Source organism: Mobula birostris, chromosome 12, assembly GCF_030028105.1.
Source record: "Mobula birostris isolate sMobBir1 chromosome 12, sMobBir1.hap1, whole genome shotgun sequence".
In the NCBI taxonomy this organism is placed as follows: domain Eukaryota; kingdom Metazoa; phylum Chordata; class Chondrichthyes; order Myliobatiformes; family Myliobatidae; genus Mobula; species Mobula birostris.
In genome coordinates this window covers 57,904,915-58,982,376 of record NC_092381.1, presented here as the reverse complement: position 1 = coordinate 58,982,376, position 1,077,462 = coordinate 57,904,915, and the positions used below count along the sequence as shown (strand labels likewise).

Here is a 1,077,462-nt window from a genome sequence, read left to right as displayed (position 1 = left end):
GCAAACTCTGATAGTCTTCCTCATTGTCCACTACTTCTCCGATCTTGGTGTCATCTGCAAATTTGCTGATCCAGTCAATCACATTATCATAACGATCATTGATATAGATTACAAACAACAACGGACCCAACACCGATCCTTGTGGCACTCCACTAGTCACAGGCCTCCAGTCAGAGGGTCAATTATCTAATACCATTCTCTGCCTTCTCCCACAAAGCCAATGTCTAATCCAATTTACTACCTCATCTTGAATGCCAAGTGACTGAACCTTCCTGACCAGCCTCCCATGCTGGAGGCTGGTCAAGTGCCTTACTATAGCCCATGTAGGCAACATCCCCTGCCACTCCTTCATCAACTTTCCTGGTAAATTCATCAAAAAAACTCATAACCTACCACGCACGAAGCCATGCTGACTATCTTAATTGGTCCATGTCTATCCAAATATATCCAGTCCCTTAGAATACCTTCCAATAACTTTCCTCCTAATGATGTCAGGCTTACCAGCCTATAATTTCCTGGTTATTTTTACACCCTTTCCTAAACAGCGGAACAACATTAGCTATTCTCCAATGCTCCAGTACCTCAACTGTCTCTGAGGATGATTTAACTCTCTCTGCTAGGGCCCCTGCAATTTCTGCATTTGCCTCCCACAGGGTCTGAGGGATTACTTTGTCAGGCCCTGAGAATTTATCTACTCTAATTTGCCTCAAGACAGCAAACATCTCCTCCCCGTAATCTTTACAGGGTCCATGACCTCACTGCTGCTTTGTGTCACTTCTGTAGACTCCGTGTCCATCGCCCAAGTAAATACAGATGCAAAAAATCCCTTTTAAGATCTCCCTATCTCTTTTGGCTCCACACATAGATTACCATTCTGATCTTCCAGAGGACCAATTTTGTCCCTTGCAATCCTTTTGCTCTTAACTTATCTGTAGAATCTCTTGGGATTCTCCTTCAACTTGTTTGCTAGGGCAATCTCATGTCTTCTTTTAGCTCTCCTGCTTTTTTTCTTAAGTGTTCTCTTGCATTTCTTTGTACTCTTTGTTCCTACCTGCCTATACCTGCCACATACCTCCCTAATTTCCTCAACCAGGGCCTCAATAGCTCTTGAAAACCAAGGTTCCCTAAACCTGTATTCTTTATATTTTATTCTGACAGGCGCATACAAGCTTTGTACTCTCAAAATTTCACTTCTGAAGGCTTTCCACTTATCTAGTACACCTCTGTCTTCGCCAGACAACAGCCTGACCCAATCCACGCCTACCAGATAATTTCTGATACGATCAAAATTGGCCTTTCCACAATTTAGTATCTCAACCCATGGACCAGACCCATCTTTTTCCATATTTACTTTGAAACTAATGACATTTTTTTGCGCTATATATTGAACCGCTTGCCCAACTAATAAGACAGAGCGAAATCGTAAAAGGTATCAAGGTGGCAGGGATTGAACAGAAAGTGGCGTTATTTGCAGATGATGTTCTAGTCTATCTGAGTGAACCAGAAAAATCATTTATAGGATTGTTTACACTGTTGGATGACTTTGGGAAAATATCAGGTTATAAAATAAATGTAAAGAAAACGCAGGTTATGTCCCTAAATTATACACCATCCAAAAAACTGCAGGATACATATGATCTTAAGTGGGAAGCTAAATCATTAAAATATTTAGGAATAACTCTGCCGAAGGATCTTTCAATGCTGTCACAGGTAAATTATGGGCCATTAATCTCAGAGATAAAAGCAGATATGCATAGATGGAATCTTATCCCCTTTTTAAGTTTAAATTCAAGGATAAATACTATAAAAATGAATATTCTCCCTCGGTTACTGTATTTTTTCCGGACTTTACCCGTGGAGGTGGATGATAATCAATTCAGGGAATGGGACAAATGGATTTCCCGCTTTATCTGGCAAGGAAAGAAACCTAGAATTTGATATAACACCTTACAGTTAGGGAAGGAAGGAGGAGGTATGGTTCTTCCTTGCTTGAGAAATTATTTTTATGCTTCACAGATAACCCCTCTGTTATATTGGTGTAATAGGGATTATAAGGCTAGATGGAAGGAAATAGAATTTGGATTGGTTGACAGTTTTCCTCTACAGACCTCAATAGCTGACAAAGGATTGATGGCCCAATTGGAAAAGTTTAAAAACAGTTGGATAAATCTTACATTAAAAGTATGACAGAAGGTGGTTAATTCATGTGGAATCAATAACATGTTAAAACTTTTCAGATGGTGTGCATATGACACCGAATTCCTTCCCAACAGAGAAGATAAAAGATTTGAACTATGGATAAAGAAAGGTCTTACAACCTACCTCCCATTTATACATAAAAGAGTATTACAAAGTTTCCAATTCCTGCAGGGCAAACATGGCCTAGAACACAATAACTTTTTTTTAGGTACCTTCAAGTACGACACTATGTTAACCAGAGTTGTAGATATACAGACCTATCAACAGTAGAATTAGAATTTTTGAAGATTCTGAATTCGGCTTGCAGTTCAATACCTAGTAAATCAGTTTCTCGATTATATAATGCACTCTCCCATGCTAAAAATGAAAACACATTGTATATTAAAGAGAAGTGGGAGAAAGAAGCGGGGTTGGTGCTTTCAGAGGAGGCATGGGGGAAAATATGCAGCTTTCAGTGGTCTTCGACTAATTCTTTGACTTGGAGAGAACATTGTTGGAAAAATATTATAAGTTACTTCAAGACCCCATATCAGGAAAAATATAAAGACACAAATGTGACGTGTTGTAGAAGGTGCGGCTCCAAGGAGGCAAATCATTTCCATATTTTCTGGGATTGTCCTAAATTAAATTTATATTGGAAAGATATTCATAGAACATTAGTTAAGGTACTTAAGACCCAGATACCTCTGAACTTTGAGACGCTCTATTTGGGGCATGTATTGTTTCTTGAACAGAAGAAAGATATAAAGTTGCTGCAGGCCCTCTTAGCGGCAAGTAAGAAATCAAGCACTAGAAAGTGGCTAAATCCAATACCACCTACATTAGAAGACTGGCATGAAATTATCTTGGAAATATTTAAAATGGAAAAGATGACTTACTCCCTGAGAATTCAAAAAGAAAAATTTTATCAAATCTGGAATAAGTGGATTGAATATATAACCCCAAAGCAAGCAGACTTTAGATGACTCTCCTAATGATTTATACTGTTCTTCTCATCAACACAGTAATATTGCTAACGTAAGCACCCCTGGTCTAAATGTTTACTGTTTTTGTTTTTTTTTGGAAAATAGAGAATTAACACAAGTAAAGGAAAAGATTTGGGAAAGGGATAAAAAAAATGATAAAATTAAGTAAATAAGTACATAGGGATTGGATAATGATGTTTAGGAGCAGGAGCAAGCATGAACAAGTTAGGATATAAACACCTACAATGGTTGTTACATAGGCTTATATACAACATTTTGGACCAGTAGAAATGGTCCAGAAGAGATATATGGAAATTATTATTAATCCACTATTATTATTACTTTTCTTAACAATAACAACTAATATCATTACTTAGCCTAATAGATTAGAATTTCAACTGTACATAATTATCTATTTAAGTGTCTAATTTCTTTTTATATCATCTTAATGTGTACTTAGGAATGTATAAATAATTATAGTTTTATACATATAAAAAAAAGGAAAAGGTTATACATGTGAAAAAAGTACATCATACTTGTGAATTCCTTATCCAAAAAAAAATGAAAAATTCAAAAAAAAAAGGAACTAATGACATTGTGATCACTGGGTGCAAAGTGTTCCCCAACACAAACTTCTGTCACCTGCTCTGTCTCATTCCCTAATAGAAGATCAAGAATTGTAACTCTCTCATCGGAACTTCTATGTATTGATTAATGAAAATTTCCTGAACACAGATGATAACCTCTATCCCATCTAGTCCTTTTACAATATTGGAGTCCCAGTCAATATGTGGAAAGTTAAAATCGCCTACTATCACAACCTCATGTTGTTTGAAAGACTCGGCGATCTCTCTACAAATTTGTTCCTCTAAATCCCGTGGACTGTTGGATGGTCTATAATATAGCCCATCAATATGGTCATATCTTTCTTGTTCCACCCATAAAGCCTCTCTAGAAGAGTTTTCCAGTCTGTCCTGACTGAGCACTGACATGACATTTTCCCTGACTAGTAACACCTCCCCTTCCCCTTTAATCCCTCCCATTCTGTCACATCTAAAACAATGGAAGCCCAGAACACTGAGCTGCCAGTCCTGTCTCTCCTGCAAATGTCTCACCAACAGCTACAATATCATAATTCTGCGCATTGATCCATGCCCTGAGCTCATTTCCCATTCTACACTACTTCTTGCATTGAAATATACGCAGGTCAGAACATTAGTTACACCATGCTCAACCTTTAGATTCCTGACTTTGTCTGAGGCCTTAACAACAGTTGTCTCCAAAACATCTCCACAATCTGTTCTGGCACTCTGGTTCCTCCCCCCCTGCCCCAAACCGGGTGCAGCACTAGCAAACCTTCCCCGCTGCGATATTATTCCCTCTCCAGTTCAGGGGCAAACCATCTCTTCTGTACATGTCCCACATTCCCTGGAAGAGAGCCCAATGATCCAAAAATTTGATGCCCTTCCTCCTATGCCAGCTCCTTAGCCAAGAGTTAAATTGTTTGATCTTCCTATTTCTGGCCTCACTAGTATATGGCATGGGTAGAAATTCTGAGATCACGATCCTGGAAGTCCTATGCTCATTACCCTCCCTAGCTATGTCATTGGAATCTACAAGGACCATGACCTCTGGCTATTCACCTTCCCTCTTAACAATGCTGAGGCCTCATTCTGAGATATTCTGGACCCTGGCACTTGGGAGGCCACATACCATTCGAGAATCTCATTCTTATCTACACAACCTCACTTCTGTTTCCCTAACAAACGCATCCCCTATCATCACAGCTCGCCTCTTCTCCCTTCCCTTCTGGTAAGACTCAGTGCCAGAGACCTGACTGCTGTGACTTTCCTCTGCTGGGTCATCCACCCAGAAGGTTATCCAAACTGGTTTACCTGTTGCAGAAGGGATTGGCCACAGGGGTACTCTACATTGGCTGTTTAACCCCTTCCTTCCTCCTGATTGTCACCCAGTTTCCTGTGTCCTGCAACTTGGGTGTAAATGCCTCTCTATATGCCCTATCTTTCACCCGCTCAGCCTAGTAAATATAAAAATGCATAAGCTGCATTATCAAAGTTATAACTCTGTAGAATCTGGGATTTTTAAATCTGTAGATCTTGGAATTTTCCAAGCTCTAACTTAGCTGGTGAAGATATTTATAACTGAGTTGCAAGAGGAGGAAAGCCCTATCTCTGGTCCCTGTTAGGGGACGAGATCCTTGACCTCTGCAATCATGGCAGCTGAAAAAATAAAATGGGATTTAGCCTATTGGCACAAGGAGCTGAAAATTCTATAGGGTTTCAATTTCTGTTCAATATCCTGAAGGTCTGAATGTTGCTTCGTACGAACAGAGGGCAGAGTTAAAGGATGAACCAAAGCTCAAACATTGTCAATATTTCACACTTGAGCTCAGTTATGAAGAATGAGCATTGTGACAAGAGATCAAAGAATGCCCTTGTGGAGCTACATCAGAAAAAGTTTGTAGAGAAAAGGAGAGGAAACAGATTGATAATGTTGCTTCTTTTCAAGGTTACTCCTTGACATAATGGGATAAAGAGGAAGTACTGAAGTTTAGCAGAATTTAGTGTTTGACCCAGATATTCCAGGTGAACTGCATCCTTGGAGAGTATGTTGACTGGTTGTAACACAGTCTGGTATGGGAACACCAATGCCCTTGAATGGAAAAACCGACAAAAAGTAGTGGATACAGTCCAGTCCGTCACAGGTAAATCCCTCCCCATCGTTGAGTACATTTATAAGGAATGCTTTTTCAGGAAAGCAGCATTCATCATCAAGGACCCCCACCACTCAGGCCATGCTCTCTTCTCTCTGCTGCCATCAGGGAAATGTACAGGACCCTTACAATTTTAACGGGATACAAGATTTCATCATTTACCTTTACCTCATACAATTTTTCATCATTCCTTGTATCGTGTCACATTTTTCTGCATTGAATTTTATCTAGAACCCTCTGTTACAAGCCTGCATGTTCTCTTGGTCTATTACTATCATCTCCTGGTTGTCTATGACAGAGAGAAATTTCAGCATTGGGTTTTTTTTATAACCAGGTCTTGGTCCTTAATACAGAAGGATGGGTTTAGGGCATAGTTTTAAAGGTGCAATTATAAATTATAATAGTAATATAATTATAAATAAATTATAAGGATAAGTAGTCTTTATGAATAGACACAGAATATTAAAACTAAGAAGTTGTGCTGAGCCTATTTTGAAATGCTGATTTAATTACAATTGAACCACTCTGCTCATATTTGAGGATCATGCTTTAGAAAAGACGTGAAAACCTTGGAAAGGCAAAAGCTTAAACTTTGTAGTTCAAAGTAAATTTATTATCAAAGTACATATATGTCACTATATACAAACCTGAGATTCATTTTCTTGTGGGCATACTCAATAAATCCATAGAATAATAACCATGACAGAATCAGCGAAAGACTGCACCGACATGGGTGTTCAACCAATGTGCAACAGACTACAAATAGAGCAAATGCAAAAATAAATAAACAAACAAGTAAATAGATAAATATTAAATCAGTAAGTAATAAGTAGGGAACATCGACTCAGACCATGAGAGGCCTGCATCGGGCATTTTCACGCCTTACAAGGTGCAATAATAATAAGTAAATAAGCAATAAATATTGAAAACATGAGGTGAAGAGTCCCTGAAAGTGAATCCATAGTTTGTGGGAACATTTCAATGATGGGGCAAGTGAAGATGAATGAAGTTATCCCCTTTGGTCCAAGAGCCTGGTGGTGAAGGGGTATAACTATTCCTGAACCTGGTGGTGTGAGTTCCAAAGCTCACCTTCTTCCTGATGGTGGTAGTGAGAAGAGAGCGTGTACTGGGTTGTGGAGGTCACTGATGATTGATATTGCTTTCCTACGATGGCATTTCGTGTAGATGTGCTCAGTGGTGGGGTGGGCTTTACCCATGATGGACTGGGCTGTATCCATGACTTTTTACAGGATTTTCCATTCAAGGGCAGTGGTGCTTCCATACCAGGCTGTGATGCAGCCAATCAATATACTCTTCACTACACGTCTATAGAAGTTTGTCAAAGTTTTAGATGTCATGCTGAATCTTTGCAAACTGGTAAGGAAGTAAGGGCACTGGCGTGCTTTCTTTGTAATTGCACTTCCCTGCTGGGCTCACAACAGGTCTTCCGAAGTAATAACGCTAAGGAAAATAAAGTTGCTGACCCTCTGGTGAGGACTGGCTCATGGACCTCTTGTTTCCTTCTCCTGAATTCAATAACCAGCTCCTTGGCCTTGCTGACATTGGTATAAAGTTGTTATTATGGCTCTACTCAGCCCAAATTTCAATACCTCCCATATGCTGATTGATCACCATCTTTAATACAGCCTCTGACACAATCTCCATCAGCACAGGTGCACCACAAGGCTGGGTGCTTAGCCCCCTGCTCTACTCACTTTACACTTACAACTGTGTGGCTAAGCGCAGCTCCAATGCTATATTCAAGCTTGGTGGAGATGCTTTTGCCAATCAAACTGACTGGGGTTTGCAAGTGAGGAAATCAAGGATCCAATTGCACAAGGAGGTATTGAGGCCAAGGTCTTGAAGCTTATTGATTAGTTTTGAGGGGATGATGAAAGATATATCCTGTGATGATGAAATTGTTAAAAGGGCAGCTTGCAGAAGTTTGGGTTTTCCTTGAGAATAAAGAAAAAACATCTTGTTGTTATTCACTCATAACTAGATGGTCAGATTTATCTAAAATACCATTAGGATTTGCAATATGCTGCCCCTTAGGATAGTGGACACAGATTCAATGGAAGTCTTCAAATGAAAAAAGGTTAAAGGAGAAAATAGTTGCTGGAACACGAGGAAAGATCAAAGTGTGGAGCTGACCACACTTCAAAAGATCATGTACAGTATTAAAAGGTCAAATAGTTTTGATTAAGCTCTGTTTTTGAACATAGAGTTCATGTCCTATCATCCTGTCTTTTTGTGAGCCTTTTCCAGTGAATAAATCAATACCGCACGATATAAAAACAGAAAATGTTCATTTGGTGAGATGTTCCTGTGAAGAGAGAAAAGTGAGAAAGGAAACAAGTTTTAAGTTGCAGTGAAAATGGGAAGAGGGAGAGAGAGCTAATAGCTATGTTTGGCAACATGGGCAAGAAGTGATCGATGATGAGAACCTAGTGGAAGACTGGTGGTGTTGCTAACTGAAAGAGGTGTATTCGGGAGAAGACAAATGTGAAATACCAGAAGAGGAGAGAATAAATTTAAACACTGACCTTGTGAGGTTAGGGAAATCCCAGGTTCAAGGCTGAATTAATTGATAATGAATGTAGACATTTTTAAAAAATAAATTAATTTAATTCTGTTTAATATTGGAGGAATGAAACATTGTAGTTTATCTGATTTGCTCTTATAACTGTCAGATCTCATCAGACAAAAAAAATCTGAGCTCTCAGGAGATAGTTATTGTTCTTCAAATAAGATTGCAGATTTTACATTGTATTGAAGTGCAGAGAGATGGAAACAGTTGCTTGGAATATATTATGTCTTCTGAAATACAAAAATGGTAAGCATTGAGTCAAGTTGAATTTGTGGTCATGTGCTCAAGAACGTTGAGGTGCAGGTGCAATGAAAAACTTGCTTGCAGCAACATCACAGGAATGTAGGTATTAATTTTTTAAAAAAGCAAGATAACCAAGGTTTTTGCCTGTACCTTGAAAAACAGTTGAACATTGACCTCAGTTGACATTAAAGTGACATCTTCACAATAGCAGCTGATTGAACATCATGTCGGGGTGGGGTGGGGAAGTGTGCTGCACTTATACTTGAAGGGAAAACATAACAAAAAAAAGAACAAAGAGGGAAGGTCTGTGATAAAGTGGAAGTCAGGAAAGATAAAATGACAAAAGTAGATGATAGTGCAAGGTAGCATAGGTTGGAAGGGGAAACATCACAGAAAAATCTGTTTCCTTTGGAGGAGAGAAACTTGCAGACAGCTGAAATTAAAGAAAAGTAATATAAATTAAAATGAGAAATAAACAATATGTTTCATCAGTAAACATGAGGAAATCTGCAGGTGCTGGAATTTCAAGCAATACACATAAAAGTTGCTGGTGAATGCAGCAGGCCAGGCAGCATCTCTAGGAAGAGGTCCTGGCGAAGGGTCTCAGCCCGAAATGTCGACTGTACCTCTTCCGAGAGATGCTGCCTGGTCTGCTGCGTTCACCAGCAACTTTTATGTATGTTTCATCAGTAAGCTTAGATACTAATTGTTTCTTTTTAGCTCTTGCCTCTCATCCCCTCACTCCAGCACAATTTCTGTTTATCTCTAACCGCACGGTTCTGATGGAAGGACATCAATTTGAAATATTAACTTTGTTTTCCTTCCAAAGTTGCTTCTGAACTTGTCAAATTTCTCAAGCATTTCCCACTATTAATCCAGGTTTCTGGGGTTTGAGACAATGGGAATAATGGGGCTATGTAGTGGGGAAGTTACACAGAGAGATTTTGGATAATAATACAATTAATAAACTCAGAAACTAGAGAGCAAGGTGAATTATGAGTGAGGGTTAAATCTCTGACAGTAGGAACAGATAGGAAAGTGAAGATAACCCAATTAAAATTTTTATATGTTAATGGATAGGTCATAGAAATGAGGAATTTAAATGGGAGGCTGGAGATGTGGCATAAGATCAGACACTCAATGTCACCAAAAATTTTAGAGAAGTAGGGGTGATTTATTAAAAAGAATGTATTAATATTGTTAGACGATCACCTTTGTATTTGTGTTTGTATATAGACTAAGGTTAAGTATTAGTAATGATGTAGGCACTTTGCTGTTCATTGTTTGACTTCCTGTTTCAAATCACTCCATTGCACAATTTATTGGTCAGCAATTTGCGAGCTGATACTGGTGAGAAAAATGACATTCATTAATCATAAAAGGGAAGGGAGGCTCCTTTCCCAGCAATTTGTCTGGTCTAGGTGCAGCTACTGTATGGAGTTCATGCAGCACAGTGGTGTAGAGATAAAAGTCTAGCCTTGATCCACTGAACGGTGGAGCTGAATCAGGCTTGTTATCACTGACACGTCACATGAAATCTGTTGTTTAGTGGCAGCAGTACAGTAGACATAAAAAATATTGCTGTAAACTACAAAAATAAATAAATAGTGGAAAAAGATTAATAACGGGATTGCATTCATGGAATCTTCAGAAAATCTGATGGCGGAAGGGATGAAGCTATTCTTAAAACATTGAGTGTGGATCTTCAGGCTCCTGTACCTCCTCCAAGATGGTAGTAACACAAAGGGGACATGTCCTCGATGGCAGGGTCTGTAATCCTCTGATGAAAATCCTGATGAGCGGGTCTTGACTCGAAACACCGACTATTTATTTCCCTCCATATATTCTTATTCTCTGCTATAAGCTTTACTTTTAACTCTTCCTAAGTAGTTCGGCAACTATAAGTAATTTCTATCAATGAAGGAACAGGATTATCAAGAATCTGGAAGTCAGGCAGGAATGTCAGTGAGGTAAGTCATCAGCCATGATATTGAATGGCGCAGTTGGTCTGAGGAGCCATTTGGTTTATTCATGGATCTGTTTCACATTTTTCAAGTTTCTTAAAGAATCCTCCCAGCAACATTATATGCATACACTCAGGGGCCACTTTATTAGGTACACCTGTATGCATGTTTGTTAATGCAAATATCTAATCAGCCAATGTCGTGGCAGCAGGTCAACGCATAAAAACGTGCAAGCATGGTCAAGGGGTACAGTTGTTGTTCAGACCAAATATCAGAATGGGGAAGAAATGTGATGTAATTGACTTTGACTGTGGAATGCTTGTTGGTGCCAGGCAGGGTGGTTAGAGTATCTCAAAAACTGCTGATCTTCTGGGATTTTCTTGCACAAGTTTCTAGAGTTTACAGAGAATGGTGTGAAAAACTAAAAAACATCCAGTGAGCAGCAGATCTGCAGACAAAAATACCCTGTAAATGTGAGTGGCCAGACTGGTTCAAGCTGACAGAAATTTGACAGTAGCTCAAATAACTATGCAGAACATCTCTGTACCCACAATACGTTGAACCTTGAAATAGAAGGGCTACAGCAACAGAAGACCATGAGCATACACTCAGTGGCTAATTTATTAGATACTGGAGGAACCTAATAAAGTGGCCACTGAATGTATTTCTATTTAGCCGATGATATACCTGATATTATTGACTAAACTGATATATCTACTTACAAGACCTAAGGTATATCAGCTTAGTCAATGTATAAATCTTCTTCATTAATCTTTTAGCTCGCTTGGATAATACCCAACTAGGATTAAATCCCCTATATTCAGTTCCATAGCCACAATCTTTCCACAAACAAATATGTACCAGAACATGAGACATTGCAAGCTGATTCTTTGTCTGCCAATTTGATGTCATTTCTCAGAGCCCAAGAACTTAACTGTGAATGATTTATACTGTCTGGTCTCCACGATTGCATGTGCCTTCACTTTGCAAGTAAAAACATAATCAGCATTCCTTTTATGATTTGGCCAGGAAATGAACCTGCCATTCTGAATCCAAGCCCATTACTTCTCCCTTTCCTCTCAACTGCTTTCTAATCTTTCTGTCATCTGAAATAAAAACATAACCACTGGATATGTGCTGTTCAAGTAACAAGTGGATAGAGAAGGAGTTAAAGTATCAGTTGAAGACCCTTTATTGGAACTGTTAACTTCATTTCCCTTCCTGTCTCTCAAGCATGTTTCTACTTACCTTACCTTGTCAGAACTTTCTCCAATACTCCCAACCCTGATCCCAGTGGAATCGTCTCAATATACCTCTTTCTTCCTGCTTTTCAGCTATTATATCTGGTTCAAATGTATGGAGGTGACTGAAGAAGGATTGAATGTTTGTAGTATGTTTTTAATGAAGTGAGGGAATAAATGTCCTTAATGTCTGAATGTGATCAGTCCAGATGATTCCTTGCCAAGGGCCAAGTACTAAAGGCAAAATGAAGGAATGTTGCAAACTTAAAAGAAAACAATGGAATGCTGAAAATATTCAAGTTAAGAAAGGAATGACATATTAATACATACTGCTGTAATTGTTCTGTTAATTTTGCTACAAGCAAGTTCATTTCCTATTATTTAATAATTCTAACTTGCTCTATCCCCAAGGAAATGCAAAAGATAAAGGAACAACAAAAAAAGATTTAATCACTTTTGTGTTCATGGAAATAGACAAACAGCAGGAATGGTTTAAAAATTAGTTCCAAACACATGAAAACACTACAGTCCAGAGAGCCCTAGTAAATTGACACAGACGTAATCAGCGTCCATTTAATTGAGACAAGATGGGTAATGCAGTTTTTTAGCTGAAGTGAATCAGCATGAAAATATGTACAAGAGGTTTTCGTCGCAATATTTACAATTAATGAATAATCACAACGGAGAGAACTCTTATGAATCACAGAAAGTCAATGTTTCTGAGCATCAACAGCAGTAGTTAATCTATTCACTGAATATTTACAACAACAAATGTGAGATTTCTAAAGATCCAGTCTATTGTTGAAAGGGAAATCCAATCAATAAAAGGTAAACAAGCATTTATGCTCTTTAATTTTTCACAAGGTTGACAGAATTAAAAAGAATCCATTCAGCCCACGGTATGCATGTCCGATGGAAAAGGATTAATGTAGGTTAAACCTACTCTCAGTTCCAAGGTTGTAGCTTTTCAAGCACTCACACTGATTTTTTAAAATGCATCAGAGATTCTGCCTTTACTACTCTTCCAGGCAATTTTCCACAAATCCATTCCAATCAATCTACTAATTAAATTTATGTATCCTACTTATTAATTTCTCTACTAAGAAATAGCTCCTTCTTTTTCATCTCATCTATCCTGATAATTTTATTCACCTCAACTAAACCTCCCATGATTTCCTTTAGCACTGAGAAGGTAAGCCCTGCCCCTCCCCTTCGCCTATCTATACTGAATATCAACCCTTTACACTCAACCCAAAACATCAACTATTCAGTTGACTCCACAGATGCGAACTGACCCGCTGTGTTCCTGTAGTACAACATCTGTAGTCTCCCGTCTCTCCTCTTAATCTCTCTTAAAATATATTCATTGACAGAATGTGGCCATTATTACCCAGCATTTTTTTTTACCCTTTCCATTTCTGAGTGGCATGCTACGCTATTATGAAAGGCAGATAAAATTCAAATTCTGTACTGGGACTTTACTCACACTTAGTCTGGTCCAGATAAGGATGGCAGATTTCCCTGAAGGGCATCAGTTAACTAGATTTTATGATCATCTATAATTTTCATGGACAATATTAATAACAGAAATATTTTAATTCAGATTTATTTTAATTAATTTAAATTCCCAAGTGCAGATTTATAAAATCACATCTTTGGATCTGACCTTTCGTTGGCTGTCCAGTTACCATTATACAATATTTCTAATCACTAACAACTAATAACACTAATAGAATGATCTTTATTTTATTTAGTAAGTTTATTTTTTTCTTTAAATCACTGCCTCATTTATGATGCATATTTTACCTGCTTAGGAATGGCCATCATGGCTGAATGGACATTGTCTATGGGAGTCTTGATATCGGCATGCCATTAGACAAAGACACCATCACAACTGGCTGCAGTTCCATCTATGCCTGACTTTCAAACAATTACATTGGGCCCAGCAGATTAATGGCCAGCAGAGACAGCATTACTCAGCTCATTCTCCCTATTCCACACAGAATTACAATGCACGGTATGCCATTATCTGACTCATGCTATCTTCTTGAACCTCTGTGGATTTATAATCAGGATGTGGTTAGGTTACACGCTTTTGTAAATTATCTCTCTGAAAGAAGAAAACTGGTATTTTAGTGATATTTGGTGGAGTGGTGGGGAGGCAGACATTCCTGATAACTCCATCAGTTTTTTGTAATCCAGATGAGACTATGGGAAAACAGAAATGTATGTGAGTAGGAAGATTTGTATTTAATAGCATCTGTGAACTCATAAGACCATAAGATACAGGAGTAGAATTAGGCCATTTGGCCCATCTAGTGTTCTCTGCCATTTCATCATGACTGATCCAATTTCCCTCTCAGCCCCAATCGCCTGGCTTCTCCCTGCATCCCTTCATGCCATGACCAATCAAGAATCTATCAACCTCTTAAATATACATAAAGACTTGGTCTCCACTGCTTTTTGTGGCAGCAAATTCCACATGTTCACTAATCTCTGGCTAAAGAAATTCCTCATCAGAATCCTAAAAAGATGCTCCTTTATTCTGTCTTCTGAACTTCCATGGCTCCCACCAGAGGAAATATCCTCTCCACATCCACTTTATCAAGGCTTTTCACCATTTGATAGATTTCAATGAGGTCACACCCCCCCCCCCCCACCACCACCATTCTTCTGAATTCCAGTGAATACAGGCCTAAAGCCATCAAACGCTTTTCATATGACAAGCCGTTTAATTCTGGGATTATTTTTGTCAACCTCCTTTGAACCCTGTTCTGTTTCAGCACATCCCTTCTGAGATAAGGAGCCCAAAACTGCTCACAATACTCCAAGTGAGGCATCCCCAGTGCTTTATAAAGTTTCAACGTTACATCCTTGCTTTTATATTCTAGTCCTCTTGAAATGAATGCTAACTTTCCACTTGCCTTCCTCACCATGGACTCAACCTGCGAATCAACTTTCAGGGAATCCTGCACAAGGACTCCCAAGTCTCTTTGCGCGTCAGTTTTTTTTTGTATTTTCTCTCCATTTAGAAAACAGTTAACTCTTTCATTTATTCTACCAAAGTGTATGGCCATACACTTCCCAGCACCATGGGCCACTTCTTTGTCCACTCTCCTAAAAGTCCTTCTGTAGACTCTGTTTCCTTGAAACTTCCTGACCTGCCATCTATTTTCATTCTGTCTGCAAATTTGGCCATAAAGCTATCAATTCCATCATCTAAATCATTGACATACAACATAATTGGTCCCAACACAGACCCCTGTGGAACACCACTAGTCACCGGCAGCTAACCAGAAAAGTGTCCCTTTATTTCCACTCTTTGTCTCCTGCCAATCAGCCACTGCTTTATCTACACTAGCATCTTTCCTGAAATACCATGGGCTCTTAATTTTTAAGCATCCTCATGTGTAGCCCCTTGTCAAAGACCTTCTGAAAATCCAAATGCACAACATCAACCTTTGTCTTTTGTCCATCCTGCTTGTTATTTCTTCAAAGAGCTCCAATAGATTTGTCAGGCAAAATTTTCCCCTGAGAAAAAAAATGGTCTATTACATCATGTGCATCCAAATACTCCAAAAGAAGAAGAAGAAGAAGAAGAAGAAGAAGAAGAAGAAGATGAAGAAAGACCTTAACTCCGAGTGGAGTCATTGGGATGCCATCATGACGGTATTTTTTTAGCAGGCATTCTTATTTTTATGAGGCCGAATTGCTAGCTCAACGCTCAACCCAGCACGAATGGAAAGCATGCAAGGGAGCCGGCTGGATTCGAACTCGGGAGCCTTTGCTCCGAAGTCCGGCACCGATACCACTACCCAACTAGCCGGCCAAAATACTCCAAAAGCACATCCTTAACAATCGACTCCCAATATCTTCCCAAACACTGAGGTCAGACTAACTGGTCTATCGTCTCCTTTCTTCTGCCTCTCTCCCTTCTTGAAGGGTGGAGTGACATTTGCAATTTTCAAGTCTTCCGGAACCATTCCAGAATAGAGTGATTCTTGAAAGATCATTACTAATGTCTCCACAAACTCTTCAGCCACCTGTAGGTCCAGGTGACTTATCTACCTTCAGGCCTTTCAGTTTCCCAAGAACCTTTTCCTTGTAATGGTAACTTCACACACTTCATGCCACCTGACACCGGGAACTTCCACCATACTGCTAGTGTCTTCTACAGTGAAGACTGATGCAAAATAATTATTCAGTTCATCTACCATTTCCTTGTCCCCCATTACTCACTCTCCAGCATCGTTTTCCAGCAGTCCGATATCCAGTCTCACCTCTCTTTTCTACTTAATGTATCTGATGACATTTTTGATATCTTCTTTAATATTATTGACTAGTTTACTTTTGTATTCCATCTTTACCTTGTTAATGACTTTTTAGTTGGTTTTTAAAACCTTCCCAATCCTCTAACTTCCCACTAATTTTTGCTCTATTACATGCTTTCTCTTTGGCTTTTATGTTGCTTTGACTTCTCTTGTTAGCCACAATTGCATCATCTTACTTTTAGAATACTTCTCCCTTTTTGGGACATGTATATCCTGTGCCTTCTGCATTGCTTCCAGAAATTCCAGCCATTGCAGCTCTACTTCATCCCTGCCAGTGTTCTTTTCCAATCAATTTTGGCCAAATCCTCTCTCATGCCTCTGTAATTCCCTTTACTCCACTGTAATACTGATACATCTGACCTTAGCTTCTCCTTCTCAAAGTTCAAGGTGAATTTGATCATCTTTTGATCACTCTCCCTAAGGGTTCTTTTACCTTAAGCTCTCTAATCAATTCTGGTTCATTGCACAACACCCAGTCTAGAATATCTGATCCTCTCATGGGCTCAACCATGAGCTGCTCTAAAAAGCCATCTTGTTGGCATTCTAGAAATTTCCCCTCCTGGAATCCTGCACCAATGTGATTTTCCCAATCTACCTGCATGATGAAATCCCCCATGACTATTTTAACATTGCCCTTTTGGCATGCATTTTGTATCTCCCAGTGTAACTTGTAAACTACATCCTTACTACTAACAAGAGAAAATCTGCAGATGCTGGAAATCCGAGCAACACACACAAAATGCAGGGTGAACCCAGCAGGCCAGGCAGCATCTATGGAAAAGAATACAGTTGACGTTTCGGGCCAAATCCCTTCTGCAAGACTCCTACTGTTTGGTGTCTGTATGTAACCCCCGTCAGGATGTTTTTACCCTTGCAGTTCCTTAGCACTATCCACAATGTTTCAACATCTTTCGACCCTATGCCAATTCATTCTAATGATTTAATTTTGTTCTTTACCAAAAGAGCTACGACATCCCCTCTGTTTATCTGCCTATCCTTTCAATACAATGGACATTAAGCTCCCAGCTATAATCTTCTTTCAGCCTGATTCGGTGATGTTTACTTCATTCTTGCTAATCTGTAACTGTGCTACAAGTTCATCGACCTTATTCCATATACTGCCCACATTCAAATATAACACCTTTAGTCCTGTATTCACCCTTTTCAATTTTGTTCACTTTTTAACATGGCAATTCATCCTGTTGACCGCAATTTCACCCTATCATCAGCCTCTCCTTGCTGAGAGTCTCACTACACATTGCTTCTGTGTGTGAACCAACTACCTCATCCTCAGCACTATCACTGATTCCCATCTCTCTGCAAATTTAGCTTAAGCTCGCTCAGGCAACTCTAGCCAACCTGCCCGCAAGGATATTGGACCCCTCGGGTTCTGGTGTAACCCGTCCCTTTTGTACAGGTCATACCTTCCCCAAAAGAGATCCCAAAGATCCATAAATCTGAACCCCTGCCTTCTGCACCAGTTCCTCAGCTGCTCATTCACCTGCCAAATCATCCTATTCTTACTGTCACTGGCATATGACGCAGGCAGCAATCCTGGAGGTCCTGTTTCTCAGCTTTTGACCTAGCTCCCTAAAATCTCTCTTCAGGACTTCCTCACCTTGTCTACCTATTTCATTGGTGCCAATATGCACCAAGACTTCTGGCTGCTCACTCTTGCCCTTGGGAATGCCATGGACCTGATCTGAGACATCCCTGATCCTGGCACCAGGGAGGCAACATACCATCCTGGTGTTTCTATCACACCCACAGAACCTCGTCTTTGTTCCTCTAACTAAAGTATCTGTTTTCAACACTGAAGTGTTCTTCATCTCTCTGCTCTTCTGTGCCACATCACCAGACTCAGTATTAGAGACCTGGTCAGTGTTGCTCCCCCCGGTAGGCCGTCCCCCTCAATAGTATCTGATGTTAAATACGTAATATTGAGGGGAATGGCCCCAGGTACTCTGCACTGGCTGTGCATTTCTCCTCCTTCTCCTGATGGTCACCCAGTTACCTGTCTCCTGCAACCTTGGGGTAACTACCCCCCTGTAACTCCTGTCTGTCACCTCCTCGTTCTCCCACATGAGTCGAAGGTTGTCAAGCTGCAGCTCCAATTCCATAACATGCTCTCTTAGGAGCTGCAACTAAGTGCACCTGGTGCAGATGTGTTTATCTGGGAGCCGGGACATCTCCCAGACTTCCCACATCCCACACACAGTACAAAACACTACCCTGGAGCCATTCTCACTGTAGTAAACTAATAGATGAGGAATGAACAAATAGGAGCAGAGAGAGAGCAACACAAGATACTTTACCTCACCCAAGCCTGATCTCCTACCCGCCTGTGCTTTTTTTATTGGTCCTTTCTAATGAATCCCTCTAGTGGATTGGTCGGTCAACTCAAAGAATCTGCAGTGAAACTCTGTCTTTGAAATCTCGATCGACACACTGATAAAAAGGGTAGCTCTTCTTATGCACCACTGATGTGGATTGATGCGGGTTTGAATACAGAGTGATGGTATATACATCAAGGGTGGTGGGTTGGAGATATGTCTCTACCAATGGAGGTGTAAGGCGCTCCTTCCCTCCGCTATCCTGCGGGTCACCCTTGGGCAAGTTGTAGCATCTGCTTAATATTGAGATATTCATAGACTGGTGTCATGCAAGTGATCAGATAATATCAAACACATGGTCCAAGCAGCATATAAGAGGGTTATTGATTTGGAGACACCCAGAAAATTGGTACTGCAATTAAATAGACTACATCACAATCAGCAAGCATTTCAGGAATGCTATGCAACAGTCCAAGGCATATTCAGGAGTGGACTGTGAGGGTGACCATGTTCCAGTGATATTCAAGCTGAAGGTTAAGTTTAGACTGTTAAAGAAGTCCAAGGGTAATACCAAATTAGACCTGGCTTGCTTGAAAGATTGGATGTGAGGATGAAATACATTGTAGCAGTGAAGAACAGATTTGAAGCTCTGACTGTGGAGAGCACACCAAGCTGGTTGAAGTTTAAACAGGCAGTGATGGATGTGTCTAATAAAGTGATACCAAAAAAGAGAAAATAGATTAATAACCCAGATCTTATCATGGAGCTTAATGTAAAGGAACCATTAGGAGGCAGTGATCAGAATATGATTTAACTTATACTGCAATTTGAGAGGGAGAAGCATAAGTGACATGTATCAGTATCACAATGGAATAAAAGGAATTACAGAGGTCTGAGAGAGGAGCTTGCCCAGGTGGATTGGAGGAGGATACTGGCAGGGAATGGTGGCAGAGAAGAGTTGGCTGAAGTTTCTGGGAATAGTTCACAAGGTGCAGGATAGATAAGTCCCACAGAAGAAGTAGTTCTCAAATGGCAGGGGAGGTCAGCCATGGCTGACAAGGGAAATTAGGACTGCATAAAAGCGAAGGAAAGGGCATGTAAGGTAGCAAAAGTGGGTGGGAAATTGGATGATTGGGAAGCTTTTAAATTCCAACAAAAGGCAACTAAAAAAGCTGTAACAAAAAGGATGAATATGAGGGCAAACTAGCAGGATACGAAAAGTTCTGTCTGTTATATAAAGAGTAAAAGGGAGGTGACAGTTGATATTAGACCACTGGAAAATGATGCTGGTGAGGTAGTAATGGGGAACAAAGAAATGGTAGATGAACTTAGTAAGTACTTTGCATCAGTCTTCACTGTGGAAGGCACTAGCAGTGTGCCAGAGGTCTGTGAGTGTCAGGGAGCAGGAGAGTGCCATTGCTATTACAAAGGAAAAGGTGCCAGGCAAACTCAGTGGAACTGGTTTATGTGAAGTGAGTACTAGGGCAATCAGTGCATGAAAGGTATTTTCCACTAAAATTAGCACATGTGGCAAGAGCCTTATCTCTGACTGATCAGCACAGTCTGAACAATGACAGTTTATATAGAGAGTGGGGAATTACTGGATTGCATTGCCAGGGAGGATGATGAAAATGTGGTTGCTTGTAGCACTTAAATATCTGGATGAGAACTTGAATGACTTAGACATAAAGCCTGTCGGCCAAGTTCTAAAAAGTCCGGTTAATACTGATGGGACCCCACTGATTAACATGGATATGGTGGGTGAAGTGGGCTCTTTTCAGTCTGTATGAAAGTACAACTCCATGTGGCCCCATACCTCATCAGATCATTGTTTTAAAAACTGTGCCATCTTCGGAGTGGTATTTCTGTATTCAACATACTGTATTTACATTGCTTTGTTTTTTTTTCTTTTTTTTGGCTCACCTATTAGGCCATCCTTTGTGGGAATACATTACAATTTTGTGCAGCTCTGATATCCAAAGCCAGATGTAGTTGTTACTTCCACCAGACAGGCAGACATATCCCCATTATCTCCTTGTTTCCATTAAAATTTCCCTAGATATAGTTTCTAGCAGATTTATCACATGCTCCCTGATTCTCCACCACCACACACATCACATCCCACAGATATTTTTCTTCTTTACTTTTGTTCAGGATTGGCACTTGATTACAATCGGGAATCCCTCATGAGTGCCACTCATGGTTAAGCCTACTCATGTGACATTCTTAAAATCAGAAAATACTGGAAGCATTCAGCAGATCAGACAGCATCTGTGAAAGGAGCTATCTGACATGCTGAAATTTTACAGCACTTTATGTTTTTATTTAAGACTTGCAGCATCTGCAGTTTTTGATTTTATCATGACATTTACATTTTGTAACAAGAATCAATGGATAACAATCATAAGTTTTATTCTCACTGATCCTTGGCAAAGAGGCTCGTGGTAATGTTCAAACCACTGTCCAGTGAAATTAGGCAATTCAGCACCACACAGAAACAAATCTCCAACTTTACTAAACAAAAACAGAAAATGTTCAAAACACTTAAGAATCCAGACATCATTGTAGGAACAGAATCTGAAATAAAGTTCAGAGGAGGACAAAGGGCTTAATTAGGAAGGGGAAAAAAGATTATGAGAGAAAACTGGCAGGAAACATAAAAACGGACTGTAAAAGCTTTTATAGATATGTAAAAAGGAAAAGACTGGTAAAGACAAATGTAGGTCCCCTGCAGACAGAAACAGGTGAATTGATTATGGGGAGCAAGGACATGGCAGACCAATTGAATAATTACTTTGGTTCTGTCTTCACTAAGGAGGACATAAATAATCTTCCAGAAATAGTAGGGGACAGAGGGTGCAGTGAGATGGAGGAACTGAGCGAAATACATGTTAGTAGGGAAGTGGTGTTAGGTAAATTGAAGGGATTGAAGGCAGATAAATCCCCAGGGCCAGATGGTCTGCATCCCAGGGTGCTTAAGGAAGTAGCCCAAGAAATAGTGATAATTTTTCAAAACTCATTAGATTCTGGACTAGTTCCTGAGGATTGGAGGGTGGCTAATGTAACTCCACTTTTTGAAAAAGGAGGGAGAGAGAAACCGGGGAATTATAGACCGGTTAGCCTAACGTCGGTGGTGGGGAAACTGCTGGAGTCAGTTATCAAGGATGTGATAACAGCACATTTGGAAAGCTGTGAAATGATCGGACAAAGTCAGCATGGATTTGTGAAAGGAAAATCATGTCTGACGAATCTCATAGAATTTTTTGAGGATGTAACTAGTAGAGTGGATAGGGGAGAACCAGTGGATGTGGTATATTTGGATTTTCAGAAGGCTTTTGACAAGGTCCCACACAGGAGATTAGTGTGCAAACTTAAAGCACACGGTATTGGGGGTAAGGTATTGGTGTGGGTGGAGAGTTGGTTAGCAGACAGGAAGCAAAGAGTGGGAATAAACGGGACCTTTTCAGAATGGCAGGCGGTGACTAGTGGGGTACCGCAAGGCTCAGTGCTGGGACCCCAGTTGTTTACAATATATATTAATGACTTGGATGAGGGAATTAAATGCAGCATCTCCAAGTTTGCGGATGACACGAAGCTGGGCGGCAGTGTTAGCTGTGAGGAGGATGCTAAGAGGATGCAGGGTGACTTGGATAGGTTGGGTGAGTGGGCAAATTCATGGCAGATGACCGAAATTCATGACCGAGATTAGGAAAAACTTCTTCACACAGAGAGTGGTGAATCTGTGGAATTCTCTGCCACAGGAAACAGTTGAGGCCAGTTCATTGGCTATATTTAAGAGGGAGTTAGATATGGCCCTTGTGGCTACGGGGGTCAGGGGGTATGGAGGGAAGGCTGGGGCGGGGTTGAGTTGGATGATCAGCCATGATCATAATAAATGGCAGTGCGGGCTCGAAGGGCCGAATGGCCTACTCCTGCACCTATTTTCTATGTTTTCTATGTTTCTAAAATTAAGATTCGGACCCTTTTTCTGAAATGGGGTAGACAGAACTTTATTTCTCACTAAGTATCCTTAGCAATTGAGGCATTATGTTATCAGATCATGTCAAGGTTATAAAATACAGAACAGACACATGCTAACCTCACCAAACAATCTTTGAAAAAATGAGTGAAGCAGGCTTAGAAGTCCAGATTTGAGCTGTGGTGAGTTAGCTGATGGCAATGCCCTGGAAATTCCAGGTAGAGGCAAAGAAGTAGCAATTGCCACTAACTTTGATGAAACCAATCCACAAAGGTTGAGAGGGTTTCATGGCGTAGATTTCTGATGTGATTCACAATCAGGCACTTTCTGGAGGAGATTTGCAGAATAAAGCAACAGTAGAATCATTAAGGTAGCTAAATAATCAACCAGACTGACAAAATGCTAATTTATTTAACTTTTTTAAATTTTAAAAAAGTGGAATTGATTGGCTCATATAAGATAATGCAGTTGTAACTTTTTTTAAACAAACCTTAAAAAATACCTAAAATAGAAGGTAACACACATCAAAGTTGCTGGTGAACGCAGCAGGCCAGGCAGCATCTCTGGGAAGAGGTACAGTCGACGTTTCAGGCCGAGACCCTTCGTCAGGACTAACTGACGGAAGAGTTAGTAAGAGATTTGTTGTTTGCGTTTTAAAATAGAAGGTATTTATTATGCTGTAAGAATATTTAGCTTTTTTTGTGCAGGGGATGTTCAGTACTAATCACTTATCAGTACAATGTTAGAAGTTCAGTTAGACTGCATTCTGGTGTTTACATTACACAAAGAAAATGTAGATCTCATCAAATCACTATTTCTATGTTGACTGCATCTGAGAAGAATGCAATGCCATATCCAGTGAAGGAGTAGTGTATTACCATCCACAATGCTCAGATTTCCACATTGAATTGTGAATTTGCAACATCTCAGAATTTTTAGCCAGTTTTGTAGAATAAAGACAATATTCCCAATTGAAGGAGAGGGAATAATCCGCTATGGATTATGCTCCCAACTGCTATCGCAACAGAAAGTGTATATGCTTTGATATCAGGAGAATGGAGGAATGAGATCAGTGGGCCAACTTCAACGGTTGAATAAGTTAGTACTTAAGAGACTTTTTCCTGTTGAAGGAAACAGGAACAGCAAGAACCTGGTCATCAGGTGTGAGGTGCTCTCAGGGCTGCTGTACTTGGCGCAGGTCTGGCCCGTCCCCCGCTCCTACAGCGCGGAAATCACCCGGGCTGTGTTCAGATTCGTCTGGGGATCCAAGATGGAGCGGGTGAGACGGACCGCCATGCACAAGTCCCTGGACAATGGGGGCAAGAACGTCCCCAATGTCGCCCTTACCCTGATGGCCAGCTTCGTGTGTGGCTGCATCAGGTTGTGTGTAGAGCCCAGGTATGTGGGCACAAAGTACCACTATGTGCCCAGGTTCTACCTGTCGCCCTGGCTACGAAGCATGGGTCTGGCCCCACTCCCGCGCAACGCCCCCGTCAGCTGGTCGTTGCCCCCTTACCTGTCCTTCGTAGAAAAATTCTTCAAGGCCAACGCATTTGACCACAGGGCCATCAGGCAGTGGTCGGCACGTAGTGTCCTGCAGGCACTGCAGGAGAAGGACGTGATGGACACAGTGGGGTGGTTCCCTGAGCAGACCGTCCAGTTCATCTGGCAAAATGCCTCATCGCCAGATCTCACCAACAGGCACAAAGACCTCGCCTGGCTGGCGGTGAGAGGGGCCCTCCCAGTCAGATCCCTCCTGTACGCCCGGAACGGTTCCTCCGCACCCCACTGCCCACGGGAGGAATGTAATGGGGTGGAGTCGGTGGCTCACCTCTTTGCACACTGTGGGTTCGCAAAGAAGGTGTGGAAGAGAATGGAAGGGACAGTACTAAGATTCATGCCCAGCAGCTGCGTTACCGAGGACTCCGTGATCTGCGGGCTGTTCCCGGGACGCACACGGAGACCAACATCCGGTGCTGCTGGCAGATCATCAATTTGGTGAAAGACGCTCTTTGGTCGGCCCGAAACTTGATGGTCTGCCAGCTGACGGAGATGTCCGTGGGAGAATGCTGCCGACTGGCACACTCTCGTCTGCAGGAGTACGTTCTGAGGGATGCACTCAAACTTGGTGCAGCCACCGCGAAGGCCCGGTGGGGAAGGACCACAGTTTAACGTTCATCACCCGTAGGAGGGGGAGAGGTTGGGTGGGGAGGAGACCTACCCTCATCAGCGGTGTGGACAGAAAATCAACATGGTGCCCAAGGAGTGGGTGGAATTGTTAACTTGGGAAAGTATTAGAGCCTTTGCCTGCCTTTATTGTTGAAAATTTTGATTGTTAATAAGTCTTAACTCTTGACCAAGGGTTGAGAGTAAACGCATGATTTACTGTAAACATCTTTCATTTGTAAATGAACAGAGTCAACGCAAAATTTTTATTGTTAATAACTGTATTGAATAAGGACTCACAGTCAACGAATGGTTTTCTTTTCCTGTATGTAATTATTTTTAGTTTGTAATATTTCTGAATAAAGTATTTTTGGAAAAAAAAAGACTTTTTCCTGTTGAAATGTTGAAGTGACCCCAGCACCCAAAAGCTGCACAAAAAAATGATGAGATACAGAAAAAAGTGGATGAAGACGATAATAAAGGAGTTGATAGAAATGATCTGAGAGGTTGACAGCACAGTGGGTACCGCTGAGCAACTGCTGTCTCACAGCTCCAACGACCCACATTCAATCCTGCCCTCCAGTGCTGTTAGTGGGAAGTACACATTCTTCCTGTGATTACACGGATTTCCTCCCACATCACAAAGTTGAGATTTTGGTTGGTTAATTGGCTGCCATAACTAACCCTGGGCATGTTAGTAAATGATAGGATGTGGGGAGAATGAAATGTGATTTTTATAGGTGCTCGATGGTGTGAATTCAGTGAATAGAAGAGCCCACTTCCATGCTGTATGACTCCTGTGCACTTTGTAAACACAGGCCTATTGCTTTATACTGTATAAACATGCAGAAGATTAACAAACAGCACCCTCTAAATATAGTGGCAAATAAATTTGAGTTTGACAGCAACTTTTTTAATTTAGTGACCTTGGTGTAGTGAAATAGAACAAGGTGATTCATGCAAGAGTTAACAAATGGAATATGAACAAGTTAGGAGATATCACAACAGCATTCTATAAATTTGGGCCAAAATTACATAGGTTTGGCTTTATTACAAAGGGAAAAATGAGAGGCATAGAATTAGAGAAGTTTAGTGAGAGATAATTTTGCAAATGCGAAAGAACAAATGTTGACACCAAGTCTTAAATTTTAATCACAGCAAGTGAACTTCATTCAGAATGGAAAATTGCAATAAATTCAAAACAGCAGATTAAAGGAGCTCAAATGCAACATTCGTTTTTGTTTACAATGACACCTTAACTCTGGATTTGTAGATTACAATTTTGAAATCAGATGGATATAATTTAGAGATAATTATGTGTATTGTCACCAATTTTATCTGCCCTATTCTAAAATTTGGTTTTAAATCTGTGCTTTTGCTTGCAACAGTTGTTGGACCAAATAAAACTGCCACACAGTAGTTGTAACTGGGAAATACAAGAATCTTTAGTCACACAGTGAACGTCCAAGAGAAACTGAGACAATTTTACTTTCTTGACACTCTTTCTTCAACACAATGAATGATTAACTACAGTTTCAATTGCTATAAACACCTATTTAACAATAACATTTTGAATAGTGAGCTACATTTATATGGCTATAAATCTACAATGGTAGCACATCCCAATGAGCCAAACCCTTTTCAATATTCAAATCTGGTTTCAAAGAGTACAAGCTCCAGACACATAAAATGTAAACCTTTTGTTACGGAATTAAAGGATGGCTTTGTGAATGTCCAACTAATTAGAAGGCATGCATGCCAAAACAGAGCTGTCCTGAACTGTGCATTAAATGGAATTATTAGCACCTTTAATAATGTGCTAATAGCAGGAACATTCATGAATTGTCTTCACCAGTGTAGTTGCAATGCAACAGAATCAGAATGTTCCACATCCTGTGATTGGTTTCACTAGCTGTAGAGTATCAATTGGAAGTTAAGTTAAATTGTGAACAAACAAGGGAAAATCTGCAGATGCTGGAAACCCGAAATATACACACAAGATGCTGGAGGAACTCAGCAGGCCAGGCAGCATCTATGGAAAAAAGTACAGTCCATGTTTCCGGCCGAAACCCTTCGGCAGGGCAGAAAAATCGTGTCCAGGTTTTATTTCTCGAAGACTGGTTCTCATTTTAGTTGATCCATAATTATGCTACTCATAAGTTATTCTGCCAGAATGATCTCCAACTGCTGACGAGGGTAATGTTATGTGTGCATTCCAGTTCTTTAATGTGTAAAAGCAAACATCCCATGGGATTCAAAATACTAGTGTTGTGTTAAAACTTAGCCTTTCAGATGATCACAGGAAGGTTCTGCATTGTACAGCAGTTTACTAAATCATAACAGGTATAGAAAGATGGATGGTCACAGTGTTTTGCCCCGGGGTAGGGGATTCTAAAACAAGAGGGCATAGGGTTAAGATGAGATATTAGGGGAGATTTAAAGGGGGCCTGAGAGACAAGATTTTACACACAGAAGGAATCAGAATCAGAATCAGGTTTATTATGCTTCATACTTTATTGTCGCTGAACAATTGGTACTAGAACGTACAATCATCACAGCAATATTTGATTCTGCGCTTCACACTCCCTGGATTACAAATATTAAATATTAACAATATTAAAAATAGTAAAAATTAGTAAATATTAAAATTTTAAATTATAAATCATAAATAGAAAATAGAAAAATGGAAAGTAAGGTAGTGCAAAAAAAAACCGAGAGGCAGGTCCGGATATTTGGAGGATATGACCCAGATCCAGGTCAGGATCCGTTCAGCAGTCTTATCACAGTTGGAAAGAAGCTGTTCCCAAATCTGGCCGTACGAGTCTTCAAGCTCCTGAGCCTTCTCCCGGAGGGAAGAGGGACGAAAAGTGTGTTGGCTGGGTGGGTCATGTCCTTGATTATCCTGGCAGCACTGCTCCGACAGCGTACGGTGTAAAGTGAGTCCACGGACGGAAGATTGGTTTGTGTGATGTGCCGCGCCGTGTTTACGATCTTCTGCAGCTTCTTTCTGTCTTGGACAGGACAACTTCCATACCAAGTTGTGATGCACCCTAGAAGAATGCTTTCTACGGTGCATCTATAAAAATTAGTGAGGGTTTTAGGGGACAGGCCAAATTTCTTTAGTTTTCTCAGGAAGTAAAGGCACTGGTGGGCCTTCTTGGCAGTGAACTCTGCTTGGTTGGACCAAGTCAGGTCATTTGTGATATTGACCCCAAGGAACTTAAAGATTTTGACCTGTTCCACTTGCGCACCACCGTTGTAAATTGGGTCATGTGGTCCACTACTCCTTCTGAAGTCAACAACCAATTTCTTCATCTTGCTGACATTGAGGGATAGGTTATTGTCTTCGCACCGTGCCACCAGGTTCTTAATTTCCTCTCTGTACTCAAGCTCATTATTATTCGAGATACGACCTACAATTGTGGTGTCATCGGCAAACTTATATATTGAGTTTGATGGAAACTTGGCTACACAATCATGGGTGTACAGTGAGTACAGCAGGGGGCTGAGTACACAGCCTTGTGGGACAGCGGTGCTCAGAGTGATTGTAGAGGAGAGCTTGTCCTCTATTTTTACAGCCTGTTTGTGAGGAAGTTGAAGATCCAGCTGCAGATCTGAGTGCTAAGGCCCAGGTCCCGGAGCTTAGGAATCAGTTTATTTGGAATAATCGTATTAAAAGCAGAGCTGTAGTCAATGAAAAGGAGCCTTACGTATGCATCCTTATTCTCCAGGTGTTCTAAGGAGGAATGTAGGGCCAGAGGGATGGCATCTGACGTTGACCTGTTCCTCCGGTAGGCGAATTGCAAAGCGTTGAGGTTGACCGGTAGGCTGTGGTTGATGTGTGCCATAACCAATCTCTCAAAGCACTTCATAGCAATTGATGTCAGAGCCACAGGTCGATAGTCATTCAGGCATGCCACCTTGCTCTTCTTCAGCACTGGGATTATTGTTGCTGTCTTAAAACACGAAGGGATCTTAGACTGAAGCAAGGAGCAGTTGAAGATGCCAGCAAACACTCCAGCTAGCTTGCTTGCACAGGCCCGAAGAACCCGTCCTGGGACGTCATCTGGACCCGTTGCCTTCCTTGGATTTATCTTCAGGAAGGCCCTTCTAACGTCCTCCTCGGTGACGATAAATCTCAATGCCACCAGGTCCGGTTCATCCAGAGGCAGCGGGACGCTCCTCTTCTGTTTGAATCTTGCGTAGAATACGTTAAGTTCGTCAGGAAGAGAAGCGCCACAGTTATTGATATTCCCAACCTTTTCCTTGCACCCAGTGATCTCATTTAGACCCTGCCATAGTCTACTGGCATCCCTTTGGTTAGCCTGGGCTTCCAACTTGGCTCGATATTGCCTCTTGGCGCCCTTAATGGGCTTCCGGAGTTCACGCCTGGATTCCGTGTAGCTACCTGTATCCCCGGACCTAAAAGCCATAGCTCTAGCCGTTAAAAGGGACTTGACCTCATAATTCATCCAAGGCTCCTGACATGTTTACCCCTCACACCCTGTCTACTGAGCAGCCTTTGGGGCGGTGAATCAGGGTGGTGATTCACCTGATATAAAGTGGTGAGACACACCCAGAGCCCAGTGCCAGGATCCAAGCCTGGACTGTGTGGAGCAGCCCAGACACCTATGGATATGACAGTAATGCACTCCTAGGGTAAATTGGGAAAGCGTGATTAACTCTGGAAAATTCACTCTGATGTCTCCAGCCGCAGTGCACGCAGGTTAAAAACACGTGTGGCGACGACGGTCAGCGGAGAAAGATATTGGCTTATTGTGGGCAAATGGGATTAGTGCAGATGGCAAAAGGCTTGGCATGGATTTGGTGGGCCGAGTGGCCTGTTACTTTGCTGTACAACTTTGAGAGTCTGACCACAGTACACCGACCAAAAACATGATTGTACCAGAGTAGTAACACAAACAGGTGTTGCAATGGTGGAGGGGCAGTACTGACAGGAACAGTGTGGATCCAAAATAATATCGCCTTGCTAACGATCTCCACTCTCGCACCTCAAGGTTGCGTGTTTATGCTCATGAGTGTGCAGTTAGGCACAGCTCAAATGTCATTTATAAATTCAATGATGACACCACTGTTGTGGGTAAAATTTCAGATGATGATGAGGAGGCGTACAGGCGCAGGATAGGTTGGCTGGTTGAGTGGTGCTGCAACAACAAGCTCGCACTCAATGTCAGTAAGACCAATAATTGATTTGGGGACTTCAGGAAAGATGTATCAGGAGCACGCATAACTGTCCTCATCGAGGGATCAGCAGTGGTAAGGGTGAGCAGTTTCAGGTTCCTGGGTGTCAACATCTCTGAAAATCTATCCTGCACCCAACATATTGGTGTAAAGACGAAAAAGACACTCCAGAGGCTATATTTCATTCAGAGGAGATTTGGTATGTCACCAAAAACTCTGGCTAATTTCTACAGATGTACTGTGGAGAGCATTCTGACTGGTGTGGAGGATCAGAAAAAAACTGCAGAGGGTTGTAAACTCAGTCAGCTCCTTCATGGGCACTAGTCTCCTCACCACTGCGGATACAACAGGGTCTTTTAAGAGCCTCTTGGATAGGTACATGGAGCTTAGAAAGATAGAGGGCAATGCACTAGGAAATTCTAGGCAGTCTCTAGAGTAGGTTACATGGTCAGCACAACATTGTGGGCCGAAGGGCCTGTAATGTGCTGTAAATGTCTATGTTCTATGTTCTATATGTTTCCGGTTAGGGACTACCTGGATCGTCTTGCGAGACACATAGTCCTCCGTGCATTTCCAAATAAAGTCCATGACAGCTAAGGCATACTCATCGAGGTTACCTGCCGAGTCCTTGAATACTAACCAGTCCACCGATTCAAAACAGCTACGGAGGACCTCATCCGTTTCCTCCATCCAACATGACACTACTTTTGACACCGTGACCTCCTGCTTCAGTTTCTGTTTGTAAGCTGGGAGGAGGAGTACGGCCTGATGGTCCGATTTTCAGAAGTGAGGTCGTGGGACGGAACAGTAGGCATCCTTGACTGCTGTGTAGCAGTGGTCAAGTATATTCGGCCCTCTAGTGGGGCAGGAGACATGTTGGTATAACTTTGGCAGCGCCTTTCTGAGGTTGGCCTGGTTAAAGTCCCTGGCTGTAATGTGCAAAGCCTCTGGATACCTGGTCTCAAGTTCATCAGCATGTGACATGAAATTTGTTAACTTAGCAGCAGCAGTTCAATGCAATACATAATCTAGCAGAGAGAAAAAAATAAAATGATAATAAATAAAATAGTAATAAATAAAAATAATCAATAAACCAGTAAATCAATTACGTATATTGTATAGATTAAAAAAGAGTGCAAAAACAGAAATACTGTATATTAAAAAAAAGTGAAGTAGTGTCCAAAGATTCAATGTCCATTTAGGAATTGGATGGCGGAGGGCAAGAAGCTGTTACTGAATCGCCAAGTGTGTGCCTTCAGGCTTCTGTATCTCCTACCTGATGGTAACAGTGAGAAAAAGGCATGTCCTGGATGCTGGAGGTCCTTAATAATGGACGCTGCCTTTCTGCGACACCGCTCCCTAAAGGTGTTCTGTAGGCCAGTACCTGCCAGAGGAAGTCACAGAGATGGGTACAATTATAACGTTGAAAATACATTTGGGAAGGTTCATGGATGGGAAAAGTAAAGAGTGACATGGGCCAAAAGACCTGTTTTCTATGCAGTATAATGCAGTATAACTCTAGGACTTTGCATACCTGAAGGTCAATTGTTTTGGTAATAATGATCTCAAACAGAGGGACCTCACATTGACATCATTTTCATGAAAAGAGTATTGAAATACTGAACTCCAAATTATAAGAGCCCTGAACATAAGTCAAACAAACGTCAGGAGACTTTGACCAACCTTATCACAGAGCCATAAATGATGAATGCAATAAGAAAAAGTCAAAAGGAAAGATTATGTAGTCCTGTGCAGGTTGACTTAGAAATTGCTTAACATGAGGACAAAATACAGTCTTAATGTACATAACAGTAGCTAAACTGTAACAACTAATTTTTATATAATTATTATAATCAAACTTATTTTAGAACCATTTTTGAGAGTGTAATAGTTTTGTTGATTACTGGTACTATATTAACATTTATTTGCGATTTTATAAAATGTAATTTCCCTCTAACAGTGATTACATTTCAGGTACTCCATTGTCCATGAAGCGTATTGTTACATCCGGAACTGGACTGCAAACACAACATGGGCAAAACACACACAGGTTGCAGACACCTGAAGGCCCAGATCCAGCTACTATCCAGTGAATATTTAGTTGGTGGAATGACTGTGTGAGATACAGCAATGGGCCAATAACCAGGAAGTGCATAGATATTCCAGCAATGTCAAAACCACCTACAATCTGAACACCTAAAGAGTAAAACCATTGGTGTGGAGCAGAGTGGCAGTCAGTGCTCACTGGATGGAGCATTCCAAAGGTCTGCATGGCCAAAACTATATTTAATGTGAGTGTTCCTGACTTATTTCCACAGCCCACTATCTGTCACACTCTTAGCATTATCTCCAATATGGTAAGAGGTTGCAAAGGCCATTCATTTGCTGATAACCAAATGTAAAGCCTGTAATGGAAACGTCTGTAAAGGATTGAGAGTCATTGAATGGTTTATTGTACATAATTTTATTTTTGAATAAAGTGCATTTTGAAATTTTAAAAAATTCATTTGCTGATAGACAGCAAGGCTTTTAGAGCAGATGAAGTTGCTGCTGATTACCAAAACCATTTCCAAGAAAGGAGACACGTCAGAGTAAAACCATTGGTGTGGAGCAGAGTGGCAGTCAGTGCTCAATGGATGGAGCATTTCAAAGGTCTGCATGGTCAAAACTATATTTAATGTGAGTGTTCCTGACTCATTTCCACAGCCCACTATCTGTCACACGTCAGGTCTCCTCCCAATAGCCAATGATTCCTCTCACTGTCATAGAGTCCATGCCAAACCATTTGATTACCTAGTTCCACTGACCTGCACCAGGACCATAGTCCTCCATACCCCTCTCATCAATACAGTATACCTATCCAAACTTCTCTTAGACAAATCCACCACTTGCACTGGCAGCTTATTCCAGACTCTGAGTGAAGAAGTTTCCCCTCATGTTCCCTTTAAACATTTCACCTTTTACCCTTAGCTCATGACCTCTAGCTATAGTCTCACCCAATCTCAGTAGGAAAAGCCTGCTTGCGTTTACCTGATCTATACTCAGAATTGTGTACACCTCTATTAAATCTTCCCTCATTCTTCACTGTCTAGGGAATAAAGTGCTAACCTATTCAATCTTTCCTTATAACTCAGGGCCTCCAGTCCTGGCAACATCCTTGTAAATTTTCTCTGTATTCTTTCAATCTTATTTTACATCTTTACTGTAGGTAGATACCCAAAACTGCACTCAGCACTCTCATACCAACATCTCATACAACTTCAACATCACCTTGCAACTCCTGTAATCAATACTTTGATCCATGAAGGCCAATGTACCAAAAACTTCATTAAAAAACTTGCAACACCACTTTCAATGAATTATGGACCTGTATTCCCAGATCCCTTTGTTCTATTGCACTCCTTAGTGCCCGACCATTCACTTTGTAAAACCTACCCTGGTTGAACCTCCCAAAGTGCAACACCTCACACTTCTCTGTATTAAGTTCCATCTGCCATTTTAGCCCATTTTTCCACCTGGCCCCAAATCCCTCTGCAAGTTTTGATAGTCTTCCTCACTGTCCACTAAACCCCCTGTCTTTGTGCTTTCCTCAAATCTGTTGATCCAGTCACAAACAAGAGAAAATCTGCAGATGCTGGAAATCCGAGCAACACACACAAAATGCTGGAGGAACTCGGTAGGCCAGGCAGCATCTATGGAAAAACTTACAGTCAACGCTTTGGGCTAAAACCCTTGCCCCAAGCGTCAACTGTACTTTTTTTTTCCATTGATGCTGCCTGGCCTGCTGAGTTCCACCAGCATTTTGTGTGCGATAACCTGTTTGTCATCCAGATCGTTGATATAGGTGGCAAACAATAGTGGACCCAGTACCGATCCCTGCAGCACTCCACTAGTCGGAGGGGCAACCATGTATTACCACTCTGTGACTTCTCATCTTGAATGACAAGCGACTGAACCTTCCTGACCAGCCTCCCATGTGGAACCTTGTCAAATGCCTTACTATAGTCCATCAAGACAACAACCACTGCCCTGCTTTCATTAACTTTCTTGGTAACTTTCTCAAAAAGCTCTACAAGATTGGTTAGACATGACCTACCATGCACAAAGCCATGCCCACTATTCCTAATCAGTCCATGTCTTTCATATATCCGGTCGCTTAGAATACCTTTCAATAACTTTCACACTACTGATGTCAGGCTCACTGGCCTATAATTTCCTGGTTTACTTTTAGAGCCTTTCTTAAACAGCGTAACAATATTAGCTATCCTCCAATCCTCTGGTACCTCAATTGTCACTAAGGATGATTTAAATATCTCTGCTAGAGCCCCTGAAGCTTCTACACTTGCATCTCACAGAGGCAAGGGAACACCTTGTCAGGCCCTGGAGCTTAATCCAGCTTGATTTGCCATTTTGCCATTTATTCTGACAGGTACATACAAGCTTTGTACTCTCAAAATTTCACTTTTGAAGGCCTCCCACTTACCAGGCACACCTTTGCCAGAAAGCAGCCTGTCCCAATCCACACTTGCCAGATCCTTTCTGATACCATCAAAATTGGCCTTTCTCCAATTCAGAATCGCAACCTGAGAAGCAGACCTATCTTTTTTCCGTAATTTTTTTGAGACTAATGGCGTTATGATCACTAGATAAAAAGTGTTCCCCGATATAAACTTCTGTCACCTGCTCTGTCTCCTTCACTATTAGGAGGTCAAGTATTGCACACACTCTCAATTACATTCTCTCTTGCGGGAAGATGGTGGCGTAACACAGCTCGCAGTGGCCACCCCTGTGGTGATGTCTGTTATTTGTCAAGTAGTGCCGTGCACAATCTTGATTTGATGGAGACGGACGTGAGAGCACGGAGGAATATCTGGTGAAACTTCTGAAATGCCTGCTTCGCTGCTGCTGCTACTGTGTGATGCAGAATCTCTGGAGGAGAAGGCCCCGAGTCCTTGGCTTTGCTTGTTGCTCGGCGGCCAGGGCGGGGTCGAAGTGCTCGCCAGAGGATGGTGCTTGGAGAGACTGCATCAGATGGGCTGGTTGGAGGCTCGAAGTTTTCAGATGGACCCAGAGCCCGCTGCGGTCAGGAGCTTCCAATGGTGCTGCATTGGCGAGTTGGCGGCGCTTGGAGGTTCATGGCGGGAGAGTTCCTCCCTTCTGCTGCCTGCATGGGATGATAAGTCTATCGGGAGTTTGAGACTTTTTTTTTACCGTGCCCATGGTCTGCTTTTTATCAAATTATGGTATTGCTTTGCACTGTTGTAACTATATGTTATAATTATGTGGTTTTGTCAGTTTTAGTCTTGGTTTGTCCTGTGTTTCTGTGATATCATTCTGGAGGAACGTTGTATCATTTTTTAATGCATGCATTTCTAAATGACAATAAACGAAAACTGAACTGACCTGAACTGAACTGAACTCAGTCACAATTTAAAATCTGTCCATCAAGGTGTACTGCAAGCAGGATCTTCTCTGCACAATAAATCTAACAAAAAAAGTCAGGCAGTAGCACCATAAAGATATGAGACTCTGTGGATGCTGGAAATCCGGAGCAATACACACTAAATTCTGGAGAAACTCAGCAGGTGAAGCAGTATCTATGGAAATGAATAAGCAGTTGATGTTTTGGCTGAGACCCTTCGTCAGGTCTCAGCCCAAAGCATTTGACTGTTTATTCATTTCCATAGATGCTGCCTGATCCTGCTGAATTCCTCCAGCATTCCGGTGTGTTGCTCAGGCAGCAGCACCCATCACTACACAAGACCTTAGCAAACTTTGCAAAAAACTTTAACTAAGAGGGAATAAGCAGAAAACCTCTAAAGTTTGGACTTTCTGAGAAACTCATTAACATGCTACTTCTACTATGTGATGACATGACAGCCTTAATGCAAATCAACAGATCTATAAACATACTTAAACTCAGTGCGGACAGGAGTCAAACAAGATTGTGTCTTCGCATCAACCTTCTTCTCAATCTTTCATGATGAAATGCTCCAACTCGTCTCCAAGCCTTCATCTGGAGTAAAGTTTATCTACAGCACAAGTGGAAAACTGTTTAATCTTAAATCATCTCCACTCCAGAATAACCTGCCATCAGTATATATTATGTAACAAACACTTGCACAGGTTACTTGGAAAATGACTTCAATTAATTTATGATTCTTTATTTCTAGATCGATCTCTTCAGTCTCCTTGGAAGCAAGTCATCCTCAATCATGAATGATTGTCTCATAAAACAATGGGTAAATTCTATACCAGCCACTCCCAATGACTTCTTTAAAATGGCTGACATGACTGAGCGACTGAGTGGGAGAGATGAAGAGTGGGGCTTGCTAGATGTAGTTCTGAATCCAGGGAGGATGTGGTGAAGCTGATTGGGGTTGGAGCGAAGGACTGAGCCTGCTGTTAGGAGTTTTCCCTCAGGCAGGAGGAGAGGGTAGGGATGGCAGGAAGCAATGGAGAAGAAGGAGGTAAAAGACAGGAAGTTGTATTGGGTGATGGGAGTTGTATGCAGGATAGCGAATGGCCGGTTTCTGGGAAATGGAAAAGTAGTCGACATGGACGTTCAAATGCTGTTCATAGACTTCAGTTCAGCATTCAACACAATCATTCCTCAGCACCTGATTGGAAAGCTGAAACTGCTGGACCTGAACACCTCCCTCTGCAACTGGATCCTAGACTTCCTGACTGGGAGACCTCAGTCAGTCCGGATCAGGAGCAGCATCTCCAACACCATCACACTGAGCACAGGAGCCCCCCAGGGCTGTGTGCTCAGGCCACTGCTGTTCACTCTGCTGACCCACAACTGTGCAGCAATACACAACTCGAACCACATCATCAAGTTCACCAATGACACAACCGTGGTGGGTCTCATCAGCAAGAACAACGAGTCAGCATACAGAGAGGGGGTGCAGCGGCTAACAGACCGGTGCAGAGCCAACAACCTGTCTCTGAATGTGAACAAACAAAAGGGATGGTTGTTGACTTCAGGAGACCATGGAGTGACCACTCTCTGCTAAACTTTGACAGCTCCTCCATTGAGATCGTTAAGGTAAAGCAAATTTCTTGGTGTTCACCTGGCGGAGAGTCTCACCTGGTCCCTCCATAGCCAAGAAAGCCCAGCAGTGTCTCTACTTTCTGTGAAGGGTGAGAAAAGTCCATCTCCCGCCCCCCCCCCATCCTCACCACATTCCACAAAAGATGTATTGAGAGCATCCTGAGCAGCAGCATTATTGTCTGATTCGGGAATTACACCGTCTCGGATCACAAGACCCTGCAGCGGATAGTGAGCTCAGCTGAGAAGATCATCAGGGTCTCTCTTCCTGCCATTACAGACATTTACACCACACGCCGCATCCGTAAAGTCAACAGCATTGTGTAGGACCCCATGCACCCCTCATACAAACTTTTCTCCCTCCTGCCATCTGGCAAAAGGTATCAAAGCATTCGGACTCTCACTACCAGACCGTACAACAGCTTCTTCCCCCACGCCATCAGACTCCTTAATACCCAGAGTCTGGACTGACATCTACATCATTTATTATTATATTGTAATTTGTCCTCTACTGTGCCTATTGTCTTGTTTATTATCTATTGTACTGCCCTGCACTGTGCCCTTTATGTAGTCCTGTGTAGGTCTGTAGTCTAGTGTAGTTTTCGGTGTTGTTTCATATAGTCTGGTGTAGGCTTGTGTTGTCTCACTTAGTCTAGTGTAGCCTTGTGTTGTCTCACTTAGTCTAGTGTAGTTTTGTGTTGTTTCATGTAGCACCATGGTCCTGGAGGAACGTTGTTTCATTTTTACTGTGTACTGTACCAGCAGTTTGTGGTCGAACTGACAATTAAAAAGTGACTTGACTTGACTTGACTTGACTTGACTTGAGTATTGTAGTAGCTTATTGTGCAGTGATGAAGGCAGTAGACAGAATTTAAATAAAAGAAGGAAGGAAGAGTTTAAGGTTTTGTTGAGGTTTGAATGTGGTCCTGTTTCTGATATCAATTCAATTAGATTAGATAAGGATTAAAAAAAATCATTAGGAGATATTGTGGGTGCAAAATCTTTAAGAGATTGAGCACTCTTAGTGTTTTGTAAAGATAGTAAACAATGTGAAAAAGCTTTGGGTTTAAAAGCTGTGGCAGGCAGGAAAGTAAGACCAATAAATTATATTGAATGACAGTGGCTTTGGGGAGTAATCACAGGAGTGCCTCCAGATGTATCTATGGACCAAGTTAAAAATAATTTAATTAGGGGAAAAGTAGAGGATGCTAAACATTTAAAAGGGTTTTGTGGTACGGTTGGAACAGGTAGCTTATTGGAATTGATTAAATTTGATCAAAAAGAGTTGCGGTTAGGGCTAATTTAGGTTATTAGTTACATAGTTTGAGCACCCTCTGAGATGATTTCCATGAAAGAAATTTGGTCCTGTGTGTAAGGGTAAAATCTGCTGGAGAACATGACTATGACAATTGTGGAGAGTAGTTCTCCAAATTGTAGCAACCGTGGAGAAGAAGATAGCTCTGCTTACGCAGGGTGCCTGTATATAAGAAACCTGTGGAAGTGCAGTGTGTTTGGGTGGAAATGGGCATATTATATGCAGAGGCTCAGCAGAAAGTACAGGAGGCTGTGTCAATGAGACATATTCATATACAGATTACAGATATTTTAAGGACAGTGTGTAAAGTGCATAATTGTATAACAAAGGAGTCACTGATTGCTGATAAACTGAAGTTTGTCACTTTCATGGCAGATGTGGTCATTTGTACAGCACAAACTAAAAGCCGGACAGGAAAATTACAATTATATTAAAAGTTTCAGAAAAACAGCTAGAGATTAAAGACTTAACTCTAGAGGTTATTAATGATTCCTTATATGGATGAGTAAATAATGTTCAGCCTTCAAAGGAGGGTTGTTGATGTTTCTTTTTAATCCTACAATGGAACACTAGAAGCCTTTTAGCTAAGAGTTTTAAAAAACATTGAAGATTTACCAAATTAACCTGATCTTACATATACGCAGGAAAGCTGGTTGAAATATTATCTAAGTTTTAAGATACAAGCTTATGTTGATATATGATGTGATCAGAAAATGGGCATTGGAGGAGGAGTGGCTACCTTTGTCAAAAATGGGATAGCACACAGAGCTGTGAAAGGTTAACAGCTGATGTATTGGAAAATGGGAAAAATAAGGTGATATGGTGTGAGGATTTTAATTTTCATAGTACTATGTGGGGTTGTAGTGTCACAAATGTAAGTGGGATGGTGGTGGAAGATTTTCTGGAGGAAAAGTATTTGGTGAGCTTGAATGATAGTAGGAGCAAAAGGATAAGACTATTTAACAACACCGTTTCTGCTATAGATCCTACACTGGTATCTGAGGATGTAGCAATGGTGTGTTATTGGTAAGTATATAATGATACAACAATGGGGAGTGATCATTTCCTCATTATCTGTACAATGGAAATAGATGAGCATCAGAGCAAAGGTTCTCATATCTCCAGATGAAATTTTAAAAAGACAAATTGGGATATATTTAAAAACGCAAACACAAGGAAATCTGCAGATGCTGGGATTTCAAGCAACACACACAAAAATTGCTGGTGAACGCAGCAGGCCAGGCAGCATCTATAGGAAGAGGTACAGTCGACATTTACTGTACCTCTTCCTATAGATGCTGCCTGGCCTGCTGCATTCACCAGCATTTTTTGTGTGTGTTGCTTGGGATGTATTTGATGATATATGTGAAAATAGACTTCCTGATATTTGGTTTTGAGGGATATCAAGTTGAGTAATAGTTCCTTTTGTTCTGTACTCAACTCAATAGCTAAGGAATCAATTCCCAGATTGTTGGGAGATGAATGAATATAAAAGAGCTGTGAAGGAAGGGAATAGACCTTTTCGGAAAGTTAGGCAATGTTACTCCTATTCATCTTTTATACAATATAAAAAAGCTCAAGCTATAGTTAGAAAAATAGTGAGAAGGGCAAAGAAAATGTATTGGAGACCCTATTGTGATAGCATTGGGAAAGAGATCCAGGTAGGAGGAGTTTGGGGTATGATACAGAAAATGAGGTGATAGAAAACTTGATGTGTTGCTGGTTTTGTATGGTGGCGAGAAGGTTGCAGTTACTGACTCTGAAAGAGCTGAGTTATTAGCAAAAACATGTCAGTGCTTAGTCAATTTAAATAAAGAAGAGAGGTCTTACAGAAAAACAGTTTTGGCAAGCAATCCTCAGATTGCTGGGAAAAGGAATTTTCCAATTCCTGCATAGATGCCAAATTTACACTGTCTGAACTTAAAAAGGCTATTAATGGTGCTGGTCAGGCATCATCTATAGAATATGATACTTGTTATAATATGCTTACACAGTTATCGGATTTGAAACGTTCGTTTTGAAATTCTTTATTACAATATGGGTTGAAGGACGACTTCCTGCTTCCTGGAAATTAGTGGTTGTTATCCCTATATTGAAACCTAGTGAGGATCAATCAGATATAAATTTATTTTGTTAACTTCACATGTCTGTAAGATAATGGAGTGAATAGTTATAACAAGGCTTTTTTATTTTGTGGAACGAGTGAAAAATTAGCTGAATACCAATTTAGATTTCATAATGGGGAAATGACCATGGATTCACAGTTATTGGGAATCTGATATTTATCAGGCCAAAGTTAGTAACAAATGAGTGGTAGCAGTTTTCTTTGATGTAGAGAAAGCTTATGATATGTTATAGAAAGCAAGATTGCTGCTTAGGCTGGACAAGATGGGAATATGTGGTAGAATGTTCAAATGAATTCAAGACTTTTTATGTGATAGAAAGATACAAGTTAGGGTGGGAACACCAGTCTCTAAGGAGTATGAGATAGAGAATGGGACTCCACAGGGAAGTGTTTGTAGTCCATTCCTTTTTAATATTATATATTAAATATTGGCTCAGATATTTCCAAATCGTTATAATGCTGATGATGGTGCAGTGTGGAAGAGAGGCAGGAATATAAATTATATAGTTAGGAAAATGCAGTACAATGAAATACATAATAAATAAGTATAGAGGAAAAAATGAATTACAGTAAGTATTTACATATCTATTAAATAATTGTTAAAATAAGTTGTAAAAAAAGAAATAAAATAGTATTGAGGTAGTGCTCATGGGTTCAATGTCCATTCGGGAAATCAGGTGGCAGAGGGGAAGAAACTGTCCCTGAATCGCTGATGGACAAAAGGCATGGAGCGTGCATGTGAATAAAATTCTGGAGAAGTGTAAAAACTTCTTAATGTGCTCAGGTGCTTAGCTTGGTGTGATTGGGTTGCGAGTAGGAGGACACTTAAATAAATGTATATCTTTCTTTGATTATGGATGTGTTGCTTATGGGTCAACCTCACCAAGTGGTCTTAAAGCCCCCAGATAAAGTTCAAGCTCAAGCAGTGAGATTATGTTGTGGTGCTATTAAATCATCCCCAATTTCAGCATCACTGGTAGAAATGGGTGAAATACTTTTACATCTACGCAGGTTACAGTTAGCATTGCTTTATTGGGTTAATATAAGAGGACATAAGGGAGTATTGGGAGCACTGTATTTATAAGGCCTTCAGTTTTGGGTGGATGGGAAATGAATGGGGACAAAATCTTGTGTTGTTCAATGTGGATTATGGTCCCAGTGGACCCCTTTCCATCAACTCCTTCATGGTTTTACCTTTGCCTGTGGTTGATTTGAGCTTTTAGGAAAAGATCAATGCTTATCAATGACACAGCAAGAATGCAAGGCAGATATAATGGATTCTTTCATATCTACACAGATGGTTCAAAAGATCCAGTGACAAGTCGTACAGGTGCTTCTGTTTCTGTTGCAAAGTTTCAGGTAACTATTAAGAAAAGATTATCAGACTAAGTATCAGTATTCATGTCTGAGATGGTTGCTATCATTTTAGCCTTGGAATGGATCAAACAAGTACAGCCTGATTATGTATTTCTGTAAACACGAGGAAATCTGCAGATGCTGGAAATTCAAGCAACACACACAAAAAATGCTGGTGCTGACGCAGACATCCCACCTCTCCCAGAAGTTCCGGGAGTCTCCCACATATCGATAGTGGCTCCTTGATGCCCGGAAATTATATACAATATCCCGGAAATAGATTTTTTGAGAGGGAGAGCAAGCATCCTGATTGGTCTCTCTTCGTGCTAAGAGTGGTCCCCAACCACCAGGCCACGAGGAAACAATATGATTTGGCGATATGAAACGATACGAGTCAGCTGCACCTTTCCTCATTCCCTGTCACGCACTGTTGAATTTTAACACACGCGAGGTCATCAGTGACCCAAGACGTGCAAAGGAATGGGTCCGTGACCCATTTGTGAATGTCCCCAGTGAATCGTCCATGTCAGCGCGGGAAAAAGATCAACTCCTCGAGCTTGCAAATGACGGTGGGCTGAAAAATATATTTGACATAACATCTCTGCCGGCATTCTGGATCAAAGTCAAGGCTGAATATCCTGAGATAGCCACGAAAGCACTGAAAACGTTGCTTCCATTTCCAACATCATATCGCTGCGAAGCGGAGTTTTCTGCAATGAATGCAACGAAAACTAAATTGTGGAATAGACTGGACATAAGGAACCCCCTTCAAGTATTGCTGTCTCCCATCACCCCTCGATGGGACCATCTTTGTTGCAGGGAAATAAGCCCAGGGCTCCCACTGACTCAGCGATATTGGTATGTTGCAATGATTTTAAATATTCATATGAGAAAAATATGCGCTGTGTGTTTAATATCCAAACGTTACTTAAAATGTTATGATGCTATTGACTTATAAGTGACTTATACAGTAATTCAGTTGTCCCCCACCTCCAGGCCGCGAAGAATACAGCGGTGGCCGAAGCACCCCCAGCACATCTTTAAGAAAAAAGCCGAAATAAACAAGCTAATTGATTAGGTGCCGCCCAGCACGTAAATGTCGGCCCAGATCAGATGCGATTGCCGATTGCGTCGCCTCAGATCTGGGCTGACATTTACGTGCCGGGTGGCACCTAATCAATTAGCTTGTGTATTTCAGCTTTTTTCTTAAATATGTGCTGGGTGCGTTCCGGCTACCGCTGTATTCTTCGTGGCCTGGAGGTTTGGGACCACTGTTAAAATTGACTTATCACTACATTCGTGCAAGGAAAATATGTGCTGTGTGTTCAATATTAAATTCGTTAGATAAACCCCTTTAGAAACGAAATTGAGTGTATTAGCCACTTACAAGTGACTTATCACCTATACACTCCGGTCGCGTTTAACACCCAGCCCCCCCCCCCGCCCGGCTCCACCGGTCCGCAAGAATATTGTCAATATATAAGTACATATTTTAATGTCACATTTGCTGCATATACCTAACTTGGTTTACAGATTAGACAAAGTCACTAAACAAAATATTACATACACCCTTGGAGGTCAACGGTGTCGGGTGGTGGAATATCGGGTTGCGGGGGGGAGGTGCTACCTCCCTGAAATGGTGGGGCTACCTCCCTGAAATGAGTTTTTGCAGGGTGGGGTGTCTGTGAATGCAGCAGGCCAGGCAGCATCTATAGGAAGAGGTACAGTACCTCTTCCTATAGATGCTGCCTGGCCTGCTGTGTTCACCAGCATTTTTTGTGTATGTATTTCTGTGCTCTGATTCATTCTCAGTCTTGACATCTATTAAAACAGGTACTTCAAATTGTAGGCAAGACATTTTTTCTTGCGACTGGACAACATCTGTTGAGGCTGCAGGGTCGAGGCCTGTGTATGAATTTCATATATGTTCCTGCCCATGTTGGAGTTGAAGGAAACGAGGAAATGATTCTTGTCAAACGATCATTTAAAATTAAGGATATAAATAATTACCTATTCAGAATTAATATGCATATTACTGGCACCTGTAGGGAGTGTACTTGTCAAAACAAAACGGTGCAGCATATATTGTTTGAACGCTGTTCCTATGAGGTGCAAAGGAAACATCTAATTGCCAAATTGAGATCTTTGGGACAGACACAGTTTAACATGGAAAGTTTATTAGGATATCACCGCCATCGTAATGTATGTAGGTGGATATTTGACTTTCCGAAAAGCATTAGACGTTTTGATTTTTTTTCTGGGCAGCGGAATTTAGTGGGTCTATTTCCCGTCACTTTGCTGCGCACTCCAACTCAGTAGGTGGCGGTAATGTACTTGATGTCGGTTTGTTATTTACCATTAAACGTTACCCCCCCCCCAAAAAAAAACAGAACCAACTGAGTGTTAGTGAGATCAGTCATTTGATTTTAAATTACTCCTTCGTGTAATTAGGGCGAAAATATTTGAGGGGTGTGGACGAACATTGTGCGGGAACAGATCTCAGATGTACGTGGGGTCAGGACACTGGGCAGCACTCGTGGCTGAGCGGGTTCGGGGCAAGGTTCAGGCTCAGGCTCTGGCTCTGGCTCTGCGTTGGCGAACCCGCTGACTTCCGGCGGCTCCGGCCGACTCAGTTATCCCCGCGGTGGGCGGAACGACCGGAATCTGTCGGCGGTCGGTGGAAATGATCCGTGAACTTGCAGTGTAAGTGGAGTGACTTGGGCCCAATTCCCGTGTTAGTTGAAGAGCTGCTGCCGCTGGGCCACTTTCCTGTTGGAGCTTCAGCTGCGTTATCTGTCGGTGCTCGCAAATCGAGGCGTCTTAGTAGAGTAAACTGTTTTACACAAAAGTGCTTTGCCTATCGTTTTAACTTCGAACCATTCGAGAAATATGCACGTTGACATTAAATTTTGGGTAAATTTTATGTTGACATTGGACTTCTCATTCTTGTTTAACTAGCCCATGCCGACCAAGATGTTTATCGTAGCTTGTTCCATTTGCCTGCATTTGGCCCAAATCCCTCTAGGCCTTTCCTATCTGTGTACCTGTCTAAATCTCTTAAACGTTGCCATTATACCTACCCCAAGAGCTTTGGTAGCTCATTAACCACTCTGCGTTATAAAGTTACCCCACAGGTCCCATTTCAATCTTTCTGCTCTCACCTTAAACCTATGCGCTCTTCTAGACTCCCCTACCTTGGGAAAAGACTACAGCCATCCATTTTCCCTACTTCCCACATTATTTGATGTATCCCTATAATGTCATCCTTTACCAGGGAATATGTTCCAGACTATACAACCTCTCAGGTTAACAAATGCTATTGAATATGTTTTGTCCCCTCTCCAGCTTAAAGAGTGCAGAAAATGCCAGACATTTCTTCATTATCCTGTCTATCTGTGTTGCCACTTTCGGACGCTTGTCTACCTGTACTCCTAGGCCCCTCTGTTCCACAAATCTCTTCAGGGCCCTACCATTTACTATGTATGTCCTGTCTTGGTGTAACTGATCAAAGCAAATGCAAAGCCATGCTCTTGTCCAGGTTGAATTCCATCTGCCTTTCTTTGGCCCACTTAGCTAGTTCATCGAGATCCAGCCGTAATTTTAGATAACCTTATTCATTGCCCACCACATCAGTTTTGGTGACATATGCAAACTTATTAGCTATGCTATCAGCACTCAAAATGCTAGAAGAACTCAGAAAGTCAGGCATCATCTATGGAGGGGAATAGACAGTCGACATTTGGGGCGAAGACCCTTCACCAGCAGCTAGGTTAACACCATTGTCATCCAGATTGTTAATATAAATGACAAACAGAAGATCCAGCACTGATTTATTGAGACACACTTCTGGTCACAGGCCTTCAATCTGAATAATAACCCTCCAGCAGTCCCCTCTGATTCCTTCCGCAAGCCCTGTTTGTTTCCGGTTCGTTAGGTCAGCCGAGATCTAATCTACCATGCGGCACCTTGTCCATGTAGACAACATCTACCGGCATGCCCTTTAGTCATGGTTTCTCTCATCTCCCTCTTAGTTGGCCAGGCAGCACCCATCTGTGAACCTTTTTTAAAAATCTGTTATGCATGATGGGAAAACAAAAATCAATGTTTTTTTTTCAGAAAGGGGTTTTCTTGCTCAAGTTTCTATACTCCCCCATCTCAAAATTTACGTTTACTCCCGTCACTTGTCATCTTGCTTTTTGAAGTAGTGGCAGTTAATATTATATAATCAAAAGGCAGGGCCTCAAGAAGTCAGCATCCATCATGGAGGACTCTTGTCGTCCGGGAGATGTCCTCCTCTCTTTACTACCATCAGTGAGAAGGTACAGGAGCATGAAGGCACACACTTAATATCTTAGAAACTGCTTCTTCCCTTTTACCATCAGATTTAAGGAGGATGAGAGGGAATCTGATTGAAACATATAAGATTATTAAGGGATTGGTCACGCTAGAGGCAGGAAACATGTTCCTGATGTTGGGGGAGTCCAGAATCAGAGGCCACAGTTTAAGAATAAGGGGTAGACCATTTAGAACGGAGTTTAGGAAAAACTTTTTCACACAGAGGATTGTGGTTCTGTGGAATGCTCTGCCTCAGAAGGCAGTGGAGGCTAATTCTTTGGATTCTTTCAAGAAAGAGATAGAGCTTTTAAAGATAGCGGAGTGAAGGGATATGGGGCGAAGGCAGGAAAAGGGTACTGATTGTGAATGATCAGCCATGATCACAGTGAATGGCGGTGCTGGCTCAAAGGGCTGAATGGCCTACTCCTGCACCTATTGTCTATTGTCTATTGTCTATTGTCTATTTCTGAATGGTTCATGAACCCATGAATACCACCTCACTAGTTTGTTCCCATTGTGCACTATTTAATTATTGTATATTCTTTTTGTAATTTATAGTCATTTTTATGTATTCTGCTGTACTGCTACCACAAAACAACAAATTTCATGACATATGTCAGTGATAATAAACCTGATTTTGGTTCATACCTGCACAGTGATCCATATATATTTACAACTACTGTGTTCATTATGGCATGAATTGGAATCAGAGCAAGCTATTCTGATTGTTCCCTCAACTCTGCATTTCCTTCTATCTGCAGTACCCCTTCACCCCATAACTTACCAAGCATTGGTGTCTCTTAACAATATTTAAAGATCCTGCTTCCACTGCTCATGAGGAAGAGTTTCATAAATTCATGACCCTCTGAGGAAAATAAAACAGCTTTCCTCATTTCTTGTTCAAATTGGCAACCTCTTATTTTTAAACAGTGATACCAAATTCTGTTTCTCCAACAAGAGGAAACATACTCCACTCTTCCAACCAGACTCCGTAATTTTTCCGTCTGATTTGCTTTGAATTTTGAACCTAACTCCACAAACCTGACAGTCCTGGTAGGCCAACAACAGGAATTCTGCAGATGCTGGAAATTCAAGCAACACACATCAAAGTTGCTGGTGAACGCAGCAGGCCAGGCAGCATCTGTAGGAAGAGGTGCAGTCGACGTTTCAGGCTGAGACCCTTCGTCAGGACTAACTGAAGGAAGAGTGAGTAAGGGATTTGAAAGGGGGAGGGGGAGGGGAAGATCCAAAATGATAGGAGAAGACAGGAGGGGGAGGGATAGAGCCAAGAGCTGGACAAGTGATAGGCAAAAGGGGATACAAGAGGATCATGGGACAGGAGGTCCGGGAAGAAAGACAAGGGGGGGGGACCCAGAGGATGGGCAAGAGGTATATTCAGAGGGACAGAGGGAGAAAAAGGAGAGTGAGAGAAAGAATGTGTGCATAAAAATAAGTAACAGATGGGGTACGAGGGGGAGGTGGGGCCTTAGTGGAAGTTAGAGAAGTCGATGTTCATGCCATCAGGTTGGAGGCTACCCAGACGGAATATAAGGTGTTGTTCCTCCAACCTGAGTGTGAATATAAGGTGTTGTTCCTCCAACCTGAGTCCTGGTAGGCCCATTGTTTCTGCCTGCTCTTGCCCTACTGAACTTGTGTCTGCATAACGACTCCAGTTTAACCTCTTGGTTCAGTCCCTTCCCACCTACATCTGTGACACTTCACGTGCTCTCGACCTCAGTAACTTTCAATTCCCTGGTCCTGATTGTCTTTATTTTCACCATGGATGTCCAGTCCCTATACACTTCTATCACCCATCCAGAAGGCCTCAAAATTCTCTGCTTCTTTCTTGTCAACAGACCTGACCAGTTCCTCTCCATCGCCATCCTCCTCTGTCTGGAGGAACTGGTCCTCACCCTCAACAATTTCTCTTTTGGCTCCTCCTACTTTCTCCAATCTCAAGGTGTAGTTATGGGCCCCAGCTATACTGCCTTTTCAGTGGCTACATAGAATAGTCCACGTTCCAAGGCCTCCCTGGTAATGCTGCCCAACTGTTTCTGCATGACATTGATGACAGCATTGGTGCTGCTTCATGTACCTCTGTTGGGTTAATTAATTTCCCCACTAACATCTTAACTACATTCTACAGAGGCGTGGTTGAGAATGTGCTGACCTGGTGCTACAGTGCTGTTGACAAAAAAACCTTGCAGTGGGTGGTTAGGGGAGCAGAGAAGGTTATTGGGGTCTCCCTACCTTCTGTCCAAGACCTCTTTCAGAGTCGATGCCTCCAGAAGACACGGTACATCATTAAATACCCCTCACACTCTCTCCATGAACTGTTTGTTCTTCTGCCATCAGGCAAACGTTACAGGAGCATCAAAACTAAAACCACAAGGCTACTAAACAGCTTCCTCGCACAGGCAGTCAGACTGCTAAATAGCTGCTCTACCTGACTCTGCTTTGGACACTTTTAACTTGCACTGGACACTTATAACTTGATTTTAACTGACGTGTGGCTGTTGTGTTTCACTATTTATTGTTATATTTATTATTCAGTGTTGCGTTTGTTATGTTATGATTGCACTGCTCCTGGGAAACACTGTCTCATTCTGCCCTGTAGAGCTGATGTACGGTTAGAATGACAATAAAGTTTTTTGAATCTTGAATCTTTGAATCTTGGATTTCATCAACTTTGCCTTCAACTTCCACCCTACCTATAAATACACTTGGTCCATTTCTGACACTTCTCTCCCCTTTCTTAACCTCTTCTGTCTGTACCACAAGAGGCAAACTATCTACCAATATCTTTTATGAGCCCACCAATTCCCTTGGCTATCTTAATTATACCTCTTCTCACCCTGCCTCCTGTAAAAAATGTCATTCCCTTTTCTCAGTTACTTTCTGTCTGCTATATCTGTGCCCAGGATGAGGTTTTCCTTTCCAGGACATCCAGGCTGAATGACGCGATAACTACAACTCAAAGTTAGCAAGACCAAGGAGCTGATTGTTGACTTCAGGTGGAGAAAACCAGTGGTCCATGAGCCAGTCCTCATTGGAGGATCAGAGGAGGAGAGGGTCAGCAACTTTAAGTTCCTCAGTTTTATCATTTTGCAGGACCTGTCCTGCAATTATGAAGGAGGCATGGGAGGACTTCTACTTAAGAGTTTGAGATGATTCGGTATCACATCTAAAACTTTGACAAACCTCTATATGTATTTAGTGGAGAGTGTAATGACTGGCTGCATCACAGGCTGGTATGGATACACCAATCCCCTTGAACGGGCAATCCTACAAAAAGTCATAATAACCCTCAGTCCATCAGGGGTAAATCTCTCCCCACCGTTCATCGGGGTAAAGTCCTCCCCACCGTTGAGCCTATCTACACAAAGCATAGTCGCAGGAAAGCAGCGTCTATCATCAGGAATCCCCACCATCCAGGATATCCTCTCTTCCTGCTGCTGCCATGAGGAAGATGGTACAGGAACTTTAGGACTCTCACGCACCACCAGGTTCAGGAATTGTTCCTGAACCTGGTGGTGCGTGAGAGTCCTAAAGTTCCTGTACCATCAGGCTCTTGAACCAAAGGGAATAGTTTCACTCCATTTTCCCCATCTTCGAAATATTCCCACAACCTTTGGACTCATTTTCAAGGACTCTTTGTCTCATGTTCCTGATACTTATTGCTTATTTATTTATTATTATTATTTCTTTCTTTTTTACCTGCAGTTTATTGTCTTTTGCACTCCGGTTGAATGCCCGAGTTCGTGTGGCCTTGCATTGATTCTATTGTGGATTTATTGTGTATGCCTGCAAGACAATGAGTCTCAGGGTTGTAATTGTTAACATATCTGTACTTTGATAATAAATTTACATTGATTTTTGAATATTAGTGATGCTCTACTTCTTTAAAGACCAGCGTTTCTCTTCCTCCACTGTTGATGCTGCCCTCGCCTGCATCTCCTCCATTTCCCAGACATCTGCCCTCACCTCATCATCTCGCCACCTTAGCAGGGATAGAATTCTTCTTGTCCTCGCCTATGAGCTTCTACATCCAACACATTATTCTCCGCATCTTCTGCCACCTTCAACAAAACCCTACCACCAAGCGCATCTTTAACTCCTGCCCACTCATCGCTTTCCACAGGAATCGCTCACTGCATGATTCCCTTGTCAATTCATCCATCCCCATTAATTTCCCTCTTGGCACTTATCCGTGCAAGAGACAGGAGTGCTACACCCTCGCATTCATCTCCTCCCCACCTCCATTCAGGGCCCCAAACAATTCTTCCAGGTGAGGCAACACTTCACCTCTGAACCTGTTGGGGTTGCCTACTGTATCCAGTGCTCCCATTGTAGCCTTCTCAGCATTGGTGAGGCCTGACGCAGGTTGGGGGACGACTTTGTCAAGCACATTAGCTCCATCTGCAGAAAGTAGAATTTCGCTGTAGCTGAGCATTTCAATTCATATCCCCATTCCCGTTCTGCCATATTGATCCATGGCCTTATCTTCTGTCACCATGAGGCCACTCTCAGGATGGTGGAGCAACACCTCATATTCCATCTTGGTAACCTCCAACCAGATGGCATAAACATTGTTACTTCCAGCTTCTGGTAAATGTATTTTATTGAGATACAGCGTAGAACCGGTCCTTCCTGCTCTCCAAGCTCGGTGCCGTGCAATCCTCCCATTTAATCCCAGTTTAATCATTTGACTAATTATCCTACTAACTGTATGCCCTTGGACTGTGGGAGGAAACCAGAGCACCCAGAGGAGACTGACACAGTCTTGGGGAGAATGTACATACTCTGTACAGACAGCAGCAGGAATTGAGCCCAGGCCACTGGTACTATTATGTGTCGAGCTAACCACTATGCTACCGTGTCACCCCAAATTTATTTCCCTCTCCCATCTGTCTTCTTCTATTCCCCATTCTGGCCTCTCACCTCTCCTTCTTACCTGCCTATCACTTCCCCTGGTGAGCCTCCACCTTTTCGTTTTCCCATGATCCACTCTCTTCTCCAGCCCTTTGGCTTTTCCACTCATTACTTCCCTGCTTCTTACTTCATCACCCTTCCCACCCACCTGGCTTAACCTTGTCCTTCTTCCCCTCCCCCACATTGTTATTCTGGCATCTTTGTTTTGTGGCAGCAGTACAATGCAAGACAAAAATTACTATAAGTTACAAAAATAAATAGTGCAAAAGATGAAAATTGAGGTAATGTTCATGGGTTCATGAATTCATAAATCTGATGGCAGAGGAGAAGAAGCTGTTCCTAAAACGTTGTGAGTTTTCAGGCTCCTGTACCACCTCCTCCAGGAACGTAGTGCCTGTGATGGAATTGGCTGAGTTGTAACCCTTTGCAGCTTCTTCAGCTCCTGTGTGTTGGTAGCTCTTTACTAAGCTGTGATGAAACCAGGCAGAATGTTCTCCAGTATGCATCTGTAAAAAATTGCAGGAATCTTTACCAAATCTCATCAAATTCCAAATGAAATAGAGTCACTGGCATGCCTCCTTGGTGATTGTGTCATTGTGTTGGGTCAAGATAGATCCTCTGAGATGCTGACACCCAGGATTTTGAAGCTGGTCACTCTTTCCACTGCTGACCCTTTAATGAGGACTGGTGTGTGTTCTCCTGACTTCCCTTTTCTGAAGCCTGTAATCAATCCTTGCTGATGCTGAGTGCAAGATTGTTGTTGCACACCACTTGGCCAGCCAATCAACCAATCCCGTATGCTGCCTCACCAGCATGTGAGATTCTGCCAACAACGGTAGTGTCATTGGTGAACTTAGAGATGAGATTTGAACTGTACCTATTCATACAGTCATAAGTATAGAGGGTAGAGTAGTGGGCCAAGTACACACCTTTGAAGTACGCCTGTGTTGATTGTCAACGAGGAGGAGATGTTATTATTGATCTGCACTGGACTGTGACTCCCAGTAAGGAAGTTGAGGATTCAGTTGCAGAGGGAGGTGCAGGGGCCTAGGTATTGAAGAATATCATTTAGTACTGAGCAGATGATGGTGTTGAATGCCCAGCAAAGCAACAACCTGACATTTCTTTTGCTATTCACCAACAAGAGAAAATCTGCAGATGCTGGAAATCCAAATCTAGTTAGAGACTTTCCCAGCATTCCCCAGTATAACATAACAAAAGAAGCCATTTTAAATTTAACAAAAAAGAAAGACCCCGTACACACAAAAAATGCTGGAGGAACTCAGCAGGCCAGGCACCATCTATGGAAAAGAGTTCAGTTGATGTTTTGGGGGCGAAACCCTTCATCAGGATTACAATCAGGACACTCCCTGATGATGGGTCTTGGCCCGAAATGTCAACTACTGTTTTCCATAGATGTTGCCTGGCATGCTCAGTTCACCCTGAATTTTGTGTGTTGCTATGTTTTGCTGTTGTCCAGGTGCTCCAAAGCCGAGTGGATAGGCAGTCAGATTGTATCTGCTATAGACCTGTTGTGGCGGTTGGCAAGTTGCAGTGGCTCCAGGTCCTTGCTCAGGGAAAAGTGAATTGTAGCTATGACTACTGATCAACCTCTCAAAGTACTTCATCATAGTAGATGTGATAGATGTTGAGCCAGCTCTTCTTGGGAGCTGACTGTATGATTGCTGCCCTTTTGAAGCAGGTGGGAACATCTGACTGCAGCAGTAAGAGATTGGAGATGTCCTTGAAGACTGCAGCCGATTGGTTGACACATAGTTTCAGTACCCTGCTATGTGCACCATTGGAACTGGACACTTTCCAAGGGTTGACCTTCTTGAAGGATGTTCTGATGTCAGTCCCCAAGATGGAGATCTCAAGGTCTCCAAATGCTGTGTGGGTCACACAGGCATGGTATTTTCCTCCCTTTCAAATTGTGCATAAAAGGCATTGAGCTCATCAGGGAGTGAAGTATCAAAACAATTTATATTGTTTGATACTTCCTCATAGGAACTAGTGGTGTGCAAACCTGCCACAGCTGCTGTGCATTGTGCTTAGATTGTGTCTAGCTTCACATGGAATTGTCTTCTTGCTCTCACTGTAGACATCCATAGGTTGTACCTAGACTTCTTGTAGGATTCTGGATCACTGCTCTCGAACACCAATAGATCTAGTCCTCAGCAAACTGCGAATTTCCTGGTTCATGCGGGGCCTCTGGTTTGAGAAGACTTGGTTTGTTCCCAAAGGCACATACTCATCCACGCAGGTTTTGACAAAGTCGGATTGAGCTATGGCATTTTCATCCAGATTTGAAGAAGAATCCCAGAATATGTTTGAGTTCACAAATTCAAAGCAGTCAATAGATGCTCCTCTGCCTTCTTTGACCATAATTTTGTTGTCCTCAACATTGCTTTTTGTTTGCTCCCCTGTTAAGTGTTTAAAAATTCAACCTTTTAAACTTGCCCAGCTGGCTATGCATATTATCCCATGTTTATCTGTTCTTGTACCACTTATTTATATTGATTCTCCTCATTCTTCCTACAAACATACCAGTTGCTATTTTCTCCATTGCATCTTAAATGTCGTATGTCTATTTATTTGCAAAGTATTTTCCTATCATCCTGAGATATGACATTGCCAAGTTTTGTATCATCTGCAAACTTTTAAACTTCAAAGTACTGATGATGGAGTCTACAACTATAGAAAACATTGATATAAAGTGTGAGAGGAAAGATTTTCTAAGGGAACTGAGGGAAGATATTTTCACACACAGAGTCCTTGGTATATAGAATGAGCTGCCTGAGGAAGCTGTAGAGATAGGTCCAATTACAGTTTTAAAAGTTATTTAGACAGGTATGTGGACAGCAAAGGTTTAGAACAATATGGGCCTAATACAGGCAAATGGACCAGAGTGTCATAGAGTCACAGAAAAGTACAGCCAGAAACAGGCCCTTCCCATCTAGTCCATGTTGAACCATTCAAGCTGCCTACTCCCATCGACATGCACTCCATACCCCTGCCATTCATGTGTCTGTCCAAACTTCTCTTAAAAGTTGAAATTGAGCTCGCATGCAACACTTGCGCTGGCAGCTCGTTCCACTCTCTCACAACCCTCTGAGTGAAGAGGTTTCCCCCTCGTGTTTCCCCTTAAACCTTTCACCCTTAAACCATGACCTCTAGTTGTAGTCCCACCCAACCTCAGTGGAAAAAGCCTGCTTGCACTTACCCTATCTATACTCTTTATAATTTTGTATACCTCTATCAATTCTCCCCTCAATCTTCCTTGTTCCAAACCTATTCAGTCTTTTCTTACAAGTCAAGTGCTCCAGTCCTGGCAGCATCCTTGTAAATTTTCTTTGTACTCTTTTTAACTTTTATTTACATCTTTCCCGTAGGTGGGTGACCAAAACTGCACACAATTCTTGAAATTGGGCTTCACCAATGTCTTATACAACCTCAACATGGCATCCCATCACCTGTTCTAAATACGTTGCTTTATGAAGGCCAATCTGCCAAAAGCTTTCTTTATGACCCTATCTACCTGTGCTGCCACTTTCAATTAATTATGGACCTGTATTGCCAGATCTCTTTGTACTGCCACACTCCTCAGTGCCCTACTGTTCACTGTGTAAGACCTACCCTGATTGGTCCTACTGAAATGCAACACCTTGCACTTGTCTGCATTAAATTCCGTCTAACATTTTTCAGCTGATTTTTCCAGCTGGTCCAGATTGCACTGCAAGCTCTGATAGTCTTCCTCGCTATTCCCTATACCCTGAATCTTGGTGTCACTTGCAAATTTGCTGATTCAGTTAACCACATTATTATCCAGATCATTGATAGATGAAAAACAACAATGGACGAACAATCCCTACAGCACTCCATCTGTCACAGGTCTCCAGTCAGAGAGGCAACCATCTATGACATTCTCTGCCTTTACCACAAAGCCAATGTCTAATCCAATTTACCAACTCATCTTGAATGTCAAGTGTCTGAACCTTTCTGACCAGCCTCCCATGTGGGATCTTGTCAAATGCCTTACTGAAGTCATTGTGAACAACATCCACTGCCTTGACTTCATCAACTTTCCTGGTAACTTCCTTAAAAAATTCTATAAGATTGGCTAGACATGACCTTCATGTAGAAAGCCAAGCTGACTATCCCTAATCAGTCCATGTCTATCCAAATACTCATATTTCCAATCCCTTAGAACGCCTTCCTATAACTTTCTCACCACTGCTGTCAGGATCACTGGCCAACAATTTCGTGGTTAATCTTTAGAGCCTTTCTTGAACAGCTTAGCAAAATTAGCTATCTTCCAATCCTCTGGTACCTCACCTGTTGCTAAGGATGATTTAAGTACCTCTGCTAGGGCCCCTGCAATTTCTGCACTTGCCTCCCACAGGATTTGAGGGAACATCTTTCAGGACCTGGGGATTTATCCATCCTAATTGGCCTCAAGACAGCAAACACCTCCTCCTCTATAATCTGTATAGGGACAATGATCTTGGTGCTGCTTTGCCTTGAGGCCATTTAGGGTGGATAAATCCCACCAAGTGCACCTTTGCCAGAAACAGCCTGACTCAATCTACTTGCTAGATCCTTTCTGATACCATCAAAATTGGCCTTTCTCCAATTTAGAATCTCAACCTGCGGACCCGACCTATATTTTTCCATATTTACTTTGAAGTTAATGGCATCACGATCACTAGATGCAAAGTATTCACCTACACAAACTTCTGTCACCTGCCCTGTCTCATTGATAGGAGATCAAGTATTACTCTCTTGTTGGGACTTTGATGTACTAAATAGAAACCATAGAAAAACTACAGCACAAAAACAGGCCTCTTGGCCCTTCTTGGCTGTGCCGAACTATTTTCTGCCTAGTCCCACTGACCTGCACATGGACCATATCCCTCCATACACCTCCTATCCATGTATCTGTCCAATTTATTCTTAAATGTTAAAAAAGAACCCGCATTTACCACCTCATCTGGCAGCTCATTCCATACTCCCACCACTCTCTGTGTGAAGAAACCCCCCTCTAATGTTCCCTTTAAACTTTTCCCCCCTCACCCTTAACCCATGTCCTCTGTTTTTTTTCTCCCCATGCCTCAGTGGAAAAAGCCTGCTGCATTCACTCTATCTATACCCATCATAATTTTATATACCTCTATCAAATCTCCCCTCATTCTTCTATGCTCCAGGGAATAAAGTCCTAACCTATTCAACCTTTCTCTGTAACTGAGTTTCTCAAGTCCCGGCAACATCCTTGTAAACCTTCTCTGCACTCTTTCAACCTTATTAATATCCTTCCTGTAATTTGGGGACCAAAACTGAACACAATACTCCAGATTCAGCCTCACCAATGCCTTATACAACCTCATCATAACATTCCAGCTCTTATACTTAATAAAGGCCAATGTAAGGAAACTCTGTTCCATCTAGTCCTTTTACAGTACGGGAGTTTCAGTCATGTGGAAATTTAAAATCACCTACTGTAACAACCTTGTGTTTCTTGCAAAGTTCTGTGATCTCTCTACAAATTTGTTCCTCTAAATCCTGTTGGGTAGTCTATAATATAGCCCCATTAACGTAGTCTTATTCTTATTCTTCAGTTCCACCCATAAAATCTCAGTAGACAAGTTCTCCAGTCTGTCCTGACTGAGCACTGCTGTGATATTTTCCCTGACTAGTAACATCACCCCTCCCCCTTTAATCCCTCCCGCTCTGTCGGATCTAAAACAACGGAAGCCTGGAATGCAAACACAAGGAAATCTGCAGATGTTGGAAATTCAAGCAACACACATCAAAATTGCTGGGGAACACAGCAGGCCAGGCAGCATCTCTAGGAGACGTCGACTGTACCTCTTCCTAGAGATGCTGCCTGGCCGGAAGCCTGGAATATTGAGCTGCCAGTCCTGCCCCTCCTGCAACCAAGTCTCACTAATGGCTGCAATATCATAATTCCAGGTGTTGATCCATGCCCTGAGTTTATCTGCATTTCCTACAATACTTCTTACATTGAAATATGTGCAGCTCAGAACATTAATTGCAGCATGCTCAACCTTTTGGTTCCTGACTTCGTTTAAGGTCTTAAGAACATCTTTCTGCACAACCTCTTCACTATCTGCTCTGGCACTCTGGTTCCCATCCTCCTGCAACTCTAGTTTAACCCCCATGCAGCACTATCAAACCTTCCTGGTAGGATATTAATCCTCTTTCAATTCAGGTACAAACTGTTTCTGCGGTACAAGTTTCACCTTCCCTGAAGAGAGCTCAATAATCCAAAAATCTTACACCTTTCCTCCTACACCAACTCTTTAGCCAAGTGTTAAACTGTATGATCTTACTATTTCTGGCCTTACTAGTACGTGGCAGCAGTAGCAGTCCTGAAATTACAGCGTTGGAGGCCCTGTCCTGTAACGTAGTACCTAACTCCTTCAACTCACTTTGCAGGAATCAGTCGGAAATGTCCCAGACCCTGACCTCCGGGAGGCAACATACCATCTGGGAATCTTGTTTTTGTCCTCAGGACCTCCTTTCTGTTTTCTTAACTAATGAGTCCCCTGTCACCACAGCCCACCTCTTCTCCCCCTTCCCTCCTAAGTCACAGAGCGAGACTCAATGCCAGAGACCTGACCGCTGTGACTTTCCTCTGTTATGTCATTTCCCCTCAGTAGTATCCAAAGTGGTGGTGTTGTTATTGAGAGGGCTAGTCGCAGGGGTACTCTGCACCGACTTTCCCCTTCCTGGACCTTGGGTATAACTACTTTTTTTTCAGCCTCCCGAATGATCCAGAGTTCATCCAGTTCCAGTGGATTGACATTTTGGTCAGCATGGATAAGTTAGACTGATGGGCCTGTTTCTATGCTGTTAACATACATAGGTTCCCTAAGTTGTGAATAATATGACACAGAAATCTGATGTTATGTACATTTTTAAAGCATTTTTGGAGCTATTAATAATAACGTGTACTGGTGTTCATGAGTGGGTGTATTATATATTTCATGAGTTTAAATGTGGCTATTGCTATTGATAATTATTCAGTGAAATGAAAGAATTATAGCAGGTATGTATAGAGTGATATGATATGTGTAGCTATAAAAAACAGATGTTATGGAGAAATTGGCTTATAGACAGTTCTCAGGATTGGAGCCCTCAGGTAACCGAGGGGCTTCCTGTATATGTGAAAAAAGATCATTCGTCCCATCACAGAACACTGCGGAATGTCATCCTCAAAAACAACCATTAAGTAGTATTCTCCTTCCCCTCTCATAGTTTAGTATCTTTACAGCCATGGTTTCCAATGCCTTAATTTTGCTACCAGATCTATATTATGAAATGGCACCTACGCGCCACAATGCCATCAATCACATTACTTTCCCTGTTATTTAATCAGAAATACAAGTCATTGCAATACAATTTATATTTTGATAATTGACAACTTTTATTTATTTCCCTATATAAACACACACAAGTTAACTAAATTGTTATTGCTTATACAGTAGATACTTTGAGCTGGTTGCCCAGCAGTCGCGGTAGTTATGCCTGTCCCTTTTGAAATAGATCTGTAACATTGAGACAAAAACAGAGAATATTGCATATACTCAGCAGGTCAGGCATCATATATGGAGACAGGAGCAGAGATAAAATTTCAGCTCAATGATTCTTCAATGCTATCATTTCCTTTCTTCTTGGTCCATGTACCATATAGCATAACATTGGGGCTGAGTGTTTAGCAATGTTCATCGATTCCCCCATAGTCTAGAATGCATTTCATCCAGTTGACTTCTCAGCTTTGAGGATTGCCAAACTTTTTGTGGCATGCTCTTTATTTTATCCTGTCTAATATCACTACCAGTTCTTTACCACATTTTCTAGGTCCTCTTTCTAGTCATGACCGATGTTAAATACTTTTAATGTGTCACCTCTGTCCTTCCCAGGAATATCTTGCAATTTTTTAAAATGTTTGTGGTCTATGCACTGATTCTGTTGATTTAAGGTGTATCAGGCCGTGTATCTGTGTTATTACCCAAATGTTTTATACTTCCAATAAGACATCCTTGGTGTCTGGCTGAATAAGTGAGTTAATGGGTGAGTCACACAAATCTGGAAGGTGCTAGTCTGATCTCATGAGTCATTTAATCTCTGAGTGGGTGACAGCTCATCAGATAATTGACTTTAAGTCTGTTTTTGGAATTGGAAATCTGCCAACATTCCTGTTTTTGTCCAGTGAACGTTGTGTACAGATTGTGCTGCCTCTATAAAAATCTTAAATTCTTGCTGCTCAGATTTGCAGAAAAGAAAAGGCTGCTTAGGAGAGGTTGAAATATCACTTCATTTAAGAATTAGTAAGTGCCTTCAAGAAAAGAGATGAGAGATTACTGTTGTAAAGGAATAAAGAAAAACAAGTGTCAAAATGTTTTAAGCTGTCAAAGGAGGCCTAAAAAATCTGTGTGTGTGTGAGAGAGAGAAAGTGAGCTGAACAAGTTATATATCAGTACTGAGGTCTAAATGCACTTTGAATTTTGTAGCTGCTTTTAGAAAAGTTATCTTATCTTGGAGTCTTTCTTAAGATCTAGTTTCAGGTCCTTTCATCAGCAGAAATTGATGCTTAACCAAAATCCAAAATGCCTTAAATGATGAAAATAAAACAATAAATATGTAGGCAACACACACAAAATTATGGGGGAAACAGCAGGCCAGGCAGCATCTATGGAAAAAAGTACAGTCGATGTTTCGGTCCGAGACCCTTCAGAAGGACTGAAGGAAAAAAGATGAGCCGAACTATACACCTCTGTACTAAATTTCATTTGCAATTATTTCTGACCAGCTGATCCAGATCATCTCTATATTCCTGCAGTCTAACATTTCTCACTTACTGTATTACCCTTGCAGTTTCTTTATCATACCTTCAGGATCTAAGTTTGTGTCATTAATACATAACAAAAATAAGTATTAGACTGAAGACTATACTCTGTAGAAGTCCACTGGTAATAGCCTTCCAGACATAATTATACTATGAACATTTGGTTCCTATCTCTTTGGTGATTTTGGTTCAGCCTGCAATATGAGTGAGATATTGTTAAAAGCCTTTGCTAAATCCAGATAGATAACATTGAATGTAGTGCCCACATTATCATTTAGACCATAACACGTAGGACCAGAATTAAGCCATTTGGCTCATCAAATCTGCTCCGCCATTTCATCATGGCTGATTCATTTCCCTCTCAGTCCCAATCTCGTGCCTTCTTCCTGTAACCATTCATGTCCTGACTAATCAAGAATCTATCAACCTCTGCCCTAAATATACCCAATGACCTGGCCTCCAGACCCATCTGTGGCAACAAATTCCACAGATTCACCACTGTCTGGCTAAAGAAATTCCTCCTTATCTCCATTCTAAATGGACGTCCCTGTATGCTGAGGTTGTGTCCTCTGGTCTAGACTCCCCCACCATCGGAAACATCCTCTCCCCACCACTCTATCGAGGCATTTCAACATTCGTTAGGTTTCAGTGAGAACCCTTCATACTTCCAAATTTCAGTGAGTACAGCCTCAGTGCCATCAAATTCTCCACATATGAAAAACCTTTCAATCCTAGAATCATCTTTGTGAACCTTCTTTTTACCTTCTCCAACATCAGCACATTCTTTCTAAGATAAGGGGCCTGAAACTGCTCACAATTGTCTTAAGTGAGGCCTCAAAAGTACCTTATAAAGGCTGAACATTACATCCTTGCTGTTATATCCTGGTCCTTTCGAAATGATTGCTAACATTTAATTTACCGTCCTCACCACTGACTCAACCTGCACTAGTGATGATTTGGTGTGTCGTATTAAAGGAGTGAATTCTTATGCAAACAATTATTTGTGTTTTATATTTGTAGTTAATTCAAATCACTTTGTAGAGATCTGTTTTCACTTTGACACAAAAGAGGCTTTTTCTGTTGATTGGTGTCAAAAAAAAGCCAAATTAAATCCATTATGAATCATAAAATATGAAAACTTCCAAGGGGGCAAATACTTTTTATAGGCTCTGCAGGTTATCTCTTTCTAAATGTAGTGGCTGATCGAACAAACCAACACCGCTGTTCAAGACCAAACACGTTCTGTATGATGCGCCTTCATATCCAATAATAATAATAATGTTCAAAGTCGAAGAAATGTTTTTGATCGCTTATTAAGCAACTAGCAAATCAAGCAGTCTTCAACTGATAAAACTAATGATACTAAAACTACTGATATTAAATGGAATCAAACAAAATGAAGAGAAGTTAATTGAATTGAGTTGACTTTATTACTTACATCCTTCATTTACATGAGGAGTAAATATCTTTATGTTAAGTCTCCATCTAAATGTGCAATGTGCAATTTATAGTAATTTATAATAAATAGTATCTACAACAGGACAGTTGATTCCACTTAAGCAGAGTTATGCTTTCAACAAAAAGATATCACACCCGGCTCTAGCTGACTCTAACCAAAGCATGAAGACATAACTAAACTCTATGCTTTTACCACGCACCCAGCCATGTGAGTAACAACTGCTAAAAATTATAAACGCACAACACAAAATGCAATGCAGATAGAAATCAGGTACATGGCTCCAACATCCCAGCCCCCTACTTATAGTACTATAATCATAACTACAAAACATAGGAAGCATGAATGCTTAACATTCACACGAATGTCCTCTTTATTAAGTCATGCAACACTTATCTAGGCCAGAGGTAACCAGCACATAGCCCAGTACAGAGTGATTGTTTGCCACCATTCTCCAACAGGATAGAATCAGGAAGCTTCTAGAGCTGTAGCTCTTCAAACCACTGCCTCCTGTAGAATGCAGATCTTGGTTACAGACTGATCCAAACAGCTCGTCTTCATTTGATGAGTACCTGCTGCGCAAGTGCTCTTCTGTCTGGAAAAACTTGGATGATTCTTTCTCTGATCCATGAGTTTCGGGGCGCAGTGTCATCACCTATAAGCACAATATCTCCTTGGAGGAAATTGGATCTTATACTTGACCAATTATGATGTTCCTGTAGCTGGGGTAAATATTGCTTGACCCACCATTTCCAAAACAAGTTTGACATGTATTGGACTTGCTTCCATTTATGATGAGCATAAGCATCTTCCTTTTGGAACTCTCCTGGTGGTAAGGATGGTGAGGTCCTCAGAAACAACAGATGATTGGGTGTTAACACTTCCAAATCATTGGAATGAACCTTTTCCATGTAGACTGCTGCAATTTTCTGCTCATTACCAAAATGTTCCTACAGTAAAGCTTTGGGCTTTAGACATCCTTGCTCCAGGTTTGCTTACTGTCAAGTTTTGACAAGCTCACTTGGGCGACCTTCAGTGAACTCTCCGCGGAAATAGAGACGGTGGCCATAATCGCCAGTTTTGTGTTCAGTGCTATTCTTGAAAGCCCTCATAAATGCATGATATTGCAGTAGATCGTCATCGAAGATTAGAATCTCTCCCAGGCAGAGATGCAATGCATTGTTGCACTACTAAGGTTGCTATTTCCTTTTGCATCCTTATCGCCTCCAGAGCACTATCATCTGAAACATGGGTATTATACTGTAAATTAATGTCCCCAGAAGCACCCAGATATAGGTTCAGAGTGCCTCGTTAGTACAGGCTGTGGCTGAACACCCTGAACTACCCCCTGGGGTTCTAACTTGTGGCTCATAGACATCTGAGGAACAAATGTAACCATATTGATATCGAGTATGTTGGATTTACTCAGTGACATCTCAACATAGGATCTCACACCATAGAACTGTCCTTCTGGAACGCCTTTAGCACCCACAGCACTTGATGCCTTCAGCGCATTCACTTTTGCCATCTCGGCTGCAATTTCTTCCTGTAACTTAAGCTGCCTCTTTCCTTTCCAAAGTTGCTTTTCATTTCTCGGAAGCTGTTCTTCCATCTGCTGCTTTCCTTTCCGAAGCGGTTCTTCCATCTGTTCCATTTGTTTCTTCCAATGTATGTTTATCCTTCAATATCGGTCACCTTGTACATAACTCAGCTAAATCAGCTACCGTTCTAATGTGTGCCGAGAAGGTAACAGACACATGAGATGTTCTGGTAGCAATAGAATCCGCTGCATGCACAAAAGATGCACTGTTGTCTGGGTGTACATCATCCTATAAATCATCAGCTTTATATATTGTCAAAGCATGCCCTGGAATTTGATAAATATTTTCATTTGTTTCTGCAACATGGGCTTCAACATTACATGTTTGTTTCAGCCATTGTTCGGCCTCTGCTGTGACTGTATTAATAAGAGTCGAAAAGATTTTTCAAATCTTCTAAATAAGACTGCACTTGTGAGATGTTTTGCATTTCTTGCATAAAATTTCAAATTGATGCTATTAAATCTTTAATCTTTTTTACAATGGTTTTAAATTCCTTTTAATCACTTTCAATTCTACTCTCTAAGGCTTTCTCAGTAAGTTTAATTTCTCTTTTTGTCCTGACTTTAAGGTCACTGCTTGCAGGTTGACTATGCTGTGTTCCAAGTGCGCGAACCAGACCAAACAAATAGTGTTCAATTCAAATGTTGGCAATCAAATTATTTTAGCATTTCAACAGAACCAATCAATGAACTCTTAGGCAAACACCACAGTACACGCTCAGCGATGACCATTCCAAACAGGGCTCCAATATCAAACACATAGCATCCTTCCTGTAATTCAGCAAACACAATACTCCAAATGTTGCATAACCCAATTTTTAAATATGTTGGAAATTTTATTTAAGGTTTGCTGCAAATCCAATTTTAAACTCATAAAAATTAGATTTTAACTATTGATTACCCATGAACAGAAAAAAGTAAGTTACTAGCTCTTCTTTCAGTTAGTCCTGACGAAGGCTCTCGGCCCGAAACGTCGACTGTACCTTTTCCTAGAGATGCTGCCTGGTCTGCTGTGTTCACCAGCAACTTTTATGTGTGTTAGTTAATTTAAAACCTCCTTTTATTGTAGAAGAGTTTAAATACAGGCTTTGTTGAAAAATCAATAGTTCCCTAATACTGTTAATAGCTATGCATCCGTAAATGATATAGATCAAGAATTTTGACTGTAAAACAGTAACTCAGTCTAAACTTACTTTAAGTTTTTCTATCAGAATATATTTCTGTGTATTTAATAAATCTGGAACATAAATATAAGAAACAGAAGCAGGACTTTGTCATTAGGTCCCTTGTGTCTACTCTGTCATTGAAACGGTCATGGCTGGTCTTTTAGCTTTGTGCCACATTCCCAAGGTAACTCAATAATTCTTCTTTCCCTCTATAACTAAACATCTGTCAACACTTTTTAAAGAAGTGCAGTGTTTTTGTTGATAAAGAAACCATTCCCTAAGCCAGTATTTGCTGCTGTTTTTGATGATGGGAAACGGTTTTGGTATGATTAGTTAATTATGCACTGATTTATTATTATGTAGAATTTACAATTTGCCAAACAGTAATGAGACAATGGTCCATCCTCTTAAAGGCAGACATCAAAATGCTAGAGTCAGGTGGAAGAGTTAAATATCGAAGAGGTATATAGATAGCTGCGGATGTTATGTAGTTGTAATTCTAATGTGTTATCATTGACCTTCTTGAAAGGCCATAATTTCATTATTAAATTTTATTTGTACTCATTCTTTTCTGTCTAGGAGGTTTGCAGGTCGATTTGGTTCAGGATCTACACCAAAATCCAGTTTCATATTTAAAGAATATCTGAAAACACAGCAGGAAACATGTAATAGCTACAAAAAAGGACGAACGTATTACACTTCTGATGTGGGAAGATCATGGACAGCCAACATTTGTTTCAGAAATCATATTCTTGGGAAAACAATTCTATGGATGAAGTTACTTTCCTTCCCTCACAGTTTAATATTTAATAGTTTGGTAAGAACGTATTTAACAAAAGCGTATCCTGTTTTAAATGGGAAACTTCATCCAATTCATCAACATGTCTTTGAATCTAATTTACAAAACAGTATGATTCACAGTAAAAGGTAAAGTTATGTTTCGCTAAATAGAGGTTTTATTGAAATGATCAAAGGATGTTCCATGAGTTAATCCATGCATAATTCCCAAACCTATGTAGAATGTAAGGGCCTGCCTGGCCCTTGTGTCATTTTGTTTCTCCTAGCAGTAAACAGTTTAATATCTCTGGAATATGTCCTGAAATTTGTTGTTTTGGTTATGTATATACACACATGTACACTCACACATATAAAAAAAAAGTGAGTAGTGTTCATGGATTCATTGTCCATTCAGAAATCTGATGGTGGAGGGGAAGAATTTGTTCCTGAAATGTGTGTGTCTTCAGGTTCATGTACCACCTCCTTGCTGGTAGCAATGAGAAGAGGTGATGGGGGACCTTATTGATGGGTGCCGGCTTTTTGAGACATCATCTTTTGAAAGTGTCCATGATGCTGCGAATTTCACGACTTACGCCAGTGATATTAAACCTGATCATTATTCTGATTCTGATTCTGCTGGGGAGGCTAATGCCCATGATCGAGATGGCTAAGTTTACAACTTTCTGCAGCTTTTTCCAATCCTGTGTAGTGGCCCCTCCATGCAGATGGCAATGCAACCAGTTAGAATGCACTCCATGGTGCATCTGTAGAAATTTCCAAGTGTTTTTGGTGACATGCCAAGACTCTTCAAATTCCTAATGAAATATTACCACTGTTGTGCTTTTTTTGTAATTGCATCAATATGCTGAGCCCAGGGAAGATCTTCAGAGATGATGACACCCAGGAACTTGAAACTGCTGATCTTTTGGTGAGGACTGGTGTGTGTTCTCTTGACTTCCCCTTCCTTATGCTCACAATCAATTCCTTGGTCTTACAGATGCTGAATGGAAGGTGGTTGTGGTTGTCTTCTTTAATCATTGTCATGGTTGCATTCTTCCACTCTTCCTGTGATTATAAGATTAGGGATCAATGGAAGTTCATGAGAAATGAAAAACAAAGATCACAAGATGTAGGAATGCCAAGTGGATCTATCTACTTTATTTTGTGGGTTCAAAGGTTCAATTTAATGTCTGAGAAATATATACAATATACATTCTGAAATGCTTTTTCTTTGCAAACCATCCACAAAAAACAGAGAATTGCCCCAAAGAATGAATGACAGCTAAACATGAGAACCCCAAAGCCCCCCCCCCAGCTCCCCCCACCCGTGCGTAAGCGACGGTGAGCAACAATCCCCCCACCGGCAAAACAAAAAGCGCACCTGCTACCAAGCACAAGCATGAGCTAAGCGATAGCAAAGACACAGATCTTGCAGTTATCCCAAAGCCTATCGCATTTCATCTGGCATTCAGCAACCCACAGGTTCTCTCTCCCTTAATAAGGGAGAGGGACATGTCCCCTATTTTCACAGTGAGTGGGAGACATAACAACAACCCACTGGTTTATGATATTAAAAAGTCCATTTTGTTGCTTTTTATGAGCTCTGTGCCTGAAGTTCGCAAAGATCTTGGGTCTTCAGGCCCACAGTGAAAGATTTCCGGCCTCCTCAACGACACACGAGTCTCCTGCCATGACACTGACCCTCGATCCACCCATCTTCAGAGCTCTGAGATCTTAGGCTTCCAAACACTAGGCTGCCTCTCAGGCTGACCGCTTGGCATGCCAAACAACGGCTGGTCCTGAAACCCGGAGAATGGATCCCATTCCCTCAAAGAACCGAAGTCAGCATGTGACTCCAGATCAGGATCTTGAAAAGAACCCTGAAAGGGTAAAATAAAGATATTAAAAATGGAAATAGAGCTGTTTCCGAAGATGCAAGCAAAGGAGTTGCTGTTTAGGGCCATCTTAATTCCGCCTCTGTCTCTATTGCAGCATTTATTGACGTTATTTTAATATTGTGAGTTGCTGGGAATCAACATTATTGGATGAAACAAGACTGCAACATTCTTTTGAAGAAGTCCGAGGAGAACAAGATCAATAAGGCCATTGGTTTCTTTTACGCTGTAAATTGATTTCATATGTTAGATTCCCATTATCATTTTATCAACTGATGGTCCCCTCCTTTATTATTTTATACCAAGATGTTTTATTTAAATATTTTAACATACATTTTCTGCTTGTTGAAATTAATAGGCATTTTCTCTTAGGTGGATTTATTCAATTTTCTGATACTCATTTTCAGCATCCAGCATTAGTGGACTTGCTAAGTTTCAGTCTTTACATGCTAGTATTTATATCAGTTATGTTATATATTATAATTCATAAATTGGACTGTTTAAAAAAATTAAACACGTATCTCCAAATTAGTGTTTTACATAGTTATTGATTGTTTATAATAAAAATAATTTCATTTTTCAATATTAAAAACACAATGTTACTATCACAACTGTTTTTATACTAATAATGCTCAGCTGGTATCCACTTGCAATTCTGTGTGGGCTTAGCAGAAAACAATAATATATTTATTTTATGCAGCACTTTCTTTACCTATGCATTTTCATGGTGTTCATGGCAATAATCTGCAATAGCTATGATTATATGACGATTCTAATGAAGATCACTGGGTGATGAAATGCATCCAGGAACTCCACTCTACTTTTCTCTACTAGATTTCACATTACATTTCGAAGGATTTCAAAGTCAGTACTGGGACTGGTAAGGTGGTGATTAACTAATTGAGAATGTACGTGGACCAAATCAGAGATCACTGAGCCTGTTTCATTCTACTATTCAGTGTCAAAACATAGCTATTGGATGACTCGAAAGGCTTAATTTGTAATTAATAATTTACTGAAATATTTTTGGTAAAATTTCACAGTTCTATCCCTATTTCTATTTTATTTATTTTTCTCTTTTACCTCTACTTTTCTGTGATTCAGTTCGGAGGTTGACTGAAGGACTCTGGAACTTGAAAAAACATCTATTGTTTGCTTTATGGGTTAAGTAATGGTTGTGACAAGTTTTTTAACCTAGGGGATGTTGTGAATGGACACAATTTTAGCCTATCTGATATTAAATGACTTTTGCCAGTAAGTGTAAAAGAGACTAGATTAGAAACCCAGGCCAATTATTCTTTCCTGCTCGACATCCCCATACCTTCTTTAGCAGTTCTATTCTGATGTGAGAGACTTTGTTTCAATTGTATGCTTCATGAAACAGGTATTTGGAGCTGATGAAACGCGTGCAGAAAGGTGGAGATGAAAAAGCGATTCTGAGACACACCAAGAAGAATAAAAAACTATTGGTCCGAGAACGTTTACGGTTGCTTCTGGACACAGAAGAGATCCTGGAACTGTCTCCTTTTGCTGGAATGGGAATGCCATATGGAGATATTCCTGCTGCAGGCTGTTTAACTGGTAATATTATTGAGGTCAAATTTTTACAAAGGAGCATTATAAATATTAGTCTGATTTCTCTCTGGAAAGTCATTTTTTCTTGGATTATAAAGTAGCATTATTTTATCTAGCTCTAATAATTAGCATTCTTGCTGTTTGGCCATGTCAAGAATCTATTTTTACCAAACTAGAAAAAATATTTTTTATTAATGGTACACTATTTATGTTACATTGATTTTGAGAAATAGCAATTACCCTTACAGATATATATTGATAAATACTAACCAACCAGTGAATCTTAAAAGGATGAATTTCCTTCAGTTTCACTTTTAAACTCTGAATCATGTTGCCCTTAGGTCTACCTTTGCCATAGTACTACTGCATCTGTCAACCCTTTACTCACTTTCACCCATGTTATTATTGTTGCAGTAATGGTGGTTCATTTTCCCTGATCCTGATCCTATGCATTTCTCTATTTTATTTTGTGTCTCTGTTCATCCTTTCTTTGAACATATGAAAACTAATCTTTGCTCCCATGTCCTGATTTACTCAAAGCTACAAATCACCGAATGTCTCTTCCTATTCATAATTTTTTTTCTTTGTAGGTACAATCCCTCAGCATTTTCAGATGTACGTTTTTACTCATCCCCTCATAAATAGTCTGCCTTGATAGCCTTTGTCCTTAAAATCTGATTATGTCTTTGCCCACCCTTTAATTTCCAATGTATTGTCTAAGTTGCAGTGAAGTATTTTAAAGAACTACTTATATTTAAAATGTATCTTTCATAACTTCAAAATATTCCTAAACACTTCAAAGCTAATTAACCACTCAGTAAATAGTGAATCTCCAAGGTGAACTATCATCCTTCCTTGTTTCCTCTGCAGCTATTGACAATATTGATCACATTGTAATTTGTTAATGCCTTCCCTATGATGTCCAGATTAGTGGAGGCTGTTCTGTTTAAATCAAAGACAAGGTATTTCCAGAAGTTGCTTCTCTCCCTACTGCTTTTGCATGCTTGCTAGAGTTATTATAAGATATATCTTGGAAATCTTCTTTCTCTCCATGACAGCAACATGTGGTCAATTTTCCCATGTCAATGCCAGTATCAAATTTAAATTTTTCTCAGTCTCCCTATAGCCTGTACTTTCAGATCAACAGATTAAAGATCAAGAATGTTTTGTTATTGATCTGAAGTGAAGTATCTGGTTTAAGGGAGGGAGTAACAAAGTCAAGAATATAAGAAATAAGAACAGGAATAGCTAATACAACTCCTTGCTCCTTATCTGTAATTTAATCAAATTATGTCTGAACTTTTACATCAACTATACCTGTGTTTCCCAACCTTCTTTAGCCCAATGTCTCCCTAAAGCACTTTCATACTTACCAAGGCCACTCTTAGGCACAATCTACTTTGCAGTGTCCCCATAGCATAAAAGCTCATCTACCATATGCTAACATGAGAAAAATGATTCTGCTTTAAATTTTTATTTGTCTTCAAGTATAGCTTACACAGTACCCATGCACTGTACAGAAGCTTTAATATCAATGTGATCCTTGAGCTTGATGGTTTTAGCAAGAGTTGAAATATCTAGTGTAAGTTGTGACAGCAAAAGCCTTAAGTCCCCATACTTAACAATGTCCAAGTGGCTTCTGTTTTTTGTATGTGGTTCACTGCACCGAAGCCTCTTTCAGCAATGAAAAGCAGTTTGGCTCTTCTCCAAAGACCAGGAGACTTTGTATGACAGTGTAGCCACATACCACAAAAGTTGACATTTTTGAAAAGCATTTTTGCTTCTTCATCATTCTGAATTTTGATAATTTCTTCTTGCAAGCTCTTTTCCTGTTCTTCCACCTTGCAAAGCAATGAGTTAATAACCCAGTCTGGAATTTCCAGATCGTTCAAATCCTTGAATCAATTCTGAAAATCCTTCTTCAGTGACTGCAGATGTAATCAGTACTCTAGCAAATTGCTGTCTGTGAAAGAGAGTGCCATACTTTCCATGCAGGGCAACTGTGAGAACATTTTTCTCCCAATATTTTGCTTGTATATTTCCAATTATCTGATTAAAGTGGACGCTGCAATTCCCACCCTGCAGTTTCATATTTAGAATGTTCATTTTGTCATACAGATTGGCTTGGTATGCCACATCTCCACATAGAAGTTCAATCTTGTTTCCCAAGCTCTTGTCGACTTTGAGCAAAAGTTCAACCACAGTGTCAGAAAGATCAAAGAAACGCTTTAATCAGCAGTCTTTTGACAGCCAACACACTTCAGTGTGAAGAAGCAAGTGTTCAAACTCTTCATTGTTATCTTGAATAACTGGTGAAAAATTCTGCTAGTTAATGGATGAGCTTTAATTTATTGATAGCAGATATTACAAGAATCGTGCTTGAAAAAGGTCACTGGCTGAGGTTTTTGGCTGCGAGATGTTGATGAAATACGCAATGGATTGCAAACAAGCTAGTATTTTCTCTTTTCATTCATGCCACTAAACTAGTATGGTGACCTGTCATATATGGTACTCCATCTGTTGCACAAAAAATCATAATCCTAATTGGAATACTTTTATCCTCAATATACATTTTGAGTGCATTGTAGATTGATTCTCTGTTGATGTTTGTTTTTAACCTTTTACAAAAGAGAATCTGTTCATAAACTTTACCATTTTTGATAAACCGTACATATGCCATTAGCAATGCCTTGTGGTCTCACACAGTTGAGTCATCCAGTTATATGCCTAATGCTGTTTTTTGTAGTTCTGTGCATAGCTGATACTCAATGTCTTCACTCAATTCATTAATATGACGAGCTACAGAGTTATTACTTAGAGGAACTGATTTTAAAATACTGGTATCCATTTAAGAATAATGGTGAGCACTTCTGATACCGCAGGCGTTATTAATCTTTCACCAATTGTATGAAATTTTCCACACTTTGCTATCATTTTGGAAATGTCATAAGAAGTAACAAAACCACTATCAAGGTCCTTATAGCTTTCTTGGCAAATGACCTAAGTGTGCAATGCCTTTCAATTGCTTCTTTCATCTTCTGGAACTGAGTAATACCATAAGTAGCCTTTTCAGGATGTCTTTTACGGAAGTGTTCCTGCAATTATGGCTTCATTAGATAGCACAGTTTTGACATGGGGTGTTGCTGATCTGAGGGGAACAGAACAAAACCATGCTCCAGATATGCAATGTTGCATTGACACACTTTCTGTAGTTTCTGTTTCTTAGCAGGATAAGAATTCAAGGCTTCACCACCTTCAGACTTATAGAGATCACGCCATATGTATTTAACCATCACTAACGGGGCTAAATTAAAATAAAAAATTAATGCAAACTGGGAATGCCTATTGGATGTTGATGACGGCAGTGAGTTGACATGGATGGAACAATGGTAGCGGCCTCCAAAGGAATGGCGAGGCTAAGATGACGATCACGACAGCGAAAATTGCATTCACAAGGATTCAGATTGGAATCTGAATGTTAGTCAGGATAGAGCTGGTGTTCAGCAAGTTACCTTTATACTATTCCAGTTAGCACGATTGACCAATCATGTAAGATCTCATAATTCCCCAAAGATGGTTCTTGAACACCTCAAGTGGAATCCTCAGGTCAGCAGGTTTACTGATTGGCTCTATTTCACTGTTTGGTACCTGTAAGTGCTGTATCATTGTGTGACCTGTTTTCCATAGGTCTGAAGAGAAAGTTGAGAGGGTGTACTTGACTCATGAACTGTTGAGTTGCATGAACTTGTTTTGTGACATGAGTCAAGGGGAACTGTTGGGCACCCTGGTTGCTAATTTATGCGTCCTCAATATTGTCTGTTTGGTTGGTAAGGTCGGATGAGGTTGCTGAATTTCAGACGCTTCGTGACAACAAGTGTTCACCGCCTGCAGAGCTATGGTTCTTCCTGTGTTTCAGTGCCTCAACCTGTTTTTGTTTGGAAGTGCCTGCTCTACTAATGGTCGGTCAGATCTCCTACCTCAAGTTAGGGGTACTGCTTACTGCACCCCCCACCCAAAGAATCTTGAATGCCTTCGACGGCTTCTATTTTCCCTAACACCCCCTTAGGACAGTAACTGCCCCTTTGGGAGTCACTGAGCTATGCTCTATCATTTGATTCCCTGAATAGCCAAAATCTATTGATGATGATTCATTTAGAGTTTAGACTGTGTATCTTCAGATTGAAGAAGTTAAAGTGTCATCAATTTTGCTTCCATTTGAATTCATTTCTGACTCTTGTTGAAGTATGTGTAAATAGACGTGGACTTGAACTGAGCTGCAATATCCCTCCTGATTAGGAGAATTCATTTTCATATAGTCATTTAATGAAGCATGAAAATATTATTGCACTCACTGAAATATATTGTTTATTGCCGAAAAGGAAATAAAATTTAATAAAAAAACAAAGTTATCAATACAAACAACAACAATACATAGTAAATAGAAATATTCAGCTTTTACCAAAGTTCATAGGTAGAACTACAGAATATACGTACATTGCTGGCAATATCAAATTGGTTACAAATTCTGATTAAACACAACATTCTTCTTCTTAAGTAATTCTTAATTGCAGTATGCCAGGAATATTCTGAAGTAATAATGGATAAGTTGGATTGCACCTGTGATCAAAGTGCAAGGTCTAACTATTTTATAAGAACTAATGCTTGAAGTTGTGCACAATAACTACATGTCAAGGTAATCTTGAAATAATCTCTCATTTTCTGTGTGAAATGCTCAGTAGGCCAAAAAATAATTTTATTTAATTTTCTTACAAACGTACATAAAATGGTAGTTTCATATTTAATGTAACTGTTGTCTTGTCCAAAAGAATATTTTACAAGAGTAAACAGGATCACCAGAATACTGTGATAATATCACAAATCACTCTTTGTTTGATATTCACACATCAGCATTGTATCTGTACTAAACACTTTGCTTATTTTGGCTTCTCTCTGTTTAGACAAGGGTTTCATTACGTCTTGAATCCTTGAAATAGTTCAGTAGATCAGCCTTAACTTCAATATGTAAAAATGTTAACATAACTTTTATTTTACAACATTGATTTCATATAGGAATAGGTAAAGTCAGTGGAATTTGGTGTGTATTCATTGCGAATGATGCAACAGTCAAAGGAGGGACACTTTACCCAGTTACAGTGAAGAAACAGCTGAGAGCCCAAGACATTGCAATTCAAAATGGACTACCTTGCATATACTTGGTGGACAGTGGAGGAGCATTTTTACCACTTCAGGTAGAGTACTTCTTGGATTGCACAGTCAGGAGGCTTTACAAGATATTATCTACTTTATATGCTGAGGAATATTTTTGGTCATAGGTCTTTTGTTACTGTAGGTTTCTGTACCTCAGAATAGTGGGATTAGATTATGCACCCACAAGTGTATAGCTTGCTCCTTCGGCATTTGTCAGATGGAACCTATCTAAAGTACCCACATTTGAGAAGGAAAATGTATGGGTTATTAATGCTAATTATAGGAAATAAATATGTATAAACTGAAAAGATATTCGTGAAGGATTGACCTATCAGAGATAACTCAAAGATAAACATATTTGTTGCTGACATAGGAAGTGTGAAATTAAATCTGATTTCAGAGTTTTGAGTACCAAAAAGATCTAAGTGCAGTGTGGAAAGATACTGCCTTTTGGATGAGGCAATAAAGTGTGGCACCGTCTACTAACTAAAGACACTGATGACCCTATGGTATACAGTCCTTGTCAATGCTAGCCCCAGTTAACAGTGTATCTATCATTATGACATTGCGTGTGGGAATACACATTTAGCAAACTGGCTGCAACACTTCCTAAGTTATTAAAGTGACAAAAATGTCTTTTCATGGTTGTAAGACACGTTGTCATGAGATCTTGGAAGATCCAGTGTAAATGGATTTTCTTTACTGACAGTATGTATCAAATAATAAAATTGGATAAAATACACTGTATTCTGACTTATAAGTATAATCACTCCCACTGATTCTATCTTACTTTCCTTCAAGAACAAAATGGGCAGTGGATCAAGTGCTGAATTACAGCAGCATTGTTGCAGGCAACAGTCAGTAAGGAGTCCAAGAATATAGAAAAAGACAGGAATACTGGATCCCACAGATAGGCTCTGAGCTACATTTTGGGCACTACTGTTATGGAGAGTGTTCTTCAAAATGCATTAACATGCAGATATCTGCTTCAATGGCTTGTTGGAGTTTGGACATATTAAAGAAATTGTGCATGTATCCTTTTTAGGCAGAGATATTTCCAGATGAGAATCATGGAGGTAGAACATTCTACAATGAAGCAATTATGTCTGCTGCAGGCATTCCGCAGGTAACTCATTTTTCATCCCTGCCCTCTTCTGTGATGCACAAATAGAGGAAATAGTTTCCTTTGAGATTGCAAAAATTATTTCAAAATTGAGAACGAGATTGTTTATTGATGTGGGAGGCTGGGATTTTCTAAAGAGTGCTTGAAGCACTCCCACCAACAAAGTGTTGAAGCAAAAATATTTTTTTCTTTAATCATGATCTCTTCTGGCTGGTAGCTTTCTTCCATCATGGACCTTTTGCTCTGCAGCAGATTGTCTGACAAATATCCTGACTTAACATTGAACTTGCCATTGAGTCATAGAAAATATATGACAAAGGAAGCTATTCAGCCCTTCATATTTATGCCAGTCAATGAAGCAGTTTTTATTTGCCTACAATACATTTCTAAATGATACAATTATACAAACCATTACCTTCATTCAGTGTGCCAAGTATTTCCTTACACTTCATTACAAAATTTACAACAGGTGAATGTTTCTTTAATATTTCATTCTCAAACTTTCCATCTGTGAAATGTTTGAGTGGTTACCACACGGCTCGTCTCTCAGTCTGCAGTGGTGGGATGAGATTTGTGCTGGAGGGCCTTCTCACTGAGACATAGCTCTTGATCCTTGTTTAACGATGAGATGTTTAACCAGATCATCCGACCAAGGAATTATTCTTCAAGATCCAGCACTTCCTTTGCGCAAAGAGCTTCAAAGTCATTCCACGTAGATCACTGCCTGACTGACTTGTGGTGAAACAACTTTATCTGTAGAAACCTTTCCATGATGGACAGGTGGTGTAGTACTGAATGGAACATTCCATGGCACGATTGCCAGGCCCATCCTCTGCAACACCATGTGTAGATAAAACTGTATATATGAGCAACCAGGCTTGATACAACCACACACAAAGAAGACAATCAGGATGAAGGCTATATTAGTATAATTTTCTCTCTTTCTCTGGTTCTGTGTTCTATTTCATCTTGCGTATTCACTCCAGGTGGTTCTTGCCTTATGCCCCAACTACCCTGAAGCACAATTCCAGCACCTTGAGGTAATCTGACCTGATGGCGAAAAGTACAAAGGATCAGTTAAATTGGTTGCCAAAGAACATGCCCTTTTTAACTGGCTACACTTACACTATCACTTACACTTACAGTATCAGCACCCAAGTTGATTTGGTCTTTCATTGATTCTTTTATGGCTATTATTATATTATGGATTTATTGAGTATGCCTGCAAGAAATGAATTTCAAGGTCAAATATGTACTTTGATATTAGATTTACTTTGAACTTTGAAGATTGATAGTGGGTTGAATCAGAAGATGGCAACATTATCTATGTAGAGGGATGCTTGACTTAAGTTCCCTGCCTTCTTGGGATAATCATGTCGCTTATTCAACAAAATACAATAAACATACAAAACAGAGAAGAGAAGTTAGCTTGGCTGACTTCAAATTCGATCCAAAAACTTTCTGTTTCCCACCTGTTGACTTGGATAGGTCTCATGGCTCTCTAGAGTCATAGAAAAGTACAGCATAGAAACAGGCCCTTCAGCCCATCTAGTCCTTGCCAAACCATTTATATTGCCTACTCCCATTGACCTGCACTGGGACCATAACCCTCTATACCCCTACCATCCATGTACCTATCCAACCTTAAACATTGAAATCGAGGTTGCATTCACCACTTGAGTTGGTAGCTCATTCCATACTCTCATGGCCCTCTGACTGAAGAAGTTTCCATCATGTTCCCCTTAAATTTTTCTTTCTTTTCAAATCTTTTTTATTATTATTATCCAAAATTAACAAGAGTACATCAAAGTAGGCAACACTTACAATGTCTCAAGAAAAAAAAAACATTGTTTTAAAGATTGAAAAAATTTTGGTGACAAAAACAAGAAAAAAAAACCCTACTAAAGCAAAGAAAAGTGAGGAAAAAAAAACCATTAGGTGCTCAACCCCGGAGCCATGCGTCATACAAAAAGCTACTAAAGATAAACATCAAACTGCCAGCAAGAAAAAAAAATGTACCAAAAATTTACAATTAGATAGTGGAGGAATTCTATCAATTAACTCAAATGATAGTAACGAGCAAATGAACCCCATCTTTTCTCAACATCAAACGTAGGTTCAAAGGTTGGACTTCTAATTTTCTCCAAACTAAGACATAGCATCACTTGAGAGAACCATTGTGACAAAATGGGAGCTGACATATCCTTCCACGTCAACAAAATGGCCCTCCTAGCTATCAATGTAACAAATGCAATAACATATTGGTCAGACAAAGAGATACCGTGGATATTTTGAGGAATTATTCCAAAAAGCACAGTTAATTTGTTAGGTTGTAAATTAATTTTAAATTTTGCACCTTTCACTCTTAACCCATGATCTCTTCTATCAAATATCCCCTCAGTCTTCTGTGGTCTAAGGGATAAAGCCCTAACCTATTCAATCTTTCCTTATGACTCAGGTCCTCCAGACCCGGTAACATACTTGTAAGTTTTCTCTGTATGCTTTCAAACTTACTTTTATCTTCCCTGTAGGTAGGTGACCAAACCTACACATAATACTCCAAATTAGACCTCACCAATGTCTTAAACAACTTCAACATAACATCTCCTGTCCTCAATACAGTACATTGGTTTATGAAGGCCAATGTGACAAAAGCTTTTCTTACGACCCTATTTATATATGGCACTACTTTCAGTGAATTATGGATCTGTATTCCCTGATTCCTTTGTTCTACCGCACTCCTCAGTATCCCACCATTCACTGTATAAGACCTATCCTGGTTGGTCCTACTGAAATGCAACACCTCACACTTGTCTGTGTTAAATCCCATGTGCCATTTTTCAGCCCAATTTTCCAGCTGGTGCAGATCCTGCTGCAAGCAACAATAGTCTTCCTTGCACCCTTAATCTTCATGTCATCTGCAAATTTGCTGATCCAGTTAACCACATTATCATCCAGATCATTGATATAGATGACAAACAACAATGGACCTAGCACCAGTCCCTGTGGCACTCCAGTAGTCACAGGCCTCCAGTCAGAGACCTACCCTCTACTACCCTCGGGCTTCTCCCATAAAGCCGATGTCTAATCCAATTTACTACCTCATCTTGAATCCTCCTCTGTAATCTTTATAGATTCCATGAAGTTGATGCCGCTTGCCTTACTTCTATAGACTCTGCATCCATATCCTGAGTAAATACAGATGCAAGAGGCATTTAAGATCTCCCCCATCTCTTTTGGCTCCACACATGGATTCCATTCTAATCTTCCAGAGGACTAATTTTGTCTCTTGCAATCTTTTTGCTCTTAACTGCAGAATTGCTTGGGATTCTCCTTCATGTTGTCTACTAAGGCAAACTCATGTCTTCTTTTAGCCCTCTTCATTTTTTTCTTAATTGTTTTTTTGCATTTCTTATACTCCATAGGTACATCATTTGTTCCTATCTGCCTATACCTGCAATGCACCTCTTTTTTTTTTGTAACTAGGGCCTCAATATCTTGAAAATCAAGGTTCCTACACCTGATACCTTTATCTTTTGTAGATCAGTTGTATTCCAGTGCAGGGTCCTTCCCCAAGACCCATTTTGGAGAACACATCTACTAGGTTTGAGCACGATGTCCTTCAAAGAGTTTCCCCTGATCTAAACTCATGAGACAATTGACCCCCACCCATCTAACATATGCCAGCTGATGGTGTGGTGGCATCTGCACCAGTCTTCATGGTGACTGATCCCAGGTTTGATTTCAGCTGGCTCCCTGCACGCTTTCCAGCCGTGCTGTGTAGAGCATCGAAGTAGCAACTCAGCCTTGTAAAAAAAACAGACAAAAATGCTGAAGAAATGGCAAGGCTGCTTCCTGATGCACAACAAGGCACAGAAAAGAACAACACACATTGTCTTGAATACAGGTAATCATATCTCTGAGTAGTGCAAGGCAGTGAGTGACCATCCTGGAGGAACTCAGCAGGTCAAGCAGCATCTATGGAAAAGAGTAGTTCATCCCCCACCTTCTTACTCTGACTTCTATCCTTTTCTGGTCCTGATGAGGGGTCTAAGCCTGAAACGTCGGCTGTTTACTCCTTTCCATAGATGCTGCCTGGCCTGATGAGTTTCTCCAGCATTTTGTGTGTGTTGCTTTGGATTTCCAGCATCTGCAGATTTTCTTGTTGGTGTGAACTTCCTGCCAGTTACAGTATTGAATTGATCCAGGTGAATCATCTGCCCCAGAATGGACTTGACTTATGGCTATGGTGTATTTAATATTTGAGTAATCTTGTATATATGTATTGTTTGATTAAGCATTTTTGGTTGTTTAAATAATTCATTACAGGTTATATGTATAGGTACATGAATTGCATATGTAATCACACTACCACATGATACATGTGCACCTTGCTTAAAGTAAACTTGAACTAGACCCCTATTCCCAGACTCCAGTGTTTTCCTTTGAATTAGTTTAATGTTTAAAGAGTGACAAAACTTAACATGGGCAACAAGGTATATTGTGTGGCATGATTGGCTAAGACAACTCGAACTTGATGGGGATCCATCCACCATTTGCATGCCGCATCCCCTGCAAAGAAGCCATCTGAAGACGAATTAAGAAAGGTACTGGATGATATAACAACTGTCTTCATGCTGAACAAATGAGCTGTTCCCCAACAAAGGACAAACAGGTGTTAGTGCCAACCTCTGTGCCTCCGGTTGGAAAGCAGATTGGACCAAGGAAGGACCATGCTGCTCAGAGGAAGCATAAAGGTGACAAAGGCAGTATTCTGACTACAACTGGGCATCCTAGGGCCTCCTACCTTCTGCCCAGGCTTGTGATGATCATCACCCATTGTCCTTCGAGTCAGACGGATGCCAACCAATTGAGACACATTCTATATTGAATTGGAGTTTATAGCTGAGCAGGGAGGAGTGTTGTGCATTTAATATTTCAGTAATATTTGAGTAATCCTGCGTGTGTATGTATATGATTTCAAATGTGTTGAGGATTTTTTCCTTTCCCAGCTTTTAAAGATTGAGTTTTAGAGTCCTACCATCTTTGGATTATTTTGTTTTATCCATTTTCATTCTAATTATATAAGTCTTTTATTTCACCTTTGAGTTGATGATGTTTTGTCCTCAAGCCACTATTTTCCAGAATCAGAAACAGAATCATGTTTAGTATCACGGGCATATCTCATAACATTTGTTGTTTTGCGATAGAGGAACATTGCAATTTGTAATAATAAAACAACTATAAAATAAAAATATAGACTTAAAATTTTAAATTAAATAAGTAGTGCAAAAAGAGAGGAAAAAAATACAGTGAGGTAACATTCATAGGTTCATTGTCCATACAGAAAACTGATGTCGGAGAGAAGGAAGCTATACCTGAAATGTTGAGTATGTGTCTTCAGGCTCCTGTATCTCCTCCTTGATGGTAGCAATGAGAAGAGGACATGTCCTGGACGATGGGGGCCCTTAATGATGATGCTACCTTTTCAAGGCCTTGCCTTTTGAAGATGTCCACGGTGCTGGGTAGACTAGTGCCCATGATGGAGCTGCCTGTGTTGACAACGTTCAGCAGTTTTTTTTGTTGTTCCTGCAGTGGCCCCTCCATACCAGACAGCGATGCAACCAGTTAAGATGCTGCTGTAATGCAGTTGCAGTTTTAAGTAGATCTTTGACATTACCTTGATGGATTGAAATATTGTAGTTATATTTTGGGTGGCTGGGAATGCAGCACCATATTAGCTTTCAAGATTTTAACCCTTTACTTAACACTTTCAGACGTGGTTAAGAGTTAAAATCACGTTTCTATGGGATTGGAATTGTTATTTTTCTGGTAGTGCAAAGGATTTTTGAATCGGTAGAAAATGACTACATCAACTTCAAAGTACTTTCCAGTCAATAGAGTACTTTTAAGACATTGACGTTCTTATGATGAGGGAAATGTTCCAGCCAATTTGCACAATGCAACTACTGTATATCCCCTTGTCTCATAGGAACTAATAATCATTGTAAAATAAAACCAGACAGGGTTTTAAACTAACTAACAAATCACTATCGAAGACTTTTCAGCGCTGATCAAGGACACTTTTTTCAGCTTCAGGAAAGTTGGAAAGGAAGAATATTTACAAAAGGAGTAAATAAAACATTTATATGCTGATTAGGAATGTAATTTAGCTTGAATGCAGTTATTTCAATTTTTGAATGTACTTTATAGGTGGCAGTTGTGTGTGGTTCATGCACAGCTGGTGGGGCATATGTCCCAACCATGGCAGAAGAAACAGTCATAGTGGACAAGATTGGGACAATATTCCTTGCTGGGCCTCCACTAGTTAAAGCAGCAACAGGGGAAGATACTAGCCCCGAGGAACTGGGAGGTGCAACTTTACATGCAAAGTAAGTACCAAGTGCAGGCCGTTCCTGGATTATGACTACCCTTTACAAACACCTGTATATAAAAATAAGCTCTTATTATGTGATTAAATTTAAAAGTCCAACATACATACATATAATTGGCAGAACAAGTTCTCATTCGTTCTCTCTCCCCCTCTCTCCCCCTCTCTCCCTCCTCCCCCCCACCATCTGTCTCTCTCTCTCTCTCTCTCTCTCTCTCTCTCCCCCCACCTTTAGTAATTTTCTTTCTTAGCAGGTTTGCGTGCAGTTGATGCTTTTCATTACAATACTGTGGAGGGTATGGTTACCATATTGAGTGAATATTGTGTATTTCTGATTTACGGATGCCTGTAAAAACAAAACCTGTTCATGACTTGCACATACTTTATCCTCAATATTTAGGTGCAGCCAATAGTTATTTATGGGCTGGCAAGCAATTTTTTAAATATCTGTGTCAAAAACTTCAATTGCTGCTTCAGTTATTTACTTAGAAGTATTTTCCAAACATGAATTTCTCACCAAAATTATATTAAATAAATCATATGGAGAATTAATAGAATTTTCAAAAAGATTCTACAAAGTAATTTTGTAGAATTTCTAGTTCAATCACCTGTGCAAAATATGTCTTACTTTCAGAAACACCTAATAAAGCACACAAACCTGTGTAGCATTGGTTCAGTTTTTGATTTGATGCTGCAAGTGTTTGCATGTTAGGAACAGTCATTTGAAATGATAGGCCAGAGGTCCTTAAAAAATGGAAAGAAGATTAAAAGAAAAATTAATTGTGTTTTCTAAAAATTATTAACTGAAAACTATTCAGTTTGACAAATAATTCTGAAGAAGCAGGTTTAATAAATAAATCCAACAGTCCTTTGCTTTTGTGGACCGTGATCTTCATTACTCAGAATCTGACTACTATTGAGTCACGGAGTTATACAGCATGGAAACAGGTCCTCAGGGCTAACTCGTCTATGCTAACTAGGTTGTCCGTGTTTGGCCCGTATCCCTCTGTCAGAATAAGAATCAGGTTCATGATCACTATCTTTAAATTTGTTGTTTTGTGGCAGCAGTACAGTGCAAACATAAAAGCTACTGTAAGTTAAAATAAATAATTGTGTGAACGCGGATCAGTGAGGTAGCGTTCATGAATTGTTCAGAAACTTGAAGGCAGAGGAGAAGAAATTGTTCCTAAAGCATTGAGTGTGGGTTTTCGGGCTCCTCGGAAGATAGCATGTCCTGGAGACTGAGGATCCTTAATGGATGCTACCGTTTGAAGATGTTCTCAATGGTGGAGAGGCTTGTGCCTGTGATGGAGCTGACTAAGTTTACATCCCTCTGCAGCCTTTTACTGTGCAATGCATTGGAGCCTCAATATCACATGGTAATGCAACCAACCAGTCAGTATGTTCGTATCCATGTACTTGTCAGTGTCTTTTAAATATGGTATTAAGCATGCTTTTATAGTTTCCTCCAGCAGATTTTTCCATCTACCCAACAGCTTCAGTGAAAATTGTTGTCCCTCAGATCTCCTTTAAATCCTTCCCCTTTCAACTTGTACCTTCTAGTTTTAGACTCCCCTCCCCTGGTAGAAGACTGTGGTCACTCATATAATCCATGCCCCTCATGATTTTATATTTGCCTATAAGGGTACTCCTCAACCCGCCCCCCCCCCCCCCCCCCCGGGCTCCAGAGAAAAATATCCAAGCCTGTCCATTTTCTCCTTACAACTAAAACCTTCTGGTCCTAGCAATATCCTTGGAAATCTTTTCTGCACCTTTTCTAGCTTAATGATGCCCTTCTCATAGCTGGGTGAAGAGACTGGAGATCAGAATCACAAGAATCAAAGTCAGGTTTAATATCACCAGCATGTGTCATGAAATTTGTTGTCTTTGTAGCAGCAGTACAATGTGATACATAATCGAAAAAATCCTGTCAATGACAGTAAGTATATACATGTATATTAAATAGTTAAATAAGTAGTACAAAGATAGAAATAAAAAAGTAATGAGGTAGTGTTCATGGGTTCAATGTCTATTCAGAAACCAGATGGCAGAGGGAAAGAAAATGTTTCTGAATCATTGAGTATGTGCCTTCAGACTTCTGTACCTCCTTCCTGATGGTAGCAATGAGAACAAGGCACGGCCTGGGTGGTGGTGTTCCTTAATGAAGCACGCTGTCTTTTTGAGGCATTGCTTCTTGAAGGTGCCCTGGATACTACAGAGGCTGGTGTCCATGATGTAGCTAACTAAGTTTACAATTCTCTGCAACTTACTTCGATCCTGTGCAACAGCATTCCCCATCCCCCCCCGTACCAGACAGTGATGCAGCCCGTTAGAATGCTCTCCATGGTACATCTGTAGAAATTTGCAAGTGTCTTGGTGATTTACCAAATCTCCTCAAACTCCTAATGAAGTATAGCCGTTGTCGTGCCTTTTTTGTAGCTGCATCGATAGGAGGTGGAGTGTAGTGGAAAGGAAGAAAGAAAAAATTTTATATGTCTGCTAAAATTGAGAACGAGGAGGACTGCCCCTGTCTGCAAATGGAGTAGCAGTATTTTTGTGCTGCTCTTAGTTTCCTTTCTCTCCCCCTAGTTTAAGCTTTGAATTTAAAATTTTTACTTGCTGATTCTTGAGGGGGATCAATATGTCTATGTCTAAAAGAAGTGGGAAGAATTTACCTGAACCTAGTGATAAAGGTAATGGGAAAGGTAAGGTGCAAAAGGAAAGATCTGATGAAATGCCATCGTGGGCTGAAGATATCGTTTGGACACTGAATTCAATTAAGGATCAGAATGGATCAATTAAAGACCACCTGGAAAAGAATAGTAATGAAATGAAGTCATTTCTGGGAAACTTAAAGACCTGGAAACTCAAGTTATTTCACATGAAGAGGAATTGAAGATAACTAAGCAAAAGTTGTCTGGAGCTACAACTTGTTTGGAAAGATATCAAAATAAGATTATAGGCCTGGAAACTAGGTCTCGACGAAGGAATATACGAATTGTTGGGCTGCAAGAAGGAGCTGAAGATGGAGATCTAACGGCTTACCTTGGTAAGCTTTTCCACACTTTATTTCCTACCATTCTATCAAAGCCGCCTGCTATAGAAAGGGCACACAGGACGTTTATCTCGAAATTGAAGGATTCTAGTAAACCAAGATCTGTTCTGATTTGCTTTCATCACTTTAAAATTAAAGATCAAATTATGCGACAGGCAAGAAAACAGAGAGTTTTTAGAATTATGGAATCTGAGCTCCGTTTTTACGAAGATTATCCAAGAGAGATAATGGAACAGAGATCAAAGTTTGCTCTGGTAATGAAACAAGCATATGATAAAAAACTTTTTACGTCTTTGAGGTACCTGACAAGAATTAAAATTTTTCCTGCTAATTCTCTTCCTCGTACTTTTTTTGATTCAAAAGCTGCACTGGACTTTGTTCAGGCTATACCCGCCGCTGTTACCGATGCTGCTGTCGAATGATCTATCTGAAAGGCTGTTTGGCTATCTATATATTATTCGCATTTTGGAAAGAAGATTTATGAAGGTCATTTGTTTACTTCATTGAGAGACTAATTAAAGAAGACAAGGAAAGTTGTTCATCATTGCATATTGTTGGTTTTCCTTTGGAAAGATTTATGGCTTAAGTATCTCTGTCTAAATGATCTCTGAAATTCTATGACTGAGAGAAGAAGATAAGGGGATTTGTTCCTTTAATTTAATACTTGGTTTGTTTCTTTTTTTAATTAGCTAATTGGTAGTTTTTTTCCTACTAATAGGGCTTTTTATATATTTTTTCTGTTTTATTGTAACATTTTATAATTGAATTTAAAGCTTTTTATAGGGAATTAATATTAAACTTGAAGATAGCGCTGGTTTTTCTCTCTAAGAGATAATATTATTTTGGTTCTTTCTTGTTTATTAGTCGATGGAATGTAAGTACCTTTTTTTGCTGAGACTTTATTGTTTTTTTCACAAGGTCACCCTACTTTTTTACTAACTGGGGGGAGGGAAAGAAACCACAGACAGGGCAGTCTGTAACTTTGAATTCTATCGTAGATTGCTTGCCTTTTTCGGGTGTCCGGGTGTGGGTGGGTTTAGAGTTAGGAGTTTTTTCCCATTGGGTGGTTCCGGAGTATGCGTTGTTTTTTATCTGGTTGTATTCTTCATCACCGCCATTTTTGATCATCCTGTATTGGTATGTGCTCTGTGCATGTATAAAGTAGAATAAAATTATAGTATGGTATTTAAACGGATTAATATAATAAGTTGAAATGTACATGGTTGGAATCATCCTATTAAAAGAAAAAAGACTTTTAAAATTATTAACCGATTCCAACCTGATATAATTTTCGCTGAAGAGACACATATCAGGGCGGGAGATCAAAATGGATTTTTTAGATGGTGGAATGATTTACAATTCCACTCTACTTCTCAGAGTAAAACAAAAGGCGTGTCTATTTTTATTAATCCTAATATTTTTAATTGTTAAAGGAACAATCTAAAACAGAAAAGTTGTTTTGGTTAATTTGTATGGTCCTAACTTAGATGATCCTTCTTTTTTTAAAAAGGTATTTGCTTTACTGCCTGATTTAAATGAATATATGCTGATAATGGGTGGGGATTTTAATTGCTGCCTAAATCCTATGATTGATAAGAGCTCAACCAATCAGCGACTTCCAAATCGATCCGCGTCATTTATTAATTCCTTTTTGATTGATTTTGGTTTGATTGATTTGTGGAGGTATCTCCATCCCAATAATAGAGAATATTCTTTCTTCTCACATGTTTATAAAAAAATATTCGAGGATCAATTATATTATAATCGATCCCTGCTTCTTGCCTAGTGTTAAAACTTGCGAATATGACGCTATTGCTATATCTGATCATGCGCCTCTGAGTTTGTCTTTTGAATTTGATGATGTCATTCTTGCCCGCCCACCTTGGCGCATGTCTCAGATATTATTGAAAAATTCTGACTTTGTAAGTTTCATTGAAACCCAGATAAAAGAATTTTTTCCTTTTAATGATTTAGGGGGTATGTCTAAATTAGTTATATGGGATATATTTAAAGCATTTTTACGTGGTCAGATTATTTCTTATTCAGCTAAACTTCAAAAACAAACTAAAGCAGAATTAAAACGCAAACAACAGGAATTCTGCAGATGCTGGAAATTCAAGCAACACACATCAAAGTTGCTGGTGAATGCAGCAGGCCAGGCAGCATCTCTAGGAAGAGGTGCAGTCGACGTTTCAGGCCAAGACCCTTCGTCAGGACTAACTGAAGGAAGAGTGAGTAAGGGATTTGAAAGTTGGAGGGGGAGATCCAAAATGATAGGAGAAGACAGGAGGCGGAGGGATGGAGCCAAGAGCTGGACAGGTGATTGGCAAAAGGGGATACGAGAGGATCATGGGACAGGAGATCCGGGAAGAAAGACGGGGGGGGGGAACCCAGAGAATGGGCAAGAGGTATATTCAGAGGGACAGAGGGAGAAAAAAGAGAGTGAGAGAAAGAATGTGTGCATAAAAATAAGTAACAGATGGGGTACGAGGGGGAGGTGGGGCCTAGCGGAAGTTAGAGAAGTCGATGTTCATGCCATCAGGTTGGAGGCTACCCAGACGGAATATAAGGTGTTGTTCCTCCAACCTGAGTGTGGCTTCATCTTTACAGTAGAGGAGGCCGTGGATAGACATGTCAGAATGGGAATGGGATGTGGAATTAAAATGTGTGGCCACTGGGAGATCCTGCTTTCTCTGGCGGACAGAGCGTAGATGTTCAGCAAAGCGGTCTCCCAGTCTGCGTCGGGTCTCGCCAATATATAAAAGGCCACATCGGGAGCACCGGACGCAGTATATCACCCCAGTCGACTCACAGGTGAAGTGTTGCCTCACCTGGAAGCACTGTTTGGGGTCCTGAATGGTGGTAAGGGAGGAAGTGTAAGGGCATGTGTAGCACTTGTTCCGCTTACACGGATAAGTGCCAGGAGGGAGATCAGTGGGGAGGGATGGGGGGAACGAATGGACAAGGGAGTTGTGTAGGGAGCGATCCCTGCGGAATGCGGGGGGGGGGGAGGGAAAGATGTGCTTAGTGGTGGGATCCCGTTGGAGGTGGGAAGTTACGGAGAATAATATGTTGGACCCGGAGGCTGGTGGGGTGGTAGGTGAGGACCAGGTGAACCCTATTCCTAGTGGGGTGGCGGGAGGATGGAGTGAGAGCAGATGTACGTGAAATGGGGGGGATGCGTTTAAGAGCAGAGTTGATAGTGGAGGAAGGGAAGCCCCTTTCTTTAAAAAAATGAAGACATCTCCCTCGTCCTAGAATGAAAAACCTCATCCTGAGAGCAGATGCGGTGGAGACGGAGGAATTGCGAGAAGGGGATGGCGTTTTTGCAAGAGACAGGGTGAGAAGAGGAATAGTCCAGATAGCTGTGAGAGTCAGTAGGCTTATAGTAGACATCAATGGATAAGCTGTCTCCAGAGACAGAGACAGAAAGATCTAGAAAGGGGAGGGAGGTGTCGGAAATGGACCAGGTAAACTTGAGGGCAGGGTGAAAGTTGGAGGCAAAGTTAATAAAGTCAACGAGTTCTGCATGCATGCAGGAAGCAGCGCCAATGCAGTCGTCGATGTAGCGAAGGAAAAGTGGGGGACAGATACCAGAATAGGCACGGAACATAGATTGTTCCACAAACCCAACAAAAAGGCAGGCATAGCTAGGACCCATACGGGTGCCCATAGCTACACCTCTAGTTTGGAGGAAGTGGGAGGAGCCAAAGGAGAAATTATTAAGAGTAAGGACTAATTCCGCTAGATGGAGCAGAGTGGTGGTAGAGGGGAACTGATTAGGTCTGGAATCCAAAAAGAAGCGTAGAGCTTTGAAACCTTCCTGATGGGGGACCTTCCTGACCATCCTCTGGGTTTCCCCCCCCTCCTTGTCTTTCTTCCCAGACCTCCTGTCCCATGATCCTCTCGTATCCCCTTTTGCCAATCGCCTGTCCAGCTCTTGGCTCCATCCCTCCCCCTCCTGTCTTCTCCTATCATTTTGGATCTCCCCCTCCCCCTCCAACTTTCAAATCCCTTACTCACTCTTCCTTCAGTTAGTCCTGATGAAGGGTCTCGGCCTGAAACATCGACTGCACCTCTTCCTAGAGATGCTGCCTGGCCTGCTGCGTTCACCAGCAACTTTGATGTGTGTTGCTTAAAGCAGAATTAGATAGAATTTCAAAACAAATTAAAGATTTAGATAATACCTATACAATCTCCCCCAATACTGATTTATTTAAACAAAGGGTGGAACTTCAATCACAATATAACCTGTTATTAACTCATCCCATTGAAGGATATTTGCTTAAGTTAAAGAGCTAATTTTATATGTTTGGAGATAAAAATAACAAACTGCTTGCATCTCAATTAAAAATGGCTGCAGCCAAAAGGCAAATCATGAAAATTCGTAGGAAAGATGGTACCTTAGCTCAGGAATATGAAGAAATTAATAAGATTTTTCAAGATTTTTATGCTGAGCTTTATAAATCTCAATGTCCGTTAGATTCCTCTGAAATGAATGCTTTTTTACAAAAGATTATTTTTCCTAAAATCTTGGCTGAGGATCAAAAAAGTCTCGATGCTTAAATTACTGAAGCCGAAATTCATAAAGCTATTTTTTCAATGCAATCTGGTAAGTCCCCAGGACTTGATGGCTATCCTGTAGAATTTTATAAAAAATTTGGACAGTTGCTTTCTCCGTATATGTTGGAATTTTGTGAAAGGTGACTTACCCTCTACTTTTTATGAGGCTTCTATTTCTTTAATTCTCAAAAAAGATAAAGATCCTACTGACTGTGCTTCATATAGACCTATTTCATTACTGAATGTTGACGCTAGGATTTTGTCAAAGATAATGGCCAATCGCTTGGAGAATATTTTGGGTAAAATTATTTTTAAAGATCAAACAGGCTTTATAAAGGGTCGCTATTCTTTTTCAAATGTTCGGAGACTATTTAACATTATATATTCGTCCTCTTTTAAAACTCCACAATGTGTTGTATCTTTGGATGCTGAAAAAGCGTTTGACCGAGTCGAATGGAAATATTTATTCAATGTTTTAGAGAAATTTGGCTTTGGTGCTAATTTTAATAATTGGATTAAAATGATATATAAAGCCCCTATTGCTACTGTTGTCACTAACAATTGTCGGTCTCCTTTTTTTCAGCTTTCACGGGGGACAAGGCAAGGCTGTCCATTAAGTCCTTTGTTGTTTAATTTAATATTAGAACCCCTTGCTCTTCGTGAGGCTAAAAATATCCATGGGGTTTTTGTGAATGAGACCATGCATGAGGTCTCTCTTTATGCTGATGATTTATTGGGGTTATATATCTAACCTTGACGAATCCATTCCTGTCTTGCTAAAATTATTTAATGAATTCGGAGGTTTTTCAGGATATAAAATAAATTTTAATAGAAGTGAATTGTTTCCTTTAAATGATTTTGTCTCTATATTTGATAATACTCCTTTTAAAGTTACAGACTCTTTTAGATATCTAGGTATTATAATTACTGAAAAATATAAGGATCTTTATAAAGCCAATTTTGTTCCCTTATTAGACTCTATGAAGTTTTTATTTCGTAGATGGAGTCCACTTACATTTTCACTTGTTGGTCGTATTCATATAGTTAAAATGATTTTACCAAAATTTTTATATTTATTTCAGAATTTTCCTGTTTTTTTGACTAGGAAGTTTTTTGATCGGATTGATTCTATTATTTTATCTTTTATTTGAAATAGTAAAAGACCAAGAATTAGTAAATGTCATTTACAAAAATTGAAAAAGGATGGAGGTCTTGCTTTGCCTAATCTAAGAATGTATTATTGGGCTGTTAATGTGCGATATATGTCTTTTTGGTTATACTGGGTTGATAAGAGTGATCGGCCAATTTGGGTAGACCTGGAACTGAAAGTTGTAAAACAGTTTTATTTAACCTCATTATTGGGAGCTCCTTTACCTATGCAATTAGTTAAAGTTGTTAATTTAAACCTATATCCTGTGATTAAGTATTCTTTACAAATTTGGCTCAAATTCTGCAATTTTTTTAATCTTAAAAAATTTAAACCTTGTAGTTTAATTTACTGAAATTACTTTTTTAAGCCTTCTTTGAGTGATCCAATTTTTTTACTTTGGAAAAATAAAGGTATTAATTCTTTTTTGGATTTATTTAAAGAAGATAGATTGATGTCTTTTGCACAATTAATTGATAAATATTCTCTTTCATACTCACACTTCTGCTATACCTTCAAGTTAGACATTTTTTACAAAAATGTTTAAGTAATTTTCCTTACATATTGGAGGCTGACCTGTCAGATACTATTATGAGTATGAATCCTTTGATTAAGGGTTCTATTGGAAAAATTTATAATTTATTATTACAATGGGATAAGTGTCCTTTATCTAAGATTAAACAGGATTGGGAAAAGGAACTTAATTTGACTTTTATGACGGAGGATTGGATGCGGATATTGAAGTTGTTTAACTCTTCTTCAATTTGCGCTAGTCATTCATTGATTCAATTTAAAATTGTACATCGTTATCATTTGACAAAGGAGAGACTTTCTAAAATCTTTTCTGATGTTAATAGTCATTGTGATAGATGTAAAACTGAGACAGCTGCACTGACACATATGTTTTGGTCTTGTTCTATATTGGAACGGTTCTGGAAGTTGTTTTTTTCAACAATTTCTAAAGCACTTAAAATTAATTTACAACCTAATAAATTAACTGTGCATTTTGCAATAATTCCTCAAAATATTCATGGTATTTCTGTGTCTGACCAATATGTTATTGCATTTGTTACATTGATAGCTAGGAGGGCCATTTTGTTGAAGTGGAAGGATACATCAGCTCCCACTTTGTCACAATGGTTCTCTCAAGTGATGCTATGTCTTAGTTTGGAGAAAATTAGAAGTCAAACCTTTGAATCTTTATTTGATTTTGAGAAAAGTTGGGGCTCATTTGCTTGTTATTATCATTTGAGTTAATTGATATAATTTTTCCACGATCTAATTGTAAATTTTTCAGTATATTTTCTTTTCTTGCTGGCGGGTTGATGTTTATTTTTAGAAGCTTTTTGTATGACACATGACTCCGGGGTTGTACACCTAATGGGTTCTTTTTTTTTCTCTCACTTTTCTGCTTAGTAGGCTTTTTTTGTTATCCCAAAATTTTTTTTCAATCTTTAAGATAATGTTTTTTTTGAGGCATCATAAGTGTTGTTACTTCAATGTACTCATGTTATTTTTCCTGTATAATATAACAATAAAAAGATTTGAAAAGAAAAGAAAATTGAGAACAAGCTGGAATGTGGTCTGATCAGCTATTTAATTAGGATGAAGTTGTGGGAGCAGAAAGGTCACCTGGTTATGGTGAACCTGAAGAGAATGTGGGAAATGGAAACATAGCAGTGTAGATGGGGGCCAGTTTAAGTGTTGACTGAGAGGAGTTTGATGGAGGAAGGTTTTCCTTGATGGTAAGAGTAAGGGTGGATGGAGCAGAGACAACTGAAAAGGTAGTTTTAATTTTAGTAATAGATGAGTTAATGAGCTCCACACTGTTCTTGATTAGATAGACAATAATGAAAATGGTTTATGGACAATGGTAAAAAAGAAATTACAGGGAGATCATTATTTTCTTGGTTATTGATGATTTTTGCAGAGTGAGAGGTCAAGCCTTTAATAGATTATACCTGAGTCTGTACATGAACCACAATTACAATAAGGTGAGGTGGTAATTGAAAGAAAGAAAGAAAACATACTTGCTTATTTTACTACTCCTTTTATCACCTTGGGAAACTTCAAAGCACTTTAGAGATAATTTACTACTTGTAAGGTATTGTGGCTACATGAATGTAGGAAATATGACACTTTCCACACAGCAAATGTTCATTAACAGCAATCTGATAATTATCAGGTAATCTACGTCAGCGTATTGATTGAGGGGTAAATGCTGACCAAGAAACCGGGGAAAATTTCTTTACTTCCCTTTAAAATTCTCTTCTTTTTGTATTCACTTGAGTAGGCAGTGCAGGTTGTCACTGTAATATTAACTCAAACATTGGAACACATTTGTGACACTAGAGGGCAGCCTAGATTTTTGTTTTCTATATTCTGAAGCGGGTCATGAACTGTCTGCTGATTTCAAAAGCTAAGGTCAGCTTTAACAGTCTTCCTTGATTGATGAAGAAGGAACAGAATGGGGAAAAAGGGTAAAATAATAATAATAACTTATTTACAGTGCACTTTTCATATAGATAATATAGTTCAATGGAATAATATACAAACATGAAAATAAAAGAAAAAAGATGTTGGCTAAAAGCAAAGTTAAATAAATAGCCTTTGCTGGCATTTAAAAGTACCAACTAAGTCTGCATCACTTTCAGTTTTATGTATTAAATTCATAGTTCAGGAGTGTAGTTCAGAGAAACTCACCTTCCAATTATCTTTTGAGGGAGATAGTTTAAATTTAAGAGACTGGCAGAAGACCTAGAACTTGAGCAGGATTGTAAAATGAAAATGATTCTGTGATGTACTCTGGTCCCAGACCATTGAGAGCTTTAAAAACAAGTAAGAGAACTTTAAAATCAATTCTAAAAGTTACAGGAAGCCATTGTAGAGTAGGTAGGACAAGAGTGATATACTTCCTCATCCTGGTTTTAGTTAGAAGTTAACAGTGGCATTCTGACTGAGTTGAAGATCCTCAATAAATTGTTTTCGAAGGCCTGTAAAAAGTGTATTGCATTAATCCAGTCTATTTGATATAAAGCTATAAATTAGTTTTTCAGCATCATTACATGACAGAAATGGACAGACCTTTGCAATATTTCATACGTGTAGAAATGTAGTGGAGATAATATGTTTGTATTTTAGTGAAACCATCATTGGGGCACTACTGCATATTGTAAATTCATGTGTCTGAAGATGTGGGGTTGACAGCATTGTCACACACTAAATCTCTGATATATTTGCTTGAGAATGGCTGACAACTGGCAGTTTTCTTCTAAACCACCAGGCATAGACAGCATGATTCTGCTCATTATTATTTTACAATTCATTCTTTTTCCCATCCTATTATTATTCTGTTGCTTATATTTTGAATTTAATTAGCCCTCCTCAGTCCATCATTTAAATTATACAACTGGTGATTTTTCTGTTTTTTTCAGGTTTAGTGGTTGCATTGATCATTTTGCAGCTACGGAGGAAGAAGCATACAAATGTACCAGGAATATCATAGCCGGTTTAAATTTTGTACTTCCAACAAACATGCCAACTGATTTTGAAGAGCCGCTGTATGCAGCTGAAGAACTAAATGGTCTTGCTCCAAAAGATTATGCACATACCTTAAACATTGAATTGGTGAGTTTGTATATGCCTGAGCAGTTGGAGGTTACAAGTACTTAAGCATCCAATGAAATAAACAGCAAAAGGGAGCCTGGTTCATCTTTGGTTTGAAGTTAGTTGAACTAGGCTGAGCTAGCAATTTGAAAATCATTGCCCTGGACAGAGATTTGTTTTATTTAGTAGGAGTACCTGCTCCTGACAGGTATTTGGTAACACTTTTCTGGTATTTGCCAATATAGAAGGTGAAAATAGAATTACATAGTCAAGATTTGAATTAATTTGGAGAATCAAGGACTGATTATAGATACTTTGCTTAACTCAGTGTAGGGGAAACCATATCTCACAAACTTAATTGAGTTTTGGAAGATGTGACCAAGATGCTCAATGAAGGAGTGTGGTAGATGTTGTCTACATGAATTTTAGAATGACCTTTGATAGGATACCAACTGGTAGGTTGGTCCAGAAGGTTAGATCACAGTGGATCTAGCCAATTGGATACAAAAATGTCTTACCAGCTCTTAAACGGTCACCTCCCATAACCTACTGATTTAGCATGTAGATCATGATCCAGCTTCTGAAGTTCAATGGGTAACTGCGCTGCTTTTTGAGGTATGAAGCAGGAACTTAAAGTACATCATTAGATGTCCTGGAGTTGAACTCAGATACATAGGTGAGGATTGAAAGCCCAAAAGGTTTCCACTCCTGAATGGTTTTTGATTTCGCAAAATTTGTGAGATGTCAGGTAATGAGCTCAGAGTGGAAACACCAGAAATTTCCTGAATGGTCTGATATTTCTGTGGTGTGGAATTAGTGAACTCATGTCTTTTCCATGAGCATTCAGTGCTCTTTCAGTAGCATCAATCTGCTCTGAAACATATTCTCTATTTTTTTCTTTTAATTGTTGCTGTGAGTGTATTAGAAAACAACCTTTAAGTTTGCTTTAATTTCAGCACGAAATGGGTAAGAAAAGACAAACACATACAAAGGGAAGACATGAGTTTAAGTAGAGCATTCTGCACTCTATAAAGTTAGTCAATGTACAATAGAAATTTTAACCACAAATGCAGTAACCTATTTAAATTTACTGTATGTTGTCGGCGTGATGGCTAAGAGACAAGCTGATTTCATGCTTTTAATATTCCTTTGCTTACAACCAGCAGGCAGGCAGGCAAGGAAGAATTGAAGCAAGGGCACAACAAACGGACTATATTTTAGTGTTTGTTTTTTATTTAGAGGTACAGCATGGAACAGGCCCTTTTGGCTCTTCGAGCTGCTCTGCCCAGCGACCCCTGATTTAACCCTAATCTAACCATGGGACAATTTACGACGACTAATTAACCTGCTAACCGGTACATTTTTGGAATGTGCGAGAAAGCCAGGGCACTTGGAGAAAACCCACGCATTCCATGGGGAGAACGTGCAGACTCCTTATAGAGGGTGCCGGGATTGAACTCCAGTGTCCCTAGCTGTAATACCATTGTGCTAACTGCAAGACTACCATGTTGCCCATGTTCTTTCTTTGGCACCTCTCTTCTGCTTACAGATAAAGTGTTATCAAGCCCCTGTAGTAAGTAAGAGTTGAAGAACGGGACTTTAAGCAGCCACTGAGCCCAGTCTCACAGAAAATAGACTTTAGTTTGCTTTTAGTTCACGATACAGTCATAAATGATGCTTGCATCCTCATCTACAAGCACACAATATCCAACAGGGGTCAGTAGTTGCTCCTTTTTACAAAGAGAAGAAGATCATATTAAGTCTATCCTTCACTGGTAGACAGATTTACTACTTAGCAAGAAAGTCTTGTATTCGTTTTCTTGGGAGAATCAAGAACTAGGTCACTGTTTAAATATAAAGTACTGCCCACTTTATCGGATTGTCATTTTTTTTGGAACTCTTCTTCAAAGAGTACTAGATGCAGCGGGAGACATTTTTTCAAAGCAAAGGGGGTGAAAGGCCATTGTGAGTAGAGCATAATAGTTGAGGTTATAATCAGATCAGCTGTGATCCTATTAATGGCTGACCTGGATTGAGATGCTGAGTGGCCTACTCCTGTTCCTAATTCATATTTTTGCTTGTAATAAGGGTTCAAATACTTGTTCTTAATTTTTTTCTTGGTAGTTATGAAGTATAATTGATGCAGGTACAAAATCACAAATATGGGGAGATTTTTTCGTGAGAATATGAATATGTTACATCTTTAGATATTAAAGGACTGGGCAGGAAAGCAAATAAAATAGAAATCAGGAGATAGATGAGAGGTAGCAAGATGGGTTTGGGAAGATAGTTACTGATTTAAAAGTTGGAGAGCCTAGTGGGAAAGAAGCATTTATGATGCTATTAAGAATCTCAACTCCATGCCGCAGGAACACACGGAGCCAGGCCAGAAGTGATCTTTTATTTTTATTTGGACATGAGATCTGACCAGTCCCAGCAAGCTCAGCATTTTATTGCTCATTCTGAGATTTTCATGAAAAGAAGATGCTAAATTCCCAACATAAGTCACAGGGGTGCGTGTGGCGAAGGTATTTCTGTGGGGTAGTACAGATAGAGAATGCCAGGATTTTCATCATGGAATGGATATGTATTAAAGTAACAATATGTGTGATATAAGAAGTAATGTGAACATAGTGGTATTCCTGCATCTATGCTATCTATATCCTAGTAGGTGTTTGAGTTAATTGATTTGAAAAATCCATCTAAGAAATCATGGCGTTAGTCCATACTGAAGAAGATAAACATCACAGTCATGGTGGAAGAAGTGAGTGATGATAACACTGTGATTGGAATATCAAACGTGTTGGTTACTTTGCGTAAGTAATTGAGGAAGGCTGTTTGCCATCATCATCTCAAGGATAATTAGGGAATGGCAGTAAATTGTGGCCTTGTCAGCACACCTTACATTCTAATAAAAGACATGCGTTGAGTTTTTTGTTGGTTATTGAAGTTGAGTCATAGAGGCAGGTGGAAAGTATTCCATCAGTTTCCTGACTTGTGCCTTGTAAGTCATGGAAAGGCCTTGTTGAGTCAGGAGGTGTTCCTCCTAGCCTGTCAGTTTTTTTCTTACCTAACTTCTCTGGGGCTCAGTGTTGTTTTCCGTACAGTTAAGATCACCTACATTATTTATTTCCTGCATTTGCTTCATCAATAATTCCCTGTTGAGTTACAGATTATTTTTGTTAACTGTCTCTATAGACAGATGGAAAGTGATTGTGGATGATTCAAATCAGCTCCAGTCACATTAGAGCAGGGGTTCCCAAGCTGGGGTCCACAGACCCCTTGGTTAATGGTAGGGCTCCATGGCATCAAAAAAAGAGTGGGATCCCCTGCTCTACAGGCATGACCTGACAATGTTTCAGTACGTGCCTATTTATTTCTAGAGTAATGTTAGTATCCCTTTTTATTGCATTGTCACATACTATATTCTAACTGTGATTGAAACTAACTTGTTTCCTCCTCTTTGCAGTTTAAAGGTGTATTAGAAAATTACTAGTTATTCAAAATTTGTTGTCATAATTTTAAATCAAATCTTGCAGAGTAATAAACAGTAGCTGTCCAACATGATTTGGAGCATCCTTTAAGTACCTGCTTTGGCTGTGGAAGCCAAGTCGTTGGGTATATTTAAAGCAGATGTTGATAGGTTCTTGATTAGTAAAGGTACCAGAAGTTACAGGGAGAAAGCAGGTGAATGGGATTGAGAGTGAAAATATTTCAGCCATGATTAAATGGTAGAGCAGACTCAATGGGGTGAATGGACTAATTCTGCTCCTGTACTTCCTGAGACATTTACTTACATTTTCATTTGAGGTTTGGCCAATATTGAACATCTAGATCACTAAACTTGGATCATCTGGTCATTACTCCATTACTTTTCCTGCAAACACCAAATGCCACACTTTCAATATTACAACGGTGACAATGCTTCAAAAAATATTGAGTTGATCATAAATATTTTGGATTGTCCTAAGATCCTGGAAAGTTTTGTGTAAATGTGGGTCTTTCTGGAATTCCTGTACTCCAAACTGATCAGCAAGAGCAGAAGTTAGAATGTTTGTACAGTCACAAAAAGCACTCAGCTTCAGATAGGCATATCTCCATTAACTCTTGGTCTGATATCTACTATGTTCAGAATGAGTTAATCACTGCATTACCTCACTTGCTTGTTGACTGGTCCTTCAATCTTCGAAGGATGATGAGGGAGAAATTCTTTTTTGTACCGCTCGTTCAGAAAATGTATTTTGCACTTCATTAGATTATTTAGCTCAATTGTTTTCCCTTCCAGTACTCTACTTCTCAAATTAATTAACCACATGAGGTTATTTCTAACAATACATGTGTTACTTTATCTAGGAGAATGTATGCAATAAATACTAAGAGACATTGGGTAATGAGCAAGAGCATAACCCAACAATAACCAAGAGAGATCAGATAATCACAGCAAGGATTGAGTATATTTCGTCAATATAGTATAAAAATAATAGGGCCACAAATGCTGGAATCTGGAACAAAAAAACCCCTAAAAGCTGGAAAAACTCACTGGATTGAGCAGAATCTGCATATGCAAGGCACTCAAGCAGAATGGCCATCCTGCCCATCAAAGTGAAAAGAAAATGGCATGATGTTGAACTTATGCTATTTTTCATTTGTCTTCTGCATTTGAAGTAATGAATGAAAAAAGACATAGTTTTTGCTATTATATTAAATTAATTTATGTCCATTTCCTTGTAGCATCAATTTAGCCACATTTTGAGTAATGAAATACTGGATGTTAAAAGTTTTTAATATTCTACAGATACTAAGTCGTTTGACGGATGGAAGTAAATTCTTGGAGTTCAAAGCTTTGTATGGGACCACGCTGGTAACTGGCTTTGCTCAAATTAAAGGGTAAGGAATAATAGATTGCAGTTTTCTTCTTTTTTATTTAAAATAATACTGAATTTAACCAAGCATTATGTACTTTATGTAATACAGTGTTGGGAAGTGTGTAGTCATGCACTTTGGGAGAAGAAATGAAAAGGTTGACTATTTTCTAAATGGAGAAAATACAAAAAACCGAGGTGCAAAGGGACTTGGGAGTCCTTGTGCAGGATTCCCTAAAGGTTAATTTGTAGCTTGAGTCTGTGGTGAGAAAGGTAAGTGCGATCTTTGCATTCAAAAGGGCGAGAATATAAAAGTAAGGATGTAATGTTGATACTTTATAAAGCACTGGTGAGTCCTCACTTGGATATTTGTGAGCAGGTTTGGGCCCCTTATCTTAGAAAGGATGTGCTGAAACTGGAGAGGGCTCAAAGGAGGTTCATGAAAATGATTTCCAGGATTGAATGGCTTTTCATTTGAAGAGCATTTGATGGCTCCGGGCCTGTGTTCACTAGAATTCAAAAGAATGAGGGGTGACCTCATTGAAACCTTTTGAATGGTGAGAAACCTTGAAACCTTGATAGAGTGGATGTGGAGAGGATGTTTCCTATGGTGAGAGAGTCTAAGACCAGAGGACACAGCCCCAGAGTAGAGAGGTGTCCTTTAGAATGGAGATGAAGAGGAATTTCTTTAGCCAGAGAGTGGTGTATCTGTGGAATTCATTGTCATAGGCAGCTGTGGAGGCCAAGTCTGTAGGTATATTTAAGGCAGTGGTTGACAAATTCTTGGTTGGTCAGGGCATGAAGGAATAGGGGGAGAAGGCAGGAGACTGGGGTGAGAGGAAAAATGGATCAACCATGACGGAATGGCGGAGCAGACTCGATGGGCCAAATGGCCTAATTCTGCTCCTATATCTTATCGTCTTGTGACTTTTCTATTATATTATTTGCTGAATAACTTCATTTTACTTCAAAGGTATCTGATGTCGCTACATCTTCTTTTATTCCTTTACATTTGATGTTCTTGACTACTGGATTTCACTTCCTGTCTTATTGAAAAAAACAATAACTGTACTTAATGCTCCTCCCGTAACACAGTGCTGAGAACTACTTCACCTAGCATATTTAAACAAGTGAAAAGAAGATTATTAATCAAAAGGTGCAGCAATCCTTTTATTTGTTCAGAAATGGGGGCTGATTATTAACCTGGTTTGTCTGATAGAAATGGGGCATAGTGGAAATAAATCATTGTGCACCATTCTGGCTAAGTTGAAGCATTCCCTTCAGTGCTTTCACTATCTAAATCATCGTCCTATGAATTATGTAGTACCTCTAGGTGATCTCGATGGACAATTCCACAGAATGTGAACAGTTAGTATACACAATTTCTGTAGCAACATGAACAAAATGCTGGAGAAACTCAGCAGGTCAGGCAGCGTCCATGGAAATGAGCAAACAGTTTACGCTTTGGACGAAGATCCTTCTTTAGGACCCAATTTTACTTTGCTCAGTTGAAGCTAGAGGGGAGGTGGTATTAAGAAGAAAGTGACAATTCATGTCGTAAATGAATATTTAATTTTGTGATGATATTGGTGTTAGAAGGAACAAAAATGCCAAAAAAATAAAGGTACCTTGTTACCCACTCCTCCTTGATCTGCTTTCTACACACCCAAAGCACTAAGCTACCATCTTTCAATCTTGTCCCCAGTGACATGTAATATTGTGCCGGTAAGTGTGCTGCTATAGAATATCTGTTCAGGGTGTACAGTTTGATGTCTGTGTAGTAATGAGGCACAGCTCTCAAAATAAACTAGAACCTTTTACTGCCAGAAACAGATGGTTTTTTTCACACCTCTTGCAGATCTAACCAACAGCTTTCACAACTAATTTCTAATGGCTTTAGCTATTGTCTTCCTTCAGGTGTTAATGTTCTTGATATTTGGATTTTTGAAATGTTTTTGAGAAGATCTCCTATGGGAGACTGATCGATTAAAAATAATACAAGGGTGCAGCTAGTAGAGCCATGGTCTCACAGTACAGTGAACTGGATTCCATCCTGACATTGAGTGCTATCTCTCTGGAGAGCAATACATCACAGATACAGACCCTTCCGCTAACCGCATTGTCTAGCCAGCCAGTCACAATTTGTTGCGTTTGGCCTACAGGCTTTAAGATCTATAGTGACATCCCCCTTAACAAAAAGACATCAACCCTCTCCTCACTGACTTCTACCTCTGTCACGTCTGTATGGTCTGTATCCTGGAGCATTGAGTTGCCAATCCCTGCCTTCTCTCGGCCAAGTTTCTGTCATGGTTATGACATCCCAGTCCCCAGACCCAATCCTTTCTCTCAGTTCGACTGCCTCCTGTTAAGTATGTGCTTTGAAATAAATGCAGTTTAGCTGAGTATTAATTTCCCTCCCTATACTATCCCTCTGGCTATCTTAATTACTAAACTTACTCTTGTAGGCTACTGCTTTATCTCATGACTTTCTCCTTTTCAGAGTCCCAACCCTTGTCAATCAAGTTCAAACTCTCATAGAAACATAGAAAACCTACAGCATAATACAGGCCCTTCGGCTCACAAAGCTGTGCCGAACATGTCCTTATCTGAGAAATTACCTAGGGTTACCCATAGCCCTCTATTTTTCTAAGCTCCATGTACCTATCCAGGAGTCTCTTAAAAGACCCTATTGTATCCACCTCCACCACCGCGCTGGCAGCCTATTCCACGCACTCACCACTCTCTGCGTTAAAAAAACTTATCCCTGACATCTCTGTACCTACTTCCAAGCACCTTGAAATTGTGCACTCTCATTCTAGCCATTTCAGCCCTGGGAAAAAGCCTCTGACTATCCACACGATCAATGCCTCTCATCATCTTGTACACCTCTATCAGGTCACCTGTCATCCACTGTCGCTCCAAGGAGAAAAGGCTAAGTTCACTCAACCTATTCTCATAAGGCATGCTCCCCAATCCAGGCAACATCCTTGTAAATCTCTTCTGCACCCTTTCTATGGTTTCCACATCCTTCCTGTAGTGAGGCGACCAGAACTGAGCACAGTTCTCCAAGTGGGGTCTGACTAGGGTCCTATATAGCTGTAACATTACCTCTCGGCTCTTAAACTCAATCCCACAATTGATGAAGGCCAATGCACCGTACGCCTTCTTAACCACACAGTCAACCTGCACAGCAGTTTTGAGGGTCCTATGGACTTGGACCCCAAGATCCCTCTGATCCTCCACACTGCCAAGAGTCTTACCATTAATGCTATATTCTGACATCATATTTGACCTACCAAAATGAACCACCTTATACTTAACTGGGTTGAACTCCATTTGCCACTTCTCAGCCCAGTTTTTCATCCTATCAATGTCCCACTGTAACCTTTGACAGCCCTCCACACTATCCACAACACCTCCAACCTTTGTGTCATCAGCAAATTTACTAACCCATCTCTCCACTTCCTCATCTAGGTCATTTATAAAAATTGTGAAGAGTAGGGGTCCTAGAACAGATCCTTGAGGCACACCACTGGTCACCGACCTCCATTGACCCACCTACAACCAGTCTTTGCCTTCTGTGGGCAAGCCAGTTCTGGATCCACTAAGGAATGCCCCCTTGGATCCCATGCCTCCCTACTTTCTCAATAAGCCTTGCATGGGGTACCTTATCAAATGCCTTGCTGAAATCCATATACACTACATCTACTGCTCTACCTTCATCAATGTGTTTAGTCTCATCCTCAAAAAATTCAATCAGGCTCGTAAGGCATGACCTGCCTTTGACAAAGCCATGCTGATTATTCCTAATCATATTGTGCCTCTCCAAGTGTTCATAAAGCCTGCCTCTCGGTATCTTCTCCATCAACTTACCAGCCACTGAACTAAGACTCACTGGTCTATAATTTCCTAGGCTATCCCTACTCCCTTTCTTGAATAAGGGAACAACATCCACAACCTTCCAATCCTCCAGAACCTCTCCTGTCCCCATTGATGATGAAAAGATCATCGCCAGAAGCTCAGCAATCTCCTCCCTCGCCTCCCACAGTAGTCTGGGGTACATCTCATCCGGTCCCGGTGACTTATCCAACTTGATGCTTTCCAAAGCTCCAGCAAATCCTCTTCCTTAATATCTACATGCTCAAGATTTTCAGTCTCCTGTGACACATCAGTAAATTTACCTGCAAGGATATTGGTCCCTCTCCAGTTCAAGTGCAACCTATCCCTCTTGTAAGGTCACCTGTACTCCAGAAGAGATAATAATGGTCCAAGAACCTGAATCCCTGTCCCTGCGTCCACTCCTCAGCCATGCATTCATCTGGCCTCTTTCTGCTTCTGACCCTGTTTGCACGAGGCATCAGGGTAATCTGGAGGTCACTACTCTCAACGTCCTGCTTTTTAACTGCTTGCCTAACTCCCTGTACATAGACTGCAGGACCTCATCTCTTGTTCTACCTTTGTTGTTTGTACCAATATGTACAATGATCTCTGGTTGTTCGCCCTCCTGCTTGAGGATGTTCTGCACCAGTCAGAGATATCCTTGTACCTCACACCCAGGAGGCAACACACCATTCTGGCATCTCTTCTGTGGACACGGAATTTCCTGTCTGACTAGCTCACTATTGAGTCTCCTATCACTCTCCCCCAGTCTAACTGCACCCTTTCCCTCTGAGCCTCAGATCTGTTCATAGTGCTAGGAACTTGACTACTACTACTGGCCCCAGAAAGAACATCCCCTCAACAATATTTAAAGAGGCATATACATGTTTGTGAGAGGAATAGACACAGGGGACCCTGCACTGTCTGCCTAATCCCCTTACTTTTCTTGGTGGTCAACCATCTATCTGAAGCCTGCATCTTAGATGTGACTACCTCAGTAAAAGTTTCGTCAGCTTGTCACTGTTCTGATAACAGGGATTTGACCTGAAACATCAACAAATTCTTTCCTCCCACAGATGCATAATCTGCTAAATTCCTCCAGTACATTTTTGTTGTTCCAAAATCATATTTGTAAGGCTTTCAGCATCCAGATTGTCAGGAGCAGTAGCTGGATGCACTTACCACGGATGTCAGCATCAGGGAGACTAATGAGTGTTCTTGACTTCCCACATCTTGCAGAAGTAGCATTCCAGTGCTTTAACTGTCACCCTGCTTACACTGACTCAACTGGATGAACAGGAAAATAAAACCTTACCTGTCCTTACTTGTCAGAGCCTCAACTTCCCACCTTTACAACACACACACAATGCTGCCTGACCTGCTGAGTTCCTCCAGCATTTTGTGTTTGTTCCCTGGATTTCCAGCATCTGCAGATTTTCTCTTGTTTATGATTTGACTTTCCACCTTTATACTGGGCAATCTCACAATGGCCACTCCAAAAAGCGTGAGTTTCCTCTAGGTGCTTTGGGTTTTCTCCCAAAGGCATAAAGTTTGTTAGGTTAACGGGCCATTGTAAATTGTGCTAGTGTGTCAGTCAGTGATACAGTCTGGTGGGAGTTGATGAGAAGTGGGGAGAGTAAAATGGGTGCTTATTGATGGGCACAATTCATGGGCTAAAGGTCTGTTTCTGTGCTGTACTGTGTAACTCTATGAGTCCAAGGTTAGAACACATAGGATTAGGAAGAAAATACTAATATGGATTGGTTATTCAAAGTTCAAAGTAAATTTATTATCAAGGTATATATACTGTATGTAACCAACTACAACCCCAAGATTAAATTTCTTGCGGGCTTTCACATAAATACAAAGAAACAAAAAAAAAACAAAATAATAATAATAAATAAATAAATAATAAATATTGAGAATATGAGATGAAGAGTTCTTGAAAGTGAGTCCGTAGGTTGTGGGAACAGTTTAGAGGTGGGGTGAGTGAAGTTATTCCCTCTGGTTCAAGAGCCTGATGATTGTGGGTCCTGAGGCTCCTGTACCTCCTTCCTGATGGCAGCAGTGAGAGGAGAGCATAGCATAGATGGTAGGGGTCTATGATGATGCTTGCCTGTGACAGCGCTCCATGTAGATGTGCTTAATAGTAGGGAGCACTTCAGCTGTGATGGACTGGGCTGTATCCATTAATTTTTGTAGGCTTTTCCGTTCAAGGGCATTGGTGTTTCCATACCAGGCTGAGAAGCAAACAGTCAAAATGCTCTCCAGCAAACATCTGTAGAAATTTGTCAAAGTTTTAGATGACATTCTGGATCTTTGCAAACTTCTCAGAAAGTAGAAATTGGTTATTGGACAGAAAATAAAATGTGGGATTAAGCTGAGATAAAAACAGAAAATGCTGGAAATACTCAGCAGGTCAGGCCGATTTTCATTTATTGTGAGAATCAATTGAGCCTTCTTTGGCAAGAAGGTTGATATTGGTGAGAGAGCAGTGCTTGGGCCCAGCTCCTCACACCCTTCATTAACCATTTGGCTGAGGTGTTCAAGTGTAATATTTCTAAGCTTGTTGATGATAGTAAGTGAATTGGGGGAAAAGGAAGCTATGAAAAGGTGGGTATGGACAAGCTGAGAAAGTGGGTGAAAACATGACAGATGAAATTTAATGTGGCTCAATGTGAGGTCATCAAAACAGTATTTTTAAACAGAAGATACTAAGTGATGTTGACATTCTTAAGAAATCTCGGTATGCTTTTACTGAGGGTGCAACAAGCAATTAGAGTCGTGGAGCCATACAGCATGGAAACAGGGCTTTCGGCCCAGTTGATCCATGCTGACCAAGACTCCTGTATAAGATAGTCCCACTTGCTTGCATTTGGTCTGTATCCCTCTAAGCTGTTCCTATCTATGTCCAAGTACTTTTTAAATGTTGCCCCTCTCTACTCTCATCTTAAACCTATGCCTTCTGGTTCTTGATCCCCTAACCCTGGGAAAAGACTCTGTGTATTAAAATATGAAGGCAAAGTGTATGTTATTCTTTATTATGAAAAGATTTGAACATAGGTGTAAGGACATTTTACAGCAGTTGCATAGCCTTTGGTAAGATCACACTGTGGAGCACTGTGCAGAGTTTTGGTCTGCACATGCCATATAGGAAGTACAAACTAGACTTATCAGACTGATTCCAGAGGTGGCAGGTTTGCTGCATGCAGAACAATTGAGCAGACTGAGCCGTAGCCTCAAAAATTTAGAAGAATGAGAAGTGATCCGATTTAAATTACAGGCTTGACAGGCTGGATGCAGGGAAGATGAGGAGAAATTTATTCGCACAGTGGGTGGTGAATCTTTAAAATACTCAATGCTAGAGGGCTGTGGAAGCTCAGCTTATATTAATTCAAAGATAGATTAATATAGATTTCTGGATTTTAAGATAATCAAAGGATGAGGCATAGTGCAGGAAAGTGTCACTAAGATAGAAGATCAGCAATGAAATTGATGAATGGTGGAGCCAGCTCGAGGGACTGAGTAGCTGACCCCTGCTCTTGTTTCTTGTGGTTGATCTTATGGTGTTTTTATGTTCTGAGCAGTGAGAGTGATACACAAGTTCCATGCCCAATTTTTTATTTTAAATAAGCACATCCACAACTTGTATATTATTCCTATTTGCAGGCATACGTATAGCAAGTCTCACATGCCCCTGGATAGAATTAAAGAAAATTAGTATTACTGGGGATATAGTATTTTCCTTTCTACTCCTTCTCCTCCTCACCGAATTGAATGTTACAGAGTACAGCTGATACTCTAGACCTCTTTGTGACAAATCATAAATTAGTACCAAATCTTTTTCTGTATTGACAATAACATTTTAGAGATTTTTTATAGATATCAAATGCAGTGTGTTAAACTTGCTTTTGTTCCCTATTACACTTCTCTGTGCAAGGAAAGACTTATTACAGATTCTTAGTGTAACTTATTCCTTTCCCAGGATTAATTAGAGCTGCTTACTTTCTTCCCCTATTTAATATTTCTAATCCTCAGGGGTTTATCGCACAAGCTAGGTACTTCAGTCATCTTTCACAGTTGACCTTACCCGTTCTTCTGTTTCTCAGTTTGCCTATACGCTGCCCTGTCATTCTTGACACTTCACCTTGGTAAATAAAGGCTTGTGTAATAGTTGAGGATTATCTGTTTCATAACATGAAAATCCCAGTGTAATAGATATTTGCAAATTAAGAGAGGATATGAGCACCAGAGTTGAGTGCCAAAATTCACGAACCTTATTTAATTAGTTTAAACTGATTCCGGCTTCCATTTGCAAGCAAGCATAGATTAGTAAATAGGATCACACAGGAACAATGTGCTTCTCCTAATAGAAAATCAAAATACTGCAGATGTTGGAAATCTGAAATAAGTGCAAACTGAGGGGAAATTTTCAGCAGGTCATGTAGCATCAATAAGGAGAGAAACAAATATTTCTTGTTGATCTCTTACGAGGATGTGGTTTCAAAAATGTGATGCTGCCTAATTCACGCAAGAGGACTGTACAGCGTGAAATATTTCAGATAAATTTTGCCCTAACACCTTTAACCAAAGTCAATGCATGCCGATCAAGAGTGAAAGCACCAGCTGATCTTTTCTTGGACAAGGATAGGAACAGTTTAAGCACATGGATAGGAACAATTTGGAGGTATACAAACCAAGTGCATGCAAGTGGGACTAGCTTAGATAGGAATGTTGGTCAGCGTGGACCAAATAGGTGGAGAGGCCTGTTTCCATGGCCCAATTGCTTGTTTCTCTCAGAATATATCATATCATGCAGGATAGCTTGTATCAGTCAGGCAACAGGGAAAATTCTGCTTTAACAGTTAATTTTTGCCAATTATTTCTCTGACAAAATCTGCATACTAATAATACCAATTCGTTCACATCATCATTACAACAAACTGTAATATTTTTTGGCTCCTTAGGTGGATCTGTTGCACTTAACAATTATCACAATTATTTTGTTTGCTTTCTTAAATAGTCTCATAAAAGAGTCAGATCTCTCTGAATTGTAATCCCATAACTCTTCTTCAGTAACTAAGCACGTGCGAATTGCGATAATGAGCATTTGGAGGTCATTCAGTCACGGAATATGTTACAGCAGAATGTGATTGCATCTTCTCTTGGCAACACTATATACATAGTTTTCAGTTTGAATCGTTGAACTGTTGTTGGAGATGTGTCTTTGCTTACTTTTGCACTTCCCTAGCTCTGAAGCAGTAATCAGAATGGCTACACTAACTAGCCCAATAATCTAACACAAAGTGGTTCAACTTGGCTTGTACTATTCTAGGTTGTGTAATCAGTATCTCAGTCAAAGCAAACCGAAAATATTTTAAAACAATAGAACATGAACTGCTATCTTGATCTTTCAGGTTAAATTTCTTGATCTTAGTTCAGCATAAAATAGTTGCATCATCCTCTTATAAACATTGTACATTCAAAATGAAATAATTTGTCATAAATAAGTTGGAATATTGCAAGAACAACCTTGTGAATGGAATGTTCAAGTAGAATATATTTTGACGTTAAACAAAAATGTATTTTGATGTTTCCTTTTATCAAAAATATATGCACACTGGAGTGAAAGATGCCAAAATTGAACATGTTCTGCTTTGGCCATCCAGTAAAATGAACTAGAAAGAAATATAGCAGCCAATAAAACAAGTACACTTTAATTCAGTTTGACAAAGCTCTCATATACTAACACACTGTTATATATTTTTTTCTCATACTCATTTTAGCTGGTATTAAAATTTTGTGAATGTGAGTGCCAATTTACACTTTGCATTTACAGCATAGAAATGAATCCTTAGTCATAAACATTAAATATTCAAATAATAGCAGATGTATATTGAATTGCTTCTAAGATTTGGTTTTATTTATATTTGGTATCCTTTTTTGATGTAAATGTTTTGCCAAAATTTCTTATATAGCTGTAAAAGTTTTCATTTCTCTTACGTTTTTCAAAAATTAACATAAATGATTACATTTCATTGTTTCAGAAAATGTATGAATTAATGGGAACAAATTTTTAATATGAAGCAATATATTTTTTAATTTGTGGGAGAGCTCATTATTGATGCCTATAATTTGCTCGCACAAGGATGCAAAATTTAGTAAAACAGAAAAAAATTTAGTGAAAAATGAAGTAATATACATTTATTAATTCTTTAAAAAAACATCACAATTTAAAAAATCCAAAACTGTAATGTATAGATTGGCAAACGTAGTTACCCTACATTTTCTGCCCTCATGCACTGGCATGTGGAATGTAATGAAAAAGTAGTCAGATATGTTCATATTTACACCTAGGTTTTCTGGTCTGGTGAATAATGTTGCATTTAAATTTGTTCTTTTTTTTAAAGTGATTTGCTAAATGGGTCCTTTACCATTTAATGGGTATAATATTAATCCCTGTGCAATATATAGGAATTGATTCAATGCGAGAAATATTCAGTTAGCATCTTTAATTTAGGAAAAATTAAAAGATTTAGGAATAGTCAAGATCCCCAAAATGTCAAAATGTGGATTGGGCTTGAAAATGTATCTGTGAGTATCTGGTTTTAGCCAGAGCAACAGAGGCAAATTTCTTGCCATTGCTTGTAGATTCTTTGATGTTAGAAGGAAGTTGAAAATTTTCTGTGTTTGATGCATTTGGAATACCCAGCACTATAGATATCTGTTACTAGCTTCTCATTTAGGAATCTCAGTCTGGGAGAAGCATGGGAGCAGCAGTAACAACCAGTATATGGTTTGGTACTAAACCACATAGTTTTCTTTTATTTTTTCATTTTGTATGATGTGGACACTGCTGACAAGGTCCAAATTTATTAGCAATTGAAAATGAGTGTAATCTTACTGAAATGTACAAAACCTAACAAGGTAGATGTAATATTTTTTCTAATCTAGTGTCTCTATTGGATTCACAGTCTCAGAATAGGGAGTTAGTCATTCAAGACGAACACACACAGATTGATGGTGGAGGTCAGCATGTCAGGCAGCATCTATGGAAATGAATAAACAGTCGACTTTCAGGCTGAGACCCTCCTTCAGGAGTGGAAAGGAAGGGGGAAGAAGCCAGAATAAGAAGGTGGGGTGAAGGGAAGGAGTGTAACCTAGAAGGTGATAGGTGAAGCCAGGTAGGTGGGATTGGGGAATGATGTAAGAAGCTGGGAAGTGATAGGTGGAAAAGTTAAAGGGCTGGAGAAGAAGGAATCTGATAGGAGAGGAGAAGAGGAAGGAAGAGCAGGAAAAAGTAACAGAAGTTGGAGAAATCGATGTTCATGTCATCAGGTTCAAAGCCCCCAAATCGTATATGAGGTGTTGCTTCTCCAACTTGAAATTGGCCTTGTGGTAGCAGTAGAGGAGGCCATAAACTGATATGTCCGAATGGGAATGGGGATTGGAAGGTGCTCGCCAAAACGGTCCCCAATCTACTTTGGGTCTCACCAATGTAGGGGAGGCCGCACCATGAACACTGAACACAGTAGACAACTCCAACAGATTTGGAGGTATAGTGTTGTCTCATTTAGCCCAGAATGGAGGTGAGGGAGGAAGTAAGTGTGCAGGTGTAGCTCTTCTACTGCTTGTAGCGATTACCAGGAGGTAGATTAGTGGGGAGGGGTGAATGGACAAGGGAATCACAGAGAGAGCAATCCCTGCAGAAACTGGAGAGTGGGTAGGGAAGGTAAAGATCCGGTAATTTTCCCCCTCCCCTTCCCAGGTGCCCCTCATTCTTCCCTTTCTCTCATGGTCCACTCTCCTTTCCTATCAAATTCCTTCTTCTCCAGTCTTTTCCTTTTCCAATTATCGTCCCCCAGCTTCTTATTTCACCCCCCTCCCCCACCCACCAGTCTTCATCATTACCTTCTTGCTTCTACTTCTTCCTTTTCATCCACTTTCTTATTCTAGCTTTTTCTCTTCCTTTCCAGTTCTGATAAAGGGTCTTGGCCCAAAATGTCAATTATTCATTTCCACAGATGTTGCCTAACCTGCTGAGTTCTTCCAGTACTTTGTATATGTTGCTCTGAACTTTTGGCATCTGCAGAATCTCTTGTGTTTATCGTTAGAGACAATGTTGAGAAGATATTTCTTCGCCCTGAGATAATGAATCTTTGGAATCAAAAGAACTGTTGAGGCTTGATTGTTAAATATGAATCTCCTCAAGATTCCTTTTCTGGTTTTTGCAGTGATTGCAAACTGTTAACTGTTATTACTTATGCTCAGTTATGTGCACATTGTGATACCTGACTGTGAATACAATGTGTTTTGTTTTCAGTCACCTTGTTGGAATTGTGGCTAACAACGGAGAACTCACTCATAATGCCTCACTAAAAGGCAGCCATTTTGTACAACTTTGTGACCAGAGAGGCATTCCTATCATATTTCTTCAGAATATAAGACCAAATGTTTCAATCACTGGGACAATACCCAAGGTACAAGAGTAATATTTGAAGTATCTGGATTGTGGTTCTATTTCTTTCCTGAAAACGTGAGAGTAATCATTTTGGTAGCTAGCAAACGTAACAGCATCATGAATTAATCTCTATATTTTTATTTATTAATGCTTTGGGAGATTATTCTTTAAAGTAAAGCACATTAGTGTTAAAATTAATCCAATATTTTAAAAATATTTAGTATATACCTGAAGTGCAAAGACCAATTCGAGCCTGGATTAATCCAATGATCTGCAACAATGATCTCTGGCAGGATGGAATTTGGGAATAGGTATGATTTTCCATCTCAAGATGAGAAAAGATTTGGATTGCATTTTGGATTCCAGCTTGGAATAACTGAGAGTTGAAAGTGCCATGAAATTCAGTAGCCTTTTTTCATTTAAGAAGTAGTCAAATAGCCTGAGAATCTTTACTGTCTTAGCTCACAGTTAAGCAGTGATCATTAGGCAGATGTTGAAGATCTGTCATGGTGTACCACATCTTGAGTCAATGTCCTCCAGAGAGGTTTAAGAGAAAGCTGAATGGTGAAAAGTTGAAGAAATTATGTCTGTACTGTATGTATGGATGCTTGAAAATGTCATTTTTTTCAACCTGTCAGGTTTTTCTGGTACAAATGATGTGCTAATGCCTATTTCAGCTTTAGAATGGCCTAATATAGCCTGGGTTATGGTGGAGAGTAGAGTGACAACCACTAACCAAGTCTATCCTCAGCAACAAAATAGATGTGGAAAGTGGTAGTTAAGCAGCAGTGGACATGAATGGTCAGGTTGTTGAAGGAGACAAAACCACAATAAAAGGACGGAGTTTTGACAAAACATAATTATGCTGAGACACTTAAACATTCCAGCTACATGAGAGGCACAAAAGTATGCACCTACCCAGTCCCTGGCTCTCTTCACTGGGTATTCACCTAGTGGGAAATCTGCAGTAGAATGAAAATTACAAGACTCCAAGATTCAGATGGGATTTTACTGGGGAGGTTTCAATAATAAAGGGTAACTGACTGTCTTTCTCTCTACATGTAGTTAGGACTGAAATTGTTTCCTTATGAATACTCTTCCTCACTTCTTTGATCTTGGGTGTTGTATACATTACAGGTTGGTTAACCCTTCCTTCATTACAAAGCAGACTTAGGGAAAGAATTAGTTAAAAGAAAGAGTTAGATATGGCCCTTGTGGCTACGGGGGTCAGGGGGTATGGAGGGAAGGCTGGGGCGGGGTTCTGAGTTGGATGATCAGCCATGATCATAATAAATGGCGGTGCAGGCTCGAAGGGCCGAATGGCCTACTCCTGCACCTATTTTCTATGTTTCTAGTTGAGTATATGGTTCGATTGCCATCATTAGACCGAAGTCTGGACCTATGAATACAGATACAGCGCACAAATCGGAGGATTTATCATCTTATTAGATTCAAATGTGTGTGTGTGGTGGAGTCGTCGGGGTGCCGTCATGACAAGCTTTTGCACCGATCTTTTTGGTATGTTCATCGTACACCGTGTCTTGGACATCTGAAACCTGGCGGAGCCCATCCCTCTCCAGGTTTTTTTTTACGAGGCCGAGTTGTTAGCTTGACACTCAACCCAGGCACGGATGGAGAGCGTGCAAGGGAGCCGGCCGGATTCGAACTCGGGACTTCTCGCCCTGAAGTCCAGCGCTGATGCCACTGGAAGATTCAAATACCTTATGATTAAGAGCTTCCGGTCAAGATGGCGCCAGCAAACAACGATTCCTCAGGCGACATCTTCCAGATAGTCAATTATTTCAGTTTTTCTACATCTTCTAGTTATTCTTTTTATTTTAATTTTATTTTTGAAACTCTTGGAGCCTGTGACTTACACTCTGTAGTTCAATCAAGTAAGCTAGCATTCTGCTGTCCATGAGAAAACTCCAGGAGAGAAATGCAAGCACAAGCTACCATGAGGGGAGGCTCAGAGACGAGATGAGGGGCCATGATCAACTACATTTCTCACCGATTAAAGCGTCAAGGAAGATTGAAACATTAAGGCAAGTGTGGAGGAGAGTGAGCAGTTCTTGGAGAGGCCGCTGGGTTCGAGTCACAGCCGTAAGAGCGGCCACTGGTTTCAGTTGTTTCCCTCGGAGGGGCTGCTGGTTTGAGTCGATGCTCTTGGAGATGTTACTGAAATTCTGGGATTTATGGATTGGACTGTAGTTCAAACTAACTGTAGTTCACATTGGCATCTTTCAATTCTATTTCTTTTTTGTGTTCTTGCCCATTCTTTCTTCTTGTCGATTGACAGGCGAGGAGTTTGGAGTTTGATTTTCTTGTTGTTTCTCCATGTGCGTGATCTGTTAGTTTTTGTGCGAAGGAGTGGTTGGAGTTTGGGTTTTCGAGCTGTTGTTTCTTTTTTTCCTTTTTGTGCGGGGTGATTGATGTCTTTCTTTCAACTACTTCTATGGCCATGAGTATTATCTGACTATCTGGAGAAGACAAATCTCAGAGTTGTATTCTACATACATATTTTGATAATAAAATGAACCTTTGAATCTTTGAAAATTAGTTAAAGTTACACTCTTTGTCTGGTCTGTGAAGTTAACAGGATTATTAATATTTCATAGACTCTGGTTGAGGGCTCTATGTACAACAGCTTAGACACAGTATTTGGATGAGGACACTGAAATTGTAGTCAGTGTGAAGACAACTTAGCTCTGGGGTTATCAGTAGTAGGTTGTCAAGAGTTAACACAGGAAATGTGTATATTAAATCCTTGTTTTACAGTAACTGGAAATCAAAGACCTACTAATACTGAAAATACTGATTTTCCAAGTCTGCTTTCCCTTGAAATGAACAATAATCTAAGTATTTTAAAAGTAATGATGCATGTATTCTTTTGCACGATGTGAAAAAATATGTTCTTTATGTCTTGTTGGAGGTCTAAAGTAAAGGATATTAAACATTGCAATGATTATATCATGCTTTATGTGCACATTAATTTTATACAATGTGACAAATTCCTTAATGGTTGTCTTTATAGGCCGAAGATGTTACAAACCAACTTAAGGCCCAAGGCTCCATGATAGCATCTGTGGCATGTGCCTCTGTTCCCAAGATAACCATTGTAATTGGAGGATGCTATGGTGGTGAAAGTTTTGCCATGGTATATTCTAGAAGTTTTACTGTATGATATTTGTATAAGTGAATTACTTTTCTATATAGAAAGATGTTTTGTTGAGGTATATGAATATATTGGCAATTCATTTTGTTAAATATGTAATTTATATTCCTAGATTTCCCTTTGAGTTGGGGTTAAATGTTCAGTAAGATTTCAGGTGAAATTTTGAACTATACAATGCAGAAAGAATCTGGGTTCAGTGCTCAATCAGTTAGCTGCTCATTATTGTGCTATAGATACTTAAATTGTTCTCAGACAACTAAGCAAGAAAGTAAACAGAGCACAAATTATTTTTCTCATTCTGCTGAACGGAGCACATACATTGGGGGTGAAATCAAGTTATTTTTCTAGCTTGGTGGTTACCATGGTCAGCATGGATGAGTTGGGCTTTTTACATGCTATATGGATTCTATTCGGTTGCTCTGCATTGCCTTCATGGCTTGAAACCCTATACGTCTCACTAGGGGTTTTCCTTCTCTGTATGGTAATAGTAAAGGTGGGATTTGGTCTCACATGGTGGTTTTGCCATTATGTTAGCCTATTGTTACAGATCTTTTTCTGCCTGTATGAATTGAGGGATAACTAATAGAAAGTTGGATTGTCCACCATCTGATACAATGTACACTCTGACTCATGAATAATATTTCAATGAAATTTTTAATTTTATGTTTCAGTGTGGTAGATCGTTTGATCCAAACTTCCTTTTTCTGTGGCCTAATGCCAGGATTGGACTGGTTAACTCCAGTTACTGCTCTAAGTTCCTGGAAAATGATGGAGAAATCCCAGATGAAGGACAGTGGAAGATCATGAAAGAAAAGTTAGTACTAAATCTGTTTGAGTGGAGAAAAAAATAAGCTGTCATTTATATTAACAACAAAAGCAAATCATCTACTTAATATATAATCAAGTGTGCAGGTTTGTTTCTGGGCCATCAAACTTAATTTAGTTTTAGTTTCACGTAAATGTTAAAGTTATATTTGGTTTGCTTTGCGCCCTGAGACTCTTTTCCCAGAACAAAGTGCTTCACGAGGTAATTTCAAATTGCACTTTAAAAGTAAACCACATTGCTATGGATATAACAAACAGTCCAGAATGGTTAAGGATAGCAGATATTCTTCCTGAAGGATATTAATGAATTAATTTAGGGTTTATTGTTGTTATTATTATTAAGACAGATACTTTTTATTATATTCCAGATTTATAATTATACTTATTAACAGCTTTCTTGATGTAAATTGAATCAAATTCTTCAGCACAGGTTAATGGCACAATAATTTATCCACTATGCATCACTGTATATAAAACATCCATCGATTGAAATACAGACTTCGTATTTTTCATTTTCATAGAATTAAGATATATTAGTTTTCAATTGACTGTACCAGAATAGATATTCATCACCATGTTCAACCAAACTTAGAAACTCCTGATTGGATAGTTCTCTTTTCTGTAGGCTGGAGGTCGAGAGCTCTGCTTTTCACTCTTCCTCTCGGATTTGGGATGATGGCGTCATACTTCCTGCAGACACTCGGACGGTAAGCTTGCACTTTCACTCTATTTCTTTAAAGTTTCTTTTCTGCATTTTTCTTCTTCCATTGCCGAGATATTTCTGCAGCATCTGGATTCACTCTGTATCATAGCCCAGGGGTTACTTACAATATGTGTTTTTATTTTATGTTCCAAGCTTGGAAATGAGCTGCATCTCTTAGGTTTATTAACTTTTCCAGAGATCAGGACTTTTTCGAGATGATCTGAATGTTGTCCCTGAGAGTTTTTATTTTTACTTCAGATGTAATGTCATCTATATCACAGAAGAAGTGTTTTGGTGAACTAGAGTAAATCTGTGCGTCTGGAAGTAAGTAAGCAGGAAACCTAGCAGTACAAGTTTTGATGATTTTCCCTTCTGCTGTCTTCTAAAAGCAAGGCCATGCTTAGGAAATTATTCCAAGGGCATCAGTTGTAGTTCTCCTGCAATCAAATAGTTCGTTCTTCATATGTCAGTGTATGTTGCTCCACAGAGTAACAAACTCTTCAGTTGTGCAAGACAAATACTGATCCTGCCTACTTAACCGCAGATGTAATCCTCCCTATGGGACTCACCTCAGAATGAATAAACAGGGTGAATTATTCTCCCCTCTATTACTCAGAGGTACTCAGACTTCTTGAAATATCATTGTTACCATAGCAGCTTACATAAACTATCCAAGCACAAACAGAATTGTAATTCTACTAGCCTGGATTAATTATTACTGCCCTGAACATTCTGATTTGTGTGAACATCTTAGTTCATTTAAGTTCCATTGAGGTAAAGCAATTTGAGACATTTGGAAAGGAGAAAGATGAACATGGTGATGCCCTCTAACAAACCAAGTTTATAGATTATTGCTTTATTGATCCATCTGCTGAATTTCTATGTAATCATATTCTCTCCATGTTGGAATCCTCCCATCCATTATTAGGCTGTAGATGAAAGGCACTCAGAAGATTTCATTTCAAAATAGAAATTACTTGCAATATTATTTCCTCTGAATGTTCCAACTAATTCAATTCAATTCTTCCACAAACATTGCTTGCCTGATATGATCCCAGCCATTTATGTTTTGTATAGTTGATTTGAGTTTCTCCTGTTTTCTGTGTTTGTAATAACATTTTCCTCCTCCTCCTCCTCCTCCTGCAGTAAAACTCCATTCAGTTTCAAAATCTTAACCATTCAGCTCACCTGTGATAGATTTAATATGGATTCACTTTCAGAAGGCTTTCAGAATTGGTTGTAAATCAGAATCAGGTTTAATATCATCAGCATATGTTGTGAAATTTGTTGTCTTTGCAGCAGCAGTACAATGCAATACATAAAAAAAGAAAAAACATGAAATACAGTGTGATATATAGTTAAATTAAATAAGCTGTGCAAAAATAGACATAAGAAGTAGTGAGGTAGTGTTTATGGGTTTAATGCCCATTCGTAAATCTGATGGCAGAGGGGAAGAGGTTATTCCTGAATCACTGAGAGTATGCCTTTTTCCTGATGGTAGCAATGAGAAGAGAACATGTCCTGAGGGATGGGGGTCCTTAATGATGGATTCCACCTTTTTAAGGCGTCGCTCCTTGAAGACGTCCTGGATACTATAGAGGCTGGTGTCCATGATGGAGCTGACTAAGCTTACAAATCTTGCAGCTTATTTTGATCTTGTGTGATAGCCTCAGCCCCATATCAGACGAAAATGTAGCCACTTAGAAAGTGCTCTATGGAACATCTGTAGAAATTTGCAGACTTTCCAAATCTCCTCAAACACCTATTGAAATATAGCTGCTGTTATGCCTTCTTTGTAGCTGCATTGATATGCTGGGTCCAGGATAGATCCTCAGAGATGATGACACTCAGCAGCTTGAAATTGCTCACTCTTTCCACTTCTGATCCCTCTATTACGACTGAGGTGTGTTCCCACGACTTACCCTTTCTGAAGTCCACAATCAGTTCTTGGTTCTTATTGACGCTGAATGCAAATCAGTTATGTTCTTAGCAACTTAAGAATATCATAGTCCTTTTGTTATGCAACTGCTAAAAATCTGCAAATATCATAAATACATGAGTCTATTAGCAGCTTGAAAAGGTGAACCTGATGTACTCTCTGTCACATGAACTTTCTAGTTCCATTGTGTATTTCTTGGTTTTAAAGATTACCCTATTTGTTTCATTTAACTACACCCAATTCTATAGAATCAAAGTTTCTGCCAAATTGAGAGCACTTGTTTCGTGACTAAGTAAATAAGTACACCCTATCCTCGTTATATGCGGGGGATGCTTTCCTCGCAGTCGACGCATAGAATGGAAAACGCATAATGTGAATAATTATTTAAATAGAGAAAATAGGGATGCATTCTGGAGGGCTTCCTAAATATGTTTTATCTGTAATTTATTCACATTTTCATACCAATATTACACAAAAGCAGTACCACAAGGCAACATTCATATTATATTTCATCAATTTAAGGTAATATTCAATGTAATAAATCATAGAAAGTTAACATACTAGGGTGTAAAGTACTCACCAACAGTGGCAGGTGTGTTGGCTCCGGGAGATGAGTGGATGTGCAGTGGTGTCGGGCAGCTTTACCTGGATGAGGTGGATGGTTTGTGTCATCAGGATCATCAAGGACAGCAAGGGGTGAAGGAAGACTCATAAAACCCTCAGTACTGCCAGCAGCAGGAGATGACACCGGTTTGAAGAAAGTGGTGAGGGTTGTTTGCTTGGCAGAATTTTGTTTTTCAGCATAAATTTGCTTGTAGGGAAGAAGGATTGACTGCAGGGAATGACTGAAATGCTGACTCCGTTCTAAACTTGGGTCCATGTCCATCACCATTTGTGCCAAGTGTTCCGCAGCCTTAAAATATTCTGCCAGTTGCTTCACCGTAAAATCCTTCACCTGCAACTCGACAGTTCCTTCTTCATCGTTATCACCTTCAGTCTGAGTTAAATGCAGAAGGTCATCCACACTTATTTCTTCATCATGAAAATCCAGTAGTTCTACCATGTCAGCAGTCTCAAGATCTGAGAATCCTTCCCCACCAACAGGAAGTATATTCTTACTCAAACCCTTAAGAGCACGGGTGTTTAGTGAATGGTGATCTAAGAGAGGCTTCATTTTACAGTCTGCTTTGGCATTGGAACACATAAGCAGAGTCAACTTATCCTTTGCTGCCTTGAAACCTGATGCTGTCTTTTCATCCTTACTTACGTAAGTGCGTTTTTGCATACACTTCCAAAAAAGCCCGGTTTCATCTGCATTAAACACCTGCTTTGGTGTGATGCCTAACTCAGCTATCATAGCCCGCAACTGCAAAGGGTGGCGTTCAGCAGCTTCGTGGTCAGCACTAGCTTGCTCGCCGCGCACAGCTAAGTTGTGAAGCCCGTGACGATTAACAAACTTAGAAAACCATCCCTTACTTGCACTAAAGCTAACAATATCACTTGACACTTCCTCACTAGCCTCTGAACAAAGGCGACCATAAATTTCCAAAGCTTTCACACGAAGATGATCGGAACTGAGTGTTGTTTTTTTCTTTGTTTCATGCTCAATGTACAAACTCAACATCTTCTCCATTTTTGTCATTATCAGGTTATGCACTTTGGTAACAATCTTTGAAGACACTTGTGATGAATCAATCACTGCACTTTTTATTTTCTCAGCATTTTTCTTTATGTTTCTGATCGTGGACTCACCCAGGCCGAAGTAGCGTCCCAGAGCTGTGTTACCTTCACCTGACACTGCCCTGTTTATAATTTCCAACTTTTTTTCAAGTGTTAAAGCGGTTCTCTGCTGCTTGGCTGATGGCCCAGGACTTGACATAGGATGCTAAGGAGGCATAGTTAAATATTTCAAGCACAAAATCAGTGAACCGTAGGTAATAACAACAAAAGTTTAAGAGCACAAGATCGCACATCCACACGCCAAAACCAATGCGAGAATGGCGGGAGTGAGACTGTGAGGCGTGCGCACATGACTTGTATTGTCGGGAAAGCGGTGCTTCTCATCCTAACTGCCTCGCAGAACTGAGAGTTTTGGATGCATACAAGGAGAAGTTGGTAGAAATAGGTTCGACGCATAGCAATGAATCTGCATCGTCTGATGACGCATATAACGGGGATAGGGTACAGGGCTTTGAAGGAAATGTAATGTTATGTTTCTGATTATTAAATCTAATTGTGCTGTTTCTATATTACAGATAATTGGTCGGTGTTTAAATATCTTCAAACAGAAACCTTGGTTTCGTTCTCAGAAAGAAAGACAGGTTACATTGAGAACATAAACATGGAAATTGACCCAATGAAGAAAAAATGGAGTTGGAATTATGCTTTTGTTGATTAAGGATGGCCAACAAGCTCAATTTTCGAAAAGGCATACAACAATTAATATGACTTAAGTGCCTGGTTCAAAATAAACAAAACTTTGTGATTCTGCAGGATTCTTATTTGTTACCTGAGGTGCACATGTAATGAATTAGCTGGTTCAGGTTGCTGAAGGTTTCATGTCTGCAGCGTGGAATCATTTCAATAAACTACATGTGGTGTGCATCAATTACCTTAGTCCAAGATGGAGCATAATTGTATTTGACTGTAACAAATGCCTAAAGTTAATGACCTGCTTTGGCACTTCCTATTCTCAAACTAATCGTTCTTTTTTTGCAGATCTAACAAAGAGATCATGTATGTAAAGATGAAGTAAACCAGCCCAATGGTTGTTTGGTAGAATTTCTGAATACTTCTATACTGTTACTTCTGTCTTTTTAGTTCATTTTATAATGATCTTGGATACTCCGAAATGATGCTATCACAACAGTAAAATGACTTAGTTATCCTGAAATATTCACAAATTTTCTTCTGTACGGTTCAAAGCTGTGAGGATTGTAATGTGGCCGAGGAAGGAATTCTCAGTACTACAGAAATACTGGGTTATTCCACTACAAGCTCTAGCACTAAAGTTTAAGCGAAACCTGTTGAAGGTACTAATTCAAAGCGGGATTCTGTGTCTATAACTGTTTTTCACAGTTGCCATTCTATCTTAATTTATTATCTGGTTATGGATGGAGCAGTCATAGTCATACTGTTAACTGAGTTTCTGAAAATATTAAGAGTCAATCACCTCGTGTGGGATTGTGCTGTGATTCCCGAGGAGAGATTTTGGTGAAGTAGGTGAAGTTTGAGAGACTAGAAACTTTTATGTAATATTCCCTGGTGGAACTCCAGAAAGTGATCACATCCAGATTTATCACTTGCCACATTGGAATTTGAATTCTGTATTGGTTCTGCAATTCCATCACACTACTTTTTCCTTTTTCACCAAGTCGTAATTCAAGGATCTGTCAACACTCACTAATCGGACTTGAATACATAATGACAAGTTGGATGAGGTGGTGAGGGCAACCAGAGCTTCTGTCAAGTCAGACACCACAGTACTGGAGATAAACTTGTTATAGATACATTGATCAACAAAAGATTATATTTTTAAACTTTTGTGTAATGTGGAATATCTGTTATCAATAAATTTGTTATGTACTATCATGGAAGGAAAACAAAGATCTTTAATCTCATATTTTGTGTTGTGGAAAGGAGCTTTTATTCAAAGTAAAAAGACAGAAATTAAGGTCATGATGAGTGCAAATCAAAACAGAACCAAATGTGGTTCAAATAGGAATCTGAATTGCACTTGAAATGTCTGGATGTATATTTGAAATATGGTGTAATAGGATGGGTTAAAAACAGTTTATCATTTGGTTTGAGCAATCTCATGAGTTTTGAAATTCAGTTCTGTACAAAGGGCCAAGTGTGCACATCACAATCAACATTTTTGTAAGCTGGCAATTCTCATCTCAGGACAGTTCTCAACTGAATTACAGGTTCAGGACACCACATTGTCTAGCTGGTTCTGCCTGATTGTGTTGTATCTGAACTGGTGTGTATGAATACTGGTAATGAATAGAACAGGTAATACATCTCCCAACTTGAGCTTATAAAGCAGGATGAGCACAAAATTCAATTGGCAATGCTCCTCTGTGTATAAATTGATTTCAAAAATGCATCACTTACAGCGGCTGGAGCCCACCATGTAAAGTATGGTGAGTTTGAATTACTTAAAGCAACTTGTCTGAAGGCCATAGTCATGGAGGACTAGGAGCAGTGCAACTTGCCCGACTTTCAATTTTGATTTTGTTTAAGGATGAGCCAGAAGCAGCGGGGAAAATAACAATTGGAAAACAGTTGAATTAGAAATGCGAACAAACCAATCAAATTACTGAATGAACAGGAACTTGTTCATTATTTTAATACTGTAAATCATATTATTACTAACTGGTCATAAATAAGAGAAAATCTGCATATGCTGGAAATCCAAGCAGTACACACAAAATGCTGGAGGAACGCAGCAGGCCAGGCAGCATCTCTGGAAAAGAGTAGACGGTCGACGTTTCAGGCCGAGATCCTTTACCAGGACATTTCTAGTATCTGCTGATTTTCTCATGTTTATAGAAATATGAATGTGAAATACCTCAACTAATTTGGGCAAGGCAGACTCATCTGCGGTACTGATGGAGGCATGATCAGGTCCTGAAGACCATCGCTGAAACCGTCAGCGCAGGAGTTGAGTGGGCGAAACGGTCCCGACCCTCCAAGCAGACCATTGCCTTTGTCAGAGCTGGGGAGCAGCCAATACCTGCCAAAAGAACATCTGCAGGCATTCTGACCTCTGCAAGGGACTGGCAGCTGTTGGTGGACCTCGAAGGGCAGCTGAAGTTCCCCAACCATATCGCAGCCACCACCCTGCGACCAGACATTGTCCTTGTGTTTGAGTCTACTAAGCAAGTGGTGCTGCTGGAGCTGACAGTCCCATGGGAAGATAGCTTGGAGGAGGCCTTTGAAAGGAAGCTCTCCAAGTACGCAGGACTGGTGAGCAACTGTCAGCAGGCTGGATGGAGAGCGAGGTGTCTCCCAGTGGAGGTTGGTTGTAGGAGATTTGCAGCCCGTTCCTTAGCTAGAGCCTTCAGCAATTTGGGCATCGAGGGAGAGAGGAAGAGGAGAGCCATCCGCAGTACAACCGATATGGCAGAGAGGACCTCAAGATGGCTGTGGCTCAAAAGAGGGGAGCCATGGAGTCATAAGTAGCTAGCCACCTGGACACAAGCTGGGATCTGATCAGCCCCGGCTGGGTCACCTGCAGGAGGTTGTATGATGTTGAAAGACCCGAAACACCCAATGATTCCAGGAACATCACTGAAGATGTGTCCAGAAGCATCAATAGATGTATGTACACAGCGGCTTTTTAAATTTATAACTTTTCATTTGGACTATAATCACATTAACAATTATATCCTATGTTGAGATATTAAGACAGTGTTTTGTGATACCAGTAACTTAGAGAAGTAGGTCTAAAACAGAATCAAAATGGTCCAACTGGCATATCATCTCCCCTTTATCATATTAATATAGTCAGTTTCAAATCAAGATTCTTAAATTCTCATTTCAAAATTTTCAATAATAATTTCAGATTGAAAGCAGATAAACCAGCTTGTTCGTTGCTAAGAAAACTACAAATGTGCACCTTTTAAAACATTTGTCCTGAATATACTGTATAGTGTAAAGACGACACATTCACAATTAGGTGGAAAATAATTTTTTTAATTAGTTTGTGAATAATTACAATTTCACACATCACAGCAAATTAATTTACAATTTTAATTCAAATGTAGTTTTCTCTTTTTACCTGTTTCCCCTGTTCCCCAGATGATTACTTTTACAAAGGGAACAAATACATGCCACTAGTGGAGAGGCATTCTTAGAAACTGAGTAGAGTGAGACTAATCAAACATGGATGTTACAACAATTGCTATCTGCTTGTATATGCTGCCACACACTAGCCAAAAATGGAGCTTACGTTTAATTCTAATCCAGTTTCACTGATATGAATTCCACCCTTTTGCCCAACAGCACATGCTAAAAAGACAATAGCAATTTAGTTTCATTTAAAGAACATGGATGGATGCTGCCTGTTAATTTTGTTTGAATTGCCACTATCAAGAACTGTTTAGTTTGTTACTTGGTTTAATAAAGTTAATGTTCACTTCCAGGGCATGATTGTTAAAGCATTACATATTGTAAAACTTTAATTTGTTGACTTTTTCCATTTAAATTGGTCATAGTTTCAGCAATTTTTTAAAATAACACTAGAATTAATAAGCCCTTAATAAGAAATACCTTCTTTGGAACAGTATCAAGATTGCATGGCCTTTTGTAAGGAATGATTGTGCGAGAAATTACAAAACAAGCAACATTGAGACGAGTGGAAAAGTAGGTCAATGGAAACTAGCAGTACACCATCTGCATAACAAAAACCTAAGCTTGATGATCCTCAACAATTACAACTCTGCAAAGTATTAGGTTCTAAGCTGTGTTTAATGAAATTACTGTGATTTGCTTCCAAATTTCTAAAATCACATGCTTACTGGGTTTCTTTCATACATTTATCCTCCTGACTTGTTTTAGCATTCACTATTTGCATTTATCTTCTTAGTTATATGGGAAAAGTGCTAACTGCCTCGAACTTGTTTCTTTTTGGTGTAGAAAATCTTGAAAAGGAAGAAATATGGACACTCAAAGTTATATTGATATGCACGGGCTTTGAGAGATTGGAAACCGTACGAAGAATTGAAATAAGGCCTGCAAGAGAGTAGTGCCAATGGTCACTGAGTTCTACCTTTATAGTTATGGCAAAGGAAAAAAAGAGAGAATAGTTTGAGTGCATGAATGGTTACAGAACTAGAAATGAAGAATAAAGCATATAATAGAAGAGATAAGTAGGAAGGAAGTTAGAAAGAGAGGGAGATACCTTGAGAAAGGGAGCACAGAATTAGAAATCAATGCATTGGAGAATATTTAGTCAGGATAATAGGCTTAGGGAATTTGAACCAACAAGTGAATGGACTTCTGGATGAGATGAAGTTTAGAAAGGGTAGAACAGGAATATTGGGCAAAGGCATTAAGAAAGTTACAATTACTTATTTAAAGCGACTTCCATGGGTGATATACAAAGGGGCTCTCTTTCTGCTATCTTATTGCCCACAATGGTTCCTGAAAAGTCCTTCCAAAAAAAATGGCACAAACATGGAAGAAAGTCATCTAAAGTCAAAGTACAGCTCTTAAAAAAGAACTATCAGTTTCAAAATAAACATCTAATAGAAGAATAGAAGGCCCATGGGAGGGAAGGGTCAGATTGATCTTAGAGTAGGTTAAAAAGTCGCCACAACATTGTGGGTTGAAGTGCCTGCACTGTGCAGTAATGTTCTATGTTAAAATCATATTGGATGACAAAGCATGAAAAGGAATTTGAAAATGGGAATTATTTTGGGGTTGCAGCAAGCAAAATTTTCTAAATGAAAAATTGTTATGCTGATGCCTTGAATGCAGAAATGAGTATGTATTAGAATGGAAAGCACTATTAATTCATGGAGATGCACCAATGAACAGTTAGGAATGAAGATGAAATCGGTAGAGTTTGATTGGAGCAAATTTCAACTCAGCTAGATTTTAATGGGTAGAACGACTGCTGCAAGAGCACTTTGGGGATCAAGGGGTGAGGTGCTAAAGTATAACTGAATGTAAATAACGAATATTAAAGTTTATCCCATGCCAAAAGCTGTCACCATTCAGAAGAAACTGATAGTGGAACCTTGTGTATAACATAGATGACATAAGCTTGTGGGAGGTGTAACCATGGCTGGAGAAATGCTGGCTGTATTATACAAGAAAGGGAAGAAACAATACAGTAAACCATGAACTAACAGAGGTGGAAGAGGATGACAAATTCCACTTGTCATGCTGTAAAAATGTGAAGCATGATGAACTGAAGTGATACAACAATCACAGACATTTTGTTCAGTGTATCCTCACTTTACCATAAGACCATAAGACAAAGGAGCAGAAGCCGGCCATTCGGCCCATTGAGTCTGCTCTGCCATTTTATCATGAGCTGATCCATTCTCCCATTTAGTCCCACTCCCCCGCCTTCTCACCATAACCTTTGATGCCCTGGCTACTCAGATACCTATCAATCTCTGCCTTAAATACACGCAATGACTTGGCCTCCACTGCCGCCAGCGGCAACAAATTCCACAGATTCACCACCCTCTGGCTAAAAAAATTTCTTCGCATCTCTGTTCTGAATGGGAGCCCTTCAATCCTAAAGTCATGCCCTCTCGTACTAGACTCCCTCATCATGGGAAACAACTTTGCCACATCCACCCTGTCCACGCCTTTCAACATTCGAAATGTTTCTATGAAGTCTCCCCTCATTCTTCTAAACTCCAAGGAATACAGTCCAAGAGCGGACAAACATTGCTCATATGTTAACCCTCTCATTCCTGGAATCATTCTAGTGAATCTTCTCTGTACCCTCTCCATCGTCAGCACATCCTTTCTTAAATAAGGAGACCAAAACTGCCCACAATACTCCAAGTGAGGTCTCACCAGCGCCTTATAGAGCCTCAACATCAAATCCCTACAGATGCAATAAAAATAGACTGGGTGAATTTTACAAGAGAAGGGATGGAAAGGGTAGCAGCGCATTTTAAGGAACAGGGTTTGAAAAGGGAGAATCATCTGAAGGAATTGTTTATATTACTAGTGAGTACAAGAGAAAGCATCTGAGTGTTCAGGAAGCAATGGAGGAGGTTTCAAAGAAGAAGGAAGTTGTTAGTATTGATATCCAGTACTTGGAAAGTCCTGAGGAGATTATGGGAGAAAAGAAGGGGTCAAGGTGAAATGTTGGGACCAGGAGGTTGCTTGGAGCTATAACAGCTAAAGCTCAGATTCTAGAAATAAAATTGTAAATGTTTCTTGTGCTTTAGGACAAAGCTGATGGTGAATGGAATACATGGAAATATGGAAATCCTTCCTTGCTTTTGATTATAAGGTCCTCAGCTAAAGGTTGTAGTTTAAACACAAAATTATTCAATATCAAAAATTCCATCTGTATTTATGATACAATAATTCTAATGCGATTAGACTCGTTTATCATATTGGCAATCTCATTTAATGATAATGGTTCATTCTGCTCTTATTAATGGATTGTGCAAATTAAGGGTGTATCTCAGCTTCATGATTATTTTCTATATATACGTGAGCCTCAGTGACTATTGACAAGTTACAGAGTGTGGTGGGGCAGATAGAATGCAAGAATAAGAACCAACTGATTCTTCCTCCTCTATCCTAATTACCGAATCCAACTATACCATTCTGTTTTGCCTTAGATTACATTCCGTTTAGATTTGCTGACTAAGGAACTAACTCAGTCAAACAGAACTAAGCAATCTCTCATTGGGTTAGCATCATAAATTCACAAATGCACAACTTGAAGGGATGGATTATCGTCAGAATACTCATTTTATAACAATGATCTAGACTGGATTTTTCAATAGTTAACTTGTTGTTGCTACAGGTATTTGACAATAAAGAAATGGCAATTAATTTTTTTCCTTTATTTTCTAAGGGTTTTTGTTTGAATTCTTCTTGAATTATTGCAAATTCTATGGTTAAGATTATTGCTCAGGTTTCTGTAGGGGTTACAGTACTCCCAGTCTCTGCAGAAAGACAGGAGTATTTACCTTCTCTGTAAATGATAATCTTACAGGAGATGTGAAGACTCACTCATAGAATATTTGCATTTTTCTCTTGACAGCATGTTGTGCAAGGCTTCCATTACTTAATTAAATTTAATTAATTGGATTTAATTAAGTTAATTAATTGACTTAATTAAAGGTCTCTGTGATATGCAAATGAACAGTCTGTGATATGCACAAATGTTTGCTTCCTCCACTAGGTTTGATGTAGCTGGGACGCATACAGAGGTTTTCACTTGGGCTGAAATCCAGAGGAATGCAAATGGCATGGCTCAAGGAGCATGGAATTCTGATGTACATTTTGCTGAACACAACATTAAGAATGAAGTAACTAACAATCTAGCCTTTTTTTGGGACATTAACTTCTTTGTTGCTCTGTTAAGCTGTGATGTCATAGAATGAATGCTTGGTTTCATGCAGAAACCCAATATTGGCTTAAACTAATTTCAATTTATTGTGCAGTTTAAAACTATTAAGTAACTAGGACATTTATTTTCATACCACTTGAACAAATCAGGTAGTGTGTTTACTCTGTTCGACATATATTGGTTTATCTCACATTGCAACATATTGAGTTCCACCAGGTAATATGCCGTCAAGGTTTATACATTCCATGGAAGGTAACGGGGATATTGATCTCCACTTCTGCCCTTGCTATCTCACTGAGATTCTTAGCATCCAAAATGAGAAGGAAGGCAGGATTTTGCCCTGAACCTGGGCTAATTACTGATGTCAGCAGCACTCCTGTGAACAGAAAGAAAATTGTCATTGCACATAAATGATGAAGGAATTTTCAGACAAGAACTTCTTTCTGTACCAGGGCACAATTTAAACAATCTCTTGCACAGCTTGCCCTCTTGCCTGCCTGTAACTGTGGACTCCAGTCTCCCACTCAAGTCCTTTTAAGACAAAGCTTCATATTAAGCAGATAGCTTATCACGTGAGATGTATGAATGTTAGGTTTTAATTTTCATTGCTCACTTTTTGGGTTGCTTTTATGAAAGAGAAAGATTTATTTAATATTTCACAGGAACAGACTCGCTCAAGTGAGGCCAACTGTACCAACAAAGCTAGTTACAAACAAACCACCAATGCAAAGACAGACATTATACAACAATTCAATGTAAAGAAGTCTAAAATCACATGCAAGACACTAAATCAAGTTGCTAAGAATTCTATTTGCAATCATGGAGAAAAGCACCCCCTCTCCTTTTAAAGAACATTACAGTTACTCAAGTCCACAGAATTTATGTGCAGATTCAAGAGACCTAAAAATATTTCCAAAACCTGTGTGCAAATATGCTGTGGAGCTTCATTAATTAGAACCGCACAGATGACTGAAACGCAGTATTGCCAACTTTTGCCAAACTAGAGTCAATTCTGCCTGCTCAGATTCTCACCTTCCCAATCAATTGTAATTAAAAGACAAACTACTCAGGACACAGTAACAGATTACACCGGTCCTCTCATTACTTGCTACACCGCAAAACTTATCATGAATGACAGTGATGCTTCACTCCCGGATGAGCTCAATGCCATTTATGCATGCTTTGAAAGGGAAAATAAAAAGAAGGCGGAGCTTAGGAGAGTTAATGGCGCCTAACGGCAACTCCTTTGTTTGCATCTTCAGAAACAGCTCTATTTCCATCTTTAATATCTCTATTTTTCCCTTTCAGGGTTCCTTTGAAGCCCCTGACCTGGAGTTACACGCTGACTACGGTTCTTTGCGAGAATGGGACCCGCTGTCGGGGTTTCACAACTGGCCATTATTCAGCACGCCAAGGGCTCAGCCTTAGGGCTCCACTCGCCTTCGGAGGACTGAGTTTTTGTGGCTTTGGAGACCGGGGTTGGGGGGGGGGATTGGAGGTTAGTGTCCGAGCAGAAGATTGGTGTGTCGTGGGAGATAGAAGATCTAAGGCTGTGTGCCCAGAGACATGAGATCTTTGGGCACTGAGCTTGGAAAAAGCGAAGCAACGGACTTTTAACATTGTAAACTAGTGAGTTGTTTGTTATGTCTCCCCTCTTGCTGTGAAACAGAGACACCCCTTTCTCCCTTATTATGTTGAATGCTGGGTGAACAAGTAGTCTTTGGAGTACTCCAGGTCTGTGTCTTTGTCTGTTGCCTTGTTCACACCTGAGTGCTCGGTGGCGGGTGCCGATGCTTTTTTTTGCTGGTGGGGGGGAAGGGGGATTGTTGCTTTCTCCCGCTTACAGGAGGAAAGGGAGCTGGGGGGGGACTTTGGGGTTCTAACATTTAACTGTCATTCATTCTTTGGGGGCACTCCTCTGTTTTTGTGGATGTTTGAGAAGAAAAAGCATTTCAAGATGTATATTGTATACATTTCTCTGACATTAAATGTACCTTTGAAACCTTTGAAAAACTACAGCTATCAAGATCCCTGCAGCACCCGGTGACTCTTTGATCTTTGTCTCGGAGGCCGACTTCAGGTCGTCTTTCAAGAGGGTGCAAGGCGACAGTTCCTGATGGGTACCTGGTAGGGCTCTGAAAACTTGTGCCAACCAACTGGCAGGTGCGTTCAAAGACATTTTCAATCTCTCATTGCTACAGGCAGAAGTTCCTACCTTCTTCAAAGGGCCAACAATCATCCCAGTGCCCAAGAGTAGGGTGAGTTACCTTAATGACTATCATCCAATAGCACTCACATCTATGGTGATGGAGTGCTTTGAGAGGTTGGTTATGGCTAAAATCAACCCCTGTCTCAGCAAGGACCTGGACCCACTGCAATTTGCCTATCATCACAATAGGTCTACATAAGATGTGATCTCATTGGCTGTTCAGGCGTTGTTGGATCATCTGGACAATACTAATACTTACGTCAGTGTGCTGCTTATTGACTACAGCTTAGCATTTAATACAATCATTCCTACAGGTCTGATCAAAAAGCTCCAAAACCTGGGCCTCTGTACCTCCCTCTGTAACTGGATCCTCAACTTCCTTACCAGAAGACCAGTCTGTGTGGATCAGAAATAACATCACCTCACTAATAATCAACACTGGCACACCTGAAGGAAGTGTGCTTAGCCCACTGCTCTACTCTTTCTACACCCATGACTGTGTGGCTAGGTGCAGCTCAAGTGACAGCTATCAATTTGGTGACAACACAACTATTGTTGCCAGAATTTCAGATGATGACGAGAAGGCATACAGGAGCGAGATTCATCAACTAGTTGAGTGGTGTCACAGCAAAAACCTTACACTCAGCGTCAGTAAGATCAAAAAACTGAAGGTGGACTTCAGAAAGGTAAGTCAAGGGAACACACACTAGTACTCATAGAGGGATCAGAAGGGGAAAGGGTGAGCAGTTTCAAATTCTCAGATATGTCAGTATCTCTGAGGATCTACCCTGGCACCAACATATCGAAGCAGTTACAAAGAAGGCATGGCAGCAGCCATATTTCATTAGGAGTTTGAGGAGATTTGGTTTGTCACCAAAGACCCTCACAAAGTTGTACAGATGTACAGTTGTACAGATGTGGGAATAAACAGGACCTTTTCAGAATGGCGGGCAGTGACTAGTGGGGTACTGCAAGGCTCAGTGCTGGGACCCTAGTTGTTTACAATATATATTGATGACTTAGACGAGGGAATTAAATGCAGCATCTCCAAGATTGCGGATGACACGAAGCTGTGCAGCAGTGTTAGCTGTGAGGAGGATGCTAAGAGGATGCAGGGTGACTTGGATAGGTTAGGTGAGCGGGCAAATTCATGGCAGATGCAATTTAATGTAGATAAATGTGAGGTTATCCACTTTGGTGGCAAAAACAGGAAAACAGATTATTATCTGAATGGAGGCCGATTAGGAGAAGGGGAGGTGCAAGGAGACCTGGGTGTCATTGTACACCAGTCATTGAAAATGGGCATGCAGGTACAGCAGGTGGTGAAAAAGGCGAATGGTATGCTGGCATTCACAGCAAGAGGATTTGAGTACAGGAGCAGGGAGGTTCTACTGCAGTTGTACAAGGCCTTGGTGAGACCACACCTGGAGTATTGTGTGCAGTTTTGGTCCCCTAATCTGAGGAAAGACATTCTTGCCATAGAGGGAGTACAAAGAAGGTTCACCAGATTGATTCCTGGGATGGCAGGACTTTCGTATGATAAAAGACTGGATCGACTAGGCTTATACTCACTGGAATTTGGAAGATTGAGGGGGGATCTTATTGAAACATATAAAATTCTAAAGGGGTTGGACAGGCTAGATGCAGGAAGATTGTTCCCGATGTTGGGTAAGTCCAGAACGAGGGGTTACTGTTTAAGGATAAAGGGGAAGCCTTTTAGGACCGAGATGAGGAAAAACTTCTTCACACAGAGAGTGGTAAATCTGTGGAATTCTCTGCCACAGGAAACAGTTGAGGCCAGTTCATTGGCTATATTTAAGAGGGAGTTAGATATGGCCCTTGTGGCTAAAGGGATCGGGGTATGGAAAGAAGGCAGGTACAGGGTTCTGAGTTGGATGATCAGCCATGATCATACTGAATGGCGGTGCAGGCTCGAAGGGCCGAATGGCCTACTCCTGCACCTATTTTCTATGTTTCTATGTACCGTGGAGAGCATTCTAACTGGCTGCATCATCATCTCTTATGGGGGGAGGGGGACACTGGCCAGGATCAAAATAAGCTGCCAAAAGTTGTAAACTCAGTCAGCTCTATTATGGGCACTAGCCACCCCAGCATCTAGGGCGTACCCTCTTCGCATTGCTACCATCGGGGAAAAGGTACAGGAGCCTGAAAGCACACACTCAGCAATTCTGGAACAGCTTCTTCCCCTTTTCTCAATGGACTTTGAACCCATAAACACTACCTTGCAACTCTTTTTTTGCACTACTTATTTAATTTATCTTTTTAATAATATTATATATACTTTACTGTAATCCACAGTTTTATTATGTATTACAATGTACTCCTGCCACATAAGAACAAGTTTCACAACATATGCCAATGATATTAAACCTGATTTTGATTCTCTCAATGTAAAGGGAAGCAAAGTCGAATTGGAAACTTCTGTTTTGACGGAGACATTTAATGATAAAAAATGAAGCTTACAACCAGATCTAACAATCATTTCATACCATCATCTTCATCCAGTGCATCTGGATGGGGAACAAAGATGGGTTCTGATGGATATGTGTTTGGTTCTTGCCACATCCAGTGTTCCTTGGTTTTCACATTTAACTTGTATATCTACATGGAAGGAAAAGCATGTTTATGAAGTCCAATTTATTTTTAGCCCGCTAGCCGCAACTGCTTCTTCAGCAAACCCAATTTTACCTTATCTGGAACAAAATGGTTCAGTCCCAGTCCATAAGCAAAAGTATAATCCTTTCCATTGAATTTCTTATAGTTAATCTGAGGAAATTCAAAGGCTGTAACACAGAACACATGTTTTATGAAAATTTCAAACATTCTTAATGAACAAGTTTAGACCCTAGAAAGTTCCTCTGCAGATCTTTTAGGAGATGTCAGGGGTAAGTCATTTTATGCAGAGAGTGGTGAATGCGTGGAATGGACTGCCGGCGACAGTGGTGGAGGTGGATACGATAGGGTCGTTTAAGGGACTTCTGGATAGGTATATGGACCTCAGAAAAGTAGAGGGCTATAGGTAACCCTAGGTAAATTCTAAGGTGTGGCACAGCTTTGTGAGCCGAAGGGTCTTCATTGTGCTGTACGCTTTCTATGTTTCTATGTTTTTTTAAAAGAGAGATCACCTTGCCGAGGTCCTGAGAAAAGTACTTCTGGTTCCAACCAGATTGTCCCATCTTGCCGAACTGTAGCGGTGGCAGTGGTTGAGTTGAGAGAGATTAAATTTTTTCCATGTTCTACCTGGATGAAGTATAAAAACAGTTTACTGTATGAACTGTATTGTCTAATGTTGTCAGTGCACAGGATAAGAATGCTTCATTTAATGTCTTCTCAGAGACTTCTAGAATAGTACTTTACTGAAAAATCAACAGAATTCTTGGAGCAGAGATACTGATTGAACGAAATGTTTCCCTAAAAATGGGTTTGTATTGCCTCCACCTGAAAGATCCAGGTTTGGTAAATAGCTTGGAAAATAAATGATGGGTCCCTGACTTTGCACAAATTGGGTCCAGTGATAGGGTCAGGTACAAATCCAAACTCCTTCTCCTGACCCAAGTATCGGTATTTGTTAGCATGGACCAGGCAATCTCTTAGTGATCATTATTCTCTCAAAACAGGATGCTATTTATTCACAATGTGACAGTAACCTACTCGCTCTGTAGAGTAATGTAATTGGCAGAAACATACATAATTCACAAACACCAACATTTAGTTGGGGTTCACTTTAAGAGGCTGGTCTGACATGATGTGAAGTTCTGTTACCACGTTTTTTGTGTTCAGTGTTTGGAGTACAATAAATGAGTTGTTATGGTTTTTATTAAACATAAAACACCTCCGCCATTTTTATTTGTGAAAACCTACACTGGTGACCCCGATGCTCTAGAATGATTCCAGAGTTATTGATCTTGACAGCCAAAACAGTCACTTTGAAACTGCCGGAGTTTTGGGAGCAAAATGCTGTCGCTTATTTTGTACAAGCCAAGCCCCGATTCGCGCTGTGGAGTCTCCCCTAATAACACCAAATATTTCTATGTGGTAGCATCACTCAGCAACTCCACTTCACAAGAGTGGTGAGTCTACTAGAACACTCGGCTGAACATGATAAATATTAATCACTGAAATCTCACCTTTTACAGACTTTTAGAATATTGGAGTCTAGCGCACCAAACAGTTGTTCACCTTGCCTGGCCTTGGCAATGCTAAGTCATCGCAGCTAACGGACCACATTCTGTCTCGCCTGGGAAATCACCATCCTTGTTCTATTTTTAAAAGAACTCCTCACACAGCAAATGCCTGATTGAGTTCGTATAGACCTCGCTAATGCGCGAGGACATAAGGAGCTTGCTAAAGTGGGCTGATAGTCTACAGTCAGCCAGGCAGCGATTAATAATTCCTCCTCCTTTCTCTGCCTCAATATGCCCCGGTCAGCAAGGCCCCAGCATAAGGACGCCTGTGGCTGTGAAACAGACGATACCAGACCTGTGATTTTACCATGCTCACTTTGGTAGGAATGCTAAGAACTGCCGACCACCTTGCAGCTTCAACAGTGCCAGCACATTGGGAAGTCAGAGGTTTATGCACACTTTGGGTCCCAGCTGCCAGGGATGTCTTCTGTTCATTATGGACTCCCTTTCAGGGTGACGCTTCCTGTGTGACACGGGTGCTCAAGTGAGTGTGCTGCCAGCATCACCTATTGGTGAGAAGGCAAAAAGTGACGAAGCCTTGCTGGAGGCCGCCAGTGGCAGCAGGATCCAAACTCATGGGACACGACAGGTGATGCCTGCTTCAGTGGGCGATGTGACACATGGAACTTCGTCCTGGCTAAAGGACCTCTGCTTGGATCAGATTTCCTGTGTGCCCAAGGACTATTAGTTGATCTTAAGAATTGCCAGCTCGTGGATGTCAAGGACTTTGGGTCATTACCCGACTCTCCCAGTAAGTTCCCCACAATGACTCTGTCAAGCACCTGCACTGCCACACGAGTTTACTTGACTGCTGGGGGAATTCCCAAACCTCACCAAGCTCACATTCTCCACTACAGTCATAAACATGGAATTGAGACCACATTTATACAACTGGCCCAACAGTCCATGCCCTTCCACGTATTCAGGACCCAGGAAAGCTGGCAACTGCGAAGGTTGAGTTTCCCAATTTGCTAAGCCGATCGAATAGCCTCTGGCTTTTCCCCTCCATGTGGTCCCCAAGTTTGATGGTGGTTTGTGCCCATGTGGTGATTACCGAGGCCTTAATGACCCCACCACCCTGATTGCTACCAAGTCCCAAACATCCAAGACTTTTGGAATGTGTTCCTACTTCCCATCAGGGTGTACAGCACTCTTGGATTCCTGTTGATCTATATTCTGACTCATTTAAAATGGCTCGGCACGGACTAGATGGACTGAAGGGCCTGTTTCTGTGCTGTACTTTTCTATGACACTATAATGTGTCCTTTGGTCAAATCTCCGGAGGAGAAGGCCCTGAATCCTCGGCTTTGCTTGTTTCGGCGGCCAGGATGAGGTTGAAGGCGCTCGGCAGAGGATGGTGCTCGGGAGGCTGTATTGGAGGGGCTGGTCGGAGGCTCGAAGTTTTCGGATGGACGGACTCAGTGTCGGCTGTGGTCAAGTGCTACCAAGGCATCGGCAGTTGTCCGTGCCTGGAGGTTTATGACAGGGAGTTTCTCCCTTTTGCCACCTGCTATCGGGGACTCGGGAGTCGATCGACTCGGGACTTAGAGACTTTTTTTACCGTGCCCATGGTCTGTTCTTCATCAAATTATGGTATTGCTTTGCACTGCTGTAACTATATGTTATAATTATGTGGTTCTGTCAGTGTTAGTCTTGGTTTGTCCTGTTTTCTGTGATATCACTCTGGAGGAACATTGTATCATTTCTTAATGCATGAATGCATTTGTAAATGACAATAAACGAGGACTGAGTGTTCTCATAATCTAATCTAATTTGTTTTCATCCACGATGATGCACAACAACATCCCCTTAGGCTCCCTTATGACAGCCTGTTCTGCATTTTAGAACGGAGAGAAAAACTTTTATCATAGATAAGAGTGGTAAACCTGAATATGTTTTGGTAGGTCGCATTAAATCGGCCCACTGTGATCTGGCTACCATGCCCCTGCTGTTATGTCATGACCCTGAGCGTGCCATCACACCTCTGGATGAGCCAGGGCACCGACTGTCCTCTACCCATGGCACACAGGATCTGAGCTGGGCAGCTGGCCTGAGCTCTGGACAGGCTGACAATGCCGGTTTTAGTGAATCCTGGGGCAAGCCGGTGTAGGGTAATGTAATTGGTGGAAACGTACATAATTCACAACCACTGACATTGAGGTGGGGTTCACTTTAAGAGGCTGGTCTGACGTGATGAGGTATTACATGAAGTTCTGTTACTGTGCTTTTTGTGTTCAGTGTTTGGAGTACAATAAATGAGTTGTTATGGTTTTTCTTAGACATAAAAGACCTCCGCCATTTTTAGTTGCAAAAACCTACAGATTCAGTTTGTGATTCATGTGAATTAAGCTAGCCTGTTGTGGAGTGCAGTGACCAATATGCAGACAAATAAGTACTAACTTGACCAAAGGACACATTATAGACTCATAGAAAAGTACTGCACAGAAACAGGCCCTTCAGCCCATCTAGTCCGTGCCGAGCCATTTAAGCTGCCTACTCCCATCAACCTGCACTGGGACCTTAGCTCTCCGTACCCCTGCTATCTATGTACCTATCCAAACTTCTCCTAAAGATTGAAATTGAGCTCACTTGCACCACTTGCCTGGCAGCTCATTCCACACTCCTACAACTCCTTGAGTGAAGAAATTTATCCTCATGTTCTGCTTAAACTTTTCACCTTTCTCCCTTAACCCATGACCTCTTGTTGTAGTCCTACCAAACCTCAGTGGAAAAAGACTGCTTGCGTTTACCCTATCTATACCCTCATAATTTTGTACACCTCTATCAAATCGCCCCTCAATCTTCTATGTTCCAGGGAATAAAGCCCAAACCTATTCAATCTTTCCTTATAACTCAGGTCCTCTAGAACCAGCAATGTCTCTGTACTCTTTCAACCTTATTTACATGTTTCCTGTAGGTAGATGACCAGAACAGCACACAATACTCCAAATTATGGACCTGTATTCCCAGATCCCTTTCTTCTACTGCACTCCTCAGTGCCCCACTGTGTAAGAACTACCCTGGTTGGTCCTACCAAAGTGCAACACCTCACACTTGTCTGCATTAAATTCCATCTGCCATTTTTCAGCCCATTTTTCCAGCTGGTTTGGATCCCACTGCAAGCCATGATAGCCTTCCTTGCTGTCAGCTACACCTCCAATCTTGATGTCATCTGCAAATTTACTGATCTGGTAAACCATATTATCATCCATCATTGATATAGATGACAAACAACAACAGACATAGCACTGATCCCTGCAGCACACCACTAGTCACAGGCCTCTGGTTAGAGGGGCAACCAACTACTACCACTCTCTGGCTTCTCCCACAAATCTAATGTACTACCTCACCTTGAATACCGAAACACTTTTGTGCAAATGAATGCATTTAAAAATACTAATCCTTGTCTTTAGACTATTTTGATTGCCAGTTTGCTGGTGTCCATTCACAGTCTCAATTGTAGCTGAGATATAAACAGAAAATAGTGGAATTATACTCTAATCCTCAGCATCTAAAAAGGTAGAGAGTTTCATATGATGACACTTTTCAACAAATTGTTGCATAATTTTTTTCCATCTGAACTCCTGATGTGCACTTTCAGAAGTTCTGTTTTGGTTTTGCCTGATACTGAATTAAACTCTATTTTTTGTAGTTTGGAAGAATGAACAGTTGATCTTGCTGATGGATATACAATTCTAAGGGGCGGATGGGGGGGGGTGGGTGGGTGAGTGATGAACTTAATGTTGACGTTGACATGTTTTCTCTAGTGGGAGAGTCTCAAGCAAAGGGACATAAAAGATAAGGGGCAGTTACTTACAGACTGAGAGTGCATAAGAATTTCTTCTCATAAAGTGTAACGCATCTTGGAATTCTCCAGAAGGAGAATTATAGAGCCTACATGATTGGAGGTATTTGAAGAGCAGATAATTAAAAAAAAAAGTCAGGGAATTGACTGTGGGGGACTTGCACAAAAGTGGAGAGAGACTTGGAGCAGATTAGCCCCGTGATCACAAGGAACGACGGGTCAGATGGCCTGGTACTTCTTTTTCCTGTGTTCTGGTAGTATCAATTTATCTTTGACTATTAACCATTTTCATAGCCTGTTGTAACGGAAATCCTTGTCTTTTAGCATCACATTAATTAATACTCACATTGTTTATGTCCAGTGGTAGAACATATCTTCTAACTTCCGGCTGAGGAGCCTTTTTTGCATTCAGTTTTAGTTCTTCCCAGTTTTCACGTAAATTGGCAAGCCACAAGTAATTGTATATAAACTCAAACCTGCATTGGGAGGGAAAATTCACAAGACAGAAATTGGATAAAATATTATCAAATTAATTTGGTTAAAAATAAATGATGTACAGCGGTTTAACTATTCATTTATCTTTAAAAATGAACAAATATTTATATCTGTAAGTCTTTCTCCACTCTGATTCCCTAATTTTACCACAGAGGAATCACAGCACATTAAGATTGCATTTTAGTACACAGGTCAGGAAAGGAGAGAGAAAAAGAATCAAATGGAGAGTTGACTTATTGTTGTGAGCTTTCAGTTGCTGATGTATTGTCAGGAAATGTATCAGGGTAAGTAAGGAGAAACAGCTTCTTTGCCCAGGAAACTGATTTATGAACGACAAAGATAAGAGAAGGTGGTATGGAGAACTTCTTTTCCCCTCAGAGTTATTGTAGTCAGAAAGGCTCTGCTTGAAAGGATGGTGAAGGCAGATTCATTATAATTTCCAAGAGGAGAACTAAATCAACACTTGACGTGTAAAAAAAAATCACAAGTCTGTGGGGAAAAAATTGAGAATGATAAGGATTATTTAAACTAGCTCCCTCAAAATCCAGGCTAAATTGCTTTTAACTATTTTGCACCATTTTATAATTGGATAGCTTGTTGTCATTTACATCCTGGAAAAACGAGAAGTCAAGGTGGATCACAAGTCTCTCCATGTCAGTTTCTAATGTTATTAGACACTAGACAACTACAGCACAGTACAGGCCCTTCGGCCCTCGATGTTGTGCTGACCCGTATATTCCTAAAAAAACGTACTAAACCCACACTACCCCTTCACCCTCTATTTTTCTTTCATCCATGTGCCTGTCAAGAGGCTCTTAAATACCCCTAATGTCTTAGCCTCCACCACCATCCCTGGCAAGTCATTCCAGGCACCCACAACCCTCTGTGTAAAAAACTTACCCCTGATGTCTCCCTTAAACTTCTCTCCCTTAACTTTGTACATATGCCTTCTGGTGTTTCCTATTCATGCCCTGGGAAACAGGTACTGGCTATCTACCCTATCTATGCCTCTCAATCTTGTAGACCTCTATCAAGTCCCCTCTCATCCTTCTACACCCCAAAGAGAAAAGTCCCAGCTCTACTAACCTTGCCTCATAAGACTTGTTTTCCAATCCAGGCAAGATCCTGGTAAATCTCCTCTGCATCCTCTCCATAGCTTCCACATTCTTCCTATAATGAGGTGACCAGAACTGAACACAATACTCTAACTGTGGTCTCAACAGAGATTTGGTGAAAGATTTGGAAAGGTATAAATCATCAATTCTTATAAAGAAGTTTTCACTTACCCCTTCCAGGAGCAAACATCGACAATAATAAAACCACTGTCTTCAAAAGTATTAATGTGATGGAAAATATTAAATGCTGAAGTCCTGTAATTGAATTTATGGTATTCACCAGTCTTCTTGTTTGCAACGTGGAACCATGTCTGGGAGTAGGAGGCAAAGAATGTTTTCTGTCAAAGTAGAAATTTTACAATATTCCCATCCAAACATAACACTTCATTGTGCACTCTGTTATTGTTTCATCTTGTATTTCCTCAATACACCGCTATAATAAATTGATCTGTATGGATGCTTTTGAGACATGTTTTTCACTGCAGCTCTATATGCATGACAAGAAGAAACCAATTTACCATACCAGTGGTCAATGCATCCTATATTATAAGGATTGTACATGGCTCATAGTGGGACTATGGACATCAATTTTATATTACCACCAAAAGATGTATTGAGACAGAAATAATGCATTTACTTAGAGAGTTACAGATAATGAAATGCGTTAATTGCAGCAGAAAAATTGCAGCATTTTAAAGAGAAGTTGAAGGAAAAGATAAAGGTTGCGGGGCAGACAACAGCGCAAAAGGAGAGATAAGATTAGCTTCATTTGTCACACGAATGTCAACACATACAGTGAAATGCATCATTCTGTGTTGAGGGTGTACTGTAGGTAGAGTGTGAGTGTCACTATGCTTCAGAATCCAATGTAGCGTGTGGACTCTAAGCTGTATGGCTTTGGAAAGTGGGAGGAACTTGGAGCTCCCAGAGGAAACCCATGTGGTCATGGGGAGAATGTATGAACTCCTTACAGACAGCAGCAGGAATTGAATCTCAATCTTACAGCTGGTGTTGTAAAGCATTGTGCTAACTGCTACACTACTGTGCCGCACCAGTACAGTAACAGGATTAACTTTTTACCCAGTAACGCAGCTCTTGACTTTCCTTACTGGAATAAAACCATTACTTACTCCCATGGAATCATTTGATTCAAAGCAGTCCATGTAGGAAGCACTTCGCACACTCCATGATGAGAGAAATTTCCACAGGTTAATTTTGACAGGTTGTTCCACAAACACAATGTAGTTTTCACACAAACCAAAACTGCGTGGATGAAGCCAAAATCTGAATTAGTGTTGAATTCAATAACAACAATTATAGATAGATAGAGATAGATATTGCAAGATGCTTTATGGACCTGTTCTTTTGTCATGTTTTGGGGAAAACGGCCATGATCTAATTCATAACCATAATTAATGGACATGCATTCTTAACAAAATGAAAAATTTGAACTAAATTAGCATTCTTTTAAAACGACCCTGTAAATCTTCTGATCATTATTATATAACAGAGCTAAAACATTTGAGTATTAGTCCTTTAACTGTGAGTATATACCCTGAGATTATGTAAGAGCTCAGCTATAGATAGTTGTCTATTACTAGCTTATCAAGTGACTGCTTGAATTATGTAAATTGTTTAATCATGGGAATTTAGCAATAACACTGTGCCCAATCTCATGTTTATTCAGAACCTATGCCAGGGATGACCAACCTTTTACATTCCATGCGTCAATTTTTTCACTCACAAGTTCAGATGCGCCATACAACTCTTGTACCCCCATTCAATTCTTGTAAAAATATGTTGATATGGAACTCGTGCGTGAAAAAATTGCCTCTGAACTCGTATGTGAAAAAATTGACGCATGGAATGTAAAAGGTTGGCCATCCCTGACCTATGCACACTTGCACAGGCCGTATATAGAGTGAGGGAAATAAATTTGTATTGGCTGCATGAAGTTTCAGCAAGATCTGATAAATATCACTGAACTGAAATATTAGCTGTTTTTTCTCTCTAAATACATACTTTAATCTGCAGAATATTTCTAAAACTTTGTGTTTTTTTAAAATTCAGACTTCCAGCATGTGTAATATTTTCACTTTGAAATCAAGTTGACTTGCCATAAAGAATAAAATGATCATCAGTAGGAAATGTTTCTTTTCCTATCTCAGTAATGCGAAGTGTTAGATCTATTCAAAGTCAATAAAACACACAAAAATCTTTGAAGTTAGATTTTTGCTAAATTTGATTTTAAAACAAAAAGTACTACACTGGTAGTTTTGTATTCCGAAGCGATCCAGGATTTTCAAGTAAGACAAACCTTACTCCTCTGAAAATAAACAAACCTGTGTACATAGGAAGGCTTGAACCTGTCACTGCATGGAAATTGCACAATGACCTCTGTTTTCCTCAAGGGATCTTGCTTATCTGTAATAGTAAACATTTGTATGTTGAGCCACAACTTCTTAGAAATCCCATTCAGATTTTATCCTTTTCATCAGCAATATATTCTATAGATACCAAGACGATAAATCTCATTATGATTTTCATACCTGTGGAATATAAAATTTCTTTGAATTACTCTATAAAGAGAGTAATCTTTGGGTGGTTCCTAGAAACTGATCATGAAAACACAGAGGTTCTTATGAAATGCAAGAATGCTAATACTTTCAGTTCATAATTTTTTTTTGACAATGCAGGAAAGAATACTGTGTAAATAGCTGTTAAGTTGCTGTCCAAATGTAGCCAAGGGTTGACTCTTCCCCCAAAACATCAAAATGAAAATCTCCGTCAATAAAGCCACACAGAGCTGGATCTGAGTGTTTTAGTTTGGTGTTGGTAATGTCACTCCTATAAATGCATTTTGTAGGAAATTCCTGGGTTTTGGTCAGTTAAATTCATTGGGTGCTTCACTGAAGTACTCCCTCTAGTTATCAAAAACTTCTGTGAAGGAACACTAGCACAAACCATTTGATAAATGTATTAAGAGACGTGTACTCGTTGTAGTATCTATTTGATTCTCCAGACGATACACCGAAGTGCCACTGGCACAGGGATGATGCAGAAAGCATCAATGTTTCTCAGCTTAAGGGACCCAGGTTCAAAACTATCTGTATGGAGTTTGCAAGTTCTCCCTGTGACCACGTGAGTTTCCATTTGGTAGTGCAGTTTTTACCCAAGTTGCAATGACATGCTGGTAGATTAATTGGTTCTGAAAATACAACTCTGAGGAGGAAAAGAATTAAAGGGGAGTTGATGGACCTGCAAGAGAAAATAGGTTGCAGGGAAAGAAGGGGAATGCACGAGGATTGCTTGGTTGGGAGCTGACATGGACTGAAAGGAACAAAAGGGCACTGTATTTTAAGTAACAACTTCTAAAACTATTTTAAAGTAAAATAAAAAAGAAATTATGACTATAAGACATAGAAGCAAAATTAGGCCATTTGGCCCATAAAGTCTGATCCACCATTCAATCATGGTTGATTTATTATCTTTCTCAACCCCATTCTCCTATTTTCTCCACATAACCTCTGACACCATTACTAATCAAGAAACTAGAAACCTCTGTTTTAAATATACCCAATGACTTGGCCTTCACAGCCATCTGTGGCAATGCACTCCACAGATTCGTCACATGCTGGCTAGAGAAAGTCCTTATTGTCTCTGTTCTAAGGGGCCAAACTTCTATTCTGAGGCCAGGCACCCCGGTCCTAAACTATCCCCATAGGAAACATCCTCTCCATATCCACTCTATTTAGGCCTTTCAATGTTCAATAAGTTTCAATGAGATCCCCCTCATTCTTCATCAAATGCTTCTCACACATTAACCCTTTCATTCCTGGGATCATTCTCATGAATTTCCTCTGGACATTCTCCAATTCAGCTTCCCTGGACCCTCTCCAATGCCAGCATTTCTTTTCATAGATAAAGGGCTCAAAACTGCTCACAATACTCCAAGTGCAGACTTATAAATGCCTTATAAAGCCTCAGCATTACATGCTTGCTTTTATATTCTAACCTTCTCAAAATAAATGCTAACATTGCATTTGCCTTCCTTTCCATTGACTCAGACTGCAAGTTAACCTTTAGGGAATTCTACATGAGAACTCCTAGATACCTGTGAATTTTTAATTTTCTCTCCATTTAGAAAATAATTTATGCCTTTATTCCTTCTACCAAAGTGCATGTCCATACAGTTCTCTACACTATGTTGCCACTTCTTTGTCCATTTTCCTAATCTGTCTTAAGTCCTTCCACGGATTCCCTTCTTCCTCAGCACTACTTGCCCCTCCACCTATGTTTATATTGTCTGAAATCTTAGCCACAAAACCATCAATTCTGTCATCCAAATTGAGATATAACATGAAAAGACCCCTGCAGAAAACCACTAGTCATAGGCAGCCAACAAGAGAACGCTCCCTTTATTCCCACACTTTGTCTCCTGCCAATCAGCCAATCCTCTATCTATGCTGGTACCTTTCCTGTAATACCCTAGGCTTTCATCTTGTTTAGCACCTTTGTGTGTGGCACCTTGACAAAGGTCTTTTGAAAATCCAAATAAACAACATCCACTGACTCTCTTTTGTCAATCCTGTCTGTTAACATAGAAACATAGAAAACCTACAGCACAATACAGGCCCTTCGGCCCACAAAGCTGTGCCAAACATGTCCTCACCTTAGAAATTACATAGGGTTACCCATAGCCCTCTATTTTTTTGAGCTCCATGTAGCTGTCCAGGAGTCTCTTAAAAGACCCTATCATATCCACCTCCACCACCGTTGCTGACAGCCCCTTTCATGCACTCACCACTCTCTGTGTATAAGTAACTTACCCCTGACATCTCCTCTGTACCTGCTTCCAAGCACCTTAAAACTATGCCCTCTCATGCTAGCCATTTCAGCCTTGGGAAAAAGCCTCTGACTATCCACACGATCAATGCCTCTCATCATCTTATATACCTCTATCAGGTCACCTCTCATCCTCCGTCACTCCAAGGAAAAAAGGACGAGTTCACTCAACCTATTCTCATAAGGCATGCTCCCCAATCCAGGCAACATCCTTGTAAATCTCCTCTGCACCCTTTCTATGGTTTCCACATCCTTCCTGTAGTGAGGCGACCAGAACTGAGCACAGTACTCCAAGTGGGGTCTGACCAGGGTCCTATATAGCTGTAACATTACCTCTCGGCTCTTAAACTCAGTCCCACGTTTGATGAAGGCCAATGCACCGTATGCTTTCTTAACCACAGAGTCAACCTGTGTCGCAGCTTTGAGTGTCCTATGGACTTGGACCCCAAGATCCCTCTGATCCTCCGCACTACCAGGAGTCTTACCATTAATACTATATTCTGCCATCATATTTGACCTACCAAAATGAACCCCTTCACACTTATCTGGGCTGAACTCCATCTGCCACTTCTCAGCCCAGTATTGCATCCTATCACCGTCCCACTGTAACCTCTGACAGCCCTCCATATTATCCACAGCACCTCCAACCTTTGTGTCAGCAAATTTACTAACCCATCCCTCATCCAGGTAATTTATAAAAATCACGAAGGGGTCCCAGAACAGATCCCTGAGGCACACCTCCATGCAGAAAATGACCCGTCTACAACCACTCCTTGCCTTCTGTGGGCAAGCCAGTTTTCGATCCACAAAGCAATGTCCCCTTGGATTCCATGCCTCCTTACTTTCTCAATAAGCCTCGCATGGGGTACCTTGTCAAATGCCTTGCTGAAATCTATATACTTTCTTTCCTCAAATTGCTGATCTTTCTCAAGTTCCAACTGGTATGTTAAACACGATTTCCCATTAAAGAAGTCATGCTATTTCATCATGTGTCTCCTAGTACCTTGAAACCTCATTCTTCAACAATTGATAAAGTATCAATTGTCGACATTGAGGTTTCAAAGCAATCTAGAATGGTGGATAAACTTTTTTGACTGGTTGTCTTCAATGCATCTATGTGTACGCTACAACACATATGAAAATGGTAAGCAATAACCAAGTGGAAATACTTGTAGCTTTGAATATGGATCAGTTTTGCAGAATCCAGAATTTCAGGACATGTGTACTGGTTTTTAGCATTGCTTTTTTTCTTTAAAATAAGAGGAGAGAGCTGTCCCTGAGGAATGATGGCATGTTTCTAACAAGGTCAATTGCACTTTACAGCTTTAAAGAGGAGCTCACCTGCAACTGCTGACAGCATTTATCAGTGTTGGGTTGAACATAGAAACATAGAAAAACTATAGCACAATACAGGCCCTTCGGTCCACAATGCTGTGCTGAACATGTACTTACCTTAGAAATTACCTAGGTTTACCCATAGCCCTCTATTTTTCTAAGCTATAACCCATGAACATATGATACAGACCCATTGCTTTAGGAATTGCTATTGCAATATTCTTCAACAATGACTAACACATTTAAAATGCTGTCTACGCGGCTAAAAACAACACACCCACTCCCTCCCCCATTCAAGTTTTTGATTATATTTATTTCCATAATGGTTTTTAAAATGACTATATACCTGACTGTAGTGGAGGTATTTTAATAATGTTGTAGGCAAATGCAAACCTTTTCCCAAAGCAATTGCCAATGTTGTAGACCGTTCCATCACGTTCAATGTGAGGGTGGGCTGTTGCACCATTGATTGTACAATAGTTGCAAAGATCAACCTGTACCAAGAAAAAAAATGCATTACAAATGCACACTAAAATTTGAAAGCTTTTTGAAGCACAAGCTTCAAAAGTAAATTTGATTACTTGCATCATTTTCCAGCTACATAAGTTTTGCAAATTTTTCTCCTCTGATTCGGTGGTTTATGTTTTACCGTGCAGTCACTACCACATGGTATGCACACCATGATCCTGCAAATGCTGGAAATCTTGAACAACACACACACACAAAATGCTGGAGGAACTCAGCAAGGGCTGATGAAGAGCTTCAGCCTGAAATGTATCTGTTTATCCCCCTCCATAAATGCTGCCTGACTTATTGACTTCCTCCAGCATTTTGTGTGTGTTGACTACGCATGTGACTGCTTGGTAGAAAATTAGGGCCATAATTATCATTATAATAACTAGAACTTTGAAAATCTTGACTCACCAACAATAATATTACAGCTTTGTTTTTTCTGTGATTATTTTCATGCAATGATCATAAAGCAAATGTGCACAGAAACATTTGTTTTAATAGAAAAATTAGGTGGACAGAAACTACCAGAACATCAGAAATGGTAATATGTACACTGCTGGTGACCACTAAAATACCCAACACATACACACAATGAAACCTATTAATTTCATCACTTCCAAGAGTGGTTTTAACCCTAACCCTTCCCACAACATGATAATTGAACCCGGATGCACTTTATGAGCATGGTTTCCTTTAACAACTATAGCAAAAACAGTCGACGTTTCAATGCGCTCTCCCTCCAAAGCAGTCCAGCACTGGCCGGTGGAGGTCAGAATCCTTCCATCATGCGGTCCATCCCTTTTTATGAGTAGATTAAGCTCAAGACAACACACACAAAATGCTGGAGGAACTCAGCAGGCCAGACAGCATCTATGGAAAAGAGTAAACAAGTTGATATTTCGGGCCGAGACCTTTCATCAGGACTCCAGCATTTTGTGTGTGTTGCTTGGATTTCTGCAGATTTTCTCTTGTTTGAGATTAAGCTCATAGTTTAATTTGAATATTGCACATCAAGTCAAGTCAAGTTTATTGTCATTTAACTATATACATGTACATAATGTATATAACCATATAATATATATAGAAATGAGACAACATTTCTCTGGACCAGGATATAAAGCACAGTAATACACAGCACACAATGACTTATGAAGGTATAGGTAAAATCTACAGATGAATCAGACATAAATAACAAAGTGCATTAATTTTAAATATTGGAAGGTATGGAACAGATTAATCAGTGACACATTGAATACGATGTGGCCTGGAGCTCAGAAGTTTAGTGGCCTGGTGGAAGAAACCGTTTCTCACCCTGACCATTGTAGTTTTTACGCAATGCTCCTGATTAATGTCTCCAATGGATGGCAGCGAGGCCCCTGTGATCCTCTCAACTATTCTCACAGTCCTTTGTAGGGTCTTCTGATCCGATGCTCGACTTCTCCCATACCAGATGGAGATGCAACTTGTCAGGACACTCTCAATGGTGTTCCTGTAAAACGCAGTTAAGATGGTGGGGGGTGGGTGGGGAGGAGCCTTGCTTGCCTCAATCTTAGGAAATAGAGGCATTGCTGTGCCATCTTGTTCAATGAGGTGATAGTAAGGGACCAGGTAAGGTCATCCATGATGTGAAACCCCAGGAACTTAGTGCACTTGGCTCTCCCTTTGGAGAAGCCATGTATTCGCAGAGGGGGATGGTTTGTCTGCACCTTCCTGAGGTCCACAATGATTTCCTTTATCTTCTCCATGTTCAGACTTAGTTTGTTCTTCTCACACCAATCCAGCAGCCGCTCCACTTCCTCTCTATACTTCGTCTCGTCATCGTTCTTGATCAGGGCAACCACTGTTGTGCCATCTGCAAACTTGATGACACGGTTTGAGTTGGATCCTGTGAGACAGTCATGTGTCAGCAGTGGGCTGAGCACACAGCCTTGGGGAGCACCAGTGTTCAGTGTAATGGGTGTTGTTGTCCACACAGACTGACTGTGGCCTTACTATTAAAATAAGACTGTGGAAATACTTTTAAGTCAGTAAGGAGAACTTCTTATACAAATAACGCGTACAAAGGACAAATCTGCATTCATATTTAGTATCACTAAAGAGAATTACTAAAGGCCAAGTGCTCTTTGCTTTCTCGGAATGGTTCTTAATCTTGGTTGACCTAATGAATTTAGGAGACTAGGAATGAGTCACACTTGTTAAAGTCTGGGTTAAATAAAATGTAGAAGCAATTCAGTAGTGACCTAGATGTATGCACATTAAGGTTACGGACTTGTAGGAAAATGAGAAAAAGTCTCACCTTGTCCATCCTCTGCCATCTGATAAGATCATGACCCTTAACCTTACTGCAATATTCCTTCACTTTTCCCATATCTCTTGATTAGCTTAGATGTACAAAAATCTAACCATCTGTCCTCACAGCGTAGATCTCTGGTGAGTTCAGTTCCGGCACTGTTCTGTAAGGAGTGTCTGTGTATCCTCCCCGGGGAATGCATGGATTTTCCCCGGCTGCTCCAGTTTCCGCCCACAGTCCAAAAATGTTTGGGATAGGTTCATTGGCCAATGTAAATTGTCCCGTGATTAGGTTAGGGTTAAATTGGGGTTGTTGGAGTTGCTGGGATGGTGTGGCCTACTCTGTATTATATCACTAATAATAAAAAACAAAAAAAACATTTTGCTCCATCTATCACAAGTAGCTTCTTGGGCAGGGAGACCATTCCTGTACACAATATTCCGAGTAAAGTCTCACCAGGGTTCTCTATGTCAGTAACAAGATGTCTTTACAAACGAACTCCAAACCCACTGTAATAAAGGTCAATTGTTCTTGTGCTTTCCCAAATGCTTGAGTTAATTTTGGTGATTCATTTATTGGGACATTGAGGTTACTTTAAATACCAATGCCTTAAATCTCTCAATCATTTTGAAAAACATCTCTGCTACTTCTTTTTAAACTATCACTTCCTCGCTCAGTCTATTTCCCCTGATGCCATCCCTCATATTACATAGACACCCAGCTTTCTATCAGAAACTTAGCTGTTTTGCTTTTGTTTGTTTCAACCAAACTATTGTGACCAGCTGGACTCTAGACTGATCCTTGCAGCACTTCAACACCTCCCAATCTGCCCTTCTCTGTCTGTTAAGACTTTTTTTTCTGTTTGTTAACCAAATCTCAATTCAGTAACTTATCAGAAACTTGCATGCACTTTTGGTCTTTAGCCACCTTTTGTAGGTTATTTTGAAGTCCAAATGCAGCACATATATTGGTGCCACTTGCATTTTCTACTAGTTATATCATCAAACCAATAACACCTGTGAAACACAATTTCCTTTTCCTAAATCTAGTCTAATTCTGACAAATCCTATTGTTATTTTCTGTAAAACCAGATTCCAATATGTGTTGTCTACTAACTAGTGTGCAGCTTTCTGTTTGTCTTCCCTCCTTTCTTAACCATTTGTAGTTGCATTTGCTGTTTTCCAATCTGTGGAACCTTTCACCATCTCAGTTGCCAGTTCTTTAAAAACTTTGAAATTCAGGTAGCCAGGTTCTTGGGATTAATTAACTTCAGGTAATAAAAATACTTGGAATAACAATCATTTATGGCCATTTCTTTCATCTCCTCCCTTTCACCCAGGCTGTCATTCACAAATGTTTCCAAGGGTTTTTTAATGTTTTCTTACTGATGACTGACTCAAAATATTTGATTTAATTTTGCTGCTTTTTTTCTACTCCCAAATGTAAGCCTTCCTGTCTCACTTTGTAAGGAACTCGCACAAACTTACGTAATCTTTTCCTTTTTTACAAATCCATATAAACATTTGCAGTGTATTTTTACTTGTCCATGATATTTCTCATCTCTACCTTCTCTTTCTGTATCAATATTTTTATCCTAATTTGCCAAATTTGAAAATACTTCAATGCCTCAACATCATTGGGCCTTTGGACCATAAGACCATAAGATATAGGAGCAGAAGTAGGCCATTTGGCCCATCGAGTCTACTCCACCATTCAATCATGGGCTGATCCACTTCATCCAGTCATCCCCACTCCCCTGCTTTCACCCCATACCCTTTGATACTCTGGCTAATCAAGAACCTATCTATCTCTACCTTAAATACACCCAATGACTTGGCCTTCACAGCTGCTCATGGCAACAAATTCCACAGATTTACCACCCTCTGACTAAAGTAATTTCTCCGCATCTCAGTTCTAAAAGGACGTCGTTCAATCCTGAAGTCCTGAAATCCTCTTGTCCTAGAATCCCCGACCATGGGAAATAACTTTGCCATATCTAATCTGTTCAGGCCTTTCAACATTTGGAATGTTTCTATGAGATTCCCCCGCATTCTCCTGAACTCCAGGGAATAGCTGCCAGACGTTCCTCATATGGTAATCCTTTCATTCCTGGAATCATTCTCATGAATCTTCTCTGAACTCTCTTCAATGTCAGCATATCCTTTCTAAAATAAGGAGTCCAAAACTACACACAATACTCCAAGTATGGTCACACGAGTGCCTTATAGAGCCTCAACATCACAGCCCTGCTCTTATATTCTATACTTCTAGAAATGAATGCCAACATTGCATTCACCTTCTTCACAACCGACTCAACCTGGAGGTTAACCTTTAGGGTATCTTGCACAGAGACTCCCAAGTCTCTTTGCATCTCTGCATTTTGAATGCTCTCCACATCTAAATAATAGTCTGCCCATTTATTTCTTCAATATATTTTCAATAACATAAATCTTTTCCTTTAATACTATCTTAGAAATTTTATTATTAAAAATTTGTATTATTTTGTTGTAAACCTCAAATTCTTTAAATATTATTCATCGTTTGTTTATGGTTATGCTTAACTAGATATTACTGTGCACGTTTCAGGAATATGTTTTCCAGGAGAAAGCTGAAACCCAGGATGGCTCCTACAATAGCAAAGTACAAAACTGTTCATCTCTCAAAGAGAGTATAGCTATTGTTCTCATTGAGAGGGTAGCACAATATCAAAAAGAGAAACGTATCAATGTTAGCAACATGCTGTTCTTTATAACAATGCAGAAAGCTTTATACCATGAGACACTACGCATCAGAAATTGTGTTTGGCTTGGACAAGCAAACTTGCACATGACTACACAAACTAAAGCTTGTGGTGTTTGGTTTAGGATCATTTGGGTATCCATCTCGGCTGAATCTGAACCCTGCTTCCTAAAAATAAAAGGAACAAGTTCACACCTCAAGTAGTGCTGACAAAGGTCATTGGCATACTTCAGCTGATGGGATGATTTAAGACGCACATACAGTACTAGAGGCCATAACTTTAAGGTGAGAGTGAGCAAGTTTTAAACAGATGTATAGGGCAAGATTTTTTTTCTGCAGAGTAGTTCTGCACATTGGATATTTGTCAGTCTTTGTTGTATGTGGTTTTCCATGGATTCAATTGTGTTTCTTTGCTTTGTGGGTGCCTGCAAGAAGATGAAACTCAAGGTTGTATGTTGTTTACATACTTTGATAGTAAATAATTTACTCTGAATTTTAGGTGCCTGGAATACACTCCCACAGGTGGTGGTGGAAGCAGATATAATAGTAGCATTTAAGAGGCTTTTAGATAGGCACATAAGTATTCAGGGAACGGAGGGATATGGATCACATGTTAACAGGAGGGATTAGCTTAATCTGTTAGTATACTCTACGCAGACATTATGGGACAAAGGGCTTGCTCTATGTTCTATGGGTTAAAACCACACTTTGATCATCCAGTTTACAGTGCTACATTTTAATAATTAAGCATAGAATTCTAACAGTATTTATCACCATCTGATGTGACAAAACTCTTTAAACAACCAATAATAAATGCATTACATATAGCAGTTAATGACCTTTTGTATCGTTTCCAGTGTCTCTGGATTGACTTTTGTAATGTAGTTTGTTTCAGTACAGGCATAGAAGTCTTCTCCAATTGGATAAACATTTACCAGAGCATTATCAGTAATTTCTACTCCTTCAAAATAGGAGAAAAACCTAAAATAAGGAGAAATAAAAAAAAGGCAGCAAAAGAACATGATTGAAAAATTCTGTACTATATACTATTCATCTTAATTTCTATTATAAGAATAGTTCTCTGGGCGCACACATAAAAAGTAGAAAGACGACTTGGGACAATACTTATTTTGTGAGAATTGTTAGGTATTATAATAGTTTTAAAAATATAGTTTAATACATAAATTTCAATATATCCAGTTTATTTCATAATGAAGGTAATTGATATATGTGCTCTTGGACAATCATTTTTTCAGCTCTGTATAAAATTAGCTTTTCTGTTTCAGTAGGAGGCTCTAGTTTCTGTTTCCTTAATGACAGACAACGGCAAAAATGAGATCATGTTTTCAAACTACAAAAATGTGAAAAAGGATCTAGCGCTTTCCAGGCGTATATGACAAATAAACTCTTCTTGGGCTTCCAGGCGGGTACAATTTTCAATTATAACCAACTTTTCAATGACAATCTTTGCCATCTTCTTCAGGGATGATGCCTGGGCATGTCTAGTCTTTAAATACCATTAGTTATAATTGATACCTGTACCCAGCTGGAAGCCCAAGAAGAGTTTATTTGTTATAAAAAGTAGTTTATTTTTAAATTGTGCTCTGCATTTACTTGATAACTGTGAAATAAAGGTGTTTTGCCATTCATAGAAGGTATAAGGCCTATTAACATGCATATTCGGTGATGTCGAATGCAGTCAAGATGTGTGAATTTTAACAGTGACCTAGTACAATAGGAATCTAGGCAACTAGTAACCCTGAGGCAGAGAGAATGCTGTAATGATGGCAGTAATGCAACAATGTGGATGCCAACTGCCATAAAAACTCAAAGAAGATGAAAAGGCAGATAGAATCCTTACAGTCCACAATAACTTTCCCTTTGAACACTTCAGCTAAGATCTTTTACAGATGAGCAGAAAACAAAATTAACTGTAAATTTGCTACATGGCCCTCTTCCTCCTTCGGCTTACCAGGCTCCATATGAAAGCACCAGGCTGAGGTGAAACAGGAGATGGGTTTAAAATTAGCTGGGACTCCAGGTAGCAGTTTCATGTGGCGGGTTGGGAGCAAGTAACCATCAGTGTTCAGGATGAGAGCTCGATTTCATGGCACAACTTTCATGTCATTCTACAGGTGTCCGTGGAGATTTGATCAAAAGCTACCGGAAACAACAACGGAAATTCCCAGCTCTTGAATATTATGTGAACATGCTGCTACTTAAGTGGTTTTATTTACTGTATCTATAGTGCTGTTTGTAGATAAATAAATGTTTTGATTTTGTACATTATTTTGATATGTTAGTTACCATATTTCACTTTAGTTAGAAGGAAAATCCTAAATCCTAAAGTCCTATGGGGTTTCTGGTGTATTATATCACAAAGAGCACTGTTAACTAACCCATATGAGCTCAGTTACTTATTGTTCAAAAAATACTAGTTTTGATTCATGGAAGATGTAGCTTCCTTGGGGAAATTGTCTTTTATAATGACTACAGATTGAACCAAGCACAATTAAGATCAAAAGTATTGTTGGGTGATAAAAAAGAAAACCTTTGTACCTTGGTGGGTCTTATGACCTCAGTATCCAAACTGCTTTTCAGCCAGTGAATACTTACAGTGTAATTACTGCTACACAGTGGGAAAGGAAGGGCAATAAAAATGTTACTATTGATGCAACACACACAAAAAACACAGGTGAACGCAGCAGGCCAGGCAGCATCTATAAGAAGTCGATGTTTCGGGCTGGGACCCTTCGTCAGGACTAACTGAAAGAAGAGGTAGTAAGAGATTTGAAAGTGGGAGGGGGAGGGGGAGATCCGAAATGATAGGAGAAGACAGGAGGGGAGGGATGGAGCCAAGAGCTGGAGAAGGGAGAGGATCATGGGACGGGAAGCCTGGGGAGAAAGAGAAGGGGCAGGGGAGCCCGGAGGGTGGAGAGCAGGCAAGGAGTTGTAGTGAGAGGGACAGAGGAAGAAAACAGAGAGAAAAAGAAAAGGGGGAAAAAGATAAAAAAATATATAAAACAAATAAATAAGGGATAGGGTGTGAAGGGGAGTTGCTTTTTGTGGAACAATTACAATCAGCATGGTTATCTATAAGTAAGACCCAGCTATGCAGAGGTATACTACAAAAGAGAGGATAACTAAAGTAGTTGCAAAATAAGGAGACCGAACAGTGACCTTGCATTGAAATCATAAAAGGAAGGGAAAACACGGGTGCAAAGCAATGCAGGTCTCTTGGCTAATATCAGCAATGAATAAGTATTTTGAAAGGCAAAACGTTTTAATATTAAAAATTAATTACACTAATGATGTAAATGCGTAAGTGACATTATTTTAAGTTACCATATTGATCAGTTTCAAAAAAGGCTCTATTGAAGAAACTTGATAGATCAAAATTGCTTTTCTTATTCCAGTTCGTTATGTGTTTTGGCTGCATGATGTATTTGTAGTTAACAGAGCATGAATTGATATAAAAAATAACTCTTCAACTTTTCAGCTTGTTTGGTTTTGATAACTTAGAAATGGAAATGCATTAAACAAAAAGATTCAATAATACAAGAAATACATAGAGCTAATTCTGTGACATACAGGCATTCTTATTTAAATTGTAACACATATTTTTGTAACCTGGAGAAGATGTTCTTGCATGGATCAGGGTAAGCAAAAGTACCAAATTCAGTGATCACAATTCGCTTCTCAGTCATTGCCCTCACATAGGCATCAGTTTGAATAAATCTGCAAAATAAAAAAGTTTTTCCTGATAAATAATAATTTCACCAAATTTTATTTTTCAGATTAAGTTTGTGCATTCAAAGTTCTAAGTAAATTTATTATTGAAGTAGGTATATGTAATCATAGGCTGAGGATCACAGAGCTTCCCCTTGAAACGTTTTGAAGAAGCGTGAGCACATCTCATCCTGCTTTAGTCTGGATCCTGGAACAGAAGATGATCTTGGAAGATCTGAGCCTGCCAACTTTTCAGCTCTCATAACTCCTTCCTCACATCCACTCCCTTGGACTGCAGAAGGAGAAGTTGCTGCAACTCTGTCTGAAGTAAACACACTTCCCTCTGCAACACACACAAAATGCAGGAGGAACTCAGCGGGTCAGGCAGCATCAATGGAATGAATAGATAGTCAACATTTCGGGCTGAGACCCTTCTTCAGAATTGAGGAGCTGGGGGAAGGTGCCAGAAGGGGAGGGGAAGAAGGCTAGCTGGTAGGCGATATGTGAAACCAGGTGGGTAGGAACGATCAAGGGCTGCAGAAGAAGGAATCTGATAGGAGAGGAGAATGGACCATAGGAGAAAGAGAAGGAGGAGGGGACCCAGTGGGAAATCATAGGCAGGTGAGAAGAGGTTAAAGGTCAAAATGGGGAACAGGTGGTGGGGGATAGAATTTGCTTAGCAGAAGGAGAAATTGATGTTCATGCCATCAGGTTGGAAACTTCCCAGATGGAATACTCTTTGGGTGGCCTCATTTTGGCACAAGGGAATGGGAATTAGAATTAAAATGTTTGGCCACTGGTAAGTGCCGCTCATGACATGCGGAGTAGAGACACTGGATGAAGCAGTCCCCCAGTTTATGACAGGCCTCTCCGATGTAGAGGAGGCCACATCAGGAGCACTGGACACAATAGACAACCCCAGCAGATTCACAGGTGAAGTGTTGCCTCACCTGGAAGGACTGCCTGGGGCCCTGAATGGAGGCAATGGGGGAGGTGTATGGGCAGGTGTAGCACTTGGGCATCTTGCAGGGATACATGCTGGGAGGGAGATTAGTGGGGAGGGATGAATGGACAAGGGAATCATGGAGGGAGTGATCCCTGTGGAAAGTGGGCGTGGGTGGAGTGGAGGTATAGATAGATTTAGTGGTAGGATCCCTTTAGAGATGGCGGAGGTTGCAGAGGATAATGTGTTGGACGCAGAGGCTGATGGGGTGGTAGGCAAGGGTAAAAGGATCCTGCCTTGCTATCTGAACCTATTTCAGTCCAAAGTTGCTCTGTACATCAATGATCCTAAGGGTCTTATCACTTACTGTATGTTCTCCTCCTGCAGTTGACTTCACAAGTGCATCAGGAGGAGGAAACTGGAGGTCCATGAGCCAGTCCTCTTTGGGGGATCAGAAGTGGAAAGGGTCAGCAACTTTAAATTCCTTAGTGTTGTCATTTCAGAGGATCTGTCCTGGGTCCAGCATGTAAGTGCAATTATAAAGAAAGCATGGCAGCACCTCCACTTCCTCAGAAGTTTGCAAAGATTAGGCATTACATCTAAAACCTTGTCCAGCTTCTATGCATATATGGTGGAGAGTATATTGATTGGTTGCATCACAAGCCTGGTGTGGAAAAACCAATGCCGTTGAATGGTAAATCCTGCAAAAGGTAGTGGGTATGGCCCACTCAATTACAGGTAAAGCCCTATCCACTATTGAACATGCCTACACAGAGTGTTGTTGCAGGAAATCAGTATCCATCATCAGGGACCCCTACCACCTTGGTCATGCTCTCTTCTTGCTTTGCCATTAGGGGAATGCACTGGAGCTGCAAGACTCACTCCACCAGGTTAAGGAACAGTTAATACCTCTCAACCACCAGGCTCTTGAACCAGAAGGGATAGCTTCACTCAACTTTACTTGACCCATCACTGAACTGTTCCCACAGCCTATGGACTAACTTTTAAGGACTCTCCATCTCATATTTTCGATATGTATTTATTTATTTATTTTTCTTTCTTTCTTTCTTTTTGTACCTGTACAGTTTGTTGTCTTTTGTGCATTGATTGTCTGACTTGTTGGTGTGGGCTTTCATTAATTCCATTATAGTATTGGATTTATTGAGTATGCCCACAAGAAAATGAATCTCAGTGTGGTATATGGTGACATGTATGTACTTCTAGAATGAATTTATTTTGAACACGTTACATTTGTCAGGATTAAACTCATCTGCCGTTTCTCACCCGTTTCCAAGTGATCTATTATTCTGCTATATCATTTGCCAATCTCTCTCACTATCCAGAATTCTGCCAACTTCTGTGCATCTGCAGACTAACTTATCAATCTACCTACATTTTCTGTCAATTATGTACATACATTGCAAACAACAGATCCCAGCTCTGATCCTTGTGGAACAGCACTGGTCACAAACCTCTCCAACACTTACAGAAACACCCTTTCACCAGTTTTCTTTGTCTTCTCTAGCCAAGTCCATCTTGAATCCAATCTACCAATTTTCCATGGATGCCATGTAACTTAAGAATAAGTCCCTACCATGAGGGACATCAGCCGGCTGGTGGCGTAGTGGCATCAGTGCCGGACTTTGGAGCAGAGGCTCCCGAGTTCGAACCCAGCCAGCTCCCCAGGCACGCTTTCCATCCATACTGTGTGGAGCGTCGAGCTAGCAACTCAGCCTCATAAAAAAGAAATTGCCTGCTACAGAAACATCAACAGCAAAAAGTTTAAATCCTATGCTCTCTTGTGAGTTTAAAAGGCAATTTCCTTTTTTTAATGAGGGACATTGTCAAAGGGTATACTAAAGTCTATGAATATGGATGAAGAGAAATTCAAGCAAGTAGTTATGGCCTTGTTGTTAAGATCATGGATGGAGCAAGTATGGATGAAGAAGTTGAAGGAGTTTCAATGATTATATGAAGACTGATTATATAAATTTGCTGATGATACAGCCATTGTTGGTAGAATCTCTGGTGGTGACTAGAGGGCATACAGGAGTGAGATATGCCAACTAGTGGAGCGGTGCCGCAGCAACAACCTGGCACTCAATGTCAGTAAGACGAAAGAGCTGATTGTGGACTTCAGGAAGAGTAAGATGAAGGACGACATACCAATTCTCATAGAGGGATCAGAAGTAGAGAGAGTGAGCAGCTTCAAGTTCCTGGGTGTCAAGATCTCTGAGGATCTAACCTGGTCTCAACATATCGATGTAGTTATAAAGAAGGCAAGACAGTGGCTATACTTTATAAGGAGTTTGAAGAGATTTGGCATGTCAACAAATACACTCAAAAACTTCTATAGTTGTACTGTGGAGAGCATTCTGACAGGCTGCATCACTGTCTGGTATGGAGGGGCTACTGCACAGGACTGAAAGGAGCTGCAGAAGGTTGTAAATCTAGTCAGCTCCATCTTGGGTACTAGCCTACAAAGTACCCAGGACATCTTTAGGGAGCTGTGTCTCAGAAACGCAGCTTCCATTATCAAGGACCCCCAGCACCCAGGGCATGCCCTTTTCTCACTGTTACCATCAGGTAGGAGGTACAGAAGCTTGAAGGCACACACTCAGAGATTCAGGAACAGGTTCTTCCCCTCTGCCATTCGATTCCTGAATCCTTGGACACTACCTCACTTTTTTTTTAATATACAGTATTCCTGTTTTTGCATATTTAAAAATATCTCTTCAATATATGTAATTGATTTACTTGTTTTTTTATTACTATTATTTTTATTTTATTGTTTTTTTCTCTCTCTGCTGGATTATGTATTGCATTGAACTGCTGCTGCTAAGTTAACAAATTTCACGTCACATGCCAGTGATAATAAACCTGATTCTGATTCTGACTTAAGATATAATGACACATTTGGGGAAAACAAGAGAAGTTAACTTGGAGGAGAGAGTCTTGTTATTGTGATTATGTAATCAATCAGTCAGAATGAGAAATTACTTACTTGCCAAGGTAAAAGTATTTTGTGTGAATATTCATGGTGGGCCTTGTAGGTCAATAGAAAATAAAGTTTTTTTTCTGTGAACCGAATCCTTGAAAAGAGAAAGTGCCAAAGGCAAGGAAGGATGGCTCAGATAAATGTCACATCCCACCGTAACTTGGGCAAAGCAGCTGCTGAAAATTTTAACCAGAAGCAAAGGAGGCTGTGGATGGGATCAAGATGTAACAACCATGAGCTAAGTTTGAATAATAATCAGGATGTCGATATGATCATTGAAAACGAGAGAGAGAACAGACATTTCAGAAGAGACTTATGAATGGAGTGGATATTATTGTCCATATAAATATAATGTTAAATCTGTAATGGCAGTAAGGTGCTCTAAGCTCACAGTATAAAGGAGAAAAGCATAAAGATGTATAAACCATCAATACCAGATCACACATTTTTTGCCTTTATTTTCCCTGAAACATTTTGCCATATTATACAAGATTGGATTACAATTTTATCAACAGCTTGAGTTTCCTTGGAATGCTTTGCGAGGACCTAACTACAAGGTAAAATTCCTTTAGGGCAGCCACTCAAGACTGTATGGGCACTGTAGATCAGGCTAAAAAAAACTTGCTGAGCATTTTCTCAGAAAATAATCAAATGTATACAAGGAAGAAATGCTTTTGTAACTGAGCAAGTGAAAACCTGGCAAAAGTAAGGATTAATTTATAGCTTAGTGATGCTGGTTTACCCATTTGAAGCATTTCCAAGTTCTTTTATGAAGTTGCTAATCTCTTTATTTTCTACAGGTGTAAAAATATTGGAACATAGAAGAGTACAGTACAGGCCCTTTGGCCCATGATGATGTGCCAACTTACATTATAAGATAAGATAGCATTATTTGTCATGGGTACTTTGAAACACACAGAGAAATATGTCACTTTCATTAATGACAAGCACAGTCCTAGGATGTGCTCGGGCATCCCACAAGTGTCGCTAGGCTTCCGGTGGCATCCTAGCATGCCCATAACTTACTAACTTCCACCTGTACATCTTTGGAACTTGGGAGGAAACCAGAGCAGAAGTGGTTCCATAACTTCATCCACGTGCATCTCCAAACTGATTATGAAAAACATCACAGATGAGTAAAACTCCATTTTCCTCGGAAACTACACATGTAAACACCATGTAGGAACCATCTGTTTGAACCATTAGAAGCGGAGGAAACCAACATTCCCCCTGCCTCGTGTTATCATCCCAGATGTTTCCTGGCTAAGTCAGTTAGAACAACAAAGACTTTTTAAAAATTTGAAAAAGTGCTCCCAGTACAAATTTCATAACTTGGTTAAAATATGAAGGTAATATTATGAGAACATGAAGTAAGTTTGTTCCAAAGAATAGGCTGTATTTTTTTTTAAATTAGAAATGATGCCCTTATTTTGTGATGTTTAATATTTCCATTCTATCTTCAGATTTATTCAGTTCCTCTCCAAATGATTACACTATTATTTGTACGAAATAATTGCACATTTGTCTGGAGAGGAACTGAAAATGGAAAATTATGCAATGAACTATACCTTCGGTAGTAGGTGACTTTTCCATTCTTGAAATCAAACTTGTGAAGGAGAGCTTGTCCATCAAATAGATGATAAAACGGCTCTGAGCCAACTTCAAATAACCCAGGTCCACATCGTAACAGGCTGCCTGTTAACCATGAAGGAATGGTGCCTAAAAGAAAAGTCAGAAGTCAGTAATAGTAATATTATTTAAATATCAAGAGCAGGTGGTTAAATTTGTTGGAGATGTTCGTGCTACATAAGTGGTAGGCAATTACCACTAGTTATCACATTAATCTATATCTGAATGTTTGTGGGGGGAATTGCAAATGGAATTAAAGATGACGTAATCATCAGTAAACTCCTCATTTCTTACCTTGCCATGCAAGGAAGCCATTCACAGACAAGACAAAGATAGGTGGACAGGTATTGTTGAGGAAGAAGGGAGTCTGCAAAAGGACTTGACAGATTAATAAAAATAACTTAATTATAGAGCATTTTTCATACAGATGATGTAGTTCAAGGTGCTTTTCAATGGGATAAAGTGCAAACATATAAATAAAATAAAAATAAACATTAAAGTAAAAGGCAAAACAATGCTATTTGAAAGCAAGGTTAAATAAATTTTGCGCTGGCATTTAAAAGTGTCAATTTGGTCCGCATCCCTTATAATTTTAGATGTTGAATTCCACAGTTTAGGGGCATATTTCAAAACAGCTAACCTGCCAGTTATCTTTTGAGGGAGATTGTTATTCTGACTTTTCAAGGGAAGCCAAATTCCCAGGTTTATCTCTTTTGGCTTTGGGACCAACCAAAAGCATTTCAATTTTATCTTCATTTAGTTTTAGGTAATTATTGCTCATCTATTTGCTTACTGCAGCCATACCAGAAGACAGAGATTAGGAGAATGTGCAATTCTGAAGTGGCATCTCTGGACTTCTCCTGAATCATGGAAGGATACCCAATTGCTGCAGTGGGGCTTGAATGCCATCACAGTCTACAGAATGACAAGAAGTACTTCACTCCCAGGTGAACTCAATGCCTTCTATGCTCACTTTGACCATCAAAACAGGGAGGAACCTTCATGAACTCCCACAGAGCATGAGATAGCCAGCAACTTTAAGTTCCTCTGTGTTATGATTTCAGAGGATCTGTCCTGGGTCCTGCATGAAAAAAGAACGGCAGCACCTCCACTTTCTTCAAAGTTTGCGAAGCTTCTAAATGACATCTTGAATTTTGGCAAACTTCTCTAGATGCATGGTGGAGAGTATATTGACTGGTTGCATCATGGCCTGGTATGGTATGGACACACCAATGCCTTTGAATGGATAAGTATAGAAAAAGTAGTGGATCACATCTGCACCAGGTGTGTCGAGCTGCAGCTCCTTAGGGATCGCGTTAGGGAACTGGAGCAGCAGCTCGATGACCTTCGTCTGGTCAGGGAGAGTGAGGAGGTGGTAGAGAGGAGCTATAGGCAGGTAGTCACACCGGGTCCACAGGAGACAGAGAAGTGAGTAACAGTCAGGAGAGGGAAGGGCAAGAGGCAGGTACTAGAGAGTATCCCAGTGGCAGTCCCCCTTAACAATAAGTATTCCTGCTTGAGTACTGTTGTGAGGGATAGCCTACCTAGGGGAAGCAACAGTGGTTGTGCCTCTGGCACAGGGTCTGGCCCTGTGGCTCAGATGGGTGGGGAAAGGAAGAGGATGGCAGCAGTGAAAGGGGACTCCATAGTTAAGGTGTCAGATAGGTGATTCTGTGGACGCAGGAAAGAAACGAGGATGGTAGTTTGCCTCCCAGGTGCCAGGGTCTGGGATATTTCTGATCACGTTCATGATATCTTGAAGTGGGAAGGAGAACAGCCAGAGGTCGTGGTACATATTGGTACCAACGACATAGGTAGGAAAAGGGAGGAGGTCCTGAAAAAAGACCACAGGGAGTTAGGAAAGAAGTTGAGAAGCAGGACCTCAAAGGTAGTAATCTCAGGATTACTGCTTGTGCGACCTGACAGTGAGTATAGGAATAGAATGAGGTGGAGGATAAATGCGTGGCTGAGGGATTGGAGCAGGGAGCAGGGGTTCAGATTTCTGGATCATTGGGACCTCTCCTGGAGCATGTGTGACCTGTACAAAAAGGATGAGTTGCACTTGAATCCAAGAGGAACCAATATCCTGGTGGGAAGGTTTGCCAAGGCTAATGGGAAGAGTTTAAACTAGAATTGCTGGGGGGTGGGAACTGAACTGAAGTGACGGAGGAAAGGGAGGTTGGCTCACAAATAGAGAAAGCTTGGAGACAGTGTGAAAGGGAGGATAGGCAGGTGATAGAGAAGGGACGTGCTTAGTCCGATGGTTTGAGATGTGTCTATTTTAATGCGAGGAGTATCATGAATAAAGCAGATGAGCTTAGAGCGCGGATCAGCACTTGGAGCTATGATGTTGTGGCCATTACAGAGATTTGGATGGTGCAGGGGCAGGAATGGCTACTTCATGTGCCAGGCTTTAGCTGTTTCAGAAAGGATAGGGAGGGAGGCAAAAGAGATGGGGGTGTGGCACTGTTGATCAGAGATAGTGTCATGGCTGCAGAAAAGGAGGGAGTCATGCAGGGGTTGTCTATGGAGCCTCTGTGGGTGGAAGTTAGGAATAGGCAGGGGTTAATAACTCTACTGGGTGTTATTTTATAGACCACCCAATAGTAACAGGGACATCGAGGAGCAGATAGGGAGACAGATCCTGGAAAGGAGTAATAATAACAGGGTTGCTGTGGTAGGAGATTTTAATTTCCCAAATATTGATTGGCATCTCCCTCGAGTGAGGGGTGGAGTTTGTTAGGTGTGTTCAAGAAGGTTTCTTGACACAAGATGTAGATAAACCTACAAGAGGAGAGGCTGTACTTGATCTGGTATTGGGAAATGAACCCGGTCAGGTGTCAGGTCTCTCAGCGGGAGAGCATTTTGGAGATAGTGATCATAATTCTATCTCCCTTACCATAGCGTTGGAGAGGGATAGGAACTGACAAGTTAGGGAGACATTTAATTGGAGTAAGGGGAAATACGAGGCTATCAGGCAGGAACTTGGAAGCATAAATAGGAAACAGATGTTCTCAGGGCCACGTACGGAAGAAATATGGCAAATGTTCAGGGGATATTTGCGTGGGGTTCTGAGTAGGTATGTTCCAATGAGACATGGGAAGGATGGTAGGGTACAAGATCCATGGTGTACAAAGCCTGTTGTAAATCTAGTCAAGAAGAAAAGAAGAGCTTACAAAAGGTTAAAAAAGCTGGGTAATGATATGAATCTGGAAGATTATAAACCTAGCAGGAAGAATGAAATTAGGAGAGCCAGAAGGGGCCGTGAGGAGGCCTTGGCAGACAGGATTAAGGAAAACCCCAAGGCATTCTACGAGTACGTGAAGAGCAAGAGGATAAGACATAAGAGAATAAGACCAATCAAGTGTGACAATAGAGAGGTGTGTATGGAACCAGAGGAAATAACGGAGGTACTCAATGAATATTTTGCTTCAGCATTCTCTATGGAAAAGGATCTTGACGATTGTAGTGATGACTTGCATGGACTGAAAAGCTTGAGAATGTAGATATTAAGAAAGGGAGATGTGCTAGTGCTTTTGAAAGGCATCAAGTTGGATAAGTCACTGGGACCGGATGAGATGCACCCCAGGCTTCTGTGGGAAGCGAGGGAGGAGATTGCTGAGCCTCTGGCAATGATCTTTGCATCATCAATGAGGATGGGAGAGGTTCCGGAGGATTGGAGGGTTGTGGATACTGTTCCATTATTCAAGAAAGGGAGTAGGGATAGCCCAGGAAATTATAGGCCAGTGAGCCTTACTTCAGTTGTTGGTAAGTTGATGGAGAAGATCCTGAGAGGCAGGATTTATGCACATTTGGAGAGGCATAATATGATTAGGAATAGTCAGCATGGCTTTGTCAAAGGCAGGTCGTGCCTTATGAGCCTGATTGAATTTTTTGAGGATGTGACTAAGCACATTGATGAAGGTAGAGCCGTAGATGTAGTATATATGGATTTTAGCAAGGCATTTGATAAGGTACCCCATGCAAGACTTATTGAGAAAGTAAGAGGGCATGGGATCCAAGGGGACATTGTTTTGTGGATCCAGAACTGGCTTGTCCACAGAAGGCAAAGAGGGGTTGTAGAGGGGTCATATTCTGCATGGAGGCTGGTGACCAGTGGTGTGCCTCAGGGATCTGTTCTGGGACCCCTACTCTTTGTGAATTTTATAAATGACCTGGATGAGGAAGTGGAGGAACAAAGTTGCTGGTGAACGCAACAGGCCAGGCAGCAACTTTGATGTGTGTTGCTTGAATTTCCAGCATCTGCAGAATTCCTCGTGTTTGAGGAAGTGGAGGGATGGGTTAATAAATTTGCTAATGACACAATGGTTGGGGGAGTTGTGGATAGAGTGGAGGGCTGTCAGAGGTTACAACTGGACAGTGATAGGATGCAAAACTGGGCTGAGAAAGTGGCAGATGGAGTTCAACCCAGATAAGTGTGAGGTGGTTTATTTTGGTAGGTCAAATATGATGGCAGAATATAGTATTAATAGTAAGACTCTTGGCAGTGTGGAGGACCAAAGGGATCTTGGGGTCCGAGTCCGTAGAACACTCAAAGCTGCCATGCAGGTTGACCCTGTGGTTAAGAAGGCATATCATGCATTGGCCTTCATCAGTTATGGAATTGAACTGAAGAGCTGAGAGGTAATGTTACAGATGTATAGGACCCTGGTCAGACCCCACTTGGAGTACTGTGGTCAATTCTTGTCGCCTCCCTATAGGAAGGATGTGGAAACCATAGAAAGGGTGCAGAGGAGATTTACAAGGATGTTGCCTCCTTATGAGAATAGGTTGAGTGAACTCGGCCTTTTCTCCTTGGAGCGATGGAGATGAGAGGTGACCTGATAGAGATGTACAAGATAATAAAAGGCATTGATCGTGTGGATAGCCAGAGGCTTTTCCCCAGGGCTGAAATAGCTAGCACAAGAGGGCATAGTTTTAAGGTGCTTGGAAGTAGGTACAGAGGAGATGTCAGGGGTAAGTTTTTTTTAAGCAGAGTGGTGAGTGCGTTGAATGGGCTGCCATTGGCAGTTTTGGAGGTGGAAACGATAGGGTCTTTTAAGACATTCCTGGATAGCTACATGGAGCTTAGAAAAATAGAGGGCTATGGGTACAGCCTAGGTAGTTCTAAGGTAGGGACATGTTTCGCACAGCTTTATGGGCTGAAAGGCCTGTATTGTGCTGTACATTTTCTATGTTTCTATCCTCATAGCCCATTATGGGTAAACCCCTCCCTGCTATTGAGCGCATCTACATGGAGCGCTGTTGCAGGAAAGCCGTTATCCATTATCCAGGACCCCACCATGCAGGTCATGCTCCCTTCTTGCTGCTGCCATTAGAAAGGTGGTACAATAGCCTCAGTACCTACATCAACAGGTTCAGGAACATTTATTACCCATCAACCATCAGGCTATTGAACCAGAGGGAATAACTTCACTCAACTTCACTTGCCCCATCACTGATCTGTTCCCACAACCTATGGACTAACTTTCAAGGACTCTTCATCTTATGTTCTCAATATTTATTGTTTATTTATTTATTTATTTATTATTTCTTTTTTTGTATTTTCACAGTTTGCTATCTTTTGCACATTGATTCTTTGTCCGTCTTTTTGGATGCGGTCTTTCATTGCTTCTATCATGTTTCTTGTATTTACTGTGAATGTCTGCAAGAAAATGAATCTCAGGGTTCTATATGGTGACATACATGTACTTTGAATACAAATTTTCTTTGAAGTTTGAAATAAGTGGCAAATGGAATATAATTTGGGGCAATGTACAGCCATGCACTTTGGTAGAAAGTATAAAGCCATAGACCATTTTCTAAATGGGGTGTAGATTCAGAAATCAGAGGTGCAAAGAGACCTAGGGCAAGTTTCCTAAAGGTTAACTAGCAGATTAACTTAGTTGTAAGGAAGGCAAATGCAAAGTTAGCATTCATTTCAAGAGGACTAGAATATAAAAACAAAAATGTAATGCTAAAGCTTTATAAGGCATTTGTCAGATGACATTTGAAGCACTGAGAGGAATTTTGGGTACCATATCCAAATAAAAACGTGCTGCAATTGGAGAGGGTTCAAAGGAGGTTTACAAGAATGGTCCTGGCAATGAAAGGGTTACTGTATAAGGAGTGTTTGATTGTCCTAGGCCTGTACTCACTGGAGTTTAGAAGAATGAGGGGGTATCTTATTGAAACCTACGGAATATTGAAAGGCCTAGATAGAGTGGATATGGACAGGATGTTTCTAATAGAGAAGCATCTAAGACCAGAAGGCACAGTCTCAGAAATTAAGGACATCCCTTTGGAATAGAGTTGAGGAGGAATTTCTTCAGCCAGAGAGTGGTGAATCTGTGGAATTCATTGCCAGAGATGGTTGTGGAGACCAAGTCACTGGGTATATTTAAAGCAGATGTTGATAGGTTTTTGAATAGTAAAGGTGTCAAAGATTATGGTGAGGGAATATTAATTTGCCATGACTGAATGGTGGAGCAGATTCGATGGGCCAAATTACCTAATTCTGCTCCTTTGTCTTACAGTCTAAAAAAACAATTGCCACATTAAAAGGAACTAACATCCCACTCAAAATCCATATCAATGAAAAGGTTGAGACAACAGGGATCACTTCTGCTACTTTGGCTCAAATCTCACTAGCTCTCTTCGCCATCAAGGAGTACTCAATACCACAAATGGTAAGCCTCTGTCATTTTCTCTGGTTTTCCTTATATGGCTAGTGTTCTCTGTATTATCCTTTGTAGTTTGAAATTGTGGTCATGTACTCCTAGCAGCAGTGAATGCTGAATGCTTTTCTCTATCTGTGAAAATAAAATCCTTGGGGTCATTTGGGGCCATCTGTTCACTAACAATGGCATCCTTCAGATATGTAGTAGATTAGTGAATAAGCAGGACCCTTGCAGTCTTTACTGAGTAGATTAAAGGTAGCACATACCTCAAGATTACTTGGGTAAAGCTGTGCTCTATGGCCATTTCAAGAACAAACGTAATGCAGAGAAGGGCCAGAATATATTATAATGCCAAATACTCATTAATCCTGCCAATAACTGGAAGTACCCAAGGCACAGCCATTCAGTCTGTAGACATAGCCACAACAGCCTGCCCAGGATGAATCCTGCTGCTGAGCCAGGGAACCCTCGGCCTCTGTACATCAGGCTCTTCTCTGACTTGTACACTGACAGACCTCATTTTATTTTGTCAAAATGTTGCATGACTTCCTTCTCTATTCACAAAGCCAAGTATCCCATATCCAATATAATAGTTTTCTCAAAAGTTTAGTACATGCGCTTAAGTCTTTTCTAAGCATTTTAAAATTGTTCAATTAGCTTGTTTTTTCTATTGTTCTTTTTTCTAAAGTGCATTATAAACTTCTTGCAATAAATTTCATTTGCCAAGAGTTTCCTTTAGTGTTGTTAGTTCTCCTGAGTGAAGTCTGTTACCATAAAAAATCCTCATTGTTAACTGTATTTCTGAATTTTAGCTGCAAAATTTAAAATTGTTCATGTTAAAAAGTTGCTAAAGGGAACCACCAGATGGCATCATTTTTCTCCACTTTGGAAAACAATTGTTCATTACAACTTTACTTTCTGTTCTTAATAGACTTATTGCCCCTTAATTCTAATAGACATCAAATTTTCGCAAGCCTATTAAATGGTATTTTTAGTGGGGTTGTTGAAAGTCAATACACATATCATGTAAATTTTTCTCATCAGCTTTTCTTGTTACTTCATTAAATTTAGTCAAGGTGTCTAATAAAGATGTACTGCCTGTTACTTATCAATCTACATTTCCAACACGCTAATTCATTTTGTAGCAGGTTATGATTTCCAACTATCCCCTTCATTGTCTTCAGATAGTTGTTGGGTTTGCTATTTTGGAGAGGTAAAATACATTTCTACAGAAATACGTGGAAAAAATATAGTAAATTTTCAATTGAATCAAATCTACATAATTGGAGCAGAAGAATGTTTTCCAGAAGTCACTGTGACTTTGTGGAATGCTGATTAATGTTAATGAGACTGATTGATAAGACTACAAAAATTAAACATTTAAATTGCTAAAGCACAAATAATATACAAGAACCTGTTTGCATTAAAATTTCAAAATTAGGTTTCTAAAAACAATCTTGAATAGTAAATAACAAACCTCTTATGCAGGTTGGCAATGGCTGAGCTGTTTCCTCTACTGTTTCAAACAACTTCCTATACCCACAACTTGGATGTTCGATTCTGAAATTTGAGTACATTATTAAATATTTCATTGACACAATTACCAAACTACTATTAACTCCTGATATTTTGAAACTATAACATTAAAGTATTCCAATTTTGTATGATGTAAGTTAACAAAACAAGAAATGATTACTTACTTATTTGCCATTGTAAAGGTCAGTTCAAGGCAACTCCACTTTCAGCAAACCAAGTGTGTTTGTTTCAATGTAACAGTAATTATATACAACCATGTTTAATCACGTTGTAGACTTAAGAGACTTAGACAGACATTTTGGCCATTCACCAAGTCTTAAGAAAACAAAAGCTGCTTTAAGTTTGCAAATCTGGCTGCTTTATTTCACTACTTAAAAGAATCTTAGAATTTTCTTGAATGACCTATTCCTTGTTTTGCTTCAATCAGATTAAATTAACAAAGTATATTGCCACAATGTAGTTTACATTCCAACAATAAACCAAACAAAATTCTGTTCTCAGATTAGGAACCTCAAAATTTGTCTCAGCAATTCCATGGACTGGGTCTCAGAATGTCTTCCCAGTAAAATGCCACAAGAAATAATGAAGAGGAGGAAGATGGTAATTTAGAAATATCTCAAACTATATTATTCCATCTGTATTTATATTAGAACCTACAATTATGCTATAACCATCATAAAAAATCTGGTGTTAGTTATTAAGATTATGAAACTATCATGTTATTATAAAATGAGTCCAAATAAAGGGTCTCAGTTCAAAAAGTCAACTGTGAAAAAAGACTAAGGAGCTGGTGGTAGACCTGAGGAGAGCTAAGGTACCGGTGACCCCTGTTTCCACCCAGGGGGTCAGTGTGGACATGGTGGAGGATTACAAATACCTGGGGATACGAATTGACAATAAACTGGACTGGTCAAAGAACACTGAGGCTGTCTACAAGAAGGGTCAGAGTCATCTCTATTTCCTGAGGAGACTGAGGTCCTTTAACATCTGCCGGACGATGCTGAGGATGTTCTATGAGTCTGTGGTGGCCAGTGCTATCATGTTTGCTGTTGTGTGCTGGGGCAGCAGGCTGAGGGTAGCAGACACCAACAGAATCAACAAACTCATTCGTAAGGCCAGTGATGTTGTGGGGATTGAACTGGACTCTCTGGCGGTGGTGTCTGAAAAGAAGATGCTGTCTAAGTTGCATGCCATCTTGGTCAATGTCTCCCATCCACTACATAATGTACTGGGTGGGCACAGGAGTACATTCAGCCAGAGACTCATTCCACCGAGATGCAGCACAGAGCGTCATAGGAAGTCATTCCTGCCTGTGGCCATCAAACTTTACAACTCCTCCCTTGGAGGGTCAGACACCCTGAGCCAATAGGCTGGTCCTGGACTTATTTCATAATTTACTGACATAATTTACATATTACTATTTAACTATTATGGTTCTATTACTATTTATTATTTATGGTGCAACTGTAACGAAAACCAATTTCCCCCGGGATCAATAAAGTATGACTATGACTATGACTATGTTTAAGATTTCCAGCATCTACAGAATCTCTTGTGATTTTAAAAAAACAGCTGGCTCAGTGTTCTTTAGCTCCTTGATCAACCAGGCCGAAAGGTAATTTAGGTAATTTCAGTAATGTGGCTGGTAACTGTACTCTGAAATAGCCTAAAAGTCACAAGACAGCAATAGGTAATAAATGCCAGCTTTGCTCTTGATGCCTGTGTTCCTGAATAAAAAAAGGAAATCACTATTACAATCCCCGAATGAACGATCTTCTTATGAAGTTAATGAAACACAGCTTTGCACCTCATCATCATCTTTATATGCTGTGCTGTATGATGTGGGCAATCATGGTCTACATGGCCATGATTTTTCTTGGGGCAAATATTTCTATGGAAGTGATTTGCCATTGCCTTCTTCTAGGCAGTGTCTTTACAAGACTGGTGACCCCAGTCATAATCAATACTCTTCAGAGATTGTCTGCCTTGTCTTAGTGGTCTCATGACCAGGAATTGTGGTATGCACTAGCTGCTCATATGACCATCCACCACCTGCTCCCAAGGCTTCACTGGACCCAGATCTGGGGGTGGGGTAGGGGGTGATGCTAAACAGGTGCTACATCTTGCCCAAAAGTGACCTGCAGGTTAATGGAGGGAAGGAACGCCTTAAACCTCTTTTGGCAGACACATATATCCACCCTGCCACCCCTCAAAAGCTAAAGTTTATAGAAACATACAAAAACATCCATAAGCAGTAAGATATTAAATTTTACCAAATAGCAGAAGATAAATAATGCTTAAAATTTTATTGGCCATTGTACTACTGCATCAGATGCCCAGAGCTGGGCTCCATCAAACTGTCTTGTACACAGGCAAGACCTTTTCATTACCTGAAGCACTACTGCAGGGAATGGGCAAGTTTGAAAGCTGGACTATGCTCAGTGAAGGATTTTGGAACTGAGACTTGTTAGTCAAAGGTGAAGTGAGGGCTTTGGGTAAAGGTCTTCTGGGGTTGTCTGAGATTAATGAACCTTGGCTGTGTGGAATGTGCTAGAGGTGTTGGTTAGGGGGTGGGGTCTCTGTTTATTTTCTGATCCTTAGGGTCCTTCAGTGAATCAGGAATGATGAGCAGTCTTAATTCCAAGATTTCAGTTTATATTAGAATATGAACAAACATACAAATACTAAATAAGTTCAGAATCAGGTTTATTATCACCGGCATGTGACATGAAATGTGTTAATTTAGCAGCAGCAGTTCAATGCAATACATAATCTAGCAGAGAGAGAGAAAAAATAAAATAAAACATAATAATAAACAAGTAAACCAATTATGTATATTGAATAGATATTTAAAAATGTGCAAAAACAGAAACACTATATATTTAAAAAAAGTGAGGTAATGTCCAAAGCTTCAATGTCCATTTAGGAATCCGATGGCAGAGGGGAAGAAGCCGTTCCTGAATCGCCGAGTGTGTGCCTTCAGGCTTCTGTACCTCCTACCTGATGGTAACAGTGAGAAAAGGGCATGCCCTGGGTGCTGGAGGTCTTTAATAATGGACGCTGCCTTTCTGAGACACTGCTCCCTAAAGATGTCCTGGGTACTTTGTAGGCTAGTGCCCAAGATGGAACTGACTAGATTTACAACCTTCTGCAGCTTCTTTCGGTCCTGTGCAGTAGCCCCTCCATACCAGACAGTGATACAGCCTGTCAGAATGCTCTCCATGGTACAACTATAGAAGTTTTTTTTTCATTGCATTTCTTGCTTCTATTTCTTTTTTTTAAATTACTAATTGTTTTGCAACACCAACAAATTACATTCAATACAACCAATTGCCAATTACATTTTGACTATTTAACCCAGCCACCCCCAACCTTCATCACCATCCCCCCTCCGCCCCTCTCTCCCCCCATCCCTCTCCCCTCCACCAACCAACTGAATAGTAGTGCATACACAGACAAAGCATTTCTATTCTAACAAAAGATCTTTTAAGTTAGATATCAAATTTCTCCACGTTAAGATTGTGTTTGGTTGTGCATCACTTACTCTTGCTGATGAAAGTTCCAGGTAAGGAATATCCAAAAAGCTCCGAAGCCAGTGAGTATTTGAAATATCAAGGGGAGGTTTCCAGCGCTGGACTACAATCTTCTTAGCTGCAGTCAGGCATGCCAGCCAGACTTTGCGTGTTTTTTCCGCAAGGGAAAGATGGGTGTCATCATTTAGAAGAAGTACAGCGGGGTCCATTGGTAATTGTACCCCCGTTAGTTCTGTAAGAGTACTGATAACCTTCCCCCACAAACCAAAATCCCCTGGACATTCCCATACAACATGTATAAAAGAGCCAACGGTTCTGTGGGGGCAAAATGAGCAATATGGGTCAGGAACCAGTCCCATTTAATGTCTAATTCTAGGTGTTAAATATGTTCTATGGCAAAATTTCAAGTGAACATACCAATGATTTGGGTTTTTCAGAGCACCAGCAGCATTATCCCAAATCGCATCTCAGTTCCAGTCTAAGTCTTGTCCCAATTCAGATATGTCCCTGTCCCAGGCTTTCATTCCTGATGTGGGCATATATTTCTGGGAGTTTAATTTATCATAGATATATAACACTATCTGTCCTGGAGCACTCTGTATCCAAATTAAAATGGGATGGTCCTTTAAATCTGACCCCCTGGGAACGCCATAGGCTTTACAAGCTGATCTTACTCTGAAGTAGAAGGAAAGAGAATGTTTATCAATATTATATCGAGGTATCAGTTCTTGAAAGCTAAGGATAGTACTTGCCCCATTAATATCTTGAAGAGAATTAATACCTTTATCCTCCCAAGTTCTGTTAGTGAATGGCTTCCCCCCAAATAGAAAATGATTATTGTAACTATAGAAATTTTTGAGTGTATTTGTTGACATGTCAAATCTCTTCAAACTCCGAATAAAGTATAGCCGTTGTCTTGTCTTCTTTATGACTACATCGATATGTTGGGACCAGGTTAGATCTTCAGAGATCTTGACACACAGGAACTTGAAGCTGCTCTCTCTCTCTCCACTTCTGATCCCTCTATGAGGATTGGTATGTGTTCCTTCGTCTTACCCTTCCTGAAGTCCACAATCAGCTCTTTCGTCTTACTGACATTGAGTGCCAGGTTGTCGCTGCAGCACAACTCCACTAGTTGGCATATCTCACTCCTGTACGCTCTCTCATCTCCATCTGAGATTCTATCAACAATGGCTGTACTGTCAGCAAATTTGTCAATGGTATTTGAGCTATGCCTAGCCACACAGTCATGTGTATATCGAGAGTAGAGCAGTGGGCTAAACACACACCCCTGAGGTGCGCCAGTGTTGATCGTCAGCGAGGAGGATATGTTATTACCAACCTGTGATCTTCTGCTTAGGAAGTCGAGGATGCAATTGCAGAGGGAGGTACCGAGGACCAGGTTCTGCAACTTCTGAATCAGGATTGTGGGAATGATGATATTAAACGCTGAGCTATAGTCGATGAACAGCATCCTGACATAGGTGTTTGTGTTGTCTAGGTGGTCTAAAGTAGTGTGGAGAGCCACTGAGATTGCATCTGCCGTTGACCTAGTGTGGTAATAGGCAAATTGCAATGGGTCCAGGTCCTTGCTGAGGCAGGAGTTCAGTCTGGTCATAACCAACCTCTCAAAGCATTTCATCACTGTCGATGAATGTGCTACCAGGCGATAGTCACTAAGGCAGCCCACATTATTCTTCTTGGGTACCGGTATAATTGTTGCCTTTTTGAAGCAAGGGGGAACGTCTGCCCGTAGCAGTGAGAGGTTTAAAATGTCCTTGAATACTCCCGCTAGTTGGTTAGCACAGGTTTTCAGAGCCTTGCCAGGTACTCCATCAGGACCTTCTGCCTTGCAAGGGTTCACTCTCTTTAAAGACTAAATATAGAGCTAAGGTGCATGGATGCAAAGGCAAAGAAATAAAGAAGCCAAGTTAAGGTGGCACCCCTAAATAATCTATCACTTTTATAATGAAGATAAGGAAAATTCCTTATATAGGAATGAATTAGTTAATAGGCTACATAATTAAAACAATTACATCACGTGGGTAATGCGCTGGTACTTAGTCAATGAAAAATGGGAAAGGTGATAAGCTGTTAGTTTAGCTACTATGTAAACACAAGGAATTCTGCAGATGCTGGAAATTCAAGCAACACACATCAAAGTTGCTGGTGAACGCAGCAGGCCAGGCAGCATCTCTAGGAAGAGGTACAGTCGACGTTTCGGGCCGAGACCCTTCGTCAGAACTGGCGAAGGGTCTCAGCCCAAAACGTCGACCGTACCTCTTCCTAGAGGTGCTGCCTGGCCTGCTGCGTTCACCAGCAACTTTGATGTGTGTTGCGGTAGTTTAGCTGCTATACTGCTTTCTGCTAGTGAGTGTGAAAAATACATGAGTTTGTTAAAAAGTACAAATATAAAAAATATTATTTAAAAAACAGTGGTTTCTAACAGTTAAGAGGGGAATAGATCATTTGCTGGGCCATTTCAGAGAGCATTTATTTTACCCATGGGTTACAGAATTTCTCCCTGAAGTATATTAGTGAAGTATATGGGTTTACTAAATGAATAAACAGTCAATGTCGACTGTTTATTCCTCTCCATTGATGTTGCTTGACCTGCTGAATTCCTTCAGCATTTTGCGTGTTGCTCTGGATTTCCAGCACCTGCAGAATCTCTTGTGTTTATTACTCCAGTAGTTCTTATAGTTATTATTGTTGATTATTTTTGTTCCTCCCACAAAATCCAGAATTTAAATCTGATAGCTAGTATAATGGGATTTGAATTACATACCCTCCCCTATCCTCTCACACACTTCTCTTGGCCTCCACATCTTCCCCCACCCCCACCATTTCCTGTTCAAACAGTTCTGGTAGTTGTCGCCGTTGCCAATCTGTACATCAAGCACACGTTCATCTCAAAGTGGCTGTATCAGTGGAAGCTGTATTTATTTATTTATTTATTTGCAGACTGATGGCTTGAAAGTTCTTGTTTTGGCAGGAGATCCCATTGCAAAGTTTGTGTTTCTTGTGTTAGTATTTCTAATGCAAGCTATCTCAACAATTACACCGTGAAGGCTTGAGGTATGAGATTCTTTCAAGCACATTATGTACAATTACCATTCTTCTGTGATTTCAATTGAACATGCACAGATCCCATCATTTTTATGCCTAGGATTGTCTATTACTATATCTACGTGTTTTCATCCCATGAAGTCCACAATGAGTAAATGACATAGAAGGATGACTCGTTGCAAATTGAACTTCTGAGTTGATTCACATTTTTAGTGATGCAAGGATCAAGAAATGCTTATCTCACAATGGAGAATGATTTCCAACGCAACTTGCATAATGTTGCAAACAAATTATACAGTTGAATTTTCAAGATACTCTTATTGCAATTTAGCTAAATATTAGCTTAATGTAGCCAAACCAAGTGTACCTGATTTTGTCCTCTCCTCACATCCCATCCCTCTGATTGTGGCAGTTGTTGATCCCTGTCAGTTAGTTTCCCCAATTCATCCCATTATTTTTTCTTGTAGGTTTGAATTTGTGTTTCAAATTTTGTTTCATTTCTCAAAAAAAACCCCAATTGAAATGAACACATTTATGCTTAAAACATTGACATTTACAATGAATTCAATTAATTACTGATTTTTTGTATTAGATACTTCCCTTTGGATCATAGTTCACTTTTAAAATCATGGCAAAATTTTGTTTTTTTTTAAAAAATTATTTCATGGATGTTATAGAACTAATTAAGTATGCATTGAGTATACTCTTCGATTTCCTCCATTCATTTGCATTTATCGTCTTCATTTTAAAATACCAGCAGGTAATATTTGAACTGAAATTTGCCCTTGAAACCCCAAGCCAGACTGAAGCTAAGCATTTCGGAAGTCAACACAATCATTCTAGCAAATGGCTTAGATAGTTTTAATTCCTGAAGCTTATTTAATTTTAATGGATTGAGTGGAAAGTTATGTATTTCACCCATGTTCTGCACAATTATTGCTATACATGTAGTCAATGTAATAAAGATGTACTTTTCAAAGCAATGTTGGAAATACTGGTGATACATCTTTGTCATTTAAAAAAAATAGGAGGGAGAGCATTATCCCAGTTCCCTGACTAACTTTCCCAATAGACTGAAACTCCAAGAATTCATTATTTGTTTGTTTAGAAATCCTGACAACATTGCACCTGACTGAACAGGGACTCCATTCCTATAGTCTCTTTACAAACTCTGTTTGGTTTCCTGGGTCTCTGTAAACTCACCTGATCCATTGAAGAGAATGGAAAGACACCAGAAATTGGGGAAAAGTTCTTTCTCAAACCTCAAAATGAACAATTTGACAATGAACATGTTCAAAGTTATAATGTAGTATTATATGCATGATTGAACATAGGAACATAAACAGGAGAGTGTATATCAAATGCCTTCTTCAGACTTTTTCAATATTCAACATAATCATTGCTAATCCAGCCTTGACTTCAACACCATTTCCCTACTGTCTTCCCACCCACCTTGTATTTAAATATGTTTCAATCCCCACTTTGAATATGTTCAATGACTTCACACCTATGGTTCTCTGGGGTGCAGAGATTAATGCCACATACAATTTCTCCTCATTGTAATCTTAAATTATACCAGTCAAATTTTCCAGGAAAACAAGTAATCATTCCCAATTAATATACAAAATGCTAGAGGAACTCAGCAGACCAGGCAGCATCGTTGGTAAAAAGTAAACAGTCTCAGCCCAAAATGTTGACTGTTTACTCTTTTTCATAGATGCTGCCTGACCTGCTGAGTTCCTCCAGCACTTTGTGTATTGCTTTCGATTTCCAGAATCTACAGATTTTATGTTTGTGATTCATTCCTAAGTACTGCATTATATAATTTTACAACCACTTTATGCAATAAATAACAGAATGTAATCCATAATACAAATTTGACTTAGCTCCTGTAAAATGGCTATATGCAGTACAATTAAAGATAACTATTTTTAACTAGAAATAAATGTAAAAGAAAATTTATTAAATTGTTCTGCAATCTATTTGGCACTTTGATTTATCAAACCGTACATGGAAACTATACCACTTTTGTAACAGGCTGAGACCAAGTACAAAATACAAAATTATGCAGGCTCTCTGGAAAATATTAATGCACTACCATGATTTGAAAAGCAATTGAAAATAAATCAAGCAACAATAATTTTTAGCATTATCTTTACAATACTGGCATTAATGAACATCAACTGAAATTGGAAAAATTCCACCCATTTTTACACTTAATACTGCAAAACAGACATTTGGTTCTAATTTATTCTACGGATCCATTACAAATGAATGCAAAACTGCATCTATTGCAAATAGATTAAAAATATTATCAAGACATAAATGATAGGTAATGTATTTAAGACCCTAAAACATATACTTAAGATATTCATGCAAATAAGTTTTCAAAGACTAAGTAAATGAATAAATCAAAATATAAAATGTTTAATTGTAACTTAATATTTTAAGGACAAAGAATAAAATTCACTTTCATGGAACTTGTATGAAAAACTGTAAACATACAAACAAAATTTATTTACAGTTTTACGTTGCAGCACATCTCGATACTAATTGCTCTTCAGGAACGCAAAACTGGGAAGAGTGGGTCTGAGAATATAAAGTATAAATAAAAGATGGAGGTCAAACCTCAGTTGAACACCGACAGTCAAACAAGCAGAAAGATGATGCCAAACAAACCAACCAGGTCTAGCAAGTGTGTGAATTATGTATTTGCGGCGAGAACAATATCAAATTCTGCAGATAATGAGAAACTCAGAAGCAGACAAAGCAGCGATATTTCAAGTTATAACATGACAAATGCGTTGGAATGTAGGAAAATATCAAGAGAAATGCCTTGGGGAAACAAATGCAGAGTAGCAGAACCTGATGGTAAAAGTCTGAATTGGTGCAAGAGCAGCCAACGAAGATGACCAAGAAAGCACAAGGGATATTTAACTTCACAGTGTAATTAAATATCTAACAGAGGACATTATGCCATCTCACTAATAGGTCTCAGCAGCATATTGGGTGATTAAAGGCGATGGAGATCCTGGGATTGTGTGTCTTGGGACAGAGAAGTCAATGGGAAAGACTAAAAATGGAATTCAGTGCGATGCAAGGTTTAGATACAAAACCCCGAGGGACAAACTCACCTCTAATAAAAAGGATTTACAGTATATTAACTATCAAAGGAGCTGGCAGGCAAATTAGAACTTATTTTAAACAGATCTAAGTAAGATCTGGAAACTCTACCTTAAAAATTGGTGGAATCAGATTCTATAATATACACCACAGGAAAGTTCAATGTAGGAACAAGCCCTGAGGATCACAATGCCTGTGCTGACTACAGTACCAATCCAAACTAATCCTATCTGCCTGCACATAGTCTATATTTCTCAATCATCAACCCGTTCACGACTGACCAAATGCCTCTGAACAGTTGATATTCTACCTGCTTCCACCACATCCCCGGGCAACATGCTGCAGGCACCTATCACACTAGATCTCAAATCTCCTTCAAGTTTTACTCCTCCCACCCTATACCTCTTTAATCCCAATCTCTAGAATTTGACATCCCACTGTGGGTCTGATCACCTAACCTTGATATAACAGCTGAATAAAATACCCAGGCACATACTTGGGGAGTACAGGAAAAGAAAGGCAAGTTGCAGTATTAAACAACGTTTAAAAGAAAAAAATAAGATTGCAGAGGTATGATGAACTGAATGGCCCCGAAGATTTCAAAATGACATTTTATTCATGCTCCAGCGAATCATCACAGCACAGGTAAAGCTTTTGGTTTAAATGGTCAAACTAGATGCACCCAAGAGACAAGAAAGAAGATCTAGTACAAAATTTAGCCGCAAGAATTGAAAACAGTAGTACTTTTTAAAAGTTTGGATGAAGCAAAATATCATGTGGTGTTTTTGCCCTTTGCAGCAGTTTTTATACCAGCAAAATATATCTAAGCTTGACCAAACTAGTGATCGATATAAAGTCATTCATTAAAATGGCTTGATCTGAGATCAGCCAATTGAACTAAATAGAGATAGACAGAGGAATTAAATATAACCATGCATAACAAATAGATTCCCCTCTCAATGTACATAAAATGCTGGAGGAACTCAGCAGGTCAGGCAGCATCTATGGAGAAGAATAAATAGTTTACATTTCAGGCTGAAACCCTTCATCTGGACTGGAAAGGAAGAGGGAAGAAGCCAGAATAAAAAGATGCCCTTGCTCACTGCTCCCTCTGTGATCTGTGTTGCTCTCCCAACTCTTCGATCATGTGCACATCCAGAATTGCTACCACAGCCACGTGCCAACCCTGGGAACCTGTTTTCACCACCATCTTGCTCCACATGGCTTTGAACTGTTTCCATGCATCCCAGTTTGGGCCCACTGAGACTCCCTTCGTTCATTCGTCCCTTCCAGTGTTCTTCTCCTGGCACTGAACCCTACAAGAGGGACACCTACCTCTTCACCTCCTCAACACCATTCAAGACCCCATATAGTCCTTCCAGGTGAGGCAACACACCACCTGTGAGTCTGTCGGGATCATCTACTGTATCCAATGCTCCCAGAGCAGCCTCTTTTACATAGGTGAGACCTGACGAAAATAGAGGGACTGCTTCATTGCACACCTTTGCTGCAACAGGGAAGATTTCCTGGTGGCCACCCATTGTAATACTACTTCACATTCCCATTCTGGCATGTCAGTCCATGGCTTCCTCTACTGCCACGACGAAACCACTCTCAGGTTGGAGGAGCAAAACCTCATATTCCCTCTAGAAACCCTTCAACATTCTCCTCCTTCCCTTTCTCCCACAGTCCACTCTCTTCTCCTGTCAGATTCCTTCTTCTTCAGCCCTTTACTTTTCCCACCTATCCACTTGCAGTTTCTCACTTCATCATCCCTTCCCCACTCACCCACCTGGCTGCATATATCCCCGGCTTGTACTCCTTCCCCACTCTGCACCCCCCACCGTTTTCTTATTCTGGATGTGCTCCCTTCCTTTCCAGTCTCTGAAGGGTTTCCACCTGATACGTCAACTGTTTATTCCCCTCCATAGGTGCTGCCTGACTTACTGAGTTCCTCCAGCATTTAGCATGTGTCACTCAGGATCTGCAGAATCACGTGTTTATAGCAAAATAAATCTCTACTCAGCTTCATAGATGAAATAGATACAATTATAGAGCAATTAACAGGAAAATAGGTATACACGATCTCTATTGAATCTGTGTGCACAGCTGTATAGCGTAAGTAAGTAGCCAAATCAGCAAGGCAGGATACAAAATAATCGACACCACCCAAAGCAATGTAGATGGCTGTGGTCGATGACTCACTACAAACTAATATTTTCTGCACAGACAAGGAATTCAGCCCATCAGACCTGTTTCTCTCTCTGAAGCAATCCAACCTAATCCTCATGGTGTTGGAGATTTATTTCCTTTAACCTACATGAAAATGTAGGTTCGGTTTAGAAGTTATCTCTACTTGTACTTGTCAATCTATGTCCAATTGTCTTCGATAAGGTGTTAATATGTTGTGACCTCCATGAGAGCAGCAATGAAATCATTTCACTGCTTTCAAACTGGCTTCAGCCAGCAGATAGACATTTGCTGCAAGCTATATGTAGAGCTCTCAGGCAGGACCAGATGACCAATCGTCACTGTCCTTCTGAAATTTGGTGGTGTAATTGTTGCAACATGCTATAGTATTGACCTTGGAGGAGCTAAATAAACAAAGCAAGTTAAGAATTGCCTTATTTTACTCATTGTAGTCAGGTGGAGTTTAGAGGTTTGGGCTACTCAGGCACTTGTCTGCACACTCATGCCTCTACTAAATATTTTCCACCATTCCATTTTAATGTTCCTATCTTTACAACTTAATTTAGAACATGTTGTATTACAAAGTTTGTAGCTGAGGTTTTGAATCAATTATGCCAATAATTCCAGGTTAAGGCATTACCACCGAAAATGATTCCCTGTACATTTCTAACTGGAAAAATCTGATTAAGTATTATTAAGCTAGACCTATCTGTCCAACTCAATAAAAACATAGGAAATCAAACAAGAGGCAATAAAACAAAATTGCAAATGTTTCTGTATCTTCTAGTGTCGATTAAACTATTTATGTTAACAATTTTTAACAAGATTTATATTATAGCATGCCTTTGTTGCAAAACAACAAATTTTATGGCATATGTCAGTGATAATAAATGTGATTCTAATTCTAAAACTGCAGAAGCACTAACGATGAAAGCCACTTACAGAGTATACTGTAGACGAGGATCACAGTATTATAATGAGAATGAGTCAAACATTTCCCTGATGATAATTCTGTATTTTATAACTTTGGTAGTGTGTTTCTGATTTCAAATATAAAACAGTGGCACTGAAAATCGTGCATTATACATCAACAATGCATCAATCCCATTTCTGCCTTGCAGTTTCATCAAGACTTAAAACAGACTCATTATTGTCTGCAAGGCAAAGAATAATATGTTAATGCATTGATACATTATAGTCATTTTAAAGAATGCTGACACATTGCAGAATAAAAACTGATTTCGCAGGAGTATAGTCCAAGTATTTGAAATCTGAAAATAGGGAAATACCTAGTATGTCAGCAACTATAAAGGAACAGAGATGATCACAAATGCTCATCTAAATATTGCCTGAAAATCTTGTATATTTATTTACAGCTGATTAGACTTCCATTGTTGAATTCAATTTTTCTATCTTCCAGAAACAATTTAAGAAATCTTTACTTCATATAGTTGGATCAAGGAATTGAGGAATCGTGCAAATAGCCTTAAATAATTTTAAAATTCTGAAAATAATTAGTTCAACTCCTGAGATTCTGCTTTTTCTGCTGTTTAAGAGGTTTCTTCATTATAATCAGCAATGGTTGCTTGATCTTGGGTCTATCCTGGAAGAGCTTCATCTCACATTCGGATGTGGGGAAGCGGTTTTGGTAGATTTCTGGATATTCCTTTTGGAACTGAAGGTGAACAGAAAATAAGGTTAATAGACCTCCAATTTTTAATATTCTTTTTTCCCTAACAAAATATTTTAATAAGATTTGTTCTAAAGTAGGCAATTTAACATTGGCCTTTGTCCAGGTTGCATGTACAATTACATGATTATTGTGCTTACTCCACTAGGTACACAAGTCCAGAGAGAAATTTACATTCAATATGACTAAAACCTCTCCAGCTTTGCTGTATATACACCATCGTTTTTGACCATATAACTAGGAGACAACTTAAACAGTTTCATTTCAGGTGGAAAGGGTGCACCTATTTTAGATCTTGTCTGATTTCCAATGACTTGAAAGGGAAAAGAAAAGAACACCAGCCATATTGTCAGATCATTACTTAACTTGTTGGCAGATCCCATCAAAGTTAAAGGTGGCTGGATACTCAGTTTGATATTCTACATTGTACTTTGTCTAGTCTGGCTGTTACTGCCAGTGCAGCTTGCACACGCAAGGAGAACTTTGGATGCAACCCAGAAGTGCAAAACCTGTAACTGAATACTTGTTTCTATATTTGGACTAAATTGAGCAAATGATTCTACATTGTTTTAGTACTGTAGCTTGATGTATCCCATTTCTGCCACCCAGTACTGTGGCAATAAAATGTGTATGCCACAAAGAAGCCCAACTACTTGGGTTTGTAAATAGCATAAAAGAGAATACCTGTAGTTAATATTGAAGTATTGCCAAGTTTCAGCCTGGGCATTGGATCGCTACCATTTAAAGTAGATTTCTAACTCACACATATTAATTCAATCAACTCTCCCCTCAAATGCAATAAATATCTAGAAGCATAAAAGGAAAATATGGGCAAAATGAGGACACAAGTGGCTACCGGAAGAAAATCAGCGTGGCCTTCAGCTTTTGCATATTATCCAGGGAGGAGAGTGCAAAAAGGATGGGTGAAGAAAGGGGTGGGGACAGACAGGGGGGCAGGGAGTGAGAGGTTATTATGCTTTTGACAAGATAATTTGTAAAAAGTAGTACAGAATCCTTTTTTTGGTTAATTTGTTCTGCAGTATGTTAATTTTAAATTTCCCTTAAAGAAGGGCTATGAATCATTTGTGCAATACGAGTGAACAACATTTTAAGGCGCACTGAGTTTAGGGAAGAGTGCCATAATCTGCAAAATGATCAAGGAGCTCATTTACTTGCCCACTTCTCACAGACTGGCTCCGGTTGGTATAATTATCTCTGCTTAACCCTCCACTCCTGTCAAATAAAAGACACACAATGCTTCCTTGCTTACTTGTTTAAGTTTTTTTCTCTTGTCTTTAACTGATAATTTCTTGTCTTCCACAATATTTTCCAATAACTCAGCTATGGCACACTGAGATACAGTAACCTTTTGTTCTTCAAATTCCTTATTGCTTATCTGTTGGCAGAATGTATACATTGGGACTGAAGGATTCACATCTGTACATGGATACTGAATCTGAAACAGTGAGGATAAATTAGGAACATACTTTAATATTTCACTCTACTTCAACAGATTAAATAGATGCCACTTCTTGTGGCAAATTAAAATACATCTAACACTTTCTAAATATTTTATTTGTTAAAAATATTAAATACCTTGACTTTTTGGAGATGCTTGATGTGATCTTCTACAGCATTCTGCAGATAAGATGGTACTTGCAGAATCTCTTGATGGTGGTCCAGTATAAAAGAAACCAGTCGCATACCTAACAATTCATCAAGGTCAACCTCTTTCTTGCAACGTAATATACAGTGTGAAAAAGAGTTAACTACCTGTAAAGTTAAAAAAAGGAATCACAGTGAAGAAACAATTTGCAAATTCAGCTCTTTCATTTATTTCTTCTTTTTCTCCATTTGGTCACCTCCAGCATGGATACAGCTTTCCCCTCCATGGAGGCCATCTACAAGAGGTGATGTCTCAGAAAGGTGGCGTCCATCATCAGGTCTATACCCTCCTCATGATGTTGCATTAGGCAGAAGGTACAGGAGCCTGAAGACCCACAGGTCAAGGTTCAACAATAACTTCTTTTTCATTGCCTTCAGGTTCTTGAACCAACTTGGAAAAAACTTATTCTTTTTCCTCCCTCAAGCTTGCAATATTGTCATCATGTTTACTTTGTTTATTTTGCACGTGTGTATGATTTACGTTAATCTGATTATGCATTTATAAGGTGAGCTTCATGGGCGTTTGGTGTCATTCTGGTGGCCCAGTCAGCATTGGGAGTGGTGCAGAGAAGAATAAATAAAAGTACAGAGGGATAAGGGGAGCGGCCATCATTGGGAGTGGGCCAGTGGTGAGAGTGGGAGTGTCAGGCTTTGGCTCAGAAGAAGAGGCGTTGGCTCTGAATAAGTTTCTGTTAAGTTTTCCCTTTTTTTTTAAAAAAAAAATCTGTGTCAGGAGTACTTAGTGTTGTGAGTTCTTCATGCAAGTTGTTGGCATCCTGGGAGACCTCGAGCCTCCCAGGAAACAACATCTGTATGAAGTGCATCCAGCTGCAGCTCCTTGAAGACCGTGTTAGGAATCTGGAGCAGCAGCTGGATGACTTCAGCTTGCACAGGAGAGTGAGGAGATAATCGATCGGAGTTACAGGGAAGTAGTCACCCTGAAGTTACAGGAGGCGAGTAGCTGGGTGACTGTCAGGAGAAGGAATGGGAAGGTGAATAGACAGTCAGCACAGGGCACCCCTGAGGGTAAGAACACCGTTTTTGATACTGTTGGGGGAATGACCTCCTAGAGGAATGCCACGGAGACCAGGTTATTGGCACTAAGCATGGGTCCATGGTGCAGCAGGGAATGAGGGAGAAAAGGGAAGTGGTAGGGATAGGGGACTCAATAGTTAGAGGAACCAACAGGAGGTTCTGTGGATGTGAACGGGACACCCGGATGGTATGTTGCCTCCCAGGTGCCAGGGTGAGGGATGTCTTGGATCACGTCCACAGCACTTTGGAGAGGGAGGGAGAACAGTCTGATGTCTTGGTACATATTGGTACAAATTACAGGAAGGAAAAGCAGAGGTCCTGAAGAGAGAATTTAGAGAGCTAGGCAGACATCTGAGAAGCAGGACCTCCAGGGTACAAGTTTCTGGATTACTACCTGTGCCATGCACCAGTGATGGCAGAAGCAGGACGATTTTGCAGATAAATGCATGGCTGAGAAGCTGGTGCAGGGGACAGGGCTTCAGATTCCTGGATCATTAGGATCTCTTCTGGGCGAGGTATGACCTGTTCAAAATGATGGGTTGCACCTGAACCTGAGGGGAACTAATATGCCTGTGAGCAGGTTTGTTAGAGCTGTTAGGGAGGGTTTAAACTAATTTGGCAAGGGGATGGGAACTGGATTGAAGGAACAGGATAGCATAGATGGTTTAAAAAAAAAGCAAAGATAGCATAAAGACAGACGGTCAGGAAGGGCAGGCAGATGACAGGACAAAATTGCAGACAGCAGGGTGAGTATCAGCGCATTATGGATGCAGAATCAAAAAGGGTAACAAATACAGTACTCAAAGTATTATATCTAATGCATGGAGTAGAAGAAACAAGGAGGATGATTTTGTTGCACTTTTGCAGATTGTCGGGTATGATAAGGCCATCACAGAATCGTGGCTGAAGGATGGTTGTAGTTGGGAGCTGAATGTCCAAACTACACATTGTATAAGGGGGATAGGAAGGTAGCCAGAGGGAGCAGCATGGCTCTGCTAGTAAAAAATGGCATCAACTCATTAGAAAAATGTGAAGATGTTGAGCTGGGATGTGGACTACAGATTACAATGGGAAGTAGAAAAGGCGTGCCAAAAGGGCAATGTTATGATAGTCATGAGAGATCTTAACATGCAGGTAGATTGAGAAAATCAGGTTGATAATGGATCTCAAGAGAGTAAGTTTGTTGAATGCCTATGAGATGGCTTGTTAAAGCAGTTTAGCATTGAATCTACCGGGGATCAGCTATACTGGATTGGATGTTACATAATGAACTGAAGGTGATTAGGGAGCTCATGGTAGAAGAACCCTTAGAAGGCAGTGATCACAACTCAGAATTTGATAGGGAGAAAGTAAAGCCAGACGTGGCAATATTTCAGAGTAATAAAGGAAATTACAGTGGTATGAGATGGGAGTTGGTCAAAGTAAATTGGAAGGAAATGTTGGCAGGGATGACAGCAGTACAGCAATGGCTTGAGATTCTGGGAATAATGAGGAAGGTGCAAGATAGATGTATTCCAAAAACAAAGAAATACTCAAATGGCAAAATAGTACAACTATGGCTGACAAGGGAAGTCAATGCTAATGTAAAAGCAAAATAGAGGGCATACAACAAAACAAAAATTAGCAGGAAGATAGAGGATTGGGAAGCTTTTAAAAACCTAGAGAGCAACTAAATTAGAAGGGAAAAACATAGAACAATACAGCACATTCGGCCCACAACGTTGTGCCGACCCAGATTAAAGATTAAATATGAAAGCAAGCTAGCAAATAATATCAAAATGGATAGTAAAATTTTTTCATGTATGTTAAAAATAAAAGATAAATGAGAGTGGATATAGGACCGCTAGAAAATGAGGCAGGAGAAATAATAACAGGGGACAAGGAGATGGCAGATGAACTAGGTGAACATTTTGCATCAATCTTCTCTTTGAAAGACATTGGTAGTGTACCAGGTGTTGAAGGGTGTGAGATAAGAAAGTGAGTGCAGTTACTATTACAAGGGAGAAGGTGCTCAAAAAACTGGAAGACTTAAAAGGCACATGCTACCTGGACTAGATGAACTGTGCCCTAGGGTTCTGAAAGAGGTAGTAGTAGAGATTGTGGAGACATTAGTAATGATCTTTTAAGAATCATTGGACTCTGGCATGGTGCCAGAGGACTGGAAAATTGCAAATGTCATTCCATTCTTTGAGAAAGGAGGAAAGCAGCAGAAAGGCAATCATAGATCAGTTCACCTGATCTCAGTGGTTGAGAAGATGTTAGAGTCAATTGTTAAGGATGAGATTATGGAATACTTGGTGACATGGGACAAGATAGGACAAAGCCAGCATGGTTTATTTAAGGGAAAATCTTGCCTGACGAACTTATTGGAATTCTTTCAGGAGACTACAAGTAGGGTAGATAAAAGGGATGCAATGGATGTTGTATATTGGATTTTCAGAAGGCCTTTTACAAGGTGCCACCTGAGGCTGCTTACCAAGTTAAGAGCCCTTGGTATTACAGGAAAGTTACTAGCATAGTTAGAACATTGGCTGATTGGTAGGAGTCAGTGAGTGGGAACGAAAGGATTCTTTTCTTGTTGGCTGCCAGTGACTAGTGGTGTTCCATAGGGGTTGGTGTTGGGTTTGCTTCTTTTTATGCTTTATATCAATGATTTAGATGATGGAATAGATGGAATAGTTGTTGATAAGTTTGCAGATGACATGAAGATTGGTGGAGGAGTAGGTAGTGTTGAGGAAACAAGAAGGCTGCTGAAGGACTTAGACAGATTAGGAGAACGGGCAAGAAAGTGGCAAATGAAATACAATGCTGGAAAATGCAGTCATGCACTTTGGTAAAAGAAACAGATGTGCAAACTATTTTCTAAATGGTGAAAAAACACAAAAATCTGAGATGCGAAGAGTTTTGGGAGTCCTTGTTCAGAACACCCTCAAGGTTAACCTGCAAGTTGAGTTGGTGGTGAGGAAGGCAAATGCAATGTTAGCATTCATTTCGAAAGGTCTAGAATACAAGAGCAGGGATGTGATGTTGAGGCTTTATAGGACATTGGTGAGGCCTCACCTTGAGTACTGTGGACAGTTTTGGGCTCTTTATTTAAGAAAAGATGTGCTGGCTTTGGAGAGGGTCCAGAGGAGGTTCACAAGGATGATTCTGGGAATGAAAGGGTTATCATATGAGGAACATTTGATGGCGCTGGGCCTGCACTTGCTGGAATTTAGAAGGATAAGTGGGATCTCACTGAAACCTTTCAAATGTTTTAAGGCCTAGAAAAAGCAGACATGGAAAGGATGTTTTCCATGGTGGGGGAGTCTAGGACAAGAGGGCACAGCCCTCAGAGGTGCGGAGAATTTTTTTTAGCCAGAGGGTGGTGAGTTTGTGGAATTTGTTTCAACAGGCAGCTGTGGAGGCCAGGTCATTGGGTGTATTTAAGGTGGAGATTGATAGATTATGGGAGAAGGCTGGGGAGTGAAGCTGAAGAGGGGAAAAAAGGATCAGACATGATTGAATGGCTGAGCAGACTCAATGGGCCAAATGGCCTAATTCTGATCCTATGTCTTTTGACCTGATAGCATACATACAGTGCACAAGACCATGACAATAAAATTGAACTTTCTCAGTCAAAAATAATTCCAATATAGTAATACTGCTCATCTGTAAATCACTCAAACAGCAATTCTTCAGGTATATCAAATCTATCAGTTTTTAAAAATTATTTATTTTACTTTTATTTATTACATACAAACAAAACACAAAAAATACAGCACATCCACACAAACACCACACCCATAACAAAATCAAATTAAATATTGAACACGCAAAAGGGAGAAAAATATAAAGACACATCATGTCATACTTCAGCACACCAAGTCTTCTGAGAATGAAACAGCCACATACCAGCATCCTTGTTCCCATAGCATCATGAAGCCGTGGCAAATCGACATTCTGGCTAATACGAGATATCATGCGCATAAGTAGTTGCAGTTTTCTGCGATTGGGTGGAGGTAAAAGAAGGCAACATATTTGGAGAGCTTCTATAGCAACCTGCTCTAGATGAGGTTGCAATAAACCTGGGATACATAAAGAGGTAATCAATTTATATTCTTTCACATCTTCATTTAATCCAAATATTACATGTACCCATTATTTAACCAGTTATTTCAGGATTTAAATTTGAACATTTTATCATATTTTCTTAATTAACATCTTGGGAAAGACACTTCAACAATGATTCTATCTCTGTACTCTATCTACAACTGTTAATTCACCATCTACCCAATCTAAATACAGTAATAACTAACAGATTATGGGTTTCAAGTTCATCTTAGCTAGCAGCATTGGGCTATTGTAATGTTAAATATCCACTTGTAATATTAAAAACACACCCTTCACATATTTGACCCTTTAAGAAAAGTGACAAAAACACAAAAGCTTGGACAAAAATAACAAGCAATGCATACAGTATTAAGCGTTATTCTTACTTTGTGTGTCATTCAAACATTCTGCAAAGGTTGAATGGCAGCCATTTGAAGAGCAGTTCTCAGATCCATCCACAGTATACTTATAACACTGGAACATGGCTCCACCTGCAGTTGGATATCCAGTTCCTACTCTGTTGGCCAAACTAAATGTACTTGGTCTTCTTAATCCTAGCTGAGGTGAACAATGGGGTTTCATTGTAACTTCAGCAACTGGAGCATTTATATTAAAACAGCTGCCCACATCTTTGGATATCTTATAGTTATTCGCTGTATTAAGCTCATGGTAATTAATTTTTGAAAAATAGTGCAATCTTCCAAATCGTGAATCCTGATTCTGTTGATCCTGACCCTGAACTGATTTTTGGTCAATTGCATTGGTCGTCTCTCCAGTGACCAATTCTTGATTTGTAAAATTAGTCCGAGGTTCATTACTGGATTCAGCCAAAGTCCATGCTGAGCTACACATAGTGCTGAAATTAGAAACTTGCTGTCTGCCACTTTCCAGGTACAGATTTGACATTGATTCTGCTTTAGGTCTACCATTAATGAGGGGCCGGATGCTCTGAATGTGGGACTGTTCAGTACCATTTTGAGGCCTTGCCACATTCTGGTTAATGTGGCTGAGTGGTTTGCGTGGTTTATCTCCACTTGCAATGTGTCCTATTGAGTGGTGCCTTGACATGATTGGGCAGCGCTGTCTGAGATCATTTTTTAAGTGAGCTAGGTTTTGATAGCTGCCTCCTATTAATTGATCTTTAATATCAGCTTTCTTATTGCTTTTCACATGTTGATTTAGACGCCTAGCACATCCTTTTTGAAGATTATGCTCATTTCGAAATAGTTTCTGCTCAGATATATTGACTTCCTCCTGTTGCTGCATGGGTTTCGCTGAAATATCTTTGCGAATTAAGCTTAGCAACAAACATTCAGTCGATTTGAAAGAGATTTTATGGCTATTCAGGTGTTGTGATTTTGCTGGCTGTGGACAGCCAAATTCATCCAAATTCTTGCGCTTTCCTTGTTGTCTGTTTGAGATCATGATGTAACCACACAAAACTAGCAGAAAATCAAAAGAGATTTAATACAAATTATAAACAAATACTAGGCATCAGAGTGCAGCAAAGGCAATACACAAACATTTGCAACATGTGTTAGTGACATCAAAAGCACAGAGCAAGTTGAAAAAATGTGGAAATTAACATTTGTAAAGGGTATAAAAACATTTTAACTGTTTAACTACCTCTCACAAATTTATAGGCATCATTTAGTCTCGTGAGACCATGGATTTGCGCCTTGGAAGGTTTCCAGGGCGCAGGCCTGGGCAAGGTTGTATGGAAGACTGGCAGTTGCCCATGCTGCAAGTCTCCCCTCTCCACGCCACCGATGTTGTCCAAGGGAAGGACACCAGGGCCGATACAGCTTGGCACCGGTGTCGTCGCAGAGCAATGTGTGGTTAAGTGCCTTGCTCAAGGACACAACACACTGCCTCAGCTGGAGACTCGAATTAGCGACCTTCAGATCACTAGACCGACGCCTTAACCACTTGGCCACATGCCAACACACCTCTCTCAAAAGCAGTTGGAAAAATCACATCAAAATAATTAAATACTAATAAACCTTCAGCTAGGCACAATAAATCTTTCATAATGAGACCAATAGCAGTCGCACAACTACTAGTGTAAAAATCCATTTATGAGTTAAGATTATTTTGGCTTTTCTAGTACCTACCTAATATATTCACAAAGAGTTCATAATATTCAAATGTAAGCAGTGGCTCAGGAAGATTGATAAAGTAATCTGCAACAGTCTTAAATACATCTCGCTCAAAACCAGGATATGTTGGCTGGTTCAGGTCATTGTGCCGGGGCCCTGAATTAGAGTCATAAATAGCAACAAAAAAAGTAATGCAACATTGCACACTAATAAAGTCAAATCACTTCCGAGGACCTAAAAAATTAGAAGGGAAATGAGAATTACTAGCTCAACTTAAAATAAAGTCAAAGTCAGATTCCAAACTGTAAAGAGATAATTACTTCTACTTATTAAACAAACATTAGCACTTCATTTGTTTTATTTGTACTATTATCACCTGAGTCAGCACATCATGAGATTAGGACTCATTATAGAACAATCTCCTAATCTATTATACCTTTGGTGCAATCCTTCCATGAAAAGAGTGTAACAGTATTTTTCTAATGTCCATTCCCATGCAATACACATGTATTTGTTACAGGCCATCTATCTGATCTGCATAGCAATGCCAAGATGTGACATAATGGTACTGAGGAAAGTCCAGTGAACAGTCCCAACCAAAGGGCGGAAGAAAATTCTTCCTTCGCCTTAATTGCTCTGACAAGAGCACTTTCCTCAAGGATACTTCCTCCACTTTTCTGCGTCACTATTTTGCTTTTGATGTTCTTCTTTCTTGTCCATGTCATCGTCCCTCTACGTAAATCCTCACCTCACACTCTCAGCAAATCCACTACATCAGCACATGATGATTTTCACTCCTGATGTCATTTTTTCCTCCCTGCACCTTACCCACACTTGCAATCTACTCTTCATCTTTCTTTCTCCCTCCTGGTCCACATATGGCTATTCTCTTCATGTTCGACGTTAATCATTCTCTCTCTTGCTGTTATATCACTTGCCACCCCTCCCCATTACTATTGCACTCTTGCTTCTAATCACATACTCCACCCACATAATCCATCCCATATACAGTAAAACAAATGACAGAAAAAAAATCATTCCATGCATTCTTTGTCCATATTCCTGTGTCACATGCCAACATCCTTCCACATCGATTTCTCTGATATATCATCTCTTCTTCACACATTCCATTATCATCCACCTCTGAGCAACTTACCATTCCCTACTTCCCCATCACATCCAGCATTTTAAATGGCTACAAAGGACAACTTTGTATCAATTCTGATAACTTAATCCCATTAGCCACATTGTGTTTTTGGAAATTATTGACTTACAGTTTGCTAGACACTTCATAGCGGACAGCACCCAATGAGGTAGATCTTCTGCAAAGAAACAGGTAGTTAAAGATCAAATTCCACATACTAAGTTTTAACTTTTATCACCCACTACGGTCTGACATGCCAAGACTCAAAATACAACTTGATAATTTGCTAAAGTTGAAACTACAATCACTTAAATTAGGGGATGAAAATTGGCAGGAATGACTTAGATTTCTTATTTACAGTACTTGTATTTGCTTTGATTTAAAATTCTCTCCCAAATCTCTTCTTAGCTTTCTCTAAGATCAATAACCCCAATAACAAAACTCTTTCTACCCTCTCCATATCTTTCAAAAGGAAAATAAATAAAATTATAATGTTTCTACACAGAGCTATTTTTAAAATTAGATCTTTATTCAAAGGAAGACTTTTCTATATAGGGGAGTCACTATTAGATTATGAGAGAGTTGAAGGTGAGTATCAATTACACACACAAAGAAAGACAGGAAATGCAAAATGGAATTAGGGCAAAGTACCGCAAATATTTTGAAACTGAGAACATGAAAATATAATTTTCAGTTTACCAAAGGTGAAAAGGACTTCCTGTTTCGATTAGTTGAGGAGTACCCATTTTCAGCAAGTCATAATGGAAAAATCACTGCAAGAAATTGTTTGTGCTAACAACCAAGATTTTTGTCACTTCCAAACTCCATTGCTTTGTTTTTTTAAAATCTGTGCCATACCTCCTTGAGCATCTTGAGATAATTTTGCATATTAAAGAGATATTAAATAATGCATGTGGATATTTACTTCTGGATATACAGTATAGCAGTCCTTATCAAAAACAGAGATAAAATCTGTTTACATATTTGTAAATGCTATTAAATTATATTGTAACATTCAAGATTTAAGATTGTTTAATGTGAACAAGTGCAAAGGATAACAAAATAATTGTTACTCTGGATCCGACGCAGCACAAAAAAAACCACAAGATAAAGAACAGGATAATAATAATAAAAAACACACATTAAGTATAAATACATAAAATAGCTTATATACATAGATTGATTGTATGTTCATGAAGTGATGCTAGGCACAGGAATGTCTGTACACAACAGTAATTGACAAAATATTGGTGGTTGGGGGTATGCAGGGGTGGGTTAATGGGTGGAGGCGTTTATCATCTTGACTGCCTGGAGAAAGTAACTGTTTTTGAATCTGGTGGTACTGGCGTGGATGCAATGTAGCCTGTTTCCTAATGGGAGTGGGACAAACAGTCCGTAAACAGGGTGCATGGGATTCTTCATATTACTGACCCTTTTCTGGCACCTTTCTGTATATATGCCCTTGATAGCAGGTAGGCTGGTGCTCCTGATGCATTGAGCAGTTTTGACTATCCATTGCAGAGCCTTCCTGTATGTTGCAGTGCAGTCTCCTGACCATGCTGTTCATTAGAATGCTCTCTACCGAGCAGCTGTAGAATGACACGAGTATAGATGTGCATAGTCCAGCTCCCTCCAGCCTCCAGAAAGTAGAGGCATTGGTGAGCTTTCCTGATCATGAAAAAAGTGCTCTAGGACCTTGAGAGGTTGTGCAAGATGTGCTCTCCCAGGAAGTTTGAAACTACTTGCAGTTTCCACCGCTGGGCTGCCAATGTAAAGAGGGATGTGAGTGGTGTGAGTTCTCCTGAAGCTGATATGCACAGAGGAAGTGGTTATTTGCCTTGCACCAGGACATGAGCTCTTCTGTCTTATCTCTGTCGGTATCTCATTGTTGTTGGTGATGAGTCCCATCACTGTTGTATCTTCGGCAAACTTGACAATCTTATCACTCGGTTGTTTGGCTGTGCATTCATGTGTGAGCAGAATGTACAGCAATGGGCTCAGCACACAGCCCTGGTGGGGGGGGGGGTACCCACGTTGAGAATGATGGGGAGGGAGGGAGGAGCGGTTGTGCATTCTGACTACCTGGTTAGGAAGTCCAAAGCCCAGTTGCACAGTGGTGTATTTAGACCACAGCTACATTGTGAGTAAAATTCTAAATTTAATAAAGTGAACAATGCAACACATCTACCACAAAGTGAAAAGCGAAATAATGAGAGTTTACAGTCAATGTGGATGGCTGAACAATAAGGAAAGCAAATTCAGGAGATTCTGCATGTCAAGAGACATTGAATGCTTGCTTTAAAAAGGAAGCATATGGCAGATATGGATTACTGAAGACAGGAGATACTTAAGGCCAATAAAGGACCACAACCAAAAAAAAGTTGGATAGACAAAATTAAGAAAATTCCAAGACATTTTAGACAAAAAACTGGCTGCACAGCAGTGACACCTTGCATAGAACTCCTTAAACCAGCCTCCTTAGTCATTTCCCTTTATTATCAGATCCAACACGGAGAAGGTTCCAGTGGTGAAAGTCTCATGTTAATTATAGTTAAATGAGAGGAACTTGTGGAACTACTGATATTTATTAGACCAACTGCAACTGGCTCAGCTGTAGTAGTCAGAGGGGTGGAGGAGTGGCTGAAATTATGAGAATTTTAGCTCCCTCCCAGCATGCTTCTAGCTACTGTTCATTCACTTGAAAACAAGCTTGAAAAGCTCAGAGCAAAATTGGTATTTCAAAGGGAGATCAGGAATGCTATGTTCTTTGTTTCACTGAAACATGGCTCACACGATTCACCCGACCTTGCAATACAATCTGATGGCTTCTCCATCATTTGTACAGACTGTATGATACCCTCATCCAATGATCAATGCTTTGTGGTGCATAGATGTGTCAGTCTTAGCTGTATTCTACTTCTCTGACCTGGAATACCAACTCAAACTGCTGCCCCTTTTATTTACTGAGGGAAATCATGTTCATCTTTTGTTAGCAGTTTATGTATCGCTTCAAGCTAGTATCATCATGGCAAGGAATGAAGTATACTTGAAAATTAACTCTGGAGACAGAAAACTCTGATGCTTAATTCATCATTACTGGGGACAACAAATCAAGCTAACTTCAGTAACGTACCCTCCAAATGCAACCAGTGTGTCTTCTGCCTTTGCAAGTCAGAGGGATGGGGTTAACAGTCATTTTGAGCAGGAGCTTAGGAGACGATGGCACCTAACGGCGACTCCTTTGCTTACATCTTCAGAAACAGCTCTACTTCTATCTTTAATGTCTCTATTTTTCCCTTTCAGGGTTCTTTTGAAGACCCTGACCTGGAGTTACACGCTGACTTCGGTTCTTTGTGGGAATAGGACCCACTCTCAGGGTCTCATGACTGGCTGCTATTCGATACACCAAGGATGCGGCCTAGAAGACTAGCGCGCCTTCAGGGTTTCAGGATTTCATGGCTCCAGAGGCGGGCGGACTCAAGGTTGGTGCCACCGCCCAGTGTGTTGTGGGAATACACGGAAGATCGAAAGCAGTGAGCTGGCTGCTGGCGGTGTGCCCAGAGACCCGAGTACTTTGGGCACAGAGCTTGGAAAAAGTGACGCAACAGACTTTTAATATCATTAATCAGCGAATTGCTTGTTATGTCTCCCCTCTCGCTGTGAAACGGGAACACCACTTTTTCCCTTCTTAGGGCAAGAGAGAGAGCCTGTGGCATGTCGAATTACCGGGTGAACGGGTAGTCTTTGGGGTACTGCAAGTCTGTGTCTTTATTGATGCCTTGCTGCACGCTTGAGTGCTCGGTGGGGGGCGCCGATGCTTTTTTGCTGGTGGGGGAGGGAGGGAATTGTTGCCTTGCTGATGCTTACGCGTAGGAGGGGGAGCTGGGGGGGGGTTTCGGGGTTCTAACATTTAACTGTCATTCATTCTTTGGGGGCACTCCTCTGTTTTCGTGGATGCTTGCAAAGAAAAAGAATTTCAGGATGTATGTTGTATACATTTCTCTGACATTAAATGTACCTTTGAAAACAGAGTTCCACAAGGCACAAATTCCCCACCCACTGTGTCTTACATCTCGTTGGCGGAAGTTAGATTTGCTTTCCTGAAGGAAAATTTCCTGAAACTGCCAGAACAGATGGAGACCCTGTACACTTTCTGAAATTGTGCACTTATCAATTGGCCACTGACATTTTTGACCTCTCACTTTAGTAATCTAAGATGCTAGAACCTGAAAGGTTGATGACCAGAATCAAGAGCAGCTTCTTTACCAGTGCTATCAGATTTCTATACGAACAGCCTCGTATATATCGGACGCTGCCACATTCTCAGAATCTGAATTTTACCATTCTTGGACATTCCTTTATTGTCGATTCAGTATTTTTCCACTACTTCTGATTGCACTACAATCTCTGCACTTACTGTCTTTATTATTACCATGTATACCATTTAACTTTGACTTCATGTGAGCAAGGAATTTCATTGCACTTCTCTTGTACTGTATATGACAAAAAAGTAATCTCATCCAATGTAAACACAAGGGTAACTAGACAAAGGAGGGAGCCTGGGGGGCACCGATATGGCAATCTGTACATAGACAAAGAGTCAAATCTTAAATGAACGCGTCTCATCTGTATTCAGGGAGAGGGTGGTGATAACCTAGAGCCTAATGTGAACGGATGCAGTTTTGATGTCGCAGTGACAATAAGAGTGGATAAATCCCTAAAGCCTGCAATGTATCCGGTATCCTGGGCTGCGATATGAGGATTTTTAAAACTTCTCTAACCATGGGCAAGGTGCAAGATGACTGTAGGACAACAGGTGTTAATATCTTTATTCAAGAAGAGCAGCAAGGATAAGCCAGATAATAAAGAAATGGGCACCTCAAGTCAGTAGTATAAATGTATTGGAAAAATTCAGGAGCACTGGATTAAACAGGACTTGGAAAGGCAGGGCTTAATCAAAGATGGTCAGCATAATTTTGTTTGGAGGAAATCATGTTTGACCAATCTGATTGAGTTGTTTTGTAATAACAACGAAATTTATTACTGAGGCCAGTGCAGCTGATGCTGTCTACACAAACTCTGCTAAGACCCTTAGTAAGGCACCATCAGACAGCTGGTCCAAAAGGTTAGAGCCCATGAGATTCAAGACACATTGGTAAATTGGATACGAAGTTGGCTTGGTAATAGGAGACAGAATACGATAGTGAAAGGTTGCTTTTGAGACTGGAACCCTGTGACCAGTGCTGTACTACCTGGCTGAGAGCTGGGACCCTTACTGTTTGTTATATACATTACTGACTTGAACATAGAAGATAGGGTTAGTAAGTTTGCAGATGATTTGAATATTGGTAGTGTTGTTGATAGTGAGAAGGGTATTCTTGGGTTTTAGAAAAACAGTGATCATCTGGACAAAGTAATGATGTAATTTAATTCTCATAAGTATGAGGTAATGCATTTTTGGAAAGCTAATAATGTAGGAAATATACTATTAATGATGGAGGCCCCTCAAGATGGCAGCATAGATAGATAAAGTGGTGAAGGTGTATGTGGTGTTTGCTTTCATTGAACAGACCACATAAAGTACAAGAGTATGGAAGTTATCATACATATCATACATGATGGAGGTGGAGACGGAGTTAAGATGCCGCTAAACTGCGACTCCTTTGCTTGCATCTTCGGAACAGCTCTATTTCTATCTTTAATATCTTTATTTTTCCCCTTCAAGGTTCTTTTGAAGATGCCGACCTGGAGTTACATGCAGACTTTGGTTCTTTGTGGAAATGGGACCTGTTCTCAGGGTTTCAGGACTGGCCATTGTTTGACACGCCAAGGTTTCGGCCTGGGAGTCCGGCTCGTATTTGGAAGCCTAAGATCTCGGGGCTCTGGAGACATGCAGATTGAGGGTTGGTGTCACTGCAGGACACCCGTCTATCGTCGGGGGAGTTGGAAAATCTACTGCTGTGGGCCCGAAGACCCGAGATCTTTGCAATCTTCAGGCACAGAGCTTGAAAAAAAGCGACGTAATGGACTTTTAACATCGTAAACCAACGAGTTGTTGTTATGTCTCCCAGCTCGCTAGGAAAATGGAGACACCTCCCTCTCCCTTACTACGGAGAGAGAGAACCTGTGGTTTGTCCAATGCCGGTCTTTGGGGTAACTGCAAGTCTGTGTCTTTGCTATTGCTTTGGTCACGCATGAGTGCTCGGTGGTGGTGCTGATGCTTGCTTTTTGCTGGTGGAGGGAGGGGGGATTTTTGCCGGTTTACGTGCAGGAGGGCGTAGTTGGAGGGGAACTTTGGGGTTCTCACGTTTAATTGTCGTTCATTCTTTGGGGCACTTCTCTGTTTTTGTGGATGTTTGCGAAGAAAAAGCATTTCAGGAGGTATATTGTATACATTTCTCTGACATTAAATTGGACCTTTGAGCCTTTGATATTTAGTCAGGATATAAGTAGATAGTGTAGAATGTACTGTTCTGGTCACCATACTGCAGGAAGGACACAATTACACTGGGGAATTTCCAGCGGAGTTTCACCTGAATGATACACGGTAAGGCACATTTCAGTTATGACGAGATAATGAATAGACTGGGTTTGTTTGCCTGGAGTAGAGAGACTGAAGTGATCCTGATAGAGGTATACAAAATTATTAAAGGCATTGATAGGATAGATATTGGAAACTTTTCCCAGAGCAAAGCTGTATATAATCATATGGCATACATTTAAGACAAATGACAAGAGGATTAGGGTGGATTGGATGAAGATTTTTTTCATCCAGAGGGTGAACGGAATCAGGAATGCAATGCCTGCTGGATGACTGTGACAGGTACTGTCACAATATTGACGATAACAAGAACTGCTGAAGTAATGAAGGCAATGGACCAAGTGCTGATACTGTACATGGGAACAATATAGATAGTCAGCATATGCTGGGCATGGTCTGTTTTCAATGCGGTATTACTCTGTGACACCATAACTAATGACATCAATGGAAACTAGTATTTCCCATATTGATACCAAGCAATTGCCATTACTATGCCATCCTCAGAATGTAATGCAAGGGATTAGAGACCCAAAAAAAGGTAGTCTCACCTGATTTGTCTTGTAATACAACAACACCATGTTTACTGATGTTACATACATTGTATACAATATTCTGAGAAATAATTTGCGAGAAATCCAGCACATCATCCAGTGAAGCTAAGCCTAGGAGTTTCTGCAGGCTGGAACAAAACAGATTATGGTACAGAAACTTGGAATGGCATGATTTATAGCAATTATTTCACTATCACAAGTACAAGCTACCATAAGTTTATAAAATTTATCAATAGTGAGAGAACTATAATTTCAATTACATTTTGTCAGTTAGATTATTGCGAGTACTTAACTCTTCAGTTATTTACAATATCTTTTAATACACGAGTCTCACTGAAACTTAACGATAATAAAAACAGAAATGTACACTAGATGCATGCTTGAATACAATGCAAATATGATTATATAGTAGGAATTCATATGTTTGGCCTTGTAAGACAAGAGTAAGACAACTACATTTTTTGGTGGGGGGAGCATTGATGCAAAAAAGTTTATTTGTTTTCAAATAATCTATTATCTTCAACATCGTAGCTATATCCTAACTAGCCAGGGTTTCATGCGTTAAGAACAGGTTATTAAAATTAAATAATTATTTATCCAATCTTATTGTACCTGTTGTAATGATAAGAAATAAAAAATGAAGTTTCCACATTTTATTGATATATGACAGTTTTGGAACTTTAAGAATGCAATCCATCATTGTAACTTTTTTTTAAAATATCAAGCTCAGTGCACATTGATAAAATAAACATAGCTGAATGAAACCAAACAGGGAATTTAAAACCCATCTGGTGCTTGTCATTAGTGCGAGACTAATAATTTCAGACAGGGCCCAAACCAGCAAAATCTCAAATTTTGTATTGCTCATTATGTTCAAAACAGCTGTTATTCCTCACCCTAAAAAGATCCTCTCATGCTACTCTGACTTGCCAATGTTCTGCTATCACTTCCTTAATAACATTCTAGCATTTTCCTTATTAAAATATCAGGATTACTGATTTGTGGTTCTCTGATTTTCTTTTTGCATAATCAGTGGGATTAAATTTGCTATCTTCCAGTCTCTGGGAACTGTTTAAGGTGCATGGAATTTTGGAGATGACGGTCATGACTTAATTTCTATTGGCCTCTACTTTCAAAATGTTGGAATGACAGTCAATTTCTGGGGGTTTAATAGCTTTAAATCTGAATAATTCCTTGTATCTTTTTATTTTCAAAAAAGAACATCTTTCTAAATTCCTTCAAATCCTTTCTCTCTAGACCTATTATTCTCCATTATTTCCATGAGACTTGCGTGGAGTTAGACATAACATATTTTAACTTCTATCATTGCAATGTTCACCAATTTCATTCTTCCAATTTGTCTGTAAGGAGTCCATATTAACTTCTATTCTTTTTAACATACCAATAGAAGCTGACCAGAAAAACTCAATTTACTTTCTTTCTTTCCTTGCATATCAGTCTTTCTTTCTCAAATTTTGAATATCTCCCAATCAGACTCATTGCTCTTTTCATACAACATGGCCAAAGTCTCTTCCTTTGATCTGTTAGTACTTTTAACGTTCCTCATTAGCCAATATTGGATCACTTTTCTTCAGTTTTTGTCGTAAACTGTGCATCAATTCCTTAAATATTTAACCTTAAAAAGTCTATTGTCGTAACTATGAATGCCGTTTTGTAGTCTACTATAGCCAGCTCCAACTGGAAACTTTAAAGAATGGACTGGAAGCATAAAAATATTGCCTCAAGATTAAATGTTTAGAGTAAAAATGTACTGCATTAGTTTCACTCAAAAGAGGGGTAAAATACAGAAAGATAGGTTGATTATAGATGATACCATTTAAAACACTTTCTAATTGGAGAGCTCATCTGTAGTTTTAGGGATGGTCGTATAAAATTGGCTAGGACTTTTCTATAGAGCAGTTTCTTTTAAAAAAAAAATCAAGGCTATGTGGAGAAAAAAATTGTTTACATAGAGCTTTCACTATTATACACATTCTAAAGCACTGAATAGCTGTAAAATTAGATGGAGAAATACGACAGAACTAAAACAGAATGCAGAAAATTTGATTTAAAATAAATTGAATTAAATAAATTACAAAATAAAAGTCTTGATGCAATCTTGACTAATAGTAACCATGAACAATTCCACTTCAGAAGTTTCATAGTGGTCTATCATTCTATATTTTGTCACATCATGACTTACTGATTAAGTACAACTTCTCTCCAAGCTTCCTCAATGTCACTCTGAGTAACTGGTCTGGTGTGTGTCAACTGTTCATCGGAAGTGACCACTGGAACCTCCTTATCCAATTCTTCAGTATTCACCTTGTAATAAATAGACAAATTTCACATAACCCAACAAAAATTAGTTTGAACTAACTCGTTTCTAAACTAAAATATTAGAATATGGTAATTGCAGCCTGGTTACTTATCCATACCAAATAGAAGGAAACCCAAAGTACAGCAGCAGGGAATGATTCATTATGTTCATGGAGCAGCACCTTAAGTAGCATAGGGATATTGGATAATGGACTAGACAATGCTAGTACTTCTGATTGGTACCAAAACGTACACACAATTGTGTTTTGGGACAATTTCCAAAAACCTTCTAGTTTCTTGGATTTACTAAATGAACTTTTAAAATGCATGCTTGCCTGCATGGTGGCAAAATGGATTGGTACCCTAAAGCATGAAAAGACAAAACAAATTGAACTATTTGCATTAATCAAGGAACCACACTGTAGGAGCCATTCATCAGCATTGTATTCTGTGTTGCATGTTTATTATGGTAGTTAGTCACTTGGGAGGCGGTGTGGTAAAACAAAGGGAATTCATGTATTTATACTTTATTCTTGGCAGTTTAGAGCTGGGGCACGACAGATGTCATATCTTTTGCTGTATGCTCAATGTTGCTTAATTACAGTGCCTACAAAAAGTATTTAAACCCCTTGGAAGTTTTCAGGTTTTATTGTTTTACAACATTGAATCACGGTGGATTTAATTTGGCTTTTTTTGACACTGATCAACAGAAAGACTTATTGGTGTCAAAGTGAAAACAGATCTCTACAAAGTGATCTAAATTAATTACAGCTATAAAACATAAAGTAGTTGATTGCACACCCTTCAAGTCAGTATTTAGTAGCAACACACACAAAATGCTGCAGGAACTCAGCAGGCCAGGCAGCATCTATGGAAAAGAGTACAGTCGACGTTATGGGCTGAGACCCTTTGGCAGTATTTAGCACATGCACATTTGGCAGCAATTACATCCTCGAATCTGTGTGAAGAGGTCTCTATCAGCTTTGCACATCTGTACACTGCAATTTTCCCCCAGTTTTCTTTACAAAACTGCTCAAGCTCTGTCAGATTGCATGGGGATTGTGAGTGAGCAGCCCTTCTCAAGTCCAGCCACAAATTCTCAATTGGATTGAGGCCCCAACTCTGACTTGGGCACTCCAGGACATTAACTTCGTTGTTTTTAAGCCATCCCTGTGTAGCTTTGGCTTTATGCTTGGGGTCATTGTCTTGCTGGAAAACAAATCTTCTCCCAAGTTGCAGTTCTCTTGCAGACTGCGTCAGGTTTTCTTCCAGGATTTCTCTGTATTTTGCTGCATTCATTTTACCCTCTACCTTCACAAGCCTTGCAGGGCCTTCTGCATTGAAGCATCCCCACGGCATGATGCAGCTACCACCATGCTTCACAGGAAGGATGGTCTGTTTTTGATGTCATGCCAAATGTTGCATTTAGTTTGATGGCCAAAAAGCTCAATTTTGGTTTCATCAGACCATAGACTCTTCTTCCAGCTGACTTCAGAGTCTCCCACATGCCTTCTGGCAAACTCTAGCCAAGATTTCACGTGAGTTTTTTCAACAGTGGTTTTCTCTTTGCCACTCTTCCTTAAAGCTGCGACTGGTGAAGTACCTGGGCAACGGTTATTGTACGCACAGTCACTTCCCATCTCAGCCACTGAAGCTTGTAACTCCTCCAGAGTTGTCATGGGTTCACTGGTGGCCTCCATCACTGTTTCCCCTCTTGCACAGTCACTCAGTTTTTGAAGACGGCCCTGCTTTAGGCAGATTTACAGCTGTGCCATATTGTTTCCATTTTGTGATGATTGACTTAATTGTACTCCAAGGGATATTCAGTGACTTGGAAATTCTCTTGTATCCATCTCTTGATGTGTGCTTTTCAATAAGCTTTTTGTGGAGTTGTTTGGAGCATTCTTTTGCCTTCATGGTGTAGTTTTTGCCAGGATACTAACTCACCAGTAGTTGGATCTTCCACACACAGGTGTATTTTACTACAATCAATTGAAACACCTTGACTGCACACAGGTGATCTCCATTTAACTAATTATGTGACTTCTAAAACCAATTCCCTACACCAGTGATGATTTAGTGTGTCATATTAAAGGGGGTGAATACTTATACAATCAATTGTTTTGTGTTTTATATTTATGATTAATTTAGATCACTTTGTAGAGATCCATTTTCACTTTGGCACGTCTTTTTCTGTTGATCAGCATCAAAAAAAAAGCCAAATTAAATCCACTGTGATTCAATGTTGTAAAACAAAAAAAAAAGAAAACTTCCAAAGGGGGTGAATAGTTTTTATAGGCACTGTACATTTGAAATCACTGAACTCTACTTAACTTCGATGAAGTCCGCCTCAGTGCATTTAATATCGCTAGTTTTAGTTTCATAAATTTCATTGCTTCAAGATTGTGTTTTTCTAGTTGCTAATAAAGGATCGAATACTTTTCTTTAACTCTGTGGAACATTGTTATTGGATTGAATGGAGGGCATGTCATACAATGATAATTACCTGCGGGTTTTACCAACCCAGTATTGGTTTGTCCTAGTGGGCCACTGCACACACAACTAAATAAGCTTTTTATTCTTAACATAAAAGTTAGCTAGAGGTCCATCATTATAAAAACCTCATTACCAGGTTTGTGATTTCCAAACCAAAGGCAAGGCAGTGGATGTCATTTATTTGGATTTTCAGTAGGCGTTTGATAAGGTGCCACAGGAAGCTGCTTAACAAGATAAAATCCTATGGTGTTACAGGAAAGATACTGGCATGGATAGAGGAATGGCTGACAGGCAGGGGGCAGCGAGTGGGAAGAAAAGGAGCCTTTTCTGCTTGGCTGCTGGTGACTAGCGATGTTCCTCAGGGGTTAGTGTTGAGACCGCTACTTTTCACATTGTTTGTCAGTGATTTAGATAATGAAATTAGTAGCTTTGTGGCAAAGTTTGTAGATGATACCAAGATATGTGGAGGGGTAGGTAGTGCTGAGGAAGAAATGCGATTTCAAAAGGACTTAGACAAATTGGAAGAATAGGCAGAAAAGTGGCAGATGGAATACAGTGTTGGGAAAAGTATGATAATACACTTTGGTAAAAGGAACAATAGTGCAGACTGTTATCTAAATGGAGAGAAGGTTCAAACATCAGAGGTACCGAGGGACTTAGAAGTCCTTGTGCAAGACTCCCAGAAGGTTAATTTACAGGTCGAGTCTGTGGTAAAGGCGGCAAATGCAATGGTGGCATTTATTTTAAGGGGAATAGAATATAAAAGCAAGGAGATAACGCTGAGCCTTTATAAGACACTAGTCAAGCCATACTTGGAGTATTGTCAACAGTTTTGGGCTCCTATCTCAGAAAGGATGTGTTGTCATTGGAGAGTATCCAGAGGAGATTCACAACGATGATTCCGGGAATGAAGGAGTTAACATATGAGGAGCATTTGGCAGCTTTGGGCCTTTACTCAGAATGCAGGGGATCTCACTGAAACCTACTGAATGTTGAAAGGACTAGATAGGGTGGACGTGGAGAAGACGTTTCCGATGGTGGGGGTATCCAGAACTAGAGGGTGCAGCCTCAAAACTGAGGGGCGACCCTTTAGAACAGAGGTAAGGAGGAATTCTTTTGGCCAGAGAGTAGTGAATCTGTAGAATGCTCTGCCAGAGACGGCGATGGAGGTCAAGTCTGTGGGTATATTTAAGAGAGAAGTTCATTGTTTCCTGATTGGTCAGGGCATCAAAGGATATGGCGAGAAGGCAGGTGTAGGGGGTTGAGTGAGATCCGGAATCAGCCATGATGGAATGGTGGAGCAGACTCGACAGACTGAATGGCCTAAATCTGTTCCAATGTCCTATGGTGTTAGGACAACATTGTTTTTAGTTACCCAGAAATGCAGTAGCCTTTCTTTTATTAAACACAATATTTCCCCAAATCTAAGGACATCATCATGAAGATACGTTTTAAATCAAGCATTGTTTGAGAAGTTCACAAAGCTTCTATCTCTAAGTTTCTCATTTTCATTACAAATCTAACAGATCTAAGCTTCTTTTCTTAAAAACATGAACAACATACCTTAATATGTCAACCAATAAGCTTGAAAATAATGCAGAATTTCTGAGAAAATGCAACCCATACACATTTGGCATTCCAGTACTTGGTAATCTCACACATAACGTATGCAGACTGGAGTGGGAACTTTCTTAGTAGAGCCATTCCAAATCCCTGTTATGTGTTCGATTATGTGGTGAGGCGACAGCAAACCACACAAAAAAATCTGCACCACTTTTGGATATTACAAATGATCCAATAATGGGTTGTGGACAACTTTCAGAGGCAATCTGTGTCTAAAATTTTGGAACATCCGGCGTTTACAAAAGCATGGAACTCCTCTAGCTGCTGATAGGTGAGCAGGTGAAATGAATTGAACCGGAGCAGGCCATAAAGCCTTTGAACCTACTCTATTATACAAGGTTATGTGGGATTCTATGTCACAACTATTTTGTCACTGGTTTTCATATTTCTGATTCCCTTAAGGCTCTCAGCAAATGATTTCTGCATATATTCATCTTAGATAGCTGACAGTTTCTGACCCAGAGTTTAGGACTCTCCACTGAGAAGATAAGACCATAAAACATAGGAGCAGAATTCAGTCATTTGGCCTGTTGAGTCTGCTCCATCATTCAATCATGGCTGATCCTTTTTTCCCTCCTCTGCCCCACTCCTGTAACCTTTGAAGCCAAGTCCAATCAAGAACCTATCAAGCTCTGCCCAACGACCTGGCCGCCACAGCAGCCTGTGGTAATAAATTCCACAAATTCACCACAAGATGCAGCCTCTTGGTCAATCACCCTCAGAATCCTGATGTTTCAATGGTAATACTTGAATAGGGAAGACTAGAACGTTGCTTAAAATGGAGATACAAATATATGAGAAAGCTGGAAAGACAATAGCAGAATTAGAGGTTCTTGAAAATTTTAGCCAATAAAGCTATTCACTTTGCATTGCCTTAGACTTTATGTCAAATTATTTTCCAGAAGGAGACATGGTTGAAGTGGTAACTATTAAATGTCAAGCGATTCGTAAATTAGTGACCATAAAACCATATTATGCTCTTACCCATCCCACATACATCTTACTACTTTCGTACTGGCACATTTGACCTCAAAATCAATTTTGACCATATATAAAGGCAACACATGCAGTAGATGTAAAATTAAATATAGCTTTTGGAATTATATTAGTACATTTTATGTATTGTACTGCACAGCTGCCATAATACAACAAATTTCATGACATATGTTTGTGATAATAAACCTGATTCTGATTGTGCCTTAATCATCACCCCCTCCTCCACTGCTGAGTTGGAGTATCGGGAACTGGTGAACATAGGTTTAAGGTGAGATGGGAAAGGTTTAAGAAGAACTTGAGGGGCAACTGTTTTATTATAAAAACATAAAGGGTGGTATGCAAACAGCTACGGGGAGCCACAGGTGAAAGCTGAGTTCCAGGTGGGGACTAAAGGTGGACAAACCGCCCTGAAAAGGACACGACATGTTCCCCCACCAGAGGTGCTACCCTTCCCTGACACCCCATACACCCGGCAAATGGGACTAGTTTGAACATCGTGGACCAGTTAGGCCAAAGGGCTTATTTCTGTGCTATATCATTCTACATGCCATATGCTGTTTCTTTACCTTTTTACCTGTATTTGTTCTCCTTGGCTTTCACCCTTACATAAAGCCTTATAGTCCTCAAGTCCTGCTATTTTTCTTTTAAAAATTTCCCACTGTATAGATGTAGACTAAACTGCAAGCAGATGCTCTTACTCCACCTTTGCCAATCATGTCTTACTTTTATGAATTTGGCTTTGCCCGACAAGACCCTTATACTTTATTCCTGATCTATCCGCATCTTTTTCCATATCCACATTGAAATATATGAGTTTATGACCACTGTTTCCAAAATCCTCCCAAGTTAACACTTGGGGCCACATTCCCCATGGCAAGGTCCTTCCGTCATTGGTCTATCTCTATATTGTGATGAAAACTATTTGCGGACACACCTCGAAAATTCTATCTTGAACCTTTTATGCCAAGGCAATCCCAGTTAACATCTGAAAAATTGAAATCATCTTGTACTATAACTCTTATTAAAAATCACATTTCTTTGCTATTTGTCTAAATATCTGTTCTTCTCTTCTATTACCCGTTAATTTTTATATATTATGTAATACACCCTTCTGTTTGTAATCTTTAACTGAAGGCCTTTGAGGAGTCATCTAGGATACCCTCTCTCATATTAAAGAAATAAATTCCTTGACCAACAGTGCAATGATAGAGGCATAAAATATATTGAAAGTTCAGGGTGGAATGCAAATCAAACAGATACAACTACCCATAATTTCAATTTATAATGGAAACAAAAAAAAAAAAAATCACATAATAGGATTTGCAAAGGTAGAATTATCTATCTTAAAATGACATTACTGTAATAAAACAATTGTACTTCTTTCTGGAAAAAAATTGTAGTTTTGAAAATAAGTTACTTGTGTAATCCCATTCAATAATTTCTAGATCAAAAAAAGTTAATCCAACAATACCTGAGGAATTCTAGCCTCCTTATGCAATGGACAAAATTCACTTTTCTTCATGTTGCTCATTCCAGTTGTATTTTTTTGGTAAAATGGAGGATGGCTAGGAACAACTTTCAATGGGGATGTAGCAGGAAATCTGTTTAACAGAATATTAGTACATTATTTTCATCAAAAGATATTATTGAAGATAGTAAATGAAGCAAATTACTAGTAACTGCATTTATGTAACAACTTTAATATGACAAGCCATTTCGTAGAAAATCTGACTGAGGAACAAGAAATATTAGTCACATCATTTGAAATCTTGATCACAGTTGGTTTTAAATATCTGAGAGGATAAGGTGGTGTGGAGATTTATAGAGTGAATTACAAATCTTGGGCTTAATAGCTGGAGGCATGACACCAGTTGAGAGTTTAAAATAAAGGAAAGAAGGCCAGAATAAGAGGAATGCACATCTCCTGGAAGACTGCAAGATTGGAGGTTACAAATAGTGGAACAGCTGAGACAATGAAGAGACTTGAAGGCACCTGAAATCAAGGCATTTGCAATGGAAGCCAGTGAAATTTAACAAGAAAATATAATGGATGTATAGTAAGATACAGGATGACATCAGGTTTATGAAGACTACTATGGGGCACCACAGTAGTGTAGAGGTTAGTGCAATGCTATTACAGCTCAGGGCGTTGGAGTTCAGCGTTCATTTCTGGTGCCATCTGTAAGGAGTCTCTGTACGTTCTCTCTGTGAAATGTGTGGGTTTTTCCCGGATGAGCTGGTTTCCTCCTACGGTCCAAAGATGTGCTCGGTAGGTTTATTGGCTACTGTAAATTGTCCTGTGATTAGGTTAAGGTTAAATTGGGGACGTTGGGGATTGCTGGGGCAGAGAGGCTCGAAGGATCGGAAGGCCCTAATAACTGCACCTCCGAAAGATAGCAGGAAGAGAATAAGGCCAGTATTCGGTAGGACTGAGTGACAGTATGAAGTGACAAACGGAGAGTCTTATAGATGCAATATCAGGTCTACTTTCAGGCCAAATGTTTCCAAGATTGCCAGCTATCTAGTTTGGCCTCAGAGTGGCCAGGGAAAGTAATGGAGTCAGTGGTGGTGTGTGGGTGATTAAATTTATGGCAGGGTCAAAAAATTTATCCCTTTACCCAAAATAAAGGAATAAAACCTTGACATGCACCGTATATCACTATATTAACTAGATACCCCACTCAGCACCAAGGGATTTCACTGTACGCATTAGCCTACAGTTCAATCATGACTGTAAAATAACTCATTATAAAGCACTCTCAGATATTCCAAGAAATTCACAAAAAATATTCAAATGCAGGATTCACCCCCTTTACTTACCTATATAACTGACTGTTATCATCCACATTCTCCGCTCCCCATCTTCCTTTTATATCCTCAATCACACGGTTCTTCAAAAACTTTCTTAACAGTTGCAGAGTTTGCTGTCTAGTCACATCTGGCCCAAAGTTACTGTTATTTCTCAGCAGCTCATGCAGCCAATCAACTGCCTCGGAAGCAGTGAAACAATTATTGTACTTTTTCAAGCGCACACAATGTTTCTTCAAAGGCATTCCTGCCCGAAACAGCTTGATTAATTCATTCCACTGGAGAGAGAAAAAAATAAAGAAAACACATAAATGTTATGGCTTTGTGACATTTGAATTGCAATACACATGTAAAATTAAATCTGAAGTACAACATAAAACAAGACAGAAGAAAATACTTCCAGTTTTCGAGCAGTAATTTCAATAATGAAATCTATTAATTAAATGTATCCTGAACAAGGACAACACATATCAGTCACTTCACTGACTGCATCATCATAGATGTTATTAGTGATTTCTTTGAGAGTAATAATAGTCACAACTTCAGACCAACATACAGTTCCCGATGCATTATTTCTCAGCTTCGGATTCTCAGGATTTGTACATAGTGACCTCACATCTTCTACCACCTATTAATGTAATCTCATACAAGAATGTCACTATTCTAATTTACGAAAGCTCCTTTTACTGATCACCCTTGTATTCTCAGAATAAACTACACGGACTTCTGGTCTGGGAAGTCTTCATATTATAACATTGCTATTTCCCAAATCCTTCCATAGCTCCAATCCAATCTCCTTTAGCCCTTCAACTATTGCACTTTTGCTCCTGTAGATTTCTTGTTTTGAATAGTACATAATGAGTGGACAAACATTCAGCTGCTAAATACCTAGTCACATAGAAACTACATAGAACCATTTAAAAAATAAATTAAAAAAAGACTACAAAACATATTTCACTGATAAGCCAATTTAAAAAATCTGCCACCTAATGTTGAAACAGCACCTTTTTAATTTTTTTTAAAAATACATCTCCTTTTATGCCCTCTGTGATTGCCTTCTGTCCACAAACTTCCAGCCAAGCAGAGCAGGAACAGCACACAAAAAAACACCAGTCAGCCAGTTCTGCATGAGTTCGAGATCTTAGCACTGGAACTAACCAAGTCCTCAGAGCTGATGAACAATGTTCAGCTGAGCTAGTTTTCTGAATGCCCAAAATTTAATGGAAGTTATGGCTAACATAACAAAACCTATTTATTCCACCACACTGCAGCTATGTACAAACCATATGACAGACTCACAACAATTTGGTTAAATTGTAAATTATCATTGAAAAGATCTATTAAGTTACCTGGTTATATCAAAGCCTTACAAAACAAAAAATGCTGGTATCAAACTAGACACTTGATTTAATAAAGAAAAATCAACCCGGCTCAGAATCATATTTAATACCACTAGATATGTCCTGAATTTTTTTGTTTTGCAGCAGCAGTACATTGCAATAGACAATAAAAACTATAAATTATAATAAGGAACAAATACATATAAAATTAAATTAAATAAGTAGTGCAAAAAAAAAGTGAGCTAGTGTACATGGGCTCATTGTCCAACCTCGAGTATTTGTCCAGTATTTCCCTCTTGAAGGTAGCAATGAGGAGAGGGCATATCCTAGGTGATGGGGGTCCTTAATGATAAATGTCATCCTTTTCAGGATATCCTCGATGCTGGGGAGGCAGGTGCCTATGATGGAGCTAGCTGAGTTTGCAACTTTCTGCAACTCTTTCCAATCCTTTGCAGTGGCTGCTCCATACCAGACGGTATTGCAACTGGTTGGAAAGTTCTCCATGGTATAGCTATAGAAATTTGAAAGCGTTTTTGGTGACATACCACGTCTCCTCAAACTCCTAATGAAATGTAGCCACTGTTGTGCCTTCTTTGTAATTGCATCAATATGTCGCCCAGGATAAATCTTCAGAGATATTGACACCCAGGAACTTGATATTTCCCACTCTTTCCAATGCTGATCCCTAGATGAGGACTGGTGTTTGTATCCTCAATTTCCCCTTCCTGAAGTCCACAATCAATTTCTTGGTTTTACTCAGGTTGAATGCAAGGTTGTTTTTGCGACACCACTCTACCAGCTGATCTATCTCACTCCTGTATGCCTCGTCGTCACCATCTGATATTCTGCTAAAAATAGATGTCATCTGCAAATTTATAGATGACATTTGAGCTGTGCCTATATGAAGTCCTTTGCATTAATATCTATGGATATGTCAAAATAGGGAACGCTGTCTTTCAAAGTTCAAAGTAAATAATCAAAGTATGCATAAGTTATCAAATATTATCTTGATATTCATCTTGCAGGCATTTACAGGAAAAAAAACAATAGAATTTTACGAAAAATTGTACATAAACAGACAAGGACTGACAAACAGCGATGTGCAGAAGACGACAAAAAGCTGGAAACAAAAATAGTACCGAGAATATGAATTGCAAAGACTCTTTGAAAGTGAGTCTGTAGATCATAGAATCAGTTCAGAGTAGTGGTGAATAAAGTTATCCACGCTGGTTCAGGATCCTGATAGTTTTAAGCTAATAAGAACATAAGAAATAGGAGCAGGAGTAGGCCATCTGGCCCATCGAGCCTGCCCCACCATTCAATAAGAACATGGCTGATCTGTCTGTAAACTCAGCTCCATCTACCTGCCTTTTCCCCGTAACCCTTCATTCCCTTACTATGTAAAAATCTATTTAACTGTATCTTAAATATATTTAGTGAGGAAGCCTCAACTGCTTCCCTGTGCAGAGAATTCCACAGATTCACCACTCTCTGGGAAAAACAGTTTCTCCTCATCTCTGTCCTAAATCTTCTCCGCTGAATCTTGAGGCAATGTCCCCTAGTTCTAGCCTCACCTACCAATGGAAACAACTTTCCTACTTCTATCTTATCTATCCCTTTCAAAATTTTGTATGTTTCTATAAGATCCCCTTTCATTCTTCTGAACTCCAGAGAGTATAGTCCCAGGCGACTCAATCACTCCTCATAGGTTAATCCCTTCATTCCTGGAATCAACCTGGTGAACTTTCTCTGCACTGCCTCCAAAGCCAGTATATCCTTCCTCAAGTATGGAGACCAGAACTGCACACAGTACTCCAGGTGCAGTCTCACCAGTACTCTGTATAGTTGCAGCATGACCTCCCTGCTCTTGAATTCAATCCCTCCAGCAATGAAGGCCAACATTCTGTTTGCCTTCTTAATAACCTGCCGTACCTGCAAGCCAACTTTCTGTGATTCATGCACAAGCACTCCCAAGCCCCTCTGCACAACAACATGCTGCAATCTTTCACCATTTAAATAATAATCTGCTCTTCTATTATTCCTTCCAAAGTGGATGATCTCACATTTACCAACATTGTATTCCATCTGCCAGACCTTGGCCCGCTCACTTAACCTATCTATATCCATCTGCAGGCTCTCCACATCCTCTGTACAATTTGCTTTTCCACTCAGTTTGTGTCATCAGCAAATTTTGCTACACCACACTCAGTCCCCTCTTCCAAATCAATGTAAATGGCCCCTGCGGCACCCCACTCACCACTGACTGCCAACCAGAGAAACACCCATTTATACCAACACTCTGCCTTCTATTGGTTAACTAATTCACTATCCATGCCAATACACTTCCTCCGACTCTATGCATCCGTATCTTATTTATAAGTCTCTTGTGCAGCGCCTTATCGAATGCCTTCTGGAAATCCAAGTATACCACATCCACCTGTTCTCCTCTATCCACTGCACTCATTATGTCCTCAAAGAACTTCAGTAAGTTTGTCAAACAGGACCTGCCCTTTCTGAATCCATGCTGCATCTGTCTAATAGAACCACTCCTTTCTAAATGTTCCGCTATTTCTTCCTTAATGACAGTTTCAAGCATTTTCCTGACTACAGATGTTAAGCTAACTGGCCTTAACGTTTCTTGAACCAGTTCTTGAACTGTTTGAGAATAACTGTTCTTGAACCTACTGGTATGGGACCTAAGGCTTCTCCCTGGCACTACACTATTCTCCAGACCACCTGGACAGTAAAGGTACCCATGTCAGACAACTGCTTATTGACTAGGGTTCTGTCTTCAATATAGTGGATTCTGGTTAATTGGGACACATCGGGGACCAGTACATTTTGGCCCCATTAAACGGCTGCTCCAATTAGCTGAAGTTTCATGGAAATAATTAAAAAGGTATAAGAAAGGAAAACTACCATTAAAACTGAGTAACAAATTATGTATTCAAATGATATACAGAATAAATTATAACACTATCCAGACTACTACAGTACTAAAAATGTGTATTAGTTCCTAATAGTTATCAGCAGAAGAATTGACAAAATCAGCACAGACACCTAGTGCAGTGAGTGGACTGCCTTCAAACAATGCTTTTGAAAATAGCATCCTCCAAATCTTCATTTTAATGTGTAACATTCAAAATGATTGTTGATACCTTCAAATTCTTTGTAGCTCCTAACTTCTTGAAGTAGTGAAATCATTTCATTTTCACTCCCAGCCATCTCTGGCATCTCCAACCCTGAATGCTTGAAACCACAGTGAGCAAAACAGCTCTTCATTGTCTTCACATCAAAGTTGCTGGTGAACGCAGCAGGCCAGGCAGCATCTCTAGGAAGAGGTACAGTTACCTTTTGGGCCGAGGCCCTTCGTCAGGACTAACTGAAAGAAGAACTAGTAAGAGATTTGAAAGTGGGAGGGGGAGGGGGAGATCCAAAATGATCATGGAACTGGAGGCCTAGGGAGAAAGAAAAAGGGGGAGGGGGGATATGAGAGGATCATGGGACTGTCCCATGATCCTCTCGTATCCCTTTTGCCAATCAACTGTCCAGCTCTGGTTCCATCCCTCCCCCTCCTGTCTTCTCCTATCATTTCGGATCTCCCCCTCCACCTCCCACTTTCAAATCTGATACTAGCTCTTCCTTCAGTTAGTCCTGACGAAGGGTCTCGGCCCGAAACGTCGACTGTACCTCTTCCTAGAGATGCTGCCTGGCCTGCTGCATTCACCAGCAACTTTTGTGTGTCTTGCTTGAAATTCCAGCATCTGCAGATTTCCTCGTGTCTTCATTGTCTTATTGTTTATTACTCACTAATTACCAGTGACAAAAATCACTGCTTTTTGACCACAAACATGCAAGCGATGCTATTTAAAAACGGCTCACTCTAACCATAGTGAAGTGTCTACAGCCACACGATGTGCACATGACCGATGTGAGTTAGAAATTATTTTTCTACTGTCTCTTGTCCTAATTAAGTAGTATAGTGTCTCAAATTAACAAAAGGAATCTGGGCTATTTTCCTGATTTGTTTTTGCTCTTTAAGAGTTATCCCAAATAAATGGCTGCCTGATTAACTGGAGCCCACTATAATATCATTCCAAGCAAACCCATCACCAAACTCTGGAATTAAAATCTCCCTCTGCAAGTGAATCTTTGATTTTCTGATCAATAGGCCACAAGGGTAGTCACCAACACCTTTACCATGATTTTTCTAAACGCTGCTGCTCCGCAAGGTTGCTTCCTCAACCCTCTTTACTCATTGTAGTCTCATGCCAGGCTACATCCAACCCATCCATGAAGGTTTTCAGATGATACCATAATAGTGGGCACATCTCAAACAACCAATACCATGCTTATTGCCTTGATGAAACCAGTTAGAATGCTCTCCCCTGCGCATCTATCAAAATTTGTCAAAGTTTTACATACATACATCATCCAAGATTGTTTAATGTCATTTCCAGTACTTAGGTGTAAAGGAGAATGAAATAATTGTAACTTTAGATTCGATGCAGCACAAAAAAAAAGATAAAGAACACAATAACAATAAAAAACAAATATAAATACAAAGGATTGCTTATATATGTAGATTGATTGTCTGTACGTTAGGTGACTGACTAGAAACGATAACGTAGTAGTAGTTGGGGTGTAGAGGTGTCGATCAGTTGGGGAAAGTAACTGCTTTTGAGTCTGGCGATCCAGGTGTGGATTCTATGTAGCCTGCGTCCATGAGCAGGGTGGGTGGGATCCTTCGTGACATTACTAACCCTTTTCCTGCACCCTTCTGTCCTCGATGGTGGGTAGGCTGGTGCCAGTGATGTGTTAACCTTCCTGCCTGTTGCAGAACAGGTTCTATACCATGCTGTGATGCAGCTTGTTAGGATGCTGTCTACTGCGCATCTGTAGAATGGTGTGAGTATAGATGTGCATAGTCCAGTTATGAACATCCGGCTTTTGATGACATGCTGAATCTACGTGGAGGGCCCGGTCTTGCCTTCTTTGTGATGACACTTGTGTGGACAGGACCTCTGATATGATGGTACCAAGGAATATAAAGCTACTGACACTCTCCACCTGGGACGCGCTACTGAGGGCCTGCTCACTGATCTCCGGACTTCTTCCTTCTTAGTCTATAATTAGCTCTTTGGTTTAGCAGTGCAATGAAAAGCATACCATCTGTTATTCAAATAATGAAGTTCTCTAGGTATGGCCCGGGCACACAGAACAGAATACGAAACCAGGCAGTTTAAACCAGGCTAAATACTTTCTCACCAAGCTGGAACGCGAGATATCATCAGGCATGTGCACAGAAACAGGAAATGTCGGAAGCTCAACGTCAGGTAGTGCCGTGAACAACGATCAGAACAGTGAAAATACCTGTGGTGTTGTTTCGCAATCCATCATTTGGGGTTTTTCTTTTGCTCCCTACTTTTATTAAGTTCACCGGCGCTCTGGAGATGTTTCAGCTCCTACAAGGACCACTGACTGTTTCGTAAATCATTTTAAATTTGGTCCCACATTGGACAGGCATTATCGGTGAAATTGTCTTGCGCTACATCTAACTTACACCGACTGTCAAATCCCAATATCTTGATATTACCCAATACAGTAAATGATTATGAATTATATTCACTCACAATCGCCCTTTTTTGTAAAACAAAAAGTTAACTTCTCTTTTAAGCGACCTCTTTCCAAACAGTTCCTGATGTAATGCTGTGTGCCCACCCGATGTATTGCCAATAAAGTGCTGCTCTCCAATGGGGAAAACTTTCTCAACCCTGCTCCTATTCTGGAGCCCAATTCCTCTCCAAAACTAAGACAACTTCTTCGTCAAGAACGTTTTTTTCCCCTTTGCAGATATCATGAAATAACTTACCAGCTTCGTAGCCCTATACGGCCCCGGCGAGATAATCCGGTTTTCCATATCCTCCCAGTTGAAATTCAAATCCGGCAATGATCAGTGATAAACCCGCTGGCCATTTCCAACCACAGAAGCCGGAGACAACGGCGAACACCGAAAGCGAGCTTCAGCCATTGCGAGTGTTTGAATCCCGAACGCGAACGCTCTCTCACTGCTCATTGGCTGAGACTCCCACGTGACGTCACCAAATAGGGAAAGTGACCGTTTGTTGCTCTGTGTGTGTGTGTTAGTTAGTTAGTTAGTTAAAAGTCCAAGAGCTTTTCTTTTACAATTTCCGTAAAATTATTACTGCAGGAAGTCCAAAATATGAAGGCTAGAAATAGTCGGCAGATTAGACACAGGTGCAAGGAGTTAAAGTGGCCACCAGATAACCTTGTGAAAATATTTAATGTTTTTAAGTATGGTGGAATACCATTACAAAGTTCTGAGTTTACATCTGAATTTGGTCTCTGCTGTGAATCAACTTCCCAAAAGGTACAGTGTCCCTCAACAATTTTTCCTTTAGCTCCTCCCACTTTCTCCAGACTTGAGTAACCATGGGCACCCCATGGCCCCCAGCTATGCCTGACTTTTCCTTGGTTATGTAGAACAGTCTATGTTCCAAGCCTTCTTCCTCTTCTTGGGCACCCTGCTTTGGCTTCCTGCCTGCTCTGGATTTTTCATCTCCAATAGCTGACAAGGCATCAATCGGCTCAACTTCAGCACTCCTCTCTCCTTGAATTTTACTCCCTCTGAACACACTGGCCTCCACTCTCTCTGCACTAATCCTAACCTTACTATCAAAGGTGCAGACAAACAAGATGTTGTTGTAATGAGGCACACTGACCTCTAGCTTGCTGAAGCCAAGCGCCAATTCTCAGACACCTCCTCATACCTACCCCTTGAAGAGGGCCCCACTCAGGACCATCAGAAAACTGTCTTCGACACCAAGACTGACCTCATCAACTCTGGAGAACTCCCATCCACTGTCAGCTAACTCATAGTTCCCTTACCCCACATTGCTTGCTTCTACCTCCTACCCATGATCCATAAACCTGACTGTCAGGTGGACCATTGTCTCTGCCTGCTTCTGCCCCACTGCACTCAAGTCCTCATAACCTGACTCCATTCCATCCCCTTAGTTCAACCTCTTCCCACCTACATCTGTAATACTTCTTATCCCCCCTATCTCCTCACCAGCTTTAAATTCCCTCGCCCTGACCGCCTCATTTTCACCATGGATGTCCAGTTCCTGTATACATCTCTCCCGCATCATGAAGACCTGAAAACTCTCTGCTTCTTTCTTAATAAATGAACCAACCACTTCCACTCCATCACCACCCTCCTTTGTCTGGCAGAACTGCTCCTACCTCCTCAACAATTTGTTTTGGCTCCTCCAGCTTTCTCCAGACTTGAGGAGTAGTCATGGGCACCTGCATGTGCCCCAGCTATGCCTGCCTTTTTGTTGGCTATGTAGAATAGTCAATGTTCCAAGCTTACCCTGGTAATGCTCCCCAATTCTTCCTCTGCTACATGTACTACTGTAGCTTCATGCACTCAGGCTGAGCACGTCAATTTAATCACCTTTGCCTCCAGCTTCCACCCTGCCCGTAAATTCACTTGGTCCATTTCTGACAGCTCCTTCCCCTTTCTCAATCTCTCTGTCTCCATCTCTGGAGACAAACTATTGACTGCCATCTTTTATTAACCCACCAATTCCCATGGTTATTTTGGCTGTACCTCTTCCCACCATATCTCTTGTACCACGATGAGGCCACCCTCAGGATGAAGGAGCAACACCTTGTATTCCATCTGGGTAGCCCCTAACCTGATGGCATGAATATCAATTTCTCCTTCCAGTAAAAAACAAATCTCCCCCCCCCCGCCACCTCCTGGGTCTTCTCCTCCTTCCCTTTCGCCCATGGTCCACTCTCTTCTCCTATCACGTTCCTTCCTCTCCCGCCTTTCCTACCCACTTGGCTTCACCAATCATCTTCAAGCTAGCCTCTTTCCCCTCCCCCACCTTTGTATTCAATCATTTTCTCCCTTCCTTTCCAGTCCTGAAGAAGAGTCTCGGCCTGAAACATCGACTATTTATTCACTTCCATAGATGCTGACTGATCTGCTGAATTCCTCCAGTATTTTGTTTGTGGTGTTTTGTATTTCCAGCACCTGCAGAATTTCTTTGTTTAGGTGCAGTGTTAACTGGATTATACAGTATTTATATCATCACTTTGCTTTGGGTGTCCTGTGTTTTGAACGGAAATAGCACATGTCTTTTCATGTTTTCCCATGCAGGCACAATTTCTACCTGACTACAACCACTCCAAAATGAGGCTAAACACAGGCTGAAGAAGTAAACACCTCATATTCCACCTGGGTAGCCTCCAGTTTGATGGCATGAACATAGATTTTCTAACTTTGGATAATTGCTCCTCCCTCCCCATTTTTTTTCTATTTCCCCATTCAGGTTACTCTCTCATACCTTCTCATCTGTCCGTCACTTCCCTCTGGTTCCTGTTCTCCTTCCATTTCATCCAATGTCCTCCCCTATTAGATTGCATTTTCTACAGCCCTTTATCTCTTCCACCTCTTACCTCCCAGCTCCTTACTTAATTCCCCCTCTCTCAGCAACCTTCCTACCTTCCCATTCACCTGGGTTTACATATCAGCTGCCAGCTTGTACTCCTTGCCCTCCCCACCTTCTTATTCTGGCTAATAACCCCTTCCTTTCCATTTCTGATGAAGGATGTACTGTTTATTCCCCTCCATAGATCCTGCCTGACTTGCTGAGCTGCTCCGGTATCTTGTGTGTGTCACCCAGGGTTCAATAGTTCTTTAGCTTTGAGGAGAGGAGTTTCAATCAGATTTCAAGAGGGAACTGATAATAATGCCAACTAAAGTGGGGAGTTCGGTGGTCATTGATTTATTGGGATCAGAGTTGAAGGAGAAGAAGGTAAATCGTAAGGACAAGGTGATTTAGATGATTGGGTGTGGTGAGTGAAAGAGCATTATAAATTTGGCCCAGTGGAAAGGAAAAGGAAGAGAAGTTGCAGAGAGAGATCAGATAGTTTCAATATTTGTATCAGAAATCCATGAGAAAAATAAGTTCTGGCAATTGATGAAAAGGATAAGGTAAGGTAATATACCTTAAGATAAGGTAAGGAAGGATAAGGTAATATAATTTATTACCTCGTCATTCAACACCATAATTCCTTCAGTACTAATAAACAAGTTTCAAAACCTGTGCCTCTGTACCTCCTTCTGCAACTGGATCCTTGACTTTCTACTGGGAGACCACAGTCAGTGGGGATTGATAATAACACCTCCTCAGTGACTGTCTATACAGGTGTGTACTTAGCCAGGTGCCATACTGTCACTACACCCATGACTGTGTGGCAAAGCACAATTCAGATGAAATCTATAAATTTGCCAATGAGACCGCTATTGGTAGAATCTCAGTTGGCAATAAGGAGGCTTACAGAAATGAGATAGATTGTCTAGTTGAGTGGTGTTGCGGCAACAACATTTAACTTAATATCAGCAAGATCAAGGAAATGATTGTGGACTTCAGGAAGGGGAAGTCAGGAGAACATGTACCAATTCTCATTGAGGGGTGAATGGTAGAGTGAATAGATTTAAGTTCCTGGGTGTCAACATCTAACCTGAGCCACCAAATTGATGACTTGTGAAAAAAGCACACCAGTGGCTCTACTTTGTTGGGAGTTAGGCGAGACTTGGAATGTCACCAGAGACTCAATGAAATCATAGATTACAGTGGAAAGCATTCTGACTGGCTGCATCGCAGCCTGGCATAGAGGCTCCAACACAAAGGATCACCAGAGGCAGCTGCAGCTCCGTCACAGTCTCAAGGCACCAGTGGGAATATCTTTAAAAGGCAGTGCCTCAAGATGATATTATCCATCATAAGGACCTTCACCATCCAGGACAGCCCCTCTTCTTGTCACTACCATCAGGGAGGAGGCTGAAAACAGGACCTCCAGGGCAGTAATTGTGGGATTGCAGCCCGTGCCACAGACAGGGAGGATAAGAACAGAATGATTTGGCAGGTGAATGCGTGGCTGAGAAACTGAAGCAGGGGCAGGGTTCCGACTTACAGATCATTGCGATCCCTTCTGGGTAGGTACAACCTGTACAAAAGGAACAAGTTACACCTGAGCCTGAGAGGAACCAATATCCTTGTGGGGGCAGGTTTGCTAGAGTAGTTCGGGAGGGTTTAAACTAACTTGGCAGGGAGATGGGAACCAGCGTCATCGGTAGTTGGTTTACAATCAGAGGCAGTGTGTTGTGAGACTGCTAGCAATGAGAAACTGATGATAGGGCAAAATTTTAGTCAACAGGATGAGTTGCAATGTAAAAGGCAGACCAAATCAAAAAAGGGTGAACACAGGACTGAAGGTGTTATATTTGAATGTGCACAGAATACAGAATAAGGTAGATGAACTTGTAATACAGTTACAGACTGGCATGTTTGACATTGTGAACATCACTGAATCATGGCTGAAAGAAGATTATAACTGGAAGTTTAATGTCCAAGGATACATGTGTATCGAAAGGACAGGCAGGAAGGTAGATGGGGTGCCCTGGCTCTGTTGGTAAAAAATGAAATCAAATCATTAGGAAGAGGAGACACAGGGTGAGACGGTGTTGAATCATTGTGGGTAGAGCCAATAAATTGCAAGGGTAAAGAGACCCTGATGGGAATTTTATCCAACAATAGTAAGGATGTGGTCTGCAAATTACAACAAGAGATAGAAAATACACGTCAAAAGGGCAACGTCACAATAGTCATGGGGGATTTCAACATGCAGGTAGATTGGGAAAATCAGGTTGGGGCTGGATCCTAAGAGGGGGAATTTCTAGAATGCCTACCAGATGTTTTTTAGAACAGCTCATGGTTGATCCACTAGGGGATCAGCTATTCTGGATTGGGTTTTGTGTAATGAACCAGAATTGAATAGAGAGTTTAAGGTAAAAGAACTCTTAGGGACAAGTGATCATAATATGATCCAGTTTACCCTGCAATTTGAGAAGGAGAAGCTAAAGTCAGATGTATCAGTATTACAGTGGAGTAAAGGGAATTATAGAGGCATGAGAGAGGAGCTGGCCAAAATTAATTGGAAAAGAACATTGGCAGGAATGACAAAAGAGCAGCAATGGCTGGAATTTCTGGAAGCAATTTGGAAGGCACAGGATATATACAAGAAGTATTCTGAAAGCAGGATGACACAAATGTGGCTAATGAGAAGTCAAAGTCAACATAAAAGCCCAAGACAGGGCATATAATAGAGCAAAAATTAGTGGGAAGTTAGAGGGCTGGGAAGCTTTTAAAAACCAACAGAATGCAACTAAAAAACTATAAGGAGAGAAAAGATGAAATTGAAGGTAACACACATAATATGTTGGAAGGACTCAGCAGGCCAGGTAGCATCTATGGAAAAGAGTAAACAGTCGAGGTTTTAGGCTGAGACCCTTCATCAGGACTGAAAAGAAAGAGGAGAAGTCAGAGTAAGAAGGTGTGGGGAGGGGAGGAAGAAGTACAAGCTGGTAGGTGATAAGTGAAACTGGGAGGGGGTGAAGTGAAGGGTTAGTTGGCTGCCGGTGACTAGTGGTATTCCACAGGGGTCTTTGTTGGGACAGCTTCTTTTTATGTTATATGTCAATGACTTGGCTGATGGAATTAATGGCTTTGTGGCAAAGTTTGCAGATGATACGAAGATAGGTGGAGGGGCAGGTAGTTTTGAGGAAGTAAAGAGACTACAGACGGATTAGGTGACTGGGCAAAGAAGTGGTAGATGGAATACAATTTTGGGAAGTGTATAGTCATGCACTTTGGTAGAAGAAATAAACGGCAAACCAGTTTGATTGGGAGACCTCTTCATCGAGTACCTACGCTCTATCTGCCAGAAGAAGCGTGATCGCCCTGTAGCCACCCATTTTAATTCCACTTCCCATTCCTATCCCAACATGTCAGTCATGGCCTCCTCTGCTGCTGTACTGAGGCCACACTCAGGCTGGAGGAGGAGCACCTTGTATTCTGTCTGGCTAGCCTCCAACCTGATGGCATGAACATCAATTTCTCGAACATCTGGTAATGCACCCTTCCCCCTTCACCATTCGTCATTTCCATTTCCCTCCCCCACCTTATCTCCTTACCTGCCCATCACCTCCCTCTGGTGCTCGTCTCCCTTCCCTTTCTTCCATGGCCTTCTGTCCTCTCCTATCAGATTCATTTTTTTCCAGCCCTTTATTTCTTTCACCAATCAACTTCCCAGCTCTTTACTTCACCCCTCCACCCCTCCTGGTTTCACCTATTACCTTATATTGTTTTTCCCCTACCCCGCCTTCTGACTCTGATGACTCACCTTTTTTCTGCAGTGCTGATGAAGGGTCTCGGCCCAAAACGTTGACTGTTTACTCTTTTCCATAGCTGCTGCCTGGCCTGCTGAGTTCCTCCAGCATTTTTTGTGTGTTGTTGACATTATATTCCCTTAATTTGGATTTCCCTCAATAGGGAAAATAGTGTGTTTGTTTCTACTCTATTAACTTTTTGAACACCTTATCTAATCACACCTTAATAAAACCTAATGTTATGCAACACTTTTTTCTGCAACTCAGTAAGACACGGTGTCATTCTAGTGAAGTATGATGCTTAAATCATTTTGGATAGGTTCGCTTTTCTACTGTACTGATGAGGATTTTCCAAGGTGCCACTCAGCCGATCAACCCATTTTGGTTTGTGCCCTTCCTTAGTGGGAAAACAGATTCTGCCACCTTGAATTTGCTGGTGGGATGGATGAGAGTGGGGAACTGAAACCTCTGTCTTAAAATTTTTGCACCAGCCCAATGTACCAACAGTGTAATGTCTAAAGTATTTTCATAAAATATGCTTTTTGACACATTGGCATTATAAAATAGTCTAACCATGCCCTACAGCTTTAAATAAATCGCATGACTCAAGTGACATTGTCAACCGATAGAAGTCTAGTTCAGAGCTATCTCTTTGGATATTACATTAACAATCAAGTAAGGCTGCAGGGGGCAGTAGTGTTTAACTGTGTTTACTCAATTTTACCAGGATAACGAGACTATAATTTACATGAAATTAATTCTAAAACATCTTAGTTGGGAGACCACTGGTCACAAAGTACGTTTATGTAAATGATCGCAAATAACGACTACTTTTGAAATTTTAGAAAATAAAGGGATGCTGGGTTTAATCCAGAGTTTTGGTGATGTATTTCGGGAAGTCAAGGGCAGGAGGAAAGTATACTGTACTGCGATTGGAAGGACACTGAGAAGCACTGATGCACAGAGGAATGTTGAGACGCGATTCCTTAGCTCCCGGAAAGTGGCAACACAGGTAGGTGTGTACAAAGGAATTGGATGGCATGCTTGCATTCATTGATTAGAGTATTAAATACGTACGGTGGTAAGTCATGTTATAGCTGTATAAACTTTGGTTGGGCCATATTTGGAACACCGTGTGCAGGTCTGGGTGTCACACCATAGGAAAGATCTGGATTCATCGGAGAAGAGGTAGCAGCTTGCTCGATTGGTTTGCTTTAGGAGAGGGTGGAGGGCTTGGATTGTTTTCTCTGGAGTGCCAGAGGCTGACAGAGATCGTCTCCTCCCCAGGATGGAAATGGTAAATGCTAGGGAACATAGTAGGTTTAAAGTGTGTGTTGGGGGGTGGGGGCGGCGGAGGGACGACACTAGGAAGGAATTTCATTGCATCCTGGAGAGTATAATTGACTAATGTGAATTTGAGGGGGGAAAGAGATGTGCAAGTTTTGTTTTACACAATGTCTGGAAGGTGCTGCCGGGGAGTTGGTAGAAACAGTTAGGATAGAAACGTTTCAGAGGTACCGCAGATTGACCATGTGCAGGCAAATAGGATTAATTCGAATGGCATCGTGGTAGTGTAGATATGGTGGGCTAACGAACCGGTTCCTGTGCTCTTACTACTTCCATGGATGGAGAAATGCAGTATGTATTCTGTTTTAACATTCGGGGTGTGGTGGACCGAAGTCGCTTTTTACTCTTCAACTACAAGGTACTTGAAACAAAAATAAACCTTTAAAAACTTTTCTATTTCTATTAATAGTTTTACTATATACTATTTCATTAGCCAGAAATTTACAGTATTGGGTATTTAAAAAGGTGTAACAATCTCTTAACTGCCGTCGCCTTTTTGAGAAATACACGTTTGCAAGTCAATTTCCCAAATTCAGGTGCCTGATGTTAATTCATAAACCTAGTCTATTTGAAATAATATTAGGTGACGCGAGAGCAACAAGTTACCGTTGGGAGGCTATCGGTTCTAAACCTAGATAAAAATAAAGAAAAAGAATCTGCTCTATCAACACAATGCACTTAACTGAAGTGTACGAGTGACAAGTACCAGGATTCTTCAATATTGGCAAGCCATGTAAAGACCATTCCGATAACACCGTAAGTAACTCATTGGAATGACGCTTCGATTGAAAAGCCAATCGTGGTATGAGTTGGGCAAGACTTCGGTAAATAAATGGCGTGATTGACGGCCTAATTCCAATTGAACGGTGAATCCTTTCCCACGAGCCGCAGGATAGTGCTGTGGTCGTGAGAACACACCTATAAACCGCATTATGTTTGCGAGCATCCAGGAAAAAGTAGTAATTGGGAAATCTGGTGAATGTCTGTGTAAAAAAATGTGTTAATATCCAAATCATATAATTGGCGAGTGAAAATTGCAGTTCAATCAACTTCGTTATGATCCTGGATTGAGAAGGAAATGCACATCAGTCTCATCTCCGCTGCGACCTTGGGAGCGCGTACAAATATGTAGAACACCGCTAAACGGTAGGTTTGGTGCAGTTTAAATTATTACCACGTGGTTTCGTGTAGATTACAGATTTAGCAACAAAGTTTAATTTTAAATCGCGTCTTACCAACAATAAGTTGCCGATGACTCTGAAGGTGATATATTGGCGTCAAAGGGGATCAGGTATGTGCGGATCTTGTATCGAAGAATCGGGGACTCGAGCAACTGTTGTTTGACAGCTGAATACCGGTTTACCGATTCGCGGATTTTTGTTGTGATCCTTTGATCGGTTTTCAGAATTTTTGTATTGACATGTTACAGGAATATAAAGGATGAAAATACTTAGTCATAAGGAAATGTCTTATTTATATCTGATAATATAGTTGTGAACATGCGGAAAATAAGTACGTTTCTCTTAATATGGCCGTGATAGTCAAATTTAAGTAAGTCTTATACTTGTCTGATACTGGAATGGTATGCCATGGCAACACGATACTGTGAATTTTCTTGATTCTGTCCACCCCATCGGGATTTTTTTTTCTCTTTTCCACCCGTTTAACAATCGAGATTAGAAATGTATTTTTTTTTGCGTTATTATAATAGCAGCAGTACAACTGGAATTAGATTTTTGAGGACTAATTATAGAGGTGTTTATGTAGAAGCATTGTAGGTTCACTTCATTTGTCCACCCACACATTGCAGTTTTGCCTTATGCTGCGAGGTTTATACTTGTTCCAGTGAAAATTCGCCGTGTGCTCCCAGCGCTGCAAGGCTTCAAAGGAGTAAGCTCCCACCGTGATTGTCCGCAACTTGGAATTAGCTACAAGGTCATTCATTTTGCTACTGATTGTAGAAGATAAAATTTTAAAATGAAGTACGTCTCATTAAATACGCATCAGAAATAGACGAAGATGCAGTGATTCTAGACATGGATGTCTACAATGTCAAACAGTAGATCGAAGGAAAATATGCCGGGAACTGACAAGTAGATCCATATTCATAGAACATAAAACAGTACAGCACAATACAGGCCATTCAACCCGCGATATTGCGCCAACCTTTTAACCTGCTCCAAGATCAATATAATACCTCCCTCCTGCATAGCCCTTAATTTTTCTTTCATCTATATAAGAGTCTCTTAATGTCTCTAATTTATCTGCCTCTAGCACCATCCCTGGCAGCATGTTCCATGCACTCACCACTCTATATATAAAAAAAACCTTCCTCTGACACGCCTCTTTACTCTTTTCTCCACACCTGAAATTATGTCCTTTCTTATTAGCCATTTCCTCCCCGTGGGAAAAGGTATTGTCTGTCTACTCTATGAAGATATCTAATCTTATAGTCTCTATCAAGTCTCCTCTCATCATCCTTTGCTCCAGAGAGAAATGCCTAGCTTGCTCAACATTTTGTCTGACATGCTTTCTAATCCAGGCAGCATCCTGGTAAATCTACTCCACACCCTCTCTAAAGCTTCCACTTCCTCCTTAAGATGAGACCACTAGTACTGAACACTGCTCCAAGTCTGTCTGTCTGTATCTTGTTTTACAGCGGTTGGCATCCAGCTTAATGGTACATTAGCGCCACCCTCTGCTCCAGAATGTGCACTAGACATACATTCTAAATCCCTTCACCCAATCACACACACACACACCATCCTAGTATCCTATTCCTGTTTATTCGTCATATTCTATAAAAAACCCCTGTACCCCTTAAAAACGCTAAAAATACCGGGACGTGCTCTCTCACCCATGCCCAACAACCCTTTTAATGTGAATTCCTGCATCCCCAACTCCCTTAATTTATTTCTCATCATCTCTCTCTGTATCCCATACTTCCTGCAACTCAGAACTACATGTTCTACTGACTCCTCTTCCTGACATTCCTCACACAATCCTGTCTGGTGTTTCCCTATCATTTTCAATGTTTTGTTTAATGCACAATGCCCCAGCCTTAACCTAGTCCACACAATTTCCTCTCTTCTGTTTCCACTACCTACCCTAGTACCTGCAACACTCTTTTGTATTTGATATAAATGCCTCCCTTTCCCCTCCCTGTCCCAGATTTCTTGCCACATTTGGTTGACTTTTTCCCAGGTTACACACTTAACCTCTGCTCTACTGATACTAATGTGCATTTCCACATTTTCTTTCTTTAATGCCCTCTTTGCCAACTCATCCACCCTCTCATTCCTCTTCACCACTACATGTGCTGGAACCCATAGAAATTTTACCTGACCTCCCTGATTTGCAATTCTTGTAACTAACTGAAGGACTTCATAAAGTACATCTTGCCGACTGTTTGTGTGAAAAGACCTTAAACTTGCTAGAACTGAGGATGAATCTGAACATATCAATGCTTTGGCTTGTCTGGCTTTCTGCACCCATTGGAACGCAACCAACACTGCCAGCATCTCCCACTGCTCCAAGTGTGGTCTAACGGGAGTTTTATAGAGCTGCAACATTACCCAGTGGCCCTTGAACTCATGAACTCAGTTCCCCCGAACGAAGGCCAGCATTCAATCAGAAGTATTATACAACAACCAAATGTTGTTGAATCTTAAGTGGAGAATTATATTGATTGTAACTGTACTTGAACAAATTCAAAGCTGCCTCAGTAGGTTGTATGGCAAAAGACCTGTGCAGAATAATTAACCGCCTGTTTCCTGGCCAAGCTGTTCCAGCAGAATCTCAGCACCTAGTGGCCATTTCTAGGAGCCTTTATAGTTAACTTCTTTTTAATCATCTCTAAGGTGATGCCAAGAATACTTCACATGTAATTAAATACTTCTGAAGTGAGTTAATTCATCATTGTAGTGTATGGCTTTTTGGTGGTAACTCTTCTATGAGGACTACTTCTGACAGGACTTCTCCAGACTATAGAGGGGTGTACTTCAGTTACAGTGGTTTCTGTGAGTTCAGAGATGATATTGGCACTGGACTTCTGATTTATAAGGGATCTCAGTTTAATGTATTTCTCATCCGCTGCATTCAGTTTCTGTGGCCAACCACTGCATTTCTGATCCTCAGCATTGCCTGTTTCATTGTGTGTTTCTTCAAATGAGCTTAGACAGCACACATCTGGAAACTCCTGCCTGCTGTGAAATTTCTGCTTGGGAGAGACCTTGCTGATGCAGGGTGACCACCCTGTGTCCTGTCACTATGTTCACTCTTGCCATGGTGTAAGAATTGATGATTTGAAGGTTAAATTGTCATATCTGTCACACCTTCACCTTTTCATCTGGTTGTGCTTCACCCAGTTTCATTTCTGCTACACCTGTTTCTGTTTCAATTAATCAGTTTAGGTCATTCAACTCATTAGCACCTGTTATCTTTGTTTAATCATGCACTGGGCTATGTACCTACAAATAATCAAGGTCTTATTTGAAAAATGGTCTATTACTTATTATGTTACTATCCTGTAATGAAGTACCATTTAATTTTTTGGAAGATGTTTGGAAATCTAAAATTTGCTCTTTTCTACTGACGCCCTAATGCAAAAGATAAGCATCTTAAACAAAATTTCTATAAAAAATCTAGAGTGCCTAAGACTTTTAAACAGTACTGCGTTAATGTAAATTGATATTAATATAAATTGCCCATTACTTTCACACAAAATGAAGTAAACATAATAACATTAATGCATGTTGAAGGGGAAAAAATAAAAGAAAGATATTCTAGGGTAGTATTAAGGTTTTTCAGGTTGGTTCGAGAACCTGATGGCAGTGGGGAAGAATTGTTGTTGAACCTTGATGTGTGGGTCTTCTGGCTCCTGCACATCCTGCCTGAATGGCAGCAATGAGAAGAGGACATTGCATGGATGGTGGGCCCCTTAATGATCGATGTCACCTTCCTGAGACATTGCCTCTTTTATATGTCCTTGATAGTAGGGAGAATTGTACCCATGATGGAAGTGGTTGAATCCACCACTCTCTGTAGCCTCCTCCATTACAAGTTTCTCAAAGTCCTTGTTGACATGTTCAATCTCCTTAAATTTCTAAGCAGGTAAAAATGCTGGTGTATCTTCATATTTGCATCTATGTGCTGGGACCAGGATACATCCTCTGAGATGTTCATACCTAGGAACCTCTGAGATGTTCATACCTTTCTGATACAGACCTTTCAATGAGAGCTGGTGCTAGTTGCCTAACTTCCCCTTCCTAAAGTCTGCACTCATTTCCTCAGTTTTTTTGACTTTGAGTGCAAGATTGTTGTTATGGCACTATTCAACCTGTCCTTTCTCACTCCTGGCTGCCTCCTTGTTATCATCTGTGATTTTATCTACAATAGTGATGTCATAGGCAAATTTGAAGATGACATTGGAGCTTGGGTGGCGGGGTGGAGATACATCTCTACCAAAGGAGGTTTAAGGCGCTCCTTCCCTCCTCAAGCTTGTATGTCACCCTTGGGCAAGGTGTAGCATCTGCTTAGCTCCCTGATCAGGGTTACATGAGCCATGGGAGCAGGTGGTGGATAGTCGTATGAGTAGCTGCTGCGTATCACAGACCACTGACAGCAGGTAGACAATCTCTGAAGGGTATTGATAATGGCTGAGGTCACCCTTCTTGTAAAGACACTGCCCAGAAGGAGGCAATGGCAAACCACTTCTGTAGAAAAATTTGCCAAGAATAATCATGGTCATGAGACCACGATCACCCACGTCATATGACACTGCACACAATGTTGATGATTGGAGCTTTACAGCATCTCCAAGTTTGCGGATGACACGAAGCTGGGTGGCAGTGTTAGCTGTGAGGAGGATGCTAAGAGGATGCAGGGTGACCTGGATAGGTTGGGTGAGTGGGAAAATTCATGGCAGATGCAATTTAATGTGGATAAATGTGAAGTTGTCCACTTTGGTGGCAAAAATAGGAAAACAGATTATTATCTGAATGGTGGCCGATTAGGAAAAGGGGAGGTGCAACGAGACCTGGGTATCATTATACACCAGTCATTGAAAGTGGGCATGCAGGTACAGCAGGCGGTGAAAAAGGCGAATGGTATGCTGGCATTTATAGCGAGAGGATGCGAGTACAGGAGCAGGGAGGTACTACTGCATTTGTACAAGGCCTTGGTGAGACCACACCTGGAGTATTGTGTGCAGTTTTGGTCCCCTAATCTGAGGAAAGACATCCTTGCCCTAGAGAGAGTACAAAGAAGGTTCACCAGATTGATTCCTGGGATGGCAGAACTTTCATATGAAGAAAGACTGGATGAACTGGGCTTGTACTCGTTGGAATTTAGAAGATTGAGGGGGGATCTGATTGAAACGTATAAGATCCTAAAGGGATTGGACAGGCTAGATGCAGGAAGATTGTTCCCGATGTTGGGGAAGTCCAGAACAAGGGGCCACAGTTTGAGGATAGAGGGGAAGCCTTTTAGGACCGAGATTAGGAAAAACTTCTTCACACAGAGAGTGGTGAATCTGTGGAATTCTCTGCCACAGGAAACAGTTGAAGCCAGTTCATTGGCTATATTTAAGAGGGAGTTAGATATGGCCCTTGTGGCTACGGGGGTCAGGGGGTACGGAGGGAAGGCTGGGGCGGGGTTCTGAGTTGGATGATCAGCCTTGATCATAATAAATGGCGGTGCAGGCTCGAAGGGCCGAATGGCCTACTCCTGCACCTATTGTCTATGTTTCTATGTTTCTATATACAGTAAAGAAAGATCACCAATGCCTCTAATTTTTGAGGATGCTGAAGAGAGCTGGACTTTGCACATAGAGTACATACTCATGTCATTCTGGAGATGCACAGTAGAAAGCATCCTAATAAGCTGCATCACTGCTTGGTATGGAAACAGCACTGCGGTGGACAGGAGGCTCTACAACGGGTCGTGAAACTGCTCAACGCATCACTGGCACCAGCCTACCTGCCATCAAGGACATATATACGGAAAGATGCCAGAAAAGAGGCAGTAACATCATGAAGGATCCCACATGCCCTGTTCATGTACTCTTTGATTTTGAGTGTGGTTATCCTGACGTGGATGTTATGTAGCTTCCTCTCTGATGGAAGTGGGACAATTACTTTCCTCAAGCAGTAAGGCTGATTGACACCTCCACCCACTAATTCCACCACTGCTTTATTATTTCCTGTTAGTCACCTTATGTACAGCCAGGTGTCACATTGGGGACATATAATCAACCTATGTACGTAACTATCTTTATTGTGCCTTTTAAATTTATTTTTATTGTGTTCTTTATCTTTTGTGTTTTTTTTGTACTGCATCAGATCCAGAGAAATAATTATTTTATTCTCCTTACACTTGTGCAAAGAAAATTATATTAAACAATCTTGAATCTTGAATTTACATTTTCTTTTCAGAACAGGATATTGGTTGAGACTACCCTGGTCATTGGAAACAAGATCTGAGCAGCCAGTCTCTATCACTTGTACCATGTAAGCATTTTAGGCATTTGTGGTGTTTAAAGAATGTTAAATCTTAGAATGCATGGACTCATTTCCAATAGTACTTACTTGTATGTTGGAATGTTTTTAGTTTGTGACTAGCAACTAACTGGCTTTATAACATGTGAACTAGGGAGACAGTGAGAGGATGGAATAAGAAAAGGATGTATTGTTGTTTGGAGGACTGGTTTTAACTAGAGGAAAAGGCGATGGCCTGGCAGGGAAAAAGGGGTTGCTATCTAAATGTCAGATCAGTTGTAGAAAAGCAAGTGAGACACACAGAGGAGGCATTTTGGGTAGTAATAAGACCATAAGGTACAGGAGCAGAATTAGGCCATTTGGCCCATCGAGTCCGCTCCACCATTTCATCATGGCTGATCCAATTTTCCTCTCAGCCCCAATCTCCTGCCTTCTCCCCATATCTCTTTGTGCCCTGACCAATCAGGAATCCGTCAACTTCTGGCTTAAGCATACATAAGTACTTAGCTCCACAGCTGCCTGTAGCAAATGATTCCACAGATCCACCACTCTCTGTCTCAAGAAATTCCTCCTCATCTTTGTTCTAAAAGGGCACTCCTCTATTCTGAGGCTGTGTCACCTGGTCTTAGACTCTCCCACCATAGAAAACATTCTCTTCACATCCACACTATCAAGGCCTTTCACCATTCGATAGGTTTCAGTGAAGTCACCCCTCATTCTTCCAATGTTTCTTTTTAAGCATTTACATGCATGGTTTGCTGGCTAACTCTTCTTTATTTTCCATCCTAAATATTCATGAGATGGGCATGACGATTTATATGTTGAACTGCTGCAGTTTGTGTAGTGATATAATTGCTCATTGAGGTTGGATGGTGAACTCCAGTATTTAGTGCTGGTGATGATGGGACTGTGATGTATTTCTAAATCAGGTTAGAAGTGAAGCTTGGAAGTGGTAGTATTCTCATGTGCATGCTGACGTTATCCAATTTCAAGTTATTCCCATAGAACTTTATTAAATAGCTGTGGTGCATTTTGCAAAGTTATACATGGTAGCCATGGTGCAGTAGGCATAGAAGAAGTGAATTTTAAAGGCAGTAGGTTAGCTACTGATCACGTAGGTTGCATTGTTGTGGATTTCATACAGCTTCTTGAGTATCGGACCTACAATCTTCCTGGCAAGTGGGTAGTATTCCATACTCTAATTGCCAAATAATGGTGAAAAAGAACTGAATTCGTTGTCATAAGGTACCCAGCTTTGACTTGCTCTTGTAAACAGCATTGTGTGGCAGGCTCAGAAAAATTTCCCTCCTTCTGGAGCTGTCTGTTGCCTGGCAATTGCTTGATGCAGACCTTATTTGCCACATCAGTTTATGCCATGACAATTGACTTGATTTTGCATTCAGATGTGGCTTGCTTCATTAAGAACTGGAAATGCTCTTATCAGTGAACATTCATTTCTGATCTGGTCCTGAGGAGAGGCATTGAACAACCTAAAAATAAAGTATATTTTGCTGCTGAGAGGAACTCTTTGTAGCAGCACTCCAATTTAGAACAGTTAGTCATCAAAGATTATATCCTTCTTCCTTTGCATTTATTATGATTAAAATTCCGAAGGAACTTCTGCTCTTGACTGTACTCTTACAAAGCTCTTTGAACTTAGCCGAAGGACTGTCAAGGGCCCCCTGCTCAACTTAGCAGTGAAATTTAACTCCTTTGGCCATTTTTGGCCAAATGGTGTAACGTGGTTTGGAACTCAGATGCTCTAGCGATCCCCAAACTAAGCAAGAGTAAGGAGGTTAGAAGGGAGGAAGTGCCACCATATGGGAATGTTAATGATACTTTCCATCAGTTTGTTACTGGTTGAGAACAGATTGACAGAGTGGAAGTTAGCTGGATGAGACCTGCTTTTTATGGACTGGAGGTATCTGCGATTTTTCAGTGAGTGGATGGGAAAATTATAACTGAATTGGAAAGACTTAGCTTGATGCAAGCGGCACCAGACTGGAAATGCTGGGCTGCTCCTCTTCTTTGAGATGTTTGATTTGGAGTACGAAACATAGAAGATGAATCCCTTCCAATTTGGACAGCATGTGATGTCCATGCAGAGGCAGCAAGATATGCAATTCAATTGAGTGTATGTAATGGAACATATGAGTATGCCTGATCCCTGCACGTTACTTATCCAAGGAACAGATTCAGTGGAAGGAAGGGTTTATGCTGTATATTGGAATGGCTGTGGTAAACCAGAAAAGATAGACATTCCTGCATTGCTGTTTTATTTTATTGGCTACGTGGAGCAAGAGTTACATCATGCTGTGAAAGTCTTAAATGAAATTCCAAGAGGCCATTAGGTGGATTATAAACATATTGTAATCCACCTTGAATTGTCGTTGCAGTGTGATCACCTTTATCTGTTTAAGTTGTCTTCCTACATTTGCACTTGTGGTTCTATGAGCCATCTTTCTAAACATTAGAAGTAATGTTCTAGTTTGACTACATCTGTGTCACTGTGCGTGATTGTCATTGCTTGACTCAGAAGCATGAGCCAAGAAGTATTCAGAGAACCCACAGAAATTCTTTGTATTGCATCCAGAGATGCTTGTTCGCCTGCACTCTTTATGTACAGCTTTTCAAAAAGAGAAATTATACCCAAAGTTACCACTTTGTTCATTTGGATTTGGTTTTGTTTCTTTTCAGCTTTCTTCCTAAGCTGGGCACGTGAGCCTCTGCATTTGTATATTCAAATATTTTCTGATTAGAGTATGTAGCTTTGGGGATGGGGAGTCATGTTAGTATTTTTTCTCCTCCTAGTTCCTGTGATACTAAGCCATTAATAAACCAGTAATCATGGATTCACCTTCACTACTGAGCAGGTGAGAGGGGCTCTGGGGAAACTCAGCATTGGGACCAGATGGTGTGAACCCCAAGGAGTGTGTGGAGTTCTCCAGAATATTTTCAATCTGAGTCTCAGCCTGGAAAAGTTCCCAACTATGTGGAAAATGTCATATGTGGTCCTAATACTCAACAGGGGCCAACTGAAGGTCTCGAATGACAACTGTCCAGTGGCCCTGACCTCACACATTATGAAGACCCTAGAGAGGCTGGTCCTGGCTCACGTCCAACCCTGGTCAGATCAGCCCCTGACCTCCTGCAGTTTGCCTACCAGGAGCACATTGGAGTTGACGATGCTGCCACCTACCTGCTGAACAGAGCTTCCTCCCACTTCGATAAACAGGGCAGCACTGTGAGGATAATGTTTTTTGATTTCTCAAGAGCCTTCAATACCACACAGTCCTCATTGCTGGGGGAAAAGCTCCATTCAATGCAGGTTGGCACTTCCATTGTATCCTGAATAATGGACTACCTGACTGGCAGACCACAGTTTGTGTGGCTTCAGAGCTTTGTCTGTCAGACATGGCTCTAAGCAGCACTGAGGCCCCACAGGGAACTGTATTGACTCCCTTCCTGTCTACCCTGTATAACTCAGACTTTAAATACAACACTGAGTCATGTCATCTGTAGAAATTCTCTGATGACTCGGCAATAGTTGGGTGTATAAAGGATGAATACAGGGCCCTGGTAGAGGACTTCGACAAATAGTGCAAGCTGAAACATCTGCAGTTCAACATCAGTAAGGCAAAAGAGATGGTGGTGGACTTTAGGAAGACTAAGCCTGCACTGCTCCGTTACTACTGACAGTGAGGACGTGGATGTGGTGAGGACCTACAAGTACCTGGGAATGCACCTGGATGACAGACTTGAGTGGAGCACCAACACAGAGGCTGTGTACAAGGAGGGCCAGAGTCAATCCGCTTCCTGAGGAAACTGAGGTCCTTTGGAATATCTAGGCCTCTCCTTCACATGTTCTACCAGTCTGTTGTCATCAGTACAATCTCCTATGCAGTGGTGTGCTGGGGCAATGGCATCAAAATGGGTGATGCCAACTGGCTCAATAAACTGATTAGGAAGGCTGGCTCTGTTATAGAAGTCAAACTGGACACACTGGAGGCTGTGGTAGAACAAAGGACCCTGTGGAAAATCCTGGCAATTCCGGACAATGTTTCTCACCCTCTGCAAGCCACCTTGGTTGAAGAGAGGCACACTTTCAGTAATAGACTGATGACTGCGCTACTTCAAAGAATGTGGTATGAGGTCATTCTTACCCTTGGCCATCAGAGACTATCATGAATCAACCTATAGCTGGGGAAATGATGACACTCTCCTCTTAGACTGCTTGTGGCAACTTATTTTTAATTCTTTCTACATCTAATATTTATATCTATACACTTGTAATACTACTGTGACACTGTAATTTCCTTTGGGATCAATAAAATATCTATTTATCTATCTATCTAATAACCTGTCTGATGTACTCTTTCCTATCCAGACTAAGACAATTTCATTTTGAAGGTGGATAAGTCACAAAGTTGGAGATGAGTACTTCACAGTTGACTTTTTATGGCATTTTAGTATTAAAGTAAAGAAATTATGATAGCATGCACATATTTTCCATTATCTACATTGTTACCCATAAATATTTCTTGATCTGAACATCAGATTTTTTTGAACAGTGATAGAAAACCATTGTATAGATTAGCTGTTGGTAGCAGCAAAGGTGAAAAATTGGGAAAGTTGAGCTGGCAGAAGACTTGAAAATATTATTGACGGTAGCCAATATACAAGAGATTCCTCCACACTGCTGGGGCTGTTCAGAGCACTGTGTGTTTGTTTCTCCTTCTCATGTCAGCATGATAATAATGTTTCTAAAGCCAGAATTTAGCGCCTTTTTGTATTGGGTGGAAAAATGGATTATTCGCAATCTGTGTCACTTATGTGAATTACAGTGACAAGCGACTGATTCATGCAGCCTGAAATGTGTAGGAACAAGCATGTTTAGAATGCTGCTGTTTCTGAGGTACAATAAGTTTTCATGTCTGATCCTTTAAGTTTCAGTAAATTCATAAACTCCTTCAGGCCTATCCAGTCAATTAAAAATTTGCTCTCATGTGGCTTCTCCAGTGTTGTAGTCTTTTCATAGCATATTCCTAGTTTTCTTGAGAAGGGAATCATAACAGGATGTACAGTGTCTATGACCCTCTTCTCCTTGGCGATGAACATATTGGCTAAGTCAGCAGAGGCTCGTTGCCCAGGTCTGGTGCCCGTCAACCACCAATAGGAGCATTCGTGGATGACCTGACTGTAACAAGAACGTCAGTGCCAGGATGCAGATGGATGCTCCAGGGTCTGGAGAAGCTCACTACTTGGGCAAGGATGAGCCTCAAATCTAAGAAATCCAGATCCTTAGTACTTAAGAGAGGAGAAGTGGTTGACAAATTCCGTTTTAAACAGGGAGGCGCCCAAATTCCAAGCCAATCAGAGAAGCTGGTGAAGAGCAATGGCAAGGTGTTTAACAGCTCACTGAAAGACACAGCATCCATCAAAGCAGCTAGGGAAGAGCTGCAGCAAGGTCTGACTGCTGTGGAAAAGTCACGACTGACTGCCAGGTAAATCCAGTAGGTTTCAATAGGTACATTTAATGTCAGAGAAATGTATGCAATATGCATCCTGAAATTCTTTTTCTTTGCAAACATCCACGAAAACAGGGGTGTGCCCCAAAGAATGAATGACAGTTAAATGTTAGAACCCCAAAGACCCTCCCAGCTCCCCCCCTCCCATGCATAAGCAGCAGCAAAGCAATGACCCCTGCCCCCCCCCACCCCAAGGCTAGGAGTTAATAGCATGATATTCTCCCTCGGATTCTGTGGCCTCCACTAGTCTATAATGTCCCAATATCAACAGCTGAGACCTTTTAGAGAAAAATTGGCAAGCACCTACAGAGGTGGCTGGGTGTGCCTAGGCGCCTAAGCAGCATCGCCTTGTACAGGGAGAGACAGACTGCAACTCCTCAACAGCAGTGTGAGCAAGGAGTCCATGGTCAAAGAGTCCAGTGACCCGAGGGTCTTGCATGCTGGCATTGAGGTGACGATGGGCAGGAGGTGGAGGGCACAGGATGCAGTTGAACAAGCCGAAGTATGGCTGTGCTATTGTGCGCTAGTGGGCACAGTGGCATTGCGACGGATGGGCTTGGGTTGCTTCCCAACTGTCTGCCACGATATTGCTGCAAGGAAGAACGAGGTGCCAGTTGGTCCAGCAGGAGGTGCAAGCTGATGTGGAGGAGCTGTGTGCCAGCAAGATCGCTGGTATGCAGCAACAAGGCACATGGACAAGATGGGACCAGGTACAGGAACAATGGAGGAGGAGAAAATGGCGACGCAACACAGCGTGCGGCGGCCACTCCGGTGAATGATATCTGTTATCTGTCAAGTAGGTTGCCGTGTACAATCCTGATTTGATGGAGACAGACGTGAGAGCACGGAGGAACATCTGGAGAAACTTCTGAAATGCCTTCTTCGCTGCCACTGCTACTGTGTGATCCAGAATCTCCGGAGGGGAAGGCCTCGAGTCCTCAGCTTTGCTTGTTGCTCGGCTGCCGGGGCGGGATCGAAGCGCTCAGCAGAGGATGGTGCTCGGGATGCTGTATCAAAGGGGCTGGTCAGAGGCTCGAAGTTTTCGGATGGACTCAGAGTCGGCTGTGGTCGGGTGCTTCCAATGCATGGGCAGTTGGCAGTGCCTGGAGGTTTATGGCAAGGAGAGTTTCTCCCTTTTACTGCCTGCTATCGGGACTATTGGTAGTCGATTGGAAGTTTGAGACTTTTTTTAACCGTGCCCATGGTCTCCTCTTTATGAAATTATGGTATTGCTTTGCACTGCTGTAACTATATGCTATAATTATGTGCTCTTGTCAGTGTTAGTCTTTGGTTTGTCCTTTTTTTCTGATATCACTCTGGAGGAACATTGTATCATTTCTTAATGCATGCATTTCTAAATGACAATAAACGAAGACTGAGTGTCCTCATAATCTAAAATAATCTAAATCTCATGGGGGGAAATTTGGCGAGCTGAACCAGTCAGTATATGATGTCTTGCCAAGCCCAGCAAACCTCTGCTGTTGGGGTAAGGCCAAGGGAAGGGAACACTAGAGCACTTCCTCAGCTTCTGCCCAAAAGCCCTGCGGGAGGGCATTATCATTGGCGCCATGACCAGGTGCTGAAGACAGTGGCTGACACCTTGAACACAGCCATCGCCCAGCAAAGCAAGCAATTGCTTTTATTAAGGCAGGGGAGAAGGCTCAAACCCAATCCAAGGAGCATGCCGGCCTCCTAGGAACAGCAAAGGACCAGCAACTGAGAGTCGACCTAGGGAAACAGCTCAGATTCCCTGAGCACATTGCCTCGACCATGCTTAGGTCAGGCATAGTGTTGTTGTTAGAGTCATCTAGACAACTGGTCATGTTGGAGCTGACCATTCCCTGGGAAGACCGGATGGAGAAGACCCATGAAAGGAAAGAGACAAAGTACCAAGACTTGGTGAAGGAGTGCTGCAGCAAGGGGTGGCATAGCTTGACTTGAAATGCAGATCTCCTGCCCTTTAACCAAGTTGTTGTACGCCCTTAGAGGTGCGCTGCAGAGAGCTTGCTGGTCACAGCTGGACGGGCATCTCAGGAGCCCAGAAGAAGAAAGCCATCAGGAACAGTATAGAAGCAGCAGAGTCAGCCTTGAGGCGGCTGTGTATCAGGAGGAGTGATCCATGGCAGAATGCCACTCAGACACAATTCGGGATCTGATCAACCCCGAAACAGCCAGATTGCATCACTGATCTGTCTGAGTGCATCGCAAGATTTATCATTCTATCACTAGGAAACACACAAAAGTGATTGTTTCTCATGCAAGCAACACACATCAAAATTGCTGGTGAACGCAGCAGGCCAGGCAGCATCTCTAGGAAGAGGTACAGTCAACGTTTCGGGCTGAGACCCTTCGTCAGGACTAACTGAAGGAAGAGCTAGTAAGAGATTTGAAATTATTAGCTCTTCCTTCAGTTAGTCCTGATGAAGGGTCTCGGCCCAAAATGTCGACTGTACCTCTTCCTAGAGATGCTGCCTGGCCTGCTGCGTTCACCCACAGATTTGATGTGTGTTGCTTGAGTTTCCAGCATCTGCAGAATTCTTTGTGTTTATGTTTCTCATGCAGTTCTCTCTTCTACATGCACATACATTTGACATCTACCAATGATGCTGTTGTTCAGAGCAATGTTAGAAACTGGCGTTGGGCATGAAAGTATGCAGTAACACATCCTCTGTTTTTTCTCTAATTTTACAAATGTGAAAATTATGTGTAGATTGTCTACTGTATGTTTCAAGCTTTTGTGCTGTGAATTACAAATAAATCTATTTAAAATGTTCTAATGCTAATAAAATTATCTGCATTCTACAGATAGAGTATTACTTTAATTTACAGGATGTGGGCAGTATTGACAGGCAAGTTTTTATCCCTCATCATTAATTTCTCCTGGGCTGTCACCTTCAACTTTTTATAGTCCTTCTGGTAAAAGTGCTGCCGCAGTGAATTCCTGGATTTAGGTCCAATGAAGGTAAAAGATTGCAAGTGCATTTCAAAGTAGAATGGTATATGACCTGAATTTGAAGGTCATGGCGAATCTAAATGCATTTGCTAATAGTAGTGTTTTCATATGGTGGTAGACATCATGAGTTTGATAGATGATGCCAGGATAGCTGAGGCAATTAGTTGCAATACATTTTCTAAATGATATAATCTAGAGCCACTGGTGAACAGCGAACGGTTTTGTGGTGCGAGAGAGGTGATAATTAATTTGGTTGCTTTGCGGGTGGTTAGAATCTTGTTGAAGATGATTGTCATATGTGACTTCTGTGTCAGAGCATTGTGCCAGTGTCCCTGGACACTGCTCTAGGGAACTCCTGCACTGATGCCCAAGGGCTAACAGGATTGATCTCCAACAACTGCGAAAAATATTCCTTTTTGGTGAAGTATCTCAATGGAGTATTTTTTGTTACCCCTCTCTTCCCAAAATCCCATTGACTTCAGTTTTATCAGGGCATCTTGATACAATATTTGGTTGAATACGGCTTTGATGTCATTAGCAGTTTTTCTTGCTGCCTCTCTATCATTCAGCTCTTTTGGTTCATGTTTGGACCAAGGTCATAAAACACCTTGTAGCCAAGTGGTAGCACTGAGTATATCTTCATCTCTCGACATTCCGGAAGACCTAGTAGGATTGGATTGATTTTGTTTTGGTTAGGATATTCATGGATTCTCTTTTTCAATGTTGGATAGAATCTGTTCTAACTGTCTTGGCATAGCTTGACTTGAAATGCAAATCTCCTGCCCTTCAACAAAGTTGTTGGAGCCTGTAACTCTTTGGGAAGATGGGGACCTTGAAAATAAGCTGATGGCTACAAATGGCAGAATGTTCTTCAGTCATGTCTATTATACTTAATTGGCTCATGATCCATGAGGATGATTGAGACATCTTCTCCTCCTCTAATTATCTATTAGCACGAATCATTGACTGGTGTGACTGAAGATCTTTGCTCTGATCCACTGACTATATTGTTGTCCGTTGCCTGCTGGTTTTTGATTATTATCATAGGGATATCCTGAGGTGCAGTTTTGCCATTGTTGATACATAAGAATGTAAGATATTAAGTATGTACGTAATAATAAAAGAGGTATATGCCCTATCACTCTCATTGAACCAAATTTGAAACCTTAGTTCAATAGTAATGCTAGTGTGTGAGATGCACAGTAAAACTCCATTTATTCAGCTTTAGGACTTGCAGTCAGACTGCAGATTAAATGTTATTCTAATTAATTCTCTCATTAACTCTCATGAGCAGCTAGAAAAGAAACCTATGCTCTTTTGGAGTTCTGAAAAATGAGGATTGATTTTATCAAATATTTTAAAATGGTCTTCCTCTATACTTTCCTTTTCCTCTTGTAGCTACATTAAATCAAAAAAAAACCTAAAATCTTACCTCATTGCAACGGAGAAATAGGTACTTAATAGGTTGTAGAAACTGCTTTGGGATGTCTTGCATTAGTGCAGATTAGGACAAGTGAGCATCTGACGTTTATTGGTACCTGTACCATTGTGTAAAATTTAGTCCAAATACAGTGTATCAGAGTAGTTGGGGGATTGGGAAGGGTGGGGATGTGGTGGGGTGGATGTAGGAAGGTACAATGATGGTGGTTTTCAAATTTCTTTTGGTTTTAGAGTAAGAATCTGCCTATTGCTTGGTGCATGACCCTTTAAAATATAATTGAAATTTTATTAGGTATTCTGCATTTTTTATCCTAATGCAGATTTGTATTCCATCTGTGTTCTATAATTCTATGGGCTAGTAATTCTACTGACTCTAATTCTGTATTCTCATGCCTGTGGTAGTGAATAGTGCCTTTTAATTTGTTAAATGGGAAAAAGCAAAGAAAAAAAATATATTTTGCAGCTAATAGAAACATAGAAATCTACAGCACATTACAGGCCCTTCAGCCTACAATGTTATGCCAACCATGTAACCTACTCTAGAAACTGCCTAGAATCTCTCTACCGCATAGCCCACTATTTTTCTAAGCTCCAATGTACCTATCTAAGAATCTCTTAAAGACCCCATTGCATTCACCTCTACCACTTTCGCTGGCAGGACTTTCCATGCACCCACTACTCCCTGTGTGGAAAAACTTACCTCTGACATCCCCTTTGTACCTGCTTCCAAGCACCTTAAAATTATGCCCCTCGTGTTTGCCATTTCAGCCCTGGGAAAAAGCCTCTGGCTATCTACAAGATCAATGCCCCTCATAATCTTACGAGGGGTGATTGATAAGTTCGTGGCCTAAGGTAGAAGGTGTCAATTTTAGAAAACCTAGCACATTTGTTTTTCAACATAGTCCCCTCCTACATGTAGCATACGGATCCCTTCTTTGTAGAAGTGGTCCACAGCAAGGGTGACAGATAAGTTTGTGGCCTAAGGTAGAAGGAGATGAGTTATACAGCTCTCGTTACATGCACATGCAGTTCAACTCTTTGAGTGAAAATGCAGAAAATTTGAAATTAATAACTCATCTTCTTCTACCTTAGGCCACGAATTTATCAATCACCCCTGCTGTGGACCACTCCTGGAGGTCCAAGATGCCGACTTCTACAAAGAAGGGATCCATTTGCTCCATGACCACTGGACTAAGTGTGTAAATGTAGGAAAAATAAATGTGCTAGGTTTTCTAAAATTGAATCCTTCTATCTTAGGCCACAAACTTATCAATCACCCCACGTGTACACCTGTATCAGGTCACTCTCATCCTCCGTTGCTCCAAGGAGAAAAGGCCAAGTTCACTCAACCTATTCTCCTGAGGCATGCTCTCCAAACTAGGCAACATCTTTGTAAATCTCCTCTGAACTCTCTCTATAGTATCCTCATCCTTCCTGTAATGAGGTGAGCAGAACTGAACACAGTACTCCAAGTGGGGTCTAACTAAGGTCTTATATAGCTGTAACATTACCTCACGGCTCTTGAGCTCAATCCCATAATGAAGGCCAATACACCACATGCCTTCTTAACAACACTGTCAACCTGCGCAGCAGCTTTGAGTGTCCTATGGACACGGAGCCCAAGATTCCTCTGATTCTCCACACTGCCAAGTGTCTTACCATTAATATTACATTCTGTCTTCAAATTGGACCTACCAAAATGAACCACTTCACACTTATCTGGGTTGAACTCCATCTGCTATTTCTCAGCCCAGACTATCCACAACACCCTCAACTTTTGTGTCATCAGCAAACCTACTAACTCACCCTTCTACATCCTCATCCAGGTCATTTATAAAAATCACAGAGGAGGGGTCCCAGAACAAATCCCCGCGAGACATCACTGGTCACCGTCCTCCATGCAGAATATGAGTCATCCACAACCACCCTTTGCCTTCTGTGGGAAGCCAGTTCTGGATCCACAAAGCAAAGTCTCCTTGGATCCTATGCCTCATTAACTTTCTGAATGAGCCTCACATGGGGAACCTTATCAAATGCCTTAATGAAATCCATATACACTACATCCACTACCTTCAGCAGTGTGTTTTGTTATACTCTCAAAGAATTGAATCAGGTTTGTAAGGCATGACTTGCTCTTGAAAAAGCCATGTTGACTATCCCTAATCAGATTATGTCTCTCCAAATCCTAACTCTCAGGATCTTCTCTAACAACTTGCCCACCACTGAGGTAAGACTCACTGGTCTATAATTTCCTGTGTTATCTCTGCTTCCTTTCTTGAACAAGGGAACAATGTTAGCAACCTTCCAATCCTCTGGTACTTCTCTCATCCCTATTGATGATGCAAAGACTATCACCAGCAATCTCCTCACTCACTTCTCACGGTAGCCTGGGGTATATCTCGTCTAGTCCTGGTGATTTATTTAACTTAATACCTTCTAGTACATCCTCTTTTTTAACGTCTATATGCTCAAACATCTTAGTCTGCTGTAAGCCATCCCCACAGTCGCCAAGGTCCATTTCACTGGTGAATACTGAAGCAAAGTAGTCATTAAGTACCTTCGCTACCTCCTCCGGCTCCATGCCACGTTTCTACTCTCGCTCCTCATTGGTCCTATTCTCACATGGCTATTCACATGTTTGTAAAATGCCTTGCAGTTTTCCTTAATCCTGCTCACCAAGGCCTTCACATGGCCCCTTTTAGCTCTCCTAATTTCATTCTTGAGCTCCTTCCTGGCACCCTTGTAATTTTCTAGAGCTCCACTTGAACCTTTTCTTTTCTTCTTAACTAAATTTTCTACATCCTTTGTACACCATGGTTCTTTTACACTACCATCCTTTCCCTGCCTCAATGGAACATGCCTATGCAGTATGCCATGCAAACATTCCCTGAACATCTACATTTCTGCCATGCATTTCCCTGAGAACACCTGTTCCCAAGTTCCTGCCTAATAGCACCATATTTCCCCCTATCCCAATTAAATGTTTTCCCACATTGTCTGCTCCTATCCCTCTGCGGTGTTACAGTAAAGGAGATAGAGTTGTGGTCACTATCTCCAAAATATTCTGCTGCTGAGAGATCTGAAACCTGACCAGGTTCATTTTCCAATACCAGATCAAGTACAGCCTCTCCTCTAGTTGGCTGATCTACATATTGTGTCAGGAACCTTCCTGAACACACCCAACAAACTCCACCCCATCCAAACCGCTTGCGCTAAGGAGATGCCAATCAATATTAGGAAAGTTAAAAATGTCCCATCACAACAACCCTATTATTATTTCACCGTTCCAGAATCTGCCTCCCTATCTGCTCCTCAACGTCCCTGTTACTATTTGGGGTTCTATAAAAACATCCAGTAGAGTTATTGCCCCCTTCCTGTTTCTGACTTCCACCCACAATGAGTCAGTAGACAATCCCTTCATGACTTCTTCATTTTCTGTAGCCATGACACTATCCCTGATTAGCAATGCCACTCCCCACCTCTTTTGCCTCCCTCCCTGTCCTTTTTGAAACATCTAAAGGCCTGCACACTCAGCAGCGATTCCTGTCCCCGAGTCATCCAAGTCTCTGTAATGGCCACAACATCATAGTTCCACATATTGATCCACGATCTAAGTTCATCCGCCTTGCTTATGATACTCCTTGCATTAAAATAGACACATCCTAAAACATCTGTCTGAGTGCTTCTTTACTCTATCATCTGCCTATCCTTCCTCATAAACTCCTTACAAGCTGTCTCTGCTTGTGTGCCAACCACCCCATCCTTTGCCACTTCACTTCGGTTCCCAACCCCCAACAAATCTAGTTTATACACGCTTCAATAGCATTAGCAAACCTCCCTCCCAGGATATTGGTTCCCCTCCAGTTCAGGTGCAACTCAACCCACTTGTACAGGTCATCCCTTCCCCAGAAAAGATTCCAATGATCCAAGAACCTGAAACCCTGTTCCCTGCATCATCTCCTCAGCCACTCATTCGTCTGCACTGTCTTCCTGTCCTGACCTTCACTAACTCATGGCACTGGGAGTAACCTGGAGATTACCACCTTGGAGGTTCTGCTCTTCAGCCTCCTTCCTCACTCCCTAAACTTACTGCGCAGGACCCTCTACCCCTCTGCTGCCCATGTTATTGGTACCAATATGTACCATGAACTCCGGCTGCTCACGCTCCCCTTTCAGAATATCCTGCAACTGCTCAGAGACATCCTGGACCCTGGCACCCGGGAGGCAACACACTATCTTGGTGTCTGTTTTGCTGCCACAGAATCTCCTATCTGTCTCCCTAACTATCGAGTCCCCTATGACTATTGCACTGCCTGACTTCCCCCTACCCTTCTGAGGCTCAGAGCCGACCACAGCGCTATTGGTCTGGCTGTTGCTGCTGCCTTACCCAGATAGGTCAACCCCCTCAGCACTATCCAAAGGGGTATACCTGTTGCTGAGGGGAATGGCCACAGGGGGACCCTGCACTGACTTCTTTCTCCCTTTACCTCTCTCGGTGATCACCCATCTCATCATCATCAGGTGCCGTGCCCAGTTTGAGCTTTCACTGCCATGGCCCACACACTCCTGTTTCTGGTCAAGTGGATCAATTCATTGGTATTCATTTCCAGTTCTCTGGCTGCTGTTTCCATCATCATTTGTCTTTGTCCTTGCTTTCTTCCCTTTAATCTTTCCCGTAATTACCGTGCTTTCTAACTCCTCTTTCCTAATCACATGTCCAATGAAGTCACGTTGCCTTTTCATGATCTCATTCATTATTTCTCTTTTTGTGTTTGCTCTGTTCATGACATCCTTGTTAGATATTTGTTTTGTCCATGATATTCTTTACATCCTCCTCAAAAACCACATCTCTGCTGCTTCAATTCAATTCCTCATTTTACTAGATATTGTCCAACATTCTGAGCCATATAACATAACTAGATAAACGTAACATTTCAGTACTCTTGAGATGGGTTGTCATGCCTAGTTTAGTATTGGTCAGTATACTCTTCATTCTCATAAAGGTGTCTTTTGCCATCCCTATTCTTCTTTTGCTGTCCATGTTGCACCTGCCATCTGATGTCACCCAGCTTCCAAAGTAGCAAAAGTTCTGTACTTGTTTTATGTCTTCCCCATTTATTCTCAGCCTGCAGATAGGATTCTCCTTCTTTTTGGGTATCACCATACATTCTGTCTTTTTGCAATTGATAGGTAGACCCATTTTTGCACTTTCTTCAACAATTATATCAATTAAGTTTTGTAGTTCTTCCTCCATACTTGCAATTAACATTGTCATCTGCATGTCTGAAATTATTGATGTTTTCACCACCAACTTTGATTCCCAAGATGTCAATATTCCCAAGATTACAATATGTTTTGTAATATTGTTTCACTGTACACATTAAATAAATTGGGGAGAAAACCACCCTTGTCTAACGCCTCTCTTGGTTTTCGTAAACTGATTCACTTCTCCATCTATTCTTACAGCGGCAGTTTGTTGCCAGTATAGATTTCCGATTAGGCGGCGGTCTTTCAAATCTAGATCTAGAGTTTCCTGTAATATTTCAAATAACTTATTGTACTTCACTTTATCAAATGCTTTTGTGTAGTTGATAAAACTAACAAACAAATCTTTTTGCACTTGAATAGCTCATTCTGATAGTATCCTTAACATCAATATTGCGTTTCTTGTACCTTTCACCCATCTACTCCCCGAATTCTGCACTCTGGGTGTAACCACCTGTTCAAAAGTTGTATCTACCAATTGCTCTGCCTCCCGAATGATCCTGAGTTCATCCAACTCCAGCCCCAGCTCCTTAATACGCTTTTTCATGAGCTGGAGTTGACTCCATTTCCCGTCGGTGTAGTCATCAGGGAGACTATCAGGCTCCATGAATCCCCACATCCTACAGGAAGAGCATTCCACCGCTGTATCTGCCATCCTGCCTGCACTGTACAATGTGCAGCCAAAACTGAATCTTCTAACCTGTTTCTTTGGCCTCAGCCTCTTCTCATCGAGGCCTCTTGAGTCAAAGCCTGACGCTTCTACTCTCACTGCTAGCCTACTCCCGACGATGCCTGCCTCGCTTGCCCCTTCTGTACTTTTATTTAATTCGTAGTTCTCTGCTTCCAACGCTGATTAGACCTCTGTAATGTCCGAACGCCCACAAAGCTCTCTTTTTATACTAGCTTCACCGACCTGCGGGTAACCTCTTCGAAGTGCTCTGTTCCCAACACTGATTGGGCCTCTGGATGTGTATATTTTATGGCTTTTGCTGGACTAATTTCCAAGAGAATATTAAATATATAAAACAAGTTTTCTGCAAAAATTAAATCAATTAATCATACTAAAAGAAAGTGAATGTCAAATTAGCATAACTTGATATTATGAAATGTCATTGTCTTATTTTGTGAGGTTGAAGAAGCCCTGCAGGCCAAAGTTCAATACACCTGTGAGTGAATATTTACTAGTCAATAGATTCGTACAACACAGAAATTGGTTCTTCTGGCTTATCTCATCTCGGCCTGCTGTGATGCCTATTGTTACTCATCCCATTTGCCTTCATTAGGCCTATATCTTTTGAGCTTTATGCTTTTCCTGTTTAATGCTTCTTAAAGTTGTAATTGTATCTGATTTTTAACTCTTTCCTCTGGCAGCTTGATCCAGATGACCTCCCTCTGTGTGGGGGAAAAACTTCATCTTCAGTTTTTTGCCTCTTACTGGCCCCTTGAGTTCTAGACTCCCCTGTCCTGGGGAAAAGACTCTTATCTGTCCAATAAATCTCTTATAAATCTCTATAGGGTTATTGCTCAATCACCGCACTTCTTCTTAAAACCACAATTCTCTCTTCTCTGTTAGGGCCCCAGCATTCTTCTGTTTTGCTTTCCTTAGCAGCCTGGCATAGATCTTGCTAGATGCTGGAGATTTATCCATCCTAATGTGTTCTTATATCCTAACACTTCCTTCTTCCTGATATAGATGAGCTGCAGAATATCAACAAACTCTCCCTTAAAACCCAAGTTTCCATATCCTGGTGAGCATCAATGAGAGGTATTCACTTAGGACCTAACTTAGATCCACCCACAAGTCACCCCTTTGGCTCTTGAAGGGGTCTACTTTTTTCATAGCTAACCTCGTGCTTCTAATATTTACAAAAGGTTTCAGGATTCTCTCTAATTCTATATGCAAACGTCATTTCGTTCCCCCTTTTTGCCCTCCTAATTTCTTTAAGCTCTCTCCCATATACCCTATAAACCTTAAACCTTGGTACTTGCTTTCAGAATCTGACATACATTTTTCCTTGATCAAGCCTTCAATATCCTTTGCCATCTTTGCTTTTTGTCCTTGCAGGGACATAGTGACTCTGCATCCCTTCTATCATGCTCTGAAGCTCCTCTTACCCTCCAGCAACGTTCCCTATCCACTTCAGCTAGATCCTGTCTTACACTGTTGAAGCTCATCAAACTATGGTCATAGTTCCCAAAAGATTCCTCCACAGTTACTTTTACCATTTATCCATCATCGTTCCCTAAAGTACAGCTGTATCCCTGATAGGTCTCTCTCCATAATGCCTCAATAACCCTCAGATGCATTTTACAAATTCCACCCCATGTAAGACCGTTGTGATAAGGCAATCCCAGTCACTATTAGGAGAGTTAAAATTCCACCAGAATTTGTACAGCCTTCTAAATACATATCTGTTCTTCTAGTTTCTGCTGCTATTGGGAAATTTATATATTGCAATGTCATCAAAGTGATCACCTCGTTCTTATTCCTGAGTTCTAAAAATATCGCCTCAATAGCTGACCTCTCCCTGAGACATCCAACCTGAGTATTGTCTTAATGCTCTGCTTGATCTAAAGTGCAACACCCCTTTTTGTACCTCTCCACTGTCACACTTGAAACCTCTGCATCCTGGAATATTAAGTACCAGTCCTGTCCATCTTTTAGCCACGTTTTGATGGTTGCAATGATATCACATTCCCACGCACTAATTCACACTCTTGGCCCACCTGTCTGACATAGAAAGCTCTTTCCATTAAAGTTAATCCCTGCTTATCTCTAACTATTCTTCTCACTGAACTTGTCTGTTCTATTTTCTACATATCACTCTGCCTGTCCACCTGCTGCTCTGTCATTCTGGATCCCAACCTTTGCCTTGCCAGTTTAAACCCTCCAGAGTAGCAGTAATAGACATTCCTGCAAGTATATAGGCGATCCTCCAGTTCAGATGCACCCATTATTCTTGCATAGATCATTCTGGCTTCAGAAGCAATCCCAATTATCTAGAAACCTGAAGCCTTTCTCTCTGCACCAGCTTTTTAGCATGAATATTATGTTTCAGTTTTGCAGCATATTGTGGATATTTCTATGGTCCTCACATTTGCCAAACCATTGCTTCTTAAAAGATTTACTGGAAGTCATTGAGAAAGCCTGCACATATTCTGAATCGGTTACAAATTATGGAAAAATATCAGGGTTCTCTACATTGATAATGTGTAGCCGGCTTGCATCTGCTTCCTCCAACATGTTCACACCATCCCTCTCGCATGGCTTCTGTGTCTCAGCCAGCATGTTGAGTCAGCTGAAGTACGAAGAACTTTGTCTGGGGAATTGGATTGATGAATCTAATTTGTACCCAGTCAGATTCAACCTGATCCTCTCAGCAGTGCTCACGATCCTTTGTAGAGACGCAGTCAGATGCCTTGCAGTGCCTGTACCAGACGGCGATGCAGCTGATCAGGACTGTTTCAATGGTGCTCCTGTAAGAGTTGGTTTGAACTGGGGGCGGGGTGTTGAGCCTCGCTCACCTTATTCTCAGGAAGTGGAGATGCTGCTGTGCTTTCTTGACCGAACAGGTGGTGTTCAGGAACTAGATGAGATCATCCGTTCTGTGCACTCCCAGAAACTTGGTGCTCCTAACTGTCTTCTCGGAGGAGCCGTGTTTATGCAGTGAGGAGTGGTCAGCCTGTACCTTCCTAAAGTCCACAATCATCTCTTTGGTCTTGTCCATGTTGAGACTCAAGTAGTTGTGCTTGCAGCATTCTTCCAGCTGCTCTACCGCCTCTCTGTATGCCATCTCTTTGTCATTGTTCATGAGGCTAATTATTGTTGTGTCAGAAGAGTACTTGATTCAGTTTGAACTGTATCTAGCAGTGCAGTCATGTGTCCTCAGCGGGCTGGGCACGCAGCCCCAGAGAGATTAGATTAGATTAGATTATGAGGACATGCAGTCTTCTTTTATTGTCATTTAGTAATGCATGCATTAAGAAATGATACACTGTTTCTCCAGAATGATATCACAGAAACACAAGACAAACTGACTAAAAAAAACTGACAAAAAACACATAATTATAACATATAGTTACAGTAGTGCAAAGCAATACCATAATTTGATAAAGAACAGACCATAAAAAAGTAAAAAAAGTCTCAAAGTCTCTCGAAAGTCACATCATCTCACGCAGGTGGTGAACCTCCAGTGCCGCAAACTTGCCGATGCAGCATACTGGAAGCACCCGACCACAGTCCGACTCCGAGTCCGTCCGAAAACTCAGAGCCTCCGACCCAGCTCTCTGACACCGATGCAATGAGCACCATCTCTGCCGAGCGCTTCGACCCCATCCCCGGCAACAGGCAATAGGCAAAGCCGAGGATTTGGGGCCTTCCCCTCCGGAGATTCTCAATCGCACAGTAGCACTGGCAGCGAAGTGGGCATTTCAGAAGTTTCTCCAGATGTTCCTCTGTGCTTCTCATGGCTGTCTCCCATCAAATCAGGATTGTGCACAGCATCCCAGTTAACACATACGATATCGTTTCGGAGCGGCCGCGCGCGCTGTGTCACGCCACCATCTTCTCCTCCCTCCTCCAGCATGATGGAGCTAAAGATGTTACTCTCAGCACAGACTGACTGTGGTCTTTCTCTCAAGAAGTCCAGGATCCAGTCACAGAGAGAGGTTTTGAGACCCAGTGAGGATAGTTTCCCATCAGCTTCTGAGGGATGGTCGTATTAACGTCAAGCTGAATTTGATAAACAGCATCCCTGCATATGAGGCACCATCTTCCAGGTGGGACAGGAAAGAGTGTAATGTAGAGATTATGGCATCACCAGTGACCGACTTGAAAGATGGGTGAACTGGAAAGGGTCCAATTTAGCAGTAGATCACAAACACAAGAAAGTCTGCAGTTGCTGGAAATCCAAAGCAACACACACAGAATGCTGGAGGAACTCAGCAGGTCAGGCAGCGTCTATGAGAAAGAGTAAACAGATGATGTTTCTGGGCTGAGAAGAAAGTGAGAGAATGCCAGAATAAAAAGGTGGGGGGAGGAGGGGAAAGAGGCTAGCTGGAAGGTGATAGGTGAAGCCAGGTGGGTGGAAAGGTCAAGGGCTGGAGAAGAAAGAACCTGATAGGAGAGGAGTGTGGACAATAGGATAAAAGGAAGGAGGAGGGGACTGGGGGAAGTCATAGGTAGGTGAGAAGAAGTTAAAGGTCAGTATGGGAAATGGCAGGGGGGCAGAATTTGTTCAGTGGAAGGAGAAATCAACATTCATGCCATCAGGTTGAAGGGTACCCAGACGGAATATAAGGTGTCGCTTGTCCATCCTGAGGGTGGCTTCATCTTGGCACAAGAGGAGGCCGTGTATCAACAAGTCGGAATGGGAATAGGAATTAAGATGTTTGGCCACTTGTAAGTCCTGCTTGTGGTGAATGGTGCGGAGCTGCTCGATGAAACGGTCCCCAAACTTATGGTGGGTAACACCAGTGTAGGGGAGGCCAAATGGGGAGCACTGGACACAATAGACAACCCCAGCAGATTCGCATGTGAAGAGTTATGTGATGCACTATCAATTACTCCAAAAGACTGGAAGTGGAGTAAATACTGAAAGGCTTTTATTAACAGTAAATGGACCAATGTTTATGCTGAGTATCTGTCCTGGACTGAGAGGAGGAGCAGTGACACAATCGCCTTTATTCAGGGGTCTGTGGGAGGAGCCACAGGAGCAGTCAGCAGAGGGGCGTGTCCAGGCATGTCCAGACAGGTAACCCAGTTAATATATGGTTTACCACATTGCGTCACCTGGAAGGACTGTTAAGGGCCCGAATGGAGGTGAGGAATGAGGTGTAGTGGTACTTAGGATGCTTGTAACAATAAATAGCTGCAGGAAGGTTAGTAAGGAGGGACAAATGGACAAGAGAATCATGAAGGGATCAGAGATGGAGACAGAAAGATCAAGAAAGGGGAGGGAGGGTGTCAGAGATGGACCAAGTGAATTTAAGGGCAGGAGGCAAAGTTGATAAAATTGACGAGTTCAGCATGGAGCAGTGCCAATGTAACAGAGGAAGAGTTGGCGAGTAGAACCGGGGAAGGCTTTGAGCATAGAATGTTCTACATAGGCGACAAAGAGGCAGGCATAGCTTGGGCCCATGTGAGTGCCCATGGCTACTCCCCAAGTTTGGAGAAAGTAGGAGCCAAAGGAAAAATTGTTGAGGGTGAGGACCAGTTCTGCGAGATGGAGGAGGGGGATTTTGGTTCCTTTGTCAAGAAAGAAGCAGAGGGCTTTGAGGACTTCCTGATGGGGGGATAAGTATTCTGGGACTGAACATCCATGGTGAAAATGAGGTGGTTGGGGCCAGGGAATTGAAAGTTACTGAGGAGTTCGAGGGTATGAACGGTGTCACTGATGTAGGTGGGAAGAGACTGAACCAAAGCGGTTATACTGAAATTGAGCTAAGATGACACAAGCTCAGATTTGTGGATCTTGGGAAGGAGACAGAAGCAAGCAATGTGGCATCAGGAAACTGAGTTTGGTGGCAGTGTTTGGGAGTTCTTCAGAGTGGATGAGGTCAGTGATTGAGTCAGAGACAATTTTCTGGTGGCGTGGAGTGGGGTCCTCCTTGAGGGGTAGGTATGAGGAGGTATCTGAGAGTTGCCGCCTGGCCTCAGCAAGGTAGAGGTCAGTGTGCCACACTACAACAGTACCACCTTTGTCTGTGCGTTTGATGGTAAGGTTAGGATTGCTGTTGAGAGCAGTGCGTTCGGAAGGGGTTGGGTTGGAGGAGGAGAGATAAATGTTGAAATTGAGACGGTTGTTGTCTCATCAGCAATTAGAGCAGGCAGAGTGAGGTGTCCAAGAAGGGGAGGAGGGTTGGAGACGGAAGAAGGGGCAGTAGGACGATGTAGCAGAAAGATGGGATTTAATGCGATCCATAACTAGCTGCTTGAAGAACTTTATTGATGCCAGTGCCACTGGATGGTAGCTATTGAGGCAGGTTACTGTTATCCTCTTGGGCACTGGGATAATGGTGGCCACCTTGGAGCCTGAGGGGACAGTGGACTGTTTCAGAGAGATGTTGAAGATGTCTATTAAAACCTCTGTTAACCGGGTTGCACCCAACCAATTATGTTATCAGGCCCTGCAACTTTGTGGATCAACCCTGGTTACGGTTTTTCTCACATCAGCTGCGGTCAGGCACGGTGCCTGGTCCTTGGGGTAAAGGGTGGGCCTTCCACACCGGCACATCATTCTGTGCATCAAACCAAGCGTAAAATCCATTTAGCCCATCAGCAAGAGAACCATCACTGTCATTGATGTGCATGGTGGACTTGTGGTGTGTTATGGTCTGAATGCCCTGCCACATGCACCTCATGTGTCGGGTGTCACAGAGGTGATTGTAATTTCTCTGTGAATAATCCTGTTTTACCTTTCTGACAGTGTGGGAAAGCACGGCTCTTGCTGACTTGAGATCTGTTTTATCCCCCAATCTGAAGCCAGCATCCTGATCTCCCAGTGGTGCCGGGACTTCTGTTGTTAGCCATGGCTTTGATTTGCCCTCACATTGACATGTTTAATAACGGTGACATCCTCAATGTACTTCTGTATGTAGCCGGTCACAGATCTCGCGTATTCATCAATGTTAAATATGTTGGTCGTAGGTAGTCACCTCGCTGAACACTGTTTCACCTTCTTGATTGTTTTCAAGGCGATCCTGTGACGCAGAGGTTGCTCCTTCTGGCCAGGTCTTTATCTCCCTTTGAACCGGGTTGACCTGTTTCATCAGTGGGCAGTCTGCAGGAATGAGCATAAGTGGGTCAGAGAAACTCAGGTGATGGCGGGGATCAGCTTTTTCTGCAAGAGGGATGTTGGTATAAAGCAGATCTAATGTGATCTCACCTCAACTTGTAAAGTCAATACACCGATAGAATGTAGGCAGGACTGTTTTTAAGGTAGCATGTTTGAAGTAGTCAGCAACAACAAAGAAACCATCAGAGTGTGTGGCTTGTAGGTCACTGGTGTCAGCATAGAGCTCATGCAACACTTCCCTAGTATTAGCACGGGGGGGGGGGGTGGGGGAGGGATGGACACAGCCACGATCACCACAGCAGTGAACTCCCTTGATAAATAGAAGGGTCTGCACTTCATTATTAACTCTACCAGAGACGACCAGTGGGTTATCACTGTTGAAGCGTTCACACCGCAGTTCTTATTAACGTACAGTAGGTACATACACCTCCATTCGGGTCTTGCCGAGATCGCAGGAATTCTGATGTCCCTGTAGCTGAATGGCTGCTCAGGGATGGTATCCTGGACACATTTAGGTCAGGATGAGCACACTGCCGTCCTTCATCTCACGCTGATTCAGTCTAAGACACAGGAAATCTGGTTTATTTTCTAGTGATCAAATGTTTGAAAGCAGAATTGACGGGAGAGCTGGCTTACAGGATTTCATCTTTTAGTCTCGCACAAGCACCAGTGCGCTTTCTGGGCTTCTGTTTCCTTGCGCTCGGTTCCAATGGCGTCTCTCCTGCGTGGCTGTACCAGGCAATAACACGGTTCACAATAAGCCCTTGCTGCGGAGCTCAGCTGCTATCCCACAACTCACTCGTGAAGTAGACTTGGTGTTCTGAATATCCAGCAGTGTCCTGCGATCATAAGAAAGATGTAAGGGGATGAGCAATTACACCATTAGTTGCAGCCAGAGTGGGCACTGCGATTGGATGTGCTTCCATCTTGAAGATATGTTGCAAATGTGAGCAGAGAAATGGCAGATGGAGTTTAATTCGGACAAGTGTTAGGTGTGCATTTTTGGAGGTTAAACGTATGCAATAAATGGCATTGACACACAGAAGATATGATGTACAGAATGCGACGACACAAGTAGATAGGTTTGTTAAGGTGGCGTGGAGGGTACTTGCTTTCATCAGTTGGAGTGTGGACTAGAAAACTCAGATGTCATGTTGCAGCTGTATAAAACTTTGGTCAGACGATATTTGGAATATTTTGTGCAGTTCTGTTCGATGTGTTATGGAAAGGATATGTAGGCTTTGGAGAGGGCATAGAAGGGGTTCACTGCAATGTTGTCTGGATTAGCTATAAGGAAAGGTTGGACACACCTGGATTGTTTTCTCTGGAGCATCAGAATTTGAGAAGCAACCTGGTTAAAGTATATATAATTATGAGAGGCTCGGATAAAGTAGATAGACATTTTCCCAGGATGGAAATGCTAAGTACCAGAGGACATAATTAATGTCAGTGGGGTAAAATAAAAGGAAATTTACAAGGCACTTGGGGAAAAAAAAACTTTTGCTAACTGTGTGGAATGTATTGTAAAGAGAGATAGTAGAAGCAGAAAGTAGAGTAATGTTTAAGGCACATTTAGGCAGGCAGATGCACAGCCAAGGACTTGCATAATATGGACTCTGCAGACAGATACATACTTAAATTGGCAATGTGACAGCCGCAGGAATCTTAGGCTGAAGGGCTTGTGCTGTACTGCTCTACGTATGCCATCTCATCTTTGACAAGCTTGCACGTGCTATGTTATCATTTTCTCCCCTCCCTTGGCACCAAACATATTTTGCCTCGAGCCTACATGCCAAATTATGTGCAAGTCTGGGATCTAGGTTGTGGCTGCAAGTTCAGTATCAATGTCTTTATCCTCCCCTGTCACCTCGGCAGGTTGTAGCTCTTGATTACGTGAAGAAGAAAAGGACTACAATGGAGAGGAGAAGGACAAAGCTGCTTGCTAAGGGACTGTGGGATGAGGGAGAAATGGAGTAAGGAAGAGAAGGGTAGGAATGCAATTACCCTTAAATTCATTCCAACAAAGACTGTGTCCTCTGGAATGACCTCTCCTGAAAATGCTTCATAAGGGTAGAACATTCAGGTGTGTTTCTCCTGCCCAATTTAACCTTCAGAATTTGTTTGAAATCTGTAATATAGGGAGGTGGTATTTACATCATTTCTTATTCCTGTATTGGAATGGTTGCGGATGTGAAATCTGTAAGGCAGAGCACCACGTCCTTCAGTTTTCATTATTTTAGGAAGGTATGTGTGTGTTTGTGTGTATGGGGCGCAGAGGGTAGGGGGCATGGGGTGAAAGGACTGGTGCCATTTTGTTTGAAGTTGTAGTTCGTTGTTGTTAGTTATCTAGGTTAGTGTTCGTGGGAATACTTCATATGGTTGAATATTCGCTTATAATAATTATTCATTGTCACTCTGGTTAAGTAGGACAATGAAGTCTTAAGAATGCATTTCAAAGGCATCTGGCAGAGATATGGAAACTATTTAAAAATACTTAATTTTGAATTTCCTGGTAAGGACACTTAGGTACTCCCAGAGTTCTAATTATGGCATTTTAAAAATAGAGAATTTAAAGATTAGAATGATGAACACATTTGACATTCAAATGCTAGCACAGCAATGTAACCGATGGAATAGTAAGAGTTGGCTATTGATCTGCACTGCTAGAACAAAGTTGATGCCCCTTTCCTACACTAACCTGCTACAACAATTCCAACGTAAGAGGCTGCAGGGAATGGTGGGCGCAGCTCGGTCCATCACTGACACCATCCACAGGAAGTACTGCTTCAAAGAATCCCCACCACCTGGATTATCCCCTTTCTTGTTACAATCATCAGGTATGAGGTATTGAAGACTGAGGCCCAACACTACCAGGTTCAGGAACAGCTACTTTCCGAAAGCAATCAGGTCCTTGAACTGGCTTGTCCAACCTTAACCCCTCCTCAGCAATGGAGCCCTATAGACCTCCTTTTGCATGATCATAGACATGTCTCTGATTGTGCTTTTCACACTGAGGTCTTGTTTTTGCACAGTATTTTCTTCTTCACTGCCTTGTATAATTTTTATTCAATGCATTGTCTGTCCCTATGTACCAGTGATTTTGCTGTAGACATGCTCTGCTTCTAACTTTCTGTAATAAGTGGAGAATTCCAACACATTTTTAGTCTCTCATTTAAAACAAAACAACTTTTTTATTCAACGGAAGTGAATGATTACACATCTTCCCACATTAGTTCCATCTCCTATGTCTTTGCCCAATCACTTAATTGACTTCTAGCCTCCCATCACCTTCTCACACCCCACACTGTCACTTGGCTTTGAATCATCAGCCAACTTAAACTTTAAAGTACATATACAATCATGTCACCGTATACAATCCTGTTATATATTTTCTTGTGTGTATACTCAATAAACCCGTAATAGAATAATAACCATATAGAATCAATGAAAGATCACACCAACTTAGGCATTTAACCAGAGTGCAAAAAACAACAAACTGCCCAAATGCATACATACATAAATAAGCAAGCAAGCAATAAATATGGAGAACTTGAGATGAAGAGTACTTGAAAATGAGTCCATAGGTTGTGGGACTATTTCAATGATAGGGCAAGTAAAGTTGAGTGAAGTTATCCCCTTTGGTTCGCGAGCCTGATGGTTGACTATCCTCAACCCTGGTGATGTGAGCCCTATAACAGATCTCCACCGAGCGCTGTCACAGGAAAGCAGCATCCATCATCAAGAATCCCCACCACACGGAATATGATCCCTTCCCATTCCCGCCATCAGAAAGAAGATTGAAATGTCCCCACAAACACTGGACACACTTTCAAGCACCCTTCATCTCAGGTTCTTGATATTTATTGCTTATTTACTTAATGATATTATTTCTTTCTTTTTGTGTTTGCACAGTTGTCTTCTGTTGAATGCCCAAATCGGATGGTCTTTCATTGATTTTTTTATGGTTATTATTCTATAGGTTTTTGAGTATGCCAGCAAGAAAATGACCCTCAGGGTTGTATATGGTGATATAAGACCATAAGATATTGGAGCAGAATTAGGTCGTTTGGCTGTTGAGACTGTGCTGCCATTTTATCATTGGTGATCTGTTTTTCCTCTCAGCTCCAATCTCCCGCTCTTCTTCACATATCCTTTCATGCACTGACCAATGAAAAATCTATCAATCTCTGTCTTAAATATACATAAAGGCTTGGCCAATAAATTCCACAGATTCACCACTCTCTGGCTAAAGAATTTCCTCTTCATCTTAGTCCTAAATGGACATCTCTCTATACTGAGACAGTTTTCTCTGGTCCTGGAGTTCCCCACCATCGGAAACATCCTCTCCACATCCACTCTGTCAAGGCATTTCACCATTTGATAGCTTTCAATTAGATCACACCCTATTCACCTGAATAGTACAGTAAATACAGGCCCAGAGCCATCAAACGCTCTTCATATGACAAATTGTTCAATCCTGGAATCATTTTTGTGAATCTCCTTTGAACCCTGTCCAGTTTCAGCTCACCTTTTCTAAGATAAAGGGCCCAAACCTGCTCACAGTACTCCAAGTAAAGCCTCCCCAGTGCTTTATAAAGCTTCAGCATTACATCCTTGCTTTTATCTTCTAGTCCTCTTGAAATGAATGCTAATAGTTCATCTTGCCTTCCTCACCACAGACTCAAGTTGCCAATTAACCTATAGGGAATCCTGCACAAGGGCTCCCAAGTATCTTTGCATCTCAGATTTCTGAATTTTCTTTCCATTTGTCCTACCGAAGTGCATGACCATACACTTCCCCACACTGTATAACATTTGCCATGTATTTGCCCTTGCTCCTATTCTGTCTAATTCCTTCTGTAGCATCCCAATTTCCTCAAAACTACCTGCCCCTCAAGCTATCTTCATATCATCTGCAAACGTTGCAACAATCTCATCAATTCCATCATCCATGTCATTGACATATAATGTAAAAAGAAGTTGTCCCAACACAGACCCCTGTGGAACACCACTAGTCACCAGGAGCTAACCAGAAAAAGGTTCTTTTATACTCACTCTTTGCCTCCTGCCGATCAGCCAGTGCTTTATCCATGCTCATACCTTTCCTATAATACCATGGTCTCTAATTTGTTAAGCAGCCTCATGTGTGACACCTTGTCAAAGTCCTTCTGAAAATCTAGGTACACAACATCAACCAAATCTCCTTTGTCCATCCTGCTTGTTATTTCTTCAAAGAATTCCAACAGATTTGTCTGGCAAGATTCTCCCTTGAGGAAACCATGCTGACTATGGCCTATTTTATCATGTGTCTCCAAATACAGCAAAACCTGATCCTTAATAATCGACTCCAACCACGGAGGTCAGACTAACTGGTCAAAAATGTCCTTTCTTTGACCTCTGTCTCTTCTTGAAGAGTAGAGTGACATTTGCAATTTTACAGTCTTCTGGAACCATTCCAGAATTTAGTGATTCTGGAAAGATCATTACTGATGCCTCCACAATCTCTTCAGCTACCTCTTTCTGAACCTTGGGGTGTACACCACATGGTCCAGGTGACTGAAAGGTCTTAAGGTAGATAATTTTCCAAAGAACCTTCTCCCTAGTAATGGCAACTTCACACAGTTCTGACACCTGACACTCTGGATCTTCCACCATACTGCTAGTGTGTTCCACAGTGAACACGGATGAAAAATACTCAGTTCATCCACTACTTCCTTGTCCCCCATTACTACCTCTCCAGCAATATTTTTCAGCAGTCTGATATCCATTCTCACTTCTTTTACACTTAATGTATCTGAAGAAACTTTTGGTATCCTCTGTAAAATTATTGGCTACCTTACTTTCGTATTCCATCTTTACCTTAATGACTGTTTTAGTTGCCTTCTGTTGCTTTTTAAAAGCTTCCCAATCTTCTGACTTCTCACTAATTTTTGCTCTATTATATTCCCTGTCTTGGTCTTTTAAGTTGGCTTTGACTTCTCTTGGTAACGACAGTTATGTCGTCTTGCTTTTAGAATACTTCTTCCTCTTTGGGATGTATATATTATGTGACTTCTGAACATTTTCCAGGAATTCCACCCATTGCTGCTCTGCCATCATCCCTGCCAGTGTTCCTTTCCAATCAATTTTGGCTAACTCTTCTCTCATGCATTTGTAATTCCCTTTCCTTGACTGTAATACTGATACCTCTGACTTTAGTGTCTCCTTCTCAAATTATGATCACTTGCCCCTCAGGGTTGTTTTACTTTAACCTGTCAAATGAATTTTGATTCATTGCACAACACCCAGTCCAGAATTGCTGATCCCCTAGTGGGCTCAACCATGAACTGCTCTAAAAAGCCATCTCGTTGGAACGCTGGAAATTCTCCTCCTTGGGATCCAGCACCAACCTAATTTTCCCAATCTACTTGCATATTGAAATCCCCCACAATTATTGTAACATTGCCCTTTTGGCATGCATTTTTTATCTCCTGTTATAATTTGTAAACCACATCCTTACTACTGTATTTGAGGGTCTGTATATAACTTCAATCAGTGTCTTTTTACCCTTGCAGTTCCTTAGTTCTACCTACAACGATTCAACATTTTCTGACCCTATGTCACCTCTTCCTAATTTAATTTCATTTTTTTTAACCAACAGAGCCACGCCACTGCCCTCCCTTCCTGCCTGACCTTTCGATACAATGTGATTCCTTGGACATTAAGCTGCCAGCTATAATCTCAACCATAATTTGGTGATGCCTGCAACATCATACATGCCATTCCGTAATGGTGCCACAGGTTCATCTACCTTATTCTGTACACTGTGCACATTCAAATATAACACCTTCAGTCCTGTATTCACCCTTTTTGATTTTGTCCACCTTTACATTGCAACTCATCCTGTTGACTGAATTTTTGCCCTATCATCAGTTTCTCCTTGCTAGCAGTCTCACAACACACTGCCTCTGATTGTAAACCAACTACCTCAACACTCTGATTCCCATCTCCCTGCCAAATTAGTTTAAACCCTCCTGAACAACTCTTGCAAACCTGCCCACAAGGATATTGGACCCCCTCGGGTTCAGTTTTAACCTATCCCTTTTGTACAAGTCGTACCTACCCAGAAGAGATCCCAATGGTCCATAAATCTGAATGCCTGTCCTCTGCACTGGTTCATCACCCATGCATTCACATGGCAAATCATCCCATTCTTACCCTCGTAATGCATGGCACAGGCAGCAATCCAGAGATTACTACCCTGGGGGTACTGTTTTTACAGCTTTCTACCTAGCTCCCTAAAATCTCTCTTCAGGACCTCCTTGCCTTGCCAACCTATGTCGTTGGTGCCAATGTGCACCAAGACTTCTGGCTGCTTCCCCCTCACCCTTGAGAATGCCATGGACCTGATCTGAGACATCCCTGACCCCGGCACCAGGGAGGCACTATCCGGGTATCTCTATTGCACCCACAGAATTTTGTCCTGTTCCTCTGACTATGGAATCTCCTATCAACACTGCAGCCCTCTTCACCTCTCTGCTCTTCTGAGCCACAGCACCAGACTCAGTGCCAGAGATCTGGTCACTGTGACTCTCCCAGTAGGTCATCCTCCTCAATAGTATCTAAAGATGTATACTTTATGTACTTTGAATCTTGTGTACTTATGTACTTTGATAATAAATTTACTCTGAATGTTTGTATTAACCCCAACACTGATTTTGTTCAATAATTTCTTATGTGTCGTCTTATGAAATGTATCTGTAAGTCCAAATGCCTCATGTCCACGGTTATGCCACATCTCAAAAATTCCAAAATGTTTGCCTGTTTATAAATCCTGTGACTGCCCAATCTTATTATTTTCCAAGTTTTGCTACCACTTTTTTTGAAAAATCTACTGATGTCAGGCTAACTTGTTTTCAGAGTCCTGCTTTCTCCCTCTATCTTTAAATGGTGCTACTGGTCAATTTATGGAATTTTGAAAGGTGACAAACAGTGCCTCTACAATTTGCAGAGCAACATCTCTTAGAACTCAAGTCATCAGATCCTGAGACTGATCAGTGTTTATTCCATCAAATCCTCTAATCTTTTGTTTAAATAATGCTGACTTCTTAGCTCATTTACAAAAAGGCCTGCATTCTTTCAGTACAGCCTGGTTTTAATGTTGTCAATATGAAGATCACTATTAAAATTTTTGATTAATTTCTCTGCCAGAGAAATTAATTCTCCAAAATAATGCGGATGACACCAAGATTGGGGGCCTAATGGGCAGTGAGGAAGGCTATCATGGCTTGCAGAGCGATCTGCATCAGCTGGAAAAATGGGCTGAAAAATTGCAGATAGAATTTAATGCAGACAAGTATGAGGTTTTGAACTTTGTTAGCACCAGCCAAGGTAGGTCTTATACAGCAACTAGTAGGGTCCTAAGGAGTGTGGCAGAACAAAAGGATCTGGGAATACAGGGCCATAATTCATTGAAAGTGGCATCACTTAAAGAATGCTTTTGGCACATTGGCCTCAATAAATCAAAATACTGAGTACTGTACAGGAGATAGGATGTTATGTTGAAGTTGAGTAAGATGTTGGTGAGGCCTAATTTGGAGTATTGTGTGTAATTTTAATCACCCACCTACAGGAAACATAGAAACATAGAAAATAGGTGCAGGAGTAGGCCATTCGGCCCTTCGAACCTGCACTGCCATTCAGTATGATCATAGCTGATCATCCAACTCAGAACCCTGTACCTGCCTTCTCTCCATACCCCCTGATCCCTTTAGCCCCAAGGCCCATATCCAACTCCCTCTTAAATATAGCCAATGAACTGGCCTCAACTGTTTCCTGTGGCAGAGAATTCCACAGATTCACCACCCTCTGTGTGAAGAAGTTTTTCCTCATCTCGGTCCTAAAAGGCTTCCCCTTTATCCTCAAACTGTGAACCCTCGTTCTGGACTTCCCCAACATCGGGAACAACCTTCCTGCATCTAGCCTGTCTAATCCCTTTAGGATTTTATACGTTTCAATAAGATCCCCCCTCAGTCTTCTAAATTCCAGAGAGTATAAGCCTAGTCAATCCAGTCTTTCATCATATGAAAGTCCTGCCATCCCAGGAATCAATGTGGTGAACCTTCTTTATACTCCCTCTATGGCAAGAATGTCTTTCCTCAGATTAGGGGACCAAAACTGCACACAATACTCCAGGTGTGGTCTCACCAAGGCCTTGTACAACTGCAGTAGTACCTCCCTGCTCCTGTACTCGAATCCTCTTGCTATGAATGCCAGCATACCATTCGCCTTTTTCACCGCCTGCTGTACCTGCATGCCCACTTTCAATGACTGGTGTACAATGACACCCAGGTCTCGTTGCACCTCCCCTTTTCCTAATCGGCCACCATTCAGATAATAATCTGTTTTCCTGTTCTTGCCACCAAAGTGGATAACCTCACATTTATCCACATTAAATTGCATCTGCCATGAATTTGCCCACTCACCTAACCTATCCAAGCCACCCTGCATCCTCCTCACAGCTAACACTACCGCCCAGCTTCGTGTCATCTGCAATCTTGGAGATGCTGCATTTAATTCCCTCATCTAAGTCATTAATATATATTGTAAACAACCGGGGTCCCAGCACTGAGCCTTGTGGTACCCCACAAGTCACTGCCTGCCATTCTGAAAAGGTCCCGTTTATTCCCACTCTTTGCTTCCTGTCTGCCAACCAATTCTCTATCCACATCAATACCATACCCCCAATACCGTGTGCTTTAAGTTTGCACACTAGTCTCCTTTGTGGGACCTTGTCAAAAGCCTTTTGAAAATCCAAATATACCACATCCACTGGTTCTCCCCTATCCACTCTACTAGTTACATCCTCAAAAAATTCTATGAGATTCGTCAGACATGATTTTCCTTTCACAAATCCATGCTGACTTTGTCTGATAATTTCACTGCTTTTCAAATGTGCTGTTATCACATCTTTGATAACTGACTCTAGCATTTTCCCTACCACCAATGTCAGGTTTACCAGTCTATAATTCCCCGGTTTCTCTCTCCCTCCTTTTTTAAAAAGTGGGGTTACATTAGCCACCCTCCAATCCATAAGACAAAGGAGCAGAAGTAGGCCATTCGGCCCATCGAGTCTGCTCCGCCATTTTATCCTATTTAGTCCCACTGCCCCGCCTTCTCACCATAACCTTTGATGCCCTGGCTACTCAGATACCTATCAATCACTGCCTTAAAGACACCCAATGACTTGGCCTCCACTGCTGCCCGTGGCAACAAATTCCATAGATTCACCACCCTCTGACTAAAAAAATTTTTTTCGCATTTCTGTTCTGAAAGGGCGCCCTTCAATCCTGAAGTCATGCCCTCTCGTACTAGACTCCCCCATCATGGGAAACAACTTTGCCACATCCACTCTGTCCGTGCCTTTTAACATTCGAAATGTTTCTATGAGGTCTCTCCTCATTCTTCTAAACTCCAAGGAATACAGTCCAAGAGCGGACAAACGTTCCTCATATGTTAACCCTCTCATTCCCGGAATCATTCTAGTGAATCTTCTCTGTACCCTCTCCAACGTCAGCACATCCTTTCTTAAATAAGGAGACCAAAACTGCCCACAGTACTCCAAGTGAGGTCTCACCAGTGCCTTATAGATCCTCAACATCACATCCCTGCTCCTATACTCTATTCCTCTAGAAATGAATGCCAACATTGCATTCGCCTTCTTCACTACCGACTCAACCTGGAGGTTAACTTTAAGGGAATCCTGTACGAGGACTCCCAAGTTCTGTTGCAACTCAGAACTTTGAATTCTTTCCCCATTTAAATAATAGTCTGCCCGTTTATTTGTAAAAGATGAGGAAAGATGTAAACAAGGTTGGAAAAACTGCAGAGAAAATTTACAAGAATGTTCCTGGGTTTGGAGGACCTGAGTTATAAGGAAAGATTGTTGGAACATAGAAGATTGAGAAGAGATTTGATAGAGGTATACAAGATTATGACGGTATAGATAGGGTAAATGCAAGCAGACGTTTTCCACTGAGGTTGAGTGGGATTACAACCAGAGGTCATGGTTTAAAGGTGAAAGGTGAGAAGTTTAAGGGGTACATGATGAGAAGCTTCTTCACTCAGAGGGTGGTGAGAGTGTGGAATGAGCTGCCAGCACAAGTGGTGCATGCAAACTTGATTTCAACGTTAAAGAGAAGTTTGGGTAGGTACATGGATAGTAAGGGTATGGAGGGCTATGGTCCTGGTGCAGGCTGATGGGAATAGGCAGTTTAAATGGCTTCAGCATGGGCTAGATGGGCCAAAGGGAATTACTATAGATTAGTGAAAAAGATTAGTTAAAGTGAATGTAGCTCAAACTGATTAAGACAAATTACACTGGAAAGGGGAACATTATAGAGACATACAGAAGTATGTCTGTATGTCTAATCTATAGTAATTCCAGTGCTTTGTTTTAAGGGATAGCAAAATGATTAACGTAAGGCTATTATAGCACCAGTGAACTGGGTTCAATTCCTACCGTTGTCTGTAAGGAGTTTGTATGTTCTCTCTGTGACCATGTGGGTTTCTTCTGGTTGCTCTGGTTTCCTCCCACATTACAAAGACATACAAGTTAGTAGGTTAATTGGTCACATGGGTATAATTGGGTAGCGCAGGCTCATTGGAATAGAAAGGCTTGTTACTGTGCTGTCTCTAAATAAATTAATGCTTACTGCTAGCTTGTTTTTCAATTATATACTTTCTTCTTATTTATATCTTGGTACCCTGATAAATACTGAAATATCCACAAATCTTCAAACTTGCTGCTTTTGAATAATGTCATAAAGTTTTTTCCCTTTGAACTAATGCTATTTTATTTTGTCTTAAAGGAATTATGCATGTAAATATTTTATGTTTTAAAAGGTAGCTATTGCTGTTTTACTGTTTTGCCTTTCTGTTGTAGTTTCTTTGTCAGCCATAGCCAAATTGTGTGTCATGATTTGTAGTTTTGCTTTGTTCACTTTAAGATTCTTTTTTCAGTTTGAAATAAATCACTCTGAAATTTTAATATAAAATTCGAGCACATTTTGCTCACTATTTCCTAAAAATACTTAAATACCAGATAAATCAATGTCCTTATTTGTTGCACAATAGTTGATCTGAAATAGCCTATCCCATTGTTGGTTACTTGATATCCTGATATAGAAATACATTTCTTTTCACCCCGTAAATTCTTCCACACTTTTACAGTCTATATGCTTTGCTCAGTAAATTCCCCTTTGTTATGCTGTCCTATCACTTCACTCTTAATTTTCTGAATTTGTCCTTGCCAGTGTATGCTATTGTACTGATGATCTTAAATCCAAATAAGACTCAGCCCCATTCCAGTGCTCCTTTCCCAATGGAACAGCTCCTCCTTCTCTCCAGACTGGTGGCAGTGTCATATGATTTGAAATCTTTTCCTTCACGTTGTTTTGTCCTGTACGGCTTTACATTTGTGTGGCAGGGATGGAGTTACCAAAGGAGGAGTAATGCAGTTCTTCCCTATGCAATCTTGCAGGTAACACTGGACAGGATGTGGCACCTGCTTAGCCCTCCCCAGATCAGGCTCAAGTGGAGCCATGGGAACAGGTTCTGCATGGTTGCAGGAGCAGCTGGTGCATATCACAAATTTTGGTTATGTGACCTTCTGACACCAGGCAGATAGTCTCTGAAGGGTATTGAAAATGGTTTGGGTTACCCGTCTTGTAAAGACACTGCCCAGAAGAAAGCAGCAGTAAACCACTTGTGGTGAAAAATATGCCAAGAACAATCATGGTCATTGATGACACTATGATCACCACTGCACATGATGATGACAACTGCTTTACATATTGCTAAAATATCAATCCAGAGAATATTATCTTTATATTATTCTTGCTTCCTAGATATATCATGACAGATGCATCTTTACCCTTTCTCTACTAGCTGCTCATCAGTCAGGAGATTACCCTGACTGATTAATTTTTTCATTATTTACCACTTGCTCTAAATTGGCTTCAAGATATAATGGTGAGCCAACATCCTGACCGTATTTTCCATGATTTGGATGATTGAATGTAGATGTATTTCACACTGATTAGTTTGATTTAATATGTCCTGTCTCATCTTAAACCATCCCGAAGAAATTTCCTACATTGGAGATGCAAGCATCTGCAGATGCTGGAATCTGGAGTAAAAATCAAACTTCTGGAGTAACTCAGTGAATCAGGCAGTATCTGTGGAGGGAAATGGGCAATTGACCAAATCTGATTTGCTCCATACAATATAGTCCAGATAATGGGCCTTAAATCAAAATGTACACTCTTTATTTCCCTCCATAAATGCTGCCTAACCTGCTGAATTGCTCTAGTGTTTGCAATTCTCAGTGTCCTTGCTGTCAGTTGTTTTTCTTTAGAGCAAATCAAATTTGTTAAATGCTAGTTTCTCTGATGCAGGGAATTTCAGAGAAAGTGACAGACAAACCATGCATTCCATATTTCTAGTTGAAAATCTTTGCCACTGTTTCAATCTGGTTTGTAACATTTTAGATGAAGGCCCTTTCTGTTGTTGAGGATGGGGATCTCTTTTCACTTTTTCCAAAGAACTGTTCGCCATTTTGCCGTACAGTGGCACAGCTCATAGAGCTGATGCCTTAAAGCTCCATCGGATTGAGTTCAGTCCTAACCCCTTACGCTAACTGTGTGGAGTCTTTATGTTCTCCCTCTTACCACGTGCATTTTCTCTAGTTGCTCCAGTTCCCTCGTGGGTTGATAGATTAACTGCCCCTTGTGTGCAGGTGATTGGTTGAACCTGGAGGGAGTTGATAGGAATGTGGGAAGGATAAATTGGGATTAGTGTAACTGTGTGCTTGATGCTTGGTGTGGATTCATTGAGTGGAAGTATGAATCAAGTGCTCTATGACGTGGTGATCTCTATAACCCAACAATGTTGTATAGCTTTAGCTGTTAACTGTGGATTCAGCTCACATACTTCTCTATTATTGTGATTCTGAATGTACCTTCACTCCAGTGATCACTTGTAGGAGCTTGTTTCCAGTTGTACAGGGTAATTCACCCTGTCATTTCCTTCAAGGTACCTTTAAATATTACTCGTATTGTTGTTGCCGATAACTGGACACTGAAAACTCACACTCGTCCCTCAATCACATTTATTTTACCTGTGAACAAGGAAAACAACATGCTCCTGTCACCACACTGTTCTGAAGTCAAAATAGAAAAATGTTACTTTTTATACTGAATTGACTAGCAGTTACAGATATTGACTATTTGGTAAGCTTTGTGTGTTTGAATTCCTTACTTGCAAGAGCATTTGCCGTTCACAATAGAAGTGTTAATTTCTTTTTTTTTGACAGCTTGTAATTGTTTCATAATTGGAACTGTCAAGTTCCTTTTTGATCAACTTAGTTTCCAGGAATAATATATAATGGATACTTGATATTTCCAAAATCCTTGATTTTCTTAAATCTGTACATTTAATGATCATTCTATCTAACTTATCTTTTTTCCCTTGATCTATAAATTGACACCAATGTACACCAATGCTATTGAACAGAAAATCTTACGAAAGGAAGTGGATTTGGCCCAGTACATCATGGGTAAAGCCCTCTCTACCATTGAGCAGATCTACAAGCAAAGCTGTTGTTGAAAGCAGCATCCATCATCAAAGATCCTCACCACCCAGGCCATGCTCTTTTCTCACTACTGCCATCAAGTAGAAGGCAAAAGTGCCTCAGGACTTGTATTATGCAGTTCAAGAACAGTTGCTACTCCTCAACCGCCAGGCTCTTGAACCAAAGACTTATCTATTGAGATGTTCCCACAAACTATAATCTCACTTTAAGGACTCTTTATCTTGTTTACTGCATGCTCTCATTATTTCTTGCTATTTATTTGTATTTGCATTTGCAGAATTTGTTGTTGTCTACGCTCTTGCTCTTTCATTGATCCCATTACAGTTACAATTCTATAGATTTGCTGAGTATGCCCACAGGAAAAAGAATCTCAGGGTTGTTTGTGGTGACATGTATGTACTCTGATAGTAAATTTTACTTTGAATTTTTGCTTTGGAATTTGAAATGGGATTGACTTGACATGCATTGGTTCTGCCTGTTTTTCCTCAATATAAATTATATTTTGCCTCATCTTAATTCTTTCTTTATTATGGTATCTTTCTACTTAAGTGAATTAGGAGCAAGATTGATGTATCGAGGGATTTTGGGGTGCAAGTCCACAGCTTCCTGAAATTGGCCACAGGAGTGGATGGGGTGGTAAAGAATGTGTACAGCATACTTGCCTGTATCATAGAGGGCACTGAATGTATAAAGGTTAGGAAACCATGTTGCAGTTGTGTAAAACCTTACTTCATTCACCTTTGGAGAACTATGTGCAGTTCTTGTTACCACGTTATAGAAAGCATGTAGAGACTTTGAAGAAGGTGCAAAAGAGGTACACTGGATATTGCCTGGATTGGAATGTGTTAACGACAAGGAGAGGTTGAACTATCTTGGATTGCTTTCCCTGGAGCGCTGGTGCATATAAAATTGAGAGGCAAAATTGATCTTTTTCCCAAGGTAGAAGTCCTATGCACTAGAGAACATAGGTTTGAGGTGTGAGGAAAGCTTTTTTTCGTACCAAGAGTAGTAGGTGCCTGGACCATCTGCCAAGGGAGATTATTGAGGTAGCCTTATCTGGAAGGAGTTTTTAGGTCCCTTGATGGTGGTGAGAAGTAAGTGTGAAAAAAAAAAGTGTGCTCCTCCTATGATTGCAGGTGAAAGTGCCGGCGGTCAGTGTAGGGTTGGTGGGGAAGAATGAGCCCCATGGCAAGAGGGTGGAAAAGGGTGGGAAAGGAAAATATGGTTAGTGGTGAGACGCTGCTACAGCCATTAGTATGGTAATTGGTAAATGAGTTATAAAACATTGTGTCTAATCAACAGATTGAGTAAGAAAACAAACCTTCGATGTGCTGGGGGTGAGGACTAATTTGGAACGCAGCAGTCATTTTTTTAGGTCCCTGAGAATGCTAAAACTTGACTTAATATTTCCTCGGGGAAATGATCAAGACACTATCCTTTGGGTTTGTATGCCAATGATCAGAATTTTGTTGATATCGAGGGATTTGGAGCTGGTACAGTAAGGTGGCTGCGAAGTAAAAGATCAGTTTTATTGGATTATTGTTATTATTTGACAAGGTTCCACACGGTAGGCTTATTCAGAAAGTCAGAAGGCATGGGATCCAGGGAAGTATGGCCAGGTGGATTCAGAATTGGCTTGCCTGCAGAAGGCAGAGGGTCATGGTGGAGGGAGTACATTCAGATTGGAGGATTGTGACTAGTGGTGTCCCACAAGGATCTGTTCTGGGACCCGTACTTTTCGTGATTTTTATTAATGACCTGGAGGTGGGGGTAGAAGGGTGGGTTGGCAAGTTTGCAGACGACACAAAGGTTAGTGATGTTGTAGATAGTGTAGAGGATTGTCAAAGATTGCAGGGAGACATTGATAGGATGCAGAAGTGGGCTGAGAAGTGGCAGATGGAGTTCAACCCGGAGAAGTGTGAGGTGGTACACTTTGGAAGGACAAACTCCAAGGCAGAGTACAAAGTAAATAGCAGGATACTTGGTAGTGTGGAGGAGCAGAGGGATCTGGGGCTACATGTCCACAGATCCCTGAAAGTTGCCTCACAGGTGGATAGGGTAGTTAAGAAAGCTTATGGGGTGTTAGCTTTCATAAGTCGAGGGATAGAGTTTAAGAGTCACGATGTAACGATGCAGCTCTATAAAACTCTGGTTAGGCCACACTTGGAGTACTGTGTCCAGTTCTCGTCACCTCACTATAGGAAGGATGTGGAAGCATTGGAAAGGGTACAGAGGAGATTTACCAGGATGCTGCCTGGTTTAGAAAGTATGCATTATGATCACAGATTAAGGGAGCTAGGGCTTTACTCTTTGGAGAGAAGGAGGATAAGAGGAGACATGATAGAGGTGTACAAGATAATAAGAGGAATAGACAGAGTGGATAGCCAGCGCCTCTTCCCCAGGGCACCACTGCTCAATACAAGAGGACATGGCTTTAAGGTAAGGGGTGGGAAGTTCAAGGGGGATACTAGAGGAAGGTTTTTCACTCAGAGAGTGGTTGGTGCGTGGAATGCACTGCCTGAGTCAGTGGTGGAGGCAGATACACTACTGAGGTTTAAGAGACTACTAGACAGGTATATGGAGGAATTTAAGGTGGGGGCTTATATGGGAGGCAGGGTTTGAGGGTCGGCACAACATTGTGGGCCGAAGGGCCTGTACTGTGCTGTACTATTCTATGTTCTATGTATTTACTAACCTGTTGAACAAAGAGCATTGTGATGACTCTGAATTTCAGAGAGTCAATAAATAAATATGATAACTTCTGTAGCCACAAAGCAAGGATAGAATTACCTTTGTCTTTGAAGATCATAAGATATGGGAGCCAAATTAGGCCATTTGGCCCATCAAGTCTGCTCTGCCATTTCATCATGGCTAATCCATTTTCCTCTCAGTCCCAATCTCCTGTCTTCTCCCCGTATCTGTTCATGCCCTGACTAATCAAGGATCTATCAAGCTCTGCCTTAAATATACCCAAAGACCTGGCCTCCACAGCTACCTGTGGCAACTTCTACAGATTCACTACTCCCTAGCTAGAGAAATTACTCCTCACCTATGTTCTAAATGGGCGACCCTCTATTCTGAGGCTGTGTCCTCTGGACTTAGACTCTACCACCAAAGGAAACATCCTCTCCATGTCCAGTCTATCAAAGCCTTTCACCATTTGATAGGTTTCAATAAGACCCCCCTCTCATTCTTCTGAATTCCAATGAGTACAAGTTCAGAGCCATCAAGTACTCCTATATGATAAGCCTTTCAATCACAGAATCATTTTCATGAGCCTCCTTTGAACCCTCTCCAATGTCAGCACATCGTTGAATACACGTAGGATAGATAAAAGGGAAGTAGTGGATGTTGTATATTTGGACTTCCAGAAGGCCTTTGACAAGGTGCCACACATGGGGCTGCTTACCAAGTTAAGAGCCCATGGTATTATAGGGAAGTTACTGGCATGGTTAGAGCATTGGCTGATTGGTAGGAGGCAGCGAGTGGGAATAAAAGGATCCTTGTCTGTTTACTGCCAGTGACTAGTAGTGTTCTGCAAGGCCACTTCTTTTTATGTTGTATATCAGCGATTTAGATGATGGAATAGATGTCTTTGTTGTTAAGTTTGCAGATGATGTGAAGATTGGTGAATGGGCAGGTAGTACTGAGGAAACAGGAAGGTTGCTGAAGGACTTAGATGGGATAGGAGACTGGGCAAGAGAGAGGCAAATAAAATACAATGTTAGAAAATGCATGGTCACACACTTTGGTAGTAAAAATAAATGTACAGACTATTTACTAAATGGGGAGAAAATCCAAAAATCTGAGGTACAAAGGGACTTGGGAGTCCTTGTGCAGATCACCCTAAAGGTTAACTTGCAGGTTGAGTCTGTAGTGAAGTGAAGAAGGCAAATTCAATGTGAGCATTCATTTCAAGAGGCCCAGAATACAAGAGCAGGGATGTGATGCTGAGGCTTTATAAGGCACTGATGAGACCTCACCTTGAGTATTGTGGACAATTTTGGGCTCCTCATCAAAGAAGAGATGTGCTGGTATTGGAGAGGGTTCAGAGGAGGCTCACAAGGATGATTCCAGGAATGAAGGGACGAGGAAAGTTTGATGGTTCTTTGTCCGTACTGACTCGAATTTAGAAGGATGAGTCGGGGATCTCATTGAAACCTTTTGAATGTTGAAAGGCCTGGACAGAGTAGGTGTGGAAAGGATGTTTCCCATGGTGAGGGAGTCTAGGAGAAGAGGGCACAGCCTCAGGATAGAGGGGCATCCATTTAAAACAGGAATGTGTAGAAATTTCTTTAGCCAGTGGGTGGTGTATTTGTGGAATTTATTACCACAAGCAGCTGTAGAGGCCAGGTTGTTGGGTGTATTTAAAGCAGATCTTGATTGGTTCTTGATTGGATACGGCATCAAAGGTTATGGGGAGAAGACTGGGGAGTAGAGGTCAGGAGGGGAAAAAAGGATCAGCCATGATTGAATGGCACAGTAGACTCTCTGGGTCAAATGGCCTTATTGTGCTCCTATGTCTTATAGTCTTATGGCCTATTTTTCATAGATAAGGGGCCCAACACTGTTTACAATACTCCAAGTGAAGCCCCACCAATGCTTTATAAAGCCCCAACATTACATCCTTCCTTTTACAATCTAGTCCTTTTGAAATGAATGCTAATATTGGATTTAAAAATACTTTTCCTTTGGGATACTTCCAGTCTAGATATAAGCTCATCTCACTATTTGAAGTGGAGTTTTGCATGAAGGAGTTCTTTGTGCCTTCAGGTGCAGAGAAAAACATTTTCTTTTTCTCCTTTCTTGTCAGATACAAACATCAGAGTTAGCATGAGGCTTTGCACTCACTTTAGGCTTTCCCATGTTGCAGGGCTCTAGTGTTTGCATAGACCTGAAGACTCACTTTCAAGGACTCTACAATAAAGTACAAACGTTTACATTATTCATTTACTTTTTTTAATTATTTGCATGATTTGTCTTTTGCACATTAGTTGTTTGTCAGCCTTTGTTGTTTATAGTTTTTGTAACTTCTATTGTATTTATTTATTTTTCTGTAAATCTTGCAGAACTAAATCTTAAGGAGGTATATTTGATGACACTTACGTCCTTTGACAATGAATTTACATTGAACTTTGTCTTACATACAGATTTGATGAACTGAAGTGGTTTTGCTCCCTTCATGTGCAGCTGGCCATATCTTTCAGCTGAATGCATGTTATCCTGGCATTGATTTGTTTATTTATCCCTACTACACCTGCAACAGAACTACCATGTCAAATCAGAAGTTGGCTACTATTTGGCAAGGATTAACCAGCCACAATATGGCTCTCAATGCTTTTTGAGAACACATACATCTACTGTTGGCTTAAAGTCAAAGTCAAGCTGGTGGAAGGGACACTTCAGATAGTGACACTGAAGCAGTGCATCTATTGCCTCATTTCCTTGAAAGGACACCTATAAAGATCATGAGAATGGATACCAGGGATCATGCCTTGTCATTATCTGTCAAGTATTAAGTAGTATGTCACTCAACCTATTCGCTATGCCAACCAAGACTTTTCCTGGGTATTTTTCTTGGATATCATCATCACCAATGATCACTCGTAGTTGCATATGATTCTTCTCCTGGTGGTTGATCTGGTAACTTGTGGATCTTGAGATGTCTGAAGAGGTCGATCCGTGACGTATAAGTCCTTTTGCAGGGTTGGCCGGTGTAGATCATTGAAGTGGTGGATATAGCTGGTTGGACCTTTCCTAGTCTCTCCTTACGTTGAAACTGCTTAGACCCAGCATCAAAGTGGAGGTATTTTTCGAGCTGTGCAATTCCCTCAGACAGTCCTTCTCCAGCTTTCCTTGTCCTGTGCTAATTTCTCCCATCCATTCAGGTTGATGTGGCACTTCCTCAGGTGGGTCTTAATTTTGTCCTTGAACTGCTTTTCCTGCCCTCCAAGATTGCACTTTGCATCCTTCAGTTGGCTGAACAGGAGTTATTTAGGAAGATGAGAGTCAGGCATACGGATGATGTGGCTGACCCATTGCAATTGGTGTTGAGTCAGGTTTGTGGCTATGGAGTTAATCTTAGCTTCCTCCAGGATGCTGGAGTTAGTATGCCTGTCCTTCCAGTTAACTCTCAGAATCTTTCAGAGGCATCATAGGTAGTAAGTTTCTTGGGATTTTATGTGCCTGCTGTATGTTGTCCATGACTGTGCTCCATATAGTAAGGAGGGGAGGACTATAGCTTTATAGACCAGAAGCTTAGTGTTGGTCTTGATATTCCTATCTTCAAAAACCCTCTTTCTCAACCTGGCAAAGGCTCCACTCACATAGCCTATTCTGTGATTTATTTCAAGGTCAATGTTGGCTTATGAAGAAAGAAGGCTGCCAAGATATGGGAAATGCTCAGTGTTCTCCAAAGCGATGTTGTCAACTTGGATGGTTGGAGGTTTAGGAGCTTGATCTGGAGCAGGTTGGTGCAGGACTTGGGTTTTCTTGATGCTTAGGTCAAATCCCATGAACTTGTATCCTCTGGCAAAATCATCCATTATGCACTGCAGATCCTCCTCAGAGTGAGCTACGATGGCGTTGTCGTCTGTATATTGGAGATCCATGATGGAAGTAGTTGACAACTTGCTCTTTGCCTTGAACCTGTTAAGGTTAAAGAGCCCCCCCATCTGTCCTATAGAGAATCTGGACTCTTTGTAGGAGGTCGTGGCCTGTGAGGTGAAGAATAGTTGCAATGAAAATGGCAGACAGAGTTGGGACAATGATGCACCCCTGTTTGACTCTGGTCTCAAGCTTAAAAGGTGCTGTTTCAGAGCTGTTGTTGCTGATGACTGTTACACTCATAACATTGTGTAAGAGCTGCAGGATCTTGAGGTATTTCTCTGGGCACCCGATTTTGGACGGTACCTGCCAAAGGGGAGGATGATTTACAGAGTCAGATACTTTTGTAAGGTCTATGAAGGCCATATAAAGTGGGAGATTTTGTTCCTGGGCTTTGTGCTGCAATTGACATGCTGTAAAAATCATGACAGATGCTCCTCTGGCGGGACAGAAGCCACACTGTGACTTAGGCAGGCGATCTACCAGAGGTGAAAGCTGGTCACATAAAATTCGGGTGAGTACCTTTCCTGTTGTAGAGAGGAAGGAGAAGCCTCTATAATTTCTGCAGTCAGATTCGTCATGCTTTTTGAAGAGTGTGATCATCAGGGCCTCCCTGAGTTCAGCAGGAATCTTTCCCTGTTCCCAGGTCTTGACAAGCAGGTCATGAATATGATTTAAAGTTCTGTGCCACCTTCCTTGAGGATTTCTGCTGGAATTCCATCAGGCCCAGTGGCTTTGTTGTTCCTCAATTTCTTGGAAGCTGTCTGCACCTCTTTGATAGTAAGAGGCTTACTCATGTCCTCCTTCATGGGTCGTTGTGGGAGCTGGTTGATGTCTTCAATGTCAACTGTGGTGGTACGGTTAAGTAGCTCCTGAAAGTGTTCCTTCCATCAAGAATTGATAGCATCATTGTCCTTTAGCAGCCTTTGTCCATCTGTGGAGCGAAGGGGGTTTAGCCCACGATGTCTTGGGCCATACACTGCCTTGTTGGGAATAAAGCAACTTCTGATATCACCAGAGCCAGCAAGCTGCTGTATTTCTAGGGCCCTCTTAGTCCACCACTGATTCTTTATTTGCCTTACTCTATGCTGGGCTATGGCCTTAGCTTTGGAGTGGGCTTCTCTTTTTGCTGTGCAGTTGAGGTCCTTCTGCCAGGAAATGAAAGCTTTCCTTTTGTTGTTGGTTAGCTTGGAGGAGTGTCAACAAAAGTCGACACGGGTGTAATTGCTTCCAACATGCACTTTGTTGCTAAGCCAACAAATGATAATATCATATATATATATATATATATATATATATATATATCTGAAAAAAACCCACCCCAGAATGTAATAATGCACAATGTAACACATAACGTACATGGTGAATTTAACCCTTAGCAATCCATGTGAATTCTGCTGAATGTCATTAAGGAGTCCCGACAAACTCTTCTATTTTTTCATTGTCATTTTCATCAAATCTGTCATTGTTTTTCTTGGTCTTGTATCCAACGATGTTTTTACAAGTATCAAGGACGGTGGTCTTCAATGTGGTCCAGCATGCTTCAATGTTCTTTGGATATTGCTTTGGAAGCCTTTCAGAAAAGGCAGCCTGCAGAAGTTGTACCTTTGCTGTGTCTTTTAGGCTCTCGGTGTTGAACCTGGGATGGCTCAGCTCCTTTTGCACTCTACTCTTCCACATGATTTTGATGGTCATTTGTGAGCGAGTAAGGCGATGGTCTGTCTGGCCATCATCAGCACTGATTATGGCTCTTATTCTTTATGTCTCTGTGATCCCTCCTCCAAACAATGACGTAGTCAATAAGATACCATGTCTTGGAACAGGGATGCATCCACAAAGTTTTCACCTTGTTTCCCCAGCAGAACAGAGTGTTGGTGGTGGTCAGGTCATGTTCAGCACACTTGGTGTTGGCAATCAACTCCATTGGAGTTGATGTTGCCAACACCTTCCCCTCCAATTGTGCCTTTCCAGGAGTCACTGTCCCTCCATCTCTAGCATTGAAGTCTCCAAGAAGAATGACCGTATCTTCCTTGGAAATACCTGATAGTATGTGGTCTAGGTGAGGGTAGAAGGCCTCCTTAGCATCATCTGATGGGTCTAGGGTTGGAGCATAAGCACTCACATCTGTAGCCATTTGTTTGTTAGTAAGCCGAAGAAGCATAGTCATGAGGCGTTCATTGATGCCAACTGGCAATTTGGAAAGGTGACTGATGATGCTGTTCTTTATGGTGTATCCAACTCCTTGGATTCTGGATTCATCTGCTGATTTTCCCCTTCCAGAAAAAGATGTATCCACCCTTCTCCTTCAGTTGTCCTTCCTGGCCAATTGCTTTTCAGTGAAGGTGGCAAGGACAATTAGGAATCTTCTAAGGTCTCTTGAGATGGTGGCAGTATGTCTTTCAAGACGATCACTGGTTTCGCTGTCCCTAAGTGTCCACATATTCCAAGTGCCAAAATTCATATGCTTTTGTTTCAGTCCGCAGTTTGGTGATCCCACTGGATGTGGTAATCCAGTCAGGATTATTTTTAAGGCACCTTTTCTAGCCCCTTCCCCATGTGGGGTGAGCAGAGCATGTTCTGAATAGGGCTGCTCAGTCATAGTGCAGCTGCTGAAAAGCTCCATCTGCCTCAGTCCGGGAGCAAGACCGCTGTGTCTAACACCCACCACCTGTGTGCCAGGTCGTGGCTGGGAGCTCCCAGACTTCACTGTCCTGCTCCTGCCACCACTTCCTGATCACCACAGGCTTTGCCCAAGTTGGTCGGTCGGATTTCCAAACCAGGAGAAATGCCTGTGCATGAGGTCTTTTACTACGGGGAGACTGATGCACAAGGAGCCACCACACGGTCCTTGACAGAGAAAGGGCCAGAATCCAATGGCATGGAGACCAAGATGATTGGGGGCCTCTTCTGCTGCAGTCTTTCTACGCCTTCGCAGCCATTGTGGTGGTCCTTATATTTCTGAGGTTCTGGAGACCCTAATTAGTCACCGTCTTCCACCTGCTCCGCCGTTGAGTTGTTAGTTCGACTGTGCTTGGTCTGGATCCTACCCCTTCACCTTACTGCCATGGGTGACCTGACCAGGAGCTAGGCATTGCTCTCAGATTCTCAGCATCAGACAAGCCTCTCCAGCACGATAAGGTGGCAGTAACCTGGATACAGTGTACCCGCCACAGATAAGTGTGGTGATTGGGTTAACAAACAGAGCACGGTAGCAAGCCAGATCCAGCACGACCAGCCCATGTATTTGCCGTGTAGGGATTTCAAAGTCGAAGTTCAAAGTAAAATTTATTATCAGAGTACATACATGTCACCACATACAACCCTGAGATTCTTTTTCTGCGTGCATCCTTAGTAAATCTATAGAACAGTAACTGTAAACAAGAGTGTAGTCATTCCCTTTTGTGCAAGAGCCTGATGGTTGATGGGTAGTAACTGTTCTTGAACCTGGTGGTGCAAGTCCTGAGGCAGTTATACTTTCCACCTGATGGCAGCAGCGAGAAAGATGCTTGGCCTGGGTAGTGAGAATCTCTGATGATGGATGCTGCTTTCCTACAGCACCATTTCATATAGATGTGATCAATGGTTGGAAGGGTTTTACCCATGATATACTGGGGCAAGTCCACTACTTTTTTATAGGGTTTTCCACTCAAAGGCATTGGTGTTCCCATACCAGGCCATAATGCATCCAGTCAGCACACTTTTCACCACACGTCTGTAGAAGCTTGCCAAGGTTTCTGATGACATGCTGAATCTCTGTACACTCCTGAGGAAGCAGAGGCACTGCCATGCTTTCTTTGAAATTATATTTATATGATGGGTCCGGGACAGGTCCTCTGAGATTGTGACACCCAGGAATTTACAGTTACTGACCCTCTCCATCTCTGATTCTCCAATGATTACTGGCTCATGGTCCTCTGGTTCCCCTCTCCTGAAGTCTACAATCAGTTCCTTGGTCTTATTGACACTGAATGAGAGGTTGTTGTTAATTACACCACTCAGCCAAGTTTTTGATCTACCTTCTGTGTGCTGATTCATCACCACCTTTGATACAGCCCACAACAGTGGTATCATCAGCTGTGGGAGCTGTACTTAAACACACGTTCGTAGGTGTAAAGTGGGTTGAGCAGGGGGCTAAGTGTATATCCCTGCGGTGCTCCTGTGCTGGTGGAGCTGGTGGAGATTGTGGAGGAGATGTTTTGCCAATCTGGACTGTATGGCATCTGGAAATGAGAAAATCCAGGATCCAATTGCACAAGGGGTTATTGAGGCCCAGGTCTTGAGTGGATGATGGTGTTAAATGCTGAGCTGTAATGGATAAAGAGCATCCTGATATATGCATCTTTCCTGTCCAAATGTTCCAGGGCTGTGTGAAGAACCAACGAGATGGCATCTGCTGCAGACCTGTTGCTTCGCTAGGTGATTTGGAGCATATTTGCTGATGTAATGGTCAGAATAAAGTTGGGAATTTTTGCTGGAATCTTGAGCTTCCTTTGGTTGTTAAAAATCACCTCTTTACTGCATGTACTATAAACTTGTCAAATATTCAGTCATTGTTGGAAGTGAAACTCTCTGACAGAGAGAAGTGCTGTTATTTTCAATAGGAGTATTATCAGCTTGTATTTGTGTTGTATCATTCATAGCAGCAGAATATCTTAGTGGCTCAGTATTTATTCAATTACTTCATTTATTGATTCTTGCTTAGATATTGCTCTCGGTACAAGAACAAAATTACCATGCAATTGTACTGAATGGGAGAGTGTAGATTTTTGCAAATAAAACAGTGTGAGGCATTTTATGTTTTTTCTAAAGAAAAAGTAGCAGCCCATTTATTGTACTCCAAACATTGAAAACAAAGCGAGGTAACAGAAACTCACAATTACGTCATCACGTCAGACTAGCCCCTTAAAGTGAATCCCAACTCAACATCAGTGGTTGTGAATTATGTATGTTTCCACCAATTACATTACCCTGCACAGCCCCCACCCCCAGCCCCTCAGAATTCAGTAAAACCGGCATTGTGAGCCTGGCCAGACCTTGGATGAGCCGCCCGGCTTGCATCCTACGTTCCATGGGTAGAGAAACAACAGATGCCTCTGGCTCAACCAGAGGTGGGTTGACATGCTGATGGTCATGTCATGATGGTAGGAGCATGGTGGTGGAATCTTTCAAGTTTTGACGTGCCGGTTTAAGGCAATTGCCTAAAATACATTCAGGTTTACTCCTCTTATCTATGATAAAAGTCTTTCTTTCCATTCTGAAATATGGAACAGGCCATCGTAAGGGGGCCTAAGGGGATGTTGGTGTGTATCATGGCGGACGAAAACAAATGAGGCGGAATGTAGGTCAACAGGAACCCAAGGGTGCTGTACGCCATGATGGGAGGTAGGAATAAGTGAAAAGGAATTGAATTCACTGACGAGGATGGAACACTATTGAGAGGCAGATCAGGCAGTCATAACATCAAGAATAAAATCACCAGGCACTCATAAAGGCTGCCTATATACCAACTCTGCCAAAACTCTTCCATCAGGGAAGTCCTCAGAGCAGCCTTTAAGGAGTGGTGAAACAGCTTGCATAGGCCATTGAACTGTGGGTGATATAGCGTAACGCCGAGGTCTGATATGCAGTCAGAGGAAATATCAGATGGGGTGAAAACCCAGCAACCCAGGTGCTGATGAATGCTTGAGCCACCTACGCGGCCGTCATCGATGCTGGAGGAATGACTTCTGGCCACCTGGTGGTACAGTCCACCATGGTAAGGAGGTGCGTGAAACCGCGGGAGGGAGTTAGAGGACTATCAAGGTCCGCATTGACATTGTTAAACCGTTGCTCATGGACCTCAAAAGATGCCAATGGTGCCCAGCCACGATGGGTGATCTTTTTTTTTCCCCCGCTGGCACTACCACACAAGCTGCACTCTAATCATGCATGTCCTTTCTTAGGCTATGCCGCACAAACTTTAGTGCAACCAGTTTCTCTGAGTCCATCCGACCCAGATGCAACTGGCCATGTATGGAAATAAAAATAGTCTGCCTCAACTTTGTGGGCACTATAGGGCAAGGGAAATTGGTTGAGACATCATGGAGGAGAGAAACCCCAGCTTCCCTGAACTTAATGTCAGCCAACTGCAGACCCGTGACTGCTGTTCAGTAGGCCTGGACCTCTGAGTTAGTTGTTTGGCTGGCTGCCAGGTCGGCATAGGCAACCCCTATGTGTATGGGTACAGCTGGCCATGAGAGGTAATCAGCCACGGCATAATTTTTCCTCTTGGTATGTTGTACATCTGTTGTGAACTCGGATATGTAGGCCAGGTGGCATTGCTGCCCTGCAGACCAAGGGTCTAATATTTTGGCCATATTTTGGCACAAGGGGTTTGTGCCAATGAACACTCTGAAATTGTGACCTTCTAGAAGAAAAGGAAAATGGTGGAAAGCCAGACAATGATTGAGAAGCTCAGGGTCAAACATGCTGTACTTCCTCTTGGGGGGGGGGGGGTGCGGAGTCAGAGCTGCCAGCTGAGGAAGGCGAGCTGCTGTGCTTCATTCTTCAGCCCAAACCGCCTGCGCAGAAACTCAGAGGCCAAACGAGGTTATCACAGCTGTTTTGGGAATGTCCTCTGAGCACACAGGCACCTGACTGTAGTCCCTAGCTAAGTCGACTTTGGAAAAAGTAAAGTTTCTGGCTAAACATGCTGTAAAGTCTTGGATGTGTGGGACTAGATAACGATCAGTGGTGGTGACCTCGTTAGGGCATTGGGAATCAGCACGTGGGTGGCAAACACCATCAGACTTAGGAACTATATGGAGGGGTGAAGCCCAGGGGCTATTTGACTGATGTACAATGCCGAGTCTTTCCATGTTGGCAAACTCAGCCTTCGCAGTTTGCTAGCTTTTCTGGATCCAGTCTACGCATGCGAGCATGGACTGGCGTACCAGTTGTGGAAATATGGTGGTCAACCCCCATGTTTTGTGACTGTAGTGGAGAATGCGGGCTTGATGAGGGCTGGGAATTTACCCAGCAGTCGAGTGAACTCACATGCGGTGGTGCATGCCCTTGACCGAGTTGTTGTGGGGAACTTACTGAGGCTGCAGGGTAATGACCCAAATTCCCTGACGTCCACAAGCAGGCAGTTTTTAAGATCGACTAGTAGTCCTTGGGCACACTGGAAATCTGCACTGAGCAGAGGTCTAGACACTTTAGCCAGGACTAAGTCCCATGTGCAATGCCACCCACTAAAGCAGAGTGTCACCTGTCGTATCCTGCTGCCTTTGGTGGCCTCCAGTGAGGTCCATCACTCTTTGCCTTCTCATCAATAGGCAATGCTGCCAGCACACTCACTTTAGCACCTGTGTTGCACAAGAAGCATTGCCCTGAAAGGGTCGCTGGAATGAATTGTAGACATCCCTAGCAGCTGGAACTCATGGTGTTCACAGACCTCTGATGCCCTGATGCACTGGCACTGTCGAAACTGGAAGGCGATCAGCACTTCCTAAGTACCAAAGCGAGCATGGTAGAAACACAGACCAGGCAATGTCTTGTAGCAGCCGTGGGCATTTCCTTAAGTTGGAGGCCTTGCTGACTGGGCTTATTGGGGCAGGGAAAGGAGGAGGAGTGGTGCATCTCTGCCTGGCTGAGTGTAGACTGTCAGCCATTTTAGCAAGCTTCCTATAGTCCTTTCCGGGTGCATTAGTGAGGGCAATGTGAACTTGATCAGGCATTTGCTGCATGAAGAGTAAATAAAACAAGATTGGTGATTTCCCAGGAGAAAGCATGTGGTCCATTAGCTCTGACGGATTAGCATCCCTGAGGCCAGGCAAAGAGACCAGTTGTTTGGCACACTCAGCCTCCGATGGTACAGAAGTCTGTAAAAAGGTGAGTTTTCAGCAATCTGTATTTATTGTGTTCCAGTGGGCTCACCACTCTCACAGCTGTGAAGTTACTGAATAACACCAACGTAGTAAACTTGGTGTCATCAGCGGAGACTTCTCGCAGCGTAAATTGCTTGTATAAGCCAAGGAATGGCATTTTGCTCCCAAACCTCTAGCAGTTTCAAAGCAACTTTATTGGCTGATATGGTCAGTAACTCTGGAATTGTTCGAGAGCCTTGGGGTCACCAGTGTAGGTTTTTGCAAATAAAATGGTGTGAGGCATTTTATGTTTAAGAAAAAACGGTAATAACTCATTTATTGTATTCCAAACACTGAACACAATACACAGTAAAAGTACTTTACTTAAATATGTCATCATTCAGACCAGCCTCTTAAAGTGAACCCCAACTCAATGTTGGTGGTTGTGAATTATGTACATTTCCACCAATATACTTTACCCTACAAGATTACTTCTTCACTTTTGAGCTTTACTTGTAGTTTGAGACATGTGCTGGAGATGTTATTCGGTGGATGTTACTTATTGTCCCTATTAAGCTTAGATGCTCGGAATGCTTTATTATAGGCATTTTATTTCAACTGGCTGGACAGTTTACTGACATCTTTAACCTCTTGATTTGGCAGTCTGAGGTACCCACATGCTTCAAACAGGATTCAGTCAGACTGGTGCCCAAGAAGAATGTGGTGACTATTGTTCAGTAGCATTTACAACCACTGTGATGAAATGCTTTGAAGTTGGCAATGAATCAAATCAACTCCTGCCCGAGGAGTGACTTGAATCCATTCCATTTTGCCTACCATCACAACAGGTTAACAGCAGATACCATTTCATTGTTTCTTCACTCAGCCCTGGAACATCTGGATAGTAAAGATGTAGACAGCAGGATGCTCACTATCGACTACATCTCTGCATTGAACTCTATCATTCTCTCAAAACTAATCAATAAGCTCTCGGACGTCGGCCTGATCCTTGTGCAACTGGATCCTCAATTTCCTCACTTGCAGACCCCAGTCAATTCAGATCGGCAACAACATCTCCTCCACAATCACCATCAGCACAGATGCACCACAAGGCTGTGTGCTTAGCCCCTGCTCTAATTGCTTTATACATCACTCTGAGGCGAAGTACAGCTCCAATGCCACATTCAAGCTTGCTGATGACACACTTGGCGTAATCATTTCAAAGAATCTGTTCTGGGACCAGCACATAGGTGCTATTACGAAGAAGGCAAGGCAGCGCCTCTTCTTTTGTAGAGGTTTTTTGCAGATACGAAAGGTTATCTAGAACTTGGCCAAACTTCTGTAGATGCACAGTGGAGAGTATCCTGATGGGCTACATCACAGCCTGGTCTGGAAACACCAGTGCCCATGAAGATAAAAGCCTACAAAATATAGTGGGTACAGCCCAGTCCATCACATGAAAAGCCCTCCCCACCATTGAGAACATCTACAAGGAGTGTTGCCACAATAAAGTAGCATCTATCATCCAGGCCATGCTTTCTTCTCGCTGCCACCATCAGGATGGAGATGCAGAAGCCTTAGGTCCCACACCACCAAGTTCAGGAACAGTTATTATCTTTCAAGCAGCGAGGATAGCTTCACTCATCTTAGCATGGACTCTTCAACTCATGTTCTGAATATTATTTATTTTTAATTATCTTATGCTTATGTTTTTTTTGTATTTGCAGAGTTTGTCTTTTGCACATTGTTTGTTTCTGTGTAGTTTTTCCTTGATACTGTTGTGTTTCTTTCTATCCACTATGAATCCCCGCAAGAAAATTAATTTCAGGTTAGTACTGTATATGGTGATATATAAACATTGATAATAAATTTATTTTTTAGTTTGACCTTTTGAACTTTGAATACTGCCCTGATTTACAAAAAAAAAAAAAATTGTCAGTGTATAAATGGGGAGATTTCTCCACTCCAGTGGATGTCAATATTGTAACCATGCTGGTTGATTTGAAACATAGTCCACTCTGAGGTGCTCTACAGCATTGCAACAAAATGTTGCCTTGTTCCACAGCTCTTGCTTTATCTTGCCAAGTATGGAATGAATTGAATTTTCTGAAGACTTTTTCATGTTTCATGATCTACTTGTAGATAGCAAGGCCACCAGTTATTGCCTTTTTCTAATTGTTTGGCTTGTTACTTCAGAGAGGATTGAAGAGTAAACAACATTGGTGGGGCTGGTGTTGTATACGTCAAAACAGCAGATTTCCTTGACTGAAGGAAATTAGCGAATATCAGTAGCTTTCTGGTCATCATTAGTAATGATTTGCTTTTCAATATTTTGGGAAAGTGAATGAATTTGAATTCCACAATTTCCTTGGTAAGATTTGAAGTCTGGCATTTGGATTGTTAGTTTAGAATTACAGACTCCTGGTCACAGGAATGAATTTATAAATTGGTAAGATGACAGAGCAATGGTGGCATTTATTGTCTATCTATAATGTTCCCCTTAAATGAGGTAGCATTTAAGAATCAACCAGGTAGCTCATTCTTGAGTCTTATTCAGGTCAGTTCAGATATGTTCGACACATTTCTTTCCCTGGAAGATCTTCTGCGAACCACACCAGTGGTGTTTATCCATTCCTGGATTTTGTTCAGGTATGACTGTTGCCATTGTTCATTTTTTAAATTCCAGGTTTGTTTAACTATCTGAATTTTAGCTCCTTGCTGTTGTGATGGCTTTGAGCTCATATCTTTATGTCAGTTTTCAAACACTGTACCATGGTACAGTGATGGTGGAGACCTCCACAGGAAATACAGGTAGGTCTCAGCTGGCCAGAACTTTTGGGCAAATCCAAAAATACAAAATCAAATTGTGACTTCAGTAGGTGTGAAACAGGGTGATTAACAAAAAAGCTATTTTTTCTTCTCCAGGTTTTTATCCCAGAATTTCTTTCATTTTACTGTATCTTTCGCTGGTAAAAAGTATACTTATCCCAGATTTAGAGCAACACTAGACAAGGGGGTGACCCGTTGGGTCACCCTTTGAGAGAAGGGTAGTGCAGTCTGATGTGACCAGAATGAACATTAGATTTCCTCGAATGCTATTGCTATCGCTTTGCTTTGGAAATTAAAGAAGAAAAACTGAGTTCATTAAAGAAGAAAGACATGTAGCCAGACAAATATAGCTCCTCCTCATTTAACGAAGGACACTTTTGATGACAACGTTTCTGGTTGATCTGCTACCCTTCAAGAATACTCTAACGTTTTCATTTCTTTTCCCCCGGCTTAAAGCCACATACAGCTGACCATGCTGGAATTTAAAAACGCAAACACTAGGAAACCTGCAGATGCTGGAAGTTCAAGCAACACACATCAAAGTTGCTGGTGAATGCAGCAGGCCAGGCAGCATCTCTAGGAAGAGGCACAGTTGATGTTTCGGGCTGAGAATCTTCATCAGGACTAACTGAAAGAAGAGCTAGTAAGAGATTTGAAAGTGGGAGGGGGAGGGATCCCTGCTTTCCACAGGGATTGCTCCCTACGCGACTCCCTTGTCCATTCGTCCCCCCCATCCCTCCCCACTGATCTCCCTCCTGGCACTTATCCTTGTAAGCGGAACAAGTGCTACACGTGCCCTTACACTTCCTCCCACACCACCATTCAGGGCCCCAGACAGTTCCCCCAGACAGTTCTTCCAGGTGAGGCGACACTTCACCTGTGAGTCGGCTGGGGTGATATACTGCGTCCGGTGCTCCCGATGTGGCCTTCTATATATTGGCGAGACCCGACGCTGACTGGGAGATCGTTTTGCTGAACACCTACACTCTGTCTGCTGGAGAAAGCAGGATCTCCCAGTGGCCACACATTTTAATTCCACATCCCATTCCCATTCTGATAAGTCTATCCATGGCCTTCTCTACTGTAAAGATGAAGCTATACTCAGGTTGGAGGAACAACACCTTATATTCCATCTGGGTAGCCTCCAACCTCATGGCATGAACATTGACTTCTCAAACTTCCGCTAATGCCCCACTCCCCCTTGTACCCCATCCGTTATTTATTTATATAAACACATTCTTTTTCTATTTCTCTCTCTCCTTTTTCTCCCTCTGTCCCTCTCAATATACGCCTTGCCCATACTCTGGGTTTTCCCCCCATCCCCCTTTTCCTTCTCCCTGGCCTCCTGTCCCATGATCCTCTCATATCCCCTTTGCCAATCACCTGTCTAGCTCTTGGCTCCATCCCTCCCCCTCCTGTCTTCTCCTATCATTTTGGATCTCCCCGTCCCCCTCCCACTTTCAAATCTCTTACTAGCTCTTCTTTCAGTTAGTCATGACGAAGGGTCTCAGCCTGAAACGTCGACTGTACCTCTTCCTAGAGATGCTGCCTGGCCTGCTGCGTTCACCAGCAACTTTGATGTGTGTTGCTTGACCATGCTGGAATACCAGTTTTTCCAGATAAATCAACACATTCTCCATGGTTTGGCCTTGGTGGATTCAAGTTCCTCATTGAAATGATGGGAGATCCCCTCTTCAATTCCAGTTTATGTGGTGGCAATCCAGAGAGTTCGACCGAATCAAGGAATTCTGTTGGAAAATGAGTGGCATTAGCTCCTTCACTTACGGCATTGAAGGAACAGTATTTTTTCATGATTTCAGGGAAGTGTCTAATGCATGTGAAGCTTATTTTTTGCATCATTTCATTGAGAGGAACCAGGATAGAATTCCTCGAGAACTGTTCTGCAGGATTGTCGAATGTCGGGTAGATGAAATTAATACATTCTTCAACAGTTTTTGCTGGCAGAATCATATCTTCAGGTAATTTGAATTCATTGTTTTCATTTTTCTCAATCTTGTCTTCTCCAACATCCAACAAGAACTCAGAATATCGTCCTCCCTCACTCGCATGTTTCTCTTCAATTGAGAGTTGATGAAGCTTCTCCATAAGTAGGATTTTTTTATGCATGAATTCTCCACATCAGCATCATTTCCTCATTTCACAACTGCTAGAAGCTGATGGAAATCACCACAGCAAATGGTTAAAATACTGCCAAAGGCTTCATTCTTGTCGCATACATGACGAAGAGTCCGGTCCACGGCTTCGAAGCTCTCCCTCCTAATCCTGGGGCACTCATCCCAGACAATAAGCCTCGCATTTCGGAGTAAATTTGCAGTATTGGTGTTTTTATCGATGTTACAAAGGGCATCTTCATTGACTTGCAAGGGTATCTTGAATCTTGAATGAGCTGTCCTACCACCAGGCATCAATGTTGCTGCAATACCGGATGATGCTACAGCAATAGCAACACCTCCACCTCCCCGACACACAGCCCTTTCATCTCTTTTACCCTTTGTTCTTTCTCTCTGATCCTGGAGTCGTGCTGCCCTGGCCTGATCCGATTCTTGTTCTCTCCTCCTTCTGTGCCTATTGTTGTCATTTTGGAGATGTGCATGCCCCTCCTCCTCTGTCTCTTCTTCTGTCATCTTTTTTGTCCTGACTCTTTGATCCTAGAGTCGTGTGGCCGTGGCCTTATCCGATTCTTGTTCTCTCTCTCTCTCTCCTTGCCGCTTCTCAATGATATTTGGCATAATTTCTTGACCATAATATCCCCCTTCTCTTTCCACACGGCATAATTAGGCTGACCATATTTTTTTACATTAATGCTGGATAGAAGAAATGAAGCAGTAACACCAAAGCTTCCAGGATGCTGATTATTCTTGATGATGTGGTTGGTGCTCTCCTAAATGGACGTGATACAGTCACCGCTGTCCTTTCAAAGGGTTTGATAGGTGTTTCGAAGTACAGTGAAACCCCATTATAACGTGATCGTTTGGGTCCATACAATGTCATCGCGAAAAAAGCAGGGCCGCGCTAAATCAGGGTTCAAGAAAATTAGCATTGAATCTGACCCAATGTTGACCTAACATCCTGACACACCCCTGTTTTTGCCCTATTTGACCTGTTTTTTGCATGTTTACCTTCTGGAAAGTAAATTACCATTGAATTTAAGAATTCTGCGACTAAATCGTTGCTGTTACTGTAGAAATTAAAACACAAATTTTTAGTAAAGCTTTTAAATACACAGAACAACAAATAAATACATTCAAGAATATTAGCAATCATCACTTACAGTTTATTTCTTTAAAAAGTGATCGAGTGTTCCTTGCTTGAACGTGGCATGTCGCTGGCTGTGAGCGAAATCTACAATACTTCTGAGTTGGAGGTTTTTTATGTGGTCCGCCTCCTGGGTCTCCAGCCAGCGGAGGCTAGCCTCGAGGTGTTCAATGGCTTCAGACACTTAAACTCGGAGCTTCACTGTACTTCATTACAATAAGAATTAACTATCTCTTATTGATGGGTGGCCGTTAGATCTGTCCCAATCCTGCACATGCTGATGGTGATTAGCAGAATGCAACCCCTTGAAATAGAGCTGCCCTGCCCTTTTGCTCCGGTAGGTGTCGCTGCTGAGGCTGGCCGTGCACATGCGTTGGGCTGTCGCGTCCCGATTTCCATGATGGCCCATTGGCTCTCGGGTGAAAGGCAGCCTGTTGATTTTTGGTGAATGAGCAATTTTATATGAATATATAACCCTGAACTTTTCCTGTATTCTATCATTTAGATGTGAAAATTGAGAATGCATAAGTATGCAGAGAATAACCAACTTTCACAGATCCTGTCCCTGGAAAACCTGCTATCTCAAGACCCAGACCTCATGCCAAATCCTGTAGAGTCTGTGACCTCCAGTGACCTGAAATGTGGATGTACTCATCCCGCCTGGATTGCATTGCCTGCAGTGTTCAACAGCATGGTCATTTTCAACTTCCTAACCTTGGGTCATTCCAGACTCCACTACATAAACACCTTGATAATTAACTACTGTTTGAAAGTTGCTAAAACTCTACACACAAGCCTTGAAGACTATTAAGTGGACAGAGATTTTCTGGAATTTCAGCCTTTCCCAAAATGTTATTTGTATTAATGTAGCACCATTCCTTACCACAATGTCCCTGGCAAATCCGCACCATGAGTGCCTGAGTGGTACCCTAACAAGAATAATATGCCTCATATAAGTGCTGTATTTCACCAGATAGATTGTTACTCTGACCTGCTGAAAATGGTCTCTTGCTCATCTTCCATCAATGTTGCATCCATTCTTTGATCAGGTGGTACACCCTTATAGCTGAAAGGGTGCTGTTGTATTGTGCAAGTTCCATCAGTGCTCTTTGGTAAGTTTGCTTCTGTCAAGTAGTTGTGACACTTGTGATAAATCAGCACAGTGGTGCACACTGAAATTGACAAAATGCAGTAGGAACTAATAAATAGCGCTATTCTTCTGGAAACCTTGTAACTCAGGATCCTGAGGTTGCTGCATCATAAAAATGTCAGTGCTGGATTACATAACGTTTTACTATAATCTTTTAAAGAAAGTAGAGGAGTGATTTCCAGACTCTCACTGCTCTAGAGAATTATTTTTTGAGAAAATTCCCCAAGTATATTTTCCTTAATCAGTCATGATATTTTGAGGCTTCGTAAAGTAGCAACATTTCACCCATCCTGACAAAAGAGATTGAGTGTCAATTAAGCCTGGCGACTAGTTTGCTGTGAAGGACAGAGGTTGATTTTATGCACATAATTTAAACATATTTTTCCTCTACTCGCTACATGCTTAGAATTATCCTGCATTTATTCGTAGAAGCTGCTCTAAATTGTGTTCCTCTGGTCTTTAAGTATGTTGTCTGAATGAATGGCTGAGTCATGCTTTTCATCCCAGCTCATTAGCTGGCAACAGTTAGCTTTTAAGCCTAATTTTTTTCACACAGCATTTCTAGCATTTTTAATTTCAGAATTGCAATACTCATAGTTTTATAACTTTTGCAAGTTTTGCTCCAATTTACACTTTGAATTGTTCCTTTCTTTCTTTGCTCACTACTAGTTCACATTGTGCTATCATCCTTTTTGTCATTTATTCTTTCCTGAATTCTGTCATGTCTTTACTTTTCTGCTACTTTTTATGCATCTTTAAACCTAATTAATTCCCAGCTATGGCAAAGGGTCATTGTTCTATACCCTAACTATGTTTCTCTCTCCACACGATCTGTTGAGTGTTCCTTATTTGATTTGTTAAACTACTTCACATTTCATTTTCATTTAAATTCTAACAAAGTTTGATTTAAAGAAACAATTCTTTAAAGGATGTTTTTCTGAGCTGCCACATTAATACACTTCATTAAATTACTGTTGTGCATACATTCATCACAAGTTTATTTGCATTACAAAGCCCAAAACTGGTGCCAGTTACATCATATTGTTAACTTCTGGTGCACTAAATAAGTGCGCTCATGGGATCATAACCAATGGCAGATTTCACAGAGGAGTTACAGGTGGATGATAAACTTGGACCTTCTTGAGGATGAAATACTGTAAATAGGCATTGACAGCACACACAAAATGGTGGAGGAGCTTGGCAGGCCAGACAGCATCTATGGAAGAAAGTAAACAGTCAACATCAGGGTCTTGGACCAAAATGTTGACTGTTTACTGTTTTCCATAGATGCTGCCTGGCCCACTGAGTTCCTCCACCGTTTTGTGTGTGTTGCTTGGATTTCCAGCGACTGCAGATTTTCTCTTGTTTATGATTGAGAACTTTCATTGGGGTTAATTTAATGCAACTTCTGAAATATAATGTAACCTGTTGTATATTTGTATTTTCTTTTATTATGGAATTTAGAATGGTGGTTAATATTGTCTCTAATAACATAGAAGTGCATTCTCACTATGAATTCACTTAACTTCTGATATCAATAAATCGATAAGAGTGTTGAAAACAGGAAAGACAATGGGACCAAATACTGTCATCATTGTCATACTGAAGATTTGTGTTCCAGACAGTTTCCAACCAAATTTTCAAACCAAACTGTTCCAACACAATTACGGTACAAGCATCTAGTCAACAAATTTGGCTAATTACTTTGGAAGGTAACGAAAGGTGTTGACAGTCATCTTAAGTAGCATGTATTAATGGATGCTCAGCCTAGGTTTCACCAGGGCTACTTGACTCAAGACCTGATCATAACCTTTATCCAAGGCTCTGCATTTCACAGGTAATGTGAGAAGAATTGCCCTTAACATCATGAAAACATTTGGTTGATATAGCATCAGGGAGCCCAGTGAAATGTGAAACCAGTGGACAATAAGTGGAAGACACTACAGTAATTAGAACTGGGCCTTGGAAAATGGAATATGAATATGGTTAAGGTTGTGTAGGTCAATTATCTCAACCTCGTGCCATAACAGCAGAAGTTCTTTATGTCCCATCCATCCTTAGTTGCTTCGGTGATCACCATTAAGTCACAGATGGGAATATTGATGAATTTGTAACTCATTAAATGATGTAACAACCAGTGCTTGTACGTGAAGAGCCCAGGTTACATTTGGACAATGGCTGATAAGTTGACAGTAACATCAATGGTCTAAAAGTACTCTTCAATGACCGTGGCTGACAAGAGTTACTTCAATATTCAGCAGTATTACCATGAGTCCTTACCTATCAACACACCAAGGGACATCAGTGACTTAAAAAAATTATTTGTCTAACCCCTGTAGGTACTGTGGAAATGAATAGGTTAGATGCTGGGCATTCTGTGGCAAGTGATTCACGATTTCAGTCAATTTTGGAATTTTCATCCATGAGGATGGTGGAGTTTCAGTCACTGAGTATATTGAAGATAGAAATTGATGGTTCTTTTGAATATTAAATGAATAGAGGGATATGGAGTTAATGCAGGGAAGAGGCACAGAATCAGCCTAGATCTTGCTATGAATGGTAGTGCGAGCACAGGGGACTGAATGCCTACTGACTTTTAAGGGTTTACGTTTGCAACAAGTGTTCTGGCAATACTTCTGTTGACATTTCCACTATTAGGAAGAAGAGGAACAGGAGCAATAGAATGGAGTTGGAAGGAGATGAGTAAACAGAGATCTTAATCACTCCCAGCAGAATGGATCTATCCAGAACATCAGAACATCTTACCTGAAAATTTAAAGAGTTCATTCCAAGGAGGTTGCATTTCCTTAAGGAGGCTTTCACAAAGTTGTTTTCTTTTCTCAAGTAGAAGCTTTAATGTGCATTATTTACTTACTGTCCAATGTCAAAACACTGTACGTAAATAGACAAAGACTGACAAACAACCAATGTGCAAAGGAAGTCAAACTGTGCAGCTAAAAATAATGCTGAGAACATGAGTTGTGAAGAGTACTTGAAAATCAGTCTGTAGGTCATAGGATCCATTCTGAATAGTGTAACAAGAAATAGTAAATCAAGCATCTGGACTTGCTGTGTTGTCTACAAGACCTTTTGCCACTCATCCAAGAGGCTTCTTCAGTTCGAATCCATGTTAGGTAGTTTTTTTTTTAATTAAGTGCAATCGTGAACAATAGCCAGATCAGAAATGCTGATCGAGTCAACTAGTTCTCAAAGAGAACTCCGATAGGCCAGTCAGATGGTTCACTGCTGCTCAGCGATAGAACATAAAAAAAATCATGTGTACAATTAAGAAATATTAAAGAATAGTAGAATAGTTTTCCGGCTTATAAACTCTGTGAGTTGTTTAAAAGTATAGCAATCATAAAACATTCTGATTTAAGGGGTGATGAGAGTCAAACCATGTATACTGATCAACATGGGTTAGTTTCTTGTAAGCTTCAAAATCTATACGTCCATTTTCTTTGATAAGTACTGGACAGACTAAAAAGGCCAGACTATTGTTCTTGACGTCTTCCTGTCTAAATTTGATATTATTATCATCAAGGTGATGTATTTTGTGAAGGCTTGCACCTCATGAATTTTGATCTTGACCTAGGTGACATCCACATACCTGAACCAATGACAGGTGAAGTTCCATGTAAGGTGTTCAAGGCTGTCTTTTCTATTTCTTCCCTGTATAAATTGGCTACAATGGGAGACTCCAGTGAACCCATGGCACAAATGTGTCTCTTTGTATTTGAAATAGGTAGTGTTGAGACAAAGGTTGAGTAGAGTACATACCTGATCCAAGTTGAGTGTGATTCTACTGTCCAGGGTACTATCCTGACGTAGCCATTTTCTTACTTTCTTGATAGCTATCCAATGCAATGAGAACTGCACAGATCTGTATATCAGAGAGACAAAACAACCACTTCACACATGGATGGCCCAACATAGGAAGGCTAACACCTTAGGTCAAGACCCAGCTGTATACCTACACCAAAAGGACAAGGGACACTCCTTTGATGATAACAATGTGCTCATTTTGGACAGGGAGGACAGGTGGTTTGAAGCCATCTTTGTTAAACTGGAAAACTCATCCCTGAACAGCGGAGATGGGGTACGGCACCACCTATCAGCTACTTACAATGCAGTCCAAAGACCTCTACCCTGGTGTCTCTACAATTCACACCTCCATTCGTGCAAAGATAAGACTAATGACCCTCTCATTGCCTCTAAGAACTTTTAATGACCCTCACGTGATTGCTATACCATTAAACAACTTACGGAGTTTATAAACCAGATAACTACCCACCATGGATCAGAACTGAAGGAGCCTCTTGGCTGAGTAGCAAAATGGCTTCTAGACAACACAGCAAGTTCAGTTGCCTTGTGGTACTACTGTTTGATGTACAGTGATCTGGATGACTGAGAACCTTCATTGATGTTCTGAGTAGTTGTGATTGAAGTTATCCATGCAGGATCAGGAGCCTGAGAAAGCAGGATCTCCCAGTGGCCACACATTTTAATTCCACATCCCATTCCCATTCTGATATGTCTGTCTACGGCCTCCTCTACTATAAAGATGAAGCCACACTCAGGTTGGAGAAACAACACTTTATATTCCGTCTGGGTAGCCTCCAACCTGATGGCATGAATATTGACTTCTCAGACTTCCGCTAATACCCCACCTCCCCCTCGTACCCCATCCGTTATTTATTTTTATACACACATTCTTTCTCTCACTCTCCTTTTTCTCCCTCTGTCCCTCTGACTATACCCCTTGCCCATCCTCTGGGTTTTCCCCCCTCCTCCCCCTTTTCCTTCTCCCTGGGCCTCCTGTCCCATGATCCTCTCATATCCCCTTTGCCAATCACCTGTCCAGCTCTTGGCTCCATCCCTCCCCCTCCTGTCTTCTCCTATCATTTCGGATCTCCCCGTCCCCCTCCCGCTTTCAAATCTCTTACTAACTCTTCCTTCAGTTAGTCCTGACGAAGGGTCTCGGCCTGAAACATCGACTGTACCTCTTCCTGGAGATGCTGCCTGGCCTACTGCGTTACCAGCAACTTTGATTTGTGTTGCTTAAATTTCCAGTATCTGCAGAATTCCTCTTGTTTGAGGATCAGGAGCCTGGTAGTTGTAGGGTAATAGCTACACTGCACTGAACACTTTTAGCCACTTTTTCAATAATTCATTTTATGTTGCAAATACTTGCCAGTGTATACACACATTTTATTCAATATTGTGCTTTAACCTCCAACATTATTTTATATAATACTTTATTTTTTATAATTGTTGATTTTTTTTGTTGTTCTTTGTCGCACTAGTACACCACAGCAAATTCTTAACACATGTAAATGCATATGGTAAATAAAGTTGATCCTCGAATTGTTCTTAAAAGCAGTGGTGTCGGATTTAAGCCTTTTGTACCTTCTGCCCGATGGTAGTAGCAAGTAGCGGGGATGGCCTGGATGTTTGGGCTCTTTAGTGGATGTTGCTTCCTTGTGGCAGAACTCCATGTAAATATATTCAGTAGTGGGAAGGGCTTCACCTGTGATGGACTGGGCTGTGTCCACTACCTTCTGTAGCCTTTTCTGTTTCTGGGCATGCGTTTCCATGCCACACCATGATTTAACAAGTTATTATCTATAGAAGTTTGTCAGGGTTTTAGGTGATGTGCAAACTTCTATGAATAGAGAAGTGCTGTTGTGCCTCCATTGTGATTACAGTTACGTGCTGGTGCTACGACAGATCCTCTGATATATTGACATGAAGAAATTTAAGGCTACTGACCCTCTCCACCTTCGTTGTCCAAACGGACCTCTGGCTTCCTCCTGAAGTCAATAATCAGCTCTTTGGTTTGCTGATGTTGAGTGAGAGGTGGTTGTTTTTGTGCACCATCTAACCAGATTTTCAGGCTCCCTCCTATATTTGCTTTCTTTTGACTATCAGCTGTTGTAGTTTATTCCAATTTATTGCATTGCCTATCCTTAATGTTTTTAATCTAACATGATAAAGAAATGCTTCAAAACTCATCTCATACTTGTGAGTCATCAGTGTTGAACATTTACACAACAATTGATGACAGGCAGAAATAGAAGAGATGGGGGTGTTGACAGACAGCAGGCATTAAGGAACTGTAGCCATCAGATATTTTAATAACATTTCTTTTTGCAAAAATTATATGCACGTATCGTTGACATAACATCATATTTGACGCTACTTGAAGTCATGATTTTGGATGGCTGTATTTCCAGAGTTTGGCTGTCATATAATTGCATTAATTTTTTATTTTCCCTTTTTGAACCTTTGAACAGAAGAAAAAATTTCAAATTCTGTATAGATGTTTCTATTTCTGTTACAACAAACAACATTTGCAACGATCAAGTGAAGAGGGCAAGTTCCGTCTTCCTTCATGCACTTGGCTCAAATATATCTTGTTCGGCCTTGTACTTAAATCATATGTTGAATATATGAAGCATTTTAGCTTAAATATGTCCAGCTCAACCACATATCTCCTGGAGTGTGGCTCCAGAACTGCATACGATACTCAAAGTGCACTCTAACCAGCATAAAGAGTATTGAAGATTGATGCTAGGTTAGAGGACAGCTATGTTTACCATTGTCAAGAGGGTAGGAATTATTAAAGTAAGTAATTAATGGCCAGTTTGCTTTAATCTTGGTTGGCAAATTATTGGAATCTCTTGGTATTAAACTTTGCTTAGAAGGCACAGGTTGGTCAGGGACAGAAATCATGCATTTGCTAAGGGGAGGCCCTTTTGACAAATAACGAGATTCTTGGAGGAGGTAACAAGGAAGGCTGGTGAGAGAAATGCATTTGAAGTAGTATACATAGATTTTAGCAAGGCACTGCCAGGATTTCACATAGTAGGTTTTTCAAAAATTAATAAATATAGGGGATCAACTGGCAAGCGGCAAACTGAATCTAGGATTAAGTACTAGTTGATGAATGGTTTTTGTGTTTAGAAGACTTTTATCATTGCAGCTTTTCAGGGTTCAGTACTCAGTCCATTGATTTTTCAAGATCTAAGATTGTTTAATGTCATTTCTAATACATGATTGTAAAGGAGAATGAAAGAAATTGACAAAGAGAAACTGTTTCGTTTCGTTCGACCTAAAGGTTACATTGATTTTCTGGATCTTAAGTTCCGATTCGTGGAGGATTTCAGTAAACCAATCTGGGATCAACGGGTTCGTTACAGATCTGTGATGTCGGAACTCTACAAGATGGATTTAAAACCAGCGCTGCTCTACCCTGCACGTCTAAGGATTCGTACGTCGGATGGAGCCCTCCGTTTTTTTGAATCTCCATCGGATGCCCAGAGTTATCTGGATCAATTTTCACCTTCAACATCTTAATCGTAATTTTTAACTATCTCCATTGATCGGAGGTTGTGAATTTGTCAGTCTTAATTTTTTTTTGTCCTATATGGGCAGAAAAGTTTATTTTTGATTATTTAATATGGTTGCTAAACTTTCTTTTTTAACTACGTCATTCCTTTTTTTTTCCCAGGGGATTCTGGGTGGTTATTCCCTCACCGTCATTTTACGTATTTCCTTTGTGGCCTTAAATTTTGTAGTTTTTTAAACCTACTTTGTTTTGTAGGTTTTCATAACTAGTTTATGTTAATAATCTCATTTTTTTTTTGTTTTGTTTATTTATAGGGTTTGGGGTTTGTTGTGTTTTTTTTTATATTTTCTGGCGTTTACTCTGTTATATTATGTGTTTGTTTTAATTGAGTTACCTCTTTTTATTCTCTTACTGTTTTATAATTAGCTGATCTTTTTTTATATTTACACTTTTTTTAGGGAGTGTATACCGGAAGTCATGGGGGTAGTTTTAGTGCTTGCTTCTTTCGGGCTGGTCTGCGTTAGATTTAGCCTTGGGGTTATGGGGTGGGGGGTGGTGGGAGGGGCTTCACGTTTTAGTTTCTTTCTTCTTGGGCTATGTACATTATTGAAGTATTGGTTGCGTTCTTCTTCCCGGTATCTCTTATTTGTTCTGTTCCCTTTCTGGGTTCGTGGGTCGAGCCTATCGTCAATCCTCCTTGATGCGGGTTGACTTTAGGGTTTATGGAGTCTATTATTAATTTTGTCTCCTGGAATACTAATGGTCTTAATCATCCTATTAAAAGGAAAAAAGTTTTTAAAGTGTTCTGGAGACTTAAAGCACAAATTTTATTTTTACAAGAGACCCATGTGCGGAGGGGGGACAGACTACATTTTTTTAAATTCTGGAAGGAACAACAGTTTCATTCGAACTCCAATGCTAAGATTCGAGGCGTCTCTATTTTTATAGACTCCTCAGTTACTTTTATACAACATGATATTATTTCTGATCCGAATGGTAGATTTCTATTGGTTAGTGGTCTACTATTTAATAAAAAGGTAGTTTTGGTTAATGTTTATGCTCCTAATATGGACTGTTCGGAATTTTATAAATCATTATTCAATCAGTTCCCGAATTTGAATGAGTTTTCATTGATCTGGGGCGGAGATCTTAATACCTGTTTATCTCCAGCTTTGGACCGTTCTGCTCCTCTACGGACCTTACCTAATAAATCTGCAACTTTGATTAATTCATTCCTCTCTGATTCTGGGTCGACGGACATTTGGCGTTTTTTGCATCCTCAGGAAAAAGATTTTTCTTTTTTTTCACATGTTCACCATTCCTATTCAAGAATTGATTATTTTTTAATTGATTCTCGTCTTATTTCTTCAGTGATTAAATGTGATTATGACTCTATAACCATTTTGGATCATGCTCCACTTAAGCTTTCTATTAAAATTCAGGCCAATACACAAAATAATAGACAATGGTGTTTTAATTCGCTGTTGCTTCAGGACTCGGACTTTGTTAACTTTATGAATGAACAGATTGATCTTTTTTTTACAATTAACTATACAGAGGATATTTCTGTGAACATTCTTTGGGATACTTTAAAAGCTTATATTCGTGGTCGGATTATCTCGTATTCTGCTGCTTTGAGGAAGAAGCTGAAGCAGGAGGAGTTGGCAATCGTGGACAAGATTAAGGAAATTGATAAGAAATATGTTATAACTCCTTCTGAGGAGTTATATAAACAAAGAACTGAACTTCAAATGGAACACAGTTTATTACTTTCGTCCTCGATTGTAAACCAATTAAAGAAAACAAGAAGTGAATTTTATGTACACAGTGACAAAATTGGCAAACTGTTGGCTAATCAGCTGAAGTCTAATTATGCTAAATCTCAAATTAATCAAATTTATAACCAAAATGAACGACTGATACTTGATCATGTGGGGATTAATCAAACTTTCTGTGATTTTTATTCTTTCTTATATCAATCAGAGTCTCCTCGAGATTGTAAATATATGAATGATTTTTTAGATAATCTAGACTTCCCTGAGATTTCACAGGATATGTTAGATACTCCCATTACCACGGATGAGATTAAGAATGTTATTTTCTCTATGAATTTGGGGAAAGCTCCTGGCCCTGATGGGTTTACCGTGGAATTTTATAAATGTTTCGCACCTTCATTAATCCCTTGGCTCTGTAGGGTTTTTGAGGCTTCATTAAAACTTGGTAAACTTCCTGAATCTTTCAATAGAGCGTCAATCTCTCTATTATTAAAGAAGGATAAAGATCCTGCTCAATGTGCATCTTATAGACCAATATCTTTATTAAATGTTGATTCTAAAGTTTTTTCTAAGTTATTAGCAAATAGATTAGAAAAAGTACTTCCTTTTATTATTTCGGAAGACCAAACGGGTTTTATTAAAGGTCGTTACTCTTTTTATAATATTCGCACACTGTTAAATATTGTTTATACTCCCTCACAAAATGTTCCTGAGTGTGTTATCTCTTTAGATGCTGAGAAAGCTTTTGATAGAGTAGAATGGCCTTATTTATTTAAGGTGCTTGAAATGCTTAATTTTAGCTCGAAATTTATATCCTGGATTAAATTGTTATATCATTCTCCTGTGGCCTCGGTCCGTACTAACTCTCTAAGCTCACCTTTTTTCCCTCTTTTTCGAGGTACTCGACAAGGGTGTCCTCTTAGTCCTTTATTATTTGATATTGCATTAGAACCTCTTGCAATTGCCATTCGAGAATCTCCAAATATTACTGGGATAACTCGGGGCTTAAAGTCCCATAAAATATCACTCTATGCTGATGACTTACTTTTATATATTTCTAATCCCCAAAAATCCATCCCTGCTGTTTTAGAGCTATTTGCACAATTTGGTCTTTTTTCAGGTTATAAATTAAATCTTAGTAAGAGTGAACTTTTCCCGATTAATAAACAACTTCCCTCATATCATAACTTTCCATTTAAATTGATTAATAATTATTTTTCATATCTTGGGATTAAAATTACTTGTAAATACAAAGATTTATTTAAGATTAACTTTTTACCCTGAATTGACCATATTATTCAACTTTCATCTAAATGGTTTCCTTTATATTTAACTTTGATTGGTCGTATTAATGCAGTTAAGATGTTTTTTTTGCCAAAATTTTTATATATATTTCAGGCATTACCAATTTTTGTTCCAAAATCTTTTTTTGATAAAGTTGACTCCAAAATTTCTTCATTTATTTGGCAAAATAAAAACCCGAGACTGGGTAAAATACATTTACAGAAAGCTAAGAGAGATGGAGGCTTAGCATTACCTAACTTTAGATTTTATTATTGGGCAATTAATATTTGACATATGAAATTTTGGTTACTTGACCAGGATATACTATCCATTCCTAAATGGGTAGCATTGGAATTACAATCTGTTCAGGGCTATACACTTGGCTCTATTTTAGGTTCCTCTCTTCCTTTTGATTTGAAACGCCTTAAACAGGTGTCTAACCCGATAGTTAAATATACCTTACGTATTTGGTTTCAATTCAGAAAATTTTTTGATCTTAACCAATTTGGGCTAGCGATTCCTATTTTAGGTAACATTTTTTCCTCCCTCTTTTACGGATCGTGCTTTTCAAATTTGGAAGATTAAGGGTATTTCACGGTTTTTGGATTTATTTTTAGATGGTTCCCTTATGTCTTTTGAACAATTATCTAATAAATATAATTTATCAAGAATACATTTTTTTAGATATCTACAAGTTAGACATTTCCTAAGTACTATACTTTCTTCCTTTCCAATGCTTCCTCCTACATACATTTTAGATACTATAATTAACCTTAATCCATGTCAGAAAGGTGCATCGGCTATTATTTATAATATTATTATGAAACTTAGGAAAGCTCCATTTGATAAGATTAGGTCAGATTGGGAACAAGAATTGGGATCTATTATTTCCGTGGATGACTGGGGGCAGATTTTACAATTAGTCAATACTTCCTCTATCTGTGCTAAACATTCCCTAATTCAATTTAAAGTTGTTCATAGAGCACATATGTCCAAAGATAAATTAGCTCACTTTTATTCTCATATTAATCCTTTTTGTGATAGATGTCTGGGGCAGATAGCCTCTTTAACTCATATGTTTTGGTCTTGTCCTACTCTGGAAACTTTTTGGAGAGACATTTTTAATATTATCTCCAAGGTATTGAATTTAGATATCTCTCCTCACCCTATTACTGCTATCTTTGGACTACCTAAAATTTCCAGTAATCTTTCTCCTTCAGCCCGTAGGATGATTGCATTTCTTACTTTAATGGCGAAAAGATGTATCTTACAACATTGGAAAGAGCTTAATGCTCCAACTACCTTTTTTTGGTTTTCTCAGACGATATTATGCTTGAATTTGGAGAAAATTACAAGCAATCTTTATGACTCTTCATTTAAATTTGAACAGACCTGGAGATCTTTTATTCAATATTTTCATTTAATGTAATATATACCCTTCTTGGTTTTTTTTACTGTTTTTAATGGAGGTCGGGATTGAGGACGTGATTTTAAATTTTTTAACTCTGTTTGGTTTCAAGTTAGCCCATTGCCTTGCTTTGCTTTGCTTTTAGTTAGTTGCACGGTGGGTTTTTTTTTTGGGGTTTTTTTTTCCTTTTCTCTATTGATATATATAAAAATTAGTATACTATTATGTTACCTTGGTACGTTATGTTTAAATTACATTGTTTGTATCATTTTTTTGTATTAATATCTCCTGTAATTTTATTATATTCTAACAGCGTATTCGTGCCTATATGGCTTACCTTTTTGTATACTTATTCAATAAAAAGATTTAAAAAGAAAGAAAGAAAGAAATTGTTACTCTAGATCAAATGCAGAATACAAAAAAAACACACTGAGATAAAGAATGTAATGTTATTAAAACAATTAATATAAATACATAAAATAGCTTGTATATTTATTAATATGTGCATAATGTGTCTGTACTCTGACAGGAAAAGATAAAGTAGTGGTGGTAGGGGGTGTGATCAGGTGGGATAGTGGGTGGAGGTGTTGATCAGCCTTGCTGCTTGGGATAAGTAAATGTTTTTGAGTTTGCTGGTCCTGGAATGGATGTTGCCTACTCCTCTCTAATGGGAGTAGGACAATCAGTCTGTGAGCAGGGTGGGTAGGATCCTTCAGGATATTTCTGCCCATTCTTTTTGGCATCTTTCTGTATACATGTCCTTGGTGACAGGTAGGCAGGTACCAGTGATATGTTAGGCAGTTTTGATTAGCTGTTGTAAAGCCTTCCTGTCTGCCTCAGTACTGTGCATGTTAGGATGGTCTCTGCTGCGCATCTGTACTAGGTCGTGAGTACTGATGTGCAGCTCTCTTCAGCCTCCTCAGAAAGTAGAGATGTCGATGAGCTTTCTTGATTGTGCCATTCGTTTTCCGGGACCATGAGAGGTTGTGCGAGATGTACGCTCCCAGGAGTTTGAAACTGCCTGCAGTTATCACTGTTGTGCTGCCAATGTAAAGAAGAGGCTGAATGGTGCAAGTTGCAATGTGTGTTAATAATTTCGACCTAACTGAAGTACTGAATGTAAGACGAGGGAGGTCGTGAGGTTGTGCCAGGACTGTACACAACACACAGGCAGCAGTTTCAATACTGTGTACAGTACAACCATCAAAGATGCCTTTTGGGCTAATGTTCATCCCCCAACCTCATTATGGCAAATCAGAACACCCTGCTGTGCTCCCTCTCCCTATACTGAAACAGTAGCTGAAATGGGAGGATCCAGTGCAGAAAGTCATTCAGCACTGGTTTGAATAAATAGATGAACTAACTACATGACTGCTTTAAGTCAGTAGATTGGTTTTTGTTCAAAGACTCAGCAGCCAGCCTAAGTGATAAACAAGGGTGTCAAAGGTTATGGGGAGAAGGCAAGAGACTGGAGTTGAGAGGGAAAATAAATCAGCTGTGAACAAATGGAGGAGCAGACTCAATTGGCCAAATGGCCTAATTCCGCTTTTACCATTTACGGTCTTATGAATATGTCACCACCATCACTAACTTTATCATCAAGTGTGGTAAGGACTGTGTACCACAGAGGACAGTCAGGGTGTTCCCAAACCTGATAACACAGATAAATCAGAATATTCACTCCCTGCTGAAGTCTAAGACTTCAGCATTTAAATCAGGTGAACCTGACGTTTACAAGAAATCAAGATCTGGTCTCTGTGAAGCTTCTAGGGACTTATTTACTTTGATTTTGTTTAACCTAGTACTATGTCAATGCACTGCTGTAATGAATTGATCTATGTGAATAATACCCAAGATAAGCTTTTCACTCTACCTTGGTACATGTGGCAATGACTAACTTTCCGGTACTCTTCACCATGTTACAGTAAATTGATGGGGGGGGGGGGGTGCAAAGAATATTAACGAAGATGTTGCCATGATTGGAATGTAGTAGTGCCTATAAAAAGTATGCACCTCCTTGGAAATTTTTAAATTTTATTGTTTTACAACATTAAATCACAGTGGATTTAATTTGACTTTTTTTGATCAACAGAAAAAGACTCTTGTATGTCAAAGTGGAAAAAAAAATCTCTACAAAGTGATCTAAATTAATTGCAAATGCAAAGCACAAAATAATTGATTCCATAAGTATTCACCCCCTTTAATATGACACACCAAATCATCACTGGTGCAGGCAATTGGTTTTAGAAGTCACATTATTGGTTAAATGGAGATCACCTGTGTGCAGTGAAGCTGTTTCAATTGATTGTAGTAAAAATACACCTGTGTCTGGAAAGTCCATTTGCTGGTGAGTCAGTATCCTAGCAAAAACTACATCATGAAGATAAAAGAACACTCCAAACAACTCTGTGAAAAGGTTATTGAAAAACATGAGGCAGGAGATGGATACAAGAGAATTTCCAAGTTTCTGAATATCCCTTGGAGTACAGTTAAATCAATCATCAAGAAATGGAAACAATATGACACAGCTGTAAAGCTGCCTAGAGCAGCTCTCCTCAAAAACTGAGTGGCTGTACAAGAAAGGGACTAATGAGGGAGGCCGCCAAGAGACCCGTGACAACTCTGGAAGACTTTCAAGCTTCAGTGGCTGAGATGGGAGAGACTGAATAAAACAACTGTTGCCTGGGTGTTTCACCAGCTTTATGGGAGAGTGGTAAAGAGAAAGCCACTCTTGGGGAGAAAAAAAATGCATAAAATCTCAACTAGAGTTTGCAAGATGGCATGTGGAAGACTCTGAAGTCAGCTGTAAGAAGGTTTTATCGTCTAATGAAACCAAAATTGCGCTTTTAGGTCATCAGACTAAACACTGTTTGGCATAAGCCAAATACTGTACACTGTAAATCATCAAAAACACACCATCTCTACTGTAAAGCATATGATGGCTGCATCATGCTGTGGAAATGTTTCATTGTAGCAGGCCCTGGAAGGCTTGTGAAGGTAGTGGGTACAATGAATGCAGTAAAATACAGGGACAGCCTGGACAAAAACCTGATGCCGTCTGCAAGAGAACTGTGACCTGGGAGAAGATTTGTTTACTAGCAAGACAACACCCCTAAGCATAAAGCCAAAGCTACACAGGAATGGCTTAAAAACAATGAAGTTAATGCCCTGGAGTGGTGAAGTCAGAGTCCAGAACACAATCCAATTGAGAATTTGTGGCTGGACTTGAAAAGGGTTGTCCACTCACAATCCCCAAACAATCTGACAGAGCTTGAGCAGTTTTGTAAAGGAGAATGGTGGGAAATTCCAGTATCCAGATATGTAAAGCTAATAGAGACCTATCCTCACAGACTTAAAGCTATAATTGCTGCCAAAGGTGCATTTACTAAATACTGACTTGAAGGGGGTGAGTAATTATGCAATCAATTGTGTTGTTTTATAATTGTAATAAATTTACACCAATTTGTAGAAATTTGTTTTCACTTTGACATGAGAGTTTCTTTTCTGTTGATCAGTGTCAAAAAAGCCAAATTAAATCCATTGTGATTCAATGTTGTGAAACAATAAAACATGAAAACTTTCAATGGTGGGGGGGGGTTAATACTTTTTATAGGCACTATAGCTATAAATAATTAATGGATAAGCTAGAGTTACACACTCATGGTGGAGAAGCTGAGCAAGTTAGGCAGTATCAATGTAGGGAAATAAACAGTCAATGTTTTGGACCAAGACACTTCAACAGGACTGGGAAGGATAGGGGATGAAGTCAGAATCACTTACTGCTGCTCCTCTGTTCTCTTCTGTCCCTTCTACTCATCTCCCTTCCGCTTCACCTGATCTCATCTATCATCTGCCAGCTTGTTCTCCTTCCCCTCCCTCCACTTTATTACTCGAGACATCTTATGAGCATGGTGTATTACTTGAGGGGGAGACTTGGAGGTGATGTTATTCTCATACATGATATACTATTGTAGTGTAGGTAATGATATTAAGATATGCTATTGGAATAGGCTTGATGAATAACTAAGTATTTGTAAATTTTATACACTGTATTGTTGGTGGAGGTAGTGAATATTTAAGACCTGGATTAATAGCTCATAGAGATGAGTTCAAAAGCTAACATGGCATTTCTGTAATTGAAATTCAGTTAATAAGTAATTAAAAATTAATTTTGGTAATTATCACAAAACTATTGCATCACAAAATAAAACTCTGGTTCATTATGGATGTCAGGCATTATATTTTTATCTTTACTAGGTCTTGTCAATATGTCATTTGGATCTTTACTGGATCTTACCAATGATGTTACTTGTTATTTATTCATTTTTCAGAATCTGGGTGTTACTGACAAGACCAGTATTTATTGCTCATCCTAAAATGCCCTTGGGAAGATCATGGTGAGTCACCTTCGTAGAGTGCTGCTGCCCTTCTGGTGAAGGGTCTCTGACAGTGCTACTACTGAGAGACTTCCATGATTTAACCCATCATCATTAAAAGTGATGAAGAAAGAATGGTGACATATTTTCAAGTCAGATGATGGGCAGCATGGAAACACCATCTCTTCCAGGTTCCTCTCCATGTGTCTTCTGCCCTTAACCTCTTTGTTCGACTCCTTTAATACTTTCTAAAATGCCTGAATAAGCCACTCAGTTGTACCAAAAGCTCTTCATAAAGTTTTTGGTACAACCCAGAACTGACCAGGATACTGAATTCATACATAGGAAAAGAAAACCCTACAAAGTTTGCCTTACAAACCTCTAGCAACTGGTGTCTAAGATGTGTGAGCTGCTCCATTGACTGATCAAGAAACAGCCTGAACATTTTATACCTGGCAGACAATGTGTCAGATTTCTTCATCATAACCCCTGGTTAGACCAGAGGGACAATATAATTGTATACAAGAATGAAAATAAACATCTGGAAGTTGTGAGGAGTGATTCTAGAGCTAAGATGAAGATTTTACCAGAGCTCAGGTGAAATCTGGACATGTCCAGATTTCCAACTGTCTTCCCTTAGCTGAAAAGTCAGTGTATTTCCACTTTGAACAATGAGACCAGAAGAGACTAATCAGTCCCCAAGCCTTCTCCATCATTCAATAAGATCATTATATATCATTCTAAATGGGTAGCCTCTTACATTCCCATATGAAACTCCATCTTGCAATGTCTTATCCATTTACTTAACCAATCTACATTCTCTGTCCTCCTCATTACTTGATAGCCCATTTTCATATCTACTAGCCCTATTCCCATGCACTTTTATCTTGTACTGTAATCTTTTGGCTTTTAATCAAATACCTTTTGGAAATTGAATACACTCCTGATTTCCCCTTTAATCTACCCTGTTTGTTACATTATCAAAGAACAATGACATATGTTAAACATATTCATCTTATACTATTTTGATTCTGCTTGATTGTTATATGAATTTCTAAATGTCCCCTCATTTACTGCCCTATTAATTGATTCCTGCATTTTCCAAGTAAATAGCATTAGGCTAACTGACCATAGTTTCATGCTTCCCGTATTTCCCCTTACTGATTTGTGAATTTATGTATTCTACTCTTCTGGGATCGTGGAGGGATCCCAGAACTTCCAGAAGCATAATTCCACTATCTGTGACCATTTCCTTTAAGGCTCAGTATGCAGGTTATGAGGTCTGGGGACCATACTAGCCTTTAAAACATTAAGAAAAAAGGAGTGCAGTGGATTTTGGTTTATTAGCCATCTGTTCATTGGGGCAATGCTTATTTGGGCCAACTTTTTAAAAAAAAATAATTAAGAAAATAGCTGGGATTCCTTTTGTTTATTTGGGACTCTGTGCCACTTAACTGGCGCAGGAGACTGTTGCCAAATAGTTTCTCATGTATCAGTCACACGTATGTCTTATGGCTGTTTGATACTACATCGTGATTAAAGTGAACAGTTTTTAAATAGCATCAGTCACGTGTTGTGTTCAAAAAGCAGTGATTTTTTTTTTGTTATTGATGTTTGGCGAGTAATAAGCAGCAAGGCAATTCATAACTGTTTTGCTTACTGGGGTTTAAACATTTAGGGTTAGTGATGCCAGAAACAGCCGGGAGAGAAAATTAAATGATTTCACAACTGCAACAAGTTAGGAATTATGAAGAATTTGAAGCATTGACAATCATCTTGAATGTTACAATGAATATGAAGCTTTAGAGGATGCAATCATTGAAAGAATTGATGCCAAAAAAGTATGTTAAAGATATGAAAGCCGTCCATTATTTGCACTAGGTGTCTGTGCTGATTTTGTTCAGTTACTGTATATCAAAAGAACACTGCAGCATATGCTAGAAATTCCTCTATTAGGAACAGATCTATAGTTTTATAATACTGCAGTGGTATTGATAGTGTTCTATTTTGTTCTGTATTTCATTTAAATACATGTTACTTAGTTAAATAGTAGTTTGCCTTTTTTATAAACCTTTTTAACAGTTTCCTTGAAACTTTGGCTAATTGGGGCAGTTGCTTAATTGGCTAAAATATACCCAGCCTGATGTGTTCTAACTAACTGCAATCCACTGTGCTGTGCAACACTTGTAGTAATAAAAAAAACACAAAGTAGTAATGTGCTCTGGGTGAAGTACCACAATATCTATCAGCAAATGTAGATTGATAGCACCATCATTGATTGAGTAGGCCGAATCCTGAAGGAAGTATTGACAATCTGTGTCTTCAGCGGGTAAGGAATTAACTAATCGAAGAGATGAGCATACTTGATCTGGTCCCTCATTAATCTCCTTCAGGCATATACATCTCTCCATTATAGTAACAGAAGTAACCATGGAACTATCCATGTCAGGACAAAGTCCAATACTCATATTCGGGACATTCTCTATCATATTGTTGGCACAATTTAGCATTATAAACAGCATAGACTTGGGAAAAGCTTAAAACTGTGCATCCAGGGAGTGCTGTTGGTCATCACTAGAATTTAAAACCCTTCATGGCCTGACACTTCACATCCTGAGGGGTGTTAAAATCAAATAAGGAGATCATCATTAGCTAAACGAGAACACACAGGCATTTTCCACTTTATCCCCATTTACCGAGACTTTTGATGCTATGCTTAACCAAATGCTCCCTCGATGTTGGGAAAGTGGCTCTCAGATCAGATCCAGGAATTTAGCTGTTTGGTCCATAGTTGGATTACATGGCTATAAAGAAAATCTTGAAAAAGTTCGGGTAAAACTGAAGTAAATGAGCACCAAGTAGAAAATAATCCAATGGTTGTAGTCTTAAAGGAAGGTGGTAACAGTTGTTGAAATCCAACTCTCAGGCCATTGCCTTGTGGCATCTCCTGAACCCATCCATCAGTGGTTGTCCTGATATCAGAAATATGATGATTTCTGATTGCATAAAGTTAATTTCATTCAGCAACTCACCACTTGAGGTAAAATCAAAACAAATTGAGGCATAGTTTCTAAAATGACAAGTATTGGGCTTGTCTCAAATATGCCAAATAATCACCATTCACAATGAGAAAGTTTAATCATCCATTCTTATTATGGAGTGGTATTTCTATGCCTACACTTTACAATCAGTACACCAGGAACCATCATGAATCAGAATCTTGAATGAACCAGCCACATTAAAAATATAGTTGTAAGAATAGGTCAAAGCTAGCTCATATCTATGAGCAAATGTCTGTTGTCCATACTTGACAAAACTTTGCCAGTATCTGCAGGGCTCAGGAGTGTGACAAAATACTCTACTTATCTGGGTAAACCCAGCTTCATGAATTCTCACGGATGCGGGGCAAAGCAGTCTGCTTGATTATAACCCCGTTGATCAATGTAATCACGGATTCTCTCCATAACTGGTGCACTATGACTGCTAAGTTTAGCATTTACAAACTATGCTGCAGCTACTCGTCTATTCTCCTCTCCCTGCACCACCTCCTAGTTACAATCTCAACCCCCAAGAAGGGCAGTTCCATGTTTCCCTTCTGATCACGTACCATCCTCACTTGAAAATATATTGCTATTTTTTTCTATGTTGTTGGAGTCAAATCCAGAAACACTCATACTTATAGTATTATGGGACTAACTTCACCAGAGGAAGGCAGTGGGTCAAGAAGGTGGTTCACCACCCCATTTCAAGGGCAGTTGAATAGATAGCAAGACTTGCATCCTGAGGGGGGAAAAAACTCATTTTTAGGGATTCTTGTGAAGGATTCTTAACCAGTTTCTTTTTACCTAATTTTTTTTCAGTATCTGCTGATCATTGATACTATTCAGCTCAGCTCTGACACTAGTCATCATTATTTCTTATGGAACTTGTGGAAAATTGAAGATGGATAAATTGAAGAACAGACTGATGATACACACTTAGTCTGTTCTCCATGTGTCAAGCACTGTGTCTTCCTTACACCTAATAAGAATGAATTCAACCATTCATATATATACATGGTAAGTGACATACATTTAAATTTCACGCAAGTGTGTTTCTCTTGTGGAAGTGGAATAACTGTTTCAATTTCTTCAATTGATTAACTTCGTCTTACAAATTTTGAAATTCTGAAACTGAGTTGCACAGTTTATTATTTTGGTGTTAACAGTTAAATTCAATCAACATTGCTAAATAAATTGCATATTTTTTGGATGAAAAATAATTAAAAGTATGCATTCTGGGATTAACTATATTATGCTTGGTTCCTTTATGTACTGTAAGAGTCGCATGTCAATCTTCAAGTTTGAAAATACTTGAGATTGATTACAGTCAATACTTCTGTTAACTTTTTAGTATTTGTATTGTGTGGAATGGTGTTATGGCTACTGATCAGTCTTCAATGTTTTCCATTGGATTAGATAAATAATACTGTAAATGCCTTGAAAAGGAAGAGTACGTTTGATGAACAGTTATTTCATGACTGTTCTGATTATCATTATGACTTTAGCAGATCAATTAGCATGGAAGTACCTTTTTGTTGATGATTCTTTAAGTGCAGAGTAAAGGATATACCAGTTGTGAAGTATTCAGTACTGAACTCAAATTGACTTTCAGGAGTACTATCTTGTGAAGAATTGATATTTTGAAACTTGTGCTGTATAATGTATATTTTCTCTGCTTTTTTAGTACAACATAATTTGCTTGAAATGATTATTACCTTTCAAGTTGAGTTCTGATTTGGTCCCGACGTGCTACCTGCTGTGATGCTTGTATAAAATTTAAGTGATTTTGTAAGTTAGATAATACATTTAATTATTAAAGATTAAAACAAAATAAATAAAACACAATTACTTTATCTATTTTAGCCTAATCTTCAGGTTAGGAATCCCACTTCAGATGATGGGGTGGGGAGGGGGGTGGGATTAATGTCTTACATTAGGTCGGGCTGACAGATCTGAGAGAGAGATTTCACAGCAAAATAGAATTCCAGGAAACTGAAAGAGAAGACTCTTTACACATTGTTAAATATTTTATGATCAGTACTATTTCTGGTTCAAGAGCATGCTGCCCTAAAACCTGGTCTAAAATGTTGGTCTTTATGAATGAAAACAGTGGTATTGCCTGTTGAGTTGAAACAAATCCAGGACTTCTACAGAGGCATTGTCATATGTTGAAGTTGTAAACTACTGTGCTCATTTTCTGTTTGACTATTTGGAAATCCCGATCATGCAGTCTCTGTGTTGATTGCTTACCTTATTTCTAGATTTTCTGACAAATTTTGTAAAAATACTTCTTATCAAAAGTAATTTTCCTTTTCTTCCAGTTTCCTGCCTTCTCTAAATACCTTCTTAACACAATTGTTAACCCCCAAACAATAACTTTTGCTTGTGCCATTAGAGAGAAGTAGAGATTAAAGAGTTTAAAGACAGAATTCCAGAGCACAGATCTTTTTCAGAAGGTATGAGCATCAGAAGTGGGCAGATCTAGAGGGATACCAAATAGCTTGGTAGTATGGTAATGAAAAAGGAATGGGAAAATCCATGGAGTGATGTGATCATATGGATTTCAATTCTAAATTTTAGCTTTTGGTGTGCTGGGAGCAAACAAGATGGGTATATGTACCTTGATGTGAATTAGGATATAGCAGCAGAATTTTGGATGAGCTGACATGGATTGTAGGAAATGGATACAGACCAGAAGAGTACTCAAAGACTCAATTCTGGAAGAAATAACAGTGGCAAATTATTTGAGACATTGACTCAATCAATCTATTTCAGCTGGAGCTGAACTATTGGCAGCCCATCAGTTACAAGTGCCTGACTTGTATACACCCTACATAGAAAGGAGTTCCCACCATATTATTACATTGAGAAGTCCTATGAACAGTAGAACCAATTTCCCCTTTTGCTCTACCTTTAGTAATTATTTCTTATAAATCTTCTGTGCTTTGATGCCATTCCATTGTGGAAGTAAAGTGAGTGAGGGCCTCTGTCGGTCAAGTTGACCATAGACATTGCGTAGTAGCTGTCTAGATATGCAAGCCCAAGCAGCACAATATGGAGAGCAAGCTGTTGTCCATGTAGCAAGCTCACCCTCTCCACGCATCTGATGAACCCAAAAGAATGGCAGAGACCAATGCAGATTGGTACCCAGCAGCATGGCAGGAGTTGGCAGTCAACAGTGAACTCAATGTAGGATTGCCTTCGGGAATCCAGCTCTGGATTTTTTTCTTTCAGGGTTTACTCACAAAGCCTTCCCTTTGAGTGGGTATAGCCGCAAGGCAGCAGAGGTTTGAGTTCTGAGTTTTCCTTCTCCTAGATGAGCTGCCAACCATGGCTGATGAGCCCCATCTGCCTGAAACATCAGTAACCATCCTTTGCCCCTTCTCCTGTCAGTAGAAATGGTTCTTTCAGGTTTAGTAGCTAAGCCACACATGAAGGCCAGGAGCTGGACTTGATTGTCAGAGACTATTTGAGGCGCATGCCATTGGGAACATATTATAGGTAGTGGGTGCCTGATCCCTTTACTACCCCTGGCTAAAATAACCTTAAGGTTACCATATCAAGTGATTTAATTTTTGTGTAATTTTTAACTTGCAGCTTTTTACATGGGGATAGATAAGGTTCAGGAAAGATGGCAGGGATATTTGTGGTGACATTCTTTGACCATGAAGAGTAATAGCAGATCAGACATGGGTAATAATTTGTGCTGGCAAAGGTTTATTTGTAGGAGTGGGTGATGGAGGCAAGTTTGAAAGTAGCATGATGAAAGGGTACCTTTTACAATATTGGCATATGTGATCATTGGAAGGTAATTTATTTGGTCTGTGGTTTGTTGGGAATAGAAGGTAGTCCTTGCAAACAAGATGAGGTTGAAGTGGATATTATAGAAGATAGTAGGAAAATGTATTAATTCAGCTTTGAGAGAAGTGGAGTTCATGGGGAAATGTTTCGTTCGTGGATTAGGGTAAAGGAAAGCTGAAGCAGAGGTTTTTTTTAATAAGATAATCTTGCCATTAGGGTCAAAAATGTCTATGAGGCCATTTAAGACAAATGATTGAGGGGGTAGATGAATGTGGATGATAATGTGTATGTGTGGATGACAGGAAGTAAACTGATAAGGGGGACAAGTGAATTAAGTTGGAACTTGAAGTTTCCAAGAATAATTTGTCTCTGTGCAGTGGATAAGAAAACTTGAGGGTATATTTTTATGGAAAACTTAATTTAGGTCCTGTGTATTCATTAATCAAAGTGGAGTTGGCCACGTTTCAGCGTTTTCCCTCAGATTTTACCTTCCCAGTATGACTGCGCAAGTATCTTGCTCAAAGAAAGTCCAGAAAAATAAATATCTATACCACTATTATTGACATGTTTCACTTTTTTTCTGAGGCCTAATGCTTCTGGAAGTTTGTCTCAATTTTTCAATAAATCTATGGAAGCTGATACTCATCGCACTCTGTAATTTTCTTTTGTATGCTTTCACTAATTGTGATTTACAATTAAATGTAAGCTATTCAAACAGATCAATGAAAGGACTAGAATAATGCCTGAAAGAATAAAGAGGAGAAACACAAGCACATAGTCCCTGCTAGGCATAGCTGCCTAGGAATTCATTATTGGCTCACATTACAGCATTAGTTCATCTCTTATAATTGAATGCAGTAATAAAGGTGCAAAATCTAGTTTAGTTCCAATCATTATTAGTAATTAGTTTATCATTGTCACACTTAAAGAGATGCTCTAAAAACCTCTTGTCTTCATGACATCCACACAGGTCATTTCTTATCGAAGTACATCGAGATGGCACAAAAGAAAAACAATCAGAATGCAGAATACAACTGTTACAGGAAAAAGTGCAGTTCATGAATACAAATTCAAGGGTCATAATGTAGATTGTGAGATCAAGAGTTCAATTTTTTTTTTCTTTTTTATATTGTAGAAGCAGTTTGTTCAGGATCCTGTTACCGTAGGTTAGAAGCTGTCTTTGAATCCAGTGGTATGTGTTCTCAGGCTTCTTCCATCTTCTGCCAAATGGGTGAGGGGAAGAAAAGAGAATGACCAGGGAGAACGGGGTTCTTGATGATGTTGGCTGCTTTCCTGAGGAAATAGGAAGTGTAGACAGAGTTAATGAAGGGGAGGCTGATTTTCATGATAGACTGGGCTGCATTCCCAACTCTGAAGCTTCTTGTTGTCTTGGCAGTGAGGTTGCCGTACCAAGCTGTGATGCATCTGGCTAAGATGGTTTCTATGGTGCATTTGTCCTACAAGTAATGGATTCTTATATTGATAAGAGGTGAGGATATGATTATAAAAATAAAAAAAAGTTATGGGCGCTGGAAATCTGAAACTTAAAAATAGACAATTCTGGAGATGATCAGATCAGACATCATCTGTGAAAAGAAATTATCTTCCAAGGATCTACGACCTGAAAGGTTGACTCTGTGCTTCTCTTCACAGCACTGGACCTGGTGAGGCATTTCCAGCTTTTTCTGAGGATATTTTTGTCTCAGCTTTGCCCTTCTTCCAGAGTTTTTTTTTCTATTCTCCTTTCCTCTTTTCCTCTATCGCTGTCTCCACTCCTTCATGAATGATTGTTGAATAAAGTCCACAGGTGAAGTTCTAAAAGTTTGTTCCCAGTGATGTGGTAATCCCTTCATAGATCTATGGCCTTAATATGCAAACATTTGTTAAATTGCTGTCTGTTGGATAAAATGTAGTGTGATGTACTGATCAGTTTTTAAAAAAGCTGTTTATTTCTAATGTAAAGATTGAAGAAAAATTCCAAAGTTAATACTGTTCCATGACAATTCTGCCTGAAAATGGGGCAACCTTGCTGTGTGTTTTGCTGTGTTATATAATCTGAACAACTCAGTATTTAAACTAATCATAGGCATCAAGCAATTATTTGCAATTTAACATTACTTCAGCTGAAGTAACTTATTTACTCCTAATTAATTGAACAAATTGTGCATGTATATAATTCAAGATTACCTCTTATTCTGTATTTTTTCCTCACATAATAAACAGAATGATCTATTTCAGCAGATTTAGAAATAGAATGTAAATAGAAAAACAGAAAATTTAGCCGAATGATTGTCACTTTCAACCCGGTTTACTTGTGTTTATTCTCTTCATCAAGGAACTGTTTTCAAATATTTCTTGTGCAAGTATTATTGTTTTGAGTCATAATTTATAAAATCCATTATAGCTTTAAATGGACACTTTGTTAAACCAAAATGTTGCTTTCCTTCGTGAAGCTACTCCTTTCCTCAAATCACTGACTCTTGTATATGATCCTACAAAATATCAACTGACTGCCTATTGCTCATCTTTTAAAATTAGCAGATTTTTATTCTGTCTAATTCTAATATAACATTACAATTGTGATTTGAAAAAATAAAACATAATTTACGTCAAGAGAATGAAACTTGAAGATTTCCCTCCTATCTCAATTTTGATAGCCAGGCATGCTGATGCCAGGTGTGTTTAAAGTACTGTTAGTTTATTCTGAGCTCTATCAAGGAAGATTACCAAATAGTAGAGAAAATTATTCAACTATGTGCTCAAAGCTTTCTTGAAGTGGTTTGCCCCCCAGGGCCCTGGGAAAATTTGGTTCATGGCGATACAAACTAGTGAAGGAGCATGGTGGATTTTTAGGGAGAATCTCAAGGCCATTTGTCAGGATTGCAGAATCAGTTTTATTATCACTGACATATGTCATGGAACTTGTTTTGTGGCAGTACTATAATGCAGTGCATAAAAAATTGCTGCAAGCTACAATAAGAAATATTAAAAAATAAATCATGTATTTTAGTGGTATTGTTTTTTTTATTGTCACTTGTACCAAGATAGAGTGGAAAGCTTGTTTTGAACACTGTTCATACAGATCCCGTCATTGCACAGTGCACTAGGGTAAAACAAGGTAAACAATGTAAAATAATAACAATACAGAATAAAGCTACAGAGAAAGTGCAGTCCTATCATAAACAAGAGAAAATCTGCAGATGCTGGAAATCCAAGCAACAAACACAAAATGTTGGAGGAACTCAGCAGGCCAGTCGGCATATACGGGAAAGAGTACAGTCGATATTTAGGGCTGAGACTCTTCATCAGGATTGGGAGAAAAAGATGAGTCAGAGTAAGAAAGTGCAGTGCAGGTAAACGATAGAGTGCACGATCATAACAAGATAGATTGTGTGATCAATTGGATGTAATTACCTCTACTTCCATGTGCCGTAATTTATTTAAGTAATCTGTGTGGTGCCTAACTGAAGCCCTTTTCTGAAAGTGGAAATGTACCAGATTGATTGGTTCAGGCCTTCCCTGTTCTGCTCATTATGCCAACTATACCAAAAGATTTGTCAAATACAATTTCCTTTTCTTTAATAAAGAAGCTAGAATAGAACTTGAAGGGAACTAGGAGAGCCAGAAAGGATGATGAAAGGTCCATGGGGGGAGAAAAGGATTAAAGTCTCCATACATGTATCAAGAACAAGAGGATAATTAAGGAGGGGGTAGGATCACTCAAGGATAACAGAGGGAACATGTGCTTTGGAGGTGTAGGATATAGGCAAAGTTCTAAATGTGTAGTTTGTGTTTGTATTTACCAAGGAGAAGAACATGGAGGATGATGAAGTCAGTGTGGAGTGTGCTAATTTGTCAAGGTATTTTGAGATAAAGTAGTAGTATTGGGTCTCTTTTTTTAAGGTGAGTGCCTTAACTACTAAGCTATTGGAGAGATTCTTGGGTATAGGGTTTATGAGCATGGGGAAAATGATGGTCTAATCGGGGCAGTCAGCATCACTTTGTGCATTGGAAGTTACATCATAATAACTTGAGTATTTGAGGAGGTGATGAAAATAATTGATAAAGGTAGAGCTGTGGATGTTGCCCGCATGGATTTTAGTAAGGTGTCTAACAATATCCCTTATAGGAAGCTAATCCATAAGATTAAGATGTATGTAGTCCACGGTGAATTGGTGATTTGGATTCAGAATTGGCTTGCCCATAGAAGGGTAGAGGTCACTGGGACTTGTTCTAGCTGGAGGTTTGTGACAAGTGGTGCTCCACAGGGATCTGTAATGGGGAGTCTGCTGTTTGTATTGTATATAAATGACTTGGATAAAAATGTGAATGGGTGGGTGAGACAATTTGCTGACAAATTGAAAATTGGTGGTGTTATGGGCAGTGTAGAAGATTGTCAAAGGATGCAAAGGCTTACCAAAGGCCCTCTCTGGACCTCTTGATGTGCTGGCAGACCAACGAGTTGGTGATCTTCCAGCAGCACTTGATGTCGGACTCTGAATGTCCCTGGGAACAGCATGTAGATGAGAGGGTTCTCTGTCACACAGCTGCTCGGGATGCACTGTGCCCTTGCATCTTCCTCTACACTCTTTGCAAACCCATAGTCCACAAGGAATTTCACGACTGCCTCGTCCCCACTATGGTTACCTTGCAGGCAGTGCACAGTAGGAGTGGTGCTCTGGGCAGGCAGGAAGGATCTGACTGGGAGAGCCCTTATCACCACCAGTCATGCAAGATCATGGTGCCTGTTGATGAGATTTAGCAATGAGGCATTCTTCCAGATGGTCTGGGTAGTCTGCTCAGGGAACCTGTCCATTGAGTCCTTCTCGTACAGTTTCTGCTGGATTTGTGGTCAATGGTGTTGGATTTGGAACAACTTTTCTATGAAGGACAGGTAGTGTGGTGAAATTCAGCTGACTGGGATACTGTGCAGCAGTGGGGCCAGTAACATCATGGACAGGCAGAACCTTGGCACATAGTGGTAACTGGTGCTCATATACTTGGGTTTCTCACACATTCTGATGCAGCTACAGACAGAGCTTGTCATCAGGGTGACAGTGACATTGGATACCTGATAGAACTTTATAAGGCTATGACAGGAATAGATATTCAACAGAGAGTTTTTCCCCAGGATCAGAGTATCCATTACTCAAGGGCATGCATGTAAGGTGAGAGATTAATTTCAATGGAGATTTGTGAATCAATTATAATCTACAGAGTTGTGGGCACCTGAAATATGATACCAGTGGTGGTGGTAGTGAAGGCATTTAAGAGGCTCTTGGGTAGACATATGAATGTGCAGAAAATAGAGGGATATTATCATCGTGTAATAATAATAAGTACTTTATTGATCCCAAGTGGGAAATTATTTTGTTACAGCAGCCACATTTAAAAACACTTAGCAATAATAATAAATAATATTAACTAATAATAAAATACAGAATAATATACAGAATTTACCAATGTGCAATAATGTACGAAATAATAAAACGAAGACTATTGCACTATGATCTTGTGCTCTCCTGTCACAGATGAGCTGTTGTGTATGCTTATTGCATTTGGTTTTCAAATGTTTTTATTGTGAAGCAATATCAGCTTAACCACAACTGACAATGTCCTAAAGTACAATGCTTCTTTTTCTTTTCTTTCTTATAACAACATAATGAAAATCAAATGAATGTATGTATAGTAAACAAGCAAAAAGCAAAGGAAACCCTACCACCCCGTCTCCTTTCCCCTTCCCAGCCCTACCCTCCCGTCACCCCTCCCGGATGTGCTGTTTAGGTCCTACCGCCCCCCCACGCTTAGTTCAGCTGTCGGTCTCTTCTAAATACAACAGTAATGGTTGCCAGATTTTTTCAAATTCCTTGAGTCTGTCCTTGATAACGTATCTTATCCTCTCTAGATGCAGAGTGTCCATTAATACAGCCAGCCATTGTCTGAGTGATGGAGTTTCCTCCTTTTTCCAGAACATCAGTATGAGTTTCTTTCCATTAAGTTTGCCATAGGTCAGGAGTTGTTGCTGGGTAGCCTGGAATTTATTTGACCTTGCAGAAATGGGGTCTGGTATTATCTGAACCTTTAGCACCTTCGATAGGACCTCAAATATTTGCTTCCCCAATACTCTTGTATCCTGGAACATAAAGCATAACTATGTAACAAATTTGCCTCTGAGGATTTGCATTTCTCACACATTGGGGACACCTCTGGGAATATTTTATGAATCCTTACTTTTGAGTAATATAGTCTATTTATGAATATTAAATTGTATTAAGCAATGCCTGGCATTGATGGAACAGGAGTTAACATGCATTTGGTAGGAAAGATTTTCTGAAGCGATCAATGAGTCTGTTCGAAAGGGTGCTCCGCTGCTTATTCAATAGGTCATGGAGAGGATGTTCCTGATTGTCCATGATAGGTAACAGTTTGTTTAGTGACCTCCTCTCCTCCACTAACTCAAACGAGTTCAGATTGTAGCCAAGGACAGATCTAGCCTTTCTGATGAGTTTATTTTGTCTTTTTGCATCACCGGCACTGATGCTGCTCCCCCAACATAAAACTGCTAAGAAGACTACACTCATGACAATAGACTAGTAAGAGATCTCCAACATCCTCCTGCACAAATAAAAGGATCTTGGCTTCCTTTGAAAATAGTCTGCCTTCCCTTTCTTGTAAACAGTCTTGGTGTTGGTTTTCCAGTCATGTCTGTTGTCGGTAAGCACCTGTTATACAAATGTCTGTAACTGTTTTCTTTAATCATAGGTTGCAGTGCTGTCACATATATTTATGGCATGTAATTGGTCCAGAGTTTCCTATTTACTTTCTGCCTTCATTCTTAAATTGTAACTTTGTTTTCCATTTTCCAATCTGTCAAAAGCAATCAAAAATCTATTGAGTTTTAAATCTGGACAACTTCTTCACCCTCCACTTCATGTTCACCTCCTTCAAAACAGTAGGGAATAGATTATTGGTTCTATGGAATTAACATATTTCAGGTCTATTTAATACTTTAATATTAGTTTTTCTGATAATACTAATTTTGTCAAGGTAATTATTTGTTCTAAACCTATGGTGGTACTCTGTGTGCTTAGTGAGAACAGACTTAAAATGGCATGGCACTGTAACATGGCGGTTAGTGTAATACCATTGCAATGCCAGTGACCCGGGTTCAATTCCACTAATGTCTGCACAGTGCTTGCATATTCTCCCCGTCACCATGTGGGTTTCCTCCATGTGTTTTGGTTTCCTCCCATATTCCAAAGACATATGGGTTAGTAGTTTAATTGGTCACACAGGTGTAAATGGGTTGCACTAGCTCAGTGGGTTGGAAAAGCATGTTACCATGCTGTATCTCTAAATAAATATATAAAAGATATTAATTTCATTTCTTTTTCACCTTATTTCTAATATTTTTCCTGTATGAATTTGCAAGGGAACTACATTAAATTCTATTATTTTTTTACTTTAGTTACTTTAGTATATTTACAGAAGCTAAGGTAATCTTGTGATGGAGTGTAATGAAGAACAACTTAAATTGCAGGAACACTGGAATCCAGTCAAAATTATGGAAAAGTAATATCGGTACTTGGTGAGAATGGTAATTTGCAAGATGGGGAAACTGTGTAAGCTACAAAAGGTCTCTTTATACTGGAAACATTTATACCTGCTTATAATAATGACTTCCTGTGGTTCTTGTTAAAAACCAGCTGCTGTCCTTCTATGCCATATGCCGTGACTCTTCACTGAGAACAGAATGAGCAGCATGTTACAATACTGAAAGTCCAGGTTGATAGTTTTGCTGTTTTCATAGCGAGGCAGGGGAAATGCAATCTATCCTTTGACTGATCTAGCCCAGGAGCAAGTTCCACTGACCTGCAAACTGCTTCTCCCCACATGATCTCTAATTGGATGTAAGACAAAGTACTATTCTCTAGGGTGGGCTGACAACCTGTAACCTCTGCAGGATGTTCCATGGTACTTAGTACTTTTCTTGCTTCACCACCTCGTTCTCTTTTTTTTTTTTGGATCAGATATCCAGGGCATTGTGTACGTGTGTGACAGAGAAGCAGAAAGACACAGGCCAAAGGCAAAATTTTGCAGCAGAGAGCTAATTTGGCGAATGTACAATTTGTGCAAACTCTCTATGTAGAAAGGTCTTGTTGTATAGTGCTCCTTTATCTGATTATTGTCTCTTGTCGTGGCATGCAGCTAACCAAATCCAGAAGATCGAAGGTATGATATTATGACATTTGCATTGGTGTGAATATTGAGTATTCTGAGCTCAGGTGGCCAGAAGAATTGCACGTGGCCATATTATATCCTTGGTTACAGCCATGGAATCAGAATCATCATGATTCTTGCCCACTTGGATGCATGGAGTCGTACAGCATGGAAATGGGCCCTTCAGACCAACAAGTCCATGCCAACTAAATGCCCAACCAAGCTCGTCCTATTTGCCTGCATTTGGCCCTCATCCTTCTGAACCTTTCCTATCCAAGTATATATCCAACAGTCTTTTAACTCTGTTGTAACTGGCAGTTCATTCCATATACCTACCACTGTTAATGTGCTATTTTAAAAAAAAAATAACCCCATCAAGTTACTAGTAAATCTTTCTCCACTTACCTTAAATGTCACTCGTCTAGTTCTTGATTTCCCAACTCTGGATGAAGACTGAGTTCACTCACCCTATCTCTGCTCCTCATGATTTTACATAAGAACATGTCTCTGTATTCTTTGCTCCTGTCAAAAGAAGTCATTGCCTATCAAACCTCCTCCTATAAATCAGTTCCTCAATTCCTGACAGCATCTTTGTAAATCTTTTCTGCACTTTTCAGTTTAAAAATGTTTACTATAGTATGGCAACAAAAACCGAACATAATACTACCAAGAAACAAACAAGAGAAAATCTGAAGATGTTGAAAATCAAAGTAATACATGCAAAATGCTGGAGGAACTCAGCAGGCCAGGCAACATCTATAGAAAAGAGTAAACTGTCAATGTTTCGGGCTGAGATCCTTCATCAGGACGGATGAAGAGCCTCAGCCCAACATGTCACCTATTCCACTCTTTTTCCATAGATGCTGCCTGGACTGTTGAGTCCTTCAGCATTTCAAGTATAATTCTACCAAGTGCTGCCTCACCAATGTTTTGTACAACTGCAATATAATCTCCCAGCTGCCATACTCAATGTCCTGATGGTTTAAAGCCAGCATGCCACTAGGGAATCAGATCCCTACCGTTTACTGTGAAGGTCTTGTATTGATTCAACTTAACAGCATGCAATATGTCACACATTTTGAATTAAACTCCATTTCTTGTTTCCCAGCCCACTTACTCAGATGATCAAGATTCCTTAGAAATTCCTGATAACCGTCTTCATTAACCACACTACCTATTTTAGTGTCAACTGCATACTTAGTAAACATATCTTGGGCATACTCGTCCAAATCTTTAGCAGAGGTGACAACCAGCAGTGGGCTCAGCACAGATCGCTGAGGCACACCACCAGCCATGGGCCTTCAGTTCAAAAAACAACATTCTATTATCTCCCTTTGCTTCCTACCATCAGCCAATTGTGTATCTAATTAGTCAGCTCTCCCTGGATTCCATGCAATCCAACCTCCTAGAGTCACCTATCATGTGGATTCTTATCAAAGGCCTAAATGAAGTCGATGTAGACTATGCACAAAGCCCTGTTGACTACCCCTAATTGACCCCTGCCTTTCCAGATGATTTATGATTGAGGACACACAGACCCCTTTTATTGTCATTTAGTAATGCATGCATTAAGAAATGATAAAAATGTTTTTCCAAAATGATATCACGAAAACGCATGACAAACCAACTTAAAAACTAACAAAAGCCACATAATTATAACGTATAGTTACAACAGTGCAAAGCAATACCCTAATTTGATAAGAACGGTCCATGGCACAGATGCATGTATATCTTATCCCTCAGAATCATTTCCAGTAACTTAACTACCCATCATATTCAGCTTGCTGTCCTGTAGCTCCCAATGTTTTCTTCGCTGCCCTTCTTAAATAACAGCACAAGGTTTACTCCACTCCAGTTTTCCAGCACCTCACCCGTGGCTAACAATGATGCAAATGTCCCTGTCAGGACCCAGAGATTTACCTGCCTTCACTAGAAATTCTGTAGATGCTGGCAATCTTGAAAAGCACACATAAAATGCTGGAAGTCATTATGGAAGGGGATAAATGTCTACCTTTATACTTTTTAAGACACCCAGCACCTTCTTTACTGTCATGTTAACTTAATTGTGTCCACCAAAGTACAAGTTATTTTTACAACCTTACCTGGAATCCTTTTTTTTTACACGTAATATTTCAGCTTGAAGTACTTGATAAATTTACTGAATAAAGTTTTTGTTGGATAACATATCCTAACAGTCAAAACAGAATATTATTTTTCAAGCATTGATAAAGTGCAAGGCTGAACTATTGATAGTATGACAGTACTGCTGTAGGCTCCAAAACCAGGGGGAGCTACTGCTCAGTACGTGTTTTTCACTGACACCAAATGACATTCTGCATATTGGACTAAAAGGGGATAAAAAATTGCTACAAAATAGTAAGTCATCTTTTATCTGATTAGAAATTATGTGGTGAAGCTTTTTCCTTGAAGCCACTAACATTGAAGGGAACCAGTTTGTAAATATGAAATGACTGTAAAGTGATTTTCAGTTTCTAGGTGCAGAATAATAATCAGCCTGGGCTGGTCTTACAGTGCTGTAAGGCTTTAACGACAGCAGTTGATTTTGATGCTTGAAAATTATCCTGACGGTGCATTTCAAGATTGTTTTATAATCCTCAAACACACAAGGAAAGCCTATAAGTACTACTTAGAAAATGTTCCTATGTAAATAAAAGAGTAGACATGACTGTGAGTACCTATGGACAATTGGATGTAATGAAGTTTATATAATGTATGCCATCATTCATAGAGTTAGTAGCATATGACAAGAGAGTTGGATTAGATTGGCAACATTTTATGTATTTTTTGTGTAAATGACCCTTATATTTGTTTTTACTCATGATACAATCAATAAAATAGATTTAAAATTTTTTTAAAAAAGGAAATTCATCTTTTTAGATTGTGGATTGAAAAATTTGGAAGCATTAATGATTTTAAAAATGTTTAACTCCATGGGTACTGTCAAAAACAAGAAGATGATGTTTATAGAATCTAAAGGGCTGCATTGCAGAGAAGTGGGGACTAACAGATCCCTCAATGCTTTTCGTGTTGATCAGAGATTCTTGTTTCCATGCCAACATACTGTAAGTGAAGAAGCATGCAGTACTGCAGTTTAATCCTTATGGAGAAATCTGTCAGTAACGAATATTGTTACACTCATTATTAGTTTGAAATGCATACTTGCTTGATAAGTATACCGCCAGTTCCCTTTCCTTCTTGCTGACCCCCTCCACCCCAACCCCAACCTTTGGATTTTTTCCCCATCCTTTATGAGCGATACTGACTCATGCCCTAAAGTGGTTCTCTGGAAAGTGCCTTTACGGTTTCATTGCAAATTTGTGTTTTTGTTGGGTTTTTTTTGAGGTGTGTATTTTGTGGAGGTCTAAAGGCTTTGATATTTCTTTTGGAAGACATTCAAGCTGACCCCTGTCCAGACTTCAAGCAACAATCAAATATTCTTGAAGTAGCGCTCTGAAGTGCCAGTTTTTTTCATTCCTGGGATATGGTCGCCACTAGTCTGACCAATACTTACGATGCAAGTTGAGAAGGGAATGATAGCAGATCATGAGCCACTACAGACAGTAAAGATTATATTTATTTATTTTTTTATCTCTCTCCCCCCCCCTCCCCCCCCTCCCCCTAATATATATATACATACACATACATACTTGGTGGGAATCATTTTGACTTGAGCATCTTTGAAGGAATTCCAAATTGTCTAAACAAAGGGAGTGTGTAATTTGGAAATGATGGCCTTGCACTGTTATTCTTCTGAAAGGTCTCAGATGTGGGTGAGAGGTACTACTGAAGAAAAACTATGTTGCAAATTACTACAGTGCACATATAGGGCAAGGAGAAAAGGCAAGTATACTTAAATGTTGGGTATCTAGCATTGATCAAGTAACAGCCCAGGATTTGTTTTGTAGCCCAGGCATACCTGCTTTCCTGTGTCTGAGGAATTCTTTTGTGGTCTTCATTTTATTTTTAAATTAATTTTAATGGATGGAGCATTTCTTATCCAACTCCAATTGTTTTGAAGCAATGCATGCTGCTTAAGTAGCAAAGGATCAGTGATTCATTTCCAATTTGGGATAGTATGCAAAATAGAGGGGAACATGTGGGTGGTGGTGTTCCACTTTACCTGCACTTTCTTTGTTACCTTTGATGATAGAGGAAATAGCTTAAGAGAGCAATTGTCCAGAGTGCTGGTGTTATTGGGAATAAAGACAGAAAATCAATTGGTTACAAACAGATGAGGCAGTTTGCCCTAGACGGGGATCATGCTGTCTCAGTGTTTTTAGCGTTGAACTCATGCAGGCAAAAGGAGTATTCATCATGTTCCTGATTGTGTTTTGTAGTTGGTGGAAAGGCTTTGGGGAGGCCAGAGGTGAATCACTTGCCACAGGATCAAAGTTCAAAGTACTTGTATTATCAAAGTGAGATTCTTCTTTTTGCAAGCAGACACAAAGAAACACAATAGAATTCATGAGGAAACTCCACATGACAAAGACAGTCAAACATCCAATCTGCGAAAAAGAACAAATCACGCAAACAATAATAAAAAAAAAGGTAACTAAATACACAGGACATGGGCAACATAGCCACCAAGGGTGAGTCCACAGCTATGGATCCAGTTCAGCTCTGAGGCGAAATGCGAATGCAATGGCTGCAGGCCATAGTTGCAGAGTCAGTTCAGTAAAGCATCATGGAGTAGTGAGCTGAACACCAGTTCGTCCTTTGGCCTTGATGCCTTAACCCTTTTAATCTGGCTCAGCACTTAAATTGGTTAAACTTTTGCTAATTTTCTGCTCTCGGACCTGGTCTCGCCACTTCAGGTCTGGCCTGAAGTCCACTCCAGCAATGATTACCATGGCTGTAACTGCATTCTTAAGAGCCCAGTTCGCCGAATCCATCAAGGTATGGCAGGTTGTTCAGGTGGTTCCAAAGCACAACTTCAAAGGAAAATTACAGGCTGCAGATTGCAGTAATTGTGGTACAGTCGAAGTACGGTATATTTCATAGAAAAGTTAGTTTTGTCAGCTGCCTTCAGAATGTTGCCGTATATTGTCAGCACCATCCTGAGCCTCTGTCCAATTCTGAACATAAGTGATTCTGAAGGTGCTGGAACTCCAGGGCAACACATGAAGTGCTAGAGAAGCTCAGCATCTATGGAGGGGAAACATCTATGAAGTTGAGTCGGTGGTGAGGAAGGCAAATGCCATGTTAGCATTCATTTCAACTGAATTTTTCGCTGGTCCAGTTGAGTTTGTGGTCAGTTTCAAACTCTTGAGTTTTAATGCACGGAAGTTTAGTAGAAGTATTGTCAATGAATGTCAGGAAGTTTGTTACTCCTATAGGAGATGGCCAATACCACCCACCTGAGTGACATGAGTGTAACTAATTATCTTGGAAATCGTAAATCCTGGGCTGCTTCTATATTGATATTTCTGAACCTACTGTGCAGGGAGACAAAGCAGGGAAATCCCCCTGAGCAAGGCCTGTAGTGTGTCCAAAAGCTGGGAAGATCAATTTTCAAGGCATGTTCTTTTGTTTAAAGTATTTCTCAAGCCATTGCAGTGTTTTCTTCTTAATGCCCATTACTTTTACCAGAGCTCTTTGACTCCACACTCAAAGGTTTAGATGTCAAGGGAAGTCATGTTCTATTCACCCCCATCTCACTTCTAATTCTTTAGCTCTTGTTTGGACAAGGAATGGAGTAGTCCTATGTGAAGCCCAGACTGGGTATCGGTAACATTACTGGGACACTATGGCTGGTGTATTCCAGTCAGGATATTTCCTTTTTCCAGGACCTTTTGCTTTCTGTAATGTTCTTGATAAGTAAATTGGATTGGCTGAACACTGATTTTGGTGATGATAAAGATCTTCAGATGAAGTTGAGATAGAATGCACATTAATTAGGAGGAAACACTCCCATTTATGTCATTTTCTGGAACAGACCTCTGGATCATTGTCAGAGAACTTTTTCAGTGGTTAATGAGAAAATAATCACAGCATTAAACTTTACCACCACTGAATCTTTTTAATCACCAAATTGCAATTGAGTTTTGGACAAATTTTTAAAAATTATTTATTCTTGGACTGAGTATTTTTGGCAAGATTAGCCTGCAGTGCATTTTCATTGTTCCCCGAGTTAGCTGAGCTAGCAGGCTGATTCATTGAATGTAGTGTTTTGATAAATTCCTTTACAGTTAAGAGTTGACATTGGTTAAGGATGAAGATGTATTGGAGTTTCATGTGACAAAGGTTGCCTTGTCTCATTTACAGTACATTAGTGAATAGTATGGATTCTTTGAACAAAAGAACTTCACAATCACATTTTATATTAATAGTAGATTTTTATTTCAAAGTTTAAGTGATTAAAATTGGAGATTATTTGTCAAGTTCTTGCTGGCATACTGTAGAGTCTAGCTGTCCTGCTTTATCCAGTGTTCTTGGAAGTTTGCCTTTTCAAATCAATGCTTGTCTTTGTTTCCACTCGTGTAAGATGCAGCATTCTGGGTCATTACCATTATTGTCATTAAATAAAATTAAGAGTGACACAGCGTATCTGGACCCACTGTCTCACAGGTCCAGTGACCCATGTTTAATCCTGACCTCTGGTACTGTTTGTGTATATATTTATATTTTCTTCCTGTGACCACGTGTTTTCCTTTTGGGTGCTCTTGCTTCTCCCATATCCCACAAGTGTGGTTGGTTTATTGACCATTGTAAATTGCCATCAGATGATTGAGTGGTAGAATCTGTGAGGAGAGTTGATGAGAATGTGGGGACAAGAAATAGGATGGGATTGGTGTTTAAAAGAGAGGATGCTTATTGGACTTGCTGTATCAAAAGGCCTATTTTTGTGCTGTATTCTCTGTGACTCAGACTCTTCCTTTGTAGATTTCCCCCAAACATGAACTCTATATCCCTTTGTATTATGTAATTAGCTGATGAAAATAACCTTCCTTTGTCAACTTGGCGCAACTTTGTACACCTTGTAATACATCCTCTCACTGCCTCCTTTGCTTCAATAAGAACCCAGCAGCTAAAACTCTGACCCTCCAGTCAAAAACTCTCATCCCTCAGAACGAGGGGCCACAGTTTGAGGATAGAGGGGAAGCCTTTTAGGACCGAGATTAGGAAAAACTTCTTCACACAGAGAGTGGTGAATCTGTGGAAGTCTCTGCCACAGGAAACAGTTGAGGCCAGTTCATTGGCTATATTTAACAGGGAGTTAGATATGGCCCTTGTGGCTACGGGGGTCAGGGGGTATGGAGAGAAGGCTGGGGTGGGGTTCTGAATTGGATGATCAGCCATGATCATAATAAATGGCGGTGCAGGCTCGAAGGGCCAAATGGCCTACTCCTACACCTATTTTCTATGTTTCTATATATTTCCTCAGTACCTCCTCATGAACCTTCATACTCTTCCTAAAGTGTGGTGATCAGAATTAAATGTAATGCTTATCCTCTTGCTGTGGATTAACAAAATCTTCACAAAATATCTCAATTACATTTTCTCCTCAATGCCTCAATTCATAGAGCCCAAATTCCCATGTGAGTTGGTAATGATGCTCTTGCTCTGTCACTACACCTTCAAAGAATCTATGCATGACAGATTCTGCAGATGCTGGAAATCCAGAGTTATTCACACAAAATGCTGAAGGAACTCAGCAGGTCAAGCAGCATCTATGGAAAGGAATAAACAGTTGATATTTCAGAGACCCTTCATCAGGACTGAAAAGGAAAGGAGAAGAAGCCAGAGTAAGAATTTGAGGGGAGGGGAAGGATTACAAGCTGGAAGGTGATAGGTAATAGGGTGCGGAAGGCATATGAAATCAGAAGTTGGGAGGTCATAGGTGGAAAAGGTCAAGGGCTGAAGAAGAATGAAACTGACAGGAGAGGCTATTGGACTTTGGAAGCAAGGGAAGGAAGGACACTGGTGGAAAGTGATAAGCAGGTAAGGAGAAAAGAAAAGGTAAGAGAGGAGCTAGAGTGGGGAATGGAAGAAGAGGGAAGGGAGAAGGGAAAAATTACTGCAAGTTAGAGAAATCGATGTTCGTGCCATCAGGTTGGAGGCCACCCAAGTGGAATATGAGGTGTTGCTCCTCATACCTGAGAGTAGCCTGGCTATGGACCTGCCTACATGTTGGAATAGGAATGGGGTTTGGAATTAAAATGGCTGGCTTCTGGGAAATCCTGCTTTTTGCAAATGAAGAGAAGCTGCTCATCGAGGTGTTACCCAATCTATGTCAAGTCCTTCCAATGTAGAAGAGGCCGCATTAGGAACACCAGATACAGAAGATGACTCCAATGGATTTGCTTCAGCTGGAAGGACTGTTTAGGGCCCTAAATGGTAGTGTGGGGAGAGGTGAATGGGGTGGTGTAGCGCTACTTCTGCTTGTAGGGATAAGTGCCAGGAGAAGATTAGTGAGGAGGGAAGAATGGAAAAAGGAATTGTGGAGAGAGCAAGGTTGCGGGGGATGGGAGTGGGGGGGCGGGGAGGAAAAATGAGCTTGGTGGTAGGATCCTGCTCAAGATGGCAGAACTTGCAGCAAATAATGTGCTGGAAATCTATGTATGCTGGTTTCTCTTGGTTACCTGCAATCTCTCAAGTGCCAACTGATTTTTCCCTAAATTATCCTTTCTAATGTTTTATCACACCATTGCTGCTAAAATGGGAACTTAACAAAACTGTAGATACTGGAAGTCTGAAATAAATACAGAAAATGCTGAAAGATCTTAGCAGGTTGAGTGGAACCTGTGGAAAGAGAAATGGTTAACATTTCAGGTTGAAGGCCTTTTATCAGAATTGAGAAAGAGGGAGTAGAGTGTTAAGCTGACTAGACTGTACTTGGGATGTTTTAAACAAGGGGGTCACACTTGCACCTTGTTAATCATTCGGCCTATTCCTCAGATCTTGGGAAGATTAGAAATCTATTTGCTATTTTCAACCCCAGTTCCTTTTGCAAACTGGAATGCAAGCGTTCCAGACAGGGTGATTTGTTTACTCTATGCATAGCCAGTTACTCCTGCGTGTCCTGATTTTCAATTTCCACCCCATTCATTACTTCAAACCTTATCTACTTCTGATGCCGCCGCCTCCACATTGGTGAGACCCATCATGAAATGGCAGATTGCTTTGTCCAGCACCTCCACTACGTCCGGTCCATGGCCTCCACTTGTGCCACGATGAGGTCACTCTCAGGATGGAGGGACAACACCTTGTATTCCATCTGGGTAGCCTCCAACCTGATGGCATGAATATCGATTTCCCCTTCCAGTAGAAATTTGTTTCTCTTTCGTCCCCTCTTCTTCTATTCCCAGTCTGGCCTCTTAACTCCTCTCACCTGCCTATCACACCCTCACCCCCCACCTGGGTCTCTGCCTCCCTCCCTTTCGCCTGCGGTCCACTTTCCTCTCCTGTCAGATGCCTTCCTCTCCAGCCTTTATCTTTCCTACCCACCTGGCTTCACCTATCACCTTCTAGCTACCCTCCTTCCACTCCCCCACTTTTTCATTTTGTCATCTTCCCCCTTTCTTTCTAGTCCTGAGGAAGGGTCTTGGCCTGAAAAGTCGACTGTTCATTTCCACGGTGCTGCCTGACCTGCTGAAGTCCTCCAGCATTTTGTGTGTGTTGCTTTGGATTTCCAGCATCCGCTGAATTTCTTGTGTTTATTATCTGCTTCTGGTGATATTGTGTAAGCATTTTCTTAACTCTTTAACACCAATTATAGTTTTTTTAAAAAAAAATGTTGGAGGAACTCAGTGGGCTGAGCAGAATTTATTTATTTTTCAGCACAGAACAGGCTCTTCAGGCCCAACAAGCAGTTCAGCAGCCCACCTATTTAACCCTAGCCTAATCATTACTAAATGACAATAAAAGGGGACTGTGTGTCCTCATAATCATAATCACAGGACCAGAAGACACAGCAGAATTAGGCCATTCAGCCCATTGATTCCATTCCACTATTTCATCATGGCTGATCCCAGATCCCATTCAACCCCACACACCTGCCCTCTCACCATATTCCTTGATGTCCTGACCACTCAGGAATCTATTAACTTGACAAATTAACCCACTAACTGGTACGTCTTTGGACTGTGGGAGGAAACAGGAACACCTGGAGGAAACCCACGCGCTAATGGAAGGACGTACAAACTTCTTACAGGGTAGCGGAGCTCACTGCTCCACTCTGCACTGAAGTAAGAGTTTGTAGACAGACTCTCTTTGTGTACTTCAGTTCAGAATGCTGTTTGCTTGTGTTTATTGTTTGCATGAGTTTTTGTTTTTTCTCTCTGCACATTGGGTGTTTGGTCTTTTTTTAGCGAGTTCTTTTGGATTTTTTGTGACTGCCTTTTGGGATATGAATCTCATGGTTGTATAAAGTATACATACTTTGATAATAAATGTACTTTGATGTTTAATATACATTTTGGGTATTATAATATTCTCCTTCCTCATCGTATAAGGAGGAGGGCTTGCTTCCATTACTCTCCTCTTCATAAGAATCTATCTCGATTATGCTTGGCAATATCTCCTTCCTATATGGTGCTCATGGCAAAATGGCTACAATATGATAGAAAACAACGCATTCCCAGTATCCTCATGATTTCTTGTGTCTGTACTTGAACCAGGTAAGATTGCTTAAAATGTCATGTCTCTTTAAAGACTCAATTTGGGCCAACAAATTTTTGGGCCAAAAGGTTTTTAATCTACCCAAATGATTATAAATATCCTGAAAGCTTTAGATATCTGTAAGGTACCACTGTAGCAATCATGCCTTTTTAACCAAGTAGACTGGATGGACGCTCTAGGGCTGCTGTCTGTAAAACTTAGGAAATTCACCTGTCCAGCAAAGAGAGAGAGAATTCAATGAGGTCCTGAAGAAGGGTCTCGGCCTGAAACATCAACTGTTTATTTATTTCAATAGACGTTGCTTGACCTGCTGAGTTCTTCCAGCATTCTGTGTGTATGTTGCTCTGGTTTCCAGCATCTGCAGAATTTCTCGAATTTACAATGAGGGAACTTCTCCTTTCCCTGGATTCTACTTGAGCATAGGAAGGCCTGACTTCCCCTATTAGGGTATCTGGTTGAAGTGAATTTCTGTTTGGTTCTGTGGAAATCAGTGAAAGGTTACCTTTACCAAACAGGCAGAAAACTACAACACTCTTAGGCATAGATTTAATTAGTCCATCTACCTTTTTGATTTTGACTTGGCCATGGTTGAATGAGTAGGTTTCTCAGGTTTTCCCCTGACCTAGCCTTTAAGTTCCCATTAACTTGCTGAAGTAGGTTCTAGTTTGTTTAAAAATTGTATTTTATTCAAGAGACCAAGGCACTTTCATGGATAGGGTCCTCTTCTGATAGTGTCATGATAGATCAATCTTCACACACATACTGGATCTGAGAGAAAGAGAGGAAACTCCTGCTGTTTAGGATGCTTAACCTGCTGTCTGTTGCTTTGCCATCTCCCAACTTTTTAAGGGGCCTGAGGGGATTCTTTCATTAGGAAATCAAGAGATTCCACATACAGTGGAAGTCATTCAGAGCCAATTTTCATTGATTTGTTCTTATTCTGCTTTACTGGCAGAGAGGGGAAGGGAGAAACAGAATTCACTCCCAAAATTGATTGTGATGTATAGCGAGGGAGGTTTTAGTGATCATCAGTATGGGATGCTTGGGCAAGTCTTCCACCCTTTTGGTGCAAATGATGGCCTTATTTACCTGGTTGTTTCTTTTAATTGCAACTTTTGTCTGCCTTTCTATAAAAATAGATTGCAGAGTAAATTGTTAATGAAAGCAAAATGGTTAGAAGGTACCCGAGATGAATACTTTTATATTGACACTTGAAAAATTTGAAGGTAATCAACTTGGTTTAATGTAACCAACTTATTTAACGTCTTTGGAGAAATAACATGCTGTGGGTGAAGGGGATACTATTCGAGGATTTCTAGAAGGCATTTGATAAGGTACCACATCAGATGTTATAGAAGATGAAGATAAGACAAAACTTTATTTATCCTGAAGAAAATTACTGTTGCAAGGTTGCTCAGTCAGAAATATATACTTTAAAATATGAAATGTAAGCACTTAGGTATGAAAAAGAATACAAAATGTGCATTAAAAAGTAATAGTGCAAAATACAGATGTATAATGTAGCCATATACTTGTGTACTTAAGTTGAGTCGTGTAACAGCAGGGAGAAAGGATCTCCTCTGGTGTTCAGTGGTGCACCTCGGTGGAATCAGTCTGTTACTAAAGGTGCTCCTCTGTTTGTCCAGTATGTCATGGAGGGGGTGAGAGGGAATGTCCATAATGCTCCACGGCTTCTGCAGCATCCTCCTCTCACACAACCACCAAGAAATCCAGTTCCACCCCCAGAACAGAACAGAACCAGCCTTCCTGATGAGCTTATTGATCTTGGTGTCAACTGCTCTCACCCTACTGCCTCAGTAGACTACAGTGTAGAAGAGACTGCTAGCATAGTACTGCAGACGTTGAATGACTGGAGCCTCAGGAAACACAGTCGGCTCTGTCCCTGATGTACTGAGCTCCTGAATTTTTAGTCCAGTCCAGTTTATTGTCCAGGTGCGTTCTCAGGTATTTGTAGGCCAAATCCGTTCCCTTGATGGAGATGGGAATGCAGGGTGTTTTCACCTTCCTCAAGTCCACCACCAGCTCCTTTGTCTTAGTGATGTTGATCTGCAGATGATTCAGTCCATACCACTCAACAAAGTTGTCCAACACTGTTCTGTATTCAGCCTCCTGTTCCTAGCTGATACAGCCGCAACTGCTGAATTGTCCGAAAATGTTGCAGGTTGCAGAACTCTGAGTTGTATCTGAAGTCTGAGGTGTAGACGGTGACCAGGAAGGGGAACAGAACAGTTCCCTGTGCTGCTAACCACAGTATCTGATACATAGCTCTACAATCTCACGCACTTGTGGTGTAGGAGATAGTGTACGGATGTTTATAGAGAGTACTGCAAGTTGGCTAATTAGACAGTCGGTGTTTTAATAGGTCTTTTTCTGGAAGGCAAGATGTAACGAGTATGACTGGGACCTAAACTTTTTACATTTTTTTAATATTGTAGATATAGATTGGGTACTGAAGTGTACAATTACCACATTTGCCTCTTGATAAGTACATTCATAAATGGCTTGGATGAAAATGTGGATGGGTCGGTTAGTAAGTTTGCAGGTTAAAAAAAAAGTTGGTGGTGTGGATCATGTGAAAGATTAGTAAAGGATACAGTGGGATGTAGATGTGGGTGGAGAAATGGCAGATGGAGTTTAATCCCGTCAAGTGTGAAGAGTTGCATGATGAGAGATTGAACGTAAAGTTAATTGTAAAAGTGCTGATGTACAGAGGGATCTTGGGATCCAAGTCCATAACTCCCTGAAAGAAGCTGCAAAGGTTGATAGGATGACGCCCTTTCTTATTAATGCAGTTTTGAGTACAAAAGATAGGAAGTTTGTTACAGCTTTATAAAACTCTGGTAATGCTGCATCTGAAGTACTGTATTGTATTCATTTCTGGTTGTCCCTTTGTTGCAATGATGTGAAGACTTTGGACAGGGCACAAAAGAGGCTTACCTGAATTCTTCAGGGATCAGTGGACATGAGAGGTTAGACAATCTTGGGCTCTTTTTCTCTGGACTGGTGGAGGATGAGTGGGGACTTATTTATTAGATTATGAGAGGCATGGACACAGCAGACAGCCAGTATCTTTTTCCCATGTCAAAATCCCTAATATGAGAGTACATGCATTTAACAGGAGATGGGGCAAGTTCAAAGCTGACAGGCGGGTAAGGTTTTTCTTTATACAGTGGGTGCCTAGAATGAGCTTGGGGTGGTAGAGGAAGCAAATATGACATTTAGGAGCCTCTCAGATAGACACATGAATGTGCAGAGAATGGAAGGATGTGGACATCCTCTGGGCAGAAAGGGTTAGCTTAGTTTGGCATCTGATTAGTTTGACACAACATCATGTGCTGAATGGCATGTTCCACTGCTGTACCTTTCTAGGTAAGAAAGTAAATTGTTATGAGAATTTGAAGGTATAGAGGAATATAGAGTAAAATTCGAATATACTGCAATCTGATCAGACAAAAATCCTTAATGGTTCAGCTTCTGAATCTCCAGGTAATTTTTCATATTCTCTCCAACTTTGCCTCTGATTCATTAAGGCCTGGACCATGTGTTGCCCCTAAACCTATTGAGTTGAATGAAATAACATCCAATTATCTGAAAATTTGCCAATTTGCCACCATCAAAATCCTGTGCGTGCCAGAGTATCAGAGTTTTAAGTTGACAAAAAAAGATCTGGGAAGTGAAATATAATGGGCAAAAAATAATAAGGTTGTCATCTTGTTATTACAATAGTATATTCAGCAACTGGTGAGAGATTTGAGATGCAGAGGGGGTCTTGGTTTCCTATAACATGATTTGCAAAAGGCTAGTGGGCAGGTAGTGCAAATATTTAGGAAAGTTGTAAAATGTTAACTTTTTTTTGCTGAGGAAGTTGAATAGGAGAGTAGGGAGATTATGCTTCAGTTATCAAGGACTTGATGAGACTAGACTCGAGTATTTCCTACAGAGTTTTTTTTTAATGAAGTGTGGGAATGAGGTACAAGTTGTTCATAGAAGGTCTGTTGAACTAATTCTTGGAATGGCAATACTGTCTTATGAGGAAAGGTTAGACAGATAAGTTTGAAAGTTTTGGAGTTAGAGATGATTGCTTAAAATGTACATGATCCTAAGAACCTTTGACAGAATGAATGTGGGCAGGTTTTATCCTCTCGTGCAACAATCTGAAATTAGGGTTCAATATCTAAGAATAAGGGATCACCAATTTAAGACTGTGATGAGGTGAAATTCTCTCCCTATGGTCCATGAATATCTGGAATTCACTTTGTGAAAGGGCAATTGAAGGTTAAATTGAATATTTTTAAGGCTGATGTAGATAGCAGCATGAAAGATGTCTATGGGTAGACTGGTATGCTTAATTGAGGTTCTATGATCTTTTTAAATGGTAGAGTAAGCTCCAGGCCTGAGTGGCCTAATTCAGTTTCAGATTGACATTTGTATGTATATTTGAGTGCTGCCCCAATTTTGTCCTCAATGCACTTATAATGTTGCAATTTTATTACAAGACTGCTTTCTACTTAATGTTAAATGTTAATGTAAGGTGGGTGTTTGCATAGATGTGGCATGTATAATCAGCGTAGAGAACAGAGATAAATTTTTAAAGTACATTATTTAGTTCTTTTAAGATGATAACCCCTCAAGATTCAGTTGAATGAGAGGAATGGCCTCATGGAACAGCAGCCTTTAACCAATTCATTTCCTGGAGACACAATAGACTGTAGATGCTGGAATCTGGATTCTGTAGATGTCTCTTGGAATACAGATTAGACAACATTGCGATCAAAATTGGGACAGCACACGACATGTATACTCAGACTGGTTATCTGAAATAGAATCCGAAAACATTAGAAACATTAAGATGAGGCAGTATCTGTGGAAAAACAGATAACTTTTCTAGTAATTGACCTTTCAGAAGATCAATTTAAAATATTAACCATGTTTCTCTTTGCACAGTAACTGAGTATTGCTAAGGTGTCCTTTTTTATTGTCAATGGTTTTACAGTTGTACGTTTATTCTCATTATGCAATTTGTGCTGACCTTGGAGCAGTTTAGTTGAATAGGTGGGTACTCAATCCGAGAAGTTAATTCTTGACATACCTCTATTTCTGACAAATTTGATGCCCTTTAGGGTGATGAAGTATCTCTGAGGATATTGTACTTCATCCACCATAAAGGAATGTGAATATGAAGCACCTAATAAAAAAAAAATTATTAGCGAAGGCTCATTACTAAAAAAAATTGTTTTTGTAAGACAGAAGTACTGCTTTCGACTTGATTAATGCTGGATTTGCAAAGTTACGACATGTATATTCAGTACAGGGATCAAAGGTAACATTTGTTTTTTTTTAGGTGCATTGAATTCATAGGAATTTATGTATAATTAATTCTGTTTTCTTGCCATCATGTTGCCAGCTTGCCCACCCACATAGCAGCGGAATCTGCTTATTTTACTGTTGCTAAGAAACTGGTCATAGAAACCACAATGTGAATTTACAGAATTTTGTTTTGGTTTTCCACTTTGACTTTATTTCTGCTCAAATCCCCAAAATAGTGAAGGTAATTGGGGCAGAGGGAATAGTGTATGAAAGAGGGCAATGACCCGGTCAGATTTCAGCTCTCCTTGACCACATTTTCACCTCTTGAGTTAAGATTGCCATTTGGGAGGTGAAAGAGAGTTGTGCAGGAGCTTCAAAGACAAAGGCTTTAGAAATCTGCCAATGCGGAAATTTAAGAGGAAAAACAGAAGATATTTGCAGAAAGAGAAAGCAGGTTATCGTTTTGATTTAAATTTAATTACTGTAGAATAGTTACTGCTATGTTACAGGTAAGATGTATTAAAAAATTGCTGCCTTGATAACAAACAGGAGGCATGAATTGGCCAATCATAAATGCTGTTGTTGATAATGTGCCATCCGTGCTTGATCAGGAATTCAATTCTTTTTATTGGTGGAAAGGAAAGTTCAAGGTCAAATTGGAAATTCAATTTTAATTTTTTATTAGTTATGTTTTCCTTCATTTACCTTGGTCCAATATTCTCAAAGTATCCTCACAAGCTTTTTATGGTATTGTGTTATTTTTCTAGTGCTTTCAGGAGGTTTTCAAAATTCCTTTTGTTTATGTCTTCAGCCATATCCCCAGTTCTTCCAATATTTGTGCAATAGACAATTCGCTTCCTTTGGCAAATCCTAATACAGTAATAACAGGGAGATCTACAGAAAATTGTCTTGTTGTGACATACTTGGGGATGGCAATCAAAACTTGAGGACTTAGATAGTTGGTGTTGGAGATGGTAAGTTATTATCTGTGCTTTCAATAAAGCATTAGAGAGCAATCATTTTTACACTGAATATCAGCAAGACCGAAGTTCTCTATGAAGGTATTGCTGCTGCTACATTACACTTCCCTCCAGCAAGAAAAGTTCTGGGGTGACGCTAGGAAACATGGACTACTGTCCTCATTGAAGGTGGTTCATATGTTTTACTGTTATGCTCTATGTATTTCATTTTGTGCAGCTCTGTAAGAGCTGTTTGTTCTGCTTTCATCCTGTTTGGGTTATTGTTGAAGATGAGGGATGATGTGGAATGTGTGCCATCCAATTAGCTGGAGGTTTTTCTTGGTGAGGGACGATAAGGTTGGTCTTGGGCTTTTGTCTGGGAGGAGATGAAGAGAGAAGATGCTGGGGAGAACTGGTCATAGCGTATGATCCAGTGGGAGACCCGTTTGTTGGAGATGGATTGCGAGTGACGTTCGGAAGGTGGCATGTGCTTTCATGTTGACTGAGGACCCAGCGTGTGAGTGACAAAGAAGTTCAAGATGAGCTCCAACTTGTGCACATTTGACTGTTTAATTAGAATGGGCCCTTTTATTTTTGTTATTCTTTCCTAACTCTTCAGTTAAGATTCATAAATATAATTCCTTTAATCGTATGCAGTGTACTGTCGTTTATTTCATGCCACTAATTTGTAACAGGGCAGCAAATGACACAGCATCCACACAAACCGAGTTTGGGGGTGGGGTCGAGCGCGCCTCAATCTCATGGGTTTGGTGGGGCCAGAGGTGGTCTTCCCCCGACTTACGTAGCCAAGGAAACCAGGATATTTCATGAAATAGACTACTGGCTTCAATGTATCATCAGTCTTTGGTCAAATGAGGAGAAGGATATTTGAGATCAAGATTTCATATCTGTCAGATATCTGTTGTGGCATTTGGATACAATAGGGTCTTCTAAGAGGCTCCTGGATAGGCACATGGAGCCTAGGAAAATACAGGGCTATGGGTAACCCGAGGTAATTTCCCACCTCCAACAGGATCTCAACACTAAGCACATCTTTCCCTACCCCCACTCTCTCTGCTTTCTGCAGGGATCACTCCTTACGTGACTCCCTTGTCCATTCGTCCCCTCCCATCCTTCCCCACCGATCTCCCTCCTGGCACTTATCCTTGTAAGCGGAACAAATGCTACACATGCCCTTACACTTCCTCCCTCGCTACCATTCAGGGCCCCAGACAGTCCTTCCAGGTGAGGCGACACTTCACCTGTGAGTCGGCTGGGGTGATATCCTGTGTCTGGTGCTCCCGATGTAGCCTTCTATGTATTGGCAAGGCTCGACGCAGGCTGGGAGATTGTTTCACTGAACACCTACGCTCTGTCCGCCAGAGAAAGCAGGATTTCCCAGTGGCCACACATTTTAATTCCACGTCCCATTCCCATTTTGATATGTCTATCCACGGCCTCCTCTACTGTAAAGATGAAGCCACACTCAGGTTGGAAGAACAACACCTTATATTCTGTCTGGGTAGCCTCCAACCTGATGGCATGAACATTGACTTCTCAAACTACAGCTAATGCCCCATCTCCTTCTCGTACCCCATCCGTTATTTATTTATTTATATACACACATTCTTTTTCTCTCTCTCCTTTTTCTCCCTCTGTCACTCTCACTATACCCCTTGCCCATCCTCTGGGTTTCCCCCCTCCCTTTTTTCTTTCTCCCTAGGCCTCCTGTCCCATGATCCTCTCATATCCCTTTTGCCAATCACCTGTCCAGCTCTTGGCTCCATCCCTTCCCTTCCTGTCTTCTCCTATCATTTTGGATCTCCCCTCCCCCTCCCATTTTCAAATCTCTTACTAGCTCTTCTTTCAGTTAGTCCTGACGAAAGGTCTCAGCCTGAAACCTCTTCCTAGAGATGCTGCCTGGCCTGCTGCGTTCACCAGCAACTTTTATGTGTGTTGCTTGAAATTTCAGCATCTGCAGATTTCCTCGTGTTTTAATTTCTAAAGTACATGTTTGGCACAGCATTGTGGGCCGAAGGGCCTGTATTGTGTTGTAGGTTTTTCTATGTTTCTGGAAAATGCATGGGTGTACCAGGCAGCAGCAAAGCCTGTGCTCCTACGAGCTCCTAAGACTACAGCATATATTTCAACGCACTGGATAATTACCACAAAGTTCTCTAAACTTTTTATAGAACATAGAATAGTACAGCACAGTACAGGCCCCTTTGGCCCACAATGTTGTGCCAACCCTCAAACCCTGCCTCCCATATAAGCCCCCACCTTAAATTCCTCCATATACCTGTCTAGTAGTTTCTTAAAATTCACTAGTGTATCTGCCTCCACCACTGACTCAGGCAGTACATTCCATGCACCAACCACTCTCTGAGTAAAAAACCTTCCTCTAATATTCCCCTTGAACTTCCCAACCTTACCTTAAAGCCATATCCTCTTGTATTGAGCAGTGGTGCCCTGGAGAAGAGGCGCTGGCTATCTATCTATTCCTCTTATTATCTTGTACACCTCTATCATGTCTCCTCTCATCCTCCTTCTCTCCAATGAGTAAACCCCTAGCTCCGTTAATCTCTGATCATAATGCATACTCTCTAAACCAGGCAGCATCCTGGTAAATCTCCTCTGTACCCTTTCCAATGCTTCCACATCCTTCCTATAGTGAGGTGACCAGAACTGTACACAGTACTCCAAGTGTGGCCTAACCAGAGTTTTATAGAGCTGCATCATTACTTCGCAACTCTTAAACTCTATCCCTTGACTTATGAAAGCTAACACCCCATAAGCTTTCTTAACTACCCTATCCACCTGTGAGGCAACTTTCAGGGATCGAGTTGAGAGAAGGTTAACCAGTTCCAGTGTACTCTTCCAGTGCAATGCCTTGAGTATAGTGGCTTTGGATACACTCAGATGGCTGGATTAGGCAGGACACATCATTCATGTACAAGCAGTTCCCAGCTTATAACAGTATTCTTTTTCTGAAAACTTATGAATCTTAATTTCCTTGTAAGTCACAGTATTTGGGATAGGATCACAGAAACAGCTGTGATAGGAGAGAGAGAGCAGTGGAGGAAGGGCAGCCACCAGCTGGCCTCACTGACTCAGTGAGTGAGCAAGTGAGTCTACTCAGTGTTCCTGGCTCTGCTTGGCTCAATCTGGCGCTCTATTGTTGTGGCATTATGTGCCGCAACATGATTGTTGGGCAGAGCACGTATGCAGAAATGCCCTGTTGCCGCCCACCAGAAAATGCCTACACAACAGCTAGCAAATTCAACCTCAACCATCTCGTCTATCTCCTAAATAGTTGTCCAATATGGAGGTTGTGTTTAAATCAAGCCGTCATCACTCAGGGAGGCACTGTCTGCAAAATCAGAGACTTGAAGCAGGCATTCTGTTCCATGCTCTCTCAGGGAAGAGATTATGACAGTGGAAGAGTTGCCTTGAAGAAAGGCCACATACTGACTCCTGGGAATCCTTGGGGCATGACCATTCAAAGTGGAGGAAGAACATTTGAAATGGTATTGAAATGGATCTGTAGCATGCAGGTCCAGCATCAGTGATGGAAGGAGTGAATCACTTCACAAAGTACCCTACAGTCTGCTCTTCTGCGTACTAATTGCTCCATCTGCAGAAGAGTCTGTGATTCCCACATCAGCTTTGTTAGCAGCTGCAGAACACACAAAACCAGTATGGAAGTAAGATTTCCCCAATTCCGAGGAGCAGTAGCTGCTGCTTAAGCGCACAAAACAGGAGTTGAAGGCAGGACTGGGAAAATAAAGCAATGAAGGATATAAACAAAAGGATGAAAATTTAAATTGGAGACTGAAGATGGAACAAAATGTATCATGAATAGAACTTATTCAGAATAAAAAGGCGATGGAAATGAACTTTAAGGAGTATGGAAAGTGGAAGAGCAGGCAGAGGTTGAAATAGTTGAGATATACAGAAACATAGATGTAATTTCAGCACCAAAGGGCAAAGGTTGGGCCATTGTATTGGAAGCATAAATAAGTGGTATTTGTGAAGGGAGTCCTTCTGATTTGGGGGTCAGATGTAGTCCAGTTAACTGAGAGAAGAGCAAAACAAGACAATGAAATAAACAATGTTGTGCTGAAACTAATTACACCTAATCCTTTCTGCCTGCACATGATCCTAAGTTTATTGTGTTTGCCAATCTTAATCTCTTCAATATTTCCAAGGAATAACTTGAGGAAATTGCAATTCATCCAGTGCTGCAGGCTTAGCAGGCAGTATGGCAACTTGGAGGCAGAGGAGAAAAGATCATGAAAAAGTAAATTTGAATACCATTAATTACCCCAGGCCTTTGTATTCATGCTGTCTTATTGGACAGCATGTTGATGAAAGGGCTGACAAAACTGAAGCGATTGATACAAGTGCTCATGTTTCTACATAGCTAATGATGGAACTAAGTGTGGTTTATTCCAATGAATGGGCAACAGAAGAAGGACTTGCTTTGGTTAATTGCTTCAAAGGTTCTGTTGATCGAGGAACGCAAAGAAGGAAATTGCTCCACAGTTGAACACAGTGTCATTTGGAATTAATTAGAAACATTTCAGTGCTATGAAATACATAATCAGATTTGGTAGCAAACATGTTTAAAAATATTTCTCTTGGAGAAGAGAGGAAAGTCGCAGAAGCAAGAGTTTTAGAGTTATATATGTTCAGGGATTGAACTGGGGGAGATTTTGCTGAGGGATTGCAATGATGCTTTTGAAATAGAAAGGAATGGCTGTGAAGATGGTGAGTAGTTAGAATATCATTTAGTATTTGGGAGATGAGCATATCAAAAAAATAAGTTTACAGTAATGAGAACGAGGAAGTAAAAAGGACAACTTGAAGAGAACATGGGGGAGAAATGAGAGACATAGGAACAAGATTCAGAGCATAGTCTAGGAAGAGTCTTCATTCTGGTTTGTTTGATTAGGGAAATGAGTTCATGAGGGGTCTTTAAACAGATTATTGAAGGTAAAGAACTCAATAGATTTCAATAGGTACATTTAATATCAGAGAAGTGTATACTATGTACATCCTGAAACACTTTTTGTGGATGTTTGCAAAGAAAAACAGGAGTGCTCCAAAGAATGAATGACAGTTAAATGTTAGAACCCCAAAGCCCCCCCAGCTCCCCCTCCCACGCATAAGCAGCAGCAAAGCAACGACCGCCCCCACCAGCAAAATAAGCATTAACGCCCCTCCACCGAGCCCTCAAGTGTGCAGCAAAGCATCAATAAAGACACAAACTTGCACTACCCCAAAGACTACTTGTTCACCTGGTAATTCAACACAACACAGGCTCTCTTTCTCTCCCTAATAAGGACAAAAAAGGTGTCCCCGTTTACAGCAAGAAGGGAGACATAACAGCAACTAGCTGAGATAGGATGTTAAAAGTCGGTTGCGTCACTTTTTCCAACCTCTTGCACCCAGAGAGTTGGCCCAAAAAGGCTCAAGTCTCTGGACACACAGTCTACGGCAGCTAATCCGATGTTCCGAGTTCTCCTGCTACGCCTCAGTCGGGCACCGACCTTGAATCAGCCCATCTCCAGAGCCACGAAAATCTGGCATCCTGAAGGCGCCGGATTCATGTTAATGAATAGATGAATCAGTTATGTGCCAGGAATAATTATAATGCCGCCCATTGGATTTGCAGAAATAAAGGGAGAAATAGTGTGAATAACAACCATAGTGGAGAGAATTCAGGTCTTATTGAGAGTAATGTATCAAATCCCCAAGAAGTAATTTAATTAGTTAAAAACCACTGTGGGGAATGCAAAAGAAAATCAAACGTAAGCAGTAGTAGCTCAAGCTGGTGATTATAAGTGACTTGGAGTATTGCTTTTACTTGATCAATGTATAAGACAAGGTAGACTGTTTCCATAATGGGCTCCTGATTCTGCATATTGGTAAGTTAACAGTGACTGCAGCATACTTTAATATAATTTGGAAAAATATACTGTATTTATATTTATGTCACTTTACTAGAGAACAAAGGTTCATCTATTTTGATGGCCCAGGACTTATAACATAATAAAGCACAGGAAAAGGCCCTTCCGCTCATGTTGTTGCGTGAACTAATTAACCTGGTTCTTTCTTGCCTGCATATAGTCCATATCGCCCACTCTCTGCAGACTTAAGCACATAAATCATCTTGTATGCCTCTGTCATATCTGTTTCTGTGACCATCTCTGATTGTGCATTCCAGGCACCAATTTGTATAAAAACAGAAACTTCTCTTGCACATCTCCTTTGAACCTTACCTTTCTCACCTTAAATGCATTCCCTTTTGTATTAGAAGTTTTCACCCTGGGAATAAGATATTTGCTGTCTACTCTATCCATGCCTCTCATGATTTTATAAAATCCATCAGATTTCCCCTCATCTTCTGCCACTCCAGAGAAAACAAACCCAGTTTGTCCAACAGGTCATTATTGCACATGCCCTCTAATATAGGCAGCATTTTGGTAAATCTCTTCCATGCCCTCTCCATACCCTCCCAGAAGAGGATGGCTGGAATTGAATGCAATACTCTAGATGTGATCCTAGCCATTTAATAAAGCTGCAATATAATTTTCTGACTCAAACTTAATGCTTCGACAAATGAAGGCAAGCATGCCATTTGCTGCCTTTATCATCTGAACAACATGTGCAGCCGCTTTCAGAGATCTATGGACTGGGACTCCAAGATCCCACAGAATATCAATGTTATTAAGGGTTCTGCAATGAATTGTGTACCTTCCCGTTGCACTTGCTTGCCAAAGAAATAGCAGATGGTGTTTAACCCGGACAAGTATAAGATGTTGCACTTTGAATCATAATCAACATGCCACAAAGCAAACATGGACCCATATCCATAAGACATAAGAGTGGAATTAGGCCATTTAGCCCATCGAGTCTGCTCCACCATTCCACCAAAGCTGATCTCGTATCCTACTCAACCCCATACACCTGTATTCTCACCACAACCTTTGATGCTCTGACCAATCAGGAAACTATCAATTTTCACTTTATATAGACCCATGGTTTTGGTCTCCCACAACTGCCTGTGGCAGAGCATTCCACAGATTCACTACTCTCTGGTTAAAATAATTCCTCCTTACCTCTGTTCTAAAGGGTCATCGCTCAATTTTGAGGCTGTGCCCTCTAGTTCTGGACATCCCCATCATAGGAAACATCCTCTCCACATCCATCTTATCTAGTCCTTTCAACATTCGGTAGGTTTCAATGAGATTCCCCTGCATTCTTCTAAAGTCCAGTAAGTACAGGCCCAAAGCTGCCAAATACTCTTCATAGGTTAAAACATTTCATTCCTGGAATCATCCTTATGAACCTCCTCTGGACTTCCTGTAATGACGGCACATCCTTTCTGAGATATGGTGCCCAGAACTGTTGATAGTACTCCAAGTGTGGCCTGACTAGTGTCTTATAAAGGTTCAGAATTATCTCCTTGCTTTTATATTCTATTCCTCTTGAAATAAATGCCAACATTGCATTTGCCGCCTTTACTACAGACTCGACCTGTAAATTAATCTTCTGAGAGTCTTGCAAGATGACTCCCAAGTCCCATCTGATACTTGAATTTCCTCCCCATTTAGGTAATTTAGATAATAATTCAGACCTTTTACCAAAATGCATTTTCATACAGTTCCCACCTCTGTATTCCATCTGCCACTTTTTTGCTCATTCTTCCAGTTTGTCAAACTCCTGCAATCTCATTACTTCCTTAGGATTACCTACCCCTCCATCTATCTTTGTATCATCCACAAACTTTGCCACAATCCCATTATCTAAATCTTGAAAACATCTGGCCCAGGTGCCTTATCCACTTTAAGACCTTTGAGTTTGCTTAGCACTTCTTCCTTTGTAATATGAATGGCACTCACCACTGCTCTCTGACATTCATGGACCTCTGGCACATTCTGGTATCTTCCATAGTGAAGACTAATGCCAAGTACTCATTCAGTTCATCTGCTATTTCTTTGACCCCAATTACTACCACACCAGCATCATTTTCTAGTGGTCCAATATCAACTCTCATCTCCCTTTTACTCCTTATATAACTGGAAAAACTTTTTGTATCTTGCTTTATATTATTGGCTAGTTTGCCCTCATATTTCATCTTTTCCCTCTTTATAGCTTTTTTAGTTGTCTTTCGTTGAATTTTAAAACTTCCCAATTGTCCAACTTCCTACACACTTTTGCTACCTTATATGCCCTTTCCTTGGCTTCTATGGATTCCTTGGCTTCCCTTGTCAGCCACAGTTGCCTACCCCTGCTATTTGAGAATTACTACTTCTGTGGGACATGACTATCCTGCACCTTGTGAACTATTTCCAGAAACTTCAGCCACTTCTGATCTGCAGTCATCCCCGCCAATATCCCCCTCCGGTCCACCTGGGCAAGCTCCTCTCTCATGCCTCTGCAATTTCTTTTATTCCATTGTGATACCAATGCATCTGACTTGTGCTTCTCCCTCTCAAGTTGCAGTATGAATTCAATCATATTATGTTCACCCTCTCCTAAGGGTTCCTTTACTTTAAGGTCCCCAATAAAATCTGGATTGTTACACAACACCAATCTAAGATGTCCTTTCCTCAAGTAGGTTCAAGGACAAGCTGCTCTAAAAAGCCATCTTGTAGCCATTCAACAAATTCCCTCTATTGAGATCCAACATCAACCTGATTTTTCCCAATCTCCTTGAAAATTGAAGTCCCCCATTACAATTGTGACATTACACTTATTGCACGTCCTTTCCAGCTTCCTTTGCAATCTCAAACCCACATCTTGGCTACTATTTGAAGGCCTATGTATGATCCCATAATGTTTTCTTTATGCTTGCATTTTCTTAGCTCCATCCACAAAGATTGGACATTGTCTGACCCTATGTCATCTCTTTCTAAAGATGTAATTCCATTTCTTACCAACAGAGCCACACCACCACCTATGTCTTCCTGCCTGTTCTTTCAATACAAAGTATATCCATTGATATTAAGCTCCCAACTATGAGCACCTTTCAGCCACGATTCATTGTTTCTCACAACGTCATACCAACCAATCTCTAATCAAGCCACGAGTTCATCCCCACCTTATTCCGAATACTACGTGCATGTAAATGCAGCACCTTCAGTCCTGCATTCTTTACCCTTCTGAATTTTGCCTCTGTGGTACAATTTAACTCTTTGCCCTGTCCACATTTGTACCCAATCATTGGCTTGTCCTTCCCTACATTCATATTACACCTATTATCTAATTGTAAACCTGCTGGCTCATCCTCAGCTCTATCATCCTGGTTCCCATTCCCCTGCCATATTAGTTTAAACCACTCCCAACAGCTCTTGCAAACTTGCCCACAAGAATGTTGGTCCCCCTCAGATTCATGTGCAACCTATCCCTTTCGTACAGGTCACAGCTGCCACAGAAGAGGTCCCAATGACCAAGAAAACTGAATTCCCTGCCCCTGCTCTAATTCTTCAGACGCACATTTATCTCCCACCTCACTCTGTTCCTATCCTCACTGTGGCATGGGACAGGCAGCAATCTCAAGATTACTGCCCTTGAGGTCCTGCTTAACGTTCTTCCTAACTGTTTTCAGGACCTCCTCCCTTTTTCTACCACTGTCGTTGGTACCATTATAAACCATGACTCCTGGCTGCTCACCCTCTCTTTTTGGGATATTGTGAATGTGTTCGGAAACATCGTGGACCCTGGCACCTGGGTGGCAAACTACCATTAGTGTTTCTTTTTCACATCCACAGAATCGCTTATCTGTTCTGCTAACTTTAGAGTCCCCTGTTACAGCTACCATCCTCTTCTGTTCCCTCCCCTTCTGAGCCACAGGGCCAGACTCAGTGTCAGAGGCACAGCTGCTGTTGCTTCCCCTCGCCCACCCCCCACCCCATGTAGGTCCTCCCCGTCCCTCCTCCCCAACAGTACTCAAAAGGATGTTAATGTGCGATATGTCCTTTTGGTTACACTGGGTTGATAAGAACGATTGGCCAATTTGGGTAGATTTGGGATTGAAAGCTGTGAAACAGTTTTATTTAACCTCGTTATTGGGAACTGTTTTACCTATACGATTAGCTAAGGTTGCTAATTTAAATTTATACCCTATGATTAAGCCTTCTTTACAAACTTGGCTCCAGTTCCATAATTTTTTTCAATAATTAAAAAATTTAAATTTTGTAGTTTAATCTATCGAAATTACTTTTTTTGAGCCGCCTTTGAGTGATCCAATTTTTTTACTTTGGAAAAATAAAGGTATTAATTCTTTTCTGGATTTATTTATAGAAGATAGACTGATGTCTTTTGAACAATTAGTTGATAAATGTTGTTCGTCCATCATTGACGTCGATGAAGACCTCGACACCATAACGGTGGTGTCAAGACTAGCGCGTGATTTGGATTTAAGTGAGGGAGAGTTGTGCAGCATCAGCCTCACTCTCTCTTCCCAATGATAAATATTCTCTTTCATACTCACACTGTTTACGATACCTTCAAGTTAGACATTTCTTACAAAAATATTTAAGTAATTTCCCTTACATATTGGATGCTGACCTGTTAGATACTATTACCAGTATGAACCCTTAGATGAAGGGTTCCATTGGAAGAATTTACAATTTACTTTTACAATGGGATAAGCATCCTTTTTAAGATTAAACAAGATTGGGAAAAGGAACTTAATTTGACTTTTATGATGGAAGATTGGACAGATTCTGAAGTTGGGTTAACTCTTCTTCGATCTGTGCTAGTCATTCACTGATTCAATTTAAAATTGTACATCGTTACTACTTGACGAAGGAGAGATTGTCTAAAATGTTTCCTAATGTGGATAGTTATTGCGATAGATGTAAAACTGAGACAGCTACACTGACACACATGTTTTGGTCCTGTTCTATACTGGAACAGTTCTGGAAGTCAGTTTTTTCTACAATTTCTAAAGCACTTAAAATTAATTTACAACCTAACAAATTAACTGCTTTTTGGAATAATTCCTCAAAATATCTGCGGTATCGCTTTGTCTGACCAACATGTTATTGCATTTGTTACATTGATAGCTAGGAGGGCCACTTTGTTGAAGTGAAAGGATATGTCGGCTCCCATTTTGTCACAATGGTTCTTTCAAGTGATGCTATGTCTTAGTTTGGAGAAAATTCGAATTTGAACTTCTGAACCTATGTTTCTTTTTCAGAAAAGGTGGGGTTCATTTGCTCCTTACTATCATTTGAGTGAATTGATAGATTTCCTCCACGATCTAAATGTAAATTTTTGGTATTTTTTTCTTGCTGGTGGTTTCATGCTTATCTTTAGAAGCTTTTTGTATGACACAAATCTCTAATGGGGTTTTTTTTCTCACTTTTTCTTGCTCAGTAGGGGTTTTCTTTTTTTTTTTGTCACCAAAATTTTTTCAATTTTTGAAACAATGTTTATTTTCTTGAGACATTGTAAGTTTTGCTTACTATGATGTACTCTTGTTAATTTTGGATAATAATAAAAAGACTTGAAAAGAAAAGTACTCAAAAGGGAGTACTTATTGTTGAGGGGACAGCAACAGGGATGCTCTCCACTAACATTCTCCCTTCCCTCTCTTGACAGTCACCCATTTTTCTGTCTCCTGCAGCCCTGGGGTGACTACCTCCCTGTAGATCCTGTCAATCACTGCTTCACTTTCCCGTACAAGCTAAAGGTCATCGAGCTGCAGCTCCAGTCACCTAACATGGTCTCTAATGAACTGCATCTCAATGCATTTGGTGCAGCTGTGGCCATTGAGAAGGCTGGAAGTCTCCTGGAAATTCTACATCTGACACCTGGAACAGAACACTGGCCCTGCAGACTTATCTCCTATTCTTTCAAAAGTTAAATAAGAAAAAGAAATGAGAAATAAACTTCCCTACTTAGCTCACCTCCACCTCTTCTCGCCAAAGCCTGTTGAGCCAATGCCTTACCACTCTGACTCAGATCACTCTGATGATGACCTCTCCACTAGACAGTACCTCTCTTCTATGGAGAATGGGTTTTCCGACCTCTGTTCTGGTCTTGCGCAGGAACATTTCTACGGCATCTGCACCGCAGTCCAATATTAGTGATAATAAGTCTGATTCAAAGTACAACACTTCACAGTTGTCTAGATTAAAATCCATCTGTCATTTCTGAACACATACCTGTAACTAATTAATATCTGGTTGCATCCTTTGGTAATCTTTTACACTATCCACTGTGCCACCAGCTTTTGTGTCATCTGCAAACTTACTAACTCACTGGTCCACTTTTTTGTCCAAGATATTTTTCTCCATCACAAACAGCAGAGTTCCCATTACAGATCCCTGTGGAACACCACTTATCATGGAATTCCTGCTGGAATAAGCCCTGTAAACCACTAATGCAGCCATGAAGCTACTGGCTTCTAATAATAAAAAAACCCTTCTGGCCCACTAGTATTCTTCATTGAAGGAAATTTGCTATCCTTATTCAGACTGGTCTACATGTGACTCACAACTCTACCAATAAGGTTGACTTTTAACTGCGTCCATCATTTGGGGTAACAAGAGAAATATAATGCAAGCTTTTCAGAAATGTTCACATCCTTTGCATGCATTAAGTACATCCAGGTATTCACCTCATATGAATAGGATGGCAAGGCTAAGAAAGATACAACAATTCATTTTTGGTTTGAGTTGATTTAAATTTGTTTTCCAGTGTTTTAAAGTAGTTTAATTTTGAATAACGTTTACATTTTTAATACTACTTTTGATTTTTAATAGTTTTAAAATATTCACAAACATTCAATTTTCTTTTTGGTTTTGACAGCTGGTAAACCTGGCAGCAGGGGTTAACTGCATGCCACAGCAGTTAGGCCATCAGACCATAGGAGCAGGATTAGGCCATTTGGCCCATTGAGACTGCTCCACCATTTCATCATGGCTGATCCAATTTTCTTCTCAGCCCCAATCTCCTGTCTGCTCCCTGTATCCCTTCTTGCCCTGATCAGTCAAGAATCTATCAATCTCTGCCTTAAATATACATAAAGACTTGGCCTCACAGCTGCCTATGGCAAAGAATTTCACAGATTCACCACTCTTTGGCTAAAGATATTCCTCCTCAACTCCATTTTAAAAGGATGCCCCTCTATTCTGAGGCTGTGTCCTCTGGTTATGGGCTCTCCTACCACAGGAAACATCCTCTCCACATCCACTCTATCAAGGCCTTTCACCATTTGATAGGTTTCAATGAGGTCACCCCTCATACTTCTGAATTCCAGTGAATACAGGCCCAGAACATTTGGGAAGAGAAATAACGATTTCTTTAGTTCGCCCAACGGAAGGCAATAGCAAACCACCATTGCTAGATACTAGGTTTCCTAGAATCTATTTGCTAAGAAAACCATGGTCAAACTCACAAAGTGTATTGCACAACAACAGCATCAAGAGGATCTTCAAGACAATTCTGAAGATACTTCGCTCAGTAGGGTTGATTCTGGGCAGCAGGGGATTCCCAACCATCATCAAGCTACTGCTCATAAAATTTAAGAAACATGAAAAAAAATTATTGCCACTTGGAATGTAAGAAGCCTATATCAAGCAGGAAGATTGGACAATGTGATAAATGAAATGGAAAGACAAAAGATTAATATCATGGGAATTAGCAAAGTTAATTGGACAGGTGCTGGAACATGTCAGTATAGAAATAAAACACTGAGATTTGTTCTTGTGGAACATCCCATACTAATGGAGTAGGAATTCTTACGGATGAAAACATGGCAAAAAGTGTTTTAGGACATTGAATCTAACGAGGAGCACTCTTTCTGATATTGCCCAGAGGACAACCATTTGATTTAGCAATTATACAGGTATATGCACCAACAACAGATGGAACAAATGAGGATATAGATAAATTCTATGAAGAGCTTGAACAAGCAAAGAATGGATGCAAATCTCAAGATATTGTTATTGTCATGGGAGATTTAAATACTAAAGTAGGACAAGGTGCTGATAGAAATACCACAGGAAAATTTGGACTAGGGGAAAGAAATGAAAGAGGCGAGAAATGGGTAGAATGGTGCAAGATGAATAATCAGGTGATTATCAAAAACCATCGAAGACACTCGTGGACCTGGAAAAGTCCAGGTGATAACACCAGAAATCAAATTGGCTTTATTACTATAAACTGAAGATTTAGAAACTCAGTGACTCAATGCAAAACGTATCCAGGTGAAGACTGTAAGAGTGACCATAACCCAGTAATATGTCATATAAAAGTAAAACTTAAAAAACTAAAGAAGCAAAAACCTGAACAATCCCTTGACTACTTGCAATTAATTAAAGAACAAAATTTAAGACAAAAATTCACAACTGAAGTAAGGAATAGATTTCAAAGTCTAGAAATAGAATCTGTTGATGATAGCAATCACGTTGAAATGAAATTTAACTCTCTAAAGGATGCCTCGGTATAATCAGCAAAGTCAGTGATCCTTAAAAAAGAAAAAAGCATAATGAATAATTGGATGACAGATGAAATAAAGAATCTAATGGAAGAAAGGAGACAAGAAAGCAAATCCTACAAGTCCTTAGATTAAAAAGTTAAAAGCTTATGTCAAAAAGCCAAAGAAGAATGGTTAAACCAGGAATGTGAGCAAATAGAAAGAATCCCTATTACTGATCCAAAAAGGTTACATCAACAAATCAAGAATATCACTGGTAAAAAGCTCCTCTTCTTCAGGTGGATGTTTGAAAGCAAAGGACGGTACCATTATCATGGAAAAAGAAGAGATTATGAACAGATGGACTGAGTATATTCAGGAATTGTTTGAAGACGATCAAGACGAAAAATCAGAAATTAAGAAGAACATTGAAGGTCCAAGTATTTTAAAATCTGAAGTTCATAATGCAATAAATAAGATGAAGAAAGGAAAGGCAGCAGGTCCTGATGAATTAGTAATAGAACAAATTATCGCTGTTGAAGATTGTGGAATTGAAAAACTTACTGATTTAACCAATGACATTTATGAGACTGTAATAATATCAGAAAAGATGAAAAAAAAATCAGTATTTATCACTCTTCCTAAGAAACCTGGAGCAATAGAATGTGAATTACTAGGACCATGAGTTTAATGAGTCATATCACCAAGATACTTCTAAGAATTTTGATGACGAGCTAAAAGTAAGATACAAGCTGAAATAGGTAAAGAACAATGTGGTTTTGTGAAAGACAAAGGTACAAGAAACGCAATATTGATGTTAAGGATGCTATCAGAATGAGCTATTCAGGTGCAAAAAGCTTTGTTTGTTTGTTTTATCTACTATACAAAAGCATTTGATTGAGTGAAGCACAATAAGTTATTTGAAATATTACAGGAAACTCTAGATCTAGATTCAAAAGACCTCCGCCTAATCAGAAATCTGTACTGGGAACAAACTGCCACTGTAAGAATAGATGGAGAAGTGAGTCAGTTTACGAAAATCAAGAGAGGTGTTAGACAAGGGTGGTTTTCTCCCCTGATTTATTTAATGTGTATAGTGAAACAATATTGCAAAAAATAAGAGACATCTTGGGAATCAAAGTTGGCGTTGAAAACATCAATAATTTCAGATATGCGGATGACACTGTGTTAATTGAAAGTACGGAGGAAGAACTACAAAACTTAATTGATGTAGTTTTTGAAGAAAGTGCAATAATGGGTCTATATATGAATTGCAAAAAGACAATGTATGGTGATATCCAAAGAGAAGGAGAATCCTATCTGCAGGCTGAGAATAAACAGGGAAGACATAAAACAAGTACAGAACCTTGGCTACTTAGGAAGCTGGGTGAAATCAGATGGCAGGTGCGACATGGACATCAAAAGAAGAATAGGGATGGCAAAAGACACCTTTACGAGAATGAAGAGTATACTGACCAACACTAAACTGGGCATGACAACCCGCCTCAGAGCACTGAAGTGTTACGGTTATCCAGTTATGTTATATAGCAGGGGTCCCCAACCTTTTTTGCACTGCAGACCGGTTTAATATGGACAATATTCTTGCAGACTGGCCGACCGGGGGGTGGGGGGGGGGGGCTTGTTCAAGTAGGGTTAAACTCACCGCAATATGTCTTTTACAGTTAAGGTTGCCAACTTTCTCACTCCCAAATAAGGGACAAAAGTAGCAGTCAAATCCTGGGACACTTTACCATGAAGCCTTGCGCGGGCACCTGTGTGTGCATGTGTGACGTGTGCATGCGCGTATGTGCCGATTTCGGTTTTGCCGCCTTCTTCCTGACTACACTGTAAATTATTTCTACTTTATTTAGGCTGTGTGTTTCTCATATCATTCCTGCTTTTACTATATGTTACTGTTATTTATTTTAGGTTTTATGTGTTATTTGGTATGATTTGTTAGGTTATTTTTTGGGTCTGGGAACGCTCAAAAATTTTTCCCATATAAATTAATGGTAATTGCTTCTTCGCTTTACGCTATTTTGCCACAAAAGGTTTCATAGGAACACTCTACCTTAGTGGAGGAAATAAGGGACAAGGGCGGTCCCGTATGGGACAAACCAATTTAGCCCAATATATGGGATGTCTCGGCAAATACGGACAGTTGGTAACCCTACGTTCAAGTTCAACAGTGCGTGACGGAATGAGGAAAGGTGCAGCTGACTCATATCGTTTTCTCACGGCCCGGTAGCACATGCTCTGCGGCCTGGTACCGGTCCACGGCCCAGAGGTTGGGGACCACTGTTATATGGCTCAGAATGTTGGACAATGTTTAGTAATATGAGGAAATGAATTGAAGCAGCAGAGATGTGGTTTTTGAGGAGGATGCAAAGAATATCATGGATGAAACGAATATCTAACGAGGATGTCATGAACAGAGCAAACACAAAAAGAGAAATAATGTATGAGATCATGAAAAGGCAATGTAACTTCATTGGACATGTGATTAGGAAAGAGGAGTTAGAATGCATGGTAATTATGGAAAAGATTGAAGGGAAGGAAGCAAAAGGAAGACAGACAAATGATGATAGAGACAGCAGCCAGAGAACTGGAAATGAATACCAATGAATTGATCCACTTGACCCGAAACAGGAGTGTGTGGGCCATGGCAGTCAAAGCTCAAACTGGGCATGGCACCTGATGATGATGACAGGCCCAAAGCCATCAACACTCTTCATATGTCAAGCCAGTTAATCCTGGAATCATTTTAATGAACCTCCTTTGAAGCCTCTCCAGTTTCAGCACATCCTTTCTAAGATAAGGGGCCTAAAACTGCTCGCAATACTCAAAGTGAGGCCTCACTACCAGTGCTTTATAAAGTCTCAACTTTACATCCTTGCTTTTATATTCTAGTCCTCCTGAAATGAATGGTAACATCCCATTCAGCCTTCCTCACCACAGACTTGACCTGCAAATTAGCCTTTAGGAAATCCTGCACAAGGACTCCCAAGTCCCTTTCCACCTTAGTTTCTTTTTGCATTTTCTCTCCATTTTAAAAAAAAAATAGTCAACCCTTCAACCGTTTCAGTTCTTCTACCAAAGTGCATGACCATACACTTCCTGACACTGTATTCCATCTGCCATTTCTTTGCCCATTCTCCTAATCTGTTTCTTTCTGTAGCCTCTTCTTTCTCAAAACTACCTGCCCCTCCATCTATCTTCATATTGTCTGCAAACTTTGCAACAAAACCATCAATTCCATCATCCAAATCATTGACATATAACATAACAAGAAACAGTCCCATCTAAGACCCCTGTGGAACACCACTGATCACCAGCAGTCAGTCAGAAAAGGATCCGTTTATTCACACTGTTTGCCTCCTGTCAATCAGCCACTGCTTTATCCATGCTAGAATCTTTCCTGTAATACCATGTTGTTAAGCAGCCTTATGTGTGGCACCTTGTCAAAGGCCTTCCGAATGTCCAACCAATTCAACTTTAACTGATTCTCCTTTGTCTACCCTGCTTGTTATTTCTTTAAAGAATTCCAACAGATTTGTCAGGCAAGATTTTTCCCTTGAGGAAGGAGGGGGAACTTCGACTCAGACCATGAGAGGCCTGTGTCAGGCATTTTCATGCCTTACAAGGTGCAGATCGGAAGTCCTGCCTTGAGGAAACTATCCTGAATAAGGCCTATTTTATCATGTGCCTCTAAGTATCCTGAGACTTCATCATTAATAATGGGCTCCAACCACTTCCCAACCACCATGGTCAGACTAACTGGCCTAGAGTTTCCTTTATTCTGCCTCTCTCCCTTCTTGAAGAGTGGAGTGACATTTGCAATTTTTCAGTCCTCCGGAACCATTCCAGAATCTAATGATACTTAAAAGATCATTAAAATGCCTCCATGATCTCTTCTGCCACCTCTTTCAGAACTCTGGGGTGTACACCATCTGGTCTTGGTGACTTATCTACCTTCAGACCTTTCATTTTTCCAAGGACCTTCTGTAACATCACACACTTTATACCCCCCAACACAGGGAACTTACTACTGCTATTGTCTTCCACAGTGAAGACTGATGCAGTTCGTCTGCCATTTAGTTGTCTCTCATTACTACAGCTGTCTGGTATCCACTCTCATCTCTCTTTTACACTTCATGTATCTGAAGAAACTTTTGGTATCCTCAGATACTTCAGGTATCCTCATCTCTGTGCAAAGGGCTGGCATTAGCAGCTGAATACACTGATATATGCTGGGTCCTGCTGATCAGCTGGTGGCTAGTTTCTCAGTGGAAGACTGCACCTGGTGACCTGCTTAAATTCAGAGTGCATTTTAAGGTTAGACAAGCCTGAACAATATTTTTAAAAGAATATCAGGATGAAGATATTTTGGAAATACCCAAGATTAGCCTACATTGATAACACAAAATGATTAAAATTGGATTGTTTTTAAGTAAGTGGTACTCACTAGAAAAGTGCCAAGTAATATATCAATAATAAGATGCATTTAGTTTGGCATGAAACTCGTACAATTATTGAAGATGCTGAAACAAATGCTTCGGGCAAGAAAATTGCTATTTCAACAAATACTTTGAGCATGAAAAATGCTATTTAACTACTACATGATTTTTCCTCTGGTTGTACGGCTGATAGTTACAAACTGTGCAAGGGGAAATCTATGGATTGCATTAATTATTAAAATAATTTAAAAATGTATTCCTTGTATGTTTACTTCTAAAACTGCACAGTTTGCCTATACGCTAGTTTCAATAGAACTGGTTGCTCTGTCTCTCCCTTTTACTGTCTCCCCAGAAGGGAAACTCAGCTGAAAAATAAATTGAAATAGTCTGTTATTTTTGTAGACACTTCTAAAAGCAATATTCCTTGATACTTTTTGCATTGGTGATTCTTATGTATGTTTCACTTGTTGAAGATGTAACTTGCACGAAAGCGAATGATGTCCTTTTCGAGTAACACACAAAATGCTAGGAAGTCAGTGGGTCAGGCAGCACCCATGGAGCGAAATGGACAGTCAATGTTTCGGGTCAAGACCCTTCATAAGGACTCCAGCATACTGTGTGTCGCTCCAGATTTCTTGCATCTGCGTTCTCTCTTCTGATATTCTTTATGATTTGCACTTGGTTACACATGCCTGTGTTTGTCAACCACTTACCTATTGCATTACCCTTTAGTTTGATGCAAAAACACATCAGATTATCAGATTACTTCAATGTTCAAAGTACACTTATCATCAAAGTAGGTCCATTAGATACAGCCTTGAGATTAGTCTCCTTACAGGTAGCCACAAAATAAAGACAGCAGGTCGTTCATCACTCTCAGACCCGGGCCCTGCTGCTTCGATATGCTCCAGGGCCTAGGAGCCACCATCTCAATGTGGCTCATACCCAACCTTTACAATTCGACCTGGTGCTTAAATTGCTTAGACCTCGGTTTATTCCTCGAGCTTGGGCCTAAGCCTGGGCCCTGCCACCCTGATTCTGGCTCACCTCGGTTCTGTCGCTTTGAATTGCCTCCAAGTCGTCTCCAGCAGCCAAAGATGAGCTCATTCCCCACTCTCAGGCCCGGGCCCCATCGCCTCAAAATTTGGCCCATACACATCGTGCTACAACCGTCCTGCACCTTTGAGACTTTAATTCACACTGCAAAATGCCAGTCGTATAGGCAGTTCAAAAGCTCAGGTCCAAAAGGGAAGTTACAGGCTGTTGATTGCAGGGATAATTTTTGAGAAAAAGTTTGATTAATAAAGTAATTATTAGTTTATTTTGCTGCCAGCAAGACGTCGCTGTGCTTCACCTGTGCCATCTTAAATTGTAAGTAATTATTTGCTAATTTGTTTTTGAAGCTAGTTTTAGGTGAATTATGAATAATTAGTGTTGGCACGTGGCCAAGTGGTTAAGGCATTCGTCTAGTGATCTGAAGGTCACTAGTTCGAGCCCTGGCTGAGGCAGCGTGTTGTGTCCTTGAGCAAGGCATTTAACCACACATTGCTCTGCGACGACACTGATGCCAAGCTGTATGGGTACTAATGCCCTTCCCTTGGACAACATCGGTGGCGTGGAGATGGAAGACTTGCAGCATGGGCAACTGCTGGTCTTCCATACAACCTTGCCCAGGCCTGCGCCCTGGAAGCCTTCCAAGGCACAAATCCATGGTCTCATGAGACTAATGGATGCCTATAAATGAGTAATTAATTCCTAACTTCAAAATGAATAGAAGATGCAGGGATGCAAAAGAAGAAAACTTTATACAAATGTTAATCTTAACAATATAGCCAAAGTTCAATTTCTCTTTATGCTTATGATGAAACATATTCAAAAGTACAAGAGTGTTATATCCTGTAACTCCAAAACATTAAACTAATTGAAAGGGAGGGGAGAGATGCATTCTTAGCTTTTTACTTTAAGCAGGGCGTGTATGTATCATGTGGTGGTATCTTGAAGTATGTAATTTGCATAGTTTTACATATAACCCATGATGAATTACTTATATGAACAAGAATGCTTTATCAAACAATGTATTTACAATATTACTCAAATATCACTGTAATATATACACAAATAGCAATGCAACAATTTGTATTAATTATTGTTTGATTATATGAAAAAATAAGCATTTCATAATCATTGCTGCTCCAGTTAATTCCAGACTTCTTCAGTTTTCTATCATATAAATACCCTGTGTCTTTCATTCCCTGATTTCTTTTCAAATTCTTTTTGTGAAGAGTTGATAAATCCATTGTGGCTTTGTTTCACATCATCAAGCAAGCTTCTGGTAACTCATGCTCGTAACCATCATATATGAATCAAATAAGGGCCTGGAAATTCAACAACACAGAAAATGTGCAGTACAATTGCAATACCTGCAATTACAGATCAACATTCAAACTCATCATACCCTCAGTACTAATGAGCTAGCTCCAAAACCTGGGCCTTCCTCCCTCCCTCTGAAAATGGATTCTTAACTTCCTTATCGGGAGACCACTATCAGTGCGGATCAGAAATAACATCTCCTCCTCGCTGCCAATCAAACCTGGCACGACTCAAGGATGTGTGCTTAGCACCTCCGCTCTATTCTATTTACACCCACAACTGTGCTCCTAGGTACAGCTCAAATGCCACCCATAAATTTGCTGATGACACCACCATTGTTGGCAGCATTTTGAATGCACAGGAGAGTTGTTCAATTGATTGAGTGATGTCACAACAGCAACCTTGCACTCAAAGTTGGTAAGACTGAGAAATTGATTGTGGATTACAGGAAGGGGAAGTCGAGGGAACACACACCAGTCTTCATTGAGGAGTCAGGAGTAGAGAAGGTGAATAGTCTTAAGCTTCTGGGTGCCAACATTTCTGAGGATCTATCCAAGGCCCCAATATATTGATGTAATTACAAAGAAGGCATGACTGCAGCTATATTTCATTAGCAGCTTGAGTGGACTTGGTATGACACCAAATACTGGAGCTAATTTCTGCAGGTGTACCGTGGAGAGCATTCTAATTGGTCGCATCACTCTCTGGTATGGAGGGGTGACTGCCCAGGATCGGAAAAAGCTGAAGAAAATTGTAAACTGAGCCACCTCCATCATGGGCTCTAGCTTTCCCATCGAGGACACTTTCGAAAAGCGATGTCTCAAAACGGTGGCATCCCATATCACTCAGGGCTAACCCACTTCTCGCTGCTACTATCGGAGAGGAGCTAAAGAAGCCTGATGACACACACTCAAAGTTTAAGGAACAGCTTCTTCCCCTCTGCCATCAAATTTCTGAATGGACAATGATCTCATATACAGTACTACCTCAATTGTTTTTTGTTCTTTTTGCACTATTTAATTTAAAAAAATGTTTCTTATTCTAATTTATAGTTTATTATAATTATGTGCTGCAATATACTGCTGCTGCAAAACAACAAATTTCATGACATATGCCAATGATTTTAGACCTGATTCTGATTCTGAATACACAAGAAACATTTGCCAAATTGACCTGGGGCTGCTTACATCTCAAGAGTTTTGTACACCTGAGTATCATGATTGCAGCATTCAGATAAATCCTATCATGCTGTTTCGCTCAATTGTGAGGAATAAATTCAGCAGTTCTTTGAGGCTGTTGAAAATAACTGGTGTTCTTGATGTAATCCTTGCATTTTTTTTATTAAAGGGGAACTACTTATTTCCTGTGAACACTGCCAGATTTGCTGCACAGTTTTATATAATTTTACTGAAGGAGTTGAAAACCAAGTGAGAGACACCCTTTTTCACAGGTAGTGGACTTGGGAGCTTAGTTGAAGAACTTGGAGAAGGGGGATTTTTCATGTGCAGTGTAGAACTCTCCAGATTGCTATTGAAGCCCAAGTGGAAAAGGGTGGTAAGATACCATTGCAAGAAATGATGAGCTAACAATCTGAATGCAGTGCTGGAAAATGACTACACATGTGATTAACATCAGAAAATGTCAATGAATCACACTTGCCACCAACTGTACCACTGTCTTCAAGGCATACAACATCCTTTCCTCATGTTCAAATGCATTAGCACACACTCAAACATTCCTGCAATGTGCATGTACTTATTATGGCTTCTGCACATGGTCAGGTATTCAGTCATGACAAGATATCATACTGATATACACTCAGTGGCTACTTTATTAGGGTACTTCTATGCAACTGCTTGTTAATGCAAATATCTCATTAGCCAATCATGTGGCAGCAGCTCACTGCATAAAAGCATGCAGATATAGTCAAGATGCTCAGTTGTTGTTTAGTCCAAACATCAGAATGTGGAAGAAACGTGATCTAAGTTACTTTGACTGTGGATTTATTGTTGGTGCCAGATAGGGTGGTTTGAGTATCTCAAACTGCTGATCTCCTGGGATCTTCAGACACAACAGTCTCTGAAATTTAGAGAATCATGCAAAAAACAAAAAAAAATCTAGTGAATGGCAGTTCTGTGGACAAAAATGCTTTGTTAATGAGAGAGACACATAAAATGCTGGAGGAACTCAGCAAGCCAGGCAGCATCAGGTCCTGCTGAAGGGTCTCGGCCCGAAACATTGACTGCACTCTTTTCCATAGGTGCTGCCTGGCCTGCTGAGTTCCTCCAGAATTTTGTGTGTGTTGCTTGGATTTCCCGCATCTGCAGATTTTCTCTTGTTTGTTAATGAAAGAAGTCATAGGAGAATAGCCGGACTGGTTCAAGCTGACAGGAAAACAAGTATCTCAAATACTGTGTTCAGAATTGCATCTCTGAATGCACAACACATCGAGCCTTGAAATTGGTAGGCTACAGCAGTGGAAGACCACACTGTGTTCCACTCCTGTATCTAATAAAGTGGTCCCTGGGTGTATTTCAATGTGCTCACTAAAACCTTTTCCCTGTTATTGCTGAAATCAGGGACTGAAAAGATAACAAGTATCAGCTACAAAACAGATGCACCCACTTGCCAAGTGCATGATGGGAAGGAAAAGGTTGTAATTAATTTGCAATCTTTTACAAGGGAGCCTCCAAGTTGTATGTTATGCTCATTTGGAAATGAACATGTGGTTACTAGTCACTGGATTACAATTCTAGAGACCCCGATCAATGGCAGATTGGAGTTCCTTCACATGCATTGCAACAAGCTCATCAGTACCTGTTCAAAGGTAGTTAGTGATGGTCATTTGGTGTTGATCTATCAGCAAAGGTGAAAAAGGCATATGATGGGTAGATATATTTCTTGTTGAGGATTTGGTCGTTATTCTGTACCACATTTGGAATGATGATTGGTTTCAGTGTTTTCAATTATTCTCAGCCAATTCCTTTTCTCAGGTGGAGTGAAATAAAATGGTCGAAGATCAACTTCTATAATTTGGGGATCTTGGGATGAAGCTGAAATCAATAATCCATTTGGTAGAAGACCTTTACAAATTCTTCAACTAGTCCTGCAAGAAAGTGGAATCTATCAGTGTGAGTGTCGAGCAGTATGTTTGGGTTGTGTGGCTTTGGTTGAACAATTAGCACGATGAACTAGCATGGCAATTTAGGTGTGAAGCTCACAATGATGTTAACTGTGTAAGAATAAAATAAGTATGGATATAAGGTACCAGTTCTGATTGCAGACACAGAGGTCTCCAGATGGAGCAACAATCTGCTGAAGGGGTAGTGTGGAAGGAATTGTGACATTTTTTTGGGTAGAAAACCTGCATCAAGACTCAAGAAATCTGATAGATTGCTAGAAATTGGTTATAGAGAGCAATGATAGTTGTGATGTTGAAATGGCCTGTGTTCTGGCAGGTAATGTATTAGTTTGGTAAGTCCTGGTATTCAGTAATAAACATTTATATCCATTAAACTGTTTACAGCACTGTCTGCAGGATTTCAAAAATTAATCCTGGGTGAAAAAGTTGATCGTTGCTTCAAAATGGTATATTTACACGAGTGATGTGAAGCCAATGCTTGCTTCAGTCAGGGTATACATGAAGGAATGAACCTTAAGTGAGCCAAATGAAAAATCTATTGTGCGCTACAGTTGTTTGAGAAACTCTCAAAAAGTGCGAGATACATACAGACGAACAAGACTCGCAGCATGGAAGGAGCTTAAAATGAGTTCCATGTAAAACCAACCCAATTAGTCCTCCTACCCTGTTCATACCATAGCCATGCAAATTCTTTTCTTTTGGATGCTTATCCTGATATTTATCCTTAAATACTGGAACTGAATCAACCTCTTGCTACCATGTGCATTCCAATTTCACTCCCTAATTAGTATAATTAAAAAAACTTGTAAATTGCTTTCATTGTAGTTCCTATAGTTTTGATGACTTGGCCAATGAAATCTATCTATCTACCTCCCCTTCCCCCCTTCCCCCCTTCCCCCCTTCCCCCCTTCCCCCCTTCCCCCCCTCCCCCCTCCACTCTATGACATTAAATATCTTTTCAGACTCCCCTGCAGCTTCTTGTGTTCCAAGATCTCAACCCTGGCTTCAGAAGTCTATCTACATTCCTGGAATTCTGTTTGCAAATCCCTTGTGCACTCAGAATGTTGGTTGTAGTCACAATGCTCCACGTCAGTGTTCACTCTGATTTCCTTATTCTTGTACTCTGTCTTCAAGATCCAGCAACTACTTATTCTACAAAACCAACATAGTGGGTTGTAGAGGATGTTTTCTCCAGAGGAATAATCTAGAACAGGATTTATTGTTGGAAAAGAAGAGGCCATCCATTTAAGATTTCTCTCTGGAATATTACAAGCACTCTTCATCAAAGTAGAAGCAGTGTCTTTGAACACTGGTCAGCTACCATCAGTTGATGTATAACATTTTTTGAAAGATCTTGAAATTTCAGCAACCACAGAGCATTGTCTATTTTAAGTCGGCCAGTGCTGGTTTGAATAATGAAGGTCAAAATCGAATAGTGGTAAATAGAAGTGATCTTCTGCGTTATCATGCAGCCAATGTAGCACTATTAATGCTAGTTTAAGAAGAATCTAATTGGTGTAATGAGAAGACTGCAATGTATGGGTTGCATTGGCAACTATGCATCACAATTCCTACAACTACTTCCAAAAGCTATTGAAAACAATCTTTGTGTCCTATTTGAAATTCCTGTTACAAAGGTACAAAGAACAGACTTCAGAGGAATTTGTGGATTCACTGTGTATTGCTTCTGGTGATAACTGTGCTCATTCGAATTTTGGTGGATCAAACAACATTCTCTTGTAGCAAGTTATTGCCTGAGGATGAATAGATACAGGGCCTTGGAGAAAGTATTCAGCCCTCACAACTATTTTCACATTTTACTGTCACATTTTCTAAATTTGAAGTATATTGAAGTAGGATTTTTTGAACTTATCTACAAAGCATTGCCTATCATGTCAAATTGAAAGAAAAAATCCAAAACCTGTCAAGAATTTACTAAAAATTTAAAACAAAATTGTGACAAATTGGCTGAAGAAGTACTCAGGTGCAATATTGTATTTTACCTGATCAAATCACATTTGTTATATAGAAATTTGGAGGATCAACTGAATAAATACCCCCTCTCTCTGTGAGGTCCAACTGTATGGTAGATTTTCAGCAGACCAAACCGAAATGAAGAGGAAAGATCATTCAAGGCAAATCAGGGAAATGAAAATAGAGAAGCACAAATCTGGGGAAGGGTACAAGACTGTCCCAAAGGCACTTGTAGCCTGGGGAAAAAGAACACGCTCAGGACAACAAAGACTTTTTCAGGTTTTTAATTCCTTTATTGGTTTTCCATGTTTAAGTGCCAGTAGAGGGTCGCGAAACAAAACGAACAAAGTTACAACCCGTTCTCGCCGTTACAATCTCAGTTTAACTTTCGATCCACACCCTTGTGTATGGACAGAATTGTGTATGCAGTATAAAAATACCAGAACTAATACGGTACTAATACGGTAGTGGCAATCCTGAAGGAACACAATACAAACAACATTAGAATCCCACCCACCCTGCATCTTATACATAACAGTGAAAAGTGTAAGTGAATACGTCTCATCTAGGACGTACTCACGTGCTGAACTTCTGAACAGAGACTAAGCATTCACGTTACGCCGTTACATGCACAATCAGTCCTGATACAATGAAGTTAGACAAAAGGTACACTTTGGCACAACTTTTACAAGGTATTGCCTGGTAGTTAAATTACAGCAAGACTGGCCTATTTGGCTGGTGAGGAACTTTGCCCAAGCCACGCGATCCAGCGTTGAGTCACTTACTCGAGAAAATCTAAAGCATCCACATGTAAAACATGTCAAATTACTGATATTCTCGATCTGCCAACAAGCATAAACAAATTCACATGGATATCATCAATTAATGCTCACCTTTCCTCACCATGCCCAGCAGCCCCTGGGAGAGGCCCAATTTCCAACGCCCCACCAGCGTCTTCAACAGAAACAAAATGGTCTCCCCACTCTCCCGCGTGTGCGTAATGACATCACAGTTTCCCTTAAAGGCACAGGCAACTATTCTAGCATTACCCGGATGGATGCCGAAGTACACTTTTAACGATACTGAACAAGATCCGACGGTCACCTGGTTACACACTGAATGTACATTGGAGCTCAGTGAAAAAACATGAAACCACAGCCACGCTGACTAGATCAGGCTGCCTCTCTAAACTTAGTCACAGGAGAAGAATGGCACTTGTAAGAGAGGCTACTATGATGCCAGCAATTCGTGGCTCCACAATCTGTAAGGCCTTACAAAAAAAATGGGTATTTATGGAAGAGTAGCATAAAAGAAACCCAGGCTAAAAATAATCATCTCCTTGCCCGTAAAGACTTTGCAAAGTGTCACTTAGTAAATACTGTAAGGATCTGGAAGATGACTTGTGGTCAGATAAAAATGAAGTGGAACATTTTGGCCTCAATACTAAAACTGCACATCAGCCAGGCAACACCATCCCTTCTGTAAAGTATGATGGAGGGAGCATCATGCTTTGGGGATGCTTTTCAGCAGAAAGGCCTGGAAATCTGGTCAGGATTGATGGGTAGATGAATGCTGTTAAATACAGAGAGATTCTGAATAAAAACCTGTTGGCCTCTGCCAGAAAGTTTAAACTGCGGAGGAAGTTTGTCTTTCAGCAGGGCAACGACTCAAAGCACACTGCCAGTGCAACCATGGATTTATGTGAACAAAGGGTTAGGGGCTGAATACTTTTACAAGGCACTGTACTTGTGTTGTGGTTCATTAAATCAGATCAGAATTATTATTACTGGTGTATGATGTGAAATATATTTTGTGGCAGCAATACAGTGCAAGACATAACATTCATAAATTGCAAAACCAGAAAGTGCAAATGAAAGGAATAATGAGGCAGTGTCATGGACCATTCAGAAATCTGATAGCATCAGGAAAGAAGCTGTTCCTAAATCATTGAATATGGTCTTCAGGCTCTTGTACCCACTTCTCTGATGGTCGAAACAAGAGGGTATGTCTTGGATGGTGGGAGTTAGTGATGGATGCTGCCTTCCTGAGAGAAAGTCTCTTCAAATGGTCATTGATGATTGTGAGAGTCGTGCCTATGATGGAACTGGCTGAGTCTATAAGCCTCTGCAGCCTCTTGTGCTCGTGTGCATTGGAGGCTCCATACCAAGCTATGATACAATCAGTTAGAGTGTTCACCAGGCATTCACATAACTGTGAAGGCATTCAGCTGAGGACTTGTGATTTTTAAATGCACCCCTTGGCAGGTCATGCATGAGCAAACTCATTCTGCTTTCTGATGCATATCTAGACAGCTATAAAGGGCAGACTTGGAAGAACTCTTGAACTTTCAACATGAGAGGAAATGATTGGGAGAGTCCTTATTTGGCCGAATCTGTAAATTTGATATTAAATGTAATTATGTAACATTTTACTGGAAATTGACAAAAATTGTTTTATTGCACAAGTTTATGATGTGAATGAAGTGTATTCCTAAAATGATAATATGATGCATGTTTTGGCTTTGCGAGATCTCTTGGCCTGGTGTTTGCTGGAACAGGTCCGCTTTTGGCATGTTCCATTAGTTGGATTTAAAATTGTATTTCAGATTTTATAATTTTTGCCTTCACTGAAAATGGTGCGGCAAGCATAGCTAAATGTTGGAATCTGTTAGACAGGGACACAGAGTCTATATTCTTAATCATTGAGAATTAAGGATTGAGAAGTAAACAAAGGAAGGGCTCCAAAGGAGTGTGAATTTGAGTGGGTGAATTCAATGTCATATCAAACACTGGGCAAGAATGTTTGATGAGAGAGATTAAAAAGATGTAAAAGTTTCATGAAATTAAATTTGATTTGCAATCCGGAAGAATGAAATACCTGGCTTAAAATTGTATTATTTGTGGGAAAAGAAGTTGATCGCTAGTCACTAATATCGTTTTGATAGAAATAGAGTCAGGCATGTAAAGGCATTTGACTTCTTTGAATTTTATGCAGTTTGTATATTACAGCTTTCATGGGTAATAGAAATACTCTTATCACTAATATGAAGCACTTAAACTATTCCATTTTCAAAACTCTTTATTCATAAACTCCAAATTAACTGACATCGGCTGCGTATGATTATTTTTCAGATAGTCAGTTGGACTAAATGTATGTTCTTGAATCCAACTGTCCAACTCAATGGCAAATCTAATTGCATCTTTGTTGATTAGATCAGCATTACCAGCATTTGTACCTTCTCTTTATACCTATTGCACATTCATAATTAGCTTCTGTTGGCTATCAAGATCATGTGTTCTTGACTGATTGGTCATCTGTACCATGTTTTTGTGTGGGCATAGGCAACTATTTTCTGATACAAACAATATGTCATATACAAATCAGTATGGCAACGTTTATCAGTGTACTTGTGATTTGTAAATTGTCCTTCAGTTGTTATAACAGAACAGTTCAAAATTCAGATGTATTCTGCTGCGATATTTTTCCATTACTTTAGTTTCTAGTTGAAAATTTTTTTGTTCTCTAACTATTTGCTGATTGGTAGAGTGATTACACATACAAAGTTCCATCGCTGTAGTCTGGATTTGAATCCAACTCCGAGAAATCAAAGTTTAGTGGTTAACTTACTGCAACACTGTGTACTTTGTAAATGTACTTTAAAAAATATATTTAAATAATAATTGCTAGAATTAATTTTCAGTGTCAATTTAATGACTAATTAATGTTCAACTACAGCAACTTGATAAAATGTATAGTGAAGTCAAAGGTAAGATCTTTTTTCACAAGTCTGACCTCTAAATGCAAACAAGTATGGTCATTCATAATTCTTGGTTTTTCACTTCCTTACTTGGCAAGCATTATTTCTACTTGGTAACATATGATCTGTTTTTTAAATAGCATTCTCAGTCAAGAAAATAACCATGTATTGTGTACTGAATGCACATTATAGTTAATTGAGAAAAATGTTCAATGTGTTACTTTTGGTCAAAGGCAATTGTGTTAATTGCCTAACTGAGAGATGTTGAGTTCGTGCACAATTTTCAAACTAATTGCTTATTACCATGACTTGAATTTGCCTGAAAGTACTGAACCAGGTACCTGTAGGTCGAACAGTTGCGGGCTGATTAGGTGTAATTTCTGAAGAACCTTTTGTGCCTACTTCTGAAGGTGTAGTGTGCTGTATGTGGTTTAGCAGTGCATGACTATTGAATAAGCACCAATTAGGGAGTGCACAAGTGCGCAGAGGCAAATCAGGATATTATGGCAGATGATTTCGCAGGCGGAGGGAAGTCTTTTGCAGCAGCCGATCATTGTCTGGCCTTGCCAGCATGCATTGCTCTTCCAGGCCAGACATGTGCGAAGATTAAGTCTCTCCCTGTGAATTTAAGGTGTGTAATAAACTGGAAGGGTATGTTGGTTTTGGGCTAAGGAAATATATACTGTAAAATGAATAGCTTGAGTGCTGAAATGTAGATGAACTGTCTCGTCATTGTAACTGCAACAGGAAATGAACATGAATTGTGTTTAAGCAAAGCTGATTGCTATGAGAGGGGAGGAGAAGGAGATGGTAGTAGGATTATGTGTGAACATTAAAAAAAATACAAAGTCTGGTAGTTCACCTTAATAGATGCCATCATCCTCATAGAGAACCTGGAGGCAAAACTGCTTGAAGCACTCTTTGGCTACCTTGCATGAAATATGCACAAAGTTATATTCAATCAGAAGCGGGCTTCTTATCACTGATGTATGTTGTAAAATATGTTTGTGGCAGCAGTACAGTGCAATACATAATGGACTACAAATTAAAGTAAGAAATATATCATATTTATTGTAATTTATAGCCACTTTATAATAAATACCTTAAGAAATATGTATATATTTTGCAAATAAAAAGAGCAGAATAGTGAGTTAGTATTCCTGATTTCATGGACTGTTTAGAAATCTGATGGCGGGGGCGGGGTGTGAAGAGAAGCTGTTCATTGTGTGTCTCCAGGGTCCTGTACCTCCTCCCTGATGGCAATAATGACAAGAGGGCATGTGCTGGGTGGTGAGAATCCTTAATGAAGAAAGCTGCCTTAAGGCATCACCTTTTGAAGACATCTTTGATGATGGGGAGGTTAGTGTCCGGAGTGGAGCTGGTTGTGTTTACAATGTCCCAACATGAGGTGTTCCGTAAATGGAATTTTCCCCTTTAATATCTAGGTAACATGGAATTATTTGAGACAAAAGAGGTCACAATGACCTTCAGACTAAGATGTTAGCACACATAGCAAACTTAAAAGTAGTACATTGTTGTTCGTGTGCTGTGAAAGCTGGGTTTTCTCTGCACTGTTAAATTACTGTGTCAATATATATTAAGTGGGAATGAAGGGCTATATAAATTGAAAATGCTAAAATTACTAGCCTTGCATGTTGGTTGAACAATTTAATTTGAGTGTGCATTTATGGTATGCAAAGTCGATGATTAATTAAAGAACAATTCTCAATTCACAATGGAAGCTACAGTTAATGAATGCAGTAATCACATTTTATTAACTGGAAGCACAGTAGTAAGATCAGTAAGCTTTCTTTGTGGAAATCTATTTTAAATTATCTTGGAATTCATGGAGAACATATTCAATAAATTGAGCAAAGAAATAAAAGCTGAAAGTAGTGGGATTGGTACCTTAGTGGTGATGATCAGCAGTCAAATTGGAATTTGTTAATGGATAATACCATTTCAAAAAATAAAACACAAAAGGCAATATAAGAATATGATCTCTCAAAGCCCAAAGTCCCCATGTAGTAAAATATTCTGTAGAAAGTAACTTGTAATTTCTCAACTACTTACCTTTTGTTATTCAAAGAAAAATGCCGCAGATTTTAAGCTGGTGCATTTGTGCATATAAAACCAGGTAAATATTATTCATTTTGCCTAAAAAGTAACACTGTCCTTTCACACAAGCCTATCCATTCTATCATTATTACATGTTATAAAGGAACAGCACTTAGACCATAAGACATAGGAGCAGAATTAGATTTCTTAGCCTATTGAGTCTGCTTTGCCATTCAATCATGGCTGATTTATTTTCCCTTTCAACTCCATTCGCCTGCCTTCTCTCCATAACATTTGACAAACCTATCAAGAACCTATCAACCTCTGCTTTAAATATACCCAATGATTTGGCCTCTACAGCCTCCTGTGGTAATGAATTCCACAGATTCACCATTCCATGGCTAAAAAAAAAATACTTCATCTCTGTTCTAACTGAAGATCCCTCTATTCTGAGGCTGTGCCCTCTGGTCCTAGACTCCCCCACTAAAGGAAACATCCTCTCCACATCCGTTTTGTCTAGGCCTTTCAGTATTCCATAGGTTTCAATGAGACTTCCGCCCTCCCTTTCTTCTAAACTCCAGTGAGGCCACCTTAAACATCAGCATTACATACTTGATTTTATATGAATGCTAACATTGCATTTGCCGCCTTCACCGCCAACTCAATCTCCAAGTCCACCTTTAGGGAATCCTGTACAAGGACACCCAAGTGCCTCTGAATTTTGAATTTTCTCCCCGTTTAGAAAATAATTTATGCCTTTATTCCTTCTACCAAAGTGCATGACCATATACTTTCCTACACTAAATTCAATCTGCCACTTCCTTTGCCCCTTCTTCCAATCCGCCTTAAGTTCTTCTGTAGACTCCCTGCTTCCTCAACACTACCTGCCCTTCCACCTATCTCTATAGTATCCGCATACTTGGCCATGAAGCCATTAATTCCGTCATCCAAATAATTGACATATAACATGAAAAGAAGCAGTCCCAACAGTGAGCCCCGCGGAACTCCAGCAGCCAATGAGAAAAGGCTCCCTTAATTCCCACTCTTTACCTCCTGCCAGTCAGCCAATCTTCTATCCATGCTAGTATCTTTCTTGTAATATCATGAGTTCTTACCTTGTTCGGCAGTCTCGTGTGTGGCACCTTGTCAAATAACTTCTGAAAATCCAAGTACACAACATCCACTGACTCTCTTTTGTCTATCCTGCCTATTATTTCCTCAAATAATTCCAACAGATTTGTCAGGGAAGATTTCCCCTGAAAGAAACCTTGCAGACTTTGCCCTATTTTATCACATGCCTCCAAGACCCCCAAAACCTCATTCTTAATAATGGACTCCACATCTTCTCAACCATTGAAGTCAGGCTAACTGGACTATAATTTCCTTTCTTGTGCCTCCCTCCCTGCTTAAAGAGTGGAGTGACCTTTGCAATTTTCCAGTCCTCCAGAAACATTCCAAAATCTAATGATTATTGAAAGATCATTACTAATGCCCCCACAACCTCTTCACCTATCTCTTTTAGAATACTGGTTGCAGTTCATCTGGTCCACACTACTTTCACATTTTTCAGCTTTAGGCACCTTCTCAGTAATAGCAACTACGCTCACTTCTGCCCCATGGCACTCTCGAATTTCTGACATATTGCTAGTGTCTTCCACAGGGAAGAATGACAGAAAATACTTATTAAGTTTGTCCACTATTTCTTTTTCCCCTATTACTACCTTGCCAGCATCAACTTCCGTTGGTCCAATATTCACTCTCACCTCTCTTTTATTCTTTATATCTGAAAAAATGTTTGGTATCCTCTTTTACATTATTGGCTACCTCACCTTCAGATTTCATTTCTTCTCTTTTTGGCCTTTTTAGTTGCCTTCTGTTGTATTAAGTTTCATTCTATTACGTGCCTTTTTTGCTGTTATGCTGTCTTTGACTTTCCTTGTCAGTCATGGTTGCTTTGTCCTAACGTTAGAATACTTCTTCATCTCTGGGATGTATTTATTCTGTGCCTTTCAAACTGGCCCCAGAAACTCCTGCGATTTCTGTTCTGCCATCATCACTGCCGGTGCTCCCTTCCAATCAACTTTAGCCAGCTCCTCTCTCATATCTTTGGAATTCACTTTACTCCACTGTAATACTGATACAACTGACTTCTGCTTCTTCCTCTCAAACTGCAGGATGAATTCTATCATATTATGATCACTGACTCCTAAGGGTTCCTTTACCTTAAGCTCCCTAATCAAATCTGGTTCATTACAAACACTCAATTCAGAGTTGTCTTTCCCCTTCTCAGCCACTAACTGTTCTAAATAGCCATCTCATAGGCATTCTATAACTCCCCTCTCTTGGTATCCAGCACCAACCTGATTTTCCCAACCTACCTGCATATTAAAATCACCTCTGACTATCATAACGTTGCCCTTTTTACATGCCTTTTCTATCTCCCATTTTAATTTATACTCCACATCCTGGCTACTGTTCAGGGGTCTGTCCATAACTCCCAACAGGGTCTTTTTACCCTTGCAGTTTCTTAACTCTACGCACAAGGACTCAACATCATCTGATACTACGCCACCTCTTTCTAAGGATTTGATCTCATTTTTTACCTGCAGAGTCACCCTGTCAACCCCTCTGCCTGCCCGCTTTCAATACAATATGCATCTTTGGATGTTAAGCTCCCAACTACGATCTTCTTTGAGCTATGACTCAGTGATGCCCACAGTGTCATACCTGCCAATCTTTAAATGCACAATAATATCACCAGCCTTATTCTGTAAACTGTGTGTATTCAAGTATAACACCATCAGTGCTGTATTCATCACCATTTTGATTCTTCCCCCCATGTTACACTTCAGCTCCTCCCACTGACTGCAATTTTGCCCTATCATCTGCCTGTGCTTCCTTACAGTCTCACTACACACTGCAACATGTTGCATGCCAAGTGCCCCATCCTCAGCCCTTACATTTCTGTTCTCATCTTTCTGACAAGTAGTATAAACTCTCCCCAACAACTCTAGCAAAGCTTCCCAGTAGGATATTGGCTCCCCTCAGGTTCAGCTGTAACCTGTCCTTTTTGTACAGGTAATACTTCTTCCCCAGAAGAGGTCCCAATGATCCAGAAAACTGAACCCTGCCCCCTGCAGCAATTCCCCAGTCACACATTACTCTGCCAAATCATCTTGTTTTTGCCACTGCTGGCGCCTGGCACAGGCAGCATTCCAAGATTACTAATGTGGATGTCTGCTTTTCAGCTTTCCACCTAACTCCCTATATTCTCTCTTCAGGACCTCTTCCTTTTTCCTACCCATGTCATTGGTACCAATATGTATCACAGCTTTCAGCTGCTCACCTGAGTACAGACAGCACATGCAAACCCAGTACCATTAAATGCTCCTCAGATATTAACCTATTGATTCCGGGGATCATTCACATAAACCTCCTCTGGATCCTCTCCAATGCTAGCTCATCCTTTCTTTGATATGGGGCCCAAAACAGCTCTCAATTCTCCAAATGTGGTCTAACCAATGCTTTATGAAGCCTCAGCATTACATCCTTGCATTTATATTCTGGTGCTCTGAAAATGAATGGCTGACATTGCATTTGCATTCCTTACCACCGATTCATCGTGCAAGTTAACTTTTGGGGAATCCTGCATTAGAAATCCGAAGTTCCTTTGCATCTACAATTTCTGAATTTTCTCTCCATTTAGAAAATAGTCTATCCTTTTATTCTTTCTACCAAAGTGTATGACCACGCACCTCCCAACGCTATACTCCATCTCCACTTTGTTGCCCATTCTTCTAGTCCATCCAAATCCTTCTGCAGAATCTATAATTCCTCAGGACTACCTGCTCCTGTATCTGTCTTTGTATCATCTGCAAACTTGATCACTAAGCTATCAATTCCATCATCCAGGTCAATAAGTGATAAGTAGTGGATCAAACACTGACCTCTGTGGAACACCACTAGTCACCAACAACCAGTCAGAAAATACCTGCTTTATTTCCACTCTGTGCTTCCTGCCAGTCAGATAATCTTCCATCCATGCTAGTACGTTTCTTGTAATACCTTGGGCTCTTATCTTGTTAAGCAGCCTCATGTGAAGCACCATGTCAAAGAACTTCTGAAAATCCAAGTTAACACCATCTTTCCTCTTAAGGAAATCCTGCTGACTTCAGCCTGTTTTATCAAGTGCCTCCAAGCTCCCGAAGCCTCAACCTGAATAATGGGCTCTAACCTCTTGCCAACCACTGAAGTCAGGCGAACTAGCCTATGATTTCCTGGCTTTTGCCTCCATCCTTTAAAGAGTGGAGTGATATTTGCAATTATCCAGTCCTTTGGAATTTCTGCTAAGGTAAACCAAAATCATCATCATCTCCTGCTTTCCAGAAAAAGAGAAACTTAAAAAGAAGATTCAAGGTCTTTATTAGCACACTCTTGACGAGCATTCTAGTTTTCATCACTTTTTAGCATTTTTTGCATTGTTCCAAAAAAATTGGAAGCAGATTTCTTAATCAATAATTGAGCAGTCTTTTGATTTATTGAGCAAATGACACTTCTGAATCTCTTTTAATTAATTACACCTCAATACCAGAAATATCATGTCATTTTGTAAGAGTCAAGGAGACAATAAAAGTTTCACAGGTTGTAATTTTGGTCTGGAATTCACTCAAATAAGAATATTGTCAATATTCAAAAATATTTATTTCAATGGTCAAATTGCTTGCTTTCTCTTTCAAAACCATTATTGTACCTAAGTAAAGATAATGACATCTCTGACAAACTTGTACAGAGATATAGTGGAGCTATTCTAACTAGTTGTATCATGGCCTGGCGTCCAAACTACAATGCACAGGAATACAAGAAGAAATTGCAAAGAGTGCTGACTTACCCAGTTCCATCATGGGTACGACTTTTTACGGTCATTGTTGTGATCGTAAGATCAGTTTTCTGGAGGGCGAACTTGTGAAAAACATTGGGCCTGGATAATGTTCCAGGGCCTATCTTTGGATCCTGTGTGGATCAGCTGGCAGGGTTATTTGCAGAAATTTTTAACTTCTCCCTGTGTAAATAAGATGATATTCCTTAATAACTACTGTCTAGTGGCTCTAACATCAGCCATCATGAAGTGCTTTGAGAAGCTGGTTATAGTATACATCAATTCCCTCTTTCCAGACAGCCTCAACCCACTGCAATTTGCCTACCATCTGAAACATCTGCAGTGGACACCACCTCCTTGGGCCTAAGCTCGTCTCTGGAGCATCTGGACAGAATAGACACCTATGTCGGACTATTGTTTATTGACCACAGTTCTGCCTTCAGTACTATCATTCCAAGTGAACTCATCATTGAACTCCAAGCCCTGAGAGTTAATGTCTCCCTCTGCAACTGCATCCTTGACTTTCTGACCAACAGACTCCAATCAGTAAGGATAGGCAGCAACATCTCTGCTGTGAGTATTCCAAATACTTGGTGCTCCACAAGGTTTTGTTGTCGGCCCCCAACTTTACTCATTGTAGACTTGTGAATGCATGGCTAGATTTTGTTCTAGCTCCATCTATAAGTTTGCAGATGAGACCACTAGTGGGCTGCATCTCAAATGACAATGAATCTGAGTACATGAAGGATGTAGAAAATTTAATGACATGCTGTCATGACAGCCTTTCCCTCACTCAATGTCAGCAAAACAAGAGCTGGACATTTACTTCAGAAAGGGGGTATGCACGTGCCCCTGTCTTCATCAAAGGTGTTGGGATTGAGAGGGTTGGGAGCTTCAAGTTCCTCAGTGTGAACATTACCAATAGCCAGTCCTGATAAAAACCCATTGATGTCACGGCCAAGAATGCTCAGCAACACTTCTTTTTCCTCAGGAGGCTAAAGACATTTGGTGCCTCCACTTTGATTCTTATCAATTTTTCTCAATGCAGCACAGAGAACATTCTGTCTGGATGTATAACAGCTTGGTATGGCAGCCACTCTGCACATGACCACAAGATTCAGTCTTACCCAACCAGAAGCCCTGGATGGGCTATGAGATCTGCAATCTACTGAGGCCAGGTTAGTGGCATTCAGGTCTGGTGACTAAGCAGGATACAAGAGGTCCAGGTACAATCTCTGGAAAGCCATCTCACATGTGAAGTAGCACTTCCAGACCAAACCTGAATCACTGAAAGATGCTGAACAGTTATGGCCGGGCTTGAATGCTAGTACCTCTTACAAAGTGAAACCAAACGAAATAGGTGACAACAAGGCTTAGTTCCCAAATCTTCTCAATGCCTTCTATACTCGCTTCAAACATCAAAACATGGATTAAAGTTTACGAACTCCCACGGCTTCTGATAACCCAGTGATTTCAGTCTCTGAGTCAGATATGAGAGCATCCTTCAGGAGGGTGAATCAAGGAAAGCATCTGGCTCAGATAGGATATCTGGCCAAGTACTAAAGACCTTTGCTTATTAACTGCCTGGAATGTTCACCGATATCTTTAACCTCTTGCTTCGTCAGTCTGAGGTACCCACCTGGTTCAAGCAGGGTTCAGTTATACCGGTGCCTAAGAAGACTGTGGAAACCTGCTTCAATGACTAGCGCCAAGTAGCACCTGCATCTAGATCAGAGTCAGGTTTAATATCACCAGTACATGTCGTGAAATCTGTTAAATTTGCGGCAGCAGTACAATGCAATACATGATAGAAAAAGCTATGAATTAATGTAAGTAAATCAAAGTTCGAGTAAAATATGTTATTAGAGTACATACATGTCACCACATACAACCCTGAGATTCTTTTTCCGTGGCCATACTTAGCAAATCTATGGAACAGTAACTGTAAACATCAGGGACTACAAACAGACCATGCAAATGCAGGTGTAAATAATTAGCAAAAAATAACAAGCACGAAATAACAATATTACAGTGTTCTCAAATGAGTCCTTAAATGAGTGTAGTTATCCCCTTTTGTTCTAGAGCTTGATGGTTGAGAGGTAGTAACTGTTCTTGAACACTGAGGTACCAGTACCTTCTACCTGATGGCAGCAGAGAGAAAAGAACATGGCCTGGGTTGGGAGGATCTTTGAGGGATGCTGCTTTTCTACAGAAACGTTTCATGTAGATGTTCTCAGTGGTTGGGAGGGTTTTAACCGTGATGTACTGGGCTGAATCCACTACTTTTTCTAGGGTTTTCCATGCAAAGGCATTGGTGATTCCATACCAGGCCATGATGCAGCCAGTCTGTCACTTCCTGCTACATTTGCCAAGGTTTCCGATGATATGCTAAACCTCCGCAGACTCCTGAGGAAGTAGAGGTGCTGTTGTGCTTGCTTCGCAATAATATTTATATGATGGGTCCAGGACAGGTCCTCTGAGATAATAACACCCAGGAACTTAAAGTTACTGACACCCTCCACCTCTGATCCTCCGATGGTTATTGGTTCATGGACCTCTGGTTTCCTTCTTCTGAAGTCTACAATCAATTCCTTGGTCTTATTGACATTGACAAAAGGCTATTGTTATTACATCACTCAGCAAGGTTTTCAATCTCCCTCCTGTATGCTGATTCATCACGCCCTTTGATACAGCCCACAACAGTGGTGTCATCAGCCAGCTTGTTTATGGTGATGTGTACTTAGTCTGTGTACTTAGCCACACAGTCATAGGTGTAAAGTGAGTAGAGCAGGGGACTAAGTATACATCCCTGCAGTGCTCTTGTGCTTATAGAGATTGTGCAGGAGATGTTTTTGCCAACCTGAACTGACTTGGGCTCTACAAGTGAGGAAATCCATGATCCAATTGCACAAGGGTGTATTGAGGCCCACATGTTAGAGCTTACTGATTAGTTTTGCTGTAGACCTGTTGCTTCAGTATATATTTATATATATTAAAAAAGTTAAATTAAATAAGTAGTGTAAAAAATATAAAAAGGGTAGTGTGGTAGTGTTCATGGGTTCAATGTCCACTCATTAATTGGATGGCAGAGAGGAAGAAGCTGTTCCTGAATTGTTGAGTGTTCTCTTTAGGTTTCAGTACCTCCTTGACGGTAGCAATGAGAAAAAGGGCATGTCCTGGGTAGTGGGGGTCTATAATGATGGATGCCAATTTTTTGAGGCACCACTCCTTGAAGATAGGGTGGTATGGTAGCATAGTGGTTAACACAATGCTTTACAGTACTGAAGTTACAGGTACAACTCCCGCTGCTGTCTGTAAGGAGTTTGTATGTACTCCCTCTGACTGCATGGGTTTCCTCCCATGCTCCAAAGACATACTGGTTGGTAGGTTACTGGTCATTGTAAATTGTCCCACGATTAGGCTGGGATTAAACTGGGGTGTTGCCAAGCAGCAAGGCTCAAAGTGCCAGAAGGGCCAACTTTGCACTGTATCTCAATAAGTAGTAAAGCATGTCCTGGATACTACGGAGCCTAGTGCCCATGATGGAACTGACTAGTTTTACAAGTCTTTGCAGCTTACCTCAATCCTGTGCAGTGGTACTCCCAACCCCATCCCCCACCCTCCATTATCAGAAGGCGATGCATCCAGTAAGAATGCTCTACATTCGTAGAAATTTGCAAGTTGCTTTTTTTTTGGTGACGTACCAAATCTCCTGAAACTTGTAGTAAAATAGAGCCACTGTCTTGCCTTCTTTATGGCTGCATTGATATGTTGGGTCCAGATTAGGTCCTCAGAGATATTGACACCTAGGAACTTGAGATTGCTTGGTCTCTCCAATTCTGATCCCTCTGAGGACTGGTATGTGTTCTCTTGCCTTGCCCTTTCTGAAGTTTGCAATCAGTTGTTTGATCTCCATCTGAGATTCTGTCAGCAATAGTTATGTCACCAGCAAATTTACAGAAGGCATTTGAGCTAGCCACAGAGTCATAGGTGTAGAGAGAGTTGAGCGGTGGGCTAAGCACAAACCCCTGAGGTGAACCAGTGTTGATGGTCAGTGAGGTAGAGATATTATTTCAAATCCCCACAGATTGTGGTCTTCTGGTGAGGAAATTGAGGATCCAGTTACAGAAGGAGGTACGGAGGCCCAGTGTGAATGATGGTGTTAACTGCTGAGCTGAAATCAGCCAAGAGCATCCTGACCATTGGTATTAGTTATCTCCAAGTGATCCAAGGCTGCGTGGAGTGCCAATGAGATTGTATCTGCTGTAGACCTATTGTGGTGATAGGCAAATTGCAGTGGGATCAGGTCCTTGCAGAGACGGGAGTTGATTCTAGCCATGACCAACCACTCAAAGCACTTCATCACTGTAGATGTGAGTGTACTGGACATTAGTTGTTAAGGCGGTTCAGACTGCTCTTGGGCACTGGTATAATCGTGGCTCCTTTTGAAGCAGGTGGGAACTTCTGACAGTAGCAATGAGAGATTGAAAATGTTTTTGAACACCCCCGCCTGTTGGTTGGCACAGGTTTCAGAGCCTTACCAGGTCCTCTATCAGGCTGGTCACCTTGCGAGGGTTCGCCCTCTTGAAAGGCAGCCTGACATCGGCCTCAGAGACAGAGATCACAGGGTCACCAGGTGACGCAGGGGTCCTCATAGCTATAGTTTTATTCTCCCTTTCAAAATGTAAAAGGCATTGAGCTTGTCTGGGAGTGAAGCATCACTGCCATTCGTGATGTTGGGTTTTGATTTCTAGGAGGTGATGGCCTACAAACCCTGCCTGTTGCCGTGCATCCCTCCGACCTCGCTCGGAATTGTTCCTTAGCTCTTAAAATAACCCTCTGTATGTCTTACCTGGTTTTCTTGTACAGACCTGGGTCGCTAGACTTGAATGCCACAGATCTATCCCTCAGCAGACTACGAACCTCTTGGTTCATCCAGGGCTTTTGGTTTGGGAATGTACAGTAAGTTCTTGTAGGCACACAATCATCCACACAGGTTTTAATGAAGTCAGTGGCAGTTGTGGCGTACCCTTTCAGACTTGAAGATGAATTTCTGATTACAGTGCAGCTGACCAATTCAAAGCACTCCTGTAAGTGCTCCTGCCCCTCCCTTGCCTATAGCTTCTTGGCCCTCACTGTGGTGCATAGATCCACTTTGATAAAGTGGTTTGAGAGGTTGGTGATGAAACATATCAACTCCTGCCTGAGAAATGACTTGGATCCAATCCAATTAGCTTACCTGCACAACAGATCGACAGCAGCTGCCATTTCAATGGCTCTTCTTCACTTAAACACTGGAACACCTGGATAGCAAAGGTGCATACATCTAGACACACTTTATTGATTACAACCTGGTATTCAATACTATTTTCCCCTCAAAACTGATCAATAGGATTCAAAACCTTGACCTGAATACCTCCTTGTACAATTGGCTACTCAATTTCCTCACTTGCATACTCCAGTCAGTTCGGATTGGCAACAACATGTCTTCCAGAATCTCCATCAACACTGATGTACCAAAAGGCTGTGTGCTTAACTCCCTGCACTACTTGCTTTATACTTATGACTGTGAGGCTAAGCACAGCTCCAATGCCATATTTAAATTTTCTGATATCACTATTGTCATTTGCTGAATCAATCAGTTTATAAGAAGGAGATTTAAAATCTAGCTGAGTGGTGCTACAATAACTTACTCAATGTCAGCAAGACCAAGGAGCTGGTTATGGACTTCAGGAAGAGGAAACCAGAGGTCCATGAGCCAGTTCTCATCAGGAGATCAAAGGTGGAGATGGTCAGCTACAAGGGGTGATTGATAAGTTCGTGGCCTAAGGTAGAAGAAGTCAATCTTAGACAACCTAGCACATTTATTTTTCAACATTATCCCCTCCTACATTTACACACTTAGTCCAGCGGTCGTGGAGCATACGGATCCCTTCTTTGTAGAAGTCGGCATCTTGGACCTCCAGAAAGTGGTCCACAGCAGGGATGATTGATAAGTTCGTGGCCTACGGTAGAAGGAAATGAGTTATACAGCTCTCGTTACATGCACGTGCAGTTCAACAATTTGAGTGATTATGCAGAAAGTTCGAAGTTAATAACTCATCATCTTCTACCTTAGGGCACAAACTTATCAATCACCCCTGCTGTGGACCGCTTCTGGAGGTCGAAGACGCCGACTTCGACAAAGAAGGGATCTGTATGGTCCATGACTGCTGGACTAAGTGTGTAAACGTAGGAAAAATACAGGTCCTTCTACCTTAGGCCACAAACTTATCAATCACCCCTCCTACTTTAAATTTCTTGGTATTGTCATTTTAGAATATCTAGGCCCAGCATGCAAGTGCCATTATGAAGGAAGCATGGCAATGCCTCTACTTAGAAGTTTGTGAAGATTCAGCATGACATCTAAAACTTTGACAAACTTCTATAGATGTGTGGAGGATAGTATATTGACTGTTTGAATCACAGCCTGGTATAGAAACACCCTTGAATAGAAAATCCTACAAAATCTACACAGAGTACTGCCATTAGGACGAAGGTACAGGACCCACAGCACCAGGTTCAGGAGCAGTTGTTATCCCTCAATCATCAGGCTCTTCAACCAGAGGGGATAACTTCACCTGCCCCTTTTCTGAATTGTTCCCACAACCTATGGACTCAATATGGACTCAATTTCAAGGTTTCTTCATCTCATTGCTTATTTTTTTTTTTTTTTTATTTCATTTATTCTATTGTGTTTCTTGGATTTACTGTGTATGCCCACAAGAAAACAAATCTCAGGGTTGTATATGTTGATATATACTGTTTATTCCTTTGACTGATTTATTTTGAACTTCTGTCCTGCTCCCACCACATCAGACTCCCATTCACAATCACTCTGCTATTAATACGTCTTTCCTTGCTTTATGAAACTTTGTCTAAGAACAGCTAACAGCTCATTTCTGGTTTGAGTCATCTTTCAGCCGTCCTTCCCTTTCCTGCAATGAAAATTGAAATATATAGAAAATAAAGTCAAGATCACTGCAACTAGCCTGGTTCATCACAAAATGGGGAAAACATTCTTTTGCATTAGAATCTTAAGCTCATTTTGAAAAACTGCATTAACAGTTTTGTTAGTCATACAATTTAAATAGCCATATTATTTAACAATGCTCGGTAAGTGACACCTCTTCACAAAGTTGTTGAAAAATTATTTGGCTGAAAAGCCAGAATTCTGCTGCTCAATGCTTTCAAGCCACAAGCAACTTTAATTTTTGTTTACTACCACACTGTCTGGCACCTTTTTGTTTAATGCTTCCTAAAGCCAATTTCTCCTGGGTTCATTGATCATCATGTTTTAAGTGAATGTGATCTTAAAGGGAAAGCATAAAATTATTCAACTAGAATGATGGTTGTGTGATATCAGAGAGCTGTTGGTGCCAGTGAACTAGCAGACCAGAATGAATCACCGCTTTCAAATTGAGAGTTATTTTTATTGAAAGAAATAAAATCATGAAGTGATGGTGCAAAATATATTTTGCTTCAATAATTGAACTGGAACAGGGAGAAATATAACCATAACTGATTTTGTACAGAAGCAACAGGCTTGTAGAAGCTAGTTCTGATGACCTTTGTTTTTATTTCCCTTTCCTTTAATTGATAACTTTGAAATTTGGACTGTAGAAATACCAATTCTAACTGCTGTCATGAAAATTGTAGTTCAGGATCAATGTTAAAAATATTATTTTACTTGCTTTCTTTATATGAGTAAAAATATGGGCTGTCTTCCATTTAACCAGTCTTTTAGGAAACCAGACCAAAACTACAGATATAAAAAAATAAGAACAGTAGTGATGGAAATACTGAGCAGGAGGAAAGAGCAACAAGCACTGAAGATTCTTTAAGAACTAGAAAGGGAGAAGTCTTTTGACCTCCTCTCCAAGATCCACAAATGGAACTCACAGGGCTGATGCATTCTTTTAATCTGCTTTTGCCCTACAAACTTTCTAACTCCCACCTCGACTCTGTCTGCTTCCCACCACTTTGACATTTCTATTTCCTTGTTCCCGGCTGGCTGATCTTTACCATGGACATAAAATATCTCAACGCCCCACCCCACATCTGGAGAGTTTGCGGACCCATCACTTCCATAAACAGAGGCCCAATTACTTGCCTCCACCAATGCACACATGCATTTGCCTAGTTGAACTTAGTCTTGCATTGAACAGTACCTCTTGATCAATGGTGTAGCTCTGCGAACATATGTAGACCCAAGCTGCATGTCCCCTTTTTTTGGGGGGATCAGAACTTTTTTGCTTCAGTCCAATCCAGTCCCACTTGTTATGATCTTGTTGATACTGATTCCTGCATTCATACAGAACTTGAAAATTTCAGCACTTTTGCGACCAGTGCACGTTATTCTCACCTTCACGTGGTAGTTTCTCACTCCACTTCTCACCTTCACGTGGTAGTTTCTCACTCCACTTCTGCTTTCGGATGAAGTCATGCAACTGTAGTGCACCATAGACTGTAGTTAGTGTGATGCTATTACAGCTCGGAGTGCTGGCATTCAGAGTTCTGTTCTGGCACGCTCTGTAACGTGTCTCTGTACATCCTCCACGTAGAATGCATGCACTTTCCCTGGCTACACCAGCTTCCCCTCACAGCCCTAAGATGTACCGGGTAGGTTAGTTGGTCACTGTAAATTGTTCCATCATTATGTTAGGGTTAATCATCGTTGTCGGAGGTTGCTGGAGCGGCCTGCCTCAAAGGGCCGGAAGAGCATACTCCACTACGTGTTGATAAATGAATAAAGTTATCGTGATATTGAAAAAGAGGAAAAACAGTTAGCACAGCCTGGCTGTATCTTTCAACCTATTGCGCTCCTTTGCTTGTGTTATCACTGTCAGCATTGACCACGACTTATCCCAGCATTAACCTTGGCCTTGGCAATTGAAGATAAAAATAGCTTTTTTGATTGCTGTTTGATCTGAAATGTCAACTCTGTTAATCTTTTCACAGGTGTTGACTGACCTGCTGATTTTCTGTCTCTAACTTTTGCATTTATGATGAAAGTAATGCTGCAAGATGATATTTACCGTTCATTCAAAGTTGCTTTGTGGCCATTAAATATTAACAGTTACTGTAGAATTGGATCATGCGCAGGTTAGTGATAAGTTTCAATACAAGCACCTTTTGGTTTACAGCAACATTTTAGAAAATCAGCACAATGTCTGTACCGCAATTTGAATTAATGACAGACTTGAATTTTTCGAAGAACCATCCATTTAACTGGAAGATGAAAAATGTACTCTATCATAATTTTGAATTTGGATGTTTTCCATAATACTTCAAATTGAAATATGATTATTTAGGTGTGGAGTTGCTAGAGTGTTATTGGAAATTGTAGGAATAATGATACTAACTGATTAAAAAGACTATGTCATTACTTGATCTTGATATAATATCATTTAATTCCCTTAGAGACACGTTGCATTGTTATTAATAGTTGTTTCCCTCATGTTATCTTTATCTGATAATGTGGCATAGTTTTACACAATTCCTATTACTGCTACATTTTCTTGTACTTTTCAAATTTAAAGGTGAAAATAAGACTATGAACAACTGTGCATAGTTTCCAGTGAATCTGTGTATTCTTTTTGCATTCTCTTATCACTTTGTAATCCGTATAGCTCAATATATTGAGATAATCAACTTTTGTAATGCAGTGGAACAGAATATCCATGAAAATGAATGGAATATATTTTCATTGTGATGATTCTCTGCCACTTTCCAAATTACACCCTGACATTGCCCAAACAAATATCCCGCCAGCTCATCGTATTTTTCCTGTGAAAAATAATGGTCTCGTCAATCTTAGAAATGAAGCAACTGTGTAGCTAGTCGTGTAGAATGCCCTTGAGAGAGCATTAGTTTGGTATCTCATGGCCGAGCTGCCCGTTTTCCCCCTTTGTCCACAACAGCAAGACCATTGCTCTGTACTCTTAGTTTAATATTAATATTATTGACTACAAACAAAGGTAATGCATTAATTGGCTCTTCCTGAGCATGGCATTGGAGCAGTGACATGACCTGCAAGTTGCATGGTTACCATGGCACCCACAACCAGACACCGAGGCTCCTTTTTTGTGTCATTATCTGACTGAGTTCTTACTCACATGTAGCTAATTTGTGTTCTCAGTTCTTGCAAAACCAGAATAAGAATTAAAGATTGGGTCAAAAGATGTAAGTTAATAATAATGTTGGGTGTTGGAGGAGTATTGGGGGAAAAATCAGGAAGGGAAGGGACTTGTGATAATGAGGCAGGTGATTGTGTGTGTGTGTGTGTGTGTGTGTGTGTGTGTGCATGCATGTGAGAGAGAAAGAAAACATTAGATGTTAGCAAATATTTTCAGTGCACTTAGGCAGGGTTTGATTTGATCTGCTTTGATTTCCTTCCCTCTAACTCCCTGAAACACTCTCCCGATGTCACTTGCTTTCTCACTCCTACACATCATCGCAATTAATTTTACTTGGAGGAATTGGCATTAGCTAGGAAGTGATACCAGATGATTCATAGAGTTTGAGGGAGTGAAGAGTGGGTGAATATGTGCTAACTTCACAGTGGAAACTGAGAAGGAAAGTACACACGGCTTTGGAAGTGGAACTGAGACATTATTACTGGTGCAAAATGAAGGCTGTAAGGGAATACAAGGGGATCTATAGTCACAATGTGATGCAGCAAATTTGTCCATACATGTTCTTGCTAACCATCAAATTCCTCACCTTACCAGCACTTGCTCCATAGTCTACTATTTCTTGGCGATTCAGTTGCTTGCACATGCTTCTTAAATGTTGTGAGAGAGTCCCTGCCTCAACCAAGTTATCACAGTTTACTTTTTAGATTGCAGCCACTCTCAAGGTGAAAAAGATCATCTTCAGAAAACAAACTCTGCCTACAGTCTCTTATAACTGAAATCTTCCATCCCAGTCAACATCGTGGTGAATTTCTCTGTAGCCTCTCCATTATAATCATGTCCTTCCTATAGTGTGGCAAGTAGAACTGCAAATAATACTTCAGCTGTGGCCTACTCACTGTTTTAAAAAATTATATCAAGACCTCTATGCGTTTATTATCTATGCTCCAGCTAATTAAAATAAGTATCTTGCATGATACCTTCAACAGTCCTCCTGCATTTTCAGCCACCTGAAGGGATATTGGTCTCAAACAACAATGTTCCCAATCAATCGACATATGTGTCATCACTATTTGATCCCTAAAATACATCACCTTATACTTAACAGGGTTAAATTTCAACTAGCATTGTCCTGCCCAGATTCTCATCTGATTAATATCATTCTATGGCCCAAAAGTCCTTGCAATAAATAACACTGCCACTTTTGAAGCAGAAGAGTTATTGGCCAACTGATCCCTAAAAAGTATTCTGCCGTTCTGTATGGTTATGGCTGATCCAATATTGGCCTCAATGCCACCTTTCAAAGCGTGCATTGAAAGGGAAAAAAAAAACACTAGGTGAATCCCCACAGCCTCTGGCAACTCGACAATCTCTTCACAGAAGCTGATGTCAGAACACTCTTTCCTAGAGGGTGTACCTGGCAGGGTACCAGCAGGCTAGAGTTTTCAAGGACATCTTCAGCCTCTCACTGCTGTAGCTGGAGGTTCCCAGCTACTTCAAAAGGGTAGCAATCATACTGGTGCCCAAGTCGAGCAGGGTGAGCTGCCTCGATGGGTATCACCCGGCAGCACTCAGTTCTGCTGTGATGAAGTGCTTTGAGAGGTTGATCATGGCCGGAATTAACTCTTGCCTGAGCAAGGGACTGGACCTGCTGCATTTTGCCTATCACAGCAGATTTACAACAAACACCAACTGCCTCTCCACTCGGATTTGAAGCTCCTAGTCAACAGGCTACTACTTAACGATTACAGCTCCACGTTCTACATCATCATCCCCTCTGTACTAATCAACAAGCTTTAAACCTGAATTTCTCTATCTCCCTCTGCAACTGAGTTTTTGATTTTTTTATCCGGAGACCACAGTACAGATTGATAAGAATATCTCTTCCTCACTAACAATCAACACTCCTCAAGGAAGTGTGGTTAGCCCACTTCTCCATTCTCCCCACTTTCATGACCGAGTGGCTTGGTGCAGCTCAAATGCCAGCCATAAATTCTCTGACACAACTGTTGGCAGAATCTCAGCTGGTGATGAGGAGGGAACAGAAGTGACATTGGTTGAGTGGTGTTACCATTGCAACCTCCCACACACATCAGCAAGAAGTTGGGTTGGTTGCAAGGTGAAGGAATTGATTATGGACTTTGGGAAGGGGAAGTAAGGAGAACACATACCAGTCCTTACTGAGAGGCCAGCGATAGAAATCGTGAGCAACTTCCAGTTCCTGGTTGTCAACATCTATTGTGTCAAGGGAACATGCTGCCTATAATCCCTTGTTGCACAGCTCCTCATCTGCATAGTTTTGATTATCTATTATCATTGGGATGTCTTCATAAAGACCAATTCAAAATAATTATACATAATCTTTGACATTTCAAATTCCCCATTATAAAATTCCCAGCACCATCCTCCAAGAGGCCAAAACTTTGATAATTAGGGACCCTCAGAGCTTTAGTGGTGCAGGACTGGCAGATTTTTTTTTGAACTACAGTATTGGATATTACACATTATCAAGTTTCAATTTGCCTTTTTTTTCTTGCTACACAGGAAAATTAGAATTTTTTTAGTGTACCAGGTGGGTTTAAAGAGACTGTGGTCAACAAAATCTGGAGAGTTTAAAGGATGTGTGGGAATGGACCTTTAAAGGACAAATTTGGCAAACAGCTTCCTGGGTTGTTCAGAAGAAGTCCAAGAAGCCAGACCCCGGTAAATTGAAAGGAGTGTCAGTGAGTTTAAAAGGAGCATGGGAAACATCAGTCAGTGAGCCAAGTAGTGAACTATCAAAATTTCCAAATATCAGACTTCTGCAATATCAAAGCGTAAAAAAAACTTTAAAAGTTGTTCTAAGTGGTGATCCTGAATATATCTATTAACCAGTTCTCAGGGTGATCCTTGCCAATTTATTTATCCAATTTATTTAGTGGAATTGTCTTTTATTCCAATACTTTATTAGAAACCCATTATGTCTTGATTTATACCCTATGCTACAGTATAGCTGTTGTGAAATGTTTTGTATACTGCACCCTCTAATGACTTCTTACTGTTACTATTTCTTACATTGATGAAGGGAGAGCAGTAGATGTAGTGTATATGGATTTCAGAAAGGCATTTGATAAGGTACCCCATGCAAGGCTTATTGAGAAAGTAAGGAGGCATGGGATCCAAGGGGACCTTGCTTTGTGGATCCAGAACTGGCTTGCCCACAGAGGGCAAAGAGTGGTTGTAGGTGGGTCATATTTTGCACGGAGGTTAGTGACCAGTGGTGTGCCTCTGGGATCTGTTCTGGGACCCCCTCTCTTCGTGATTTTTATAAATGACCTGGATGAGGAAGTGGAGGGATAGGTTAGTAAATTTGCTGATGACATAAAGATTGGGGGTGTTGTGGATAGTGTGGAGGGCTGTCAGAGGTTACAGCGGGACATCGATAAGATGCAAAACTGGGCTGAGAAGTGGTAGATTGAGTTCAATCCAGATAAATATGAGGTGGTTCATTTTAGCAGGTCAAATATGATGACAGAATATAGTATTAATGGTAAGACTCTTGGCAGTGTGGAGGATCAGAGGGATCTTGGGGTTCGAGTCCAGAGGACACTCAAAGCTGCTGCGCAGGTTGACTCTGTGGTTGAGAAGGCATGTATGTGGTGCATTGGCCTTCATCAATCGTGGGATTGATTTAAGAGCTGAAGGGTAATGTTTCAGCTATGCAGGACCCTGGTCAGACCCCACTTGGAGTACTGTGCTCAGTTCTGGTCACCTCACTGCAGGAAGGATGTGGAAACCATAGAAAGGGTGCAGAGGAGATTTACAAGGATGTTGCCTGGATTGGGGAGCATGCCTTATGAGAATGGGTTGAGTGAATTTGGCCTTTTTTCCTTGGAGTGACGCAAGATGAGAGGTGACCTAATAGAGGTATATAAGATGATGAGACGCATTGATCGTGTGGATACTCAGAGGCTTTTTCCCAGGGCTAAAATAGCTAACATAAGAGAACACAGCTTTAAGATGTTTGGAAGTAGGTACAGAGGAGATGTCAGGCTAAGTTTTTTATGCAGAGAGTGCGTGGAATGGGCTGCTGGCAACAGTGGTGGAGGCAGATATGATAGGGGTCTTTTAAGAGACTCCTGGACAGGTACATGGAGCTTAGAAAAATAGAGGGTTATGGGTAACCCTAGGTAATTTCTAAAGTATGTACATGTTCGGCACAGCATTCTGGGCTGTAAGGCCTGTATTGTGCTGTAGGTTTTCTATGTTTCTATCCAACTTGAGCTTCGAAGTCAATATCATTCCTTGCTATTGTAGTGTTCATATCTTTATGAACAGAATTACCCTGCCAATTTTCTTTTCTACTGATCCTACTGAATTGCCAAGTATCTGTGAGTATTCATTTTAATCAATGAGGTGAAGCAAAGTGCAAGAAGCCTGTTTACCGAGTGAGTGCAGGTATATACCTGCTGGATAAAGTGCCTGCACTCTGGACTGTGTATTGCAAAGTACTGTGTGATGACTGTTGAGTTTGTACAAACATAAGGAAAACCTATTTCATGCAAACATCAAAGAGAGAATGCAAACAACAGGAATTCTGCAGATGCTGGAAATTCAAGCAACACACATCAAAGTTGCTGGTGAATGCAGCAGGCCAGGCAGCATCTCTAGGAAGAGGTACAGTCGACGTTTCAGGCCGAGACCCTTCGTCAGGACTAACTGAAGGAAGAGTTAGTAAGAGATTTGAAAGTGGGAGGGGGAGATCCAAAATGATAGGAGAAGACAGGAGGGGGAGGGATGGAGCCAAGAACTGGACAGGTGATAGGCAAAGGGGATATGAGAGAATCATGAGACAGGAGGCCCGGGGAGAAAGACGGGGGGTGGGGGGGACCCAGAGGATGAGCAAGGGGTATAGTCAGAGGGACAGAGGGAGAAAAAAGAGAGAGAGAGAGAGAAAGAATGTGTGTATAAAAATAAATAACAGATGGGGTACGAGGGGGAGGTGGGGCATTAGCAGAAGTTAGAGAAGTCAGTGTTGATGCCATCAGGTTGGAGGCTACCCAGACGGAATGTAAGGTGCTTATACACTGATGTCTACTATAAGCCTACTGACTCTCACAGCCATCTGGACTATTCCTCTTCTCACCCTGTCTCTTGCAAAAATGCCATCCCCTTCTCACAATTCCTCCGTCTCTGCCACATCTGCTCTCAGGATGAGGCTTTTCATTCCAGGATGAGGGAGATGTCTTCCTTTTTTAAAGAAAGGGGCTTCCCTTCCTCCACTATCAACTCTGCTCTCAAACACATCTCCCCCATTTCACGCACATCTGCTCTCACTCCATCCTCATGCCACGCCACTAGGAGTAGGGTTCCCCTGGTCCTCACCTACCACCCCACCGGCCTCCGGGTCCAACATATTATTCTCCGTAACTTCCGCCACCTCCAACAGGATCCCACCACTAAGCACATCTTTCCCTCCACCCCCCTGCTTTCCACAGGGATCGCTTATATTCCGTCTGGGTAGCCTCCAACCTGATGGCATGAACATTAACTTCCGTTAATGCCCCACCTCCCCCTCGTACCCCATCCATTATTTATTTTTATACGCACATTCTTTCTCTCTCTCTCTCTTTTTTCTCCCTCTGTCCCTCTGACAATACCCCTTGCCCATCCTCTGGGTCCCCCCCGCCCCCCGTCTTTCTCCCCGGGCCTCCTGTCTCATGATTCTCTCATATCTCCTTTGTCTATCACCTGTCCAGTTCTTGGCTCCATCCCTCCCCCTCCTGTCTTCTCCTATCATTTTGGATCTCCCCCTCCCCCTCCCACTTTCAAATCTCTTACTAACTCTTCCTTCAGTTAGTCCTGACGAAGGGTCTCGGCCTGAAATGTCGACTGTACCTCTTCCTAGAGATGCTGCCTGGCCTGCTGCATTCACCAGCAACTTTGATGTGTGTTGATCAAAGAGAGAATAGTAGCTTTATCAGAGTTTGCAGCAGATTTTACAAAAGAAGCAGTAATTATGAGCAGAATAAGTAATATCCTATCCACTGATTTACATAGTACACTGCCCTGTGACCGGCAGGTTTACCAGAATCTAACTTGTTCCATTTTACCATTTGTTCTCTCAATCTGTTGACTTGTACATCTGAGAGCCAATAGAATGAGAAGCAACTTGCTGGTGTCATCTCCAGGAATAAATTATACGACATGAACATAAGAACCTAAGAAATAGGAGCAGGAGTAGGCCATCCGGCCCATTGAACCTGCCCTACCATTCAATGAGATCATGGCTGATCTGTCTGTAAACTCAGATCCATCTACCTGCCTTTTCCCCACAACCCTCAATTCCTTTACTACGTAAAAACCTATCTAACTGTATCTTAAATATATTTAGTGAAGAAGCCTCAACTGCTTCCCTGGATAGAGAATTCCACAGATTCACTACTATCTGGGAAAAACAGTTTCTCCTCATCTCTTTCCTAAATCTTCTCCCCTGAATCTTGAGGTAATGTCCCCTAGTTCTAGTCTCACCTACCAATGGAAACAACTTTCCTACTTCTATCTTATCTATCCCTTTCAAAATTTTGTATGTTTCTTAAAAGATTCCCTCTCATTCTTCTGAACTCCAGAGAGTACAGTCCCAGGTGACTCAGTCTCTCCACATAGGTTAACTCCTTCATCCCTGGAATCAACCTGATGAACCTCCTCTGCACTGCCTCCAAAGCCAGTATATCCTTCCTCAAGTATGGAGACCAGAACTGCACACAGTACTCCAGGTGCAGTCTCACCAGTACTCTGTATAGTTGCAGCATGACCTCCCTGCTCTTGAATTCAATCCCTCTAGCAATGAAGACCAACATTCCGTTTGCCTTCTTAATAACCTGCCGTACCTGCAAGCCAACTTTTTGCGATTCATGCACAAGCACTCCCAAGTCCCTCTGCACAACAGCACACTGCAATCTTTCACCATTTAAATAATAATCTGCTCTTCTATTATTCCTTCCAAAGTGTATGATCTCACATTTACCAATGTTGTATTCCATCTGCCAGACCTTGGCCCACTCACTTAACCTATCTATATCCCTCTGCAGACTCTCCACATCCTCTGTACAATTTGCTTTTCCACTCAGTTTAGTGTCATCAGCAAATTTTGCTATGCTACACTCAGTCCCCTCTTCCAAATCATCAATGTAAATGGTAAACAGCTGCGGGCCCAGCACCAACCCCTGCGGCCCCCCACTCACCACTGACTGCTAACCAGAGAAAAACCCATTTATACCAACACTCTGCCTCCTATTGGTTAACTAATCCATTATCTATGCCAATACACTTCCTCTAGCTCCATGCATCCGTATCTTATTTATAAGTCTCTTGTACAGCACCTTATCGAACGCCTTCTGGAAATCCAAGTATATGACATCCACCTGTTCCCCTCGATCCACTGCACTCATTATGTCCTCAAAGAACTCCAGTAAGATGGTCAAACAGGACTGGCCCTTTCTGAATCCATGCTGCATCTGTCTAATTGAACCACTCCTTTCTAAATGTTTCACTATTTCTTCCTTAATGGCAGCTTCAAGCATTTTCCCGACTACAAATGTTAAGCTAACTGGCCTATAGTTGTCCATCTTTTGCCTACATCCTTTTTTAAAAAGTGGTGTGACATTTTCTGTCTTCCAGTCCGCTGGGACCTGCCCAGAGTCTAGAGAGTTTTGATAAATGATTAACAACGCATCCACAATAGCCTCCTCCAATTCCTTCAGCACCCAGGGATGCAACCCATGAAGACCAGGGGACTTAACTACCTTCAGGTCCTCCAGTTTGCTCATCACTATCTCTTTAGTGACAGTGATTTTATCGAGGTCCTCACCTCCCATTTCATCCATAACATCCTTCTTTGGCATATTAGACATGTCCTCCACCATGAAGACTGACACAAAATAGTGATTCAGTGCCTCAGCTCTTTTCTTATCACCCAATATTAATTTCTGCTTTTCATCTTCCAAGGGACCTACGTTGACTTTAGCCATCCATTTTCACTTTATATATTTAAAAAACTTTTGCTATCTGTTTTCATATTTTGTGCTAATTTACTTTCATACTCTCTCTTCCCTTTCCTTTCCTTATTTCTTGTTTAGTTGTTCTTTGTTGCTTTTTAAAGTTTTCCCAATTCTCCAATCTCCCACTACTCTTTGCAACTTTGTACACATGATCTTTTAATTTGATACTATCTTTTATTTCCTTAGTTATCTAAGGCTGGCTCTCCCCACACTTACTGTCCTTACTTTTGACTGGAATGTACTTTTGTTGAACACTGTGAAAAATTTCTTTGAAAGTATTCCACTGTTCCTCAACTGTCCTACCAAATAGCCTGTGCTCCCAATCCACATTAGCCAACTCCTCCCTCAGCCTGTTGTAGTGTCCCTTGTTCAAGCAGAATACGTTAGTTTTTGATCTATTTTATCCTCCATATGAAGGAGAAATTCAATCATATTATGATCACTCTTTCCAAAAGGATCCCTGACTACAAAGATCGTTAATCTTACCTGTCTCATTGCACAGGACTAGATCTAAGATAGCATTTTCCCTTGTAGATTCACTAACAGACTGCTCAAGAAAGCTATCACAGATACATTCTATGAAGTCCTCCTCAAGACTTCCTTGACCAACCTGATACACCCAATCTATGTGGAAGTTAAAATACCCCGTGACGACTACCGTTCCGTTCTTACAAGCCTCAGTTATTTCTTGGTTAATTGCCTCTGCCACTGCAATATTTTTATAAGGTGGCCTATAGACAACTCCCACCAGTGATTTTTTTTTTCCCTTTACTATTCTTAATCTCTACCCAGATGGACTCAACATTCTGCTCCGTAGATCTTGTATCGTCTTTCACAATTGCGCTGATCTCATTCCTTATCAAGAGCACCACCTCACCTCCTTTGCTTTCCTGCCTATCTTTCCGTATTACCTGATACCCTTGTATATTTAATTCCCAGTCATTTCCACCTTGCAACCAGGTTTCTGTAATGGCTACTAAATCATATGCCTTGGTACTGATCTGTGCCGCATGTTCACTAACCTTGTTTCTGATATTACGGGCATTTAGATAAAGTGCCCTTATACTCATTGTCCTTTTAGAATCTAGTGACCTATGCGATTTTTGCTTTTTACTTTTATGCACTCTACTCTTGCTTTTTTCTTCACTAACTCTAGCTTTGGTCTCTGCATCACTTCCCTCTTCTTTTCTGTACTGGCTCCCATCCCCCTGCCATATTAGTTTAAAAACCCCCCAACAGCACTAGCAAACAATCTCCTTGGACAATGTTTCCTGGCCCTGCCCAGATGTAGACCATCCGGACAGTACTGGTCCCACCTCCCCCAAGAATCTGAAACCCTCCCTCCTGCATCACCACTCAAGCCACATATTCATTTTAGCTATCCTGATATTCCAACTCTGGCTAGCACGTGGCACTGGTAATAATCCTGAGATTATTACCTTCGAGGTCCTACTCTTTAATTTATCTCCTTGCTCCCTAAATTCAGTTTGTAGGACATCATCCCGCTTTCTTCCTGTATTGTTAGTATCTACATGCACCATGACAGCTGGCTGCTCACCCTCCCCTTTCAGAATGCCCTGCAGCCTCTCCGAGACATCTCTGACCATGACACGTTTTGTCCTTCTATCTCTGGACCACCAGAATGTACGAGACTCTAAAGACACAAGCTGCAGGGGGTTTTCTTTGCATTGTGAAACCATGGAATTGATTGTGGACTTCAGGAAGGAGAAGTTGAGGTTACACACAACAGTCCTCATCAAGAGATCAGCAGTGCAAAAGGTGAGCATTTTCAAGTTCCTGGGTGCTATCCTCTCTGAAGATCCATCTTGAGTCCAGCATATTGAAGCAATTACAAAGAAGGCACGACAGCGGCTATATTTCATTAGAAGTTTGAGCAAAATTGCTATGTTACCAAAGACACTCGCAAGCTTCTACGGATGTAACTTGGAGAGCATTCTAACTGGTTGCATTACTGTCTGGTATGGAGAGGCCACTGCACATGATCAGAAAAAGCTGCAGAAGGTTGTAAACTGAACCAGTTCCGTCATGGGCATTAGCCGTCCCTGCATTGGGGACACCTTCAAAAGGTGGCATCCATCATTACTGACCCCCATCACCCAGCACGTGCCCTCTTCTCATTGCTACCATCAAGGAGCAGGTACAGGAGCTGAAGACACAGCTTCCTCCCCTCCAGCATCAGATTTCTGAATGGACAATGAACCCATGAAAACTACCTCAGTATTTTTCCCTCTGTTTTTGCACTACTTATTTAGTTTATTTTTTATATATACTTATTGTAATTTATGTTTTAATTACTATGTACTGCTGCCACTAAACAACAAATTTCACAGCATATGCTGGTGATACAAGTGAGGGCTTCTTCAATGATAATAGAGGGAAAACACATTTCCTCAGGTATATGAGTGTGTTTTCATTTTACTATGGTTGATGGAGTCCTCATTTGTATTTCTTCCATTTTCTCTGCTGCTCTACCCTACCTCACCCATCCAGAGAGCACAGAGATAGAATTCCCTTGATTCTCACCTTTGATCCTAACAGCCTTTGGATCAGCACATCATCGTTCATCATTTTCGCCAGCTGTAATGTCATCCCACCACCAGCTATATCTCTCGCTCCCCACCCCTTTTACCACTAGATCAGCAAGTGCTTGTGCTTGGGAGGGATGAAAGTATTGTGGATATATCTCAGCACATCATGAAAACCAGCCTCCCATCTATGGACTCTGTGTATACTTATCACTGCCTCAGTAAAACTTCCAGCATAAAGACTCCATCTCCCTCAGACATCCTCTCTTCTTTCTCCTTCCACTGGGCAGAAGATACAAAAGCCTGTAAGCACGTACCAACAGGCTTATGGGCAGCTTCCATCTCAGTTTTATCAGACTATTCAATGGTTCCCTGGTATGATAAACTGGGCTCTTGACCTCACAATATACCTCATTATGGCCTTGCATTTTATCATTCACCTACAGTAAACTTTCTTATAAAACTTCATTCTGTACTTTTACTGTTTTATCTTGTACCATCTCAATGCATTATTGTAATGAATTGATCTGTTTGAACAATATGCAAGTTAAGTTTCTCCACGGTACCTTGGTATATGTGACGTGAATAAACCAATCTACATAGACTTGGTGACTATTTTTTTTGAAATTCCTGGTTGTATGCCATTTCATCTCTCCTACACACTCACATGCTGACCTGTCTTTCCCCAGCTGAGACCAAATGTTAACAGGACCAGCACTTCATTTTCTGTTGGGAAGTCTACAAGCCAGGAACATGAACGTTGAATTTTCCAACTTTAACAAGAGTCTCTATGGAGCTGTTGGAATCTGATATGCAAAGAAGGGGTCACAGGAAGAAACAAGTAAGGGAGGGGGTAAAGGGACGAACAGAACCAACTGAGGAGTGTGAATTGATTTATTATTGTCCCATGGACCGAATCAACACTGCCTTTGCTGCTGTTTCTCACCTATCCTCCTTCCTCAGCTGATTCTCTCTGTTCCTCGTCTGCTTCCTCTTCTGACATGCATGACCTTTGCATGTCAGATTCCAGCACCTACAGACTCGTGTTTCCCATATTATCTTCCAATCTCCGTTTCTGTCTCCATTCTCTCCTTTCCGAGGTGGTTCCATCTGTCCCTTTTTTTTCACTCCTCCTCCCTTATCCATCTCTACTTACCACTGTCTTTTAACTCCACCCAGCCTCCCCCACATACTCCATCTGCCCATCATCTCCCCCTCCCCTGATTCCCCTGCCTTGCCCCTTTCTCACCTCTTTATACTGCCTATCTGCTTTCCACACTGATGCAGGGTCTTCGTTAACCCTTTGTCTGCACGGATGCTGTTTGACCTGCTGAGTTCCTCCAGTTGCTCTTGGTGTTCTACATTCCAGTATCTCCATTATCATTTTCCTTTTTAAAATGCAGAAGTTATGATGGAATTGGAATATTATTAGGGTTTATTATTGTACTGAGGTACATGCCTTGCTTACTGCTCCTGCAGATCATTTCATTGTACAGTGCATTGAAGTGGTACAAGGTAAAAGAAAAACAGAATGCACAACAAAGCGTAACAGTTCAAATTAAGTTTATTAGCAAAGTACGTACAGTATATGCCACCATAAATATAAAACAAGTAGAGAGGATGCTAAGCATACAGCCTTGTGTGCACCTGTGCTGATGGTGATTGTGCGACAGAAAAAGTACAGTGCATATAGACAGTAAGTTCCAATGATATAACTATTAGCTTTTAATAGCAGTTGATAGCCAACCACATTGGCAGAAAGTCATATAGAGCTGAGATCATTTCCTCCCCAATAAGATATTAGTGAATTAGGTACTGTAGGTTTTCATGACAATTTGATAGTTTTGTGGGCACTGTAACATCAGGACTGTAAGGTTCTGACTGAAAATATCAACAATTCCTTTCTTCTGGCAGGTGCTGCTTGGCCGGCCGATGAGTTAAGAGAATGGCAAGCTTTTGATGGTGGTGCTATTGCAAACACAACTAATTCTGAATGTGGAAAATATAATGTACAACTGACAAAAAAAAAATACTGTGCTACTATTACAAACTACGACAAAAGCGTTGTCTCAAAAATACTGCAGCAATACTTTGATTTCTCTTTTCTGAGAAGTTTAAGACTGGATCAATTAAGGTGTTTGCTGGCATGTTGAACTACTTTACATGCTTATAAACAGAATTTAGAGATCTGTCAATTCTTGTTGATGTCGCTGGAACATTTCAAGCTTCTGGTGCTGACTGCGAATGTGAATTGTAGATTCATTCTTATGAATTTAATCAAATGAAAATCCAGAGTCAAACTAGAAGTGGAACATTTGGATGATCTAATGAGGATTAAGACTTTCATCTGGACACAAAATTAATCTGGACAGTGTTTATAGGCATAATAAAGATGACGAGAAAAAGTTGGTAGAAAATGTGAAAGGTGTTCTTTGTTGTACTGTTTCATTATACCTTTCAATTAATAATTCAAAGTATGTTTTCAATTTTCATTCTGTATTCATAATGCATATTACAAAAAACATTTAAAGGCCATTTAACTTGCATACAATAACGTAAACGTGAAAAGTTTGCGCGCCTTTTGCTAATCTATCTGCAAAATTCTTTTGGAGAGTAGAATTTCTATTTCCCTGTAAAGTCTTTTACTTTTCCTATTTGGATAACTTCCAATAATGTTTGAAGCTTACAGTCTAGAAGAATTCCTTTGTAAGGACATTCACCATTCTCCTTTGGTATTGTGAGATTAAAGGTTAAAAACAATTGATATGACAATGTTATTTTCATAATCTCAGCACAGAAGTTTGCCTCCTGGACAAACCATATAATTCTAGATACAAGTACCCACAGTTTTCTGCAAACTAGAGGATGGGAAGTTGCAGGATGTTTGTGTCCAAATACCTGATTGGGGTTACCAAATTGATACTTTGTGCAGGATATACAGTACACATAAATTTATTAAACTGTAATTTTTAACAAATTCTTGGGCCACCATGGACAGAGAAGATTGGTTTTTGCTTAGTGTACAACAAACCTTATAAAATGGGAGAAATTTATGTGCATTATGCTGTTTGATTATTTTGCTAAGCTACAGTAAAACTGACTTTTCTGAAATTTTGATGCTTTGGTATCTGGCTCACAGGATAACTTGTAACATTTGCATTCTTTGGAATCTCAATTCCTGCACCCCCTTTACACTCAGATAGTTTGCTGGAAAATTCATTATAATTGTATATAGCATAAAAATGTGCTGGTGTATTAATAAAAATAACATCCAATAGTTTGAAAGATCTGTCAGACTGGCAGCACTGAAGTCCCATGCGTGCTGGATTATCAAAGTTTTATTTTAATTAGGTCATGCTTCCCTTACAGATGTAATGCCAAAGTAAGATATTATAGAAGGGTGTAAGGAACAATTAAATCATAATGCTCAACAGTGAGCAGAATTTTGCTTACCATTCAGATGTAGTTAAATTATCATTAGGAAGTGAATTAAAAACTTGATTTTTTTGCCTTTATAAATTGGAACTTGCGTGGCATGCAGTAGGCTTCAAAGCTGAATTACCTTTTATGATGTAAACCAAATTTATTCATTTATCAGCTGCTTGACAAATACTAGATAATTATTGAAGTACAGCATTTTGAAGCTAATGCCTAATGCAGGCCAAATGCTTTGTAACTGATTGCAAGGTATGATCTGGATCAGCACAAGTTCACAGCTTGAATCATATAGTACTATGATTTTGAGTGTGTTGCAACTGAATTTTGATGTTTTATATGTGAATTGCAGAAACTCAATCATTCTCAAATGTATGATTCAGGCTAAAGATAACCTTACAATTCTGAATGCAATGCATGCTACATGTTAGATATTAAGACATGGATGAAGTGACATCATGTGTCATTTGCAGTAGAAATTGAGTCTACCTTTGAAATGTCACCAGGCATTCAAAGGAATAAAGTTTTTATGATTATTCTCTGCAGCTCTGCTCTGAAAAAGGTTACTGAGCACTGTGAGACTTAATGATGTAGTGTAATGCATTGAATTTTGTTTGGGTATCGGGAAGACTGAAAAATTTGCTTGATCTTCGTCTGAGTTGCAATGTTGACCGCTGTTCAGGAAAGGGTCTGAAAATACACCAGGAAATTATAGGCTGATTAACCTGACATCAGTAGTGGGAAAGTTACTGGAAGGTATTTTAAGGGACAAGATATATGAACATTTGGATAGACATGGACTCATTAAGGATAGTCAGCATGGCTTTGTGTGTGGTAGGTTGTGTCTAATCAATCTTATTCAAGGAAGTTACCAGGAAAAGTGGATGAAGGCAAGGCAGTGGGTGTTGTTTACATGGAATTTAGCAAGGCATTTGACGAAGTCCTGCATGGGAGATTGGGCAGGAAGGTTCAGTTACTGGGCATTCAGGATGAGGTAGTAAATTGGATTAGACATTGGCTTTGTGGAAGAAGCCAGAGGGTGGTTGCCTCTGGAGGCCTGAGACTAATGGAATGATGCAGTGATAGGTGCTGGGTCTGTTGTTGTTTGTCATTTATATCAATGATCTGGACAATAATGTGGTTAACTGGATCAGTAAATTTGCAGATGACACCAAGATTGTGGGTTAATGGACAGTCAGAATGACTATCAAAGCTTGCGGGCTCTGGTCCAGCTGGAAAATGGGCTAAAAAAATGTCAGATTGAACGTAATGCAGACAAATGTGAGCTTTTGCACTTTGGTGGGACCAACCAGGGTAGATCTTATACAGTGAATGGTAGGGCCCTGAGCAGTGGGGTTGAACAAAGGTATCCAGGAATATAGGCCCATAATTTATTGAATGTGGTGTCACAGGTTGTAGGGTCATAAAGAAAGCTTTTGGCACATTGGCCCTCGTAAATCAAAGTATTGTGTACAAGAGATGGGATGTTGTGTTAAAGTTGTATAAGATATTGGTGAGGCCTAATTTGGAATATTGTGTGCAGTTTTGGTCAATTACCTACAGGAAAGATGAAAATAAAAATGGAAGAATACAGATCAAATTTACAAGGATGTTGCTGGGTCTGGGTTATAAGGAATAATTGAATAGGTTAGGAGTTTATTCCTTGGAATGTCGAAGACTGGGAAGAGATTTGATAGAGGTATGCACAATTATGAGGGGTATAGATAGGGTAAACGTAAGCAGGTGTCTTCTGCTGAGGTTGGGTGGAACTGCGACAGGAAGTCATGGATTAAGGGAGAAAGGTTAAAAGTTTAAGGGGAACATGAGGGAAAACTTCTTCACTCAAAGGGTCTTGAGAGTGTGGAACGAGCTGCCGGCACAAGTGGTGCATGTGAGCTCGGTTTCAATGTTTAAGAGAAGTTTGGATAGGTATATGGATGAGAAGGGTATGGAGAGTGTTGTCCCATTGCAAGTCAATGGGATGATGGGAGTGACCAGTGTAAATGGCTTGGCATGGTCTGCATGCTCTGAAGTGCGTGCTTTTGTGTTGTGCTTTTTATGACTCTATATTATTGAGGCTTTGCTGTAGCTACTGCTGCAGTGGCCCCATTGTGTGTGGCTAGACATTGGATAGGATGGGTACAAAGGGAAATTTTCCCACTTCCATCTCTGGAAGTGTACTAAAATGTTGGAAATCCACTAACCTGGCAACAACTGTGCAGAGATAAACAGTTTGCTTTTCAAGCTAATGACATTGATGTCCCCCACCAAGAGTAGTTTTGTTCCCTGGCTACCTTCAGTGCATCTTTCAAATTAATGTTCATTATGTATGTAATTTGTAATTATTTATTAACTGAAGGTGGATGAAAACTAGGAATCAGGAGAAGGGTTCCTTACCTGCATTCTATTTGATGCTGCAAGACTTTTGAGACTAGTTAATATTGACAACATAAAAGACTACTCTGCCCACCTGCATGAAGTGAAAATCTGTTAATCTGCTATCCAAGTGTTTGTATTTCCTAATGTTTAGACACCTGGGTCACTGGGTGCTGAGTCCTTCTTGTGTCCCTTTGAGAAGCATTGGAACCTTAGTTTCAGCAACTCTTGAAGTTCACTAGGAACCCAGTTCCCAGGCTCCACTCCACTCTGCAGGGTTCCAGTTACTGCACAGCCTTTAAACCTGCCTGATTCACTGCTATATTTATTGTAATACTTTATAACACCTAAGAAAAGTGAATTAAAATGCATGTTGGTATCAATAGTCATTAATAGTCTGTTTCAAACAAAAAAAAATTATCTCGCATAACCAATGTGCCAAGTATGCCACATTTTGGGCCATTCATACTTCAAATGATTCCTCTGACAGCAATGCTGATATTCAAAGTAAATTTATTATCAAAGTACATATACGTCACCATATGCTACCCTGAGATTCATTTTCTTGTGGGCATTCGTAGTATATAGAAAGAAACACAATTGAGTCAATGAAAAGCCGCACATGACAGAGATGGCAAACAACCAATGTGCAAAAGACAAACTGCAAATACAAAAAGAAAAGAATAAAATTAATAAATATAGAAGCAATAAATATTGAGAACACCAGTTGTAGATTTCTTAAAAGAAAGTCCATAAGAGAATGGACCAAAGAATGAGTCCATAGGTTGTGGAATCAGTTCAGTGTCGAAATGAGTGAAATTATCACCTCTGGTTCAAGAGACTGATGGTCGAGGGGTAATAACTATTTACTACTTCACTTTTTTTTCCTTCCTCTTTATCCTATTATCCACTGCTATAAGCATTTAGTTACCTTTATAATCAGTTCTTGATTACCTTTTGGAATAATGATTACTGGGGTTTACATCTGTATTATACTTCTTCATTAACAAAATGTTGAATTGTAATGGATGGCCACTAGCTCCAATATAGGGTGGCATGATGGCCTAGTGGTTAGCATGACAGCACTTTACAGTACCAGGAACCCGGGTTCAATTCCAGCCGCTGACTGTAAGGACCGTGTGAGTTTCCTCCGCTTTTTCTGGTTTCCTCCCATAGTCCAAAGACGTACCAGTTGGTAGGTTAATTGGTCATTGTAAATTGTTCCATGATTAGGCTGGTGTTAAATCGAGGATTGTTGGGCGGCATGGCTTGAAGGCCTGGAAGCGCCTGTTCAGCATTGCAGCTCAATAAAAATAAATAAATATGAAAAGATTTTTGTTTCTATTTCATCTAAAGTATCTCCACATGATCCGTTTCATTGCCTGGGTACTATATATAGCAGTGCCTCCATCATTTTGGAGTAAAAATCATACTGATCAAGAAAGTTTTCCTTTTAGAAATTCATGTCCTTATTTGACTTTAACACATTTATTGTTCTGGTCAATATTGGGACAATTAATCTCTTCCAGTGTTGGAAATCTAGCTTTTGTGAAGCCTAATTTCCTTGCAAATCTGCTCCTCCTCCTCCTCCCTATTTGATAACCACTAACACGATAGAGATAATGTTTCTTTTTAAGTTTTGGCAGTTAAATCCAATCCAAATAAATTTTTATCTTTGATCCCTGTAGAACAATCTCTCTTTCTAGCATTATTATATCACCCTTAATTACAACTGTCGCGATCTTTTCCCTCCCCTTCTCTTTCTTCACTGAATTCAGGAATTTTAAGCATCTGATCCTTTCTGTTTTTGAGGCAGATGTTGATTGTCATGCTAAATGATATTTTCATATGAGTATTTGCACCTGGAAAATGCTGCTCTTATTAACTGCACTTCATACATTTGCACACTTCTGTAGCACATAGACTCAAGCCGTATTGCTTGAGTCAGACCACATCTGGAGATTGATGAGCAGCTTTGGGATGTGCTGGCATTGGAGATGGCCTGGAGGAGGTGCACGAGATCTTGGGAAGGAAAGGGTTAACATACGAGGAGCATTTGATGGCTTTGTGCCTCTACTAGCTGGAGTTTTGAAGAATGAGAGGGGAACCTATTGAATGTTGAAACGTCTAGAGAGAGTGGATGTGGAGAGGATGTTTTCTACTATGAGGGAGTCTAGGACGAGAGGAGCCAACTTCAGAATACGGTGATGTCTCTTTTAGAACAGAGATAAAGAGGAATTTCTTTAGCCAGAGGGTGGTGAATTTGTGGAATTCGTTGCCCCAGACAGCTGTGGAGGCCAAATCACTGGGTATATTTAAAGTGGAGGTAGAGAGGTTCTCGATTAATAAGAATGTCAAAGAATATGGAGAAAGGACAGGAGAAAGGGGTTGAGAGAGATTAAAAAAAACACCCACGACAGAATAGTGGAGCAGACTCAATGAACTAAATAGGTTATTTCTACTAGGTCTTATGGCCTTATGATTCACGTGAAAGAAAGTAAAATAAGCCGTGGAAAAACATTCACCTATATCATAAAATTGTGGACTCAAGTTCCACTTGAGAGATGTGTATATGAGAATCTGGGTTGGAACTGCTCTGTGAATAAATGCCATTGGTTTGCCATGTAACACCTGTCATATTCCAGCAATAATTGGTCCATTTTCTTATCAAAAACATGGCATCCCAGTAGTGCAGTTCTCCCTCAGAGCTACCCTACTAGCTTAGGAATGCTTTCTTTATCTTCTGTTCCTTCATCACCAGTGCCTGCATGAGTTCTGGCTAGCATAACATGCAGAGTATTAACAAAGGTAATAGGAGCTCTCTCATATGTTTATTTAGTTTATTCAAGGTTCTTCTCAGATATGGACATGCACACGATCAAGTACCTGATGTAGTGGCACATATTTGGATGCAGTAAACCATATGAATTACCTCATTTTCCCAATTTCTTCCTCCCCCACCCACCCATCACTGATAGCAGCCACTCATGCTTGGTGATCCATTACATGCAGAACATTCTACTCAGCTAACCTCTAAATCATTATCTGAGCTGATGACTGGAAATGTTAAATTAAATGGTGGTGTATCATTGGTTTTTAATTGTAGTTATTAGCTATCTGAATGAAGAAAAGAAGAAATTTTGAGTTGTAGTGAAACTGAGATGTGCATGCTTATATCACCTGTAGATTGTACATTAGCAGGAATATGGGTAGAGGGAGAAATGAGAATGGACAGAATTAGTTATGTTTCAGCTCTTCCATTAGTCTTTGGTTCAGTAATATTTTACATTATTCTATCATTCCCCATCATATAAGGATGACTGATCTTTGCTAGATAGATCACACATGCATAAAACTATCTGTCATAGTTGAATAGATGACAGTGTGTTCAAACCACAGGAGGTGGGGATGATGTTTACAGAGGGTACAGGATGTTAGGGAGTGTTGCAGTATATGAATGTTAAATGTGGCTGATGCCAGCTGCAAATTGGAAGTTTGTGAATATCAAGCAACACACCTACAGTAAAAGCAGCAGATGAGAGTTATCCTGCTTGAAGATCCTCTCTCCTGTTTCTTTAGGGCTATGCATATTAATCCATTGTCTTTCCTGTTAATCCATTGAAATAGTTTCCTTTAGTTGTTGTTATATGCATCCAATGGAGTTCCCTAAAACAGTATGTGGATAGCCTAACTTGAGGAGGGACTACGGATCTATTCACATATTGTTTTAAGAAACTTTCCAGCCTTGGGTGATGGACCTTTCAGTGGGGAACACTTGGCTTGGCTTATTATTCTCACATACACCAATGAACATGTCCTGCATACTGTTCATACCCATCAAGCCATTACACAGTGCATTCAGGTGGTACAAGGTAAAACCAAATGTAAAATAAAGTGTAACAGCTACAAAGAAAGTGCAGGAAGACAATAAGGTGCAAGATCATTACAAAGTTGATTGTGAGTTTGAGAGTCTACCTTATAGTACTAGGGGCCATTTAATAGTCTTATAACATCAGGGTAGAAGCTATCCTTGAGCCCGGTAGTACATGCTTTCAGGCATTTGCATCTTTTTGCCCTATAAGAGACGACGGAAAAGAAAATGTTTGGGGTGGGTGTGGTCTTTGACTATACTGACTGCTTTACTGAGGCAGTGAGAAGTATAGATCGAGTCCATGGAGTGGAGATTGGTTTTTATGATGTGTTGGACTGTGTCCACAACTCGGCAGTTTCTTGCAGTCATAGGCATAGCAGTTGCTATACCAAATGTGACGCTTCCAGACAGGGTGCTTTCTATAGTCCTTCATAAAAATTGGCAGTGGTCAATAGGGACATGCCAAATTTCCTCACTCTTGAGGAAGTAGACTTGTTGTCTTGCCACCACGTTACAGAACTCTATTTACTTCAAATACTCTGATTCATGGTTATTTGAGATGTGGCCCACTGCAGAGGTATCATGTATAAACTTGCAGATGGGGCTGGAGCATAATCTGGCCGCATAGTCATGGGTATACAGGAAGAAGAGTAGGACCCTGAGGATGCAGCCTTGTGGAGCACCAGTACTGAGAATAATTGTGGTGGAGGTGTTGCTGCCTATCCTTACTGATTCTGATCTATTGTTCAGGAAATCAAAGAACCATTTGTAGAGGGAGGTGTGACTCCCAGAGTTTGGTAAAGGGTTTGCTTGGAATTATAGTATTGAAGGCAGAGCTGTCATCAATAAACAATAATCTAATATTATTTGCTTTATTCAGAGATACAGCACGGAACAGGGTGGTGTATTTACTGATAGAAGATTTTAAAGTTGTGAGAGGCATAGGTAATCAGACTCCTTTCCACAGCATAGGAAAGTTAACACCAGAGGACATGCCTTTAAGGTTGAGGGGTGGTGGAATTTAAAGGTGATGTGAGAAGCAATTTTTTTAAAATGCAGAGTGGTAGGTGTTTGGAATGGGTTATTAGCTGTAGTAGTGGAAGCAGGTACTCTGGTGGAGCTTAAACAGTTTTTAGGTGGATACATGAATATGGATGAATCACAGGAGGAGGGCGTTTAGTATAAATTGGCATCAAGATCAACACAAGAATGGCTGTACTGTTCTATATTCTAGAAGCAAATTCCCATGTTGAAGGTTGGAAAACTGCCCCATAACCAGATTTTGCTGCTGAATTGCACCAGAGTCAAGTGGCCATGCATTATGACAGACAATGAAGTTTGTTCTAGGCTTGCAATGGGTCCACAAACTTCCAGGCTGTACTTAGCTGCAAAGGGCAAAATGCTGACATTCTCTTTGGGTGATTGTTTACAGTCAGCTTGATTCGGCACTGAAAATAGATCAATTTTTGTTAATAGCTATTGCATAACAAATGCAGTATCCATTTGGTTCTGTTTGAATTGAGGCCCTCTGAAGCACCTTCACTTACTCCAAAAGACTGAGGTTTGGTAAAATACTGAAAGGCTTTTATTCGCTGTACAATACGACCTCCACAGTGAGTGTCTGCCCCCAGACTGAGGGGGAGGGGCAAGGCGAACACCTTTATACAGGACTCTGTGGGAGGAGCCACCGGGGCAGTCAGCAGAGGGGTGTGTCAGACAGGCAACCGAGTTACAACATATATACATGGTTTACCACACCCTCTTTCCTCCAATTACGTGCTTACATTGTATGGATTCTGAGTTGGTGCTGCTTTGCTACTATAAATTTATTTGTTGTCCCTGGTTTAGATCTTATGTGATTCGTTGTTGGATTACATCGGAATTGGAACATTTTACATGCAGTCATTGCAAACTAAATGGCCAAATCATTTATAATTAATTATACCCTTCAGATTATTGAAAACAAAACTGTTCTCATTTGAAATCATTTTTTCCCCAAAACACTTTTTTATAAGCACAAAGCTTAATAACACCAGAGTGGAACCTCTTGCTATCCCCAGTTTATATGTGATGGAAATTCAACAAGCGGAGACTGCAACAGTTTCTCTGAGTATTTCCAGGATTTTGTTTATGTTTCTCTTCACATTCCCAGCAGTAGCAATACTTTACCTTTCATGTCTCTATTGCATATTTTTTAGTCAAATACTAAATAGGACTGGAGGTCTTCAATCACAAGTCTTTGAAACTCTACCTCAAAACATTGCTGGCTGTTACTAAATAAGTCAATAAAATCTCTATCTACTGTGTATAGTTTAATCTCACTATGAAGCCATAAAATCTATTTAAGTTAGATGTTTGGTTTGATCCTTTGGTTAGATCTCAGCCTCTGTACCCTCATCTGCAACTGGATTCTTGAGTTCCTCATAGGGAGACCATAGTCAGTACAGATTGGTGATAACATGCTCTCCTTGCTGATAATCAGCACAGGCGATCCTCAAGGATGCAGGCTTAGCCCATTGCTCTACTTTCTGTACATTCATGATTGTGTGGCCAGGCAGAGCGCAATCATCATCAATAAATTTGCTGATGGCAGTACAGTTATTGGTAGAAACTCAGTTGTCGATAAGGAGGAGTAGAAGAGCGAAATAGATCGGCTGGCTGAGTAGCGTCAGAACAACAACCTCAAGTAAGGTCAGCAAGTCCAAAGAATTGATTGTGAACTCCAGGAATGGGAAGGCAGGAAGACATACACCAGTCCTTATTGAGGGGTCAGTTGTAGAAACAGTGTCAACATCTCAGGAGCTATCCTGGGCTCACCATATTGATCCAGGCTGAAGATCCATACTCAGTGTTTTAGGAACAGCTTCTCCATCTCCACCATTAGATTTCTGAGTAGTCCATGAATTCCTGACCATTACCTCACTCTCTTTTGCACGATTTATTTATTTAATGCCTTTATTAAGACATAGAGTTAATTTTTATGTCTTGCAATGTACTGCTGCCACCAACAACAAATTTCACAACACATGTCAGTGATGATAAATTTCATTTTGATTTTTAACTTGTTTTAAATTACTTTTAAATCCCATACTTCAGTCCTATGCCTCTTATAATTCCATATATTTGTATCAGGTCACCTCTCTGCCTCCTTTACTCCAGGGCAAACTAGCCCAGCCTATCCAATCACTTTGCATAACTAAAATTTTCCAATCTAGCCAACATCCTGGTGAAATTGCTCCTTGTTCTCTCCATATTCTCTTCCTGTAGAATGAGAACTGTGCACAATACTCCAAATGTGATGTAAGTAATATTTTGTAAAGATGTGGGGTAATATCCCACATTGCATATTCCATACCCAGACCCATGAAGGCAAAAATGCTTTATGCCTTTTTCAGCACCCCATCTACTTGTGTTGTCATTTTTAAGAAACTACTGAGTTGAACTCCAAGCTCCCTCTTTTCAACAACATTACGGTACTTGGTTCTCTATAATTTGCCATATACATCAAACCCCAATTTGCCTTTTGTTTGAAATTAAATTCCATCTGCGAAGACTGCCTATAACTTTGCATCTGATCTATATCTTTCTGTAGCTGTAGACAGCATTCCTCTCTACTTGCTACATCACCAACTTTCATGCCATTTGCAAGCTTGTTCATTATACCTCCTATATTTGCATCCACTTCATTAATATACTGTATATCACAAGCAACAAGGCCACCAGCACCGATCGGGGCAGCTCACCACTGGAAAAAGGCTTTGACCAGAAAAACGTCCTTCCACCAGTAGCTCCTGCCTCCTATAACCAAGCCAATTTAAAAAAAATCTGATTAGCCAGATAACCTTCTGGACCAAGTTAACGTGTGGGACCTTGTCAGATGTGTGTCTACCACTCTACCTTTAACACTTCATAGTTACATCTCAAAATACTGAATCAAGTTAGTGAGAGAGGATTTCCCACATACAAAGTCCTATTGACTATCCTGATCAATCCCTGCTTTTTCAAATGTATATAAATCTTACTCCTTTGGATTTTCTCCTAAGTACTTCCCTACCATTGAAGAAAAGCTCACAGGCCTGTAGCTACTTGACCTACTCCTGCTGTCCTCAAATAAAAGAGCAACAATAGTTATTCTCCAGTCTTCCAACACGAACCTGTGATAAGAAACTTGGAAAAAATCTTTGTTTGAACCCCAGCTATCTTGCCCCTTGCTTCCCACAGCAATCAGTGATAAATTATATTGAGCCCTGAGAATTTATCAACTTTTATGTGTCCCATTCCTCCCCCTTCATCCTGACCAGCTCCAGATTTTCAACATTCTTTTCATTGAACTTGCCATCTTCTAAATACTTCTTTGTGAGTACAGGTGAGAAGTATTCATTTAAGACCTTGCCCAGATTGCCCAACTCTCTGCATATAGATAACCCCTTTTGGTCTCTCAGAGAACCCATGCTTTCCTTGCCATCCTCTTGCTCCAGATATACTTAAAGATGTCTTGGGATTATCGTTAGACTTACTTGCCAAGAATTATTCATGATCCCTTTTTGCCTTTTTATGATCATAGAGCAATATGGTATGGAAATCAGGAACGTCAGCCCAACTGATCATGTTGCCTGACTGAGCTAAATCCCATTTGCCTGCATTTGGCCCAATCCCCCCAAAATCTCCTCTATCCAAATACTTGTCCAATTACTCCTCTATGATTTGCTGTACTAGGTTATTTCATGACATGTGTCGCATTGTGGAAATAGTCACCATTAGAACCCTTTTAAGTCATTCCACTCTCACTTTAAACCTTGGTCCACTAGTTTTGAGCTCCCCTATCTCAGGGGAGAAAACTGTGGCTTTTCACCATATCTTTTCCCCTCATGATGTTATAAGACTCTATAAGGCCATCCATTGGCCTCGTCTACTCCAGGACAAAAAGATAATTGATCCCCTCCTTATCACTTAACTCTTTCATTCTTAGTCACCCCATTGTGTCTTTTTTGTACCCTATACAGCTTAATGACATCCCTCCTGTAGCAGATGATGAAACAACTCCTGTAGTTGATACCCTGACTGATGAAGGCAAGTAGACAAAGCATCATCTTCACCACCCTGTGTCGGAACTCCCAGGAAATTATGTATTTGTACCCTTAGGTCTCCCTGTTAAACAGCACTCCCCAGCACTCTACCAGTTACCTTTTAAGTACTGCCCTGACTTGTCTTATGAAAATGCAGCAGCTCATATTTAGCTCAAGTCAAGTCAAGTCACTTTTATTGTCATTTCAACCATAACTGCTGGTACAGAACACAGTAAAAATGAGACGACGTTTTCCAGGACCATGGTGCTATATGAAACAATACAAAAACTGCACTAGACTACAGTCCTATCCACGACTGTAGTCTGTGCACAAAACAGTGCAGGCACTACAATAAATAATAATAAATAATAAACAAGACAATAGGCACAGTAGAGGGTACAGTAGGTTGGTGTCAGTCCAGACTCTGGGTATTGAGGAGTCTGATGGCTTGGGAGAAGAAACTATTACATAGTCTGGTCGTGAGATCCCGAATGCTTCGGTGCCTTTTTCCAGATGGCAGGAGGGAGAAGCGTTTATATGAGGGGTGCGTGGGGTCCTTCATAGTGCTGTTTGCTTTGCAGATGCAGCCTCATTTGTCAATCCCCTGCCCACTGGGAATTGATATCCTGTTGTAATCATAGGCAACCTTCTTCACTGTCCTCTATACCAGCAATTTTTGTGTGATCTGCAAATTTACAGAACATGACACTTACAATCTCACCTAAATTGATAGTATAAATAATGTATGATGGGAATAGAGTGAGATGATGGAAGGATTTGAACAAAGGAATCAGAATTTTAAATTCAAGGCACTGATGGTGAGGAGTCAATATTTCAGCAAGCACATCTATGAACTTAGAAGACTATGGCTATTTATATTATCTATGGCCCTCATAAATTTTTATAAACCTCCTAAGGTAACTTTGCTAATTTCTTAAGTTCTCTTCTGTGTACTATATTCCTCGAGAGATTTGTTCTATTCCAGTTGCTATTTCCTTAAATATATTTGATAACCCATTTACTGTTATATCTTTTAATATAATTTTATGGGCATCTTAGCTAGCTTATCTTTCATAACTTGTATATTTAGCAATAATTAATTTTTTGAATTCGACTAATGTGGAACCAAGAAAGGTAGAACATTGTAAATGGCAAGAAACTTGGAAATGGTGCAAACACTCTTTAAAATCTCATGGATAGATACCAAAAACAATGGACTAACAAAACATTATTCTTTATATCAATTAGCCTGGAGCAAATGGGGTAAGTTTTATAGTTTCAAGCTTTGCCCAAACTTACACTGCACAAAGGGTATTAGCATTCCACAGCTACCTGTTTCCAGGTAACACACATGATCGCCACTTAGACAGTTCTTCACTCTTCTCTCTCATGTAGACCAACAGAATCTGCAGAATCTTAAATGTTAAGCAATGTGTAATTCCTTACCCATTTCAGAGTTTGTCATGAGCCTGCCTGACCCTTGACCCTATTTCTGTATTTCTCTAACAAATCTGGGCCTCCTGACATTTTAAACATTAATTAAAATTAGTTGATCATAAATTTCTTACTTGCACCTGTTCTTTTTTGTAGATGTGCTTCCTGATCTATATGCCATTGAATTTAAAATTCTGATCCCCATATTCAAATCCCTTCAAAATCTCACTTGATTCCATTTTTAGTGCAGTTTCTCAATTTCTCATTTCCATTGGAGACTGCCTTCCAATGTTTCCATTTTATAAGATTGCTTATTAACTCTGTGAAGATGTCTGATTCAATTTTCTTTGTTAGTTTAATATAATTTTGACTGATTTGTCTCCTATGATTTAATTTATTTTTGTGTGATTATGGAAAAGTTGAAAGTTGCCTGCATTCTTGATGGTAAGGTAATTCTGATGGATAGTTTAGTCCTGAATGTCCATAAACTATTTAACCCCTGGGTTGTGGAGGAGTTGTGAGATGCCTCACATCCAAACCCAGGCGAAAGGCTCCATGCCTTTATGTGCCTTATTTGGTTGGAGTCCTTAAACAGTGTTTCCACTCAAAATTCCAACTGACTCTCCTTTTAAAAAAAATTCTTGAGAGGAGGTTGAGCAGCCAGAGGTCATTACAATACATGTTGATACAAATGACACTGTTAGAAGGAGGGGCAAGATCCTGCAGAATGAGTATAGGGAGGTGGGTAAATAAGTTAAGAAGCAGACCCTCAAGGGCAGTGATCTCCAGATTACTCCCAGTGCCATGTGCTATTAAGGTCAGAAATCGAAGGATAGGTCAGATGAATTTTCAGCTGAGGAGCTCGTGCAGGAAACAGAGGTTCAAGTCCTTGGACTATTGGGTTGGTTGCACTTGGATCAATAACCTGGCAGGGAAATTTGCTCGTGCTACACATGAGCGTTTAACCTAGACTGGAAGGGTTTGGGACACTGAGCAGTAGCAAATCATAGGCTAAAGCAGTAGCCAGCAAAAGCAAGTAGTCAGAATAGCCAGTGTCACTGTAAAGGCAAGGAAAGGGCTATTCAGTTAAATTGCATTTATTTCAATGCTCAAGGTTTAACAGGTAAGGTGAATGAACTCAGGGTATGGATTGGGGACTGCAATAACAGAAACATGCGTGAGAGGGGGGCATGACTGGCAGCTCAATATTCCAGGACTCAGATACTACAGGTGTGACAGAGGAACAGATAAACAAGGAGGCACTGTTACCTTTTTGATAAGGGAAAATGGAACAGCAGTACTTAGAGATTTTTTTGGGGGGGGTTACCTTGAGGCCTTTTGGGTAGAACTTAGAAACATGAAGGCAATGGTTATTCCAGTGGTGTTGTATTATAGACCCCCCCCCCCCTAGTATTCAACTGGAACTTGAGCAGGCATGTAGAGAAATTACTCATAGTTGTGAGAGCAATAGCATTGTGTTAATGATGGGTTTTAACTTCCCTGATATTCTCCGGACTATCCAGAGCGTTAATGGCCTGATTGGGTTGAATTTATGAAATGTGTCCAGGAATGTTTCCTGAGCAATATATAGAGGGCCCTCTTTGGGGGTGTGCAATACTATCTGAGAAAACAAGGTGGGGCAAGTAACTGAAGTGGCAGCCAGGGAGCACTTTGGCTCTACTGATCAGAATTCTATTCGTTTTATGAAGTGATAGAAAAGGATGGGACAGGTCCATCGATTAGGGTCAAAAACTGGAGCAAAGCTAATTTTGGGGGAATAAGGCAGGATCCAGCAGAGCTCAACTGGGTGAGCTGTTTCAAGGGAAAAGAATGAGGAACAAATGGGAGGCTGTAGGAGTGTGATATTAAGAGTCCAAGCACAGCATGCTCCTGTGAAGGTGAAGGCTAAATCTGGTAAGTTTTACAGAACCTTGGCTGATCAGGGAGATTGAAGCTCTGGTCAAGGAAAAAGAAACATACACTGGGTTTACAAGGTCAGGGATGAGTGAATCCATTGATGACTTTTGAAGGATTAAGGGTAATCTTAAGAGGGAAATCAAGATGGCAAAGAAAGCATATGAGATGGATCTGGAAGACAATGTTAAGGCAAATCCCAAGAGTTTTTTTTGCTGTGCAAGGAATAAGAAGATCAGGTCCACTTGCATCTTGAGCTGCAGAATATGGGTGGGATTTTTAATGAATATTTCTCTTCAGTATTTACCGAGTGGGGGAAAATCATGATTGCCCATAAGATGGGGGTGGCAGGAAAACAAGTGGAGATGTTTTGGAAGATATTTGTACTACTAGGGAGAAAGTATGTGCAGCCTTACACTGCACTAAGGTTGATAAATCTCAGGCCATGACTGAGTGTATCCTTGGACTTTATGGGAGGCTAGCGAGAAAACACGGAGGCCTTTGCGAAGATATTTGCTTCATTAGCCACTGTGAAGTTCACGAAGGAAGGTTATCAATATTCTGTTTGAGAAGGGTAGCAAGTATGAGCCAGTGAACTGATGTCAGCCTAATGTCAATTGTATGAAAGTTACTGCAGAGAATTCTGACGGATGGGATCTACCAGCATTTGGATACTCAGAATCTACTTAGGAGGAGTCACCCGGACTTTGTGCTTAATAGATATTTTGGAGTTTTTTGAAGAGGTAATTAAAATGGTAGATATGAGTAGGGGTGTGGATGTTGTCTGTTTTGAATTCAGCAAGGCCTTTGACAAGGTCATCATGATACTGTTCTGCAAGATTAGTGGATTCAAAATTGGCTGAAAGGTAGGAAGCAGGGAGTGAGAATTGAAAATATTTTCTAAGAATGCAGGCTCGTGATTAGTGCGCTGCAGGGGTCTGTGTTTTATTCATTATTTATACAAATGATTTAAATACAAATGCACAAGGCTTGATCAGTAAGTCTGAGGATGGCACAAAATTAAGGGTGTGTTTTTGATGGTGATAAAGGTTACCATAGACTGCAGGGGAATCTTGATCAGTTAGGGAAGTGGGCCAAGGAGTGGCAAATGGATTTCATTACAGATAAGTGTGGAAAGTCTAGCCAATGTAGGGCTTATACTTGGAATGTTATGGCACTGGGGAATGTAATGGAACAGAGAGATCTCAGAGTGCAAATGCAGAGTTTGTTAAAAGCAGCTTCAGAGATGGGCATGGTGGCAATAAAGGTGTTTAGCACACTATCCTTCAGTCAGGGCACCGAGTATAGCAGCTGAAACATGTTGGAGTTGCACAGATTGTTGGTGAGGCCACACTTGGAATACAGCATACAGTTTTGATCACCCTGTTGTAGAAAAGCCATAGTTAAACTGGAACAGGTACAGAGAAGATTTAAGGATAATGCTAGGACTGGAAGGCCTGAGTTATAGGGAGAGGTTGTCCAGGTTAAATCTGTATTCTTTGGAACACAGGAGAATGAGGGGTGGCCTTATAGTAACTTTTAAAATTATGAGAGACATAGATATGGTGGATGGTAACAGTCTTTTTCTCAGAGTAGGGAAGTCCAAAACAAAGATATAGGGTGAGAGGGAAAAGTTTTAAAACAGACCTGAGGGGCAACATTTTGTCACAAAGATGATGATGAGTATATGATTGAGTTGCCAGAGGAAGTAGTTGAGGCAGATACAATAGCATCATTCACAAAGCACTTGGATAGTTAAAATGGAAGGGTGAGGATGAGAGGGCTATGGGCTGACCGCAGGAAATTGGGACCAGCTGGGTGGGCATCTTGTTGGCATGGACTCAGTGGGCTAAAGTGCCTATGTCTGTACTGTATTGCTCCATAACTCTAAAATTGCTAAGATTATCTGAGGTGCTGCAAGAACTGAAATCAGCTAATTGATGATTGAAACATGAGGTCTGAAGAATCGTGACTTTATTCGCTGGCATTAAGGAAGTGCTGAGTAAGAGGTATACTTTGTTGTGTTTAGACAGCCATGAAACAGGAAAAATGATACCTGGCCATGTCTTCAACATATACAGTGGCATGCAAAAGTTTGGGCACCCCTGGTCAAAATTTCTGTTACTGTGAATAGCTAAGCGAGTAAAAGACAAACTGATTTTCAAAAGGCATAAAGTTAAAGATGACACATTTCTTTAATATTTTAAGTAACAAAACTTTTTTATTTCCATCTTTTACAGTTTCAAAATAACAAAAAAGGAAAAGGGCCCGAAGCAAAAGTTTGGGCACCCTGCATGGCAGTACTTAGTATCACCCCCTTTGGCAAGTATCACAGCTTGTAAATGCTTTTTGTAGCCAGCTAAGTCTTTCAATTCTTGTTTGGGGGATTTTCACCCATTCTTCCTTGCAAAAGGCTTCTAGTTCTGTGAGAATCTTGGGCCGTTTTGCATGCACTGCTCTTTTGAGGTCTATCCACAGATTCTCGATGATGTTTAGGTCAGGGGACTGTGAAGGCCATGGCAAAACCTTCAGCTTGTGCCTCTTGAGGTAGTCCATTGTGGATTTTGAGGTGTGTTTAGGTTCATTATCCTGTTGTAGAAGTCATCCTCTTTTCATCGTTGGCTTTTTTACAGACGGTATGATGTTTGCTTCCAGAATTTGCTGGTGTTTATTTGAATTCATTCTTCCTTCTACCAGTAAACGTTCCCTGTGCCACTGGCTGCAACACAAGCCCAAAGCATGATTGATCCACCCCCGTGCTTAACAGTTGGAGAGGGGTTCTTTTCATGAAATTCTGCACCCTTTTTTCTCCAACCATACCTTTGCTCCTTGCTGCCAAAAAGTTCTATTCAAAAGGTTCAAAGGAACATCTAAGCAAGCTTGGTGCATTTTGGAAACAAGTCCTGTGGACTGATGAAGTTAAAATAGAACTACCTGGCCGCAGTGAGCAAAGGTACATTTGGGAAAAAAAGGGTGCAGAATTTCATGAAAAGAACACCTCTCCAACTGTTAAGCACGGGGGTGGATCGATCATGCTTTGGGCCTGTGTTGCAGCCAGTGGCACGGGGAACACTTCACTGGTAGAGGGAAGAATGAATTCAATTAAATACCAGCAAATTCTGGAAGCAAACATCACACCGTCTGTGGAAAAAAAAAGCCAAAGATGTAAAGAAGATGGCTTCTACAACAGGATCCTAAACACACCACAAAATCCACAATGGACTACCTCAAGAGACACAAGCTGAAGGTTTTGCCATGACCCTCACAGTCCCCTGACCTAAACATCATCAAGAATCTGTGGATAGACCTCAAAAGAGCAGTGCATGCAAGACGGCCCAAGAATCTCACAGAATTAGAAGCCTTTTGCAAGGAAGAATGGGTGAAAATCCCTCAAACAAGAATTGAAAGACTCTTAGCTGGCTACAAAAAGTGTTTACATGCTGTGATACCTGCCTAAGGGGGTGTTACTAAGTACTGCCATGCAGGGTGCCCAAACTTTTGCTTCAGGCCCTTTTCCTTTTTTGTTATTTTGAAACTGTAAAAGATGGAAATAAAAAAAAAAGTAATCTTGCTTAAGATGTTAAAGAAATGTGTCATCTTTAACTTTATGCCTTTTGGAAAACAGTTCATCCTTTACTCGCTTAGCTATTCACAGTAACAGAAATTTTGACCGGGGTGCCTAATCCTTTGCATGCCACTGTAAGCTCTAATGTTTTTTTGTTGAAATAATTTAATCATAATTTTAAAAATGTAGGCTGCAATAAAATTGCAGTATTTAGGGTTGTTTTGTCTCTGAGAATAATACATTTACTGATTTTTAAATAAGTATATTAACGAAAGGATAGAAATCTCACGTGGGTGAATCTGGAACTGAAATCTCTTCTAAAAATGCATGATAACTGCATGGCTTAGTGGACTGTACCAAATCTCTGTCTGTAGGAGGAATGGAAGGATAATTAATGTAGTTTAGATTTCTCCCTCAATGTTATTTCTCGTTAGTTTCTAACAAGTGTCAATAATTAACATATTTCATCATATCATTTTACCTTCTCTGATAATGAATCTTCCCTCCTGGTCATGTGAATGATGTACCTTGTTCATTTCTATTTCCATAGTGGGTAATTTCTGCAGATAGAGATATAAGAAAAAGATGTACTCAATTTATTTGTCAGAAGATGACTCTAATGCTGAATGAAATCTTTTCCTTTAGTTCATATTGGACAAGAAATGAAGACTCTTTTAATTCATATCCTCAAGCATAAATTATTAAATGCATGTGTAGTGTTGAAATATTTTAATTCACTGAATATGAGACAAAAACACTGCGTTGCCATGCAGAGGCAGCAGGTGTCGAGAGACCCTTACATAATGAATCATTAAGGCAACTGCAGAAAGAACGATAAAGCACTTCATAACAGTGACGTTTGGTGTATGGGGGTGGGGAAGTGGGCTATAAGTGTGTCGTGCCACTGATTCATTTTGCTGCAATTCTTTTGGTTTCTTTCTTCCTTTCGAAATTGGGGCATACCGATGCTGTCAGTTCTGTCAAGCACATGGCTTAGTTCAATAGAAATCTATGTGTTACACATGAGTCCATATCGGTTTTGTGGGTTTAGCACCAGGCAGATGCCCCAGAGATGGAGAGGCTACAGCTATCGGAAGACTTAGTAGAAGTGAAGTAAAACTGCCAATTGCTGAATCAGTGTTTTATTATAACTGGATTACTAATGGACTATTATTCAACCTTTCAATGTGAGTATGCGATTTAGATTAAAGGTGGCTTTCTGGTTGGAAAGTATCAGTAATTTTTGACATGCATGCTTAAAATCAATGAGTTGTTGCATTTTGAAAATGAGGGTTTGGAAAACTGGTAACTTATGATTATTTTTGTACAAAGATATCTATTGAATGGTGCATTAGGAATTCAGAAAATCTAAGAACCATTTTTCAAAGGAAGGGCAAATATCCAAGCCTTAGCATATTATAGAACCTTGAAAATATTGACTAAAAGTAAATACTATGCAATAGAATTATCTATACTGCTTAAAGAAAATGTATTACTCAGGGGTTAGAAATGCCCTTCTAGATGGTTGTGCAGTATTTAAAATGTATCTTTTTTATGAAGCTGACAATCTAAAGCAGCATCTACTTTACTACACTTTGTACAATATATCTGCTCCTCAGAGCTTTTAGCTTTGTATTTGGCAGAAAATACTTGGATATATTTAACTGCTAACAGACAAATGATACCTACTGTGCACTGAAAATGCAGCCATTAAAGGTTGATATAATTATTTGTTAAAGAAGTTCAGCAAGTCAAAGACATGCCATGGCTTTTCAACAACTTAGCTTTGCAAAATTCATATCTAGGTCATTGATGCTTCTACAACTTAATCGTTGACAAATTGATTATGATTAACAGTGCTCTGATTTAACATGAATAAGTTTTATTTGTCAGGTAAATCTATTCTACCTCAATATCTGAGCTATTTTATTTATAATCGAGGACTAGTTTATTTTATAAGGCTGGGACATGAAACAATCTTCCTTTTACGTTGGGGGAAATGAGAGCTACTTAACTACAGTGTTTAGTTATTAATTGATAATAATGGGTCTGTTTAATTTTTATCATTTCCTCCTTCAGTCATCATATTTAAAGATCTGCTTCAGCACAATCTTAACGGGTCATCCATTAAGTAGAAGAGGCTCTTGGGAGTCTTGACTTGTGTTACATTTAGAGCAGAAAAATATATATTTATAGTCTACATTTGTATGGTGCATATTATGTGGCTTCAGTTCTGGGAATGGCATGATCATTTTTGACAAACTGTTTCTGATAACTATAAAATTATCATTTTCTTTTAATTCATCCTTGGGACATAGATATCCCTGGTAAAATTAGCAGTTATTGTTCTTTTCTGGTCTTCTAGCCAGATCAAAAGTCAGCTAAATGCTGACTTTGGTGTGGGACTCACATCGCATATCAGTCAGCTGAGTAACAATGATAATTTTCATATCTTGAACAACGTTAGTGAGGTGACTGAATTTTGATGGCAGTCTGACTGTTTGTGGTTATTTTTATTAAAGATTCTTTTCACTTCTGAATTTTAAATGTATCTTCGTGTTGCTGAGGTGGGACTTGATTTCACATTCTCTGTTATTATTCCAGGTCTCTGGGTATGCTTTATCAACATAATACAGTGCATACCCAATATATGGCATAATGATCACTTTTGTTAAGTGCATTCTGTCAGCCCTTAAAAAAAGCATTCATTTTTGTTTTGAACCCTTCCAAATTTCCTACCTCAAAGTAGAATACAACATCAAATACCCAGTACTATCAAATGCCTCACCTTTAAGTTCATTCTTTGCTCCTGGGCCATCTAACCATAAGGAGAGTCACATCAGAGCTAAATTATTTCCATAGCAAATATAAACTTTTCAAAAGAGGTCATTGAAAGTGTTGCAAACTGAAGTTTGACTTTTTTACCTCTGTCATTTTCTAGGTCAATAATACCAAGGTCGAGAGGTGGCATTTTCTACCATCTTTCTAAAATCAACAAAGAACCAAAAACTGTAAACAGTTGAGATAACTTGAGATGTATGTAGCTCTGTTCATTTTGAATGCAAATGTAACACTAAACAAATGCTATGATGATCCTTCCTTTGCTAGTAAACTCAGCATCTGTTTACAATACAGTCAAAGTTGACTTTATTGTTAAATATGTACCGTTGTATGCACCGTTGCAATGAAAAACTTATTTGAAGCAGCATCACAGTCACACACCATCATATATGCAGCATTCACAGGAAAAAAACATAAACAATTTTTACAAGAAAGAACTTGCCCAACAAAATTATTTCTGTTTTTAACATGAAGATAGTATATCTGCAACTTAGTGAATCACGAATTTCAGTCTTTTTGCGCTGTCTGCGAAAGTGCATCGAGTTGTACAAAGGATAAATGTTTAATCCTTCCACAGATTCGCAGTTACGTTGATTGCATTCTTTGATGTGGGACATGTAATGTAGTTGAAAATAAGGCAAGCTTATGGCAAAAAACATTAGGATATTACAATGATAATGTTAGTGATCTTTGAGTCAAACCATACGGTGCAAAAATTGAACTAGTAGAAGGATTTCTGTAGAGTTTCTAAGTCCAAAATGAGAGTGAAGAATAGAACATGAAAAAGGATGGTCCACTGTTTACTGAAATTTCATAATAGCAAAGGTAACCACACTTTAAGGAAGAGAAATAATTTGGAAGCATGCTAATTAAATTTAGGAAAGCATATTTTATACAAATTGAGGTATTTTTGGATGATCACTGGAAAGATTGTACATTTCAGATTTCTACTTTCCAAGTACTTTGTAATTGAAATACTGCTATTGTCTATTCCAAAGTTGGGTAAGTTTTGGCCCAAGTGTGTAGGCTAGTTTTGTGAAGATTATAATTTGGATATTATTTAGAAACAAATGGATGACACTAACTGTAAAGTGAGTGTTTAATGAAATGCAAAATTTAATTGGACCAGTAATCAACTTGAGGAGAGTATAAGAACATAGAGTAGAAGCAGAAGTAGGTCTTTTGTCTCCTTGTGTCTACTCAGCATTTCATTTAATTCTCAGCTGATCTTGTATCACTCCACCATATCCCCACATGTTAACTGGTAATTCCCCTAACATTTAAAGGCATTTAATTGTCCATCTTGAAAATACTCTGTAGCTGCATCTTAAATGACATAATGAGTAGTGAATTATGAACCTCATCAATGTCTAGGTGAAGACTTTTCTTCTCAACTCATTCCTGAATGTCTCACCAATTTGAGACTGTGACCCCTTGGTCAGAGATTCATAAACTCTGCGTCTATCGTGAGAATCTTGTATGTGCCAATGAATGAATCTCACCTGGTCCCTGAACTCCTCCATCCTGATCAAAAAGGCACAACAGTGCCTTTATTTCCTGTGGAGCATCAAGGAAGCTCACTTCTGTCGCAGGATACTGACTGACTTTTACCACTGTACCATTGAGAGCATACTCACCAACTACATCTCAGTGTGGTATGGCAGTTGTCCCGTATTGGACCGCAAAGCACTCTAGCGTGTGGTGAAAACTGCCCAGCAGATTATTGGCACCAAATTACCCACCATTGAGAACATCTATCATAAACACTGTCTGGGCAGGACAAAAAGCATTATCAAGGATGCATCTCACCCTAACCATGGACCTTTTTACTCTCCTTCCATCCGGTAGGCGCTACAGGAGCCTTCGCTTCCACACTAATAGGCACAGGAAGAGCTTCTTCCCTGAGGCTATGACATTGCTGATCCTCGTATCACAGCACTAAGCAGTATTGCACCCATATTGTCCTGTCTCAGTACTTTTATATTTGTGTGCTGTAGCACTTACTTTTTATTCGCAGTTATTTTGTAAATAACACTATTCTTTGCATTTCTGATTAGATGCTAACTGCATTTCATTGGCTTTGTATCTGTACTCGGCACAATAACAATAAAGTTGAATCTAATCTAATCTCTCATATTTCAAATTCAAGAGAGCTCAGACCTTTTTAGCTTAGTCACTTATGGCAGAAACTACCAGTGTGAGAATCAATCTGATTAATCCATTCATCAGGTCAAAGGGAATTCACCCAAACTAAATGTTGCATTCCATTTATTTTTCCTTTAAGGTGCACCATCTCCCCCATCCTATTTATTACGAGAATGAACCTCCTATTATCAGCAGCAGAAAATGTGACCCACGGCCTGATGCTGGAGTCGGGCATTGTTCAGCCGGCTCTACGAGGGTTCATGGACGACATCACTATAATGACTGTGTCACATGTCCAAGCAAGATGGGTATTGAAAACCCTGGGTAATGTAGCCACTTGGGCGAGGATGTCCTTCAAGACCAAGAAGTCCAGGTGCATGGTGATCAGAAAGGACAACGTTACTAGCACGTTTAGCCTCCAAGTTCAGGGTGAGGTCATCCCTTCCATCGAAGATAACCCGATATAATGCTTGGGGAAGTGGTTTAATGTGTCACTGACAGATGGGGCCAATGTCACCAATGCTGTGAAGCAGACAGACGATCGACAAATCCGCACTTCTGGGTAAATTCAAGACCTGGCTGTATATGGCATTCTGCCCAAGCTTCTCTGGCTCTTCACACTTTATGAGTTCCCCATGACTGCTGTAGAGGGCATTGAGACGAAAACCAACAAGCACCTGCGGAGATGGTTGGGACTTCCCCCAAGCTTCTCTTCCATGGGCCTCTATATTCGTTCTGGGCAACTGCAGCTTCCCCTGTCACCTGTTGTGGAGGAATTCAAGGTGGCAAAATGCAGAGCCTTGTTAAGCTTGAGAGATTCCAATGATGTCTTGGTAAAGAAAGCAGGCGTTACAACCAGATCTGGGCACAAGTGGGCAGCCAACGCAGCTGTGGAGGAGGCAGTGTGTTCTCTGAAGCTGCGTCCCTGCGTCAGGTGGCAAGGCCTCAGCTCAGTTCACTTCCAGAAGTGGGGAAACGCAAGCATAAGGAACAGGCGAGACATGATACAGGCAGAAGTACGGATCCGTGAGGAAGAGAAGCGGATTTCAAAAGCAGTGGAACAAGGGTCCCAGGGTGCCTGGACAAAATGGGATCTGCCTAAGCGCATGATCTCATGGGCAGAGTTATGGAGACTGGAGCTCTTCCGTATTTCCCTCCTCTTGAAATCCGTGTATGACACCCTTCCTTCACCATTACATCTGTACACATGAAGGATGAGAGAGGACCCGAACTGTAAGCTCTGTGGTCAAAAGGGGACACTGGCTCATATACTGTCCAGGTGTAAAACAGCGCTAACTCAAGGACGGTATAGGTGTCACCATGATAAGGTGCTTCTGGCTCTTGCTGACACACTAGAGCGGGAGAGATGCAAAAAGAGTCTGGCTGGCACAGATTTGAGGAAGGCCATCACCTTCATCAAAGGAGGAGCTAGGCCTTTCGTAACCAAACAAGCAAAGTCCAATCTGCTGCTAACGGCCAGGTCCTGGGAGATGAGGGTCGATGTGGGAAGGAGGTTGCAGTTCCCGGATGTGGTGCACACAACCCTACGCCCGGACATTGTACTGTGGTCAACCGAAGACAGGAAAATAATTCTGGTTGAGCTGACTGTGCCGTAGGAGGAGGGATGGGAAGAGTCCCACGAGAGAAAGGCCTTGAAGTACCAGCCCTTAGTGCAGGAGTGTGAAGACAAGGGATGGCAGGCATGGTTGTTCCCTGTGGAGATCAACTGCAGAGGTCTCCCAGCCAAATCAGCATGGTGGTTGTTGTCAGATCTGGGCCTGGATGAAAGGAGCAACAAACAAGCAGCTCGTAGGATGGGGGAAGAGGCAGAACGAGCCTCTTGTTGGATTTGGAGTAGGCGAGAGGAGGGAAGCTGGAAGCCAGGAGCAGATGGGCAGAGATTTGGCTACCACTGCCGGCCCACCAACTGGAGAGTGTCGTGGTTAAGGGTTGAAATAGTCGGTGAAGGTTGGGAACCACCTGATGACATCTGCTCCTGGCTGAAGGCTACAGTTACCTTATAAGGTAACTGGAGAATGCACCCTAACAGGTGTTTGTAACAAGCACACAATGGTCCAGATTTGACCTCACCAGGGCTCTGAACAGTTAGAGCAAGTTGGCTCTACTCTCTGTTGTGTAGTCAAGGAATCCTGGAACACAAAAACAGGCCCTTCCACCCAACTGGTCCAGGCCAACCAAGATTACTACCAGAGCTTGTCCTATTTGCCTCTATTGGGCCTATAACCATCTAAGTCTAGCCTATCTCATCTACTTCATCTGACAGTTTACTCCATAGCTCTTCATACTCTTTCCATATTCTTGTACTAAGCAATCGATTACTTTATGGATTGCTATCTAATAATAGGAAATTTATCATTTTTCTTGAAAGCACCAGAATACCTGTTGTTTTTTTTCAATTCCATATGATGGGCCGGATCAATCTGGCCCTGAACTGCAGCTGGACTTGCCACCACAATACCTGCATTTGAGAGTTGCAGGTGAAATTCATGTAACCATGAGTACTGAGATGGCTTAATGCATCTTAAACTGTGGCTCTGCCTCCTGTACACCACGATAGCCCTTGACAGCTAGCTTGCTGGTTGGCTTTTTAGGTTTTGATCAATTTTTAATTCATCCAACAATCAATGACATTAAAAACTATTCCTTATGTTTTATATCACATTAAAATGATAAAAGTAAATACAAATCAACGAAGTAGATTAAAACTGTAACAAATAATTTAAAATTATTAAAATTAAGGTAGTTACTTACCTGCACATACATTATTCTACAAGGTTTGACAGCTCTATTCAAATAAATACGGTCACATTTTATTCATAAGCATGAGATCTTGCAGATGCTGGAAATCCTGAGCAGCACACACAAAATGATGGAGAAACACAGCAGGTCAGGCAGCATCTATGGAGAGGAATAACCCAGAAGAGGAATAAGGGGGACGAAGCCAGCATAAGAAGGCTTCTTCCCCTTGCTTTCCAGTGCTGATGAAGGGTCCTGGACTGAAATGTTAATTATATTCCTTTCCGCAGATGCCTGCTGAGTTCCTCCAGCATTTTGTGTGTGGCACTCTTTTACTTTAACAGCTTTGCCAGAGTTAGAGCTGAAGGTCAGATTCAAAGTGCCTCCATGGCTCTTTCTTCAGAAAGTCACTAGTATTACTTATTTGAACAATTAGTACCATATAACAGCAAAGAACACATTTTTCATTGAATTGTAGACTTCATTTTGATGTGGCTTTCGAGTAGACATATATTTGGAACAGTTGTTCATTTTAACCACACTCTCTCCCACTAGTGTATTGGTTACATTCTTATCCTAGTACGTTGTGTGATTCTAACTACAAGTTAGGGAAGGTGTAGTCCTTTAAATGTCTGCATACTGAGATACCTCAGGAGCACTATTCAATAAGCTAAGTAACCGCTGCCAGATAAAAGCATCATCTACTGTAATCACCCATCAATATAACCTGACAGCTTCAGATGCTGACATGAAGAACATCAGTTGATAGGGTGACATCTGAAGGCAAATTCTAGCCATATGCTGGGTTCTAGCAGGATGAAGTGAACTCTATTAGGTCATTTACATTGAATTAATTTTAAAATGTGCTATACAGACCAACTAGTCCATCCTGGCACACATGCTCAACTCTGCCAATGTTGTTTTCTCCACCATAATATCAAACCTCCACATAAGTATAGTTGTACCATACATCTCAACGTGATGGCAGAGTTCACATTCATTCTCTTCCATCATTGCTCAAAGGAGTCTGTTCTGAATTCCTTTTGAGACTTCTCGATGGTCATTTTAAAATTATTGTCTTTGATTATACTTTTCACCTCTTGAAAGCATTCCATATCCACTGGATCAAAATATTCACAATTTTAAAAGCAATACTCAACATTCTTTTCTCAGGGATGCTGTCAATGATGGATGCTGATTTTTTGAGGCACCGCCTTTTGACGATGTCCTTGATGATGGAGAGGTCAGTGCCCATGATGGCACTGGCTGAGATTACGAGCCTCCGCAACATTTTCAGATCCTGCCCAGTGGCAGCCAACATAATCAAAGACCCCACCCACCCTGGATATTCTCCCTTCTCCCTTTCTCATCAGATGGAAGATACAAAAACCCAAAAGCACAAGCCGCCAGGTTCAAGGACAACTTCTTACCCTGCTGTTACAAAACTGTTGAATGATTCCCTTGTAGGATAAGATGGACACTTCACCTCACAAATATACCTTGCTGAAGTTGTATAAGACTTTGGTGAGGTCTAATTTAGAGCACTGGGTGCAGTTTTCATCACCTACCTACAGGAAAGATGTAAATAAGGTTGAAAGAGTACAGAGAAAAATTACAAGGATATTGCTGGGACCTGAATTATAAGGAAAGATCGAATAGTTTGGACTTAATCCCTCGGAACGTAGAAGATTGAGAGGAGACTTTATAGAGGTATACAAACTTATGAGGGGTATAGACAGAGTAAATGCAAGCAGGCTCCTTTTGCTGAGGGTGGGTGAGACTACAACCAGAGGTCATGGGTTAAGGGTTAAAGGGGAACATGACGGTAAGTTTCTTCACTCAGGGTCATGAAAAGAATGTGGAATGAACTGCCAGCATAAGTCGTGCATGCAACTCAATTTCAATGTTTAATTCAATTCAAGTTTAAATGTCATTTAACCATGCATGAATACTCATGAATACAGTGAAACGAAACAATGTTACTCTGGGGTCAAGGTGCAAAGACGCATTACCAATAGTGACACACAGTAAGCACACAAGATCACAATCACGTAATGAGTCCCGACGCCCACCAGCCGTTCTCCCGTGACACCGTGGCTCGAAGGCCAGTCCTTGCACATACAAATCAATAAACCCATACAGAATGTCAGTAAAAGCACGATGCAGAACATGTATATGTGTGTATATATATATAGTGCAGACCACCCAGCCCACTGATATCAGCTGTCGACTAGCCCCCACGCCTGCTAGGCGACACCATGGCTTTCAGGCTCAGTCCCCACCCTGACACCCGACTCCTGATAGGCGTATCTGCGGCTTTCAGGCTCGGTACTTCCATATTCAAGCATATATAGAATATTAGTACTTTTAAAAAAGAGTTTGGATAGGCACATGGATAGTAGGGGTATGGAGGGCTGGTCCCAATGCGGGTCAGTGGAAGTAGGCAGTTTAAATGGTTTGGCACAGACTAGATGGGCTGAAGGGGCTGTTTCTGTGCTATACTTTTCCGTGACTCTATGACTCTGTTCGGCCTCATGTAATTTTAAAACATTTGTTGTACCTTAAACCTTCTCTGAATGCTATCCCCTCCCTCTATATCCTTTTCCTAATATGGTGACCAGAACAGTGTGCAGCTTAATTGTCTATCTGTGAAGCTTGGCATTAATGTAGTAGGACTTCTCTAACTTTCAATCCTGTCCCTCATCAAATAAATCCTAGAGCTCAATTTGCTTTCTTTATGATCCTGCGAACTGTCGAACATTAGATGTACAGGCAGGTAATGAATAATTTCTGCTTTTCAGTCTACTTTGTCCTTGAGTTAGAAAATACACAAAAATCACTCAATAAGGTTACCTTTACAGTATCATACTAAATGGCATGAAATCACATAGAAGACAAATAAGAAAAAGCAAGGTGAAGGAGAGGGGAAACTAGTTCTGCTATATGGAAGAACTCTTATGCATATGCAAATGACTTAATTTAATATTATAGATGCTCATTTGTAAGTAGGAATGTCCATAAGTCAGGCTTTTATAACCTAGGACAGCCTGTATTTGCAGACCCAGATCATTTCATTTCTCTACCCCCCTTAACCTCCAGCTTCCCAAGGAATGAGACTTACGCTTTTTCTCCAGCCATAATGTTCCAGTACACATTTATCCATATGCTGAACTTCATTAACGATTTGCCTATTCTGCAAACTAAATATCTCCCTTTATTTGGATGCTGTCGTCTGTATTAGTTTCCTTCTTTCCACAACTTGATATTGTTCCCAAATTTTGAAATTGCATTCTTATCCCATTAGTGTATATTATGAACAATAGTAATCCAGGCACTGACCACCACTACCCAGCCCCTCTCCCTTCCGGTCCTGAAGACAGCCGACAATCCTTAGTTTGCTACTTTTCCCTAGAATTCCACATTTTCTAACATCCTACAATATATTTTGAAGGAAATCTACGAAAAGCCTTTTGAAACTCTGGCTAAATTATAGCTGCTGTGTTATCACTGTCGGTTCTCCCTTTAATCTTTTCAGAAAATTCTAAGTGATTGGTCAAACAATGTTTTCTCCTCTTTCTCACTATTTTTCCATAAATGTTAAGCTGATTGGCCTGTAACCTCCAGGACATGTTATGTTTGCCTTATCAAAGATAGGGCTAGTGCCACTAATCATCTGGCATTATGCCTTCATGTAATGAATTAGTAATTGTGTAGCAATGCATCTGCTACCTTTTCATGGAATCAGAGAAAAAATTATACTGTAATACAAATTTTAATTATTTTGAATTTGATTCCCTTACATTTAATGGTTAACTATTTTAGTACCCTTCTGTTCTATAACTAATATGTCCCCTAATGCCCTCCTTTACTCGATTCTTTACTAATTTTTCCTGTTGTGTCTATGCTTAGACTGCTTGCATTCCTCATAGATCCCTATTTCTATTTGACTGGTTTAAAGCCTTTACCACCCACCCCCCCACCACCCTCATTTACGTTCTCTGTTAGGACATGGCCCCCATTTCCATTCATTTGGAGACAATCTCAGAACTACTGCCATCATCATCACATGAGAAGGAACCTTCTTTACTTCATTGATTTTTTTTTATTCACAAGTTTTTTTTTATCTGTCTGCTTCAATTCCAGTTTGCAATGTTTCAGGCGGTAACCTAGATATTACCTTTATGAAGTTTGATTTTTAATTTAGAGCCTAGCTCCTGAAATTTTTTTTGTAAGGCTGCTTCCTAATTTTGGCTACATTGTTTGTTCCAATATGGACCATGGCAACTGGAATAGCTTCCTCCTTTCCAAGGCAACACACACACAAAATGCGGGAGGAACCCAGGCCAGGCAGCATCCATGGAAAGAGTAAACAGTTGACATTTCAAGCCAAGACACTTACATCAGTCCTGCAGATTTTCTTGTGTTTGTGTCCTCCTTTCCGATATTCCTCTCCAGCCTTTGTAAGATATCCTTTACCAGGTAGGCTGTGGAGGATGTTACCTTTCCCCCTAATTATAGAGTTATATTTATCACTATCGTGTTTCTGTTCTGCTCTTCCCTCAACTATAGACAGCCTTCAGATCCCCGTTGGACTGCTTTGTGGCTCCCCACTCTCCAGTTACCCTAGTCTTCACAAGTAGGGAGTACCGATATTTGTGAGACAGGACCTCCTGCCCCACTTCCTGTGAAGCCCTATTACACAGTTGCTTTTTTTTAAAACCATTATATGCTTCCTGTTTTTGAACCCTGTTTTCTCCTTTGGGGTGTTACAGTGCAAAAATGTTCCAGAGTTATTTCCCAGCTCGTGTGTGGGAGTATCTCTGCTTTGATCCGCAGATGTAGCCTAACCTGCTGTGATCCTCCAGCATTTTGTATGTGTTTCTCTGATAGCATGCCAGCCCAATGGGTTGGAGACATCTCTTCAAACATGTTTGCTCAGGATGATCATCCATATATTGTGTGTACTGCAGTCCTGACAAACAACCTGTCTTGCAATCACTTAGACCAGTTTTATTAATTTAATCTGTTGACGTCTTTAGTCAATTATTAGTTAAAACAGCTTATGTGTAGTTTTGCTATAAATTTATTTTAAAGCCACCACCCTAGTTTTAAAAAGAAACGTGATACTTTCCAGCCAGTCACAGACAGCTACCCAATGTCATCACTTCAGGAGTTGCTTTCCTGATGATCTTAAAACCAGAACTTTCCCTTTAGTTTTCAGAGCCACCCTGTACCAAGCTGCTTCTAAACTCTCACGTTTTAATCTGTTATTTCTCGCCCTCACCATCCCCCTCCCCCTTCCCCCCACTATATTAGAACTTAGAGAGCCTTTCTTTCCTGTATTACCTGGGAAACGTACAGCACAGGATCAGGCCCTTTGACCCAATGATCCAGTACCCATCTATATAAGTTCCCTTTTCCAATACTTGATCTATAGGTCTCTATATCTTGATGATTCAAGGGCTCATCCAGATGCTTCTTAAGCATTGTGACTCTCTGCCTCCACCACACTCTCAGGCAGTACATTCCAAACTCTAAATCCTGCCCACCGTTGGGGAAAAAAATCTGCTTTGCATCACTATTGCTCCTTGCCTTAAACCTTTGCCCTGTGGCTATAGACACTATGCTATGGCCCTAGACATACCCCTCATAGTTTAGTGCACACTCTCAGGTCCTCCTCGTACCTTTCCACTCCAAAAAATAGCAAACCAGCCCATCCAATGATAACTTAGTCACTCTATCACAGGCATATTCCTGGTGAATCTCCTCTGCTCCTTCTGCAGAATAATCACATCTTTTCAATATTCTGTTAACCAAAACTGCACTCAATATTTCAGTTGAGATTTCACCTAGGTTTTATAAATCTGTTTCATTATTTTCCTGCCTTTGTATTATTTTATGCTCTGGTTAATAAAGACTAGCTTCCAATATACCTCTGCATCATCTCACCTATCTGTGATGTTACCTTCATGGATCTTTGGATGTACACTTGGGTCTCTCTATTCCTCAATGTCCCCTTGGGTCATGCTATTCATCGTATATGTTCAAGCCTAGTCGTCCTCACAAAATATATCACCTCATACCTCTCAGGATTAAATTCCGTATGCCATAGCTGTATCTAAATTAGAAGTGATCTATCTGTCTGTAGCCTAAGACCATCATCCTTACTATTCATAATATAACCAGTTTTTGTCATTTAGTGTAATGACATTACACTAAATTTATCCAGATGCATGGGATCCATGGTGAATTGACTATTTGGATTCTAAACTGACTTACCCATAGAAGACAGAGGGTAGTGGTTACTCTAACTGGAGGTCTGTCATTAGTGGTGTTCCACAGCGACCTATACTGGGACCTCTGCTGTTTGTGCTGCATGAAAATGTAGATGGGTGGGTTAGTAAGTTTGTAGATGACATAAAGATTGGTGTTGTGGATAGTATAGAAGACTGGTAAGAATACAGTGTGATATAGATCAGTTGCAGATACGGGCGGAGAAATGGAATGGTGGCGTTTAACCCGGACAAATGTGAAATGTTGCACCTTAGCAGGTCAAATGCAAGGAGACAATGCTCTGTCAAGGACAAGACACTTAACAGTGTTGATGAACAGAGGGATTCGGGGTCCACATTCATAACTCCCCGAAAGTGGCGACACAGATTGCTTGGGTGTTTAGGGCTTATGTGACATGGATTAGTTGATGTAATGAGTTCAAAACTCAGGAGGTTATACTGCAGCTTTATAAACTCTAGTTAAGCAGCATCTAGAGTATTGCATTACAGTTCTTGTCACCCCATTGTAGGAAGGATGTCAAGAATCAGCAGAGGGTGCAGAAGAGAATGCAGCCTGGATTAGAGGGCATGTATATAATGAGAGTTTGGACAAACTTGGGTTGTTTTTTCTGGACCAGCAAAGGCAGAGGGGAGATCTGATAGAACTTTATAAGATTATGAGAGGCATAGATACAGTAGCCAGCTAGTATCCTTTTCCCAGGGTTGAAATATCTAATTCCAGAGGGTATGCATTTAAGGTGAGAGATGGTAATTTCAAAGGAGATTGAGGGGCATAATTTTACACTGAGAGAGTTGGGTATCTGGAATGTGCTGTCCAGTGTGGTGGTAGAGGCAGATACGTTAGGGACTTTCAAGAGCCGTTTAGGTAGGTGTATGAATGTGAGGAAAATGGAAGGATATGGACATTGTGTAGGCCGAAAAGATAAGTTTAGTTCGCCATTTGATTACTAATAAAATTGGTTAGGCACAATATTGTGGGCTGTAGGGCCTTTTCTGTGTTCTATACTTCCTACATTGACATCTTAGTCATTAATATATGTAACAAACAGTTGCATTCCTAGTACTAATCTCAGTGGTACACGACTGTTCACAGTCTACCATTGACCAAAGCAATGTTCCACCATCACTCTCAATTTAATTTTATCAAGCTAGTTTTGGAACCAATTTGTCTTGGGTCCCAGGGGCTCTGATCTTTTGGACCAGCCTCCCATGTGATATTTTATTAAATGCCTTACCAAAGGCTTTATAGCCGACATAATCCACACTGCCCTCCTCTACGTAGTGTTATCTCTTTGAAAAATTCAAAAGATTCTGACAGGATCTTCCACCAGCAAAACCATGCCATACTACCTCTGAAAAATCTCTGCCTTTCACAGTGTAGATTGATCCTGTCCACCAGACTGTTTCCCAATGAAGGCATTCCACTGACATTAGACTCATTGACATGTGATTACCTAGCTTACACTGTGCTGAACTAAATAAGCCACGTCCTACATTTTCATCGCAACATCATTTTTAAACTAATGTAGCTTTCATCTTCTAAGCTACTTTACTTTATACTTTATAGTCACCAGACAATTGATACTAGACCATACAATCATCACAGCGATATTTGATTCTGTGCTTCCCGCTCCCTGGATTACAAATATTAAATATTAAAAATAGTAAAAATTAGTAAATATAAAAATTTAAATTGTAAATCATAAATAGAAAATAGAAAAACGGGAAGTAAGGTAGTGCAAAAAAAAACCAAGAGGCAGGTCCAGATATTTGGAGGGTAGGCCCAGATCTGGGTCAGGATCCGTTCAGCAGTCTTATCACAGCTGGAAAGAAGCTGTTCCCAAATCTGGCCGTACGAGTCTTCAAGCTCCTGAGCCTTCTCCCCGTAGGAAGAGGGACGAAAAGTGTGTTGGCTGGGTGGGTCGTGTCCTTGATTATCCTGGCAGCACTGCTCCGATAGCATGAGGTGTAAAGTGAGTCCACGGACGGAAGATTGGTTTGTGTGATGTGCTGCGCCGTGTTCACGATCTTCTGCAGCTTCTTTCGGACTTGGACAGGGCAACTTCCATACCAGATTGTGATGCACCCTAGAAGAATGCTTTCTACGGTGCATCTATAAAAATTAGTGAGGGTTTTAGGGGACAGGCCAAATTTCTTTAGTTTTCTCAGGAAGTAAAGGCGCTGGTGGGCCTTCTTGGCAGTGAACTCTGCTTGGTTGGACCAAGTCAGGTTATTTGCGATATTGACCCTGAGAAACTTAAAGCTTTTGACTTGTTCCACTTGTGCACCACCAACGTAAATTGGGTCGTGCGGTCCGCTACTCCTTCTGAAGTCAACAACCAATTCCTTCGTCTTGCTGACCCAGATCTTCGCACCATGCCACGAGGTTCTTAATTTCCTCTCTGTACTCAAACTTATCATTACCTGAGATATGGCCTACAATCGTTGTGTCATCAGCAAACTTATATATTGAGTTTGATGGAAACTTGGCTATGCAATCATGGATGTACAATGAGTACAGCAGGGGGCTGAGTACACAGCCTTGTGGGGCACCAGTGCTCAGAGTGATTGTAGAAGAGAGCTTGTCCCCTATTTTTACAGCCTGGGTCCTGTCTGTGAGGAAGTTGAAGATCCAGCTGCAGATCTGAGTGATAAGGCCCAGGTTCTGGAGCTTAGGAATCAGTTTATTTGGAATGATGGTATTAAAGGCAGAGCTGTAGTCAATGAAAAGGAGCCTTACGTATGCGTCTTTATTCTTCAGGTGTTCTAAGGAGGAATGTAGGGCCAGAGAGATGGCATCTGCCGTTGACCTGTTGCTCTGGTAGGCAACATACTGTACTTCTTTAGCCACAGCAATATAATGAGGGAGACTCCATGATCATTGCTGTGGCTAAAGATGTATGAAGTATTAAAGGACTGTAGCCCCTGCAGTTTGCTACCCCTCCAGGTGGTCTCTACTACTTCACTGCAACAATATGGTTATGATTCTGTTCAGTACTTTTAAAGAGGATCTTGAATGACTATGTCTGCAGAACCGAGAATGTGCAAACTGGATTTTGTAGATCTCACATTCAAAATGGACTTGCCTAAAAACTTTGTATATTGTAACTACCTGCATCCAGTTGAGTGTGTTTCTTTGGGATAATGAGAAAGAGTGCATAGAAGTGTGGATGAGAGAATGAAGCTGCTTGGGCAGAGATATATTGCAGTTCTTGCGATGTAAAATTCTTATAACTATCCTTCATGCTGATTTTCGTGACCCATTTTCTTCTGCCTTCTTTGTGACATAGTTCAGTAGTTTAGAGAAAGGTTAAAGAGATGCTAGCACTTTAAGCAGCCCCAAAGGCAGTTATTTTGTATGTCTGACTGCCTTTGTTTGCTGGTGTTTTTCCATTCTCAAACCATTAAATCAACAAACAGCATTGGATACTGACATTTTGCTTTTCAGAGATTCCACAGTTTTATAGAATATTTGGGAATCTATTATCAGTTGCCTGAGTTTTGTTCTGAATTTGATCTCTTTCCCTGTGAGAGATAAGACCAGGAAATCGCGGTGAAGGATGCTAAATATTTAATTGAAGAGTTTGACACACTCTATCTAATGAACAAAAGACAGATGAAGTGTGTTTTGGATATGTTGAAGCAGATGGCACCGGATAGGGGAGGAAGTCAGAGGGTGAAAGTGCTTTTTTGATCCATTGCCAAGTATAGACCATTCGCTGGTTTTGTACCTCAGTGTTCACATTTCCACCTTTTCTAAACCTAATTTAAGGCTGATTAATCAGAGATGTTAACTGTTTCTTTTCTACAGATCCCGCCTGACCTGATCAACAGTTGAGCCTTTTAGTTTTATTACACTTTTACAGGATCCATAATATTTTTTCCTGTGGTTACCATGATTATGTACGTATTAGAACTCCTTCATGTCAAAGAATTAGTTAATTCTTGAGAAATGTGATAATGTTTTCCATGAATTTCATGCTCCTGACTCCAAATAATGCTTCCAACTTGAAATACAAAAGTTGCGGGAGATCATTCAGACCAAGTTCCCAAAATATGATTCTGCTCCTCCGATTTTTTGCTTCCCGTCCTGAACTTCTAAATCCAGTGATGCTGTTTGTCCAAGTGGTCATTCACGTGTGACAAACAGATTGAGGACAAGAGGAAATTGAAGCTGAGTCAGATTTATCATCACTGACAAACATGATGTGAATTTCTTTGTGTTGTGGCTGCAGTACAGTATAAAGACATAATTACGAAATATAATGTAGAAAAAGGAATAACAAGGAATTCAAGTGTCAAGAAAATGTATCTCAAGGTTGGATATGGTGATATGTAAATGTACTTTGATAACAAATTTACTTTGAACTTTGTGTATATGGATTGTTTAGAAATCAGAAGGAAGAAGCTTTTCCTAAATTGTTGTTGTGGGTCTTCGGGCTTCTGTACTTCTCTGATGGTGGTGACATGAAGTGGACATGTCCTGTTGGTCATAGTGATTGAGGCATCGCCTCTTGGAGATGTCCTCAGTGGTGGGGATAGTTGTGCCTGTGATGGGTCTGGCTAAATCTACAATCTCTTGCTGTCTCTTGTGATCATGTACATTGGGATCTCCGTACCAGACTGTGATACAACCAGTCAGAATGCTTACCATCATACATCTGTGCAAATTTGCACATGACTTTGGTGACATACCAAACCTCCTTAAACTCCTAACAAAGTAGAGTTGCTGCTCTGCTGTCTTCATGATTGTATCATTGTGTTGGCCCAGGATAATTCCTCCCAGATGTTGATGCATGGGAACTTGAAGCTGCTCACCTTTTCCATCATCTATCCCACAATAGGGCTGGTGTGTGTTTATTCTGTTTTCTATTTTTATTTTTATTTAGAGATACAGCATGGAATAGGCCCTTCCCACCCTATGAGTTGCTCCACCCAGCAACGCCGGACAACTCTGATTTAATCATGGGACAATTTACAGTGAGCAATTAATGTAGCCACTGAGTCTTTGGACTGTGGGAGGAAACCAGAGCACTTAGGGAAATCCCATGCATTCTCTCAATTTTCCCTTCCTGAAATCCACAATCAGTTCCTTGGTCTTGCGATGTTGAATGTAAGGTTACTGTTGTCACACCACTCAACCAGCCGATCTATCTCACTCCAGTATGCTGCCTTGTCACCATCTGAGATCTTACCAACAACAGTCATATCATCTGTGAACTAATGTATGGTATTTCAGCTGGGTTTAGTCACACAGTCACAAGTGCAGAGAGTGTAGAGCAATGGGCCAAGCATGCACCTTTGAGGTGTGCTTGTGTTGATCAACAGTGTGGAAGAAATGTTATTATCAATCCATACTGACTTCAGTTTCCCAATAAGGGCGTTGATGATCCAGTTGCAGAGCAAGGTACAGAGGTCCAGGTTTTCAAGCTTGGTGATTAAAACTGAAGGGATGATGGTGTTGAATGTTGACCTGTACTAACTGTAAATAACAGATTGATGCATGTTTTGCTGTTGTTTAAGTTACCCCAAATCAGAGTGAAAAGCTAGTGTGATTGCATCCACTGTGGGTCTGTTGTGGTGATACAGAAAATTGCAGCAGGTCTGGACTTCTGACTCAAGCAGGAGTTAATGACCAATCTCTCAAAGCACTTCATCACAGTAGTTATTGAGTTAGCTCACACTGTTCTTTTGAGGGCACCGGAAGGAGTGCTGTCCTTTTGAAGCAGGTGGGGACCTCAGGCTGCTGCAGTAAGAGGTTGAAGTTGCCTTCGAACACCCAGCCAGTTGATCAGTGCAGTTTTTCAGTATCCAGCAAGGTACTCCATCAGGGCCTGATGCCTTGTGAGAGTTCACTCTCTTGTAGGATATTCTGACACCAGCCTCTGTGACAGGGATCACAGGATTGCTGGATGCCTTGAGGATTCATACAAGTGTGGTGTTATTCTCTTTTCAGAATCTGCATAAATAGCGTTGAGCTTATTGGGGAGGGAAGCACCACTGACATTTATGCTGTTAGGTTTCACCTTATAGGAAGTAATGTCATACAAACCCTGCCACTGCTGATATGCATCTGATTGTGTCTCTAATTTCACAAGGAAATACCTGTTTGATCTTATGATTGCCTTCATTAGGATTCTGATTGCCAGAATGAATGCCACAGATCGAACCCTCGGCAGGCTGAGAATCTCCTTGGTCATTCAGGGCTTCTGATTTGGGAAAACCTGGTATGTTTTTTAAGGCACAATCTATTCATGCTAGTTCTGATGAAATTGGTGGAGCTGAATCCCTGAATATGGTCCAGTCCACTGGTTCAGAACAATCCTGTAAATGCTCCTTGACCAGGTCTTTACCACGAGTGCCGTGGTCTTCAGTCCCTGCATATATGCAAGGATTAGAAGTGCAGCCAAGTAACTTGTTAAAGTGTGGGTCTGGTATGGCACAATAAGTGTTTTCGATGGTGATATAAAAGCAATTGAGTGTGTTGGCTCTTCTGGTCCACAAATGATGTTGATGGTTTTGGTCAGAAACTTCTTCAAGCTAGTCTGGTTGAAGTCTCCTGCAATGACCGGGAGGAGATCAGGGTGTGGTGTCTCATGACTGCCAATATCGGTGTTAAACCCCTCCTTGACATCTGGAAGGAGTGGAATGTATGTTACTACCATGATGGCAGCAGACAGCTCCTTCAACAGGTAGAGTAGATGGCACCTGACCACTAAATGTTTCAGGTCAGGGGAGAAGGAGTGAGACAGAAATGCCACATCTGTGGACCACAATGAGTTAATTGTGAAGCAAATTCTGCCATGTTTGCCTTCACCTGATGCCACCATCCAGTTCATACAATGGATGGCGAAGCCATCAGGATATAACACTGTGTCTGGATTGCTGGACGTGAGCCTTGTCTCTATGAAGCAGAGAACACAGCTGTCCCTGATGTCCCTCTAGTACTGCACTCTTGCTCTGAGCTCCAGAGACTGTACGCTAGCCAGGAGGATAGTAGGGAAGTGAGGGAGGCGTTATCTTGGGGCCCTATCCTTTAGCTTTACCTGAAGTCTTCCACGTAGCTCTGTTTTCTGAGACAATAGGGACCTCCTCTGAGCTTTCAGCAGAAGTTGTACTTGAAGCAAGCATGATGTTCTCCTCCGTTTCCTGAACATCTGCATTCACACCATCTTCTTACTGTCATAGTGATAGAGTTCCCCTTGATCTTACCTACCACCCCATCAACTTCTGCATCCAACACATCATATTCCACAACCTCCGCCATCTCCAACCTATCTTTACCTACTCATCCACCCCACCGCCCCAACTTTCCGCAGGGATCACTCTCTCTGCAATTCCCTTGTCCATTCACTAATCTCCCTCCTGGGTGCTTAACCCTGCAAGCGACCTAAATGCTACACCTGCCCACTCTCCTCCTCCCTCCCCTCCATTCAGGGCCCCAAGCAGTCCTTCCAGGTGAGGCACTACTTCACCTGAGAACCTGCTGGGTTACTTATTGTGTCCAGCCCTCCCGAAATGGCTTCTTCTACATTGTTGAGACCAATTGTAAATTGAGGGACCGCCTTGTTGAGCTCCTCCACTCCATCTGCCACAAGCGGAACTTCCTGTTGCCAAACATTTTAATTCTGATTCGCATTCCTGTTCTTGTACCAAGATTAGGCACTGTCACGGTGGAGGAGCAACAACTTTTATTCTTTCTGGGTAGCTTCCAATCTAATGACATGAATATCGATTTCTCCTTCAAGTTTAAAAAATAATCCCCCCCACCCCACCTCCGCTCTTCCTCTGTTCCTCACTCTGACCTTTCACCGATTCTCACCTACCAATCACTTCCTCCTGGGTCCCCTCCTCCATCCCTTTCTCTTACAGGCCACTCTCCTCTCCTATCAGATTCCTTCTTCTCCGGCCCTTGACCTTTCTCATCCACCTGGTTTCACCCGCCATCTTCCAGCTGGCCTTCTTCCCCTCCCCCCACCCTTTTATTCTGGTGTCATCTCCTTTCCTTCTCAGTCCTGAAGAAGGGTCTAGGCCTGAAATGTTGACTCTTTATTCATTTCTACTGATGCTGCTTGACCTGTTGAGTTACTCCAGCATTTTGTATGTGTAGCTTTGGATCTCTAGCATCTCTGGATATTATTGTGTTTATAAACTCTCATAAGTTATCAAAGCAAAATGGAATGCAAATAATGGTTTACGTCCCAAGCAGGTCGAGGAAAGTTGAAATTAGAGATACCTGGGCTATTGGTACAAAATATATGTTACTGTATACAAAAGTAAGGGGAGTCTGCAATAGGGTAGATAATAAGAAACTTCTCTTCTAAGCAGAAATGGTAAAACTTGAGGGCAGGTTAAAGGATCTGAGGAAGAATGTTTTTAACTGAGGTGACTGGAATCTGGAATGCATTTTCTAAGGATGTATTGGAGGCAGAGACTGTGACAAATCTAAGTATCTAGATGAGAACTTGCATTTTCAAAGAATAGGTCAAAAGCCAAGCCTGGAAAATGCAGACTGGTTGTGTTACCTTTCCTGAAAAGGCAAAGGATAGCTTTATCCTAATCACAGTTCAGTTGTCTAACTCAGCATAAATTGGATCCTGTTTGACTGGATCCTTTCTGATCTCAGCTCATCACCACAACTTTTTTGGGGTAGGAGGATGGGGGAAGCAGAACTTCTGTGATATTGCCCCTGAACTTTCTAAAGTTTTCAACTCCATTTGACATAAGCTGCTTGCTTCATAGTCGCACATATAATTCTACTGTTCATGGCACCAAAACGAAATCCAAGCAGTCCCAGGGAGTTTTCCTCATGACTGCTGGGTTTCTTCCACGCCTATGGTTTCTTTGGACATCCCAAATATGCTGGTTGTTAAGTTATTTAGCTACTGCAATTTCTTCCAGTATAAGCGGATTACAGAAGTAGCAGGGCCGAAGTAGGTATTGGTTACTCTTGCGCTACAATGGTCTGGTTTTTTTTGCACTAATGTCTTGTTTTGCAGTCTTCACTGATTTGTATTATTGATGTACTGTATAATTTGTGTTCTGTGTGTCTCTAAGTACCACTTGTACCTCTCCATACTTGTGTATATCACAGTAAACTCAACTTACAGGGGAACAAGGAGGAATGGAATTAATGGCATTTCTCTAAGTGTGGCATTGACTAGGTTGAATGGTTTCTTTCTATTTCAGAATGCATATGAGAATATTGAATATATTTTCCCATGTTTAGGTTTAAGAAAAAAAGGTCTAAATTACCATATTTAGACAACTGTAATCAGTAACAAAATACTGAGGTAATCCGGATAGTTGGGGATACACACATATGCCAGAATCAATCAGCATCTGTTCCTCAGTTTTAAAATATTGTTTTGCATTTGGAGTGTGATAGATGCATACTCTAAATTACTATGTGGTAGATGCAAATGTTGGCATTTATATCAATGGATCTCCCATGTTGCTGTCCATAAAATCTTGCAAGATGTTGATCAAGAACTTTTATTCTACTTTTTGTATAATTTCAGCATATAACTAGTGGGGGTAATTTTGGGAGTAAATGAGAAATAACTTGTTTATGCCATAACTGATCCAGTTAAGTTTCCTGGTTCTTTTTGTCCTTCTCTGCTATTTGCCTGCAAACATTGAGTGAATCCATTTACATATATTAAAATGAAATCAATTGTGCAACAATCTGTCTGCACAGGCTTGAATTTCCTTTTGACAGTATGTGAACAATAGGATATTTTGAGCAGCTTGCAGTGAGCACTTTCCAACAGCAGATAATCATACTTGTCATGGAAGACCATAAGGAGGGATAACATGGAGCAGAGGAGAGTCATTTAAATTTTCAAGCAGTTCAACTCTATTAAATTTTTCCTTATGATAGGGTTGTGCATTTAATGCTTAAGCAATAGTTGAGTAATATTGTAAATATATTGTTGGATTAAGCATTCTTTGTTGTTTAAATAATTCATTACGGATTATATGTAAAAATACATGCATGGTATACGTCATCACACCACCATGACATGCATACCTTGCTAAAAGTAAAACTGAAACTAAGACATAGCCAGCTCAGTGTTGCCTTTCAATTAGTTTTTTGAAGCAAATGAAATAGCCATTGAGGAGTGAGTGCTGGTTTTGCTGAGTGCATTGTGCTTAAAGGCATACAGTTTGCTTAGTGGTTGACTGCTCCAACCAAACCAGCAGAAATGAGCTGAGCTAATATCGTGAAAGTAATGCAGGAACATTTAGAACCAAAGCCATTGTTGATTGCAGAATGCTTTAGGTTTCAAAAGCAGAATCAAAAGGAGGGGGAGTCTATTTCAGTGTACATAGTTGAATTAAAGAGATTTTTTAAGCATTGTCAGTGATAGGCTTAATGATGCGCTGAGAGATCATTTAGTTTGTGGAATCTTACAAGAAAACATTCAAAAACTGCTAATTGAATAGCAACTTACATTTAAAAGAGCAGTTGGAACAACTGTATCAATAGAAAGAGCAGACAAAGATGCAATTGAGTCACCGTCAGGAATGGAAATGAGCGTGAGCAAAATTACAACGTTTAAACCGGCCTGGCTGAACAAATTGTCTTACTGTTGTGGCAGGGACTCACGTACACTAGACCAATGAGATTTAAAGGCCAAGCACAGAAAATGTAACAGAGCGGGATGCATACAAAGACCATATTGGGCAGACAAAAGTAAATGGACTGTACAGGGAAGAGAAAAAGTTAAAAAGTCAAGTTGCATTTTCAAAAAGAGCATCGATCTGCATGCTGTTGATGAAGAATCTGATAATGATCAGAGTGACACAGGACTGAGTAGCCCTGAGAATTACCATGTGAAAACTAAGGAGAGACGAGCAATATAGCTTACTCCAGAAATGAATGGCAAGTTAATTGAAATGGAATTGGACACTGCTTCGGCTGTTTCAGTCATCTCACAAAATGAATTTTAATGCCATTTCAAAGATACTGAGCTGAAGCCTGTAGATATCCAACTAAGGATTTATACCGGAGAAAAGACAGATACTATGGGAATGAAATTTGTAACAGTGAAGTACAACAACCAACAAGCCACATTAGGCTTGTATGTAGTAAAAACAGGAGGGCAGCATTGTAGGGTCGTGATTGGCCGTGAGAACTGTGACTTGATTGGAGATCCATCCATTCATTTGCGTGCCACATCCCCTGCAATTGAGTCAACTGAAAGCAAATTAAGAAAGGTGATGCCACAACAGTATTCAAGGATAGCATTGGAAGAACTGAAACATATGAAGGGTAAAATAATGTCAAATGAGAATGCCACTCCCAAGTTTAACAAAGCCCACCTAGTTCCTTATACCATCACCAGTGGTCCCAGTATCCAAGAAGAATGGATCTGTGATGATTTTAAGGTCACTATCAACCAAGTACTGAAAGTAGAACAATAGTCTCTGCCCAAGATAGAGGATATCTTTACAAACCTTTTTGGAGGGAAACATTTTAGCAATATGGACTTAGCTGAGGCCTACCTACAGATGGAGATGGAAGAAGATTCTGAAGTGTTTCTCACCACAATGGCTTTTTTCGCTTTCATAAGGTTATTTTTCAGGTAGCATCTGCACCTGTACTCTGGCAGAAAGCAATGGGCCAGCTGTAGCAAGGCTGACCAAACATCATTGTTACCTGGATGATATCATTGTTAACGGTGAGGATGACAAGGAACTTCTGCAAAATCTCATGACATGTTAAAAAGATTAGAAGGTTATCGGCTCAGAGTGCGATGCAACAAGTGTGAATTCTTTAAACTTACTGTGATCACACCATTGACGCACAGGGATTACAAAAATATGCTGAGAAAATTGAAGTAGTGGTGGATGCCCCAAGGACGTGTCACAGTTGCAGTCCTTGTTAGGATTTGAGAATTACTATAACAGGTTCCTGCCAAACCTGGCTACAGTGCTCCACCCCTTGAACTCATAACTAGAGACTGAGAGGAAATCACAATGGATAAAGCAGTGTGAGGTGGCTTTCAACAAGGTAAAGGAAATGGTGACGTCAGCCACTATACTCAGATATAATGATCCACATTGTACAGTGAAGGTTAACTTCGCCTCACCTCACCGTATGGTACACGTGCAATCATGTCAGATGTTATGAAAGTGAACACCCCATAACCTTTGCATCATGCTCCCTTACCACTGCAGAGAAAGGTTCGACACAGATCGACAGGGGGGCCTTGAGTCTGGTTTGGGGTGTAAAATGTTTTGTTTCAACCAGTGCTTGTACAGGAGAGAATTTACCCTCGTTACTGATCATCAGCCACTAGTGTCCATTTTTAATCCACAGGAGATTGTTCTACTAACAGTAGCAGCGTGAATGCAGAAATGGGCTCTGTTTCTGGGGGGGGGGGGGGTGCATAATTCCCAAATCAAATTCAAAAAGATAATTAATCATGAAAATGCTGATATTGGAAAAAGGAGAAGAGAGGTGTCCATAGCTGTCAAGACTACCTCCTGCAGGCCCAGATTCAACTCCTACAGTCACCTTAGAGGATGCCCCGGAACCTGAGATTGTTTCACAGCCACAGGTCTCAGCTGCCAAGCAGAATGACCTCCACCCCCACCCTTGTCAGGAAAGATGAGTAAGGAAACATTTATAGCAATTAAATCTTTAGGACTGAATGGGATAAGTTAAAATTTACTTTGCTGTGGATGTCTATGTAGTAGTATTTCATAGTATATTGTATATATGGTACATGTGTATAAGTTGAAATGCATTCTACATTGAGTTGGAACTTATAGCTAAGCAGTGAGGAGTGCTCTGTATTTAATACTTAAGTATTATTTGAGTAATATTGGAACTATTGTTTGTTTAACCTTGTTTAAATAATTCATTATGCGTTGTATGTAGAAGTACATGCATGGCATACATCATCATGCTATTACATCATATATGCATGCCCTGCTGAAAGTTAAAAAGAAACTAAGACACTCATTCCCTGCTCTGCATTTCCCTTCAATTGGTTTTTATGTTTTGAAGTTACAAAGCATAACGTGTGATATAAAGGTAATACAAAATAGCAATAAGTTTCGGCAAAATATTTCTAAGAATGCGCTTTAGTGGAGAGTTAATTGAAAAGCTCTTATCAACTGCAGAATAAAAGCCTGAAGCCTAAAACCTGCCCACAGTACCATTCTGCGTCTGTGAGGGTGATAACCACCTGAATGTGTACGGCACAATGAGGCAATCTGGAGAAATGAATAACATAAGACTCAAATTGCATACGTGAGCTAAACTTGAGAAATAATGGTTAGGAAGCAGAGATGATTTATGCACTTGTTCTAATTTATTCAGGGGATGCAGATGTCTCCAGTAATACCAGCATTTATTATCCAATTTAATTGACCCCAATAATGCATTTAAGCTTCAACCACAATGGTGAATCTGGAATTGAATATAGGCTGAACTGTTTAAGGGCTCCAGATCTGAAGGAAATTAATGAATCAATTGAAGATTTATGACAATCCTATAGTGTTGTGGCTACCTTTACCACTATCAGCTTTTCCAGGGTATGGAATTTAAATTCCTCACCCACTACAGTGGGATTTGCACTGACATTTCCTGATCACTGCTCCAAATCAATGTGTCACTCTGAATGAAGGCAATGAAAATGATTTTGGTTTACAACATCCTAAGTCACTCATGAAACTCCTCAAAAGGAGAGGCTTCCTCATTGTTTAGATTGTGCATTTAGAAATTCAACGTGATGGGTGCTGATATTTGTCGCAATACAATCTTCTGTCAAAATATGACCTTTCTTCAATGTTTTCCTGGGAGGAAGATGATGGGGCAGGCATAATGTTCATGGTAGGTGGGTGGGTGGGTGAGAACATTTGATCAATGATCCAAGCATTCTATGTGCAGCTTTGGCATGCAAAATATCAGGACTTCGTCATTTCCTGGGCAGGTTGTACTAAGCAGAAAATGCCGACCAGATCACAATAACCTGCACTAAGTGGATTCATTAATGACTCTCCAAAAGACACAGAAAAACTTAATGTAACACTTTAGGCATGCTATCTCCCTTGATTTCAAATGAATATACATTTATTTAAACTAGGAGTCATCTTTATAAGGAGACAGCAGAAGAGCCCTTTTTATCCAATATAGTTAGCTGCTCATACTCATCTAACTAAAAGGCTAAAATGCTAATTTATCATAAAAAATGCTTTATACAAATAAAATCGTTACCATCCACAATCACATGAGCGTATTTACAAAAAGGCTTAACTGTTTAAATGAAGTACTGCTATGTTAATTGTAATCTTGAATTACTCATGCATTGGTTATTGTTGGTCGATATCTTGCATCCTCAGACTTTGTTTCTGGGTATACTCAGGAGCTGGCATGCTGAGTGCGGTCCAATCACTTATCACTTGGATTCCTGGAATATAAACAAGATGTGAGGAATACCAAGAGATTATAGAGAATTCACTGGTTGGAGAATCAATGTTAATGTTTAATCAAAAAGGTGTCCTCTGCTTCAGTTACAGGACCAGCAATCTTGAAACATGACCTAACAAATGGCCAAAAATCCCAATTTGGTATCTGAACAATTAAATTCAGTTAATTGAATAATTTGCAATTGGAGAAAATAACCTCACCTCAGGAACTCAGCAACTTCTAACTGAAGTACTGAGTTGTTCAAAAGCTCACCAGGTTCACAAATACCTTTGAGGCAAGGGAGTCAGCTGCTCTACCTGTTCTGCTGTATATGTGAACCCAGCAAAATACTCAATTCTTGATTGCCCTGTGAAGTTGTTCACCAAGCATTTTGTGTATAAATACCATAAAATACAAATAAAAATGAAGCCAGTACAACCAACTGAAATGGCCAGACACCAACTTTGAGTAGGGCAAAGTGACACCAGGTCCGAAATAGAAATAGATAATACTGGAACTAGTCAGTCCTAGATAGTATCTGTGAGGGGGAAAAACAGAGATAACATTTCACTTTAAAGACTTTTCATCAGAATAAGGAAAGATTAGAAAGTGAACATGTTTCAAATCATGGAGACAGGTCGGTGAGTGGTAAATGACTGATGGAATGGCTATGATAAGGTGGAGCCAGGGTGAGACTGAATAGCAGAAGTAGTACTGTTGCAGGCTGAAAGTGAGTGATGCAAGTGTTGTAGCTGTGACTGGTATGCCTGCAGCAGCTGTCATCTTACTGAGAACAGCCGAATAATGTATGGCCTGGTGAGCTAAATATGGTAACTCCTATCTGATAGCTAAATACAGGGCGTCTATGAGTTGCAGCAGCAGAATTGTACTTCATTTCAGTTAGAAACCTAATGATATTGCATATTAGTTGCTACTCAGTTGTACCAGAATGGTTATATTGAAATGGAGAAGGGGAAAAAAAATCAAACTGTCCACAAACTGTCCATCCATCGTCAGTATAGACATTGAATATAAACGCAACAAAATTGGTCCCTGTGTTTAATCAAAAGGTAATTGGGAATGGCAGAATAACAATGAACAACTGTTGTATGGAGGAGAAAATAAGGATCTGGTTTTCAAAAATATTCTCATTAAGTTTAGAAGACTCTAAAGTGATGAGCTTCATTAAGGCTGAGAACAGAGGTCATCAACCCAACTCTCTTGCCCCTGTTTCTCCCCTGTGCTCATCCCTCCCATTTTTTCCTTTCCTGAACCCACCCCTTTCATGCTGTCTTGCATCTTTCTCCCTCATTCTGCATTTGTATTTTCACCATATCTGATCTTGTGTGGACATACTTTCCTTCTGTTGTGATTTAATGGTCAATATTCTCCAAACAGACTGCTGTCCCTTTCAGTGCTTTTATGTTGTGTCCTTTCATTCTTGCCCAAGCCATACCACCCCTTCTTCCCAATGACAATACTGAATTCCTGCGGAAATTATTTCTATTACCTTAATACAGTCAGCTGCCTTCTTGAATTGCTACAGTTCTTGGTTTGAGGGTACTCCCACAATGCTGCCAGATAGAAAGTTCCAGGATTTTAACATGCTGTTGATGAAAGAATGCATTTACAGTAACAGCCCTGGTGTGTGACTTGAAGAAGAACTTGCAGATGGAAGTGTTCCTGTGTGCCTGCTCTCCTTGTAACTGGTAGAGGGTGTGGATTTGAGAGGCAAGACAAAGAAGCCCATTTGCAGTGTTTCATTGATGGTGCACAACTGCAACTACAGAGCCTAAAGTGAGTATTTTCTGGATGGGTACTAATATCACTTGATAGAATATACAATAATATTTGATAGTAGACTTGTGGGACAATCACTGGAGTGGATTTGTTCCTAGTTTTGTTAGCAGGGCAATTTTCCACATTGCCTTGTAGATGTCCATAAGACTATAAGAATAGGAGCAGAATTAGATCACTTGGCCCATTAAGTCTTCTCTGCCATTCAATCATGGTTGATTTATTTTCCTTCTCAACCTCCTTATCCTGCCTTTTCTCCATATGTGAAAAAACAAGGCCAATTTATGGTTTGGGTTTAGCACTGCAATGTTGTCATAGTTCAGTGCAACAGTTATTTCTTTACACATATGAGGGAATTAGACTTATTTTATGACAGCGGTTTTCTCATGGAGATAAAGGTGATTACTTGTCACTTATCCCGGAAGTTGCATCTTTCATTTTTCTATTTTTGCAACTGTTTGCTAAACTGTGCTGTTGTTGTATATGGAGTCGTTCATGGCATCTCCTTTTTTTGTTAGAGATTTAATTGACCATCGCTGCTCTTGACTGCATGTGAATGCTCTGCAGGAGTTGATCTAATGTCTGTTGCAGGCTGCTTATGTTCCTTACCATGCATGCAGCTTCACCAAGTTTGAACCTCAGTTTTAGGTCTGGCTCTTGCTGCTGCTAGCATGTTCTTTTTATTTTCCTCATCAGAACCGGTTTTGCCTCTGTCTTGCTTGGTTCCGTAGAGCGAACTTGAGTCATGGAGTTATAGATTGTGTTGGGCTAGAATAGTTTTGCATCTGCTGGTCTAAAGCGGCCCACAGATGTTCAGTTTTAAGCTGTTGAACCTGTTATTAATTTGACCCATTTAGTAGAGTAGTAATACTGTATGAAGAACACACAACCTCGCTACTCTCATGGAGATACTTCGTTAACTTTTCAATTTTTTATTAGTCAGATAAGATCTCCTCGAACATAAGCATGCTGGCCTTCCTTGATTCTTGTTGTAGTTTAATATAATCCAAGCCTTTGCAGAGGCTCATTTAATACAGTCATAGAAAAGTACAGTACAGAAACAGGCCCGTCAGCCCATCTAGGCTATACCGAGCCATTTAAACTAGCTACTCCTATTGACCTGCACAGGGATGATAGCCCTCCATACCCTACCATCCATATGTCTATCCAAACTTGTCTTAAACATTGAAATCGAGCTCACATGCACCATTTTGTTATCAATATGGAATCATGTACAGATTAGACTAGTTATGAGTTGTTAATTCATTCTCCAAAGGACATTGTTGAACCAAATAGGGTTTTATGATTATCTGATGGCAGACTTAAAATTCTGATCCTTTATTTAAACTATACTAAAATTAAATTCCTTAATATTTTATTATATTTGAAACAGTATTTCTTAGACTGAGTCTCTGGATTATTTATCTAATAGCAAAAGCACCGTTCTACCACTGTGAAACTGTGTGTTTATTCATCTTTGTTGTTTCTCTGTAGCAATTACTCCACAATTTCTCCTTTTCCACTCTGTAGGACTTCTCTCATGGTTTTACTCCTGCTTTCTGAAGGTAGCCAAAATGTAATCAGCAGTAGTATGTCTTAACCTCATTGTTTCTAAATAGCCATGCACTATTCTCTGCATTCTCTTTCTACAAGCTGCTCCTCAGCGACATCAGCGGTAGGTAGGAGGTGTACTGATGTATTTTTCCCAACTATTTTCCTAAGCTCAGTGGCTATCTCTTTTACTGACACGTACAGTGAACTTAAGATCACTGGTGTTCAAAGATTCTTTTATTATCAAAGAACGTACACAACTCTGAGATTTGTCTTCTCCAGATAGCCATGAAATACAGAAAAACCATGGAAGTAATTGAAAGAAAAGACATCAATGCCCCCCCCCACACAAAAAAGATAAAGAAACAAAACCTGCAAACCCCCAATCCCCCAACCCCTTCCTCCCGACCTCTGGCCCGACACGGCCTTTGTGGAGAGCAAACCCAGTCTCCTCTGCATTCACCTCAATGTTCAAGTTCCCGTAGTGTTAGCCTCACTTCATATCACCCATATTCTCCTTTACATTCCTTCCAATGTTTTACCTTTGCTTATTCTACCCCATCTTCTGTCCAGTATTGCTGGCATACCCTTCAGCCTAAGCTCTGTCTTTTTAATTTTATTCTCCACTCTCAAGCTTTCTTGAAACAGTACTATTTGTACCAAGCTTTTAATATTTCTTATAAATTTTATTAATGGATTGGTGTTCAATAATTGATCTTATTTATATTGTACCTCTTCATGTAAAACATTGTAAATTGTTTTACAATGGAGCACTTTTTTCAGTTAAATACACATGATTGTTATAGTAGCTTTTTTACATGCAACTCCAGCAAATAAAGAACATTGCACAAGTAGAAGAAGCAGCTATGAGTTAATTGGACTGAATTACTTAATAGAAGAAGACACAAAATCTTGGTTAAATGACTTAAATGAATATCCTCAACACAATACAAATAAACTTCACATATTTATGACATTATTCATTTATATGATGTTTAATATTGAATATAATTATATTGAAGCACACCTAAATAACATTTAAGAAAATTCTTCTGGACTAAAGAAAAATGTGCTAGTAATTTGGCCATTGTTGTATTTTCATTGGGTCAGATATCTTCTAAGCCCATTATAACTTGCCTATGTGTATAACTTGCCCATTTTGCCATAACTTGTCCTATGAAGGTTGAATGAAATAATTCTTCATCATCCTTGTCATAGATTCATAGAACCATAGAACATTACAGCACAGAAACAGACCCTTTGGTCCATCTGGTCAATGCCAGCCTTTTTCTGCCTACTCCCATCTACCTGCACTTAGACCAAAGCCTTCAATACTTTTCTCATCCAAGTTACAACTGATCTCGCATCTACCACTTCCACTGGCAGTCTGTTCCGCACACGCTAGCAATTTCAATAGTAATGTGATTGTAGGTTTCCAGATGCCAAGCATGTGATGGTATTTGGTATGCTGGCTGCAAAGTTCTAAATTCAAATGAAGACCTTAAGCTCTATCAGATATAAATAGCCACGAGTGCTCTCACTAAAGGGAGATAATGCTGTAACTACCGAAACTTCAAGGTCTGGTTCACTTCCCTGCTTATTCTCCACAGTGAGTTTAACTGCCAATACCTATTATTGAGTGGTAGGTCCTCCCTCTCCAGCAAGGAGAAGATACTTCCAGGTAACAAAGTAATTTAAAACACAGTTCATTTATTTTCAGCTATACATGTTTAAATCCAAACAACATTCTTAAACACATTTAAGACTCTCAACGGATTTGTATCTTAAACATTTCCAAGTTACAAACCATTCCTAAAACAGAAGGGATTTGCAAAATACAAGTACAGTCCTATAATCTAAAAAGACATACCAACAATACAGATTAACAAATTGTCCATCACAGATATTGAAGCCAGAGGAATGAATTTTGAGTTCAGCCCAGGTTTCTTTCACGTTCCTTACCTCAGTCCCAATAAGCTTGAACTGCTCTCTACATTTATACTGTTTCTTTGCCACTTGGGTGACCTGACATGCAAGTGATATTTCTTCAGATATCTTCTTTACACAAAAGGTCTAAAAGCCTCTTGGAGACACAGACCCCAGATATCCCCAAACAATTTTGTTTCAAATGTTTTTATTGTGAAGCAAAATCAGCTTAATCACAACGGACAATGTCCTAAAGTACAATGCTTCCTTTTTCTTTCTTAAAACAACATAATGAAAATCAAATGAGTGTATGTATAGTAAACAAACAAAAAGCAAAGGAAACCCTACCACCCCGTCTCCTTTCCCCTTCCCAGACCTTCCCTCCCCTCAGCCCTCCCGGATGTGCTGTTTAGGTCCTACCACTCCCCCACACTTAGTTCAGCTGTCGGTCTCTTCTAAATACAACAGTAATGGTTGCCAGATTTTTTCAAATTCCTTGAGTCTGTCCTTGAATAACCTATCTTATCCTCTCTAGATGCTGAGTATCCATTAATGCAGCCAGCCATTGTCCGAGTGACGGAGTTTCCTCCTTTTTCCAGAACATCAGTATGAGTTTCTTTCCATTAAGTTTGCCATAGGTCAGGAGTTGTTGCTGGGTAGCCTGGAATTTATTTGACCTCGCAGAAATTCCAGAAATTATTAAAATGGGGTCTGGTATTATCTGAACCTTTAGTACCTTCAATAGGTTCTCAAATATTTGCTTCCAATACTCTTGTATCCTGGAACATAAAGCATAACTATGTAACAAATTTGCCTCTGAGGACTTGCATTTCTCACACATTCGGGACACCTCTGGGAATATTTTATGAATCCTTACTTTTGAGTAATGTAGTCTATGTAGGATTTAAAATTGTATTGAACAATACCTGGCATTGATGGAACAGGAATTAACATACTCCAAAGCCTCATTCCATATAACCTCCGTACCCAACTCCTTTTCCCACTTTTTTAAATATTATCCATTGTTGTATGACACTTGTTTTGTATGGCATCATACAGATGGGCGATGATGTGTTCTGTCCCTAAACATGATCCTAAATGATTATCAAATTTATCAGGTTCTGCCGTCTCAAAACCAGAAAGATGTGAGCTTATATAGTGTCTTAGCTGGAGATACCTGAAAAAATAACTCTTTTGCAATCCAAGTTTATCCTGGCGCTGCCGAAATGACGCAGAAGCCCCTTGTATGTATAAGTCTCCAATGCTGCATATCCCTAATTCTCGCCATGCATCAAAGGCCCCATCTATACATGAGGGGATAAAAGAGAGGTTCGCTGATATAGGTACAAGAAAAGATAATGTTCTGAGTTTCAAATGCTTCCCCATTTGTCTCCACATCTGTATGGTGCTACGGATAATGGGATTGCCTCTATAACAGGCTTTATTTAACTGAATAGGGGACATAATGATTGCCCCTATGGAATATGGTAGGCAATCCTCACGCTCCATCTCCAGCCATCCGGGAAGTACAACTGTATCATCTATCCAGTATGCTATATGGCTAAAGTTAGCAGCCCAATAATAAAAAATAAAGTTGGGTAGTGCCAGCCCCCCACTAGTCTTATTCTTGCAGAGATGTTCTTCCCTAATTCGATGGGCTTTATAATTCCATATAAAAGGTAGAATTGTCGAAACTAATCCTTTACAAAAGGTTTTGGTAAGATAGAGGGGCAGGTTCTGAATTAGATAGGGCAGTTGGGGAAGAAAGATCATCTTGACTGCATTTACTCTACCCACTAAAGAAATTGGGAGTGTCTTCCAAAATTCAATTTCTTTTTAATCTTTTCAATTAGAAGGATAAAATTTGCTTCAAATAGAGAACGATACTTTTTGGTTATTACAATTCCAAGGTAAGTAAACTTCTCAAGGGTTCTTTTGAATGGAAATTGTTTAAGCCCCTCCTGTTCTTCTACTTGGACCAGGAATAATTCACTTTTCCCCCAATTAATCTTATACCCCGAGAAAGTGCCAAATAAATTGTCTATTTCTAGCAAAACTGGTATAGTAATATATGGTTTTGTTACAAACAACCAAAAATTGTCTGCATAAAGGGAAATTTTGTTGATAGTATATTCTGTATTGTACCCATAAATTTTGGGGTGAGAACGTATAGTCTCCGCCAGTGGTTCCAGGGCCAACGCAAACAATAAGGGACTTAATGCACAGCCCTGTCTTGTGCCCCTGTGCAAACTGAATGGTTCCGAGAGGGTCTGATTAATTAGTATTTTAGCACTAGGGTTACTGTATAGTAGCTTAATCCAAGTTATGAATTTGTCTCCCATTCCAAATTTTTTCAAAACCTTGTAGAGGTATTGCAATTCCACTTGGTCGAATGCTTTCTCAGCATCTAAACTTAATATTATAAGGTCTTCCTTAGGATGTCTTGGGGAGTGCATTATATTAAGAAGGTGCCTGATGTTCTGGAAAGAACTCCTTTTAGGGATAAACCCTGTTTGATCTGAGTGTACCATTTATTTATTGGCTGACTGAGTCTCCTTGCCAATGTTTTAGCCAAAATTTTCTGATCTGAATTTAGCAGTGAAATCGGCTTATAAGGTCCTACCTCCTCTGGGTCTTTGTCCTTCTTCGGAATAAGCGTGATAATGGCCTCGTTCAGGGTTTGGGGTAACCTGCCAGTTTCAAACAACTTTCTATACATCCTTACTATATAAGGTGCTAATAAGTCACTATAATTCTTATAAACTCATTACCTATTCCATCTGAACCTGGATGCTTGTCATTTTTCAGGGATCTTATTGTTCTTACTATTTCATCATTTGTAATCTCTGCTCCCAAAGCCTGACACTCCGTCAGATCGAGTGAAGGTAGCCTACAAGTGTCCAGAAATGTATGCACGCTCGCCGTCGGTACATTAGATTGAGATGCATATAATTTTTCATAATACTGATGGGATCTTTGAGTAATGTCTTTGTGTGACATCAAAGGAGTGCCCCAGTCTGATTTAATTTTATGAATGATCACTTTTCAATTTGTGTAGCTGTCTTGCCAGCAACTTGTGCGGTCTCTCACCAAATTCAAAGAAATTCTGTTTTGTAAACACTGCTGTGTACATACATCTATTGATGCTTCTGGAAAGGCTCCGCACATCCTTTCTGAGAATATTTGGTTAAGTTTGTATTTTAATGCTGAAATTCTGTAGTATTTTTCTGCGGATGGTTGTTGCACATTCTCCATGTCTAGTTTATGTATTTGTTCTTCTAGTTCTATTTATTCTGCTTTATTACATTTCTTTAGGGAAGACTGAAAAGAAGTTATACATCCTCTAACATCAGCTTTAAATGTTTCCCATAGTAGTCCTGGGGGTGTTTCACTATTATCATTTGTCTCAAAAAACAATAAAATTTGTGATTCTAAATACTCACGAAATTTTGGGTTTTTAAGTAGCTGAGGATTAAACCTCCAATTTCTATGTACTTGCATTAATTCACCCAACTCCAGTGAAAAATTAACAGGGCTGTGGTCTGAGATGACAATATTATGATACCTTACGTTATCGACTTGTGGCAGTATTTTGCCATCAAGGAGGAAATAGTCAATTCTGGTATATACATTATGAACTGTAGAGTGGAACGAATACTCTCTCCCTGTTGGGTTGAATAGTCTCCATATCTCTCACAGTTTCATATTGTCTATATATGTTTTCAGTGGGTTACTTGCCTTTGATGGTAATGCCCTCTGATTGGAAGATCTGTCTAAATATGTATCCAGAACAAAATTAAAATCCCCTCCAATAATCAGGTTAGTGCTGGAGACTCTGGTATCAATCTTAGAACTCATCTAAAAAAATTCCGGGTCATCCCAGTTTGGTCTGTGGATATTCAGTAAGGTAACTGGCATAGATTGTATTTCCCCAGTAACTATAACATATCTTCCATACTTTTCCGCTATTGTTGTTAGGTGACGAAATGGAACGTTTCTGCAAATTGTTATTGCCACACCCCTAGATTTCATTGGAAACTTTGAGAAATATATTTGGCCTATCCACTTGTCCCTAATTTTACAGTGAGTTTCTTTCTTCAAATGTGTTTCCTGCAAAAAGATCACATCGGCCTGTAGCAATTTTAGGTGAGACAGCACTTTACCCCTTTTCACTGGCTCATTAATCCCATTTACATTCCAGGAACAAAAAGTAATGCGATTTCTTGTCCCCTGACCTCCAACCATCTCAGTATTTAACATCTGTATGATAATGTTTTTGATCTGTTCTGGGCCTTGTAAGTCGATCGGTCATTAGAAATGAATGGATCCTAAACAGCACTCTCTTACCCCTGACCCTCCCTCCCCCCACAACCCCCATCACCCTTGAAAGCTTGAAATAACCAACAAAAAAAAATCCATATCTCCATATACAAATACACCTAGTCAAAACTCTGGGAATAACTTCTTGATCTCTAACACTTCTCTGAACCAATTTAGTAGCTCCCCAGTTACATAGATGGTCACAAAGCCAAATTTGGCATCAGAATGAAAAAACTGAGAAAAACTAGCAAACAGAGATTATCGAGATGTTAAAGTAAGTGTGATTCTCAAAGCTATAACTTACTCTTGCACCAGAAAGTATAGCACCATTAACAACATACTCTTCATACAACACCAGTTTAGACCAACTCTTATTGCTATCTATGCACTCATAGGGCCTTAATCCGACACAGTACAATGCAAATATAGAGTGGCATCAAAGGTTTGGGCACCCCCGCTCAAAATTTCTGTTACTGTGAATAGCTAAGCGAGTAAAAGATGAACTGATTTCCAAAAGGCATAAAATTAAAGATGTCACATTTATTTAATATTTTAAGCAAGAAAACTTATTTATTTCCATCTTTTACAGTTTCAAAATAACAAAAAAGGAAAAGGGCCTGAAGCAAAAGTTTGGGCACCCTGCATGGCAGTACTTAGTAACACCCACTTTGGCAAGTAACACAGCTTGTAAATACTTTTTGTAGCCAGCTAAGAGTATTTCAATTCTTGTTCGGAGGATCTTTGCCCATTCTTCCTTGCAAAAGGCTTCTAATTCTGTGAGATTCTTGGGCCGTCTTGCATGCACTGCCCTTTTGAGGTCTATCCACAGATTCTTGATGATGTTTAGGTCAGGGAACTGTGAGGGCCATGGCAAAACCTTCAGCTTGTGTCTCTTGAGGTAGTCCATCGTGGATTTTGAGGTGTGTTTAGGTTCGTTATCCTTTTGTAGAAGCCATCCCCTTTCCGACGGGACATCAACCGTCTTGACTTCACCGCACCTTGTTCCAATTCCAACCTCACTCCTTCCAGACGCTCTGCTCTCCACTCCCTCCACACTAATCCTAACCTTACTATAAAACCCGCCGATAAGTGGGGTGCTGTTGTAGTCTGGCGTACTGACCTCTACCTTGCCGAGGCTCAGCGACAACTCACGGATACCTCCTCTTATTTACCCCTCGATCGTGACCCCACTAAGGAGCACCAGGGCATTGTCTCCCACACTATCACCAACTTTATCCGCTCAGGGGATCTCCCACCCACTGCTACCAACCTTATAGTTCCCACACCCCACACTTCCCGTTTCTACCTCCTACCCAAGATCCACAAACCTGCCTGTCCAGGTAGACCTGTTATCTCAGCTTGCTCCTGCCCCACTGAACTCATTTCTGCATACCTCGACACGGTTTTATCCCCCCTTGTTCAATCCCTTCCTACCTATGTTCGTGACACTTCTCACGCTCTGAAACTTTTCGATGATTTTAAGTTCCCTGACCCTCACCGCTTTATTTTCACCATGGATATCCAGTCCCTATATACTTCCATCCTCCATCAGGAAGGTCTCAAAGCTCTCCGCTTCTTTTTGGATTCCGGACCTAACCAGTTCCCCTCTACCACCACTCTGCTCCGTCTAGCGGAATTATTCCTTACTCTTAATAATTTCTCCTTGGCTCCTCCCACTTCCTCCAAACTAAAGGTGTAGCTATGGGCACCCGTATGGGTCCTAGCTATGCCTGCCTTTTTGTTGGCTTTGTGGAACAATCTATGTTCCAAACCTATTCTGGTATCTGTCAACACACATAAAAGTTGCTGGTGAATGCAGCAGGCCAGACAGCATCTCTGGGAAGAGGTGCAGTCGACGTTTCAGGCCGAGACCCTTCATCAGGACTAACTGAAGGAAGAGTGAGTAAGGGATTTGAAAGTGGGAGGGGGAGGGGGAGATCCAAAATGATAGGAGAAGACAGGAAGGGGAGGGATGGAGCCAAGAGCTGGATAGGTGATAGGCAAAGGGGATATGAGAGAATCATGAGACAGGAGGCCCGGGGAGAAAGACGGGGGGTGGGGGGGACCCAGAGGATGAGCAAGGGGTATAGTCAGAGGGACAGAGGGAGAAAAAAGAGAGAGAGAGAAAGAATGTGCGTATAAAAATAAATAACGGATGGGGTACGAGGGGGAGGTGGGGCATTAGCGGAAGTTAGAGAAGTCGATGTTCATGCCATCAGGTTGGAGGCTACCCAGACGGAATATAAGGTGTTGTTCCTCCAACCTGAGTATGGCTTCATCTATACAGTAGAGGAGGCCGTGGATAGGCATGTCCCCCACTTTTCCTTCGCTACATTGACGACTGCTTTGGCGCTGCTTCCTGCATGCATGCTGAGCTCGTTGACTTCATTAACTTTGCTTCCAACTTTCACCCTGCCCTCAAGTTTACTTGGTCCATTTCTGACACCTCCCTCCCCTTTCTAGATCTTTCTGTCTCTACCTCTGGAGACAGCTTATCTACTGATGTTTACTTTAAGCCTACTGACTCTCACAGCTATCTGGACTATTCCTCTTCTCACCCTGTCTCTTGCAAAAATGCCATCGCTTTCTCACAATTCCTCTGTCTCCGCCTCATCTGCTCTCAGGATGAGGCTTTTCATTCCAGGACGAGGGAAATGTCCTCCTTTTTTTTAAAGAAAGGGGCTTCCCTTCCTCCACCATCAACCCTGCTCTCAAACACATCTCCCCCATTTCATGCACATCTGCTCTCACTCCATCCTCCTGCCACCCCATTAGGAATGGGGCTCCCCTTGTCCTGACCTACCACCCCACCAGCCTCTGGGTCCAACATATAATTCTCCGTAACTTCCGCCACCTCCAATAGGATCCCACCACTAAGCACATCTTTCCCTCCCCCCACTCTGCTTTCCGCAGGGATCGCTCCCTACGCGACTCCCTTCTCCATTCATCCCCCCCATTCCTCCCCACTGATCTCCCTCCTGACACATCCTTGTACACATGCCCTTACACTTCCTCCCTCACCACCATTCAGGGCCCCAGACAGTCCTTCCAGGTGAGGTGACGCTTCACCTGTGAGTCGGCTGGGGTGATATACTGCGTCCGGTGCTCTTGATGTGGCCTTCTATTCATTGGCGAGACCCGACGCAGACTGGGAATTGTTTCGCTGAACACCTACGCTCTGTCCGCCAGAGAAAGCAGGATCTCCCAGTGGCCACACATTTTAATTCCACACCCCATTCTCATTCTGATATGTCTATCCATGGCCTCCTCTACTGTAAACAATAGACAATAGGTGCAGGAGTAGGCCATTCGGCCCTTCGAGCCATCACCGCCATTCACTGTGATCATGGCTGATCATCCACTATCAGTATCCAGTTCCTGCCTTATCCCCATAACCTTTGATTCCACTACCTTTAAGAGCTCTATCCATCTTTTTTGAAAGCATCCAGAGACTTGGCCTCCACAGCCTTCTGGGGTAGAGCATTCCATATATCCACCACTCTCTGGGTGAAAAAGTTTTTCCTCAACTCCGTTCTAAATGGCCTACCCCTAATTCTTAAACTGTGGCCTCTGGTTCTGGACTCACCCATCAGCAGGAACGTGCTTCCTGCCTGCAGCGTTTCCAATCCCTTAATAATCTTATATGTTTCAATAAGATCCCCTCTCAGCCTTCTAAATTCCAAAGCATACAAGCCCAGTCGCTCCAATCTTTCAACATATGACAGTCCTGCCATCCCGCGAATTAACCTTGTGAACCCACGCTGCACTCCCTCAATAGCAAGAATGTCCTTCCTCAAATTTGGAGACCGAAACTGCACACAGTACTCCAGGTGTGGTCTCACCAGGGCCCTGTACAGCTGCAGAAGGACCTCTTTGCTCTTATAGTCAATTCCCCTTGTTATGAAGGCCAGCATGCCATTAGCTTTTTTTCATTGCCTGCTGTACTTGCATGCTTGCTTTCAGTGACTGTTGTACAAGAACACCTAGATCCCGTTGTGCTTCCCCTTTTCCTAACTTGACTCCATTTAGATAATAATCTGCCTTCCTGTTCTTACCACCAAAGTGGATAACCTCACATCTATCTGCATCTACCATGCATCTGCCCACTCACCCAACCTGTCCAAGTCACCCTGCATTCTCATAACATCCTCCTCACATTTCACACTGCCTCCCGGCTTTGTGTCATTGGCATATTTGCTAATGTTACTTTTAATTCCCTCATCTAAATCATTAATATATATTGTAAACAGCTGCGGTCCCAGCACTGAACCCTGTGGTACCCCACTGGTCACGGCCTGCCATTCTGAAAGGGACTAGTTAATCGCTACTCTTTGTTTTCGGTCAGCCAGCCTATTTTCAATCCATGTCAGTACTCTGCCCCCAATACCATGTGCCCTAATTTTGCCCACTAGGACTTTATCAAAGGCTTTCTGAAAGTCCAGGTACGCTACATCCACTGGCTCTCCCTTGTCCATTTTCATAGTTACATCCTCAAAAAATTCCAGAAGATTAGTTAAGCACGATTTCCCCTTCGTAAATCCATGCTGACTTGGACCAATCCTGTTACTACTATCCAGATGTGTCGTAATTTCATCTTTTATAATTGACTCCAGCATCTTTCCCACCACCGACGTCAGGCTAACCGGTCTATAATTCCCTGTTTTCTCTCTTCCTCCCTTCTTGAAGAGAGGGACAACATTAGCCACCCTCCAATACACAGGAACTGATCCTGAATCTATAAAACATTGGAAAATGATTACCAATGTGTTCACAATTTCTAAAGCCACCTCCTTAAGTACCCTGGGATGCAGACCGTCAGGTCCCGGAGACTTATCAGCCTTCAGACCCAACAGCCTATCCAACACCATTTCCTGCCTAATATAAATTTCCTTCAATTCATCCATTACCCTAGGTCTTTTGGCCACTATCACATCTGGGAGATTGTTTGTGTCTTCCCTAGTGAAGACAGGTCCAAAGTACCTGTTCAACTCGTCTGCCATTTCCTTGTTCCCCATAATAAATTCACCTGCTTTTGTCTTCAAGGGCCCAATTTTGGTCTTAACTATTTTTTTCCTTTCCACATACCTAAAGAAGCTTTTACTACCCTCCTTTATATTCTTGGCTAGTTTACTTTTGTACCTCATTTTTTCTCTGCGTATTGCCTTTTTAGTTACCTTCTGTTGCTCTTTAAAAGTTTCCCAATCCTCCGGCTTCCCACTCGTCTTTGCTATGTTATACTTCTTCTCTTTTAGTTTTATACTGTCCATTACTTCCCTTGTCAGCCACGGCCTCCCCTTACTCCCCTTAGGATCTTTCTTCCTCTTTGGAATGAACTGATCCTGCACCTTCCACATTATTCCCAGAAACACTTGCTATTGCTGTTCCACTGTCATCCCTGCTGGGGTATTGTTCCATTGAACTTTGGCCAGCTCCTCCCTTATAGCACCATAGTTCCCTTTGTTCAACTGTAATACTGACACTACTGAGTTTCCCTTCTCCCTCTCAAATTGTAGATTAAAACATCATATTATGGTCATTACCTCCTAATGGCTCCTTTACCTCGAGGTCCCTGATCAAACCCGGTTCATTGCACAGATGAAAAGATGAAGCCACACTCAGGTTGGAGGAACAACACCTTATATTCCGTCTGGGTAGCCTCCAACCTGATGACATGAACATTGACTTCTCAAAGTTCCGCTAATGCTCCACCTCCCCCTCGTACCCCATCCGTTATTTATTTATATACACACATTCTTTCTCTCACTCTCCTTTTTCTCCCTCTGTCCCTCTCACTATACCCCTTGCCCATCCTCTGGGCTTTCCCCCCCTCCCCTTTTCTTTCTCCCTGGGCCTCCTGTCCCATGATCCTCTCATATCCCTTTTGCCAATCACCTGTCCAGCTCTTGGCTCCATCCCTCCCCCTCCTGTCTTCTCCTATCATTTCGGATCTCCCCCTCAGCCTCCCACTTTCAAATCGCTTACTAGCTCTTCTTTCATTTAGTCCTGATGTAGGGTCTCGGACTGAAACGTCGACTGTACCTCTTCCTAGAGATGCTGCCTGGCCTGCTGCGTTCACCAGCAACTTTTATGTGTGTTGCTTGAAATTCCAGCATCTGCAGATTTCCTCGTGTTTGCCCTTTTCATCTTTGGCTTTTTTACAGATGGTGTGATGTTTGCTTCCAGAATTTGCTGGTATTTAATTGAATTAATTCTTCCCTTTACTAGTAAATGTTCCCTGTGCCACTGGCTGCAACACAAGCCCAAAGCATGATCGATCCACCCCCGTGCTTAACAGTTGGAGAGGGGTTCGTTTCATGAAATTCTGCACCCTTTTCTCTCCAAACATACCTTTGCTCATTGCAGCCAACAAGTTCTATTTTAACTTCATCAGTTCACAGGACTTGATTCCAAAATGCACCAGGCTTGCTTAGATGTTCCTTTGAACTTTTTGAATAGAACTTTTCTTGCTTAAAATATTAAAGAAATGTGCCATCTTTCACTTTATGCCCTTTGGAAATCAGTTCATCTTTTACTTAGCTATTCACAGTAACAGAAATTTTGACCAGGGGTGCCTAAACTTTTGCATGCCACTGTAACTCAAAGAATCCTGTTTTCTATAGGAATTAGAGACAGGGCCTCATTAATGTTCGAAACGTTCACAATTGCCTACCGCAGAGTTTTACTTGGGGCATCTTTATTCTGTAAGGGGTTTTTTCTCACTGTGCGCAGTCACTTGTCAGCATTTCCTAAATGATGTTCTGTATACCAGTGAGCTTCTTCTGGATCTGGAAACACCACCTCGGTTCCATTAATTGTCACTCGTAGTTTAGCGGGATAGAGGAGGCCAAACTTGACTCCGGGTCTACCCTGCAGCAACCTCCTGACCAGTGTGAAAGCTGCATGTCGTTTAGCCACCGTGGATGGAACGTCTGTGAAGATCTGAATCCTTTGTCCTTGATATTGTAGATTCTTGGTACCTATCACCTTCCACATTATATCTTCAAATACATGGCAGTAATGGATCCTCACGATCAGGTGTCGTGGCGGCTTGTCGTCCCCCGGGCACTTCCGAAGTGCTCTATGTGCTCGGTCTATCACCGGAGCTTCTTCCAGGTTTAGAGCTTCTTTTAGCATATGTGCCGCGAAACCTCTTGTCTTCTGCCCATTTTCCTGCCCCTCTCGTAGGCCTGCAATTCTCAGATTCTGTCGTTTTGGATGTCCCTCTAAATCCAGGCAGATTTCAGAAAGTTGTTCAACTTGCCCACAAAGTTGTTTCACCTTGCTTTCCAGCTCCACAACTATGTCCGAAGCTCCATTAGCTGACTCTGCTATCTCTTTCAGAGTTTGATCCTGTGTATTCAGCTGGGCCTTCAATGCGGTAATTGCAGCGTCACTTTCCGCTTCCAATGCAGCAATTTCACTTCTCAAAGAGACTGCTACCTCTGCAACTTTTTCTTCAATTTTCTTACAAATGTCTGACTTCACCTTAGCTCTGCATGTAGCGACTCTATGGCCACCAATACCGCATTGCTGTCCATACTCTGTGCACGTGGCTCCATGTGACCCTCACTCGTGAGCTCCGAGGTGTCAATTGAGCCCGTTTCTTCGCTCATCTCTACCTTAGCCGTTCCTCTTCTCGGCATTTTGTAGTGCACTCCTTCACTCTTTCTCCTTCCGGTATGTATTGAAGAGCACCTCCTCTTCATTTGCCACCCTAAACCTCAAACTGACTTTGTGAAAATGAAGTTTTAATATCAAATCTGCCGGAGCTACGGGAGGGTGTGTCCTACTTGCTCATGGCTCAACGCGCCTCCCTCCCCAAACAATGTTGTGAATCTAACTTCCTTGAGTACATAAACCTTCCAACTATAAACACATCTGATATTTGATATGCTAAAAGATGTTATCTATTTGGTCTGTGAGCTTCCTTGAACTAAACAATTTGGTTAGCGTTAGCAAGCCAAATTAAATAACGTATTGTTGATTACAGCACCTACTGAGCAGCAATAAAGCGGCTGTTGTGGGCTAGCATCTGCTCCATAGACAAAGCTTGCTTACAAATGCAGCTCTGTAGGCAGTGCTTGTTTTAACTTCAGACTGATTACTGCTTTCCATTTATCTGTTAAGAACTGAAGACTGGCTCCCGTTTATAAGTAGAAGATTCAAAAACGATTCAAAAGATTCAAAAAACTTTATTGTCATTCTAACCGTACGTCAGCTCTGCAGGGCAGAATGAGACAGCGTTTCCCAGGAGTAGTGCAATCATAATATAACAAACGCAGAAACACAACAGCCACATGTCAGTTAAAATCAAGTTATAAGTGTCCAAAGCAGAGTCAGGTAGAGCAGCTATTTAGCAGTCTGACTGCCTGTGGGAGGAAGCTGTTTAGTAGTCTTGTGGTTTTAGTTTTGATGCTCCTGTAACGTTTGCCTGGTGGTAGAAGAACAAGCAATTCATGGAGAGGTGTTGAGGGGTCTTTAATGATGTACCGTGTCTTCTGGAGGCATCGACTCTGAAAGAGGTCTTGGACAGAAGGTAGGGAGACCCCAGTAACCTTCTCTGCTCCCCTAACCACCCTCTGCAAGGCTTTTTTGTCAACAGCACTGCAGCTGGAGTACCAGGTTGTGACGCAAAAGGTCAGCACACTCTCAACCACACCTCTGTAGAATGTAGTTAAGATGTTAGTGGGGAGTGATGGTTGTTTAAGCTTCCTCAGAAAGTGCAATCTCTGCCAAATTCACAATCCCAGTGGTGTTCCTGGACCAAGTGAGATTGTCCGAGATCTGCACCCCAAGGAACTTGATGTTTTCCACTCTCTCCACGGTGGAGCCACTGATGCTGCGGGGTGTGTGCTCAGGCTGAGACCGTCTGAAATCGACGATCATCTCCTTGGTTTTGGTGACGTTAAGCATTAAGTTGTTATCCCTGCACCAACTCTCTAGGGGTTTGACCTCCTCCCTGTACATTGTTTCATAATTTTTGCTGATGAGCCCCATCACTGTGGTATCATCAGCAAATTTAATGATCAGGTTCCCTTGAATCTGGCTGCAAAGTCATGTGTTAGCAGTGTAAACAGCAATGGGCTAAGCACACAGCCTTGTGGGAATCCAGTGCTCAGTGTGATGGAGTCAGAGATGTTCCTGCCAACACGGACTGACTGTTGTCTCTCTGTCAAGAAATCCAGAATCCAGTGGCACATGGCAGTGTTAAGGCCAAGCAGCGACAGTTTTTCCATTAGTCTCTGCGGGATGATGGTATTGAACGTTGAACTGAAATCAATGTACAGGATTCTGGCATGTGTCCTTGTTGTCCAAGTGAGAGAGCTAAACAATATTAGTTGGAAGTTTACGTACAATTGTTTGATCTTACAAGTGGCAGCTCAAGTCAAGTCGTCACTTTTTATTGTCATTTCAACCATAACTGCTGGTACAGAACATAGTAAAAATGAGACAATGTTTTCCAGGACCATGGTGCTACACGAAACAATACAAAAACTACACTGAACTACGTAAGAAAAAAACACAAAAACTACACTAGACTACAGACCTATCCAGGACTGCATGAAGTGCACAAAACAGTGCAGGCACTACAAAAAATAATAATAAATAATAAACAAGACAATAGGCACAGTAGAGGGTATAGTAGGTTGGTGTCAAGCCAGGTTCTGGGTATTGAGGAGTCTGATGGCTTGGGGGAAGAAACTGTTACATAGTCTGGTTGTGAGAGCCCGAATGCTTTGGTGCCTTTCTCCAGATGGCAGGAGGGAGAAGAGTTTGTATGAAGGGTGCGTGGGGTCCTTTATAATGCTGTTTGCTTTACGGATGCAGTGTGTAGTGTAAGTGTCTGTGATGGCAGGAAGAGAGACCCCAATGATCTTCTCAGCTGACCTCACTATCCGCTGCAGGGTCTTGCAATTGAGATGGTACAATTTCTGAACCAGGCCATGATGCAGCTGCTCAGGATGCTCTCAGTACAGCCTCTGTAGAATGTGGTGAGGATGGGGGGGTGGGAGATGGACTTTTCTCAGCTTTTGCAGAAAGTAGAGATGCTGCTGGGCTTTCTTTGCTATGGAACTGGTGTTGAGAGACCAGGTGAGATTCTCCACCAGGTGAATACCAAGAAATTTGGTGCTCTTAAAGATCTCTATGGAGGAGTTGTTGATGTTCAGTGGAGAGTGGTCGGTCCATGTCCTCCTGAAGTCAACAGCCATCTCTTTTGTTTTGTTTATATTCAGAGACAGGTTGTTGGCTCTGCACCAGTCCATTAGCCGCTGCACCTCCTCTCTGTATGCTGACTCGTTGTTCTTGCTGATGAGACCCACCACGGTTGTGTCATCGGCAAACTTGATGATGTGGTTCGAGTTGTGTGTTGCAGCACAGTTATGGGTCAGCAGAGTGAACAGCAGTGGACTGAGCACACAGCCCTGGGGGGCCCCTGTGCTCAGTGTGATGGTGTTGGAGATGCTGCTTCCAATCCGGACTGACTGAGGTCTCCCAGTCAGGAAGTCTAGGATCCAGTTGCAGAGGGAGGTGTTCAGGCCCAGTAGGATCAGCTTTCCAATCAGTTTCTGAGGAATGATTGTACTGAATGCTGAATGAAATCTATGAACAACATTCGAACGTACGTGTCTTTTTGGTCCAGGTGGGTTAAGGCCAGGTGGAGGGTGATGGCAATGGCATTGTCTGTTGAACGGTTGGGATGGTACGTGAACTGCAGGAGGTCTGGTGAGGGGGACAGCAGGGACTTGATGTGTCTCATGATGAGCCTCTCGAAACACTTCATGATGATGGATGTGAGTGCAACGGGACGGTAATCATTGAGGCAGGACACTGAAGACTTCTTCGGCACGGGGACGATGGTGGTGGCCTTGAAGCACGTAGGAACGATGGCGCTGCTCAGGGAGATGTTGAAGATGTCAGTGCTGTGTTTAGAAAGTTGAGCTGGACAAACATGAGAGCCCCTAGCCCAGGAAGTGAATATCCACTACATATTCATTTTCACAGAGAATTCTGAGTACTAATTTTGTAACCCTGGAAGTGTTGAGAGTGTACCTAACTGTGTCTCAGATGCATCTGTAACAGCATTATGGTTGACCGAAGCCAGGACAATAAATCAGCCCATGCAGAAGTTCATATAATTATATTTAAGCAGAGCTCAATAACATTTAAAAAAATGTACAGGTATATTTATTTTAAATCGACAGGTACTGTCTTTTAAAACCTTTTTCCTCACAAAAATGATTTTGTGCAGCCACAGATTAATATTTTTTCATTCTTCAAATCTTCCACTGACTAGGAGCACAAAATAGTGATTTCTTTAGATGAAGGGTAACTGTTGATTTTAAGAAAATTACAAGATTGTTTTTTTAGATGTGACAATAGAATGTCTTAGTAGAATTGAAGCAGAAGTGGGTCTTGCTGATTTCAGAAATTATTTAGAAAGTGTTCTGCCTATGTAAGCATATTTTAAAATATTATTGATATTGATGTATAGCATAGATGGTAAGAATTACTTTTGGTTTTTATAGTGTAAACCTGTACATGAAAGCATTTATTTTCTTTAAGTATTTTTTGTTATATTGTGCACAACTGCAGGGTGCAATTTTGCCCACTCGATATAGATTTCCCAATTCTGCTATGGAGTGTTTATGATTCAAATGATGGGGAATTCATATTTGCATTGTTTTTATCTAAGCCAAATTGTTGGACATCACTTTTCCTCAATTTCAAAACTCAGGTGAATATCTGAGGAAGTGCACTGGAGACCCTTCCTCTATGCTGTGATACCAGGCGTGGAGTTAGGACATACAGAGTTGTACTGCACAGAAACAAGCCCTTTGGTCCGACACATCCCTACTGACTGTGATGCACATCTACATTAATCCCATTTGTCCACATTATGCCTGTAACCTTTACTGCTTTCCTGTCAAAGTACCTGTCCAAATATATTGTATCTGCCACTCCACTTTCTCTGGAAGCTAGTTCCATGTAACTGCGACCCTCTGTGATTAGTTCAGAGGCAAATCTCTACTTTGTTTGTCTATAATCATAGCTTCCTAAAGATTGTAGATTTGGTGATTTATCTGGAAATTAAATTGATGTTTTACAAAAGTGATTCTGATTATAAATAAGTTTTTAATTTTTTGGAATAACCAGTGCTGTTATTAGAAGGCACATGTGCATTAAATCTATTATATTTTGCTGGAAGCTGTTTGGGGAAAAACTTAATTTGAAGACTAGTCAGTGATTACATCATTGAAGCACATAATTTGGTCTAATCAGTTTATATTGGTATGCATCTATGGTGGATGCAATTTTCTCCAAGATATTTATGTTTCAGTCAATTATAAAAATTTTGCTTTGGATACTTCATTTTATGTTCTAAAAAATTACTGAAGTTCACTAATTAAAAAGAAAATGGGCATTGTGTTAAAAGTCATTTGTCTGCCAAGGAATCTCTTCCTGGAAAGTAAAAAAAAAATGCCGTGGCACTGTTTCAGAAATATACACAGAACTTTGGTGACCTAACCGATGCTTGTTCCTTACTTAAAATTACTTTAAATTCTGTGCCAGGACTGAAATCCTGATTGTCAAAAGCCCTTTTTGTCAAATGAAAATGGTGATAAATTTAGCTTAATCACATTGGTTAATGTAAAGTGGACGTTGGTAGGTTCTTTATTAGCGAGGGCATCAAAGGTTATGGAGAGCAGGTTGGAGAATGGGGTTGAGAGGGATAATAAATCAGCCATGGTTAAATGGCAGAGCAGACTCGATGGGCTGAATGGCCCAATTCTGCTCATGTGTCTTATGGTTTCATGGTCTTATAAACATCATCTTAAGTGACTAGTGTCTTTGCTAAGAGGTAGCTACTGTATGTTTTCCATAAATCTCAGGGGCAGGATGTTAGTGGATATTTGTAAAATTCTTCCTCACATATACAGTATGTCAGTAAACAAAAATTGACAATGACCTGGATCATAGCCTCTGTGTGCACAAATCCAAGTTTGCTGAGAGCTGAGCTTTATACATGTCATCATAGATTGAGCAAGTTCACGGCAGTTTGGTCATTAGCTCTGCTCACACTTTTTGTTTTTGGAGGTGTTGTGGTTTGTCTGAAGTTTTATGGAGATGAAATGTGACATGACAAAAGAATATTTCAAAGAAGTGTTGGGGTAATGATATAACCTTGTGTAACACTGGTCTTCAGTGAAAGTTGGCTCTGTTGTAAAGTTAATTTCAAAGCTTGCTTTGTCAACATGGGGGAAATGTAAAATGGAAGCAAATTATTGAAGAAACACAGATTTGAGAATGTGTTTCACAGTACCTTCCCATTAATAAAGGAAGGCTTTAGTGAGGTTGAAAATTTGATTACAGCTCCACCTTCAATGCTATAATTCCAAGGAAATACATCACCAAACTCCAGACCCTGGCAATCAATGCTTCACTCTGAAACTGGATCATTAACTTTCTGACTAACAGACCACAGTCAGTAAGGATAGGCAGCCACACCTCTGTCACAATTACTCTCAACACTGGTGCTCCACATGGTTGTGTCCTTGGCCCTTTACTTTGCTCCATGTACACTCATGACTGTGTGGCCAAATTCTGGTCTAACTCCATCTGGAAGTAAGCAGATGATACCACTGTCGTGGGCCTTATCTCAAATAATTATGATTTGGAGTATCAAAGGAGATAGCGAGCTTAGTAACATGGTGTCATGACAGCAACCTTTCTCTTGATGTCAGTAAAACTAAAGAGTTAGTTATTAACTTCAGGAATCGGAGTAGTGCACATGCCTGTGCCTGCATTAATGGTATTGAGGTTGAAACTTCAAGTTCCAATGAGCGAACACCAACAATCATCTGTCCTCGTCTAACCCCATAGATACCATGGCCAATTAAGCTCTTGAATCCCCCTACTTTCTCAGAGGGCTAAAGAAATCGGCATATCCCTGTTTACTTGTACCAACTTTTATCCATGCAATGTAGAAAGCATCCTATCTGGATGTATTATGGCTTCATTTAGCATCTGCTCTAAATGTGACCACAACAAAACTGCAGCTAGTTGTAGATACAGTTCAACACATCACGATAACCAGCTTCCCCGCCATGAACTCTGTCTATACTTCTCGCCGCCTCAGTAAAGATCCTACACGATCAAAGACCTCACCCACCCTGGACGTTCTCTCTTCACCTCTCTTCTATTGGACAGGAGATTCAAAATCCTGGAAGCACATAGCAGGACGGCTTTTGCCACATTGTTATAAGAATATTAAATTGTTCCCTAGTACGTTAAGATGGACTGTGGAGCCCACAATCTACCTCATTATGTTGCACTTTTTTGTTTACCTGCACTGCAATTTCCATGTAGCTGTTACACTTTATCCTGCATTGTTATTGTTTTACTTGTTCTATTTCTGCACTGTATGTGATTTGATCTGCATGAACAGTGTGTAAGATAAGCTTTTCACTATATGACTATAGTAAACCAATTCCAGTTCCAACTCCTTTAATTTTTCTTGGAGTTGTGCCATGTAGGCTGTGATGACTGTACCTTAAGACGAACAAAGTCCATACATTTAAGAAACAGCTTCACAGCCACTGGAAAGAAATGGTTGAGAAGAATGTTGGCAAATGATTTTTGCTGTGGCTGTGGGCAAGTCCAACGTGCATTATTGTGATTTTCCAGTTTAATCCCATTAGTTTTATTTTCACCATCTGTGTGGTTAAAATGATAAAGTTTCAACAAAATGCATCTACATCAATTGCCTTCATTGGACCTCTTTCTAGTGATGATGACAGTAATTTCTACTCTGATTTCTAAGCAAAGGAATCAGCAGTTTGACAGCTTTGTCCTTTGTTCCTATAACACCCAGTATATACCTAGAGAAAATATTTTCAGCTGTTATTGCCAAGATGAAATAGATTTGGCATTGGTGGTGTAAGTATTGACTAGCCAGAAAATGAACTTACACATTTCTCCTGCATACTGGGAACAATAAGCTTATTAACCTTACTGATGACACTTAACTTCAGTTGAAGTACAGTTAAGAAATTCGGTCTGGAAATTCAGTTAGGACATGTAGGAAGTGGTAATATTTCTGTGGGTCCAGGTGACTGTATCTTGAGAAACTCATCCCAGTTGTAACAGCTTGAGCTCCATATTCTGAAGCAGAAGCAGCAGCTGGGGTGACTTTGATGCATGTGCAAGGCACAGAACTTAGTTTGGAGCTAGATTGGGAAGGTAAGCTTAAGAGTTTGTATGTCAAAATAAAAAGCAAAAGTGAGGGAAGCTATGGTCACCTTATGGACAGGGACAAGTAGACATTTATTGTGGAATAAGGAAATGCCAGAGGAATTAGACAATTATTTTGTGTCTGTCTTCATGGAAAAAGATGCACAAAGCCTGTTAAATATATTAGTGGATCAGGAGTCTATCAATAAAAAAAACTAAAGAAGTTCATTGTTATAAAAATGAGAGATATTGGTGAACTTAAAAGTTAATAATTCCAGGACCCTATTATTTCCATACCAGAATTTTAAAGGAGGCAACTTTAGAGGTAGTGAATGCTCTGGTTCTCATCTTCCAAAGTTCTGTAGGTTCAGCATTTGTTCCTTTAGACTGAAGTGTCCTTACTATGACTCCATTATTTAAGCAACAAGGGAATGAGAAAATGGCAAATCTACCAATATGTTAACCTTGCATCTGTGGCACTGGAAATGCTAGAATCTATAATGAGTTTTGCAATGATAGAATACCTCATAGAAGAACAGGATTGAGTTGAGACAATATAGATTAGTGAAAGGTAGTCTGCAGACGTTCTTCCGGAATGTGATTAGCAGCATAAAAATTGTAATCAGTAGATGTACTGCATCTGGGATTTTGGGAACAGATTGATAAGACTCACTTGAGTGGTTATTCAACAAGTTGCACAGGGAAGTAGGGATCATATGCTGACGTCCATTGTGAACTTGTTATCTGATAGGAAACAGTGGGGATAAATAAATCTAAGCTTCGAGCAATGACTGGCAATCTTTGGTTCTCTCACTCATCTCAACCCACTTGACTCTACTCTGCAGCTAGCTGTAGAGAGAATTACTTGACATTCTTGGTGATTATGTCCAAGTGAATGGCAATCCTGTATGCCAAATCAAACTAAAGGCTCTTTTGTACTTAAAGGTTTCAACTGGATTCTTCTCTCCCTTGGACAGCATGTGATATTCTGAAAGCACAACCTAAAAAAAAAAAATCATGGTTACAGTACCTTGATAAATCTTTGAGTACTGTTAGATAATCACTCGTGGTTTCCCCTAGCTTTTGAATTCGTGTATGAGTTTATAGCAGTTCGACCCACAAATTACTGTCAGTTGAAGAATTCTTCCAATCTCTGATCCACCTTCGCAAATGAAACCCTGCCCTTGTGTGAAGTTATTAAGTTGGAGAATGTGTTGTAATACACTGTGGAATTGATTTCTATTAAGTAATATTGCTTCCTTCCTTTTCCTCACCACACATTCAATGCCTGTGTATGTTCAGCAATGTCTAGCAGCTCAAGAATATTATTTGCCTTGAAAAAAAATCTCCATTGTCTACTTCAAGGATGCCAGTTATTTATATACTTTGATTATACGCTCATTCCCAAGTTGCCTGTGAAGTCTACATATGCTTGGGCTTGATTTTCATTCATTTCGTGCTAAACCAGTGCTGCCGTATTTGGGCTTCTTGTGCATTTGCACATTTACTCTCAATTTATTCCTCTCTATGCAGACATGAACAATCTTTCTCGCTTTAATTTTGAATCAAAACTGGTGGGTACAGCTTTAAGAATCATTACGGCTGCTTCATAATTATAGGCAGTTTTCATGAGTTTTCTTTGCCTCCCTCTGACCTGATCCCTGGGACCCACACAGAATCCACTTAATGATGTTATAACCAGTAGGCTAAACATTCAGAACTCATTTCTGCAGTTTCTTATCATTTTTCCATGCAGCTGCACAGTTTTCAGTCCATGAGTTAAGAACACCTCTTTAAAAGGCGAAATGTTGATTTTTTTCCCTGATTTTTTTTTTCTTTAGTTTCTCCAATCCTCGTCGCCATTTATAATGTATCCTAAGGTGGATCTTGGATGCTGCTGCAGTGCTGGTAAGTTCTTCTGACAATGGTTACAGTTTGGGGGAGCTTGAAACAAAGGTGTTTAAATCCAACATCAGAAACTCCCTACATGCTATGTTCATATCATACATCATATATGCTTGTGATATATTCTCTGACTACCAGACTTATTTACATAATTAGATACAAATACTGCATAATCACTGCAAATAATTGTAGTATTCTTACACCGGTTGACATTTATTAATCCTGTGCAAATCCAGGAAATCAGGTCCTCCTTTGTTTAGTATCCTTTGCCATAAATAATTAAAAAATGAAAATTGTAGTTTATGAATGGAGGCTGCAGCTTCTGAAATCTGGAGCTAAAAAAACAAACTGCTGGGGGAGCTAGGTGGGTCAGGCAACATTTCTGATGGGAGATAGAAGATGTTTCATGTCAAGGCCTTTATCTGGCTTGAGTAGTTGAGGGGAGATAGCCAGGATATAAAAAATGGAGGGAAGGGTAGTAGGTAAAGGGTGGATCCAGCTGAGGAGGGTGAGAGTTGGATGGGGAGGGGGAGTGGGATTGGTGTCAGGAACTGAGAGGTGATAGATGAAGACAGCTAAGGGCTGCATGATGGTATCTGAAAAGAAAGAAAGTGCATGGAACCAGACAAAGGAGGTGTTAGGAGGTGTGTAGGAGTAACTGATAAATGAAGAGGTGAGAGGGAAAAAAGGAGTAGGTTCCCTCAAATTTGAAGAAAGTGTTCATGCCATTGGATTGTAGACATTAACATTATTATTTGTTTTATTCAAATTATATCTATTGATTTAATGAAAATTTATATTCAGATAGTGTTTTGAATCTCCTACATAACCCACTGAATCTAAATGTGAAGCAGCAGAATTAAAATAAGCAAAATCAGTGATTAATTTAAAAGGATGGTTTTGAAACGGTTGAACATGCTAATTAACTAGCTCATACTGTCATCTTAAATACAGTTTAATCAGAAATAATCGTAAAAACAGAGGGATCTGAGAAGTTAACATAATGCTTTACCAGAATGTGTTTTTAAAAAGTCCTTACAGACATACTTGAAGTAACTGCAACATTTATGTGGTTGATGCAGATTTAGAGCCTAATCTTACCTATACTGCAGATTCAATTGAAATACTTTTTCAACAACGGGCTTCATGGGTCTTCATCCAATCCTACACCCAAACCTTTAACTTGACATTTAAGGTCATTCAGTGCTATGATGAAAGGCCATTCTCAAACTACATATTATGCAACAATTTATCAAGGCCCATTCATAATTTCCTAAGGAAAATAATATCAATTTCTCTTCTATTCTATGTTAAGCCTTCTGATCTCAGTTGGAGCAGAGGTAGAATTGACTTCATATTGCTGTTGATGAAGAAGGGATTTGAAAGCAAAGAAAAACTGCAGATGTTAGGAATCTGAAACAAAAAAAAACAAAAATTGTTGGAAGTACTCAGAGGTTGAGCAATTTCTGTGGTTCGAGTTGATAATTAGAACTGGAAAAGGTTATAAAACAGGCATATTCAAACATGAGAAAAAGGATGGATGGAGAGGCAAATGTAGACTTATTTGTGATGTTTTCTATAAAATGGTTTGCCAATGGTCACTGCTTATAACTTATTGTAGGTAAACAAAAGCCTGGGATATGATATGCTTCTGAACTTGCACAGCATATTATCAACTTTTTTGAAACATTGTTTTCCTGTTGATTTATCCATTTCATATCCATATTTGCAGTGCAGCATGACACAATTAAACTTCTGATTAGATATGCACTTCAGCCCTCGTTAATGATAAAGTCAGACTTGGGGAGCTTTTTTTCAATTTAAACTTAAAGATTGTCATTATCTTTAGAAGTAATACAAAAGTTAGCAAATGTAGAAAGTAAATTAAACTCTTTGCCTTCTCAGAATCAATATAATGACACATTGAGGCTTTTACAGTTAAGATACCCTTAGTTTATTACATGAACTATCATTGGATCTCAACACCTTTCTCTGTAATAGATCTTGACTTCCTGACAGAAAGACCTCAGTCAGTCCATGTTGGCAGAAGTATTTCTAGCTCCATCACGCCGAGAATCAACACCCCCAGGGCTGCGAACTCAGCCCTTTGCTGTTCACACACGACGGCACTGCAGGATCCAGTTCAGCCTGAATCATCAGTTTCACTGATGAGCAACAGTGGTTGGCCTCATCGACAATGACAATGAGATGGCGCACAGAGAGGAGGTGGAGTGGCTAGTAGAATGGTGTGAGCACAACAATCTCTCAATGTGGACAAAACCAAAGAGATGATTATGGACTCCAGGGAGGTGCTGGCTGAGCTTTCCTTTCTGCATTTAAGCCATTCTTCTGTGGAGAGAGTTGGGAGCACCAAGTTTCTGGGAGTGCACACAATGGATGGCACAGCTGGTCTCTCAACACCACCTCCAGCCAGGGTATCAAAGGGTATGGGGTGAAAGCAGGGGAGGGGAGATGACTGGAAGAATTGAATCAGCCCATGATTGAATAGTGGAGCAGAATTGATGGGCCGAATGGCCGACTTCTGCTCCTATATCACATGGTCTTATGGTCTTTAATCAAGAAAGCACAGTAGCGTCTCTACTTCCTGAAGAGATTGAGGTGAGTGAGACTCTCCCACTCACTCCCGATACTAACCAATTTTTACAGGAGCACAATCAAGAGTGACCTGACCTGCTGCATCACTGTCCAGCAGGGGAGTTGCAAGGCATCTGAACGCAAGGGATTGCAAGGACTGCTGAAAGGGTTATCAGGGTCTTTTTCCAACTATCAGAGATATTTATCTGGAGCACTGTGTATGCAGAGCATTTAACATTGTCAATGATCTCTCCCATCCAACCAGCAATCTCTTTGCTCCCTACCATCAGGCAGGAGGTACCAGAGCATTAGAACAAGAACTCTTAGGATGGGAAACAACTGCTTCCCCCAGGCAGTGATGCTACTAAACTCCTTGTCACCACCTTGGTCTCATTACATATCAAGCACCTCTAGCATTATACTATTTACTTTTCAACTTGTGTCATAATTGCACCTTTTTATTTGTGGTTATATTATGTTATGTGTTGCGTGTGTGAGTTGTATCCACTGTGTTGTTCACCTTAGTCCGGAGGACTGTTGTTTTGTTTGGCAGTATATACATGTACAGTTGAATGACAATAAACTAAACTTGAACTTGAAACTCACTAATGCTTTATTGGTTTTATTATGCACAATGTTTTATTAAGCACTATATGCTTAGATGCTTTGGTATAGCTGAAGGTTCCTTCTGTTATTGTATTGTATTAGAGCAGCGGATGTAGTGTATATGGATTTCAGCAAGGCACTTGATAAGGTACCCCATGCTAGACCTATTGTGAAAATAAGGAAGCATGAGATCCAAGGGGACATTGCTTTGTTATCCAGAATTAGCTTGCACACAGAAGGCAAAGAGTAGTTATAGTCATATTCTGCATGGAGGTCGGTGACCAGTGATGTGCTTTGGGGATCTGTCCTGGGGCTCCTACTTTTTGTGATTTTTATAAATGACCTGGATGAGGAAGTGGAGGGATGGATTAGTAAATTTGCTGATGACACAAGGTTTGGGGTGTTGTGGATAGTGTGGAGGGCTGTCAGAGGTTACAGCAGAACATCGATAGGATGCAAAACTGGGCTGAGAAGTGGCAGATGGAATTCAACCCAGATAAGCGTGAGGTGGTTCATTTTGGTAGGTCAAATATGATGGCAGAATATAGTATTAATGGTAAGACTCTTGGCAGTGTGGAGGATCAGAATGATCTTGGGGTCTGAGTCCATAGGACACTCAAAGCTGCTGCGCAGGTTGACTCTGTGGTTAAGAAGGCATGTAGTACATTGGCCTTCATCAATTGTGGGATTGAGCTTAAGAGTCAAGAGGTAATGTTGCAGCTCTATGGGACCCTGGTCAGACCCCACTTGGAGTACTGTGCTCAGTTCTGGTCACCTCACTATGGGAAGGATGTGGAAACCATAGAAAGGGTGCAGAGGAGATTTACAATGATGTTGCCTGGATTGGGGAGCATGCTTTATAGAATATGTTGAGTGAACTTGGCCTTTTCTCCTTGGAGCGGCGGAGGATGAGAGGTGACCTGATTAAGGTGTACAATATGATGAGAGGCATTGATTGTGTGAAAAGTCAGAGGCTTTTTCCCAGGGCTGAGATGGCTAGCACGAGAGGGCACAGGTTTAAGATGCTTGGAAGTAGGTACAGAGGAGAAGTCAGGGGTAAGTTTTGTATACAGAGAGTGGTGAGTGCGTGGAATGGGCTGTCGGCGACGGTGGTGAAGGCGGATACGATAGGGTCTTTCATAGTCATACTTTATTGATCCTGAGGGAAATTGATTTTCGTTACAGTTGCCCCAACCAAGTATAGAGTATAAATACTGCAATATAAAACTATAAATAATTAAATAGTAATATGTAAATTATGCCAGGAAATAAGCCTCCTGGATAGGTACATGGAGCTTAGAAAAATAGAGGGCTATGGGTAACCCTAGGTAATTTCTGAGATAGTCAGTAACATGTTCAGCACAGCTTTGTGGGCCGAAGGGCCTGTATTGTGCTGTAGGTTTTCTGTGTTTCTGTGTATTGGTTTAGATAGGTGACCTGGTTGGCAGAATTTTTAAAGTTGGATATTAAAGCTGCAACATATTTATTACTCAAATTGCAGTTTTGTGTCTGTCGTAAAAGTCATTACTTTGTAAACATCTGAGAAATGATTTAAAAGCTTATTTTTTTTAGCCATTCAAATATTGTTCTTTGTAACATTTCTAAGCACAGAAGTTACACTTTAATTGACTAAGTTTAGCATTTTTGCACAATAAACCTCCACCGTTGAGATTTCTAACATGCAAAAAACATTTAAAAATCATTGATTGCCTCTTTACTTGTGTCTCTTCTTTAAGTATATACAATCTACTTTATTAACAACACTCATGGAATAGATAAATGATGTTGCTAGGTTAGTTGTTACTTTTTAAACCAAAGATTAACATGCTATTTTATAATAGATTATGGGCCAAGCACTCGGAAATGGGATTAGTTCAGGTGAGTAACTTGTTCAGCATGGACAAGTTGAGCTGAAGGGTCTGCTTCTGTACTGTATAATCTGATGCTGGCATATTTGAAAATTTAACAAGTATCTTGTATCAGTCTTCACTGTGGAGGATGTGTGTAGCATTCTAAAAATAGTTGTAAATTGGAAGAGTGAGAAACTTGAGAAAATTACTATTACCAGGGAAACGGTACTGAGGGCTGACAAGTTTCCAGGTCCTGTTGGACTTAAATGAAATTCTTCATTTTGACAGGGATAAAAAATCTCAATGGTAAGTGACTATAGAGGTTGGAGATGCAGAGATATCTGTGTCTCCTATTTTGTGATCCACTGAGACTATTATACAGATGTAGCAAGTAATCATGAAAGCTAACAAGATTCTACAGCTTATTGTAAAGGCAATGGAATGCAATAGTAGGGAGTCTGGGCTTCAGTTTTTTAAGGTATTAGTGACTTCTTGGACCTGGTACCATTTTCATAGAATCCTACCCTTGCATGGCAACTGAAAGCAGTCAATAATCTCCAGTGTTACTACCACTGGTTAACTGGGGATAAAACTAGATAGTGCGATTGGTTTTTTGCGTGATCTCTACCACAAATCCTGTAAAAGATGGTGATTGATGATTCTGGTTACCAAGGACAATAGTCCATGGAATCAGCATAGTTGTTTAAATCATCTGGTCCCAGCGAGGCACTTCCTGTCTGCATTGATTTCCAGTTGATAATACTGCTAACTTCTGTGTTCTTGAGCAACATTATGTCTTCTTCATTGCTTTTATTTTTTTATGTGGAATCTAATAGCAGGTGAAGAGGTTGAGGTGCAGGTAACAAAACTGAAATATGTGAAGGATAACCTGAAGTTCTACTTCAATACCCAAATGCCTGGCCAGAATCTAGTGCAATTCTATTCAATGGCTATGATATCAAATGTTGGTTATTGCTTGTTCTTGAACTCGCGAGCTAAATTCTTTGACAAATGTCCTGCAGTTACAATCCAGTCAGTAGTTGTGAATGGTTGATTTTCCCAGTGTGCTTCTTTTTGGGTTGAATGTTATGTTGTTAATTTGGAACAAGTTTACCTTTGCTGTTTTTGGGAAATAATTCAAATTTTCAAATGTTGCTAAGGGACCCTATAACCAAAGTGTTTCCTTGTAAGTTAACAGATGCCAATCCATTTAGTAGTGTTCTATTTTAATCCACTTCAATAATGGATTTATTTCATTCTTTAATTTTACTCAGAAACATTTTCACTTTAACTTTTGAAATATTAGAAGCTTATGGTTTCCTTCTTTGGCTACATTAACTTCATTCTTTGTATGTGCTGTAATGGATTTAATATTTCAGTAAAATTTGAGTAATATTGTAAATATATTGTTTGATTAAGCATTCTTTGCTTATTGGCCAGCTGGTGGCCCAATGACATCAGCAGTGAACTCTGGAATGGAGATTCTAGGTTTCGAACCTGGTCAGAGCTGCTCCTGAGTACGCTTTCCATCCGTGCTGGGTTGAGTGTCGAGATTGCATCTCGACCTCGTAAAATAAAAGCGAAATGTCTGTGTGAGGAGTGGCACGCCACACAGTTAGTCAGTCAGTCTCTCTCTCTCTCTCTTGCTCTCGCTCCGCGCCTTCTAAAGGCATGAAAAAGACATCGTCCTGCCAACATCGCAGATGCACGGATGGACGCATGCATGCGGACGCACGCACAGACGCACACGCCATTAAATAAAAGCATTCTTTGCTTACATAATTCATTATGGGCTACATGTAAGAAATATGTGAATGGCATATGTCACTATGCCACCACATCATGTGTGAGCATCTCATTAAAGAAAAAAAACTAAATGCACTTGCATCCTGGCTTCGATGTCTTTCTTTCAATTAGTTTCTAGAGTTACAGGAAATTACAGTGCAAAAAAATGTTTTAAAACAAACCCAAGATGACTACCTATTTGTTGAAGCACAGCACATGTTTCTTTGGAAGGAGGAGAGAGAGACAGTTGAGTTTAAAAAAAAAAGGCAGAAAACAGACAAAATTCATGGGTTCATATACAGTGGGTGCCAGGTGTTAATGATAACAAATTTTAAAAAAGAGCAGGAATGGCTGGCTACATGAAAAAGATAAACACATCTGATTGCACAACAGATAACTAGATAATATATACTAAATAAATTGAACATTATTTCAACTCATGTGTTTTGGTCCTGTCCTCTCAGCAGTACTATGTTTTGATTTACAACCCCATCCTATTACAGCAATTTTTGGATTGCCAATGGTAGAACAGAGATCTTTGTCTTCTTCAGCCTGTCGGATGATCGCATTTGTCACTTTAATGGCCAGAAGATCTATTTTATTGAACTGGAAGAATACCAATCCTCCTACTCCATTCCAATGGTTTTCCCAAACTATATTAAGTTTAAATTTAGAAAAAATTAGAAGTGATATTTTTGATCCTTCGGTTAAATTTGAAGAAACTTGGATACCTTTTATGCAACATTTTCATATGATGTAATTTGACCTTTCTGAATCTTCTTTATTAACTTAAAATATATGAATAGAGGAGCAGAGTTGACGACATTACTGAACGTGTTCAATTTAAGATATTGGCCTAGCCCTGTTTTGTTCCGTTTTCTTTTTTTGGGTTTAGTATGTAGTTTTTTTTTGGGGGGGGGAGTTTCTTTGTGTGTGTATATATATATTTTTTTTTTGTTCTTTATGATTAATTTCATCATGAGTTTGGAAGTCTATTATACCTATGTTATTTGAAACCTTTTTTGCATATGTTTATTAATAATAAGATTATTCCAATCTCTTTGTATCAACTTTGTTATGGTGTTTATAATTTTGAAAATTAATAAAAAGATTTAAAAAGAAAGAAAGATTGCACAACAGATAACTAGATGATATATACTGAATAAATTGAACATTATTTTGAAGTGGGCACGTGGCCAAGTGGTTAAGGCATTGGACTAGCAACCTGAAGGTTGTGAGTTTGAGCCCCAGCCAAGGGAACGTGTTGTGTCCTTGAGCAAGGCACTTAATCACACATTGCTCTGCGACGACACTGGTGCCAAGCTGTATGGGTCCTAATGCCCTTCTCTTGGACAACATTGGTGTCGTGGAGAGGGGAGACTTGCAGCATGGGCAACTGCTGGTCTTCCATACAACCTTGCCCAGGCCTGCGCCCTGGAGAGTGAAGACTTTCCTGGCGCGGATCCATGGTCTCGCAAGACTAACGGATGCCTTTATATTTTGAAGCAAATGAAATAGCCAATAAAAAGTGAGCGTCAATGTTTTTGAGTGCATTAGGTGGAAAAGTATAAAAGTATAGAAGTTTAACTGCTCAAACCAAACCGATGAAATGAGCTTTGCTGATATCATGAACATATGCAAGGACATTTGATTTCAGAATGCTTTAGGTTTCATTGACTGAATCAAAAGGAAAGGAAGTCCATTTCAGATTACATGGCTGAATTGAAGAAACTGCCTAAGCATTGTCAGTTCAGTGATGGGCTTAATGAAACATTGTTTAGTTTGTGGAATCACTCAAAGACATTCAAAGCATTCAAAAATGGCTCAAAACTGAAGTACCACTCTAATTGAATACAGCAGTTGAAATGACTGTATCAATGGAAATAGCAGCCAGTAGGAGGAGGAGTCAGGAATGAAAGCCAGCTTGCACAAAATTGCAACAGCTAAACATAAACCTGCCTAGCCAAACATATCATGTTACTGTTGTAGTAGGAGCTCACATACCAGACCAATGCAGGTTTAAAGGTGAAACTTGCAAAAAATTCAACAATGTATAACACAAACAAAGAACATGTTGGGCAGAGAAAATAAAATGGACCACACAGGGAAGAGAAAAAGCAAAAAGGTCAAGTTGCATTTTCAAGAAGGGCGTTAATCTACATGACGTTGATGAAAAATCTGATAATGCTGAGAGTGACACAGGACTGAATAGCCTTGAGATTCACAGTATGAAAACTAAAAGGAGACGAGCAATATAGCTAACACCAGAAATGAATGGCAAATTAATTAAAGTGGAATTGGACACTGGCTTGGCTGTTTCAGTCATTCCACAAAATGAGTTTGAATGGCATTTTAAAGATACTGAACTGAAACCTGCAGATACCCATCTAAGAACTTAAGTTGGAGATCAGATCACTCCTGTGGGATTGACATTTGTAACATTGAAATACAACAACCAGCAAGCCCATTGTGCTTGTTTGTGGTAAAAAACAAGTGGCCAGGCATTCTGGGGCTGTGATTGGCTGAGACAACTACAACTTGATTGGAGATCCATCCACAATTTGCATGCCACATCCCCTGCAAACGAGTCAACTGAAAGCAAATTGAGAAAGGTACTGGATGATGACACCACTGTGTTCTAGGATGGCATTGGAAAACTGAAACATATCAAGGGTAAAATAATGTTAAATGAAAATGCCACACCCAAATTTTACAAAGCTCTTTTGTTTCCCTATACCAACTGTGATTAAGTAGCCAGTGAGCTAGATCATATGGAGGCTAAAGGAATTCTTTCCAAGGTTGACTGGAGCCCATGGGCATTGCCAGTGGTTCTAGTAGCCAAGAAGGCTGGGTCTGTCAGAATCCGCGATGATTTTAATATCACCATCAACTCAGTACTGAAAGTAGATCAATCTCCTTTGCCCAGGATAGAGGATACCTTTACAAGTTTTTCTGGAGGGAAACTCTTAAGCAAAGTGAACTTAGTTGAGGCCTTCCCACAGATGAATAATCCGAAGTGTTTCTCACCATAAGCACTCTGAAAAGGCTTTATCGCTAAATAGGCTTATTTTTCAAGGGGCATCTGCACCCGCACTCTGGCAGAAAGCTATGGACAAAGTGCTGCAAGGCTTCCCAGGCACTCAGGGTTACCTGAATAACAAAAAAAATCTCCAAAATCTCAAGACAGTGATTAAACGGATTAGAAGATTATGGGCTCAGAGCACAGTGCAACAAATGTGAATTCTTTAAACTAATCATCTCTGGTCACACCAGTGATGCACAAGATTTACGCAAGTGTGCTGAAAAAATTCAAACAGTGGTGGATGTCCCAAGGCCAAAGTTTGTGTCACAGTTGCATTCCTCTTTAAAATTTGAAAGATACTATAACAGTCGGGAAGAAATGGCAACAGGCAAAGCAGTGTGAGGTGGATTTCCAAAAGACTAAGGAAATGGTGATAGCAGACACTGCACTCACACATTATGATCCACCTCACCCAGTAAAGTTTGCCTGTGATGCCTTGCATTATGGTATAGGTGCAGTTAATTCACATGTTAGGAGTGATGGAAGTGAAAACCCTGTAGCCTTTTCATCATGTTCCCTCATCACTGCAGATAAAACTTGCACACAGATTGACAGAAAGGCTTTGAGTCTGGTTTGTGGTGGAAAGTGTTTCAACCAGTACCATTATGCGATAGAGTTTACCCTCATTACTGATCCTCTCGCACTGCTGTCCATTTTCAATCTACAGACGTGGGTTCCACTAACAGCAGCAGAATCAACCAATTTCCCCCGGGATCAATAAAGTATGACTATGACTATACTATGACTATGAACACAGAGATGGGCTGTGTTGCTTGGAGGAATCAATTACAAGGTCGGATTCAAGAGGACAGCTAATCATAGAAATGCTGATAGATTATCCTGTTACTCTTGGAAAAGGAAGTACCTGAAAAATTTACAAGAGGACACTCTTCGTGACGTATTCTCCTTAATGAAAATCAAAGGTCTTTTCTCACCCCATCACAGATATTCTCATTGCTGTATTCAAACCACTCAGCTCCTCTACCACTTATCTATACCTTTATACTCTCTTTCCCTGTTCAGACATAGAATATGAGACTTGAACATTATTTTTTCATTTGTCTGAAGACCATGTGCTTCTTCCTTGAGCAGGGGCCCAACTAGTTCCCCTTTGCCAGCTCACTCATTTTCCCAGGTTGACTTGTTGCCTCATTGAACAACTTCTCCTTCAACTCCATTCGCTTTGATCAGAACCATGGTGCAACAATGAGCATTTCTGCAGAAACAACCCTGAGCTTACGTTTGCTTGCCACTTGAATTCTCCACTCCTCTCCCATTCTGACATCAGTCTATGACCTTCTAAAATATTGAGCTTTCTGGACTCTGTTGAACTCTACAACTTCAGGTAAGCTGATTTCTCTAACTTTATCAGTTGTTCATCTGAGATATTGGCTCACCTTGTTTGTACCTTTTTCTTCCCCAATTTTTTCTTTATTTTTCCAAGTGGAGGAAATGCCAGTTCTGGCACTCTGGGTGTGTCTTCTTGCTGTGAATTTCACTATGTCTGCATTCTTTTTATATAATAATTCTCAAAGAATTCCTATTTGTTCATTGACCAGATACCCTTGTTATCAGATTTCTCCCTATGGTCTCCCTGCTCTTCCTCCCCCACCCTTTCTATAGTTTTAGAAGCTGCTTTTCACTCTTTCTCAGTTCAAATAAAGGCAGTTTTGATCTGAATCATTGACTCTTTTCCTCTTCCCACAGTTGTGTCCAGAACTGTTGAATATTTCAAACATTCTCTGATTTTATTTTAGACCTCTAGGATCTACAGTATTTCATGATTTTCAACTTTTTCCACAATGTTGCTTGACCTATTGTGTGTTTTCAGCACTTTGGTTTATTTCAGATTTCCACATCTTCCCTTTATTCTTCAATTATTATAGTTTCTGTCAATAGCTTTTGACTTGCTGCATTTCTTGTGAGCTGAGCAAAGTTAAAACACCAAGTTAAAATATAGTTATATGATGAATGTTAAATTGTAGAGCTAAGTTTGATTGCACGGTGTGTGTAAATATTGTGACTGGACACTCAGGTTAACAGTCTTGGTCTCCATTAGCACCTGTATCCTAAAATTTCAAAGTCTTTTTGGAGAGGAATGAAAAACAAAAGAAATGTTAGGTTTGTGAAAGTAAGGGAAGAATTAGCATGACGTGGAAGCACTGTTGCATTCACAGGACTGGACCATATTCAGGGATTCATTTTCGGAACTAAATGACTGTGTATGGCTTTCATGATTTCTTCAAGACTTCTGTGGTTGAGTGTGTGCTTTGAAAATGTACCAAGACTTCCCAAACCAGAAGGCATTAGGTAAATGAGGAGATTTCAAAGATTCGAAGTACATTTAATATCAAAGTATGCATGCAGTATGCAGCCCTGAAATTTGTCTTCCTGCAGTTGAGTCAATTGAGGGCTAGATCTGTGATTCAGAATTCTACAAGAAGTCCAGGTATGACTTAAGGAAGGCTGTTGTAATAGTGAAAAGGCAACCCCAAGTGAAGCTAGAGACAGAGTCAGATGCATGACTGCTGTGGCAGGGTTTGTAAGATGAAACCTAACAGCATAAATGGCAATGAGCTTCACTCCCTGATTAACACAATGCTTTTTATGCATGCATTGAAAAGGAGAATATCACTACACCTGTGTGGATCCCCACAGCACCTAGCAACCCTGTGTCCTCTGCCTTAGTGGCTGATGTCAGAACAGCCACAAGAGGGTGAATCCTTGTAAGGCATCAGGCCTCAACGGTGTACATGGCCGACACTGAAAACCTGTGCCGCCCAACTGGCTGAATTACTCAAGAACACCTTCAACCTCTTGCTGCTACAATCTGAAATTGCCACCTTCTTTAAAAGAGCAAAATTGTATAGGGGTACAAGAAGAGCAGTGTGAGCTGCCCTAATGACTATTGTTCAGAGCATTCACTTCTGGTGTAATGAAATGCTTTGAGAGGTCGGTTGTAGTGAGAAGTAACTCCTGCCTGGGCAAGGACCTGGACCCGCTACAATTCACCTACCACCACCACAGGTCTGCAGTGGATGCAACCTCACAGGATCTCTGACCTGCTTTGGAGAATGTAAACAAGTCAAGATGTACATCAGGCTGCTGTTAATTGTTTACAGCCCAGTGCCGAAGTCTGCTCAGGATGCCCAAGCTACGACCTCAATTGGGGTTGCAGCTCCGTTTTAGTTCTTTAAAAAATTTTTTGCGTTTGTGAGGATGGTTTTGGGAACAGAGAGGGTAGTTAGGGGTCAGGTTAGTGTTTATGGACTGGAATTTGGGGTCTTAGAAGACAAGCATAAATCTTAAGTCTCTGGTCCACACTCGAAGGCAAACGATACAGATGCGAGACATCCACAGGCTAGGTTGGGATGTCCAGCCTGATACTGGATCAGCAGAGCAGTGTGGATGAAGACTGGTGGCCCTCCACCCCCCCAGGGTCAGCGAGTTGTTGATGGGTTCCGGAGTTGGAGTTCTGTGTGGGCAGGAGGAACAAAGTCCGATGATTTCCTGGGTTTGCGAAATGGTGAGACCTGAGTTTGGGGTCCCATCATTGGTGAGTCTGGAGGTCGGAGTCTGGTGTTTGATCATTAGCGGGTCCTGGGGTCGGTGCTGAGGATCTAGGCCTGAGATTTGAATTGGAACTCCAGATGTTGAGGCCTTGGGTCTACGAAACTTTGTGAGTCAGTTGGAGTAGTTGAAGGTCTGATGTCTGAGCCCAGTGCAAGTTGAAAACTGAAGAATATGAGCTATCTTGGGGTTAGAGGACTTGTGTATGTGCGTGGGTGGGAGGGGAGAACAGAGCTTCCTTTTCTGTTGTTTTGTTGCTTGTGTTCTGTTTTTTTGTGCTCTATGTTGTTCTACTGAGCATTGTGGGTATGCTATGTTGGCACCGGTATGTGCAACAACATTTAGGGGCTGTCACCAGCACAGTCTTGGGTGTGTTGGTTGTTAACAGAAACAATACATTTCACTCTCATGAGAAATTCTGCAGATGTTGGAAATGAAAAACAACGCATACAAAATACTGGAGGAACTCAACAGGTCAGGCAGCATCTATGGAAATGAATAAACAGCTGAAGCTTTGGGCAAGCCCTTTCTTCAGGACTGGAAAGGAATTGAGATGATGACAGAATAAAAAGGTGGGGGAAAGGGAAAGAGGAAAGTTAGAAGGTGATAGGTGAAAGTAAGTGGGTAGGAAAGATAAAGGGCTGGAGAGGAAGGAATCTGATAGGAGTAGAGAGTGGACCACAGGAGAAAGGGAAGGGGGAAAGGTGATAGGCAGGTGAGAGGAGGTAAGAGGCCAAAGTGGGGAATAGAAGAAGAGGGAAGGGTGAGGGAATTTTTTTTAATGGAAGAAGAAATCAATATTCATGCCATTAGGTTGGAGGCTACCCAGGTGGAATGTGAGGTGTTGCTTCTCCACCCTGAGGGTGGCCTCATTGTGGCACGAGAGGAGGCCATGGACTGACATGTCAGAATGGGAATGGGATTGGAATTAAAATGTTTGGCAACCGGGACGTTGTGCTTTTGGTGTTTGGAGTGTAGGTGCTCAATGAAGTGGTCCCCCAATTTATGGCAGGTCTCTTAATGAAGTGTCTTCCCCTTTTCTTTCCAGTCCTGAAGAAGGGTCTTAGAGTGAAACTTCAACTGTATTCATTTCCATAGATGCTGGCTGATCTGTTCCTCCAGCATTTTGAATGCATTTCACTATATGTAAATATGATAAATAAATTTGAATCTAGAATCATTCCCTAAATACTAATAACCAAGTTTCAAAAACTGGGCTTCTCTGTCTCTCTCTGCAATTGCATTCTTGACTTTCTTACTGGGAGACCACAGTCAATGTGGATCAGAAACAACATCTCCTCCTCACTGACTAGCAACACCTCGAGAATGCATGATTAGTCCACTGCCCTACTCTATCTACTCTCATAAATTTATGACTGTTGGATACACATAGCTCAAAAGCCATCTATTAACTGGAGTTGTTGGTAGAATCTCTGGTGGTGTTGAGGCAGAGGTGAGACAGATCAGTTGAGTGATCTCACAACAATCTTGCACTCTGTGTCAACAAGACCAAGGAACTGGTTGTGGACTTCAGGAAGGGGAAGTCAGGAGAGCACATACCAGTACTCATTGAGGGGTCAGCCTTGGAAAAACTTCAAGCCGCTGGGTGTCCACATCTCTGAGGATCTATCCTGGGCCCAACATATCAACGCAATCACAAATAAAGGGCATACCAATTGCTCTACTTTGTCAGAGGTTTGAGGAGATTTGGTATGTCGCTAAAGACACTTGCAATTTTGTATAGGTGTATGTTGGAGAGTTTTGTATCAGACTGATGTGAAGTCTGGAATGCACAGAAACACATGTGGCTGCAGAGAAATGCAGACTTAGCCAGCTCCATCACAGGCAAAAAGCACTGCCATTGAGAACATCCATCACTGAGGATCTTCACCATCTGGGACATCCTCTTCTCATTACTGCCATCAAAGAGGATGTATCGAAGCCTAGAGACCCACACTCAATAATTCGGGAACAGCTTCTTCCCCTTTTCCATCAGATTTCTGAATGGTCCATGAACCCATAAACGTTATTTAATTTGTCCTTTTCTTGCACTAATTATTAATTTTTTTGTAATTTATATTAACTTTAGATCTTTGCTCTGTACTGGTGCTGCACAACAAGCAATTGATTCTGAATGTTGTAACTCATTGAAATGAGGATGTTTATGTTGTACAGGCGATTGAAGTTAAGTCAATGTTGCTTTGAAATATATTGTCAGAAAACTCTGGAGTCCTCGCCCCTTCTCTGAAAGCCGTGAATGCCGGGACACCACCTTTGCTGCTGATCTCTGGAGGCCCACTTTCTGGTCACTTCCCCCTGTATTTTTCATTTTCTTTGCTGTAAGTGGGAAGAAATAGACCTCTGAATGACAGTAATGTTAGATATTCACTCAGTTAATAACTTGCTTGTCAGACAGAGACTTAAGTTATAGAAAGATAAAGAATAATAGTAGTGGTGAATAGATAGAAAAATGCATAGAAAAAGCATGGCTGTGTTTGCAGAATAACGTGTGTGAATTTATTTGAAGAGAACACCTAATTTAAGAGTGAAATGGAAAAGTGATGTTCAACTGTGCAATTCAGATGTTGTCTTCTGATAGTGTATCCTGGAGTATCCTTTAATATTCCCATTACTAATATCCTGGGTTCTCCTAGTCTTTGTTTCTTCATGACAGTAGTACGTTATTATTTTATCTTCGTTGTTCAGGAAGGGAATTTTTATGATGCACCCTCACTTTTTTTAATATACCAAGAGAAGAATGTTTAAAAAATAAAAGCTTTTAAAGTTTCTGAACTATTCCCAACATATTTACAATTCTCAATATCTTCAGAAATGTGGTTGTTGTGCTGGGTGTTTAAATCTTAGAGCTGATATCTCCTATTACATGGCCACATCATACTCAGTCGTCAATGAATAAAATGACAAAATTAAAATGATACTTGTGTTAATATTTATAAACATTAAACATTATGGATTTACCATGTCATATCAGAATCAGCACCTCCTAATTCTCCTTTATCACTGGAGTTGCTGCATCTTTCAAAGTTTGCTGTTTTGTATCCAGATATATTTTTTCCTATTTAAAAGGTCACACTTTAACTTATTGAGAAATTGTGATGGTGAAAGGTTTTAAGAATCAACTGTTGTGTGAGAACCACAGGGAACAATCCCTGTATTAACTGGTAATTGGTTTATTATTGCCATATATTCTGAAAAGCTTTTATTTGCATGCCATTGAAGCAGTTCATTCCATGTGTAACCCTGTTAAGGTCATTCAAAAAGGGGGAGAAACCAATACAGAATATCGTGTTACATTTACAGAAACAATAGACAGGTAGACAAAAGAAGTGCAAACATCATGATGAAATAGATTGAGAGATGAACAGTTCATCTTCATTGTATATACTCTTACGTTCAGGGTCTTAAAACATTGGGGTAGCCTAGTAATACATACTAGCAATCTTTGGTATCATTGGGGACATGCCGAATGTCCTTAGTTCTCTGAGGAGGTAGAGGCACTGATGTGTTTTCTTGGCTTTAACATCCATGTGTCTGCTTCAGGACAAATCGTTGGTGATATTTTCTCCAAAGAACTTTAAACTCTCAGTCATCTCCATCTTAACACCACTGATCAGGACAAAGCAATATATTCTGCTCTATTTCCTGAGGTCAATGACTAGCTCTTTTGTTTTGCTGAACTTGAGGGAGAGCGTGTTGTTTTTACATAATGCCACTAGGCTCTCTATTTCCTTCCTGGCTTCATCTTGTCATCGTTTGAGATTTGGCTGTGTATGGTGGTGTTATCTGCAAACTTGTGAATAGAGTCTGGCCACACAGTCACAAGGGTATAGGGAATAAATTAAGGGACTGAGGATGGAGCCTTGTAGGGCATTGGCTTTGAGGTGGTTTTGCTGCCTATCCTTACTGATTGTGCTCAGTTGGTCTGGAAGTCAAGGATCCAGTTGCAGGTGGGATACTAAGACCCAGGTCTAGGAGTTTGGAGATGAGTCTGTTTGGAATTAAAGTATTGTGGCTGTAGATACAATCAATAAATTGGAATCCACAAAACATGCAGAATCTCAATACAGCATAATTAATATCGAAGTGCTGTAAATGTAATACAAGACTCAATTACTTTTGATAGACCAAAAAGAAATACAACTAGGACATTTAAACATAATGAATATGGAACCACAATTCCATCAGAAATTTTTGGCTGAGCATTATTGAGAAATGCTAGCATTTCCACATGGAATGCTGGCATTTATTTTTGTAAGTGCCAGTAGTTTGGGATATCTTTGTGAAATTTTAAAATTGTTAACTTACTGACCAAACTATCTGACCATAGAATCAGCTCTTTAGTTTTGTACAGGTTAGGCATTACAGACATTTCTTATTTGGCTTATAACATTAACCTTAAGGAGAATTGGTGTAGCATCTGCACCATTGTAGTAACCTGATTTATTTGATTAGGTTCATGGAAGCATTGGAAAAATACAAATGCTGTGCTAATTTTACTTTATTAATGCTCTGACTAAGTACGTGTATAACTGCATATTAAATGATTTTATCCTATTTTAACTCTTTATTGTTACAGTTATACTCATTTTAAGTGCTGTCCTTCACTTCAGCATTATCTCAGATATCACTGTAGTCCTCCAATATTACCACTTGTGTACATCTTTAATTTTCCTGCCAGTATGCTCTTCCATCTCTTTGTAACTGTTTGGTTGTTAGAGTACACTGATTTTTAGCCAATTATTAGCAGAATAGTTCTTTTTGTGCTTCATAATATCCAAGCGAATTTTATCCTTAATACTCAAGGACATTCGCTCTTTTTGGCACTATAATGTGTTCCTTAAGGACAGCTTTTCTGCTTGTTTCTTCCCCATTTTTTCTGCACACCTTATATTGAGGTAGGTGGAGCTGAGTCCATAATCATATCAGCCATCAGATTAGCTATGATCTTATTGAACGGCAGAGCAGGCATAACAAATCAGATGGACTACTCCTGTTCCTATTTAGTGCCTCGGGCCTGCTTTTTTAAAAAAAGTCTTGATTTCAGCTCATACCTAATATGGCTACTTAGACCTACATCTTAATGACACTTATTGCAATATTAAATGTTTACGTGGAAGAATGTTAACAATATTTTTATGGTATTCATGGTTGCCTAGAAATTTGACCAAATCACCAATCCCCAACAATATATGGTAGAGCTACTAGGACTTGATGTTTCAATCCCTATGGTAATTTGGCACTTTCGATGTTGGCAGTGGGTTTGGAGTGGTGACAAGGAGGGAGGGTCAGTACGTCATTGTGGTCATCAGGTGGGCACCTTCCTTCTTTGACGTTTTGTAGATAAGCCCATGACATCTCCAGAGGGCTCAATGGTGCTACCTGGCGTCCCAGATACACACCCCCTCAGTTCCATACCCTCCTGTCTTCATCTTGCAGCCCCGTTGTTGTCTTTACTTTTAATCCAAATCCAATTGCTGCTTTCTTCTGCTGCATTTGACAAGGACTTGATTGCTTGTTGAAGGAAGTGACCCCTCACCCCCATCTTCTTCAATAGACTGGTCGTAGATGTAGCAACGAATCCCCTGCATTCCACTTCTACAGGGAAAATCTTAGTCTTCCAGCCATTCTGGGCACCTTCAGTTGCCAGTTCAGAGTACTTGGTCTTTTTCCTCTCATAAGTTTCTTCGACACCATCTTCCCATGGTACTGTCAATTCCACAACATATGCCAGCTTGGCTGTTGTGGACCACCACAGGAACATGTCTGGCTGGAGTGTTGTAGCTGGAATGTCTGGGGGAAACACAAGCTTTTTTTCCAAGTCCACGTCCATTTTTCAGTCCCGAGCAACCTGCAGAATGCTTACATCTTTTGATGTTATATGGTGCTGTGGAGGTTGGCCTGCTGGTACAAAGCCTGTAATGTGGACATTTCCTGCCGATGTTTGTGGGAGAGCATTTGTGATGATTCGCCTCAGTTCCAAGATTGATGCCAGCTGTCTGAGAACTTGGTTATGCCGCCAAGTGTACTGCCCCTGGGTGAGGCTCGTGGAGCATCCTGTTAAAATGTGCCTTAGTAATCCAGGTGCTTGACAAAGAAAGCAAGCGGGGTCTTCTCCCCACCACTGGTTCAGGTTCTGGGGTGTGGGTAGGAGGTCATAAGTGGCTCTGATGACAAAACTTAGCCGAGATCTCTCCATCTCCCAGATGTCACGCCAGCTAAGTTTCCTCTTTTCCAGGCTCTCCCAATTAGTCCATTGGCCCTGCTTGGTCATTGAGACAGCCCTGGCATTTCACTCTGTCTCCTCCTGTCTTCTCAACTCCTCCACCATGAGCCGTCTCTTCTGCACTGATGTTGCCTTGTGCCATTGAGGAGTTTTTGGGACAAGCCCGAGCCTGGCTCTCCCTTGTTGGACTTGGCCAACCACATCCCTGAAGCGAAGAGCAGACTTAGCACTCTGAACAGCTTCAGATGGGGTTCACTTTCTCCCCGTTGCCACTCGGGGGGGGGGGCACTGTTCGAATAACAGTATCTTCAGATTCAGTGAGGATCATGACTAACCTTGCTGTGGTGCATTTGAATTCTTCCACAAGACTTGCAATTGGTAATTCCAATTTGCCGTTCCCGTACAGTCCAACAGGACTTGAGCATCGTGGAAGTCCAAGCCACTGTTTTACATGTGTGCTGATCACTCTTTCGAGCTTTTCAACCTTGCTGATGGGGATTTCATACACTGTTAAAGGCCACATGAGTCTTGGGAGTATGCTGAACTGGAAGCACCACAGCTTGAGTTTTCCTGGCAGCAAGGTCTTGTTGATACGAGCTGTGTACATGATGGTATCCTTTTTTAGTTGTTCAAACTGCTCGGTGTCCTTGAGCTTAGCATCATACCATCGGCCCAAGCTCTTCACTGGCACTTCTGAGGCAGTTGGGACAGGTGTTCCGTCAATATGAAATCTTTTATCCGTGACTTGACCTTTGACAATGGAGATACTTCTGCACTTGCTGGGCTTGATCTTCATCCTCGCCCATGTGATGTTTTGATGAAGCTTTTCCAGAAGTCTCTTGGTGCAGGGGACAGTTGTCGCCAGTATTGTTATAGCGTCCATATAGGCTCTTATCGGTGGTAACCGTTGACCAAACTGTAGCCCTTTTCCTCCCACAACCCATTTTGAGGCTCTGATAATGAGCTCCATTGCCATAGTGAAGGCCAATGGGGAGATGGTGCACCCTGCCATGATGCCTCCTTCCAGTGGTTGCCACGCTGTGGTGAAGTCTGATGTTGTAAGACAAACTTGCAGATCCTGGAAGTAGTATTTTACCAGATTTGTTGTTGTTGCAGGCACCTGAAAGAATTCAAAAGCAGTCCACAGTAGGGAATGAGGAACTGATCCATAGGCATTGGTCAGGTCGAGGAACAAGACATGCAGATCCTTTCTTTCTTGCTTAGCCATCTGGATTTGATGCCATATGATGAGGGTATGTTCAAGGCATCCCAAGAAGCCTGCTATGCCAGCCTTTTGGATTGACGTATCAATGAAATGGTTTTGTTTCAGATACTTTGTAGGTCTTTGCGCCAACATGCTGAAAAAGATCTTGCCCTCTATGTTCAGAAGGTTTATTTGGCGAAACTGCTCGATGGTGGACGAATTCTTTTCTTTTGGGATCAGAACTCTCCCTGCTCTTCTCCAGGCTTTGGGGATAATTTGCTTTTCCCACACAACCCTCATGTTTTTCCACAGGAATTTCAGAATATCTGGAGTGTTCTTGTAGACACAATACGGAACACCATTAGGGCCTGGCACTGTTGCCAATCTTGCCTTCTTCACTGCCTCTTTCACCTCGCTCAGCTTGGGAGGGCTGATGTTAAATTGATGTTGTGGGGGTGAGATTGGTGGGATGTCAGCTGGGACAAGTATCGGTTCATCTTTTCGTTTATCAGTGTGGATGATTCTGAGATGTCTTTCAACCTCCTCTTTTGATACTTTCAAGTATCTGCTTTTCTCTTTTGTGAAAATGCCTTTCACATATTTAAAGGGATCTTTGTAGAAGTCTGTTTTTGCTTTTTCCTTTTTGCGTTGTTTGCTTAAATTCTCTGCTCTGCGCAGCTTCGAGAGCCTCTGTTTTAGGTCCTCTTGAAGGAGGCTGATGCTCTCCCTTTCTTCTGCTGTTGCTTTTTTCCACAACTTGCTCAGGCCTCTTCTTTCTTTAACAAGTCGTTGGATTTCCTGGAGACGACGGGATTTGAGGGAGGAGGCATATCTTTCCTGCTGACTTGTTCCTTCACTCCAAATTTCTCCTTCCTGTAGCTGTAGATCAGGTCACCCATCCTCTCCAACTTCTTTTCTGCTGATCCCTTGATGCCACTTAAGATCAGGCTCATATCTGCATTAATGGTTTCCCACTGCTTGCTGTTAGACTTTGGCCATTTCACCAACAGCTTATGTCCCTGCATGTTCTCCACTTTACGATGTGCCTGGCTGTGTTTTGGACTGCTGCTTGTGCCTGAAACTTCTCCCACATCCCGTAGGGTGCTGATACTCTGTGGACTGTGGGTTTCTTCCTGCCACTGAGTTTCATCCGACTGATTTGACCTTCCTCTTAACAGAATCTGGTCAGTGAGGGGCCCTGAGTTGGAGATTTTCAAGCATTTCTTCCGTCCTTGATGAATTTTTAGACCACCAGTTGATGTTACTTTAGTCCAGCCACACCTACAGGTCTGAAGAACATATCCTGCTGCTGCTTTCTCAAGAGTAGGAAGATAGTCATAATTTGCTTCTATGCCTTTGAAGCACAAATTAAGTACAAACCATTTTGCTTCGAGTCAGATTGCATTTGCAGTCATTTTTGATATGCTTAGAACCCATCAAGTATATATTAGACGAACCACTTTGTGGCCATTTCCCCTTAACATGACAGTTATGAAGTGGCCATTTCCTCGATTGTGGAGCTTCTGGGGAAAACTAATGATCCTCACTATTCACTTTTGTTGGATTATGGTGTAGATTTGTTATTTTTTCTTGTATTTTCCTTGTAGTTTAACTCTCCTATGCTTATAATTTTTATGTAATTGCTTACATAACATATAATTGCTCAGTATATTCTCTGGCAGTTGTAGCATAGCAGAGCCTGCATTTTCTAGAAGCTTCTGTTTTCTGCAGACACTTGAATTTGGCTATTTTGTAGGTTAATTGTTAACACTGTAACGTGTTGTTATCTGTACTCTGAGTATGAGATGACCATGACTTTTTCCTTGTTTTTTCATTGTTTTTTCTTTGTACATTTTTTGTTCTTGCTACACTTCATAAAATGGCCATGACCATAAGTTTTGTATCTCATTCTTAACTTCCAATGAACCTCTTGATCAATAGCACCAGATCCAATACCTATTAGTGAGTTTGGGAATGAGGCGTTAATTAAAGTGTCTGTACAGTCTGATGACACCAAGAATGAGGGTAGAGTAGACAGCGAGAAAGACCATCAGAATTTGTCGCAGGATCTGGATCAGCTGGAAAAATGGGCTGAGAAATGGTAGATGGAATGTAATGCAGACAAGTGTGAGGTGCTGCACTTTGGAAGGACCATCCAGGGTAAGTCTTACATGGTGAGAAAGCAGACACTGAGGAGTGTGGTACAACAGAGGGATCTGTGAATACAGATCTATAATTCCTTGAAAGTGGTGACACAGGTTGATAGGGCTGTAAAGAAAACTTTTGGCACATTGACCTTCTTAAATCAATGTATTGAGTACAGGAGTTGGGATGTTATGTTGAAATTGTACAAGAGGTTAGTGAGACCTCATTTGGAGTATTGTGTGCAGTTTTGGTCACATACCTACAGGAAAGATATAAAGAAAATTGAAAGGGTGCAGAGAAAATTTACAAGGATGTTTCTGGGACTTGGGAATCTGAGAAATAAGGCAAAGTTAAATAGGTTAGAACTTTATTCCCTAGAACATAGACTCAGGGGAGATTTGATAGAAAGATGTACAAAATTATGAAGGGTATAAATAAATCAGGTAAACGTAAGCAGACTTTTTCTACTGACATTGGGTGGGACTACAACTAGAAGTCATGGGTTAACGGTGAAAGGTGAAATGTTTCGGGTGAACCTGAGGGGGAACTTCTTCACTCAGAGGGTGGTGTGCGTGTAATGAGCTACCAGTGCATGTGGTGGATGTGAGGTTGATTTCAACATTTCAGAGGATAGGTACGTGGATGAGAGGGGTATGGAGGGTTATGGTCTGTGTGCGGGTTGATGGGATTAGACAGATTAATGGTTTGACACAGACTAAATGAGCTGAAAGGCCTGTTTCTGTGCTGTAGTGTTCAATGACTCTATGATTCCATCAACATTTTGGACACAGCCGCTCCAGACCTCAGTGAGTCTTCATCATGCCGACCAATGGTTAGATCAGAGGTTCTTCCTTCATGATTACAGCTGAGTTCTATAAAAAATGTGAGTTGAGATCATTGCCCACACCTTTCTGTGGTTTAGGGCCTTTCCTAACATTGTTGTTAGTTTGGCCAGATTATTTATCGGTGGCATGGTCTGAGCCAAAGAAGATGGCCATCCCCCCTACCCCCATCCCTTTCTCTCCTTTGGTTTGCTCCTGTATCATGGCTGCCACGGAGAGAAATCTGTAAGTGCTGGTGTGCTTCCCATTAGTCGCAACCTTATGTGCTTAACACAAAGGTACTATATTCAACATATTTTAGTCTAGTTCAGCAAACCCTTTCTGAAGATTAATAGGTGTCAGCATCGCATACTGCACATATTAAACAGACAACGGGCAAGTCTATGCTTTTACCATGCTTGCTTTGGTATGAACGCTAGGAAGTGCCAACTGCCTCGCAACTTCAATAGTGCTAGCGCATCAGGATGTCAGTGGTCTGTGAACACCATGGGTTCCAGATGCCAGGGCGACATCTCTTATGTGACATGGATGCTCAAGTGAGTGTGCTGCCAGCATCACCTGTGATCAGACCCAACACACCTATTGCCATTACCGCTGATGCTTTGGACTAGGCTGTGGGTGCTGTGCATGAACAGTTGATTGGGGGCGTGTGGCAGCCAGGTGCCTTCTTCAGCTGGCAGTACCATGCCCCCAAAAGGAAGTACAGCAGGCTTGACCACGAAGTTTGTGCTCTCTCACCTGGCTGGCTGCCCTTTTCATTTTCTTCCATAGCACCACTATTTCACAGCACTTGTTGAGCAGAAGCCCCTCATGCATGCGATGGTCAAGATAGCAGACTCTTAGTCTGCATGGCAGCATGCCACCTGGCCTAAATATCCGAGTTCACAATGGATATGCAACATATTGAGGGGAAAAATAATGCTGTGGCTGATTGCCTCTCATGGCCAGCTGCTGAGGCCGTACACATTGGGGATTACTATATTGGCACGGCAGTTGACCAAGCTACTGACCCAGAAGTCCGAGCTTGCCAAACACCAGTCAGGGGCCTATGGTTAGCTGACATTAAGTTCAGGGAAGCTGGTGCTTCCCTCCTGTGTGATGTCTGAACTGGTTGCCCTTGCCCCATAGTGCCTGCAAACTGGAGGCGCGCTGTTTTTAACATTGCCTCTTGCATTCGGACTTCACGGAAACTGGTTACGTTGAAGTGTATGTGGCGCAGCTTGAGACAGGATGTGGGTGATTGGAGTACAGCCTGTGTTGAGTGCCAGCGGGTGAAAACCCATCTTGGTCAGGGCCATTGGTACCTTTTGAGATCCCCGAGCAATGGCTTGACCATGTCAGTGTGGACCCGATTGATCCCCTTCCCCCCCCTCCTGTGGTTTCACGCACCTCCTTACCGTGGTGGACTGTACCACCAGGTGGCCAGAGGTCGTCCATCTAGCATCGATGATGACCTCAGACATGGCTCGGGCGTTCATCAGCACCTGGGTTGCTCAATTTAGCACCCCATCTGATATTTCCTCTGACCACATTCCCAATTCACAGCAGACCTGTGGACTGTGATGGCCCAGAACTCATGGCATACAGAACTCTTGGTTTCATGTTGACCTATATTCCGACTCATTTGTTTTCGTCCACCATGATGCACAACAACATCCTCTTAGGCCCCCTTATGACGGCCTGTTCCGGGTTTTGAACAGGCAGAGAAAGATCTTTGTCATAGGTAAAATGGATAAGCCTGACTGTATTCCAGAAGAACGCCTTAAACCGGCCCGCCAAGATATGGACGATTTCACTGCCATGCCCCTTGCATCATAACAGGACCATGAGCATGTCATCACAGCTCTGAATGAGCCAGAGGCTCTTGCTGTTCCTCCACCCATGGAACACAGGACCTGAGCTGGCTCCAGACAGGCTCACGATGCTGGTTTTAGTGAATTCTGGGGAAGCCTGTGCAGGGTAATGTAATGGGTGGAAACGTGCATAATTCACAACCACCGACATAGAGTTGTGGTTCACTTTAGGAAGCTAGTCTGACATGATGACTTAATTACGTGAAGTTTTTTTTTACCACGTTTTATGCTCTGTGTTTGGAGGATAATAAAGGAATTGTTGCAGTTTCCCTTGAACTTAAAATGCCTCTGCTGTTTTATTTACAAAAACCTACAATGTCACTTAACATGACACCAGCAGTGCTTTATGGCACTAGAGATTCCCATTGATGGCTACAGGAGTGTCAGTGTTTCCCCCTGGCTGTGGAGTACAAAGATAATTGCATTTCTACTTTCACTTTTCCCTAACATTCATGCTGTGATCTGTACTGGTCTAATGTTGAATGCTGGGTTAAGAGAAGCACATACTCTGAAGATTCCTGTGCTCCCTGCCTCTGTCTGCCCCATGGAATGGCACCCAAATTACCATTATGGGCCACTTGGAGATGTGTACCTCCTCCTGTACAGTATAACTCAGGAAACCTTCAGGCTCCATCGTGCTGTGCAGTAACAGCAGTGTCATCGCACTCAACAACCTTGTGCATCTGGGAGTACATTTTTTACCTATTCATTTCTGGGAAGCTGCTTCACAGGCTTGGGCAGCATTTCTTGCCAATTTCTAAATAGTGGTGAGCTACATCCTTGAGTTTGTGGTGAGGGTGTTCCTCAAAGCTGTTAAATAAAGATGTAGGGCTGATGAAAGCAGGGTGTGCAACTTTTAGAAAATAATTCAAGTTTCTGGCATGTCAGTCCATGGCCTTCTCTAAGGCCACACTCAGGTGGAGGACCAATACATAATTCTGTCTAGGTAGCTTCCAACCAGGTGGCATGAATATCAATTTCTTGAACTTCTGGTAATTGCACCCCCCCCCCTTCACAATTCCCAATTTCTGTTTCCCTCCTTCACTGCATCTCCCTACCTGTTCATCACCTCTCTCTGGTGCTCCTTCTCCTTTCCTTTCTTCCATAGAAACATAGAAAATAGGTGCAGGAGTAGCCCATTTGGCCCTTCGAACCTGCATTGCCATTCAGTATGATCATGGCTGATCATCCAACTCAGAACCCTGTACCTGCCTTCCCTCCATACCCCCGATCCCTTTAGCCACAAGGGCCATATCTAACTCCATCTTAAATATAGCCAATGAACTGGCCTCAACTGTTTCCTGTGGCAGAGAATTCCACAGATTCACCACTCTCTGTGTGAAGAAGTTTTTCCTAATCTCAGTCCTAAAAGGCTTCCCCTTTATCCTCCAACTGTGACTCCTCGTTCTGGACTTCCTCAACATCGGGAACAATCTTCCTGCATCTAGCCTGTCCAATCCCTTTAGGATTTTATACGTTTCAATAAGATCCCCCCCTCAATCTTCTAAATTCCAACGAGTATAAGCCTAGTTGATCCAGTCTTTCATCATATGAAAGTCCTACCATCCCAGGAATCAATTTGGTGAACCTTCTTTGTACTCCCTCTATAGCATGAATGTCTTTCCTTAGATTAGGAGACCAAAACTGCACACAATACTCCAGGTGTGGTCTCAACAAGGCCTTGTACAACTGCAGTAGTACCTCCCTGCCTCTGTACTCAAATCCTCTTGCTATGAATGCCAGCATACCATTCGCCTTTTTCACCGCCTGCTGTACCTGCATGCCCACTTTCAATGACTGGTGTATAATGGCACCCAGGTCTCGTTGCACCTCCCCTTTTCCTAATCGGCCACCATTCAGATAATAATCTGTTTTCCTGTTTTTGCCACCAAAGTGGATAACCTCACATTTATCCACATTAAATTGCATCTGCCATGAATTTGCCCACTCACCTAACCTATCCAAGTCACCCTGCATCCTCTTAGCATCCCCCTCACAGTTAACACTGCCGCCCAGCTTCGTGTCATCCGCAAACTTGGAGATGCTGCATTTAATTCCCTCGTCTAAGTCATTAATATATATTGTAAACAACTGGGGTTCCAGCACTGAGCCTTGCGGTACCCCACTAGTCACTGCCTGCCATTCTGAAAAGGTCCAGTTTATTCCCACTCTTTGCTTCCTGTCTGCCAACCAATTCTCTATCCACGTCAATACCTTACCCCCAATACAGTGTGCTTTAAGTTTGTACACTAATCTCTTGTGTGGGACCTTGTCAAAAGCCTTTTGAAAATCTAAATATACCACATCCACTGGTTCTCCCCTATCCACTCTACTAGTTACCTCCTCAAAAAATTCTATGAGATTCGTCAGACATGATTTTCCTTTCACAAACCCATGCTGTCTTTGTCCGATGATTTCACTGCTTTCCAAATGTGCTGTTATCACATCTTTGATAACTGACTCTAGCAGTTTCCCCACCACCGACGTTAGGCTAACTGGTCTATAATTCCCCGGTTTCTCTCTCCCTCCTTTTTTAAAAAGTGGAGTTACATTAGCCACCCTCCAATCCTCAGGAACTAGTCCAGAATCTAAAGAGTTTTGAAAAAATATCACTAATGCATCCACTATTTCTTGGGCTACTTCCTTAAGCACTCTGGGATGCAGACCATCTGGCCCTGGGGATTTATCTGCCTTTAATCCCTTCAATTTACCTAACACCACTTCCCTACTAACATGTATTTCCCTCAGTTCCTCCATCTCACTAGACCCTCTGTCCCCTACTGATTTCCAGAAGGTTATTTATGTCCTCTTTAGTGAAGACAGAACCAAAGTAGTTATTCAATTGGTCTGCCATGTCCTTGTTCCCCATAATCAATTCACCTGTTTCTGTCTGTAAGGGACCTACATTTCTCTGAACCAATCTTTTTCTTTTCACATATCCTTAAAAGCTTTTACAGTCAGTTTTTATGTTCCCTGTCAGTTTTCTCTCATAATCTTTTTTCCCCTTTCTAATTAAGTCCTTTGTCCTCCTCTGCTGGACTCTGAATTTCTCCCAGTCCTCAGGTGAGCCACTTTTTCTGGCTAATTTGTATGTTTCTTCTTTGGAATTGATACTATCCCTAATTTCCCTTGTCAGCCATGGGTGCACTACCTTCCCTGATTTATTCTTTTGCCAGGCTGGGATGAACAACTTGTAGTTCATCCATGCGATCTTTAAATGCTTGCCATTGCATATCCACTGTCAACCCTTTAAGTGTCATTTGCCAGTCTATCTTAGCTAATTCACATATCATACCTTCAAAGTTACCCTTCTTTAAGTTCAGAACCTTTGTTTCTGAATTAACTATGTCACTCTCCATCTTAATGAAGAATTCCACCGTATTATGGTCACTCTTACCCAAGGGGCCTCTCACGACAAGATTGCTAGTTAACCCTTCCTCATTGCTCAAAACCCAGTCCAGAATAGCCTGCTCTCTAGTCGGTTCCTCGACATGTTGGTTCAAAAAACCATCCCGCATACATTCCAAGAAATCCTCTTCCTCAGCACCTTTACCAATTTGATTCACCCAATCTATATGTAGATTGAAGTCACCCATTATAACGGCTGTTCCTTTATTACACGCATTTCTAATTTCCTGTTTAATGCCATCCCCAACCTCACTACTACTGTTAGGTGGCCTGTACACAACTCCCACCAGTGTTTTCCGCCCCTTAGTGTTACGCAGCTCTACCCATATCGATTCCACATCCTCCCAGCTAATGTCCTTCCTTTCTATAGCGTTAATCTCCTCTCTAACCAGCAATGCTACCCCATCTCCTTTTCTTTCATGTCTATCCCTCCTGAATATTGAATATCCCTGAATGGTCTTCTATCCTCTCCTATCAGATTCCCCCTTCTTCAGTCCTGTCTGTATCTCTTTCACCAATCAACTTCCCAGCACTTAACTTCACACCCCCCCCTCCCGGTTTCACCTACCACCTTGTATTTCTTCCTCCCCTCCCCCCACCTCCTTATTCTGACTTCTCTTTCTTTCCAGTCCTGATGGAGGGTCTCAGTCCAAAACATTGATTGTTTATTAATTTCCATAGATGCTGCCTGGCTTGTTGAGTTCTTCCAGCATTTTGTGTGTGTGTTGCTTTGGATTTCCAGCATCTGCAGATTTTCTCATGTTGGAAAATAATCTATAGGCCTTGTCGACCCTAGTACTAGCTCTCTTTGTCCTTCTCAGATGCAGGTTTGGAACTTGTTGCTGGGAAACCTTGGCGTGATGGTGATGAATGAAATGAAGGCTTATGGGTTTATTTACTCTTACAGTAGTAAAGGCTGGGCTTCATATTTATTCTCTGAAGACCACTTGGCAATAAAACTAGTATAGATTCCTTAACTAATTATAGTCCTTATTTGAAGTAAGTTACACATTTGGGAATTTGATTTTAATAATGCATCCTGCAATATAATAAAAGCCTTTAGCATGAGAAATAATATTGTCTGTTTCCCGTGAAGTTAAAAATGATGTGAGAGGAAATTTGTTACAATTTTTCCTCCAAATTGCTCTCTCTCTAGTCACACAGTATGTATTATAAACCACTTTGTTATCACCAGACAATGAAAGTCATCCATTTTAGGGACAGTTTGTTGCTATTAAGCTTTTGACAGAGATTCGATGCCGCAGCACCCTAAATGGAGATGGCTTTTCTTGTGATTCACTATGAATTATTTCTGAGAGACTTTAAGATTTAAGACAATTTGATTTTTATTTTGGAAAATTTCAAAGGGAAGTATTTTGTGGAGAATCACAGACTAATCTGAAGGGTGTAAGGACTTTATTGGGATTAAAGTCATAGATACGAATAATCAGGAAAAGTAAACAAATTGTAAATGGAACACTAATTCAAAACTATATGGGTAACATGGCACTGCAGTGTAATAAATAAGAAAAAGAATCACCAAAGATACTTATTTTGAATTCCATATATTTAGCAAAGAGTTATCAAAACTAGATTAGAGGGTGAAAAGATGAAGCTTCTCCATCCTCTACATCCTCTACTTAGTTGTAGTAAGAGAGACAAAAAAGTTGACTGCTTTAACAAATGGAAAGATGACAAAATCTTGATAGTTTTGCTGTTATAAGGAATTTTTCAGCCCCCCCCTCCCCATTTTCGATTGCATCTGCAGTTTACCTAAATGTAAGAAAGATGTAAAGCAGGAAATATGCTATAGAAACATAAAATATGAAAACATTCAACAGGTCAGACAGCAGCTGTGTGGACAAAACCAGAGTTAATATTTCAGTTCAGCTTTTGTTGAAGTTGGAAAACATAACAGGTAATACTTACGGATAAAAGCAAGGCCAATGGGGAGATGAAAAGAAAGTAAAAGGCAAGTTCCTAACTTCCTCTCAGCCAATGAGGGAATAGAGAAGAATTTAATGTGTTTTTTTTAAAAAGGAGTAATTTTGGACTAAATGCATGGGATTCACATTAACTTGGGTGCTTGGATTCAGCATTTGCATGTCCACAGAAGGCAGAGAGTACTGGTTGATGGGTCTTACTCTGGCTGGAGGTATGTAACTAGTGACTTCTGCAGGGATCTGTACTTTGGGGGCCTCTGCTGTTTATGAGGGTATGTAAGTGAGTTGTGTAAAATGTAGATGGACAGGTCAGTAGGTTTGCAGATGATGCAAAGGTTGATGATGTTATGAATAATGTAGGAATAAGGATACAGTAGGGCATACATCAATTGCAAATGTGGGAGGAGAAATGGCAGGTAGAGTTCAATTTGAATGAGTGTAAGGTGTTGCACTTTAAGATATCATAAGACCATAAGATACAGGGACAGAATTAAGCCATTTGGCCCATCGAGTCTGTTCCACCATTTCATCATGGCTGATCCTTTATTCCACTCAGCCCCAATCTCCTGCTTTCTCCGCATATCCCTTCATGCCTGGACCAATCAAGAACTTACCAATATTTGGCTTAAGTATTCATAAAGATTCAGCTGCTTGTGGCAAGGAATTCCACAGATTCAACACTCTTGGCTAAAGAAATTCCTCCTCATTTCTGTTCTAAAAGGATGCCCCTCTATTCTGAGGCTGTGTCCTCTGGTCCTGGACTCTCTCAACATTGGAAACATCCTCTCCACATTTACTTTATCAAGATCTTTCACTATTCAAACTGTTTAATTCTGAAATCAATTTTGTGAGTCTCCTTTGAACTTTCTCCAATGTCAGTACATCCTTTCTAAGACAAGGGGCCCAAAACTGCTCACAATACTCAAAGTGAGGCCTCTCTGGTGCTTTATAAAGCCTCAACATTCCATCCTTGCTTTGATATTCCAGTCCCCTCAAAATCAATGCTAACATTGCATTTGCCTTCCTCACCATAGACTCAGCCTGCAAATAAACCTTTAGGAAATCCTGCACAAGCTCTCTGAAGTCCCTTTGTGCCTCACGTTTTTGAATCTTCTCTCCATTTAGAAAATAGTCCACCCTTTTATTTCTTCTACCAAAGTGCGTGACCATACACTTCCCAACACTGTATTACATCTGCCACTTCTTTGCCCATTCTCCTAATCTGTCTGCTTTCTGTAGCCACTCTGCTTCCTCAAAACTACCTGCCTCTCCACCTATCTTCATATCATCTGCAGATTTTGGAACAAACCCATCAATTCCATCATTCATATAACGTAAAAATAATCAGTCCCAACACAGACCCCTGTGAAACACTGCTAGTCACCAGCAGCCAACCAAATAAGGCTCCCTCTATTCGCACTCTTTGCCTCCTGCCAAACAGCTGCTGTGTTATCCATGCTAGAATCTTTCCTGCAATACCATGGGCTCTTAACTTATTAAGTAGCCTCATATGTAGCATCTTGTCAAAGGCCTCCTGAAAGTCCAAGTACACAACATCAACTGATTCTCCTTTGTCTATCCTGCTTGTTATTTTTTCAAAGAAATCAAACAAATTTGTCAGGTAGGAATTTCCCTAATGGAAAACGTGCTGACAATGGCCCATTTTATTATGTTCCTCCAAGTACCCAGAAGCCACATCCTTAAAAATTGACTCCAATGTTTTCCCAACCTCTGAAGTAAGACTATCTGGCCTATAATTTCCTTTCTTCTGCCTCTCTTCCCTTGAAGAGTGTAGTGACATTTGCAAAATTCCAATCTTCTGGAACCATTCCAGAATCTTGTGATTCTTGAAAGATCATCACTAATGCCTCCACGATTTCTTCAGCCACCTCTTTCAGAATCATGGGGTGTATTCCATCTGATCCTGGTGATTTATCTACCTTCAGACCTTTCAGCTTCCCATGAAAGCTTCTCCCTAGTAATGGCAACTTCACAATCCTGACTACCTGATACTCTGGAACTTCCACCGTACTTCTGGTGTCTTCCACAGTGAAGACTAATGCAAAATACCTATTCAGTCCTTCCGCCATTTCATGTCCCCCATTAATACAGTACCTTTCAAGTGTTGTTATTCAGCAGGGTGATGTCCACTCTCGCCTCTCTTTTACACTTTATGTACCTGGAAAAACTTTAGGTATCCTCTTTAATATCATTGACTAGCTTACTTTTATATTCCATCTTTTCTTTCTTAATTACTTCTTTTGTTACCTTCTGTTGATTTTTAAAAGCTTCCCAATCTCCTAACTTCCCATTAATTTTTGGTCTATTACATGCTCCCTCTTTGGCTTTTATGTTTATCGTTGACTTCTCTTGTCAGCTACAGTTATGTCACCTTGCTTTTGGAATACTTTTTCTTTGGGATGTATATATTCTGTGCCTTCTGAATTGCTTCCAGAACTTCCAGCCATTGCTGTTCTGCCATCATCCCTGCCAGTGTTCTTTTCCAATCAATTTGGGCCAACTGCTCTCTCATGCCTCTGTAATTCCCTTTGCTCCACTCTAATACTGATACAACTGACTTTAGCCTCTCCTTCTCAAATTTCAGGGTGAATTCGAGTGGCATGCAAAAGTTTGGGCAGCCTGATCAAAATTTCTGTTACTGTGAATAGCTAAGCGAGTAAAAGATGAACTGATTTCCAAAATGTATAATGTTAAAGATGACACATTTCTTTAATATTTTAAGCAAGATTATTTTTTTATTTCCATCTTTCACAGTTTCAAAATAACAAAAGGAAAGGGGCCTGAAGCAAAAGTTTGGGCACCCTGCATGGTCAGTACTTAGTAATACCCCCTGTGGCAAGTATCACTGCTTCTGAATGCTTTCTATAGCCAGCTAAGATTCATTCAATTCTTGTTTTGGGGATCTTCGCCCATTCTTCCTTGCAAAAGGCTTCTTGTTCTGTGAGATTCTTGGGCCGTCTTGCATACACTGCTCTTTTGAGGTCTATCCACAGATTCTCGATGATGTTTAGGTCGGGGGACTATGAGGGCCATGGCAAAACCTTCAGCTTGCGCCTCTTGAGATAGTCCATTGTGGATTTTGAGGTGTGTTTAGGATCATTATCGTGTTGTAGAAGTCATCGTCTTTTCATCTTCAGCTTTTTTACAGACGGTGTGATGTTTGCTTCCAGAATTTGCTGGTATTTAATTGAATTAATTCTTCCCTCTACCAGTGAAATGTTTCCCGTGCCACTGGCTGCAACACAAGCCCAAAGCATGATCGATCCACCCCCGTGCTTAACAGTTGGAGAGGTGTTCCTTTCATGAAATTCAGCACCCTTTTCTCTCCAAACATACCTTTGCTCATTGCTGCTAAAAAGTTCTATTTTAACTTCATCAGTCCACAGGACTTGTTTCCAAAATGCATTGGGCTTGTTTAGATGTTCCTTTGCAAACTTCTGACGCTGAATTTTGTGGTGAGGATGCAGGAAAGGTTTTCTTCTGATGACTCTTTCACGAAGATCATATTTGTGCAGGTGTCGCTGCACAGTGGAACAGTGCACCACCACTCCAGTGTTTGCTAAATCTCCTTGAAGGTCCTTTACAGTCAAACGGGGGTTTTGATTTGCCTTTCTAACAATCCTATGAGCAGTTCTCTCGGAAAGTTTTCTTGGTCTTCCAGACCTCAACTTGACCTCCACTGTTCCTGTTAACTGCCGTTTATAATTACATTATGAACTGAGGAAACGGCTACCTGAAAACGCTTTGCTATCTTCTTATAGCCGTCTCCTTCTTTGTGGGCATCATTTATTTTAATTTTCAGAGTGTTAGGCAGCTGCTTAGAGGAGCCCATGGCTGCTGATTGTTGGGACAAGGTTTGAGGAGTAAGGGTATTTATAAAGCTTTGAAATTTACATCACCTGGCCTTTCCTAACGATGACTGTGAACAAGCCATAGTCCTAACAAGCTAATTAAGGTCTGAGACCTTGGTAAAAGTTATCTGACAGCTCAAATCTCTTGGGGTGCCCAAACTTTTGCATGGTGCTTCCTTCCTTTTTTTCTACTCTAAAATTGTACAAAACAAAAATTATACACTAATCTTGCTTAAAATGTTGAAAAAAATGTTTCATCTTTAACTTTATGACTTTTGGAGATCAGTTCATCTTCTACTCACTTAACTATTCACAGTAACAGAAATTTTGATCGGGGTGCCGAAACTTTTGCATGCTACTGTATATTATGATAACTTAACCCTTAAGGTTTCTCTTACCTTAAGCTCTCTAATCAATTCTGGTTCATTGCATAACACCCAATCTAAAATATCTGATCCTCTCATGGGCTCAACCATGAGCTGCTCTAAAAAGCTATCTCACAGGCTCTCTAAAAATTCCCCCTCCTGAACTCCAGCACCAACCTGATTTTCCCAATCTATCGGCGTATTGAAATCCCCCGTGAAATACAGTTAATGGCCAGGACCTTTAACAGTACTGATATAGAGACGGATCTTGGGGTCTAAGTCATAACCCCCTGAAAGTGGGCAAGCAAGTCACTTTCATATATGTTATAACAAAATATGTATGACAAGCTTACCTTTATTAGTCAAGGCATTGAGTTCAATAATCAGGAAGTTATAGCGTAACTTTATAAAACTCTCTTCAGCTGCTTCTGGGGTCTTGCATTCACCTGTTATAGGAAGTGTTTGGAAGCTATGGACAGGGTGCAGCAGAAGTTTATCAGGTTGCTGTCTCGATTAGAGGGAACGTGCTATAAGAAGAGGTTGGCAAAACTTTGCTTCTTTTCTTTGGAGTGGATGCTGAGAGGAGACCTGATAGAAGTTTATATTAAAAGAAAAGTTAGAGCCACTACCAGAGACTATGCATTTGAGGTGAGGTTTAGGGTGGGAAGGATTTCAAAGGTGATGTGCAGGGCAACGCATAAAAAAAATACTGGAGGAACTCAGCAGGCCTGGCAGCATCTATGGAAAAAAGTGCAGTCGACGTTTCGGGCGGAAACCCTTCAGCAGGACTGGAGAAAAAAAGCAGGGCAAGATTTCTTTATATTCATAATGTGGTGGCTGCCTGGAATATGTTGTTGGGGGTGGTGGTAGATGCAGATACAGTAAAGGTGTTCGATATGCACATGCATATGCAGAAAAGGAGGGATATCGGCCATGCGAATGCAGAAAGGATTCGGTGTCATGAGTTTAATTAATTTACCACAACACTGGGTTGAAAGGCCTCTTCCTATGCCGTACTCTTTCTGAAAATATACTGAATTTTATTTATTTATGTTTATTTTATGGGATGTGGAGTTAGCCAGGCCAATATTAATTATCAGTCCCCAGCTGCCCTTGAGCATATGGCGAGATATTGCCTTATGATGCAACTACTGCAGCTAAAGATATTCTCACTATATGTTGAGCAAAGACTTAGTGTTTAGGCCCAGCGTCAGTACGGGAATGATAGTATGTGACTTGGAGGAAAACCTGATGTGTTACTGTTTTCACTTATGAGGTGTTAAGAACAAGGAGAATTAACAAGATATGAAGGCCCACAAGTGCAATCAATGAAACTGTGAGAGGTATAAAACAATAATCAATAATCCTAATGGAATGATGGCTTTTATCGCAAAGTGTTCTTCATGAGGTAACTATCTGGTGTATTGAATCAAAGTTTTACTACCTTTTAGAAGGCAGTACTGTTCAAATTTAGAAAAATGATACTGGGGCTAAGTAACTAAATTAAAAGAATAAATTGTCTAAGTTTAGACTGGAATTTAGAGGCTTGACTGGCAATGTAATAATTTTTTTCGTAAATAATAAAGGATTGGTAATGTGGAAACGTTTAATGGATGTAGCAGTATTTTACCATGCATACAAATAATGAAAGGGTTGAATTTTTGAAGGACTCGAGCTATCTTCAGGTGGATAAACCTGGTGCAAATGTCAAATATTACCATCTTGAAAAAAAAAACAAAGCAGAAACTGATTAATTTGAATTTTGTTGATTTATTGTTACAACTAAATTTGAAGTAAACCTGATGTTTGCTGTCCTAAGTCACAAGTACCTTTCCCCCATCAACCTTGTACTCATTAACTTATCTTAGTTTCTGATTAAATAATATCTAAATATTAAATTTTTTATCTTTATTTTCAAGCACTTCCATGATTTATTTCTGCATCTCATCCAGTTCTACTACTGTTTTTGTGTTCTGTAGTTCTAGCCTCTTGATCATGCCATACTTTACTATTATTTTAATTGCTGAAGGTTGATGAATGCACTCACTTCTGAATTGCTGGCAAATAAAGGAGTTTTTTTCCACCTAAATATCACAACTGTTTTACCTCTTTTTCCTCCTTTAAAATATTTCTTGAAAAATAACTCTCATACCAAACTATTCACTAAAATATATATATTGGTGTCACATTTTGTTTGATAATGGCCATATGAATGTTTTTGATAAATTAGTGCTTCACAAGTATGAATTGTTATTGAGATGCTGTGAACACAGATAAGTGGATCTAAGGTACAGATCTGATCTGATATGAGGGAATTGATAGGACTGTTTCTGTAAAAATTAGATAGTTGTACATGCTTTGTTAGAAATTTGCTGATAAAGACCAGAATAAGTGCCTGGGGAAAAATATAATTTTTTTTGTTGAATCATTCAAAAGAAATGATCTGCAATTGTAATCATTTTCATAATGTATAATGTCTTTCTGCGTATCTAAATGTGGAGCCTGATTGATTCCAGATCTTAAATCTATCAGTACGCTCTGCTGCTGGACTCCATCTGGAGAGTTTACTTAGTTTACCTATGGGCCCGGTGCATTATCCATGAACCAATTCATTTCAGTGGAGTGTGCGGCATGTATGTGTGTGTGTGTCTGTCTCACCCTCTCACCCTGCTCCCCCTCTGTCATAATTTCCCCCTCCCTCTCCCCTCCCTCCCCCTCCCTCCCTCTGTGTCAGAATTCTCTCTCTCGCTCTCTCTCTCTCTCTCTCTCTCTCTCTCAGAATTTTCTCTCTCTCCAGTGGAGTGAGTGGATAACAAGAATAAGCTCAGTTACAATTTTATTATGTTTGCTGGAATGTTTATAATTGTTTTATTATCTTAAATATTTTAGTTGATGTCATTTTAATTCTTTAAAATTTAAAAATTCTTTTCAACCAACTTGGATAACTTGTTTATTTTTTTAATTATTTGAATGTGCTGAATACTCATAAGTAATTAAAAAAGAACTTCAAACCTCAGGTAAAATAAATTTCCTTCCCCTCCCCTCTTCTTCTATTCTCTACTCTGACCCGTTACTTCTTCTCACCTGCCTTTCACCTCCTCATTCTCTGTCTTCCCTTCCTCCTATGGCCCACTCTCCTACTCTCTTCTCCCATCAGATTCCTTCATCTCCACCCCTTTACCTTTCCCACTCAACTGGCTTCACCTATCACCTCCCAGCTATCCTTCTTTCCCTCACCCCTACTCTACCTTTTTATTCCAGCATCTTCCCCCTTCCTTTCCAGTCCTGAGAAAGGGTTAATGTCATATGTTCATTCCCATAGGTGCTGCCTGACCTGCTGAGTTCCTCTCTTTCAATATTTTTATTAGTTTCTACATAGAAGAATAGAGTACAAGAAAGTGTATATAAAGGTAAAAAAAACTACCAATTACATTATATCTATTCATAATAACAATCTCATTACCCAGTATTCATGTAGGTTAGTCAAAGTTATATTGAAATATACTAAGTTATTACAAAAAAAAGAATGTAACCCCTACCAAGACCGAAGCTGTTTATTAAGGAGAAAAAAAAGGTAAAATACCTTCTCGTATAATTAAAATTAATAATAGCCAACATCTAAATTTAAACAATGAATTGAGGGTTTTGAAAGTTTTGAAAATAATTCAGAGAGTCCGCACAATGTTTGAAAGTCTTGACAAGATTCAGAAATGGAACAATGAATCTTCTCTAAGTCTAAGCATGACATAACATCATATAACCATTGAGCATGAATAGCAGGAGAAACATCTTTCCATTTAAACAAAAGCGCCCTCCCTAGCTATAAGAGAGCTAAGGGCCAAAATATGTAAATCTGATGTCTTCAACTTGTTATCTTGTCCTGCAACAATACCGAATAGAGCCGTCAGAGAATTAGGCTTAAAATTGTCTTTGAAAAGTGAAGAAAAAGTTTGAAAAACTTCCTTCCAATATTTTTCAAGACTCGGACAAGTCCAAAGCATATGAATACCTGCTGAGTTCCTCCAGCATTTTGTGTGTGTTGCTTTGGGTTTCCAGCAACTGCTGAATTTCTTGTATTTAAAAAAGAACTTGACAGTTTTGAAAAAGAGAAAAACTGGCTTGTCCAAGGATTTCTGTGCTGTTTTCTGAGTGTAGCTGCTTTGGTGACCACCCACGTGGTCTTATTACATTACACACGTTCCTGGGAGGGCCCTTCCCCTTGAGACAAGGATGCGTTCTGCCAGCAGGTTCGGCCCCGTAAATCGGAACCACATAAATGCAGCACAGTGTAGTAACCTTGGTACCACGAATGGTTGCAGGACTCACCTACCAAGAGCTGAGCCAATGGCAAGTAGCTATTTTACACTTCTAGCATCTCCTGCTAATAAGGCAGTGGCTCATTAGGAATATTTCGAAATCACTAATCTGCTACATCTTCTAATATAAAGGGACCAAGTCCAAATAGGCTGCAGTCCCTTTTAAACTTCCCTTAACAGTGGTATGCATTTGCTGATTATCAGTTAAGTATAGCACTGTTTTGTGATGGCATCCATAATCAGCTTCAGAAAAAAAAGATCTGACAGTTGCATTCATTCACTTTCATACTCTCCCTTTGTGCTCACACAGTGGAATAGTTTAACAAGGAGGTGATTGCAGTCTGGAGAACGTAAAGTCAAAAATTCTGGTCATTATAATTCTATATTTCTGTGAAATTACATAATTTAGAAGAAGTTAACGGAATCATTTTGCTCTTGTGCTGTGAAAATGAAAATTTATATATTTTCAAATACTTGTCATAAATTCAAATGGTTCATTATTAAACCTTAGTCCGTGCATTCCAATGATTTGGGTCATTGTACTTAGGAGAAATTTGGTCTAAATAAAGGATATTCAAGAAAAATTAGTACAATGTACATAAAAACCTTAAAATGAAATTCAGACGCACTCATGGTATTGTGAACTCTGCTGGTATTTCTAATTTGCCAAGCATTAAAATTGATGTAAAGTTAATTAAGATTAATTTTGACAAATCCCCAATAAGGAATTCCTCTGTCTCAGGAGTACTGGCCAATAATTATCAAAAGTATTCAATTTAGAAGAGCACAAATGATATTGAGACTGGAGACTAATATATGTGTAGATATATTAGTCTCCAGTCATTGTGATTCTAACTCAATGTTCCAAAGGTTTTGTCATGGCCATTGATATCATTTGTTTTGTTTATATTTTAGCAAATCATACACATTAATATCTGTGGCTCAGCACTATCCCTTCAAACTTACATCCACAATTCAACAACTCTAAACCTTTACATTAATCTCCAATCCTATTTTGATCTCCATTGAACATTATAACTGCTAATTTCCAGGGCATAGTGGTTCGCATAAAGCTATCGTATTGCCAGTGACCTACGTTCAATTCTGCAGATGTCTGTAGGGAGTTTGTATGTTCTTCTCGTGACCAATGGGTGCTCCTGTTTCCTCCCACATTTCACAGACAACACACATCAAAGTTGCTGGTGAACGCAGCAGGCCAGGCAGCAACTCTAGGAAGAGGTACAGTCGACGTTTCAGGCCGAGATCCTTCGTCAGGACTAACTGAAGGAAGAGTTATTAGTAGGTTAATGGCTCACATGGGTGTAATTGGCCGATGTGGGCTCATTGAGCCGGAAAGGGTGCTGCTTCCCGCACCCATGCTGAACTGGCCAACTTCATCCACTTTGCCTCCAACTCCCACCCTGCCCTCAAATTTACATTTCCAACACCTCTCTCCCCTTTCTCAAATTCACTGTCTCTACCTCTGGAAACAGCTTATTTACTGATGTCTATTATAAGTCCACAGACTCTCACAGTTTCCTGGACTACACCTCATCCCACCCTGTAACTTGTAAAAACGCCATCCCCTTCTCTCAATTCTGTCTCCACCGCATCTGCTCTCAGGATGAGGCTTTTCATTCTTGAACAAAGGAGATATCCTCCTTTTTCAAAGAAAGGGGCTTCCTTTCCTCCACCATCAACGCTGTCCTCAACTGCATCTCCCCCATTTCATGCCCGTCTGCTCTTACTCCATCCTCCTGCCACCCGACCAGGGATAGGGTTCCCAAACATGAGGAAATCTGCAGATGCTGGAAATTCAAGCAACACACACAAAAATTGCTGGCGAACGCAGCAGGCCAGGCAGCATATATAGGAAGAAGTACAGTCGACCTTTCGGGCCGAGACCCTTCGTCAGGACTAACTGAAAGAAGAGCTAGTAAGAGATTCAAGAGGGGGAGGGGGAGATCCGAAATGATAGGAGAAGACAGGAGGGGGAGGAATGGAGCTAAGAGCTGGAAAGTTGATTGGCAAAAGGGATACGAGGCTGGAGAAGGGAGAGGATCATGAGACGGGAAGCCTCGAGAGAAAGAAAGGGGGAGGGCAGCCCAGAGGATGGAGAGCAGGCAAGGAGTTATAGTGAGAGGGACAGAGAGGGAAAAAAGAGAGAGGGGGGAAATAAGTAAATAAGGGATGGGGTACGAAGGGGAGGAGGGGCATTAGCGGAAGTTAGAGAAGTCAATGTTCATGCCATCAGGTTGGAGGCTACCCGGACAGAATATAAGGTGTTGTTGTTCTAACTTGAGTGTGGCTTCATTCTGACAGTAGAGGAGGCCATGGATAGACATATCAGAATGGGAATGGGACGTGGAATTAAAATGTGTGGCCACTGGGAGATCCTGTTTTCTCTGACAGACAGAGCGTAGGTGTTCAGCGAAACGATCACCCAATCTGCATCGGGTCTCGCCAATATATAGAAGGCCACATCAGGAGCACCGGACGCAGTATATCACCCCAGCCGACTCACAGGTGAAGTGTCGCCTCACCTGGAAGGACCGTCTGGGGCTCTGCATGGTGGTGAGGGAGGAAGTGTAAGGGCACGTGTAGCACTTGTCCCGATTACAAGGATAAGTGCCAGGAGGAAGATCAGTGGGGAGGGATGGGGGGATACGAATGGACAAGGGAGTCACATAGGGAGAGATCCCCACGGAAAGCAGAAAGAAGGAGGGAGGGAAGGATGGAGGAACAGTGCCTTATATTCCATCTGTGTAGCTTCCAACCTGATGGCATGAACATTGACTTCTCTAGCTTCCGTTACTGCCCCTCCTCCACTTTGTACCCCATCCCTCATTTATTTATTTATTCCTCTTTTTTCTCTCTCTCTTTTTTCTCCCTCTGTCCCTCTCACTATATCTCCTTGCCTGCTCTCCATTCTCTGGGCTGCCCTCCCCCTTTCTTTCTCCTTCGGCTTCCCGTCCCATGATCCTCTCCCTTCTCCAGCCTTGTATCCCTTTTGCCAATCAACTGGCCAGCTCTTAGCTCCATCCCTCCCCCTCCTGTCTTCTCCTATCATTTCGGATTCCCCCTTCCCCTCCCACTTTCAAATCTCTTACTATCTCTTCTTTCAGTTAGTCCTGACGAAGGGTCTTGGCCGGAAATGTCGACTGTACCTCTTCCTAGAGATGCTGCCTGGTCTGCTGCATTCACCAGCATTTTTTGTGTGTGTTGCAAGGGTAGGGTTCCTTTTGGCCTCACCTATCACCCCTCCAGCCTCCACGTCCAGCACATAATTTGCTAAAACTTCTGCCACCGCCAATGAGATCCCACCACCAAGCACATCTTTTACTCCCCTCCAATTTCTGCTTTCCGCAGGGATCGCGCCCTACGTGACTTCCTCGTCTATTCATCCCTCCCTACTGATCTCCCTCCTAGCACTTGTCCTTGCAAGTGGAACAAGTGCTACATCTGCCTCCTACACTTCCTCACTCACTACCATTCAGGGCCCCAAACACTCCTTCCAGGTTAGGCGATTCTTCATCTGTGAGTCCGTTGGGGTCATATACTGTGTTTGGTGCTCCCGGTGTGGCCTCCTGTATATCAGTGAGACCCGATGTAGACTGGGAAACTGTTTCACTGAGCACCTATGCTCTGTCCAACAGAAAAAGTGGAATCTCCCAGTGGCCACCCATTTTAATTCCACTTCCAATTCCCATTCCGATATATCCATCCATGGCCTCCTCCACTGTGGTGATGAGGCACACTTAGGTTGGAGGAACAACACCTTATATTCCGTTTGAGTAGCCTCCAACCTGATGGCATGAACATCGATTTCTCAAACCTCCGGTAATGCCACCTTCACCATTCCCCATGCCTTTTTCCCTCTCTCACCTTATCTTCTTACCCGCCCATTGCCTCCCTCTGGTGCTCCTCCCCCCTTTTCTTTCTTCCATGGGCTTCTGTCTCTTTCACCAATCAACTTCTCAGCTGTTTTTGCATCCTTCCCCATCCAGGTTTCACCTATCACCTTGTGTTTCTCCAGCGAGTGGCTGTTCTGTGATCGAAAACATCTTGTTAAATCCACTCGCTGGATTTTTTTTTTGTTTTTGGCACCATTCTTTGTAAACTCCAGAGTCTTTTGTGCATAAAAATCCCAGGAGATCAGCAGTTTCTGAGATACTCAAATCACCCTGGGCGGCACCTAATTAATTAGCTTGTTTATTTCGGCTTTCTTCTTAAAGATGTGCCGGACACGCTCCAGCTAGCACTGCACCACTGGTGGAAGCCCTGCTTAATAAATGCTATAGCAGTTCAAGTTATAGCAGACAGGCATCTGTGTTTATTTTCCAACATGTACCTCTCTGTCTTCCACCCCACCCCAACTTCCCCACTGAGCGTATTCAGAAAATGTTCGCTGTTTTTCCCCTTGACTGCATTGGACCATACAGCTTAAAATGTACGGCCCAGTATCTAGTAGTATCTCAGCTAATCCAAAATGAAAATTGAGTTATTTTAGGTATGTGTTTGTGGTGTAACCTAATATGCAATGTACAATAACCATGGTTTATTCCCAGTTGAATGAGGTGTAATTCTAGTAATAAACTGAAGAGGTTTGCAGTTGAATCCCAGCTCTGTGCAAACTAGTGATCTAAGTCAGGGTAATAAGAAGGATGCTATAATAGTTCTTAGAGTAGAGAATGGATAATTGGCAAGAATTTCTGCTTCAAATCAGATTTCTATAACAACTGATGGAAGGCTGACTGATTATAAAATGGCTTTGACACTAAAATGGTGTTTTAATTCCGCCATCACTTCCTAAAATATAAAGAAGGATTAACAATGGGAGACTGCCGGTGTATCAGAAATCTTATGCAATTTTGAATTAACAGTTTTTAGGAGAGGATGGAAAGAAATGTAAAGTATAGAATCAAAATATACACAGTTATCCAAACCTTGCACACCAGGAGTCTGCGGATTTAATGTTTATTACTCTTCATTTTAACAAAGAGAAAATTGCAAAGTCAAAAACTCTGGTCATTATATCTGGGTTTAACTTAAATAATTACTTAAGAAATTAGCATCAACCTTTTGCTTTTGTGCTATGAAAATGTAAAATTGTTTAGTTTGGAATTTTAGCAATAAATTAGAAAGGTATGTGGTTTAATCCCTAGTTCTTGCAGCCCAGTGATCTGATTCATAGTAACAAAGACAATGCTGCAATAGACCTTGGACTGGGAAAAGCAAGAATCAGCAAAGTATGCTCTATTTACAGTAGAAAGATTTTTAAAATCCTTAAAATATAATGCAGACACACTCATTATGAACTTTACAGGTAATTCTAATATCCATGGAACATTAGCATTGATTTAATTTGGCAAGTTCCCAATAAAGAATTCCTCCACCCTTGGAAGTACTGACCAAGAAGTATTAAATGTTTTTGGTATTAGAGGAGCACATATGATATTGTGACTGGAAATTAAAAAAAATAGTAGTTCCGCACGTTTAAGCGAAAATAGCTGCTGATTTGTCTTGAATTAAATAATAAAAAAATCAGAGGTAGTATTTAAAATAATTTTTCATTGTGACAGCTGAACCACAATCCAAGAACTTAAAAAGACTAAATACAAATAAGTTGCAGTCTTCAGTGCACAAATATTTAGCAATTATTTGTTCCAAAATATATAGCACTCAGTAGCATTTTCTACATCTTTATAACTAAGTTATTAGCAGTTTTCTCATCTCATGCCAGAATATGCTTTATGGTCTTTGTGTATCCTTCAGGTAAGCAAAAGTTGTCTGTCTCATAAAGTATTCATGATTTATCATGATAGATATTGAACCATTCAGAGTTGAATGTCAATAGCTGTAAACGCCAAATTTAAGGAATACTGTCATGCTGTAAGGAACATCAACACTTATGGAATCATTTTCGTGTTCCCTCTCCCCCTTCAACCACATTGAAGATTATCTCACTTATGAGATGCTTGGGGTATTGGATGGGGTTTCAGGGCATTCAAGCATATGGTAAAGGTCTAAAGTTTTATGGTTACTTTTTGATACATTTTTCAGCTTTGAAACAAGATTGCTCATGGCTCAGTGTACTTGGCAATAGTCCTGGGAAGGAGAGCGCACCCGACGAGTAACCTCATCCGTCGAGCGGTAAGGGTTTAAAAATTTGATGTAATGGTAATAAGGCATGTTACGAATTTTATGATAGCTATGAATAGAAGTGATAATGGAATACCAGAGACTACCCAAGAATACCCTAATACTACTAATGTGACCGTGCAGTTACATGAATCTTAAAGCAATATAAATTTCTGTAACATCTTTTAGCCTGTCTACATGTGTGTAATATGAACATGGTCTAAAACTCAGTTGCTGTTCTGACAAACTATTCATTTTTCATTACAGAATTAAGTAAATTAACTTTGAGCATTTCTGTGAATTGGATTTAAATTTTGTCCTTTCATTTCTGGTAATAGGGTCAAATTCAACTTTGCTCAATGGGATAAATATCTGTTGGTCTAGAGAATTTTAAGGATCCTTGTAAAATTAATTTTGAGTTATCTGCCATCTTTACTCATGGAGCACAAGCTAACAGTAAATAAGTTAGCACACATCTTGATGAACTGGAAATAATAAGCTGACAAAAGTTGAGATATTTTACATGTATTAAAATGTTTGGACTATTATTGAGTACATGACACATGTGTTACGGGGTAATAATGAGTCATGGCACAGATCAAGTACGGTATAAGAGCAATGAATGATATTAACTCAACCTGCTATGAATTAGCTTTATGAATGGATTTGTAACCAGCATGTTTTAACCTGTATGTTGTTTTCTCCTGCTTACAATAATACTAGAAAAAAAACACTCTTACATTTTGGCTCATGCAAAAAGCACTTTAGAAAAGGGAAAGCTTCTTTCCAGTTCAGTAAAAGCCTGTGACAACAATGAAAAATAACAATATGCAGTGGATTCTGGTTAATCGGGACACACCAGGAACAGTACATTTTGGCCCAAATAAACAGCTGCCCCAACTAGTCAAAGTTTCATAGGTATAAATGTATAAAAAGAGAAACTATCGTTTAACTAATAGATTATGTATTTAAATTAAAAACAGAACAAATCAAACACTTTCAATATTACTAGAATTCTATAGAACTGTATTATTCCTAATTAATCCACTGTATACAGCCATGTTCTTTTGATTGACTGTAAATGAACTAAATCAGCCAAATAACCATAGACAATGGACGGCCTGCATGCAATCCTTTTGATGATTGCATCCTCCAGATCTTCATTTTCATTGTAACATTTAACATGGTTGTCGATACCTTCTGTTTCTTCGTAGTTCCTAACTTACTGAGGTAGTGAAATGGTTTGATTTTCAATCCCAGCCATTTCTAGCATCTCCTAGCCTGAATGTTTGAAAATGCAATGAGAAAATCAGTTCTGAATTGTCTTACTGCTTATTCTCACCAACAAAAATCACTGCTTTTTGAACACAAACACATACAACTGACATTATTTACGAACTGTTCGTTCTAAGCACTGTAGTGTCCAACGGCCATGAAAATGAGAAGGCGTACAAGAGCAAGATAGATCAGCTGGTCGCAGCAACAACCTTGCACTTAACGTCAGTAAGACTAAAGTGTTGATTGTGGACTTCGGCAAGTGTAAGATGAGGGAACACACACCAGTCCTTATCAAGGGATCAGAAGTGGAAAGGGAGATCAATGTCAAATTCCTGGGTGTCAGCATCTCTGACAATGTATCCTGGGCCCAATATATCAATGTAGTTACAAAGAAAGCATGACAGCAACTACATTACCATCTGGCATGGGGTTGGGGGTGGGGGTGGCATTGCACAGGATTGAAATAAGTTGCAGGAAGTTGAAAACTCAGTCAACTCCATCATTCAGCATCCAGGACATCTTCAGGGAGTGATGTCTCAAAAAGTTGGCATCCATCATTAAGGACCCCCATCACCTAGAGCTTGCTGTCTTCTCATTGCTAACATCAGGAAGGAGGTACAGGAACCTAAAGGCACATACACAATGATTCAGGAACAGCTTCTTCCCCTCTGCCATCAGATTTCTGAATGGACATTGAACCCATGAGCACTACCTCACTACTTTTATATTTGCTCTACTTATTTAATTTAACTTTTTTAATATATACATACTTACTGTAATTTACATTTTTATTATGTATTGCTGCCGCATAACAATACATTTCATGACATATGCCAGTGAGAGTAAACCCGATTCTGAGTTTGAAGTTCATGGGACTGACACTAGTTAGAAACTGTTCAGCAACCATCTCCTGTCCCAATAAGTGGCATAGTGTCCCAAATAAATGAAAGGAATCCCAGCTATTTTCTCAATTAATTTTTGTCCTTTAAGAGTTGTCCCATATAAGTAGCTGCCCCAATTAACCGATGACCTAATTAACTGGAATGCACTCTATATTGATAGAGAGGTGATGAAACTTTTGGATGGTACAAGAAATCTGCATGAATATTTTTTTTATTATTTCAAAATTGGATTTATAAAGAAGAATATTCTGAAAAACGAACAGAACAAATACTAGAGGAACAAGTGGATGAATTAGCACATAAAAGTAAAGTGTGGTCCAGGTGAGAGGTACATCTGTGTTTCAGCAGCAGAAAATGGATGATGTAGGAGAATGCAAAGAAAATATAAGACTGAAATCATTAGGAAAATGTAAAAGGATTATAAAATCAGTTTATCCAGGTACATAAAAACATTCCTAGGTAAATTAATAATAAAGAGATGATCTGGAAAGGAATTGGGACAGTACGGATTTATAGGATATTACCACGTGCAATATAGCAAAGTGGAGGAATAGTACGTAATTACCATGTTTCAGTATTTACTCAGTTAGGTGCATATGTAACCTGAAGATGAGGTCAGAATTTATATAACTGTGTTTTTTAAAATACAATAATGAAACTCAAAATTAATGCAATTCCAAAAGGCATTCAATAGACCAAAGGTTTAAATCCATGCTGTTTTGTTTCCATGATGTCTGGTGGCTGAAATTCAGTCGCTCTTTATGTTTAAAAATGTAGTTGACTGTTATTGTCAGTTTCAACATTCTTCCTTTTCATGAATCTGACTGTACATTACTAAATTGAGTTGAACTGTCCTGGAATTATACCCCTAATCCAGACAGATTACATCCACTCATTTTTGGAAATCAAGGGTAAATTAACAGAAATGTAATTAAACATATCAATTGACTCTGTTTCTCTCTCCATTCTCTCTGCTTGACCAACTGAGTATCTCCAACACTTGTCTCCAGTTATTGACAAATTTTTGTTCTAAGCAGAATGAATAGTTTGTTGGCTTTAGGACAGAAAGCAGAGAGACAAAGGCTTGTTACTTAATGTACAGAAGCATGGGATGTGGTGCTCCCTAAGGATCAATGCTGGAACTGTTGAGTATAATTCATATTAACAATTTGGAATTAGGAAATGTACTTTTTATTTCAAAAAATTCCAGTAATCTTTACAGTGTACGTGATGAAAATTCCATCACCAAAGACACCGAAGAGACATTCATAAATCTGTAGAACAAATTTCAAATAGAAACCACACTGAAGGTAGTGTGTGTTTATAAAATGAGCCTTTATAATTCCAAAATAAGTGAGTTTGCACTGTATCTTTGGATTTGAGACATGACCATGGGGTTTCACACAGTCCTGCCATCTTGTCAGCTGCCACAAAATGTAAAGAGAAATCATGTACATGACTTTCCAAAAAGTAACATTTCAAGTTTTTAAGAAAGCTTTGTTTTAGTAACCATTATAACTTAATTAGGACCATATTTGTTTCATAATGTGTGTTAATGGACATTAGCTTTTCCAGGCAGTATACTTACTAGCCTGCTCCAACCTACAAACAAGAAGTACTCCGAAATTTGTTGCTGCAAGACAGGTGACTTCACAAAGTTTGTTCTCCTGGTGCTTCAGATCTTGGCTGTATTCAGTCTCCCAAAGAGATACATGTGAAACTATGTGTTTATTAACAGCTCAGGAATTATAAAAGCACATTTATTCTCAGGATGTAGGCATGATTGACAAATTTAACGTTTGTTATACATTGTTAGCTAAACTGAGAAGGTTATGATGGACTATCTGCTTTTCCTGCTGCTAGTACATTGATGCAATTCATAGAAAATAGGTGTAGGAGTAGGCCATTCAGCCCTTCGAGCCTGCACCGCCATTCAGTATGATCATGGCTGATCATCCAACTCAGAACCCTGTACCAGCCTTCCCTCCATACCCCCTGATCCCTTTAGCCACAACGGCCATATCTAACTCCCTTTTAAATATAACCAATGAACTGGCCTCAACTGTTTCCTGTGGCAGAGAATTCCACAGATTCACTACTCTCTGTGTGAAGAAGTTTTTCCTAATCTCGGTCCTAAAAGGTTTCCCCTTTATCCTCAAACTGTGACCCCTCGTTCTGGACTTCCCCAACATCGGGAACAATCTTCCTGCATCTAGCCTGTCCAATCCCTTTAGGATTTTATACGTTTCAATAAGATCCCCCCCTCAATCTTCTAAATTCCAACCAGTATAAGCCTAGTCGATCCAGTCTTTCATCATATGAAAGTCCTACCATCCCAGGAATCAATTTGGTGAACCTTCTTTGTACTCCCTCTATAGCATGAATGTCTTTCCTTAGATTAGGGGACCAAAACTGCACACAATACTCCAGGTGCGGTCTCAACAAGGCCTTGTACAACTGCAGTAGTACCTCCCTGCCTCTGTACTCAAATCCTCTTGCTATGAATGCCAGCATACCATTCGCCTTTTTCACCGCCTGCTGTACCTGCATGCCCACTTTCAATGACTGGTGTATAATGACACCCAGGTCTCGTTGCACCTCCCCTTTTCCTAATCGGCCACCATTCAGATAATAATCTGTTTTCCTGTTCTTGTCACCAAAGTGGATAACCTCACATTTATCCACATTAAATTGCATCTGCCATGAATTTGCCCACTCACCTAACCTATCCAAGCCACCCTGCATCCTCCTCACAGCTAACACTACCGCCCAGCTTCGTGTCATCTGCAATCTTGGAGATGCTGCATTTAATTCCCTCATCTAAGTCATTAATATATATTGTAAACAACTGGGGTTCCAGCGCTGAGCCTTGCGGTACCCCACTAGTCACTGCCTGCCATTCTGAAAAGGTTCCGTTTATTCCCACTCTTTGCTTCCTGTCTGCCAACCAATTCTCTATCCACATCAATACTATACCCCCAATACTGTGTGTGCTTTAAGTTTGCACACTAATCTCCTGTGTGGGACCTTGTCAAAAGCCTTTTGAAAATCCAAATATACCACATCCACTGGTTCTCCCCTATCCACTCTACTAGTTACATCCTCAAAAAATTCTATGAGATTCGTCAGACATGATTTTCCTTTCACAAATCCATGCTGACTTTGTCCGATGATTTCACCACTTTCCAAATGTGCTGTTATCACATCTTTGATAACTGACTCTAGCATTTTCCCCACCACCGATGTTAGGCTAACCGGTCTATAATTCCCCGGTTTCTCTCTCCCTCCTTTTTTAATTCATAGACCTTTTTAGGAGATATGGGCGTGACATTGGAGCTCCATGTACAGTAACTAACTAGGTAAGGACAGGTTCTTGTGAGGTTCATGAGAATGATCCGGGGAATGGAAGTATTAATATATGTGGAGCATTTGGTAGCCCTAGGCCTATACTCTCTGGAGGTTTAGTAGATTGAGGGGGTTCTCATTGAAACCTATGGAATATTTACAGGCCTGCACAGAGTGAACATGTTTCCAAGAGTGGGGGTGTCTAGGATCATGAATCCTAGTCTAGACTCTAGGATTCAGAATACAAGGACATCCCTTTGGAACAGAGATGAGTAATTTCTTTAACCAGGTGATGGTGAATCCATGAATTTCATTACCACAGATAGATATGGCGACCAAGTCATTGGGTGTATTTAAAGTGGAAGGTGATAGGTTCTTGATTAATCAAGGTGTCAGCAGTTATGGGGAAAAGGCAGGACAATGGAGTTGAGAAGGAAGGCAAGTCAGCTCCCAGTGCGTCCGGTGCTCCCGATGCGGCCTTCTATATATTGGCGAGACCCGATACAGACTGGGAGACCATTTTGCGACACATGCCCTTACGCTTCCCACCTCACCACCATTCAGGGCCCCAGACAGTCCTTCCAGGTGAGACGACACTTCACCTGTGAGTCGGTTGGGGTGATATACTGCACCCAGTGCTCCCGATGCAGCCTTCTATACATTGGCCACACCAGACGCAGACTGGGAGATTGTTTTGCTGAACACCTACGCTCTGTCCGCCAGAGAAAGCAGGATCTCCCAGTGGCCACACATTTTAGTTCCACGTCCCATTCCCATTCTGATATGTCTATCCACGGCCTCCTCTATTGTAAGGATGAAGCCACACTCAGGTTGGAGGAACAACACTTTATATTCCGTCTGGCTAACCTCCAACCTGATGGCATGAACATTGACTTCTCAAACTTTCGCTAATGCCCCACCTCCCCCTCGTACCCCATCCATTATTTATTTATATACACACATTCTTTTTCTGTCTCTCTTTTTTCTCCCTCTGTCCCTCTGACTATACCCCTTGCCCATCCTCTGGGTTCTCCCCCTTGTCTTTCTCCCTGGGCCTCCTGACCCATGATCCTCTCATATCCCTTTTGCCAATCAACTGGCTAGCTCTTGGCTCCATCCCTCCCCCTCCTGTCTTCTCCTATCACTTTGGATCTCTCCCTACCCCTCCCACTTTCAAATCTCTTACTAGCTCTTTCTTTAGTTAGTCCTGATGAAGGGTCTCAGCCTGAAACGTTGACTGTACCTCTTCCTAGAGATGCTGCGTTCACCAGCAATTTTTATGTGTTTTGCTTGAAACTCCAGCATCTGCAGATTTCCTCGTGTTTGCAAGTCAGCCACAGTTGAATTGTGGAGAAGACTCAATGTGCCATGTGGTCTAATTGTATGGTCTATATTTATTTTCATGATAGGTTTCTTTCCTTTAAGATCATTTGCAGTTTAGTTAAGCTTTATAGACAATCTAATGGTGTCAAAGGCTTGGAATTTCAATTGCATTATTTCTCAGTATTAAAACATTATATACCTCCTTAATACTGCTTTTTGGAAAGCAGCATTGTCAAGCTCTCTTATATCACGAAATGGGCATTGCTCAAAAAGCTCAAATTGAACTTCTTTCCAGTGCTTGCTCGTAGCCACACATCTGCAATCTTCTCTTTTGCTCTCTCTCACGTACTCTCACACTCAGCAAGCATTCTTTCTGTGGAGTTTAATTAACCAACTATTTTCACTATATTAATCTGCTCAATAAAAACTTGTTTCCCTGACAGAATCCCAGATTAAAGAGAGTGTGTTGTTATTCCTAGAATCTTTACTGCAGATTCTACTTCTTCTCCGTCTTGTTTTACGGCGGTTGGCACCCAGATTAATGGTGTATTGCTGCCACCTTCTGCAATAGACTTGCATTCTAAATCCCTTCACCCAGTCACACGCACACACATACCCTAACCTACACTTTATCCTTCCATCTTTGGAAATCCTAGTACCCTATTCGTGGTTATCCATCATATTCTATTAAAAAAAAACCCTTGTACCCCTCAAGAAAGCTAAAAATACCCTGACCTGTGCTCTCTCACCCATGCCCAGCAACCATTTTAATGTGAATTCCTCCACCCCCAACTCCCTTAGATTGATTCTCATCATCTCTCTCTGTATCCCATACTTCCTGCAACTCAGAACTACATGTTCTACTGACTCCTCTTCCTGACATTCCTCACACAATCCTGTCTGGTGTTTCCCTATCATTTTCAATGTTTTGTTTAATGCACAATGCCCCAGCCTTAACCTAGTCCACACAGTTTCCTCTTCTGTTTCCACTACCTACCCACTCTTTTGTATTTGATATAAATGCCTCCCTTTCCCATCTTTCTTGCCACACTTGGTTGATTTTTTTCTCAGATTACACACTTAACCTATGCTTTAGTGATAATAGTGTGCATTTCTATATTTTCTTCTTTTAATGCCCTCTTTACCAACTCATCTACCCTCTCATTCCCCTTCACTTCTACATGTGCTGGAACCCATAGAAATTTTACCTGACCTCCCAGATTTGCAATTCTTGTGACTGACTGAAGGACTTCATAAAGTACATCTTGCTGACTGTTTGAGTGAATAGACCTTAAACTTGCCAGAACTGAGGATGAATCTGAGCATATCAACACTTTGACTTGTCTAGCTTTCTCCACCCATTGCAACGCAACCAACACTGCCAGCATTTCCACTGTCTCCACTTTACTGCAGATAATAGGAGACGTGATACTAAAATAGTTGTAATGAAATTGATACTAGTATTAATTTCAGAATTCCAAGAATGGTCAAGAAGCCATGTGTGAAAGATTAAAACTGAACATTATTGTACCTGTATGTATCAATTGGCATTAATTGTATTCAGGAGGTGTTTAGCAGCTGGGAAAATATCTTCATCATTTGTGTTGGAGAGCGATTGCAAGATCTCGCTGAGGAGGAGTATTCAGTTTTCAGATTCATTTATTTATCACATACAGTATACTTTGAAATATTCAGTGAAATGCATCATTTATGTCAGCACCCAACTCAACCTCAGGATGTGCTGGGGAAGCCCACACGTGTTGCCACACAGTCCGTCCCAACGTAGCATGTCCACAATGTTTCCTGCGATCCCGCAGTGCGCTGACCTGGGGGACTCGCCAGTCTGGGAGGGTTACCAGCCCAGGTCCTCACGAGTCTTTGCCCACAGCACTTGCCAGCCTGATGTCAGTCCACCAGGATCACTGGCCTTCAACCCATAGACCACTCCTTATGAGTTCAGTCCTGAGGAGTTATTTTGCATTGCTTGGTATTAACTGCATCTGCACCCTTTCCTAGGACTCATTCCCATAGTTAATTACCTAAACTGCTTTGAATTGCCTCAACCTCTACTCTACCTATCATGTACTTTTGCAGAGATGTTTTAAAAGTATCTATATTGTTCGTGTTTAAAGTGCTTCAGAATAATTCTAGTGATCCTTTAATAGGCTATATTGATATGTCATTTTATTGAAGCAGCTACGTACAGTCACTGCAGACTTTTGCTGATTGATTTTTCCAATCGTTACTGAATACAGCAGTAACCATAGGAAATACAATAACAGCACTAAAAAGAAAAATATTGGGATTAGTAAGGGAATTGGAGATTGCTGAGTAGAGAAGGGAATATATATTGGTTAATGCATTACCCCAGTCAGCTGGTTGTGGTACTGCCACGTGGCATGTTACAGAATTCTTTTGCAGCTAATTTCACTTAATTGGAAGCTACATATTGAAGCAAAGAAGGGAAATAATACTCTGATAACCATATGCAATATTGATCTTAATTACACTGTTAGTCTTAATCAAAGATTCTAGCTATGATTACAAACTATCAACCACATGAAATCCATTTCTTCAATCAAATCTCTGAAGTATTTATTGAAGTGGGTCATGCTATTCTCATACCCAGTGCTCCAGTTTGACAGCCTGCTAATCATTATCCAGTGACCTCTGCTGAAACGGCAATTTAGAAAGATCAAACAAGCAGAGAATTCTACCCAGGTGTGAATCCACTATTCCCACAATTCTTAAGGAATTATTTCGGCAAAATCTTATGCTATCCCAATAGATTAAACCTGCTATTAAGAATACAGATTTGTAACATTTATCTTCTACTTTTAAAGTTCTAAAATTCTAGCGCACCCAAAACAGTGTTGTTGAGGGGTTTAACAACCACATGAAGTAACACAGATATCCCATGCATTAGTAAGGTTGTGGGATGGGGGATGTTCAGATGGCTCGTGGCTTCAAGGTTGTGTTGTGGTCACTAGGAAGAGGGACTGAGGGATGTGAATCCTTCTCTACGGGATTGGAGCCTTATTCAATGGGTCAGGCTTGGGGTGAAGAGAAGTGGAACTAAGTCCTTGATTGTGTTGAAGATCAGCGGTGGTAATGGGGAAACTGGCATGGAAACAAGAGGTTGGTGATTGTGGCCTTCATCAAATCTCAGAATATTAATTGAGTACTTGTGGAACTAGAATGTCTAACAGTAAGTATGGGACTTGTCTCATATGAATCAGAATAGAGTGTAATGTTGGGGGAAAATGGGCTTTCTTTGGTGTCTTCATTGATAGTTGCAGTTTGGATGACATATTTCGAGCTCCTCCACAATGTACAGGAATGAATCACCAGAGCAGTGTTTCACTATTTAAGCAAAAGATCAGGACCTCAGATCCAACCTTAATGCTCATAACTTACTGGGCAGCAATGATACCCATTCTCCTGTTAGCTTCAAAGACAAAGACCACCTGCAACAGGCACCCCAGAGAAATGGAGAGGCACCTTCAACAGTCTGTAAAATGTTCCAAATGAAGCGCATCTGAACCCATGTTAGTGTTGTCTCCCAGACCAACATTATACCTTTGGGATTCCTAATAATTTTACCCAACTACCTTGTTTACATTTTGGATACCCGACTCCTGAAATAATCACTCCATACAGGGCTCTGTTATGGTGAGGGATTACTAGGAAGACAGAGAAAATTGTTGAAGTTTATTCTTAGTCTCTCTTTTTTTAAAAAAGTAATATGTTCATTGAGTCATGAGAATCAACAACTCAAAATAATTCCAGGTGCACTGAGGTTCTTTAATATATCTTCCTTGGGAGCACAGAGAAACCCTGAAGAAATAGTGAGAAGACCACAGATTGGTCATGCTACTTTACCAATGTGGCCCATCAGGCACCTATCTCACCGGAGGCGCAGTCTGCAAATCCAACACTCACACTGAACTAGCAGCAAGTCATCCTCAATCGGAGGGCCTGCCAAAGGGGACGATAATAGAATGATACAGTACTTCTGACGTAGAAATTATGTCAGGAACACCAGGGTTGTTCATGTCAGGGAGAGAGAGCAGGGCTGCATTTCATTCTGCGAGTGTGGAGGTAGGATATATAAATTCAAATATAAAAAGAAACCAGCATTATGTGGTTGAATTTCTAAGCACAAGGGTTTTTGGGCAAGTCATAAATTCTGAATCTGCTTTTGTAGTGCCTGCTTATATGTGTATTTGAATCAATTACTGTGTTTTATTACAACCCACATGGGTAGTAAAATATCGAAAGTAAAGGTAAATGGATATGTTAGTCTATTTCTCATTTTACTCAAAATACTTCACACAAAATCTTGCACTATAATTTATATAGTAATGTTGCTTACAGCAAATGCTTTAGGGTTGCTTCACATTTACAATATCTCTAAGTTTTATTAGCAGTCTGGCAGTGATAGAGTTGAACTTATTATTGTAAAATGTTTATAACTTGCTGAGAGAAATGAGGTATAGGTGGCTTTTGTCTAGTGTAACTCTATGAGATTAAACTCTTGCCGCCAATTGTCTGTGATAAAGTACTTGATTAGCTAGGTTAGTAAATTAGTTTATTATTGTCACATGTACTAAGGTACAATGTAATTGTGTTGCATACCATTCATACAGGTCAATTCATTATAACAGTACGTTGAGGTAGTACAATGTAAAACAACAACAGAATCCAAGTACGTTTGTAAGTGTAATGGTTTCACAAAAAGTACAGTACAAATAGGCAGGAATGTGCAAGGTCATACTGAGGTAGAATGTGAAATCAATAGTTCATCTTATACCAGGGAAACATTCAATATTATTATATCAGCAAGATAAGAGGTGTCTTTGAGCCTCATGTTACATTTTCAGGCTTTTGTTTCCTTTGCCCGATGGGGGGGCAGGTGTGGTGGGTGAGAAGAGAGAATCTCTGGGTGGGTAGGATATTTGATTGTGCTGGCTGCTTTACTGAGGCATGGAGAAGTACGGATGGAGTCCACGGAGGGACAGGCTGGTTTCCATTTGTGCTGAGTTACGTCCACAACTCTGCAGTGTCTTGCAGTTGCCATACCAAGCTGTAATGTATGCAGATAAGATCTGTAAAAGTTGGTGAGAGTTGATGAGGGCACGTCAGATTTCTTTAACTTCCTGAGGAAGTACGGACATTGGTGGGCTTTCTTGGCCATAGTGGCAATGTGGTTGGACCAGGACTGGCAATTGGTGATGTTTACTCCAAGGAGCATGAAACTCTTAATCCTCTCAATGTAAGCACTGGGAAACAGTGGAGAATGGCAAAGCAGTGGATTGTGACAATCTGATGTGATGGCGGATTTTGACTTGATTTTCCTACCTCCAGACTAAAGAAAAGACGTTAACTGAGTACAAAGTGTGTAAATGGCCTTTTCACTATTGTTGGAATCATAGTTCTTGGCTAGCCTAGAATTATGAGATGGAATTTTTAGCTATAGGTCTCTTGAAATTACATGTACCCTTTTCAGATTCTCAGCTTATTGCGAGCTTACTTATGTGGGCAGACTCCCAAGGGTATTGCTACACTCACGATCATATTAACTGGGGAGGAAAAGAATACTACATTGTAAAGTGGAAAGAATGGTTATTTTAGTTAATTTCCAAATCTTCTATTTTTCCAGCATGGTTTCTTTTGTGATCTGCTGCCACACTTTTATTTTTGAAACCTCTCTACTGCCTTTGAATCTCAGCAGAGCTAGAATATGATACATCGCAGTAAAAAATATAACAGACAATTTTTTTGACATTCCCATCATCTGCTTCAGTAATCTCATATTTAGATAGGTGTGTTCAGTATCCTTTACCAGTTCTGGCAGAAAAAACGTAAAACTGACTGTGAAATGGCTACCTCTCACATCTCCATTCCACCTAGCTTGTAATTCCAGCACCTATGAAAGTACTTCGTAGTTGAATTTCCATACACATAAATTTTGGACCGCTCATAAATTCTGATTCTGCTTTTTTATTGTCTGCTTATATACACAGTTGAATCAATTATTGCACTTTATTACAACCCACGTGGGTAGTGCAGTATTGAAAGTTACAGTAAATGGATAAGTCAGTCTTTTTCTCAGGTTACTTGATGTACTTTAGACAAAATCTTGCATTGTCAATTTTTGTAACTAATAAGTCCAGGAAGCACAATCTTATTTCTTTCTGGGAGTGAGGAGAAGCGAAGTGCCTTGTATCCAAATATTAGGCTATTGCATTTTTATTTAAAGGTAAGCATTCTATTGTGAAGTCAGTGTTTTATTTATGAATGTTTGACTGTTCAATAGCCACATACCCAAAATTGTGGGATTCTGAACCTTATTTTTAAAACTAAAGTGCATATTTTTAAATTGAAATGCACAGTCATGTGTGTTTGGTACACAAGATGGAAAATTACAGAGTAGGCAGCTGGTGATTATAATCCTCATGCAAAGCTGATTTGATGTTAGGCCTGCCAAATTAGACCTCAACACACCAGCTAACACGATTGCACAAGATATGTAGCCTAACCAGCAGGAAAAACTCCACCCCCATTCCCCTCCACTGTGCCCCAATCCCCAAATTCCATTATGTAAAAAAAGATCCATAATGACTTGCAGATTAGCAACAATGAGTGAACTGTTTGAAAGGGAAGAAGCAAAAGCATGTAAAATGGAAGCATGAATAGCCTGTATTGTCCTTCAAGCTTGCTCCACTATTCAATATGATCATAAGAACATAGAAATAGGAGCAGGAGTAGGCTATCTAGCCTGTTGAGCCTGCTCTGCCCATTCAATAAGGTCATGGCTGATCTGACCATGGACTCATCTCCACCTACCTGCCTTTTCCCCATAACCCTTAATTCCCCTACTATGCAAAAACCTATCCATCCTTGTCTTAAATATATTTACTGAGGTAACCACCACTGCTTCATTGGTTAGAGAAATCCACCGATACATCACCCTCCGGGAAAAGCAGTTCCTCCTCATCTCTGTCTTAAATCTACTCCCCCAAACCATGAGGCTATGTTCCCTAGTTCTGATCTCACCTGCCAGTGGAAACAACTTTCCTGTCTCTGTCTCATCTATCCCTTTCATTTTTTTACATGATTCTATAAGATCTTCTCCCATTCTGAATTCTAGTGAGTACAGTCCCAGGCGACTCAATCTCTCCTCACAGTCTAACTCTCTCGTCTCTGGAATCAACCTGGTGAACGTCCTCTGCACTGCCTTCAAAGCCAGTATATCCTCAAGTAAGGAGACCAGAACTGCACGCAGTACTTCAGGTGTGGCCTCACCAGTACCATATACAGTTGCAGCACTTCCTCCCTGCTCTTAAATTCAATCCCTCTAGCAATGAAAGCCAACATTTGATTTGCCGCCTTGATAGCCTGCTACTCCTGCAAACCGACCTTTTATGATTCATGCACAAACACTCCCAAGTTCCTCTGCACAGCAGCAAGCTGCAATTTTTTTTTACCATTTAAATAATAATCTCCTCTTTCATTTTTCCTTCCAAAGTGGATGACCCCACATTTACCAACATTGTATTCTATCTGCCAGACCATTGCCCACTCACTTAACCTATCTATATCTTTCTGCAGACTTTCTGTATCATCTGCACAATTTGCTTTTTCACTCAATTTAGTGTCATCAGCAAAGTTAGATACACTGCACTTGATCCCCTCTTCCAGATTGTTAATGTATATATTGTGAACTGTTGCAGGCCCAGCACCGACCCCTGCGGCACAACGCTCACCACTGATTGCCAACCAGAGTAACACCCATGTGTTTCAACTCTCTGCTTTCTATTTGCTCTGCTATCTCTCTGCAATCCTCTATCCATGCTAATACATCACCCCCAACTCTATGCATCCTTATCTAATGGATAAGTCTTTTATGTGGCACCCTGTTGAACGCCTTCTGGAAATCCAAGTAAATAATGTCCATCTGTTCCCCTCTATCCACTTTGCTCATTATATCCTCAAAGAAGTCCAGTAAATTTGTCAAACAGGACCTGCTTTTGCTGAATCCATGCTGCATCTACCTGATGGATCCATTTCTTTCCAGTTGTCTCGCTATTTTTTCTTTAATGATAGCTTCAAGCACTTTTCCAACTACAGATGTTGAACTAACTAGCCTATAATTACCTGCCTTTTGCCTGCACACTTTCTTGAACAGTGGCGTGACATTCACCGTCTTCCACTCCGCCGGGACCTGCCCAGAATCCGGAGAATTTTGGTAAATTATCACCAAATCCTCTATTATAACTTCTGCCATTTCTTTCAGTTTCCTGGGATAAATTCCATCAGGACCAAGGGACTTATCTATCTCTAGGCCCACAGGTTTGCTTAGCACTATCTCCTTAGTGATAGCCATCGTATCAAGGTCCTCACCTCCCATTGCATCCATAACATCTCTCTTTGGCATCTTAGATGTGTCCTCCACCTTGAAGACTGACACAAAATAGTCATTCAAAGCCTCTGTCATTTCCTCATTAATCAATATCAATACCCCCCTTTCGTCCTCCAAGTGACCTAAGTTCATTTTAGCCACCCTTTTCTGCTTTACATAATTATAAAAACTTTTAATATCTGTTTTTATATTTTGTGCTGGTTTATTTTCATATTCTATCTTCGCTTTCTTTATTGTTTATTGCTTGCTTTGTGGTTCTTTGTTGCTTTTTAAAGTTTTTCCAATCTTCCGGTTTCCCACTACTCTTGGCAAGTTTATATGCACATGCTTTTAGTTTGATGTCTTCTTTTATTTCCTTAGTTATCCAAGGCTTAGTTATCTCCCCACGCTTACTGTCTTTGCTTGTAACTGAAATATACTTCTGTTGAGCACCGTGAAAAATCTCTTTGAAAGTCTTCCGCTGTTCCTCAACTGTCCCACCATATATCCTGTGTTCCCACTCTACACTAGCCAAATCCTCCCTCATCCCATTGTAGTCTCCATTGTTTAGGCATAACACATTCATTTTAGATCAAACTATTGCACCCTCCATTTGTAAGAGAAACTCAACTATACTGTGATCACTCTTTCCAAGAGGATCTCTAACTACAAGATCATTAATTTTACCTGTCTCATTGCACAGGACCAGATCTAAGATGGCACATTCCCTTGTAGGTTCAGTAACATGCTGTTCAAGAAAGCCATCATTGACACATTTTATGAAGTCCTCTTAAAGACTGCCTCGACAAACTTGATTCATCCAACCTATGTGCAAGTTAAAGTCCCCCATGATAACTGCTGTTCCATTCTTATATGCCTCAGATATTTTTCTGTGTATTGCCTTTGCCACTGTAATGTTATTATTTGGTGGCCAATAGGCAACTCCCACCAGTGACTTTTTTCCCCTTTACTATTCCTAGTCTCTACGCAGATGGATTCAACATTCTGCTCCTAAGATCTTATATCGTCTCTCACTATCACCCTGATCTCATCTTTAATTAAGAGTGCTATCTTACCTTCCTGCCTAGCCTTCTGTATTTTCTGATATCTTGGATATTTAATTCCCAATCCCTTCTACCCTGCAACCACATCTCTGTAATGGCCACTAAATCATGGCCCTTTCGTATTGATTTGTGCCACAAGTTCACTGACTTTGTTTCGAATACTACAGGCATTCAGATAAAGTGCTCTTGCACTCATTGTGTTTTTAAATTCTTATAATCTTTTATTCTTTTGCACGACTTCTTCACTCCACTCTTACTCTTTTTTTTATCTTTTGCTTTTACTTTATCTTTATACATACTTTTCTTTTTTACTTTATCCATACTTCTCCAATCTGTTGAGCCCACCTTGCTACTATTTAGTTTAAAACCCTATCCACAGCCCTAGTTATGCAATTCACTAGGATCCAGGTCCCTTCACAGTTCAGGTAGAGTCTGTCCCATATGAACAGCTCCCTCCTACCCCAATACTGGTGCCAATTTCCCATGAATTCAAGCCCATTTCTCCTTCACCAAACCTTGAGCCACACACTTAACTCTCTAATCTTCTTGACTCTTTGCCAATTTGCACGTGGCTCAGGTAGTAATCCAGAGATCACCACCTTTTTAGTTCTGCTTTTTAACTTAGTCCCTAGACTATCACTGTTGTGTTATGGTTGATACCATATTCGCACAACATCCTATACCCCATGATACCTTATGTGTCTAGAACTCTGTCAGTCTTCTTAAGTATTTTCAGAGATTTATCCTTCACCATTCCTGGCAGAGAATTTCACAGGTATGAAGAAACCTCTCATCATCTCAGACTTGCTGAGATAATATCTCACTTTACCTTGTATTTTACTGCTGCACTCTTGACTCCCCAGCCAAGCAAAATATCTCTTCTACATCCATTTAATCTTCATCGGTCAGAATTACATTTTTTTTCAATTCTTCTGAGCTCTAGTTAATATGACCTACGTCAACCCAACCTCTCCTCATATGACAGACTTGCCATTTCAAGAACAAGACTACTGTAGAAACAATTTAGAGGGTGAAACCACGTCTGACACTGAGATGGACTAGAACTCTTCCAGTAGAAGATAATAGCCTTTGATTCCATTTTTCTGTAGGCTTCCAGTTTGAGAGGCTGTATGAGCAAAGGTCTTGAAGACCAAGCTACATTTACAGAGATAATGAAGAGAGAGTAAACAACACTAGTCATGAAGAATCTATCCTTTGAGAATCTTCATTAGGTAGAGATTGTAAGTATCCCTAACTAGAGGTGAAATTTGTCCTGAAGCCAAGATTCTCTAAGGAGGTGTTTGATATTGTATTACCTTCTGGAGATAGAACTTCAGCTGCAATGCTATGCCCAATCTGTGAGAATTAAAGTCGCAATGGATCGCAAAGATTTTTTCATGTCGTTGCATCATTCCAGGCAGCTGTGTCATACATAAACACAAGATGCTGCAGATGCTGGAAATCTAGAGCAACACATGAAATTTTGGAGGAACTCAGCAAGTCAGGCAGGATCTATGAAAATGAATAAACAGTCAACTGTTTAGGCCAGACCTTTTCTTTAGGACTGTAAAGGAAGTGGAAGGTGCCAGAATAAAAAGGTGGAAGGAAAGGGAGGAGGACAAGCTAGAAGATGATAGGTGAAGCCAGGTAGGTGAGAAAGGCAAAGGGCTGGAGAACAGGAATCTGATAGGAGAGGAGAGTGGACCATGGGAGAAAGGGAAGAAGGAGGGACACTGGGGGAGGGGATTGGCAGATGAGTAGAAGAGATATGAGGCCAGAGTGGGGATTGGAAGAGGAGAAGGGGAAAAGGGGAAAAAAAGAAAGAAAAGGGAGATGAGTGGGGAGGGACGATTGGACATGGGAATCACGGAGAGAGTGCGGGGGTGGGGGGAAATACTGATGTGCTTTGTGGTAGAGTCTTGTTGAAGATGGCATAAGCTGCAGGGAATGACGTGTTGGATGCAGAGCTCATGGGGTGATAGGTAAGGGCAGGAAGAATTCTATCACTGTTGTGGCAGGAAGATGAGGTGAGTGTGGATGTCCAGGAAATGGAGGAGATGCAGGTAAGGGCAGCATCAATGGTGGAGAAAGGGAAACTCCATTCTTTGAAGGTGGGGGACATCTCTGTTGACCTGGAAATGAAAGTCTTTTTCTGAGAACAGATGCAGCGGAGATGAAGGAAATGAAAAAAGGGAATAGCATTTTTACAAGAGACAGGGTGGGAAGAGGTATACTCAAGACAACCATGAGAAATTGGTAGGGATTTTAAAGATGTCCATAGCTAGTTTATCTGGCCCTGACCACCTAATTTTCACGGTGAAGGTCCAGTCCCTATACACTTTTATCCCTCATAAATAAGGCCTTGAAGCTCAATGCTTCTTTCTTGACTAAAGTCCCAGCCAGTTCCACTCCACCACCACCAACCACCCTCTTCCATCTGGCAGAAGCAGCCCTCACCCTCAACAATTTCTCCTTCAGCTCCTCCCACTTTCTCTAAGCTTAAGAGGTAGCCATGGGTGCCCACGTGGACCCCAGCTATGCCTGCATTTTCATTGGCAATGTGGAACAGTCAATACTCCAACCTTCCCTGGTTGCTCGCCAACTCTTTCTGCACTGTATCGATGACTGCAGCAGTGCCGCTTCACGCACCCATGATGAGCTCGTCAATTTCATCAAGTTTCCTTCCAATTTCCACCCTGCCCTTAAATCCATTTCTGATACCTCTCTCCACTTTCACGATCTCTTTGCCTCTGTCTCCGGAGACAAGCTGCCCACCGACATCTTTTATAAACCTACCGGCTTCCTGGCTGAACACAGAGGTGCACTAGCTACTAAAAGCTTGGGACACTGCCTTCAAGTCTGGTTGGGCCTTGAGCTAACCATTCTAGAGATATATTAATGTCATCTGCACACTTATTAATACAGCTGGTGACAGATGAAGCATATTCCTCAAGGTCTGTGTCTTCTTCATTTGTGGCAACCTCCTTCAACATCTTCCAGTTAGAGAATTTAAAACTGTCTTAAAGCATATAACTTGCCTCATTAGGCCATATAATGCAAATACTCTGCAATTTTGTATTTGAGATGTCTTCAGATTTTCTGGCAGCTTCTTCATTTTAGGTCAACAGTCTTTCCTTGGCTAATGAGCTAATAGTCATGGTAACAATTGGCATCCCTCTGCTGCAATGTGTGAGTATCGTGATTGTATGCAACCACCTCCTGCAAGAGAGAGTGCATTATTGTCCTGGAAAATGCCAGTGCTATGAATCAGCAAAGTTGAATGTCTAAATGTTTGTGTTACTCTGCTGTTGATGAGGGAGCAATAAAACTAACATGCTGTTTGGTTAAAAATGTGAAAAATTGTTTATGTTCTGATATGTTCAGACTTTAAGTGATTTAGAACAACAACTGAAGGAGCTAAGTATCCTTTCCTTTTAGTTATGCAGGTATGGATTTAATCAAAAGTATCTATTTTCTGATACTAACCATTCATGAATATGCATCAGTGCAACTGCTGCAATCATGATAAATAGGAAGACACTAGCAAAGGTTAAGCTGATAAGGGTTAATTGTGCATCACACTTTCAACACATATTTTAGAGTACTGTTGAGTTTCACCCACCACACATCAAAGTTGCTGGTGAACGCAGCAGGCCAGGCAGCATCTCTAGGAAGAGGTACAGTTGACGTTTCAGTCCGAGACCCTTTGTCAGGACTAACTGAAGGAAGAATTAGTAAGAGATTTGAAAGTGGGAGGGGAGGGGGAGATCTAAACTGATAGGAGAAGACAGGAGGGGGAGGGATGGAGCCAAGAGCTGGACAGGTGATTGGCAAAAGGGATACAAGAGAATCATGGGACAGGAGGGGTCTGGGAAGAAAGACAAGGGGGGGAACCCAGAGGATGAGCAAGGGGTATAGTCAGAGGGACAGAGGGAGAAAAAGGAGATTGAGAGAAAGAATGTGTGTATAAAAATAAATAACGAATGGAGTACGAGGGGGAGGTGGAGCATTAGTGGAAGTTAGAGAAGTCGATGTTCATGCCATCAGGTTGGAGGCTACCCAGACAGAATATAAGGTGTTGTTCCTCCAACCTGAGTGTGGCTTCATCTTTACAGTAGAGGACGCCGTGGATAGACATGTCAGGATGGGAATGGGATGTGGAATTTAAATGTGTGGCCACTGGGAGATCCTGCTTTCTCTGGCGGACAGAGCGTAGGTGTTCAGCAAAGCGGTCTCCCAGTCTGCGTCGGGTCTTGCCAATATATAGAAGGCCACATCGACTTCTCCAACTTCCGCTAATGCCCCACCTCCCCCTCATACCCCATCCGTTATTTATTTTTATACACATATTCTTTCTCTTACTCTCCTTTTTCTCCCTCTGTCCCTCTGACTATACTCCTTGCCCATCCTCTGGGTCCCCCCCCCCCCGCCCGTCTTTCTCCCTGGGCCTCCTGTCCCATGATCCTCTCATATCCCCTTTGCCAATCACCTGTCCAGCTCTTGGCTCCATCCCTCCCCCTCCGGTCTTTTCCTATCATTTTGGATCTCCCCCTCCCCCTCCCCCTTTCAAATCTCTTACTAACTCTTCCTTCAGTTAGTCCTGACGAAGGGTCTCGGCCTGAAACGTCGACTGTACCTCTTCCTGCTTGGCCTGCTGCGTTCACCAGCAACTTTGATGTGTGTTGCTTGAATTTCCAGCATCTGCAGAATTCCTGTTGTTTGAGTTTCACCCACACTGTGTTTTAGGAATGTAAGAAGTAAAAATTTATTAGCTGAGACCACCAAGTTTCAAAGAAAGTATTATCTCGCTGGGCCATGTAGTTTTGTTTGTTTTCAGATTATATAATTGCTGAAAATAGTATTTCCTGTATAATGAACTGACTGAAACATTAATGATATTATTCTTTCAGTAAAGTGTTGCCCTGTTGAAATAATGTCCTCCTGTCATTAAGGTTAGAAACAGAGGCACACCAAACTCAATGTATAACAAAATTCTGGATGAAGGGTCTCGGCCCGAAACACCGACTGTTTTATTTTTTCTGCCTGGCCTGCTGAGTTCCTCCAGCATTTTGTGTGTGTTGCTTTGGATTTCCAGCACCTGCAGGTTTTGTTGTGATTATAACAAACTATTGTGGCTGTGAAACAGATTTTTCCGAAATCTGGTTTGTTTATGTTTGGTATAACCAAAGTGAAATGAAGTGAATTTCTTGTCTTATTTCTACTCTAGAACTTTGTTGTCAAAGTGTTCCTATCTGTAATTCAAAGTTGTGCAACTAAATTGATTTTTTGATCTATTCTTAATATGGAATACAAGTTCAATAGAACTTGACTTGGCTGTTTGCTTCAATTTTTATGGGGAATGGAAAATATTACTTTTATCTGCAAAGTCAATGGGACAAGAGTTTGGAAGTGATGTATATACAGTATGCCCTGAGACTGCAATATAGCTTCTATTGAAGATGAATCTCTGGTATTAATATTTTATCCTTCATCCTTTCAGACTATTTTCTACATGGAGAAAAAATTCAAAAATCAAAGTGCAAAGTGACTTGGGAGTCCTTATGCAGGATTCCCTAAGGGTTAACTTGCAGGCTGAATTGATGGTAAGGAAGGCAAATGCAGTGTTAGCATTCATTTCAAGAGGACTAGACTGCAAGAGTAAGGATCTGATGCTGAGGCTTTATAAGGCACTGGTGAAACAACACGTGGATTATTGTGTGCGGTTTCAGGTCCCTTATCTAAGAAAAGATGTGCTGGCATTAGAGAGGATGTCCAGAGGAGGTTCACGAGAATGAATGGGTTATCATATGAAGAGAGTTTAATGGCTCTAGGCCTGTGTCTGCTGAAGTTTAGAAGTATGGGGGGCGGGGGGAATCATCAAAACCTATTGAATATTGAAAGGTTTGGATAGAGTGGATGTAGAGAGGATGTTTCCCATAGTAGGCGGGTCTAGAACCAGAGGGCACAGCCTCAGAATTGAGGGATGTCTATTTAGAACAGAGATGAGAAGGAATTTCTTTTGCCAGAGGGTGGTGAATCTATGAAGTTCATTGCCACTGAAGGCTGTTGAGGTCAAGTCGTTGAGTATATTTAAAGTGGAGATTGATAGGTTCTTCGTTAGTCAAGGTATCTAAGGTTACCGGGAGAAGACAAGAGAATGGGATTGAGACGGGTAATAAATCAGCCATGATGGAATGGTGGAGGAGACTCAGTGTGCTGACTGACCTAATTCTGCTCCTATGTTTATCTATATGCTTCATCCAATTGCTCCTCTAAAGCTGTTTTTGCTAGGGCACAGTTCTGTGCATATGATATTCATTTTGCAGCTTTGAGCATTTGGTTATTCTTTGAGCTCTTTCACCTAATGGGACAGAGTAATTATCAAGTCTAACTGTATTTGATCTGATTTCCAAACATATGCATTCAAATGGTCAACAAGACATAAGAGCTTGTTTATTGCCTGCCCTTCAAAGCTGACTATTTCTGTCCATGTGTATGTAGTCATCTTCTTATGACTGGATATTGACTCCATGGATCAGCAAGGTTCAATGCAATAAAGACCTTTGTTAACTACAGTGGCTAGCTCTTCTCCAATCACTTTCTCTGACTCAATAGATGTCAAAGCTGAAATGAAAATGTTATTAGAGTATGCTGTGAAAGCTCTATAATTTTGTTTTAACTTAAAAGAAGGTTAATATTTCTCTAGTTATCAAGTTCCTAAATCTCAATAATTTGGAAATTGCTTTTGAAACAAAACAAGACCATGTACTGATTTCCACTCATATTTCTATTCATTCCTGAACATATTGACTCATGGCACTATCAGATCTAAGGACTGTCCATTCATACTTAACAATATCTAGTGGAAAATTAAAAGCAATGGCAGCTGTTTCAAGCCTGATGACATCCATGTACTGATTGAAGGAAAATGCTACTCAGGAAACTAATATTCTTCAAGTATCATCAAGATATCTATGTCTACAGGAGGCCATGTATCAGTTTTCACTCTGAAAATACTGCCAGCTCATTGACTTTTAAATCGTGCTACTCATTTTTGGATCTTATCTACCTCAGCAAATGCTTTCCATCTAACTCAGGATTTCCTGCTAGTTCCCAGCCCCCATATCTGAATACCTCATTAATCCATTGCCAGGCTTTCATTGCACATGTGATTGTTGCACACGGAACTTTGTGATCTTGCAGCGAGCTCAGAAGTGTAATCTAGTTTTATTGGAATATCAAACTTTTAACACAGTTATCAGTCTATTGGAAGTGAGTAGTTCAACTCTGTGATCAGTCCTGAGGAAAATCGGCAGAATACTTATTTGTTCAACCTGAACCTCTTCCCCATAATTGCCATGCAATAATTGAGCTGAGTCAATCCAGCAGATTGATAGAAATGGGGTAAGCAATGAGGAACAGGATCCAGGCCATTTGTTTTCTTTGAAATCCAAGATGGTGTGACCAAATGTAGCACATCCATCATTAATTTAGCTGATAATAGTTGGTGCTATACCAATCAGAGGTCCCTTCTGTTATCAGAGCAACACACTCAAAATTGTGGAGGAACACAGCAGAACAGGCAGCATTTATGGAGAGGAATAAACAATTGACGTTTCAGGCCAAGCCCTTTCATAAGAACTCCTCTAGTGCTCTGAATTTCCAGCATCTGCAGAACCTCTTAGCTCTTCTATGTTGTTTTCTGTTTTTATTTTGTAACTTAATTCCACACTTACACACTGCAATAGTTAAAATATGGCACTTGAGTTCAAAACAGTCAGTTAAGCAATTGGATTTTTGATTCTCTGATATGAACCTTAACTCTAAAACTGCAGAAACCACACAGGATTATAAAGTGTAAAGTCAAGGAGTGATAACTAAGATTAAAATAGAATACCTGTCTCAATCTAGTCATTATAGACCAGTTAGCCTGACATCAGTGGTGGGGAAGATGCTGGAGTCAATTATAAAAGATGAAATAGCGGCACATTTGGATAGCAGTAACAGGATAGGTCCGAGTCAGCATGGATTTACGAAGGGGAAATCATGCTTGAGTGATCTTCTGGAATTTTTTGAGGATGTAACTAGGAAAATGGACAAGGGAGAGCCAGTGGATGTAGTGGACCTGGACTTTCAGAAGGCCTTTGATAAGGTCCCACATAGGAGATAAGTGGGCAAAATTAGAGCACATGATATTGGGGGTAGGGTACTGACATGGATAGAAAATGGTTGACAGACAGGAGGCAAAGAGATGGGATTAACGGATCCCTTTCAGAATGGCAGGCAGTAACCAGTGGGGTGCCACAAGGCTCGGTGCTGGGTCCGCAGCTATTTACAATATACATTAATGATTTAGATGAAGGGATTAAAAGTAACATTAGCAAATTTGCAGATGACACAAAGCAGGGTGGAAGTGTGAAATGTGAGGAGGATGTTATGAGAATGCAGGGTGACTTGGACAGGTTGGGTGCATGGCAGATGCAGTTTAATGTGGATAAGTGTGAGATTATCCACTTTGGTGGCAAGAACAGTAAAGCAGATTACTATCTGAATTGTGTCAAGTTAGGAAAAGGGGAAGTACAATGAGATCTAGGTGTCTTTGTTCATCAGACACTGAAAGTAAGCAGGCAGTGAAGAAAGCTAATGGCATGTTGGCCTTCATAACAAGGGGAGTTGAGTATAGGAGCAAAGAGGTCCTTCTGCAGTTGTTCAAGGCCCTGGTGAGACCACACCTGGAGTATTGCGTGCAGTTTTGGACTCCAAATTTGAGGAAGGACATTCTTGCTATTGAAGGAGTGCAGCGTAGGTTCACGAGGTTAATTCCCGGGATGGTGGAACTGTCATGTGGTGAAAGATTGGAATGACTGGGCTTGTATACACTGGAATTTAGAAGGATGAGAGGGGATCTGATTGAAACATATAAGATTATTAAGGGATTGGACATTCTAGAGGCAGGAAGCATGTTCCTGATGTTGGGGGAGTCCAGAACCAGAGGCCACAGTTTAAGAATAAGGGGTAGGCTATTTAGAATGGAGTTGAGGAAAAACTTTTTCACCCAGAGGGTTGTGGATCTGTGGAATGCTCTGCCTCAGAAGGCAGTGGAGGCCAATTCTCTGGATGCTTTCAAGAAAGAGTTAGATAGAGCCCTTAAAGATAGTGGAGTCAAGGGATATGGGAAGAAGGCAGGAACAGGGTTCTGATTGTGGATGATCAGCCATGGTCACAGTAAATAGTGGTGCTGGCTCGAAGGGCCGAATGGCCTACTGCACCTATTATCTATTTGCAATCTTTTAAACTTACTTAAACCTGGCAAAGCAATGACCCTAGCAGATTTATTCTGATTAAATAAAAAGCATATCCCTGAAGGTGGTGTCTGCATCAATCCAAAGCTTCTGAGATCCAGATCCAGGTCAGGAGAGTTCAGAGGCATAGAATTGGACAGCACAAAAACAGGCACTTTGGCCCACTGTTTGAGTAGTTTTGTGCACATTCTTGGGTGTTTTGATGTCCATAAGGAAAGTTGTCTTTGGGTCTCACTACTCCCTCACTCTTCGTTATGGTGCTGTCATCCCTCTCCAGTCTTAGTTCTGATGCAGGGCTTTGAACAGAAACATTGATGGTTCTTTCATCTTCACAGACGATGCGTGACCCTCTGAGGTGCTCCAGATTGCAGCATTTACATATTTCTTGTGACTCCTGATCTTTTTGGAAAAATATTTCACTATCAACCTTTTTTTCTGGAGTAAATCTTCCCCCCGTTAATGTCAACCTATGCAATTTAGTTTGTAGTGAGATTTGCAAATTATTTTGACTACAAGACGGTCATTCTTAGTGACTTATAGAATAATTAGGTTTTACCAAACTCTGGTGTTGGGAGAGCTAAGATACGGGGCTCGGGGGTGCATTGTGGATGACACATTTTGTTGAATGTAATGGAACCTCCCACTTTGTTTGACTGCACAAGCTGAAAATCTACCAACTATTGAGCTTGTCACCATTGGGAAATCTCTGGATTACTGAGAGTAGTGCAAACAAACAATGCAACAGGATACAACCGCTTCCATTTAATTCCGCCCTGAACCAGGGAGTAATTCAGCACACTGAACAGATGCTCCCAGACCCTGGTTAAGGCTGACATCTCAGAGCAGGCTCTGCAAATTACCTCCATCATAGCTGGTTGCTGGAACCTGGGGGAGCTGATTTGAATCTGGAACCAATACATGGAATTAATGTAATATTTGTGTTTGATGATTGGAGTAAATTCAATAGACTAAAAGGCTGGTTTTCATGCTATATAATCAAGGATGCTATGGCTATGACATAATCATTCCTTTTAGAGGACAGATGACACACTGAAATTTTGCAAACTCTTTAAGCTCAGCATATGCAGATTTAGTATGCTGTTGATGAGAGCTAAGAGTATTCAATAAAAGCCGACCACCTGAAAGAGACTGAAGCCATGAAGTAGAAACTATAATGTGAAAGAAAATGCATATGTGGTTAGTATTGTTTTGATCTTGATTGATATATAGCAATGTTTGGCATGTTGATTCACATTGTGCTGGCTTTTATGATTTGTGCAAAATAGAATACTGAGATCATTAGTAACAGAGGAAGGACATCTGGGGAACAGTGTTACCTGTGGAATTTGTGTTTCTCTTAATTTTTTATTGCTCAAGGTTAATGAGAATTACTAAAAGGGTAGTATGTATTTGGCAACTGAATTTCCTCTTAAGGGTAGCGACAACCCTCTCTCTGACTTGGTACCATGCTTATTTTGACGGAACGTGAGTGTTGTTGTTTTGCGGGCAAAATGGGTAAGCATTGAAGAAAAGGAAGATATATTTCACAAGATCACAAGAGAAAGGAGCAGAAGTAGGCCATTCGGCCTATCGAGTCTGCTCCGCAGCTCCCCCATGAGCTAAACTGTTCACCCATCTAATTCCAATTTTCGGCTTTTCCCTATATCCCTTGCTACCCTGACTAATTAGATACCTGTCAATCTCCTCCTTGAACACCCTCAATGATCGGGCCTCCACTGCTGTATGTGGCAACGAATTCCACAAATCCACAACCCCCTGGCTAAAAAAATTTCTCCTCATCTCTGTTTTAATTGGGTACCCTCTAATTCTAAGACTATGGCCTTTTGTCCTGGACTCACCCACCAAGGGAAACAACCTTTCCACATCTACTCTGTCCAACCCTTTCAACATTCAAAATGTTTCTATGAGATCCCCTCTCATTCTTCTATACTCTAATGAATACAATCCAAGAGCCGACAAACGCTCCTCATATGTTAGCCCCTGCATTCCAGGAATCATCCTCGTATATCTTCTCTGAACTCTCTCCAACATCAGTACATCCTTTCTATGATAGGGGGCCCAAAACTGCACACAGTATTTCAAATGAGGTCTCACTAATGCCCCATAGAGCCTCATCAACACCTCCTTACTCTTATACACTATTCCTCTTGAAATGAATGCCAAGATGAATGCCTATTTGAGGCAAGACCTTTTGAAGGTGTCCTCTGCTGGGGAGGCTGGTACCCATTAGAAAGGTGGCTGAATTTGCAACTTTCTGCAGCTTTTTCCAGTCCTGTGCAGTGGCCCCTCCATGTCATATGGTGATGCAACCAGTTAGAATGCTCTCCATGGTGTTTACATGAAATTTACATGAGTCTTTGTGACATACCATGTCTCGTCAAAGTCCAAATGAAATATAGCTGCTGTTGTGCCTTCTTTGTAAGTGCATCAATATGTTGGGTCCAGGATAGATCTTCAGAGATGATGGCACCCAGGAACTTGAAACTGCTCACCTATTCTACTGCTGATCCCTCCATGAGGATTGGTATGTGATCCCACAACTTTCCCTTCCTGAAGTCCACAATCAATTCTTTAGTCTTACTGATGTTGCGTGCAAGGTTGTTGTGACACCACTCAACCAGCTGATCTATCTTGATCCTATACACCCCTTCATCACCATCTGAAATTCTGCAAACAATAGTTGTATCATTGGTATATTTACAGATGGTGTTTGATCTGTGCCTAGTCACACAGTTGTTAGTGTAAGCAGAGTAGAGCAATGGGCTAAGCATGCATCCTTGAAGTGTGCCAATATTGATTGTCAGTGAGGAGAAGATGTTATTTCTGATCTGCACTGACTGTGGTCTCCAAGTGAAGAAGTCAAGGATCCAGTTGTAGAGGGAGGTACAGAGGCCCAGGTTTTGGAGCTTTTTGTATTGAACTGAGAGTATGATTCTGTTTGATCACTGAGCTATAATCAATAAGGAGTAGCCTGATGTAGGTATTGCTATTGTCCAGATAATCCAAGGCTGCATGAAAAGCCAGTGAGATTGCATTGGCAGGAGTTGGCAGGAGCTGATTCATGCCATGACCAACCTCTGAAGCACTTCTTCACAGTAGATGTGAGGGCAACTGGGTGATCGTCATTGAGGCAGCTGACACCATCCTTCTTGGCCACTAGTATGACTGTTGCCTTTTTAATGCAGGTAGTAACATTGAATGCAGCAGGGGGAGATTGAAAATATCCTTGTACATTCCCACCAGTTGATTGACACAGGTTTTCAGTGCCCTACCAGATGCACCACCAGGGCCTGATGCTTTGCAAGTGTTCACTCTTTTGAAAGTTGTTCTGATGTTGGCCTCTGAGACAGAGATCACAAGGCTCCCAGAGGCTACAAGGATTTGCACGGATGAAGTTTTATTCTCCCTTACAAGGTGTTTAAAAAAGGTGTTGAGCTCCTCTGGGAGTGAAGCATCACAGTCATTCATGATGTTAGGTTTTGCTTTGTAGGAAGTAATGGCCTGCAACTCCTCCCAAAGCTGACACGCATCTGATTCTGTCTCTAACCCTAATTGGAACTGTTTTTTCATTCTTAAAATACCTTCCGTAGGTTGTACCTAGACTTCTTGCATAGTTCTGGATCACCAGTCTGGAAAGCAACCAATCCTGCCCTCAGCAGTCTACAAATCTGCTAGTTCATCCATGGCTTTTATTCGGATGTGAATAGTATGTTCTTGAAGGCACACTCATCCACACGGGTCTTGATGAAGTTGGTGGCAATTGTGCTGTATTCCCCGAATATTGTTCATTTTACTGACTCATAGCGGTCCTGTAAGTGCTCCTCCATCTCTCTTGTCTATACCTATTTGGGCTTTGCCAATGGTGCTGTGGTCTTTAGTCTCTGCCTGTACATCGGGAGTAGACGTATAGCCAGGTTATTGGACTTTCCAAAGTATGGGCATGGTAAGCATTTTTTATCATGATAGAACAGTGGTCAAGGGCGTTGACTCCTCTAGCTCTACAGCTGATATGTTCAGAAAATTTTTAAGTAAGCCTGGTTGAAATCTGCAGTGATAGGGCTGGCATTTGTTTCGTGACTGCTGATCATGGTGCTTAGCTCCTCCAGCGCAGAACAGAGTTGAGGAGGAATTTCTTTAGCCAGGTGGTGGTGAATCTGAGGAATTCAGTGGCAATTAAGACTTTGGTTATATTTAAAATGGAGACTGATAAGTTCTTAATTAGTAAGGGGGTCAAATATAATGGGATAAAAGCAGGAGAATGGGGTTGAAAGGGATAAAAATCAGCCATGTCAGAATGTTGGAGCAGACATGATGGACTGAATGGCTTAATTTGGCTCCTGTGTCATAGTCATATGGAAACTTATTGACATGGTCTTGATTACTTGATTTGTACCATCATTAGTTCTCATTGTCTAGTTAGAAAATGGCACACACCGTAGACTTCAAAACATTGTTAGACTTTGGGTGAAAAGTTGGTGGAGCTAATGCAGTTAATGGTAAAACAATGTGAATCATTATCTCCAATGAGGTGAATGATTTACTCAGAACTAAATGCAGATTATCTTTCAAGCCATAGAGAATTTCTCTTCTAACTCTGCTGTGAATGAATAGTTTTCAAACTAAGGAGTTGAGTCTTCACTTCAGCATCAGTAATTATTCCTATTCCACAAAGTTTTTTCTTCTGGATGTAAAGCCAGGGTGAAGCTTAATGCTTATGGTCATTGCTTGGTGTTTGTGTCGCATTGTGGTAATCGGCTATTTGTTATCTCATTTCAAAATGCTGGTGAGGTGTTGCTGTATTGGGTAGAGATTACATCTTTGTTTTTTGAACTGGTCAATTTGTTCCTCATGTCCACCATGCCTATGTGGTAAATGACATCACGTCTACTTGGTCACCTGCTTGCTCCTTCATTCACTTGCTGCTGCATTGTAAGAGATGCAACTACATTGTTGCCAAAAATGACACCCCTCCCCCCCCCCCACTGGTAGTTCCTGGCCAGTCCAGACAATAAAATGAAATTCTGAAGACCTGATGGTACACTCTAGTGGCCTAGTAGGGTGTGGTTACATTTACATTGTCCTGTATAGCCAGGAGCCCAGACTGAAATGAGGAGCCACAGAGTGGTGAGATAAACTTTGGACACTGGTATCTTACATCCGTGCACTGAAGAGGGAGAAATAATGCAAACGCAGCAGACTGCTTCAGAATAAAATACATTATCCATTCTTCCCTGATGTGTGATATGAACACATCATGGGATCTTTGCTAATTATCACATTCTGAATATTTAGTTTATGAATGTTTTTAAAGAGTTTTGGAGTCACATATATAGTTTGAAAATCCATAATGCAATCATTTACTCACTGAACTATTTGTATATCAGAGCTGGAATAGGTCCACGTGCCTATGATCAAATAGGAAACCATTTTAATTGATCTTGTGATAATTCTAATGTAGAAAGAAGGACCTTCAGAATGATATTTTAATAGGACTAATGTTACGGAGGTGTTCAATTGTAAACAGCTGTCACTCAGAGCCATGTGTCCAAACACTTTGTTCTTTCTGAGCTTCCTAATGCATACTTTCAAACTTGATCCTCAATGAATTCATTTATGGCAGCCAGTGCATATTGATCTGACCTAACCACAAATTAGTTTACTCTAGCGGAAACTGCTGTGAGACCTTTGGTGCTGCATCAAGCATGTACAGCATGCACTCATCTACAGTTCTCTCTATCTCAGCACCTGACTGTGAAATCAGCTGGCATAAAATCCATAAAGTACAATTCCAGATTTCCCAACTGTTCATCACAGCATGAATGTTGAGCCTCCAGCTCCTCAAACTGTCACTGTTTCACAGAAAACGTGTCTCGTATTTTCAACCTCTGTTTGGAGTTGCAAGGGTAAAAGTAATCAACTGCTCGCTGCAAAACCTGTTACTGATGTTTAATGTTTACTATGATTATGAATCATATTAGCCAAAAATGTATTATTCAGCCTGCAGTTTGAGCTGAGTTACATAATTGGTCCCTCAAGTTGTCACACAACCATGTGGAGCTGCCTTATTTTTCAGTTGACCAGCCAAAATATGGTCCGGCTGCTATCTTGAACTGTATGGGTGAAATATGTTATCATTACCTTGATAATTCTGTCTACAGTGACATATTCTATTTTTCAGGATTCTAGTCATTTGCTATATTTAGTTGTCCATGATCCAAAATGGAGCTGATTCAACAGCATATTTCAAACTTCTCTTTGCTTATTTTTAATTTTACATTATAACAGTACTAAATTTCATCCATGGTTAAAACTTTAGCTGTTTTTAATTTTCATAATTTTTCCTTCCAGTTTATCCTTAAATTTATGAAACCAGCCATAGGATCTAAAATTTCTTCAAACAGTATATCAACGGATGTCAAGAATACAGCTTAGATTTTGATTTTTGTTTTTATTTACTTCGGTAATTACTGAGTAGCTCCCACTGTCCAGCTACTTTTTTGTCCCGCAACATTCCCCTTGTGTATAATAATTAATAGTAGGTAACTTTCTATTTCAGTGTCCATCAGAATATGGAACACTTTCTAGATGGTGTAAAAGCTATCCAGAGAGAGAGAGAGAGAGAGAGAGAGAGAGAGAGAGAGACGAAAGTAGTTAGTGCCTGGTTAATTACGTGGGACGGCAATATAGTCATTACAGAAATGTGGTTAAAAGAGCGGCAGGCAGCTGATTGGCAATTCAGTGCTCTAGGGTACTGGAGTGGAATTTGTTGAGTGTGTTGAGGAAAGTTTCCTTGTGCAATATATAAAGGGCCCTATTAGGGAGACCTACTCTTGAGTAATAAAGTGGGATGGGTGACTGCGGGGAGCACTTTGGGACCAGCGATCATTTTTCTGTTAGTTTTAAAATAGTTATGTAAAGGGAGAACTAACCCACAGGATCATGTTCTGAATTTGGGCAAGGTGAATTTTGATGATCTGAGACATGAGTCTGCAAAAGTTTATTGGAGCAGGCTGTTTGTGGGTACAGGGATGACAGGCAAATGGGAGGCTTTCAAAGGTGAAATTGTGAAAACTCAAAAACTGCATGTTCATTTTAGGCAAGGCAAGGCAAGACAAGTTTATTTGAATAGCACTTTTCAAACACAAGGTAGTTCAAAGTTCTTTACATAAAACAAAACGTAAAAACCAAACATCAAATTTTGGAGGATATAAAGAAGATAAAATCACACATAAAAATAAGGGAATAAAAGTCACAGTGCAGGAGATTCTAATTAAATGCTACAGTGAAAAGAAAAGTTTTAAGTCTCAATTTAAAAGAGCTTAAAGTTGGGGCAGAGTTCAAATCATCTGGAAGGGTATTCCAGATATGTGGAGCATAGTAACTAAGCTGCTTCACCAAGTTTAGTTTTGATCCTGGGGACGGTAAACAGGCCCACCCCAGACGACCTGAGAGCTCAGGAAGGTTCATAATACAGCAAAAGATCGGAGATGTATTTTGGCACCAGAGCAGTCAGTGTTTTATAAACCAGTAGTAATATTTTAACATCAGTCCTCTGATGATAGGAAGCCAGTGTAGCAATCTGAGTACTGGAGTGATGCATTCTACTTCCTTGGTCTTAGTGAGGACTCTAGCAATCGTGTTTTGAATGAGCTGCAGCTGTCTAAGGGATTTTTTACCGAGATCTGTGAAAACACCATTACAGTAGTCAAGCCTACTAAAAATAAATGCATGGAATAGTTTTTCTAGATCTTGCCGAGACATAGGCCCTGAAGGGAGTAAGGAACCCTGGATGTTGAGGGATATTGAGGCTTTGACTAATAAAAAGGAGGCATGGGCCAGATACAGGCTTTTGGGATCATGCAAATCTCAGAAAGGAAATCTGGAGGGCAGAGGGTGGGGGGAGGGGGAGAGTGGAAGCAACAGCTGTGGTAGTTAAGATCAAGGAAAATCCAAGGAGATTTTATGAGAATACTCAGTGGCAGCTTTATTAGGTACAAGAGTGGAAATGGTATAATCTTCTGCTGTTCTTGCCCAGCTACTGCAATATTTGATGTGCTGTGTGTTCAGAGATGCTCTTCTGTACACCACTATTGTAATGCATGGTTATTTGAGTTGTCAGCTTGAACCAGTCTAGCCATTCTCCTCTGACCTCCCATTAACAAGGCAGTTCTGCCCACAGAACTGCTGCTCACTGGATGTTTTTTGTTCTTTGTCCATTCTCTGTAAACTCTAGAGACTGTTGTGCATGAAAATCCCAGAAGATCAGCAGTTTCTGAGATACTCAAACCACCCCATCTGGCACCAACAATTAGTCCACAGTCAAAGTTGCTGAGATCACATTTCTTCCCCATTCTGATGTTTGATCTGACCAACTGAATCTCTTGACCACATTGGCATACATTGAGTTGATGCCACATGATTAGCTGATTAGATATTTGCATTAATGAGCAGATGTAGAGATGTTCCTAATAAAGTGGCCATTGAGTGTATACTAAAGGAAGAAGAGAAACTAGAAAGAGAATAGAACCTCAAAGACCCCAAAAGGAACACCTTTGTGTGTGCCTATGGGAGATGGGAAAAGACTAAAATGAATATTTCTCATCTATTTTTAACTGTGGATAAAGCATACTTTACCTGTATACTTCAGAACCAGGAAAAGTAAATTGGGAGTCATTGGGGATCATCCATATTACCCCTGAGGAAATGCTGAATGTCTTAAAAGTACCAAGATAGACAAATCTCCTGTGCTTGACCTGGTACAGAATATCCAGGAACATTGTGGGAGCCCTGAACATTTGCATCATCATAAGGTGTTGGTAGGATGAACGAAGATGAAAGTCATGCTTTTTTTTAAGAAAGGCCTGGAAGTATACACCATAAGTCTAAAATTCAAGGTAGGTAAGTCACTGGAAAAGACTCTGAGGGATAAGATATACATACTGTATGTTCATCTGGAAGGATGGGGTAGTCAGCATGGCTTTATGCACTGGAGAATCAGCTATTGTGAACTTGAATGAGTTTTTTGATGATCTTATCAAGAAAGTTAATGAGGCTAGGGTTGTAGATATGGTTAATGTGGATATTGGGAGGCCTTGGATAAGTTTCTATGTGATAGTCTGCTATGGAAGGTTGCTCACTAATTGGATACGCAATTGGCTTGATGCTAGAACGCAGAGAGTGATGATAGAATATTGTTTCTTGGACTGGAGGCCGAGACTAGTGGTGTGTCTCAGAGGCTGATGCTGGGCCCATTGTTATTTGTCATCTACATCAATGATTTGAATAAGAATGTGCAAGGCATAGTTTTATGTTTACTGATCACATTAAAATAGGTGGTATAGCGAACAACGAAGATGTTTGTAAGAAAATTATAGAGGGAACTTGATCGTCTGAGTAAGTGGAGCCAGAAATGGCAAATGGAGTTTAATTTGTTGCTTTTTGAAAAGTAATATCCAGGTAGGATGTTCACAGTGAATGGTAGGGTCCCGGAGTGTTGTAGAACAGTGGGACTATGGGGTACAAGTATATAGTTGATTGAATATGGAGTCACAGGTATACCCAGTGGTGAAGGCTGACCTTCACAAGTCAAGGTATTGAGTATAAGAGCTGATCGGTCATGGTACAATTTTACAGGACACTGGTGAGGCCACACTTGGAGTTTTGATCACCCTCTTGTAGGAAAGATCTTATTAAACTGATAAGAGTGCAGAAAAGATTTACAAGGGTATCTCCAGGATTGAGTTGAATTGACTTTATTACTTACATCCTTCATATACATGAGGAGTAAAAATCTTTACGTTACGTCTCTATCTAAATGTGCTATGTGCAGTTATAGTAATTTATAATAAATATTATGTATAACAGGATAGTCAATATAACATAGAAATACAGTTGTGTCAGCATGAATTAATCAGTTTGATGGCCTGGTGGAAGAAACTGTCCCGGAGCCTGTTGGTCCTGGCTTTTATGCTTCGGTACCGTTTCCCAGATAGTAGCAGCTGGAACAGTTTGTGGTTGGGGTGACTCGGGTCTCCAATAATCCTGCGGGCCCTTTTTACACACCTGTCTTTGTAAATGTCCTGAATAACGGGAAGTTCACATCTGCAGATGCGCTGGGCTATCCACACCATTCTCTACAGAGACCTGCGATTGAGGGAAGTACAGTTCCCATACCAGGCAGTGATACAGTCAGTCAGGATGCTCTCAATTGTGCCCCTATAGAAAGTTCTTAGAATTTGGGGGCCCTTCCCAAACTTCTCAAATGTCTGAGGTGAAAGAGGCACTGTCATGCTTTTGCACCACACAGCCAGTTATGTACAGATCACGTGAGATCTTCGGTGGTGTTTATGCCAAGGAACTTAAAGATGTTCACCCTCTCAACCTCAGATCCAGGGGTTAGCCCGTCTCCATTCCTCCTGTAGTCCACAAACAGCTCCTTTGTTTTTGCAACACTGAGGGAGAGGTTATTTTCGCGACACCACTGTGTCAGGGTGATGACTTCTTCTCTGTAAGCAGCCTCATTATTATTTGAGATTAGGCCAATCAGTGTAGTGTTGCCAGCAAATTTAATTAGCAGATTGGAGTTGTGGGTGGCGGCACAGTCATGGATATACAGAGTAAAGGAGGAGGCTTAGTACACACCCCTGAGGGGCACCTGTGTTGAGGGTCAGAGGGGCAGAGGTGAGGGAGCCCACTCTTACCACCTGCTGGTGATCTGACAGGAAGTCCAGGATCCAGCTACATAAGGCAGAGTGAAGGCAGAGGTCTCTGAGCTTCTTGTCGAGCCTGGAGGGAATTATGGTGTTGAATACTGAACTGTAGACCAAGATCAGCATTCTCACATAAGCATGCTTCTTCTCCAGGTGTGTAAGGATGGTGTCAGGGACAAAGTTATAGAGAGATGTTGAGCAGGTTAGACTACGTTCCTGAGACCACAGGGGACTGAGAAACTACCTTATGGAGGTGTGTGAGGGGTAGAGATAGAATGAATGGACTTCATCTTTCTCCAAGGGTTGTGGAATCAGGCACTGAAGGGCATAGGCTTAAGGTGAGAGGAAAAAGGTTTAAGACAAACTTGTGGGACAATATTTTTCACGAAGGGTAGTATCTCTGTGGAATGAGGTTGCAGAGGTAGTGGTTGAGGCAGGTACAGTGACGGCTTTTGAATGCCATTTGGTCTGAAGGGCCTGTTTCTGTGCTTTCTAACTCTATGATCTAAGGGTCATGTGTACAGACCGTTAAATATTGTGAGTAGCTAATGTTGCCCTTTAGTATCAAATTACAGAGAGTCGAGTTTATTCTACAAATATACAAAACATTGATATTCTGCTAGCTTCCTGTTCTTCAGTAAAGACTGACATAAAATATCACTGTTCCTGTTGCCATTTCACCGCCTTTGTTTCTTCATGATCTGGCACACTGTTATTGAATCTCACTTGAATTCTTTTAGCTCCAGCAGACCACTCCAATAGTAAACAGGGAGGTGCTGATGCAGAAACTTCCTTTTGTTCATTTAACTATTGCTACTGAGTTTAACCTCAGTAGTGGGAAAGTTTTTAGATATCTTGATCTGGGCCAGAATTAATAGTCACCTGGAAGAAAATTAAGGCAAATCAGCATGGACTAGCGAAGAGCAACTGAGTTCGATCAGGGTGGTAGAGTTTTATTATGTAATAAGTAAAATTGAGCAGAGTAATATGATAATGGACAACGTTTCAAGACAGCTTTTGATAAGGTGCCACATATCAAGACTATTAGCAAAGTTGAAGTACAAAGTGTTAAAGCCATGGATAGAATAGATATGAAATCAGCTAAGTAAGATGGCTGTGAAAGTGAATGGACGCTACACAGAGTAGACCAATGCAGTCGGACAGATGAAAAAGTTGAACTTTAGGCAAGAAGCTATATTTACTGAGTAGGGAGCAAGAATTTTATCTCCACGTCAGTAACTATTGTGCTTGAGATATCACTTCATTGAAGAGATCATGACTGAAGTATATTGTCACAACTGAGAAACTCGATATTCAGTCCTTTTCATTTTGTTATATACAATACGTTAATGTTTTAGACTTAAATGTAAGGGATCTGGTGAGATGGGCAGTCCTGTTAAAGGAGTATGCCAATAAATTGAAAGTTGCCACTGTGGCTGATAGTGAAACTGAAAAGTTTAGAGTGCCTGAGTTGAGCAGTTAAGTGGCAATTACAATTCAATCTGGAGAAATGTGAGGTAGTGCATTGTGGAGGTGCAATAAGTCAAGGGACCATAAAGAAGGTAAGCGGTGTGTCAGAACAAGCAGTCTTTAATAAATATCTCCAAAACTTAAAAGGTATCTCGACAGATCAGGATTGTTTAAGAAGGCACTATGTTAATTAACCAATGAGTAGAATATCAGAGCAAGGAGGTCATGTTAGAACTGTACACCACACAACAATAGTCTGATCGCATCATGAGTGGTGCAGTTAGTTCAGATTAATGTGTTGCAGTAAAACTCTGATAATCCACTGTCCTAATGTTCAGAAATTCTACTAGTTCCGCATCTGGGTCATCAGGGCCCCACTCTCTTGAAAATCAATGGGGTCCCATTTTCATTCTCACTTTAAAAGCACTGGAGCCATGTTCCTGTACTCCACACAAACACGTAAAGTCCTTAATTCCACCCCCTCTTTAAATGTGCTGCTGCAGCCGTTAAACACAATGGACATTGTTTCTGCTATTCTTTTAATCCCACCTCGTTATCTGGAAAATTTATTACGCTGTTGTGTAACATATAAAAAAAGGTGAATTGAAAATGTGTTGTGTTAGTAGGAAAACATCCAATAGTCCACAAAAACTGCCGGATGACCAACAGGAAAATCTGTACCATTCGTGTTTCACTCCATAAGAATGATATGACAGTAATACAGAAGGTGCGAATGAGAATCATGAACATCAGAAATAGAAACAAGAATAGTTTATTCAGCCTCAAGATCATGGTTGATATTTTACTTGAGTTCCATATTCTGCACTATCCCCATAACCCTCCATTCCCTTAATATCGAGAAAATTATTGATCGATGTTTAGGATCAACAAAGTGAAACCCCTTTTTGCTGGGTATTTCTAGAGATGTGGCTCATTAGCCCCTCACAAACAGCCACTGCACTCAACAGTGAGAGAGCCACCCTTCTCAAACTCCGTACATTTAGGGTTGGTATGAGATGTGTCCCAACAAAACTGAGAAATTGGGATGGCCTGATCACCCGAACCCCGATCTGTGTGAATACTGTGTAAATAATGCGCCCATGAAATAACAGACCCTGCATACAATTTTAAAGAAAAATATATTTACAAATGTCAGCTTTATCAATCAGTTAGTAGGAAAAAGAAAAGGAAAAAAAATAAAAAGGCCCCAATACAGTTAATCCAGTCCAAATGTGCACATAAGTTGGAGCTCATCTTGAAGTTGTCTTTAACTCTCGCACTGGACCCTCAGTCTGCGTAAAAGCACACACCACCTTCTGAATGTCACTAGAAATACACCTCAAACACATGGGCTCCCCACAGGAGTATTGGTCCTTCCTCCTTGAACCCATTCATCTGCACCAAGCACCCTGTGCAACAGGGATGGCATCCTCAGCCATCTTCCTTCCTGTCTTCTCCCAGCTCCCACCAAAAAGATCTCAACCCTCACCAGTGTCTGTCATAAAAACATTTCTGCCCAGCGCTCCCTAGAATCTTCTGCCAATTCCACAATCCTGATTGGCTGACACAACATTCCTAAGAGGAACAACATAGCTCCTTATCTTTAGCTCAAGCCCAAACATACTAAAAGCAGAATAGACTGCTCTTACGGAACTGCTAAAATGAAATACCTACAGCATAGCAGTAAAAATCTTAACCAGAGCGTTACATAAGCAAATGAGTCTTCACCAACAAATCAGGGCAGAGATTTCCAAAACTTCACTATCCCTGTCTGAAATAATTTCTCCACATCTCCATCCAAAATGCCCAAGATCATTCTTCTAAACTGAAGCGAAGATGAACCTCATCCACACAATCTCTCTGTATATGACAAACCCACCATCCCTGGAACCAGTCTAATTGTTCTGTGCTTCACTTCTTCCATGACAAGTATATCCTTTCTTAGTTAAAGAGAACAAAATTGTACACAATAATCCAATTGCAGCCTCACTAAAGTTAGAAACAGAGAAAACCTACAGCACAATACAGGCACTTTGGCCCACAATGCTGTGCCGAACATGTACTTACTTTAGAAATTACCTAGGGTTACCCATAGCCCTCTATTTTTCTAAGCTCCATGTACCCATCCAGGAGTCTCTTAAAAGACCTTATCATATCTGCTTCCACCACCATCGCCGGCAGCCCATTCCACGCACTCAGCACTCTGTGCAAAAGAAACTTACCCCTGACGTCTCCTCTGTACCTACTTCCACACACCTTAAAACTGTGCCCTCTCATGTTAGCCAATTCAGCCCTAGGAAAAAGTCTCTGACTATTCACACGATCAATGCCTCTCATCATCTTATACCCCTCTATCAGGTCTCCCCTCTTCTTCCGCCGCTCCAAGAAGAAAAGGCTGAGTTCACTCAACCTATTCTCATAAGGCATGCTCACCAAATCCAGGCAACATCCTTACAAATCTCCTCTGCACCCTTTCTATGGTTTCCACATCCTTCCCATAGTGAGGTGACCAGAACTGAGCAGAGTACTCCAAGTGGGGGCTGACCAGGATCCTATATAGCTGTAACATTACCTCTCAGCTCTTAAATTCAATTCCACGATTAATGAAGGCCAATGTACCATATGATTTCTTAACCACAGAGTCAACCTGCACAGCAGCTTTGAGTGTCCTATGGACTCAAACCCCAAGATCCCTCTGATCCTCCACACTGCCAAGAGTCTTACCATTAATACTATATTCTGTCATCATATTTGACCTACCAAAATGAACCACCTTACACTTATCCGGGTTGAACTCCATCTGCCACTTCTCAGCCCAGTTTTGCATCCTATCGATGACCTGCTGTACCCTCTGGCAGCCCTCCACACTATCCACAACAGCCCCAACCTTGTGTCATCAACAGATTTACTAACCCATCCCTCCGCTTCCTCATCCAGGTCATTTATAAAAATCTGAATAGCAGGGAGTCCCAGAACAGATCCCTGAGTCACCCCACTGGTCACCAGCCTCCATGCAGAATATGACCCATCTACAACCACTCTTTGCCTTCTGTGAGCACGCTAATTATGGATCCACAAAGCAAGGTCCCCTTGGATCTCAATCCTCCTAACTTTCTCAGTAAGCCTTGCATGGGGTACCTTATCAAATGCCTTTCTGAAATCCATATACACTACAACTACTACTCTAATCCATATACACTACATCTGCTGCTCTAATACAATGTAATAACAGAAGGAACCTTCAGCTATACCAAAGCATCTAAGCATATAGTGCTTAATAAAACATTGTGCATAATAAAACTAATAAAACATCAGTGAGTTTCAAGTCCTTTCAGTGATGTGTGTACAAGAACACTGAGGTCCTTTAAAATGTGTTATCTAATCTCTCACCATTTAAAAAGAAGTGTTTTTTGGTTTTATGCACCAAACAAAATGACCTCACATTTTTATGTTTTATTCATGAATAACTTGAGTTCAAACATTTCAGTGTGTTATTCCATTAGTCAGAGCCTGAGTGAAAATAAATCATTTATTTCCATTATTTAATTTATTCCCTTCTACCATTTCTCAGTCTATTTTAGTATATTCTGCCCAATTCCATGTGCTTTAACTTCTTGACCAACCTAGTATGTGGGACCTTATTGAATGCCTTCCAAAATCCTAAATACATGACATCCTGCTGTACTACTGTCCATTCTGCTTACACATGACTACATGGCCAAACACCCAAGTAATCATGGTGTCAAGTTCACCAATGACTTAGCAATGGTGGGGCTCGTCAACAATGATGAGACAGCCTGCAGAGAGGAGGTGGAAGAGCTCGAGACCTGGTGCCAGGCAAATAACCTCTTCCTTAATGTCAACAAGGCAAAGATGGTTATCAAGTGCGCAGCCCTCCGGTGAAAAATGATATCGTATCCGTTAAATAAGGGCCGTGGACAATTCTGATTTGATGGAGACAGATGTGAAAGCACAGAGGAACATCTGGAGAAATTTCTGAAACGCCAGTTCGCTGCTGTTGTTACTGCGCGATCGGGAATCTTTTGGAGGGAAGGCCTCAAAATCCTCAGCTTTGCCTGCAGTTGGCGACCGAGATTGAGGTCGAATCGTTCGGATAGAGATGGTGCTTGGTACTCGGTTTCAGAGAGCTGATCAGAGGCTCGAAGTTTTCGGATGACTCAGAGTCGGACTGTGGTCAGGCATGGCAGGGAGAGTTTTTCTTCCTTCTCCCGTCTGTGTGAGATGTGGGACATTTGAGAGACTTTGAACTTTTTACTGTGCTCATGGACTTCTTCATCAAGTTATGGTATTGTTGCATTGTTGTAACTATATGTTATAATTATGTGGTTTTGTTAGTTTTTTCAGTCTTGGTCTGTCCTGTGTTTTGTGATATCACACCGGAGGAAATATTGCATCATTTCTTAATACATGCATTACTAAATGACATTAAAAGAGGACTGCGTGTCTTCATAATCTAATCTTAAAAAAAAGTTCAAGAGAATTTGCACAGCTCACACCCCTCTGTACATCAGCGTCACAGCTGTAGAAACTGAGAGAAGTTTCAAACTCCTGGGAGTGCACAAATTGCACAAACTTTCATGGTCCTAGAACACATGCTACACAATCAGGAGAGCTCACCAATGCCTCTACTTTCTGAGGAGGTTGAAGAGAGCTGGACTATGCACATCAATACTCATGGTCTACAGATGTGCAGTACAGAACAGTTCAGCAGCCAGGAAGGCTCTGCAGTGGGTAGTCAATACTGCCTAATGCATCTGCAGCACCAGCCTGCCCACCATCAAGGACATATATACAGGAAGGCCTTGAAAAGGGGCCAATATCATCATGGACTGTTTGCCCACACCCTTCAGGGAGAAGACGATTTAGCATCCAAGCCAGGAACACCTTTCTCAAAAACAGGTATCTTCTGCAAGCAGTAAGGCTGATCAACATGTCAGCCCACTAACCCACTCCACCCCACCCCACTATACCCCCTCACCACTACTATATCATTTCTTGTCAGAGTCAACTTATGTACAGACACTCCTGTTTCTAGCATCAATCTATGTATGTAAGTTATATTATATATCTATATTCATTGTGTTATTTTTTATTATTGTATTCTTTATCTTATTGTGTTTTTTTTTCTGCTGCATCGGATCAGAAGTAAGAATTATTTTGTTCTCCTTTATGCTTGTTGTTATGCTAAAAAGTCTGCTGAAGGCAGTAAGACACAAATTCCCCTTATCCGTTTCAAAGCTTCATTTATTGGGCCAGTTGAATCCAGGTTGCTTGTACTGTAAAGCGTTGTGCTAACCACTATGCTACCGTACGGTGTCATCTGGATAGTATGTGAGTACAGGAATGGCTTATTGCTCACCACGTTGTTGCCTGCTGCAGCCACCCAGGAGAGACGCCGATGGAAGCAGTGCGCAAGAAAACAGAAGCACAGGAAGCGCACTGGTATTTGTGCAAGACTGAGGGCGAAACCCTGCAGGCCAGCTTTCCCGTCCATTGGGCTTTCAAACGTTCAGCTGATAGAAAATAAACTGGATTACCTGCGACTCAGACTGAATCAGTGTGAGATGAAGCACCACAGTAGCATGGCAGTTAGCATGACACTGTTACAGCTCGGGGCATCAGAGTTCAGAGTTCACAGTTCAATCCCAGTGTCCTCTGTGAGGCGTTTGTACGCCCCCTATGGAATGCGTCAATTTCCTCTAGATGCTCTGACTTCTTCCCAAAGTCCAAAAATATACAGGTTAGATTATTTGTAAATTGTAAATTGTCCCATGGTTAGACTAGGGTTAAATTGGGGGTTGCTGGTGGCACAGCTCAAAGGGCCGGAAGGGCCTATTCTGCGCTGTATCTCTAAATAAATAAAATATAAAAAATTAAAGACGGCTGTGCACTCATCCTGATGGAAATGTGGCTCCAGGATATCACCTCTGAAGCAGCCAGAGGGCTTCATCCCTTTTTGGGCTGATAGAATTCCCTCAATCTCTGACAAGACACGTGGTGGAGGTGTATGCGTCTATATTAATAAGAAGTGATTGTATGAACATTTTGGTAATGATGATCCACTGTTCACCTCTGGTAGAATTCTTAACAGTGAAGTGCAGGCCCTTCTACTCATTGAGGGAGTTCACTGCTATTGTGATTGCGGCTGAATACATCCCCCCCCCCCCCACCCCCATGCACCACTGGTGTTATAGTTTACTTTTTAATTTGTAGTCCAAATGCACCTTATTATTTGTTAATTTATTTGTAGTAATAATACTTTGTGTTATGTATGTGAGTTATATGTACTGTGTTGTGCACCTTGGTCCACAGGACTGTTGTTACTTTTGGCGGTATACGTGTGTATGATTGAATGACAGTAAACTGAACTTGAACTTTAAGAACACTGTAGGTCTTCGGATCCTTGGAGTTTGTCACTTTTCAAACTTGCCAGCTTCACTTGTACTGCTTTTCACTAATATCACTGAATTCTGTTTTTTTTATTCACAATGCATCCTTGGTCATTCATGTCTCTAGGAAATTTTTTTGGGTCTTCCCTGAAAATAGAGACAAAGTAGTCATTTAATTCCTCCTCCATTTCCTCTACAAGTAAATTTATTGTTACATAAAACATGGAACATTATGGCACAGTATAGGCCCTAAGGCCCACAATGTTGTGCTGACTTTTTAACCTATTCCAATATCAGTCTAACCCTTTCCTCCCACATAGCTGTCCATTTTTCTATTATCCGTGTGTCTGTCGAGTGTCCCTTAAATGTCTCTAGTATGTCTGCCTCTACCACCACCCCTGGCAATGCATTATATGCACCCAACATTCTCTGTGTAAATATATATATCTCTAACATCCCTCCTACACCTTCCTCCAATCACCTTAAAATTATGCCCTCTCAATTTAGCCATTTCTGCCCTTGGAAACATCCTCTGGCTGTCCACTCATTCTATGCCTTTATCATCTTGTATGCCTCTACCAAGTATTCTTTCATCCTCTTTCACTTCAAAGAGGAAAGTCCTTGCTCGCTCATCGTATCCTCAGAAAGCATGCTCTGTATTCCAGACAATATGCTAGTAAATCCTCCTCTGCACCCTCTCTAAAGCTTCTATAAATCCTTCCTATAATGAGGTGACCAGAACTGAACACAATATTCCTAGTGTGGTCAAACCAGGGTTTTATAGAGCTGCAATATTACCTCATGGCTCTTGAACTCAATCACCTGACAAATGAAGGTCATATGGCTCCTTAACAACCTATTAACTTGCACGACAACTTTGAGGGATCTGTAGACATGGTCCCCCAAGATTTCTCTGTTCCTCCACGCTACCCAGAATTCTGCCTTCAAATTGAACCTTCCAAAGTGAATCACTTTGCAATTTTCTGGGTTGAACTCCATCTGCCACTTCTCGGCCCAGCCTTCCATCCCGTCAGTGTCCTTTTGTGACCTGTGACAACCTTCGATGCTATGCACAACTTCACCAACCGTTGTGTCATCTGCAAACCTACTAACCCACCCTTCTATTTCCTCATCCAAGTCGTTTGTAAAAATCATAAAGAGCAGAGAGCAAAGAGTTCGCTCCAAAGTCCCTGGAGACTTGGTGAATATTTGTAAATTGTCAGAGAATTCTATTTGGTTCTCAGGGCAATAGAATGAATTAACAGGTTTTTGGAAGCGAATATATCAGAGCAACCTTTTGGATAGCTTTTATTGTGATGGTTCATATAATCCCATTTTGTTTTTCAGGCCAACAACGCTGCCTTGAAATGAGCAGTTAAAAAGTAAGCATTGTCCAGCCCTCGGTACCTTCGTTTTAGTGATAATGGCAGCTTAATTATAATTTGTGCAACTATGTGTTTAAAAATAAACCAATGTGAACAACAAGCTGTGCATTTTTCTCCAGTTCCCATAGTAACCTAAATGTGATGATGTGAAACTGAACATATGCTTAACTGTTTGAAATACATATACATGAATCGGTATTTAAGATTTAGAACTGTGTTGATTTGCAATATAATAATTGAATGAGTAAAATAATGAATTTAATTTGACTTATCTCCAGTAATAGCACAGACATTTTTTAAGAAATGCATGGGAATATAATTGTGTGGGTTTTTTCTCCATCTCTACACAACTGAGTATGTTTGATGCATAAATCATGACAATTCATTCAAAATGAACACATTGCAAAGTTCAAAGTTGAACCAGCATTGCTTTCTATACTGTTAGCTAGTGGTCATCAGTTATTTAGCAAATAGGACATGCACAGAACAAAATTATTACTCTGCAAGGCTCATTTGAAGCTTTAGCAGCTGAAACTGGATCACACTTTTCTGGTTTGGTAATGTTTTTGGCTGTCCAGTGAACCATGTTTTCATAATGTACCATTCACTGCAGACGTGCTATTAAAGAACTTCTCAGCCATTTGAAACTTCTGTGTTCTGCTGTAGTAATCATTGAAGTTAGTCTGGTCTCTCAGGAAGTTCCTTCATACTGTCAGACTGAATTTGGTTGAGGTCTGCTGCCATTTCTTCATATGTATCAACTTTGTATCATATGTAATTATGTGATGGTTCCATTAGCAGTACTGGAACTGGAAGGGGAGATGTAAGAGGCCCAAGCGGGTGGGGGAGAAAAGCCATAGACTGTATCAAACAAGAACGTTCACGGAGTCACCAGAGGAGTCTACACAAATATTATCAGATACCTCTGGTATTTTTACAGAGCTGCTGCTGGGCACAAAGGCTCAGACTGCGCTGCTGTAAAAGTCACAGTCATCCTCATGCTGAATTCAAAAGCCTTTGGACTGTGCCAGATCATGGTGATTGATCTATGCTACATAATCCCCTTTTACTGCATGCCATTATGTGGTTTTGATGGTGCTTTCTTGGGGAGCTCTTCCTTGAGCACAATCCATTTCGAATGTGTGGATGCTCTCGTATTCTTAGGGCACAAGTCTGTCAACTCTGAGGCCAGGCAGGAAGCTGATGAAGGGATTCCTGAGCCATGTCTTTTCAGAGAATCCAGCTGGCCACAAATCTTAATCTTCACAAGTGCAAGGAATGGAAATAATAAAGATTACAGTCACTGGATGGTTTCAGTGACATCTCAAATCCACATCCTAAGTTCAGAACGGTGTCTGTAATTTGCTTCTGTCATATTATGATTTAGACAATAAGACCATTGGACATAGGAGCAGAATTAGGCCATCTGGCCCATCGAGTTTGATCTGCCATTCAATCATGGCTGATCCTTTTTTTAATCTCCTCCCCAACCCCAATTCTCAGCCTTCTCCCTGTTACCTATGATGCCATGTCCAATCAAGAATCTATCAATCTCTGCTTTAAATACATTCAATTACCTGTGCTCCACAGCTGCATGTGGCAACAAATTCCACAAATTCACCACCCTTTGGCTAAAGAAATTTCTCTGAATCTCTGTTTTGAAAGGGTACCCTTCTCTCCTGAGGCTGTGCTCTCTTGTCCTAGACTCTACCACCATGGAAAACATCCTTTTCACAATTACTCTGTCTAGACCCTTCAACTTTCGAAAGGTTTCAATGACATCTCCCTGAGTCCTTCTGAATTCCAGTGAGTACAGACCCAGAACCATCATATGTCCCTCATATGATCAAGTTCATAATCAAGTTGGCAGACGACACCATGGTGGTTGGCCTGATCAGAGGGGATGACAAGACTGCCTACAGGGATGAGATCCAGCACCTGGCCGTGTGGTGTGCCGATAACAACCTGGCCCTTAACACCCAGAAGGCCAAGGAGGTTATTGTGGACTTCAGGCATGCTAGGAGGCACACTCATGTCCCCATCTACATCAACAGAGCTGTAGTGGAGCGTGTATCAAACTTCAAATTCCTTGGTGTCCACATTTCCGATGATCTCACCTGGTCCCTGAACTCCTCCATACTGATTAAAAAGGTGCAATAGCGCCTTTATTTCCTGCAGAGCATGAAGAAAGCTCACCTCTGTCCCAGGATACTGACGGACTTTTACTGCTGTACTATTGAGAGCATACCCACCAACTACATCTCAGTCTGGTATGGCAATTGTCCCATATCAGACTGCAAAGCACTCCAGCGGGAGATGAAAATTGCCCTGCAGATTATCGGCACCCAATTGCCCACCATTGAGAACATCTACCATAAACGCTGCCTGGGCAGGGCGAAAAGCATTATCAAGGATGCGTCTCGCCCTAACCATGGATTTTTTATTCTTCTCCCATCCGCTAGGCACTACAGGAGCCTCCACTCCTGCACCAGCAGGCTCAGGAAGAGCTGTTTCCTTGAGACTGTGACCCTGCTGAACCTCACATCACAGTGCTGAGCATTATTGCATCCATATTGTACTGTCTCAGTACTTTTATATTTGTGTGCTGTAGCACTTACTTTTTATTCGCAGTTAATTTGTGAATAATACTATTCTTTTGCACTTCAGGTTAGATACTAATTGCATTTCTTTGGCTTCGTATCTGTACTCAGCACAATGACAATAAAGTTGTATCTAATCTAATATGATAATCCTTTCATTCCTGGAATCATCCTTGTGAACCTCCTCTGGACCCTCTCCAATGCCAGCACATCTTTTCTAAGATGAGGGGCCCAAAACTGTTCACAATACTCAAGGTGAGGCTTCACCAGTGCCTTATAAAGCCTCAGCATCTCAGCTTGCTCTTCTATTCTAGACCTCTTGAAATGAACGCTAATATGGCATTTGCCTTCCTCACCACCGACTCAACCTGCAAGTTAACCTTTAGGGTGTTCTGCACAAGGACTCCCAAGTCCCTTTGCATCTCAGATTTTTCGATTTTTCTCCCCATCTAGAAAATAGTCTACACATTTATTTCTACCACAAAAGTGCATGAACATGCATTTTCCAGCATTGTATTTCATTTGCCACTTTCTCGCCCATTCTCCTAATCTGTATAAGTCCTTCTGCAGCCCACCTGTTTCCCCAACACTACCTGCCCCTCCAGCAATCTTTGTATCATCGGCTAATTTGACAACAAAGCCATCTATTCCATCATCTAAATCATTTATATACAGTATAAAAAGAAGTGGTCCCAACATGGACCCCTGCAGAACACCACTTATCACTGGCTACCAACCAGAAAAGGATCCTTTCATCCCCACTTGCTTCCTCCTACTAATCAGCCAATGCTCTAACCATGTTAGTAACTTTACTGTAATAGCACAGGGTCTTAACTTGGTAAGCAGCCTCATCTGTGGTACTTTGTCAAAGGCCTTCTGAAAGTCCAACTGTACAACATCCACTGCATCCCCTATATCTATCCTACTTCTAATCCCCTCAAAGAATTCCAGCAGGTTCATCAGGTGGGATTTCCCCTGAAGGAAGCCATGCTGACTTTTTACTATCATGTCCTGTGTCACCAAGTACTCCATCACCTCATCCTTAACAATTGACTCTAACATCTTCCCAACCACTAAGGTCAGACTAACTCGTCTATAATTTCCTTTCTGCTGCCTTCCTCCTTTCTTAAAGAGTGGAGTGACATTCGCAATTTTCCAGTCCTCTGGCATCATGTCAGAGTCCAATGATTTTTGAAAGATCATTTCTAATGCCACCTCTTTCAGAACCCTAGGGTGCAGTTCATCTGGTCCTGTTGACTTTCAGAACCCTAGGGTGCAGTTCATCTGCACCTTTAGGTCTTTCAGCTTTTTGAGCATCTTCTCTCTAGTAATAGTAACTGCACCCACTTCTCTTCCTTCACACACAACAACATCAGACATACAGCTAATGTCTTCCACAGTGAAATACTCATTTAGTTCATCAGCAATCTCCTTGTCCCCAGTTATTATTTCTTCTGCCTCATTTTCTAGCAGTCCTATATCTACTCTCATTTCTCTTTTATTTTTAACATACTTGAAAAAACTTTTACTATCCACTTGGATATTATTTGCTAGCTTGCCTTCATATTTCATCTTTTCCCTTATAATGATTTTTAGTTGCTTTCTCTAGGTTTTTAAAAACTTCTCAATCCTCTATCTTCCCACTAATTTTTGCTTTGTTGTCTGCCCTTTCTTTTGCTTTTACAATAGCTTTGACATCCCTTGTCAGCCACGGTTGTACTATTTTATCTTCTGAGTATTTCTTCATTTTTGGAATACATATGTCCTGCACCTTCCTCATTTTCCCCAGAAACGCATGCCATTGCTGCTGTGCTGACATCCCTGCCAACAGCTCCTTCCAATTAACTTGGCCAACTCCTTTCTCATACCATGGTAATTCCCCTGACTCCACTGAAATATTGCTACATCAGATTTTACTTTCTCCCTATCACATTTCAAGTTGAACTTAGTCATATTGTGATCACTGGTTCCCAAGGTAAGCTCCCTAATCGCCTCTGGTTCATTACATAACACCCAATCCAGTGTAGCTGATCCCCCAGTAGGCTCAACGACAAACTGCTCAAAAAAACCAACTCTTAAGTATTCCACAAACTCACTCTCTTGAGATCCATTACCAACCTAATTTTCTCAAACGACCTACATGTTAAAAATCTCCCATGATTACCATAATATTGCCCTTTTGACATGTCTTTTCTATTTCCTGTTGTCATGTGTGGTCCACCTCCCAGCCATTGTTGGGAGGCCTGTATATAACTGCCATCAGGGTCCTTTTACCCTTGCAGTTTCTTAACTCAACCCACAAGGATTCAACATCTTCTGATCCTATGTCACAGCTTTCTACTGATTTGATGCCATTCTTTACCAGTAGAGCCATGCCTCCCCCTCTGCCTACCTTCTTATCCCTCCAATATAACATGTAACCTTGGACATTTAGATACAACACCTTGAGTACCATATTTGTTATCCTTTCTGATTCTGCATCCCTAATGATTTGATACTCAACCTGTTTGCTGCAACTATGTCCCATCACCTGCCTGCCCTCCCTGACAGTCTGACTACACACTATCTTTACTTTTTTACCATCCATCCTATCCTGAGTCCCTTCTCTCCTGCTCCCACCCCCCTGCCAAATTAGTTTAAACCCTCCCCAACAGCTCTAACAAACCTGCCCGCAAGAATATTGGTCCTCCTCGGATTCAGGTACATCTCCTCACTTTTGAATAGGTCATGCCTCCTCAGAAGCGATCGCAATGATCCAAAAACCTGAAGCCCTGCCCCCTGCACCAGCTTCTCAGCCATGCATTTATATAACCATATAACAATTACAGCACGGAAACAGGCCATCTCGGCCCTTCTAGTCCATGCCGAACTCTTACTCTCACCTAGTCCCACCGACCTGCACTCAGTCCATAACCCTCCATTCCTTTCCTGTCCGTATATCTATCCAATTTAACTTTAAACGACAACATCGAACCTGCCTCAACCACTTCTGCTGGAAGCTCGTTCCACACAGCTACCACTCTCTGAGTAAAGAAGTTCCCCCTCATGTTACCCCTAAATTTTTGTCCTTTAGCTCTCAACTCATGTCTTCTTGTTTGAATTTTCCCCACTCTCAATGGAAAAAGCCTATCCACGTCAACTCTATCTATCCCCCTCATAATTTTAAACACCTCTATCAAGTCCCCCCTCAACCTTCTATGCTCCAAAGAATAAAGACCTAACTTGTTCAACCTTTCTCTGTAACTTAGGAGATGAAACCCAGGTAACATTTTAGTAAACCTCCTCTGTACATCTTTCCTATAATTTGGTAACCAGAACTGTACACAATACTCCAAATTTGGCCTTACCAATGCCCTATACAATTTCAACATTACATCCCAACTCCTATACTCTATGCTCTGATTAATAAAGGCCAGCATGCCAAAAGCTTTCTTCACCACCCTATCCACGTGAGATTCCACCTTCAGGGAACTATGCACCATTATTCCTAGATCCCTCTGTTCTACAGCATTCTTCAATGCCCTACCATTTACCATGTATATCCTATTTTGATTAGTCCTACCAAAATGTGGCACCTCACACTTTTCAGCATTAAACTCCATCTGACATCTTTCAGCCCACTCTTCTAACTTTCCTAAATCTCCCTGCAAGCTTTGAAAACCTGCCTCATCTTAACATCTTAGTCCAAGTGTATTTTGTAACTCTTTTGTTCTGGAGACCAGTGACTACCAGGAATAGTCTGGTTGGCAACCGGGAATAGTCCGGTGACAGCGTGGAGAGACAACGGACAGCCAGGAAAGACTGGCACCGGGGGTGTCAGGGTTGGCAGTCCGGGCACCAGCTCAGAAGAGCACCCACCTCTTGAAGCTTCTAGTTTATATGGAGAAACATACCCTCAGGGTCCTCCGAGAGGGAGGGAGAATGATGGACCCAATCGGACGGATACAGTTAATTACAGGGAACGACTACGACCAAGAGCTAGGATAATAGGCTCTGAGTGTCCAGTGTGTTGGTGTGGGAGAGCGTTTTCCAGCATTAAAGGTTTACGAGTCCACCAAGCAAAATTGAAGTGCTATTCCATCCCAGTGGATGAAGATGAGATTTCTTCACCAAGCACAGACGATGTGGTCTTTTCAACCACTGATTCACAAGCCACAGCGATTCGCTCTGGAGAGCGTCATCATACTCCAGGTCAGACGAGAGATAACCCAGGTCAGCTTTCAGACCACAGTTCCCAGGTAGATTCTTCGCATGATGGTGGTGGTGAGGAGGTAGAGAAGAAGAGGAAGGTCAAGTGGCCAGCAATGGCAGATGAGAAGGCTTGGCGTGTAGTTGATGAGGTTATCAGTATGATGTTGGAGAACACTCTCAGGGAACATCAAAGAGAAAGTTGGAAGTGATGGGCGATGTGATTTACGACGTTGGAAAGTACAGGTTTGGTTTGGTTGTGTTGAAGAAAACAAAGCCTACACAGCAACCAAGCAGGCGCCAGAAGGAGATTAGTAGGTTGAGGAAAGAACTTAGATCGTTGAGACAGAGGTGGAAGGTAGCAAGTGAGGGTGACAAGCCAGGGCTTGCTGATCTCCGAGAGCATTTTCAAATAAAGTTAGCATCACTCCGTCGTGCAGAGTCACAACATAAAAAGAGAAAGAAGAGAGAGAAGGCAAGAAAGTCGTTCTTTGAGAACCCTCACGAGTTCACAAAGAAACTGTTTGAACAAAGTAAGAGCGGGCAGCTTAACATCTCTCAACAAGAGCTTGAGGATGACCTAGCAAGCACCTACTCTAACGAACAGTTGGAGGCTCCTTTGCTTGACATTTCAGGGCTTGTGAAGCCTACCAAGCCAGGAGTGAAGTTCGATCTGTCAGAACTCAAATTGGCAGAGGTCGAACGGTTCATCAGAAAGGCAAGGTCAGGCTCAGTGCCAGGACCTAATGGAGTGCCATATAAGGTGTTCAAGAAGAGTGAACAGCTGAGGAAATACTTGTGGAGATTGTTAAAGGTGGTGTGGAGACAAGGTGTTGTTCCTTTGTCATGGAGTGAGGCTGAAGGAGTATACATCCCGAAGGAAGAGAATTCTTCTACATTGAATCAGTTCCGACCAATTTCACTCCTGAACGTAGAGGGGAAGATTATGTTTGACATTCTGGCAGAAAGAATATCTTTATTTGTGATTGAGAATGGATTAGTAAATACATCTGTGCAGAAGACAGGAATACCAGGCTTCCCAGGATGCCTTGAACATTCTAGTATGAAATGACATACTGTCCAGGAGTCAAAAAGGTTGAGAAGAAATCTGGCTGTAGTTTGGCTTGATCTGGCAAATGCATATGGTTCTGTTTCCCATGTCCTGATTGAGTTTGCGATGGGATTCCTATGGATTCCTGCTAAGGTGAGGAACTTTGCTATGCAGTACTACAATGATTTCCGTATGAGGTTTTCCACTCAGCAGTTTACAACTAAGTGGCAGAGCTCGGATGTTGGAATCCCAATGGGATGCGCAATTTCACGCATCCTTTTTGTGTTAGCCATGGAGGTTATTGTGAGGGCTGCAGAATCAGTGGGACCAGGTGTCGCACTTGATGGCGGAGAAGAGTTACCACCAATACGAGCGTACATGGATGATTTTACCCTTTTGGGTCCCAGCACGGAGGCAGTGGAAATGTACTATCTAGACTCGAGGGGCTAATGGATTGGGGAAGAATGAAGTTCAAGACCAAGAAGTCAAGGAGCCTTGTTATTAGGAGAGGAAAGCTGGTTGACTTTCATTTCACCCTTTGTGGAAAGGAGATTCCATACATTCAGGACCAACCAGTTAAGAGCCTCGGGCGATGGTACACAGAGGAGCTGAGAGACACCAAGAGGGTTCAAGAGACAGGAGAACAGATCAACGGAGGTCTGATGTCTGTTGACAAGTGTGGCTTGCCTGGCAAGTTGAAGTTGTGGTGCTTGCAGTACAGACTGATGCCACGGATAATGTGGCCACTAACTGTCTATGAAGTGGCAATGTCCCATGTTGAGCAACGGAACGGAAGATCAACAAGTATGTGAAGAAGTGGCTTGGAGTACCGAGCAGCCTCACCAATGTTGCAATCCACAGTAGCCAGACAAAGCTTACCATCCCAGTGCAATCCCTTGTTGAGGAGGTCAAGGTAGCCAAGGTAAGATCATTCTTGATGCTTCGAGACTCAAAAGACCCGGTCATCAAGAACACCCAGCCGGATGTGAGATCAGGCAGGAAGTGGTCAGCCCATGTAGCAGTTGATGAGGCAGAGTCTAGATTGAAGCACAAGGAGACGGTTGGGGCTATCCAGCTAGGCAGCCAGGGACTTGGATGGACAACCCACAAGTGGTGGATATCTTCTACAGGTGAGGAGCGCCGTGAGCTTGTAACACAAGAAATACGAGAGGTAGAAGAGGTTAACTGAAACAGCTGGTCTGGCCAAACAAGGGACTTGGACCCAGTGGGAAAGTATTGAACAACGACACCTATCTTGGAATGTTCTGTGGCAGATGGAACTGCTCCACATTTCTTTTCTATGCAGAGCAGCATACGATCTGCTCCCAACACCTGCCAACCTCAGCACCTGGTATGAAGATAAGACAGACAGGTGTGCTGCTTGTGGCGAGAAGGGAACACTTCAACATATCTTGAGTGCATGCGGAGTCAATCTTTCCAGCGGCACTTACACTTGGAGACATAACAACATTCTCAAAGTTGTAACAGAAGCGGTTGAGCAGAGAGTACTGTAGCACAACTTATCTCATGTCCCATGCTGCACAGAACATCACATATCATTTGTGAAAGAAGGCTCCAAGTCAAGGGTGTACATTATAGGCTCACGATCAAGCATACTTTCTCCAGCCAATGATTGGTGTGTCAAGGCCGACCTGGATGGGAAAGGCAGTTTCCCGGAGCAAATAGCTTTCACAACATTGCGTCTAGATATAATCGTATGGTCTGATACCAGTAGAGAAGCGGTTATTGGTGAACTCACAGTCCCCTGGGAAGACAACATCGATGAAGCCCATGAGCGCAAGTTAACCAAGTATGCAGAGTTGAGATCAGAGTGCAGAGACAGAGGGTGGAAGGTTTCATGCTATCCATTCGAAGTAGGTTGCTGTGGGTTTATTGCGTTCACTCTCCAGGAGTGACTGCGTGACCTTGGCTTCACTAGAAAAGAGATCAAGTCAACCAGCAGGGCTGTAGCTGAGACAGCAGAGAAAGGGTCAGCGTGGGTGTGGACCAAGTATGTCCAGAGGGGCAGATAGTCAGACAGTGTATACATATCTTGCAAACCCTTCAGTAGTTGCATAGACCCCTGAAGAGTAGACTATCTGTTGGATGGAAGTGACCAATAACTCTGATAGAGGCAGATGCCAAATTTTTAAGCTCACCAGTGGGAGGTGGTGCTTTAACACTGCTGGCCCACCACCTCGAGTGAGTCTTGATCATAAGTGGGCCGAAACTCCTGAAGACAGGTGGCAGATCAACTGATCATCCCACTGGTGATAGCACAGGACAGTTAACATCTTAGTCCATGTGTATTTTGTAACTCAAATCAGCCACACCACCACCTATCTTAATGTCATCTGCATACTTACTAATCCAATTTACCACCCCATCATCCAGATCATTAATATATATATATGACAAACAACATTGGACTCAGTACAGATCCCTGAGGCACACCGCTACACACCATCCTCCAATCTGACACACAGATATCCACCACTACTCTCTGGCGTCTCCCATCTAGCCACTGCTGAATCTATTTTACTACTTCCATATTAAGACCTATCGATTGAACCTTCCTAACTAACCTTCTGTGTGGAACCCTGTCAAAGGCCTTACTGAAATCCATATAGACAACATCCACTGCTTTAGCCTCGTCAACTTTCCTAGTAACTTCATCAAAAAATTCAATAAGATTTGTCAAACATGACCTTCCACAGACAAATCCATGTTGACTGTTCCTAATCAGACTCTGTCTATCCAGATAATTATATATACCATCTCTAAGAATACTTTCCATCAATTTACCCACCACTGACGTCAAACTCATAGGCCAATAATTGCCAGGTTTACTCTTAGAACCCTTTTTAAACAATGGAATCGCATGAGCAATACGCCAGTCCTCCAGCACCATTCCCGTTTCTAATATTTCTGTCAGAGCCCCGCTATTTCTACACCAACTTCCCTCAAGGTCCTAGGGAATATCTTGTCCGGACCCGGAGACTTATCCACTTTTATATTCCTTAAAAGCGCCAGTACTTCCTCTTCTTTAATTGTCATACTTTCCATAACTACCCTTCTTGTTTCCTTTACCTTACACAATTCAATATCCTTTTCCTTAGTGAATACCGAAGAAAAGAAATTGTTCAAAATCTCCCCCATCTCTTTTGACTCTGCACATAGCCCTCCACTCTGATTCTCCAAGGGACCAATTTTATCCCTCACTATCCTTTTGCCACTGACATAACTGTAGAAACCCTTTGGATCTATTTTCACCTTACTTGCCAAAGCAGCCTCGTATCTTCTTTTAGCCTTTCTAATTTCTTTCTTAAGATTCTTTTTACATTCTTTATATTCCTGGAGTACCTCATTAACTCCAAGCTGCCTATATTTATTGAAGATCCCTCTCTTTTTCCGAACCAAGTTTTCAATATCCCTTGAAAACCATGGCTCTCTCAAACTTTTAACCTTTCCTTTCAATCTAACAGAAACATAAAGATTCTGAACCCTCAAAATTTCAAAATTATCTGCCAAATCATCCTGTTTCTACCCTCACTAGGGCGTAGCACAGGAAGCAATCCAGAAATTACTACCTGGGAGGTCTTGCTTCTCTGCTTTCTACCTAACTCTCTAAATTCTCTCTTCAGGACCTCTTTGCTTTTCCTTCCTATATCATATATGTACCAATATGTACCAAGACATCTGGCTGCTCTCCCTTCCTCTCCAAAATGTTGTGGACGTGATCCGAGACGTCCCTGACCTTGGCACCTGGGAGGCAACATACCATCCAGGTGTCCCATTCACATACACAGAACCTCCTGTCTGTTCCTCTCACTACTGAGTCCCCTATCACTACTGCTTCCTTCTTTCTCTTTCTAAACTCTTCAAATGGATTGAAAGAAGAGGTTCCCCATTTCATTGAAAACTTAGATAAAGGATGAGTTGCAGTAATTCCATGTCTGAGATGAGCAGCTGAACGCTCACTGAATCTATAAATGGGTGTTCACTATAATGTCAGCAATTGCACTGCTCTGACATCCATTTGCTTCGACTGATGCCCTACGTTACAAGTTTTACTCTGTTCTTATCTATGTATATGTTTGAAAGCTTGACCTAGTAGCATGTACTCCCTCAATTCCAGAAACCTCACTGCAGATATTTTCTAGCTCCATCTCCTTTAACAATGAGAATGCTGTGGTCCTTTTGGATTTTGTAGATAGTGAGCAAAACGTTGATCTTTAGTTTCGAAGAGATACTGTACATAAAAATTAAAGGTCACAGTCAAAGACTAATACAATACAATACTCATCATTGCACAGCCTCCTCCATCAGCTCAGATGAATGCAAATGGTTAAAAGTAAATCAAAGGAAAAATTTTGATTAATAGACAGCTCAGACTGCTAAAGCTAGAGGAAGCATATGGATTAAATAATCGTATTAATGCAACCCTTTTGTTTCCTCTTAGTGACAACTTCTCAACTTAGTTTGCTGGCCCTACTACTACCACACACTGTCCCATTTCCCCTTCATCTGTAATCAGGCTAATGAGAGGCTGCTCTCTTTCAGTGTGGTTGAGTAAAAATGACCATGATGGATAACCACGATCAGCCCTGGATCTATAAGGACCAGCTGGTGATTATAGCAACACTAGCTAATGGGTGGGGAAGATTGTTTGGCAACCTAGGCTCGTGAGCTGAGGGATGTATTTAAGGTCATTCCCTATGAAAGTACAGATGCTGACATTTTTTAGAGGGGATAAGAATTTTCTATCTCCACCATGCCACTGGGACTAGTCAAACACTGGATGTATCCAATGTGACCTAGTTCATATGAATATTGTCTATGTCTCCAGACATTACATTACAGACAATAAACATCCGCATGACAGTAATGTTCCCTTTAATGGTAAGCGTGCCTCTGGAATCATCTGTCTGATTAACAGTCTGCACAGTTCCATTTGGAGTAACCAGATGCCCAGGGTGGAAATGTTGAATACTAAAGGACACAGCTTAAAATGAGATGGGGAGTGTTTAAACAGATTTACAAGGCAAGCATTTTTAACAGAGTGGTAGGTGTCAGGAACACAATACCAGGACAAATGGTTGAGCTGATGCATGGACCAGTTCTTGTGCTGTACCGTTCTATGTGCTATGAGGCACAAGGATTTTGGTAGTGTCTCATAGAAAGAGAAACTTGCTTTGTTAAGATAGGGGGGGGTCACAATCATGCTGCTGATTATTCCCTGTTGCACGTTCCAGTGTTTAGATATTTTAAAAGGGAGGGATGTAAAAGAGGAGAGGGAGTGGCATTGCTAATCAGGGATAGTATCACAGCTGCAGAAAGGAAGGATATTAAGGATTATCTAATGGGCCAGTGTGTCCGGAATTCAGGAATAGGAAGGGAGCAATCGCTCTATCAGGAGAATTCTGTAGACACCCTCTCCCAATAGCAACAGAGACACTGAGGAAAGAGATAGGGAGGCAGTTTTGGAAATATGCAAAAATATCAGGGTTATTGTCATAGGTGATATCAAATTCCCTAATATTGATTGGCATCTCAATGCAAAAGGTTTTTTTAGGGCCAGAATTTGTTAGGTGAATCTAGAAAGGATTTCTGACAATATGTAGACCGGGCAACTGGTGGAGAGACAGTACTGCTCTGGTATGAGGCGATGAACCTGGTCAGATGACAGACTTCTTGGTGGCCGAGCATTTCGCAGGCAGTAACCACAAATCCCTGGCCTTCACAAGGATAGGAACAGACAGTATAGGGAAGTATTTAAATGGCAGAGGGCAAATTATGATGCTTTTAGGGAGGAATGCAGGAGGAAATTGGGAAGGATGTACTCAGGAAAATGCACAGCAGAAATGTAGAGGTTGTTTAGAGAAGGGGTTCTGTATAGGTTTGTCCCAATGAGGCAGGGAAAGGATGGTAGGGCAAAGGAACCATAGTTTGACAAGAGGTGTGGAACATCTTGTCAAGAAGAAGAAAGAAATATACTTAAGGTTTTGGAAGCAAGGATCAGCCAGGGCTATAGAGAGTTACAAGGAAGGAGCTTAATAGAATTAGGAGAGCTAGAAAGTGAAATAAGATGGCCTTGGCATTTAGGATTAAGGAAAACCTCAAGGCATTTTAAATGTGTGTGAAGAACAGAAGGATGACTAGAGTGAGGGTAGAATTGATCAGGGATGAAAGAGTGGCTAGAGGTAGGAAGCTCCTTAATGGATACTTTGCTTCACTAGTTAGTGAGAAGGACCTCGACAAATGTGAGGTTAGCTTAAAAAAGGCTGCTGTGCTGGAACTCTTGAAAAATATTAAGATAGATAATTCCCAGAACAGTTCGGGACATCCCCAGGTTACCACGGGAAGTGAGAGAAGATATAGCTGAGCCTATGGCGATGATCCTTGCGTCCTCACTGGCCACAGGTATAGTACCAGAAGATTAGAGGGTAGCAAATTTTGTTCCTTTGTTCAAGAAAGGTAATAATCCTGAGAATTATACTGTAGACCTATGAGTTTTACGTCAGTAGTGGGCAATGTATTGGAGAGAATTCTTAGAGACAAGATTTATGAACATTTGGATAAGCCTAGTCTGATTAGGGATGGTCAATATGGCTTTGTAAGGGGCAGGCTGTGTATTGCAATCCTAGTTGAATTCTTTGAGGAAGTGACAAAACAAATTGATGAAGGTAGAATGTTGTGTATATGGATACTAGTAAAGTATATGACAAGATTTCCAATAGTAGTCTCATTCAGACAGTCAGTAGACATGGGAACCAGGGAGAATTGGCTGCATGGATTTAGAAATGGTTTGCTCACAGAAGGCAGAGGCTGGAAGTTGGTGGAGTGTATTTTGCCTGGAGATCAGTGAGCAGTTCTATTCCACAGTGATCTGCCTTGGGACCCATGCTCTTTGTGAATTTTATAGATTACAGGATGAAGAAGTGGAAGGACGGGTTAGTAAGTTTGCTGATGACATGAAGATATAGAGGTTGTTGTTAGTTACAATAGGAAATTGATTGGATGCTGACATGGGTTGAGAAGTGGAAGATGGAGTGCAATCCAGAAAGTTATGAAGTGTTTCACTTTGGAAGATTGAATATGAAAGCAGAAGACATGGTTAATGGCAGGATTTTTAACAGCGTGAAGAAGCAGATAGATATTTGGGTCCATGTCCATAGATCCCTAAGAGTTGCAGTGCAATTTGATGAGGTGGTTAAGAAGGTGTGTGGTGTGTGTTGGTCTTTGTTAGTTGGAGGATTGAGTTCAAGGGTCACAAGGTAATGTTGCAGCTCTATAAAACTGGTTAGAGCTCTCTTGAAGTATTGCGTTCAGTTCTGGTTACCTCATTATAGGAAGGATGTGGAAGCTTTAGAGAGGACGCAGAGGAGATTTACTGGGATGCTCCTTGGATCAGAGAGCATGCCTTTTGAGGATAGGTTGAGCAAGCTAGGCCTTTCCTGTTTGGGGAGGAGGAGGATGAGAGGTGACTTGATAGAGTGTATAAGATGATAAGAGATAGAGTGGAGAGCAGAAGACATTTTCCCCAGTTGGAAATGGCTAATACAAGGGGGCATAACTTTAAGGTATTTGGAGGAAATTATAAGGGGTATGTCAGAGGAGGGTTTTTTTTACAGAGCATGGTGGGTGCATGAAATGCACTGTCAAGGGAGGTGGTAGAGGCAAATACATGAAGGACAGCTAAAAGATTCTTAGGTAGGCACATGGATGAAAGAAAAATGAAGGGCTATTGATAGAGAAAGAGTGGAAGGTTAAATGGTTTGCACAATATTGTGGGCTGTAGGGCCTGTACTGAGCTTTTTTTTATGTTTCCAATGTTTCAAGCAAAAAGATCTGCCCTGTTTGTTCATCTTCTCTTCTGAATCCGTAAGACCATAAGATATAGGAGAAATTTAGAACATTTGGCCCATTGAGCCTGCTCCACCATTTCATCATGGCTGATCAAATTTTAGTCTCAGCCCCAATCTCTTGCCTTCTCCCCATTTCCCTTCATGCCCTGACGAATCAAGAATCTATCAACCTCTGCCTAAAATGTACATAAATATATGAATTCCACAGCTACCTGTGGCAAAGAATTCCACAGATTCACCACACTCTGGCTAAAGAAATTCCTCCTCATCTCCATTCTAAAAGTACATCTCTCTATTCTGAGGCTGATCTTAGACTCTCTCACCATAGGAAACATCCTCTCCACATCCATTCTGTCAAGACCTTTCACCATTCGATAGGTTTCAATGAGGTCACCCCTCATTCTTCTGAATTTCAGTGAATACGGGCCCAGGGCCATCAAACATTTTTCATATGACAAGCCGTTTAATCCTACAATCATTTTTGTGAACCACCTTTGAACCCCCTCCGGTTTCAGCACATCCTTTCTAAGATAACAGACCCAAAACTGCTCATAATACTCCAAGTGAGGCCTCACCAGTGCTTTATAAAGTTTCAACATTACATCCTTGCTTTTATATTCTAGTCCTCTTGAAATGAATGCTAACATCGCATTTGCTTTCCTCACCACAGACTCAACCTGCAAATTAACCTTCAGGGAATCCTACACAAGGACTCCCAAGTCCCTTTGCACCTCAGTTTTTTTTGTATTTTCTCTCTGTTTTGAAAATAGTCAACCTTTTCATCTCTTCTACCAAAGTACATGACCGTACACTCCTGAGACTGTGTTCTGTCTGCCATTTCTTTACCCATTCTCCTAATCTGTCAAAGTTCTTCTGTAGCCTCTCTACTTCCTCAAAAATAACTGCCTATCTTCATATCATCTGCAAACTTCGCCACAAAGCTATCAATTCCATCTTCCAAATCACTGATATAAAATGTAAAAAGAATTGGTCCCAACATAGTGGAAAACCACTAGTCACTGGCAGCAAGCTAGAAAAGATTCCCTTTATTCTGACTCTTTGCTTCACTGCTTTATCCGTGCTGGAATCTTTCCTGCAATACTGTGGACTCATAGCTTGTTAAGCAGCCTCATACATGGCACTTTGTCAAAGGCCTTCTCAAAATTCAAGTACACAACATCAACTGATTCTCCTTTGTCTATCCTGCTTTTTATTTCTTCAAATAATTCCAATAGATTGTCAGGAAAGATTTTCCCTTGAGGAAACCCTGCTGACTATGGCCTATTTTATCATGTGCCTCCAAGTATCCTGAGACATCATCCTTAATAATCAACTCTCACATCTTCCCAACCATTGGCCTATAGTTTCCTTTCTTCTGCCTCTCTTTCTTCTTGAAGAGTGGAGTGATATTTGTAATTTTCCAGTCTTCTGGAACCATTCCAGAATCTAGTGATTCTTGAAAGACCATTACTAATGCCTCCACAATCTCTTCAGCCACCCCTTTCAGAGATCTGCTGTGGTGAACCATCTAGTCCAGGTGACTTATCTATCTTCAGACCTTGCAATTTCCCCAAAAACCTTCTGTCTAGTTATGGTAACTTCACAAACTTCATGTCCCCTGACACCTGGAATTTCCACCATACTGCTGGTGTATCAGTCTTCACTGTGGATGACAAAATACTTATTCAGTTCATCTGCCATTTCATTGTACCCCATTACTTCCTTTCCAGCATCATTTTCCAGCAGCCTAAGATCCACTCTTGCCTCTCGTTTACACTTTATGTATCTGAAGAAACGTTTGGTATCCTCTTTAATATTATTGGCTAGTTTACTTTTGTATTCCATCTTTACCTTCTTGAGGTCTATTTAGTTGCCTCCTGTTAGTATTTGAAAACTTCCCAATCTTCTAAGTTCCCATTCATTTTTGTTCCATTGTATGCCCTCTCTTTGGCTTTTATGTTGGCTTTCGTTCCATTCCGTTTATTCCATTCGCAATGTGTTTTTTTTTCTAAGCTATCTATTTTCTGAAAGTGACAATCTTATGCTAATTCATGTAGCTTGGAAAGTCTGATATTTTCAAGAGCTTTCTGAGAACGTTAATGCATGTTGTGCTTTACGTATTCCTGTTTAAGATCAAAAATTTTCACTTTGCAGCAAGACCCAGACATGGAAAATATTGATCATTGTTTATTAGTTTCTTTCCTTGCAAGTTGTTGCCTCAGTTGCACATCCAACCTTGGAATGAAACCCAGCAGCAAAAGCTGCACTCACCACATTACAGCACCAGTGATCGAAATTCACTCCCTGCCTTCTCCTCATGACCACTGGGGACTCCCATTTCCGCCCACATTCCAAAGACATACAGGTTAGGGTTAATAAGTTGTGAGCCTGTTATGTTGGCAGCAGACACATGGTGATACTTTTGGCTGCTCCAGGTAGACCCTCAAATTGTTGGTCATTGACACAAATAACACATTTCATTGAATGCTTTGTTATTTTGATGTACATGCGATAAGGCTAATATTTTTAAAAAATCTTTATTTGCCTCTGCCACCACTCCTGGCAGCACATTTTAGTTACCCATAGCTCTCTGTGTAAAGAAATTCCTGCCTCACATCGCTCCTTTGAACTTTACTCCTTCTCTTAGATGCGTGTCCTCTAGTATTAGAAATTTTTACACAGGGGAGAAAGATATCTATTCTTTTCATAATTTTAAAAACTTCTATCAGGTCTGTCCTCAGCCTCCACCACACCAGAAAAAAAGAACACTCATTTCTCCTTATAGCACATGACCTCTAATCCAGACAGTATCCTGTTAAACCTCTTTGTGACACAAGATTCTGCAGATGTTGGAAATCTTGTGCAATATACACAAAATGCTCGATAAACTGAGCAAGTTAGCATCAATGGAGGGAAATAAGCAGTCAACGTCTCAGGCCGAGACCTTCACTGATGCTGCTTGACTTGCTGAGTTCCTCTAGCATTGCTCAGACCTCTTTTGATCCCTCATCAAAGCCTCCACATCCTTCCTATAATGGAACCAGAATTTTATAAAACAGCAGCGCAATTTCCTGTTTCTTGAACTCAGTGCTTCAACTAGTAAAGACAATCATGTCATGTGCCTTCTTTACAAAGCTATCAAGATGTGCACCCATTTTCAGGGAGCTATGGACTTGGACCTCAAAATCCCTCTGCCCATCAGTGCAGGTTAGACAGGGTCTTCACATTAATTGTATACTTTCCCTTTTCATATGATCTCCCGAAGTCAACACTTCACACTAGCCCAGATTAGACTTCATCTGCCATTTCTCTGCCCGTATCCACAACTGATCTATATTCCACTATATCCTTTGGAAATCTTCTACACGATTCACAATGCATTCTGCTTTTGTGTCATCTTCAAACTTACTAATCCACCCATCCATATTTTCATCCTAATCACTTACAATTTAGTCGCAGAAATCCAGCAAAGTAAAGCCCATTAACCACACCTCCCTGTCTTGTATGGCAAGCCAGTGCTGAATCCAATTGGCCAAGTTACTATGGATCCAATGCACCTTAGATCTTCTGAATAAGCTTACAATAAGGGACCTTGGATCTTCTGAATAAGCTTACCATGAGGAACCTTGTTGAATGCCTTAATAAAGTCCATTTAGAATACACTCACTGCTCTACCTTCATCATTCAGCTTTGCACCTCCTCAGAAGACTCAGTAAGATGTGGCTTGACCTCCACAAAGCCATGCTCCTAATTACACCATGCTTGACCTCCACAAAGCCATGCTCCTAATTACACCATGCTTTTCTAAATGCTCCTAATCCTATCCCTAAGAATCATCTTGAGTAGCTTCCTTGGCACTGATGTGAGGCCTGCTAGTCTACAGTTTCCAGGATTATCTCTATCTCCCTTCTTGAACAAAAGAACAACATTAGCTACTTGCCAGTCTGTTGGGACTTTTCCTGTGGCTAGAGACTATACAGGGATCTTTGTCTAGACTCCATTAATCTCATCTCTTGCCTCTCTCAATAATTTTGGGTATATCCCTTAGGCACTAAGTATATTCACTTTAACATTCTTTAAAAGACCCAATGTCACATCCTCCTTTATTTCAAAATACTCTGGCATATTGGCATGCTCCACACTGATCTCACTCATCTCCATGGTGAATACCAATGCAAAGTATTCATTTAAGACCTGGCCCTCATCCTTGGCCTCCAAGCACATGTTCTTTCCTTTATCCTTGTGTGGTCCTACCCACTCTCTAATTATCCTCTTACTCTTGATCTATGTATTGAATGCATGGCGTACTCTTCAATCCTTTTTGAACTTCTAACTCTGGGTCAGTAGCCCTAAATGCTATAGATCTAAACAACAGCAGATACTGAATCTTCTAGATCATCGAGGGCTTCTGATTGGGGAAGACTCATAATGTTTTTGTAGGTACAGTACATGCTCATCCATGCATATCCTTATGAAGTTGGTGATAACTCTGGCATATTTATTTAGGTCTGCTGAATATGATGCAGTCTACTGACTTGAAGCAATCCTGAATTCACTCCTTTGCTCCTACCATGCAGTTTTTCATACTAGTGCTGCACTCTTTAATCTCCATCTGCAAGAAGGCAAAAGAAGCAAGGCCAGGTGGTCAGATTTACCGATCTGTGGGTGAGGAATGGAGTGGTAGACATTCTTGACAGTGGTGTACCAGTGGTCAAGTGCATTAAGCCCTCTAGTGTACAGTTAGGCAGAGACTTCTTTATGCTAGCCTGATTGAAGTCTCGCTCCATGATGTGCCAGACATCAGGATATGCCACTTCTTTTTGCTGATCACAGCACTTAGTTCCTCGAGTGCTACCTTGAGGTCTGTCTGAAGTGAAGTGTAGACAGCAGTCAGGGTGATGGTGGAGAACTGCCACAGAAGATTGAACAGTTGGCACTTTACTGCCAGGTGTTCCTGGTTGAGAGATCAGAAGTATATCTAAAAAAAAGAATAGTGATGGAAAGCGTGGATCCTTGGAATGATAACTAAGGAGAAATAGTGTTAGGGTTGTTGAATAAGTACTTAGAGTCAGTTCTCGCATTGAAAGACACAGGAAACATTACAGACACAGTTTGGAACTAAAGGGTGAATAAGACTGAAATTTATTGTAATTAATATGATGAAGAGAAAAGTACCATAGAAGTTAATAGTCCAAAAGATGTCCTGCAGATGCTGGACCTCTGAAATAAGAGCCCAAAACACTGGAAACATAAGAAATAGGGGCAGTAGGCATCCAGACCTTGACAACATGCACAACACAATGGAGGAACTCAGCAGGTCGGGCAGCATCCGTGGAAACAAACAGTCAACGTTTCGGTTTACGATCCAGACCTTGAGTCTGTTCCACCAGTTGTCATTTATCCCTTTATTCCTTCAATTCTCAAAAATACATATATCAATCTCTGTTTTATGCTAAATCAATGAGTAGGACTCTACAGCTGCCCAGGGTACAGAATTCTACTGATACATTCCCTCTGTATGTGTGTCAAATGGCTTATCCATTATTCTGAGACTTTGACCCTGGTTTTGCAACTCTTTAGCCACAGAAACTTCCTCCCTACATCCAGTCTAATAAGCTTGGTGAGTATTTTATAAGTTACAAAATTTGACATTAGTGGCAGCCCAATCAATTCACAGAGAGAGAGAGGGAGAGAGCTTCACACAGGCTGGGGAGAAGAGTTTTAAAAGCAGGAGTATTTCGCAGGACTCGGCGCATTAGTGGTGGACCAATCAATTTGCAGAGAGAGGAATCTTTGCACAGGTCAGGGAGAAGAGTTTTAAAAAATGGGCGTTTCACGGGGCTTGGCATATTTTGTGGCAGACCAATCAATTCGTAATTCATTAGCAGAAGCAGATAAAAGTAAAGCAAAGACAAAGTGGAGCGGCCATTGTGTGAATGGACCAGTGTAGGAGTGGGAACTTGAGGCTTTGGTGTGGAGGCACAGGTAAGGCTTTTGTAGTGGTTGAATAAAAAGCCACTCATTTACAGCTAATCAAATAAAGTAGGGATGATGCAGGATCAGGTGATGTGCTGTAGCTGCGTGATGTGGGAGCTTGTGAACCCCACTGTAGTTCCTGGTGACCACATTTGCAGCAAGTGTTAGCTGCTCGAGGCACTCAGACTTAAAATTGATGACCTGGAATCTGAGCCTCAAACACTGTGGCACTTCAGGGAGGGAGAGTTACCTGAACACTCTGTTTTAGGAGGTAGTCACACACGTTAGATTTGCTACCTCAAATTCAATCTGTGGTCAGGGACAAAAAGGTGTAACTGCGAGCAAGGCGGGTAGTGGGATCCAAGAGACAGTGCTGAAGGAGCTTCAGCCTTTGAGCTTGTCCAGCAGGCCTGAGATTCTTGCTCCCTGCGTGGATGAGAGTGGGGGCTGTAGGAAAAATGAGCAACCTAACTGAATAGTCTGGGGAATAGACAGAATTCTCTGTTACAAGGCTGTGTTGCTTGCTGGGTGCTCGGGGTCGGGACATCTTATCTAACTTACAGAGGAATTTGCAGTGGGAAGGAAAAGATCCATTTGTTGTGGTCCACGTGGGTACCAATGACATTGGTAGACTGAGGAAAGAGTTCTGCTCAGGGAATTTGAGCAGCGAGGGACTAAATTCAAAAGCAGAACCTAGAAGATGGTAATTTCTGGATTACTACCTCAGCCACGTGTAAATTGGCATAGGGTCAAGAAGATTAAAGAGTTAAATGTGTGGTTCAAGGATTGGTGTGGGAGAAGTGGGTTTGAATTCATGGGAAATTGGCACCAGTATTGGGGAAGGAGGAAGCTGTACCAATGGGACGGGCTGCACCTGAACTGCGATGGGACCTGGATCCTAGTGAATCGCATAACTCGGGCTGTGGATTGGGCTTTAAACTAAATAGTAGCGGGTGGGTTCAACAGATTGGAGAAGTAAGGATAAAGTAAAAAAGAAAAGTGTGGATAAAGATAAAGAAAAAGCAAAGAATAACAAAGAGGAAAGTAAGAGTGGAGTGAAGAAAAGTCAAATGCAAAAGAGAAAAAGATTGCAAGATCTTAAAAGCGCAATGAGTGTAAGTGCACTTTATCTGACACTGCCTGGTCAGTGAACTTGTGGCACAAATCAGTACAAAGAGGTGTGATTTAGTGGCCATTGCAGAAACATGGTTGCAGGGTGGAGAGGATTGGGAATTAAATATCCAAGGATGTCATGTAATATGGAAGGATAGACAGGAAGGTAAGGTAGCACTCTTAATTAAAATTAAATTAGGGCGATATTGAGAGATGATATAAGATCTAAGGTGCAGAATGTTGAATCCATCTGGGTAGAGATTAGGAATAGCAAAGGGAAAAAAATCACCTGTAGGAGTTGTCTATCGGTTGCCAAATAATAACATTACAGTGACACAGGCAATAAACAGAGAAATATCTGAGGCATCAAACAATGGAACAGCAGTTATCATGGGGGACTTTAACCTGCACATATATTACATATATTGGGTGAATCAAGTTAGTTGAGGCTGTCTTGAGGAGGACTTCATAGAATGCATCTGTGATAGCTTTCTTGAACAGCATGTTACTGAACCTATAAGGGAATGTGCCATCTTAGATCTGGTCCTGTGCAATGAGGCAGGTAAAATTAGTGATCTTGTAGTTAGGGATCTTCTTGGATAAAGTGATCACAGTATGGTTGAGTTTCTCATACAAATGGAGGGTGTAATATTCGATCTAAAACTAAATGGTAGCTAAATAGTAGGATTTGGCTAGTGTAGACTGGGAACACAGGCTATTAGTCCGTGAGCCAGTAGGGTTGGTTGGTACCATTGGAAGGGAATAATGCTCATAGTGATTTTTGGCAAGGTATACATCTCTAGATTTAGAAAATATGTGATAGCATTGCACCAGTGGTAACTTTATTACTTCAAATAAGTAATCACTTTTTGTATATATTCCATATTAACATCAGTACAGCAGAAAATGTTACCCACCCCCCAAAAGGTTAAAAAAAAACCTCATTTGGAAAGATTTTGGAGTTTTATCAATGTCATGATATTCTCCATATTGTTGTATCAAATCAAAACAATCTTAAGCTTTTGTCATAGCATATAGAATTACAGTACAATAATTCAAATGTGAGGTTCCATACAGCCATAACCCAGGCCCCATTTGGTTGTAAAATGAATATATTTAATCAAAGACAGTTTTCCATACTTCGTTTTCCATACTTTCATAACCTATTAATAATCATAATAATAATATCTTTGGTCAGGAATCTCCTCCACTGCCTCACCATCTGTGTGTCTGTGATACCTTGCAACTCATGACCAGTCTCTTCACCCCGTAGAGACCTTTCACTCTATCCCTCAGAGCCATACCCAGAATTGTTGTGGCAACATCGCTGAAAGTAATTTGATCACCTTTCACTCTTTGGACCAAGTTCATTCCATCAGCCACTGTAACAGAGTTTCCTGGGAGTTGCTTTTCTACTGCTACATTTTTCTGCAAGGTTGTGACTAAAATAGCTTTATTTGTCTTTCTCAGCAATCCTTCTGTTGTGAACAAGGCCCAGGGCAATGGTCCAAGGGGATGAGAAAGGATATCCCCCATACGTAGACTGCAGTCTTGTGCCAACACTATGATGCGACCAAATAAAGACCTGTCTGCTTTCAAGATGATCACCCTCCCTCTCTCTTCTTACACATATCACTGAATGTTTTCAGCTTGTTGGTTTTCATTGGGTCATGGAATTTCTTTGCTGGTGGGTCTTCCTCTAGTCTCTCATCCTAGAAGGTTGCATAGCATTGCTCACCAATCTCATATGCCTTCATCAGGTCAAAAGCAATGTCCTTGGGGGCTGCCTTTGCCGTAGAAATGCTAATGAGGTCCCGCTTCTCTGCAAATGGGGTGACCCATTCATGTATGCTGCTAACCACTGCCGAAACTGCTTCCTCATCTTTCTGGATTCTTGGCTGGAATGCACTGTGGTGCTCAGTTGTTATATAGTAATGCCTGATAGCTCCAGCATTCAGGCTGAACCATGATGTGCCCCCAGGAGTCTATGTGTCTTTGTTCACTGTGGCTTCAATAGCCTGGTCCACAGGGATCTGCCCAAAGTGGTTGTTACTTGACAGCTGCACTGAGAATTGGCCGGTCTTGAAGGCCTCATACACAGAAGGATTCTTCTCTGGGAGGTTCATCATCTGAGCAAAGTAAGGGGACAGGTACCTGGCATAATTCATCTCATCATAGGCAAAGCACCATGGGATCATAATTCTTATAGCATGGAGGTGCAACTCCCAGTCCCCCTCACAGAAAGCTACCACCGCTGCATTGCTATCATATATTTTCTCGCACTAGGGGTGTATACCTTGCCAAAAATCACTATAAGAATCATTCCCCCCAGATGGTACCAATGGCCCAAATTTGGGGTCCTGGCTCACGGACTATATATGGTGGGACAATTGAGGAACAGTGGAAGACTTTCAAAGAGATTTTTCACAGTGTTCAACAAAAGTATATTCCAGTTAAAAGCAAGGACAGTAAGGGTGGGAAGAGTTAGCCGTGGATAACTAAGGAAATAAAAGAAGACATCAAACTAAAAGCTTGTGCATACAGAGTCACCAAAGGTAGTGGGAGACCGAAAGATTGGGAAAACTTTAAAAAGCAAAAAAGAGCTACAAAGCGAGCAATAAAGTAAGGGAAGATAGATTATGAAAATAAACTAGCACAAAATATAAAAACGTCTAGTAAAAATTTTTATAATTACGTAAAGCAGAAAAGGGTGGTCGAAGTGATGTAGGTCCCTTGGAGGAGGAGAAGGGAGAATTGATATTGGGTAATGAAGAAATGGCAGAGGTTTTGGATGACGATTTGGTGTTGATCTTCATGGTGGAGGACATATCTAACATGCCAAAGAGAGATGTTATGGATATAATGGGAGGTGAGGACCTCAGTACAATAGCTATCACTAAAGAGGTAGTGCTGAGCAAACTTGCGGGCCTGAAGATAGATAAGTCCCCTGGTCCTGATGGAATGCATCCCTGGGTACTGAAAGAAATGGCAGAAATTGTAGTGGAGGCTTTGGTGATAACTTACCAAAATTCTCTGGGTTCTGGGCAAGTCCCAGCGGATTGGAAGGCGGAGAATATCACACCACTGTTCAAAAAAGGATGTAGGCAAAAGGCAGGTAACTATAGGCCAGTTAGTTTAACATCTGTAGTTGCGAAAATGCTTGAAGCTATCATTAAAGAAGAAATAGTGAGGCATCTGGAAAGAAATGGATCCATCAGGCAGATGCAGCATGGATTCGGCAAAGACAGGTCCTGTTTGACAACCTTACTGGAGTTCTTTTCACAGTGGATAGAGGGGAACAGATAAACATTATTTACTTGGATTTCCAGAAGGCATTCAATAAGGTGCTGCATAAAAGACTTATCCTTAAGATAATGATGCATAGAGTCGGGGGTGATGTATTAGATGGATAGAGGATTGGTTAACTAATAGAAAGCAGAGAGTTGGGATACATGGGTGTTACTCTGGTTGGCAATCAGTGGTGAGCGGTGTGCCACAGTAGTCGGTGCTGGGCCGGCAACTTTTCAAAATATACATTAACGATCCAGAAGAGGGGACCGAGTGTAGTGTATCTAAGTTTGTTGATGACACTAAATTGAGTGGAAAAGCAAATTGTGCAGAAGATATGGGAAGTCTGCAGAGAGATATATAGATAAGTTAAGTGAATGGGTAAGGGTCTGGCAGCTGGAGTACAATGTTGGTAAGTGTGAGGTCATCCACCTTGGAAGGAACAATGGAAGAGCAGGTTATTATTTAAATGGTTAAAAGATTGCAGTATGCTGCTGTGCAGGGGTCTTGGGATTGCTTGTGCATGAATCACAAAAGGTTGGTTTGTAGTTGTGGCAGGCTGTCAAGAAGGCAAATGGAATGTTGGCCTTCATTGCTAGAGGGATTGAATTTAAGAGCAGGGAGATTATGCTGCAACTGTACAGGGTACTGGTGAGGCCACACCTGGAGTACTGCATGCAGTTCTGCTCTCCTTACTTGTGGAGGAATATATTGGCTTTGGAAGTGGTGCAGAGGAGGTTCATCAGGTTGGTTCCAGAGATTGGGGTGGGGGGGGGGGTTTAGACTGTGAGGAAAGATTGAGTCACTTGGGACTGGACTCACTGGAACTCAGAAGAATAAGAGGAGATCTTCTCGAAACATATAAAGTTATGAAAAGGATAGATAAGATAGAGGCAGGAAAGTTGTTTCCACTGTTAGGTGAGACTAGAATGAGGGAACATAGCCTCAAGATTTAGGGGAGTAGAGTTAGGATGGAGGTGAGGAGGAACTGCTTTTCCCAGAGGGTGTTGAATCAGTGGAATTCTCTGCCCAATGAAGCAGTGGTGGCTACCTCAGTAAATATACTTAAGACAAGGTTGGATAGATTTTTGCATTGTAGGAGAATTAAGGTTTATGGGGCAAAGGCAGGTAGGTGGAGATGAGTCCATGGCCAGATCAGCCAAGATCTTATTGAATGGTGGAGCAGGCTCGATGGGCCAGATGGCCTACTCCTGCTCCTATGTGTTCTTTCTTACAAAGTGTCCTTCCTGGTTTGCTCTTTCCTGATGGCACACTGCCATTCTTGCAATCATTCTTGCGAACGTATGCTACAGTTTTTTTAATGGCAAGCATATTCTGTTTGACTTAAGGAGATCAAAATGATATACAGTACCTCAGATCCGGCTTCAAAAGAGTATATAATTGTTGTAAGGCATTTTTACTTTTGTACTTGAATCATTTTTGTGATGAATGCTAACATCCCATGTGATTTCCCTTGTGTGTCTGGTGTGACGAGAATACACATAGATAAGATGTTAGCTGTCCTGTGTGATCAGCAGTTGGTCTGCCACCTGTCTTCAAGAGAGAGATAAGGAACACAATGAAACAGCATCTGGAGATGTGTAATGAAGGGACGGGAGAGAGAGCTGTCTGGAGCGGCTCCCCCTTTGAACCCTGAACTGTTTGAAGTGATGGACAGGCGATACCCCAGCAGGGGGATAAAAAGGGACAGGTTCGCTAAGGCAGGACACACACGACACCCGAGGTAACGAGACCCTGGAAGCGGTGCGCCTCTCACAAGTCGGTGGGAAGTACCGGACAACGCACAGGGTGGAAAGGTACGATCAGCGGGAACCCGGTGTGTGTCCGCCCTTGCTTGGGTGCCGAGTTCACTGCAGAGGATCGACCGCATCTGGAGGAGGGGTCACAGTCGGTGACCTCAGGTGACATCACCAAGGACCTGCCCAAAAGCTGCTTGTGAGCCATATCGCAGGTCTGTGAGTGGAAGCCGTTCTGAATGATCAGTCGTTCTCGTTCTCTCTCTCCCTCCCCCCACGTTGTCCATCGCCATGGCAACCATTGCTGCAAACTGCACTTTGAAATTGGTCATTTACCCCTAGACAACGATAGAGTTTGATTGATCCTGTTATCTTAATTCTGTGCACATGTGTGTTTATCATTGCTGAACTGTTGCATTTATTATCCTTTCGATTACTGTGTTGCTTGTTTCTTTAATAAAACTTCCTTAGTTCTAGTAATCCAGACTCCAACTGAGTGATCCATTTCTGCTGGTTTGGCAACCCAGTTATGGGGTACGTAACACTGGAAGTTAGCTTTAAGGTATATTTGCACAAAGACATGAACTCTACCCAAACTCTTACCATTTAAAAAACTAGTTTTATTGATCTTATGCATGATATTATATTGCATCTATCATGCTGCTACTCCAGTAGTTTGGTCATCTGTTAAATCCATTGCTGACTGAACAATCCTATTGTATTTATCAAGCTGCTATTATTATATCTTCTACTATCACAATACTTTTTTATTTTGGATTCCGTAATGAGCTAATGAGGTAATTCCTTGTTTTCTTTCTCCTTCCTTTTTTAGATATTGAGATCACATTTCCTATCCTCTATTCAACAGGAACCATATAAAATCTGTAATATTCTCTCAGTCAATAACCAAAATATTCATCATCTGTATGGCCAACTGTTTCAAAACTCTGGAATATAAATTACTGAATCCTTGGGATTTATTAGCTTTTATTGTCACCCTTTTCTCAGCTTTTTAACCAATACTTATTCCCTTCATTTCCTTGTTCTTGTTAGGCTCTTGGATCTCAGTAATTCTGACAGGTAATCTGTCTCTTCTGCCATAAATATAGACATAAAATAGTTGTTTAATTCCTGAGTCATGCTTTATTTCCTAATATAAATTTGACTATCTCTGTCTGTAAGGGAAACATATTTTCTCTTGCATGACAGCATACAATGGTTGCAATGGTAGTGAGCTACCCTCATTTGCTAGCTACTAGACTGGCCTCAGCATCCATCTCATCAATCCCTTCAGATCCTTTCTTAAGATGATCTATTAATCTTCTAAACTCTGGAGAAAAGAGGTTCATTCTACCCAACTTCCTTTATAATCAGCCTCTGCACTGCTTTAAAATCATGGATATATTTTTTTAAGAAGAGACAAAGACAAGAAAGAACTTTAAAAAGTATGGTCTCACCATGAAAACTCCATATAATTACAGCAAGGCTTCTTTAGTCATCTACTCTAACCCACAGCCATTAAGCCAACATGTTGTTCACCTTCTTAATGCTTGCTTTAACTGGATATTTCTGTGATTCATGCAGAACTCACTGGATACCAAAATTTACCTTATCTGCTTACATTAAACTTCACCCACCTACACTTCCTCCTTTATTTAATTCATCTTTAACCCTATGAAATCTCTATATTTTTATCCAGTTTACTTTGTATTATGAATGGCTTAGATGTATTGTAAGCAAACGTTCAGTCTTAGGTTTAATGTCACTATATATGTTGTGAAATTTGTGGTTTTGTGGTAGCAGAACAATGCAATATATAAAAAGCTACTACAAATTACAATAAGAAAATTATATATAAATGAAATAAGTAATGCAAAAAGAGAGCAAACGTAGTGAGGTACTGTTCAAGGGTTAGTCCTTTGTCCATTCAGAAATCTGATGGCGGAAGGAAAGAACTGTTGATAAAACATTCAGTGTGTGTTTTCAGGTTCTTGTATCTCCTCTTTGATGGCAATAATAAGAAGAGCGTTTGTTCCAGGAGACGGGAGCTCTTCATGATGAAATGCCACATTTTGAGGCATTGCCTTTTGTCGATGTCCTTGATGCTGGGGAGGTTAGTGCCCATGATGGAGTTGGCTGAGGTCAGAACCATCTGCAGCTTTTTCTGATCCTGTGCAGTAGCCCACCAATACCAGGCAGTGATGCAACCAGTTAGAATGCTCTCTGTAGTACAAGTCACTAATTTAATTTGTAAGTAATTGAGGACTAGTATTTTATTCTTGTCGCACCAAACAAGAAACAGCCTGCAATCTGAAAATCTATTCTATTCCTGCTCATTCTAACTACTGTATATATTATCATATACTCTATTCATATTGGTCTCATCTTCAAAAAAATCCAATAGATTTGTCATATACTTCCATAAAACCATATTGATTTTGTCTAATCATATTATGTTTTTCTAAGTGTGTTGGAACGACTTTCTTAATAATGGACTCAAATATTTTCCTGACAATTACTGTCATGCTAAATAATCTGAAATTTCCAATGTTCTTTCTTCACCTTTCTTGAACAGCAGGGCTTTATCTGCTGCTTCGCAGTCTCCTGGGACCATTCTAGAATCTGGGAAACCTTGGCTGATTTCAGCTATTGCATCCAGTAGCTTTAAGGACTTTAAAATGGAGATCATCATTAGAGAATATAATTAATATAATGAAAAAGTACTGCAGAAATTAATGGCAAAATTCAACACATTCACTGGTAATGAAGTTTTAAGAAGCTGCAAATACTGGAAAGCTAATTGTTTTAGTTTTTTTTTAAAAAACATCTTTGAATGTCAGAATCTAGTTGCTGAAGAGACCTTAATTGTTAACTCGAAGATGCAAACTGGATGTGTACAGGCTAGTGTTAGCTACTGGTTATTAGGGTCTAGCAAGATCCAGCCCAACAAAATTGAGCGCATATGAGATCAGAAGTAAACTATTAACATAATTAAAGCATTGATTAGTCAGCAGGAGACAAAACGTAGGTATAAGGGATATGCACTTCAGTTAATTGAAGATGCATTTTAGAATCGTAGCTTTCAATGCACATATTAATGATTTACATGAGTAATAGATAAATATGTATCTAATTTCAATTGTTAGCATAATCTTAAGTACATCAATAAAACCTGTGCACAAGAAGAAAATCTGAAAGGTGATACTGAAAAGTTATATACTAAACTATGGCTGATGGTGTTTAGCATGTAGGGTTTTTGGTCTTTGGAGTGGATGAGTAGGATGACAGAAGTATGGTACCAGTTCATCAGATTGGTGCTAATAGCGTTCAACTATGACAACATTGTACACAGATCACAATTGTACTCCCTTGAATATCAAATCTTAATTAATATTTTTGAGATGTTAAAAAAGATCAAAGGAGCTGGTAGGGTAGAGAGAAAAAACATTACTTGAAATAATATTAGAGCTGGGGTCCTATTAGGAAGCATCACTTTGTGTATATACTGTATGGCTGGGAAATTTGAATTGCATTACACATTTAACACATGCATTAAGATAAAAGTAGCAATTTAAGACAAAATTAGGAATGTTTCACTTTTTAAGTTTTACATACAGTATCTATTGATATTTCTCTTTTTATCCAATCTTTGACTGATGTACCGTCTGGTTAATATGACAATAGCTGAATTCTTTGCTAACAATCACTCTTCATGGCATCAGAATCTTCAATTAGAAGAGGTACTACGAGTATCCTTTCCCATAATCAAGAAGGGAGGGGAAATTGCTAGGAGGCTATTCCAAAACTTGTTGCTTTGGATTAATGTCAAGAAGTGCACCAGTCTTAGGCATTGTTTCTTTCTAATTGACCAGAAGATCTGCTACTTTTGTTGCAGTGCAGTGTCTGGAGATGACAACAAAGAGGAAACTTATTGGCCGCCTGGTGCCCTGCCGATGTTTCCGGGGTGAAGAAGAAGTCATCTCGGTGCTGGATTATTCCCATTGCAGCCTTCAACATGTACCAAAGGAGATATTCAATTTTGAGCGATCTTTGGAAGAACTCTACTTGGATGCAAATCAGATAGAAGAGCTCCCCAAGGTAGGATAAAACATAAAGGGTGTTCTGTAGATGTAATTCAACAACTTAAAGCTTCTTTTCAAACAGAAAGTTAATATAGTAGTTAGAGACTGTGCTATGATAACAGATGACTAAGTTTTAACTTTTTGTACTCAAAGCTGAAGCAGACCTCAACTCTAAAGGCCAGCTTCAGTGCAAGTAATGATGCTTGTGGACTCAGATGTCCAAAAGAGTTATATACTTACGAATGTCAGTATGCGTGCAAGTCTACATCAAATGGAGAAAATAAATCAAATTACAGTAAAGCATTAATCATGCAGAAAGGTCCTGATTGTATTTAATAACATTTGGATACCATTTATAGTGTTATGTCCAAAACTTTGCATTACACAAAAGGAATTATTATTTAAACTATTTTAAATATTTGTCAGACTTAACATTTCTGACTAAAGTAGAATATAGCTTACCTGGTTGTTCAATTTTTTATCTTTTTTTATGGTCAAGTCTTGCTTTGGCATCCTTATGATCTTATCAGAACATTGCAGTTCCCTCTTGAAGTGCACAGTCTTACTAATGACCATTCATTTTATCAGATGCTAGGTGGATTGCTCAGTGGTAAATTCAAATGGCTTTCAGAGTTCAGCTGTGAATGTGGGTGACTAGCTGCAGATGGCATACTCTGCCCTTTATGACTTAAAATATAATTTAAAAAATTGAACAGTGTCTTAAAGGAGAGATATATAATAGTTAAAATGGCTATTTCTTCTATCTCTCTCTCCCCTCCCCCTTTCTCTTTCTCCCTCTCCCTCCCTCTCCCTCCCTCTCCCTCCCTCTCCCTCCCTGTCCCTCCCTCTCCCTCCCTCTCCCTCCCTCTCCCTCCCTCTCCCTCCCTCTCCCTCTCCCTTTCTCTCTCTCCCTTTCACTCTCTCCCTTTCTCCCTCTTTCTCTCTCCCCCTTTCTCTCTCTCTCTCCCCCTTTCTCTCTCTCTCTCCCCCTTTCTCTCTCTCTCTCCCCCTTTCTCTCTCTCTCTCTCTCTCTCTCCCTCTCACTCTCACCCTCCCCTTTCTCTTTCTCACTCTCCCTTTCTCTCTCACTCTCTCCCTTTCTCTCTCCCTCTCTCTCTCCCTCTCTCTCTCTCTCTCTCTCTCTCTCTCTCTCTCCCCCTTCCTCTCCCTGTCCCCCTCCCTCCCCCTCTTTCCCTCCCTCCCCCTCTCTCCCTCCCTCCCCCTCTCTCCCTCCCTTCAATATATGAAAGATTTCTACATCCACCACCAATTCAGGCTCTGTGTGTACAGTCATTTCTGATGATGAGCTCTCCCCTGTGGGACTTCATCAAATGTTGTGTTAAGATCTATGCAGACTGCAAAAAAGATTGTTTGTTACATTCTCTAAAAAAAAATTCAAGTCATTTTCACAATAACAATATATATAGGCTGTCCCTGATTAACCTGTGTTTCCTTAACTGCTGATTTATGCTCTCCCTCTGTTTTGTTTTCCAATAATTTGCCCTTCACTCATGGTAGGCTGCCTAGCTTGAAATTATACTGTCTGCTCCCTTGTCATGAGCAGTCTTCCAATCCTCTGGCATAGTGGAAAAGTGTACTAAGCAGAACTTGAACCGTATGTGCCTTCTGCCTCCACATGTAGGATTCGAACATGTTGCCAAATAGCATCCACATATTATTAACCTGTTTCTGTATTCATATATTAAACAAAATTCTGGTAAAACTGGTATTATCCTAGTTTTATAACTATTTCTCATTGCACTGTTGTTTATGGAGGCTGAGGATGCACAAATTGTTTTCTGGTTCCTAACATTTCACTGAGGTTAAACTTAAAAGGTCTTCAAACTGGTGGTTTTAAGTGTTTTGAAGCACCTTGAGATAATAATGAAAGGCACTACAGAAATGAAAGATTAATTGTTCTATTATTATTAATTCAGTCACTTAGTGCTGATGAATTTTCTCAGTGTTTGTATGTGAAATTAACAAAGCCGAACAGCATGAAAGGGTTAATATCTGGGAAAACAGTTAATTTTCTTGCTTTTGATCTCTTTTGATATTAGGTTTGTGCCTCAGCTTCATTGTCTTATAAAAAATTATCTGCTTCATTGAAAAATTTACTTTAAAGGCTAATGTTCTCAGCATCAGTACTAACCCGACTAATTTATGCCTAGACAGGTTTAATACTCCCTGTAAAAGGTGGTAGTAATATCTGACTTTATTTCTTCCATACAATGTAAAATGCCAAGGCCAGTCTAACTTTTTGTAATCTAAAGTACAGAGACAATATTTGACCACTGCCATTTTTGCCCTCCTCGAAATGTGGGCTTACAGAGAAAAGATACAAATTAATAATCAATGTAATTGTTATGCTTATTTATTCTTTGCCTGCAATGGAGCCCGAGTACATTGAATTATATATGTCTCGTCTTTTCAGATGTAAATCTCCACATGACTTTTCTTTGCATGGCAGGAATTTGGTTAGACAACCCATGTACAGTTCTATATGCTACACTACAGGAAGGACCTGGTAGCAATAGAGAAAGTGCTGAAAAAGTTGACCGGTACAGGGGGCTTTAGTTATAAGGAGAGATCAGATAGACTGGGTTAATTCTTATTGGAACATAGGAAGTTGAGTGGTGACCTTAGAAGTTTATAAAATTATAAAGTGCATTATATAGGATATGTTGGTGGCAGAGTGGAGATAAGTCTCTACCAAAGAAGGTGTAAGGCCCTCCTTCCCTCTGCTAGCCTGCAGGTCACCCTTGGATAAAGTGTAGCACATGCTTAATGCCTGCCCCCAAGTCAGGGTCACAGAAACCATGGGAGCAGGTGGTGGATTGTCATATGATGAACTAGACCCTATCACAAGTACCAGTTATGCAACCACTGATGCCAAGCAGACAATCTCTGAAGGGTATTGGTAATGGCTGGAGTCACCCGTCTTGTAAAGACACTGCCCAGCAAAAGGCAATGGCAAACCACTTCTGTAGAAAAATTTTCCAGGAATAATCATGGTCATGTAGACCATGATCGTCTATGTCATACGACATAGCACGTGATGATGATGATATAGGAAAGAATTTAAGAGTCCTCTTCCCAGGGCTGGGAGTCTAGAAGGCACAGGTATAAGGAGTGAGGGGAGAAACTTAAAAGAGATCTGATGGGTTAGTTTTTCACACAGAGAGTGGTGAATAACTGGAGAGAGCTATCAGATGAGATAGTGGAGCAGAAGCTATCTCATTGTTTGAAAGGCTTTAGGACAGGTGCTTTGATGGAAAAGGCCAAGAGGAAAATGGACCAATTGCATAGATAGACATCTTGGTTAGAATGGAGAAGGTGTTTAAAATATTAAGTACATGCAAGGTGGGGTTATTAATGAAACCCCATTTTACTGGGCATCTCTAGAGATATGGCTCTTTAGCTCCTTGCTAACAGCCACCAGACTGTGATAAGAAAACCACCTTTTACAGACTCTATATGACAAGGGTAGATTTAACTTGGGTCCTGCCCAACCCACGAGGTTGGAATGTCTCGCCCACCCAAATCCCGATCTGTGTGAATACTGTGTAACTTACTGTTCTCATGTAATTGCCCAGTAGCAAGAAATAACAGAGTGTACACTGAATACTATTATAAAGTAAGTATATTTATGAATATTAACTTAACCAAACAGTTATTAAAGAAAAGAAAGAAAAAAAACAAAAGGGCCATTATAGTTAAACAGTCAAATGAGCACAGGTGGGAGCTCAAATCTTCCAAAAGCCATTATGTCCAATGTACTCATGACGCCAACTCATATTCACGAATCCCTGGTAGAATCCCCCCTCTTGGGCACCATCAAATCATGCATTCCCATCAGATTGAATGCTACGGCCGGTTCGCTTGAGCTTCTTCTCTCTCCATCTCCCACCAATAAAAGACCCTCAACCCACCTCAGTATCCATCACAAAACCTCTCCTCCAGCATTCTCTAGAATTTTCTCCCAATTCCACCATCCTGATTGGATGACACAGCATTCCTAAGCATCTCTTATCTTTAAAACACTACCAGCAGAACTCACTGCCTCTACAGAAAACCATTATATGAAATACCCTACAACATCAGCACTAAAATCTTTACCAGGGCATGACATTAAAATTGATGAACTGCACCAAACACGTAACAACAATGCTTGAAAATTAAAGTTAGCTAATAAAGTACCACACAATCATAGCCAAGCAGGTTGCTAATTTCAGAAGAGAAATGTAATCCATGAATTGTGAGGGGTGGAAGCATTTGATGAGGCAATATTAGTGGGGTTAGAGTTGATAGTGGCATTTAAGAGGTATTTAGACAGATACAAAGGAATGGAAAAATATTGATCACGGGCAGGAAAATGCAGATTAGTTTCATTTTGCATCATTGTTAACATGGGTATCATGGACCAAAGGTCCTGTCCCTTTGCTGTACTGTTTGCTGTGTTTTGTATGTCCTATTCAGACCCCATTTTGACTTAGAACTTTTTATATCTGTTGAGTTTATGCAGACTCAGAAACTGATCCTCAGTCAGAAACTCGAAAGTCATTCTCCAAATACGTGTAGATCATAAGACCAAAAGACATAGGAGCAGAATTAGGCCATTTAGCCCATCAAGTCTGCTCTGCCATTCCATCATGGCTGATCCCGGATCTCACTCAACCCCATACACATACTTTCTCGCCATATCCTTTGATCTCCTGACTGATCAGGAAACAATCAATTTCCACCTTAAATATACGCATGGACTTTGCCTCCACCACAGTCTGTGGCAGAGCATTCCAGAAATTTACTACTCCCTTGCTAAAAGAATTCTTCCTTACCTCTGTTCTGAAGGATCGCCCCTCAATTTTGAGGCTGTACTGTCTAGTTCTGGATATCCCCCACCACAGGAAACATCTCCACGTCCACCCTATCTAGTCCTTTCAAAATTCAGTAAGTTTCAATGAGATCACCCCGCATTCTTCTAAATTCCAGTGAGCACAGGCCCAAAGCTGCCAAATGCTCCTCATATGTTAACCCCTTCGTTCCCTGAATCATCCTTGTGAACTTCCTCTGAACTCTCCCCAATGACAATACATTGTTTCTGAGATGTGGCCCAAAACTGTTGATAATACTCTCAGTGTCAGCATTATCTCCTTGCTTTTATATTCTATTCCCCTTGAAATTAATGCCAACATTGTATTTCCTTCTTTACCACAGACCCAACCTGTAAATTAACTTTCTGGGAGTCTTGCACAAGGGCTGCTAAGTCCCTCTGCACATCTGATGGTTGAATCTTCGCCCCATTTAGACAATAGTCCACACTATTGTTCCTTTTATCAAAAGGCATTATCATAGATTTCCCAGCACTATTCCATCTGTCGCTTTTTGGCCCATTCTTCTGATTTTTCTAAGACCTGCTACAATCGCATTGCTACCTCAGCACTACCCACCCCTTCACCTTTGTTTGTATCATCTGCAAACTTTGCCACAAAGCTATCAATTCCATTATCTAAATAACTGACAGATGTGAAAAGCAGCAGTCGTAACATTGACCCCGAGGAACATCACTAGTCACCAGCAGCTAATCAGAAAAGGCCCCTTTTATTCCCAATCACTGCCTCCTGCCTGTCAGCCATTCCACTATCCATGCCAGTATCTTTCCTGAAACACCACAGGATTTTACCTTATTAAGCAGTCTCATGTGTGGCACCTTATCAAACATCTTCGGAAATCCAAGTAAATGACATCCACTCCCTCTCTTTTGTCCACCCTGCTTGTTACTTCCTCAAAGAACTCTAACAGATTTGTCAGGCAAGATTTCCCTTTACAGAAACCATGCTGACCTGGACTTATTTGATCATTTTGACTTATTTTACCAAGCACAGTACCTCAAAAAATCATCCTTTATCACAGCACATGCAAGGGCATTTTCACTATTGTTTAAAGAGGATCTCCCTGAACGCATCACAGGCCGTAGAATTTAACTCTGGGAACATATTTCTGCTAATTCTATGCCCTTTGTATGAGTCACTTACCACTTCTGCTGGAGATGCAAAATAGATGGCACATGTAGGTTATAAAGTATATATCTATAGAGAAAGATGGCAGAGAGGAGAACAATATTAAATATCGTCATCATCCTGATGTATGTTCCTGTATCAAGCTGTGCATGCACCCAATGGATGCAAATACCTTCTGGTAAAGATGGTTCTGATGTAATGAGTCTTGCATGCAGTTCCTATGGGCTATTTTAAGGATGAAGAAACAATTCCGAATGGTGTTAAAGAAGGAATCGGATACACGTCAGTTCTGGCAGGAATTGCAGGCCATTACTTCCTACAAGGTGAAATCTGACAACACGAATGGCTGTGATGCTTCACTCCCAGATGGCTCAATGCATCTTATGCAAAGGGAGAATAAAACTACTCCTGTGAAAATTCTTGCAGCTTCTGATGACTCTGTGATCTCTGTCTTAGAGGCCGATGTGGGAACCCCTTTCTGGAGGGCGAACCCTCACAAGGCATCAGGCCCTGATGCTGTACCTGATAAGGCTCTGAAAACCTATGCTGACTGACTGGCAGGAATGTTCAAGCACATCTTCAATCTCTCACTGCTGTAGTCAGAGTTCCCACCTGATTCAAAAGAGCAACAGTCAAAATTCAAAGTAAATTTATTATCAAAGTACATATGCAGTGCTTATAAAAAGTATTCATCCCCCCTCGAAAGTTTTCGTGTTTTATTGTTTTATAGCATTGAATCAGTGGATTTAATTTGGCTTTTTTTTGACACTGATCAGGAGAAGACTCTTTAGTGTCAAAGTGAAACAGATCTCTACAAAGTGATCTAAATTAATTACAAACATAAAACTCAAAATAATAGATTGGATAAGTATTCACCCCCAAACACCACATCCTGACACACCACACCAAACGCAGCCAATTGGTTTTAGAAGTCACATAATTAGTTAAATAGAGATCCGGTTTTGCAGTCGAGGTGTTTCAACTGACTGCAGTAAAAATATACCTGTATCTGGAAGTTCCAGCTGCTGGTGAGTCAGTATCCTGGCAAAAACTATACCTTGAAGACAAAAGAACACTCCAAGCAACTTCGCAAAAAGGTTATTGAAAAGCACAAATTGGGATGGATGCATGAAAATTTCCAAGTCACTGAACATCCCTTGGAGTACAGTTAATTCAATCATCAAGAAATAGAAAGAATATGGTCAGATGTAAATCTGCCAAGAGCAGGCCATCCTCAAAGACTGAGTGACCGTGCAAGAAGCGAACTAGTGAGGGAGGCCACCAAGAGACCTATGACAGCTCTGGAGTAGTTACAAGCTTCGGTGACTGAGATGGGAAAGACTGTGTGTCTGACAACTGTTGCCTGGGTACTTCACCAGTCACAGCTTTGTGGAAGAGTGGCAAAGAGAAAGCCACTGTTGAAAAAACTCACATGAAATCTCAGCTAGAGTTTGCCAGAAGGCATGTGGGAGACTCTGAAGTCAGCTGGAAGAGGGTTCTATGGTCTGAGGAAACCAAAATTGAGCTTTTGGCTAAATGCTGTGTTTGGCATAAAGCCAAGCACTGCACATCATCAAAAACACACCATCCCTGCAGTAAAACATGGTGGTGGCTGCATCATGCTGTGGGAATGCTTCACAGCAGCATGTCCTGGCAGGCTTGTGAAGGTAGAGGGTAAAATGAATGCAGCAAAATACAGGGAAATCCTGTAGGAAAACCTAATGCAGTCTGCAAGAGAACTGTGACTTGGGAGAAGATTTGTTTTTACACCGAGACAATGACCACAAGCATAAAGCCAAAGCTACACAGAATTGGCTTAAAAACAACAAAGTTAATGTCATGGAGTGGTCAAGTCAAAGTCCAAACCTCAATCCAATTAGGAATTTGTGGCTGGACTTGAAAAGGACTGTTCACTCACAAACCTCATGCAATCTGACAGAGCTTGAGCTGTTTTGTAAAGAAGAATTGGGAAAAATTGCAGTATCCAGATCTGCAAAGCTGTTAAAGACCTATCCACACAGACTCAAGACTATAATTGCTGCCAAAGGTGCATCTACTAAATACTGACTTGAGGGGGGTGAGTACTTATGCAATCAATTATTTTGCATTTAATAATTGTAATAAATTTAGACCAATTTGTGGAAATTTGTTTTCACTTTGACACGAAAGAGTCTTTTCTGTTTATCAATGTCAAAAAAGCCAAATTAAATCCACAGTGATTCAAGGTTGTAAAATAATAAAACATGAAAACTTCCAAAGGGTGGGGGGGGGTGGTGAATACTTTTTATACAACTCTATGTCACCATATACAACACAGGGATTCATTTTCTTGTGGGCATACTCAGTAAATCCATAATAGAATAAAAACTAATCAATAAAAGACCACACCAACTTGGCTGTTCAACCCTTGTGCAAAAGACAATGAACTGTGTAAATGCAAAAAAAAGAATAATAATAAATAAGCAATAAATATTGAGAAGATGAAAGCTGTAGGAACATTTCAGTGACAGGGCAAGTGAAGCTGACTAAAGTTGACCCCTTTGATTCAAGAGCATGATGGTTAAGGGGTAATAACTGTTCCTGAACAGGTGGTGTGAATCCTGAGGCTCTTCTACCTTCTTCTGAATGACAGCAGCGAGATGAGAGCATGGCCTAGGTTGGTGGGGGTCCATGAAGATGGATGCTGCTTTCCAGCAACAACACTCGATACAGCTGTGCTCAATGGTGAGGAGCACTTCACCCGTGATGGACTGCACCATATCCATTACTTTTTGTAGGATACCAGGCTCTGATGAAGCCAGTCACTATACTCTCTACCACACATCTATAGAAGTTTGTCCAAGTTTTAGATGTCATACCAAATCTTCACTAACTCCTAAGGAAGTAGAGGTGCTGCCATGGTTTCTACTTAATGGCACTCACGTGTTGGGCCCAGGACAGGTCATCGGATATGATAACACCAAATAATTTAAATTTGTTGACCCTCTCCACTTCTAATCCTCCAATGAGGACTGGCTCATGGACCTTTGATTTCCTCCTCCTGCAGTCAATAATCAGCTCCTTGGTCTTGCTGACATTGAATGAGAGGTTGTTGTTGTGGCACCACTCAGCCAGATTTTCAATCTCCCCCCCCCCCCCCCCATACACTGATTTGCAAACACCTCTGATTCTACCTACAACAGCGGTGTTATCAGCATTAAGGATGTTATGGGATTGGAGCTGTCTTTAGCCACACAGACATAAGTGTAAGGCAAATAGAGCAAGGGGCTAAGCATGCAGCCTTATGGTGCTGATGGAGAATGTGGAGGAGATGTTGTTGCCAAATTGAACTGAGTGGGGCTTGCAAGTGAGGAAATCGATGATCTAATTGCACGGCGGGGCTAAAGTCTTGAAACTTATTGATTAGTTTTGAGGAGATGATGGTATTGAATGCTGAGCTGTCGTCAATAAAGAGCATCCTGATGTACGTACCTTTACTGTCCAGATGTTCCAGGGTTGAGTAAAGAGGCAACGAGTTGGTATCTGCTGTGGACCTGTTATGAGGGTAGGCAAATTGGAGCAGATCCAAGTCGCTTTCAGGCAAGAGTTGGTATGTTTCATCACCAACCTCTCAAAATACTTCATCACAGTGGTTGTCAGTCATTGAGGCAGGTTATCACATTCTTCTTAGGGACCATATAAGTGAAGCTTGCTTGAATCAGGTATATACCTCAGACTGAAGCAAGAGGTTAAAGATCTCAGTGAACACTCCAGCCAGTTGATCAGCACAGGTTATCAGTACTTGGCCAGGTACCCTACCTGGGACAGGTGCTTTTCATGGGTTCACCCTGAACATCAGCCTCAGGGGCTGAAAACACTGGGTTATCTGGGGCTTGGGAGTTTGTGATGCTCAAACCAAGCAGAGGAGGCATTGATCTCATCTGGAAATGAAGCATGCTTGATTTAACTTGATAAGAAGTGATAGTATTCAAGTCCTGCCACAACTGTCGAGCTTCCTTCGTTGTTTCAATCTGAGTCTCGAATTGCCACTTCACCCATGAGGTGGCTTTCTGGAGATCATACCTATACCTCTTGTAACTTGCTTGGTCACCAGACTTGAATCCCTCTGATCAGGCCCTCAGCGGATTGCAAATCTCATGGTTCATCCAGGGCTTCTGGTTGGGGAAGACTGAATGATCTTGCGGGAACACACTCATCTACAACTGTTTTTATAAAGTCCTTGACACTCATGGTGTATTCATTCAGATTCACAGATGAGTACTTGAACATGGCCCAGTTCACCAACTCAAAGCCATCCTGTAGCCACTCCTCTGCCTCCCATGACCACCTGTTTGATGTCCTTATCTCTGGAGCCTTGCTCTTTAGCCTTTGCCTGAATGCCAGTTGGAGAAGGACAGCCAAGTGATCAGATTTCCCGAAATTCCATCAGGACATGGAGTCATAGCCATTTCTTATCTTAGTATGACAGTGGTCTAATGTGTTGGAACCTCTGGTGCTACAGGTTATATCCAGATGGTGTTTAGGCAGAGATTTCTCCATTGCCATAGATGAAGTGCAGTGGATAGGGAGAACTGCTCTAAGAATAACCTAGGAAATTATAAGCCAGTCAGCCTGAAATCAGTAGTGGATAAGTTATTGGATGGTATTTTAACTGATCAATATATAGGAATTTGGATAGAAAAGGATTGATTAGGGTTAAGCATCGTGGCTTTTTGCATGTAGGTCACGTTGAGCCAAACTTATAGAGTTTTTCGAAGAAGTTACCGGAAACATTTTTAAAGGCAAAGCAGTGGTTGGTATTTGTACGGTTTTTGACAAGATCCTGCATAGGAGTTAGTCAAGAGCGTTGAGTCTCTTAGCATTCAAGGTGAAGTAGTAAATTGGGTTAGACATTGACCTCATGGGAAAAGCTAAATGTTTGACTCTCTGCCTGGAGGCCTGTGACTAGTCGTGTACTGCAGGGATCGGTTCTGGGTCCATTGTTGTTTGTCATCTGCATCAATGATCTGGATGATAATGTGGTAAACTGGATCAGCAAATTTGCTGATGACACCAAGATTGAGGGTGTAGTGGGCAGCGAGGAAGAATATCAAAACTTGCAGCAGGATCTGGACCAACTGGAAAGGAGTTGAAAAATGGAAGATGGAATTGAAAGCAAACAAGCATGAAGTATTGCACTTTGGGAAGTCAAACCAGGATAGGACTTGCACTGTGAGTGATGGGACACAAGAGAGAGGTAGAACAGAGGGATCTGGGAATACAGATTCATAATTCCTTGAAAGTGGTGTCACGATAGATTACGTTGTAAAGAAACCTTTTGATACATTAACCTCCATAAATCAAAGTATTTGGTACAGGAGTTGGGATGTTATGTTGAAGTTGTATAAGACATTGCTGAGGCCTACTTTGAGTATTGTGTTCAGTTTTGTTCACCTACATGCAGGAATGTCAAAAAGTTGTCAAAAAGTTTGAAAGAGTGCAGAGAAATTTTACAAGGCTGTTTCCGGGACTTGAGGACCTAGGTTACAGGGAAAGGTTGAAAAGATTACGACTTTATTCCCTGGTGTGTAGGACAATGACAGGATATTTGATGAAAGTACGTAAAATTAAGAGGGTTATAGACAGGGTAATTGCAAGCAGACTTTTTCCACTGAGAGTGGGTGAGCCTAGGGCTAGAGGTTATGGGTTAAAGGAGAAAGGTAGAATGTTTAAAGGGACATGAAAACAAACTTCTTCACTAAGGGGGTGATGAGAGTGTGGAATGAGCAGCCAGTGCAAGTGATGGATTTGGGTTTGATTTCAACATTTGAAAGAAATTAGGGTCGGTACATGGATGGGAGGTTTATAGAGGGGTATGGACCAGGTACAGGTTGATGGGAATAGGCAGATTAGTAGTTCTGCAAGGATTAGATGGGCTGAAGGGCCTGTTTGTGTGCTGTGGTGTTCTATAACTCAATCAAAGGTGATGATGGGATACTGTGGGATGGTTTCTCAAGCAAATTGCCGAGGTTATGTGGCAGAATGCCCCGCTGCCAGAGCTTGCAATCAAGCATCAAACCTCACTCAGTAAAAAGGGTTCTTGCCTTTATGTGCTTATACAGGGCATCAAACCCATCGCAGTGTTGTTGAGATCGCTGCCATGCAGATGGAATAATCAATCACATCCTCATGAACCGTGCCAGAAATTTTGGAAATGGATGCAGTAGCCCTTGCATCTGTGCGGCAAAAGATTCTGTGCTGTAGGGGTTTTTCCAAGGGATGCGTACTGAGCCGAACATCAACTGCACCTGGAATATCATCGATTCAATACAAGACACACTTGTTGTGCTGGAAACTTGCTAGTGTTTCAGAGTAATGAAGTGTGCACAAGTAAATATTGCTCACTGGCATTTTCCAAGGTGCTAGGCTATGTGCTGGGGGAAACCCTGCAGCTTGGGATAACCCATTGCAGAATCAAGTGGAGGACCATCGTCTGGGGTCCTGTCATCGCTGGACGCTGCAGGGCTGGGCCATGTGTAACAGCCTTTCAAATGCTTCAATGGGCATTGTTAGAAGGAAACGTGAGTGTCATTGACAAATTGAAATGCAATGTATTAATGTGTTGGTACAATATAAATGGAATAAGTCATTTCCAAATTGTATTTACTATATATAATGAATACAGTATATTGTATAAAAATTATCTTTCATACTGCTCCCATTTGGGCCCCTCAACTTCCTCCTTACCCAGAGGTCACGATCTGACATATTCATGACCTGATAACGATCTTGACACTCACATCCCCATCTGATCACAACCCCTACACCATTTCCCATGCTGCTCTAACCAGCATCCACCTGCAGCACTTTCACCGCACACCAGAAACATCTGTAGTGCTGAAATATTGAAGAAACTTTAATTAGCATGCTGCAATTGACAATTTTCTCCAACGATCTTCTAAAAAGAATATGTTGCCTGTAAGCTGATGGAAGCTCTTCCTGTTGATTGTGCATGCATGATAGTATTTTATAAAGTAAGTCTGCAGTGATTTATAGAATTACAAACATCAGGTTTATCACTTACTTATATGTCATGAAATTTATTGCCTTTAGCAGCAACAGTACAATGCAAAGACGTAAAAATAGCTATAAACTATGAAATAAATAAACAGTATAAAAATAAAGGATCTCAAGATGTTCAGATGAATCATAATCAACAAATTAATTTTGAAGTGTAATCACTATTATAATGTAGGTGAAGAATTATTGCTCCATTTGATGTTATTGTTATTTCTCTAAATCAAAGTTGAGTTTTTACTCCTATGCACAAGCATATGTATGTATATTTGCAAAGTAAAACTTGCAGCAGCATCACGAGCACATAGCTTCATATAAGCACCGTTCACAAGCAAAACATTCACTAAGTGTAAAGCATACACAGTTTTTACCAGAAGGAACACAGAGCAATAAGGAGACCATTTTAGTGGAAAGTGATTGTGGTGGTAATAGTGTTGCTGAACTGAAGGTATTGGGATTTTGCTAGTTAGCTCAGTAACTGAGTGGTTGAAGGGAAATAGCTATTCTTGAAGCTGATGGTGTGGGAATTCAGGCTTCTGTACCTCGGGTTGCTGGTGGCTGGAAAAAGATGGCATGCCCCAGATCATGGGAATCTTTGGCAGTGCCTTCTTGAGGTAGCATCTCCTGTAGTTATTACTGATGATAGGGAGGATGTGTCCGTGTATTGGGCCTAGCTCATGACTCTCTGCAGCTTCTTATATTCCTGCACATTTGAATGCAAAGTCAAGATACTTTCAACAGTACACATGTCGAAGTTTGTTTAAATGATCGTTGACAAGTCCAACATCCTCATTCTCCTAAGGAAGTAAAGATGCTGGTGCATCATTCTAGTGATTGCATCTATGTGCTGGGTCAGGACAGTTTATCTGATATGTTAATACCCAAGAATGTGAAGCTGCTGACTCTTTCCGCCACTGATCTCCCAATGTATACTCGCCCTCCTTCCCTTTCCTGAAATCAACAGTCAGCTCCTTTACTTTACTAATGTTAATGGAGGTTATGTTGCAGCACCACTCAGTCAGGTGTCCTATATTGTTCAAGTAATGTGATTCATCACCACCTGTGACATGTCCAGCAACAGTGGTGGTATTAAGGTAAGTGATAAGCTATGATCTCATTAAATATTGGAGTTTGCATCCATGGCTTACTCCTACTTTGATTCCTATCTCTGTAGTAGTCTCGTCATTCAGCCACTAATGATTATTAATGATATCCCAACCTTCTCAAAACAATTTCATGATTTCTATGTCAGACACATGCAGTCAAAATCGTCTAATCCTCATGTAAAATGGTTCCACTGCTTTATCTTCTTGATCCTCTTATATTTGGTTTTATGTCCCTTTATTGTAGATTTCTCTATCACAGGAAACAGCCCATTTAAGAAAGATGTCAAGAAAGTTATATAAATATTGTCCACTCAGCAACTGGACTCTAAGATGAATGGTGTTGGCCAGAACACTAATCTTTGTATATATAAAAAGCACGTAAATAGTGCAATTATGGAAAAGGTGCCTAGAGATCAGACTTTCACATATGTAAAATACTGGGCAGGAGCTGTGTCTGGCTCTAATGCTTAAGAAGAAGTTACTAAAGTATCACAAAATTTGGAGAATCTTTTGAGAAATTGTATTCATGGTTTGTGGCTTTAAAAAAAACTTTAAAGCCTCACCTGTGCCTTTCACAATCACTGTCACTTGCTTGGCAGATAGCAGCAGTCATTTGCTGTAGAGATGAGTCAAACAATGGGATGTGGTTGGCTGAGGAGAATTTGGGGAACAGGCAGCACCAGCATCAAGATCTCACAAGGGCAACCTGCTATAAGACTGGAACAAGATGATCACACCTTGTGCCTATGTCCCACTGTCAACGCACAGCCAGTGAGGAAAATGTGGACTGCATTTATCGTCCACAGAAACTTTAATCTGTTTCCAGGGCTACCAGCAAAAACATTTAAATAAATAAAACTTAACTCTGAAGAACGATATCCTGGGGGTACAGTTTAAATTACACGTTGTTCACTCCTTGTTGAACAGTGAATTAATAAGGCAAGTCTGTAAGTCACTATCGTTTGATCCATTTTCTGTCAGTAGCTAATTAATACATACTTCACACTTCAGTGTTATCATTATTTGTGCCAGCTTTGATGGGGAAATGGTATTAGTATCAGAGTGAACTGCCTAGTCTAGTTTGTGAAGGATGGAATTTCCATGGAAGGTGTGTACAAAGACTTCAAAATGTGCCCAAAATCATGCTTAATACTGTACACCATTTTTGTATCAAAAGGGGCACAGTTTTTTTTTCTCTGTGTTAATTTCAGGGCTGGCCAATGTTCTAGAAAAATAAGATCAAATGACTATTAGACATTCTTCATTCAAAGATAGGTTATGACCTTGTGAAATATTTCTGGTCTAAATCAACAACTATCCCTTAACCATCAGTAAAAACAAGTTATTCATAATTCAATAATTTACTGCTTATATAATTAAACTGTGTACAACCAAAGTCATGTAATAGTGTGTGTCGCTATCTGAATTAATCATTTTATAACATATCTTAAAGTGTCATAGTACAAAAGTTTATATTAAAGTAGATTTTCACTGTTCATTTTTAGGTATATTATGCAATAACACATTGAAACTTTGTTAAATATAATGATTGTTTCACCTCCTTTTTATGTTCCCATTGCAAATTAAAACATGAGTTGACTTCAAAGAATTTTATGTCAATAATATCTCTGGTATAGGAACATCAAGCAACCTGCATCAAAGCTTTATTTCTATCCTATACTGAAAACAATGTTTCTTTTTCTGTTTACTATGTAAGGAAAAGGAAGTTTCTTTGATAAACATTGTCATGAGTATAATCCATCACAAAAAATTCCAACGGATCATTCTGAAAATTCATTTTGAAGTTGCTTTAGTAGCACTACTAGCATCCATGGAGATAATTAATGATGGAATTCAACTTTATAGAGCAGAGAAAGAGAAACATCCAATGTAATTTGTTTCTCAATGTTACAGCAATTGTTCAACTGCCAAGCCCTCCGCAAACTAAGTGTGCCAGACAATGATCTTTCCAATCTGCCCACCAGCATCGCCAGCTTGGTGAATCTAAGAGAACTGGACATCAGCAAAAATGGTAAGAATAAAACATATATTTTGACATAGTATTTTACTTTTAATATGTTTCAACTGTAACTGGATGCTTGTCCAGTGAAATTACATTTATTGCTAAACTGTTTCCTTTTCTGCAGCTCATGATACTGTGCAGGTCAACAATTGATTATTATTATGTCACCAATGTAGTCACCCCTTTGGTGTTAGCTTATCAACAATCTATCCCGAGTGATTTTCAGAACTGCGGTGATCTGGTTTTCACAGTTTGTAACTGTAAGGGATTGAAATTATGTGTTTTTTTAAAGACACAACACACTGAGTAAAATATTTGGGAGCCAGATTTAGTTGAGTTGAGCTAACCTAGCAGAGTCCGAAGTTTCAATCTGGGAATTCATTGGTATTTGAAGTGAAGAATTGATCTGTCCATTAAATTGACTGGGATAAAGTTGTGTTTTGGATACCCCTAGAAAATTTAAAAGAAATGTAGAAAGTGCAGAACCTCATATACTTCCCATGAATATATTCCTTCATGGATGAGTATTTAGAGGCTCAGTTTGGAAAGGAAAAAAGGTAAACACTGTGGAAGTGCCATAGTTTCCCATCTTGCGGAATTGCTCCATTTGTTTTTTGTAATATTTATCTCTTCACCGGTAACCCGTGCCTAACACACCATCCACCTACTCTGAAGTTATTTCCCATCTTCAAGCACATGATTTGAAAATGTATGTCAGGAAATTCATCTCTGTTTGTTGAAGGATGATTACATTTGCATGATAGTGCCGTTTTATACAATCTTCATCTTCTTATTACAAAGTTGTGAACTAGCAGATCAAGATTTGCCAAATAGCTTTATGGTAGTAAATGCTCCTTGAGTGCAAAATGATAGTAAAGTGATCCTGTTCTCAAAGGCATTATACCACTTAATTTTTTGAAAAAAGATGCATCATTGTAATTGGAAAACACTACAATATTCTGATTTGCCTGTAACACAAGCAGTAATTTTAAAGCCTTCATTTCCAAAGACAATTTTTCTTAGTTTATAGCCTTAAGGGCCTAAAAACAAAATCATGCTGTGTATTTTCCGGGCATAGGATAATCATCTGAAGGTCTGATTGGCAGATAGTGAGCCTCCATGCTTTCTATATTGGAAGTGAACGCTTTCACGAAGATAGTTGAGGGGTGGAGAGTAGGTATTTTACCAAATGTGAATAGGTGAACTTCTCTGCTGGTACAGATTAAAGAAGAGTGTAAACTACTATATTTATGGTTGTATTGATCCATATTTTAGGACTTTTCTAGTTTTTCCAGCCAGCATTAATGTTCAGGCAGCACTGGAACATTCATGCTAAGAACAAATTCTTCTAAGATTTAAGAATGCCTATAAATATTGCTCTATTGGCTCTGTAATTAAACCCACTATTCCATATGACTAACTACGATTGCAATGGGAATGTAAATATTCATGACTCTCCTTGTGAAAATCAGCCAGACTTCTTTTTTAATCAGCATGTACGCAATCTCAAAACTCTGTTACCTTAATCACTATGAAATAATAGGATCAATCCCAATACCCTTTTGCATAGTGCTCCTTCATTAGCAGAATAATGTATTGGAGCCCTCAATGAAAAATACTGGAAATTTTGAAATAGAAAATGTTGGAAGGACTTAGCAGCACACAAACAATGCTGGAGAAACTCAGCAGATCAGGCAACTTCTGTGGGAAAGAGCACAGTCGACGTTTTGGGCTGAGACCCTTCAGCAGAACTGGAGAAAAAAAGATGAATAGATTTAATAGATGGGGAGGGGAGGGAGAAATACAAGGTGTTAGGTGAAACTGGGAAGGGGAGGGATGAAGTAAAGAGCTGGGAAGTTTATTGGTGAAAGAGATACAGGGCTGGAGAAGGGGAATCTGATAGGAGAGGACAGAAGGCCATGGAAAAAAGAAAAGGAGAGAGGAGCACTAGAGGGAGGTGATGGGCAGGCAAGGAGATAAGGTGAGAGAAGGAAAAGGGAATGGGGAAAGGTGGGGGGGGGGGAAGGCTACATTACTGATAGCTCGAGAAATCAATGTTCATGCCAGCAGGTTGAAGGCTACCCAGACGGAATATATGGTGTTGCTTCTCTAGCCTGAGTGTGGCCTCATTGTATCAGTAGATGAGGCCATGGACTGACATGTCAGAATGAGAATGGGAAATGGAATTAAAATGGGTGGCCAGTGGGAGGTCATTCAGGGCCCCAAACAGTCCTTCCAGGTGAGGTGACACTTCACCTGTGAGTCGTTTGTGATCATATACTGCGTCCAGTGCTCCCAGTGTGGCCTCCTGTACATCAGTGAGACCCGACATAGACTGGGAGAAAGGAGCTTCCTTTCCTCCACCATCAATGCTGCCCTCAACCGCATCTCTTCTATTCCACACACGTCTGCCCTCATCCCATCCTCCTGTCACCCCACCAGGGATAGGGTTCCCCTTGTCCTCACCTACCACCCCACCAGCCCCTGCATCCAGCACACAACTCTCCATAACTCCCACCATCTCCAGCGGGATCCCATCACCAAGCACATCTTTCCCTTCCCTCCACTTCTTGCTTTCCATAGGGATCGCTCCCTACGTGACTCCCTTGTCCATTCGTCCTTCCTGACACTTATCCTTTCAAGCGGAAAGAGTGCTACACCACCTCCCACACTACCATTCAGGGCCCCAAACAGTCCTTTCACTTGAGGCAACACCTCACCCGCGAGTCATCTAATGTACCCGGTGCTTCCAGTGTGGCCTCCTTTATGTCAGTGAGACCTGACGCAGATTGGGAGATCGCTTCACCGTGCACCTACGGTACATCCGCCAGAAAAGACGTAATCTCCCAGTGCCCACCCAATTTAATTCTACTTTCCATTCCCATTCCAACATGTCAGTCCATGGCCTTCTCTGCTTTCGTAATAAGGCCACACTCAGGTTGGAGGAGCACCGCAGTATATCCCATCTGGGTGGCCACCAACCTGATGCATGAATATCGATTTCTCAAACTTCTGGTAATGTACCCCTTCTTTCCTTCACCATGCCCCATTCCCATTTCCCTCTCTCATCTTATCTCCTTACCTGCCCATCATCTCCCTCTGGTGCACCTCCCCTTTTCTTTTCTTCCATGGGCTTCTGTCCTCTCCTATCAACCTCCCCCTTCTCCAGCCCTGCATCTCTTTCACTAATCAACTTCACAGCTTTTTATTTCACCCCTTCACCCCCCCCCCCGCCTTCCAGGTTTCACTTCTCACCTTATCTTTCTTCTTCCCCTCCCCTCTCCACTTTCTTACTCTGTCTTCATAACTTTTTTCCCAGACCCCTGATGAAGAGCCTCACCCCGAAACGTCCACTGTACTCTTTTCCATAGATCCTGTCTGGCCTGCTGAGGTCCTCCAGCATTTTATGTGTATTGCTTGGATTTCGAGCATCTGCAGATTTTCTCTTGTTTTTAAAAAGGTATCTTCCTCAAGCAATTCTTTTGGCAGTTCATTCTACATAGATACCATGCACCATATGTGTAAATAAAATTCTTTCCTTCAGTTTGCTATTAAATCTTTTCCCCTGTAACAATTGCTATCTGATCCTGTGTGAACAGCAGTTCAAAACAGCATTTATTGCCTTCTATGGGCAACCAGCAACAGTGGACTGTGTTCTTCCACAATCTTTAACCTCTTGGCCCAACCAATCCTTCACCTGATTCTTGCCATCATGCCTGCATAACAACTCTAGTTCAGTGAGTGGTGTATAAGGAATCAGGTGTAATGAAAAATACACCAAGCCAGTGACAGTGAAAACAATCAAAGAAACAACACACAGCTCTGCAGTTCTGCCCCACTAATCAATTATAAAGTTTACAATTAAATCAATGGCCATCAGAGGGCCAGCATTCTAAGCCCCAGGAGATTGCTTCACAAGTGTCTCAAGACAATTACATAGGTCCAATTGGCATGAACTGCTCCAACAATAAACTTCTCTCTATCATTGGGTCAGAAAAGGGGATGGCTGCTTAATTTCAGTTCTTTGTAACTCCCCGGTCTGCCCACCATCTATAAGGCTCAATTCAGGAGTGCAAGGGAGTACTCTCCACTTGCTTGGATGTGTGGGGCTTCAACAATACTGAAGGATTTTGAAACTTAGATAGACACTTATCCACAACCATTACTGCACTCCATCACTGACACACGCAGGCTGCAGCAACTCGCAAAGACTTCTCAGGCAGCATCTTCCAAACCCATGACCTCTATCAGAGACCCTAAAAGCCCCTCCCTGCACAGTTCAAGAAGGCAGCTCACCAACTCCACCACCTCAAGGGTAATTAAGGTAGGCAGGTGACTGCTACAAAGCTTAGTGCATAACTTAAACACCAAAACCTTGGAGGCTAAAAAAGGTAAAGATATCCTGTGGAAACATACGCATTACTGGTCAACAGCACATTGTCCAGACACATTCACTGCAAGGACACAGAACCTCAAGAAGGCAGCTTGCACCTTCTATTCAAAGTTAGTTAGGAATGGTAAATAAATATCAGCTGTGTCGGTGGTGTCCCTGTCCTATAGAGAATTCCAAAAACTCAGCATAGTTTTAGCAATAGTACATGTGTTGGTCACCTTGGGCCACCCATAACGAATGGGCACTTCACAAGGTACAGAGAATGTCAGGGGAGGAGGAACACACAGAGGTAAATTTTTAAAAAATTACTCAAGTGTGGCTCAGTTACTCTACCTTTTTGAATTATCTTTTTGATAATAGGATTAACAGCAAGACTAATTTAAATGCATACATGATGGTTTTTGGAAAATATATTTTGGAGAAAGCAAAGTGATAGGTATTGTAATATTTCTGTCTTGTGAATATTGTGTCTTTTTATTAGCATTTCTTTCAGTTCAGAATATAATTATTTTTATTTTTCCTGCAGGTATTCAAGATTTTCCAGAAAATATTAAATGCTGTAAATACTTATCAGTCATCGAAGCCAGTGTTAATCCCATTTCCAAGTGAGTTAGGAGGTCTGCCTACTTGGAATGAAGCAAAAGGACGTGCAATTTTTTCATGAATATGGAAATGTGCTGAATTATGTATTTTTTTAACATTTTATCTACACTATAATGTTCAGTCAAATGCTGGACAAGTGTTCTGAATTAGAGGCCATAACTGCACAGATTGGGGAACTGAATGAACACTAGAGTATAGACAAAGACGTGTACTTGGAAGGATATGACTGGGTCCTTGTTAGGTTCTCAACTATACAGAGAGTCACTTATCTGAGTTAGATGATGCCACAAAGTTAGCTGCAATATGACCTAAAATTTTAAGAAACTGGCAGGAAAATTCTCCATAGCTCCTCAATCCTGCTTCCATATTCAGTAACATCTTGACTGATTCTTTTGGGTTTACACCTGGCCTATCAGGAAGCAATATCCTTTCATTCTGAGTTCTCCAGCCAAAGGAAGTAGCTTGTCAGCATTTATCCTGCCTCAACTCATCGGCCATTCTGCAAACCTCTTAGATAAAGGGTCACATTAGTTAATCTTCCTTTATCAGACTCCGTCCCTGACTATGTTTCAAGCAGATGATGGGAATCATGAGGAGTTCAGTATTATAGCTGTAGAAGTTGAGAGGGTAGTAAAGAAAGTGCATGGCGTGCTTGCCTTTATTACTCGAATGACTGAGTTTGACTCAATTCTGTTGCGACTTCATCAAACTTTGGTTAGGCTGCATCTGGAGTATTGCGTTGAATTCTGGTCACCCCATACAGAAAGCATGTTGAGGCTTTGGAGAGGGTGCAGGGAGGTTTACTAGGATGCTGCCTAAATCAGAGAGCATGTGCTATGAAGAGAAGTTGAACGAGCTTGCATGGTTTCTCCAGAGCGGCTGAGTCTGAGGGGGGACTTGATAGAAGATTATGATAGAAACATAGAAAATAGGTGCAGGAGCCGGCCATTTGGCCCTTCGAGCCTGCACCGCCATTCAGTATGATCACGGCTGATCATCCAACCCTGAGTTTGGCATAGATACAGTAGACAACCAGAATCTTTTTCCCAGGCATGTCGAACCACATTTTTGTTTGCTGTGTAATCTAATTTTCCATGAAAAATTAACATAATTGAAAAGTAGAGGCATCCTGTAAATTGCAAGAATTTGTGCATTAATGGACAAATGCAGTACACTTCTCAACACTGGTTTCATGTTCTCAGCGGTGTATGTTTTGCCATACAAGCTGCAGATCACTTAGGCAGGTGCAAGCCTTCACATTATCCCTCAAAATCGATTCAGCATTTCTTCTCCTACCACATGAGCCACTACTCAGCCTCACTAGCACACCAATCCTGAATTTATTTTTCTTTACATGCTCAACAGTGGTGGAACATAAAACCAAGACCTTGAATGTTCAAGGACTCCTTGTGTAGTAAATTTCTTGGTGGTAGACTAATGAACAAACTTTCTGATTGAACACATTTGGAGACTTCACTCAATATCAAGGCAAACAGCTTTTCTTTCCATGCAAATTGTGTAATGTCTGTAAGATTGATTCAAGCATCAAAAATGCTTTTAAACCAGTATTAAAAATTCACCTGTAAATCTCTAGCTATTATTTAAAAAGTAAATCTACACAGTACGTAACCTAATTGACCATGCATTCACACTCAGTTGGAAATGCTCCTTAGAGAGATAAAGGAATTAAAGGTAGAGTATTTTGCCTGTTTCCCAAGCAGGGATCTCCGTGGGTAGAGCACTTCTCTGTGAGCAACACACACAAAGTGCTAGAGGAACTCAGCAGGTCAGGCAGCATCTATGGAAGTGAATAAGCAATCAATGCTTCAGGCTGAGACCCTTCATCAGGATTGGAAAGGAAGGGGAAAGATGCCAGAATAAAAAGTGAGGGGTAAGAAGGACAGGATACAAGGTGATAGGTGAAGCCAGGTGGGGAGCTGGAGAAGGAAGAATCTAATAGGAGAGGAGAGTGGACTATGGGAGAAAGGGAAGATGAAGGGGCACCAGGGAGAGATGATAGGCAGGTGGGGAAAAGAGGGAAGAGGCCAGAGTGGGAAATAGAAGAAGAGGGAAGGGGAGGAGAACATTTAAAAAAAATTACCAGAAGAAGAAATCAATGTTCATGCCATCAGGTTGGAGGCTACCTAGACAGAATATGAGGTGTTGCTCCTCCACCCTGAGAGTGGCTTCTGTGGCAGAAGAGGGCATGGACCAAGACGTCAGAACAGGAATGGGGATAGAAATTAAAACAAGGTGGCCACCAGGAAATTCCACTTGTTGCAGATGGAGTGGAGGTACTCAACAAAGCATGCCCCCAATTTAATTAAGGTCTCACTAATGAAAGTGAGACCGCATCAGGAGCACTAGATACAATGGGCAGCCCCACTAGATTAGCAGGTGAAGGGATGCCTCAGCTGGAAGGAATGTTTGGGGCCCTGAATGGAGGTGATGGAGGAGGCAAGTCAGCAGTTGAGTATTTCTGTCACTTGCAAAGATACATGCCAGGAGTGAGATTAGTTGGAAGGGATAAATAAACAAGGGAGTGATCCCTATCGAAGTATAGAGTGGGGGGTGGAGGGGAAGGTAAAGATGTCTTTGGGAGCAGGAGCATGTTGAAGATGGCAGAAGTTGTGGAGAATGATGTGAAGGCTCGTGAGGACAAGAGAATAGCCCTTTTAAGATGCAGCAAGTGGAGGAGGTGCAGGTGAGGACAGCATCAATGGTGGAGGAAGGGAAACCCTGTTCTTCTCTGTGATGCTAATTCCTAGATGTAGGCTTGTTGTTTTAATTTGTGGCTGAACAATTAATCAGAAATAATTGGATCCAACAGTTTCATCTTGTTCAAATTAATTGCAATATATTTGGTTTCTTCATACTATAGGACCTGAGGAGAATATAATCAGTATAGGACAGGAAAATAGGAGAGACTTAACTACACCAATCAGAAACTTTAAGGATCAAAGTAACCCCCCTATAGTTGAAGTTGAAGCTTGTAGCTTAATCTGCAACAATTTATTAAGTGAAGGTTGTTTCTGACTGCGTAATAGAATTTTCTAAATAGAAAAAATACAACACAACCAGTGTTAAATTTTGTAAAGGCTGTTAAGAGTTAAGAACACTGCATTTATGTCTCACTGATTATTTTAAATAGTTTTTCCATAAATTAAAAATATTAATCACAATTTTTCCCAATTATTTCAGACTTCCAGATGGATTCACCCAACTGTTGAATTTAATGCAGCTCTACTTAAATGATGCATTTCTGGAATTTCTTCCAGCTAATTTTGGAAGGTAATAAATTGCTTTCTTTTGTAAAATATATAAATATACATTCAGTGCCTATTATATTACAAGAATTATAATTACTCTTTAGTGCATATTCTGATACTTAAACTATTGGACTCATGCACAGATCCCAACGTGCATCTAGTGGTCACCACCAACATTATTTTTACACTTAACATAATCATTGTGTCATGCAGCCTGGGTACATGCACTTCTTTCTTCCATGTCCATGCTGACCTTCAAGTATATGTTTATATGAATCCCATTTACCAGTACCTGGCCTATAACTTTCTATGCCGTGACATTGAATTTACTGTCCAGATGCTTCAATTTTGTAAGGATATCTGCCTCCAGCATTTTGTTAGACAGTGTGGTCCAGATTGTAATCAAATTCTGAGTTTAGAAATTTCCTCCTTGGGTCCCTTGTGAGCTTATTTCTCCTTGCTTTAAAAGTATGCTTTCTGATCTCAGACATATCTACCATGTAGGTAAAGGGGATATTTTTGTAATTAATCAAATGTTAATGCACTGCCGTGGAGTTGCCATGGTGACCTTTCAGTGGGCAACAACCAAGTGACAGGATCTGCCTACAAACTATCCTGATAGGTTTCTGACAGTTCATATTGTGAGTGATCTTTTCAGTTTCCATAAAATGGTCTGAGTAATTTCAAAACAGTTCAAAATTAACACGAATAATTTTTTAAAATGATAAAATAAAATAAAAATTAATGCATTTATTTAGAAATGTGAAATTATTGGTAAATAGTTGGAAACATCAATATGGATTGAAATAGTGAACAAGCAAAAATATCTTAAAATTAAATAATAATTCCATTCAAATGAATAAGCTATTTTGTCAGCTTTGTCTGGCAAGAAGCTAAGGGCTCATATGTGGAATATAAGCAATCCTTTGGCTTGGCAACTTAACAGTAAGTCCTAGAATACAGTAAGACACCAGATACACTTGCATCTGAACTTCAGCATGTTTCCAACATTGATATTGCAGTTTCATATTGATGTGCTGACTAGCTTTCTGTTATTTTGCAAGTCTATATACCCATAAAAATAATGTCCCTTAAGTTCAGTCAAAGGTGAGTTCAGACACACTCCTAGATGCATCCTGGGTCGATCAGTTTTGTTCTGTTTTCATCTTCAGTAGCCAGTCCTTCTGTTCACACATCATCTAGAGCCTTCAAGGAATGTGAACTTTAGATACCACCCATAATTTCCCTTGTGGAGGTAGTGGTCACATCTCTTCTTGAACTGCTATAGATCCTGTGGTGTGGGCATACCCACCACGTTGTTAGGGAAAGAGTTCCAGGTTCTGGTTGGCTGCTGCTGACTAGTATTGGAACCACTTCTCTTCACATTATATGTCAGTGATTTGGATGACAGAATTGATGGCTCTGCAGCTAAGTTTGCAGAAAATACAAAGATAAGTGGAGGGGCAGGTAGAGTGGGGGAAGCAGGGAGTGTGCAAAAGGACTTAAAGAGATTAGGAGAATGAGAAAAGAAGTGGCAGATGGAATAGAGTGTAGGGAAGTGTGTGGTCATGCATTTTAGTAGAAGGAATAAAGGTGTAGACAATTTTTTAAACAGGAAGAAAATTCAGAAATTTGAGGTGCAAAGTTAACTTGCAGGTTGAGCTGGTGGTAAGGAAAGTGGGTGCAATGCTGCCATTCACTTCAAGAGCTTAAGAACGTAAAAGGAAGGATGCAATGCTGAGGCTTTATAGAGCATTCATCAGAGCAGTTTTGTGCCCTTTATCTGAAAAAGGATGTTCGGGCATTGGGGAGAGTCTGAAGGGAGTTCGCAAGAATAATCCTAGAAATGAGAGGCATTTGTTGGCTCTGAGCCTGTACTCATTGGAGTTTAAAAGAATGAGGGAGGATCTCATATTGAAAGGCCTAGATAGAGTGGAAAGGATGTTTCCTATAGTGAGGGAGTTTCGGATCAGAGGACACAGCCTCAGAATACAGGTACAAACCTTTTGAACAGAGATGAAGATTAATTTCTTTAGCCAGAGGATGGTGAAACTGTGGAATTATTGCCACAGACAGACTTGGAGACAGTCATTGGGAATATTTATTGTGGAGGTTCATAGCTTCTTGATTGGCCCAGGGGTCAAAGGTTAAAGGGAGAAAGCAGGAGATTCGGATTGAGAGGAATAATAAATCATTGGTCAAATGGCCTAATTCTGTAACTTTTGGTCATATTGTCACCCATTCTGGTCAGTGATGACAAGGTTACAAAAAAGGGCAAATAACAGAGGTGTAACCTACTGTCATAACATTCATAATTGAAGGGAGTAAATGTGAATTAACAACATTGATGTAAGTGACACAGTATGTGGAACTCATTTCTTAAAGTATGCATTCAGTGGGCTCTTTATTAGGTGCACCTGTATACCTCGTTAATGCGAATATCTAATCAACCAATCATGTGGCAGCTACTCAATGTGTAAAAGCATGCTGACGTAGTCAGGAAATTTAGTTGTTGTTCAGATCAAACATCAAAGTGGGGAGAAATGTGATCTAAGTGTCTTTGACCATGGAAAGATTGTTGGTACTAGATAGGGTGGTTTAACTATCTTGGAAGATGTTGACCTCCTGGGATTTTCACGCACAACAATCTCTGGAGTTTACAGAGAATGGTGTGAAAAACAAAAAAAATATCCAGTCGGCGGCAATTCTGTTTGCTAAATTGCCTTGTTAATGAGAGAGGTCAGAGGAGAATGACAAGGCTGGTTCAAGCTGACAGGAAGGCGACAATAAGTCAAACAACTCCTTGTTGCAACAGTGGTGTGCAGAAGAGCACCTCTGAATGCCCAACATGCCAAACCTTGAAGTGGCACCTTAAGATCATGAACATGCTCTTTGTGACCGCTTTATTTTATTAGGAGGTGCCTAATAAAGTGGCCACTGAGTGTGTTTACACGCCTGTAATTGCTATAGAATGTGCCAGTTAGGCGAATAAAACTGGTAAAACTTTGTGGAGAAGCATAATTCAGCCCTTAAAGAGGTGCAGGTTAACTAAGCAATTAGCATTGCTTTGTTAAGGGAAGATCATGTCTAATTGATTGAATTATTTGAGGAAATAACCAGAAGGATTTTGGAGGACATGACTGCAGATCTCTGAAGGCTGGGGGACATTGGAGAACCTGAGGATAATATATATTTTTTTTATCAGCCAAGGTATTGAAGACATGAACAGCGGTATCACATTAGACTAAAACAGCAAGGCTACATCTGGGGCATCGTGGCCTGCTCTGGGCATTATTCTATAAGAAGCGTGCGATAGGAGTAGTGAGGATGCAAAGTATTTTAGCAGGCAAATAAATTATAGTCTTGAGATTTTGACTTAGTTGGGATTATTTAATCTGTCACATGTAAAATGGGGGGAAGTTTAACCAAGCTGTGTAGAATTGTAATACACCTCGGCGTGATAGGAAGAGTGTATTTCCCTTGGTAAGGAAGTTGGTTAGTGGATGTAGACTTAAATCAGTGAGTAAAAGTATTAGATTATTCTTCCAGGTGTATCAGCAATTCACTTGCATTTCCTCCAATCTGTTGCATTAGAGTGCTCTCTTCCACATTGTAAAAGCCAATTGCAGATTTGAAGAACTCTTCGCTGAACACCTCTGTACAGACTTTAGGGTAAACATGAACATTCAGTTGCCTGTCACTTTAATTCTCCATCACCCTTGTACTCTGTATTCTGCCTTCAGTCTCCTACACCGTTCCAAAGTGAACTTCAGCACCAGAACCTTATCTTGAACATTAAAATCCTTGGAGCTCAGTATAGAATTCAATAATTTCAGATATTGTAACCAATACCCAACATTTCCTGTTTTTATCAGAACTGGACAGTTGGGGTGCAAGGTTTTCACTTGCAGTCTTAATTTCTTTTCTCTGTGTTGAGAATTTTTGTTATTTTCCCTTATTTCACATCTCTAGTAACTGTTGTGTTCTGCATTTCATAATTCCAGTATTGTTTGATTTTTCTCTCCCTCATGGCTTTATGTGTGGGAAATGGTGTCTCATGAATTTGACTAACTTTTTGTGAAGATGTGCTCAAGAGGATTAGAGGGCCAGGGCAGTACACAGTACCTATGTGGACTTTACCAACACTTTTGACAAGGTCCTTCATGAAGCACTGATCCAAAAGTTGAGATCACATGGATCCAAGATGAACTAGCCAATTGGATACAAAATTAGCATGATGGAAAGGTTCCAGAGGGTGGTAGAGGTGATTTTTCTTTCCAGTATGGACGTCTGGGACCAGTTGTGTTCTGCAGGATTCATTGTCGGTTCCTTGTTGTTTGTCAAATAGATTAGTGATCTGAAAGAGAACGTGGGTAAATGATTAGCATGTCTGTAACACCAAAATTGCTGATGTGGTGAACAGCAAAGGTTAAGGTTACAACTGGATCTAGAGCAGGGGTTCTTAACCTTGCATCCACGGACGCCTTACCAGTCTACGAAGAATGCAGCGGTGCAGCAGTGGCCGGAACTCACCCAGCACATCTTTAAGAAAAAAGCAGAAATAAACAATCTAATTAATTAGGTGCTGCCTGGCACGTAAATGTCGGTCCAGATCAGGTGGGTTAAACCAGGGCAGGATGTACACAGTGAGCCTGTGAACAGAGAGACTTAGGAAACAAGTACATAGCTCCATGAGAGTGGCAATGCTAGTGGTCAATGTGATGAAGAGGGCATATGGCATGATCATCTTCATTAGAAGAGTCACTAAGTACAAGAATTGGGACATTATGTTACAGCTGCACAAGACGTTGGCAAGACTACACTTAATATTTTGTGTACACTTCAGGTTTCCATACCGTAGGAAGGATGAGATGAAGCTACAGCGTGTGCAGAAAATATTAATAAAGATGAGAAATTGACTTATTAGAAGAGGTTTATCAAAATTTTTTTTTGTGGTGGGGAGAGAGGCAGAGTTACAATCCCATAATACATAGGAGCAGAATTAGGCCATTTGGCCCATCAAATCTGCTTTACCATTCCATCATGCTAATTTATTATTCCGCTCAACCCATTCTCCTGCTGTCTCCCCGTAACCGATGAAGCCCTTACTATCAAGAACCTATCACCTTCTGCTCAGTGACTTGGCCTCCCCAACCGTGTATGCCAAGAAATTTCACAGATTCACACCCAATGGATAAAGAAGTTCCTCTTTATCTCAGTTCTAACTGAAACTCCTTGTATTCTGTCTGTGCTATTGGCCCTAGACTCTCCTTGTATAGGAAGCATCCTCTCCACATCCACTTTGTCTCAGGCTTTCAATATTCGATAGGTTTCAGTAAGATTCACCCCGCCCTCCCCCATTCTTCAAAACTCCAGCGAGTTCAGGCGCAAAGCCAAAAAAAGCTGCTCATACGTTAACCCTTTCATTCATAGAGTCACAGAAAAGTACAGCACAAAAACCGGCACTTCGGCCCATCCAGTCCATGCTAAATTATTTAATCTGCCTAGTCTCATTGACCTGAACTGGACCATAGCTCTCCATACCCCTGTCATCCATGTACCCATCCAAACTTCTCTTATATATTGAAATCAAGCTTGCATGAAACACTTCACTGGCAGCTCATTTCACACTCACGACCTTTTGAGTGAAGAAGTATCCCATCATGTTTTGCTTACACTTTTCACCTTTTACCTATAACCCATGACCTTTAGTTGCAGTCCCAACCAACTTCAGTGGAAAAAGCTTGTTTGCATTTACCCTATCTATACCCCTCATAATTTTGTGTACCCCTATCAAATCTTCCCTCAATCTTCCATGTTCCAGGAAATAAAGTGCTAGCCTATTCAATCTTTCCCTATAACTCAGATGCTCCAGTCCCGGCAACATCCTTGTAAATTTTCTTTGTACTCTTTCAACCTTATTTATATCTTTCCTCTAGGTAGGTGACCAAAACTGCATGTAATACTCCAAATTAAGCCTCACCAATATCTTAAACAACTTCAACATATCATCCCATCTCTTGCACTCAATACTTTGATTTATGAGGGCCAACTTACCAAAAGCTTGCTTTATGATCCTATCTAGTGACTCCACTCTCAATAAATTACGGACCTGTATTCCCAGATCCCTTTGTTCTACCACACTCCTCATGCTGTACCGTTCACTGTGTAAGACTTACTCTGGTTGGTCCTACCGAAGTGCAACGCTCGCATTTGCCTGCCGAAATTCCATCCGCCGTTTTTCAGCCCATTTTTCCAGCTGGTCCAGATCCTGCTGAAAGCTCTGATGGACTTCCGCACTGTCCACTACACTGGCAATTTTTGTGTTGTTCATAAATTTGCTGATCCAGTTGACCACATTATCATTCAGATCGTTGACATAGATGACAAACAAGAACAGACCCAGCTCCAGTTCCTGCAGCATTCCAGACAGGCCTCCAGTCAGAGAGGCAACCATCTACTACCACTCTCTGGCTCCTCCCACAAAGCCAATGTCTAATTCAATTCATCTTGAATGGCAAGCTGATGAACCTCCTTGACCAACCTCCCATGCAACACCTTGAGAAATGCCTTGCTAAAGTGCATGAAAATAATATCCACAACTTTGCATTCATCAACTTTCCTGGTAACTTCCGCAAAAAACTCTATAAGATTGGTTAGGCACGCACGAAGCCATGCTGACTATCCCTAATCAGTCCACATCTATCCAAATATTCATATACCCAATCCCTTAGAATACCTTCCAATCACTTTCCCACTACTGATATTAGGCTCACTGACCTATAATTTCCTGGTGTACTCTTAGAGCCTTTCTTAAACAACAGAACAACATTCGCTATCCTCCAATCCTCTGGTACCTCTCCTGTTGCTAAAGATGATTTAAGTATCTCTGCTAGAGCTCCTGCAATTTCTGCACTTGCCTCCCATAGGGTCCAAGGAGCACTTTGTCAGGCCTTGGGGATTTATCCACACTAATTTTCCTCAAGACAGCCAACACCTCCTCCTCTGTAATCTGTATCGGGTCCATGACCTCACTGCTGCTTTCTGTTGAGGCCAATTAGGGTAGATAAATCCCTCGGTCCTGAAAGGTGTTCCCTCAAGTCCTGTGGGAGGCAAGTGCAGAAATCGCAGGGGCCCTAGTAGAGATATTTGAATCATCCTTCTATAGACACTGTATCTATGTCCTGCTTAAATACAACTGCAAAAAATCCAATTAAGATCTTCCCCATCTCTTTTGGCTCCACACATGGATTACCATTCTGATCTTCCAGAGGACTAATTTTGTCTCTTCCAGCCCTTTTGTTCTTAACCAATCTGTAGAATCCTTTAGGATTCTCCTTCACCTGTCTGCTTGAGCAGCGGTCCCCAACCACTGGGCCGCGGACCGGTACCGGGCCACAAAGCATGCGCTACCGGGCCGCGAGGAAACAATATGATTTGGCGGTATGAGTCAGCTGCACCTTTCCTCATTCCCTGTCACGCCCACTGTTGAACCATTACGCACGCGAGGTCATTACCCGCACATCATCCATGTCAGCGCGGGAAGATGATTAACTCCTCGAGCTTGCAAATGACGGCTGAAAAGTATGTTTCACATAACATCTCTGCCAGCATTCTGGATCTCAAAGTCAAGGCTAAATACCTGTATCCCGAGATAGCCACGAAAGCACTGAAAATGTTGCTTCCATTTCCAACATACCTCTGCAATGAATGCAACGAAAACTAAATTGCGGAATAGACTGGACACAAGGAACCCCCTTCGAGTATCGCTGTCTCCCATCACCCCTCGATAGGACCGTCTTGTTGCAGGAACACAAGCCCAGGGCTCCCACTGATTCAGTGATATTGGTGTGTTGCAATGATTTTATATGTTCATGCGGGGAAAATATGTGCTGTGTGTTTAATATCCAAACGTTACTTAAAATGTTATGATGCTATTGACTTACTTATATAACCATATAGCAATTACAGCACGGAAACAGGCCATCTCTGCCCTCCTAGTCCGTGCCGAACGCTACTCTCACCTAGTCCCACCGACCTGCACTCAGCCCATAACCCTCCATTCCTTTCCTGTCCATATACCTATCCAATTTTTCTTTAAATGATAATATCGAACCTGCCTCTACCACTTCTACTGGAAGTTCGTTCAACACTTACTTCAAGCTCCCCTGTCCTCCCCTGATAATTGACATCGCTTTTTTCATGCGAGGAAAATATGTGCTGTGTGTTTAATATTAAATTCGTTAGATAAACCCTTTTAGAAACAAAATTGAGTGTATTAGCCACTTATCACCAATATTTCAGTCATGATTAACCCCCTCCCCCCCCGAACAGAATCGCCGAAAACGATTTGTAGAAAAAAGTCGGCGTATATACGCATGAGCAAATCACGCATGTGCACTGGTGCCCGCACAAGGCTTCATGGTCATTGTAGTCTCGGAGTAAACAACGTATTTGACTGCTACTCTTGTCCGTTGGCAACCCTACCCCCCCCCCCGGGGTCAGCTGGTCCGCAAGAATATTGTCAATATGAAACCGGTCCACAGTGCAAAAAAGGTTGGGGACCCCCTATGCTAGAGCAACCTCATGCCTTCTCAGGGCGTTAATATCTCTTGAAAACCAAGTTTCCCTAAACCTGTTTTCTTTACCTTTTGTTCTGACAGGCACATAACAAGCTTCATACTCTCAAAATTTCACTTTTGAAGGACTCCCACTTACGAAGTACACTTTGCCAGAAATCACACTTGCCAGATCCTTTCTGGTACCATCAGAATTGGCCTTTCTCCAAGTTAGAATCTCAACCCACGGACCAGACCTATCTCTTTTACATATTTACTGTGAAACTAATGGCATTGTGATCACTAGATGCAAAGTGTTCCCCTACACAATCTTCTGTGACATGTCCTATCTCATTCCCTAATGGGATATCAAGTTTCACACACTGTCTCATTAGGACATTTATATACTGATTAAGGAAACTTTCCTGAACACATTTGACAAGCTCTATCCCATCTGGCCCCCTTACACAGTATGAATGTCCCAATCAATACGTGGAACTTTAAAACACGTACTACAACCACCTTATGTTTCTTGCAAAAGTCTGAGTTCTCTCTACAAATTTGTTTGTCTAAATCCCGCACTGTTACTGGTCTATAATATAGCCTCATTAGTGTGGTCATACCTTTATTATTCCTTAGTTTCACCCATAAAGCCTCACCAGAGGAGTTCTCCAGTCTGTCCCAACTGAGCACTACCGTGACATTTTCCCTGAACAGCAATGCCATCCCTCCCGCTCTGCTGCGTTGAAAATGATGGAACTCCGGAATATTGAGCTGCCAGTCCTGTCCCTCCTGCAATGATTCCATGTGTTGATCCATACCCTGAGATCATCTGCCTTTTCTACAATACCTCTTGCATTGAAATACATGCAGCTCAGAACACTAGTCGCACCATGCTCAACCATTAGATTCTTGAATTTTTCTGAGGTCTTAACAACTTCTGTCTCCACAACATCTCTACTATCTGTTCTGGCACTCTGGATCCCATACCCCTGCAACTCTAGTTTAAACTCCAAGCCTCCCCCCATGCAACACCAGCAAACCTTTCTGCTGGGATATTAGTATACCCTCCAGTTCAGGTACAAACTGTCTCTTCTGTATCGGTCTCACCTTCCCTGGAAGAGAGCCCAATGATCCAAAAATCTGACACCCTCCCTCCTACACCAACTCCTTAGCCACATGTTAAACTGTAAGACTTGCCTATTTTTGGCCTCACTAGCGTAAGACATGGGTAGCAATCCTGAGATAACATCCCTGGAGGGCTTTAACTTAGCACCTAACTCCATGAACTCACTTTGCAGAAACCTGGCACTCTTACTACCTGTGTCATTGGTACCTACATTGACTAAGACCTCTGGCTGCTCACCTTCCCACTTAAGAATACTGAGGACTCGATTCGAGATGTCTGGGAGTCAACATACCATCTGGGAGTCTCATTCTCATCCACAGAACTTCCTTTCTGTTCTCCCCAGCTAATGAATTCCCTATCACCACAGCTCACCTTTTCTGCCCCCTTCCCTTCTGAGTCACAGAGCCAGACTCAGTGCTAGAAATCTAACTTCTATGATTTTCCTCTGCTAGGCCATCCCCCCAACAGTATCCAAAGTGGTGTACCTGTTGTTAAGGGGTGTGGCCACAGAGATACTCTGTCACCCGGTCTCCTGAGTCCTGCACCTTGAGTGTAACTACCTCTCTATGTACCTTAGCTATCACCCACTCAACCTCCCAAATGATCTGGAGTTCAGCCAATTCCAACTCCAACTCCTTATCACAGAGTGTTAGAAGCTGCAGCTGGATGCACTTCTTGCGGGTGAAGCCATTAAGACACTGCCCTCCCACGTCTAGCAAGAGGAGCATTCAACTATTCTCCCTAGCCCCTAGTGTTCTAGCTGTGCAAATATAAAGAAGGAAACAATAATAATCTGGAATAAAAACCTTCCAACAGCTTTTTTTTGCCTTTTCTCACACAAGCCTTAATGAGCTAAAATTTCAAATAACCACTCTAACACAGTGCACTCCAACAAAGGCCACTCTGCTTGCCTCTGCCTTGTTCTTATTTGTTATTGCCAATCAATCCTGATCGCTGATTGGCCGCTGTTAAGAAACCGAACGGCCATGAATCAATCAATGCCTTATGTACTCAACTGGCAAACCTGAGTGAGCTGTCTCTTCTCAAACTTCCAATTGCTGATTGACCTCTGTTCAAACACCAAAACTATCGCGAATCAATGTCTTGTGTACTCAATCAGTGAACCTGAGTGAGCTATATCTTCTCATGCTTCCAATTGCTAATTGCCCTCTAGTTAAGCACAGGATAATTCTCCTGAACTGCCTCTCAACACTCTTGCAATGCCTTTATTGTTTTAGCCCTAATGCACCCATTTAGTGACCATATAAGAATGAAGTCTAATTTCTGGGGATTAGTTTTACAGTAGCTGTAGGTCTTGTGACAGTATTCTCTTAGACATAATGAATTTCTTTGAGATTTGCCTTCATGTGTTTGCTGTAACATTTTTTAATGCACAAGAGGAAGATAAAAGACCGGAACACAAAAGAAAGGAATGTGGAAAAGCCACAGGCTTGACACTCACGCTCAGGCTGGAACACAATTTAGTCACTGATAAAGTAAAGGCAGCATGTGTGTCAGAGATATTTTTAATTTTGTCGCATACCATCTGTGAGCTTTCAACCTCCAATTGACAAGGATGGAGGTGTATCACTTACCATCATGTCACCTTCCTTTATAACTGTAAAGGTGAATTATTTGTGCTGAGCTACCTCCAGTCCTCAGCGTATCTCCTGTTTCTACACTCTCATCTTCTTTAAGGAGAAATTGGTAGATCTGTGAGTGAGCTGTTCATTAATATATCCGATAGTAACAATACATTCAGTGTCTAAGGATTGAGTTAGGTGGCAACAAAAGGTATTTATACGAGAAGGTATATAAAACTGGCAAGGGATGTATGTTGTTGAAAATTGCATGTATCTGAGAAAAGTTATGAGAAGAAAATTTGCCAGCAATGAAAAGAATAAGCCCACTGCTGGAAAACGTAGGTGAATCAGCAAATATAATCACTTTCCTAGTCCAGATGGAGCTCTACATTATTCTAGCACTGCACTGCAATATAATATGCTTTCATCTCACCATCCTCACCACAGTTATCTTCCTCCCATTGCATAATGCAGATCCCTTAGGCTACTGGTTAAGCCCAATAGTAGGTCAAGAGAAACATTCCTGAATCTGTGTGTTGCCCTAGTTTTTTTTCGGAAATCACGCTGAATTTTTTCTAACTTCTCCAAATAACCTGTGTGCGATTGCCCTTTAAGTAGTGGAATTCATATCTTGTCATATGGCTCACACAGACTGGAGATGAAAGACAGAATGAGGGAGCAAACATCAGTTAAGCTTAAGTCAGAATTGGAATCAAAATCAGGTTTATTATCAGTGATGTACAGTACATTGTGAAATTTGTTGTTTTGTGACAGCAGTACAGTGCTTTTTCTGATCCTATGCTGTGGCCTCTCCATACCTGATGGTGATGCAAACAGCTCGAGTGCTCTCAACAGTGCATCAGTGGAAATTTGTGAGTGTCTTAGGTGACATACCAAATCTCTTCAAACTCCTAATGAAATATTGCCACTGGTATGCCTTATTCATAGTCTCATCAATATGTTAGGCCCAGGATAGATCTTCAGAGATGTTCATACCCAGGAAATTGGAACTGTCCATCCTGTCCATTGCTGACCCCTCAATGAGGACTGATGAGTATTCCCTTAACTTCCACCTCCTGAAGTCCACATAAAACCCTTGGTCTTACTAACACATAAGTTAAAGGTTCTAGCCCGTGAAATCAAGCGGCTAACTTTCAGACGTTTTGCAAGCATTTCTGACCTCATGCTGCCTCACTGGGAACCTGCTTTCCTAGGAAATTGGGGATATTGCTTTAGGCTGCAATGTAAATAATTTTACAAATTTATATACAGTGCACTGTTAAGACTTCTCTTTTCTTTTTAACTTGATAAGCAGCCTCATGTGTGGCACCTTGTCAAAGGCCTTCTGAAAGTCCAAATATAAAACATCCACTCCATCCCCTTTATCTATCCTACTTGTAATCTCCTCAAAGAATTCCAACAGGTTTATCAGGCAAGATTTTACATAACACCCAATCCAGTATAGCTGATCCAAGTATGCTCAATGATAAACTGCTCTCATAGGCATTCAACAGACCCACTCTCTTGAGATCCATTCCCAGTCTGAGTTTTCCAATTGAACCTGCATGTTAAAATCTGCCATGACAGTCATAACATTGCCCTTTTGACATGCCTATTCTATTTCCTGTTGTAATTTGTAATTATAATAGGGCAAAATTGCAGTCAGTTGGATGATTTGAAGTGCAACATAGGGGCAAAATTGAAAAGGGCAATGAATATAGGACTGAGGGTGCTATAATTGAATGCACACAGTGTTCAGAATAAGGTAGATGTTCTTGTAGTCAAGTCAGAGATTGGCAGGTATGGCGTTGTAGGCATCACTGAGTCGTGGCTGAACCAAGGTCATAGTTGGGAGTTTAACATCCAAGGATACATCTTGTATTGAAAGGACATGTAGGTATTCAGAAGGGTTGGGTGGCTCTGTTGTTAAAATATGAAATCAAATCCTTAAAAGAGGAGACCTAGTATAGGAAGATATAAAATCCTTGTGACTAGAGTTAAGAAATTGCAAGGGTAAAACGATCCTGATGGGAGTTATATACAGGCCTACAAATTGTTAGCCAGGAAATGGGGTTTAAATTACAACAGAAGATAGAAAAGGCATGTAAGAAAGGGTAATGTTACAATAGTCATGAGAGATTTTAATATGCAGGTAGATTAGAAGAATCAGTTTGGTGCTGTATACCAATAGCAGACATCCCACCTCTCCCAGAAGTTCCGGGAGTCTCCCGCATATTAATAGTTGCTCCCTGATGCCCGCAAATTATATACAATATCACAGAAATCAATTTTTTTGAGGGTGAGCGAGACAAAGCAAGAGAGAGTGCAAGAGCGACCACAAGACAGAGCGCACGCAAGAGAGAGTGGGAGAGTAAGCAAGCGAGAGCACTTGAGAGTGCGCGAGCGAGAGCGCGCCATGGCAGAGTGTTCCAAAAAAAATATAAAATGTATGTCATCCCAAACTACACTAAAGTGTACCCCTGCCTAATAGGGGTCAAAATAATGACAGTGTTGCTCGCTGCACTGTTTGCAACAGTGTCTTTTCTATTGCCCATGGTAGGTTAAGACTGTAAAAGATGTGTTGAGGTGAGTTTAACAGGTGTCATTCATTCATTAGCATAGCTAACGTTATTTAAACTAGCTGGCTAGCTGCTAAGGAGCTACTCTATTGCAGACATCCCACCTCTCCCGGAAGTCTCCCGCAAATTGATGGTGCTACCTCCCTGAAATGAGTTTTTGCAGGGTGGGAATGTCTGCAAGAGATGGAATTTGTAGAATCCCTATAAAATGGCTTTTTAGAACAGCTTGTATTTTCCCCACTGGAGAAAAGGCAATTCTGGACTGTGTGAACCAGATTTAGTCAGGGAGCTTAAAGTAAACAAACCCTTTGGAGACAGTGATAGTAATATGTTAAAATTCACCCTGTGGTTTGAATGGGAGAAGATTAAGACATGCGTATCATTATTACAGTAGAGTAAGGGGACTTACAGAGGCAAGAGAGAGGTGCTAGCTGAAGTTGATTAGAACGGGACATTAGCTGTGATGACAGCAGAACAACACCGGCTGGAGTTTCTGTGGGCAATTCGGACAGTGCAAGAAAGGTGCATCCCAAAGATGAAGAAATATTCTAAAAGCAGGATGAGGCAAGTGTGGCTGATCAGGGAAGTCAAAGACAGCATAAAAGCAAAAGAGAGGGCATATAACATAGCAAAAGTTAGTGAGGTTGGAGGATTGGGAAGCTTTTAAAAATCAGCAGAAGTCAACTAAAATGTCATAAGGAGAGAAAAGATGAAATATGAAGGTAAACTAGTCAATAATATAAAATTCCAAAAGTTTTTTCACATATACTGTATAAAGAGTGTGTGAGAGAGAGAGAGGGAGAGAGAGAGACAAAAGTGGATATTGGACTGGTGAAGAGGTAGTAATGGGGGACAAAGAAATGATGGACAAACTTAATAAGTATTTTGCATCAGACTTCACTGTGGAAGACACTAGCAGTAGGTCAGAAATTAGAGAATTTAAGGGGGCAGAAAGAGTGCCATTACTATTACCAGAGAGAAGGTGCTTGGAAGCTGAAAGATGTGAAAGTAGATAAGTCATCTGGACCAGATGAACTGCACCCCAGGATTCTGAAATAGGTAGCTGAAGAGATTGTGGAGGCATTGGTAATGACCTTTCAAGAATCACTAGACTCTGGAATGGTTCTGGAGGACCGGAAATGTTACACCACTCTTTAAGAAGGGAGGGAGGCAGAAGAAAGGAAATTATAGGCCTGATTTCAGAAGTTAGGAAGATGTTGGAGTCCATTATTGAGGATGAGGTTTTGGGGTACTTGGAGACACATAAAAAATAGGTCAAAGTCAGCATGGTTTTCTTAAGGGGAAACCTTGCCTGACAAATCTGTTGCAATGTTTTGAGGAAATAACAGAGAAGATAGACAAATGAGGGTCATTAGATGATGTTTACATGGATTTTCAGAAGGCTTTTTATCAAGGTGTTGCACTCAACTATCAAGGTGAGGCTGCTAACTATAAGAGTCCATGGTATTACAGAGAAGATACTAACATCTATAGAAGGTTAGCTGACTAGCTGGAGGCAAAAAGTGGGAATAAAGGGGCATTTTCTGGTTGGCTGCCCATGACTAGTGGTGATCTGCAGTGGTTGGTGTTGGGAACACTTATTTTCATGATATATATAGGTCAATGGTTTGGATCAGCGGTCCCCAACCACCGGGCCACAAAGCATGTGCTACTGGGCTGCAAGGAAATGATGAGAGTCAGCTGCACCCTTCCTCATTCCCTGTCACGGCCACTGTTGAGCCATTACGCATGCGAGGTCATTACCTGTGTGTCATCCATGTCAACGCGAGAAGGAGATCAACTCCTCAAGCTTGCAAATGACTGCGGGCTGAAAAGTATGTTTGACATAACATCTCTGCCGGCCTTCTGGATCACAGTCATGGCTAAATATCCTGAGATGGCCACGAAAGCACTGAAAACGTTACTCCCATTTCCAACATTTTTCTGCGAAGCGGAGTTTTCTGCAATGAATGCAACGAAAACTAAGTTGCGGAATAGACTGGACATAAGGAACCCCCTTCGAGTATCACTGTCACCCATCACCCCTCGATGGGACCATCTTGTTGCAGGAAAACAAGCCCAGGGCTCCCACTGATTCAACGATATTGGTGTGTTGCAATGATTTTATATGTTCATACGAGGAAAATATGTGCTGTGTGTTTAATATCCAAATGTTACTTGAAATGTTATGATGCTATTGACTTACTTATATAACCATATAACAATTACAGCATGGAAACAGACCATCTTGGCCCCTCTAGTCCGTGCCGAACGCTACTCTCACTTAGTCCCACCGACCTGCACTCAGCCCACAACCCTCCATTCCTTTCCTGTCCATATACCTATCCAATTTTTCTTTAAATGATAATATCGAACCTGCCTCTACCACTTCTACTGGAAGTTTGCTCAACACTTACTTCAAGCTCCCCTGTCCTCCCCTGATAATTGACTTCTCACTATATTCACGTGAGGAAAATATGCGCTGTGTGTTTAATATTAAATTCATTAGATAAACCCTTTTAGAAACAAAATTGCGTGTATTAGCCACTTATCACCTATATTCCGGTCGTGATTAACCCACCCCCCCCCCCGGACAGAATCGCCAAAAACGATTTGTAGGAAAATAAATCGGCAGGTACACACAAGGGCACTCATGTGCACTGGTGCCCGCACAAGGCTTCATTGTCATTGTAGTCTTTCTCTGGGTAAACACAACATATTTGACTGCTACTCTTGTCCGTTGGCGACCCAACCCACCTCCCCTCTCCCCCCGGTCGGCCAGTCCGCAAGAATATTGTCAATATTAAACCGGTCCGCAACGCAAAAAAGGTTGGGGACTCTTGGTTTGGATGATGGAATATGGCCAAGTTTGCAGACAATACAAAGATAGGTGGAAGGATATGCAGTGTTGAGGAAGCAATACTGCAAAAGGCCTTAGGAGAATGGACAAAGAAGTGGCAGATAGAGTATAGTGCAGGGAAGTGTATAGTCATGCATTTTGCTATAAGGAATAAAGGCGTAAACTATTTTCTAAATGGAGAGAAATTCAAAAGTGAGAGGTGCAAGGGGACTTGGAAGTCCTTGTGCAGGATTCCCCAAAGGTTAACTTGTAGGTAGAGTTGGTGTTAAGGTAGGAAAATGCAATGTTAGCATTCATTTTGAGAAGACTTGAATATAAGAGCAAGGACGTAATACTTTATCGTCGCCAAACAATTGATACTAGAACGTACAATTATCACAGCGATATTTGATTCTGCGCTTCGCACTCCCTGGAGTGCAAATTAATAGCAAATATTAAAAATTTAAATTATAAATCATCAATAGAAAATTGAAAGGGGAAAGTAAGGTAGTCCAAAAAAACCGAGAGGCAGGTCCGGATATTTGGAGGGTACAGCTCAGATCCGGGTCAGGATCTGTTCAGCAGTCTTACCACAGTTGGAAAGAAGCTGTTCCCAAATCTGGCCGTACGAGTCTTCAAGCTCCTGAGCCTTCTCCCGGAGGGAAGAGGGACGAAAAGTGTGTTGACTGGGTGGGTCGTGTCCTTGACTATCCTGGCAGCACTGCTCCGACAGCGTGTGGTGTAAAGTGAGTCTAAGGACGGAAGATTGGTTTGTGTGATGTGCTGGGCTGTGTTCTTAGGCTTATCAGGCACTGTCAGATCACACTTGCAGTATTATGAGCAATTTTGGGCCCTTTATTTAAGAAAATATGTGCTGGCATTGGAGGGTGTTGAGAAGAAGATAATGATAGTGATTCCAGGAATGAAAGGATTAACATATGAGGAGCATCTGATAGCTCTGGGCCTGTACTTGCTGGAGTTTATAAGACTGAAAGGGGATCTCACTGAATATTGAAAGGTCTGGATAGAGTGGATGTGGAGAGGATATTTCCTATAGTGGGTGTCTCTAAGACCATTGGCCACAGCCTCAGAATTGAGGGACATCCATTTAGAACAGAGATGATGAAGAATTTCTTTAGCCAGAGGGAGTGAATCTGTGGAACTCATTGCCATACATGGTTGTGGAGGTCGAGTATATTTAAAGCTGAGGTTGATAGGCTCTTGATTATTCAGGGGGTCAACGCTTACGAGAAGGCGGCAAGAGAATGGGGGTGAGACAGATAAAAATATCAGCCATGATGAAATGGCAGAGCAGACTCAATAGGCTGAATAGCCTAATTCTGCTGTGGTCTTATTCAGTGACCCTTAGGTTTAGACTTCTTGGTCAGAAGAAAAAATTACCATTTAATTTGTTATAATAACTTTCTGAAAATTTTCAATGAGATAGCATTTAATATGAACTTAGATACAACCAGTCTGCAGGTAAGCCAAAGGAAAGAAATGCAAAGCACCAGCAGCCCAACTTCTTGATGTGGAGTCAGGAAGAGCATTGCTTCTGTGTTTGACTCCTTGCTCAGGACATTTATCATTTGGATTCTTTGAACCCCAGTGATTCTATTAGGAATCACCAGCAAAGCTTGAAAACTTAATCCAATATAGCATTTTCTGAAAATGGCTGCAAATCTTATCCAATATTTCTCATGGGCACAGTAATTGCCTAAAGTAAGCCTGACAAATTTAGCAGGTGTTCAAAAGTAAGCAAAAATGTTAGGCTATAATTCAGCAAAATAAAACTCACATTGAATCTATTTTTCACCTGAAAATCAACCAGAATAACATTGAATTTAGGTTCCTCCAGTGTCACAAAAACCGTAATGGGTTTTATACAGTTGCTATGTTGAGCATGAACCTTTTATGCCATATTCTATGTTTATTTATAACTCTCCCAACTTAGTGTTCTGCTCACAGTATGGGCTCCTCTGCAATGAAGAGACCAGACTGAATCAGGGCTATCACTTTATGGAACAGCTCCATTTAGATTGCAGGCATGATCCAAGATTTTTCATCACCTGTCATTTTAATTCCCTATTTCACGCTCACAATTGACCTATCCTGTGCCTCCTACATTTTTCTAGTGAAGCTCAATGTAAGTGCAATGGCAGTACATTATCTTTCTTCTGTTCCAACTAATCCCTGAAAATCAACTTTATTTCTCTCTCCACAGATGCTGCCCTTCTTGCTAAGTATTTCCTATCTTTTCTGTTTTTATTCCAAGTTAACAGCATTTCCTATATGTGTTCCTATTTTCCAACTTTGGCATTTTTTTTGTAGAAACTGCACTGTGTTAGTCATGCCTTTGCCACTGTAGTTTCCTCTTAGCTAGAAGATTGGTGGTTGAAATATAATCCAGGCACTTGAGAAAATAATAAAACACTGAAACTCTTCGGTGAAGTATTGAGCAAGTGTTGGATAATGTAGATGAGTGGCTAAATGGAATTTCTGCCTATGTCCTTGTGTAGATAGAAAAGGTCCCATGACACACTAGATAAAACTAAAGAGCTCCCGAACATCCTGTAGAACATTTATCCCTCAACTATCAGGCTAGATGTCTGTGGGATCTTGTAACTTGGAGTACTTTCCTGTGATGGTTAGTAAACTTTAAAAATGCCTCATTGGTTGAGCTATCCTGGGCTGGCTCACTGCATGGATCAGTCTCCATGGTGCCCTCCTTTTTTGAACTTCTTTTGCAAATGTGCCTGATGAACTTTCCTGACCCTCTACACCCAAGAGACCGAACCAGCTCAAATCAGCAAATGGACCTTTAACCTTGCTACTGAACTCCCATCCAAAGGATATCATCTGACAAACATTTTTAAGCTGTTTAACTATTTCAGATGGAGACGTTTCAAACAGAATACTTGTTTGCACATAATTTTAATGCAAGAGTAAACACTTGTATCACGGCTTTGTGAATGGAGGTACATTTCATCAATGCCAATATTCATAAAGGACTTCCAGTGATATAATCAAAAATTCTTTCATTATTCAAGGTCTGAGTCTGTTGCATAAATAACTTTGTGGATCCACACTTTCACTTAAATACAACTGAGTTTATTTTATTGCCAACATTTGGGACAATTGCTGAAAGAATGTCTGCTTTCCTCAAAGTCAATAGCAACAGAACCAGGTGAGTACTCAGAGAGGCACTATGCTACACAAGGCCTTGCTGATCAGCTGGAAGATGAACTCCCATCAGGAGAGTGTATTTGATACCATAATGGGGGAAAAAAAAGTGTGATCCCTGCACAGCTAACTGGGCGGTATAGATCACCTATTGTTCATCAGAAGATATGGCTCACAATGCCCATGCCAGGGATAGTTCATCTGATATCCTCTGTAAACACTGAATTCAGCTGCCGTTTGATCTTCTTTCACTTTTGAGATCTAAAAAAATCATTGGTTTTATTTTCACTGGTTGCTGTAAATATACTTGTGCTTAGCAGTTCTTTTAATAGCTTCTGCTGATCTGGCATTTTTCTGTTTTGTGAACCTGGCCAGTTTATTACCTTGCCTTTATATTCATTTCAGTCTGCTGTGGTTCCCTTATATTTTAAAACACTTTATTGTTTTTTCTTAAATTATTTACAAATTGTCCATTACAGTACGTCCCCTTTAATGTCCTTTATCTTTCTTTCCAGTGGAATGTGTATGTCTTGTAAATGAGAGATTAACCTTGTATTCACAACAATAGCACCTTCTTAGCATTTTTATTGTTCATTCATGGTATGTGAAGGTCAAGGTAAGGCAATGCTTGCATCTGTTGTCCACACTGACTTGAGGATGCAGTTATAAATCAGACATGATGGTGATCTGAAGTTACAAAAAAAGCAGATTAAATAAAGATAACAGATGTCTTTCCCTGCAGGACCTTAATAAACCACATGAGTTTTTAATGACAATGCAATCATTGTTAAATTACCGAGACTAGCATTTTTTTTAAATCTAGTTTTATTGAGTTACATGAATTTAACTTTTTTAGCTGGCCAGGTGAAGGATGCATGTTTGAGTGTGAACTTGTGTTTCTGGATCATTTGATAACTGGGTTACAAGTCCAATAACATAGCCATGTGTTACAGTAAGTGTCCATCTTAAATATTCATTGAAAGCTCACTCTTTCACTGGCTGCTGTTTGGTGCCAGTGCCAGCTGATGACGTCCCGGTGTAGCTAGAGTATAATTCTAGTGCACTGAAAGCATTCGTTCTCTTTTCGCAGTCTGGGTCATTCTGGGCTGCTATTATGACCAAGTGCCATGGAAGTGGTAAACAGTGAAAGTGTGCTGCAGTAAAGAGGACCCGGGCACATACTTTAGTTTGTATTTGCTACTGTGTGTAACTTGAGTGAGTTACTGAATGTTTATTGTCTGCCTTGCCCTGTTAATAAATAGTTAACTTACTTACCGGCAATGAGTGTCGTCTTTCCCCACTCACCGAATCCTTCGAACCTGATTTCACACGACACCATGACACTATGGTGTCTGTACTTGCCAAATATTTTGCAGCCAAGTATGAGCTGTTAAAGTGCAGTCACTTTTGTTATGTATTATGTGTGCAGTCGCTTTTGGTATGTATTATGTGTATATTTTTAAATATTATTAGCATTTTTATACAATGTTGTCCAGTGCAGTTTCACTACATTCTTCACATAAAGATAATATTTCAGCTTTATACTATAAAAGGTTTATCTTGAATTTTACTACAAAGTGGTAGGTTTTTTTTAAACTCCAGTTGGCTCTTATCATTTTCTTTCTGCTACTTTATATCATGTATATGTTCAAATAGGTCCCTTGATAGACTGTCAGGTATCAATCTAATGTTCTACCTGTGAAGCACGAGTACAACTGTATATCACTGTTACATAATTAAATCACCAGCCCCAGAATATTTTGAAATGATTAAAAGAACGATGTGCTAATATTTTTCAGAAGTACATTTGTTTTTGCATTTTTAGACTTACCAAGCTGCGCATTCTGGAGCTCAGAGAAAATCATCTGAAAACTCTACCAAAGTAAGTTCACATATACATAAAGTTACATATTTGTTTCCTAACTGTTCATATTTATATAATCAGAATGATCTTTGAAGTTTGTTGAATATTCCCAAATGGAAGTTGGAGGGCTTCAGGAACTGAGAAAGTAATACCAGACAGGTATAAAAAGGTTAGGATACTCAAGTAGCCAGGATGACTTACTTTCTTTCTCCTTTTATTCCCTGAAGATATTAAGCAGAATAGAATTCACAGTTTCTGTATTTTGTCTGGTATCTTAATTAAATGGCTATTTCTCTGAAAATAGGCAGTGACCGTGAATCTTGAATAATTGTGTTATGTATGTGCGGAACAAGAACGACAGCAGAGCAGTGGGATTAAAAGTTTTTACTGAGTCATGTTGGTCACAATACACTCTGAGGTGCTTAAAGTGTAGGCCTGCCGAGATAAAAACATGCACACTCAGAATCCCGGGCAAAAAGAGAGAGCCTGATGGAGGCCCAATCGAATCACAGCATGATCAGTTGGCTGCACGCACATTTGCCGCATTCTTGCAATCAATCCAATACGGTTCAAATAGAATCTTAAGCTATCCCAATCTGTATCATAATATCCCTTTATCGTGGCTAAATTATAATCCTGGAACTTCGTAATGGCAATATGTATAATCCTTTGCCATTTGGATTGCAGCAGTATAAGAAGGCATCAGCATCTCAGGGGAAGTTGGGATTGGCAATTAACATTGGACTTGGCAGCACCTCCCACATCACTTCAATGAATAAAAATAGCATATTACTACATATCAGCATATTCATGTTATAACTTGAACATAAAATTAAAATATTTTTCATGGTATTAACCTACTAATACAACTTAGCAATTGTTGTCAGCAGTATCTTTTAAAGTAACACATCGTTTTAATACTTTCGTTCCTGCTATGATACTTGGTAACTGTGACTGGATAACCGCAATTTAAAATGATTTATTTTAATGGATGTAGTTCTTTTAGTGTGCCGTGCTCTGTACCAAATTTCCAAAGCGGTCTTGTGATCTGTGAAGCAGGTTTTCATAAAACCTCACCAGTGCCACTTGGCTGCTTTTTCCAAATTAGTAGCAAGATTTTTTTGTGTGTGATTTTTTTTGTGGAAAGAGAGTGAGTCTTCCTATGCTTGACAAAGTAACTGTATATAAGAAAATTGACTCCAATGAAAAGCTGAGAATTCATGGTGTGCCATGAAACTATACCAATTTAACTGTAAAATAACCTTGCTGAGAATCAGCAGTAGACTTGATATAATATGATTTTACAGTTCATTTCCAAATAAGTACAGAAATCCCATGCACTTGCTTCTGTTCCTGTGAGACATTGCCATTCAGAATGTTCCGGACTTAAAGACTGTCACACAGTATCTCATTATCAATTCCCATGATAAATTTCAGTAATTAATGTATTTGCTATATTCCAAAAGTGCTTCATATTTCTAATTAAGGTGCTTCATTTTTAGCTCAAAAGGTCATTGATAGTGTAAGGCAAACAGCACACAGAATAGATAGATCATCTGATTGAGTGGTGTCACTACAACAACCTTGCACTTAATGTAAGACCAAGGAATTGATTGCGGGCTTCAAGAAGAGAAGTCGAGGCAATGCACATTATTTTCATCAAGGGATCACCAGTGGAAAGGGTGAGCAGTTTCAAGTTTCTGGATGTCAACATTTCGAAAGACGGATTGATGCAATTACAAAGAGGGTACGGCAGCAGATGTGTTTCATTGGGAGATGGAAGACACTTCGTTTGTCATCAAAGACTCCTTGCAAATTCCTACAGATGTACCATGCAGAGCATTTGAACTGGTTGCATCACTGCCTTTTTGGAACGGCCATTGCACAGGCTAGGAAAAACCTGCAACTTCAGCCAGCTCCATTATGGGCATTAGCCTCCCCAGCATCAAGGACATCTTCAGAAGACAATGCTTCAAAAAGCTGGCATCCGTCACTAAGGACCCCTGTCACCCAGGACATGTCCTCTTCTCATTGTCACCATCGAGGAGCGGGTATAGGATCCTGAAGACACCGACTCAAAGTTTTAGGAACAGCTTCTTCTCCACCACCATCAGATATCTGAATGGACAGTGAACCCATGTACACTAACTCACTACTATTCTTTTATTTTTGCTCTTTTTTGCCATACATATGTAATTTAATTAATATATTTTTTCTTATTATAATTTATGGTTTTTCTTTTATCATTGCTGCTGAGAAAAAACAAATTTCATGAGAATTGCCAGTGATACCTAAGCTGATTCTGACAGTATGGAATAGCAAGTAGAGCTCTGCCTCACTGCTGCAATGACTCAAGGTCAATTCCAAACTCTGCGCTCACTGCATGGACTTTGCATGTTGTGTGTGTTTCCCCTGGGGCGGCTCCTCTTTCCTACCATATCCCAAAGACACAGTTTTGTAAGTTAATTCGCCCCTTGTTAACTATTCTGTGGTTGGAAATTACCATTGTCTGGCACTTCCGTGGCATATTTGACAATGATTGGTTAGACCAAAAACAGAATATTTATGAACTATCATTTGTCTTTATTGGTGCAGTTACGAATGGACATGTAATTCATACAGCTTGGATGAAAGTGAGTTTGAAATTCATACAAGATTAACTGTCTGTACAATCTCCTACTAGGTTTCCTTGACAATTCCCAAACTGTCAATCAGAATACAAAAGTTATTACCCAAGAATCATGAGTTAATTCTGAACAGGTGTTCCTCTTGATCCTAACATTATCTCCATGTCACTGGCATATCATTCACTTCCAGGATGATTGGTCTCCAGAGTTTTTCTTGCTTCTACACCTGCATTCTCTATTCTTAATCTCTTTCTGTACCGTTGTGTTTCCATCTCATTGGTTCTGCCTTATTGGGCCAGATGCTCCACTGGATCTAGTCCACAATTACAGGCAGCATCACCTCATCGCTCTTCTCCCAACAAGAAGTTGTGCCTCCCATCTCCTCTATAGTTTTTTTGAAAGTCAGATTAATTCAAACCACTTCCAGCCTGCTCATGTCATTTGCTGGGCTGAGGTTACCTTGGTTCACAGCCATTTTCTTTTCATAGATCTGTATCTTTTCTAGCCTAAAATTGTTAACCTGTCACTTCTCAACCTACAGTAAAGATTGTTTAGCTCTTTCTGTGTGTAGGATTGGGCTGCATATATAATTTAAATTATGCAATCATCAGCACACATCTACATTTCCAACCTTATGATGGAAGAAAGGTCCTTGATGAAGCAGTTTAAGACGACTGAGGCTAGAACAATACCCGAAAGAACTCGTGCAGTATTGTCTTGGCCTGTGATGATTAACCTCCAAAAAACACAGTCACCTCTCTTTGTGTGAGAAATCACTCCAGTCATTGGGAACATCATAAACATTGCCTCTTGCAGGTTCGCTTCCAACCTGTACCATTGGCCTAATTTTTCCCAGATTCCCATGTGCCACACTCATTCAAATGTTGTCTGACTGTCAAGTTAACACACTCTTCTGCATTCACTTCTAGACTGTTAATATATATAATAAAAAAACAAGGGTTCCAACTCTCAACCATGTAGTGTCTTCTCATTATTAATTGTACACCCATCCAGAATGACAGTTACGTTGTTGAAACTCCAACAGCATCTTCTTCCTTAATGAAGATTGATGTAAGGTACTCATTCAGTATCTCAGCTATGCCCTCATCCTGCATGAATAAATATTCTTTTTGGTCTTTGATCATTTAGTCTCTCTTTTTTAACACATTTTTGCACACCTGTTGAATATTTTAAAATGAACTTTGATGTATCCTGTAAGTTTCTTTTTCTCATGTTTCTTTAATTTCTTTTTCACTTTCCCTCATAACATTTTTTACTGAACTTGGTTTTAACTTGTATTAACTTGAATTCAGTAATTTTTTTTGCTGTATTTTATTCTCTCTTTTTTTGGTCAATGATGGGTGACTGGTTTCAATTGCAGTTCTGCCTGCCAAGCATTGATTCGAGATTTTGTGGTCTGGATCTGTTTTTGTCCTGCTGAAGCTGACCTTTCTCCAATTTGTTATTTTAAAGCTTGTAGGGTTCTAACCTTTTCCTTAGTTAATCTAAATTGGTTGCTGCTGTTTCTCAGATGTTTCCCCCAATGATGTGTGCTCTGCCTTGCCTAAATCATTTCCACACCATATCGGTACTGACATACAAGGGGTGATTGATAGGTTTGTGGTCTAAAGTAGAAAGAGTCAATTTTAGAAAACCTAGCACATTTGTTTTTCAACATAGTCCCTTCCTACGTTTACACACTTAGTCCAGCGGTTATGGAGCATACGGATCTTGGACCTCTAGAAAGTGTCTTCAGCAGGGGTGATTGATAAGTTCGTGGCCTAAGCCAGAAAGAGATGAGTTATACAGCTCTCATTACATGCACATGCAGTTCAACTCCTTGAGTGATTATGCAGAAAGTTTGAAGTCAATAGCTCATCAGTTAATAACTCATCAGGGGTGATTGATAAGTTCGTGGCCTAAGGTAGAAGATGAGCTGATGAACAGATCCTAACCCGGATCTGAGCCATACCCTCCAAATATCCAGACCTCCCTCTCGGTTTTTTTTTGCACTACCTTACTTTCCCTTTTCTATTTTCTATTTATGATTTATAATTTAAATTTTTAACATTTGCTATCGTTTTGTACTCCAGGGAGCACGAAACACAGAATCAAATATCGCTGTGATGATTGTACGTTCTAGTATTTTGGTGCTATTTACCTCTCCTGATCTTTGTGCACCTTTTTCTCTTTATTATGTGCTCATCCCACACCATGTAAATTTACCCTCTTTCCCACTGCAACTCCCGCTCCCCCCCCCCACACGAGCAAACCAGCCCACAAAGGTGTTATTCAGTTTAGTCCTATAGTCTCCAAAATCCAAGAATTGAAAGTTCCCTTTCAGCACCAGTTCTCCAACCATTCATTTATCTGCACTGTCCTGCTCTTTCTATATTCACTGATGCTTAACACTGTATTCAAGATATGGCTATCTTTGATTTCCTGCTTTTTCATAACTTCTGAAATCAGCCTCCAGAACTGTGTACTCTTTTATACTTAGTAATATCTTTAACCTTGGCATCAGGAGGCAGTGTACCATTCTGGAATCATATCCCCAACAATAGAAATGTTTATCTGTTCCTCTGGATGTAAAGTCAACATAGCTATTGCTCCCTTGGCCTTTCTCTTTCCTCCCTGTGCCTGGTGCTATGGTCATGGGTCTGACTGGAAACCCAGGGAAGCCCTCTACCCATGTCAATACTTTGAACTGAATGTTGGTTAAAATATTAAGGTGCCCTCAAGGGTGTTTTGATCTGCCTGCCTGTTGTTTGCTTTTGGTATGGCATCATCATACACACTATTGCTCGTTCTCTCTCCTTCACTAGACAATTACTGTTGTGCTGTTGTCCAGGAGTGGATAATTCTTTCAGCTCTTACTTGCTGCAGGATGTGAATCTGGCCATGCTTCATTCTGTTAGATTAACTGAATAAAAAGAACAAGAAAAAGCTATACTTCAAATATTCTTACTAATAACATTTTAACCTTTTATATACCACATAGGAGGGTGTGAGGACACCCAGCAGGACTAAAAAAAACAAGACCTGACAAACGGCGAATGAGCTCCTTGTGAGCCAACGGCCATCTTCCGTGGAAGAGTTTAAAGCCTCAACACGTATCTACAAATCGTATGCTATGCACCTAGTTAGAAGAGATATTATGAACTTGGGCGCTGCACCGTGTGACTGGACCTGCCCAAAGCCTCCACCTAACAAACGGCCGAGCTCGAAGAAGCGGCCGCGGCTGGAGGCCAACACGGCCTCAGACTCGAGCTCACCGGTGGGCAGTGCCAAGGCGGCCAGCGAGAACAAACTGGAGGAGAGGCTGTACCCGGTGCTGTCACAAGATCGAAGAAGATGGAGGTGCATAGCCACCAACCTTGGATTCGGGATGGCACCCACTGACTGACTGACAAATACCATATAGAAAAGTCTTTAATTTGCTGATTATTAGTTCAAGTCTTTATTTCCTCAATTTCCTGTTTTCCTTTCGCTCCCAGACCTCTCTTTCCCAATCTCATTTCACACCCTCTTTTCACTCACAAGAGCTTTGCATAACTTAGTCCTTTAGAAAGGGTTGAAAATTATCGGTGCACTCCCGGTACCTTTTGATTTTTGGTACAGTGCTCAGTTCTTCCATTGTACCCCTGATGCACCACACAACTGTTCAACCTACATCTGCACAAACAGATGCGTGTCTTCAATCATCCTTTACTTCGCAATCCCAGACTCTGTCATAACTCTCACAGGGCCTCAGTGATGTTGAGGTTGCAGCAGATGCACTGTTGAAGCCCTGCTCTTCAATGCATTTTCAGATGCTGCTATTGAAGATTTTAGAACATTTATAAGGTAACATTTATAATATTTCTAGTGTCCTCTTCCAATCAACTTTAGCCAGATCATCTCTCCTGCCTTTATAATTCCTTTTACTCCATTGTAATACTAATACATGTAATTTTAGCTTCTTGCTCTCAAACTGCAGGGCGAAATCTATCACATTATGATCACTGTCTCCTAAGGCTTCCTTTACCTTAAGCTCCATGGGGTCCTGCTTTTCAGCTTTCTACCTAGCTCCTTGCATTCTCTCTTCAGGACCTCATCCCTTTTTCTACGTTGCTACCAATATGTACCATGACTTCCAGCTGTTCACCCTCCCTCTTTGACAAGTGCCTAATAGATGGTTATGATTGAAGCCCACTGGAAAGTCCCAAAAGGTCCGGGTCTCTTTTTAAACCTTGTGCTGCATCAACCAAACAAGCAAGTGTTCTCGATGATTGAGGCCCACGAAAAGTTCTCTCAACTTCCTCTTCCTGAAGTGCACATTGGCTTTACTAATGTTGACTGGAAGTTTGTTGTTCCGACAACACTCAAACAGCTGATCTATATCACACCTATATGGCTTCTCATCACCACCTGAGATTCTGCAACTACAGTTGTATCATCAGCAAATTTAAAGGAGATGTTTGAGATGTGCCTTGCCACACTGTCATGGGTGTAAAGAGAGTAGAGCAGTGATAATGCAAACGTGTTTTCAGTTGCAGATGGAAGGTGGGGTGGGCAGAGGAGAAAACAATAAATTCTATTGTTTCTTAAGAGCATGCCCCAAGGCCAAACATCTCCAACTGCTTTGTTTCAGTTTTCTGCGATCTTTAAGTTTAAAAGTAGCAATACACATGAATGAATGCATAGTTCCTCTCACATGCCTTGAACCCTAACTGTTTAATTTGCTTGTCTTTATAAAATGCTTGAATTTATTTTCTGTTATTCTTTCTGATCTCCAGTCTGTGCAATGTGTTTTGTTTTTTTTGTTTCTTGGTATTTCACCAAAGAAAAATAAAGATTCCTGCGCTTGCTCAAGTCTAATGTGTTTCTTGGCCGCAGGTGGAAATAGTTTGCCTCCCCGACCAACATTCATCAGTTGATCCCTTCCTCTAAAAGCTGGTAATATATCCCATAGTCTTGTTTGTATGGATCCGTTCATGCTAGAGGCTGCCAAGCTTCCCTCCATTAGAGCTGGAGTCCTAATTCAATCTAGTTGCAAAATACTTCGGATTGCACAAAGATGAAAATCGTTGTAGATAAACATTATTCATTACTATCGTCATTATTTCCTTTTCTAATATTGATGATCATTAATATCTACTTGCAGTGTAATGGTATTTGCATAATATAATAACATGACAATTTGCAAACCCTTTCTTTCTGAACTGTTGCAGGTCAATGCACAGACTGACACAAATTGATCGATTGGACCTGGGCAGTAATGAATTTACAGAGCTGGTAAGAATAAATTTAAAACAAGTTGAAACAAATTAATCAGGTGCCACTAACTTTGGCAATTATCATAGACCAAAAGAATAATCAATTCAATATTGTGAAGTCTGTTGGCTCATTTAACATCTATTTTATATTTGGGTAACTGAGCGCTCAAAGTATATCTCCTTGTCATGCATCTATCAACACCAATAGAGCTTGACGTTGCGGTGTTTGCCGAGCTTGGCAATTAGCTTGCAGATGTTTCATCACGAGTCGAGGTGACATCCTCAATGTGCTGTTGTTGGTGTTTCTCTCTGGGAGTGCTCACATTTATATAGGCCCCCGTTCGCTTGCCTCAGTCCTGATTGGCTACCACTTCAGCTGACTTTTGAATTCCATTGGCTCACATTTCTTTGGCTCTTGGGGGTTCATAGATGGCGTCTATTTCGACATGTTTGCTTGCAGAGTTATCAGAAGAGAGCCACGCTTCAAAAAATTCTCATGCTTGCTTGTGTTTGCCTGCGTCAGAATATCTGTGGTGTCCTTCTTGGTCTTCATGTACCTAGATCAGCAGCAGTGGATCGTGTCTGCGTACCGCCAGTTTGTGTTCCCATAAACAAGTTGAGAGTTTACATCCTGTCTGGCGATGTAGTTCTTGGTGCAGTCTCTGCAGGTGATCCAATACACTACATACTCAAACAAAATGAAATCAAGGTTACCTTTAACTAAGTCAAAAACGTATTCAGTGACATCAAATTTACAATGGAAAGAGAAAGGAGCAACCGACTGGCATTTCTGGGCGTACTTGTCGCGAGAAGGACAGACAGTACATTAGGGGCATCCGTCTACTGGTCCAAGTATTGAGCTACAGTAGCAACCACCCAGCCTGCCACGTCACGCCTTATTTAAGAGAGAACAAATGCACTGCAGCACCTCCGAACTTCAGGCCAGGAAAGAGAAGCACTTATTCAAAGTGCTCCAGAATAACAGTTACCCATGGAATTTCATCAGGAGATGAAAAAGAAGAAAAAGTCGCACAAACGTTACTCAAGGCACATTGAAATGTGCAACCTTGTCCTATATCAAGAATATCTCAGAAATGACAGCTTGACTGCTCGAACCTCACGGCATCACAATCGCTCACAAACCAAGGGCGACTTTAAGGAAGCTTGTCTCAAGAACCAAGGTACCAGTAAGGACAACCAACAAAAGTAATGTGGTGCACAGAATCACCTGCGGAGACTGTAACAAGAACTATGTTGCCCAGACAGGATGTAAACTCTCAACCGATTTAAGGGAACACAAAGTGGCAGTACGGAGACATGATCCACTGTTGCTGATCTTGGTACATGAAGACTGAGAAGGACACCATTTTAACCAGGATACTGGGAAGGATCTGGCACAAGCAAATGAAGCAGGTTGGAGAATTTTTAGAAGCATGGTTCTCATCTGATAATTCTGTAGACAAACATATCATAATAGATGCCACCTAGGAACCCCATAGAGCCAAAGAAACACAAGATAATAGAGATTGAAGGTCAACTGAAGGGGTAGCCAATCAGAACTGAGGCAAGTGAATGGAGGCCTATATGAACATGAACCCTTCCAGAGAGAAACACCAACAACTGCGCACTGAGGGCGTCACCTCAACTGGTGATGAAACATCTGCAAGCTAATTGTCAATCTCGGCAATCCCCTCAACCTGAGCTACCAATATTCACCACCATCCCAGACCAATAGAACTGTATAGAACACTGTTTAATATTAATATCATAAACAGGTATGAGCATCCTAGCAAGAAGATTTTTTAAAATTGATTTACAACTTTAAAATGTGGGTTGATGATCTGGTGTGACTCCGAAAAAATAATAAATTTACTGCAAATTCCGTTATTACAGAAGGACGTAAAATCTGTCTTCCTTTGCATCTCACTGGGTACAACCCAAATCAATCATGTGTGGTTTCGTTTTTATAACATTTCTTTATGTGGTTGTGAATTTGTGGAAAAGGAGAAAATAAAGTGGATAACAGGAGAGACAGGAATGTGGCAGATAAAAGCGAAGCAGACCTGCAAGGATATTCAGCAGCGTGGAGATGAAGGGGACCTGCAAGGATCTCAGCAGTGTGAAGATGAAGGGGACCTGCAAGGACCTCAGCAGCGTGGAGATGAAGGGGACCTGCAAGGATCTCAGCAGTGTGGAGATGAAGGGGACCTGCAAGGATCTCAGCAGCGTGGAGATGAAGGGGACCTGCAAGGATCTCAGCAGCGTGGAGATGAAGGGGACCTGAAAGGGTGATGACCCAGAGGACCCTGCAGGGTAAACGAGAAACAGGGATAGACAGAGCAAAGGGGCAACTAACCAAGACGTGCAACAGTAATCGGTCAGGAGCAGGACTGTTGGAACTGAATGGTAACACGCGGAGAGTATGCAGACCTGGCAGGGTTATTTTAAATACCAAAATTTTGAGAGTAAGTTAGCTTGCATATTTTGGGAAGCCTCATTAGGAGGCAAGACAGAAATGAAATGCCAGTTATCTCACAAACAGAAATGTGATCCACCCATGGCAAACAAAAATAATCATGTATAGAATTAGGTAGATTAAAAAAGGAATCAAATAAAGTTGTTAGGTAATCTAAAATTGATTGAAAATTGGTTGATAGACAAAAAACAAAGAGTAGTTCTAAATGGATCCTGATTTCTGTGGGAACAAAGGTACTGTATCAGTGCTGAAGCTCCAGCTGTTTAACAGTGATCTGGAGGAAGGAACTAAATGTGAGATTTCTAAATTTGCTCTTGGCACAAGGCTTGGGACTGAGCAGAATGCAAAGGAACTTTGAGGCAATTTGGGTAAGCAGAGTACATGGAGACAAACGTAGGCAAAGATGAGGTATAATGTAGATAACTATGCAGTTATGCATTTACTAAGGAAAAAAGAAGGCTGAAATGTTAATGAATGTGCGGAATTGGTGACAGACCACTTAGTAAGGTGCATTGAGGATGTTACCCTGATTAAACACTACACTCTCAGGGCAAACCGGAAACCATGGCTGACAGCTGAGGTTCATGCACTGCTTAAGGGTCAGGACATTGCCTTCAGATCAGGGGACAGGATGACTGTAAGGACAGCAAGAGTCACCAGGAGGGCAAAGTGTGAGTATGCACGGGAAATTTGCAAACACCTTTGTGATACCAGGGACACGCAGAGCATGTGGCAAGGTATACAAATCATGACTGATTACAAGTCCACCCTGTTCATAATGACAACGATGTCACCCTTCCTGACAGGCTGAATGCTTTCTATGTGCAATTGACCAATGGAATGATGTGACATTGAGAAAGGCCACCTCTCTTCCTGAAGAGCAGGCGCCCTGTCAGGCGGCAGTGGAGGTGGGGAGGACTCTTGCCAGGGTAAATCCATGCAAAGCTGAAGAGCCAGACAGTATACCCAGTCAGTGCTGAGGGACTGTGCGGCCCAGCTAACAAAATTCTTAATGGATATCTTTAATATCTCTCTGAAGCAATTCACTGTCCCTCCAGGCTTCAAGGCAGTCACCATCATTCCGGTGCCCAAGACAGCGATGGTAACTGGCCTAAACGATTGCTGCCCAGTGTCACTGACCTCAACAGTTATAAAGTGCTTTGAGCATCTGGTAATGGATCTTATGAAATCCTACCTTCCAGCTACATGAGGTCTTTTCCAGTTTGCCTGTTCAAACCGGTCCACTGATGATGCCATAGCCTCAGCCCTCCACCCCAGCCTGTGCCACTTATAAAGCAATGCCTCATACACTAGGATGTTGCTCATCGACTTCAGCTCAACATTTAACCCTCAGAGGGTGGTGGGTTAACTGTCCTCGTTGGGACTCAACACCCTTCACTGTAACTGGGTTATTAGTAGAAGTCCCCAGTCTGTCCGAGTTGGCAGCAACATCTCAACTTCATCACACTGAGCATTGGTCTGTTGTGTTCACATTGCTGACTCAGGACTGCACTGCCAGATTCAGCTCAGACAGGAGCGTCATCAAGTTCACTGATGATACTACAGTGGTCGGCTTCATCAGCAACAATGACTGGGCACACAGAGGAGGCAGAGAGGCCTGACAAATGGTCAAGAACAAAAGAGATGATTGTAGCCTTCTGGAAGGCACGGGTTGACCACTTTCCTTTGCACATCAATGGCTCTGCCATGGAGAGAGTGAAGAGCACTAAGTTCATTGGTGTGCACATGGTGGATGATCTAACCTGGACCCACAACACCTCCTCACCAGTCAAGAAGGCAACAGCAGTGTCTATGCTTTCTGAGGAATTTGAGGTGTACAAGGCTCCCCGTCCCCATTCTAACACCTTTCTACAGGAGCACCATTGAGAGTGCCCTGTCTGGCTGCATCACCGTGTGGTACAGAAGCTGCAAAGCATCGGACCACAAGACCCTACAGAGGATAGTAAACTCCGCCAAGAAGATCGTCAAGGTCTCTCTCCACACACCACCTCCCCACTCCAATTTATGACATTCACTGGGAAGGGTGTAGACGAAGGGTTCAAAGCATTTGTTGAGGATCCCTACCACCTATTCCATAATCTCTTTGAGCCATTACCATCAGGAAGGAGGTACAGAAGCTCTAGGAATGCCAGACTGGGTAACAGCTTCATTCCTCAGGCTGTGAGGTTGATGAATACCCTGCCACTTCTGAGGTCTTGTCACTAGGATAGCAAGCTGTTCACTATTTACCCATGCTGTGCTTTTCATTTTGTAAAATTGTGATTTTGCATTTTGAAGTATATTTTTATTAACTTATATATACATAGTATAAGATTTTAGTTTATCTGCTGTGTGTGATATATGTTGTGTGGGTGCACTGTGGTCCGGAGAAACGTTGTTTCATTTGGTTGTATATATGTACAGTCAGACAATAATAAACTTGAACTTAGGATAAGTGATCTGGAAGCCCATATTATACTGAAATAAAGCATATAGCAAGCTGTTATGAAGATGAATGGTGTGTTGGCCTCCTTTGCAAAAGTTTTGAAAACAGAAGTGATGTAAGACTTTGGTGAGACCTTTGTGGACTATTATATGAAATTTCAGTTAAAAATCCCTCCCCTCCCCTTTTCTTCTATTCCCCACTCTAGCCTCTTACTCTTCTCACATGCCTATCACCTCCCCCTGGATGCCCCTCCTCCTTCTCTTTCTCCCGTGGTCCACTCTCCTCTACTTTCAAATTCCTTTCTTTCCAGCACTTTACCTTTCCCAGCCACCTGGCTTTCTCTATCACCTTCTAGCTTTCCTTCTTCCCCTCCCCCAATATTTTTATTCTGACATCTTCCTCCTCCTTTTCCAGTCCTGAAGAAGGGTCTCCGCCCGAAATGTCAACTGTTTATTCATTTCTTGACCTGCTGAGTTCCTCCAGCATTTTGTGTGTGGTGGTATGAAATTTTGGTCTCCTTTGCCAACAGAGGATATATTTAGAACAAAGGCTTCATAGAAGGAATGCAACAAATTCACAGGCATGGTAGGATTGTCAGATGAGGAGAGATTGGGTCAACTGGATTTGTATTCACTGGAGTTTTGAAGAATGTGAAAAGAACATAATTTTGACAAGGTTCAACAGGTTCAATTTTCCCTGACTGAGGATTCTGGAATCAGTTGTCTTAGGATACAGGGTGAAATGTTTAGGCTTGAGATGAGAAATTAGTTCACTCAGTTGGTGAAAAACCTGTGTAATTCTATTCTACAAAAACTGAAAGACAATTTGGTGTATATATATTCAAGGAGGCGGTAGACTTCCAGACCAAAAGGCATTAAGAGGTATGGGGGATCCACCACAATCATATTATCTGGCAGAACAGGCTAGTCAGGAAGAGATGACGAGCTCATAGATGTCATGGTATCCATTTCCAGTGTGCCTGAAATATACTGTTACTCCCATTATATCCATTTTTGCTCCAAGTACATTTGGCAAAGATATTTGCATTTTGTCTCTGTTCTGGATATCATGCAAAGTGTACTTAAAGATGAGTGACCTGTGGTGTAATCATTTTTTTTGACAAATAGAAAGATGAAGAAATGAGATTTGGTTTCACTCTTCTTTGAAAATAGCAAAATATATTAATTACATGGCCTCCTTCTGCCAGTATTTTGAATATTATATTGCTGCTTTAAAAACATAGTAAGACTAGAATTTATTGTTTTATTTGATGCATCAAAATGGTATACTTCTCAAAAAGAATGTTAACGATACTAAATAGTCAATTTGATTTCATTAAGTTTCTATGTTTAGCATCAGTAATGAGCAACAGAGATGCCTGTGTTATTTTAAATAATTCAGGAAACTAATTTTGTGATGCCTTTCTTGACCTTACTGAATCTTGCAACTTCAGATGAGACTGCTCATTTATATCCCAACATTCTTATTATAAGAGAGTGTGGAATCTACACTATTGAAGCAGGTTCCTTAAAGGGAAATTACAGTTTCAGTTGCTAATATAAGTTTTTTCCCTAATTTGAATTTTCATTAGATTTTACTGCATTTAATGATTTTTAATATAATTTTAATGTACTGTAAATCGTCAGGTGTCATAGAGTCATAGAGTTGCACGGCATATATAGGCCCTTCAGCCCATCACACCCATGCCATCCATCATGCCTTTCTGTACTAATCACATTTGCCCATATTAATTCCATATTCCCCTCTGCCCTGCTCATTAAGATGCCTCTTAAATTTTGTTTCTCTTTCTGCCTCACCACCACCTCTGGCAGCTTATTCCAGATGCCAGCTATTCTTTGTGTGACAAATTTATCTCAGTTTCCCTTGAAAATGTCCCCCCTCTCAACTTAAACCTATGCATATTACTTTTAAACATCCCTACATAAGAGCAGTCACTGACTATCTTACCTCATGTTGCTTCTTGTTGCATAGAAAATAGACCGACCCTATCCAATCTCTCCAGTCCTGCAAAAGCCTTGAGTTTCTTTTCTGTACCCTCTTAGCTTAATTAGCTCCAGCTTTTGTACAACTATAACATGAAGTCCCAACTCTTAAACTCATTGCTTCAGCCAATGTAGGCAAACGTGCCAAACACTTTCCTCACCACTATATCTACTTACTTTCCTCACCACTATATCTACTTACTTTCCTACTTTCAGGGATCTTTGCACTTACATCCCAAAGTCTTTCTGTTCAACACAACACTCTATGTGTCTGCTGGGGTTTAACTTCACAAAATGCATCATTTTTGCAGTTATCTGAGTTAAAGTCCATCAGCCACTCCCTCACCTCATTTCTCAAATGATCTATAGCCAATTGTAAGCTCATATGATCTTCTTCACCGTCCATCATACAAACAAATTCAATGTCGCCTGCAAACTTACTAACCATGCTGTTTGCATTTACACCCAAATCATTAATATATATGGCAAACAGAAAATAAGACCCAGCAGCAATCCCTCAGGTGCATCCATTGGCCACAGGTCTCCATTCTGAAAAGTAGCCCTTCACTACCACCCTCTGGCTCTTCCACTGAGACAGATCAGTATCAAATTGTCTTGCTCATCCTGCCCACGTGTTCTAACATTTCAAACCAGCCCAGCATGTGGGACTTAATGAAAGGCTTTGCTAAAGTCCATGTAAACAAGATGTACCATGTCTACCCTCATCAGTCCTCTTGGTCACCTCTTCAAATTTGCGAGACATTATTTACTATGCAGAAAGCCATGCTGCTATCTCTAATTGGTCCTTATCTTTCCAGATGCAGATAATCTGCCCCTCAGAAAGCCTTGCAATAATTTAACTATCATGGATTCAAGGCTCACTAGCCTGTAGATCCCCAGCTTATTCCTGTTGCTCTTTAATAAATATATATTACCTATCCTCCAGTTTTCTGGTACCTCACCAATGGCTAACAAAGATACCTAAATCGCTGCCAGGGCTCCAGCAATCTTCTCCCTTGCTTTCCATAACATCCTAGGATAAACCTGGTCAGGCTCTGGGTAATTACCCACCTTTATGTATTTCGAGAGCTCCACTTTTGTCATGTTGACTTGCTCCGGGAAACCCCTGTTCTCTCTCAACTCACTATGTCCTTCTCTGTGGCATGTAAATACAGACAAGAACTATAAATTTGGAAGCTTGACCATCTATATCCTCACAGACAGGACCCAGGCTGTAAAAGTAGCTCTCCTCTACAATCACTCTGAGCACCGGTGCCCCACAAGGCTGTGTAATCAGCCCCCTGCTGTACTCACTGTACACCTGTGATTGTGTAGCCAAGTTTCCATCAAACTCAATATATAAGTTTGCTGATGACACCAGAATTGTAGGCCATATCTCGGGTAATGATGAGTTTGAGTACAGAGAGGAAATTAAGAACCTGGTGGCATGGTTCGAAGACATAACCTATCCATCAAATGTCAGCAAAATGAAGGAATTGGTTGTTGACTTCAGAAGGAGTAGCGGACCGCACGATCCCATCTACATCGGTGGTGCGCAGGTAGAACAGGTCAAAAGCTTTAAGTTCCTCGGGGTCAATATCACAAATGACCTGACTTGATCCAACCAAGCAGAGTCCACTGCCAAGAAGGCCCACCAGTGCATTTACTTCCTGAGAAAACTAAAGAAATTTGGCCAGTCCCCTAAAACCCTCACTAATTTTTATAGATACACCGTAGAAAGCATTCTTCTAGGGTGCATCACAACCTGGTATGGAAGTTGTCCTGTCCAAGACCGAAAGAAGCTGCAGAAGATCGTGAACACGGCGCAGCACATCACACAAACCAATCTTCTGTCCTTGGACTCACTTTACACCGCACGCTGTCGGAGCAGTGCTGCCAGGATAATCAAGGACACGACCCACCCAGCCAACACACTTTTCATCCCTCTTCCCTCCGGGAGAAGGCTCAGGAGCTTGAAGACTTGTACGGCTGGATTTGGGAACAGCTTCCTTCCAACTGTGATAAGACGGCTGAACGGATTCTGACCCGGATCTGGGCCGTACCCTCCAAATATCCGGACCTGCCTCTCGGGTTTTTTTTTGCACTACTTTACTTTCCCTTTTCTATTTATGATTTATAATTTAAATTTTTATCATATTTACTATTTATTTGTACTCCAGGGAGCACGAAGCGCAGAATCAAATATCACTGTGATGATTGTACGCTCTAGTATCAATTGTTTGGTGACAATAAAGTAATAATAATAATATTGTTGATTATACTCACTCACCAGCTACTCTTCTGATCTTAATATACTTGTAGAATCTTACAGGATCTTCCTTTGCCTTGTCTGCCAGTGAAGTCTTATGGCACTTTTTGCCTTCCTAATTTCCTTCCTATGTCTCTTATTCTTCTCAGGGGACTCATTCAATCCCAGCTGCCTGTGCTTGACATATACCTAATCTTTCCTGACCAGATGCTTAATATCCTTTGTGAATCACAGTTCCTTACTCTTGCTGGCCTTGCCCTTCACACTAACAGGCACATTCTGTCCTTCAACATGCAAACAGTCTCTCCTATTCTACTTTTTTTTTGCAAATTTCTGTTTGATGACGACAAAATTAGACTTCCGCTAGTTTAGGACTCAGAAGTATGGCCCCTGAACCCAAAATAGGCCCACTGACACATCACATACAGGAGAGAATCTGCAGGTGCTGGAAATCCAAGCAACATGAGCACAAAGTGCTGGAGGAACTCAGCAGGTCAGGCAGCATCTATAGAAAAGAGTACAGTCAGTGTTTCAGGCCGAGACCCTTCATCGGGACTGCAAAATATAGATGAGGAGTCAGAGTAAGAATGTGGAGGGAGGGGAGGAAGAAATAAAAGGTAATAGGTGACAGGTGAAACTGGGAAGGGGGAGAAGTGAAGTAAGGGGCTGGGAAATTGATTGGTGAAAGAGAAAAAAGGCTGGGGAAAGGGGAATCTGATAGGAGAGGACAGAGAGCCATGGAGGGAAAAGGGGGAGGAGCACCAGAGGGAGGGAGGTGACGGGCAGGTAAGGAGATAAGGTGAAAGGGAAATGGACGTGGGGAATGGTGAAGGGGGAGAGGTGCATTACCAGAAGTTTGAGAAATTGATATTCGTGCCATCAGGTTGGAGGCTATCCAGATGGAACTTAAAGAGTTGCCCCTCCAACCTGAGTGTGGTCTCATTGTGACAGTGGAGGAGGCCATGGACTGACATGTCAGAATGGGAATGGAAAGTGGAATTAAAATAGATGGCCACTGGCAGATCCCGCTTTTTCTGACAGAGCGTAGGTGCTCGGCAAAGTGGTCTCCCAGTCTGCATCAGGAATCACCGATAGACAGCAGGCCATACCGGGAGTGCTGGATGCAGCAAGTGGCCTCAAAGAGACTCACAGGTGAAGTGTCACCTCACCTGGAAGGACCGTTCAGGGCTGTGAGTGGTGGTGAGGGAAGAGGTAAAGGGGCAAGTGCAGCACTTGTTCTGGTTGCAAGGATAAGTGCCAGGAGGGAGATGAGTGGGGAGGGACGAATGGAGAAGGGAGTCACATTGGGACTCCACTTCCCATTCCAACATGTCAGTCCATGGCCTCCTCTACTGTTGTGATGAGGCTACACTCTGGTTGGAGGACAGCAGAGCTCCTTACCTGCCATTCACCTCCCTTCCTCTCCCTTCCTCCCCCTTTTCTTTCCTTCTGTCCTCTCCTATCGGATTTCTCCTTCTCCAGCCCTGCATCTCTTTCACCGATCAATTTCCCAGCTCTTTACTTTACTCCTCCCCTCCACTTCCCAGTCCACCTATCACCTACAACCTCGTACTTCTTCTTCCCCTCCCTCCACTTTCCTACTCTGAGTCCTCATCTTGTTTTCCAGTCCTGATGAAGGGTCTCGGCCTGAAACATTGACTGTACTTTTTTCCATAGATGTTGCCTGGTCGGCTGAGTTCCTCCAACATTTTGTGTGTTTTGCCCACTGACACATAAACCACTTGCCCAGTCTTATTTCCGAAGAAGAGATTAAGCGTGACCCCTTTCCTGCAGGGAAACTACATATTTATTTAGAAGAGCCACAAAGTAATGTCGCATCTCTATAAAACTCTGATTAGACCTCACTTGGAGTATTGAGTTCAGTTTTGATTACCTCATTATTGGAAGGACATGAAAGCTTCAGAGAGAGTGCAGAAAAAAATTACCAGAATGCTGCCTGGATTAGAGAGTATGTCTTATGAGGAAAGGTTGAGCAAGTTAGAGCTTTTCTCTTTGGAGTGAAGGAGGATGAAAGGTGACTTGATAGATGTGTATTCAATTCAATTCAAGTTTTATTGTCACTCAACCATACATGAATACCCATGAATACAGCCAAACGAGATAGTGTTACTCCAGGGGCAATCCCCCGCTATCCAAAAGTACAGCGTTCCTATGAAATCTTTCGTAAGCAGAAATGGCGTAAAGCGAAGAAGCAATTACCATTAATTTATATGGGAAAAACTTTTGAGCGTTCCCAGACCCAAAAAATAACCTACCAAATAGTACATAAAACCTAAAAGAAAAAGGCACGTACACGCATGCACGCACACCTGCCCATGCGAGGCTTCACGGTCATGGTAATCTTTCTCAGGGTAAACACCAGTTTAAAGTGGGCGCCTTTTCTCATAAACGTGAAAATCCTCTTCGGATTTCTTTTGGTTAGCGAAAACAGGTGTACTAATGTAGGTCTTTCGTAAAAGTGAAGTGGCTTAAAGCGAACTTTTGTAAAGAGGGGGGCACCTGTACCAACAGTCACACAACACAAAGCACACATAGCACATACAAGATAGCAAAGACATGTAAAATGTCAGTAAAATTATAGCCACACCAAAAAAAAGTCCAGACCCCGAGTCCATGAATGCCGCAGAAATCTGTAGTCAACTACAGTACTACTTGCCTGAGGCTGACTGAACACTGGGAGGCAGCAACGACTCCAGCCTGGACACCGCACCACAGCACCCCCGGTGCTGCACACTGGCTCCGGTGCCACTCTCCGGGTGGCTGGAAACAGGTGGCACCACAGCTTGAGACATAGTCCTCACTACAACTGAAGCCACACAGCTCACTCGCTGTTCACCAATAAATCGGTGAATCAGACTTGCAGCATTCCACATTAACAATGTCCTAAAGGGTCTTGCAATCAGAAGTAAAGTGACTAGGATGGTCACTTGCTATTAGACCACACACCTCCTTTGCACACCAACCCCTCCACGCAACACTCCTCAAAAGGGTCTCTGCTGTAAGTAGCAGCATGATCTGCATAAAATCCAGTTCCTTCAGTTTCTTCGCGAACAAACAATTTGCTGATGAGGTAGACCTGCAGTACTTCAAGTTCTTTATGTCGAGCAGGATGTTGCGATTATAAAAGTTACGCTTAGAAAGGAGAGTCTCACCCTTAGTTGACCCTGTAGGAGCCGCTACAATCGAACGCACTGGAAGCCCTGCAATCTTACCGGAAGATAAGAGGCTTACATAGAGAGACCAGTGCCTTTATCCCGTGATGGCAATGGCTAATAGTTTTTAAATGATTGGAGGAAAGCACAGGGGTATTGTCAGAGGTAGGCTTGTTACACAGAGAATGGTAGGTACATGGAACATACTGCCAGGGGTGGTGGTAGAGGCAGGTACATTTAAGAAACTCTTAGGGATGCACATGGATGAAAGAAAAATGAATGTCTGTGGGAGAGAAGGGTTGGATTGATCTTGGAGTACACTAAAAGGTCAGCACAACACTGTGGGCAGAAGGGCCTGTAGTGTAGTACCGTTCTATGGTCCATACAAAACTCTTCTGGACACACTTAACAAAACTCTGTCTGAAATCCCTTAGAATTATGTCAGCTCTATCCAATATCTGGGAACTTTAAATCGTCTACTATTTCAGCCCATCCACCACCGCACTTCCTCTGCCTGCTTAAAGATATAGGTGATCCTTGCAGCAAGGAGACAAAGCACCACTCTGGAAGCTTATGTGTATCCCCAACTTACAGGGTCCACCATCACTGTCGTTCCCTTAGGTTTGACCTTCTCATAGTGTCACTGATCTGCTGACAGCTATTGATTTCCATCTCAGGTCTATTTCACACCCGCCCCACCCCACCCCTTCTCTCCAAGATTATCTATCCAAGTTGGTATACTTGTTAGACCATATGATATAGGAGCACAATTAGGCCATTTGTCCCATCAAGTCCGTTCCACCATTCATCATGGCTGATCCATTATTCCTCTCAGCCCCAATCTCCTGCTTTCTCCCTGTATCCCTTCATGCCCTGACTAATCAAGAATTTCTCAACCTCTACCTTAAGTATACATACAGACTTGGACCCCACAGCTGCCTGTGACAACGAATTCCACAGATTGAACACTCTCTGGCTAAAGAAATTCTTCCTCATCTCCATTCTAAAAGGATGCTCCTCTATTCTGAGGATGACCCCTCTGGTCTTAGACACTCTTACCATAGGAAACTTCCTCTCCACATCCACTCTATCGGGGCCTTTCACTATTTGATAGATTTCAATGAGGTCACCCTCGTTCTTCTGAATTCCAGTGAATACAGTCCAGAGCCACCAAATGCTGTTTATATGACAAGCTGCTCAAGCCTGGAATAATTTTTGTGAACCTCCTTTGAAGCCTCTCCAGTTTCAGCACATCCTTTCGAAGATAACGGGCCCAAAACTGCTCACAATACTCCAAGTGAGGCCTCACCAGTGCTTATAAAGTCTCAACATTACATCTTTGCTTTTATATTCTAGTCCTCTTGAAATGAATACTAACATCATTGCTAACCTTCCACACCACAGACTCAACCTACAAATCAATTTTTATGGAATCCTACACAAAGACTCCCAAGTCCCTTTGTGCCTCAGCTCTATTCTTGTATTTTCTCTCCATTTAGAAAATAGTCAATCCTTTCATTTCTTCTACCAAAGTGCATGACTGTACACTTCCCAACATTGTATTCCATCTATCACTTATTTGCCTATCCTCCTAATCTGTTTAAGTCCTTCTGTAGCCTATCTACTTCCTCCAAACAACTTACCCCTCCATCTATCTTCATATTGTCTGCAATTTTACAACAAGCCATCAATTCCATCATCCAAATCATTAACATACTACATGAAAAGAATTGGTCCCAACACAGAGCCATGTAGAATATCACTAGTCACTGGCAGCCAACCAGAAAAGGCTCGCTTTATTACCACTCTTTGCCTCCTGCCTGTCAGCCACTGCTTTTTCCATTGCAGAATCTTCCCTGTAGTACCATGGGCTCATAGCTTGTTAAGCAGCCTCATGTGTAGCTCCTCATCAATGGCCTTCTGAAAATCCAAGTACACAACATCAAGCAATTCTCCTTTGTCTATCCTGCTGTTATTTCTTCAAAGAATTCCAACAAATTTGTCAGGCAAGATTTTCCCTTGAGGAAACAATGCTGACCACAGCCTATTTTACCATGTGCCTTCAAGTACCTTGAAACCACATCCTTAACAATTGACTCCAACATCTTCCCAACCACTGAGGTCAGACTAACTGACCTATAATTTCCTTTCTTCTGCCTCTCCCCCTTCTTAAGAGTGGAGTGATGCTAGAGAGGGGATTAGACATGGGGGAATCCCGGGGTTTACTTATTCTACTGGCTGAACTTGCTGTGACTATCTCCCTGAAACTTTTACCTCTAACACTTTCTGCCTCTTGTATGCTCCTCAGTGAGTCTAGCTGCTGCTCCAACTTGATTCACACAGTTTTAGAGGAGTGGCTGATGGAAACTCCCCTATAAATGTAGTTGTCAAAGACACGACTTCCCCCTACTCTCCTACAGTTCACAGGAAGGTCATACTGGTCCACTAAGTACCATTTCAGCCTCATTCCTACCTACATCTCTACTGGATGTTTCAGCCTCATTCCTACCTACATCTCTACTGGATGGGCTACCACTTTTGCACTTAGGTAGGACTTCTGAAAAAACTTGCTTAACCTTTTGTGATTCAAACCACAGATCAAAGTAGAAGTTGGGACTTTTGTTTTAAGTGTTTAAATTAATTTCAATTTCATAGAAATTTCAAAGTTTATGTGGAACTATTAAGCATATGTGGAATGACCCTGAAACATTTTGTCCAAGGCAATTGCTAATTTAGATTAGATTAGATTAGATTATGAGGACACTCAGTCCTTGTTTATTGTCATTTAGAAATGCATGCATTAAATGATACAATATTCCTCCAGAAAGATATCACAGAAACACAGGACAAACCAAGACTAAAACTGACAAAACCACATAATTATAACATATAGTTACAACAGTGCAAAGTAATACCGTAATTTGATAAAGAGCAGACAGTAGAAGGGAGAAACTCTCCCTGCCATGAGCCCCCAAGCACCGCAAACTTGCCGATACATTGGAAGCACCCGACTGCAGCGGACTCTGAGTCTGTCCGAAAACCTCAAGCCTCCGACCAGCCCTCCGGCACCGAGCACCATCCTCTGCCGAGTGCTTTAACCCTGCCCCGGCCGCCGAGCAACAAGCAAAGCCGAGGACTTGGGGCCTTCTCCTCCGGAGATTCTGGATCACACAGTAGCAGCGGCAGTGAAGCAGGCATTTCAGAAGTTTCACCAGATGTTCCTCCATGCTCTCATGGTTGTCTCCATCAAATCAGGATTGTGCACGGCACTATACTTGACAGATAACAGATATCATTCACCAGAGTGGCCGCTGCAAGCTGCGTTGCACTGCCATCTTCTCCTCCTGCTGTAGTTTTTGCAGAAAGTTAAAAAATATGGAAATACTCAAATGAAGTGGCAACTGTGGACAAAGTTGGTTCACATTTCAGGTCAATGAATTATATCAGAACTCTTAAAAAATTGGGAAGTATTAAGAAGTGTGTGACACATGGCCAAGTGGTAAGGGCGTTGGGCTCACGATCTGAAGGTCGTGGGTTTGAGTCTCGGCCAAGGCAGCATGTTGTGTCTTTGAGCAAGGCACTTAACCACACACTGTTCCAGTCCACCCAGCTGAAAATGGGTACCGGCAAATGCTGGGGGTTAACCTCGCGATAGACTGGCGTCCTATCCGGGGGGTAGTCTCGTACTCTCAGTCGCTTCACGCCACAGAAACGGGCATAAGCACCAGCCTGATGGGCCACAAGGTTCGGGACAGACTTTGACTTTGATGTATTAAGAAGTACCGAGTTATGAAAAGATTATAAAGGAAAATGGAATGAAGTACCTTATGATCTGCTTTTATGAAGCTATTCATATATATCTGAGTATATTGAGAAGTCATTTTCTATTCTGCGAGAGTGCCGACTTACCATAGGGATTGAAACATCAAGTCCAAGTAGCTCTACTGATCTTCTGGGAGAAAACCAGTGACTGCTGTGAAAATGCAGCTGGTGACAAGGGAAAGACCATGTGACAGCTGGAGAGACAGCTGACAGGAGGAAATAGACCCCAACGGGACTGTTATGGGCTAGCTACCCATAACAGCAGGCTCCATCACCTTGTCAGGAGAGCAGGAGAGCTACCCTCACCTGGCTACGGAAAGCTTAAAAAGAAGTATACCCTCAGAGTCTGCAAGAGCAGGGGTGCAAGAAGACTCTCTGACTGACCTCCCGGTAACGAACTTTGGCATGGACACGACAATGAATCAAGAAAGTGGCAATACCCTTGAGAAACCAGCAAGTGGACTTGTTCTTCAGACCTGTATGTGTGGCTGGACTAAAGTAACATCAACTCGTGGTCTATAACGTCATCAAGGACAGAAGAAATGCTTGGAAATCTCCAACCCAGGGCCCCGCATTGACCAGGTTCTGTTAAGAGGAAGGTCAAATCAGTCGAATGAAACTCAACAGCAGGAAGAAACCCACAGTCCACAGAGTATCAGCACCCTACGGGATGTGGAAGAAGGTTCAGGCACAAGCAGCAGTCCAAGACACAGCCAGGCACATCGTAAAGTGGAGAACATGCAAGGACATAAGCCGTTGGTGAAATGGCCAAAGTCTAACAGCAAGGAGTGGGAAACCATCAATGCAGATGTGAGCCTGATCTTAAGTGGCATCAAGGGATCAGCAGAAAAGAAGTTGGAGAGGATGGGTGACCTGATCTACAGCTACGGAAAGGAGAAATTTGGAGTGAAGGAACAAGTCAGCAGGAAAGATATGCCTCCTCCCCCCAAATCCCGTCGTCTCCAGGAAATCCAACGACTTGCTAAAGAAAGAAGAGGCCTGAGCAAGTTGTGGAAAAAAGCAACAGCAGAAGAAAGGGAGGGTATCAACCTCCTTCAAGAGGATCTAAAACAGAGGCTCTCGAAGCTGCGCAGAGCAGAGAATTTAAGGAAACGATGCAAAAAGAAGGAAAAAGCAAGAACAAGACTTCTACAAAGATCCCTTTAAATATGTGAAAGGCATTTTCACAAAAGAGAAAAGCGGGTACTTGAAAGTATCAAAAGAGGAGGTTGAAAGACATCTCAGAATCATCCACACTGATAAACGAAAAGATGAACCGATACTTGTCCCAGCTGACATCCCACCAATCTCACCCCCACAACATCAATTTAACATCAGCACTCCCAAGCTGAGCAAGGTGAAAGAGGCAGTGAAGAAGGCAAGATCGGCATCAGCGCCAGGCCCTAACGGTGTTCCATATTGTGTCTACAAGAACACCCCGGATGTTCTGAAATTCATTTGGAAAAACATGAGGGTTGCATGGGAAAAGCAAGTTATCACCAAAGCCTGGAGAAGAGCGGGGGGGAGTTCTGATCCCAAAAGAAAAGAATTCATCCACCATCGAGCAGTTTCGCCAAATAAACCTTCTGAACATAGAGGGCAAGATCTTTTTCAGCATGTTGGTGCAAAGACCTACAAAGTATCTGAAACAAAACCATTTCATTGATACGTCAATCCAAAAGGCTGGCATAGCAGGCTTCTCGGGATGCCCTGAACATACCAGCGTCATATGGCATCAAATCCAGATGGCTAAGAAAGAAAGAAAGGATCTGCACGTCTTGTTCCCCGACCTGGCCAACGCCTATGGATAAGTTCCTCATTCCCTACTGTGGACTGCTTTTGAATTCTTTCAGGTGCCTGCAACAACAACAAATCTGGTAAAACACTACTTCCAGGATCTGCAAGTTTGTCTTACAACATCAAACTTCACCACAACGTGGCAACCACTGGAAGTAGGCATCATGGCAGGGTGCACCATCTCCCCATTGGCCTTTACTATGGCCATGGAGCTCATTATCAGAGCCTCAAAATGGGTTGTGGGAGGAAAAGGGCTACAGTTTGGTCAACGGTTACCACCGATACGAGCCTATATGGACGCTATAACAATACTGATGACAATTGTCCCCTGCACCAAGAGACTTCTGGAAAAGCTTCATCAAAACATCGCATGGGCGAGGATGAAGATCAAGCCCAGCAAGTGCAGAACCATCTCCATTGTCAAAGGTCAAGTCACGGATAAAAGATTTCATATTGACGGGACACCTGTCCCAACTGCTTCAGAAATGCCAGTGAAGAGCTTGGGCCGATGGTATGATGCTAAGCTCAAGAACACCGAGCAGTTTAAAGGAGGATACCATCATGTACATAGCTCACATTAACAAGACCTGGCTACCAGGAAAACTCAAGCTGTGGTGCTTCCAGTTCGGCATACTCCCAAGACTCATGCAGCCTTTAACAGTGTATGAGATCCCCATCAGCAAGGTGGAAAAGCTCGAAAGAATGATCAGCACACGTGAAACAGTGGCTTCGACTTCCACGATGCTTAAGTTACGGGAATGGCAAATTGGAATTACCAATTGCAAGTCTTGTGGAAGAATTCAAATGCACCAAAGCAAGGTTGGTCATGACCCTCACTGAATCTGAAGATACTGTTATTCGAACAACGGCCCGCCGTGTGGCAACGGGGAGGAAGTGAACCCCATCTGAAGCCGTTCAGAGTGCTAAGTCTGCTCTTCACTTCAGGGATGTGGTTGGCCAAGTCCAACATGGGAGAACTGGGCTTGGGCTCGTCCCAAAAACTCCTCAATGGCACAAGGCAACATCAGTACAGAAGAGGCGGCTCATGGTGGAGGAGTTGAGAAGACAGGAGGAGGCAGAGCGAAACGCCAGGGCCAAAGGACTAATTGGGAGAGCCTGGAAAAGAGGAAACTTAGCTGGCGTGACATCTGGGAGATGGAGAGATCTCGGCTAAGTTTTGTCATCAGAGCCATTTATGACCTCCTACCCACACCCCAGAACCTGAAACAGTGGTGGGGAGAAGACCCCGCTTGCTTCCTTTGTCAAGCACCTGGATCACTAAGGCACATTTTAACAGGATGTTCCACGAGCCTCACCCAGGGGCAGTACACTTGGTGGCATAACCAAGTTCTCAGACAACTGGCATCAATCTTGGAACAGAGGTGAATCACCACAAATGCTCTCCCACAAACATCGGCAGGAAATGTCCACATTACACGATTTGTAATAGCAGGCCAACCTCCAGAGCACCATATAACATCAAAAGATGTAAGCATTCTGCAGACAACAGGAATTCTGCAGATGCTGGAAATTCAAGCAACACACATAAAAGTTGCTGGTGAACGCAGCAGGCCAGGCAGCATCTCTAGGAAGAGGTGCAGTCGACGTTTCAGGCCGAGACCCTTCGTCAGGACTAACTGAAGGAAGAGTGAGTAAGGGATTTGAAAGTTGGAGGGGGAGGGGGAGATCCAAAATGATAGGAGAAGACAGGAGGGGGAGGGATGGAGCCAAGAGCTGGACAGGTGATAGGCAAAAGGGATACGAGAGGATCATGGGACAGGAGGTCTAGGAAGAAAGACAAGGGGGGGGGGGACCCAGAGGATGGGCAAGGGGTATATTCAGGGGGACAGAGGGAGAAAAAGGAGAGTGAGAGAAAGAATGTGTGTATAAAAATAAGTAACAGATGGGGTCTGAGGGCGAGGTGGGGCATTAGCGGAAGTTAGAGAAGTCGATGTTCATGCCATCAGGTTGGAGGCTACCCAGACGGAATATAAGGTGTTGTTCCTCCAACCTGAGTGTGGCTTCATCTTTACAGTAGAGGAGGCCGTGGATAGACATGTCAGAATGGGAATGGGATGTGGAATTAAAATGTGTGGCCACTGAGAGATCCTGCTTTCTCTGGCGGACAGAGCGTAGGTGTTCAGCAAAGCGGTCTCCCAGTCTGCGTCGGGTCTCGCCAATATATAAAAGGCCACATTGGGAGCACTGGACGCAGTATATCACCCCAGCTGACTCACAGGTGAAGTGTTGCCTCACCTGGAAGGACTGTTTGGGGCCCTGAATGGTGGTAAGGGAGGAAGTGTAATGGCATGTGTAGCACTTGTTCCGCTTACACGGATAACCATTCAGGGCCCCAAACAGTCCTTCCAGGTGAGGCAACACTTCATCTGTGAGTCGGCTGGGGTGATATACTGCGTTCGGTGCTCCCGATGTGGCCTTTTATATATTGGCGAGACCCGACGCAGACTGGGAGACCGCTTTGCTGAACACCTACACTCTGTCCGCCAGAGAAAGCAGGATCTCCCAGTGGCCACACATTTTAATTCCACATCCCATTCCCATTCTGACATGTCTATCCACGGCCTCCTCTACTGTAAAGATGAAGCCACACTCAGGTTGGAGGAACAACACCTTATATTCCGTCTGGGTAGCCTCCAACCTGATGGCATGAACATCGACTTCTCTAACTTCCGCTAATGCCCCACCTCCCCCTCGGACCCCATCTGTTACTCATTTTTATACACACATTCTTTCTCTCACTCTCCTTTTTCTCCCTCTGTCCCTCTGAATACACCCCTTGCCCATCCTCTGGGTCCCCCCCCACCGTCTTTCTTCCCGGACCTCCTGTCCCATGATCCTCTCGTATCCCTTTTGCCTATCACCTGTCCAGCTCTTGGCTCCATCCCTCCCCCTCCTGTCTTCTCCTATCATTTTGGATCTCCCCCTCCCCCTCCAACTTTCAAATCCCTTACTCACTCTTCCTTCAGTTAGTCCTGACGAAGGGTCTCGGCCTGAAATGTCGACTGCACCTCTTCCTAGAGATGCTGCCTGGCCTGCTGCGTTCACCAGCAACTTTTATGTGTGTTGCAAGCATTCTGCAGGTTGCTTGGGATTGAAAAATGGACATAGACTTGGGAAAAAAAGCTTGTGTTTCCTCCAGACATTGCGGCTACAACATTCCGGCCAGACATGGTCCAAGCTGGCATATGTTGAGGAATTGACAGTACCGTGGGAAGATAGTATCGAAGAAGCTTATGAGAGGAAAAAGACCAAGTAATCTGAACTGGCAACTGAAGCTGCCCAGAGTGGCTGGAAGACCAAGATTTTCCCTGTAGAAGTGGAATGCAGGGGATTCGTTGCTACATCTACGACCAGTCTATTGAAGAAGATGGGGGTGAGGGGTCACTCCCTCCAACAAGCAATCAAGTTCTTGTCAAATGCAGCAGAAGAAAACAGCAATTGGATTTGGATTAAAAGGAAAGACAACAATTGGCTGCAAGATGAAGACAGGAGGGTATGGAACTGAGGGGGTGTATCTGGGACGCCAGGTAGAACCGTTGAGCCCTTTGGAGACGTCGTGGGCTTATCAACGGAACATCAAAGAAGGAGGGTGCCCATTTGATGACCCCGATGATGTACTTACCCTCCCTCCTTGACACCACTCCAAACCCACTGCCAACATCGAGAGTGCTAACTTACCATAGGGATTGAAACATCAAGCCCTAGTAGTTCTACTGCTCCACTATTTCATTGCCAGGTGTTGTATTCTTTTGAAATGCCAGATGAATTTTACTGGTACTTAAAGCAAAGACTCTTCTCATTAAATTAAGCGTTGTTGCTTCAGTGTTACTTCAGTATTCCAATTCACAGTAGGTGGCAAATTTCAAAAGGTACATTTAATGTCAGAGAAACTCATACAATATACATCCTGAAATTCCTTTTTCTTTGCAAACATCCACGAAAACAGAGGAATGACCCAAAGAATGAATGATGGTTAAATGTTAGAACCCCAAAGCACCCCCCAGCTCCCTCCTCCCACACACAAGCAGCAGCAAGGCAATAAACCCCCTCCCCCACCAGCAAAAAGCACCAGCACCCTCCACTGAGTACTCAAGTGTGTAGTGAAGCATCAATAAAGACACAGACTTGCAGTACCCCAAAGACTACTTATTCGCCTGGTATTTGACATACAGGCTGTCTCTCTCCCTAATAAGTGAAAAAGAGGTGTCCCCATTTCACAGCGAGAAAACAAACAAGTCGCTGATTTACGATGTTAAAAGTCTGCTGCCTTGCCTTTTCTAAGCTCTGCACTCAGAGAGTTGGGCCCAGAAAGGCTCAGCTCTCCAGACACACAACCCAGGGCAGCGAACCCGCTGCTCCCGGTGTCCCACGTTCTCCCGCGACGCTTCAGTCAGGGGCACCGGCCTCGAATCAGCAGGTCTCCAGAGCCACGAAAATCTGGAACCCTGAAGGTGTGCTAGTTTTCCAGGCCGCTTTGGGATATCAAAAAGTGGCTAGTCATAATGCCCTGAGAGCGGGTCCCATTCCCACAAAGAGCCAAAGTCAGAGTGTAACTCCAGGTCAGGGTCTTCAAAAGAACCTTGAAAATGTAAAAAAGAGATATCAATATCAAGTGAACTTCACCTGAAGTTAAGGATTATGTATTCCTCTGAGTGGAACAAATATGGATTGTAATAAGAGCCAATCTACAATTTTTTTTAACTTTGTAAGCTCCCGTCATTCAGTAATATTTAACTATGCTCCCCTCTCCCTCCATCTATCACCTGCCAGTTTTTGCTTCACATCTTCCCTCCTCCTTTTTAGACTGGTTTTCGTCACTCCAGATGAAGGGTCTTGATCAATTATCCATTTCTCTGCATAGATGCTGCCTGAACCACTGGGTTCTGTCAGCATTTTGTGTATTGCTCTAGATTCCGGCATCTGCAGTCCCTTGTGTCTCCCAGCTGTCAAGTTTGCCGACCTGGTAACTGTGACTTAATCTATTATTCATTAGTCGTGAGTCATTGGGACATACTGGGGTCAGAAATGCTTTATGAATTGTATTCTTTACATATTTATGATACAAGGATCTTCCTTGCTCATTTTTAACTGACCTTGGATAGCAGGTCATCGATTCGCTGCGGCTTGATTTTAGAGCAGTGGCAATCAGTGATCGGAAGCATGAGAAGACATAGCTGACTCAGACTTGCTGATTGAGTACATAAGACCAAAAGATAAAGGAGCAGAATTAGGCCATTTGGCCCATCGAGTCTGCTCTGCCATTTCATCTGGCAGATCCATTTCCCTCTCAGCCGCAATCTCCTGCCTTCATCTTGTATCCCTTCATGCCCTGACCAATCAAGAATGTATCAACCTCTGCATTGAATATACCCAATGACTTGGCCTCCACAGCCTCCTGTGGCAAAATTCCACAGATTCACCACTTTCTGGCTAAAGAAATTCCTCCTCATCTTTGTTCTAAATGGACATCCACCTACATCCGGGATACATCCCATGCCCTCCACCTCTTCAATAACTTCCAGTTCCCCGGTCCCAATCGCTTCATTTTCACCATGGATGTCCAATCCCTATACACCTCCATTCCCTATCAAGAAGGCCTCAAAGCCCTCCGCTACTTTCTGGATAATAGACCTCACCAGCTCCCCACCACCACTACCCTCCTCCGGTTGGCGGAACTGGTTCTCACACTCAATAACTTCTCTTTTGGCTCTTCCCACTTTCTTCAGACTAAGGGTGTAGCTATGGGAACTCACATGGGCCCTAGCTATGCCTGCCTCTTCGTTGGTTATGTGGAACAGTCTGTGCTCCAAACCTATTCTGGTACTGCTCCCCAACTTTTCCTTCGGTACATTGACGACTACATTGGTGCTGCTTCCTGCACCCATGCTGAGCTCGTCAATTTCATTGACTTTTCTTCTAACTTCCACCCAGCCCTCAAATTCACTTGGTCTGTTTCAGACACTTCTCCCCCCTTTCTCGATCTCTCGGTCTCCATCTCTGGAGACAGAATGTCCACTGACTTCTTCTACAAGCCCACTGACTCTCATAACTACCTCGACTATACCTCTTCCCACCCCACCACATACAAAAATGCCATTCCCTATTCCCAATTCCTCCGCATCCTCTGCTCCGAGGATGAGGTTTTCTGTTCCAGGCCATCTCAAATGTCCTCTTTCTTTAAGGCTCATGGTCTCCCTTCTGCTGTCATTAATGATGCCCTCACCCGCATCTCCTCCATTTCCCGCACTTTGGCCCTCACCTCATCCTCCCACCACCACAATAGGGACAGAGTTTCCCTTGTCCTCACCTACCACCCCACCAGCCTCCGGATCCAGCACATTATCCTCCGCAACTTCCGCCACCTTCAACAGGACCCCACCACAAAGCACATCTTTCCCTCTCCACCCTTCTCTGCTTTCCACAGGGATCAGTCCCTCCATGACTCCCTGATCCACACGTCCCTCCCCATGGATCTCCCACCCGGCACTTATCCCTGTAAGCGCAAGTGCTACACCTGTCCCTACACCTCCTCTCTTGCCACCATTCAGGGCCCCAAACAGTCCTTCCAAGTGAGGCAACACTTCACTTGTGAGTCTGTTGGGGTCATCTATTGCATCCGGTGCTCCCGGTGCGGCCTCCTCTACATCAGTGAAACCTGACGCAGGTTGGAGGACCGCTTCGTCGAGCACCTCTGCTCTGTCTGCCACAACAGACAGGATCTCCCAGTAGCTACCCACTTCAACTCTGCTTCCCACTCCCATTCAGATATGTCCATACATGGCCTCCTCTACTGCCATGAGGAGGCTAAACTCAGGTTGGAGGAGCAACACCCCATATACTGTCTAGGTAGTCTCCAGCCCCTTGGTATGAACATAGAGTTCTCCAACTTCCGGTAATTCCCTGCCCCTCCCTTCCTCTATCCCCATGTCACTCTGCCACCCCCCCCCAGCTGCCTATCACCTCCCTCATGGTTCCACCTCCGTCTACTACCCATTGTGTTTTCCCCTATTCTTTCTTCACCTTTCCTGCCTATCACCTCCCTGCCTCCCTTCCCCCACCCCTTTATTTTTCCCCTTAGTGGTTCTTCACTGGGAACCTACCAGCCTTCTCCTTCCCCCCCTCCCCCCATCTTCCTTATAGGGCCTCTGCCCCTTCCCTCTACAGTCCTGACAAAGGGTTCCGGCCCGAAACGTCGACTGGTCCTTTCCACGGATGCTGCCTGACCTGCTGAATTCCTCCAGCGTGTTGTGAGTGTTGTTTCTATCCTGAGGTTGTGTCCATTGACCTTAGACTCTCCCACCATAGGAATCATTCTCTCCACATCCACTCTATCGAGGCTTTTCAATATTCGATAAGTTTCAATGAGATCCCCAACTCATTCTTCTGAATTCCTTTGGACACTCTTGAATTGTTAGCACATCCGTTCTTACATAAGGTGTGCAATACTGCTCACAATATTCCAAGTGAGGCCTCACCAGGTGCCTTATAAAATCCTAACATTACAACCTTGCTTTTATATTCTAGTCCTCTCAAAATGAATGTCAACATTACATTTGCCTTCCTCACCACTGACTCAACCTGCAAATTAACCTTCAGGGAATCCTGCACAAGGACTCCTAAGTCCCTTTACACCTCAGATTTTTTTGAATTTTCTCTCCATTTAGAAAACAGTCTGCACTTTCATTTCTTCTACCAAAGTGCATGACCATACACTTCCTGAGCTATATTTCATCAGCCACTTCTTTGCCCATTCTCCTGATCTAAGTCCCTCTGTAGCTTCTTTGCTTCCTCAATACTACCTGCCCCTCCACCTACCTTCATATTGTTTGCAAATTTTGTGACAAATCCATCAATTCCATCATCTATTTTATTAACATATAATGTAAAAAGAAGTGCTCCAGACACGGACCCCTGTGGAACACCACTAGTCACTGGAAACCAACCAGAAAAGGCTTCCTTTATAAACAAGGGAAAATCTGAAGATGCTGGAAATCCAAGCAACATACACAAAATGCTGGAGGAACTCGGCAGGCCAGGCAGCATCTATGGAAAAGAGTACAGTCAACGTTTTGTGCCAAGACCCTTTATCAGGACTGGGAAAAGAGATTAACAGCCAGAGTAAGAAAGTGAGGGGGGGTTGATAGGTGAAACCGGGAAGGGGGGAAGAGGGTAAAATAAAGGGCTGGAAAGTTGATTGGTAAAAGAGATAAAGGGCAGAAGAAGGGGGAATCTGGTAGGAGAGGACAGAAGGCCATGGAAGAAAGAAAATGGAGAGGAGCACCAGAGGGAGGTGACAGGCAGATAAGGAGATAATATGAGAGGCAGAAATAGGAATGGGGAATGGTTAAGGAGAGGTGGGGGGGGCATTACCAGAAGTTCAAGAAATCGATGTTCATGCCATCAGGTTGGAGGCTACCCAGGCAGAATACAAGGTGTTGCCCCTCCAAACTGAGTGTGGCCTCATCATGACACTAGATAAGGCCATGGCCTGACATGTCCCTTTATCCTGCACTTTGCATCCTGCCAATCAGCCACTGCTTGATTCATGCCAATACCTTTCCTGTAATACCATGGGCTCTTAACTTGTTAAGCAGCCTCGTGTGGCACCTTCTCAAGCACCTTCTGAAGATCCGAGTACGCAACATCCATTGATTCCCCTTTGCCTATCCTGCTTGTTAATTCTACAAAGAATTCCAACAGATGTGCCAGGTGAGATTTTCCCTTAAGGAAACCATACTGACTTTGGTCTAGTTTCTCATGTTCCTCAAAGAAACCTGAAACCACATCCTTAACAATCAACTCTAATATATTCCCAACAACTGAGGTCAGACTAGTTAGCCTATAATTTCCTTTCTTGAGCCTCTCTCTCCCTTCTTGGAGTGACATTTGCAATTTTCTAGCCCTCCAGATCCGTGCCAGAATCCATTGGGTCTTGAAAGATCATTGCTAATGCATCCACAGTCTCTTTAACCATCTCTTAAGGAACTCTGGGGTGTAGACCAACTGGTCCAAGTAACTTATCTAACTTCAGACCTTTCAGTTTCCCGAGAACCTTCTCCCTAGTAATGGCAACTTCACTTACTTCTTCTCCCGACACTTTCAAACTACCAGAATACTGCTTGTGTCTTCCACAGTGAAGCCTGATGCTAAATATTTACTCAGTTCATCTGCCATTTCCTTGTCCGCCATTACTACCTCTCCAGTATTGTTTTCTAGTAGTCTAATATCTACTGTCGCCTCTCATTTACACTTCAAATATTGTAAGAAACTTTTGGTATGCTCTTTAATGTTATTGGCTAGCTTACCTTTGTATTCCATCCTTTCCTTCTTTAAGACCTTTTTAATTGTCTTCTGTTGGTTTTTAAAAGCTTCCTAATCCTCCATCTGCCCAGTAATTTTTGTTCGATTATATGCTCCCTCTTTGTCTTTTATTGTCAGCCCCAGTTGCATCATGTAGCCTTTTGAATACTACTACTTTGGGATGTATCTATTCTGTGCCTTCCAAATTTCTCCAAAAAACTCCAGCCATTGCTACCCTGTTGCCATTTCTGATAATGTTCCCTCCAATCAATTTTGGCCAGCTCCTCTCACAACCCTCTGATATTCCCTTTACTCCACTCTAATACTGATACATTTGACTTTAGTTTCTCCTTCATGGATTGCAGGGTGAATTCAATCACATTATGATCACTGGCACCTAAGTGTTCCTTTACCTTAAGCTCACCAATCAATTCTGGTTGATTGCACAGCACCCAATCCAGAATAGCTGATTCCCTAGTGGGCTCAATCACAACGTTCTCTAAAAAGACATTTTATGGGCATTCTACAAATTCTCCCTCGTGGGACCAAGCACAAAACTGATTTTCCTAATCAAACTGCATATTGAAATCCCCATGACTATTGTAACATTGCCCTTTCAGCATGCATTTTCTATCTCACATTGTAATTTGTAGACCATATCTTTTCTACTAATCGGAAGTCTGTGTATAACTCTCATCAGGGTCTTTTTACCCTAGCAGTTTCTTACCTTTACCAACAATTCTATACCTTCCAATCCTACATCACCTCTTCCTAATGATTTTATTTCAATTTTTACTAACAGAGCCAGCCACATTCTTTGCCTACCTGCCTGTCCTTTCAATACAATGTGTATCCCTGGACGTGAAGCTCCCAGCCACAACTCTTTCAGTCACGAATCAGTCCCACGTCATACTTGCCAATCTGTAACCGTGCTATAAGTTTATTTACCTTATTCTGTATGCTTCATGTATTCAGGACCTTCAGTCCTGTATTCATCCCCCCTTTTCAATTTTGTTCCCCTTTTACATTGCAACTCATCCTGTTGACTGCAACTTTGCCCTATCATCAGCCTCTCCTTGCTAGCAGTCTCATTATACACTGCCTCAGTTGTTAAACTAATTACCCCATCCTCAGCACTATCACTCTGGTTCCCATCCCTTGCCAAATTAGTTTAAACCCACCTGAACAGTTCCAATAAACCTGCCCACAAGGATATGGGACCCCTCAGGTTCTGGGGTAACCCATCCCTTTTGTATAGATTGTATCTTCCCCAGAACAGAGCCCGATGATTCATAAATCTGAACCCCTGTCCCCTGCACCAGTTCCTCAGCCACACATTCATCTGCCAAAACATCCTATTCTTACCCTTACTGGCTCATGGCACTGGCAGCAATCCAGAAATTACTACTTTGTACTTAACTTTATTGTCACCAAACAATTGATACTAGAGCATACAATCATCACAGCGATATTTGATTCTGCGCTTCGCGCTCCCTGGAGTACAAATCGACAGTAAATAGTAAGATCCCGGAGGTCCTGCTTTTCAGCTTGCCACCTAACTCCCTAAAATCTCTCTTCAGGTCCTCCTCACCTTTCCTACCTAAGACATTGGAATAAATATGTACCAAGACTTCTGGCTGCTCGCCTTCCTCCTTTAGAATGCCATAGAACCAAATCAAGACATCCCTGACCCTGGCCCCTGGGAGGCAACAAACCTTCTAGGTGTCTCTGTTGTGTTTCTATTCCTCTAACTGTGGAATCTTCTATCACTACTGCAGTCCTCTTCACCTCTCTTCTCTTCTCTTCTGAGCCACAGCACCAGACTCAGTGCCAGAGAGCTGGCCATTGCAGCTCCCCCTGGTAGGCCGTCTTCCTCAGTAGTATCCAAATTGGTAAACATTATAGAGGGGAATGGACACAGGGGTACACTGCTCTGGCTACCTATTTCCCTTCCTTCTCCTGACCGTCACCCAGTTACCTGCCTCCTGCAAACTAGAGGTGTCTCCAATCTATGACATCATCAGTTTCCCATATGAGCCAAAGGTCATTAAGCTGCAGCTCCAGTTCTTCAACATCTCAAGAACAAAAGAACAATTCTGAATGAGATTAGAGGTGGAATCGGATGCACGTCAACTCTGGCAGTGTTTGCAGTCTATTACTTCCTATAAAGAAAAGCTTAACATCATGAATGACAGTGATGCTTCACTTCCAGGTGAGCTCAAAAACTTTTATGCATGCTTTGAAAGGGAGAATAAAGCTACAACTCTGAGGATCCCTGCTGCACCTGGTGACCATCAGATCATCTTTCAAGAGGATGAGCCCTCGCAAGGCAATAGGCCCTGATGGGTACCCGGTAAGGCTCTGAAAACCTGTGTTAACCAGCTGGCAGTTGTGTTCAAAGACATTTTCAATCTCTCATTGCTACAGTTGGAAGTTTCCACTGGCTTCAAAAGGCCAACAATCACACCAGTGTTCAAGAAGAGCGGGATGAGCTGCCTCGGCAACTATCATCCAGTCACACTCACATGTACAGTGATGAAGTGCTTTGAGAGGTCGGTCATGGTGAGAATCAACTCATGTCTCAGTGAGGAACAGAACCCACTGCAATTTGTCTATGGCCACAATAGGACCACAGCAGATGCGATCTCATTGGCTCTTCATGCAGCCTTAGATCACCTGAACAATACTAATACTTATGTCAGGCTGCTCTTTATTGACTACAGCTGCACCTTTAACACAATCATTCCTAAAGGTCTGATTAAAAAGCTCCAAAACTTGGGCCTCTGTACCTTTCTCTTCAACTGGATCCTCGAGTTCCACACCGGAAGACAACGGTCTGTGTGGACCAAAAATAACATCTTCAATTTGCTGATAATCAGTACTGGTGTACCTCAAGGGTGTGTTCTTAGCCCACTGCTCTACTCTCTCTACATCCATGACTGTGTGGCTAGGCACAGTTCAAGTGGCATCTATAAATTTGCTGACGATGCAACTATTATTGGCAGAATTTCAAATGAATACAAGAAAGTGTGCAGGAGCGAGATATATCACTAGTTGAGTGGTTTCACAACAACAACCTTGCACCCAACATCAGTCAGACTAAAGAACTGATTGGGGACTTTAGAAAGGGTAAGACGATGGAACACACCAGTCCTCATAGCGGGATCAGGAGTGGAAAGAGTGAGCAAGTCCTTGTGTTTCAACGTCTCTGAGGAACATCTCAATAAAGTTACAAAGAAGGCATGACATCGGCTATATTTCATGCTGAGTTTGAGGAGATTTGGTATGTCATCAAAGACACTCTCAAATTTCTACTGATGTATCCTGGAGAGCATTCTAACTCTCCCACAGGATTGAAATAAGCTGCAGAAAGTTGTAAACTCAGTCAGCTCCATCATGGATACTAGCCTCCCCAGCATCCAGGATATCTTCAAGGATTGATACCTTAAAAATATTATATCCATTGTTGAGGAACCCTATCACCTAGGACATGCCCATTTCTCATTACTACCATCAGGGAGGAGGCACAGGAGCTTGACGGCACACACTCACTGATTCAGGAACAGCTTCTTCCTCTCTGCCATCAGGTTTCTGAATGGACATTGAACCCATGAAAAACTACCTCAATACTTTTTTTGTACTACTTATTTAATTTAACTTGTGAGTATGTGTGTGTATTCTCACTGCATTAACTGTACCCTAACAGATGAGGAATAAAAAATAATAATAAGAAGAAAGAACTTACCAGATACTTACCTTGCCCAAGTCTGATATCGCTGAAGCCTGATGAGCAAATCCACTCTAACACTGGCCCACTTGCACAGTGGCTGCTCCAACAATGGCCACTTCACTTGCCCCAGCCTTATCTTTGTTTGCCCTTTCTAATGAATCCAGTTCACTGATTGGGCACAGTCTAGCTTCGAAAACCAACGTGAAGCACTACCTTTTCTAATCTTCAACCATGAATCTGAAAGAAATTGCCGCTTCTCGTGTTCCTTCTCAATGGTTAGGCCTAGTCCAACTCTAAGGCATTGATTTGTGGCATTGATTGGTGTTTTAAAAGAGGCCAATCACCGATCAGCATTGATTGGCAAGAAAAAGTGAAAAGAGGACCATGGCAAGTAGAGCGGCTATTGTTGAAGTTCACAGTGTTAGAGTGGGGAATCTGAGGGTTTAGCTCTTTGAGGTTTCAGCAAGATGAGGCTTAAGTGACAGAAGGTGAAAGGCCGTAGGAATATTTTTCTCCATGGTTTATTTGTTGTTGTCCTTCTTTAAATGTCAACTGTAGCTCTTCCTATAGATGCTGCCTGGCTTGCTGTGTTCACCAGCATTTTTTGTGTGTGTTGCTTGAAATTCCAGCATCTGCAGATTTCCTCGTGTATGTGGGAGGAGTTGGCCAGAATTGATTGAAAAAGAACTCTGGCAGGGAGGATGGCAGAGCAACAACAGCTGGAATTGCTGGAAGCAATTTGGAATGCATAGGATATATAGTATATATCCCAAAGAGGAAGAAGTATTCTAAAGGAAAGATGACACAACCGTAGCTAACAAGAGAAGTCAAAGTGCACATGAAAGCCAAAGAGAGCGCATGTAATAGAGGAAAGATTAGTGGCAAGTTAGAGGATTGAGAAGCTTTCAAATACCAACAGAAGACAACTAAAAAAGTCATTAAAAAGGTAAAAATGGAATACTCAAGTAAGCTAACCTATAGTTTTAAAGAGAATATGAAAAGTTTATTCATATACATAAAGTGTAAAAGAGAGGTGAGATTGGATATTGGACCACTGGAAGACAATGCTGGAGAGGTAGTAATGGGTTACAATGAAATAGCATATGAGCTGAATAAGTATTTTGTATGAGTCTTCGCTATGGAAGATACTCAAAGTATGATGGAGGTTCCAGGTGTCAGGAAGCATGTAGTGTGTGGTTACCATAATTAGAGAGGAGGTTCTTGGGAAACTGAAAGGTCTGAAGGTAGATAAGTCACCTGAACCAGGTGGAGTACACTCCAGAGTTCTGAATGAGGTGGCTGAAGAGATCATGGAGGCATTAGTAATGATCTTTCAAGAATCACTAGATTCTGGAATGGTTCTGGAAGACTGGAAAATTACAAATGTCACTCCACTCTTCAAGAAGGGAAACTATAGGCCAGTTAGTATGACCTCAGTGGTTGGGAAGATGTTGGATTCAATTATTAAGGATGAGGTCTCAGGATCCTTGGAGGCATGCGATAAAATAGGCCATAGTCAACATAGTTTCCTCAAGGGAAAAACTTGCCTGACAAATCTGTTAGAATTCTTTGATGAAGTAACAAGCAGGATAGACAAAGGAGAATCAGTTGGTGTGTAATTGGATTTTCAGAAGGTGTTTGACAAAGTGCCACACATGAGGCTGCTTAACAAGATATATACCCATGGTATTACAAGAAAGATTCTAGCATGGGTAAAGCAATGGTTGGTTGACAGGAGGCAAAGAGTGGGAGTAAAGGGAGCTTTTCCAACTGGCTGCCAGTGACTAGACGTGTTCCACAGGGGTTTGTGTTGGGACTGATTCTTCTTTGGTTATTTGTCAATGATTTGGATAATGGAATTGATGGCTTTGTTGCAAAATTTGTAGTTGATATGGAAATAACTGGAGGGGCAGGTAGTTTTGAGGAAGTAGCGAGGCTACAGAAGGACTTAGACAGAATAGGAGAATAGACAAAAAATGGCAAGTGGAATACAATATCAGGAAATGTGCGGTCATGCACTTTGTTAGAAGAAATGAAAGGCTTGATTATTTTCAAAATGGAGAGAAAATACAAAAAACTGAGATGCAAAGGGATTTGGGAGTTCTTGTGCAGGATTCCCAAAAGGTTAACTTATATGTTGAATTTGTGGTGAGGAAGGCAAATGTGATGTTACCATTCATTTCAGTAGGACTAGAATATAAAAGCAAGGATGTAATGTTGAAACTTTATAAAGCACTGGTGAGGCCTCACTTGGATAATTTGGGCCCCTTATCTGAGAAAGGATATGCTGAAACTGGAGCGAGTTCAAAGGAGGTTCACAAAAATGATTCCAGGATTGAATGGCTTGTCAATTGAAGAGCATCTGATGGCTCTGGGCCTGTATTCACTAGAATTCAAAAGAATGAGAGGTAACCTCATTGAAACCTGTCGAATGGTCAAAGGCCTTGATAGAGTGGATGTGGGGAGGATGTTTTCTATGGTGGGAGAATCTAAGACCAGAGGACACAGCCTCAGAATAAAAGGGTGTCCATTTAGAATAGAGATGAGGAGGAATTTCTTTAGCCAAAGAGTGGTGAATCTATGGAATTCTTTGCCACAGGCAGCTGCAGAGGTCAATTCTTTTTGTATATTTAAAACTGAGGTTGATAGATATTGTGTGCAGTTTAAGTCACCTACCTACAGGAAAGATGTAAATAAGGTTGAAAGAGTACAGAGAAAATTCACAAGGATGTTACTGGGACTGGAGGACTTGAGTTAAAAGGAAAGATTGAATTGGATAGGACTTTATTCCTCGGAGTGTGAAAGATTGAGGGGAGATTTGATAGATGTATACAAAGTAATGGGGGATGTAGGTGGGGTGTATGCCAACATGATCTGGGTGCAGGTTGATGGGAGTAGGCAGTTTAAATGGTTTAGAATAGACTACGTGGGCTGAAGAGCCTGCTTCTTTGCTGTACTTTTCTGTGCCTCTAAGGCGGTGTGGTATCATCTTTACTGTTGTTGTCTATATGTCAAAGTTTTCTTTCTGCACATCATAGTTTTGATGCATCTGGATAGCTTGCAAGATGGTTAGAAGACTTGAGAGCTAACCACCTGTCTGTCAGTCTAAAGTTACATGTAGCCCAGAGAGGCTTGGGGTGTTTGATGTGAACCTTGTAACTAGGTGATCATTTAATGATGCTACAAATTCAGTACTGTAAGTTTCTGGTTCAGTACACAATATTGACTAATTTTAATATTTAATTCTACTTCTTGGGGATAATTTTTTAGGCAAATTGAAATCCTTCTCGAAAGGCCTCAAGTGAACCAGATGGCGATTTAAGGAAATTCTTAATGGTTTTGCAGTTACCATGTCTGTTACTAGTTTTGAATTTCAATTCTACAAAATTAAACAATTTTTTTACTTATCATAGTAGATTTCAATTAGAAATCTACTAATGTAACCCCTATGTTAAGATGTACCAAAATGAAGCTATTTTCTTTTTGATAGGGTAACTCTTTGGCTCCCTTTGGATGTTTTTGGAAAACCAAACTTTTCTTGTGCACTGTCCCATCAATATCTTACATTATCTCCTTAGCCTAGTCTAAGGGCACTGGATGACAGATGTCATATGTCATACAGTTGACACTTCATCTTTTTTTTCTCAAAATGAACAAGAAATGGAGAGAATTGCTCATAGGCAGCTTGTTGTATGACCGGTTGTAAAATGGGATATAATTAGGAATTGGCAGGTGTTAAGGAAGAAAAGGCAAAGGTGAACAACAAAACTACAAAGGTTTCATTACATACAGGAAATAACTGCTACTTCCTACTTTGAACTGCAGATGTTTTTTTCATACTGATGTAATAAACTGAAAGTAAAGGAAACATAGAAAATTGAACGTTTGCATCATTATGACGTATTGCCAGATTTAAATGTCTCAACATCCAAATGAATGGATGTTTCCATGTACCTTTGGAAATGACAGCAGAAATTGGGCAGCTACTTAAGTTGGTAAGGGTGTGTTATTATAGACCTTTACTAGATTTTCTGCTTCTTTCTGCTCAAGTTGTAGCTCAAAATTACAAACGTTTGTAGAAGTATATTTGCATACATAGGCCCTTCACTCCTGAAAAATACTCTTCTTCCCAGGACTGGGTAATATAGACATAATCAGCAGAATGGCTGTTTTCTGTGATGTAATTTGCATTGATGTTTTAAGTGATTCTGAACAAAGCATGACCTACATGTATTGAGAACATGTCTGTAAATTATCTTAGTTGCTTGGCTTGCACAAGTATGGCTGAGTTATTTTCTCCAATCTGATTTCAGAGCAATGACTCATTCCACCTGACATCTAAGTAGTCTGGAGCTCAAATATGGGAGTATAACTTAAAGCTGAGTTAAACACAGATGTGTTTCTCCTGATTTTGTGTAGAAATCAATATGATCAGATGACCAAACCAAATAAATTAAGATTAAAGTAAAACAGGTCCTTGGCTTTAATCCAAGAAAATTTACATTACTTCATAATAGACCTCAATTATCCACCTTGATTTTTTATTCCTTGGATATTCAAGGTTTTCTGTGTGGAATTTGCAGTAAGGCAGGATTAAAATGGTGTGCTAAGCAAACAGAGCACAGAGCTTTTTATGTGTGGATGTTCACTGAGGCAACATTCAAGATTGTAAGATGAGAGAAGCAGTGTGCAGACATTGTGCAGTCACCCAGGCTGAACATGGTGCATGAAGGGTTAACTCTAGTACAGCTTTTCTGTTCAAGCCTGGAGCAAAGGCCACCAAGCATACCAAGACAAGACAAAAATGCAAATGAAGGATTCTGGGGCAACTCTTATTACTGGACAGTTATCTTACTAATGCTCAAGAATTATTGACCTTCAACTCATAGATTTTATTACTTATTAACACCTGAAACATGTATTATGATTGATAAAACGTACCGTCGACATTTCAGCCTGAAACGTCAACTGTACTTTTTTCCATAGATGCTGCCTGGCCTGCTGAGTTCCTCCAGCATTTTGTGTGTGTTGCTCGGATTTCCAGCATATGCGGATAGGTACTTGAATATGCAAATGATGGGATTCAGCAGTGCACTAGGTTTCTATTAGATCAATATACAGTGTGTGTCTAACTGGTCAACTTCTGTATAAAAATGACATTTCTTTGTTAAGACTTCAGAGTGTTTTGGTGACAAGTAAATAAAGTGTGATTGAAGAACGAGAGCAAGTAGACAGATTCTGGTATTATGCCAATACAAAAAACAGATTTGTGCTAATCTAAAGCCATTATTAAGTAAGAAAGGAATACAATTTGAGTGTTTCATGCTTTTCCAAGTAGGAAAATACTGCTATTGATAGTCTCTCAGTTGGGGGGAATGAAATACATAAGTTACCACTATATGCTGAAGATTTATTACTATATATCCCTAACCCTAAAAAATCTATTCCGGCAGTAATATCCTTGCTTGATCAGTTTAGTAATTTTTCTGGCTACAAATTGAACCTTAATAAGAGTGAACTCTTCCCTTTAAATATGCAGGTTCCAATTTATAGATGTTCGCCATTGAGAATGGTTACTGGTTATTTTACTTATCTGGGTGTTAAAATTACTAAGAAATATAAGGATTTATTTAAGCATAATTTTTTACCTTTAATTAATCAGGTTAAACAATTGTTTGTTAAATGGTCCCCATTGTCTCTATCAATGCTTGGTCAAATTAAGATGATTGTCCGACCTAAATTTTTATACTTGTTTCAAGCATTACCAATTTTCATTTCTAAATCCTTTTTTGATACTTTAGATTCTAAGATTTCTTCATATATATGGCAAAATAAAAATCCTAGGTTAAGTAAAAAATATTTACAGAAGTCTAAAAAGGATGGTGGCTTAGCATTGCCGAATTTTAGATTTTACTTTTGGGCAATTAATATTCAATATTTAATATTTTGGACACAAGATTTGGATATAACTTTAATCCCACAATGGGTAAACCTGGAATGTAAATCTGTACAAGGGTTTTCTCTGACTTCCATTTCAGAGATTGCTCTTCCATTTGTTCTTTCTAAATTAAATAAACAAATGGTTAATCCAATAATTAAACATACACTATGAATATGGTTTCAATTTCGTAATTTTTTTGGTTTGAACCAATTTATTTTATCAAGCCCTATTATATCTAACTTTTTCTTTCAATCATCTGTTGTAGATTAAGCTTTTTTGGTATGGAAAATGAAGGGTATATTAAGCTTTCGTGATTTATTTTTGGATAGCTGTTTTATGTCTTTTGAACGGTTATCTAATAAATATAATTTGCCTAGATCTCATTTTTTCAGATATTTACAAATTAGAAACTATTTAAATACTAAGTTACCTACATTTCCAACTTCATATCCACTTGGTATTATGGAAAAAATTTTAGGTTTAAATCCTTATCAGAAGGGTTTAATAGTAGTCATTTATGATTTGATTATGAAAATAAATTCAGGTATATCTGATAAAATTAAGACTGAATGGGAAAGGGAACTTCAACTTCATATATCTACAGAAAAATGGGAAAATATTTTTTCAATTAGTCAACCTGTCCTCTTTATGTGCTAAACATACATTGATACAATTTAAGGTGGTACATAGGGCTCATATGTCTAAAGATAAATTAGCTCGTTTTTATTCTCATATAAGCCCTATTTGTGATAGATGTCATTCTGAAGGAGCTTCCTTGACTCATATGTTCTGGTCTTGCCCTTTTTTGGATAAATATTGGAAAAATACCTTTGATATTATTTCTGCGGTTTTGTGTATTGATTTACAGCCTCATCCCATTACTGCAATTTTTGGGTTACCAATGATGAAAGATAGTTACTTATTCCCTTCAGCCTGTCGAATGATTGCATTCCTTACATTAATGGCTAGAAGATCTATCTTATTGAATTCAGACATCCCACCCTGCAAAAACTCATTTCAGGGAGGTAGCACCATCAATTTGCGGGAGACTTCCGGGAGAGGTGGGATGTCTGCAATAGAGTAGCTCCTTAGCAGCTGGCCAGCTAGTTTAAATAATGTTAGCTATGCTAATGAACGAATGACACCTGTTAAGCTCACCTCAACACGTCTCTTACAGTCTTAACCCACCATGGGCAACAGAAAAGCCACTGTTGCAAACAGTGCAGTGAGCAACACTGTCATTATTTTGACCCCTATTAGGCAGGGGTACACTTTAGGGTAGTCTGGGGTGACGTACGTTTTATATATTTTTTAGAACACTCTGCCATGGCGCGCTATCGCTCACGCGCGCTCTCTCTCTCTCTCTCGTGGTCGGTCACGTGCTCTCAAGCTCTCTCGCCTGCTTTCTCTCTCGCTCACACGCTCTCGCTTGCTTCCTCTCTTGCTCGCACGCTTGCTTGCTCTCGCTCTCTCGCGCGCACACTCTCTCTTGTGGTCGCTCTCGCACTCTCTCTTGCCTTTTCTCGCTCGCTCTCAAAAAGCTGATTTCTGTGATATTGTATATAATTTGCGGGCATCAGGGAGCCACTATTAATATGCAGGAGGCTCCCGGAACTTCCGGGAGAGGTGGGATGTCTGTGAATTGGAAAAAGGTCAATCCTCCTACTACATTTGAATGGTTTTCTCAAACTATATCTTGCTTAAATTTAGAGAAAATCAGAAGTGGCACCTTTGAGCCTTCGGTTAAATTTGAAGGAACTTGGAGACCATTTATTCAACATTTTCATATGATGTAGTTTGACCTTTTTTTGAATCCTTTTTTTAAACTAAAAATATACGGATAGAGGAGTGGAGTTAACGACATTAATGATTGTATCCAGTGTAATATGTTAGCCGGACTTTGTTTTATTTTTGTTTAATTTAGTCTAGTTTTGTTTAGCTTAATTTAGTGGTTTTTTTTCTTTTCTAGTTTGGGTTTTTTTTTAAGTTTTTTTTTCCATTTATCTTTTACCATGTTCAATTATATTTAGAGTTGGGGAGATCTAACATACTTGGACTATCAGCAACTTTATATTTGCAAATGTTAGCTATCAATAATGTAATCTCATTCTCTGTTTATCAATATTATTGTTATGTTTAAAATTTTGAAAATTAATAAAAAGACTAGAAAAGAAAGAAAGATAGCCTCTCGGAAATCTTCCTCCTTCAATGTAGCTGCTGAAAGGGCTAAAGTTGTTGTCAATTGGTTTCAGAGTCCTCAAATTATTCTGAATATTTTTGATTTTTGAGTGTATATATGAATCATTTTAAATGTTCATCTGTACTTTCAAAATGAACTTTGTTGCAATTTCAGTATCTACAATAAAATAAAATATACTGTATATTCTGAAAACCTGATTTGTAACACTTCCCAGTCTTCAATAGTTTCTGGCCCAACCTCCATAAAGCTTTGATTCCTCTGTTGTCTAAAAATGTATCTACCTCTTGAATATACTCCTTGGCAGCTTGTTCAGCTTTCTTTAATAGAGATGTCAGAAGGTTCCTGACCCTCTTATGGCAGCCATTGTTGGAAGAATCTCAATGGAGATGAGAGGATGCACCCGGAGTGAGATATACCAGCTAGTTGAGTGGTGTTGCGGCAACAGCCTTGGACTCAATGTCAGTGAGACCAAAGAGTTGATTGTGGACTTCAGGAAGGATAGATCGGGCAAACACGAACCAATCCTCATCGAGGGATCAGAAGTAGAGAGTGAGCAACTTCATGTTCTTGGGTATCAAGACCTCTGAGGATCTAACCTGATCCCAGCATACCAATGCAGCTATAAAGAAGGCAAGACAGTGGCTATATTTCATTAGGAGTTTGAGGAGATTTGATTTGCCACCTAAAACACTCAAAAGCTTCTACAGATGAGTTTTCTGACAGACTGCCTGGTATGGGGAGGGGCTACTGCACAAGATCAAAAAAAGCTACAGAAAGTTGTAAAATTAGTCAGCTCCATCTTGGCTACTAGCCTCCGTAGTGTCCAAGACATCTTCAAGGAGCAGTGCCTCAGAAAAGCGGCTTCCATCATCAAGGACCCCCACCACCCAGGACGTCCTCTTCTGATTGTTACCATCAGGAAGGAGGTACAGAAGCCTGAAGGCACACACTCAGCAATTCAGGAACAGCTTCTTCCCCCCAGCCATCCAATTTCTAAACGGACATTGAACCCATGAACACTACCTCATTTTCTTTAAATTTCTGTTTTTGCGCTACGTATCTTAATTTAACTATATAATATATATATAAATATACTCACTGTATTCAGTTTTTTTCTATATCATGTATTTGCTGCCACAAAGTTAATAAATTTTACAACATCTGCTGGTGATTATGACCTGATTCTGATCCTAATTCTAATTCTGATTCTGAAGAAGAAATACTCATCTATCCACCAATAATCAGTGGTGTGGTTTGGGAGGGGTGCATGATGTGATGGGTGAGGAGGAACAGATGGTGGAAGGAGGGATGCAAGCTATCTGCCATCTTACACTTTTAAATAACAATGGTTTATACTGCAATAGTACATTTGAAGGGTAAATGATATTAATTTTAAATACAGCAAAAATGACTTAAATAAGTGACTGTACTCACCATCAAAGAGGCTGTATTTTACTTCCCTTGTGCATAAACATGAAGAAACTTCAACACATGTATCATTCTAAGTTAAGGAAGAACTCTTGAAGCTTTGAATGGTGATTTCATGTCATAAATTGCTGAGGTGTCGATGTTGTTTTATTCAGTAAGAATGTAATGATTTTCACCTTTTTCCAGACTTGTACACCTTTCCATTTCGTACCATTATCTGGTGGTAGGTAGGAAACAGAATTGGAGTCAACCACCACTTGCAATACACTGCTGGGAAAGAGAACTTGAGCAAATCTGTATCAGAACATAGTGCACCAAATTCAAGTTCATGAATTTTAAAAACATATGAAATTGGTTAATATTGTTGAAAATTTTTCCTGATTACATGAGGATTTCAGTGCAAAAATAGCAAGTGAACAAGAGTTTGCTATTTTATAATTAACCACATACAGATAGCAAATAGACTGAGAATGGGTATCATTTGGTGAATTAAATTATGAATCCATTAATTAAAATAGTAATCCTTGTGGATTTCTGTATTGTAGTTAAATAAGTGGTGTTTTCCTGGACCAATGAATAAAAAAACAACGACAAACATCAGACAGGTTCATGTTTTATGGTTGTCACTGGCAAGATTAGTACTTATTGTTCCGACTTAATTGTAGAGAAAGGCTAAGAGGTCTCCTTGAACCATCGCAGTTGCTGTGCTGCAGGTGTTCTCAAGTTTTATTGTTTACATCTTCCCAGTCTGACCCAGAAATAATGAAAGAAACAAGTCAGGACAAGGTGTAAATTGGATTAAACCAGAATCAGTTTTATTATTATTGTCTTATATGACATGAAAAATCTTGTTTTGCAGCAGCAGTACAAAGTCGAGTAATAAAATTGCTTTAAACTACAAGATAAATAAATAGTGCAAAAAAGTAATAATGTGTTCATGGACTGTTCATGAATCTGATGATGGAGGGGAAGAAGCTGTTCCTGAATCATTGGATGTGGGTTATCTGGCTCCAGTACGACCTCCCTGATGGGAGTAATGAGAAGAGGACGCGTCCCAGATGATGACGGTCCTTAATGATCGATACTGCCTTCTTGTGGCACCACCTCTTTACAATGTCTTCAGTGGTGGGGAGCATTGTGCCAGTGATGGAGCTAGCTGAATGTACAACTCTCCAGATCCACTTGCTGTCCTGTGTATTGGGCCCTCCATATCAGGCAGTGTGCAACCAGCCAGAATCCTCTCCTCTGTCCACCTACAGAAAGTTGCAAGAGTCTCTGGTGACATACCAAATATCCTGAAATTAGAACCACTAGTGTGTCTTCTTCATGATTGCATCAATGTATGGTGCCCAAGACATAACCTCGGAGATGTCAACACCCAGAAACTTAAAGCTGCTCACCCTTTCCACCACCGACACTCAATGCAGAGATTAAATGTGCATTCTCCTGACTTGACTCACCTTTCCTGAAGCCCACAATCAATTCTTTGGTCTTGCTGACAGTGAGTGAAAGGTTGTAAGTGCAAAACCATTCAACTAGCTGATCCATCTGACTCCTGTAAGACTCTCGTTGTCGTTTGATGTTTTACTCACAACAATGGTGTCATCTGTAGGTTTATAAATGACATTTGAGCTGTGCCTAGCCACACAGTCATGAGTGTAGAGAGTAGAGCAGTGGGTATGCATGCATCCTTGAGGTGTTCCTGCATTGATTGTCAAAAGGGGGAACGTGTTCATCGACCCCCCCCCCCCCCGTATGTGCCTTCTTTGTAGTCAATCTCATTTTTGGGGCCTGTTTTCAGATGGTAATGTCAAAGGAGCCTTGATCATTTATAGCAGAGTCTTGTCCACAACAAATGTGTTGTGCAGATGCAGATGGACTGAATACTTAACGTGGTGAAGATGGTCTGAAACAAGTAGATTCTTTTTCTCTTGAAGATGGTAAACATCTTGAGCATTGGAACTGTACTCACTTGGCTAAGTGGAGAGTGTACACAATGTTGTTTCCTCATGTGTCTTTTTGACGCTGGAAAGGCAATTGAGCGGGTCAAAAGATAAAGCACTATTCCCTGTGACCCAGCCTCTGACTAGCAAAGCGACCAAGCCACCCAGCGACTTGCTCTAGGCCCAGATTTTGTGACCTAGCCTGATGCTGTTCTCAAGCTCTTCAAATCAGCTTGGCGCCCAGTGCAATCCAACCTCACTCCCGGACCAGCTGTACAGGCACCTAATCTCCTCTGCCCGGACCCCGACTTCTATTGGCGCCCAGGGTGATCACACCTCACTCCCGGGCCAGCTGTACGGGCACCGAATCTCCACTGCCTGAACCCCGACTTCTCCTATCGGCGCCCAGAGTGATCATACCTCACTCCCAGACCAGCTGTATGGGCATCGGAACTCCAACTGCAATGATTCCGCAACACACCATCTCACTCATCCCTCGATCCTGCCTCACCCCTTCATTGTTTGTGGCAATAATTTATCACAATTTACCTCAGATAAGGTATTTTAGTGATGTTTTAGTTGGATTTCTTAGCTTTATGACTATCAGAAAGCTGTCACACACATTCAGTAACGTCGTCTTAACCGGAAATGTTTGACCTGAAATGCTAACCCTGTTTCTTTTTCCACAAATGCTGCCTGATCTTTTTAGAGTTTCTAGCAGTTTCTGATTTTATTATATGAACATACAAGTAATATTTTCTTTTACAAGATCGGTACAGTGTTAATTCCATTAATAGAGTCATATATGCATGTCTCTGTGGCAGATAGTCTGATGAGAACAACGTCAAATTGTTTTTTACTTTCCCAGTGCATACTGAACTTACAGTTTGATAGGTATGTGCTTCAGGACTTGCCTGACTCAACCAATATTGGTACTAAGAAATGCTCTTCATAATATTGTCGTTTCCTTCCCAAAGTCAATTTAACAGGATGTAGTCAGCCTTAAATTAGTGGAGGGTGGATACAGACAAAATCGGCAGAGAATTAATTGAAAAAATTTATCAAACCTTAGTTGTGATTAATTGTTTGTGTATCAAATCTTAATTGTTTATATAAATGCTATTATGAGTTCAGGATGTTATATAGCCATATTGATTCGTTAAAATTTTGACCTTAATTCAAATGTATTAGTGATGGTGCAAAAAATTCTATTAATTTAGCCAGAAGTCCTGGAACAGCTGCAAAGTCTGAGGGAGCTATGGATGGACAATAACTCAATACAAACATTACCTGGGGTAAGAATCTGTAAAGCAGTATCAGAATTCTCTTACCTTACTGTTTCATTACTTACTGCATGTTGCTTGGTTAATTGACTCCGTTTTCCTCTCTGAAGGATTGTTTTTCCAGAAAGCTTTCTTCACCTGAACGGGTGAACCTAGTCTTCACCTGGTCGCAAACTTATAAACTCCTTTGTCCCCGAGAAGGGTATCCTAGGTCCCTAAATTCACAATTCTTCAAGACAGAAAGAAATTGTCTTATTTCTCTCCTTTTTATACAAGTGTACTTGGTTCTAGAGTCTCCCACTAGAGCAGGGGCCCCTGATCTTTTTTATGCCATGGAGCCTTACCATTAACAGATGTGTCCATGGACACCAGATTGGGAATGCCTTCACTAGAGGAAACACCCACGTCACATCCACTGTACCCAGACCTCCCCAGGATCTAATATTTTTCAATCAACTCTTTCCTTATTTTCAAAATAAAGTGTCAGCATTCTGCCTGTTTCTGAAAAAGCATAAGTGAAAATTGTGTTAATAACTGAAATGATTATTTAACTTTAATAGTTGTATGCATTTGGAAATGATAGAAGATTATATGTCATTGCCTTACTAATAGTATTGGCAGGGAAGATTAGCCATTTTCAACATGAACAAAAATCAGTACAGTAAATTTCATAACAAAAATGTACAAAATATACAGAAAACATTTTTCATAACATACCTTCATTGTATACTTAAATGTTAATACAACATTTTATTGCTTAATGTTTCATCAAAAATAAAGTACCAATATTTTCTATCTGAGTTTCCATACCAATATGAGCAGTTAATTTAATTCCATTTATCCATGAATTAATGTATTTTGCACATAACTCTGCAGACTAGTTTTCCCAAAAACCTGTTCATCTTCTTAGTTATCTCCTTCTGTCTTTGAATTTGTTCAGCATTATTCTGTTGAATAATATATAATGTACAAAACACAAGTAAATGGGGCTAATGACATTGCTCTGCTAGAAACTGGTAAGGACATAAGGGGAATCGAAGTGAAGATTTTGGAAACAACATGAGAAATTTAATACAAACACACGTCTGTGAACTTTCATTGAAATTATCCTGTAAGTGTTTAAGACAAAAATATATTTGGCCAAAGGGGCATTGGTTATTGGGTGTCTCAACGTTTGTCCCTTTACTTTTTAAATTTGTGTTCAAATCCAGAGCAGTTTACTTAGATAAAAGCTCACTTCTTTCTACAAAGTAAAATTCAGCTGTCTCAATCTAGTTCCAAACTAAATTTCTGTCCACAGCAAACTGAATTTGCTTTGTCATTGTTACTGAGAGAAAACACAAGGTTGATTATTGTCCAAAAGGAAAACAATACACCCGTTCACCCAAATGATGCAAGAGACTGCAAATACTGGAATTTAGAGCCAAAGGAAGAGCTGCTGTCAGAACTAGGTGGAGTCAAGCATCATCTACTGAGGGAAATAGATAGTTGACATGTTGGATCTAGAACTATTATCTGGATTGAAAGAATAGATGGAAAACATCTGGTGTAAAATGCAAGAGGAGGGCTGACAAATGTTAGCTGGATCCAGGTGAAGAAGTTTTGATTGCCAGATGAAGTCAGGTGGGATTGAGAACAGAGAGTTTTATATCGACCCTTACAGCACAGTACAGTCCTTCAGCCTGCGAAGTGCTAACCTTGTAACCTATTGAGACCAGGCTAACCCTTCCCTCCTGCATAGCCCTTCATTTTTCTATCATCCATGTGCCTATCCCAGAGTGTCTTAAATGTCACTGATGAACCAGCTTTTACCACCACCCTGGGAGGGCGTTCCATGCACCCACTACTCTCCGTATAAAAAAACTTACCTCTGATATCCTCCTTATACTTTCCCCCAATCACCTTAAAATTACACCCATTTACACCCTGCAGAAAACATCTCTATTCTCTCAATCTTTGCCTTTTATCATCTTATACTCCTCTATCAAGTCACGTCTTATCACCTTTCACTCCAATGAGAAAAGCCCTAGCTTTCACAACCTTTCCTCATAAGACATGCTCTCTAATCCAAGCAGCATCCTGATAAATCTCCTCTACGCCCTCTCTAAAGCTTTCACATCCTTCTTATAACGAGGTGACCAGAACTGAATACAATATTCAATACATGGTCTAACCAGAGTTTCAGAGCTGCAACATTACTTCATGTCTCTGGAACTCAGTCCCCTGACTAATGAAGGTTAACGCACCACATGCTTTGTTAATAATCCTATCAACTTTACTTTGCATCTAATTATGATTTACCTGTTCTAGAAATGCTTGATGTTGATACTTGTTAGCAAAACTGGCAAAAGGTAATACATTTAAGAGAAATAATCTTGAGCTGTGATACTTTAATATATTGAGTGTGCCTTTCTGTTTTGTCCTGTTCTTCACCCATTAAATCAAAATTATCAATTTTTGCTTCAATACATTGAAGTAAAACTTGAACATGGTGGAGTACGGATTGTACTGACCTACTCCTGGGCCAGTTTCTCACTGCTGAACTTTTCAGCAGGTCTCACACTGTCCTACGCTACTTCACCAATCTGTACTTTGTTATAAACTTGACCCACTTCATGTTGCATAAAGATTGTATTTTTCATTGTGAGCTCTTTAGCGCTAATATCTCATATGGGGATATTTCTTAAAATTCATTGTTAGTGAGTTTATATCGAGTTTTGGTGGAACAAATTATATAGTTTGATATAAGTTGCAAAAATAAGAGGTGTGGTTATGGACAAATCTAAATTAGAAGGGAAAATTCTGATGTACAATTAGAAGCAATTGTAGAATAGCAAGCAAAAGAGTAATATGTCGGAACTGGTGGAAAGTAAGAGGCAGCAGAGCTCTTGGTAAACTGAAGCTTATGTTATTGAATCACAGGTTAATGTTTTACAGAAATGGGCTCTTCAATATACTCTGTACATATGAATCATCAGAAATCTATCTGTACTTACTCATCTGCCCGTAACCTTTAATGCCATTGTGATTTAAATTATCATCTCCTACCTCCTCTAACCCCTTGAGCAGTTTTGTACATAATCCAACTACCCTCTGGCTGAAAAATTCCTCTTAAAATATTCTCTAAACTTCTTGCTCCTTACCCTAAAACTATGCCTTCTAGTTTTAGACACCTCTGCTATGGGGAAATGGTTTCTACTATCTACCCTATCTATGCCCCTCTTAATTTTGTATGTCATCACCAGGTCCCTCCCTCAGCCTCCTCTCCTCCAAGGAAAATAGATCTAGCCTATCTAGTCTTTAGTCATAAACTGAAACGCTCTATACTCGTGTTTCTTCTCTTGACTTTCCCAGTGTAATCGCATCTTTCCCCCATGCAGTGACCAGAGTGGTGCACGGTAACAGGTGTGGCCTAACCAATGTCTTATAAACTTTAACTCCCCATCCTTACATTCTATATTACGGCTAATGAAGGTAAGTGTACTTGTCTTTCTCACCACCTTATTTGTCTGTGCTGTTGAGTTCAATACTCCCTGGAGCCCTGCTATTCATTGCTGATGTCCTAGCCTTATTAATCTTCCCAAAGTGCATTTCCTCACATGTATCAAACTGCATTGCGCTGCCCATCTTACCACTGACTATTCTCATACTGTAGTCCAAAACTAGGGTCCTAGTTATAAAAAACATTTTTCTGTCATCCGTGAATTTAGCAATCCTAGCTCCTCCATTGGTATCCAAATTGTTGTGACAAAAGGGAAAGGCTACCACTTGTCACAGGTTTCTAATTACATTAAAACCCATCATCCCCTGCATCTTATCACAAAATCAATTTGGATCCAATTGTATTTGATCCCAGTAAAAGGCTTACGTGTTCAAATTTAATTATCATTCAACCATACATGAATATAGCCAAAAGAAACATTGTTCCTCTGGGGCCAAGGTGCAAAACAGATTACCAACAGCACACAGTACACTGCACATAGCACATAGCCCAAAAAGCACATGGTTACTATTTCAGAAAAACATACAGTCACAATGAAAAAAATATAGCTCTCCCTGAGTGGCATGACTATAGATTTTCCTGGTCCAGCTTGTTCTTCCACTGAGCAAACACTGGAGGGCAGCACTGACTGCAAGGGTCAGCCCCCAACCCACTACAGTTATGTGCACACCCAAGAGAGGCCCTGCTCTCTCCCACACTGCCTCATTTCTACTCCCATGGACAACTACAACAGGCAACACTGTGGCCTAGGCGTAGTCCTCGCCACAAATGAGGCAACTCAGCTTCGCTGCTGTCATTCTCACCAGTGAACCAGACTTGCAGTGTTCTATATTACCAATATCAAACTGGATCTTGTGATCACAATGAAAATGTCCACATCAATCCCTCGCTCCATTTGATAGATCACACACAACAGTATGCAACATGTCCAGCTCAATCGCTATCAAGCAACTCACTGATGGGATAGTCCTGTAATGCTTGATGTTCTTAGTATCCAGCAGTGACTTTTAATTGTGAAAAAGACGTACAAGATGAACAAATACACCTTCAATTGGACCCGGAATGGCCATTGCATCCAAGCGTGCCACCATCTTACTGAACTCCCTGTAAATATTATTAACCTCAGTACCCTCATTTGTTTTAAGAGATTTTGTTGTGTCCTCAAAAAATTGAGTCAAGTTTGTCAAGCCAGATGACCTGCAACTAAGCCATGCTGACTACCATTGAGTCATCTCTGCCCACTGGGCCACAGCCTCTTAAGCACCACTACTACCATCATGCTGCCCATTCCATGCAACTATCACTCTATTGGAAAAAAACTTACCACGGACATTTTCCCTCAGTTTGCTTTCCTCTAATACTTAACATTTACAGTGTACCCTGGGGAATAAAGATTCTGCTTATCTACCCTATCAGTGCCTTTCAAAAGTTTATAAACTTCTATCAGGTCTCTGTTCAGCCACTCCAGAGAAAACAAAGATTTTCTGACCTCTCCTCTGTTCATATCACTCTAATCCAGAGCAACACTCACAACACGCTGGAGGACCTCCCCCCACCTTCTTTATAGGGCCTCTGCCCCTTCCCTCTTCAGTCCTGATGAAGGGTTCCGGCCGGAAACGTCAGCGTGTTGTGACTGTTGCTTTGACCCCCGCATCTGCAGAGTGTTTTGTGTTTACTCTAATCCAGACATTCTTCTAAACCCCCTCCTCACCCTTTTCAAAGCCTCTCCCTCCTTTCTTTAATAGGATAACCAGAGTTGCACAAAATGCTCTCAAGTGCATCAAAACCACAATTTCATATAGCTGCAACACTACTTCCTTAATTATGTACTCTATACCCCAAACAATGAAGACAAGCATGGATTTGCCTTCTTTCCCTCCCTAGCTAATTCTGTGGCCACTGTCAGTGAGCTATAGATCGCTCTGCCCATCCATGCTGTTAAGGCTGCTACCATTAACAATGATTTCCTCTTACATTTGACATTATACTTGCTTGGATTGAACTCTACCTGACATTTTCTTTGCTCATGTTTATAAAAATCTACATCACAGTTCTAGCAATCTCCTCTTTAGCCTCTTATATACCCCTTGGATATATACCACCAGACTAGTGAGGATTTAGACACCTGTAAATCTGCTAATACCCACCCCTAATACCTCCTTTGGCAGTTTGTTCAGGTGCTCACCACTGTGTGGAAAAACCTGTCCCTCAAGACCCCTTTATATCAAATCATCTAAAATTATACCTGTCCCTTCCAGTTTTACATTCCCTGATGTGGGAACAAGGACTGTGATGATCTACCCTACTGATGCCCCTTGTGATTTTATGAACTTCTATAAGGTCAGCCCTTAGGCTCCGTCGCCACAGGGAAACAGTCCTAGTCTATCCAGTCTCTTCTTTTAACTTAAGCTCTCTAGTCCCAGCAACACACACACACATACACACACACACACACACACACACACACACACACACACACACACACACACACACACACACACAATGCTGGAGGAACCCAATAGGCCAGGCAGCATCTATGGAAAAGAGTAAACAGTCGATGTTTCAGGCTGAGACCCTTCATCAGGGCTGGAGAAAAAAGTTGAGAAGACAGAGCAAGAAGGTGAGGGGAGGTGGGGAGGAAGAAGTACAAGGTGGTAGGCAATGAGTGAAACCGGGAGGGGAGTGGTGAAGTAAGGAGCTAGAAAGTTGATTGGTGAAAGAGATAAAGGGCTGGAGAAGGGGGAAACTGATTGGAGAGGTAGGAAGAAAGACCATCGAAGAAAGGGAAGGGGGAGCAGCACCAGAGGCTGATGATGGACAGGGAAGAAGACAAGGTGAGAGACGGAAACAGGCATAGGGAATAGTAAGGGGGGGGGGGCAATTACCGGAAGTCCGAGAGCATTGATATTTATTCCTTAATAAATATCCCATTGCCACCTGATTATCACTTCTGTAGATTATATCTGGGAATGCTGAGATGCCAGTTCTATTCTCTCAACCATTCTCTCTGAAAATGACTATGTCATATTACCATGCATAGAACAATGGTCTGCCTTAGCAGTCAGATTGCTTGTAATAAAAGCAATATAGCTTTTCATTCGTCCCATGTGCCATGTTGTGATCATGTCTTTTCTGCTTATTGGATTGGTCTAGTTTTCCTGCTATATTTGATCGTACCTCCACCCTGATCTGTACATTTATTCTGTGTCCCATTCTCCTGTCAAGTTCATTTAAGCCCTCCCTCTCTATGGTTCTATGATTCAAAGTTCGTGATTTTCAGGAGGATGTGATAAAAAGAGAGAGGCAAAGATAAAAGTTTAAATAATGTTAAAATAGAATGTAAAACATTTCATTTTCTTTTGCACTTTCTCAGCCTCTTGCAAAGTTGAAACATCTGACCTACTTGGATATGTCGAAGAACAGAATAGAAACTATTGAGTCAGATATTTCTGGATGCGAAGGCCTCGAGGACCTCCTGCTTTCATCCAATATGCTGCAACAGCTGCCTGACTCCATAGGTAGGAACAATGTTACTATTTTGCATTAATTTTAATCAGCTCCAGTACAGAATCCAAAGAGAAATGAAACAGAGAATGTCGAGGGATAATTTTCATTTTAATACATTTGCAATGATTTTGAAAGATGACCATAACACAGTAAACAAAATACTCAACCTTCCTGAAAAGAGACACAAATTGCTATATGTCTTTTTTTTATGTGTAGTGCTTGTCAGAATTAAAGACATTATGGTAAACAATCTCATCTCTGTGACTCAGCAGAATGATGAATGTACTTCCTTGTGTATATAGATCAGAAATACCCAGTTACTTCTAAATGAAGTCATCTTTGGTGGGGAAACAACAGTCCTGATACAATTGTCTGCACACCTCTCAGCTCAAGGGAGAAGAATATAAACATACCAATTAGGAGAAGGAGTAAGCCTCTCCAGTGCCTCAAGCATATTTTGTACTTTAATAAGATCAAAGCTGATCTAATTATAACCTCAACACCCCATTCCTGCCTACTTCTTGCTCATCAAGGATCAACTTTACTGTGCCATTAAAAATGCTCAAAGGCTGTTTCCATAACCCTTTGAGGAATACAACCATGTGAAATAATTTCCCTTCTTCTGCCTCAATCAGGTGACCTTTTCTTTTTGTAGTGTAGGTTATTCCACAAAGGAACGCATCTTCTCAGAATCCACTCAATCTGTCAAAACCTCCAGGATCTGCTTCAATATTGTAATCAAATGCCTTCACATTTTTCTAAATTCCAAGATATCAGTTTGATTTTTAAGTGTGTTTGTGTGACTATCATACAAGGTTGAGATCTAAATCCAACTTATCTTTGATACTGCTCATTAGTAAAATAATTTGGGTAATGTCTCTGTGGGTTTATGGATAAAGATTCCACACACTCCACACAATTTGCCACATTTGAAGCTTCTTACAGGCATAATGTGCATTAAAATGAAAGTAAATAAAGAGCTCAAGCTATACACCCATTTACAATGCTAGCCATCCTCTTCTGATGCATTATTGATTTCTACAACACACGATGGTGATCCGATTGTATGTAGAAGAAACTGCTTCATGGCATTTATATATTTATGTCATTATTGGAATTAAATCAGTTTCTTCATAAGTGAAGGAGACTTAATTGTAGGCTAATTATGAAGGGACAAAAACAATGAATATAATTTGGCTGGGAGGTGCAAGTTGGGAAAAATCATCAAAACACTGCCACCTACTGTTGAGTCAATTTTTTGTAGAGAAAGATGGTAAAATGGAATTAAGACTTTGAAACATAGGAACAGAATTTAGGTCATTCAGCTCCATCATTTGATCATGGCTGATTTATTTTCCTCCTTAATTCCATTTGCCATAACTTTTGCCAATTTTACTAATTAAGAACCTATCTATCTGTGCTTTAAATATACCTAATAACCTGGCCTCCACAGCTGTCTGTGGCAATGAATTCCACTGATTCACCACACTCTGTCCAAAGAGATTTCTCCTCATCTCTGTTATAAAGTGTTATCTTTCTATTCTGGGACTGTGCCCTATGGTCCTGGACTCTTCTTCCTGTTGGAAACATCCTCCCCACATCCAATCTATCTCTGCCTTTCAATATTCGGTAGGCTTTAGAGAAATTCCTCCTCAACTTGGCTGAGTGGTGTAATACGCCAACCTTTCACTCCATGTCAATAAGACCAAGGACTGCCTGTAGACTTCAGGTGAGGGAAACCAGATGTCCATGAGCCAGTAATCATCAGAGGATCAGAGGTGGAGAGGGTCGGTGAGTTTAAATTCCTGGGTGTCACTATCACAGAGGACCTGTCCCGGACCCATCATATAAATATTATTCTGAAGAATGCACGACAGTGCCTGTACTTCTTCAGGAGTCTATAGAGATTCGGCATGTCATTGAAAACCTTGGCAAACTTCTATAGATGTGTGGTGGAAAGTGTGCTGACTGGCTGTATTATGGCTTGGTATGGGAACACCAATGCCTTTGAGCAGAAAATCCTACAAAAGTAGTGGATTCGGCCCAGTACATCCCAACCATTGAGCATATCTACATGAAATGTTGCCACAGAAAAGCAGAATCCATCATCAAAGACCCTCACCACCCAGGCCATGCTCTTTTCTCACTGTTGCTATCAGGTAGAAGGTACAAGTGCCTCAGTACTCGGACCACCAGGTTCAAGAACAGTTACTACCCCTCAACCATCAGGCTCTTGAACAAAAGGGGATAGCTACACTCATTTAAGGACTCTGTTATATTGTTATTTCATGCTTGTTATTTTTTGCTATTTATATCTGCATTTGCACAGTTTGTTTACAATTAACAGTTCCTGATGTTTACAGTTTACAGATCCTGTTTACAATTACTGTTCTGTAGATTTGCTAAGTATGCCCACAGAAAAAGAATCTCAAGGTTGTATGTGGTGACATATATGTACTCTGATAATAAGTTTTACTTCGAATTTTTGAACATTGAACTTTGAACCCCCCCCATTCTTCTAAATTCCAGTGAGTACAGGCCCAGAGCCATCAAATGCTCCTCATACATTACCCATTTCATTCCTGAAATTTTTTCTTGTAAACCTCCTCTAGGCCCTCTCAATTATTTCAAATCTCTTACTAGCTCTTCTTTCAGTTAGTCCTGACGAAGGTTCTTGGCCCGAAACGTCGACTGTACCTCTTCCAATAGATGCTGCCTGGCCTGCTGCGTTCACCAGCAACTTTTATGTGTGTTGCTTGAAATCCCAGCATCTGCAGATTTCCTCGTGTTTGCCCTTTCAATTCTTTTCCTGGATATGGGTCAAAAACTGCTCTCAATACTCCAAGTGCCGTCTGATCAATGCCTTATAAAGCCTCAATATTACATCCTTGCTTTTATATTCTAGTCCAATGGAAATGAATGCAAACATTAAAAATGCCTTCCTTACTACTGACTTAACCTGCAAGTTTACCATTAGAGAATCCCACAATGACTACTCCAAGTCCCTTGCAGAAGTTACAGTTGTACATCATGTTGACACATTATATAGAGTTGTCACTTTAAATTCCTGCAGTTATATTACCTGAGCTGATCGGCTCATGTGCAAGACTAGGAAGAGTATCGGGTAGGCTCTGATACAGAATCATAGAAATTAATGACACAACCAGAAAGATACTTGAACCAGGGGGATTCATGCCAGCTAAGCAAAAATAGACATTTAGTCCAATCACCTTCCCTGCTTTTTGTTTAAAGCCATGAAGTTATCATACTTCAAGTGGTTACCTAATTAATTCTCTTGAGTCACAATTTAAATTTTCCTGCTGGAGTTCTAAAACTTAGCTGTAATAAAAGTATGTCACAAATTGCAATCTCATTTGGGTGTGCCAGGGGTTATCAAGGCTGTGTCTCACCCATATCATGGCATTTCTGATAAAAGGCTTCCAGTAGGTAAGAGAATGATCTTTGCAGATTGTTCTTTCTGCTCTTGTCACTGAAAATCAGGGAAATTCAATAGTGTGAATGTAAACTGAGCTTTTACAGATGTGCCATAATAATTATTCAAACATATTTAGGTTGTTCTTCTCATGCTATGGACATTAAAAAGGAGGATCTCTAAAGACGATATTTGCAATATTCAGCATCTGCATTATCCTGTGTTACTAATGCAAACAATAACAAGCAAAACCATACAATCAGGGACAACACACTCAAGACATTGCCACTTGTGCTTAGAGCCTAATATAATTTCCTCATAATTGATTTGTATGACTTCTTGACCAATAGACCACAAACTGTAAGATTGGACATCAACAACTTTGCCAGTTATTTTCAATGCTGGTGTTCCACAAGGTGCATCTTCAGCCTCCTACTCTCTGTACACTCATGAGTGTGGGCCAAATGCTGCTCTAACTCCATCTACAAGTTTGAAAAGATTTGGTCAGTGACCTCAGGAAGTGGGGGGTTGGTGTTGCACATGCTCCTGTCTTCATCAATGATGCTGAGATCGAGAGGGTTTAGAGCTTTGAGTTCCCAGGAATGAACATCACCAATAGCCTGTCCTGGGCCAAACACATAGGTGTCATGACTGAGAAAGATCACAAACACCTCTATTTCTTCAGGAGTCAAAAGAAAATTGCCTTCATCATCCCTTACCGATTTTATTGATGCACTATACAAAGCACCTTATCTGATGCATCACATCTTGGTATGGGAACTGTTCCTCTTGTGACCACATGAAACTGCAGTGGGTTGTGCTCACAACTGTGCATACCACAGAAACCAGCCACTCTCCATCGGCTCTGTCTACACTTCTCACTGCCTCAGTAAAGCAGCCAGCATAATCAAAGACCCATACCACTCTGGACATTCTCTCTTCTCCCATTTCCTATCCGAAAGAAGCTACAAAAGTCTGAAAGTACTTATCATCAGCTTCTGCCCCACTGCTATAACACTAATGAATGATTTCTTAGCATGATATGATGGACTTCTGACCTCACAATCTACCTCATTATGATTTTGCTCCGTATTGTCTACCTGCACTGCACTCTCTCTGTAGCTATTGTACTTTATTTTGCATTCTGCATTATTTTACTCAATGCATCGGCTAATGATTTGAGTATGCAAGATAGTACATGTAACAAGAATAAACCAATTCCAGTGCTCTGTGAAGAACATTTGAGAGATCCCATGCACTCTGCTGGTATCTGGAGACCAAATGAAAGAACCTTTTGATCATGTCCGTTGCTTGCTTTTCACATATTGCACAGCATGGTTCTTGTATGAGAATGACACTTGATCCTATGTCCACTTTCAAAAGAGATGCTTTCTGACTGGAGCCAAGGCTTCTTTGAGCTCCACACTTCTGCAGAGGGATATTTCTTATAATAATGCCACATCAATCTCACCCTGCAACCACTCATTAAAATAATTCACTAAATGTGACATAGCGTGATGATCAGACAACCATCACGGTATTAGGTGTAATACAGCAATATGAAACAACAAAATATAAGTTCCATCGAATTCCATTGGAATCCAATACCATGTTTCTACATAAATCTCTTATTCAGATTTATGTATACCAGGAGAATAAGAACAACAGGAATTCAAGTGGATAATGGAATGTCACTTAGAATGATTCCAAACACAGTCTCCCCCTCTCATATTGAATGTATCACCAACATCTACAGTGTTACCTCTTCACGCAGCACTAGTCTATCTCCTTTCCGAAACGTAAACCAGCCATCACATTCCTTCCTCTTAGAGAAACTGTTGAGGTAGATGACTAAATTAGAGCTTAAAATATTCAAGATTAAACTGAGATTCTTGAAGGGTGTTGACTGAGTAGATGCCAAGAGGTTGTTTCCCTTAGTAAGAGTGTATAACACAGGAGTATGCAATTTCATGATAAGGAATAGTCAATTACAAATCTAATGAGCAAGTTATGAGTCTTCTGAAAAAACTGCCCTGAAAGCAGTTGTTGTTCAGACACTGAATCGGTTCCATTCTGAGGTCTGTATTTATGGACTCTTAAGGGAGTCTAAAAATGAGGGGAAAGGAAAACAGAATTGATGCCAGAAACAAGCTCTGATCTTACTGAATGATGTAGCAGGCAGCGGTGTTTGGGTGGCCAATTTCCATAACTATTCTTCATGATTTTTTTTTGTCTAAAAGATGCATCCTGTAATTGTGTATTGAAGAGATATTTTTGGTGAAGACATGCAGACCTGGAAAATGAATTGCCTGGCTATGCAATTGAATTTGTGCTTTGGAGTATAAATTGAGGAAAAAAAACAGTAATTCTATGCATATCTTACTGTTCATGAAATTTAATTAGCCATCAACTAGCATGATGTGCACCGGAAATGGTGAGATGCTTGGAGTGCAAATTACGTGAAAGGTGTCGGTCATGCAACATTTATTTGAAGCATTGCCACTGAAATTAGGTTATATCTTCCTGTTTTAGAAATATTAGCCAACTAGAAAGAACCATGTTCTTGTAGCACCTCCTCCTCTGCAACTGTACAATGTCAAAGCCACTCAGACAATTGTAGCTTACCGCTTCAGTCTGTTGGAGACATTTAAGGCCATAAGATATAGTTGCAGAATTAGGCTATTTGACCCAACAAGTCTGCTCTGTCATTTCATCATGGCCGATCCATTTTTCCTCTCAGCCCCAATCTTCTGTCTTCTTTCCGTATCCCATCATGCCCCGACCAATCAAGAATCTATCAACCTCTGTCCTAAGTAATCACCTGTGGCAATGAATCCCACAGATTAATTTAATTGTAATGCAGTGATATCGCCCCAGGGCTTTAGACTTGAAGTGAAAAGTTGAGAGGAATAGGTAGACATGAATGGACTGAAGTAGCTGACAATAGTTATACTGGTCCGGAATGATAATGCTCTGCAGCACATTGGAGATTTCCTGGAATATCATCCTGAAACTAAGGCTACGTCCACACTACGCCGGATAATTTTGAAAACGAAGCTTTTTCTCTTCGTTTGACCTTCCGTCCACACCGAAACGGCATTTTCAGCCCCCGAAAATGGAGATTTTCAGAAACGGTCTCCAGAGTGAATAAATCTGAAAACGCCTAATATCCGTTGCAGTGTGTACGGGGTAACCATAGCTTTTTAAAACCGCTGTCATGACATGCCAGAACAGATGGCGACAGTGCGGCGTTTCATTGTTTTCTTCTTATTATTTTTATTCTTATTATTACTACTTTATTGTTGCCAAAGAATTGATACTAGAGCGTACAATCATCACAGCGATGTTTGTTTCTGCACTTCGCAGAACCTAACAATTTCAGAACAGACGGCAACGAGGCTGAAGCCAGAAGAGTTAGAAATGTACTCACCAAATACTTTGACCCATAGCTTACTGAATAAATAAGTATACTCACTTTGCCCTGTTTTCTGTCCTTGCTTGTATGAAGGTGGTTTACCTATTTATGCGAGTACTTCTCTGACAATAGATGTGTAACAGCCTAATGTAACATTGTATGGAAATACAAGATAACACTGATGCTGACATGTTTTATACATTTAACAAGGTGCTTTATTAATGAAACAGAGTTAGTCAGTTTTTCAATGTTCGTCGTCAGCTGGGTCATACTGTCCATGAACTCCCTGTCGGTTGCCTCCATACACTCCAGTATTTGTTTTTTTTTGTTTTAAGTTCTCCTGCACGAGAGCCAAGAGCAATTCCTTTCAAGTTTTTCTAGTCTGTAACTGGACAAACACGCACCAAGTATACCGTTTCCTCTTCACTTGTTTTCTGTATGTCCTGCACATGCCCAGTAGGAGGAGATTCGCCCAAATATCCGTCTAATGTGGATGGAGATATTTTGAAAAACGCTTAGTGTGGACGCCTATCGTTTTTACTCGAAACCAGTGTTTTCAAAATTATCCGGTGTAGTGTGGACGTAGCCTAAAGTGAAGTTAGTTTAAACCCTCCCATGTAGCACTAGAAAATTTTCTTGCAAGGATAATGGTCCTTCTCTTAGTCAAGTGTAACACATACCCCCTCCCCCCCTCAACATACAACACTGGGTGAAGTGTTCTGTCATTACTTTTCTTATTACTTCTTCGCCAAGGGTGCTTCTGAGATTATCTCACTGAGTGTGCTGCCTGAGCTGGAGCTTCAAGGCAGGCATCCAAAAGAGTCATGAATTGCTGGCAGTGAGCGTGTGCAATGGCGTGATGAGCACATGCAATGTTGTGATGAGCAGTCAAATGAGGAGAAATAAGGTACTGCAAAAGAACAGCAGCTTCTAGGTCCACAGTGCCATCAACACTCTTGTGGAACTGGGCTGTTATCAGCTTTCAGTGCCTCCTGACCAATACCAATTCTACATGGAAGCAGTTTGCTCCAACACAACAGCTGTGGGTTCCTATTTCCAAAACAACAGCCAACTGCCTCTGAGTGAGCACTGTTTTCAAGGGCCTGAGACTACCGAGATATGAGGACAATAGATTTTCTTCTCTTGAGCCTCAAAGGAAGCAGAGCTTTCAGCTGCTGCACTTCGGGAGTGTCACGTGTGCGAGCATAGAGATGTGCCCCACTTCCATTGTGGTTTTTCTGTATAAAGTCCAGAGAAGCATTCCCACCAAGTTACTTCATATCATATTTCCTTACAATATAGGCTGTTTTGCCCATTGAATATAGGCCAACTCACACAGTAGGCCTGCCAATTACTAAATTGATTTTGTGGCAATGTATTCTCTCATGTCAGCTCCACCCTGAGTCATCCACCGCCCACCAGCAGTAAATTACAGCAATCAATACAGCTACCAACCGGCTCATCTTGGGTATGTGGGAGGAAACGGGAACTTGCATTGGAAACCCATGAGTTAACTGGGAGTACACACAAATTGCAATTGCACTTAGCAAGGGAGGCCAGGATTGAACCCAGGTCACTGTAGCTGTGTGGCAGCAATACCACCTGCTATGCCACTGTGCTGCACCTTGGAGAGTGCCAACAAGGACAGCTAGACGCAAAGCCAGGCATTTGCAATATCCTATTAGAGACCTTTGGAACCGAAATGAACAGCAGTCTCCATGCAGGCAGCTGGCATCGTAGCTTTCCTATCCCTCTGACTTGGCTAGCAGATTCTGGTTTCCCTCCTTATGAGATGTGTGTTTGTTGAGCCCATGTGTTGTACTAATTTGAACTGATGATTAGTAATATTAGGCACAATAATGTGATGTTTTCCTCCAAGTCCTCCTGCATGAAGAACAGCTCATTAACAGGTGTTGCAACGGTTGTGTGCCGCTGGGTAGATGATATCTACTTGAACTCTGCACGGTGTGAATGACTGCACAGTGCTGCTAAGAGGAATGTTCAAAGAGAGAAGCACACAGAGAGAAAACTTTCATTACTATGAAGCAAGAAGACCTGCCAAGGGTCCTGGAGATACTTGCATATATAAAATACAGGAGCAGAGCATACAATTGCCCAACTCTACTCTGCCATTCAACAAGATTATGGTTGTTCTGATTAGGACTTCAATTCCATTTCCTGGTCCATTTTTCACAAATGTCAGAATCAGGTTTTCACACCGGTATGTATTGTGAAATTTGTTAACTTATATAGTTGATTCCACTTTGCCAATTAGGCAAGCTCCACAGTTCGCTGGATTAAAAAAAAAATTCACAGGTAGTAATTTCCAGATTACTCCTAGTGCACCCTGCTAGCATGGTTAGACATCAACAGGCCAGATGAATGCGTGTTTGAGGGGTTGGTGCCAAGGGCAGGGATTCAGGTTTGCTTGGATTTCTTCTGGGACAGGTTGAATCTGTACATGTGAGACGTGCTGCACTTGAACCAGAGAAGGGCCAATATCCTTCCAAGAAGATCTGCTAGTGCTACCTCAGAGGATTTAAACTAAATTGGCAGGGTGTGATGCTCTGAGTAGAGGCAAGTCATAAAGTAAAGCAACCTGAACTCACTCAGCAGGGGCACAGTAATGGGAAGGAAAAGAATACTCAGTTAAACTGCATTTATTTTAAAGCAAGTAGCTCAACAGGCAAGGCAGCTGAACCAAGCGTGTGGTTTGGCTATGGGAACTGGCTTGTTATAGCCATAACTGAAATATGGCTGAAAGAAAGGCACGACTGGCAACCCACTGTTCCGGGTTACAGATACTTCAACCATGACAGATATACTGGTAAACGGGGAGTGCATGTTGCCTTTTTGATAAGGAAGATGTAACAGCAGTACTTAAAGATGTCTTTCTTGGGAATTTGTCCAGTGAGGCCATATGGATAGATCTTAGAAACAAGAAGGGGAGGGTCACTCTATTGGGGCTGTATCATAGACCTCCCAATAGTCAGTGGGAACCTGAGGAGCAAGTGTGTAGAAAAATTGCTCATAGTTGGAATCTAATATATTTCAATTTTTCTGGTAGTCACTGGGCCACCCAGAGCTTTAAAGGGCCTGGGTGGGTGGAATTTATGATATTTGTCCTGGAAAGCTTCCTGAGTCAATATACAGACCATAAGACCGTAAAACAGAGGAGCAAAATTTGGCAATTTAGCCCATCGAGTCTGCTCCACCATTCAATCATGGTTGATCCTTTTACCCCCTCCTTAGCCCCAAACCCCAGCCTTTTACCTGTAACCTTTGATGCCATAGCCAATGAAGAACTTATCAATATCTGCCTTAAATACACCCAATAACTTGGCTCCACAGCTGCCTGTGGTAACAAATTCCACAAATTCACCACTCTCTGGCTAAAGAAATTACTCTGCATCTCTGTTTTAAATGGACACCCCTCTATCCTAAGGCTGTGCCCTCTTGTCCTAGACTCCCCCAACCATGGGATACATCCTTTCCACATCTACTCTCTCTTGGCCTTTCAACATTCAAAAGGTTTCAATGTGATTTCCCCCCTCATTCTTCTAAATTCCAGTGAGTACAGTGAGTGGTTGTAGACGAGTCATATTCTGCATGGAGGTCAGTGACCAGTGGTGTGCCTCAGGGACCTGTTCTGGGACCCTTACTCTTCGTGATTTTTATAAATGACCTGGATGAGGAAGTGGAGGGATGGGTTAGTAAGTTTGCTGATGACACAAAGGAAGGGTGTTGTGGATAGTGTGGAGGGCTGTCAGAGGTTTCAGCGGGACGTTGATGGGATGCAAAACTGGGCTGAGAAGTGGCAGATGGAGTTCAACCCAGGTAAGTGTGAAGTGGTTCATTTTGGTAGGTCATATATAATGGCAGAATATAGTATTAATGGTAAGACTCTTGGCAGTGTGGAGGATCAGAGGGGTCTTGGGGTCCTAGTCCATCGGACGCTCAAAGCAGCTGCGCAGGTTGACTCTGTGGTTAAGAACGCATACAGTGCATTGGCCTTCATTAATCGTGGGAGTGAGTTTAGGGGCCGAGAGGTAATGCTGCAATGATATAGGACCCTGGTCAGACCCCACTTGGAGTACTGCGCTCAGTTCTGGTCACCTCACTACAGGAAGGATGTGGAAACCATAGAAAGGGTGCAGAGGAGATTTACAAGGATGTTGCCTGGATTGGGGAGCATGCCTTTTGAAAACAGGTTGAGTGAACTCGGTCTTTTCTCCTTGGAGTGACGGAGGATGAGAGGTGACCTGATAGAGTGTATAAGATGATGAGAAGCATTGATCGTGTGGATAGTCAGAGGCGTTTTCCCAGGGCTGAAATGGCTGCCACAAGTGGGCACAGGTTAAAGGTACTGGGGAGTAGGTACAGAGGAGATGTCAGGGGTAAGTTTTTTACTCAGAGAGTGGTGAATGCATGGAATGGGCTGCCGGCAACGGTGGTGGAGGCGGATGCGATAGGGTCTTTTAAGAGACTTTTGGATAGGTACATGGAGCTTAAAAAAATAGAGAGCTATGGGTAACCCTAGTAATTTCTAAGGTTCGGCTCAACTTTGTGGGCTGAAGGGCCTGTATTGTGCTGTAGGTTTTCTATATGATAACCCTTTCATTCCTGGAGTCATCCTTGTGAACCTCCTCTGAATACTCTCCGATGCCAGCACACCTTTTCTGATATATGGGGCCCAAAGGTGTTAACAGCACTCCAAATACAACCTGACTTGTGTCTTATAAAGCCTCAGCATTATTTCCTTGCTTTTATATTCTATTCTCCTTGAAGTAAATGCCAACATTGCATTTGTCACCTTTACCACAGACTCAACCTATAAATTAACCTTCTGGGAGTCTGATGTTTGAATTTTCTTCCCTTTTAGATAATTATCTGCACTATCATTCCTTTTACCAAAGTGTATTATCATACATTTCCCAACACGGTATTCCATCCGCTACTTTTTTGCCCTTTCTTCCAATTTGTCTTGGTCCTGCTGCAATCACATTGCTTCCTCAGCACTACCTACCCCTCTACCTGTCTTCATATCATCCACAAACTTTGCCACAAAGCCACGAATTCCATTATCTAAGTCACCGACAAACAACGTGAAAAGTAGCGGTCCCAAAATTGACCCCTGGGAAAACCACTAGGCACTGGCCACCTACCGGAAAAGGCTCCCTTTATTCCCGCTCGCTGCTTCCTACCTGTTTGCCATTCCTCTATCCATGCCAGTATCCTTCATGTAATGCCATTGGATCTTGTTAAGCAGCCCCTTGTGTGGCACCTTATCAAATGCCTTCTGAAAATCTAAGTAAATGCCTCTCCTTTTTTCCTCTCCTCACTTCCTCAAAAAATTCTAACAGATTTGTCAAGCAAGATTTCCCTTTACAGAAACCATGCTGACTTTGATTTATTTTATCATTAGTCTCCAAGTACCTCAAAACCTCATCCTTCATAACACTTTCCCAACCACTGAGGTGAGGCTAACTGGCCCATAATTTCCTTTCTTATGCCTTCCTCCCTTTTTAAAGAGTGGGGTGACATTTTCAATTTTCTAGTCCTCTGGGATCATGCCAGAATAAAGTGATTCTTGGAAGATCATGATCAATGCATCCATTGTCACTTTAGCAACCTCTCTCAGGACTCTGAAATGAAGTCCATCTGGTTCAGGTGACATATCCACCCTTGAGTTTGCCTAGCACTTTTTCCTTTGTAATAGCAGTGGTACTCACTCCTGCTCCATGACACTTTTGGACCTCCAGCACACTGCCAATTTCTTCCACAGTGAAGACTGATGAAAAGTACTCATTAAGTTCATCTGCCATTTCTTTGTCCCCCATTACTACCTCTCCAGCATCATTTTCCAGTTGTCCAATATGGATTCTCACCTCCCTTTTACTCTTCATATAATTGAAAAATCTTTTAGTATCCTGCTTTGTAGTATCGGTTAGTTTGCTCCCACGTTTCACCTTTTCCCTACTTATAGATTTTTTTTAGTTACCTTTTAGTGGATTTTAAAAGCTTCCCAGTCATCCAACTTTCCGCTCACTTTTGCCATCTTATATGCACTTTCCTTGGCTTTTATGCAGTTCTCAACTTCCCTTGTCAGTCATCTTGCCTACTCCTGCCATTTGAGAACTGCTTCTTCTGTGGGACATATCTATGCTGTGCCTTGTGAACTGCTCCCAGAAATTTCAGCCATCTTTGCTCTGCCATCATCTCCGCCAGTATCCTCCTCCAATTCACCTGGAGCTCCTCTCTCATGCCTCTGTAATTCCCTTTATTCCATTGTGATACTAATACATGCGACTTGTGCTTCTCCCTCTCAAACTGCAGTATGAATTCAATCATATTATGATCACTGTCTCCTAAGGGTTCCTTTATGTTAAACTCCCTAATAAGATCTCAGTTATTACACAACACCCTTTCTAAGAGCCTGATAGGCTCCAGCGCAAGCTACTCTAAAAAACTATCTCATAGGCAACTCCTCACCACCCCCCACATTCTTCTAGCAAGTACAGGCCTAGATCCATCAAACGTTCTTCATATGATAATCTTTTCATTCCCAGAATCATCCTTGTGAACTTCCTCTGAACACTCTTCAATGGCAGAGGGCCTAACTCAGGAGGATGCAATACTGGACCTCTTCTTAGGTGAGCGAGGCAGGGCAAGTCAGGGAGCACTTTAGCTCGAGTGACCATAATTTATTAGTTTTAGGACAGTAATGGAAAAAGATAGGACAAGTCCACAGGTTAGAGCCGTAAACTGGAGCGGGGGATTTAAGCAGAATTTAGCAAAGTTCAATTGGATAAGGCTACCTGAAGGGAAAGGAATGCATGGCATGTGGGGGACGCTCAACAGTATGCTATTAAGAGTCTGAGCAGCATGTTCCTGTGAGGGTGAAGAGTAAATCTGGCAAGTTTAGAGAAAGCAGACTGACAGATATTTAGGCTCTGTTGAGGAAAAGAAGGAAGTAGTCAGGAATGAGTGAATCCCTTGATGACTGTAAAATGATTAAGAACTCACTCAAGAAGGAAGTCAGAAGGGCAAAGAGAGGATATCGTTTGGACCTGGTAGGCAAGTTTACAGAAAATATCAAGAGGTTCTATAGATGCATTAAGAGTAAAAGGAGGCCTAAGTTGAGAGTAGGTCCCCTTAGAGATCAGCTGGGTTGTCCATGTCTTGAGCTGCGGGAGATGGGTAGGATTATTAATGAATATTTCTCTTTGATGTGTACTGAGGAGAAAAACCATGGTTGCTCATGAGATAAGGAAAACAAGTGGTGATGTTTTGGAGAAAATTCATATTACCAGGGAGGAGGTATTTGCAGCCTTACAGCGCATTCAAGTGGGTAAATCCCCAGGTCCTGACCAAGGGCATCCTCAGGATTTGTTCAAAGTTCAAGGTGAATTTATTGTCAAAGTACATGTATGTCACCACATAACAACACTGAGGTTTGTTTACCGGCAGGCATATTCAGTAAATCCAAGACCACAATAGAATGAATGAATGACTCCACTAACAGGATGGACAACCACACAATGTGTAAAAGACAGCAAGTTGTGCAAATACAGAAGAAAATAGTCATTATAAATAAATAAACAATAAATATCAAGAACATGAGATGAAGAGTCCTTGAAAGTGAGTCCACTGGTTTTGGGAACAGTTCAGTGATGGGACACATGAAGTTGAGTGAAGTTGTTCCACCGGTTCAAGAGCCTGATGGTTGAGGGGTAATAACTGTGCCTTCTTCCTGATGGTAGCAGCGAGAAGAGAGCATGACCTGGATAGTGGGGGTCCCTATCATGGATGCTGCTTTCTTGGGATAGCGCTCTATGTAGATGTGCTCAATGGTGGAGAGGACAGTTAGAGAAAAAATTTTAGAGGCTCCTGCAGAAGTGCTTGCTTTATCATTAGCATCAGAATTGGAGCAGTGCAAAGCTAGGGAGCATAGGTTTAGGGTGAGATATTTAGGGAAGTCGACTGAGGTGTAGGAAACAGATTTTAGTACCAATAAGAGCCATAAAAGACCTTAAAAAGCCATAAAGATAGGAAAGATGAAATACGAAGGGAAGCTTGCCAATAATATAAAAGAGCAGACAAAATATTTTTTCAGATCTATAAGGAGTAAAAGAAAGATGAGAGTCGATATCAGACCGCTGGAAAATAACACTGGAGAGTTAGTAACGGAGGACAAAGAAATGACTGACGAACCGAAAAAGTATTTTGCATTTCTCATCACTGCGGAAAGCATTAGCAGGATACCAGAAATGCTAGAGGTCAGGGGGCAGAGGTGAGTGTCATTCCTATTTCTAAGAAGAAGGTACTTGGGAAGCTGAAAATTGTGAAGATAGTTAAGTTGCCTGGACCAGATAGACTATACCCCAGGGTTCTGAAAGAGGTAGCTGAAGAGATTGTTGAGGCATTAGAAATGATATTTCAATAATCACTAGATTCTGCAATGGTTCCTGAGGACTGGAAAATTGCAAATGTCACTCTACTCTTTAAGAGAGGAGTGAGGCAGAAGGTTAGTTGGAAAAATGGAGTCTGTTATTAAGGACAAGGTTTTGGATTTCTTGGAGGCACATTATAAAATAGGCCAGAGTCAGAATCGTTTCCTTAAAGGGACAAATCTGTTGGAATTCTTTGACAAAATAATAGGCAGGATAGACAAAGGAGAGTCAGTGGAAGTCATTTCTATGGATTTTCAGAAGGAACTTGACAAGGTGTTGCACATGAGGCTGCTGGTACTATGGGAAAGGTACTAGCATGGATAGAAGATTGGCCGATGGGCAGGATAAGGGGGTCCTTTTTTGGTTGGCTGCCAGTGACTAGCAGTGTTCCGCAAGGGTTACTGTTGAGACTGTTTTTCATGTTATATTTCAATGACTTGGATGAAGGAATTGTTGGCTTTGTGGCCAAGTTTGTGGATGATATGGAGATAGGTGGAGGGGCAGGTAGTGTTCAGGAAGCAGGGTGTCTGCAGAAGGACTTAGACAGATTGGGGGCAACAGGCAAAGAAGTGGAAAACGGAATACAGTGTAGGAAAGTACATGGTCATGCATTTTGGCAGAAGGAATAAAGGCATGGACCTTTTCTAAATGGGGAGATAATTCAAAAATCAGAGGTGCAAAAGGATTTATGAGCCCTTGTGTAGGATTCCCTAAAGGTTAACTTGCAAGTTGAATGGGTGATAAGGAAAGCAAATGAGATATTCGCATTCATTCAAAAAGACAAGAATACAATAACAAGGATTTAATGCTGAGGCTTTATAAGGCATTGGTCGGACAGCACGGAGTAGTGTGAGCAGTTTTGAGCCCCTTATCTAAGAAAAGCTGTGCTGGCATTGGAGGGAGTCCAGAGGAGGCTCATGCGAATTATCTCAGGAATGAAAGGGTTAATGTTTGAGGAGTACTTGATTTCTCTGGGCCTGTACAATGCCGGTGTTTAGAAGAATGAGGGGGCATCTCATTGAAACCTATTGAATATTGGAAGGCCTAGATAGAGTGTATGAGGAGAGGATGTTTCCTATAATGGGGGAGGCTAGGACCAGAGGGCACTGCCTCAGAATTTAGAACAGAGATGAGGAAAAATTTCCTTAGCCAGAAGGTGGTGAATTTATGGAATCCATTGCTACAGGTGGCTGTGCAGGCCAATTCCCTGGGTATATTTAAGGTAGCGGTTGATTGGTTCTTGATTAATCAGGGCATCAAAGATTATGGGAAGAAGGCAGGAGAATGGAGTTGAGAAGGATAGTAAATCACCTGTGCTGAATAGTGGAGTAGACACGATGAGCCAATAGCCTAATTTTACTCCTACATCCATGGTCATAGCCGAAGTGCAAGCTCATGCATTTGGTTAGTTGGGCACTAGGGAATGCAGTGGGTATAGAGGGACATAGGAGTACAAGTGCATAGCCTGTTGAAAGCAGCATCACAGTTAGACAGGGTGGTGCAAACGTCTTTTAGTATACTGGCTTTCATCAGTCAGGGTGTTGAGTACAGGAGCTAGAACATTAGGGTGCAGTTGTACAAGTTGTTAGTGAGGTCACACTTGGAGTACTGTGTACAGTTTTGGTCAGCCTATGGTGTGTTTAAACTCCTAAAAGAGCAGAGAGCTTTATGAGGAAGATTCAGGGATTGGAAGGCCTGAGTTATTGGGAGAGGTTGGCCAGGCTAGTTCTTTATTCCTTGGAACATAGGGGAATGAGGGACAACCATATAAAAGTGTTTAAAACTATCTGCGGCAAAGGTAAAGTGGGTGGTAACAGTCTTTCCTATTGGGTAGGGCATTGGTTGAGGGAGAGAGAGCAGAGATATAAAAGGACCTGAGGGGCAACTTTTTCACACAGAGTGTGGTGAGTCGTTGGAATGAGCTGCCAGAGGAAATGATTGAGGCAGGTACAATAGTGTCATTTAAGAAACCCTCGGGTAGGTACATGGAGGGGTGGGGTTTAGAGGAATGTGGGCAAAATGCAGGAAATTGGGACTACCTGGGGGTGGGAAGGAGAACAGGAGGCATTGTCATCAGCATGGAGTCATTGAGCCAAAGAGCCTGTATTTCTTTATAACTCTATGACACAAACCTCTGGAAGAATAGTTATATTTTATTATGGAACTATGTGACTTAATTTCAGAATCCCCGCAGTGGGAAATATCCTCTCTACATTTATCCTGTCACTTTCCTTTCCTTCATATCAAATGGAGAATTTCGTTTTGCCATTTTTTTCTCATTTACTGAACATATTATCTCTCTACAGACTTTTTATCACCTCCTAAAAATGATGCATCTGTCATTGCATCATCATAAGATCAAGTGACAATTCAATAGACCCATTCATCTAAAGCAGTTATGTCGTAAATAATTGAAGCTCACAACTTCAGTTTCTGTGCATCACACTGGCAACTGCTTACTAACGTGATACATAGAAACATAGAAATCTACAGCACATTACAGGCCCTTCTGCCCACTATGTTGTGCCGACCATGTAAACTAATCTAGCACCTGCCTAAAATTTCACTACCGCATTGCCCTCTATTTTTCTAAGCTCCATATACCTATCTAAGAGTCTCTTAAAAGACCCTGTTGTATCTGCCTCTACCGCCTTCACTGACAGTGCTATCCGCACACCCACCACTCTCTGTGTGAAAAACATCTGCTCTATACCTACTTCCAAGCACCTTAAAACTATGTGTTAGCCATTTCAGCCCTGGGGAAAAAACCTCTGGGGAGGAAAGTTCAATGCCTCTCATCAGGTCACCTCTCATCCTCTGTCACCAAGTTCACTCAACCTATTCTCAGAAGGCATGCTCTCTAATCCAGGCAATATCCTTATAAATCTCTTCTGCACTCTATAGTATCCACATCCTTCCTGTAGTGAGGTGGCCAGAACTGAACACAGTACTCCAACTGGGGTCTAACTAAGGTCTTATATAGCTGACCTATATAAATAGGTCCCATTTATCTCTGTTCTCTATTTTCTGTTGGTTAGCCAATTCTGTATCTGCAGCCACCAACATTATCAGCTCCTTATCATGCAGTAAGCATTCATGTAACATGTTATCAATTGTCTTTTGGGTATCCATCCTTTAACCACCTTGCTCATTGCATCCACAAAGAGCTATTTACTATTCTGTGACAGTCTCTTTTTCTTTTGAAATTGCACCCAATGATTACAATGAAGATGAAGCTGCTTTTCAGCCTCATGAAGCTTTGAGATATGAAGTGTTTCCCTGTGGTTAATTGGGACAATCGTCTGGTATAAGTCACTTGATCTTGCAGGAGAAAGGAGAATATTAATGCCAAAAGCCTACTGTGAAATGATTACAATAGTTCAGATGTTGTGTTTGGATATGTGATATATGTTTTGAGTTGTGTTGAGTTAAATGAGTTCCTAGAATTTCATTTTATTTTGCATAGCTGTTGGAAGGGAAACAATTCTAGTGGTGATTTTTGACTGTGTCTAGTTTTCACCTTTTCATCTCTGATTCAGGAGCCTTGGTGTGCAGAATACATTGCCTCTTTTCTCAACTTCATTCTTTTGGTGTGGTTGTGAATCACTACGCCCTTATCTACATAGGCTCCCCCTGGGTTGTCTCAGTAAAGAATAGCCAATATATGTACCCACGGCAATGCTATATCTTCATAGAGAGGCATCAACCTGATCAAGTGTTCCATACTCAAAATGAACATTAAAATTGTAATTGAATAGCATGATGAACCAAGACTAGTCTGAAAAGGTCAGCTTAACTTCTCAGTAAAGTTGAGGAGCATTCATGTTCTTCCCAATTTTGAGCAGAACATCAAAAAGTTTGTTTGATGTTTTATTTTAAAAAACGTTGATCAATGGATTAGAATGCATGGCTGTTGCAGAGCAAAAATCAATGTATTAATATTATATTGCTCAGCCTTATTAGGTATATATTCTGTGGACTTAACTGATTATGAACTTGGTTGTCTTTTATGGAATATTGAATTCTCATCTTTTCTACTTATAAGGATTATTGAAAAAACTAACAACACTGAAGGTCGATGACAACCAGCTAAATGTTTTGCCCAACACAATTGGAGGGTAAGTAGTAGGCTTTGTTGTGGTGCCCTAAAGCCAAATATTCTGCGAATGTTCACTGTGTTCATCTTTTATTATTTATTTTTAATTATCTATAATTAATATGTCAATAGTTAATTATTGAGAATCATGTCCATGACATTCTAAAGCGGGAGAGTGAGCAGACAGATGTCTTGGCATATATTGGTACCAATAATTTAGGAAGTAAAAGAGAGGAGGTCATAAAGAGAGAATGTAGGAGGGCTAGGTAGAAAGCTGAAAAGCAGGACCTCCGAAGTAACAATCCCTGGATTGCTGTCTGTGCATGCACCAGTGAGGGGAAGAATCGGATGGTTTGGCAGATGACTGCGTGGCTGACGAACTGCTGTAGAGGGCAGGGCTTCCGATGTTTTGGTCATTGTGTTCTCTTCTGGGGAAGGTATGACCTGTACAAAAGGGACGGGCTGCACTTGATCCTGAGGGGAACCAATATCCTTTCAGGCAGGCTTGCTAGAACTGTTGGGGAAGGTTTAAATTAATTTGGCATCAGGACAGGAACCAAAGTGATAGAGCTGATTATAGGGATGTTGGTTTACAAGCAGAGGTAGTGTATAGTGAGACTATCATTAAGGGCAGGCAGATGATAGGGCAAAATAGCAGTCAGTGGGATGGATTGCAGTGTAAAAGGGGAACAAAATTGAAAATGGTGACAGATATAGGACTGAAGGTGTTATATTTGAATGTACACAGTATATGAGAAAAGGTAGATAATCTTGTAATGCAGGTAGAGATTGGAAGGTATGATGTGGGTATCATGGAGTCATGGCTGAAAGACAGTTGTAGTTGGCTGCTTAATATCCAAGATACACTATCAAAAGGACAGGGAGGTAGGCAGAGGAGGAAGAGCGGCTCTTCTGGTTAAAAAAAAATGAAATTATTTCTTTAGAAAGAGGTGACATAGGATCAGAAGATGTAGAATTCTTGTGGGTAGAGTTAAGAAACTGCAAGGATAAGAAGACCCTGATGAGAGTTATTTACAGGCCTCTGAACGGTAGCCAGGATGTGGTCTACAAATTACAGCCTGGTGACAGATAAAACATCAAAAATGCAGTCATACGTTAGTCATGGGGGTTTTCAATAAGCAGGTAGTTTGGGAAAATTAAGTTGATGCTGGATCCCAGGAGAGAGACTTTATTAAATGCCTCCAAGTTGGCTTTTTGGAGCTGCTTGTCATTGAGCCCACTAAGGGATCAGCAATTATGGATTGGGTGTTATGTAATGAACTGAATATGAATAGGGAGCCTAAGATAAAGGAACCCTTAGGAGGTAGTGATCATACTATAATAGAATTCACCCTGCAGTTTGCGACAGAGAAGCTAAAGTCAGATGTATCAGTATTGTAATGGAGTAAAGGGAATTACAGAGGCATGAAAGAGGAACTGGTCAAAATTGATTGGAAGGGGACACTAGCAGGGAGATGGCAGAGCAGAAATAGCTGGAGTTTCTGGGAGCAATTTGGAAAGCGCAGGATAGACACATCCCGAAGAAGAGAGAATATTCTAAAAGCATGGCTAACAAGGGAAGTCAAAGCCAACATAAAATCAAAAGAAAGGGCACATAATAGAGCAAATATTAGTGGGAAATTAGTGGATTGGGAGATTTTAAAAATCAGCAAAAGGCAACTGAAAAAAACATAAGGGGGGAAAGATGAAATATGAAAGTAAGCCAGCCAATAATATCAAAAATGATACCACTCTTTTTTTCAGATATATAAAGAGTAAAAGAGAGGTAAGAGTAGATATTGGACTGCTGGAAGATGATGCTAGAAAGATAATAACGTGGTGGCGGGAGACAAGGAAATGGTGAACAAACTGAATAAGTATTTTGCATCAGTCCTCACTGTGGAAAACACTAGTAGTATACCAGAAGTTCAAGAGTGTCAAGGACCAGAAGTGAGTGCAGTTGCTATTACTAAGGGGATGGTAGCTGAAGCAATTGTGGTGATCTTTCATGAATCAACAGATTCTGGCATGGTCCCAGAGGACTGGAAAATTATGAATCTCTTTCACTCTTCAAGAAGGGAGGAAGGCAGAAGAACAGAAATTATAGGCCAGTTAGCCTAATTTCAGTGGTTGACAAGATATTGGAATTGATTGTTAAGGATGAGGTTTCATGGTACTTGGAGGCACATGACAAAATAGGCCAAAGTCAGCATGGCTCCTTTAAGAGAAAATCTTGCTTGAAAAATCTATTGGAATTCATTTGAAAAAATAACCAGCCAGATAGACAAAGGAGAATCAGTGTATTTTGTGTAATTGGATTTTCAAAAGGCCATTCACAAGGTGCTGCACATGATACTGCTAAAAAAGATATGAGCCCATGATATTACAGGAAAGATAGAGCATTGGCTAATTGGCAGGAGGCAAAGAGTGGGAATAAAGAGATCCTTTTTAGATCGGCTGCTGGTGACTTGTGGTGTTCCATAATTTGGGACTGCTTCTTTTTATGTCGTGTGTCAATGATTTGGATGACAGAATTGCTGGCCTTATGGCCAAGTTTGCAGATGATATGAAGATTGGTGGAGGGGCCGGTAGTGTTGAGGAAACAGGAAGGTTGAATAGGATTTAGACAGATTAGGAGAATGGGCAAGAAAGTGGCAACTGAAATACAATGTTGGAAAATGCATGGTCATGCACTTTGGTAGAAGGAATAAATATGCAAACTATTTTCTAAATGGGGAGAAAATCCAAAAATCTGAGATGCAAAGGGACTTGGGAGCCCTTGTGCAGAAGACCCTAAAGATTAATTTGCAGGTTGAGTCGGTGGTGAAGAAAGCAACTGCAATGTTAGCATTCATTTCAAGAGGACTAGAATATAAAAGCAAGGATTGCAGAAGGACTTAGACAAATTAGGAGAATGGGCAAAGAGGTGGCAGATGAAATATAGTCTAGGGAAGGGTCTGGTCATGCACTTTGGTAGAAGGAATAAAAGCATAGACTATTTTCTAAAAGGGCATTCCGTTTAGGTTAACTTGCAGCACACCTAAAATGCTGGTGGAACGCAGCAGGACAGGCAGCATCTATAGGAAGAGGTACAGTTGACGTTTCGGGCCAAGACCCTTAGGACGAAGGGCCTCCGCCCGAAACATCGACTGTACCTCTTCCTATAGATGCTGCCTGGCCTGCTGCGTTCCACCAGCATTTTGTGTGTGTTGCTTGAATTTCCAGCATCTGTAGATTTCCTCGTGTTTGCGAGGTTAATTTGCAGGTTGAGTTGGTGGTGAGGAAGGCAACTGCAATGAAAAACTCATTTCAAGAGGACTAGAATATAAAAGCAAAGGTGTAATGCTGATGGTGCACCAGGCAATTTTGAGCAATTTTGAGCCCTTTATTTAAGAAAGGATGTGCTGACATTGGAGAGGATTCAAAGGAGGTTCATGGGAACGAAAGAGTTCTCATATGAGCAGTGATTGAAGGCTCTGGGTCTGTATGTGCTGGAATTCAGAAGAATGAGGGGGATTCTCATTGAAACCTATCGAATGTTGAAAGGCCTTGATGGAGCGAATGTGAGGAGGAGGATGCCTCATTTGGTGGAGGAGTCTAGGACCAAAGGGCACAGTCTCAAAATAGTGGGAGGTCCATTTAGAACAGGGATGAGGAATTTCTTTAGTCAGAGGATGGTGACTCTGTGGAACTCTTTGGCACAAGCAGCTGTGGAGACCAGGTCACTTCGTGTATTGAAGGTGGAGTCTGATCGATTCTTGATTAGTTAGGATGTGAGGGGATATGGGGAGAAGGAAGGAGAATGGGGTTGACAGGGTAACAGATCACCCATTATGAAATGGTGGAGCAGACTAAATGAGCCGAATGGCCTAATCCTACTCCAATGTCTTATGTTCTTATGGAGAATTGTCTCAAGTATAATTAAAAGGCCCTTGGATTAAATACGTGAAGGTGGAAAAGTACTTGACCTCAGTATTCCAGCTCAGTTATGCAATATTAATATTTAAGGATTTGGCTTAAATTGCTATTCATGTAGATCTTAGATCTTCAGATTTGATCCTCAAGTGGTGTGGAAATAAATTGAGCATTGACTTAAACTTTAGTGAGACAAATCCCATTGCATAGCAGAAGGATAGGATTTCTACTATGCTGTACTTTTCCTCTTTGTTTCTGAAATCTGTCAAGCCAATACAAAACATTATGTAATTTCAAGCAAGTGTAAGTGAATAGAGTTTTCAAAAATCTAAAACAAATTAGAATCAGGCAGCGACCACAATATTAATGATGTTTGCAGATCAAATTAGTTACCTTCAGGAGTTCCTTTTAATTATAGTTTGAATGATTCAAATCCATTTTAAAGTTTAAGCTGGTTCCTTTGGACATAAGGGGACTTGTAATTTTAAAAGTTTTTCGATAAAGTTTCTTAACTTAAGAAGTTGACTATGATACAAATATTCAGAATTGTATTAAAAATAGAATTAGGATTAATGTAACTGGATGTGATATGGTCAGTGGCAGAAGGGCCTGTTTCTGGTCTCAGCAGGTAGACATGTCTATTTCCAGCCCCTATGACATTATTCAATGAATGTATGACTCTGCACAGTTTAGTGAAATTTTTCTGGTTATTTGAAATCACTTAAAATATTAGATATTGTAATCAAAAATAATATTTTTGTGCTAAGCTATTTTTAGCTCTATTAATTAAAATGAACTGTTAAAACCTGAAAGATTTTCCCTGATATATTTAAAAGAATTTCTAATTATCCATGACAAAGTTTATATTTGACAATATGCAATAAATGTAAGCAGAAACTTGATAGTTTTCAATTTGCACCTAGATTAGCTATTTTGCCAAAAATAGAAACCATACTTTATTAATGTTTTAATAATTTAGATTCTGAAGTCACAATGGATTTCAAAAGTAGATTAACTATGCTTTCTTCTCTTTACCAGTCTTTCTGTTTTGGAGGAGTTTGACTGCAGCTGTAATGAACTTGAAACACTTCCCCACACTATTGGATACTTGCACAGCCTCCGAACCTTTGCAGCTGATGAAAATTTCCTGGTAGAATTGCCCAGAGAGGTGAGGTGGCTTTTGGTATAACCATGTGATTTTAATTATAATTTAAATTAGACATAAACTCCCTCATCAAAAATATGAAAACCACAAGCAAATTACTTGTCAAATTGCAGGTTCGGTGAAAGGTGGGCTAAATCAGGACAAATGTTTTCTCCTCTAACTTTCCTGTCACTAATTAGAAGCTACTTCAGAAATTATGTGCCTACAACCTGCAATTAGTCATCCATTATTCCTGAAATATTTAAGATGAATTTGATAACTTGATGCTGATCAGACTTGTTGACAACAGCCCATTGCTTAACACTTCAAAGATCCACTTTCCTATTACAAATCCTTCTCCTATTGTAAATGGTATCTAAGATCTTTGGTCCCTTGCACCACCCCATCCCATCACTTCACCCACTGCTCCTTGCTCCAAGTCTTCCTTCCTTTCTGCTGTACATGAGGTCTTAAAGGTTCAAGTTGTATCTTGTATTATCTAGTCTGCATCCTCTTGAGTAGTGTTAAATTCTATACACCCTAACTCTTCACTTGACCATTTCTCTTTAAAAAGTATAAATTTATTTTATTCATTGCATATTGATTAGCCAAACATGGCCTTCTAGTAATTTATTGCTTCCTAATACGATAAGGTCTAAAATATTCAACAGACAAGTATTTACTGTGTTTCAATATTGATTGTACGTTTAAATTTCCTTAAGTCATATTCAATATTCTACAGCAGTTTAAAAATAAAAAAGTAACTGAGTTCTAATTATGAATATTCATTTTTAGTCGAGATGTTTCAATTCAAAGAGCACTGACTCCAGTCCTGGGGAAAGAGAGAACTGTTTTTTTGGCATGGGCTCTGATCACTGACCTGTCACACTGAATAACTAGGGCTGCAATAATGGACTTGAACCACCTTCTCCACCACCGCACACCCCCAACTATTTGTTTTAAGTGTGGGGAAATGCAGGAGTGTAAAGAGGAAGGACAAGTAATAGTGCAATGCAGCAGTATGAGTAAGGTACACAAGTGAAAAGACATAACGTATAAAATTAATGGTGCAGCAGCAAAGAAGGGCTGGAAGAATTGTGAATATCAAATTAGGAGCTAATTACCTGAAAGCACAAGATATTTACTGTTTAATAATAAGGATGAATAAGTGCATTTAGATATACAGATGAACTGAACTTGATCTAATAACCTCTACAGAGATGTCTCTGTAAAATGACGAAGGCTGCAAAATAAATGTACATATGAGATTGCAGAAAAATTTAAAGAATGGAAAGCATTGTCAGGGCTGGTTAATTTAGGGAGAAAGAATCTTGGCTCAGAATATGAGGAAGTGCGGTTATTTGGGTGAACAGACAGAATATATACTGGTAAGAGTGATTTATACCAGCTCCCATTTCACTGTCCTCTCTCCGCCCCAACGATGATAACAATATTGTTGAATAGGCAATGTGTACTGGAGGTTTGTAACAAAGCTAATATATTAATCATCTGGGATTTTAATTTCAAATATAAATGACAAAGGTAGTCTTGAAGGTGAGATCATAGAGTGCATTGTAAATTGTTATCCCATCACTGAATAGTCTATCTGAAATGAGTTTATATGATAAGATTAATCAGCCATCTTTTGGTAAAGAATTCCCTGGGGAAGTGTGAGAACAATTTATGATTTCATTTTACATTCAGAATGAAAGTGACAACTTAAAGCCACAAACTAGAATCTTAAACTCTAATAGAGGAAATTGCATGGGTGTAAGGTCAAGTGGGTTGAATTTTGAAACCACTATAGTAGATAAAACTGTAGCCGAGGTGCAAAGATATATTTTCTAATTCTCAATGAACACACATCCCACTGAGCAGGAAAACATTCTTGGTTAAAGTGATCTTTCCTCATTATTTGAAGAAATGAAGGATGGTATTGCTTTGAGAGCAAAACCTTATAAAGTTGCAAAGATTAATAGGTCTGAGCTTTAGGCATACTGTTAGAAACCAGCAAAGGATTGTGTGCAGTTCTAGTCGTTGCATTACAGGAAGAATGTGGAGGATTTGGAGAGGGTGCATAGGATTGCTAAGACTGGAGGACATATTATAGATTAAAGGTGATATTAAGGTAGATTTGGAAGGCTATATTTTTTGCATAATAGTAGTTGCCTAGAATGTGCTACAGATACAACAGCAATATTTAACAAGCATTTAGACAGATACATGAACAGGCAGGGAATGGAGGGATATAGATGATAAACAGGCAGATGTGATTAGTTTACTTTGGTGATTTGGTCACCACAGATTTTGTGTTGTACTGTTCTATGTTCTCTGATAACAAGATGATGTTAAAGAGGCAGAAAATAAATTGTGAGTGAGACCCAGGAAGAAATATGAAACAGGTGTGAGACGATTTAATGTTCATGATCAGAGGGTTCTCGGCAGCTTCATTTAGAAAGTTAGCAGCAGGTACAGCAGTTATTAGGAAGGGAAATACAATGTTTTTACTCGGGGCACAGAAAGAAATTTGGAAATGTTGCTGCAACTGGATAAGCCTTTGGCAAGACCATAGCTGGAATAGTGCATTCAGTCTTGACCTTTTTTATTTAAATCTTGTCTAAATTGTTGCCTGGAATGGGGGAATTGTCTTACAGAAATAGATGTGCAGAATGCACCTATTATCTATAAGACGGCTTGACTGATTGATTACTGTGAGAATGCTTCCCATGATAGTAAATCGAGAATTGAAGTGCACATATTCTTTGCATACTTTATGTGTTAGTTACACCAGGTCAGCTTCTACTTGTTCCATTCTATATTAAATTCTTATGAAATCTTATTGACAGAAAGGCCACAGTCAGTTCATGTTGACAGAAGCATTTCTTGTTCCATCACACTGAGCACCAGAGCTCCTCAGGGCTGTGCGCTCAGCCCACTGTTGACACATGACTGCACTGTAGATCCTGTTCAAACTGAATCAAGTTTGCTGATGATGCACCAGTGACTGGCCTTATCAACAATGGCAACGAGATGGCATACAGAGAGTACAACAACTTGAGTGTCAGTGTGATCAAAGAGATGATTGTGGTCTTCAGGAAGCTGCAAGCTGACCATTCCTCTCTGCACATAAACAGCTCCTCCTTTGGGAGAGTTAGCAGCACCAAGTCTCTGGGCGTTCACATAATGGACGATCTCACCTCTTCGGTTTAAAAAGCAGGCAGCCTCTGTCTCCACTTCCTTCCCCCCCATTTTAACTAACTTTTACAAGAGCACCGTCAAGAGTGTCCTGACCAGCTTCACTGTCTGGTACGGGAATTGCAAGGTATCTGACTGCAAATCTCTACAAAGGATTGCAAGGACTGCTGAAGGGATCATGGGGGGAGGGGGAGAGGTCCCTCTTCCACCCAATAGAGATTTTTATTAGTAGCGCTGTGTACACAGGATCCTTCGCATTGCAATTAATCCCTGCCCTCTGACCAGCAATGTCTTTGACTCCATGCTGCAGCTTTAGGACAAAAGCTGTCAGGATGGCCAACAGCTTCTTCGCCCAGACTGTAAGACTACTGAACTCCCTGCCGTCACCCAGGTCTCATCACATATGAAGCATCAGTACCATTATTTTAATTTGAGTTATAAATGCACCTTTTTGTTTGTTGATTTATTTGAGATAATGTTAGTTTGTGTTTTGTGTGTGAGTTACAGTATATGTACTGTGTTGTGCACCTTGGTTCAGAAGAACATTGTCTCATATGGCAGTATGATTGAACGACAATCAATTTGAACTTGAAATGCCAAAGAATAGTGAAAGGAGATTTCCACAACACTTTTCTTTATCTTTGAATCCCTACATCTGTAATGGCAAGGTCAGGATTGGGAAGTTGTCATGCTGATGGTAATCGGGAATTGTAAGGAATTGTCCTGGTTTTTTTCATCCTGCAGCAATTCAAATATTCTGCCTTATTCACAATCGGAAGCTGTGAAAATGTGGTGTGCCAAATAGGAACACATTGCTGATGAGCAGAAAGGTATTGAGAAAATGCCCTTTTAATGCCAGGATTACTGAGATTGCATCATACTCTGATCACTCTTAACGTCACACTCCGTCATGTTACTGCTACACCTCTTTCGTATATTTCGCTGCAGACTGTTGTTACAATGTTTTTCTCAAATGTATACATGACTAGTCCTGCAATGTCCTCAACCAACACTGAGAGTAAATTCTGAGTGTGTCAGCTGTCATTTGTCATACTTGTCATCGTGGTCAAGTTTTCAGGGTCAATGACTTTTTACATGGAGCTTCAATCGTAATAATGGCTTCTTTGAGTCTTCTTACAAAAACTCTGCAACATTATCTAGGTCTTCAGTTCCCAAGTAACATGCTCCAGATCTTAAAACAAATCAAACGTGTTGCTAAATGGAGGTCAGGAACTTCATCACAGGGAGAAAAGAAGCCCACAGACCAATATCATGATGAAATTTAGGACAAATGCATTCAGGTTAGCTTTTGCTTCATTATTTTGTTCTCATTCATTAACAAAATGATGGAAAGTATCATTTGTTATATATCATGTGACACTGACCAATAACCTGCCCACAATGCTTGCTTAGGCAGCTTGGAGGATACTTAGTTCAAACAAGGGCAAAAGGTCTGAATTGTAGGCATAAGGGTGAGTGATCGTGATATCAATGTAGCATTTGACAGAAGGTAGCATCAAGGTACACTTAACATTGAAGTTATTGGAAATCCAGGGGTAAGTTTCCTATTGGCTTGTATCTTTCAAAATCATTTGTAGGCCAGTCATCTTTGTCCCAAGGCATTGTTCTGGCAGGTTGAGGCTGTTCCGGGTCTGACAACCATTTAAGTGCTTCTTCAGTGGCTTTACCCCTTTACAATTGCACTACCACCATTTCTGTTCCTTCTGCTCTGTTCCTCTTTTGCTATTTTCTCAAGTCATGAAGCAATTAATATAAACCTTCATCTAGACAGGAGAGCATTCAACACAGATTGATACTTGGTTATTATCAGTCACATCATAGTTTCATATAACCGCTAGTCACTGTCTCCATTCATTTTCCAGATTCCCTACCATCAATATCCTTTTTGGGGGGAGGGTTAAGGCTCTCTTGACAATCTGCACTGGACAGGCCGCACAGATAATATGACTACAGGAGTAGGTTGAAGGTTGGGAATTCTGTATTCAATGATCATTTTGTTTCTTTCAAAAACCTTTCCACTATCTTTACATGTAACAAGTCAGGAATACTGTTGAATATTGTGCACTTGTCAGGATTAGTGTGCGTCCAATTGCACAAAGCAACCTAAAGCATTCGCTCCTTCTCTGTCCAGCACATTGCATTGCAACAACTTGCTAAGGCTTCTTCAACAGCATCTCATAAACCAATGACTACTTAGAAAAATAAATGCAATGATGCACAGGAATCCACTACCTGCACATTCCTTTGAACACCCCTTTTAGAATGCCCCTTTAGAACAGAAATGAGGAGGAATTTCTTTACCTGAAGGGTAGTGAGTCTGTGGAATTCATTGCCACAGATGCCACAAGCCACTCAGTTTATTTAAAGTGGAGATTAATAGGTTTTTGATTAGTAAGGGCATCTCAGGTTATGGGAAGATCAATGGGGCAGAGAGGGAAAATAAATCAAACATGATTGAAAGATGGAGCAGATTCAGTGGGCCAGATAGTCTAATCCTGATCACATGTCTTATGATCTTTCCAAATCACGCACAATCCTGAGTTGGAAATACATTATCAGATTCCTGTCACTGTTGGATCAACATTCCAGAATTTTCTATCCAGCAGAATATGGGAGCAAATGAAACACATCCACTAGCTGGGGGATTTTAGAATTCTGATTGCTAAAATGCCTATGTATTTATTTATTATTCAATCATGTTTTTTCTTTCCTGTGATGTTTAGATAATCCAACTTTCTAATGATATTTATTTACCTTCTTTCAATTGAAAAAGAATAATATATAATATAGGAATTGAGAATCAAAATCAGGTTTAATATCACTGCCAGATGTTGTGAAATGTGTTCATGTAAATCATCCATTAATGTATATTACCTGAATGATCATGAACTATATCCCAAAGGTACATGAACTAATTGGCTTAAAAAAGGCTACAGAGAGCCTTTAGTAAAATAAGGGCAATAACTGCACAATATTATTGATTGAGATTTTATGTCAGACTTTTCCTAAATGTCAAAAGATCATTGATACAAAGTTTTCACAGATTATCATAATGGTACATACTAATAAAAAGTAGTCTCATTTGAATAATTATAATTGTCAAAATGTAAATATGAATAATTATCAATACTAGGTTGCAGCAGTAATTGTGAAGCACTTTGATTTTAGGCAAGTGATCATTTAAAAAGGCACTGCATGAAATCGTTTCTCAGAGGATAGGTTCTGAAGAGAATTAAAATGCAATCATTTGCTAATATCTTTTCAATACAGATTGGAAGTTGTAAAAATGTGACTGTTATGTCTTTACGGACAAACAAACTGGAGTGGTTGCCTGAAGAGATTGGACAGATGCAAAAACTGAAAGTGTTAAATTTAAGTGATAACAGGTAATAAAAACTTTTGACCTTGTAGAATATGTAAAATACATGCATGTTAATACTCTGCTATATTACATTTATGTTTCTAAATCACAGATGGCTATACACTTGCACAGCAACTTTAAAGTATGTGTTGCTGGGACATAGAATTCATTCTCATTGTATTCTCATGCAATTTTTGTATTCTCGTCATTATTTTTAATGTTATTGGCACAATTAGGGATAAGGTTATATTCAGCCTATTTCTTTCCCTAGGTTAAAATTTATGCTTCTGGAATAGGACCTGATGCAAAATAGATTTAAAATTAAGGCAAATAAAGGACATACAATACAGGCATTGTTTATTTGTCAGTTGGCAGAATGCATGCCTTCACTTTCTCAAACTCTGGATTCTTATCTCAGTTGGGCTTTGATGCAGGAAAAACCAAGAAACTTCCAAGGTATGGTATTAAACAATAGACACGTAGAGGAACCACATTCCAGAGGCCTACCAAAAACAGCCCACTTAAATGGCATGGAAACATGTGAGAGAGGTGAATAAGAGTAGGGAACCTTTTCTGAGATGCCATGTGTTATAGCACCAGCATTCAGCCTCAGAAAAGTCGAAGCACTCTCTAAATTTTATTCTGGCAAGAAGCTACTGGCAAATTGCAACACAACAATGAGGGAAATAGAAGTTTTGAATGGCTTATTTTCAGAGCTATCATTATTTTAAGTCAAGAGCAGTGAAGACAACTGCCAGGGACCATTGTTCTCCTATGTTGAAACTTAAGAACTTGACTTACACATCCTGTATTGTGTTAACAGTATGATAACAACTGGACCTGCATTGTTACAGTGCTACACTTGGACACATTATGGGCTGTATTCATTTGGACCTATGGATGATCTTCACCGAGGCCTGTCAGTTTCAGAGCACATAGTAATGACTATTATTTCAATGAACATGGTTGGGATTGGTGAGGCAGAAAATTTGGACGAGGGGGAAGCTTCTTGGTTATGAGGAGCAGAGGGCTGCAAGGTCAATACCAAATAAGTTGAAGGATATGTCTCAAGTAAGGCATGCATTGATTGCAATGTTGACAAGTTGTTTCTGGGAAGAGTTATAATAGTTAAGTATGATCATTTCCAAAATATTCCAGCTTAAAAATTAACTGAGAAATAAGGTTGTAAAGAATCCTTCAATAGTACCTTTTAGCTATCCTACATGTATTCCTCTTTTCTTCTTTATAGATACTCTATCATATGTGAGTGCAAATACCCAGAACAATTAAAAGGCAGAGAAGTCGAAAGTACACCACAGTGTTAATAGTGCCTCATTTAAATGCAACAACACATTTTGAGTCTGATTATTCCTAAAAGCAGATATATAATTGCGAACTGATTTGGGTAGGAAGTTATGTGCCTGCTAACTGCCAAAATATAGGCGAGAAACAAATGAGAGATTGTTTAATACTGCTTGTTATTCCTGCTTCTGTGGAAGAAGAAACTGTAAAGTAGGAATTAAGCCCAAAATGCTCCATCATCAGGCATAGCAGAGATTGATTGCTTTAGGAATAGAATATTCTACCCACAGCCCCTCTCTGAATTAATGACATACAATGGAAAGTTTTTTTTTAATTTCGAAGTCTAAAAATTTATGTGAACCAATGATTATCACTGATCTTTCAGTGATTAAGGCATGCATTAAATTTCCAAGAGAGTATGATACAATAACAGCTAATGTATGATATTATGTGATTTAGAATTTTGGTATAGTAAATTAATTTCTAAATTAGAATGCTGCCATTACTTCTTCCAGAAATTGTTATCGCATTAAATTATATGGTAAATAATGGTAGCTGCAAAATATCTCCAAAGTTAGCACAAATTAAACACCATTCTCTCATGCCAGTCAACACACACAAATCAAAGATGCCCGTTGTGGTATTACAGATGTTAACTGGTGGGTTGCAAATATTTTTTGTGCATTTTTAAGATCCGGGGAAATTTACACATTGTGGCAAATGAATAATGCAACAATCAACATGGGAGATGTAAGCAAGTAAAAGGACTGGAGTTATTTGGTAAATGCAACTGATGAACACAAGGTACATGTGGAGGCCTCTGAGTGTAGTATGGTTTTACTAGTAAAATGTGATTCACAGTCTGTATTATTAATGGTAATTTGTAAAAACTTAGTTGATCTACACCATTTTGAAAAGTGTCAATTTCCTTGGCTAAGAGAGCATGTATCTGCATCCTGGATTAACATCTGCAACTTGGACTATATATACTGTTCATCAGGAACATGATGAATTCATTAATTCAACCCAATTTAATTTGAATAACCTTATTACAAAGCAATTTCTCTTTAATGTCAGTAATATCAGACCAAACATCAGAATAGGGAAAAAAATGTGATATAAGTGACTTTGACTGTGGAATGATTGTTGGTGCCATATGGGGTGGCTTGTGTATCTCAGGAACTACTGGGATTTTCACTCACAAAAGTCTCTAGAATTTACAGAGAATGTTGAATAAAACAAAAAGTTTCCCGTGAACAGCAGTTATATGGGCAAAAACACCTTATTAATCAGAGGTCAGAGGAGAATAACCAGACTGATTCAAGCTAATAGGAAGCTGACAAAAACTCAGATGACACATTACAACAGTGGTGTGCAGAAAAGCATTTCTGAAAGCACAACACGTGAAACCTTGAAGTGGATGAGCCCCAACAGTAGAAGACCACGAACATGTGCTCAGTGGCCACTTTATTATTAGGTACAGAAGGTACATTATAAAGTGGCAACTGAGTGTAAGTGTTCAGTTAGCTGACCTCAGAATTAGCCTTTGCATTCATCAAAGAGGAAGGCAATTACAGCTATGGTTCCTGCTCCTAATCATTTTACAGAACTATTTTTTTTAGAAATCAGTGATACAAAACCTCAGGCAACATTGTTGGTGCACATACTTGAAAGATAACCACATAAAAGATGAATTGGACAGTGCCGTCTTGTATCTGTATTGGGAGGGAACTGGGAGATGAAAGAAAGATGCCATGGCTGTGGATTATCCTAGGTTTTATTTGAGGGGAAAAAAGATGATTGTTTACATCGTGGAAAACACTCAGGAAGAGTGTTTTCGTTTTGCTTTTCCATTTTTTTCCCCACTGGCTTTTGTTGGTATATGACTTCACTCATGCAGACAACATTTTTGAGTGTATGGTTGAAGAGTCTGCAGGTACTTGTATTAGTAAAATAGGTGTTACAGAGATGTGCTTTTGACATTTCTGGAAAAGTCATCAACATGAGAGAATTCACTTCCTCAACTGGAACTGATACAAAATTGAAAAGAAAAAAAAATCATTGAAATTAAAAATAAAATCATCTATGGCCCATTTCATAAAGTTTAATGTTAAAATGCAGTGTAATAATTTACACCTTAAAAAAATTCCACTTTTATTTTGTGCTCTTTCCTTTGGAAGAAGAGATGATTGATCCTTTTTTGTGTAGCACTATCTTGTAGTTGCCAGCCTCCTCCATTCTTTTCATTCTGGGAGGGAATACAGATACTCCTCCATATCCTCTACTGTTTTTTAATCACGACACAGGCAACAAGACCTGGATTTCTCTTTGAGGCAGATGGCCTATCAGTTGCATCACTGGAGGGGAGCCTCTTAAGTGGATGAGGTGAGAATCGCACAAAACACCTTAAAGATTAGGTTAGTCACCATCACAGCAAACTCATAACTAAAGCAGGTTACCCAGCAGCGATAATACCAGAGTGTTAAACCCTTGAAAAGGAGATCTGTTTTCAAATGTGGTCTCCACTGAGACAAATCGACAGAATTTCAACTGTTAGATTATCTATGCAAGAGGAAAATGGTTACAGGTCTTTCACAGCATTAGTCACACATGCCTTTTGGCTCTCTAACAGTGTGTTGGAGATGCCCACCAGTTAGGTCATTTTCTTCTCCTTTCTGTGGAGAGCTGCATGGATATAGTTGTCAGTCTGTGAATATTGGAGAAACTAGTGTGTAATTAAGCATGGGGAGTCTAATAATAATGGTGTGATGTTGAATGCCTAAGTCATTATCTCAAGTTGATTTTAGTATACCTTCTTAGAATATGTTGAAAATAATTTATTTGAAGATATGAAAGTCACAACCATTTTTTTACATTTGGAATACTCTATCTTGCATTTTGTAAAACAATTGAAAAATACCTATATAATTTGATATTTGTTTTGGAAGTATGTTTAAAACAACAGTAACTACATAGGCAAACCAAAGAGGACCTTGTTTATTTGGCATTTTTGCATTCGTAGCTTTTCAGAAATGATTTGCAAACCATCAGAGCTTTTAACTAGTAAAATTATAATGGTAAACAATGACTTTTGTGTATAAAACGACTGTGATCTATAAAATAATTGTTTTTTTATATTTTTAGGTTGAAGAATTTGCCATTCAGTTTTACTAAACTTAAAGAACTGGCAGCATTGTGGCTATCTGATAACCAGGTAATGAAACATAAATATTGTCAAAAGAAAAAGATACCAAATAGCGTCTAAGATAAATTATACTTACTTCAGCATCTGACTGTAGAGAAAATCCTTCTCTACTTGCAACAGGTGGAAAACGTAGGAAGAATTTTACATTCCCCACTTTTCCTCTTTTGCTCACATTCAGGTGCAGTAGGCATCATTAGCATCACCAGGTTGAAAAATTGTTGTTGCATGGGGGAAGAAGATCAAGATCTGAACTGTTACAAGTTAGGCGGAAACTAAAGGGTCAATGAGGTGAGTGAGAAAAGGGAATGGAAAAAGTTTGTGGAAGGATTAGAAAAGAAAGCTGGAAATGTTAAAGGGAAAATAAGCAAAGGATAAGGAGAGTGGGAATGAAGGGAAATAGGAGAGGGACACGACTTAAAGGAGAGGAAATGGGAAAACATACAGCAAAAGAGAATGTGAAGAAAATGCGATAAGGGGCAATTGACGGCATTGCAGGGACAGAATGAAAATGTGATAGTGAGTTTAACAAAGAAGGCAAAATGAATGACAGTAAGGGGAAATCTAAAAGGATGAGAGCTAAGGAAAGGTGGAATTGAGAAATGAGAAGAAAACAGAAGTTGGTAGCAGTTATGGAGGATAAAAGTGGAGGAGGTGGCTAGTAAGCATTATTGCATGAAGGAAAGACCACAACAGCATTAATAGAGAAGGACTGGGGCCAGCAAGTGCACGGCACAGAGAGCTTGGATTAACTCTGGGCACAATGAGTAACAACTTTATCATGACAAGGAGAAAAAGCATTTCAGCAGAAAAGTGGAGGGGACAAAAATCAAAAACTGAGCTGGTAAGAATGAACTAAAGTTGAAAGTAAAATTTATTATCAGAGTACATACATGTCACCACATACAAAACTGAGATTCCCTTTCTGTGGGCATCCTTAGTAAATCTACAGAACAGTAATTGTAAACGTCAGGACCTGTAAACAAACTGTGCAACTGCAGATACAATAAATTGCAATAAATAATGAGGATGAAATAACAAGCTAAAAGAATTCATAAATGAGTGTAGTTATCCCTTTTTGTGCAAGAGCCTGATGGCTGAGGGGTGGCAACTGTTCTTGAACCTGATGGTGAGAGTCCTGAGGCACCTGTACCTTCGACCTGATGGCAGCAGCAAGAAAAGAGCATGGCCTGGGTGGTGAGGATCTTTAATGATGGATGCTGCTTTTCTGCGGCAACGTTTCATGCAGATATGCTCAATGGTTGGGAGGGCTTTACCCATGATGTACTGGGCCATATCCACTACCTTTTGTAGGATTTTCTGCTCAAAGGCATTGGTGTTCCCATACCAAGCCATTATGCAGCCAGTCAGCACACTTTCCGCCACACCCCTATAGAAGTTTGCCAGGTTTTTGATGACACGCCGAAACTCTGCAGACTCCTGAGGAAGTAGAGGCAGTACACAGAAACATAGAAAACCTACAGCACAATACAGGCCTTTTGGTCCACAGAGTTGTGCCGAACATGTCCCTACCTTAGAAATTATTATGGTTACCATAGCCCTCTATTTTCCTAAGCTCCATGGACCTATTGAAGAGTCTCTTGAAAGACCCTGTCGTATCTGCCTCCACCACCATTGCCAGCAGCCTATTCCACACACTCACCACTCTCTGCGCAAAAAACTTACCCTTGACATCTCCTCTGTACCTCCTCCCAAGCACCTTAAACCTGTGTCCTCTTGTGGCAGCCATTTCAGCCCTGGGAAAAACCCTCTGATTATCCACATGATCCATGCTTCTCATCATCTTATACACCTCTATCAGGTCACCTCTCATCCTCCATTGCTCCAAGAGAAAAGGCCGAGTTCACTCAACCTGTTTTCACAAGGCATGCTCCCCAATCCAGGCAACATCCTTGTAAATCTCCTCTGCACCCTTTCTATGGTTTTCACATCCTTCCTGTAGTGAGGCGACCAGAACTGAGCACAGTACTCCAAGTGGGGTCTGACCAGGGTTCTATATAGCTACAACATTACCTCTCGGCTCTTAAACTCAATTCCATGCTTGATGAAGGCCAATACACTGTACGCCTTCTTAACCACAGAGTCAACCTGCGCAGCTGCTTTAAGCATCCTATGGACTCGGACCCCAGGACCCCAAGATCCCTCTGATCCTCTACACTGCCAAGAGTCTTACCATTAATACTATATTCTGCCATTATATTTGACCTACCAAAATGAACCACTTCACATTTATCTGGGTTGAACTCCATCTGCCACTTCTCAGCCCAGTTTTGCATCCTATCAATGTCCTGCTGTAATCTCCGACAGCCCTCCACACTATTCACAACACCCCCAACCTTTGTGTCATCAGCAAACTTACTAACCCATCCCTCCACTTCCTCAACCAGGTCATTTATAAAAATCATGAAGAGTAAGGGTCCCCGAACAGGTCCCTGAGGCACACCATTGGTCACTGACCTCCATGCAGAATATGACTCGTCTACAATCACGCTTTGCCTTCTGTGGGCAAGTCAGTTCTGGATCCACAAAGCAATGTCCCTTGGATCCCATGCCTCCTTACTTTCTCAATAAGCCTTGCTGAAATCTATATACACTACATCTACTACTCTTCCTTCATCAATGTGTTCAGTCACATCCTCAAAAAATTCAGTCAGGCTCGTAAGGCATGACCTGCCTTTCATAAAGCCATGCTGACTATCCCTAATCATATTATACCTCTCCAAATGTTCATAAATCCTGCCTCTCAGGATCTTCTCCATCAACTTACCAACCACTGAAGTAAGTCTCACTGGTCTATAATTTCCTGGCCTATCTCTACTCCCTTTCTTGAATAAGGGAACAACATTCGCAACCCTCCAATCCTCCGGAACCTCTCCTGTCCCCATTGATGATGCAAAGATCATCACCAGAGGCTCAGTAATCTTCTCCCTCACATCCTACAGCAGCCTGAGGTACATCTCATCCGGTCCCAGCGACTTATCCAACCTGATGCTTTCCGAAAGCTCCAGCATATCCTCTTTCCTAATATCTACATGCTCAAGCTTTTCAGTCTGCTGCAAGTCATCACTACAATCACCAAGATCCTTTTCCATAGTGAATACTGAAGTAAAGTGTACATTAAGTACCTCTGCTCTTTCCTCCAGTTCCATACACACTTTCCCACTGTCACACTTGATAGGTCCTATTCTTTCACGTCTTATCCTCCTGCACTTCACATACTTGTAGAATATCTTGGAGTTTTCCTTAATCCTGCCTGCCAAGCCCTTCTCATGACCCCTTCTGGCTCTCCTAATTTCCTTCATAAGCTCCTTCCTGTTAGCCTTATAATCTTCTAGATCTCTAACATTACCTAGCTTTCCGAACCTTTTGTAATCTTTTCATTTCTTTACTAGATTTATTACAGCCTTTGTACACCACGGTTCCTGTACCCTAACATAACTTCCCTGTCTCATTGGAACGTACCTATGCAGAACACCACACAAATATCCCCTGAACATTTGCCACATTTCTTCCATACCTTTCCCTCAGAACATCTGTTCCCAATTTAAGCTTCCAAGTTCCTGCCTGATAGCCTCATAATTCCCCTTACTCCAATTAAACACTTTTCTAACTTCTGTGTTCCTATCTCTTTCCAATGCTACGGTAAAGGAGATAGAACTGTGATCACTATCTTCAAAATGCTCTCCCACTGAGTGATCTGACACCTGAACAGGTTCATTTCCTAATACCAAATCAAATACAGTCTCTTCTCTTGTAGGCTTATCTACATATTGTGTCAAAAAACCTTCCTGAACACTCCTAACAAACTCCATCCCATCTCAACCCCTTGCTCTAGGGAGATGCCAATCAATATTTGGGAAATTAAAATCTCCCACTACAACAACTCTGTTATTACTACACCTTTCCAGGATCTGTTTCCCTATCTGCTCCTTGATATCCTCGTTACCGTCGTGTTTTCTTCGTGATTATATTTATACGATGAGTTCAGGACAGATCTTCTAAGATAGTGACTCCCAGGAATTTAAAGTTACAGACCCTCTCCAGCTCTGATCCTCTGATGATTACTGGTTCATGGACCTCTGTCTTCCCTCTGCTGAAGTCTCCTATCAATTGTATTTCTGTTGTAACTGTTGTATTTCTGAAAAGTCTTGAATTTAATGACCTGCCAAATCCCTCTTTATTTTGGCCTGCATAAGGTAGAATGTCTTTGTGAACTGGTTAAACAAAGATTAGTAGTGCAAGAATTTCCGGTGTAATATAAAAAGACAAATGAACTAGGAGAATTCTAAAAAGAACTTTTTTTGCTGAAGGTTGTTCTAAATTTCCTGCAGCAGCAGTAAATGGGAAGTGGCAGATTATCTACCAATTATGTTTGCACTTATTTCTGCCACTGCTAAGGGTTAAACTTAAATTTAATGAAAAAGATCAAAGGGAACAACCCTATTCACCTGCTTCATAACAAAGTGGTTTGTTTTCAACACCTCATCATCAGTATCCTTTCATTAACCCCGGCCAGAGCTCAGATGTCTGTCTGAACTGCTTGTCAATTCAGCTTCTGAGGGGATACTTAAAATAGCTATTTTAAACAATCACTTACTTGAGCAAAGAAACTTTTGATCATGCAGGTAGCTAAGTTGCTGGAAAAGTACATAGAACACAGAACAGGCACTTCAACCAATGATCATGTGTGAAACTAATTAAGCTAATGATGCCTAATTACAGTAATCCCTTCTGCCTGCACATGGTCCATCTCCCTGCACCCTCTGCTTATCCAAGAGCCTATTAAATATCTTTATCATATGTGTATATTACACTCTCTGTGTAAAAAAAAATCTTGCCCCACGTGTTTCCTTTGAATTCTCCTCCTCTGACCTTAAACACAGGACTGCTGCTGTGAGATACTCTGACCCGGGCAACAAAACACCAGTTGTCTGCTCTGTCTATGCCTCTTGTAATTTTATAAACTTCAATCTAATTTCTCATCAACCTCCACCACTCCAAAGAAAACAACTCTAGTTTCTCCAACTTCTCCTTTACATATACTGCCTCTAATCTGTGTAAATAAAGTAGCAATGTAACTTCCTGACCTTGAACTAGGTACCCCAAATAATACTGTACAGGCAAGCATGTCATATGCCACCTCTACTAGTTATTATCTTGTGCAGTCCCTTTCAAGGAGCATTGAACTTGGATCTCAAGATTCCCTTGCACATTAGTGCTGTTGAGTAAGCTAGTAAAAGTAACAGTGCATGAAATTCCTTTACATTTTTTCTAGCTCACCAGATATTCACTCCTGATTTCTCTTGTTGGCTGTCATAAAACAAACCCAATGAAGCCTAAGTTCTATCACATGATAGAACGATATGTCTGAAGGGTAATTATCTTCACAATGAACCCAACAGTTAGTGCACTTTTGCAGTAGCCTCTTTAAACTAGCCATAAATCTTCAACAATTTGGATATTGAAATAACCACAGCCTTCTCCTATTCAGTCTTGAGCTTCCGGTGGCAAGGTTTTCGTAATCAAAATAAAGTCATTATGCAGCAATTATTAACATCAGCAGGGAATACGCCTATTTGCTGTGAGCATTGGATCTGCTTCAATTTATTCTTTAATTTAAAAAAGCTTTAACATGTACATAGCTTTGCTTATTAGAAAACATGGAGACATCCCCTACATCAGATAATTGCCAAGAGGAGCAATGCACAGAGTACGATGTCTCCCCTGTGTCCCAATCTGGAAATGACAGGTGAAACCATGTGTGGTAGTGGCAAGACGAGAAGAAGTTGTGGCTTTATTTAATTTTCTCCCATCCAAAGTGAATGGCAGATGCTTCCTCTTCCTTTCTAGTCTGTACATAAATCTGTGCATTTTTTCAATAGGTTGTTGCTAAAGTGTACATATTTTGCACTATCGTTATAAGAACATTCCTGAATGTCTTGTGATAGTCTGCCACCATTTTCACAGGCTGAACAAGTATAAATTGTAAATCTGAAATCAGTACAAATTTATTAATGTAAGATAATTAATGTTTAATTAAAGGAAAATATATTATTAGATGTGAGTAATAGCTTTGTTTCATATTTTAAGTTACAATTTTTTATCTTGAAATATGACAGACAGGAAATATGGGAAAGTTAGTTAACTATATTTCAACCAATGTTTGTAAGGTTTTACTGAATGACTGTACAATATTAATTTTGTGCTTTAAGAACAAGCCAAAATGCTTTATAGCAAATTAATTGCTTCTGAAGTGCAACTAATATTGTTTTATGGGCAAATAGGTGCAGATTAAATACTAAATGACAGCAAATGATTTCTCTCTTTCACTTCAATGTGAAAGATAGTTTCCATACTTTGTTTGACAAAGTATGGCCTCTGTTTAATGTCAATTTATACCACCACAGAAAGGCACTATGGTACTGTAGATTATGTTCTCAAGTGCTTGGTCTGAGAATTTTCTGGTTCAAAGATTGAGATTGCCACTACTAAATGAATGAGGTGATATTTATTGCTGATGCCTATTTTTCTTACTAAGGATAACAGCCAAAGTCTCAGTGATGACTTAGCATTACTGACAACTTGATTAAAGAATGTCCTTATTTATTACTTTCACTTTTCAAAGTATATTTTGTTTTGTTGCTTATGCATAATTATTTTTAAAACTCTATTTATCCCTGTTAATTTCTACTGTTATATTTGTTTTTTTTAATTTTCTTTTTGATTGTGATTATTCCAAAATTTAATAGTAAGATAAATAAACATGAAAATTATAAGCCTTTTATTCAAATGTGGTTCTGTACAAATTACTATTTTTTTATTATGAACCGTGTCTTGAATATTTGGCTATATGGATGACCTACGCATTACAAGGGGTTGTGTTCCTCGAGAAGTGTCTATATAGTGATTTTCCATAGCACAAAATCCTACTTCTGTTTGAATTCTATGTTATAAATGGAGATTCATTCCTATGGGATGTTTATATCTCAGCAGTAGTGATGAGCTGTTGTACTGCAGCTGTTGTTTCACAGTGGAGGGGTGATTGGCATTTCAGAAATTTGCTATGAAAACTGGCAAAGCACTCTCGAGTGGCCAGGAGCTGTGTTTGGAGACACAAGCAAATGCAGATGCTTATCGCCTTCCAGCCTTCAGCTTGAGTGGTGACATACACATTTAAAAGCATATCAAATATAGGTAAGATAGTTTAATAATAAAATTCACAACAAATAACAGTGGTTGTTTTGGCTTGCAACTTGCACTTAAACTTGCTCGCCCTGTTTCAGATATTTTTAGGTTAAATTATGCACAAAACTCTCGAGGATAAAAAGCATCTGCTGTGCAGCGAAATGAACCTACTACACTACTAAAGAAAACATATTATCTGTGACTATGTCAAGAAATGCAAGTTTTAAAATAAATTAACAGTAGACAAGTTTCTTTCACATTTTCTGGTTATTTATTTATTTTCCCCCCACATTAATTCTGTGAGGATAAACTTTATCCCATATCGCAGTGATTTGGGGATTACGTAAGGGTGAATTTCCAGAAGTTAAGCGCCATAGCATGGGTGCTTGAGCTAATCAATGACAACTGCTTTGGCATATTTGATGAGTTAAATAGAAACATTCTGAGGAGGTAACTAACATGATAGGTTTTGGATTATTTATCAGTATTATTTTTATGGTTAGTCATTATTTTGAGCATTACCTTTATTCCAAGAATGCTGGAATACAAAAGGCTAGAAATGATTTGATGGCTGATCAGAACTCTGCCTTGATGCCATCTAGAATATTTTTAAAACTTTTACCTCAAAACTGACTATATGAAGCATATTGACCTTGAACGGTGAAGTTTAAATTCACTGGGAATAAGAGGTTTAAATAATGAAGATGCTGCTTAGAATTTTGGAAAAAGCTGATCAAGCTAAACTGTTTGAAAAGAATAAAAATCAGAAACCGTTTTCAATATCACTGGCATACATATTGAAATTTGATGTTTTGTGGCAGCAGTACATTGTAATACATAATAAAAACTAAAATACATTAAGTATATACAGTGTGTGTGTGTGTATATATAAATTAAATTACTGAGGTAATGTTCATAGGTTCAATGTCCATTCAGAAACTTGATGGTGGAGGAGAAGAAGCACGTTGAGTGTGTGTCTTCAGATTCCTATAACTCCTTCTTGATGGTTGCAATGATAAAAGGCTAGGTGATGGGGGGTCCTTAATGATGGATGCTGCCTTTTGGAGGCATCGCCTTTTGAAGGTGCCCTTGGTGCTGGGAAGGCTAGTGCCCATGATGAAGCTAACTGAGTTTACAATTTTCTACAGTTTTTTCCAATCTTGTGCAGTGGCCCCTCCACGCCAGACAGTATGCAACCAGCTCTGCATGGTACATCTGTAAAAGTTAGCAAGTATCTTTGGTGATATACCAATTCTCCTCAAACTCCTAAAGGTATACTGCTACTGTCATGCCTTCTTGGTAATTGTATCAATATGTTGGACCCAGGGTAGATCCTCAGAGATATTAATACCCAGGAACATGGAACTATTCACCCTTTCCTCAGCTGATCCCTCACTGAGGACTGTTGTGTGTTCCTTTGACTTACCCTTCCTGAAGTCCACACTCAGTTCATTGATCTTAAGTTGGGTGCAAGGTTATTACTACAACACCACTTAACCAGCTGAAATAGCTCACTCCTGAAATTCTGTCATCAATAGTTCACTCTTGAAATTTTGTCATCAATAGTTGTGTTGTCAGTAAATTTATAGATGATGTTTGTGCTGGGCTGAATGACACAACCCTGGGTAAAGGGAGAGTAGAGCAGTGGGCTAAGCACATATCCTTGAGGTGCACCAGTGCTGATTGTCAGTGAGGAGGAGATATTATTTCCAATCCATACAGACTGTGGTGTCCCGTTGAGGAAGTCAAAAATCCAGTTGCAGAGGAAGGTACAGAGGTCCAGGTTTTGGAGCTTGTTGATTAGAACAATTGTGTTGAACGCTGAGCTGCAAAATTGAACAGATCTGTGAAAATTGCTGATAATTGTACATCCCATTTTAGTTTGCATTTTATTGACAGGAATAGAAAATTATGCAGAGTATCGTGGATATTTGGTGCCCCTCCTGAAGTTGAATGCATTCCTGTGGTTAAGTGTGATTTGCATGAAAAAAATACATCAGTGGTCACCCCTGCAAATAAAACGCAGCAAAGTAATTTCTGACTTCAAAAATATATACTACTTAATCCTTCTTTTACAGATGAATATTATACAGACTTTGACTTAGTTTTAATATTTTTTATGTTTTACCATTTGTTGAATGTCTTACGATTACAACGAGAAGATAATATCATGATCATAAGACATTCTGCAAATAGTACAACCTGGAAAACGTTCAGCATACGATGGATTTGAACAATGATGCTCATCCTTGTTGAAATTCTGTCACTAGATATTACGAAACTGATATATTAGTGTAGATTCTTATGAGTGCAGCACTACCAGGGAGTCAGTGGTGCACAGCCCTTCTCTCTGATTAACTAAACAAGTGGAAAATAGACAGTGCAAATTTAGGACTGTTCCAATGCAGCATTCTGTGGCTCCTACTCTTTAACGAGGATATCGGATATGAGAACCATTCCTCATGTATCTTTCATTACGGTACAGGTTATCCTTAATATAAGAAGCATGTTTGCATTGGCACGCCCCTAATAATTACAAATTAATGTGTTAGAGAGATGCTGCCCTCTGGCTGTGGTGATGGTCAATCATTGTTCGCTAGACACTGATCAAGCATTGATTCATTGTTGAACACTTGTGAGTATAGACTCTTATAGGTGCAATAAAGTCCAACTTTGGGAATCAACATCACACACACAATTGCATTGGGTGCTTTGAATGTCCTTGGATGTTATCATGAGCTATATGTGGAGCAGCTGGCAACCAATCTACAACCTACATTCCTTAGCTGATACTCTAAACCTGTTTTTCATATAGGTGGTCTTGCTGGTTATATCACCACAATTGTAAATTGATGAATTTCAGTCCAAACATTGCAATTCAGGAGCCTTAATAATTGAAATAGAAAGAGAAGTTAAAGTAGGAGAGTCACAGAGCAGATTGAACGACGTCCTATACGTTGCAATAGTAACAAGTAAAATTATCAACATTAACGTGAAACAGCCAACAACGTACAGCTTAACATGAATATCCTCAAGTTCCTAATCATGATATATTGTGCCTTTGCAGGCTACACTATCCACCACTTCCTCCATTGTAAATGAGATTAATTCACTAGAAATTATATGAATTTAAGTTGATTCCAAACAGCTTCCATTGTAAAACATATTGAAAATCTTGCACATAGTTACATTGATTTGAATAGTGTACTAAGCTATTATTAGTGCTTATCAGATGATTTGGTCCTGAAAATCTAATTTTGTATACTGTAATTTCCTTGCATGAATATGGGAAAATAGGGGAAATTTTAATTTTTTGCAGTTTAATTATGACATTTCAACTTTTAATTTAATTACACATATCCTCAAATTTACTTAGCCATCTGTATAATGTTTTAATTTGATTAGAATTGCCTTTAATATGCTGTTTGCCTGATTGCTCAGTCTGTTTGATGAGCTGAGCACTCTTTGACCTCTTGCCTGTTTGCAGCAATTGTCAAAAATGCCTGGTTCCCTCTGCAGAGATTATATTTTAGGAGAATTTTTTGATTACCATGAGAAACACTGTTGCTTTACGAGTGACTGCAAATTCTGACTGATAAGTTAACTCCTTACCAGCTAAATCCTTCAAAACAATATTTTTGATCCATAAATAAACATGATTTAACCGACCATTATTCTAACATGGAGATTCTGGAATAATTCAGACAAGATTTATTACTTCTTGTTTTAATTACCAAAAATAAAAGATACTGTACTGATTTTCTAGAGAAAAATTATATAAATTGCCTTTGTTATTGTCCTGTGATGCAGTAATTGTTCAAATAATTCATTCTTATCCTTTTGTTTTAGTCCAAGGCTCTAATCCCTCTGCAAACAGAGTCTCATCCAGAAACAAAACAGAGAGTGCTGACAAACTATATGTTCCCTCAGCAGCCACGTAACGATGAAGGTGAGACTTTTCCACACTTAAGGCTCAGATCACTGAATACTTTCAGGTGATACCTCTTTACATGATGGTATTTCTTGCATTTGTAAGCTGGATAATGAGCAAGTAATACCTAGTTAGTTATTCTATTGTGGTATAAAAGTATTTAATTTTAACTGGGCTACTCTTCCAAGCTTCAAATTTTTGTTGTTTCTAACTTTGTAGAAAAATTGTATTTGTAGATTTTAATTTCTATTATAGAACAATGCATTACCATGCAGCTTTGTTGAGGTATGTGCTGTCTGGTGTGGAACAAATACTGTGGATCAATTTAAAAAGTACAGTATATGCTAAATTAAGTTATATCAGCAAAAATGCCAATAGAATTTATTGCCATTGGCCAAAGGACCTGATATCTGAAAAGGATAAGAAAAAAAGGTATTCCTAATATTAAGTGAGCCATTACAAATGACTAATTAGAACAGAGTTCAGCTGCAATCTAATACCTTGCAAGAGAACAGTTGGTGAACACTCAGCTTCAAAGCTTATACATGGAGGTTCACTCAAAGTCTACACATGCAGTTATCAGAGAAGAGTCATTCCTTTATTCATTGATTTATTTGAGCATAGGCAAGGAAGCTCTGAAATAACTTTGAAATCTCAATTCATATGGTATTACCAATCTTGCTAATTAAAGCGCTGAGTAAGATTGAAAACAACAAGGAGTAGAGCAGAGGGCAAGTGGATATTCAGTGCCATCTGCCCTGTTTGACCGGTCTCCCTCTCTCCCTTGCTCGCTGATGTCGGAGAAAAGTGCCTCAGTTTGATTGGTCTCTCTCGCTTTTGCTTGTTGCTCCCGGGGGAAGGTGCTTGCATTTGCCCGGTCTCCCTCTCCCTCTTGCGTGATGGTGCCAGAGTCTTGGTTCTTGGGCAAGGTTTAATTGACATGGTTTGTGTTTGGACTCTGCAGTTCATATTATATGTGTTTCTGGTTTCTGGTTACTCCTTTTTTATTGCTATTTTGCGCAATTTTGATCAGAGGGGACTGACTCTGTGATCTGCAGTGAGTGAATGATACAGTGCTGAACTGAACTCAACTAAACATTGCTGGACTGTGTGCTTTTCATGTTTTATATTCTGTGTGTTCTTCACTCGTTTCTTACTGTTTGTGCTATTTGTTCTTTCTGCGCATTGGGTGTTTGATGTTTTCTTTGATAGCGTTTCTTTGTTTTGTGGCTGCCTGTGGGAAGAAGAATCTCAAGGTTGTATACTGCAGACATACCTTGGATCATTGATTATTGTGCCTTAAGCATACCTATACATATATATTATCCCATTTTTTTTAACAATTTTGAAATAAGCATGTTCATAGAACCATAGAAACTACAGCGCAGAAACAGGCCCTTTGGCCCTTCTTGGCTGTGCCGAACCATTTTCTGCCTAGTCCCACTGACCTGCACACGGACCATATCCCGCCATACACCTCCCATCCATGTATCTGTCCAATTTATTCTTAAATGTTAAAAAAGAACCCGCATTTACCACCTCATCTGGCAGCTCATTCCACACTCCCACCACTCTCTGTGTGAAGAAATCCCCCCTAATGTTCCCTTTAAACTTTTCCCCCCTCACCCTTAACCCAGGTCCTCTGTTTTTTTTCTCCCCTTGCCTCAGTGGAAAAAGCCTGCTTGCATTCACTCTATCTATACCCATCATAATTTTATATACCTCAATCAAATCTCCCCTCATTCTTCTACCCTGCGGGGAATAAAGTCCTAACCTATTCAACCTTTCTCTGTAACTGAGTTTCTCAAGTCCCGGCAACATCCTTGTAAACCTTCTCTGCACTCTTTCAACCTTATTTATATCCTTCCTGTAATTTGGTGACCAAAACTGAACATAATACTCCAGATTCGGTCTCACCAATGCCTTATACAATCTCATCATAACATTCCAGCTCTTATACTCAATACTTCGATTAATAAAGGCCAATGTACCAAAAGCTCTCTTTACGACCCTATCTACCTGTGACAACACTTTTAGGGAATTTTGTATCTGTATTCCCAGATCCCTCTGTTCCACTGCACTCCTCAGTGCCTTACCATTAACCCTGTATGTTCTACGTTGGTTTGTCCTTCCAACGTGCAATACTTCACACTTGTCAGTATTAAACTCCATCTGCCATTTTTCAGCCCATTTTTCCAGCTGGTCCAAGTCCCTGTGCAGGCTCTGAAAACCTTCCTCACTGTCTACTACACCTCCAATCTTTGTATCATCAGCAAACTTGTTGATCCAATTTACCACATTATCATCCAGATCATTGATATAGATGACAAATAACAATGGACCCAGCACTGATCCCTGTGGCACACCACTAGTCACAGGCCTCCACTCAGAGAAGCAATTCTCTACTACCACTCTTTGGCTTCTTCCATTGAGCCAATGTCTAATCCAATTTACCACCTCTCCATGTATACCTAGCAACTGAATTTTCCTAACTAACCTCCCATGCGGGACCTTGTCAAAGGCCTTACTGAAGTCCATGTAGACAATATCCACTGCCTTCCCTTCATCCACTTTCCTGGTAACCTCCTCGAGAAACTCCAACAGATGGGTCAAACATGACCTACCACGCACAAAGCCATGTTGACTCTCCCTAATAAGCCCCTGTCTATCCAAATGCTTGTAGATTCTGTCTCTTAGTACTCCCTCCAATAACTTACCTACTACTGACGTTAAACTCATCGGCCTATAATTTCCCGGATTACTTTTCGATCCTTTTTTAAACAACGGAACAACATGAGCCACTCTCCAATCCTCCAGCACTTCACCCGTAGACAGCGACATTTTAAATATTTCTGCCAGGGCCCCCGCAATTTCAACACTAGTCTCCTTCGAGGTCCGAGGGAACACTCTGTCAGGTCCCGGGGATTTATCCACTTTAATTTTCCTCAAGACAGCAAGCACCTCCTCCTTTTCAATCTGTACACTTTCCATGGTCTCACTACTTGATTCCCTCAATTCCATAGATTTCGTGCCAGCTTCCTTAGTAAATACAGATGCAAAAAACCTATTTAAGATCTCCCCCATTTCCTTTGGTTCCGCACAAAGCCAACCACTCGATCTTCAAGAGGACCAATTTTATCCCTTACAATCCTTTTGCTCTTAATATACTTGTAAAAGCTCTTTGGATTATCCTTCACTTTGACTGCCAAGGCAACCTCATGTCTTCTTTTAGCCCTCCTGATTTCTTTCTTAAGTATTTTCTTGCACTTCTTATACTCCTCAAGCACCTGATTTACCCCCTGTTTCCTATACATTTCATACAACTCCCTCTTCTTCTTTATCAGAGTTGCAATATCCCTTGAGAACCAAGGTTCCTTATTCCTATTCAATTTGCCTTTAATCCTGGCAGGAACATACAAACTCTGCACTCTCAAAATTTCCCCTTTGAAGGCTTCCCACCTACCAATCACATCTTTGCCAGAGAACAACCTGTCCCAATCCACACTTTTTAGATCCTTTCTCATTTCTTCAAATTTGGCCTTCTTCCAGTTCAGAACCTCAACCCTAGGACCAGATCTGTCCTTGTCCATGATCAAATTGAAACTAATGGTGTTATGATCCCCTACACAGACTTCTGTCACTTGCCCTAATTCGTTTCCTAACAGGAGATCCAATATTGCATCCCCTCTAGTTGGTCCCTCTATATATTGATTTAGAAAACTTTCCTGAATGCATTTTCCAAACTCTAAACCATCTAGACCCCTAACAGTATGGGAGTCCCAATCAATGTATGGAAAATTAAAATCCCCTACCACCACAACTTTATGTTTCCTGCAGTTGCCTGCTATCTCTCTGCAGATTTGCTCTTCCAAGTCTCGTTGACTATTGGGTAGTCTGTAATACAATCCCACTAATGTGGCCATACCTTTCCTGTTTCTCAGCTCCACCCATAAGGACTCAGTAGACAAGCCCTCTAATCTGTCCTGCCTGAGCACTGCTGTAATATTTTCCCTAATAAGCAATGCTGCTCCCCCACCTTTCATTCCTCTGCCTCGATATATATGATAATTTTCTTGAACCATGAACAGCTATTATTACTTTGTGCCCAACATAAGATGTTCATCCCCTGCAACTGATCAGTATTAAGACATAACAATCACTTTGTTCAATCATTCAATGTTACATCCTTTCCAGCATCACTTGTACTCAGCAGACTTTTAACTAATAGTTGCATTCCTCTGCTGATCATTTGTGTTCAACATTCTCCTTGAGGTAAATTTCTCAAGGACGAATTGCCTTTTATATTTTGAACATCTCGTACTTATTCTATAGGTTGCTCATATAGAGAGATCATTTAACTGTTCTCTATATCTACACCTGCTTTGCCATGGTCAGTACTTCAAAGACAGCTACAATCCTACTGTAATTTCAATCAGTCAGGTTATTACTGACATAAAACATGAAATATTGCTGTTATTTGATAATGGTACACTGCAAAGCCATAAAAAATCTATAAATTACAAAATAAATAGAGGAAAAACAAAAGTTCATTGGTTCATGCAGCAATCTTAAATCTGATGGTGGAGGGAAAGAAGCTCTTCCTAAATCATCGAGTGTGGGTTTTCAGGCTCCTGTGCCTCTTCCCTGATGATTGTAATGAGGAGATGGCGTGTTCTGGATAGTGAGTTTCCCCAGTGCGGGATGCTGCCTTCTTGAGACACCATCCCTTAGCGATGCCCATGATGGGTTGTTGTGGTTGTGATAGAGTCCTGTGCATTGAGAGTTTCCACACCAGTCTGCGACGCCACCAGTCAGAAGCCTTTTCACTGGACAGCAATAAAAAATTGCTCAGGTGCAGAATCAAGATTGGTTACTAAGCTGTGATCTACAGAGAACCCTTGTATATGTGTGTATTCAGAATCTGAGCAGAAATCAGTTTTGATTCATAAACCAATGGTCCCCAATTTACCTACCTCTACTATACAGCAATAGCTCCTAATAATAAAAATCTGCAATAACAGTTTGGAAAACATGAATGTGTTCCATATCTTAAGAGCTGCCTCTCAGTAACAGGTGGCATTGATGGTGGAATTAGTCACTGAATCCAGTACTATCATCTTCTTGACTTGTTTACAGAGGAATTAAATTCAAATAATGTCGTGCAGTTTGCTGATTAACATCGATGTCCCCTTGTAATTTTAGTGATTTGCTAAAAGCTTAATATGTTCTAGATAAGAAACAATGCTAAAAAGAGAAAAATATAATATTTGTGGAAAATCTTTGTTCCATTACTTTTGCTGGTTAACAGCAGAAAACAGTGGGCTTTTTCAAATCCGTTCATGATATCAACTACTGTGGATAATTTCTCATTTATTCAATTTTCAGAGGTGGTTAAAAGTCAAGCACACAATTTTCTTACATGGTTAAGTCAAACACAAAATTTTTCTAGCTCTTAATCTAACTTGTCCAATATTAGATTATTTTAATTCTCAGCTATTTATTAACTTTGACAAATTGGACATGGTGGCATGCAAAACAAATGGTTTCACATTGGTTGCCTATTATACACCACACTACTTGGCCTGTTTCATTAACTTCAATGTCTGAAACAGTCTGACAAAGTGATTTCATATGATGTGTTCAGGTTCAATTTCAAACCTACAGCTTTTGTGAGAAGGTCCCTTTAGGTCTCCACATAATGTCTTGTACAATTTCATTCTTACCGTCCAAATCTTGGACTTAATGATGACAAAGTAACAACATTCAAAGAAAGCTGGCCACACAAATCTAGTAACTTCATGACATCTTTTTTACTCTGTAGGTAATTTTTTAAAAAAGGAGGGAGAGAGAAACCAGGGAATTATAGACCGGTTAGCCTAACATCGGTGGTGGGGAAACTGCTGGAGTCAGTTATCAAAGATGTGATAACAGAACATTTGGAAAGCGGTGAAATGATCGGACAAAGTCAGCATGGATTTGTGAAAGGAAAATCATGTCTGACGAATCTCATAGAATTTTTTGAGGATGTAACTAGTAGAGTGGATAGGGGAGAACCAGTGGATGTGGTATATTTGGATTTTCAGAAGGCTTTTGACAAGGTCCCACACAGGAGATTAGTGTGCAAACTTAAAGCACACGGTATTGGGGGTATGGTATTGATGTGGATAGAGAATTGGTTGGCAGACAGGAAGCAAAGAGTGGGAATAAACGGGACCTTTTCAGAATGGCAGACAGTGACTAGTGGGGTACTGCAAGGCTCAGTGCTGGGACCCCAGTTGTTTACAATATATATTAATGACTTAGATGAGGGAATTAAGTGCAGCATCTCCAAGTTTGCTGATGACATGAAGCTGGGTGGCAGTGTTAGCTGTGAGGAGGATGCTAAGAGGATGCAGGGTGACTTGGATAGGTTGGGTGAGTGGGCAAATTCATGGCAGATGCAATTTAATGTGGATAAATGTGAAGTTATCCACTTTGGTGGCAAAAACAGGAAAACAGATTACTATCTGAACGGTGGCCGATTAGGAAAAGGGGAGGTGCAACGAGACCTGGGTGTCATTATACATCAGTCATTGAAAGTGGGCATGCAGGTACATCAGGCGGTGAAAAAGGCAAATGGTATGCTGGCATTTATAGCAAGAGGATTCGAGTACAGGAGCAAGGAGGTACTACTGCAGTTGTACAAGGCCTTGGTGAGACCACACCTGGAGTATTGTGTGCAGTTTTGGTCCCCTAATCTGAGGAAAGACATTCTTGCCATAGAGGGAGTACAAAGAAGGTTCACCAGATTGATTCCTGGGATGGCAGGACTTTCATATGATGAAAGACTGGATGAACTAGGCTTATACTCATTGGAATTTAGAAGATTGAGGGGGGATCTGATTGAAACATATAAAATCCTAAAGCGATTTGACAGGCTAGATGCAGGAAGATTGTTCCCAATGTTGGGGAAGTCCAGAATGAGGGGTCACAGTTTGAGGATAAAGGGGAAGCCTTTTAGGACTGAGATTAGGAAAAACTTCTTCACACAGAGAGTGGTGAATCTGTGGAATTCTCTGCCACAGGAAACAGTTGAGGCCAGTTCATTGGCTATATTTAAGAGGGAGTTAGATATGGCCGTTGTGGCTAAAGGGATCAGGGGGTATGGAGGGAAGGCAGGTACAGGGTTCTGAGTTGGATGATCAGCCATGATCATACTGAATAGCGGTGCAGGCTCAAAGGGCTGAATGGCCTACTCCTGCACCGATTTTCTATGTTTCTATGTTTAATCATCAGGCAAATTTTAGAAAGGATCTCTGACATCCAGCAGCCTTGATGTTGATAAACCAGCTGGGTAACCAGTAATATTAGATAATTTTCACAAACAGAAAACCAGGAAAGAAAAGATACAGATTGAAGCTATTTTGAAAATGTAGATTACAAAATGAGAAATAAACATTGGAATGTACATATGACTTTGGTAGAAGCTGAAATGAATAAACTTTTGAAGTATACTTAATATTTTGATCATTTTTATCTGAGGGAATTACAATCAGCAAATTTGTGTCCAAAGTCTGAAAACAGTAATTACAGTTTAATATGCAATTAGAAATTCAGATGCCCTCTAACAAGTGTAATTCTTAGGGTTATTTTGTCCTTAAGTCTGGTTCAGACCTGAAGTTCTCATTGAACCAATTTAATGTGATTGAGGTGGAGAAGCTGAAAATTATGCAGCCTGTGGAGGAAGGCGAAATCGTGTAACTTGGAATATCTATATCAAACTTCACCCACAGAAATCCTGAAATTGTTGTCATTCTCACAATGTGATTTTCTGAACCTCACAACTAAAATAATCCAGTCAAACTTCCAGTAGCACTTATATCTTGAGGCTATAACTCTTAGAGGCTTCAGAGAAGAGAGGTGTCAGTCAGTGAAAGCAAAGAAAAGAAAAGCTCTAGGTTAAGTTTTTTTTTCCTTCCCTTCTTTGTATCTGCTCAGCTAGGACAGCAGAGATGCCAGACAGGACACTGGAATGGTCTTCTTCCGGGATGTGGGCATGCAGGGAAACCTCCAGTGTCCCTGACAACTACAACTGCGAGAAGTGCATCCAGCTGCAGCTTCTAACACTCCGCGTTAAGGAGTTGGAGCTGGAACTGGATGAACTCCGGATCATTTGAGAGGCTGAAGGGATGATAGTTAGGACGTTTAGAGGATAGTTACACCCAAGGTGCGGGACACAGGAAACTGGGTGACAGTCAGGAAGGGCAAAGGAGTTGAAGAACCAGTACAGAGCACCCCTGTGGCCAGCCCCCTCAACAACAGGTATATCACTTTGGATATTCTTGGAGGGGTTGACTTAACAGAGCAGAGTCACTGTGGTTGGGTCTCTAGCACTGACTCTGGCTCTATGACACAGAAGGGAAGGGGGAGGAAAAGGCACACTGTGGTGATAGGGGATTCGTTAGAGGGACGGACAGGAAGTTCTGAGGTTGAGAATGAGATTCCTGCATGGTATGTTGCCTCCCAGGTGCCAGGGTCCAGGACATCTCGGATTGAGTCCTCCGCATTCTCAAGTGGGAAGGTGAATAGTCACAGGTAGTAGTCCGTGTAGGTACCATAGGTATGAGTAGGATGAGTGACGAGGTTCAGCATAGGGAGTTAGGTGCTAAGTTAAAGGCAGGGCCTCCAGGGTTGTGATATCAGGATTGCTACACGTGCCACATGCTAGTGAGTCCAAAACCAGGAAGATTATGCAGTTTAATATGTGGCTAAGGATTTGGTGTAAGAGTGAGGGCATAATATTTTGTGATCATTGGAAGGTGGAACCTGTACAGAACTGGAGAGGGACTAATATTCTAGCGGGAAACTTTGTTAATTCTGCATGGTTGGGTTTAAACTAGAGTTGCAAGGAGATGGGAACCCAAGTGCCAGAACAGTTAGTGGAGAGGCAGTTATAAAGTTAAGAATCAAAACGTTGAGCATGGTGTGACTAGTATCATTACCTACATGTATTTCAATGCAAGAAGTATTGTGGGAATGGTGGATGATAGTGCTGAAGATGAGGTAGCTGGTTTACAAATAAAGGCAATGTGTAGTGTTGCTAGGGCAGTATTGCAGTCAACAGGATTTGTTGCACTATAAAAAGTGGGAAAATCGAAAAGGGTGAACACAGGACTGAAGGTGTTATATTTGAATGCATGCAGTGTACAGAATAAGGTAGATGAACTTGTAGCACAGTTGCAGATTGGCATGTATGGTGTACTATGCATTACTGAGTCATGGTTGAAAGAATATTACAACTGGGAACTTAATGTTCAACAATACACATTGTATTGAAATGAGAGGCAGGAAGGCAGAGGAGGTGGCTTTGCTCTGTTGGTAAAAAATGAAATTAAATAATTAGAAAGAGGTGACATAGGGTTGGAGGATGTTGAATCATTATTAATAGAGCTAAGGAACTGTAAGGATAAAAAGACCCTGCTGGAAGTTGCGTACAGAGGGCTTGCCTGCTGGTCGCTGATGGAGTAACAGGTCTTTCCCGGTGCTCCAAGTTTACTTCCTTTTTTGTTTCCAACCTTTTGAAATATTACTGTTAAACGTGTTATCATCTTACTATGGCTACCAAAGCAGCTTTGGAATCTATTATGGGCTTGCTTCAAAAGCTCTCTACAGACTCGCAAAAGCTTACCGAGGCGTTTCATCAGTTCAGAAAAGAAGCACGGCCGATTCACAACAAATCAGCTTTGAAGTTTAACAAATAGGTATAAAACTGGATGTTATTCAAGAAACTTTAATCGAGTGTGATAAGAGGATAAAAGGGCATGAAGAGATTATAACGATACTGGATAAGAAAACTGATGATCTGCAAAAGCTGTAAGAAAAACAACCGAAGTCTAACAGAAAACTGAGACAGAAGATTATTGATTTGGAAAATAGAAGTAGGGGAAACAACTTACGAATCTTGGGACTTAAAGAGTTAATGGAAGGAGATAATCCTAAGGAATTCTTTGCAAACCTTCTGATGGAATTATTCCCTGATATTATACAGTCTTTACCTATGATCGTGTTCACAGATCGCCTATTTATAGATTGACTTCTGAATCAAGACCAAGATTGGTCATTATATGCTTTCATGAATTTCAAACAAAGGACCTTTTGATTCGTGAATCCCTTCGGAAAGGTATGATTAACTACAAGGGTTAGAAGATTTGAATTGTTGAAGATTTCTCATCGAAGTTATGGAAGAACGTGCTAAGTTTAAAAAAGTTACGGCGGAACTTTATAGCAAAAACTTCAAGCCTTCTCTTCGCTATTCGGCTCGGCTGAGAATTACAGTGCAAGATGGCTTAAAGAAATGGTTTCTTACAAATGAAGAGGCTCAGAAATTTTTAGAAATATAACTTTTTAATATTGTTCAGAATGAATAATTGCTTCTTTTGTTTGGTAAAACTGTATAAGCTTTTTTTTCTGTATTTTGCTTTGTCTTGGTCGGAACAGTAATCAACCTTGAATTCTTTGGAGTGGTTCCAGCAGTTTTTTCTGGGGAGGGGGGATGATATTAGAGGAGGTAAATGTCGGCTGCCCTTTGGCCAATTTTCTCTCTTTAGGAGGAGGGAGGGGGATGGGGAGTTTTTTCTTGAAGCTGATTTGGAAATTTAGTCAACTGTTGCACAGTTACCATATCTCAAGGTTTATTGTTTGGGTTTAATATACATGTTTCTGATTGTTACTTTAACCTTTCTTATAAATAGTTTTTAAATGGATCAAAGTATTAATTTACTTAGTTGTAACGTGAAAGGGCTAAATCACCCTGTGAAAAGAAATAAGATTTTTGCCTATATTAAAAAACTTAAGGTACCATTTGTTTTTCTTCAAGAAACTCATGTATGTAAACGTGACAATTCACGCCTTTTTAATCGATGGAGAGGATCTCATTTCCATTCTTTGTTTCAGGCCAAAACCAGAGCTGTTTTAATTCTTAAAAATAATAAAGTTTCCTCTGTTCAACATAAAGTAATTTCTGATACTGATGGCTATTTTGTTATAGTATCAGGGAAGCTAGATAACAAATTAATGGTATTTGCCAATGTGTATGTTCCAAATATAGATGACCCAGGCTTCTTTGAGCATTTTTATTTTCTATTTTTGCCAGATCTGAGTCTGTACTCATTGATGATGGGAGATTTTAATTGTTGTTTAGATCCAGCTTTAGGTCATTCATCTTCTAAACTAGTGATACCAAATAAATCAGCTGTGTTTATTAAATCTTTTCTAATGAAATGTGGTATTGTTGATGTTTGGCGTTTTTTTCATCCAGTAGACAGGGAATATTCATTTTTCTCTCATGTCCATCATACATATTCCAGGATTGATTACTTTTTATTCATAGCCAAATGATTCCATTAGTTCAATCCTGTGAATATAAAGAGATTGTTGTCTCAGATCATGCTCCGGTGCTCTTATCTTTAAATCTCCCTGGCCTTCTTCAAACAAACAGGTTTTGGCATTTTAATCTAACTTTGTTATCTGATAAAGATTTTTTAAAGTTTATAGAGAGACAAATTACTCTTTTCTTTGAAGGGAATACGTTAGAGGAGACTTCTAGTCTTATCAGATGGGATGCCTTTAAGGCATATACTAGAGGACAAATTATTTCTAATACCGCAAGTATTAAGAAAAAAGCTAATAAAGGGAGAAGTGATTTAGCTAACCAGTTGAAACAATTAGACCAACAGTATGCCTTGGTTCCAGATTCTGCTTTATATAAAAGGCATGTTGAAATTAAAACTAAATATGATCTCCTTTTAACTTATCTGATTGAAACTCAACTCCTAAAAGATAGAGGCAATTTTATATTCATGGCGACAAAACAAGTAAATTATTGGCTAATCAAATTAAAACCTTTATAGCTAAACAGCAGATTAAAGAAATACGTAAAGCTAACGGTGATAGGACAACTGATCATTTAGAAATAAATGATACTTTTAGAGAATTTTATTCTAGACTCTATAGCTCTGACTCTCCTAAGGATAACAATTTTTTAGACCAATTAAACATGCCCACAATCTCTGTTGACAACAGAAAGCAGTTGAAACAACCTATTTCTTTTGAGGAAATTGTCCAAGCTGTGCGCTTATTACACTTGATGAAAGCTCCTGGTCCAGATGGATTTTCTGGAGAGTTTTATAAGACCTTTTCCTCACTGCTTATGTTCAGTTTTTTCGGATTCATTTAAGTTGAGCAGGCTGCCTCAATCTTTCTATGAGGCTTCCATTTCACTTATCCTCAAAAAGAATAAGGATTCAGTTGAATGCTCTTCCCATAGACCAATTTCTTTACTTGATGTTGATATTAAGATTCTATCTAAAGTTCTGGCCCATAGGATTGAAAATATTTTGCCATCTGTCATTTCTGATAATCAGATTGGATTTATCAAAAATCGTTATTCTCATTTTAATCTTCGTCATTTATTAAATGCTATCTATTCTCCTTCTAAGGAGAGATTGGAATGTGTCGTATCCCTACGCGCTGAGAAGGCTTTTGACAGATTTGAATGGAATTATTTATTTAAAATTTTAGAAAAATTCAATTTTGGACCTGATTTCATTTATTGGATTAAATTACTTTATTTAGCTCCCTCCACTAGGGTTATTGCGAATTCTCAGAACTCCAAGCCATTTAAGCTTCAACGTGGCACCAGACAAGGCTGTCTGTTGAGTCCTTTGTTTTTTGATCTAGCTTTAGAATCCTTAGCCATAGCCTTTCGAGAATCTAATGATATCACTGGTATTCTAAGGAGAGGCACTACCCACAAGGTTTCGCTTTATGCTGATGATCTATTGCTCTTTATTTCTATTGTTGAGACTTTGTTATCCCATGCGCTTTCTTTACTCTCCAGTTTTAGCCAGTTCTCAGGCTATAAACTGAATTTACACAAGAGTGATCTTTTTCCTTTGAATAACTGGATATCAACTGATTCTAACCTTCCTTTTAAAATTATAAGAAACCAATTTCCTTACTTAGGTATAAACATTACTAAAAATTGTAAGTGCTCATTTAAAGAAAATTTTCTTACCCTGTTGAATTATGTAAAAAGGACAATATCAAATTGGTCGTCTCTTTCGTTATCATGGATGGTTGAATTAATTCTATTAAAATGAATATTTTACCTAAATTTATATATCTATTTCAGGCATTACCTGTTTTTATCCCTAAATCTTTTTTTGTTTCTCTTGATTCTATTATATTATTATATTATATCGTATGGAAAAATAAGCATTCTGGACTAAACAAAATTCATCTTCAGAAAGCTAAAAAGAATGGAGGGCTAGCTTTACCAAACTTTAGGTTTTATTATTGGGCAGTTAATATACGTAATCTTACATTTTGGTTCTATTACATTAATCGTGAGGATTGTCCGATGTGGTTTTCTTTAGAAGCTAACTCTGTTAATAAATTTTCTATTACTTTTCTTCTTGGATCCTCACTTCCTTTATTCCTGAGTGAGTTAACTGACAATTTGGTAATTAAACATACTATGAGAATTTGGGTACAATTCCAAAAATACTTCGGCTTATTGAGATTTTCTCTTTCAAGTCCCATTTTTCCTAATTATTTTTTAAAATCATCTATGATAGATGTGGCTTTTAAAGAATGGGATAGATTAGGTATTAAATGCTTCCAGGACTTGTTTGTGGAGGGAAGTCTCCTTTCATTTGAACAACTGTCAGTGAAGTATAGCTTACCCGAAACTCATTTTTTTTCGATATGTACAAACAAGAGACTTTTTACGGTCTCAAATATGTACATTTCCTAAAAGTCCTGATAAGAATCTACTAGACATAATTTTTAATTTGAAACCTTTTTATAACAAATCTATATCTAATATTTATAATATGCTGTTGGGAATGAGAAGTGTTCCTTTAGATAAAATAAAAAACCTTTGGAAACAAGACTTACAGACTTCAATTTCTGAGGAAACTTGAGATGAAATTTTTAAATTGGTTAACACTTCATCATTATGTGCTCACCACTCTCTCCTACAATTTAAATAGGGCCCACATGACCAAGGATAAGTTGTCTCACTTTTATTTGAATACATCTCCTTATTGTGATAAATGTAATAATGGAGAAGGTTCACTCATTACTATATTTTGGACATGCCTGTGTCTTGAAAAATATTGGAAAGAAGTATTTCAAAGCTTCCTGGTACTTTTTAAAGTAAATTTTAAGCCTAATCCTTTGACCGCTTTATTTGGTATTGCTGGAGGAAAGGATATTATTTTGGAGAAATCTGATTTGCACATTTTGGCTTTTATTTCTCTTATGGGTAGGAGGACGCTCTGGCTTAAGTGGAAGGATGAGGTTCCACCCACTCACGTTCAATGGCTGCGTGATGTGATGTCATGTTTAAACTTAGAGAAGATTCGGTGTTCAATTTTTGAATCTAATCAAGACTTTCAAACATTGTGGGGACCTTTTCTGAACTATTTTCAAAACCTTTGATTTGCCGTTAAAGCACAGATGATGGCTAATAATAAACTTTTTTTCTTTCTTCTTCTTTACTAATCAGCTTTGGTCTTGGTAGTGGGTTATGTTTTTTTCCGTACAGTAAATTTACTATATTTCAATATTATGAATTAATCAATTTGTATGAATATAGAGTAAAGAGTTTGTATGTGCGATTCAGTATAATGTATTTGATATATTTCTTTTTTCTTGAACTCTGTATTCTCCTATGTAGAAAATTAATAAAAATATTGAAAAAGGAAGTTGCATACAGATCCCCAAACAGTAGTAAGGATGTGGTCTACAAATTACAATGGGAGATAGAAAATGCATTCCAAAAGGGCAATGTTACAATAGTCATGGGGATTTCAATATGCAGGTAGATTGAGAAAATCAGGTTGGTGCTGAATCTCAAGAGGGAGGATTTCTAGAATTCCTTTGAGATGGCTTTTTAGAGCAGCTCGTGGTTGAGCCCACTAGGGGATCAACTATTCTGAATTGGGTGTTGTGCAATGAACCAGAATTGATTAGAAAGCTTGAGGTAAAAGATCCCTTAGGAGAGGTGAACATAATACGGGCAAGTTCACCCTGAAATTTGACAAGGAGAAAATTGTTTGGAAAAGAACACTGGCAGGGATGATGGCAGAACAGCAATGGCAGGACTTTCTGGAAGCAATTTGGAAGGTAGAAGGTAGAGGATATATACATCCCAAAGAGGAAGAGTATGTTAAAGGAAAGATGACACAACCATGGCAGACAAGAGAAGTCAAAGCCAACATAAAAGCCAAAGACAGGGCATATAATAGAGCAAGGATAAGTGGGAAGCTTTTGAATACCAACAGAAGGCAATTATAGATAGATAGATAGATATACTTTATTGATCCCGAGAGAAATTGGGTTTCATTACAGCCACACCAACCAAGAATAGAGCATAAATATAGCAATACAAAAACCACAAACAATCAAACAACAAAATGCAAACTATGCCAGATGGAAATAAGTCCAGGACCAACCTATTGGCCTATTAAAAAGGTAATTAAGAAGGTAAAGATGAAAAACAAAATTAAGTTAGCCAGTAGTATTAAAGAAGATACCAAACGTTTCTTCGGATACATTAATAGTAAAAGTGAGGCAAGGGTGGATATCAAACCACCGGAAAATGATATTGGAGAGGTAGCAATGGGAGCCAAGGAAATGGCAGGCAAACTATTTTGCATCAGTCTTCACTGTGGAAGTCATTAGCAGTACGGTGGAAGTGCCAAGTGTCATTGGTAATGAAGTGTGTGAAGTTACCATAACTAGAGAGAAGGTTCTTGGTAAACTGAAAAGTCTGAAGGTAGGTAAGTCAGCTGGACCAGATGGTATACACCTCAGGGTTCTGAAAGAGGTGACTGAAGAGATTCTGGAGGGTTCTTTCAAGAATCACTAGGGTACTTGGAGGCACATGATAAAGTAGGCCGTAGTGAACATGGTTTCCTCAAGGGAAAATCTTACCTGACAAATCTGTTGGAATGCTCTGAAGAAATAACAAGCAGGATAAAGAAAGGAAATTTGTTTGATGTGGTGTATTTGGATTTTCAGAAGGCCTTTGAAAAGTTGCCACACATGAGGCTGCTTATCAAGCTACGAACCCATGGTATTACAGGAAAGATTCTAGCATGGATAAAGCTGTGGCTGATTTGCAGGAGGCAAAGAGTGGAAATAAAAAGAGCCTTTTCTGGTTGGCTGCCAGTGACTAGTGGTTTTCCAAAGGGGACAGTGTTGGGACCAGTTCTTTTTACATTAGATGTCATTGATTTGGATGATGAAATTGATGGCTTTGTTGCGAAGTTTGCAGATGATATGAACATAGGTAGAGAGCAGGTAGTTTTGAGGAAGTAGAGAGGCTACAGAAGGACTTAGACAGATTAGGAGAATGGGCAAAGAAGTGGCAAATGGAATAGTGTTGGGAAGTTGATGTTTATGCACTTTGGTAGAAGAAATGAGAGGGTTGGCTATTTTCTAAATGGAGAGAAAATACCAAAAAAAAACGAGGCACGATGGGATTTGTGAGTCCTTGTGCATGATTCCCTACAGGTTAATTTGCAGGTTGAGTTTGTGGTGAGGAAAACAAATGCAACATTAGCATTCATTTCTAGAGGGCTAGAATGTAAAAGCAAGGATGTAATGTTGACACTTTATAATGTACTGGTGAGGCCTCGGTTGGAATGTTGTGAGTAATTTTGGGCCCTTATCTTAGAAATGATTTGCTGAAACTGGAGAGGGTTCAAAGGAAGTTCACCAAAAATGATTCCAGGATTGAATGGTTTGTCATATGAAGGGTGTTTGATGGCTCTGGGTATGTTTTCACCAGAATTCAGAAGAATGAAGGGTGACCTAATTGAAACCTATCAAATGGTGAAAGGCCTTGATAGAGTAGATGTGGAGAGAATGTTTCCTGTGGTGGGAGAATCTAAGACCAGAGGACACAGCCTCAGAATAGAGGAGCATTCTTTTAGAATGGAGATGAGGTGGAATTCCTTTACCCAAAGAGAGGTGAATCTGTGGAATTCTTTGCCGCAGTCAGCTATGGAGGCCAAGTATATGTATATTTCAGGCAGAGGCTGATAAATTCTTGATGGGTGAGGGAATGAAGGGATATGAGGAGATGGCGATAGATTGGGACTGTGAGGATAATTGGATCTGTCATGATGAAATGGCGGATAGATTTGATGGGCCAAATGGCCTAATTCTGCTCCTATATGGTACTTAAATGCAGTTATTCAGACAGCCTGCCACTACTCCATAATTCATTTCCTAACATCTTCCAAAGACATTAATGTGCCACAGTATACTCCTATCTGTTGCAGTAAACTGGGAATATCTTACAGGTATGATTCTTCTATATTAGCTGTGACTGTTAGTTTGGACAAGCTGTTACAAGAGAGCATCAATAATAGGCTTATTATTGCACTAACTCAACTTAAGAGAAGTGTGAATCCAACATGATTTATTTCCTGTTAATACCAAAGGACCTTTTTGGCATGGGTGACCACCCAAGAGCAAAAGCACAAAGCCCTGTCTCTAGCCAGCATAGCTCTCCAGGTCATTGAGGCATACAAGTCTCCAAACCCTACAACAAGGTTGTGGTCTTCTTGGAGGTCAGCTCCATTACACTGCAGAAGAAATTAAGTCTTGATTATTTAAGAGCCTGGATTTTATTGAGAAATGCCAGTTGTTCTGCCTGGATTTACTGACAATTAAGTACATGAGCACCTGAAATTTCAGTATTCATGTGAATGTAGAGGGTCCAAAATGACTCTCCCAGGCGTGGCTTAGCTTGGTTTACTGTTAGATTTTTTTTGCAGTTTTGGCTGTACTGTACGATGACCTTGACATATAGAGGGCATTGCACAGGAATTCACCAATCAGATTGGAGCTGGCTTCATTGAGGAAGTTGTTGATAGCTGATCCAGTAGAGTTAAGTGGGGATTTAATGACTGTATGAGCTAGGGACATGGGAGCTTTCTTCTGTGAGTAAATTCTAGACTATTGTAACTATTCTGTAACATTTTAAGGACAATCTCTCTGTGATGCTTCCTATTTACAATCATCAAAGATTTGAGAAGCTCATGGTTTTGCTAATAGATCTGAACTTCTCACTGTTATCATATTACTGTTTGTGGAATCTTGCTGTTCATAGATTGGCTTCCTGACCCCTGCATTGTAATAGTGACTGCAAAGAAAGAATATTCTTGGCTGTAAGGTACTTCTGGTTACACTGAAAGTGTGAAAAGTGTAATAGAATTGCTTGACTTTTTCCAATCAAAGGTTGGAACTTAGGAAAGTAATTTCTAATTTACTGATTCATTAAGTAGATAAAATATCTAAAGCATTCTTGAAGAGAATCTTTTTTGAAAAATATCTCATGACTTTCTGGTGAACAGATCAGGTGACCAAATGACAGCAGAAATAGACTTCTGTGATGACTTTCTTTCCTGAAATAGTTACTGGCACACAAACAAATACAGTGGATTCCAGTTAATTGGGACACTTCAGGACCAGTATATTTTGTCCTAGTTAAGCAGTTGCCTCAACTAGCCAAACAAGTTAGAACACTATCAATACTACTGCTGGTTGGCCGTCATATCCGAACAGAAACCTGTGCAGGCAAAATCTTAAAGTAGAAGAGTCATTGCACGGGCGTAGTTCCACTCCTTTGACCTTGGAAGTCCAGGTCTGAGTCAAGTAGACGTCACAACTGGGTTCTTTCCTGGTTGCAGTGGATGACTAAGACTTCTTCTGTGCCTCGTTATACCCTTCACCTTCCACTTTCCTTCCTAGCCATCGGATCTCAGTGTAAATCTCAATCAGCCTGTCTGCCAGAGCTGACTTTGCATGCTAGGGCAGGCACGTCTCCATATCGTCAGGGCAGGCATGTCTCCATATCATCAGGGCAGGCACGTCTCCATATCGTCAGGGGAGGCACGTCTCCATATCGTCAGGGCAGGCACGTCTCCATATCATCAGAGGAGGCACGTCTCCATATCGTCAGGGCAGGCACGTCTCCATATCGTCAGGGGAGGCACGTCTCCATATCGTCAGGGCAGGCACGTCTCCATATCATCAGGGCAGGCACGTCTCCATATCGTCAGGGGAGGCACGTCTCCATATCGTCAGGGCAGGCACGTCTCCATATCATCAGAGGAGGCACGTCTCCATATCGTCAGAGGAGGCACGTCTCCATATCGTCAGGGCAGGCACGTCTCCACATCGTCAGGGCAGGCACGTCTCCATATCGTCAGGGGAGGCACGTCTCCATATCGTCAGGGCAGGCACGTCTCCATATCGTCAGGGCAGGCACGTCTCCATATCGTCAGGGGAGGCACGTCTCCATATCGTCAGGGCAGGCACGTCTCCATATCGTCAGGGTAGGCATGTCTCCATATCGTCAGGGCAGGCATGTCTCCATATCATCAGGGTATGAGACCCACTGGCTACCCTCGCCTGGTTTAGGCCGCCTATCAAAGCGGTGTACTGAGGTGTGGCCATAGTCGCATGCAAACAGCCACAGGTGAGAGCTGAGTGTCTGGTGGGGACTAAGGATAACATTTAAGATAATCGTCAAGGTCTTCAAATTCTTCATAGGTCCTAACTTGTTGAAGTAGTGGAAGCATTTGATTTTCACTCCCAGTCATTTCTGGCATTTCCAAGTCTGAATATTTGAAACGGCAGTTCTGAATTGTCTTACTGCTTATTTCTGGCCAACTATCAATGATAAATATCATTGCTTTTTGAACACAAACACATACAACTGATGTGTGTGACACACGCAAACTGTTCACTCAAGCATAGCATTGTGTCAGCACACAACTGATGTTAGTTAGAAAAGTTAGCAACAGTCTCCAGCCCTAATTAAGTGGCATATTCTCCCAAATAAACAAAGGGAATCCTGGCTATTTTCTCAGTTAGTTTTTGTTTTGTAAGAGTTGTCCAAATAAGTGGTTGTTGTGATGGCCCAATTAAACAGAATCCACTGTAGCCGTTTTATTTGTGGTTCCTGCAAGTACTTCAGCGGCAGCCAGCCCCAGGACAATTAAAGCCTAACCTAATTCAGCACTGCTAACAAAGAAAGAGGGAAAAAAGTAATGATTTCTTTTTACCTAAATAACAGTCTAAAAATTTGTGTGCACATTTCGGAATGAAAATACTAAATAGGCACAACTTGGATTGTGTCTTTTGAGATCTGCACACACTAAAGTCCTAGGAAATATTTTTCCACCTAGATACAAGGTGAAGGAATGAGGCACCAACATACCCTGAGCATATTGAGTCTTGCCTGTAATTTCTCATCCTCCAAAATTAAGGAGATTGAATCACTAGATGACAAATGGTACCTGTGAGCCATATTAGTCAATAGTTGTTAAATGAGATTGTCTTCGTTGATTTCCCATGGAATATACAGTATGAGTTCAAACCTCAAAAGGAGAAAAAAAGGACAATTTAGATATTATTCATTGTAATATTTATCATGATGGTATATTATATATATATACAATATTTTTTGTATTTTGTTTTGTATATTTCTAGTAGATTTCCCTTCAGACAGCGATAGCTTCAATCCAACCTTGTGGGAAGAACAAAGGCAACAACGTATGCAAGTTGCTTTTGAGTTTGAAGAGAAGAAAGAAGACGAGGAAGCTTCTGGCAATGTCAAGGTTATTGCTGATAGCACTTACTTTATATTGTAAATTTTGCCAAAAATGAAGCTGTAGAAATTCATCGGTACAATTTTTGGGCACTAGCGTCTTACTGCATTGGTCTCTAATGCTGTTTTTTTTTTAATTTTCAAAATTTATCAACACCCTTTGAAAAGCAGTTTTCATAGAAATGTGCAGCGCAGAAATTTCAAAGAGGCCTTTCAACCCACTTTGTCACTGAGGACTATGATACTTATTTCCTTCTATATTTCTATATACTTCTATTTATTTCTATATACTTTTGGATAGAAAGCCGTAGACGTAATTTCTTTTAAACAATGTTATTTTATTTGGCTCCACCACCGTCTCCTTGCTTACATACACAGTTTAGTTTTTTTAGTTATGGAGTTTGACTCAGTCTCTAGTTTGGGCTGAGTAATCTGATTTTGGCTTAGCTGCTGAGAAGAAACCTTACAACTAAATTTCAACACTGTCAATAGTTCAAAAGTGGATTAAAGAAGCATTATTCACTACTGCTGATATTGCTTTCATTTATTATTAAAATTTAAACCTGCTAATTGGACTCCAAACTGAAGGAGGAGTTGTGTTGAGTGTCATTGAAACAGTTTTTCCTATAATTTCTTCCCTGCCACATATTTATAACTGATAAATATAGCATGGGTAAGTTAGTAGGCAGCAGCTTGCATCCCAACTGATTCAGATGAAAATTGGTTGAAAGTGTGATTAATTTGATAGTACGAGGAAGAATGGTAATGTATGCTGTAAAATGAACACAGATTCATAGAGAGAAAGCAATAGGCTAGTTGTATTTGTAATGTTGATGGCCACCTGTAACCTTATTGAATAAAGAAGTTTCAAGTCAATTACATTTATTTGCTTCAATTTTCCCTTTCAGGCTGAAATAAATCTTAAGCGCTATCCTACCCCTTACCCAGAAGACCTGAAAAATATGGTGAAATCTGTTCAGCACTTGGTAGGAAAACATAACCATGAAGGATCTACAGAAAATTCAACAGGTGCCACAAGTATAGAGTATGCTATAAAAGAGAAATATGAACATAAGTGGCCAGTACCAACAAAGGAAGCTACACTTGAGGTAATCAATGAAATTTTAAAATAATTTAATCTCTATTCATCATTCAGGTTTATCTGTTGATTTATCTTTCATATTATTTTCTTTGCTAGTTTGCTAAATTCTGCCCATGGGCAACCAATTGAATGGGGTGTAAGCATGCCATCAAACTCACTACAAAGCCAGCTGTATTGTCAAATGACCACATTTCTTACCTGCTTTGGATACATTAAAAATTCCTCTAGTATTCATTGTCTAATGAGATGCAATAACAGCTTGGATAAAGTTGTGGAAACATGCTACACCTCAGGGAAATGCTAGAGGAAAGAATTAAAACGATAATAAAAACAAAGTAACAGTAGAAGTCACAGGCAAGACTATATATTGCATCTACTCATTTTCTTGAAAAATCTGCTTCATTTGTCTTCCACAGAGATCATTAGGTGATTCGCCAAATGATTTGAGAATGGGAGAACTGCGACTTGCACTTACAGAAACTCCGCTATTCAAGCCCAAAGCTGTCCTGTTAGGTAAAGAGAAGAAAGGTATGGTGTCGACTGATGGAGAGCAAGAACATTCAGGGATGTTGCTTGAGGGATGATCTTGGTGGGACAAAATGAGAATGAGAGAATCATCTTGTTTGTATAGAGAATATGATCTTTGGGTTCCCAACTTTACACATTTCTCTTGAGGAAAAAAATTGCTGAAAAGATTGTAAAATTAATGTTATATCTTTTAGCATACAGCTGCATAGTCTAGGATTTTTTTAGCAAATGCTCTAAGATATGTGATAAATTAATTTACATTTTGTGTTGCTGCATCACGATTCTTACTACCTAGGGAGCATGATATGATATCAGAGTGAATAGAACATAGAACAATAGTGAGGAACAGAAACAGGCCCTTCAGCCCATAGTGTTGTAGTGAATCAATTAAATTAGTAACCAAATGGCCAACTATTCATGTGCCTATCTAAATATGTCTTAAAGTCCCTAACGCCATCTACCGTCACCTCAGACAGCTCATTCCAGGCACCCACCACTCTACGTAAAAAAAAAACACAAAACTTTCACCTCGTATCTCCTTTGAATTTACCCCCTCTCACTTTAAATACTTGCCCTCTGGCATTAAACATTACAACCCTGGAAAAAAGATATTGTCTGTCCACTCACAATCTTATATACCTGTCTCTATCAGATCTCTCGTCAGCCTCCACAGCTCCAGAGAAAACAAATCAAGTATCTCCAACCTCTCGCTATAGCACATGCCCTCTAATCCAGGCAGCATCCTGGTAAACCTCTTCTGCATTCACTGAAATGCCTTGACATCCTTCCGATAGTGGAGCGACCAGAACTGTCTTTAATACTCCAGTTGCGGCCTAACTAGAGTTTTATAAAGCTGCAACATAACTTCCTAACTTTTGAACTCAATGCCTTGATGAATAAAGGCATTTTAACCACCCTATCAATCTATGTTAACACTCTAGGGATCTCAAGGTCCCTCTGCTCTACAACACTGTTAAAGGTCTTCCCCTTAAGAGTACACTGTCTCTTTACATTTAACCTACCAACAGGCAACACTTCAAATTTGTCTGGGTAAACCCTATCTGGCATTTCTTCTGCCACATCTGCAACTGATCCATATGCCACTATATTCTTTGCCAATCTTCTACATTATCCACAGCATTACTAATCTTCATATCATGTGCAGAGTTACTAACCAACCCATTTACATTTTCATCCAGGTTATCTATATACATGACTAACAGCAGAGGTCCCAGTACAGATCCCTGCAGAACACCGCTAATCACAGAGCTCCAGCTAGATTAAGTACCTTCAACTACCACCGTCTCTCCTCTGGGCAAACCAATTTTGAATGCAAGTAACACGTTCGCCATCAATGCCATGCATTTAATCCATTGTATGAGCCTCCCATGAGGAAGCTTGTCAAATACCTTACTAAAGTACATGGAGACAACAACCATGGCTCTACCTTCATCAATCACCCTCATCACTGCATCAAAATATTCAATCAAGTTTGTAAAATGTGACCCTGCCCTGCACAAAGCCAGGCTGGCTACCCTAGGCCATGGTTTACCAAAGGCTCATAAATCTTATCCCAAAGAATTCTCTTGCTTTAAGAAGGTCCCAGATTATATTATGGAAGTTGAAGTCCCCCATAACAACCCTATTGTTTTTACATCTTTCTTTAATCATCTGTACATATGTTCCTTAATCTCCCGGTGCCTTTTGGTGGAGTCTGTAGTACAATCCCATCAGAGTGATTGCATCATTCCTATTTTTGAGTTCTACCCATATAGACTCAGTGGACGAGCCCTCCATTATGTCATCTCTGAGTGCGGCTCTAATATTGTCCATGATAAGTTGTGCAACTCAACCCCCCCCCCCCTTTATATCCCTCTCTCTATATTTTCTGAAACATTGAAATCCTGGGACTTTAAGCATCCATTCCTGTACCTCTCTCAACCAGAACTCTAATGGCCACAACATCATAGTTCCATGTACTGATCCATGCTCTAACTTCATCACCTTTATCCATAATACCCCTAGCATTAAAATACACACACTTCAAACTATCCATCCCGTAATGTCTATTGCTATGTTTCTGCCTATTTTTACTAGCTCTGACATTTACCTTCTTCTCCTTCCCTTCACTTTCTGACTTGGTGCTCTGATTCCCATCCCCCTGCCAAAGTAGTTTAAACTTTCCCGAGTATCATTAGCAAACCTCCTGGTCGGGGTATTGGTACCCCTCTAGTCTATGTGCAGCCCATCCCTCTTGTACAGTTAATGGTGATCACAAATTCACTAAATTAGCTTGATAACCAGATTAATTTATACCATTTGTGAATAACACTGCAGATTCCATAACAGTGCTGATATAGTGTTTGTAGGCCCTAACTAAGAATTATCACTTGTTTGCAGCACAAGGTTGGTGCCAGCACCTGTAGATTTAAAGGCTTAGAATTAGGGAGGTATTCAAATATTCAGTTGGTTCCCTACCTCAGATATTTTAATATATTGATACCCTGATTAAAATCTTAAGTGAGGTTAAATATACCACTAACCCTATCACAATATATTGAAGTAAATTTCTATTTTACAATAATGTGTGTTGTCCAAATTATGTGATCTAGAGCCATATTCCAATTCTAGTTGAAATCTAACAATTGAGTTACGGCTTAAACATACTATTGGAGGTGGTGGGGAATAATCGGTTGTTGAAACATTTGACTAAATAGATAATTAAAACCATATTAATGTTATAAATAATTGGACATTCAATCTACTACTGATAACTCTGGCAATTAATGACAGAGACACTGGCCCTGGTATCATAAGTACATATTGAACATCAGTTGCACCAGTGTTGTGTGCTATTCACAGCCAATAAGGCTGAAAACTAATAAGAGGGCTCAAGTAACAAGAGATTTAATAAATCAGACAGAAATGGGAGAGCGAGTAGCGAAAGGGTGAATGAAAATCAAAGGAGCAGAAAATATAAGAAAATTATGCAGGGAGTAACATTTGATAAAAATCAAAGTTTAAGATGTGTCATCAGAATGTATTCAGTGAACTCAATCCTCCAGGTTACTCAGTGTGCCAAAAGATTGGGCAAAATTGTAAAGGAGTTGGAGGTAGCATAAGTAATTGAGGAAGATATCTATATGATGGTAGGTGGTGATATAGGTGCTATGGGTTATATTGTGGAATAGGTTTCAGTGGAAATAAAGAATAGCAGGGAGAAGGAAACAAAGGTGAGAGTGATCTGTAGACCCCGACATTGTTGCCTCATGTTAAGTCAAAGCATAAAAGTAGAAATGCTGAAAGTTTATAAAAAGGGAAGTGTAATTATCAAAAGTCATTTTAATTTACACATTGACAGAACTAATCAAACTGACAAGGGCATTGAGGAAGGGGAATTTATGGGGTGCATAATGTTTCTTAAAGCAAAACATTACAGAATTTGCCTGGGAACAGCTTATTTTATAATTAGTCATTTGTGAAGAGGTAGGATTAATAAATGATCTTGAACTAGCAATCACAACATTTAGGATTCCAGATATAGTTTGAGGGTGAACACCCCAGCTCCAAAACCTGTGTCCTCAACTTAAATTAGAAAAATTACAAAGGGTTGCAGGAAGAGATGTCTAGAGTTGACTGGGAAAGTAGGCTAAAGAATAGGTCAGTAGAATAGTGGCAGGTATTTCAGCAGCCAATTCATAACAGTCAGTGGAAAATGACCTGAATTGGGACGAGGAACTCACTGAGAAGGTGAAGCATCTGTGGTTAACAAAAGGGGTCGAAGAAAATATTAGATCAAAGTACTAAAGCACACAATGTGGTAAAAGGGAGGTCCGCGATTTGTTCTGAAACCAACAACAGAGTACAGAAAGCTAATGAGGAGGGAGACAATTGATTGTTGGAGTAAACTGACAAGTAATATCAAAACAATAACAAGAGCTTCTATTGATATAGAAGATAGAAGGCGGGAAAGGTAAATGTGAGGCCCTTGCAGATTTGGCTGTGGAATTAATGAGGGAAAACAATGCAATGATAGATATAACAATACTTTGCATCACCCACAGGGGACTCTGCAAGTATTCGAAAGTATTATGCAAGATCTCCCTTCCTATCATGAAGAACAAAGTATTAAAAAAGCTAATGGGAGAAAATGTAGCCAAATTGCTTCAAATTCAGTGATTTTCCAAGGTAGACAAATCCCTGAATTCCAGGACCATGTCAATAGATTGGAAAATTGTGGATGTGGTGACAGCAGGAAACCTATAGTCTATTTTTCTCAGTATTTGTGGAGAAGATATTGGAGTCTACAATCAAGAAAAAAAACAGCCAGTTATTTAAAAAAGGTTAATATAATCAAATGTGGTCAATATAGCTTTATGAAATGGAGACTGAGTTTGACAAATTTGCTAGAGTTCTTAAAAGATAAAGCAGACAGACTTCATAGAGGGAAATCAGTACTGTTGAACGTTTGGGTTTTAGAAGATATTTGGTAAGGTGCCACAGAATCAGAATGAGGTTTACTATCATTGACATGTGTCGTAAAATGTGTTGTTTTATGGCAATATTGTCAATAGTGTGTTAACAAGAATCGAAGACTGGTTATCAGAGAGAAGGTAGAGTCAGAATGAATGGGTCTTTCACAGACTGGAAAAGTGTAACTGGTAGAATGTCCGAAGGATCAATCCTTGGCCTGAAATTAATTACTACCTATATTGTTGATGAGAAGGGAATTTTTTGTGTCTCTGCTGTAAGATTTGTTTGCTGATGATGTGAAAATAGGTGAGAATGCATATTTCATTAGGAATATTTGCACTATGAAGCCAGTTAAGTAAATGAGTGAAAAATATGGAAAGGGGAATTTACTAAAGTGTGAGGTAATGCACTTCAGTAGGAGGAATGAAAAGCAAACTATTCTCTAAATAGAGAGAGATTGAAAATGAGTGGAGTATCAGAGGATCTAGGTGAAAAGGCAAATATATGAATGCTGGTCTTCACTGTTGGCAGTTCCTGTTTATAAACAGAGATCTAATTTTGTACAGCTGTTGTTAAAACCATATTTGGACAGTATCCAGTTCTAGTTCCCTTACTTCTGAAATAACATTAAAACCATTCTAGAAGACGTTCACTCAGCTAATCCTTGGGATGCAAAGGTTGACTCAAATAGCTAAAAAGGTAATTTATAAGAATAAGGATGGTCATATGGAAACCTACGATATCCTAAAGGGGCAAGACAACATTGATTTTAAAATGTTTCCTTTGGTATGGGTGTTTTAAGGAAGGAGGCATAGTTAAGATAAGGAGGTGCAGAGGAATTTCTTCTCAAGGATACTGATAAATCTCTGGATTTTTTGTGGATACTGGATCACTGGAAATCCTTGAGGAGGTTAATATATTTTTGAAAGATTGCGATTTGAAGTGTTTGTTGAAACTTGCACAAAAGAGTAAGCTGAGGCAGGTCAGCCACGGCCATATTGTGTTGGGCACGTGGCCAAGTGGTTAAGGCGTTTGTCTAGTTACCTCAAGGTCACTAGTTCGAGCCTCAGCTGTGGCAGCGTTTGTGTCCTTGAGCAAGGCACTTAATCACACATTGCACTAGTCTATGCGAAGGGTGGCACCCCACACAGACTTCCAATCTGCGCCTTGTAAGGCATGAAAATGCCCGACACAGGCCTCTCATGGTCTGAGTCGACGTTCCCTCCCTCCCATATTAATTAATGGGCCACGTACAATTCCTAATTCCATTTCGCTACTGATTTATGGAAACTAGAATTAACATTGTAACTGCTTAGTTATTGGGGCCACAATTACAGCTGGAAGGAATATCAGTAAAACAAAATATTTGCATTCATCTGTAAATGACCCTTAGGGCCATTTATAAAACCTGTAGGATATCCTATGCAAAATATTAAACAAAAAAAGTACTTTACATTAAACAAGATTCCTTTTGTTAAATGAGGATTGAATTAATACTAGTCTTTTGAATACAGTTATTTACCTTCTAGAATTTATTTTATTTCAACTTCCTCTCTTCTTTGAAAATATGGATTTTTGAGTTTTGCCAATAATGCATCAAAACCACATTTACGCATTTGTAAAGTCAACAGTGAACAACAAGGAGATTGATTGTGGGGACAACGGTGAACACGTATTACTTCATACGGTCCTGAAACTTTCAATGGGGATTACAACACCGTGAAAGGTGTCCCTCTGCACAAAGTATTTTAAGTACCATTTTGGGAATAGTTAACCTAACTTGACAAATCACAATGATTGAATTCTCTTCTAGACTGCTGGTTTACTTTCCAATCAAGCTTTCTGTTTAATTCCTACCTGGCTCTGTCATATTAAAAAAAATAACATTCCTTAATAGTATCCCCAAAATGCAATTTGTGGACATAGCAATATAAAACACATATGATTTTATTAATTGTTTTTGATAATGATTTTTCGATGTTATATTGTACATTAAGAATCAACAGATGAATCAGAGGGTGACAGAATAAACAACAGTGGCTCCTCAGGTTCCTACTCAGATTATTCACCTTCCCAAGCATCTTCAGGTTCTTCTGGAGCACCGATTAAAGTCAGCACATTGCAGACAGCAGTAAAAGATGGTGTAGCTGCAGCTTCTTGGGGAAACAGGTGTGTGAATTCATAGAAATTATTAATTACCTTTTTAATCTTTGCATATTCTATTTGTGTAAAATAATTTGTATGTTTTTCCTTTTTTTCCCACCCTTCTTTATGTAATAAAAGAACTTCGGGACTGTATATTCTATGCATGAGTGAGATTAGGGTGACATAAGAAAATGTTGTGGAATCATGCAGTGGCACAAATGGAGAGTATTTGGCTCTTTAATTTCACAGCAGATACAGCGTTCACCATGGTCCACTGTTTTTTGCCGCATTGCTGTAATTATTTCCCTTCAAGTATTTATCAGCTTAGATGGATATCATTGAATCTTTCTTTCCTAACAACTATCCTTATAAAGTAGTGAATTTCAAATCCTGACTGTGAGTAGTATAAAACTTTGTTTCCGGTTACACCTTTAATTCATTTACCAATTTGTTTACATCTGTTCCTTTGAATTCTCAACTCCTCACTCATTAGAAACATTTCTTCTTTATTTACTCCATCCAAACTTATGGAGTTAACCACATCTGTCAAATTTTCTCAGCTTCCTCAAAAGACAACAAATCCGGTAGCTCCGGTCACTGCAGTCTTGTGCCTGGAAATATTCTATTTAACTTTGCTGGTCAATTTCATCAACTCTTTCAGCAGAATTTGGAGGACTGCATCGATGTTGTTCCATGCACCCATGCTGTGTTCGTAAATTTCATCAACTTTGCCTCCAACTTTCACCTTGCCCTTAAATTGACATGGTCCATTTCTGACATCTCTCTCCCCTGTCTTGATTTCTCTAGCCTCATTTCTAGAGACAAACTGTCTACTGACATCTCTTATAAACCTACCAATTCCCACAGATATCTTGACTATACCTCTTCCCACCATGCGTCCTGCAAAATGCACTGTTATTCTTTTTCTCAGTTCCTTAGACTCCACTACATCTATTCCCAGGATGAAGCATTCTTTTCAAGGACATTAGAGATGTCCTCCTCCTTCAAAGAGTAGGGTTTCCCTTCCTCCAGCATTGATTCTGGCCTCACCCATATCTTCTCCATTTCTTGGACATCTGTGCTCATCCCATCTTCCCACCGCATTAACAGGGATAGAGTTCCTCTTGCCCTCACCTACCGAGCCATGAGCCTCTGTATCCAACACATCATTCTCTGCAACTGCCTCCATCTTCAGTGGGATCCTACAACCAAACACATCTTGACCTCCACTTGTTGCTTTCCACTGGAATCACTCCCTCCATGATTCTCCTGTCCACTTGTCCCTCCCCGTAATATCTCACCTGGCACATATACCTGTAAGTGAGAGAAATGCTACACCTGCCCATTTACTTCCTCCCTCACCTCCATTCAGGAAGCCAAACAGTCCTTCCAAGTGAGGCAACGCTTCACCTGCGAATCCTTTGGAGGCTGTATATTGTATCTGGTGCTCACGTTACAGCCTCCTTCACATTGCTGAGACCTAAATTGGGGGACCGCTTTGTTGAGCACCTCTGCTCCATCTGCTAAAAGCAGAATTCCCCGGAGAACAACCATTTTAATTCCTATCTGCATTCCCATTCCGACATGTCAGTCCATGGCCTTCTCCTTTACCACGATGAGCCCACTCTTAGGGTGACGGGCAATATCTCATATTCTGCCTAGATAGCCTCCAACTTGATGGCATTAACATCAATTTCTCCTTCTGGTAATGTTTTCCCTCCCCCTTTCCTCTTATTCTATTCCCTCTGTCCTCTTACCTTTTCTCCTTATTTGCCTCTCGCCTCCCCCCTGTTGCTGTTCCTTCTTCCCTTTTTCCCATGGTCCACTCTCCTCTCCTGTCTTCTTTTCATTCCTTTATCTTTCCCACCTACGTGGCTTCACCTATTACCTACTGGCTGGTCCTCCTCCTACTTCCCCCTTCCTTCCTAGTGCTGAGAAGGGTCTCGGCCCAAAGCATGTACTGTTTAATCATTTCCACAGATAGATAGAACATAGAACAGTACAGCACTGAAGCAAGCCTTTTGGTCCACAATATAGTGCCGAACCAGCTAAAAGGCAAATCAAAAGCCCGTGAACGCTAATCCCTCCTACCTTCACAATGTCCATATCCCTCCATCTTCCTCACATACATCTAAATGTCTTTTAAAAGGCTCTAATGTATTTGCTTCTGCCACCATACCAGGAAGTGCATTCCAGGCATCAACACACTCTGAGTAAGAAAGCTTACTTCTCACATTCCCTTTGAACCTACCCCCTCAAACCTTCAATGCATGCCCTCTGGTATTAGACATTTCAACCCTGGGAAACGTACTTCCTGTCCACTCTATCTATGCTTTTCTTAATCTAATAAACCTCCATCAGATCTCCTCTCAGTCTCCACCACTCCAGAGAAACCACCAAATTTTTATCCAGCCTCTCATGGTAGCATATGCCTTCTAAACCAGGCAGTATCCTGCTAAACCTCTTCTGCACCCTCTCCAAAGCGTCAACATCCTTTTGTGGGGTGACAAGAACTGTATGCAATACTCCAGATGTGGCCTAACCAATTTTATAAAGTTTCAACAGAACCTCTTTACTTTTGAACTCGATACCTCAACTAATAAAAGCAAGCATTCCATAAGCCTTCTTAATCACCTTGTCCACCTGTGTAGCCACTTTCAAGGAACTGTGAACTTGGATCCCAAGATCTCTCTGCTCAGCAACACTGTTAAGGATCTTGCCCCTAACAGTGTACTGTCTCCTTGCATTTGCCCTACCAAGGTGCAACACCTCACATTTATCTGGGTTAAACTCCACCTGCCATTTCTCTGCCCATATCTACAACTGATCTATATCATGCTGTTTTCTTTGCCAGTCTTCTACACTATCCACAACTCTATGAATTTTGGTATCATCTGCAAATTTACTAACCCACCCATCTACATTTTCAACAGCAGGCTGTGGAACACCACTAATTACAGACCTTCAGCTAGAATAAGTCCCTTCAACCACTACCTTCAATGGACAAACCAATTCTAAATCCCAACATCCGATTTGCTGCAGACCCCATGGATCTTAATCTTCTGGATTAGGGTCCTATAAGGGACTTTGTCAAACACCTTACTAAAATCCATGTGGACGACATCCACTGCCCTACCCTCATAAATCTGTCTTGTCATTTGTCAAAAAACTCAGTCGTTGGTAAGATATGACTTCCATTCTGGCTCTCCCTAAGTAGGCCATGGGCTTCCAAATGCTAATAGATCCTATCCCTAAGAATTTTTTCCAGCAATTTCCCTACAACTAGCGTGAGACTCACCGGTCTATAGTTCCCAGGATTTCCCCTTGTTCCCTTCTTAAATAAAGGTACAAAATTAGCCGCTTGTCATTCCTCGAGGACCTCACCTGTGCCTAGAGAGGCCGGAGAAATCTCGTCTCTTGCCCCCATCAATAACCTGGGGTAAATCCCATCAGGCCCTAGGGATTTATCCACCTTAATACTCATTAGGAGGCCCAACAATTCCTCCTCCTTAGAGTGGTCTCTAAACGCTCTAAAATATTTATACACTCAGCACTGATCTCTTGATCTTCCATACCCTTTTCCTTGGTAAATACTGAAACAAAATACTTAGTAAGTACCTCACTCACATATTCCACATCCAAGCAAATGTTTCCCCTTTTAATCCTTCAGTAGTACTACCTTTTCCCTAGTTATCCTCTTGCTCTTGACGTACAAACGTACAGATAGAATACCTTGGAATTCACATTAATCCTACTTGCCAATGACTTTCATGGCTCCTCCTGGCTTTTTTAATTCCCTTCTTTAGTTCTTTTCTAGCTTCTTTATACTCCTCATGCACTTCATTTGATCCTAATTTCCAAAGCTTTACATACATTTCTTTGTTCTTCTTGATTAAATTCATCACCTCTCTGGATGACCAAGGTTCTCTCATCTTTCCATCCTTGTCCTTTCTTCTAACAGGAAAATACCTTTCCCGGACTCTATGCAATTGACCTTTAAACACCCTTCACTTGTCTGATGTGGATTTGCCAGAGAAAAGGTGTTCCCAATTAACTCTTCTTAGATCCTGCTTAATGCCCTCGTAATTTCCCCTACCCTGATTTAAAGCTGTCCTGGAAGAACCATACCTATTCTTATCTTTAGCTATCCTGAAAGTTAAGAAGTTGTGGTCACTGTTCCCTAACTGCTCACCCAGTGAAAGGTCAGTTGTCTGACCAGGCTCATTACCTGATCTGTTCAGTTCCTCCAGCATTTTGTGTGTTGCTCAATGTTCTATTCAGTCTTTTCCAAGATAAAAACAGAAAATATTCAAAATATTTAGATCAGGTAGCATCAGTAGATAGAGAGGCAGAATAAAGTTTCAAGACAAACTCTTCATTAGAACTGGGGAAAAAAGCGAAAACAAGTTAGTTTTATGCTTCATAGAAGATAAAGGAACAATTACTTAGACGAGAATATCTCTGATGGGTAAGATGACAGATTGGCAGATGACAGATTGGTACCCATTTTTGACAAGAATGTAACATTTGCAGTCTTCCAGCCTTTTGTTATTACCACCTGCTAATCGCTAGAGAGATAGATGAGCATTACTATTATATGGATGGTGTGGTGCTTCCCTGGTGCCATGATCAAAAATACAATTAACTGGCTGCAGAACCTTGCGAAGAGGGAAAATGAATGACCAGAGGTTTTACCCTTGGATAGAAAGAGGAATGGGGGACTGGTACTGTGTAATACGACAGGATTAATCAATGATCTTGCAGCAAAGATACCCCAGAAAAAGAGTGATCATAGTATGATATAGTTTCAAACCATTTGAAACCGTTGTCCCAAACTAAAATAAAACAATAATAACAGAGTAAAGATAGAGTTGGCTAAAGTTGGAAAATGTGTTAAAGTGTAAAATGGTAGATGAGCAGTGGAGGATATTTTTAAAAAGTTATTTTGTAAATCTCAGCAAATATATATTGCAGAGAAAAATGACCTAACAAGAATGCTTTTTAAGGATATTAAAGATTATAGAAAACTGAAAGAAAGGGATATAAATTTGCAAAGATAAGTGATTGACCAGAGAAAATGGAAATTCTTAGAAAGCACCAATGACTGACTAAGCAAAATTATACCCTCTGTGGCCACTTTAATAGGTACACCTGTACATCTATTTGTTAATGTAAATAGTTAATCAGTTAATTATGTGGCAGCAACTCCGCATAAAAGCATGCAGGCATAGTCAAGAGGTCCAGTTGTTGTTCAAACCAAGTGTATGAATGGGGAAGAAATATGATCTAAGTGACTTAGACAGTGGAATGATTGTTGGTGCCAGATGGGGTGGGTTGAGTATCTCAGAAACCACTGATCTCCCTGGATTTTCATACACAATGGTCTCCAGTTTTCAGAGGATGGTGCAAAAACCAAAAAGCATCCAGTGAATGGCAGTTCCATTGGTAAAAACTCCTTATTAAGGAGAGGAGTCAGCGGTGAATGGCTAGACTGGGTCAAGCTGATGAGAAGGCGACAGTAGCTTGAATAGTAGTGTGCAGAAGAGCATCTCTGAGCTCACAACATGTTGACCCTTGAAGTGGGTGGTCTGCTGCAGCAGAAGACCATGAACATACACTCAGTGGGAACCTCCTGTACCTAATAAAAAGAGAAGACGGGGAGAGAACATAAAGTAAACAGTGGTCCGTTGGACGATGAGAATGAAACTGGAAAATTAATAATATGATTTAGAGAAAGGCTAGGGATTTAAAATCTTTTGTAATACTTGGAACACTAAATGCACACAAATAAGTTATCAAGAAGCTACAAGGAGGGAAGAATTTACAATAGTCTTTTGCTGGGAAAGTATTAAGCAAACTAATATTGCTAAAGGTCGACAAGTCCCAGAGACCTGGTGGCTTGTATCCTTAGGTCTTAAAGAAAAAGCTGCAGTGATAGAATATTCATTTGTGAATTTACTAGGATTCTGGAGAAGTCCCAGAGGATTGGAAAACTACAAATGCTATTCAAGAAAGAGAGACAGGAAACAGGAAACTGTAGGCCAGTTAGCTAACACCTGCCTTTGTGAAAATGTTAGAATCGATAATTATGAATGTAATAAGAATATGTTTGGAAAACCTTGAAACAATCAAACAGAGTCAACATGGTTTAATTGAAAGGGATATCATTTTTGTTAAATTTACCAGAGTTAAATTTGCTGAAAGTGGCTGCACAAGAAGACTGGGTAATGAAGAAGGCAATAGCATGCTGGCCTTCAACTATCAGGGCATTGAATTTAGGAGTAGGGACATTACATTGTAGTTGTATAAGTCATTGGTGAGGTTGCACTTGGAATATTGTGTACAGTTTTGGTCACCCTTTTACAGGAAAGACATTGACAAACTGGAGAAGGTGCAGAAGTGATTTATAAGGATGATGCCTGGATTAGAGGACCAGAGTTGTAGGGAGAGTTTGGTCACACTTGGTCTTTATGCCTTGCAGCGTAGGTGGATGAGGAGTGATCTCACAGTAGTGTATAAAATCAAGGGGGATACGAATAAGGTGCGTAGTCATAGTTTTTTCCCATGGTCTGGGGAGTCTAAAACTAGTGGACACTGATATAAAATAAAAGGGGAGATATTTAAAAGAGATCAAAGAGGTAACTTCGGTACACAGAGGATAGTGAGTACCTGGACTGAGGTGCTAGAGGAAGCGGTTGAGACGGGTACAACTGCAACAATTAAGAGACATTTGGATAGGTATATGGAAGGCACTATGACTCGTACAGCATGGAAAGAGTCCCCTTGGCTCGTCACCTCCTCGCGGACTATCAAGCAGCCTTTAAGGCTAACAGAGGGAAACAGTAAATTTAGATTTCCTGAAAGCTCCATATAGAAACATAGAAACATAGAAAATAGGTGCAGGAGTAGGCCATTCGGCCCTTCCAGCCTGCACCGCCATTTATTATGATCAAGGCTGATCATCCAACTCAGAACCCCGCCCCAGCCTTCCCTCCATACCCCCTGACCCCCGTAGCCACAAGGGCCATATCTAACTCCCTCTTAAATATAGCCAATGAACTGGCCTCAACTGTTTCCTGTGGCAGAGAATTCCACAGATCCACCACTCTCTGTGTGAAGAAGTTTTTCCTAATCTCGGTCCTAAAAGGCTTCCCCTCTATCCTCAAACTGTGGCCCCTCGTTCTGGACTTCCCCAACATCGGGAACAATCTTCCTGCATCTAGCCTGTCCAATCCCTTTAGGATCTTATACGTTTCAATCAGATCCCCCCTCAATCTTCTAAATTCCAACGAGTACAAGCCCAGTTCATCCAGTCTTTCTTCATATGAAAGTCCTGCCATCCCAGGAATCAACCTGGTGAACCTTCTTTGTACTCCCTCTATGGCAAGGATGTCTTTCCTCAGATTAGGGGACCAAAACTGCACACAATACTCCAGGTGTGGTCTCACCAAGGCCTTGTACAACTGCAGTAGTACCTCCCTGCTCCTGTACTCGAATCCTCTCGCTATAAATGCCAGCCTGCCATTCGCCTTTTTCACCGCCTGCTGTACCTGCATGCCCACTTTCAATGACTGGTGTATAATGACACCCAGGTCTCGTTGCACCTCCCCTTTTCCTAATCGGCCACCATTCAGATAATAATCTGTTTTCCTATTTTTGCCACCAAAGTGGATAACTTCACATTTATCCGCATTAAATTGCATCTGCCATGAATTTGCCCACTCACCCAACCTATCCAAGTCACCCTGCATCCTCTTAGCATCCTCCTCACAGCTAACACTGCCACCCAGCTTCGTGTCATCTGCAAACTTGGAGATGTTGCATTTAATTCCCTCATCCAAGTCATTAATATATATTGTAAACAACTGGGGTCCCAGCACAGAATCTTGCGGTACCCCACTAGTCACCACCTGCCATTCTGAAAAGGTCCCGTTTATTCCCACTCTTTGCTTCCTGTCTGCTAACCAACTCTCCACCCACACCAATACCTTACCCCCAATACCGTGTGCTTTAAGTTTGCACACTAATCTCCTGTGTGGGACCTTGTCAAAAGCCTTCTGAAAATCCTAATATACCACATCCACTGGTTCTCCCCTATCCACTCTACTAGTTACATCCTCAAAAAATTCTATGAGATTCGTCAGACATGATTTTCCTTTCACAAATCCATGCTGACTTTGTCCGATCATTTCACCGCTTTCCAAATGTGCTGTTATCACATCCTTGATAACTGACTCCAGCAGTTTCCCCACCACCGATGTTAGGCTAACCGGTCTATAATTCCCTGGTTTCTCTCTCCCTCCTTTTTTAAAAAGTGGAGTTACATTAGCCACCCTCCAATCCTCAGGAACTAGTCCAGAATCTAACGAGTTTTGAAAAATTATCACTAATGCATCCACTATTTCTTGGGCTACTTCCTTAAGCACCCTGGGATGCAGACCATCTGGCCCTGGGGATTTATCTGCCTTCAATCCCTTCAATTTACCTAACACCACTTCCCTACTAACATGTATTTCGCTCAGTTCCTCCATCTCACTGGACCCTCTGTCCCCTACTATTTCTGGAAGATTATTTATGTCCTCCTTAGTGAAGACAGAACCAAAGTAATTATTCAATTGGTCTGCCATGTCCTTGCTCCCCATAATCAATTCACCTGTTTCTGTCTGCAGGGGACCTACATTTGTCTTTACCAGTCTTTTCCTTTTTACATATCTATAAAAGCTTTTACAGTCCGTTTTTATGTTTCCTGCCAGTTTTCTCTCATAATCTTTTTTCCCCTTCCTAATTAAGCCCTTTGTCCTCCTCTGCTGAACTCTGAATTTCTCCCAGTCCTCAGGTGAGCCACTTTCTCTGGCTAATTTGTATGCTTCTTCTTTGGAATTGATACTATCCCTAATTTCTCTTGTTAGCCACGGGTGCACTACCTTCCTTGATTTATTCTTTTGCCAAACTGGGATGAACAATTGTTGTAGTTCATCCATGCAACCTTTAAATGCTTGCCATTGCATATCCACCGTCAATCCTTTAAGTGTCATTTGCCAGTCTATCTTAGCTAATTCACGTCTCATACCTTCAAAGTTGCCCCTCTTTAAGTTCAGAACCTTTGTTTCTGAATTAACTATGTCACTCTCCATCTTAATGAAGAATTCCACCATATTATGGTCACTCTTACCCAAGGGGCCTCTCACGACAAGATTGCTAATTAACCCTTCCTCATTGCTCAAAACCCAGTCCAGAATAGCCTGCTCTCTAGTTGGTTCCTCGACATGTTGGTTCAAAAAACCATCCCGCATACATTCCAAGAAATCCTCTTCCTCAGCACCTTTACCAATTTGGTTCACCCAATCTACATGTAGATTGAAGACACCTATTATAACTGCTGTTCCTTTATTGCACACATTTCTAATTTCTTGTTTAATACCATCTCCGACCTCACTACTACTGTTAGGTGGCCTGTACACAACTCCCAGCAGCGTCTTCTGCCCCTTAGTGTTACGCAGCTCTACCCATATCGATTCCACATCTTCCCGGCTTATGTCCTTCCTTTCTATTGAATATAGAAGATTACATCCTGAAATCAGTGTATTGAAAGTTGGTGTAATATCTTAACATGGCTAACAGACAGAAAATAGAGAGAAAAGATTAAATTGGTCATTTTTTGGATTAACAATCCGAAACTAAACAAATCCCAAAAGGGTCAGTGATGAGCCTGCATTATTTATAATTTCTATTAAAGACATTAATATGTCTCTATATATTGACCATTTGCTCTGAGTTGGGACTTCGTATATTTATTTGTTTCATCATCAATTGCAAATGTAGACAGGATAAAAGGAAGTTATCTTAAATTGATATGTTATAAGATGCTGAAATTCATGGGAAGTATAATTAAACCATTGAGCAAATACTAAAAGCTTGATGCTTTTCATAATGGATGATGAAGTACTAAAACAACAAGGCAAAATGATATCCCTAAGCACATATTCTATTAACTGAGCAGCCTTGTAACTCAGATAGTTCAGTGGTGGGTTGAAGTATGGGAGCTGAAGTATATTCTCAACTATCATTATGGGAAGACCACATTCCAGATTAAGAAGCACAGGATTGACTTGAAAGCTGGGCAAATTGGTACATTATTTTTTAATTTGAATTTTGACAAATTACAAAATATATTTTATGGCCATTATAAGTTAAAATATATAAAACTTTCTTAAAGGATTTCTATTTAAGAGGCAGATGATTAATCCTCTGCAATACAAAGGGCTGGCTCTGGCCTTTTAATCTTTGAGTTAAAAATAAACAAAATTAATGGATTCAAATCTCTCTCCATTCTTTGTAAAGGTGCTTCATAAAGTGTGTCCATTCATTGGCCCCACATCGTAAAAGTTCAGTTTTGACTTTTGCTCAGATAATTTTAAATAGCAATTAGCTCCATTGATTTATGCTTACCATTTTGAGGGAATATGTTGGACTTTCACTTGGCATCTGTGCAGATACACAGGTTAGTAGTATTTTATACTATTGTGCAGCATGGCCGCATGCAATCTTCCATAAAATATTGGTTAGGATTGTAACATTGAACATTTGAGAATGTAAGATTATTTGAAATCAAGGTTTCAGTCACAAGCAACACGCACAAAATGCTGGAGGAACTCAGCAGGGCAGGCAACATCTGTGGAAATAAATACAATCAACGTTTCAGGCCAAGACCCTTTATCAGGACTGGAAAAAAGATGAGAAGTCAGAAAAGAAGGTGGCGTGAGGGGAGGAAGTAGTACAAGGTGGTAGGTAAAACTGGGAGAGGGGAAGGGGGTGAAGTAAAGAACTGGGAAGTTCATTGGCAAAAGAGATAAAGGGCTGGAGAAGGGTCAATATGATAGGAGAGGGTAGAAGACCATAAGAAGGGAAAGGGGAGGAACACCAGAGGGAGGTGATAGGCAGGGAAAGAAATGAAGTGAGAGAGGGAAACAGGAATGGGGAATGGTGAAGGAGGCGGGGAGGCAGTTACCAGAAGTTGGAGAAATCGATGTTCATGCCATCAGGTTGGAGGCCACCCAGTGTATAAGGTGTCTCTCCTCCAGCCTAAGTGTGGCCACATCACAGCGGTAGAGGAGGCCATGGACTGACATATTGGAATGGGAACGGGAAGTAGAATTGAAATGGGTGGCCACTGGGAGATCCTGATTCTTCTGGTAAACGGAATCCACAATATTAGGTCACAAGTAGTGAGCAGACAAGATCAATACATTAAAGAAAGGCATAAAAATCAAATGACTATCCAGTGTTCTACTGTTACAAATGTATACGCATAATACGGTTCATTAGTATAGTGGATGAGTAAACTTCCAAATATCGGTAATTCTCTGATTATGCATTCAAATATCTGATATTCTTCTGACTCAGCAGGTTAACACAAACATTTCAACAAAATATTGAAGCAAAGCCTTTACTCAGCCAGAGAGAAACAGCATCAACAGCAAGTCTACAGCAACGTGCCGAAAGACACCCAGTGAATGACTCTTTTTCTGATAAGTGGAATGACAACTCACACTATGATAATACAGGTTTTGTCTCAGAAGAAAGCACTTCAATCTTAGAAAATCCTAGTGCCAACCCTTTAATAAGCACAAAATCAAGGAGCACATCTGCCCAGGGGCGTAGGCCTTTAATGAGACAGGACAGAATTGTAGGCATTCCACTGGAATTAGAACATACAGTACATAGTGTCAGAAGTACACCTGAGACTGAAGTGCCTCCAAGGAACCCTTGGCAAAACTGGACCAGAACACCCAGTCCATTTGAGGACAGAACAGCATTTCCATCAAAATTGGAGACTACTCCTTTCAGCAGTCCTATTCCTGATAGAAAAGATTTGGGAGAGTCAACGCGTGGAATTCCAGATTTTTCCAGTACATTTTCATCAGGTTCTCCATGGAGTTTCCTCAATTCCAGAGAATCTAGTTTAAGTAGAGGTCATATGGACAAATTCACACACACCTGCAGACCTGAATCTGCCAAGAGTGCTATTATTGTCAGTAAGAGTACAGAGAGACTTGCACCAATGATGAGATCAGTTAAAGCCGGTCAGTTTAAGAAATCCCAAAGCATTGATGAAATTGACATTGGGGCCTTCAAGGTTTATAATATACCACTGGACGGTTATGGTTCCAGCTCAGAAAATCCTTGTAGCATTGATATAACAGAGCAGATGCCACCCCAAGAACAAGGAATGTCACGCAGTCTTTCTGCTCCAATGTTGGATGAAGATTTATCAGACGCGTATGGAAGCATAAAGATCTCTCAGAAAATTCCGATTACAAAAAGAGTGTACCATTTTGACCAAAGTTTCAATCCCCAAGGTGTAGTAAGTGTTAAACCTGAGAGACGAGTAACCACCTCTTTTACGCATAATGTTGACTATGGTGTGCAGCAGGGCAAGAATACTTCAAAAGATGTCATTAACCCATGCTCCTTCAGAGGCTATGAACCCATGGAACACATGTATTCATTCTCACAGGCTACAGTAAATGATGAACCTATGAATCCTCGGTTTTCAGCTCAAGAGGACCGGGTTGGATTCTTAAGAAGGGGTGACTCTATGGCAACCTCTACAGAAATGGCATTGCATCGAAGAGTTAACGAAGCCTCAGAGGCCCCCCAAAGTGACAGATATGTCAGGACTCACTACCGAGGGGTTTTAGAACATCAAAACAGTGCATCATTGGTTGAGTCACAATATCTCAAAAGAAATGAAAGGTATGATGAAGATTATTCAACGTTCCAAGACTTGAAAAATCAGGGTAGGAATTTCCAAGATAAGCCTTTGACTCAGAGGAGGCCTTTGTCTGCGAGGAGCTACAGTACAGAAAGCTATGGATTTTCCCAAACCAGACCAGTTTCAGCAAGGCCTACCATGGCTGCTCTGTTAGAGAAGTTACCTTCTGATTATAACATTGCTAACTACAGTGAAAAGCCTTCAGCGAGCAATGATCTAAGAATCAGGTCCTCACAGTTGAAAGGAGATGAGAGCACCGCTAAAATACCTCTAGACTGGAGACAACAACTGCTTAGGCATATAGAAGCAAAACGGTTAGATAGGGTGAGTGTGTTTTGTTCTTTACAAAATGTTTTGATAGTATAAATGTTGCATTTTCATCTATTTTGTTCAAAAAAATCACTTGAAGTCATTTGTTTAATTCTTTGATTGCTGAGGGGGTGAACTTGCTCTATCGGGAAGATCATAATTCAATCCCAGGCCTCAACCAATAGGATGATATCAACTCATTTATTAGCTGTGTCTTTAGCTACCGATGCAAATATTACATATTGTTCCTATCATGATTACCTGTCTGCAATATTTTGGACTGTATGGAAATGGAGGTCAAATAAACATTGGATTAAGCTCAGCTGAGATGGTAATTAGAAGATCATCCAATTCCTATGTGGAAAACTTTAAGGTACAAGTTAGAGGGTCTAAGTAGGCCCAAACGTAAGAGCAGAAATGGGGCATGAGTCACTTAATCTCTCTCTGTATTTGATAATGTTATGGCTGGTCTTTGGCCTCAATTTAACTTTCCTGTTTGTTCCCCACAAGACCTAAAAACATATATCTACCTCAGCCCTGAATATGTACAATTGCTGAGTCTCAACAGTTCTCTAAGATGGAGAATTCCAAAGATTCATGATCCTCAGAGAAAAGAAATCATTTGATCTTTGTTTTGAAACTATAATCCCCATTCTGGATTATCCATGACAGAAACCTAGCTGTTTTGTTAGACCCCTTTGAATCTTGCATACTATAATAAAATTACCTGCCATTCTCCTAAATTTCAGTGATTATTAGCTCATAATTTAACTTTTAGAGGGCCTGCTGACTACACACACTAGCAATGTTTTCCCATGCTTTCTCTTGCCTCCAGCCAGACTGATTTTACACCATGACTCTCTGAAGAAAGATTATTTTTTCATTTCTGTAAAAATCACATCCTTTATTAACAGAGCTATCCCACCTCTTGTTTTTCCTTTTTACCTAGCCTTGTAAAATATTCAGTATCCTTGAATATGGGATGCTAGCTTTGGTCACCTTGCAAATGTATTTCTCTAATGGTTAAGATCATATCCAGGTATTTCTATTTCTGCAATCAGGTCACTCATCTTAACAGTCATAATCATAGAGTTAAACAGCACAAACAGGCCCTTCAGCCCATCATGCCCATGCCAACTATCTAGTACCTGTCTATACTATTCCCATTTACCAGTACCTGACTCATTGAGTCATTCAAGTACTTGTCTAGATAGTTCTTGAATGTTGTGAGAGTACCTGGCTACATCACTCACTCAGGTAGAACCATCTAGAACCTGGATGAAAACATTCTTCCTTAAATCACCTCTAAATCTTCTAGTTCTTATCTTAAATATTTACCCTTGGGTTTTAGTTAATTCTGACACATTGAAAGGTTTCCTATTGTTTTTCCTGTCTATGACTTTCATAATTTTGTATACTACTATCATGTCCCAGCAAGTCCCTTCTCAGTCTCTCCTCAGCACTATAAAGTGCCCTGTCCCAGGGGACATTAGGTAAATCTTCTCTCATCCTCTCCAGTGTAATCACATCCCTCCTATAGAGTGGTGACCATGACTGTATGCAGTACCCCAGCATTTCACTTCCAAAGTCCTTTACGGTCCTTTACAGGAGCTTTTCCCAAAGGATATTTTCACACTTCCTATGAGATCATATTTTGAATCTTTTCCTATTTTCTCAAACTCTTGATTTGGGTTGTTGCTACTGGGATGCTTATACATTCAGCATTGATTGTCTTTAACACAATTCTTCTTTCCTCCATAGAGAGTCTTCAGCCTGAATTGTTAACTCTGTTTCTCATTCTGCAGATTCTGCCTCACCTGCCAAGTATTTGACTATTTTCTGTTCTTATTATCCACCCTGCCCTCTTCACTGCACCTAGCTCCCCCATTCAACAAGTGCCATCATCTGTAATATTTATATTTCATGAAACTGGACTCCAAACATATGTTAGCAAAAAAATCCTATAATAATATTAGCTAAAGTGAAAAAGGCTATGGCAGCCTGGGGTGACAGTAATTACCAAATAATTATTTCTAGTAGGGCAACTCATTAATTGTGCAACTTGCATAACATGCAGCTTATTTGCCAATAATTAATACTGTGAAGAATCCACAAATGAAATGCAAAATGCAGAACTTAACTAAATGGTAGATATATATAAAATTGCTTAAAATCCACTCAAATATTACATTGAATGTATGGTGCTTTGATCCAATTAGCATCAGAAAAGAAGGTCACTTTCATGCTGGTCGTATCTATTCAGATGAATTCCATCTCCCAGGTCGGGCAGTGTAGCCTTGTAGATGATGCAATATACCCATTCATTTACTTTTAACGAATTGAGAATTTCTATTCGGCTCTTTGAATGAAAGCATTTCTTCTAATTTTTCTTCTATTCCTGCCTATTTATCTATATACCTTTTTGTAAATCTATATCCCATAAACCTAGTTATAGAGTTCTCTAATAAAGGAAATATCTGGGCAATTATTTTGTTTAAAGTAAAACTTCTGCAGTCCTGACAATATTTTGGTAAAATTCCATTGTTCCCTTTCTAACCTCTCCAATCTATTTCACCTGATGTGTACTCAACATCTTCCCATAGTCATGGCTGCAAGTTATTCCTGATGTGGTTAGCACATAAATGAACATGCTCCCACTGAAGGTTTCATTTTTGTTCTCCTTATAGCAGTTTTCTCAATACTTTGGAGTTGATTCTGACTCTCTGTTCTTGGCCAATGCTCTGTTGAAGCCTTTGAATCAATCATTAGGTGCAGCCTTCCAGATTTTGCAGCACAGTGCTGGAAGTCCAGGACATACGACAACTTAAGTGGCTGAATGCCAGCAACTCTATTTGGCAAAAGCCAGCACAATCTGGCCAATTATAAGTGCCAATGGCTAAATACTCATGTACACTATAGCCTGTTTCCATGCTAGTTCTTGGACTTAATATTGCATAAAGCTATCCTCTGCCGAAGATTAGTATTTTTCAGACAAAAGCTAGTCTCCTTTTCCTAATGTATATGTGGGTTAAAATCATCAATTAAAAGTGACTTACCTTACTAATTTCTGCATATGTGCATTTTGCACACGTTGCAAGTCTGAATAGTGTGTTAGATGCATCTCTCTTTCACCATCAGTTGATTCCCCCTCCCTCTCAAATGTTCCTTCAAGCAATTCATGATATTCCTTAATTAGCACACATTATGGTGTCTTCTCAAGTTCCTTCTTGTACAAGTTTCCATGTCCATCTGCCTATTAACTTATTGGCCTAGAAATTCATCTGCAGCAATTTTCGGATGTTAGGTCAGTATTGGTAATCTCCTTAACATTGTTCTGAAAAGCTCTACAAAGGTGGTCAAATTCATTAGCCCTGTAGATTTCCTTACTGTTACTTTACTCAGTTTCAAGATCATTGCATGTCTATAGTCTAATTATTCATGGTACTAGCAAATAATTCTGGCCTTGGAAAGCAACCTTTAGACAGACAAATCATAATACAAACAGAATTTTTTCCAGGTACTGTGGAGTGTGTTGAGAAGGTGTGCATGCTTTACTGATGGAAGGAAAGTCTTTAGATTGGGGTGAGGACATGGGGTAAGTGAACTGCACAGACTGCTGAAGAACAATGCATGTAAGAGACATCCTTATAGAGAAGGGCACTCCTGACATGAATGCCTTTTCTGAATTTTGTGAAATCAGGTAAAGCAGGCAAATATCACAGCCAGCTGTGAATGCTGAAGTTATATTAACAAAAATTGAGAGGCTCCTCACCATTCGGTTTGAACTTCTGCAATGAAGAGTAAGCAGCATAGTGCCATGCTACATAACAGCAAACAGCTTGGAAGGGTTCTAAGGTTAGGTTTCTGCGAAGGAGTGCAGCTTTGACATTGACAACAGTGCAATGCTTGGTACAGCTTGTACTAGAGATTGTCTGAGGACAGAAAAGCAAGCAAGGGTTACTTTTTAGAACTGTTGCCTACATATACCTTGGTTCTGCAATAAATGTGTTTGAGGGAAGAGCATGAGTCCTGCAGATAGGTACTGCATCCCATCCATTTTATCTGTTACCTTCTCCCTGCAGTTCCTGGTAAGCACTTCCTCATTTGCAGGATTTCTTCTGGCATTTCTGGGCACTAAAAAAAGAGGAAGGACCTGTTTATATCATTGCGCAGTGCAGTGACTGCGATCCCAGATTGATTCCGTTTACTTGAGGTTTGTTTTGCTGAAAGTTGAGTAGTGCTCTGCCATGAATGACAGAGAACTCTTTCTGGAACCCTTTTTAAAAAATGCTGCTCTGGAGCATTTTGTGTTAATAAAACCTAATTCTTCTATGAACAAAGTGTCATTTGTTGTTTCCTGCAGAGTGGATGTGAAGGTCTATCATTACTGTATGTCAGTGGAGACAAGGTTATCTATGGATATGTAAGGTCGACCTGTTCCATTGTGGTCACCCCAACCTCTTCAGAATCAAAATAGTTAACTGTGTGGATGTTTTTGTTGACTGATGGGCAAGCCTGAAAAATGCTGCTTTATATCTTACAGCTACTGTTAATGGTATCTTGGCTATATTACATGGAATTAATTTTACTCCATCTTTATGTCTATGAATAAAATGTGATTCTTATGTTTTTTATCTCGGAATAATTAAATTCAACAACAAATAGCTCCTTTACATCAACACATTTCTCGACAGTAACAACTATTAAAATAATTATCTCTTATCTAGCTGCCAGATTCTTTTCAAAATATCAACAGTAACTGCCATGAATAATCACCAGGTTAAGACAGTGATTTTTGACTTTTATTTTCAAATGGTTTTATTTTCACTGGTTCATTTGGAGGTCAGCAGTGTGTGTATTAACAAAATTGAATCTGAAACAGGTGAAAGAAATCTGTTTTTCTCCCCACTTAATTGATCTTTTAAAAATACAACACAATTCCACAACGTAACCCCCCCCACCTACCTACCCAATTCTCTTATATAATTCTTCAGCAATGCATCAGCCTTGCACTGTATCAGTGCATCTATTTCTCAGAGTTTAATTCCTGAATGTAACTGTCATTAGGATTGTTGTGCTCTTGAGAAGGCTGGAGAGGGATATCCCAACCTCTCAAATGATTCCTACACATTTACAAGTGACACAGAAGAAAATATGCAGATGGTAAAAAAAACTGAAATAAACAGATAACTGGTAGAAATGCATAGCAGATCAAATAGGATCTGTGATGAAGTTTGCTTCATCAGTAACCTCTCATCTACTGACAGATTATGTCCCCGTCTGAATAATTCATCACAGTCGTGGATGAAGCTGAGGTATGAATGGTTCATTCTTTCACTAGGTGATGCATTTAGCTTCTTATATAAGTAGACGTAGAACTGGGAAATGTGCTTAATGGTGAAACAGAGCTGTTTTTTTTATCATTATCTGAAGGTTCAAATTAGGGTTCAAATCTGTTTTTGAGATGAAATTTTAATATGTCTGCTTGATAAAATGACACTGCTTAAAATTAGTGTGGACAATATGAAATTCCTAGTTCCCAGCTGGCACATTCTTCTAGGTCAATTCTTCTCCAGATATGGTATCTATTTACAGTTGCACTAATAACTCCACTAAGAGAACTTGTTTGTGATATGGAAAATACCACAGTAATACAATCAGTTTGCTACTCTGAGTTTGGGTTAAGACACATTTTTAGATTGCGGATGGCAATATTAGACTTCACCTGAGATAGCTTCATACTAGTGTTGTTTGCTTTTTATATACAAATCAACATGCTCAAGCTGGTACTTACAAAATATTAAAAATTTTGACGTTCGTTACAGTGCCTTGTAAAAATATTCAGCCCCCAGCCCTTTATTCACATAAATGAGTATTACAACCAGGGATTTTGATCAACTTAACTGAGAATTTTTGTTTGTGAATCAGATGCGTCTTTTTTTTCCACAATAGATCCCAAACAGCAGAGAAAATTGTGAAGCATGAAAAACTAAAATTTTAGAAACTGCAATGTCAGCAGTTCAAAAGTATTCATCTCCTTTCCTCCGTGTTTAGTTAAACCAGCTTGCACAGCTATTACAGCCAGTAGTCTTTTTGGATAAGTCCCTATTAGCTTTGCACAGCGTAATGGAGCAAGATTTACCCATTCCTCCATGCAAAATTGCTCTAACTGGTTGGGGAGTGACTGTGGACAGCAAACTTGAGGTCTTGCCAGAGATGCTCGATCAGGTTAAGGTCGATACTCTGGGTCACTCAAGGACATCAATTTTCTTCATCTGAAGCCACTCCATAGTTGCTCTTGCTGCATGCATAGGGTCGTTGTCCTATTGAAAAACAAATCTCCTCCCCAGGGGTAGTGTTCCCTGGTTGATGCGCAGTATTAGATTTACACTGCACGTACCACTAAATGTTGAGACCAAACAAATCCACTTTAGTCTCATCCGACCACAACATCTTCTTCCATATCTTTACAGCATCTTCTAAGTGATGCTTTGCAAAGTCTTTACAGGCAAGGATATGTTTTTTTTAGTGGTACACGTGATATAAATCTAAAACTGCACATCAGCCAGGTAACACCATCCCTACCGTAAAGTTTGGTGGAGGTAGCATCTTGCTATGTGGATGCCTTCCTACAGCAGAGACTGGAAATCTGCTAAGTCCAATTAAGAACCTATCAATCTCTGCCTTAAATACCCCCAGTGATCTTCCCTCCACAGGAGCATGTGGCAACAAATTCCACAAATTCTCCACCCTTTGGCTGAAGAAATTTCTCCGCATTTCTGTTTTGAAAGTGTGCCCCTCTATCCTGAGGATACGCCCCCATGTTCTAGACTCTCCCACCGTGGGAAACATCCTTACCACATCTACTCTGTCTAGGCCTTTCAACATTCGAAAGGTTTCAATGAGATCCCCCCTCATCCTTCTGAATTCCAGCGAATACAGACCCAGAGCCATCAAACTTCCCTCATATGATAACCCTTTCATTCCTGGAATCATCCTTGTGAACCTCCTCTGGACCTCTCCAATGCCAGCACAACTTTTCTAAGATGAGGGGCCCAAAACTGTTCACAATACTCAAGGTGAGGCCTCACCAATGCCTTATGAAGCCTCAGCATCACATCCTTGCTTTTGTATTCTAAACCTCTTGAAATGAATGTTAACGTGGCATTTGCTTTCCTCACCACCAACTCAACCTGCAAGTTAACCTTCAGGGTGTTCTGCCCAAGGACTCCCAAGTCCCTCTGCATCCCAGATTCCTGGATTTACTCCCCGTTTAGAAAACAGTCCACACTTTTATTTCTACTATCAAAGTGCATGACCATGCATTTTCCAACATTGTATTTCACTTGCCACTTTCTTGCCCATTCTCCTAATCTGTCCAAGTCCTTCTGAATTCTACCTGTTTCCTCAACACTACGTGCCCCTCCACCAATCTTTGTATCATCTGCAAACTTGGCAACAAAGCCAACTATTCCATTATCTGAATCATTTACATACAGCATAAAAAGAAATGGTCCCAACACCAACCCCTGCGGAGCACCACTGATCACTAGCAGCCAACCAGACAAGCATCCTTTTATCCCCATTTGCTGCCTCCTACCAATCAGCCAATGCTCTAACCATGTTAGTAACTTTTCTGTAATACCATGGGCTCTTAACTTGGTAAGCAGCCTCAGGTGTGGCACCTTGTCAAAGGCCTTCTGAAAGTCCAAATATACAACATCCACTGCATCCCCTTTATCTATCCTACTTGTAATCTCCTCAAAGAATTCCAACAGGTTCATCAGGCAGGATTTTCCCTGAAGGAAACCATATTGACTTTGTGCTATCTTGTCCTGTGTCACAAGAACTCCATCAGTGCGCGTGCACGGCCGTTCCGAATGATATCGTATCTGTGAAGTAGGATGCCATGCACAATCCTGATTTGACAGAGACAGACGTGAAGAAGCATGGAGGAACATCAGGAGAAACTTCTGAAATGCCTTCTTTGCTGCCGCTGCTACTGTGCGATTGAGAATCTCCGGAGGGAAGGCCCCAAATCCTTGGCCTTGCCTATTGCCTGTTGCTGGGGCCAGGGGCTCGGCAGAGATGGTGCTCGTTGCATCAGTGTCAGAGAGGTGGTCGGAGGCTCGGAGTTTTCGGACGGACTCAGAGTCGGACAGTGGTCGGATGCTTCCGGGATGCTGCATCGGCAAGTTTGCAGCGCTGGAGGTTTACCGTCTGCATGAGATGATGGGACTGTCGAGAGACTTTGAGATTTACCATGCCCATGGTCCGTTCTTATCAAATTACAGTATTGCTTTGCACTGTTGTAACTATATGTTATAATTATGAGGTTTTTGTCAGTTTTTCAGTCTTGGTTTGTCATTTGTTTTCTGTGATATTATTCTGGAAAAACATTGTATCATTTTTTTTAATGCATGCATTACTAAATGACAATAAAAGAGGACTGCATGTCCTCATAATCTAATCTAATCACCTCATCCTTAAGAATTGACTCTAACACTTTCCCAACCACTGAAGTCAGGCTAACTGATTTATAACTTCCTTTCTACTGCCATCTTTTTTTAAAGATTGGAGCAACATTTGCAATTTTCCAGTCCTCTGGCACTATGCCAGTGTCCAATGATTTTTGCAAGATCATTTCTAATGCCACCACAATCTCTACCACTCCGTCCTTCAGATCCTCTGGTCCGGTAACTTATGTGCCTTTAGGTCTTTTAGCTTTTTGAGCAACTTCTCACTTGTAACAGTAACTGCACCCACTTCTTTTCCTTCACACATTACAACATCATGCATACTGCTAGTGTCTTCCACAGTGAAGGCTGATGCAAAATACTCATTTAGTTCATCAGCTATCTCCTTGTCCCCCATTATTATTTCTCCTGCCTCATTTTCTAGCAGTCCTATATCCACTCCCATTTCTCTTTTATTCTTAACACACTTGAAAAAAAACTTTTACTATCCACTTTGATATTATTTGCCAGCTTGCTTTCATATTTCATCTTTTCCCTTCCAATGATATTTTTAGTTGCTCTCTGTAGGTTTTTAAAAACTTCCCAATCCTCTATCTTCCCACTAATTTTTGCTTTGTTGTATGCCCTTTCTTTTGTTTTTACAATAGCTTTGACTTCCCTTGTCAGCCACGGTTGTACTATTTTACCTTTGAGTATTTCTTCATTTTTAGATTACACATGTCCTGCACCTTCCTCATTTTTCCTAGAGATGCATGCCATTGCTGCTCTGCTGACACCCCTGCCAGCAACTCCTTCCAATTTACTTTGGCCAACTCCTCTCTCATACCACTGTAATTTCCCTTACTCCACTGAAATACTGCTACATCAGATTTTACTTTCTCCCTATCAAATTTCAAGTTGAACTCAATCATACTGTGATCACTGGTTCCGAAGAGTTCTCTTACCTTAAGCTCCCTAATCGCCTCCAGTTCATTACATAACATCCAATCCAGTATAGCTGATCCCCTAGTAGGCTCAATGACAAACTGCTCTAAAAAGCCATCTCTTATGCATTCAACAAACTCACTCTCTTGAGATCAATTACTAACCTGATTTTCCCAATCAACCTGCATGTTAAAATCTCCCATGACTATCATAACATTGCCCTTTTGGCATGCCTTTTCTATTTCCTGTAGTAATCTGTGGTCCACATCCCAGCCACTGTTGGGAGGCCTGTATATAACTGCTATCAGGGTCCTTTTACCCTTGCAGTTTCTTAACTCAACCTACAAGGATTCAACATCTTCCGATTCTATGTCACATCTTTCTACTGATTTGATGCCGCTCTTTACCAGTAGAGCCATGCCTCCCCCTCTGCCTACCTTCTTGTCCCTCCAATACAATGTGTAACCTTGGACATTCAGCTCCCAACGACAACCATCCTTCAGCCACGATTCAGTGATGGCCACAACATCATACCTGGCAATCTGTAATAGTGCTACAAGATCATCCACCTTATTTCTTATACTGCGCGCATTTAGATACACCTTGAGTACTGTATTTGCCATCCTTTCTGATTCTGCATCCCTAATGATTTGACACTCAACCTATTGGCTGCAACTAAGTCCCATCACCTGCCTGCCCTTCCTGGCAATCCGCCTGCATGCTATCTTTACTTTTTTACCATCCATCTTTTCCAGAGTCCCTTCACTCTGGTTCCCATCCCCTTGCCAAATCAGTTTAAACCCTCCCCAACAGCTCTAACAAACCAGCCCGCAAGAATATTGGTCCCCCTCAGGTTCAGGTGCAACCCATCACTTTTGAACAGATCATACCTCCCCCAGAAGAGATCCCAATTGTCCAAGAACCTGAAGCCCTGTCCCCTGCACCAGCTTCTCAGCCACGCATTTATCTGCCAGATCATCCTGGATAAAAACCTGCTAGCCCCAGACAGGAAGCTTAAACTGGGGAGGAAGTTTATCTTTCAGCAAAACAATGACCCTAATGCAAGAGCAACCATGGAGTGGCTTCAAATGAAGAAAATTGATGTCCTTGAGTGGCCCAAGTCAGAGTCCTGACCTCAACCCGATTGAACATCTCTGGCAAGACTTCAAAATTGCTGTCTACCACTGCTCCTCTATTAACCTGGCACAGCTTGAGCAATTTTGCAAGAAAGAATGGACAAATCTTGATCCATCACATTGTGAAAAGCTAATGAAGACTTATCCAAAAAGACTACTGGCTGTAATAGCTGCAAGAGGTGATCTAACTAAGCAGTGAGCAAATTGGGATGAATACTTTTGAACTTCTGACATCTCAGCTTTTGAATTTTTAGTTTTTCATGCTTTACAGTTTTCACTATTTTTGGGCATTACTGTGGGGAAAAAAACACATGTGGTTCACAAATAAAACTCAGTTAAATTGATCAAAATCACTGGTTGTAATACTCATTCATGCGAACAAAGGGTTGGGGCTGAATACTTTTACAAGGCACAGTAAATCTCTTATGAAAGGTAATGCACCTTTAAATACAACCCATTTTAGTATTATTTCTTGTTACATATTAACATATTTTGTATTTAATCCTTTATGTTTTTATATGTGTAAGTATGCACATGTAAGAGCCTTCATGCTCATAACATGACTTTACATGGAGAAGCTACTCGTGAGCACATACTATTTAAAGGGATTCCAGCATCTTGCAGGATTGTTGAAAACTTTTGAAGGAGGATTGGCTGTGTACATGTATTGCAGATTTATTGCTGGTCAGTATTGGAGCCTCAGAGGTTATGAGAATGCTGTAGCTTAAGACAGCATTTGATAAGGAATACTATGGTAAAGGTGACAGCAGTGAGATTTTGAATGCTGTTCACCTGTGGGAGGAATTGATTCATATTCCATTAACCATTACTGCTACCTTGGGAACTAAATCTCAGCAATCTTATTCCCCAATTAGAGAAAACAACGCCTTCAGAGCGCCTTAAAGTGACATGGTCTGACTCATGGGGAGAAAAAAAACAAACACAATATGTCAAGGAGTTCCTCAGCAGTTTGTGTTTTTGCGCTAGATTATAGCATCTGCATTCTCTTGTGTCTCTATTGTCTGACTCATGATGGCAACAGTCTGAATTTATTACACAGTATGCAGAGTTTACAAATGCAGGGACTTTCTTTGCAGTACTTAAACACTGGCTTCTGCTTATGTGTCCAGGAAAACTGAGAGAGTGCCCATCAGTGTGTAATACCAATGGAAGCTTATCAACCTCACCAAGAAGGTCAGAGTCAGCAAAGCGCTGCAGCACATTTGTCTTCTGCAAGAGCTGAAGTGGATCTGCCCACTGTTTCCATTCTGGAAAGATTGAGCTCTAGATTCCTTCGGGAGGACATGTCAAGTTTACGGCTGAACCACTCCAAGCTCCTTGATATTTGGTATAAGGTGCAGGACAACATGCCAATATGCTACACGTTACTGGCTGTAAATTGTGCATGTCTGGGTGACATAAGTTCCACCTCAGAGACTGAAGACTGACCTTTGAGTGTGCCTCCCCCAAACCAATGAATTTTATGTCATGATCTATTCGCTGAATCTGACCATCATATTGTCAGTAATAATAATTTCCATTCTATTGATAGCCTGAACTGTACCACACCTGTATTCATATTCATTCCTGGCACAAATTTTAAGCTCACAGGTCAAAGTAAATTCATTATCAAAGTAAATATATGCCACCATATCCTACCATATACCCTAAGATTCACTTTCTTGCAGGCATTCACAGTAGCACAAAGAAATACAGTAGAATTAATGAAAAACTACACACAACCACAGACTGATAATGTGCAAAAGAAGACAAACTGCAAATACAAAACAAATAAACAAACAAGCAAGACTGAGAACATGACTTGTAGAGACTTTGAAAGTGAGTCCATAGGTTGTGTTCAGTGATCAGTTCAATGCTGAAATAAGTGAAGTTAAGTGTTCAAGGTACATTTACTATCAATGTATACAGTACACAACCTTGAGATTTGTCTTCTTGCACACAGTCACAAAACAAAGAAACATCACATAACCCATTTAAAGAAAAACCCCACACAGGACCATCAGACGTTTCATAAAAAAAGGAACAAATCACTCTAACAGCAAAATGCAAACAAATAACACACAAAACATTAAACGTCAAACCGTATAGCCCCCAAAGTAAGTCCTCATCTACGAGGCTGCAGAGGCGGGTAAAGCCCGTCCAGGAGCTGATGGGCATGGCCACAGCCACTGTCAGTTCAGGGCTATAACAATGACTTCAGACCACAGTCACAGACCCAGTTCCATGCTGAAGACCATGATCAAATCGGGCAAAAAGTAAAGCGTGTTCAGCACTGACGACATTAAACATCAAACCACAACCAAAAGTGAGTCCACAGCCATGAGCCACAAGCCGCCGAGGTGAATGAACCTTGAAGCATAGGACCCAAGACTCCAGCACCTTCTGCTGGTAGCAGTGAGAGAGAGAGAGAGAGAGAGAACACGAGACCACTCAAACGCAGGCAGATATCACTGAGCACTCGTTCATTTTCCACTCTCGTCCTCATCGATTTTAATTTTTCTCGAAGCTTTAATTGGTGTAGAATAATGGAGCCAACCATGGGTTCATAGTCCCCCATTAGGAAACGACGTAGCATACACCCCCAGCGATGACCATAGCTACACTCCACGCTGAATCCCTCAAGAGATCGCAAAAGCTGCTAAAAATACATTCAATGAGCCCAAAAATACATTCTTAACAGGGAAGTTACAGGCTGCAATTAATCATAGTTCAGGAGAAGTGTATTTAGAAGAAGAAGTGTATCCAGATGGTTGGTAAGCTGTCTGCAAGATGTTGCTGTTGAACATTAGCACCGTCTTGCTGGAACTTTACCCACGCTAGTTCAGGAGCCTGACAGTTGAAGGGTAGTAACTATTCCTGAGCCTCATGGTGTGGGACCTAAGGCTCCTGTGCCTCCTTCCGAATAGCAGCAGTGAAAAGAGAGCAAGGCTCAGATGGTGGGGGTCCTTGATGTCGGATGCTGCTTTCTTGTGGTAGAGGTCTTTGTAGATGTGCTCAAAGGTGGGGAAGTTTTTTCTTGTGGTGGACTGGAGTGTATCCATCACTTTTTGTGGGCTTTCCATTCTTGGACGTTGGTTTTTTCATACTATGCCATGAAGCAACTCTCTACTGTGTATTGTCACGTACCCTGTGACGGGAATAAAGAACCAGCAGAGATGGAAAGCACTTTGGAGTCTAGTATTGCTATTCACTAATACTATTTATTAATAACTACGCAATACAGTAATCTAAGTGAAGATAAATTAAACAGGTTAGCAATGAGCAGATAAAAGTAAGTATATCAGTCAGTGTGGAAATATATATGGATGAAAAACCAAGCTTCTTTAAGTCTAGGGGTAAAAGATACAGTCTTACGAAGTTGAGTAAAGTTCAGTTCAGTTCAGTTCGTGATATTTAGTTGAGTAGCGATGGAGAGAGAGAGAGAGAGTGATTTGAGTCTTCAGGTAAGCTGTTGCCATCGATCTTCTCGTCGTCCTCCGAAATCCTTCACCAGTCACCGACTGTGACTTTAACAAGGGGGACCGGTTTTCTGTGGTGGAGCTATCACCCCAGCAAGGGTGGACACATAGACAGCTCCCCCACCAGTCAACTCCGTCTCCTTCACCGGAAGAGCAATTGGATCGATCCGCCTGATTGATCCTCCAAAACCCACTTTCTCTGCGGGCACAACAATGCTCATTCAGTGTCCAGATCATGTGCCTGAGGTCTGTATCATCTGACCTCCTATTTATCTCACCGTGCTGAGCATCACCTGTCATTCAAAGAGTCCCTCCTTCCTTTGTCTGTAAAGAAATTCAAGCAAGCAGATCTGTCCTTGAAAGTAACATCAATAATGTGCCGTCGGTCACCATAGCAACCTTCGAGCTGCTCGGTGTTATCGCCAAAGTAGAAATCCAAAGTCACCTCCTGTGCCCTAATGGGACAGTCCAACCATCAATCTTCGTCTCTCTCTCTCTCTCTCTCTTTTCAAAACAAACCATCAGTGATCTCTCTCCCTCTCCCTCTTCCTCTCCCTCTTCCTCTCCCTCTCCCTCTCCCTCTCCCTCTTTTCAAACAGTTAATAGGGGCACTCCAGGATCCCCTCACAGTATGTATAAAAGTTTGTCAAAGTTTTAGATGACATGCTGAATCTACACAAACCTCTAAGGAAGTAGAGGAACTGCCATGTCTTCTTTGTAATGGCACTTATGTGCTGATTCCAAGATAGATCCTCTGAAATGGTAAATCCAAGGAATTTAAAGTTACTGACCCTCTCCAACTCTGATTCCCTAATGAGAATTGGCTAATGGATCTCCAGTTTCTTCCTCCTGTAGTCAATAATCAGCTCTTTGGTTTTGTTGATATTGAGTAAGAGATTGTTGTTGTGGCACCATTCAACCAGATTTTCAATCTCGCTCCTATATGCCAATTCATCATCACCTTTGATTCAGCCAAAAACAGTGGTGTCATCAGCAAACTTAAGTATAGTTTTGGAGCTCTTCTTAGCATCACAGTTAATAAGTGTACAGCAAGTGGAGTAGGGGTCTGAGCATACAGCCTTGTGGAGCACTTGGGCTAATGGTGATTAATTACAGCTCCCTCCCTTTGTCTCCCCGTGGATAGTATCTCATAACCTTTTCTTTTCATATCCTCAGCAAGGTGGTCTGTAGAAAGGTGTTTGTCCTGATAATCTTTTGCCATTGATATTAAGTGGATGAAGAGCAGAGGCCTGAATATTGGAATCTACCTATTTCAGGCCTCCAAACTTATAAGCAAGTCAAAAGGTTTCCTCAAATTGTATGGGCTCCCATTTATTGGTACACCTGTATGAACCTTTTTTGTATGCAAATTGCTGAATTCCTTACAGAAGTCAGAATCAGATTCAGGTTTAATATCACTGGCATATGTTGTGAATTTTGTTGCTATGCAGCAGCAGTACATTACAATACATAATAAAAACTGAATTACAGTAAGAAGTAAATACATATTTTAAAAAGTTAAATTAGTAGTGCAAAAAGAGAAAAACAAAGTAGTGAGGTAGTGTTCATGGGTTCAATGTCCATTGAGAAATCAGATGGCAGAGGGGAAGAAGCTGTTCCAGAATCACTGAGTGTGTGCCTTCAGGCTCGTATACCTCCTTCCCAATGGTAGCAGTGAGAAGAAGGCATAGAAACATAGAAAACCCACAGCACAATACAGGCCCTTCAGCCCACTAAGTTGTGCCAAACATGTCCCTACCTTAGAAATTACTAGGCTTACCTATAGCCCTCTATCTTTCTGCTCCACGTACCTATCCAAAAGTCTCTTAAAAGACCCTATCGTATCCACCTCAACCACAAAGCCGGCAGCCCATTCCACGCACTTACCACTCTCTGCATAAAAAACTTACCCTTGACATCTCCTCTGTACCTGCTCCCAAGCACCTTAAACCTGTGTCCTCTTGTGGCAGCCATTTCAGCCCTGAAAAAAGCCTCTGACTATCCACACGATCAATGACTCTCATCATCTTATACACCTCTATCGGGTCACCTCTCATCCTCCATCACTCCAAGGAGAAAAGGCCAACTTCACTCAACCTTTTCTCATAAGGCATGCTCCCCAATCCAGGCAACATCCTTGTAAATCTCCTCTGTACCCCTTCTATGGTTTCCACATCCTTCCTGTAGTGAGACGACCAGCATGTCCTGGGCGATGTGGGTCCATAATGATGGTTGCCGCCTTTTTGAGGCGTTTCTCCTTGGAGATGTCCTAGTTGCTTAGAAGGCTAGTGCCAATGATGAGTTGACTCAGTTCACAATTTTCTGCAGCTCATTTCGATCCTGTGCTCCCCCATATCAGACGGTGATGCAGTCAGTTAGAATGCTGCCAATGGTACACCTGTAGGAATTTGCAAGTCTTTGGAGACAGAACAAATCTCCTTAAACTCCTAATGAAGTATAGCTACTGCCATGCCTTTTCTATAGATACATCAATATGCTGGGCCCAGGATAGATCCTCAGAGATGTTGACACCCAGGAACTTGAAATTGATCAGCATTTCCACTTCTGATCCCTTGATGAGGACTGGTATGTGCTTTCTTGACTTATCCTTTTTGAAGTCCACAATCAATTTTTTGTTCTTATTGATAATGAGTGCAACCTCACTCAATCAGCTGATCTATCTCGCACCTGTACGCCTTCTCGTCAACGAAAAACTTCTGCCAGTAATAGTTCTGTTGTCAGTAAATTTATAGATGGCATTTGATTTTTGCCTAGCCACACAGTTATGGGTATAGAGAGAGTAGAGCAGTGGGCTAAGCACAGATCCTTGAGGTGCGCCAGTGTTGATTAAGAGTGAGGTGGAGATGTTGTTTCTGATCCGCACAAACTACAATCTTCTGGTAATGACATTGAAGACCCAGTTGCAGAGGGAGGTACAGAAGCCCAGGTTTTGGAACATTTTTATCAGAACTATAGGAATGATTGTATTAAACGCTGAGCTATAGTCAATAAACAGCAGTCTGGCATAAGTATAATTGTTGTCCAGGTGATCTAAGGCTGCATGAAGAGCCAATGAGATTGTACCCACTGTAAACCTATTATGGTAAAAGTCAAATTGAAGTGAGTCCAAGTCCTTACTTAGGCAGAAGTTGCTTCTAGCCATAACCAGCCTCTCAAAGCACTTCATCACCGTAGATGTGAGTGCTACTGGAGGATAGTCGTGAAGGCAGCCCACCCTGAATTTTTTGGGCACTGGTATGATTGTTCCCCTTTTGAAGCAGGTGGGAACTTCTGATTGTAGCAACGAGAGATTGAAAATGTCTTTGAACACACCCGCCACCTGGTTGGCGTAGAATTTTAGAGACCTACCAAGTACACCATTGAGGCCTGTTGCCTTGCAAGAGTTCACCCACTTGAAAGACATTCTGACATTGCCATCTGAGACAGAGGTCACTGGATGCTGCAGGTATCCACATAGCAATGGTTTATTTTCCCTTTCAAAGCAAGCATAAAAGGCACTGAGCTCGTCTGGGAGTGAAGCATTGTCGTCATTCATGATGTTAGGTTTTGCTTTGCAGGAAGTAATGGCTTGCAAATCCTGCCAGAGTTGACGAGCATCCAATTCCACCACTGACCTCAATCAGAATTGTTCTTTTGTTCTTGAGATAGCCCTCTGTAAGTCGTACCTGGCCTTCTTGTATTGTCCTGCATCACCTAACTTGAATGCTACAGATCTAGCCCTCAGTAGACTATGAATCACCCAGTTCATCCACGGCTTTTGATTCGGGTATGTACAGTATGTTCTCGGAGGCACACACTCATACACTTTAATGAAGTCAGTGACAACTGTGGTATATTCATTCGGACTTGAAGATGAGCCCCTGAATATTGTCCAGTCCTCCCTACCTTTCCTCTGACTAATCTAGGCACCAAGAGTTTGAAATCCATAGCACTTCTATACTTGTGGTCTTCCGTGGCTTACATCAGCCTTTAAAGCATAGAAAATCATTTCTGGCCTGCTTCTTAGCAAGGAGTACTTCTCCATAAAGAGATGTAGGCAAGGTTTAAGGTTAAGCCAGCCAGCATCCTGGTGCTATTTCATCTAACTAGGCACCGTGAGTGTACACTAAGTTGGGATTCTGTTTGTTGGACATTGAAGTTGTAATAATGAGTTTGGCACAAGAATTTTTGTGTTGCCTGCACTGGCTTACCACACATTGTAATCCACATATTCTCACTGCAGTGAAGTTCTTGCCTTTTTCATTGTAAGAATTGCTGTTAAAGGGCAAGATGTTCAAGGGCAGATGTTAGTTTTCTCTTCTGCTGCATTGTTGCATGTGTAACAATCATAGCAAAAATAAAGGCGTGATTAGGGAAAATGAACAAAAAAGGATAAATTATCAGAGGCAGAGGGTCTGAGCTTTGAACAAATAATAAGGTGATCAGTAAAAGCCAATTGAATTTGCAATAGGTACATTATTCCTTACTTTCCCTGCTGAAACTTTTGAATTAACTATGGGTCATCCCCAGGTTAGAACAGGTGCTCCATTCCTCAACAGTCTTTGTAACCCAATCAATTCACAAGTCAGACCTGCAGCTGCCCTGCAGTATATTTATATAAAACATAGACCAACCAAAAGCAATATATAGTTAAACCTCGGGTGCTTAACTCAACCATTCATATTGGCCTGCAAGGTGAAATGATGTTGCCACAAGCTGAGTAACCCTGCAATAGCCAGTAAATCCATCCCACTGGTCTCCTGAATGCCTGTTCATATTGTACAGGCTGAAATAAGTCCGGTGTTTATAACCATTGAAGGACCTCTATTAGACATACAGACTTCTAGAAAACATTCAACAATATCCATAGAAAATGCCAAACAAAAATGAAAGCCTAGACATTTTGAGGGAGCTTGTTGACTTGGAAGGGTATGATGCATTCTGGGTATTATAGGTATAATGGAGGACTTGTTTGTCAGCTGATAGTTAGGTCCACATGGGAGAAAACTTTCTTACTAAGAATTTCAAAACCCAATTTGTTATGAAAAAAGGGATAGATATCCATAGTGTTAAGATTACTTCTCTTTCCTTATCTTCCCATGATAATAATATGTCTATTTCAGGGATAACAAGAACATATTGAAGCTTAGGGCTATTGTTTCCAGAAATCACTACAATGAGTCAGAACACCAGAGCATGTCAGATGCAGAATCAGACTCAGCTTTAATATCTCTGGCATATGGTGTGAAGTTTGTTGTTTTTTGGCAGCAGAACATTGCAATACATAATAATAAAAACTATAAATTACGATTAAAAAGGATTTAAATGGGTCGTGAATAAGGGAAGAAAAAGTAGCAAGGTAATGCTTATGGATTCATTCTCCATTCAGAGATATGATGGTGGAGAGAAAGAAGCTGTTCCTCAAGCATTGAGTGTGAGCCTTCTCCTCCTCCTCGATGGTAGCAATGAGAAGAGGACATGTTCAGGGTGATGGGGGTCCTTAATGATAGATGCTGCCTATTTGTTGAGGCAGCACTTTTTGAACATGTTCTTGGTGCTGGAGAGGCTAGTGCCCATCATGGAGCTGGCTGAGCTTACAACCTTCTGCAGCTATTTCCGATCCTGTGCAGTGGTCCCTCCATACCAGACAATGATACAACCAGTTACAATGCTCTCCATGGTACTTCTGTAGAAATTTGCAAGTGTCTTTGGTGACATACAAGGTGTCTTCAACCTCCCAATGAAATATAGCTGCTGTTGTGACCTCTTTGTAATTGCATCAATATGTTGGGCCCAGGATAGATCTACAGAAACGTTGACACCAAGGAACTTGAAGCTACTCACCTTACCACTACTGATCCCTTGATGAGGACTGGTCTGTGTTCCCTCAACTACCTCTTCCTGAAGTCCACAATCAATTCCTTGGGCTTACTGACAATAGGGTTGCCAACTTTCTCACTCTCAAATAAGGGACAAAAGTAGCAGTCAAATACGGGACACTTGTGTTTACCCCGAGAAAGACTACCATGACCATGAAACCTTGCACGGGCACCTGTGTGCGCATATGTGCATGTGTGTACGTGCCGATTTTTCTCTACAAATCGGTTTTGGCTTAATCTTCCCAAATCTGTTAAGTGAAACTACACTGTACATACATTATTTCTACTTTATATAGGCTGTGTATTTATCATATCGTTCTTGCTTTTACTATATGTTAGTGTTATTTTAGGTTTTATGTGTTATTTGGTATGATTTGGTAGGTTATTTTCTGGGTCTAGGAACGCTCAAAAATTTTTCCCATATAACTCAACGGTAATTGCTTCTTCGCTTTACGCCATTTCTGCTTACGAATCGTTTCATAGGAGCGCTCTACCTTAGCGGAGGAAATACATGGACAAGGGCAGTCCTGTATGGGACAAACCAATTTAGCCCAATATACGAGATGTCCCGGCTAATACGGGACAGTTGGCAGCCCTAGCTGACAATGAGTGCAAGGTGGTTGTGGCACCACTCAACCAGCTGATCTATCTCACTCCTGTACACCTCCTCATCACCATCTAAAACTCTGCCAACATGGCAAATTTATAGATGGCATTTGAGCCACATAGTCTTGGGTGTAGAGAGAGTAGGGCAGTCAGCTAAGCCCGCATCCTTGAGATGCACCATTGCTGATTATCAGCAAGGAGGAAAACAATCTGCACTGACTTTGCAGAGGAAGGTCCAGAGACCCTGGTTTTTAAGTTTGTTGAATGGAACAGAGGGTATGATGGTGTTGAACGCTGAGCTGTAATCAATAAACAGCAGCCTGATGTAGGCCAAGTGAAGACACAGTGAGATTGCATCCAGTGTAGACCTATTGAGGTGACAGGCAAATTGCAGCTGGTCCAGGTCCTTCCTTAGGCAGAAGATGATTCTAGTCATAACCAACCTCCCAAAGCACTTCATCACAGTAGATAAGAGTGGCAAGGGGTGATGGTCATTGAGGTAACTCACCTTGCCCTTCTTGTCACTGATATGATTGTCAGCCTTTTGAAACGGTTAGGAACTTTCAATTGCATCAGTGAAAGATTGAAGATGTCCTTTAACACCCCCACCAGTTGGTTGCCACAGATTTTCAAAGCCCTACCAGATGCACCATCTGGGCCTAACACTTTGCAGGGGTTTACCTCGTTGAAAGATGCGACAGAGATCACAGGGTTACCAGATGCTGCAGGGATTTGCCCGGGTGTAGTTTTATTTATGTGATCATAAATCCAGAGCCTACTGTTCATTTCGTGGAGAAGAAAGGGTCTGCTGCTGAAGTGCCTTATTTCTAACCATTGGAGCCTCTATTTAAAAGAGTAAAACCAAACTGTGGTCAGGTGGATGGTGGCAGTGCATTTGAACATTTAATCTTGTGTTGTTCTCTATATTATTCCATCACGGGTAAAACCCTCCCCCCACCCCCCTTGAGCACATCTGCACAGATCATTGTCATGGGAAAGCAGCATTCATCATAATGGACCCCCACCAATCTAGCCATGCTCTCCTCTCGCTGCTGTCATCAGGAAAAAGGTACAGGAGCCTTAGGACCCTAGCATTAGTTTAGGAACATTTATTGCCTCTCGACCATCAGGCTCTCAAACCAGAGGAGATAACTTCACTCGTTACATCACTGAACTGTTCCCACAACCTATGAACTCACTTTCAAGGATTCTTCATCTCATGCTCTTGATGTTCATTGCTTATTTATTTCTTTATGTATTAGTATTATAATTAGTACTAATAACATTAGTATTATTAGCATTAGGCTGGCTAGTAGTGTAGTGACATCAGCACTGGACTTCAAGGCAGAAGGTCCTGAGTTCAAACCCAGCCGGGTCCCAGCCTGGGCAGCAGCAGTATCTGTGTGGGAGAAAGGCCTGGCAATCTACTTCCATATCTTGTCATGAAAACCCTATGGACCCAATGGTCCATGAGGTCATGAAGAGTCAGACTCGACTATACAACTGAACAACAAACCAAAATGCATGACCATGGTTTTGCACTTTAGACGGAGATGTAATGTAAAGATTTTTACTCATGTATATGAAGGATGTAAGTAATAAAGTCAACTCAATTCAATTCAACTCTCTTTCGTATTTGCATAGATTGTTGCCTTTTGAACATTCGTTGTTTGTCCTGTTTGGTGCAGTCTTTCACTGATTTATAAAAAACACCTTTACTGGGTATCTTTTATAAACCTCCCAACAGTAACATGGATATTGAGGAGCAGATAGGGAGGCAGATTCTGGAACAGTGCAATAATAATAGGGTTGTTCTGATGGGAGGTTTTAACTTTCCTAATATTGATTGACATCTCCCTAGCGCAAGGGGTTTAGATGGGGTGGGGTTTCTTAGGTGTGTTCAGGAAGGTTTCCTGACAGAATATATAGATAGGCCAACTGGAGGAAAGGCTGTACTTGATCTGGTATTGGGAAATGAACCTGGTCAGGTGTCAGATCTCTTGGTGAGAGAGCATTTTGGAGGTAGTGACCACAACTCTATCTCCTTCACCATAGTGCTGGAGAGGGATAGGAGCAGAGAATTTGGGAAAACATTTAATTGGTGTTGGAGGAAATATGATGCTATTAAGCAGGAGCTTAGGAACATAAATTGGGAGCAGATGTTCTCAGGGAAATGCACGGCAGAAATGTGGCAAATGTTCTGGGAAGATTTGCATGGAGTTATGCATAGGTATGTTCCATTGAGGCAGGGAAAGGATGGTAGGGTTAAAGAACCATGATGTACAAAGTATGTAGAAAATCTAGTTAAGAAGAAAAGAAAAGCTTACAAAAGGTTCAAGAAGCTAGGTACTGTTAGAGTTCTAGAAAATTACAAGCTTGCTAGAAAGGAGCTTAAGAATGGAATTAGGAGAGCCAGAAAGGGCCATGAGAAGGCCTTGGTGAGCAGGATTAAGAAAAACCCCAAGATATTCTACAAGTATGTGAAGACCAAGAGGATGAGCCATGTGAGAATAGACCAAACAGGTGCAATAGTGGAAACGTGTGCATGGAGTTGGAGGAGGTAGTGGAGGTACTTAATAAGTACTTTGCTTCAATATTCACCAGGCAAAAAGACATTGGTAATTGTTGGGATGACTTACAGTGGACTGAAATGCTTGAGCATATAGACATTAAGAAAGAGGATGTGCTGGAGTTTTTGAAAAGCATTAAGTTAGGTAAGTCACTGGGACCGGATGAGATATACTCCAGGGTACTGTGGGAAGTGAGGGAGGAGATTGCTGAGCCTCTTGCGATCTTTGTGTCATAAATAGGGACGGGAGTAGTACCAGAGGATTGGAAGGTTGCAAATGTTGTTCACTTTAACCCAGGAAATTATAGACCAGTGAGTCTGACTTCAGTGGTGGGCAAGTTCCTGAGAGGCAGGATTTATAAGCATTTGGAGAAACGTAATCTGATTAGCGATAGTCAACGTGGCTTTGTCAAGGGCAGGTCGTCCCTTACAAGCCTAATTGAATTCTTTGGGGATGTAACAAAGCACATTGATGAAGGTAGAGCAATGGATGTAGTGTATATGGATTTCAGTAAGTCATTTGATAAGGTTTCCCATGCAAGGCTTCTTCAGAAAGTAAGAAGGCACGGGATCCAAGGAGACCTTGCTTTGTTGATCCAGAATAGGCAAAGGGATGGTTTGTATTCTGGGTGGAGGTTGGTGACCAGTGGTGTGCCTCAGAGATCTGTTCTGGGACCCCTCCTCTTTGTGATTTTTATAAATGACCTGGATGAAGTAGTAGAAGGTTGGGTTAGTAAGTTTGCTGATAAAACAAGGTTGGGGGTGTTGTGGATAGTCTGGAGGGTTGTCAGAGGTTACAACTGGACATCGATAGGATGCAGAACTGGACTGAGAAGTGGAAGATGGACTTCAACCCCGATAAGTGTTAAGTGGCTCATTTTGGTAGGTCCAATTTGAAGACAGAATATAATATAAATGGTAAGACTCTTGGCAATGTGGAGGATCATGAGAGATCTTGGGGTCCGTGTCGAGAGGATACTCAAAGCTGCTGCGCAGGTTGACAGTGTTGTCAACACTGCTCCTGTTGTTAAGAAGGCATATGATGTGTTGGCATTCACCAACCTTGAGGTAATGTTACAGTTATATAAGACCTTGGTCGGACCCCACTTAGACTACTGTGTTCGGTTCTGGTCACCCCACTACAGGAAGAATGTGGATACTATAGAGAGAGTGCAGAGGAGATTTGGAGGATGTTGCCTGGATTGGAGAGCATTCCTTATGATAACAGGTCGAGTGTACTTGGCCTTTTCTCCTTGAAGCGATGGGGGATGAGAGGTGACCTGATAGAGGTGTATAAGATGATGAGAGGCATTGATCATGTGGAGAACCAGAGGCTTTTTCCCAGGGCTGAAATGGCTGACACGAGGAGTCATAGTTTTAAGGTGCTTGGAAGTAGGTACCGAGGGGATGTCAGGGGTAAGTTTTTCACGCAGCGAGTTATGCATCCATGCAATGCACTGCTGGCGGCTGTGGTGGAAGTGGATACAATAGGGTCTTTTAAGTGCCTCTTAGATAGGTACATGGAGCTTAGAAAAATAGAGGGCTATGCACTAGGGGAATTCTAGGCAGTTTCTAGAGTGGGTTACATGGTCAGCACAACATTGTGAGCTGAAGGGCCTGCAATCTGTAAATTTCTATGTACTATGATTCTATTGTGTTTTTGGATTTACTGTGTAGGCCCCCAGGAAAATAAATCTCAGTGTTGTATATGGTGACACTTTCATAATAACTTTACTTTAAACTTTGAACCCTCTAGTTAAATAAATTCCTTTTCATCTCTGTTCTAAAGGAATGTACTTGTATTCTGAGTCTGTGCGTTCTGGTCCTAGACTCTCCCACTTTTGGAAACATTATCTCCATGGTCACTCCATCTAGGCCTTTCGATATTTGGCAGGTTTCAATGAGATTCCCCTCCAACCCCCGTGCTTTTAAATTCCAGTGAGTAAATGTCCTGAGCCATCAATCATCCCACATGCATTAACCCTTTCATTCCCAGAATCATTCTCTTAAACCACCTCTGGATCACCTCAAATGCCAGCACATCCTTTCTTAGACCCCAAGGCCAAAACTATTCATATTGAGCAATCTCAGTGTTTTCCAAAATTAGCTTACAATTGTTTGTACATTTTGATTTCAATCCTTCTAAGGAGTTTGGGAATCATTTAAAAGCAAATGGAAAAACAAAAATCTGCAGATGCTGCATAGCTCCACAGTTCCTCCACAGCTTCCAATTTTATGGTGCCCTGTCCTTGTATTGCCTCATTCTACTTTTCCCAAGATCAACAAAGTGGACTGTCCCAGCAGATAAATTGATTCAGCCTGCTCTCACCAAACCAAACTCACTTCTTCCTACCTTTACTCCATCTTTTCTTCCCTGCTCCTGTCCTTTTCCACTAACATCCATAACACTTTGGATGCTGTTAATGGTTCTCGTTTTCCTGCTCTCAATCAGTCCATCTTCTCCATAGAAGATGGAAATGTTGGTGGAGGGCAACTTGGGCTTTTATCAGATCCTCCAAATCTCTATCCCACATCAGGAGCAAAGGCCCCACAAGTTCTCCTCCTCCAACACACTCATTCGTCTGGCTGCATGTGTCCTCACCTTAAACAATTTCTGCAACTAACCTTGAGTAATACACACAAAATGCTAGAGGATCTCAGCAAGTCAGGCAGCATCTATGGCGGGAAGTTTACAGATGAGACTCTTCTTCAGGACTGGAAAGGAAGGGAGCAGAAGCCAGAATAAGAAAATAGGAAGAGAGGAAGCAGTAGAAACTAGTAGGTGATAGGTGAGATCAAATGAGGGGTAAGGTGGATTGGTGAAGGACAGAGAATGAAGCTGCAAGCTGGGAGGGGATAGGTGGAAAAGATAAAGGGCTGAAGAAGGAATCTGATAGAAAAATATGGTGCAATAAAGGAAGGAGGTGAAGAATCAGAGGGAGAGAATGGACAGATCATGAGTGCAGGGGAGGTAAAGAGAAGGAATGAGAGTGTAACCAGAGTGGGTGAGAAACAAAAGGAGGGGGGCATTAAAGATAAGGGCAGTGGTTACTAGAAGTTAGATAAAACAGTGTTCATGCAATGTGGTTGGAGACAACCCAGACCGAATATGAGGAGCTGCTCCTCTAATCTGCATTTGGTCTCCTAATGGAGGTAGAGGAGACCTTGTACAGACATGTTGGTGTGGGACTGGGAAGTCAAGTTGAAGTGGACAGTCACCAGGAAGTCTTGCCCTCAAGACTAATCAATAAGCTCCAAGATCTAAGCCTCAAAACCTCCCTGTGCAATTACCGTCAGCCCAGGTGCACCACAAGGCTGTGTGCTTATCCCCCCGCTCTACCCACTTTATACTTATGACTGTGAGGCTAAGTACAGCTCCACTGCCATGTTTAAGTTTGCTGACAATACCATTGTTGTTGGCTGAATCAAAGGAGGTGAAGAATCAGCGTATACGTAGGAGGGAGATTGAAAATCTGGCTCAATGTTGCCACAGCAACATCCTCTCACTCTACATCAGCAAAACCAAAGAGCTGATTATTGACTACAGGAGGAGGAAAGCAGGGGTCCATGAGACTGTCCTCATCTGGGAAACAGAGGTGAAGAGAGTTAGCAACTTTAAAGTTCCTTGGCATTATCATTTCAGAGGATCTATCCAGCACGTAAGTGCCATTACAAAGAAGGCACTTCAGCACCTTTACTTTCTTAGAAGTTTGCAAAGATTCAGCATGTCATCAAAAATTTTGACATACTTCTATAAATCTGCAGTGGAAAGTACACTGGAAGCATCTATTCCCTTGAATGGAAAAACCTACAAAAAGTGGTAGATACAACCCAGTCCATGACAGGTAAAGCCCTCCCCAGCACTGATTAGATCTATCAGGAGTGCTGTTGTAGGAAACAGGGACCCATCATCAAGGATCCCCACCATCCAGCCTTTGCTCTCTTCTTGCTGCTGCTATCAGGAAGGAGGTACAGAAGCCTTAAGTCCAACACTGCCAGGTTCAGGAATAGTTACCATGTTCTTGAGCCGGAGTGGATAACTTCACTCACCCCAACACTGAAATGGTTCCACAATCTATGAGTACACTTTCAAGGACTCTACAACCTATGTTTTCAATGTCTACTATTGATTTCTTTATTATTATTATTATTTTGTGTTTTATTTTCTTGTTGGTATTTGCACAGTTTGTTGTCTTTTGCACACTGGTTGTTTGCCCATCTTTGCTGTGTGCAGTTTTTCATTGTTTTTATTGTGGTTCTGAAAGCCCACAGGAAAACAAATCTCAGGGTTGGATATGGTGACATATATGGATTTTGACAATGCATTTACTTTCAATTTGTCATATGCAGTGGACAGAATAAAGGTGCTTGACAAAGCGATCCCCCAATCTGCATAGGGTCTCACTAGTGTAGTGAAGGTCAGATGCAATAAATGAGCCCGAAAGACTCACAGGGGAAGCACTACCTCACTTGGAAGGATAGTTTAAGGCCCTGAATGGTGGTAAGGGAAGAGATATGGGGGCAGATGTAGCACTTTTACTCCGCCACCTTATTATAGCTTCTCTCCCCTTCCTTTCCAGTCCTGTTGAAGGGTCTCAACCCTAAATATCAACTGCTTATTTCTCTCCGTAAATGCTGTCTGACTTGCCAAGTTCCTCCAGCATTGTGTGTGTGTGTGTGTTTCTCCTCCAAATCCACTCACTTTCTCCGGATCAAGAATGTAACAATAGCCCTTACATAGGCCCAAGCTGAACCTGTCCTGAGTCACTCCTCCAACGCTTTCCCAGGTACAAAAACAACTGCTTGCTGCACTCATGCAAAGCTTGAAAATTTCATCACTTCACAGTCAACTCTGTCGTGAACTTAATTCTGATTCATTCGTTCTGTTTTTGGATCTCCCTGTTACTATCTCAGGGGCTAGGCTAGCCACAATCATCCATCGTAAGCCCACAGATTCCCATAAATATCTTGATTATTATTCTTCCGACCCTACCTTCTGTATGGATTCTTGGTCCCCCTGTCTCCATTGCATTTGCTTCAAAGACAAAATATTCCAGAGAAACATTCCTTAATCATGAGTTCCTCTCTGCTATAGTGGTCAGAGTCTCTGACTGCACGTCATCTATTTCCCATATTCGTGCCTTCACACCTGTCCTCTCATTCTTCCCACTTGATAGAACAAGAAGAGTTCCCCTGGTGCTTGCCTTCTGCTCACCAATTTCCACATTTGGTGAATCATTTTCTGGGATCTCCAACAAGAATCCAGCACCAGGCGTACATTTCCCCTATCTTTTCCTCTCAGCATGTCATAGAGATCACTCCCTTTGCAACTCCTTGGCCCACTCTTTCATACTTATGGCTCTTTCAAAGTTCAAAATAAATTAATTATCAAAGTTACCATAACATTACATGTTACCATATACTACCCTGGGATTTATTTTCTTGTAGGCATTTACCAAAAAAAAGTACAATTAGAATTTTATGAAAAACTACATTTTAAGAGTGACAAGCTTAATTAAGGCATCTGTTAGTCTTGCGAGACCATGGATCTCCCTTCTCCACAACACCAATGTTGTCCAAGGGAAGGGCATTAGGACCCATAGAGCTTGGCACCAGTGTCGTCACAGAGCAATGTGTGATTAGGTGCGTTGCTCAAGGACACAACACGTTGCCTCAGCTGGGGCTCGAACTCACAACCTTCAGGTCACTAGTCCAATGCCTTAACCACTTGGCCACGTGTCCATGTGATAAGCTACCAATGTTCAAATGAAGACAAACAGTATATTTAAAAAAAACACTGAAAAATGAGTCTGCGGTTGTAGAATCAGATCAGAGTTGTGGTGACTGAAGTTACCCATGTTGCTTCAGCAGCCTAATTGTTGTAAGGTAATAATATTCCTGAACTTAAGACTTCTGTGCCTCCTTCCCAGTGGTAATAGCACGTAGAGGGCATAGCCTGGTTAGTGGGGGTCTGTGATCGTAGATGCTGCTTTCTTATGGCAGTGCTCCAAGTAATTGTACTCAATGGTGGGAAGAGCTTTGTCTGAGATGGACAGGGCTGTAATCACCTCATTTTGTAGCCTTTTCTATTTCTGAACATTGGTGTTTCCATACCTGGCTGTGATGCAGCCAGTTAGGATACTCTCCACTGTGCATCTATAGGAGTTTTTCAAAGTTTTTAGTGACATGCAGAATCTTCTAAGGAAGTAGAGGTGCTAACATGCCTTCTTTGTGATGACACTCACCTACTGGTCCAGGACAGATCCTCTGATATGTTGACAACAAGGAATTTAAAGCTACTGATCCTCTGCATCTCTGTTCCCCTAATAAGGACTGGCTCATGGACTTCCAACTTTTTTCCTGTAGTCGATAATCAGCCTTTTGGTGTTGCTGATGTTGAGTGAGAGTTTGTTGTTGTGGCACAACTCAGCCAGATTTTCAATCTCCACTCCTCCCCACCCCCGATGCCAACTCACCATCACCTTTGATTCGGCCAACAGCAGTGGTTCTCATGCACTACCACCAATCTTGACCTCCGGGTTTTGATAACCTTCTCGGGTGATTGCAGGAGAGAGAGCCTAGATGTTATGCAATGGTATTTTGTGTCAATAGATCAACGAATCTTGCTGATGGCTCTTTGTCTATTAATTGATGGGGCAATGCGGAACAGATAAATAAGTTCGGTATTTAATATGAGGTAGTTGCAGATGGTAGGATTGTCAGCTGAGGGGTGCTCTTAGCCATTGGGTGGTTAAGATGATAGGTTTGGTGGTTGGGACAAGGGTAGGCTAGATAATCAGAGGGTGATCCCTGTTTTCAGGGAAGATAATTAAGGGAGGTAGGACTGGTAGTGGTTGGGACTGGGAGAGTGATTTGTATTAATGGTAGTTTAGGGAATTCAATAGTCATGGGGTAATCTGTATTCAAGGGTCTGGTGGTTAGCATGAAATCTCTGCTTAAGGTTTGGGGTTCAGTGTCAGGGTGTTTGTAGATTGGATTTAGTGATTAGCAGATCGGCGGGATCTGAGTTTGGGCTAGTGAGTTGGGTTTGATGGGAATCATAATGGGGGAGTTAGTAGGAGCACTTTCCCATAATAACCCTATATCTGTTGAAGCCCTGAACATCCATGGGCACTAGAAAGCCAAATTCTGCAAAATGGGTCTGTAGATGATGCAGGCTACATTCGTGCATTTGAAAATTATCTTTCTTGTACCCGAAAATACAGTCATCATTTTGCATATTCAAAACCCTCAGACAACAGCCATCTGAGTGGCAGCAATCAAGCAGCCACCGATGCCATCACCATGGTGGGCACCACTGCTGTACTTGTAAGACCATAAGACATAGGGGCAGAATTAGGCCATTCAGCCCGTCGAGTCTGCTATGCCATTCCATCATGGCTGACCCCGGATCCCACTCAACCCCATAAAACCTTGATCTGTGCAAAGCACTGCCATGAGATTTAAGCTGGACCGCTTCGTACTGCAAGCAAGTTGAGCGTGATGCTCCAATTATGCCATTGGCTGTGTGGATGTAGTAATTTCAGCTAAGGTTCAATTGGGGAGTAATGATGGCTTTCCCACTAGGCTAATTCTGCTCGGTGCTACATTTCAAAGGTTCAAAGGTTGAATTTAATGTCAGAGAAATCTATACAATATACATCCTGAAATGCTTTCTCTTTGCAAACATCCACAAAAGTAGAGAAGTGCCCAAGGAATGAATGACAGTTAAAAGTGAGAACCCCAAAGTGTCCCCTCCTGCACGTAAGCAGCAGCAAGCAACGATCCCCCCTCCCCCCACCAGCAAATAAAAGCGCATCAGTACCGTCACCGAGCCCAAGCATGAGCTAAGCAATAGCAAAGACACAGACCGAAGTTACCCCAAAGGCTTTGCATTTCATCGGACATTTGACAAACCACAGGTTCTCTCTCTCCCTGGCAAGGGAGAGGAAGGTGTCTCCCATTTTCACAGCGAGTGGAGACATAACAACAATCCACTGGTTTACGATGTTAGAAGTCCGTTTCATCACTTTTTCCGAGCTCTGTGTCAGAAGATTGCAAAGACCTCGGGTCTTCAGGCCCACAGCAAAAGATTTTCCAACTCCCCCGACAACAGACGAGTCTGTTGCCGTGACACTGACCATCGATCCGCCAGTCTCCAGAGCCCCGAGATCTTCGGCTTCCAAACACGAGTGAGACTCTCAGGCCAAACTCTTGGCATGTTGAATAACGGCCAGTCGTGGAACCCCGAGAACGGGTCCCATTCCAGCAAAGAACCAAAGCCTGCGTGTAACTCCAGGTCCGGGTCTTCAAAGGAACCCTGAAAGAGAAGAATAATGATATTAAAGGAGGAAGTAGAGCTGTTTCCGAAGATGTAAGCAAAGGAGTCGCCGTTAGGCACCATTATCCCTCCTAAGCTCTGCATAATTCTGCATAAATCTTACTAGTAAGGTGAGATTTTTTAAAAAACATGTTTAAAGATTCTTGTTTACTGCAGATACCAGCATTTCACCTCTATTGCAGGACTGGGGTATTTGTGATTTAGTTTATTGAGATACAGCATGGACTAGGCCCTTTGAACTGTGCTGACCCCGATTTAATCCTAGCCTAATCTACAACGACCAATTAACCTAACAACCAGCATGTCTTTGGACTGTGGGAGGAAACTGGAACACCCAGACGAAGCCCAAATGGTCATGGGGAAAACATACAAACTCCTTACAGACAACGATGGGAATTGAACCCGGGTTGCCTGTACTGTAAAGTGTTGTGCTATGCTACCATGCTGCCCCATGTTTGATGTCTCCACAGTTGACCAGCTTGTTCTAACTTCACACCTGGGTTCATAAAGAGGTCATTTACAAGCAATTTGCCCCAATGACGAAGTTCTGGGGGATGTCCCTCCAGTCCTCAGAAGCATATTTTGGACATCTATGCTCAAACTTGGTCCCATTCCTTCAAATACAGGGGTAAAATGATAGTTTCAAACTCCTGGGAGTGCACATCACACACATCCTTTTTTGGTCCCGGAACACATTCTACACAATCAGGAAAGCTCATCAACACCTCTACTTTCTGAGGAGGATGACAAGAGCTCGACTCTGCACATCTACAGTATACTCATGTCATTCTACTGACATGCAGAGGAGATCATCCTAACAAGCTGCATCACTGCTTGGTACAGAAACTGCTCTGTAGCTGACAGGAAAGCTCTATAGCAGGTAGACAAAACTGCCTCACTCACCACCGGCACCAGTCTACCTGCATCAGGGATCTATATACAGAAAGTTGCTAGCAAAGGGCCTGCAACATCATGAAGGATCCCACCCACCCTGCTCACGGACTGTTTTCCCACTCCCATCAGGAAGGAAGCTATGTAGCATCTGCACCGGGACCACCAGACTCAAAAACAGTTACCTTCCCCGAGCAGTAAGGCTGATCAACACCCCGACCCACTAACACACCACTGCCTTGTCTTTGTCACTTCCTGTCAGTCACCTTGTGTACAAACTCTCCTGCGCCTAGCATCACTTTATGAACATGCAATCTCTCTATGTACATAAACTATCATATGCATTTATATTTATTGTGTTTTTATAATGTGTTCTTTATCTTTTTGTGTCTTTATTTTATGCTGCATCAGATCCAGAGTAACAATTATTTTGTCCTCCTTTACACTTGTGTACTGGAAATGGCATTAAATAATCTCGACTTGATTCATGTGACTTGCCACCTCTGTGGTAAGAATACAGTTGAACAATAATTTACCACATGTACAGTAATCTTATCTGAACAAAAGCAAGAATTTTAATACAAATAGTATGCCAGCCCTGATGAAAGGTTTTGGCCCGAAACATCAACTGCTTATTATTTTCTACAGACGCTGCCTGATTTTGTGTGTGTTGCTCTGGATTTCCAGCATCTGCGGAACCTCTTGTGTTTACAATATGTATGCTTTTCCTTTTATTGCTAGCATTAAGTTGGTGTAATTGAAAGTTCAGTGTGTAAGCAGAGTTGGCACGTGTAGAAATGAAAAAAAGAGTGCATGCTGAGCCTTACCCATCTCACAGCATGTACTGTCACTATTTCAATCACTGCTTTCAAATGCAACTGCACTGCATTAATTTACTGAAGCTCAGCTGTAGTTTACTAAACTTCCTGCTTTATCACCCTGGAAAGCTAGTGCGTAGATGCCATTAATCAGCATTTGAATGTCTGTGCATGAACAATTTAACACTTAAAATTCTTAAAGCCTCAGTAGTCCCAGTTCCTGACATGTTGCAGGTTATATTTATTGCAACACACACAAAGTGCTGGAGGAACTCAGCAGGCCAGGCAGCATCTATGGAAAAAAGTACAGTCGACATTTCGGGCTAAAACCCTTCGGCAGGACTGGAGAAAAAAAGCTGGAGTAGATTTGAAAGGTGGAGGGAGGAGAGAGAGAAACACCAGGTGATAGGTGAAACTTGGAGAGGGGGAATGAAGCAAAGAGCTGGCAAGTTGATGGGTGAAAGAGTCAGAAGGCCATGGAAGAAAGAAAAAAGAGGGAGGAGCACCAGAGGGAGGTGATGGGCAGGCAAGGAGATAACATGAGAGAGGGGCAAGGGGATGAGAAATGGTGGGGGGCGGTGGAGGCATTACTGGAAGTTTGAGAACATCAATGTTTATTACAATGTTTTTCTAATTTTTACCATGCTCGGTCCATGTGTAAGCCTGAATGTTAAATGTCAACCAGTTTTAAAAAAGGATCTATTGCTTTCCCGGTGTATATGACAAATAAACCATTCTTGGGCTTCCAGCCTGGTAGAGGTATCAATTATAAACAGCATTTCAATGACAGACTCTGCCTTCTTCATAAGGGATGATGCCTGGGCATGTCTAGTCCAGTGGTATTTATACCCCCTTAGTCTGTCCCTCCTGATTGGCTAGTCCTTATCCAATCAGGTTTCCGCTCTCCCACCTTGTTTACAATCGAATTCCAGTTCTTTCTTTGAGTGAGACCTTTGCTTCCGTTAAAATTCTTTTCCTCCAGTTTTATTTCAATGGTTTCCTTCACAAAGCGATCCCTAAGGCCATTGGCGCAGCACAGTAGTTTTGTGCCATCAAAGTCAACCTATGGCCATTGTGAATGCAATGTCTGCTACCGCCACTTTCCCCAGGCAACCAAAATGGATACACCTCCTGTGCTTCGTGATGGGGTTTCCACCGTGTGTCCCTTCTGCTCGATATCCAAACAAAGGGCAGCCCTGCCATCATTGACAATCCTTTTAGGGTTCATCGATCAAACTGGGCAATCCATCGACAAGGCAACCAGATCGGTCCTCGCCAAGGGGCTAAATTTGGCTCCAATCCCTAGAGCTATACCTTATTGGGACCACATTGGCCTGGTAGAGCAATCAGTCCGAAATCTACCACGGAATACCGCGGAGGAGGTAGGGATGGAGGTCTGCATGGCCCTCAAAAGAGCTGTTTTGCCGAAACTGAACGTTACAAAAGGAGAGCGACTGACCCTCCAGGCACTACGGCGAAACCCAACCATCATGATTTTACCAGCTGACAAAGGAAATGCAACATTCCTGATGTCCTCTGAGGAATACCACTGGAAAGTCCAACAGATTCTGGATGATCCTGCCTACAGAGTTCTACAGTGGGATCCCACGGATTCGATTATGAGGCTGACCTCCACTTTACTGAAAAAATCTGGACTGCCAGCAGATATATGCAAGACACTTCAGCCTCAGGCGCCAAGTTCACCAAGACTTTACAGGCTTCATTAAAACATTATCCAACATCCAGCTGGACACTGAAGACTTGATCTTTAGTTTCAACGTGGTGGCCCTGTTCGCAGGTGTTCCTATTAAGAACAGCTTGGGCATCCTGTGGTCAAGGTTTGCTAAGGGTACCATTGACCTTTTTGAACTCACCCATACATTGATGTACTTCCTCTACAAGGGGAACTACAAAGAAAAAATGGACAGAGTGGCCATGGGATCACCCTTGTCATTGGTTATTGCTAATTTCTCCAGGGAGTACTTTGAGATGAGGGCTATATAAATATATAGTTCATCACCTTACACCCCAAATGCTTCTTCAGATACGCCATCGTAGTGTTGCCTCATGGACTCCCTGTACTCCAACAGTTCCACTTCCATCTGAACAGCATACATCCAAACATTCAATTTGCAATAGAGATGGAGCAGAACGATTGTCATTTTCAATCTCTCACTGCATGAGTGGAACTCCCTACTTGCTTCAAAAAGGCAACAATTATGCCAGCGCCTAAGAAGAATAATGTGAGCTGCCTCGATGACTATCACCCGATAGCACTCACATCTACAGTGATGAAATACTTTGAGAGGATGGTCATGACTAGACTGAACTCCTGCCTCAGCACAATAGGTCAACGGCAAATGCAATCTCAATGGCTCCTCACAGGGCCTCAGACCACCTGGACAATACAAACACCTATGTCAGGATGCTGTGCATCGACTATAGCTCAGCATTTAACACCATCATTTCCACAATCCTGATTGAGAAGTTACAGAACTTGGGCCTCTGTACCTCCCTCTGCAATTGGATCCTCAACTTGCTATCTGGAAGACCACAATCTGTGGAGATTGGTGATAACATATCCTCCTCGCAGATGATCAACACTGGCGCACCTCAGGGGTGTGTGCTTAGCCCATTGCTCTACTCTCTCTATACCCATGATTGTGTGGCTAGGCATGGCACGAATACCATGTATAAATTTGCTGATGTTAGAACCATTGTTGGTAGAATCTCAGATGGAGACGAGAGGGCATACAGGAGCGAGATATACCAATCAGTGGAGTGGTGCTGCAGCAACAACCTTGCACTCAACGTCAGTAAGACGAAAGAGCTGATTGTGGACTTCAAGAAGGGAAAGATGAAGGAACACATACCAATCTTCATAGAGGGATCAGAAGTGGAGAGAGTGAGCTGTTCAAAGTTCCTGGGTGTCAGATCTCTGAGGACCTAACCTGGTCCCAGCATATTGATGCAGCTATAAATAAGGCAAGATGGTGACTATACTTAGGAGTTTGAAGAAATTTGGTATGTCAACAAATACACTCAAAAACTTCCGTAGATGTACCGTGGAGAGCATTCTGACAGGCTGCATCACTGTCTGGTATGGAGGGGCTACTGCACAGGACCGAAAGAAGCTGCAGAGGGTCGTAAATTTAGGCAGTTCCAACTTGGGTACAAAATACCTAGGACACCTTCAAGGAGCAGTGTCTCAGAAAGACAGCGGCCATTATTAAGGACCCCCAGCACCCAGGACATGCCCTTTTCTCACTGTTGCCATCAGGTAGGAGGTACAGAAGCCTGAAGGCACACACTCTGCAATTCAGGAACAGCTTCTTCCCCTCTGCCATCCGATTCCTAAATGGACATTGAACCCATGAACACTACCTCACTTTTTTAATGTATATTATTTCTGGTTTTGCACAATTTTTCAATATATGTATTCAATATACATTTACTGTAATTAGTTTACTTATTTATTTTTACTTTTTTCCTTCAATATTATGTATTGCATTGAACTGTTGCTTCTAAGTTAACAAATTCTACGACACCTGCCGGTGATAATAAACCTGATTCTGATTCTCCCGTTCCTGGACGTTCTAATATAATGGAAACTGGACAGTAGCCTCAGACACAGTGTCTGTCGGAAACCCACTCACACGGACTTATACCTCAACAATAACCGCCACTATCATGCCTCCCAACGTAGAGCCGTTCTTTCTACTTTGATTAATCGTGCAAAAACTATTTTGGACCCAGAGAGTCTGCCCAAGGAAATAAGATGATTATGTATGGTGTTCGTACAGAATGGCAACAAGGTGAAGGAAATCAATTAGGCCCTTTAAAAGGCAGATGGAAAAACCAGGAAACCTAACAGCAAGGAGGAACTCGTCACTACTGCCTGTCTTTCCTATATTTCCATGGTTTAGAAACATAGACATAAAAAACCTACAGCACAATACAGGCCCTTCGGCCCACAAAGCTGCACCAAACATGTCCTTACCTTAGAAATTACCTTGGGTTATCCATAGACCTCTAGTTTTCTAAGCTCCATGTACCCATCCAGGAGTCTCTTAAAAGACCCTATCGTATCTGCCTCTACTACCGTCACCGGCAGCCCATTCCACGCACTCACCACTCTCCGCATAAAAGACTTAGCCCTGACATCTCCTCTGTACCTACTTCCAAGTACCTTAAAACTGTGCCCTCTTGTGCTAGCCATTTCAGCCCTGGGAAAAAGTCTCTGTCTAGCCACGCAATCAATGCCTCTCATCATCTTATACACCTCTAACAGATAACCTCTTATCCTCTGTCTCTCCAAGAGGAAAGGCAGAGTTCACTCAACCCATTCTTACAAGGCATGCTCCCCAATCCAGGCAAGATCCTTGTAAATTCAGGATCCTATAGAAGTACCAGATTAATACCATCCAGAAACTTGTAAGGAATCTTATGCAGGTCAAGGATGACCTTGGACTCAGGACAACTAGCACTTACAGGATTCCCTGTGAATGCGGAGCACTGTATATTGGCCAGGTCATCCCATGTTGGAAACCCGCATCAAGGAGTACGGGAGATGCATCTGTTTGGGTTACCCAGAGAAACCAGTGGTAGCAGTACGTTGCATCTGTAATTGACTTTGATGGCACAAAACAACTCTGCCCTGTCAGTGGCTTTTGGGACCATCTGGTGAAGAAAGCCATTGAAATAAAACTAGAGGAAAAGAAATTTAACAAAGACCAAGGTCTTGCTCTAAGTAAGAACTGGAATTCGATTGTAAACAAGGTGGGAGAGTGGAAATCTGATTGGGTGAACACTAACCAATCTGGAGGGATGGACTATGGGATTATAAAACCAAAAGACTGGACGTGCCCAGGCATCAACCCTGATGAAGATGGCAGAGTTTGTCATCGAAACATCAGTTATGATTGATACGTGCCTGGCTGGAAGCCTAAGAAGAGTCTATTCATCAACTAGTTATTACTTAAACTTAAATTGGAAAATCACTATACAGTGGATTCTCGTTAACTGGGACACATTGGGACCAATATATTTTGGCCCATTCACGCAGCTGCCCCAATTAGCCAAAGTTTCATGGAAATAGTTAAAAAGTTATTTTAAAAAAAGGAAACTATCACTTAATTGAATAACAAATTATGTATTTAAATAAAACATAGAATAAATTAGAACACTACCAATACTACTACAGTACTATGGGAGGGAGGGAACGTCGACTCAGACCATGAGAGGCCTGCGGCGGACATTTTCATGCCTTACAAGGCGCAGATTGGAAGTCTGTGTGGGGCGCCACTCCTCGCACAGACTAGAGCAATGTGTGATTAAGTGCTTTGCTCAAGGACACAAACATGCTGCCACAGCCAAAGCTCAAACTAGCGGCCTTCAGATCACTAGACGAACGCCTTAACTACTTGGCCACATGCCCAACAGTACTATACAACTGCGTATTAGTTCCTAATAGCTATCAAAAGAGGAATTCATCCATTATATGCTGCTGCATTCTTTTGATTGACTGTAAATGAACAAAATGAGCACAGACACCTAGTTTAGATAATAGACTGCCTTCATACAATGCTATTGATGATTGCTTCCTCCAAAACTTCATTTTCCATGTAATATTCAAAATGATCATCAACATGTTCAAATTTTTTTATACCTTCTAATTTATTGAAGTAGTAAAATCATTTCAATTTTACCCCCAGTCGTTTCTGGCATCTCCAAGCCTGAATGCTTGAAACTACAGTGAGCAAAACAGTTCTGAATTGTCTTACTGCTTATTTCACATCAACTATCAGTGACAAAAATCACTGCTTTTTGAACACAAGCATATGCAATTGACACTGTTTAAAAACTGTCCACTCTAAGCTTGGTGTAGTTTTTGACAGCCACACATGTGCATGCATCTGATGCTAGTTAGAAACTGTTCGGTAACAGCCTCCTGTCCCAATTAAACAGTATGGTGTCCCAAATCAATGAAGAGAATCCCAGCCATTTTCTTGATTTTTTTTTGTTCTTTAAGAGTTGTCCTAAATATGCAGCTTCCCGGATTAACTGATGGCCCAATTAACCGGAATTCACTGTATATCCATTTTCCAGCATGAACCATTGAAAAACAAGGATGCTGTTTGATTCTAGTTAATGTGTTTTTGAGCCAGAAAAGCCCAGGAAAGCTGAAACCACTAACCACTTTGATAAAAATACAATTCAGGGTTTAACTTTGTGCCTTCTTTATTTACAACTCTGAATACTTCACCAGCTAAAGCACTTAATTGGGACAAATGCAAAGTTATCAATGGTGTTGGTTAAATGTGCAGCACCAAGCAGCAACCTGTTTAACTTTTTTGTCTTCAGGCACCATCACAACAGGGCAATGTTCATGACAGTGAGCTGGAAGATATATCTCCAACTAGTCAGTGGAATTCATATGCGTTGGGAAGACGGGATGTGCCACCGGAGAACATGATAAAAAAGGTTAGACCATTCAAAGGTGGATTTGATTTCTTGACAGTTCATGTCTTATCTGTTGTGATTTCCTTCTTGTTCCTTGAACTTCCTTTGTTTTTCTGGCAGTGTATTCAGTTTCATTGTGTCATTATGGTTTAAAATACATGGTGAGTTTAACTTAATTGATGTATCTGTTCTATGTGTTTTTTTTTCTGACTATACAGTCTGATCTATTTATGACAGCATTATTTTGAATGCCTTTATGGCCAATTCCAGTAAGCAAGGCTAAATAGTTTCACACTTGAACTTTTGATGTAGGCCTGGAAATCTTTTACTGCCAATTTTCATTTGAATCCCAGTGAACAATCACTTGTCCGCTTCCCGTAGAAAGTGACATTCCTCCAATTCGGAGTTAATCAACCTGGCTCTAGATGTTGTGAGAAGACTGTTTCTTGCAATGAATGGACAGGAAGAAATTCAGTGTTCAGGAAGTGATCAATGCTCAATGTACAGATTGTGATCTGCGTGCAGCCTGGGGTTGAGGGTATGGTAGGGGTTAGTGGTCAAGGGCGATTACAGATTAGGAATTGGTTGTAATAGTTCTATGGAATTAAAGGATTAATTTAGATTCATTTATTATTCAGTCTTGAAAGAAGAATGTTAAATATATGTACTGTTATGCCAAGAGAGACTATTTGGCCGATTGAATCCATACTGGCTACTAGTCTTCTCAGTCTCTTTGCCCAGGTTTTTCATAGCCCTGCTAATTTGTTTTTCTCATTTGTCTAACTTCCTCTGCTTCTAAGATAAAGAGCAAACATAAGACCCCAGACTCTTCCATAGGTGAGACAGGTGGGTTTCGTGTGAGGTGGTGTGCTCCAATTTACAGACAGCCCTGAAGTCCTCCATGCTATCATAAATGCTCCTCCTCCGCTTAGAGTGGTTGTGGAACAAGGATTCCTAGGACTCACTGGGGATGTAGCACATATTTGAGGAGGCTTTGACCGTGTCCTCAGTGTCTATTTTGGGAACCTGCTGTTGGGTGTGAAACTTGTGTGGCCTGCTCTGCCTGAACGTAGAGATATTCTCCCTGCTAAAAACCTGGGGTGCTCCCTTCAAATCTGGTGACAGAACAGCTCTCATGACAGCCAGGAAAAACCCCATCTTAGACATCTAGAGGGGAAATGCCACCTACACACAATAAAATCAGAAACACCTGTCCGATGACAATCTGTGGCAAATGTGGCTGGGCACTGCGGGCACTACAGACTATGCAAGGAAAAACAGTGTCAGTTGTACCAGTGACGCCTCCCTCCCTGACGCCCTAAACAACTTTTATGCGTGCTTCGAGGCATGCAACACAACGCCAGCCACGAAAGCTACCCCCTTCCCAGGTGAGCAGCCACTGTCTGTAACAGCAGCAAAAGTGAGAAGGACTCTGCAGAGAGTCAATCCCCATAGGGCAGCCAGGCCAGAAAACATCCCAGGCCAAGGACTTGGAATATACACACCAGATGAATGACATCTTCACCGACACCTTTCTCAATTGTGCAATAGCTGCACTGGTAGAGGGGAAAAGATGCTGATTTACATCATCGATTCTGCCTTCACTGACGGATGTGAAGAGGTTCATATTTTCAAACTTTATTATCATTGTTGCACAGAAGAAGGTGATTAGTAGTCCACCTTTTTCTTACTGTTAGTGAATGTAAGGCCCATTCTCCTTTTCACTTCAGTAACAAGTTAATGATGATTTGGAGTTTGGCTTCCAAATGCGTGCTCATGCACATATATTCTTAAAAAATGGAATGTAATTACCTTATTTCAGTGACCTTGATGTTTGTGGGAATATAAATTGCCCTAGATAAATAGTTATGAAGATTAGCTCCACTCCCACAGGAAGTTTGTGGAGATGAGATTCAGCTTAATTTGATGGGGCAAAGATGGGTGTCTTGTTTGACACTCGTCGTGATTGAGATTGGCACTTGATGCTGTGGAACCAGTGGTTATTATTCTGTCATCATAAAACAAGTATAAGATTGAGATACATTTGAGAAGAGTGTACCGCAGTCAGAAAAGCTATAGTGTAATCAGAAAACATGCTGCTTCCTGCATGTTTCCCACCTTGAACGCAGTGAGGATCATTAACATGTTGTGATTCAAACACCAGCTCTTTATCCACTGAAAGGAGCAGGTTAAGAAGAGCCCTGGTAGAAAGCAGGGAGACAGGGAGAGCCATCTATTATTACCACAATCAGATTTGGGTTTCCTGAGCTGATGGTAGTCACAGTTACAACATCTCTGAGATGCCCTAGAATATTCTCAAGTTTCTAGATTGAATAATAGATCATGAAGGCAACACACACAAAATGCTGGAGGAACTCAGCAGGTCAGGCAGCATCTATAGAAATAAATACCAGTAAACGTTTCAGGCCAAGGTGTGTGTGTCTGCATCAGAGCAAGTACACACTTACTGGACAATATCTACATATGCCCCACTAATCTACCAAGCTGCTAGTACTGACAACGATAAAGCATAGGAAAGCCAGGATTCTATTAATGAATGTGCTCAAAGAAGCCGTGAAATAATATCTTTTAAATAAATCAATACATTAAAAATTAAAAAGTAATGCAAAATAATTTCACAGACAAAAAGAGTTTGAAATGAATTGAAAATATTTTGACTTCTTACAATACACATGCTTACCCCCAGAAATGATCCCTCTCCCACCAGAGTGCCAGAAGTGTTTCTGCTAACATCTTGAGTCAGTAGTTTGTAACTAGTCTAATTCCATTTTCAAGCCCTGGACTGCATCTGCTGCCTGCCCCACTCCAGGATTATCTCTAGTTATCTCATTTCCCATTGTTCAGACTTAGTATCTCATTTTGATTCCAAATGAGTTCCCATTTCACCTCACTGATTACTTTATTCCTCATCCAAGTACTCAGAAACCCCTTGTATTGTGTCCCAAGTTCAAATGAGAAAGATCACAATATATTTTATTAAATGTATTTCACTTGTAATCACTTCCTCATACAAAAGTTTTCCTTTTGCGGACAATAGTTTTACTACTTTTAAATGAACTGAATATTCTGCGATACCCTTGGCTTCCTGTTCTATCACTGTTATCAAAATGAAATCTTATTAGGCTCATTGTATATCCTTTTAGTAACATTATGCATTTCACTAGCAAGTTAGTTAAATATAAAGGCATGTTGCTTCTTCTGATAAATCTATTTTTTTCCAAAAAATTATCATTTCAAAACTATTTTAACTATCTCCCATACAACTGTAGAAGCTAAGACATCATCTTAACTAAACAGTATGATCCATGCTATATTCAAAATCTGTATATATACACTTTAGACTGATTTCTAGGTATTGGTGTTGTCGTCACTTAGGTCTCCTGTGTCCTTTTTTTTCTTTTATCTGTCTGTGTAAGTTGTAATGATTGTCCTTTACAGCTTCCTGAATCTTTGCCTAATGGGCTGAATTACCCACAGGCAGGTAGCCACCCTCATCAAGGGCAAAGTGCATTAGGGACTTCACCACAAAGCCTACAGCATCGATCCAGGGAGCAACAGTATGAAGGAGCTGTGTCAAAAGTAACGCTTCAGCAATATCAGAAGCCCTTGCAGATTGCCATTTCATCAACACAGAACGTTCCCAATGCACGAGCAGCTCAACCCAGCAGATGTCTAACAAGCATTAAGCCACAAAAGAGTACAGAAAGTTACCAGGAGCAGGTAAAGTGGCTATCGTGTATTTAAGTTTATGTGAGGAAAAGTTAAACATAAAGTTGTAAATAAAACTCCTGAACATTTAGTCAATAAATTCACTGTCATGTCAGTTTGTTAGTATGGTAACTTTGCCATGACAGCAATAGTGTACTACAACTATCTTATCACCAAACCGGAAAGAGGATAATGAATATATATTCTGTTGTTGATCGCTGGTAAGTTTTCCACTCATAAGGTGCATGCACGTCGGGCAAAAACAGCAACTGATATGATATGAGGGCAATATTGATAAATATCTAGGCTCAAATCAAAAGGTTGCCCCTGATATCAGAGAAAAACCAGTAACCATGAATGATATTTCACCATAAATGCTTAAAATGTTTTGGACAAAATTCAAGGTATGCAAATAAATGCAGAGTACAAATATCATACATTGAATTTCATATCCTATGGAACAGGATTAAGTGAGTAGAGGGAATTGGTTTTGGGTGGATGCACAATGAAATTATATTTAGAGTCCACAGAAACTTCAAGTTCAAACTATTCTGTCCTATCAAGAATATAGATGGTGCTTCATCTGCTGAATGTTTGAAACTAAATCAAATCTGGAACCTTTATGATCAGAATTGCTCAATTCCATTTTGGACTGTGGACATACGACTGATGCATTACAAATGTTCATAATTTCTCCTATGATAAATTAAAGCATATTGATATTGCCATATTTATACCAAAATTGTCTTAGTTGCTGTATTTACACTAACAACTATGTTTTTTTTTCACTCTTTAACTCAGTTTTGTGTGAGGATAGAGAAGAACCCCGGTCTTGGTTTCAGCATAAGTGGAGGAATAAGTGGACAAGGGAATCCATTCAAGCCATCTGATATGGTAATCTGAAAGAGAACAATCAAATGCAATTGCATTTTCCCAGATAACTTATAGGCTACAGTAACATTGCCCTACCCTCCATAGGTTGATGCCAGCTATCAAAGGATGAGCAGAAGTCAGCTACAGATGGTAAAGGGAAATGGTGTAAGTCAGCAAAGCTGGTACTTCATTAACAATAAACAGCATGCTTTTTAATACTCCACAAACTGGGAAAAAAAATTTTTTACATTAATTATTTTTAGAATAATCCAGCCATAATTTCAAAACACCAAAAATCATCAATTAGGTGCTTTATTCCAATTCATTTTTTTAATATCTTGCCATCCATGCATATATCACAATTTGCTCCATGAAACCAGATAATATCATTAGTTCATCATTTTAATTTGATAGATAATTTATTTTAAATGGGTTACTATTAACATTAAAATAATATAATCATAAAATCTAGTCAGAATGTACTATATAATGGAGCTTTGTGTTAATTGTATATGTTCACAAGTTAACATTTCAGTGGTAGTTAGTATTCTTATTCTTCTTATGGCTCATCTTCCTGGCATCATAAACTCCTGAGTCCTCTCCACCCTAGCTCCTCATTCGTCCTGCAAAGAAACTAACGTTGTCACACTTTGATCTTTTCATCTGTTTATCGTAGTTTAAATTATATCTTCAAGTACATGAGAAGTTGTGCATTCTTATGCTACCTAGAGCATCAATTCTTTACTTTATCACAAGCTCCATCTCCCATAAGAAACCACTTCCATTTTGGGCTTTCATTATTATTTAATTCTTTTTATCCTTTCTTATTGAAAAAGGTTTCCTTACCATTATAAAATGGTAAGGGGAATAGGCAGAAATTATTGTGCTGCAGGTGGGATGGTCTCTGCAAAGATTGATGCAGAAATGAAAAAACTTTCTTTTTGTTGCCATCTTCTGCAAACACTATGAGTTATATTACAGTTGTAACACAATAAGACATAGAACCACACATGAAACACAATGTGCTTGTTTCAAAACTAGACAAATCTATCAAAACTATTATCCTTTAAAAATATCTATGAGCTAAGTAATATTCTATGTAATCAATTCCATTAAGCTGTCCCTTCATGCATTGCTTTACCATTAACTTATGAAAGTGTCTCCAAATAATGTGGTTAGGTTAACCATCTACTCTGGAAAGTAGATGCAGAATATTACTGCTGAACCAAATCATATTTGATTTGTCCATGGTTTATAACAAAACAATGTAAGGGACCAGACGGTAACCAAGGATATGGAACGTATTTGAAACTAACTTCCATGTAGCATGACACAAAGAAAGAAAAATGTACAGAAGCTAACCCTAACCCTGATTGATCACAGCTCTGTTGAAGTCAACCACATTCAACTGGAACTATTTTTTGTGAATCTATGACGCTATGACTATCCTCAATCTAATCACTTATTTGTAAATCATAGAGCAATGCTGACTGTTCTAAGCAGGCCATGTCTTTTTGAATGCACATGATTCCCATCCTTCAGTATCTTCTTCAGTGGCTCCCATACCACTGATGTGAGGCTCCTTGTCCTGTAATTACCTGGATTAGCCTTATTTCCCTTCTTGAACAAAGGCACATTTGCTACTCTCCATTCCTCTGGGACTTCACCTCTTGCCAGTGTGGACACAAAGATCCTGGTTAAAGCCCCAGCAATCTCTTCACTTTCTTCTTTCAGTATAATGGGATATATGCCATTAGGTTCTGGGGACTTATCCAACTTCATGCTTTTCAGGAGACCCAGTATTACCTCCTCCTTAATCTCAGAATGTCCCAGCACATCAGAATGCTCCACTCAGTTTTCAGTATCCTCCAAATCCTTCTCCTTGGTAAATATCAATGCAAAGTATTCACTTAGTAACTCAGCCATGTGCTATAACAACAAACACAAATTCTGTTCTTTATCCTCATGTGGACTGTAGCTGCACTGTTCAATGGTGGAATAGGTCGGAGGGACTAAATGGGATAGAGTAATTCTTGTTTCAGTGTGCTGTCTTCCCATCGTTTGGACACTACAAAATGCTGATGCTCTGAATTTAGACAGCACATTCCTCAGCAGACAGTGCTCAGTGTCTAGATAGTCAACTGAGTAGGCAGTTCTGGCAATGCAGTGTGCTAACAGCTCCCAATGGGCTAATTTAGAAGCATGTCACATGTAGCAGTCAAAACGAATAGCTCACAATGACTTGGATGAGCAAGGACAGCATTCATAAAAAAATGGGATTGTTGGTTCCTTTACATCTGGCCACATGAGATCCTGAAAATGACATTTTCTGCATGCACATTTTGTGACTCCCATATGCCACAGATTTAGTGTTGGCCTAATGAGTATTTATCATTTGTACACACAACAATGAAATGCAAAACTGCCAGTCACCCATAACAGATGTTAAGAACTGACAGACTGCAGTGGAGGCCAAGTCCGTGGGTATATATAAAGTGGAAGTTGATAGATTCCTGATTGGTTGGGACATCAAGGAATATGGTGAGAGGGCAGGTGTATGGGGTTGAATAGGATCTGGAATCGGCCATGATGAAATGGCAGAAGGTACTCAATGGGCTGAATGGCCTAATTCTGCTGCTATGTCTTATGGTCTTCTGCTGAGAAGTGCAGCAGTGGACAAAATTAGGAAGGTACCATCATTGTGAGGAAGTTAATGTGCCTTTGTAATTCTTATACTGGGATAGCGGTGGTGGATGTACCACCATGTACTTAATGCACATAGATGAATGTGATGTATGATAAAATGTGTTTACTTTTCCCCAACTATCTTTACGCAGTATGACACATTATAAGCTAGGTGGAATAGCAGGCAAAACTGCAGGGAAGATAAACATTCACATAAACATGGCATTGGATAAAGATAATGAATATTCTAGAAGTTGTTGGATTAAAATCATCAGAATCTAACATTATATAGTCAAATTATAGATCATAATTATACAATTATGCAGTCTTAATTGAACAAAGTGGAAATGGGCAACTCCAGTATTGAGCAGGGTATGCTAAGGTGTTTGGCACCTTGTAGTCCAGAAGCTCTCAACAATTGTATTTCTTGTCAGCAATTGTATAGGGTCTGTTATTTGCAAGGGAGGCCTATAATGTGACTCTGGAAAGTAAGAAAAAAGCAGTTGTTAAGTTTGTGTACCTAGGTTCTTGTTATACAGAGTGTGGAACTTCCGTGCCAGTAATCTGCAGAGATGGTAATCAATAGAATTGTGAAGGTTGTCTTGATATATGCATCATAAAACAGATACTTAGCGCAGCATGAACTGGAAGGATTTTATTAATTCGGGATCACTAAACATGGTACTTATTGATTAAGGACTGAGAGAACAATAGTCATTTCAAGACTTACACAGATTCAAGACTATCATTTTGGAAATTACCTCATTGTCAGGGCACCACGTAAGTGCTGAAAATAATATCATTAAAATAATTGGAACCTGGAAGCACCCACAGTTGCTAAGTGCTTCAAGGCTCACTCACTACTGCTGTGTCAGAAGCCAGTTATCTTGCAACTTAGCTCTAAGTGGCAATTTTGAAATTATATTCAAAATCTATTTCAGTCTCTTTGCCTGCAAGACTTTTAGGAGAAAATCTAATTTTTACTTTCTCTGTCCCTGCGCAATGAACAGAAATTCTCTTGTCCTTAGCTACTACAGTACTAAATTCTAAAGTATCTGTTTCCATACATCATCGGTAAGTGATCATGCAGTTCAATCAGCCAACTCAATCCCACGTATGATTAATGACATATGGCCTATATATCATCAGTTATTAAAGTTCATTTTGAGTACACTCACCTTCTCCTCAAATGCTTTATTTGCTAATGTTTTTCTAGGTCCTCATTAAAGCAATGAATTTGTGCAATTTTACCACCCTGTCTAGATTTGGAACCTTGCTTAATGTTTTTTTTTGTTTACTCAACTTAAATAGTTCACTTCTCCCTTAACAAAATGTTTTGTTGTTTTACAGAATTGAATTATATTTCTCATGAATCAGCTATTGTTCATTGAAAATATACTTAACCTATTGGGCCTTTGTTTATAACTTGCTCTTGCAAGCCAGAATTATACTGCACTCTCTTTGCCAATTTTCCAATAGATTCTAATGCTTCTTGAGATAAAGTGACCAAGATTAAATTTCACACTTGTATCTGTCAACATTAACATAATATAACATTTTTTAGACACTAAAGCATTAACAACCTTATTTTTCATTAGAAACATAGAAACATAGAAAACCTACAGCACAATACAGGCCTCTCAGCCCACAAAGTTGTGCCGAACATGTCCCTACCTTAGAAATTACTAGGCTTACCTATAGCCCTCTATTTTTCTAAGCTCCATGTACCTACCCAAAAGTCTCTTAAAAGACCCTTATATGCCCTTTGCTTCTCTGATCATTTGTGTCATCTGGGATGATGCTGGTACACCATGATTATCACCAAGTCACTTTCCTTTCTGCCTCTACCCATTGCAATTCTAAGCCATAAGTCCATAATGCATGGGAGCAGACTCAGGCCTCTTGGCCCACAAGTATCCTCTACCATTTGATCATGGCCAATTTAGTTTCCCTCTCAACCCCACCCTGCTGCCTTCTCATCGTAACCTTTGACACACTTACTAATAAAGAATCTATCAATCTTCGCTTTAAGTATACCTAATCACTTGGCCGTCCACAGTCATCTCTAGCAATAAGTTTTGCACATTCTCCACCCTCTGGCCAAAGGAATTCCTCCTCATCTCTATTCTAAAAGGAAGTCCTTCTATTCCGAGGGCTGAGCCCTCTGGTCTTAGAACTGTCCCACTGTTGGAAACATTCTCTACATGTCCACTTTATTTAAGCCTTTCAGTATTCAGATATACCCCCTCATTCTTCTAAACTCCAATGAATACAAGCCCAGAGCCATCAAATGCTCCTCATTTTAGTCCATTCATTCCCAATATCCTTCTTGTAAATCTTCTCTGGATCTTCTCTAATGCCAGCACATCATTTCTTATATATGGAAGCCAAACCTACTCACAATACTCCAAGTATGGTGGAAACAATGCCTTATAAAGCCACACCTTAACCTTTGCATTCTAGTCCTCTGGAAATGAATGCTAGCATTGCATTTGCCTTCCTTACTACCGACTCAACCTGCAAATTAGCCTTTAGGGAATCCACAATTAGGACTCCCAAGTCCATTTGAACCACCAATTTCTGAGTACATTCCTATTTAGAAAATAGTGTACACCTTTATTCCTTCATGAAGTCATAAAGTACATGACTATAGACTTCCCACTCCTTTGCCCGTTCTCCCAACCTGTCCAAATCCTTCTGGAGACTCTGCTCCCTCAACACTACCTGCCCCTCCACCTATATTTATATTATACGCGAACTTGGTCACAAAGCCATCAATTCCATCATCCAGATCATTAACATTAAACGTAAAAAGTAGCGGACCCAACACCAACCCCTGCGGAGTACCATTACTCACTAGCAGTCAACCAGGAAAGACCTGAATTATTCCCACTCTTTGTCTTCTGTCAGCCAACCAATCTTTGATCCATACTAGCATCTTTCCTTTAATACTATGGGTTCCCATCTTGTTCAGCAGCCTCCTGTATAGCAACTTGTAAAAGGCCTTCTGAAAATTCAAGAAAATAACATCTACCAACACTTTTTACATATCCTGCATGTTATTTCCTCAAACAATTCCAATAGATTTGTCAGGCAAAATTTCCCCTTAAGGAAACCATACTGACTTGGGCCTATTTTATCACTTATCTTCAAGTGCCCTGAAACCTCGTCCTTAATAACGGACTCTAACATTTCCTCACCCACTGAAGTCAAGCTAACTAGCCAATAATTTCCTTTCTTCTCCCTTCTTAAAAAGTGAAGTGATAATTGCAATTTTTCATTCTTCAGGAACCATTCCAGAATCTGTTGATTCTTGAAAGATCACTACTAATGCCCTCACAATCTCTTCAGCTACCTCTTTCAGAACCTTGAGTGCAGTTCATCTGGTCCAGGTGACTGATCTTCCTTCAGACTTTCTCAGCTTCAGAAGCACCTTCTCCTTAGCAATAGTGACTTCACTCGTTTCTGCCCCTTTATGTTCTCAAATTTTTGGCTTGTTGTTGGTGTCTTCCACAGTGAAGACTGCCACAAAATACTTAGTCAGTTCAACTGCCAAATCTTTGATTCCCCCATTACTACCTCTCCAGCATCATTTCACAGCAGTATGCTGTCCATTCTTGCCTCTCTTTCACTCATTTGTATATCTGAAAAAACTTTTGATCTCCGCTTTTCTGTCCATTGCAGGTGCCTATTTTCTGAAACGCGGGTTGGGGCGCGGTAGAGGCAAATTATGTATTGTCGTTTTCTTTATTGTTTAGTTTAGGCTAGTTGAGAGTTAGAGGCACCTGGGAATGATATTTTTTGTTGACTGCTAATTCTGATATCGCTATTAGTACACTTAAATACGTATAGAATGCTAATTTAGTTTGATCACTTAGTTACGCTAATTGGGACATTATTGGAACACAAACTAGATCACTAACTTAAATACGTTAGTTCGACTGCTAACTTTGTTACTTCGCTAATTTGAACATTATATCGCTAATTTAGTTTTGTTAGTTTTTCATCGCTACACGATCATTCACCTTTGCTGGTTTCATAATAAAAGATTGAACATACCTTCTTCAACTTTGGAAATTTATTATTTTGAAGCACATCATACAGTGTCTCCTGGCTTAGTCTCTCAGCAGTTTTGGTTTGTTTTAAAGTAACTACTAGATTTTGTCAACAAAAAAAAAGTTTTACCAAATGAGCACCAGTCTGCAGCAAAGGATTGCCTTTGGATCTGTTGGCGAAACACTGAGAAGCCAGAGCAGCCTGAGGCGAGTAATGGCCTTTTGTTGATTCATGCTGTGTGTTTGTGGTTTGAACACCGCTGCCTGTTCATTGGGGACTGTTGTTCGCTCGTGTGGTGTGGGTGTTAGCCTGGGGGTTTGTTGCTTTGTTTGATTGAAGTACTGAAGTATTCCGGTTACCAACCTTTGAATTGAAGGCTGTTTGTTCGGTCTGGTTTAAACGCACAGACAGATTATTGTTTGTTGACTACATGTATTGAATAAAATATTGCCGGTCCTGCGGGTGAACAAAAGGTTAATTGCAAGTGGCGCAATTAGGAGATAGTAACATGATTGTATCGGAGCATGGAACTGGCACGAACGACTGGAATTGGGGTTGACAAAAGAGAAATTAAACTTACTTTGAAAGCTTTAGTGGGTAGAATTGAAAATCTTCAAAAGGAATGTAAACCAAATGTGAACAAAATTAAAGGTTTAATACCGTCCATTAATGATCTTATGAAACTTAAAGAAAATATCTTGCAAGTGCTCTGGTCTTGACTAATCTCCAACTGTTGCTAAGCAACATCACATGCTAATCTAACTTCCCAAATTCGAGCAGGAAAGAGAAAGTAGATGTTTTTCAAGCATTGATTGCTATAATAGTGCATTCATAGGGGATGTGGAACAATGGTTGAACCAAACATGCTCCACTGAAGGTCATGTTGCTACAAGTGAATGTGTTTCTCACCTTCCACCAGACAATGTTTCTCAAATTCCAAGGCATGTTTTGACTACGCATATAGCAGAGGACACACAGGATGATGTAGATCCACAAAGTGTGTCAAATGTCAATGCTTGAAGTTCTGCGGCAGGCAGAGCACCTTCTGTATCAAATACCTCCTCTGCATGCATTAAAACAGAGGCTGAATTAGCTGCATTAATTGCACATCAACAATTATTGAAGGACAAACATCCATTGGAAGAACCAGAGGAGCACACACAGAGAGGAAGGAGCAGCTATGGAAAAGGAAGGAACCTAAAGTATAGGAGCTGTTGCAAATGATTCGCAGTGTTAATAATGCATTTAGAATAATGTTGAGTTGGACTGTGAATGAACCACTGAAAGGAGACCATGACGCTGGAAGAGACTGTGCTCAGCCACAGCTGACAGTTAACAGGATTTCTGTTTTGAACTTGGATAGGCTTTGGCAGCAGCAGTTCAAGACAGACTTTCTTAAATGCAGTAATGATAAACAACATGGCTTGTCAAGAGAAGATCACAAGTTCATGGAGCTGGCTATGAATTCTGCAAAACTAGTGGATGACCACTACCAGATTGGTTTACCTTTGAGAAAGAAGGAGGTTACCACGCCAAATAATAGGGGGGTTGCTGAACAGCATGTTCTAAGTTTATGAAAGGGGTTTAAGGAGGATTTGTCATTTCACACGGACTACACAGCTTTCATAAAGCATGTCATCTTTAAAGGTTTTACCGAAAATGTGCCAGCAGAGGTTCTGGAACACGGTGAAGGGAAAACCTAGTATACTCCACATCCTGGTGCTTGTCACCCCAGAAAAGGGAAACTTTGTGTTGTGTTTGACTGTAGAGTGACTTTTCAGAGAAAATTACTTAATGCACAGCTTTTATAGGGACCAGATCTTACAAGCTTATTGATTGGAGTCATACAAAAAGTTCAGAACTAAATTTATTACCAAGTACATATGCGTCACCATATATAACCCTGAGATTCATTTACTTGTGGGCATACTCAACAAATCTATAGAAAAATAACTGTAACAGAATCAGTGAATGACTGGCCAACTAGGGCATTCAACCGGACTACAAACAGTGCAATTGTCAAAATAAGAAAGAATAATATAAATAAATAAACAATAAATATTGAGAACATGGGAAGAAGAGTCCTTGAAAGTGAGTCTATTTATTGTGGGAACATTTCAATAATGGGGCAAGTGAAGTTGAGTGAAGTTATTCCTTTGGTTCAAGGTTAAGGGGTAGTAACTGTTCTGGAACCTGGTGGTGTGAGTCTTGAGGCTCTTGTACCTTATTCCTGATGGCAGTAGTGAGAAGAGACCATCCAGAAAAGAACCAGTGGTGATAATGGCAGATATTGAATTACAGTTCCGTCAGATTAAGGTACCAGCAGAAGATGCAGATCTGCTGAGGTTTCTCTGGTGGCCTGATGATGACCTCAACAAAGATATGGTGGACTCTAGAATGGTGGTACATTGCTTTAGAGCAACTTCATCACCAAGCTGTGCCAATTTTGCTTTTAGGAAATGCACCGAAGACAAAGAAGAACAGTTCAAACGTGAGACAGTGGATAAAGTTTTGCGTGGCCTCCATGTTGATGACTGCCTTGTATCAATGTCCTCTGAGGAAGACCCTGTGACTCTCTATCCTGACCTTGCATCCATTTGTGCTAAAGGCGAATTTTGTCTCACAAAGTGGATAATCAACAGATGTAGTGTGCTAGCTGTGGTACCAGAAGAGCAGAGAATGAAAGACATGAAGGATTTGGATTTGGGGTTGTGTCAAGATATATCTTCAATGGAAAGAATACTGGGTGTGCAATGATGTGTTCAGTCTCATACCTTCAATTTCAGGATCATGATCCAAGATAGACCACTCACCAGAAGGGGGATCCTCTCCACAGTTAGTTCCTTCTATGATCCTTTAGGAATCTTGATCCGGTGATGCTGGCTGCTAAGAAGATCCTGCAAGATCTATGTAAGAAAGGGCTTGACTGGGATGACACGATATCAGCATCAGTTGCTCATAAGTGGACAAGCAGGCTGGAAGAACTCTGCCAATTGGAAGGCTTCAAGGTTGCTAGATGTTTGAAAGCCCTCAGATTTTGGAGAAGTTGCTGCTGCACAGTCACACCACTTTGCAGATGCAAGCAAAGATGGTTATGGAGCATCGACACCTATTGTTGCACAACATGTGCTCCCGGATGCACAGTGCTTTTATCATGGGAAAATCTAGGTAGCTCTGTTGAAGTCAGTTTCCATCCCTCGTATGCAGCTCACCGCTACTACAATGGCAAGTTGTATGGGCACATTGTGGAGGAAAGGATTGCTTACGTAGCTTCATGACTCAGTTTTTTGGACCAATGGCACTTCCGTGCTGAAGTACATCGAGAATGAAGCTTCCAGGTTCAAACCTTTCATTGCAAGTAGTGTTTCAGAAATTGTTAAGACCTCACAGGCATCTCAATGGAGGTATGTAAACAATTCAATCAACTGGCAGATGTGGCCTCTAGAAGGTTGATGATGAAAATATTCCTGAAGAATGAGACATGGCTGGCAGGGCTCATTATCTTCTTTAGCCTGAAAGTGAATGGTATGTGAATTCTGATTGTTCTGAAGAACAACTACTACATGACTGGAAGTCAAGAGGAATGTTACAATGAATGCCATGCAGGTTGAAGGGGAATTGGACCCGTTTGAGGTGAAAAGCAAAAGGAGTACAGTGAAGAGGTACAGGCTGTTCAAATTGAAGTACCTCTTTAGACACAGATTCTTTTGTTAATGCATTTCAACGCTTTATAGCAAGACAAGGACAGGTTTGTGAACTGCACTCAGATAATATGACAAACTTTGTTGGTGCTGAGCGTGAGTTGCAAGAAGCTATTGAGAAGTAGAATCATTCACAGATCAGTGTTGTCCTTCTTCAAAAAGGATTTAAGTGGATGTTTAACCCCTTGGCTGGTTCACATGGGTGAGATTGATTGGATCTGTGCAAAAGGTCTTCAATTCCACCATGAAGATACAGAATCTTGATGAAGGGGGTTTGCACACAATCCTTTGTGAAGTCGAGGCTATTATCAATGGTCATCCAATTACTAAAGCATCCTCCAATCCCAATAATTTGGAGGCATCCTCCAATCCCAATAATTTGGAGGCATTAAACAATCTATTGCTTCTTTAGACCTCACCATCCTTACCACCAGGAGAGTTCATTTATTCTCATTGTAGATGTAAGTGTTCCAATGTATGTCAAACTTGCCTTGGAAATAGTGGGTCAAGGAATATGTAGTAAAATTGCAAGACAGTCAGAAATGGTCAGGTACAAAACACAATTTCCTCCCAGGAGATATTGTATTTATAGATGACAACACAGCACTTTGAAACTCATGGATTGTGAGAAGAGTTATTCAAGTGCTTCCAGACAGAAGATTTGTGTGGCGTGTGCATGTCCAGACCAAGATCAGCTCCCCGGACAGGCCTATAACCAAGATCTGTCTTCTACGGGAGGCAGAGGTTTAAGGAGCTACTGCTCTTGATGTTTCATGACTTTGTCTTGACTTACTGACTTGACAGAGAGCGGTGGTAAAGTACTGTACTGGGCTAAGTGCTAGTAACCTCTGGCCTAGATGACTGTTACGTGATTTGTCTGGAAGAAGAAAGAGAACATTTGTATAAATGTTAAGATGCTTGTCCTTGAAGATTTCATGTCTCCTGTATTAGTAGTATTTGTAGTTGTAATTGTTGTAGTATAATAATTGAAGGACAGGGATGTAGGAGCCATTTATCTATTTTCTGTCACATGGGTTGGGGCATGATAAGAAGCAGATGAATATAGTTACGTGTTCTCATTTCGTTCATTGTTTAGTTTAGTCTAGTTGAGAGTTAGGAGCAGCCGGAATTGAATTTTTATGTTGATCACTAATTTTGATATCACTATTAGTACATACAGAACACTAATTTATTTGACTGCTTAGTTAAACTAATGGGGATGTTATTGGAACACTAACTTCACTTAAATACGTTAGTTCAACTGCTAGCTTCGTTACTTCACCAATTTGAATGTTATATCACTAATTTGTTTCATTAGCTTTTCACTGCCACAAGATTGTTCATCTTTGCTGTTTTAATAATAAAGGATCGAAAGTACCTTTCTCGACTTTGGAACTTCGTTATTTTGAAGGACATCATAGAGTATTGATCTCCTGGCTTAGTCTTTCAGCAGTTTTGGTTTGTTTTAAAGTAACCGCTACTATATCATTGGCTAGCTTATCTTCATATTTCCTCTTTTCTCCCCTTATTGCTTTTTTAGTTGCTTTGTGTTGGTTTTTAAAAGCTTCCTGATCCTTTAGCTTCTCACTAATTTTGGCTATATTGTATGCCCTCTCTTCTGCTTTTATGCTGTCTTTGACTTCCCTTGTCAACCATGGTTGCCTCATCCTCCCTTTAGAATGCTTCTTCTTCATTGGGATGAACTGATCCTGTGTCTTCTGAATTACTCCTAGAAACTCCAGCCATCACTGCTCTACTACCAGCCCTGCTCATGTCCCCTTCCTATCAACTTTGTCCAGATCCTCTCTCATGCCTCTATAGTTCCCTTTACTCCACAGTAATAAGGACACATCTGATTTTAGCTTCTTCCTCTAAAACTGCAGGATGAATTCTAACATATTTTATCACTGGGTTCCTTTACCTAATAAAATCTGATTCATTACACAACACTCAATCCAGAATTGCGTTTTCCCCTAGGAGACGTGACTAAAAGTTGTTCTAAAAAGCCATCTCATATGCATTCTACAAATATCTTCTCTTGGGATTTAGCACCATCCTGATTTTTCCTAATTTACCTGCATATTGGAATTCTCTATGACCTATGACCCTTTTGTTTAAATGCCTTTTCTATCTCCCAATGCAATTTGTAACCCCACATCCTGGTTAATGTTTGGGGTCCTGTATATAACTCACACCAAGGTCTTTTCACCCTTGCAGTTTCTTAACTCTACCCGCAAGTATTCTACATCTTTTGGTCCCATGTCACTTCTTTCTAAGGAGTTTATTTTAATGAACAAATACATCCCACCCCCTTCTGCCCACCTGCCTGTTTTATCAATACAATGTTTCTTCAACATCCTTGGATGCTAAGCTCCCTGGTGTAATCTTTCAGCTCAGCCCTCTGATGCCCACAACCTGCCAATTTCTAACTGCACTACAAGATCGTCTACCTCATCTTGTATCCTGTGTGCATTCAAATGTAACACCCTCAGTCCTGAATTCACCACCCATCTTTTCTTATCCCTTTCTAAACTTTTTTAGTCATATTCTTTATTTTGGAAACTTCCATAACCTCTCCTGCGCTCTCCTTCCCTTACCTTTATCCATGCTTTTCCGAGCTGTTGAACCCACCCCCTACAGTTTAATTTAAAATTCTATCCTCAGCCTTGGTTACACGATTTGCCAGGCCCCAGCCTGGTTCAGGTGGAGCATGTCCTATCAGAACAGCTTACTCCTTCCCCAGCACTGAATTCAAACCCACTTGTCCCATACCAATCTTAGATCCACACATTTAACTCTCTGATCATATTAATGCCGTGCTAGTCTGGGACCCCTACTCTTTGTGATTTTTATAAATGACCTGGATGAGGAAGTGGAGGGATGGTTTAGTAAATTTGCTGATGACACAAAGGTTGGGGGTGTTGTGGATAGTGTGGAGGGCTGTCAGAGGTTACAGCAGGACATTCATAGGATGCAAAACTGGGCTGAGAAGTTGCAGATGGAGTTCAACTCAGGTAAGTGTGAGGTAGTTCATTTTGGTAGGTCAAATATGATGGCAGAATATAGCATTAATGGCAAGACTCTTGGCAGTATGGAGGATCAGGGGGAACTTGAGGTCCGAGTCCATAGGACACTCGAAGTTGCTACGCAGGTTGACTCTCTGGTTAAGAAGGCATACAGTGCATTGGCCTTCATCAATTGTGGGATTGAGTTTAAGAGCCAAGAGGTAATGTTGCAGCTATATAGGACCCTGGTCAGACCCCACTTGGAGTACTGTGCTCAGTTCTGGTCACCTCACTATAGGAAGGATGTGGAAACCATAGAAAGGGTGCAGAGGAGATTTACAAGGATGTTGCCTGGATTGGGGAGCATGCCTTATGAAAATAGGTTGAGTGAACACGGTCTTTTCTCCTTGGAGTGACGGAGGATGAGAGTTGACCTGATGGAGGTGCAGAAGATAATGAGAGGTATTGATCATGTGGATAGTTAGAAGCTTTTTCCCAGGGCTGAAATAGCTAGCATGAGAGGGCATAGTTTTAAGGTGCTTGGAAGGAGGTACAGAGGCGATGTCAGGGGTAAGTTTTTTTTTTACACAGAGAGTGGTGAGTACTTGGAATGGGCTGCTGGCAGCTGTGGTGGAGGTGGAAGCGATAGGGTCTTTTAAGAGACTCCTGGATGGATACATGGAGCTTAGAAAAATAGAGGGCTATGGGTAAAGCCTAGGTAGTTCTAAGGTAAGGACATGTTCGGCACAGCTTTGTGGGCCAAAGGGCCTGTATTGTGCTGTAGGTTTTCTATGTTTCTATGTTTCTATCTTTTTAGTTAACTACTATATAAAAAAACACTTATCTGCTCTTACCTGCTACTCACTTCTGCCTCGTTGCCAATGCCTTTCAAGCCAACACTTCAGACTCCTACACTGGCCCACTAACACGATGGCTGTTCCAAACTGGACTCCGGGACCTTGGACTCTGCTCCTCCTTGCTGAAGCCTCCTGAGCCAAAACCTCGTTTCCCACTCGAATTCTGTCCAGTCATGCAATGGCTATTCCTCATAACCCCAACTTATTTTTAATGGTCCTTGCCAATTGCCTAATAACCCAACGGAACTCAGACTCAGCAGAAAGCCCTGACAGGCCCTGGTTGCTTGTTAAATCTGATGCTACTCACAAGCAACAAGATACTTTTATAGTTGATTTGTAAATATTTATTGCCTTACACATCTATATTTGATTCTATCTAATGTATCACAGTGATTTATTTAGGTTATTGTTTGTGTTCACATTACTTAAGTGGCTTGATGTCAACTTCCTTTCAATATCTGTCTTTTTCATCAGCTTCGTATGGGAATTAATCAATGCCATTAACTAATTTAATGTATACCAAGTCTGGAGGGGGGGACTCAACTAATTTGTGTTTTAGCTCATATTGCAATTTTAATTCATGATTATAAGTTACTACATAAATACATGAATGCAATGAATGGCAAAGAAAATCATAGTTATGTTTGACAATGGAAAATGCAATCACAATATTATACTTTGACTTTCTTGTGTTAGATTTTGTTTAATCACACTTGTTATGTCATTTGGCACAGCAATAAATTTAAGTAGCTCTGTTGATTTTTGAATTGGTGAAGGAAATGTCAATGATTGATGAATGATGTATCAAAATCTATGTAGTTGTATGTATTGCCTTTGACTTCATAGGAGTTTGAAAATATATAAACGCAATGTTTATTTGCATCTCTGGGATTGTACTAGCAGCTCTAAATTGCTCTTGCAAAACAAAGAGAACCCACCACCAGTCCATATAAATATTGAAGGTAAATTACTATACAAAGAGGATTCAAAGGAGATTCATGAAAATTATTCCAGGCTGGTATGGCTTGTTGTATGAAGAGCAAAAGAATGAGGGGTAACTTAATTGAAACCTATTGAATTATGAAAGGCCTTGATAGAGTGCATGTGGAGAGGATGCTTCCTGTGGTAGGAGAGGCTAAGATCAGAGGACACAGCCTCAGAATAGGAGGCATCCTTTTAGAACGGAGATAAGGAGGAATTTCTTTAGCCAGAGAGTAGTGAATCTGTGTGGAATTCTTTGCCACAGGCAAGTCTTTATGCATATTTAAGTTAGAGGTTGATGGAATCTTGATTGGTCAGGGCATGAAGGGATATGGGGGAAAGGCAGGAGACTGGGGCTAAGAGGAAAATAGGATCAGATATGATGAAATGACGAAGCAGGCTCGATGGGCCAAATTGCCCAATTCTGCTCCTATATCTAATGGTCTTATTCATTCATGGGAAATTTTGCCTTTGTAAATTTTAAATCCTCCATAAAACAAACTTTTACTTTATTTTGCAAATGTTAGAAAACTGCATTTATGGGTACCTTATTTCTTCATAACAATCCAATTTTTAAAAAAATCAAATTTTTAGAAATGCTGTTGCAGGAGGCAGCAACATTCTGTTTTGTGTAACCACTTCACATATTAGGTAATTCCAAGGTCAAATACGGAGTACCCACAACTCTTAGGAATATCTCTACTGATCCATCTTTTTTGTTCTCTACTGTAGCAACACTGACTATTTTTTTTCTCATCTTTCAGTGAAATAGAACTACTAAGAATCTACAAAAAATGAAATAAAAGTAAAATAGGGAATTGTACATCGTATGCCATTTTTTTATCCTATATAATAAAGTCAATCCATAACTGTCTCTCTTGCTTCAACAGGGAATCTTTGTTACTAGAGTGCAACCTGATGGACCAGCATCCAACCTGTTACAGCCTGGAGACAAAATCCTGAAGGTGAGATGAGGATATTGGAAATTTCAATGGAAATTATCAATTTAGTGAGGCATAAATAACTGACATAAAATTTCTGTGGACATGTATGTTCACACTATCTGCTGAAGATAGAGTCAATGACCAGATCCCAAAGAAAAGAAAATCTGTTAACCATGACATTACCTAAATTTTAATCCATATTTTTGTAACTGTGACTTGGATGTTTAAAACAAGCAACTCAGCATAAATATTAGCTGAAAATTAAATACCACATTGTAGATCTGTAACATCAATGCATGGAAGGCCAGTGGACAGATAGTTTAATGGTTATAAATTGTTTACAAAATGGAAGGCCAAGTATGGGTTTAAAGGGCAGATATTTCAGCATGAAAGAAGGTAGAATGTGGGATTCCATTTGCTTTGTGTGATCATTTTGGTAGTGGTATACATTCCACCTCAGGCTTCAGATGGTCTGAGCAATGGGATTGACATGCACGAAACAGCGCACCCTAGCCCCTTCACCATCATTTTGGGGGATTTTAACCAGGCCAGTCTGAAAAAATCACTAAGCAATTACCATCACCAGATTATTTGCAATGCTAAAGGAAACAACACACTGGACCACTGTTACACCACCATAAAGAATACCTACTGTGCTATTCCACGCCCTCACTTCGGGAAGTCTGATCACCAAGCTGTACTTCTACTCCCTGAGTATAGGCAGAGACTGAAGACTGCAGCACCAGCAGTGAGGACAGAGAAGGTATGGACAAGGGAAGCACGGGATCGCCTACAGGACTGCTTTGAATCAGCGGACTGGACTGTATTCAGGGATTCATCTTCGAATCTGGATGAGTATCCTGCAGTTGTTACCGACTTCATTAAAACCTGTGTGGATGACTGTGTGCCTACAAAGACTTACTGTACATTCACAAACCAAAAGCCTTGGATGAACCAGGAGGTACGTTGTCTGCTGAAAGCTAGATCTATGGCATTCAAGACTGGCGACCCAGGTCTGTACCAGAAAACCAGGTATGACTTGTGGAGAGCTTTTTCAAGGGCAAAGAGACAATTTCGAACAAGGTTGGAGCTGACATCAGATGTACATCAACTCTGGCAGGGTCTGCAAGACATTACTTTCTACAAAGCGAAACCCAATAGCATGAGTGGCAATAATGCTTCACTACCAGATGAACTCAATGCCCTCTATGCCTGTTTTGAAAGGGAGAATATAACTACAGCAGTGATGATCCTTGCTACAGCTGGTGACCCTGTGATCTCTGTCTCGGAGACTGATGTTAGGCTGCCTTTAAAGAGAGTGAACCCTCGCAAGGCGGAAGGTCCCAATGGAGTACCTGATAAGGCTCTGAAAATCTGTGTCAACCAACTGACGGGAGTATTCAAGGATATTTTCAACCTCTCACTGCTATGGACATAAGTTCCCACTTGCTTCAAAAAGGCAACAATTATACCAGTGCCTAAGAAGAATAATGTGAGCTGCCTTAATGATTATCACCCAGTAGCACTCATATCTACAGTGATGAAATGCTTTGAGAGATTGATCATAACTAGACTGAACTCCTGCCTCTGCAAGGACCTGGACCCACTACAATTTGCCTATGGCCACAATAGGTCAATGGCAGATGCAATCTCAATGGCTCTTCACACAGCTTTAGACCACCTGGACAACACAAACACCTATGTCATTGACTATAGCTCAGCATTTAATACCATCATTCCCACAATCCTGATTGAGAAGTTACAGAACCTGGGCCTCTGTACTTCCCTCTGTGACTAGATCCTCAACTTCCTAACCAGAAGACCACAATCTATGCAGATTGGTGATAATATCTCCTCCTCATTGATGATCAACACTGGTGCACCTTGGGGATGTGTGCTTAACCCACTTCTCTACTCTTTTTATACTCATGGCTGTATGGCCAGGCATATTTCAAACACTATCTATAAATTTGCTAATGATATAAGCATTGTTGGTAGAATCTCAGATGGAGACGAGAGGGCGTACAGGAGTGAGATATGCCAACTGGTGGAGTAGTGCTGCAGCAACAACCTGGCACTCAACGTCAGTAAGACAAGGGCTGATTGTGGACTTCAGGAAGGGTAAGATAAGGGAGCACATACCAATCCTCATAGAGGGATCAGAAGTAGAGAGAGTGAGCAGTTTCAAGTTCCTGGGTGTCAAGATCTCTGAGTACCTAACCTGGTCCCAGCATATTGATGCAGCTATAAAGAAGGCAAGACAGCAACTATACTTCATTAGGAATTTGAAGAGATTTGGTATATCAACAAAAACACTCAAAACTTCTATAGGTGTACCGTGGAGAGCATTCTGACAAGATCGCATCACTATCTGGTATGGGGCGGAGGGGTGCTACTGCACAGGACCGAAAGAAGCTGCAGAGAACTGTAAATTTAGTTGGCTCCATCTTGGGTACTAGCCTACAAAGTACCAGGTCATCTTCAAGGAGTGGTGTCTCAGAAAGGACCATTATTAAGGACCTCCAGCACCAGGGCATGCCCTTTTCTCACTGTTACCATCAGGTAGGAGGTACAGAAGCCTGAAGGCACAGTTTCTTCCCTTCTGCCATCCAATTCCTAAATGGACATTGAATCCGTGAACAATACCTCACTTTTTAAATACATATTATTTCTGTTTTTGCACAATTTTTAATCTATTCAATATAAGTATCCTGTAATTGATTTACTTAGTTATTATTTTTTTCTTCTTCTGTGGCATGTATTGCATTGAGCTGCTGCTGCTAACAAATTTCATGACACATGCCAGTGATAATAAACCTAATTCTGATTCTGTTTCTGCTTGATTAACATGGGGACAGAATCTGCATTCATATAATTTGATTTGGGGATCATCTCAGCAGGATCTTCACATAATCTTCTGTGGAAATCCTTGACTGCAAGGCCCTGCAATTCTTATTGTCAAATAGAGTGGTCTTGGGGCAAGGCAAACACACCCCACCTCCACATAAAAAGGGAAAAATCCTTGCTTGATAAATAAACCCCAGCAGTAAACTTCTGACAATGACTTACAGTTTTACTAATTTATGTGCACGGACATGGGAATGTATAAATAGACAGTTCAGTAACATGCAAACTTGCTGGTTAATAAAGAAATCTTTTTTCATAGATAAATGAAAGGTGACGCAAGTTGGTAAGAAAATTAGAAAAATCACCTGCAGCTTAGAAAATTGTAACAAAAATGAAGGGGGTATTATGGGAAAAGGAACAGAGGATGCAAGTTAAGGAACTATTAATTACGACAACCATGGCAATTTTAAATCCTAAAAAAAGATGACATCTGTGCACTTTGATAATTAATTTGTATTGCACTTTTAAGTCTCTCCAGTGGCTGCAATATCACAGTTCCATGTGTTGATTCATGGCATGAGCTCATCTGCCTTTCTTGCAATATTTTTTGCATAAAATTTGGAAGTTATATTAAACATCAGGTACAAATTTTAATGATGGTACTATACAAAGGACATAAATATACCTAAGAATATTCAAAAAAAGCATGGTAACAGAACTGAGATATGGTAGCATAGTGGTTAAATTAATGGATCAGACTAACAAATAAGAGGCATGACTCCTTGGGGAACTTTAATTCAATTAATTGAAATAAATCTGCCATACAAGCTGAGTATCAATAATCAGTGACAAAGAAATTAATGGATTTTTGTAAGAATTCATCTTGTTTACTCACGTCCCATTAAAGCCAAGAATCTAATCAATTTGACCCATTTGTGACTTTGAACCCACCAATATGGCTGATTCTTAATTGCCCTCTGAAATGGCTTTGCAGTTACATTGGAGGATGTGAGCAAACAGCAATAAATGTTGTTTTAGCCACATCCTGCAATTAGAAAATAAACACAGGGATTACAAATGTAAGCAAGGATTGAAGTGGCTTTTCCTTGCAATTGAAAAGATTAAAAAGTGATTTTACAGAGGAACAAAGTGTTTTCACCTGTAATAGTATCTAAAATCACTTGCCATAAATAAAGGACAAAATGAGAAGTTTCCTTAATTGGAATTTAATTCCTTAAATTCACTACCACAGAAAATAGTCAAGAACAGTTTATTAGATTTGAAATAAATTTCAAAGGAAACTAGAGAAGTAGCTGCAAACAAAAGGAATACCAAAAGATGATAGTATTTGGATGTGCCTACTTTACAAAGTTAATCTAATAGAGAAGGGTTTTCTCTAAATCTAAATCTTTTAGAGTCCCCAGCATTGTTAGAATTAACAGTCGTGCACCAATAAACTGCTAAATATGGGTTCCAGCAGGACCACAGAGACCTGAATTCCAGATATTGTGAGGGAAGTTGCTTAAGGTGCAAAATACTACAATTTTACAAAGACAGATTATTGCTTTTTCAGTAACTGTTTGTGCATAAATGTATTTTCTTTCGTTGCAGGCCAATGGTCATAATTTTATACATATGGAACATGAAAAGGCAGTCTCGCTTCTTAAGAGTTTCCAGAATACAGTGGATCTGATAATCCAACGTGAGGTTACAACTTAGAATTTAAATGACTTTTCTGTAGGAAAATGTTTAACCTTTAAGATTAAAATCCTTTACTGCAGCTTCCTGTGTGAGGAAAGCCAGGCAATTTTTTCCGATTTTCTTTTGCCAATTGCTGGACCAATGGCAATACTTGTGCCAAACTTACTACTAAGGTACTTATCAACCAGTATTATAATCTTTAATATTTTATCTTCACAAATGTATCATTTATGAAATTGATGTTAATGTGGTGATTTTTCAGCCTGTCATCTAGAGGCTGTGAAATGGCAGGTCATTTGGTGCAAATGTTTATATATATTTATTACATATATCATTCATTTTCTGAGTGGATTTTTTTTTGTTAAGTATCTGAGCACCAAAAGCACATATGCTCTTGAGGAATTGCACCACCATTGAATACTGCCTCAAACTTGTACATGTCCATTTTTGTAAAAAGAAAAAATGCATCAACAAATGCAAATGAACTAAGAAATTTAAAGCTATTTTCTTATCAATAATTGAAAGATAATTTGGACTTGGAGGGTTCAGCAAATGATGTTATCTGTCATAGAAACCAATCCAAAAATAACCATAAAGTTGGAAATGCTTTTATATACATCTAAAAAAATTGGGGTAAAAGATTTTTTCAATTGCCTTTCTCTGAAAAATTCTGAATATGTAAGTCATTGGAGCAGAAAGAAAACAAGTTTATTTTTAAATTTAGAGTACCACCCCAATGTTTATTTCAAATACACCATTGATAAAATGTTATTAAAATTCAAAGCACGTCAGCATAATATTCATAAGCAAATTACCCATTAGATATTTGTTCCTTTTAACATTTAATAGAAATAATTGAATTTAATCTACATATGTATTATATTAACCAATGTGCATTCGTTCACATGCTGACACTCATTTCATTTCCTTATTGTCATATGCACAGCCTTGTACCAGAATCAAAAAGGTACTCTGAAGTGTGTTACTTTCTAAATGCAACATAAGCTAAAGGCAGCGACTGCTCTTTGAAAAATGTGTCCAATTTGGGAATAAATATCTGCAAAAGCTCAGGTTGTCTCATTTCACCAGTCGTTTGTGGTTGAATTTAACAAACCACATATATAAATGATGTTATCCATATATTGAATTAATTAATATAATTCTTGGCTCTCTAGACAAGAGCACTTAATGATACAGATGATATTTTTATATAGATCAGGGATATTGGCATTAGGTTGATATGCAAGTTTCATTTTACAATAAATATTACAGTCACTCTCTTTTATTTGTCTTTTAAAATTTACTTTGCTTTTCTGCTTCATCGAATATTCCTTTTCTGGTGAGGGAATCCATTAATCAGAATTCCATTTCTCATTCTATAGAAAGAAATTTCTTTTGCTATTTAAAAACTTATAGCAACGACATTTGACACAATAGATTTCCTTATTTCCACGGAATTATTTGGTTACAGAAATAATGTTCTGAATGTTGAAACTTGTAAAAGTTGGTGCTCAAAACAATTAACTATCGATAATCTATACACTTTGCAGAACAGTTTAATACATAATAAAAACTCTAATCGGAGTTTTTGACATGTCAGTTTAGATCGTCATATCTGAGATTTAATTAAAATATGCAACTTCGTTAAAGAGAGAAATGTAACTATTTTTTAAAATGACATTTCTTGTTTAATGCGGCGGTAGTGAAAGGACACTCATGGCAGTTCAGTTGCACTTTATCTATTGTGTTTTAAATAGTTTAAACAAATATGCAGTGGATTGTAAGATGAATTAATTTTGCAACAGCACCCATCAACTTATGCAACTGCTTTTGTAAATTTTTAACCATTGAGTTATCGAAGTACTAAAATCACAACTATTCTTTCCTTGCCACTAATCTCCCTCTTGGCACCTATCCCTGGAAGCGGAAGAAGTGCTACAACTGCCCGTTCACCTCCTCCCTCACCTCCATTCAAGGCCCAAAACAGTCCTTTCTGGTGAGGCAACAATTCACTTGCCAATCTACTTTATCTGGTGTTCTTGATGTGGCCTCCTCTGCATTGGTGAGACCTGACATAGACTGTGAGACCATTTTGTCGAGCGCCTTCGTGAAAAGCTGGACTTCCTGCTAGCCATTTTACTTCCAATTGCCATTCCCATTCTGACATTTTGGTTCATGTCCTCTTCTACTGTCACAATCAGGTTGGAGGAGCAACACCTCATATTGTGTGGGTAGCCTGGCATGAACATAAATTTCTGTAACTTCCAGTAATTTTTCCCCCTCTGCTTTCCCTCCCCACTTACCTCTTCTCCTCACCTATCACTCCCCCCAGTACCTCTCCACCTTCCCCTTTTCCCAGGTCCACTCTCCTCTGCTCTGTGATTCCTTCTTTTCTAGGCCTTTACCTTTTCCACCTATCACCTCCCAGCTTCTTACTTCATTCCCCCTCCCCCATCACCTGCCAGTTTGTATACCTTCTGTTTCCCCCCCCTTCCTCTCCAGTCCTGATGAAGGGCCTCAAACTGAAACGTTGACTGTTTATTCATTTCCATAGATGCTGCCTGACCTGCTAAATTCCTCCAGCATTTTGTGATTTGCACTAATGGAACAATTTTTTTTAACTGCAATAATCTAGAACTACTTTATTAAAAGAACATGATTTCACTCAAATATTTATATTTATGCATGGCTTTCTCACACAGGCCCTCATTTTCTTTGGAAGGTCATGTTAACTATTTACTAAATCTAATATAGACGCAATGTTTTAAACCATAAATGTGAATTTCCTTCTTCATTCTAGTTTGCATTCTTCATTTCGGCAAGTAGTTATTTTATTAATGTGCCAAAGCACTTGTAGCCTGAGTGCCTGGACAAATAGGAGAAAAACTGGGGGTTGGGTTAAAATTATTTGTCCAAGAATAAAATGCAGTAGTTCTTCTTCACAACACCACTTGGTGTGCAATATTGCCTTCTGTAGATGAAGCTTCAAAATTCACTATGGTGAAGGGAATTATCTGCATTGTATCATCTTAGTCAATGGATCAGGGAAAATCTAGGGCACCCAAGACTATTCAGGCCATCAAGTGCCAAGTCAAAAAAAAACTTTCCAGCAATTATTGTGTTGCCATGCAGGTAATGGCTATACAACTACATATTTGTATACTGCTAAAATTTGTTGAAAATGATACGAAGATAGGTGGAGGGTCAGGTAGTGTTGATAAACTGAGTCTGCAGAACTTAGGACAGATTTTGAGAATTGGCAAAGAAATGGCAGATGGAACATAGTGTAGGGAAGTGTTTGGTCATCCACTTTGGTAGAAGTAATAAAGGCGTAACTATTTTCTAAACGAGGAGAAAAGTCAGAAATTGGAGGTGTACAGAATTTGAAGTCCTTGTGCAGGATTCCCTAAACTTACAGGTTGAGTTGGTGCTAAGGAAGGCAAATGCAATGTTAGCACTCATTTTGAGAGGACTAGAATATAAGAGCAAGGATGCAATCCTAACCCTTTATAAGGAATTGGTGAGGCCTCAGTTGGAGCATTGTGAGCAGTTTTGGGCCCCTTATCTAAGGAAAGATGTGCTGGCATTATAGAGGTTCACAAGAATGATTTCAGGAATGAAAGGATTAACATATGGAGTGTTTGATGGCTCTGGTCCTGTACTTGCTGGAGGTTAGCAGAATGAGAGGGGGATCTCATTGAAACCTATCGAATATTGAAAGGCCTAGACAGCATGGGTGTTTCCTATAGTGGGCGAGTCTAGGAACAGAGGGCACAACCTCAGAATCAAGGAATGACCACTTAGAACAGAAAGGAAGAGGAATTTCTGTAGCCAGAGGATGATGTACCTGTGGAATTCATTGCCATGGATAACTATAGAGTCCATGTCATTGAGTATATTTAAAGCAAAGATTGATAGGTTCTTGATTTGTCAGGGCATCAAAGGTTACAAGAAGGTGGCAGGAGAATAAGGTTAAGAGGGATAATAAATCAGACATGATGGAATGGCAGAGCAGACTCAATGGGCTGAATGGCTTAATTCTGCTCTTATGCCTTATTTTTAGCTATAGGTAATAACATATTACATTGTCATGCATGCAGCTGAGTTGCACCTGTCTCCACCATCCGTGTAAAATTATTTTACGACTTGTCTCCTCTACAAATTACATTAAATCTCTGTTCCTTGGTGTTTGACTTCCCTGCTAAGTGAATACATTCTCCCCATTTCTGCCTCTCCTTTTGTATCAGCTCATTCAATCTTTTTTCATTAACAACAATTACCCAGTCCTGGAGATGTCTAGTAAATCCCTTCTGCAGCTGTGCCTGTGCAATCACTCCTTTCTTGTCATTTTGCATGCAATTCAAGCATTACATCCAATTCATATTTTTAGCCACAGGTAATACTATATTACATTGCTTAATTACTGTTAATTATTTAATTGACCTGTCTGTTAAGAACCATGCACATCCAGAGCATTGTATTTATTTTGTCATCTTGTTGCAGCTCCTCAAAAATATTACCATGCTTTAATTAAATTCCATTTGTCATTTTTCTGCCAACTAACCAGTCCATTTACATCTCAAAGTACTGATGTCACTGTATACTACCTTGAGATTCATTTCTGCAACTTAAAGCTTTACTCTTTACTGTCAACTCCAATTTGCACTTACTAATTAAATCCAATATCTTTAACATGTTATTTTACTGTTTTCTAATCTTTTTCACCTCCACTAAAGATGTGGGGTTGGGGATTCACCACCTCCAACTAAAAGGCAAAATTGATTAATTCAATCAATATCTTTTTGGATTTTCAACATGTGCTGTTACAGCAGTATAATTCAAACAATTTTTTTTGTTCAGGCTCTGATGGACTAATCATATCTTTTGCTATTCTACATACCCCTGTTGGTTCTATTAAGAGTTTTTTCTACTTAATTAATATTAGTTTTTAATCACCTTTCAGTTAAAGTCACACTTCCAATTTTTCTTTGAGACTATTTTGAAGAATGTTGCCAATAACAGCCAGGTGTGCTTTCCCTATAGAGATTTCCAAATTTAATTCATTGAAAAATAAAAGAGGAAAGTTTAAATCAAATATTTGTCCAAGTATTTTCTCCACAGGATCCTTGCTATTTGAAACCAGAGAAAACCTCCTGCAATACAACATTCTTGTTGAAAAGGAAAGGAATCCAAGTTTAGTGAACATTTTGTAGCTGGATAGTGCATGGATGAGTTTCCATAATGCAAAGATAGAAGGGAAACTATCCTCAGGCCTCCCTGGTTTAGATATTACAGAACAGATTGCATTGTAAAAATGAACCCTTACACAAGTGCAGCTTTGTTGATGTAAAAGAAAACAGTCACTTTTCTATGTCATAATTCATAAATGAGAAAGTATGGTAAAATTTAGTCAAACTGCAGTATTTTGTAAATAACTGTCAACAATGGCATTTAAATAATTTATCATTTAGATTGTGAATGTAAACATCTGCTTCTGCAGTCAAAAATATTTTACTTGACTTGAAAGCTGCTTTATGTGCAACAAAAGACAAAAAAAACTTTACAGGATTTTACAGTTTTTAATTTCACAGACTGTAGTGAAGTTGACAAAAACTTGTTTGTTTAAATGCACATGCAAGTCTAATCCTTCCAATTTTATTTAGGACTTTACAATTCTACTGGTACAGTGTATATCTGTGTTCAAAATACATTTTGCATATTCTGTATGTACATACTTGGAGAAATTTTACCTGATATTAAAAGTAATTAAGCTACTCATTTACAATTTGGGTGCAAAGTATAGCAGAGCTATTTTTGGGCTTTGAAATTCTGGGATTTTTTTCTGTATTAAAAAAAGTGAATAATGTATGAAGTCTCTTTAATGAAAGGATGTTAATTTAAATTGTCACACATTTGTAAATAATCTCTTTGCTGAATGGATTTATCTTCTTGTCAATGCTGTATTGCATAAGTTTCATTATCAAATTTCATAGTCTGTTTTTTTAAAATCCCAATTTTTAGGTTGAATTAATGAATTCTTAATGTATTAATGCTATTGTCAAAATATAAAACTGTGCTAATGATTTGCATTTCTGGGAGCAGGTAATCGTGATTTTGTTCACTGTCAAACACAGTCTATAGCTTTCATAAGAACAAAATTCTATTTCAGACTTGGGTAAGGCTGGGGAGTCGATGGGATATTGATCCAAATAAACCAAACAACCGATGACTTTGAGATGCTTTCTCCTGTAGTTATCAATAAATGCGCCCCCACCCCACTGATGTGGTTTTAAGCAATGTTGAGCATGAACAGTCCGTGCTTGATCCTAACATTTTGTCTGGGCTTATTAACCTCAAAATGACAAGTACTGGAATACTACACATATTAAACAGCGTTTCCTCTGTAGATTTTTTTCTACAGATCAGTTCATTTTGATTTAAATGAATCAGTACCACATTTACACAATAGCAGTATAAGTCAATATTTAATATTATTTGATGTCCCAAAATAATGGATATAATTGGGTTTTCTCTAGTTAAATAATTGAAAGCATAAACAATCCCAAAATTGCACTGAAGACTCATTAACAGTTTATATATAACTAAGAACAAATTGTATTTTGAATAACTTGATTGCACTGAATTAAACTTCAAAACCCACACGGAAAATTGCAGTTGGGCAAGAAGTTATCCCAACTCAAAAGACAACATTGTAAGTCTATATTAATTTCTATTTCACTATATTAAATGGATTGGAATTTATCTTCAAGATGATGAGTCAAGCAACAGGTACAGTTTTGTTCTGCTAAAATGTTTGAGCAAATTTGGCAGTTCACAAAATATGTTTGGCCAATTATCATCTTGGATATTTTTTCCATAAATATATTTTAGACGTGAATAACATATGAAATGGACTTACTGCTTTGTGGAGTAAGAAAGAGAATGGTGGAAAGGCAGCATGGAAGGAAGATAAAACAGAAGGGTCAATGCGGGCTGAGCATATCATGAGTGATTGGAAGGTTATCACTAAATAGCTAAATCTGTCTTATAGCGTTCTCCTTTTATAGAAAAAGATTTTTAAAAATCTCAGTCAAGTAAGCTTCAATACATTTCAAAGAATTCCCATCTAGTACAATATGAACATAAACTGAAATAATTAAAGAAACAAGAAGCCTGTGAAACAAGTAGAATATAACAAAACCTATTCAAAATAAATCACAGAAAATATTAAGCTATAGAATTAAGCCAACTTTATCAACAGAACCCATGATCAAACACCTTGAGAAAAATCTTATTCTCTAAGACACAGATTTATGTAGGAATGCGACTCCTAAGGTATTCCAAGACTGCAGTTGTTCCTCTTGCTAAAATAGCTGGCCTTGGATTACGAAATGGATTTCCTTCGAGTAACAGAGTTCTAAAAACAAAACAAAGAGTATCACACTTGTTGACAGATAAATATAAACATCTCAAACAGACCTGTGTTTATTATCCAATATAATATACCCCCTTCTACTGTCCCAGGGGTCCATAAGGAAATCCAAAAGAAAAATCAACTGAAGGCTTAAATCAACTTTCATCCAAATGAATGCTTAACAAGAAAAACACAGCATAGAACCAGAATTGAGATCAACTCAAATGTTCAATCAAACATAATAGTTTAGTAATCATATTTATCTTCCAGAATCAATATGCTGGATCTCTACTGGCAATTAAAGTCAATGGCAAAAGTCCACCACTAACCAGTTTATACATTGATCTTTATATGATTAGTGACTGAAGATGTTGACTATGTCAATATCCAGATTCATAACTCACGTTCTTAGTGACTATGTTCATATACTAATCCTACATTTATTTTTCAGAAAAATTCTTGACATTTACTGTATACCAAAGTCAAATAGCATTCTTCCAATGTTTGACCCGTTTCCTCTATTTTACATGTGTATTTCTCCTTTAATTAGATAAGTCATATATTTGCTTGCCTGGCTGGTTAAAAAATATTGGCAGTTTAAAATTAGTGTTTTTAACTTTTTTTGAAACAGTACATAAATAACACCTTGACTACATTTTAATTTAATCTGCAAGTTGAAAAAACATAACATTTTACAATGCAAGTCTGTGTAATTAACCATGCAGTTTTTGTTTTTTACTGACAGCTAGTCTCAGAGCCAAGGTCCATCATCAGGGTTCTGTAGAGACAGGATGCACTTGTGCCTCAGTATCAAGTGATCTTTAGCACTGAGCACAGAAACAGCCAAGGCATCAGCTCAAGGCGTACACATTTTTGACTTGGTTACAATCAAGCGGCACCATACTTCCAAAGTAGTGATCATTAAAACTTTTTAAACAGCAGTGCCCAACTGGTACAGGATAAACTGATGGCTATTCTAAAAAATAGATTACCAGGACCATAATTTATCAAAAAATACAAGTTAATGAAAAGCACTTTTACTGTGAATTTTAAATATTTACCTTAGGTTTCTGCATTTCCCCAACTCTGGTGGGACATGCATTAGGTCATTGTTTTGCATATCCAGTGTAGATAGTTTGTCAAGTTGCAGCAACTGGCTAGAATCAATTGCCCCGACCTGATTGTTGCTAATCAGTATAGTTTCCAGTGCTGGAATATTGTATAACACATCAGGGAATTCTTTAAACCTAAGTATAGAAAATGAAGTGAAAATTTAAAAACTAAATCCGAGAAAAAAAATTGTTACCCAATAATTCATCATTCACCACTTGCTCAAACTGGTTGAGCACATACCAAGGGTAAAATAACAACTTATAATAATATTGCTACCTTTGTTCAATTAGTTGGTGGTTGGTTGGGAGGGCGGGGGAGAGGTGTTGGTAAGATGGGAGAAAAGAGAAAGTGAATCAGATGAAGAAAGCTGACACAAATTTCACCACGCAGACAAGCTTAACATAGCTTGACCTCATGCATTTCAACATCACTGCTGCACATAATGGGTATTAAATTGTTATATCTAACAACAGAGTCAATCTAATCCACTTTCTACACCTTAGAACTGGTAATAGTGTCATTCACATATCACTCCATGGAATCTCCCTCAATACTTTGTCATCATCTTTCTTCCTTACAATCACACCATTCAAACTATGTTTTAACGAAGCTTTTGGTCACCTGTCCCATTATCTTTCTTAACTGATATTTGACTCCTGTGAAGTTATTTGGGCCCTTTCCCCAATTTAAGAATGCAGATATTTCACCTGCATGTAGGCAAAATACTGTAGATCATCTTGATTTTGAATACTAGAATACTATTTCGTGTAAGGAGACTCTGTTTATACTGATTTTCTCCGAACAGACAGAAACTACTTTTGAAATTGTATGCAGAAACAAATATAAACCCAGACCCAACAAATGGAAGATAATCTATTATCCAAAGAACAAAATTTGAATACTACATTAATATTGTAAAGGAAGCAATGATTTTGGAGTAAAATACTGACCTGTTAAATGAAAGGATTACAGTTTGTAATTGTTGTAGCTTTTTCATTTCCATTGGTAATGAAGTCAAAATGTTATTTCTTCAGAATTAAGGGAAAAAATGACAATAAGGCAATAGCAGGAAGCTATCAAATGAATGCAAAAGAAATGTAACAGAAGTTTCATTTTCACACTTAACTAATCAAATCCTCAAAATTCTACTTCAGGTCTCAGTCAGTCAGTTTGTCTTTTAAAACCATAAGCTTAAAACATGGTTAATCTGATAACCTGACAGAGAGAAAACCATATACAAATATAAATCCCTAAAAGTGGACTGCAGACAACTTATATTTTAAAAACAAACCTTTAGGTACAGAATAAACAAATTTAGTGTGAAATCATGCCATTTGAGAAATTTGTAAACCAAACTGGTTTTAAATGCAATAAAGACTTAAGGTTATGCAATGAGTTCTCAGATGAGAAGTCAAAATTTTGTCTTTAATATTTTTATCCATCCGTAAGTATTTTTATTATAATCTGTTTTCAGCCACTTAAAAACCTTTTTAGACAGTTACAAATTAAGACTAAATTACAGAGATTTCCCAAGGTATGGTTGGAATCATGCTATGACTGAGATTAGGCTAAATTCCATATTCTGCCTTAAGGATTTTACACTTGGGATTCACTTCTAATGAATTTCAATTTCACATCTGAAGTAGAGTCATTCTGTGATGACGTGGTGGCATGTGGAATTTCAGCGTCATTATTCAGCAAAAGTACGGAAAGTTAATTTTCTGTGCAAATGATGGATGGATCTACATAGCTCTACAAGTCACAGATGAAATAGCGATAAAAATGTACAAGTCCCCAACCTACCTCAGATCCAGATGTATCAAGTGCTCCAGTGTGCAAAGCTCCAAGGAAATAGAATCAAGCTTGTTGAAACCAAGATTTACATCAGTCACCGTGGCTTTAAGCTCTGCAATCCTGTATAAAAATACTAATGTTATTGGCATCATCTTGGTGTCTTTATCATATAACACTAGTTAAACATTCCAATTTAATTTTTGTTCTAATGAATGGAAACTTTTAAAATCATTCTCACCCACCAAATACAACTGTAAACCACAGATATATGCCCAGTGTTTTGACCCAACAATTTAAGCAGTTTCCTTTACAGTATTATCAAAGCAACTGACAAGAAATATCCTTTACTTTTTATTAAAACAGAAACCCAACTATTTATACACATTTTCAACAATAACTAGGACTTTGGAAAATAGGAATTAAAATTAAATTGATGCAGAGCATTCTACCATCAATGTGTTTAAAGATAAAACTGGTGTCCAGAATTACTATTGATCCTAACTTTAAAAATAATGACCATGTTACCACAAGAGATTCTGCAGATGCTGGAAATCCAGGGTAACACACACAAAATACTAGATGAACTCAGCAGGTCAGGTAGCATCTACAGAGAGGAATGCACAGTTGACATTTTGGGCTGAAACTCATCATCTTGGCCCAAAACGTCAACTGTTATTCCTCTCCATAGATACTGTCTGACCTGCCGAGTTCATTCAACATTTTGTGAATGACCACATCATGCAGGAAAGTGGCAAAGCTAAGCACCAGTGGCTGCAGGGCCTACTTCTGTTTCTATTTCAGATGTTCATTAGTTGTTGTCTTGAATACAATGTCTAATAATGAATTCAAAAGCAATAGCTTAAAAGAGATTTAATGATGATGTCATTTCAGTGGTGTTGCTAACTTTTATATTAGGCTAATCATTTTTAATCTTTCAGATTAAACTGCATGTGACCTCAAATCTCAGGAACAACTTTACTAACAAGAGAAAATTTGCAGATACCATATCATTAACAAAAGATAATCTGCAGATGCTGGAAATCTGAGCAACACACACAAAATGCTGAAGGAACTCAGCAGGCCAGACAGCATCTATGGAAAAAAAGTACAGTCGACGTTTTATGCCGAAACCCTACAGCAAAAGTACAGTTGGTGTTTTGAGCTGAAAGCCTTCAGCAGGACAAGGGGTTTTGACCCAAAGCATCGACTGCACATTTTTCCATAGATGCTGCTTGGTCTCCAGAGTTCCTCCAGCATTTTACGCATGTTGAACAACTTTACTAAGATTTTTTCCCTCTTCTTTCCCTTTAAAAACATAGAGTGTACATAAGAAAGTACAAGTCATCTGGCCCCTTGATCATTCAATAAGGCTATGTCTGAACTGATTTTGGTCTCAGCCTCACTTTCCTGAATGTTCCCCTTTATCCTTGACTCCCCTTGTAGATGAAAGATCTTTTAATTTCCAGCCTCAAGTAGATTGAGTTCACCATGCTACCCTTACTAAATTTCCACAGTTCTCTAGACTGGAGAATTCCAGAGATTCAGCACGCTCTGGAAGAAAAAAAAATTCATCATCTCCAGCTTAAGTAGAAGTCCCTTATTCCAAAACTACCTCAAGTTCTAAGGTAACCCACAAGAAGAAACACCCTCTCAGCATATATGCTATTAAACTTCTCTAAACCAGGAACCAAGATCTCTAACAACAGAAATTCTGCAGATGCTGGAAATTCAAGCAACACACATCAAAGTTGCTGGTGAACGCAGCAGGCCAGGCAGCATCTCTAGGAAGAGGTGCAGTCAGCGTTTCAGGCCGAGACCCTTCATCAGGACTAACTGAAGGAAGAGTGAGTAAGGGATTTGAAAGTTGGGATCTCCTCCTCCCCCTCCAACTTTAAAATCCCTTACTCACTCTTCCTTCAGTTAGTCCTGACGAAGGGTCTCGGCCTGAAACGCTGACTGCACCTCTTCCTAGAGATGCTGCCTGGCCTGCTGCGTTCACCAGCAACTTTGATGTGTGTTACCAAGATCTCTAACCTATCTCCTTAAATAAAGAACATGCCGCAGCCATCTTCCGGTTAAGTGGCAGTGAGCTTGGACGCAGTGGTCTCTACAGGGCCAACCAAAGATTTTATTATCTTTTTTAAATATCTTTTTATGATCTCAAGACGCTGCTGGACACTAAGTACTGCAGGTCTACCCCACCAGTGAGTTGCTTGTTGACGGAGAAGCTGGAGTTGGTACGGACCATGCTGCTGCCTGCTACAGAAAAGCATCTCAGTCAGTGTATGAGGGCGGTGTGCAGTCCAACAGCAAGTGATTGTCTTAGTTGTTTTTCACACGACTGCAAGACCCTGTTGGACATTGGTAATGTGGAATGCTGCAAGTCCGATTCGCTGATTTACTGGCAAGACTGACAGTGGGGGAGCTGTGTGGTCTCGGTTGTAACACGGTGTCACGTATTTGCAGCCACCCAGGAGAGAAGCATCGGAGTCTGCTTCTGAAGGCGCTGTGACTCCGCATCCATGCTGGCATCAGTGCTGCCCTCCAGTGTTCACTCGGTGAAAGTGCAGGCTTGCTCTTGCCGACAACATTCATGGACTCAGGGACCTGGGCTGTATATTTTTTTGTGTGTGGCTGTATGTTTACTGTTATGTTATATGTGCTATATACGCCTTGTGCTGTGTATGACTGTTTTTGCACCTTGGTCCTGGAGGAACACTGTTTCATTCGGCTGTATTCGTGTACGGTTGAATGGCAATTAAACTTGAACTTGAAACCAAACTGAATACAGAACATTGTTGGTGTGCATCATCAGTGCCATGCACAGCTATATCAAAACTCCCCTATTTTCATATTCTGTCATCTTTGCAATAAACATTCTGTTAGCTATCTTAATCATTTGCTTTCATTAAAAACTGATTTTATATGTCATATACAAGGAAGCTTTGAGCCCTCTTGGCTGCATTGCTCTGCAGTCTCCCTATGTAAACATTCTGCTTTATAATTCCTACCAGAATTCTAACGTTGTCACCTCCCACATGAAAGTCCATCCAAAGAAAATGTCCCACCATTCAATCTATTTCTTTGCAAACTCTATCCTCACAACCAGCTTTCCGATCTTTTGTATCTTATGCAAATTTACTCCATTTTCCATTTTATTCATTTAAATCATAATTAGCTTTTTATGAGCATCATTGCTTCCTCATCCATCTTTTTGATGCCAGAAAATGTTTCCAAAGTACCTTTGTTCCCTTCATCCAAGTCATTAATAAAAATTATAAATGGTTGAGACCCCAGAATCGATCCTCCTGGCAATCAGTAAAAACTTCCATTTATCCTAACACTGACTTTATTAGTGAGCCATTCTTCTGACTAGGCCAATAAATTATCCCACTGTCACAAGCAATATCTTGTAAGTTTTTAATTTGGCACCATATCAAATGCTTTCTGGAAGTCCAAATACATCAATTGGCTCCCCTTTATCTACCTGGCTTATTATATTCTTAAAGAACATTAATAATAGATCTGTCCGACACAATTTCATTTTCAATACACAATTCAGCAGGGTTAACCTGAGTCTTGAACTGTTCTGGTACTACCTGCATAACAATGAATCACAGAATTTTCCTAATGACGTGTTAGGCTAACTACCCTAAAATTTCTCACTCTCTCCCTTCTTTCCTGGATAGTTATTTGTTGTTTTGCAATCCACTAAACCCTTCCAAAATCAAAGTAATTTTGTCACAGCAAAGCCAATTCATATAGTATCTCTGCAGTCAGTTAGTATTTTAGGATGCAGGTCATCAGTTGTGGCAAACCTGTAGCCTACCTCCCCATACTTATTATTGTTCCTTTTCCTTGCAACTGCAATAGTTCATCACAGATTTCCTATAATTAGAATGTGTTAATTGCCTTTTATCATGAAGCCAAATATAAAATTTGATTGGAAGGTGACACAAGCAGGGATGACAACTTTACAGTAATGGCTAGAGTTTCTGGGAGCAATATGGAAGGTGCAAGATAGATACATCCCGAAGTAGTAGTGGTATTCTAAAGGCAAGATAACACAACTGTAGCTAACAAGAGAAGTCAAAGACAACATAAAAGCAAAAGAGTGCATAGAGCAAAAATTAGTGGGAAGTTAGAGAATCGGGAAGCTTTTAAAAACTAACAAAAGGGCAACTAAAAAAGCCAGTTTTTTTTTCAGGTATATAAAGAGTAAAAGAGGGATGAGAGTAGATATCAGACCGTTGGAAAATTTCACTGGAGAGGTAGTAATGGGGGACAAGGAAATGACAGATGAACTAAATATGTCTTCACTGTGAAAGACACCAGCAGTATGCTAGAAGTTCAATAGTGTCAGAAGGCAGATGTAAGTGCAGTTGTTATTACTATGGAGAAGTTGCCTAAGAAGCTGAAAGGTCCAAAGGTAGATAAGTCACCTGGACCAGATAGACTACACCCCACGGTTCTGAAAGAAGTACTGAAGAGATTGTGGAGGCATTAGTAATGATATTTCAAGTATCAATAGATTCTGGAATGGTTCTAGGGGACTGGAAAATTGCAAATGTCACCCCACTCTTCAAGGAGGGAGGGAAGCAGAAGAAAGGATATTACAGGCCATTTAGCCTGATCTCAGTGCATGGCAAGATGTTGGAGTCCATTATTAACGTTGAGGTTTTGGGGTACTTGGAAGCACATAATTTTTTTTTAAAGGCTGAAGTCAGCATGGCTTCCTTAAGGGAAAATCTTGCCTGACAAATCTGTTGGAATTCCTTAAAGAAATAACAAGCAGTATAGAGGATTGGCTGATTGGCAGGAGGCAAAGAGTGGCAATAAAGGGAGCCTTTTCTGGTTGGCTGCCAGTGACTAATGGTGTTCCGCAGGGATGTGTTGGGACCGCTTCTTTTCATATTATACATCAATGATTTTGATGACGGAATTGATGGCTTTGTGGCCAAGTTTGAGGATGAAAGGTGCAGGAGCAGGTAGTGTTGAGGAAACAGGGAGGGTGCCAAAGGCCTTAGACGGATTGGGAGAATGGGCAAAGAAATGGCAGATGGAATACAGTGTCAGGAAGTGTATGATCATGCACTTTGGCAGAAGAAATAAAAGCATAGACTATTTTCTAAACAGGGAGAGAGAACATACAAAAATCAGAGGTGCAAAGGGACTTGGGAGTCCTTGTGCAGGATCCTTTAAAGGTTAACTTACAAGTTGAGTCAGTGGTGAGGAAGGGAAGTGCAATGTTAGCACTCATTTCGTGAGGACTAGAATATGAAAACAAGGATGTAATGCTGAGGCTTTATAAGACACTGGTGGGTATAATGAGCAGTTCTGGGCCCCTTATTTAAGAAAGGATTTGCTGACATTGGAGAGGATCAGAGGAGATTCGTGAGAATTAGTCTGGGAATGCAAGGGTCATCGCATGAGAAGCATTTGATGGCTCTGGGCCTGTATTCACTGCAATTTAGAAGAATGAGGGGAGATTTCATTGAAACCTATTAAATGTTGAAAGGCCTAGATAGAGTAGATGGAGAGGATGATCCCTACGTGTGAGGGAGTCTAGGACTGGAGGGCACAGCCTCAGAACAGAGGATTGTCCATTTAGAACAGAAGTGAGGAGGAATATCTTTAGCCACAGGGTAGTGTATCTGTGGAATTTGTTGCCACAGGTGGCTGTGGAGGCCAGGTCATTGGGTGTATTTTAGACAGAGGTTAATAGGTTCTCGATTACTCAGTATGTGAAAGGTTAAGGGAAGAAGGCAGGAGAAAGGGATTGAGAGGGAAAATGGATCAGCCATGATGAAATGGTGAAGCAGACTCAATGGGTTGCATGACCTAATGCTGCCTATGATCTAAGTCTTATGGTCTTGTGTCTTAAAACTACAGATGCAGAAATCTGAAAAAACTCAGCAAGTCAGACTACATCTGTAGAAAAAGAAACAGTTAACTTTTCAGATCCAAAAACCTCCATCAAAGCACAGAGACATTAGCCTAGGTATCTTGATAAAGTCAGATGTTAAGAAACATTTAAGCTCCTTCTTCTGTGTATTGTGTTGAAAATGCCAGTAAAATGTTGTATATTCTGGCCTACATATGTCTGACAGACCAGAATATACAAAGGAAAGAGAAGGAGGGATGACTGTCAAAAATGGCCAGTCAATACAAACAGTATGAAAAAGCCAGATATCCAAAGTTGAGTCTTGCAAGCTGCAATGAGCCCAGACAAAAGATGAGTTGTTCCTCAGGCTTGTATTGGGCCACAGATGGAGAGTTGAGTGGTGCTGGTTTGGTGAATTAAAACTATAGCCTCAGAGTCACTCCTGTGAATTGAATGCAGATACTCCACAAAGTGATCCCCAATTCGTGTTTCGTTTCTCTAATGCAGAGCAGGGCATGCTGTAACACTGTATGTAGCACATGAGATTGTAAGTGCAAGTGAATCACTGCTTCACCTGCAAGGACATTTGGGATCCGTGGATGGCGAAAGGGAAGCAGTCTTAGGACAGGCGATACAACTCGTCCAGTTACACCTTAACTTGCCATCTGATAATGAGCAGTAGACTGAGACAGAAGAGCAGAGCAGGGAGTATCAAATAAGGAACCCCACTGAAATACCAAAAGGGAAGTCAGGTAAGAGTTTGGTAGTGAAATCTTACCGGGGTTGTCAGAAATTGCAAAGGTTGATAGACTAGAAGGTGGGGACTGAGCATCCTGTTCTTGCTTTGCAGTTCTTGCTAGCTTTCTTCCATAATCTGTTTATCTTTTTCTAAAAGTCATCTTTCGCTGATTTCTATAATTTTCCATAATCTTCATGGCTACCATTAATCTTTCCAACAATGAGTGATTTTATTTTCAATTTGATATCATTCTTTCTTTAATTAATCATCACTTGATTTATTTTCTTTTAATCTTTTTCTCTCAAAAGAATACATCTTTGTTGAGACTCAAAACATCTCTCCTTAAATATCTGCCACTACTTATGTACTGTCTTACCTATTAATCAATTTTTCCAGTCTGCTTAGCCAAATCTGCCTTCATATATTTTAATTATCCTTATTTAAATGTAAGGCATCTGTACAGCCCAAGTTCATCACTATCAAATTGAAAATAAAATGCTATCCTGTTACACTCAGTCTCTCTGAGGGTCCTTTACTATGAGATAATTAATCCCTTCTCCTTATTCAAACAAATCTATATCAGTCATTATATACCATTTGAAGAATTGTCTCAAAAACACTGCTTCTCAGTACTACTATTACCAATTTGATTTCTCCAATTATCATAAAGAGGAAGTTTCTAGCAATCCATTATTATCTGATTCACTCTCCGCTCTACTGTTAGGGTACCCAAAGACTAGTAACATCAGTGACAACTTTCCCTTGCTCCTCATCTCTAATCAAACTGATTATTAAACTTGATATGCTTGCTCCTTACAATTCTACTGATTTATTACTAAAAGACCAATCACACCATCTTTACCTTTTTGCTTATCCTTCCAAAAAGTAGCTAGAATATTTAATTTCCAGCCACATTTTTTGTATTATCAGGTCATAATGTATATATTTATTTCTATTTGTGTATTCAGTGTATTTGTCTTCTTGAGAATGTTGTGTGCATTTAGAAAAAAAAATTCCCAGTGTTCCATATATATTTACTGGTGCTTTCTAATATTTCTACCTCTCTGTCACACTCTCAATCATAACAAGGCCAAATGCTAAATAGAAGAACAACACTTTCATACTCCACTTGAGTAACCATGTTCTTTTCCACCAATTCATCCAGGTTCTCTCCAACTTTGTTCAGCCTTTCCATTCCTTCCTCCCTTGTTATCAGGACTCATAACTGTTTCCCACTCAGTTTCATTTGCACATTACTCATCCACTTGGGTTTTTACTCTCTTAAAGGTATTCTACCACTTGCTCTCATACCCTTGTCTGTGTCTCATGAAATGAAACACAATCGTTCCACACCAGTCATCACCAAGACACACATTTGTGTTGTTGACCCACGCCAATTTGGACAAGGCTCGCATTATTTCAATAGATTATTATGGTTGTGGTTCTTTCTATTTGAGACTCTAGCTGCCTGTACGATCACACCAGTACCTGTTTGTCATTATAATCAATCATTACAACTGTATCTTTTACTTCCACTTTAGTATGAGTATGGAGGAGGTATCCTTAACCATAATATCAATACTGCTTCAGGATTCATACAACTTCTAATTCCCTCCAACTGTAGCACAGTGCCATGGTAAGTCTGCTTAGGTCATTCAAATCCTCTCAAAATGAATCCTAACATTGCACTTACCTTTGAAACTAATTGATTTGTACTTCATGTCCATAAACTACTGAGATCCCAGATTATGTGTCAGGTTTTTAAAACCTTTCTAACAAAAAAAAGGGTTCACAGGTAGTAGGTATATTAGACCTACCTAGAAGGGACTCCAGTCAACAAGTTCTTACTCAAGTTCACACTAACAATGGGAGTTCCATTAGAAGCATCAAATACGTCATCTGGAACAACAGTGGCCTTTTGGTTACTGGGTCAGAAAGAAGAATGATGTTTAGTTACTGAAAGGGTTTAAGTCAAACAATAAAAATACTAAAGTTACTTCTGGAAATAAATAAATCAATTCTATATACGTAATACATCATGCTTAGGTCCATAAATCTTTGGCTTAAGTAAAGGTGCTCTCATATAACAGTTAAACTGTTGAAATACATAAATAATTGACGTTTTCAAATATCAGAAAGGCTTCCTAAAAAAGATACAACACGCTTATATAACCTGTAGCAATCTAGAGAGCACAGAATGAGCTTTGAGATCCCATATCTAGGAGGCCATATCTTATTTGTTTCAAGGATCATCACTTGCAAAATTCACTATATTTTAAATATGTAAATTACAAGCTTATTCAGGAAAACACTGGTGGATTCATCTAAACCAGTAAGTTGGAAATGTTGCTCAGCTTTCTCTGACGTCTGTTTTAAATGATTATAAGGTACAACAAATATTTTCATATTTATTAAAATACACATCAGAATTGAATGATTTTGATAAATTAAAGTTCCTGGAAACAAAGCACATCACTAATATCCTAGAGGGTGTGGTTGCTGGTACTGCACTGGGGGCAGGGGGTTAAACTAGAGTTGTAGAGGAATGGGAATCAGAGTGCCAGAATAAATAGTGGAGAGATTGTGGAGATAAGAGTGGGAGGGATTAAAGGAGGAGGGGTGGCATTACTAGTCAGGGAAAATGTTACCACAGAAGACCCAACAAGAGAGAGTGCAAATTTTGATCTCCCGTTAGGGATTGAGACAGGGCAGGTGACCGAACTTTGTGGAGGGAAACACTTTGCATCTAGTAATCATTATGCCATTAGTTTCAATATAATTATGGAAAAGGATAGGTCTGATCCTTGGGTTGAGATTCTAACTTGGAGAAAGGCCATTTTTGATGGTATCAGAAAGGGTCTGTAAGTGTGAATTCAGACAGGTTATTTTCTGGCAAAGGTGTACTTAGGAAGTGGGAGGCCTTCAAAATGAAATTTTGAGAATACAAAATGTATATGTCTGTCAGAACAAGACAAGGATAGCAGGTGTAGGGAATCTTTGGTTTGTGAGAGATATTTAGGCCCTGCTAAAGAAAAAGAAAGGTGCAATGGAAGTATAGGCAGGTAGGAACAAATGAGGTACTTGAGTACAAGAAATGCAAGAGAACACTTCAGAAAGAAATCACGAAGACTAAAAGAAGGCATGAGTTGGCTCTAGCAGTCAAGGTGAATGAGAATATTAAGGGCTTCTGCAGATTACGAGGGACAAAATTGGTCCTCTGGAAGATCAGAATGGTAATCTATATGTGAAACCAAAAGAGATGAGGGAGATGTTAAATGCATTTTTTTTCCATCTGTATTTACTCAATACAGGACACAGAATCTACAGAAGAGAGGTAAAGCAGCAGCAAGGTCATGGACCCTGTACAGATTACAGGGGAGGTGGTGTTTGCTGTCTTGAGGCAAATTAGGGTGGATAAGTCCCTAGGGCCTGACTGGACGTTCCCTCGGAGCCTGTGGGAGGCAAGTGCAGTAACAGGTGAGGTACTGAAAGATTGGAGGATAGCCAATATCGTTCCGCTGTTTAAGAAAGGGTCTAAAAATAAAACTGGAAATTATAGGCCAGTAAACCTCACATCAATAGTAGGAAAGTTACTGGAAGGTATTCTAAGGGACTGGATATATAAGTATTTGGTAGACAGACTGATTAGCATGACTTTGTTTCATAGGTTGTGTTTGACAAATCTTATATAGTTTTTCCTGGAAGTTACCAGAAACCTTGATGATAGCAAGATGGGGATATTGTCTACATGGGCTTCAGCAAGGCATTTGACAAGGTCCCGCATGGGAGGTTGGTCAAGAAGGTTCAGTCACTTTACATTCAAGATAAGGTAATATATTGAATTAGATATTGGCTTTTGGGAGAAGCCAGGGAGTGGTAGTAGATGGTTGTCTCTCTGACTGGAGGCCTGTAAGTAGTGGTGTGCCGCAAGGATTGGTGCTGGGTCCGTTTTGTTTGTCATCTATATCGACGATCTGCATGATAATATAATCAACTGGTACAGCAAATTTGTGGATAACACCAAGATTGGGAGGTCTAATGAACAGCAAGGAAGTCTATCAAAGCTTGCAGCGGGATCTGGACCAGCTGGAATATTGGGCTGAAAAATGGCTGATGGAATTTAATGCAGACAAGTGTGAGGTGTCGCACTTCGGTAAGGCCAAGTCTTAAACAGTGAACGGTAGGGCTCTGAGGAGTGTGGTAGAACAAAGGGATCTAGGAATACAGGTCCATAATCCATTGAAAGTGGCATCTCATGTAGATAGGGTCATAAAGAACGAGTTTGGCATATTGGCCTTCATAGATTGAGGTATTGAGTACAGGAGTTGGGATGTTATGTTGAAGTTATATAAGACGTTGGTGAGACCTATTTTGCAGTATTGTGTGTAGTTTTCTTCACTTCCTACAGGAAAGATGTAAATAAGATTAAAAGAGTACAGAAAAAAATGATAAGGATGTTGCTGGGACTGGAGAACCTGAGTTACAAGGAATGATTGAATAGGTTAAAATTTTATTCTCTAGAATGTAGAAGATTCAGGGGAGATTTGATAGAGGCATTCAAAATTATGAGGGGTATGAATGGGTAAATGCAAGCAGGCTTTTCCCACTAACCTCTACAACTCGAAGTCATGGTTAAGGGTTAAAGGTGAAATGTTTAAGGGGAACATTGGAGAGATCAGAAGCTTGAGAGGATGTAATTGATTCAGGTTCGCTAATTGTTTACTAAAGGCAGCAACTCGCGGCAGTTATGGAGCTTTGAGCATTGATTAACAAGAACAAATTAAAGTAAGGCAGGGACGAGAGGAGTGGTTATCGTTGGAGTAGACAAAGTTAGAATGGAGCTTTTGAGGCTTTAGCTCTTTGAGGTTTTAGTGAGGAGAGGCTTCTGTCAGAGAAGGCAAAAAAAAGCTGTAGGTAGAGTTTTTATCCCTCCTCCCCTTCTTAACACTTGTTCAGTTAGAACAGTAAAGATGCCAGGCAGGATAATGGAATGCTCCTCTTGCAGGATGTGACAACTACACCTGCGAGAAGTGCACCTAGCTGCAGATTCTAACGCTCTTTGCTCAGGAGATGAAGCTGGAACTGGATGAACTTCAGATTATTAGAGAGGCTGAGGGTGCGATAGATAGAACATAGAGAGAGGTAGTTACACTCAAGATACAGAACGCAGGAAACTGGGGGACAGTCAGGAAGGGGATGGGGTTAAACAGACAGTGCAAAGTACCCTGTGGCCATCCCCCTCAACAAAAGAAATATTACTTTGGATACTGTTGGGCAGGGATGACCTAGCAGAGGAAAGTCACAACAGTCGGGTCTCTGGCACAAGTCTGACTGTGATTCAGAAAGGAAGGGAAGAGAAAAGGCAAGCTATGGCGATAGGGGATTTGTTAGTTAAGGAAACTGAACCTCTGTGAGCAAGAACGAGATTCCTGGTTCGCATTTTCCTTCCCTGGTGCCAGGGTCTGGGACATCTCTGATCGAGTCTTCAGTATTCTTCAACGGGAGGGTGAACTAGCAGATGTCATGGTCCATGTAGGTACCAATGACATGGGTAGGAAGAGTGATGAGGTTCTGCACAGGGAGTTCAGGGATGTTAAGTTAGAGGGCAGGACCTCCAGGGTTGAGATTTCAGGATTGCTACCCATGTCATCTGTTAGTGCGGCCAGAAACAGGAAGATTATAAAGTTTAACTCATGACTACAGAGTTGGTGTAGGAAGAAGGGCATAAGATTTTTGGATCATTAGGCTCCCTTCCAGGGAAGGTGGAACCTATACAGAAGAGTCATTTTGTACCTGAACTGGAAGGGGACTAATATCCTAGTGGGAATGTTTGTTAATGCTACATGGTGGCGTTTTTAAACTAGAGTTGCAGGGGGATGGGAACCAGAGTGCCAGAACAGTTTGTGGAGAGATTGTGGAGACAGATGTTGCTAAGACCTCAGACAAAGTCAGGAATCAAAAGATTGAGCATGCTGCGTATATTTCAATGCACATAGTATCATAGGAAAGGTGGATGAGCTCAGGGCATGGATCAACACTTGGTATTACGATATTATAGCCATTAGTGAGACTTGGTTGCAGGAGGGGCAGTATTGGCAGCTCAATATTCTGGGGTTCTGTTGTTTTAGATGTGACAGGGCGAGAGAGATCAAAAGAGGAGGGGTGGTATTACTAGTCAAGGAAAATGTCATGGCATTGTTCCGTCAGGCCAGACTGGAGAACTTATCCAGTGAAGCGTTATGGGAGAACTGAGAAATAAGACAGGTATGACCATATTAATGGTGATACATGACAGACCATCCAACAGGCTGAGGGATTTAGAGGAACAAATTTGTAAAGAGATCACAGACTGTTGCAAGAAACAGAATGTTGTTATGTAGGTGATTTTAAACTTTCCACATGTTGCCTGGGAAACCCATACTGTAAAAGGACTAGATGGGATAGATGTGTTCAGAAAAGTTTCCTTAATCAGTACATAGAAATCCCAACAAGAGAGTGTGCGATACTTGATCTGCTATTAGGAAATGAAACAGTGCTGGTGACAGAAGATTGTGTAGGGGAACACTTTGCATATGGTGATCACAATGCACAATAAATAAATATGGAAAATGATAGGTCTGATCTGCGAATTGAGATTCTAAATTGCAGAAAGTCTAATTTTGATGGTATCAGAAATGATCTGGCAAGTGTAATTGGAACAGTCTGTTTTCTGGCAAAGATGCACTTGGTAAGTGGGAGGCCTTCAGAAGTAAAATATCGAAAATACAAACCTTGTATGTGCCTGTCAGAATAAAAGGTAAAGATAACAAGTATAGGGAACCTGGGTTTCCAAGAGATATTGAGGCTCCGATTAAGAAAACAAATGCAGGTACATAGCAAGTATAGGCAGGTAGCAACAAATGAGGTGCTTATGGAGTATAAGAAATGCAAGAAAACACTTGAGAAAAAAATCAGGAGGGCTAAAAGGCAGCATGAAATTGCCCTAGCAAACAAGGTGAAGGGGATTCCAAGGGCTTCTACAAATATATTAAGAGCAAAAGAATTGCAAGGAACAAAACTGGTCTTCTGGAAGATCAAAATGGTAATCCATATGTGGAGCCAAAAAAGATGGGGTGGATCTTCAATAATTTTTTTGCATCTGTATTTACTCAGGAGATGGACACAGTCTATAGAAGTGAGGCAAAGCAGCATCATGGGCCCTGTACAGATTACAGAGGAAGTGGTGTTTGCTGTTATGAGGCAAATTGGGGATCTAAATCCCCAGGGCCTGACAAGGTGTTCTCTCGAACCTTACGGAAGGCAAATGCAGAAACTGCAAGTGCTGTAGCAGAGATATTTAAATCATCCTTAGAGGCAGGGGAGTTACCAGAGGACTGGAGGATAGCCAAGGTTGTTCCATTGTATAAGAAAGGCTCTAAACATAAACCAGGAAATTATAGGCGGGTGAGTCTAACATCGGTTGTGGGAAAGTTATTGGAAGGTATTCTAAGAGACCAGATTTCTGAGTATTTGTATAGATAGACTGATTAAAGGATAATCAGGATGGCTTGGTGTGGGAAGGTCATGTCTAACCAATCTAATAAGAGTTTTTGAAGGAAGTTACTAGGAAAGTAAATGAAGGCACGGCAGTGAATGTTGTCTACACGTTGTCAAAGCATTTGATAAAATCCCACATGGGATGTTGGTCAAGAAAGTTCAGTCATTTGGCATTCAAGATGAGGTTATAAATTAAATTAGGCTTAGCTTTGTGGAAGAAACCAGAGAGTGGTAGCAGGTGATTGCCCCTCTGACTGGAGGCCTGTGACTTGTGGAGTGCCACAGGAATCATAGAAACCATAGAAACTACAGCACAGAATCAGGCCTTTTGGCCCTTCTTGGCTGTGCAAAACCATTTTCTGCCTAGTCCCACTGACCTGCACACGGACCATATCCCTCCATACACCTCCCATCCATGTATCTGTCCAATTTATTCTTAAATGTTACAAAAGAACCCGCATTTACCACCTCGTCTGGCAGCTCATTCCATACTCCCACCACTCTCTGTATGAAGAAGCCCCCTCTAATGTTCCCTTTAAACTTTCCCCCCTCACCCTTAACCCATGTCCTCTGGTTTTTTTCTCCCCTTGCCTCAGTGGAAAAAGTCTGCTTGCATTCACTCTATCTATACCCATCATAATTTTATATACCTCTATCAAATCTCCCCTCATTCTTCTACGCTCCAGGGAATAAAGTCGTAACCTATTCAACCTTTCTCTGTAACTGAGTTTCTCAAGTCCCGGCAACATCCTTGTAAACCTTCTCTGCACTCTTTCAACCTTATTTATATCCTTCCTGTAATTTGGTGACTAAAACTGAACACAATACTCCAGATTCGGCCTCACCAATGCCTTATACAACCTCATCATAACATTCCAGCTCTTATACTCAATACTTCGATTAATAAAGGCCAATGTACCAAAAGCTCTCTTTACGACCCTATCTACCTGTGACGACACTTTTAGGGAATTTTTTTATCTGTATTCCCAGATCCCTCTGTTCCACTGCACTCCTCAGTGCCTTACCATTAACCCTGTATGTTCTACGTTGGTTTGTCCTTCCAACGTGCAATACCTCACACTTGTCAGTATTAAACTCCATCTGCCATTTTTCAGCCCATTTTTCCAGCTGGTCCAAGTCCCCCTGCAGGCTCTGAAAACCTTCCTCACTGTCTACTACACCTCCAATCTTTGTATCATCAGCAAACTTGCTGATCCAATTTACCACATTATCATCCAGATCATTGATATAGATGACAAATAACAATGGACCCTGTGGCACACCACTAGTCACAGGCCTCCACTCAGAGAAGCAATTCTCTACCACCACTCTCTGGCTTCTTCCATCGAGCCAATGTCTAATCCAATTTACCACCTCTCCATGTATACCTAGCGACTGAATTTTCCTAACTAACCTCTCATGCGGGACCTTGTCAAAGGCCTTACTGAAGTCCATGTAGACAATATCCACTGCCTTCCCTTCATCCACTTTCCTGGTAACCTCCTCGAAAAACTCCAACAGATTGGTCAAACATGACCTACCACGCACAAAGCCATGTTGACTCTCCCTAATAAGCCCCTGTCTATCCAAATGCTTGTAGATTCTGTCTCTTAGTACTCCCTCCAATAACTTACCTACTACTGACGTTAAACTCACCGGCCTATAATTTCCCGGATTACTTTTCAATCCTTTTTTAAACAACGGAACAACATGAGCCACTCTCCAATCCTCCGGCACTTCACCCGTAGACAGTGACATTTTAAATATTTCTGCCAGGGCCCCCGCAATTTCAACACTAGTCTCCTTCAAGGTCCGAGGGAACACTGTCAGGTCCCGGGGATTTATCCACTTTAATTTTCCTCAAGACAGCAAGCACCTCCTCCTTTTCAATCTGTACAGTTTCCATGATCTCACTACTTGATTCCCTCAATTCCATAGATTTCATGCCAGCTTCCTTAGTAAATACAGACCCAAAAAACCTATTTAAGATCTCCCCCATTTCCTTTGGTTCCGCACAAAGCCGACCACTCTGATCATCAAGAGAACCAATTTTATCCCTTACAATCCTTTTGCTCTTAATATACTTGTAAAAGCTCTTTGGATTATCCTTCACTTTGACTGCCAAGGCAACCTCATGTCTTCTTTTAGCCCTCCTGATTTCTTTCTTAAGTATTTTCTTGCACTTCTTATACTCCTCAAGCACCTGATTTACCCCGTTTCCTATACATTTCATACAACTCCCTCTTCTTCTTTATCAGAGTTGCAATATCCCTTGAGAACCAAGGTTCCTTATTCCTATTCAATTTGCCTTTAATCCTGACAGGAACATACAAACTCTGCACTCTCAAAATTTCCCCTTTGAAGGCTTCCCACCTACCAATCACATCTTTGCCAGAGAACAACCTGTCCCAATCCACGCTTTTTAGATCCTTTCTCATTTCTTCAAATTTGGCCTTCTTCCAGTTCAGAACCTCAACCCTAGGACCAGATCTATCCTTGTCCATGATCAAATTGAAACTAATGGTGTTATGATCACTGGAACCAAAGTGCTCCCCTACACAGACTTCCGTCACTTGCCCTAATTCGTTACCTAACAGGAGATCCAATATTGCATCCCCTCTAGTTGGTCCCTCTATATATTGATTTAGAAAACTTTCCTGAACACATTTTACAAACTCTAAACCATCTAGACCCCTAACAGTATGGGAGTCCCAATCAATGTATGGAAAATTAAAATCCCCTACCACCAGTACTGGGTCTGTTGATCTCTACGTCAATGACGTGGATGATAACTGAATCAGCAAATTTGTGGACGACACCAAGACAGGTAGTGTAGTTGACAGTGAGAAAGGCTATCATGGCTTGCAGAGCAATCTGCATCAGCTGGAAAATTGGGCAGATGGAACTTAATGCCAGACAAGTGCGAGGTGTTGCACTTCAACAGGACCAACCAGGTGAACGGTAGGGAACTGAGGAGTGTGGTAGAACAAAGGGATCCGGGCACACGGGCCCATAATTCATTGAAAGTGGCGTCACAGGTAAATAGGGTTGTAAAGAAAGCTTTTGACACATTGGCCTTCATAAATCAATATATTGTGTACAGGAGATAAGATGCTATGTTCAAGTTGTATAAGACATTGGTGAGGCCTAATTTGGAGTATTGTATGTAGTTTTGGTCACCTACCTACAGAACAATGTACACAAGATTGAAAGAGTACAGAGAAAACTCACAAAGATGTTGTCAGGTCTGGAGGACTGGAGTTATAAGAAAAGATTGAATAGGTTAGGACTTTATTCCTTAGAACGTAGAAGATTGAGACGAGATTTGACAGAGGTATACTAAATTATGAGGGGTATAGATAGGGTAAATGCAAGCAGGCTTTTTCCACTGAGGTTAAGTGACAATACAACTGGAGGTCATGGATTAAGGGTGAAAGGTGAAAAGTTTAAGGGGAATATGAGGGGAAACTTCTTCACTCAGAGGGTCGTGAGAGTGTGGAATGAGCTGCCAGCACAAGTGGTGCATGCGGGCTTGATTTCAATGTTTAATCAAAGTTTGGATAGGTACCTGGAAGGTAAGGGTACGGAGGGCTATGGCTCTGGTGCAGTTAATGGGAGTAGGCATTTAATAGTTTTGGCAAGGACTAGTTGGAGCTGAAGGACCTGTTTCTGTGCTGTTCTTTTTAATGTTTATCTATATATATACACATGGCTAATATATATCTATCATATATACATGGCTAATCTGAAGAACACAAGTGCAAGAAGACAGTGTTGCCCAAAATGTTACAAGTGTTAGCCGATTACACTGGGCTCAAATTACATAACTGTACAGTCATTTTCAGAATAACATTTGCAGGAAAAGTAGGACATAGTGGTTATATTCTTAATTATGAGTGGCATGCATTAAGAAGAGCAGATGTTCAATAAGGATAAAACTTATCTTCTCAAAAAGCCCGAAAGACAAGTACACCACCCAGACTGGTGAGGAATTCAGAGATTGGAAAATTCACCAGCATAAAAAATACACAAAAGATTCCTCCTGCATTAATTTTTTAATGTTAAAACCTAGAATGAGACATTGTCTCAATGCTTTGCTTCTGTTAATATTTAATGTCTAGGGCCCTGTGAAGGTTGCTACCTTAGAACTGAAGAATCCTTTTATCTAAAAATGTTCTAAATTTCTGGAATATGGCAAGACCAACATTATTGGCTATCTCTAATTCCCCCTGAACTGAGTGGCTTGCTAAACCATGTTACAGGGCTTCCATGAGACAATGCAGATGTAACACCCTGGGAAAGGTTTCACTGCTAATGTAATGGTCTTTCTGTAGAAGCACTGCTAATGTAATGTTTTTTTCTGTAGCAGCAGTGCTTGGGTTATGGTTGGAGATAACGGGGGCTTTGGAATGTGCGCCGTCTAATGAAAGGAGTGTTGCGTGATTGAGATCGAGGTGATCGGAGTCTTTTGTTCGGCAGAAGATGGAGAGAGGAGATGCCAGAAAGGAGAGGTCATAGACACCAGAAAGGAGTGGACAGAGTGGGGATGAGAGTCGACGAAGCCAGGGGAAATCGATGGAGGTCCAGCGGAAGGGAAACCATGAGCTCCAACTTGTGCAATTTAGACTGTTTCATTAAAATGGGCCTTTTTCTTTTTGTTTTACTTTACTAACTATACTTTTTATATATATATACACATACATATACATATACACACACACATTCACACGCATATTTTTTATATATATACACACACATATTTTTATATTACACACACACACACACAGTGGCATGCAAAAGTTTGGGCACCCCTGGTCAAAATTTCTGTTACTGTGAATAGCTAAGCGAGTAAAAGATGAACTGATTTCCAAAAGGCATAAAGTTAAAGATGACACATTTCTTTAATATTTTAAGAAAACTTGTTTTTATTTCCATCTTTTACAGTTTCAAAATAACAAAAAAGGAAAAGGGCCCGAAGCAAAAGATTGGGCACTCTGCATGGCGGTACTTAGTAACACCCACTTTGGCAAGTATCACACCTTGTAAACGCTTTTTTGTAGCCAGCTAAGAGTATTTCAATTCTTGCTTAGGGGATTTTCACCCATTCTTCCATGCACAAGGCTTCTAGTTCTGTGAGATTCTTGGGCTGTCCTGCATGCACTGCTCTTTTGAGGTCTATCCACAGATTCTCAATGATGTTTAGGTCAGGGGACTGTGAGGGCCATGGCAAAACCTTCAGCTTGCACCTCTTGAGGTAGTCCATTGTGGATTTTGAGGTGTGTTTAGGATCATTATCCTATTGTAGAAGCCATCCTCTTTCCTCTTCGGCATTTTTGTTTTTTACAGACGGTGTGATGTTTGCTTCCAGAATTTGCTGGTATTTAATGAATTCATTCTTCCCTCTACCAGTAAAACTCCCCATGCCACTGGCTGCAACACAAGCCCAAAGCATGATCGATCCACCCCCGTGCTTAACAGTTGGAGAGGTGTTCTTTTCATGAAATTCTGCACCCTTTTTTTTTCCCCAAACATACCTTTGCTCATTGCAGCCAAAATTCAGCGTCAGGTTTGCAAAGGAACATCTAAGCAAGCCTGGTGCATTTTGGAAACAAGTCCTGTGGACTGATGAAGTTAAAATAGAACTACCTGGCCGCAGTGAGCAAAGGTACATTTGGGAAAAAAAGGGTGCAGAATTTCATGAAAAGAACACCTCTCCAACTGTTAAGCACGGGGGTGGATCGATCATGCTTTGGGCTTGTGTTGCAGCCAGTGGCATGGGGAACATCTCACTGGTAGAGGGAAGAATGAATTCAATTAAATACCAGCAAATTCTGGAAGCAAACATCACACCGTCTGTAAAAAAGTCGAAGAGGAAAAGAGGATGACTTCTACAACAGGATAATGATCCTAAACACACCTCAAAATCCACAATGGACTACCTCAAGAGACGCAAGCTGAAGGTTTTGCCATGGCCCTCACAGTCCCCTGACGAGAATCTGTTGGTAGTCCTCAAAAGAACAGTGCATGCAAGACGGCCCAAGAATCTCACAGAATTAGAAGCTTTTTGCATGGAAGAATGGGTGAAAATCCCCCAAACAAGAATTGAAAGACTCTTAGCTGGCTACAAAAAGTGTTTACAAGCTGTGATACTTGCCTAAGGGGGTGTTACTAAGTACTGCCATGCAGGGTGCCCAAACATTTGCTTCGGGCCCTTTTCCTTCCTTGTTATTTTGAAACTGTAAAAGATGGAAATAAAAAAGTTTTTTGCTTAAAATATTAAAGAAATGTGTCATCTTTAACTTCACGCCTTTTGGAAATCAGTTCATCTTTTACTCGCTTAGCTATTCACAGTAACAGAAATTTTGACTGGGGTGCCCAAACTTTTGCGCGCATGTGTGTGTGGGTGTGCATGTGCGTATATCTTTATATATCTGTGCCTAAGACCTTGGCACAGTACTGTAGTGATTTCATACATTGCATTCTACTGCTCGCACAAAAAACCCCTCAAATTTCATGACATATGAGAGTGATGATAAACCCGATTCTGATTCGAGTCTCTGTTGTGGACAGAGTAGGAAGGGATCAGAGAGAGGGGAATCGTGGTTGGAAAAAGGGGAAGGAAGAGGGGAGGGAGTGGGAAGGACCAGAGAAACATTCTGTAGTGATTAATAAATCAATTGTTTGGAATCAAATGACTTTCCCTGGTGTCTCAGGGCTGGGTGTGTCTGCACCCACACCACCCCCAGCCCAAGGGACTCCTATTCTGCCACCTGCCCCACAGCCCGCCCATGTCACTTCACCCTCACAAAAGTCTTAGGCACCCTAGCTATATATGAGGGGTGATTGATAAGGTAGAAGGAGTCAATTTTAGAAAACCTAGCACATTTATTTTTCAACATCGTCAACATTTTTCAACTCATCAGTTAATAACTCATCGGAGGTGATTGATAAGTTTGTGGCCTAAGGCAGAAGGAGATGAGTTATTAACTTCAAACTTTCTGCATAATCACTCAGAGTTGAACTGCATGTGCATGTAACGAGAGCCTTACACCACGAGCTTATCAATCACCCATCTGTGGACACCTTCTGGAGGTCCAAGATCCGTATGCTCCACGACCGCTAGACTAAGTGTGTAAATGTTGGAGGGGCTATGTTGAAAAACAAAATGTGCTAGGTTTTCTAAAATTGACTCCTTCTACCTTAGTCCACAAACTTATCAATCACCTCTCCTATATGTGCTTAGCTAAGGCTTTTGCACAGTACTGTAAAAAAACCTCACCGTAGCAAAGACATAACTACCATTGAACAAAGTACATAGACTCTGTATTCCCTATTTATCTACAAACAGTGATGCAAAACAATCCTGCAAAATTAGATCACTAATTCTGAAACTGCACACCTTTCAAATATATACCTAAATAATTACATAGCAAATTCTGAATATTCTCATTGTAAAATTTCATGCTCATATGTTAAATTCCAAGCTGCAGTGTAAACAATTGAGCATAGAAGTGATACCTTTCCAGATAAAAAAGCTGAATAAACATCAAGGGAACAAGCTATTTTATGTCTACTACTGTGTAATTAGAAAGAATTAATAGATAATCTAGTGGTTAAAGTTTTTCTAAGTAAATATTAGTAAAATTTCATATAAATGTCAAAATAATGATATTTCAATATGAAACCAGAGACTGAAAAGTACTGCTGTTCAAGTGAGGCTAGATGTACTTGTACACAAATTACTGACTTTTAACATCAAGTACAGCAGGTGATTAAAGAGATAAACTGAAGTTTGACATAAGTTGCAGGACAAATTTGAGTACAACAGTCGAGATCCAGTTGTATAGGATACTGCAGGAGCAAATCAAAAATACTGTTTACTGGCCTGGCCTCCCAACCCAAGGATATACTCTGATAGAGTGTTGAGAAGGTTGACCATTTTGATACCACTCAGGTCAGTCAATGTCAAAACATTTCAGTCCCCGGGCTCTGACAATCAAGTCTGCACTTTTGGGCCTGTCCAGATTCAGAATCAAATTTATCATCACTGACAACAACAATGTGAAATCTGTTGTTTTGCAGCAACGGCACAGTGCAAAGACATAAAATAGCTATAATTTACAAAAATGAATAAATAAAGCAAAAAAGGAATAAGATGATGGTGTTCATGGACCATTCATAAATCTGATGGTGGAAGGGAAGAAGTTGTTTGGAATCACTGAGTGTGGGTTTTCAGGTTCTTGTACCTCTGTGTAGTAATGAGAAGAGGGCATGCCTCGGATGTTGAGGATCCTTACAAATGGATGTCACCTTCTTAAGACACCACATCTTAAAGATGTCCTTGATGGTGGGGTGAGTTGTGCCTGTGATGGAACTGGATGAGTATACAACACTCTGCAGTTTTTTGCAATCCTGAGTCTTACAAACTCTGTACCAGGCTATGATGCAACCAGTCAAAACATTCATTTACAGAAATTTGAAGGAGTCCTTGGTGACCTACTGAATCTCCTCAAACTCTTAAAGTAGAATTCTGTTCAAATGTACAGGGGTTGAAATTATAAAGCTTTGGTGAGACATTATTTGTGTAGTACAGTCTGGTTTGGCCTCCTTACCTAAAATGAGGATATATTCACTTTCAGGTCGGTGCGGCGTTGTGGGATAAGGAAGGTATCCTGTGAAGAGTGTTTAAGTAGGACTATCCTAAGCTCATTAAGAAGTGGTCTCATTGGTTCTGAGGGGGACTGATTGGGCAGATGCTCGGAAGCCATTTTCTCTAGGTGGGAAGTCTAGGATTAGTGAGCAGAGTCTTAGAATGAAAGGTCAGCAATTAAGAACTGAGAATAGGGGGGAAATACCCTTGCTCAATGTTGAAAGCTTTTGGAATTCTCTACAGCCTCAGGGATAGGCAAACCTGATCTCTTTGGATTAACAGTAAAAGGATATGGGTATTGCACAGGTAAGTGAACTTGAGCCGCAATTTTACTGAATGCAAAGAAGGCTCAAAAGCCCATATTGCTTACTTCTGCTCTATTCCTTACAGTCTTAAAACTCAATTTATCTTCAGAGACAATAGCCTTTTATCCCAACTTCAGGAGCAGATCTATATCAGGCATCTTTCTGTCCAAAGAAAGAAATATGTCCATTTCTCCCCCAAAAGTATTACCTGAAGGATTCTCAAGGCTGGAATAATGAAAGGGGACAGCTATAATGCTTCTTCCATTTCAAAACTGTATACAACAATTCAACTACAAATATTTAATTCTACATTATATCTGAATAGGAGCAATTGCACAGATTAACAGCCTTCAATAAAATTCCAAGTTAACAGTTTCAAGTTTGTATTGAGGATTTTGTATGAAGTATGATTTTAGCAGTACTATGATCGATTAAAGTTAGAATGAATTTATACTGAGAAGATGGGCATTATAGCAAAACACATATAAGTATTACTTCAACAGAGATTTCAATATTGCTAAATTTATTCTTCTTCCACATTACATACCAGTATTCTAAAACCTTGCGTGATCCTAGGCTGTACACAGCAGACTTAGACTCACTTGGAAATGTCATAGCTGTTGCTGGACCACTGTCACCTGGTTGTTCTTGTCAAAAAACACAAAATAAGCATTATTTGAACCATGTACACAGATAAAAGGAATAGGTCTGCCACTCAGTGTCACACTTCTTTCATCTATATTCTGCCATTATTCTCTGGTCAAGTTGCTCATAGAATCAAAATGAAACTTCATTAAGAAGAGTAAAATATTAGTTAGTTACATATAATTTCAAGTTATAGAATTCTTCTAGTAAATCTGTGATGCATTCCCTACAAGGTCATCATTTATTTCCTTAAGTTTCAGGTCAAAACCCAGCATTGGGAAGTTGCTGATCGTCAACCACAAAACATTGACATTTCCTTTCCTTCCAGACTTACTGCTTGACCTGCTGAGATCCTCCATCAGATTGGTTGTTGCTCCAGATTCCCACATCTGTAGTCACTTGCTTAAACCATAAGATAAAGGAGCAGAATTAGGCCATTTGGCCCATCTAGTCTGCTCTGCCATTTAATCATGGCTGATCCAATTTTCCTCTCAGCCCCAATCTCCTGCCTTCTCCCCATATCCCTTCATGCCCTGACCAATCAAAGATCTATCAACCTCTGCCTTAAATATAACCCAATGACTTGGCCACCTGTGGCAATGGATTCCACAGAGTCACCATTCTCTGGCTAAAGAAATTCTTAATCAACTCCATTCTAAATGAATATACCTCCATTCTCACCCTGTGTCCTCTGGTCTTAGTCTCCTCCACCATAAGTATCATGCTCTCCACATCCAACCTATCGAGGTCTTTCAACATTTGACAGATTTCAATGAGATCCCCCCTCCCAATCATTCTTCTGAATCCCAGTGAGTACAGGCCCAGAGCTATCAAATGCTCCTCATACGATAAGCCTTTCAATCTCAAAAGAAAGGACTATAATTTCCTTTCTTCTGGCCTATAACTTGCTTTCTTCTGCCTCTCTCCCTTCTCGAAGAGTGGAATGACATTCGTAATTTTCCAGTCCTCCAGAACCATGCCAGAATCCATTGATTCATGAAAGATCATTACTAATGGCTACACAATCTCTTCAGCCACCTCTTTCTGAACGCTGGGGTGTACACCATCTGGTCCAGGTGATGTATCTACCTTCAATTTCCCAAAAACTTTCTCCCTAGTCAGAGCAACTTTACTTACTAGTGCCCCCTGACACACCTGAACTTCCGCCATACTGCTAGTGTACTCCACAGTGAAGACTGATGTAAAATACTGCTCTAAAGTTAGCAGTATTTCCCCCTCTTGGGATCCAGACTGGCCTGATTTTCCCAATCTACCTGCATACTGAAATCCCCCATGACTATCATAACATTGCCCTTTTGACATGCATTTTCTATCTCCCATTGTAACTTGTAGACCATATCGTTGCTACTGTTTGGTGGTCTGTATATAACTCCCATCAGGGTCTTTTTACCCTTGCAGTTTCTCAGCTCTCTCCATGATGGTTCTACAGATTCCTATCCTATGTCACCTCTTTCTAAGGATTTGATTCCATTTTTCACCAACAGAACTACCCCACCTCCTCTGCTTACTTGCATGTCCTTTAGACACAAGGTGAATCTTTAGACATTAAACTCCCAGCTATAATCTTCTTTCAGCCACGATTCAGTGAGGCCCACAATGTCATAACCACCATATTTCCTTATTTTCTACCATTTACTTTGTAATAAAGAACGATATTCCAATTGTAATTTTTCATAATTTTTGTATATATGTATAAGCATCTAACATATTTTGCATGTGAAAGGTTAAATCCCACTGCTCCTGAACTCCTGATAGAAAATATTTTGATTTATTCTCACTTAACTTCATCTGCTAGAGTTTTCTCCAATAACTAAACATTACCTCTTTACTGCTTTCTGTTTCCATCTAATACCATGTCATTAAGAAAAATAGTAAGCTGCAAACAAGGATAAATAGACTTTATTCCTTCATCCAGGTTGTTAATAAATATGGTGGATATTTGTGGACCTCAGCATAGGGTGCTTTGGGAGAATTTGCCATATCCCATTAATCAGTGGTTCACCTGTAAGGATATATATTTGCCCATATGTTTCACTATCACGTGCTAGTTGGAGATGAACATTGGAGGGTGTCTGGAGATATTTTGTTTGAATATGCAGTTCAATTCAAAAGAGGAATATATAGTAACACACTTAAATTATGTCACAGACAACGGAAATGTAGGCACACCTCTAAATGCAAAATGTGCATCCTGTGTGATGACCTCCAATGTACCCAGAAGATTATCCAGAGCAACACAAACTAATAGCTGCTCAGTTAATTAAACTGCAGCTGACATTAGTCATTTTTGGAAATTTACCAAAATAATAAACCTATGCATGAAATTTAATTTTTTCTGTTGTCTCTGAACCTTCTTCAAGTTATTTTCTTCTCACATATGGCAACCTTATCATCTATTTGTTGGGCAAAGAATCTGGAATACTTTCACTTGTGACTGGTAAGGAGTTCAAAGTAACACCCCTTGGATCTTCCCACTCTGGAAAAACACTAATCATCTGCTAAACACATTTTCATATAAGTATTAGGAACTTATCAAATAAAGGATAAATTGCAAACCCTCACCATAAAACTTATCGTTTTACATGATTGATTTTTCTGAGGATATTTCTATCTATTGTCATACCTTTTGTGAAGACCATAATGAAACCTGCTTACAATCAAAAGAGCTAAAAAATGAATTATTCCACAAAATTAAAGCCACTTTAACATACAGAAGTCCCTGGTGCCATCTCAGGAAAATGTATTCATTTTCAGTAAAATCACATTGGTATATTACAAAGATAGCTACTTGAGTAAAAAAATAAGTTGATTTTGTACCTTCAATTCTACTCCTCAAGTATTTGAGAAGTTCTTGTGTTCCTCTCTGTAAATAAAGTACATTTTTTAAACAAAAGCTGGCGAAGAAACATCCTAATTTCTCTTTAACAAATGCCAACTAAACTTGGAGGAAGTTAGTGAGTAATATGAACCATAACTAGAAAATATATCAAGATACAAGGGCAGCATGCAAGTTGAATGACTGCAAACTAACTACTATGCTGAGGAAGAGACCAAGATGACAGGAATATATTTTTAAAATTGTAGACTCCGCAAACCTCATGGCTCCAAAATATGTACTACGCACAGAGTGTTAGAGGTACCTGCTCTGACTGGAGGATCATCATGTGTATTAAGTCAATAAACTAATTAGCATGACCGAATATTACTTATTTTTAATATATATTTTAAAGGTACTTATTGATCCATTGCAACAGCATGAGCAGTAGCCGAGGAACAATCAGCAATAAGATTTTCAGCTTTATTAAAAGCAAAGTAGTTTTCTTTTTCAAAACAAAACATGATAATTTTCTTTCTGTTGTTGGTCTTTGAACTTTTTAAAATCAACCGTAATTGAGGCCTGTTACCGGACCTGCCTCTCGGTTTTGTTGCACTACCTTACTTTCCCTTTTCTATTTTCTATTTATGACTTATAATTTAAATTTTTAATATTTACTATCGATTTGTACTCCAGGGAGCACGAAGAGCAGAATCAAATATCGCTGTGATGATTGTACGCTCTAGTATCAATTGCTTGGCGACAATAAAGTATAAAGTACAAAGCCTCAGCAATACTTTATCACCATTAGATACTTTGACAAAGTTTTTTCTGGAAATGATCAGTCAAGTAGGAGTATACACTAGTGCCAGAAAGTTTGGGAACCCTGTAGAATTTCCTCTATTGCGGCATAAATATGACCTAAAATGTGATCAGATCTTCACGCAAGTTCTGAAACTAGATAAAGACAACCCAATTAAATAAACACAGAAGACCATTATACTTGTTCATTTATTTAGAGAAAAATAATCTATTATTACATGTATTTGTTGGAAAAAGTATGTGAACTTTTGCTTTCAGTAACTGGTGTGACCCACTTGTACAGCAATAACTTCAATCAAGCATTTCTGGTAACTGTTAATCAGTCCTTCACATTGACCTGGAGGAATTTTAGGCCATTCCTTCTTACAAAACTGCTTCAACTCCAGGATGTTGGTGGGCTTCCTTGCATGAACTGCTTCCTTCAGGTCTTTCCACAACATTTCTATAGGATTAAGGTCAGGATTTTGACTGCCATTCCAAAACACAACTTCTCTTCTTTTTAACCCATTCTGTTGTTGATTTACTCTTGTCTTCCAGATCATTGTCTTGTTGCATTATCCAAATTCTATTAAGCTTCAGATAACAGACTGCTAACCCTGACATTCTCCTGTAACATGTCTTGATACAATTTTGAATTCATTGTTCTCTCAACGATTGCAAGCTGTCCAGGCCCCAAGGCAGCAAAGCAGCTCCAAACCATGATGCTCCTTGCACCACGCTTCACAGTAGGGATGAGGTTTTGATTTTGGTGTTGGTGTGCAGTGGCCTTTTTCCTCCTAACATAGCAATGTGGATTTCTGCCAAAAAGTTCAACTTTTGTCTCATCTGTCTATTGAACGTTGTCCCAGAACCATTGTAGAACATCCAGGTGGTCTTTTGGAAACTTGAGATGAGCAGCAATGCTTTTTTTTTTTTAAAAAAAGAGCAGCGGTTTCCTCCGTGTATCATTCCACGAGCACCATTCTTGTTCAGTGTTTTTTTTATATAGTGGCTAGATGAACAGAGACTTTAGCAAGTTCTGGAGATTTCTGCAGGTCTTTTGTTGTTAGGCTTGGGTTCTTTTTCACCACCTTCAGCATTGCACGTTGTGCTCTTGGTGTGATCTTTGCAGGATGCCCACTCCTAGGGAGAGTAGCAACAGTACTAAGTTTCCTCCATTTGTAGACAATTTCTCTTACTGTGCACTGATGAACACCCAGGTCTTCTGAAATGCTTTTGGAGCCTTTTCCAGCTACGTGCATCTCTACAAATCTTCGTCTAAACTCCTCTAAAAGTTGTTTTGATCCAGGTATAGTGCACATAAACAGATCTTCCTTGAGAAGAGCAGTCTCTGTCAGTAACCTGACTTTGTGAATCTTTTTTTATAGGGCGGGGCACCTCTACAACCCACACCTTCAATCTCATCTCATTGACTGGAACACCTGACTCCAAATAGCTTTTGTAGAAGGCATTACCTGGAGGTTCATATACTTTTCCCAACAAATACATCTAATATTGGATCATTTTTCTCAATAAATATATGAACAAGTATAAAGTTTTTGTGTTATTTACTTGAGTTCTCTTCAGTTAGTTTTAGGACTTAGATGAAGCTCTGATCACATTTTAGGTCATATTTGTGCAGAAATAGAGAAAATCTGACAGAGTTCACAAACTTTCTAGCACCATTGTATGTATCTGTATGTTGGTTGCATATTGTAACATTGGTTTGTTCCATTGTGGGCATATCGCTGCAAACTTAAGTTATGCCAAAGATTACTAGTGAATAGCTATTAAGCATTTTGTTATCCATATTGTGGAATCCATGAAGGAACAGATGACTGGCCTGAAATAAACAACAAAATATGATCAAAATATGTGTAGGTTGAGACCTCCAGCTCCTCATGCCTGCTTTACCTTCACTGATTACAGCTCAGTGTTCAACACCATCATGCCCTCAGTACTAATCAACAACTCCAAAATAGGTCTCTATACCTCCCTCTGCAACTGGATATTTGACTTCCTCATTAAAAGACCACAGTAAGTGCAAAATGGAAATAACATCTTTCTCTTGCTGACGATCAACACTAGTGCACCTTAAGGATGCATGCTTAGCCCACTGCTCTACTCTCTACACCCACAAATGTGTGGCCGGACACAGTTCAAATGCAATCATTAACTATGACATGAGACGACTATTGGCAGAATTTCAGATGATGATAAGGTGGTGAACAGGAGTGAGATAAATCAACTGACTGAGTGGTGTTGCATGCAACATCAGCAAGACTAAGGAATTAATTGTGGACTTTAGGAAGGGGAAATCGAGGGAACACACATCAGTCCTCAATGAGCGATCAGCAGTGAAAAGGGAGAGGAGTTTTAAGTTCCTGGGTGTCAACATCTCTGAGGATCAATCCTGGGCCCAACATATCGAGGCAGTTACAAAGAAGGTACAACAGCCATTATATTTTATTAGGAGTTTGAGGAGACTGGACATGACACCAAAGACTCTCACAAATTTCAACAGATCTACCACGGAGAGCATTCTAACTGGTTCATTTTGGTACGGAGGGTTGACTGCACAGGATTGGAAAAAGCTGCAGAAAGTAACAAACTGAACCAGCTCCAGTCACAATCAAGAGAAAGTCTGCAGATAGTCATAGTCATACTTTATTAATCCCGGGGGAAATTGGTTTTCTTACAGTTGCTCCATAAATAATAAATAGTAATAGAACCATAAATAGGTACATAGTAATATGTAAATTATGCCAGTAAATTATGAAATAAGTCCAGGACCAGCCTATTGGCTCAGGGTGTCTGAACCTCCAAGGGAGGAGTTGTAAAGTTTGATGGCCACAGGCAGGAATGACTTCCTATGACGCTCAGTGCTGCATCTCGGTGGAATGAGTCTCTGGCTGAATGTACTCCTGTGCCCACCCAGTACATTATGTAGTGGATGGGAGATATTGACCAAGATGGCATGCAGCTTAGACAGCATCCTCTTTTCAGACACCACCGTGAGAGAGTCCAATTCCATCCCCACAACATCACTGGCCTTACGAATAAGTTTGTTGATTCTGTTGGTGTCTGCTACCCTCAGCCTGCTGCCCCAGCACACAACAGCAAACATGATAGCACTGGCCACCACAGACTCGTAGAACATCCTCAGCATCGTCCGGCAGATGCTAAAGGACCTCAGTTTCCTCAGGAAATAGAGACGGCTCTGACCCTTCTTGTAGACAGCCTCAGTGTTCTTTGACCAGTCCAGTTTATTGTCAATTCGTATCCCCAGGTATTTGTAATCCTCCACCATGTCCACACTGACCCCCTGGATGGAAACAGGGGTCACTGGTACCTTAGCTCTCAGGTCCTGCAACACACACAAAATGCTGGAGGAACTCAGCAGGCCAGACAGCATCCATGGAAATGAGTACAGTTGACATTTCGGCCCAAATTGGCAACTGTACTCTTTTCCATAGATGCTGCCAGGTCTGCTGAGTTTCTCCAACATCTTGTGTGTGTTGCTTGAACCAGCCTCATAATGGGCACTAGCGATCACAGCATCAAGGATAACTTCAAAAACGATGCCTCAGAAAGGCAGCATCCATCATTAAGGACCTCATCATCCAAGACATGTCCTCTTCTCATGCTACTATCAAGGAGATGGTACAGGAGCCTGAAGACACACACTCAATGTTTCAGGAACAACTTCTTCCCCTCTGCCATCAGATTTTTGAATGGACAATGAATCTACGTCCATTACCTCAATATTTTGTTTTTCTTTTTTTTGCTTTCTTCTTGCACTGGCATTATTTAATTTTTAAAAATATATTGCTTACTGTAATTTGTAGCTTTTTCATTATTATATATTGCGACGTTCTGCTATAAAGCAACTAATTTCACAATTTATGCCAGTGATAGTAAACCTGATTCTGATTTGGAAAATAATATCAGATCTTTTACCTCAGCACTATGCTTAGCCCACATCGCTTGAAAACAATACTATTTAAAAATTAATGTCTTGAATACATAGCAATGAGCCTCCACAAAACTCTTGGATAGCAAATTCAAAAGATTAACTAACCTCTGGGTGAAGAAACTCCTTTTCATTAATTTTGAGGCTATGATCCCTACATCTCAACAAACTACCCAGGGTAGTCCTCCCCCTCCCACTTTCAAATCTCTTACTAGCTCTTCCTTCAGTTAGTCCTGATGAAGGGTCTCGGCCTGAAATGTCGACTGTACCTCTTCCTAGAGATGCTGCCTGGCCTGCTGCATTCACCAGCAACTTTGATGTGTGTTGCTTGAATTTCCAGCATTTGCAGAATTCCTCGTGTGTACCCAGGGTAAAAACAACTCCTTACCATCCAGCCAAGGAATTTGTATGTTTAAATGAAATCATCTTCCTTTCTTCTACATGGGTAAGAAGATCAGTCCCGAACATAACATTTCGGGTCTCACTAGGGCTCTATTGCATATAATTGCAGAATGACATCTTAGGCATTCAAATCACATTGCAATAAAGCATGAACATACCGTTTTCCTTCTAAACAGTTTGTTAGTTTTCAGTGGACTAGGACAACCAGGTCCTTTTGAATCCCAGAACATTTGATCCTTTATCATTAAAAAAAGACTTTTTTTTTTCCGTCAAAGTAGATAATCACATTTTTCCACATTATATCCATCTGTCATATCTTTCTTAGTCACATAGCCTATCTATATCTTTCTGAAGTCTCCACATCATTTTCAGTCTAGACTGCCATTTGGTTAGTGTCTTCAGCAAACTTAAATGTCACTTTGTCCCCTGATTAAAATTACTGATGTTGATTCTCAACATTTGGAGCTATTGTACCAACCCCATGCATCAGTAACACTGATCACTGTCTGAATATGACTATTTTAGCACTTTGCTTTCTGTCCATTAACCAATTTTATTAATAATCCCCAACATGGAACTTTATCAAAACGTTATCTGAAAGTTCTAGGAAATCACAATTGGTTTACCCATATCATATCTGCTGGTTATAAATGCAAAAACATTCAAAATTCTTGCTACCATGATTATTCTCTCAAATTCACACTAACTATATCCAATCCTGTTATTGCTTTCTAAGTACGATAACAGTCATAGAAAACTACAGCATAAAAACAGGACCTTTGGCCCATCTAGTCTGTGCGGAATCATTTAAACTGCCTAGTTTCATTGACCTGCACCCGGACTATAGCCCTCCCATCCATGTACCTTTCTAAACAAATATTGATATATTTTTCTTTAGTAGTACAGGTAGGTTCTGATAATTTGTCCACTACAAACAAGCTACTGTTCCTTTTTTATCCCTTTTTCCTTCCTTAAATCATAAGATTAGCTACATTCCAATTGCTAAGAATTACTCTGGAATTTATGTAATCAGGGTTACCCACCTTCTCCATAGGCAGCACAATCAAAAATCCTAGTATGCTGGTGATTGGGCCTGTGGATCAATTGCATTTCAGTTCCATTAATTAAGAGTAGTTATTATAATTTCTCTGAGCTTCTATTTTTTTTTAGATATGTAATCCTCCATGATTTCTGGGAAGTTTTTCCTCAACTTTCAGGAAGACAGCAGAAGGTATTTGTTTAACTTCTCTGCTGTTTCCTCATTTCCTGGTATGATTTTTCCTTTCTCAGTCTATAAAGGATCGCATGTTAATTTTAACTGTTTGCATATCAGCAAAGGTTTTTAAAATCCTATTTTTAAAATGTTGCTCAATACCTAACTTCACATTCAACTTTCCCTTTTCCCACCATTGCACAAATCATCTGCTGAAGTCTGAAATTTTCAGGCATATAGTTTATATCCCATTAGACTCTCATCCTGTAGTTAAGCCTCTATCTCTGATCTAATATTATGATTTGTCTTGCTAGTCATAGCTGAACAACCTTTCCTGTCTTTTTTAAAACTTAAAGGAATACATGTTAGTTATTAATAACATATTAACTTTTGTTAACATTGTCATCACTGATTTATTATCACAGCTTTCAGGATGATTTCACAATCTATGAGAAGTAACCCCCTCAGCTCACTTTCATGGTTTGCTTTATTCAGATTAAAGATCATGGTTGCAGAATGAACTAAATCACTTTCAGTGTTTATATAAACTTTGCTGTCAAAATGATCACCACTCGTTAAAGCACCATTTAACTACTAAATCATTAAAAAAAACCTTCTTGTAAGGTTAAAAGCAACTTGCTGCTGTTGAATCTAATTATTAAAAAAAACACATGGTATAGTATACTCACATTAATAATGTCTCTGCGAATAGAGCGCAGTGGATTGCCCTCAAGCAACAGAGATTTCAACTTCGGGAGATTTCCCAGCTTATACGGCAAGCTGCAAGTCAAAGAGCATTTCATGAATGAACAAGAGGTATGCCAGCAAATGTTACATCCTAACTCTTCATGGGATTTTTATATAACTGTAAATAAATAGATCACATTTGCTTATTCAGTAACCACTATTATAGTCATAGAGGATAAAAAATTTTATTTTTCATACACAATGGAAAATGTGTGAAGAAGAAAATGTTGTTAATAGAATGTAGCTTTGACATTAATAGGTAAAATTAGTATAAATGTAAAATAAGTATTCAACTTCATTCTTCAGATTACTGTGCTAGAAGATAAGAGAGACTAAAAATAATAAATAATGTTCCATGGACTCTTCTAAAGATAGGGTGTCAATTAGTTAATGGTTCATTATCAATTAATCACTATGGACACAAGCAATTATTGTGATAAAAAAAATTGAAATGCTGACAGCATGATGCTCCCAGCCTCAAAAGGAAATCAGTATTGGCTTCCATAGGTCATGATGTACTGCTGGGTTTTGGAATCTCAGATCGATCCAAAGGTGTTGGGCTCCCCTCTTCCCATAATTTCAGTCTTGGTTCTTCTTGGCGAAAGTACTCACACCATGCTGATAGTAGGGAGTTCCAGGATTTAAATCCAGACACAAAGGACCAGTGGTATATTTCCAAGTTCGGAAGGTATGTGCCTCAGAGAGGAACCCGCAAGTGGGGGGTTACCTTCCATCTTTGACCTTGTAAAGGAGGCAATAGGTTTTGGATCTACAACTGGGACTGTCCAAATGAGTAACTGCAGAATACACTGTAGCCACTATGAGCTGCAGTAGGATGGAATGAATGCTTAGCTGATGGATGGAGTGCTAATCAAAAGTTTGATGTCATCAAGCTACCAGAGAATTATTGGGACTGCACTTATCCAAGCAAGTGGGACAGTATTCCAACACGCTCCTGATTTATTTTTATGGATGGTAGAAAATCTTTTGGGTGGTGGTAGATAAATCTCTTGTCACAGATTCCTCTAGATCATCTCTTGCCATTATGTTATTTACATGTCCATAAATTAAATTTCTGGCTTAAATACCGAAATGGTGCAGCACGCTGAGTGTCATACTATGGATTCCTAACTATATAACCTGATAATTCACTTGGCATTATACAGGCATTATAGAGGTGTGTTACTGACAGCACTGCTTTGTTACAAACCCCTGCTCATCCTACTGCTGTGTCAGGAACCTGTCATGAATCACTGCCCTCCACTACTGTTGCTGTACAATAGATCACCCAGGCTATGTTGAGAAAACAATACAGCCACTCAGCACTGGGTGAGAATCTCTGGGCTCTACTCTTCCAACACCATGAACGTAGGCAACACAAAGGTTGGTGGTGTTGTAGATAGTGTTGAGGATTGTCAAAGATTGCAGAGAGACATTGACAGGATGCAGAAGTAGGCTGAGAAGTGGCAGATGCAGTTCAACCTGGAGAAGTGTGTGATGGTACACTTTGGAAGGACAAACTCTAAGGCAGCGTACAAGGTAAGTGGCAGGATACTTGGTAGTGTGGAGGAGCAGAGGGATCTAGGGGTACATGTCCACAGATCCTTGAAAGTTACCTCACAGGTAGATAGGGTAGTTAAGAAAGCTTATGGGGTGTTAGATTTCATAAGTCGAGGGCTAGAGTTTAAGAGTTGCAAGGTAATGATGCAGCTCTATAAAACTCTGGTTAGGCCACACTTGGAGTACTGTGTCCAGTTCTGGTCACCTCACTATAGGAAGGATGTGGAAGCTTTGCAAAGGGTACAGAAGAGATTTACCAGGATACTGCCTGGTTTAGAGAGTATGGATTATGATCAGAGATTAAGGGAGCTAGGGCTTTACTCTTTGGAGAGGAAATGATTCCAGGATTGAATGGGTTGTCATATGAAGAGGGTTTGATGGCTCTGAGCCTGTATTCACTAGAATTCAGAAGAATGAGGAGGGACCTCACTGAAACCTATCAAATAGTGGAAAGACTTGATAGAGTGGATGTGGAGAGGATGTTTCCTATAGTGGGAGAGTCTAAAACTAGAGTATGCAGCCTCAGAATAGAGGGGCATCCTTTTAGAACGGAGATGAGAAAGATCTTCTTTAGTCGGAGAGTGGTGAATCTGTGGAATTCTTTGCCACAAGCAGCTGTGCAGGCCAAGTCTTTTTGTATATTTAAGGCAGAGGTTGATAGAATTTTGATTGGTCAGGGCATGAAGGGATATGGGGCTGAGAGGAAAACTGGATCAACCATAATGAAACGGCGGAGAAGACTCGATGGGGCAAATGGCCTCCAATTCTGCTCCTATATCTTATGGAATTATCCTTGTGAACCTCCTCTGAACCCTCTCCAATGCCAGCACATCTTTCCTTAGATGAGGATCTCTCCCTCTCCCAGTATAGAGTGCCCTCCTGCTTCAAAACATCCACCATTGTTCCTGTACCTTAAAAGACCAAGGTGATATGTCTGAATGACTGGCGTCCTGTCACACTCACCTCAATAATAAGCAAATGCTTTGAGAGGCTGGTCAAGGATTACATCTGCAGTATGCTGCCACCCACACTTGACCCCTACAATTCGTCCACCAACACAACCAATCAACAGATGATGCAATAGCGTCCTTTCACATCTGCAGAAGGAGGATGCTTATGTGAGAATGCTGTTCTTGGACGACAGTTCAGCATTCAACACCATAATTCTATCCAGTCTCGACAAGAAGCTCAGAGACCTCGGCCTTCACCCTGCCTTGTGTAGCTGGGTCCTGGACTTCCCAAGAACTTTCTACAGGGATACAACTGAGAGCACCCTGACTGGCTGCATTACTGACTGGTATGGAAACCGTACTTCCCTCAATCGCAGGACTCTGCAGAGAATGGTGCAGACAGTCCAGCGCATCTGTAGATGTGAACTTCCCACTATTCAGGACATTTACAGAGACAGGTATGTAAAAAGGGTCCGAATGATCATTGGGGACCTGAGTCACCCCAACCACAAACTGCTCCAGCTGCTAGCATCCAGGAAATGGTACCACAGCATAAAAGCCAGGACCAGCAGGCTCCGGGACAGCTTCTTCCACCAGGCCATCAGACTGATTAATTTATGCTGACACAACTGTATTTCTATGTTATATTAACTGTCCTGTTGTACATACTATTTGTTATAAATTACTATAAATTGCACATTTAGACAGAGACGAAACGTAAAGATTTTTGTTCCTCATGTATATGAAGGATGTAAGTAATAAAGTTAATTCAATTACACCACCATTCACAATACTCAAGGTGAGGCCTCACCAGTGCCTTATAAAGCCTCAGCATCACATCTCTGCTCTTGGATTCTAGACCTCTTAAAATGAATGCTAACATTGCCTTTGCCTTCCTCACCACTGACTCAACCTGCAAGTTAATCTTTAGGGTGTTCTGCACAAGGACTCCCAAGTCACTTTGCATCTCAGATTTTTTGATTTTCTCCCCATTTAGAAAATAGTCTGCACATTTATTTCTACTACCAAAGTGCACTGCCATACATTTTCCAACATTGTATTTCATTTGCCACTTTCTTCCCATTCTCCTACCTATTTCCTCAACACTACTTGCCCCTCAACCAATCTTTGTATCATATGCAAACTTGGCAACAAAGCCATCTATTCCATCATCAAAATCACTGCTATACAGCATAAAAAGCGGTCCTGACACTGACCCCTGCGGAACACCACTAGTCACTGGCAGCCAACCAGAAAAGAATCCTTTTATTCCCATAGACAGAAGGGATTAGTTTATTTAGACATTTAGTTAATAGTTTAATTAGTTCAACGCAGCATCATGGGCTGAAGGGTTCTGTATTATGTGCACTGCTCCACAGTCTATGTCAGTAATGGTCACAGGGCCAAAAAAAAGAAGAAAAAGAGAGGTTGATGGTAGCTTCCATCTTTTCCACCTCTCGCTACTACAGTCTGTAGTCCCCACCTGCCTTAAGTCAGCCACAATAATACCCATACCAAAGAAAAGTACAGTGAACTGCCTTAATGACTATCGCCCAGTTACTCTAACTCCTATCATCATGAAATGTTTTGAGAGACTCATACTGTCTTATATTAAGTCTGCCATACCTGCTGACCTTGATAAATACCAGTTTGCGTATCGTGCAAACAGATTGACAGAGGATGCAGTCATCACAGCTCTCCACACAGCCCTTACAAATCTGGATGAGGATAACACCTATGTAAGAATGCTGTTTGTGGACTACAGCTCAGCTTTTAATACAGTCATCCCCTACAAACTGGTGTAGAAATTGAGCAACCTGGGCCTTGGCAGTTCACTGTGCTCACGGATACTGGATTTTCTGAGTAACAGACCCCAAAATGTCAGGATGGGAGAACACACATCATCTACTCTCATCCTGAACACCGGTACACCACAGGGGTGTGTTCTCAGCCCCATCCTCTAACCTCTTTTCACCCATGATTGCTCTACCATTCACTCCACCAACACTATTGTCAAATTTGCTGACGATACCACCCTAATAGGTATCATATCAGATTGTGATGAGACAGCCTATAGGGAGGAGGTACAGCATTTGACAGAATGGTGTTGTCATAATAACCTGGACTTGAACATCACAAAAACCAAGGAGCTGATAGTAGACTTCAGGAAATCAAAGCGTGTCGAGCACTCTGCTCTGCATATATACGGGAAAGAGGTGGAGAGAGTAGAAAGTTTCAAGTTCCTCGGCGTCCACATCTCGGCTGACCTCACCTGGACTGCCCATATCTCTTATCAGGTGGGGAAGGCCCAACAGAGGCTCTACTTCCTAAGGAAGCTAAAGCATGCTCTCTTCCCTCATCACCTGCTGATCAACTTCTATCGGACAACTATAGAGAGCCTCCTGACGTATTGCTGTGCAGTGTGGTTTGCCAGCTGCACAGAACAGAACAGGAAGGACTTGCAGCAAGTGGTGAGGGTAGCAGAGCGGGTTATTGGCACAACATTACCTTCCCTCAGAGACATTTATACTGGCAGACTTCAAGAGAAGGCTACTTGTATTTCGAAGGATCCCACTCATCCTGGACATCACCTGTTTTCCCCTCTACCTTCTGGGAAGAGATACAGAGCATTAAGGATGAAAACAAAGAGACTCCTTAACAGCTTCTACCCACAAGCAGTGAAATGTATAACACCCCCTTCCCTTCTCCTGCCCCCCTCCTAAGACGGCAGCAGCTAAATGCATCACACTTCCAGGAATGGCAGGTATGCAATAGTCCTACCCCTCCCCCCAATCCATATATTATTAATTTTGGACTGCACTCCTGAGGTTTTAGAGTTTATTTTATGTATATATTCTTTGTCATGCTGCAAAACGTTGAGCTGCTAAACTGTGTTTCATTGCTCCACAACAATGACAATACAGATATTCTTCTTCTTCTTTAGAAGTCAATAAGACTGCCCAGATCCTGCAGTCTGTCACTATCAGTTTGCAACAATGGATATTATCATTGTACCTGCCATGTTGCGGACCGAATCCCACATCTTGGTGCTAAACAGCTGAACTGTTTGCCCCAGCATACCTCTCATTGACGATCATGGGCAGCCTATCCTCACAGAGTCATGGGTAATTCTTGTGCTTGGATTGCTAGTGGAGTGAGGGGCTCACACCAGGTCTCCAGCACAGCAACTCACAGTTGTGTTTAACTGACAGTGTTGAAGCTGGAGAATTGAGAACACTATAACATAGACTATAAGACATTCCTTTGTACCAGACTACAGATTTTACATTTACCTCACTAGTATTTTTACATCATGTATTCAGTTAATTTTATGTGATAAACCACGATAGTAGTTAAGTTAGTGTTAGTCCTCCAAATTTCAACACAGACAGGGTTACCTTCAAACCCAAATGCCAAGGAAGACAATACAGAGTATTAATTTATTACATCCCATAACTTCATTCCTCCCCATACCACTTTGAACCATTCCATTGGATAGAATCCAGATTAATCCACACTTCAATGCTATCAGTGAAATATTTGCTCTGACAAAATCCTACCTTGGCGCCTCACTGTGGCGTAGGAGTGACACAGGCCGAACATCAGCGAAGTGTGGCGGAGATTCGTTCTCTGGCAGGTCTAACCTAGCCGTGAAGGTGATGTTCCACTGGGATACTACTAGACTAGATCTAGTAGTAGGATCATGGCTGGCTAAGTCAAGGAGGTGAGCATGCCTTTGCTACTTTGTAGGTTATGCCACTTCAGGCAAGGGCTGCACCCAACGAGGACGCCGGCAGCAGGGCGTCTGATGGTGTCTGTGGCAGGTGAATCCAAAAGGGTCAATGGTACAGCCACCTTGGTGGCACGCGGAGGAACCAGAGTGTTGGTCAACGGATGGCATCACTAGGCTAGTTAGTTGTCACTGCGGGGTAGCTTCCTTATCCGCTAAGTGTGTTACACTCCTGTGTACCACTGAGCATCAGATCTGGAAGCCCAGAGAGACAATATGGTGGGAGCATGACACCGTCTGTCTTATTACTGTGCAAGGCGTGTTGGAGTAGAGTTTCTGGATGGTGTGGAAAGCCCTGTGGCGATGGAGCTCATGTGACGGCAGCAGGCTTGAGGAGCTGGAAGCTGCTAGCATGAACTCTGCACATAGGCAGCTCACATAAGATGGCCGCTACCTTGCTGAGTTGTCTGAGCAACAACAGGTTGAGGCAGCTATGTGAGTGTCCGGGCAGCCCTTTTTAGGGAAAGCACTGCCCACCCTGGAAGGGGAAGCCCCTAGAAAAGGTGGGGTAAAGAAAGCTTGCTCAGATTTCACCTGGCTGGGTCACCGCGGCCAGCGGGTCTTCACCACTGCAGTAAGAAGTTTCAGAAGATGAAACTGATTGTTGCCACATGGAATGTGTGCAGTTTTGGTCCCCTTGTGTGCAGTTTTGGTCCCCTAATCTAAGGAAAGACATTCTTGCCATAGAGGGAGTACAAAGAAGGTCCACCAGATTGATTCCTGGGATGGCAGGACTTTCATATGATGAAAAACTGGATCGACTAGGCTTATACTCGTTGGAATTTAGAAGATTGAGGGGGGATCTTATCGAAACATATAAAATCCTAAAGGGATTGGACAGGCTAGATGCAGGAAGATTGTTCCCAATGTTGGGGAAGTCCAGAACGAGGAGACACAGATTGAGGATAAAGGGGAAGCCTTTTAGGACCGAGATTAGGAAAAACTTCTTCACACAGAGAGTGGTAAATCTGTGGAATTCTCTGCCACAGGAAACAGTTGAGGCCAGTTCATCGGCTATACTTAAGAGGGAGTTAGATATGGCCCTTGTGGCTAAAGGGATCAGGGGTTATGGAGGGAAGGCTGGTACAGGGTTCTGAGTTGGATGATCAGCCATCATACTGAATGGCAGTGCAGCTCAAAGGGCCAAATGGCCTACTCCTGCACCTATTTTCTATGTTTCTAATGCTGGATAACGACTCAAGACCGGAAAGGAGAACTTCTTTGATAGCCAAGGAATTGGCAAGATACAACACTGATATTGCTGTGCACCAAGAGACAAGGATTGAAGGACAAGGCCAGATCCAAGAAAATACTCATACTTTCTTTTGGATTGGGAAAACCAACGAAAGGAGAGATGCAGGTGTGGCCTTTGCTATTTCCAACAAGATTCCTAGCAAATTGCCAACACTTCTGATAGGGATATCTGAAAGGATCATACGTGTTCCCATCGGAAAGGATCGTTTCCTGAGTTTGATCAATGTGTATGCATCAACCATGGCATATTCCGACAAAGACAAGGAGTCCTTCTATTAGGAACTGGCTGAAATAACTGATAATGTCCCTAGGGCAGACAAGCTGCTCATCTTGGGAGATTTCAATGCCAGGGTAGGCAAGAATCACAGTACCTATGAAGGCGTCATTGGCAAATTTGGTAAAGGCAAAAAGAACACCAATGGTGAACTTACGCTAAACTTTTGCACTCAGAGGGAATTGTGTGTTACCAACACTTTCTTTCGTCAACCCGAGAAGAACTACTTCACCTGGATGCACCCAAGGTCAAGGCATCTCCACTTGCTTGACTACGTTGCGACTCGCAAAGCAGATATGCTGGAGGTTCTATCGACAAAAGCAATGCGTGGAGCAGAGTGCTCATCTGATCATTACATGGTACGATCACAACTTACTTAAACTGCTGCTGCCAAGGTGAAAAACACCCAGTGAAGCACCCAAGAAATTGGATGTCAACAAGTTGGCCAGTGAGGAACATCAGAGGAGACTTGTCACAGCATTGACATTATCTCTCCAAGAAGACAAAGACCCTCTCAATGACCCAACCAATATTGAAGAATGCTGGAAGCAGCTCAAGAAAACCCCATTCATTCAACTGCTTGGCCACCCTTAGAGAAAAACTCCTGACTGGTTTCAAGAACAAAACGATTCAATTCAAGAACTGTTGGAGATGAAACAAAGGCTTTATATGTGTCACTTGAAAGAGAACTCTGAAAGAAGCAAAGCAGCATTTAAGGCCGTGAAAGCCAAAGTTCAAAGGGAGATCAGGGCTATGAAGAACAACTGATGGAATAAGAAAGCAGAAGAATTGCAAGCAATGTCAGACAGAAATGACTACCATGGGCTCTTCTCAGGACTGAAAGCTATCTATGGTCCAAGAAGCAATACAGTGGCTCCAGTAAAAACTGCAGATGGGAACAAGCTATGTACTGACAGGAAAGACATCACTGAGCGCTCCTGTAACCTTCTAAACAAACAAGGTGCGGCTGACCGCAATGCATGTGAAAGGCTCACAAGTAGACCGGTAAGAGAAGAGCTATGTAGACTCATCACTATAACAGAACTTAACAAGGCTTTAAAAGATACCAGAAGCGGTAAAGCACCCGGGCAAGATGGCATTCCATCAGATGTACTGAAGCAAGGTGGTCTTGCTCTGAAGACTGAACTGTTGAACTTATATAATGCTTGTTGGCAGAGTCAATGTCTCCCTCAGGATTTCAAAGATGCGCTGATAGTCACCATCTACAAGAAGAAAGGCGACCGTAGTGTTTGTGGAAACCACCGAGGAGTCTCCCTTCTGTCCACAGCTGGCAAGATTATGGTGAAGATACTGCTCAACCGGCTCAAGATCATCTCAGAAGATGTGCTTCCTGAAAGCCAACGTGGCTTTAGGGCTGGAAGAGCAACCACTGACATGATCTTTACTTTGAGGCAACTGCAGGAGAAGGCAGTAGAACAGCAGCAACCATTGTACATTGTCTTTGTTGATTTCTCACAAGCATTAGATACGGCGGACAGAGAAACACTCTGGGAAGTGCTCAAAACTTATAACTGTCCAGATAGGCTGGTTACGATGATCAAACTGTTTCCTGAGAGCATGTCTGGCAAAGTATCTATCGGAGGAGACGTCAGCGAAGCCTTCACCATCAACCACGGGGTAAAACAGGGATGCGCTCTCGCTCCAACTTTGTTCACACCATATCTTGCTGCAGTTTTGGAAATATAGACCATAATTTGGACAAAGGTGTGTACATAGGACTCGCTCAGATGGAAAATTGTTCAACCTGTCAAGACTCAAAGCCTCAACCAAATCAAGACAGATATGTGTCAGAGAACTTCTGTATGCAGACGACTCAGCCCTGGTTGCTACTGATGTTAATGTGATTCAAGAAATTGTACACCACTTCTCGCTTGTTGCCACTCTTTTTGGCCTAACAACCAATGTCTCTAAAACCGAACTTCTGTACTAGCCTCCTCCTCTGGGTAGTCCCAGTGAGACCCAACCACCAGTCCGATCGGTCAATGGGGTAGTGCTGAAATGTTCTGAATCTTTCACATACTTAGGAAGCGCTGTGACCAACACCAACTCATCAGATCTGGAAGTTGAGAGGAGAATTCAATCAGCTACAAAAGTCTTTGGTGCTTTGCAGAAGCAACTTTGGTCTCGCCACGGTATTAAAATGGCAACCAAGGTCAAAGTGTATAACACAGCTGTTTTACCATCTCTGCTTTATTCAACTGAAACGATGACATTGTATCGGAAGCACATCAAGAAATTGACCAAGACACAATACAGGCATTTATGCCAAATATTACACATCAAGTGGCAATAGAGGGTACCAGATGTGGAGGTGCTCAAACGTGCTGGGACAGTCAGCGTAGAATCGCTCATCACAGCTTCTCAGCTGCGTTGGACTGGTCATGTCACAAGAATGAGCAATGATCGTTTACCCGAAGCTGTTTTCTCTGGCGAACTACATGAAGGAAAGAGGAAGCATGGTGGTCAGAATCTGCACTACAAAGACATGCTCAAGCACCAGATGAAGAACACTGACATGAATGTCAATCCCTGGGAGAAAGATGTTTTGGACAGAAGAAGTTGGCACTGCGTTGTCAAGAAGTCAATCCCAGCTATCGAGGAGAAAAGGCAGAAGAAATATGAAGCAGGTCATGAACGCAGACATTCAGCGCTAGGCCAGTCAAATCACAAATGCAACCAATGTGGGAGACAGTGTCGATCCAATGCTGGTCTTGTGGCCCATAAATGTGCCTGCAGAGACTAAACTCTCAGCACAGTCAACATCAAAATCGATGGACAGCCGAAGAAGAAGATTTGCTCAAGTCCAGCAATCCTTTTTGGAAAACTACACAACAGCTCAGAGTTGTGAGTAACCAGTAACAGCCTACATGCTGTTTAGTAGCATGGCAATTTTACTGTATACAGTTCATTCTAAACAATGCAGAAGTGCACTAATTACAAGCATTTGTATTATTTCAGATGAACTATACTATTTCTCATTCATAAAAATAAGAGGATCATGTAGTTGCTGTACGTACCTGCTAATATCATTATTTGTGAGATCCAGTCGTTCTAGGCCTTGAAGCAGAAGAATTTCATCTGGCAAGGATTTCAGTTTGTTGTCACGGAGCTCTAATATACTGATAGCACTTAAAGGTCTCAGGTGGTCTGGTCCCAAATATTCAATTTGGTTATTTCCAACATGCAGTTCCTGAAGTGCAAATGTAATGGTACAATTGTAACTACTTTAAAAGAATATCAAATACAAGGTAGTGATTTACATTTCTTTTCAATTGTATCAGATTTCATTTTTAACCACCTTTTAAAATGTTATTCGTACATGAGAGCAGCAGGCAATGTACAAATCATAAACTTCTGTTCCTGAAAATATTACATTCCATTTCTTAGATTGTATTTTTCAAATATAAAAATACAGATGCCATTAATAGGAATTAAAGGCCGCAAACACAGGAAATAAAATAGGTAATTCTAAGTTATTTGTTTATTTATTTAGAGAACAGCCCCTTCTAGCCTAACGAACTCCACCACCCAGCAACCCACCTATTTAACCCTAGTCTAATCACAAGACAATGTACAATGACCAATTAAACTGCTAACCAGTATGTCTTTGGACTATGGGAGGAAACAGGAGCACTCGAAAGAAACTCACGCACTCATGAGAAGAAAGTACAAATTTCTTATAGAGGATGCAGGAATTGAACTCCGACGCCCCGAGCTGCAGTAGTGTTGCGCTAACAGCTACACTACCGTGGCACCCCTACAAGCAAGCAGTTAGGTAACATTTACAGATTCACTCAAAATCTTCAACTGCTCTTCAAATGGTTTCTAGAGAGATGAATATTGTAATAGTGCAAATGTATTTCTATTTTGTTATATTTAAAATACAGTAGCAATTATAACAGAGGTCAAAGCTCAGTTTTAATGCTTTGAAACAGATTGGGAAACTACATCTAAAGGAGTATAAGTTAACGACTCCAATACGCAAAAGCAATATTGAGATAATTTAAAAGATGTATTAAAAATGGAAACTTTTTCTTGGTATTATCAAAGTACCTTCAGATATTTACAGGATAGAAACTCCGGTAGGTGGCGAAGCTTATTATGCCTCAAGTAAAGCTGCTCCAATGAAACCATGCCTGCTAATTCTGGAGGGACACATTCCAGTTCATTATGAGTTGCATCCAGATACTTTAAACCTGCATAAATTAAGACAAATTATTTAAGTAAGTTTATCAAGTGGTTCATTTAACACTACAGCCATAGGGTTCATACATCATTTGGAAAGATAATGCAACCAGAAGCTTCCAAGTTGATTTCATCATCTTCCATTCTCATACTACATCTTTTTCTAGCAATCTCTAGGCATTACAGGATACAGACAATAAATACATGGGAGCCATTCAATGCTTCAGTTCAACTAGGAAATTCTGAACAATTGCTATTGTTTTCTATCCTTTCTTGAAAACATTTTGGAAGTAAAAAAGTTTAATGTTAAATGAAAAAGCAATTGGTTTTAGAAGAGTAGCTTGAAGTCAAATGGATTAATGCTTCATGTATTCAGTTCTGCTATTTAACTGGACAGTGTAACAAGATATCTATTGCTAGGGGCACTGCTGCCTCTTCACAGCTCCAGTGACATGTGTTTAATCCTGGCATCTAATGCCATCTATGTGGAATGTGCACAGTCATAACATTATACAGCAAAGAACAGGGCTATTTGGCTTCCCATGCCCACCTTATTGCCATGTATACCAATCCCATAGGAGCATATGTAATTGAATAAGTCTATATCCTTCAAGGCTTTGCCTATTTAAGAATCTGTATAAGTGCTTTCTAAATGTAGTGAATGCATACAATTCCACACCTCTTCTGGCAGTGAGTTCCAGACAGCAATCACACTGTCTATAAAAAAAACACTCCCTATAAAGCTCCTTTGTAACCCCATCTACTAATTTTAAAATATCCTTCCCTGCATTTGAAACAAATGTCCCCTTTTCTAACATGGAAAAAGATCCTCACTATCTACTATACCTGTACCTCAATCAGGTCACCCCTCAGCCTCCATTGCAGGGAAAACAAGCCTATCCTACAAGTCTCTCCCATAATTAAGGGCCTCCGTTCCAGGCAGCAGCCTGGTAAATCTCCTCTACTCTCTCTCCAGCACCATTACATCCTACCTATAGAGTGGAGACCAGAATTGTACATGATACTCCAAGTGCTGCTTAACCAATGTGTTGTAGTTGCTTGACATCACAAATGTTATATTCTATGCCCCAGCTTATAAAGCAAATATGTTAAATGTGTTTTCTAATGTTACAAGGAGAGTTTAAACTAGATTGGTGGGTAGGTGGGATCCAAAGCAGCAGTGAGGTAGAGGGGATACTGGAAGTTGATGCAAAATTCAATGACAAGTTCAGATAAGGCAGCAGTATGCTGGAGTGATGAAGGACTATTGGATTAAACTGCCTTTATTTCATTGCAATCTATCTGACAGGCAAAGTCAGTAAACTCAGAACATTACTATGTAGGAGTGGTATATCACAGGCTTTACAGAAACATGGCTAAGGGACAGACAAGACTGACAACTTAAATAACTAACTCTCAGTCAATTGGATTGGAGGAACAAATTTGCAGGGCAACTGCAAGAAGCTGCAAGAATAATGGGGTTGGCACAGTAAGGGATTTTTAACTTTGTTAATATAGACTGGGACTACCATAGTGCTGTAAGGGCACATATAGGAGAGACAGAGATCAGTGATTCCCAAACTTTTTTGGGTTACAGTCCCCTTGCCTCCCAGACCATATCCCCAGCATCCCCTCTCGCTCTCTGGCCAATACATAAAGCTATAGAGAATTCTGATTTACGATGCAGAGAAAGAAAATAGGAACTGCAAATTCAAAGCAATGACAAATAATTGCAAAAATTATTCAAATCTACTTAAAGTTACAAATAATATTACTTCTTCATTTAATTACAGCAAAAACAATTTTCATCAACAACTTTAGACAGCATACATTTGTAGTCCTACTATTCACTTCTTCATGGCTTTTTCATCTTTCAATAAGATGGATGGGATTGGTGCAGTGATAGGTGCTTCTGAACATCAGGCCAAATGTCACTCAGGAGGAGTATCAGATCCCTACGTCCAGTAATTTGCAGTCTGTTTTGTTGTTTCGAAAGAAGTTGGAGGACTGCACTGAAACCGTGCTCCACTAAATATGATGAAAGGTAATAAAGAACATCTTTACCATTTTCCACAGTACAGGATAGCATTCAGATATTTCTTTCTGCAACCAAGCCTTGGTCTGATTTTTTGAACCTTGGCTTCAGCTCTAAGTTTTTTAGTAGCAAGATCAGTTCTTCCTCCATCCTTCTTGTTAATTCCTCATTTTAAGTGTTCAGGAATGGATTTATTACCCATTTTGGAATTCGGATTGAGAGAAGATCCCGAAATCTCTGACATGTCTTTCTGCAGCTCACCCAGGTGGTCACAGTGGACTTGAAGATCGTCATTTGGTATTCTTTCTCTCACAAATCAGAGAGGTTCGCGTATTGGAGAAGGTCGCTACAGCCGATGTTGCACTGAAATAAGGTCAACTTGGACAGAAATGTGGAGATGACTGATTTAACTTTGATAAGATTCAGATCATTTCCTTGCAATTGAAGACTGATTTCACTAAACATAGCTTATTTTTCAAAATTATTCACAATGTCATACCCAATATTCCTGGGTTTGTTACTGAGTGAGACATTCTAATTTTCAAAGAATTTTATCACAGTTTCAAAAAAAAACGCATAAAAGTGGCTCAGGTAGTTTCCTTTTGGGAGCCATCTGATTTCTGCAAGCTTTCAAACTATTCACCATTCCTAACACAAAGCTCCCGAAATAGATGAGAATTGAGAACGTGGAATTTGATTTTATTTATCGCTGGGATAATAATATCTGCTAACTTATGTAAGACCGTACTCAGAACCTCCCCTACTGCTTGAATCAGTTCTTCTCCGATTCAATGAAGCTTTCCAGATTTAGCAATGCACAATGAAATGTTGTATGAAGCATGCAAACCAACACTTTTGTTGTGAAGTGCTGACGAACATGTTTTGAAGTGTTTTCCATTTCTGAAAATTTTCATGAAGTGACTTAAAATAAGCCAAGTTCTTGTTTGCTTTATCAGAGTGTATTCTCTTGAAATGTTCGAGGAGCCTGGGTATTACATTGCCTCCATTGAGATAACTCTTTCACACAATAGGCATATTGGTTGCAGTTGATTGCTTGGTGCTGGTATAAATCCATATTTCCAAACTCCACACTATTCTGTCTACACTTCTTTCTCGTTGGTCTGCTTCTGACACTTTTCTTATGGACTAATGACTACGGTCAGTTGCCTTTTAAGTCCAACCTCAAGTCCAGAGAATAATAAAAGGGGAAAGTTATGACATCATCATAGCTCAGGCAAAACCTGACTCTCTGCCTGAAGGTACATAAAGTGGGGCAGCAATATTCGGTTGGGCCTTGGCTATAGAAACCTGGTCAAGTCCATTAGAAAGGGCAGCTTCTGAACTTTACACATTGAACACCATACCCTAATTCACAGAAATTGTGTCAATGCATGATATGGGAATCACTGTTTTATTTTAAAAACACAGAGAGTGGTGAGTGCGTGGAATGGACTGCCAGCGGCGGTGGTGGATGCAGAACAATAGGGTCTTTTAAGAGACTACTAGATATGTACATGGGGCTTAGAATAATTGAGGGCTATGGATAAGCCTAGGAAGTTCTAAGGTAAGGACATGTTTGGCACAGCTTTGAGGGCCGAAGGACCTGTATTGTGCTGTAGGTTTTCTATGTTTCTAATTTCTTCAGTCCAGATTTCTCATGATATGCCAAATACAGAAGTGTCACTTTGCTTTGCAACAACTACAACGCTGTTCAAGCAAAGTCTAAGAGAATGGTGAGTTAGCTAGAGATGAGGTGATTACCTGATCAATGTAATCAATTATGAGCCACAGAGAATCAGATACTCATTTCATATATTGAGCCTGTAATTCCTCTGCGGCTCCCTTTGCTACTAAGTGCCCCCCCATCATCCCCTTTATTATTGCCCCCCCTTAGAAACTGCCACTATCCCCACAAGGTGCTATATTGCCCACTTTGGGAACCACTGATTATAGACAGACAGGGAGGCAGGCATGGATAGATATAGAGATAGCCCAAACAGGTTTGATAACACTTGGGAAATACTCTTGGAAAACAACAAGTGACTGAGATGCCATTGGGGGGGGGGGGGGGGGGGAAGCATTTTGGGATCAGTGTTTGTGACCAGGACCAGTTAGTTTAAAATTAGTTGTAGAAAGTGATGCATCACAAGCTAAAGTTTTGAACTGGGGCAAGGCAAATTTTGTCGGTACAGGTTTCCCCCACCATCCGAAGGTAGAGTGTTCCTATGAAATAGTTCGTAAGCCGGAATGTCGTAAAGCGAAGAAGCAATTACCATTCATTTATATGGGACAATTTTGTGAGCGTTCGCAGACCCAAAAATAACCTGCCAAGTCATGCCAAATAACACATAAAATCTAAAATAACAGTAACATATAGTAAAAGCAGGAATGATATGATAAATACACAGCCTGTATAAAGTAGAAATACTTTTCCACAATCATCGCCGAACTGTTCTCTGTAGCGAAAATCTGACCCAAGCGCTGTTGGCAAAAACACTCTCTCCAGTAACCTTTAAGCTATGAAGCTGCCAAATCATACCAAATAACACGTAAAAATACACAGCCGATATAAAGCAGAAATAATGTATGTACAGTGTAGTATCACTTACAGGAATCGGGAAGACAGCTTGCCCAGCACACTGATGATGGTGTGTTAGGCTGAGTCGTCGGAGTTTGGGTGGTGCAGTGGCACCCACCCTCCGGGCCGCTGACCGATACCGATCCGCGAAGCATGCAGGAGTACAGTGGTAGCTGGGAGGCACCCAGCACACCTTTAAGGAAAAAGCTAAAATAAACATTCTAATTGATTAGGTGCCCCCAGTACATAATTGTCAGCCCAGATCAGAATCGACGCAATCATTTTTCTTAAAAATGTGCTGGGTGCCTCCCGGCTACCACTGCATTCTCCGCATATCGGTATCTGTCCGGGGCCCAGTGGTTGGGGTGGTGGGACACTGGAGTGTCACCTCATCGTCGTCTGCTTCCATTAGGGCAGGCAGCTCATCTTCTCCTATGACTGCCCGCCTCGATGTCAAAGGTCGAGGTTCGTCGTCTGCTGTGGCTGATGTGGAAGGCTTGCTTGACTACCGAGCCTTGCGCATTTTTCTATCATACAGTTCTTTGTAAGCACTCAAACCATCCTGCAAATATGCTCTAAACCGACGTACCCTTTCAAAATTAAAGTCGTACTTTATCATTGCAGCGAAAATCTCACGCAGGTGCTTCACGTTCAGTTCCTGGATGACTTCACTTTCGCTACTGAATTCGGTTTCGATTGTTATCCTTTCCTCTTCCAATTGCATCAGCTCTTCATCTATCAGTTCTTGGTCATGGGATACCAAAACCTCTTCAACATCATCTTCGTCAGCTTCCACAAGCCAAACTCACTTTGTCCTTACTTCGTTCACCACGATTGAAATGCTTAATTATGTCTAGTTTTACGCTAAGTATAACACCCTTACGAGCTCTTTCAGGCTTTTCTGATACCTTAGAACTCATCTTGCAAACGGCTGCTCACAGGCACGTGTTTAAGCAATGCCGGCGAGAATGCCGTTCCAAATCCCGGGGAGAGCAGCTGCTCGGGGCGCGCGCTGCCTTTTATTGGGCACTGCTTTTTTATCACGCGCTGCTTTTTCGGCCTGCTGTATTTCTTCGTAACAGTGAAAACATCTTCTGTTAGCGAAAACAGGTAACTAATGTAGGTCTTTCATAACAGTGAGGTTTCGTAAAGCGAACGTTCAAAAAGCAGGGGACACCTGTAATAGATAGGAACTTACAAAAGTTGATTAGAGTAGGTTGCTTGTGGGCAAAAGAATATCCAGCAAGTGGGAAGCTTTTAAAAGTGAGGCAGCTTGAGCTCAAATTCCACATGTATCAGTTCAAGTGAAGTGCAATGCTGACAGGAGTAGGTAACCCCGAATGATGAGAAAACTTGAGGCTCTGGTCAGGAAAAAGGAGGCGTGGATCATGTACAGGCAGCTGGAATCAAGTGAATCCCTGAAGGATCTTAAGAGGATAATCAGAAGGGCAAAACGGAACATGAACTAACATTGGCAGAGAAGATAAAGGAGAATACAGAAGAGAGTTTTCAAGTATATAAAAAGAGGAAAAAAAAGAGTAACTTGGGAGAGAACAGGGCTTCTTAAATCACCAAGATGAACATCCACAGTGTGCTAGAAAGCATGTGGAAGCTGTAGAATTTTCTCTATTTCTGCATAAATATGACCTAAAATGTGATCAGATCTTTACACAAGTTCTACAACTAGATAAAGACCCAATTAAATAAATAACACAAAAAAACATTCTACTTGTTCATTTATTTATTGAAAAATTGATATAATTTTATGTTTTATTGGAAAAAGTATGTAAACCTCTGGCATAATGCCTTCTACAAATGCTATTTGGAATCCGGTGTTCCAATCAATGAGATGAGATTGGAGGTGTGGGTTGTAGAGGTGCCCTGCCCTATAAAAAAAAGACACACAAAGTCAGGTTACTGACAGAGCCTGCTCTTCTCAAGATCTGTTTGTGTGCACCATGCCACGATCAAAACAACTTTCAGAGGACCTTAGAAGAAGAATTGTGGAGAAGCATGAAGCTGGAAAAGGCTACAAAAGCATTTCTAAAGACCTGAGTGTTCAACAGTCCACAGTAAAAGAAACTGTCTACAAATGGAGGAAATTCAGTATTGTTGCTACTCTCCCTAGGAGTGGGCATACTGCAACGACCTATAGACATTTCTAGAACTTGCTAAACTCTTTGTTCATGTGTCCGATATAAGAAAAATACTGAACAAGAATGGTGTTCACGGAAGGACACCACAGAGGAAACCACTGCTCTTAAAAAAAAACATTGCTGCACGTTTCATGTTTGCAGAAGACAAACTGGATATTCTACAATGCTTCTGGGACAATGTTCTGTGGACAGATGAGACAAAAGTTGAACTTTTTGGCAGAAATCCACATTGTTATGTATGGAGGAAAAAGGCCATTGCACACCAACACCAAAACCTCATCCCAACTGTGAAGCGTGGTGGAAGGAGCATCATGGGTTGGGCTACTGTGCTGCCTCAGGGCCTCGACAGCTTGCCATCATTGAGAGAACAATGAATTCAAAATTGCATCAAGACACCTTACAGGAAAACGACAGGATACCAGTCTGTCACCTGAAGCTTAACAGAAGTTGGATAATGCAACAAGACAATGATGTGAAAAACAAGAGTAAATCAACACAGAATGGTTTAACAAAAAAGAAAGTTTGTGTTTTGGAATGGCAGAATCAAAATCCTGACCTTAATCCTATAGAAATCTTGTGGAAAGACCTGAAGGAAGCAGTTCATGCAAGGAAGCCCACCAACATCTCAGAGCTGAAGCAGTTTTGTAAGGAGGAATGCCCTAAAATTCCTCCAAGTCAATGTATAGAACTGATCCTGTACATCCCCTTGTACAGCGATAACTTCAATCAAACAGCTAATGGAAATGTTTGATTGAAGTTATTGCTGTATAAGGGGGTCATACCAGTTACTGAAAGCAAAGGTTCACGTATTTTTCCCAACCACTACATGTATTATTGGATCACTTTTCCCTACAAATAAATGAACAAGTAAATAACAAGTTTTTTGTGTTATTTATTTACAAACCCCATTTCCAGAAAAGTTGGGATATTTTCCAAAATGCAATAAAAACAAAAATCTGTGATATGTTAATTCACGAGAACCTTTATTTAACTGACAAAAGTACAAAGAAAAGATTTTCAATAGTTTTACTGACCAACTTAATTGTATTTTGTAAACATACACAAATTTAGAATTTGATGGCTGCAACACACTCAACAAAAGTTGGGACAGAGGCATGTTTACCACTGTGTTACATCACCTTTCCTTTTAATAACACTTTTTAATCGTTTTGGAACTGAGGATACTAATTGTAGTAGATTTGCAATTGGTAATTTTGTCCATTCTTGCTTGATATAAGACTTCAGCTGCTCAACAGTCCGTTGTCTGATTCTCCTCTTCATGATGCGCCATACATTTTCAATAGGAGATGGATCTGAACTGGCAGCAGGCCAGTCAAGCACACGCACTCTGTGTCTACAAAGCCACGCTGTTGTAGCCCGTGCAAAAGGTGGTCTGGCATTGTCCTGCTGAAATAAGCATGGACATCCCGGGAAGAGACGTTGCCTTGATGGCAACATATGTCTCTCTAAAATCCTAATATACGCCTGAGTCAATGGCACCTTCACATACATGCAACTCACCCATGCCGTGGGCACTGATGCACCCGCTTACCATCACAGATGCTGGCTTTTGCACCTTTCACTGATAACAGTATGGATGATTGTTTTCATCTTTGGCATGGAGAACTCGACACCCGTTTTTTCCGAAAACTAGCTGAAATGTGGACTCATCTGACCACAGCACACGGTTCCACAGTCTTTCGGTCCATCTGAGATGAGCTCGGGCCCAGAGAACTCGCCGGCGTTTCTGCATAGAGTTGATGTATTGCTTCCTCCTTGCCTAATACAGTTTCAAGTTGCATTTCTGGATGCAGCGACGGACTGTGTTGAGTGACAATAGTTTTCCGAAGTACTCCCGAGCCCAGGTGGCTATAATTGTCACAGTAGCATGACGGTTTCTTAGGCAGTGCCGCCTGAGGGCTCGAAGATCACGCGCATTCAACAGTGGTTTCTGACCTTGCCCTTTACGCACTGAGATGTCTCTGAACTCCCTGAATCCTTTCACAATATTATGTACTGTAGATGTTGAAGGACCTAAATTCTCTGCAATCTTGCATTGAGAAATGTTCCTTTTAAACTGACTAACAATTCTCTTATGAATTTTGGCACAAAGGGGTGAGCCGCGACCCATCCTTGCTTGCAAAGACTGAACCTTTGATGGACGCTACTTTTATACCTAGTCATGATACCTCACCTGCTACCAATAAGCCTGCTGAATGTGAAGTCTTCCAAACTGGTGTTACTCGAATATTCTGTGCACTTTTCAATCTTATTTTAACTCTGTCCCAACTTTTGTTGAGTGTGTTGCAGCCATCAAATTCTAAATTTGTGTATATTTACAAAATACAATTAAGTTGGTCAGTAAAACTATTGAAAATCTTTTCTTTGTACTTTTGTCAGTTAAATAAAGGTTCACATGAATTAACATAGCACAGATTTTTGTTTTTATTGCATTTTGGAAAATATCCCAACTTTTCTGGAAATGGGGTTTGTAATTGGGTTTTTTATCCAGTTTTAGGACTCGTGAAGATCTGATACATTTTAGGTCATATTTATGCAGAAATAGAGAAAATTCTACAGGGTTCCCAAACTATGTGTAGAACTGCAGGAGATGGGAGACCTCAAAAAATACTTACTCTTCCAGCTTCCCCTTCCCAAGTCCACAATCAGCTCCTCGGTCCTGTTGACATTGGGTGCAAGGTTGTTGTTGCAACACCACTCAACCAGCTGATCTATCTCACTCCTGTATCGTTGTTTTCTGAGATTTTACCAACAACAGTGGTGTCATCGGTGAATTTAAAAATTGGTGTTTGATTTGAGTTTAGCCACATAGTCATGGGTGTACAGAAAGAAGAGGAGTGGGCTAAGCATGCATCTTTGAGGTGTGGCTGTGTTGATGGTCAGAGAGGAGGAGATGCACTGACTATAGTCTACTAATAAAGAAGTCAGGGATCCAGTTGCAGATTGGAGGTACAGAGGCCCAGGTTTAGAAGTTTAATAACTAATACTGAGGGGATGATGGCACTGAACATCAAGTTGTAATTGATAACCAGCAGCCTGATGTATGTTTTGCTTTTATCCAAGTGCTTCAAGGTAGAGTACAGAGTCAGTGAGATTGCATCTGCTGTAACCTTGTTGTCGCTGTAGGTGAATTATAGCAGGTCCAGGTTTTTGCTGAAGCAGGTGTTAATTCTAACAATAACAAAACACTCAAAGCACTTCATTATGGTAGATGCAAGTGCAACAGGTCAACAGTCATTGAGGCAGTTTACTCTGCTCCTCTAGAGCACTGATATGACTGATGCCCTTTTGAAGCAGGCGGGAACCTCCCACTGCAGTATTGAGAGGTTGAGGATGTCCTTGATCATTCCCGCCAGTTGGTTGGCACAGGTACACCATCGCGGATTGATGCTTTGCAAGGGTTCATCCTCTTGAAAGACGTTCTATGTCCACCTCCGACTCAGATATGACAGTGTCGCTAGATGCTGCAGAAATTTGCACAGGTATCATTTTGTTCTCCCTTTTAAAGTTCTCCCTTATAATGTTCAGTTCTAGCTTGTAGGAAGTAATGGCCTGCAAACTCCCTTTAACATCTCTCACTTTGCTCAGAATTGCCTTTTCACTTTCACGATAGACATGGACTTCTTGTAGCATTCTAGATCAATGGTCTTGAACACCAGAGATAAAATACTCAGCAGACTGTGAACTCCTGGTTCCTCCATGGCTTCTTATTTGAGTGTATTGAAGGCACACATTCATCCACACAGGCCTTGATGAAGTTGGTGATGACTCAGGCATATTCATTTAGATCCAAATTCCAATTCAAAGAGTTCTGTAAGTGCTCTTCCACCTCACTTGACCAAACCTTCACAATTCTCACACTGATGCCACAGTCTTCAGGCTCTGTCTATATGAAGTTAGCTTAAGTACAGACTGCTGATCAAACCTGCCAATATACAGGCATGGAATGGCACAGTAGGCATTCTTGATCATGGTGTAACAGTGATCAAGTGTGTTGACTACTCAGATTCCGCAGGTGATAACTTGGTGGTAGTAATTACGAAAACAAACTGTATAACAAAAGATGTGGAGCTGGATGTCTTAAAATGTATGAAGGTAGATTAATCTCCAGGGCCTGGATATATCAAAAAGCACTGTGAAAAGCTGGAAATTGCAGAAAACAGCTGAGATACATGCATCATTTTAGCAACTATGAAGTGTCCAAAGACTAGAGGGTAGCTAACATTCTGCCTTTATTTAAGAAAGGCTGCAAAGAAAAACTTAGAAACTATAGACAAGTAAGCCTAGCATGTGTGGTAGACAAGTTACTGGAGGGGATCATGAAGGATAAGATGCAAATATATTTGGAAAGGAAGGGCTTGATTAGGGAATAGTCAGCGGAACTGTGTATGTGTGTGGGAGGTTATGTCCCATAAACTTTAGGGCTTTTCGAAGAAGCAACAAGGTCTATGACAGCAGTGGGTGTAGAGTTACTACCACTCAAGGGGTGATAATAGAGCATGCTAGCGGTGATCAGAGGGGACTGAACAGAAAATTACATTCATTAGCAAGTTTGGAAAGCAAGCAGTCTAATAGTCTGTGAAAGGGAGTCTAGCATTACTTTGCTCTGTTAAAAGATAAAGAGGTGGAGATATGGAGGGATTAAAAAAGGAGACAGAAAATGAAAGTGAGGGAGCGACAAAATAGGGAATGCCCAAGCTCTACAGACAAGGAGTTGATTCATTGACATAAAGTGGCCTCAGTTTGATTCATCACCTGCTTGTGGCCACGAGCACTTTTACCTCTACTTTCAGAATGAGAATCAGGTTTAGCATCACTGGCATATGTCATGAAATTTGTTGTTCTGCGACAGCAGTACATTTAATAAAAACAAAATTACAGAAGCATACAAATGTTTAAAAAGTTAAATTAAATAGTGCAAAAAGAGAGAGAAAAAAGTAGTAAAATAGCGTTCATGGGTTCCATGACCTCTCAGAAATCTAATGACAGAGGGGAAGAAGTCATTCCTGAATCGTTGAGTGCGTGCCTTCAGACTCCTATACCTACTCCATGAGAAGAGGGAATATTCAGGGTCTTTCTGCAGCTTATTTTGATCCTGAGCATTGCCCCACCCCGAGACCAGACGGGAATGTAGCAGTTAGAATGCTCTACATGGTACATCTGTAGAAATTCACTCCCTTTCAAAGCAATCTGCTTGCACAGTTCACTGCTAGAGGTATACCATTATTGGTGACAACTGCATGTAAAGCCACAATGACAACAGAATTACTTTGCAATTAATACAGAAGATATTCTGTTGTAAGAATCTTGTCACAGAATTTGTGATGCTACTGTCCTATTAATATTACTATTATTTATATTTATCTGTTTGCTAGCACATATCACAATATCAAATCATTAAAATGTAGCTGTTCTATCGAGACCTAATGTAGGAAATTATATTTTTGCATCAATCTTATTTTCCAACTTACTTCTCATTCTGCTGATGTCTGGCGGTATGCTCTTCATTTTGTTAGAAGCCAGATTCAATCGCAGTAGACCTGCCAGCTCACCGAGCACACTTGGAATTGTGGAAAGTCGATTACTAGATATATCCTGTTAAAATAGATTGTTTAATCAGTGCTCCAGTAACCAGCAAACAGCAGACTTCCAAATACCATTCTGAGGATGAGGAGAGGAGAAAATCCTTAAAACTAATTTGTATGAAAATCCAGATAATGTGCAAGCATCTTTGCTGTTATTTCAGAGATAGTAATAATTTAATTATTTTTAAAATTGCTTATTCATTTGATATCTACATACTGACAGCTTTAAATAATTTTGTAATAGGTCTTTTATTATTTGCAAATTAGCAATATAAACAATTATGAGCAAAAATTGAAACAAGAAGAGAGAGCAAGAGATATCACTGAAAATACCAAAAGGAGATGAGGATAGTGCTTGTAGCTTTACTTAATAGTACCTTGGCCTAGAAACACCCAGGGAAAAAGAGTAATGAGGGAGATTTCATTTGGTAAAAATATCTAGAGTTCATTCACCTTATCTAAAATCTACTTACACAAAAAACTGTGGGGGGGGGGCGTCACATGATGACGTAGGATTGAGACGTGTAAATCCAGCTCTCCCGTAAAAAATCAGCAAAGTACCGTTTAAACAAAGTAAAGTTAATAAATACTTTCCGAAAACTACTTATAAACTTCGTAAGACTACTCTACGATATGCCTCGTAAGCCGCAACAGAAGAAGTCTGTTGTTGTGAAGTCGCCGCGAGATGGGAAGAAAAACAGGCCTACTGCAGCGATGGAGCCTTGGATTCAGGTTGGATCTCCTTCAGAGGAGACGCATTTTATCTCTGGCGTAAAAGAATGGGGAGCAATGGCGGCGGTAGCGGTCTCTCGGAAAAAGACGCCGGAATTGCGCATGTGCAAATTGACACAATTTAAACTACAAGAACCGACGGCCACTGCAACTGAAAGTGACTCAGAGTCAGAATTGGATATCGCAGAGAATACAGATGAAGAGGAGGAGGAAGAACTGGAAGAGATTGGAAGTAAAGGAGACGATGGAGACATAGGAGAGGCTTTATTGCAGTTAACGGCTGAATTAAGAAAATTAAGAACAGAGTTTAGAAACGTGAAGATGTGCTATGATAAAGCTATGAAAAGACAGGATAAAATGGATAAGAAACTTCAGAAGATGGAAAGAACAATCGAGCATATTAACGATAGAGTGGAAAAAACAGAAAATAATGTGCTTGTCTGGAACACGGAAAGAAATCGACTCTTGGAGAAAGTGGACGTGTTGGAAAATTTTAGTAGACGTAATAACATTAAAATTATTGGTCTTAAAGAAGGTATAGAGGGAGATAATCCAATAGAATTTTTTCAAAGATGGATCCCGAAAACCTTGCAAATGAAAGAGGAAGACCGATCAATTGAAATTGAGCGGGTACATAGAGCTCTGAGACCAAAACCACAAGATGACCAATATCCACGATCAATTTTAATCAAATTCTTAAGATTTCAAGACAAAGAAAGGATTCTACAGGCAGCTGCCCAAGCTGCCAAGAGAAAAGGGCCACTGATGATAGAAGAGAAGAAAATTTTTTTCTACCCTGACATAAGTTATGAACTTTTGAAAAGAAGGAAGAAGTTTAATCCAGTGAAAAAAGCCCTATGGGATCACGGTTATCAATTTATATTGCGTTATCCTGCAACCTTGAAGATTTTCTTGCCTGGTGGAGAAAAAAAGATTTTTTGACGATTACTGGAAAGCGCAGGAGTTTGTGCGAGATTCTTTGAATATTCACCAGATACAAGAACAAACTTAGGGGAGCGAGATGGATTGAAGATGCAGACTGGATCAAGGATTAGGCCTGTTGAATTTTTAGGTGGATGAATATATAAATATATTATTAATTATATGAGGGAGGGAAAGAAAGGTTAAAATTTGAGGAATATTAGCTGGGAATAATAACATTAATTTTTTTCTATATATATATAATTTTTTGTTACGGGGAGCTGGAAGAAACACTGTCCAATCGCTACGTTATTCATGTGTGCAAGCGTGGCAATAGCCACGACCCGCACAACGGAGGGGGGTAGTGTTGTGTATCTTTTCATTCACAACATTAGTGGGGGGGTATTCTGTTTTTTTTTCTTTTTTTGTATCTTATCTATCTTTTTTTTTCTTTTTGCCTGGATGATTGGGAGGGAAACACATAGCAACATGGTGAAGTTCAAAGAGATTCCCCATGGAGCTATGAGAGTTGAGAAGCTAAGTAATGTTTTAGATTTTAAGAGATAAATATGTAACATTTTTGAATATTTGGAGCCCTTATTTATAGCTCCGATGATGAAGATCTGGGTTCCTTGGGGGAAAGTAACAAATATATATTAAATTTATTTTTATCCCATGGAGCATGTGCAAACCTTCCAATATTCAGGCGGTTCCTTTTTTTTTTCTTTTCTTTTTAGGTAGGAGTATATATCGGGGGGGGGAGGGTAGATTTTTTTTATAATTTCTTTCTCATGTATCACTTGAAAACTCAATAAAAATTATATTTAAAAAACTAACAGGAAACAAGGGCAAAAAAAACAAAAAAAGCTTCATTATTTTGACAATGGAAAGTGCAATCACACATGGGATCGCTCTCTATTAACAAAGTAACAACACAAAATGACTATTTCATCTGAGTGTGGCACTATATGCTGCACAATACATTGTTTGGAACACAGTTCAAGTTAATCAATCAAATTATCAGCACCTTTCAAACAAGAAAATAGAAATATTAAATATAAAAAATGCAGTGATCACTCAAGCATATGAGAACATAAGAAATAGGAGCAGGAGTAGGCCATCCGGCCCATCAAGCCTGCCCCGCCATTCAAAAAGAGCATGGTTGATCTGTCTGTAAACTCAGCTCCACCTACCTGCCTTTTCCCCATAACCCTTAATTCCCCTACTATGTAAAAATCTACCTAAATGTATCTTAAATACAATTAGTGAAGAAGCCTCACTGCTTCCCTGGGCAGAGAATTCCACAGATTCACCACTCTCTAGGAAAAACTGTTTCTCCTCATCTCTGCCCTAAATCTTCTCCCCTGAATCTTGAGGCAATGTCCCCTAGTTCTAGTCTCACCTACCAATGGAAACAACTTTCTTACTTCTATCTTATCTATCCCTTTCAAAATTTTGTAGGTTTCTATAAGATCCCCTCTCATTCTTCTAAATTCCAGAGAATATATTCCCAGGCGACTCAATCTCTCCTCATTGGCTAACCCCTTCATCTCTGGATTCAACCTGGTGAACCTCCTCTGCACTGCCTCCAAAGCCAGTATATCCTTCCTCAAACAACAGGAATTCTGCAGATGCTGGAAATTCAAGCAACACACATCAAAGTTGCTGGTGAACGCAGCAGGCCAAGCAGCATCTGTAGGAAGAAGTGCAGTCGACGTTTCAGGCCGAGACCCTTCGTCAGGACCTTCCTCAAGTATGGAGACCAGAACTGCACACAGTACTCCAGGTGCAGTCTCACCAGTACCCTGTATAGTTGCAGCATGACCTCCTTGCTCTTGAATTCAATCCCTCTAGCAATGAAGGCCAACATTCCGTTTCCCTTCTTAATAACCTGTTGTACCTGCAAGCCAATATTTTGCGATTCATGCACAAGCACTCCCAAGTCCCTCTGCACAACAACATGCTGCAATCTTTCACCATTTAAATAATAATCTGCTCTTCTATTATTCCTTCCAAAGTGGATGATCTCGCATTTACCAACGTTGTATTCCATCTGCCAGACCTTGGCCCACTCACTTCACCTATCTATATCCCTCTGCAGACTCTCCACATCCTCTGTACAATTTACTTTTCCACTCAGTTTAGTGTCATCAGCAAATTTTGCTATGCTACACTCAGTCCCCTCTTCCAAATCATCAATGTAAATGGTAAACAGCTGCGGGCCCAGCACCAACCCCTGCGGCCCCCCACTCACCACTGACTGCCAACCGGAGAAACATTCATTTATACCAACTCTCTGCCTTCTATTGGTTAACCAATCCACTACCCATGACAATACACTTCCTCCGACTCCATGCATCTGTATTTTATTTGTAAGTCTCTTGTGCAGCACCTTATCAAATGCCTTCTGGAAATCCAACTTTACGACATCCACTGCACTTATTATGTCCTCAAAGAACTCCAGTAAGTTTGTCAAACAGGACCTGCCCTTTCTGAATCCATGTTGCGCTTGTCTAATGGAACCACCCCTTTCTAAATGTTTTGCTATTTCTTCCTTAATGATAGCTTCAAGCATTTTCCCGACTACAGATGTTAAGCTAACTGGCCTGTAGTTGCCCTTCTTTTGCCTACATTCTTTTTTAAAAAGTGGTGTGACATTTGCTGTCTTCCATTCCACTGGGACCTGCCCAGAGTCTAGAGAATTTTGGTAAATGATTACCAATGCGTCTACTATAACCTCCGCCAATTCCCTCAGCACCCTGGGATGCATCTCATCAGGACCAGGGGACTTATCTACCTTCAGGCCCTCTAGTTTGCTCATCACTATCTCTTTAGTGACAGTGATTTTATCTGGGTCTTCATCTCCCATTTCATCCATAACATCACTCTTTGGCATATTAGACGTGTCCTCCACCATGAAGACTGACACAAAATAGTCGTTCAATGCCTCAGCTACTTCCTTATCACCCAATATCAATTTCCCCTTATCTTCCAAGGGACCTACATTGACTTTAGCCACCCTCTTCCACTTTCTATATTTATAAAAACTTTTGCTGTTTTCATACTTTGTGCTAATTTACTTTCATACTCTATCTTCCCTTCCCTTATTTCTTGTTTAGTTGTTCTTTGTTGCTTTTTAAAGTTTTCCCAATCCTCCAGTCTCCCACCACTCTTTGCAACTTTGTACACGAGCTTTTAATTTGATACTGTTTATTTCCTTAGTTATCTAAGGCTGGCTCTCCCCACACTTACCGTCCTTACTTTCAACTAGAATATACTTCTGTCGAACACTGTGAAAAATCTCTTTGAAAGTATTCCACTGTTCCTCAACTGTCCTACCAAATAGCCTGTGTTCCCAAATCCACATTAGCCAACTCCTCCCTCATCCTGTTGTAGTCTCCCTTGTTCAAGAATAATACACTAGTTTTAGATCTAACTATTTCATCCTCCATCTGTATGCGAAATTCAATCATACTATGATCACTCTTTCCAAGAGGATCCCTGACTACAAGATCGTTAATCTTACCTGTCTCATTGCACAGGACTAGATCTAAGATAGCATTTTCCCTTGTAGGTTCACTAACATGCTGCTCAAGAAAGCTATCACAGATGCATTCTATGAAGTCTTCCTCAAGACTTCCTTGACCAACCTGATTCACCCAATCTATGTGGAAGTTAAAATCCCCCATGACAACTGCCATTCCATTCTTACAAACCCCAGTTATTTCTTGGTTAATTGCCTCTGCCACTGCAATATTTTTATTAGGTGGCCTATAGACAACTCCCACCAGTGATTTTTTACCCCTTTACTATTCTTCATCTCTACCCAGATGGACTCAACATTCTGCTTTCTAGATCTTACATCGTCTCTCACAATCACCCTGATCTCATCCTTAATTAAGAGCGCCACCTCACCTCCTCTGCCTTCCTGCCCATCCTTCTGTATTACCTAATAGCCTTGAATATTTAATACTCAGTCATCTCCACCTTACAACCAGGTTCCTATAATGGCCACTAAATCATATGCCTTGGTACTGATCTGTGCCGCATGTTCACTAACCTTGTTTCTGATACTACGGGCATTTAGATAAAGTGTCCTTATACTCATTGTCCTTTTAGAATCTAGTGACCTATGCGATTTTACTTTTTACTTTTATGCACTCTACTCTTACTTTTTTCTTCACTAACCCTAGCTTTGGTCTCTGCATCACTTCCCTCTTCTTTTCTGTGTGGGTTCCCATCCCCCTGCCATATTAGTTTAAACCCTCCCCCCCCCCCCCCCCCCCCCAACAGCACTAGCAAACAACCTCTCTAGGATATTGATTCCGGTCCTGCCCAGATGTAGATCGTCTGGATGGTACTGGTCCCACCTTCCCCAGAAGCAGTTGCAATGCTCCAAGAATCTGAAACCCTCCTTCCTGCACCACCACTCAGGCTACGTATTCATTCTAGCTATCCTGCTATTCCAACTCTGGCTAGCACGTGGCACCGGTAATAATCTTGAGATTATTACCTTTGAGATCCTACTCTTTAATTTATCTCCTAGCTCCCTAAATTCAGCTTGTAGGACCTCATCCCACTTTCTTCCTATACCGTTAGTACCTACATGCACCACGACAGCTGGCTGCTCACCCTCCCCTTTCAGAATGCCCTGCAGCCTCTCCGAGACATCTCTGACCCTTGTACCCGGGAGGCAACATACCTTACGGAAGTCCCGTTTGTGGCCAGAGAAGCTCCTCCCTTACCATGGAATCCCCCACAACAGCTCTGCCACTCTTTTTCTTACCCTCTTGTGCAGCAGAGCCACCCATCTGCCCCAACAGTCTCCAAAGCAGTATATCTGCTTTGGAGGGAGATGACCGCAGGAGACTCCTGTACTACCTTCCTGCTACCACTCTTCCTGTTGGTCACCCATTCCCTATCTTCCCTTGGATTCTTAAACTGCGGTGTGACCAACTCACTAAATGTGCTATTCACAACATTCTCAGCATCTCGGATGCTCCAAAGTGAGTCCATGCACAGCTCCAGCGCCGCCATGCGGTCTATCAGGAGCTGCAGCTGGACACACTTCCTGCACACGTAGTCTTCAGGGACACTGTCAGCCGCCCCGAGTTCCCACATGAACTGTTGTTTGGTGAAAATAGTTTGCAGATGGAAAGGTTGCCAGCTTCAGGACAGGCAATGAGTTTATGGCAGCAAGGTAAACCATGCCACCTCTTGTCAGAACACAATAGCTTATAAAATTATGTGCACCCTGCAAAGAGCATCCTTATGCAAACCAAATGCTGTTTCAGTCCTGGAACCACCTCAATAATACTGAACATTGTTACTGAATCACTGTTACGCATCTCCCTTTGCCTGTTCAGTATATGAAAGCTAACAGTTCAGAAAGGTGAAGATCACAGCACAGTAAGAGAGCAGACAGAAGTGTGGGGCAGCAACAGATGCCTAAAGGAAAGAAATCATGTGTCAATGATTACTGCTGTAATTGATGGCCAGTGGGTGGATATGGTTTACCATTCCTGTCATTGTCTTTGTTATGACCAATTCCAAAAAGTGTTCCATTGATATCTTTAGATCTAGAGATGTTGTCTAGAAGTCAAGAATGAGGCACAAATCTTATGGTTTCACGTTCACAGGGAAAATATGCAAACTTCACCCAGACTGCACTGGAACTCAAGACTGAACCCAGATCAGTGCACCTACAAGGTACCAGTTCTACTTGCTGCACAACCCTGCTGGCACATTGTTCTTTTTTGGCAGCTTAAACTAGCCTATAGAGATGCACTTGCTGCAGAAGCTGTCAGAAAACTGACAAGAGAAACTTATTGAAAAATGAACATGATGAAGACAAGCAAAAAAGTAAGACAGGTGTCAAAATCACAACAGATGTATCTCTCACTTGGAATATTCCTGGAAATTTACAAAAATAATCAGAATCAGATTTATTGTCACCGAAATTAGTTGTGAAATTTAACATACAAGAGATTTTGCAGATGCTGGAAATCCAGAGCAACACACACAAAATACTGGATGTACTTCAGGTCAGGCAGTGTCTATGGAGAGGACCTTGATTTTGTTTTGTGGCAGCAAAATACTACAAGTCACAATAAAAATAAATAAACCTATAGTTGAAAATAGGAATAGTGAGTTAATGTTCATGGACTGTTCAGAAATCTGATGGCAGAGGAGAAGCTGTTCCTGAAATGTTGAATGTAGGTCTTCAGGCTCCCGTACCTCCTCCCTGATGGTAGTAATAGAAGAGGGGATACCCCAGATGACAAGGGACCTTTCTTGAGGTGCCACCTTTTGAAACTGTCCTCAGTGCCAAGGAGGCTTGTAACCACGATGGAGCAGTGATGCAACCAGCCAGCATACTTGCCACGTACCATCTATAGAAATTTGCTAAACTCTTTGGTGACATACCAAACATTCTCAAACTCCTAATGAAGTATAGCCACTGGTGTATCTTTTTCATAATTGATTCAATATATTGGGCCCATGTTAGATCTTCTAAGATGGTGAAACCCCCAAGGAAGTTGAAGTTGCTCACCCTTTCTAATGCTGAGGACTGGTACGTGTTCTCCCAACTTCCCCTTCCCGAAGTCCACAATCAATTTCTTGGCCTTACTGATGTTGAGTGCAAGGTTACTGTTGCGAAACCACTCAACCAGCCAATGTATACCTCCTCATCCAACGGTGTCAACAGCATAGATGGCTTCAGCTGTGCCTTGCCACACAATCATGAGCGTAGAGAGAGGAGAGCAGTGGACTAAGCAATTGTAGAGGGAGGATTTGAAGCTTGGTGATTCGTAATGAGGGAGTGATAGTGGTGAATTCAGAGGTATAATCAATAAATTGCAACCTCATTAAAAGCTAATAATTCTCGGAGAGGTGATAGGAAACCACTTCCTTGAACTGCTGCAATATCTCTGGTGAAGGTCCTTCTTTTAGATAAGGAGATTCAGTACTTAACTAATGATACATTTCCGATTTAAGGAGTGTGTCACCATAAAACGAACTCATGTCGGTTGCTCATTTCCTTGCTCTTGGTACAGGTCATACATTTTGTGGATGGTACATGCTGCAGTCACAATGGCAGGTGGTGCACAGTATGGTAAGATGATGATTGGAATAAAAACATAGAAAACCTACAGCACAATACAGACCCTTCGACCCACAAAGTTGTGCCGAACATGTCACTACCTTAAAAATTACTAGACTTACCTATAGCCCTCTATTTTTCAAAGCTCCATCTACCCATCCAAAAGTCTCTTAAAAGACCCTATCGTATCTGCCTCCACCACCATTGCCGGCAGCCCATTCCATGCACTCACCACTCTCTAGAGTTAAAAACTTACCCCTGACATCTCCTCTGTACCTACTCCCCAGCACCTTAAACCTGTGTCCTCTTTTGGCAACCATTTCAGCCTTGGGAAAAAGCCTCTGACTATCCACACGATCAATGCCTCTCATCATCTTATACACCTCTATCAGGTCACCTCTCATCCTCCGTTGCTCCAAGGAGAAAAGGCCGGCTCAACCTGTTTTCATAAGGCATGCTCCCCAATCCAGGCAACATCCTTATAAGTCTCCTCTGCACCCTCTGTATGGCTTCCACATCCTTCCTGTAGTGAGGCGACCAGAACTGAGCACAGTACTCCAAGTGGGGTCTGACCAGAGTCCTATGTAGCTGCAACATTACCTCTCGGCTCCTAAATTCAATTCCACGATTGATGAAGGCCAATACACCATATGCCTTCTTTACCACAGAGTCAACCTGCACAGCAGATCTGTGTGTCCTATGGACTCGGACCCCAAGATCCCTCTGATCCTCCACACTGCCAAGAGTCTTCATTAATACTATATTCTGACATCATATTTGACCTACCAAAATGAACCACTTCACACTTATCTGGTTGAACTCCATCTGCCGCTTCTCAGCCCAGTTTTGCATCTTATCAATGTCCCGCTGTAACCTCTGACAGCCTGCCACACTATCCACAACACCTCCAACCTTTGTGTCATCAGCAAACTTACTAACACATCCCTCCACTTCTTCAACCAGGTCATTTATACAAATCACAAAGAGTAAGGGTCCCAGAACAGATCCCCGAGGCACACCACTGGTCACCGACCTCCATGCAGAAAATGACCCGTCTACAACCACTCTTTGCCTTCTGTGGGCAAGCCAGTTCTGGATCCACAAAGCAATGTCCCCTTGGATCCCATGCCTCCTTACTTTCTCAATAAGCCTTGCATGGGGTACCTTATCAAATGCTTTGCTGAAATCCATATAAACTACAACTACTGCTCTTCCTTCATCAATGTGTTTAGTCACATCCTCAAAAAATTCAATCAGGCTCATAAGGCACAACCTACCCTTGACAAAGACATGCTGACTATTCCTAATCATATTATACCTCTCCAAATGTTCATAAATCCTGCCTCTCAGGATCTTCTCCACCAACTTACCAACCACTGAAGTAAGACTCACTGGTCTATAATTTCCTGGGCTAGCTCTACTCCCTTTCTTGAATAAAGGAACAACATCCGCAACCCTCCAATCCTCCGGAACCTCTCCCGTCCCCATTGATGAAGCAAAGATCATCGCCAGAGGCTCAGCAATCTCCTCCCTCGCTTCCCACAGTAGCCTGCAAATGAAATGGGCAGCTTTCCCTGAATGGTGTTGCATTTCTTCAATATCATTGTGGATGCATTTAGCTAGATTATAGCAGGTGGACATTATTCCTTCACATTCCTTGTGAATGGTAGAAAGGCTTTTGGACATCAGGAGGCAAGTCACTTGTTGCAGGGTAGCCAGCCTCTAATCTGCTTTTGCATCCACAATATTACTACGGCTGGCATAATTAAATTTCTGGTCAAAAATTACACTAAAAACATTGCTGATAGGAACTGTGAAGATGTTGATACTACAGAATGTCAAGAGATCGCTGAAGACTCATTAGGTAAACTTGTGTGGTGCGTATGTACTTGCCACATGGACACTGGTGAACCAGCTAAAGATGGTTTTGCCTAAGGCATTGACCTAAAGAAGTTTTGCAGCAATTTCCCAGGGTTTCAATGACTGCCTTCCAACGAACAACTGTACAAAGTAGGACTCTAACCATTAACATCTTTCCCTCTTCATTGCTCATTGACTTTATTATCACCAAGACTTCTTGATGCTACACACTGTTGAAAGTTGCCTCAATGTCAAAGGCAGTCACCTTTTACTTTATACATGGATTTTAGGACTTTTTTTCCTATGTTTCGACCAAAGATCTGACAAGTAGTCCTAATGAAACACAAAATGCTAGAAAGCAGGCAATGGGTTAGCAAGTCAAAAAAAAACAGATTCTAGAAACATAAAACGGAAAGCTGCTGGAGTCACTTGAGTAGATCTAACAGCAACTGTGAGAGAAATGTAAATACTGTTTGTTAACATGATAGATGGTATTTTCCAATGTAATGCTAATGATTGAGAGTAATCATTTTGAGTGGTAAAGAACTCTTTTCGATTTGTCCTGCTTTTTTGGATCAACACAGATAAAAAGACAATGTAACATAAAATGTAAATTAAGGGCAGTTATTGGTTAATATTTGTTGTTTTGTCAAAATGCAACCTGTGGCTGTTTGAGATATTCTAGGCAACTTTTATGATAAGTTCAACATACCAGGTCTTCCAAATGAACAAGGTGACCTATACCATCTGGAATCCTTTCCAATTCGTTATGTTGTAGTTGCAGATTTTTCAAGGTCCTTAAATTCCAAAGTTCATCTGGCAGCTCCGTTAGTTTATTGTGGCTAGGAATTGAAAGACAGTAAAAGTTTATGTATTGACCTGTTTACATATTTTCTACTACAACACACCTACATGTACTCTGTGTGATCTATAATAAAATAAAAAAATCATGGCACTTGTGAAAAAGCAATTCCCACGTCTTCCATTGTCTTGAAATAATAAAGTATTCAGAGTGAGCCTGTGAGATTAAGTTTTAAAACTACTTCATATGTAGAACTTGAACGCGTTTGTTTCATTCTAAGTTATTACTTCATATATATTTTCAGTCAACATTCTGTAGTACACAATCACAAATATCAAAAAATATGAATAATATGGCACTTTTAGGGCTCCAGTGATATTGGATCAACAGATATAACAGATTATTTAATGTGACTCCTATTAATACACCAATGCACTTTTATTTCACATTTTTTAAGATGCTACGCACCACTACATCAAGTTGATTTTAAATGGAACATGAGAACAGACCACAAGAAGTTTACAAGGAGCATAGGAGCAATGCAGAAGTTGATACATTCTTGACTGGTCAGGGCATGAAGGGTACCAGGGAGAAAACTGGATCAGCCATAATGAAATGGCAGAGCAGATGTGACGGGCCAAATGGGCACAGAAAGGGAGACAGATTCTGGAACGGTGCAATAATAACAAGGTTGTCTTGATGGGAAATTTTAATTTCCCCAATATTGATTGGCATTTCTCTATAGCAAGGGGTTTAAATGAGGTGGAGTTTTTTTTTTAGGTATGTTCAGAAAGGTTTCATGGCACATTTTGTAGATAAGCCTACAAGAGGAGAGGCTGTACTTGATCTGGTATTTGGAAAGGAACCTGGTCAGGTGCCAGGTCTCTCAGTGGGACAGCATTTTGGAGACAGTGATCACAATTCTCTTTACCACAGCACTGGAGAGGGATAGAATAGACAAGTTAGGAAAGTGTTTAGTTGGAGTAAGGGGAAATATGATGCTATCAGGCAGGAACTTGGAAGCATAACGTGGGAGCAGATATTCTCAGGGAAATGTTTGGCAGAAATGTGGCAAATGTTCAGGGGATACTTGAGTGGCATTCTGCATAGGTACATTCCGATGAGACAGGGAAAGGATGGTAGGGTACAGAAACCATGGTGTACAAAGGCATTTGAAAATCTAGTCAAGAAGAAAATCTTACGAAAGGTTCAAAAAAAAAACTAGGTAATGATCAAGACCTGGAAAGTTATAAGGCTAGCAGGAAGGAGCTTAAGAATGAAATTAGGAGAGCCAGAAGGAGCCATGAGAAGGCCTTGCCAAGCAGAATTAAGGAAAGCCCCAAGGCATTCTACAAGTGCTTGGATAGCAAGAGGATAAGACGCGAGAGAATAGGACCAATCAAGTGTGACAGTAGAAAAGTGTGTATGGAACCGGAGGAGGTGGCAGAGGTACTTAGTGAATACTTTGCTTCAGTATTCACTACAGAAAAGGACCTTGGCGATTGTAGGGATGACTTACAGTGGACTGAAAAGCTTCAGCATATAGACATTAAGAGGATGTGCTGGATCTTTTGGAAAGCATCAAGTTGGATAAGTCACCAGGACCAGACGAGATGTACACCAGGCTACTGTGGGAGACGAGGGAGGAGATTGCTGAGCTTCTGTCAATGATCTTTGCATCATCAATGGGGATGAGAAAGGTTCCGGAGGATTGGAGGGTTGAAGATGCTGCTCTCTTATTCAAGAAAGGGAATAGAGATAGCCCAGGAAGCTATAGACCAGTGAATTTTACTTCAGTGGTTGTTAAGTTGATGGACAAGATCCTGAGAGGCAGGATTTATGAACACTTGGAGAGGCATAATATGATTAGGAATAGTCAGCATAGCTTTGTCAAAGGCAGATCGTGCCTTATGAGCTTGATTGAATTTTTTGAGGATGTGACTAAACGCATTGATGACGGTAGAGCAGAAGAGGTAGTGTATATGGATTTTAGCAAAGAATTTGATAAGGTACCCCATGCAAGGCTTACTGAGAAAGTAAGGAGGCATGGGATCCAAGGAGATCTTGCCCACAGAAGGCAAAGAGTGGTTGCAGATGGGTCATATTCTGCACGGAGGTCGGTGACCAGTGGGGTGCCTCAGGGATCTGTTCTGGGACCTCTTCTCTTTGTGATTTTTATAAATGACTTTGATGAGGAAGTAGAGAGATGGGGTAGTAAATTTGCTGATGACACAAAGGTTGGTAGTGTTGTGGACAGTGTGGAGGGCTGTCAGGTTACAGTGGGACATTGATAGGATGCAAAACTGGGCTGAGATGTGGCAAATGGAGTTCAACCCAGATAAGTGTGAGGTGGTTCATTTTGGTAGGTCAAATATGATGGCAGAATATAATATTAATGGTAAGACTCTTGGCAGTGTGGAGGATCAGAGGGATCTTTGGGTCCGAGTCCATAGGACACTCAAAGCTGCTGTGCAGGTTGACTGTGTAGTTAAGAAGGCATACAGTGTATTGGACTTCATCAACCGTGGGATTGAGTTCAAGAGCCAAGAGGTTATGTTACAGCTATACAGGACCCAGGTCAGACCCCACTTGGAGTACTGTGCTCAGTTCCAGTCACCTCATTACAGGAAGGATGTGGAAACTATAGAAAGGGTGCAGAGGAGATTTACAAGGACGTTGCCTGGATTGGGGAGCATGCCTTATGAGAATAGGTTGAGTGAACTTGGCCTTTTCTCCTTGGAGCGACAGAGGATGAGAGGTGACCTGATAGAGGTGTACAAGATGATGAGAGGCATTGATCGTGTGGATAGTCAGGGGCTTTTTCCCAGGGCTGAAATGGCTAGCACGGGAGGGCACAGTTTTAAGGTGCTTGGAGGTAGGTACAGAGGAGATGTCAGGGGTAAGTTTTTTTTGACACAGAGAGTGGTGAGTGTGTGGAATGGGCTGCTGGCAATGGTGGTGGAGGCGGATACAATAGGGTCTTTTAAGAGACTCTTGGATAGGTACTTTGAGCTTAGAAGAATTAGAGGACTATGGGTTACCCTAGGTAACTTCTAAAGTAAGTACATGTTCGGCACAGCATTGTCGGCCAAAGGGCTTGTATTGTGCTGTAGGTTTTCTATGTTTCTACTTCAATGCTGAACTGTTCCAACAATATCATGTTGAACCCCCATTCTCAAAGTTCTTCAAATTCATGGTCATTTAAAGCCTTATTCCCTGTACTCGTAACACAGATTGTCCTGTTTAAATGCTACCCATGCTTATTGATCTCCAATGGCTCCTGATGAATCAACACAGTTTCTTTAGTGTCTTACCATTTTTGAATTTAAAATACTATGACGGTCTGACCCTTCCTCTGCATTCTCCTCCCACTCTAGCATATAGCGGCTAGCATAAAGTATACAGCGCTAGCAACCTGTGTTGAATTCCTATCGTTGTCTACAAGGAGTCTGTACATTTTCACCATGATTTTGTGGATTTCCTCCAGATTTCTACCGACATTCCAAAGACACATGGGTTAGTAAGTGTGAGCATGCTATGCTGCACCAGAAGCATGGTAACACTTGCAGGAAGCCCCCAGCACATCCTTGGACTATGTTGGCACTGACACAAACGACATATTTCACTACAGGTGTTCCCCACTTTTCGAACGTTTGCTTTATGAAACCTCACTGTTACGAAAGACCTACATTAGTTACCTGTTTTCGCTAACAGAAGGTGTTTTCACTGTTACGAAAAAAAAGCAGCACGCGAAAAAAAGGCAGCATGCGCCCCGAGCAGCCGCTCTCCCTCGGATTCGGAACTGCATTCTAGCCGGTATTGCTTAAACACATGCCTGTGAGCAGCTGTTTACAAGATGAGTTCTAAGGTATCGGAAAAGCCTGAAAGAGCTCGTAAGGGTGTTACTCTTAGCGTAAAACTAGGCATAATTAAGCGTTTCGACTGTGGTGAATGAAGTAAGGACAAAGTGAGTTTGGCTTGTGGAAGTTGACGAAGATGATGTTAAGGAGGTTTTGGCATCCCATGACCAAGAACTGATAGATGAAGAGCTGATGCAATTGGAAGAGAAAAGGATAACAATCGAAACCGAATTCAGTAGCGAAAGTGAAGTCATCCAGGAACTGAATGTGAGGCAACTACGTGAGATTTTTGCTGCAATGATAAAGTAAGACTTTAACTTTGAAAGGGTACGTCGGTTTGGGCATATTTGCAGGATGGTTTGAGTGCTTACAAAGAACTGTACGATAGAAAAATGCGCGAGGCTCAGCAGTCAAGCAAGCCTTCCACATCAGCCACAGCAGAGGACGAACCTCGACCTTTGACATCGAGGCGGGTAGACATAGAAGAAGATGACCTGCCTGCCCTGATCGACGATGAGATGACACCCGTGTTCCACCAACCCAGTGGTCCTAACCCCCAGGCCGCGGACGGATACTGATTCGCGGAGAATGCAGCGATAGCTGGGACGCACCCAGCACATCTTTAAGAAAAAAGCCAAAATAAACAACCTAATTAATTAGGTGCCGCCTGGCACGTAATTATCGGCCCAGATCAGAGGCCATTGCCAATTGCGTCACCTCTGATCTGCGCTGACATTTATGTGCCGGGTGGCACCTAATTAATTAGCATGTTTATTTCGGCTTTTTTCTTAAAGATGTGCTGTGAGCCTCCCGGCTACAGCTGTACCCCTGCATGCTCCACGAATCGGTATCGGTCAGCGGCCCGGAGGGTGCGGGCCACTGCACCACCCAAACTCCGACGACTCAGCCTAACACACCATCAGTGTGCTCTGCGCTGTCTTCCAGATTCCCATAAGTGATACTACACTGCACATACATTATTTCTACTTTATATCGGCTGAGTATTTTTATGTGTTACTTGGTATGATTTTGCAGCTTCATAGGTTAAAGGTTACTGCAGAGAGTGTTTTTGCCAACAGCGCTTGCATGAGATTTTCGCTATGGAGATCTGTGCCGGCAATGATTGTGGAAAAGTATTTCTACTTTATATAGGCTGTGTATTTATCATATCATTCCTGCTTTTACTATATGTTACTGTTATTTTAGGTTTTATGTGTTATTTGGCATGATTTGGTAGGTTATTTTTGGGTCTGCGAATGCTCACAAATTTTTCCCATATAAATAAATGGTAATTGCTTCTTCGCTTTACAGCATTGCGGCTTACGAACCGTTTCATAGGAACACTCTACCTTCGGGTGGTGGGGGAAACCTGTATATGCTTCAATGTATTTGTGACAAATAAAGTTAATGTTTAATCTTTCAAGTCTTTGAACATTCTCGATTTTATTTGCTCCATCCTAGGTTGCTAGGCTTTCAGACACCAAGGCCCTCACTCTGAGACTTCCTTCTTTAATTCTCATGGCCTCTCTTCTGAGGCCTTCTAACCCACTTAGTTTACAAATCTGGTTCAGTTTGCCTTTGTATCTTGCATAATACTTACGTAAGATGTCAACGGTTACAGGCTTTGCAAATGGAAAGGAAAACATTTTAAAAACAGAATTTAATGTAAAATAAAATAATTAAAAAAGGAACTTTAGAATTTCACAACTATTAACACCTGATGACTTCAGCAATATCTGATAAACAATTTCATGAAAGTAATTTTGGTTTTCATCTTCAGAGGAACATATCATACATTTACTATCATCTTCCTGTAACCTTTCAATCTATAAATCAAAACTCAGTCTAATTTATCCTCATTGTCTATACCCCTTCTCAGTGGAAAATGAGAATGCTTACTAAGCTCAAAACTTGGCCTGAATGAGGTGGTGCACATTATTAGTAGCAGTGGAAATATGCACCACCATAATTATGACCTCATGCCCAACATATTTCTGGTTTAAGATGGTACTACCAAAGACATGTAACGGCTTATTGGTAGTTCAAAAGCAAAGAAATTTGATTAAAAATATTACAAATAACTGTTCTTGAAGAAAATTGTGGTAAGCTATCGCAAACACTGAAGAGGCGAGTGAAGGCAAAACGAACTCGACAAATGTGCCCTGCTGGTGCATTGCAAAATTGATGCACTTGGAGTTGCAGCCGTGCTGGTTGAAATGAACAATTCAGAGAGAAGACGAGGCTGAAGAGCTCTGAGGCCCATCGAACTAACTTGGCTGCAAGGGTGGATCACTCTAAGCACCGAGTCGATGTGCAGAGATCACGAATAGCTTCTTCAGCAGTGAAATCTAGGACCGACGCAAATTGCTGGGTGGCACGTTCTAGGCCCGGGGTGATTCACCAGTGCGGAGCTCAGGTCCTAATGCGAAGTACAATCCGCTGTTCAGACAATTTAAATGCCGGCCCAGATAAACTGGGGGCTTCTCTCTCCACGGCACTATGATTGTGAAACTGTCCCCAGCGGCTGTGCTTCTTGTCTGCGAACTTTGCAGTGATTTGCCTTGCTAATACGATAAACTGAATACCAAGGCTTTGGGCAGCTGTGGGGATTTGGATCTAAGGATTCAATGTGGTTTGGAATGCTGTTGTTGTTGTTGCTTACTTCTATTGTTTGTATGATGTCTTTTTTCCCCTCTTTCCTCTGTGTGCAGAGATGGTTGGCAGTTGGCCTGTATTTTCTTTTAAATTGGGTTCTTTCGGGTTTTTTGCTTTGCGGCGGCATGTAAGCAAACAAATTTCAAGGTTGAATAATTTATACATTATTTGATAATAAATGTACTTTGAACCTTTGATTTTGCCATTCAACCTGATCTAATGAGGTTTGCAGAAAAGCACGACAGGAGCAGTGCCAGGCATACCCAAAAGTAAGGTACCAAGTTCAAATTCAAATTTATTGTCGTTCAACCACAAACATGTACACAGATATATGAAAATTGTTCCTCTGGGGTCATGGTGCAGAGCACAGTACATGTAGTTATGATCCAGCACATACAATCACAAAATAAAATTAGCACAAGTCCCTGAGCAGCAAGGCCTGAAGATCGACAGCTTGACAAAGTGCAAGGTGCCTGCTTAAGACAGACAATAATACAATAAGATACAGAAGCAGAATTAGGCCATTTTGGCCCATTGAGTCTGCTTCACCATTTCATCATGGCTGATCCATTTTTTTCCTCTCAGCCCCAATCTCCTGCATCCCCGCCTCTCCTCCTCCACCACCCCACCCCCATATTCTTTCATGCCCTGACCAATCAGGAATCTATCAACCTCTGTCTTAAACATACATAGACTTAGCCTCCACAGTTGCCTATAGCAATGAATTCCACACACTCACTACGGTCTGGCTAAAGAAGACAGTATAATGTTACTGGCACTAACAAGCAGTTAACTACTAAAACAAGCAGTTGTATAAATATGTGAAAACAACAGCAATAGAAGATGAAAAGTGACCAGTGCAGGATGAGAGCGCGTCTGTGAGTTGGGGAGCGGGAGGAGGAGGGGGCAGGGCATTCAGACAGGTGTACTATACATGTGTGCCAAGTGGCTGCAGGGTGGTAAGAAGTCTAACAGCCTGGGGAAGAAGCTGTTTCCCAGCCTTATAGTTCTGACTCTTATGCTACTAACAGCAGGAGGTCAAAGAGACTGTGGGAAGGCTGGGAGGGTCCTTGACACTTACATAGTCCTACCACCATTGACTGATTACTTCAGGAATATGATGGAATAATTACCAGCTTGATAAAGCTGTGTCACAGAAGCAAAGTGTGGATGAATCATAATAGAAGCCAATCTTCCTTCATTCCACATAACATCAAGAACTAAGGGAGCGCACATCTAGTGGTGTTGCTGCCTCAGTTCCAGTGAACATGACTGAGAGTCTCCTTCAAGCGCTCCAATTTCCTCTCATGTTCCAAAAGCATGTAAGTTGGTAGATTAATTGTACATTATAAATTTCTTCTAGTACCTGGGTGAGTATACAATCTGCAAGACGTTGAAATGTGGGGAAATGAAAACATGTTATTAGTGAGGTAAGTAAGTGCTTGATGGATAGCGCCAGCTTGATGGGTTGAAGGGCCTGTATCCATGCTGTACAAATTCATGACTCTGGATGCACGTCTAACTAAGCTATTATACACTAAATGCGATACTGCCATCTATCCAACGCCAAAAATTGCCCCAGGTTTATCCCAGTCAAAAATAGGACAAAACTAACCCAGATAATTGCTATTCAATGTAATTTTAATCATCAGCATGGAGGGCATCATCAACTATGTGATCAAAAATTATCACTCTCCAATAACCTGCAAAATTCACGACTACTTAGCTCCAAACCAGTCTTGGTTTAAACATCAACTAATGTGCTGACTTGCAAAGATGAAGCAATGGTGATTGGTTTGGCATCAGGCCAGCATTAGACCAATGTGAGGGGAAAATGCTGCAAACAACTGGAGGCACAATTCACACAGAGAAGATAGTTATAAATGGTGAAGGTCAACAGTCCCAGCCCTAAGAATATGCTGTTGAAGTTACTCTAATTCGTGTCTTGGAGGGAACATCATCTGTTATTTCAACAATGAGCTTCCTCTCCATCATAAAGTAGGAAGAAAAATATTTGTTAATGGCTGCACAGTGGTCAATTCCAAACAACACCCTTTAGCGAATCGAACAGCAAGCAGCAGCACCGACAGTGCCAGTTATTAAGTCCAAATGATTACCATTGATATTCACTGGCATTATCATTTTGCACCATCGTGCGATTACTATCTAACACAAAACCTAGTTATTGACTAAAAGAGAAAGACTGTTGATTTTATTCTAGTTTTATCTGATTAGTAAACTCTAATGAATGTTTCAAGTGTTTTCTGTCTCACCAAGGTCTACATACAAGGATAAGACTGATCTTTGAGTGAAGCTGTTAAACAGGGAGAAGGCAAATTACAACAATATTAGGCGAGAACTGAAGGAAGTAGGTTGGAACCTGCTATTTGAAGGTAAATCAAGAAAATCAAGATCTAATATGTGAGCGTGTTTAAAAGCCAATTGATTAGTGTTCTGGACTAACACCAGCAAGGTTGAAAGATAAGAATGTCACAGTTTGGGAACCTTAGAGACAAGAGATAATATAAATTTTGTCAAAAAGGGAAATGACAAACATGCAGTCTTTCAGAAGTTGAAGGCAGGCAAGACCCTTAAAGAAAACAAAGAGAGAAGAAGGGAAACAAGAAGTTAGGAAAACTAAAAAGGGGCTATGAAATGCCTTTGCAAGAAAGACAGGATAACTAGAAAAAAGGTTTGTTCAAGAACAAAGATTTATTCATTAACTTGAGGAAGTGGGTAAAGTAATTAATACTTCATATCTGTATTCACCAAAAAGGACATGAATGATAATGAGATTAGCAAAAATATGTTGATATTTGAGGGCGTTTTGATATTAAGAAGGAGATGTAGTGTTTTGAAATACGTTATGGTGGATATGTCCCAAGGGCCTGATGGAATCTTTCCAAGTATACTGAGGGAGACAAAAGAGGAAATTGCTGGGGTCTCAAAAGAAGTCTTTGTATCCTTTTTATTCATGAGTGAGGTGCCAGAAGAGTGAAGAATAACCAATCTCCTATTTTAAAAAATAGAATAATAGATTTCAATCACAATGTTATCATCATTCATCTGATGACTATTACAATTCCAAATTACTAGATAGTATCAATCTAAGTGTCAATCTTTAGACCACATTTTAATGAAATTAATATACTTCTAAAATTTGAATTGTCCTAAAAACAGAACATTGTATTTTTGCAAGCATGATTCTATGTTATAAATATTTCCTGTACAACATGCCTAATAAATCAAACTTCAAAAATGATTGAAAACCTAACTACAGAAGCTGGAAATACTCAAACTGCCAAAAATGATTGCTCAGCATTCAAGTGTTTTTCCCCATTACGCCAGGAAGCACAGACATCAGGACTTGGTCTAGTGAAAGATTATCAACCTGAAACATCAACTGTTTCTCTCTCCATGGGTGATGTTTGACTTGCTGAGCAATTCCAACATTTTCTGTTTCTTCTGCAAAAGCTTCAGGTTGTAGAAGTTCAAACCACTATAACCGATGGATTGTAAACAATTTTCCAAGATCAGCCATATGATAATAAAATAGCATTCAACAAATTAGGACCTCTATATTAAAACATTCTTATCTGCAAATATTCTAATCTTATTTTTGAATGACTGATCATTTGCACTTTTGCGTAAAGTATCTTGCAAATTAATCAATACAATCAGAATCTGGGTATATTCTGCTCATAGGAGTTTCTCTACTATTACATTTCTAGCCCAGATACGATGATTTTGAGATCACTGGATTTGTTAAGTGTTCAAGAAATAGTGAGCCAGTGGTGAAATACAAATCTGACTGGATGAGATTTCTTGGAAGTAATTTTTAATTATACCCCACATACAGTCGGTGAAAACATTTATTTCTGAAATAATTGTCATAAGCCAGATGAGCAAAATGTTTTTATGTGCATCAAAATAATCAGTATAAGAACAAGGAATCAAAACCGGGGATTATGTGAAAATACCATTCATTGTCCTGTTCATAAAATGGGCAATTATAGTAACAATATGCTTAACTGCAATAAAATATTGCTCTATCTTCAGAACAACATAGATCATACTGGAAATAAGGTTGAATACAAAGCAAATATCGATAAACGTTGATCAGTTTCAATCCGGATCACTGGGTGAAGTTAGTCACCAAATTACAGGAAGACTACTCCTACTACCACCACCAAGGAAATTCCAGTCTCAAAGATTTTGTGCTAATTTTACCATGAAAAGTCCCAAGCCCGGCTGCGAAAGGAGGGCTGGGCATGGGGCTACCAACCCCACCCTGTAAAAGACTAGTACTACAGAAGCTCCAAAGACCTCATCCCTGGGAGAGGAAGGATCTTCGGCTAGAAAACATATGAAGTTGTGTGGTGAAAGCAGAAACCACAGGGCAGATCAACCTTTGGCCCAGGACAGAGGAAGCTGGTGAGCTGCTGTTGGCAGCCTATGGCCCAGTAAGGGTGATAGGCTTAAGAAGAAATATAGATTTTAATTGCACAACAACAGAAAACTGTGGAAATATTTAGGAAATCAGGCAGGAACTGCGGAGAAAGAAAAGTTATTTGATAAGATCTTACAATGCCAGACTTTAATTATTTAAATAGTAATGAACTGCAACTCTATTGAAATTCCATAGTTTTTATAGCTAGAAAAGATGAAAGCAAACCCTTGTCAGCTGTTAAAACTTTCAAGGGCTTTTTGTATGAGCGATTTCTTTACTCTTGCAGCTTCTATCTCCATCAGAACACAAAATCTGGTATAGTTCAGACTAGATCACCACATCCTGAGCAAATGCAGGCGAGGAGAGAACACAGGGAGCAAAGTTGGTTGGTTAGCCAGCCGGAGCCAATAAAATCTGATTCAAATTTGCAAGTAGACTATCTTTTTCCACCAGGAAATGCCATTTATCTGAACCATTAGTTCTGCTTTCCTTCAGAAAATTCTGATATTCAGATTTCTAGCTCTATTTGATTCCACATTATGTTAACAAGGACTGCTGAGAACTCCATTTTAAAAAAAGGTGTGTAACCTAACTCACTTGTTCAAGAACTTAATTTAAAAAGTTAATACTAAGGACTGCAGATGCTGGCATCTGAAGCACTGGAATAACTTAATGAGTCAAGTAGCTTCTATGGAGGGAAATAGACAGTGGATGTTTTGGGTCAAGAACCTTCACCTGGACTCGAACCAAAGTGTTAACTGTTCATTTCCCTCCTTAGATGCTGCCTGACCTGCTAAATTCCTCTAGCATTTTGTGTGTATTGCTCAAGAATTCCAGCATCTGCAGAATCACTTTTATCAGAAGTAACATTCTGATGTTTAGAGAATGTCAGAAATTTGACCTAGGCAATCATTGATCATAAGAAAAATAGTATGTACCAGAACATATGATCTTATTTTTAAAACTTAGAAAAAGAACAAGATTTTCACTCAAAAAGATAATAAACTGGTGGCCAACTGCATCAAGGCCTTGAGCCAAAAAAAATCAAAGGACAGAATGAGTGAGCTGAAGATGGACAAACTCAAGATCCGTTCAAGTAACTACAACTGATTAATATAGTAAGAGAAAAGATTGAAGTTCTTAAAAAAATAAAATAGGGCAGGCCTTTTACTCTTAATCATTTTCTGTATTTGAAAATTCTTACATTCTTTCCAAATGCCATTTAATCTAAAATGAATTCTGCTTTGTTACTCTGTCATATATTAAACACATTCATATATAAAAGTGAACTTATCTGAGGCAGTACCTGACATTGAGCTTCTGGAGATTCAGCAACTGTCCGATTGCTTGAGGAAGAGAAGTCAGCTGATTGTCATGGACCTAGAATCAATTTTAAAGAAATCAATACCTTGGCCTTCATAAAATTATTCATTATAAAGTGTACTATTCCAATTAATGCAAGTGTCATCCACTTAATGGATACTACATTTTTTTAAAAAGGGTTTAAGTGGATTCTTATTTTACTTCAATGTTTTGATTAGTCACTATTACATTTCAATAAAATGATAAATAATAATATATTGATTAATAGAATTAAAAGTTCTCATTTCAAAATGAACTTGGACCCAGAAGCTAATTTTTAATAATTTCCAAATGCAAAACGTATTATTTTAGTGAGATTTTTTTCTGGGATAGCTCATTTGAGAGCCTCTCTTGTTCGGGGTCGACCATGGAAGTTGCATCCCAGCCACCTACGTAGTCAATACACAAGCTAGTATGCAAGCCCATGCAGCAGTCTCCCCCTCTCCAGACAGCTGATGAACCCAAAGGAATGGCAGAGCTCGATACAATTTGGCACCAGCGGCATCACAGGAGTTGCCAGTCAATGTTGAACTCAACTTTGGACTGCCTTTGGGACTCCAGCTCCAGATTTTTCCTCAGGGTTTATTCCTGAGGCCTTCCCCATGAGAGGGTATAGCTGCAAGGCAGCAGAGGTTTGAGATCAGAGTTTTGCTTTTCCTAAATGGGGCTGACAAGCCTAAGATAGCCCAATTACAGAAGTATTAAGCAGTATTATAATAATTACATTGATGTAATAGAGGGATCCTTAAACAGAAGCAACAGTTGAAAATTTCAGTCACACGTACTTAATTATTGGTTGTTCCTTTGTCCCAGAAGGTAAAGGATTTGTACTTTAAATTGAAAATGAACTACTTGTTTGATGAACAGGGAATTGTACAAATGATAATTAACAATTTTTCAAGTTATTAAGGATCATAAATTACAATTAATAATTCCATTACAATATTTTATTAAATCCAAACTAATTCATTCATGGTAATTTTTAAAAAGGACACTGGTATTCAGAGAATGGTATTCAAACCGTTCAGTTTGATTGAGCATCCTTCTTGATATAGCCATTTCTTAGCAGATTGCCTGTGAGATTACCTGAATAAAGTTTCCTATCCTTTTTCATTTAAATACCTATTCTATCAGACTAGAAATGTGAGTGCCAAGCAAATCTTTATCCATGCCCAGAGTAAATTGGCGCTGGCTTAAATATAGTAATAACTGATTAAAATTGTTAGAAAATTTTTCAGCCTAAAGGCAGTAATTATTGTAGAAATTCTAACTTCCCATTTAAATTATTGTTTTATAGTCATGTAGTTTATTCACAATTATATTTTGATGCAGACTAGTTTTCAAAATACAATTATCAGCACATATTTACATCCAGTACTGTGAGGGCTGGTAGAAGCTGAATCTCTTCTGACAAGGACTCCAGTTTGTTGGAAGCCAGGATAAGTTTAGTTAAGTCTGTCTGATCCCACCACCGATCACTTGCATTAAACGAGACACTCAAATGACAATCCTCTGGTGGGTCCACATTTATCCGCCATACACTCTGGGGTACTGCAAAAATGAAGAGTTTAGTAAACAATTATGACAACTAAACCTAAATCTTAAAATTAGCTTAGAATTATGTATTTTCCTATAATAAAATCAGAAAACTCTTACATCCAATCATGACTAAAACTGGAAAGAGAATACAGAAAAAAATGCTAGCTACAGTAAAAAAAACTAAATCTAGCATGCTCAGCACCTGCAACACAAAAAAGAGCTGGATGAGCTCAGCGGATCAGGCAACATCTACCGAGGGCAATACATAATTGATGATTCAGCCAAGATTCCTGATATGAACTGGAAAGAGGGGAAATTTCCAATATGAAAAGGTGTGGAGCCAGAGCTGGTAGGTTATAGGTGGATTCAAGTGAGGGAAATAATAGGCATATGAAGGAAGACGGACAGTGGGAATGATGTAAGAAGCTGGGAATGATACTGGAAGTGACAAAGGGTTGAAGAAGACGGAATGACAGGAGAGGATGGCAGAACATGGAATAAAGAAGATAGGGAGTGGAACCAGTGAGAGGGATGTGCGGTGAGGGGAACCAATTGGATCAGAAGGAGAAAAAAAAAAAATCAGGAGATGGGACAGAGGGGAATGGTGCTCAAGAATTCTATGCTTATGCCATCAAGTTGGGAACTAGGGAACTACCTAGGCAGAATATGAGGTGCACTTTCTGTAATTCGCATTTGGCCTCAACCTGGCTATGGACAGACATGTTTGTGTGGGAATGGAAAATGGATTTAGAATGGATGTCCACTGAGAGATCCTGGCTGACGTGTTGGATGGAATGAAGGTGCTTGGTGAAGTGGATCCCCCAAAATGTGTCAGGTCTTACTGATGTAGAGGCTGCACTGGGGGTACCGGATGCAATAAATAACACTGAGTGATTCACATGTGAAAGGAGGGAGAGAGATGTTGAAGATAGACCAAATGGAGTTCAGAGTAGGATGGAAGTCCAGGAGCACAGCTGATGAAATACAGGAAACTGCACCAATATAGTTATTAATTTAGCTCAGAGTTTGGTGTGCAGACTGGCAGATTTCTCACACATTATTCTTATTAAAACTCCACTATCCCAACATCCACTTGATTTTATTATAGTACTGTGTAAAATCTAAAACAAATTGTCCTGAGAACTAGAGAAGTTTAAAGAGTGGAGGAAATTAAGCTCCAATGAGGTTCAAAGAAGTACAGAAAATTTTAAAGGCTCAGCATCTAGCACAGGCAAGTTACCTACTGAATCTTCAAGATTTCCAAACAATCATCAAATTTTTAGTATATTCTGCAACCAACTTTCTCTAGCTTCTGCCCAATTCCAACCCAACTCTGCTCCAGTCTCAAATTCCTGTTGAAAATCATGTCTATATCTTTATTAGCAGTTCTTTTCCAGGATGAACTCTCTAATTTTCTTCAAGTCCTTTTCATTCATTAACCCTGTGCTTATTAACCTACATAGTTTAAAGTCCCCAAGTACCTTGATATTGAATTTACCATCCTCCTTATTCAAAGGCCTCTAGTCATCCATATGTCTCTCAAGAAACTGCTTTTCGTCAACCCTGATCTTAATGGTATCTGGCTTACATGGTCTCACTATTATTGGCAGTTCCAACCTCAACTATCCAAATGCAAAGATTCACTCCTTAATCCTTTCTTCTTCACAGTTAAACTATCCATTTTAAAAGCTTATACTTGGAGTGGTCACTCCAAGTATTGACATACCAGTTACAAACTAAATTTGGACATCCCTAACTAAATCAAAGGTGGAGACGAATCAGCATATAGGAGGGAGACTGATAGAAAATCTAGCTGAGTGGTGCCACAACAACTTTTTATTCAATGTCAGCAATACCAAGATGATTATTGACTTCAGGGGGAAACCGAAGGCCCATGAGCCAGCCCTCAATCAGACATCAGAGCTGGAGAGGATCAGCAACATTATATTCCTCGGTGTTATCATTTCAGAGGATCTGTTCTGAGTTCAGCATGTAAAGTGCCATTATAAAAAAAAGTATGACATAGTCTCTACTTTCTTAGAAGCTTGCATAGATTCTTCATGTCATCTAAAACTCTGACAAACTTCTATAGATGTGTGGTGCACAGTAGATTGACTGGTTGCATCATGGAAACAGCAATGCCCTTGTACGGAAAGGCTATAAAAAGTCGTGGATACAGCCAGTCCATGACAGGTAAAGCCCTCCTCACCTTTGAGCACATCTATACGGAGTTCAGTGGCAGAAAAGCAGCATCCATTATCTAAGTCCCTCAGCATTGAGGCAATGCTCTTTTCTCACTGCTCGTTAAGAAGGTGGTACAGGAGCCCCAGCACCCACACCACCAGATACAGGAACAGTTATTACCCCTCAACCATCAGGCTCTTGAACTAGAGGGGATAACTTAACTCATCCTACCGCTAAACTGTTCCCACAACCTACAATTCTTCATCTCATGTTCCCGATATTTACTGCTTTTTCCACCCCCCCCCTTTTATTTTTGTATTGCAGAGTTTTATTTTACATAGATTGTTGTCCGTCCTGTTGGGTGCAATCTTTCATTGATTCTATTGTTTATTGTAATGTGTCTGTTCCGTTTTGTTCATTTTTTTTGTGCAGGAGGAGGGATTTGGAGGTTAATGTATCTGTTCCAATTTTGTTTTCTTGTATGGGGAGGGGGGATATGGGGATTGATACACCTGTTCCATTTTGTTCGCATTTTTGTGTAGGGAGGGGGGATTTGGGTTGATGGTCATGCCTGCTTTTTTTTCTTGGTTGTGTGGCTACCTGAAGAAGAATTGCAGAGTTGTATACTTTGATAATAAATGAACTTTTGAACCTAATTGCCCACAAGAAATTGTACATGGTGACATATGTACATTGATAATAAATTTATTTTGAACTTTGACTCTGCACCAGGATTAACAACCCAAGTTCATCATTAACATGATCTGAAAGGCTTGCAGTTCACTCGTTCATAAGATCTGGACTTATCCAGTTTCAGAGGTTAAAAAAAAAGACAGGAGCATGAATACAGACACAAAAATTCACATTTGCATTGCTTTTTAAATACAAATTAATCACTTCCACCATCCTAATACACTTGACTCCCCGTCTTCACATTATCCTACAAATTCTTTACTTTCAGATACAGTGTTTATCTAACTTCCTTTGGAATATTATAACTGATGATCCCTGGCAGTGCTTTCTAAGCAACAACCACACACAGACTTTAAAAATAAATGCTCATATCACCTGAGGTTTTTATTCATGGTGGCTGGCAAAACAATACCCCCTTTAATCAGTTATTCATTGGTAATTGACTATACTACCATGCAAGATCTTAAAAAATATTAAAATTGTAGAAAATTGCAGTATTAATAGGAATAATATTCAATCATCCATAAAATCTGCTGGTCCAGCACCACCAGTCAGGGTGTCAGAGGCGCACAGTAGGGGCTTTTACTGTATTGTCTTCACTCTCACATGTCTGTCAAGACTTGCCTTAACGTATATGTATACATACGACTAATACACATTACCTGCACAAGCCCAAGACTGATGCATGGAATACAAATCGCTTCATTACCGAAAAAACTGAAATGGAACTCAGGGCCAGGCCACTTCAACAAACATTTCCAGACCATGAAGCAGCAACTGAAGATAATTCCGTTAACAACACAGCCAATCTACGTGTAGTCACATTCTATCTCATGTTTTTTTTCTCGTCTTACCGGAAGTTATCTAACACTCGAAGTGTTTTGACCCCTAAATACCTACTCCCCTGCGATTTTCAGATGAGGTCTCTGGTTGACAATCCAAAAAGGAAACTTGTTTAGATTTTCCTTTCCTCAGATCAGGCAGAACACTAAACGGTTCTCCACAAATCGAACAATTCAGGAATCATTTTGCATCCTTTTAATGTTGCAAAACATCCCGTGCACTTTTTAAGGAAACGTTGAAACATTTACAGCTTGTTACATATATATGAATGCATATGCTTACGAAGAATTGGGAATTTATTTACTCAAATATTAAAATTCTGTAGGATCTGGCAAAAGTACTACAAAGTGCTTTCCTTATAATCCAAATCCCATTTATATATATTTTTTCTTTTAAGCAGGCCTCTTTCAGCAATCACTTATATGACCAAATCCATTATCCCTGCGCCCCTACCTACCCTCACTCAAGTCTCTGTTGGATAGGTTCAGCTGTCCACTCTTCCTTGCCGCTTTAATTAAACCAGCTGGTACAGGTTGCTCTTTCGGCTCAGGTTGAAATTCTGCCCTGGAACTGGCGAACCTGCCTCCTCCCCTGCGGGACATTGCTGCCGGAATCAACAGCACAACACGCCGGAATCCACACTCCGTCCGGGAAGCCGCTCACTCCCAGTCTGCGCCTGCGCACTGAGGCGACAGGCGTACCCACGAAACGAGCAATTGCGACCTCAATTGCCTCATGCAAATCATTCCGGGGGGGTTTGTCTTCCGCGATGTTAGTGGCTGCAAGGCTTGAAATTGATCTTTCATTGGCGAATTTAATATATTCATGGGTATATGAAATTGTTAACAGAAAACTAAACTTCTCTCCTCTCTGCACAGGACAGAGTTTCTATGGGGAAAAAAAACATTGTCCCTCTTCACAGATACTGTTTGATCTGCTACGAACTCCAACCGTATTTACTTTCTGACTTCAGGGCAATCACGTGCTGATAATCGCTTTCTTGGACTCCTGATGTGCAGGTATTCCGCCAGCGCAATTGGGCTGGAAGTTCCAGGATTTCCATCTTGTGAGAAGGAAGTGTAGAAATATATTTCCAAATCTGGATAACATTTGTAGTGGAGAGCAATTTATAGATGTTGGTGCTCGGCGTCTGCCGCTCTCTCCTACAATGCACTAGATTTTAACGGTTTCACATTTGGTATTAGGATACATTGGTTGGCCAACTGCAGTACATTTTATGAATGATACACATTGCAGCCATTATGTGTTAACGGTGAAAGAAATTGACGTTTACGCTGTAGAGTGGATGTGTTGACTTGGACAGTGCCAGATGGAGTGGCAAATGTCAAATACTTCATCACGTTTCTGAGAATTCTGATTCAGTCAGGATGACTTACGTGAATCACTAGTTACAATATATTCAGTCTCTAGCCTGCTCTGGAGCAACAATTTTATGGAATTTGTCCATTTTGTGGTTCATTGTGAGCACAGTAAGCACTTCAAAATGGAAAGTATGATGATTGGACTCCCACTTGTTGGACATGGCCATTACCTGACATTTTAGTAGTGCAAATATCAAAGAGATCATGTTATATCTGTTCAGAACTTTGGTATTCACACCCAAAATACTGTGCGTGAGCTTGGTTTCCATGTTACAAAATGATATTGAAACAATTTTTAATTTTAATTTTTTCTCTCTTTGGCGTTCCCTTGGGATGAAAGGCCACTTGATTCCACACCCACTCTATAATGTCTACCATGATTGATAAACCCAGTGTGGGAACCTCAGATTCTTCCACAGATGGAGCATAAGGTACCTGACAGGGCAAGGCAGATGGAACTTTGTGAAATAGTGAATTATTTCCCCTGTTGGATGCATTCTTTATCATTTACCTTGGGCTTCTGTGTTTCAGTTTCAGATTCTGATTTATTTATCACATAGAGCAAAATATGTCATTTGCATTAACCCAAGGATGTGCCGGGGCAGCCCACAAGTGTCACCACTCATTCAGGTGCCAACATAGCATGCCCTACAATGTTCCACATAACAACACAAGCAGCAAGCACAAAACAACAGCAAAATGAGGCATTTACCCATCACTCCCACACTCCTACCCACCCAGACAGGCCTCAGCAGAGGCCGCCTCCGGACCTTCAATCCTTGTGTCTAGATTTTAGGACCCACAGACGCGGACCTCCAACTTCGGATTTCACACCAGCACACTGATCTCTGGACCTTTGGACCTCAACTTCCGGACTTGCACGGACCGCAGACTCGTGACCCAGGGGCCTAATGACTAAGGATTTTTAGAATAGTTTTGCCAGTTATTATGCAGAAAAAATGTTTCCACATGTCAAGAACACTCTAGTCATTAATAATGGGAGAAGTGGATCTAAATTCACGGGAAATTGGCGACAATATTGGGGAAGGAGGGACCTGTTCCGATGAGAAAGGTTCCAGCTGAACTTTGCTAGGACCAGGGTTCTGGCATTTGGCATATCTAGGGCTGTGGATAAGGTTTTAAACTGAATAGTAGGGGGTGGGTTCAACAGTTTGGAAAAGTGAGAGTAAGCTAAAAGGGAAGGAGAGTGCAGGAGAAGTTACAAAATGCCCTAGTATAAATTTCAAAAAATCAAAAGTTTAGAAAGGGATAAGAATTTAACTTCCAGTAAAATGGAGAAAAAATTTAAAAAGCTGATGAGTACACGACTGAAGGCATTATATTTGAATACTTGCAGTATATGGAATAAGACAGATGATCTTGTAATGCAGTTCAAGATTAGCAAGTATGATAGTGTGGGCATCACCGAATCGTAGCTGACAGAAGATCATACTTGGGAATTTAACATCCATGGATTCACACCTTATTGAAAGGACAGACAGGTAGATGGAGGGGGTGGGATAAAAAATAAAATCAAAGAAAAGGGTGACATAAGATTTGAAGGTGTAGAATCCTTGGGGATAGAGTTACGAAACTGTAAGGGTAAAAAGATCCTGATGGGAGTTATGTACAGGCCTCTAAATAGTAGCCAGGATGTGGGGTACAAATTACGACCGGAGATAGAAAAGGTATGTAAAAAGAGCAATCTTATGATAGTCATGAGGGATTGTAATATGTATATAGTTTGGGAAAATCAGGTTGGTGCTGGATCCCTGGAGAAGGAATTTGTAAAATGCCAATGAGATTTTATTTAGGAAGATAACAGGGTGACCCGTTAGGGCACCCTTTGAGAGAAGGGTAGTGCAGTCTGATATGAGCAGAATGAACATTAAATTTTCCTGAATGCTATTGGTATCGCTTTGCTTTGGAAAACCTCAGTTTATTAAAGAAGAACGACGCATAGCAAAGGAAAAATAGCTGCTCCTCATTTAACGAAGGACACTTTTGATGGCATCATTCCTGGTTTATCTGCCACCCTTGTGCCTCTTGACATTCTGGAGACGTGCAGTCCTTTCATCCCCCATCTCTTCAGCTCTTCTGCTGTTTGTTGTTCGTCTCTGATCCTGGAGACGTGCATGCCTCTGCTCCTCTGTCTCTTCTTCTCTCACCTTTTTTTGTCCTGACTCTTTGATCCTTGAGTCATGCGGCCCTGGCCTCATCCGACACTTGTTCTCTCTCTTGCTCCTTGCCGCTTCTTGACGACGTTTGGCGGCATCCCTTTACCATAATGTCCCCCTTCCCTTTCCACGCGGCATAATTAGGCTGACCATTTTTTTTTACCCTAATGTTGGATAGCAGATATGAAGCACTAACACCAAAAGATGCTGACTATTCTTGATGATGTGGTTGGCACTTTCCTAAATGGACGTGATATCGTCACCACTGTCCTTTGACTGTTTCAAAGGGTTTTATGGGTGTCTCGAAGTACATCATTACGATAAGATTTAATTATCTCTTATAGACAATAGGTGCACAAGTAGGCTATTCGGCCCTTCGAGACAGCACCGCCATTCACTGTTATCATGGCTGATCATCCATAATCAGTACCCCGTTCCTGCCTTCTCCCCATACCCCTTGACTCCGCTATCATTAAGAGCTCTATCTAACTCTTTCTTGAAAGCATCCAGAGAATTGGCCTCCACTGCCTTCTGAGGCAGAGCATTCCACAGATCCACAACTCTCTGGGTGAAAAAGTTGTTCCTCAACTCCGTTCTAAATGGCCTACCCCTTATTCTCAAATTATGGCCTCTAGTTCTGGACTCCCCCAACATTGGGAACATGTTTCCTGTCTCTAGCGTGTCCAATTCCTTAGTAATCTTATATGTTTCAATCAGATCCCCTCTCATCCTTCTAAATTTCAGTGTATACAATCCCAGTCGCTCCATTCTTTCAACATATGACAGTCCCGCCATCCCGGGAATTAACCTCATGAACCTCCGCTGCACTCTCTCAACAGCAAGAATGTCCTTCCTCAAATCTGGAGACCAGAACTGTACACGATACTCCAGATGTGGTCTCACCAGGACCCTGTACAACTGCAGAAGGACCTCTTTGCTCCTGTACTCAACTCCCCTTGTTATAAAGGCCAACGTGCCATTAGCACGACAAAGGGTCTCAGCCCAAAACGTCAATTGTACCTCTTCCTAGAGATGCTGCCTGGCCTGCTGCGTTCACCAGCAACTTTGATGTGTGTTGCTTGAATGTCCAGCATCTGCAGAATTTCTCATGTATGCCATTAGCTTTCTTATTGATGGGTGGCAGTTAGAGCTGTCCCAATCCTGCACATGCTGATGGTGATTAGCAGAGTGTGACCCCTCGAAAACTCTACCCCTCCCTTCCCCCATCCCAGTATCCCTCCCCTCCCCATCCCAGTTTCACTCTGCCCCCTCCCCCAGCTGCCTATCACCTCCCTCATGGTTCCACCTCCTTCTGCTACCCATTGTGCTTTCCCCTATTTCTCCTTCACCTTTCCTGCCTATCCCCTCCCTGCTTCCCCTTTATCTTTCCCCTTACCGGTTTTCACCTGGCACCTACCAGCCTTCTCCTTCCCACCCTCCCCCCACCTCCTTTATAGGGCCCCTGCCTGTCCTGACGAAGGGTTCCGGCCCGAAACGTTGACTGATCGTTTCCACGGAGGCTGCCCGACCTGCTGAGTTCCTGCAGCGTGTTGAGCGTTGCTTTGACCCCAGCATCTGCAGGGTATTTTGTGCCCTGGAAATAGAGCTGCCCTGCCCTTTTGTTCCGGTAGGTGTCGCTGCTGAGGCTGGCCGTGCGCATGCGGCGGGCTGTGGCGTCCCGATTTCCGGGATGGTCGGTCGGTTCTCGGGTGAAAGCCAGCCTGTTGATTTTTGGCGAATGAGCAATTTTATACGAATATATAACACTGAACTTCGCCTGCATTCTGTAAATTAGCGGATTTTAATTCGATGTAGCCAAAAAAAGTGCCGCTGTAATGCGGCGTTTGCGCTGATTGGAGGTGACAAACAGACAGCATGAGAGTTTTAGTAGTATATAGACAACTTTTGGTTGAGCTCACTAGGGAAAAGACAATTCTAGAATGGATGTTGTGTAATGAAATAGATTTGATTAGGAAGCTGAAGGTAAAGGAATCCTTAGAAGGCAGTGAACATAATATGACATAATTCACACTGCAGTTTGAGAGGGAGAAGCTAAAATCAGATGTATCAGTATTACAGTGGAGTAAAGGGAATTACACAGGCATGAGAGGGAAGCTGGCCAAAGCTGATTAGAAGGGGACACTAAAAGGGATGACAGTAGAGAAGCAATGGCTGGCATTTCTGGAAGCAATTTGGAGGTGCAGGATAGATACACTCCAAATAAGTATTGTAATGAGAGGATGAAGCAACCAAGGGAAGTCAAAGGCAGCATAAAAGCAAAAAAAAAGCATACAATATAGCAAAGATTGATGGGAATCAAGAGGATTTGGAAGTGTCTAAAAGAGAAGGCAACTAAAAAAAGCAATGAGGAGGGAAAAGATAAAATATGAAGGTAAGCTAGCCAGTAATATAAAAGAAGATACCAAAAGCTTTGTTAGATATATAAAAAGAAAGCAAAGAATGGATATTGAACCACTAGAAAATGATGCTGGAGAGCTAGAATGGGGAAAAGAAATAACGGACAGACTCAAGAAGTCTTTTTCATCAGCCTTCACTGTTGAAGACGCCAGCAGTATGCCAGACATTCAAGCGTAAGGGGGCAGAAGTGACTGTAGTTGCTATCACTAAGGAGAGGGTGCTTGGAAAGTTGAAAGGTCTAAAGGTAGATATGATAGACTGCACCCCAGGTCTCTGAAAGTGGTAGTTGAAGAGATTATGGAAGCATTAGTAATAACCTTTCACAAACCACTAGATTCTAGAATGGGTCTGGATAACTGTGTCTCTACTTTCAGAAGGGAGGTAGGCCAAAAATAGGAAATTATGGGCCAGTTAGCCTGACCTCAGAGGTTTAGAAGATGTTAGAGTTCTTTATTAAGGATGAGGTTTTGGGGTACTTGGAGGCACATGTTAAAATTGGTCAAAGTCAGTATGGCTTTTTTGAGGGAAAATCTTGTCTGACAAATCTGTTGGAATTCTTTGAGGAAACAACAGGCAGGATAGACAGAGGAGAGTCAGTGGATTTTGTTTTACTTGGATTTTCAGAAGGCCTTTGACAAGGTGCCACACATGAGGCTGCTAGAACAGATAACATTACAGGAAAGATATTAGCATGGATAGAAGATTAGCTGACTGACAGTAGGCAAAGACTGGGAATAAGGGGGACCTTTTCTGGTTGACGTGACAGTGGTGTTTTGCAGGGGATGGTGTTGCAACTGCCAGTGCAAAAACAGGAATAAAAATATAGTGTTGAAGTACTGTTCATGGGTTCAATGTCCATTTAGAAATCATTTGGCAGAGGGGAAGAAGCTGTTCCTGAATTGCTGAATGTGTGCCTTCAGGCTTCTGTACCTCCTTCCTGATGGTAACAATGAGAAGAGGGCATATCCTAGGTGGTTGGGGTCCTTAATGATAGACACCGCCCTTCTGAAGATGTCTTGGATACTACGTAGGCTAGTACCCATGATGGAACTGACTAATTTTGCCATTCTTTGCAATTTGCTTCAATCCTGTGCACTACCACCCCCCCCAAAGCAGCCAGTCAGAATGTTCTCCATGGTACATCTGTCAAAGTTTCGACTGTTTTAGGTAATATACCAAATCTCCTCATACTCCCAATGAAATATAGCCACCGTCTTGCCTTCCTTATAGCTGCATCAATATGTTGGGACCAGGTTAGATACTCAGAGATATTGACACCCAGGAACTTGAAATTGCTCACTCTCTACATTTCTGATCCCTCTATAAGGACTGGTTCGTGTTCCTTCTTTTTATCCTTTCTGAAGTCTATATTCAGCTCTTTGGTCTTACCGATGTTGAGTGCAAGGTTGTTGCTGTGACACCACTGAACAAGCTGGTATACCTTGCTCCTGTACGCCCTCTCGTTACCATCTGAGATTTTGCTGACAATTATTGTATCATCAGAAAATTTATAGATGGTATTTGAATTATGCCTAGCCACATAATGGTGGGTATAGGGAGGGTAGAGCAATGGTGGGTATAGAGAGGATCCAGTTGCAGAGGAATGTATAAAGGCCCAGGTCCTGTAGCTTTTCAATCAAGACTGTAGAAGTGACAGATTGAGATTGCATCTGCCGTAAACCAATTGTGGCAATAGGCAAACTGCAGTGGGTCCAGATTCTTGCTGAGGTAGCAGTTGATTCTAGCCATTACCAACCTCTGAAAGCATTTCATCACTGTGATGCTACTACACGAGTCGATAAGGCAAGTAACACTGCTCTTCTCGGGCACTGGTGTAATTGTTGCCCTTTTGAAGCAGATGTGAGTTTCCAACCTATATGTCAATGAACTAGATGATAGAATTTGTGGCCAAGTTTGCGGATGATACGAAGATAAGTGGAGAAGCAGGTAGAGTTGTGAAAGCAGCAGTCTGCTGAAGAACTTGGACAGATTAGGAAAATGGGTACAGAAGTGGCAGATGGAATTTAGTGTAGCAAAGTGCATGACCATAAAGGCGTAGATTATTTTCTGAACTGGGAGTGAATTCAGAAATTGGAAGTGCAAAGGAACTTGGGAGTCCTTGTACAGGATTCTCTAAAGGTAATCTTGCAGGTTAAGTCAGTAGTAAGGAAGGCAAATGCAATGTTGGCATTCATTTTGAGAGGTCTGGAGTATAAAAGCAAAGGTGTAATACTGAGGCTTTAGAGGTATTCAGACAACACGTGGAGTATTGTGAGTAGTTTTGGGCTCCTTATCTAGATAGGATGTGCTGGCATTGGAGAGGGTCCAGAGGTTCACGAGAATGATCCCGGGAATGAGACAGTTAAAGTATGAGGAGTGTTTGATGGCTCTGGGTGTGTACTCATTTGAGTTTAGAAGAATGAGGAGCGAGCTCATTGAAACATATTGAAAGGCTTAGAGTGGACGTGGAGAGGATGTTTCTTATAGTGAGTGAGCTTAGGACTAAAGGGCACAGCCATAGAAAACTGGGGAGTACTTTAGAATGGAGATGAGATATATCTTTAGCCAGAGGTTGGTGAATCTGTGATATTCATTGCCACAGACAGCTGTGGAGGCCAAACCATTGGATTGATAGGTACTTACAACTGGATCCTTGACTTCCTAATGGGAAGACCATAGTCTGTACATATTGCAGATAACATCTCCACCTCGCTGACAATCAACACCAGCATACCTCACGCATGTGTGATTAGCCCATTGCTCTACTCTCTCTACATCCATGACTGTGTGGCTAGGCACAGCTCAAATGCCATCTATAAATTTGCTGATGATACAACTGTTGTTGGCAGAGTTTTGGATGGTTCTGAGAGGGTGTACAGGAGCTAGATTTATTAACTAGTTGAGTGCTGTCACTGCAACAACCTTGGATTCAACATCAGTAAGACCAAAGAACCTATTGTGGACTTCAGAGAGAGTAAGATGAGGGAACACACTCCATTCCTCAAAGAGGAATCAGAAGTCAAAAAACTGAGCAACTTCAAGTTCCCTGATATCAATATCTCTTGAGGATCTATCCTAGACCCACATTTCAATGCAGCTACAAAGAAGGCATGACAGTGGCTATATTTCGTTAGGACTTATAAGGAGACTTGGTATGTCACCAAAGACACTCGCAAATTGACTAGATATACTGTGGAGAGCATTTTAACTGGCTACATCACCATCTGGTTTGGGGGGTGGGGGTGGGGTGCTACTGCACAGGATTGAAATAAACTGTAGAGTTTACTCAGTCAGTCCTAGCCTCTGCGGCATCCAGCACATTTTCAAGGAGTGTTGCCTCAAAAAGGCAGCATCCATCATTAAGATCCCCCATCACCCAGGTCATGCCTTGTTCTCATTGCTACCATCAGGAAGGAGGTACAGAAGCGGGGAGGCACATACTCAACAATTCAGGAAAAGCTTCTTCCCCTCGGCCATCCGATTTCTGAGTGAACATTGAACCCATGAACTCTATCTCACTACTTTCTTATTTCTATTTTTGCACTACCTACTTAATTGAACTATTTTATATGTGTGTGTGTGTGTGTGTGTTTGTGTGTATATATATAATTCTCTATTATTGTGTATTGTACTGCAGCCGCAAAAACAACACATTTTCACGACATATGCCAATGATATTAAACCTGATTTGAATTAGTAAAGGTATCAGCAGTTACGTTGAAAAGGCAGGACAATGGGGTTTGAAGGGATTATAAATCAGCCATGGTGGCATGGTGTAGCAGACTTGATAGGCCAAATGGCCTAATTCTGCTCCTGTCTTCTGGTCTTATAGGTACAATAGGAAATTTAAGGGTGGTGTGTCTGTGGAATTCTCTGCTACTAGGGGAAGTTGAGAATGTGTTTATTGCTAGGATATGGGAGAAACAATGCCCCATTACAGTAATTTCCTTTTGATTTGTCTGGGTTATTAGTGTTTAAAATGGACTCCATGCACCGACTCAACACCAATCTTAATGCTTTTCAATTGTTAAGTAGTAATAGGTCAGGGCATTTCAGGAGTCAATGAAATTATATGAGATTTTTAAAGGAGGGTTTGAGTACATCTTTAAATCTTTCCTATCTCTCCACCAAGCTTCCAGAGTTGAAACAAGAAATAATTTTTATTTTATTTAGAGATACAACTCAGAACAGGTCCTTCCAGTCCATGAGACACACCATCCAGCCTCCCACCTTTTTAAACTAGCCTAATTGCAGGACAATTTACAATGACCAATTAACCTAGTAAGTGGTATGGGTCTTTGGATTTTGGAAAGAAACTAGAGAACTGGGAGGAAACCCATGCACTCACAGAAAAAAGAAAACATACAAACTTTCTTACAGAAAATGCCAAAATTAAACTCTAATGCCTTGAGCTGTAATAGCATTCATGCTGTTATGTCACTGTGGTACCCCCATGGAAACATGAGAGCCTGCAGATGCCTTAATTTGGAGCAATAAACAAACAAATGAGGAACTCAGCAGGTCAAGCAGCATCTGTGGAGGAAAATGCATGATCGAGGTTTCGGGTCCAAATTGCAGCACTTGCAGTCTCATATATTTTACTACTCCACTGTGAAATCTCTTCAAAGTAGGTCTGCTTTGAAGTTTTCCTGTTCCTCAATGGAAGCTCTGTGAGCCACTTTCATACTCTGCCCTCCCCAACCCCTCTATACTCTGCCACACCATTCCTCCACCACGCCCTCTCCAATCCCACTTCGGTATCCCCATCCCTCACACTGATTCTAAACCCCTCCCCATCCTGATCCCCTTCCCTCATCCTAAACCCCTCCCCATCCTGATCCCCCATCCCTCATCCTAATGCCCTCTCCTCCCCTCATTCTGATTCCCCCTTCCTCATCCTAACCCCTCCCCATCCCTCATCCTAACCCCTCCCCATCCCTCATCCTAATCCCCTCCCTATCCCTCATCCTAACCCCTCCCCATCCCTCATCCTAATCCCCTCCCTATCCCTCATCCTAACCCCTCCCTCCCTATCCCTCACCCTAATCCTCTCCCCATCCCTCATCCTAACTCCTCCCTCCCTGTCCCTGTGCCGGACGGTCGCTCGGCGCCGTTCCCCAGACTGCCTGCGCCCCGCCTGCTGAAGCGAGGGCTGCTGGGAAGCAGCGCACGGGCATTGTGGGATACTGCAGAGGGTGCCTGTTGTCGTTGTTGTTTGAGCGTGTACGGCCGAATATTCACTGCCGATTAATTACCATCAGATTGTCATTTGTGCCACTTTGTTTTCTTATTTATTTTAATGTCTTAGGTTCGCGAAAACGTCGTGGAAAGTTGGATCGGGAAAATAAAATTATTCCCCTTTAAAAACGCTTATAATATTTCAAACGATGGCTACAGACGTGATTCAAGTGACCAATGTTTCGCCGAGCGCGACCTCCGAGCAGATGAAAACTCTGTTCGGATTTTTGGGCAAAATCGAGGAGTTGCGTCTCTTCCCTTCAGAGTGAGTAACTCCAAACTGTCAGGCGGGGCCTGGGCCTGGGCCGCGCCGGCTCCGCATGATCTGACGTCGAAAGTTTTCATTTTCTGAGGAAAAGTGTGTTTGTACAGCTGTGGCGCCTTTACTGACGTGCGTTCCCAAATATATTCAGAAAGTGTCAGATGCTCTTCCTTGGATCTGCCCGAGTCCCTCAGCAGCTTCCACTATTGTCTGCCTTTCTGCCTGGTTGCCCCCTCCCCCTTCACATCTGACCAGGCCACGTTTCCGCCCAGTCGTTGATGTTGAAGTAGATTGGGTGTTAGTCTAATTACTTAACCATGATAAGGTTGTAAGATGCATCTAAGTAGCAAGAAACATTTTTTATTAAAGTTGTACCAAAGTTTGAATTTGCATTATTATCAGTGTAACGTAAAATGGCCGCCAATGCAAAGGCACGACCCGATAGTAATAGGCGATAATCGTTCTAGGTACTTGTGTCTGGGAGGCACTATCGTAGTACACATTTTTACATTTGTTAAATTATTAAATGAGTCAAGCCTAGTTATAAAACGGCCTTAAAGCACAATTTGTATAACAAGCTGGTGAGGCTAAATGGCCTGCTCATTTCCAGTTTTAAAATGGGGTCGATGAGAATTGTACAGGGGCAAATGAGAAAGGGAAAAATGCGAGTAATTTAACATTGTTGAAAAGCCAACGGTGATGGAATTAATTGTTAACTTTAGCAGAAAATTGAAATTTCAGAAAGGAGTTTAGAAAATTTATGAAATCATTTGAACCATCAATGCAATGGACATTAAAAAAGTCAGAAACCATGCACTTCAATTCGTTGAGCATGTATACAATTCAACATTAATAGAGTTAGTAAAGTAGATATATTTAATGCAATATCAAATTTTTAAAGTTCTAAGTTATGAAGTCTCTGTAATATGGCTAATTTCTCAGCTATTGAATTGTTGGAGAAGGGTCACCTAAAAAAAATACTTATGGATTCTGTTTGCATTTCTGAGGAATTGCACTCATTGCTAAGCCTACAGCACTGTCATGTAGGTGGAGTTAAAGATTTAGGAACGTGCCTTAATGTGCTGTAAAATCTGGTTAAAAGTGCAGAGAATTAGTAAATGTCATTCTTGTATAAGACTGTGTTCTGTGTTACGGAATTTCATATTTAACTGGAGAAGATTAACAGTTCGTATCCATTATATCAGTGGATTTAAATCTTAACAAGTCTGCACTTTATCTTTTTAAATTCTAGTATTTTTATAGTATTATTTGATGCTGATTGCAGAAAAATACTTGTAATTAGTTTTTAATGTCCAGATTATTCTAATTTAGTTAATTTGTATAGTTGGCAGTTACAACATAAATTGCTATAGCTGTTTTCTGAGAATTTTTGTTTGAATCAAATGCTGTACCAGATTCCACAAGAGCGTTCTTCCAAGATTAAAGAATAAAAAAATCATGGTAATGATTAAATGACATTTGCTTTGTTTTGAGGTCCTGACTGAGTAGGGAATTGAAGTAAATCTTTGTCAACGTGCTGCAGGGGAACTGAAACATCCCTATTAGATGTTGAGTGACTTTGAATATTCCGTTGGTTGCCAGAGTAAAAATAAGTTTACAGAACAAGCTAGAAAATCACAACAATGAAAAAAGTATTCTGTATTCCATATCAAACCAAAGATTTAGATCTTCATTACATTCTAATACTTCAGATTATTATTTGTAATTGCCTCTCTTTGAAGTAACTGTGTACACATTTTACTAAGTTTTTGTGTGGCACACAGTGTCTACATTCTTGTATCCTGTTGTCACAGTTTTTTTGACTTTATTTCTTCAATATTTGCAATATAAAAGTACCTTGTATCAATTGATGATGAAAATTTATATGTAAACAATTGCCTGTCAGTGTAAGCAGGCTTCCCACCACTGGTGGAGCTGTGGTACGAATTGCCCAGGTCTGCTTTCCATTTTCTTCCTCGTCAGGTAAGTTTTGTTTTTAATTTGATCTATTATTATTGCATTTTATATTTCTGTTGCCATGTCTTTTTGCAACTTTGTTTCCCAAACTACACCTCTCCTTCATCTAGGGCAGCCTGTTCATTGCAAAGCTTTGCCACCTCCTGGATGACCGACACACATTCCTGGCAATCTTGCTTGAATTTCTGCATCTGTTGTTCATTATTCTCACATTCTATGATTTGGATTCTGATATTTCACCTTTTAGACTTTCACTCTTCATTCTTCCATCCCAATTGCTTCAGCTATGGTCTGTTTGTATTTTGCTACATGTCCATGTTCAAATTGTTTTTCTGTCTGCATTATTTAGGTTCTAACAATCTACTATTTTAAAAAATCTTATCAGTAAATCTATATGCTTCCTGCAGTGCAACCCTCCCCCTTATATCATAAACTTGTATGCATTAAATATCAATACTGAACTATTTTTAAAATATATCCGTACTGTTTCACTGTTTACCTACATCACTGCACTTGTGTTTCAGTAGCCATTCCTTGACTTGTAGAGCTAAGAGGGCAGCCCAAGATATTAAAGGCACCATAATGATGCAATTTCCTTTACATTGTAACCTAATAAATGATATGCAGAATAGCTAACAGTTCGCTGGCATCTGCTGTAAGCATTTGTTTTATGCAAGTAAAATTCATATAGTTTTTAAGAATTGAATTTGATACACATTTTAATTCAAATCTCATGAAATTAGTAAAATGTTTAAAAACTAAGTTTTTATTTACATTTAGCTGCTCCAAAAGAAAATTGATAATTTAGTGTGAACTAATGAAATAATCATTTGTTCTTTTGCCTTATCGATCAAAAGTACGACCACTTGTGATTCAGCTTAACAAAATTAATACATCATCTGAGTAATTAATTTACAATATTTTAACTTTTTTATAAAGGCAATATACAATTACTCAGAATGCATTGCAAATCTGTATATTCTTGTAAATAAAAAGCGTGCTTTAATCAAAGAATGCAGCTACATCCAAATATTCTTACAGTTCTCCCTAAATTTGCCATATGGAAATCTTCAGACCTAATATGACCTAATTTTTTGTGAGTAGTTAAAGAAACATTTTTGCTTACTCTGTTTTTAAAATGTAACACTCATGAAGTATGGTTAATATGCTGTAATAGAGCAGGGAGCAAAACAACAAACTGCTGGAGGAACTCAGTGAATCAGGCAGCACCTGTGAAGCTGTCTGACCCATTGAATTTTTTTTTCAGCTGTTTGTCTTCTTGTGAATTCTGTACTGAGAATGTGTCAGGTTTATGTGCATTTAAAGTAAATGGGTGATAGAATGTCAGTTAAAACACTTTAAAAGCTGTGTATAGTAAATCTGAAAAAAAATAGTAAATGCTAAATATAGTACACCAGATAGTATCTGTGGAAGGAGGAATAGTTAATCTGCAAGTTTGATTATAGGGCATGCAACATGAAATGATAGCTGTTTCACCTCCATAATTGCCAACTGGTGTGCTGAGTATTTATAAAAATAAGTATTGATGGAAAGGGAATTTAAAATACAAAATAGAATTTTCATGAAGAGTTGTAAATAGTTCTTGTGGAACAGTATTTCCTTGTTGCTCTTATCAACAGTGTACCGCTGGATTTTTGCAATTAAATTCCAATGTAAGCCCCCAATTGTTGGTTTTTATTTTAATACATGACCCAATGATTCACCCAGTGGGCTTGAGTTGAGTAGCTAGGCTGCATAGGGAATGGCTGCTGCTCTTATTTGGGCATTCAATAATAATAGCAGTTTTCAGTAGCCCTTTCCCATCTCTCCCTTCTGCGGTTATCCTGCAGTTTTCATTCCTCTGTTCCATTTCAAACAGTTAGAATTTGGATTCCCAAAATCTGGATGATGCACATACTGGTGCCCAGTGATGGAATGGTGGTTTGACTTTGCTTATGTATAACCAGCTTGAGTTAGAGAAAATACTGCTCTTTTTAAATCCAGCTTGATTCAAAGTTAATAAACATCAGTGTCCCACCAGCACTGGATTATGTCTCCAGTTATCTGGTGTTTGTTGATCTCTTTGGGTGCCCACAATTTTTGTGATCTATATATTGTAATCATTACAGATAGACTGACTGCCATTTTAAACTCACTATTGCAATTCTTTTTTAAAGACCTTATTGAGTTGGATTCGATAGTAACTGATTTCTAACATTTTGAAGGATGTTATAGTGTTCCAAAAATCACCTAGTTTTAGAGCTGACACCAAAGTTTAAGAATTGAAGTCATTTCCCTAGTTCTCCCTCCCTTCCACCCTTGATTTTGTTGGCAACCAGGGAAATGTTAAGTTTATACTAAAGGGATAAGGGAATTTTTGGAGCATTGCTTCTATACCCAGGTATCTTTTTTTTTAAAAAAAGTCCTTTTCTGCAGGTATATATTTTTTCATTGAACATCTTTGTGTGTGGGCAGGAGGCGCTTGTTGATGAGATTCTCATTAATTTTCCCTACAGTAACTGTAGATAGGGAAGACATGAAAAAGATGATGCACAGAAAGCCAACAAAGATGAAAATCAAAAATCAGAAGGGAAACACAGAGGCTAAGAAACAGATTTGTGGTCCACTTATTTTACTGAATTACTGTTCCTGCATTGATTATCATATTTTTTTGAATTAAAAGAAATCTTTTGACCTTGATTATGCATGTAGTCAGGTTTTGTAATATTAGGGGGCTGAAGAGTTGTGCGCACTACAGAATGAGGATGCAGTTCTAAAAGCTTCAAATATAGTTAACTTCCTGTTTTAGTTACAACTCGCTTGTGTCTAATTTTTAATGTACTCTGAAAGGAGCTGTCAGTTATATTTTGGTCAAAAAAGATTGGTTAGAAAGTTACTTAGCACTTGTTAGTGCTGAAGTAGCCAGTATCTTGCAGTTGCTTCCAGATGGGCATATTTTCAATAGACTGCTGAACACAAGGAAAACCATTCCTTTGTGCTTCCTGTACAATGGATTTTTAAAATTCCCTCTCTAATTAATTTTTGAATTGCCTATTGTTTAAATGCTAATGTAACATTCTTTTATAATTGTACTCAAAAGCCAATTGCATTGCTACTGTGATGAAATTCTGTAGTTAAAATGGTGACAAATTTTGCTTGGTTTTATTTTATGTGCCCCTGTGTGCATGATTACTGATATTAATGATCAATTCTTGTGCTTTTTAAAAATTTTGATTTAAGGAATGGGTAAAACCCAAGTATTGGTTTCTTAGTAATGAGCTGGAATGGTGCTGTAATTTTTGTTCTCTTTCACCCCCGCCCCCCCCGCCCACAGTTATCCTGCAGGTTTAGAGTTATTTTCCTGAATTTGATCTACGACAAAGTTAAGGTGATGCCCTGTAAATAAAAAATTGGTGGAATAGACTTTGTTTTCCTTTCTGCCCTTGTTATGTGTACTTAGTGTGCTTTGGCAGGTTATGGGAAAACTAATCTTTTTTCAACTAGCCCACAATGAAACAGTTTATATTTATTACCTGGTATGGTTAATATTGCAAGATTTACTTGTAGCACTTGTCACTTCACTTACATTTTTAAGAAGCTGTAATGTGAAATCAACATTGGTTCAACCATATTTTTCTTTTCTCAGTGAATCACCATTACCAGTGACGTCTCGCGTGTGTTTCGTAAAGTTTCATGATCCTGACGCTGTGGGAGTAGCGCAGCATTTGACAAACACGGTCTTCATTGACAGAGCATTGATAGTTGTACCTTACACAGAAGGTTTGTGTTTTATTGCTTGGGGGTTTTGGCCCTTTATGTCAATTAAAATATTTTTGAGTTAATTCCATTGAATCTGCATGATAAATGTCATTGATATATTAACCCTTGGTATACTGTAGAAATGTAGACTGTTAAAGCTGCAGTGTATTTTCAGAAGTTTTCAGGGAAGTTGTCTACCTTATTTCTTTCATTAGACTATTTTTAGGGGAATTAATATAGTATCATGGCTAAATTCATTTATAATAGGACCAATATGGTTCTGGGGTGGGGTTATATTTAATTTTGCATTGTTTAAATTTTTTTAAATAAGTAATATCAACAGTAAGGAGTTTCATAAACCAAAGGCACAAAAGTGCACGTATTTAATTTGTAAACAGTACCAGTGAACAGTACACAATGAACTAGTACATGAAGATAAACACCTTGCAATAATGTTGAATAATTGCTTCAAAGTAATTTCAATTTCCTTACGGTCATCCTTTTTAATAAGTACTTTAGTAACATAGTTGTAAAGCATTTTTAAATACACTGCAGTATTAATTTTTAAATGGCTGTGAATTCAACATAATTCTTTTTCAAACCATGTCGTAAAGATTGGCAGTAGTATCAATCTGTTGAAAGCAAATTATGCCATGAACACCCAATTAACAATGGAATGATGGTTCCTTATTATTTTTTGGAATTGTACTTGTTTGCAGAAATAAATACGCATCTACAGAAGTATATATTAATGCAGTATACCAAGGATTTTTAATGAGGGAGGGTGGGGGTTTAGTTTAAAGTTTTTTTTAAAAAGTTGGTTAATCCAGCTTTTTGTGTACTTTAGCAATGATGGAGTTTTTTTAGCAACCACATTGTTTCATTAAAAAAACCAGACCATCATCCAAAATAATAAATTCTTCTCTCTGTTATCTGTGTGTGTGATTTTTATAGTGGAGAAGGCAATTGCAGAGCCCCTTCCCCGATGACTGAAAAAGTTGGTCCTCTGCAGCGACAGAGGATTCTAGGCAATTTACAAAAGGCCAGCAAGCATAAGAGTCCCCATGTGTTGTCCTGTTGTAAACATTTGTTCTTGTTAACTACCTTTTTCTTCACTATTTCTATATTTCTAGGCTTTGATGTTATCCAGTTTAAATTTAATGAAGGAAAGGATTCAGCAGATTTAAGAGGGCAGGCTAAAGGAGAAATTTATTTGAAAGGGATAATATATAGAGTAGGTAATTTTGGCTCATTCTGGTTTCATTTGTAGGGGTCTGGAAGGTGATTGATAACAATTTCATTTATGAATCAAATTACACGCTAGGAATGGCAACACAAAGCTGTGTATGTCAAAATGGCTTGCTTTGTAATATTCACAATCACATATTATAGAGCACTGAGTCATTCTTTAAATTTTCTCTCAAGGCTCCAGACAAGTTGGTCCTTTCAACTGAATGCTCAACTATTTTAATTTTTGAATATTTATTGCATATGAAAGCCAGAAATGCTTTACAGATGTATGCAGCTTACATGTGAAGAATTTGATACATTAAGCCAATTTTATTCCAAAGCAAATTACTTGGGATGAAAGCATTTCTGTTTTAATGAAGTTCATTAAAAAGCTTTTGAAAATTTTATATAACTGAGAAATCTGAATACCATTTACTGTTGAACACAACATGATCTTAACTTTTCTGGAGTACTATGCAGAGACATTGTTTGCATGTTTTAATTTCTATGTGATTGTTATTTGTACTGTAATGGAGATTTTAATTAAGCACAAACAAGAAACACGGTAAGCAAATAATACATGCAATAATTTGCTGAGCTTGAGAAAGGACTTACAGCATGTCGGAACTCTGTTTACTGATAGATAGTGGTTGTCAGTTGTCTTTCATTCTTTAGCCTATTTTCCTTTTCCCCCTTTTCTTTGTTCTTTCCCTCTTGTCAAATTACTCTTTCATCTGAGTATGAACACCAAAGGTACAAATGAACTGCATAATTTTATGAAATCATTTAAAAGATGAGCCTTTAGTTATGACAGTTGGTAGCATCGCAGCAATGTAAACAACCCAGATAACGCTATGCTAAGTGCATTCTGTTAATTTTATCAGCACCGCTCAGTACAGAAAGTGGAACCATTGCCTTTGTTTAACAGTGGTTTTTCTTTTTTTGTTGTTGTGTTTTACAGTTCTTTTCCCTGGTTCAGCCAGACCTATTTACCAGGCCCTGCTGAAAATACCACCCAACAGTTTTGCCTTCTGCAGCTTATCCAGTTTCTCTTAAGTGTCCTTTACTTGTTGTATGTTTTCTTGCTGAGGTGCCACACAGTATCTTATACATGCAGTGCTGATTACTGTTATCTGTAAAGGATAGAAATGCAGTTGGTGTGTATATATATTTACAGAATGTCACTCTTGATTATGGGGCATTGGGGCACAGTGGCAAGTTGATATCTAGTAACATTGCAAAAAAATTGGTTCACTTGCACAAAAAGTAGCATTTAATATATAATGAGCAGTATGTTTCAGCTTGTTCATGAATTTCTCCTGTCTAATGGTAAGTTCTAAACAAGTCATAGTGAACTTTTTCATGATTTTGGTCCCTAAATCATAAACTTTTTTTTGTCTTGTGTATCTTGATTTTTCTGTGTGCTTTATAGTGAAGCAGCCGACACGAGTCGCTTGTTCATAAAACATCTTTTGAAAAGTTGAGAGCACAACCCCTGGAGAACCGACTGTGCTTGCTTACGTTTGGTTCATGACTAAAAAATCGAGTACAGGTGATAATATCTTGGCAGTGTTACAAAAAAAAGTAGTGTGTATTGTGATATTTATTTATTTATTACTATAGTATGTACTGATTTGTAGATTCAGGGAAAAATCAAATTTTACATCTATGACATTTCATTCTAAAAGTTTAAAGGCTTCAGTTGTAATTACTTAAACATAAATCTATTTTGGCAAGATTATAAGTGTACTTTCTACAAGCTAAGGTGCTGAAAACAGCGAGACCATGTTTTTCTAGGTGTATGTATGTGTTCTCGCAACTTCACAGAGTTTGTTCTAATGCAGATTTGAATTTTTCTACAGGAGTCATTCCTGATGAATCTAAGGCTTTGTCTCTGTTGGCACCAGCTAATGCAGTGGCAGGTTTGCTGCCCGGAGGTGGACTTTTGCCCACACCAAATCCTCTTACGTCAGTGAGTAAGCTTCAATTTAAACTTTTTTGAGTCTGTTTATTATGAGCTGCTGTTGTCTATATGTAAATGGGATTTGCTGGCTGCTTCAAAAATTGTCAAATATTAATCACTGTTGTATACAGAATATTGGCCTCTTGAAGTGCAAAATATTGTGATTGCCTTAGTTCAGATAAACGATATTAGTATTTGAGGTCATAGTTGTCAATTAATCACAAGAAATAGCTTGGATTACTTTCTTCGGTCCCGTAGAAGGGTCGTGGCCCAAAATATCAACTGTGTATTCTTTTCCATAAATGCTGCCTGACCTGTTGAGTTCCTCCAACGTTCTGTGTGTGCTGCTTTGGATGTCCTGTTATTTAGAGGAATAAATTTTGAAAGCCGGTCTGTAGAGTATTGTGAACAAGCTGAGTTGGAAATAAATCATTAGATAGATTTGCAAATGCATCCGACAGTGGATTATGTAAAATGGCAAAGTTGCAAAAGGTCTGATTTTGCTTGAAGTAATTGCAAGGGATTTGAATACATGGTTAACTAGTGATCATTTTCTCCATTGGTTTTGCATTCAAATTGCATGATACTAATTTCTGATGAAGGCAGAGGGGTTGCTTGTCGACAAAAATTGAGTTAAAAGTAATGTGTCAGATAAACTGCGGGAACAGAAATTGTAATGATATATCTGTGACTGAATAAAGTGAAATTGAGTGGGAGGTGGCCAGTGGTGGAAGAAATGGAAAATAGCATAAAATATGTTTAGGGATGGTAGTATTCTAAGATGAAGTTTCAAGAAATATGGACATGAATTGGGGAGAAGTCAGTATGATTGAAGATGTTGGAGAAGAAAGGAGTGTTAGAGCAGTTATTTACAAGAGTGAGATGCAGTTAAGTATTTTTGTGTTGTGTTGGTGATTTGGAGACAATTTTAACATTAAAGTATAATGTATTGATTTGTTGAAAGTACTTTGAAATGAGAAATTAATAGCAGGTTAAAATTGCTATACACTGAACTGTTATCGAACATTTTAAATTTTATTTTAACACCAGAATATTGTTTTCCGTAGTAACATTGAAAAATACCAACTTTCAAAGACTTAATACTTGTTAAAAGAGGTTTTTGGAAACTGCCATTTGTCAGTATTGATTTGTAATATCTGTACCAAGTTTATTTTGACTGTTAAAATTGCTATTGGTATTAATTTTGCATTTGCATTAACCTTTATTGGTGTTGATTTGCTTTAGAAGCAAGGCATTATGTATAGACATCTGGAATGGTGAAGGAATTAAGGTTGAATTCAGCCACATGAATGAAGGCCCTATATTTGACTTTAATTTGATCAATTGAGAACAGAAGTAACTTGAACATGGCCCACTATTAGTAAATAACAGTAAAACACAAAATACTGAATTTTGCAGGTGTTGTCTAAATGTAGATCCACGTGCTTAAAACAAGGCCATTTTCATATTTTTACTTTCACATAAATAGTTCCTTCTGACATTTGTTTCTTTTAACCAGCTCAGCGGTGTTCCTTTGGCTGCTACTCTTGGGAATGTTAATCCTGGCTTGGACCCTGCCCTTGCTGCACTTGGATTGCCAGGAGCAAATTTAAATTCACAGGTAAAATTATGTCATAACTGTGATGGAATGAATACTGAATTGGTTGTTACCAGTTGACTCCATATTGTGGACTGATTGATGCTTACAAGTTTCACAAGTTTACTTAATTGATTTTGTAATGTTCCTGTAAAAGCTATGTAGTGACTGATCAAAGTCACTGGAGAGAACTGAAGCTGGTGATATAGAACTCTTCATTCATCAAAATGAGCAGGCATTCTCATGAAAACACTCAGTAGAGGCTCACAAACCCAGAAATATATATCATTTTTATATTTTTTAAGATCAAAGTTAACAGTAGGTGATCTAGTATAACTTAAATAGCTACAATGATATTGTTAACTTCAATTCTTAGGGTTGACAAATGGTTCCTTTGAGGTACAAATTTACAGTGGTAGCACATTTTAAATGATAAGGCACCTCTGAATGTTCAAGTGCCTTTGGGAGAAAATAATTAGCACGGATATTGTAAAAACGAGAGCCAGATGAAACCCTTAGTTGCCTGGATTCATGTAGGCCAATTAACACAACCCCATTGTCTTAACATTTGGCTGATACGTATTCAGAGGTCTCCTGGTCACCATTTTGCAAACCATATCTCTTACAGATGGTATTGTTTATTTGCAAAGGTGTACTTTTAACTTCAATTAACTGCTTACAATTAGGAAACTGGTTCTTGTTTGAATTAATATCTGCAATATTCACACAACTCCAGAATACTCCCTAACAAGCTGTCACTGCTTTTATTTGGAGCCTTTTCAGAGTAGAGTTTAGCTATACTTGTAGTTGTTTGCCATTCTTGCAAACCTCCTGTGTCACATGTCCGAAGATCTTTCTGTGCTGCCAGGCTCACCACAGAGTTGTGCGGACCAGCAGTATTTCTCGTGGCAGTGGGAAGTCCTTACCATTCTGCAAATTGGTATTGATGCACTTAGTGGGAACCTGTTGTCTTTTGGGAGATGTTGTAAAGGATCCATTTGAAAGAAATACTATCCTGCAGGCGTTGTGCTCCTTTACGACCTAAATTTTGTTTCCTATTCAGCAATTTTTCTTTTGTTACAGGCTTATTCTGTTGTCTTGATATCTGGGCTTTAGATGTATTGAGCAACATGTTTATTTTGTTCAAGTTAGTTGCTTTTCTCACTATAACACTGTATCCCCAAATAGTCACAATGGTATTTGAAAAAATAATAGGAGGGAGTATTACAGGTTTCCGAGATCTGCAGGTTATGGAAGAGAGAAACTAGCCCAGCTTTCTCTTCCATATACTCACACTCTTTGTATGTTAATTGCTCCCATTAGGAAATGAAGGAAAAGTTAATGATATTTGGCAGAACACACCAAATGTTGTTGTTGTTCCTCTCCGTGCCTTATGGTGCATTGGGCGGCAACCTTGCCGTTTCTTTCAGCACTTGTCTGTTTTTAATGAGGCAAGAGTTGCTAGCTCGACGCTCAACCCAGCACGGATAGAAAGCATGCAAAGAACCAGCCAGATTTGAACCAGGGAACACTCGTCTCGAAATTCATTGCAAATGCCACTACCCCACCGGCTAGCTATACCGGTTATGACAACAATTTAATGTTAAATTCTGAAAATCTTTAATATATTTATAAAGGTTTGATAGATAATGCATATGCATTCTGACTTGGAAAAAGCACACTGGTGTGTTAAAGGAAATGTGGGTAAATGCATGTTCAGAGTGGCTTATGGCCTTGTACTGGTGCTTCAGGGCTACTTCGGGCGAAGAGGGAGATAGAGGAAACCTTTAAAAGGGTTTGCATGTAGGGAAGAACTGGAAGCAGGCAACTTAGTAGATAACTTCAAGTTTGCTTTCTTAGTGTATTTTCTAAAACAGAAGTAGCATTAAAATATACTGTAAATTAGTATTATTTGTAATAGACAAGTCAAAAAGCACTTAAAATAAGTAAAGAAAGCTTAGAATATTTAGATGAGCAGTACGTAATGTTTCATTTTTTGTTTGCAACTTAAAGCCCCATATTTTAAAATTAACAAAATAATTTTGCCAGAAATGTGTAATCTTTGAATATGTATGAATTAAGCTGTATTTGTCAGACAGAATTTGAAATCTTTCTTCATTTTCAGTTTTTCTTTGTGAAACAGTTTGTATTCTGGAAAGCTTTAAAAGTATATATGCCTGCCCTTCAATGTAAATGTAGAGTCATTGGGAAGTGCTGAATTTTTGTTTGGAGGAATAAATATTTATAAATTTTTTTAAATAAGCTTTCCATACTTTGCATTTGTGGAGACAGAATTTCTTAAGTTCTACAGTGACAAAATGTAAACACTATATTTATCCCTAAAGTACACAGTAAATCTCACTTTCATTGCAATGAGGTAATGCTTATTATATCCCTTTAGGTCACAGCAGATCAGCTTTTAAAACTCATCACTCAAGTTGATCCAAAGTAAGTTGTATCATTTTGCCCCAATTAGAAAGAAAGTGTTGTAGCAATTATATATAATTATGAATTTATGTTCTGATGCTTCTAATAAAATTAAAGCTGACTGGGAAAGAGAACTTAAGATTATTTTACCGATTGAAAAATGGGAAAAAATTCTTCAATTGGTTAATTTATCCTCTGTATGTGCTAAACATGTGTTGATACAGTTTAAAGTAGTGCAGAGGGCTCATTTGTCCAAAGATAAACTATCTCGTTATTATTCTTATATTAATCCAATATGTGATAGATGTCATTTCGAGATAGCTTCTTTAACTCACATGTTTTGGTCATGTCCTTTGCTGGAAAAATATTGGAAAGATATTTTTGACATTACTTCAACGGTCTTGAATCCATCCAATTACTGCTATCTTTGGATTACCAATGATAGATTCAAATTATCTAACCTTTTCATCACGTAGGATGATTGCGTTTCTTACCTTAATGGCTAGAAGATCTATTCTGCTGAATTGGAAAGAGATTAACCCTCCTGTATTTCATTGGTTTTCACAAACTATGGTGTGTTTGAATTTGGAAAAAATTAGAAGTGCGGTTTATGACCCTTTCATTAAATTTGAAAAAACTTGGAGGCCATTCATTCAGCATTTTCATTTGATGTAATTTGATCATTTCCAAACTTGTTTTATCTCTCTGTACTGTTGGTTGAGGGGAATGGAGTCGTCGACACTAAGGTTTTCTTCTTTCCCATTTTTAAGTTGTTAGTATTGCCCAAGTCTTTTAGTTTAGTTGACTAATTCTGTTTAGTTCATTTTTTGGGGGGATGGGTTTTTTTTTCTATTTTTTTCCTCTTCATGATTTTTTTCCAGTTTTTTTTTGCTTTGTATTATTCTTTGCTCTTTTTACATGATTGGGAGCTTTGTTAATTTATACTATTTGGTCTTAGAATTACTTATTTTAAGTGTAACAATGTATCTCCTACTATTTGTATTATTGCTATGTTTTGTTTCTATTTTATAAGATTAATAAAAAGATTGAAAAAGAAAGAAAGAAAGCAATCAGTACATGCCAGTTATAAGGGAAGTCACCAAGGCAGTCTGTTCTTCATTTGTTTCAATTTCAAGTGCCTGGAAAAAGTTCTTGCATGGAGGAAGGGGAATGGAGTGTGTTTACATTCTCAATTGCTTGGGATTGTAATGTGCGGTAATTCTTAGCCATGGGAAAAAAAATTGCATGTTCATTTTGGATTTGCATAAGTAATGAGCACTTGTACAAGTTGTCCTCTGTTCCCCTGCATTAGGAGGGGGGAAATAATGCTATTCTTATTTACTATTGCGTTTTGATCACCGATCGTATGCATGTATGTATAAGCAATGGCAAGAGCAAGATCCTTCATGATTGAATATGCTATTGTCAGTAAAATATTTTGATAACATAAAGAAGTTACTGGTATAGTGATATTCCAGTTCCTATAGGAACTGGTACTTCTCTTCTAGGTGGTACATTTTTTTTTGTATAGGTGTAGTGAAGTGTAGACGTGAGGTTGATCCAAACACTTGAGCATGTGGTAGCCAAACTAGTCCTGATAGTTTTGATATTTTTGACTGCTTAAAGAATTAGCCGATCTTCTTCAAGTGTATGGTACTTGGTAAATAATTCCCACTCAGTAAATTGAAAGGTAAAAATCCCATTTATTCATGCATGCAATTTTTTCCCTAAGGCTAAACCATACTGCTGGTGCCATTGTAAGCCCAGCCCTGAAATCTGATACCTCTTCCAAAGACATAGAAGAAGCAATGAAAAGGGTTAAAGAAGCACAGTCATTGATTTCAGCTGCTATAGAAACAGGTAATATTGCTATATCTAATACTTTGCTTCTGTTAGTAATACTATACAGCTTAGACACAAAATAGTGAATCACTTTGGTGGTATGAAACTTTGTGTTTGCTTTAGTATAACAGGTTGAGAACTGGACCAATATAGACATTTGGCTTGCGTAGGAAGAGTTCAATACACAAATCCTGTGACTGTACACCTAAAACACTAAATACGGACAAGTTTTGTACAAGTTTAACCCAAATTGAACTATCTTAATCTGGATAGGAGTGAGCAGCACATGGCAGTACCGATTTACTTGTTTTGCTAGACAAGGAATCTGTGAACAAACTTGAGTAATTAAATGGATGATTATTATACTGAGCAGTGTATTACTTAATACTGAATTCACACTGACTTGTAACTCATCTGCTACATTATGCTGTTTTGGAGCAGATATCTATTTAATGGTAATCCATACCATTACTGCCAATAGTAATGATTCAAGACTTTTGACAAGTGCTGTCAGGTATGCAACAGAAATGCTGTTACATAAGGAACAAAGGCAGAAAATGATGGAATTTGGAAAGAGAAGTATTTAAAAAGATTGAGAAACCTTCAATGCTTCCAACATTTTCTATTTTATTTTCAGATACCAGTATCTCACTTTTGATGGCCGATCTGTAATATCTTTGTGTTTGACAATTCAGGATTTTTATTATGTTTTACAAGAAGTGCAAAGTAAATATCAAAATTAAATCTAAAACTATCATTTCCACTTTAATACAGATTTTAATTTGAGACCGAGGATAATCAGGTAAATTCCCTTCATCAATAATCTGGCCAAATTTGATCTAAATTTATCTGTTTTGCAGAAGTAGCTATTTTCGGTCATTTCAAATGATTGAAAATTTGCAGTGAATGTTACTGCTTTTTGTGAAAGCAACTTGTACTCAATACCTAATTGTATACCACACAAAATGCTGGTGGAACACAGCAGGCCAGACAGCATCCACAGGAAGAAGCACAGTCGACATTTTGGGCTGAGACCCTTCGTCAGTGTGTCCTGATGAAGGGTCTCGGCCCGAAACGTTGACTGTGGTTCTTCCTATGGATGCTGTCTGGCCTGCTGCGTTCCACCAGCATTTTGTATGTTGCTTGAATTTCCAGCATCTGCAGATTTTCTCGTGTTTACCTAATTGTATAACTTTTATTCACTCCATTAAAAGTTCCTAGTTTTGATACAAGGTTCAGTTCTCCTTTCATTGTTAGTTATCATTTTCATGAATCCTACATTGTAAATTTCAGAAAAAAAAGATGACAAAAGGAAACATTCTAGATCGAGGTCTCGTTCACGCAGGCGACGGTCTCGTTCCCGTTCAAGGCATAGGTAAGGAATGGAAGTTTCTTTTGGAAAAGGGATATAATTAAGACATACTACTTCTCACCTTGAGTTCTTGTGTAATATACTATGCATTTAATGAAGGGAACATTAGTTCGACAATGGATATATTGCCTTGAGTTGAAAAAAAAATTTCTTCATGGGTAATAGAAAATTGAAGAATAGACTGCAGCATATATTTCATTTTTAAGAATAGTATTCTTTTGCTTTGCTGGTATCACCATGACAAACATAAGGCATTCTGTTCCTGTATTAACAGAGCCTCTGAAATTCTATACTACATCCTTTCCGGCAAGTTTTGAAGTCCATAATCCCCACATTGAAATAGGAAAAAAGTACACAATTGCTGTTTACCTTGTAAATGATTTTGAGATTTATTCACAAATGGATTGGGTTCTTTCAATGATTTCTGAGAAATTTCATTATTCCTTATGTAGGTCTTTGAAGCATGATGGGCCCTATTGATTATAAGAATATTAATTGACTTCAACCATTTCATTTTCCATATAGATAGTTGTATGATTTATTTAATTGAGTCTGCTTTCCAATTTACACTCTAAATTGCCTGATTTTGCAGCTTAGAATGATGATTACTTGGCATTCTTGTGTTATCCTTCAGAAGCCAACTGAACACTCAGGATCCCTAGTAGTTTGTCAGCTACTTGAGTCAGTTGGCCAGATCTTGCTAGCACTGACCTGCCCTCTTTAGGTTGGCCTGTGTGAAGGTTGCCAACTTGCTAAGTGTAGTCCATTGACAAGGCCTGAGCAACAGCAAAATTTGAATTGTCCATTCTGATTAAGCTCTTCCCCTAAAACTGGTGAGAGTTACAACGTGCATCAAAACACTGCCCAGTTTTGTTGTCAAATTTGAGAATTGATAACTACTTTTGAATGCCTCTGACATTTGAGAACCAAAGTAGTTAAGTATTAAACAAAGCTCATTTAAAAAAACGCCTTGAGTTAAAACCTTAAATGAAATCGAAATTACTTTGAACTTAGAATCTTGTCTTTTTTCCAAAATCCTGATTTAAAATCATTGGACTTGTGACCCTTGGCATGATAAAGTTGGTATAGGATATCAGAGTTTATTCTAGTGTGAATCTTAATTCTGTTGGTGAATCTTAGATTCAGAACTGGTGGGACTTGTAGGGAACTTGGAGATGGGCCATTATTTAAAAATAAAATAAATGCCTAGTTTTATTTAGTGAGTTTTGAACTTCTGCACTTCATTGTACTTCTGGGTTTATAATTTGCTAGTTTATCTGCCGTTATTGAGTGCATTAACCTGTGACGCCTTCATGTCAAGTTTATTTTGAATCCTTGTTCTAAACATTTGGGTGATTGGGCTATGCTTGGATTTGTTATCTTCTGTGGAGCAATTTATCTTTCAATGGTGCCCATTTAGCTTAGCTGTGCTTCCATGTATGTACAACTTTCTATTTTCTCTTTGTTACGGTGTAACTGGTTACACACATTCTTCATTAGAGCTACTATGGCTATTTTTGCCTCACATTTCTCTTTTTATCATTTACGTGCAAGTTGAAGCCATTTGTATAATTTGGCTTGTGCTGTATAATTTGTATTCCAGCTTTGCTTTTAAATTGTTTTGTATAACTCATATTCTTTTGCTGAGTATTCAACAAAGTGCTTTTTTAAAACAGGCGTTCCAGGAGTAGGTCTAGAAGGCGTTCACATTCAAAGTCTAGAAGCAGGCGGCGATCACGAAGTCCAAGACGAAGGAGGTCACGCTCAAGGGAGCGGAGGAGGTCTAGGAGTATATCAAAGCCAAGGTCTTTAATCTTGCAATATTCTTGTCATGTATTGATTTTCTTTAATATATATTACTGAATCAGTAATAATTTTCAGATGGTTTTGTGTAATACAAGCTATTTTTGAGCATGAGCTTTGTATTTCTTGCATATGTTTTAGGGAAAAAAAGAAGGAAGAGAAGAAAAGATCCAAAACACCACCTAAAAGCTACAGCACAGCCAGGCGGTCTCGCAGCCCCAGTAGGTATGCATGAATGTGTACTTTATGGAAAGCTACTTTTGTTTTGGAAATGCTGGTAAAGAGAAAGAGGACATGGCTCTTCCTGCAGTTTAGTTGGCCTTTGGTCTATGCAGCACTTCTCGCTTCACAAGATGAAGGCAAAGTACCACATTATTTAGTAGACTTCTAAGAAATGTGTCACGATTATATACAACAAAATTCAGTTGAGTCTTCCTTTGCACTGTTTTGGCATAGGATATTGAGGTTTCAGTTTGTAAGAGAGTATATTTTCCAGAGTGCTTTTAAATTGAATATTTATAGAAATGCTATCTTCTCATAAACCTAAACAACTAAACTCCCTTCCTTTTCAATCTTAATTTTTAAATCTGAAATATTTTGAAATAACAATTCATGGCATAATTGTAGAAATGATGCATTTCAAATGAAGAAGTAAGTTTATTTTTGAAACAATCATTGATAATTTCCATTATTCTTAGATTTAATTTTATAGCATTTCTTTAATCGGTTTCAGTTTTTTAGAAGATACTTTGCTCCAAGAAAACTTGATAGATTTAGAAGCTATTTAATATATGGCAGTTCAAATGAATGGAGATTTATTTTAATGGTTGTTGAATTGTATAATTAAGATGCTTCCTTTATTTTGTCAGAGACAGAGAACGAGAGCGAGAAAGAGAACGGAGACGTAGAAGAAGTAGATCTATTTCAAGGTCTCCAAAGAAATCAAGATCGCCTAAACGTAAACTTTCACGGTCACCATCTCCTCGCAGGTAGATTTTTGAGACTTGACTTTGAGCTTTCTATGGCTTTTATAACGTGTTACTTGTTGACATAGTGATGTGTCTAAACTGTTTACCACGGCAAATCTTTGTGAAACTCTACTTTTGTTGCGGTTTGGATTAACAGTGGAATTGTTGATTGTGGGGCAGTACTGAATTGCAGTAATGCTACTTCACGTGAGCTAACATTTTTCAATATATTTCTCCAAGTGATTGGAGAAATCTTTTTGAATGATAGATTAAGGACTTAACCTCTTCTGCTTTCCTTTACCTCTTTCTCCTGTGCTTGAAGATGTTCATTGACTTATTTTCCAGGCATAAGAAAGAAAAGAAGAAGGACAAAGACAGAGACCGGAGCAGGGAAGTAGAGGAGAGGGAGAGGTCATCAAGCAAAAAGAAAAAGAGCAAAGATAAAGAGCGGGAGAAAGAAAAGGAAAAAAAGGCAGAAGGTGAAAAGGGTGATGTGAAGGTAAATTTAAATTTGGAACTATACAGTATTAGAAGGTGAACTACACGGCCAAGTAATTGGGTACACGTTTTAAATATCTAATCTGTCGATTATTTACGGCCAGTCAGTGCATAAAAGCATGCAGATATGATTGAGGTTTAGTTGTCTAGACCAATCATCAGAATGGGGAAGAACTGTGATCTAAGGGACTTTAACTGTGGAATTGTTGGTGCCAGATGGGGTGGTTTGAATCTCAAAAATTGTTGATCACTTAGGATTTACACACATAACTATCTGTAGTTTACAGAGCCTCTTGTGAAAAATAAAAGGCATCTAGTGAGCAACAGTTCAGTGGGTAAAAATGTCTTATTAACGAGAGAGGTCAGAGGAGAATGGCCAGACTGTTTCGAGCTGACACAGATGACAGTAGCTCAGATAATCACACTTTACAACAGTGGTGTGCAGTAAAACATCTCTGACTGGATGGGCTGCACCAGCAGAACAACACACTGGATTCAATGCCTGTACCTAATAAAGTGGCCACTGAGTGTAGTTTTATATGCTTACCTTGTTTTTAATCATTCCAGTTCTATGGGGAATGCAGATATCAAAGCAGATGTTTTTACATGGGTTGGTTTATTGAATTTGAGTGTTCTCCACTGATGCAGGTGACAAGAGATTATGATGAAGAGGAGCAAGGATATGACAGTGAAAAAGAAAAAAAGGAAGAACAGCGAGTTTCAGAATCTGGGACATCCCCAAAGCTGAAAGAGTTAGCACAAGAAACTGACAAGGGAAGTACAGATATAGTGAAAGAGTCAAAAGTCAATGGTGATGATCATCATGAAGAAGATATGGACATGAGTGAATAAATTTAGTGTAACCTGATTTATATTCCTAATGTGAAGTGATTATTTTTAGCAGTGCTTTCTCTCAGATTTGAAGTGTCGCCCTTCTATTATATTTTCTACAGTTACAGAAAGTGGTGACATTGGCACCTGCCTTGCCACAGTTTGTGAAAGAGGTGTACAGATAACTTGGTTCAGGAAGTGAACTGCACTTCTTATAGCATCAGATTGGTGTGCCAGTAAGAAGCTTTTTTTCTGAAATGTATGCAGGGATCTCCTTTGACAAGAGTAGGAACCTCAGAAATGTGTAATTTTTGTTTAAAGAGACTCAATCAATATTGATGTAGATAGTTATATATCCTATGAACCTTGTGACTGTAGATTTGAGTTCCAGTAGTTAACTGTTTATTTGCTTTTAATTATAAGTGACTGTCTGCTTTTTGTATGTACCTTTACTAAATAAAGTTCTTTGGTATTCCCTGCTCTTCAACTTTATCACTTGTATCACCCATTGTTCACAAAAGATGGCATTTGCCCAACTTGATTTATTGTGCAACGTCTTGTGAAGAAAAATAAGCTTTCTTTACCTTGATGCTGACAGGTCTACCAGGTTAGCAATTTTGCCTGCAGTATGTGCTGTTGTCTTGTACAGTTTATGAGAACAATTTCTGTTTTACATGGTAGCTTTCATAATAAAAGCTGTTTTAAAGCCTGGGTTTGATCCCCATTATTTTACTTATCCTTCAAGGGGGAATTCAATGTCTCGAATTTAAATACAGAAAATTTAGAAATTTTTCATTTTAAACATTCACATTTTAAATGTTTTATTTTCAGCCTCCAATCTTGGTTTCTTTTGAGACTGAAGCTGTAGGGAGCAAAATGCTGGCCCGCATATTAACAGAACCACTGCTATTGTTTATCATTCCTTGGATTCCAGAAATTGAGCTGCTAGTTACAGCAGAATTCTAACTTGGCCCATCCTCTCCTGTCAGCATTACTCTCCACAAACTAGATGTTAATACTTCTCTAGCAGGCAGGCAAACCCACATTCATCTGATTAAATGTTAGGTCTTAAGCAACAGACATAGCAGAATTAGGTAATTCAATCCATCAATTCTGTCATTTCCCTCAACTATTTGATGTCCTCACAACCTATTGACCTCTGCTTTAAATTGTAGGGAATGGCTTAGCACCCACAATTTATTATTTTTATTTAGATAGAGCACAGAACAGACCCAATGAGTTGCAGTACCCAACATCAACTTATTATAACTAGCCTAATCACAGGACTATTTACAATGACCAATTAACCTACTAGCAGGTACATCTGGACTGGGGAGAAAACAAACATGGTTCACAGGAGAATATATAAACTTAACACTAGAATTGAACTTCAACTCCTGTGCTGTACTAACATGACACAACGCACAGATTCACTGCCCTGTGGCTGAAGATATTCCTCATCTGTTCTAAAGGACTGTAATCTGGTCCTAGACTCTCCCACTATTGGGAGTGTCTTCTCCACATCCATACCATCTAGCCTTCCAATACTCTGTATTATTCAATGAGATCCACCCCACCCCAGCAAGTACAGCCCAGAACCATCAAATGCTCCTCGTACATTTTATTCCTGGAATTCTCAAACTTCCTCTGGAGACTCCAATTAACTCACCATTTAGAAAATAATCTGTACCATTATTTCTTCTACCAAAGTGATAACCATACACTTTGCCACTGTATTCCATCTGCCACTTTGCAGACTTTACTTCCTCATAATTTCATGTAACTTATTCATAAAAGGGAATATGTTGAAATTTCAAAATCCACATTCTTTAACTTGGCCTCAGCTGCTTAACTTTTTTTGTGCAGCTGTAGATTTCCTATCATACAATTTTATTTTACGTGCCTCTTGCAGCATCTTTTAAATATATATGAAAAATATAACTTCACTTTACATCTTTTTTGGACAGCAAAACTATCTTGATGTATTTTACATTGGTAAGCTTAGCAATTTTTATTAGTTTTTTTTTCAATAGACAATAGGTGCAGTAGGCCATTCGACCCTTCAAGCCAGCACCGCCATTCACTGTGATCATGGCTGATCATCCACAATCAGTATCCAGTTCCTGCCTTATCCCCATAACCTTTGATTCTGCTATCTTTAGAGCTCTATCCATCTCTTTCTTGAAAGCATCCAGAGACTTGGCCTCCACAGCCTTCTGGGGCAGTGCATTCCATGCATCCACCATTCTCTGGGTGAAAAAGTTTTTCCTCAACTCCGTTCTAAATGGCCTACCCCTTATTAAACTGGCCTCTGGTTCTGGACTCACCCATCAGCGGGAACATGCTTCCTGCCTCCAGTGTGTCCAATCCCTTAATAATCTTATATGTTTCAATAATATCCCCTCTCAGCCTTCTAAATTCCAGAGTATACAAGCCCAGTCGCTCCGATCTTTCGACATATGACAGTCCCGCCATTCTGGGAATTAACCTTGTGAACCTATGCTGCACTCCCTCAATAGCAAGAATGTCCTTCCTGAAATTTGGAGACCAAAACTGCACACAGTACTCCAGGTGTGGTCTCACCAGGGACCTGTACAGCTGCAGAAGGATCTCTTTGCTCTTATACTCAATTCCCCTTGATATGAAGGCCAGCATGCCATTAGCTTTCTTCACTGGCTGCTGTACTTGCATCCTTGCTTTCAGTGACTTATGTACAAGAACACCTAGATCTCATAGTTCCCCTTTCCCTAACTTGACTCCATTTAGATAATAATCTGCCTTCCTGTTCTTACTACCAAAGTGGATAACCTCACATTTATCCACATTAAACTGCATCTGCCCACTCACCCAGCCTGTCCAAGTCACCCTGCATTCTCATAACATCCTCCTCACATTTCACACTGCCACCCAGCTTTGTGTCATCGGCAAATTTGCTAATGTTACTAAATCATTAATATATGTTGTAAACAGCTGCGGTCCCAGCGCTGAACCCTGCAGTACCCCACTGGTCACCCCTGCCATTCTGAAAGGGACACATTAATCATTACTCTTTGTTTTCTGACAGCCAGCCAATTTTCAATCCATGTCAGTATTCTGCCCCCAAAACCATGTGCCCTAATTTTGCCCACTAATCCTATGTGGGACTTTATCAAAGGCTTTCTGAAAGTCCAGGTACACTAACCCACTGGCTCTCCCTTGTCCATTTTCATAGTTAAATCCTCAAAAAATTCCAGAAGATTAGTCAAGCACGATTTCCCCTTCGTAAATCCATGCTGACTCAGACCGATCCTGTTACTGCTATCCAGATGTGTTGTAATTTCCATATTTTATAATTGACTCTAGCATCTTTCCCACCACCAATGTCAGGCTAACTGGTCTATAATTCTGTTTTTTCTCTTCCTCCCTTCTTGAAGAGAGGGACATTAGCCACCCTCCAATCCACAGGAACTGGTCTTGAATATATAGAACATTGGAAAATGATTACCAATGCATCCACGATTTCTAAAGCCAGCTCCTTAAGTACCCTTGGATGCAGACCATCAGGTCCTGGGGACTTATCAGCCTTCAGACCCAACAGTCAATCTTACACCATTTCCTGCCTAATATAAATTTCCTTCAGTTCATCCATTACCCTAGGTCCTTTGGCCACTAATATATCTGGGAAATTGGATCGGTCTTCACTAGGGAAGACACAAAGTACCTGTTCAACTCGTCTGCCATTTCCTTGTTCCCCATAATAAATTCACCCGCTCCTGTCTTCAAGGGCCCAATTTTGGTTTTAACTATTTTTTTCCTTTTCACATACCTAAAGAAGCTTTTACTATCCTCCTTTATATTTTTGGCTAGTTTACCTTTGTACCTCATTTTTTCTCCACGTATTGCCTTTTTAGTTACCTTCTGTTGCTCTTTAAAAGTTTCCCAATCCTCCAGCTTCCCACTCATCTTTGCTATGTTATACTACTTCTCTTTTATTTTTATACTGTCCATTGCTTCCCTCGTCAGCCACGGCCTCCCCTTAGGATCTTTCTTCCTCTTTGGAATGAACTGATCCTGCACCTTCTGCATTATTCCCAGAAACACTTGCCATTGCTATTCCACTGTCATCCCTGCTAGGGTATTGTGCCATTGAACTTTGGCCAGCTCCTCTCTCATAGCAACACAGTTCCCTTTGTTCAACTGTAATACTGACACTTCCAAGTTTCCCTTCTCCCTCTCAAATTGTAGATTAAAACTTACGATATTATGGTTACTAACTCCTAATGGCTCCTTTACCTTGAGGTCCCTGATCAAATCCAGTTCATTGCACAACACTAAATCTAGAATTGCATTCTCGCTAGTAGGCTCCAGTACAAGCTGTTCTGAGAATCCATCTCAGAGGGACTCCACAAACTCCCTTTCTTGGGGTTCAGTACCAGCCTGATTCCTCCAGTCTACCTGCATGTTGAAATCCCCCATAACAACCGTAGCATTACCTTTGCGACATGCCAATTTTAACTCTTGATTCAACTTACACCGTACATCCAGACTACTGTTTGGGGGCCTGTAGATAACTCCCATTAGGGTCTTTCTACCCTTAGAATTTCTCAGTTCTATCCATACTGACTCTACGTCTCCTGATTCTATGTCCCCCTTCACAAGGGACTGAATATCATTCCTCACCCACAGCGCCACTCCACCCCCTCTGCCCATCAGTTTGTCCTTTCAATAGGACGTATACCCTTGAACATTCATTTCTCAGGCCCTGTCTATTTGAAGCCATGTCTCTGTTATTCCCACAACATCATACTTACCAATTTCCAACTGTGCCTCAAGCTCATCCACTTTATTTCTTATACTCTGTGCATTCATATATAATACTTTTCATTCATTACTCCCCTCACCTCCCATATCAATTCCTCTTAACTGGTAGCATAATACCTTGAGTTTCACTTCACTGCACCTATAGACATTCACTCTTGCATACAAGTTAGGTAGGCATCCTCTTAATCTGTGCTGTATCACTAAATAAATTGGGATACTGATAATATGGATAAGTAACAGAAGGCCTTTACATTATCCATGTAATGACTGAATCATTCCACAAAACTTACTACTGAACTGCAAAAGGGACAGTGAATATTGTTTTAATAGATCTTTGTGCATTTAGGAAATACAATTTGTATTGCATTAGAAGATGTGATGGACACATCATGATGATTGAGGGTCAATAAGTGTTGATGACTGCAACCAAATTAGATTTCCAAAATTTTAACCTAAATGATATACACAAAATTCTGCAGATACTGCCATCCAGAGTTACACAAAATTCTGGAGCAACTCAGCAGGTCAAATTCTATGGAAAGGAATAAGCAGTCAACATTTTGGGCTAAGACTCATCAGGACTGGAAAGAAAGGAAGATGCAGCTAAATTTCTGAACCAACAAAGGGGGATGGAAATGCCTTGCCCCTCAACATCTCCTATAACTCCATCTTTATAGATGTATGTCTTCTATTTTTATTCACTGTACCTTGGTGTATATGACAAATTAATCTGAAATGCAGAGAAATGAAGTGGGATGCTTCATTAGTATCACTACCCACACCAATGTAGCTTTGGGGCACATCAGTCCTTCCCAAATCAGTTACTTAGTACTTGTAAATACCAGGACAGCAGACAAATGAAGCAATCTTGAGGCACAGACTCCAAATTGGATTACACATATTTTATTGTTGCAGGAACTATATGACCAATAAAATTCTCAATCATAAAATGGAGACAGCTAAAATGAATACCTGGGACAAAATGCTCAAACAGGCTGAAATTATTAAAAGCAGTAGATTGTGGCAGTATAACACTTTTTAGCATCCAAGGGATTAAGGCAGCAATTTCAGGGAACATATGCTTACAGAGTGAATGGAAATCATATTATTTAAGGATATAAACTGTGGTTTGGTCTATTCGATGACTTAAATACATATAATTCCATATGAAATTTTAGTTAAGAACCAAACAGTTATGAAACTTTTTCAGGAAAAATCCAACATTGTTTCAAAGGTGACCCAAGTCCAAGCAGATCAACCGAGATATTTTTGTGAACATGATCCAAAGGCAAGTACCCAGCTGAGTATAAATGACACCGCAGATGCTGTCCAATGTTAGTCACTGGAAATGGCAAAGTATTCCAACCATGCATGATTTTGATAAGCACAAATACTCATTTAAAGAAATTTATGACAAGAGTATGATATCTGATGCTTTAATATATTGCTTGTAACATTAGAGGATTGATAAAGCTGATTGGATAAACTGTGGAAAGTGTTCAAATACCAGGCAATCCGAAGGAGTAAAATAGAAACCAATCAGAATTTTTAAAAAAAAACCAATAAAGTAAATGCCAGTGATAATAAACCTGATTCTGAAAATGTAAATTAGCTTCAGGGTCACTAAGATGCATTTTTCAAGTCCAAGGAGAGAGAGAGAAAAGATACATAATGATCAGGTAAGGAGATTGATTATTGGGTGTGACAAACTGTATTGCTGCAAGTTCTATAATAAACAGAGACTGCATGAACAACAAAAAAATCTAACAGATAGATGCAGAACGGATTACTTACCAATAATACTGATTGTTTCTACAAACAGGGATCTAAATCAGGCCAAAGGTTTTTTATTCCTTTCTACTTTTGGTGCAAGTATCTATGCATTATTTGTTCCTCCTCATTCACACCTAATAAAACAAGGTAAATGGTCTATTCCAAAGTTTGTTACTTAAAGTCAACCAGATGCACCAGACTACACTCAAGAGTCTTAAAGTGCTCCTTTTTCCTATATGGAAAAGCTTTTAGGATTGGCTTATATACTTCTCCACAACTACCCATTGTGAATATAAGACACTTCGCCACAAGGCATCAACTTCATAGACCCAGTGGATTAATTTAGTTCAATTAAGAAAAAAGCAGCAACAAGCAAGTCTAATTATATAATTTTTTTAATGGTAAATACAATTAGGAAAAATACAATTAGATGAAAAAAATCACTCAAAATGAATCATAACTGAACAAGTCTTCGATAGTAACAATAGTTACTAAATTTATGCTAATTTCTCAGTCTTTATAAAAGTTCTAAAAACAATTTAAAGAAAACAAGCACAAATGCACTGGATTTTTAAACTATATTTATTTGTACAAAGCACATTTGGTAAACAACTTTGCTAGTTCATCATATCAATACCATAAGATATTGATATATAATAATATGATACTTTATCTTTAAAAACTCTAGTCATCCAATTTAATATTTTCATATCATGACATGTTTAATCATTGCTTCATGCTCCCATCTTTGTCAGTATTGAGGAAAGATTCTAATAATTTTTGAAATGTTATTTTTTTACACAACCTTTCAAGTAAAGAGTACAATAAAATTCCCTGCAATTAACTTGTAATGTCTAAGACTTGAAGGGAATTGCAAACCTCACACGGTCAGCAGTCATGAATAAGACAAATATATCAATTAAAAGGTAAGAAATGTCACATAACTCAGGCTATAAATGAGTCACATTTCTCTGTTCCACAAGTGAGGTAGCCTTCAGACAATTCTCACCTGGATAATCCTATTTCATCTTTCAATATGGTTATACAAGCTTCTAACTTTAAAACTGAAAAGAGTATTTTGAAAGAAATATTTACTTTTGTGGTTATATACAGTGCATCAATTAAACTGGAACAATTCTATTCACCACAAAACAATTGTTTGGATGAATAGTAACTGCTAAACATTTGGATTTTATTAGTTTTTTAAAAATATTTTATACAAAAAATACTTCAAAATTGTGTAGAGTTGTGAATTGAGTTGAATACAACAACATTTCCCATCAGCTGAAGCCTAGCTGTGTATTTACACAAAGTTTTCCCCACATGGAAAAGGTTAGGAATCATCACTATTCAACAGAAATTGACTGGCCATTTGTGTTGTCATCAGGGATAATTATCATCAGACATAGCTAAACAATGTAGTACTACATTATATCCAAACAGACTTTTAAATCTTGCTGGAAGTTCCATGCAATTCCAGTTGAAGTAGTCCATTTGTGAGTACCACTACTTTGCAATCTTGCTGCACATTGATTCTTTTTAAATACAGTAATTGCTGTTACATCAAAAACTATGTTTCCCTTATGGAATCTTGTAATGCTAATTAAACAAAATTCAACTGTAAAACAAACCATCATCTTTCCCTGGACAACCATCATATAGTACACTGAACATTCCCTCTGACTGAAGGATATTCTTTAAGAACAGATCTTCTGTTTTTGCTGAAACTTGTAAAACTAAAATAATGTAGTTATAATAGTGTTTTAAAAAACTAATATCACAAAAAGTACACAAAAATGGAGTGACAAATAAATATAAAAATCGTAACAGACCAATTCTGGAAACAAGTGAAGCAGCAGCTTGATGTTTTAGGAAGTAACTGGCATGCATTCTCTAATAGTTTCCTCTTTTCATGTAGTCAATTTTTCAGGGTATATATTCTCTGAAAATTTTAGCAACCAGATGATATTTATATGTATAGTGAAGAGTTATTTTACAAATAGAACATTTTGAATTTAAAATCAGGAATTTAATAAAAGGACTTTACAAATTAACAAAAAGCCATATAGTCTATTTCTGTAAGACTTTACATTCTTCCACTTAGGAATGCTCTAAAACTTCTCCAAATGATAGCTTTGTATCACCAAGGAAGAAAGATGTTAAATTCATGAAGGGGGGAAAATAAGCACACAGCACCTTGTACTTCTCTTCATCCAATCATAACCAGGCTGCCAGATCAAAGTTCAGGGAAACGGCTGGGGTCCTCAGTATAGTCTCTTGGAATATTGAAGATTGAGTCATCAAACCCATCATAACGGAATTCCTGAAATGTCACAGTGGCAGTGATGGTTGGAAACACAGGTATGTCTGGACAAAAAGAAACAAAGCAGATTAGTTCACATTGATCATCTGTAAGTAAAATTGTTCAATCCAAATTCAGATTTGTTATAAGACCATAAGACATAGAACATAGAACAGTACAGCACAGTACAGGCCCTTCAGCCCACAATGTTTTGCCGACCCTCAGACCCTGCCTCCCATATAACCCCCCACCTTAAATTCCTCCATATACCTGTCTAGTAGTCTCTTAAATTTCACTAGTGTATCTGCCTCCACTACTGACTCAGGCAGTGCATTCCACGCACCAACCACTCTCTGGGTAAAAAACCTTCCTCTAATATCCCCCTTGAACTTCCCACTCCTTACCTGAAAGCCATGTCCTCTTGTATTGAGCAGTGGTGCCCTGGGGAAGAGGCGCTGGCTATCCACTCTATCTATTCCTCTTATTATCTTGTACACCTCTATCATGTCTCCTCTTATCCTCCTCCTCTCCAAAGCGTAAAGCCCTAGCTTCCTTAATCTCTGATCATAATCCATACTCTCTAAACCAGGCAGCATCCTGGTAAATCCCCTCTGTACCCTTTTCAATGCTTCCACATCCTTCCTATAGTGAGGTGATCAGAACTGGACACAGAACTCCAAGTGTAACCTAACCAGAGTTTAAGGAGCTGCATCATTACCTCGTGACTCTTAAACTCTATCCCTCAACTTATGAAAGCTAACACCCCATAAGCTTTCTTAACTACCCTATCCACCTGTGAGGCAACTTTCAGGGATCTGTGGACATGTACCCCCAGATCCCCCTGCTCCTCCACACTACCAAGAATCCTGCCATTTACTTTGTACTCTGCCTTGGAGTTTGTCCTTCCAAAGTGTACCACCTCACACTTCTCCTGGTTGAACTCCATCTGCCATTTCTCAGCCCACTTCTGCATCCTATCAATGTCTTTCTGCAATCTTCGACAATCCTCTACACTATCCACAACGCCACCAACCTTTGTGTCGTCTGCAAACTTGCCAACCCACCCTTCTACCCCTACATCCAGGTCGTTAATAAAAATCACGAAAAGTAGAGGTCCCAGAACTGATCCTTGTGGGACACCACTAGTCACAACCCGTAAATCTGAATGTACTCCCTCCACCACGACCCTCTGCCTTCTGCAGGCAAGCCAATTCTGAATCCACCTGGCCAAACTTCCCTGGATCCCATGCCTTCTTTCTGAATAAGCCTACCGTGTGGAACCTTGTCAAATGCCTTACTAAAATCCATATAGATCACATCCACTGCACTACCCTCGTCACCTCCTCAAAGAACTCTATCAGGCTTATTAGACATGATCTGCCCTTCACAAAGCCATGCTGACTGTCCCTGATCAGACCATGATTCTCTAAGTGCCCATAGATCCTATTTCTAAGAATCTTTTCCAACAGCTTTCCCACCACAGATGTAAGGCTCACTGGTCTATAATTACCCGGACTATCCCTACTACCTTTTTTGAACAAGGGGACAACATTCGCCTTCCTCCAATTCTCTGGTACCATTCCAGTGGACAACGAGGACAAAGATCCTAGCCAGAGGTTTAGCAATCTCTTCCCTTGCCTCACGGAACAGCCTGGGGAATATTCCGTCAGGCCCCGGGGACTTATCCGTCCTAATGTACTTTAACAACTCGAACACCTCCTCTCCCTTAATATCAACATGCTCCAGAACATCAACCTCACTCATATTGTCCTCAGCGTCAAGTTCCCTTTCATTGGTGAATACCGAAGAGAAGTATTCATTGAGGACCTTGCTCACTTCCACAGCCTCCAGGCACATCTTCCCACCTTTATCTCTAATCGGTCCTACCTTCACTCCTGTCATCCTTTTTTTCTTCACGTAATTGAAGAAGGTCTCGGAGTTTTCCTTTACCCTACTCGCCAAGGCCTTCTCATGCCCCTTTCTTACTCTCCTCAGCCCCTTCTTAAGCTCCTTTCTTGCTTCCCTATATTCCTCAATAGACCCATCTGATCCTTGCTTGCTAAACCTCATGTATGCTGCCTTCTTCCACCTGACTAGATTTTCCACCTCACTTGTCACCCATGGTTCCTTCACCCTACCATTCTTTATCTTCCTCACCAGGACAAATTTATCCCTAACATCCTGCAAGAGATCTCTAAACATCGACCACATGTCCATAGTACATTTCCCTGCAAAACATCATCCCAATTCACACACGCAAGTTCTAGCCTTATAGCCTCATAATTTGCCCTTCCCGAATTAAAATTTTTCCTGTCCTCTCTGATTCTATCCTTTTCCATGATAATGCTAAAGGCCAGGGAGCAGTGGTCACTGTCCCCCAGATGCTCACCCACTGAGAGATCTGTGACCTGACCCGGTTCATTACCTAATACTTGATCCAGTACGGCATTCCCCCGAGTCGGCCTGTCAACATACTGTGACAGGAATCCATCCTGGACAAACTTAACAAACTCTGCCCCATCTAAACCCTTGGAACTAATCAGGTGTCAATCAATATTAGGGAAGTTAAAGTCACTCATGATAACAACCCTGTTAGTTTTGCACCTTTCCAAAATCTGCCTCCCAATCTGCTCCTCGGTATCTCTGCTGCTACCAGGGGGCCTACAGTATACTCCCAATAGAGTAACTGCTCCCTTCCTGTTCCTGACTTCCACCCATACTGACTCAAAAGAGGATCCTGTTACATTACCCACCCTTTCTGTAGCTGTAATAGTAACTCTGACCAGTAATGCCAACCCTCCTCCCCTTTTCCTCCCTCTCTATCCCTTTTAAAGCACTGAAATCCAGGAATATTGAGAATCCATTCCTGCCCTGGTGCCAGCCAAGTCTCTGTAATGGCCACTACATCATAATTCCAAGCTCTCAGTTCATCACCTTTGTTCCTGATGCTTTGAAGTACACGCACTTTAGCCCTTCTACCTTACTATCTTTACACCCTTTATTCTGCTTCTCTTTCCTCAAAGCCTCTCTATATATTAGATCTGGCTTTACTCCATGCACTTTTTTCATTGCTCTATCTAGAAGAATTAGGCCATTCAGGCTATCAAGTCTGCTCAACCATTTCATCATGGCCGATCTACTTCTCTCTCAACCCATTCTCCTGACTTCTCTCTTTAACTTTCCACACCCCAACTAATCAAAAAACTATCAACCTCTGCCTTAAATACACCCAATGACCTGGCCTCCATAGCTGCCTGTGGCAACAAATTCCACTAATTCTCCACCCTCTGGCTAAAGAAATTCCTGCACCTCCATTCTAAATGGACGTCCCTCTATTCTGAGGTTGTGCTCTCTGATCCTAGCCTCCCCTACCACAGAAAACATCCTCTTCACAGCCACTCCATCAAGGCCTTCAACATTCAATAAGTTTCAATGAGATTCTCCCTCATTTTTCTAAACCTTGGCGAGTACGGCCCAGACCCATCAAACACTCCTCATATGATGATCCTCTCATTCCTGGGATCATTCTTATGAATCTCCTCTGAACCCTCTTCAATGTCAGCACATCCTTTCTTAGATAAGGGACCCAAAACTGCTCTAAGTGAGGCCTTGCCAGTGCCTTATAAAGCCTCAGCTTTTAGAAGCTTATCATCCTTGCTTTAACAGACATCCCACCCTGCAAAAACTCATTTCAGGGAGGTAGCACCCCTGCCCCCCGCAACCCCATATCCCTCCTACCCCCGGTCGACCTCCAGGGGTGTATGTAATACTTTGTTTAGTGATTTTGTATAATCTGTAAACCAAGTTGGGTATATGCAGAAAATGTGGCATTAAAATATGTACTTATATTATGTTTATTCTATTACAACTTTAAATCTACAGGGTGTTTGGCCTCATCATGTAGGACATCAATCGCATAGCTCCTTAGCAGCTAGCTAGCTAGTGTAAATAACGTTAGCTATGCTAATGAACGAATGACACCTGTTAAACTCACCTCAACATGTCTTTTACATTTTAATCCACCATGGGCAATAGAAAAGTCACTGTTGCAAACAGTGCAGCGAACAACACTGTCATTATTTTTGAGGTCGACTGTAAAGCCCACCCATGGAGAAAACTGATTGGTCTCTCTTCGTGCTAAGTAGACCTATCAGGATGCTCGCTCTCGCCCTCCCTCTCAAAAAAAAAATCGATTTCTGGGATATTGTATATAATTGCCGGGCATCAGGGAGCCGCTATCAATATGCGGGAGACTCCTGGAACTTCCGGGAGAGGTGGGATGTCTGCTTTTATATTCTAGTCCACTTGAAATGAATGCCAACATTGCATTTGCTTTCCTCACCACCAACCCAACCTGCAAGTTAACTGCATGAGGACTCCCAAGACCGTTTGCACCTCTGAATTTTGAATTTTCTCCCCATTTAGAAATAGTCTGCGGCTTTATTCCTTCTACCAAAGTGCATGACCATACACTTCTTGACACTGCATTCCATCTGCTACTTTTGTCTATTCTCCTAATTCAAGTCCTTCTGCTTTCTCAACACTACCTGCCCCTCCACCTATCTTTGTATCATCCGAAACTTGGCCACAAACCCATCAACTCCATTATCCAAATCATTGACATACAGCTTAAAGTGGTCCCAACATCCACCCCTGCAGAAATCTGCTAGTCACTGGCAGAAAAGGCTCCCTTTATTCCTACTCTTTACCTCCTGCCAATCAGCTAATGTTCTGTCCTTGCTGGTATCTTTCCTGCAACACCATGGGCCCTCATGTGCAGCACCTTGTCAAAGGCCTTCTGAAAATCCAAGTAAACATCCACTGGCTCTCCTTTGTTTCTTTTGCCTGTTGTATCCTCAAAGATTTCTAACAGATTTGTCAGGTAACATTTTCCCTCAAGGAAACCATGCTGCGTTTGGCCTATTTTAATCATGTGCCTCCAAGTACCCTGAAACCTCATCATTAACATCAACATAGGAGGGAGGATAAGATGGCGACGCAATGCAGCGCACGCAGCCATTCTGAATGAATATCGATATGTGTAACTAGGGGCCGTGCATCAATCCAGATTTGATGGGGACAGCCGTGAAAGCGCAGAGGAACATCTGGAGTAACTTCTGAAATGCCTGCTTCGCTGCTGCTACTGTGCGATCGAGAATCTCCAGAGACGTAGGCCCCAAATCCTCCGCTTTGTGTATGGCCTGTTGCCGGGGCTGGGGTCGAAACGCTCAGCAGAGGTGGTACTCAGTCAGACTCGGAATCGGACTGTGGTTGGATGCTTCCGGGATGCTGCATCAGCAAGTTGGTGGCGCTGGGGGTTTACCGTCTGCGTGAGATGATGGGATGGTCTGTTCTTATCAAATTACGGTATTGCTTTGCACTGTTGTAACTATATGTTATAATTATGTGGTTTTTGTTAGTTTTTAAGTCGGTATGTCGTGTTTTCGTGATAGCATTCTGGAAAAACATTTTTATCATTTCTTAATGCATGCATTACTAAATGACAATAAAAGAGGACTGCGTGTCCTCATAATCATAACTCCAACATCTTCCCACCTACTGAGGTTAGGCTAACTGGCCTACAATTTCTTTTCTTCTGCCTCCCTCCTTTCTTGAAGAGTGGAATGCTATTTGCAGTTTTCCAGAGGTTCTTGAAAGATCATTACTAAAAACTCCACAATCGCAAATTGCAGGGTGAATTCTATCATATTATGATCACTGCCTCCTGAGCATTCTTTTACCTTAAGCTCCCTATCAAACCTGATAAATTCTTTCTCTTGGGATCCAGCACCAAACTGATATTCTCCAATCAACCTTCATATTGAAATTCTCCATCACGATCATGATATTGTCCTTCTGACATTCCTTTTCTATTTCCCATTGTAATTTGTAATCCACACCTTGGGATTACAAATCCAAGGATTTGATTTAATCTTTCACCATCAGAGCCATGCCACCCCCTATCTGCCTGTTCTTTTGATATAACCTGTATCCTCAGATGTTAAGCTCCCAATTACAATCTTCTTTCAGCCATGACTCAGTGATGCCCACATCATACCTGCCAACACTGAACTGTGCAACAAGATCACCCATCCTCTTCTATATACTGCATCCATTCAAATATAACACTTTCAGTCCTGCATTCATCACCCGTTTCGATTTTGCCCCGTTACACTGCATCTCATTCCACTGACTTTTTTCCTATTACTATTCTACGTTATTTCTATTAAAATGTTTATTGTTTCTCAGCTTTCATTTTATATATTTCTTCTGGAACCAAAAGTTTTAGGCCATGTTATATATTTTATTTCAATATATAAAATATTGAAGTGAATTCAATGGAGAAAAGGACTAATTAAAACTGAGCTTTTCCACACCAAATACCATTTAAAATTAGGTGACATTCTCTTGTACCAAAGACTACATTAGTTATAGACTATTCTTAATCAATGAAAGGAAGACTTGCTCTTGAATAAATTCTTAAATTTTATGACATTAGGCAATTCAGTAAGAGTAGAAGTTTGCAGTAAATCATAAACATTGTAGTAAAGATTTAGTCTACAAACAGTAGTAAGGATGTGGTCTACAAATTACAAAACGAGATAGAAAATGCATGTCAAAAGAGCAATGTCACGATAGTCATGGGGGATTTCAATATGCAGGTGGATTAGAAAAATCAGGTTGGTCCTGAATCCTAAGAGGGGAATTTTCTAGAATGCCTACGAGATAGCTTTTTAGAGCAGTTCAAGGCTGAGCCCACTAGGGGATCAGCTACTCTGGACTGGGTGCTGTGCAATAAACTGGAATTGAGTTTAAGGTAAAGGAACCCTTAGGGCCAGTGATCATAATATCATAGCATTCACCCTGCAGATTGAGGGGAAGAAGTTAAAATCAGATGTATCAGTGATACAATGGAGTAAAGGGAATTGCAGACACATGAGAGGAGAGCTGGCCAAAATTGATTGGAAAGGAATACTAGCAGGGATGACAGCAGAACAGCAATGGCTGGAATTTCTGGGAGCAATTCAGAAGGCACAGAATATATACTTCACAAAGTAGTATTCTATACAGGATAACAACCATAGCTGACAAGAGAAGTCAAAGTCAAGATAAAAGCCAAGGAGATGGCATATAATAGAGCAAAAATTAGTGGGAAGTTAGAAGACTAGGAAGATTCAAAAACCAACAGAAGGCAACTAAAAAAGTCATAGAGGGAAAAGGGGGAACACCAAGTTAGATTAGCCAATAATATTAGAGGATACCAAAAGATATACAAAGTGTACAAGAGAGGCAAGAGTAGATATTGGACCTCTGGAAGATGATGCTGGAGAGGTAGTAATGAGGACAAGGAAACGGCAGATAAACTAAGTATTTTGCATCAGTCTTCACTGTGGAAGACACTAGCAGTATGCCGGAAGTTCGAGAGTGTCAGGGAACAGAAGCGTGTGAAGTTACCATTACTAGGGAGAAGGCTCTTGGAAGACAGAATGGTCTGAAGGTAGATAAGTCACTTGGACCAGTTGGTCTACACCCCAGGGTTTTGGAAAGAGGTGGCTGAAGGGATTATAGAGGCATTTGTAATGATCTTTCAAGAATCCATTGATTTTGGCATGGTTTTAGGTACTGAAAAATTGCAAATGTCACTGCACTCTTCAAGAACAGAAGAGAGGCAGAAGGAAGGAAATTATTCTGACCTCAGCTGGGAAGATGTTGGAGTTGATTGTTAAGGATGTGGTTTTTGGGGTACTTGAAAGCATATGATAAAAAAAAGGCTGCAGTCAGCATGGTTTCTTCAAGAGAAAATCTTGTCTGACAAATCTGTTGGAATTCTTTGAAGAAATAACAAGCAGGATAGACAAAGGAGAATTTGTTGATTTGGATTTTCAGAAGGCCTTTGACAAGATGCCACACATAAGGCTGCTTAACGAGTTAAGAGCCCATGGTGTTACAAGAAAGATGCTAGTATGGATAAAGCAGCGGCTGATTAGCAAGAGGCAAAGAGTGGGAATAAAGGGAGCCTTTTCTGGTTGTCTACCTGTGACTAGTGGTGCTCGACAGGGGTCTGTTTTGGGACCACTTCTTTTTAAGCTGTACATCAATGATTTGGATAATGGAATTGATGGCTTTGTTGCAAAGTTTGTAATTGATATGAAGGCAGGTGGTTTTGAGGAAGTAGAGGGGTTTATGGCCATGTTTTGGATGATACAAAGATAGGTGGAGGTACAGACAGTGTTGAGGAAGCAGAAGGACTTGGATTCGGAGAATGGGCAAAGTACCCATGGAGTAGTGTCAGGAAGTGTACAGTCATGCACTTCGGTAGAAGAAATAAAAGCATATATTATTTTTTAAATGAAGAGAAAATTTAAAAAAATCTGAGGTGCAGTCAGACTTGGAAAGGCAAATGCAGTGCTAGCATTCATTTCAAGAGGACTAGAGTATTAAGCATGGATGTAACATTGAGGCTTTATAAAGCACAGGTGAGCCCTCACTTGTTGTTTTCTGAGCGGTTTTGTGCCCCTTAACTAAGAAAAGATGTACTGACACTGGACAGGATTCAAAGGAGGTTCACAAAAATTATTCTGTGAAAGGCTCATCATATGAAGTATATTTTATGGCTCTGGGCCTCTGCTCATGGGAATTCAGAAAAAATGAGGGGTGACCTCATTGAAAACTAACAACTGTTGAAAGGCCTCGCTACAGTGGATGTGGAGAGGATGTTTTCTATGGTGGGGGAGTCCAAGACCAGAGGTCACAGCCTCAGAATACAAGGACATCCTTTTAGAATGGGGAGGAGGATTTTTTTTCCCCTGTCAGAGTGGTGCATCAGTGGAATTCATTGTTACAGGCAGCTGTGGAGGCCAAGTTATTGGGTATATTTAAGGCAGAGGGTAATGGATTCTGGATTCGTCAGGGCATGAAGGGATACTGGAGGAGATTGGGACTGAGAGGGGAAATGGATCAGCCGTTATGAAATTGCAGCGCAGACTTGATGGGCTAAATGGCCTAATTCTGCTCCTGTATCTTATGGTCTAAACACAAGATTCTGCAGATAATGGAAATCTACAGCAATACACACACAAAATGCTGAAGGAACTCAGTAAATCAGGCAGCATCTATGGAGGAGAATAAACAATTGACATTTTAGACCAAGACTCTTCATTGGGACTGGAAAAGAAAGGAGCAGACTCCATAGATGCTGCCTGACCTGAGTTTCTCCACCATTTTGTGTATGTTGCTCAGAATTTTGCAGCAGTCCATTCAGCCTGACAAATCTCAGGTTTTGTTTAATATCTTACACAAGCCTCCTTACTCTGAATAAATTAATCTACTTAATTCATCATAAATAAAAAGTGGAACAAGTTTCATGGCAACATGTCAGCAAGTAGAACAACAGTTATGTATAACATTTCAAGGATGCACCGTTACTTAGCAAAAAAAACTACAGGAGGGACAGTCAACATGTACTAATGAAGAGTCTTAAACACAGACACTGATCATTTCTCCGCCTGACCTGCGTTCTTTCAGCAGATTGTTTTTCTTTGCTCCAGATTGCAGCATCTACAATCACTTGTGTCTGTACTATTTACCTAGCTGTCTGGCAAAATAAAGATGCACCATTGGGCTGTATTTCTCTGACAGAATGGTGTTGATAAACCTTAAATTTCTTTGATATCCTATCATGTGTCAACATTTGTTATATTTACACCATCTCAATGGCAGAAAGTCAAGGAAATTCAGAAACATCCAGCATAAGAACTCAAATACTCTAGATCTTTTCAAAAAACATAGCTAGCCCTCTATATTTTTATATTTTGGCAGATGGAACTTGTCATCTTGCATATGACAAGATAGGCAGAACTCAGCATGGTTTCCTTAAAGGAAAATCCTGCCTGACAAACCTACTGCAATCTTTTGAGGAAATTACAAGTAGGCTAGACAAGGGAGATGCAGTGGATGTTGTATATTTGGATTTTCAGAAGGCCTTTGACAAGGTGCCGCACATGAGGCTGCTAAACAAGAGCCCATGGAATTACCAGAAAGTTACATACGTGGATAGGGCGTTGGCTGATTGGCAGGAAACATAGGGGGAATAAAAGGGATCCCATTCTGGTTGGCTGCCGGTTACCAGTGGTCTTCCACAGGGGTCCGTGTTGGGGCCGCTTCTTTTTACATTGTACATCAACTATTTGAATTATGGAATATATGGCTTTGTGGCTAAGTTTGCTGATGATACAAAGATAGGTGGAGGGGCCGGAAGTGCTGAGGAAACAGAGAGTCTGCAGAGAGACTTGGATAGATTGGGAGAATGGGCAAAGAAGTGGCAAATGGAATACAATGTTGAAAAGTGTATGGTTATGCACTTTGGCAGAAGAAATAAATGGGCAGACTATTATTTAAATGGGGAGAGAATTCAAAGTTCTGAGATGCAATGGGACTTGGGAGTCCTCGTGCAGGATACTACACTTAAGGTTAACCTCCAGGTTGAGTCGGTGGTGAAGAAGGCGAATGCAATATTGGCATTCATTTCTAGAGGAATAGAGTATAGGAGCAGGGATGTGATGTTGAGGCTCTATAAGGCACTGGTAAGATCTCACTTGGAGTACTGTGTGCAGTTTTGGGCTCCTTATTTAAGGAAGGATGTGCTGACATTGGAGAGGGTTCAGAGAAGATTCACTAGAATGATTCTGGGAATGAGAGGGTTAACATATGAGGAATGTTTGACCGCTCTTGGACTGTACTCCTTGGAGTTTAGAAGAATGAGGGGGGACCTCATAGAAACATTTCAAATGTTGAAAGACATGGACAGAATGAATGTGGCAAAGTTGTTTCCCATGGTGGGGGAGTCTAGTACGAGAGGGCATGACTTAAGGATTGAAGGGCGTCCATTCAGAACAGAGATGCGAAGTAACTTTTTTAGCCAGAGGGTGGTGAATCTGTGGAATATGTTGCCATGGGCAGCAGTGGAAGTCACGTCATTGGGTGTACTTAAGGCAGAGAGTGATAGGTATCTGAGTTGCCAGGACATCAAAGGTTATGGTGAGAAGGCGGAGAAGTGGGACTAAATGGGAGAATGGATCAGCTCATGATAAAATGGCAGAGCAGACTCGATGGGCTGAATAGCCAACTTCTGTTCCTTTGTCTTATGGTCTTAATACAGACAAGTGAGAGTACAAACCAGGGTAGGACTTGCACAGCAAATGGTAGGACAGTAAAGTGTTTAGTAGAATAAAGGGATATGGAAATACAGATCTATTCTATAATTCCTTAAAAGTAGCATCACAGGTAAATAGGGTTGTAAGGAAAGATTCTGATACATGGCCCTTCATAAACTAAGAGTGTTGAGTACAGTCATTGGAATGTTGAAGTTGTACAAAATGTTGGTGAGGCCAAATTTTGAGTATTGTGCACAGTTCTGGTCACCTACCTTCAGGAAATATATCAATAAGCTTGGAGAGTGCAGAGAAAATTTACAAGGATGTTGCTAAGACTTGAACACCAGAGTTATCAGGAAAGATTGATTAGGTTAGAACTTTATTTCCTGGAGTGTAGGAGAAGGAGGGGAGATCTTCAAGGCATATAAAATTATGTGGAGTATAAATAGGGTAAATGCAAGCTGGTTTTCCCCCTGTGGTTGGGTGAGACTGGAACTAGAGGTCATAGGCTTAAGGGTGAAAGGAGAAATATCGAAGGGTAACCTGAGGGAAACTTCTTTACTCAGAGGGTGGTATGATAGTGGAATGAGCTGCCAACCTAAGTAGTTGATACTGGTTTGATGCAATATTTATGAGAAGTTTGGATAGGTACAAGGCTAAGAGGGCTACAGTCCAGGTGCAGGTGATGGGACGAGACAGCAAAAGAAAAGGTTGGCATGTACTAGATGGGCTGAAGGGTCTTTGCTGCTTTGTAGTTCTCGGTGATTATTTTCCTCTTTAAAAAAAAAAATACCAGCATGAATGGCGGGATTAGAGAAATTTAATAATTAGTGACAGATGTCATATTGGACAATGGAATCATTTGGGCCAACAGGTTTGAATTTTTTTTTGCAATTAAAAAAAATGAAGTTCATAATATGGGAGAGAGATTAATAAGACAATGGGATCCTTCCACACGAAGGTTTGTAAACTCATGATAAATCAGATGAACAACTGCATAATAGTGGCAGAAATTTAAGGTATTAACAGTGAACACTCAATAATTTAGTCTTAGAAGTATAGCATGTAAGCAGAAGTCTTTTTATTGCTTCCTAATGACATTTAGAACCCAGCAGAGAAATATGAAATAAATATCAAACAACACATTAAAATTAGTGTATCTCATGGTGGGGATGATTTTGGTTGATAAATTTGTTGATTTTATCACTTCAAATCTTTTGCCACTTTATTAATTGTGAAGCACATGCACCAAGTACTAAAGGAAGTTACACCTGAAGAATCCAAACACCTGCTTTGTTTATTCATTAAACTAGCAATTCCTTTACATCATCAAGGCTGCTTACCTAATTTAACAGGAAATCCTGGTGGAAGTTTCATCTGAACAAATTCTCTGAGTTTATTAAAGTGCTTGAAGGGTGCTATGACTTCTAAAACATTCAGTAATCTATCAGTAAGAGACAAAAACAATGAAAAATTAGGTAATATGAATCAATTTAGCTCTAAAATAACAGAAAAGACACAGAATCAACTCATAAGTTGCTTCTGTGAGATGGATAAGCAAAGTTTTGATACTGGGTGCCGATATCTACATAGAACACCTTATAAACAATGGATAAGCTCACTTAAAATACATACTAAAATCATATGATTATTAAAGTTTTGGTACAGAAATCTCAAGGGAGGAATGGAATAGGAAAATTGCACAATTTTCCTGCAAAAGAAAAATTTGTTAAAAAACTGCAATATGTGGAAAGTCATTAAACAAAACAAAGGCTTTGTAGAAAATTATAAACTATGCAATTTTCTAAACAAATACTTTCAGTTACAAATACACAAGTTGTATATTCGCATCATATTTCCAGCTAGTACACATCCATACAAAGCTACTCACGAGTCAATGCCCAGAGGAAACTCTTGGCTCATGGCTATTGTGGCTTTGAATGTCTTTTTACTCTCTTTGCAGACTAGTTCTCTTCCAAGATGTGGAGCCCTAGGTGAAAATTGAACTTACATTTATTAATCAGTTGTGACAGCATAATTACAACATTTTCCCATGCCAAATTCAAGTGACCATAACATTGTCAGACATTCCACCCTGCAAAAACTCATTTCAGAGAGGTAGCACCCCTGCCACCACATATTCCCTCCCCTCCAGGTCAGTTGACCTCCAAGAGTATATGTAATACTTTGTTTAGTGATTTTGTCTAATCTGTAAACCAAGTTGGGTACATGCAGAAAATGTGACATTAAAATATGTACTTATATTATATATTATCATGTTTATTCTATTACAACTTTAAGCAAGTCTACAGGGAGTTTGGTCTCATCACGTAGGTCATCAATAGTGTAGCTCCTTAGCAGCCAGCCAGCTAGTTTAAGTAATGTTAGCTATGCTAATGAACAAATGACACCTGTTAAACTCACCTCAACATGTCTTTTACAGTCTTAACCCACCATGTGCAATAGAAAAGTCACTGTTGCAAACAGTGCAGCGAGCAACATTGTCATGATTTGTGAGGTCGACCGTAAAGTCTGTCCACAGAGAAAACTGATAGGTCTGCTTAGCAGGGGTCCCCAACCTTTTTTGCACTGCAGACCGGTTTAATATTGACAATATTCTTGTGGTCCGGCCAACGGGGTGGGGGTGGGGGTGTTAATCCCGACCGGAATATAGATGGTAAGTCAACTATAAGTCATTTATAGGTGGCTAATACACTCAATTTCATTTCTAAAGGGGTTTATCTAACGGATTTAATATTAGACACACAGCATATATCTTCCTCGCATGAATATAGTGATAAGTCAATTGCATCATAACATTTTAAGTAACGTTTGGATATTAAACACACAGCGCATATTTTCCTCGTATGAACATATAAAATCATTGCAACACACCAATACCACTGAATCAGTGGGAGCCCTGGGCTTATTTCCCTGCAACAAGACGGTCCCATTGAGGGGTGATGGGAGACAGCGATACTCGAAGGGGGTTCCTTATGTCCAGTCTATTCCGCAATTTAGTTTTCGTTGCATTCCTTGTAGAAAACCCCACTTCGCAGAGATATGATGTTGGAAATGGAAGCAACGTTTTCAGTGCTTCCGTGGCTATCTCAGGATATTCAGCCTTGACTTTGATCCGGAATACCAGTAGAGATGTTACGCCAAACATACTTTTCAGCCCACCGTCACTTGCAAGCTCGAGGAGTTGATCTTCTTCCTGCGCTGACATGGATGATGCGTGGGTAATGACCTCGCGTGTGTTCAAGTTCAACAGTGCATGACAGGGAATGAGGAAAGGTGCAGCTGACTCATATTGTTTCATATCGCCAAATCATATTGTTTACTCAGTTGGGGACCACTCTTAGCACGAAGAGAGACCAAGCAGAATGCTCGCTCTCCCTCTCAAAAAAAAATCAATTTCTGAGATATTGTATATAATTTCCAGGTGTCAGGGTGCCACTATCAATATGCGGGAGACTCCCGGAACTTCCGGGAGAGGTGGGATGTCTGCATTGTTGAGAAGTGAAATGCATATTTCCAGGATTCTAAAGATGCTTTAGAAAATAGTGGCAGAAACCTGATTTGTTAAAACAATGTGAATACACAAATAAGTTTAATGACTGCCCCAGATCACCACTGCTTGAAATCTTTGCTTCTCCATGGCTACATGGAATATTCAGTGTCAGAAGGAAAAATACTATGGACTGATGAACATTCAGGTCTTTAGAAATGCTTTTGTAGCCTTTTCCAGCTTCATGCAACTTTACAATTCCTTTTCTAAAGTCCTCTGAAAGTTGTTTTGATCGAGGCATGGGGCACATAAACAGATCTTTCTTGATAAGAGCAGGCCTTGTCAGTAACTTGACTGTGTCTTTTTTTTAAAATATAGGGCAGGGTACCTCTACAGCCCACACCTTCAATCTCATCTCATTGACTGGAACACCTGACGCCAAATAGCTTTTGTAGAAGGCATCATCCCAGAGGTTCACATACTTTTTTGAACCTAGACTGATTGTTTAAATGATGTACTCAGTATTGACTAGAAGTACAATTGTTTGTGTGTCATTAGCTTAGGCAGATTGCGTTTGTCTATTATCGTGAATAGATGAAGATCAAACTACATTCTATGAGTAATTAATGCAGAAAACAGGTAATTGTAAGAGGGTCACAAACTTTCTTGCAACTGTATTCTTCAGTAAATATTTTTAATCCTTTAACCAGTTTTAAAACTTACCTGATGCCCTTGATGTACTGTATGAAAGTGGTATCATGAAAAGTATCAAAAACAGTTCGCCTTGCTAAACATTCCCAAATGTTGAAGAATGCAGGAAGGTCATTGAACAGTGAAGTCACATCAGTCAGATACAGTCAATTTTATTTAAAATCATTTTAGTGTTGTGACTGACATAGAAATTTGACTAAAATAAACTCAAAACAGGGACTTGCCAAAAAGATGTGGCAGACCTAAACTTGGGAGCTTTGACACCTGAGGATATTGGAAAGGATAAAGAAAATTGCTTAAGGGATACTGGTACGGAAATACAGCAAGTATGGGTTGTTTTGAGGAGTTGTCCTAATGGCAATGGATTTGAAAAAAAACAAGGAGAGAGATGGCACCCAAAGGAAAACAACAACTTAAGGTAGTATGCAAGCTTATGGAAGCAATATTGATGGAGAAGTTGAAAATGGGGAGAATATATTAAAAGATACATTTAAGTGATCATAAGTTTCTAAAGTGATATTTGGCAATTTTGGCAGGAATCTAAGCGATGAAGCAGAATATGCAAGAGTGAGCCAATTGATCTGGTGCATTTGGACCTTCAGAAGATCTTTGTTTAATAAGCTTGTGTGGCACCTTTAAGTTAGAAAGTATGGGACTGACTTCATGAACCAAGGATTGATTAATGGAATGAAAATGGAGAGTGAGAATAAATGGCTCAATTGTAGTTTAAGAGATCGTAACCCGAGGATTGGTGTTACAGTCCCACAGTCCCAATTGTTTCCAATTTATATTGATAACTTGGATTAGAGGACCAAGTATAATATACACAATGCTGCTGATAAAAGAAACCTGCACTGTAGTAAGAACTAAGTTTGCAGCACAAGAACTTAAGGGGATGTAGAGTGAGTAAATGTGCAAGGACATGGCAAACTGAATTTAAAATGCAGAAAAGTTGGTATGTCAATGTTGAAGAACAAAGTACATTAATTTTTTAACCAAGTTGAGAGGCCATAACTATTGGTGTTCAAAGGGAACTATGCAGTTTAGTACACAAACCACTGAAAATTATCATGCATGTACAGAAAGCATCTATTCAGATAAATGGCATGTTGGACTTTACTGCAAGAGGATTTGAGTACAAGTACAAGAAATCTTACTGCAACTATAGAGGGTGCCAATGATTTTGTTGAGGTATCTTGTCACCCTACCCAGGGATACATTCATGACAGAGAGAATGCAAAGAAAGTTTACCAGATTGATCCTTGAGAAGATCTGCAATTTTTCATTGAGCAGTTCACTGAGCAGAAATACGTCAGCTCCACATCTTATGCCACCATACTCCTACTCCAGTTACTGAGTTATGTTATGGTAACATGCATAATGCAACAGCTGAATAATAACAGTAGTGGCTTTTTTTTATGTTGAACCATAAATACTTTTATATTTAAGAGATTGAATTTAATTCATATTGTTGACACAAAACAAAAATCTTTAAAACTTGCTATAATTTATCTACCAATATAAGTCTATTGCCTAGTACACATTGAACAGGAGAGAAAGAGTGCCTTTGTTAAGATATGGAAATTAAAATCAAAGAGCAATTGAAGTATTGTTCCATGATGAAAACAAGTTACATTGCTGCAATTCCAAAGTACTTACTTTCCAGATTCCGCTGAGATGTATTCTTCCCAAGTGATTGTGTTGGCAGGCGGAGCGCTGAGTGACTGTCTTCGAACAGGCTGAATATGGAAAAATGTAATTTATCAGGTTTAAACTTGTCAATCCAGAATTTCAGAATGATTACAATGTGGGAGTTTTAAGTCTATAATGGTGCAATGCAAGAGCAATCTAGTTTCTCCCTTCTCTACTAGCTCCCCTTAGCTTTGAAAATTATTTCCTTTCCAATATTTTCCCACTCCCTTTTGAACATTATAATTGATCTGTTTCCACAATTATCCCTGGTAATGCATCCCAGACTGAATCACCTGCTGTGCAAATTCACTTTTCCCTCGATATTCCCAATTTGTTTTTTTTGTCAAATCACTTTCACTCCATGTCCTTTAATGCAACACAAATGGGAACAAGTTCTCATCTTATTCTCTCTCCATTCATTCAATACTACTCCCTCTTAGGTATGATTGCAACCTCTTCAGTTCCAGGGAGAACAACTTAAGTGTCTATCTGGGTAAATAAATCCCTGGAATGATTTTGATAAACCTCAGCAAATTAACTAATGCATACTCAAATGCAGCAAGACTAGACAGTTCAGACTTCAACTGACATATGGCAAGTGTCAGAGATATATCAAAAAGATTATCACCTTCCAAAGGATAGACTAACAATCTACATCTAATAGTGCCAATTTACCCATTATCAACATCCTGGGAGGTCACTGTTGACACAAAGCTCAACTGAACTAATACAGAGTAAGAGTCATGCAGCAAAGCAAAAGGCCCTTTAGCCCAATTGGTCCAAAGGAACCAAGATGCCCATCCAAGCTAGTCAAATATTATTCTAAAACTTTCCTTTCCATGCACTGATCCAACAGTCTATTAGAAGTTGTTATTGTACTTGCCTCAACCACATACTCTTCAGTTCATTCCATGTATGTACCAGCCTCTGCGTAAAAGAAGCTGCTCATCAAGTTATTCTTCAATCTTCTCCCTCTAATACTCAATTCCCCAACATTGGGGAAAAGACAGCATATATTTGTTTATGTTTGTCCCTCATGATTTTACAAGACCACCCATAGTCTCCTGCACTCCAAGGAAAAAAAAGTCTTACCTTGTCCCAACTCTCCCTAAAACTTAATCTCTCCATTCATGACAATATCTTTGTAAATTTCAGATGTTGTTTATTTCAGATTTCCAGTTTATTAACATTTTCCTGTAGTCAGGTGATCAAATGTAAACAATATTTCAAATGTAACCTCCCAACCTCTACGCACAGTACTCTGACTGATGAAAGCCAGTGTGCCTAAAGTTTTGTTCACCACCCTGTCTACTTGTGACTCCACTTCCAAGGAACGATGCACCTCAAAAATCCAAGGTCTCTCTGTTCTACAATACTCCCCTGGGACCTATTTACTATTTATTGTGAAAGCCCTGTCTTGATTTGACTTTTCAAAATTCAATATTTTTCACCTCTCTGCATTAAATTTCATTTGTTATTTCCTCGGCCCCTTTACCCAACTGTTCAAGATCCCATAGTAATCTTTGATAAATGTCTTCACTGTCAACACCTGTTTTATAAATACATTGGCTGTAAGAAAGATCAAAGGCTGGGTTCCGTGCATGTGACTCATCTTCTGCCAAGCCAAAACCTTTCCATGTACAAGAACATTTAAGAGACTGATGGAACAATAATATACCCACATCTTTTTAAATGGACAGAAAGGGTATATATATTTAGCAATTTTCCATTCCTCAGAAACTATCCCAGAAGCTTTAGAGGAAGAAAAATTATAGCCAGAGCAAGGTGACTTGTCCATTTTGTGTAACTAAACTATTTATCACTATCTCCATCAATTTCACCCCATCCTGAATCTCAATTAAATCTTACTTTGTTGAAATAATTCATGTAGTATTGGTCTTGCCCTCTGCCATTAATACTTATTTACTTTTCAGTTTTTGATCAGCTCCAATTATCCTCTTACAACCATTGTCCTGTTCATGTAGAGAATTCCCACAAACATCAGGTTCCTTGGTTCCCAAGTTTAGAGATTTTAATATTTGTTCTCAAAATTAACCAAAGGCATACTGACATTGCTGCTAATGCAAGATTTTAATGTCCAGCACAATTTGTGGCAGATACAGGTGAGCTATCCTTTTGAATTAGAAACTCAAGGGTCATTGTCCTAAAATGTCAAATCTACTTCTCACTCCATAAATATGCCTGAGCCGCAAAGTATTAACATAATTTTCTATTATTTCAGATTTCCAGCACCACAGTATCATTTAAATTTTAACATGACTCCTGTTAATGACTAAAGATTTACTGCATAGTTGTTTTGAACCATTTTAAATACTTTTCCACTCAAAAGTTTCGCCACAGACTTCCATTCAAAGTCAGTTGAAATTGGCTCACAGATGAACATTTACTCTTTGATAAATGATCTGTAGATGTTCTTTATTTCCTCTGCCATATGTTGACCTTGGACACTTTAACACCAACATAAATATTAAGCTATTTAGAATTCAAATATTATTCTATTAAATTTTAGCTTCATTAGACCTACCAATAAGTTCTTTCTTAAACAAAACTCAATTTACAATCAAATCACCAAATGAGCAACAATTTTTAAGCATAAAGGAAAGAAACATCGAATCAATTTGCTGAGACACAAGAGATCCTGTACATGCTAGAAATCCAGAGTAACACACACAAAATGCTGGAGGAACTTAGCAGGTCAGGTAGCATCTAAGGACGGAAATAAACAATTGACATTTTGGGCTGAGACCCAACTATTTCTGTCCATAAATGCTGCCTGAGTTGCTGAGTTCCTCCAGTGTTTTGCATATTTATAAATCAATTTGCCAAGTCCTGTTTCAGACATTATGTTTGGAATTTTGGATCTATAAGCTACGTAACTAAAAGAATTGCTGAGCATATCATGCATCAGGTTAAGTTAAGAACAAAAAAGCTGAGTGGGCCAACTATATGCCTGTAAAAAAAAAACATTTAATAATGAAGTCTGCCATGATCAATTTAAAACTGAAACTTAATCGCTAACCTAAACTTTCAATATTTAACCTTATTTACAATCAATGGACAAATGGAATATCAAATTGTGTGCGTTCTTACATTCTTATAACACTGAATGGTGAAGAAGGTTTTCTCAATTAGATTACTGTCTGAAAAGATGCAGAGAATAGCTACAGTACAAAGACTTTGCATCTTGATGGCGAATCACTTAACATAACCATATCATGGCTGCTAAAGTGTACAGTTCAGAAATAGAAACCTTATTTTGTGCTTAACAGGATTTCAAATACATTAAAGATACTTAGACTATATAGAATAGAGAAAGGAATCAAAACTGCTGTTCTGGTCAGAAGTAGACAAGATGAACACTTGACAATATGTTGATGCCACTGTGAATTCAAAATATGGACTTCAATTTAGAACAAACTGCGCTCAATTTAAAGCTTGAGGAATTTGCTATTATTTATCTCTGAGCTGTATGCAACTTAAGCTTTATAATGTACAGGCCAGCTCAATCAAACAGCTGCAGAAATGTGAAAAAGACTCTTCGCTTTGCTTCCATTCTTCTCTCCACCCCATCCCCCCCACCACAAACCACTTCAGTTCTCTACATTAACCTCTTCTTGCAGATTTTGCTAACTTAAATTGGAATTTCAAGCTACAAGCCATCTACAGATATGATCCCAAACTATGCCTCCACCTTCCAATTCTTACTAACTTCTATTTATTATCTCATTAAGAATTAAAGATCGTAACGTATTATTTTGCTACCTATTCCCTCACCAGGATATTTTTGTACATACTTTTGGATAACACATTAAAGTAAGGCTCATCTGCTTTCGCACGTGGATGTACTCGCTCCTATGACACTAATCCACCGTCTTGTCTGCCTAGTGCGCTTCAGGATGCACACATCTAGTTCTTGGCATGCTGATAGGCAGCATCTAATGCATACAGACATTCCAGAAAGAACATTCATTTTTAGTTTACTCGTACTAATGAGGTGTGATAGGATTTCATTCACATATAATTATGTGGAATAAAAAGATTGGTGGTGATGATGAGGGAGGCCACAAGATCTTTTTCAACACATTGACAAGATTTCATGTAATACATTGCCAGAAATATTTTAAAACAAATTCCTTACAATAAAAAGAATTTTTGTATCAGATACATGACCTTAGCTTTGATGTGATTTAACTATAACTATTTCTGAACATTATTTGTAAAGTAATGGAATACAAATCAGCAGGTATATTTATGAATATCATCATGCACTGTTACTCCATATAATCCACAGTAAAGAAAATTATCAAATGTCCCTTAAAATTCCAAACCCTACAGTGCTCCTACTTACCCCTCAAAACAAAACCCCAGAATAGAATGAAACTTACCTCAAAATTTTGCTCCATTAAGTTTCCTCCTTTGCTCAGACTTTCCATGATAGCCTTATTTCTTAGAATATCCTCTTCGCTAAGGTGCTCACGCCGTTTTCGGGATTCCAAAACAAGCCCATTTACAGAATAAAAGTCTGCCAAGAAGTTCCCAACTCGCTCCTAGAGAATATTTTCCCCAAAATTAGTCAGTGACCTTATTTGTGTACAGTTCATATTAGCCAAGTCTTTTTTGTATACACATACTAATACAGCACAGTAAAAGGGCCTTTTGTTCCATGACATCTCTACCAAGCATAATGCAAAGTTAAGCTAACCCATTCTACCTGAATGATTCATACCCTTCTACTCCCTGCATGTTCATGTGCCTATCTACAAGTCTCTTGAAAACCACTATTTTAACTGCCTGCACTACCACTCCTGGCAGTGTAGTCCAGGCAACAGCCACTCTCAGGTGTGTAAAAAAAAACTTGTTCTGCACATCGCATTTAAACTTTCCCTGTTTCACCTTAAAGCCAAGACCTCTAGTACTCAATCCTGGGAAAGTGATTAACAAGCTATGCTTCTCAGAAGCTTATAAAATTTATTAGGTTTCCCCCATCTCCAATGCTTCAGAAAATCTTGATCTTTAGAAAATAGTAACTAGTAAGCTTCTATTCTTATATTTGCAGGCAAAAATGTAAAAAGCTTCACACTTGTTCTTGTCCAATTAAAAAGCAATCAGTTTTAAAATTTTCATTCTAGTCTACAAGCAATCATGAAAATACCTTTTCCTAGATGTAATCTCTTTCAGCACAAGAATCTCAGATTCTTCAATTCCAGCCTATTTTCTCTTTAACAGCCAAATCACTAAACTGTGGATGAAATTCCTTCTCTTGCTTCCTTTGTGACCTTTCTCAAGTTATCGCTGAAGAACTTTATAGCTTTTTTTAAAATTAAGAATTCTGCACAAATGCAAGATTTTGCTAGACCAATGTCTTTTATTATGTGGAGGGCAGGATCCTATCACGGTACTGTAGGCTTCAAATCACAAACTGCAGAATAATAAAGGTCAAGACAACAGTAAAGAGATAAATGGCAGAAATGGACAGGTAGGTGGATACAACACAGAAAGAACACTTTTGGGGGAGAAGGGCAATTATACAAAATTTAAGGTAGGAAATAGGGTCACATAAGAATCAGAATTTATATCAATATGCAAATAAGAATTATTTAAGTGGGAGGAATAATCTACAAACGTTTGTACATGAAATATAACATTACAGAGATACATTAATAAAACTGTAAAATGAGCAAATAATTTGTATTGGATTTCTACAAGATTTTCCAACATTGTTTTGAAAAGTAAAACTGAGATAATCTGTTACTTGGATAAAAATATTGAGCAGCAAAGAAATTCTAAAGTACAAGACAATCTAAGATCACAAATACATAACTCATTTCAATGCAAATAAATAGGCAAAAATAAAGCAAATTAGGGCTTACTTTTAAACACAAAATTGCCAAACTTACATTATGTATAAGCAAGGAGTACCATGTACGTACATTTCTCCTCTGTATATGGTCAAAGGCAAGGGAAAGGGAAATGAATTAGGTTATCCAAGAAGGAAACTGATCAGGCACAGTCTCTTCACTTGAAAGGAGAAGGCCATGTCTCTAGTCTATGTGCCCTTCAACTGGTTACCAAATGATTAAAAAAGGGGTGCAGGAAAAAAACTTATATGCAATGAAGCAAGAAAATGGGAACCTCTACTACAAGTAGTTGTTGAGAAGAGTACTTCAGCCAGTCAGATGCTAAAGGACAGGAAGAGGTTTAAATGGTATGCTGAAGCAATGACACCAACACGGATGATGCCAACAGACTCAATGTACTAATTAGAGAGGCTGGCTCTGTTATAGGAATCAAACTGGACCCCTGGAGGCTGTGTTAGAACAAAGAACCCTATGGAAAATCCTGGCAATTCTGAAAAATGTTTCTCACCCCCGCATGCCACCTTGGCTGAACAGAGGAGCACTTTTAGTAATAGACTAAGACAACTGGTGGCTCTGAGGAGCACTATATGAGGTCATTCTTGCCCTCGGCCATTAGGCTCTATAATGAATCAACATATAGCTGGGAAGTAATGACCTCCCTCCTGTTAGACTGTTCGAGGTAACATTTTTTATTCTTTCTTACTTCTCTTCCAATATTTGTACATTTGTATATCTGTGCACTTGTAACACTACCGTGACACTGCAATTACCTTTGAGATCAATACAGTATCTATTTATATCTGTACAGAGTGGGTTAAATGATCTAATGCTCATTGAAATATCCAGCTTTGATCCAATATAAAATTGAATATATTGGAAAGCTTTATTTATATACCACAGAGCTTATTTAGTTAAAAGGTCACTTAACACAAAAATCATCATACCGTTTTATCTTCTCGGAAAAGCCAGCCAGTCTGTGCTCGTGCAAAGGTAATCGACTTTGTAGATAATGTTGCTGAGTAAATATCACTGCTCATCAAAATATCCACCTCTTCTTCAGTTTCCATCTCTGATTCCTGAAATAAAACCATAAGAAAGAAACTAGAATTATTGTTCACTCAATTAATCTGCTAAAGATAAAGTATGTTCATGTAGTATTAAGATTCCAATTCTCTATGTGCACTGAAAAAGTAACTTATTTACAGCATAAATGAACAGCTAGTCATACTTGACAGCTGTACAAATTATTTAAAATTATTTCATTTTCTGGACCCTGAGCTTCCAATTACTTATCATTAATTCACTACTCATTTCCACTCTGACCCTTCTTTCCATGGATTCTTGCACTATTACAATGAGGCTAAATACAAGTTTGAGGTACAATACCTCATCTTCAGTATACGCACACTGCAGTTTCTGACTCAATACTAGGACGGGTAATTGATAAGTTTGTGGCCTAAGGTAGGAGGGGTCAATTTTAGAAAACCTAGCACATTTTTCAACATAGACCCCTCCAACATTTACACACTTAGTCCAGCGGTCATGGAGCATACGGATCTTGGACCTCCAGAAAGTGTCTACAGCAGGGGTGATTGATAAATTCGTGGCCTAAGGCAGAAGGAGACAAGTCTCAAACATGCACATGCAGTTCAACTCTGAGTGATTATGCAGAAAGTTTGAAGTAATAACTCATCAGGGGTGATTGATAAGTTCGTGGCCTAAGGTAGAAGGAGATGAGTTATTAACTTCAAACTTTCTGCATAATCACTCAAAGAGCTGAACTGCATGTGCATGTAACAAGAGCTGTACAACTCATCTCCCTTCTGCCTTAGGCCACGAACTTATCAATCAACCCTGCTGTATTCTTTCTGCACCAGAACTAGCTATTTATGTCTGTCATTACTTTGGCTGAGTTTTCCTTAATCAACACTGGCATGCATATCCCACAGCTGCACTATTTGCAATACATTACATGGAGAAAAACACAAATTGCTTACAACTGCCCCATTAAATCATTTGAATTGACCCCGTCAGAGATACTTCCCTTGTTGTACCCATCCCTCCTATACACATTTCATATATAGACAGACTTGCTATCAGGTTGAATAGTATTAAAATAGCATAAAACTCACCTCATGGTGTATTCGCTGATAAACTTTTTGCTCGTTGTCTAATACTACGAAAGATTCAGAAGGTGCTGAATCACCATTGAAAATGAAGCTTAAATCTCCACGTTGGCATTTCATATCAGTAAAGTCTATTAGAGTTGTATCAAGCCTGAAAATGCATGTTAAAATCATAACTGTTAACTCTATATTTATCTGCCAAGCAACCCAGTTACACTGAAACGTTTTGAAGTAATGGTTCTCAGGGGTAGCAGGGAAGAAAAAGGCTGGTCTTGACAATGATATCAAGATCTTAATGACTACATAAAAAAGAACCATGACGAATCTTGTATTCTTAAGTGCACGTGCTTCATAGCACTGATCCACAAACCTGCTTGTCCAGGTAGACCCACTGTTTCAGTTTGCTCCTGCCCCACTGAACTCACAGGCATACCTTGACTCTGTTTTATCCCCCCAGTTCAGTCCCTTCCCACCAACATCCATAACACCTCACATGCTCTTGATCTTTTCAAGGATTTAAAGTTCCCTGGCCTCCATCTTATTTGTACCATGGATGTCCAGTCCCTATACACCTCCATCCCCCACCAGGAAGGCCTCAAGACTCTCCATCTTTTTCTGGACAACAGACTTAACCACTTTCTCTCCCCCACCACTCTCCTCCGCCTAGCGGAACATCCTTGCTCCAAATAATTTATTCTTTGGCTCCTCCCACTTCCTTCAAACAAAAGGGGTAGCCATGGGCACTCACATGGGTCTCAGCTATGCCTGCCTGGTTGTTGGCTACATGGAACAGTTTATGTTCCAAACCTACACTGCTGAATGACCCACGCTACATCGACAACTGCATTGGTGCTGCTTCCTATACCCATGCTGAACTAGTCGATTTCATCCACTTTGCCTCCAGCTTCCACTGTGCCCTCAAACTCACCTGGTCCATTTCTAACACCTCCCTTCACTTTCTCAATCTCACTGTCTCTATCTCCAGAGACAGCTTATCCACTTATGTCTATTAGAAACCCATGGACTCAGCTACCTGGACCATACCTCATTCCACCCTGCTACTTGTAAAAACGTCATCCCCTTCTCTCAATCCCTCCGTCTCCGCTGCATCGGCTCTCAGGATTAGGCTTTTCATTCTAGAATGAAGGAGTTGTCCTCCTTTTTCAAAGAAAGGTGCTTCCCTTCCTCCACCATCAACGCTGCCCTCAACTGCATCTCTTACATTTCACACATTCATAGCACTGTCTAATGTCCACAAGATCGACAAACGCGCTTGTCCGGGTAGACCCACTGTTTCATCTTGTTCCTGCCTCACTGAAGTCATATCAGCATACATCCATTTCCATTGTTACCCACCCTCCCGCCACCCTACCAGAGATAGGGTTCCTCTTGTCCTCACCTACCACCCCATCAGTCTCCTTGGCCAGCATATAATTCTTCAAAACTTTAGTCACCTCCAACAGGATCCCACCATCAAGCATATCTTTCCCTCCCCCCTCCCCACCACTTTTTGCTTTCCACAGGGATCACTCCCTACACGACTCCCTTGTCCATTCGTCCCTCCCCACCATCTCCCTCCTGACACTTATCCTTGCAAGCGGAACAAGTGCTACACATGCCCCTACACCACCTCCCTCGCTACCATTCAGGGCCCTAAACAGTCCTTCCAGGTGAGGCGACACTTCACCTGCAAGTCTGTTGGGGTCATTTACTGTGTTTGGTGCTCCCGGTGTGGCCTCTGTATATCGGTGAGACCTGACGTAGACTGGGAGACGGCTTTGCCGAGCATCTACGCTCAGCCTGCCAGAAAAAACAGGATCTCCCAGTGGCCACCCATTTTAATTCCACTTCCCATTCTGATATGTCCATCCATGGCCGCCTCCACTGTCATAATGAGGCCACACTTAGGTTGGAGGAGCAACACCTTATATTCCATTGGGGAGCCTCCAAGTTGATGGCATGAACATCGATTTCTCAAACTTCCAGTAATGACCCCCCACTCACCATTTCCCATCTCCCTTTCCCTCTCTCACATCTCCTTGCCCACCCTTTGCCTCCCTCTGGTGCTCCTTAGCGTTTCCCCACACCTTTTCTTTCTTCTATGGCCTTCCATCTCTTTCACCAAGACGTCCCAGCTCTTTGCTTCATCCCTTCCTCTCCAAGTCTCATCTATCACAAAGTGTTTCTCTCTCCCCTCCCCCCACCTTTAAAATCTACTCCTCAGCTTTTTTTCTCCAGTTCTGCCAAAGGGTTTTGGCCCGAAACATCGACTGTACTTTTTTCCCATAGATGCTGCCTAACCTGCTGAGTTCCTCCAGCATTGTGTGTGTTTGCTCGGATTTCCAGTATCTGCAGATTTTCCCTTGTTTGTAATGCTTATACCATTTTTATTAAGAAATTAGGACAGATGACAGACATACCTGATGTTTATACCCTGTTTGTAAATTTTACAAGCATCTGAAGGCAGAATTCTGGAGAGTAAAGGCACTATAATATAGAAAAGATAAAACAAGAACAATGAATCTAGCAACTGCTACACTTAAATTTTATATATACAAAAATCAATAGTAACTGAAGAACAGTATGGTTTTCAGTCTCTTTAATTCATTGACAAACAGGTTAAGTAACAAAGAACACAAAACATTAAATTTTAAAAACTCAAACAAAATTTTTACACGTTAATTAAATCAGCGTGATTGATCACCAATTGAGGCTTTGGGGATTTGAGTATTTAAATTCTGCCTGAAAGTTGTGCTCACATTACACAAGCATAGCATTTAACACAAGGACCACCACTAAACCAGGACTATGACTCATGAGCAGCACTAACTATGGCTACGTCCAAACTAGACTGGATAATTTTGAAAACACTGGTTTCAAGTAAAAACAACAGGCGTCCACACCAAGCGTTTTTCAAAATATCTCTGTCCATATTAGAACGGATATTTGGGCGAATCTCCTCCTACTGGGCATGCACAGAACACACAGAAAACAAGCAAAGAGGAAACAGTATACTTAGAGCGCGTTTGTCCAGTTACAGACTAGAAAAACTGTAAAGGAATTGCTGTTGGCTCTCGCGCAGGAGGACTTAAAACTAAAAAACAACAAATACTGGACTGTATGGAGGCAACCGACACGGCCAGTATGACCCGGCTGACGACGGACATTAAAAAACTGACTTACTCTGTTGCATTAATAAAGCACCTTGTTAAATGTATAAAACATGTCTGCATTATACCTTATGTATTTGGTTTCAATTCTGAAAATTTTTCGATCTTGATCAATTTGGGCTAGCGATTCCTATTTTAGGCAACATATTCTTTCCCCCCTCTTCTACGGACCGTGCCTTTCAAATTTGGAAGGCCAGTGGTATATCACGGTTTTTGGATTTATTTTTAGATGGCTCCCTTATGTCTTTTGAACAATTATCTAAGAAATATAACTTACCAAGAATACATTTTTTTTTTTAGATATCTCCAAGTTAGAAATTTCCTAAGTACCATACTTTCTTCCTTTCCAGCATTACCCCCTACATATATTTTAGATACTGTAATTAACCTTAACCCATCTCAGAAAGGTGTAATGGCTATTATTTATAATACTATCATGAAACTTAGGAAAGCTCCATTCGATAAGATTAGGTCAGATTGGGAAAAGGAATTGGGCTTCACTATTTTGGCAGATGACTGGGCGCATATTTTACAACTAGTCAATACTTCCTCTATCTGTTCCAAACATTCCCTAATTCAATTTAAAGTTGTTCATAGAGCACATATGTCTAAAGATAAATTAGCTCGTTTTTATTCTCATATTAACCCTCTTTGTGACAGATGTCATGGGGAGATAGCTTCCTTAACTCATATGTTTTGGTCCTGTCCTACTTTGAAAACTTTTTGGAAAGACATTTTTAATATTATCTCAAAAGGTATTGAATACAGATATTTCTCCCCATCCTATTACTGCTATCTTTGGATTACCTAAAACTTCCAGTAATTTTTTCTCTTCAACCTGTAGAATGATTGCATTTCTTATACATCTTTTTGCCTTTAAAATGTATTTTACAACATTGGAAGGAGATTAATGCCCCAACTACGTTTTTTTGGTTTTCTCAGATGATACGATGTTTAAATTTGGAAAAAATCAGAAGTAATCTTTATGATACTTCAGTTAAATTTGAACAGACCTGGAGATCTTTTATTCAACATTTTCATTTAATGTAACTTTTTTTTTCTCTTTGACCATATTTACATTCCCTTCTTGCTTTTTAACTGTTTTTAATGGAGGTCGGGTTTGAGGACGTGATTGTTTTAAGTTGTTTAAGGCTACTTGATACCTAGTTAGCCCATCGCTTTGCTTTGCTTTTTAGATTAGTTGCACGGTGGGGGTTTTTTTGGGGTCTTTTTTTGGGTTTTTTCTTCTCTTTATTGATATATATGGAAAATTAGTATACTATTATATTACCTCGTTATCTTATAACTAAACTGCACTGTTTGTACTACTGTTTTTGTGTATTAATATCTCTTGTAAATTTATATCACAACAGTGTATTAGTTTCTACGTTTTACCTTTTGTGTACTAATTCAATAAAAAGATTTAAAAAGAAAAGAAAGGAAGAAAGAAAACATGTCTGCATCAGTGTTATCTTGTATTTCCATACAACGTTACATTAGTCTGTTACACATCTATTGTCAGAGAAGTACTAGCATAAATAGGTAAACTACCTTCATACGAGCAAGGACAGAAAACAGGGCAAAGTGAATATACTTATTTATTCAGTAAGCTATGGGTCAAAGTATTTGGTGAGTACATTTATAACTCTTCTAGCTTCAGTCTCGTTGCCGTCTGTTCTGAAATTGTTAGGTTGTGTGGGGGGGTTGCTTTCAAGAAAACAATGAAATGCCGCGCTGCCGCCATCTGTTCCGGCACATCATGACAGTGTTTTTAAATAGTCAAAAAAGCTCACTTTACAATTTAACTCTCACGCCGTTCACACCAACTGTGCGTTATAACAGCCGTCCGGCAGTACCAAGCAGTACCAAGCAGAAGCAGAAAAAGCATTGTTGTTGTGGTGTTGACATGACAGCATTTCAAAATATCTCAGTTTACCCCATCCACACTACAACGCGCAACAACCATTTTCAACTTTATACGCTCTGGAGAGTGTTTTAGGAAAGCTCCGTTTTTGGGGATGAAAATGCCGTTTCAATGTGGACGGAGGGTCAAAACAAAGAGAAAAATCTTTGTTTTCAAAATTATTCGGCGTAGCGGGATGTAGCCTAATGCAGCACCCATTTGAACTCTAGACCTAATCTGTTCCCATACCTCCTGGCACTGCATTACATACTCCAACTTTACCAGAAACCTCCATTCCAAGTTCAAGTTCTCTGGCTCTTGGCCTTCCCATTAATTAGAACAGTTACTTTCTTTCCTGTCTGTCTATACTCCATTTGATCCCCTACTACCACCTGTATTCTTAGAAGAACAGAATCAGAATAAAGTTTATCACTGACACGTCATGAAATTTGTTGTTTTGCAGCAGCTCAGTGCAAGATATAAAATTATGATAAATCACAATAATCAAATAAGTAAAGCACAAAAAGAACAGCGAAGTAGTGTTCACAGATTCATTGACTGTTTAGAAATCTGATGGTGGAGAAGAAACCATTTCTAAAACATTGAGTGTGGGCTTTCAGCCTTCTGTACCTCTTCCTCAATAGTAGTTACAAGAAGGCAGCATGTCCCAGATGGTGAAGGCCCTTAATAATGGATGCTACTTTCTTGAGGCATCGTCTTTTCAAGACGTCCTCGACCATGCTGAGAGCTCTATCCATGATGGAGCTGGCTTAGTCGACAACCCTCTGTAACCTCTTGTGATCCGATCCTGCACATTGGAGCTTCCATAGCAGGCACTGACACAACCAGTTAGAATTCTCTCCATGGTACATCCGTAGAAATTTGTTAAAATCTTTGGTGACATACCTAACCACCTCAAACGCCTAATGAGGTCAGGCTGCTGGCATGCCTACTTTGCGATAGTACTAGTATTAGGTCCAGGATAGATCCTCTGAAGCCCAGGACCTTGAAGCTGCTCACCCTTTCCACCGCTACCACCTCAATATGAACTGGTGTGTGTTCTCCTAACCTCCCCTTCCTGAAGTCCACAATTAATTCCTTGGTCTTGTTGATGTGTCCAAGGCTGTTGAGGCACCACTTAACCAGCCAATTTATCTCACTCCTGTACACCACTTCGATACCATCTGAGATTCTACCAACGTTAGACTGTTGACTGTTAATTTGCACTGACTGTGGTCTACCTAAAAGGAAATAAAATTGCAGTAAGGCATACAGAGGCCCTGGAATTGGAGCTTGTTGATAGGGTGTTGGTGTCGAACGCTGAGCTGTAATCAATAAATAATAGCTGAATACACATTTAGATGCTGCAAAGCTGAGTGAAGAACCAGAAAGATTAAGTCAACATAGACCTGTTGTAGTGGAGGGCAAATTGCTACAGATCTACATTCTTCCTTAAGCAGGAGTTAACCCTAGTTATGACTGATTCTTCAAAGCATTTCATCCCAGTAGATGTGAGGTCTACCAGGCAACAGTCGATGAGGCAGTGCACCTTGCTCTTCTTGGGCACTGACATGACAGATGCCCTAATCAAGCAAGAGGAAACCTCAACTGCAAACAGAGGTTGAAGATGTCAATGAATATTCCAGCCAGCTGGTTGGCATAGGTTTTCAGTACCCTGCCAGATAGACAGACAATGTTGTGCCTTTAAGATGGGTTATTCAAGAAGAATAACCAGGGAACTACATGCTGATGAGCCCAACATCAGTGGTGGAAAAGTTACTCGAATAGATGGACATCATCTACCAGCACTTAAAAAGGCAAGGGCTGAATCTCTGATCAAGTTTCCCTTTAAGAGGTGTACTTTTAAACCATTCTAACAAACTGCTAATTTTACAATACCCTGAAGGATTCAGTGAACTCAATTCTTAGGATACAGGTGATGGAACTTTTAAGTGGATGAAAGTAAAACTTTACGACTCTAAGTGAGACTGAAATGCTGAGGTGTAAAACCTCCTCTACCCAATATTTTGTTAGCAAATGTACAGTCACAGTAGGATAAAATTGAGGACCAAATGGTAAGATTGCTGTAATGGAGGGAAACAAGGGATTGCTGCATTCTATGTTTCACGGAGGCATGGTTCACTCCGGCCAAGCCACTTATGTCAGTAAGACCCAAGGGCTTCTCAATACACTGGATGGACTGGACTGCAGATTTGAAGAGGGCAAAAAGTAGGGGGTCTGTGTTTCATGATAAACTCTTTGTGGTGCTCAGACATAGTGGTCTTGTTGCACTCTTGTTCCTCCAATCTGGAACATCCAAAAGCCTGTTCTACTTACCAAGAGAGTTCTCCTCCGTGATCCTGACTGCAGTTTACATACCACCAATGGCCAATGGTAAACAAGCTCAAGGTATTCAGTACAGTGGTAAGCAAACAAGAAACAGCCTACGCTGATACCGCTGATAGGCTTGTTTGAAGAAATCTCCGCCCAATTATTATCAGCACATCACCAGCAGCACAAGCAGTCCCAACCAACTCGATCACTGTTATACTACAATTAGGAACGCCTATCTAGATCCATCCCTAGATCACATACTGGGAAATCTAACAATCTGGCTGTCCACCTTTTATCTGTATACAGGCAAGGGATAAAGAGCAAGGCTCCAGAAGTAAGGACAACGAAGAAGTGTTCATGAGAGGAAGAACAGCAGCTATGGAACTGCTTTGAGTCACTGGACTGAGCCGTGTTCAAGGACTCAGACTCTGAACAAATATGCCACTGTTGTCATAGACTTTATAAAGTCAGTCATGGACGAGTGCATCCCCACAATATCATTTCGAGTCTTCCTCAACCAGAAGCCCTGGATAAACCAAGAATTTCAAAATCTCATGAAGGCTAGATCAGTGGTGTTCGGATCTGGTGACCAAGTAGAAGAGATTCAGGTACGACCTGCATAAAGCCATCTCACATGCAATTCCGGACTAAACTGGAATCAGAGGATGCTCAATGGCTGTGGCACAACTTGAATGCCATCACCTCCTCCAAAGTAAGACCAAGTGATATCTTCCGGTTTAAGATGGCACTGGTGAAGCACAGCGACTTCCTGGCAGCAAACAACTATTACTTTATTAATCACAGCTTCTCAAAAATGATCACTGCAATCAATAGCCTGTAATGTCCCTTTTGAAAAAGAGCTTTGGAACTGCCTGCAAACCTGGCATTCTTGTGGTGTGAATGGAAGTCTTGAAGGTGCAAGATGGTTATGGCATGGCGTGTATGGGTCGAATTGAGGCAACGGGGCCTAGGCCCAAGAGCAGGAAACAAGCCGATGTTTGACTGCTGGGGCAGACTTGGAGGCGATTGGAAGCAGCAGAACCGAGGTGAAGCAGAGTTGAGTCGGCAGAGTCCTGGCTTGAGAGAAAGGAACAAGTCAAGATATGACAGATTTAAGCATTAGGCCAAATTGGAAGGGTTGGGTATGGGTCAAATCGAGGCGGTGGGTCCCGATCGCGGTAGAGTATCGAAGCGGCAAGGCCCAGATCTGAGGGCAAGGGATGACCTGCTGTTTGGCTGATTTAAGTGCTGAAGGAGGAGGAGGTCAGGGTGTTGTGGCCAGAGGTGAGGGATGGACCAGTGTACAGTTCGCTGCTCCATGAGATTTATTTGTCTCTGCTCTAAACTGAGGCTGTGGCCTGCAACTAACTGACTCCTGGATCGACTGTGACTGGCTTCGTGGCTGTGGACCCACTTTCATTAACTTCAATTCTGAATGTTATTTGCTTTCTTTTATAGGTTGTATATAGTCCACATCCTTTGATAAGAAATGTACTTCAAACTTTGATACGCGGTGGAAAGTACACTGACTGGTTGTATCAAGGCCTGGTAGGGAAACACCAATGCCCTTGAATGGAAAAGCCCACAAGAAATAGTGAATACAACCCAGTCCATCATGGGTAAAGCCCTCCCCACACTGAGCACATCTACAAGGAGTGCTGTTGCAGGAAAGCAGCATTCATCAAGAACCCCCACAACCCAGGCTATGCTCTCTTCTCAGAGCTACCATCAGGAAGGAGAAATAGGCGCCTCAGGACCCATATCACCAGGTTCAGGAACAGTTATAATATACCCCACAACCATCAGGCTCTCGAACCAAAGTGAATAATCTCACTCAACCTCAATCACACTATTACCGAACTGTTCTCACAGCCTATGAACTCAATTTCAAGGACTCTTCATATCAGGTTCAAGATTTATTGCTTATTTATTATTATCTTTACATTTTGCATTTGCGCAGTTTGTCGTATTTGGCACACTGGTTGTCTGTCTTGTGTGCAGTTTTTCATTGATTTTATTGCATTTTTTTGTATTTACTGTGAATTCCCACAAGAAAATAAATTTTAAAGTTGTATATGGTGACATACAGATAAATAGATAGACACTTTATTGATCCCAAAAGTAATTAGTGTCAGAGTAGTATTACAAGTGCACTGATATACAAACGTTAGAAGAGAAGGAAGAAATAATACAAAAAAAAGTTACATGTAACAGTCTAACAGGATGGGGTTATCACTTCCCTGGCTGCAGGCTGACTCATTATAGAGCCTAATGGACAAGGGTAAGAATGACCTCATATAGCACTCTTTGGAACAGCACAGTTGTCTTACAAATGTAGTTTATTACTAAAAGTGCTCCTCTGTTAAGCCAAGGTGGCATGCAGAGGGTGAGAAACATTGCCAGGATTTTCCAGAGGGTCTTTTGAGCCTGTTGGCATAACCTGTGTTGATGTCATTGCCCCAACAGACCACCACATAGAAGATTGTACTGGCAACAACAGACTGGTAGAACATGTGAAGGAGAGGCCTGCATACTCCAAAGAACCTCACTCTCCTCAGAAAGTAGAGGCGATTCTGGCCCTTCTTGTACACAGCCTCTGTGCTGATACTCCACTCAAGTGGGTCATCCAGATGCACCCCCAGGTACTTGTACGTCCTCACCATCAATAGTAATAGTGAGCAGTGCAGGCTTAGTCTTCCTAAAGTCCATCATCATCTCCTTTGTCTTCTGATGTTGAGCTGCAGATGGTTCAGCTTGCACCATTTGACAAAGTACATGTACTTTAATAATGAATTTACTTTGAACTTTGATTAGGGACAGTCATCATGGCTTTCATCACGAATTTGGTGTGTTTTTTTTAAATAAAAGGTGACCAAGATGATTGATGAAAGCAAGGTGGTAGATGCAACTACATGGACTTTCGCAAGTTTTGACAAGGTCCCACGTGATAGGTTGATCTGAATGTTAGATCAGGGATCAGGGTAAGATGGTCAACTGGATATAAAATTGGCTTGCTGGAAGTCAGAGTTGGTGGAAGGTGACTTTTCAGATTGGAAGTCTGATCAGCAGTGTCCTGCAGGGTGTTGGGTTCATTGCAGTTCATCGTCTATTAATGATTCTGGATGAGAATGTAGGTGGCATGGTTAGGTGATTTGCAGATGACACTAAATTAGTGGAATAGTGGGCAGTGAAGAAGGTTATTTAAGATTACAATGGGATCTAGATAAATTTGGAAAATGAGCTAAAGGAATGTTAGGTGGAATCTAACTTTGGCAAATGTGAAGTGTTGCTTTCTTACAAGAATAATAGGTTAAATCAGAACAGGGCCCAATGCTATAGAACAGCTAGAACAAGGGGTATAAGTATACCAGGGTTACCAAGACTAGAGGGTTTGAATTACCTGAAGAGACTGAATACACTGGGGCTTTTCCCCCCGTAGAGTGTAGAAGCATGAGGAGTAACCTTTGAGGTATATAAAAACATGAGGGGCATAGATAAACAACTGTCACATCTTTTTTTCAGGGCAGGGAATCTAAAACTGGAAGGCATAAGGTTAAGATGAAAGGGGAAAAATTTAAGAAAACCCTGGGGAAACTTCCACACAGGGTGATGGACATGTGGAACATGCTACCAGAGGAAGTGCTAAAGGTGGATACAACTACATTTAAATGGCATTTAGAAAAGAACATGAATACAGCAAGTAAAAAGGATACTGGCCAAACATAGGCAACTAGCTTAGGTAGACAACTTGGTTGGTATAGATGAAGTGCCCATTTCCAAGTTGAGTATCTCAGTGATAATCTGGCTGCAGCTGAATATTATACTCCAGTAGCAACTGAACAAATGCTTTGAAGATTTATCATGATCAGCTACTTTTAATTAACTGACTTGTTGTTTCCTTTTTTAAAAAAATGAAGCCAGGTATCCTGCTGTTCATTTTAATATTTGTTTCCTTTTTCAGAAATGTTTCCTCTATTGTATCCTACCGTTCATGATTTAATATTTAATATTTGCAAACTGCAAAACAAATATATTCCACACAATAATTCTAAGCATGTTAGAATATTAATAATACATTTTAAAAGTACAGAAAATATACAAATCACTTACCCCAGCTTTGAAAATCCCAGTGAAGCTCTAAGTAAAAATCTCCCAGCTAAAAGAGATAAAAGCAATGTTACCTGTTAAGTAACAAATTTATTATCTTTTTCATTTGTGAATAGGGGAAACTTAAGATTGCCTGCCATCATTGTATGTCAATTTACTATCATGTTTTGAGCTATAGCATTCAATACGTTTATTTAGTAGTTCTCCAATTTGCAAATTAAGAGTGCTCAGAAGCAACCTGAATCATGCCATTGATAACAATTAATTTACTGAGAAGAAAGCAAAAGTACTGATAAAATTGCTCTACCAAAAACCAGCAAAGATTAGATTGTTGACTAGCACCCTTCTTGTACCTTAATGATTCTAAAGCATTAGAATAGAGAGACAATAAAAGTTAAACAGAAAATACTGCAGCACTCATCTGGTCTAACAGCATCTGTGGAAAGAGAAACAGTTGATAGTTCAGGTTCAAGACCCTTCATCATACCTGGGAGAAGTTTTTTTTAATAGCAGAGAAAGAGAAAGATGAGTAGAAAAAGGGAATATCTCCCAGTTGATTTCTTTTTTTGTTGCAAATGGCCTGACTGAGATACACCAACAAGTTATACTAACTGAGTGAAGTTAAAAACAGTGCAGTTTTACAGGGGAAGCAAGACAGAAAGCTGGAGTATGTAAACAAGTTTTTAAGTGGCATAACTTAAGCTACACTGCTGTTCTCCATGTACACTCATGCCAGAATCTGTTCTAACTCCATCAACAAGATGATATCACTGTAGTGGTCTACATCTCAAATAATGATGGTTTGGAGTACAGAAAGGAGATAAGAAAGTTTAGCAACATGGTGTCATGACAATAACCCTTGTCTCAATGTCAACAAAAGTGCTGGTCATTGACTTCAGAAAGGGAGTGGCGCACATAAGCCAGTCTAAATCAACAGTGTAAAGGTTTACGGGGTTGAGTGCTTCACGTTCTTAGGTGTGAATAATATCAATACCCTGCCCGGTCCAACCATGTTGATGTCACTGCAAAAAATAACTTACTAACGTTCTGGATGCATAATGGCTTGAAATGGCAACTGCTCTGCATGCGTTCGCAAGGAACTGCAGAGTTGTGGATACAACTCAGCACATCACTAGAACCAGCTTTCTCCTCGATGGACTCTTGTCTATAGTTCTTGCTGCCTCAGTAAAGCAGCCAGCATAATCAAGACACCAAACCGAGACATTCTCTCTTCTTTCCTCTCTCATCAGGAAGAAGATACAAATGCCTGAAAGCACATACCATCAGACTCAAGGACAGCTCCTATTCCACTGTTATCAGATTCTCGAATGGACCTAATGTATAATAGTTGGACTCTTGGCCTCAGTCTACCTCATGAACTTGCACTTTGTTTTCCTGCACTACGCTTTTACAGTAACTTTTACACTTTACTCTGCATTGTTATTGTTATACCTCAATGCACTGTATAATGCATTGATCTGTATAAGCAGTATGCAAGACAGGCTTTCACTGTACCTGGGTACATGAAATAATAAACCAATGCAACAGGTTAATAAAGCATATGGAATTCTGGGCTTTATAAGAGTACAATAGCCAGGAAGTCATACAAAATGCATAAATTATTTGTTCAACACCACCTGATATATTGCATCTAATTACATACACCATAGTCCAGGGTATACAAAGGTTGAAACAGCTAGAGTAATTCCCCCTATAGTATGTCAAGCCAAGACAAAAAAAGAGGACATAAAATTCCAGAAAAGACAGGCTCACATCAAATGGAAAAATTACAAGAGATGACCCGAGAGTGGACAGATATTCAGTATTTATAATACAGTTTGACAGGATGATCAAAAGGGAATTGGACACATCACACAGGAAAAAAGATAACTGGCAGGAGAACAGTACCAACTGAAATGCTCTTGTTGTAGAAACACTGCACTGAGCTGTTCTCTCTTTAGTGACTATAATGATTTTTCTCAACTGCCTGAACCCAATGTCAATTATTTCAAGTTTCAGGTACATTAAACAAATGTACAGACTTATCAAATCATTCATTTAATACCTATTTTTTGTCTTTTCATTAAACAATCCGCTTGACCCACAGATGGAGTTGCCTGGTAAAACTGAGAAAAACTGAAGCAAACCCTAAGACAGTAGGATAGGAAGAGAATGTGAAAGAAATATACTAATCTAACTTCCTGTAAGTTTTTTAAAATGACCTTTCCAGCAGCGTACACATTTATTAACATTCCAGCACAAGGGTGTTACTGGCAAGCAAGTATTTATAGCACATCTCTAAATGTCCCTAAGGTAGGTGGTGAGCGAACAATCTGAACAGCTGGAGTCCTTCTGAAGGTACTTCAACAATGCTTTTAGGAAGGGTGTGCCAGGATTTAGACCCAGAAACAAAGCAGTGGCAAAATATTTCCAAGTAGGAATCAGGCTTAATATTACTATCCTACATGTGAAATTTGTCTTGTGGCAGCGACAGTGCAAAAACAGAATTACTACAAACTACAAAATAAATAAATCCTGCAAACAAAAAATGACTGAAGTGGTGTTTAGGTACTGTTGATGACAGAGGGAAGAAGCTGCTCCTGAATCACTGAAAGTGGGTCTGAAAATAGTAATGATGAGAAAAGGGCAAGTACTGGATATTGAGGGTTGCATCCTTCTTGAGGCACTGCCTTCAAAATATTCTTCAGGATGGGAAGGGTTGTGTCAGTGATGGAATCTACAATCTTCCTCACCTTTTGTGATCCTGTGCATTGGAGACTCCATATCGGACTCTGCTGCAACCAGTTAGAATGCTCTCCATCATACACCTATGCAAAGGATCTTTGGTGACAACTCACATCTCCACAAACTCCTAACAAAACTGAGTTCATTGGCATGACATGTTTGTAATTGCAAGTCAGAAAGATATGCAATTTAGAGGGCAATATGCATGTGGTGACTGGGATTCTCATGTGGCTGAAGTGCTTGTCCCTCACTGGTCAGAATTTTCAGGTGCCACAGCAGCTAAAGCTAGTAAATATATACATTTTGCAGGTGGTACGCATTGCAGCAACTAGGCACCAGTAGTGGATGCAAATGTTTTGGATGATGGATGACGTGTCAAAGAAAAAAAAAAGTTTGCTAGATGGTGTGACTTAAAAAGTTGAGTGAAAGAAATTATTAACATTAAAAATAATAAATCAAAATTATTAAAATATTAAACTATATTCATTTGACTTGGTACTGGAAAATTAATTACAGCCTCATAACATCATCTCCCCATTCAACATAGACATCTTCTATGCCTTTAGATGTTAGTTTGATGTTGTGTCACCAACTGTACTTCAATGAACTACCATTTAAAAATATTTTCCTAACAAAGAACAGAATTAATTTCCTCCCCCACCCCAAAGTAATCTCGTTTCATGGTGTATTATATTAAGTATTCAGCTCTAAAGAATAATGAAAGGAGCCAAATTTGAAAACCAAATGATTATAAATACTTACCAACAGTGCTAAGCCTTTACTGGTATCAATACTGGATTTTTTGATCATATTTAAACACAATGTTTTATATTTAGCTTAGAACTATAAAGTTTCTAGGTCAGCCCCAAACTGAAAACCTGTTCATTAAATTTCTGTGCTCAATGTGAGGAACTTATTCGGTCTTATTCGAGCATCTTGTGCACCCTGTAATTAGAAATACATTAAAGGGCTATGGCTGCTAATTGGATTCTTTAGTAGGTGAAAATGTTTCTGCAAGGAAAAGCAAGCTTCCATTCTTTTGGACCAAAGAGGAAACATTAAAATTAAAATACACAAGTAAAAATATTAATATTTTAGTAGCTAGTGAGTTGCATCCTCAGCTAATAAACAGGTAACCAATAAACATTGGACTATTGACTTAAAGATGAAAGGCATTCCTAGACAGTGTAAAGGTAGTGCGATAGTTGTTAATAAGGATAGCGATAGTGAAGTAGATTTGGATAATCCATCATATTGGAGTTCGCAAATTTCATGAGGATGTGTCCAAGCGTATTGGTCAGGAATGTGTTGTATCATTAGTAATATGGCAGGTGATCACCTCAGTACGAGATTTTAGTTTGTCATTTTCTGAATCAGAGTCAGGTTTAATATCACTATGTTGTGAAATTTGAGGAAGCAGCACAATGCACAAAAAAAGTGAGGTAATGTGCATGGGTTTATTGTCCATTCAGAGATGAAGCTGTTCTTTTATTGTATTGGAATATGTCAAAGGTAGAAATAATACTATTTTAGATAAAGTTGTGGATATTTTATTAACACAAGTGAAAATGATTCAAAGGTGAATTATAAAAGCAGTGTTGTTAGCAAGAAGGTGAAGAAGTTGAATGGTTTTAATTCTAATGATAAAAGAGAGGAGCTAGGAAGAAGAGTAAAGAAACACCAGCATGGACATACCCATGGCCATTGTTCCATGGTTATGGATAGCCTAAAAGAGAATCTTAAATCTTGTTCTGCGATTTTTAAAGAAAAAAGTAGATATTAGTAAATGTAGCCCAAGCTTATCACAGGCTAATAATGACAATCTTAAAGGCTCTTGTGGCAGGTGAGAGTTGAAACCTTTTCAACTGCGTTTTTTTTTTTAAAAAAAGGGACACTGCTGCTAAATAGGGCAGCATGCCTCTGAATAGAATACATAAACTGGCCATGTTAGCTAGAATATATTCTTACTGGGGTTGATGAGGTAAAATTACAACCAGTGTCAAGAACAGGCACATACTTATTCCAAAGTTGGACGATCCAATTATGTGTCAAAAAAATTGAGCAGTTCAAGTTCAATTGTCATTCAACCATACAGGAAAACAGCCAAGTGAAATAATTATTCCTCCAGGGCCAAGGTGCAAAACACAGTACACAACAGCACACAACACATATAGTTACAAGAGCAAAAAAGCATATAGTCATGAACAAAATATAGCCCAAATCCCTGAGTAGCAGGTCAACAGATTGACAGTGCATAGGATATTGTCCTAGTTCAGTTTGTCTTCCACTTGACACCAGCACCAACAGGAGGAGACAGCCATCAACCTAGAATGGATGCCAGCACGCCAACAGAAGCCTCTGCTCTCTTGCACACTGCCTCGGCATCTCCTCTCCTGGGTGGCTGAAACAGGTAGGCCAAGGCACAAGGGTCTGGTTTGGAAAACAACTGAGGCAATGCAACTTCTCTGCAGGTCTCGCCAATAAATCAATAAATTGAATATGTCAAAAGGGTCTTCCAATCGCAATAAAAATATCGAAGACAATCATTTGCACCATTTGTTGGACCATGCACTGCCTCGACACAACAAGCCCAGGCAATACCAGTATGCATTTCCATCACTATCGAGCGACACAATGATGGGTAGACCTGTAGTACTTGATGTTCCTAATATCTTACTGTATTGTGATCATAAAAAATATGTAAATGACAAGCAATTACACCTTTGGTTGGAGCAGGAAAGGCTGCTGCAACCATGCACATCGCCATCTTATCAGAATATTACCACAGTATGCATACTGTGATATTGAGTCAATATCTTTTGAGTGCATTTTCTAAAATTCCAGCTAAAACATTGGCAGAATCTACCATCCCTACAGTCAGATGGAAAAGATTCATTGTGGCTACTCCAAATGAATGAAAATATAGCTATTCTTAATCATCTGATGTCAGAGGTCAAGAGGAATGAAAACGATTTAGCAGTCATTTTGATTGACTTAGCCAAAGATTCTGACCGTCAGTCAAAAGCTAAATTTTAATGTTTTAGTTAGGACTAATTAGTTAATCTAGTTTTGGATTGGTATATTGCTAAACATTACAGTAATATATAATAAAATAGTGCAAAAAGCAAAATAGTGAGGATCCATTGCCATCTTGAGGGGAGTTAAGCAGGATGACCTAATTTCTTCTATTTAACACAGCCATTCTATTATGTTCTGTAGACAGGGATAGATACAAATTCAATTTGGAGATAATTGTTATTATAGAATGAGTTACTTATTAATGAATGAAATTAATAGGCATTAAGTAACCTCAGGTCAGCTGTTGACAACATCACTCATAGGGCAGCAGTCCGCAACCACTGGGCCACAGATCGGTACCGGGCCGCAAAGCATGTGCTACCAGCCGCGAGGAAACGACATGATTTGGTGATATGAGTCAGCTGCACCTTTCCTCATTCCCTGTCATGCACTGTTGAGCTTGAACACACGAGGTCATTAAGCACGCGTCATCCATGTCAGTGCAGGAAGATCAACTCCTCGAGCTTGCAAATGACGACGGGCTGAAAAGTAAGTTTGACATAACATCTCTGCCAGCATTCTGGATCAAAGTCAAGGCTAAATATCCTGAGTTAGCCAAGAAAGCACTGAAAACACTGTTTCCATTTCCAACATATCTCTGCAATGAATGCAACGAAAACTAAATTGCGGAAGTTTCCAAATCAACAGTTAGGCTTCCATTTAATCTCAAAGGTTTTACCACATTTCTAGCCACTGTCATTTATAATATCTAAATGAACAAACATCCCACAAGTAAAAATATCTGACATTCTTAACAAGAGCAATAATGTAAAATTAGCCTCACTTACAACATTAAAATCGTCTCGCCAACATAAACATTTCAAAATTTTCATAACTTACCTCTTTTAGAGCTTTGAGTAATCGAGGTCGTTTCTCCTCTACATTTTCTCTTGACTGTTGCTTAAGTTTTCGCAACAAAGCTGTAACTATACGTAAACCACAAAAACAAATTAGATTAGCAACGCAACGAACCTTGTTTGCTTGACATTAAACTTTTCAGAGACTTTCAGATTAAGATCTCCCTCTCCGATTTCATAACATTGTTGACTGGCAATCAGGTATGTGGATTACTAACACTGTCCCCACACATCTTGGAAAGCTATTTAAAGCACACCATAACTTACATGGCCGGAAGTCCATTGTAACATTTCATAAAGTTACAACGATTTTTGTCAGTTTTAGCAGCTTTTCCTCTTTCACCTGGTATTAAGTTCTTTCATGCTACCTTGTCACCCATCCTCATCGGCCTACAATTGTTTACAAAGACAATGAAACTAAGTAGGTCCCTACATACATTAAAAATGTTCCATCCAATTAAAATTACTTAACTAATTAATTCATTGCAGAACAATTTAGTGTCAGTATTCTGTTGAAAGCCATTCTAAAGCAACTTCAAATTTAAATGTGTGAACTTGCTAAAAGTAACACAGTTACACACAAAAATGAAAGAGGAACTCAGCAGGTCAGGCAGCAACTATGGAGGGAAACGAACAGTCTCCTCACCATCAAGGACATCTTCAAAAGGCAGCATCGATCATGAAGGACACTCACCATCCAAGCCGTGCCCTATTCTCACTGCTACCATCAGAGAGGGGGGTAATTCATAGAAATTTTTACGTATTGCATTGTAATGCTGCCACCAAACAACAAATTTCGTGACATTATGTCAGTGATAATAAACCTGATTTTTATTTTGACAGGAAATAGTTGAGTCCAGGTGAGAGGGGAAAAGGTAGGTAGGCGGCGTAGGGGGCAATGAAATGGAATGATGTGAGAAACTTGGCTATAGGTCAAAGAAGCAAAAAGCTGAAGAAGGAGGAATCTCAGAGAGGACCGTAGATCATGGAATAAAGGGTAGGGGGTGGGGAACCAGAGGAAGTGATGGCCAGGTCATGAAGGCAAGAGAGGGGAAGAAAACAGGTGAGAGTGCCACTGGGATGAGAAAAAAGAACAAAAGAGGGATGGGGTTACTGAAAGTTATAGAAATCTATTTTCTGTCGTCAGGTTGTAGGCTACCAAATAGAATGAGTGGTTGCTTCTCCAGTCTGTGTCTGGCCCCATCATGGGAGTAGAGGAGATTGTGTATAGACATATATATCATAGACAGCAGTGGATTAAGTGAAGGTGTTTGATATGCAGCAGTCCCCAATCTGAGTCGAGTCTCACTGATGTAGAGGCCACCACACCAGATGCAATAGATGACCCCAAATCGCATGTAAAGCACCACTTCACCTGGAAGGATTATTTTGGGCTATGAGTAATGCTGAGAGAGGTGGTGTAGAGGCAGATGCAGCACTTAGCAAAGTTGCAGTGAAGAGGGACATCAGTGAGGAGGGATGAGAAGATAAGGGAGTTGCAGAGAAAGCCATCCCTTCAGAAAGCAGAGGTGAGGGGAGTAGAAGGGAAAGATTTGTGTGGTGTTGGAATCTCTTTGGGGGGTGGGGTGGGGGAGGATCATTGTCAAAAGTTTTGCTGTCTGCCACAATATCCAGGATCTTCCAGTAGTTTGGATATGTCTGGCCAGGACCTCCTCTACTGCCATGAAATCAGAAGCAGGTTGAAGGAGCAACACTTTATGTTCCATTTTGGTAGTCTCCAAGTTAATGGCATGAACACTGATTTCTCCCACCCCACCTTTGTTTTCCCTCATCAAGGAGGTCATTGCATCCTTTCTCATCCCCCACCCTCACAACCTACCCATCACCCCTCTATGGTTCCCCACCCTCCTTCCCTTCACTACTGTCCTCTCCAATTAGATATCTTCAGCTCTTTGCCTCTTCAACCCATCATCTTCTAGCTTCCCACATCATTCCCTTCCATCCCTCTCCCCCACCACCTACATTCCCTCCTCATCTGAACTCGCCCATTTCTTGCAGTTTGTGTTCGTTCCCCTACCTTTTTATTTTGGCTTCTGCTCCCTTCGCTTTCAATCCTGATGATGGGTCTCACCCTGAAATGTCAACTGTATGGATGCTGATGATCTGCTGAATTCTTCGAGCATTTTGTGGGTATTGCTCAAGAATTCCAGCATCTACAGAATCTCGTGTCAGCAGCAACAGTCTGCTGTTCAGAGAATCTCAGAATCTGATTTGCCCAACATCTAAACTCAGCATTATTCAAAGACTGCAAGGCCTGATGTAATTTAATTTACAATAGTGGGAGATAGAAGATGGAGATTTCCTTTGTGGCAGGCAAGTTTACTCAATGCATTAAGGCTTTATACTAGAATTGATCAAACTACACAAGTTAATGGTCCTATAATGTCAATTGCATAAAAAGCAACTTGGTTACAATGTTGTAGAGATTATATATCAACTGATTTTCTTCAACTATTTGTTTTTCTATAGTCCAATATAAAGAATTTAACAGCTAATAACTATACAGAATGCCAAATTATCCATCTTTTGAACATTCACAGACAGAATGGGAGGGAGTAGTAATAATACATTATGTAGTAATCCAAACTCGCTTAAAAGGAAAAACATCCATACTCATTTGTCGGTCGCCATAGCTGATGGCTTCTGCTAGAGGGCTCCATCCCTGAGCATTTTTCACCTTTACAAGCGCGTTGTGAGCTAAAAGTAAATGGGCACACTCTGAAAATGAAAAAGAAATGAGTCAAGCTACAATGATATTTTCCAGCTTCACATGAATGGCAAATATTCACTCGCACTATTCATTACTTTCAATTTAAAAGAATGGAACCACAAAAGTATTTCAGTTTAAATATATAAAAAGCGGTTCAACGCATCTAGCGATGTTTAAGTATATGCATGTCTTTCAGATTAAGGGTGCATAATACAGAGGAAACTAAAGTCTGTGTGGTGTGTTGATGTGACATGCCACAAAAGAAGACAACATTCAACAATTAGAAGAATGAAGAACTATATAAAAAGTAAATAAATAGACAATAGGTGCAGGAGTAGGCCATTCAGTCCTTTGAGCCAGCACCGCCATTCACTGTGATCATGGCTGATCATCCATAATCAGTACCCCGTTCCTGCCTTCTCTCCATATCCCTTGACTCCACTATCTTTAAGAGCTCTATCTAACTCTTTCTTGAAAGCATCCAGAGAATTGGCCTCCACTGCCTTCTGAGGCAGAGCATTCCACAGATCCACAACTCTCTGGGTGAAAAAGTTTTTCCTCAACTCTGTTCTAAATGGTCTACCCCTTATTCTTAAACTGTGGCCTCTGGTTCTGGACTCCCCAACATCAGGAACATGTTTCCTGCCTCTGGCATGTCCAATCCCTTAATAATCTTATATGTTTCAATCAGATCCCCTCTCATCCTTCTAAATTCCAGTGTATACAAGTTCAGTCGCTCCAATCTTTCAACATATGACAGTACCGCCATCCCGGGAGTTAACCTTGTGAACCTACGCTGCGCTCCCTCAATAGCAAGAATGTCCTTCCTCAAATTTGGAGACCAGAACTGCACACAATACTCCAGGTGTGGTTTCACCAGGGCAATTCATAATTGCAGAAGGACCTCTTTGCTCCTATACTCAACTCCCCTCATTATGAAGGCCAACATGCCATTAGCTTTCTTCACTGCCTGCTGTACCTGCATGCTTACTTTCAGTGACTGATGAACAAGGACACCTAGATCTCGTTGTACTTCCCCTTTTGGGGAAACTTGATTAGAGTACATACGAGGAATAAACTGTGGTTTAAAGTGTTTAAGGTGGCTTAAGGAGTTAAGTGTTTCAGATGACTGATATTAATAGCCTGTTACATCCCTTTCAGAACTACTTGTATAACCTGGCATTTTTGTGGTGTGAACTGAAGTTTTATAAGTGGAGGATGGTTGTGCTGTGGCATGTGCGGGCCAAATTAAGGTGACAGAGGCTCTAATTGTTTCCTAATACCGTACATGAAAATGTACATGACAAACAAAGCTAATCCTTCATTTGTTAACTCCCAACACAAATTAACATATTATCAATCAAATCGACAATTTCAATGAAACAAAACAGTAAAGCTATGAGAAGGAGATAAGACAAAGTTTCAGTTCAAACTTCCAGGTTAACTTTCAGTTGGGATGAGACATGCAGACAAAATCTATCATAAATGTCTTTGATGATTCATTGCCCAATGAACTTAGTGCCTTTTATGCACACTTTGAAAAGGAAAATATACTACAACTATGCGAATCACTGCAGCACCTGGCAACCTTGTGATATCAGTCTCTGAGGCATCATTTAAGAGGGTGAACTGTTGCAAGACATCAGGCCCCAAGGGTGCACCCGGCAGGACGGCTGGAATGTTCAAGGACATCTTCAGTCACTCACTGCTGCAGTCAGAGGTTCTCAGCTGCTTCAAAAGGGCATTAATCATACTGGTACCCAAGAACAGCAGAGTGCCCTGCCTCAAAGACGATTGTCCAGTAGCATTCACATCTACTTTGAGGGGTTGGTTATGGCCAGCATTAATTCCTGCCTGAGCAAAGACCTGAACCCTCTGCACCTTGCCTACCCTAACACCAGGTCTAAAGTGGATGCAATCTCACAGGCTCTCCATTTGGCCTTGGACCACCTGGACAATAAGAATAACCACATCAGGCTGCTGTTTAATAATTACAGCTCAGCACTAATTAACAAACTTCAAAACCTGTGTCTCCGTACCCAGAACTGGATCCTTAACTTCCTCATTAGGAGATTGATCAGTGCGGATTGGAAATAACAAGTCCTCCTCGCTTATCATCAACAGGTGCAACTCAAGGGTGCATCCTTAGCTCACTGCTCTTCTCTGTACACTCATGACTGTGTGGCTGAGCACAGCTCAAACTGCACCTATAAATTCACCAATGACACCAGTGTTGTGACAGAATTGGCGACGAGGCATACAGAAATGAGATAATTTGATTGGGAGAGTGCTGTCACAACAACAACCTTGCACTCAATGTCAATAAGACTAAGGAATTGATTGTGGACTTCAGGAAGGGGAAGTCTAGAGAACATACATTAGTCCTCATTGAAGGGTCAGCAGTGGAAGGGGTGAGCTGCTTCAAGTTCCTGGGTGCCAATATCTCAGATGATCAATTGTGGGCCAACTATATTGACACTATTACAAAGATACACCAATAGCTATATTTCATTAGGAGTTTGAGGAGATTTGGTATGTCCCTAAAGACGCTAGCAAATTTCTACAGATGTGCTGCAGAGAGCATGGGTGCAGCACTGTTCAGTATTGAGGCACCAATGCACAGGACAGGAAAAAGCTGAAAAGGGTTTCAGTCTTAGCAGTTCCATCATGGGCACTAGCCTCCCACCATCGTGGATATTTTCAAAAGTGATGCCTCAAGGTGGCAGCAACAAGGAGAAGCATCACCATCTGAGACATGGACTCTTTTCATTGCTACCAGAGTGAAGGCACAGGAGTGTCTGAAGACACAAACTCAACAGTTTAAGAACAGGTTCTTCCCTCCTGCTCAACACACAGAAAATGCTGGAGGAATTCAGCAGGCCAGACAGCATCTATGGAAAAAAGTACAGTAGATATTTCAGGCTGAATCCCTTTGGCAGGACTCTTCCCTTCTCCTACTTGATTTCTGAAGGGTCCATGAACACTTTCACTATTTTGCTCTTATTTCATACTCTATTTTTATATATTTTGTTGTAATTTATAGAAATTTGCATATTGCACAGTATTGCTACTGCAAAACAAGTCTCACAACAAATCTAATAATAAACCCGATTCTGATTATTTGGTTTCTGTGCACATGGGTCAGCAAAATCAATCAAGATTGCCACTCTGGCAAGAACTCCACTAAGTGACAACATCTTTGTAGTTGAGTGATCAGGAATTACTGGCCAATCTTTGGCTGTACCAATGGGGAGGCCTTCACATTTTGTCATCATTTGAAATTGATATCTGTAGGATGTCCACTGTTAAATAAATGGCAAACATTAAGCTTTATTGAACGAGTGAATAAGTTTTTAAAGTAGCATACCAGGCCATAATCAGATCTTTGCAAATACCCCAACTCCAAAAAAAGACTTCTGAAGAAAATAATAGTACTTTATAAAGTTTGCATTTAATCTTGTGCAAGTCCCAATATTTAGTACTCTGTTTAAGACATTAGTCAAAAATTGTGCTTCTGAGATGCAAGAATTCTTCAGCACAACATTTAGCCACCTCGATGCAAGACATTAAGGATACTCTTGAATGGACATACAAAAATAAGTTATGTTGGAAAGGGAAGGTCCACAAGGACAGAGAGTAGCTTTCTTCAATGTCAGCAGTAGGCATCACTGCTTTTCCACTGACTGTACTGGTCCCCACCTGGCACTCAGCTCTCACCTGTGGCTCCCCGTAGCTGTTTGCATGCGACAGCGGCCACATCCTGGGCAACGGCTTCGACAAGCCGGCTAAACCAAGTGAGGATAGCTGACGGGTCTCAAACCCTCGGTGAGATAGGGAGTTGTCTATCCCAGCATGTGAAGACAGACTCCGGCGGATTGAGCGGACGAGACCAATGGAAGGTCCAACGGTCAAGAAGGCAGTCTCTGCAAGCGTCGTGGAACGTGTAGAGCAGGACAAGACACAGAAGACGTCTTGGTCATCCACTGCGCCTAGTCCCATCTCCAGCCGTCTTGACTCTGTCTTGCCACTGGATCCAGATGGGAATTGGGAAGAGAGAGTGAGGCTGACGCTGCGCAACTCTCCCTCACTTAAATCCAAGTCACGCGCTAGTCTCGACACCATCAATAATGGTGTCGAGGTCCTCATTGACGTACGATGGACGAACAACAACAATAACTAGTTAGAATAAATGTTGTTTTATTTTATGTCGTCTTATGTTCAACGCTTTTACAAGAGGGAGGAAGCAGGTCAGTCAAAAGGTTCTGGGGCTCCTTGAATGATCTGACTTTACACAAATTCTCCCATACATTTTACAAGCAACAAATAGCAAATGTACATGAGGTGGTACAATGTGGGTTTACTATAGAAAATGGACATTTCTGAATTACGGAAGTCAGCTTACAGACATTTTTCAGGAACACAACCCTTATAGTCCAAATAAGGGCAGCTTTATTAATACACATTTTCACAAACAAGCTTCTCTTCAAAGACACTCTAAACAATCTACATTCGCTGGAATATATACTGATATTTAAATTACGTAGCTCACAAAAATACCCAAGCTATCAATTTACGAATTGCTGACCTAAAAATTTAGCTTTAACCAGATTTTTCTATTTAATAACACCTGATCTCAATTAAGATTGTCACAATTCGGATCTTAAAGGTTACAAATTTTTAGAGTCTGAAGAATTTTTCCTTGTTCTACTTTTGCTACAATAAGAAATTTGAAAAAAAACATAAGATGGTGACACATTCAATCATTCTGTTCAAAAATTCCCTCCTAGTGTGTCATTAAATAATGTTTTGAATGACGTATTTGACCTTGTTAATACTTCACCAACCAGTTTACTAGTAGCCATATCTGAACAAATTTTGGGAGGGGTAGTTCAAAAAGACAACTATGAAGCAACACTGCCACACAAAATAGAGGCAGCTGCCAGACCTGCTTTTGTACCAGAGATTACACAATGCTACACAAAATACCGTGAAATGAGAAGCTTGGGGAACAACAAATATTAGTCAGAAACTTATTGTTTGAAATTGGCCACAAAATATCCCATCAATTATATTGTCAAGATTATCAATGCAAACATTGTGAAGGGATGTGGGGGTAGGGCAAGCTTATAAATTATCCCATAGGCTCTTAAGGGTTGCAGATAGTGCAGTGGTTAATGTAACGATTTATATCGCCAGCAACTGAAAGATCGGAGTTCAATTCACATCGCTGTAAGGAGTTAGTACATTCTCCCATGACTGCATGGGTTTCCTCAGGGTACTCCAGTTCACAACCACATTCAAGAATAAGCTGCTGGGTATGCAATTGACACAATCTATAGAAGCAATAATGTAACTAAAGCTTCAATTTTAGGGTGCTATCCAAGGGGTGGGAATAAAAAGATATTGATTTGCTTATCTCAGCAACGGATACAGAGGATTTTGCAGGTGCAGCGACAGTGTTACTCATCAATGCTTCAATGTGCTTGCTTTAGGTTTTCTAAATCTCAAAAGCATACAGGAGGGTTGTAATCATTGTGCCTGGCTGGCCAGTTTTGTGCCCTTGTTTGAAAACTTGGCCTTCAAAATGTTTTTATCAGGTAGCCAAACACCACACTGGTTGATCAAAGGCAATGGAGAACATCATTTTTAATGTCAAGTTTTTGTTGAGAGGTGGTTCATGGTAATACACGTTGGTCTAAGTTCAAAGTAACTTATCAAAGTACATACATATCACCAGATACTGTACAATCCTGAGATTCATTTCCTTGTGGGCATTAACAGTAAATACAAAGAAACACAATAGAATCAATGAAAGATCACATCCAACAAGCTGGACAATCGCCAATGTGCAAAAGACAACAAACTGCACAAAAAGAGAAAAAAAAAATAAACAATTAATATATCAAGAACATGAGATGAAGAATCCTTCAAAGTGAGTTTTAGGAACAGTTCAGTAATGGGATAACTGAAGTTGAGTGAAGTTATCCCTCTGGTTCAAGAGCCTGATAGCTGAGGGTTAATAACTGCTCCTGAACCTGGTGTTGTGGGACCTATGGCTCCTAAACTTCATTCCTAATAGCAGTAACAAGAAGAGAACATAGTTTGCATTTGGGGGTGGGTGGTCCTTGATGATGGGTGTTGCTTTCCTGCCACAGCGCTTCCTGTGATTGTGTTCACTGGTGGGAAAGACTTCACCCATGGTGGACTAGGCTGTACCCACTACTTTTTAAATAGGCTTTTCCGTTCAAAGGGATTGGTGTTTTCATACCACGTCGTGATGCAACCAGTCAATAGAAGTTTGTCAAGGTTTTAAATAGCGTGCCAAATCTTCATAGAGGTCCTTACCTCTGGAGTCTTGCTCTTTAGCTTCTGCTTGTTACGTGGGCAGGAGTCAGCCAGATGATCAGACTTCTTGAAATGCAGTTCAAGGTCTTACCATAGACTTTAATATACAGGTAAGCAACATTCAGTAAACAAATTTCTGTGAGGCAACCAAATCCAAGAAGGGCATTCATTCCACAATCCTTCTTACTGGACGCAATCTCAAAATCAAAGGCCACCTACTAATTGTCTTGGAAGTGTCACCAGGCCTTGTCATTTTGTCTCTAGGTGTTCAAAGTCAGTCCAAAATTCAATTCAGTGAGCAATCTTGAGCATCGGAAGACGGTGGACGTGTTAATCTTCAGTGGAATGCACAGCATTGTGGTTGCCACAAGTAGATATCTAAAATGATTACTATTATCACATCTTAAGACCTCATCTTAAGTCCAGAGAAACAAGACTGAATTTATTCAAAGCTTCTCTTTATAAAATTTTTATGTGCTCCCGAGGTTTCTTTTTAAGTTTGGATCAAGTAGGTTGCTATAAAGTAAAGTCAAAATTACTTGTACCAAAAAAAATATGCCAAGTGCTACTTCCAAGGTATACCCATTCTACTTACCAAGAGTTCTCCTCTGTAACCCTGACCACAATTTACATATTGTCCAAAAAAGATGTTAAGCAAGCACTTGATGTATTGAGTGCCATGATTAGCAAACAAGAAAGCCCACCCTGACACCTTTCACAACATTGCCTTTTATTAGGATTACCTGAAGAATTTACTGCCCAATTATCATCAACAGAAGTCCCAATACACTTGACCACTGTTGCACTATGATCAGAGATGCCTACTGTTTTACCCCTAGACAGGATTTTGGAAAATCTCATCATCTGGCTGCCCTCCTCCTACCTGCATACAGGCAGAGGGAAAAGAGCAAGGCACCAGAGGCGAGGACAACAAAGAGGTGGTCACGGGAGGCACAGGATTGGTTTAAGTCAGTGGACAGGGCCATGTTCGAGGACTCATCGAAGATCTGAATGAGTACATAAATGCAATCACGGACTTTATAAAATCACTCATGGATGAGTGTGCCCCCACAAAATCATTTAGTCTTCCCCAAAAAGAAACCCTGGATGAATCAAGAGAGCCGCACACTGCTGAGAGCTAGATTGGTGTCAAGCACCTTTCAACTACATCTTATAAAAAAGAACAATGAACTCAGAGTGGATCAATCAAATGCACTTTCATTTTACTTGCTGCAAGGGAAGATCACGCACAACAGCCAGTGGTAACTTCGAAAAATACAAAACAGCATTGTCACTCTTTTATAAAAAAGTGTTAGCTACCTGTGCCAGTTCAGGAATAGGGTGCATTCTGTTTGTCTGCTTAATTAATGTACTCAGCATTCGTCCAGTAACTGAATCCACTTGTCTTTCTGCAGTTTGTCATATACTCAAGGTCCATCAGCATAATGTTGCACAGACACTATTAGCAAACTACTCTGGTACAATGCAGGATTCATTTTGTTACTCCAAGGACAATTCCACATAGGTGGTGTTCAGGTCGGGCAACCCAGAGAAGTACAAGAGGTCCAGATACAGCCTCTGGAAAGTCATCTCTCGTGCAAAAAGACAATTCTGGAACAAACTTGAATCATAGAAGAATGCTCAACAGCAGTGGCAGGGCTTGAACGCTATCACCTCACGCAACGTAAAATCAAGTGATATATGTGCCAACAAGATTTTGCTCCTAGGCAAGCTCAATGCTTTTTATGCTTGCTTTGACCAAAAGAACACCGAAGGCACCTTCACAAACTCCCACAGCCCACGGACGACCTTGTAATTTCAGTCTCCGAAGCTGATGAGAGAGTATTCTTCAAGAGGGAAAACCCACGGAAACCATAGAAACCATAGAAACTACAGCACAGAAACAGGCCTTTTGGCCCTTCTTGGCTGTGCCAAACCATTTTCTGCCTAGTCTCACTGACCTGCACACGGACCATATCCCTCCATACACCTCCCATCCATGTATCTGTCCAATTCATTCTTAAATGTTAAAAAAGAACCCGCATTTACCACCTCGTCTGGCAGCTCATTCCATACTCCCACCACTCTCTGTGTGAAGAAGCCCCCCCCTAATGTTCCCTTTAAACTTCTCCCCCCTCACCCTAAACCCATGTCCTCTAGTTTTTTTCTCCCCTTGCCTCAGTGGAAAAAGCCTGCTTGCATTCACTCTATCTATACCCATCATAATTTTATATACCTCTATCAAATCTCCCCTCATTCTTCTACGCTCCAGGGAATAAAGTCCCAACCTATTCAACCTTTCTCTGTAACTGAGTTTCTCAAGTCCCGGCAACATCCTTGTAAACCTTCTCTGCACTCTTTCAACCTTATTTATATCCTTCCCGTAATTTGGTGACCAAAACTGAACACAATACTCCAGATTCGGCCTTATACAACCTCATCATAACATTTCAGCTCTTATACTCAATACTTTGATTAATAAAGACCAATGTACCAAAAGCTCTCTTTACGACCCTATCTACCTGTGACGCCACTTTTAGGGAATTTTGTATCTGTATTCCCAGATCCCTCCGTTCCACTGCACTCCTCAGTGCCTTACCATTAACCCTGTATGTTCTACATTGGTTTGTCCTTCCAACATGCAATACCTCACACTTGTCAGTATTAAACTCCATCTGCCATTTTTTAGCCCATTTTTCCAGCTGGTCCAAGTCCCTCTGCAGGCTCTGAAAACCTTCCTCACTGTCTACTACACCTCCAATCTTTGTATCATCAGCAAACTTGCTGATCCAGATCACTGATATAGATGACACATAACAATGGACCCAGCACTGATCCCTGTGGCACACCACTAGTCACAGGCCTCCACTCAGAGAAGCAATTCTCTACCACCACTCTCTGGCTTCTTCCATCGAGCCAATGTCTAATCCAATTTACCACCTCTCCATGTATACCTAGCGACTGAATTTTCCTAACTAACCTCCCATGCGGGACCTTGTCAAAGGCGTTACTGAAGTCCATGTAGACAATATCCACTGCCTTCCCTTCATCCACTTTCCTGGTAACCTCCTCGAAAAACTCCAATAGATTGGTCAAACATGACCTACCATGCACAAAGCCATGCTGACTCTCCCTAATAAGTCCCAGTCTATCCAAATGCCTGTAGATTCTGTCTCTTAGTATTCCCTCCAATAATTTACCTACTACCGACGTTAAACTTACTGGCCTATAATTTCCCGGATTACTTTTCGATCCTTTTTTAAACAACGGAACAACATGAGCCACTCTCCAATCCTCCAGCACCTCACCTGTAGACAGCGACATTTTAAATATTTCAGCCAGGGCCCCTGCAATTTCAACACTAGTCTTCTTCAAGGTCCGAGGGAACACCCTGTCAGGTCCCGGGGATTTATCCACTTTAATTTTCCTCAAGACAGCAAGGACCTCCTCCTTTTCGATCTGTACAGTTTCCATGATCTCACTACTTGTTTCCCTTAATTCCATAGACTTCATGCCAGTTTCCTTAGTAAACACAGACGCAAAAAACCTATTTAAGATCTCCCCCATTTCCTTTGGTTCCGCACATAGCCGACCACTCTGATCTTCAAGAGGACCAATTTTATCCCTTACAATCCTTTTGCTCTTAATATACCTGTAAAAGCTCATTGGATTATCCTTCACTTTGACTGCCAAGGCAACCTCATGTCTTCTTTTAGCCCTCCTGATTTCTTTCTTAAGTATTTTCTTGCACTTCTTATACTCAAGCACCTTATTTACTCTCTGCTTCCTATACACGTCATACAACTCTCTCTTCTTCTTTATCAGAGTTGCAATATCCCTTGAGAACCAAGGTTCCTTATTCCTATTCACCTTGCCTTTAATCCTGACAGCCTCTGACCTAGACGGTGTACATGGCTGATTACTTAACACCTGTGCTAATCAACTGGCTGGACTGTTCACTGAGAACTTTAACCTCTTGCTTCAGTAGTCTAAGGTACCCAACTGCTTTAAGCATGCTTCAATTATATTGGTGCCCAAGAAGAACGTGGTAACCTGCTTCAATGACTATCATGCAGTAGCATTTAAATCCACTGCCTTGAGTGGTTTTCATGAAGCACAACAACTCATGCCCGAGGAGCGACTTAGATGCTCTCCAATTTGCCTACCATCACACCAGATCCACAGCAGATGCCATTTCACTGGCTCTTCATCAGCGCTAATACACCTGGACAGTGACGATGCCCTTAAAACTAATTATTAAGCTCCAAGACCTAAGTGTCAATACCTCCTCTTCCATTCTTGGCTCCTGTTAGGATAGGCCCGTGTGTGCCAAAGATCGTTCTGATCTCATCATAAAATTCACAGGTTTCTAAATCTCATGCTCTTTCCACCTACTTTCTTTAAAATAAAGGTCATGGGGTCTCTATTGGACTTAGGCCTTCAGATGCCTCAGAATGGCAAGGTTTTCTCCCTCAGAATACCCATTTGTGGTTAATTAGCTCATGGATTTTCATCAACAAGACTTAACATTTTCTGACTGATAAAATGTCAATTACACTGTAGTACAGTATACAGACACCCTGGACACAGTAGACAGTCATCTTTACAGGATGCTAGATGGCTTCAACAATAACTTTCTTATGGTACAGCTATTTGAGGCCAGGATGATTGATATAACAGAGTAGGTTGGGTGCTGATCAGAATCTAATGGGAAAAATTACACAAAGCTCCAGAGGGATTTTCTGAGGGCTTACAATATACAAAAAAAAGTATAAGGCACCAATAGTTTAACCAGAACCTCACTGCCATAGTAGAAATTTTGAATACTAGAAGGTATGCACTTAAGGCAAGAGGGAAAAGATTAAAAAGTTTGGAAGGTACATTGTTTTTTTTAAATAAACAAAGTGGTAGGTGCATGGAACGGGCAACCAGGACCAACCATAGTAGTCAATTATGACAGTAGCAAGTTATGGAGCAGGCAAGCATAGACATTCCAGAATATTTTCAACCAGTATATACTTATGTAATGAAGGAAATATTGAAATGAGATAGACATTGAAAATCAAAACAGCAGACACTGGAAATATAAAATTAAATAAATACTGAGTATTAATAAGGATTTCAGCTCAAAACCTCTTATTTTATATTCCTAGTGTCTGCTATTTCGATTTTCAATGTCTCCCTCATTCCATGCACCTACCCTCCATAAATGCTGCCTGACTTGAGTTCCTCCAGTATTTTGTGCATTGCTTAACATTTCCAGCATCAGCAGATCTAGTTTTTATTAGAGGCACCAAACATTTTAGAGATAAGCTACTCGGCACCAAATGTCCTGTTTCGCAAACTTAAACAAAGAACAAAGGGTCAAAAGTCAAAGGTTCATTTATTATCAAAGTACGCAACTCTGAAATTCTTCTTCTCCAGATAGCCATGAAACAAAGAAGAATGGCAGCATGATCATCAATCACTCAAACCCCTCTTCCTGCACAAAAAAAAGAAAAATTGTACAGGCATATCAACCCCTAAATCCCCCTCCCCACACACAGAAAAATGAGAAAGATCGGGTGAAAACACTGAACACAAAAAAAATCACAAGACTGAGAAAAAAAAGTCCACAGTCCAAGTCCACATCCAAAATGCAGAAAACCTGGGAAACATTCTCCCTCTCCGTAACAGAGCAATTTTACCAGTGATAAAAAGGCAGTTTCCCTTCTCTGTATCAGAGTGAGCTCACCAGCAATAAAAAGTCAGGTAGCTGGCGTTTCAATCTCCCCCATCGCTTTAATTGGTGAACAAAGGAAGCTTTAATCAGCAAAATGGAGTCAAACACTGGCTCACAGTCTTTCTGCCACAAGGTTCCTGCATGGTGTCTCTGCCTCCTGGAATCCACTCAGAAGCCACAGAGGACTGAAACACTCAAACTATTGCCAAATTGCAAATTCCAGGCTCCAGCAGTTCCAGAATCACATCGATGAAAAAAAAACATAAAAGACAAAGTAGTGAAATATATAGTTTCATAATCTATGCAGAAGATGTCAACTAAAGGAATATTGTCAGCAGCGAGATCCCAATGAGTTTTCTGGCCACCTAGCCTCACGAGAAATGGTCATGATCACATTTCATGGGCTGTCAATCAGCTGCCAGGTATAATCATTGTATCTATAAAACTTACAAGATACATTTTCTAATACTTGCCAGTTAGAACACAGAAACAGAAAACCTACAGCACAATACAGCCCTTCGCCCCGCAAAGTTGTGCCAAACATGTCCCTGCCTTAGAAATTACTAGGCTTATCTATAGCCCTCTATTTTTCTAAGCTCCATGTACCTGTCCAAAAATCTCTTAAAAGACCCTATCGTATCCACCTCCACCACTGTTGCCGGCAGCCCATTCCACACACTCACCACTCTCTGCGTTAAAAAGAAAACTTACCCCTGACATCTCCTCTGTATCTACTGCCCAGCACCTTAAACCGGTGTCTTCTTGTGGCAACCATTTCAGCTCTGGGAAAAAGCCTCTGACTATCCACACGATCAATGCCTCTCATCATCTTATACACCTCTATCAAGTCACCTCTCATTCTCCATCACTCCAAGGAGAAAAGGCCGAGTTCACTCAACCTATTCTCATAAGGCATGCTCCCCAATCCAGGCAACATCCTTGTAAATCTCCTCTGTACCCTTTCTATGGTTTCCACATCCTTCCTGTAGTGAAGAGACCAGAACTGAGCACACTACTCCAAGTAGGCTCTGAGCAGGGTCCTATATAGCTGCAACATTACCTCTCGGCTCCTAAATTCAATTCCACAATTGATGAAGGCCAATACACTGTACGTCTTCTTAACCACAGAGTCAACCTGCGCAGCTGCATTCAGTGTCCTATGGACTCGGACTCCAAGATCCCTCTGATCCTCCACACTGCCAAGAGCCTTACCATTAATACTATATTCTGCCATTATATTTGACCTACCAAAATGAACCACTTCACTTATCTGGGTTGAACTCCATCTGCCACTTCTCAGCCCAGTTTTGTATCCTATCAATGTCCCACTGTAACCTCTGACAGCCCTCCACACTATCCATAACACCTCCAACCTTTGTATCATCACCAAACTTACTAACCCATCCCTCCACTTCCTCATCCAGGTCATTTATAAAGATCATGAACGGTAAGGGTCCCAGAACAGATCCCTAAGACACTCCACTGGTGACCGACCTCCATGCAGAATATGAACCTTCTGTGGGCAAGCCAGTTCTGGATCCACAAAGCAATGTCCCCTTGGATCCCATGCCTCCTTACTTTCTCAATAAGCCTTGCATGGGGTACCTTATCAAATGTCTTGCTGAAATCCATATACACTACACCTACTGCTCTTACTTCATCAACATGTTTAGTCACACCCTCAAAAAAATTCAATCAGGCTCGTAAGGCATGACCTGCCCTTGACAAGGCCATGCTGACTATTCCTAATCACATTATACCTCTCCAAATGTTCATAAATCCTGCTTCTCAGGATCTTCTCCATCAACTTAACAACCACTGAGGTAAGGCTCACTGGTCTATAATTTGCTGGGCTATCTCTACTCCCTTTCTTGAATAAAGGAAAAACATCTGCAACCCTCCAATCCTCCAGAACCTCTCCCATCCCCATTGATGATGCAAAGATCATTGCCAGAGGCTCAGCAATCTCTTCCCTTGCCTCCCACAGTAGCCTAGGGTACATCTCATCTGGTCCCAGTGAGTTATCCAACTTGATGCTTTCCAAAAGCTCCAGCACATCCCCTTTCTTAATATCAACATGCTCAAGCTTTTCAGTCTGCTGCAAGTCATCACTACAATCACCAAGATCCTTTCCCACAGTGAATACTGAAGTATTCATTAAGTACCTCTGCTATTTCCTCCAGTTCCATACATACTTTCCCACTGTCACACCTGATAGATCCTATTCTTTTACGTCTTATCCTCTTGCTCTTCACATACTTGTAGAATGCCTTGGGGTTTTCCCTAATCCTGCCCCCCAAGGGCTTCTCATGGCCCCTTCTGGCTCTCCTAATTTTCTTAAGCTCCTTCCTATTAGCCTCATAATCTTATAGATCTCTAACATTACCTAGCTCTCTGAACCTTTTGTAGGCTTTTCTTTTCTTGACTAGATTTATTACAGCCTTTGTGCACCACAGTCCCTGTACCCTACCATAAATTCCGTCTCATTGGAACGTACCTATGCAGAACTCCACACAAATATCCCATGAACATTTGCCACATTTCTTCCGCACTTTCCCATGAGAACACATCTGTTTCCAACTTAAGCTTCCCATTTCCTGCCTGATAGCTTCATAATTCCCCTTACTCCAATTAAACACTTTTCTAACTTGTCTGTTCCTATCTCTCTCCAATGCTATTGTAAAGGAGATAGAACTATGATCACTATCACCAAAATGCTCTCCCACTGAGAGATCTGACACCTGACCAGATTCATTTCCCAATACCAAACCAAGTACAGCCTCTCCTCTTGTAGGCTTATCTACATATTGTGTCAAGAAACCTTCCTGAACACACCTAACAAACTCCACCCCATCTAAACCCCTTGCTCCAGGGAGATACCAATCAATATTTGGGAAATTAAAATCTCCCATCACAACAACTCTGTTATTATTACACCTTTCCAGGATCTGTTTCCCTATCTGCTCCTCGATATCCCTGTTACTCCTGGACGGCCTATAAAAAGCACCCAGTAAAGTTATTGACCCCTTCCTATTCCTAACCTCCACCCACAGAGACTCTGTAGACAATCCCTCCATGGCGTCCACCTTTTCTGCAGCTGTGACACTGTCTCTGATTAACAGTGCCATGCCCACACCTCTCTTGCTTCCCTCCCTGTCCTTTCTGAAACATCTAAAACCCAGCACTTGAAGTAACCATTCCTGTCCCTGAGCCATCTAAGTCTCTGCAACGACCACCACATCATACCTCCACGTACTGATCCACGTTCTTGCTCCTTCACTTGCCCTCACTCCTTTATAATGGCTATTTCCCTATCTTTCTATCCAGATGAAGGGGTTCAACCCTAAACATCAAATGTCCATTACCTTCCACGGACAATGGCTGACCTGCTGAGTTCCTCCACCAGTTTATTTTTTTGCTCCACATTAGAGCATTTGCAGACTCGTATCTCTATGATAAGTTTTCTTTCTGGGAAAATTCTTCCCTGTAATATCCCTGAACTATGCTGTTCAAATAGTTATTGAGAGATAGAATAATTGCTTGTTTAATCTATGGCTCTACACCATGGCAAAGAAGTTCCAGTTGTCTGACTCTCAGCACTTGAAACCTTCAATCATTTTCTAGATTTGCCCAGCCCATTTCATAAACATTTAAAAATCATATTGGAAAATGACAAACACTATTGTGAAACAAAGCATTAAAATACCTGTATTGTAAAATCTTATGGCTGTCATAATTGAAAGACTTCATGATTACAAAAGATGTTACAATATAAAAGGTTAGCAATCCTTAAAGCATCAAATCTTCCTTTTACAAACTGTTAAAACTATGTTTCTGTCTGCAGTCCTAATTCATTTTTTCCAGACACTTACTCCAAGGATCATAAGTAGTTGGAATGGTGATTGCAAGATTCAAACAAATCACTAAGTTTACAATAAAGATCATATTATGCAAACCTAATTATAAGTATCTGTTACTACATTTCGAATCCAAACCATTATGAGAGGAATAAAAAGTTAGATTTAACTGAGCAATAAAGTCACTAGCAGTATTATGTGATGATTCCTGCTTTTGCGATTCTTTTTAATTGTCTGGACAAAAAACAACAACAATCCATCCTGCCTTAACCAGCGTAAAGCATCACAAAATCTCACCAAACTCTTAAAGTGTGGAGCTGTTAGTTCATCAAACAAAAAAATGTAGTCAACAAATTCAGAAGAGCTGTGTCATCTTTTGAATTAATATTCAAAAAATGTTTTTTGGATAAAGTCAGTTAACAGCTTTAAAAAAACAATCAAATACACTTTACAGTAACTACTTTCACTACTTAAATTACATGCGTGGTCAATTTTGAAAGCGCTCAACTTTGATAGCTAAATGAAGACTTAGAAGCTTTAAACAATTCAGAACCCAGTTGAAATATTGATGCTGCCAGGTCTGGAGGATCCAAGTTACAAGGAAAGACTGAAAAAAAGGTTGGGACTTCCTTGAAAGGTAAAAGGTTGAGAGGAGATTTGATAAAGATATTCAAAATTATGAGGGGTATAGATAGGGTAAGTGAAAGCAGGCTTTTTCCACTGAGGTTGGGTGGGACTACAACTAGAAGTCATGGGTTAAAGGTGAAAGTGAAAAGTTTAAGGGGAACATGAGGGGAAACCTCTTCACTCAGAGGTCACTGAAAGTGTGGAACAAGCTGCTAGTGCAAGTTTGATTTCAACATTTAAGAGAAGCTTTGAATTGGTACATGGATGGTAGGAGTATGGAGGGCTATGGTCCAGGTGCAGGTAGAAGGGAGTAGGCAGTTTAAATGGCTCAGCATGGACAATGGGCCGAAGGGCATGTTTCTATGCTGTACTTTTCTATAACTATGCCTCTAAATGTACACAATAGATGTATATGTAAAAAGGACATGTTAACAAATGTAGAATATAGTGCTGACCTAGTTTAACTTGGTAGAGTACACCATTTCCAAAAAAATCATCAGAAGCCAAGTTGTAACACACCTCAAGTAGCTGAGCTCCGATCCAGCTCAAAGAGAGAAGCAATGCAATCTTGTACTAACTGAGAAACTAATCTTTGGCATAATTACACGGAACAAAAACCAGGAAACTGCCGACAATCTGCTACAAGAACGAAAGGAGCCTGGCATCCAGTGATGATAAACTATACAGACTTCCAAATTGATAACGTGGGGAAGTGTGAAGTCATGCACTTTGATAAGAAAAGCAAAAGGCAGATTAATATTTAACTGGAGAGAAGTCGCTCCCCCTAATTTAGGGACAGTAACTGCACTGACCAAGGTGAGCAAGTTCGGAAAGACTGACTGGGTTTACAACATGTAGCATGTGAACCAACAGATGGGATAAAATCCTTGATCACACCCACAATTTACTGTAGCAAATATATCTATCCATGATAAGATTGATAGAAGTGCCCTCAAGGTGACAAAACCCTGTTTGCCACAAATGAATGTTGAATAAGGTGTTTTCCATTAGTCTTCGCCAAGGAAGATTCAAATATGTGAAAGTGCATATATGACTACATGAGCTAAACGATGAAAAACTGAGCTAAGCAATCTCAACCACAAGCACTACAACTATATTCATCCAGAAGTACTGAATAGCTGATCCCTCTTGGTTTCCTCCCAAGATCTCCACCATTACAGGAGTCAGAATCCAGCAATCCAATTGATTCCACATTATATCAAGCAATGGCTCAGATCACCAGATGCAGCAAAAACTATGGAGCCATATAGCCATACAATATACCCGATGTGGTAATAAAAACTCTTTTTCTCCAGTGCCTCTAGGCAAGTTATTTCAGTACAAGGCACCTACCACAGAACATGGAAAAATTACCAAAAATAGTCTGTCCACAAAAGCAGAAAATATCCAGCCCAAAGTACCAACCAATTAGTCTACTCTCAATAATAATATTGACAGAAGATGCCATTGACAGTGCATGAAGCAGCAATTACTCACCAATAAGCTGCTTGCTGTTTTTTCGCAGAATTGTTTAGCTAGAAACCTCAATCAGCTTTACCCAAACACTAACCCAAGAGTCAAATTGCAGAGATGAGTTTCAATTGAATCTAAGCAAAAAGTGCAGTGTCCACTTTCATCGGAAAATTGGAAATCTATAAGCAAAACGTTGGGAGGAGAATGTTCTCTCATTCTCTCTGCATGGAAAGTATGTCACTCTCTTTCACAGAGTGATTTGCAAGAGTACTACTCATACCAGCAGTCACTGAAGGATTTTCAGAATTGATTCAAGGATTTAAACAATCTGGAAATTCTAGACTGGGTAATTAACCCAGTTCTTTGCAAGGTGGAAGAACATGGAGAGCTTGCAAGAAATTATCAAAATTCAGAATGAAATAGTAGCAAAAAATGTCAAAAATGTCAGCTTTTGTGGTATGTGGCTACACTGTCATAGGAGGTTTCCTAGCCTTTGGAGAAGAGCCAAACTGCTCTTCATTGCATTTTCATCCTGCTACCTTGTTGAAAGAGGCTTCAGTGCAGTGAACCACATACTCACAAAAAACAGAAACTGTTCGGACATTGTCACGTGTAGGGACTTAACTCTTGCTAAAAATCATCAAGCTCAAGGATCACATTGGAAAACACTGCTCTAAATGTTTCCTATCAATGTACCAACCCAACCGTCTTTTAAACATTATGAATGTATTCCAGCTGCTACCATCTGGGAGAGTTTAGGAGGGTTAATGGCACCTAATGGCGACTATTTTGCTTGCATCTTCGGAAACAGCTCTATTTCCATCTTTATCATCTCTATTTTTCTCTTTGAGGGTTCTTTTGAAGACCCTGACCTGGAGTGACACGCTGACTACGGTTCTTTGCGGGAATGGGACCCACTCTTGGGGTTCCATAACTGGCCTTTGTTCAGCAAGCCAAAGGCTCGGCCACCTTGAAGTCCGATGCCTAGGATCTCGAGGCTCTGGAGACGGGCTGATCGAGGGTCAGTGTCACGACAGGAGATCCGTATATCGTAGAGGGGGGAGTCAGAATATCTGCTGTGTTCCTGAAGACCCGGGATCTTTGCGATCTTCAGGCACAGAGTTCGAAAAAAGCGACGTAACGGACTTTTAACATCATAAACCAGCGAGATGTTTGTTATGGCTCCCCACTCGCTGGGAAAATGGAGACACCTCTTTCTCCCTTATTGGGGGGGGGGTGAAGAAGAGAGAGAGGTAGAGAGAGAGAGAGAGGTAGAGAGAGAGAGAGAGAGAGAGAGGTAGAGAGAGAGAGGTAGAGAGGTAGAGAGAGAGAGACACACACACTGCGATATGTCGAAAACCATGTGAAATACTAAGTCTTTAGGGTAACTGCAAGTCTGTGTCTTTGCTATTGCTTTGGTCACGCTTGAGTGCTCGGTGGCGGTGCCAATGCTTGCTTTTTTTTTGCCAGTGGGGGGAGGGGGGATTGTTGCTCACTGCCGCTTACGTGTGGGAGGGGGGAGCTGGGGGGGGTGGAGACATTGGGGTTCTAACATTTAATTGTCATTCATTCTTTGGGGCACACCTGTTTTTGTGGATGGTTGAGAAGAAAAAGCATTTCATGGTGTATATTTTATACATTTCTCTGACAATAAATTGTACCTTTGAAACGGTACCGCAGCATAAAAGCCAGGACCAGCAGGCTCCAGGACAGCTTCTTCCACCAGGCCATCAGACTGATTAACTCACACTGATTTGAGTGCATTTCTATGTTACATTGACTGTTCTATTTATTATAAATTACTATGATTGCTCATTGCACATTTAGATGGAGACATAACGTAAAGTTCTTTACTCGTGTATGTGAAGGATGTAAGAAATAAAGTCAATTCAATTATTGACAAACTTAAATTAGTGGTATCAAAATTGATGATTTCAATTGAATGCAATATAGGAAGCAACTGGATCAAGTGTTTCACAAGAGCCATTCTACTACATTGAAAGAAACTGCATTTAAGTCAATTGATAAGAATTAAATCTTCTTAATTCTATGTATTAAATTAACATAAAAGTAAATACAAAACATTGAAGGCTTATACTCAAAATTCTACAAATAATGGTTGCAGTTCATTCAAGTACAATGAAAATTGCAGAAATCCTACATTTTTTGCTAAAAATGTAATTATTCCATCAAGATCCAATGCCTTGAAACTTGAAAAATGAGTCATCCAACAGCACATCAAACGTTGACGCAATCCAGCCTTCACCTGAATGTTCAATAAAAAGTTCAACCTCATTGATAAAGAGATGCTGAAACAAAAGTACATACCTTTGTGCCCTAACATCACAGCAAGGTGCAAGGGTGTGTTTCCTGAAAAGACAAGATGCAGAAACAGAGATATAGAAAATTGTCAGCAACATACTAAGTTTATTGATGCTATTAGTAACTACTGAGTTAAAATACCTGATAATAACTAAACTATTTATAGTGGATTCTGGTGAATTATGGCATTGGTTAATCAAGATAACTGCTTATTTGGGACAACTCTTTAAAATAAAATTAATTGAGAAAATAGCTGGGATTCCCTTCATTTATTTGGGACACTATGTCATTTAAATGGGGCAGGAGACCACTGCCGAACAGTTTCTAACTAGCATCAGTCACGTGCACTTGCGTGACCATTAGACACTACACCATACTTCAAGAGAACAGTTTTTAAAATACTATCAGTTGCGTGTGTGTTCAAAAAGCACCGATTTCTGTTACTGATACTGGGTGAGAAATAAGCAGTAAGACAATTCAGGCAACACACGTAAAAATTGCTGGTGAGCACAGCAGGCGAGGCAGCATCTATAGGAAGAGGTACAGTTGACGTTTCGGATCGAGACCCTTCGTCAGGACTAACAAAGGGTCTCGGCCTGAAATGTCGACTGTACCTCTTCCTATAGATGCTGCCTGGCCTGCTGCGCTCACCAGCAATTTTTATTTGTGTTACTTGAAATTCCAGCATCTGCAGATTTCCTCGTGTTTGCGTTTTTAAAGACAATTCAGAACTGTTTTGCTCACTGTGGTTTCAAACATTCAGGTTAGAGATGTCAGAAACAGCCAGACCTGAAACTGAAACAATTTTAGTACTTCAAGTTACAAGCTATGAAGAATTTGAAGGTATTGACAATCAAAAAGAATGTAGCAGCATACACTGAATGAATTCCTTCCTTGATAAATATTACACACTAACTCTTATAGTACAGCAGTAGTATTGGTAGTGTTGTAATTTGTTCTGCATTTCATTTAAATACACATTTTGTTACTCAACTTGCCTTTTTTTTTAAATATACCTTTCCAGGAAACTTCAGCTAATTGGGGTAACTGCTTAATAGGGTCAAAATGTACTGGTCCGATGTGTCCCAATTAACCAGAATCCACTGTATTTTAATCTTACTTTATCTGAAACAGAACATTAATGAAGCAGAATGAAATAAATTAAAACTTTTGCATTTAAAACAGTATTTTTCAAAAGGTACATAAGCAGAATTCTTTTGTTTTACTGTATATAAGTAAGAATTTTACTATGACAATTGTAATAGCATATTAAAAGAAACATTAACATAGAAACATAGAAAATAGGTGCAGGAGTAGGCCATTCGGCCCTTCAAGCCTGCACCGCCATTCAGTATGATCATGGCTGATCATCCAACTCAGAAACCTGTACCAGCCTTCCCTCCATACCTCCTGATCCCTTTAGCCATAAGGGCCATATCTAACTCCCTCTTAAATATAGCCAATGAACTGGCCTCAACTGTTTCCTGTGGCAGAGAATTCCACAGATTCACCACTCTCTGAGTGAAGAAGTTTTTCCTAATCTCAGTCCTAAAAGGCTTCCCCTTTATCCTCAAACTGTGACCCTTCGTTCTGGACTTCCCCAACATCAGGAACAATCTTCCTGCATCTAGCCTGTCCAATCCCTTTAGGATTTTATATGTTTCAATCAGATCCCCCCTCAATCTTCTAAATTCCAATGAGTATAAGCCTAGTTCATCCAGTCTTTCATCATATGAAAGTCCTGCCATCCCAGGAATCAATCTGGTGAACCTTCTTTGTACTCCCTCTATGGCAAGGATGTCTTTCCTCAGATTAAGGGACCAAAACTGCACACAATATTCCAGGTGTGGTCTCACCAAGGCCTTGTACAACTGCAGTAGTACCTCCCTGCTCCTGTACTCGAATCCTCTTGCTATGAATGCCAGCATACCATTCGCCTTTTTCACCGCCTGCTGTACCTGCATGCCCACTTTCAATGGCTGGTGTATAATGACACCCAGGTCTCGTTGCACCTCCCCTTTTCCTGATCGGCCACCATTCAGATAATAATCCGTTTTCCTGTTTTTGCCACCAAAGTGGATAACTTCACATTTATCCACATTAAATTGCATCTGCCATGAATTTGCCCACTCACCTAACCTATCCAAGTCACCCTGCATCCTCTTAGCATCCTCCTCACAGCTAACACTGTCACCCAGCTTCGTGTCATCCGTAAACTTGGAGATGCTGCATTTAATTTCCTCATCCAAGTCATTAATATATATTGTAGACAACTGGTACCCCACTAGTCACTGCCTGCCATTTTGAAAAGGTCCCGTTTATTCCCACTCTTTGCTTCCTGTCTGCCAACCAATTCTCTATCCACATCAATACCTTACCCCCAATACCGTCTGCTTTAAGTTTGCACACTAATCTCCTGTGTGGGACCTTGTCAAAAGCCTTTTGAAAATCCAAATATACCACATCCACTGGTTCTCCCCTATCCACTCTACTAGTTACATCCTCAAAAAATTCTATGAGATTCGTCAGACATGATTTTCCTTTCACAAATCCATGCTGACTTTGTCCGATGATTTCACCGCTTTCCAAATGTGCTGTTATCACATCATTGATAACTGACTCTAGCAGTTTCCCCACCATCAATGTTAGGCGATGTTAACCATAGAAAACAAGTGTAGGGCAATAAGTGAAGGAGAGGCAGTACACTGTTAGGGCCAAGACCCTAACAGTGAAGGAGTGAGATAGCAGTTATACTATCAAAGCAATGTCAAGAAAATATTCATTGGTAAATTACCACAGCATTCAGGCTCCACTAATTTACTGATTTGTCAAGAAAGAAAATGAGTGACTTGGATAGGATTTTGCACATAGCTGTACCTCATGGATCCAGGAGATGTTAAACAGAGAACATAGAACAGTAGAGTACAGGAACAGGCTCTTTGGGCCACAATGTTGTGCCAAATCATTTAAATTAATAATCAAATAGCCAACTAATCTTTTCTGCCTACACAATGCCCATATCCCTCCATTTTCCTCACATTCATGTGCCAATCTAAATGACTCTTAAAAGTCTCTAATGTTTCTGCCTCTACCACTACCCCAGACACCCACCACTGTGTAAAACAACTTGTCTTTCACATCTCCTTTAAAATTACCCCCTCTCACCTTCAATGCATGCCCTCTAGTATTAGACATTTCAACCCCTGGGGAAAAATGTTGTCATGTCTGCTCTATACATGCCCCTCATAACCTTATAATCCTCTATCAGATCTCCCCAAAGCCTCCGCTGCTCCAGAGGAAACAACCCAAGTTTGTCTAACCTCTCATAATAGAACATGCTCTCTAATCTAGGCTACATCCTGGTAAACCTCTTCCGGACCCGCTCCAACCTCCTTCCCATTGTGGGATGACCAGAAGTGTATGCAATACTCCAGATGGAGCCTAACTACAGATTTATAAAGCTGCAATATATCATTCTGACTTTTGAACTCAATCCCTCAACTAATAAAGGCAAGTATGCTGTATGCCTTCTTAACCATCCTATTAACCTGTGTAGCTACTTTGATGAAGCTATAAACTTGGACCCCAAGATCCCTCTGCTCATCAGCACTGTTAGGGTCTTATCCTTAACAGTGCACTGCCTCTCTGCATTTGACCTACAAAAGGTGCAACACTTCACATTTAGCCGGGTTATACACCATGTCATTGCTCCACCCACATCTGCAACTGATCTATATCCTGTTGTATTCTTTGCCTATCTTCTGCATTATTCACACCACCATTAATCTTTGTATTACCTGCAAACTTTACTAACCCACCCATTTCCATTCAGGTCACTTTGTACAATCACAAACAGCAGAGGTTCCAGTACAGGTCCATACAGAATATCACTAATGACAAACCTCCAGCTACAGTAAGTCCCTTTGACCATGCCCATGTTGTTAAGAAACCTTGACAAGTTACTGTAGAGCATTATGGTCGGTCAGCAAATCCAGTCAGCGACCTTGCCTGACTGGAGTTCAGCTTTGAACATTGTTGAAGTAATACCCATTCAGGCCACTGCCAAGTAATTCCAGCACTTCTATCTGCTTAGTAGATGGAATCATGAAATAGGTCACAAACAAAGAACTCCCAATCTTTGTTTTGTTTTGTAGCCAAGGCATTTAGGTGGCAGATTCAATTAAGTTGCTGTTTAATAGCGACCCACAGCATGTCAATGCCAGGAACTTTGGCAATACCAACATTACATAAAAGAATGTCAGGATGAGGTGGAGTTGGTAATTAAATGATAATTATGTGCATCCACCCACACTTAAATGATATTTGAGTTTGTGTTGCAAATAATATTCAGACAAGCTGCATGTGTGCACAAGCTATTATCTGAAGAAAATACAAATAGCCCTCAAAAATGTAAAAAGCACACATTTACTATTCCTAAAGAATTGTGGAGCTGTGAAATGCTGAATGTTGATAAGACAACTGAAGATTGACAGGTCTAGGACACCCTTGATGTACTGTACCAATCCCCTGCAGTGCAACATCAAGATCTGCTAATCCTCTTTTCTCTGGAATGTAATCTTTTTGCTCTTACCTTTGACCAGGACTACAAGGGTGTCAGAAACAGAATGGTTCTAAAAGAAACCTAATAAATTCCTGCACAGGTGACTGCTGAATAATTACCACTTGATAACAATATTGGCATTATCTTCCAACATTTTGCCAATGAAATTAATATAGATGGCAATAGTTGACAAAATTGGAAGTGTCCTGATGTTAGAACACAGGACATCTCAAGGCAATTTTTACTTTGCTGATTAATGTCAAAGTTGTAGGTTACTGGATTTGCCAAGCTAGAAATGCACCTAGTCCTTGATCAAGTCTTCACTGTTACAGCCAGAATATCAGTGAAGGTCACAGCCTTTGCTACATTCAGAATGCTGTCAGTTTGCAATATCAGTTTTTAAAAATCTGACTCTGTTTGTGGGGATAACCAAGCCAAAATACACTCAGTGGCCACTTTATTAGGCACAGGAATGCCTGGTGTGGTCTTCTGCTACTGTAGCCCAGCCCATCCACCTCAAACTTCAACTTGATGTGTATTCCGAGACTGTCCTCTGCACACCACTGTTGTAGCACATGGTTATTTGAGTTACTGTCACCTTCGGTCAGCTTTAAGCAGTTTGGCCATTCTCCTCTGGCCTCTCTCATTAAAAGGTGTTTTTACTCACAGAACTGTAATTTACTGGATTTTTTTTTTGTTTTTCACACTATTCTCCCAATCTCTATAGAGATTGTTGTTTGTAAAAATCTCAGGAGATCAGCAATTGCTGAGAGTCAAACCATTGTCTGGCACCAAAGATCATTCCACAGTCAAAGTTACTTGATCACATTTCTTCTCCATTCAATGTTTGGTCTAAGTGACAACTAAGCCTCTGGATGATGTCTGCATGCTTTTATGCATTTAATTGGTGCCACATGATTGGCTGATTAGATTTTGCATTAACAAGCAGGTGTACAGTACCAAATAAAGTGGCCAGAGTGTAGATTATCTACTGTTAATCAATCATTTTCAGTCAGTCACATACTTAACTTACTGAAGAAAGGTACATTCTTTTGTCCAAGTTCTCACTCTCTAATTGCTCCCATTCACTCACTGACAAGATACCCCTATTAAAAACTTGCAGCCACTGGTGTAGGAACTCGCAGTCAGGTGGCATCCGTTGAGGGAAAGGAACAGTCGATCATCGATACGCTTCAGCAAGTATGGCCTGACCCGCTAAGTTCCTCCAGCAGTTTGATTTTCACTCCAGATTCCAACATTTGCAGTTTCTTGTTCACTCTGCTTTTAATCCTAGCAGCAATGACCACCCTTCCTACATCTAAACAAGCTTTATTTTTGCTCTTCCCTGTGCCAAAACAGCATTTTTCTAACTTTGTTACGATTCTCACAGATGCAACCCATCCTGCTGAGTATTTTCAGTATTTATGTTTTTATTTTATATTTTATTAACCCAATTCGTTAAAGTCTGTTGAGAGTCTTCTTTACTGAAGTTCCTGATCTCCTATCATCAGGACTGCACTATTTTGAGTCTAACCACATTGTCCAGGGTGAAAGCCCATAGAAAATCTGGTCAAGAACAATGAATGGTTCGTGTTGTTCATTCATCACAGACCACAATAATCCAAGCCTTTGTTTGTGCAACCATGCAAATCAGGACAATAAACTTGTTGTGTCAAGGTCCTAGAGAAAATGTTGAAGTAATTTACTGATATTGGACTTCAGATGAAAGAGACTAAAGAAAGTGAGGCAAAAGATGATTATGGAAGAAGTTACTCCAGTGTTCAAAGTCAAGTAGGGGATTGACACAGTTAATAAGGAAAAACCAAAGTGCAAAGATTTGTAACCAGCAGCTGGTGGTTACTTTTTAAGAAAAATGGTACAAAAATCAACAAAATATCAACCAGAGGTTGACATAATTTCCAAATTTGCACAAATTAAACATAACCAGTGGAAGGCTTTTGAAACAAGCCCAACTGACAAGTATCGTAAGAATATAAATAGGTGCAAGAGTCCACCATCTGGTTCATCGAGCTTGCCCTATCATTCAATAAGGTCAGGGATGATTTGGCCATTGATTCAGCTGCATCTACTTGCCCTTTCCCCATAATCCTTAATTCCCCTACTATGCAAAAATTTGTCTTACTAAATCTTAAATATATTTAATGAAGTAGTCTCTATTGCTTCCCTGGACAGAGAATTCCACACATTCACTGCTCCCTGGAAAAATCAGTTCCTCTTCATCTCTGTCCTAAATGTTTTCCCCTCGAATTTTGAGGCTATGTCCCTTAGTTTAGTCTCAACTACCAGTAGAAACAACTTTCCCACCTTTACCTTATTTATCCCTTTCATACTTGTACATGTTTCTATAGGATCCCCACTCATACTTCTGAATTCCAGTAAATATATTACCACAATCTCCCCTTACAGGCTAACACCTCATCTCTGGAATCAATCTGATGAACTTTTTCTGTACCATCTCCTAGCCAATATGTCTTCCCCCACCTCCAAGTAAGGAGCAAGGAGACGGGAACTGAATGCAGTACTCCAGGTGTGGCCTTATCAATACTCTGTACAACTCTGTTGCAGCATAACTTCCTACTCTTAAATTCAATCCATCTATCAATGAAGACCAGCATTCCATTTCCCTTCTGTTGCACCTGCAAAGCAACCTATGGTAATTCATGCATAAGCACTTTCAAGTCCCCCTGCACAACACGATGCAATCTTTCACAATTTAAATAATAATCTTATTGTTTCCTGTCTAATTAACCTAATCTATTTTCCCCTTCCAAAGTGGGTGACCTCATATTTACCAACATTGTCAACACTTACCAGCTGCCAGACCCTCGTCTGTTCACAACCTATCTATGTCTCTGAAGACTCTCCATATCCTCTACACAATTTGCGCTTCCACTCAGTTTGTGTCATTAGCAAATTTAAAAACATTTGCCCTTTTCCAATCATTATGAAAATGTTTATAGTCGCCATGTAACTGCTAGTTGATTGAAGCGCCAAAATCCTGAATGCCTGTCATACTCTCCCTCAATTCTGAAAACTTTGTTAAGAGCTGTAGTTTTCAAAATATGGATACACAAGGCCTACTACTAAACAGATTCTGTTCTTTTCCTTCTGAGAATATTCCCTTTTTATTAGCTGCTATTTTTGTCGTTTCTTTTAAACAGAGAAGTCCATAATCATTTAAGACTCTAGAAAGATGTAAACATATCACTTTCAGATTTACTACTCAATTTAATTATAAAACACGCGAGCATATACATTCAACTGTAATTTGTGAACACTACCTCGAGGTTCTCCCAGAAGAGTTCATTAGCACTGTGACAAAACTCACCGTGGAGATCTTTTTGAGTTATGTTGTGAGTCCTTATCGATGACGACAATTTACGGATATCGCCTTTAAAGACGCATTCGTGGACTGGAAAATCCTCGCCCCTGGCCGCTGCCACCTCCGTGGTGGAAGCCGGGTTCTTGATCAGTTTGTGGTTCGCAAAGAGTTTAGCCCGATTTTTAGTCCTAGTCGCTTCGTCGTCTTGCTCAGCCTCAGTCTCCTCTTTGAAAAGCCTGTGATCCCTACGCACCGAGCGACCGTTGGAAATCCTTTCCGCCTTCTCTCCTGTCATGACGACGAGGGAGATAGTAAAGGGCACGGTGGCAGTACTGCTGCCGTGAACCTCGCACACACTCGGAGGTTGACGATAGCACTTTCAGTTGCTGTTGTTGCACCGCGATAGCCACACAACGACATGTAGAGCAACCAAACGCGGGGCTCGCAGGCTGCGGTAACATAGGAATAAAACAGCGGCCTGAAGGGTGGGGAGAGGGCGGCACCAAAGAGAGCCCCAGGGAAGGCAGCAAGGCTGAGCAATGTTTAGGGGAGGAGCGGGGAGATTTACAAAGCAACGGCAACCGATTGATAACAAATAATCACGGGCACATATAAAGCTGAAGGGTCGCTGATCGGCAGCGCCACCATCCCAGTTCAGAAACTCTCGACTCTGCACTTAAGCTTAGACGCCATTTTTCTCCCTCATTCCCTCTCTCTAATATCGCGATGCTCTGAGCAGTCTCCGCTTTTGTCGCGATCTTTCATAACTCCCGATTGTCGCGTTGCGCTGTCACCACGGCAACATGTTTTTACTGACTTACTGGACCCATTATTGCATTAAAAATACTTCGAGGCAAAACATATTAACCAGAATATAATATTAGTTAAAATGGCATCTTCAAGGCCTGGGAACAACACATTCCGATGTGGGCGTTCAACTAAAATAAGTTCGTGACCTCTTGTGAAGGAATTTGCCATTTGCTGCTCACTTGCACCGAAATGTTCGTTTCCTTGTCGGTCGATGTTTCTGGTGCCTGATCTTAAAGGTGAATCTATAAACATGGTCGAGCTGTAGCTGTGTTTATTTTTAATTGCGTGTTGTAAATATAAAAGCATACAAAACCTACAGCACAATACATGCCCTTCGGCCCACAATGCTGTGCCGAACATGTACTTACTTTAGAAATTACCTAGGGTTACCCATAGCCCTCTATTTTTTCTAAACTCCATGTACCTATCCAAGAGTCTCTTAAAAGACCCCACTGTATCCGCCTCCACCACCGTCGCCGGCAGCCCATTCCACACACTCCCCACTCTGCGTAAAAAACTTAGCTCATGACGTCTCATCTGTACCTACTTCCGAGCACCTTAAACCTGTGCCCCCTTGTTTTCGCCATTTCAGCCCTGGGAAAAAGCCTCTGACTATCCACACAATCAATACCTCTCATCATCTTATAGACCTCTATCATGTCACCTCTCATCTTCCGTCGCTCCTAGGAGAAAAGGCCAAGTTCACACAACCTATTCTCATAAGGCATGCTCCCCAATTCAGGCAATATAAGGGTAGAACGACGCCCGGATCTTTATAAAATGTAGAAAATCTCCTAGATAGCAGCATTTTGTATAATCATTAATACCACACTAAATCTACATGTTGTTTCGAAGATCATTACCCCGGTATCCCTGTGTAAATAACCTCATAAAATCAAGTATTTACATAATTAAAATTATGCTTTCAGTTAACTATTTGCATCAATTTAAGTTATAACTTCAATCAATTATAAATTTGCCAAATCACTTTGTCTCGTCAGTTACTGAATCATTCATTGCAAGTTGCACTTAACATCTTTCAAGTTTCCATTCTAGTTATTTTTAACTCCAATGGATTACTACTACAGATAGGCTTGAGCTACATCTTGTCTTACCATCCTATTTTGTGATTGTTGCATCAGCAACTGGTCTTCAGAACATGGTATTTGGTGTACTAGAACACCACCATCTTGTTGTCATCTCTATAAATAAATAATACTTGTAAAGAAATTTAACATAAAGACTCAGTTTATCAATAACTACAGTAATTATAATTGTACGTTTTATTGGTACCTTACAGGATACCATTAACACAGTCCTAGCAGTCACTAATTTGTTTGCTTCCTATCATTCTCCAGCCTGTGTTTTCTCTTGCCTTGCATCCTGACTCACTATAAAGATCAGACTTCTCCTTTCTTGCACTTTTTGAAATGAGCAGGTCCTCTCCTTTGACCTTTCCTTTCTGGATTCCAGATTCCAGCCAATCTTTATGTGAACAAAATTCTCCCATCATATCTCCTCTAAACATCTCACTTTATACCCATGTCCACTTCTCACCAATTGAAAAAAAAGATTCTTATTTTTACCTTATCTATTTGCACACCTCTGTTAGATCATCCCTCAGCCTCCTCCACTCCATAGAAAACAAACCCAGACTATCCATTCTCTCCTTATGAAGCACCCCAATCCAGGCAAATTCTTGCTGCATCTTCTTTGCACCAACTCCAGTGAATCACATCCTTCCAGAACTGCACATAAAATCATGGAGATGGACAATCCAGCATTTTATGGTCCTGAGATGACATCCTTGCTCTTATATTATTTTCCATGGCAAACATCTCACATGCTTTCTTCAGCTCCCTTTTTGCCTATGCTTCCTTTTTCAGGGTTCAATGGGCTTGTGCCCTAAGGAGGCACTATTCAATAGCATTCCCTAGGGTCCTGTCATCTACTGTGTATGCCCGATCCCTATTTGTCCTTCTGAAATGCAACATTTGCATTTGCCAGGATTAAATTTTACCTGCTAATGCTCCATCAAGCTTTTTATTTCATTAGGCATTTTCGCCTGATATCCTCATTATTGACAACAGGATAAATTTTTGTAACATTACAAACTTTTTAATCATACCTACTACATTCACATCCAAGTCATTCCAGCAATATACTTAGATATCTCTTGATCAAATTACTGAGATGAGATTGCTCAAAAAGTCATTCTGACCCCATAACCAATCCCTGCCTTTCCAAGTATAAATAAATCCTGCCCTTTAATATTTTTCCAATAATTTTCTGATGTAAGACTCACTAGGTTGTCATTATCTAGCTTATACTTGCTGCCCTTCTCGAATAAAGCAACTACATTTGCTCTCCACTGGTCATCAGGTGCATCACCTGTGGCTAACAAAGATGCAAAAATCTCTGTTGGGGACCGGCAATCTCATCCCTTGCGTCCTGCTGTAGCCTGGGATACACTCCATGAGGCCCTGGAGATTTATCCTTTATTTCCTCCAAGACATCTAACACATTCCCTTTCTTATTGCTCAGGTCACCTCAGTACTAATCAAAAGGCTTCAGGGCCCCAGTATCTCCTTTGCAACTAGATCCTTGATCCTTTTCAGAGACCACCGTCAGTGTGGTTCAATGAAAACATCTCCACCTCACTGACGATCAATACAGGTGCATGTCAAGGCTGTGTGCTTAGCCTACTGCTTTACTCTCTCTACACTCATGACTGGCTAGACACAGATCAAATACCATTTTCAAATTTGCCAATGACATTGCCGTTGTTGGTTGAATTTCAGATAGTGATGAGGAGGTGTACTGATGTCAAGTAGATCAACTGGTTCAGTGGTGTTGCAAAAACAACCTCGCACTCAATGTCAGCAAGACCAAAGAACTGATTGTGGACTTCAGGAAGGGGAAGTTGGGAGAGTGCACACCAGTCCTCATTGAGGGATCAACAATGAAAAGGGTGAGCAGCTTCAAGTTGCTGGGGCATCAACATCTCATGGGATCTATATTGGGCCAAACATATTGATGTAATCATGAAGAAAGCACGCCAGTAGCAATACTTCATTAGGAATTTGGGGAGACTTGGTATGAAACCAAACACTTGCAAATTTCTACAGACGTATGGTGGAAAGTATTCTGGCTGGTTGCATCATGCTTGATATGGAGTTTCAAGAACACAGGATAGCAAGAAACTGCAGAGGATGGTAAACCCGGACTGCTCCATCATGGACAACATCGAAGACATCTTCAAATGGCGTTGCCTCAAGAAAGTGGCATCTGTCATTGAGGCCCTTCTAGGACATGCCTTCTTCTCATTGACATTGGGGAGAAGATAATCAGAGCCTGAAGAATCACCCTCAAAGTTTTATGAAAATCTTCTTCCCTTCCGCCATCTGATTTCTGAATGGTCCATGAGCCCATGACCATTCTTGTTAGTTCAATAGTACCTGGCTATTTTTCTTTTAAACTATTATTTATTTTTGTATCTTATATTTCTTACAGTACTGCTGCCACAAAACAAATTTCACAACATATGTCAGTGATAATAAACTCTCCATATACCATTGTCTTTTTCAGTCTTGTATATACTGGACTCTTCTGTTGAACTCCTGCGATCATGTCCTCAACTTCAGTCATCTTATTCTATAAAACCTAATGCAGCACCTTGTGCTGAGACGTCTGTGTTTTACCTTTCCTTTAGGTCCTTTCAAGTTGCTGTCCTAAAACTTAATATGATTTCACTTTCGTGTTAGTTTCACATCAATCCTGATGAAAGATCTTGGCCCAAAACTTTGACTGATCATTAGATGCTATCTGACATGCTGAGTGCCTCCAGAATTTTGTGTGTTGTTGCTCAAGTTTTCCAACATCCGTACAATCTCTAGTGAACTTACTTTCTCATGCTATTCAAACAGATTGCAGAATCATCCTATTCACTTCCCATCACTGATCTTTGTGAGTAAGCTCTTTGTGAATAAGCTCATTGCCAAATCCTATCAATTTTACCTTTTTACACAAGTTACTCATAACGAGCTGTCTTCCATCAGTCCCAGGTTCAGAATGTCTTTTCCACTGGGGTATCTCAATCTGGACTACTTCTCTGACCAGCTCAGTGCTTTGCAGGTCCGTTTTGAAATCTCATGGTAATTTCTGTAGGCCTTTCTTTAATAAATATACTCTTGCCTTGTATTTTGTTGAGGTTTCCAGAACTTTCTCCTCCTCCTTCCCTTTCTCCCATGGTCCACTCTCCTCTCCTATCATATTTTGTTTTCTTTAGCCCTTTACCCTTTCCTCCTATCACCTTCCAGTGTTCCTTCCATCCCTTCTCCAGTGAACCCCCTTCCTCTTTCCTCTGCTCTCCACATCAGTCCTCCCCATTCCTCCTCCATCTGTTCCCTCACCCATTACCACTCCAATGACTTCCTATTAGTGCTGACCTGGGAAAGTTTGATCTCTATCAATTTCTGTGATGCTTTCAGCTGGGAGCTAAAATGTCCATGTAGCATATCTGGTCATCAGTCATCAAGAATCCCCTTCCCACTTGATTTTATATATACAGAACCTTGGACACAAGAACTAACAAGAAGTTCTAAAATAAGCTAATTGCATCTGGACTGAGAGTGACACTGATGCTACAAGAATACTACATACAGAGCCCAACTGTCAGCTGATCACAACCAGGGTGTCAAGGAAAAAATGACTAATAAAGGTGTATTATGCTGAGAAAACTACAACATAGATTGTGAAATAAAGTAATAGGCTATACTGAGTATGTGAAGGTGTTGATAAACTCAGAAAACTTCCCCTCAAAACAATTTTGCAAGAATTAATCACGGTCATGGGAAGTAACGAAGAGGAAAATAGTAGATTAGCATATCCAGACTAGTTGCACCAACAATCATACCGATTGGGCAAGATGCTAGTACGTAAAGCTTACTGGAAGTATTCAAAATAGTGCTGTAATTTGTATATAGTAGTATTAAGTAAAGGGTTCAAATCTAAAAGCAACAGATGAAGCAAAGAAGATTTACTTCAGAAATCTCTAGCCTGCATCCACAGGTTCATAAACTTAGTCCTGGGTGACTAATAATGCCAGTGTCAGAAAAGATGCAAACCTTTGGAAAGGCTTGATTGGCAATGAAGGATTAAAGAAAGCTAACTTCAATAGTGTCCTCTTCTTGATGAAATTCTTGGAACATAATCTTGCCATAACTAATGAATCGTTGTGTCATTCTTGTAAAAATGTGAGGGACACTTACTAGATTATGTCACCTTCAGAGCAATTGATACAAGTATTTCCACAGCCTGTAGCATGATAGCTAGTACTCATTGTCATGCTGATCATTGCTTAATTTAATGTTACTTCTACCAGGCCTAATCCCAAAACAACATTGGCAACATAAATACCGCAATAAGAAAATACATGTTCTCAAGATCCTTGTGAAGAAATCCGCTCATAGTGCATGAAGTGCACATATTTAGGATTCACAGAGGGATTCCTGGTTTCTCTTCCAGCAAACACAAGATGAGGTTTGATGAGAAAGGTTATTAACTGTGGAATGAATAGATTTATAAGCACTCTTGAAATCTCTTACTGCATGAGGTGAAGATGTTTCTTTTGGAATTTCACTATATCATGTTCTTCATGTATTTCTATTCTGTGTCTGCACCTAAGTTCTCATGATATTGTTACTCTTGAAAGCATTTCCACTTGTTCTATATACAGGATAAATGGTTGAATATGCTGATACCTTTTTTGAGCTCTTTAACATATTTAATATATCCACTACTAGCTACCATTACTGTTCTGCTTGGAGAATCCTGCTTTCCATTTTCTTCCCACTAGATATTATCCTGATATTTTCAAGGAGTGACATCCTAAACTTTATACTGTTGTATGTTTGTGTTGTGTTCGTTATTGAGGGAGAGTGCAGAGCACACTAGGATGCCAGCGTGCAGGACACTGAACTGAACTTTATCGATAACCTTGCTTGACCAGTATATGAACTGCTCCCATGTGGGAGAGGCTAACTGAGTGCCATAGGAATAACACTATTAACTACCAATACATTTCCCGTTCATTTCCCGAAAAAAAAGTATGTATGCACATCTTGTCCTTAGAACTGCATTGAAATTATAGTCACTGAAATAGAGCAATTCTATGCACTTTATTCATGGTATTGAACTTCTGCTTCTTTCACAAACATTAAAAATAATTGCCAACATTATAACTGTCTTTCTTTCTGGTTTTAATGATCTCTCACCCTCCTTCTTTTCCTCTTTTTTCACCAATTCCTTTTTTTTTTAAAGATCAGCCTCATTTTGTGAAACGTTTTCAACATTAGAACTCTTTTTAAAAAATACTTAATCTAATGGAGGTCAGGGTAGACTACCTGAACACTCCAGCAAAGAGAGCGGATTATTCTGCCTCTTTAGTCACTTGCCCTAAACTATTAGTCTATGGAGTTGAGTATACTTCTGAGGTCGGATAGATAAACAACTGATCTAGTATAGGTTCCTGGAAGTGTTGGAGCAGGTGGAGATTCTTGAACAGGTGCATCCACCTCAGGTAAATAGTCCTCGTCATAAGGATCAGGCCACTCTATTTCTTTCTCTACCTCTTATGGATTTTGAAGGTGCATGAGCACACGTCTTTTCCGCCTGATTACATTTTGTGATGTTTTGATCGCAAACAATCATGGCACTGTGATATCTCAATTTTTAAAATTTTGTCTAAGTCCATAAGTGAAGTTGGAGAAGGGAAGGAAGAACAGATAGGCTTGTTCTCAGTCTCCGGCCCTTTGACAGCCCTGATGGTCAGTAGCCATTCACAAGAGGTGTGAAGCAATAAGCCAACAGTTCTTTGTAGGGGTCTTTTGCCTTCAGTAGGAGACTCTTAACAGTTTGCACTGCTCTTTCCACTTCTCCATTTGCCCGTGGGTACTGCGGACTGCTTGTCTGGTGTTTGAACTCATAGTCTCTAACAAAGGCTTTAAATTCTGAGCAGCTGAATTATGGATCATTGTCTGACACAAGTGTCTCTGGTATTCCATGTCGAGTGAATACAGGTGCTGTATAACTGCTGCTGAGGATGCAGAGGGCAGCTTGGACACTTCAACATTCTGTGAGTTGTAATCCACAGTGAAACGATAATTGTCTCTTTTCAGCTTATATGTCTGTGCCTGCAATTTGCCATGGAAAGTCTGGGAATTCTGTGGGAGAGGGAGGTCCAGCATGATTTTTGGGCAGTTTTCTGCATGCTTCACATTGCTATACATAATCCACCAGCTGTGTGCTCAGACCACCACACCAATTGCCTTATTCTTAGGCAACATTTTTCAATGTCTTGATGTCCTTGGTGGATTTGACTGATGATTTTGGCATGCATGGAAGCAGGAATGAGGAGCCTGGAGCCCTTTAGCAGACAAACCATCAGGAATGGTGAATGTGTCTCTTTCAAGCCAGTAAGGTCCGAGTCTATGAGCTCTTTTTGGAACAGATGGCCATCCATGCTTACAGTATTGCATGACCTTGCTGCAGATTTGGTCCTTTTTCAACTCAGTACAAGTTTTGTCCTATTTCCTCTGTGTTGCAGGAAAGCTTTCATGTACCTGAGCTAAGTAGATTGGTATCTTCCATGAGGGCAGAGTCAGCTTCCATCCGCTTACTGTTGCATGGTATCCTCGACAGAGTGTCTGGTGCTGTGAAACATTTGCCGGGGATATGTTCAATGTCATAACAGTATTGCATAAGACTCATTCTGAATCTTTGCAGACGTGCAGGCAAGTCATCCAAGTGTTTCAAACTGAGGAGGCTGAGCAGTGGCTTGTGGTCTGTTTGAAGTAGGAATTTGGTGCTGATCAAGTAACAGCTGAAGCATTCACAAGCCCACACAACAGCCAGTGCCTCCTCTTCAATTTGGGTATAACACTGTTCAGTAGGAGACCATGCTCTTGATGTATATACCACTGATTTCCATACACAACTGCAGTATTGCATGAGCACTCGCCCTAGGCCAAAGGAAGAGGCACCTACTGAGACCTTGGTTGCTTTGTTCAGATCAAAGAATGCCAATGTTAGTGGAGAGATGAGCTCTGCTTTAAGTGATGAGAATGACTTCCCCTGTGGTGTGTCCCAGGCCCAAACATTTCTCTGAGAGAGGAAGTCACGTTGTGGCTCTGCCAAATCTGGAATGAACTTTCCCTGCTGATTTACCATACCAAGGAAACTGCAGATCTCTGATCCATTTGTAGGTTGTTCCATGTTCCGAACTCCTGCCAGTTTGTCTGAATTT

The 1,077,462-nt window shown here is 40.5% G+C and overlaps 7 protein-coding genes across 12 annotated transcripts; 3 read left to right on the top strand and 4 right to left on the bottom strand.

Moving 5' to 3' along the window:
- The first annotated feature begins 44,172 nt into the window (after positions 1-44,172).
- On the top strand, positions 44,173-120,930 carry LOC140205946 (biotin-dependent 3-methylcrotonyl-coenzyme A carboxylase beta1 subunit). Of its 3 annotated transcripts, XM_072273843.1 has the most exons (14): positions 44,173-44,500; positions 64,735-64,972; positions 65,808-65,860; positions 68,212-68,408; positions 73,473-73,651; positions 74,656-74,736; positions 80,947-81,125; positions 93,324-93,516; positions 98,291-98,382; positions 110,560-110,716; positions 113,732-113,854; positions 114,544-114,686; positions 115,323-115,404; positions 119,595-120,930. In XM_072273843.1, the coding sequence occupies exons 1-14, from the start codon at positions 44,481-44,483 to the stop codon at positions 119,676-119,678; spliced, it is 1,821 nt and encodes a 606-aa protein (XP_072129944.1). In that variant the 5' UTR covers positions 44,173-44,480; the 3' UTR covers positions 119,679-120,930. The 3 variants fall into 3 exon arrangements, with proteins under 3 accessions (XP_072129944.1, XP_072129943.1, XP_072129946.1); XM_072273842.1 differs by lacking the exon at positions 65,808-65,860 and having other exon boundaries at positions 64,735-65,082; XM_072273845.1 differs by lacking the exons at positions 65,808-65,860; positions 74,656-74,736 and having other exon boundaries at positions 64,735-65,082.
- Positions 120,931-127,629: 6,699 nt separating this feature from the next.
- LOC140206340 (retinoid isomerohydrolase-like) lies at positions 127,630-168,509 on the bottom strand. Of its 2 annotated transcripts, none has more exons than XM_072274686.1 (13): positions 168,410-168,509; positions 160,192-160,342; positions 154,584-154,691; positions 151,793-151,934; positions 145,758-145,905; positions 141,574-141,655; positions 140,362-140,494; positions 139,403-139,542; positions 137,968-138,097; positions 132,758-132,872; positions 132,321-132,415; positions 132,122-132,233; positions 127,630-127,778 (listed from the first exon to the last, which is right to left on the bottom strand). In XM_072274686.1, the coding sequence occupies exons 1-13, from the start codon at positions 168,507-168,509 to the stop codon at positions 127,630-127,632; spliced, it is 1,605 nt and encodes a 534-aa protein (XP_072130787.1). The 2 variants fall into 2 exon arrangements, with proteins under 2 accessions (XP_072130787.1, XP_072130788.1); XM_072274687.1 differs by having other exon boundaries at positions 141,574-141,646.
- A 13,178-nt stretch (positions 168,510-181,687) lies between these two features.
- LOC140206339 (DEP domain-containing protein 1B-like) lies at positions 181,688-216,817 on the bottom strand. The gene is made up of 11 exons (XM_072274685.1): positions 216,655-216,817; positions 209,455-209,720; positions 208,106-208,235; positions 201,404-201,525; positions 199,198-199,328; positions 192,239-192,286; positions 190,980-191,120; positions 188,668-188,840; positions 183,670-183,846; positions 183,344-183,529; positions 181,688-182,058 (listed from the first exon to the last, which is right to left on the bottom strand). The coding sequence occupies exons 1-11, from the start codon at positions 216,700-216,702 to the stop codon at positions 181,903-181,905; spliced, it is 1,578 nt and encodes a 525-aa protein (XP_072130786.1). The 5' UTR covers positions 216,703-216,817; the 3' UTR covers positions 181,688-181,902.
- Positions 216,818-225,298: 8,481 nt separating this feature from the next.
- Positions 225,299-856,299, top strand: lrrc7 (leucine rich repeat containing 7). Its single transcript, XM_072273841.1, has 29 exons — positions 225,299-225,543; positions 231,831-231,905; positions 311,270-311,467; positions 474,022-474,088; positions 519,829-519,918; positions 565,482-565,516; positions 597,256-597,458; positions 613,539-613,656; positions 618,567-618,645; positions 621,845-621,934; positions 643,609-643,665; positions 651,488-651,551; positions 695,302-695,376; positions 702,240-702,384; positions 721,720-721,792; positions 726,724-726,853; positions 733,316-733,431; positions 737,853-737,922; positions 748,966-749,065; positions 769,604-769,731; positions 770,630-770,830; positions 771,240-771,351; positions 777,822-777,993; positions 789,376-791,068; positions 830,537-830,656; positions 834,095-834,376; positions 835,166-835,258; positions 851,413-851,487; positions 855,925-856,299. Coding segments are annotated over exons 6-29 (4,305 nt in total). The 5' UTR covers positions 225,299-225,543; positions 231,831-231,905; positions 311,270-311,467; positions 474,022-474,088; positions 519,829-519,918; positions 565,482-565,515; the 3' UTR covers positions 856,033-856,299.
- A 5,280-nt stretch (positions 856,300-861,579) lies between these two features.
- lrrc40 (leucine rich repeat containing 40) lies at positions 861,580-954,171 on the bottom strand. 2 transcript variants are annotated; one of them, XM_072273839.1, is made up of 15 exons: positions 953,939-954,167; positions 949,592-949,773; positions 948,167-948,240; positions 935,806-935,935; positions 924,362-924,485; positions 911,969-912,111; positions 910,933-911,105; positions 900,009-900,099; positions 892,933-892,978; positions 889,997-890,096; positions 874,776-874,883; positions 866,345-866,455; positions 865,492-865,569; positions 864,490-864,675; positions 861,580-863,431 (listed from the first exon to the last, which is right to left on the bottom strand). In XM_072273839.1, the coding sequence occupies exons 1-15, from the start codon at positions 954,081-954,083 to the stop codon at positions 863,326-863,328; spliced, it is 1,797 nt and encodes a 598-aa protein (XP_072129940.1). In that variant the 5' UTR covers positions 954,084-954,167; the 3' UTR covers positions 861,580-863,325. The 2 variants fall into 2 exon arrangements, with proteins under 2 accessions (XP_072129940.1, XP_072129941.1); XM_072273840.1 differs by lacking the exons at positions 861,580-863,431; positions 864,490-864,675 and having other exon boundaries at positions 865,539-865,614; positions 953,939-954,171.
- Positions 954,172-964,620: 10,449 nt separating this feature from the next.
- srsf11 (serine and arginine rich splicing factor 11) lies at positions 964,621-985,936 on the top strand. 2 transcript variants are annotated; one of them, XM_072273837.1, is made up of 12 exons: positions 964,621-964,961; positions 970,582-970,715; positions 973,787-973,896; positions 975,407-975,508; positions 977,886-977,932; positions 979,644-979,771; positions 981,047-981,128; positions 982,802-982,930; positions 983,070-983,153; positions 983,798-983,917; positions 984,242-984,395; positions 985,043-985,936. In XM_072273837.1, the coding sequence occupies exons 1-12, from the start codon at positions 964,846-964,848 to the stop codon at positions 985,244-985,246; spliced, it is 1,410 nt and encodes a 469-aa protein (XP_072129938.1). In that variant the 5' UTR covers positions 964,621-964,845; the 3' UTR covers positions 985,247-985,936. The 2 variants fall into 2 exon arrangements, with proteins under 2 accessions (XP_072129938.1, XP_072129939.1); XM_072273838.1 differs by lacking the exons at positions 964,621-964,961; positions 970,582-970,715 and adding an exon at positions 972,990-973,476.
- A 6,310-nt stretch (positions 985,937-992,246) lies between these two features.
- Positions 992,247-1,069,084, bottom strand: ankrd13c (ankyrin repeat domain 13C). The gene is made up of 13 exons (XM_072273836.1): positions 1,068,354-1,069,084; positions 1,060,450-1,060,491; positions 1,040,001-1,040,105; positions 1,037,350-1,037,435; positions 1,030,690-1,030,735; positions 1,021,593-1,021,659; positions 1,019,179-1,019,323; positions 1,017,991-1,018,122; positions 1,015,574-1,015,735; positions 1,011,135-1,011,214; positions 1,007,145-1,007,243; positions 1,006,597-1,006,697; positions 992,247-994,165 (listed from the first exon to the last, which is right to left on the bottom strand). The coding sequence occupies exons 1-13, from the start codon at positions 1,068,640-1,068,642 to the stop codon at positions 994,035-994,037; spliced, it is 1,485 nt and encodes a 494-aa protein (XP_072129937.1). The 5' UTR covers positions 1,068,643-1,069,084; the 3' UTR covers positions 992,247-994,034.
- Between the last annotated feature and the right edge of the window lie 8,378 nt (positions 1,069,085-1,077,462).

Coding starts and splice junctions, on each gene's coding strand:
- lrrc40 (XM_072273839.1), bottom strand. CDS start 954,083: ATGTCCCGCAGGGGAGGAGGCAGGTTCGCCAGTTCCAGGGCAGAATTT. Junction 948,241..949,591: donor CAGCCCTCACAGTACTGGAT/GTAAATATGTGC, acceptor AATTGATTCTAG/GTCCATGACAATCAGCTGAC. Junction 935,936..948,166: donor CTCCAGAAGCTCAATGTCAG/GTACTGCCTCAG, acceptor TTCAATTCCTAG/CCACAATAAACTAACGGAGC.
- LOC140206340 (XM_072274686.1), bottom strand. CDS start 168,509: ATGTACTCAAATTTCAGAATCGAACATCCAAGTTGTGGGTATAGGAAG. Junction 151,935..154,583: donor TGCAAGAACATCTTCTCCAG/GTTACAAAAATA, acceptor TCCTTATTTTAG/GTTTTTCTCCTATTTTGAAG. Junction 138,098..139,402: donor GATGTTTGCTCCTGGAAGGG/GTAAGTGAAAAC, acceptor CTCCCAATGCAG/GTTTGAGTTTATATACAATT.
- lrrc7 (XM_072273841.1), top strand. Junction 791,069..830,536: donor AAGCAAAACGGTTAGATAGG/GTGAGTGTGTTT, acceptor TTTTGTCTTCAG/GCACCATCACAACAGGGCAA. Junction 851,488..855,924: donor CTGGAGACAAAATCCTGAAG/GTGAGATGAGGA, acceptor CTTTCGTTGCAG/GCCAATGGTCATAATTTTAT.
- srsf11 (XM_072273837.1), top strand. CDS start 964,846: ATGGCTACAGACGTGATTCAAGTGACCAATGTTTCGCCGAGCGCGACC. Junction 970,716..973,786: donor AGTTGTACCTTACACAGAAG/GTTTGTGTTTTA, acceptor ATTTTTCTACAG/GAGTCATTCCTGATGAATCT. Junction 983,154..983,797: donor CGGTCTCGCAGCCCCAGTAG/GTATGCATGAAT, acceptor TTATTTTGTCAG/AGACAGAGAACGAGAGCGAG.
- ankrd13c (XM_072273836.1), bottom strand. CDS start 1,068,642: ATGACAGGAGAGAAGGCGGAAAGGATTTCCAACGGTCGCTCGGTGCGT. Junction 1,018,123..1,019,178: donor ATCAGCGAATACACCATGAG/GTGAGTTTTATG, acceptor GTTTTATTTCAG/GAATCAGAGATGGAAACTGA. Junction 1,015,736..1,017,990: donor TTTTCCGAGAAGATAAAACG/GTATGATGATTT, acceptor AATATTCTCTAG/GAGCGAGTTGGGAACTTCTT.
- LOC140206339 (XM_072274685.1), bottom strand. CDS start 216,702: ATGGAAAACCGGATTATCTCGCCGGGGCCGTATAGGGCTACGAAGCTG. Junction 201,526..208,105: donor AGGAGGCTAGAATTCCTCAG/GTATTGTTGGAT, acceptor ATTTATTACAAG/GTGAATACTGAAGAATTGGA. Junction 192,287..199,197: donor TGTATTACAAGACAAATCAG/GTGAGACTACCT, acceptor GTTTCTTTGCAG/AAGATCTACCTCATTGGGTG.
- LOC140205946 (XM_072273842.1), top strand. CDS start 44,481: ATGATCCGTGAACTTGCAGT. Junction 73,652..74,655: donor GAGCATTTTTACCACTTCAG/GTAGAGTACTTC, acceptor TATCCTTTTTAG/GCAGAGATATTTCCAGATGA. Junction 114,687..115,322: donor TGGAAGATCATGAAAGAAAA/GTTAGTACTAAA, acceptor TCTTTTCTGTAG/GCTGGAGGTCGAGAGCTCTG.